Here is a 1,153,433-nt window from a genome sequence, read left to right as displayed (position 1 = left end):
CTCCTACCCAGGCGATCGTGCCTGTAGAGTGACAGGCATCGCCAGGGCTTCCCGTTTTGCATCACGCGCAATAACGTGATGTCATCACCGCGCAACTTTATTTATACTTAACAATGTTAAGTATAGGAGCAGGGGGCATGCTGCTTAGTGCCTGTATCTCAGGCATATAAGCAGCTAACATTTCCAACAGTGTAAGTCTTGGGGGTCTTGGGGAAAAAAATAAAATAAATTATGTTCAAAAAATAAAAAAAACTTAAAAAATCTTAGCACCTAGGTGGGAAAGTGCTTAGCACTCAAAAGGTTAATTAAATTACAGACACTGCCATAAAATAGTATATATCTACATGTGCCTATTTTCTCTGTGTATCTGTTTATCCATAAATATGCCTGTTTATTGCTGTTTGAGCATTTATCTTGGTGTTTACTTGCTTTTCTTGATAGTCAGTGCTTTGGATCTTTGGGGAAAACAAGAAGTGCAAAAGAAATGTACACAGAACATAAAGAAAGGATGCAAACACAATGAATATATGGGATTTTGATGGAGAAAATAAAATGTTAGTGGACAATTTAGGATACCTAATCAAACAATGAAATCAAGAGATGCAAGTTATTACAGAGTTGTGTGCCTTGTTCAACTGATACATTACCCGTAGCAATGTTTTTCAAATTACCTTTGGCTATTAGGTGTTACTTCATCACTGATTATGTTGTTTCTCATATGTTTATCTTGAATGAATGACTGTTTATTATATCATTCAAAATTTAGCTTTATTGTTTTTTTAATGATATATTAACAGAAGGATTTTTAATAAAATTAGATTTAAAGCTTTTTTTGCAACTCACCACAAACAGCTTACCTGGAAGTGTATGTAGATATTGACAATTATTTTCATATACAGTTATAGTCATTTAGATCTAAAAGTACATTTTAAGCACCACACACAAATGTAACAGTAGAATCGTTTATCACTGGTAAAGAGAGACTTCAAGATAATTACTGACAAATGGATCAGATTGGGTAAACCTAATTTAAATCTGGGTGAAAGAACTGCTTTGAAATCACTAATGGAAAGAACTGATCTGATAATTAGTGATAAATTGCTGATTATGGATAAACCAAAATATCTAGCTGAAGTATATAGCCAGCTGAACGTAGCAGAAAATTACAAACAAAATTGACATTTAACCTGACCGATAAATTTCAGACAAACCTCAATATCATAATTCAAGGGGCATTAGATCGCTGCATTATCACCAGCAGACAAGCAGAATTTCTAGTACATAAAGACCCAATGCCCCCTGTTTTTTACTGCTAAAGTACCAAAGAGTCTGGAGAGCCCTTCTGGTAGGCCAATTGTTCTAAAAGAGTGGATTAAAAAGCGCAGGGTAAAAGCACCAAACTCCTGATATACCTAAAATGTCCCTAAATACTCTATTTTTTAGCCGGTTTCAATTTTCTACATAAATTACTATGTCCTTTATTGGACTATGTTCCATTGCATTTGAAAGATACATAAGATTTTGAGAATCTTTACATTCCAACAAGTTTTTTCTTGGTTACTTTGGATATAAATAATCTGTATACATCTATACCTCACAAAGGGATTGAAGTGCATCTGTGACTCTCTAGACTCTGTAGGACTTTACTCTCCCAGAGACAAAATGTTTATTTTAGGTCTATTAAAAACAGTATTAACTCAAATTTTATTTGTATTTAAGGACTCCTTTTACCTGCAGGTTAAAGGGACATCTATTGGAGCCAATATGGTCCCCACATATGCCAATTTGTATGTTCATAATTTTGAACAGAGATTTCTCTATACACATTCATCTTTTAAGATCCATTGTAAATGTTGGAAGATATATATTGATGATGTGTTCATGGTATGGACAGGGGACCAACAGTCTTTATTTGACTTTTTCAACGATCTCAATATCTTCAATGTTAATCTCCAGTTTACAATAGATTATAATAAAAAAAATCACAGGATTCCTTGCAGAGTTTTGGTACATGATAATAGATTGTTAGCAGATGTCTTTATAAAACCAACTGATAAGAATAATTTGTTGGGGTTTTCTAGCTTCCATCCTCCTCAGACTTTGAAAAGACTTTCTTATAGTCAATTAATAAGGGCAAAAATAATCATCAATGAAGACTCAACATTGCATCAAATACTAGATGATTTCTTAAAGAGTTTTAAAGCAAGAGGGTATCCTCCTAGGCTATTATAAAAACAAAGACATAAAGAGGAACAAATGTCTAGATCAGAACTCCTTGGAGTCAATGAGAATAGGAAAAGTATAAAATATATTATTAAACAACGCAAAACATGCCCCGGTTGTCAACAACTTTACCTTAATGGGACATAATAAAAGTGAATTGCCATGTTGTGGAAAGTGTGCACCCTTTAAGGAGGGGGTAATAGGCAAAAGTTGTTATTTCAGAAAGAAGCACAGCGGACAAGGACATTGGATACCATAATCCCCTATGGATTGCATAGGAAGATAACATGGGGTAGCTTTCTATAATTGTACTATGTATTTTTTGTATTTTTCTTTCTGTATATTGATTTAGATTAAAGTATGATGCATATATATTTTTAATTGGAAAAGGCAGTAATTATAATATAAGAATATATGGAGCTTGATACATCTAGAATCTTAAGTACATTAACTTTTAAAACAGAATATATAAATGCACCTTGCCACATTGAATGCTAAGTGGCACTTGAACTTATTGGATTGTGTTGAAATAGAGGAGCAGTATTACACATGGACCAGGCCATGTCAAAGGGTATAGCCTGAAATGCGTGTCACCTGTATGTGACATCGGATGCCAGCCTGTGAATGCTTTGTTCAGGGGATTCAGGCTCTTGCTCACTCGCTTTCCATGTGGTCTGGGAAACCCCAAAAGAGTGAGGATATGCTCATTCAGCAAGTACCTTGGATTCCAGGTGAGATTACATTCATGGTTTAAACAGCCTGTGCATATGTTAAATTCTAATATTGGAATATTGGGGTCTTAAAGTGAATGTAAATTTTGATGCTAAAGTGCGCGGTTTTTAAAAATTCGATAAAAACAGGGGCACTTTAATTCATCAAAATTTACATTTCATTATTGTTGTGAAAAAAAAAACTTACCTTTATATCTTGACAGCAGCTCCAGCTTCCTCCACCCGTCGCAAAGCCTCTTCCTGGGTCTAAAATGAGGAATCCGGCTTCCTCCAATCACGGCATTGAATCAGACACTGATTCCCCCCGGGGGAAGCCGTGATTGGAGGATGACCCATCCATCATTTCTGACATCAGAAATGGCTTGCAACGACCGAAGGAAGCTGGAGCAGCTGTCAAGTTTAAAAGGTAAGTTTTTTTTCACAACAGGAGGGAAATGTAAATTTTGATGAATTAAAGTGCCTGTTTTTAATCAAATTTTTTAAAAACGGGCACTTTAGCATCAAAATTTACATTCACTTTAAACCAGCCATATATCTATCCTTGAGTGCCAGTTTGCTAAAAGACTATTGACTAATGCTTTTACATCTGCATGCATACAGACTTTCTGCTAAGCGCATGAATGCTTTATAAACTGCAACACAGCTTTGGATATAGCTTACTTGTTTTTTTGCACGGCTTGCTATTTACAGAGTGATTGGCTGGAAGTGTATCATTTAACACATGTGTGGATATTGAAGCTCTGCTATTCCTTTACAGACTGTACAAAGCCTGGTATGACTGAGCATTGAAGCATAACGTTAGGAAATACCAACTATAAGTTCATTATCATTTGCCGGACTGACGCTAGGTCTTTAACTTTGATTTAGATTTTTTCTATAGAGTGCGGGGACTCTTTGATTGCTTATATATATATATATATATATATATATATATATATATATATATATATACCTGTGTGTGTATATATATATATATATATATATATATATATATACTAGTCCTAAAGCCCATTCACACGGGCCATTTTTTGCAGTACATCGGTCCCACTCCTTACTCTCTCTCCCTCCCCCCCTCCTTTGCTCTCTCTCAATCCCTCTCTTTTGCTCTCTCTCCCCTCTCTCTTTTGCGTTCTCTCCCCGCTCTCTTTTGCCCTCTCTCTCTCCCCTGTCTTCTGTGCTCTCTACCCCTCTTTTGCACTCTCTTTCTCCCCCTCTTTTTTGTGCTCTCTCTCCCCCTCTCTTTTGTGCTCTCTCTATCCCCCCTCTCTTTCGCTCTCTCTCTCCCCCTCTCTTTTACGCTCTCCCCCTCTCTTTTGTGCTCTCTCTCCCCCTCTCTTTTACGCTCTCTCCCCCTCTCTTTTGCGCTCTCTCCCCCACTCTTTTGCTCTCTCTCTCAATCCCTCTCTTTTGCTCTCGCTCTCCCCTCTCTCTCCCCCCTCTTTTGCTCTCTCTCCCCCCTCTCTTTTGCTCTCTTTCTTTCCCTCTCTTTTGCTCTCTCTCTTTCCCCCTTTTATTTTCTCTCTCCCCCCTCTTTTGCTCTCTCTCCCCCCTCTCTTTTGCTCTCTTTCTTTCCCTCTCTTTTGCTCTCTCTCTTTCCCCCTCTTATTTTCTCTCTTCCCCTATCTTTTGCTCTCTCTCTCTCCCCCTCTCTCTTCCCTGTCTTTTGCTCTTTCCCCTCTATTTTGCTCTCTCCTTCTCTTTTTTGCTCTTTTCCCTTTTGTTTGCTCTCTCTTACCCTCTCTTTAGCTCTTTCCCCCTCTCTTTGCTCTTTCCCCCTCTCTTTCTATCTCCTTCCCCTCTCTCACGAACACACACTACCACGCCCGGCCACGCTCCCCGCTCAGTTCCGGTCACGCCCACTCACATTCCTGTCATGCCTGTCCACGCCCACTTCCACTCACCGTCATCATGCCGCAGCAGATCAGGTAGACTCTAAGGCCATGTGTGTTTGTCCTCGTGCTGTCTCTAGTGTGCATGACAGCTTTGGACAAACACACTTGGCCTTTTATATTATAGGATATATATATAACTTCCAAAATGGATAAGCACAGTCTTACAGAGTCAGCTGCCAGGGTGCACTTCCATATCCGCATACATATTCCATCAGGCAAAAAAAGGCACTCACTGGTCTTGTAAAATAAAACATAGCTTTTATTACATTCAAATAAAAGATGACATAACGTTTCGGTGTGCTCCTCATACCATGTCAAATAGAGTGTTCCACAGTGTGAACCTAAAAATAATTATCCCCAAACACCTTTACATGCCTTATATACCTTAAATCCATCAGTGAATACAATGTATCGTCTCACTGCTGTGACATCGTCACACACCGGTGTGCAGCATCAGAGAAAGTGGGCATGTATCGTGTTGTCATGACAACGAATAAAAAGTGCCATGATTCACTTGGTCATATCGTAAAGTTAAAAAATACACACACGGTGAGGCAGAACAATCAGCTCATCTACAAATACCTAGCAATCCCACTATCACTGTGTTTAGTGCCGCCCATATCTATAGTGTAATACTCATTGTAGCTTAAAGTCCCACTCGCACCTCAAAGTAGGACACAGCAAAGAAGTGTTCCCATGCCATAACATCATCTGTATTGGAGCCTGAAAAATGACTGCCCGTGTGTATACATTAATTTCAAAGAGATATATACATTGATACTAAAGTAACTAAAAAAATAAAGAATCAAAATAAGGAAAAATTTAAAAAAATCATCAATGTATCGTATGTAATATTTGATGTGGGGCTGTGTGAATGGCTATATGGCCTCCTGCTCATACCATGCCATGTAAAGGTTTGTATAAGTGGGTGCCACATTGGAACCAATGGATTTTCACATATCTGTAAATAATAATCAACCTCAAATTTAAAAAAGTTTTTTTCCAAATAAATGGTTAACAATTCACAGAGAAATTCTATAGGTGGTCCTATATACAAGGGGCTATCACTCACCATGGACCTAACAGCTCGCTCACCCCCATCATGAGGAATGGAGGTGTACAAGCTGTTCACGTCCATGGTCACTAGGAAATCACCTGTTTGCATATTTGTATAGTTATAGTTATAGTTATTCAATATCCCAATCAATTCAGGAGAATACTTCAGATATGCTGGAGTCCCTTTGGCTACTGGTTGTAGAAAGAAATCAATGTAGATGGCTAGACTGGAAAGTAGGGAGTCCCCAGCAGATACTATTGGTCTACCAGGTAGATCAACAAGGGTATTATGTACAATAGATATAGAACCAGTATTTTAGGACAATCTGTTATTAGAAAGGTCAGTTCCTGCTCGGTTAGTATGCCTGATTCAAAACCCCTTTTAAGGTACTCAATTGTTTTTTTTTAAATTCTACCATAGGATTCCCTCTTAGTTTAATATAACAAGTAGTGTCTGCTAATTGTCTCAGGGCCTCCCTTCTGTAATCTGAATAATCCTGTATGACAATGGATCGCCCCTTGCCCGCCGGGCGAATGATGATGCTGTTATCATAACTTAAATTCTTAATAGCTAGCTGTTCCTCCTTACTTAAATTGGGGTAAACTTAAATTGGGGTAAGAAACTTAGCGTTGAGTTCATTTAATATCGTGACACAACATGCATGTGAAGCTTTTTATAGATGGGTGTGTGTTAGTTGGTTCAAATGCAGATGGTCTCTTGAATACAGAGGTTGTCATAGGTACATTATCCATGAAATGTTCTTTGAGCTTTAACTGCCTCTGCAGCTTATGTATATCCTCCAAGGTATCAAATGTATAATTTCTCTGGCAAGGTACAAATGACAATCCAAGACAGAGGTCTCTGTATCACTAAGGGGCCTACTAGTCAGATTAAATATGATGTTTATTTCTTTTTTCGCTTTATTTTTTATTTATATCCCCCCTCGTCTGCTATGTGGCCTTCTGTTTCTTTTAAATTTGCAGAAGCGAGTGGGGGTTTGGCCGTGGATCATGTTGCCACCCCAAAAAAAGACTGTGGCTGAGTGGATGACTCAGGTGTGTTTATAACATTCTCATGTGTCTCTGTCCCTGATGAATCTCCCCCACTACTATCAACGATTGTCAGGGATTTTAGCATATTAGGTGCTGTCACTTTAAATCTTAAACCAAATCACTCTACTTAAGGCTCCTCCTCTCTCTACTCCCTGCTTGGTAATTTGTTTCCAGTTGTTCAAGTGACTACTGCTGAAGAAACCTAGCCCTATCCTTCTGTCTAAATTGGATTACCTACCTGAGCTTCTTAAATTCAGCTGAGTTCTGCCGAATGACGGTTCCTTTAAATGACGTCATCCAAGATGGCGTCCCTCGAATTCCGATTGGCTGATAGGATTCTATCAGCCAATCGGAATTAAGGTAGGAAAATTCTGATTGGCTGATGAAATCAGCCAATCAGATTCAAGTTCAATCTGATTGGCTGATCGGATCAGCCAATCAGATTGAGCTTGCATTCTATTGGCTGATCGGAACAGCCAATAGAATGCGAGCTCAATCTGATTGGCTGATTGGATCAGCCAATCGGATTGAACTTGAATCTGATTTTCCTGCCTTAATTCCGATTGGCTGATAGAATCCTATCAGCCAATCGGAATTCGAGGGACGCCATCTTGGATGACGTCATTTAAAGGAACCGTCGGTAGAAGAGGATGGATCCCCATCGGCTGGAAGAAGATGGCTCCGCTCCGCTCCGGATAAATGAAGATTGAAGATGCCGCTTGATAGAAGGCTTTAGCCCGATGATGGACCTCTTCAGCGCCCGCTTGGATCAAGACTTCAGCCCAATGATGGACCTCTTCAGCGCCCGCTTGGATCAAGACTTCAGCCGGATGATGGACCTCTTCAGCCCGATGATGGACTTCTTCAGCCCCCGCTTGGGCTTGGATGAAGACTTTGGAGGCTCCTCTGGACGGATCGGTGATACCTAGCGTGGTGAAGATAAGGTAGGGAAATCTTCAGGGGCTTAGTGTTAGGTTTATTTAAGGGGGGTTTGGGTTAGATTAGGGGTATGTGGGTGGTGGGTTGTAATGTTGGGTATTGTATGTTTTTTTTTACAGGCAAAAGAGCTGAATTCTTTGGGGCATGCCCCGCAAAAGGCCCTTTTAAGGGCTGGTAAGGTAAAAGAGCTTTTCTATTTGTATTTTAGAATAGGGTAGGGCATTTTTTTATTTTGGGTGGCTTTTTTATTTTATTAGGAGGCTTAGAGTAGGTGTAATTAGCTTAAAATTGTTGTAATCTTTTTCTAATGTTTGAAATTATTTTTTTATTTTTTGTAACAGTTCTTTTTTTATTTTTTGTACTTTAGTTAGTTTATTTAATTGTATTTATTTGTAGGTATTTTATGTAATTAATTTATTGATAGTGTAGTGTTAGGTTTAATTGTAGATAATTGTAGGTATTTTATTTAATTAATTTATTGATAGTGTAGTGTTAGGTTTAATTGTAACTTAGGATTTATTTTACAGGTAATTTTGTAATTATTTTAAGTAGGTAGCTATTAAATAGTTATTAACTATTTAATAGCTATTGTACCTGGTTAAAATAAATACAAAGTGGGGGCGGAGCTAGCCGGTGAACTGAGCAAATTTTGATAAAATGTGCCTCAACTTATGCATGCAAAGATAGTGCTCATTCCAGGGATCAATTTAGTGCCACTCACCAGCGGACCTCTAAACTAAAGAACCTGCTTCCATCTAACTACTCGCCCTGCACTGGAAAGCCAGCTTGAGACAAATACGAAGACAGAAAAGAAACAGACCCTGTACCTACACAGAACTCGAGTGCATACGACTCCGGAGGGTCGGGGCTCCGCTCCGGAGTCACTACCACTGGCACAGATTCATCTGTCATCTATCTTCGGTGGCGAGGCAGCAGTGGAGGGCTCCCCCATTTCCCACACCAGTGGGCCGGGACTCCTCAGCTCAAGTGCTTAGAGACTAGCCTGCTGTTTCCGACACCCCCGCTGATATGGGAAAGAGCACACTTACCGCCCAGAAGATCTTTCAGGAAGGTCACGCTGATCGTCGATAATGGGCATTGACAGACCTAGAAGCGCACACACTTGTGAATTGGCACGAACGGCCGCCATCTTGGACCCGGCATCCAGCAGACATCAGCTGCGCAGCGTGAAAGGCATCTGATCCCGGCACTAGGCAGAAGGGGTGAAAGCTAGAGGGGCCTGGGGAATCTACCCTTTATCAGCTGCAGTAGAGGCGAAGTCAGCCAAACAGACTACAGACTAATCTGCCGCAAGCCCTGCTACTCTAGTTCAAGTTACCTGCACCAACAATCTTTAACCCAGTACATCTCTCTAATTCATCTCAGAATTAACTACTGGAGATCACACTGCTGGTGAGACCCTTTGCTCCCCCTCCCCCCGACACTAACCATTGAGGAGTATTGAAGGGACTTTGACCCACACTTGGAGCCACCACGGTCCCAAACTATTTTGAACCGGTTTGGGGCCTATACTAAATAACGCAAACTCTGCAAGCCATTGATCACATGTGAGCCCAACTATCTAGGCCACAACTGCATCTATCCTGCATTCTAAAATTCACCACCTTACACTTAAACAGCTCCTCCTCACCTTATCTCCAAAACTGGGACTCTGTTGTATAGTACAGAAAGTATTATAGGCAAATATTTTATTTTTCATTTTTTTTTTTTTTTTGGCTGATTAGCGCTGGTGTTTTACATGTGCTTCACCTATGTTAGAAATTGCTACTGGTAACTGAACTATTACCCTGGATAACACATACAAATGAGGTGCTAATGTGCTAATGCCAAGGGAGGGGGGGTAATGTGAACCACTGAGCATAATTTTTCATTTTTCTTTTTACTGTTTGTTTTCCTTTTTATTTTTTGCAACCCAATCTACTGCTCCAGCCTAGCTGTATTGAAAGAGGAGTGGGGCAGAGTGGTGCGAGAGAAACAGGAAACCAATAATTCTCATTGCTAGCCCTTCTCTGTTGCTCAAAAGAAGTCTGCACACATGGCGCATCTGAATAAAAGGAAGTCTAAGGCACTAGCGGCTGGGCCCAAAAGGACAGTAGCGGACCATTTCCATACTATATCCCCCTCATCCCCAGATGACCAACAAGAGGATTCAAATATGTCCCAAATGGAAGGGGACACTGTGGCCTCAACTTTTCAAGCACTCCAAGAGGCAGGGCCTACTACAGTGACTCCTACTTTCATCTTGGATTCACTCAAATGCTTACTGGCCGCCGATCATTCATTTTTTCAGTCTCAGGTTACTGCTTCTCTAGCAGACCTTCGTAGAGATCTCAATTCAACCTCAGAAAGAGTTGATACTGTGGAGAGGAAGCAAGAAGACATGGCTGTAGACCAGGCTAACGTTCTAGCATATGCCCAAAGTCTAGCAGAGCAGATGATCTCCTTGGAGGATAAACTAGCGGATATGGAGGACCGCTCTCGTCGAAATAACTTGCGGCTGAGAGGTATTCCAGAAAGCATAGCCCCTGGGGATCTTACTCCTTTTCTGACAGAGCTTTTTGAGTTTCTTGCTCGTCCTGCTGATGCGACCAAAGGCCTTATTGATAGAGCTCATAGAGCGCTACGACCCAGAAGTCTGTCATCTGACAAGCCAAGGGATGTCATTGTAAGACTGCACTTTTTCACATACAAAGAAAAGTTAGTTCGAGCATCCCTTGCCAGGCCTACCCTTCCAACCAAATTCCAAGATATTAATGTGTTTGCAGATCTTTCTTATCACACACTCCAGCAGAGGAAATTATACTGAGACTTCACTAAGTTCCTGAGGACTCATGATATCAAGTATCGATGGGGCCACCCCACCAGAATCATAGTTCACAAAGACAATCAACAGCATATTGTCACTACTCTAGACCAGAGCTTATGGCTTATGAAACAATGGGACGCTCCAGTCTCTAATGACTGTCCATTGAGAAACTCTTTGAATCCATCAGCTTTGCCCTGGGCCTCCTCTGCACTGGGGACTTCAGCTAGCACAGACCCTTCTGGTTCTGGGCAGGACGCAGATGGAGACTGAATATGGACTGTCTGTAGGGTAATATGTGTACTAACCTATCTTTATTTCAGGCACCTCTGAATAATTCCATGCTGCAGCTAGGCTGTAATATGTAATATGTGGTTTTATAATTTTTTTTTTCTTCACTCTCAGTACATAGATATGTTTTTACACTTGGGAAGATGTAGAAGCTCCGTTTAATGTGCCTTTGATGTCCTCTTGCTTCTGCATAACTGATATGGTCTAGTGTTCTACCTTATTATAGAGAAACACATGTAGGGGTATATAAGATTTCGATACGGTCCAGCTGTGGCCTAGATGAGCTTACCCTATATATGAGTTTAGCTATATATCACTAATTGCTGTTTTTGTTGTTGTTTGATCGCTATTATCAAATGTTCTGCTTAAAATACAGGGATACACATTTAGGGGCCGGTGTAGTCCTGATACTGTTTAGTTATGTTCTTGACGAGTTAGCCTTAAATGTGTCTAGTTACATGTTTAATATTTTTTATTCTATTGTTCAGTTCTTGTGCACTGCACTTTTTCTCTGTACAGGGAGTGCAGAATTATTAGGCAAATGAGTATTTTGACCACATCATCCTCTTTATGCATGTTGTCTTACTCCAAGCTGTATAGGCTCGAAAGCCTACTACCAATTAAGCATATTAGGTGATGTGCATCTCTATAATGAGAAGGGGTGTGGTCTAATGACATCAACACCCTATATCAGGTGTGCATAATTATTAGGCAACTTCCTTTCCTTTGGCAAAATGGGTCAAAAGAAGGACTTGACAGGCTCAGAAAAGTCAAAAATAGTGAGATATCTTGCAGAGGGATGCAGCACTCTTAAAATTGCAAAGCTTCTGAAGCGTGATCATCGAACAATCAAGCGTTTCATTCAAAATAGTCAACAGGGTCGCAAGAACCGTGTGGAAAAACCAAGGCACAAAATAACTGCCCATGAACTGAGAAAAGTCAAGCGTGCAGCTGCCAAGATGCCACTTGCCACCAGTTTGGCCATATTTCAGAGCTGCAACATCACTGGAGTGCCCAAAAGCACAAGGTGTGCAATACTCAGAGACATGGCCAAGGTAAGAAAGGCTGAAAGACGACCACCACTGAACAAGACACACAAGCTGAAACGTCAAGACTGGGCCAAGAAATATCTCAAGACTGATTTTTCTAAGGTTTTATGGACTGATGAAATGAGAGTGAGTCTTGATGGGCCAGATGGATGGGCCCGTGGCTGGATTGGTAAAGGGCAGAGAGCTCCAGTCCGACTCAGACGCCAGCAAGGTGGAGGTGGAGTACTGGTTTGGGCTGGTATCATCAAAGATGAGCTTGTGGGGCCTTTTCGGGTTGAAGATGGAGTCAAGCTCAACTCCCAGTCCTACTGCCAGTTTCTGGAAGACACCTTCTTCAAGCAGTGGTACAGGAAGAAGTCTGCATCCTTCAAGAAAAACATGATTTTCATGCAGGACAATGCTCCATCACACGCGTCCAAGTACTCCACAACGTGGCTGGCAAGAAAGGGTATAAAAGAAGAAAATCTAATGACATGGCCTCCTTGTTCACCTGATCTGAACCCCATTGAGAACCTGTGGTCCATCATCAAATGTGAGATTTACAAGGAGGGAAAACAGTACACCTCTCTGAACAGTGTCTGGGAGGCTGTGGTTGCTGCTGCACGCAATGTTGATGGTGAACAGATCAAAACACTGACAGAATCCATGGATGGCAGGCTTTTGAGTGTCCTTGCAAAGAAAGGTGGCTATATTGGTCACTGATTTGTTTTTGTTTTGTTTTTGAATGTCAGAAATGTATATTTGTGAATGTTGAGATGTTATATTGGTTTCACTGGTAAAAATAAATAATTGAAATGGGTATATATTTGTTTTTTGTTAAGTTGCCTAATAATTATGCACAGTAATAGTCACCTGCACACACAGATATCCCCCTAAAATAGCTACAACTAAAAACAAACTAAAAACTACTTCCAAAACTATTCAGCTTTGATATTAATGAGTTTTTTGGGTTCATTGAGAACATGGTTGTTGTTCAATAATAAAATTAATCCTCAAAAGTACAACTTGTCTAATAATTCTGCACTCCCTGTATAGCCTTAATTGCAGTGCTTTACACTACATCACTCTCCATGCCCCTAGCAGATCGAATACACTATTTTTCTCCTTTTTTTTTTTTTTTTTTTGTTCTTTCCCAGTACCTAAATATGTTTTTTAAGTTGAGAAGATGTAGAAGTTCTGTTTCATATGTGTTTGATGCCCTTATGATACTGTATGATTGTTATTGCTCAATACTCTACTTTATTATGGGGGAACACATCTAGGGGCTTTTAAGACCTTGATTTGGTCTGGCTGCGACCTAGATGAGTTTGCCCTATGGGTGTGTTCCACTATATATCACCATTTTGCTAATTATTGTTCCAATCACTGCCTGACTGTTATTAATGACTGTTTTGCTTAAATATAGAGACACTCACTTAAAGTCTTGTAAAGTTTAGATAAGGTTTAGTTGTGTCCTAGATGAGCTAACCCTAAATATGTCTAGTTATACATCCTCATAGTCCTATCTGTGATTTTATGTATGAACATTGCACTTCTCTTTTTTAATCTTTAATTGGAGTGCTATACACTACTTTCCTTTACGTGCCTGCTAGCTGATTGGATGTACTATCCTTCCCCCCCTTCCTTTTTCTCCTTCCCCTTTTTTTTTTTTTTTTCTCTCCTTTCCCTCTCCTATAGATGCAAATTCAAATGTGGTCCCCCCCCCTTTCTTAACATCTCCTGTACGGCACCTTATATAACCCACCTTTGATCGACTACCAAGTCACGGTGGCATAAGGTCCTCTCCCCCCCCCCTTTAAGGTACTCTGAATTTCATATTCAAAGGCTATCGAGGCGGTTATCTATTTTATATACCGCACAACTTTGTTTTGAGACATTAGGTTATGACTCCCATATAAGGTCTCTATTGTGATATTTTTGTTCTCCTGGGAGCTTTTCTTTTTTCTTTTCTTTTAACTTCTTTTCTTCTCCTTTTCTCTCTCCTCTTTTTTTTTTTTATTCTCTCTCCCTCTCTTCTCTCCTCCCTCCTCCCCTTTCCTTTATTCCCTCTTCCCGCTCTTTTCCTCTTCCCAACCCTACATTCCATTTACCAATAAATTCACCCGACATTTGGCATTATGACATACACTTGTGTTACCCAGAATACTAGGGGGCTGAACTCCCCGACCAAAAGAAGTATGTTGTTGCGTTCTCTATATAAGAGCAGAGCCCACTTGGTCTTTCTTCAAGAGACCCATTGGCTAAAAGACATGAAAGTTCCTTTACGATCTAAGTATCTAATTCTCCTCTGTAAATTAGATGGAGTGATCTATACACTAGCTTCTTACTATGGGCCTAATAAACAGCATATTTCGACGCTACGTAAGTTCTTACATAAATTAGATAGTTTACGACAGGGCTCCCTTCTTCTTGCAGGGGACTTCAATTCTGTTTGGGACCCCTTTTCGGACAAAAAATTGGATAAGACCCGCAAATGTGATAAGGCTGTGGTGGACTTATCATATAAATTCAAAAATCTCATGTGTCAATTTAATTTGTTTGATGTGTGGCGGGCTTTCAATTCAACCTCACGGGATTACACATATTTTTCGTTTGTCCATCACTCTTATTCACGGATAGATTTTTTCTTCTGTGAACCAGGACTCTTGGACTGCATTTCCAGACCATGGATCTCTCAATGCCCCTGGTCAGATCACGACCCTGTACATATCATTCTTAAATCTCCTTTGGAACTACAGCGTATACCAACATGGCGTCTTTCACCATCTATTTTTTCGGACCCTAATTCATTAACTTGTATATCTAGAGATATCACTGAGTTTCTCCAAATTAACGATAATGGAGAAGTGGACGATTTTACCCTATGGGCATCATTAAAGGCGTATGTGAGAGGGTCTTTTATGAAAATTGTAGCGGCACAAAAAAAGAATAGAGGTAAATCTCTGGCTCAATTAACGATATCTCTCTGTAACCTCACTATTGAACACAAAAATGACCCAACACCACGTCTGTACGAGCAGCTAGTAGCTATTAAGGCGAAAATAGTCCAATTGGAAACGGAGAGGTCAGCGACCAGGCTTCTTAGACTTAAAGAGATTTTTTATTATAAAGGCAACAAAGCGGACAGGCTTCTAGCCAATCGGTTGCGCCAGCGTACGGCGGCGGCTCGTATACACTCTTTGAAAACGGGAGGTAAACACGTCACTCATCCGCGCGAGATAGTGACGGCTTTTGCAAATTATTATATGTCCCTTTATAATCTATCTAAAGATAAAGCGACCCCACCTCCTACTCTAAACAGTATTAATGATTTCCTATCTAAGCTAGATCTCCCGGTGACGAGTGATCCCCAAGCAGAGGCACTACTGTCCCCCATTTCTGGTGCTGAGATTAAAACCGCCATTCTCTCTCTTAAAGCCCTTAAATCACCAGGGCCGGACGGCTTCTCGGATCTCTTTTATAAGAAATTCCAGGCGCAGCTTGTCCCACCTCTGTTGTGTTTTTTTTCTAAGGCAAGTTCTTGTGGTACCTTCCCGGCCGAATTTTTGCAGGCCACGATTATTACATTACCTAAGCAAGGAAAGGACCCCACGGAATGTTCCAGTTATCGGCCAATCTCATTGTTGAACTTAGATATTAAGTTATATGCAAAAATCTTAGCTACACGTCTTAACTCCTTGCTACCAACTTTGATACATTGTGATCAGGTGGGCTTTGTCAAGGGTCGTCAGGGGCCCAACAACACTAGGAGATTATTAAACATATATTTTACTGCTCATGAACTAGGCTTACCATGTGTCACCCTGTCGCTGGACGCAGAAAAGGCCTTCGACAGGGTGAACTGGGAATATATGTTTGCAGTCCTAAGGAAGTTTGGCTTGCCGACTTCTTTTATCACATCTATAGCGGCTCTGTACTCCAGCCCTTCGGCTACAGTTCGAGGACTTGGGTTTTGTTCTGATCCCTTTGGGATCACGAATGGAACGAGACAAGGCTGTCCATTGTCGCCGCTCATTTTTGCTCTTGTGATGGAACTGCTAGCTGCTGCCATTAGGATGAACCCCCATATAAAGGGAGTGGACATATATCATACCACTCAAACAACAGCCTTATTTGCTGATGATCTGACAATATTACTTTCAGATCCTATTGGCTCTTTACCGCACCTCTTTGCTCTATTGGAGAAGTTTGCCTCAATTAGCTATTATAAGCTTAATGTCTCCAAAACGGAGGCTTATGCTATACATGTCTCTGAGGAAATATTGACTGAATTAAAAAGGAAATATACATTTTGTTGGTCCACCTCACACGTTAGACATTTAGGCGTTTTCCTGTCACATAGTATTCCTACTATTCTTTCTCTAAATTTTTCCCCTTTGCTGTCCGAAATAGCAAAAGCCACGGAAGCATGGAATGTTCCCTCCTTGTCGTGGTTGGGGCGCATAGCTGCATTTAAGATGAGCCTCCTGCCCAAGTTAACATACCTCTTCAGATCCCTGCCTATCCCGATATCTATGTCCCTCATCCGACAATTTCAACAACAATGCAATAAATTCATTTGGCGAAATAAAGTTCCCAGAATTGCCACTAGCACCTTACAACAGCCTATACCTGCAGGGGGGCATCTGCCCCCAACATTCTCTATTACCACGAAGCTGCTCGTCTTTCGCATGTGACGCAGTGGGGCTCACCAGCTTTTAGTCGATGGGCAGAACTGGAGCAGGCTTCCCTCCCACCGGGGGTCTCCCTTGCAGACCTGATCTGGCTTCCCACGCACGCTAGGCCAAGAATGGCTTTAGTTAACCCTATAGTAACTACTAATTTAAAATTCTGGGATAAGATTCATAACCTACCCACAATTGCGCCTCATCCGTCCCCGTCTCATAAGATAAAGAGCCTCCTTCTTGCCTTACCAGACACCCATCCAAGGGACCCAACTACTCTCTTACCAGGCTTTTCTCTGGAAATATAATCCACCGCTCCCCCTCCATTTTGAGTTTTGGAGACTAAGGAGTTTCCTCAAATCTTGTGGCTTTGATAAAGACCCGCTACGTCCTAAAACTAAATGGGAGACGAAATGGGATCTCAAACTCTCGTTTAAGAAATTGCTCTCGTCGTCTTACCAGGACATACTGCGCCCTCCAATTTTTCTAAAATCCTTACCGATAAAGTGTTGGGAATCCTCCCTAAACATAACCCATGATCCACAAGTATGGCACTTAGCGACTCAACTAACCAGAAAAACGGTGCACTGTGTCACTCTGTATGAATTGTTTCTCAAAGTACTCTTGCAATGGCATCTGATGCCGGTCCGCTTATTTAAAATCTCGCACACCAACTCCCCAAAATGCTGGAGAGGCTGTGATGCCTTAGGCACACCAGCTCACATCTGGTGGTCATGTCCAGTTATTGCTCCATTATGGCAAAAGGCAATTCAGTATTGCAACACGAAAGGTATTCTAATACCATCTACACCAAGTGTGGCCTTGTTCCACATTATGCCTTCTAAACTACCGGTCCCACAGAAAATGTTCTGTGTTTACTTATTCCTCGCACTCAAACTATCTATCGCTAGGATGTGGCTACAATTGGCCTCCCCAGGTTGGGACCAAATTGTGGAAACCTTAAAATATCTCAAATCAATGGAAGCCTATGTGTCTCATGTTCATAGTACCGAAGATCAACACACCTTGATTTGGGAGTACAGCCCTGCTTAGCGCTTCTTAGGCTTAGTGGCCTCCACAACCTCTGTTTAAGCCAATAAGCCTTGGGGCCTCAAGACCCCATGGCTCAACCCTCCTGGTCCCTAAGATTATGAGTAATTTCCCACCATTTACCTGCCCTTTTAATGGTAACCCCTTGCCCCTTTTCCCCGTCCCCCTTCCCACCACCCATTTCCCCTTCCCCCCTCTCCTTTTTTTTTTTTTTTGTCTCTTCTATTCCCCTCTCTCTTCGTCTCTCTCTCTACTGCACTCCTCTTCTTTCTTTCTTTCTTTCCTCTCTTCTTCTCAGTCCAATTTGGAGATATTGTCTATGGTTGAGACCTAAATATAGATTAACTCACAGAGCGGTCTATCTTGTTGAAATATATTTACTACCTGTGAGTTAACTCTGAAATGTCTTATTTGTTGTTCTATGAATATCACACTGTCATAATTATACGTTAATATTGAATACTGATGTTATTTCCCTATTATGTTGAAGGACACTATATTTCGCTGGGAACTTTGAGAGCTCAGTTCTCTTACTACATACTGTGGTTTATGCTTAGTGTGTCTTACCATCATATACAACTTATTGATTATGATTATTGCTCATGTAACTTTAACAACTGATGTTCCTTATTATGACTGTATCGTAAACGTTTCAATAAAGAATTTAAAAAAAATAAAAAATAAAATAAATACAAAGTTGCCTGTAAAATAAATATTAATCCTAAAATAGCTACAATATAATTATTATTTATATTGTAGGTATATTAGGGTTTATTTTACAGGTAAGTATTTAGCTTTAATTAGGATTCATTTATTTAATAAGAGTTAATTTATTTCGTTAGATAAAAATTATATTTAACTTAGGGGGGTGTTAGTGTTAGGGTTAGACTTAGCTTTAGGGGTTAATACATTTAATAGAGTAGCGGTGAGGTCTGGTCGGCAGATTAGGGGTTAATACTTGAAGTTAGGTGTCGGTGATGTTAGGGAGGGCAGATTAGGGGTTAATACTATTTATTATAGGGTTAGTGAGGCGGATTAGGGGTTAATAACTTTATTATAGTAGCGGTGAGGTCCGGTTGGCAGATTAGGGGTTAATAAGTGTAGGTAGGTGGCGGCGACATTGGGGACGGCAGATTAGGGGTTAATAAATATAATATAGGGGTCGGCGGTGTTAGGGGCAGCAGATTATGGGTACATAGGGATAACGTAGGTTGCGGCGGTGTACAGAGCAGTGGTCAGCGATAGCGGGGGCGGCAGATTAGGGGTTATTAAATGTAAGGTTAGGGGTGTTTAGAATCGGGGTACATGTTAGGGTGCAGATTTAGGAAGTGTTTCCCCATAGGAAACAATGAGGCTGCGTTAGGAGCTGAACGCTGCTTTTTTTTTTTTTCAGCTCAAACGGCCCCATTGTTTCCTATGGGGATATCGTGCACAAGCACGTTTTTGAAGCTGGCCGCGTCTGTAAGCACCGCTGGTATTGAGAGTTGCAGTGGCGGTAAATTATGCTATACGCTCCCTTTTTTGAGCCTAACGCAGCCCTTCTGTGAACTCTAAATACCCGCTGTATTTAAAAGGTGGGGGGGGGGAAAGCATGCATAGCTAACGCACCCCTTTGGCCGCAGAACTCTAAATCTAGCCGTTAGTGTGTCATACAAATTGCACTTGTAGTTGTAATCTCTGCCTTCAACTCTATATTTAGGCTGGTTGTGAATGTGTGTGTGTGTGATTACTGTATATATTTTATTCTGCCTGCTGTGCTTGTGTGTTCCTTTGTTCCATATATAACCTCATTAGGAACAAAATCTATCATATTTATCTATTGATACCTCTCTATCATATTTATCTGTTTGATACCTCTCTATCATAATTATCTGGTTGCGTGACAGCTCCGTATTTCACTCTGTACCCTACAGTAGTGACCCTCTACTGTTCAATGAGCATAACTGGATTCCTATAAGTTAGATCTGTGTGAATCCAAGGTTTGGTGTGAGGCTGAGTGGTCCTACATTAGAGGATACTAGGTACCAGAACATTTCCATTACCTGTTCTGACATACAATGCATATCATTACAACGATGCTTAGTGTGTTCCTGGCACGTGTATTCCTGCGCCTAATCCTGTTGGGGCTCTCATCCTTGCCATACAACCATCTATAAATGCGTTTATCCCTGTAATACTGTATGTATATATATATATATATATATATATATATATATATATATATATATACATTAATCTCTTTCTGATGAAAATTATTAATCTACATTAATTTTCAATGTATATTTACTTAAATAAATATTTCATGCTTACACAGTGGTATACTTTTCTTATTATATAACCAGTTTTTTTCTATACTCATCTGTCAATATAAAGAACTTGACATACTGTTCCCAGTTCTAGATATTCTCTATATTCAAACATATTTTTCATAGTAAAGACTTATTAAAAAAAACAAAACCTTTTTTTTCTCTACCAGTCCCTGAAGAGAGGGCTATATAATACTTATAAAATCAAATGCAGGGGAATTAAGATTGTCTAGATTCTAGAACTGAATCATTTGTCTTCATTAAATTGGAGTATGTTAGGTATTACCTAGTCTTTTATGAGTTTAAGGACATCATATATCATAATATTGAAAGCATAAGTGTTTCCAGCAATCTCAAAACCTATATACTGTATGAAACACAGCAATGATGACCAATGAAATCCATTCACAATTGCATGTCTGTCGTTCTAACAGTGGTTACTGGAATATGCACTGAAAATGGAAAGAATTTAAGAAACTGACAGCACTTGGTGATCAATTTTTCTCAAATAGCAATTGTTTGACCATTCTCCTTTTATTCACATTTTTCTACCTTATTTAATAGTTTACAGAAAAATAATTCACCCATGAAGTGCATTGCATGGCTTTTCATAGGGTTATTAAATTTGAATCATTTCTAAAATGGGTGTGATAATATTTTCACTCATACTTCTTACAAATCCTAATTCAATTAACCTCATATACAAATATTATTATAACAAAGTTTTATAAAATGGTTTATCATTTATGTATAGAATATACTACCTATATATAAATATATGAGAAAAGATAAAAAATACTTTCTGAACACTTTGAGGGCAAATTTGTGACACAGAATGCTATAAATAATCGTTTAAATTACTTACAAACCATTTGTGATTATTGTAATGTATTTGCTTAGAATTGTATGTAATATTGCTTTTGATACATGCATGTACAGTAGAAGTATGTAAAAAATTATTTTTCTAATCTATGTGCATGCATACCACAATATGCAATAAAAGTGCATGGATGACTAAATAAATATATTGAAACTATATAGGGTAGAAAGAAATGTGACTTGAATTCCCCTGATGGGTTATTATGTTTTTTTTTTAATTTGAGCTCATCAAATGCTTGGCCCATGGAAACACCCTAATGCCATGTGTGAGGACAAATAATATCCTACTTTAGTGTAGGAATAACTCGATTTTATTAAAAACACAGAAACAAATATTTTGCTTATCTCTCCTTCTTACCGCACATACAGCTGTTGAATGGAACAATAATAAAACAGTAAAGTTAATAAAAACACAATAACAGAAGCATAAGTCAAAACATTAGCCAATTATATATTTTTTTCTTAATATTTGTTTTTACTAAATGCAGGACTATGGGATCAAATGACCATCTCCTAAAATCAGCATTAAAGGGACAGTATACACCAATTTTCATATAACTGCATGTAATAGACACTACTATAAAGAAGAATATTCACAGATACTGATATAAAAATCCAGTATAAAACCTTTTTAAAATCTTACTTAGAAGATCCTAGTTTAGCTCTGTTGATGAGGTAGTCTGGGACACCCACTGACAGGGGCTGGGTAAACAATAAGAGCAGAAACTCCCCACCTTCCCCCTTCCCTGCATATGAAAAGACATAACATAAACAGGAGCCTGCAGGAGTCTGTAAACACATGTATAGATCTGGCACTGTGGGGCTTGGTTAGGAGTCTGAAAATCATTACCAGATGGGCTATATAAATGGATCATCTACAAAACATTTATGCAAAGAAAAAAGGTAAGGAGCACAGACATTAAACGTACATTTTATAGTATAAGGTCAGTTTCCTTAGCAACTAATTGACATTCAAGAAATCTGACGTCAGATGGAAGCGTTAACCCAACGTTAACAACGTTAACATGAAAAGAGCGAGTGCAATCAATGCCAAAATTATTTAAATGGAAACCGAGTACTTAAAGGGAGCCGTAAACTACTTTTAGCTGTCAGTCACTTAGGTAGCTTACGGCTACATCTTTTACAGCTTAATGGGAAGAACCCTGTGTAAGATGTGCAAATAAGCGCCTAGATTTCAATGGGGAGAGCCGGCTGAGAAAATGTCTAACACCTGCAAAAAAGCAGCGTAAAGCTCAGTAACACAGCCCCATTGATTTGTATGGGGAAAGACATTTTATGTTTATACCTAACACCCTAACATGAACCCCGAGTCTAAACACCACAAATCTTACTTATTAACCCCTACTCTGCCGCCCCCGACATTGTGACACCTACATTATATTTATTAACCCCTAATCTGCAGCTCCGGACATCACCAACACCTACATTATACTTATTAACCCCTAATCTGCTGCCACCAACATCGTCCGACACCTACATTATATTTATTAAGCCCTAATCTGCCGCCCCCCAATGTCGCTGCCACTATTCTAAATCTATTAACCCCTAAACCTAAGTCTAACCCTAACACCCACTCATTTAAATAAATCTAAATAAAATTAGTGTCATTAACTAAATTATTCCTATTTAAAACTAAATACTTACCTATAAAATTAACCCTAAAACTAGCTACAATATAACTAATAGTTACATTGTAAGCTTAGGGTTTATTTTTATTTCACAGGCAAGTTTGTATTTATTTTAACTAAGTAGAATAGTTAGTAAATAGTTATTAACTATTTAATAACTACCTAGCTAAAATAAATACAAATTTACCTGTAAAATAAAACCTAACCTAAGTTACACTAACACCTAACACTACAATTAAATAAATTAAATACATTTAAATAAATTAAATACAATTAGCTAAATTACAAAAAAAACACTAAATTACAAAAAAACATTTTACAAGATCTTTAAACTAATTACACCTAATCTAATAGCCCTATCAAAATAAAAAAAGACCCCCCAAAATAAAAAAAACACCTAGCCTAACCTAAACTACTAATAGCCCTTAAAACGGCCTTTTGCAGGGCAGTGCCCCCAAGAAATCAGCTCTTTTACCTGTAAAAAAAAATACACACAACCCCCCCAACAGTAAAACCCACCACCCAAAACACCCACCCAAAAAACGGTGTATTGGGTGGGTTTTATTTTTAGGTTAAGGCTTTGGGCTGCAATAAAGCTAAATGCCCTTTTAAGGGCAATGCCCATCCAAATGCCCTTTTCAGGGCAATGGGGAGCTTAGGTTTTTCTATTTGGGGGGTTGGTTGTGTGGGTGGTGGGTTTTACTGTTGGGGGGGTTGTGTGTATTTTTTTTTACAGGTAAAAGAGCTGATTTATTTGGGGCAATGCCCTGCAAAAGGCCCTTTAAAGGGCTATTGATAGTTTAGTTTAGGCTTGTTTTTTTTTTTTTTTTTGGGGGGGCTTTTTTATTTTAATTAATTTAAATATCTTGTAATTTGTTTTTTATTTTCTGTAATTTAGTGTTTTTTTTTTTTTGTAATTTAGCTAATTGTATTTAATTTATTTAATTGTATTTAATTTAGGTAAGTTGTTTAATTGTCGTGTAGTGTTAGGTGTTAGTGTAACTTAAGTTAGGTTTTATTTTATAGGTAAATTTGTTTTTATTTTAGCTAGGTAGTTATTAAATAGTTAATAACTATTTAGTAACTATTCTACCTAGTTAAAATAAATACAAACTTGCCTATAAAATAAAAATAAACCCTACGCTAGATACAATGTAACTATTAGTTATATTGTAGCTAGTTTAGGGTTTATTTTATACGTAAGTATTTAGTTTTAAATAGGAATAATTTAGTTAATGATAGTAATTTTATTTAGATTTATTTAAATTATATTTAAGTTAGGGGGTGTTAGGGTCCGGGTTAGACTTAGGTTTAAAGGGTTAATAAATGTAGAATAGTGGCGGTGACGTTGGGGACGGCAGATTAGAGGTTAATAAGTATAATGTAGGTGGCGGCAATGTTGGGGGCAGCAGATTAGGGGTTAATAAGTATAATGTAGGTGGCGGCGATGTTGGGGGCAGCAGATTAGGGGTTAATAGGTATAATGTAGGTGGCGGCGATGTCGGGGTCTGCGTTACTGAGATTTACGCTGCTTTTTTGAAGGTGTTAGACTTTTTCTCAGCCGGCTCTCCCCATTGATGTCTATGGGGAAATCGTGCACAAGCACGTACGACCAGCTCACCGCTGACTTAAGCCGTGCTGGTATTGGAGTTCGGTATGGAGCACAATTTTGCTCTACGCTCACTTCTTGCCTTTTAAAGCCGGGTTTGTAAAAACCCATAATACCAGCGCTGCAGGTAAGTGAGCGGTGAGAAAAAACTGCACGTTAGCACCGCACCCCTCATAACGCAAAACTCGTAATATGGCCGTATAGCTTTTAATTAACGAAAATCATTTGTAAAAATGGATATAGGAGTACCAATGAGGTCCAGCTAAATTATCACACAACCGCAAACAGGAATATTTCCCCATTTGCAGGCACGCGATAATTAACCAGCCATTACAAGTGGTTGGTTATTGCAATTATAGTGCAGACAATTAACCAGATATCTGATCTCTGTTTAATTTTCGAAAAGTACCCCGAATGCCCTCAAAATAGAGGGCATTGTAGTTTTTTATTAAACAAAAAAGTAGCATTTTAATGTATATAAAAACCAACTGCACTAGGCAGTTTTGGGGCTTTAAAGTTGGTGGGAGTGGGGTGATAGAATAAAACGGCACTGAAAAGTGTTTTTACATTGCAATCTATAGGAACTGTGTGTTTCCAGTAAATATATATGTATATGCTTATATACATATTATAAATATCAGCACATACATATATATTTAAAAATGCTGCAATCGCTGCACGACTTACCCCCTTCGCTGCACTTTAGTTCTGATGCTGTCTCATTGCTGTTAACTTGTAATACCAATGCACATTAGTGTGCACTGGTATTACAAAGTGGAGCGTTAACATAGCTTTCTTGGAAGTGATATTTAGAGCTCCACTTGTAATCTAGCCCTAGGTCGGATAGAATTAATCCAAATTAAAATGTACAACTTATTTAATATTATTTTATTACTTTACTTTCATCATTTTATTTTACAAGGAATAGTAAACTGTTATTACTATGAGTGCTACCAGGCTGTACATAAGTAGTTTAATAATGCTTATCTGCACACAGAACATATCAAGAAACCCCATTATTAGGGGATATACAATAATGCTGGATATAAGAGAACAGATATAATACACCTGTCCTGTGCCACTCACGCCCCTGCCATATAATTACCAGATTTGCAGTCACGATTGGTAATAAAATTACACCAATGATAATAACGGAGTTACCAGCAACAGTAATATAATTACTGCGAACTTATATATTTTCAATTGATCTTGCAGTATAGAGAAAGAGCACATAACTTACCTGCAGGTACTTCACATGCCCAAGCTCATTAGACAATATAAACACTAGGAAGGCTTCAAATGTAGCTCTTCAAATGTCAAGCAGCCACTTCTAAACATTTTTGTCCCTGTTGTGGCAAGTTTTGTGTTATAACTGGCCACTGTCCAGCCTCTTGTGCAGACGAAGTAAACCTTGTGCTGTTTTGTGTGACTGAGAACACTGCACCACCACTCTACAGTCATGCCCTACTAATGAAGCAAAATTCAGCTATTATGCTCTTCTGTTATGCTAAGTATATTAGATTGTACATGCCTGTGAAACTATAAAAAGACTGGGACCCATTTATCAAAGTCCATCTGTGCAAGAGAACAGCTTGTCAATCATCCTGGACAGATCCCACTAGGAGTTGTAAATCATTCTGGTCAGATCTGACCAGGGGTTGTGATTCAACCTGGTTAGATCTGGCCAAGATGATTAAACTTTGCTACCCTTGAGGTGGCGGAGAAATTAATAAGCAAAGGTGTCAAGCTTTTGAGGCTCTGAAGCTATGTCATCAGCTTAATAAATGGAGCACACAGTCTCACTCTCCTACCTTTCACCTGAAGGTACATTTCTGATACTGTCTATTGTTTACATAGCATTTTTCGGCCAGTACTGCAGTTTTGAAATTGTCAGTGTAGGTGGTGTTTTAAACAGGCAAAACAGCTATTTTAAATAACAGAATAAAAGAAAATGAGTTGTTTTTAATACTTTAATACACTCCAACAAGTATGAAGGGTCGATGGGAACTCTTTAAAAGTTAGAAAACATTTCAGAGCAATGTCCTTTAAGTGCTCCCAGTCCACGTTGATGCCATGTGATGTCTGCACATCAAAGGGTATTGGGAGAACATCTAACAAACAAGTGTCAGATGATGAGTCTGTGTGAGTTGTCAGGAATATAATACACTTTTTGCAAAACCTTGACTAAGGATCTTAATTAATGTTAAAATTAAGATTTCTCAAAAGCAGAATATATCAGATGTTTTGTAACAAAGGCCTTAAGGTGCAGGAAAAAAAGGTTTCATACAACATTATTGTATAGAACACAAATGAAAGAATATTACTATGTTTAAAAACTATTGTATTATCTTATTAATCACAGCGTTTTATATCCATTTATTATTTACATGTTTGAAGAATTGGCCTTCAGACTCTATAGAAACAGAGCTTATTATATTCTTTAGCAGAAAGGGGGAAGGGGTTACTGAAAATGTGCTGATACTGAGAGATGAAGGAAATATCAGTCTCTTTTTCTTGAAAAAAACTAACCTCCACTGCTACATTTTATATGTAAATGACCCCTTACTCACTAGACACTTATGATATAATAATACTTTATATTAATTATATTATTTATCATTTTCAGTAGCATAAGCAGCCTCATAATTGATTAAATCAGACATCAAATCAATTTGAAGCAATAAAATAAAAAAATTGCACTAAAGGCACTTTATGTTGTGACCTTGCCCAGAGAGAGAAATGGAAAGTTACACTTGTATTGCATATCATTATCAAAAATTTGTGCATAAGAAAAAGACTTTCCTAGTTTACTGAACCTTGCCATGAACCATTGACATTGCTTTATTCACTTGCACTGCATCTTGCCACATTGCACAGCTGATGATGTAAAATACCATTCTAAACAAGCATCACCAGTAAGGCACATATTGGCCTAGATTACAAGAGGAGTGCATTGGCTACTGTGAGAAGCACAAATGCATTAAACCCATATTGCAAGTCCCTCATGAAAAAATACTGCGACCTTGTCTGCGAGAACTCATGATAACTAACACTCCCTATACTTTCAATGACAAGATCAAAGTCCATGGTCAATCCTTTCATTCAAGCGATAATCACATTAACAATGGAAATATTAACCAAACTGACATGCTCTGGTAAAGTCATTGTTGCTGCTTCTGCTGGATTTCAGCAAAAACAAACTGACCTCATTGTGCATAGACAAAAAACACTAATGTCATTTTTAAATGTTCTGAAAGGGACAGTGTAATTTAAATGTAGTTCCCCCATATGGTACTTACAAAGTACCAGCTGCAGAGTTAAAAAGCTGGGAAGTTGCTCTTTTAGGTATATTATTAATATGAAATAACTGTCTCTATTAATTGAAACCACAACCTAATCAGAGCTTATCTATATATTTAGTCAAAACCCTCCTTATCATTTCTCTCACTGTATACACAGTAAGCCCAGTATTTATTATCACTCTGTCCACCACCTCCATTGGGAGCTTGATTTATTCAAAACATTTTTTTTTTGTTTTTTTTTTTGTCATTTAAAGTTTTTATTGAGAACTTCACACATCACAACGTCAAAATCAGCACATTTAGAAATACAAATTATATACTCCCGACAATTATCTGGAAGACACAGCTTCCTGTACTATATGATATAACATAACATAACTTAAAAGATACAGCTCCTGTTCCAAATACATCAATTGTAGCTGTCAACTCGGCATACAAGGGGGGGGGGGGCGGTAAAAGGGAAAAAGAGGAAAAAAACAAAAACAACAACCAGGATAATTACCAGACATCTACCTCCTAATTTGATGGTCAATTGCCCCCTTGTCCCTGACAGAGAAACTTAAAGCCAGTGTGCAGGGAGAACCTCCCCTTCAACCAGCATCAGGAAGTTAACATTATTCTTCAATGGTGTAACAAATTGAATCTGTGCCATCTGGGGCCACACTAAGATTACTCTCTTCCATTTATCAAAGAAAAGCCTAATAACTTTTTCGGCTCCCTCAACTTGGTGCTGTCTTTCTATAATCATTTGTAACTTAATATTATTAACAAACTCAACTACCGTCGGGGCCTCAGAGGCTCCCCATTTCGAAAATATCAAATTCCTGGCTGCCAAGATAACCATATTAGTTAATTGTCGCTCACCTTTGTGTCGCCCATATTCTTTTAAAAGAAAGATATGTCTTAATTGGAGAGCACACTCATCTCGTAGAAACTTGTTCACCCAAAATTGCATTTTGCTCCAAAATTGACGGATTTTTGGGCAATCCCATATACAGTGGCGCAGATCTGCTCCTTCTTTATGGCATTTAAAGCACTTCCCCTTATACCCATTCTGTGCCCATTTACTCATCCTCATTGGGGTTAGATAAAAATTGTTTAGAAGCTTAACCTGTGATTCTTTCCAGCTTACTACTCTAGTAGCTGAATCTGCCAATTTAATGCTCCTTTCAATATCTTCATCTTGCAATAGGTTAAAATATTTAGTGAGAAACATTTTCCTTTTGTTGATATGTTCTGTCCCTGATATATTTAGTAAGATTTTATACCAATATGATATAGATCTTTTACCGGCCGCGAATAATTTCACTCCTGAATCAATTCCTGGATCCCACACGATTCTATATGTTTGCAATTGTTTAGAAAGGTAACTTCTGGCTTGTAAGTAAGCAAAAAAAGTTTTTGTCTGTAACTGATATTGTTCGGCCAGTGTTTCAAATGTTTGTAACACTTGCCCTTCACCCAGAACAAACTGGGAAAAGTAGCGTAACCCTTTCTGCCCCCAGATTTTAAAAGCCGTATTGTTATTTATCCTGGGTATAAAATCGGGAGTACCAATAAGTGGCAGGTATTTTGATATCTGGAAATCTTGACCTACTAGTCCACAAAATTTCTGCAATGCGCGAACCACATTGGTAAAAGTTGTTAAGAGAGTGCTAACGTTGCTAGGCAATCTCCTATATGAATGATGTAGGATTGCCTTAAGGTCAAAAGGTTTTAACAGTATGGATTCTAGATCATAATAGGTCACGTGGTTATCTTCCGTTAACCAGTCTATTCCGAATTTCATAAGGGCGGCTATATTATATCTTACGATGTCCGGCAGAGCCAGACCCGCATATCTTTTGCTTTGAACAAGTTTTTCGGTTGCTATACGAATTTTATTCTTACCCCATGTAAAATGCGCACAGGCTCTATTGTACCTTGCAACATCTCATTTGTTGATCCATAATGGTAGATTTTGCATTAAGAACAATAGCCGGGGGAAAGCTATCGTTTTAATCAATACTATTTTCATGGAAAGCGATAGATATTGTATATTCCACTTACCTAATCTTCCCTCTAAATTATCAAAAAAATCAGCATAGTTGAGACTATACCATTCTTTGGTGTTTTTACTTAATTTGATACCTAAATAGTTTATCGATTTTACTACTGTAAAACCGTGTTGTAAAAGACTCGCTCTTGTTTGGTTGATCCAAAGCAACTCTGACTTTTCCTTGTTAATTTTATATCCAGAGAAAGTAGTGAAATTGTTGATGATTGCCAAACATTTGGGTATACTTTCTTTGGTGTGCTGTAAAAATAACATAATGTCGTCGGCATATAAAGAGATTACAACATTATGTCCCCCGAATTCTATTCCCTTTAATTCTTGTCTAATTTGAACAGCAAGTGGTTCTAGTGCTAGATCGAAAAGTAAGAGTGACAGGGGACAACCCTGTCTGGTCCCTCTTTGTAAGGTTATAAACTGAAATAGTTCACTGTTTACCAACAATTGAGACTGTGGACTGGTATAAATCCTTTTAATTAACTGAATCAGATTCCCTTCAAAACCAAATTTCTTAAGAGTCGTAAAGAAGTGATCCCAGATTATGGAATCGAACGCTTTTTCTGCGTCGATCATGAGCATAGCCAGATCTGCTTGTGATTTTTTATTTGACATCTGAGTCTTGTTAGAATAATGGTCTAGAATAACTAGCACCCTCCGCATATTCCAAACAGGGTTTCTCCCCGGGATAAATCCTGTTCGATCATTATGAATCAACTTACCGACCCCTTTCTTTAGTCTATCTGCAATAATTGCCGTTAATATTTTAAAATCTTGATTCAAGAGTGAAATTGGTCGGTATGATCCCATTTCATCTGTTGCTTTCCCTTTCTTATGAATTAATGTCACTGTTAAATCAGTAAAATAAGTTGAATTTAGATTCCCTTGCACAAAATAGCTGTTATAAAGTTCCACTAATGTTCCCGAAATATCATTTTTGATAATTTTATAGAATTCTGCCGGGAGTCCGTCCGGCCCCGGAGCTTTATTAATTTTAATTCTGTCTATCATAATTTTCACTTCCTCCTCTGTTATTGGGGAGTTCATCTGCTCTAAATCCTTTTTATCTATAATTGAGACCTGAATCTTTTGCCAAAAATCAGACATTCTCGTCTTATCAATTTCCTCACTCGAATATAATTTCTGATAATATCTGTAAAAGGCCTCTCTGATCTCTGCCGATTGGGTAAGCGGTTTGCTCCCTTCTTTGATAAGTGGTATTAGGTTATTTTTTTTCCTGTAGTTTATTATCTTTGCCAGATGCTTTGTGGCAATCCCCTGATACCCTTGGCAATATGTTCTTGTACAAATATCCTCATTTGCCCATTTTTCTCTGAGGAATATCTCGCGCTCTGATTTAGCAATTTTATAACTATTCCAGGAGAGTCTATTTGGGGTAGTTACATACCTCCTATGTGAATTTTTAAGTTGGTTGGTTAGTTGAATCTCCCTCTCTTTAAACTTCCGCTTTCTTTTGACCATATAATTTTTAATCTTGCCCCGCAAAACCACTTTTTCTGCTTCCCAGAGTATTTCTGGGCTATTCACATCAGGGCTGTTCTGGCTGTAATACACTTTCCATCTTTCCGATAGAAAATTCCGGAACTTTTCATCTTAAAACATGTATTTAGGGAAGCTAAACATATTCCTACTTCTACCTTTGATCGCCACGTCCTCAATCTTCAAACTTATTATTGCGTGATCCAAAATAACTATCTCATCAATACATGTCTCTATTTCCAGAGCCAATAATCTTTCCTCTATCAAAAACATATCTATTCGTGAAAATGTTTTAAATGATTTAGATTCGCACGAGAATGAGCGCTCATCTGGGTGCTATAGGCGCCAAATGTTTCTTAATTTTAATATCTTTGCTAATTCCTGTAGGAGCTTTGCCTCTCTATTATGTTTTCTAGTGGCTCCAGACCGTAACCTATCAATCCCTGGACACATCGTGGCATTAAAGTCACCAGCCATCACTATGTTTTGTCCTAGGTAATTTGCTGCTTTATTCTTTATCATTTCTCAAAATTCTGTCCCAATTTCATTTGGCCCGTATATGTTACAGAACGTCCAGAATCGATAGTTAAGTTAATTTCGGCTTGTATAAACATAAATCTCCCTCTCGGGTCTAACATTTGGCTCTTAATCACGTATGACAGATTCCTATTAAACATTATGGCCACTCTGCATTTCCTACTATTACAAGGAGTTGCTATGATTTCAGTAATCCAATTAGTTTGCAACTTTTGTATTTCTGCCTCTTTCAAATGCAACTCTTGCAAAAAAAAAAATAACATCTGGCGTGTGACGCTTTAACATTTTTAGCACATTCTTCCTTTTAATGGGGGAGGTGACACCTCCCACATTCCACGACACACACTTCAACATTTAATTTTAATATTTATTTTAAAAACCATTAATGAATACAAATGAATTCCTACCTCTCTGCCAGGGAGTCAAGTTTGATCTATACATTGGCACAAGAGACATGCCTACCGCGCCTGGTGTTCCCCGGTGGTCGCCCATCCCGGTACTGACCAGGCCTAGCCCTGCTCCACTTCAGAGATCATACGGGATCGGGTGTTTCAAGGCCGCTTGGCGGTAGACCTGCAACACACAATATAAAACCATTAAAACAGACATAAAGGAAAGAGAGAAAAAAAACAAAACAAAAAAACCCCTCCATAGGATCTTCGAGCAAAGTAAATAACAAACATGTCCAACATCATCATTAATCTATAATAGTGTAGAAACCCGAACATCATATTCAGTGTGTCATACCTCAACACCGTTTTCTGTACAATATTTTTTAGCTTCTGTTGCTGTATTTAACACAGTCACATTTCCTTCTGAATTAAAAATTACAATTTTGGCTGGATACCTCATGTTTGCCTGAATCCCTGCCTTAATTAAGCTTGTGCAATAGGGTGCCATTGCCTTTCTCTTTGAGGAGGTCTCCGTTGAGAAGTCCTGAAACAGAAAGACAGGTTTCATACCTATCTTGAACCCGCTAAATTTTCCTATAATGTCTCATAATCTTTACCTTGTGTTGAAAGTTTAAATACTTAATTACCACCATCCTTGGGTGCGGGTTACCTTCTTGGGACTCCCTCACTGATCCTGTTCTATGCGCTCTTTCTACATAATTTTTTTCTGCTAACTGCATCCCTAACAATTGTAGTAGAGTCACTGAAGCAAATAATACTAGATCTTGATACTCGCTCAGCTCGGGCAGTCCGATAATGCAAATATTATTCCTACGAGACCTGTCTTCCAGATCCTCTATTTTGGATTGCATCATTTTTATTTTGTTCTCATAGTTAGTCCAATTTGTATCTTGCATATTTTGTCTATCCTCTACTACTGATATTCTTTCTTCTACTTCTAATATCCTATTTGAAAAGGATCTGATCTCTGTGGATAGGGTGGCTATCTCCTTCTTAACTGATTCAAATTGGGGTAGAATCATTTCTGCAAGTTGGTTAAGTGTCAGCTGTTTCTCTGTGCCTTATAACTGAGGCTCCATACTATCCTCATGACTTGTCTCCTGTGCTGCCTTGGACTTTTTGTCTCTCTTGGGGGTCATTATGGGGGACCTAGCTTTAAGATTAGGGATATACCTTTCCATGAAGTGTGCGTTAGTGTAGTGTTATAAGTAAAAATTTATAGTTGGATATAAAAAATGTGTGCTACTCTCTACTAAGCCAGAATGGTTCAAGTGCACCATGAGGAAACTCCCTCTAAAGAGTCCTAGTGGGACTACTAGTGCCTGTAAATTGTGTAGTGTGAGAAATGGGGTATTCCTAAAAATTCGACACAAACTGACAGTCTCCCTGAATGCCCTATCTCCTGTCCAATCAGATCAAATTGTTCTCTCAAATTGTCCTGTGTCCCTTTACCAGATATTTAAGCTTAATAACTTTCCAATGTTATACAATACTTTCTATTAACAACATACTATCTAAACAATAGCTCAGCTAGGCCTATAATCAAAACATTCACCTTCCAACATAATTCAAACTATAATAAATTGTGGGATATTCTGCAAAAGAGAAAAAATGACAGTGCAATAAATGTCCCAATTAATGCATATTAATGCGTATAGCAATATTTGTTTTAACTATATACTGCCATTCCATGCAACATGTGCAGTTGGAGATTTGGTTGTTTAATATCCCTTTCATCTCCAGACACTATATAACAGGACGGGATGCTTAATAATGTTCAGAACACAGTTCTCCCCCTACACCTCATCTATATAATGATAACTTTACCCAGAAGGGCAAGGTTCCAGCTCAACATCCAGTCCCCTCTTTCAAAGTCCCTTTCTCTTTGGGGCACAGATTACCAAAAAGAAAATGTCCTCCTGTAATCTGGATGATTACAAAGTTTACTATCGCCGCCTCCAGCACCTTTGTTATATCCAAGCTTCCTCCAGATGGGTGTACCGAAAGGCTCAATGAGGAAACCCTAGCTTCTAGGCTTCAATCTAAGCCCCTATACCTCAGCAGGTATCGATCCTGGCTTGCCAACTGAGACCGCAATCTCTCATTTATCAGCTTATGGTATACCAGCCAGTCTACTCTGTCCGATGCTTATCTTTGTGCTCTATAATTGGTATGCGCTACTTCAAGGCTGTATCTCTGATACCTCCTCAGGGCTTTATTCTTTGTTCGGTAGTCACTAATAGCTCTCCTACTACCCACTAAGTGAGCCGTTAAACCTCCAAGTAACACTCCAGACCGGTCAATCTTCGAACCCCTTCCAGCTCAATACTTTACACCGACAACAGTTCCAAATTCCTATGCAGGCACACAGACATAAGCGTTATAGCAAAAACGCATACAGAGGCAATACTTGCGTGACCTGCTGTTCGTCTGCCATCCTGCTTCCTTGCACCCGTTCTTCTCCTCCATCCCTCCACTTGCACGGCACCAGGCGAGACACCTCCCATCTGTTTTCCGGCGGATCGATAGACTGCTGCCTCACTCAGCCCACAATCGAAGCTGTGCTTTGCTCTTGGTAAGATCTTGGTAAGGTCCGCGGGTGAACTCTCAACATCTGTTAGTGGTGATCTGTTGTCCGACTGCAGCCTCTTTCCAGTATGGTTGTTGGCGTTGTGTGTGTGTACGTGGCTGATACCAATCAGCCGGGTATCAGTAAAAGTGGACTACCGTCTCTCAGTTGTCTGCTCTCCCCAGGCAGGGCTCTCACTCCCGGCAATAGGAGATATTGTGGTGGGGTATGTTTAATTCAGCTCTCTCTCACAGAGCTCTAGCGTGTACGTCTGTTACACGCTCCTCCCACAGGAAGTCCTTCAAAACGTTCTTGTTTAAACAGCTTTTCTATACAAATTACTTTAAAGTATAGGTGGGAATACAACAGTAAAAGACAGCTATTGCAAATTAAATAAATGAAAACAATTTAATACACTCCATCAGGTAACATAGATCCCATTAAGGGCCAGATTACAAGTGGTGTGGTATTTTGCACTTCTGCTAGAGCACAAATCGCGCTAGAAGTAAACTTTTTGTGCTTGTCAGATTGGGCTAGTATTGTGAGTTGAAAGTAAAAAGTTATCCCTCTCACGCTCAGCCCGATGAGCACAAACAGCTTACTTCTTGTGCAATTAAACCCGACTCGTGCACAAACACAATTGCATGTTCTCATATGTGCATACCTGATCGCATATTCACATATGCGCAAACCCAATATAAATATTACACAAAAATGCTGTTACATGTTTTCATCTACCTAACTGCAAACGGCTCCAATGCACATATATATCCACATATATATACAGGTATATGTATATATATATTTATATATACGTTGATTGGAGTAGCAGTGTTAGTCCAGAGATTTAGATATCAAAATAACAAGAGTATTGAATTGAGCAATTATACTTTTTTATTGGACTAACTATACATTTATAAGATGACAAGCTTTCAGGATGAATGTCTTGCTTTTTCAAGTCTGAAGCAATACTGAACAATTTGACAAAATTTATAGATATGGGGGCACATTTATCAAAGGTCTTGCGGACCTAATCCGACAGTGCGAATCAGGTCTGCAAGACCTCGCTGAATGCGGAGAGCAATAAGCTCTCTGCATTTAACATTGCACCAGCAGCTCACAAGAGCTGCTGGTGCAACGCCGACCCCTGCCGACTCGCGGCCAATCGGCCACCAGCATGGAGGTGTCAATCAACCCGATCGTACTCAATCGGGTTGAATTCCGGCGATTCCTGTCTGCCTCATCAGAGCAGGCAGACAGGGTTATGGAGCAGCTGTCTTTAGACCGCTGCTTCATAACTGCTGTTTCTGGCGAGTCTGAAGACTCGCCAGAAATACGGGCCCACAAGCTCCGTTCGGAGCTTGATAAATGGGCCCCTATATCTTAAAACATAGGATGGATAAAAAGACAGAAAGTGTTACAGAGGTCTGAATGCAGGTGGAGGAGGGGGTGTCGTAAAAATCATGATGGGGTTTAGGAGACAGAGGCAGACAGTGTCAGTAAAGGATACCAGACAGGGGAAATATATGGTAATACACAAAGCATATACTGACATAAAGTTATATATCAACATAGAATCAATATAAATAAAGATGTGAAATTAGGTATACAGGGGAATATAAGATAGTCAAAAAAGGAGAAAGGAAAGAAAGGAAAAGGCAATAATAATAATGACAAAAGTGTGGACATAGACTTACCTGCGTACCTATGCATAGAGAGTGTGGAATATACAATGTAATTGACTACAGTATATGAAAGTACATTACAAAAATGTTTGATAATGGGTTAAGAAACCGTAGTCCACATTAAGTCCAGAATTTAGCAAGTTGAAGTGCATTATCATATATATGTGTGCGTACGTATGTATTTATGTATTTGTAGGTGTATATATGTCTGTAAATACATATATACACATATAAATACATATGTACATAAACATTTATATATATATATACATGCATATACAGTACATATTTAGAAATGTATATGTATGTACAGTATCTCTATGTTAAAGTCCTTTGTCTGCCTTTTTTTAACACCTGAGATCTCATATCTCTTATAACTTTTGTGTGCAATTTTTATTATTATTATGATTTATATTAGATAGTGTTATTATGAGTGTAACTGTACTTTGTAATGTATTTTTTAAGTATTTTATGACACAACTTGTAATATCAGCGCAATTTAACCTGCACACAAATGATAGCGAAAACTTTTGCGTGCCATTTGTAATGTAGCCCTAAATGGGAGAAAAAAATGACAGTACACTAGATTCAATAATGTTATTTGTTTAAAGTATTTTGTGTTGCGATATAGTAACAATAACAGTTACATTTAGAGGTTGTGAAACTAATGGTACTTTTAAAAGAAAAAAATAGCTTAATCTGTTTGAGCTTAAAGATTTTGGATATTAGAGATCTGTATTCGACTTCGGACAATTAAAAATGTATCTGAATTTATGCCAATGCGGCAAGTCAACTGGTACAAAAACAGCCAAAAACATTATTGAATAAAACAGATTATTGAATAAAACAATTGCTTCACCACTTTGATTTGTTTACTTGTTTGCTGGAAGAGGCCAGAAGGGGGAAGGAGCTATTGTTTTGCTAATGAGCTCCTTTGTTTTTAATGATGAACAGGGGGTCTGTTTGATGTTAGTCTAATCAAGCCTAGAATAGAGAGGAGGGATACTTGGAGAAGCTCAGTCATTTTCAGTCACTTTCACTGTAGCTGTTGGAATGTTCAGTTGTTCAACTTCTGTGCCTCTGTGATCTAGTCATTGGGATTTATTTACCAAGCAGAGGATGCTGCTTATTCCGCATGAACCTTCCGGCTCGCCAGAAACAAACGTTAAGAAGCAGCAGTCATAAGACCGCTGCTCCTTAACTTATCCACCACCTTTTAGGTGGCGGAATGTAATCATCCAAATCAGATACGATCAGGATGATTGACATCCCCTGCTAGCGGCCGATTGGCCGCAAATGTGCAGGGGGAGGCATTGCACAAGCATTTCACAATAAATGCTTGTGCAAAGTTAAATGCTGACAGCATAAGCTGTTGGCATTTAGCGATGTTGGGCGGACATGATTTGCTACATCGAATCATGTCCGCCAGCCATTTGATAATTCAGCCCCATTGACACAAATTCAATCAGAGAGTTGTATTATCTTTAAATTGTTCAAATTCCATAATGAAATATTTTTGTTAAATATTAGTTGTATATATTTGCTGTTCCCATTGGAAATAACAGTAAAGGATCTGAATCCAATATTCAACCCAAGACCAAATGCCTATATGAATGAAATTCAGTCGAACCAAAAGTTGGAAAAATTAGAAACAAATCTTTCTGATAACAAGGATAACTAAACTGTAATGAGTATGGAATACATGAGAGAGCAATTTATGTGCATTATACTGTACACATGTTGATCATACGTTTTTGTAAAAATGTGTGGGTTTTATTTTGGTATGTATTTGGTTTAGATACAATTTTATCAATACAGGAAATTAATATCCTGCATAAAAGAAATGTAAAAGTACGTTTTGAAGGATTTCTCACACTGTAAAATGTGCTTTCACTATTGAGCCTCTTTCTTCTCACTCTACTTATTGTATTTATGCAAACTGAATTGCACTGTATAGTCTGCATTTTAACAACGGGGATAGCATAAACATGGTAGGCACAGTCAGATTACATAAACACAGTTGGTACAGTAAGATTGCATACACAAAGTTGGTAGAGGGAGATCCAGTTTTCATAAAAGCGGTTTGTAGAGTGCGATATCATTTGCATAAACACGGTCAGTATAGTGAAAAATAAGCGTATTGTTAATTACAATGTTAGAAATTGCTCCTTTTTACAAAACACATTATAAACTATGAGTAATGATTCAAAATGTACTATCATGACGAGGTAAAGTTACAGCCATTTTTTTATGAAAAATATTAATATCTTATAATCAAAATACAAACTTTTTTACTATAAACAAACTAAGAAATAATGTATAATGAACATTTTATAACACTGTATAATTCATATAAACTACACCTCACAGACAAATATACTGTATATCCGAATTACCCCAGCTCAATTGTATGACTAACTGATTTACAAGTTTGGAAAAGGTTAATTTCATGTAAATTGCTATTGTCCTTTGAAAAGTATCAGTGAAAACACTTGTATTGTAAGGGGTATTCATGCTGAATGGCCATTGTATTAGTGATTTAACATTTGCATAAGGTGTAACTGGTAGGTTATTTGTAACTTCACAATGGGATCACAGTTTACTTTCAGGTCTGGTAAGTTGTGCTTGAACAATACTAATTCTTGAGTGTGGAAACTTTACTTTTAACTTGTAATACAGGTGCACATATGATGCCAATATATTTGCGGTAGCAGTTTCACAACAGACCAATTGAAACTAGAAATCTTCCACAAAATACCTCTCCACTTAATCTAGGACATTGTTTCTGAACGCTGTGAACTAACAATACTCCCGTAAATGTTCTTCATACTGCTTTTATTGTGCTCTTGAAAAAGGCTATTGTAATAGCCGGAACATGTTGAGCTTGTATTTATGAAATCCTTGAAACTGCATTTGATGAAGTTCTTTTGATTTTAAATAAAGGCTGATTTTTCACCTCTATCTTGTGAGTATGCTCTGAATTTGGAGACCAAGTTTGTAGAATCTTATCTGCAGAGGATGGGGACAGCTTCAAGTTCCTTAAAGGGACATTAAACACTTTGAGATGGTAATATAAAATGATACATTTTATATATAAAACAACTCTGCAATATACTTTCATTATTTATTTTCTCCTCTTTGCCTGTAATTCCATTCTGAAATTGTGAACTTTTCAGTTCCTGTTAGAAATGGAAGTGCAGAACACTGTTAAATCCAGCACAACCATTGGCTGCACACTCTAATGACCAATGTATAACTGTCCCTAATTGGCCACAGCAGAGAAGGTAACACAAGTTACAAAATGGCAGCTCCCAGTGTTTTATAGACACTAAAACTTTACACTTATTTTATCACTTTTTAAACAACTAATGAAACTTTAAAAAATGCATCTACATGTTAATCATGGACTAATCTTTTCTTTGAATGCATCATTCTATCTAGCATGTATTCAGTGTTTAATGTCCCTTTAAAGTGTTACAGCACCACCAAAGTCTGCTTCATACATATCCTGTAAATTGAAATAAAGCCTACAATGAAACCTTGCTGTATCACCTCCTATTAACACCTACAGTGCAGTGGAGCTCTACTTATATGAACTGCTCTAAACTAGTTTTATTTAACACCTCATCTAGCAGCATCATTTACCAAAAATTAAATGTCTAGCACAATTCTCAGTGTATTACAACATCTACCAATAAAGTATTCTATTACATATAGATATGAAGGGAGTCTAAACATTTGGGTATTATGGCCCTTTAAGGTTTGAACACTTGAAAGTGATGCAGCATAGCTGTAAAAAGCTGACTAGAAAACATCTCCTGAACATCTCTATGTAAAAAAGAAAGATATTTTACCTCAAAAGTTCCTCAGTAGCCACCTCCCATTGTAAAGGATTTCTAAGCAGCATTTTAGTGTGTCTGTCCTGGGACATCTGAAGGGATGAGCATCGTGCACTCTCATCTTATTTCACCAATCAGGTAAAGGAAGTTTACAATGAAATCTCATGAGAGTCAAGTCAAATCTCATGAGATCACAGTAAAAGTTCATGACCTCAGCACTGCTGATGCTGATTGGCTGCTGTTCATTTCTTCATTTTTTTACCTGCAGCTGGGAGCAGTTGAGTATAACTTTTTACACAGAACTTACTCTGCTGAGCTGAGGAGATTGTGAGGTAAAATATCTTCCTTTTTTACATAGAGATGCTCAGGTGATATTTTCCTGTCAGCTTTTTACAGTTATACTGCATTAGTTTCAAGTGATTTAGCATATGAGTATTATGTCCCTTTAATTGGCCTCAACAATGCTATTCTATTCTATTGCCATAGAAGCAAGCTTGTCGTAAGTGGAGACCAAAATGTATGCACAGGCATAAAGGGACAGTCTACTTGAAATTTTTTATTGTTTAAAAAAATAGATAACCCCTTTATTTCCTTACCCATTCCCCAGTTTGCATAACCAAGAATGTTAAATTAGTGCACTTTTTACCTCTGTGATTACCTTGTATCTAAGCTTCTGCCCCCTTATCTCAGCTATTTGGACAGACTTGCATTTTAGCCAATCAGTTCTGACTCCACAGGAGTGAGCACAATGTTATCTATATGGCACACATGAACTAGCAGTGTCTAACTGTGCAAAAACTGTCAAAATACACTGAGATAAAAGGCAGACTTCAAGGGCTTAGAAATCAGTTTGAGCCTACCTAGGTTTAGCGTTTAACAAAGAATACCAAGAGAACAAAACAAATTTGATGATAAAAGTAAATTGTAAAGTTGTTTAAAATTGCATGCCCTATCTGAATCATGAATGTTTCATTTTGACTAGACGGTCCCTTTAAGTAACCAGACCCCTATCATGAAATACTATCAGTAACACATCTAATGCCATCAAAACTCATTCAACAATCATAACGAGCAAATCAACAGAAGAAACCGTGGAAAACAGGCTCTTAGTAGAGAAGCAAAATAGGTCAGCAATTTGTTGATAACAGCTTTTAAGCAGATTGGAAAGGTCAATACTACCAAACGTAGCATTGTTACCAAATACTCTTCTACTCAGACACAGAAATTACCTTTCCAATTTCCTGTCAGGCCTTTATGCTTTAGGTGCTCTGTAAGTCCATATTTGGGTCTCCACTGTCATTAGCGAGACCATAGCAATACAAATTATATGTATACAAAATAATATATTTGAATACGCAAGGTCAGACATTACAAAATAAATTCAATAGCACTCTTTTTCCTTGTGTAGCACTAATCTGTTTTGAGACAAACTATTATCATTACACTGGAATGAAAATTAAATGTAAGTTTAAAATGAAACAGAATTTGCACTCTTTATTTAGCCATATAACACTCAATAATTTATATTATTATATTAATAATTTTAAGAATCAGTAGTAATTTATAAAGTATGATAAAAAAGTTATTAAAATCATGATATTAATTTTGCACTTTCAAATTATGATGCTCATTAAAATGTTGTAAAGTGTGTAGAAATGTGTGTTATATAGCTGCACAATACAATTAGAAAAAAGGAAGTCCGTTTTTTTGGAAGAAAAAAAAAAGATTATAAGTTATTCATTGCTCAAAGGTATCATTCCGTTATGTTTGAAAAACTATTCAAATGGCTTTTTTTTTTTTTTTTTTACAAATGTTTATCTACCTATCTATCATCTATCTGTCATCTATATATTTATCTGTCTTTATAGAGAGATAGATAAATAGATGATGATAGATAGATGATAGATAGATAGATACATTTAAAAAAGCTTTAACTTCCCATTTGTATTAAAAAAAAACTATTTAGATGCTACTATTTCATATGAATGAGTGACAATTTCAGTATGAGTCCATTTTAAAATCCATTACAATCAAATAAATAAAACATGACTTTGTGTAGCAAAAACCTGTCAAAAACTCATTAGCAGTATTTCAATCCATAAAAAGCTGCATAACAAATACTATTTGTACAGTTTTATTTTTGTTTGTTATCTAATTCAACAGCCCTACCCTCTTGAAAAGCCATTTTAACATATATGTATGATGGTCTGCTTTGCCTTTCTCAATTTCTGTGAGGATGTTTGAAAAGCCCCAAAACATGTTTTTATGCGTAGGATATAAAGATTTTTCAAATGTATCACATACTTGGAGAGGCTAATTAATTCAAATGGATGTTCTTCTAATGGACTGGAACTGCATTAGTAAGTAAAATAAGAATTACCCAAGTTCAAAGTTTTCTCATGGCAAACAGAACCTCAAATTAAATTATTATTATTGTTTATTTATAAAGTGGCAACATATTATGCAGCTCTGTAAACATTGAAGGTACAGTCTGCACTATAAAGGTATATACATTATTTTAATCCTTGCCCAATGATTCCACAGCCTACCCTTTCCCCAGAAACGTGCTTTTTCCCATGCAGGCAAAAATTATGGTGTTTCGAAGTTTTGAAATGCCCATCTGATACCTCCTATATTTGATTTCACTATTTACCCGTGTTTGTGTAATCACGGGGGGCTGTGACACAGGACAATTTAAAGAGACGGACCATCTGCAAGCTACGATACTTCCGGAGTATTTGATTTTTATTTTTTTCTGAGAGTGCTAGAAGGTTCCTATTTAGTTGTGGTCTCATTAGTAACAGTGGACAAATTACAGGGTGGAATCATGTCTACAACTCCTCACAGACTGGAAGCGTGTCTGCAGCGAATGCCATTCTGAGATAACTAAGAAACTGCTGCCACTCAACGATGCAATAACTAAGAAGCTGCTGCCATTCTCAGAAAATATAAAATCAAATACTCTGGAAGTATCCTTGCTTGCAGATAGTCTGTTTCTTTAATTTGTACTCTTCACTTCCTGTTCAGGACTGCAATGTCATTTAGAGTGCAATGCTCATGCGTGAAATGCTGTGCACAAGTGTGAATTGCTGTGTGTGTCTCGCAGCCCTCAGTCACTCACACAAACCCAGGGAAATAGTGACATCACATCTAGAAGGGATTAGGCGGCCATTTCAAAATGGCCAAAGCGTCTAAACATCTTTGTTTTTACCTGCATGGGAAAAAAACCTGTTTCAGGGGATACGATAAGACTGTATGGTCACTGGGCAAGGATTAAAATAATTTACCTTTATAGTGTAGACTGCCCCTTCAATATACAGTTGTGGCATACAATCATCAGAAGATATTTACATAAATAACAATGGGTAGAGGGCCCTGCCCTTGAGTCACTGTAAGCTGTAAAACATCTTTACATAAGGCAATCAATAGGTAACGTGGCCTTCAGAGGTTACAACATGCTCACAAGTGTTAGAAAAATGTGTTATATTTGCTTTGTTCACTGCCTACTGTGTGCAATTATTAGAAATGTGCTTGAGATGTGTTGAAAAAACCTAACATCATGCAGTGACTTGGGATCACTTGTAGAACTTATTAAGCATAGCTTAGAGATGGGAGAGGAATTATGTGTTATAATTGGAATAAATAAGAGGTGATCCCTTAACCTCATTCTTAATTTCCCTATTTATTTTAAAAACATGTCCCTTAATACATTGTTTATGCTTTCCTACTTAATAATAAAGGAAATTGTTGGTTTTCTAATCTCTTTTAATCATACTTCAACACAATCTATCATCTATCTATCATCTATCTATCTCAGTCTGTCTATCTTATCATCTATCTATCTATCTATCTATCTATCTATCTATCTATCTATCTATCTATCATCTATCTATCTATCTATCTATCTATCTATCTATCTATCTATCTATCTATCTATCTATCTATCTATCAATAAAAAAACATATTTTAGGAGGAACTGGAAACCCAAGGGTTTTAAAAACTAGATTTTAAGACACAGAGGGGCAGATTACAAGTGGCATGCTATTGATATGCAATATCACTGGTCTGCTCTTACATACAGTATCTCACATAAGTGAGTACACCCCTCACATTTTTGTAAATATTTTATTATATCTTTTCACGTGACAACACTGAAGAAATGACACTTTGCTACAATGTAAAGTAGTGGGTGTACAGCCTGTATAACAGTGTAAATTTGCTGTCCCCTCAAAATAATAACTAGTGTTTGCGATGCGGGAGTGTGGCGGTTTAGGGGTTAATATATTTATTATAATGGCAGTGATGTCCGGAGCAGCAGATTTGGGGTTAATAGGTAGTTTATGGGTGTTAGTGTACTTTGTAACACTTAAGTTATGAGTTTTATGCTACAACTTTGTAACGTAAAACCCATAACTACTGACTTTCAGTTTACGGTACAGATCTTGTAGTTATGGGCTGTGCCACTCACTTTTTGGCCTCCAAGGCAAACTCGTAATACCGGCGCTATGGAAGTCCCATTGAAAAATGTAAAAGGTGCGGTAGTTACGTTGCATGTCGGCCAAAAAAGTGTGCGGTACAGCTATACCTACAAAACTCGTAATACCAGCGGTAGTGAAAAAGCAGCATTATGAGGCTTTTTCACTCATAACGCAAAACTCGTAATCTAGCCGATAGTTGAAAATTAATACTTAAATTCCGCTTGTGGGAATATTGTGCTCTATCTTGAGTTTAATGAAAAAATTAAAGGTTTTTGCAGGAATCTCTGTTTCCATAATAGTTACAATAACCTATTTAAAAGAACATGTTTTAATTACGCATACGCCTAGATTACAAGTTTTGCGTTAGAGACTGTGCGGTGCTAACGAGCAGTTTATGCTCACTTATAGACAGCGCTGGTATTACGGGTTTTTACAAACCCGGCGTTAGCCACAAAAAAGTGAGCGTAGAGCAAAATTTAGCTCCACATCTCACCTCAATACCAGCGCTGCTTACGTTAGCGGTGAGCTGGTAAAACGTGCTCGTGCACGATTTCCCCATAGGAATCAATGGGGGAGAGCCGGCTGAAAAAAAAACTAACAACTGCAAAAAAGCAGCGTAAAGCTCCTAATGCAGCCCCATTGATTCCTATGGGGAAACAAAAGTTATGTCTACACCTGACACCCTAACATGAACCCCAAGTCTAAACATCTCTAATCTTACACTTATTAACCCCTAATCTGCCACCCCCGACATCGCTGACACCTACATTATATTATTAACCCCTAATCTGCCGCTCCGGACACCGCTGCCACCTACATTATACTTATGAACCCCTAATCTGCTGCCCCCAACATCGCTGACACCTACATTATATGTATTAACCCCTAATCTAGCGCCCCCAATGTTGCCGCAACCTAACTACATTTATTAACCCCTAATCTGCCACCCCCAACGTCGCTGCCACTATAATAAAGTTATTAACCCCTAAACCGAACACCCCCTAACTTAAATATAATTAAAATAAATCTAAATAAAATTACTACAATTAACTAAATTATTCCTATTTAAAAATAAATACTTACCTATAAAATAAACCATACACTAGCTACAATATAACTAATAGTTAAATTGTAGCTAGCTTAGGGTTTACTTTTATTTTACAGGCAACTTTGTATTTATTTTAACTAGGTACAATAGTTATTAAATAGTTATTAACTATTTAATAACTACCTAGTTAAAATAAATACAAATTTACCTGTAAAATAAAACCTAACCTAAGTAACAATTACACCTAACACTATACTATAATTAAATTAATTACCTAAATTAAGTACAATTAATTACAATAAAATAAAATTAAAGTACGAAAAAAAACCCCACTAAATTACAGAAAATAATAAAGAAATTACAAGATTTTTAAACTAATTACACCTACTCTAATCCCCCTAACAAAATAAAAAGCCCCCCAAAATAAAAAAAGCCCTAGCCTACACTAAATTACAAATAGCCCTTAAAAGGGCCTTTTGTGGGGCATTGCCCCAAAGTAATCAACTATTTTACCTGTAAAAAAAAATAAAAAAATACCTCCCCAACATTAAAACCCACCACCCACACAACCATCCCTACTCTAAAACCCACCCAATCCCCCCTTAAAACAACCTAACACTAACCCCTTGAAGATCACCCTACCGTGAGAAGTCTTCACCCACCCGGACAGAAGTCCTCAACGAATCCGGTAGAAGTGGTCCTCCAGAAGGGCATAAGTCTTCATCCAGACGGCATCTTCTGTCTTCATCCATTCGGCGCGGAGCGGGTCCATCTTCAAGACATCCAACGCGGAGCATCCTCTTCTGTCCACGGCCGACGACTGAATGAAGGTTCCTTTAAATTACATCATCCAAGATGGCGTCCCTTCAATTCCGATTAGCTGATAGAATTCTATCAGCCAATCAGAATTAAGGTAGAAAAAATCCTATTGGCTGATGCAATCAGCCAATAGGATTAAACTGGCATTCTATTGGCTGATTGGAACAGCCAATAGAATGTCAGCTCAATCCTATTGGCTGATTGGATCAGCCAATAGGATTGAAGTTCAATCCCATTGGCTGATTGCATCAGCCAATAGGATTTTTTTCTACCTTAATTCCGATGGGCTGATAGAATTCAGCTAATCGGAATTGAAAGGACCGCATCTTGGATGACGTAATTTAAAGGAAACTTCATGCAGTCATAGGCCATGGACAGAAGAGGATGCTCAGCGTCGCATGTCTTGAAGATGGACCTGCTCCGCGCTGAATGGATTAAGATAGAAGATGCTGTCTGGATGAAGACACCCCGCCCGTCTGGAGGACCACTTCTGCCCGGTTGGATGAAGACTTCTGCCCGTCTGGAGGACCACTTCTGCCGGATTCGTTGAGGACTTCTCACGGTAGGGTGATCTTCAAGGGGTTAGTGTTAGGTTTTTAAAGGGGTGATTGGGTGGGTTTTAGAGTAGGGTTGGTTGTGTGGGTGGTGGGTTTTAATGTTGGGGGGAATTTTTTTTACAGGTAAAAGAGCTGATTATTTTGATATTTAGATATGTAATTTTTATGAGAAAAATTTACCTATATATGTTTTCACATTAATTCGTACAAAATTACTCTGTTATGTTATATAACCACATATCTGTTATTGTACCTATCGCCCTGTTTTTTCTGTATCGACTCGTTGTCAAAATCAGGTTTTGATACAATAGATATAATTTACATGTGTTGTAAGATTGAAACTTCAGTAGAATGAGCTTAAAGAACCATTTCAATTGTTTGAGCTTAAATAGAGTTAATAGTTCACATATTATTGAAGGGTTAATTTTAAGAGGTGTGGTATTGTTCCGCCCCGGGTAAAAGGAGGTTCTTTGTTTTTAACCTATTAACTGGTTCCAATGGGTATTTAACCTCATTTGGAACAAGTGACTGCAGCTACAATTACGGCCCTTGGAGCCGAAACGCGTCAGCAAGCAGTCTTTGGGGTGGAACGCACACCACTCATGTATCAAGGGATTCGTATTGTCATTATTGTAATGATGAGCTTTTAATGTTTCTTCAAATAAAGCTTTCTGAAACTTCATCTGTATCCAGTGCATCCAACTTTTTGTTATTGCTACATTGATTGAAACATAGGATATTGCACGGATAACACGAAGGAGACCCCTGCAAACACAAGCCCACTCACCTCTCATGGCAACAGGTGGATGAGAATACGGGAGGCAGGATCGGGTGACGTCACACGCTGAGCGAGATTGAGGCTCGATGCTAACAGAGTGAAGCAGGACGCTTGTAATTCCCGTTTCATGGACGGCACTGGTGGAGGTTTTTACCCACAGTGACAAGACACTCTGTGGATATCGTACAGACAGGTCGCCCTATGGAGGATCTTTGCCGCTAGGACCGGTCCACTGTGTGAGGTGAGTGGTGAAGTTACGGACGTTACGGGTCCGGTCACATATGTAGAGTTGTCGACAGTGCAGTGGACTTGGGATTGTTACAGGTGCCGATAACGAATTGCATTTATCATTTAAAATGCGGTACCAGGCTTGACAGGAGAGGGTCTACCGCTCACTTTTTGGCAGACTCGTAATACCGGCGCTATGCAAGTCCCATTGAAAATATAGGATACGCAATTGACGTAAGTGGATTTGCAGTATTTCCGAGTCTGGCCAAAAAAGTGAGCGGTACACCTGTACCTGCAAGACTCGTAATGCCAGCGGGCGTTAAAAAGCAGCGTTAGGGCCTCTTAAACCTGCTTTTTAAGGCTAACACACAACTCGTAATCTAGGCCATAGTATTTATAAGTAATTACATGCTTATATATTGAAAAATAAAGATAAAAAAACCCATTAAAATTGTAATATTGTGATCAAACAAAGTTGAAAAAGTTATTAAAAGGACGTTAAATACCAAATAAATGCTAGATAGAATGAAGGATTCAAATAAAAGATTAGTCTGATAATAACATGTAGTTGTATTTTTAAAAGTTTCATTAGCTGTTTAAAAAAGTCTAAAGTTGAAAGTCATTAATCTGACTGTTATATATATATAAATAAAAAAATAACCCATCCTGGCAGTTCACAAATCTGTCAGCTTTTTGTTTAGCACCCACCAATCTATGGCAGCAGAAGCTTGTCTTTGGTATATATGAATGGCCTCAAAATATCAGCAGCCTTTCCTAGGTTTAAGGTTTAAAATAATTAAGGCTCTGGGTGAAATGTATAAAGCTGCTAGATGCAGCTTTATAAAGTTTCAGTGCAGGCTTGCATAAGTGAGCCTGAAGCCGATAGTTAAGTAGCAGCAGTCATTAGACCGCTGCTTCCTAACCTACTCGCCAACTCTGATTTTGCCAATCAAAATCGGCCCGTATAAGTCTGACCTGGTTAATTGACATCCTCAACAGCCGCGCGATAGCAAGGGGTGGCATTGCACCAGCGTTGCATTGTTTGTTTTATTAGTATTTAAAAAACAGGATGGAGCGAGTGCACCTTTAAAACTAATTAGATAATAGTGAGCTAAATAATTTTTGAGTGGTTAAGAATATGCTCTACACCCTTCTAAGTGATAGCAATTCCTCCAAATTGTTATCGATGTAAAAGTTAGAACGGACAAGTGAAGGGGAGCTAGGTTTCAATTGATTAGAAAATAATTGAAAAATAATAGCAAAGTGCTTTATATCGTGTTGCAGCGTGGTGGGTGAACAGATATTAAAAACATAAAATTTGTATGTGTTAACTAGTTTGTGTGATGATAAGATGATAAGATTGTGGAAATCAATATAAATAATAAAGAGAAAGAGAAAAATGAGGTATTGTACAAAATGTGACAATTTTTATATATTGAACAAATGTAGCGAATAACAAGTTGTAACAAATACAAGTAGGATAGGAACAAATGCAATTATAATACAATATGGTATATATTTAATACAATATGGTATATATTTAAAAATAGGCAGATTAAAAAAGAGGCAAATTAAAAAGACATTAAATACATATTTGCACAATATATATGTTGTATGTGTATCGCACTGCAGTGGATAAAAAATGGATAAAAAAGGTCTAGTAAAATTGTATAAAACAACCCAAGATAGGGTAGTTTTGATAAGAGCGGTTGATTGTTAAAAGAGTGCCTTATAACACCTTATAAAAGTACCTTAGAAAGTAGTGGTTCTCAAAACTACTTAGTTGTTTAGTGGGATCCGTTGGAAGACATTCATATGGATAAGCTATTAGTAATAGCTAAAAAGGGAACTTTTGTGGATGGCGGTTGTCTCAATACTATTTATCAGTATGGACTCCGGTCTGATAGCAGGTATCTGGTTCCAAATGGAGAAAAGTTTTCTTTGTTTAGGGTCCTGTGGAATTTCCTGGAAATTGCGGTGTCCCAATACTCTCTGTCAGTATGGACTTATGTTCGCAAGTGAAGGAGAAATTTCTTGGAAGTTGCGGTGTCCCAATACTCTCTGTCAGTATGGACTTTTGGATCCTTAGCTGAACCAGTGTGTAGCAGCAGTTGGATTTCTTGGGATCCGTTTGGCGGCAAAAAAGAGTTCAAAGTTTAAAGTACCAGCTTTTTTTCTAAGTGACCGGCTTTTTCAAACAAAACGGTTTTTTCAAATAACCGGCTTTTTCAAATTGCCCGGCTATATATGCAGTGTTTCAGAGTGTAGGCAGCTCTACGCGTTTCGGCCGTAGCCTTTATCAAGATGCCAGTGAACACTCTGTAGGGCATTTATAAAGGGCTGTATAGATTGCTATTGGATAACATTGGTAGGCAATCTGTGTTACTATTGGGTGTTTGTAATTGCTTTTAACCAATAGAAAAGTTCATAGAAAAAACACAAAAAAGTAAAGTGGAACATCTTTTATTGAATTTACAGTTTGTGTAAGTAGAAATGGTGTGAAGCTTGTGTTGGACAAGGATTTTTATAACTATTTGTGTTAGGAATGTGTTTAGATATAGTATAAAGGTATAGTGTCAAATATAATATAAAGGTACAGTGTCAAAATAAAAAATGGGTATAGGAAGAACAATTAATTTCTTTGTGCCTAAATGACTGATATATAAAATATATCTTTTGTGATTAAATAAAGTATCTGCTAATATGGATCTAGATGCTCATTTATTAAGGCGATATTGCTTTAGATAAAAGGTAATGTTAAGGGAAGTATTTTAATCTTAAAAGATGAGGTACTAGATTATTGTTCGTTATCTTATATTAATCTATATTTAGGAATGGTTATTCTTTGTGTTTTGATCAGTGTTAATAATGTTGATTTTTATAAAAAATGAAGATTTTTTGGGTAAGTGAAAAAGGGGCAAAATAAACTATTTTATTAAACTATGTTATAAAGATCAATTTTAATTCCAAAAAGTTATTGGGTTTAGACTGAGCTGATCTTACTCAGTAGTTTATTCATAGGTCTTAAAATTAAGAAAGGGGGGCAGAGTAAACTATTATGTTTAATCAACTAATGTGAATATCGTTGTGTATAAATTTGTTTATTATTTGTTTTAATTAAAAAATGGGAAGAGATATTTAAAGAACTTTTGTTATAGAGTATTTATATTTATATTTTGATAGAAAATCTTCTTTTTATTTGTTTTTAATTTTAGTTTTTGATTTTGTTTTTAATTTGACTTTTAATTTGATTTTAAATTAGAAAGTTTAGGTCGAATTCCATATTTAATCCATATGGATGGAGAGTTTTAAATGCATAGATATATTCTGCTTCCTTTCTAAGTAGAAAATGTTCCATATTACCTCCTCTGGGGCTAAGAAATACTTTTTAATTCCCCAATATTTGAATTTGTTAATGTTTCCGTTGTGACATTCTGTGAAGTGTTTGTTTAGTTCAGTATTGGTAGCTTTGTGTTCTATATGGTGTAGGTGTTCTCTAATTCTATCTCTAAACATGCGGCTCGTTTGGCCAAAATATTGTAGGCCGCATGAACACTGTATGCAGTAAATTACATTTTGATCTGAACAGCGTATGATTTCTTTTATGTTTATGTATTGTTCATTATTATTTGATTTTATTGTTTTGATTTTTGAACTATGTTTACATGATTTGCATGAAATGCATGGACAAAATCCTTCTATTTTTTCTTTTTTGAAATTTGTATCTACTAAGTTGTTGGTTGTTTTATTTTTAAATTCACTAGGTGACAGAATATTTTTTAAATTTTTTGCTCTTTTAAAAATAATGTCCGGCTGATTTTTTATTCTAGGTCCTAATATCTGATCTTGTTTGATGTAATGCCAATGTCTATTGAGGATCTTTTTTATTTCATGATGTTGGGAACTATATTGTGTGATGAATGGTATAAAAAATGGGTCTTCAGTTTTTTGTTTTTGTTTTTGTTTTGTCAAATGTTGTGTAGTTAATATTAACTCTCTGTTTTTTTCTTCAGCTTCTTTTTTGGCTTTATTAATAATATGGGACTTATAACCTTTTTCTTTAAATCTCTGTGTGAGAATTTCGGATTGTTTAGAAAATTGGTTGATATCTGAACAGTTTTTACGAATTCTTAGATACTGACCCTTGGGTATATTTGTTTTCCATCTTGTTAGATGGCAACTATCATTGTGAATATAATTGTTTGCGTCTGTTTGTTTGAAATAAGTTCTTGTTTTTATTTCTGTGTTAATGATTTCAATTTCTATGTCTAAAAAATGGATTAGATTACTGCTGTATTCGTGTGTAAATTTAAGATTCATTGGGTTAGTGTTCATGTCCTCTATGAATAATTCTAGAAGTTCGTGTTCCCCCTTCCAAATGATGAAGAGATCATCTATGTATCTGTAGTAGTGCACAAGGTTCGCCCCCCATTGTCCTTCATATATAAAGTTTTTTTCAAAGAGACCCATAAACAGGTTGGCATAACTGGGGGCGAACCTTGTGCCCATTGCTGTTCCTTTGACTTGGAGATATATATTTTCAATGAAGAGAAAATAATTATTGTGGAGTATAAAATTTATGCATTCAAGTAGAAATTGGTTTTGATCTGAGTTTAAAAGGGGATCTTTGTCAAGGAGATATTTTATTGCTCTTAAACCTTTTTGATGGTCTATATTTGTGTATAGCGAATTGACATCGCAAGTGACTAATAGAAAATTTTCTTTCCAAGATAGATTTTTTAAAATATTAAGTAATTGAGTTGAATCTTTGAGATAGGATGGTAGGGATATAACATAATTTTGTAAAAAGAAATCTACATATTGGGAAAGATTAGATGTGAGTGATCCTATGCCTGATATGATGGGGCGGCCTGGGGGTCTAGTGAGGTGTTTATGGATTTTAGGTAAAATGTAGAATGTTGGAGTGATGGGATTTTTTACGTTTAGGAATTCATATTCATATTTCGTTAATAGCCCAGTATTAAATGCTTTATCCAATAATTGTTCTAATTTTATTGTCTGATTTTTAATGGGATTATTTTTCAGTTTATTGTAAGTGGTTTCGTCGTGGAGAAGTCTATTTGATTCTTCAATGTAGAAGGAAGTGTCCATAAGGACGATGCCTCCACCTTTATCCGCTGGTTTGATTGTAATATTTTTATTATTTTTTAATTCTTTGATTATGTTGAGTTCTTTCTGACTCATGTTCCAATTAAGATATTTATTTTGGTCAAGATTTTCTAAGTCTTTTTTCAACATTTCTTCAAATAGTTTGTGTTCACTCTTTTCATGGGTGGGGTAGAAAGTGGAAGGGGCTTTTAGATCAGTATGTTTGTACATGGTTTCTTTTTCTTTTAAAACTTTATTTTCTAAAGGATTTTTTATGTAATACCTTTTAAGTGTGAGTTTTTGAACAAATTGGTTGATGTTAATAAGGGTTTCAAACTTATTGAGTTTGCAGGAAGGGGCAAAAGATAGGCCTTTATTTAAAATGTTCTTTTGTATGTCATTTAGTGGATATTTACTTAAATTGAATATTCCTGAATGTTTTATTTCTGTCTTTTTGGTGTTTTGCCTGGATTTTCTTCTGCCCCTCCTGCCTCTAAACCTCTTTTGTTTCTTACAGTTCTTTGTGGTAGTATACGAGAATTTGTGTTTTTTGAGGTTCCTTCCCCCGAAGGGGACTTTCCTAAAAAAACTTGTTGTTGTGTTTGATTTGGGATAGGCGAAAATGGTTCTATATTAGTTTCCAGTGGTTGGAATCTATTTTTAACAGGTACTCTCCAATCTTGATTTATATTGGAGTAGTTTCTATTGTGATAATTATAGTCATTGGATTGTGATCTATATGAGTAATGATTTTGTTGCTGGTGACTATGATAATTATTATTTGTGTTATATTCTCCGTTTCTAGGGTAGTAATTTGTGCGATTTGTATCTCTAAAGTTAGAATTTCTAAAATTAGGATTTCCAGAGTCGACATTTCTAGAGTTATGGTTTCTCCAACTATAATTGTAGTTATCTCTGTTACTGTTATTTTCTCTGTCATTCTCATAGTTGTTATGTGAATATACTCTTCTATCAACATGGTATCCATTTTCTTGTTGGTAATAGTTGTGTTTTGGTACACCACTGTCATTTCGGTTTTCTTTAAACCTCATTGAGTTATAAGCACTGTCTCTCTGTTCTTTATGATTGGTATGATAATAATTTGAATTTTGTCTATGATTGTTTGAATAGTTAGGATAATGGTTGTGATTGGAATTTTCAGAGTGTTTGTAAAAGGTTTTTATAGGTTCATTATTATGGTTGGGATAGTTATGGTTATTTTCTTTATTTTTTGGAGGAAAATTTGTTTTAGGGTGTCTATTTGTATAATGATTGTTTTTACCAAAAAATTGTGATAAATCTTTTTTACTAGTGGTGGTATCTGTATCTATATTTTCTATATCACAGTTGGTTTCTGTTTCTATAGGAGTGTCTGTTTCCGGTTTATTGTCTGAATAATCTGTTAGATCTCTTTGGTATTTTGAAAGTTTAGTTTCTATAATGTTGTCTTTAAATTTTGAAATGTTGCTAAAAATATCTTTTTGTAGATTTGTAAATTCAATGTTATTCTCAAATGATTTGAGATTGTTTTTGTGTGAGTCAATTTCTGATTTTATATCTTTAAGGAACAGATTTCTAGATTTTATGATAATTTTCATTAGTCCCAGAGAGGCATTTTCAAGGGTTTCAAACCATTCGTTTGAGAGTTCTTCATTTAGTGTAAAGGTACAATTTTTCTTTAACCTTAATACTCTAGGGACCATATTATTGTCAATATATTTTTGGGTATATTTAATTTCTATAGTGTTTTTAAGTTCTTTAATTAGGAGGCTTTCTAGGTTTTCACATAAGTCATTTAAGTTGGTGGGAATATTATTAGAAATGTTATTTGTTAAATGTTCATTGTCTAATGAAATATTTTGAAGAATTTCGTCTCTTTGAGCAAATATATCCATATTTTTGTGTAATTATATGGAAAATATAATATATTCAAAGGAAATATAAAGAAAAATAAGTGACAATATATGTATATTTTTATAAAAAATAGGTGTGTCTCTAACTCCGAGTGAGGAGGGGGTGAATAGTATTTAAAAAACAGGATGGAGCGAGTGCACCTTTGAAACTAATTAGATAATAGTGAGCTAAATAATTTTTGAGTGGTTAAGAATATGCTCTACACCCTTCTAAGTGATAGCAATTCCTCCAAATTGTTATCGATGTAAAAGTTAGAATGGACAAGTGAAGGGGAGCTAGGTTTCAATTGATTAGAAAATAATTGAAAAATAATAGCAAAGTGCTTTATATCGTGTTGCAGCGTGGTGGGTGAACAGATATTAAAAACATAAAATTTGTATGTGTTAACTAGTTTGTGTGATGATAAGATGATAAGATTGTGGAAATCAATATAAATAATAAAGAGAAAGAGAAAAATGAGGTATTGTACAAAATGTGACAATTTTTATATATTGAACAAATGTAGCGAATAACAAGTTGTAACAAATACAAGTAGGATAGGAACAAATGCAATTATAATACAATATGGTATATATTTAATACAATATGGTATATATTTAAAAATAGGCAGATTAAAAAAGAGGCAAATTAAAAAGACATTAAATACATATTTGCACAATATATATGTTGTATGTGTATCGCACTGCAGTGGATAAAAAATGGATAAAAAAGGTCTAGTAAAATTGTATAAAACAACCCAAGATAGGGTAGTTTTGATAAGAGCGGTTGATTGTTAAAAGAGTGCCTCATAACACCTTATAAAAGTACCTTAGAAAGTAGTGGTTCTCAAAACTACTTAGTTGTTTAGTGGGATCCGTTGGAAGACATTCATATGGATAAGCTATTAGTAATAGCTAAAAAGGGAACTTTTGTGGATGGCGGTTGTCTCAATACTATTTATCAGTATGGACTCCGGTCTGATAGCAGGTATCTGGTTCCAAATGGAGAAAAGTTTTCTTTGTTTAGGGTCCTGTGGAATTTCCTGGAAATTGCGGTGTCCCAATACTCTCTGTCAGTATGGACTTATGTTCGCAAGTGTTTGTTTTATTATCTCGGCTAAACCAGTCAAGGGTCCTTACCCACTTTGAGCACTTGGGATACCAGTATCTGCAAGAACCAAGCTGCGAGGAACAGCAGGAGCTATTTACCATCTTGGACAAAGTATATGCAGGTGCAGCAACTCTAAAGCTTGAGTGACCAGGATAGCCGTGACCAGACCTGCAGATATATGGACAACACATCACTATAAAGACTGGTGAGATCTAACCTGTTTATCTCTCCACTAGAAGGGTCCCTTAGGTGAGGGCAAGCCCTCAGTAGGTTGTACCCTGAGAGTGTAATACCTACTGTGATTTGGGGATCTTTATGTCACGTACTCATCAATGACTGGTCTGTGCTGAATGAATTGTTTACCTGCCATGTAACCGCTTACCTGTTGCTATATACAGTTTGAACTGTTTCACTGCAATTAACGACCATTGACATTTCCTGCTGACTAACCCTCACTTTTTATGTGCTTACTGTTGACTGCTTGGAGCAATTATGTTTTCTAACATGGACTCTATTGGAAGAGACTTATGGCTAGATTCAGAGTTTTTTGTTTTGAGCTGTGCTGTGCTAGCGAGCAGTTTTTTCTCACCGCTCACTTACCTGCAGCGCTGGTATTACGAGTTTTTACAAACCCGTCGTTAAAAGACAAGAAGTGAGCGTTGAGCAAAATTTTGCTCCTTACCGCACTCCAATACCAGCGCTGCTTAAGTCAGCGGTGAGCTGGTTGAACGTGCTCATGCACGATTTCCCCATACGAATCAACGGGGAGAGCCGGCTGAGAAAAAAGTCTAACACCTGCAAAAAAGCAGCGTAAAACTCAATAATGCAGCCCCATTGATTCCTATGGGGAAACACATATTATGTTTACACCTAACACCCTAACATGAACCACAAGTCTAAACACCCCTAATCTTACACTTATTAACCCCTAATCTGCCACCCCCGACATCGCCGACACCTACATTATACTTATTAACCCCTAATGTGCCGGTCCTGACACCGCCACCATCTACATTATACTTATGAACCCCTAATCTGCTGCCCCCATAATCGCTGACACCTACATTATATTTATAAATCCCTAATCTGCTGCCCCCAATGTCGCCGCAACCTACCTACACTTATTAACCCCTAATCTGCCGCCCCAACCTCGCCGCCACTATAATAAATTTATTAACCCCTAAACCTAAGTCTAACCCTAATCCTAACACCCCCTAACTTAAATATAATTAAAATAAATCTAACTAAAAATTCCTATAACTAACTAAATTATTCCTATTTAAAACTAAATACTTACCTGTAAAATAAACCCTAAGTTAGCTACAATATAACTAATAGTTACATTGTAGCTACCTTAGGGTTTATTTTTATTTTACAGGCAAGTTTGTTCTAGGTACAATAGTTACTAAATAGTTATTAACTATTTATTAACTACCTAGATAAAATAAATACAAATTGACCTGTAAAATAAAACCTAACCTAAGTTACAATAACACCTAATACTACACTATAATTAAATAAATTAACTAAATTAAATACAATTACCTAAATTAAATTAGCTAACGTTCAAAAACAAACAAACACTAAATTACAGAAAATAATAAACAAATTACAGATATTTAAATTAATTACACCTAATCTAATAGCCCCCCCTCCAAAAAAAAACCCTAGCCTAAACTTAACTACCAATAGCCTTTAAAAGGGCCTTTTGCGGGGCATTGCCCCAAAGTAATCAGCTCTTTTACCTGTAAAAAAAACAAAATACAAAAAACCCTCCAACAGTAAAACCCACAACCCACACAACCAACCCCCCATATAAAATACTATCTAAAAAAACTAAGCTCCCCATTGCCCTGAAAAGGGCATTTGGATGGGCATTGCCCTTAAAAAGCTCTATTGCAGGTCCAAACCCTAACCTAAAAATAAAACCCACCCAATACACCCTTAAAAAAACCTAACACTAACCCCCTGAAGATCAACTTACAGTTCTGAAGACCGGACATCCATCCTCAAGGAAGCGGCAGAAATCTTCATTCAATCGGGCCGAAGTCCTCAACGAGGCCGGGAGAAGTCTTCATCCAAGCCGGGCGAAGTGGTCTTCCAGACGGGCAGAAGTCTTTATACAGACTGCATCTTCTATCTTCATCCATCTGACGTGGAGCTGCTCCATCTTCAAGACATCCGACGCGGAGCATCCTCTTCTTCCGACGAATAAAGATGAATGAAGGTTCCTTTAAGTGACGTCATCCAAGATGGCGTCCCTTAGATTCCGATTGGCTGATAGAATTCTATCAGCCAATTGGAATAAAAGGTAGAAAAATCCTATTGGCTGATGCAATCAGCCAATAGGATTGAGCTCACATTCTATTGGCTGATTGGAACAGGAATTATCCCAATAATTATAGGGATCACAATACAAGACAAACACATAACAATTATGAGCACAACAGATATCAACAAAATAGAGAAGTTTTTCACCAAAGAAATGGAAATCAAAGCAATCACAATGAATATAGGAGAATGAATCAACACAGATCAGAATACAATCACCATTCTAATTATTCTAATCACTATAAGAACATACATTCACCAAAAGACAAAAGAGACAAAAGAGAAAATCACTATATCACTGATAATGTAAGACATGAACAAGATTTGAATCACCCTTTTCCACAGAACACATACAAAGAAAGACACAAAGTAGGAACAAATCACACACCGACCAATCAGGGTTGGACACACCCCAACAGATATTCTCCACTTCGCCCAGACAGAATAAATAAAAAAAAAAGAGACAGAACACCAGATCCTTCAGAGGAACAAGAGGTAGAAGGGGCAAAACACAGAAGAAGGAGCCAGAGAGATTAGGTATTCACAACATTTCATCACAGACAATAACTAAACAAGAAAAAAATATTCTTTCTAAGGGCTTGAAGTTTATCCCCACCCAAAGTGTCAATACATTTCAATTATTTATTGATGCACAGAAATTTATTAGGAACTTGACTGTTAAAAGATTTTTTGCCAGGAAAGAGATACTCAGCAAAAACCAAGAAAACCCTCTACCATATAGGGAATCAAGAACTTACTTCAAAAACCCCTCCACTTTCTATCCTAGCCACTGTAAAGGTCCAAATATAGAAGTATTTGGTAAATTAATTCTAAAAGACATAGAAAAAATTGAGTCAAGACCAAAATATTTTAATTTAAACAAACAAGAAAATGAGATTTACAAAAATTTAAATAAAAGGGAAGACATCATCATTAAGGAGGCAGATAAGGGGGGAAGTATAGTAATAATGGACCGTAGCTACTACATGGAGGAAGCAAATAGAATCTTATCAGATACAAAGACCTATCAAATCTTGAAAAATAACCCAAAAAGAATATTCACTTCAGAACTAAATGAGATCTTATTACAAGCTCTTGACAGAGATATTATTTCCCATGACGAATTTATGTTTTTAAATAAAACAGAATCTAAGACTCCTATTTTTTACTTCATCCCCAAATTACATAAAGATCCACTTAGACCCCCAGGGAGGCCTATAATTAGTGGGATAGATTCCCTGACATGCAACTTATCGGCCTTCATAGATCATTTGTTGCAACCTTATGCTCAAACATCAAGATCATACCTCAAAGACACCAAACAGGTACTTAACATACTCAAAGACACAAAATGGGAATCAGGATATTCATGGCTAACAATGGATGTAACATCTTTATATTCTATTATTGACCATAAAAAAGGTATAGCAGCCATAAAATGGAAACTTGAACAAGATGAAAATTTATCTACTGCATTATTAGAATTCATTTTAACATCAATAGAGTTCATATTAAAGCATAACTTTTTTTGGTTTGATAACCAACAGTATCTTCAGATATGTGGCACCGCCATGGGCACCAGATTCGCCCCAAGCTACGCCAATATTTACATGGACCACTTTGAACACACTTATGTATGGTCATGTGGCGTGGCTGGGGCGGGCCTGGTGTCCAGGCGGTACATAGATGATGTTCTATGTATCTGGAACAAAGATGAGGAGGCATCAAAAAACTTTGTTTCTTACTTAAATGAAAACCATATGGGCATAATATTAACACCAGAATTCAACAAAACTCAAATCAATTTTCTAGATTTAACAATTTTTGTAGAAGCAGGAAATATACATACCAAAACCTTTTTTAAAAGCTGTGATATGAACACTTACATCAGGAGAGATAGTGAACATCACCCAACTTGGCTAAAAGCAATCCCCAAAGGGCAATTTCTTCGCATAAGAAGGAATTTTGATACCATAGATGACTTTAATACTCAATCTAAGATAATCAAAGAAAGATTTGAACATAAAGGCTATGATAGTAATGTCTTAGAGCAAGATAGGGTTGAAGTGGGAAGTAGGAATCGAGATTCTTTAATTCTAAATACCAAAAAGGAAGGTATAAATAATCCAAATTTCCCAAGGTTTATTACCACATACAATAGTGGACACAAACAGATTAAACATATTATAAATCAACATTGGAATGTTCTCAAAAATGATGAATATCTGAATAACATCATTCCCAATAAACCAATAATAACCTTTAGGAAGGGAACAAATTTCAAACAGAAATTGGCACCTTCCCTCATCAAAGGGATGAAGCCTCCTAAACCCATTCAAATTGCTTATTTGACAGGATTTTATACATGTGGGCATTGCAAAGCATGCAATTACACTAAGAAGACATATAAGACATTTACTTCCTCTGTAACAGGCAAATCCTACACGATAAAAGATTTTATCAGTTGCAAAACAAAAAATACAATTTATTTACTTCAGTGCAACTGCCAGATCCAGTATTTAGGTCAAACTTCAAGATTTGTAAAGACACGAATACTAGAGCACCTCAACAAAATTGAAAAAGAGAAAGAAGATCACGGTGTTCCCTTACACTACAATAATTGCCCACTATATGACAAAAAACATCTATCATGGATTGGCATTGAAAAAGTTTCATTACATTGGAGAGGGGGGGAGATAGAAAAAGAACTCAATAAAAGAGAACTATGGTGGATACACACATTAAAAACATATGGACACTATGGTTTAAATAAAGATATTAGAGTGGCAGCATTCATTTAATTTAATATGGAGAAACTATATATCTGCATGTTTAATTTTATTTGTTTTATTTTATTTTATTTTAATTTAATTTATTTATATAATGTATTAATTTCATATTTAAATATTATTTTATATATAATATATTTTATTGTAATCATGGATGTAGAATTTTGTTTTATGTTAAAATAGAATTGTTTCAAAATATCAAAATGTTCAAAACCTATATTTGAGTCCTTGTTACATTTGTATGAAGGAGACTAAACCCTTATTGGTTAGAATTCTCCAATATTATAATTAGTTTATTTTGACATATAATATGTAATATAGTTAGAATCAATGATAATTTATGTTAAAACATCAGATATTCAATCCTAAGGTATTTTGTCAAAGAAGTGATTTTATTGCAATCGTTTCTATATTTGAAATATACATAACCCAAAGTGACCTGCACTTTCCATTACATACCCCTTAGAGAAAATTCAAAGTATCGGCTACTATGGGAATATAGTGAAAACATCGCTCACAAAGAGATTGGCCAATCCGAGACATGTGGTACAGAACTGATCGGACAAAACCGGAACCAGTTTTTCACATATAAAGTATCTGGAACAACGCTCTCCACCTGATTGGTAGGATTGGAACACATGACTACGCATCGTTTGGCGGACCTTAAAGGGAACTATACAGAATCGGGACTCGAAAGGGAACTTCATCATTACTTCATTTTGATTGGTCAAATAATTTTTAACTTGTTTATACCGATCCGATTTGGCTAATTATTGAGATTTTGAGCGAAATAGCTTAAGCATATACAAAAAATGCATCACTCTCAAAACACAATCGGATAGGGATAAAAACAAAAATAAAATGTTCTATTTGTGAGTCCTATTCCGGTATTTATCACCGGAACAGGAACAATGATTACCTGTATAAATACACCTGTAATACTCCTAAGGCAGCACTTCCAATTGTTTTTTACTGCTCTTGAAAAAGACGATTCAGTCGTTGAAACGCGTAGAGCCAAGCCAAAAAGAGCCTTTTAATTATGTTTTAATAAATATTTGTTTGTTACAACAAGTATTTTGCTGCCTTTCTTGGAAGTAATTTAAAGCTACCTACCACTTTTTGAGGAGCCGGATTCCAAATTTATCGGAGTGAGTATATTGCACATTTTATTTAGTAAAAGATACAATTACCTGCAGTGCAATTTCCATTATCTACAGATACTAAAGCACAGTATGGGAAAACTGAGACAGAGATCCTTTTGAAGAAGCTGAACTCTGAAATTTTTCGGAGTGAGTATACTGCACATTATTTTGTTAATTCCTGCAAATCACAAGTTAAGTTTCTTTCTTCAGTGTGCACGTCAATATACACGAGATTCAAGACCAGCGCCTCTATACATTTGATCTATATTCTACTCACAGTCCTGTTGGGAGAGACTGTTAGAGGGCAGCGGTCACTTAAGAGGGGAGTATTGTGCTCTATTCTAGTCATTCTGTACATTGTGTTGTTAACATCTAACATATCTGTATAGTCTTTGTTATTATCATGTCTATATATGTGTACGTATGTATATATGTGTATATATTTAAATACATATATACACATATAAATACTTAAATACATATGTATTATATATAATATATATATATATATATATATATATATATATATATATATATATATATATATATATATATATATATATATATATATATATATATATATATATATATATATATTAAATAAAGATTGGGTGGATGAAAAAAATAGCAGGTTAACCAAGTGTTGAAGTGAAGAGGGTACTCATACACTTCTATCTCGTATTACAATAAATACTGTTGGTGCAGACCCATTTATTAATTATAAACAACAATAATAGAGAGAGAAAAAATGGCACATAATAGTGACATTCAACAAAGACTGGGAATACAGCACTCTTTTATAAAGAACAGACAAAAAACACTTGGAATTTAGTAATCAAAACAGGTTTTTATTGTGCAGCCAGCAGGTCCGGACCAGTCCAGATCCACTTAGGCAGTGGCATAAATGGTATAAACCATAACAAAAATATAATAACAAATGATTACACTTTTAACCTAAGCAAAAAGTTTCACCAAAGGGCCGGCCCAAATGTTACCCATGCATGAAGTAACTATAATAAGTTTGTTTCATGTGTGGAACAATTAGTAAGCAGCTAGACTTAGTGCTGTAAATGGAGAAAGAGCTTAATGGTATGCGTCAGACCAAATAAAGGTTTTAGTGAAAACTGAGGCAGCCATGAAGTAAGCAACTCTTATTCCAAAGTGCAGTACTTGTCACACAAGAATGGCAATAATATGCATAACAGACTTTAAGCATGACAAAACAGTGTAAGACAGCACAACATAAAGCATATGACATATAGTACTGGTCAATTGGGCAAATAAATGTATTAAATAGTGTTTTCCTTGTAGAGACCATATAAGTTATACAGTCCTCCAGACTTGAACCAATGTAGTAAGTACAAAAGTCCCCAGGATAATTATAGCACTATTCAGTCAAGCGCCCAGTAACAGAAATTGGAGCAGGTCGTTGTAGTAACAGCAAATACAAATGGTATGCGGTTGTCAGCTGATTTCAAATAAAGCAGATGCACATAAGCCAAGTCACTCAAACAAGTATTGGAGCATGTAGCAAGAGGTTAAGTTAGTATAGCGTTAATGAGCAGGCAAAGCAAAGGCAAATATAGCAAGCTGGAAATATGGAAGGATACAGGAGGATACTAGCTAATTAGAGAAGTACCCCTCTGTCAACTGCACCCTTTCAAAATCGCCGCGGTTTACCCACAGCCTTGTCGAAACTTCAAAACGCCTTCAGAACCTCTCTCCAAACATTTGTTTTCCTCTGTTGTGAGCGATCATCAAGCTTCAATTGGCATCCAAATAGTGTCTGCTTGGCCTCAGCAGCGTGCTCACAAGCTCTCCAAAGGTACGCTGAGATTCCACATAATCACCCACTCCAAATCACTGTACCGCGACCACACTTAAAAGCAGGCTCCACCAAACAGCATGGGTATCACGTGGGACAGCTAGCAAGATACCGACACGTGTTTCACCCCAACGTCATCAGAAGAGACGGGGCTTCATCTGGGCATGTCTTTTGCACGTCATCCGTGCTTTTTATAGAGATAAATAAGTAACGCCCATAATAGGAGGTGAAAGAGTACTAAATACATACAACAAAGTAACGTAATTAAAAGATTATTGATATACAAGTTATACATATATACAATTATTTATTCTGCATTTTGTTATAAACCAAATGTGTTGGAAGTTAGGTTTTTTAAGAAACCATTTTCAGAACGATCTGATGAAAGGGATAAAAAATATATAATAGTAGTAGTAGTTTCTCACGGAAGCTACAAAAAGCTTCCCATATCAAGTTTCTCATTTAGACCACCATTACCAATGGTAGAGAGATTAAAAATCCACCTGCATTCTTTTTGCAGGAGGATTTTATCATTGTTCCCCCCTCTACCATTGGTAATTCCCTTGTCAATGCCTGTCACGCTCATACAGTCAGGTAGACTGTTATGATAAGTTTCGAAATGTCTAGCTACACTGCTAGTTTGTATTTTGTTTTTAATGTCGTCCCTGTGTTCCAGGATTCTGTCTTTTAGGATTCGTTTTGTTTTCCCAAAATAAAAACAAGGGCAATTACAGGAAAGAAGATAGATTACACCTTCTGTGTTACAGGTAAAAAAGTGTTTTAACCTATAAGTTTTGTCCCCATACACCTTTTACAAGGAAAATTGCCTATCAATTTTTGTCTAGACAGCCAGTTCTTTTGAGGAGTGACAAATTTGCTTTTAACTAATTTGTCTTTTAGATTAGGAGCTCTCCTAGCTGTTAGAAGAGGCGCTTCACCTATTTCTTTTGCAATATTCTCATCATTCAAGAGGATACTCCAGTTTTTCTTGAGTATATCTCTTAGATGATACCAGTGGCAATTATACTCTGTAATCAGTCTGATTCTGTTGTCATTAGCTCTTATTTTGGAAATTAGTAGTGCGCTTCTTTCTGTTTTTTGTGCAGAATTTCTAGCGTATGCTATATTCCTTTTTGAATACCCCCTAGCTCTGAAACGTTTCTCCATATGTATGGCATGTTCGTTATATTTTGAAACTGAGGAGCAATTTCTGCGTAAACGCAGGAATTGACCTTTTGGGATGCCCTTCTTTAAGTGCTCTGGATGATGGCTGGATGCCTCCAGAACACTATTGGTTGCTGTTTCCTTTCTGTAATGTTCAGTTACAAGAATATCTCTTTCAATTTTAATGTGTACATCCAAAAAGGACAGGTCCGTCTTGCTGAAATTGAGGGTCAGAGCAATATTTATATTGTTAATATTCAGTTCAGAAACAAAACTTTTTAATTCATGTTCTGTACCCTCCCAAACCAGCAAGACGTCGTCCACATAGCGTAACCAAATTTGTGCATGTTCATTGAATGCTTGTTTCTGGAATACTTCTTCCATTTCCCACAGACCTAGGTGTAGACAAGCATATGTTGGGGCACAAGTAGCCCCCATTGCTGTCCCCCTACTTTGTTTATACAGCTTGTTATCAAAAGAGAAAACGTTATTCTCAAGCACAAAAGTTAGCAAACTGACAACAAATTCTGTGTGTTCTGAATATGAAGTACCTCTAGTCTCCAAAAAATGTTTTGCTGCCCTTATTCCTACAGTATGTGGAATGGAGAAATAGAGGCCCTCCATATCTAAGGACACCAGAAATGCTCCATGTGGTATTGTAATACCTTCTATCTTTCGTAGAAGGTCCATTGTATCAATCACATAGGAAGGCATAGTTTCTAGAAAAGGTTTCAGAAAAAAATCCACATAGTTACCCAAATTCTCGGTGAGGCTACCTATCCCAGAAATAATGGGACGCCCTGGAGGATTCATAAAGTTCTTATGGACTTTGGGTAAACAGTAGAATACCGGCATCACCGGAAAATCATTCAATAAGTATTTGAATTCAGATAGATTAATGATGCCCTTAGACTTAGCATCATTCAACAATTTAAACAACTCAATTTTCAGGGAGGGAATGGGGTTCTCCTGGAGGCGCAAATATTGGTTTTTAGGGTAAATATGAGGCGCCACATTGTGTGTACAGTGTAAGTAGCAGAAGGTGATGCTGCAGCAGATATTATACTCACAAGAGCATAAGCACACCGAGGCTGAAACAATTAGCAGCAGTTCAGCATTCTGGCTCTTTGGCTAAAGAAGGCTTCCCAACAGGAGATTCAACTTCCCAGCTTTGCTGTCAGCAAACCACACGAGTCGATAAAAATAAAGGCACTCTCTTTAACGCTCATTGCTGAACCTAATTTTGGACAATTACAGAAAACTGTGGCAACTTCTCCCTCATGAGGTTGTTAGCCTCATTTCATAGACACTTAGGGCTAGATTGCAAAACTCCTTCCCCCCATGGGGTGTGTTGAAGAAATCATTAATAGTTATTTAATACTACTTGCCACTGTGCTATAAGCGTAGCTGTGGCTCTTTGAAGAGGAGTAGCAAGTTAGCGCGGCTCTCCAGCGTGCTAAAGGTGAGTATTTCAACCAGTGACGTCAGTAGGCTTGGTGTCACCCGGTGCAGTAACTCATGGTGCCCCCCCCATAGTAATTAAACTATATATATATATATATATATATATATATATATATATATATATATATATATATATATATATATATATATATATATATTATTTCAATGTTCCCGCTCATTTTTTACCTGTGCAAATTCTGGGCAAGTGACCAAAATGTGTGTGCATAACATAACACACATACACAAACCCACTCATAGATATTCACATACACCCTCTGCCTTACATTCTCAAGCACTCTCACACCCTCACATTCTCAAGCACTCTCACACCCTCACATTCTCAAGCACCTCACATTCTCAAGCACTCTCGCATCCTCATATTCCCAAACACTCTCACACACCCTCACATTCTCAAACACTCTCCCACACTCTCATATTCTCAAACACTCTCACACCCTCACATTCTCAAACACTTTCACACCCTCACATTCTCAAACACTCTCACACCCTTACATTCTCAAACACTCTCACACCCTCACATTTTCAAACACTTTCACACCCTCACATTCTCCAACACACACAGCCACACACACACAGCCAAACACACACACAGCCAAACACACACACACAGCCAAACACACACACACACACAGCCACACAAACACACAGCCACACACACAATCACACAGCCACATACACACTCACAGCCACACTCACACAGCCACACACACACAGTTCCACACACAGCCACACCCACACACACACACACACAGCCTTCACTTAGGTGCTAAACCTAAACTAGGCTATTGTTTCATACATTTATAGCACCTGAATGTATCTGGATTCAAAGTTAAGAAACCACTCAAATTTAAAAGAGAGAATGGAGGGACCTTGACTGATATATAGCAGTAAACATATGATAAGCAGATGCAATAAGCAAAGACACCGAGCCCTGCTGTAGCGATGAATTGCACGTGACAAAAGTTAAACACTTGTATCAATGCACTATGACTATGATATTATCCAATATTCCGCTCGGAGGTACCTCCCCCTTGATTCAAAATCAGCAGTGTTAGAAATGAGTATAATCTGAATTAATTCCCGCTCTAATTGGCACCATAAGTTCCAAATGTACTGTGCTACATTCTGAAGAATAACACCCTTACTACTGACATATTGCCTGTCCCACAAATTCACAATGGGCAGGGGGGGGGGGGGACACTGAGCTAGTACTCAAACTTACACTAATACTAGTCTAGTGTACTGTACTGTGCCCTGCCCTGACAAAAGAAAGATAAGTGCAGACTGGTTTCCACTTACCGGACCTCTGAAGTGGTTTTACTGGGGTTTCCAGACAGTCATGCCGCATCCTCATCTACTGCTAGCTGCTGCGATCATCACCCGGTCCCCTTCTCTTACAAAACTGAGCTCTGCTGAGGCTTTTGCCGCTCTAAGGGCTCCAAGATGCACAGCCTTAAATAAATACATGTGCAGAGCCTACCAAATCACTGAGCTGCCGTGCTCGTTAGAGGAAGCATTGTTGACCGTCTAATGTTGTGGTGGTGACCGTGGTGTCACCCCTTGCAGGGTGTCACCCGGGTGCGATCCGAACCCCCCGCACCCCCTACTGACGCTACTGATTTCAACCTTTTACAGAGAAAAAAAAATGAATACAGACACATTTTGTCAGTATTTGTTAGTCTTCTTTATATTTTGATTTGCATTAATTCAGATATACGTGGAAACATAATGAATATCCCTGTTTCGTTAAGGAATTAGCATTTGTTTAAAAAATAAATAAATAAATATATATATATATATATATATATATATATATATATATATATATATATATATAAACACTGATATAAGAAGGCACTCAGTGTTTCTAAATAAGTATGTTTTGAAGTGCACCCCGGAGGCTGCTGAGTTACAGCGAGTGTTTAACCCTGGTGGACTATATATATATAAAGAGAGAGGTTACTAGTATACTATCTGTATTACATATATTGTAGAATGGTATACCCCTTATCTAATTGAAACCATATTTGTTATTGCAGCATGCACACTGTGGTTTCCTTGCAGTTTGCTTTAGGCTCTCTACAGAACCATGGTAGTTACATAGCATAACTTTTCATTTGTGTGTAAAATATATTCGAATAATATTTAATAATAATAATAATAATTTTTCAGTGGCTGGCTATATTGAACACAGTGCATTTCTATTCCATATGATATTACTAGTATACTATCAGTATTACATATATCCTAGTATGGTGTACCCCTCATCTATCTGAAATAATTTAGGTGTAAAATGTAAAACAACAATAATTAATTATAATTATTCCTCAGTGGCTGTCTATATTGCACACAGTGCATGCCTGTTGCCTATACTGTTACCAGTATACTATCTGTATTGCAAATATTATAGTACTTTGTACCCCTCATCAAATTGAAACCATATTTGTTATTGCAGTGGGGGGGGCACCAACAAAAACTAACAGAAAATAATAATAATAATAATAATAATAATAATATATAATGATATTATTTTGTAATAAAATTGTGAGTCTGTCAAAGTGCACTATGTTTCCATTTGCTGCCACCATCACCACCAGTAGTACCACTGCCACCAGCACCGTCACTACCAGTAAAGAGTTAGTGTCTGCTCCTACTTGTCTTATGAGTGGAAATGGACAAGAACTGTTGCCTCTGCTTCACAGAGTCAAATATAATTTTAAAGGTCATTGTTGGCTGATCTTGTTTAAATAACTAGAGGAGTGGAAGCAGCAGCATCAGGGTCACCTACAGCCTCTGCTGTAGCAGGCAATCCCATGTCCATGAAGAGTAGGATATATGCAGGATACACCGGTACCAGAACTAGTAGCATCAGTAGCAGTAAGGGTCCTCTAAGTCCAGCAATAAAAGTAACAAACAACAAAGGGAAATTAAGGTGTAGGCGCAGAATTGACATTGTTTGGCTCCACGCCTAGTAGTATGTTTAGGAAGGGGTCTGAGGTTACCAAGCAGCCTCCATCTACATGTCAACTCTCAAAACCACCTGTACCAATGTTTGCCCCAGTGCCACCATGCTGTCAACAGGAATTTAAAGTTTTGTCTGCCTTTAAAGTGTATTTATGGAGTTGGTGTATTATACTCTAAAACAATGCTGGGCACTTCTGCTCCTACTCTCTCTGCTCTGTGGTGGTCATCAGTCAATGACGAATCCTTCGGGAGCATCTAGGCACAGTGTGGAACTGAGTTTTAGCACATCTCTTTGTTCTATTGGTCTTGGATTTTTCCATGTGTTTCACGCCATACTTATTTCCTAGAAGCAGGAGTTCACTATGACACCATCAAGCTGGAGGCTGGCCTGGAAGTCAGATAAGATGTTTTGCCAAAACATATAGTGCATACAATGCAGGAACAAGGCCATGATCTCTGCAGTAATGATGCACATTCCAAAGCATTGTGCATCTATCCAAAGTTCTTGCCCTTTACCAAAGCATCATTTTTAAAATAGATCTATCCTTTCTGTTTAAATTGACCTTCCTAGAGATACTATTTTTGCTCTTGTTAAAGAATTTTCCCAAGGTCTATGTAAACAGATTTCTAATTTGAATCTGCAAGGATAACTTCAAACAAGTTTAAGGAGCATATGTGGGAAGGTGAGTGACGTGAGAACTTTATTTCCTTTCACCTATACTACTTCCACTCCACTTGTAACTTTCCCAGGGGGGTGTATTTATGGGTTTGGTGTACTATAATCCAGAGACCTACTTTATTAACTCTTCTGCCTTCTGATGCTCCTGCCCAAGTCCTGTGTTGTCATAAGTCATTGCCAAATCTTTAATAACCTGTTATGTGCTGTTTTCAAAGGACTCTCGAGGCACATGTTTGTTCGCCTTCCTTGGAGGTGTATTTTTGGTGTTTGTGTACTATAATTAGAGGCCTACTTTAGTTACGCCACTACTCGGTGGCCTGCTGTCACCGCTTCTCCTACTTCTGCCCTTCCTGCTCTGTTGTGGTCATTATCAGTTAAAGTAAAACAATCATAGAAAACTGTTGGTCACAGTGTCCAAGGGTCTCTAAGCCCATGTGTTTGTCCTCTATCCTTAGAGATGTATTTTTGTTTTTTGTACACCAAAGGCCTACCTAGTTTAGTAACTCTGCTGCCCACTGCCACAACCTCTCCTGCTCTTGCCCTTCTTGCTCTGTGGTGGTCATTATCCGCCAATGTCAAATCCTCAAGGAACTGCTGGCCGTTTTGTCCAAGGGGCTCTAGGCATGCATTTCTCCTCCTGCCTTGGTGGTGCATTTTTGAGGTTTATGTACTTTGATGTCTACCTAGTTCAGTAAGTCTGCTGCCTGCTGCTGCCACTCTTGCTCTTGTCCTTTCTGCTCTGTGGTGTTCATCATCCAGCAATGAAAAAAACACAGGGAACAGGTGACCGCTGTGTCAAAGGGTCTTTCAATTTATTGCTTGAATTCTCTTTGTAAAAATTATTCTAGCTCCTGTATGTTCTCATGTCACAGTTAGCTCTGAATCTTTCAATTGTTGGCATTTCATAGCAGTGTAATTGTCTTGCTAAAATTAATATTTTTTGGGTTTCCCATTGTCATCAATGCAATGGAATAAATTGCGTTTTGAACAAAATGTTATTTGATTATTTAGACAAACTAACACGACTTATGAGTGAGATTCTAACGACAAAAAATCTAAGTAAAATGTTTTGAATGAACCAAATTTTTTGCCCATACACATGTCTAGATATTAATATTCCATAGACAGAAGTCATGGCATTTTTGTTTTACAAAAGGGCATTTTTCTATTATATTTTATATAGCCTCTATAAGTTCACTCTATACTGACCTGTAATATGTGCACAACTGGGCCCACAATTGTAAAAAAAGTTGAGCGCAGATAAAGCATTCACAGGAGCGCAAATTTTTGCTCCACTCGTAATCTAGTCCATAAATAGTATATAGGTGTTTCATGGGAGTTCAGGGGTGTTCCATGGGAGTAACCTGTATTTTAGTTGGGAAAGATTGCTGTGAGCCTTTCAGCGGCTAGATTTTTAATTGTAGGATATATACTAAAATCACATTGAAACTTAGTTTGCATACGTGTTATTTGAACTGTTACAACAGAGTATATGTTGTGTAAACATGTTTTGAACACACTCCCCATTGCCGAGATATCATCAGCGATATGGGCAAATTGTTAAGCAGACCGTGATCCCTATTGTTTTCTACAGAAGGCAGACCCCCACTCATTTGGACAAAGTGGGTCAGCCCACTTTTTTTTTATAAAATATCACCGGATGCAAGGACTGGGAGACTGGCGAGACAAAAAAAGCCATTTCTTGTGTTTCTGATGATCCTTTAATGGTCATATCGTGTTGCTTCAAAGCTGAAATGAAATGTCTTTTTTTTTAAAAAAAAAAATATATATTTCTCTTAAATTGTTTTCAAGTCTTCTTTTTTGCCTGTTATATTGAGGAAGTTTATTTTTTCTGTTTTAACTATGTTGATTCTGTAATGCTGGTGTTCTACACAGTTTGACTTGTTCTATACACAGAGAAATACATTGTTACAAGATTGATTTGTCTATATTTATTATTATGGAGCTTAGTAGGGATGTGAGGTGATTAAAAAAACTAAGCAATTTTGCTATTTTAAAGTTTCAATGTTGTGAAGAATTCACATAAGGGTCAAATCGCCATGACTTCATTCCCATCTTACCCAATAAAGACACAGACACGTATTTGGAGGTATAAGACCGTGAAGCAAGGTCGCGTTTATTAAACAGAACCAGGCAAACTCTAAACTTATTAACTTGAGAAGCTTAAGGCTTATATATATATATATGGGTGGCGGCATCTAAGGCTAAACTATATTCTAAGCCTAACCATAATTTAGTATATATATATATACAACCAGCGTAGTGAGGTCACCGGCCCGGATTGGTTGTTGCAATGCTCCTGCCGAGCATTGCCCTTCAGAGGCTGGCATCATCCACAAGGGGTTTCTAGGTCAGCAGGCCCGCGGGGAGAGGCGTTACAAGCTGCGACTTGCAACATCATGCCCCTCCCATTAGCTCGACCACACCCTCGCGGAAACCATAAAAATTATTCGGCCGGGACCCCGCCACGCCAGCCGATGATTTCTACTCTTATGCTAGCAAATTGCTCCGTACCCATAAAGGTCATCATTTAGACGTAAGACGCACAACATACGCCCATGATGTGGAGCTAAAAATTACCACTTTGGACTTAAGATCAGCTAACCTGAGTAGGCATGCCCCTGCCAAAGTCCTAACAAAACCACCCTAATGGCAGCTGTTCCCTCAGTGCCGCCCCCCTTCCTGCAACAAAATATCAAACATGTTAACAACAAGGGAGGGATGGGAGGGGAAAAAACCTTTCTCCAGCAGTTGCAGACAAGAAAGAGGAAGTATTCCAGCATCCATGCATCTTTATAACAGGTAAGAGTCCCCACCCCACATATTGCAACAATTGTTGCAAACTCACACACTGCACAGCTTCACATTTCAGTCAGGCAGCATAACCCTTAAGACGCTACATGCACAAATATGCCTTCCACTACCATAAGGGTCAAATCGCCATGACTTCATTCCCATCTTACCCAATAAAGACACAGACACGTATTTGGAGGTATAAGACCGTGAAGCAAGGTCGCGTTTATTAAACAGAACCAGGCAAACTCTAAACTTATTAACTTGAGAAGCTTAAGGCTTATATATATATATATGGGTGGCGGCATCTGAGGCTAAACTATATTCTAAGCCTAACCATAATTTAGTATATATATATACAACCAGCGTAGTGAGGTCACCGGCCCGGATTGGTTGTTGCAATGCTCCTGCCGAGCATTGCCCTTCAGAGGCTGGCATCATCCACAAGGGGTTTCTAGGTCAGCAGGCCCGCGGGGAGAGGCGTTACAAGCTGCGACTTGCAACATCATGCCCCTCCCATTAGCTCGACCACACCCTCGCGGAAACCATAAAAATTATTCGTCCGGGACCCCGCCACAAGAGATACCACCTGACTCCCATAATGGAGCTCTTGCCGCCACACCTAGGGATAGCTAACTGACATGCCGCCTCAACGCGCCAGCTAGATTAGCCAAAAATAGCTCTAAGCCCTCCTCTGTTAAATGAACCCCGTCCGGCCTGTACAGCCGCTTGCAGTCCCCCAAGATGTTATTGTGCCTGATTACAAAACCACCTTCCTCCACGATCAACCTCCCCACATCCCTGTTCAACTTCTTCCGAATACGGTAGGCTGAACGGTGCACTCTCACATGCCGCCACTGCAAGCGCGCAATCACATTTGACCAGGCCACTCGCACTCCCGGGAAACGCACTTTCAACCAACGTACATCCGATTGAATGATGTTCACCAACTCCAACACAGGCAAACTCCCCACATCATTTCCCCCAAGATGCAGCACTATCAATGAAGGCCGCCCCCAACGAAGGAAGGCCTCCTCCAGGAGACCCAGCAAATCACTCCACAACATGCCCCTTTTCCCCAGCCATCTAATTGAAACCGCATCTGGACGAAATCCCAGCTGCTGGCCGCCCGGGCGCTTCAAAGCGTGAATGGCCGCCCAGTGAACGTACGAGTGGCCGACTATCCACGCTCTACAAGGAGGGGCTCTTACACCTAAAATCAACAAAAAATCCACATTACTAAGTCCCCGTCCACTTGTCCCTACCCCCCCTTTTCCAACTATCTACACTTTACTCTGAAGGGGTCGAATGTATGACCTATACCGCTTGGAACTCCACCTTCCCAATTTCCTAATCTCTCGCTCCGAGGCCCCAGCCGCAGCTGCGCTGGTGGCCGCTCCAATGCGAAAGGAGTGGGGAGCGATGAGCCCAGGGTCCAAGCCGACCCTCTTAGCCACTTCCTCCAACACCCTCCGAAATTGGAATCTGGACAAATTGGACCCATCCGCATGAATAAAAAACTGCCCTGAACTCCCTGGCCTCCTAGCCGAAAATTCAGAAGCGAGCCGGACGGGGCAACACTCCACAATGTCCTGCTGCTGTATGGATAACCATACACCTTTCCTTTCTTGATCTGTCTTAGATCTGGGGATGAACAACAATAGCACCTGCATGTCAAACCTGACATGCTGCGCTTGGACACAGCAACCTACCGCCGACCTGGTTGGACTAACTATCTCGCCTACTCTCAAAGCCCCGAAGAAAGCAACCGCAAACGCCGCCCTAAACAAAGCAACCTCATACTCATCCGCGCACACTTCTGGCAGCGCTGCCAATAACGCCCCCAGCCGCTGAATTGTAATGGGCTCTCGCCGATCCGCTGACTTAGCCTCTATCCTACCCCAACCTTTCATTACCTGCCTAACCAGGAAAGCATTCGTCCCATCCTGGATACCCCTCCATTTGGCAAAGAAGGATAAAGCAGCTAGCCTTCCCTGCATGGATCCTTTCCTACAGCCACCTTCCTTCAAACACACCATCCACTCAAGCAACAAAGCAGGCGATCCGGATTCCACCGGGATGCCCTTACCCTTGAGGAAGACTTCCCATTCCGCCCAGTACTTGCCGTAGGCCTTCCAGGTAGCAGGTGCCAGTGACGCCTGAACCATCGAAGTCAGCACGTCCCCCCTTCCGCCACCTGCCAAAGAAAGGAAGGACAAGGAGTACCAACCTTTGCTGCCCTTGGTGCCAATTTCCTGAATGCCTCCCACTGGCCTCGCGACAACGCGTCTGCCAATACGTTATCAACCCCAGGCACATGCCACGCCGTAAAGTCAATGTTGTGCTGCAAGCACCGCAGCACCACCCAACGAAGGTAACGCACCACAATAGGGGAAGAGGCTGAAAGATTGTTGATAGCAAACACGACGCTCAGATTGTCGCACCAGAATATTACATTCTGGTTTGCTAATTGCCGCCCCCATAACTCAATGGCTACGACAATAGGGAACAACTCCAGGAGTGTAAGGTTCCTGGTCCATCCCCTCTCAACCCAGGCCCCAGGCCACTCCCCGGCACTCCAGGTGCCGTTGAAGTAAGCCCCGTAACCCTTTTGCTCCCGCCGCGTCCGTGAACAGATGCAGAGCCTGACGAGATGTCCTCACTTGCCTCCATAACAAGACCCCATTGAAATCCTCCAGGAACAACTCCCAGATTCTCAAATCCTCCTTCATATCTGTAGACACCGGACACGACTTGCGGCTTCCGCTATCCCCTTTTAGAGGGCCCTCCAACCTCCTGTTGAATACTCTGCCCATCGGGATAACTTTGCACGCGAAATTGAGCAAACCCAGTAAACACTGCAACTCTTTTATCGAGAGCCGGTCAGCCGCCGCAGCCGAAGAAACCGCGGCCAGCATTCGAACCACCTTATCCTTTGGCAACCTGCACTGCCTTTCTACAGTATCGATCTCGATACCCAGAAACGTCAGGCAAGTGCATGGCCCCTGGGTCTTGTCCTCCGCCAATGGGACCCCAAAACGCGCAAATAGGGCTCTCATCACTGACATGAGCCGCGCGCACTCAGACGACCCAGCTCTGCCGATTAGCAGAAAATCGTCCAGGTAATGGGCTATAAGCCCACCCTGCGCTTCCGAAAACACAGCCCAGTGCAGAAATGTGCTGAACATCTCAAAAAATGCGCATGAGACCGAGCAACCCATCGGGAGACAACGATCTACATAGTAAGCACCTTCGAACCAGCATCCCATCAACCGAAAGGATGCTGGGTGAATAGGCAACAAGCGGAAGGCCGATTCAATATCGAGCTTCGCCAGGAGTGCCCCAACACCAGCCTGTTGCACCAAAACCATTGCTTGGTCAAACGACTGATAAAAAACTGAGCTAACCTCCGGGTTGATTGCATCATTGACCGAATGACCTTTTGGGTATGATAGATGCTGAATCAACCGGAATTTCCCCGCTTCCTTCTTCGGAACAACCCCCAGTGGGGAGACCACCAAACCCTCAATGGGCGGCTCCCGAAAAGGGGCCCACCATCCGACCTAAACTCAGTTCTTTGCCCAGTTTATCCCTCACTATGTCAGGGTAGTCATACGCTGACTTGAGGTTCCGCTTCTGACGCGCCCCAACTACCGGACCTACCACCGGAATGAGGAAACCCTCGCGCAGCCCGGCCAGGAGAAGCTCCCCCTCCCTCCTGTCCGGGTATGCCCTGAGCCATGGCTCAAGGGCGTCCACCCTCAACGGCGTTGGTGCCCTTCGCCCCAGCAGCCCCCCTGCCGGCTCCGCGGCCCCCGTCTCTTTCCGTCTAGCACATTCGGTCCCTGGGTGACCAGCTCAGCAGTATATGCAGGAGTGTCGAAAGGAGCAGCTCGCTCCTCGGTCACACTTCCCGTCATTAAACTTCCAACACTCACGCCCTTTTCTCTTGACTCCTCCCATCTGCTTACTCCCCCCGGCCCTTTCACCTGAAGGGGGGGAGGGGGAGCGCTCCGAACCCAAGCGCTGCCATAAATGCACATCCGTGGTGCCAAAGGTCAGCAAAGGGTTCCCCACCATCTTACGTCTATAATCCGCGTCATAAGACCGCCAGACCCCCTCCTTATACGTCTTATGGACAAACTCAAGTTTCCATATATTTTAACACGTCAACACGCAGCTCCGGCTTCGCCTCTACCAGGCAAGAAGCCAAAACACTAAAGCACGTGCGCCACTCGTCCATTGTCTCCGGTCTCTTGACCTTTCTTGGACCGGAGCCGTCCTCGCTCCGCTCCTTGGCCTTATGGGCCTCCAGCGACAAATCGAAAATGTGCACATATTTGCCATCTCTAATTTTTTTGATCGTCTTAGCTTAAAGGTGAGAATGCAATGAATGCACATTGCAGGGGTAAGCATCCCCTTGCAGCGCCACTTTCCTGTCTGCCACCGCCAAGCTGACAGCCCCTGACCCTACTTGCTGACCAACACTCACTGAGTCCCCTATCTGCACTCCCCCACCCGGAGCTAGCCTCAATTCCTGTCTCTGCTGCCCGGCTACCAACCTACGCAGATACTTCAATACCCGTTTTTGAGGTTTGGACACTGGCCCTAAGGAGTCGTCACTCTCAGAGCCAGTGTCACTAGATGACCCACCCGCACCCTCCCCCAGCACCCCACACAATGCAATCTCACCTGCTCCTGTCGCCGCCGGGGGAAGAGCCTCCTGGCTTGGTCCAATCCTCTGAGTAACTTCTCGCCTAGCATCAGGTCCCACTGCCACCACAGCAGCCCCGCTCACCTGGGGAGACAAAACGGAAACGGGAGCACCAGGGATCAAGGAATGGGCACCACCCCCTCCCGCTACAGAACTACCTTGCTGACCACCCACCGAGACCCCAACTCCCAACTGCACTGCTCCACCCACCCCAGAGTTTCCAACCGCTGCCCCATGACGACCCGCCCCCCCCCCCTGCGCCCAACTCCAGCATGACCAGGGTCCAACCCCCCAGCCCTAACCGGCACTGTATGCTGATGCCCTCCCGCCCCAGAGGGACCCCCGTGCGCCCCTTGGGCCAAAATTGATGCCAACCTAAAAATTTCCCCATCACATCCTGCTGTCCTCTCCCTAGAGGCTCATGCCCAACTTGCAGCCCGCCAAGCATCTGATTACTGCCCCCAGCAGGGCCAAACTCCATTCCCCCACTTCCACTCAAACCCGGCTCTGCCATAGCTGCCCGGCCCTCCCCGCCCCAGTGCCCCGCACCAACAGGTCCCGTATTACCACGAACACCAAGGCCCACGGAAGCCCCAGCCTGATGCTCGGACCCACCATTGCCAGTACCCCCGAAGGCCCCGCGCTCAGATTCAGGCCCACCCGCTCCCCCTGCAAATCAAGGCCCTCACGTTCCCGGGCAACTAGCGACCCTGCAGGCCCAACACACGGCCCGCCTATTGGCCCACGGCCCTGCGCCACGCACCCCCGCTCGGGGCCTACCTCGGCCCTAAACACCTCCGGGAGGCCGATTGAGCCAACCGGAGACACTTCCACCCCCCATCGCTTCCGCCACCCCCTGAAACCAACCCCGAATCCCCCAAATCCTCCCCCTGGGACCCAGGGAAAAGGGAAGGGGAGGAAGACACCCCAGAGGGCTCCCCAGAATCCCGGGAAGGGGTGAGGCCTACCCCTTGAGAAGGGCTAGGGCCTACTACCTCACTACCTAAACTGCCACCTCTCCCCCTCACAGATACTCGCCGTGTCACTGGCGAAGACTCCCTCATCCGCTTTGGAGGAACCGACTGACGCCTAGGCCGCACCATCTTGCAAGCAAACAGAAAAAACCTTTCTCCAGCAGTTGCAGACAAGAAAGAGGAAGTATTCCAGCATCCATGCATCTTTATAACAGGTAAGAGTGCCCACCCCACATATTGCAACAATTGTTGCAAACTCACACACTGCACAGCTTCACATTTCAGTCAGGCAGCATAACCCTTAAGACGCTACATGCACAAATATGCCTTCCACTACCAATAACAGAACAGCAGAAACAAATTGTAATAAGATTTTTTTGGGGTCAGATATTGTTATGGAGCGAATTTAATTTGCTTGTAAACAGATTCACTGAAAATATGAGTGTATGCGTATATATTTCTATAATAATGCATTAAGAAATAAAGAATACTTTGTTGTCAAAATCAAGCTAGAGATTTCTAATCACTTTAGTTGTTGGGCTTTACATTTTGTAAATTGACATCACTCTGTTCTACTGTTCACTGATGTGTGGAACATTAATATTTATTATATTTGTTTTTATATCATGTTTTCAAAACATAATGTTAAGCCAAAGTGATTAATATTCTGAAAGCCTTCATGCGTGACAAGGATTTTGCTTTTTGAAAACATACATAGTTAGTCAGTTTCTTTAATATGAATAAACTCATTTACACTCCTTTTAAATTACTTTGTTGAAAGCTTTTACATCAATATTATTTGCAAGCTCCTTGTCATTCAACATAAAAATATGTCTCCATTTCTAGGGCACAGTTGGGCTCTTCTGTATTTACAATGAGCTAATTAAATTTTTATTTAAGAAAAAGGGAAAAGGCTTTTTTTTTTACTAGGTTACAAGTCAAGATTATTTCATGTTTTTATGTGATTTACGGCTATGTATAAAAGTTTTGTTTTAATTTATTGAGTGGTTCATGCTTTGTTGACTGCGGTTATAGTTTAATCTATTTCCAAACTTATCAATATTACTTTAAAAAATAGTTTTGTAATTCAGTAGTATAAAATATACAGCAAGTAAATATTTCTGTACATAAAAAGAGAACACAATTTAAGGCAAAAAATATGTCAATTTCACCAGGATTTCACCAGGAAATAGGCTAATGACATACCACACCATTTCATATGCAAATAAAATATTTGGACCCTTAAAATATCATGGGAGTTTTGACATTAAAATGCTTATATAGCATTGCATAACAACCTAACATTATGCCATGTTTTGTACAGGATTGAAAAGTTTACATATACCTTTATATATTTCATGTTACATTTCTCTATGAAATGATTTTACATAATTGTGAATTATTATATGTATGTATGTATATATGTATATATATATATATATATATATATATATATATATATATATATATATATATATATATATATATATATACAGGTATATATATATATATATATATATATGTATATATATATATATATATATATATATATATACTGTATATATACATGTACGTTGATTGGTGTAGCTGTGTTAGTCCAGCGATTTAGATATCAAAATAACAAGATTATTGCATTAAGCAATGATACTTTTTAATTGGACTGATTATCCTATATAATAAAAGGCCAAGTGTGTTTGTCCGAAGCTTGGTAGGGTTAGACTGTCTAGCTGGTGGGGAATCTAGCACACCTGAAGTAAACTTTATCCCAAAGTTTAAAGAGTTATAATTAGTTGTGGTAGGTGGCGCAAACCAAGTTGCTATTCCCAATGTGTCTTACTGTAAATATGTGTGATAATATGTAGGCTCAATATATGTTAATGTTTTGATAAGTACTATTTTATATTCTCTTATGGAAAAAATTGGATGTCGAAACTTTTAAAAAAAAAATATATATTATACTTTATTTGATTCCGGTAAACTTACCCAATAATAGTGATGCTAAAAGTACAATTAAACAAATATTATCACAAATTCCTTCAAAGTTTAAAAAATGACACCGGTGTCTCTATGTATCTATGTATAAAATGTACGTAATATATAAAAATATATGAATATATAAAAATTACATTAAAATAATATCGTTGAAATCTTGCAATTTATACAGTTATAGGTTTATCACAAGTTGTAATTTCTAACAAAATGTTTGTAAATACAATTTAATAGTGGATAAGACAATAGTTGCTGTATAGTTCATATAGGATACTTTGTTTCAAGTTAAGCTGTGCAATTGAGATCTTATCTTAGGTAACTATATATCAAATGTAGAGGTATGTTGGTGCGATTTTTATCACACTATAATATAAGTATACAAATTAGTACCTTGAAGTGTATCTGTTTGATATCACTTTTGTGAGATGATTGCGGTTAAATAAACGCCGCTATGCCAATAATTTGCTGATGGCAGTTCTATAAATGCCGCTTTGGTTTCCTCTTGTTAGGTGGGCTTATCTGTTTGCTGCGAGGAAATTCACTTTTATGTAAATGCTTGTGTAGTTGCCATGGCCGCTTTGTTATCTTGTCCTTTGTCGGTCAGTGACCGATCGCGCTATACAGCAACTATTGTCTTATCCACTATTAAATTGTATTTACAAACATTTTGTTAGAAATTACAACTTGTGATAAACCTATAACTGTATAAATTGCAAGATTTCAACGATATTATTTTAATTTAATTTTTATATATTCATATATTTTTATATATTACGTACATTTTATACATAGATACATAGAGACACCGGTGTCATTTTTTAAACTTTGAAGGAATTTGTAATAATATTTGTTTGTCCGAAGCTGTCATGCGCAGTAGACAGCACAGCTCGAGGACAAACACACCTGGCCTTTGAGAGTCCCTAAGTCTCTGCTCTGCAGTGCGAGCAGAAGTGTGCGTGACCGAGCGTGGCCGGGGGCATGGCCGAGCGCGAGGGCCGCGAGGGGGCATGGCCGAGCGTGAAGGGGCGGGGACAGATGGGCCGTGAAAGGCTGTGCAGTTTGAGAGCTCAAAACAGCTCAAAAGACGGGAGAGAGGGGGTAGGGAAAAGATAAGGAAGGTGAGAGAGAGATCAAGAGGGGAGAGAGAGATCAAGAGGGGAGATAAAAAGAGCACAAGAGAGGGAGCAAAAGAGAGGGGGAGAGACAGCAAAAGAGAGTGGAGGGAGAGCAAAAGAAAGGGGACAGAGAGATCAAAAGAAAGGGGGGGAAGAGAAAGAGAGGGGAGGGGGGAGAGAGAGAGGGGGGGGGGGAGAGAGAGAGAGGGGGAGGAGAGAGAGGGGGGGAGGAGGAGAGAGAGAGGGGAGAGAGAGAGGGGAGAGAGAGGGGAGGGAGAGAGAGAGAGGGGGAGTGAGAGGGGGAGGGGGAGTGAGAGAGAGAGAGGGGAGGGGGAGTGAGAGAGAGAGGGGAGGGAGAGAGAGGGGGGAGGGGGAGAGAGAGAGGGGAGGGGGAGAGAGAGAGGGGAGGGAGAGAGAGAGGGGAGGGGGAGTGAGAGAGAGAGGGGAGGGGGAGGGAGTGAGAGAGAGGAGGGAGAGAGAGAGAGGGGAGAGAGAGAGGGGAGGGAGAGAGGGGAGGGAGAGAGAGAGGGGGATAGAGAGAGGGGGGAGATAGAGAGGGGAGAGAGAGAGGGGGGGAGAGAGAGGGGAGAAAGAGAGCGAGGGGGAGAGAGAGAGGGGGGAGACAGAGGGGGGAGAGAGAGAGAGAGATAGAGGGGAGAGAGAGAGATAGAGGGGAGAGAGAGATAGAGGGGAGAGAGAGAGAGGGGGAGAGAGAGAGAGAGAGAGAGAGAGGGGAGAGAGAGAGAGAGGGGGAGAGAGACAGGGGAGAGAGAGAGCGCAAAAGAGAGGAGGGAGAGAGAGCGCAAAAGAGAGGGGTGAGAGAGCGCAAAAGAGAGGGGTGAGAGAGCACAAAAGAGAGGGGGAGAGAGAGCGCAAAAGAGAGGGGGAGAGAGAGAGTGCAAAAGAGGGGGGAGAGAGAGAGCGCAAAAGAGGGGAGAGAGAGAGAGTGCAAAAGTGGCGGGGAGAGAGAGAGCACAAAAGAGGGGGGGAGAGAGAGAGCACAAAAGAGGGGGGATAGAGAGAGCGCAAAAAGAGGGGGGATAGAGAGAGCGCAAAAGAGGGGGGGAGAGAGAGCGCAAAAGAGAGGGGGAGAGATAGCGCAAAAGAGAGGGTAGAGAGAGAAAGCGCAAAAGAGAGGGTAGAGAGAGAGAGCGCAAAAGAGAGGGGGGAGAGAGAGAGCGCAAAAGAGAGGGGGAGAGAGAGAGCGCAAAAGAGAGGGGGAGAGAGAGAGTGCAAAAGAGAGGGGGGAGAGAGAGAGCGCAAAAGAGAGGGGGGAGAGAGCTCAAAAGAGAGGGGAGAGGGAGCGCAAAAGAGAGGGGAGGAGAGAGATCGTAAAAGAAAGGGGGAGAGAAAGCGCAAAATAGAGGGGGTAGAGAGAGCAAAAGAGAGGGGCAGGGAGAGAGCGCAAGGGGTGGGAACGCTGTACCCTGCAAAAAATGGCCCGTGTGAACGGGCTTTAGGACTAGTACATTTATAAGATGACAAGCTTTCGGAAGAATGTCCTCCTTTTTCAAGTCTGAAGCAATACTGACCAATTTGAGATGATCAAATTGTATATTAAAACACAGGATGACTAAAAAAGACACTCTTCACTCAGACCTCTGCAACACTTTCTGTCTTTTTTAGCCATCCTGTGTTTTAAGATATAATCTGTAAATTTCATCAAATTGGTCAGTATTGCTTCAGGACATTCTTCCAAAAGCTTGTCAATTTATAAATGTATAGTTAGTCTATAAAAAGTATCATTGCTCAAAGCAATACTCTTGTTATTTTGATATATATATACTGTATATATATATATATATATATATATATATATATATACTGTATATATATATATATATATATATATATATATATATATATATATATATATATATATATATATATATATATATATATATATATATAAACACATTATGGGCCAGATTACGAGTGGAGTGCCAACATTTATGCGTGATCAAAAAATGGTTTATGCACACGTTATTAAAAGTATTACAAGTAAAAGTAAACACAATCGATTGAAATTACAGTTAACAGGTTATCACGTCCTCAGAGTTCTGGTTAACTGTTTTGTGAAACAAAAACAAAAAGGTGTTGCAAAACACATCAAAAGTACATTACAAAGTACACTCAAGTTGCACTCAAAATAACACTGTATAATAAAAAAAAAAGAAAAGAAAATTGTACAAAAATGTTATAAGGGTTCAGAGTTATGAGGTCTTAGGTGTTAGAAAAATAAAAGGCAAGTAAAGGGCTTTAACAGAGATACATACATGTCTAAAGATGTATATGCTAAATACAGCTCCACTAGTAATCTGGCCCTATATATGTAACTAGGAAGCGGACTGCACTCTTAAACTGGATTGAGCACATATTCCATATCCATTTACAGCCCTGGGTGTTTGTTGTCAGTATAAGGTTGCCAATTTTTTGTTAAAGAAAATAAGGGAGGGAATTACAAATTTCACTTAGGAAATCAGCAAATTTTACAGTAGCTAAATCTTTATTTTCCATTTTGTTCCTTTTAGGTACAGCAAAAAAATTCATACAAATCATCTTCATTCACACAATCTAACTTTCTGCAAATCCGTAAATTCTATTTCTCATTAAGGCAAAGTGGTAGTAAGGAGATTAAACTTAAGATACACAAACAGTATTAACTAAATAAGAGTCGAATACTACAATATTACGTTTCAAAAGAAGACTTTGGAAAAAATTAAGAAAGAAAAATGTTTTAAGAGCAAATAAATAATGGAGCCTGGATGATTGTTTAAAAAGAATGGGCAAACAAGAGAGATTCCTTTAAAGAAGGGATGATTGGAAACCCTGTCGTATATACCTCTAGTCTAAGGGCTGTCACTAAATGAGTGTTTAGCAACAGATGTATATGTATGATTCTCGTAAAAGAGGATAAAAATGAGATGCTTGTAAGAATTATTCTTAATATGGTTTAATTTCACCTTGATTAGACAAAACCCTAACTATAGACAAATATTTAATCTGGGTTATCTAACAGATTAAATTAATACTCATATTTATCAAATATTAGTTGACATAAACTATTTATTAATCACAGCAAGATTAATTACATACCTTGAGATCTGAAGGCAGAAGATAACAATAGTCTTATACAAAGGCAAAGCTTATATACACATTTTAAGCCAATGAAATCAAAGCATACCATAAATGAAAATGCTATCTTTGTATATTTTAACTTCCTTAAACAGACTTATAATTTTGGCTGACATATAGAAAATACTATTTTAACTTGTTCATGCGCAGTGCATTAGAGTGTTAATAATACTATGTGTCTAGCTAGCAGTATAGGTGTTTTGATTGACAACAGCAACTGAATGTAAATGTCACAGTTTTAAATACATTGTCTTTAAAACACTATTTAACCCATTACTAACTAAACTGACTAATCCTATCTAAGTTAATTTAATTTATAACTCTTCCATATTCTATATCTTAATTTATATCTAAATGTTTTATCTATGAATAACATATTTAATGTGTAATTCTTCTTTGAAATTGTATATTTTCTAATCATGATTTTATAATTTATTCTAATCATGATTTTATAACTCCACATTCCCCCACTTTCTTTTCTTTTTGTCAGACACAATCCCAATGATAAAACACTAAGGGCCAACACAGAAGAAACTACCAGACATATACCAGACATATTTCAAACAATAGACAGTGGATTTGACGTCATACACTACTATAAAGAATGTTCCAACAATTACATAGTTCATAAATAAAGATGTTCAAGTCTTGATTGAAGGAATCAAATCCATAGCAGCGTCATTGCAGAGAAAGTTCAGTTCATAACTACCTTAGTAGTAAGATACATTTGTTGCAGAATTGGAAGCAATAAAGTCTGTAGGAGCAGTTCCGTCAAGAAATACAACATGTGTAATCTTCATAGTGTTTACAAACAGGAACAAATAGTGTATATAACCACTGAAAAGGCCAAGGAAGAACCATAGGGTGAAACAAGTAGATGACACAGCTGGTTGCATGTAACGATTGCAGCAACCATAGGTAAACTTGTCACAAGGCCTCAGCATGTCTAGTAGTAGTCAGGCAGATCAATTCAGAAGAGCCCAAGTGCAAAGAATTCCATCCAGACACCAAGAAAAGAGAGAGATAGGAGTATCCTAAAAAAATTAAAAGAAAGTATAAGTATACAATATTGAAATCAAATTATTCTATATGTCAGTCAAATTGGATTAGGAAGCCTAGTTGTATCAAGCGAAACTGAATAAGCAGAATACAAAGGTACATAACGTTTTTGTTGTGAATTAAGATGTTCCAGGGTTGTAAGTTGTCTAACTAATTTTTTGTTTAAATGCTTTTGATAACAAACACAACCACACATAAAAATAAACATAAACATTTGAACAATAGTTAAAACAATAACAGGGTGTAACATAATATTAAAAAACTGAGTAGCTGTACTACTATATCCAAATACAGATTCCCACCAAGATATATTTGCAACTTGTAAAATACTAGAAGTAGCTGATTTTAAAATTCCTTGTTCATGTTCAACTGTAATTTTAGTATCTACAGAAATATGTTTTAGATTTTGTAACAAGGAAGAAATTATAGTAGAATCAGTTAACCATTTCTTCATTTGTGATCCCATACCCAAAGGTAAATTATAAACAGAAAAATTCATAACATGATCCCATGTTAAATTTAAAGTAATATTAAGAGTTTGGGGCATGGTAAAATTCCAATTAGATGATGCAATATATTTAAGTGGAATAGTATTACACCAGGTACCAGGTAATAAATGAGAACTAGCAAATACATTATCCTGTGTTTGGAATATAATAGTATCAGAATTAAATAAATGAAAACAAACTCTGTCAGATCCTAAATAAAATACCAGTCTAAGTACATTAAAATGACTTTGTAAGGTACAAGACTTTTGATTTTCCCAACATGTTTCATTGGTTGTATGGAATTGTGAAAGGGAACAGATAAACGAATTTGCATTGGAATGACACAATGATACATCAACAAGTGTCCATTTTGATTCATCAATGTTATGCAACACCCATTGATGTGACAATACTGGAAACAGTAATGAACCATTAGCAGGAAGACCAATTGTCGCTAAGCGATAAATAATAGTATCTTTACCAGACCAAGGAATTAATGTATGAATCATACAAAATTCAGTGGTGCAGTCAGATAAAATTACTTCCCACCATAAAAGATGTGTCATGGCAAAATTAGTGACTGACTTAGATGCAGCTAAACTTAAAGAAGCTGGCCACTTTCCAGACCATAAACTCTGAAGTTGAATCTTTAAGTCAGTAGATAGATCAGATTGTACTTGAGAGCATAATATAGCCCAGGCTGTCTCATGTGTAAAATTATATAATTCATTTACTAAAACATTAAATTTATTTTTAATAATATTAGTAATATCCACCATAACATAAGTTTGATGTTGCTGGAGATTAGCAATATTATTGTTAATTCCATATTGAGTATCTAAGCCTGTAGCTGCATGAGAGGCAAGATTTGCTAATTTATATCTTAATATTTCAGAATTTATTTGTGCAGTAGAGCCAATCATACTACCATATGCTGCCAAGCCAGTCGCAAGTACATCTCTCCTAGGTCTATGATTAGATCGAAGAGAAACATTTTGCAGTAAACTTTCATGAAACCACCATTGGAATGATTTTTCTTGTACAGACACAAAGGGAGTGCAGTTTGAATATTGTGTAGAAACCATCCACCTTGACAATTGAAGATGCCAAGTAACTAAACGATATTCAACATCATAAGCAACTTGTGTCGCAGAATCTAAACGTACCTGAATAGGATCACCTTCATGAAAAGGTTTTTCTAAAGAGGTAGGAATAGGTTTAGACAAAGGAAGTGAAGTAGTAGTATGTACAAATATACTAATATGAACAGAAAATTGGGAAATACCATGGTCCATACATTGCCATAATCCTACAGAATCAAAAGGATTCAAATGATTAATTAATAAAGTAGCAGGTATATAAGAAACATTAAATAAATCTACTGTGCTACTTGTATCACAAGATAAAATATTATCTGACATAACCAAAGGAACTTGTTTATTATCATGTAGAATTCCTGCAGGTGCAGAAAGTAAATCAATACTGCATAGGAGACAGATGTTCACTCCTGTATGGGGTACGCCACCATATCCTGGAATAATAAGATGAGAAGCATTAATATACCATTCTTGTAAATAATCAAACTTTTTTAAACTAGCAACAAAAAGTGCAACAAACTGAGGAGAAATAGAAGGATGGGAAATATGATAAATAGGTCTTGAAGGTGAAAGGACGAGACAATTTGATAACATCAGAGTCATTAAACTAGTATCAGCTGTGGAGTGAGATTTAAGAAACATAGGCTGATAATCAGATTGTTTAGTAGAAGTATCATTCTGTGGTATATTCCTTATTTTATTATGAATTATTTGGGAAACAAATATATTAGAATAGCAAAAACAGATAAGCATTATAGTCAAAAAACAACATGCACATGCTTTTAAAGAAAACATATTAAATGGTTAGAATAAACTATGTGGCAATAAAATAATAAAAATATAATATGGCTTAAATATGTCAGGCAACCTTATAGTCCAAGAAAATATATTAACAACTAAAATAAAATATATATGTATTTTCTTAGACAACTTAACAATTTATATGAAAACTATAAGCATAAATATAACAGGCATAATATGAGGTAGTCTTAGAGTGTAGGAATTGTTCAAACAAATAACAAACTGTTCCAAGACTGGTTCTTTTGATCCTTTTATAGCAGTGTCATTCACAGTATAGTTGTTCAAATCCTATCACAGTTAAAGGCAGAATCTTGAACAGACTGAGAATTCACAAGTATTATATATATGTATACCTGAATAATTAAACCATTTCTTTCTTTCTTTTTTTTTTTTTTTTCTTCAAAAAAAAACTATATGTTGTTTCTCAGTATTCATGCTGTCTTAGTTTTCACACAACTTATGTTAACCCAAGACAAGCTTGGGTGCAAAGCCCAATAATAACACAATCACATACAAATATCAAAGCTCTTACTTGGATGCAGACAACTAGTGTAAAAGCAGAGAGAGTGTTGCAGAAAAGTTTACCATTGGACTGTAACCCTGCTTTCAGCTATGTTACTTTGTAATGAGGATCACTGGACATTGAAGACAAATGTGTGGTACATAACAACCAACCTCCCACAGTAACATAATAATTAGAGAATCTGATTTCTTTAAAAAATATTTTGAAGATAACCTCAGTCAATCTTGCTTGTCAAGTTCACAATGTTATGTGCCATCTATAACAATGCCTGGTTGTATTTTTAATGATTAACTTGGTGGCTGAGCAGTAAGATGAGATCTGTTTAAAGTTCACATATTAGCTGACAACTAGTGATTTTGTTTATTCTGCAAAAAGCGCAGTTGATTTTGCCGTGTTAAATATATATTTCCTACCTTTTAGTATGCTCTGATTGTGCTGCAAAAACCTGTGTTTCAAGGGACACTGAACCCAAATTTTTTTCTTTCATGATTGCGATAGAGCATGAAATTTTAAGCAAATTTCTAATTTACTCCTATTATCAATTTTTCTTTGCTCTCTTGCTATCTTTATTTTAAAAGCAGGAATGTTAGCAGCCAGACCATTTTAGGTTTAGCACCATGGATAGCGCTTGCTTATTAGAGGTTTAAATTTACCCATCAATAAGCAAGCATCCCACTCCTGCTTTTTAAATAAAGATAGCAAAAGAACGAGGAAAAATGAATAATAGGAGTAAATTAGAAAGTTGCTTAAAATTGCATGCTCTATCTGAATCATGAAAGAAAAAAAAATTGGGTTTAGTGTCCCTTTCATACTGTTTGGAAATTTTTACTGCATAAGAAAGGAGTTACAAAATCACACAGTTTAAAGGGACATTAAACACTAAAGGCCAGATTACAAGTGGAGTGCAAATGTTTTATATAGCGGATGTTTGCACTCATCAGGCTTACAGCTGGTATTACGAGTTGAAAGTAAATGCGATCACTTGAACGCAATTGTGATTTACGCTAGAATTATTACGGCTCCTTCCAACTCTGGTTAACTGTTTCATGAAGCAAACAACGTTGTACAAAACACTTTAAAAAATATGTTACAATGTATAGTTACACTCATAATAACACCATCTGATAAAATGATTAAAAAAAAATATTGCACACAAAAGTTAGATTCTAAAATATAGGAGGTCTCAGATTTTAAGAAAAAAAAAGGCATGCATAGGCATTAACATGAGATACAGTACATACATATACACATCTAAATATGTATATGCATGTGTATATAAATATATATATGTATATATATATATATATATATATATATATATATATATATATATACAGGAGAGACCAAGGGCTCTACTAATATTGGAAATAAACTCTTCATGAAACCCGTCTAATAAAGAGGATTTAATAAGCTCAATGTATGGGGTGTAGGTGCTTGGTGTATTTATAATAACTTAATACAGGAGAAGGAAGAGACCTACTCTAAGCAAGAATACGCTTCTAGCACTCTGGGTTTAGGCAATAGAATACAGCCTAACTATCAACTGCTGATAAAACAGCAAAATATATTAGGTTGAAATTGTGGAAATTAATAAAACAACTTTTAATTAGTTAGAACATAACGTAGGAACAAATGTTTAAAAACACACTTAGTATCCTCTAGTAGTATAGTAGCACGGTATATAATGTGGCTCGTGCCGTCAAATAGAAAAATAGGTTGGGAGCGAATAGGATTACATAGTCACTGGATAATGTGACTCTTGTAAAATAACTGTGTATCCTACAGAACTGTTCAAACGTGTTTAGCAGTACATTAAGTGTCAATATTTATTGAATTTTAGTGAGATACCTTCTAGGAATCAATCTGGATGTGGTCGCAGATATTAATAAAAGCTCATGTCACAAACAGCTCTAATGGCTTTATATAAGTATTCACACGTAATCGTGTGTATGTAATAAATATCTCTATATGGGTCAGCACTCTGCACTATGGTAATAGCCGTGCAGTCTTATAATTCCAAAATACTATCATGGGATTGGCTGGACGGAATAGTGCATACCTTTCAGCACTGCACCACTATATTTACATATACGAATATCAGTAAACGCCTAAGAGCGTGCCAATAAGGTCAAAGTATTATATTTTAAGTCACATATTCGTACGTGTTAAATAAAGTACAGTATCGATTTTTGTTAGATTGGTAAAGTGTATCTTTCAGTCACACATCTCTGCATTTTAAGTATGATGCAATACAAATAGAAATTACATTTTAGTAAAAATGTATCTTTTATTGTATTAAAGAATACAACAGAGGATTTGCGACTGCTAATGTCAAATATGCAGAAAATATTATTCAACCGATTAACTTTGAAATTTGACTTTAGTAAGGATTGGTTGAGGCGGTTTATGAATAAGCGCCACTAGGGGGTGCGAAATGCGTAAGACTGACCTTGTCTATGTGTCTGCCCTCTGTCTGGGAACACACCATGTTTTAAGTGTCTCAATAAAGATATGTTTTTATTTTTTTCTAACCTAGCAGTGCCTGCTTTCATTTTTTCCTCTACATTTCACACGGCCTGATCCGCCGTTTTGCTACAGCAGCAGAGTTTATTTTTAGGAGATTGCTTTCTCCGTTTGCACTGACTGATAGTCTGACCATGTTCTGGATACCCCTTTCTTTTGCCTGCAATATGGTTTGGTTCCAGACCACTGCAATAAAGCAATAAAGTAAATCACAGATTTTTATTTTTTCTTAGTGCATATAAAAGTTATATTTACACTATACTGTAGTCTTTTAAGTCTGCAATACCATTATGTTTTTTTTTTTAAAAAAAACCAATATACATACCTTAATTAATAAATACTTTATTGCTAAAAAATGCAAACCATCATCTGAGCCTTCAGTGAGTCATAGAAGCCTATTTATCAAGCCATCAACCACAAATACTCTGGAATTCCGCAGCGTAATTGTGGAGAGCTTGATTTTCCTCATTTATCAAACCCTACAGACTGGCAAAAGTTGAAATTTGTGACGTAACATACAATCCTCTGGTCTCAGTCCGATACAGATCTATGCTTACGTCACTACAGATGTTCCGAATGCAAATTTGGAACTATCTGACTACTTTGCTAGTTAACAAATTCCTAGCAGGTACACTCACCACTATTTTGGCCCAGTTTACCTGGTTTTCAATGCCATAGGAATCAATAGGAGTCTGATAGCAGCGAAAGCTCATGTTCGCTTCTGCCCGATATCCCATTGATTCCTATGGGAGAATAAAAGTGACGTTTACACCTAACACCCTAACATGTACCCCGAGTCTAAACACCCCTAATTTGCTGCCCCTACATTATACTTATTAACCCCTAATCTCCCGCTCAGACACCGCCACCACCTACATTATGTTATTAACCCCTAATCTTCCGCTCTCGACACCGCCGCCACCTACATAAAGTTATTAACCCCTATCCTGCTGCTCCCGGAGCCCACCGCAATTAACTAAATGTACTAACCCTTAAACCGCTAGCCCCCCACATCGCCATAAACTAAATTAAACTATTAACCCCTAAACCTAACAACCCCCTAACTTTATATTAAATATTAACTCATCCCTATCTTATAATAAATTTAAACTTACCTTTAGATTTAAATTAAACTATATTAAACTACTAATTAACCTACCCTAACTGTTATACTAAAATTAAATTAAACTATATTAAACTAATAATTAATCTATCCTAACTGTTATCCTAAAATTACATTAAACTATATTAAACTAATAATTTTTTTTTTTTTTAATTTTTATTATTTTCTTATATCAAAAATACAAAGTTCAGATACATAGTTGCTTTACATCTCGTATATAAAAGGAAGAACAAGAAAGGGAAGACCTTTTACAAGAAAGAAACATTTGAACCGCACATTCATTTCTTTCCCCAAAAAAAGATACATTTATCCTTAGTCCTAGCATTGACCAAGGAGGTATTTCTTGAATAAGTTATTTATCACTGTGTCTAGGGAGGCGCTTTGGGAGAAGAAAAAAAAAAAAAAAAAAAAGGGAGAAGAAAAAGGGGGGGGCAGAGGTTTCTCTCCCCCCCCCCCCCATATTAGTAGATTTCCTCTCAATTCCTCACAACTCCTCTCAATTCCCTCTCTCCCCCTCTCCAGATGGTTGGGGGATACTAATAATTCCATTAATATGGTTCGTATAGTCATTGCCCATAGATTTAATAAATGGACCCCAAACATTAAGGAATTTATCTGCCTTGAAAGGGCAAAACTTTTTATAGTCATATGCTTCAAGAATGCCTTCTTTCAACATTGCTTTCTTAAGTTGACTAACATTTGGAGAGTACTTATCGATCCAGCAGGAAAAGATCAATGATCTTGTTTTTATTATCACTTTATGTACAAATCTATTATTTCCCTCCCATAAAGGAGAATGTGTAAGGAAGAAAACATTTACTGCTGATAGTTTAATATCTAATTTTAGTATGCTAGAAAGCCAGAAACCCACTTTCGACCACAGTTGAAGTTGTTTAGGGCACTCATATACCAAGTGGAGTAAATCTGGATTAGTTTTTGAGCATTTAATACACTTATTCTCCACCTCTTTATTCCATTTACAAACTCTATTCGGAGTTAAATAATCTTGGTGCATAAGTCTGAAATGCGATTCCCTTCCTGCCATTGAGTTCTCCAATTTATATATTGTCCCAAAACTAGTTTGTATGGTTTTATCTTCTCTACGGATAGGTATACTATTTTCCCATTTATTATAAAGGTCTTCTAGTTGCCTTGACTTAAAACCATTTAGAAGTATTTCATAGATAACTGAGAGTGGCCTCTGCCTGATTTTTGGATGGTCCAAAAGAGGATGAGACTGGAAGAATAGATCAGAGTCCTGGTAAAGAAATGACCTTAAATAATGTTTTGCTTGTATAAAATAAAATCTATCCTTACCAGGAATTTGATAAAGCCTTTGAATTTCCTCAAATTTAAGTATTTGCTTAGTCTTCCAGTTACATAAATGTCCTAAGTTGGATACTCCACAGTCTCCCCAACGCTGAAATGTTGAATAGTTTAGGCCCGGAATAAATTGGGAGTTCCCCACTAATGGTACCCATCTGGAATACGCTTTCTTTTTTATTGATATAATTTTCATAGCTGCAGTCCAAGCAGCCAGAATGTCTTTCAACATAGGGTGTTGATATATTTCCCTCCCTCTTTCTTTGTTAGATGCATACAAAACAAATTCTAATGCCAATGATTTGCATAGTCTTCTATCTAATGAACAATTTGTATAGGTATTAGAGTGGAAAATCCAATCCAATGGGAACCGCAGTAGAGTGGCATAGTTATATAGTAATAAATTGGGCAATGCTAAGCCCCCGCTAATAAAGGGTAGATATAGTTTATCCATCTTAATTCTAGGTCTCCTACCTCGCCAGATAAAATATCGAATTGCTTTCGTGAACTTATTTAGATCATGTTGTTTAATTAATAAAGGAAACATACGCAAGGTATAAAGTATCTTTGGGAGGATAAACATCTTATACGCTGCCACTCTTCCTGAAAGGGAGAGTGGCAGGTTTACCCAGTTTTTAAGTTTCTCTATACAGTGATTTAAAACATATACTGTGTTATCCCTATACCAATTTTGAGGGGAAGGGGATAGATATATACCTAGATACTTTAATGTATCTGTTTCTACAAATGGGTGAACCACATTTGTTTTTGGTTTTTTAAGCCATAAAATACTAGACTTGGAAAAGTTTATTTTATATCCTGAGATCTTTCCGTATATCTCTAACTGAGAGATCACTTCATTAGTTTGAGAGTTTGGATCTGATACACATATTAGAAGGTCATCCGCAAAGATAGATAACTGAAATATCTCCTCATCCAGTCTGCAGCCTAGTACTTTCCTCCTGAGTTTCACAGCCAGGGGTTCAAGTACCAAGTCAAAAAGCAGTGGTGACATAGGGCACCCCTGTCTTGTTCCTCTAGATAGGGAAAAGGGAGCAGAGATATCACCGTTTACCAAAAGAGTGGCCCTGGCGTCAGAGTATACGTTAGATATTAAGTTTAAAAAATTACCTCTAAGGCCAAAATTAAACAGTGTCTGCTGGAGAAAGACCCATTCAACCCTGTCGAAGGCCTTCTCTGCGTCTAATGACAGGAGAAAGGCCCCCGGCAGTGCGTCGGGCCCCCCCCAGCATCCTCTTCAGCATATTGACAAATAACATGTTGAATTCTTCTAATATTCATTTCAGAGGTTCTCCCCTTAACAAACCCCACTTGGTCCCTATGAATTAGGTTTGGAAGGATATCCTTTAATCTCTCTGCTATTATCTTCATTAAGATCTTATAGTCCACTCCCAATAATGAAATTGGCCTATAAGAGGTGACCTCCTCTGGGTCTTTAATATTATGTTTGCAGTCTTAAACTGCTCTGTAATTTTAGCATTATGACAAAAATAGTTATTATAGAGTGAATTTAATATAGGTATAATTTTTTCCTTAAGAATATCATAAAATTCTATAGGTAGACCATCTGGTCCAGGAGCCTTACCCTTAGACATTAATTTAATTGTTTTACTTATCTCCTGGTCTGAGATAGGTCCATTCAAAAAATCCAGCTCTGCCTCCGTAATGTGAGGCAGATTCAAGTCTTTAAAGAATTCCCCTATTTCAGATCTATCAGGGGACTGGGATTTATACAAATTACTATAATATTGTTGGAATAAGTCCAATATTTCCTCGACTTTGTTAACAATCCTACCCCCGTCTCTTAAGATTTTAATTGGCTTCTTTTTATTGTTTTTTTTAAATAATCTCGACAAGTAATTGCCCACTTTGTTACCGAACCTCCTAAATTTGGTTGTACCTTTATAGATATCTACTTGTGCTGAGTCTAAAAGAAATAATTCCCTCTCTTTTTTGCAAGCAAAGTACTTATCTTTATTTATTCTATTATGTTTCTTTCTATAGTTTGAATATGCTATAGATAATTTACAAGCTAAGTCTTTATCCTTTTTCTGTTGTTCTTTCTTAAAACATTTCACAAAGTGATTAATATCGGCTTTTAAAGTGACCTTTGCTGCTTCCCAAAAGATACTACTGTTATCTATATATTCCTCATTATTCCGATAATACTCTTCCCAGCAATCAACTAAATATGATTTAAATTTAACTGAGTGATATAAAAATTTGGGGAAGAAAAAGGTATTATAATTACTTTTAGTGTAATCTTCTATCTTTAAAAGTATCGGGGCATGATCTGACAATGAGAGGTCTAGAATTTTAGCTTCCCTTACTCTATGTGTCAAGTTATCTGATATTAAAAAGATATCCAGTCTAGATAGGGAGTTATGTGTCTTGGAGATACAAGTATATTCCAAACAATTTGGATAGAGCAATCTCCAAATATCAACCAACTCAAATTGGGAGCAGAGTGTAGAAAATATATTTGTCTCAAATTTTAACTGTGCCCGTCTTGTTTTGGTACCTTTATTCTGAGTTGTCATACTTTTCCTATCTAACAATCCATTAGGGGTAGCATTGAAATCCCCTGCTATAAAAATATCAATTTCTGGTTGGTTCCCCATTATTTTATTTATTTTCCTCCAAAATTTACTATCTTGGTTGTTGGGGCCATAAATATTGCCCAGCAGCATATCTTTTCCATTTAGTGTTATTATAAGAAATTGAAATCTAACTTCTTTATCATTTATTATTTTTTTTAATGTGTAATCTAAATGTTTATTAAATAAAACTGCAACCCCTCTTGCAGCTCTGGAGTATGATGCTGAGACAACTTCTCCTACCCATTTCACTTTTAATTTAAGATGTTCAATCTCAGAAAGATGGGTCTCCTGCAAACAGACTATATCAGGGCTCCTTCTGCCAAGATAGTTTATTATGGCCTTTATTTTAACAGGGGAATGAATTCCCCCAACATTCCATGATATAAGCTTAACCATCAAAATGCCCGATATTCAAGGACATGGGGAGAGGGAGAGAGGTGAGAGACGACAAGAAGTGGAAAGAGGGATAATAAAAATAAAAAAAAATTTCAATTGTTATTCCTTTTTTCCCAGCACACCCTAGCTGTTTAGTACAATGTTCAAGCATAAACTTCCCAAACATAGCCAATCTGGCCATCAATAAATCATTTTCACAACAATAATTACACACAGTCTTTTTACTAGAAATCATGAAAGGAGCTCCTATTTACCATAAAAAGAGAAAAGAGAAAAAAAGGTAACAAGAAGGACAAATAAAAAGGAAAGGAGAGAGGAGAAAGAGGAAAGGGGAAGAGGAGAGGGAAAAGGAAAAAAAAAATAAAAAAAATTCTACCTTATATATTCCTATTTCTTAAACATTAAATTCACCCTGATTTCAAATAATTTAAACAGAAACATCTCAGTGGGTATCCATACTGTGAGAAAAAAAAAAAACCTTAAACAAAAACATCTAAAAGACTTATTATATAATGGTTTGTGACAAATAAATAATAAATTTAGTGTTTACTTTGAGTAATTCAAATCCTTAATCCTTAAAAAAATGTCACCATGTTTTTTAGCATTTTAAACAAAAACATCTAGAAGGAAAAAAAAAAAAAAAAAAAGGGGGGGAAGGAGGGAAGAGGAAAAAAGGGAGCAAAAGGGTTCTGCCTTATATATTCCAATCTCTTAAACATTAAATTCACCCTGTTTTCAAACAATCTAAGTGTAAACATCTAACATATCATATCATATAGTAGTTTGCAACAATTCAATAACCATGTTTACTATTCAATTTAAATAATTCGATTCCTTAATCCAAAAAAAACAAAAAACTTATCATCCATCACGAATTTCACCCTGTTATCAAACATTTTAAACAAAAATATCCAAATAGCTTTCCATATAGTGAGAAAGAAAAAAAACAAAAAACACCCGTTTAACAAGAACTTCTAAGAAGCTTATCATATGGTGAATTGTGACACAAAAAAAAAAAAAAAAAAAAAGAAGAAAAAAAAAAGGGGGGAGGGAGAAGGGAGGGGAGAGAAAAAAAAAAATTCTCCCCTCACTCCTTCCCTCCTCTCTCTCCTTTCTGTTAAACTTTCACATTGAATTGCCATTTTCCCTTTACAGGATAAGGAGCATCCTACTAAAGTTACACTTCTTTTTCTTTATCCAAAAAGGTGCGGGCTTGTTCTGAGGACTCAAAAACAAAAAAGTCTGTTCCTGACTTGATTTTCAGCTTTGCAGGGTACAGCAGTGAAAAAAATCTTCCCTCTTTCACCAACTCAGTACAGATTTTTGAAAAGAGTCTCCTTTTAGTAGACGTTTCAAAGGAAAAATTCTGAAAAAGCAGAATCTTGGAATCTTTAAAGACCAATTGCTGATTTCTCCTATAGGCTCTTAATATCTCCATCTTGGCTCTATAGTTCAAATATTTAATAATGAATGGGCGTGGCCTGTTATCCTTAAGGGAAACTCCATCTTTTCTCTGCCCAGTCTATGAGCTCTTTCTACACTGAACAGCTCTTTTTTCCCTTCCACATTCAGGATTTGAGGGAGAATTTCCTCAGCAAATTGTAGTAAATCCTCCTGCTTAACATCTTCTGATAAGCCAATCACCCTCAAGTTATTACGCCTGCTCCTATTCTCTGCTTCTTCCAGCCTATTGGCAAGCAGTGTGTGGGTTTTTATTACAGACTCCAACTTAGGTTCCCAGGCATTCTGCATGTCTTCACAATCTGACAACCTTTGTTCTATAGCTGACATTCTTACACTTGGGCTTTCAGCTCCTCAGCTATGGTAATCAGTCTCAAATTGATCTCTTCAATCTTAGGTAGGATTAAAGCGCACACCTGGGAGGCTATGAGGTTAGCTTCATTACTCTCCTCCACCCTGCCCCCTACTGGGCCTTCTTCAACGGATGTGCTAAGCACACTGGTATTTTTAATGTTCCTTTTTTCACTAGGTTTAATCTTGGGAGACATCTTCTGTGCTTTTAAGTATTTCTCCATTAAATTAATATATTTACTGTAAATACCTTTTTTGTTTTTCTCTTTCTTGTTTTAACTTGAGTCTTAATTAAAGCTGTTCCCGGACTTTTGCTTCTTACATGTAATTGTTCTTATTTGCAATAGATATATAGAGATTAGCTTTTTTAAGCTGCATGTCCCTTCTTGCACCACAATACCCCTCTCCTTTTTTAATATCCACCGCTAACCCATAGAGGATGAGAGGGATATCTAGTGTCCATATAACCAAGTTTTTATTCCTCAGTTCATATGCAAAAGGAGTGTTAAGTGTTTAAATTTGCTCTCCCCTCCTCCTTCCCTTGTATTTCTACTGTTTCGGCTGGGCACTGCGTGTGTTGTTTTTTAATCATAGACAAGAAGTGATTTACTTACATGTGCCTTCTTGACAGCCACTCTGGGGGTTCAGGTCGAAAAGGAGATCTCTTGATGGCGTATGTCTCCTTCTCCTCCTATACAGGAGGCTCTTCCGCCACTGTAAGGCTACAGAGGCTACAAAGCCTGTGTTTGGCCGGCCACTGCAGATAACCGCCAGCCACTACGCCGCCCGCCTCTTCACGGCTGCCCTGCAGAATTGCAGCCACTTCCTGAGGTAATTCTGACACACTTGGTGTCGGCATCGGGTGAGTCTGCCACTGCAGCACTTGCTTTCCTCGCTGCTACTCTCCCGAGCTCCACCTCTGCTACGAGACGTGCTTCCGCACTGACGTCGCAATACATCACGGACAGCTCACTCCCCCCTTGTTGTTAGGGAATCATTAAACTAATAATTAACCTACCCTAACTATTATACTAAAATTACATTAAACTACATTAAACTAATAATTAATCTACCCTAACTATTATACTAAAATTACATTAAACTATATTAAACTATTAATTAATCTACCCTAACTGTTATATTAAAATTACATTAAGCTACAAATTAAATTAACTATATTATTAGCGGTGGGGGGCGGAGTTAACCACCGAGGAGATCGGTCGCATGGGACAGCAGCTCTTGTATATACCATAGGTTTTTTGGTATACCTCTTGACCTGATAACTCCCTGATGGTGGGGGACATACTATACATCTAGCTAAAGCCCTGCTAAGTCAGTTGGAGCAGGATTTGGGAGCGTTCCCTCAGTTTATTGTTTGATCTACAAAGTGCGGCATAGCCACGAGGTGGTGTGAACATGGAGGACCCACACATGGATCTATTAGCCCTTTTTGAAGATTATGACCGCAATCAGCTAAAAAGATTTGACCAGCTCATATCGAGCATCAGCTCCTCAAGGGTAAAAGGAAGAGATGATGAGCCTACTGTGGTCCCTGCTATGGATGAAAGCCCTATCCGAGTGAACGCCGCTAGACCCCCCGCATCAGAAGTAGAGTCCCCCGGGACCCAGAGAGGGATGAGCACAAATCTGCCTAATTGGTGTGAAGTAGCACTGCCAGGAGGAAACCGTCATTCTGCTGTGAATCCGAGGGTCTATGTACAGCTAGACGCTGGCTCCCTGGAGGCCGGAGATAATGTGCGGGCTGAGATGGTAACGGAGGTTAATTTTCATGTTCAGCCTGACCGGGCGACGGTGAGACACTTTCCTTCTCATAATAATGCTGCCTGGTCTCTGTTTAGAGCAGCGGCCATCTGGCCGGTTACCCGGACTTTCTTTGATGACTCACCTGTGAATACTGCTGACCACGTCTTTCAAAATCCCTTTGTTTTCTCGGCTGTCCAGACTGGAATAGGGTAATTGCACATAGCCCCTGGCCTCGGAGTGCCTGCAGGCACGGCCGCGGTGGGATTCTCTGCTTTTTGCGGCTATGGATAGGAGAGGTTATCATGGGACAATTATATGAGAGACCATTTAATACTGCGACTTTAGGGGTTAAACCCTTTTTACCCCATATATATATGGCTCTGAAGCTCCTAAGATAGTTTTCATTCAGCTCTTATTCATCAGCTCACTTATGATAGAATATTGCTTTAGCTTATCCTTACTTACACTATGTGTTTGGGTTGTTCAACACTCAACTAATAATGAAAGTCTTAATTGTTTGCTTTACATATGTTTGAGATTTTCTGGAGCTGTGAATGGGACCGTACATGTAATTTCTCTAGCAAGTTACAATGTATGTTATTCTACCCCATCTTACCGCTATATTTTGAGGTCCAGCACAGCCTTCAGTAAGAGTGTAATATTCTTTAGAACTCAGGCAATGTGTATATGCTCCTAAATTATTGTAGTTCCTCTCTTATGTGTAGAACTAGAGAAATCTTGTGTGTACTGTGTTCCATGACACTCTATGCCACATTATTACGTGTTCATGCCCTTTATTATATCTTGTGTCATAAGAAACTACCTGTTTTTTTTATGTATAGGTCATCTCTCTCATGTATGTGTGAATGCATTTTTATTGGCTGCTGTGGGGATCTGTGCTGTGTAATGTTGACTTGAATGAGTATCCATTACCTTATCTGTCTGATGATCCACCTATGAGTAGTACATGAGTTAATCCAGGGAATTATACTATAATAATAGAGAGATACTGAGCCCAACATTCTGGGAGCCTTTCTTATGTAAATTTTGAGAACTCCCGGCTTTTGGATCTGCTCCCCCCCCCCTCTCCTTATATGGTAAGGGATAATTAGTTTATCCTCCATACTCCCATTTTGGCAGAGTAATGAAGTCTCTGCCCTGTTTGGGGAGCCTTTGTTTTAGCTTATACCTGTGTGACTGTAAAATAGGCTCTTTGGATCTTAATACTAAGAGGATCAGCATGACTGTTCTTATGTGTCCCATTGTTTACAGTTTGTTCATTCTTGTAGATAAGATATAACTGTTAGTTCAATATAAATATAATACAGTATATGTGTATACATTTGAGATGTGCTGTTGTGGTTCAAGGGTCACAGGTGAGGTTAATATACTTATCTTGCATGTACTTCTGAGAGTTGGAGCCTATTGACAGATCTGGTTGATAGGGGAGGCAAGGTGACATTTTATTAGAAATGACCTATGGGGGATATAATTACTCCTCATATATGAGCTTTTACCAGACTTCCCAAGATTTATATTCTTAGATTAATTTAATAACTCCTTGTTCCTGTGACAATCATAATAATGTGTACAGTTATGTTTCTATGCCTATTAGCACTCAGTCTTATATGGGAGGTAATCCCTGCATTCTTGTTTATCTTTAGCACAGTGGTGATTACTTATATACTCTAAAAATGTCATGTTTTTTCTTATAACTTCCTTCAATCCTAGTTCCAGTTTACTGGGCCTACCCATGGCCCTAGAAGATATGTGAAGGAGTATGATGAGTGTAAGCCCAAAGGAGGCTTATACTGCCCAAAAATCCTCCATTTGGTAACTTATATTCATTGGGGTTCTACAGTGACCTCAGCTATGTTGGGGGGAAAAAGAGAGTGTATTGGGTTTGCTCCTCAATCTTCTTCTGCATGTCCTATATTTCATGTATTATTGCTGTGAAAATGTTATAGTAGAAGTATCTGTCTATGTATTGCCTCTTGTGTTAAATAGAGCAAACTGTATTTTGTTGTAGTTTTGTTATACCCTCAATAAAAAACTTTGAAAAAAATAATAATAACTATGTTATATATTTAAACACCTAACCCTACTCAAATAATTTAAATCTACAATAAAAAATTACAAAGTTACAAAAAACTAATAACTAAGTTACAAAAAATAACAAACACTACGTTACAAAAAACAAACAAACACTAAGTTACACAAAATAAAAAAGAAATGATCAAAGATTTAAACTTATTACACCTAATCTAAGAGCCCTAGGAAAATAAAAAAGCTCCCAAAAATAAAAAAAAACCTAACCTACAATAAACTACAAATAGCCCTTAAAAGGGCCTTTTGCAGGGCATTGCCCCAAAGAAATCAGCTCTTTTACCTGTAATAAAAAATACAAATACACCCCCAACAGTAAAACCCACAACCCACACAACCAACCCCCCAAGTAAAACCCTAACTAAAAAAACCTAAGCTCCCCATTGCCCTGAAAAGGGCATTTGGATGGGCATTGCCCTTAAAAGGGCATTTAGCTCTATTGCAGCCCAAACCCTAATCTAAAACTAAAACCCACCCAATAAACCCTTAAAAAAAAAACTAACACTAACCCCTGAAGATCCACTTACAGTTTTGAAGATGCGACATCCATCCTCCAAGAAGCTGGCAGAAGTCTTCATTCAAGCCTGCAGAAGTTTTCACCCAGACGGCATCTTCTATCTTCATCCATCAGGCGCGGAGCAGCTCCATCTTCCAGACAGCCGACGTGGAGCATCCTCTTCTTACGACGTCTTCTTCCCGAATGAAGGTTCCTTTAAATAATGTCATCAAAGATGGCGTGCCTTAGATTCCGATTGGCTGATAGAATTCTATCAGCCAATCGGAATTAAGGTTGAAAAAATCCTATTGGCTGTTGCAATCAGCCAATAGCATTGAGCTTGCATTCTATTGGCTATTCCAATCAGCCAATAGAATGCAAGCTCAATCCTATTGGCTGATTGGATCGGCTTTTTGACAGCTTTTTGTTAAATATGGAGAGCGTATTCAGGTCCACGGCCGCGATGTTAGGCGATGTCAGGCGAGCGTATTGGTGCGGTCGAATGCAGCCCAGTTGACGGCTTGATAAGTAGGCCTCTTTTTTTCTGGTGGTGGTGTGTATATATAGGTGTGTAAATATGAGTATTTGTGTGTATTTAAGTGTTTATATGCATATAGATGTTCTGCGCTTACATTTCTCCAACATTGGTGTGTCCGGTCCACGGCGTCATCCTTACTTGTGGGAATATCTCTTCCCCAACAGGAAATGGCAAAGAGTCCCAGCAAAGCTGGCCATATAGTCCCTCCTAGGCTCCGCCCACCCCAGTCATTCTCGTTGCCGTTGCACAGGCAACATCTCCACGGAGATGGTTAAGAGTATGTGGTGTTTAGTTGTAGTTTTTTTATTCTACTATCAAGAGTTTGTTATTTTAAAATAGTGCTGGTATGTACTATTTACTCTGAAACAGAAAAAGATGAAGATTTCTGTTTGTGAGAGGAAGATGATTTTAGCAGACAGTAACTAAAATCGATTGCTGTTTCCACATAGGACTGTTGAGATGAAGTAACTTCAGTTGGGGGAAACAGTTAGCAGACTTTTCTGCTTAAGGTATGACTAGCCATATTTCTAACAAGACTGTGTAATGCTGGAAGGCTGTCATTTCCCCTCATGGGGAACGGTAAGCCATTTTCTTAGTCTCAAACAGAATAAAGGGCTTAATATGGGCTATAAAACTGGTAGACACTTTTATGGGCTAAATCGATTGCTTTATTTGGACATTTTATACATGTTTATGCTGATAATTCACACTTATAAACTTGGGGAACGTTTTTTAATGTCAGGCACTATGTTAGACACCTTTTCCAGTCAGGAAGGGCCTTCCCAGTTGTAGGCTGAGCCTCATTTTTGCGCCATTACTGCGCAGTTGTTTTTGAGTGCAAGACATGCAGATGCATGTGTGAGGACCTGAAAGTAGTTGGAAAAGTTCCTAGAAGGCGTCATTTGGTATCGTATTCCCCTCTGGGCTTGGTAAAGTCACAGCAAAAGCTGTTGCTGGGACTGTATAGGGGTTAAATCTGTAACCGGCTCCGGTTTCGTTATTTTAAGGGTTAAAGCTCTGAATATTGTTGTGCAATACTTTTAATGCTTTAAGACACTGTGGTGAAATTTTGGTAAATTTTGAACAATTCCTTCATATATTTTCACATATTCAGTAATAAAGTGTGCTCTGTTTAAAATTTAAAGAGACAGTAACGGTTTTGTTTTAAAACGGTTTTTGTGCTTTATTGACAAGTTTAAGCCTGTTTAACATGTCTGTGCCTTCAGATAAGCTATGTTCTATATGTATGAAAGCCAATGTGTCTCCCCCTTCAAAATTGTGTGATAATTGTGCCATAGCGTCCAAACAAAGTAAGGACAGTACTGCCACAAATAATGAAATTGCCCAAGATGATTCCTCAGATGAAGGGAGTAGATATGGTTCTACATCATCTCCTTCTGTGTCTATGCCAGTTTTGCCCACGCAGGAGGCCCCTAGTACTTCTAGCGCGCCAATGCTTATTACCATGCAACAATTGACGGCTGTAATGGATAACTCCATAGCAAATATTTTATCCAAAATGCCTGCATATCAGAGAAAGCGAGATTGCTCTGTTTTAAACACTAAAGAGCAGGAGGGCGCTGATGATAATTGTTCTGTCATACCCTCACACCAATCTGAAGGGGCCATGAGGTAGGTTTTGTCAGATGGGGAATTTTCAGATTCAGGAAAAATTTCTCAACAGGCTGAACCTGATGTTGTGACATTTAAATTTAAATTAGAACATCTCCGCGCACTGCTTAAGGAGGTGTTATCTACTCTGGATGATTGTGACAACTTGGTCATTCCAGAAAAATTATGCAAGATGGACAAGTTCCTAGAGGTTCCGGTGCACCCCGACGCTTTTCCTATACCCAAGCGGGTGGCGGACATAGTGAATAAGGAGTGGGAGAAGCCCGGCATACCTTTTGTTCCCCCTCCTATATTTAAGAAATTATTTCCTATGGTCGACCCCAGAAAGGACTTATGGCAGACAGTCCCTAAGGTCGAGGGGGCAGTTTCTACTCTAAACAAGCGCACTACTATTCCTATTGAAGATAGTTGTGCTTTCAAAGATCCTATGGATAAAAAATTGGAAGGTCTGCTTAAAAAGATTTTTGTACAGCAAGGTTACCTTCTACAACCCATTTCGTGCATTGTTCCTGTCACTACAGCAGCGTGGTTCTGGTTCGAGGAACTAGAAAAGTCGCTCAGTAGAGAGACTCCATATGAGGAGGTTATGGACAGAGTTCACGCACTTAAGTTGGCTAACTCTTTTATTTTAGATGCCGCTTTGCAATTAGCTAGATTAGCGGCGAAAAATTCAGGGTTTGCAATTGTGGCGCGCAGAGTGCTTTGGCTAAAGTCTTGGTCAGCGGATGTATCATCCAAGACAAAATTGCTTAACATCCCCTTCAAGGGTAAAACTCTCTTTGAACCAGAATTGAAAGAGATTATCTCAGACATCACTGGGGGAAAGGGCCATGCCCTCCCACAAGATAGGCCTTTCAAGGCCAAGAATAAGTCTAATTTTCGTTCCTTTCGTAATTTCATGAACGTACGGCCTCTAATTCTGCATCCTCTAAGCAAGAGGGTAATGCCTCACAGTCCAAACCAGCCTGGAAACCGATGCAAGGCTGGAACAAGGGTAAGCAGGCCAAGAAGCCTGCTACCGCTAACAAAACAGCATAAAGGAGTAGCCCCCGATCCGGGACTGGATCTAGTGGGGGGCAGACTCTCTCTCTTTGCTCAGGCTTGGGCAAGAGATGTTCAGGATCCCTGGACGCTAGAAATAGTTTCTCAGGGTTATCTTCTGGAATTCAAGGAACTACCCCCAAGGGGAAGGTTCCACATGTCTCACTTATCCTCAAACCAAATAAAGAGACAGGCGTTCTTACATTGTGTAGAAGACCTGCTAAAGATGGGAGTGATACACCCAGTTCCAATGACGGAACAAGGAATGGGATTTTACTCAAATCTGTTCATAGTTCCCAAAAAAGAGGGAACCTTCAGACCAATTCTGGATTTAAAGATCCTAAACAAATTTCTCAGGGTACCATCGTTCAAAATGGAAACCATTTGAACGATTCTACCCACTATCCAGGAAGGTCAATTTATGACTACCGTGGATCTAAAGGATGCGTACCTACATATTCCTATCCACAAAGAACATCATCAGTTCCTAAGGTTCGCCTTTCTGGACAAACATTACCAGTTTGTGGCCCTCCCATTCGGATTAGCCACTGCTCCAAGGATTTTCACAAAGGTACTCGGGTCCCTTCTAGCGGTTCTAAGACCGAAGGGCATTGCAGTAGTACCATACTTGGATGACATTCTAATACAAACGTCGTCCCTTTCAAAGGCAAAGGCTCATACAGACATCGTTCTGGCCTTTCTCAGATCTCACGGATGGAAGGTGAACATAGAAAAAAGTTCTCTGTCTCCGTCAACAAGAGTTCCCTTCCTGGGAACAATAATAGATTCCTTAGAAATTAGGATCTTTCTGACAGATGTCAGAAAGTCAAAACTTCTAAGCGCTTGTCAAGTTCTTCATTCTGTTCCACGTCCTTCCATAGCTCAGTGCATGGAAGTAGTAGGGTTGATGGTTGCAGCAATGGACATAGTTCCTTTTGCGCGAATTCATCTAAGACCATTACAACTGTGCATGCTGAAACAGTGGAATGGGGACTATACAGACTTGTCTCCAGTGATTCAAGTAGATCAGAAGACCAGAGATTCACTCCGTTGGTGGATATCCCTGGACCACCTATCCCAGGGAATGAGCTTCCGCAGACCAGAGTGGGTCATTGTCACGACCGACGCCAGTCTAGTGGGCTGGGGTGCAGTCTGGGAATCCCTGAAAGCTCATCGACTATGGTCTCGGGAAGAGTCTCTTCTCCCGATAAACATTCTGGAACTAGGAGCGATATTCAATGCTCTCAGGGTTTGGCCTCAGCTTGCAAAGGCCAGATTCATAAGATTCCAATCAGACAACATGACGACTGTTGCGTATATCAATCATCAGGGGGGAACAAGGAGTTCCCTGGCGATGAAAGAAGTAACCAAAATAATACAATGGGCAGAGAATCACTCCTGCCATCTATCTGCGATCCACATCCCAGGTGTGGAAAACTGGGAAGCGGATTATCTGAGTGGTTAGATATTCCATCCGGGGGAGTGGGAACTCCACCCGGAGATTTTTGCCCAGTTGACTCAATTATGGGGCATTCCAGACATGGATCTGATGGCGTCTCGTCAGAACTTCAAGGTTCCTTGCTACGGGTCCAGATCCAGGGATCCCAAGGCGACTCTAGTGGATGCACTAGTAGCGCCTTGGACCTTCAACCTAGCTTATGTGTTCCCACCGTTTCCTCTCATTCCCAGGCTGGTAGCCAGGATCAAACAGGAGAGGGTCTCTGTGATCTTGATAGCTCCTGCGTGGCCACTCAGGACTTGGTATGCAGACCTGGTGAATATGTCATCGGTTCCACCATGGAAGCTACCTTTGAGACAGGACCTTCTTGTTCAGGGTCCATTCGTACATCCAAATCTGGTCTCCCTCCAGCTGACGGCTTGGAGATTGAACGCTTGATTCTATCAAAGCGTGGGTTTTCAGATTCGGTGATTGATACTCTGGTTCAGGCCAGAAAACCGGTAACTAGAAAGATTTACCATAAAATATGGAAAAGATATATCTGCTGGTGTGAATCCAAGGGATTCCCTTGGAATAAGGTAAAAATTCCTAAGATTCTTTACTTTCTGCAAGAAGGTTTGGATAAAGGATTATCTGCGAGTTCTCTAAAGGGACAGATTTCTGCTTTATCTGTCTTACTACACAAACGACTGGCAGCTATGCCAGATGTTCAAGCATTTGTTCAGGCTCTGGTTAGGATCAAGCCTGTTTACAGACCTTTGACTCCTCCCTGGAGTTTAAATCTAGTTCTTTCAGTTCTTCAAGGGGTTCCGTTTGAACCTCTACATTCCATAGATATTAAGTTGTTATCTTGGAAAGTTTTGTTTTTGGTTGCTATTTCTTCTGCTAGAAGAGTTTCAGAGTTATCTGCTCTGCAGTGTTCTCCACCCTATCTGGTGTTCCATGCAGATAAGGTGGTTTTGCGTACTAAACCTGGTTTTCTTCCAAAGGTTGTTTCTAACAAAAATATTAACCAGGAGATAGTTGTACCTTCTTTGTGTCCGAATCCAGTTTCAAAGAAGGAACTTTGTTACACAATTTGGACGTAGTCCGTGCTCTAAAATTCTATTTAGAAGCTACAAAAGATTTCAGACAAACATCTTCTCTGTTTGTCGTCTATTCTGGTAAAAGGAGAGGTCAAAAAGCGACTTCTACCTCTCTTTCCTTTTGGCTTAAAAGCATCATCCGATTGGCTTACGAGACTGCTTGACGGCAGCCTCCTGAAAGAATCACAGCTCACTCCACTAGGGCTGTGGCTTCCACATGGGCCTTCAAGAACGAGGCTTCTGTTGATCAGATATGTAAGGCAGCGACTTGGTCTTCACTGCACACTTTTGCCAAATTTTAAAAATTTGATACTTTTGCTTCTTCGGAGGCTATTTTTGGGAGAAAGGTTTTGCAAGCTGTGGTGCCTTCCGTTTAGGTAACCTGATTTGCTCCCTCCCTTCATCCGTGTCCTAAAGCTTTGGTATTGGTTCCCACAAGTAAGGATGACGCCGTGGACCGGACACACCAATGTTGGAGAAAACAGAATTTATGCTTACCTGATAAATTACTTTCTCCAACGGTGTGTCCGGTCCACGGCCCGCCCTGGTTTTTTAATCAGGTCTGATTAATTATTTTCTCTAACTACAGTCACCACGGTACCATATGGTTTCTCCTATATTTTTCCTCCTGTCCGTCGGTCGAATGACTGGGGTGGGCGGAGCCTAGGAGGGACTATATGGCCAGCTTTGCTGGGACTCTTTGCCATTTCCTGTTGGGGAAGAGATATTCCCACAAGTAAGGATGACGCCGTGGACTGGACACACCGTTGGAGAAAGTAATTTATCAGGTAAGCATAAATTCTGTTTTTTAACAGGAACTGAAATGCTTATAATTTCAGAATGGGGACAAAATGAATAATGAAAGTATATTGTAGAGTGTGTATATATATATATATATATATATATATATAAAAAATATATATATATATATATATATATATATATATATATATATATATACTGTATATTATATATATATATTTATACTGTGTATATATATATATGATTTATCATTTTACATGACCATCTCAGTGTTTAATATCCCTTTAAATAATAAAGTAGTAGAAAGCAAGTTTATTTATTTTCTTCTCTTAATATTTGTCATATTTTTGAACACCTATTCATTTATAGGGACATAAAACTACAACATTTTCTTTCATGATTCGAATAGACTATACAATTTAAAAAGACTTTTCAAATAATTTACTGAGCACTAAATAGCAGCAGTGTTAGCACAATGTATAACATTGCTAAATGCATTCTTTCTAATCTCTGCCATATAATGCTTCAGCTCTTGACCCTACCTGTCTTCCTTTATTAAAAAAAGTTTACCTATAGAAGGAAATTTTAAAATAGTACCTTATATCTCAATCATGAAAAAATGGGTTCCATGCCCCTTTAATTGATAGTTATGCACTGAAATTTCTAAGCTACTTCACTGATGTGAATTTCTAAAGCAAATATAAATGACACTAGATCATAAGCTTGTTTTGTGACTCAATTTTTCCACAGCCAGTAGTAATGATAAGACTTAGATCAAGACTTGAAAACATGTATTTTGCACTGGTAGATAATAAAGCACACCTTAGATATTAAACAGTGCTAATTTAAAAAAACTAAAATATGTTAAATCAAAGTAAACCTAAAAAGAAACAGATTATGTAAAACCAGCAAACAACTTACTGCCCCTCCCCCTCCAGTGTGATTTGGGAGCTGACATCTTTGAAACTTAGGTTACATTCTGACTGATCTATGTATGAGCAAGTTATCTAGTCTATTCACTTAAAGGGAAATTAAACACTAAATACATGCTAGATAGAATGATGCATTCAAAGAAAAGATTAGTCCATGACTAACATGTAGATGTATTTTTTAAAGTTTCATTAGTTGTTTAAAAAGTGACAAAATAAGTGTAAGGTTTTAGTGTCTATAAAACACTGGGAGCTGCCATGTTGTAACTTGTGTTACCTTCTCTGCTGTGGCCAATTAGGGACCGTTATAAATAGGTCACTAGAGTGTGCAGCCAATGGTTGTGCTGGATATAACAGTGTTCTGCACTTCCATTTCTATCAGGAACTGAAAAGCTCACAATTTCAGAATGGAATTACAGGCAAAGAGGACAAAATAAATAATGAAAGTATATTGCAGAGTTGTTTTATTATATACAATTTATCATTTTATATTACCATCTCAAAGTGTTTAATGTCCCTTTAATAGTAGCCAGCCTAGAGGTTGTATAACATCAGGCCATGATAAACCTTCCTGCAGAGCCCCCCTCCTCCTTGTAAGGCGTTGACAGGAAGTAAAGGACACTCCACAAATGTAGGGAAAAAAGAAGCAAAAGGTACAATCCATTTAAATAGATGAATATTATATATATTACAATTATTGACCCCATAATTAGGCACTACTTTCTTCAACAAATAAATACAAACAGAACGAGGAGTTTTGGTTTATAAAGGCTGCAGCTTGTTTATTAACAATATAAAATATAACAAATTGAATGTTAACAATAATAAATAACAGTCAAATCAAATAAACCACCCACTGAGCTTGCCTAGTTAAAATTCCTTTTATCCACTGCAACACACCCAGACCCAAACTGTATAGAACTCACCCGACTCCTTAGAAGGTGTCCAGCTAAATCCCATCTTCCCAAAAAGGCAAGCACCCCGCCAAAGCTGCAACAAAATTCCTAACACATCCAAAATCTGTAATGCAAGGAAGGGAGAGCAGGAGCTTCTTCTCACCGTCTGGACCAGATATACAGAGGATTATACTTCCTGCACCACCTATACTTATATTGTAGCCTTAAGCCCACCCCTTGACTGTACACTCACCCCTGTCTGCATTACTTGGCCTGCTCTGGGGCCAAAATCCCATCCTAAATATGAATTTCTCAGGGCTAGCTTTCTATCAAATATAAAACACAGCTTAGTGCTTTTTTATTATAACAATGAAACAGACTGTTTAAAATCCTTTTAAGTATCTGATCTGAGCAGGGGCGTAACTACCGGTGGTGCAGAGATCGCAGTTGCGACCGGGCCCGGCAGGTCCAACCTTCAGGGGGGCCCTCAGCAGTCAGAACATCAAAACTTTTTTAAAAAAAAAAACTTTTTACTTTTTTTTTTTTTCCATCAACAAACTTTTTTGTCAGTATATTTTTTGGCAGCTGCGTGCCTGCGTTGTAACAGTTTTAAATTATCAGAGCGTTGCCGCAGGTTACCATGGCAACGCTCTGAAACCTTTGCCGGCTGCTGAGCGGGAAAGAAGGAGGCTGGAGATGTCAGAAGAATGCAGCCACTGCCACTGCCAGTAACGCAGACTAGAGTACTTCAGGTCAGCTGCATGTTCTGTTGTGGATATTTATTACATTCTTCTGATAGGGACGAGCACTTGTAATGTAAAACACAACAAAATCAATAACTGCTTTCACTTCAGTAAATTACTGTTTATACAAAGGTACAATTAATGTAGGTAACTGTTTTGATAACATTTATTGTTGAGATGAATAGACAAGAAAATATTTAACTTTGAAACACCCATCTTACAGAGTCTGTAAATTGGATATCGATATTTTACAGATATTATTTGTGGCCATATAATATTATTGGCTGTTTTGTATGCCTATCTTTCAGATTAGGTTGCTAAGTAACTCTCGTCCGTAAATATACTTGAAAATCTGCATAACTGAGCAGCTATTTTACTTTGATGGTCTGTGGTGGGTGTTGAAAGTAATTTTTCTCCTTTTAGATGATATATAATTTAAACGGCAATAAGAGCTCTCATCCATACATATTGTTAGATCCTGGCCCCACATGGTATATGTATAAACTTATTTTATGGTCTACCGTCTCTAAGATACCAACGAACACAAATTTAAATATATTAATAGATCTGCTGTGGAGCTTTTAACACTATGCAGCGTGTGGATGCCTTGCTATAGCGCTGCCTGTTCTCTGTCACACGCACTCCCGGTAATGAATTTGTCTTTAAAAAAAATCAAAAGCACCAGAAGTGCGTGTGACAGAGCAGGCAGCGCTATAGCAGGGCATCCACACGCTGCATAGTGTTAAAAGCTCCACTACAGCATCTATTAATATATTTAAATTTGTGTTCGTGTCAGAGACCATAAAATAAGTTTATTATATAACCATGTGGGGCCAGGATCTAAAAGCACTGTGAGACTGAGTGCATCTGACAGAGCAGGCAGCGCTATAGCAATGCATCCACATGGTGGCTGGCTGAGGTCAGAAGTGTTTGATAAGCTTGTGTTTTTGAGTTGGGATGTGGGAGGGTTGTGACTGGGTTTCCACTATAACGTTCTGTTTTCAGCTATATCCTGTCCTAACCTTGCTTACCATGTTAATACCTCAGAGTTGGATATATTTATAGAACGTTGTCTGCAAACTGTTCTAGTGAATTACTAAGTGTTGAACTTTGCACTGGTCTCACTCCCCCCTCTGTTCTCACTACGGCATTTCTGCAGACATGAGCTGAATTTCACTCACAGCTCTGTAAAACTATCTCAGGATCATATTTCACAGAGCCGTTTGTGAAATATTCAGCTCTTGTCTACAGAATGCCGTGGAGCAGTCAGGGAGAAACTGTCATTAGCTATTTATTGTAATATGCTATTAGTGGCCTTCAAAACTGACCAGGGTTAGTTTAGATCTTTCTAGGGAAAGTTCAGACTTATATTTACTGCAGCCCTGTATTTTATAACTTGTACTGCTGGTGATTTTTCTTCTGAAATATATATAATATAGCTATGACATCTACATATTTGAATGTATAAAACAGGTTATAAAATCTGTTTCTTATTTTTTTTTAAATGGGATTTCAGAATTTTCAGAGAAAGTGGGAGGAACTTGTTACCACAGTAAAAATTGTATGCAAGAGTGGTAAAAAACCCAGAGCTTTATTTCTAATCCTATTTTGAAAAAGTGATAACTCCTCAGCATATCACACAATATTTTCATATAAGGACCCTCATGCTGTAGTAACAAGGTCTGACGTACACACACACATATATATACAGTACAGGGGGGCTGGACCATGTCACAGACTACTGTGGACACTTTATAAAGTACTGGGGCGGGTAGGGTCAGGCCAGCCATCTCACCGGCAGATTACAGACTGTGTCACTGACTCACTATATACAGTACTGGTGGGTTAAACAGTGTCACTATATATAGTAATAGGGGGTCAGACCATCTCACAGACTGTGGGCACTGGGTACCTCCTTTTGCAGACATGTAATCTGATTCAAAATAAATTCTGTGTTAAAAGAAAAAAATATATATATGTATCAAATTCACTTTTTTTTGGGGGGGGGGGCCCTTCTTAGAATCTTGCACCTGGGCCCTGTGGTTTCTAGTTACGCCTCTGGATCTGAGTTATCATTTGGGCAATAAGGTTGCACAAATAGGGTTGCCTGGGAAGGTAGCTGATGTGAGGTTTTAATTGGGCAAATGATTTCTCTAATTGGTCAGTCAAAGCATATGTATGTGTGTTTTTATTTATTTACTTTGAAATTTTGCCTTTTTCTATTTGTTTGATTGACACCGGCGTGTAATGAGGGGCTACACATTTCTTGTTACAGAGCCTTTGTTTATTATTTCCATTACAGAGTGTAGAAGTAGGCAAACTGACAAACTCTCACATACTCATGTATCAAAGCTGCAGGTCACTCTCTATGTGATGTTGTGAAATACAGAGTTGGAATTAAAGGGTAAATAAGTTGGAATTTGACCTGTCCCTCTTTGTAAGGTTGTGAGAACAGAGATGCAGGCTACTCTCTCTGTATCCCAGTCTCTCAATATCTCTTCTGTACCCCTTAGTAGTATTCACACCTTCTAGGATGCTCCCCTGGAAGATATTACTCAAGAAACAGTTGTGAGGTAGCAAGGATACAGAGTAGATGGTTACAATATTCCCTAACACTACTTATAGTATATTCTGTATGTTATTTATTTGAATTCCAGAAGGTAGGGAAAGAAGGGAGTTTTCACTACTTGTGTGTCAGTAAAACAAACATTAGCTAAATGTTTCTGCCACTTTCAAAGTAATGAATTAATAGCGATGCACTCAGGGGCGTATTAAGGCATAGGCCTACAAGGCCGGTGCCTAGGGCAGCAGATTTTTAAGGGGCAGCAGAATTTTGAGTCCCTAGGGCCACTTTACTGAACTCAGGGTCGGGTGGCTAAATCAACCAATTTCTAATGACTTAAATGGCTGGCCCGGCTATTGCTATCCTATGGGATTGTATGTGGGTGCACATGACGTGGTGACAGTGGAGGCGGAGCTCACTTGCGCAGCCTGGCCTGGACTGAGAGGGAATAAGGTATTCTTCCTGGCTCCACCGCGGGATTGAGACTCACACAGACTACACAGTGCAGTGTGCACTACAACGTGACCACTGTGAAACAGCATATGCCTTTCTCCCTTCAATACATCTTCATTAAGCATTAAAATATTTAAACGGATTAGTCACTAAATACTTGTACATTTACTGTGTGTGTGTGTGTGTGTGTGTGTGTGTGTGACCAGAGTGAATGCAAGCCCTGGTGAACATCTACTTAAAAAGACACTATTTTTTAAATTTTTTACACCCTGCCCCAAAAATATTATGTCTAAAAAAAGACCTTAAACCTGGGGTGGGGTGGGGGGGCAGCAGAATTTTGAGTGCCTGGGGCAGCACAAAATCTAAATACGCCCCTCATGCACTAGTCAGTATAATAATTAAAAAATAAACGAAGAAACATTTTTTTACATTGGAATTGTTCTAATCAGCTAGTGAGCATTGCAATAGGTAGTATCCTTTGTGCAAAACTGTAAACTGTGTAGCTTAAAATGTACTCAGCCTTTTCTTAACTTTTTCTGTGATTACTAAGAATATTGTGAATGGTTAAATCTCAATTGTATATAGCACTTAAATATGTTATTACTATATCTTCAAAACTAAACAGAAGGAATTTTTCTAAAAGTTAAATCAATGTCATGTTATATTAGTTGCTTAATTTTTATCTTAATACAATGATTACATCTAATTTATGTAATTGAAACATAGTGTATCTATAAACCAATCATGATTAAAATTGGTCATTTACAACCTATTATCTTAAAATATCAATTGTTCAATACCTTATAATCTTTCAAAATATTAATTGCAGTCTAATATGAGTACAGCGACTCTTACAGGTAGGTCTGAGCATAAAATCTGGGCCTCTGTGTTTACAGGGAACTGTAAATTTATGTGGAATTCAAATTTATTTCAAATTTAGCTTCAAAGAATGCTTTTCAATAGTGTAAAAAAAGGTAAACTGTCTGCATGAAAAGTACCGAAAAAATGCTACAGTGAGTTGTAGTTTAATGGTAATTTATTGTTATATGCTCATTCATCTAAATACAAAGTCAGTCAGTATTAGTTGGGATAACTGTACCATGTAATATCTTTATTGTGTGATCATCTAGACTTGAGAGAACTGTCACATAATATATACCAGTATCATGATTTAATCAGAGGTTTTTGAAGTACAAACACCAAAAAGAGTGTATAATATTAAAATATTATGCAGGACTAGCACACAATTAAATTTTAATAGTGTCAGAGTGATCTGATACATCCCTTAAAGATTCATGTATTAGTTTTCATTTTCAGAGTGCAAGATAAAGTTGAGAAGAAAAATAAATGATGTGACAAGTGACTTTTTATGTTGTTTATTTCTTCTGTTCCTTTGTATGCAAAATGACTAATTAAATGTTCTCTTCCCTTTCTGAGTATTTACTTAGACTTCTGGGAATATTTTTTAAAGAATTGACCCAGAAACTGATACTTTTTTTAGGCTAAACTTGACATGTGCCAGTGAAAAGGGCAAAATGACTTGCTCATTAATGTCATAGAAAAAAATAAAATATATTAAAGTATTTAGTTAAATGAAAAACATGTCAATTAGCAGACTACAAAAGAATATGAAAGTAATCACCCATTGTTTTTATGATTATAACATTCTTTAAAGTAAAAGTATTCACTACTTGTTAAATGGTTACTGACATCTTAAATCATTATGACTATATTTTATCTCTTATCTGGTTTGGGATTTAATCTTCCATTAACTCACAATTCTGGGATTCCAGATTTACCACTAATAAATCCCCCAGTATACATACAGTACACTCTCACCTCCAGAGCAACCACCAGGGTGCAAGCAAACATATCCACAAGTTCCATAAATAGCAAGCACTCTCTGACTTTTTTAAAAAAAGTGCTTTATTGGCACACAAAAAAGTCAGTGACGTTTCAGAGACATCACCCCTTCATCAGACTAAGTGAAAATGTGATCAATACACAGTGTGTATTTAACAGGTGCTAAATACCCACCCTCTCATCATAGAAGAACCGCCCTTAGCATCATCATAAAAAATAAAAATAAATTATATATAAAACATTCTGTATTCATACATATGTGTATAAATAACACTTATTACGGCAGTATTAGTGCATAGTAATATTCATTAATATATAGTGATCAGCCCTCATATAATTAATATGTTAGAGACATGTGTATAGACAGTAGGAGTAGCCAGGAGAAATACCTTATTTGAATCATAGCTGAATGACTGGTTATCATTACATATTTATAGATATAATTCATATACCATCTGTTTTCCATTGCTAAGATGCACATAGTTTCAAGAAGCTAAAGCTCTCAAGAGCAAGTGGTAATATCTAACTTTAGTTTATAACGTTGCCAGGCTTAACACAGTCAGAGGTCAAAGAGAGAGACACTACATGTGTGGGAGGTGGGCGTCACCCCATAGTGTCATTGGGTGCTTCCACCAATTGCTGCTTGGGATGTCATGGGGGCATGTATATACAATTGCAAGAGAGGTTTAGAGAGGAGCACCAGTTAAGTCAAGGTCTGGTGTGTGTGTGTGAAAAGTATATTCACACTAGAACGAATAAAACCCTTTTAGTGAGGGCTTAATTCCTATGATTGGATTTAGAAGCTTATGTGATAGTAAGACAACTAGGGAAAGGATATAAAATATATGATACAATTTATTACAAACACAATTTAAATCTATAAACATGGATCCATGGTACATAAAAGTATAATAAGACAATTAAAATATATTGGGTAAAATTCAAGGGGATTGGTCCCTCCAAAGGCAGAATATCCCCAAGGTTGTATAAAAAGATTGGTAGACGTTATTAGACTATACTACCCTCTACTCCATATGGTTGTATAAATGCTAGTTGACAGATTAAGCAGATTAAGCAAATTTAACAGTTTGAACAGATTGGTGGAATGGTATCCACCAATCTGGGGAATACAATCTTATGCAGATAGGGATATAGCTCAACAAAATATCATATGTGAACAGAATCTTAAACTGATAAGTATGTAGCTCAACAAAATATCATATGTGAACAAAAATCATATGTGAAAGGATACGCAGTGAAAAATCAGAATCGATCAAAAAATGTGATCAAAATAAACTAGTGTGTACACAATCTAGTGAAAAAATGTGGTCTCAAAAAATATCATGTGGTCTCAAAAAAATTGAAAAAAGCAAATCCCATAGCAAATCGCATAGCATAAAAATATGTAGTGAAAAATGTGAATAAATAAACAATCAATAATCAATAAACGATATAAGGGGGAGTGGGCAATTGTTAAACGTGGATGATATGTAAATATTGAAAATAAATGTAATCAAATCAAAGTTCATATAAACCAGATGGTGATGGCGTTATGGCAATCCTGAAAAAATATCCAAAAATATGAATAAATGAGTTCATATAAAATGTCTCTTGTCCTCCAATGGGTCCTAATATTCCAATCGAAAAACAGTTCAAAAGCCTCAATTTCAAGGCAAAAATAGAAACAGAAACAAAAAACAGAACAAAAAATGACAATATAGAAATGCCAATATAAAAATGCTGGGAAGTCCTCAAAACCTAAGGGTAGAGAAACATAACATAGTATAATAATGTTAAACGTGTAGATAAATCAAGAAATATAGCTCACCATATAGTTGTCAACGCATTTCGGCCAACAGCTTGGGCCTTTCTCAAGACTAGTATATGGTATAGAGTAGGTGAGCAGGGTCTTTTATGTCTATCTGTGGCCAATCAAATTTTACTTCAAATGGCGCCAAAAATTACCGCAATTGACACCGGAAGTATTACACCGGAAGTATCTGATTGCTGACGGATATGTGTCCTTGATTATAAAAATGTATGTTGCATTGATGCGTATTTATATTTGTTATGGCCAAAGTTGTCAACAAGATATCTATTTATAATCTTGTCTAAAACGCCTCTTGCAACTCTTATCCACCAAGTGGGTCTGTCTAGGACTTACCGGTTATTACGCTAAACCGGATGTTTATTCTTATCATCTGTTTCCGGTTTGTGAGTATTCCTCCAAACCGGAAGTCAAATAACATGAAACCGGAAGTTTTGGTTCCTCTACTTCCGGTTTTCGGAGTCTTGCATCAAACCGGAAGTTGGGATGCGTGAAACCGGAAGTCTTTTATTTCACTATATCTTCACTCAAGGATTTATTAATTTTGGGGCTCAAATGTTGTCCGTTTGGGCAACCTAAATGGCAATATGAGATGTTTTATAAAGTACCTAGTGTCCATCATAAAGGTGGTTATTATATGATGTGTGAGTTAGTGTTAGAATGGATACATTTCTCACGTACTTAGGTGTTGTGTATAAGTGGTCCATAAAAACAAATCTGTGTTCAATAAAATATCAAGAATTGTTAAGAGCTCCTTCTTCTATTCTGTCATCCCAATTACAGCTTTATCTTGGGATACATAGGAGATGAAATGGACGAGTTTCAGATATGGGGGATATGGAGACCAGAAAGTATAAGGGGAGTGTCGATATGCAAGATAATGGGTAACTGAAATAATCAATAGTAGAACTTCTATAGTCATTTTACGAAAGTGTACGAGAAGGAGTTCTATCGTTCAGACTGTTACATTCCTGGGCTATTCAAAAAAGGCTTATGATAATACTTATATGATATGCTTCCTGTAATGAGTCATATGCGGTGATGAATATCACGCATATATTGGAGTCCGTAGGCTCTATTTGAGTGGATGGCACTATCACTTCTAGGGCCATACTTGTCCTCAGTTGCACCTACACTGTGCTCTTATCTTGATGTTTGGATAGAGTGCCCTGACCATCAAAGTGTCTTCTCCTAATGGCCTTGAGTTCAAAGCGTTGGAGATAGCAGTTATTTCAAATTCAATAGATGGGAGAGGTCTTCCTTGTTGTTTAGACCTCTTGGAAAGAGGCAGTCTAATTCGAAGATCCATCTCGACTCTGCTATCAGGAGCTGTTTCTCATAATCTCCTCCCCTCCAATTGGGTTTCACTTTTTGGATCCCATAAAAGCTGAGATCTTTCATGTTGCCCTTATGTTGAAATGCAAAATGCCTGTATAGTGCAGTTTCTGTGCTGCCATGTTCAATTTGTAATAAATGTTCCCGAATCCTGTCTTTAAGGCACCTAGAAGTCTGGCCAACATACTGGAGACCGCAGCTGCACTGCACTATGTAAATAACTCCCTTGTTGCTGCATCTGATCAGATCTCTGATAGCGTGTTTCTTGGTGGAATAATGGGAGAGGAAGTCTTTTATCTTCAAGCCTCTCTTGCACGCCTTGCAACTAGGGCATGGAAAAAAACCTTGGATGTGTTTACCTGATATGTCTCTCTCTTCTGTTGTTCCTAAACGTGGAATACTTGGAGACAGTATAGTCTTTAGGTTGTTGGATTTCTTATAGATGAATCTGGGTTTATCCATGAGAGTCTCTCCTATGATGTCATCGTTTTTAAGTATATGCCAATGGTTTTCTATAATTCTTTCTATAGTTCGCCTATTTTCACTATACTGAGTGATAAAAGTGACATCTATTGAGTTGGTGTTGTTTTCAATCCTATTTTCCTTAATCTTGTATTTAAGTAGTTCTTGGCGGTCTCGTCTCCTCACTTCTTCTATGTCCTTATTTAGTTTATCTTCTCAATATCCTCTTTCCAAGAATCTTGACTTTAGTTCTTCTGCCTGTATTTCCCATAGGTTTGGGTCTGAGCAGTTCTTTTTGAGTCTCAGTAACTGTCCTTTGGGTATGTTCTCCTTCCATCTTGCATGGTGGCAGCTCTCACTATGGATGTAATTGTTACAATCCACAGGTTTAAAGTATGTGGAGGTCTTAAGTTTCCCATCTTCTACTGTTATTTTCAAATCCAAAAAGGTAATCTCAGTGCTGCTGATCTCATGAGTGAATTTTAGGTTGCAGATGTTATCATTCATGACCCTGATGGTATGTTCCAGATCTTCCTTGGGGCCCTTCCATATCATAAGGATGTCGTCTATGTACCTATGGTAGGATACCAGGTCCGTGCCGGCTGGGCAGGACTCCCAAAAGATGTTTTCCCATCTGCCCATATATAAATTTGCGTAGCTCGGCGTGAACCTGGTCCCCATAGCTGTACCGCACAGCTGTCTGTAAAACTTCCCATCGTGGTTAAAATAATTGTGCGTCAGTATGTAGCTTATTCCCTCCAAGATGAATTTTTTCTGAGTTTCCGGTACTGTGTCATCTTTTTTTAAAAAGTATTCTATTGCCTCCCGACCTCCTTCGTGCGGTATACTAGTGTACAGGGAGGTGATGTCACAGGTGACTAGTAGATACTCTTCCATCCATTCTATGTTCTCCAAGATGTTTAATACTTGAGTGGAATCTCTTATATAAGATGGTAATTGTAACACATATTTCTGTAGATTCCTGTCTAGATACTCGGACAAATTACTGGATAAGGACCCAATTCCTGATATTATTGGTCTTCCCGGGGGGTTGATGAGTGTCTTGTGTATTTTAGGGAGGTAGTAGAAGACAGGGGTAATGGGGTGTTTGATGTTAATATACCTGTATTCCTTGGTGTTAAGAATTCCAGTATCCAGTAATTTGTCCCGAGTATCTAGACAGGAATCTACAGAAATATGTGTTACAATTACCATCTTATATAAGAGATTCCACTCAAGTATTAAACATCTTGGAGAACATAGAATGGATGGAAGAGTATCTACTAGTCACCTGTGATGTCACCTCCCTGTACACTAGTATACCGCACAAAGGAGGTCGGGAGGCAATAGAATACTTTTTAAAAAAAGATGACACAGTACCGGAAACTCAGAAAAAATTCATCTTGGAGGGAATAAGCTACATACTGACGCACAATTATTTTAACCACGATGGGACGTTTTACAGACAGCTGTGCGGTACAGCTATGGGGACCAGGTTCGCGCCGAGCTACGCAAATTTATATATGGGCAGATGGGAAAACATCTTTTGGGAGTCCTGCCCAGCCGGCGCGGACCTGGTATCCTACCATAGGTACATAGACGACATCCTTATGATATGGAAGGGCCCCAAGGAAGATCTGGAACATACCATCAGGGTCATGAATGATAACATCTGCAACCTAAAATTCACTCATGAGATCAGCAGCACTGAGATTACCTTTTTGGATTTGAAAATAACAGTAGAAGATGGGAAACTTAAGACCTCCACATACTTTAAACCTGTGGATTGTAACAATTACATCCATAGTGAGAGCTGCCACCACGCAAGATGGAAGGAGAACATACCCAAAGGACAGTTACTGAGACTCAAAAAGAACTGCTCAGACCCAAACCTATGGGAAATACAGGCAGAAGAACTAAAGTCAAGATTCTTGGAAAGAGGATATGGAGAAGATAAACTAAATAAGGACATAGAAGAAGTGAGGAGACGAGACCGCCAAGAACTACTTAAATACAAGATTAAGGAAAATAGGATTGAAAACAACACCAACTCAATAGATGTCGCTTTTATCACTCAGTATAGTGAAAATAGGTGAACTATAGAAAGAATTATAGAAAACCATTGGCATATACTTAAAAACGATGACATCATAGGAGAGACTCTCATGGATAAACCCAGATTCATCTATAAGAAATCCAACAACCTAAAGACTATACTGTCTCCAAGTATTCCACGTTTAGGAACAACAGAAGAGAGAGACATATCAGGTAAACACATCCAAGGTTTTTTTCCATGCCCTAGTTGCAAGGCGTGCAAGAGAGGCTTGAAGATAAAAGACTTCCTCTCCCATTATTCCACCAAGAAACACGCTATCAGAGATCTGATCAGATGCAGCAACAAGGGAGTTATTTACATAGTGCAGTGCAGCTGCAGTCTCCAGTATGTTGGCCAGACTTCTAGGTGCCTTAAAGACAGGATTCAGGAACATTTATTACAAATTGAACATGGCAGCACAGAAACTGCACTATACAGGCATTTTGCATTTCAACATAAGGGCAACATGAAAGATCTCAGCTTCTATGGGATCCAAAAAGTGAAACCCAATTGGAGGGGAGGAGATTATGAGAAACAACTCCTGATAGCAGAGTCGAGATGGATCTTCGAATTAGACTGCCTCTTTCCAAGAGGTCTAAACAACAAGGAAGACCTCTCCCATCTATTGAATTTGAAATAACTGCTATCTCCAACGCTTTGAACTCAAGGCCATTAGGAGAAGACACTTTGATGGTCAGGGCACTCTATCCAAACATCAAGATAAGAGCACAGTGTAGGTGCAACTGAGGACAAGTATGGCCCTAGAAGTGATAGTGCCATCCACTCAAATAGAGCCTACGGACTCCAATATATTCGTGATATTCATCACCGCATATGACTCATTACAGGAAGCATATCATATAAGTATTATCATAAGCCTTTTTTGAATAGCCCAGGAATGTAACAGTCTGAACGATAGAACTCCTTCTCGTACACTTTCGTAAAATGACTATAGAAGTTCTACTATTGATTATTTCAGTTACTCATTATCTTGCATATCGACACTCCCCTTATACTTTCTGGTCTCCATATCCCCCATATCTGAAACTCGTCCATTTCATCTCCTATGTATCCCAAGATAAAGCTGTAATTGGGATGACAGAATAGAAGAAGGAGCTCTTAACAATTCTTGATATTTTATTGAACACAGATTTGTTTTTATGGACCACTTATACACAACACCTAAGTACGTGAGAAATTTATCCATTCTAACACTAACTCACACATCATATAATAACCACCTTTATGATGGACACTAGGTACTTTATAAAACATCTCATATTGCCATTTAGGTTGCCCAAACGGACAACCTTTGAGCCCCAAAATTAATAAATCCTTGAGTGAAGATATAGTGAAATAAAAGACTTCCGGTTTCACGCATCCCAACTTCCGGTTTGATGCAAGACTCCGAAAACCGGAAGTAGAGGAACCAAAACTTCCGGGTTTCATGTTATTTGACTTCCGGTTTGGAGGAATACTCACAAACCGGAAACAGATGATAAGAATAAACATCCGGTTTAGCGTAATATCCGGTAAGTCCTAGACAGACCCACTTGGTGGATAAGAGTTGCAAGAGGCGTTTTAGACAAGATTATAAATAGATATCTTGTTGACAGCTTTGGCCATAACAAATATAAATACGCATCAATGCAACATACATTTTTATAATCAAGGACACATATCCGTCAGCAATCAGATACTTCCGGTGTAATACTTCCGGTGTCAATTGCGGTAATTTTTGGTGCCATTTGAAGTAAAATTTGATTGGCCACAGATAGACATAAAAGACCCTGCTCACCTACTCTATACCATATACTAGTCTTGAGAAAGGCCCAAGCTGTGGGCCGAAACGCGTTGACAACTATATGGTGAGCTATATTTCTTGATTTATCTACACGTTTAACATTATTATACTATGTTATGTTTCTCTACCCTTAGGTTTTGAGGACTTCCCAGCATTTTTATATTGGCATTTCTATATTGTCATTTTTTGTTCTGTTTTTTGTTTCTGTTTCTATTTTTGCCTTGAAATTGAGGCTTTTGAACTGTTTTTCGATTGGAATATTAGGACCCATTGGAGGACAAGAGACATTTTATATGGACTCATTTATTCATATTTTTGGATATTTTTTCAGGATTGCCATAACGCCATCACCATCTGATTTATATGAACTTTGATTTGATTACATTTATTTTCAATATTTACATATCATCCACGTTTAACAATTGCCCACTCCCCCTTATATCGTTTATTGATTATTGATTGTTTATTTATTCACATTTTTCACTACATATTTTTATGCTATGCGATTTGCTATGTTATTTGCTTTTTTCAATTTTTTTGAGACCACATGATATTTTTTGAGACCACATTTTTTCACTAGATTGTGTACACACTAGTTTATTTTGATCACATCTTTTGATCGATTCTGATTTTTCACTGCATATCCTTTCACATATGATTTTTGTTCACATATGATATTTTGTTGAGCTACATACTTATCAGTTTAAGATTCTGTTCACATATGATATTTTGTTGAGCTATATCCCTATCTGCTTAAGATTGTATTCCCCAGATTGGTGGATAGCATTCCACCAATCTGTTCAAACTGTTTAATTTGCTTAATCTGCTTAATCTGTCAACTAGCATTTATACAACCATATAGAGTAGAGGGTAGTATAGTCTAATAACGTCTACCAATCTTTTTTATACAACCTTGGGGATATTCTGCCTTTGTATTTTTTTTTTTTTTTTTTATCTTTTAAATTATTTTTATTGAATTTCGGCATATAATACAACATGATCAATTCGTCAAGATAAATCTTTGTGTATACATTCATATCATTTGACACAGCATATTTTTAAATCATACATAACATGATTTTCTCCCTCACCGGGATTAAGTATCTACCCAACAGACGAGCAAAGAAAAACCACTTATTCTAAACCTCACTTTTTTACAAACTGACAGTGCTCCTTCCGCGGAGAAGGTAAGTGGGAGGAACACAACAAGAGAAAAAACAATGCTAATTTGTATACATTAGATTTTTACTTCATTAGAAATCTAAATGCCTCAACCCCAGGAAACAACCCAGGAGCACATAACACTGAAACATAGAGGGGAGGGGGGGGGAAGGGCGGGGTGAGAAAAAGCGTGGCAAAAAAAAAAAGAAAAAAAAAGAAAAAAAGGGAGAACCGCTAACCTTAGGTGCAACTGGCCCTTTCTGTTAACCACGACCTAGGCAGTACCCCAGATACAATTAGGTTTAAAAATGGAGTAGCATTCTGAAAAGGCTTTAGGAAATACCCCTGCTGCTCTGATGTCCAGGAACTAATCAAGCTTCCCCATTTTTTAAAATAATTCTTAAACTGCTTTTCTGAATCTACCCTGAGATTCTGCCTCTCTACAAGCATCTGTGCTTTAATGATGTTGATAACTTCCCTCATACAGGGAGTTTCTCGTTGTCTCCATTTTTTAAAGAGCAAACTGCGCGCTACCAGTATAACTAAATTAACCAGTTGTCTGTCCCCCGTGATAGCCGACTTCTTAAGAAAAAATATATGTTCTGCCTGTAGCTCGATTTTGCTCTGGAGGTAACAGTTCAGCCAATACTGGGCCTTGGCCCAGCATTGCCTGACTTTTGGGCAGCTCCAGATACAGTGTAGGAGGTCTGCCCCTGCGCGAGTACACTTGAAACAGCTCCCTGCCTTTGGCTCCCTCCATCTGGCCATTCTAGCTGGAGTCAAATAGAAATTATTTATAATTTTACATTGAGATTCTCTCCAGCTAATACATGAAGTCGCCTCGGCTGTAAGTTCAATACTTTTTAATATGTCCTCTCCTTGTAACCTTTCAAAATATTTATTAAATTTTCCCTTGATCAGGTCAATATGCTCCAGCCCCTTATTTGTCAGGATTTTTAGATACCACCAGGAAATTGAACGTTTCCCCGCTTGATATAGTTTTAGGCCCGGTATTATTTGGGCCAGTCCCCATTCAGGTACCACTTCTCTGTTAGCTCTTTCAATATAATGGCGTACCTGCAGATATGCATAGAAATTATTGGTTGGAAGGTGATATTGTTCTACAAGACTCTGAAAAGTACGGGTTTGACCATCCCTTTCATTTTTTAGTTGCGAAAAATAGGTTAGACCTTTCTCCCTCCAATCAAAAAATACTTTGTGGTTAAAACCTGCTGGGAAATCCACACACCCGATAATCGGTAGGTATGGGGACACGCGAAATTCCTGTCCCACCAAAGAGCAGTATAACTGCCACCCTTTAATGATATTAGCAAATGTTAACATACTATCTACATTCTGGGGCAGCTTCCTGTATGGACAATGTAGCATAGCAAGGGGACTGAAGGGTCTAATCAGCTCCGCGTCTAGCTTATAATATGTTAAGTATTCTGAATTAGTAAGCCAGTCTAGTCCAAATTTAGCCAACGCTATTAAATTATAGTATTTAATATTTGGAATAGCGAATCCCGCATATGTTTTAGAATTGCTCATTTTATCTATAGAGATTCTTGGTGTCTTCTTCCCCCAAATGAAGAAAGAGCAGGCTTTATTATATTTAACTAAGTCTTTCCTTGTAACAAGAAGAGGTAAATTTTGCAACAAAAATAAAATTTTAGGAAATATGATTGTCTTAATTATCATACATCTAGCCGAGATTGACAGAAAAAGTAGGTTCCATTTATTTAAATTAGCTTGAATTTTATCAAAGAATTCCTTGAAGTTTAATTGATACCAGTCCCTGGGGTTTCTAGAGATCTTAATCCCTAGATAATTGATAGCTTTTACTTCCTTAAAAATATAATTGTGACTTTGCCTTGTTTTGTTAACCCATAATAGCTCTGATTTTTTGGGATTAATTTTATAGCCAGAGAAAGTGCTGTACTCTGTAATAATTTCCAAAACACATGGGATGGAATTTACCGTGTCTTGTAAGAAAAGTAATATGTCGTCGGCGTATAGTGAGATGAGTAAAGTCTCCCTACCAATCTTAACTGGTTGTATTGTTTGACATAGATATACTGCCAAGGGTTCTAGGGCGAGGTCAAATAGGAGCGGGGATAGTGGGCAACCCTGACGGGTTCCTTTTTGTAAAATAATATGTTGCGTTAATTCCCCATTCACTAGAAGCTGTGACCTGGGTTTCCTATAGACCATTCTCACCATATCGACCAAGTGACCAGAGAAACCAAAGTTTTCAAGGGAGGTTATGAGATGATTCCATTCAATGGAATCGAAAGCTTTTTCAGCATCTATGGTAATTAAAGCAAAATCCTTTTCCTTATTATTATGCCCTTCCCTTCGGCTCTGTTGGCCGATATGGTGAAAATGGTCCACAGCTGTCAATACTCTTCTCATGTTACGAACCGAGTTCCTGTTTGGAATAAAGCCAGCCTGGTCTGTATGTATCAATTTGCCTATGACTCTCTTTAATCTATCTGCAATAATTGACATCAAGATTTTATAGTCCTGATTTAACAGGGAGATTGGGCGATATGCCGCTAGATCCTCTGGCTTTTTGCCTTTCTTGTATATCAAAGTGACAATTGAGTCTGAGAAGTAAGGTGACTTTAAGGCCTGTGATAAGAAATAATCATTAAATAGCTTCTTTAATGTGATGCCAATTGTGGCTGATAAAGTTTTGTAAAATTCGATCGGAAGACCGTCAGGGCCTGCTGCTTTTCCAGATTTGCTCTTTAGTATTACTTTGGCAATTTCTGACTCTGTTATAGCCGCATTAATCTGTTCTAGATCGCCTGCTGATATATTAGGTAGTCTGATTTTTTCCCAAAATTTTGCCTTAGCTTTTTCATCAATTCCACTGCTGGTATATATGTTATGAAAGTACTTATAGAATGCATCCCTGATCTCTGTCGCTTGAGTTATTACCTTGTTACCAATTTTTATTGTTGCTATGATATTTTTCTTTTGTCTGAACTTTATTAATTTAACCAGGTGTTTGGCTGAAACCCCCTGATATCCTTGAAACTTAGCCCTTGCTTTGAGATCTTCCCCTGCCCATTTCTCCCTAAGAAAATCCTCCCTTACATTTTTAGGATCTACTCCATGTTACTGAATTTGGAGAGTGGAGGTATCTGTTGTATGCGTTCCTAAGCTGATTGGCCACTTGTAACTCTCTAGCTTTCAATTTACGTGTTAGCTTGACCATATATCCCTTGATTTCTCCACGCATGACGGCTTTCCCTGCTTCCCAAAAGGTTTCTGTTTTATTCGTATATCCTTTATTCAGGTCACAATATTCTAACCATTTTCTATTTAACCAATTAGAAAACTGTATATTTTGACTCATATAATATAATGGAACGAATTCCCAGGACTTCCAATCCTCTTGTCTGGCCAGACCCACAAACTTATAATGGCGTGGTCAGATAACAATATGTCTGCTATATGAGTTTCAACTTCACGCTTAACTATTTGCTGACTTATTAGGAACAGATCAATACGGGAAAAGCTTTTATGTGCCTTAGATTCACATGAATATACCCGGGCATCCGGGTGTTGTTGACGCCAAATGTCATTTAACTTTAGCGTCTTGATATAATTCCTGAAAAATTTAGCTTCTCTATTATTTATCTGGGAGCCTCTGACTCTAGACCTATCCATCCCTGGGTATAGCGTGAGATTCATATCTCCAGCTATAATCAGGTTCTGTTCCAAATGTGGAGTGAGTTTCTGCTGGATTTTTTGCCAGAAGCTTTTCTCAAGTTTATTTGGAGCATAAATATTGCAAAAAGTCCAACAGATGCCCTCTATCTGTATCTGGAGGACTATGTACCTACCCAACTGATCACACTCTTGTTTAAGGATTTTATAGTTAACCTTTTTATTTATGATGATGGCCACACCTCGCTTACGCCTATTACATGGAGTGGCTACAATTTCTGCCACCCAATTAACTTTCAGTTTTACTATTTCATGATCCTTCAGGTGCAATTCCTGCATAAAAATAATGTCCGCCTTCTCACTTTTTAACAGCCTCAAGACATTTTTCCTCTTGATGGGGGAAGTTATACCCCCCACATTCCACGACACTAATTTTAAAGGGTCTGGCATTTTAATCTAAGGAAAGAGGAGAAGAAAGAAAAAATGAGAGAGAGAAAGAGGGAAAAGGGGAAAAAAAAAAAAAAAAAAAAAAAAAAAAAAAGAAAAAAAAAAAAAAAAAAAAACCCACAAGGAACCGCCCGTTTTCCCCCCCTTCCCGTAACCTTCTATTGTGCTGACTGTCTTACCCTTTTGATATAATCTTCTAGTCTTAAATGCCCTCACAATATGGAAATTCCCTCTTGAATCTTTAAAAATTATGAGCATTCTTATTGCCTTTAATGACCTAATAGCATGCTAATGCACGTTTAGACTTCTATGTTATTCTCCTGGCAAAAATCTTGTGCTTCTTTTACTGAGTTTAACACTACTCTCCCTTCCATGGTTCCCTGAACAGAATGGAGCCATAACTTTCCTTCTGGAGGCAGTCTCGAACGAAAAGTCTTGAAACAACAGGATTTTCTTTCCTTCAATTGTTAATGTCTGTAGTTTCCTAAAATGTTGCATTATGTTAGTCTTGTCCTGAAAATTCAGGTATCTAATTAAAACCATCCTGGGACGTGTGTTTCCATCTATATTGGTCCTAATACTTCCTACCCTGTGTGCGCGTTCTACCTGGAGTGAGTCTCTGTCTGTCTGAATCCCTAATAACCTGGGAAGTGTATTTGCCGCGAATTTTAAAAGGTCCTGAAACTCCCTACTTTCTGGAAGTCCCACTACCCTAACATTATTTCGGCGGGATCTATCCTCCAGATCTTCCACCTTTAACAAAAGTGCCTTGATTTTATCCGTATTTTCCTTCATATTTATGTCTTGGGTGTTAAGCTTATCTTCTGTTTCTGAGACCCTGGACTCTATTTCCGCCATTCTGACTGAAAACTGCCTGATCTCCTGCGATAAATCTGCAATATCCTTTTTCACCAGTTCAAACTGTGGAAGTAAAAGGTCCGCTAATTGATTTATAGTCATTTCTGTGTCCTGATTTACCAAAGGACTTTCCAGGTTAACCTCGCTACCTACTTCTGGTCCTAATCTCTGCTTCCTATCTTTCCTTGGAGGCATGGCCGGGGACTTATTTTTAATGCTTGCCATGTATTTGTCCATCGAGACTATTAACACCTCTCTCTGGAAATGGCTGGAGTATGTACACTCCTGAGTGGGGCAAAGATATTCTGACTCTTTTTGTGTACTCTCCCCTTCTCTTCCCTCCCTTCTGCTCCTTAGACTCCCCTTTCGCTGTGTGCCACACCGTAGATTCTAAGGTTGGTTTTTCGCTTCCTAAAACCGTGGCCTATACACCGATGTGGTTTTGTGTGGTCTATTTTGATTCATTTGCAATCAGTTTCAGAAACCTAAGACCCTTCACCATCAACTAGCTGGCTACCACTCCACTAGTTAAAAAAGAAATAATTTATATCGGAAATCAGGGATTTTTACACACTTTCATACCAACAGGCCAACCTACAATGCCTTGCGGCGGTTATATTTAACAATATATTTTTAAACCAATATTCTGCAGAGCCTAAACCCTGCAAATTTAAATTTTTATTTGGACACAGTTTCCACTAATTCAGCCTGCTGGATGCCGGGGCTATTACTAGCCAGTACCTAACGGGGGGGATACACTTTAATACTAATCTTACCTATTGGTGCCTAAAATGTTATTGCAACATTGGTTGCCAGTGTAATATACTTTACTAATGTGATTTGTCCCCTTATTCCCCCTTCTCCCTTCTCCCCCTCCCCCTCTATCCCCCGTTTGCTCTTTTCCCTTTTCCAACAAAAAATACCAGAACTCCCGCTGCGGAGTCTAAGTGAGGCTTCTAATGCCTGTGTGTTTTATTATGTGAAGTATAAAAAGTGCCTAAATAAGCTGACCATATCAAACTGTCTCGCTATGTCTCCTCTCTCCCTACGACTCTGTGCAAGCTATTCACGTTCCCCTGCAGCTTATAACAAAAATAGTAAGGCCAATATTCTGCCCCAGTAATCCAGCACTATCTATCTTTCTTTCTCTGTATGGGTGGTAACTTCGGCCTAGAAGGTGATTATTATAGACCTTGATGCCCTGTTCCCTGACTGTGCTGACCAAATCCCTGAACCCTCGGTATCTTTTTTCTTTAACACTGAATTTACTTTAGCTTATACAGTACAACAATGTAATTCTATTTACAACCAGCAAAACAGTGACCACAGGGTTCTAACACCCTGGACAGATTTTATCACCACCTAGAAAATGTCTCAAGATACTGTAATTAGACACTTTCCTTGCCAGCATACATAAAAGTTAATAGCAATAAGCAGCGCAATAAATGTCTCCGTTAGCAATTGTCACAATGTTAGCTTTAACTATTTTCTGCTCTCTTAGTCCATATATGTGGTTGGGAGACTTTATTCTTAGTCCTCCTTTTATCTCCAGATCTTGAGCTTTCTGTATCTTTAATTTTTTGACTATATATCAGTCCAACTGCAGATTCTACACGAACAGTTCCACTAATCTGCTCTGGCCTTAGCGTTCCCTGCAAACACGTGTGTACATAAAATGACAGAATGCGACAGGAACCAGACACAACATAAAGTTTCCAACTTTACAGCCTCTTCTCACACAACATAGGGCTCTCTTTCAGATATTATATGACTGTTATGCGCAAGCTTTCCACTTTTAAAGAGTCTGTTGACTTATGGCTCGTATATTAGATAGATTCTCATAGTCCAACATATTTCAAGAGACTTTACTATTGTGTTACTCTCCCCTGCCCTCCGTGACAGGCTTAACTTTAAATGAGGAGATTTTTCTGAGTCACCACACTCTCTCCCGCTATCACAGCGCTCCCTTTAAAGTCTGTTCCTCAGGTCGGGATCTGTATACTTCCCCAGACTCTCACTCTGGCTCTTTTACTGGGCCAACAACACAGATACATCAATGACCCCTTTTGCACAAACCCTCCGAACTCTGACCACAAAAAAAAAGGTAGAAATGATACTTGCGCTCCTGTGATACTCTTTATGCGGCGTTCCAGGCCACCGCTCCACAGCTCCTTCACTGCTCCTCCGTCTGTCCGGCTGCAGTCGGGACACCTCCCATCTGCACCCGGTGCTTGAAACAGCTGACGTTTCCGGCTGGTTTTTGGAGATAGCCGCAAGCTTTACCCGCACAGGGCGAATGTCCCGCACACCGTGGCGTACAGCTCGGTCAGAGTCGGGAGTCTGGGTCCGTCTTCGGAGCGCTGTGATGCGTGTCTCCAGCCGGGACCAACCTGCCTAAACTTTGGTGTTATTAGACTTCCGCTCCTGATGTAATTTTGTCTCCCCAGGCAGGGCTCTCACCCCCAGCAATAGGAGCAAGTTTGGCGGGGTATGGTAGTGAGTTGGCTCCCTCTCACAGAGCTCGAGCGTGCACGTCCTCCTCACGCTCCTCCCACCGGAAGTCGATATTCTGCCTTTGGAGGGACCAATCCCCTTGAATTTTACCCAATATATTTTAATTGTCTTATTATACTTTTATGTACCATGGATCCATGTTTATAGATTTAAATTGTGTTTGTAATAAATTGTATCATATATTTTATATCCTTTCCCTAGTTGTCTTACTATCACATAAGCTTCTAAATCCAATCATAGGAATTAAGCCCTCACTAAAAGGGTTTTATTCGTTCTAGTGTGAATATACTTTTCACACACACACACCAGACCTTGACTTAACTGGCGCTCCTCTCTAAACCTCTCTTGCAATAGTATTTCCCCTGTGGGTAGTGGGGGCCCACCTTAGATAGGAGCAATAGGTCCTTTAAGCGCTGTGAGTGCAACACAATTTTGCATGTATATACAATGACAATCCCATTCAGCATACACATTTATGTATGTAAAAAAGGTCTTACTATAAATAGTAGATATAGGAAGAAAAAAATCACATATTTACCAACTGTTCACAACATATATCATTTGAATACTGCCTCAAAATCATAATTTCCTTTAAATGACGTCATCCAAGATGGCATCCCTCGAATTCCGATTGGCTGATAGGATTCTATCAGCCAATTAGAATTAAGGTAGGAAAAATCCAATTGGTTGAGTTAATCAGCCAATCGGATTGAAGTTCAATCCAATTGGCTGATTGGATCAGCCAATAGAATGCAAGGTCAATCCTATTGCCTGATCCAATCAGCCAATCGGATTGAACTTCAATCCGATTGGCTGATTAAATCAACCAATCAGATTTTTCCTACCTTAATTCCGATTGGCTGATAGAATCCTATCAGCCAATCGGAATTCGAGGGATGCCATCTTTGATGACGTCATGCCAGTCTGGATGTCCTCTTCTGCCCCATCGGATGAAGACTTCTGGCCGGATCAGATGACCACTTGTGCCTGGCTGGGTGAAGACAGCTCAAGGTAGGGTGATCTTCAAGGGGGTAGTGTTAGGTTTTATTAAGGGGGATTGCGTGGGTTTTAGAGTAGGGGTGTGTGGGTGGTGGGTTTTAATGTTGGGGGGTATTATATTTTTCTTTTACAGGTAAAAGAACTGATTACTTTGGGGCAATGCCCCGCAAAAGGCCCTTTTAAGGGCTATTTGTAATTTAGTATAGGGTAGGGAAATTTTATTATTTTGGGGGGCTTTTTATTTTATTAGGGGGATTAGATTAGGTGTAATTAGTTTAAAATTCTTGTAATTCTTTTTTTATTTTCTGTAATTTAGTGTTTTTTATTTTCGTAATTTAGTTTATTGAATTTAATTGTAATTAATTGTAGGTAGTTTAGGTAATTAGTTTAATGATAGTGTAGTATTAGGTGAAATTGTAACTTAGAGTAGGATTTATTTTACAGGTCATTTTGTAATTATTTTAGCTAGACAGTTATTTAAATAGTTAATAACTATTTAATAACTATTGTACCTAGTTAAAATAAATTCAAAGTTGCCTGTAAAATAAATAAAAATCATAAGATATCTACAAATGTAACTATTAGTTTTATTGTAGCTAGCTTAGGGTCTATTTTATCGGTAAGTATTTAGTTTTAAATAGGATGAATTTATTTAATTATCTTAAATTAAATTCCTTTAATTTAATTATATTTAAGTTAGGGGGGGTTAGGGTTAGGGTTAGACTTAGGTTTAGGGGTTAATAAATTTATTATAGTAGCGGCGACGATGGGGTCGGAAGATTAGAGGTTAATAAATATAATGTAGGTGTCGGCGATGTTAGGGGCAGCAGATTAGGGGTTCATAGGTATAATGTAGGTGGCAGATCAAGGGCTAAAATTTTTTATTTTAGTGTTTGTGATGTGGGGGGCCTCGGTTTAGGGGTTAATAGATAGTTTATAAGTGTTAGTGTACTTGTTAACACCCATAGAAAAGATAAGATAAGCAATTGACGTAAGCGGATTTGCGGTAGCGTCGAGTCATGGAAGAAAAGTAAGCGGTACACCTGTACCTGTCAGACTCATAATACCAGCGGGCATTAAAAAGCAGCGTTGGTACCTCTCAACGCTGCTTTTTAAGGCTAATGCAAGACTCGTAATCTAGACGAATATTAATAAACAATATTACAAAATTTAACATAGAACAGGTAGGAAATATATAATCAACCATAACAGGTGCATTCTGTTTTGAGATATGTAGAGAGGGATCTCTTAAAGGATTTTAGGCTAGGGGAAGATTTTAAAGTGTGCGGGAGGTCATTCTATAATCAAGCTGCTTTCTTTTTATATTGAGGCAGACTAAATAAAGTGCAGGTATTGGATCGGAGGTTATAGGAGGTGGGAGCAGCCAGGGAGCTCTGCTCAGGTATGGTGGGAGCTTCCCAGAAAAGCTCTTTAACACAAGGCTGGAAAGATGGAGGGTGCGTCTGGATTCCAACGACAGCCAGTTTAGTTCTTTTAGCATGTCACAATGGTGGGTCCTTTAATTACATTATAGCACAAAGCGGCAGAACGAGTTATAAAATGTATTAAGTTTATTAAGGTGAGTTTGTGGTGCGGGTACATATACTACATCCCCATAATCAATGATTGGCATCAGCATTTGCTGTACAATCTTTTCCTTTACTGTAGGGCTTAGGCAGGATTTGTTTCTGTACAGGGCACCTAGTTTTGGATAAAATTTAGATGCAAATATTTCTATGTGGAGGCCAAAAGACAGATTGGGGTCTAACAAAATGGCCAAGTATTTTAAAGAGTGGACTGTGGTCAATGTGCTATATGATTTTGTTTTAATGCATAGATGGGAATTTTGAAATTTCTGTAATTTAGGAACCGTTCCAAAAATAATTGTGACAGTTTTGTCAGTATTTAGAAAGAGTTTTGGCTAGATTACGAGTTGTGCGTTAAGGTAAAAAAGCAGCATTTATTAACCCCTAAAATCTGCCACCCCCAACGTCGCCGCCACTATACTAAATGTATTAACCCCTAAACCTAAGTCTAAACCTAACCCTAACACCCCCCAACTTAAATATAATTTAAATAAATCTAAATAAAAATTAATATTATTACCTAAATAATTCATATTTAAAATTAAATACTTACCTATAAAATAAACCCTAAGCTAGCTACAAAATTACTAATAGTTACATTGTAGCTAGCTTAGGGTTTATTTTTATTTTACAGGCAAGTTTGTATTTATTTTAACTAGGTAGAATAGTTATTAAATAGTTATTAACTATTTAATAACTACCTAGCTAAAATAAATACAAAAGTACCTGTAAAATAAAACCTAACCTAAGTTACAATAACACCTAACACTACACTATAATTAAATAAATTAACTAATTTAACAACAATTAAATAAAACAAATTAAATTAAATTAGCTAAAGTACAAAAAAACACTAAATTACAGAAAATAATAAACTAATTACACCTAATCTAATAGCCCTATCAAAATAAAAAAGCCCCCCCAAAATAAAAAAAGCCTAGCCTAAACTAAACTATCAATAGCCCTTAAAAGGGCCTTTTGTGGGGCATTGCCCCAAAGTAATCAGCTCTTTTACATGTAAAAGAAAATACAAACAACCCCCCCAACAGTAAAACCCACCACCCATACAACTAACCCCCCAAATAAAATACTATCTAAAAAACCTAAGCTCTGGGTCATCTGCATACATGTGTACAGTTGAGGCTTTGCAGACATTAGGTAGATAATTTATAAATAATGTTAAAAGTAGGGGGCCGAGAATAGAACCTTGGGGAACACCACATGTGACTGGGAGAGGGAAGAAGTCGCTGTCAGAAATGGAGACATATTGTGATCGATCCTATACATATGATCGAAACAAGGTTAGTGGATGATCACCAATAACTGAGTTTTTTAGTTTGTGCAATAGAATGTCGTGGTCTATTGTGTCAAAGGCTTTCGCAAAATCAAGGAACATAGCTCCAGTTAGGTCTCCTTGTTCCATGCCAGATTGAATGTCATTACAAACTTTTAAAAGGGCAGTTGTAGTGGAGTGATACTGGCAAAAACCTGATTGATCAGGGGTCAGATAGTTAGATTGTTGGTAATATTCACATAGTTGCATATGGATGCATTTTTCTAAGATTTCTGACAATCCTGGGAGCAGTGATATTGGGCAATAGTTAGAAACCAAAGTAATGTCACCACTTTTATGGATAGGCACTATTCATGCAGTCTTCCAAAGTTTGGGTATGTATCCAGACACCAAGGATTCGTTAATTAGGGTAGTGACAAGTTTAGCAATTGCCGACACACTAAGCTTCAACAGCATTGCTGGGATTTGATCAGGTCCAGACTGTTTTTTCATTTTTAAATTAAGGTGTTTCTTAATGACATTGATAGGTACAGGTCTAAAATTGAACTTCTCTATATTGGGACTGATCCACATTTGTAATTTCAGGATGTGTGTCATTTATGATTGGCAATCAGGGTGGTAGAACAACCGTCAAAATAATTGTTAAAGGCATTTACCACTTCTAAGGGAAGTTGCAGGATTTGGTTGTTCAATTTGACAGTGGAGGGTTGGGAGTGGATTGGGGGAGTTTGTAAGTTATTTATGATTTTCCAAAACTTTCTAGAGTTAGATATATTATAGTTCAGATTTTCACAGAAATATTGGGCCTTGGCCAATTTGGTTTGTTTAGTGTATATATTTTGCCATTGTCTATATACACAGTGATCATTCATAGAGCCAGTACGCTTGAAATTTGACCACAATGAATCCCGAAACTGGTACATTTGAATGAGGTCAGCTGTGATCCAATTCAATTGTGCTCCTGTAAAACTCATCTTATGCAGCAGGGCATGCATATTCCAAACTTGTAGAAATTCAGACTGAAAGAATTCAACTGCATAGTCTATATCTGGGATTAGGTTTAATCTGTGCCAGGGGAGGTTCTTGATAGAAATGAATCAAGATTACATTTTTTGAAAGACCTGGTGATTTTAATCTTGGGAGGGGATTTAGTAGACTTTATTTTGCGCATGCAGTACACTAAGCAGTGGTCACTGAAACAGTTAGGGAGAACACCTGTTCCTGGATCCGATCAGGAGAAATGGAGAAAATCCAATTGAGCAGGGTGTGGCTATTAGTGATGTCACAAATTGTTCACCGGCGAATAGTTCCCGGCGAACATAGCTTGTTCACGTTCGCAGCGGCGGGCGAACATATGCGATGTTCGATCCGCCCCCTATTCGTCATCATTGAGTAAACGTTGACCCTGTATCTCACATTCTGCAGACACATTTCAGCCAATCAGCAGCAGACACTCCCTCCCAGACCCTCCCAGCTCCTGGACAGCAGCCATTTTAGATTCATTCGGAAGCTGCATTGTTAGTGAGAGGAGGGACAGTGTAGCTTCTGCTGATTTCATAGCGAAATTGATAGCTAGGCTAGTGTATTCATTGTCCACTACAGTCCTGAAGGACTCATCTGATCTCTGCTGTAAAGACAGCCCCCCAAAAAGCCATTTTTAAGGCTAGAACATCAGTCTTTTTTTTTTTGCCTGTGTAATTTTGACTGTGAAACATCAGTCTGCTAGTGTAATCTAATTTCAGTTGCCTGCCTGCAGTGCCACCACTTATATCTGTTGTAACAGTAGTGTAAATTTAAAAAAAAAAAACTTTTTTGACTGTGAAACATCAGTCTGCTAGTGTAATCTAATTGCAGTTGCCTGCCTGCCAACGTGTGTGCCAGGCCCACTTGCCAACTAGTGCCACCACTCATATCTGTTGTAACAGTAGTGTAAATTTGCAGTTGCCTGCCTGCCAGCGTGTGTGCCAGGCCCACTTGCCAACTAGTGCCACCACCACTCATATCTGAACACTACATATGCAGCATATCTTATTAAATGCCCATGTTGGGTGATCTATATTGGAGAGACCACCCGTAAGACCAGGGACAGAATTAACGAACATAAAATTAATATATGGTGCAAAAACAAGGAAGCCACTGCCTCTTCTCATTTTTTGAAATGTGGGCATAACTGTATTGCATCTCTGTTTATGTCCTATATATGCATATGATCAGTTTTTAAGCTTAGTTTGTAAGTGTACCAGTTTTAGGGTTTGAATAATATTGGAGTACAATGAATTATTTGTTAACAATGATGTGTACATTTTTAATTTTGTATCTATGGTATTTTTAATATAGAGGGAGCAAGGAAGTGGTGTACACGGGATTGGTTGCTACCTTCATTGCAGGTGTATACATTTTAGCATTTCCTGTTACTGATCAGGCATGATTAAGGATTGAATATCCGAAATGTTGCAATGTTTGTTTACTGGTGACCATATGTTGAAATAAAGGTCCTTTTAACCTAAGAAGTGCTGCTGTGTATCGTGTTCAGTACGTCCAATTGTGTCAGCACTTGTGTCTCATTACATAGTCCTTTTATTTAATTTGTAGAGTATCCTCTTTCATTGAACCGTTCAGCCATTTCACATATCTGTGCTTGTTTCTTGACAGGATTAGTGTTATTTCTTATAGTTCTTAATAATTGTGCTTTAGGAATTAATTTGATCAAGCTTTTTGGATGTGCACTTTTGGCATGGAGGATGGAGTTTTTATCCGTAGGTTTGGAGAATAAGGTGGTAGTCAATCTTCCATTGTCCTTATAGATCCTTAAATCAAGAACTCAATCTTTTCTTCATTGTATTTAAATTTAAATTTAACTGGATGTGAGAGTTCGTTCATTTTTTCAAACCATGATTCCAATTCTTCGGCTGTTCCATTCCATATGAAGAACAGGTCATCTATGTATATTCTATACATAGATACCTGTGGTCTTTTTAGAATCTTCATAATGTCCATTTCATATTCTTCCATGAAGATGTTGGCATTGGATGGGGGCACATTAGACCACAGTGCTATCCCAGACACTTGTAGATAGTATTTTGATACAAACTTGAAATAATTAATCTGTAGGCAGTAAGCTACTATCTCCAACAGGAAATCAATAGGAGGACCAATATAAGGGGTCTCAAGAAGGGACTTCTGTATTGCTTGTATACCCAAATCATGGAATATGACAGTGTATAAGCTATTTACATCTGCTGCCACCAGTAATCTATTTGGATGGAGTGTATATTGCCCCTCTAATAATTCCTCAATCAGTTGACATGAGTCTCTGAGAAAAGATGACATCCTTGTGACACAGGGTTGTAGAAAAAAGTCAATGTATTTAGCTAGAGATGATAGAATTGAATCTCTAGCCAACATAATAGGATGTCAAGGAGGTCTTTCCAATGATTTGTGTATTTTTGGCGAAGTATATAAGATTGGATATATGGGGTTCTCTATGTGCAAAAAATTATAAATGGTGTCTGTTATATATCCATCTTGTAATGCTTTCTTGAGTGTCAATTCAATAGTTTTTTGAAAAGTTTTAGTTGGATTTCTTTTTCTGAATTTATTTTGTATGATGAAGTTAAGGGTGGTTCTTCTCTGATGAGAGGGTAGGTACTTAGCACCTGATAAATACACTGTGTATTGATCACATTTTCACTTGAAGGGGTAAAATCACAGAAACATCACAGATTTTTTTGTGTGCCATTAAAGCACTTTTTTTTAAAAAAGCCAGAGAGTGCTTGCTATTTATGGACACATATATATATATATATATATATATATATATATATATATATATATATATATATATATATATACACATGGTCAATGTATTCAACTTATACTTCTGGGATTCTAGCTTTGCCATTGTTAAATCAGCCTCCATACAGCTAAATTTGAAGTTATTCTATCAACCATCATCAGTCTTATGTGTTTATATATATATATATATATATATATATATATATATGTATATATATATATATATATATATATATATATATATATATATATATATTTATACACTAAGAGATCACCACTCACCAACAAAACCATCCACTCTATGCACTGCCAAAAACATCCAAATGAAAATCATTGTTGATCAGGATCCGGTGTGTATATCCTATAAGGTCTTCAAGAACTAGCAGGCACCTATATATAAATCCAAAAGGAAAAAAGTAGGTGGCTCCAGCACTGTTTTTTTAAAAGTGAAATAACCTTTATTAAGGTGACATAATGAACAGACAGCGACGTTTCGGGTAACGCAGACCCTTAATCATGCATGATGCATATATGGGAGGCGAGCAGGACCCTCTGGCTACCGTGCACTCTGGTAACTATTCCTGAACTGTTGATTTGTGCTGGACCTATTGCTTTCTTTATTTTTATATATATATATATATATATATATATATATATATATATATATATATATATATATATATATATATATATATATATATATATATATATATATATATATATATTTTTTTTTTTTTTTTTTTTCTACATGGCCAATATGTTCAGTTTGACAAAATTGGACCTATGAAATTAAAAAAAATATATTGTATTTTTAGCAAATAATACATGGCATCATATATATTGAAATGAGTATATAAAGTCGCCCCCAAAGAGTTAAAGGGACACTGTACCTAAATTTATTCTTTTGTAATTCAGAAAGAGCATGCAATTTTAAGCAACTTTCTAATTTTCTCCTATTATCAATTTTTCTTCGTTCTCTTGCTATTATTATTTGAAACAGAAGGCATCTAAGCTTTTTTTTGGTTTCAGTACTCTGGACAGCACTTTTTTATTGGTGGATGAATTTATTCACCAATCGGCAAGGACAACCCAGGTTGTTCACCAAAAATGGGCTGGCATCTAAACTTACATTCTTGCATTTCAAATAAAGATACCAAGAGAATGAAGAAAATTTGATAATAGGAGTAAATTAGAAAGTTGCTTAAAATGTCATGCTCAATGTGAATCACGAAAGAAAATTTTTGGGTACAGTGTCCCTTTAACTACTTTGCAGAAATAACTGTCTGCTGTAGTGAATGAGAAAGGGTATTTAGCATTTGCAGGGATGATCACGGAGACTCCTTTGATACGTCACAATCCTAGGGAGGTGTGTCCATTGCTTAGTCATTTATACCTATATGTGGACACTCCCAGAATATCTTTGAGAAAGCGTCTGTGGGCGTGAAACACGTGAGATGACGTATCTCATATTGTCTCTCCTCGACTTCATGTGAGTTATATATGTTTTAATGTATATCCAATAAATTTTTGCTACTTTTTATAAGGCTATGTACATATATATGTGTCTTACGTTCTCTCACAAGAACTTGTTAGTGAAAATATACACGTAAGAAGAAAGAATCCTTGTCTCTGTCTAAATACGGAAGTTTCTTTCCAAGGGAAGCTGGCGTTCTTGTGCAGATTCCATGGTGTAAACATTCCCTTACGCTAGGGCGACAGCGTTTTTCTTTCTATAACGTGAACGAAAACCTCTGAATTACATTGTTTCCAATGTAGCAAAGGATTCTGGGTAAGATATTTAAATGTTGTTATATTTTCCCTCGAAATCAACTTCACCCAGCAGTGATTCAAACCTTCTCCCAGCGGATGAGTGGCAAAAACCACAAAACAGTCTGTCCTGGGATGGTTATGAATCACTGCACTAACCCTAGCTAAGCTTATAAGCTATGTGAACAGCGATGCTTTGGTGTAAAGGGAATCTGCTGAAAAGCAGACTTGAAGTAAAAAGGTGTGTTTTTGTGAACCTAATTTGTATATCTTACCAAGTGGTGGCTCGTGGGTTATTCAAATGGGGGTTCACTAGTTATGTAAAATAGGAGAGAGAGAGAAAGAGAGAGAAAGAGAGAGAAAGAGAGAGAAAGAGAGAGAAAGAGAGAGAGAGAAAGAGAGAGAAAGAGAGAGAAAGAGAGAGAAAGAGAGAGAAAGAGAGAGAAAGAGAGAGAAAGAGAGAGAAAGAGAGAAAGAGAATGGGATGTTTGAAAGAATAAGCACATAAACCAAAAAACATAAAGAGCAAAAAAATGTATGTTTGAAAAAAAACATAGGTAAATAGGTTAAGCACATAGGTAGAACAGGTCAGCACATAAAAGTATAGGTCAGATTAAATGAACAGACAAGGGCACAATACATATCATCAAAGGCATCTCTTATCAGCAAAAAGGAAAACAATATACAGAGGTGCAAGATGGAAAAAAAACCACACAATATTCTGTGCAAATGAACTAAGAACTGATACTCTCCATTAGGTCAGACAGCAGCCTTCTTGCAGTCTCTCCCTGGTGATTGTGTATAGATAGATAGTAGTAGTAGATGGCGCTGGTCTATTGAGTGATTTTCTCTAGTAAGTGAAGAGAAAAAAGGCTTGATGCATATATTGAAGCCAATTAATATGGGTGCAGTATACTCACTCCATAAGATGAATCTTTACAGCTGAAAGGGAACGTAGCGTCAGATGGCAAGAGTCCACAGGTTCCTGGAGTCAAATACTGAATTTTCAGGTTTATCCAAAAGTGGACTATAAATGAATAGAGACCCAAATGACAAAAGTATCCAGTGTATAATTGAAAAAATGTAGTAACTTACTCCATAAATAAGGAGATTCCAGCTCAGCACAGCAAAACAAGATCTTGACAATCTTTCAACAAAGGATAAAAGGTTTTATTTGCTCAACGCGTTTCAACGTATTACACGTCTTTATCAAGAGCATACATTAAAACAAGTAAAACAGGTAAGCAAAACCAAGTATTGAGTGTGTTTGCTGTGGCTACAGGGCTGGTTTATATACAGGTGAACAATTAGTTCCAATTTCCTGTTGAGCACAGGAAATTGGACTCACAAAAACTTCATAAAATGTTTAATACTATATATATGCATCAATAGTAAACTATTCCTGAGAATAAAAATGAAGAAAAATAAATTTTAAAGAAAATCATTAAAAAACCATCAAAGTTTAAAAATAGAGGCTTAGTTTAGTATTGATACGTTATTTAACCAATCAAAACACTTCTTGAATATTTAGACCAATGAACAGACAGTAGTATAAAGTCCTCAATCAAGTAGTCCATTGTGTAACAGTTCCTTTTCAGGTCCGATCTGTGGTCATATGCTTCTCTTGTCCAATCAGAGGACGGCTGTAATCCAAGGGTGAAAGCATCAATCCGGAAGTCAAAATTCTGTGTACTAATAGAGGGAGTGTCCTGAATGACATCAGACATACATCTCAGCCAATAAAACAAGATAAATAATTCTGAAACAAAAGCAGGAAAAAAGTGACCAGTATTTGCTCTTCAGAATGGATCTGAAATATTTGTGACACACTACATTCATATTTCAAAAAGGGAATCCTTATTGCAAATATTATGTTTAAGGAAATTTCATGGTGAGAGCCCACAGATCTAGTAACATGATTATAAATAAATATTTTGTTTAAGGAAATTTCATGGTAAGAGCCCACAAATCTAGTAACATGATTATAAATAAATATTTTGTTTAAGGAAATTTCATGGTGAGAGCCCACAGATCTAGTAACATGATTATAAATAAATATTTTGTTTAAGGAAATTTCATGATGAGAGCCCACAAATCTAGTAACATGGTTGTGAATAAATATTTTGTTTAAGGAAATTTCATGGTGAGAGCCCACAGATCTAGTAACATGATTATAAATAAATATTTTGTTTAAGGAAATTTTAAATATTGTCTCTAACATAAGAAATAATAAAAATAAATAGATATGTGCAACATTTGAATAGTGAAAATTTAATTGTGCTTATTTACTATAGAAAGTCCTTAAACTAATACATTATTATTAATAATGAAATGAATAAAAAGAAATAAAAATGAATGAATAAAAAGAAATAAAAATGTGATATCTTGAAAGTGAATGTGATGTCTTAAAAATTAATTTAATCCTAAAGTATAACATAAGTGTGAATGGTATGTGTGAAGTGTTGATGAGATACCTAAATGTACCTAATAGTTTATGAGTGTAGCATTAATTTAATAATGTGTCAAGAATAGTTTATTAAATTAATAGTAATATATTTGATATGTTAGATAAAGGCTGCTATCCTAATGTCCTTGTTTAGACCCCATTGGTTGTAGGTTCTCATAGTGTGAATCCACCAAAGTTCCCTTCTGTCTAGTTCTTTTTCCAGCTTCCCCCCCCCCCTCCAGTGGGTAGACACTCTTTCTATACTCAACCAGAGGAAATGATTTTTGTTGAAATCTTGACAGGAATTACAATGTAGGGGTACACCGTGATCTTCGTGCTTTTTCTCTATTTTATATGCCAAAAATCTAGATCGAAGGGAGATACTTAAAGGACATAAACGTATACAATCACAAGAAAGCTCCTTCCCTAGGTTTATAACAACATTTAATTCAGGACATAATCAAATTAAAAACATCATAAACAAACACTGGCACGTGTTAAGGAGTGATGAAGTATTAGATAAAATTATTCCCTCCAAATCACAAATTACATTCCGAAAAGGCCACAATTTCAAACATAAATTAGCACCTTCATTAATTAAAGGGATGACCCCAAAAATTCCTTTGTCCATCTCGAAACTACAAGCCTTCTATACCTGTGGTCGGTGTAAGGGTTTTAACTACACAAAAAGGGTACACAAGTCATTTACTTCATCCACTACAGGACAGACATTTATTATTAAACATTTCATAACATGCAAAACCACTAACGTCATTTACCTTCTACAGTGCAATTGTAAGATCCAATACTTAGGCCAAACAACCAGGTTTTTAAAAACACGTATACTAAAACATCTCAATAAAATAGAGAAAAAGCACGAAGATCACGGTGTACCCCTACATTGTAATTCCTTTCAAGATTTCAACAAAAATCATTTCCTCTGGTTGGGTATAGAAAGAGTGTCTACCCACTGGAGGGGGGGGGGGGAGCTGGAAAAAGAACTAGACAGAAGGGAACTTTGGTGGATTCACACTATGAGAACCTACAACCAATGGGGTCTAAACAAGGACATTAGGATAGCAGCCTTTATCTAACATATCAAATATATTACTATTAATGTAATACACTATTCTTGACACATTATTAAATTAATGCTACACTCATAAACTATTAGGTATATTTAGGTATCTCATCAACACTTCACACATACCATTCACACTTATGTTATACTTTAGGATTAAATTAATATTTAAGACATCGCATTCACTTTCAAGATATCACATTTTTATTTCTTTTTATTTATTCATTCATTTTTATTTCTTTTTATTCATTTCATTCTTAATAATAATGTATTAGTTTAGGGACTTTCTATAGTAAATAAGCACAATTAAATTTTCACTATTCAAATGTTGCACATATCTATTTATTTTTATTATTTCTTATGTTAGAGACAATATTTAAAATTTCCTTAAACAAAATATTTATTTATAATCATGTTACTAGATCTGTGGGCTCTCACCATGAAATTTCCATAAACAAAATATTTATTCACAACCATGTTACTAGATTTGTGGGCTCTCATCATGAAATTTCCTTAAACAAAATATTTATTTATAATCATGTTACTAGATCTGTGGGCTCTCACCATGAAATTTCCTTAAACAAAATATTTATTTATAATCATGTTACTAGATTTGTGGGCTCTTACCATGAAATTTCCTTAAACAAAATATTTATTTATAATCATGTTACTAGATCTGTGGGCTCTCACCATGAAATTTCCTTAAACATAATGGCCTAGATTTGGAGTTCGGCGGTAAAAGGGCTGTTAACGCTCCGCGGGCTTTTTTCTGGCCGCACCATAAATTTAACTCTGGTATCGAGAGTTTAAACAAATGCTGCGTTAGGCTCCAAAAAAGGAGCGTAGAGCATTTTTACCGCAAATGCAACTCTCGATACCAGAGTTGCTTACGGACGCGGCCGGCCTCAAAAACGTGCTCGTGCATGATTCTCCCATAGGAAACAATGGGGCTGTTTGAGCTGAAAAAAAACCTAACACCTGCAAAAAAGCAGCGTTCAGCTCCTAACGCAGCCCCATTGTTTCCTATGGGGAAACACTTCCTACGTCTGCACCTAACACTCTAACATGTACCCCGAGTCTAAACACCCCTAACCTTACACTTATTAACCCCTAATCTGCCGCCCTCGCTATCGCTGACACCTGCATATTTTTTTTAACCCCTAATCTGCCGCTCCGTAAACCGCCGCAACCTACGTTATCCCTATGTACCCCTAATCTGCTGCCCTAACATCGCCGACCCCTATATTATATTTATTAACCCCTAATCTGCCCCCCTCAACGTCACCGACACCTGCCTACACTTATTAACTCCTAATCTGCCGAGCGGACCTGAGTGCTACTATAATAAAGTTATTAACCCCTAATCCGCCTCACTAACCCTATCATAAATAGTATTAACCCCTAATCTGCCCTCCCTAACATCGCCGACACCTACCTTCAATTATTAACCCCTAATCTGCCAAGCGGACCTCACCGCTACTATAATAAATGTATTAACCCCTAAAGCTAAGTCTAACCCTAATACTAACACCCCCCTAAGTTAAATATAATTTACATCTAACGAAATTAATTAACTCTTATTAAATAAACGATTCCTATTTAAAGCTAAATACTTACCTGTAAAATAAATCCTAATATAGCTACAATATAAATTATAATTATATTATAGCTATTTTAGGATTAATATTTATTTTACAGGCAACTTTTTAATTATTTTAACCAGGTACAATAGCTATTAAATAGTTAAGAACTATTTAATAGTTACCTAGTTAAAATAATAACAAATTTACCTGTAAAATAAATCCTAACCTAAGATATAATTAAACCTAACACTACCCTATCAATAAATTAATTAAATAAACTACCTACAATTACCTACAATTAACCTAACACTACACTATCAATAAATTAATTAAACACAATTCCTACAAATAAATACAATTAAATAAACTAGCTAAAGTACAAAAAATAAAAAAGAACTAAGTTACAAAAAATAATAAAATATTTACAAACATAAGAAAAATATTACAACAATTTTAAACTAATTACACCTACTCTAAGCCCCCTAATAAAATAACAAAGCCCCCCAAAATAAAAAATTCCCTACCCTATTCTAAATTTAAAAAGTTACAAGCTCTTTTACCTTACCAGCCCTGAACAGGGCCCTTTGCGGGGCATGCCCCAAGGATTTCAGCTCTTTTGCCTGTAAAAAAAAACATAACATACCCCCCCCAACATTACAACCCACCACCCACATACCCCTAATCTAACCCAAACCCCCCTTAAATAAACCTAACACTAAGCCCCTGAAGATCTTCCTACCTTGTCTTCACCATACCAGGTTCACCGATCCGTCCTGGCTCCAACATCTTCATCCAACCCAAGCGGGGGTTGGCGATCCATCATCCGGTGCTGAAGAGGTCCAGAAGAGGCTCCAAAGTCTTCCTCCTATCTGGCAAGAAGAGGACATCCGGACCGGCAAACATCTTCTCCAAGCGGCATCTTCAATCTTCTTCCATCCGGTGCGGAGCGGGTCCATCTTGAAGCAGGCGACGCGGATCCATCCTCTTCTTCCGTTGTCTCCCGACGAATGACGGTTCCTTTAAGGGACGTCATCCAAGATGGCATCCCTCGAATTCCGATTGGCTGATAGGATTCTATCAGCCAATCGGAATTAAGGTATGAATTTTCTGATTGGCTGATGGAATCAGCCAATCAGAATCAAGTTCAATCCGATTGGCTGATCCAATCAGCCAATCAGATTGAGCTCGCATTCTATTGGCTGATCGGAACAGCCAATAGAATGCGAGCTCAATCTGATTGGCTGATTGGATCAGCCAATCGGATTGAACTTGATTCTGATTGGCTGATTCCATCAGCCAATCAGAAAATTCCTACCTTAATTCCGATTGGCTGATAGAATCCTATCAGCCAATCGGAATTCGAGGGACGCCATCTTGGATGACGTCCCTTAAAGGAACCGTCATTCGTCGGGAGACAACGGAAGAAGAGGATGGATCCGCGTCGCCTGCTTCAAGATGGACCCGCTCCGCACCGGATGGAAGAAGATTGAAGATGCCGCTTGGAGAAGATGTTTGCCGGTCCGGATGTCCTCTTCTTGCCGGATAGGAGGAAGACTTTGGAGCCTCTTCTGGACCTCTTCAGCACCGGATGATGGATCGCCAACCCCCGCTTGGGTTGGATGAAGATGTTGGAGCCAGGACGGATCGGTGAACCTGGTATGGTGAAGACAAGGTAGGAAGATCTTCAGGGGCTTAGTGTTAGGTTTATTTAAGGGGGGTTTGGGTTAGATTAGGGGTATGTGGGTGGTGGGTTGTAATGTTGGGGGGGGGTATGTTTTGTTTTTTTTTACAGGCAAAAGAGCTGAAATCCTTGGGGCATGCCCCGCAAAGGGCCCTGTTCAGGGCTGGTAAGGTAAAAGAGCTTGTAACTTTTTAAATTTAGAATAGGGTAGGGAATTTTTTATTTTGGGGGGCTTTGTTATTTTATTAGGGGGCTTAGAGTAGGTGTAATTAGTTTAAAATTGTTGTAATATTTTTCTTATGTTTGTAAATATTTTATTATTTTTTGTAACTTAGTTCTTTTTTATTTTTTTACTTTAGCTAGTTTATTTAATTGTATTTATTTGTAGGAATTGTGTTTAATTAATTTATTGATAGTGTAGTGTTAGGTTAATTGTAGGTAATTGTAGGTAGTTTATTTAATTAATTTATTGATAGGGTAGTGTTAGGTTTAATTATATCTTAGGTTAGGATTTATTTTACAGGTAAATTTGTTATTATTTTAACTAGGTAACTATTAAATAGTTCTTAACTATTTAATAGCTATTGTACCTGGTTAAAATAATTAAAAAGTTGCCTGTAAAATAAATATTAATCCTAAAATAGCTATAATATAATTATAATTTATATTGTAGCTATATTAGGATTTATTTTACAGGTAAGTATTTAGCTTTAAATAGGAATAAGTTATTTAATAAGAGTTAATTAATTTCGTTAGATGTAAATTATATTTAACTTAGGGGGGTGTTAGTGTTAGGGTTAGACTTAGCTTTAGGGGTTAATCAATTTATTAGAATAGCGGTGAGCTCCGGTCGTCAGATTAGGGGTTAATAATTGAAGGTAGGTGTCGGCGATGTTAGGGAGGGCAGATTAGGGGTTAATACTATTTATGATAGGGTTAGTGAGGCGGGTTAGGGGTTAATAACTTTATTATAGTAGCGCTCAGGTCCGCTCGGCAGATTAGGGGTTAATAAGTGTAGGCAGGTGTCGGCGACGTTGAGGGGGGCAGATTAGGGGTTAATAAATATAATATAGGGGTCGGCGGTGTTAGGGGTAGCAGATTAGGGGTACATAGGGATAACGTAGGTGGCGGCGCTTTGCGGTCGGAAGATTAGGGGTTAATTATTTTAAGTAGCTGGCGGCGACGTTGTGGGGGGCAGGTTAGGGGTTAATAAATGTAATACAGGGGTCGGCGGGGTTAGGGGCAGCAGATTAGGGGTACATAAGTATAACGTAGGTGGCGGTCGGCAGATTAGGGGTTAAAAATTTTAATCGAGTGGCGGCGATGTGGGGGGAGCTCGGTTTAGGGGTACATAGGTAGTTTATGGGTGTTAGTGTACTTTAGGGTACAGTAGTTAAGAGCTTTATAAACCGGCGTTAGCCAGAAAGCTCTTAACTCCTGCTATTTTCAGGCGGCTAGAATTTTGTCGTTAGAGCTCTAACGCTCACTTCAGAAACGACTCTAAATACCGGCGTTAGGAAGATCCCATTGAAAAGATAGGATACGCAAATGGCGTAGGGGGATCTGCGGTATGGAAAAGTCGCGGCTGAAAAGTGAGCGTTAGACCCTTTAATCAATGACTCCAAATACCAGCGGGCGGCCAAAACCAGCGTTAGGAGCCTCTAACGCTGGTTTTGACGGCTACCGCCGAACTCCAAATCTAGGCCAATATTTGCAATAAGGATTCCCTTTTTGAAATATGAATGTAGTGTGTCACAAATGTTTCAGATCCATTCTGAAGAGCAAATACTGGTCACTTTTTTCCTTCTTTTGTTTCAGAATTATTTATCTTGTTTTATTGGCTGAGATGTATGTCTGATGTCATTCAGGACATTCCCTCTATTAGTACACAGAATTTTGACTCTTCCGGATTGATGCTTTCACACTTGGATTACAGCCGTCCTCTGATTGGACAAGAGAAGCATATGACCACAGATCGGACCTGAAAAGGAACTGTTACACAACGGACTACTTGATTGAGGACTTTATACTACTGTCTGTTCATTGGTCTAAATATTCAAGAAGTGTTTTGATTGGTTAAATAACGTATCAATACTAAACTAAGCCTCTATTTTTAAACTTTGATGGTTTTTTAATGATTTTCTTTAAAATATATTTTTCTTCATTTTTATTCTCAGGAATAGTTTACTATTGATGCATATATATAGTATTAAACATTTTATGAAGTTTTTGTGAGTCCAATTTCCTGTGCTCAACAGGAAATTGGAACTAATTGTTCACCTGTATATAAACCAGCCCTGTAGCCACAGCAAACACACTCAATACTTGGTTTTACTTACCTGTTTTACTTGTTTTAATGTATGCTCTTGATAAAGTCGTGTAATACGTTGAAACGCGTTGAGCAAATAAAACCTTTTATACTTTGTTGAAAGATTGTCAAGATCTTGTTTTGCTGTGCTGAGGTGGAATCTCCTTATTTATGGAGTAAGTTACTACATTTTTTCAATTATACACTGGATACTTTTGTCATTTGGGTCTCTATTCATTTATAGTCCACTTTTGGATAAACCTGAAAATTCAGTATTTGACTCCAGGAACCTGTGGACTCTTGCCATCTGACGCTACATTCCCTTTCAGCTGTAAAGATTCATCTTATGGAGTGAGTATACTGCACCCATATTAATTGGCTTCAATATATGCATCAAGCCTTTTTTCTCTTCACTTACTAGAGAAAATCACTCAATAGACCAGCGCCATCTACTACTACTATCTCTTATCAGCAGTAACAATGTAGGATTATTGTTCACAAGTAGTGATGTCGCGAATAGTTCGCTGGCTAATAGTTCGCATATGTTCGCCTGCCGTGGCGAACGCCAACATGCTATGTTCGCCACGGCAGGCGAACATATGCGATGTTCGATCCGCCCCCTATTCGTCATCATTGAGTAAACTTTGACCCTTTACCTCACAGTCAGCAGACACATTACAGCCAATCAGCGGCAGACACTCCCTCCCAGACCCTCCCACCTCCTGGACAGCATCCATTTTAGATTCATTTGGAAGCTGCATTCTTAGTGAGAGGAGGGACAGTGTAGCTGCTGCTGATTTAATAGGGAAATTGATAGCTAGGCTAGTGTATTCAGTGTCCACTACAGTCCTGAAGGACTCATCTGATCTCTGCTGTAAGGACAGCACCCCAAAAACCCCTTTTTAGGGCTAGAACATCAGTCTGCTTTTTTTTTTTTTCCTGTGTAATCTAAATGCAGTTGCCTGCCTGCCAGCATGGGTGTCAGGCTCACAGCGTATACTGTGCCCACTTGCCCAGTGCCACCACCACTCATATCTGGTGTAACAGTAGTGTACATTTAAAAAAAAAACCACTTTTTTAAATGTGAAATAATAGCAGACAGCTGCCAGTACCCAAGATGGCTGCCACTAAAGCAGATGGGAAGGGTTAGAGAGCTGTTTTTGGGGGGGATCAGGGAGGTTGGGGGCCAAGGGGGGATGCTACACCACAGCATATGTAAATATGCTATAAAAAATAAAAAAAAATAAAAACCTTTAATTTTAGCACTGGCAGACTTTCTGCCAGTACTTAAGATGGCGGGGACAATTGTGGGGTAAGGGAGGGAAGGGAGCTGTTTGGGAGGGATCAGGGGGTCTGATGTGTCAGGTGGGAGGCTGATCTCTACACTAAAGCTAAAATTAACCCTGCAAGCTCCCTACAAACTACCTAATTAACCCCTTCATTGCTAACCATAATACACGTGTGATGCGCAGCAGCATTTAGCGGCCTTCTAATTACCAGAAAGCAACGCCAAAGCCATATATGTCTGCTATTTCTGAACAAAGGGGATCCCAGAGAAGCATTTACAACCATTTGTGCCATAATTGCACAAGCTGTTTGTAAATGATTTCAGTGAGAAACCTAAAATTGTGAAAAATTTAACTTTTTTTTTTTAATTTGATCGCATTTGGCGGTGAAATGGTGGCATGAAATATACCAAAATGGGCCTAGATCAATACTTTGGGTTGTCTACTACACTACACTTAAGCTAAAATTAACTCTACAAGCTCCCTACATGCTCCCTAATTAACCCCATTCACTGCTGGGCATAAAACACGTGTGGTGCTCAGTGGCATTTAGCAGCCTTCTAATTACCAAAAAAGCAACGCCAAAGCCATATAAGTCTGCTATTTCTGAACAAAGGGGATCCCATAGAAGCATTTACAACCATTTATGCCATAATTGCATAAGTTGATTGTAAATAATTTCTGTGAGAAACCTAAAGTTTGTGAAAAAGTGAACAATTTTTTTTTTATTTGATCGCATTTGGCGGTAAAATGGTGGCATGAAATATACCAAAATGGGCCTAGATCAATACTTTGGGATGTCTTCTAAAAAAAAAATATATATACATGTCAAGGGATATTCAGGTATTCCTGACAGATATCAGGGTTCCAATGTAACTAGCGCTCATTTTGAAAAAAGGTGGTTTTGAAATAGCAAAGCGCTTCTTGTATTTATTTCCCTATAACTTGCAAAAAAAGCAAAGAACATGTTAACATTGGGTATTTCTAAACTCAGGACAAAATTTAGAAACTATTTAGCATGTTTGTTTTTTGGTGGTTGTAGATGTGTAACAGATTTTGGGGGTCAAAGTTAGAAAAAGTGTGTTTTTTTTCCATTTTTTCCTCATATTTTATAATATTTTTAATAATAAATTATAAGATATGATGAAAATAATGGTATCTTTAGAAAGTCCATTTAGTAGCGAGAAAAACGGTATATAATATGTGTGAGTACAGTAAATAAGTAAGAGGAAAATTACAGCTAAACACAAACACCGCAGAAATGTAAAAATAGCCCTGGTCCTTAAGGGAAAGAAATTGAAAAATGGCCTTGGTCCTTAAGGGGTTAAAAAAAAACCCTAGAAATTTGACTGTGAAATAATAGCAGTCAGTGGAAGGGGGCGGGATTGTGGGCGGGGATGTCTGGGGGCGCGCATGGGAGGGCGGGCGCGTGCACGGGGAGGGAGTGGATGGGAACCGCTACACTACAGAAAAAGTTGGTGTAAAATTTTTTTAAAAAAAGGAATAAAAATTAAAAAAAAAAAGATCAGGTAGGTGGTGGGGGTTGATCTGTGGGGGGTGGGGGGAAGCTACACTACAGAAACCCCCCCCAGAAAAAACTACTTTTTTTTGCAAACTGGGTACTTGCAGACAGCTGCCAGTACCCAAGATGGCCGCCAATAAGACAGATGGGGAGGGTTAGAGAGCTGTTTTGGGGGGGATCAGGGAGGTTGGGGGCTAAGGGGGGATGCTACACCACAGCATATGTAAATATGCTAAAAAATAAAAATACTTTTTTTTTTTAACATTTTATTTCAAAGAGAAAAAGAATTGTAATACAATTGTTTAGGAGACGCAGCTCCTGTACTTCACATAAGCAAAACATTTTTTTTAAAAACATTTTATTTTAGTACTGGCAGACTTTCTGCCAGTACTTAAGATGGCGGGGACAATTGTGGGGTGGGGGAGGGAAGGAAGCTGTTTGGGAGGGATCAGGGGGTCTGATGTGTCAGGTGGGAGGCTGATCTCTACACTAAAGCTAAAATTAACCCTGCAAGCTCCCTACAAACTACCTAATTAACCCCTTCACTGCTAGCCATAATACACATGTGATACGCAGCAGCATTTAGCGGCCTTCTAATTGTCAGAAAGCAACGCCAAAGTCATATATGTCTGCTATTTCTGAACAAAGGGGATCCCAGAGAAGCATTTACAACCATATATGCCTTAATTGCATAAGTTGTTTGTAAATAATTTCTGTGAGAAACCTAAAGTTTGTGAAAAAGTGAACAATTTTTTTTATTTGATCGCATTTGGCGGTGAAATGGTGGCATGAAATATACCAAAATTGGCCTAGATCAAACTTTGGGATGTCTTCTAAAAAAATATATACATGTCAAGGGATATTCAGGTATTCCTGACAGATATCAGGGTTCCAATGTAACTAGCGCTCATTTTGAGAAAAAGTGGTTTTGAAATAGAAAAGTGCTTCTTGTATTTATTTCCCTATAACTTGCAAAAAAAGCAAAGAACATGTTAACATTGGGTATTTCTAAACTTAGGACAAAATTTAGAAACTATTTAGCATGGTTGTTTTTTGGTGGTTGTAGATGTGTAACAGATTTTTCAGGGCCTGCTAGGGCACAGTGTCACACCAGTGCAACTCATATCTGGTGTAACAGTAGTGTACATAAAAAAAAAATACAATTTTGACTGTAATAGATTGAATAGCAGTTAGTTGTCTGCAAGCGTGTGTGTCAGGCCTACAGCGTCTACTCTGCCAACTTCTGCCAGTGAACAGTGCCACTCATATCTGTTGTCACAGTAGCTTGCACGCATAGTGCCACTAATCGGAAAAAAAATGACAGGCAGAGGCAGGCCACCCCGCAGGGGCCGTCGTGGTCGTGGTGCTGTGATTCCCTTTGGCCCTAGAATAATGCCCAGTGTTCAGAGGCCACGTACCCTGAACTCAAAAAGTTCTGAGGACACAGTTGACTGGCTAACACAGGACACCCAATCTTCTACAGCTTCCGCTCGGAACCTTGACGCACCATCCTCCTCCAGCTTAGCTTCGGGCACCTCTCAAGTTACCACTCGCCGCCACCACCAACACACACCACAAGGACCACAGCTGCTTCACTTGATCTGTGAGAGGAGTTATTTACACATTAGTTGGAAGAAATGAGTGATGCGCAACCATTATTGCCAGAGGATGTAGATAACAGGGATATGTCTCAGTCAGGCAGCATTACACACATGGACAATGTCAGCCGTAAAGGATCAGCCCAGGATTCAACCCAACTGCTAGCGTGAAAAGTAAAACACACGCTAGCACACTGAGAAATATCCAGGACGTGACCCACTCAGAATTGTTGAAAGCAAATGTCCTTTTAAGAAGATTAATTAACAAACTAAGTGAAATTCCTTTTAGCAGGTGATAAGTAAATGTCCCTTTAAGCAGGTTAGCAAACAAACAGATATTCCTTTTAGCAGGTCTGGATAAAGCAAATGTCCCTTTAAGCAGGTTAGCAAACAAACAAAGAGGTATTCCTTTTAGCAGGTTTGGATAAAGCAAATGTCCCTTTAAGCAGGTTAGCAAACAAACAGAGAGGTTTTCCTTTAGCAGGTTTGGATAAAGCAAATGTCCCTTTAAGCAGGTTAGCAAACAAACAGAGAGGTTTTCCTTTAGCAGGTTTGGATAAAGGAAATGTCCCTTTAAGCAGGTTAGCAAACAAACAGTGAGGTATTGGTTTTAGCAGATTTGAATAAAGCAAATGTCCCTTTAAGCAGGTTATCAAACAAACAGTGAGGTATTCCTTTTAGCAGATTTGAATAAAGCAAATGTCCCTTTAAGCAGGTTAGCAGACAAACAGATAGGTATTCCTCTTAGCAGATTTGAATAAAGCAAATGTCCCTTTAAGCAGGTTAGCAAACAAACAGTGAGGTATTCCTTTTAGCATATTTGAATAAAGCAATTGTCCCTTTAAGCAGATTAGCAAACAAACAGAGTGGAATTCCTTTTAGTAAGTTAGCAAACATACAGAGAGATATTCAGGCAAGGAAAGTCTGGCAGGGGAGGAAGAGACATCAGAACTTTACTCACACAGGTCCAGTCCGGCATGAAGAGAGAGAACAAACGGGCCCCGAGTAAGATCTCCCGCCGAGATTTGAAGGCTGGGAGACTCTGATGTCAAGAGGAGTGCCAGATACCGCGTCACGTTGCTAGGCAACGTGACGTGAGACAGAGGAGATCCGTGAGCCGCGGCGAAACGGCAATGAGCGGATCCGATGCATGACAGATGTACGGTGTGATGATGATGATGATGTTGTACCCGTTGCGGGAGTTTGGTCTGTCACTGTGAAGCAGGAGTAACCCTTACACTACCTGATCGATACAACATCATACCTGATGTTTTAAAGCATGTTATTCCAAACAATTTAGGAATGTTAGGTGATTTATTCCCTTTATGGATTAAAACCAGACTCTGCATCAACTATGTAATTTTCCATGGGAGTTTTGCCATGGATCCCCCTTCGGCACGCCACAGTCCAAGTGTTAGTCCCCTTCAAACAAGTTTTCCATCACTATTGTGACCAGAAAGAGTCCCTGTGGGTTTTAAAATTCTCCTGCCCATTGAAATCAATGGCGGTTCGCCCGGTTCGCCAACTATTGTGGAAGTTCGCGTTCGCCATTCACAAACCCAAATTTTTAGGTTCGCGACATCACTATTCACAAGGCATTAACAGAATACACTCAATAGGTCCAACCTCCAATCACAAAAGTGACAAAATAGCAGTATAGCAGTACTCGGCTCCTAAAGAAATATAACAGGCATACGAGACAGCATAATATGCACATATATAGATACAAAGTACACATCGTAACCTACAAGCAGCCAAATAAGGGTTAAGTCAGGCATTAATGAGAAAACGTTAGGAACACAGACCTGACATGGGGGCTGATCGGTACTTCAAAAGACCGGGAATGTGCAGATTCAAAACTTAGCATAGCATGTCATAGAAACCCGGTGTAAACAAAGCAGAGCGTAATGTGTATACTCATGCAAATTACATTGGTGCTATGTGAGGACACTATATGGAATCACAGGATCGCCACAGTATCAAAAATAGAATGCAGGTATGCGCTGTGACAGATCGTAAGGGTGCTTATGTGTAAACAATATATGGCATGTCCCCATGAATGTGTATAAAGCAGGATCAAGTTGTGCTAATAGCTGAGGATAACCCCTAGCAACAAAATAACAAATATGAAGCTCGGTTCAGGTAATCCCGGTCAATAATGTCAAAGCAGCCATGACATGTACATCAGCCCTTCAGTGGTATCTATCAAATCATACAGGGGACCTAACAGGGGGCAGGCAACAAAAAGAAACACAAAAAGCACCAACCAAATTCACCTACCAAAGGTAGGGCATGAGTATTTATTACTGTCAGTAATGAATAAATGATTCTGGAGAAATGGGTAAATGGCTATTCAGTATCATTCATACACAGTTCAATGCTAACTGTCCATCTGCATGCTTCGCCTGGCCCCTACCTCAACTGAGTGCTGCCTCTGCAAGTGCCGGGACTCCAATGCAACAGTCACAATGTTTTCGGCCCTCAGACCAGTCAGGAGGAGCTGCACGCCAAAGAAGATAAAATTTGAATTTCCTGGTGGCTGAACTGCGCTGCGCCAATAGCCTCCGACCTCCCTCTTACCTTGTCAGACAGACTCAGTCAGTAAGTTCCGCCCCTGTTCCTCCTCCCGAGTCCCACACACACACACAGGTCTTAGTGTGCGAGTGTCACGTGACAGCTGGCTCTCGTACACTAAGAGCTGTGCGATTAAGAAGGCAATGGACTGGCCTGTAGGTGGCGCTGCAGTCAATGCAGTTTGAAAGTGGAAAGGGCTTTTGCCTATACTTCTATCTATCGCACTGCACAGCATGTGCGATAGATAGAAGTATTAGGCAAAAGCCCATTCCACACTTCAGTCTAAAACTGCAATTTTAATGTTTTATAGAGAAAACTGCATTGGAGCCTGGGGATTTTTTTATTTAGTCCACAAATACTAAAAATTTAATTTGTTTTTTTTTTATTTCTCACTCTTTTTAATCTTTTTTTTTTATTTTTATTTTTGTTCATCAGGGGTCAGGTTCACAGGGGGTTCACATGCTCAAGTGCTCCTATAGGGGAGCCTCCACTGATCTTACCCAGAATCCTTTGCTGCCTTGGAAACAATGTAATTCAGAGGCTTTCTGTGGGAAAAACAAGCCTTCTGGCCTGTCTAGATTTGTAAATGAACTATACAATGAGTTATTTTCTCTATATTTTGTGCGTAGTGGAGAATTTTAAACTCACCTTTTACCTCCCCCTAATTTTAAATGTTGTTGTATTTTCCCCCAAAATCAACTTCACCCAACAGTGATTCAAACCTCCCATCTGATGAGTGCAAAAAGCACAAAACAGTCTGTCCTGGGATGGTTATGAATCACTGCACTAACCCTAGCTAAGCTTATAAGCTGTGTGAACAGCAATGCTTTGGCGTAAAGGGATCCTGCTGAAAAGCAGACTTGAAGTAAAAAGGTGTGTCACTGTAAACCTAATTTGCATATCTTACCCAGAATCCTTTGCTGTATTGGAAACAATGTAATTCAGATGTTTTCTGTGGAAAAACAAGCCTTCTGGCCTGTATAGATTTGTTGAAATGTGTGGGATATGTGTACAGCGCTGAACTTAAAACACTTAAGCCTCCTCTATATTGACCTCCTCCTGGGCAAAAACGTGGAAAATAAAAAATGTATTCAGAGGAAGCGCTAAAAAAGCTCTAAGCGTTAAAAACCATGGGAATAAGGGGAATTAGCCGCAGGCTATATGTAAAAACATATACTAAATAAAGTGAGATCTTGAAACAGTATTAAAGGGAGGTTCTAGAGTATATATAACCATACAACCGATATATACATATCATGTATATCACCAATAGCTTTATATAGAAAAAAAAAGAACTAAAGAAATGAATATAAAAGAATTTTACTGATCAGATGAATTTAAAACACAAACATAACCTAGACAAAAGATTTAAAAATACAAATTGTTAAAAAACGATTTTCATTACATACTCCTCAATACAGAGAAATAGCCCAAAATTTGTGGATATTAACAGTTTATGCGTTGCACACTCCTTTGCAAGGAAAAGGGAAAAAAATAGCCCAAATATAGAAATAATACTTGATATATAGGGATCGCAATTGATGCGTTGTAAATTATTTTGCAGGAATAATAAACGATCAAGAATTAATAAGATGACATTCTTTTCACTGAATGATGGATTAGTAGGATGACAGTCTTTTTATTTAATAGGATAACAGTCTTTTCATTTTTTTTTTCAAAATATCCCTCCTAGTGTGGCAATATAGTATGTAAAATAGTAGTGGCCGGCCACTATTAGACTCTAGGAAATTCCGCGCTGGGGAGAGAGTTCAAGCACAATATATCATTAAAGAGTCTTATGAAACAGGTCCGTACCTTTAGGTGAGCGTATAGTATGCCTGCTATGCAGGTTGTCTCACCGTGTGCGGCTGGTTTCAGAATGACTTCCGTTGTGAGAGCTTCTGCTGATAACGTATGGCTTTTACCGTTTTTTTCAAACTTGCGCAAGTTACCATAGGGGACCGGTCTTCCTCTCCTGTACTTAGTACTTTGGTGTACGCAGGGGGCAATCAGATCTTTTGATTTTTCTTTAACACTCACAGAAAAAGGTATTCACCTCAGTGCGGTGGGGACGGTGAGGTAAAGTTCACAGTGATTGCTCCTTGTACTTAATACATAGCTTCTACGCATTTCACCCTGATTGCGGGCTTTTTCAAGATGCCGTGTTTGCTTGAACTCTTAATTTAAATAGTGCTGCACTAAATCTGATTGGATAACGTTCATATGGCGTTACTGGGCTCTCTCCTTAGCCTCATAGGCTATTTCTGAGGTTACACTATAGATCTTTTTAGGAGTGGATATCAACTTTAACAGACAAGATAAATTAATCTTGGTAGTAATTTTCAGAAATGTGTTAAAAGATACTTTGTACTATTTGGAAAAAAACTATCTAAATAAATCATCTAAGTTTCACCAGCGCTATACATATTATTTTGATATATATCATCTGAACTTTTACTAGCAGTATACAGTTTTATTTAAATATACAATATATCAGTTATGGGAATATAAAAAGATATTAATGTATTAAAATACTATAATATAATGCTAAAATAGATTTGATTCATTTCAATTGTTGAAAAGATTAAGCTCATTTTTAACTTAACTTATGAATGCATTACAAACTTTTCTAAGATAATATTTTGGAGTGATAATTTTTGTATATATATATAGTATCCAAAGTAGGAACCACAAAAGCGCTCAGAGTCCTTATATAAAAGTAAAAAACTGTCTTTATTAGTACATTTAAAAGCAAAAAAGGTGTCCTAAATAGGACTAATCCAAGTGGTACTTTGCAGGCACACAGAGAGCATACATGTTTCGTGCTTAGATAGCACTTGTTCACTGCAAAGTACCACTTGGATTAGTCCTATTTAGGACACCTTTTTTGCTTTTAAATGTACTAATAAAGACAGTTTTTTACTTTTATATAAGGACTCTGAGAGCTTTTGTGGTTCCTACTTTGGATACTGGATTTCTCTTGCGTGCAGGACAGACACGCAGAACCACTAGCTGCCATTGCCTTTCATTAGGGATTTGAATTTCCCGCCCTCCCCTGTCAGTGAGCCGGTTACAGTATCATACACAAGACGAAGGATTCGTTTGCGCTCCGTTGTGCAGGTACCCTGTGGATGTATATATATATATATATTATTATATTTATTCAATATATTTAATAAGAAGAATGTATGGTACAAATTATAATTGTAAAGGCATCTTTACCATTATAAATTCAAATAACAAAAACAGTTTGTGCATTAATAATCCCAAATTAATTTAGTGATGTGAAAAATTATTTTATTTAAAACTAGATAAAGAGACAGGCCATTTGGAAACATTGTTTCTATCTTTGCCACTATAAGCGGTTTATTTATAGTGAACTGTTACTTTTAGTAACTTGACTTCTCTTTAGTGAGAACATATGAATTAACATATATACATATAAAATATATGAAAATTAATAAATAATGTGTAATGGAATAATGTTTGCAAACATAAAATCCTTTTTTTAGTCCATGTGTTGTATATTTATAGTGAAGTGCTTCTTTAAATTTCGGACTCTCTATTTAGTGAAGATGTGATTAAAAAATAATAAAATATAAATGTAACAGTGCATTTTTACCATTGATTCCGAATAGTTTTATAATTAATGGTTAAGTACAAGATACAGTGTAAAAAATGAATTATTTTATGTTCAGAGAAAAGGGGAAAGGTCTAATTTTGAATTTAAACCATTTGGATAAACTGTATTAAAATTAAATATAAATTCAGCCTCTTTCTTTTGCAGGTTAAGTTCATAACTACCCTCTCTCCAATTTTGTTTAACCTTACATATACCCCAGTATGTAAGATCAGATAATTTGTTCTTGTGCACTTCTCTAAAATGTTTATACAATTGTGTTTCTAGATTACCTTTCTTAATATTGCATAAATGCTCCCTTATCCTATCCCTTAACATTCTTGTGGTCTCTCCTATATAGAATAAATTGCACGAGCATTGTAACATATAGATCACCCCCTTACTACTACATCTGATGGTATCTTTAATAATAAACTCATCTTTTTGTCCAGGAATTACTATAGATTTCTTTTTTGAGCTATATTGACAGGCTCGACATAAATGGCAAGGGAAAAACCCTTTCAGATTGTGACCCATTAGGTCTTTCTCAATTGACTTTTTCTGTTGTCTGGATTTGAATTCACTTGGAGCAAGTATAGTTTTAAAGTTTCTAGCTTTTCTAAAGATCATTCTAGGTTAGGGGTGCACTTTGTCTCCTATAACTGGATCATTCTTAATTAAATGCCGGTGTTTACGTAATATTTTTCTTATTATATTGTGATCTTGACTATAGTAATTAATGAAAGGTATATCATACTCATCATATTTTCCAGTAGTTATTTTTGTTTTCGGTTTAAGAAGTTCTTTTCTTTCTGTGTCTTTTGCTCTATTTATAGCTGTATCTATAATCTCAGATTTATAACCTGTTTCTTTGAACCTTCTTTCTAATATAGCAATCTGGGCTTCAAAATCCTCATATTTATAACAATTTTTTTTATTCTAAGGCACTGTCCTACTGGTATATTTTCCTTCCATTTATTAAAATGGCAACTTGAGGCATGTATTAAATTGTTGGAAACAATCAGTTTAAAATGTGTACTGGTCTCAAATTGGTTGGATTCTACTTTTATATCAAGATCTAAGAAAGTGATATTGTCATAACTATAGTGATGAGTAAAATTGATTCCTCTATCATTATTATTCATAGACATAAAAAATTCCTTTAAAGACTCCTCATTCCCCTTCCATATAAACACTATATTGTCTATATATCTTTTGAAAAGCACAAGGTTCGCCCCAAGCTCCGAATTTTCAAGGAAACTTTGTTTCCATTCTCCCATAAAGAGATTCGCATAGCTTGGCACGAACCTTTTGCCCATTGCTGTTCCCTCGATTTGTAAATAATATTTTCCGTTAAATGAAAAATAATTATGCTCCAAGATAAATCGCATACTCTCTAAAAGAAAGTCTTTTTTTTTCTTTTAAAAGACCTTTATCTTTGGACAGAAAGTGGTCAACTGCTTCTAACCCAAGATTGTGGTCTATTGATGTGTATAAAGAGGATATGTCACAGGTGACCATTATCATATTTTCTTCCCACTTTACATCTTGTAGAATTCTGAGTAGACTGGTGGAGTCTTTAAGGTATGATTTTAGATTGACTACATATTTTTGTAGGAAATTGTACACATATAGGGACAGGTTACAGATGTCATAGCCCCTATCCCAGATATAATAGGTCTCCCCGGTGGTTTATTAATATCCTTATGGATTTTGGGCAAATGGTAGAGAACTGGTATTTTAGGGAACTGAATGTTTAGATAATTGAATTCTCTTTCTTTTAATATTCAATTCTCTTTCCCTTTGTCCAAAATTCTTAAAGGGAACCACAACACCTGCTTGAAATATTTTAAACCAACCTTTTCTCATTATGCAAAATATACTGACTTTAATTCTGTATGCAGTTTTCATCTTACTGCATTCTTTTGTAGGTAAAAGCTTTATCATTTAAACATTGCTCTGCAGCCTTGTACTTGCAAAGTAAGCTGCCATATTGCAACGCACATTCCACAACAGTGGGTCACGTGATGCACATGGCACCTTCTATTTCTAAAGGAAGCAGATTGAGCCCTGCAGTGTCTTAGAAGAACGCTTCAGGCAGACAGGCACTGTTATGTTTATAAATAGCACACGCAGGGAAGGAAGGGGGAGGAGAGGAATGCACAGGGGGAAGAAAGTCTCCGGAGTAAGTATGTAATGAAGATGAATGCAAATGTCTTGTTACAATTTTATATGCAGAGTGTTTGCTTTCTTTCCTCCCTCTCCTCCCCCTCACAATTGCTTCCCTGCTCGTGCTATTTTTAAACATAACAGTGCCTGTCTGCCTGAAGCCTTTCTTCTTAGACACTGCAGATCTCAATCTGCTTCCTCAACTTTAGAAATAGAAGGTGCCGTGTGCATCACGTGACCCACTGTTGTGGAACCAACTTTGCAATATGGCAGCTTACTTTGCAGGTACTAGGCTGAAGAGCAACGTTTAAATGATAAAGCTTTTATCTACAACAGAATGCAGTAAGATGAAAATACTGCATACAGAATAGTTTGCTAGTTTATTTTGCACAATTAAAAAAAGTTGGTTTAAAACATGTCAAGCAGGTGTTGTGGTTCCCTTTAATAGTTTCTTTTTAAATATCTCAGTTGGATCTAGTTCTAGTTTTCTATAGGTCTTTCTGTCACTTAAAAGTCTTTCAGCTTCTGCACAATATCTGTCAGTGTCCATAAGGACTACACTGCCTTATCGGTGGGCTTAATGGTTATTTTATCATCTTTTTTCAAATTTCTAAAATTTCTCTTTCTTTTTTATTCAAATTTGGGATGAATTTTTGCCTTCCATTCTCTACATTTATTTTCCTTATATCTGAGAGTACTAGTCTTTCAAATTACTCCAAATTACTTTCCTTATCTTCAGTGAAAAGAATGTCATCTTATTAATTCTTGATCGTTTATTATTCCTGCAAAGGACTGCACAACACATCAATTGCGATCCTATATATCAAGTATTATTTATATATTTGGGCTATTTTTTTCCCTTTTCCTTGCAAAGGATTCAATCCAAGTTCAATCTGATTGGCTGATTCAATCAGCCAATCAGATTGAGCTTGCATTCTATTGGCTGATCGGAACAGCCAATAGAATGCAATCGGATTGAACTTGAATCTGATTGGCTGATTCAATCAGCCAATCAGATTGAGCTCGCATTCTATTGGCTGATCGGAACAGCCAATAGAATGCAAGCTCAATCTGATTGGCTGATTGGATCAGCCAATCAGATTGAACTTGAATCTGATTGGCTGATTCCATCAGCCAATCAGAATTGTCCTACCTTAATTCCGATTGGCTGATAGAATCCTATCAGCCAATCGGAATTCGAGGGACGCTATCTTGGATGATGTCCCTTAAAGGAACCTTCATTCTGTGTTAGGACGTCGGAAGAAGAGGATGGATCCGCGCCGGAGGTTTTGAAGATGGAGCCGCTCGTCGTCGGATGGAAGAAGATAGAAGATGCCGCTTGGATGAAGATGTCTACCGGTCCGCATCTCCTCTTCTGCCCAGATATAATGAAGACTTCTGCCCGATGATGGACCTCTTCAGCCACCACTTGGATCAAGACTTCAGCCCGATGATGGAAGTCTTCAGCCCCCGCTTGGGCTTGGATGAAGACTTCGGAGGCTCTTCTGGACCGATCGGTGATACCCGGCATGGTGAAGATAAGGTAGGAAGATCTTCAGGGGCTTAGTGTTAGGTTTATTTAAGGGGGGTTTGGGTTAGATTAGGGGTATGTGGGTGGTGGGTTGTAATGTTGGGGGGGTATTGTATGTTTTTTTTTTACAGGCAAAAGAATAGAATTCTTTGGGGCATTTTAGAATAGGGTAGGGCATTTTTTATTTTGGGGGGCTTTGTTATTTTATTAGGGGGCTTAGAGTAGGTGTAATTAGCTTAAAATTGTTGTAATATTTTTTATAATGTTTGTAAATATTTTTTTATTTTTTGTAACAGTTCTTTTTTTATTTTTTGTACTTTAGTTAGTGTATTTATTTGTATTTAATTAATTTATTGATAGTGTAGTGTTTGGTTTAATTGTAGATAATTGTAGGTATTTTATTTAATTCATTTATTGATAGTGTAGTGTTAGGTTTAAATGTAAATTAGGTTAGGATGTATTTTACAGGTAATTTTGTAATTATTTTAACTAGATAACTATTAAATAGTTATTAACTATTTAATAGCTATTATACCTGGTTAAAATAAATACAAAGTTACCTGTAAAATAAATATTAATCCTAAAATAGCTACAATATAATTTATATTGTAGCTATATTAGGATTTATTTTACAGGAAATATTTAGCTTTAAATAGGAATAATTTATTTAATAAGAGTTAATTTATTTTGTTAGATTTAAATTATATTTAACTTAGGGGGGTGTTAGTGTTAGGGTTAGACTTAGCTTTAGGGGTTAATAAATTTAATAGAGTAGCGGTGAGCTCAGCAGATTAGGGGTTAATACTTGAAGTTAGGTGTCGGTGATGTTAGGGAGGGGTTAATACTATTTATTATAGGGTTATTGAGGCGGGAGTGAGGCGGATTAGGGGTTAATAACTTTATTATAGTAGCGGTGAGGTCCGGTCGGCAGATTAGGGGTTAATAAGTGTAGGTAGGTGGCGGCGACGTTTGGGGTGGCAGATTAGGGGTTAATAAATATAATATAGGGGTTGGCGGTGTTAGGGGCAGCAGATTAGGGGTACATAGGGATAACGTAGGTGGCGGCGGAGTGCGGTTGGCAGATTAGGGGTTAAAATTTTTTAATAGAGTGGCGGCGATGTGGGGGGGGCCTCAGTTTAGGGGTACATAGGCAGTTTATGGGTGTTAGTGTACTTTAGAGCACAGTAGTTAAGAGATTTATAAACCGGCGTTAGCCGAGAAAGCTATTAACTACTGACTTTTTTCTGTGGCTGGAGTTTTGTCGTTAGATTTCTAACGCTCACTTCAGCCACGACTCTAAATACCGGCGTTAGAAAGATCCCATTGAAAAGATAGGATACGCAATTGACGTAAGGGGATCTGCGGTATGGAAAAGTCGCGGCTGGAAAGTGAGCGTTAGACCCTTTAATGACTGGCTCCAAATACCAGAGGGCGGTAAAAACCAGCGTTAGGAGCCTCTAACACTGGTTTTGACGGCTACCGCCCAATTCTAAATCTAGGCCTAAGTTAATAAAAGTATGGAATACGTAGTAGGACATAAAAAATGTATTTTTGTGATAATTGAATAATAACAGAAGCGAGGGTAGATTTCGTGAGTAAATTACAATAGTTTTTTGTTTTTTTAGTTGGTATATGTCTAAATGAATAGCGAGGAAGGTGATTTAAAATTCCATTATTTTAGTTGGTTGCAGACATATACATTGTTATAGAAGAACTGTAATCCATCTATTTTCTGTTATTTCGTTTTTTCGTGGCTTTGCTGTTAATATCAGAATGTATATGTATCTACGTTGTTGAAAAATAAAAAATCTTATTGAAAAAAACAAAAACAAAAAATATTTAATAACTACCGGAACAGCCAATAGAATGCGAGCTCAATCTGATTGGCTGATTGAATCAGCCAATCGGATTGAACTTGATTCTGATTGGCTGATTCCATCAGCCAATCAGAATTTTCCTACCTTAATTCCGATTGGCTGATAGAATCCTATCAGCCAATCGGAATTCGAGGGACGCCATCTTGGATGACGTCCCTTAAAGGAATCGTCATTCGCCAGGAAGTCGTCGGAAGAAGAAGATGGGTCCGCGGTGGAGGTCTTCAATATGGAGCCGGTCCTCATCGGAGGAAGATAGAAGATGCCGCTTGGAAGAAGATGGTTTCCGGTCCGGATCTACTCTTCTTCCCGGATAGGATGAAGACTTTGGAGCCTCTTCAGGACTTCTTCAGCCGTCGCTTGATAGAAGACTTCAGCCGAATGATGGATGTCTAGCCCCCGCTTGGGCTTGGATGAAGATTTCGGAGCCTGGAACGATCGGTGATACCTGGCATGGTGAAGACAAGGTAGGAAGATCTTCAGGGGCTTAGTGTTAGGTTTATTTAAGGGGGGTTTGGGTTAGATTAGGGGTATGTGGGTGGTGGGTTGTAATGTTGGGGGGGGTGTTGTATTTTTTTTTACAGGCAAAAGAGCTGAATTCTTTGTGGCATGCCCCGCAAAGGGCCCTTTTAAGGGCTGGTAAGTTAAAAGAGCTTTGAACTTTTGTAATTTAGAATAGTGTAGGGCATTTTTTTATTTTGGGGGTCTTTGTTATTTTATTAGGGGGCTTAGAGTAGGTTTAATTAGTTTAAAATTGTTGTAATTTTTTTCTAATGTTTGTAAATATTTTTTTATTTTTTGTAACTTAGTTCTTTTTTATTTTTTGTACTTTAGTTAGTTTATTTAATTGTATTTATTTGTAGGAATTGTATTTAATTTATTTATTGATAGTGTAGTTTTAGGTTTAATTGTAGATAATTGTAGGTAGTTTATTTAATTTATTTATTGATAGTGTAGTGTTAGGTTTAATTGTAACTTAGGTTAGGATTTATTTTACAGGTAATTTTGTAATTATTATAACTAGGTAGCTATTAAATAGTTATTAACTATTTAATAGCTATTGTACCTGGTTAAAATAAATACAAAGTTGCCTGTAAAATAAATATTAATCCTAAAATAGCTACAATATAATTATAATTTATATTGTAGCTATATTAGGGTTTATTTTACAGGTAAGTATTTAGCTTTAAATAGGAATAATTTATTTAATAAGAGTTAATTTATTTCGTTAGATAAAAATTATATTGAATTTAGGGGGGTGTTAGTGTTAGACTTAGAATCGGCAGATTAGGGGTTGATTATTGTAGGTAGCTGGCGGCGACGTTGTGGGGGGCAGATTAGGGGTTAATAAATATAATATAGGGGTCGGCGGTGTTAGGGGCAGCAGATTAGGGGTACATAACTATGATGTAGGTAGCAGCGGTTTACGAAGCGGCAGATTAGGGGTTAAAAAAAATATGCAGGTGTCAGCGATAGCGGGGGCGGCAGATTAGGGGTTAAGAAGTGTAAGGTTAGGGGTGTTTAGACTCAGGGTACATGTTAGAGTGTTAGGTGCAGACGTAGGAAGTGTTTCCCCATAGAAAACAATGGGGCTGCGTTAAGAGCTGAAAGCTGCTTTTTTGCAGGTGTTAGGTTTTTTTCAGCTCAAACTGCCCCATTGTTTTCTATGGGGATATCATGCACGAGCACGTTTTTGAAGCTGGCCGCGTCCGTAAGCACTGCTGGTATCTAGAGTTGCAGTGGCGTTAAATTATGTTCTATGCTCCCTTTTTGGAGCCTAACGCACTGAAAACCCAGCCATTCTGTGAACTCTAAATACCAGCGGTATTTAAAAGGTGCGGGAGAAAAAAAGCATGCGTAGCTAACGCACCCCTTTGGCCTCCAAACTCTAAATCTAGCCGTATGCCTCTTTATGGCTCAACTGTAGCAAATATACTTTAACACTAAATCTACTTCCTGCTTGATCTGACCTAACACTATATTGATCGGACTCTAACTCAGGGCCATTTCCTAACATGAAATCACCAAACAAAAAAAAATACAAAAAACCACAAATAAAAAAAAATAAAAAAAGAGGGAAAGAAAACAAAAACAAAAGCAGAAATCCCCACTACCCCACATTCCCCCCTCCATATTCTATTCCCCTTCCGACTCTCCAGTGCTACACCATATACGGGGGAAATGACCAGCCAATACTTGTAGTTGCACATATGCAGTATCCCTAAAAGGTTTAACCAACCTAATTTGAGCTTCCACTGGGAAAGATAAAATAAATGTCTTCCATTGATTAAAGAACTAAGCTAACTTTCCTTCCATAGAGTCTTGCAAATTCCACTGTTCTTGTGTGAAATGAGCAGTCAAAGCATTTTTAAGCTCTTTCAATTTAGGGGCTGTTTTCGCTTTCCATGCTCTCAGTAATATGTTACGGCCAAGAAATATGATCAAGTTAATTAATTTAAAGTTTCTGAGAGCAGTCTGCGGATTCACTAAGAAAAATATTTCCATCGGCTGAAATTGGTAATCTATTTTGAGAGAGGCCTGTATCCAGTGCTCTACCCTAAGCCAGAATTGACCAATCTTTGGACAAGTCCAAAAACAATGTAATAGATCTGCCCTAGAAGAAGAACATTTGGGGCATACCATCTCCACCCTATACCAATTAGTCAGTCTAGCTGGAGTCAAATACGTCATAAAAGCTAGCTTAATTTGTGTCTCTCTCCAGGTAGTCAGCACCCAACTTTTTTCAGTTATTTTAAAAGTATTTTCAATCACCTGGCTATTTACTTCAGAAAAAAACTTACTCCATTTTGCGGCTATAAACTCTCTTTGTGCAGCCGACGGTCCCTGATTCAAGAGGTTATAGAAAGGAGCTATAGAGTAAAAGCCGCCTTGAAAATTATTTATTTTATTTTGAAGTTCCAAAAGAGCCCATTCTATTCCATAGCTTTGCTTTGACTCGAGTATAAAATGCCTTAACGGCAGGTACACATAAAAATCTTTATTCTCGAGCCCAAATAGATGTGTTAGTACGTTAAAGGTTAATGGTGCAAGATTCGAATCTAACATTTGAGCGACAAATACCATCCCTTTGGAAGACCATACCCTGAAAACTTTATCTGACAACCCTGGTGCAAAATTAGGATTCCCTATAATAGGTAGATATTTGGAGACATAGGGCGAGCACCCCGCAAGGACGCAACATTTTTGCCATGCTAGAATAATATATCTGTAAGTTCTGAGAGCAAAAAGTGAAGATGGAAGTGCAGTCATTGGACAATGTAGAATAGCATCCAGACGAATTGGAGCCACCAGGGCAGTTTCCCAAGATACTGCCGAGACCTGTTCTCGCTCAGTTAGCCAATCAGCCGCAACTTTCATCCGTGCTGCCAAACTGTAAAATTGTAAATTGGGAAGAGACAGCCCTGCTGCTTCTTTATTACACATAATAGATACACGCTCTGGTGCCCTTCCAAATTAAATTGTAAAAAGCCTTATTATAGTTGGTTATATCTATGTTATGAATAGGAATTGGGATATTTTGTATGAGGTAGAATAATTTGGGGAAGAGAATGTTTTTATAAATATGACCCTGGCTGTTAATGAAATAGGTAGATTCCTCCATCCTTCCATCTTTTTTCTACAGTCTAGAAAACATTTACCGAAATTTAGTTTATACCAGTCATCTGGCTTTGCACTTAGTTTAATACCAAGATAGGTTATCTGCGAGGTCTCAGTAAATGGGTGTCTGAAATATTGCTCTTTTTTATTAAGCCATAATAGTTCAGATTTGGCGAGGTTGATTTTATATCCCGATATTGCGCCAAAAAGTTCAATCGATTCTAATAACCGGGAAAGACTTTGTTCAATATTACTCAGACATAGAAGTATATCATCCGCGTACATTAGTAATACTAGTTTCTGATCTCCGACCCGAATCCCCTCCAATTTTTGTTGAAGTAAAATTGCTAGCGGCTCTAACGATAAGTTAAACAACAACAGAGATAGTGGGCAACCCTGGCAAGTGCCCCGTTGTAGGACCAGCCGTTGAGAAATCTGACCATTAATTAGTAGTGATGAGATGGGGGTAGAATATACTAACTGAATAAATTTATACATATGTCCTGTCAGGCCAAATTGTTCTAAGGAAAAAAATAAATGTTTCCAGACGATACGATCGAACGCCTTCTCTGCGTCCAAGGTTAATAAGGCTAAATCCACCATGTCGCTATGTCTTGTTGTTCTAAGTTTATTCCAGAAAAAGTCTATCAGAGTCATAACCTTTCGTGTATTCCTAGTGGGATTTCTCCCTGCCATGAAACCTAATTGATTTTCATGGATGATTGAGCCTAAATGCGGTTTTAATCTGTTTGCTAAAATAGATGTTAACAATATGTAGTCCGTCTTTAACACAGAGATTGGCCTGTATGATTCTGGAAGATCTAGTTCTTTGGTTTTTTGGGAATTAGAGATATAACCGCAGCTGCGAAATATGGTGAGCATTTATTATTCCCGATAAAATAATAATTAAACAGTTTCTCCAGTGCTAAAATAATATGTGGTTGGAGAATCCTATAGAATTTAATGGGAAGACAGTCTGGTCCAGCTGCTTTGTTTGTTTTGGCGGTTTTCATTGCTACCAGAATTTCTTCCACATCGATCGGTTTATTGATCTCCGCCAGAGTTTCTGCAGAAATTTTGGGAATCTTGATCTTGTCCCAGAATAATTTCTGCTTATCTATCGAATAGTCTTCAGCTCTGTAAAGCGTGCTAAAATAATCATAGAAAATTTTAGTAATACCAGCATTGTTAGTAAACCTGCCTGTGTTGGATCTAATGGCCGTTATAGGATTCCGATGGTTTTTTTAGTTAGCCTAGCCAAAAATTTGGTAGATCTGCCCGCAAAACCTCCATACAGGGCTTTTGTCTCTGAAGATTTAAAGCAATCTTTTGTTTGATAAATACGTCTCGCGCAGTCTTGGCAGCTATGTACTTTTGCCATTTATCTATTGTGTGCTCGCTCAGGTATACTCTGTACGTATTCTTTACTTGATTACTCAGTTGCGTCTCCTGTTGTTAAATTCTTTTTTTGAGTTTACACATGTATGCCTTAATTTTACCTCTTATTACGGCTTTATCCGCTTCCCAATATACCTCTGGTCTATTTTTATAACCTTTATTGATATTCTCATATTCTCTCCATTGATTGATCAACCAGTTCTGGAAGTTACTATTATTCACTAAATATTTAGGGAAGAAAATAGTTTGATTGGTAGTTACTGGGATACGTTAAGAGATAATGTGATCACCGCATGATCTCTAATATCCATTTTCCATTCTAAACCAATCATGGTTTCTGCAATCAGAAAGAAATCTATCCTGGACAGGGATTGCTGTCCTTTTGCTAGACATGTGAAAGCTCTCAGATCTGGAGTTTGTATGCGCCAGATGTCTGTTAACCCCAGTTGTGTGCAAAATTTTTGAAGGATACGGGTCTTCCTGTCACGAATAAAATTATGGCCTTTACTTGCTCTATCAAGAATAGGATCTACTATTAAGTTAAAATCCCCCGCCACTATAATATTTTGACCTATAAATTTATGAAGATATAAGACCATCCTGTCCCAGAATAATTTGTCAACTTTATTTGGCCCATATATATTGCACAATACATAACGTATTTTATTAATTGTAATTTCTACAATTAAAAAGCGGCCTTCCTGATCTGTATTTATTTTAGCTAGGTAGTTATTAAATAGTTAATAACTATTTAATAACTATTTTACCTAGTTAAAATAAATACAAACTTGCCTGTAAAATAAAAATAAGCCCTAAGCTAGATACAATGTAACTATTAGTTATATTGTTGCTAGCTTAGGGTTTATTTTATAGGTAAGTATTTAGTTTTAAATAGGAATAATTTAGGTAATTATAGTAATTTTATTTAGATTTATTTAAATTATATTTAAGTTAGGGGGTGTTAGGGTTAGACTTAGGTTTAGGGGTTAATAAATTTAGTATAGTGGCTGCGACGTTCGGGGCAGCAGCTTAGGGGTTAATAAATGTAGGTAGGTGGCGGCGATGTTAGGGACAGCAGATTAGGGGTTAATAATATTTAACTAATGTTTGTGAGGCTGGAGTGTGGCGGTTTAGGGGTTAATATGTTTATTATAGTGTCGGCGACGTTGGGGGCAGCAGATTAGGGGTTAATAAGTGTATGAAGGTTGCGGCGACATTGGGGCAGCAGATTAGCGGTTAATAAATATAATGTAGGTGGCGGCGATGTTGGGGGCAGCAGATTAGGGGTTCATAAATATAATGTAGGTGGTGTCCAGAGCGGCAGATTAGGAGTTAAACATTGTATTTTACTGTTTGTGATGCGGGAGGGTCTCGGTTTAGGGGATAATAGGTAGTTTATGGGTGTTAGTGTACTTTTTAGCACTTTAGTTATGAGTTTTATGCTACGGCGTTGTACCATAAAACTCTTAACTACTGACTTTTAAAAGCATTAGGACTCTTGATAGGGTAGGGTGTACCACTCACTTTTTGGCCTCCAAGGACAGACTCGTAATACCGGCGCTATGGAAGTCCCATAGAAAAAAGACTTTACGAAGTTTACATAAGTCGTTTTGCGGTAAAGCCAAAGAAGTGTGCGGTTCCCCCAAACCTGCAAGACTCGTAATAGCAGTGTGGGTAAAAATGCAGCGTTAGGACCTGCTAATGTGGCTTTTTTACTTTAACGCACAACTCGTAATCAAGCTGATGGTGTTTAGTGCAAATTTTAGCCCTAACCATTTATGCAAGGTTGTCAGTCGATGATTGCTTTTAGCAGTGCGTGTTTACGTTAAACTTGTAATATGCACCCAAGTTAGCTGGGGTGCAATATTTCAATATCACTCACGTGGAAGTATTAGCATGCCATTTGTAATCTAGGCCTATATCAGATAAGAAAACAATGTAGAAACAAACGGCTAGATTACGAGTTTTTGTCGGTAAGGCTGTGCGGGGCTAACAATGCTTTTTTTCTTACCGCTCACTTAAGAAAACGTTGGTATTACGAGTTTTCTTCAAGCCGACGTTAGTGTCAGAAAAGTGAGCGCTGAGCAAAATTTAGCTCCACATCTCACTGTAATACCAATGCTGCTTACTGTAGCGGTAAGCTGGCAAAACATGCTCGTGCTCAATTTCCCCATAGGAAAAATGGGGCTGAGCTGGCTGAAAAAAACCTAACACCTGCAAAAAAGCAATGATCAGCTCCTAACGCAGCCCCTTTGTTTCCTATGGGGAAATTAATTTTATGTCTGCACCTAACACCCTAACATGAACCCCGAGTCTAAACACCCCTAATATTACACTTATTAACCCTTAATCTGCCGCCCCGGACATTGTCGCCACCTACATTATATTATTAACCCCTAATCTGCCGCTCCGGACACCGCCGCCACCTACATTATACTTATGAACCCCTATTCTACTGCCCACAACATCACCGAACCCTATATTATAGTTATTTACCCCTAATCTGCCCCCCCAATGTCGCCAACAACTATATTACATTTTTTAACCCCTAATCTGCCACCATCAATGTCGCCGCCACTATAATAAATTTATTAACCCCTAAACCTAAGTCTAACCCTAACCCTAACACCCCCCCTAACTTAAATATAATTTAAATACATCTATATAAATTTACTACAATTAAATACATTAATCCTATTTAAAACTAAATACTTACCGATAAAATAAACCCTAAGCTAGCTACAATATAACTAATAGTTACATTGTAGCTAGCTTAGGATTTATATTTATTTTACAGGCAACTTTGTATTTATTTTAACTAGGTAGAATAGTTATTAAATAGTTATTAACTATTTCATAACTTCCTAGTTAAAATAAGTACAAATTTTCCTGTAAAATAAATCCTAACAAATTACAATTACACCTAACACTACACTATCATTAAATTAATTACATAAATTACCTACAATTAACTACAATTAACTACAATTACATTAAATAAACTAAAGTACAAAAAAACTCCACTAAATTACAGAAAATAAAAAAAGAATTACAATTTTTTAAAACTAATTACACCTAATCTAATCCCCCTAATAAAATAAAAAAGCCCACTAAAATAATAAAATTCCCTACCCTATACTAAATTACAAATAGCCCTTAAAAGGGCCTTTTGTGGGGCATTGCCCCAAAGTAATCAGCTCTTTCAGGGAGGTTCTTTTCGTGCAGGATGTATGGTAATTATGGCTATAAAAGCCGAAGATAGTTTGTTGTAAAATATGCCTGATGAAACGGCCGTTAGAGCCGAGAAACGTGTAGCATATTGCTATATGCTCACCTATACAAACATTTGTATTACAGCCATTTTTGTCATAAGAATAAAGACTTTGATTTTATCTTTTGGCTTTGACACTTACTTGGTGAGACCAGCATTACCATACACCTGCATTGGAGGAGCTAGCTGGTTAGCTCTGATAGCCAGCCAGTGTCTACAAGCACATAAGTGTGCTCTAACAAATTGTGAGTACCCTGTGTGAAAAGTTTGTTGCTGTTTCAATTTGCTATCACAGATACACACATTTGGGCACTTTGTATTTGCAGACTGGGAGTGAGCTGTGACCGGAGGGAGCCAGCTGGGTAGCTCTGATAGCCAGCCCGCAACTACAAGCACATAAGTGTGCTCATTGAAATTGTGAGTAGTCTGTGTATAGACCTGTTGCTACTTTAAATCATTATCTGTTGCAGATACACACATTTGGGCGCCTCTCTTGTGTTTTCATCTTTTCAGATCTACTACCAAACAGTGGAGGAAGGGAGAGAGCAGCCTGAATATTTGGTGTACAAGCCATAACGGTGAAACAAATTCTACAATTGGGACTTACAAATAAGTTTTGATATAATTCCTTTTGGGGGATATTATATATTTTATGTTTTGATCCAATATGTATATATTTCAATTGTTATTTGTGGATATTTGATATCTGTATCTCTGTTGAGGCACACAGCGCCCTCTTGTGTATAGCTTTGGTTACACATCACTTTTTAATCAGCTCTTTTACCTGTAACAAAAAATACAATACCCCCCCAACATTAAAACCCACCACCCACACACCCAACCCTACTCTAAACCTACCCAATCCCCCCTTAAAAAATCCTAACACTACCCCCTTGAAGATCACCCTACCTTGAGCCACCTTCACCCAGCAGGGCACAAGTGGACGTCCAGAGGGGCAGAAGTCTTCATCCGATCCGGCCAGAAGAGGTCCTCCAAGTGGCAGAAGTCTTCATCCAGGCGGCATCTTCTATCTTCTTCCATGCGAAGCGGAGCGGGTCCATCTTGAAAACATCTGGCGTGGAGCATCCTCTTCCATCCAACAGCGACTGAAGAATGAAGGTTCCTTTAAGTGACGTCATACAAGATGGCGTCCCTTCAATTCTGATTGGCTGATAGAATCCTATCAGCCAATCGGAATTAAGGTAGGAAAAATCCTATTGGCTGATGCAATCAGCCAATAGGATTGATCTTGCATTCTATTGGTTGTTCCAATCAGCCAATAGAATGCGAGCTCAATCCTATTGGCTGATTGGATCAGCAAATAGGATTGAACTTCAATCCTATTGGCTGATTGCATCAGCCAATAGGATTTTTCCTACCTTAATTCTTATTGGCTGGATTCTATCAGCCAATTGGAATGGAAGGGACGTGATCTTGGATGACGTCACTTAAAGGAAGCTTCATTCTTCAGTCGCCGTCGGATGGAAGAGGATGCTCCACGTCGGATGTCTTCAATATAGACCCGCTCCGCTCCGGATGGAAGAAGATAGAAGATACTGCCTGGATGAAGCCTTTTGCCAGTCTGGATGTCCTCTTCTGACCGGATCGGATGAAGACTTCTGCCCCTCTGGACGTCCACTTGTGCCCGGCTGGGTGAAGACGGCTTAAGGTAGGGTGATCTTCAAGGGGGTTTTGAAAATTACAGAAAATATAAAAAGAATTACATTTTTTTTAATTACACCTAATGTAATCCCCCTAATAAAATAGAAAAGCCCCCCAAAATAATAAAATTCCCTACCCTATACTAAATTACAAATAGCCCTTAAAAGGGCCTTTTGCGGCTTCTCCGAAAATTAAAAAATTTAAAAAATGTCTTAAAAAGTCAAAACATTCTGTTTCTAATGAAGTCAAATTTTATGATTGTCTAGGTAATCCTAGATTCAATGCAGATTTTGCCAAATAATGCTAGTTGCACTCCAGAAGTTGACCCAAAAATTTTAAAATTTATAGGTTCTCCTGGGTTTAAGCTCAAAAAAGGTATGGATAGGGCTTGGAAGATATGTCAGGATAAAATGCTTGACACTTGGCCCTCTATCAAAATTATTTTATCTTTCTGAACAGGCAGTTTATGATAATGCTCTTTTAGATCTTGTCATTGTAAGGGAATGGTTGCAGAGAATGCTTTCCTTTTTAGGCAACGCTAACTCTGCAATGTATACAGAACGCAGGCGAAATTTACTTAGGAGAATTGACCCCAGAGTATGCGATTACGCTGTTAATGAAATTCATCCAGACACTAAAAGTCTGTTATTTGGTGATACTTTTATCAAGGAATTAAATAGTTATGTGAACACTTTTTCTAATCTAAATAAAGTTAGAACGTCAATGAAAAAGATTTTCCATTAAGATCGTTTTTCTGAGCAGGCTGGGAAAGGTAGAGGCCACTTTCCCGGCCGTGCGTCATACCCCAATAGGTCTCATTTCTCAAACCAGCAGTTCCAGCAACAAAGACAATATCAAAGTCCAGTTGCCTCAGGTTTTTTCCCATCAAGAGGAAGATTTTGGAATCCCAGGTTCCAGCGTTCAAGATAAAGAACACGCGCTTCACAAGGTACACTTTTCTTTTCCCCCTTTTCATGTTTTTTCCCAAAACATAATAGGAGGCAGATTATCTCTCTTTGCTCACAATTGGAACCTGATTACCACAGATCAATGGGTGCTTTACACCGTTTCAGGTCTTTTTATAGATTTTATTTCTCCTCCTTTTCAGAATTCTCTTCCTATTCCAATAAAGTTTTCAGATTCAGAAAAAATGTTGGTTCAAAACGAAATTTCAAACCTCTTATCAAAACAAGCTATAGAACCTGTTTTAAACCCTTAAAATTGCTTTCTCAGCAATCTTTTTCTTGTAAAAAAGAAAAACAGACAATTTCGTCCAGTTATAAACTTAAGAACTCTAAATTCCTTTGTTGTCTATCAACATTTCAAAATGGAAGGTATTCATCTTTTCAGAGATTGCCTTTTAGACAAGGATTATCTAATCAGATTAGATCTTACAGATGCTTATCTGACAGTTCCTGTAGCTCAAAAACACAGGAAATTCCTATCTTTTGTTTGGGAAGGAAAAACTTGGAGTTTCACTTGTATGCCTTTCGGTTTATCTTCAGCTCCTTGGATATTCACCAAATTGATGAAACCTATTGTCACTTGGCTTCGTCTTCGAGAAGTTCGCCTTATCATTTACTTGGACGATATTTTAATAATGAATCAAAATTCTGTCATTTTAAAATCTCAACTCCATCTTACTTTAGACATTTTGGAAAATTTGGGTTTTCTAGTCAACAAAGGAAAGTCAGTTCTTTCAGCAACCAAATCTCTTACCTTTTTAGGTTTTCAAATAGATACTTCAAATTCTACTCTCAGTCTTCCCAGATACAAAATTGTGAACATCAAGAAAGAAATTTCGAAAACTCTTTCTTTATCTTTGGTTCCTATCAGGATTATAGCCAGAATAGTTGGGTTACTCTCATCCTCTATTCAGGATATTTTTCCTGCTCCTCTTCATTACAGGGAACTTCAACGTTTAAAAATTTCTCATCTTCAGAAGGGTCTTTCTTATTCCCATTTAATTCCTCTTTCTTCAGAAGTCAAAGAAGAATTATCCTGGTGGCTCACTCATATAGAAGCTTGGAATGGGAGAGCCATTTTTGGGAAAACTCCGGATCTTGTGATAGAATCCGATGCCAGTCGTTTGGGCTGGGGAGCTCGGTGTGGCCCCTCTATCACGGGAGGAAAATGGTCTTCAGAAGAAAAACGTTTTCATATCAACTGCTTAGAACTTTTGGCAGGCTCTTTTGCAGTCAAAAGTTTTGTCAAAGGTTCTTTTCCCGTGTCCATTTTACTCAGAATGGACAATATTTCTGCAGTTCGATATTTAAATCATCTCGGTGGTACAAAATCGAGAGATTTATCGATTATTACGAAAGATTTCATTCACCTTTGCTTGGACAGAAATATTTCTGTCAAAGCAGAATATATTCCGTGATTATCCAATGTAGCAGCGGATTGGGGTTCCCGGTATCTGACAGATTCCAGCGATTGGAAACTTCATCATCAAGTTGTTTGTTCGCTCAAATCTCTCAGAGGTCCTTTCTCTATGGATCTGTTTGCCTCGAGACTGAATTTTCAGATCCGTCCATATTTCAGTTGGCGTCCAGATCCAGATGCTCTGGCAATCGATGCATTTCTTCACCCTTGGCCTCTTCAATCAGCTTACGCGTTTCCTCCATTCTCAATGATCCAGAGGACCATATCGGTTGTCCGTCGAGATCTTCTTTCAATTCTCCTAATAACTCCCCTTTGGCCATCTCAAGCTTGGTACCCATCTCTTCTAGAATTGTCTGTCAAACATCCTGTCCTTCTTCCTCTTTTTCCTTTTCTATTGTCAGATCCAGAAGGCCATCCTCACAATCTTATCATTCAAGGATCTCTTCGTCTCATAGCATGGTCAATCTCGGGCAATCTTCATCTCTCCAAGGTTTATCACAACAGGCTAAGGAACTTCTTCAAGACTCTTTGGCCCCCAGGACCAAAAAATGCTATTTTTCCGCATGGACCAGATGGTCTAGCTGGTGCGTGGAAAGACATTTGGATCCCCTTTCTGTTGATATAACTTTTATAATTAACTTCCTTACTTCTCTTTTTGATTCAGGTTTAGCTTATAGAACTATCAATGTTTCCAGATCCTCTATTTCTGCTAATAATTTTATATTAATAATTTTCCGGTAGGTCAACACCCTTTAATTTGTAAGTTAATGAAAGCAATTAAACTAAAGAGACCTCCAGCTCCCAAATATTCTTCTTTTTGGGATGTTGATCTTATATTTGCTCTTTTCAAGACTTGGCCTTCTAACGAACTTTTATCTCTGAACAACTTTCTGCTAAATTAGCTACTCTTTTGTGTTTAATTTCTTTTCGTAGAGTCTCTGATGTCAGAGCCTTAGACTTTAACTCTAAACGTTTTACTCCTGAAGGTGTTACTTTCTTTATTTCTAAAAGAACTAAATCTTTTTCAACTTCTATATTCTATCCTTACTTACCTTCTGAACCTCTCTTATGTGTGGTTTTATGTCTTAAAGAGTATGAACGCAGAACTATTTCTTTTCGTTCTTCTTCTTCTAACCAACTTTTATTACCTTTTGTTCCTCCTCATGATCCTATCTGTTCTACATCTATAGCTAGGTGGGTTAAATGGGTTATGAGTGAGGCAGGTATTAATTGTTCTTTTTCTGCTCACTCAGAGGAACAGCTGCTTCTAAAGCATTTTTGAAAGCTGCTACTCTTCAGCAAATTTTTGATGCAGCTGATTGGTCTTCTGATTCTGTTTTTAAACAATTTTATTTTAAACCCATTGAACACGCCTCGCTTAGTTTATTTTGTTAGTTGCTTTAAACTAGCAAAATGTGAGTCTCTGGTCTTGTAATAAAATTCGGATTATCCTAAATTATGAAGGAATAATCTAGATTTTATTAAAGACACAGAGACGAGTATTTCCCCCCCTCTTTATTGAATGTTCATATTGTTCCCTCCCTTATTTTATTATGATATTATTAATCTTTTTTACATTTGTTTTAGTTATCAATCAATAATATGGACATTCTGCTGGATGGTTTTGTTCCCTCTCACCTATGTGATAAATCGAATCGTCAAGCAAGTTTCCTTCAATGGTTACAGAATTCCAGTAGATCTTCAAATTCTTCATTCAAGCTGGTTAATTCTACATGGATGTTTTTCCTCTTCAAGATCCTGCTCATCAGTCTTCTTGGTTGTTTTTTCAGTTGGATTTATTGTTATTTGATGGACTTCCTGTTTTCTTCATCAGTCGACAAGAAAGAGGATGTGTTATTATATGTTGGACAGTTTATAAGATATATTTTGAATCTGATTGGTTACTTTGTGTTGGTCTAATCAGTTCTACATTGTTATTGGTCACTGATTTTTTCTTTGTTTTAACTGTCCCTTTTCAAATATGACAGTTTCTTGTATTTGTTATATGTACTTTTAATGACTGCATTTAAGTAGTAAAGGAAAGAAAGCAAAATACTCATCTCTGTGTCTTTAATAAAATCTAGATTATTCCTTCATAATTTAGGATAATCCGAATTTCTCATGCATTTTATACACTGCAGCTGGTATAACAAGTCATTACATTAATATAAAAACAATTTTACAGTGTATTGTCCCTTTAAACATATAGTATGTGTGAATTTATGTGTATATATGTGTGGTTGAATGTATGTATGTGTAACCAAAATTAACCTTAACTACAAACCTTTTCTAGAGCAATTAAAATTCGGTGCCTGTACAGTTCACATTTCAAGTAAATGCACTATTTGGACTGTTGGAAAAGTAAAAAGAAAACATATTTAAGCTCTAATGCTTGCTTTAAATGCACTATTCATCTAAAATATGTCAGCAGAACCAGTGGACCATTTGATCCCTAAAAGCCATCAGAATCTATGTTTTAATGTAGTGTCATTTATTTAATTATTTTAAGTAAAATTAAATGACAGAATTAAACTGTGGCAGAGTATTTATTTAATGTTGATCCTTTGATCATCCACATAGAGTTTTGTCTAATTCAAAACAGTTGTATTACAGTTAAAAGTAGTTGTACAACTTATTTCAAGATAAATTGGTCAGTTGGAACAATGAATAGTGCCACTAACGATAATAACAGTAATAAGATACTGTAACTTTTGTAGAGGCTGTCCTAGAATATAATTGCTGGTACTATTACTTGGAAGCTGCAGCAATACTTGAGTCTTTCAGTATTTAAGAGGCTTTAGTTTGATGAATGAACCTTTGTTTTAGACAGTGAGTGAGCTTCCATTATGCTATATTTGTGTTCCATTAGCATCCTGAACATTATCAAAGCTAGAAGTTAAAACAAATCAATTTAAATAAATTACATGAAATGTGGGAAATGTGCTGAATCAATGCTGTCTGTGTTTTTTTTTTTTATCATCAGTTATCATCATTTTCAAGTGCATAGTATCTATTTTTTCTTACATACAAGATACTGTTTGCTAAAGGCAATATTTTTCATTGCATACTAGAGAAATGTAAAAAATGCTTTGCACAGATGTTTTTTAAACCCCACAAATTGCTTTTGGAAATTAATATTCCTACAGGAACATTTGAAGTAATGTATGGAAATCTATTTTGTTGGTACCTATTATGTAATTACAGCCTTTTTGATAAAATGAATTCCCATTGGCAGCCTACATGCCAGTAATTTGCAGAGCTAAGACAACTAATTTTTACAGTTCATTTTCTAAACATCCCTGGAAATGAGTAAGACAATATTGAGAACTAAGTATTTAGCGTGTGAAGACAGATTTCTGTGATATGCAAATAACTTCACAATTACAATTGAAGAGAAAGCGGAACATCTTGATTTTAAAATGCTTTGTTTTATCTGAATGTAAGTATGAAATGATACAGCAGAGCCCTACAAAGGAAAGTGATTCTGTTTTATTTTTAAACAATAAGTTGTTCCTTTAGCAGATAAATGCAAAACAGCTACTGCACAATATATTGTAACATACCATACTTGTGAACTTATTTGACAATTTAAATACATATTATTTTGCAATTAAATATGATCATTTATATAGTATATTATCCTAAATAGTAAGCTATATTCTTGATAATTAATAATAACAAGCCTTATTACATTGAAAAAAATATAGAAAATAAATGATCAACTAAAGTATGCTTTCCTTTATGATTGTTAAAGAAGCACTTATCAACAATATAAATTATGACCAGTAAAATAATTGTGCAGATTGTCGTTATGCATACCTTAAAAACAAAACAATAAATATAAGTGCTAAGCTCCAATAACTAAATATCACTCAAATACATTGTCATATCAAATATAGCAGTCCAAGGAGCCTATGACATAAAAAGAGAACTTCATGCAAGTAGATTGAAGCAAATAAAGAAAATAATCTTATTTCAAAGCCACAGTTAAAATAAATAACAGAATGGAATCAATAATTGTAATATTTGTTCAGTGCACAGTGAGGAGATATTCCACAGATCTACATAGAGTGTAATGGTGAAAGTCAAACCTCCTGCTCCACCTGGAAAAGGCTATCCATATTAGCTACATTGTCACACCACAACAAGAGCCAAGGCTCAGCAGGTCTGCAGTTGCTTCTCAAACTATAGAAAGCCAGGAAACATCATTAGGCACACTCACAGTCACTACATAATAAATAACAGATACTTAGACCAGACTAATATTCTATGTTTCCACCACAATGTACAAGAGGGGGGGGCATTGGGGGGCAATGCCCATCCAAATGGAATGATGTGCCCCCTCAAAAAATATTGATATGATCATACGCTTTAAAAATAATAAATAAAATAATGAATTGTTATGTAATGCTGCATGCTGGGGGCGGAGTTAGCTGTCGCACTGTGAGGTCGCATCACACATCTACAAGGAGCTCCGTGTCTTAATCTCTTATTTGGAATTGGAAGTTAGAGACTTTTTGGACTTGTCTTTAACCCTATTAATTTTACCTAACTATCGTGAGTTACTCATTTTCTTAAACAATAGACCATGATAAGAATATGATTGTATCATATTCTATAATTGTCTATAATTTGCTACCGGCTTCTATCGACACCTCAAAGTGCACTGTGATCTTAGGCTGGGCCTAAGATCACAGTGCACTTTTGAGGCGTCGAGAGAAGCCGGTAGCCATTTATAGACTTATATTTATATGATACAATCCTATTCTTATAGGTTCACAGTACATTGGTTGTATTAAGTAGCCTGATATCCTTTAGTTATTGCGAAACAGGTATAGCTAAATCCAATCTACAAAATTACTAGTACCTGATACCTAGTATCCTCACTGCTATTGCAAACAAAGGGGTTAATTGCATGGGGGGGTTGGGGTGTATGGATGCTTAGGGGACATGATTAAGATTTGAGAATGAGTTTAAGGGTTTTGGATTATGGTGATTAAGGGGTGAATTGTTTTTAAATACTTTATTTATTTCCAGTATTTGTGCACAGCAACAATGAGTGTAAACATTGAAATTTATACATATCACAACAGAAAATATAGTCGCTATAGCAACACTGGGTTTTATAATACATTATAATTTTCCTAATCCTAACTGATTCTACTATTCCCCTGTCTGCGGCCTCCCCTTCTACTAAGCCTATGTTAGGTCCTATTAACATAAACCATGGAATGTAGATTGCCAGCTTGTCACGCCTCTCTACTATAGTTGGTTAGGGAAAGTCTGCATATCATTGTGGCGTTGTGACAGTTCATTAAAAGTCTTTTCTTAGCCGGCAATCATCCCAGAGCGATAAACATAAACATAAACTTTTTTCTACTTAGGGTAAAGCTTTTAAGCAGTAACTAGTAACATAAAGTATCAGCTTCTGTCTCTTTGCCTCGCCTCTCTCTCATCTTGAGAAGACTGTGTTTCGCAGTCTCGCCCCGAGGCGCCCCCCCCTCCGGGTTCGTCTCCCTTAGTCTCCTTCCCTCCTGTGTGGTGAGTAGTTGTTTAGCTAACAGAAGATGTTCAATTTGCCATGTAGTTGTGCTTGTAGTACATAATCTGAGTCTTTGAGTGGGTATATAATCTGTTTCTGATGCTGAAGGTCTAAGCTATCAATAAGGGGCTCCCACTTGGTCAGAAAGTGCTTAGCCCGTAGTGTTATGTCTCCCTGCGTGTCTATCTGCTCATATACCATTTGTTGTTGTAAAGCGAGTTTAAGGTGTGTCAGGCTCGGTGAGTCAGCTGTCATCCAATGCTTAAGAATGAGTTTTCTGGCCAATAGTATCACATTGTGAATAAATTTAGAGTGAGTTAGTTCCTCTGTCGGTGAGTGCAGGAATATCACCCTGATCGCTGTCAGTTCAAATGTGTCCCTAATGACACTCTCTACCCAACTCCTTGTCATTCCCCAAAATTTTGTAAGTCTTGGGCATTGCCATATCATGTGTATCATGTCTGGTTTGGGGTGTGAGCATTTTGGGCATAGTCCCGTGGTGTCTGGATTCCACCTGTGATACATCCTAGGAGTTATATATGCTTTGTGTTATAGCTTCATATGTGATTCTCAGATTTCACTTGATAGTGAGGCTTTTCTCACCTTCGTGATACTTTGCTCCACGATCTGATCTACGGTTGACTGGTCAGTCAGTGTATTCCATGTCTCCTGGATGTAGTCTCTCGTGGTGTTATTGGGTAGTGTCTGAAGGGCTCTGTAGGTGTGGGAGATGGAAGTCATCCCCCCTCTAGTCAGTGACAGTAGCTTATAAACCTCACAGTCCGTGTCAGGCAGAGCCCCAGACCTCAGAAGGCCCTGCACGTAGTGTCTTATCTGGAGGAAAGCGAAGTGGTGATTTCTAGGTATGTGAAAGTCAGTTTGTAGGTCAATGAATGGCTTAATAGTTTTCTGGTCCTCTGACAGTATTTGTCGGAGGGTCGTTACTCCCCATTCCTCCCACTGTTTAAAAGGTTTGGTAGTGAAACCCGCCTGGAAATCAGGGTTGCCTCGTAGTGGGAGATAGACAGTGTATTTATGTGTGACTCCAAAGGCCCTACAGATCCTCCACCACGCTTTTATGGGGTGGAGGTAGAGGGCTGCGCCTCCAACTGCCCCTTCAACCTGAGCTCTGGTCATGTGTGGAAGCATTTTCAGGGACCACGGTGTAATGAGTTGTTCCTCCAATTTATTATTGGTGAAGTTGCCTTTATCTAGGAGCCAGTCCATCACATATTTAGCCAAAGCCTCCCAGTTGTAGTATTCTATGTTTGGGAGTCCAAAACCTCCCATCTCAGGTGTAGCTGTCATTTTGAGATAGCTTAGTCTGTGTTTTTTCCCTTTCCACAGAAATTGTGTAATGTCCCTATTTAGTGTTTTAAGATCTTGTTTATGTATCAGCTCTGGGAGCATCTGTAGTGTGTACAGCATTTTGGGAAATAATATCATTTTGATTAGTCCCACTCTCCCCGACAGTGTGAGCGGTAGAGTGGACCAATTCAGGAGTGTCTGTCTCAAATTTTTAAGAAGTGGTTTAAAATTGATGTCGTACCACTGAGTGGGGTCCCTAGCCAGCGTGACACCTAAGTATTTGAATGTATTGGTAACTATTTTAAAGTTATCTCCAAGTGGCACCTCAGGCCTGCTATTCTGTAGCCATAATAGCTCCGATTTCTCTTTGTTCATGCAGTACCCTGAGATTTCGCCAAATTCAGCAATAATATGCATTATACAGGGGATATTCCTTCTAGGCTCGCGCGTGTATAGGATCATGTCATCTGCGAAGAGGGATATATGTAGCGTTTCTTTACCTATCCTGAGTCCCTCCGTGTCTTTCCTAATTTTAATCGCCAATGGCTCAAGTGCGAGGTCAAAGAGGATCGGAGACAGGGGGCATCCCTGTCTCGTACCCCTCAGGAGCGGGAATGTATTGGATGGCGTGCCATTGACCAGGATCGCTGCGCGAGGATCATTGTAAATGGTGCGTATGGCTGTCATGAAGTCGCCCTGTATCCCAAATTTCCCCAGTGTCGTGAACAGGTGGTCCCACAGTAATTTGTCGAATGCTTTTTCGGCATCCACAAGTATCAGGCAAGCATCCTCACCCTCCCAATCTTGGTCTTGTTTACCTTTCCCCCAGTAGTGTGAGAGCACCACCTGTAGCTTTCTCATGTTTTTGACAGAGGATCTGCCATTCACAAACCCCGTCTGGTCGTCGTGTATCAGTGATGGCAGTATTTCTGCAAGTCTGTTGGCCAAAATTTTTGTAAACAGTTTGTAGTCCGAATTCAGTAGGGAAATTGGTCTGTAGGATGACGTCAGTAGGGGGTCTCTGTCTGGCTTGGGGATGATTGTCACGTTTGCTTCCGTAAATCTGTTAGATAAGTTTGCCCTCCCTTCCATGATTGCGTTAAACAAAAGTGTGAGTGTTTCTGATGTTTCTCCTTTGAGCATTTTATAGAATTCCCCCGGTAAGCCATCAGGTCCAGGGGTTTTCTCCAGAGGCATCATGTCAATTGCTCTAGCGACCTCTCAGGGCTGGATTGGGACATTCAGTTTGTGTAGTTGTTCCTCATCTATCTGTGGGAGAGTCATGTATTTCCAGAAATTGTGTTTCTGTTCTGCACTTACTTCTTGGGAGTTGTAAAGATTAGAATAGTAGTCTATGAATGCCTTATGAATTTCTGATTCCTGTGTCAGTATCCTGTCCTGTCCTCTGATGGCCGTTACAGTATTAGGTTTCCTATCTAGTTTGGTAATTCTTGCTAATAGCTTCCCTGTACGATTCCCATAGCGGTAGAATTTAGCCTGTAATCTGTTGTGGGCTTTAACTGATGTTTGTACGAGGTGCGTGTCTCTGAGGGCCTTAGTGTCTCTGTATTTAATTCTATTCTGGTCTGTCGGGTGTCTTAGATACTGGTTCCTAGCATTAAGGAGTTGGCGCAAGAGGAGCTCTCCTCTCCTCCTGCATGTTTTAGTGAGCTTTATCGCGTAGGCTGTCACCACTCCTCTCAGAACCACTTTTGCAGTTTCCCAGAACAGGGGTACATTGTTTATATGTTGAGTGTTAAGGTCCTTGTACACTAGCCACTCTCCTATCAGGTGTTTTCTGAGATTTAGATCGTGGTATAGATATGTGGGAAAATTCCATCTACAGGTCTTTCTCTGAGGGGTGTCAGTGCGCAACTCTAATGTGACTGGAGCATGGTCTGATAATGTTATAGGATCTATTTTTATCTCATTGACCTTAGGGCATAGCAATTTGGATACCAAAAAGTAGTCTATGCGGGAGAGGGTGGTTTTAGATGGGTGTGAGCATGTGTAGTCTCGTGTCTCAGGGTTTCTCTCTCTCCAGACATCTGACAGGGACAGGGTGCTACAAAAGTTTTTCAAGATTAGCGTTTCTCTTTTGGATCCTTTCCATGGTTGTGTTGGATGTGTGTCACTATTGGGGTTACGGAACCTATCAGCCGGTGTGTGTGGAGCAATATTGTAGTCTCCCCCCGCTATAATAGGGAGGTCTGAGAATTGTATGAGCTGGCTTTGGATGTGATTGAAAAACTGTCTCTTCCCCGTCTGGGGGCCATATATCCCACACAGCACCAAGGGCTTCGTGTCTATTTGTAGGTTGACCATCAGGTACCTGCCCTCAACGTCAGTTACTGTCTGTGTGATAGTGTAATTTAGACCCTTATGGAGTAGGATGGCCACCCCCCTTGCTCTTTTCCTTTCATATGGGGTGTATAGCACCTCCCCCACCCAACTCTGCCTGAGTTTTTGATGCTCAATTTGTGAGAGATGTGTCTCCTCCAATATTGCTATATCAGTCTTCTTGGTGTTAAGGTGTCTTAATATCGCCTTTCTTTTAATAGGGGAGGTTATCCCCCCTACGTTCCATATGGTGATTTTCATGTTCCCTGGGTAGTATGCTTAGTTTGTGCCTTTAGAACTGTGTATTGGTGTAGTCGTGTGTGGTATACTGTGCTTAGCTGATTGGGTATTTCAAGGTGCACTGTACTTACTTGCTACTGCGGTCACCAAGGTCCGTCCTCTTTTCCCTAGGGGGTAGCGCCTCAGGGCCGAACAAGTGCTATCTAGTGCTAAATAAAACAGTTAACAAGTCTTGCAATACAACAGTAAATTTTCCCCTTTTCTATCCCCCAACAGTTTCTACAACCCGCAAAGTGCTCTCAGCAGAGAGATAAAGTCCCACCCCCCCCTCACTTGTAAAGGATATGGTTTAATATGTCCCAGTCCTTGAGATGTTTTATTCTTTTCTTTTCAGTGTCTTTCTGTGGCCCCAGACTTGGGCTTTGGGTTTTATGGATCAGGAGCATCATTTCTTTGCTCTCTTGCTTGTCGTCGCTCTCCCTCTCTTTGCAAGTGCAGCTTGAGCTGTTTTGGTGACTCGAAGAACAGCGGTCCGTTGGTTGTGTGCAGTCTTAATCTCGCTGGGTACAGGAGGGCTGCCGTTCTGCCCTGCTCCATCAGTTGCTTGCAATAGGGTGAGAATTCTTTCCTTCTGGCTGCAACTGTTGCTGAGTAATCTTGAAACAGGTATATTTTTTTGCCCTCATATTCCAGGGAAGCAATTTTTCTGTAGGCCTGCAGAATTGCCACTTTCGCCTTGAAATTGAGGTATTTTACCATGATCTGACGCGGCTGTTGATTATTCTCCCCCTGTCTTCTTGGGTCTCCCACTCTGTGGGCTCTTTCTACCGTGCATGGGAGACATGCTTGAGGGATATGCAGCATCTTTGGTAGGGTTGTCTCTGCGAACTCCACAAGCTGTGATCCCGGGAGTGATTCTGGTATACCCACTATCCGCAGGTTGTTTCTTCTTGACCTGTTCTCCAGGTCATCAATTTTTGCCCATAGTCGGTCAGTCTGTTGTTGCAAGGATTGGATGGTAGCTGCAGCTTCTCTGTGGCGGGTCTCCCCCTCTGCCACCCTCTGTTCCACTTGGGTTAGTCTGCCATTGAAAGATTTTACTTCCGTTGTGAGTGAGTCCATTCCTGTTTGCAGTTGTTCTATTTTTGGTAGGAACAGCGCTGAGATCTGTGAAACAATGGGGTGGGTGTCTATAGAATTAAAGTTTCCCCCCTCTTCAGCCCCAACAGGAGCTTGTGGTGTCTCCCCGTGGTTCTTTTTCTTGTCTGCATTTTTAAGTCTGCTCGCCATTGTTCCTGTTTTTTTGATGTATGAATGGTAGTATTTTTGCATACAGCTTTGGGGGTCCCCAGCTACGTTCACCAACTATGTTGTGTGTCTGCAGTTATTTTGTTGTTTTAATATAGGATGATAGATTGTGACTAGGTTTCTATAGGCCACTGGATGAAGTTTGGACTAGGTTTAAAATGGTATTTAGTCAGCGTTAGGTGAGCAGGGGGGGCAGACCCACACCTCCTAGCCCTGCATGCTGTGGTGGGTGATGCTACTACACAGATGGGAGGCGGTCTGGGGGGTTTTGGGTCAAGGGGTTGTCTCTCCCCAGGTTATGTCTTGTCTCCTTTCCTGGGCTAGCAGCACAGAATGATATGAATGATAAGCCTCCCCAAGTTTAGAGAACCTGCGCTTTCAGAGAGAGGAGGGGAGGGGGGGGAGCGGGTAAAGAAAGGGGGCCCTTCAGTAATCCTCAGGCCATTTAGGGCATGTGTCCATAAGCAGGTGTTTGGCTTGTGAGTTTATGTGGCCCTTTTTTCCCAAGATCACACTTCAGTTCCCTTGTATTTTGGACCCTTGGCTTGTTTTTGTCTCTCTGTTATTTAAATGGTGCTCACTGCTGTTGGGTGAACACCTAAGGGATTAATAGCCACTCGCTGCAATGAGAAGTACAAAGTCCCCCCTCCAATTATGCCTGTTATAACTGTCTAGCCTGCAGACATTAATAGAGTCACTTCTATATTGTACACCAGATGCGCTGCAGCCTGCTTTATTTTATTTAGTGCACAGCAAGGGCAAGATGGCGGCTTTTCCCGCCTTTGAATTTGCTCTCCCTCCCGGACTTACAAGTTGCCCACGGAGTATATTGGCTCTAGGCGAGATGCGGGTGTCTGTCGCCAGTTTCCTGGAGAGTGTGTGAGTCTCTTTTTTACCTTGCGGTCTCTGCGTGTCAGCTTAGCTGCAGCCGCAACTGCCTTCTGCCACCTCTGTCTTGCGGCTTCTGCGGCGGGGGGATCCGATGTCCGATCCCTTGCTGTCAAATGTCCGGGCAGGTTTGGGTACCCCTGCCAAGGAATCCAGCTCTGTTTAAGGGCGCACCTTAGGCTTTTACCCAAGTTAGGGAGCCGAAAACAGCGGAGCTCTGTTCTCTGCTTCCACTCGCTGCGCCCGCCCACCGGAAGTCAGGGTGAATTGTTTTTAATGAGCTATTGTACTGGGGGTCTCAAGTTTAATGGCTCTGTTTTAGTGCACTGCATAGGATTTAGACTTCATTCTTTTACCTAGTGATTTAGCACATATTCTCCAAATGTTAATAGTGTAGGATAAGCCAGCCAGAAGCTACACTTTACTGCAGAATATCGTGCCCCCTCGTAAAAAAAATGCCCCCCCCCATTTCATTCATTCTGGAGCCAACCCTGCCACAAAGTATGAGCTGAAATTATCTACATGCCTTATTTATAGGTATTACAGAGTTTAGCATTGGTACTCCAAGTATAAAGTTTCAAATGGGGAATGTCCCATGTTCTGCTCCTTGAATAAGAAAAGCCAAGTTGTGTTTCGCCTATTGAAGCATCTTCCAATCTCAAATTCATAACTTTTCAAAATAAAGTGCCATTTTCATTTATTCATGTATGGCTTTGATATGTGTTTACTGGCCAGATCCTTAATATTGAGCAACATATTATTCTTTTCAGAACTTCATAAAACAAAAAAAAACGTATTTGATTGCTTTTTTGCGTGCAAAAGCATTTATTTCTTTATGAAAGCCTCACACCATTTCTACATCCCCTAAACAGCTACAAATAATAAACAAAAAATATGTAAAAATATATAATGTAGAAGGATATATGTGGTCGAAGGGAGTCTTCCTCTCCTTTCAAAAAGCTGTACACTTACGGTGAAACGTACGCCAGGAACGCAAGCTGAATGCCACTATATGCTCTTACGGGCAAAGTCGTCAGGACAGGTATCGAGAGATTATCACATACCCAGGGGAGGCTAGAATAGCCTTTAAGGCACGCTATTCCACCAAAGCAAGGGATACGATATCTCTCCCACTTAAAGCTCTGTTAGTAGACAGATACTCGAGTGACTATATACATTTGCAGACATTTGGTGGCTTTTATAAATTTTATAAATTTATCTTTTTCACCTATTGTATTTCACTATATTTTTCTTTTTTCTTTTTTTTTGAGGTAAGGACTCCCATCGACCACATATATCCTTCTACATTATATATTTTTTGCTTATTATTTGTTTATTATTATTTAGTTTATCACTTTTATTGTTTCACCTTTATTTCACCTTGTGATCATTGTACTTTTTATAACTTAAACAGCTACAAATGCCTTATTGAGCATCCATACCTATCTGAGTGGGAAATTCTGTGTATGTTTGTTTCAAAATTTGGGAATTAAATGTATTTCATAGTTTGTTTAAAAAAACTAACGGCTAGATTACGAGTTGTGCATTAAGGTAAAAAAGCAGCGTAATAGGTCCTAACGCTGCTTTTTTTACACCCGCTGGTATTACGAGTCTTGCAGGTATAGGTGTACCGCACACTTTTTTGGCCTTACCGAAAACCTACTTATGTAAATTTCGTAAAGGTTTTTTTCTATGGTACTTCCATAGTGCTGGTATTACGAGTTTGTCCTGGGAGGCCAAAAAGTGAGCGGTACACCCTGTACCGCAAAGATTCCTAACGCATCTTAAAGTCAGTAGTTATGAGTTTTACGCTACAAAGCCGTAGCATAAAACTCATAACTAAAGTGCTAAAAAGTACACTAACACCCATAAACTACCAATTAACCCCTAAACCGAGGCCCTCCCGCATTGCAAACACTAAAATAAAAATATTAACCCCTAATCTGCCGCTCCGGACATAGCCGCCACTATAATAAACATATTAACCCCTAAACCACCGCACGTCTGATTCGCAAACATTAGTTAAATATTATTAACCGCTAATCTGCCACCCCTAACATCGCCGCCACCTACATTATACTTATTAACCCCTAATCTGCCGTCCCCAACGTCACCACCACTATTCTAAATTTATTAACCCTTTAAACCTAAGTCTAACCTTAACCCTAACACCCCCTAACTTAAATATAATTTAAATAAATCTAAATAAAATTTATATCATTAACTAAATAATTCCTATTTAAAACTAAATACTTACCTATAAAATAAACCCTAAGCTAGCTACTATATAAGCTATGTATCTAGCTTAGGGTTTATTTTTATTTTACAGGCAAGTTTGTATTTATTTTAACTAATCCTATTGCATCAGCCAATAGGATTTTTTCTACCTTAATTCCGATTGGCTGATAAAATTCTATCAGCCAATCAGAATCTATGGGACGCCATCTTGGATGACGTCACCTAAAGGTACATTCATTCCGAAGAAACCGTCGATTGAAGAGGATGCTCTGCACCGGATGTCTTGAAGATGGAGTTGCTCCGTGTCAGAAGGATGAAGATAGAAGATGCCATCTGGATGAAGACTTCTGCCCATCTGGAGGACCACTTCTGCCCGTCTGGTGGACCACTTTTGCTGGCTTTGTTGAGGACATCTTGCCGCTTGGATGAAGACTTCTCCCGGTAAGTGAATCTTCCGGGGTTAGTGTTAGAATTTTTTAAGGGTGTATTGGGTAGGTTTTTTTTAGGTTAGGGCTTTGGGCAGCAATAGAGCTAAATGCCCTTTTAAGGGCAATGCCCATCCAAATGCATGCCCTTTTCAGGGCAATGGGGATCTTTGTTTATTTAAGTTAGGGTTTTATTTGGGGGGTTGGTTGTGTGGGTGGTGGGTTTTACTGTTGGAGGCTTGTTTGTATTTTTTTTTTTTACAGGTAAAAGAGCTGATTTCTTTGGGGCAATGCCCCGCAAAAGGCCCTGCTAAGGGCTATTGATAGTTTAGTTTAGGCTAGGGTTTTTTTATTTGGGGGGGGGGGGCTTTTTTATTTTGATAGGGCTATTAGATTAGGTGTAATTAGTATAAATATCTTGTAATTTGTTTATTATTTTCTGTAATTTAGTGTTTGTTTTATTTGTAATTTAGCTAATTGTATTTAATTTATTTAATTGTATTTAATTTAGGTAAGTTATTTAATTGTAGTGTAGTGTTAGGTGTTAGTGTAACTTAGGTTAGGGTTTATTTTACAGGTAAATTTGTATTTATGTTAGCTAGGTAGTTATTAAATAGTTAATAACTATTTAGTAACTATTCTACCTAGTTAAAATAAAGAAACCCTAAGATAGATACAATGTAACTATTAGTTATATTGTAGCTAGCTTAGGGTTTATTTTATAGGTAAGTATTTAATTTTAAATATGAATAATTTAGTTAATTATATTAATTTTATTTAGATTTATTTAAATTATATTTAAGTTAGGGGGTGTTAGGGTTAGACTTAGGTTTAGGGGTTAATAAATTTAGAATAGTGGCGGTAATGTTGGGGGCGGCAGATTAGGTGTTAATAAATATAGGTAGGTTGTGGCGATGTTAGGGGCAGCAGATTACGGCTTAATAAATATAATGTAAGTGGCGGCGATGTCCGGAGCGGCAGATTAGGGGTTAATAAGTATAATGTAAGTGTCGGCGATGTCGGGGATGGCAGATTAGGGGTTAATAAGTGTAAGATTAGGAGTGTTTAGACTCGGGGTTCATGTTAGGGTGTTAGGTGTAAACATAAAACGTGTTTCCCCATAGGAATCAATGGGGCTGTGTTACTGAGTTTTACGCTGCTTTTTGGCAGGTGTTATAGACTTTTTCTCAGGTGGCTCTCCCCATTGATATCTATGGGGAAATCGTGCACGAGCACGTATAACCAGCTCACCACTCACTTTAACGGACAGTCTACACCAAAATATTTCTTATTTAAAAAGATAGATAATCCCTCTATTACCCATTCCCCATTTTTGCATAACCAACACAGTTATATTAATATATGTTTTACCTCTGTGATTACCTTTTATCTAAGCCTCTGCAGACAGCCTCCTTATCTAAGTGCTTTTGACAGACAGGCAGTGTAGTCAATCAGTGAAGACTCCTAAATAACTTCACAGGAGTGAGCACAATGTTATCTACATGACACACATGAACTAACACTGTCTAACTGTGATAAACTTTCAAAATGCTCTGAGCTAAGAGGCAGTTTTCAATGGTTTAGAAATCATTTTGAACCTAGCTAGGCTTAGGGAACAAAGCAAATTTGATGATAAAAGTAAAATGGAAAGTTGTTTAAAATTGCATGCCGTATCTGAATCATGAAAGTTTAGTTTTGACTTTACTGTCCCTTTTAGCAGCCCTGGTATTGGAGTGCGGTATGGAGCACAATTTTGCTCTATGCTCACTTCTTGCCTTTTAACGCGGGGTTTAGAAAAACCTGTAATACCAGCGCTGCAGGAAAGTGAGCGGTGACAATAACGTGCAAGTTAACACCGCACCCCTCATAACGCAAAACTCTAGCTGTAATGTTTAAAAAATATTTAAACTCAAACCCTTATTTCAAAATATGTTTATCTTAATTATTTAATGTTATGTTTGCGTTAGGCATTTTGATCTTAGCAAAGTACATTATTAATGACTTGAATCATCAGTGTTAATGAATAAATTAAATCACATTACTAACTCATCTTTTCAATACAAGTAAGTCATTAGCAAAATGGATAATTGCACGGTGTTTACCTGTAGTAACATCCTAGAATTTATTGTCTCCATGATCTGTTTTCTAGGATTAAAGGGACATGAAATCCAAATTTTTTCTTTCATTATTCAGATATAGAATACAACTTTAATAAAGTTTCCAATTTACTTATATTATCAGATTTGCATCGTTCTGGTTAGTTGTTATTGTTCTTGCTAGTGTATAACATTCTTGCAAAACTGCTGCCGTATAGTGCTTCAGACATTTGCACATTCCCAAACTTACATTCCTGCTTTCCAACACAGGATTACAAGATAACATATAACATTTTATAATATAAGTTAATTGGAAAGTTGTTTAAAATTGTACGTTCTATCTGAATCATGAAAGACACATTTTGGGGGTTAAAGTATGTTGAATATATATTGATTGGCAAGCTCAGTTACCCTCATTAAAAGCTATCTTTAAAAAACGGTCTCAGACAAATGAAAATTCCAGTGTTGGAATGGGTAAGTCTGTCAGTACAACTGAGAAATAGAAGTATTAAAATTGATCATTTAGCAAGGAGTGGATGTTGAGCTTATATACTCCCTTCCCTAAGATCAAGAAGTGATTTATAGGAACCACAAAGTCTTTCAGTTATTAGATGTTGAAGTACTACCCTTCATCTGGAGATCAGGCCTCTTAATATACCTATTCTTATCAGATCCACTCTCTCCTTTCTCCTGAGCTATACTGGGGGTGGCACTGCAGTGGCTTGTGCAATGATAAATGCAGCAGCAAATTGATGCCCAATAGCTATGATGCCAGATAGACAGGATTAGAGATGTCTGCCTTGTCTACCTGGCTTTAGATCTGGACCACTGTCACCAGAACTGTCTCCAGAACATATTCCAAATGATACCTATGTTTTTCTACTGCTAATACTTTTTTTTCCATATATTTACATTGTCTAATAAAAAGAATAATTACCAAGAAGTCATGTTCATCCTTTTTTATAGTCAGTAGTGCTGATAAGTATATTATTTACCTTTTGGGGTTTCCATTTTGATTGGATAATATTGCTCTTTACAGTGTTATATTTTTTTTTTTTAGTTTTCAAAAAGCTTTATTGATGTAAAACTCACTGTAGGAAGGCTATGTGTTGATAAGCTGGGATAGGATATATAGTGGTAAATGAAAAGATCTTACCCAGGTCCTCCAGGAAGTAGGCGCTTCAGAGTCCACGGCACTTATGGTTGTTGCAGGCCCAAGAGGGCCCCACTGGAACCAGCCCAGAGATGAGATGCTTCTTTGTTGCTGGGCTAGTGGTATTTGCTCCCAGCTGTGCCGATGTCCCTTCTGAAGAAGTAAGGTAAGCGATGTCCTAAAAGCAGGAGAAATAGCAGGTCTGTCTTCACTGGTGGAGGCCACATGGGCATTGTCAGTAGCGTTTCACTCACAGGAGGCAGCAAGATGGCTGCACTTCATGCCAAATAGAGTGCAGGGAGTTACTGGGACCTCAAACGGTGCTCTATTAACCTGGGGCACCATAAAAAATGCTCCCATAAGTTGTTGTCTCTCCTCCGATAGTTCTGCTCCTTGTTATGGAGCCTCATCAGCACCAAGTGTGATCCGACGTGTGTCGGGGCCTTTTAGGTAAGGCGCTGCTCTACTTGTTCTCACCAAGCCCTTAGGCGGCTATGCATACTGCTCTGACAGCCGCTCCTCAACAACACTTATTCACTGGAGCTCCGGAGTGGATCACCGGCCCTCTGGAGCCAGATTGGCAATGGCCCTGCTGTGTTGGTAGTTGCGTTGCAGGCTGCCAAATGGTGGGTTAAGGATTCCTCTGTAAGTGGCTATAAGCCTCCATGCAAACACGAAAGGAGGATGCAGGAGAGAAAGGCCAATCAGATAGCCCTCTTCGTCTCACTATATGCCCCAAATATAGGGATTAAAGCTTGATTTATCTCAGTTGAAGCCTGGAGCTCTTATCGTGCGCTTCTACTCTGTTCAGCGGTTAACTCTGCTCACTACAGTGTTATATTTTAGATTCCATATATTTGTTTTATATTGATAGCCATTTGACCTAACCCTTTCAAAGGTTTTAATTAATTTAAAGCATTGACATGCTGGTTTATGAAGCTGCAATGTTTGCTAAGTAGAAACATTTTATGCCAGAAATAATTAGTAGCAAATTGGTACTTTATCATTTCAATCTGGGACACTTAGAACATATTTTTATATGAAAATTACAATGCAGTGAACTAAATTGTGAGTTCAAGGAATATTGCACAATGAGTGTATCCAAAAACAATTTAAAATTATAATTATTTGCAAAAAGAATTATACCACAAGCAATTTCCGACCTTATTTTAATGGACATCTTAGATTACCATACCACAAGCATATATGTAATCAAACAGAATGACAGATGCAAAATTATACAAATATTTGTGGGGGTAAAATATAAAATATAATACATTTTTAGGGCTCTGTGAAATAAGTTGCTTCAGGGTTGCATCCCCATTATGATGGGAAAAAATACCCTATATAAGTGCCACCCAGTTTCAGGGAGGATAGAATATGCCCCATGGATGGAGGCTAACATGTCTAAACTTATACTACTTAAAAAAAAAAAAAAAATAAGCTATACAATAGCTCCCCAAGTTTCAAGGCAGACAGAGAATGCCCCATTGATGGAGGTTCAACAGTACATATCAATTTTTGTTTTTACCAACAATCTGCAAATGTTTAATGATCAATGTTATCTGTTGTCCAGGGACTTGATTTCAATTTATATTTGACATCTTGAATATAAGAATACATTTCTTCAACTTTGTGGCTTAGCCATGGGGGCTAAATTTACCCATTTGTATTCAAATTTATTTGTGGGATGGTGGGAGCTCCATTATATCTATGCAGATAGTAATCCTTTCATTCAAAACATCATCTTATATAAGCACTTTATTGATGACATGGTGTTCATCATTCATAGCACCGGAGAAAATGTTTACATTTTCTCTGATATGTTAACCTATTTTAATAATCAAGTAGGACTAAGACTTACAGAAGGTTCTAATCAATCTCATATTGATTTTTTGGGTTTGACCATAAAAGGTCTTTGTGATAGTGGGAGAATATTGACTAGCACCTTTTGTTAGCCCACAGATGAAAATACTATTCTTCATGCTAATTCTGCACATCCTCCCCATCTTATAAAATCTATACCTAAAATTAAAGACTTAGATTAGACTTAGAAGAAACACCAATTCTGATCAGATGTTCAATATGCAGTCAGGTGAATTGAAGGACAGACTCTTAAAATGTGGATATCCATTAGACCTTATATATACTGCCCAAGAAGAGTCAAACCAGTTTGATAAAGTCCATAAAAATACTATAAAATAATTTTCTGAAGATGCAGTTATTTTTAGCACTCCATTTACACCTTAATTTAATAAAAAAACAAAACATTTTAATCTAATTGAAAATGAACAAACATTAGCTCATTTTGTTAAAAAGTCTAAATTTGTGTCTAGACATCCTATCCCTCTAGGATCAAAGCTTTCCCCAAGTATGGTTGTTAAATGTGATGTGATGCAAATCTACCACATTGCTTCATTCTAAGGGTAAAATTAAGTGTAATAATATTAATTGGAAAATATGTAAGGTAATAACTACAGGTAATATATTCACATCCATGGTCACATATGAAACATTTCACATACATTCATATACAACTTGCAGCTCCAAATGGGTCATCTATCTGATTAGCTGTAGGACAAACGTCACACAAACTTTGTGTAAAAGTATTTGAACATCTGAAAGATGTGAAAAAACTATAATAAGGACATAGCAGTGGACAAAAATTTCAATGGCTTGCACCTTACCAATGTCCCTGAGTTTCAAGTGCAAATTATTGAAATAGTGAAAAACAATCTAAGTGGAGGTGATAGACATAAACATTTGACCAAAGAACTCTTTTGGATTTTTAAGTTAGGTACTAGGTATCCAAAAGGTATGAATTATAAATGAGACATTTCCTACTTCACAGGCTAACTTTCAACTCATGATTACGGTTGAGTATTCTAAGCTTTTCAAGCTATGGTCATAGTGACAAAAATAATATTCGCCTAGATTACGAGTATGCAAAAAATGGCATTATTTCACTCTTCATAGTGCTGCTATTATGAGTTACTGAAAAGCCTCCTTGTGCTGTGTGTTATGTTGTGTTAAGCTCCATACCGCACAAAAGGCAAGGGCTGATTTGACGTGCTTGTGCACACTTTCCCCCATAGACATCAATAGGGAGTGTTAGAAAAAAAACACCTGAAGTGTGGAATAAAGATCGATGTAACGCAACCCCATTGATGTCTAAGGGGAAAAAAAAGTTATATTTAAACTTAACACCCTAACATAAACCCCAATTCTAAACACCCCTAATCCACCACTCCCCGACATCGGCAAAACTAATAAAAGCTATTAAAGGGACACTGAATCCAATTTTTTTCTTTCATGATTCAAATAGAACATGAAATTTTAAGCAACTTTCTAATTTACTCCTATTATTAACTTTTCTTCATTCTCTTGGTATCTTTCTTTGAAATGCAAGAAAGTTTAGATGCCGATTGGTGGATAAATTCATCCACCAATTAAAAAGTGCTGTCCAGAGTTCTGAATCCAAAAGAAAGCTTAGATGCCTTCTTTTTCAAATAAAGATAGCAAGAGAACGAAGAGAAAATGATAATAGGAGTAAATTAGAAAGTTGCTTAAAATTGCATGCTCTATCTGAATAACGTAAGTAAAGTAAAAATATGGGTTCAGTGCCCCTTTAACCCCTTATCCTCCACTACATGACATCGCTGCCACTAAATAAAGTTATTAACCCCTAATCCGCCGTTCCCCGACATCGCCGACACCTAAATAAACCTATTTAGCCCCCACATTGCAAAACACTAAATCTAACTATTAACCCCTAAACCTAACGCCCCTATATTTAAATTTAAATTACAATATAACTATCTTAAAATAAATAAACCTACCTGTGAAATAAAAAAAATAAAAAGTTTAAACTATAAATTAACCTAACATTACTATTCTAATAAAATTAAAAAACTACCAATTAAAAAATCTAAATTACAAATTTAAAAAACCTAACACTACTAAAAAATTTAAAAAATCTGACATTACAAAAAACAAAACACTAAATTACGAAAAAATAAAAAAACACTATGGTTACAAAAAATAATAAAGGAAAATATCAAAAATAAAAACAATTACACCTAATCTAATAGCCCTATAAACATAAAAAGCCCCCCAAAATAAAAACACCCCCTAACCTACAATAAACTACCAATAGCCCTTAAAAGGGCCTTTTGTATAAACAAATACCTAACATTAACCCCAGAATATCTACTCATGGTTCCTGAAGTCTGGACATCCATCTCCATCCAGGCGGCGACATCTTCATCTATCATGGGGGTGTCTTCTATCTTGATCCCGGCGGCGTGGAGCGGAACCATTCTGGACCGGCGATGACATCCTACGCGGAGCGTCCTCTTCATACGGTCACCGCCGTACACTGAAGTCGAATGCAATGGCTGATTTGAACAGCCAATAGGATTTCAGTAGCTCTCATCCCATTGGCTGTTTTGAACAGCCAATAGGATTTCAGAAGCTCTTATCCTAATGGCTGATTTGAATTTCAGCCAATAGGAATGCAAGGTACACCATTTTGAAATGGGTACTTTGAAAACAACTTCAGTTTACGGAGGTGAATGTATGAAGAGGACGCTCCGCACAGGATGTCATCGCCGGTCCAGGATGGCTCTGCTCTGCGCCGCAGAAGACAGAACACACACCCATGATGGATGAAGATGGTGATGCCTGGATGAACACTTCTTGACGCCTGGATGAAGACTTCTTGCAGCATGGATGGAGATGGATGTTCGGACTTCAGGAACCTTGAGTAGATATTCTGTGGTTAGTGTTAGGTATTTTTTTTATTTTTTGTGGTGGGTTTTTTTCAGATTAGGGCTTTGCCCTTTTAAGAGCAGTGAAAAAGAGCTGAATGCCCTTTTAAGGGCACTGCCCATACAAATGCCCCTTTAGGGGCAATGGGTAGCTTAGGTTTTTTTTAGAGTTAGGTTTTTTTTTGGGGGGGGGTTGGTTGGGTGGTGGGTTTTACTGTTGGGGGGACTTTGTATTTTTTAAAGGTTAAAGAGCTGTTTAACTTGGGACAATGCCCTACAAAAGGCCCTTTTAAGGGCTATTGGTAGTTTATTGTAGGTCAGGGGGTATTTTTATTTTGGGTGGACTTTTTATTTTTATAGTGCTATTAGATTAGGTGTAATTGTTTTTATTTTTAATAATTTTGTTTATTATTTTTGTAATCCAACGGCTAGATTTAGAGTTGGGCGGTAGCCGTCAAAACCAGCGTTAGAGGCTCCTAACGCTGGTTTTTACCGCCCTCTGGTATTTGGAGTCAGTCAGGAAAGGGTCTAACGCTCACTTTACAGCCGCGACTTTTCCATACCGCAGATCCCCCTACGCCATTTGCGTATCCTATCTTTTCAATGGGATCTTTCTAACGCCGGTATTTAGAGTCGTGGCTGAAGTGAGCGTTAGAAATCTAACGACAAACCTCCAGCCGCAGAAAAAAAACAGGAGTTAAGAGCTTTCTGGGCTAACGCCGGTTTATAAAGATCTTAACTACTGTGCTCTAAACTACACTAACACCCATAAACTACCTATGTACCCCTAAACCGAGGTCCCCCCACATCGCCGCCACTCTATTAAATGTTTTAACCCCTAATCTGCCGCTCCTTACACCGCCGCCAGCTAAGTTATCCCTATGTACCCCTAATCTGCTGCCCCTAATACCGCCGACACCAATATTATATTTATTAACCCCTAATCTGCCCCCCCAAACGTCGCCGCCACCTACCTACACTTATTAACCCCTAATCTGCCGAGCGGACCGCACCGCTACTATAATAAAGTTATTAACCCCTAATCCGCCTCACTCCCGCCTCAATAACCCTATAATAAATAGTATTAACCCCTAATCTGCCCTCCCTAACATCGCCGACACCTGACTTCAAGCATTAACCCCTAATCTGCCGACCGGAGCTCACCGCTACTATAATAAATTTTTTAACCCCTAAAGCTAATTCTAACCCTAACCCTAACACCCCCCTAAGTTAAATATAATTTTTATCTAACGAAATAAATTAACTCTTATTAAATAAATTATTCCTATTTAAAGCTAAATACTTACCTGTAAAATAAATCATAATATAGCTACAATATAAATTAAAATTATATTGTAGCTATTTTAGGATTAATATTTATTTTACAGGCAACTTTGAAATTATTTTAACCAGGTACAATAGCTAAAATAGTTAAAATAATTACAAAATTACCTGTAAAATAAATCCTAACCTAAGTTACAATTAATTCCAGAACAACAAAGTGATGAGCTGCACCAGGGTACTTGTTAAAAACTTTTATTGTAGGTCACAATATCTTCCTTCCAGAAGCATTATTTCACAACAATAAAGGACATTGTGGTGTGTATAGAAGTCACCCAAAGAGCTTATTGCTGACGCGTTTCAGCCTAACTGGCCGTAATCGTAGCATAATGCTCATAATCCCAATCCACCTTTAAATCCATTGTGCTAAATTGTGATTGGATAAAACAATTATCCTGGGCGGTTTATAAGAACACACCTTTTATACAGATACACCAATATAGAATATTTATGCAAATGAAGTAAGTTCTGGGACCCATAGGGAAGAAGAGAGATCAGATGTAGCGCAGGTTTTTTCAGAGGTCCCAGAAGGATTCGAAGGGGGGGGGAAACGTTACAAAAGGGAAAGGGATTCTAAAAGGGAACCCATTACAACAACGACAACCCCCCAGGAGAGGCAGATCAAAAACCAAGTATCAGTAAATTCTGTGATTAATCTGTCTTCACGTCCACTAAGTGCTATTGAAACTAAGGTCTTAAATTATGGCCTAAGCTTTGTGCCAGCTGACACATTTAATTTATTCCAAACCTTGGTGAACGTGAACAGACTGATCAGGAATCTTACAGTAAAGAAATATTTAGCTAAAGGTGGCACAGAGATGAGCCAAGATAAAACTGAAAATAAATCCCTTTCAAACATAACATTTACATTTCAAGAGGCATGTGATTTGGAGGCACTGGAAAATTTGTACTTTGAAAGTGGCAACAATGAGACATATACAGATACAAATAAAGTATCGAGTGGCCCTCAGTTTTCAAGTGCCTCTAAATTTTATCCCTTACATATAAGGGGAAATATTCTTGAACAATTTCAAAGAAGAGTGGAGAGGGATTTAACGAATTTAGCTTATGTTGCCAAACAATATGTGCATCCAAATTTAAATAAAGAAGAGCTTTCAGCACTAAACAGTCTCAAAGGAGATAAAAATCTGGTGATTAGATCAGCAGACAAGGGTGGGTCTGTGGTTGTCATGGACAAATGTTTCTTTGTTCAAGAAGCACTACGACAACTTTCAGACCCACTCCAGTATACGCTTCTGTCGCATGATCCCACAGCAAGATTCAAGCGTGAATTATTGCACTTAATTGACGATGGAAGGGAAGCAGGCTTTATAAATGAGGAAACAAGTGAATTTTTTATAGTAGATTCTCCGATAAAGCCTGTTTTCAATTTCCTTCCCAAGGTGCATAAGTCCTTAACAGACGTTAAGGGCCGTCCCATTATTAGTGGCATAGGCTCTATATTAGAGCCTATGTCACAATGGTTAGATTCCATCCTACAGCCAATGGTATCTAAGTTGTCTAGTCATTTGAGAGACACTAAGCAACTTCTTGATTGAACTTGATTCTGTCTTCTGGCAAAGCCATTTCAGTTGGCTGTCTATAGATGTAACTTCCTTGTACTCATCTATACCCCATGACAAGGGTCTAGAAGCATTATCGTTTTTCCTGAAAAGGATGACTGAGTATAGTCCCCAGCTTTGTAGTTACATCCTGAATGTTACAGAGTTCTTGTTAACTCATAATTTTTTCATGTTTGAGGGAGACCACTACCTCCAGAGATGTGGGACAGCGATGGGGGCCAAATTTGCCCCCTCCTATGCCAACCTGTTTATGGGTTGGTGGGAGCTGTCCCACATCTATGGAGATAGTGGACCCTGGAAAGCTAAGATCAATTACTACAGGAGATATATAGACGATCTTCTGATCATCTGGGAAGGAAGTGAATCAGAAGCTGAAGACTTCCTAAGGCACCTCAATAACAATACAGCAGGGATCAAACTAACACATGAGTTTAATGTCACACAGCTCAACTATCTAGATGTAACACTGATGAGTAAAGAAAACAAAGTGTTTACAAAAGTGTTTAGAAAACCTATCTCAGGAAATACTCTGCTCCACGCGAAAAGCAACCACCCTAAAAGGGTTTTTCGATCTGTTACAAAAGGGCAGTTTATACGTTTGAAGCGTAACTGTACAACTCAGGAGGAATTTGACATACAAGCTTCAGAACTAGAGGACCGCTTATGTCAAAGAGGTTACAAAAGAAAGGAAGTGTCTATTTCTAGATTAGAGATAGCCAAAAGAACTTGGTCACAATTTCTCAAATCAGAGAAGCCTGGGAAAAAAGATGCTTTCGAAGGTGTTTCCTTTATCACTAGATATAGCAACCAATATCATCAGATCTGCAATATCATACGGAAACATTTCCGTATGTTATCGGCTGATGATGATCTTAGTGATATTGTATCAAAGGGGTGCAGGTATGCATTCAAAAAAGGGAAAACATTAGCTAATATTCTAGCTCCCACACAAATAAGCACCACAAAACTTGACCAATCATCGTGGTTAAGATTTAAAGGAGTCTTTAAATGTAGCTATACATCATGTATAGCTTGTGGATTCTTACAGTGTGGTGAAGGTTTCTCAAGTACAGTAACAGGGGAACAATTCAGGCACTACTCATGCCTGAATTGTCGAGCCACGTATGTGGTTTATTTGCTGACCTGTGTACAATGTGGAGTCCAATACACAGGACTCACATCCAGAGAAACACGGGACAGAATACGTGAACATATAAATAATATAAAAGCAGGGAAATTGACAACACCATTAGTGCAGCATTTTAAATTGACACATAATAAGAATGCAGACACAATGAGGTGGACAATCATTGAACAAGTAACCTGTAAGGCAAGGGGTGGAGACAGAGACAAACTCCTAGCAAAAAGGGAGGCCTTTTGGATACACAGACTCAGGACTAGAATCCCCACAGGTCTGAATTCAGAATTCGATATAATCAATTTTTGGGAATAAAGATTCTTGGGTCTGTGTATCCAAGGCCATCCCCTGAGTACGCCTTGAAATTAAATTCAAATTCGGAGACTGAAGATTAAAATTTAAATTTGGAATTTAAATGAAGTATATTTAGAGCACATGTATAAGTTCATTTATTTATTTATTTATTTATTAATTTAATTGGATTATGTTTGGCAACATTAGTCACCAGCAAAGGGACATGAAAGTAAATTATGCAAAAAAAGTCTTATGTAAGTCTTTGCATATTTGAGCAGATTTTTCAGTGTTTTTCATTTGACTCAAATTTCTTACAGTTTAAAAAGGGACTTAAAAGCCTAGGTAGAAAACCTTAGGGCAATAAAAAATGATAAGGATATTTTGACAGACTTTGAAATTAAGATAAAAAAGTCAACGAAAATGTAAGGACTTGAATTATAATATGCAGGCTATAAGTCAACTGTTAGTCCCAACCGGGAATTCATCTGAGCAAAAGCAATTGTATAATGTTCACATTACTTATTATTGTTTATCAAACATATATGAAAAATATTCTATATTGGTGTATCTGTATAAAAGGTGTGTTCTTAGAAACCGCCCAGGATAATTGTTTTATCCAATCACAATTTAGCACAATGGATTTAAAGGTGGATTGGGATTATGAGCATTATGCTACGATTACGGCCAGTTAGGCTGAAACGCGTCAGCAATAAGCTCTTTGGGTGACTTCTATACACACCACAATGTCCTTTATTGTTGTGAAATAATGCTTCTGGAAGGAAGATATTGTGACCTACAATAAAAGTTTTTAACAAGTACCCTGGTGCAGCTCATCACTTGTTGTTCTGGAATCCATTGAAACGGAGCTTGCACAGAGGTAGCTTGTAACCGCTATCGACCTAGCCAGCACCCATCGGACAGTTCTGACAGCTGATAGAGCAGCTGAGGAGGAGGAAGCCGAGAGTAAAGATTCCGGTGACGTCAGGCGCCAAGTTACCGCGAGTGGAGAGGGACCCAGGAGGAGAGCGGAACACAAGCCGGAGGCAGAAAGAAAGGGGCTCTGATCTGTACCATCCCACTGCCCCGGAGGAACGAGTAAGCTCTCTGAGGACGGGCCAGTCTCTGCGAGTAGCGGAAAGCGGCAAGAACCGGGGAACATTCTCTGAACAGGGGTGAGTCTATTTACAAGACAACTCTATCTTGGTGCATTACAAGTTTGGGATTATCTATCAATCAAGTGAATAGACTGGGCGGTTATATTAGGTGCTCACACAACCAATGACTTTTGTAAGTTACAATTAAACCTAACACTACACTATCAATAAATAAATTAAATAAAATACCTACAATTATCTACAATTAAACCTAACACTACACTATCAATAAATTAATTAAATACAATACCTACAAATAACTACAATTAAATAAACTAACTAAAGTACAAAAAATAAAAAAGAACTAAGTTACAAAAAATAAAAAAAATATTTACAAACATTAGAAAAATATTACAACAATTTTAAACTAATTACACCTACTCTAAGCCCCCTAATAAAATAACAAAGACCCCCAAAATAAAAAAATAATTGTGGTATAGCTATCCCACTGCGACTCGTAATATGTGTTACTGGCCATTCCAGCGTATTGGCCATTTTTTCAGCGCAAAAAGCCGTACTGCAATACTCGTAATCTAGCCGAATGTGAATTAATATGGACAAATAGTGATACAATATTCATTAGAAAACTATCAGCTAGATTACGAGTTTTGAGCGCTATAGGGAAATTATCGACTGCCACAAAAGTATTCCACCTCCCTATAGCGCTGCTATTACAGGTTTTGAAAAACCTGGCTTGTGCGGGCAATATGGTGGCATTGAGCTCCATACCTCACCCAAATACAAGCAGTGTTTTGACGTGCTAATGCGCGATTTTCCCATAGACATCATTGGGGAGAGTCGGCTAAAAAAAGCCTAACACCTGCGATCGTGGAAACAAAAGCTCCGTAACGCAGCCCTATTGATGTCTATGGGGAAAGAAAAAGTTATGTTTAAATCTAACACCCTAACATAAAAACCGCATCTTAACACCCCTAATCTGCCTCCCCCTGACATTGCCGCAACCTACATAATGTTATTAACCCCTAATCTGCTGCCCCTAACATCTCTGCCAACTACATTACAGTTAATAACCCCTAATCTGCTGGCCCTAACTTCGCCACCACCTACCTACACTTATTAGTCCCTAATCTGCCACCCCCAATGTCTTCGCCACTATACAAAAGTTATTAACCCCTAAACCTCTGGCCTCCCACATCACTAACACTATATAAATATATTAACCCCTAAATCTAACCCTAACGTAACCCTAACCCTAAGCATAAGTCTAACCCTAACGTAACCCTGAACCTAACCCTAACACCCCCTAACTTAAATATAATTAAAATAAATCTAAATAAAACCTAAATAACTAATAGTTACATTGTAGCTATCTTAGGGTTTATTTTTATTTTACAGGCAAGATTGTATTTATTTTAACTAGGTAGAATAGTTATTAACTATTTACTAACTGCCTAGTTAAAATAAATACAAATTTACCTGTAAAATAAAACCTAACCTGTCTTACACCTAACCTGTCTTACACTACCACCTAACATTACACTACAATTAAATAAATTAAATTAATTAAATACAATTACCTAAATTACAAAAACAAAAACCCACTAAATTACACAAAATAAAAAACAAATTATCAGATATTTAAACTAATTACACCTAATCTAATAGCCCTATCAAAATAAAAAAGCCCCCCAAAATAAAAAAAAACCCTAGCCTAAACTAAACTACCAATAGCCCTTAAAAGGGCCCTTTGCAGGGCATTGACCCAAAGAAATCATCTCTTTTACCTGTAAAAAATTACAAACAACCCCCTCAACAGTAAAACCCACCACCCACACAACCAACCCCCCAAATAAAATCCTACCTATAAAAACCTAGGTTCCTCATTGCCCTTAAAAGGGCATTTAGCTCTATTTCTGCCCAAACCCTAATCTAAAACTAAAATCCACCCAATAAACCCTTTAAAAAACACAACACTAATCCCCGAAGATCCTCTTACAGTTTTGAAGACCGGACATCCATCCTAAACGAAGCCGGGAGAAGTCCTCAGTGAAGTGGCAAGAAGTCCTCAACGAAGCCGGGAGAAGTCTTCATCCAAGCCGGCAGAAGTGGTCCTCCAGACTGGCAGAAGTCTTCATCCAGAAGGCATCTTGTATCTTCATCCATCTAGCGAGGAGCGGGTCAATCTTCAAGACATCTGGGACAGAGCATCCTCTTCTTCTGACGACTAAAGACGAATGAAGGTTCCTTTAAATGATGTCATCCAAGATGGTGTCCCTTTAATTCTTATTAGCTGATAGAATTCTCTCAGCCAATCGGAATTAAATATGAAAAAATCCTTTTGGCTGATGCAATCAGCCAATAGGATTGAGCTTCAATCCTATTGGTTGATGCAATCAGCCAATAGGATTGAGCTTGCATTCTATTGGCTGATTGGAACAGCCCCCCCAAAATAAAAGCCCCCCAAAATAAAAACACCCCCTAACCTACAATAACCTACCAATAGCCCTTAAAAGGGCCTTTTGTATTATCAAATACCTAACACTAACCCCAGAATATCTACTTACGGTTCCTGAAGTCCGGATATCCATCTCCATGCAGGTGGCGAGAATTCTTCATCCAGGCGGCGACATCTTCATCCATCACGGGGGTGTCTTCTATCTTCATCCCAGCAGCGCAGGGCGGAGCCATCCTGGATTGGCAATGACATCCTACGCGGAGCGTCCTCTTCATACACTGAAGTTGAATGCAATTGCTGATTTGAACAGCCAATAGGATTTCAGTAGCTCTCATCCTATTGGCTGTTTTGAACAGCCAGTAGGATTTCAGAAGCTTTCATCCAAATGGCTGATTTGAATTTGAAGAATCAAATCAGCCAATAGGAATGCAAGCTACGCCATTTTTGAAACAAGTACCCTGCAATCAACTTCAGTGTATGGTGGTGACCGTATGAAGAGGACTCTTTGCGCAGGATGTCATCGGCGGTCCAGGATGGCTCTGCTCCACACCGCCGGGATGACGATAGAACACGCACCCGCGATGGATGAAGATGTCGCTGCCTGGATGAAGACTTCTCGCCGCCTGGATGCAGACTTCTCGCAGTATGGATGGAGATGGATGTTCGGACTTCAGGAACCGTGAGTAGATATTCTGGGGTTAGTGTTAGGTATTTATTTTATTTTTTGGGGTGTTTTTTTCAGATTAGGGCTTTGTGCAAAGTGTAAAGGAGCTGAATGCCCTTTTGAGGGCAGTGAAAAATAGCTGAATGCCCTTGTAAGGACTATGCCTATACAAATGCCCCTTTAGGGACAATCTGTAGCTTAGGTTTTTTATTTTGGAGGGTTGGTTGGGTGGTGGGTTTTAGTGTTGGGGGGACTTTCTATTTTTTTACAGGTAAAAGAGCTGTTTAATGGCTATTGGTAGTTTATTGTAGGTTAGAGGGTGTTTTTATTTTTGGGGGTATTTTTATAGGGCTATTAGAATAGGTGTAATTGTTTTTATTTTTCATAATTTTGTTTATATATTTTTTGTGATGATGGAGGGTGGCGGTTTAGGGGTTAATAGGTAGTTTATGGGTGCTAGTGTACTTTGTAACAGTTTAGTTATGAGTTTTTTAAACATTTTTGTTACACAAAATCCATAACTACTGTTCTCATATGGCGGTATGGATCGTGTCGGTATAGGCTGTAATGCAATCATTTTAGTCTGAATGCACAGCCTGTAGTACGGGTGCTATAAAATTTCCACACTCAAACGCAATTTTTTTGAGTGCAGAATGGACATTGCATTACAGGATAAAATGCTTGCGGTATAGCTATACCGCCGCAACTCATAATATGCGTTACTGGCCATTTCCAGCGTTTAAAGCCGTACTGCAAAACTCGTAATCTAGCTGAATGAGAATTAATATGGACAAATAGTGATACAATTAGCATTAGAAAACTATGTTAAACATATATGGATAATTTAAATAACTAAAGTTTTCTTTGCATTTTCAGCATACAGGACATGGATTTTTGTCATTGTTAATTTTTACTTGTATAAGTTAGTTTTAATATGTACTTATTTGTGTTACATTCCTCCTTAAAACATAAAGGGGTGGTTCTAAACAGAATTAAGCCAGATTTTTGTGATTAGCCAACCCTACTTTAAATATCTGGTGTTAATGATTTGACATCACCTATGATTAAGTGCTAGAGCAGCGCAAAACACATCAGGGGGTCCCTCCATGTATCCCTGCATGTTTGTGTGTTTTTATACTGATGGATTAAACATATTTCTTTAGATAAATAACCCCCAAGTGTTTAGGATCCTTGTCTTTTCACCTGAAATGAACTTCTCCATGAAGGCTTCATAGAAAAGGCAGGCTTCCTTTGCTCTTGCGTAGCTCAAATCTATTGGCAGGAAGGTAGGTGAAGGTAAAGTCCTCTGCTGTATGTGACCCTGCATGCCTATTAATTCCTCACATGTCGCTGGCCCCAGGGAGGAATAATCTGCCAGCTTTATCTCTGGCTGGAAGGATAGGGATCATGTATCCTGTCGCAAAATTTGTTTTCAAAGTCCCCTAAAAGTGCTTGGTAGATTGAATAGAACTCCTCCATGGCTAATATCTGAGGTATATTATTCATGGTAGATGAATAATTACATTATTGTTATAGCTCAAATTACTTCACCCAGTTATCCTGGGGGAGGATTGTGTGTCATCCTAGGTCTTAACAGTAGCACGTCTCATTAGATGTCAGCTATGGCCTTAGTACTAATAAATTCCGACAGCCACCTCATGGCCTTACCAAAGAGCATAGGTCAGGTAATCAAGTACAACAGTCGCCACCAAAAATCCACTCCAGCCACATAGAGCAATGCTTCCCACAAGGGCCCTGGTTATAAATTCAAAATATATGGCAGAAATATGTACGAAATCCTCTGAAATCAACATTTAATGTAACCTGTAGTTGGGTTATAATATTTTCATCTAACCACATGAATACCCACCATACATTTAGACTTAATTTACAAATGGAATGTAAAAATGTACGCTAACATTATTAGAGTGCAATCCATATGGCTTCCATTTTTACTCTGATGTTACAAGTTGAGAGTCAATTTTAGCGCTCAAGTGAAAGCTTAAGGTACGCTAATATCTGGAGGTTGTATCCAATATCAAGAGATTTCAGAAACGTTTTCCACAGGAGATGCATAGAGGAGTCTTGTGCACACACAAGTCATTCAGTATTCATATAAGTGTATTTAATACAGCAGTTGGCCTTTCTGAGCAAGGATGTTGAATACTTTATTGGAGGACAACCACAAATGAGTTGACTGTCGGACTTGGAGTTTACAGGACTAATACTTTTGTAAGGAGCAAGTGATACTTTGTAATAAATGGAGTGATCAATGGTATAATACTTTATATTGCTGTTAATTTATCCCTGTGCTTCTACATTTTACAATATTTTATTATGAGACTTACCTTTCATTATAGAGATGCTGTTTAGTTGATATAGAATTCAGATGCTGTTGACACCAGCATTAATAACTAACCATTAACATATCTCTAAAGTAACAGATGGCACATAATAAAAAATATTTTTATTCCTATTGACCAGGCCGAATTGGGCTTCTAGGACACCAGGAAACTTTCTGATAAGCCGCAGCAGCTGGGACTGGCCAGCTACATTTTAATGAGCGTGGATTTAAGGGGGGAAAAGTAATTAATTTAATATATATGTACATGTTTTTCTATTGTTACTTATATATGTGTAGATATAGCTGTAAAACCAAGCAACAGTGTTGGAGTTATCTAGCCAAAGCTGAGTATGAATAGGTTGACATTATTCTTCTGAATTTTTAGTAAAATTATATAAAAAATGAGAAGGAAAAAAAACCAAGATCATTAAATCTTTATTCTACAAAATTCTATAAATAGATAAATCTACAACGCAGAGTACAATTTCACAATTTTGTAACAAATACAACACGTAAAAGCAATCGTTGTTTGTAGTACTCATGTAAAAAAATTATGATTTATCTTGTTTTAAAGAATATATTTTAAAATCAGACATCTAATATTCTGATTAGCACCCTTTATATTAGACATTAAATATTATTACATACATAAATTTATACATTAAGGTTTTCACATAGGTATTTTAATCACAGAGCTGAACTGGACACATAAATTGAACAGAGAGGCGATTACTCAAAGAACATATTTACATATTTATTTAAGTCAATGGATATGTATGCCTCTACAGACAAGCTGACTGCAAATAATTCTCAGCCTGCGTAAAGTATATTTAAAAGGACATGAAACCCAATTTTTTTTATTTCATGATTCAGATTCAGCATGTAATGTTTAACAACTTTCTAATTTACTTCGATTATCAAATTTGTCTTTTTCTTTTGGTATTCATTGTTGAAAAGGATACTTAGGTAGGTTCAGGAGCTGTTGATTGGTGGCTGCACACATATGCTTTATGATATTGGTTAACCCGATGTGTTCAGATAGCTCCCAGTAGAACATTATTGCTTCTTAAACAAAGGATACCAAGAGAATGAAGCAAATTTGATAATAGAAGTAAATTGGAAAGTTAATAATTGCATGCTCTATCTGAATCATGAAATAAAAAATTTGAGTTTCATGTCCCTTTAAGGTCAAACATGTCTAACATGAATCTTTACATAAATACATTATCACACATTTAGCATCTAGTATTTCACAAATCTTTTAACTATTTTAATTATTGAATTACAAATGAATGAATGTATACAGGATACATTACAAAAGGCTATGTACTGGTAAGTAAGCTAGAACAAAGCTTTATTTTTTTAAAACTATAAAATATTTCCTTATAGGAGTCGTATTCAATGATAAGGGTCTGTGCTTTCTTGCAATATATATCACTTAACTTTTAAAAAGACATATAAAATAAGCAGAATTGAAAATGCTTTTATTCTTGAATCACAAATTGCTTATATTTTTGAAAACTTTGATATTGCTACATGATTTTACATTGCCCACTATGGCCTAGATTACAAGTGGATCGCAAAATTAGTTCAATACCGCTTGCATTTTTGCGCTGCTATTATAAGTGGAATCTCAATATTTATTGCATGAGTGAAAGTATGGTGCACGCTACAATACTCATTTTGGATAGTGTAGATGCATAATCCCCATCAGGTTATAGATTACTATGAGGGACCGCGCTAAAACTATTGATGTCAGATAACATGTATGTGCAAAGCCGATAGAAAACAAAAATTATGTTCAGTTAGTAGAGTTATTAATTTATTTGTATTGCATTTTAAGGTGTATTTGAATGCACAATAGAAAGCAATAAAAAGTAATGACAAGTTTTCGAAAACACCAAGGGCTAGATATCAAGTGGTTAGCATGCACAGTATTGAAATATCGAGCCTGTGCTAACTTGCGTTCATATAACAAATTGAAAGTTAAAGTGACCGCAGGAGCACAAAGTAAATTTGCGCTCGTTAGGTTAGCGCAACTTAAGTTCTTTCGTAAAAGGGTTAGTGCTAAATTAAAAGTTGCACCAAAGACAACATAAATACATTTAAAAAGTGTTACACTCATATATATACACTATTATTCATAGAAATATTAAAAAATATATATACAGTATATTATAAGGGTTAAAAGATATGTGGTATATGACAAGGAATATAAAATATATACATTAAATATATATATTTATACAGGGAGTGCAGAATTATTAGGCAAGTTGTATTTTTGAGGATTAATTTTATTATTGAACAACAACCATGTTCTCAATGAACCCAAAAAACTCATTAATATCAAAGCTGAATATTTTTGGAAGTAGTTTTTAGTTTGTTTTTAGTTTTAGCTATTTTAGGGGGATATCTGTGTGTGCAGGTGACTATTACTGTGCATAATTATTAGGCAACTTAACAAAAAACAAATATATACCCATTTCAATTATTTATTTTTACCAGTGAAACCAATATAACATCTCAACATTCCCAAATAGACATTTCTGACATTCAAAAACAAAACAAAAACAAATCAGTGACCAATATAGCCACCTTTCTTTGCAAGGACACTCAAAAGCCTGCCATCCATGGATTCTGTCAGTGTTTTGATCTGTTCACCATCAACATTGCGTGCAGCAGCAACCACAGCCTCCCAGACACTGTTCAGAGAGGTGTACTGTTTTCCCTCCTTGTAAATCTCACATTTGATGATAGACCACAGGTTCTCAATGGGGTTCAGATCAGGTGAACAAGGAGGCCATGTCATTAGATTTTCTTCTTTTATACCCTTTCTTGCCAGCCACGCTGTGGAGTACTTGGACGCGTGTGATGGAACATTGTCCTGCATGAAAATCATGTTTTTCTTGAAGGATGCAGATTTCTTCCTGTACCACTGCTTGAAGAAGGTGTCTTCCAGAAACTGGCAGTAGGACTGGGAGTTGAGCTTGACTCCATCCTCAACCCGAAAAGGCCCCACAAGCTCATCTTTGATGATACCAGCCCAAACCAGTACTCCACCTCCACCTTGCTGGCGTCTGAGTCGGACTGGAGCTCTCTGCCCTTTACCAATCCAGCCACGGGCCCATCCATCTGGCCCATCAAGACTCACTCTCATTTCATCAGTCCATAAAACCTTAGAAAAATCAGTCTTGAGATATTTCTTGGCCCAATCTTGACGTTTCAGCTTGTGTGTCTTGTTCAGTGGTGGTCGTCTTTCAGCCTTTCTTACCTTGGCCATGTCTCTGAGTATTGCACACCTTGTGCTTTTGGGCACTCCAGTGATGTTGCAGCTCTGAAATATGGCCAAACTGGTGGCAAGTGGCATCTTGGCAGCTGCACGCTTGACTTTTCTCAGTTCATGGGCAGTTATTTTGCGCCTTGGTTTTTCCACACGCTTCTTGCGACCCTGTTGACTATTTTGAATGAAACGCTTGATTGTACGATGATAACGCTTCAGAAGTTTTGCAATTTTAAGAGTGCTGCATCCCACTGCAAGATTTCTCACTATTTTTGACTTTTCTGAGCCTGTCAAGTCCTTCTTTTGACCCATTTTGCCAAAGGAAAGGAAGTTGCCTAATAATTATGCACACCTGATATAGGGTGTTGATGTTATTCGACCACACCCCTTCTCATTACAGAGATGCACATCACCTAATATGCTTAATTGGTAGTAGGCTTTTGAGCCTATACAGCTTAGAGTAAGACAACATGCATAAAGAGGATGATGTGGTCAAAATACTCATTTGCCTAATAATTACTGCACTCCCAGTACATGTGTATTTATGTTTATATGTGTACAAATCTATATACATACATTTATACACATATAAACGCAATAAACACAATATATATATATATATATATATATATATATATATACACACATATAAACATATGCATATATACATACGTTGGAGCACTTTCCATAAAAATACCTGAAAACAAGAAAAATCATTTAAAATAAATTTCTATATTTAATAATGTGTTTTACTGTGTTTTTACTCTATATTTTACATTCCAATGTTTCTCACATAAGCAAAATGTCCTATGTATTTTTAAATAGATATTCCTATATCTATCTATCTATCTACAGTGGGGGAAAAAAGTATTTAGTCAGCCACCAATTGTGCAAGTTCTCCACTTAAGAAGATGAGAGAGGCCTGTAATTTTCATCATAGGTAAACCTCAACTATGAGAGACAAAATGTGGAAACAAATCCAGACAATCACATTGTCTGATTTGGAAAGAATTTATTTGCAAATTATGGTGGAAAATAAGTATTTGGTCAATATCAAAAGTTCATCTCAATACTTTGTTATATATCCATTGTTGGCAATGACAGAGGTCAAACATTTTCTGTAAGTCTTCACAAGGTTGTCACACACTGTTGCTGGTATGTTGGCCCATTCCTGCATGCAGATCTCCTCTAGAGCAGTGATGTTTTGGGGCTGTCACTGGGCAACACAGACTTTCAACTCCCTCCAAATGTTTTCTATGAGGTTGAGATCTGGAGACTGGCTAGGCCACTCAAGGACCATTAAATGCTTCTTACGAAGCCACTCCGTTGCCCAGGCGGTGTGTTTGGGATCAATGTCATGCTGAAAGACCCAGCCACATTTCATCTTCATTGGCCTTGCTGGTGGAAGGAGGTTTGCTCTCAAAATCTCACGATACATGGCCCCATTCATTCTTTCATGTACACGGATCAGTCGTCCTGTTCCTTTTGCAGAGAAACAGCCCCAAAGCATGATGTTGCCACCCCCATGCTTCACAGTAGGTATTGTGTTCTCTCTCCTCCAAACACGACAAGTTGTGTTTCTACCAAACAGTTCTACTTTGGTTTCATCTGACCATATGACATTCTCCCAATCCGCTTCTGGATCATCCAAATGCTCTCTAGCATACTTCAGATGGGCCCAGACATGTACTGGCTTAAGCAGGGGGACATGTCTGGCACTGCAGGATCTGAGTCCTTGGCAGCGTAGTGTGTTACTGATGGTAGCCTTTGTTACGTTGGTACAGCTCTCTGCAGGTCATTCACTAGGTCCCCCCGTGTGGTTCTGGGATGTTTGCTCACCGTTCTTGTGATCATTTTGACCCCACGGGGTGAGATCTTGCGTGGAGCCCCAGATCGAGGAAGATTATCAGTGGTCTTGTATGTCTTCCATTTTCTAATTATTGCTCCCACAGTTGATTTCTTCACACCAAGCTGCTTGCCTATTGCAGATTCAGGCTTCCCAGCCTGGTGCAAGTCTACAATTTTGTTTCTGGTGTCCTTCGACAGCTCTTTGGTCTTCACCATAGTGGAGTTTGGAGTGTGACTGTTTGAGGTTGTGGACAGGTGTCTTTTATACTGATAACAAGTTCAAACAGGTGCCATTAATACAGGTAATGAGTGGAGGATAGAGGAGCCTCTTAAAGAAGAAGATACAGGTATGTGAGAGCCAGAAATCTTGCTTGTTCGTAGGTGACCAAATACTTATTTTCCACCATAATTTGCAAATAAATTCTTTCCAAATCAGACAATGTGATTGTCTGGATTTGTTTCCACATTTTGTCTCTCATAGTTGAGGTATAACTATGATGAAAATTACAGGCCTCTCTCATCTTCTTAAGTGGGAGAACTTGCACAATTGGTGGCTGACTAAATACTTTTTTTCCCCACTGTATCTATCTATCATCTATCTATCTATATAAATATATATATATATATATATATATATATATGCATACAAAGAGAGAAGCGCTCTACCAGGAACGAACAGCAGCTCAGTGGCTTGTTCTATGGCGATTTACCACCCGGAAGCAGCCTCTTTTAGACCAGTGTGCTTTTCACAGAAGAAAACTTTCCTGAAGTATATCAGTCTGATCCCGCCAAGTAAGGTCAGTCCAGCCCCGAAATACCAGGCAATTCTCCTCTGAACAAGGAACATGACAACCCCAGACGATCGTTTCGGCCTCCTATGGGCCTCGTCAGTGAGGTGCAGCCACATTCCTCTAAGCACACTGGGCAAGGAGTCCACGTCTGGTTTCCCCCATCACCCATAGGGAGACTTCCCCAGGGTCATAATAATTTGCATACAAAGAGAGAAGCGCTCTACCAGGAACGAACAGCAGCTCAGTGGCTTGTTCTATGGCGATTTACCACCCGGAAGCAGCCTCTTTTAGACCAGTGTGCTTTTCACAGAAGAAAACTTTCCTGAAGTATATCAGTCTGATCCCGCCAAGTAAGGTCAGTCCAGCCCCGAAATACCAGGCAATTCTCCTCTGAACAAGGAACATGACAACCCCAGACGATCGTTTCGGCCTCCTATGGGCCTCGTCAGTGAGGTGCAGCCACATTCCTCTAAGCACACTGGGCAAGGAGTCCACGTCTGGTTTCCCCCATCACCCATAGGGAGACTTCCCCAGGGTCATAATAATTTGCATACAAAGAGAGAAGCGCTCTACCAGGAATGAACAGCAGCTCAGTGGCTTGTTCTATGGCGATTTACCACCCGGAAGCAGCCTCTTTTAGACCAGTGTGCTTTTCACAGAAGAAAACTTTCCTGAAGTATATCAGTCTGATCCCGCCAAGTAAGGTCAGTCCAGCCCCGAAATACCAGGCAATTCTCCTCTGAACAAGGAACATGACAACCCCAGACGATCGTTTCGGCCTCCTATGGGCCTCGTCAGTGAGGTGCAGCCACATTCCTCTAAGCACACTGGGCAAGGAGTCCACGTCTGGTTTCCCCCATCACCCATAGGGAGACTTCCCCAGGGTCATAATAATTTGCATACAAAGAGAGAAGCGCTCTACCAGGAACGAACAGCAGCTCAGTGGCTTGTTCTATGGCGATTTACCACCCGGAAGCAGCCTCTTTTAGACCAGTGTGCTTTTCACAGAAGAAAACTTTCCTGAAGTATATCAGTCTGATCCCGCCAAGTAAGGTCAGTCCAGCCCCGAAATACCAGGCAATTCTCCTCTGAACAAGGAACATGACAACCCCAGACGATCGTTTCGGCCTCCTATGGGCCTCGTCAGTGAGGTGCAGCCACATTCCTCTAAGCACACTGGGCAAGGAGTCCACGTCTGGTTTCCCCCATCACCCATAGGGAGACTTCCCCAGGGTCATAATAATTTGCATACAAAGAGAGAAGCGCTCTACCAGGAACGAACAGCAGGTCAGTGGCTTGTTCTATGGCGATTTACCACCCGGAAGCAGCCTCTTTTAGACCAGTGTGCTTTTCACAGAAGAAAACTTTCCTGAAGTATATCAGTCTGATCCCGCCAAGTAAGGTCAGTCCAGCCCCGAAATACCAGGCAATTCTCCTCTGAACAAGGAACATGACAACCCCAGACGATCGTTTCGGCCTCCTATGGGCCTCGTCAGTGAGGTGCAGCCACATTCCTCTAAGCACACTGGGCAAGGAGTCCACGTCTGGTTTCCCCCATCACCCATAGGGAGACTTCCCCAGGGTCATAATAATTTGCATACAAAGAGAGAAGCGCTCTACCAGGAACGAACAGCAGCTCAGTGGCTTGTTCTATGGCGATTTACCACCCGGAAGCAGCCTCTTTTAGACCAGTGTGCTTTTCACAGAAGAAAACTTTCCTGAAGTATATCAGTCTGATCCCGCCAAGTAAGGTCAGTCCAGCCCCGAAATACCAGGCAATTCTCCTCTGAACAAGGAACATGACAACCCCAGACGATCGTTTCGGCCTCCTATGGGCCTCGTCAGTGAGGTGCAGCCACATTCCTCTAAGCACACTGGGCAAGGAGTCCACGTCTGGTTTCCCCCATCACCCATAGGGAGACTTCCCCAGGGTCATAATAATTTGCATACAAAGAGAGAAGCGCTCTACCAGGAACGAACAGCAGCTCAGTGGCTTGTTCTATGGCGATTTACCACCCGGAAGCAGCCTCTTTTAGACCAGTGTGCTTTTCACAGAAGAAAACTTTCCTGAAGTATATCAGTCTGATCCCGCCAAGTAAGGTCAGTCCAGCCCCGAAATACCAGGCAATTCTCCTCTGAACAAGGAACATGACAACCCCAGACGATCGTTTCGGCCTCCTATGGGCCTCGTCAGTGAGGTGCAGCCACATTCCTCTAAGCACACTGGGCAAGGAGTCCACGTCTGGTTTCCCCCATCACCCATAGGGAGACTTCCCCAGGGTCATAATAATTTGCATACAAAGAGAGAAGCGCTCTACCAGGAACGAACAGCAGCTCAGTGGCTTGTTCTATGGCGATTTACCACCCGGAAGCAGCCTCTTTTAGACCAGTGTGCTTTTCACAGAAGAAAACTTTCCTGAAGTATATCAGTCTGATCCCGCCAAGTAAGGTCAGTCCAGCCCCGAAATACCAGGCAATTCTCCTCTGAACAAGGAACATGACAACCCCAGACGATCGTTTCGGCCTCCTATTCATATAGCTATATAGGTATAAATACATATTTTACTAAACATATATCAGATACATATAGAAATGTCTAATTAAAAATAAATAGAACATTTTCTTCTATGTGAAGAACATTGGAATGTAAAAGTTTATAACTATCTAAGAGATAGTACAGTTGGTCTAATGAATGTCGGGTTATCGCGCAAGCAATACGTTTTCAGTGTTTTTCCAGTTTGTACGCTCTATTGAAGTCTATAGGGAGAAGAAGTTAATACAATTGTGATATCCAAAGTCCTGAAAACCAACTTTCAACTTCTAATATCTGTGCAGTGTTTGTAATACTTCTGGTGGTGTTTGCTCAGAGCTGGACTGAGAATAAAAAGCAGCCCTGGAAAAATCTGACAACCAGCCTTTTTTCTAATTTTATTACTAGGATACTCCTTCACCCAATTTTTTTTATGAATTAAATCATCATAGTATTTTGTCAATTTAAAAAAATGCCAGATTGTTGTTTAATAGGCACCTACAATCCAATTTCATCCATGACTCTCTTTCACTGAGTGAAAATTATTATCCAAAGTGTGATCTGGAGAAGGCACTCAAAACAGTGTGTCACTCTGTCTTGCACTAGAAACTAGAAGCCATTCAAAGGAGAGCTACTAAATGGTACATGGTTTAGGAAATAAAACTTACAAGGAAATAAGTTGTGACCTTAATACTACATATAACTCAGAGGAGGAGAGGTGATACAACTGCAATGCCTCATAAACAGCACCACCCCCTTATATTGAAGCTGGCCAATCACAGCTGCTGCAGCTCACTGGGAAATTTCCTGGTATCCTGGTGGGCCAATCTGGCCTTGGCTTTGGTTAATTTGTTTTACCAACAACTTGTAATATTTGGGGGGAAAAAATTAGTGAGGTGCATTATCATTTACGCTCCATTTGTAATTTAGGATTAAATAATTTTCCCATTTGTTATTTTGGTAGTGGCTCTGGATTGATTGAAAGCTTTTTGAAATGTGAGCATATTAAAGTAACATGTATTTAAAGGAACCTTGTTTTTAAGTGGGTGACGTCAACAATAATTTTAAAAATAATCTATTTTTTAATGGTAATTCATTTTTATATAGACTGCTGCATACCTTTAAAATGTGTGATTTAATTTAGTAAAATAATTCACCATACATTAAAACTGGATATCTGTCATCTATCAATTCAAACAATGTAATTGTGACAGACAAGATTACAAGATGAAGGAATAAGTGATATGTGTAAAATGTTATGTTTGCCTACAGGCTTTTAAAGTTTAGAGATCTTGCTGCAAAAAAACAACTTAATGACAAGCAAGGTAACTTCAAAAAATACCATTTCAGAATCTCCCATACCTTTTGTGACATTTAGACTGCTTTATTAGTATTGTCTCTTTCCCCTGCTTTTTTTTATTGGCAATTAACACCATACATTATAACGGGTTGTTGCTGTTTTTTAGTCTCTACAGATGATAACCATTAAACTACGCTCTGGCTGTGCAAATAGATTAAAAGTTCCTGAGCTTTAAGGATTGTATTGATGTGTATAGATAATATCCAGATACCTTTAGAAGACCTAAGCTTTTTCTCACAGCAGTGCATGTGCAGACACAGTGCATATTCAGGGAACCAATCAGGGGGGCTGCAACAGTAAAATTCTTTCTGTCTCATGTGGGCCTAAACCCTGCACCCGGCCTCCTCTGGGCTTACCGCCCGGCCTCATCAGGGTCTAAAACCCGCACCCGGCCTCCTCTGGGCTTACCACCCGGCCTTATCAGGGTGCCTATGAACCTCTCAGTATGCCCCCCCGGTCCCTTCTAGGGCCCCCGCAACCCCCCAGCCTCATTTGGGCCTCTCCCGCAGCCCCCCTTTTTTGGGCGCTTATCCCCCTTGTGTAACGGTCTTATACCCGGCCTCCCACATGGCCTCAATCCCCCCACTCCGCTTCCTTTAGGGCCTCCTGACTTGATTAAAAAAATGACAAATATCTTTTGGAAGTAAAATTCTCTTCTAGATTTGCAGTGCTGCGTGTGGCAGAATTAGCATCAAAGAAAAAAATAATGTATTCTCGATTTTAGTACTATTAACTTTTAATTAGTAATCAACTGTTAAATTTACCCTCCTTTTTCATAATATGTGTAATTTAGGGATGCATATTTTTGCTGCATGAAAATACTATGCTCTTGAGGAACTGCATTAATGTCAGTTATCACAGTAAAACAGATTTGTACTATGCCTACTTTATTCTGTGATGAGATTTTACATATTTAGAGGTCTTTATATAACTGCGACATTTCAGCTGTAAAGCTGAGCCAAATTCAGCTATTCTCAAAAACCTTGAGGTAATAAAAAAAATACTCACCATACAAGGAGATTATCTGGGGCGCGATCCGATATAGGTCGTAGTTTTCGGCGCAAGCGAGGTAACCCGCGTCGCCCGCAGTTTCAGCTCGCAACTCGAGCTATCCAATATTCACTGCCGTCAGATGCTAAACTGGCGTAAGTGAGAAAAACCGACGAGCAGGCAAAATGTGCGCAAATACACCTTTTAGTCGTCGCAAGTACTTGCGCCTGTTTTTTGTTCACGTAAAGTCTAAATAAAGTGTAGTTTTATGCAAATTAGCCTACGACTCGTAAAAAATAACGCCAGTTCTAAGAGATGCGCCACGTAATGACGAGATTCAAAAATCATACTTAAACACTTGCGCAGCCGCCATTTCTTTAGTGTGTTTGGTTGGTTCTTGGAGCTACAGCACACTACAGCGAGTATAGAGATTAGTGGTAAGAGTAGTGAGAAAGGAGCATTTCATCAAGTTAGTTAGGTCGGATTGTTGGTTGGATTGTTAAGCCAGTACATTTACTTACACTTTTTTTCATATTGCACACATTTTGCATACACACATATACAAAATACACAACACTTTTTTTTTATAACACCCAACACTTTTTATTTATCTTTTACAGTTTGAAAGGCTGAGTGTCTGGTTGTGATTGTGTGTGATTGAAGTGGGAGTGAGTGTGAGTGTGTGAGTGTGTGTAGTGTGAGGATGTCAGGGAGAGATAGGGCTGGGGGGAGGAGGGAAGGGGAGTCGCAGGGAGAGGATTATGTACAGGAGGAGCAGCAGGGTCCCCGTCAGGGAGTGAGCGGAGTGGGGAGAGGGAGAGCCAGAAGGGAGGATGGGAGTGGGGTTGCCCAAAGGCCAGGCACACTGAGAAGAGGGATAGAGGGTGCACATGGGGATAGAAGGGGGGAGGAGGGAGAGGATAGGGAGGAACCCACACCAGGGACATCCCAGGGAGGGAGCCAGGCAGCCCAGGACGAGGAGCGTATGAGGTGTCCCAATTTCAGTTTTGCCGAAAACCTCGCTCTCGTCCAGGCTGTCCTGGAGAACCATAATGCCCTCTTTGGACAAGAGAAGGGCAAAGGAGTTGCCCGGAGGCGTAAAGATGCTTGGCAGAAGGTGGTGGAGGCCGTCAATGGTGTGTCCCAACAGAGGAGGAATGTTGACAGCCTTAAGAAGAGATGGAATGATTGCAAGAGGAGAGTCAAGGAGAGGATGGGCCAGGAAGCAATCTCCCAGAGGGCAACAGGAGGTGGGCCTCACTATGAGGCCGAATACAATGAGTGGCAGGAGCTCATTCGTAGGTCCCTGAGCCTCACAGCAGTCCGTGGACTTCCAGGGGCTCGTGACTCAGGGACTGCAACATCAGCACAGCATGCTGGTGAGTAACATCCCACACACTAGTATAATATGTATTTGAGTTATAACATCCTATATTGTCACACATTCATGTACACAATGAGGATCATGGTATTTTGATTACTAACAACTAAATATACAATGATATTTAACATTAAAGGGACATGAAACACAAAGAATTTTTTTCATTATTCAGATAGAGAATACAGTTTTAAACAACATCAAAATTTACTTCCATTATCTATTTTTAATTATTATTTTGAAAATCTTAGTTTATTAAATATCAATGCACATGGGTGAGGCAATCACACGAGGCATTGATGTACAGCCACCAATCAGCAGCTTCTGAGCCTATCTAGAAATGCATATCAGCTAAGAATATCAAGATAATGAAGCATATTAGCTACTGGAAGTAAATTTAAATTTTTTTTTAATTCCATGCTTGGCTAGCTGAATCATGAAATACTAAATATGGTTTGCATGTCCATTTAATGCTACTTAACACATTGAAAATCCTGATATGAGGTAGAATAGTGAAATACTAACATGTCTCAGAGTAACACAGGCCACAAGCCACATGTAGACCTTTCAGTAAATGGACACCATAGTCATCACAACCATAGTGTCACTTAAAGAACACATTTTCTCCATCACTGACATGTACACAGAACTATTGTATGAAACACATACATGTATAATTAGCATATTACAAACCCTCATATCACAAATCTCAATGTGCACATGCATGTTATAGAGTTTGACATGAGAATGTGGATAGGCCTTAGCATGTAAATTGTATGCCCACATGGATAGATATGTGACTGTACTAATCCCTCTCATCATTTGACTCCTCCACAGAACCTCCAGTCACCAGGGTGCCTACGCCCATGAATCCCCCAACACCGGTTCTAAATATATGTCCACCACAACCACCGGTACAGATAAGACAGCAGGAGTATGCCAGGCATGACATGGCTTGGACTGCGTCTATCGAAAATCCACATATCATGCCACCTGCATTAGAGGAGGATACCTGGCAGGAGCCCTGGCACGAGGAATATTCCTATGGCTTGGAGGGGGAGCCCCGCCAGCCCCAAAGGGTAGATGTATTTACCCCCCCCCAAGAATATCAGGGCACTACAGGAGTATACCAGCAGGCTGAGTGGATGCACACCAGCGGCCATTGGGACTATCGGTCCATCCCGACATCTGGACCATCATCTTCAGTTGGAAGGGCTCCACCAACTGTAATCCATCGCCCTGCACCTCCAGCTCATATTCCTGTGGCTGCACCTCCAGCTGAGATATCTGTTCCTGCACGTCCAGCTGCTGTTTTGGTTCCCGCACCTCCAACTGAGGTTATTGTTCCGGCACCTCCAACAGAAGTTATTGTTCCGGCACCTCCAACTGAGGTTATTGTTGCGGCACCTCCAACTGAGGTTGTTGTTCTGGCACCTCCAACAGAAGTTATTGTTCCGGCACCTCCAACTGAGGTTATTGTTCCGGCACCTCCAACTGAGGTTGTTGTTCTGGCACCTCCAACAGAAGTTATTGTTCCGGCACCTCCAACTGAGGTTATTGTTCCGGCACCTCCAACTGAGGTTGTTGTTCCGGCACCTCCAGCTGAGGAACACGTAATTGAAAGAGTGCCTATTGTCCCTGCTGATGAAGAGCCCATGGATCAATTGAGTTCTGCCATGGGTGATGAATATATCTCACTACAGAGGAGGCAAACTTTGACCTGTGAGACTCTAACGGAAACGTGTCAGAAAATGCAGAGGGAACAACACAGGTTCCATAGAAGCCAACACCGTTTGCAACAGAGGTCGAATGAGCTGCAAAGGGACATGGCAGCATCGGTATCAGCTATGGTCCAAAGTCAAAATCAAATGCTGCGTGTAATATCGGACATGCAAATCCAAAGTGACCAAAGATGGAGGGAACAGAATCAACTGTTGGGGGCTTTGGTGGAGCATTTCACCCAACAGCAGGACATGGCATCAAGTATCTCCTCTGTGACCAGCACTCCTACTGGATCCACACAACCCAGGAGAGGCAGAAGACCCACACCAGGCCCCTCATCTAAGAGGCCTAAAAAAAAAAAATATTATTCAATTTCATTGAAAATCTTGTCCTCTGTTACTTACTATCTAATTGTCATCCACATCCATGTAAGTTGTGTTTTAGTACAGTAATATTGGTAAAACATATAATAATACCTGTGTTGAAATGGACCAAAAAGGTATTATTATAATGTTTATGACATATTCATGCTCAATAAACAACATCACATGGTTGTGTCTCAACGGTACATATAGTAATATTAACTTCTAAGATGTACATCAAGGTTTCTCACATCCAATATAAATTGACACGTTGGTATATATAACTAATAATATATTTAAAGAAGGTGTGAACATAAGGTATAAATATCCATTATCCTCATTCTTAATGATAGTGAACTAAACATGAATTAAACAAATTATAAATATACAGTTATTAGGGTTGTTAAAGGGACATGAAAGCAAATATTTTTACTTCATGATTTTGAAGGAGAAGATAATTACAAAAATAAACTATAATTTCATTCTATTATTTCTGTTGCTTCATTCTATTGATATTCTTTGCTGAAAACCATATCGAGATATGCTTGGTAGCTGATGATTATTAGCTGTATATAGATGCCTCCTGCGATTTCTTCACTGTGTGCATTTCTATGTCTACATTAAAGTATATCTAAATAAATAATGAAAATAGGTAATTTATTTAAATTATAAGTTTTTAAAAAATTATCTTCTCTATCCTTAATCATGAAACAATATGTTTGGGTATAGTGTCCCTTTAAGGGAAGGGGGTTGGGATGTAGTAGTTTCACTTACATGCAGTGGAAATCCAAAATTTTACATTCTGCAAGACATGATATATACACATGCAATGGTTGGTGAGGTAATGTCAAACATCATAATACATGTGAATGTTACGGTTTACTGTAATTATGAATAAGTAACTTACAGGTGAAGTATTCACGGATGACATAATCCCTCACTTCATTCCCCCTCAGTGTCCCCCTGTCCACATCCTCAAGTACAGGAACCAGCTGCTGCTGCTGCTCTGGGTCAATGTCCACCAACAAACGTGTGTCCACAGCAATGTTGTGTAGAATACAGCAAGCATTGACAATGGAACACACTTTGTTGGGGTTATACTGTAGTGCTCCGCCTGTAACATCCAGACACCTGAACCTGGTTTTTAATAGGCCAAAGCTCCTTTCAATGACATTCCTTGTTCTTATGTGTGCCTCCTGGTACCTGAGTTGTGGCTCCGTAATGGGGTGCACCAAGGGGGTTAATAGCCATGGTCTGCAGCCGTACCCTGCGTCACCTGTCATGTAACATATGTGTTTGGATTACTACAGGTACATCATGTGCTTTAAAGGGACACAACATGAATCACATATAAAAGATAGATTTAATCAAAACATTAATGGAAGTAATCAGGATAGTTAATTAAAATTAAAAGGCCTATCTGAATAATGGAAGTGCAATTTATACTAGACTGTCCATTTAATAAGAACCTGCAATTGTTAGCAGCTTGATAATTAACTTCGATTAGATCATTTTCTCCATTCTATAGATAACTCTTGATGACAAGCATATTAGATATGCTCAATAGCTGCTGATTGATGGCTGCACATAGAAGCCTCATATGATTGGCTCATATATGTGAATTATAATTTATAAAAAAAATATATTTAAAGAATGAATAAAATGATATAAGAGAAGTGAATTGTAATGCTGTTTAACATTGTATTCTCTATCTGACACATGAGATGACAATATGTGTTTAGTGTCCCTTTATTAGAAATATACAGACAGAATGAAGGTACTCACCAAGCAGCCATCCTCCCGAAAGTGTTCCATTTTCAAACATATTGAATAAGGAGGTCTGGCGCAGGATGTAGGAATCATGTGCACTCCCTGGGAAGCCTGCATACACATGTAAGAATTTCAGATTGGTATCACAGACCATCTGGCAATTCAATGAGTGAAACCCTTTCCTGTTAATATAGAGGATTGTCTCCTCATGTGGGGCCACAATACGCACATGTGTGCAATCAATTGCCCCCATGACATTAGGAATACCCCCCAGTCGATAGAAGCCTTGTTTAAGACGGTTCCATTCCTGGGGGGTATGGGGGAAATGAATGTATCGTTGTGTCTGGTTATCTAGAGCAGTCAGAACCTCCCCTAGAATCCTGGAGAAGGTAGACTGCGCTAGGCCAGACACAAGCCCCTCTGTTGACTGGTATGAGCCAGTTGCCAGGAAGTGTACAACACACAACAGCTTCTGCATACCAGTCAGAGCTCGGTTCCTATACGCTTGAGGGTCAATTTCATCCTTCAACACCTCATATAGGTTAATGAGGCTTGCAGATGTCAAGCGATATTTTTCCCTGACCTCCACTTCTGTCATCCCAAACAGGGTGACCCTAACCCTGTGTACCCTTGGTGCTCTTCCCCTCTGCTGATGCCTTCGTCTTATAGGCCCTGCTGGCCTATGGGCAGCTGCAGCAACAGCAGCATGGGGAGCACCAGGAACAGGGACAACAGCAGGAGGAGTAGGGAGGGCAGCAGCAGCAGCTGGAGCAGGGACAGCTACAGCACCATGACCAGGGACCTCAGCAGCAGGGATACCATCCAAAACAGGGGCTTGTAGGGGTTCAAGCACCCCTTGTGCCCCACGACGCTGTCTGACTCTAAATGCAATATACTGCAAGGGAAACATGGTGGCTAATGAGGGTGTGCATTTGCAGGTGTTTTAAGTCTGCAGGTGAGAGGTTGTGCTGTTTGTGATTGGTTTGACACACTTGCAGGGGCAGGAATAATAAATGCTTTTGAGAGGTTAACTATTTGTAAACAAGCTGCTGCTATGTATATTGTTAGGCATGCATTTGTTAGGCCTTCTGAGAGTTACGTTGGTTTCTAAGTCAGTGCAAGGGTACCTGCGCCTTCAATTTGTGGCGAGCTGAGAATGGCGTAGATTTTGTAAAATCTGCGCGCGTAAGTCCTTACGCCGTATATTGGATAGCAAATTGCGCGTGTTTTGTATGTCAGTCTATGGGCCAAAAAACTACGGGCGACGCCAGAAATCTACGCGCGTAACTTCTAGCTTACGCCGTATATAGGATACCAAATCCGCGCAATTATTGGCGTCGCCGGATTTTGCAGGCGACGATTTATATCGGATCGACCCCCTGATTTCAACTGCCCTGTTAGTAGACTGGTATCAACTTTATTCTTGCTTATTTTAATGTTTTTCTTTGTTATTAATAAACTTACAACTGACCTTGCATAATCGGGTAAAACTATCTAATCTGGTAGTACAGAGCAGAAACGGATAAACACGCCTAAAAACTTAACGTAAAGTGTAAGGGTTAAAAAAAATGTTCACCAAAAATCATAAGCACATTAAAATAAATTATTCCATTTATATAATATCAATCTTTCTGATAAAAAAATATTTCATATAAATATAAAACATTTTTTATAAGGGTTGAAGGGTACTGTATATAGTATATGACAAGGTATTTGGCTGGAAAGTTTATCTCTGTGAAAAACACAATTGGGCTAAAAGAGGCTGCTCCCGGTTAGTGAATCACCATAGAACAAGCTTTTGAGCTGTTATTCGTTCCTGAGAGCACACACACACACATATATATATATTTATATATATATATATATATCCCTGTGTATATATATATATATGCATGTGTATTTAGGTGTTTATATGTGAATATATACATATATTCAAATTTATATATGCACTTTGGAGCCATTTTAACTCAAAAACATGAAAATCCTTTTTAATCAATTTTGATATTGTTAATATATTTCATTTTGTTTTTTAATGTGAATAGTTTACATTCCAACCTTCTTCACTTAGAAGAAAATGTTCTTTGTATTATCAAATATATATATAGGGTGGTTACATATTCCTGTGCACCCTTCCCTTGTTTTCAGTTTGTTTGGATTTGAAAGCTTGCATTGTGTGGCTGTTTTTGGGTCTCAGGTATTGGAAAGGACCTTGACGTGGTACCTGAGCTTGTCCCATTTGGCCAGATGCGGTGACTAACCTTTCCATTTTTGCTTTTAAATCTTAGCTGAGAGCTTGTGAGTGAGTTCTGGGTTTTCTCTGTGTGTTGTATTAATTTGTTTTGTAATTTTCCCTATGGTTCTTGCACCCAGACCTGTCTGGGGTTAACTGCTTGTGGCTCTGGGGACAGCACAGCTTCCTGTGAGTGCCAGTGGCACCCAAGGCTGAGCATGTTGCAGGGTCATGGGATGTGTACCCGGTCCGGTATGAGAGTGCAGTTCCCTTCCGTGTTTTGTATATGTCTAGGGTGGTTACATATTCCTGTGCACCCTTCCCTTGTTTTCAGTTTGTTTGTATTTGAAAGCTTGCATTGTGTGGCTGTTTTAGGGTCTCTAAGGCCTGATGCATTTCGCAACTCGATTGGTCGATTCTTCAGAGGTAGGTATATGTCCCCCTACTTCCCTGTTATATGCATCACTGCTCTAGCCTAATTCAGTACCCTTTCTCCATTTTACTTAAGGGCAAAAGCATTCCCATTCAGGTACTGGTGAGAACCTTCCTTTATTGCTGCCTTTAGTTTTAGCAGCTCTAGAGATAATTTTAAACCAAAAGTGCAAGAAAAATCTGCATCAATTTTTAATACAATATATTTAACCCTATATAGCCTAATATAATAAAACCTTCCCTGTCAGGAAAACTGCACTTCAAAACGAGTGTTATCTCTTTGTATAGTTAACAATACAGATGGAACCCTGTAGTGAGCTCACATAACCAACTATATTAATAGGGGATGATGAGAGAAAGACAATAATTACGAACCTGCAAATAGATGTGATTGTTATTTGCAGCAATTAAAATGTAGATTGTGTCTCAATCTTTCTATCCTAAAAGAACTGAAGCCAGGTCCAGTCAGGAAAATTATATCTCAAACACTCTGTATTATGCCACTAATTTTTTAACCTTATGGTTAACGTGACATTGCTGGACTATTGTAATATGTTCAAACTGTAATCCCTCAGGAGTTAAAAATCGTATACAATTTATCATATATTAAAAATAATGCATACTAGTTTATCTCTTAAAATATATAACATAAAATCTTATATAAAACTCTGGGTAATATATTACCTGGGTAATATAGTAATATAGTAATTGCATTAGACACTAGAATTTAATTAACAACCCAATGGTGATTATTACACAAAATATACAGAGAGACCCCTACCACAGTTATAATTTACTTAGGTTCTTTTCTAAATGTACTTATCCTTACACTGGTCTAGAGGAAGGCAGCCAGATCTATGTCCCTATTTAGACCTAGTGGACCCAGGCTCCCTAAAGCATGGATCCAGAAGGTCTTCCTTTTCCTTAGGGCTAACAATCTACTGCCTCCTCTAGGACCTGCCCCTACTTGTTCTATAGCTTTAAAATAAAATTGAGAGGGGTCACTACTATGATGGTCTTTAAAATGTTTAACAATGGGATTTCTTAGTGTTCCTTCTTTAATATTTTTGATATGTTCCAGGCATCTTGGTTTCAAAGTACATTTCGTCCTACCAATATATTTTAAAGGGGTCATACATTTACTTTCTAACATGTAGACAACGTATTCCGACTTGCAGTTTAAAATATCGTATAAAGTTTTAAATATCGCACTTGCATATTTACCTATGTGTTTATTGTAATCTTTTGAACTATGGGTATGTTCACAGCAAACACAGTTTTTCCTAAAACATTTGAAAAAAACGTTTAAGGCTGTCACATGTATGAGCCCATGATTCTTGTCCTCCCTCCTTTGTTTTATTATACTCGGAGCTATGATATTTTATATACTTGTATTCTTTCTATAAATAGTTTTTTGGTTTATTCCCTATTGCTTCCTTTAACAAGGGGTCCTTCATTAGAATCCCCCAATGTCTGCCCAGAATATTTTTTATTTTGTAGTGTCCATCACTAAAGGTGGTTACACCACAGTACTACAGGCCGACATTGTTCTGTGGCATTGAGAATGAGCCTGATAGAGTCCGGCACAAATCTATATATTTTTACAACCAGCTATACTACTTATAGACACACATTTGTAGAAATACAAGTTACAACACAAGTAGACAACAGCAATATAAATACATCTAAGTAAATGTATTAGTATTAACTAAATTATTCCTATTTAAAACTAAATACGTACATAGAAAATAAACCCTAAGCTAGCTACAATATAACTAATAATTACATTGTAGCCATCTTAGGGTTTATTTTTTATTTTACAGGCAACTTTGTATTTATTTTAACTAGGTACAATAGTTATTAAATAGTTATTAACTATCTAATAACTACCTAGCTAAAATAAATACAAAAGTACCTGTAAAATAAACCCTAACCTAAGTTACAATTACACCTAACACTATAATTAAATTATTTACCTAAACTAGCTACAATTAATTACAATTAAATTAAAAATTAAAAACCCCCACTAAATTACAGAAAATAAAAAAGAAATTAATTTTTTTTAAACTAATTACACCTAATCTAATCCCCCTAATAAAATAAAAAAGCCCCCCAAAATAAAAAATTCCCTACCCTATACTAAATTACAAGTAGCCCTTAAAAGGGCCTTTTGTGGGGCATTGCCCCAAAGTAATCAGCTCTTTTACCTTTAATAAAAAAATACAATACCCCCCAACATTAAAACACACGACCCACACACCCAACCCTACTCTAAAACCCACCCAATCCCCCCTTAATAAAACCTAACACTACCCCCTTGAAGATCACCCTACCTTGAGACGTCTTCACCCAGCCGGGCATAAGTGGTCCTCCAGATGGTCTGAAGTCTTCATCCTATCCGGGCAGGAGAGGACATCCAGACGGGCAGAAGTCTTCATCCAGGTGGCATCTTCTATCTTCTTCCATCCGGAGCGGGTCCATCTTGAAGACATCCGACGCGGAGCATCCTCTTCCATCCGACGGCGACTGAAGAATGAAGGTTCCTTTAAGTGACGTCATCCAATCATCCAAGATGGCGTCCCTTCAATTCTGATTGGCTGATAGAATCCTATCAGCCAATCGGAATTAAGCTAGGAAAAATCCTATTGGCTGATGTAATCAGCCAATAGAATTGAAGTTCAATCCTATTGGCTGATCCAATCAGCTAATAGGATTGAGCTCACATACTATCGGCTGTTCCAATCAGCCAATAGAATGCAAGCTCAATTCTTTTGGCTGATTGTATCAGCCAATAGGATTTTTCCTACCTTAATTCCGATTGGCTGATTCTATCGGATTCTATCAGCCAATCAGAATTGAAGGGACGCCATCTTGGATGACGTCACTTAAAGGAACCTTCATTTTTCAGTTGCTGTCAGATGGAAGAGGATGCTTCGCGTCTGATGTCTTCAAGATGGGCCCGCTCCGCTCCAGATGGAAGAAGATAGAAGATGCCGCCTGGATGAAGACTTCTGCCCGTCTGGATGTCCTCTTCTGCCCGGATAGGATGAAGACTTCAGACCATCTGGAGGACCACTTGTGCCCGGCTGGGTGAAGACGTCTCAAGGTAGGGTGATCTTCAAGTGGGTAGTGTTCGGTTTTATTAAGGGGGGATTGGGTGGGTTTTAGAGTAGGGTTGGGTGTGTGTGTGATGGGTTTTAATGTTGGGGGGGTATTGTATTTTTTTTTTACAGGTAAAAGAGCTGATTACTTTGGGGCAATGCCCCGCAAAAGGTCCTTTAAGGGCTATTTGTAATTTAGTATAGGGTAGGGAATTTTTTATTTTGGGGTGCTTTTTTATTTTATTAGGGGGATTAGATTAGGTGTAATTAGTTTAAAAATTTGCAATTTCTTTTTTATTTTCTGTAATTTAGTGTTTTTTTCGTAATTTAGTTTATTTAATTTAATTGTAATTAATTGTAGTTAGTTTAGGTAAATAATTTAATTATAGTGTAGTGTTAGGTGTAATTGTAACTTAGGTTAGGGTTTATTTTACAGGTACTTTTGTATTTATTTTAGCTAGGTAGTTATTAAATAGTTAATAACTATTTAATAACTATTGTACCTAATGAATACAAAGTTGCCTGTAAAATAAAAATAAACCCTAAGATGGCTACAATGGTATTATTAGTTATATTGTAGCTAGCTTAGGGTTTATTTTATAGGTAAGTATTTAGTTTTAAATAGGAATCATTTATTTAATTGTAGTCATTTTATTTCGTTATATTTAAATTATATTTAAGTTAGGGGGGGTTAGTTTTAGGGTTAGACTTAGGTTTAGGGGTTAATAAATTTAGTATAGTGGCGGCGAAGTTGGGGGAGGCAGATTAGGGGTTAATAAATGTAGGTAGGTGTCGGCGATGTTAGGGACGGAAGATTAGGGGTTAATAATATTTAACTAGTGTTTAGGGGTTAATACATTTATTTAAGTGGCGGCGATGTCCGGTTGGCAGATTAGGGGTTAAAAACTTTATTTAAGTGTTTGCGATGTGGGGGGGGGCTAGGTTTAGGGGTTAATAGGTAGTTTATGGGTGTTAGTGAACTTTTTAGCACTTTAGTTAAGAGTTCTATGTTACGGCGTTAGCCCATAAAACTCTTAACTACTGACTTTTAAATGCGGTGCAAGTCTTGACAGGAGAGGTTGTACCGCTCACTTTCTCCAAGACTCTTAATACCGGCGTTAGGAAAATCCCATAGAAAAGATAGGATACGCAATTGACGTAAGGGGATTTGCGGTATGCTCGAGTTGCGGAAAAAAAGTGAGCGGTACACCTGTACCGGCCAGACTCGTAATACCAGTGGGCGTTAAAAAGCAGCGTTGGGACCCCTCAACGCTGCTTTTTAAGGCTAACGCAAGACTTGTAATCTAGGCGTTTGTTAACAATAAATGATAATAGTTAAAAAGTTGATACTAATAGGCACATTCAAATCTGTTTAGACCACCTCTCTGGTTTAGTTCACCAGATTTTGTTATGTATTTGTATTTGTATTTGTTGATGTAATTTTTTTTTCTCTTTGTTATACAATCACTCACAGCATACCCAGATATGTCTTGATGTACACAGGAAGTTATATTAGACAGCTTGGATATTATCTTATCACCACATATGATACATAATGGCTCATACAGGTAGAAATGTAGTATTAATAACCCAAAATGTGAAGGGATTCAACTCCCCTCAAAAAAGAACTATTGCATTGCTAGACCTAGCTAAAAGAAAGGGAGATATACTTTTCTTACAGGAAACTTACTTCCGGAGATTGAAAGAGCCAAAATACTTAGGTAACAAATACACACAGCACTATCACAACTCAGCCAAAAACAAAAACTGTGGAGTAAGCATACTTATTCATAAGGATATTCCCTTCAAACATATACAGACAAACGCAGACCAATCAGATTGGCTGATTTAATCAGCCAATCAGATTTTTCCTACCTTAATTCCGATTGGCTGATAGAATCCTATAAGCCAATCGGAATTCGAGGGACGGCATCTTGGATGACGTCACTTAAAGGAACCGTCATTCGTCGTTCAGTTGTCGGTGGAAGAAGATGGCTCCGCGTCGGCTCGTCTGAAGATGGCTACGCTCCGCTCCAGATCGATGAAGATTGAAGATGCCGCCTGGATGATGACTTCAATCAGATGGAAGACTTCTTCAATGCCCCTTGGATGAAGACTTCAGCTGCTGCGGATCTCCTCTTCTGTTCCATCGGTGGTCGGCTGGCTGAAGATGGCTAAAGGTAGGATGATCTTCAGGGGGGTAGTGTTAGGTATATTTAAGGGGGGTTTGGGTTAGATTAGGGGAATGTGGGTGGTAAATTTTAATGTTGGGGGGGTTGTATTTTTTTTTTACAGACAAAAGAGCTGAATTCTTTGGGGCATGCCCCGCAAAAGGCCCTTTTAATGGCTGGTAAGGTAATAGAGCTGTTAACTATTTAATGTAGAATAGGGTAGGGCATTTTTTTTTATTTTGGGGGGCTTTGTTATTTTATTAGGGGGCTTAGATTAGGTGTAAGTAGCTTAAAAATGTAATATTTTTTAAATGTTTGTAACTTATTTTTTTTATTTTTTGTACCTTAGTTTTTTTTATTTTTTGTACTTTAGATAGTTTATTTAATTGTATTTAATTGTAGGTATTTGTAGGTAATTTATTTAATTAATTTAATGATAGTGTAGTGTTAGGTTCAATTGTAACTTAGGTTAGGATTTATTTTACAGGTAATTTTGAATTTCTTTTAGCTAGGTAGTTATTAAATAGTTAATAGCTATTTAATAACTATTCTAACTAGCTAAAATAAATACAAAGTTACCTGTAAAATAAATATAAATCCTAAAATAGCTACAATGTAATTATTAATTACATTGTAGCTATATTAGGGTTTATTTTACAGGTAAGTATTTAGTTTTAAATAGGAATAATTAATTTAATGATAGTGTAGTATTAGGTGTAATTGTAACTTAGGTTAGTTTTTATTTTACAGGTAAATTTCTCTTTATTTTAACTAGGTAGCTATTAAATAGTTATTAACTATTTAATAGCTATTGTACCTAGTTAAAATAAATTGAAATTTGCCTGTAAAATAAAAATAAATCCTAAAATAGCTACAATATAATTATTATTTATATTGTAGCTATATTAGGGTTTATTTTAAAGGTAAGTATTTATTTTAAATAGGATTAATTTAGTTAATAAGAATAATATTTATTTAGATGTATTTAATTAATATTTAAGTTAGGGGGGTGTTAGGGTTAGGGTTAGACAGGTTTAGGGGGTTAATATTTTTATTATAATGGCAGCGGTATAGGGGGGGCAGGATAGGGGTTAATAAATTTATTATAGGTGGCGACGGTGTAGGGGGGGCAGATTAGAGGTTAATAAATTTATTATAGGTGACGACGGTGTAGGGGGGGAAGGATAGGGGTTAATAAATTTATTATTGATGGCGACAGTGTAGGGGGGCAGATTAGGGGTTAATATGTTTAATATAGGTGGCGGCGGGGTCCAGGAGCGGCGGTTTAGGGGTTAATAAGTTTATTAGAGTGGCGGTGGGCTCCGGGAGCGGCGGTTTAGGGGTTAACATATTTATTATAGTTGCGGCGGGGTCTAGGAGCGGTGGTTTAGGGGTTAATAAGTTTATTACAGTGGCGGTGGGCTCCGGGAGCAGCGGTTTTGAGGGTAATAACTTTATTTAGTTGTGGTGGGGTGGGGGGGGCAGATTAGGGGTGTTTAGACTCGGGGTACATGTTATGGTGTTAGGTGCAAATATTTCCCATAGGAATCAATGGGATGTCGGGCAGCAGCAAACATGAACTTTCGTTATGGTCAGACTCCCATTGATTCCTATGGGATCCGCTGCCTCCAGGTTTGAAAACCAGGTACACTGGGCCGGAAAAGGTCTGAGCGTAACTGCTAGTTTTTTGATAACTAGCAAAAGAAGTCAGATTGTGCCGAACTTGTGTGCGGAACATCTGGAGTGACGTAAGAATCGGTCTGTGTCGGACTGAGTCCGGCGGATTGAAGCTTACGTCACTAAATTCTACTTTTGCTGGTGTGTAGGGCTTGATAACTAAGGCGAATCAGCCTCGCCACAAATACGCTGCGGAATTCCAGCGTATTTGAGGTTGATGGCTTGATAACTAGGAACCCATATCTCAGTCATTCCTAAGCCGGGAAAAATACCAGACACACCATCAAACTTCAGACTTATTTCGTTATTGAACATTGGCATTAAAATATATGCCAGGATCATTGCAACATGTATCAATAAAATTTTGCCACAATTGATACACTTAAATCAAGTGGGATTTGTTCCGCACCATGAGGCAAGGGACAATACCCTCAAAGTAATACATCTATTAGACTACGCCCAAACACATAAAATACCGAAAGTTTTATTAGCAATAGACGCTGAAAAGGCATTTGATTGACTGAATTGGACATTCCTAAAAGCAACCCTCACCAGATTCGGATTTGGACAGACAACAATTGACAGAATTTTGACTTTGTACTGAAAACCAACTGCCCGCATCCAACTCAATGACTTAATAGACCCCATAACCATATACAATGGAACACACCAGGGTTGTCCCCTGTCCCTGATTCTGTTTAATCTGACTATGGAAGCCCTGGCTGCCAAAGTAAGACGTAATCAAGATATACAGGGATTAAAGATAGGGAACTCACAATACAAAATGTCATTATATGCAGATGATGTTATGATAACCCTTACCTAACCACTTAAATCCTTAGAAGCCCTCAAAACAGAGTGTGATTATTATAGTGTACTTTCAAATTATAAAATAAACACAACAAATTCGGAAATAATGGGAGCCACGATGCCTTAGACAGAGATGAGACAAATTATTGAAACCTTCCACTTCTCCATCCAACAAACATCTATCAAATATTTAGGAATTCAGATAGCGAGGACCACACAGGAGTTAATTACACTCAATTATCAAAAATTATTTAAGGAGTTACAATCTGACTTGCAAAGTTGGAGCCAGAAACATTTATCATTGCTGGGTCGCATCCATATCTTCAAAATGACCCTACTGCCGAAAATTTTGTATCTGTTCCAGACATTACCAATCCCAATACCTGAATCATATATTAACTCCCTTCAAAAACTATCATATGCATTTATTTGGGGTAATAGACAGCCTAGAATCTCTAGGCACATTATGTTTAGGAATAGAGACAACTGCGGATAAGGAATGCCACACTTATTCTTCTATAGAATAGCATTGCACCAACACCAATAATAGACTGGTGCAAAAATGCAGCACATAAGGAATGGATAGCATTAGAACACACTCTAACAGAATGTAAAAGTTTTAGTAGCTACTGTTGGTTATACAAATCCAAAAGACAAATGAACCCACAGATGCCAGGTATCATATTAGAGACATTTAACACATGGGATAAACTACTCAAAGACAGAAAAGAATTCTCCAGCATACCCTCACCTCTCACACCCCTAGCTTCCAATGTGGATTTGCCATTAATACAACAAATACCCGAGACAGAACAAATTAACATACACACACATACCGGCCTATGCACTTTTACATAATGGGAAATTACGTCCGCAATCCGAAATAACAGATAACTTTCCAATTGTAATACAAGGTTGGTATGGGTATTTCCAAATGTCGCATTTTATCCATAGTCACCCGGATAAGCAAATGTTTGTTAGGCCACTGTCACCTTTTGAGATATCATGCTATTCCTCAGGTCCCTCAAAAAGAAGTCTTTCTATATCTTATAGAATATTAATTTCCTTACACTCCAAATCTATGCCTAATTATACTAAAGCTTGGGAAAGATAATTAAATACAAAACTATCACCTAAAGACTGGCACATATTATTTAGACAGATGGCAAAATCCCCCTCATCCATGAGCATCACTGAAACCAACATGAAGATATTAACCAGGTGGTATTTATACCCAAGTAGACTTCATAGAATGCTACCAAATACCAATAAACTATGTTGGAGAGGCTGCGCACAAGAAGGCACACTGGCACAAATATATATGGTGGACCTGCCCATTAATCACACCATACTGGACAGAGATATCAAAAGAAATGAAACAAGCTATAGGACAACCAATGGATCTTGATCCATTGGTATTTTTATTTAATAAGCCACCAAAGTTAAAATGCCAGATTAGACTATCACTAATGTACATAATGAATAGTGGCGCTAAACAACTTATCCCTAGACTGTGGAAGTAAACACAAATTCCCACAATACAATACGTATCACGGCTTATAACATTAGAGAAATATCAACAGACTAATCACCTAGATCATTATCATTCAATTACATTTTATTGGGAAGAATATAAGGCAACAATAAAAAAACAACTGTGTCACTCCAATGACATTATAGATAACAAAACTCTGTATAACTAAATACAATGAACAAAACAGCTTAGTTAGGGACATGATGTATTTGTGGGCATAGGATCCATATTATGTACCGCCACGTGTTCAGACTATCTAGCGGTAAATAGAATGAGAAAATAACTCAAGCTTTAGAGAAATATATATCTGAATATACACCGTAGATACCTGAGTGCATCGATACTACTGAGATGGACACATAGCGGAAAGGGGAAAATACTGTAATTGCTCTACTTTTTAATTGATTGAATATGATTTTGTATTATTATTTTTGGTATTCTATTCTTCATTATTTTTATTGTGATTCTCTGTTTTTCTTTCTTTTTGTGGAATTTAACACTATATTCTCAATAAAGCTCTTTGAAACCAAAAAAAAAAATATCCAGAGCTTTGAAGTTGTGCTAACCCAACACGCGTTAAATTAGATTGTGCTCAAGCGAACAAGTTTACTTTCAACTTGTAATGTGCATGCTATTTCCATCACGTGCAAAGAGACTAGAAATACCCCATAGACACATAATGATTAAGAAAAAAACTGTACTTGGATTGTACATTTTTTTTCTTTCTTTTAAAAGTACAAGATTTATTTCTGCATTGTTGGGCTGTTGGCATAAAGTAGTGCTACTTAAAGTGTGCTATATATTTAGGGCAAGAAGTAAGAGTGGAAGCAGGCAAGGATGCAGCTGTAGTAAAGAGATCATGGTTGTGTAAAGGCTGCTGTAAATGTAAAGGGTGCTTCTTTTACACTATGCACACAGGTGGAGTATACATATGTTTATTTATATGTGATTTAAATGGCAGCAGCCTAGAAGAATTTCACAGTTTCTCCTTTATTGTGTAAGAAGTGTAAGAAGGATGGAGGTGAGTGCGTGCACATGCCAGCAACTGTAGTGTGCTCATAGGCTGAACGCTTCTGTTTTACTTAAACTGCCCTATTGATATAGAACAGAGGAAGAATTAGAAGCAGAAATGACAGAGTGCAGTACACCAGTAAGGTGTTTTAATTGGGGTTGCATAATGCATTCACAGTATGTGTATATAATGAAAACAAAAACCGGCTTCTCTTTTTGCTAATAACTTAGTATGTTCCTCTATGTGATGTGAAATGGCTATCAGCAATCAGCTAGATAGATTAACAATCTCAGATCTAATGCAGCAAATAAATGACAGTGCTGCAATTATTTTATAACAGGGGATCTACAGGTAAATGCAAATGTTTGCAGATAGATCCTATCGGCTAGATTTAGAGTTCTGCGGCCAAAGGGGTGCGTTAGCTACACTGGCCTTTTCCCCCCCGCACCTTTTAAATACCGCTGGTATTTAGAGTTCACAGAATGGCTGTGTTAGGCTCCAAAAAAGGGAGCGTAGAGCTTATTTACAGCCACTGCAACTCTAAATACCAGCGTTGCTTACGGACGCGGCCAGCTTCAAAAACGTGCTCGTGCACGATTCCCCCATAGGAAACAATGGGGCTGTTTGAGCTGAAAAAAAAAACTAACACCTGCAAAAAAGCAGCGTTCAGCTCCTAACGCAGCCCCATTGTTTCCTATGGGGAAACACTTCCTAAGTCTGCACCTAACACTCTAACATGTACCCAGAGTCAAAACACCCCTAACCTTACATTTATTAACCCCTAATCTGCCGCCCCCGCTATCACTGACCCCTGCATATTATTATTAACCCCTAATCTGCCGCTCCGTACACCGCCGCAACCTACATTATACCTATGTACCCCTAATCTGCTGCCCCTAACACCGCCGACCCCTATATTATATTTATTAACCCCTAATATGCCGCCCCCAACGTCGCCGCTACCTACCTACACTTATTAACCCCTAACCTGCCGACCGGACCGCACCGCTGCTATAATAAATGTATTAACCCCTAATCCTCCTCACTCCCGCCTCAATAACCCTATAATAAATAGTATTAACCCCTAAACTGCTCTCCCTAACATTGCCGACACCTAACTTCATGTATTAACCCCTAATCTGCCGACCGGAGCTCACCGCTACTCTAATAAATTTTTTAACCCCTAAAGCTAATTCTAACCCTAACCCTAACACCCCCCTAAGTTAAATATAATTTTATTCTAACTAAATAAATTAACTCTTATTAAATAAATTATTCCTATTTAAAGCTAAATACTTACCTGTAAAATAAACCCTAATATAGCTACAATATAAATTATAATTATATTGTAGCTATTTTAGGATTAATATTTATTTTACAGGCAACTTTGTAATTATTTTAACTAGGTACAATAGCTATTAAATAGTTAATAACTATTTAATAGTTACCTAGTTAAAATAATTACAAAATTACCTGTAAAATAAATCCTAACCTAAGTTACAATTAAACCTAACACTACACTATCAATAAATTAATTAAATAAAATACCTACAATTAAATACAATTAAATAAACTAACTAAAGTACAAAAAATAATAAAGAACTAAGTTACAAAAAATAAAAAATATTTACAAACATTAGAAAAATATTACAACAATTTTAAACTAATTACACCTACTCTAAGCCCCCTAATAAAATAACAAAGACCCCCAAAATAAAAAAATGTCCTACCCTATTCTAAAATTAAAATAGAAAAGCTCTTTTACCTTACCAGCCCTTAAAAGGGCCCTTTTGTGGGGCATGCCCCAAATAATTCAGCTCTTTTGCCTGTAAAAAAAACATACAATACCCCCCCAACATTACAACCCACATACCCCTAATCTATCCCAAACCCCCCTTAAATAAACCTAACACTAAGCCCCTGAAGATCTCCCTACCTTGTCTTCACCTCGCCGGGTTCACAGATCCGACCACCGAAGTATTGATCCAAGCCTCCGAAGTCTTGATCCAAGCCCAAGCGGGGGCTGGAGAGTGACGTCCATCCTCCGGCTGAAGTCTTGATCCAAGCGGGCAGAAGAGGACATCCAGACTGGCAAACATCTTCATCCAAGCCGCATCTTCTATGTTCTTTAATCCGATGATGACCGACTGATCTTCAAGACCTCCAGCGCGGATCCATCCATCTTCACCGACGACTTCCCGACGAATGACGGTTCCTTTAAATGACGTCATCCAAGATGGCGTCCCTCGAATTCCGATTGGCTGATAGGATTCTATCAGCCAATCGGAATTAAGGTAGGAAACAGCCAATAGAATGCGAGCTCAATCTGATTGGCTGATTGGATCAGCCAATCGGATTGAACTTGAATCTGATTGGCTGATTCCATCAGCCAATCAGAATTTTCCTACCTTAATTCCGATTGGCTGATAGAATCCCATCAGCCAATCGGAATTCGAGGGACGCCATCTTGGATGACCTCCCTTAAAGGAACCATCATTCGTCGGGAAGTCGTCGGTGAAGAGCTGAATTCTTTGGGGCATGCCCCGCAAAGGGCCCTTTTGAGGGCTGGTAAGGTAAAAGAGCTTTTCTATTTTAATTTTAGAATAGGGTAGGGCAATTTTTTATTTTGGGGGTTTTTGTTATTTTATTAGGGGGCTTAGAGTAGGTGTAATTAGTTTAAAATTGTTGTAATATTTTTCTAATGTTTGTAAATAATTTTTTATCTTTTTGTAACTTAGTTCTTTTTTATTTTTTGTACTTTAGTTAGTTTATTTAATTGTATTTATTTGTAGGTATTGTATTTAATTAATGTATTGATCGTGTAGTGTTAGGTTTAATTGTAGATAATTGTAGGTATTTTATTTAATTAATTTATTGATAGTGTAGTGTTAGGTTTAATTGTAACTTAGGTTAGGATTTATTTTACAGGTAATTTTGTAATTATTTTAACTAGGTAGCTATTAAATAGTTATTAACTATTTAATAGCTATTGTACCTGGTTAAAATAAATACAAAGTTGCCTGTAAAATAAATATTAATCCTAAAATAGCTACAATATAATTATAATTTATATTGTAGCTATATTAGGGTTTATTTTACAGGTAAGTATTTAGCTTTAAATAGGAATAATTTATTTAATAAGAGTTAATTTATTTTGTTAGATTTAAATTGTATTTAACTTAGGGGGGTGTTAGTGTTAGGGTTAGACTTAGCTTTAGGGGTTAATACATTTATTAGAATAGCGGTGTGGTCCGGTCGGCAGATTAGGGGTTAATGCTTGAAGTTAGGTGTCGGCGATGTTAGGGAGGGCAGATTAGGGGTTAATACTATTTATTATAGGGTTATTGAGGCGGGAGTGAGGCGGATTAGGGGTTAATACATTTATTATAGTAGCGGTGCGGTCCGGTCGGCAGATTAGGGGTTAATAAGTGTAGGTAGGTGGTGGCGATTAAGAAAAAAACTGTACTTGGATTGTACATTTTTTTTCTTTCTTTTAAAAGTACAAGATTTATTTCTGCATTGTTGGGCTGTTGGCATAAAGTAGTGCTACTTAAAGTGTGCTATATATTTAGGGCAAGAAGTAAGAGTGGAAGCAGGCAAGGATGCAGCTGTAGTAAAGAGATCATGGTTGTGTAAAGGCTGCTGTAAATGTAAAGGGTGCTTCTTTTACACTATGCACACAGGTGGAGTATACATATGTTTATTTATATGCGATTTAAATGGCAGCAGCCTAGAAGAATTTCACAGTTTCTCCTTTATTGTGTAAGAAGTGTAAAAAGGATGGAGGTGAGTGCGTGCACATGCCAGCAACTGTAGTGTGCTCATAGGCTGAATGCTTCTGTTTTACTTAAACTGCCCTATTGATATAGAACAGAGGAAGAATTAGAAGCAGAAATGACAGAGTGCAGTACACCAGTAAGGTGTTTTAATTGGGGTTGCATAATGCATTCACAGTATGTGTATATAATTTCTATCAAGGGGTCATGAGCTCAAGCTAAAGGGTAGTAGATTCAGGAGTAATTTGAGGAAGCACTTCTTTACAGAAAGAGTGATTGATTTATGGAATAAACTTCCTCAAGAGGTAGTAGCAACAAACACTGTGGGGGACTTTAAAAATGCATGGGACAAGCATAGGGCTATCCTACGAACTAGATAAGTTTATACTGTTAGGTAAGGTGGGGCAGACTTGCTGGGCCTATGGCTCTTATCTGCCGTCAATATCTATGTTTCTATGTTTAATGAAAACAAAAACCGGCTTCTCTTTTTGCTAATAACTTAGTATGTTCCTCTATGTGATGTGAAATGGCTATCAGCAATCAGCTAGATAGATTAACAATCTCAGATCTAATGCAGCAAATAAATGACAGTGCTGCAATTATTTTATAACAGGGGATCTACAGGTAAATGCAAATGTTTGCAGATAGATCCTATCGGCTAGATTTAGAGTTCTGCGGCCAAAGGGGTGCGTTAGCTACACTGGCTTTTTCCCCCCGCACCTTTTAAATACCGCTGGTATTTAGAGTTCACAGAATGGCTGCGTTAGGCTCCAAAAAAGGGAGCGTAGAGCTTATTTACAGCCACTGCAACTCTAAATACCAGCGTTGCTTACGGACGCGGCCAGCTTCAAAAACGTGCTCATGCAAGATTCCCCCATAGGAAACAATGGGGCTGTTTTAGCTGAAAAAAAACCTAACACCTGCAAAAAAGCAGCGTTCAGCTCCTAACGCAGCCCCATTGTTTCCTATGGGGAAACACTTCCTAAGTCTGCACCTAACACTCTAACATGTACCCCGAGTCAAAACAACCCTAACCTTACATTTATTAACCCCTAATCTGCCGCCCCCGCTATCACTGACCCCTGCATATTATTATTAACCCCTAATCTGCCGCTCCATACACCGCCGCAACCTACATTATACCTATGTACCCCTAATCTGCTGCCCCTAACACCGCCGACCCCTATATTATATTTATTAACCCCTAATCTGCTGCCCCCGCTATCACTGACCCCTGCATATTATTATTAACCCCTAATCTGCCGCTCCGTACACCGCCGCAACCTACATTATACCTATGTACCCCTAATCTGCTGCCCCTAACACCGCCGACCCCTATATTATATTTATTAACCCCTAATATGCCGCCCCCAACGTCGCCGCTACCTACCTACACATATTAACCCCTAATCTGCCGACCAGACCGCACCGCTACTATAATAAATGTATTAACCCCTAATCCGCCTCACTCCCGCCTCAATAACCCTATAATAAATAGTATTAACCCCTAATCTGCTCTCCCTAACATCGCCGACACCTAACTTCAAGTATTAACCCCTAATCTGCCGACCGGAGCTCACCGCTACTCTAATAAATTTTTTAACCCCTAAAGCTAATTCTAACCCTAACCCTAACACCCCCCTAAGTTAAATATAATTTTATTCTAACGAAATAAATTAACTCTTATTAAATAAATTATTCCTATTTAAAGCTAAATACTTACCTGTAAAATAAACCCTAATATAGCTACAATATAAATTATAATTATATTGTAGCTATTTTAGGATTAATATTTATTTTACAGGCAACTTTGTAATTATTTTAACTAGGTACAATAGCTATTAAATAGTTAATAACTATTTAATAGTTACCTAGTTAAAATAATTACAAAATTACCTGTAAAATAAATCCTAACCTAAGTTACAATTAAACCTAACACTACACTATCAATAAATTAATTAAATAAAATACCTACAATTAAATACAATTAAATAAAATAACTAAAGTACAAAAAATAATAAAGAACTAAGTTACAAAAAATAAAAAATATTTACAAACATTAGAAAAATATTACAACAATTTTAAACTAATTACACCTACTCTAAGCCCCCTAATAAAATAACAAAGACCCCCAAAATAAAAAAATGTCCTACCCTATTCTAAAATTAAAATAGAAAAGCTCTTTTACCTTACCAGCCCTTAAAAGGGCCCTTTGCGGGGCATGCCCCAAAGAATTCAGCTCTTTTGCCTGTAAAAAAAACATACAATACCCCCCCCCAACATTACAACCCACATACCCCTAATCTAACCCAAACCCCCCTTAAATAAACCTAACACTAAGCCCCTGAAGATCTCCCTACCTTGTCTTCACCTCGCCGGGTTCACCGATCCGTCCACCGAAGTATTGATCCAAGCCTCCGAAGTCTTGATCCAAGCCCAAGCGGGGGCTGAAGAGTGACGTCCATCCTCCGGCTGAAGTCTTGATCCAAGCGGACAGAAGAGGACATCCGGACTGGCAAACATCTTCATCCAAGCCGCATCTTCTATGTTCTTCAATCCGATGACGACCGGCTGATCTTCAAGACCTCCAGCGCGGATCCATCCATCTTCACCGACGACTTCCCGACGAATGACGGTTCCTTTAAATGACGTCATCCAAGATGGCGTCCCTCGAATTCCGATTGGCTGATAGGATTCTATCAGCCAATCGGAATTAAGGTAGGAAACAGCCAATAGAATGCGAGCTCAATCTGATTGGCTGATTGGATCAGCCAATCGGATTGAACTTGAATCTGATTGGCTGATTCCATCAGCCAATCAGAATTTTCCTACCTTAATTCCGATTGGCTGATAGAATCCTATCAGCCAATCGGAATTCGAGGGACGCCATCTTGGATGACCTCCCTTAAAGGAACCGTCATTCGTCGGGAAGTCGTCGGTGAAGAGCTGAATTCTTTGGGGCATGCCCCGCAAAGGGCCCTTTTAAGGGCTGGTAAGGTAAAAGAGCTTTTCTATTTTAATTTTAGAATAGGGTAGGGCATTTTTTTATTTTGGGGTTTTTTGTTATTTTATTAGGGGGCTTAGAGTAGGTGTAATTAGTTTAAAATTGTTGTAATATTTTTCTAATGTTTGTAAATAATTTTTTATCTTTTTGTAACTTAGTTCTTTTTTATTTTTTGTACTTTAGTTAGTTTATTTAATTGTATTTATTTGTAGGTATTGTATTTAATTAATGTATTGATAGTGTAGTGTTAGGTTTAATTGTAACTTAGGTTAGGATTTATTTTACAGGTAATTTTGTAATTATTTTAACTAGGTAGCTATTAAATAGTTATTAACTATTTAATAGCTATTGTACCTGGTTAAAATAAATACAAAGTTGCCTGTAAAATAAATATTAATCCTAAAATAGCTACAATATAATTATAATTTATATTGTAGCTATATTAGGGTTTATTTTACAGGTAAGTATTTAGCTTTAAATAGGAATAATTTGTTTAATAAGAGTTAATTTATTTTGTTAGATTTAAATTATATTTAACTTAGGGGGGTGTTAGTGTTAGGGTTAGACTTAGCTTTAGGGGTTAATACATTTATTAGAATAGCGGTGTGGTCCGGTCGGCAGATTAGGGTTTAATGCTTGAAGTTAGGTGGCGGCGATGTTAGGGAGGGCAGATTAGGGGTTAATACTATTTATTATAGGGTTATTGAGGCGGGAGTGAGGCGGATTAGGGGTTAATACATTTATTATAGTAGCAGTGCGGTCTGGTCGGCAGATTAGGGGTTAATAAGTGTAGGTAGGTGGTGGCGACGTTGGGGGTGGCAGATTAGGGGTTAATAAATATTATGTAGGTGTCGGCGGTATTAGGGGCAGCAGATTAGGGGTACATAGGGATAACGTAGGTGGCGGCGGTGTACGGAGCGGCAGATAAGGGGTTAAAATTTTTTAATAGAGTGGCGGCGATGTGGGGGGGCCTTGGTTTAGGGGTACATAGGTAGTTTATGGGTGTTAGTGTACTTTAGAGCACAGTAGTTAAGAGATTTATAAACCGGCGTTAGCCCAGAAAGCTCTTAACTCCTGACTTTTTTCTGCGGCTGGAGTTTTGTCGTTAGATTTCTAACGCTCACTTCAGCCACGACTCTAAGTACTGGCGTTAGAAAGATCCCATTGAAAAGATAGGATACGCAAATGGCGTAGGGGGATCTGTGGTATGGAAAAGTCGCGGCTGCAAAGTGAGCGTTAGACCCTTTCCTGACTGACTCCAAATACCAGCGGGCGGTAAAAACCAGCGTTAGGAGCCTCTAATGCTGGTTTTGACGGCTACCGCCAAACTCTAAATCTAGGCCCATGTATTTTGTTCCTATCTTCTCCAGATAAGAGTCCTGATTTCTGAGAGGTCAGGTTCCATTTCTGACTAATGCTGCTCTTGGGAGTATCTTGTAGAATGTGACTGGGATCTGAGTGAGAAAGCTAAGTAGCCTGAGAGAAGGCATTAGGAAAGGAGAAGCTAGTGCTGTAGTGTCTCTCACCTACCTTTATTGCCTGTAGTTGATAAAGTTCTAGGCTTTCTGGTGGACTTGCTGTGCTATGGAACATGCTAGGCCGGCTCTCTCTTGTGCATATGCTAGAAATCATACTGACTCATTCATCTACTTACCCTGGTATTAAATGAAAGCACATGTCCCAAATATGCCCTTAAAATCAGACATTGGTTCTATTTATCAAGCTGTCAACCGCAAATACACTGGAATTCCACAGCCTATTTGTGGGGAACCTGATTCACCTTAGTTATCAAACCCTACAGACCGGCAAAAGTACAATTTAGTGACGTAACATACACAGATCGAAGCTTACGTCACTCCAGATGTTCCGAATGCAAGTTCGGCACTATCTGACTACTGTTGCTAGTTATCAAATAACTAGCAGGTACGCTCAGCACTTTTCCGGCCCAGCGTACCTGGTTTTTAATCCGCCGCCCTGGAGGCGGTGGATGCCATAGGGATCAATGGGAGTCTGAAAGCAGCGAAAGCTTATGTTCGCTGCTGCCCGATATCCCATTGATTCCTATGGTAATGTCTACACCCTAACATGTACCCCGAGTCTAAACACCCCTAATCTGCTGCCCCCTACACCGCTGCCACCTACATTATACTTATTAACCCCTAATCTGCCGTCCCGACACTGCCGCCACCTACATAAAGTTATTAACCCCTAATCTGCCCCCCCCTACACCGCCGCCACCTACATTTTACTTATTAACCCTTAAACCCCCACACCCAGAGCCCACCGCCACTCTAATAAACTTATTAACCCCTAAACCACCACTCACGGACCCCACCACAACTAAATAAAGTGTTTAACCCCTAAACCGCCACTCCCGGAGCCCACCGCCACTCTAATAAACTTATTAACCCCTAAACCACCGCTCACGGACCCCGCCGCAACTAAATAAAGTGTTTAACCCCTAAACCGCCACCACATTATATTTATTAACCCCTAATCTGCCCCCCTACACCGCCACCACTATATTAAATGTAGTAACCCCTAAACCTAAGTCTAACCCTAACCCTAACACCCCCTAACTTAAATATAATTTAAATAAATCTAAATAAATTATTCCTATTTAAAAATAAATACTTACCTGTAAAATAAACCCTAAGCTAGCTACAATATAACTAATAGTTACATTGTAGCTATTTTAGGGTTTGTTTTTATTTTACAGGCAAGTTTGTATTTATTTTAAATATGTACAATAGTTATTAAATAGTTATTAACAATTTAATAACTACCTAGTTAAAATATATACAAAAGTACCTATAAAATCAAACCTAACCTAAGTTACAATTACACCTAACACTACACTATAATTAAATTAATTACCTACATTAACTACAATTAACTACAATTAAATACAATTAAATAAAATTATCTAAAGTACAAAAAAACCTACTAAATTACAAATAATTAAATAATTACAAGATTTTTAAACTAACTACACCTAATCTAATCCCCCTAACAAAATAAAAAAGCCCCCCAAAATAAAAAAGCCCTACCCTACACTAAATTACAAATAGCCCTTAAAAGGGCTTTTTGCGGGGAATTGCCCCAAAGTAATCAGCTCTTTTACCTGAAAAAAGTACACTACCCCCCCAACATTAAAACCCACCACCCACACACCCAACCCTACTCCAAAACCCACCACAATGTAATTGTAACTTAGGTTAGGTTTTATTTTACAGGTACTTTTGTATTTATTTTAACTAGGTAGTTATTAAATAGTTAATAACTATTTAATAACTATTGTACCTAGTTAAAATAAATACAAACTTGCCTGTAAAATAAAAATAAATCCTAAAATAGCTACAATGTAACTATTAGTTATATTGTAGCTAGCTTAGGATTTATTTTATAGGTAAGTATTTAGTTTTAAATAGGAATAATTTATTTAGATTTATTTAAATTAAATATTTAAGTTAGGGGGTGTTAGGGTTAGATTTAGGTTTAGGGGTTAATAAATGTAATATAGTGGCGGCGGTGTAGGGGGGGGCAGATTAGGGGTTAATAAATATAATGTAGGTGGCGGCGGTGTAGGGGGGGCAGATTAGGGGTTAATAAATATAATGTAGGTGGCGGCGGGATTTATTAGAGTTGCGGTGGGCTCCGGGAGCGGCGGTTTAGGGGTTGAACACTTTATTTAGTTGCAGCGGGGTCTGTTAGCGGCGGTTTAGGGGTTTAATATGTTTATTAGAGTTGCGGTGGGCTCCAGGAGTGGCGGTATAGGGGGTAAACTGTATAGTATAGTGTGGGTGTTTAGTGAAAGGGTACCAATAAAGCTGGGAAAAAGCCGAAGAGCAGCGAGATCAATGACTGTTAGTTAACAACAGTCCGCTGCTCATCACTCCATACTTGGTGCGCAGCTTTTTGACAGATTTTTTGGTAATTTTGGAGAACATGTTCAGGTCCGCGGCAGTGATATTAGGCGATCTTAGGCGAGCGTCTTGGTGCGGCGAATGCAGGTAAGTTGACAGCTTGATAAGTAGGGGCCATAGTGTCAAAAACAAGTGTCAAAAACAGGTTAGGATAGCTTTGCTCATGTTCATGGGGAAAACTCATCTTGGTAAATCATGTAACCCTATTGTTGTATGGTAAAATGTAGAGTATTGTATTTGTGGAGCTGCCAAGACATCTTAATGAATTAGGTGTAAAGTGACATAACTAGGTTTTGTCAATGACAGGGAACTGTATGGGGTGAGTAGACACATTTACTGACTGCTGTGTATGGGGGAGTGTATACATTTGAATGGCAGATTTGAGTGCAGGAAAAGGGAAGGCACAGTCAATAGGGGCACAGTTATTGATATATGTGTGTATGTGTATCTGGGGGTTTAGTTCACTGCTCTGTTTGTGTTGCTGGCAATGTGGACTTACATTACTGTATGGCATTGGCATTTTGGGGTTTAATGGTCATTGTAAAGTAAAATAAAATGTCATACTCTCATTAATTAGAGCATATATTTTGCATTACTGTTCCTTGATTACTATGCATTTAATCATTGTCCATTGTCATCAAGTATTGCAGCTCCTGAGCAAGAAACAGCTTGTGACTGGCTGACTGTGATCTTCTTGGGAGCTGCAATACTTATGTCTCCTGTGAGGAACTTTGCCATTGTGTTTAATGCCTTTGCAGATGTAAAATCAAAAGTAAGCTTGGGTTAATAATCCAAAGAAAAAATTGCAATAGAATGTCCCATTTCTGCATTAGAAAATATATTTTGTGTATTGTCCCTCCTGTCGCTAATGTCCACTTCATGTGGTCACAAGCCCCACAGTGAATTTTTGAATGTGAGGTACTCCCTCTATATAGGGGTGCCCTTGAATTCCTATTGGCTGAATTTAAAATTCAAATCAGCGAAAAGAATTAAAGCTTTTTCTATTGGCTGATTTGAATTTGAAAATCATAAAATAGGAATGCAAGGGTACGCCTATATAAAGTTGATACCTCGCATTTAAAATTCAGTATGCAGCTGGTGACCACATAAAGAAGACATCAGTAACTTCCACGGCGTATCAGCTTAGTCTCAAACAGAGAAATGCCAATGTGTGCTGCGGTCATGTGTCAGCATGTGTCCAATGATGTGAGCAGATTACCATTTGATTGTGGGGACAATTCTCACAGCGTATTTAAAAATCAGAGCGCTCTGATATAAAAAAATAAAACAAGACTGCAGCGCACTTTGGTGTTTCACTGTTTGAGACTAAGCTGATACACAGTGGAAGGCTGGAGAGAATATTTGAGGCTGCAGTTTGTATGTAAATAGAGAAATCACTATCTAAAGAGGATTTCGGATTCCGGTGAGTTCACACTGCATCACGGATGTATAGTTGGGAGACATATTCGGCACATTAACTTAAAATTAACTGCCACAATTGTATGCCATAAAGGCCTTACTATCTATACATATCTTGCCACAACAGGAGGCCACAGTGTCTTTAACAGCACTTTGTTTATAATAGTAACTCATCCAAGTGACCTTACTCTCAGATTCGACTAAAATCGGAACGGAACATTGTTACAAACAGTCACAAAGGGGCAGTACAGTAAATATATATATATATATATATATATATATATATATATAATTTATCGCAACATACAGTATGTTCCAGTTTTTTAATATAAGATTTCCTTTTTTTTTTTTTTTTTTTTTTTAAATATAAATTTTTATTGAGACAAACAAATGAGAAATAAACAACAACAGATAGACAAGTGCAAGTCATTACAATTGTATACTTTCAGATCATTGAGGGCACACAAGATTATTAGTAGTAGGTATGTACTCGAGTAAACTTTAAGTATTCATTGCCCACTGTAGAGTAATATTACTTGCCTATAAATACTATGTCTCTATTTTACAAGTTTTAAAGGAAGTGATAACTAAAAGAAAAGCATATAATGCGATATAATGCGATACACAGCTCTCAGGTGGTTTAGCATCAACAGGTTTATATAGGGATGAGTAAAAATTCAGAGATATAAACAGTAATCTTGGTCCCGGCATAGATTTCAATACACAGTTGGATAATCATAGATATATACAAATTTGTATGTTTGTGTTTGTCTAGAAATAAGGTGAGGTAAGAAGGAAGGGGGAGGGGAGAGGCGGCGGAGGTCCCAGTCAAGTGGGGTACACTAGTGTTTTAGGTTAGTGTAGTTTAGTCTGGAAAAAGAGTAAGCCATGGATGCCAGATCTGGAAGTATTGATCAACCTTTGTCAAGTACCCTGAAAGAGTATTGTTCCATTAGCCTGATGTGTCTAACTATGGATAATACTTGTGTAAACGTAGGTGGAGTTTTATTTCTCCATGCTCTAGCTATGGCCAATTTAGTCGCCATAAAAAGGTAGATTGTGAGTGCGTCATTGTGGCTATTTAGAGTAGGTATTGGCATGTGTAGAAGAGCAATCTCCGGCAAGTAGGGGGGAATGATGTGGAAGTCACCTAAAGTGTTATATATTTTCCTCCAGAGAGGTTGAATTTTTGGGCAAGACCACCAAATGTGAATGTGAGTACCTATTTGTCCACATAGCCTCCAGCAAAGAGGGGTTTGGGACGTATATGCTGTATGTACAGGGAGTGCAGAATTATTAGGCAAATTAGTATTTTGACCACATCATCCTCTTTATGCATGTTGTCTTACTCCAAGCTGTATAGGCTCGAAAGCCTACTACCAATTAAGCATATTAGGTGATGTGCATCTCTGTAATGAGAAGGGGTGTGGTCTAATGACATCAACACCCTATATCAGGTGTGCATAATTATTAGGCAACTTCCTTTCCTTTGGCAAAATGGGTCAAAAGAAGGACTTGACAGGCTCAGAAAAGTCAAAAATAGTGAGATATCTTGCAGAGGGATGCAGCACTCTTAAAATTGCAAAGCTTCTGAAGCGTGATCATCGAACAATCAAGCGTTCATTCAAAATAGTCAACAGGGTCGCAAGAAGCGTGTGGAAAAACCAAGGCGCAAAATAACTGCCCATGAACTGAGAAAAGTCAAGCGTGCAGCTGCCAAGATGCCACTTGCCACCAGTTTGGCCATATTTCAGAGCTGCAACATCACTGGAGTGCCCAAAAGCACAAGGTGTGCAATACTCAGAGACATGGCCAAGGTAAGAAAGGCTGAAAGACGACCACCACTGAACAAGACACACAAGCTGAAACGTCAAGACTGGGCCAAGAAATATCTCAAGACTGATTTTTCTAAGGTTTTATGGACTGATGAAATGAGAGTGAGTCTTGATGGGCCAGATGGATGGGCCCGTGGCTGGATTGGTAAAGGGCAGAGAGCTCCAGTCCGACTCAGACGCCAGCAAGGTGGAGGTGGAGTACTGGTTTGGGCTGGTATCATCAAAGATGAGCTTGTGGGGCCTTTTCGGGTTGAGGATGGAGTCAAGGTCAACTCCCAGTCCTACTGCCAGTTTCTGGAAGACACCTTCTTCAAGCAGTGGTACAGGAAGAAGTCTGCATCCTTCAAGAAAAACATGATTTTCATGCAGGACAATGCTCCATCACACGCGTCCAAGTACTCCACAGCGTGGCTGGCAAGAAAGGGTATAAAAGAAGAAAATCTAATGACATGGCCTCCTTGTTCACCTGATCTGAACCCCATTGAGAACCTGTGGTCCATCATCAAATGTGAGATTTACAAGGAGGGAAAACAATACACCTCTCTGAACAGTGTCTGGGAGGCTGTGGTTGCTGCTGCACGCAATGTTGATGGTGAACAGATCAAAACACTGACAGAATCCATGGATGGCAGGCTTTTGAGTGTCCTTGCAAAGAAAGGTGGCTATATTGGTCACTGATTTGTTTTTGTTTTGTTTTTGAATGTCAGAAATGTATATTTGTGAATGTTGAGATGTTATATTGGTTTCACTGGTAAAAATAAATAATTGAAATGGGTATATATTTGTTTTTTGTTAAGTTGCCTAATAATTATGCACAGTAATAGTCACCTGCACACACAGATATCCCCCTAAAATAGCTATAACTATAAACAAACTAAAAACTACTTCCAAAACTATTCAGCTTTGATATTAATGAGTTTTTTGGGTTCATTGAGAACATGGTTGTTGTTCAATAATAAAATTAATCCTCAAAAATACAACTTGCCTAATAATTCTGCACTCCCTGTAGAGTAACAGGGACAAGGTGCCACCTGACAGTAAGTTTATAATAGAGCTCCCATAGGGTGGCACAGTGGAGTAATTTTCTAGTTAGTTGGATCCTACTGTTCCATACACTAAGATCAACTATGAATCCAATCTCTTTCTCCCAAGCACTGTGTTGGGAAATCTTGTGGAATGGTTTAGAAGTTGACAGGAGGTTGTAATGTAGGGACAGGGAGTGTTTAACAGAATGTGCATTATTCCACAATCGTTCCCATGGCGAAGGAGTCCTTAGGGCTTTCCTCGGATATCCCCATGAGCGTAGCCAAGAACTCATACGAAAGGTCTCAAAGTGTAGTTTCAGGGGTATATTAAATTTGATACACAATTGGGAGTGTGGGATCCAAACCTCTGTCTCGTAGAAGTCCTTGATGGTCTGGATGCGTAAGTCCTGCCAAAGGTCTATGTGTGCTTCTGGCAATGAGAACAAAACTGCCTTTATGGTTAGAGCGGGGGAAGGGTGTGTGGAAATATATGGCTCATGTCGGATAGAATCCCAGAATGTCAGTGCGTCATGTATTATGGGATACATTTGACCCAATTTATGTCTATGATGTGTGGGTACCCACAAAAGATCAGATAGTGTTAGGTTGGGGGGAAGCATTGAGGATTCCGCTAAATACCAGCCTAACGAGTGTGACTTGTTATTGTTCCAGTCAAGTAAGTGTGAGAGTCTTGCGACATTAAAGTATGTCAACAGGTTTGGGAGAGCTAATCCTCCTTGTGTGTGAGGCCTTTCTAAGGTGTGTCTTGCGGTCCTAGGGCGCTTATCTCTCCATATGTAGGTAGTGATCATGCCTTGTAGTTTATTCAAAGTGAGTCTCGGAATGTTGTATGGGATGCATCTATATAAGTAGGTTATCTTTGGGAGAAAGGACATTTTAATAGCTGCCATCCTGCCGGTCCAGGATATTTCTTTAAATTCCCATGTATTTAGGAGTTTATGGAATTCTGTGAGCCTGTCAGTGAAGTTTTTTGATATGGTGGTTGTGGGGTCTTGGGTTACACACACTCCCAAAACCTTAATAAAGTCAGATTTCCACTGGAATCTATGTGACGTTTGTAAGCCTCTAAGAGTCTTGGCAGGTATGTTTATGCATAGGGCCTCCGTTTTGTCTATATTTAATTTGTAGTAGCTGATGGAGCTGAATGTGTCTATGATGCTGAATATCTGTTTTAGGGAGTTCGCTGGGGAGGTTAGAAATAGGGTTATATCATCCGCATAGAGTGAAATCTTATGCCTGTGATTTCCGAATGTCAACCCCTCAACCTTAGGGTCTGTGCGAATCGCTTGCGCTAAGGGTTCTATAGCTATCGCGAAGAGAAGGGGTGAAAGGGGACAACCCTGTCTCGTTCCATTGGAAATGTTGAAGGTTTCTGATTGGAAGCCCGTGCCTTTGATTCGTGCTGTGGGATGGGAGTATAATGCTTGTACAGCTTTAATAAAAGGTGCAGGGAAGTTAAAAATCCTCATTGTTTCCCATAAATAAACCCATCTCACCCTATCAAAGGCTTTCTCTGCATCCAGAGACAAGGCCAAGAATTGGACCTCGTCCCTGGATGCTATACTAAGGAGATCTAATATGCGCCTAATGGCATCTGGGACTTCCCTGTTTGTAATGAATCCCACTTGATCGGGATGTATGAGTGTGTTAATTACTTTTGACATTCTATTAGCTAATAATTTGGCATATAACTTTATATCAATATTAAGGAGGGAGATGGGTCTGTAACTACTGCAATATTCTGGGTTCTTTCCTGGCTTGGGGATGGTGACTACTGTCGCCTCGAGGAATTCTGCACTAAAAGCGCCCTTTTGCATAATCTTCTGGAATACTCTACATAGTATGGGGGCTAAGATAACCTGGTAAGTTTTGTAAAACCGTGCCGTGTATCGGTCCGGGCCGGGAGACTTCCCTAATTTGAGTGAACTAATTACATTGGTTACTTCTTTGTTAGTTATTTGGTCTGTTAAGGTGGGGAAAAGTGCTGTGTCGAGGACCGGTAGATGAAGGCTTGTGAGATAGTCAGAGATGTCTGATGGAGAGGGGGGTGAAGAGTCCAGTTCTGATTCTATATTGTATAATGTTTGGTAAAAGTCCTTGAAAGCTTGACCTATATCTCTTGGGGCGCAAACTGGGTGTCCGTCTTTGTTTCTAATGGTCAGTACCCTCGATTGTGCTGTGCGGTAAGATATCCTTTTTTTACACAACGAAATTTGTGGTTTTTTGAACAGGGGTATTTTTATTGTGTATAAACCTAGTTTTTTATTTCACCGGTGGATTATTTATATATACATTGATTTCATCTGTATGTGGAAAATTAATATGATACTTTACAACATTATCTTACTAGTATTTACAAATAAATTCATTTGGAGTCCCCCAGGGATCCGTACTGGGCCCCGTTCTTTTTAATATTTTTTAAAAATGACTTGGAGCAAGTATTAAATAGCGACATCTCTATTTTTGCAGATGATACTAAGTTAAGTAAGGTCGTTAGGTCAGAGCAGGATGAACTTTCATTACAAAGGGATCTGAAAAAATTAGAAGTATGGGCAAGTAAATGGAAAATGAGATTTAATACAGAAAAATGCAAGGTTCTACATTTTGGAAGTAAAAATAAGCAGTCAACGTATTTTTTTAAATGGGACAAGACTTAGCCAAACAGAGGAGGAAAGGGATTTGGGAGTAGTAATAGATAACAAGCTAAAGATGGGTGCACAATGCAGGGCAGCGGCTTCAAAGGCTAATAAGATACTAGCATGTATTAAAAAAGGCATTGATTCAAGGGAGGAAAGCATAATTCTGTCACTATATAAAGCCCTGTTAAGACCTCACCTAGTGTATGGAGTGCAGTTCTGGGGACCGATTGCAAAAAAAGATATTGCAGAAATAGAAAAAAGTTCAGAGAAGGGCCACAAAGCTAATAAGGTTTGATTACTTTATATAAATATATTCAAGGCTCTTATTCAGAGATGGCAGAAGCTCTGTTTATTCCTAGAAAATTGTTTCTGACAAGAGGTCACAATTTAAAGTTGGAGGAAAGGCGATTTAATCTCCTGCAACGGAAACGTTTTTTCACTATAAGAGCAATATAATTGTGGAACTCATTACCAAAGGAGGTAGTGAATGCCAATCAAGGGAAACAAAAGGCAAAGGCTAGAACGGCTTGAAACGAAAAAAATCCTTTATTTGCAGGCGTGCTAAAAAGTTAAACCAACAAGGGTAAAAAGTACAGACACATCAAAAAAAGTATTAAAAACTGAACAGTGAGACACACATCCTCTCAGAAAGGATGCGTTTTGGGTTGCCCCATATTCACATATGTCTGAGAAGGATATCCTGTTCATACTTAAAGCATTGCTCGCACATACTACACCTGATTACCATTTACTGCTTTGCAAGATTGCGAAAAACTTAACACCATTTTTACAATGGCACTCTACATTTAAATAAGGCATTGCTGTGTTGATAGCAACAGTCTATACTTGTAAAATATAGTATTGTGTTTTAACACTTACTTTGCATAGGCTTATATAAATAGATAAATGGATGAAGCTGAATTAAGCTTAATATTGTTTCAAGTTTTGGAATTTAAAATTCAACGACAGCTCCCGTAATCAGAGATTCTGTTGTCTGTTTTAAGTTTATTCATAAAAATTGCTGTTTATAAAGCTTGCTATTTAAGGACACAGTCTAAAGTTTTAAAAGTTGTGAATAAACTACAACATTAATATATGCCTATAAAGATGTAAACTTGCTGTATCTGTAAGTTAATAGTTATTCTATTAACAAGCAACAGTATATAATAAGTTGCAACAATGTATTTACATCTTTCCTTAATGTGAAATAGTATATATGTGTAAGTGGAGCAGAGGTAAGTTGTAAATAATTTTTTATTGTTTATATAGTTTAGAGTATATTGACACCTCCAAAAATCAGAGATTCTATTATGTATTTAGTTTCCATCATAAGACTTGCTATTATTGGACTATACCTATGGTTGGGAGTAACACCAACTATATATGGAATTTAAGTAGGATATATGTCTATAAAAGAACTTGTAGGCATGTGTGACTAAATACAATGTACCTAATGGTAATATTGATTATCATCTTATTTAAATAAGTCTCGTTATACTCGATTATTGACACTCCAGGCCTACAGTCATTATCTTTTTATCCTGGATTATTTGATAGTTAAATTCAAATATTGACATATGTGGATAATGGGAAACAAAAAATTCAATGGTTACATATGAACAGTAATCCTAAATAAAGAGGATTATATTATTGAAGCTATGCGCCAACTCAATGACAAAGAGACCTATTCTAGTATACAAGGAAACCCAAAGAGCCAGATTCAGGAGCAGATTTGGTCTATTGTTGATGAGGGTGTAGAAAAAGGATATATAGATAATAAGACAGCTTCATTTCTGTGTGTCCCCCACCCTAAAACACCAGCCTTTCACATGTTCCCTAAGGTGCATAAGTCACTGGATGCCATCAAGGGCAGACCCATTGTCTCTGGGATAGGGTCAGCCCTGGAACCACTCTCGGAGTGGGTCGACAGTGTTCTGCAACCTATGGTGGTCCAGCTATGGAGTTACCTTAGAGATACTAAACATCTTTTAAACTTACTCTCTGACTTTGAGTGGAAGGATACCCATAGCTGGATCACCATAGATGTAGTCTCTCTCTACTCTTCCATTGCACATGTGTGGGGTTTGGAAGCTATCAAGTATTTTTTGGATACAGCCACCACATTTGATTGTAATCAGGTTGATTTTTTTGTAGGTGTAGTACGATATCTCCTTGAACATAATTATTTTGAATTTGAGACCTCATTCTATCTCCAAGGAAGTGGGACAGCCATGGGCGCAAAATTTGCGCCATCCTACGCCAACTTATTTCTAGGCTGGTGGGAGGCCTCCCACATCTTTGGAGATAGAAATAAATTTAGACCATCTATCTCCTTTTATAGGAGATTTATGGATGATCTTATCATGTTGTGGAATGGCACACATGAAGAAGCGGTACAATTTTTGGAATACCTCAATGCTAATGAAATAGGCATTAAATTCACCATGGACGTCCATAATACAGAGATTAACTATCTAGATATAACATTGTAGGCAGATACAATAACCAGTAGAATCGAGATTCGCACATATCGTAAACCTATAGCGAAAAATAACCTTCTTCATAGTTCAAGCAATCATCCCAAAAATATGGCCAGAGAGATTGCCAGAGGGCAATTTATCTGAATGAAACGTAATTGCTCATCAGAGGTTGCTTACTATGACAAATGTGAGAGATTAAGTAGAGACCCCATACAAAGAGGATATAGCACTAAAATTATCTCAAAGGCACACAAAAAAAGACTGTATCTCACGACAGCACCTTTTAGAAGATAAAACCAAAAACTTGGATAATACAACCAAAAATGATAACCAGGTGACCTTTGTCACGAACTACAGTGACCAATACTACGAAATCTGTAAAATAGTCAGAAAATATATGTCAATCCTCTTAGCAGACACTAAACTTAAGAGGTTAGCTAACTTGGGCTGCAGGTTCTCCTATCGTAAAGGGACCACTCTGGGAAATATTTTGTCAGCTACAGTACTCCCAAAAAGAAGTGGAGGGAGTAGTTGGCTTACACATAGAGGTACATTCAAATGTGGGAAACATTTGATGTAAAGCATGTGATTATATCCTGGTCTCCCCCCAATTTGAATCATACAGGACAGGACAAACATTTAATACCTCACAATGTATTAACTGCAGCATGTGCTATATTATTTATCTCATATCATGTGTGGAATGTAAACTGCAATACATAGGCCTCATAATCCAGGATAAAAAGATAATGACTGTTGGCCTGGAGAGTCAATAATCGAGTATAACGAGACTTATTTAAATAAGATGATAATCAATATTACCATTAGGTACATTGTATTTAGTCACATATGCCTACAAGTTCTTTTATAGACATATATCCTAGTTAAATTCCATATATAGTTGGTGTTACCCCCAACCATAGGTATAGTCCGATAATAGCAAGTCTTATGAAGGAAACTAAATACATAATAGAATCTCTGATTTCTGGAGGTGTCGATATACTCTAAACTATATAAACAATAAAAAATAATTTACAACTTATCTCCGCTCCACTTACACATATATACTATTTCACATTAAGCAAAGATGAAATACATTGTTACAACTTGTTATATACTGTTGCTTGTTAATAGAATAACTTTTAACTTACAGATACAGCAGGTTTACATCTTTATAGGCATATATTAATGTTGTAGTTTATTCACAACTTTTAAAACGTTAGACTGTGTCCTTGAATAGCAAGCTGTCAGGAATTGACTTGTGAACTGTGCCTTTAAGATAAGATCTCCTTCCCACTTTAATCCCTATTTAACTTCTCCACGTCCCAGAATTCATTGCTTGATTATTAAAGCAAATTAGGGAAGTATTCTTGAATCTCCCTTCCACTCTTCATTATCTTTGAGCCTTCATTTTGACTTGTTAACTTGTTCTAACTTTTGACATTTTTCACCTAACTATTATCCAGTCTACATTTTTTGGGAACTTCTCCTCTCATCGTGGAGCGCAACAGTTACCTGCAGTTACAGCTGAGATTTATCTCAGCACGGACACAGCTTCAGTGGAGACACGCTCAATGTACTGACGTCATTCCGCTCTTCCTTCACTTCAGAGCGCAGCATGCCTGTCTTCAGTCAGACGCTAAGATCTTAGCTAGGACACAGCGCCAAACAAACTCTCTCCTACTTCAAAAACTAATTACAACAAGGTATGTGCACCAACATTATAAAGAATAGCATGCTCTTTACTAAATAATGGTAATGCATTACTTATTTATGTGGATGTATTCTATATCGGCTTGACATACAGCTCTCCACTTATTTCTACTTTATATCCGGAAGCAAAATGTTACAACCTCCTGACAAACTACCTTTCTTTATGTCTCTCTCGTTTGGCTCAGTCAAACAACGTATTAACCAGCAACTGAATAGTCTCCAAAGGATCTCTGCTCTAAACATTAAAAGATCTACTTAAATTCATTGATTTATATTTTAATGTTGATATTGTTTTCTACCTTCTAAACGTTTCTCTGTGTATATATATATATATCTTATTTATAGTTACTAAAAGGAAATATTAATCTTCACTTAAACTCAAGAGAGTGTCACAAATTGAGAGTCAATCAGTTTTGTGACTTAATAAACACTTATCTTCAAATAAATTTGCTCTCATTCAGGTTCCCATTATCTAGTTATGATAATTGGGAGAAAATGATAGCATACATTTACTTAAAATGTAAAATGATTTTTTACTTTCAAATTTATATTTATAGTTTATTACAGAATAATCAAGCCAATTAAAAATTAATTATAGTCACATATTTCTAGGTTTCTCATGGATCCTATAGAAATGTCCAACCAAATCTCCTCTCTTAATCAGAAGGTGGAAATTCTGGCACAAGGCTTAACTGAGATTAAAAATGAGAATAGCACACTAAAACGTATTCTCAATGAATATGTTACACAAAAGTCTAATGAAATGCCAGAACCACAAGTTAATCCCCCAATACCCTTCAGTGGTGATCGAACGAAATTTCGTGAATTCAAGAATGCCTGTTTGTTATTATTTACCCTGAAACCAAGAACCTATCGCACAGATAAAATTAAAGTTTTTACAGCTATCTCTCCTATCTCTCAGGAGAGCCCAGAGCATGGGCGGATAGGTTTCTTGAAACAGAAGACCCAATCCTAAACTCCCTAGAAAACTTTTTTTCTTACTATGGCTGTACTTTATGATGATGTTAATAAACAGCAGACTGCTGAACAAACAGGGAAAAGGGGCAATGGAAGATTACATAGCGGATTTCCAGCTTTGGGCTACTGACTCCCAGTGGAATTCAGTTAGCCTGAAAAATCAATTTCGCCTGGGTTTATCTGAACATCTGAAGGATGAACTTTCTAGAGTGGAATTCCCAGAAACCTTGGATGCCCTAATTAAGCTAAGCATAGCTATGGATAGGAGATTTCGCGAGAGGAAGAATGAAAGACAACATTTTGAAACAACACCTAAAAAATCATTTCATCCTTATCAAGAGAAAACCCATACATCTCCTATACCAATGGAAATCGGTACTATTCGGGGTCCCCTTAGCCTGGAAGAAAAACAAAGAAGACAGTCAGCAACTATGCCTTTATTGTGCTAATATGGAGCATGATGTAGCCACGTGTCCAATCCTCTTACGTCAAAAGAAGGGTAAGTTGACACTTAACTATGCAATTGGTAAACCTAAACATCCCTCTCATTTTTCAATAACATTGTCATTACAGTGGGATCATCTACAGCTGCAGAATGAAGCTATTATTGATTCAGGAGCAGATGGTATCTTCATTGATGAATCAGTTGTAAAATTAAATAAAATACCTATTGTGCAGAAATCATCTCCTGTTTTTGTAAGAGTAATAGATGGTACACAGATATTGAAGGGACCCATCACTCATCACACAATACCACTATTAACCATCACACCAAATGGTCATAAAGAATTTCTAACATATGATATCATCCCTAGTTCAATTCATCCCTTAGTCCTTGGTTATCCATGGTTACAAAAACATAACCCATCCATAGATTATATTATTTGGAAACATGTTTTCCTTACTTAACTATAGGACACATAACTTCTGTATTACCTGATGAATATCAGGATTTCAGCGATGTTTTTAATTTAAAAAATGCTGAATCTCTCCCACCTCATAGGCATTTTGATTTTCCTATCTACACAAAACCAGGGGTTGAAATACCCTCAGGAAAAATATTTCCTCTCTCACAAAAGGAATTAATACATATAAGAGAATATTTGGATGAAAACCTTAGAAAAGGTTTCATTTCCCCATCTTCATCACCAATTGCCTCAGCTATTTTCTTTGTAACTAACAAAGATGGCACTCTCTGACCAATTATAGATTATCGAGCCCTTAACGCTGTCACGATTAAAAATAGGTACCCATTACCACTCATCCCGGAATTAATAGAACATCTCAATGGAGCAACCATATTCACAAAGTTAGATCTAAAAGGTGCATACAATTTAATACGTATGAAATCTGGAGATGAGTGGAAGACAGCTTTTAAAACAAGGTATGGGTTATTCCAATACAATGTCATGCCCTTTGGTCTGACGAATGCTCCTGCCACATTCCAGTTCTTTATTAATGAGATCTTCAAAGAACTTATGGATGTGTGCGTTATTGTCTATCTAGACGATATCCTCATATATTCTAAAAGTTTAGTAGAACATAGAAAACATGTTCGATGGGTTCTATCTACCCTGAGAGACCATCAATTATATGCTAAGATGGAAAAATGTCATTTTCATAAAGACACCATTAAATTCTTGGGATACATAATCTTTCCCAAAGGAATTCAATTGGATCAAGAAAAATTAACAGCTATAGCAAATTGGCAAACTCCCACTTCATTGAAATCATTACAAAGATTCCTAGGTTTCACCAACTTTTACAGGAAATTCATAAATCATTATTCCACTATAGTTCAGCCTCTAACCCGTTTGACTGGTAAACAAAAATACGTATGGGATTCAAAGGCAGAACAAGCTTTTCATTATCTAAAAGATAAGTTTACAACAGCACCCATTTTGCGCCTACCTGATCCTGATCTTCCTTACACCCTAGAGGTGGATGCCTCAAATGTCGGAATAGGTGCTATACTCTTACAACCTGGAAAAGAGAATGCACTTCTACATCCCATTGCTTATTATTCCTGAAGATTAACACCGGCAGAGAGCAACTATTCAGTCGGAGTTACTCGCAATGAAATCAGCTATGGAACATTGGCGGCATCTTTTAGTGGGAACTTCACACCCTTTCCAGGTTTTTACTGATCACAAGAATCTTCAATATCTTAAGAAAAATAAAACTTTGTCTTCAAGACAGGTTTGTTGGGCTCTATTTCTAGATTGCTTCAATTTTACACTCACACATATACCTGGAACAAAGAATGTAAAAGCTGACGCCCTTTCCAGATCTTTTGAAACTACAGAAGAGTCCCAAAGCAAGACATATATTATTCCTCCAACTAAGATCATTGGTGCAGCTACTTTAGAAACATCTGACCTATACCAAGCTCAACACACGGATCCTGACATTCCTCCGATTTGCACTCCTGATTCCGACTCTGGGTTATACATGAATAATGGCCTGATATATGTTCCAATATCTTTAAGAGAACAGATCATTCAGCAACATCATGATACCCCTTTAGCCGGTCATCCAGGCATCAAAAAAACAACTGAACTTGTCAATAGGGAATATTGGTGGCCTCAGATGAAAACCACCATTCATGCATATATATCTAATTGCCAGATTTGTGCTAAGAAAAAGAAGGAACACCATAAACCCTTTGGTCTCCTAACACCTCTACCCATACCCCAAAAACCTTGGGATATGATAGCTCTTGATTTCATCGTAGATTTACCCATATCAAATGGTCACAATAGAATAATGGTTGTTGTGGACCATCTAACTAAATTGGCTCATTTCATCCCTTTGAAAAGAACACCCACAGCTTTCACAACTGCAAAATTCTTCAATAGTCATGTAGTTAGGCTACATGGATTAACCACAGTTTATGTACTGACGTCATTCCGCTCTCCCTTCACTTCAGAGCACAGCACGCCTGTCTTCAGTCAGACGTTTAAGCTAGGACACAGCGCCAAACAAACTCTCTCCTACTTCAAAAACTAATTACAACAAGGTATGTGCACCAACATTATAAAGAATAGCATGCTCTTTACTAAATAATGGTAATGCATTACTTATTTATGTGGATGTATTCTATATCGGCTTGACATACAGCTCTCCTCTTATTTCTACTTTATATCCGGAAGCAAATTGTTACAACCTCCTGACAAACTACCTTTCTTTATGTCTCTCTCGTTTGGCTCAGTCAAACAACGTATTAACCAGCAACTGAAGAGTCTCCAAAGGATCTCTGCTCTAAACATTAATAGATCTACTTAAATTCAATGATTTATATTTTAATGTTGATATTGTTTTCTACCTTCTAAACGTTTCTCTGTGTATATATATATATCTTATTTATAGTTACTAAAAGGAATTATTAATCTTCACTTAAACTCAAGAGAGTGTCATAAATTGAGAGTCAATCAGTTTTGTGACTTAATAAACACTTATCTTCAAATAAATTTGCTCTCATTCAGGTTCCCATTATCTAGTTATGATAATTGGGAGAAAATGATAGCATACATTTACTTAAAATGTAAAATGATTTTTTACTTTCAAATTTATATTTATAGTTTATTACACAAGCTTTATAAATAGCAAGTTTTATGAATAAACTTAAAACAGACAACAGAATTTCTGATTACGGGAGCTGTCGGAATTTTAAATTCCAAAACTTGAAACAATATTAAGCTTAATTCAGCTTTATCCATTTATCTATTTATATAAGCCTATGCAAAGTAAGTGTTAAAACACAAAATTATATTTTACAAGTATAGACTGTTGCTATCAACACAGCAATGCCTTATTTAAATGTAGAGTGCCATTGTAAACATGGGGTTAAGTTTTTCGCAATCCTGCAAAGCAGTAAATGGCAATCAGGTGTAGTATGTGCGAGCAATGCTTTAAGTATGAACAGGATATCCTTCTCAGACATATGTGAATACAGGGCAACCCGAAACACGTCCTTTCTGAGAGGATGTGTGTCTCACTGTTCAGTTTTTAATACTATTTTTGATGTGTCTGTACTTTTTACCCTCATTGTTTTAACTTTTTAACACGTCTGCAAATAAAGGATTTTTTCGTTTCAAGCCGTTCTAGCCTTTGCCTTTTGTTTCCCTTGATTGAGTTCGGACGGCTAATGGGCTTAGAAGTACCCACAAGGACTGCATCCGGTCGATGGTGTTAGAGCTCTGGGGAGCTCATTGGATAAGCATCACTGAAACACAGGAGGGATACAACTCGCTAACAGCTGACCAGCGGAAGGAGTAAAACACCGGGCGTGTGATCCAAAGAAGGTCTCCTGGCTGACCGGCTGATCTCTAAGACTGCAGCGGACGTGAGTGATCCCTTTTTACTCGTATAACATTACCCTTATAACATTTCTCCTAAAGTGTGCCGCTTACCGCACAAGTTCAACACTGACTCAACAGGTATAAGACTGTCTGTATACATGCTAGAGGGATATACTTTGGTGCTACGGCTTTGTTTGTTTGTTTTCAGTGAATGCCAATACCCTAGATACATTTAAAAATAGTCTGGATACATTTCTGTATATAAACAAAATTCATGGATATGATTGCTAGTATTAAATGAGTCACCTTTTAGTGGGGTTATTTAAGCTTAAAGGGAAAGTCTAGGCCAAAATAAACTTTCATGATTCAGATAGAGCATGTAATTTTAAACAATTTTCCAATTTAATTTATCACCAATTTTGCTTTGTTCTCTTGGTATTCTTAGTTGAAAGCTTAACCTAGGAGGTTCATATGCTAATTTCTTAGACCTTGAAGCCCACCTCTTTTGGATTGCATTTTAACAGTTTTTCATCACTAGAGGGTGTTAGTTCACGTATTTCATATAGATAACACTGTGCTCATGCACGTGAAGTAATCTGGGAGCAGGCACTGATTGGCTAGACTGCAAGTCTGTCAAAAGAACTGAAAAAGGGGCAGTTTGCAGAGGCTTATATACAAGATAATCACAGAGGTTAAAAGTATATTATTATAACTGTGTTGGTTATGCAAAACTGGGAAATGAGTAATAAAGGAATTATCTATCTTTTAAAACAATAAAAATTCTGGTGTAGACTGTCCCTTTAACTGGAGCTTTTTGTAAGTATTTTAGATTTGTATAGGTTGAACTCGATGGACTTCAGTCTTTTTTCAACCTTATCTACTATGTTACTATATATATATATATATATATATATATATATATATATATATATATATATATATATATATATATTAATTATTTGCCCCATCTTTCTACTTCCTATACACTTATAAGATATAGTTGCTGATTTTATTTAGCGCACTCTTATTTTGTTTGCATTCTATATTTGAGAGATTTAGAGAGATATCTCTCACTAAGAGGAGCAACGCTATGCATAGGGTAGTGTTTGGTTTCAAAACAAAGATGATCCAAGGTACTTAATTACAGGGAGGTAATTTACACACTCACCCATTGTACTGTCCATATCCTAGCTGTCTCTGTATAGCATCTCCATCAGCGGCAGGCAATGTGACGTAGGCAAGAGGAGGGGGGAGGTGACTTGAGCAGCCGTAGCAGCCAAGCATTGACTCTAGCAGAGCTTAAAAGTCCATTATTTTATTGATTCAAAACTATTATGGATAGTAATCACAAATAGCTCCTCAATAGTCCACCAGGCAGACCGGTTTAAGAATAGGCATATCTGTTTATTTATATTTGGTAAATTGTTTTTTTTTTTTCTGCAATGGTAGGTTATTTTATTTTTAAGTAAGGTTAGGTTTCTTTTTGTCAGGTAAGGTTATTTTTATTTGTTTTTTTAAGATAAGGTTAGTTTTTTGTCAGGTAAGGTTAGGGTTTTTATGTTGTATAACATATGGGGTGTTATGTTAGGGGGGTTAGTTGTTAGGGGGTTTAGATGTTAGTGGGTATTTTGCTTTTGGGGTGTGACAGTTGAGGGGTAATAGAGTATTGGGGTATGCTGCGATGTGGGGTGTGTGGCAGTTTAGGGGTTTATAGAGTAGAGGGGACTTTGTAGTGGGATATGCGGCAGATTAGGGGTTAATAGTGTAGTGGAACATTGTGGTAAACTATGCAACCGGTTAGGGTATAATAGAGTTAGGGGCTTGATTCGGGTCTGTATTAGTTTTTTTTCCCCACTTTTCTCTCTCTATTGATATCTATGGGAGAGTACATTAATGGGGTCACAATATTGTATCTTCTGCTCTTTGGGCAAGTTAGCGTGTGAGTGATAAATATTTACTTTCAACTTGTAATACGAGCGTTACCTGAGGCGCATAAAGAGCAGAGGTCGAGCGGAATTAGCGCGGGAGAGGTAATTACAGCTCAACTTGTCATATAGGCCATAATGTCTAATTATGCATATTTAAATAATGAAACTACATACATCTTTTATTTTGTTAATTTTGTGTGTATCTGTGTGAATGTGTGACTGAGAGAGAGTGCTTTATTTATTTATTTAAAATTTGCCGTTCCAAACAATTCCAAGTTTACTGAATAAGAATACTCTGCCGGTAAAAATGCTAACCCCCGAGATTTTTTTTGGTTACTGCACAACAATATTTTATTGAGCAAAATCAGCTAACTCAATAAAAAATAAACATAAAATAAATGATTTTCACACATTTAACAGTGTATATAACAAGTCATTTAGAACAGGGTTCTTCATACTATGGGTCGGGACCCATTACTGGGTCGCAACACCATATTTACTGGGTCGCGACTTGTGTGTGTGTAGAAGAGTGTGTGTGGTGTGTTGTATAAAATTGTGTGTGTTGTATGGAGTGTGTGATGTATGAGAGTGTGTGTGTGTTTTGTATGAGAGTGTTTGTGTGTTTTGCATGAGAGTGTGTGTTGTATAAAAGTGTGTGTTGTATAAAAGTGTGTGCGTGTTTTGTATGAGAGTGGTGTGTTTTGTATAAAGCTGTGTGTGTTGTATGAGAGTGTATGATCTGTGTGTTGTATGAGAGTGTGTGTGTTGTATGGGAGTGTGTGTGGTGTGTGTTTTTACCTATACAACACTTTCAAATTTTACTACAATCTGGAATAAAGTACACACAAATTTTAGTCCCTTTCCCTAAAATTGCAGCTATCTTGCTGTATATTACTTCAGAAAGTTTCAGATCAAGCATAAAAATAGGGTCATGAAGGTATGTGGTATTGTGGCACTGGGTCTTGGAGAAAAAACATTTGAAAAACCCTGATTTAGAACATATTAAGGGTAATAAACTTATTTTATAAAGAAAATGTTGGAATATGAAACAGCAATATAGTTTGACTTTGTATTTTAAATAACCCTGCAATGATTAAATGTTTTAATTGCCTGTTGAACCATAGTAATGTTTCTACTCATTCTGCATAGATTTTTAAAACTTCACAAGCTGAATTTATTTTATAACATTGAATAAATATTTTGGAAAAGCAAAAGGTACTTGAAATCTTGAAGTGATTTCCTGGTACTTTGATGAAACACTGATGAAACTCCAATTGATTTAATGAGAGCTGTTTATAGATGTTTAAACTAATTTCATTTCCATTACATTTTCTGTTGCTCAGTCAATCAAAAACATAAAAAATGCCAAGTATTTTAAAGTGCTAACTTTGTTTTACATGTTTTATGCATAATAACCTCTTCATCTTTACAGTTCTTTCTCCACTCTATAACAGAGCTCTGGCAGGCAAAAGATTTAAAGTCATGCAGGGCTAGACTGGGAATAAAAAGCAGCCCTGTAAAAATATTTAGACCAGCCCTATTTTCCGTGGAGTCGGCAGAATGCACATGTCCCATTTTTCTCAAAGTGGATTACTTGGATACTCATTATTAAAGGGCCGTAATACCCAAATGTTTAAACACTTGAAAGTGATGCAGCATAGCTGTAAAAAGCTGACTAGAAAATATCACCTGAACATCTCTATGTAAAAAAGAAAGATATTTTACCTCAAAAGTTCCTCAGTAGCCACATCCCATTGTAAAGGATTTCTGAAGCAGCATATTAGTATGTCTGTCCTGGGACAGTTGAAGGGATGAGCCTTGTGCACTCTCATATTATTTCCCTATTCAGATTAGGGAAGTTTACAATTAAATCTCATGAGAGTTAAGTCAAATCTCATGAGATCACAGTAAAAGAGTTCATGACTTCAGCACTGCTGATGCTGATTGGCTGCTGTTCATTTCTTCATATTTTTTTTTTTTTACCTGCAGCTGGGAGTAGCTGAGTATAACTTTTTACACAGAACTTACTCTGCTGAGCTGATGACATTGTGAGGTAAAATATCTTCCTTTTTTACATAGAGATGCTTAGGTGATATTTTCCTGCCAGCTTTTTACAGTTATACTGCATCAGTTTCAAGTGATTTAGCATATGAGTATTATGTCCCTTTAAAAAAAAAAAATATGAATGAAATTATATTACTTTGTATTAAATAAAAGTGCCACCCTACAATCCAATTGAATCCATTAATCATTCCTATAAATTGAAGCTTCCCAGCCCCAGCTGCTGCAGCCCACCAGGATATTTCCTGGTATCCTGGTAGGCCAATCAGCCTTGAAGATATATCAAAAGATGTTGTGACACAATATTTGCAGTCTTTTCTCCAGATCACAATATAATCAAGCACTTTAAAAGAGTTGATATGAAATGTTCTTATGTATCCACTAAGCCTTAGGCAAAACAGATTGCCTGCCCTGGAGAAATGCCTATTTTAGAAGGGCATTTGACCCCAGAGCAGGGCAAGTGTGAGGAGCTGGGTTTGAGAGTGAGGTTAAGGGGTGGGATCACAGGGGAGCCTTTAAAAGACAGTGAGCAGGAAGTAGGCTCATCTTCTAAAGAAGCTTTGCCTCTTTCACCTGCATCAAGCCCGGAGAGAATGTGAGGGTATTTACCTGCTCACATGTCGGAGTTTCAGGAGCTGATTACTGCTGCAGCAGCTGCTGCCAGAGAGAGAGGCCCTCAGTGGCTGCTGGTGCAGCTGCAGGCAGCTGGAGTCATACCAGGAGGTGGCAGGAATCCGGACCAGACAGCGGGTGCGGAGCCATCCCCCATGGCCAGGCCTGTGTGGCGGTCGCAACCACCGGAGCGCCTCAGTCCAGAGGTGGGCCCGAGAAGAGGACGGTCAGCTGCAAGGTCGGCTAGAGCTGGCAGCAGAGGGAGCAGGGGATGGCCGGCCGGGAGGAGGAGCGGCCCGCAGAGGAGAAGATGCCGGAGCTGACAGAAGAAGATGGCGGTAATGTGGGCAGCGTGACTCACAGAGCAGGAGCCAGGTTGGAGGAATCCGCAGAGGAGGCAGCAACGGCTGCTACTGGAGGTAGGCCGCTGAGTTATCGAAGAGAGGGGTGCAGTGTGGCGGTAGAAGGAGGCATCAGGGGTCCATAGATGGACAGGGGTATTGCTGGGGGGCCCACATGAGGCCATGATGAAGGGTGGGAAAACTAAGGGAGTGCAGGGGGCCTGTAAAAATGGCCGGATAGGGATAAGCTGGGCCGCATGAGGTCTGGGGGGGGGGATGCGCATACGTGGGGGCCAAAATGACGCTTAGAATGACAGGGGTATTGCTGGGGGGCCCACATGAGGCCAGGATGAAGGGTGGGAAAACTAAGGGAGTGAAATGGGGCCTGAAAAAATGGCCGGATAGGGATAAGCTGGCCCCCATGAGGTCCGGGAGGGAAAGGGGGATGCACACACGTGGGGGCCCAAATGAGGCTTAAAAGGGGAGTATGTAGGGTAGAAGGCAGGAGAGCCCAGATGAGGCAGGGGAAAAGGGCATAACCCCCCTTGAAGGATAGTTGGGGCAGGTAGGGCTTAGTGGTAGTGGGTCATAGGTCACATGTGAAAGTTAGTTATGGGAATAGCTGTGCGGGGCCTATATGGGCAGGGGAATAGGATTAGGTGGGGGGTCTAAACGGAGCCAGAGAGGAATAGGGCAAGGGGGGGCATGTGGACATTTGGAGTCAGGGGACCAGTAGAAGGGGGATTAGGTAGGGACAGCAGGGCCCTCACACACGGTGGCCTAAGGGAAGCTTAGCTGGGGGGAGAGACTGCATATTTTACAGGGCGGGCCGGGGGCACATCTTTTTGTGGCATTGTGCAAGGCACATTTCATCCCAACTCCCCAACCCCCCCTCTACCCCCCTCCTCCCCTCCCGTGGTTTTATTATCTAACTGCCACCCTCACCCCTTTCTTCTGTACTAGTGCCATTGGCTTCCACCCCAGAGGAATGTCGGAGGGAAGAGCTCAACAAGACACGGGAGAGGGATAGGGACTCCCTCGTCATAGAGGATATCCTTAGCGACTTCGATGGTGAGGGACGGCAGGAGGTGGACGCTCCGGAGCCATGTACAGCTGGCCAGGTGGGGGAACTCGATGCCTTGATGCAGCTATTGGGGTCTATCTCTCAGTTTAGGGGTTTCGGGGATAGGGGAAGGGGTGGATGCAATACCAGTAGGGTAGGGGAAAGGATGGGGAGAGGGGCTTTGGATGATGTTTTTGGCATGCCATTACAGGTGGCGAGTGTCCAGAGGAGAGAATGTTCCCCTAGCAGATGCCGGGAGGCAAGTTGGAGGCACGGGAGGTCCTATTTGCCTTTTAGAAGCAGAACCAGTGGGGACAGAAGAATTTTGCCCACCTGGGCGTGCCTGGAGCAGACGTATGGAGGTCGAAGTGATGATAGGAGGAGGGAGCCCAGATCTAGGAGGAGGTCACCAGAGAGGAGCCGGGAGTTGCTGGTGAGGGAAGGAAGAAGGTCAGGCAGGGCCGGAGCTTCAAGGGATCTGGGAGCAGAGACGGCACACAGGACTGCTGCAGAGGCGCCAAGAGGAACGCGTTCACTTATTACGCAAAAGGGGAGTGTGAGTGAGATGCAGAATTAGTTGCTGAAAGGTCTGAATGAGCTGATTGCGAGGATGGAGCAGCATTGTGGAAATGAGGGTCAAGGGAGCCCGGCAGGGGCATGGGGAGCTAGTGGCTCAGGCTCAAGTGTTATGGGGTGGGGCTGCAGTGACGGCAGCACCTGGGCCGAGCCCGATTGGGACACTGGTAACAGGGGCCGGGCAGGGGCCCGGAGGAGCGCCGGGCAGTGATGCGGCTTTCAGGGTAGTGGGAGCGGGTGTTGCAACAGGAGGTTCCGAGGCATGTCGTTCAGAGTGACTGATAAAGCCCTGCACAGGCAGTGCTTATGCTCGATAGGCCCCTTAGGGTTGCATTTGGCAGCAGAGGTTAAGGAGAAGATATGGAAGAGGGAGTTCTGCCCTGTTTTGTTATTTCGATGTGGTCTTGTCGGCATACCGTACATACGGGGGGATGGCATGGTTGATATATGACAAGCAGTTTCGTCAACGGATAGCAGTCCGTCCAGACATGAGGTGGGACGACAGGGATATGGGAATTTGGCTCGAAATAATGACTCCATTGTGTGGGGGCCAACCCTTTTTGACAGGGAAATGTGGCCACGCAGGGGCGGCCAGGAGTGGGGCAGCAGTGGCCCTCCAAAAGGGCCTATGCTTCCAGTTTAACGACGGGCAATGTCGGTTTGGGGCATCATGCAAATATAAGCACGTATGTTCAGGATGCGGGGGAGTCCATTCTTATGCCAAATGCTTCAGAAAAGGAAAGACCGGCAGTAGACCAGCGGAGGTGGGTATTCAGGGCCCGGGCGCCGGTGGACACCAGAAAGATGGTCCTGTGGCTAAAGCAGTACACTAAACTGAGGGAAAACGGGGTGATGCCGAGCTGCTTTTAACAGGCTTTAGCTCGGGTTTCTCCATACCCTTTCAGGATGTGAAAGGGGGCGTGGGTTCTGGGAATTTGAAGTCTGCCAGGGAATTTCTGGGCGTGGTTCGGGAAAAATTGGGGAAAGAGGTAGCCTTGGGGCAAATGGAAGGCTTCTTTTTGTCTTGCCCATTACCTAACTTGAGGCTGTCCCCTTTGGGGGTGGTCCTGAAGAAGGTCCCGGGCCAGTTTTGCATGATACACCATCTGTCGTACCCGAAGGGCTCTTCATTGAATGATGGGATCGACCCTGTCCTAGTGGCTGTCCATTACGCATCATTCGACGATGCAGTGGCGTTGGTCAAGCACGCGGGCTTAGGGGCCATACTGGCGAAGGTTGATGTGAGGCGGCATTCCAGTTATTGCCAGTCCACCCGCCATGCCACCACCTGTTGGGATGTTCGTTTGAATTGAAGTTTTTGTGGATTTATGCTTACCCATGGGATGTTCCATCTCATGCTCCTACTTTGAAAAATGTAGTTGTTTTGTGGAGTGGGTGGTTAAGCGTGTTTCAGGGTTGGGTTCCCGTGGTCCATTATTTGGACGACTTCCTGTTCGTGGGCCCTGCTGGCTGCGATTCATGCCAGCTGTTGATGGACGCTTTTGATGCGGTGGCTCTGGATTTCGGTATCCCGTGGCGGCAGACAAATCTGAGGGCCCTTGTGTTGCACTGAGTTTCTTAGTAATACACATTGATTCAGAAAGAATGGAGTGCAGTTTTCCGGAGGACAAGGTGGCTGACTTGTGTGGTGTATTACGGCAAGCTTTGGGGAGTAGGAAGTTCACTCTGAGGGAGATGCAGTCCTTGTTGGGGAAGCTAAATTTTGCTTGCAGGATCATCAGAGTGGGAAGGGTGTTCTGTCCGAAGTTATCCTTGGCTATGGTGGGGGTAAAAGAGCTTTTCCACGATGTCTGCTTGAGGAATGTGTTGAAGGAGGATATGATGATCTGGCTGAGGTTCCTAGGAGAATTCAATGGGAGGTCCCTAATCCAGTGGAAAGGGTGGGAGAACCCGGATGTGCCCCTCGGGGGCTCATGGTTTTGGAGCATATCTTGGGGGTAAGTGGTGCACGGAATCATGGCTGCAAGGGTGGCAGACGGGAAGCCTGACTAAGAATTTGGTGTTCTTAGAATTGTTCCCATTACTGGTGGCCTTGACTATTTGGCCGGGGTTCCTGCAGGACAGGAAAGTTCTGTTTCATTCAGATAATATGGGAGTGGTGTCAGCAGTTAATTCCTTGTCGGCATCCTCCCCCCCAGTGGTGGTCCTCCTCCGTTTGTTGTGCTGGAGTGCCTGAGATGTAATGTGCTGTTCAGGGCTGTGCGCGTGCCTGGTAAGTCCAATGGGATAGCTGACTCTCTTTCCCATTTCCAGTGGGACAGGTTCTGGGAGCTGGCTCCATTGGCGGAGGAGGAGTGGACACAGTGCCCGGGGGACTTGTGGAAGGTAGACTCCGGGGGCTTGTTGAAGATGGTATGAGGGGCTTTGGCAGGGTCCACATGGAGGGCTTACGCACAGGTATGGAGAGAATGGTGCATGGTGTTAAAAGGGGCTGGGGGGCCCTTACGGCCTGGAGCTGGTTGGCAGTACTATTGGAGTGGATGGCGGAATGGGGAAGACAGGGGGTGTCGAGGGCCATGGTAAGAAGTAGGCTGGTGGCAATCACCTTTTAATGCCAATGTTTGGGTTGGGAGGATCTTACTAAATCTTTTGTGGTATGGATGGCGGCCAGGGGTTTGTGCAGGGGAGGAAGTGTGCAGGACTCAAGGAGACCAGTTATTTTTGCATTGTTACAAAGGGTAATGGGAGCACTGGCTGCGGTATGCTCAGACAAATATGAGGTGGTGCTTTTCTGGGCTTCATATGTGGTAGTCTTTTTTGCTGCTTTTCGGGTGTTGAAAGTGGTGGGTGCGACTAAGAGATATGGGGGGTATTCAGCAAAGTGACGTGTGGATCCAAGGGCGGGACCTTTACATATGGCTGCGGCAGTCTAAGACTGACCAGGGTGGGCGAAGGAGAGCTATTAGCCTTAGGGCAATGGGGGGGCATGTTGCCCGGTTGAGGCAGTGGCAGCTTTCCTGCAGGTGCAATCAGGGGGTGACGGCCCATTGCTTGTTCATAAAAATGGGGACACATCGCGCTTACAGTTTATATCAGTTTTTAGGAAAGTACTTGGGTTCCTGGGGCTCCCGCAACTTGACTTTGGGTCCCACTCTTTCCGAATGGGGGCTGCAATGGAGGCGAGAATGCTGGGTATGTCAGATGCAAGAATTAAAAGGATTGGGAGGTGGGCTTCTAACAGTTTTAGATCTTATGTTCGAGGTGAGCTGATAATGTAGTATTTCCTCTCTGTCCCCAGGGATAGGTGTCATGGAATGTTGGATTGTCAGCCATTCCTATATATACTGGCTGTGGCGAGCAGCGATGATGAAAGAAGGGGGGAGCCAGCTGGGCTTTGATGTGGAGACAGTACGAATACGGTGGTTTGGGTTCCAGGGGTTACGGTGGGACCAGGTGATTGTTAAGGTAGTAGAGTTTGCTAGGTTGTACAGCCCCCCGGGTCTGTTGGTGATTCATGCTAGTGGCAACGATTTGGGCTTCATCTCTCAAAAAGATTTATTACCTGGTGTAAAAAGAGATTTGCTCCATTTATGGGAATTGTTCCCCAAGTTAATGGTAGTGTGGTCTGAGATAGAACTTCGGCTGAAGTGGTAAGCAGTCTAGGATGTGCGAAGGCTGGAAATTTCCAGGAGAAAAGTCAATAGAATATTGAGTAAGTTTGTGGAGCAGAATGGGGGGGGTGTCAATACGGCATGTGGAATTTTAAGGAGAATCGGGGGAATGTTTATTTTTGAGAGATGGAGTCCATCTAAATGAAGTTGGGCTCCATTTGTTTAATTTCAATTTGAGGGAAGGGGTTGAAAAGGCCTTGGGTGGTGGCGGGGTCTGTCTGTAAGCCGTCCTGGTGGTGGGGGGCTTGCCTTTGGTGGTTTGTGAAGTCTGCTGGGGTACCTTCTGCCAGGCAGGAGAGGTCTATTATGGTTCTGTAGGGGACCTGTGGAACGGAGGTACAATGGGTTACTTGGCAAGCCCTGTGGGGTTGTTAATGGTAATTTTATTATTGGGGATTTTTATCTGTTTTATTTATATGTTAAGTTATCTTGTTTATAAAACAAGCTGCAGCCTTTTAACCCCAACAGATGGTGTGTGTATATTATTTGGGAATAGCGTAGTCCCTAAGTAGGGGGTCATGCCTGCCTTGGAGAAATGCTTGATTTGGAAGGGCATTTGACCCCAGAGCAGGGTAAGTGTGAGGAGCTGGGTTTGAGAGTGAGGTTAAGGGGTGGGATCACAGGGGAGCCTTTAAAAGACAGTGAGCAGGAAGTAGGCTCATATTCTATCCGGACCTGGCAGTGAGAAAAAACTCCCTCCCTCCCTCCCTGGAATTACTGCGGTGGAGATGTGCTATCACTGTTGCAGCTTGTTGGGGGGGGGGGCGGGCTGGCCTTTGGTGGTTTGTGAAGTCTGCTGGGGAACCTCCTGCCATGCAGGAGAGGTCTATTACAGTTCCGGAGGGGACCTGTGGAATGGAGGTACAATGGGTTACTTGGCAAGCCCCGTGGGGTTGTTAATGTTAATTTTATTATTGGGGATATTTATCTGTTTTATTTATATGTTAAGTTATGTTGTTAATAAAACAAGTTGCAGCCTTTTTACCTCAACAGATGGTGTGTGTCTATTATTTAGGAATAACGTTGTCCCTAAGTAGAGGGTCACACATTTCATCAGTTACCTAGGTAATCTAAGCTTAGACCATGGTAAATATGAATGGTATACCTGTGATATTTCATGATAATTATCATTTATTACATTTTGAAGAAAATAAAACATAGATATTTAAAGACATTGGGGCATATTTATCATGCTGCAGGTGCTCAAGGATCCCAGTGTGGGAACCTGCCCATATGTGCAGTATCTGCTGACTGCATTTAAAATGTTTGTGTGTAACATCACCTGCTCTCACACAACCAATCACGTAATAGCAGGGCTTGTCAATTATGATAGATGGATCAGTCTGGGATTATTTAACTTTGTCACCTCTTAGGTGGGTGAAGTTTAGGAAGCAGAGATTCTATGAACATTGCTTTTTATCTTGCAGGTTTACAGACATACATGATGAGTTCCATGCTGCTTAATAAATGGCACCAAATAAATCTAATGAATTATAAAAGGAAGCAAGAAATAGCAGAAAACAATTACAAGACTTCATTCCAATACATCAGAATTTTTATTATCAATCATTTCTGTATGTGGCTTTTTATAGAGTTTTTAAATTCAAGGCCATTCTCAAATTATTATAAGGCATCTTACTTCACAGTGTATTCCAGTCCAAATGAGATTTTCACAAAGGGGCCACTTGAGTATTGTATTTCTAACATTCAAAAACTGTAAAAATGTGTTAATTCTTGTATTCATCTGTAAAAAATGAATGTCTAGAGTTTAAAAAAAAATAAAAAAAATATATATATATATATATATTCCCTGTTATTTTGTTCACATAATTAAAGTATTTTTTTTTAATTATTCTAATGAAGACTCTTCTAACAGATTGGAAAGGCTTAAAAACAAAACAAAAAAACCCACCTCAGCCGTGTATAACATTTTCACATGTAAATTTTGAATTATTGTTTTTAATATATATATTTGTTGTTTAAAAAAATCACACCGAATCCAGACAGAAAAATCCATTAATGTTTTAAAACTTCATGGACTGGGGCATATTGAAAGTATGATTGGCAAGGGTCCAAGCTCTCCACAAACCAGACAAAAGCAACCCTGGTCAGTCTTAGTCATTCTAAGATTATTAATCCTGTTCATTAATATCTTCAAATTATTGGCTCAAAATAGTAAGCATAAGCCTCTAGTATATGTATTTATTCCAGCTGGTAGCTACGCAAAGTCAGTGTAACAGTCCTGGTTCTCCAGTATCTGTGTCATATCAGACATTTGAATAATTAAGATAATGGCTGGTAATATTTTACGATTGACAAACACGTCAAAATATCTTATGATTTTCATGAGCTTCTTAAATAAAGGAATTTCTTGTTCTTTTATTTATTTTTTAATCAATAAATTAGGGAATAAATCTTGCTATAGTAACTGTATTGTTCTTTTTCTTTCTTATTCTGATTCCGCCTTGAACATGCAGTGTTAGTGTTTCATCAAGAAAACAGCAGACAGTAGACATATTCTCAACCAATTACCTGAACTACATACACAAATTTACTAATCAAGTAATGTGTGCTATCTGAGCATTTATTTATTTTCATGCTTGACTTATGTTTACACTCTCTTGCAAAATAATACAATAAAATGTAATTCTTTCCTTTTTGGCTCTTAAGTATTTTCTATTCTTTTCGCGGCAATAAAAGGCACAAATCAAATTAAAACAGAATCATGTTGGAGCTTCCATGAAACAAATGTTTTTGGAAGGACTAAATTTGTTGCTTCTGTTGTCATTTAAAGCATTTCTGAAAAATGTACACTTTATAAATGATTTTCATTTGCTAGGGCAAAGCATTGTGTTAATTGCAATTAAACCTCTGTATCCTAAAATCCATTTATCCCATCAGCAATCTCCAGCTTTTTAAATAATACAGTAGGGTATAAAGTGATGTTTTATAGACACAACTTTACCACACAAACACATGCCCACATGATTACATTTCCCCACGGAAGCAATCTCTAGCATGTTAAACTCAATGAAACTCCCACCCCACCACAGTTTTTTTTCTGGAGAGCTTTCTCCATGTAACCTATAACTATATAGATGTTGTATAAATGGGTGTAGCACCCACCAATACCTCTATTCTGTGTAAAATACCACTTTGCCCCACCAACAAAAAAAAAAAAAAAACAGTTTTGGCTCTCACCAATGCAAACATCCAAACCATAGAAACCCCACTCAATGGTCTCACCATAGGCTGTAAAGCCACTAAATACAATTTGTATACCTACATGGAAGCATGGTTAAAGTATGCTCTCTTTCTTAAGTGAAGCCCACATCAACAATCGTTAGCCTTATTACTTTTTGCTAACTTGCAAATAAAGGCCTGAAAGGCTCACTCAAAGTAATTTTTCTAAGAGCTGTGTAAAGGGATAGGACTTTTCTCCTAATTTTATAGAATTCTGCTAATGAATAAGACAATGAAATGGCTCAGTCTGATAACAAATCTCTCCTTCAACTGTGGTTATTTACTTAAAGGAGGGTAATTTAAAAATAATCTTTTAATTGAGATTTCTTTTGCATGACCTCAGAATTTGCTGATTAAAATTAGAGGGACTTTTTTATGTTCAAATTATCAAGAGTGTTGGAGAGTGTAGGCTTCATTTAGGAAAAAAGCCTTCCATTTGAATACAAGTTGTACTTGAATCAAGATTTTAGACAGAGAACCACCATAGATACTTCTAAAACAGGTGTTCCAGTAGTGACTTCACTGCAGAGGTTTAAATTGACAGGACAAATGCTTTTACTGGAGATATTGCAGTGGGTGATAATCACACTTCTTGTGAGATGGGTGGTATATTTTTTTTGTGCTGTTATGAGCGAGGATATTTAATGTACAGTAGTTTGCATTGGGGGGTATGTGAGGATATCACTTTGTGGTGGATCATCTTGGTGGTGGGTGTCATGGGGTGGGTATTGCATTTGGTCTGGGGATGTGGGGCTGGGGATATCTGAAGGACGGATGGTTGCATTGGAGGGGTTGCAATGTATATGGGTAAGGGAAATATTTTGCACAATGTGTTTTCACTGGGTGCTGGCTGGTAGTCTCCATTGGAGTATTTGATAGCAGATGTCCTTTTTGAAACAATGAGATGCTGGGTGGAAGGTGTTAATTGCAGGTTGCAAACTAGAGGGATTGAAATGTGGTGGGAAGGAGTTAACTGTAGTTTTGGAGATTAAATGGGCAATGTTTTCTATGATGTATGTGAAAAAGAAGCTGTGATAATGATATACATTATTTACATGGAAAAAAAGTTAAGTAAAACTTGCTTACATGTCAGGTGAAACTAACAGGAAGTCCCAGATTCTGTGCATCTAGGGCATGGGATTCTGTTCCTAATTGACTGATAGAGAAAACTCCCAGATAAAAAGTTGGTATATTAAGCACCTGGAAATTCATTTTTCAAAACCAAAGACAAAAACACAGTAATATATTTTGAAACCTTCACTTTTTTGAGTACTATGGTTTTTTTAATGAAGTGGCTGGTATTTAAAATAACATTGGGGTCATGACATATATTGTCTTGCTTTTGCAGTACTACACGTTTACAGGAGCATTTCACCAATACTCTCTCCGCTTTAATGTGGTGATAAAAAAATGAAGGCTAAAACGCAACAAAATCCCCCAGCTAACATTTATTATGTGGATGGGATTTGAAAAACAGAACACATACAAAAGAATTGAATAGTCTATTAGAAATACCTCCAAACTGAAAAAAAAAATAAAAAAATATTTTAGGGTAAAAAAAATCTCACTCACTAGTATCAAGGCTAACATATATTGGTGAAATTAAAGGGAATGTAAACACCTTGTAATTACAGGACTTTTCTGTTGTAATGCTATAGAAAAACATATCAACCAAATCTAAATGTTGCTTTGAAACAAATTAAAATCTTGCTTACTACAACTGTTTTTCAGTAGTCAAACTCCATCCATCACTTGCCTTATTTAGAGGAGCCAATCTAGGCTTCAGTCTGTAAACAACAAGGCTAGTTATGGTCATTAAGTTATTATAAAGTGAGTTGTTTTGCAGTTGTCTGTTAATGTCAATTAAGGAAATATATGTATCAGGGTTAGCCTTAAGACATTTGAGAGGGTGCATTTCAAGTTTATCGCAAACATTTATTAAAAAAAAAACTAAATATTTTATTTTAAAGTCTCAAGGTGTTTACTGTTCCTTTAAACGTTTTTTTTATTATTTGGATAGTAGCATCCTGTCAAATATGTTAAAATTAAAATTCTTAAAAAAGAAAAAAAAAGAGAGAGAGAAATAAGAATTAGAATAAATATTATGTGAAGGTCTGTGAGATCATTAGTTTTAGATCTGAATAACTCTAAATCCACAACTAATCTGAAAGGCTTAAAATATGTGTTCCTCATAATCAAATTTAATTTATACAATATTTTAAAGACTGTAACACTTTATAATCTGATGCTGAAATGTCATCTGTAAAAAAGAACATGTAATAGCCCTGCTGCCTGATGGTTGTAAAAATTACACAGCATAAAAAATATGTGCACTATATTATATTTTTAAACAGTTATCAAATTGATAACAAAGCAACTCATTTAAATCTGATTAATAATTATGTGTTTCCTAAACCAGCATTAAACCAGCATTATCACTAGCATTATCACTAGCATTATCACTAGCATTATCACTAGCATTATCACTAGCATTATCACTCCTAACTTTGACCAATAATAATAGAAGTAAAGCTTTCCTAATATTTTCGAAGGTCAAATTAACACAATAAACATCCATAGAAATTTAAATTTGTTTCAGTTGATTTCATCTCCTAAATGTTTATAAATATATCTTGCTCAATTTGAGTGTTATAATAAAATATTTATTAGACATTATACAAGTATGTATTAATACATCTTTCTCTTTCTGTAATTTACTATCTGTGACAAATATTATATAGCTTTTAGCCAACTTTTTCTAGCATGTAATGCTATTTACAGCATCCAGTGTGCTTTTTTTTTCCCGATGACACCATTTTCAGTTAAACATGTAGAGTCATGTGTTGCTTAGGAAAAAAATTGGAAAGTCTTCTATTAATGTACTCTCAGCTTGAGCATAAAAAAATCCACAATTATGTTATGCCATTGAGAATTAAGGAGGTGTTATATTCCATGAAGCGTTCATATAACTGATAATTGAGGTCCTCAGACACTGCAAAGTATTGGGGACAGTTAGTTAAATTTAATATAACATTAAGCACCCAAAGTCATGTTGCGTAGCAGCCACTGCTGGGACCGACTTCCATTGCAGTCTTTCATAGTGGGAACCATTTTATCTTCATCATTTGGTTCATCCAAACACTGGTTACTGTTTATATGTCTCAATACAAAACGCTGTAACAACAAAAACATAATCAGAACATGTAACAATTCTTCTTTAATGTGAAACACAAAATCTGCTATGAAAACACTGAAATGCTAATTTATTGCAATAAAACTGCATAAATTCAGGTTCAAATAAAACGTAATCACTTTATTATGAAATAAAATGGTTTATCAATGAAAATCCCCAAACCTTTAAAGGTGAGTTTTGTAGAAAAATTACTAGATAAACTTTACACGATTATAGTTGGCCCCATTTGTCAATATCAATTTGAATTAAATTTGTGTTAATTTTTCTCATCTTACTAATGTTTGTTGTTTTTGAGTGGTATTCAATATACTGTTTATTGTAATTTATGCTTACTTGATAAATGTATTTCTTTCCGGATATGGTGAGTCCATAGAAACATCAATTACTAGTGGGAATATCACTCCTGGCCAGCAGGAGGAGGCAAAGAGCACTACAGCAAAGCTGCTATATATGTCACTTCCCTTACCCATAACCTCCAGTCATTTGGCTGAAGGAAAAATAGAAAAAGAAGATAACACAAAAGTGTAGAGGTGCCTGAGGTTTTAGAAAAAATAACTGTCTTAAATAAAGGGTGGGCCGTGGATTCACCATATCCGGAAATAAATACACTTATCAGGTAAGCATACATTATGTTTTCTTTCCTAAGATATGGTGAGTCCACATAAACATCAATTACTAGTGGGAATCAATACCCAAGCTAGAGGACACAGATGATAAGGGAGGGACAAGACAGGTATACCTAAACTGAAGGCACCACCGCTTGAAGAACCCTTCTCCCAAAAGAAGCTTCAGCTGAGGCAAAAGTATCAAATTTATAAAACTTTGAAAAAGTATGCAAAAAGGACCAAATTGCAGCTTTGCAAAACTGTTTCACAGAAGCTTCATTTTGAAATGCCCAGGAAGAAGAAACAGACTTTGTAGAATGAGCAGTGATTCTCTCAGGAGTTTGCTGTCCAGCAGTCTCATAGGCCAAACGAATAATACTCCTTAGCCAAAGAGAAGTAGCCATAGCTTTCTGACCCTTGCGCTTCCCAGAAAAACAAAGAAGAAAACTGACGAAAGTCCTTAGTCGTCTGAAGATAGAACTTCAATGCACACACAATATCTAGGTTGTGTAATAAACGCTCCTTAGGAGAAGAAGAATTAGGACACAAACAACCTTAGGAAGGAAACCTAATTTATTACGTAAAACTACCTTATCAGAATGAAAAATAAGATGAGGAGAATCAAACTTCAGAGCCGAGAGTTCCGAAATTCTCTGAGCAGAAGAAATAGCAACAAGAAACAAAACCTTCCAAGATAAAATCTTGATATCTAATTAATGCATAGGTTCAAACAGAGCCCACTGTAAAACTCTAAGAACAAGGTTAAGACTCCAGGGAGGAGTAATGGGCTTAAACACAGGCCTAATCCTAACCAATGCCTGACAAAAAAATTGCACGTCTGGCGCATCCGCAAAAGGCTTATGCAACAAAAATCTGACCATTCAGAGTACTAGCTGACAAACCCTTCTCCACACCCTCCTGGAGAAAAGACAAAATCCTAGGAGAAAAGACAAAATCCTAGGAATCCAAACTCTACTCCAAGAGTAGCCTCTGGATTCACACCAATACAGATTTTTACGCCATATCTTATAGTAAATATTTCTTGTCACAGGCTTATGAGCCTGAATCATGGTCTCAATGACCAACTCTGAAAACCCACGCTTAGATAAAATCAAGCGTTTAATCTCCAAGCAATCAGCTTCAGAGAAATGAGATTTGGATGAAGAAAAGGACCCTGAAGTAGAAGGTCTTTCCTCAGAGGGAGTCTCCATGGAGTTAGAGACGACATTTTCACTAGATCTGCATACCAGATCCTGCGAGGCCATGCCAGCACTATGAGAATCACCAACACCCTCTCCTGCTTGATCCAAGCAAAGACTCTTGGCAGGAGAGAGAAAGGAGGAAATATGTATGTTAGACTGAAACTCCAGGGAACCCCCAGAGCATCTATCAAGAAAGCAGGTGGATCCCTTGACCTCGGGCCGTACCTCAGAAGCTTAGCATTATGCCGAGTTGCCATGAGGTTCAGTTCTGGCTTCCCCCATTTGAGGATTAAACTAGAAAATACTTCCGGATGGAGTTCTCACTCTCCCGGATGAAAGGTATGTCGGCTCAGAAAATCCGCCTCCCAATTGTCCACTCCTGGGATGTGGATCGCAGAAAGACAAGTTGTGAGACTCCCCCCACTGGATTAACCGGGCCACCTCTGACATGACCAAGGAACTCAGAGTTACCTCCTGGTGGTTGATGTACACCACCGAAGTGAAGTTGTCCGACCGGAACCTGATAAACCGGGCTAAGGCTAACTGAGGCCAGGCCAGTAGAGCATTGAAAATCACTCTCAGTTCTAGAATGTTTATAGAGAGAACTGATTTCTCCCAAGTCCAAAGACCCTGAGTCTTCAGTGACCCCCAAATTGCTCCCCAACCTAGAAGGCTGGCATCCATGGTCACAATCACCCAGGAAGGTCTGCAAAAGCAAGTTCCCTGGGAGAGGTGATCCTGAGACAACCACCACAGAAGAGAGTCCCTTGTCACCTGATCCAGAACTATTTGCAGAGACAGATCCTCATAGTCCCAGTTCCATTGCCTTAACATGCATAACTGCAGAGGTCTGAGATTGAACCGAGCAAACGGAATGATGTTCATGGAAGCTACAATCAGACCAATTACCTCCATACATAGAGCCACTGACGTCCGAGGAGAGTTTTCTTGTTGAAAAGACGGCGCCTGAACCAGAATGTCCTCCAGATAAGGTGCAACAGCAATGCCCTGAGACCGGATCACTGCCAAAAGAGACCCCAGGACCTTTGAGAAAATTCTGGGAGATGGCAAGGCCGAAAGGAAGAGCTACAAACTGGAAATGATTGTTTAAGAAAGCAAACCTTAGAAACTTGTGATGATCCCAGTAAATGAAAACATGAAAGTATGCATCCTTTAAGTCTATGGTTGTCATAAACTGACCCTCTTGAATCAAAGGAAGAATGGAACGTATAGTCTCCAGCTTGAAGGACGGTACACTGAGGAACTTGTTTAAACACTTTAGGTCTAAAATAGGTATGAAAGTCCCCTCTTTCTTGGAAACCACAAAATTTAAATAAAATCCCAGACCCTGTTCCTGCGGAGGAACGGGAGCTATAACTCCCAGGGCAAAAAAATCCTTGATACAATTTAAGAACGCCTCTCTCTTTATCTGGTCTACAGATAATCTTGAGAAAAGAAACCTACCTCTGGGAGGAAAAGTCTTGAATTCTATCTTGTACCCCAGAGATACAATTTCCACGGCCCACAGGTCTGGGACATCTTGTATCCAAGCCTGAACAAATTGAGAAAGCCTGCCCCCTACTAGATCCATTCCTGGATCGGGGTCGAGCCTTCATGCTGTTTCCCCTTGTTCCAAGACTGACCAGACTTCCAGGAAGACTTGGATAGTTTCCTGCTTGGAAGAGGAAGTGGAGGGTTTACCTCTAAAGTTACGAAAGGAACGAAAATTACTCTGATGCCATTTCTGCTTATTCTTCTTATCCTGAGGAAGAATAGATCCCTTTCCTCCAGTGATATCTGAAAAAATTTCAGCCAAACCAGGCCCAAACAAGGCCTTACTCTTGTAGGGAATAGCTAATAACTTAGATTTAGAAGAAACATCCGCAGACCAGGATTTTAACCAAAGGGCTCTGCAAGCTAGAACCACAAAACTAGACATTTTTGCTCCCAGTTTAATGACCTGTAAGGAAGCAGCCAAAATAAAGGAATTGGCTAACCTTAAGAGCCTTAATCCTGTCCTGGATCTCCTCAAGAGGAGTATCTGTCTGAATAGAATCAGACAAAGCATTAAAAAAGTAAGCTGCAGCGCTGGTAACAGTAGCAATACACACCTCAGGCTGCCATTGAAGACCTTGGTGAACATACATTTTCTTTAATATTAGGAGATGGAAAAAAAGGAATACCAGGTCTCTCCCACTCCTGTGCAATAATCTCAGAAGCACGGTCTGGAACCGTAAAAACCTCACCCGCAGAGGGAACATCAAAATACTTGTTCAGCTTACTAGACTTCTTAGGGTTAACAACCATAGTAGTATCAGAGTCATCCAAGGTAGCCAAAACCTCCTTAACCTCTTGAGTGCTGACGACGGCTCTGAGCCTTTGCAGAGTTTCCCACTCTGGTGCTAACGACGGCTCAGATCCGTTGCTAGCACTCTCCCACCTTGAGATCTGTGGGCTCCCACCTGCTCCTACCCAGCGATCGGGCCTGCATAGTGACAGGCATTGCCAGGGCTTCACAATATGCACAGTGACATCAACGCGCAAATTTATTTATACTTAACAATGTTAAGTATAGGAGCAGGGGTCATGCTGCTTAGAAGCCTGTATCTCAGGCATCTAAGCAGCTACAGACACCCAATACCCACCATTGGAAAGGTAATCATCTAACCAACAGTGTAAGTCTTGGTGATCTGGAAAAAAAAGTTAATTTTTTTTTTCCAAAAAATAAAAAAAAACTTAAAAAGCTTAGCACCAAGGTGGGAAAGTGCTTAGCACACAAAGGGTTAAGTAATAAGTGGAGGTGTTCCAACTTAAATCTGAAGGACACAGCTTCAGCATCAGTAGAAGGAATTATAATGCCTGAATCCGAAATTTCACCCTCAGATGCACAAAAATCAGAATTCTGAGAAGAAAGACTTTGATTAGCCACCTCAGGATCAGAAAACTTACTTACTGAAACACCAAAACTTCACCTCCTCCTTGCACCGCAGGCAAAGAGAATGACTGGAGGTTATGGGTAAGGGAAGTGACATATATAGCAGCTTTGCTGTAGTGCTCTTTGCCTCCTCCTGCTGGCCAGGAGTGATATTCCCACTAGTAATTGATGTTTCAGTGGAATCAATATATCTTAGGAAAGAAAACTACATTTATTTACAAGGCATTATCAGCACTCAAAATGAATGAGTGGTAAAAAATCTTTACATATGAATTCACTTTAAAGGGATAAGAAACCCAAACATTTTCTTTTGGAAATCAGACATTGGGGCCAAATGGAGCTTGATGCCCCTGTTTCTGCACAAGACTTCAGACTCCCTGGAAGCAGCTGCTCCATAACTTGTCCTCCTGCTCTGAGGCATGCGTACATCAATCCGCCCAATCCTATACGATCGCGCTGATTGAGACCCCCTGCTAGGGGCCAATTGGCCGCAAATCTGCAGGGGGCAGCATTGCACAATCTGTTCACAAGACCTCCTTGTGCAATAATAAATCCTGACAGCGTATGCTGTCGGCATTTATTGATGTGCAGCGGACATGATATGCTACATCTTATCATGTCCGCTCGCACTTTCTTAAATCGGCCCCATAGCATACAATTTAAAAAAAAAATCAATTTATTTATATTATCAATTTTGCTTTGTTCCCATTTTATTCTTCATTTAAGAGATACCTAGGCAGGTGTATGGACTACTATATAGCAGTTAATAGTGCTGCCAAACTGCTGCCATATAGTGTTCCAGACATATGCATGCTCTTGAGTTTTTTCAACAAAAGATACCAAGAGAATACCAAGATACCAAGAGAATGAAGAATATTGGGTAGCAGAAGTAAATTAGAAAGTTGTTCAAAATTAAATGCTCTATGTAAATCATAAAAGAAGAAAAAAATGTGTTTTACGTCCCTTTAAAGGGACAGTCTCGTCAAAATTAAACATTCATGATTCAGATAGGGCATGCAATTTTAAACAACTTTCCAATTTACTTTTATCATCAAATTTGCTTTGCTCTCTTTGTATTCTTTTTTGAAGTTAAACCTAGGTAGGCTCAGAATGATTTATAAACCTCTTATCTCAGTGCATTTTGACAGTTTTTGCCAGTTAGACAGTTTTAGTTCATGCTTGTCATATAGATAGCTCCCGTAGAGTTATTTAGGAGTCAGCACTGATTGACTTAAAGGGCCACTGTAAGTACATATTTTCTATGCCTGTTACTAACTAACTACCCCAAATACGCTTTTTATCAATAGCATTTCATTAACATATCTCTACCGTATATCAGAAATCTTGTCTGCAAATTTAATTGTTTTCCAAACCCACTCTGTGGGTATCCTTTGCTCTGTACCAATCCGTTTACAATACCTAAGTTTCAAAATGGCGCTTTAAACACAATTTCATTGGTTTAAGTATTTTGAACACGCAGTGCTGAAAATAGTGGGCAGGATAACGTGACATCATCGGGGAATAAAAGATATAACTTTTATAACGTTATGAAACTTCGTTTTGGAGAAAATATAGGTCAGTAGGTTTTAATTAATGTTTATTAACTTTAATATGATAGTTGTTTAGCTTAAAAATTATAACAGAAAGTAATCCTTTAAATACATGTCTATCAAAAGAACCAAGATAATGGGGCAGTATGTAGGGGCTTAGATACAATGTCATCACAGGGGTAAAAATTATATTAATATAACTGTGTTATACAAAACTGGGAAATAGGTAATAAAGGGATTATCTTTTCAAACAATAAAACTTTTTAAGTAGACTGTCCCTTTAATTAAAGAATCACAAAAGAGAAATTAGCTGAGAAAATGCCATATTATCATCATTTGCATTCCCCTAATAACTTTAAATGTCATGTATGTTTTCAATTCATTTATGAAGATACTATTATTAGCTTATTGTAAATAGACCTTTGTCTACTTTAATTAAATAATTATGCTTTAGTTATTGAAAGAGGAGTGGGTTATTATATTGACATTTAAAAAATAATTGCTAGCAGATGTATGATGGTTATTTGTAATTATTTATTTAAATTCATGCAAGTATTGTTCCTAAACCAATAAGATGTATTCAGTACGACAGCACAGAATCAAATATCACAGTTATTTAATATAGTAAGGAATGGCCTGGTATAAGGGTGTGCTATATTATTTAACAGTTGGTTGTATCTGCTCTATTATTATTGTTTTCATTGTTTTGGAGTTAAAAAAAATGTAATGAAGAAATGGATAAAACATGTAATTAAAAAAAAACTAAGTAAAATATTTTAGCTTCTCCTCCAAAGCCTTAATTTATTAGATACTAAATATATATGCTACATTATGATCTTCTATAGATGCTACACACCATGCCTACTTGTGAAAAAGAAAGTTATAAATCCCTTTGTTATATTAAATAAATAAACATTTTGCTATATGTTTATTAGAAACATTTCCTTTAAATCATAGGATTTACATAAAGGTAAATAACATTTCACCAAAACAGTTCCTTTAAATTATAGGGTTTAACCAATACAAACAATAATAATGGTAAATTAGGCTGTGTTTATAGTATCAATAAAATTTATCAGTGTTCTTTTGCTTGTTTAATTCTTATTTGATTTAGTTTGATACATTTAGAATACCAACCTCGAATCCCTTTCATAGAAAGTAATCAGTTGAGCTGTAAAAAATATTCCTAAAAACTTCCAGCCTGGTATAGTTTCTTAATGTCCACATTTGTAGATTGCTACCATTACAATATTCCACAGTGGGACCAAACGTTCCATCCTCTAACTTGCTTAAAGTCAAACATGATTGGGTTATGATATGAAGGAATGAATGAGTCTGTGTAAATGAAAAGAAATATGTGAAAAGTAAAACCATAACACAATGAATCATGTATATATGAATTAGATGTTAACATTAATGATGCTGAAGAATTAATAAAAATGAATACAATGTATATCTACACCTGATTTTATCATGACACCTTTCTACATGAGTGAATTAAGTTTCAAAATGGTATAGATCATCTAATTCTTTGAAATAAAAGTACATGTTTAATTGAAAGAAACAACGTGTATTGTTTTCACACCATGATAGCCCTTAATGAGACACTGAATATTATGACAACATTATACATCTATATAAACAGAACTCCAATTCATATTTTACATTTATACCTAAGTCCTGAATCCTCAACATCTGGGTATATATATATATATATATATATATATATATATATATATATATATATACATACTAGTCCAAAAAGCCCATTCACATGGGCCATTTTTTGCAGTACAGAGGTCCCACCCCTTGCTCTCTCCCCCTCTCTTTTGTGCTCTCCCCCCTCTCTTTTGTGCTCTCTCCCCCTCTCTTTTGCGCTCTCTCCCCTTCTCTTTTGCTTTCTCTCACCCTCTCTTTTGCTCTCTCCCCCCTCTCTTTTGCGCTCTCTCTCCCCCCTTTCTTTTGCGCACTCTCTCTCTTCCCCCCTCTTTTGCACGCTCTCTCTCCCCCTCTCTTTTGCGCGCCCTCTCTCCCCCCTCTCTTTTGCGCTCTCTCTCTCCCCTTTCTTTGCGGTCTCTCTCTCCCCCTCTCTTTTGCGCTCTCTCCCCCCCTCTCTTTTGCTCCCACTATCCCCCTCTCTTTTGCTTTCTCTCCCCCCTCTCTCTTGCTCTCTCTCCCCCTCTCTTTTGTGCTCTCTCCCCCCTCTTTTGCGTGCTCTCTCTCCCCCTCTCTTTTGCGCTCTCTCTCTCCCCTCTCTTTTGTGCTCTCTCTCCCCCCTATCTTTTGTGCTCTCTCTCCCCCTCTCTTTTGCGATCCCCCCCCCCCCTCTCTTTTGCACTCTCTCTCTCCCCCCTCTCTTTTGCTCTGTCTCTCTCTCTTCTTTTTTTTGCTCTCTCTCTCCCTCCCTCTCTTTTGCTCTGTCTCTCCCCCCTTTTTTTCTCTCTCTTTCCCCCCTCTCCTCTCTTCCCCTCTCTTTTGCTCTGTCTCTCTCCCTTCTCTTTTGCTCTCTCTCTCCATACCTCTCTTTTGCTTTCTCTCTCCCCCCTCTCTATTGCTCTCTCTCCCCCATGTTCCCGCCCAGCCACGCCCACGTCCCAGCCAAGCCACGTCCACGCCCTGCCCAGACACGCCCACTTCCGCCGCAACAGCATGTCAGGTAAGGCCAGGTGTGTTTGTCCTTGTGCTGTCTCTACTGCGCATGACAGCTTCGGACAAACACACTTGGCCTTTTATATAATAGGATATCAATGGAAATTAATTATAATTTTTTTGCTGCCCTTCACATTTGTGATTTTATATCATAGAAGTATTCTGTCAATTGCATACAAAGGAGTGCTTAATCTTTTAAAAACATATACATGCCAAACTCACACAAAGCAGAATTACCCCCTTTGCAGGCATAGTACCCCTTTTGCAGGCATATTTAACACTGTTTTAAAATCTTGAATAACACAAAGCAGTATTTCCCCCCTTGGTAGTTGCATGGGGAAAAATGTTGAGGCTTCATGATGATTGCATGAAGTTAACCTTGTGCTTGCATGAAGTTAACCTTGTGCTTGCATGAAGTTAACCTTGTGCTTGCATGAAGTTAACCTTGTCTGTTTGGTACTTGCTAAATGTCCCACAAAGAGTAGTAATATAATAACCCACTGACTGTCATATCTGAAGCTGTAAAAACCTGTTGTGAGCCACATAGCAGTAATAATAACCTCCTGTCATGTGTGCATATAATAAGCATATATAATCAATTAAGCAGTTCATAGAAAAAATCTGCATAAAAATAAATATTTTCAAATAATTTAGAACTATCATTTTGCTTGCACAAGTTTAAATATTTTGCATTCATGGGAGTCAGAATATACCCATACAAAAAGTCTCTTGAGTATGTTTGTTTATCTAGTGACAGGTATGAATGAGCACCAAAAAATTATTATGCAGATCTAGATTCTGAACTCCAGTCTGTCTGGGGCAGTAGGTAATTTTTTTAACTATAATATAGCAATTAAATTTAAGTTCAATGCCCCCTTTTGAAATCTCCTTTGAAGTTACCTATTATTGGGCTTGATCACAGTATTGTGCTTGTTTCTGTCAGAAAACTATTTATGGATGTCAGTGCATTTTTTCCTGAGATCACAATAGAAAAATGTTTCTGCTGTTAATAACCCTCAAGTTTGAAATTTTTACCTCCTGAAAACAACATGAAATACTTATCTGCATTGTTTGTTTGGTTTTTTTTTTTAAAAAATTCTTTCTCCATACTGACACATACATATCATACAAAGAACGTTTAACATGGAAGAAAACCGTTCCACAATGTACAGATTATTTAAATTAGAAAAAGTAATTGAGCTGATGTACACACATTTTCAATATAGGTCATCAGTATACATTTTCTACATTTTCCTATGTTCATACACAATAAACTAATTATTTTTTGCTTTAGAATCATTGAAATTACTCTTATCACCTCCAAATCCACTCTTTTCCGAAGCTGTTGAGAATATACAAACTTAAACTAAATCAAAAAGAAAACAAAAGAAAAACATACCAAAACAATACAAATTACTGTTACTATTACCATAGTCCCTGGAGAGCAGCAGCACCCACCATTTAAGTCCTCTTATATATTGCCATCCGTTCTACGTCTCCTGTGGCCTTACTATGTATTTTACTTGTTCTAGCTAATGTCCTAGAACTAGGGGCCACTCACCCCTCAACTGTGCCTGAAGGAAAAAATCTGTGTTTTTGAGCGGGAACAGGAGACGGGCTGTCACCTCCTCTGGTAGGGAGACTAACAGACCCTCCCATTTCCTCATGAAAGCTGTGGTGTGTGAGGTAATGTCTGTTGTGGTGTCATATAACTCTATCGTGAGTTGGTACATAAGGGCTGCCTTAAACTCTCGGAATGTGGGAGAGGCAGCCAGGATCCACTGCTTAAAGACCATATCTCTCGCAATCAATAAAGCTGTACCTACAAATCGTTCATCTCGCCCTACCTCTCCTGACAACTCCAAAAAGATGACTAATCTAATATATAATGTCAGTTCTGTTCCACATCTACCTGCTATCCAGTATAGTATTGACCTCCAGAACTTAGTAAGTCTTGGGCATTGCCATAGAAGATGTAATATCCCCGGATAGGGGAATCCACATTTAGGACACATATTATGTGTCTGTGGCATCCATTTCTGGCATAATCTGGGTGTTATGTAAGAGTTTTGCAGTAGTTTAAAATGTGAATCCCTCATGTCCTGTGCCAAGGTTTCTTTCCTAACTGACTCAATACTATCTAACACTGTGTTGTGTAACTTTGTCCCCTAATTTTTCTGACCACAACCCTGCTATGTCTGTTATGGTTTTTTTTATTTGTACTCTCTAGCAGCCTTCCATATATGGGGGGGATCGAATATATTCCCTGCGAGAACAGGGTTACCAAACTAACTGCAAGCATGTCTCCAGACATATGACCCCCTGTAATCAATGAGTTAACAATGTTTTGCCTGCAAATAAGCAAAATGGTGGTTAGATGGTATATCATACATATTTCTAAGAGTTGAAAAGGACTTAACACACTCCCCATTCTCCTCCAACAACTGCTTTACCAATATCAACCCCTTTTCTGCCCACAGACTAAAAGGCGCCGTAGTAAATCCTACTATGAAGTTTGGGTTCCCCCTGAGAAGCAGAAACGTAGTGTAAACATTGGAGGTTTTCAGTTTCTTGCAGATATTCATCCATGCCCTCAAGGGTTCCCTAAATAATTAGGTCCTTCCATTGAGCATTAGCTTGTTTAGCTGACAAATGCGGGAGCATAGCCAGAGACCATTGTCCTGCTAATTCTTTCCAGCTATAGTGATGTGCTCCGCTAAGCCAGTCCAGGGAAAATTTACCTAAGGCTGTCCAATTATATTATATACAGCCTCTGATGAAGAATTACACTGTAATTGGGGAACTACAATTCCGCATTTCCCCTGCATTTGCTTTTAATAAGTGGAGTTTCCACTCACTCTCTCAGTATCCGGTATACTGGAAGGAGTTTTTTACACAAGCCACTTACGGCTCCCTATTCTGGAACTTTGACTAAGACCCTTCAAGGTGGGGTACTCCGGCTTTAAGCCAACACCTTGTATTCAACCTCCAGCCCGACTGAACTCATCAATGTTACTTACCTGCTAAGTGTGTAAATATTTCTATGTGTTAATGCTTACCTCATTAAGAATTGAGGTTGTTACATGTGAGTGCACTTCTTCTTATTGTTCTCAATAAATTAATAGTTGAAACAGTATTACGCTATGTTCTCTCTTTTTTCTTCCACCGCACCTTCCTGAGAAACTAAGGACCAGAGGGTAAACGGCAGAAGTACTATACTCCTGAGAGACATCAAGGCTCCTATTTTAAAGATCCTGGAAGTTTCCAAAAGACAAGTGCCATACACAAGAACGCAGTGAAGGACAGAAATCCCTAAATCTCAACAACACAGTCCAGAGGCAAACTAACTACAAACTAAGGAGGGGACGGACAACTTTTCCTATATGCTCATACATTACCTCATACGATTGAGGTAATTTCCGGTGAGGAGACATCTACTCATTTACTACATCGTGACTACTGCCCAGGCTGGCATTAAGGATTTGATAATAAGATCATTTGCATGACTTGACCATTTGTCTAGTTAGCTTTGTAATATAATATTGTATTAAGTTGTGCTGAATTACCTCGATTTGTTCTCTTGCTTACAACATTACCTACATTTTTAGGGGTACACTGAATCATTGGTTCATGCTGCACAATACTTTCACTCTATTCCAGAAATATATATTATTATAGATCTAATAATTTTCTGTACTATATACATATCATCTGAGCCCAGGTATTTATCCATTTTGAGATCCAATTGAGCGCTGGTACCACATCTTGCCTCACTGCCCAATTATATAACTGGAAATTTGGTAAGCTACGTTCTCCATGTCTCAACCCGCCTGTCAGTTTAGCATAGCCTACTCTGTGTTTTTTCCCCGCCCAGACAAAAGCCAAAATCCTAGAGTTAAGCAGTCCCAAATCTTTCCTACCCATTTGCACCGGTAACATCTGGAATAAATACAAGAGCTTCGGAAATACAATCATTTTAATAAGGTTTACCCTACCCGATAGTGATATCGGGAGAACTCTATCCACGAGGACATCTGATTAAAAATCTCTTTAATTAATGGCCTATAATTGGTTTCATACCATAAATTAGGGTTTGCGATCATTTTGACCCCTAAATATTTAAAGTGAGTCTTAACTATATTGAATAGGAACCCTGCCAGTGGTGTTTTATTTTCCAGTGTCAGCCACATCAACTCCGACTTATCTCTGTTCACCATGTATCCCGAGATTTCCCCAAATTCTGTTATAATAGACATCAACCTCTGGAGATTAGCCTCCGGGTCCAACACAAAGAGGATCATGTCGTCCGCATATAAAGAAAGGTGGAGCTTCACCCTTCCAATTGCTAACCCCTCCGTTTCTGCACAAATTAAATATGCCAAGAGCTCTAAAGCAAGATCAAGTAACAGGAGTGAGAGCGAGCACCACTCTCTTGTGCCCCTGTTCAGGGGAAAAGTGGAGGATAATTCTCCATTAACAATGGCAGCTGCCTTCAGTTGTGCGTAAATATGTTTAACTGTGTCTAAGAAATTCCCTCCCATACCAAATCTGGCCAAAGTAAAATAACGATGGTCCCAAAGTATCTTATCAAATGCATTTTCCGCGTCGACCGCTAGCAAACATGCCGGTGATCGACACGGGCCTCCCCTTTCTAGCCCCTCCCTCCAGAAATGCAAAATAACCAATTGTACCTTTCTAGTATTTAACACAGAGGATCTCCCCACAATGAACCCCGTCTGATCCGAGGGAATCACACTTGGTATCACACTCCCCAACCTATTCGCTAGAATGTTAGTAAACAGTTTGTAATCATGGTTGAGGAGGGAGATCGGGCGGTAATACTCAGGCAACAAGGGATTCCTATCCGCTTTAGGTATAATGGTAATGTGGGCCTCTGGGAATCTATTTGATGGGGGGATTTTACCTCCCAGGAGGGCATTAAATAGGACCAGCAAGGAATCCAAAACCTCTGGGTTCAGAAGCCTGTAAAACTCCCTGGGAAGTCCATCCGGACCCGGGGCTTTATTCAGAGGGAAGCTTTTAATTACCATAGATATATCCTGTATCATTACTGGGGCATTGAGCACAGCTAGTTGCTCTCTGTCCAGCTGTGGCAATTTTATTCTTTCCCATAATTTCTCTCTATCCTCCTACCTTACTGACGTAATACTATACAACTCCTGGTAAAACCTACAAAACCTATCCTGTATTTTCTGCTGTTCCGAGTGGACCTCCACACCCTCTTGGATGGCCATTACACAATTAGGCGGTCTACTCAGTCGTGTCACTGCAGCTAGGAATTTACTTGATTTGTTTCCAAATCTGTAGAACTTCGCCCTCACTCTATCCACAGCTCTCTGTGTCGGATGTAATAAGAAAGTGTCCCTTTGGTCTTTAATTAATTTGTATGCCTGTCTGTTACGTTCAGTGGGGTTTCTAAGGTATTTATTTTGACTGTTGAGGAGCTGCCTCAAAAGAAGTGACTCTTTAGCTTTAAACTTTTTATGGACCCCTGCTGCATGGTTCGAAATTACCCCCCTCATGACTGCCTTGGCCGTTTCCCAAAACAACATCGGATTATCCAGGTGTTGTGTGTTCAAAGCATGGTAAGCATTCCACTCACCCACCAGATATCTACGAAAATCAGGGTCCCTGTATAACTGCCAAGGAAAAACCCACCTATTTTGCCTATTTTGCCTACGCTGTCTACTATGTTTTTCTAGCACTAACTTAACTGGTGCATGATCCTAAATTAATGTCCTTAACTCTGGATTTGTATGAGGCCGACACCAGAAAAAAAAATTGATGCGGGACAAAGAGCACTTGGAGGGCAAGATACAAGTATAATCCTTTGTTTCAGGATTCCTTTCCCTCCACACATCAACCACCGAAAGGGCATATCAAAATGTATTGATAGTTGTTGTGTCCCACCGCGTATATGGTAGCGGTTGTGAGGTTTTATGTAATTTCTCTGGATTTTTAAACCTAGCGGTACCCGTGGCACAATGTTATAGTCTTCCCCTATTATAAAGGGCACACTTGCGTGTTGGAGGAGTTTTCTCTGTAACATAAGCCAGAACTGGTTCTTATCCTGTAAAGGACCATATACCCCTACCAATAGGAAGCAGATTCTGTCAATTTTCAAGTCCAGAATGACATATCTACCATCAGTGTCCATCTCTGAATAATATACCCTATAGTACAAGCCTTTCCTAAAAAGTATTGCAACTCCTCTTGCTCTCTTTTTCCCAAATGAGGATGCTATCACCTCCTGAACCCACCCTTGTTTGAGTTTTTGATGCTCCTCCACACTCAAATGTGTTTCAGCTAGGATAGCTACATGTGTATTTTGCACAAGATTTCTGAGGATGCCCTTGCGCTTTATCTGGGAGGTGACCCCCCCCCCACATTCCAAGTCACAATGTTCAGTGGATTATCCATGTTGTGAGTGTTCATGAGAGAAAGGGTCAGGCCCCATTCTACAATCTGGTGTGAGCCAGTGTGTAGTGAGATGTATGAGTGTGTGAAAATACATCTTACTATTTATGATTCTGCTATTATGTTCTGCTGTATTTCTCCTCAGCATGGTTCTTGTAGCAAAGGTGAGGGGTAGATGTGGTGCCGCCAGCTCTCCCAAGGCATCAATACTGGAGTCTCTAGTCATATGAGGACAAGTAACAGAATACAGAAAAAAAGAAAAGAACAAAAGTAAAAAAAAAAAATAAGCACAATAAACATCAACAGATTCAGCATTTGTGAAGAAGCCTAAGTCAAGCTTCTAGTTAACGTTTCTAAACCCAAACATCCCCTTCCCTCACAAGTGAGAAATACCCCTTGGTGACTACAAACTTTCTTAATTCTGCCTTTCCTTAAAGGGACAGTATACACTCATTTTCATATAACTGCATGTAATAGACACTACTATAAAGAATAAGATGCACAGATACTGATATAAAAATCCAGTATAAAAATGTTTAAAAACTTACTTAGAACCTCTTAGTTTAGCTCTGTTGAAGACACTCCCCCCTCCCCCTTCTTTTGCATATGAAAAGACCCTTTACACAAACAGGAGCAAGCTGGAGAAGGTAGCTGACGGTATTCACATAAAACTTTGGGGCTTGGTTAGGAGTCTGAAAATCAGAGCAATGTTATTTAAAAATAAGCAAAACTATACTTTTTAAAAAAAACAAAAAACTTTATGGGCTATATAAATAGATCATCTACAGAACATTTATGCAAAGAAAAAATTAGTGTATAATGTCCCTTTAAGCCCTAATATAAAGGTATAACATTATCCCATCTACTTAATTTTAACTATCCCTACCTGTTTCTCCTAAACTGCAGGCATCAACTAGCGATACTTAGTAGGGGCCCGAACAATCAAACAGGGAAATACAGTAGAAGGTACAAACTCAACAATAACACACATATAAACAAACAAGGAAGGCAGACATCTCATTAATACAATGCCATCCGGCTATCTTCTAGGAACAGCCTGTATACTTAGAGTCCCATTGCCCATATCTGGGTACACAGAATCAGTTCAAGTATCTGGCTCATGGCCCTCTTGTGCTTGGACCCTGTCCTTGTCTTCCATCTCAAAGAATTTTTGTGAGTAGAGAAAGGTTGTCAAAGAACTTGGGTCCCTGGGGTGTTTGTAGCCTCAATTTAGCTGGATACAAGAGTGCCACAGAACGTCCTTTTTTCAATAATTGTTGACGATATGGGGATAATTATTTATGTCTCTTAGATACTTCAAAAGAATAGTCCTGAAACAGGAGTGTCTTCTTTCCCTCAATAACTGGTGGGCCATGTTGCCTGTAGGCTCTGAGCAGCTTAATTTTGTCCTTGAAATTAAGGTATTTGATAAGCACATGTCTCAGGATGTCTGGCTGTTGTCTGCAGTTCTTGCTTGCCTAACCTGATGAGCTGACTCTGCCTCACATGGCACCTCCATACTGCAAAAATGTAAGAGCTCTGGTAGTGTTTTTTCCACAAATTGCATCAGAGAGTCACTTAAAACTGATTCGGGGAGGCCCACCCCCCTGAGGTTATTTCTCCTCAACCTGTTTTCCAGGTCGTCCAGGCTAACTTGAAGCATCATATTTTGTTTCTGCATATTGGTAACCATGGAGGCCAAATCCCTATTACGGTCCTCATGTTCAGATATGCGGTGTTCCGCATGTTGTAGCCTCTGTGAAAATTGCCTTAATTCTGTATTAAGGGAATCCACTCATATTTGAAGCTGTTCAATTTAAGGGAGGAAAAATGATGACAGCTGTGAGACTATTGGGTGAGTGTCCATATTGACTGAGGTCCCCTCCTGGAGTTCTGGGGCTGCTGGCACCTGATGTACCTCAACATGCTGCTTTTGCGTCTTGTCAGCTTTGGACTTTGCTGCCATGGTGCTGGTAGATTTGTGAAAGCTGCCATAGTATTGCTGCATGCAGGTTGACACTGAGCAGACACAGTATGGGTAGCGTTATCAAGTGTCTCTCTACCTCCATCACAACTATTATCTGGACAGCGGTGTACCTTTCACTTATAACCTCCACAGCTATTCTCCATATATAGAGCTCTCCTCTTCTACTTGCCTTCCCCTTTCAACAGCCTATAGCTTTTTTTGTGTAAAATAACGTAGCACCTTGGGTCAGGTTTTCATGTATCAGTTATAAGGGGGGGGGGGGGAACCCACACGGTCTCACTCCATTCTTCCTTTACCAACAATAGCCCATGATGTAACTATACCTCCACACCAAATGTCCACTTATACATCCAAAATCGACCCCAGAACAAATGGATTGATTAGGCAGAAATGTCTCTAGTGCTTTGCCGAACAGCCTGCTATTATTGATACTTGCTATGAGGCACCTGCCACGTGGGTGTACAGGCCTGGCTATGGAAATGGCTCCAAGGTAGCTTTAGCAAGTTCTCCTACCCTCTTACCACCTTTCTGACCTGAAGTGTTCTGGTCCTGCAGGATAGGCTCATTTGCAGCGACTTGCGGTTATGTTGAGGATCCGGAGCTGTGTCCATGTAGCGGGCCTTAAAGATGGCGGCCGTGCAGTTTCTGCTGCCACTTCTATATCCGTCCATAACTTCAAAAGGACTTCAGTGAGGGAGTTATACCTTACTCCTTACTGCTCTCCATCAGGCGCTGGTTTTCCGCCAAGACACACAGTTTTAGGGCACTTCAGTGAGCCTCAATGTTGCTTCTCGGCCGGAGCTCTTCTCCACTACTGCCACCACGAACGCCCGCCACCGGAAGTACTTATCTGCATTGTTAATCTTCTAAAACTAAGTGGCTAGGGTTAGAGACAAACAAAATGGCAATTTCAGGGGTTTGGTGATTACATCACAGACTGAAAGCTCTTTATGTTGACTGATCCCTTTTAATAGTGTGTAGTAATTAATCAGCTTTTCTCCAAAACCATAGAAATATGTGTGTATGTCTCTTAAAGATGTTTGATCAGGGGTATTATCGGTATATTGAGCATGTGTGTGTATTAGTATAAAATTGTGGTTATTATTAATTTTTGATACTGTAATTGATTGAGCAGGTAATATTTGCTTTATTTTGCTGACATTGATTGTTTCCTAATGTTATCTAGTATGGCAGTGTGTTTTTCCCATGCACAAAACCATTGTTCCATTACAAAAAATGTTTGGGCTACTAGGTCATAACTTAAAATGTCTTAACTGGGGTTTATCAATTCCTTTTAGCAATATAATTTGAACATTGTTGTTAAGGTTTAAGAATTTGTATTGTGATCAGTCAATCAGGATTGTTTAGTATATGGCCATATATTTCACCAGTGCTGCAAATGAACAATGCAAAGTGCTGATTGTGATCACTATGGCATTTCCAGAATATAAATGATCAACCCCATTATTTTTGAATGGCCATCTATCAGATCATACTTCATAAACCTCCAAAGACAGTCAAATGATAGGAATAAATGTATCTGGCTTCTGTTTAAAAGGTCTTTACTTTAGAGACCATCCTGTGGTCATTTGATGATTATCAAACTACTTTAGAAGTCATTTGCACACCATTAGACATCATCAGGCTTGCAAAGTCATCAGCTAAGGTAAGAAATTCTGGGTGATGACTTCAGAATTATTAGCAGATTACCTTACTGATTACTTCACAAGCATGAAAAGCCAGTGAATGACTCTAGAGTCATCTAATTTAAATATTTCAGCCTGTGACATACTTCAGGATGGCTTCTGATGACTGGTCTGGGATCATCAATTATTTCAGAATGACTCCAGAAAGATCATGCTTTTTGACTAGGGTAGAGTCAGTAAAACCCTTTTGTGAAATTAATATCTTAGTGAGAGAAAATAATTCCTGCAACATCCCAACTCAAAAACATATTCAATTTAAAGAGATTTGCACCAGTCCTCATTACACCCTTATGTTTCAATTAACTCTTCTTTTCAGTCAATGAACCACCATCCAACTCATAACAATTCACTTCCTGGCAACTAGAACAAATTTTAGTGTAAAGAACACTGGCATCATAAAACGGAGACCAATCCCCTTGATATACCAGTCCAGGCTAACGTGAGCACAAAAGAAAACTTGGGAAAAAAATAAACATAAATAAACTCATCAGCTTTGAATTTCAAACAAGATAACCTCATTACAAAGAGTCCAGTTAGCAACCTTCCAAGCAGCTATGAATCTAGCCCATTGTTTTATTATTTGCTGCAACCAAAAGGTAAACAACATTTTAATTACTATATATGGCCTAGATTTAGAGTTTGGCGGTAGCCGTCAAAACCAGCGTTAGAGGCTCCTAACGCTGGTTTTAGGCTACCGCCGGTATTTGGAATCAGCCAGGAAAGGGTCTAATGCTCACTTTCCAGCCGCGACTTTTCCATACCGCAGATCCCCTTAAGTCAATTGCGTATCCTATCTTTTCAATGGGATCTTTCTAACGCCGGTATTTAGAGTCGTGTCTGAAGTGAGCGTTAGAAATCTAACGACAAAACTCCAGCCGCAGAAAAAAGTCAGTAGTTAAGAGCTTTTTGGGCTAACGCCGGTTTATAAAGCTCTTAACTACTGTGCTCTAAAGTACACTAACACCCATAAATTACCTATGTACCCCTAAACCGAGTACCCCCCACATCGCCGCCACTCTATAAAAAATGTTTAACCCCTAATCTTCCGCTCCGTACACTGCCGCCAACTACGTTATCCCTATGTACCCCTAATCTGCTGCCCCTAACACCGCCGACCCCTATATTATATTTATTAACCCCTAATCTGCCGCCCCCGCTATCGCTGACTCCTGCATATTATTATTAACCCCTAATCTGCCGTCCGCACGCCGCCGCCAGCTACATTATAGCTATGTACCCCTAATCTGCTGCCCCTAACACCGCCGACCCCTATATTATATTTATTAACCCCTAATCTGCCCCCCTCAACATCGCCTCCACCTGCCTACAATTATTAACCCCTAATCTTCCGAGCGGACCGCACCGCTACTATAATAAAGTTATTAACCCCTAATCCGCCTCACTAACCCTATAATAAATAGTATTAACCCCTAATCTGCCCTCCCTAACATCACCGACACCTAACTTAAAGTATTAACCCCAAATCTGCCGATCGGAGCTCACCGCTACTCTAATAAATTTTTTAACCCCTAAAGCTAATTTTAACCCTAACCCTAACACCCCCCTAAGTTAAATATAATTTTATTCTAACAAAATAAATTAACTCTTATTAAATAAATTATTCCTATTTAAATCTAAATACTTACCTGTAAAATAAATCCTAATATAGCTACAATATAAATTATAATTATATTATAGCTATTTTAGGATTTATATTTATTTTACAGGTAACTTTGTATTTATTTTAACCAGGTACAATAGCTATTAAATAGTTAAGAACTATTTAATAGCTAAAATAGTTAAAATAATTACAAAATTACCTGTAAAATAAATCCTAACCTAAGTTACAATTAAACCTAACACTACACTATTAATAAATAAATTAAATAAACTACCTACAATTATCTACATTTAAAACTAATATTACACTATCAATAAATTAATTAAATAAACTACCTACAATTATCTACAATTAAACCTAACACTACACTAGCAATAAATAAATTAAATACAATTCCTACAAATAAATACAATGAAATAAACTAACTAAAGTACAAAAAATAAAAAAGAACTAAGTTACAAAAAATAAAAAAATATTTACAAACATTAGAAAAAAATTACAACAATTTTAAACTAATTACAGCTACTCTAAGCCCTTTAATAAAATAACAAAGCCCCCCAAAATAAAAAAAAATGCCCTACCCTATTCTAAATTACAAAAGTTCAAAACTCTTTTACCTTACCAGCCCTGAACAGGGCCCTTTGCGGGGCATGCCCCAAAGAATTCAGCTCTTTTGCCTGTAAAAAAAACATACAATACCCCCCCCAACATTACAACCCACCACCCACATACCCCTAATCTAACCCAAACCCCCCTTAAATAAACCTAACACTAAGCCCCTGAAGATCTTCCTACCTTGTCTTCACCTTGCCGGGTATCACACCGATCCGTCCTGGCTCCAAAATCTTCTTCTTCCGACGACTTCCCGATGAATGACGGTTCCTTTAAGGGACGTCATCCAAGATGGCGTCCCTCGAATTCCGATTGGCTGATAGGATTCTATCAGCCAATCGGAATTAAGGTAGGAAAATTCTGATTGGCTGATGGAATCAGCCAATCAGAATCCAGTTCAATCCGATTGGCTTATCCGATCAGCCAATCAGATTGAGCTCGCATTCTATTGGCTGTTCCGATCAGCCAATAGAATGCGAGCTCAATCTGATTGGCTGATTGGATCAGCCAATCGGATTGAATTTGATTCTGATTGGCTGATTCCATCAGCCAATCAGAATTTTCCTACCTTAATTCCGATTGGCTGATAGAATCCTATCAGCCAATCGGAATTCGAGGGACGCCATCTTGGATGACGTAATTTAAAGGAACCGTCATTCGGCGAGTAGGCGTCGGTTGAAGAGGATGTTCCGCGTCGGTTGGAAAGAAGATGGCTCCGCTCCGCTCCAGAAGAAAGAAGATTGAAGATGCGGCTTGATAGAAGACTTCATCCCGATGATGGACTTCCGACTTCAGCCGATGATGGATTTCTTCAGCCGCCGCTTGGATCCAGACTTCAGCCCGAGGATGGACGTCACTCTTCAGCCCTCCGCTTGGGCTTGGATCAAGACATCGGAGGCTCTTCTGGACAGATCGGGACCCGGTGAGGTGAAGACAAGGTAGGGAGATCTTCAGGGGCTTAGTGTTAGGTTTATTTAAGGGGGGTTTGAGTTAGATTAGGGGTATGTGGGTGGTGGGTTGTAATGTTGGGGGGGGTATTGTATGTGTTTTTTTTACAGGTAAAAGAGCTGAATTCTTTGGGGCATGCCCCGCAAAGGGCCCTGTTCAGGGCTGGTAAGGTAAAAGAGCTTTGAACTTTTTTAATTTAGAATAAGGTAGGGCATTTTTTATTTTGGGGGGCTTTGTTATTTTATTAGGGGGCTTAGAGTAGGTGTAATTAGTTTAAAATTGTTGTTATATTTTTCTGATGTTTGTAAATATTTTTTTATTTTTTGTAACTTAGTTCTTTTTTATTTTTTGTACTTTAGTTAGTTTATTTCATTGTATTTATTTGTAGATATTGTATTTAATTAATTTATTGATAGTGTAGTGTTAGGTTTAATTGTAGGTAATTGTAGGTATTTTATTTAATTAATTTATTGATAGTGTAGTGTTAGGTTTAATTGTAACTTAGGTTAGTATTTATTTTACAGGTAATTTTGTAATTATTTTAACTATTTTAGCTATTAAATAGTTCTTAACTATTTAATAGGTATTGTACCTGGTTAAAATAAATATAAAGTTGTCTGTAAAATAAATATAAATCCTAAAATAGCTATAGTATAATTATAATTTATATTGTAGCTATATTATGATTTATTTTACAGGTAAGTATTTAGCTTTAAATAGGAATAATTTATTTAATAAAAGTTAATTAATTTCGTTAGATTTAAATTATATTTAACTTAGGGGGGTGTTAGTGTTAGGGTTAGACTTAGCTTTAGGGGTTAATACATTTATTAGAATAGCGGTGAGCTCCAGTCGGCAGATTAGGGGTTAATGTTTGAAGTTAGGTGTCGGCGATGTTAGGGAGGGCAGATTAGGGGTTAATACTATTTATTATACGGTTAGTGAGGCGGATTAGGGGTTAATAACTTTATTATAATAGCGGTGCGGTCCGCTCGGCAGATTAAAGGTTAATAAGTGTAGGCAGGTGGAGGCGATGTTGTGGGGGGCCGATTAAGGGTTAATAAATATAATATAGGGGTCGGCGGTGTTAGGGGCAGCAGATTAGGGGTACATAGGGATAATGTAAGTAGCGGTGGTTTACGGAGCGGCAGATTAGGGGTTAATAAAAATATGCAGGGGTCATCGATAGCGGGGGCGGCAGAATAGGGGTTAATAAGTGTAAGGTTAGGGGTGTTTAGACTCGGGGTACATGTTAGAGTGTTAGGTGCAGACGTAGGAAGTGTTTCCTTATAGCAAACAATGGGGCTGCGTTATTAGCTGAACACGGCTTTTTTGCAGGTGTTAGGTTTTTTTTCAGCTCAAACAGCCCCATTGTTTCCTATGGGGGAATCGTGCACGAGCACGTTTTTGAAGCTGGCCGCGTCCGTAAGCACCGCTGGTATCGAGAGTTGAAGTTGCGTTAAATATGCTCTACGCTTCTTTTTTGGAGCCTAACGCAGCCATTCTGTGAACTCTCAATACCAGCGGTATTTAAAAGGTGCGGCCAGAAAAAAAACAGCGTTAGCTACGCACCCCTTTGGCCGCAGAACTCTAAATCTAGGCGTATGTCTTTAAAACTATGGACACAGTTTAAAGGGACGCTAAAATCAAAATTAAACTTTCATGATTCAGATAGAACATGAGTTTTAAGAGACTTTACATTATTTTTTTTTATTATTTAATTGTGCACAGTCTTTTTATATGTACATCTTCTGAGGCACCAGCTCCTACTGGGCATGTGCAATAAGAATACAAGTCTGTGACTGGCTGATGGCTGTCACATGATACAGAGGGCCATCAAATTGACATACATTTTGAACATTTTCAGAAAAAAAATCTATTGCACATAAAATTTCAGACAAAGGGACCCATGTATTAAATGATGTGCGTACAGCTTCGCTGCATACATGCAGTGGATCTGTTCGTCTGCTGGCCTTTATGCTTCATTACACACTCCGAATTAGTGTGTAATGCCCACCCCTTTACTCGCATGACTAATCACTCTTGGTGATTTATCTCCGCCAACTCAGACCGCTGCTTCTTACATTGCGGGAATATTACACTAACTTTGAAAATCAACACTATGCACTGTATTTGTTTGTGCAGTTTCACAAAGCAAAAGCTTTAAAAATGTTTTCTTTATAAGATATAAAGGTAAATCATGCTTTCTCCACTCCTTTGCATCTTGTATTGAGCTTGCAACTTGCTCACATAGGTTACATGTGAGCGCACCAGGGATAGGCAAGGTGTCCATACACGGACACTGGTGTCCGTGACTAGCCCTTGCAGTGTCCACCACAACCTTAGTATATCTTTTCTTTCTGATTAAATAATAGGAATAAAAAAAACATAATTTATGCTTACCTGATAAATTCCTTTCTTCTGTAGTGTGATCAGTCCACGGGTCATCATTACTTCTGGGATATTACTCCTCCCCAACAGGAAGTGCAAGAGGATTCACCCAGCAGAGCTGCATATAGCTCCTCCCCTCTACGTCACTCCCAGTCATTCGACCAAGGACCAACGAGAAAGGAGAAGCCAAGGGTGTAGTGGTGACTGGAGTATAACTTAAAAAATATTTACCTGCCTTAAAAACAGGGCGGGCCGTGGACTGATCACACTACAGAAGAAAGGAATTTATCAGGTAAGCATAAATTATGTTTTCTTCTGTTAAGTGTGATCAGTCCACGGGTCATCATTACTTCTGGGATACCAATACCAAAGCAAAAGTACACGGATGACGGGAGGGATAGGCAGGCTCTTTATACAGAAGGAACCACTGCCTGAAGAACCTTTCTCCCAAAAATAGCCTCCGAGGAAGCAAAAGTGTCAAATTTGTAAAATTTGGAAAAAGTATGAAGCGAAGACCAAGTTGCAGCCTTGCAAATCTGCTCAACAGAGGCCTCATTCTTGAAGGCCCAAGTGGAAGCCACAGCTCTAGTAGAATGAGCTGTAATTCTTTCAGGAGGCTGCTGTCCAGCAGTCTCATAAGCTAAACGAATTATGCTACGAAGCCAAAAAGAAAGAGAGGTAGCAGAAGCCTTTTGACCTCTCCTCTGACCAGAGTAAACGACAAACAGAGAAGACGTTTGTCGAAATTCCTTAGTTGCCTGTAAGTAAAATTTTAGAGCACGGACTACGTCCAGGTTGTGCAGAAGACGTTCCTTCTTCGAAGAAGGATTTGGGCACAAAGAAGGAACAACAATCTCTTGATTGATATTCCTGTTAGTGACTACCTTAGGTAAGAACCCAGGTTTAGTACGCAGAACTACCTTATCCGAATGAAAAATCAAATAAGGAGAATCACAATGTAAGGCTGATAATTCAGAGACTCTTCGAGCCGAGGAAATAGCCATTAAAAATAGAACTTTCCAAGATAACAACTTTATATCAATGGAATGAAGGGGTTCAAACGGAACGCCCTGTAAAACATTAAGAACAAGGTTTAAAGGACCCTGTATCAGAAGGTCCTGTTTCAGAGGTAGAGACCAAGGTGGACAGGATGACATGTCCACTAGGTCTGCATACCAAGTCCTGCGTGGCCATGCAGGTGCTATTAGAATCACTGATGCTCTCTCCTGTTTGATTCTGGCAATCAATCGAGGAAGCATCGGGAAGGGTGGAAACACGTAAGCCATCCTGAAATCCCAAGGTGCTGTCAGGGCATCTATCAGGACTGCTCCTGGATCCCTGGATCTGGACCCGTAACGAGGAAGCTTGGCGTTCTGACGAGACGCCATGAGATCTATCTCTGGTTTGCCCCAACGTCGAAGTATTTGGGCAAAGACCTCCGGATGAAGTTCCCACTCCCCCGGATGAAAAGTCTGACGACTTAAGAAATCCGCCTCCCAGTTCTCCACTCCCGGGATGTGGATTGCTGACAGGTGGCAAGAGTGAGACTCTGCCCAGCGAATTATCTTTGATACTTCCATCATTGCTAGGGAGCTTCTTGTCCCTCCCTGATGGTTGATGTAAGCTACAGTCGTGATGTTGTCCGACTGAAACCTGATGAACCCCCGAGTTGTCAACTGGGGCCAAGCCAGGAGTGCATTGAGAACTGCTCTCAATTCCAGAATGTTTATTGGCAGGAGACTCTCCTCCTGACTCCATTGTCCCTGAGCCTTCAGAGAATTCCAGACGGCACCCCAACCTAGAAGGCTGGCGTCTGTTGTTACAATTGTCCAGTCTGGTCTGCTGAATGGCATCCCCCTGGACAGATGTGGCCGAGAAAGCCACCATAGAAGAGAATTTCTGGTCTCTTGATCCAGATTCAGAGAAGGGGACAAGTCTGAGTAATCCCCATTCCACTGACTTAGCATGCACAGTTGCAGTGGTCTGAGGTGTAAGCGTGCAAAGGGTACTATGTCCATTGCCGCTACCATTAAGCCGATTACCTCCATGCATTGAGCCACTGACGGGTGTTGAATGGAATGAAGGGTGCGGCAAGCACTTTGAAGTCTTGTTAGCCTGTCCTCTGTCAGGTAAATCTTCATTTCTACAGAATCTATAAGAGTCCCCAGGAAGGGAACTCTTGTGAGTGGAACGAGTGAACTTTTCTTTTCGTTCACCTTCCATCCATGTGACCTTAGAAATGCCAGTACTAACTCTGTATGAAACTTGGCAGTTTGAAAGCTTGAAGCTTGTATCAGAATGTCGTCTAGGTATGGAGCTACCGAGATTCCCCGCGGTCTTAGTACCGCCAGAAGAGCACCCAGAACCTTTGTGAAGATTCTTGGAGCTGTAGCCAATCCGAATGGAAGAGCCACAAACTGGTAATGCCTGTCTAGGAAGGCAAACCTTAGGTACCAGTAATGATCTTTGTGAATCGGTATGTGAAGGTAAGCATCTTTTAAATCTACAGTGGTCATGTACTGACCCTCTTGGATCATAGGTAAAATTGTCCGAATAGTCTCCATCTTGAACGATGGAACTCTTAGGAATTTGTTTAGGATCTTTAAGTCCAGGATTGGTCTGAAAGTTCCCTCTTTTTTGGGAACCACAAACAGATTTGAGTAAAACCCTTGTCCCTGTTCCGACCGTGGAACTGGATGGATTACTCCCATTAACAAGAGCTCTTGTACGCAGCGTAGAAACGCCTCTTTCTTTGTCTGGATTGTTGACAACCTTGACAGATGAAATCTCTCTCTTGGAGGAGAGTATTTGAAGTCCAGAAGGTATCCCTGAGATATTATCTCTAGCGCCCAGGGATCCTGGACATCTCTTGCCCAAGCCTGGGCGAAGAGAGAAAGTCTGCCCCCCACTAGATCCGATCCCGGATCGGGGGCCCTCAATTCATGCTGTTTTAGGGGCAGCAGCAGGTTTCCTGGCCTGCTTGCCCTTGTTCCAAGACTGGTTAGGTCTCCAGTTTTGTCTGTAGCGAGCAACAGATCCTTCTTGCTTTGGGGCAGAAGAAGTTGATGCTGCTCCTGCTTTGAAATTCCGAAAGGAACGAAAATTAGACTGTTTGGCCTTAGGTTTGGCCCTGTCTTGAGGCAGGGCGTGGCCTTTACCTCCTGTAATGTCAGCGATAATTTCTTTCAAACCAGGCCCAAATAAGGACTGCCCTTTAAAAGCTATATTAAGCAATTTAGACTTAGAAGTAACATCAGCTGACCAGGATTTTAGCCACAGCGCCCTGCGTGCCTGAATGGCGAATCCTGAATTCTTAGCCGTAAGTTTAGTTAAATGTACTACGGCCTCCGAAATGAATGAATTAGCTAGTTTAAGGACTCTAAGCCTGTCCGTAATGTCGTCCAGAGTAGCTGAACTAATGTTCTCTTCCAGAGACTCAATCCAGAATGCCGCTGCAGCCGTGACCGGCGCAATGCATGCAAGGGGTTGCAATATAAAACCTTGTTGAACAAACATTTTCTTAAGGTAACCCTCTAATTTTTTATCCATTGGATCTGAAAAAGCACAGCTATCCTCCACCGGGATAGTGGTACGCTTAGCTAAAGTAGAAACTGCTCCCTCCACCTTAGGGACCGTTTGCCACAAGTCCCGTGTGGTGGCGTCTATTGGAAACATTTTTCTAAATATCGGAGGGGGTGAGAACGGCACACCGGGTCTATCCCACTCCTTAGTAACAATTTCAGTAAGTCTCTTAGGTATAGGAAAAACATCAGTACTCGCCGGTACCGCAAAATATTTATCCAACCTACACATTTTCTCTGGTATTGCAACTGTGTTACAATCATTCAGAGCTGCTAACACCTCCCCTAGTAATACACGGAGGTTTTCCAGCTTAAATTTAAAATTTGAAATATCTGAATCCAGTCTGTTTGGATCAGAACCGTCACCCACAGAATGAAGTTCTCCGTCCTCATGTTCTGCCACCTGTGACGCAGTGTCTGACATGGCCCTAATATTATCAGCGCACTCTGTTCTAACCCCAGAGTGATCACGCTTGCCTCTTAGTTCTGGTAATTTAGCCAAAACTTCAGTCATAACAGTGGCCATATCTTGTAAAGTTATCTGTAATGGCCGCCCAGCTGTACTGGGCGCCACCATATCGCGCACCTCCCGAGCGGGAGATGCAGGTACTGACACGTGAGGCGAGTTAGTCGGCATAACTCTCCCCTCGTTGTTTGGTGAAATTTGTTCAATTTGTACAGATTGACTTTTATTTAAAGTAGCATCAATACAGTTAGTACATAAATTTCTATTGGGCTCCACTTTGGCATTGCAACAAATGACACAGGTATCTTCCTCTGAATCAGACATGTTTAACACACTAGCAAATAAACTTGCAACTTGGAATACAATTCTATTAGAATATTATTAAAAACGTACTGTGCCTTTAAGAAGCACAGAAGATTTATGACAGTTGAAAATTAATAAGTTGAAACAGTTATAGCCTCAATCCTTGTAAACAACACAACTTTAGCAAAGGTTTGATCCCATTAGCAAAAGACAACTAATTCTGAAAGCAGAAAAAAATTACAGAATAAACGTTTTTTATCTCAGTCAACTATAATCTCACAGCTCTGCTGAGAGAAATTACCTCCCTCAAAACAAGTTTTGAAGACCCCTGAGCTCTGTAGAGATGAACCGGATCATGCAGGAAATACAATGAGCTGCTGACTGAAATTTCTGATGCGTAGCAAAAGCGCCAAAAAACGGCCCCTCCCCCTCACACACAGCAGTGAGAGAGAACAGAAACTGTCAGAAAAAAGATCAAGCAACTGCCAAGTGGAAAAATAGCGCCCAAACATTTATTCACTCAGTACCTCAGCAAATGAAAACGATTTTACATTCCAGCAAAAACGTTAAACATAATTTCTTAGTTATTAAAAAGTTTTATGTATTTCTTACAGTGTAATTCCAGTGAAGTACTATTCCCCAGAATACTGAAGTGTAAAGTATACATACATGACATTATATCGGTATGGCAGGATTTTCTCATCAATTCCATTGTCAGAAAATAAAAGCTGCTACATACCTCTATGCAGATTCATCTGCCCGCTGTCCCCTGATCTGAAGTTTACCTCTCCTCAGATGGCCGAGAAACAGCAATATGATCTTAACTACTCCGGCTAAAATCATAGTAAAACTCTGGTAGATTCTTCTTCAAACTCTGCCAGAGAGGTAATAACACACTCTGGTGCTATTTTAAAATAACAAACTTTTTATTGAAGATATAAAACTAAGTATAATCACCATAGTCCTCTCACACATCCTATCTAGTCGTTGGGTGCAAGAGAATGACTGGGAGTGACGTAGAGGGGAGGAGCTATATGCAGCTCTGCTGGGTGAATCCTCTTGCACTTCCTGTTGGGGAGGAGTAATATCCCAGAAGTAATGATGACCCGTGGACTGATCACACTTAACAGAAGAAAATTATGTAGTGTGAATAAAGTTAGTGGCTTGTCAAGAGACTGCTAGTGATATTGGGTGATAAGTTATGGAATAAATAAAGCCTGAGTGAAATACTGGATGTGTATCTGCATCTGTATAATAACACACAGCTCTATAAAAGACACTGTAGTGACACTAGCACATGCGTATAGCCAGATGAGGGCTGGTTATAGGGTCAGTGGTATCTGCATCAGTATAATAACACCCAGCGCTATATAATGACACAGTAGTAACACTGGCACATGCGTATAGCCAGACAAGGGCTGGTTATAGGGTCAGTGGTATCTGCATCAGTATAATAACACCCAACACTATATAATGACACAGAGTGACACTGACACATGGGTGTAGCCATAGAAGGGCTGGTTATAGAATCAGTGGTATCTGCATCAATATAATAACACCCAGCACTATATAATGACACAGTAGTAACACTGGCACATGGGTATAGCCAGAGGAGGGCTGGTTATAGGCTCAGTGGTATCTGCATCAGTATAAAGCACCCAGCACTATATAATGACACAGTAGTGACACTGGCACATGGGTATAGCCAGAGGAGGGCTGGTTATAGTATCAGTGGTATCTGCATCAGTATAATAACACCCAGCACTATATAATGACACAGTAGTAACACTGGCACATGGGTATAGCCAGAGGAGGGCTGGTTATAGGGTCAGTGGTATCTGCATCTGTATAATAACACCCAGCACTATATAATGACACAGTAGTGACACTGGCACATGGGTATAGTCAGAGGAGGGCTGGTTATAGGATCAGTGGTATCTGCATCAGTATAATAACACTGAGCACTATATAATGACACAGTAGTGACACTGGCACATGGGTATAGCCAGAGGAGGGCTGGTTATAGCATCAGTGGTATCTGCATCGGTATAATAACACTCAGCACTATATAATGACACAGTAGTGACACTGGCACATGGGTATAGCCAGAGGAGGGCTGGTTATAGGATCAGTGGTATCTGCATCTGTATAATAACACCCAGCACTATATAATGACACAGTAGTGACACTGGCACATGGGTATAGTCAGAGGAGGGCTGGTTATAGGATCAGTGGTATCTGCATCAGTATAATAACACTGAGCACTATATAATGACACAGAACTGACACTGGCACATGGGTATAGCCAGAGGAGGGCTGGTTATAGGCTCAGTGGTATCTGCATCAGTATAATAACACCCAGCACTATATAATGACACAGTAGTGACACTGGCACATGGGTATAGCCAGACAAGGGCTGGTTATAGTATCAGTGGTATCTGCATCAGTATAATAACACCCAGCACTATATAATAACACCCAGCACTATATAATGACACAGTAGTGACACTGGCACATGCGTATAGCCAGACAAGGGTTGGTTATAGGATCAGTGGTATCTGCATCAGTATAATAACACCCAGCACTATATAATGACACAGTAGTGACACTGGCTCATGGGTATAGCCAGAGGAGGGCTGGTTATATGATCAGTGATATCTGCATCAGTATAATAACACCCAGCTCTATATAATGACACAGTACTGACACTGGCTCATGGTTATAGCCAGAGGAGGGCTGGTTATATGATCAGTGATATCTGCATCAGTATAATAACACCCAGCTCTATACAAAGACACAGTAGTGACACTGGCACATGCATATAGCCAGACAAGGACTGGTTATAGGATCAGTGGTATCTGCATCAGTATAATAACACCCAGCACTATATAATGACACAGTAGTGACACTGGCACATGGGTATAGCCAGAGGAGGGCTGGTTATAGGATCAGTGGTATCTGCATCAGTATAATAACACCCAGCACTATATAATGACACAGTAGTGACACTGGCACATGCATATAGCCAGACAAGGGCTGGTTATAGGATCAGTGGTATCTGCATCAGTATAATAACACCCAGCACTATATAATGACACAGTAGTGACACTGGCACATGGGTATAGCCAGAGGAGGGCTGGTTATAGGATCAGTGGTATCTGCATCAGTATAATAACACCCAGCACTATATAATGACACAGTAGTGACACTGGCACATGGGTATAGCCAGAGGAGGGCTGGTTATAGGATCAGTGGTATCTGCATCAGTATAATAACACCAAGCACTATATAATAATGTTTTTCATTTCAAATGTACCTTGGTGTCCTTCACTAGGGTCTGTACTTTGGAAAATGTCCGCGACAGCCTTTGTCTGTGCCTATCCCTGGCGCGCACTTGTCCCAAACAAATGTACAAAGAGCAGGTTATAACATACAATGGGGGAGATTTAATAAGCAGTGGATGCTGCTTTCTCCACCCAAAGTTTCAGGGTCGCTGGAAACTTACGTTAAGAAGAAGCGGTTGCTGCTCCATTTAGGTGGCGGACTGCACCCCCTGCTAGCGACCGATTGGCCGCGAATGTGCAGGGGTCGGCAATGCACAAGCAATTCACAAGAAATGCTTGTGATGTCGGGCGGAATCATGTCCGACTCATACTGCAAATCATGTTCGCCACTTAGTAAATTGACCCCCAAGGCTTGATAAATGCCAATAAAAGACCACTTAATGTAGTAGAATTGCAGTAACAAGTGCATAATAAAAAAACACATGCTCAGTAGGATCTGATTCCCTCAGAAAGTGTACATATAAAAAGACTGTTCAACATTTGATAATGGAAGTAAATTGGAAAGTGTCTTAAAACTATATGCTCTATCTGAATTATAAACGTTTATTTTGAATTAAATGTGCCCTTTAAGAATTAATAACAACAATCTCATTTTGGTGTGAAGGTAATTGTAGCAAACCTTTAACAGACTTAATTATCATTTTTGCATTTAATAAATATAATACACAAATTAATTTGAGGTGTCATTTTGTACCAGAAATTCAAAAATATTGTTTTCTGAAACTGCAAAAACTCTAATGTACTCACAAATTATTAACTAAATCCTTTTTTTGTTTGTTTTTTGTAAGGGAAACTTTACAGGTACATCTAAAATGACTCAGGACTATATTTTAGGTGGCATATATTATTTAAGGTTTAATACTGACAGCATGAAGTATTTATGATAGAGAAGTCAGATTTGACCATAAATATTTTAGCTTTAAAAAATGTTATGCATACGAAAAACTTTGAGCCCTTCACTGGAAAATAAAAATCTTATTTATTTTCCCAGAAGATGCTATATTAGTAAAATTTATATTTGTTGAAAAACCCTTGTGTGAGATGTATTTAATTGTTTCTCCTAAATATTAATACATTAAATCTCTATCTCATCTTTGTTTATCTGTATTCTAAAGTATTAGAAAAAAATAAAATAAAATAACAACCTGATTTAAGGCCAGATTACAAGTGGTGCGCACTGCGTGTTAGCGCACTTATTACAAGTTGACTTTGGATATTGTGACCATGCTGTCTTCTTCTCTCCATAGACTTTAATGTAGCACGCAAACTGGAATAAGCTCTAACCCGACATGCATTAGGCCAACTGCGCTAACCCAAAGGTAGTTATTAATATTTCACATTCCAATAATCTTCACATAAAGGAAAATGTTCTATTTATTTTTAAATATATATTTCTATGTATATATGACATATGTTTTGTAAAATATCTATCTATACCTGTATGTATACATATATATATATATATATAGAGAGAGAGAGAGAGAGGTATAGGCATTTACAGATATATATATATATATATATATATATATATATATATATATATATATATAGGAATATCTATTTAAAATACATAGAACTTTTTCGATTTAAAAAAAAAAGAACATTTTCCCATATGTGAAAAACACTAGTAACACATTATTAAATATTAAAATATATTGAAATTATTTTTCTTGTTTTCAGGTATTTCAGCGGAAAGGGCTCCAAAGTATATATACATATGTATATATATGTATACATGTGTGTGTGTGTGTATATATATATATATATATATATATATATACACACACACACACACACACACACACAAAAATATATATATATATATGTGTGTGTTTTTATGTGTATATACGTATGTATACATAAACAGCATATACACGTATAAACATACGCCTGTATACATATGTAAATATACATACATACACATATTTAGAAATATATATATATAATAGCCCTTTCCATTCAAATAACTTGTTATATACCATATACCTTTTAATCCTTTTTAAATTATATTTACATGGATAATTTTACTTGCTAATGTATATATTAGTGTAACAATTTATTTTCATGTATTTATGTTGTTCTTGCAACTTTTAGCCCTAACCCTTTACGCAAGTTATTCAGCCATGCTAGCCCAACAAGCACAAATTTAGTTTGCATTTGTGCTGCCGCGTTTCCTTTCAACTTGTAATATGAGTGCACGGGCATGATATTTAATCTAGCCCTTAATTTGCAGTGTTTTTTTTTTTTTTTGGTACTAGTTCCCTAATCTTAAAGGTACATTAAACACCTGTTGATTTTGTGTATCAAACAATCTGTAGAGCAGTCAAAAAGCAAAATCTGTAACCTAGGTTTTCATAATGCTGAAAATGAACTAAAATTGAACTTGATTTATAGCATTTGAAGGTTACAGAATTTGCTTTTTCAGTGCACTCTCGGGAGTGAGGGCAAGCACAGGTTTTACTCCTAACCAAGAGGTGTTTGATGTCATATGAAAGTCTAGTAGCTCAGCTCCAGTCTTAGGATACGATAAGAAAGCACCAACATTTGAAGCACAAATAATTTGAAGCTATTTTATCCTACCGCTAATATATCTGATCTCAAATCCCAAAAATCTTCCCCAGTTCTGTATGTATTTATGGGATATAGCTAGCTATATGGAAATATTATTAACCAGAAATGAATGTATTCTACTTTATCTCTTGAATAATAAACTTGATCCTGATCTCTTCTCCAATGACCAGATTTAACACATTAATTCACAAGAACACAAACGTCTGAATTCATTTTCAAAACAGTTCTAAAAAATATTTGATGACTTAGGGCTCCATGTACTAAGCAGTCAATTCATCCGTCATTGTAGACGCGGATAAACTCGCCGTTACTCGCCGCGGGCGAAATGGTGTCCGCTGTCGCTATGTACTAATATTCCCCCAATAAATAGACAAGTCTAGCCCGCCGCGAGCAGTTGCAGATTGTTGATAAATTTGACGCCTCGCTCGCCGCGACTAAGCTGATGTACTTAACTTTCAGTTGAATTGTCTGGCCAATTATTAACACGTGACATGCAAGGTGTCACGAACATCATAGTAGTCGCGGGAATAGAATTTTGCTCCTATAAAAGTTCAACTTATCTAAACAACTTTATTATTGTTCAAAATTTTTTGAAGAGTGATAACAGAGCGTTATTTTTGTAATATTTATTTACAATTTGGATATGGCTTCATCTGGATCTGATAATATATAAATATTAATATAAAAATAATTATAAAGATTGACAACTATACAATACAAATTTAAATAGATTACTCTTTAATTACAGTCGACAAATTGGGCGCAATTTATGTACATGGAAATGAGAGACAAATTAGACGCCAGTTATGCTGTAAGTACAATGCTGATATTACTGCCTTTTATATATGTCTAGACTGGCGTCTAGATTGACTTTCCTATTGTTTTGTACCTTGCCCGCCACCTAAAAGGTGGCGAGGCAAAAATAACGAGGTGGGAGCGGAAATTGTAGCGAGCGGACAAATAGATTTTTTAGTACATTCGTTTTTGGCGAGTTGGTGGTCAAATGTGTCTAATTACAGTGAAAAATGGAGCGGTAGCGAGGTTTGGCGGATAAGTACGCTCGCAATTTTAAAGATGCGAGTTTTAACATAATTGACGGCTTTGTACATATCAGTTTGCGAATTTTGACGCGAGATTTGTTGCGGGTAGCTCGCTGACTGCTTAGTACATGGAGCCCTTAGACTATTCTAGTCTAAGAAGCAATTAAAAAAAAACGTGTGATTGTTCCATTTACTACAGAATGACTGAATGGCTGAAAGATTTGTTGTGCTTTATTGACAAAACCTTTACAGTACAAAAATCAATATGTGCACCTGATCCCAAAGTCTCTAAATCTGAGAAAACATTCATTTGATGTATAGTAATCTCTCAATATTTGGATAAGAAAAATCACCTATTATATAAATTGTGTATGTGCAGCCTTTTTTGTGTAACAAAAATAATATTGAGATGTTTGATTCATTGTTATGAATTCTGAACACTATTTTAATGTCAGCCCTTTTTGTCTATGGCTTTGTGGTACATTGTGAAGCGTATGTGTGCTCATGTGTTGTAAAGTATCTGAGAATATAGCACATATTGGCAGAGACAATATTACATGACATGGATGTCTACATCTAAAAATAGGGTTTACCAAGATTATTATAAAATATTACAAAAATACATAAATGTCATACATTTATACATTAGATATATTATTTACAGGAGGCCAACTTATCACATCAATCAATCCAATTTCAAAAGAGGCTGCATAATGCACTTATTTAATTTTCCAAAAAGCATTGTTTGAATAATTTTTGCTTGCAGTCATATATTAAAAGGTAATTTTCTGTGATGTGACATTAATAGCACTGAACCTTGTCTGTCTTGCATCATTATGTAAAGTAAATAAATGTTGGATAGTAATTGCGGCAATTGCTGCTAACAAAAAAAGGGAGGACAAACGTTAAATAAAAGGTTAGCATTTTAGAATATATATGGGTCTTTTGCAAGCTCAAATTTTCCCTTTTTTGGAAGCCACAATTACCAAAGTAAAACCCTCCCCTGAAGCTGATTGGCCAGGAAAATGGTGACATCTCACCACTTAGGCAAATTATGGGAGTCCCTTTCTGTTTCCTTTTTCTAACCAATCGAGTCTTTCAGATTCTAAGAATAGTTTGCACTGGGTGGTGCTAGTATTGAGAGACTCTACTCTGTTTCAAAATAGGTGTAGAAAAGTGAAATTGAGCTCTTTTCTTTGTAATTGTAGAGACATATTTTGTTTATATTACTGTCTTTAAAAGTTTCAAATATAATTTCTCCAACATAGGTGTGTCCGGTCCACGGCGTCATCCTTACTTGTGGGATATTCTCTTCCCCAACAGGAAATGGCAAAGAGCCCAGCAAAGCTGGTCACATGATCCCTCCTAGGCTCCGCCTTCCCCAGTCATTCTCTTTGCCGTTGCACAGGCAACATCTCCACGGAGATGGCTCAGAGTTTTTTGGTGTTTAAATGTAGTTTTTATTCTTCAATCAAGAGTTTGTTATTTTAAAATAGTGCTGGTATGTACTATTTACTCTGAAACAGAAAAGAGATGAAGATTTCTGTTTGTAAGAGGAAAATGATTTTAGCAACCGTTACTAAAATCGATGGCTGTTTCCACACAGGACTGTTGAGAGGAATTAACTTCAGTTGGGGGAAACAGTGAGCAGACTTTGGCTGCTTGAGGTATGACACATTTCTAACAAGACTTGGTAATGCTGGAAGCTGTCATTTTCCCTATGGGATCTGGTAAGCCATTTTCTTAATTTTCAATATAAGAATACAAGGGCTTCACAAGGGCTTTAAAGACTGGTAGACATTTTTCTGGGCCAAAACGTTTACTATATAAGCATGTTTAATGGTTTATAACTTAGGAGAGTTATTTTAATCTTGGCAAATTGTTAAAAAAACGGACAGGCACTGTATTGGACACCTTTTTCACTGGGGGCCTTTTCTAGTCATAGGCAGAGCCTCATTTTCGCGCCACTAATGCGCAGTTGTTTTTGAGAAGCAAGGCATGCAGATGCATGTGTGAGGAGCTCAGATCCACTGAAAAAGCTTATTGAAGGCGTCATTTGGTATCGTATTCCCCTCTGGGCTTGGTTGGGTCTCAGCAAAGCAGATACCAGGGACTGTATAGGGGTTAAATGTAAAAACGGCTCCGGTTCCGTTATTTTAAGAGTTAAAGCTTTCAAATTTGGTGTGCAATACTGTTAAGGCTTTATGACACTGTGGTGAAATTTTGGTAAATTTTGAACATTTCCTTCATACTTTTGCGTATATTCAGTAAAAAAGTGTGTTCAGTTTAAAATTTAAAGAGACAGTAACGGTTTTATTTTAAAACGTTTTTTGTGCTTTGTTACCAAGTTTATGCCTATTAACATGTCTGAACTACCAGATAGACGATGTTCTGTATGTTCGGAAGCCAAGGTTCCTATCCATTTAAATATATGTGATAAATGTGACAAACAAAGTAGGGACAATGATACCACTGATAATAATGTTGCCCAAAACGATTCCTTAAGTGAGGGGAGTAAGCATGGTACTGCATCATCCCCTTCTATGTCTACACCAGTCTTGCCCACTCAGGAGGCCCCTAGTACATCTAGTGCGCCAATCCTCCTTACTATGCAACAATTAACGGCTGTAATGGATAATTCTATTAAAAACATTTTAGCCAAAATGCCCACTTATCAGCGAAAGCGCGACTGCTCTGTTTTAGATACTGAAGAGCATGAGGACGCTGATGATAATGGTTCTGACATGCCCTTACACCAGTCTGAAGGGGCTAGGGAGGTTTTGTCTGAGGGAGAAATTTCAGATTCAGGAAAAATTTCTCAACCAGCTGAACCTGATGTTATTACATTTAAATTTAAATTGGAACATCTCCGCGCTCTGCTTAAGGAGGTGTTATCTACTCTGGATGATTGTGACAATTTGGTCATTCCAGAGAAATTATGTAAAATGGACAGGTTCCTATAGGTCCCGGTGCCCCCCGAAGCTTTTCCTATACCCAAGCGGGTGGCGGACATTGTAAATAAAGAATGGGAAAGGCCCGGCATACCCTTTGTCCCTCCCCCTATATTTAAGAAATTATTTCCTATGGTCGACCCCAGGAAGGACTTATGGCAGACAGTCCCCAAGGTCGAGGGGGCGGTTTCTACTCTAAACAAACGCACCACTATCCCTATAGAAGATAGTTGTGCTTTTAAAGATCCTATGGACAAAAAATTAGAGGGTTTGCTTAAAAAGATGTTTGTTCAGCAAGGTTACCTTCTACAACCAATTTCATGCATTGTTCCTGTCACTACAGCAGCGTGTTTCTGGTTCGAGGAACTAGAAAAGTCGCTCAATCAAGCATCCTCTTATGAGGAGGTTATGGGCAGAGTTCAAGCACTTAAGTTGGCTAACTCTTTTACCTTAGACGCCACTTTGCAATTAGCTAGATTAGCGGCGAAAAATTCAGGGTTTGCTATTGTGGCGCGCAGAGCGCTTTGGCTAAAGTCTTGGTCAGCGGATGCGTCCTCCAAGAACAAATTGCTTAACATACCTTTCAAGGGGAAAACGCTGTTTGGCCCCGACTTGAAAGAGATTATTTCAGATATCACTGGGGGTAAGGGCCACGCCCTTCCTCAGGATAGGTCTTTTAAGGCTAAAAATAAACCAAATTTTCGTCCCTTTCGCAGAAACGGACCAGCCTCAAGTTCTACATCCTCTAAGCAAGAGGGTAATACTTCTCAAACCAAGCCAGCCTGGAGGCCAATGCAAGGCTGGAACAAAGGTAAGCAGGCCAAGAAACCTGCCACTGCTACCAAGACAGCATGAGATGTTGGCCCCCGATCCGGGACCGGATCTGGTGGGGGGCAGACTTTCTCTCTTCGCTCAGGCTTGGGCAAGAGATGTTCTGGATCCTTGGGCGCTAGAAATAGTCTCCCAAGGTTATCTTCTGGAATTCAAGGAGCTACCCCCAAGGGGAAGGTTCCACAGGTCTCAATTGTCTTCAGACCACATAAAAAGACAGGCATTCTTACATTGTGTAGAAGACCTGTTAAAAATGGGAGTGATTCATCCTGTTCCATTAGGAGAACAAGGGATGGGATTCTACTCCAATCTGTTCATAGTTCCCAAAAAAGAGGGAACATTCAGACCAATCTTAGATCTCAAGATCCTAAACAAATTTCTCAAGGTTCCATCGTTCAAAATGGAAACCATTCGGACAATTTTTCCTACCATCCAGGAAGGTCAATTCATGACCACGGTGGATTTAAAGGATGCGTATCTACATATTCCTATCCACAAGGAACATCATCGGTTCCTAAGGTTCGCCTTTCTGGACAAGCATTACCAGTTTGTGGCACTTCCATTCGGATTAGCCACTGCTCCAAGAATTTTCACAAAGGTACTGGGGTCCCTTCTAGCGGTGCTAAGACCAAGGGGCATTGCAGTAGTACCTTACTTGGACGACATACTGATTCAAGCGTCGTCTCTACCACAAGCAAAGGCTCATACGGACATTGTCCTGGCCTTTCTCAGATCTCACGGGTGGAAAGTGAACGTAGAAAAAAGTTCTCTATCTCCGTCAACAAGAGTTCCCTTCTTGGGAACAATAATAGACTCCTTAGAAATGAGGATTTTTCTGACAGAGGCCAGAAAATCAAAACTTCTAAGCTCTTGTCAAGTACTTCATTCTGTTCCTCTTCCTTCCATAGCGCAGTGCATGGAAGTAATAGGTTTGATGGTGGCGGCAATGGACATAGTTCCTTTTGCGCGAATTCATCTAAGACCATTACAACTGTGCATGCTCAGTCAGTGGAATGGGGATTATACAGACTTGTCTCCGACGATACAAGTAGATCAGAGGACCAGAGATTCACTCCGTTGGTGGCTGACCCTGGACTACTTGTCACAAGGGATGAGCTTCCGCAGACCAGAGTGGGTCATTGTCACGACCGACGCCAGTCTGGTGGGCTGGGGCGCGGTCTGGGAACCCCTGAAAGCTCAGGGTCTTTGGTCTCGGGAAGAATCTCTTCTCCCGATAAATATTCTGGAACTGAGAGCGATATTCAATGCTCTCAAGGCTTGGCCTCAGCTAGCAAAGGCCAAATTCATACGGTTTCAATCAGACAACATGACGACTGTTGCGTATATCAACCATCAGGGGGGAACAAGGAGTTCCCTGGCGATGGAAGAAGTGACCAAAATCATTCAATGGGCGGAGACTCACTCCTGCCACTTGTCTGCAATCCACATCCCAGGAGTGGAAAATTGGGAAGCGGATTTTCTGAGTCGTCAGACATTTCATCCGGGGGAGTGGGAACTCCATCCGGAAATCTTTGCCCAAATAATTCAATTATGGGGCATTCCAGACATGGATCTGATGGCGTCTCGTCAGAACTTCAAGGTTCCTTGCTACGGGTCCAGATCCAGGGATCCCAAGGCGACTCTAGTGGATGCACTAGTAGCACCTTGGAGCTTCAACCTCGCTTATGTGTTCCCACCGTTTCCTCTCATTCCCAGGCTGGTAGCCAGGATCAAACAGGAGAGGGTATCGGTGATCTTGATAGCTCCTGCGTGGCCACGCAGGACTTGGTATGCAGATCTGGTGAATATGTCATCGGCTCCACCATGGAAGCTACCTTTGAGACAGGACCTTCTTGTTCAAGGTCCGTTCGAACATCCGAATCTGGCCTCACTCCAACTGACTGCTTGGAGATTGAACGCTTGATTTTATCAAAGCGAGGGTTCTCAGATTCTGTCATTGATACTCTTGTTCAGGCTAGAAAGCCTGTAACTAGAAAAATCTACCATAAAATATGGAAAAAATATATCTGTTGGTGTGAATCTAAAGGATTCCCATGGAACAAGATAAAAATTCCTAAGATTCTATCCTTTCTTCAAGAAGGTTTGGAGAAAGGATTATCTGCAAGTTCTTTGAAGGGACAGATTTCTGCTTTATCTGTTTTACTTCACAAAAAGCTGGCGGCTGTGCCAGATGTTCAAGCTTTTGTTCAGGCTCTGGTTAGAATCAAGCCTGTTTACAAACCTTTGACTCCTCCTTGGAGTCTCAATTTAGTTCTTTCAGTTCTTCAGGGGGTTCCGTTTGAACCCCTACATTCCGTTGATATCAAGTTATTATCTTGGAAAGTTTTGTTTTTGGTTGCAATTTCTTCTGCTAGAAGAGTTTCAGAGTTATCTGCTCTGCAGTGTTCTCCTCCTTATCTGGTGTTCCATGCAGATAAGGTGGTTTTGCGTACTAAACCTGGTTTTCTTCCGAAAGTTGTTTCTAACAAAAATATTAACCAGGAGATAGTCGTGCCTTCTTTGTGTCCGAATCCAGTTTCAAAGAAGGAACGTTTGTTGCACAATTTGGATGTAGTTCGTGCTCTAAAATTCTATTTAGAGGCTACAAAGGATTTCAGACAAACATCTTCCTTGTTTGTTGTTTATTCTGGTAAAAGGAGAGGTCAAAAAGCAACTTCTACCTCTCTCTCTTTTTGGCTTAAAAGCATCATCAGATTGGCTTATGAGACTGCCGGACGGCAGCCTCCTGAAAGAATCACAGCTCATTCCACTAGGGCCGTGGCTTCCACATGGGCCTTCAAGAATGAGGCTTCTGTTGATCAGATATGTAAGGCAGCGACTTGGTCTTCACTGCACACTTTTACCAAATTTTACAAATTTGATACTTTTGCTTCTTCTGAGGCTATTTTTGGGAGAAAGGTTTTGCAAGCTGTGGTGCCTTCCATCTAGGTGACCTAATTTGCTCCCTCCCATCATCCGTGTCCTAAAGCTTTGGTATTGGTTCCCACAAGTAAGGATGACGCCGTGGACCGGACACACCTATGTTGGAGAAAACAGAATTTATGTTTACCTGATAAATTACTTTCTCCAACGGTGTGTCCGGTCCACGGCCCGCCCTGGTTTTTTAATCAGGTCTGATGATTTATTTTCTCTAACTACAGTCACCACGGTATCATATGATTTCTCCTATGCAAATATTCCTCCTTTACGTCGGTCGAATGACTGGGGAAGGCGGAGCCTAGGAGGGATCATGTGACCAGCTTTGCTGGGCTCTTTGCCATTTCCTGTTGGGGAAGAGAATATCCCACAAGTAAGGATGACGCCGTGGACCGGACACACCGTTGGAGAAAGTAATTTATCAGGTAAACATAAATTCTGTTTTTTTTAAAAAAAATGTATGTATCATTAATTCCTTTTTTCTATTTCTTCCAGGTTTTTGGTCATCATTGAAGTGCAATAAGGTTTTGGAGCAAGCTATTGATGCTGTTTACATGTATGCTGAAACATCAGATCTTTACAGCAAAAGTATTAATGTCAATATTTTTAATAACCATTTTATACTCATTATTGTTATTATTAATTTTATTATTGAAATAATAAAAACAACATACAAATATGGTTCCATGTTAGTTTTAAATGCTCTAAATAATTGCTGCCAAGTAGATGCTTTACCGTTGCCTTGCTTTCAGCCACTTTTAAAATGATATACTTCTGAAGTATAAAGTTCCTTGACTCTATTTGAGAGTTAAGTACAAATTCTGTTCCTTATTATACCAATTTTGTCAAAAAAGTGTTTGACAAAAAGATTGCTCTGGTTGGCATTTCAGGGTTTGATTTTTAACTGCAACTCACTTATTTTCTGATGAAAGTAAAATGATAAAAGGATAGTACATTTAGAGGTGTTTTATATTTTAATAGCTTTGAACATAATAATCAAGCGCAAAGTCTGTTGGGAGATGACAACACAAAAATAAGATTAAATTAGGGCTCATTGAAAAATGATGATAAGCAGATATACAAATAAATATACATAGAAAAATGTATTTATTATGCTATGAATACTATAAAAAATACATTCTCAGTATAAAAAAATATTCAACATAACAAAAGCTGTCAATTCACACAAAAGATAGATTATATGAGACCTGTATTCTAGCTCATACTGAATCATTGAAATCACACTAGAAAAAGAAATGATCACCCAGGTTCAGAAATCTGCAACAAGTTTACATTTTCATATCTAACATTTAGGCATCCATTTAAGAAGCTGTAGGCGGACAAGATAGCAAGCGGAGAACCTGTCTGCCTGTGCTCACTGCCAACAATGCTAGCAGTTAAGATTGGACAAGAACACAACCGTCAACCACCTAAATTGGATCAACTCAGGGTGATTCTAATCTGCAAATTCAAAGGTTGAGCACAGCTTAAAAAGAAACAGTCAGTTTCCTAACCTGTGGTTGCAGGCTTTCATTAGCAATCCTGCTTTACATGGGCTCCAAATTTGCATCTGCATCATCAGACATTGAGCCATTAAACGGGTTGTGTCACATTACAGGCACTGAAATGTTATCAAAATAGAAATAGTGGATATAAAAAGTCTACACAGCTGAAATGTGATCTTCCAACAAACAAAAATCCAGAGAACAAAAACAAATAGTTAATTATTAGCAACAATAATATAAAATGAAGAAGGCAAATCCTAACTCCACAAACATCTGGATAGTCATGTCCTGCAGGACCTTTAAATTGGACAGTGTAATGTAAAAGTATTTTATTTAAAATAACATTAAAAGATTAAAAACACATCCTGTTTCACAGCCTACGTTTAGCTGCTTCATCATGTGTAATCTTAAACAATATACACTATCCTATTTACATCCAAAAGAACCAATCACAGTCCTTTCTTAATTAAACAATCACATTGCTATTAACTATTTCACCACTTTAAATAATCTAATACTTCTAATGAATAGACCCTAATATAATATTGGTTAAATACAGCCATAGGAATATAAAATTACCTTAACATTATTAAACTAATCACCCAAAGTATATAAAAAGGATAAACTTAAAAGCCACTTAAGGTAAGGAACCTCATATGACTTACTTCCTCCTCATATGATTACTACATTGTGTATAGGAAGCCAGAAGGCTCAGCTAGTTACAACACAGTTGCCTAGCAACAAAAATGAAACCTCTGTAAAAAAAAATCTAATGATCCCACACTAATCTCAATGTGTGATATCCAACACCTTGAAATAAGGTGCATAGAAAAGTGTGAGTAAGAATTTGGCTTATACTTCTGGTTTCCATATTGTTTGCCACATTTATGCGCTATGGTGATGCTCTATTCCTTTTCTTTTCTTTCAATTAAACAGGTGACTAGCATGATATTTTGAGAAGGAACAGCTCTCAGCAATAGCTGGTATAGCCATATGATACAAGGAATCAACAAAGGGACATACCATTCCTTTTGTGAGACTATTTGAGACTATCTGGCCAACATTATTTTGGACTAGCGAATTCTGCAAGAATTTGGGTTTGACCTATTTTCTATATTTGGCTACAATTATAAGGAACATTTTAAATGAAAAACCTACAATACCCTGATTCCATAAGTCTGCACACCATTTCATAATAGGGACATTAGCTGTGTTTACAGTTAACCACCGTAGTCAAAAATGGTGATCTTCCTGGAGTCGTTCTGAAGTAATCGATGACTCCAGACTAGTAATCAGAAGCCATCCTAAAGTATGCCAACAGGCTGAAATATTTAAATGAGATGGATCTAGAGTTATTCACTGACTGTTCATGCTTGTGAAGTAATCAGTTAGTTAATTTACTAATCATTCTGAAGCCGTCACTCAAGATTTTTTTTGCATTAGCTGATTCATTTACAAGCCTGATGATGTCTGATGATGTCCAAATAACTTATAAATTAGTTTGATGATCATCATATTATTTCAAGATTATCTCTAAAGTAATCATGTTTGTCTTTGGCAGTCATATTTTTAATCATACCTGTAGGTAAATATCATACACCTGTCATCAATGAAAGTGATTCTGGTTAAATTCAGATTAATGTCAGCTATCAAAGTAGAATTTACTGGAATGTTTAGAGTGGCATCGTACTGGGAGGAGCCATGGTCCACAAAGTGTTGCCAAAGAAACTGCATGAGCAAATTGTTGAAAAGTACCAATCAGGAGAGGAATAAAAATGCAATATTGAATGCACTGTCTGTACCACAAAGTACTGCCAAAAAAATCAACAATAAACAGAGACAATTTGGTGCCACAGAGACATTGCAAAGGACAGCCCTCCAAAGTTGATGAGAGGACAAGGAAAAAACTTTCCAGGGAGGTTACCAAGACGCCAACAGCAATACTGAAGGATCTACAGGTGTTTCTGGCAGGTACCAGTCACTCCTTGCATGTGACCACCATCTCTTGTATTCTGCATGTCTGGGTTATAGGGTATGGTTGCAAGACAGAAACCCTTTCTTACAAAAAGTAACATCCAAGCCCAACTAAATTATGTCAAATAATTAATTAATTCACCCCAAGCCATTTGGCAAAATGTACTGTGGTCTGATGAGACAAAGGTTGAACTCTTTTGCCTAAATTGTAAAATATATGTGTGGTGCAAAGCCAATAAATAAAATACCAAAGTCTAGATTTTTAAATTTAATAGAGACTTATTTACAAAGACGTGCTGCTGTAACAAATGCAAAAGGTGCTTAACAAAGTATTAGTTGGGCGAAGTGTGCAGACTTATGCTACCAAGGTGCAGTCTTTTTTTATTTAACATGTTCCTAATAATTAACTATTTGGGGGTTTTTCTCTGGATTTTTGTTTCATCACAGATGAAAAAAGTCTTAGATTTGCATTGTTGTTTATTTTGTTTTTTTCATTTCAAAAACATGTAATGTGATAATTGTGTATAAACTTTATATATCCACTGTAAATAGCCTTCAGCTTCTTTTTACAGAAATGCTATGCTTTGTAAAGTCAACTAATTTTAAAGTATATTCTATGCATCAAAATACAATAAACCAATATTTATTTGAGTATGACTCTTCAATAATGATATATTTCAATTAGACGTTTTATTATATTTAAGTTATTAAGTGTAAGAGGAACTACTCAAAGGAGAAAAGCTGGCTAGGATGCAGGTGATCACAATGAAAAATGTCAATCACCTGCCCTACTTGGTGACTTATGGGAAGAAGGGCTCTTCTAGCTTTTAGTTTTTCAAAGACAGGAGTCTCCACTATCAAATGAGGTGTCTCATACCCTTGTAAATAATAGGTGCTGGAGTGTAGTGGTTCCAAAGACAGCATACAAGAAACACACACAATCACACACACAAAATATCAATCATTTGAAAGAGGGGAGTGTTGTCTTGAAATGAAACTGCTGCTTTGAAACAGCTTTGCCTCTGCTTCATTTTTGTTTATATTTTTACTTTATTTTATTTATTATATATTTTTACATGGTAGATGTCCTTATTTTAGAATATCTTAAAGTTATATGTATGAGTCCTGAGCCTGAAAAAAAAAAAAGAAAAAGATATGACTTATGTGAATACTAAACAGGAAAAAGCACTAAAACTGATGTTTAAATGCAATAGACTAAAAATGACTTTTGCACAGAAATAGTCAAGCAACAAGTCTTTTTAAAATGAAACCAAAAACAAAACACTTTTTCAAAACAGATTAATTAATCTTAATGTATTTTATTTTTTTATTTTTTTTTTATTCACATTTTTAATTTGATAAAAATTTTTTCCTTAAAATAGGCACAGTCATGATGTGAAATCTAGCTGATAATTAGTGTAGCAGTGAGATGGAACTTTAGAAGCAAACTTATTTTTGGGTGTTTTATGATGATAGTGCAGGTATTTTTTTCTCATTTGAAAACAATTGAAAAAAAAATTGTTTCTGGATACCTTCAAAATAGGAATGAGAGATTGTGTTTGATATTTTTAATTAGAAAACAAATGTTCCTCAAAAATAAAAAAAAATTCTTACAATAGTTTATGAGAATCATCCTTGGAATTTTAATCTTCAATTACATTCAATATATCTAGTACAGAGAAAGTAGTATTTTGTGTTAAAAAAATTAAATTTGACTTTTTGCCACTCATTGCGTATTAAATTAAAATAAACTGAGCAGCATTTATTATTTTTGATGAATGTGCCAATGCATTCTCCCATTCTTATTTGGAAGTGGCTGCAGACAGAACCAGGAGCCGCAGCAAACACCAATAACACACATCTCTATGGCAACAGTTTTGTTAAACACATTAAAAATAATTTATTTCCCATTGTTTTGGAACAATAAACAAACAACCCTTCAACAAGATTGTTTTAAACACTTCTCAAGCTCAAGGACACAAGTAGGGAGTAGCTGTTCATGAGCCAAAATCAGAGACTAACTGTTTCACCATCCCTGAGCCAATCAAATTATAAACTTTGGGACTGGAAAGTTTTGTATACATATGTCATTTCATATTACTTAACATAATAATAAACATTTGTGCACTGCCACCCCATACTTCTTGAGCCTGATCTGCATCTGTATCTATTCTGAACTTCTAAAACTACTAAATAAATCACCAGCTTGTTGTGATTACTATTTTCAATATAGCAAATAATGCCTTACATTCATGGGTATCTGGAGGGAGCTCAAGATGGGGCAATTATTCACCTGGAATTTTGTTTGTGATATCTACATATATATGTATGTGTGTGAGATATAACATTGCGATTAGCAGGATATTTTTTTTTCTATTATTTTTTACCCCATCAAAAAAAAATCTGCAGATACCCATGCTTACATTTAAAATAGCATATACTGACCACAATGGCTTACCTGGAAATTGTATTCCCATTTACCTGCATACTAACAAAAGCAAATAGATTTAAAATATCACTATATTTACTTTACACATCATTTCATAGCATTTTATAATATGGTGTTAAAATTGCAAGATAGATAATTATTTTCGTTTAACTTATCAATATGTTTTAAAGCAATTACCATTAGATTCTATTTAAAGGCATACTGAAATAATTTGAAACACTTACTATGGTTAAATTATATTTAAAGGCTGTTCTCCGTTTTCTTTTTAAAATTTATTTTTATTTTTAAAACATAATCCAAAAACAGCCCTTTAAACTCCAATAATGATTGAACAGAAAATCTGTTTAAAAATTCTTTAGATGGAATAAGTCTAATTTTTTTTTTTTTTTTTAAATAATCCCAGGCAGATCAGCCCTTGACTCCCATGATTGATTGCGTGAAAGCAGGGAAGGTCATGATTGATTGGGTGAAAGCAATATGATAAATTGAGCCCTATGACTCCCTTTAATGTATTAGTAAACTACAGTTTAATCAATTTGCAAATCAATAGTAAATTTAAAATAAATATTACAAATGGTAAAAAAAAATATGTGTTTTGAATAAAGTTTAATACATTTTTAAAATATAATTATATCATATAAGTGTTCTAATTTGGCAATATATGTTATCATATAAAACCTGTAAAAATATTAAAATACTTATTTTGAGGAAACAGCAAAGAAAATAATGTAGGGGTGTCACCACACTTTAAATTCAGGCAAGAGAAACAAATTATATACTGTCGGCTAGATTACAAGTTAGTGGTAAGAAGTGCTCGGTACTAACATGCAAGTTATTGTCACCATTTACCTCACTACAGCGCTGGTATTACAGGTTTACAAAAACCCGGCACTAGCAGGCAATATTGCAGCGTAAAGCAAAATTGAGCTCCAATACCATCGCTGCGGTGAGCTGCAGTAAGCTGGTTTTACGTGCTCATGCATGATTTCCCCATAGACATCAATGGGGAGAGCTGACTGAAAAAAAGCCTAACACCTGCAATAAAGGAGCGTAAAGCTCCGTAAAGCAGCCCCTTTGGTTTACACCCAACACCCTAACATAAACCCTGAGTCTAAACACCCCTAATCTGCTGCTCCCGACATCGCCGACACCTACATTATACTTATTAACCCCTAATCTGCAGCCCCCGACATCGCCGCCACCTACATTACACTTATTAACCCCTAATCTGCCACCCCTAACATCGTAGCCACCTACCTACACTTATTAATCCCTAATCTGCCTCCCCCGACATCGCTGCCACCTACCTACACCTATTAACCCCTAATCCCAACGTCACCACCACAATACTAAAGGTATTAACCCCTAAACCTAACCCTAACACCCACTAACTTTAATGTAATTAAAATAAATCTAAATAAAACCTACTATTAATAACTAAATAATTCCTATTTAAAACTAAAAACGTACCTGTAAAATAAACCCTTAGCTAGCTACAATATAACTAATAGTTACATTGTAGCTATCTTAAGTTTTATTTTTATTTCACAGGCAAGTTTGTATTTTTTTTAACTAGGTAGACTAGTTGCTAAATAGTTATTAACTATTTACTAACTACCTAGTTAAAATAAATACAAATTTACCTGTAAAATAAAACCTAACCTAAGTTACACTAACATGTAACCTTACACTACAATTAAATCAATTACATTTATTAAATACAATTAACTAAATTACAAAAAACCCCCACTAAATTACACAAAATAAAAAACAAACAATCAAATATTTAAACTAATTACACCTAATCTAATAGCCCTATCAAAATAAAAAAGCCCCCCCAAAATAAAAAAACCCTAGCCTACAATAAACTACCAATGGCCCTTAAAAGGGCCTTTTGCAGGGCATTGCCTCAAAGAAATCAGCTATTTTGCCTGTAAAAAAAAAAAAAAAAAAAAAACCCAACAGTTAAACCCACCACCCACACAACCAACCCCCCCCCCAAATAAAATACTAACTAAAAAAACCTAAGCTCCCCATTGCCCTGAAAAGGGCATTTGGATGGGCATTGCCCTTAAAAGGGCATTTAGCTATTTTCCTTGCCCAAAACCCTAATCTAAAAATAAAACCCACCCAATAAACCCTTAAAAAAACCTAACACTAACCCCCGAAGATCCACTTACAGTTTTTGAAGACCCAACATCAATCCTCAACGAAGCCGGGAGAAGACTTCAACGAAATGGCAAGAAGTGGTCCTCCAGACGGCAGAAGTCTTCATCCAGATGACATCTTCTATCTTCATACATCCGGCGCGGAGCGGCTCCATCTTCAAGACATCCAGCGCAGAGCATCCTCTTCTGACGATGGCGAATGAAGAATGAAGGTTCCTTTAAGTGACATCAACCAAGATGGCGTCCCTTGAATTCTGATTGGCTGATAGAATTCTATCAGCTAATCAGAATTAAAGGTGAAAAAATCCTATTGGTTGATGCAATAAGCCAATAGGATTGAGCTTCAATCCTATTGGCTGATCCAATCAGCCAATAGGATTGAGCTTGCATTCTATTGGCTGATTGGAACAGCCAATAGAATGCAAGTTCAATCATATTGGCTGATTGGATCAGACAATAGGATTGAAGCTCAATACTATTGGCTGATTGCATCAGCCAATAGAATTGTTTCACCTTTAATTCCGATTGGCTGATAGAATTCTATCAGCCAATTGGAATTCAAGGGACACCATCTTGGATGACGTCACTTAAAGAAACCTTCATTCTTCAGCTGCCATCATCAGAAGAGGATGCTCCGTGCCGGAGGTCTTGAAGATGGAGCCGCTCCACGCCGGATGGATGAAGATAGAAGATGCCGTCTGGATGAAGACTTCTGCCGTCTGGAGGACCACTTCTTGCTGCTTGGATGGAGATTTCTCTTGGATTCATTGAGGAATTCTTGCCACTTGGATGAAGACTTCTGCCGCTTCGTTGAGGATGGATCGCGGGTCTTCAATAACTGTAGGTGGATCTTTGGGGGTTAGTGTTAGGTTTTTTTTAAGGGTTCATTGGGTGGGTTTTATTTTTAGATTAGGGTTTTGGGCAAGGAAAAAGAGCTAAATGCCCTTTTTAAGGCAATGCTCATCCAGGGGCAATGTGGAGCTTAGGTTTTTTTACTGTTGGGGGGTTGTTTGTATTTTTTTTTCTTCCAGGTAAAAGAGCTCATTTCTTTGGGGTAATGCCCCGCAAAATGCCCTATTAAGGGCCATTGGTAGTTTATTGTAGGCTAGGGTTTTTTTATTTTGGGGGCTTTTTTATTTTGATAGAGCTATTAGTAATTAGTGTAATTAGTTTAAATATTTGATAATTAGTTTTTTATTTTGTGTAATTTAGTGTTTGTTTGATTTTTTTAATTAGTTAATTGTATTTAATAAATGTAATTGATTTAACTGTAGTGTAAGGTTACGTGTAAGTGTAACTCAGGTTAGGTTTTATTTTACAGGTAAATTTGTATTTATTTTATCTAGGTAGTTAGTAAATAGTTAATAACTATTTAGTAACTAGTCTACCTAGTTAAAATACATACAAATTTGCCTGTGAAATAAAAATAAAACTTAAGATAGCTACAATGTAACTATTAGTTATATTGTAGCTAGCTTAGGGTTTATTTTACAGATAAGTATTTAGTTTTAAATAGGAATTATTTAGTAATTAATAGGAGGTTTTATTTAGATTTATTATCTAAATAAAACCTACTATTAATAAATAAATAATTCCTATTTAAAACTAAAAACTTACCTGTAAAATAAACTCTAAGCTAGCTACAATATAACTAATAGTTGCATTGTAGCTATCTTAAATTTTATTTTTATTTCACAGGCAAGTTTGTATTTATTTTAACTAGGTAGACTAGTTACTAAATAGTTATTAACTTTTTACTAACTACTTAGCTAAAATAAATACAAATGTACCTGTAAAATAAAACCTAACCTGAGTTACACTAACACCTAACCTTACACTACAATTAAATCAATTACATTTATTAAATACAATTAACTAAATCACAAAAAACCCCCACTAAATTACACAAAATAAAAAAGAAATGATCAAATATTTAAACTAATTACACCTAATCTAATAGCCCTATCAAAATAAAAAGCCCCCCCAAAATAAAAAAACCCTAGCCTACAATAAACTACCAATGGCCCTTAATAGGGCATTTTGTGGGGCATTACCCCAAAGAAATGAGCTCTTTTACCTGGAAGAAAAAAAAATACAAACAACCCCCCAACAGTAAAAAAACCTAAGCTCCACATTGCCCCTGGATGAGCATTGCCTTAAAAAGGGCATTTAGCTATTTTCCTTGCCCAAAACCCTAATCTAAAAATAAAACCCACCCAATAAACCCTTAAAAAAACCTAACACTAACCCCCGAAGATCCACTTACAGTTTTTGAAGACCCAACATCAATCCTCAACGAAGCCGGGAGAAGACTTCAACGAAATGGCAAGAAGTGGTCCTCCAGACGGCAGAAGTCTTCATCCAGATGACATCTTCTATCTTCATACATCCGGCGCGGAGCGGCTCCATCTTCAAGACATCCAGCGCAGAGCATCCTCTTCTGACGATGGCGAATGAAGAATGAAGGTTCCTTTAAGTGACATCAACCAAGATGGCGTCCCTTGAATTCTGATTGGCTGATAGAATTCTATCAGCTAATCAGAATTAAAGGTGAAAAAATCCTATTGGCTGATGCAATAAGCCAATAGGATTGAGCTTCAATCCTATTGGCTGATCCAATCAGCCAATAGGATTGAGCTTGCATTCTATTGGCTGATTGGAACAGCCAATAGAATGCAAGTTCAATCCTATTGGCTGATTGGATCAGACAATAGGATTGAAGCTCAATACTATTGGCTGATTGCATCAGCCAATAGAATTGTTTCACCTTTAATTCCGATTGGCTGATAGAATTCTATCAGCCAATTGGAATTCAAGGGACACCATCTTGGATGACGTCACTTAAAGAAACCTTCATTCTTCAGCTGCCATCATCAGAAGAGGATTCTCCGTGCCGGAGGTCTTGAAGATGGAGCCGCTCCACGCCGGATGGATGAAGATAGAAGATGCCGTCTGGATGAAGACTTCTGCCGTCTGGAGGACCACTTCTTGCTGCTTGGATGGAGATTTCTCTCGGATTCATTGAGGAATTCTTGCCACTTGGATGAAGACTTCTGCCGCTTCGTTGAGGATGGATCGCTGGTCTTCAATAACTGTAGGTGGATCTTTGGGGGTTAGTGTTAGGTTTTTTTTAAGGGTTCATTGGGTGGGTTTTATTTTTAGATTAGGGTTTTGGGCAAGGAAAAAGAGCTAAATGCCCTTTTTAAGGCAATGCTCATCCAGGGGCAATGTGGAGCTTAGGTTTTTTTACTGTTGGGGGGTTGTTTGTATTTTTTTTTCTTCCAGGTAAAAGAGCTCATTTCTTTGGGGTAATGCCCCGCAAAATGCCCTATTAAGGGCCATTGGTAGTTTATTGTAGGCTAGGGGTTTTTTATTTTGGGGGCTTTTTTATTTTGATAGAGCTATTAGTAATTAGTGTAATTAGTTTAAATATTTGATAATTAGTTTTTTATTTTGTGTAATTTAGTGTTTGTTTGATTTTTTTAATTAGTTAATTGTATTTAATAAATGTAATTGATTTTACTGTAGTGTAAGGTTACGTGTAAGTGTAACTCAGGTTAGGTTTTATTTTACAGGTAAATTTGTATTTATTTTATCTAGGTAGTTAGTAAATAGTTAATAACTATTTAGTAACTAGTCTACCTAGTTAAAATAAATACAAATTTGCCTGTGAAATAAAAATAAAACTTAAGATAGCTACAATGTAACTATTAGTTATATTGTAGCTAGCTTAGGGTTTATTTTACAGATAAGTATTTAGTTTTAAATAGGAATTATTTAGTAATTAATAGTAGGTTTTATTTAGATTTATTATCTAAATAAAACCTACTATTAATTACTAAATAATTCCTATTTAAAACTAAAAACTTACCTGTAAAATAAACTCTAAGCTAGCTACAATATAACTAATAGTTGCATTGTAGCTATCTTAAATTTTATTTTTATTTCACAGGCAAGTTTGTATTTATTTTAACTAGGTAGACTAGTTACTAAATAGTTATTAACTTTTTACTAACTACTTAGCTAAAATAAATACAAATGTACCTGTAAAATAAAACCTAACCTGAGTTACACTAACACCTAACCTTACACTACAATTAAATCAATTACATTTATTAAATACAATTAACTAAATCACAAAAAACCCCCACTAAATTACACAAAATAAAAAAGAAATGATCAAATATTTAAACTAATTACACCTAATCTAATAGCCCTATCAAAATAAAAAGCCCCCCCAAAATAAAAAAAACCCTAGCCTACAATAAACTACCAATGGCCCTTAAAAGGGCCTTTTGCAGGGCATTGCCCCAAATAAATCAGCTCTTTTACCTGTAAAAAAATAATACAAACAACCTCCCAACAGTAAAACCCACCACCCACACAACCAAACCCCCCAAATAAAATCCTAACAAAAAACACCTATTTAGGGTTAGGTTTAGAGGTTAACACCTTTAGTATAGTGGTGGCGACATTGGAGACATTGGGGATGGCAGTTTAGGGGTTAATAATTGTAGGTAGGTGGCAGCGATGTCGGGACGGCAGATTAGGGGTTAATAAGTGTAGGTAGGTGGCAGTGATATCGGAGACGGCAGATTAGGGGTTAATAAGTGTAGGTAGGTGGCGGCGATGTCAGGGGCGGCAGATTAGGGGTTAATAAGTATAATATTGGTGTCGGCGATGTCGGGGCGGCAGATTAGGGGTGTTTAGACTCGGGGTTTATGTTAGGTGTAAACATAACTTTTGTTTCCCCATAGGAATCAATGGGGCTGCGTTACGGAGCTTTACGCTCCTTTATTGCAGGTGTTAGACTTTTTTTCAGCCGGCATTGATGTCTATGGGGAAATCGTGAACGAGCATGTAAAACCAGCTCCCCGCAGCTCACCTCAGCGGTGGTATTGGAGTGCGGTATGGAGCTCAATTTTGCATTACGTTGCAATATTGCCTGCTAATGCCGGGGTTTTGTAAACCTGTAATACCAGTGCTGTAGGGAAGTGAGCGGTGATAATAACTTGCAAGTTAGTACCGAGCACCTCTTACCGCAAAACTCGTAATCTAGCCGACAGTTTCTAACAAGCTGTTCTGTGCAGAAAGTGGTGATAATGTATGATAAGGGGTGAATTGGAAAGTTTATTTGCCAAACCAGCAAGCTGTCTCTCAGGGCTTAATGATGTAAACATTGCCTGCTCAAAGATACTTTTTCTCTCCGACTCTCGCAGGTCTGTCCCAGTGAAATGATCTATAAAAAGGGGCAGGCCCTGCGAGTGGCGAGATGGCTCCTATTGAAAGTTAAGTAGCTCGCTGGATAGGGACACTTCACTCCTTAGAGCGAAGTTATCAGGGAGCAGGGGGAGCACTTTAAAATTAAAATTCTGCAGCCAATATAACTCACATTATGCTGCTTTATGCGTAGAACATCTTACATTCGCCTATATTTTCGTATATATGTGTTTTTCTATTGGGATTATATGTATATTGAGTGTTTTGAGAAAAGCTTGCCACCTTTTAGTTGGCGAGAAAAACTGAGATCTTTATATCTTTATAGAATTACGCTGGGATTAGAGAGACATTTTCATATACGCCCATGTTCAGCCCATTTTACAAAAAAACAACAATTACGCTTTGCATTTTGTATTTATAAGTACAAATTTCTGTGTGATTTTTGCACATCCAGTGCACTCAAATTATGATTTATGCTGTGCATATTTAACTAGATTTATTCCTGTGTAAATTACACACAGATTTTAAGTTTTTTGTTAAAATACGATTTTTGGTGAAGAATTTTGTTATGATTTTTGATGCACCTTAACAATACAATTTTTCCCTGCTTATTTTTGTGTAATTGGGTCAAATATTTGTTTTGTATGATGTTTAAAATACAAATTTTTTTTTGTGCATTTTTCATATGGAAATGCAGTATACGCCCTTAGCAAGACACTCTTGTTTTCAGAGTAAAAAGTGGCTTTAGATCATTCCACCAGGGAAATAGAAGGACTGGCGAGCATTCTTTAATAATCTCGCCAGCCCAGAGAGCTTTTAATCATCGAGCCCTCAGAGAGAAAGCACACTTACACAGCTGCCTGTGCTGCCTAATAGTCATTCTAGCCCGTATGTGCTTGGAATATGATGCTTAGCTGAAAATGAATTGGACACAGGAACCATTTCCATAGCTAAACTAATTCCATATCATTATATACATCTGCATGCTGAAAAAAATATAGATTGAAAATAACGTAAATGGATATTAGAAATCTGAGACATTTTAGATATACTTAAAATTTGTTCTCAGCTATGAAACTTTATCACCTACATGCAATTGTTTCTATATTATTTTCCACTAAATCACTCTAAATAAATGTATATATGTATTTATGTTTTATGATGCTTGTTTATTTTTTCATTTATCTAAAATGATTAGACATGGTGCTTTGCAAATAGTTATTTATTGTAATCATATAGCTAATATTGAGCATATATTATTATATTAGTAACATTTTAATTAAATATCACAGAGGGTTGCCACCCAGCCATATGGACATGGGCCTAGATTATAAGTGGAGGGATACTTTTTTTATTGCTTTAGAACGCTAATTGTGCACTCCCATGCTAGTGTTGGTATTATTTAAATTTTAGTGTGGATGCGCTAACACCTGGAAGTCAGATACTGCGACCGTGCTAAATCCCTTATCCCATAGACTTCTAGGGGATGCGCTACAAAAGCCTTTTCTTTTTATCGCTTATCCGCTAACCCAAAAATGCGCTAGGCCAAGTGCGCTAAAGATGAAGGTGCATTAGGAATACTTCAAATACCTTTATTCTTCACTTAGAAGAAAATATTGTTTTTATTTATTTATATGTCAAATATACATCTATACCTATATATCTATATGAACGTATACGATATATGACCGGGAAGGGCTCAAAAGTATGTGTGTATATATATATATATATATATATATATATATATATATATTTATATGTGTGTCTAAATAGGTCTATATAAATACACATATGTAGACATGTACAGGGCCACCATCAGGGGGTGACAGGGGTGACTCCTGTCAGGGGCCCAATGGGCTAGGGGGGGCCCATGAGGCAAGAACTAAAAAAAAAATTTTGGCAGCCACCAGTGGGTACTACAGCAGAGTGCTAATTGAACATGGAAATGTTATTACAAGGAGTAAAGTATTAGCATTTGAGAGGATTTCTGAGTGTGCACTAAACCACTATGCACAGTGTGAGACAGACTTGGCACTTTGTTTGTAGAGTGTGTGCCTGAGTCAGACGGCTGATCACTTTCATTTACAGAGGAGGTAGAAATTACTTAGCAAATGTTTTTTTTATTTCTTTGTGCAATTTAAGATTGTAACTTCAGTGTGGTAGTAGTTGTATGGTGGGGCCAGGGGTCCATAAAAAACATATTTTTTTAGCAGCAGTGTATTTATGATTATTTGACAATGCTGTAGAAATTCTATATTTAAAACCATGCAGAAATGTTTCCTTCTCAATACACAAATGATATATATTACATTCCAGTTTACTGCCCCTTTATGCAAGGACTTTCACGATACAAGGAGGAATTTTATCTAAGATTTTTACATCTGCATAACATGTTATACTCTCAGACTAAGATTGCTCAGTGTTGGAAATGAGACAGGTTAACTTAAAACTGTTCAGTTTACTCTACAGCTGACTTAATTTTGAAATGCATACCAACAAGCTTAAATCCTGTATTTAACCAGATCTAATGGTATGAGTACCACAGCTTATGATTCCACCAAGACCATATAGAGTACAGCATTTTCAAAATCCACAAGTACAGCTGACAGATGGGAACATTTGTACACTATATTTGAAGTGGTGCTCTTGGTTGGGGAAAATATCAAACAAACATATGACAACCTTTTAAAAGTACTTTTCTTCATCTAGCCATCTACCCAGATCATTAATGTACAATTTTGAATTCAAAGAATTATTTTTGTTTGCACATTTACAAATATGATTCTTTAAAAAGTGATCTCTTAATTTCTGCATTTTTTTTTATCATGCATGTCACACACTGTTGATTTAGGGGATGCAAGGTGCATACATGTTTCCTCCTGTGAGTGTTTCTGTGGGTGTCTGTGTTTATGTCTTTGTGCTTTGGTTTGTGTCTCTATGAGTGTGTATGTATTTTTTTTTCTGTTGGTATCTCTGTGAGGGAGGGTGTGTATGTCTTTGTGCATTTCTGTGGTTGTCTGTGAGGGTGTGTGCATATGTCTTTGAGCTTTTTCTATGGGTGTCTCTGTGAGGGTGGGCGTGTGTTTGTCTTTGTGTATTTTCTCTGGATGCCTCTGTGAGGGTGGGTGGGTGTGTCTGTGTTTTCTGTGGATGTCTCTGTGAGGGTGTGTGTGTGTGTGTGTATGTATGTCTGTGTTTTCTGTGGATGTCTCTGTGAGGGTGTGTATTTTCTGTGGGTGTCTCTGTGAGGGTGTGTGTATGTCTTTGTGTGTTTTCTGTGGATGTCTCAGTGAGGGTGTGTATGTATGTCTTTATGTGTTTTCTGTTGGTGTCTGTGTGTCTATGTCTGTGTGTTTTCTGAGGCTGTCTCTGTTGGTGTTTCCTTGGATGTATGTGCAAGTTTGAGTTTGTGTGTGTGTGTCCATTGTCTGTTCCTTTTTAGGACATTTTGACCTTACTACTGATTATTCACATCTTTCTACAGACTTTGAGACTAATGAGACCTTTCTGGAAGTCACCAATCTACCATTTAACCTTTAAATTATTGTTTAGGCAGTTCAGGGCCCTTCCTTTCAGCCACTGCATGCTGTTGTCATCATTTAGTTGACATCTTCTTTTACAAAAAGATAATCATAACTCCATATTTTGTTTTCTAAATTTCCTTTTTTTACAAAACTGTAGTTTACTTCATTACTTGTCAGGTCAATGTAAACAAGTGCTAAGTGTCTGTTCGGGTGTCTGTGTCTGAGTCTCTTTGCGTGTTTGCTAGAGTGCCTATATGTGAATCCTTATGTGTGAGTGTTTGTGTGTGTTTCAGTGTATGTTACTACCTTTACAACATTTCCAAGTTTAAATAGACACTTAAGAATAAAGTGCAAATACGTTTTAGTCACTTGGTCAAAAATTGCACATGTCAAAGGGGGGGGGGGGGGGCCTGATCAATGGTTAAGTCAGGGGCCCCAAAATTTCTAGTGGCGGCCCTGGACATGTATATACATGGATAATATAAACATATTAAAATATTTAGACAAATATATATATATATATATATATATATATATATATATATACTGTACTGCCCCTTTGTGACTATTTGTAGCAATGTTCCATTCAGATTTTAGTCGAATCTGAGAGTAAAGTCACTTGGATGAGTTACTATTATAAACAAAGTGCTGTTAAAGACACTGTGGCCTCCTGTTGTGGCAAGATACATATAGATAGTAAGGTCTTTATGGCATACAATTGTGGCAGTTAATTTTAAGTTAATGTGCCGAATATGTCTCCCAACTATACATCCGTGATGCAGTGTGAACTCATCGGAATCCGAAATCCTCTTTAGATAGTGATTTCTCTACTTACATACAAACTGCAGCCTTGAATATCCTCTCCAGCCTTCCACTGCGTATCAGCTTAGTCTCAAACAGTGAAACACCAAAGTGCTCTGCGGTCTTGTTTTATTTTTTTATATATACACCATACCTCCCAAAATTTCAAAATTCAAAAGAGGGACACAGTCCCCCCCCCCCCCCTCGCGGCATAAAAAATTGAAATGTGGTGGGCGGGGCTTAAAAAATCATAAGACCAAAATAATATTAATAAAATTCTAAATAAAGTCATATATTTTAATATACTTAGGCAGCAAATCAAACACAAGCTCAAACCACTGGTATGGCTATGTGAGCTATGTATTTAATTAGCCTTTGCAAAGACATTGCTAAATATTTTTATCTTAATTGGACATTTAATAATAAATTCTTTAAAACTGTTCTCTGCATTCCCCATTAATATTCTAGATTCTGGCCTTTAAAGTCAGCAACAATGCACAGTAGCACACTACATAGCATACACTTACACACACTACATAGCATACACTTATACATGCAGATACACACACACTACATAGCAATGCCACTTACACATGCAGATACACACACACACTACACTACATAGCATACACTTATACAGGCAGATACACAGACACTACATAGTATACACTTATACATGCAGATACACACACACATACACACACACACACATTACATAGCATACACTTATACATGCAGCATACACTAATACATGCAGATACACACACACTACATAGCATACACTTATACATGCAGATACACACTTATACATGCAGATACACATACACACACTACATAGCTTACATTTATACATTCAGACAAACACACACACACACTACATAGCATAAACGTATACATACAGATACACACACACAGTTATGGATACAGATAGACACACACACTACATCATATATGGGTATCTGTAATTCATTGTATGGGGTCCTGGGGTTGGCAAGCACATTAGCTGACAGTCTGCCGCTGCCACTGTTCGTTACCCTGGTATTAGCACTGCTCACTGTATAAAACTGAAGGCATGCTACTATTATAATCAGGGGCTAGACATCATCACTACCAGAGGTAGGTTAGAGAGGTCACCATTACCCGTGGTCAGAGTGTATACAGCCTTCTTACTCCTGCTTAACCCACACACTATTCCTTTTCCACAGGGAATCTAACAGGTATATAACCCTGTGAGAGCAAAGCCAGCTGCTTCTGAGTATGGGCCCAATAGAATTAAATTTTTTTTTTTTTTTTTTTTTTTAGTGCCTGGGGCAAATCGGGACAGATGGCTTGCAACCCGGGACAGGTGGACAGACCCCTAAAATCGGGACTGTCCCGCAAAAATCGGGACAGTTGGGGGTATGTATACACACACATATATGAAGTCCGAAACGATCATCTGGGGTTGCCTTGTTCCTTGTTCAGAGAGGAATTGCCTGGTATTTTGGCACTGGACTGACCGTAATAGGTGGCATCAGACTGATATACTACAGGAAAGTTCTTCTCTGCGAAAAGTATTACTGGGCTAAAAAAAAAAAGCTGCACCCAGGTGGAAAACCACCATATAACAAGCTAACAAGTTATTAAGCTGGTTGTTCGTTCTTGAGATTGCGCTTCTCTTTTTGTGTATTATGTCTCACTAAGGGAAAGAGAGGCAATTAGATGTGGACTCCTTGCTCAGTGTGCTTAGAAGAAAATGGCTACACCTCCCTGACAAGGCCCAATGAAGGCCAAAATGATCGTCTAGGTTTGTCATGTTCCTTGTTCAGAAAGGAATTGCCTGGTATTTCGGTGCTGGACTGACTGTTATACTACAGGAAAGTTCTTCTTTGTGAAAAGCATTACTGGGCAAAAAAGAAGCTGCATTCAGGTTGTTAAACCACTATAGAACAAGCAAACAAGTTATTGAGCTGGTTGTTCATTCCTGAGAGTGCTCTTCTTTTTTTTTTTTGTATATATATATATATATATATATATATATATATATATATACAGTGGAGGCCATCTAATTAGGCCAATTAGGTGGCTGTCTTAGGCCTCGCAATCACTGGGACTTTGTGGGCCGGCTGACTAGTTAATGGTCATTAATGGTCAGGGACTCAGTCTCTGAGGAAGTAGTAACTGTCTGTCTGATAGTCTCTCCAATGGGTCTCCGTCTCCCAACCCCCTGGCTTGATGAGGGAGGAGTAACTGCCTGTCTGATAGTCTCTCCAGTGGGTCTCCGTCTCCCACCCCCTGCCTTGACCCATTGTCATGTTGCCCACACTGCTGCCATGTTTGTTGGTTGGGGGCGGGTATGCATCACTGTCACATTATGATGCAGCGCTGAGCTCGCTCAATTCAAATTGTCAGTAGCGAGAGGACTGGACCCCACCGATGGTGGGTTTAATCTAGCAGAGTGGCAGTGACGAGGAGAGAGGTACAGCTCAGGAGGAAAGTCAAGATTCTTGACTCAAGAGTCTGCAGCCAGGTCTAGAGGACAAGGTAGGGAAATCGGAACAAGTTCAACCAAGCAACAGTCAATGGTTCTGACTGGGCCCTTGAGGTCCGCCACTCTTGGGGGGCCTGCTGCTGCTACTACTCACCTCCTGCTCCTGCAATGCCGCATGGTGTATGTCTCAGTCTGTTACTATGTGTTGCACTAGCAGCACGCTAGGAAGGACTCTATCTCTCAATTTTTTTAGCACCGTGACTCCTGCTCTAAGTAGTTCACACTGCACAGCCATCATGTCAGCAAGATGAGACTGGGTGGAGCACTGGGCCCTGTGCAGAGATGCCTGCCGGCTGCCGTGGCTGCGATGTGCTCTGTCTGAAGCTAAACATACAAACAAGACGCTCAGAGCCTCAGTGAGTGATTGGTGGGACTCGTGGGAGTAAGGTCTAACGCTGGCTAGCTTTTATTACTCCTTAGGGTGCAGTTACATCTGCGGCTCTTAGGATCTTGGATAAGGGAGATGTGCAGCAATTGCAAGCTGAGGAGGAGAGGAGTATTAGCCAGCTGTAAACCTGACACATTAGTTAGAATTAGAAGACAATGCTTGTGTGCTCACTGCTGTCTGCTTGAGGTCAGTGCACTTTGGCTGCAGTAGGCAGCGCTGGCATTTTTACAAATGAATTCCTCCCACATGTGATTCCACACCGGTGGAAGCTTCAATTCTCCCTTAGAAACACTTGTCAGGGCCTGGGGATGCAACAAGGTGAGGCTAAATGAGGAGTCCTATTGCCACTCACTGTCCGTATCCAGGAAAAATAAAAAGTAGACGTGGGTGCAGTAAGGAGCAACCAATTGAGTGAGTACCACTCCCACTAGACTATTGCAAATGTGAATTGTTGTTATTGGGTTTTTTTTGTGTGTGTTATTGTGATAAAAATATAATAAATGTAAAAAAAAAAAAAAGTGTTCTGTGCACTAAGACCAAAGTGGCCATATATCCCTCTGAATAAAGGGAAACAATATACTAGACCAATAGACTATGTACTTTCCCTTAGTAATCTGTCCCCAATTGAATTACATTCTAAACATTCCTATTTTGTTTCTTACTATGTTCTTCTGTTTCAGATATTTCTATCCTAGGTTTAAACAAATTATTGAATACCACACCTGCCTCTTAAAAATAAAAAAGTCACCTGTTTTCTTCTATTGATACCTTTGTATCTCAATTTACTTTTACAATCTGTTATTTGATACCTATCCACATTTTATTTCTAAGTTCCTGTCGCTCAGGGTACTCTTCCACTATTTACTTAAGTTATCAAACTAATCAATGAAATCCTGTGAACCTTGAATTTTTGTTTACCTTAAAACTCAATAGTTCTATATTGTCACAGTCCTTAAGTTATAATGTGCCTTATAAAAAGGATTAACACTTCTACAAAATTCTAATGTGAAAAAACTTTTTTGGCGTCTGTGTTAGATGTTATATAGCTATTTTGATTTTAGTTCAACACCAATATATGGACAATAGAAAATACATTTCCCTGTCAGATTGTGTAACATGAAAGTAAAAATATGATTACACCTATCAATATGATTATTTTAGAGTTTTTATACAACTGATCCCACTATTATCATATATGGTACGCCATTTACCTATTACTCTTTGGGCTATCCTAGCGATCAATAGTTCTTACCCATTCAATTCCTATTAGGAACAACATAAACAGTAAATGCCCCCCTCTTTTCTAGGTTCTAATTTATATGACCCAGGTCCAGTTTTTTGTTAAAGGTATGAAACTGTTTTTTTTATTATTATCTTTCCTTTTTTCTTTTTCTTTTTTCCTTCCCTTTCTTTTAAAGGCCTTCTAACCCAAATATCTAGAATTTTTCCAGACACTTATTTCAGTTTTTTCGCCTTTGTAGGGAGCTTCACTAGGTACTCTGGGTGCCCCTTTCCAGGATTCGGTGTGCTACAAATGTTCAAGCATACAGTCATTTCCCTAGACTTATGATACCCTTCAAAGGACCTTTCTTGTCGTTTTGTTATTCATAAGTGTTATGTCTGATTTTGTGTCCCAAATTAAAGTATTCAAGCCGAGTTAAGGGTCACTTTAAATCTTCTTTATACATCCCGCAGTAGAAATTTATGACCCAACAAAGACTTTCCATCTACTGGCTATAAATCCTCCGCCCTTGTAGGGGGCTTCACTAGGTACTATAGTTGACCCTTTTGGGGTATCTGTATATTACATTTATCACAGTGTCTTTAACCACTGTGTTTTCCATGCATATAGTCCTTACCTAGACTTGTTATACCCCACAAGGGACCTCTCTTGGGGTTTTAAAATTCATAAGAATTTTATATAAGTTTTTGTGACTCCAACTATAGTCCTCAGGCCAGGTTAAAGATCCCTTTATATTCCTTATCAAGATCCCTGTGATTGATATGTTGTGGTCCCCCTTATTTGGGGTATTTAAGACCTAGCCCCCCACAGTAATCAGGCTTTTTTGTCTTCTGGGGATTTGATGTATAAGAAGAAAAAAAAGTACTCACTTTTAGGCAGTTTTATTTTTCTTTTTTTTCCCCCTGTACCTGTCTGGGGCTCCGGTCACCAATCCATCAGCTTGTCCGTTACTAAGGTATACAAACCGCTAGTTCTGGGGTCTTCTTTTCCTCTGCGCCCTGTATTTTTGTTGCCTTTTGAGTGTAACTGCAGCTCTTGTAACTGTGCTCTAACCTCCTTTTTTCTTTAATGTTATGCTTCTGCTTCTCTTAGTGCGCGGCTGTCTTTGCGCACCCGTATCCGGTCCAGAGGCTTAACTTGCCCTCCTTCCTTGCTTGTTCCCTGCTGCTGTATAGGGCTCCAGGCATTGTCCGGTATCGCCAAGGATAAGTGAGGCTAGCGTTCTTTTTTCAGACTTGGCATGGATCCAGCAGCCCGATCTGCCCTCTCTCACAACGACTCCGCCCACTGGATATCGCGCCAAGTAGTGAATTGTTGTTATTGTTAATAATAAACTTAGCTACACTACAAGGCTTACTTGTCATTTTACTATTGTTTAGTGAGTTTATTAGCAGGCAGACCATTAGTTCAACTTCCTGGCTATTTAAATTCATGTAGATATATTCATATTATTATAACAATTGGTTATAATGACATAAATATGGGTACATGCATTTAAATAACCAGGGAGTTAAGCTAAATTTTTTATGACATGAATATGTGCACATGCATTTACAGAGCCAGGAAGTTGGGCTAATGGTTTGCCTGCTAATACACTCACTAAACAATAGGATAATGCCAAGTAAGCCTTGCAATTAACCTCTTAAGGACATATGACAGAATTTTTCTGTCATAAAACAATTGAGCAAACTGAAAGCTGTGTCCTTAAAGGGTTAAGACCACACTATTTGTAAATATTTTTGTACCTGGTGGTGGTCAGGTTGTATACAGTCAGACAGACCCAAGAGTGTGCGTGTAGTGTGCTGCATGTATGTATGTAGTGTGTGTAAGTATTTATGTAGTTTGTGTGTGTAGTATTCATGAGTGCGTGAAAGTGCTTGTGTGTGAGTCTATGTGTGTGTGAGTCTGTGTCTGAGTCTGTGTGTGTATGTGAGAGTCTGTATGTGTGTGAGTCTGTGTGTGTGTGAGTCTCTCTGTGTGTGTGTGAGAGAGAGAGAGTCTATGTGAGAGTCTGTGTGTGTGTGAGTCTGTGTGTGTGTGTGTGAGAGAGACTGTGTGTGTGAGAGTCTGTGTGTGTGTGTGTGAGAGAGAGTCTGTGGGAGAGTGTGCATGAGAGAGTCTGTGTGTGTGTAAGTCTGTGTGTGTGTGAGTCTGTGTGTGTGAGAGTCTGTGTGTGTGTGAGTCTGTGTCTGTGTGTGTGATAGAGACTGTGTGTGTGAGAGTCTCTGTGTGTGTGTGTGTGTGTGTGTGTGAGAGAGAGTCTGTGTGTGTGTGAGTCTGTGTGTGTGTGTGAGTCTGTGTGTGAGAGTCTGGGTGTGAGAGTCTGTGTGTGTGTGTGTGTGTGTGTACAAGGCAGTGTGCCTGTAGTAAAGGTCCAGTCATATAAAATAAGACATGATATTTTAATTGTAAATTGTATTGAGTCATTCCCAACAGATTTGGTTGGTTTTCAACTCCTTTATAAAAATTTACTCTTTTTTAGGTGTCAGATTTAATGTCTACATGTTTATAGATTGTAGTTTAAGGTAGGAGCTCTCTCTCTCTCTCTCTCTCTCTCTCTCTCTCTCTCGGTTTCTCTCTCTCTCTCTCTTATTGTTGCAGTTTGTTAAATGTATTTTTTACTATGGGTGTCAGTAGGGTCCTCATGTTCAAGTTTCGCCTAAGGCCTCTCAAAGTCTAGAGCAGCCACTATATATATATATATATATATATATATATATATATATATATATATATACACTGTATATATATATATATATATATATATATATATATATACTGTATATATATATATATATATATATATATATATATACATATAATTAAATAAAGCAATGGGCTCTACCAAGAATGAGCAACAGCTCTGTAGGTTGTTCAATGGTGAGTTACTACCTAGGAGGAGCCTCTTTTAGCCCATTTGTGCTTTTCACAGAGGAGTATATCAGTCTTATCCTGCCTAACAAGGTCAATCAAGCCACCAAATACCAAACAATCATTCTCTTAACAAGGTACATGGCAACCCCAGTCAATTGTTTCCGCCTTCTTTGGGCCTCATCAGTGAGGTGCAGCCATATTCCTCCAAAAAAATTAGGCAAGGAGTCCACATCTGGTTTCCCCAATAAACCTTAGAGAGACTTCTCCAGGGTCATATTGCAAATGCATACAAAACAGATTACGGGCTAGATTACAAGTGGCATGCTAAAATATCACACCTATGCTAACTTGTGTGCATATTACAAGTTGGAAATGTTCTCTGTATATACAGTAAATTTGTATAAACCTAAATATATGAAAGTATAGATATATATTTAAAAAAACAAAAACATGATGTATATATATATATATATATATATATATATATATAGAGAGAGAGAGAGAGAGAGAGAGAGAGCAAAGGAGGATGGTAGAAGCACTCCTGGTTAATTGTAAAGGCCCAAAACCAGCCCGTGGTGCCCTGGGTGCACTCCAAGTAAAATACAAATCAGCAAAGTAAGGGAGTCACTCACAGGGTCTTAGTAGTGAAGAACAAAGTCTTTATTGACGTTTCAGGGTTGCCCCCGTTTACAAGACCCTGTGAGTGACTCCATTACTTTGCTGATTTATATATATATATATTTAAAAATAAAAAATAAATATGTGAAGAACATTGAAATGTAAAATATCCATATTTACCTTTAGGTTAGCACTGTAAGTTTAACTCCTGTGGGGATAGCACACAAGTGAGAAGTGTCAGTGTTTTCCTGTTTGTACTCTCCTGTGAAATCTATGAGGAGAAGAAGATAGCGTGGCCTCTATATCCGAATTCCTCAAGTAAGCGCATATCAGCTTTTGCTTGTGCACAAACATTTTACTTTCAACTTGTAGTTAAAAGTTTACTTATGGTTGTATTTGTGCTCAAGAAAAAGCTCTAAATATCACGCCACTTGTAATCTGGTGCTATCTGTAATCTGGACACACTAAACCTTCTTTGGTAAAAAAATATGTTTTAACATGGACTTGTAATATCAATTTGCACACTAATTGTATTGCAGTCCAGAAATATTGATATTGTGGCCAGCGTTATTAGTGTTTCGCTTGTAAGTTTGGTCATTTTAAAATTCAGGTCAATTTAGAATGTAAAGAATAAATATAGAAACAAAAGCCCTGTGAATTTTTTTTTCAGTGTTATGAAATCTAATTATAAACAGACAATCATTTAAAATCATTAGATAGAAAAAGACAGAGAACGATTGCACTACTCGTGTTGTGTTCTTCTATTATTAAGAGATACCCCTGTAAATATAGTTGAGGTTTATGTATAAATGAATAAATGGAACAGGGTGCTGTACATAAATAGGAACAAGAACTAGAGCAGATTTCTAATGCAAAGCAGAAGAAAAGTATGTACATAAATAGCACTCCACAACACGTGAAATACTGAACAAAGGGTTCCCACGGAACATATGGAATCCCCCAGTATTAGGGGTAAAACATAGCTTTTATTAGAAATAATTAAAATTAAATTGGTGTGTGTATTAAAAGCACAGAAAAGTAGCGAAGGTACTTCTTTACTAGAGTAATAATCTCAGGAGTACAAGAGTGGGGGTAGAAGTAAATCACAAACAAATAGCCCCACTGCGTAATAAACAGTATAAAACTCTGACACAAGAGTGTAAACTCCCAATATAATATTGTGGAATGTGCAAACAAATACATTATGAGTGGCTATATGGGACTGTGGCACACAAATGGTGGATGTGTTAGATCACTAATGGATCTAGCTGGCAAGGTACTAAATAAGAGGCTGCTCAACGGTTAGAATGGATAAAAGTAGAAATATATTCTACCTATCAGAGGTATAATTATTAGGATGAATATTCCTTACTATGAATGAGGTGGTATTACATCATTACAGCACTAAAATACAGGGGGGTGAATAGGTGCACTAGTGGTCGAATGATTAATTACCACAAGTGTTTGAACTGAACAAAATATTGAATATAGGTAGGATAGATTCTAGACTATCAGGTAATAGATCAGTATAACATAATATCAATAATTGTTACTAGTAAGTATATTAATCAAATAATAATATGGTTGTTTTGTGATCCACTAGATGCTGTTCGCACAAGTGTTCTAACTGAACAGATATTAAATATTGGTACGATAGATTCTAGACTATCTGATGATAAGTCAGTATAGCACAATATCAATCATTGTTACTTGTAAATATATTAATTAGAATACCAACAGTGTTGTTCTATAAGCCACTTTATGCTCATAGCTATATCTAAGTAGAAAGCAATAGTGGATTATTGGTAATCTCTTAGCTTTTATTGATGAACTTGTAGGAAAATTATTTATAATCAAAGGTGTTCGAACTGAACACGTATTAAATATTGATGAGATAGATTCTGGACTCTCAGATAATAGGTCAGTGTAGCACAATATCAGTAAATGTTACTTGTACATATATCAATTTTGATGCCAACATTATTGTTCTATAATCCACTTTATGCTCTTAGTTACATTTAAGTAGAATGCTGTAGTACGTTGTTAGTAAGCTCTTAGCTTTATCCAACTAGATTGCTATAGTGGATTGTTAGTATGTCCCAGTGATCAGTTGGGTAACTACTTCCTCCTATGAATAAGGAGGTGTTCACTACTAATAAAAGGTATTGTCAGCTAAGTGGAGATAAAGTACTAGCACGTAATATGAGTGGATATAAATTATAGAAATACTATTGATGAATAGCAATAGTGTTGTTCCAAATGAACAGGTATTAACTTTGGTCAATAGTATCAGTAGCTATAATCTAGCCTAACAATGATATTTATTATTATATAAAAAACATTTTAACTTATAATAAAATGTTGTTGGGTAAAATACTGTGGATATCTTAACCAGGAGAGTTACGATTGTGGCCACAAGCGGTACATTTGTTTCACAGTGAAACGAGTGTAAGATATACATTCTTATTACCGCACTAACTGGGGCAAGGAAACAGCAGCTACTGATAATAGTGGATGCAGGGACGTACCAACCCTTCTCTCGGCACACAGGGCAAATCAATGTTATTGCCATAACCATACCATTAGTTCTGAGGGAGAGGTCGTCCCATAAATAAGCTTAGTAGTTATTTGTAACCGGGTGTACAACTTAGCACTTGGCTATCACACTAGCATTCAAGTTGACCTACAGGCAAATTACACAGTATCTAATATTTATTTATCCTAACTTAACTGTTACGTTGATATACAAATTAACCACCATATGAAGTTGTTCTAATTAAACCAACAGCACCATGGGAATATAAGCCTGATGGAATTAGTATCCAGAAGAGAGATATTTATAAGTACGCAGTATTGTTGTATCATTACACAATTAAGATACCCTTCTACTGATACTATTGACCACAGTTAATACCTGTTCATTTGGAACAACACTATTGCTATTCATCAATAGTATTTCTATCATTTATATCCACTCATATTACGTGCTATTACTTTATCTCCACTTAGCTGACAATACTTTTTATTAGTAGTGAACACCTCCTTATTCTTAGGAGGAGGTAGTTACCCAACTGATTGCTGGGACATACTGACAATCCACTATAGCAATCTAGTTGGATAAAGCTAAGAGCTTACTAACAACCTACTACAGAATTCTACTTAAATGTAACTAAGATCATAAAGTGGATTATAGAACAATAATGCTGGCATCAAAATTGATATATGTAAAAGTAACATTTACTGATATTGTGCTACACTGACTTATTATCTGAGAGTCCAGAATCTATCTCATCAATATTTAATACCTGTTCAGTTCGAACACCTTTGATTATAAATAATTTGCCTACAAGTTCATCAATAAAAGCTAAGAGATTACAAATAATCCACGATTGCATTCTACTTAGATATAGCTATGAGCATAAAGTAGCTTATAGAACAACACTGTTGGTATTCTAATTAATATATTTACAAGTAACAATGATTGATATTGTGCTATACTGACTTATCATCAGATAGTCTAGAATCTATCGTACCAATATTTAATATCTGTTCAGTTAGAACACTTGTGCGAACAGCATCTAGTGGATTACAAAACAACCATATTAGTATTTAATTGATATACTTACTAGTAACAATTATTGATATTATGTTATACTGATCTATTACCTGATAGTCTTGAATCTATCCTACCTATATTCAATATTTTGTTCAGTTCGAACACTTGTGGTAATTAATCATTCGACCACTAGTGCACCTATTCACCCCCCTGTATTTTAGTGCTACGCCGCTACACGGTTGATGATTTTTTATAACTCATCTACACTATCTACTGTGAGGTAATACCACCTCATTCATAGTAAGGAATATTCATCCTAATAATTATACCTCTGATAGGTAGAATATATTTCCTCTTTATCCATTCAAACCATTGAGCAGCCTCTTATTTAGTACCTTGCCGGCTAGATCCATTAGTGATCTATCACATTCAGCATTTGTGTGCCACAGTCCCATATAGCCACTCATAATTTATTTGTTGGCACATTCCACAATATTATATTGGGAGTTTACACTCTTGTGTCAGAGTTTTATACTGTTTATTACGCAGTGGGGCTATTTGTTTGCGATTTGCTTCTACCCCCACTCTTGTACTCCTGAGATTATTACTCTAGTATAGAAGTACCTTCGCTACTTTTCTGTGCTTTTAATACACACACCAATTTAATTTTAATTATTTCTAATAAAAGCTATGTTTTACCCCTAATACTGGGGGATTCCATATGTTCCGTGGGAACCCTTTGTTCAGTATTTCACGTGTTATGGAGTTTATGTACATACTTTTCTTCTGCTTTGCATAAGAAATCTGCTCTAATCATTTAAAATCAGTCTTAACAACTTTAGTGTTTGAGTAATGCTGCATAATTATTTATGCAAATGTATGCTAATGAGCACGGTCTGTATTTTTTCCCATGAAAGGTGACAACCCTAGAAGTTACTTGAAAATATTTAAAGGAGCATGAAAATCAACATGAAACTGCGTAATTCCAATAAAACATGCAGTTTTATGAGACTTTTCAATTTACCTGTATTAAATTTTCTTCATTATCCTTATATCATTTGTTAAAAAGCATACCTAGATAGAATCAAGAGCAGCAATGTACTACTGGGAGCTAACTGCTTATTGGTGGCTACTCATATAAGCCTCTTGGCTCACCAGATCTGTTCATAGGGTTAAAGGGACAGTCTAGTAAAAAATAAACTTTCATGATTCACATAGGGCATGTAATTTTAAAAAACTTTCCAATTTACTTTTATCATCAATTTTGCTTTGTTCAATTGGTATTCTTAGTTGAAAGCTAAACCTAGGTAGGCTCATATGCTAATTTCTTAGCCCTTGAAGGTCGCCTCTTAGCTGAATGCATTTTGACATTTTTTAGACAACTAGAGGGTGTTAGTTCATGTGTGACATATAGATAGCATTGTGCTCACGTCAGTGGAGTTACAAGGAGTTAGCACTGATTGGCTAAAATGCAAGTCTGTCAAAAGAACTGAGATAAAGGGGCAGTCTGCAAAGACTTAGATACAATGTAATCAAAGAGGTAAAAAGTATATTAATATAACCGTGTTGGTTATGCAAAATTCGGGAATGAGTAATAAAGGGATTATCTATCTTTTTAAAAATAAACATTCTGATGTAGACTGTCCCTTTAAATACATAACAGTGTAATAATTAGATTTTCTAACAATTACAATTTATTTTTTCACTTTTATGTCTCTTTAAATTATTTGAAATTTAAAATAAGAGAAAGGTTTTCATTGTTTAAGTGCTGCAAAATTCATAAATAAAGAAAACTCTAAAAATTACCTAGAATGCAAAATAATATTTATCTTGAGACAAACTAACATTTGTTTAACCTGTGGAAGGCATCAACAGTTAAGGCATATTCTGCATTTATTATTATTATTTTTATTCAGAAAAAGCTGTGTTTACTAAGATTGATAAATGGACATTGAAGATGTCGGGTCCTTCTTCACGTTTGAATACATACTGCTGAGTAAGTAACCTCTGTTACTAAATTTACCACTAATGTTCAGCATACAGAGTAAATTGTCATGAATCATAAATGTCTTTTTTATTGGCTCCATCTAATGGCTGGATTACTTTTAGCAAGTAGACAAGACATTTATGCATTCTTTGATTTTTCAGACATTTTAGAAACATTTACCTTTTTTCCTATGAACAAAATTTCTATTTCAACAAAAAATAGGATTTATTTTTTATTAAAATGAAAAATCCTTCCTCGTGTTTATTATTAAGGTATAACACTTTACTATTTGTATAGCGTAAAGCATAACGCATTGTGTTTACAAAGGGTGAATATGTTCTCTTTCTGAGATAGATTTTCAATACTAAAATAGTGCTTAGATACACTGATCATAGGAACTGCAGAAGAACGCCTGAAACAGATTAAGTTTGAATCATATTTAATATAGCCAATTCTTTTATCTAAGGCTGCACATTTTAAATAGACAATGACATGCATACACACTGTCATGAGATGCAGGACATATGCAGGACACAGCAATGATGGTACAACTCTATTTTATTACAGAGCATAGCAATACACATCCAGACAGGTTGATTGTACTAAACTAACTGCGACACAGACACCGGACCTAAGCCCCACCCACATGCTAGTGACATCACATCCTGCTCTCATCACATCTTCCCCTTTTTCAAAGGCAAAGCATACATTCGCATATATTAAATAACAAGGTACACCAACAGGGTATACAACAACATTTTGTTTTTGAACATTATAAAACAGATAGATTAGAAAACATGAACAAATAAATTACATCCTGACTTGGACATCGGGGTAGACTACCCTAGTCCACAGTGACCATGGGATTATTCTGCCCATACTTCCGGTCACTGTTCTAGCTAAAGTCAGTCCCTGTATCGGGCCGGAAGTTTCACCACTCTTCCGCTTGATGTAACTTTGCATGAACTGTCCTCTGATACAGAAGATGGTGAACAAGAGTCTGCTGGAGGCAAAGATATATCCCCGCTATGATATTGCTGAGGGGAAGGCACCTCTCTTAGAACAGGGGATCCCACCGGCGGTGGTACTGAGGTATCCGGTTCCAGACTTTCAGGTACAGGCTGAAGATGTCTTCGGTTACGGCGTGTAACCGTCCCTCCCTCTGTAAGGACTGTGTAAGACCTTGGTTCTGGAGAGCGGCCCACTACCGTAGCAGGCGTCTTCCATTTCTTCTCATCATCCAGTTTAATTCTGACACTTTGGCCCGCTTTCAGTTCCTGTAAAGGCCTGACAGAATGTCTCCTGTCGTAGAAGAAACGATAACCCTTTTTGGCCTCTTCATCCCTCCTAAGGACTTCGTCCCGAGGAACAGGGCCAGGCGGCTTGAAGACACCCACTGAGGGTAAAGTGGTGCGAATCTGGCGTCCTAGCATCAGCTGTGCCGGGCTAAACCCGGTGGCTTGAATGGGCATCGCCCTGTATGACAAGAGGGCTAGGTATGGTTCAGATTGCTTTAGAATGAATTTTGTTGTTTGAACTGCCCTTTCAGCCATTCCGTTGGCCTGCGGATAATGTGGACTTGACGTGGAATGTACAAAATCATATTCCCTGCTGAAAGCACTGAACTCTGTAGAAGCGAACTGCATGCCATTATCACTCACCAGCTCCATTGGAATGCCCCAGCGGGCGAACAAGCTCTTCAGGCGAATGATAACGGCCTGACTTGTGATATCATTCAGGGGTGCTATTTCCAAATACCTGGAATAGTAGTCGATAACAACAAGAAACTTTTTCCCGTGCAGTTCGCACAAATCAGCAGCTATTTTCTGCCACGGCCCCGCAGGCAGCGGAGTAGACATTAAGGGCTCCCTTCTCTGAGTAGGCCGGCGTTCCCGGCAAAAGGCACATTTAGACACGTGATTTGCAATGTCGGAGCTGATCCCAGGCCACCACACAGCTGTAGCTGCTCTTTCTCTGCACTTTGTAATGCCTAAGTGGCCATCGTGAATCCTGTTTAACATCTCCTTCCTCATGCTGACAGGAATTACAATACGGTCTTGGAACAGCACCAACCCCTCCAGCTCCGTGAGCTGCGACCTCTCTGGCTGGTAAGCATTTAAAGACATCCAGGCTGCCCGACTCTCGGGCCAGCCATCTCTTATGTACCTTATAACTTCTTGCAGATCTGTGTCCAAATATGTCTCTTTCTTTATCTCTTCCAGTTTCCTTGAAGAAATGGACTTAGAGGCCAGAACTGAATCAACATACACTTTTACATCCGACTCTGTGGAGGATTCTTCAGCAGCAGCCAGCGGGAGCCTGGACAGTGTATCTGCCACAACCAGCTGCTTCCCTGGCACATGCACTGCCTGAACATTGAACCTGAGCAGTCTCATTAAAAGTCTCTGGCATCTCAAGGGTGTTTTGTCGATGTCATAAGAATTGATAAGAGGGACTAGCGGTTTGTGGTCAGTTTCCAGACTAAATTTCTCCAAACCCACTAGATAACGCTGAAAGCGCTCACAGGCCCAAACTGCAGCCAGGCACTCTTTCTCAATTTGAGCGTATTTTGACTCCGCAGCCGTCAGTGTGCGGGAACAGTAGGCGATGGGCTGTAGTTTGTTGTCATTCAGCTGCAGGAGTGCAGCCCCCAACCCATAACTGCTTGCATCAGCACTAACCACAGTCTTTCTTGAAGGGTCGTAGAACCCCAGCACTGGGGCAGACCCCAGCAGGGACTTAGCATGCAGGAACGCTTTTTCTTGTGAGGGTCCCCAGACCCAGGCAACATCTTTCTTAAGCAACTCTGTTATAGGGTGTAAAACTGTAGATAAATCTGGAAGAAACTTGCCCACGTAATTTACAAGGCCCAATATCTGTCTCAGCTCATGTACATCAGAAGGGCTTTTCATCTGTTCGATAGCCCGAATTTTCTCGGGGTCCGGCTTGATGCCATCCCCGTTGATGATATGCCCAAAGTAGCATAATTCAGTTTTCCTAAAATGACATTTTTCTTTATTCAGCTTCAGCCCAGACTCTTTGATAGCCTGCAGCACACAACTCAAACGCTGATCATGCTCCTCCACTGTAGACCCATACACTAGAATGTCGTCCATGACGACTGCTGTGCCCACGTGGCCACTCAGGAGAGAACTCATTTCCCTTTGAAAGATCTCAGGAGCGGAGGATATCCCAAAGGGAAGTCTGCAGAAGCAGAACCGACCTACCGGAGTGATAAAGGTAGTCAGTTTGCGGCACTTTGGATCCAGGGGGATCTGCCAAAAGCCGCTAGAAGCGTCTAATGTGGAAAAGAACTTCGCCCCAGCCAACTTCGGGGCTATATCTTCCAACGTCGGCAGCACAAATCTCTCCCTCTTCACTGCCTCATTCAACCTTTTCAGGTCCACACAGATGCGCACCTTCCCATTTTTCTTTGCAACTGGAACAATGGGGGCACACCAATCAGTTGCTTCAACAACCTCTTCAATAACCCCCATAGACTTCATGCGCATGAGCTCTTTCTCCACTTGAGGCATGAGCGGGAACGGAATTCTACGAGGAGTAGAAATACTGTATGGGACTGCATCACTTATAAGTGCTATACGGACAGGTTTGCAGTTCAGTAGGCCCAACTCGCCAAACATATCTTCAGAGACCTCATTCACTCTGGCCACGAGGCCCAAGTCACAGGCTGCTTTTCTGCTCAATAAACTGTTAACACACTGACCTCGGATCACATGCACCCACATGGTGAACTTTTTTTGTTTGTACTCACAGCTGGCGAGAAATTTCCCCACACAATCAATGCGGCCACCAGGACTATGGACGTTTGTCGTAACCTTCGCCAGCTGGGGCTGTCGAGGCAATTTCATAAATTCAGCAAAAGACATTACAGTGATATCAGCTCCTGTGTCAATCTTAAAATCAACATTGGCTCCCATTACAGTAAAAGTAACTTTCCAATCTTCCTCTGAGCTTGTCCGTTCCACAACAGACCCCACAAAAGACACTTCCTGACCCTCCTGGTCACTGTCCACCTGCATCTCCTTAATGTATTCAGTTTTACACACCACTTCAAAATGGCCTATTCTGTTACATTTTCTGCATCTTTTATCTCTGGCCGGGCATATGGCACTCTGATCATGAGCCCGATAGCACCGTGTGCATCGGCCATGTTGCGCCCATCCACTTCTAGGCCTTTCCAGTACTTTTGATCTACCGCTCACCCTGTGCCTTTCGCTAGTAATTTTTCTAGACTGTTGCACTTCATCCACAATACTCTCAGACCTCAGATCAGCACTTTGCTTTTTCACCAGTTCACTCTGGCGGGCCATCCTAATAGCCCCTTCTAACGTTAAATCAGGCTCTAACTGCAGCTTCAGGGAGACTTCAGCATCTGCAATTCCAATAACTATTCTGTCTCTGATTTGCTCTTCTTTAGCAACACCAAACTCACAGAATTCAGCTAATTCATACAGGCTGCGCACAAATGACTCCACAGATTCTCCCACACGCTGATTACGTTTGTGAAAACAAGCTCTCTCATGAATCACATTTCTTTTGGGCACAAAGTGGGCACTGAGTTTATCCATAACTATATCAAAGTTAACTTCTTCCCCTTCTTGAAAAGTAAAAGCATTGAACACTGGCTCTACATCTTTCCCCATGGAGTATAAAAGAGAATTAACTTGTACTTCACCACTCTCCTTGTTCAGTTTGGATGCAATCCTGAAGCGCTGAAACCGCTGACGCCATGTGGGCCAAGCTGCAGGCTGAGAAAAGTCAAAAGGCTCAGGTGGGGTAAACTTTGACATTGCAATCGATCAGGAACAGAAGCGCAGTCCAGAACTTCTGACACCATGTCATGAGATGCAGGACATATGCAGGACACAGCAATGATGGTACAACTCTATTTTATTACAGAGCATAGCAATACACATCCAGACAGGTTGATTGTACTAAACTAACTGCGACACAGACACCGGACCTAAGCCCCGCCCACATGCTAGTGACATCACATCCTGCTCTCATCACACACACTTTTACAGATACTAAACAAAAATAGAACAAGGTAATTTAGAGTACTGTTGCATTGAACCTACAGATTTTCTATTTTTACTTTGGGAGTTCTATTATGTCCAGTCATTTTAAACATAACAGACATATTGGGTTTTTACATTTAAAAGCCTAGTGAGATATATATATATATATATATATATATATATATATCACTTTTAATTAACCTAAAAAATAACTTAAAGGGAAAGTAAACCCTAGCGTTTTACAGGTAAATCCGGCTCCCATTGGCGCCAAGTCGGATTTACCGCACAGCTATTGGCTAAGAGGTGAAAACGTCACCTCTTAGCAAAAATTTTTTTTAGCCGTGGGCTGCTGTAGCAGCTAAAAACAGCTATCGGTTAAAACAAATAAAGGAGCTTTCTACATGAAGTATCTTATACTTCATGAATGAAAGTCCCCTTTGTTTCAAAAGTCAATCCTAGTGTTTGTAAAATGCTAGGATTTACTTTCACTTAATTAAGCAGTAACTGAGACTGTTTTACTTTTGGATACAAAAGCAATAACAGTTATATTTGGACATTGTCATTATACATTTGATGTTGTTATTATACACTTGATTACTATTGATATTATCACAAAAATAAATAGCAGAAATGTAATGTACCTGTGGGTATGGTAGTTGCTTAGAAGGTGTATATATATATATATATATATATATATATATATATCGTTCAAAAAAGAAAAAGGCACTCACCGGGTCCTGAATATATATTTTTATTTATATTGATGTTTCGGGGTTTTTCCCATTTTCAAACCAACAGCAAACCAACATACAGTACTTACCAAGCTTCAATACAAGCCCAATGCCCACCCGCTGAGCTACCCGTGGCGAACCGGAACTCCCAGCAATCACGTGGTCAACCACCACGTCACATATTGCTATGGAAACTGGACGCCACATGGTAGCCGATTGTGAATTTAAAAACAAATAATAAAAACAGGAGATAGACATAAGCAACATTTTGCTGCACAATACATTACCATATGTGGGTAAGTAAAAGGTAAGATGTCAAAAAATCAAGCATTAGCGATGTCGATATGCACGCAGTCCTGTAAAGCACATTGGTCCAGGCTTCACCAATCACATAAGGGTATACAGCCGGCTCCCACAAATAAGTGAACAGCTGAGTGTCAAAACGAACATCGCTAATCCAAATACAGTTGTTGCCATTGTCAAATGTTAATATACAAATGCATACAAGTGTATTAGTGAATTGATCAAGACACAAAATACAAAACACACGTAAATCTATCTATCTGGTAATGCTGATTCCATTAAATAACAAAGATAGCCAAGAAGCAAGGGAGCGTATGAAAAATATATACAGATCAAAATACTCAATCTTATATGCAGCAACCAAATAAACCAATAATAAGGTGCATTGCACTGTATAAATATCATATTAACGGCCCACCAAAATCTTAAGCTCAGCATCACTATCAAAATAATGTGGACAGATAAAACATGTGAATGTATACTATTGGATTACATTGGAACTTGTATCCAAAAAAATGCAGACATTACATAAAAAACCTATTTGTATAAGAAATTTGTCAGAGAAAATATATATAGAAAAATCCTACATATCACTAATTACCTTTTACCTTTGGTCTGAAGAAACGACCAGCAGATTGGTCGAGAAACGCTTTACCTGTTTAAAGCTTTACACTTACTTTTAAACCAATAAAGCACTTTGTTGCTTTTAATTCTATCGGAAGCTGTCATTATTTGGAAGTGATATCGGGAGAAATACCTGCAGCAGAAACTTAGGTGAACATCACAAGGAGCCTGGGGACCAGTATACTAGCCACTGTATAAGAGCTAGCCCGCTGTTTTGCACTGGTCATAGCACAGTGCCATTATATCTGGTGTGCGCTGTTACTACAAGCAGTTTCCATATCCGTTAACAGATTCACGCTATGAGGCGCCCTCTTTTCATTTCTATATCACTAATGTTACTAGATCATGAGGAATAATTATGTGCAAATTCCATACAATTAGGACAAACCTGTATACAATACCAATATAACAGCTGTTATATACAATGGATCAGAGACTCTCATATTTAATAGTGCTTATATACAATGGATCATGGATTCTCATAAATAGCAGTGCCAATCTAAGTTCCGATGTAATCCAATAGTATACATTCACATGTTTTATCTGTCCACATTATTTTGATAGTGATGCTGAGCTTAAGATTTTGGTGGGCCTTTAATATGATATTTATACAGTGCAATGCACCTTATTATTGGTTTATTTGGTTGCTGCATATAAGATTGGGTATTTTGTTCTGTATATATTTTTCATACGCTCCCTTGCTTCTTGGCTATCTTTGTTGTTTAATGGAATCAGCATTACCAGATAGATAGATTTACGTGTGTTTTGTATTTTGTGTCCTGATCAATACACTAATACACTTGTATGCATTTGTATATTAACATTTGACAATGGCAACAACTGTATTTGGATTAGCGCTGTTCGTTTTGACACTCAGCTGTTCACTTATTTGTGGACGCCGGCTCTATACCCTTATGTGATTGGTGGAGCCTGGACCAATGTGCTTTACAGGACTGCGTGCATGTCGACATCGCTAATGCTTGATTTTTTGACATCTTACATTTTACTTACCCACATATCGTAATGTATTGTGCAGCCAAATGTTGATTATGTCTATCTCCTGTTTTTAATATTTGTTTTTAAATTCACGATCGGCTACCATGTGGCGTCTGGTTTCCATAGCAATATGTGACATGGTGGTTGACTACGTGATTGCTGTGAGTTCCGGTTCGCCACTGGTAGCTCAGCGGGTGGGCATTGGGCTTGTATTTAAGCTTGGTAAGTATTGTATGTCGGTTTGCTGTTGGTTTGAAAACGGGATTAAACCCGAAACGTCACTATAAATAAAAGGAATATATATTCAAGACCCGGTGAGTACCTTTTTCTTTCTTGAACTGTATACATGCTATTTTAAGTGCACCCTGGGCAGAAGATTATATGGTTACCGAGGGTGCTGTACCACCAATGACTGTTTATATATATATATATATATATATATATATATATATATATATATATATGTATATATATATCTGTATGTTTGTGATTTATTGTTAAAGGCCCAGAATATGCCACCACACTGGAAACTAATAACCCAATACCATTTTAAAATTAAAGAGCTTAATCTGATTAAAGCTTTGAGTGCCTAAAGGGACACCAAACCCATTTTTTTTCTTTCATGATTCAGACAGAGCATGCAATTTTGAGCAACTTTCTAATTTACTCCTTTTATCATTTTTTTTGTTCTCTTGGTATCTTTATTTGAAAAAGCAAGAATGTAAGCTAAATGCAGCCACCAATCAGCAAGCGCTGAACCAAAAAATTGGAAAGCTTGTAAGCTTACAGTCCTGCTTTTTCAAATAAAGATACCAAGAGAATTATGAAAAATTGATAATAGGAGTATATTAGAAGGTTGCTTAAATTGCTGAATCATGAAAGAAAATAATTGGGTTCATTATACCTTTAAATCCAGTGAGTTAATTTCCTTAGCAACGTTATATTTATATATTTTTCGGTTTGTATATTATCAAAAAATGATGATATACTTATGCAAAAGGAAATCTGATCCTTGCTTTTGTTAGAAATGGTATATGTCTCTGCTTTGTAAGTGTCAATGTGTTCTTTGACTGCCTTGCGACACAATGTCTCGATGTATCCATAATATTTCTCAAACTAAGATAGACACATAGCTAAAACTTGCAAAGATAGTTTTTCCTACATTTCAAACTTGATTCTTTAAACAATATGGAGAAGTGGAAGGTCATATAAAATGCATTTTAGAGCCTAATGTTGGTGCCTGGGTTTTATGTTGGTCATTCTTTTAATCTATAACCTTTATAACTACAATAATTATGTTCTCTAGCCGTGTTATTAAATGTAATAATCATATAATTGCTACAATTTTAAGTACATTAAATTCACTAATTTAAACTGGTATCACACATTAATAAATATCCATTAACCCACGCTGGCAGCTACATAACACTCTATGTTGTAGCCCTCTATTAAGCTAGCAATAGCATCTAAAATATAATTATACAGTAATAAACTTGTTGAATAATTCTGCATTTTCATTAAATTCCATAAACAAAGCAATATGTAGGCAATTTATCACGCCAGTATAGTAGAGTCGCATTCTGTTACTCAGTAAACAATGCTGATGTAAGATGCATTCACTCTGATTTATTCACCCTCGATTTCTTGAGTAAGCTATTTAAATTTTTGGAGGAATGATGAAATAAATAACACTAATGTATTTCGGAAAATACAAAAATATAATAAATATATTGCATACATATTAATGAGTTTGGATGCACTCAAAAAGCGCAACCTTCACAAAATTTAAAAGTGAAAAAAAAATAGATCTGTTCTATATTGTTCAGCAGTTTATAGTATGTTATACAGGGGATTGGCTACATATAAATCACTTTTATTTATTTTATTGTTATTATATATATTTTTTGCTTTAAGTTCCTTTAAAATCAAAGTAAACTTGGCCTGATTAAATGGATCTGAAACCCAAAATGTTTCTTTCATGGTTCAGATAGAAAATATAATTTCAAACAGCTTTCAATTTTACTTCTATTATCAAATTTTAACATAATTTCAAACAGCTTTCAATTTTACTTCTATTATCAAATTTTAACATTATCTTTGTATACTTGTTGAAGTAGCAGCAATACACTAGTGGCAGGTAGCTGAACACCTAAGGTGAACCAATGACAAGAGGCAAACATGTGCAGCAACCAATCAGCAGCTAGCTCCCAGTAGTGCAGTGCTGTTCCTGAGCCTACATTGACATACTTTTTAATAAAGGATAGGAAGAGAGTAAAGCAAATTAGAATTAATAGAAGTAAAAAGGAAAGTTTTAAACTGCATGCCTTATTTGAATCATGAAAGACAAATTTTGGGTTTCATATCCCTTTAAATGTAACATTTTTTTCTAGTACTATTAAATTTGCTATTTTTTCTGAAATATCTTATATTGGTATTTTAAAGGGACAGTCTACACCTTAGTCATCCTAAAGTCTTACCTTGCATTAAGCTGCAAATATCTTCCTGCACCCTTTCTAAATCATGGAGCAGTAACGGTAAAAAAGTTATTTTAAAATGAATAGTGTTTCTGGCCAGTTTGAAATGGCTGCCAAACTCAGCCCACGGATGACATCATGATCTATTCAGCAGAGTTCCTATATGCAGCCCAGATCATGATGTCATCAAAGGGCTGAGCTTGGCAGCAATCTCAAACTGGCCAGAAACGCTATTAATTTTAAAATATTTTGTGTTCCTGCTGCATGATATGAAAAGGTGCAGGAGGATATTTGCAGCTTAATCTAAGGTAAGACTTTAAGATGACTGTCCCTTTAACTATTTGGCTACCAGAAAAAGGCAGCAATGCATTGTGACCCCGATCTGATATGTAGCGTCACCCGCAAAAGCCGGCGATGCTGAATTTTGCGGGGATTTGGTATCCTATATACGGCATAACATAGAAGTTACGCCCGTATATTTCTGCCTTTGCCCGTAGTTTTTTGGGCCATAGAAAGGTATACCAAACCCGCGCAGTTTGGTATCCAATATAGAGCGAAAGGACTTACGTGGCGAAAATGGAGAAATCTTACTCCATTTTCACCTCGCCACAAAATGCAGCCTAGTAAGCCTTACGCTGTCTATTGGAGCCCCGTAACTCCCTAAACTACCTGCTAAATAAAACCTAACACCTAACGCATGCGCAATGTCTATGTACCTGTCAACTGCAATCCACCGCCGCGATCCCTAATAAAGTATTTAACCCCTAAACCGCCGGACCCCGCCGCCACCTACATTAAAAGTATAACCCCCTAATGTGATCCCCCTACACCGTCGCCAGCTACATTACATACCCCCTAATGTGAGCCCCTTACACCGCCGCCATCTACCTTACCTACCCCCTAAAGTGAGCCCCTACCCCGCCGCCATCTACCTTACCTACCCCCTAAAGTGAGCTCCTACCCCGCCGCCATCTATTTTAAAAATATTAACCCCTAATTGAATCCCCCTACACCGCCGCCGCCTATATTAAACACATTAACCCCTAATCTAATCCCCCTACACCGCCGCCAGCTATATTAACTATATTAACCCTAATTATATCAGGGTTAATATAGTTAATATAGTTATTATATTATATATATTAACTATATTAACCCTAATTATATTATGGTTAATATAGTTAGTATCGTTATTATATTATATATATATATATATATATATATATTAAGTATAATAACCCTATCTAACTCTAACATCCCTAACTAAATTCATTTTAAAATAAATCTAATTAATATTAATATTATTAATTAAAATATTCCTATTTAAATCTAAATACCTATAAAATAAACCCTAAGATAGCTACAATGTAATTAATAATTACATTGTAGCTATTTTAGGCTTAATATTTATTTTACAGGTAACTTGGTATTTATTTTAACTAGGTACAATAGCTATTAAATAGTTCATAACTATTTAATAGCTACCTAGTTAAAATAATTACCAATTTACCTGTAAAATAAATCCTAACCTAAGTTACAAATACACCTACACTATCAATAAATTAAATAAACTACAAATATCTAAACTAAAATACAATTAAATAAACTAAACTAAATTACAAAAAAAAAAAAAAACACTAAATTACAAAAAATAAAAAAAGATTACAAGATTTTTAAGCTAATTACACCTATTCTAAGCCGTCTAATAAAATAATAAAGCCCCCCAAAATAAAAAAATTTCCCTACCCTATTCTAAATTTAAAAAGTTAACATCTCTTTTACCTTACCAGCCCTTAAAAGGGCCTTTTGCGGGGCATGCCCCAAAGAAAACAGCTCTTTTGCCTGTAAAAAAAAACACAATACTAGCCCCCAACATTACAACCCACCACCCACATACCCCTATTCTAAACCCACCCAAACCCCCCTTAAAAAACCTAACACTACCCCCCTGAAGATCTCCCTACCTTGTCTTCACCCAGCCGGGCAGAACTCTTCATCCGATCCGGGCGATGTCTTCAATCAAGCGGCAGAGAAGTCTTCTTCCATCCGGGCGATGTCTTCAATCAAGCGGCAGAGAAGTCTTCTTCCATCCAGACGATGTCTTCAAGCAAGCGGCAGAGAAGTCTTCTTCCATCCGGCGATGTCTTCAAGCACAGCGGCATCTTCAATCTTCTTTCTTCTCTCCTCCGCCGCGGAGCATCCATCCGGCACGATGACTGAACGAGGTACCTTTAAATGACGTCATCCAAGATGGCGTCCGTCGAATTCCGATTGGCTGATAGGATTCTATCAGCCAATCGGAATTAAGGTAGAAAAATCTGATTGGCTGATTGAATCAGCCAATCAGATTCAAGTTCAATCTGGCGATGGTGTAGGGGGATTAGATTAGGGGTTAATGTGTTTAATATAGGTGGCGGCGGTATATTGGGATTAAATTAGGGGTTAATATTTTTAAAATAGATGGTGGCGGGGTAGGAGCTCACTTTAGGGGGTAGGTAAGGTAGATGGCGGTGGTGTAAGGGGCTCAATTTAGGGGGTAGGTAAGGTAGATGGTGGTGGGGTAGGGGCTCACTTTAGGGGGTAGGTAAGGTAGTTGGCAGCGGTGTAATGGGCTCACTTTAGGGGGTAGGTAAGGTAGATGGCGGCGGGTTAAGGGCTCACATTAGGGGGTTATAGATTTAATATAGCTGGCGGCGGGGTCCGGGAGCGGCGGTTTAGGGGTTAATAACTTTATTAGGTGGCAGCGGGGTCTGGGAGCGGCGGTTTAGGGGTTAATACATTTTTTTATTGTTAGGATAGTGAGGGGGGATAGCAGATAGAGGGCTATGTTAGGGAGGCGTGTTAGACAGTACGTGATATTTTATACTTTAGTCAGGTTTTGTAGGCGCCGGCAGTTTCTAAAGTGCCGTAAGTCACTGGCGACTCCAGAAATTTGTACCTACGCAGATTTCTGGACATCGCTGGTTTGTCAGACTTACGGCACTTTAGCCTCTGACGGCGCCGTAAATGGGATAGCTCGAGTTGCGAGCTGAAACTACGGGCGGCGGGGGTTCCCTCGTTTGCGCTGCAAACTACGATCTATATCGAATCATGCCCTGTGTTGCATGACCCTACAGAATGAGATGCACAGCCATGCGACAGTCAGGGGTTAATTAGTATATGATAAAAAAACATCTGCCAAACAGAATATCAAAATAAGATGTTATTATTTGAATATCATTGATCTGAGATCTTCAACAAAAAAACCTTGTTCTACACAGAATGTACATATGCAGTAGAACGTCTTTTGTATTTTTAAAGGGACCGTCTAGTCAAAATTAAACTGTCATGGTTTAGATAGGGCATGTAATCTTAAACAACTTTCCAATTCACTTAATCATCAAATTGGCTTTGTTCTTTTGGTATTCTTAGTTGAAAGCTAACCTAGGTAGGCTTATATGCTAATTTCTACGCTTTTGAAGGCCACCCCTTATCTAAATGCATTTGACAGTTTTTCACAGCTAGAGGGCATTACTTAATGTGTGCCATATAGAGAACATTGTGCTCACACCCTTGGAATTACTTATGGGAGGGCAGTGATTGGCTAAAATGCAAGTCTGTCAAAAGAGCTGAAATAAGTGGGCAGCAGAGGCTTAGCTACAAGGTAATCACTGAGGTAAAAAGTGTATTAATATAACCGTGATGGTTATGCAAGACTGAGTAATGAAGTGATTATCTACCTTTTAAAACAATAACAATTCTGGAGTAGACTGTCACTTTAAGTGATTTTTTTTTTTCACTGATGAGTCATTTGGGATTTTTGTAATACTGCATCACCCCTTTTGTCTAGCAAATGAGCATAGCATTATCAGTTGTACAATGTGACTATTATTAGCTTCCTTGTAGATAGCATTGTTCACTAGTTTACCATTTTTGGTGGGTCCTACTTCCCTGGAACAAGTTTGATATTAATTTTAAAGGGATTAACTTTGTTTTATAAAAAGCTAAACTAAAAAATTATAAACTAAAATTGTAAAATAAATTAAGAACTAAAATGATATAATATATATATTTTGTAAATCAAATAGGATCATTTTATTTATTGTGAAAAGGCATTGTATTGTCATGGTATTTAAAATGTAATATTTTTGTTTTTAATCATGATTTTCTACTATTCATTCACATGCATTTCACAATACTTGCAATACATTTTTTTTTTTTATTTAATATTTTGTTTTGCAATAAAAAGTAATATTTTTCAGGACAATTTATTACAGCTCTTTCATATGCTTGATTTACAATATCGTTTCCAACATCCCTTTAATAAAGGTATGGATCTAATACCTGCATTTTAGTATTACCTTTTAACAGGGATGTCATTATCCTGTTACCTGCATTGCACATCAAGCTCTCGTGCATGTATTTTCAGGGTTATTACCAGACCGAGTTTCACTACAGATTTAAACAGCATGGCACTTTCTACCTGATGACTTACTAGAGTTTAAATAAGACAACCACAGAAGAGTCGCTGTGACATTGCTACAAAAAGGCCAACAGCTCTGCATGGGATTTTAACCACTCTTATGTATTCATTTCAGAATGCCACAGGGGACATTTTGACGACCTTACATTGAGGTTAAGCTAAACTTTAAAACAATAGTAGTAAAAAAAAAGGATGAAAGAAAATGCACCGTGCCTGTTAGATTTTGTTTTGTTTAATGAACATTCTAATTATTCATGTTTTATTAATATAATACATACTGATACTGCTGTCCTATTATCATGTCAAATATGTTACATAATCGTTTTCTAAGAGCATTATACACATTCTGTTAAAGACATTCATAAAGGGTAATATTTATAACTTAAAAATAAAAAGTAAATACATTTAACAAGGAATGGGCAATAAAAAATTCCGAAACTTAAAGGGACATTGAACAGTCTGATTCATTGTTGTTATAAAAAAGCGCTAAGTTGTGCCTTAAACTTAATAGAAATAATTGCAATATGTATTATTATTCATCTATTTCAATGGCTTTATTCCTTACATTTGTACAGTGTCTTTTACTTCCTGTCATAGCCTTACAAGGAGGAGGGGCCTCTGCAGGAAGGTTTATCATGGCCTGATGTTATAAAACTTCTGGGCTGGCAATAGATTAGATAACTTGCTCATGCATAGATCATTCAGAATGTAACCTAAGTTTCAAAGATGTCAGCTCACATATCACACTGGGGTCATGGAAATCTGTTTCTTTTTAGCTTTAGTTTGATTTAACAAATTTGTTTTTACTGAAGGAGCCCTGTTTAATATTGACCATTAAATACAGTAGAACTGCATAATTAACAGGTGCATAAAAAAGACAATGCATAAAGCTTATTAATTTCAAATGAGTAGTAGATTGTTTTGCTTCTAACAAATTTAAACATTTCCTTTCCTTTCTGTCCTTTGCATCATTTTATAGCCAGCCACCAATCAGACTCATATATGTAAACATTGTAACCTCTTGCACAGGCTCAATAAGAGTTAGTGCCTCCGAACGTGTACACAAAAATACTGTGCATAATTTAATAATGGAAGTAAATTGTAAAGTTTTTTTATAGCATGTGCTAAATTGCATCTAAATTGTGAAAGTTTAATTTTAATGCCCCTTTAATAATAACATTATAGTCAACTAAATACAGTCTATAGTTATAGTTTTATAACTGCTAGTTAAAGTACTAGTATTTTGAGTTACTGTATAAAATGTTCCCAGTCATATGGCATATATAATTTAAAGGAAGACAACCTAATTCCAATAATGAAGTGTGTATTAGTTTATTTTTTAATGGCTTTATTTTTGTAAAAAAAAAACAAAAAAAAAAAAAAACACGGACCATGGAAGGGGGATGTTACATTTAATTTGTAATTTGTGGATTAAACATAGGCCAAATAGTCATAGTTTTAGAGCTATTATATTTATTATTTATCACTGTATGTTTGCATGGTTAACTGCCATTTTCCTGTATATACATGTGACATTCATAGAGTCAACCATTAACGTCAAAATTCTCTACTTTTAAATTAGAAGTCAAATGGTTCTCTAGGTCAAAAAGGGGCGAAAGGCTCAGAAGGAAGCGTTGGTGTGCAGCACTACAGCCGTGGGATCCCGCCACCTCAAGCTGCTTGGTAGTGATGTCGCGAACCTGAATTCAATAGGCAGACGAACTTTAAAACCTACAAGGACTCTTTCTGGCCACAATAGTGATGGAAAAGTTGTTTCAAGGGTACTAACACCTGGACTGTTGCATGCTGGAGGGGGATCCCTGGCAAAACTCCCATGGAAAATTACATAGTTGATGCAGAGTCTGCTTTTAAGCCATAATGGGTCTAAATCAACTAACATTCCCAAAGTGGCTGTCTCAAAACATCCCGGACAGAAGATAGATTGATAGTGATAGATAGGATAGATAGATATACATAGATTGATAGTTAGATAGAATTGATAGAAGAGAAATAGATAGATTTGTTAGATATATAATTACCCTAATAAATTCTAATAATCAAACATGCGTTCTTGGACCCAACTAGCTTGTGTCAATTAGTACTTTTCTTAGCACTTTAATCCCTGTCCCCCCCCCCATATCGGGGGAGTTCTATATGGCCTGCCAGATTACCCTGAAAAATTATAATAATAAGACATGTGGTCTGCTACCTATTTTAACGAGGTTGTGTTTTAAGTACTACCATTCTTAGCACTTTAATCTCTGTAACTCCCCCTATTTGGTGAGGTCTATACGGCCTGGATGATTACCCATACAAAATATAATAATAAGACATCTGCTCTTGGTCTGCGACCCATGGTAACTATGTTGTGTTAATTAGTAATGTCCTTTGCATTTTAATAGCTGTTACTCATACTCACCCTATCGGTGGAGGTCTATATGGCCTGCATGATTACCGTTACAAAATATAACAACCAAACATATGCTCTGGGACCCATGGTAAGTAGGTTATGTTAAGTAGTACTGTTCTTTGCATTTTCATACCTGTTACAACACCAAATGGTGGCAGGTCTATCTGGCCTTCATGATTAGCTGCACCCAAACCCAAAAAAAAGCCGAGTGGTCTTAGACTAACACCCATGGCTAACTCTGTTGTTTCAATTAGTACTATTCTTAGCAATTTCATCCCTGTTACGGGCGGTCTACATGGCCATCATGATTAGCCGAACAAAATACTACAATCCAACCTTTGCTCAGTCTTCATAGGCCCTTCATTGTCTGTATTTTGATAGTACAGTTCTTATTATTTTTATAGCTGATACAACACCGAATGTTATCAGCTCTATATGGCCTGCATGATTAGCTGCACCCAATACAAAAATAAATCCAAGCGGTCTTGGATTAACACCCATGGCTAACTCTGTTGTTTCAAGTAGTACTATTCTTAGCACTTTCATCTCATCATCCCTGTTACTTCCAGGACTCTCGGTGGTGGTGGTCTACATGGCCATCATGATTAGCCTAACCAAATACTACAATCCAACCTTGGCTCAGTCTTCCTAAGGCCCTTCATTGGCTGTATTTTGGTAGTACTGTTCTTATTACTACATGGTGGTCTACATGGCCATCATGATTAGCCTAACCAAATACTACAATCCAACCGTGGCTCAGTCTTCATAAGGCCCTTCATTGGCTGTATTTTGGTAGTACTGTTCTTATTAGTTTAATAGCTGATACGACACCGAATGTTGTCAGCTCTATATGGCCTGCATGAATAGCCGCACCCAAAGCCAAAAAAAACCCAAGCGGTTTTGCACTAACACCCATGGCTAACTCTGTTGTTTCAAGTTCTACTATTCTTAGCTCTTTCATCTCATCATCCCTGTTACTTCCAGGACTCTCGGTGGTGGTGGTCTACATGGCCATCAGGATTAGCCTAACCAAATACTACAATCCAACCTTGGCCCAGTCTTCCTAAGGCCCTTCATTGGCTGTATTTTGGTAGTACTGTTCTTATTAGTTTAATAGCTGATACGACACCGAATGTTTTCAGCTCTATATGGCCTGCATGAATAGCCGCACCCAAAGGCAAAAAAAAGCCAAGCGGTTTTGCACTAACACCCTTGGCTAACTCTGTTGTTTCAAGTTCTACTATTCTTAGCTCTTTCATCTCATCATCCCTGTTACTTCCAGGACTCTCGGTGGTGGTGGTCTACATGGCCATCAGGATTAGCCTAACCAAATACTACAATCCAACCTTGGCCCAGTCTTCCTAAGGCCCTTCATTGGCTGTATTTTGGTAGGACTGTTCTTATTAGTTTAATAGCTGATACGACACCGAATGTTTTCAGCTCTATATGGCCTGCATGAATAGCCGCACCCAAAGGCAAAAAAAAGCCAAGCGGTTTTGCACTAAAACCCATGGCTAACTCTGTTGTTTCAAGTTCTACTATTCTTAGCTCTTTCATCTCATCATCCCTGTTACTTCCAGGACTCTCGGTGGTGGTGGTCTACATGGCCATCATGATTAGCCTAACCAAATACTACAATCCAACCTTGGCTCAGTCTTCCTAAGGCCCTTCATTGGCTGTATTTTGGTAGTACTGTCATCCTTTTGAATAAAAGATTACAGTAAAGGCATTGATTTTAGAAACCCACAGATCATTATTTGCAACCGTGAATTTAGAAAAAAAAATTGATTACACACCCGTCACACTTATTTATGCTCAGGCCTTTTTAATACGAGGGTCCCGGAGCCTCAACCGAAACAACAGCATGAAAGAGGAGATATGTCATCATTTTGAATAAAAGATTACAGTAAAGGCATTGATTTTAGAAACCCACAGATCATTATTTGCAACCGTGAAATTAGAAAAAAACATTGATTACACAGCCGTGACACTTATTTATGCTCAGGCCATTTTAATACGAGGGTCCCGGAGCCTCAACCGAAACAACAGCATGAAAGAGGAGATATGTCATCCTTTTGAATAAAAGATTACAGTAAAGGCATTGATTTTAGAAACCCACAGATCATTATTTGCAACCGTGAAATTAGAAAAAAACATTGATTACACAGCCGTGACACTTATTTATGCTCAGGCCTTTTTAATACGAGGGTCCCGGAGCCTCAACCGAAACAACAGCATGAAAGAGGAGATATGTCATCCTTTTGAATAAAAGATTACAGGAAAGGCATTGATTTTAGAAACATACAAAGAGAGAAGCTCTCTACCAGGAACGAACAACAGCTCAGTGGCTTGTTCTATGGCGATTTACCACCCGGAAGCAGCCTCTTTTAGACCAGTGTGCTTTTCACAGAAGAAAACTTTCCTGAAGTATATCAGTCTGATCCCGCCAAGTAAGGTCAGTCCAGCCCCGAAATACCAGGCAATTCTCCTCTGAACAAGGAACATGACAACCCCAGACGATCGTTTCGGCCTCCTATGGGCCTCGTCAGTGAGGTGCAGCCACATTCCTCTAAGCACACTGGGCAAGGAGTCCACGTCTGGTTTCCCCCATCACCCATAGGGAGACTTCCCCAGGGTCATAATAATTTGCATACAAAGAGAGAAGCGCTCTACCAGGAACGAACAACAGCTCAGTGGCTTGTTCTATGGCGATTTACCACCCGGAAGCAGCCTCTTTTAGACCAGTGTGCTTTTCACAGAAGAAAACTTTCCTGAAGTATATCAGTCTGATCCCGCCAAGTAAGGTCAGTCCAGCCCCGAAATACCAGGCAATTCTCCTCTGAACAAGGAACATGACAACCCCAGACGATCGTTTCGGCCTCCTATGGGCCTCGTCAGTGAGGTGCAGCCACATTCCTCTAAGCACACTGGGCAAGGAGTCCACGTCTGGTTTCCCCCATCACCCATAGGGAGACTTCCCCAGGGTCATAATAATTTGCATACAAAGAGAGAAGCGCTCTACCAGGAACGAACAACAGCTCAGTGGCTTGTTCTATGGCGATTTTTGAATAAAAGATTACAGGAAAGGCATTGATTTTAGAAACCCACAGATCATTATTTGCAACCGTGAAATTAGAAAAAAACATTCATTAGACAGCCGTGACACTTATTTATGCTCAGGCCTTTTTAATACGAGGGTCCCGGAGCCTCAACCGAAACAACAGCATGAAAGAGGAGATATGTCATCCTTTTGAATAAAAGATTACAGGAAAGGCATTGATTTTAGAAACCCACAGATCATTATTTGCAACCGTGAAATTAGAAAAAAACATTCATTAGACAGCCGTGACACTTATTTATGCTCAGGCCTTTTTAATACGAGGGTCCCGGAGCCTCAACCGAAACAACAGCATGAAAGAGGAGATATGTCATCCTTTTGAATAAAAGATTACAGGAAAGGCATTGATTTTAGAAACCCACAGATCATTTATATGACCCGTGTAATAGAAAAAAACATTCATTAGACACCGGTTACACTTATTTATCCTCAGGCCTTGTTAATACGAGGGTCCCGGAGCCGCAACTGAAACAACAGCATGAAAGAGGACATATGTCAATCTTTTTGAATTATAGATTACAGGAAAGGCATTGATTTTAGAAACACTGAGATAATTACTTGCAACCGGGAAATAAAAAAAAAACATTGAACAGACACCCAGTACACTTTATTATCCATAGGCCTTTTCAGCAGAGGCTCCAGGACCCTCAACAAAAACAAGAGCAGGGAGCTGGGCATAGGAGTACAATGGAGTGTGACAATAATAATCTGAAGGTGAAGATTGCATAGTTGTGGCATTTTAATTTTGTTATAGTGGGAACTTAGTACTTGCAATGACCTTGCTCTGGTGAATCCATATCGCAAATGTGTTATTTAATGCACTGTTTGTCTATTTTTTTGAATATCAGCATTTGGTAAATGAAGCTCAATTTAAGGCTGGTGAGAAACTACCTTTCTTCTGGCTGTTTGCAAATGTTGTGGCTCTGGACAAACATGTGAATAAGGGGCCATCAGCCATATTCTGCACGCAACCCCTTTGATGATTGACGATAAACATGTGTCACCTGCAAGAAGAGCTCGTTACTTCTGTCTAAATCATCTTCCTGGTATGGACAGGCCACTGTTTCCCACAGCAAGTACGAATTTTGAAATACAAGATTGTCTTGAGTATGGTAGGAAACCAAAGTTTATTTAATTCTGTACTATCTATCACCACAAAAAATGAACTTCTTGAAGCAACAAAAATGCCAGCAATTTCATGTGCTTATGGATGACAAGGACGTCATGTCCTTTGGTGCACAGAGATGGAGACGATTTTTGCCCTCCCTGTACACTACCCAGATGTCTCAAACATCACCAGAAACACAATACAGCCACTCTTGTGAAGTTCCTGGAGTGTTCCGGTAGCCATCTCTTTGCGCTCCTAAAGGAATACTTTATCAGTGTTTTTGTATACATCCGACAACAGCTTCGGAGACTTTGGTGACGCACATGTTATTTACTGTTGTTCCAGCTGTGGCAATATCAATTGGCATGAAAAAGTTAAGATTTGTGGGTTGGGGAGCCTATAGTTGTTAAGGTAGGACGTGTGTTTGAGGAGCTCCAGGTCTTACAAGTTACTTCAGAGTTAGTTTTCAACCTTAATTTAATTTTCTTTTTGGGATTCATAGTCACACTTTCTGGGGCTATCCAAGAGGAGCCTGGTAAAAGCAGTAGTAGTCACCCCTTATATCAACGGGTACCGAGACCTGTTTTTTGCCTTTCCAATATTGCGCCGTACCCCAAACTAATCCAGAATGAAAAAAAAATAATTTAAATTTGGACTAGTGACGCACATTTTATGCACGCTGTGGCAATTGCAATTTGCAAAAAAAAATAATCTGCTAACAACAACCACTACCTACGACCACACCTGACTCCTGAAGTCATGCTTCAGTTATTAAGTCAAGTTAAATTAATTTTTTTTTCTTTATTATGTGCAGCAGAGGCTCCAGGACCCTCGACAAAACCAGCAGCAGGAAAGAGGACATATGGCATCCTTTTGAAAAAAAAATGATTATAGGAAAGGCATTGATTTCAGAAACACAGAGATCATTAGTTGCAAACGGTAAATCGAAAAAAACATTGATTAGACACCCAGTACACTTCTTTATCCTTAGGCCTTTTTAGCAGAGGCTCCAGGGCCCTCCACAAAACCAGCAGCTTGAAAGTGGACATATGGCATCCTTTAGAAAATTAGATTACAGGAAAGGCATTGATTTTAGAAACACAGAGATCATTAGTTGCAACCGTGAAATCACAAAAAACTTCGATTATACACCAAGTACACTTATTTATCCTTAGGCCTTTTTAGCAGAGGCTCCAGGACCCTCCACAAAACCAGCAGCATGAAAGAGGACATATGGCATCCTTTAGAAAATTAGATTACAGGAAAGGCATTGATTTTAGAAACACAGAGATCATTAGTTGCAACCGTGAAATCACAAAAAACTTTGATTATACACCAAGTACACTTATTTATCCTTAGGCCTTTTTAGCAGAGGCTCCAGGACCCTCCACAAAACCAGCAGCATGAAAGAGGACATATGGCATCCTTTAGAAAATTAGATTACAGGAAAGGCATTGATTTTAGAAACACAGAGAAATCTAAAAAAAAATAGATTATACACCCAGTACACTTCTTTATCCTTAGGCCTTTTTAGCAGAGGCTCCAGGGCCCTCCACAAAACCAGCAGCTTGAAAGTGGACATATGGCATCCTTTAGAAAATTAGATTACAGGAAAGGCATTGATTTTAGAAACACAGAGATCATTAGTTGCAACCGTGAAATCACAAAAAACTTCGATTATACACCAAGTACACTTATTTATCCTTAGGCCTTTTTAGCAGAGGCTCCAGGACCCTCCACAAAACCAGCAGCATGAAAGAGGACATATGGTATACTTTAGAAAATTAGATTACAGGAAAGGCATTGATTTTAGAAACACAGAGATCATTAGTTGCAATTGTGAAATCACAAAAAATTTCGATTATACACCAAGTACACTTATTTATCCTTAGGCCTTTTTAGCAGAGGCTCCAGGACCCTCCACAAAACCAGCAGCATGAAAGAGGACATATGGCATCCTTTAGAAAATTAGATTACAGGAAAGGCATTGATTTTAGAAACACAGAGAAATCTAAAAAAAAATAGATTATACACCCAGTACACTTATTTATCCTTAGGCCTTTTTAGAAGAGTGTCCCGGAGCCTCAACAGAAAGAACAGCATGAAAGAGGACATATGGCATCCTTTTGAAAAATAGATTACAGGAATTGATTTTAGAAAGACAGAAAAAATTTGTTACAAACCGGAAATCTAAAAAAACATTGAATAGACACCCAGTACACTTCTTTATCCTTCGGCCTTTTTAGCAGAGGCTCCAGGACACTCATCAAAACCAGCAGTAGGAAAGAGGACATATGGCATCCTTTGTGAAAAAAAAGATTATAGGAAAGGCATTGATTTTAGAAACCCGGGGATAATTTGTTGCAACCGTGAATTTGAATAAAAAAAATGGTTGGATGGACACCCAGTACAATTCTTTCTCCCTAGGCCTTTTTATAAGAGGGTCCAGGACCCTCAAACAAAACACCAGCAGGAAAGGGGACATATGGCATACTTTTTAACAATAGAGTAAGAGTACAGGAAAGGCATTGATTTTAGAAACCCATAGATAATTTTTTGCAAATGTAAATTTGAATCAAAAAAATGATTCAATGGACACCCAGTACACCACTTTCTCCTTAGGCCTTTTTATAAGAGGGTCCTGGACCCTCAAAAAAAACACCAGCAGGAAAGAGCACATATGGCATACTTTTGAAAATTAGATTACAGGAAAGGCATTGATTTTAGAAACACAGAGATCAGTTATATGACCCGGGAAATAGAAAAAAAACATTGATTGGACACCCAGTACACTTCTTTATCCTTAGTCCTTTTTATAAGAGTGTCCCGGAGCCTCAACAGAAAGAACAGCATGAAATAGGACATATGGCATCCTTTTGAAAAATAGATTACAGGAAAGGCATTGATTTTTGAAAGACAGAAAAAATTTGTTACAACCGTGAAATCTAAAAAAACATTGAATAGACACCCAGTACACTTCTTTATCCTTAGGCCTTTTTAGCAGAGGCTCCAGGACACTCAACAAAACCAGCAGTAGGAAAGAGGACATATGGCATCCTTTGTGAAAAAAAGATTATAGGAAAGGCATTGATTTTAGAAACCCGGGGATAATTTGTTGCAACCGTGAATTTTAATTAAAAAAAAATGATTGGATGGACACCCAGTACAATTCTTTATCCATAAGGCCTTTTTATAAGAGGGTCCAGGACCCTCAAACAAAAAACCAGCAGGAAAGAGGACATATGGCATACTTTTGAACAATAGAGTACAGGAAAGGCATAGATTTTAGAAACCCATAGAATTTTTTTTTAAAATGTAAATTTGAATTAAAAAAATGATTCGATGGACAGCCAGTACACCTCTTTCTCCTTAGGCCTTTTTATAAGAGGGTCCTGGACCCTCAAAAAAAAACACCAGCAGGAAAGAGGACGTATGGTATCCTTTTGAACAATAGAGTACAGGTACAGCATTGATTTTACAAACCCAGAGATCATTTTGTTCAATTGTTAAATAGAAAAATAAAAATGAGTGGCCAACCAGTAGACCTCTTTCTCCTTAGGCCTTTTTATAAGAGGGTCCTGGACACTCAAAAAAAACACCAGCAGGAAAGAGGACGTATGGCATCCTTTTGAACAATAGAGTACAGGTACGGCATTGATTTTACAAAACCAGAGATAATTTTGGTCAAATGAGAAATAGAAAATAAAAATGAGTGGACACCCAGTACACCTCTTTCACCTTAGGCCTTTTTATAAGAGTGTCCAGGACCCTCAAACAAAATACCAGCAGGAAAGAGAACATATGGCATACTTTGGAACAATAGAGTACTGGTACGGCATTGATTTGTGAAACCCACAGATAATTGTTTGTAAAAGTGAAATAGCACCAAAAACCATGCTTGGACTCCCACTCCAGGTTGTTCTCCTTCAGCTTTTTTATAAGAGGGTCCAGCACCCTCAACAGAAACAACTGCAGGAAACACCACCACATATGCCATCCTTTTGCACAAGCGAGTACAGGTATGGCATCCATTTTAGAAACCCAAAGATAATTGAGAGGAACCAGGAACATTTTTCTAAAAATTGGATGGGGCACCCATTACTACAGGTCGTTCTCCTTTAGCCTTTTTATATCATGGGCCACGACCCGCAACAGGCACAACAGCATGAAACACAACATATGCCACCTTTTTGCACAATAGAGTACAGGTATGTTATAGATGGAACACGGAGATAATTTAGAGCAACCAAGAGACGGATAAAGATGCTTGGTCGGTCCTACTCTTTCAAATTTGTTGCATTTTGCGTTCAATTGAATGGTACACCGGATATGAGTGGTGTGTAAAGTTGTACAATTCATAACAGTTTAATCATATCATCATCAGTAGTTTTTTATTCAAATGTATCGCCCAATGTCAGTCCCTTCGGGATCCAGCCCTCATTCATTTTTATAAAAGTGAGATAGTCAAGGCTTTTTTGACCTAGGCGACTTCTCTTCTCAGTGACAAAACCTCCTGCTGCACTAAAAGTCCTTTCGGACAGGACACTTGAAGCGGGGCAGGCCAGAAGTTCCATTGCAAATTGGGATAGCTCAGGCCACAAGTCCAGCCTGCACACCCAGTAGTCAAGGGGTCCATCGCTCCTGAGAGTGTCGAGATCCGCAGTTAAAGCTAGGTAGTCTGCTACCTGTCGGTTGAGTCTTTCTCTAAGGCTGGATCCCGAAAGGCTCTGATGGTGCATGGGAGTTAAAAAGGTACGCATGTCCTCCATCAACAAGACGTCAGGAAAGCGCCCGGTCCTTGCCGCCGTGGTCGTGGGAGGAGGAGGATTAATTTAATCTCTTCTCCTGTTACATTCCCGTGGTGCTGTGACATCACCCTTATACGCTGTGTAAAGCATAGTTTTTAATTTATTATGAAAATGCTCCATCCTTTCCGACTTGCGGGAATTTGGTAACATTTCAGGCACTTTATGCTTATACCGGGGGTCGAGGAGCGTGGACACCCAGTACAGGTCGTTCTCCTTCAGCTTTTTTATACGAGGGTCCCTCAACAGGCACGACAGCATGAAAGAACCCATTTGAACAAGGTTGGATGCTGAGCTAATCATGTCGCGTTCCTCCTCCTCACTGATCTCACTGATGGTATCTTCTTCCCCCCAGCCACGTACAACACCACGGGTACCAGAGAGGTGACAACAACGAGCACCCTGGGATGACTGTTGTGCTCGGTCTTCCTCCTCCTCATCCTCCCCAAAGCCACATTCCTCCTCTGACTCCTCTTCCTCACAATCCTCTTCCTGCGTTGCCGCAGGTCCAGCAAGCAATGCTGATTCGGCTGTTTGCGGGGGTGATGGACACCACAACTCTCCCGCTTCCTCTTCACGCTCATCTACTGCCTGATCCAGCACTCTTCGCAGGGCACGCTCCAGGAAGAAAACAAATGGTATGATGTCGCTGATGGTGCCTTCGGTGCGACTGACAAGGTTTGTCACCTCCTCAAAAGGACGCATAAGCCTACAGGCATTGCGCATGAGCGTCCAGTAATTTGGCAAAAATATCCCCAGCTCCCCAGATGCTGGCCTAGCACCCCGGTCATACAAATACTCATTAACAGCTTTTTCTTGTTGGAGCAGGCGGTCAAACATTAGGAGTGTTGAATTCCACCGTGTCGGGCTGTCGCAAATCAAGCGCCTCACTGGCAGGTTGTTTCGACGCTGGATATCAGACAAGTGCGCCATGGCCATGTAGGAACGCCTGAAATGGCCACACACCTTCCTGGCCTGCTTCAGGACGTCCTGTAAGCCTGGGTACTTATGGACAAATCGTTGTACAATCAGATTACACACATGTGCCATGCACGGCACATGTGTCAAGTTGCCCAATTTCAATGCCGCCACCAAATTACTTCCATTGTCAGAAACAACCTTGCCAATCTCCAGTTGGTGCGGAGTCAGCCACTGATCCACCTGTGCGTTCAGGGCGGTCAGGAGTGCTGGTGCGGTGTGACTCTCCACTTTCAGGCAAGTCAACCCCAAGACGGCGTGACACTGCCATACCCGGGATGTAGCATAGTACCTGGGGTGTGCTGGGGGGGTGCCATAGATGTGGAGCAAGATGCAGAAGTTGAAGAGGACTCAGCCGAGGAAGAGGTTATGGAAGAGGATGGAGTAGGAGGAGTAGAGGAGGTAGCAGCAGGCCTGCCTGCAAGTCGTGGCGGTGTCACCAACTCTTCTGCAGAGCCACGCATTCCATGCTTGTCAGAAGTCAGCAGGTTTACCCAATGTGCAGTGTAGGTGATATACCTGCCCTGACCATGCTTTGCAGACCAGCTATCCGTGGTCATATGGACCCTTGCCCTAACGCTGTGTGCCAGACATGCCATAACTTCCTTTCTCACAACAGAGTACAGGTTTGGGATTGCCTTTTATGAAAAGAAATTTCTGCCAGGTACCTTCCACTGCGGTGTCCCAATAGATACAAATTTTTTGAAAGCATCAGACTCCACCAGCTTGTATGGTAAAAGCTGGCGGGCTAAGAGTTCAGACAAGCCAGCTGTCAGACGCTGGGCAAGGGGGTGACTTTGAGAAATTGGCTTCTTACGCTCAAACATGTCCTTGACAGACACCTAACTGTGGGCAGATGACCAGGAACTGCTACGTAAGAGAGACTGAGTGGAGGATGGTTGAGAGGGGGCAAGGAGGACAGCACTGGTTGACGTGGCTGAAGATGCTGGAGCAGGAGGAGGAGGGCGGCTTTCACTTTGTGTGCTGCTTCTACTCATGTGTTCTTCCCATCGGCCTTTGTGATGGGAGACCATGTGCCTTCGCAAAGCAGTTGTACCTAGGTGGCTGTTGGACTTCCCACGACTCAGTTTCTTTTGGCACAGGTTGCAAATGGCATCGCTGTTGTCAGAGGCAGACACACAAAAAAAATGCCACACTGCTGAGCTCTGCGATGATGGCATTCTGGTGGTGGCAACAGCATGCGTTGATGGGCGTCGGCGGACTGTCTGGCTGACCCCTGGTGACGATGCATGCTGTCTGACTGTGCCACTAGCTCCTTGAGACAACCTCCCCGTGCTTCCAAATCGTCTCCTCCTCCTCCTCTCTGTCTCCCCATCTGAACTTTCCCCCTCTTCTTCTTCTTCTCTTCTAGCAGGCACCCACGTGACATCCACCGACACATCATCATCAACCGTTTCACTTGTATCTGAAACATCAAGAAAGGAAGCAGCAGCGGGTACAACATCATCATCATCATCACACCGTACCTCCATGTCGGTAATGCTGCCTGACTGAGACTGATCACTATTATCTACATCCTCTGTCAATGATGGTTGCGCATCACTCATTTCTTCAAAATGATGTGTCAATAACTCCTGTGACAGATCTAGTGAAGCGGCTGTGGTGCTAGTGTTGGTGGTGGCGACAGGCGGCGGAGTGGCACTGGTCACTTGAGACCTGCCCAAAGCACAGCTGGACTTAGATGGTGCGTCAAGGTTAGGAGGACTAGCAGCGGAAGCTGAAGAAGATTGGGTTTCCTGTGTTAGCCATTCAACTAGGTCCTCCTCAGAAGTTTTTGCATCCCCCCTGGCACCCGGCGTCTGAACAATGTGCATATTTGTAGGGTCTAAAGGAATCACAGCACCACGACCACGACCACGGAACCTGCTGGGTGGCCTGCCTCTGCCTGTCATTTTTTTTTAATTGGACACTAACAATACTATTACACCAATTGAGTGGTGGCACTGTGAAAGTGGGCACAGTATACGCTGTGAGACTGACAACAACAAAAAAGACAGATGTTTTAAAAATCACAAATTGTTAATTTTTTTAAATATTACTAGTACTGTGGCAACAAATATGATTGTTTGGCACTATTTGGCAAATGAGCCTGTCTGGCACACACGCTGGGAGAAAGGAAACTGCAATTCAATGGCACTAGGAGACTGAAGAATCACAGTCAAAACAGTTATGATTAACAAAAATTCCAATCCTGTTACAATAAATATGAGTGGTGGCACTAATTGGCTAGTTGGGACTGGCACACAGGCAGGCAGGCCGGAGGAAAATGCAATTCAAGGGCACTAGTAGACTGCAGATTGACAGTCAAAACAGTGTTGATTGACAAATTTTGCAATACTGTTAAAAGAAATATGATTGCTAGCACTAATTGGATAGTTGGGCCTGGCACACAGGCTGACAGGCAGTAGAAAAGTGCAATTCAATGGCACAAGCAAAATGAGGATTAAGATCAACAATCAAGATTTTTTTTATTTTAATTAGTAACTATACTGTGACAACAATTAGGATTGGTGTAAATAGTTGGCAAGACGGCCTGGCACAAAAGGATGGCAGGCAGGAGGGAGATGCAATTCAAGGACACTAGGAGACTTATTAATGACTGTCAAAACAGTGATGATTGACAATTTTTGCAATACTGTTAAAATAAATATGATTGCTGACAACAATTGGCTAGGTGGGCCTGGCTCACAGCAGGCTGCAAGGCAGGAGGAAAGTGCTATTCAATGGCACCAGCAAACTGAGGTTTCAAATCACAGCAACTATTACCAAAAATTTAAATTTTTAATTATTAGAATACTGTCACAACAAATATGATTGGTGTAAATATTTTTTAAGTAGGCCTGGCACACAGGCTTGGAAGGCTGTAGAAAAGTGCTATTCTAGGGCACGAGCAAACTGAGGATTAAGATCATCAACAATAAAGATTTTTTTAATTGTAATTAGTAACTATACTGTGACAAAAAATTAGGATTGGTGTAAATAGTTGGCAAGACGGCCTGGCACAAAAGGATGGCAGGCAGGAGGGAGATGCAATTCAAGGACACTAGGAGACTGATTACTGACAGTCTAAACAGTAATGATTGACAATTTTTGCAATACTGTTAACAGAAATATGATTGCTGACAATTGGCTAGGTGGGCCTGGCTCACAGCAGGCTGCAAGGCAGGAGGAAAGTGTGATTCAATGGCACCAGCAAACTGAGGATTCAAATCACAGCAACTATTACCAAAAATTTTAATTTTTAATTATTAGAATACTGTCACAACAAATATGATTGGTGTAAATATTTTTTAAGTAGGCCTGGCACACAGGCTTGGAAGGCTGTAGAAAAGTACAATTCAAAGGCACGAGCAAACTGAGGGTTAAGATCATCAACAATAAAGATTTTTTTAATTGTAATTAGTAACTATACTGTGACAAAATATTTGGATTGGTGTAAATAGTTGGCAAGACGGCCTGGCACAAAAGGATGGCAGGCAGGAGGGAGATGCAATTCAAGGACACTAGGAGACTGATTACTGACAGTCTAAACAGTGATGATTGACAATTTTTGCAATACTGTTAACAGAAATATGATTGCTGACAACAATTGGCTAGGTGGGCCTGGCTCACAGCAGGCTGCAAGGCAGGAGGAAAGTGCTATTCAATGGCACCAGCAAACTGAGGATTCAAATCACAGCAACTATTACCAAAAATTTTAATTTTTAATTATTAGAATACTGTCACAACAAATATGATTGGTGTAAATATTTTTTAAGTAGGCCTGGCACACAGGCTTGGAAGGCTGTAGAAAAGTGCAATTCAAAGGCACGAGCAAACTGAGGGTTAAGATCATCAACAATAAAGATTTTTTTAATTGTAATTAGTAACTAAACTGTGACAAAAAATTTGGATTGGTGTAAATAGTTGGCAAGACGGCCTGGCACAAAAGGATGGCAGGCAGGAGGGAGATGCAATTCAAGGACACTAGGAGACTGATTACTGACAGTCTAAACAGTGATGATTGACAATTTTTGCAATACTGTTAACAGAAATATGATTGCTGACAACAATTGGCTAGGTGGGCCTGGCTCACAGCAGGCTGCAAGGCAGGAGGAAAGTGCTATTCAATGGCACCAGCAAACTGAGGATTCAAATCACAGCAACTATTACCAAAAACTTTAATTTTTAATTATTAGAATACTGTCACAACAAATATGATTGGTGTAAATATTTTTTAAGTAGGCCTGGCACACAGGCTTGGAAGGCTGTAGAAAAGTGAAATTCAAAGGCACGAGAAAACTGAGGATTAAGATCATCAACAATAAAGATTTTTTTAATTTTAATTAGTAACTATACTGTGACAAAAAATTTGGATTGGTGTAAATAGTTGGCAAGACGGCCTGGCACAAAAGGATGGCAGGCAGGAGGGAGATGCAATTCAAGGAAACTAGGAGACTGATTACTGACAGTCTAAACAGTGATGATTGACAATTTTTGCAATACTGTTAACAGAAATATGATTGCTGACAACAATTGGCTAGGTGGGCCTGGCTCACAGCAGGCTGCAAGGCAGGAGGAAAGTGCTATTCAATGGCACCCGCAAACTGACGATTCAAATCACAGCAACTATTACCAAAATTTTTAATTTTTAATTATTAGAATACTGACACAACAAATATGATTGGTGTAAATATTTTTTAAGTAGGCCTGGCACACAGGCTTGGAAGGCTGTAGAAAAGTGCAATTCAAAGGCACGAGCAAACTGAGGGTTAAGATCATCAACAATAAAGATTTTTTTAATTGTAATTAGTAACTATACTGTGACAAAAAATTTGGATTGGTGTAAATAGTTGGCAAGACGGCCTGGCACAAAAGGATGGCAGGCAGGAGGGAGATGCAATTCAAGGACACTAGGAGACTGATTACTGACAGTCTAAACAGTGATGATTGACAATTTTTGCAATACTGTTAACAGAAATATGATTGCTGACAACAATTGGCTAGGTGGGCCTGGCTCACAGCAGGCTGCAAGGCAGGAGGAAAGTGCTATTCAATGGCACCAGCAAACTGAGGATTCAAATCACAGCAACTATTACCAAAAACTTTAATTTTTAATTATTAGAATACTGTCACAACAAATATGATTGGTGTAAATATTTTTTAAGTAGGCCTGGCACACAGGCTTGGAAGGCTGTAGAAAAGTGAAATTCAAAGGCACGAGCAAACTGAGGATTAAGATCATCAACAATAAAGATTTTTTTTAATTTTAATTAGTAACTATACTGTGACAAAAAATTTGGATTGGTGTAAATAGTTGGCAAGACGGCCTGGCACAAAAGGATGGCAGGCAGGAGGGAGATGCAATTCAAGGACACTAGGAGACTGATTACTGACAGTCTAAACAGTGATGATTGACAATTTTTGCAATACTGTTAACAGAAATATGATTGGTGACAACAATTGGCTAGGTGGGCCTGGCTCACAGCAGGCTGCAAGGCAGGAGGAAAGTGCTATTTAATGGCACCAGCAAACTGAGGATTCAAATCACAGCAACTATTACCAAAAATTTTAATTTTTAATTATTAGAATACTGTCACAACAAATATGATTGGTGTAAATATTTTTTAAGTAGGCCTGGCACACAGGCTTGGAAGGCTGTAGAAAAGTGCTATTCTAGGGCACGAGCAAACTGAGGATTAGATCATCAACAATAAAGATTTTTTTAATTTTAATTAGTAACTATACTGTGACAAAAAATTTGGATTGTTGTAAATAGTTGGCAAGACGGCCTGGCACAAAAGGATGGCAGGCAGGAGGGAGATGCAATTCAAGGAAACTAGGAGACTGATTAATGACAGTCTAAACAGTGATGATTGACAATTTTTGCAATACTGTTAACAGAAATATGATTGCTGACAACAATTGGCTAGGTGGGCCTGGCTCACAGCAGGCTGCAAGGCAGGAGGAAAGTGCTATTCAATGGCACCAGCAAACTGACGATTCAAATCACAGCAACTATTACCAAAAATTTTAATTTTTAATTATTAGAATACTGTCACAACAAATATGATTGGTGTAAATATTTTTTAAGTAGGCCTGGCACACAGGCTTGGAAGGCTGTAGAAAAGGGCAATTCAAAGGCACAAGCAAACTGAGGGTTAAGATCATCAACAATAAAGATTTTTTTAATTTTAATTAGTAACTATACTGTGACAAAAAATTTGGATTGGTGTAAATAGTTTGCAAGACGGCCTGGCACAAAAGGATGGCAGGCAGGAGGGAGATGCAATTCAAGGAAACTAGGAGACTGATTACTGACAGTCTAAACAGTGATGATTGACAATTTTTGAAATACTGTTAACAGAAATATGATTGCTGACAACAATTGCTAGGTGGGCCTGGCTCACAGCAGGCTGCAAGGCAGGAGGAAAGTGCTATTCAATGGCACCAGCAAACTGACGATTCAAATCACAGCAACTATTACCAAAAATTTTAATTTTTAATTATTAGAATACTGTCACAACAAATATGATTGGTGTAAATATTTTTTAAGTAGGCCTGGCACACAGGCTTGGAAGGCTGTAGAAAAGTACAATTCAAAGGCACGAGCAAACTGAGGGTTAAGATCAACACTAAAAAATTTTTTTATTTAAATTAATAACTATACTGTCTGACTGTGACAACAATTATGATTGGTGTAAATAGTTGGCTAGACGGCCTGGCACAAAAGGCTGGCAGTGGCAGGCAGGAGGTAAATTAAATTCAATGGCCCTAGGAGACTGAATATTTGCAGTCCAAAAAATTATGTTTTTTTATTTTTTTATTACTGTTACAAGAATTGTGATTGGTGCCACTAATTGGGTACTTGGGCCTGGCAGACAGGCTGGCAGATATGAGTCGTGGATGGTAGGTAGGGCAGCAATTTAACACAGTATGCTGTGTAAGTGACAAAAACACAGGACTGCTAGAAAATTAAGTTACATTACACTAGCAAAATATTTTAAAATTTTAGATTTTAATATTAAAATTATGTTAAGAAGTGCAATGCACATATGACTCTATGAGTGGTCGCACTGGCTGGCTGCTACGTAGGGCAGCAATTATAACAACAGTATGCTGTGTAAGTCAGATAGACAGTTAGACACAGGCCTGATAGAAAATACAATTAGATTACACTAGCATAATGATTTAAAGACTTTTTTTGGAAATTTTAAGAAAAAGGTTAAGCACATACATATGAGTCATGGCTGATAGCCTTGGAAGGGCGGCTATTAAAAACAGTAGGCTCTGTATGTCGGATACACACACGCCTGATAGAAAATACTATTAGATTACACTAGAAAAATGATTGAAATTATTTTTTTGGGGGGGGGGATTAAAAATAGGTTAAACACATATGAGTCGTGGCTCATAGACTAGGGAGGGCAGCAAGTAAACACAGTAGGCTCTCTATGTCAGCAAAACACACAGGCTGGATAGAAAATTATATTAGATTACACTAGCAAACAAATTTAAACTTTTTTTTTTTATATATATATATATTAAAATTAAGGTGAAAGAAAAATAGATATGAGTGCTGGGTGGCTGCCTGGCACAGACCAATTAACCAAAAGACTGAAAAAAAAGAGGTATATTAATGCTGAGTGAGCCTGACAGACACAGGCATGATAGTAAATGTAATTAGATTACACTAGAAAAATATTTTTTTGTGTTTTTTTTTAAATTAAAAATAATGTTATAAACGGATATTAACACTGCTGGCTGCTGGCTGGCACAGAGCAATGAACCAGAGTATATGCTGTGTGACACTGGCCTGATAGAAAATGAAAAAAAATTACACTAGAAAAATAATTATATTTTTGGGTTAGTTAAATTTAAACTAATGTTGTTAGGCACGAAATATAGCCCTAAAAATGGCTTTTTGGGGTGCTGTGCTTGCAGCAGAGATGAGTGGAGTCCTTCTGGACTGTAAATACACTAGCCTAGCTATGTTTTTCCTATTAATGTCAGGAGCAAAAACACAACACGTCCTCTCATTAAAAAAGCAAGGTCGTTATGAGTCTAAAATGGCGGATTCCGAGTAGCTGGGAGTGTCTGTGAGGGAGTGTCTGATGTTGATTGGCTCTAATGTGTCAGGCGGCTGTGACATAAAGGGTCAAAGTTTCCACAATGATGACACATAGGGGCGGATCGAACATCGCCATGTGTTTGCCCACAAACGCGAACGCGAACGCGAACAACCTATGTTCGCTGTGAACCGTTTGCGGGCGAACAGTTCGGGACATCACTACTGCTTGGTACATTACGCCCTGTGTGGAGGAGGAGTGAGCTGAAGAATCATTGAAGGGGTAACATTTTCTTGAAGGAGAGGTAACGGCAACAACTACCTGTCTAAGGACGGATGAATATCCCCCACCTCGCTAAATATACAAGATTTTTCATGTGGATCCCCCACACAGGGTTGTTAATGAGGAAATAGTACCACACATTTGCTTATTTATTGCACATGCACAAGTTACTTTACTAACAGACTGCATCAGTGAACGTTCATAAATGCTGCTTGCTGTTTATCATTATTTGGCTCTTGACTGCTGCTGTACATGTTGTCTGCTTTGAAGTTACGTTTACACGCAATGGAATAATATACAGCATTGCTGTTTTGGTTACAACTGCTGCACCTTTGCATATTCCAAAGTGTTATACCGCTTGCTGATTAACATTGACTACAAGATTGACTGCTGCTTTTATATATACAGCTTGCTAACAAGTTGCCAAAATTATGAAAACAATATGTGACTCTGATTTAACTGCAGCTGTGGCATTTTTGGCAATACTAACCTACAATTGTTGCTTTACTACTGCCACTCTTTTACTAAGAATCATCACGTGACATTTTTGCAGCTGTGACATTTATTTTGCTATTATTGTTTGGTTCAGTATTTGTGCACTTTTTACCTGCCGGCTTAGCAATAACATAAGGTGTATGTGGGGCCCATGTGTTGTCTTCTAAGTGTATGTTTTTTGTTTTTTGTTGTTTTTTGTGTGCATATATATTTTAGAATGTATTTAAGTTTAGGTTTATTTATTTGCACTTATTAAATCACATTTTGGTATATTCAGTTGTTCTGTATTTGTGTTTATTAGTAGTGTGCAATATCCCTGGTCTTTTTAGGTTTTACCTTATACCGGTAATTTCCTTTTCTCTCTTTTTATTTTGTATGTAAATGTATTTACCAGGTTGCACCTCTTTATCCTAGTAAATCTATATTGGTATTAATATTACCTTATTTGGGTTTAGTAGAGCGGACTAAATTTCTGTTTTCCTTTTTATATTACAAAAAAGGAAAAAACATGATTTATTTTTTATAAAAGAAACAAAATATAAAGATACAAATAAATGTGATTGTCATGAAGCAATTATAAACTCTAATCACTGTACCAAAAAGGGTCAACTATTGTGTCTTTGGTTTAAACTGGACATGATGATATTATTGCCATTTATCTGTACTACCAAGTATTTTTCTATATAATTCTCAGGAAAACTATTTTTCAAGAAAGGAGAAAAAAAAAATATTAAATATTATATTATTTATAACTTGAATATTTATAGAGAAGCTGTAGAGAATTTTCAAAAACAGAGAAAGCTTTTACTTCCACTGAAATACTTGTGTAAAAATACATGTACAAAGGGACAATTTTATGTGGGTTTCACTACAGGTAAAAATAAACAGAAAATGTATTTACATGAAGTTGAATTAGGGACCCTTAAATGTCTACTTCACCAAACTCAATAATAATTTTCACAAAGATAATTCCTAAAAATGTATTTAAAATAGAATTTAGAAAACCCAAACTAAATAATAAGTCTCGTTGTTTGAGCATTTATTAAAATCTATGAACTAAGAAAATATACAACTTTCCTGGAAAACTGCTAAATAAATCAAATCTGTAAACCCATATTGAAAATGTGATACCACTCACAAACATCTCATTCTCTTTGCTGCATATTAAGGTTAGCTTTATTGGTTTACAATTTAATATTTTTCATCAAGCTATATTTCCATCGTGTACAATGACATTTTCACAATGAAATACAATCTAAAAATCAAACCAACAGCTTTTGTTGAAAATGATACTGGCAGTGCTTTAGGAACAGAAGGTCCGCAATACAAGCATTCCTTCCGGCATTTAAAGCCATTGTTTATTGATTGCCTAGAGTACTGGAGAACTGAATGTCTTAAAATAACAATGTCAGATACACAATAGAGACGGAAGATAACATCTTATATAGACACTCATGAACAAAGATATTACCCCAACCCCCCTTTAATCTACCTAGACACATTACCCTCTTCTCTTTAATAATTACCTCCTAATCAATGTTACATTTCTTTACTGTACCAAGTGTAATTCTTTCTTGTACAGCAGCAAGCTAATATGTTCATAAATTTCTAAAACCTAGACCTTTATCAGATTTCCAATGCGTCCATGGTCTAACCATAAACACTATATCATGTTTAGTTGTATATAATCCCTTCAATCTTTTAGAACATATTGGATGAAGGAGTAGTATGGTCTAGTTCAAACAATAATCCACGGGTAGAAGTCTCTAGCATTTTAATTTTAGTCAGCTTTGTGTGTATAAACTAACATGCAACCACACCAATAGAATATACTAGAATAAATTTATGTTTATTTTTTCTTTTCCTGACCATATAGACTACTACTAAAATGCTTATATTTTTCAAACTTCTTAAACATATACTTAACTGCTGATTTTCTTCTTTGAAATTTTTCTCATATTTCTTACACAAGTGCTATGCTATATCATTATGAAGGGTTTGGCTTTGCCAAGAGACAATCTTTCAGGCATCTTGGCAGCGTACTAACAACAAACAGAAATCATAACATATCATAATATGTTGCTTTATTTTCTCTAAGCTCCTTTACTTCAAAATGCGGTAAAGCCAACAACTAGAAGGATATATATCTGCCATGATGCCTAGGAAAAAATGTAGAATGGAAGGGAAAAGAATAGAAATCATTGTTTTTCAGAGCATACAGCAATGAATATAAAGACCTGGCCACAATCTAGGAAAATATAATAGATATTACATAAGCTGTAGCCCAAAGTTGAATACTTAAAGTAAAAAATGCAAATCCCATATGACGTGCAGAAAAAGATTATTGAACCAATGTCCTGGTAAAAAAAAACTAAAAAAAAATAAAGATGTAGTAGTTTTTTATAAGCAAAAAATAAAATTAAAAAAGGTTGCTCTGGTAACACACATAAGACTTTGTACATAGAAACGTGAAAATAAGTTATAAAGGCACAATATTTACACACATTTATAAAATTTGACAAATTAATTACTCTTTTGTCAATAACATTCACTTCAAGGGGCCGATTTATCAATGTGCGCTGTGGCGGATCACGTCTACCCCATATCAATAAATGGCGACAGAATACGCTGTCTGCATTTACCATTGCACAAGCATTTTGTGTGAAATGCTTGTGCAATGCCGCCCCCTGCAGATTTGCGGCCAATCGGCTGCTAGCAGAGGGTGTCAATCCAATTGAGATTATTGCTGTCCGCTGCCTCAGAGGTGGCAGACGAGTTAAGGAGCAGCGGTCTTAAGCGGTCTGCATTCATAGCTACATAAATTGATCCCAAAGGTTTTATGTACAGATATTTTTGTGCCACTTACTGAGAAGATGATGGATATAAAATATTACTGTTAGAGTGCCCTTTTCTAAGAAAGGAACATAGTACTGACAATACAAATGTGCAAATATTTCACAAAATGAATCAAATCACTCTAATGTCAGACAGAATTAGCTAGTGAATGTTTACATTTTGATAAAGATTTCAAGATTTAGAAAAATACTGCAGATTCAATTGGAAGACAGAGAGAGACATTTGATTAAATATTTCACTTGAATCTATGGGACAGACCGCGGTGAAAGATTATTGTAGAACACATCTATACTATAATTGTGTTTGTAATGCGTGCGTCGCCAGTTGCGTGCAGCCAAAAGAATCCACCTGGATGCTGCATCTAGGTGGATTCCGAAAATGGCAGGGTGGCAGGGTGGTGAAAAAAATCCACCCTGCCATTTTCGGAAGCATAGGCAAACAAAGCTTTTAAAAAAAAAACATGCAACCGCCCGCACAAAATAACGAAAAAAACATGTAACCGCCCCCACGAAATAACAAAAAAGCCTAAATGCCCGCACAAAGTATGACAAGAAAAACTAACCTCCCGCAAAAAGTATTAACAAACACCTTAACCGTAATTAACCCCTAATCTAAACTAAACTACCAATAACCCTTAAAAGGGCCTTTAGTAGGGCATTGCCCTAAGTTAACCAGCTCTTTTAAAATTAAAAAATGCTAAGACCCCCCTAACAGTAAAAAAACCCCACCATTAAAACCCCCAAAATAAAAAACCTAACACTAAAAAAAACTCAACTACCCATTGCCCCTAAAGGGGCATTTGTATGGACATTGCCCTTAAAATGGCATTCAGCTATTTTACTGCTCTTAAAAGGGCATTAAATCCCTAATCTTAAAAAAAAAAAAAAAAAAAAAAAGCCTAATAGGTTCTCACCGTTCCTGAAGCCTGGCAGATAAGGTCTTAATCCAGGCAGTCCCATCATCTTCTATCTTCATACGATCGCCCGTCACACACTGAAGATTGAATGCAAGGTACCCCATATTTATTGAGGTACCTTGCACTACTATTGGCTGAAATTTTTAAATCAACCAATAGGACGAGAGCTACTGAAATATTATTGGCTGATTTGAACAGCCAATAGAATTTCAGTAGCTCTAATCCTATTGGTTGATTTCAAAATTTCAGCCAATAAGAATGCAAGGTACCCCAAATTGATTGCAGTACCTTCCATTCAATGTTTAGTTTACACCGGAGATCGGATAAAGAGGAGCCTCCACGCCGCTGAGGATCACCGCTGAAGACCGCCGCTGAGGACCACCGCTTTGGATCCGTGCATCAGGGAAAGCCGATCCACACTGCCTTCGTTCAGGATGAAGATAGAAGATGATGTAGCCGCTGGAAGAAGACCTTCTCTGCCGGACTTCAGGAACGGTGAGTACCTATTTGGGGCTTAGTTTTAGATTTTTTTTATTTATTTTTTATTTTTAAGATTAGGGATTTAATGGGCTGTAAAAGAGCTGATTGCCCCTTTAAGGGCAGTAAAAGAGATGGATGCCCTTTAAGGGCAATGCCCATACAAATGCCCCTTTAGGGGCAATGGGCAGCTTGGGTTTTTTTAGTGTTAGGATTTTTTATTTTGGGGGGTTGGGTGGGTGGGGGTTTTTTAATGTTAGGGGGTAATTAGTAATTTTTTTAAAGTAAAAGAGCTGTTTAACTTAGGGCAATGCCTTTTAAGGGCTATTGCTAGTTTAGTATTACATCAGGGGGTGTTTTTAGTTTGGGGGATTTTTTATTTTTATAGGGGTATTAGTTTAGGTTTAATTTTTTTATTTTGGATAGCTTTGTTTATTTTTTCTGTAATTTTAATTTTTTTTAATTTTAGTAAAATTAGCTTAGGGGTTTGTATTTTTTTAAACATAGGCCTGCCCAGAGTAGCAAATAAAAGGCTTTTTCAGAAAACATTCCAGGAATATAATTCAGGCCATTGCTTATTTATCTTATACTTATTGTATGTACTTGTACCAACTTGCATTTGTTTACAGACTAATGCACATTCGTCACAAAAATTGTGATTTTCGTTTCATTTTAATGATATGAATAAACCCGAAGAATGCATCAAAGACAATGAAAGAAAATGGAAAAATAGTGAAACATTTACATTTGTTTTAACAAAAAACTAGTGTAAATGTTTTACAAAAATTCAGTTTTCATTTCGTTTTAAATGAAACGAATACCGAATAGTGCAGCCACAGAATATGCATGGAAACAAATTTCCCTGAATATTCAGAACGAAAATTTCATCCAAAACAACATTTTCTGGGCTGGAAACGTCTAATTTGTTTTATGTAATTTATTATTGACACATTACATCTTGGTACTGGAGTTATTTACATGTAGTGTAACAATTAAAATATGTCTGTGGTTTTACAGTAAGAAGACACTAACCTCAGCATCATATTCCCATAACTGGTTGCCTCTCATGTGGTGGCATTTCAGCATTAGCACCGGGCCATTCAGTCTTGATACATCCATACATAAATCATCAGTTCGAATCTCCTTATCAGCTGTGTATGAAAATACCTGTAAAACACAATTAATTTCTAGTCATGCCAAAAAAAGATAATTATTTTTTTTGCCTAGTAATTTAAATTTCAATGGCTCAGTATCTTATATATTCATATTATAATTTTTTATTATTATTATTTATTTGCCAATATCCCGCAGATGTTACAAAAATAAGGACAATACCAGCATTTTTACCAGAGAATATTGTTATATTGAAAGTAACCATGGTTATCTTGAACACACAACCTAAAGCAGGCAATATAGAAAATTCTCCATATACACTCATTGAAAACAAACCCACATACCCCTGTCTACATTCGTCCTCAAATTATACAAATGCACAAACTTTTACAACATAAAAAATTCAGCCAACTTATTGCATTCTAAAGTTGACACAAAACTACTTCCTACTCACCCTTTTTGGTATATCCACTCATTTGGGTAAACATAATGGTGCAAATTAATTATGTAACAAACTTTCCAGTCCAGAATACATTTCTCTGCTGAAATACATTTTTTACTAGATGATATTATTTGTGCCCGTGGCAATTATGATTGTGGTGCATAATGTCTAGTAATTACTCAGAAAGAATAACATGGTGGGTGTGAATATAGAATGAGTCAGCCATCATGGAGCAATACAAGCCTTTCCTCTCTGTTGCAATTCTGTGTTGTCTTGCCAGCACCTTGTGTTCTCCCTATTCTAAACTTTTCATTCTTATTAGTCTTATTTATTAAATGTATATTTATTTTAACATTTCTCTTAAGTTTTCTAAGCATCATATGAAATTTCCCTTAAAGGAAAAGTAAAAGTTAAAACAGAAAGCACTTAAAGCAATGTACAGACTACATATACTTGGTTGAGCAGCCTCAGTTTGATTTTACAACCTTACGGCTAGATTTGGAGTTTGGCGTTAGCCGTGAAAACCAGCGTTAGAGGCTCCTAACGCTGGTTTTAGGCTAACTCCGGTATTTAGAGTCACTCAAGAAAGGGTCTAACGCTCACTTTTCAGCCGCGACTTTTCCATACCGCAGATCCCCTTACGTCAATTGCGTATCCTATCTTTTCAATGGGATCTTTCTAACTCCGGTATTTAGAGTCGTGTCTGAAGTGAGCGTTAGAAATCTAACGACAAAACTCCAGCCGCAGAAAAAAGTCAGTAGTTAAGAGCTTTTTGGGCTAACGCCGGTTCATAAAGCTCTTAACTACTGTACTCTAAAGTACACTAACACCCATAAACTACCTATGTACCCCTAAACCGAGGCCCCCCCACATCGCCGCCACTGGATTAAATTTTTTTAACCCCTAATCTGCCGACCGCCACCTACGTTATACTTATGTACCCCTAATCTGCTGCCCCTAACACCGCCGACCCCTGTATTATATTTATTAACCCCTAATCTGCCCCCCACAACGTCGCCGCCAGCTACCTACAATAATTAACCCCTAATCTGCTGACCGCAAAGCGCCGCCACCTACATTATAGCTATGTACCCCTAATTTGCTGCCCCTAACACCGCCGACCCCTATATTATATTTATTAACCCCTAATCTGCCCCCCTCAACGTCGCCTTCACCTGCCTACACTTATTAACCCCTAATCTGCCGAGCGGACCGCACCGCTACTATAATAAAGTTATTAACCCCTAATCCGCCTCACTAACCCTATAATAAATAGTATTAACCCCTAATCTGCCCTCCCTAACATCGCCGACACCTAACTTCAATTATTAACCCCTAATCTGCCGACCGGAGCTCACCGCTATTCTAATAAATGTATTAACCCCTAAAGCTAAGTCTAACCCTAACACTAACACCCCCCTAAGTTAAATATAATTTAAATCTAACGAAATAAATTAACTCTTATTAAATAAATTATTCCTATTTAAAGCTAAATACTTACCTGTAAAATAAATCCTAATATAGCTACAATATAAATTATAATTACATTGTAGCTATTTTAGGATTAATATTTATTTTACAGGCAACTTTGTAATTATTTTAACCATGTACAATAGCTATTAAATAGTTAAGAACTATTTAATAGCTACCTAGTTAAAATAATTACAAAATTACCTGTAAAATAAATCCTAACCTAAGTTACAATTAAACCTAACACTATACTATCATTAAATTAATTAAATAAAATACCTATAATTACCTACAATTAAACCTAACACTACACTATCAATACATTAATTAAATACAATATCTACAAATAACTACAATGAAATAAACTAACTAAAGTACAAAAAATAAAAAAGAACTAAGTTACAAAAAATAAAAAAATATTTACAAACATAAGAAAAATATTACAACAATTTTAAACTAATTACACCTACTCTAAGCCCCCTAATAAAATAACAAAGACCCCCAAAATAAAAAATGCCCTACCCTATTCTAAATTACTAACGTTCAAAGCTCTTTTACCTTACCAGCCCTGAACAGGGCCCTTTGCGGGGCATGTCCCAAGAAGTTCAGCTCTTTTGCCTGTAAAAAAAACATACAATACCCCCCCCAACATTACAACCCACCACCCACATACCCCTAATCTAACCCAAACCCCCCTTAAATAAACCTAACACTAAGCCCCTGAAGATCATCCTACCTTGTCTTCACCTCACCAGGTATCACCGATCCGTCCTGGCTCCAAAATCTTCATCCAACCCAAGCGGGGGCTGGCGATCCATCATCCGGTGGCTGAAGAGGTCCAGAAGAGGCTCCAAAGTCTTCATCCTATCCGGGAAGAAGAGGCGATCCGGACCGGCAACCATCTTGATCCAAGCGGCATCTTCTATCTTCATTCCGATGATGACCGGCTCCATCCTGAAGACCTCCACCGCGGACCCATCTTCTTCCGGCGACATCCAACTGAAGAATGACGGTTCCTTTAAGGGACGTCATCCAAGATGGCGTCCCTCGAATTACGATTGGCTGATAGGATTGTATCAGCCAATCGGAATTAAGGTAGGAATATTCTGATTGGCTGATGGAATCAGCCAATCAGAATCAAGTTCAATCCAATTGGCTGATCCAATCAGCCAATCAGATTGAGCTCGCATTCTATTGGCTGATCGGAACCTGTTCAGGGCTGGTAAGGTAAAAGAGATTTGAACTTTAGTAATTTAGAATAGGGTAGGGCATTTTTTATTTTGGGGGTCTTTGTTATTTTATTAGGGGGCTTAGAGTAGGTGTAATTAGTTTAAAATTGTTGTAATATTTTTCTTATGTTTGTAAATATTTTTTTATTTTTTGTAACTTAGTTCTTTTTTATTTTTTGTACTTAAGTTAGTTTATTTCATTGTAGTTATTTGTAGGAATTGTATTTAATTTATTTATTGATAGGGTAGTGTTAGGTTTAATTCTAACTTAGTTTAGGATTTATTTTACAGGTAATTTTGTAATTATTTTAACTAGGTAACTATTAAATAGTTCTTAACTATTTAATAGCTATTGTACATGGTTAAAATAATTACAAAGTTGCCTGTAAAATAAATATTAATCCTAAAATAGCTACAATGTAATTATAATTTATATTGTAGCTATATAAGGATTTATTTTACAGGTAAGTATTTAGCTTTAAATAGGAATAATTTATTTAATAAGAGATAATTAATTTCGTTAGATGTAAATTATATTTAATTTAGGGGGGTGTTAGTGTTAGGGTTAGACTTAGCTTTAGGGGTTAATACATTTATTAGACTAGCGGTGAGCTCCAGTCGGCAGATTAGGGGTTAATAATTGAAGTTAGGTGTCGGCGATGTTAGGGAGGGCAGATTAGGGGTTAATACTATTTATTATAGGGTTAGTGAGGCGGATTAGGGGTTAATAACTTTATTATAGTAGCGCTCAGGTCCGCTCGGCAGATTAGGGGTTAATAAGTGTAGGCAGGTAGAGGCGACATTGTGGGGGGCAGATTAGGGGTTAATAAATATAATATAGGGGTCGGCGATGTTAGGGCAGCAGATTAGGGGTACATAGGGATAATGTAAGTAGAGGCGGTTTACGGAGCGGCAGATTAGGGGTTAATAATAATATGCAGGGGTCAGCGATAGCGGGGGCGGCAGATTAGGGGTTAATAAGTGTAAGGTTAGGGGTGTTTAGACTCGGGGTACATGTTAGAGTGTTAGGTGCAGACGTAGGAAGTGTTTCCGCATAGCAAACAATGGGGCTGCGTTAGGAGCTGAACGCGGCTTTTTTGCAGGTGTTAGGTTTTTTTTCAGCTCAAACAGCCCCATTGTTTCCTATGGGGGAATCGTGCACGAGCACGTTTTTGAGGCTGGCCGCTTGCGTAAGCAACTCTGGTATCGAGAGTTGAAGCTGCGTTAAATATACTCTACGCTCCTTTTTTGGAGCCTAACGCAGCCTTTATGTGGACTCTCAATACCAGAGTTATTTTTATGGTGCGGCCAGAATAAAAGCCGGCGTTAGCTTTTCGGGTCGTTACCGACAAAACTCCAAATCTAGCTGTTATTTTGTTCGCATTCTAGCATGTAAGGGATCATACACAGCAAGTCAAAAAATCAGTTTAGGTAGATGCATGGTGTAAAAGATTAGTGATTCTGACTCCTCTCAAATTAACCTCTGTTTTAATCTCAACACTCCTGGGATTGAAACTGTATGTTTTAACATTGCAAAGTGCATGGTAAAGAAGACATACATATTATAAAAAGATAAATTAGCTAATATTCTACTCTCTCTCACACACAAACACACACACACACACACACACATATATATATAACACACACACACACACACACACACACACACATATATATATAACACACACACACACACACACACATATATATATAACACACACACACACACACACACACACACACACATATATATATAACACACACACACACACACACACACATATATATATAACACACACACACACACACACACACATATATATATAACACACACACACACACACACACACACACACACATATATATATAACACACACACACACACACACACACACACACATATATATATAACACACACACACACACACACACACACACATATATATATAACACACACACACACACACACACACACACATATATATATAACACACACAAACACACACACACACACACACACATATATATATAACACACACACACACACACACACACACACACACACACACATATATATATAACACACACACACACACACACACACACACATATATATATAACACACACACACACACACACACACACACACATATATATATAACACACACACACACACACACACACACACACACATATATATATAACACACACACACACACACACACACACACACACATATATATATATAACACACACACACACACACACACACACACATATATATATACAGTTCTATGCAAAAGTTTAGGCACCCCTGACAATTTCCATATGTGCGTCTCTGTGTTTGTGTATATTTATATACAGGGAGTGCAGAATTATTAGGCAAGTTGTATTTTTGAGGATTAATTTTATTATTGAACAACAACCATGTTCTCAATGAACCCAAAAAACTCATTAATATCAAAGCTGAATAGTTTTGGAAGTAGTTTTTAGTTTGTTTTTAGTTATAGCTATTTTAGGGGGATAACTGTGTGTGCAGGTGACTATTACTGTGCATAATTATTAGGCAACTTAACAAAAAACAAATATATACCCATTTCAATTATTTATTTTTACCAGTGAAACCAATATAACATCTCAACATTCACAAATATACATTTCTGACATTCAAAAACAAAACAAAAACAAATCAGTGACCAATAGAGCCACCTTTCTTTGCAAGGACACTCAAAAGCCTGCCATCCATGGATTCTGTCAGTGTTTTGATCTGTTCACCATCAACATTGCGTGCAGCAGCAACCACAGCCTCCCAGACACTGTTCAGAGAGGTGTACTGTTTTCCCTTCTTGTAAATCTCACATTTGATGATGGACCACAGGTTCTCAATGGGGTTCAGATCAGGTGAACAAGGAGGCCATGTCATTAGATTTTCTTCTTTTATACCCTTTCTTGCCAGCCACGCTGTGGAGTACTTGGACGCGTGTGATGGAGCATTGTCCTGCATGAAAATCATGTTTTTCTTGAAGGATGCAGACTTCTTCCTGTACCACTGCTTGAAGAAGGTGTCTTCCAGAAACTGGCAGTAGGACTGGGAGTTGAGCTTGACTCCATCCTCAACCCAAAAAGGCCCCACAAGCTCATCTTTGATGATACCAGCCCAAACCAGTACTCCACCTCCACCTTGCTGGCGTCTGAGTCGGACTGGAGCTCTCTGCCCTTTACCAATCCAGCCACGGGCCCATCCATCTGGCCCATCAAGACTCACTCTCATTTCATCAGTCCATAAAACCTTAGAAAAATCAGTCTTGAGATATTTCTTGGCCCAGTCTTGACGTTTCAGCTTGTGTGTCTTGTTCAGTGGTGGTCGTCTTTCAGCCTTTCTTACCTTGGCCATGTCTCTGAGTATTGCACACCTTGTGCTTTTGGGCACTCCAGTGATGTTGCAGCTCTGAAATATGGCCAAACTGGTGGCAAGTGGCATCTTGGCAGCTGCACGCTTGACTTTTCTCAGTTCATGGGCAGTTATTTTGCGCCTTGGTTTTTCCACACGCTTCTTGCGACCCTGTTGACTATTTTGAATGAAACGCTTGATTGTTCGATGATCACGCTTCAGAAGCTTTGCAATTTTAAGAGTGCTGCATCCCTCTGCAAGATATCTCACTATTTTTGACTTTTCTGAGCCTGTCAAGTCCTTCTTTTGACCCATTTTGCCAAAGGAAAGGAAGTTGCCTAATAATTATGCACACCTGATATAGGATGTTGATTTAATTAGACCACACCCCTTCTCATTACAGAGATGCACATCACCTAATATGCTTAATTGGTAGTAGGCTTTCGAGCCTATACAGCTTGGAGTAAGACAACATGCACAAAGAGGATGATGTGGTCAAAATACTCATTTGCCTAATAATTCTGCACTCCCCGTATATATATACAGTTGTATGCAAAAGTTTAGGCACCCCTGACAATTTCCATGAATTTCATTTATATAAATAATTGGGTGTTTGGATCAGCAATTTAATTATGATCTATCAAATAAGTGAAGGACACAGTAATATTTCAGTAGTGAAATGAGGTTTAATGGATTAACAGAAAATGTGCAATATGCATAAAAACAAAATTAGATAGGTGCATACATTTGGGTACCCTTGTCATTTTGTTGATTTGAATACCTGTAACTACCTAGCACTGATTAATTGGAACACACAATTGGTTTGGTGAGCCCATTAAGCCTTGAACTTCATAGACAGGTGCATCCAATCATGAGAAAAGGTATTTAAGGTGGCCAATTGCAAGTTGTTGTTCTCTTTGACTCTCCTCTGAATAGTGGCAACATGGGGGCCTCAAAACAACTCTCAAATGACCTGAAAACAAAGATTGTTCAACATTATAGTTTAGGGGAAGGCTACAAAAAGCTATCGCAGAGATTTAAGCTGTCAGTGTCCACTGTGAAGAACATAGTGAGGAAATGGAAGAACACAGGCACAGTTCTTCTTAAGGCCAGAAGTAAAATATCAGAGAGGCAAAGGGAAAGGATGGTGAGAACGGTCAAAAACAGCCCACAGACCACCTTCAAAGACCTACAACATCATTTTGCTGCAGATGGTGTCAATGTGCATCGTTCAACAATTCAGCATATAAAAGAGTGATGCGGAAGAAGCCTTTTCTGCACACACGCCCCAAACAGAGTTGCTTGAGGTATGCAAAAGCACATTTGGACAAGCCAGCTTCATTTTGGAAGAAGGTGCTGTGGACTGATGAAACAAAGATTGAGTTATTTGGTCATAATAAGGGGCATTATGCATGTCGGCAAAAGAAAACAGTGTTTCAAGACAAACACTTGCTAGCCACAGTGAAATTTGGTGGATGTTCCATCATGCTGTGGGGCTGTGTGGATAGTGCTGGTACTGGGAATCTTGTTAAAGTTGAGGGTCACATAGATTCCACTCAATATCAGCAGATACTTGAGAAGAATGTTGAGGAATCAGTCACAAAGTTGAAGTTACGCCAGAGCTGGATATTTCAACAAGACAACGACCCAAAACACTGCTCAAAATCTACTCTGGCATTTATGCAGAGGAACAAGTACAATGTTCTGGAATGGCCATCCCAGTCCCCAGACCTGAATATCATTGAAAATCTGTGGGATGATTTGAAGCGGGCTGTCCATGCTCAGCAACCATCAAACCTAACTGAAATGGAGATGTTTTGCAAGGAGGAATGGTCCAAAATACCTTCATCCAGAATCCAGACACTCATTACAGGCTATAGGAAGCGTCTAGAGGCTGTTATTTCTGCTAAAGGAGGCTCTACTAAATATTGATGCAATATTTCTGTTGGGGTGCTCAAATTTATGCACCTGTCTAATTTCGTTTTGATACATATTACACATTTTTTGTTAATCCAAAAAACCTCATTTCACTACTGAAATATTACTGTGTCCTTCAGTTATTTGATAGATCAAAATTAAATTGCTGATCCAAACACCCAATTATTTATAAATGAAAATCATGGAAATTGTCAGGGGTGCCTAAACTTTTGCATACGACTGTATATATATATATATATATATATATATATATAAATATACACAAACACAGAGACGCACATATGTACATGCACATGCACACAAACACTTACATACACATGTGTACACATGCACACACATATATATATATATACACATACAGAGACATGCACATACTGTACATATGCACACACATACAAATATATACACACACACAGAGACAAGCACATACATATGCACACACACACATACACACATACAAACATGTGCACACGCATACATTTATAAACACATAGACACGCACATACATAAGCACATACAATCACATACACACTTATACAATCACATAACCTTATTTATAAATACACACACAGAGACACGCACATACACAGGCATACATATATACACACATAGACACATGAACATAAACACGAACAAAAACACATATGAGCGCAATGCTTCCCAGCAATGTGAATGCAAGGTCGCTGGTATTACGCAGTGGAGCACAAATATTGCTTTCATGAAAGCGATATTTAGCACTCCACTTGTAATCTGGCCCAGAATTGTTAATAAAGTATTAATATCTGAATAGCATGTTTTTCATTGTTCATTAGACTATTTAAGGGCCAGCTTACAAGTGGAGCGCTATATATCACTTTCATGTAAGCGATATTAGCGCTTCACTATGTAATACCAGTGCACGCTAATGTGCGCTGGTATTACAAGTTTTCAGCAATGCGAATGCGACCTCAAGAGCACACTTCCATAGGCTCCTATGGGAGCCTCGTTCTGATGCTGTTAGGCAGGGCATCAGAACATTGTGCAGTAAAGGGGGTAAGTAGCGCAGCGATGGCAGCATTTGTAAATATATATGTATATGCTGATATACATATATATTTATGTTTCAATATGTGTATATACACATATTAACACATAAATATATATGTTTAAACGTGTATATATACAGTGTGTATATATATATATATATATATATATATATATATGCATATATATATATATATTGTATGCAAAAGTTTAGGCACCCCTGACAATTTCTATGATTTTTATTTATAAATAATTGGGTGTTTGGATCAGCAATTTCAATTTAATCTATCAAATAACTGAAGGACACATTAATATTTCAGTAGTGAAATGAGGTTTATTGGATTAACAGAAAATGTGCAATATGGATCAAAATGAAATTAGACCGGTGCATAAATTTGGGTACCCAAACAGAAATATTGCATCAATATTTAGTAGAGCCTTATTTAGTAGAGCCTCCTTTAGCAGAAATAACAGCCTCTAGACGCTTCCTATAGCTTGTAATGATTGTCTGGATTCTGGATGAAGGTATTTTAGACCATTCCTCCTTGCAAAACATCTCCAGTTCAGTTAGGTTTGATGGTTGCCGAGCATGGACAGCCCGCTTCAAATCACCCCACAGATTTTCAATGATATTCAGGTCTGGGGACTGGGATGGCCATTCCAGAACATTGTACTTGTTCCTCTGCAAAAATGCCAGAGTAGATTTTGAGCAGTGTTTTGGGTCATTGTCTTGTTGAAATATCCAGCCCCGGCATAAATTCAACTTTGTGACTGAATCCTCAACATTATTCTCAAGTATCTGCTGATATTGAGTGGAATCCATGCGACCCTCAACTTTAACAAGATTCCCAGTACCGACACTGGCCACACAGCCCCACAGCATGATGAAACATGCACCAAATTTTACTGTGGGTAGCAAGTGTTTGTCTTGGAATGCTGTGTTCTTTTGCCGCCATGCATAACACCCTTAGTTATGACCAAATAAGCTTGAATTCTAGAAGAAAAAAGCCCAAAAATAGACTCAAGTGTGGTAATCAACAACTCACAGAAGCGCAAACTTAAAATTGCACTTACAATGTTTAATAAACTTAATGCAGTAAAAACAGAGTTGACTTCATATGATAAAAACAATGTATAGCATTCCCCTTTCAGGTGCTCAATACTCAGTGATGCAGTCTTTTCGTTATCTGGTCCCGGCTTCACGGCGTGGTAGAAATCCAGCGTTCCTTCCTGATGTCCGAATGTGAACTATAACTATTGGGAACTCCGCCTCCAGAGCTACGAATACCTGGACAGTCAAAAGCAAGCCTTGATTAACCTCTTCACTTTTTCAAGAGGGTAGACAATTTTGAGATGGCTAGATGGGATATCCGTCCCACTTAAAAACCTTCACTGGCTTTGCTATTGGATGCAATCCAATGTCCCTTATAAGATGATATATGGCCGTGCAAGAAAACACACAACAATTTTATATATATACATATTCAAAACAAACAAAACAACTACTTTTAGAGTTTTTCATTTAAAATGCTGAAGTTATATTCCATATCTAAAACTTCATATAATTATAAACATACTTTTAACATCAAAAATAAAAAGATCAATATATTACCGTTATGAAGATTATTAAAAACCTAAGTTATATGCACAAGCAAATAAAATTTCCTACATATAATAAAACAATACAATTGAAAAATCTGTTATGAAAAACTACGTACTTAATATTGCTACAGAAATTCATTTGAACCCTAAATAGAGGCAAAATGGAAAGAGAATATAGAGACAACATTAAGAAAGAGAGAGATTTCATTTGGACTTCATAGAATAACTACTAGATATTAAATAAACAAAAACCCTTTATGGAATAAATCTAAAAAGTATATACACTTTAAATAGCATAGTACTAAAACCCTTACTACCACATATTATGTGACGTGTAACTCAAATTAACCCTAGAAAGGAACCCTATAATCTGTCAATTACATAAAGGCCGCTATATCTATGTCAATATTTAGGACTTTAGGATGTAGACTCTTAAGTTTCTGAATCCAAAAAGTTTCTTGTTTTCTTAAACTGACTAATCTATTACTACAGCTATTAGGTATCCAGTCGATAGCCTGTATTTTCAAAGATCTGGGGTCACCCCCATGAATCTCTGTGAGTGCAACTTTAAGTGTGCGCTTCTGTGAGTTGTTGATTATCACACTTAAGTATGTTTTTGAGCTATTTTCTTATAGAATGCTAGAATTCAAGCTTCTGCCCTACTCCATTTGGTGTGAAGGATACATTTGGTAAAATAGGCAGCATCAGACTCCATGTACACATCCTAAATTTGGATTTTGAAATTTGGACTTTGCATTTTGGAAATGTTGGAAACACTATTTCCTGTATAACTGTACATAGATTGCATATATTATTGTTTATTTTACACTGCTTAGCTTGTTTATAGATATTTCAAACAGGGTGCTGTTTGATTATAGAAATTTGTTTTTGATTATAGTTATATTTTTGTGTGTTCTGTCATAATAGATATATTTATATTTTAAGTTCAAGGTAGTGAACTATTAGATAACTTTTAAAATTTCACCTAGCAAGGGCTGTTAGCGCCAATTAATTTTGTGTGAGTGTGTTTTTACTGTATCTTTTGGTAATTTGGCAGCATTACAGCTCAGGGATCTAGTTTTGAGACCTTTGGTGATTATGCATCTAGAAACAATAGAATATGTGAGTTAGATCTCACCACTGATACTCAAAGTATCAACATTAATATAGAATCTCCTGATATTCTTTTTAAGAAACTTGAAAAATTGTTGCAACAAGATACACGTGAATGGCAAGATTTAATACTCCTAGACAATTATGTACTTCACAATATTATCCCTAGAGGTCTACAAATTTTTAAATATCCAGCTTTTGACCTGGAAGATGTTGAGTATACAAGTGAATGGGAGGATGCACTACATGAGTACTCTATAAAATTTATTAAAGTACTCTTTATAAATATAGGGAGTTTAAACTAAATAGAATAAAAAGTGATTTGGATGATCTACTTCCCAAAGTACAGGTATACAAAAAGAAGAGAAATTGGAAACTAGAAATAAGAGTATGCAGAATAGGATTAGAAAATTAGATAATGATCTTATGATAATGAAGCAACAAAAACTAACTTGTGATATTCAAGATTTTAAAGAGGATAAAGTTTATAATTTTAAAAAGAAAACACAAAATATGTGTTTAATTAATAGAGGCCAGATTTCACATGCTAATGAAGCTAAAAATTATGGACAAAGCAAACAGTCAGATGCCAATAACTTCAATGGAAATTGGCTTTCAGATAATAGAACTGATAGATCTACCAATAGAAGAACTAAAGGAAATATTAATTAAAATAAAATAGTCCCTAATAATAGTAACATTAATGGTCACAATGGGTATCAACATCATAACAATACCAACAATGGTAATACTAACAGTCCCAATGGGTATCAACATCATAATAATACCAACCAAGGTAATTGGAATCAAGTGAAGTTTAAAAGGTATACTACAGTTGATCAGCAGAATTTTAGTAGGAGAGAGAATCAAAGAGAACAACATTCCCATAGTCTGCATATTCATACATCTAATAGATTTCAAGTTTTAGATCAATGTACGAATCAATCTAGTTGGTCTGTACAAGAGGCACGTCCCAAAGTTGACCATCCTATTAACGGTAGATCTAATAATAATGATTGGAGAAATAATCAAACAGAGGAATACCCTACCAATAATAATTGCAATATTTTTTTAGGGAATACACCCCAACTACACTATCACAGATTAGATCCAGTACAAAGGAGTCCCAATCAAACAGTCTGGGAAACCAGACAGAGACAAAACAAAAGAACTTTAGAACAAGAAGAGGGAATAGAGGGGGAATTAAAGTCGCAACAGCCAAACAGAAGGCAGAGATGAGAGGAAGAGAGAGAGAGTAGGTATTTTTAATCTAGCTAATATAGAATTAGATTCTAATGATATTAAACTTTTAAATAAATGTTTGAGTTTTTCACCTAAAACCTTACCTAATGAATTTGAGGTCTTTATAGACATTCAGACGTTTGTTAGAAAATTGGTCCTTTAACGTTTTATATTAAACATTCAGTAGACTCCAATCAAGAACCAAATAAGGATCATCTAGAAGGCGAGGATGTGGAAACATTAAATATTTTAAAATTATTAGAGGATCTAGGAGTTAGAGCTCAGGATGTCAATGAGAGTCTAACTACAATAGAAAAGCTTTTCAATATCTCAGTATATGAGGAAGAGATAAAGATTAACCATAGCAGCAAAAAAATTACCTTCCACCTTCTACCCTGTAGGCACACAGGGAGACCAAATACCGGTTTTCACGATATTAGTAATGGAGGAAGTATTTAACCTTTTCCATAAGAAAAGGACCAGTTTGCTCAATAAACATAATGATAATTTGATTTCTCAAGAAAGAAATTCACTAAAGAAATTAATGAGCAATACGAATATAGTCATCAGGGCAGCTGACAAGGGGGTGGAATTGTGATACAGAGTAGGGGGGACTATTTAACTGAAGCCTATAAATTTATTGAATGATAAGGATACTTATTGTCTACTCTCTTTTTTTTCTTAACCTCGAATTGAGACGTAATTGTGGCCACAATTTTTAGAACTGCACAACTTTTAGAACTGCATATTTTATTTTGTAATCCAATTAATAAGTATTGTCATAAGTATTAAATTAGAATAGAACTATTAATTAACCTACCCTAACTATTATACTAAAATTACATTGAACTACAAATTAAATTAACTATATTACATATTTAAAAACCTAACCCTACTCAAATTATTTAAATCTACGATAAAGAATTACTAAGTTCCAAAAAAATAACAACTACGTTACACAAAATAAAAAACACTAAGTTACTCATAATTGGTTTATATATACCATATATGGAAAATATTCACAAGAACCATCTATAGTATTATGATCTTATAACCATTTACAGCAGTGGGGTCATAAACAATTAAAGAAGTACATTTGTTAATTTGCTATACACTATACCATATATATCAATATAGTAATAGTGGGATCTCTTGTTCTGATTATTTGGGACCTTACAGCGCTCCTTATTTTCCTTCCTTCACATCATACCTACCATACTTGTCAGTGGTATCAAGTATAACCAATACAACACAGCTGCTTAAAGGTATCCCATACACCTTTGACCTGGAAAATCACCTCCATGTGTTATACAGCGCTTATTCTCTCATTTTACTCTTTATACCACTAAGTTTTGAGCAGCAGTCTAAATCAGTGAAAACAGAGCACTAAACAACAAATCAACTAGTTACATACCAAAATAGTTTATCAATCACACATTTTATTTTTTCTTAATAACAGAAGTATACAATATAAACTATAAAATAAAATATGGAAACCTCTAATGAGGAATTAGTCTTTGGTAAATGAGACAGAAAACATAACCCACGAATCAGTTAGTATAACCCCTGATATAAACCGTTGGAACTTATTCAGGAGATTTGAGAAACTAAAGATATTAGAATTAAGCAATTGGCATGATATTATAGGCCTAGAAAATTATATTAAGAAGGGCATCATCCCCAAAGGTTTAAGACTAACAAAAACACCCATTTTCAATGCAGCAGACATTGAACTCATTATGGATTGGGAGGGTGCAATGGATGAATGCTGTAAAATAATCATGAATATCCTAATAAGATTCAGGGAACAAAACTTCTTAAAAATCAAAGAAGAAATCCTAGAGATTAGACAACTACTTGAACCTTACAAAGATGATGTCTATTATAAATAGTGATGTTGCGAATAGTTCCCGGCGAACATAGCATGTTCGCATTCGCATATGGTGGGCGAACATATGCGATGTTCGGTCCGCCCCCTATTGGTCATCATTGAGTAAACTTTGACCCTTTACCTCACAGTCAGCAGACACATTACAACCAATCAGCAGCAGACCCTCCCTCCCAGACCCTCCCACCTCCTGGACAGCATCCATTTTAGATTAATTCGGAAGGGACAGTGTAGCTGCTGCTGATTTAATAGGGAAATCGATAGCTAGGCTAGTGTATTCAGTGTCCACTACAGTCCTGAAGGACTCAACTGATCTCTGCTGTAAGGACAGCACCCAAAAAAGCCCTTTTTAGGGCTAGAACATGTCTGCTTTTTTTTTTTCCTGTGTAATCTAATTGCAGTTGCCTGCCTGCCAGCGTGTATGTCAGGCTCACAGCGTATACTGTGCCGCCACCACTCATATCTGGTGTAACAGTAGTGTACGTTTAAAAAAAACAACACTTTTTTGAAAGTGAAATAATAGCAGGCAGCTGCCAGTACCCAAGATGGCCGCCAATAAGGCAGATGGGGAGGGTTAGAGAGCTGTTTTGGGGGGATCAGGGAGGTTGGGGGCTAAGGGGGGATGCTACACCACAGCATATGTAAATACGCTAAAAAAATAATAATTTAAAAACCTTTTATTTTAGTACTGGCAGACTTTCTGCCAGTACTTAAGATAGCGGAGACAATTGTGCGGTGGGGGAGGGAAGGGAGCTGTTTGGGAGGGATCAGGGGGTCTGATGTGTCAGGTGGGAGGCTGATCTCTACACTAAAGCTAAAATTAACCCTGCAAGCTCCCTACAACTACCTAATTAACCCCTTCACTGCTAGCCATAATACACGTGTGATGCGCAGCATCATTTAGCGGCCTTCTAATTACCAGAAAGCAACGCCAAAGTCATATATGTCTGCTATTTCTGAACAAAGGGGATCCCAGAGAAGCATTTACAACCATTTGTGTCATAATTGCACAAGCTGTTTGAAAATAATTTCAGTGAGAAACCTAAAATTGCGAAAAAATTTAAGTTTTTTTTAAATTTGATTGCATTTGGCGGTGAAATGGTGGCATTAAATATACCAAAATGGGCCTAGATCAATACTTTGGGCTGTCTACTACACTATACTTAAGCTAAAATTAACTCTACAAGCTCCCTACATGCTCCCTAATTAACCCCTTCACTGCTGGGCATAAAACACGTGTGGTGCGCAGTGGCATTTAGCAGCCTTCTAATTACCAAAAAGCAACGCCTAAAGCCATATAAGTCTGCTATTTCTGAACAAAGGGGATCCCAGAGAAGCATTTACAACTATTTATGCCATAATTGCATAAGTTGTTTGTAAATAATTTCTGTGAGAAACCTAAAGTTTGTGAAAAAGTGAACAATTTTTTTTTTATTTGATCGCATTTGGCGGTGAAATGGTGGCATGAAATATACCAAAATGGGCCTAGATCATTACTTTGGTTTGTCTACTACAGTACACTTAAGCTAAAATTAACTCTACAAGTTCCCTACATGCTCCCTAATTAATTCCTTCACTGCTGGGCATAAAACACGTGTGGTGCGCAGTGGCATTTAGCAGCCTTCTAATTACCAAAAAGCAACACCAAAGCCATATAAGTCTGCTATTTCTGAACAAAGAGAATCCCAGAGAAGCATTTACAACCATTTATGCCATAATTGCATGAGTTGTTTGTAAATAATTTCTGTGAGAAACCTAAAGTTTGTGAAAAAGTGAACAATTTTTTTTTATTTGATCGCATTTGGCGGTGAAATGGTGGCATGAAATATACCAAAATGGGCCCAGATCAATACTTTGGGTTGTCTACTACACTACACTTAAGCTAATATTAACTCTACAAGCTCCCAACATGCTCCCTAATTAACCCCTTCACTGCTGGGTATAAAACACGTGTGGTGCGCAGTGGCATTTAGCAGCCTTCTAATTACCAAAAAGCAATGCCAAAGCCATATAAGTCTGCTATTTCTGAACAAAGGGGTTCCCAGAGAAGCATTTACAACCATTTATGCCATAATTGCATAAGTTGTTTGTAAGTAATTTCTGTGAGAAACCTAAAGTTTGTGAAAAGGTGAACAATTTTTTTTATTTGATCGCATTTGGCGGTGAAATGGTGGCATGAAATATACCAAAATGGGCCTAGATCAATACTTCGGGATGTCTTCTAAAAAAAAATATATACATGTCAAGGGATATTCAGGTATTCCTGACAGATATCAGGGTTCCAATGTAACAAGCGCTCATTTTGAAAAAAAGTGGTTTTGAAATAGCAAAGTGCTTCTTGTATTTATTTCCCTATAACTTGCAAAAAAAGCAAAGAACATGTTAACATTGGGTATTTCTAAACTTAGGACAAAATTTAGAAACTATTTAGCATGGTTGTTTTTTGGTGGTTGTAGATGTGTAACAGATTTTGGGGGTCAAAGTTAGAAAAAGTGTGTTTTTTCCATTTTTTCCTTATATTTTATAATATTTTTAATAATAAATTATAATATATGATGAAAATAATGGTATCTTTAGAAAGTCCATTTAGTGGCGAGAAAAACTGTATATAATATGTGTGGGTACAGTAAATGAGTAAGAGGAAAATTACAGCTAAACACAAACACCACAGAAATGTAAAAATAGCACTGGTCCTTAAGGGAAAGAAATTGAAAAATGGCCTTGGTCCTTAAGGGGTTAAAAAAAAAACTAGAAATTTGACTGTGAAATAATAGCAGTCAGTTTCCTTCACGCGTGTGCGTTTCAGGGCCTGCCAGGGCACAGTGTCACACCAGTGCAACTCATATCTGGTGTAACAGTAGTGTACATTAAAAAAACAAACAATTTTGACTATAATCGATTGAATAGCAGTTAGTTGTCTGCAAGCGTGTGTGTCAGGCCTACAGCGTCTACTCTGCCAACTTCTGCCAGTGCACAGTGCCACTCATATCTGTTGTCACAGTAGCTTGCACGCATAGTACCACTAATCGAAAAAAAATGACAGGCAGAGGCAGGCCACCCCACAGGGGCCGTCGTGGTGCTGTGATTCCCTTTGGCCCTAGAATAATGCCCAGTGTTCAGAGGCCATGTACCCTGAACTCGAAAAGTTCTGAGGACATAGTTGACTGGCTAACACAGGACACCTAATCTTCTACAGCTTCTGCTCGGAACCTTGACGCACCATCCTCCTCCAGCTTAGCTTCGGGCACCTCTCAAGTTACCACTCGCCCACCTGCCGCCACCACCAACACTAGCACCACAGCCGCTTCACTTGTTCTGTCAGAGGAGTTATTTACACATCAGTTGGAAGAAATTAGTGATGCGCAACCATTATTGCCAGAGGATGTAGATAGCAGGGATATGTCTCAGTCAGGCAGCATTACACACATGGACGTACGGTGTGATGATGATGATGATGTTGTACCCACTGCGGGAGTTTGGTCTGTCACTGTGAAGCGGGCGTAACCCTTACACTACCTGATCAATACAACATCATACCTGATGTTTTAAAACACGTTATTCCAAACAATTTAGGAATGTTAGGTGATTTATGCCCTTTATGGATTAAAACCAGACTCTGCATCAACTATGTAATTTTCCATGGGAGTTTTGCCATGGATCCCCCTCCGGCATGCCACAGTCCAGGTGTTAGTCCCCTTGAAACAACTTTTCCATCACTATTGTGGCCAGAAAGAGTCCCTGTAGGTTTTAAAATTCACCTGCCTATTGAAGTCTATGGCGGTTCGCCCGGTTCGCCCGTTCGCGAACATTTGTGTAAGTTCGCGTTCGCCGTTGGCGAACCCAAATTTTTATGTTCGCAACATCACTAATTATAAACAATTAGACAAAGAAATAGAAACCAGAATAAAAAAGTAGAAATAGACCTGATAAAAAAGAAAAAGAACAAATTACTGAGAGATCAAAAAGATGATTCCAATAAAACTAAAGACACCAACCCTGAAAATGAATTTGTTGATATGACAGATACTCCTAACCCAGATAATGCACAACTTACTTCTATCAGTATATTTTGTAACAAAGAAATTCCTCCGAACAAAACACCAAATACAAGAGATCATTTGGGACACCATGGAACATATAAGAGTGTGGCCAATAAGAACAAGTATAAGAACCCCCCAAAAAACTATTTTATAAACAGGAATTATAACACAAACACATACCAATATAATGCTAGCAACGTTTATCCAAACGATAGATATAGGTTTGGTAGAAATAGACATTCAAGCCATAGATCCCCACAAAACACTCACCAAAGAATAAATAGAACAAAACAAGACTCTTACTCACAAATGAATACCCCAAACTGGAGGAGAAAAGAACCCAGGCAATACCATCAAGAAGCACCTACTGCATATGACAACAGAATCGAACAACCACATGTTTTAGAAATGCGAGACAGAAACGAGAACACATAGGACACAACTTTACAAGACCACAAAAAAGAAGGTTTGACATCACAGAAGAGGATGCAGAGGAGGAAAGAACAAACTGGCAGTAAAAGACAGTATTCAAATAGAAGAAAACTCAACACTATAACAACAAAAACAGTACTTTTCAATCTCTCCAAAAGATCACTTACAAAAATAGAAGAGGAAGTCCTAAAAAAAAGACGCTCTTTTGCTTCAACAAAAGGTCCCAATCCTTTCACTCTATTTATAGATACCAACAAATTCATTAGAAAAATGACCCTACAAAGACATTATACTAAAAAACAGCAAACGAAGAAATTCTCAGGAGAAAGAAATGAAGATTCAACCAGAGATGAAATAGCATTAACCCATGGAGACAGAGAAGCTCTAATGAATCTAATGGATTTGGAAAATATAACAGAACCAACAGTGGATATGGAGATTGAACACAGCCATTTTAACCAAAAAATTTTTTACCCAACTCACTCACAAGGAAAATGTATCAATATATTTGAAGACTTGGTCCTTAATGATCTGGATAAACTATGTGAATCCTATAACATTAAGAATAACAATCTAAGTATTAAGGAAAAGAAAGCTTTGAAAACCCTCAGTAAAGACACCACAATCATTTTCAGAGAGGCAGACAAAGTAGGTTCAATAGTCACTCAAGACAGGAAGGCATATATAGGAGAAGCAACATGTCTACTTTCAGACGTAACAACATATGAGGTACTGGAAACAGATCCAACAGACATTTTCCTAAATGATTACCTTCTTCTTTTAAACACAGTGATAAAGAATCAAATATGTTCAGAAGAAGAACACACATTTCTTAAAATTGAAAATCCTAAGATGGCAACATTTTATCACCTACCCAAAATACACAAGGATAAAACTAATCCACCTGGTAGGCCAATTATATCGGGCATTGGAAATCTAACAAACAATCTCTCACAATATGTCGACCACTTCCTCCAACCCTTAGTTCCGAAACTTAGATCATACATAAGAGATACTCCACATCTACTTACAAAAATAGATAAAATGAAATGGGATGATGACTACGCCTTTGCTACACTTGATGTGTCAGCCTTATTCACCTCTATCCCACATAATAAGGGGATAGAAGCTATTGAATACTCCTTAAAAAATGATCTTAATAAAAAACAAATCTGTTTTCTATGCGATTCAATAGAATTAATCCTTTCAAGAAACTATTTTTCCTTTGAAGACAAGATCTATATCCAAAAAACAGGCACTGCCATGGGAACAAAGTTTGCCCCAAATTTTGCCAATCTATATATGGGCATGTTTGAAGACCTCACAATATGGCAAAAGAACTGTTTTTTCCGATCATATCATCCATTGGTTCAGATTCATTGACGACATCCTAATAATCTGGAAAGGAGATCTAATGGTATTTAATGAGTTTTTGGAAATGATTAACCATAACAACTTCAACCTAAAATTCACAAAAGAGTGGGACAAAAATCAAATACATTTCTTAGACATCACTATATTTATCAAAGGTGAGAAAATTAGCACAAAATCATTCACCAAAGAAACGGATACAAACGGCTACCTACATGCTAAGAGTAGCCATCATCCAAAATGAATAAAAAATATACCGTATGGTATTCAAAAGGAATTGTACAGAAATTGATGATTTTGAAGCCTCTTCAATGGTTTTAAAGGAAAAAAAAAAAAGGTTTTAATGAAAAGGACATCTCGGAAGCATACAACAAAGTGAAAACTATGGAAAGAAGCACTCTGCTCCAACCAAAGAACAAGATCAAACAATCTACCAATACAGACAAAACTCCCAGATTCATCACCACTTACAACTGTGCATCAAAACAGATTGAAAAAATCCTAAATGAACATTGGCACATCCTAAGCAAAGATCCAGTCCTTGGAAAAAAACTTATCCTAGAGACCTCTGGTAACATATGAAAAGAATCTAAACTTTAAAAACATTCTAGCTCCAACAAAACTAAAAACAAACAACCCCAAAAAATTGGAGATTAATCAACAACTAGTTAAAGGATTCTACAAATGTGGGAGAAAAAAACTGTGAGTGCTGTAAACAGACTAGCGAAAACAAACTAAAAAACAAATGGATCATCAACAACAGCACTAAACAAATTTCAATTCAATCTTACATGAACTGTAAATCAGAATACGTTGTTTATAGAATAGAGTGCACATGTAAAAAAAATCTACATTGGTAGAACAAAGAAAATTCTTAAAACCAGACTCCTAGAGCATGTAAAAAACATAGAGGGAGAAACATCCGAATACGGTCTAAGTAGACATTTTGAGGAATTTCACAATAAAAACCCAAACGAATTCACAATCAAAGCGATTGAGCTAATATCAAAGTCATGGGGTAGAGATAGATTATTACAATTAAAGGAACAGTCTACACCAGAATTTTTTATTGTTTTAAAAGATAGATAATCCCTTTATTACCCATTCCCCAGTTCTGCATAACCAACACAGTTATAATAATATACTTTTAACCTCTGTGATTATCTTGTATCTAAGCCTCTTCAAACTGCCCCTTTATTTCAGTTCTTTTTACAAATTTGCAGTCTAGCCAATCAGTGTCTGCTCCCAGATAACTTCCCGTGCACGAGCACAGTGTTATCTATATGAAATACGTGAGCTAACACCCTCTAGTGGTGAAAAACTGTTAAAATGCATTCTGAAAAGAGGTGGCCTTCAAGGTCTAAGAAATTAGCATATGAACATCCTAGGTTAAGCTTTCAACTAAGAATACCAAGAGAACAAAGCAAAATTGGTGATAAAAGTAAATTGGAAAATTGTTTAAAATTACATGCTCTATCTGAATCCTGAAAGTTTATTTTGGCCTAGACTGTCCCTTTAAGAAAAAGGGAAACATATTGGATCCACTATTTAAATACAAGAGAACTATATAGTCTAAACAGGGGCATAGATCTAGCCACCTTTTTATAAACATCCAATAAAGACAAGCATTCCCGAAGATTCTCATATATATAGTGTATATATACTATATCATATATTTATTATATATTTTATGTTTTATAATATAATTTTAAATGTAAATGATTAGTTTTTATAAAAAAGTTTCAATAATATAATAAAATACAATATATTACATTCCTTAGTCTATTTATATTTTAATTTACATTCCCTGCCTAGAGTCCATATATGCCTATATTTATACTAATATTTATATCTATATTTATATTTATATCTTTATTTATATATATATATATATATATTTTTTTTACATATATATATATATATATATATATATATTTTTTTTTTTTTTTTTTCATCAATCAATTGTATACGTGCATATTATATCAAATATTGAATATTCTTAACAAACTATTAAAATAGGACTATGGAATAGTAGTATAGTCCATTTTCAACCAGTTCATCATACTAGCAAAAAAACACCCAAATAAATTCTCTTATAAAAGTTTTTTATATATAAAAAATGATTTTGGATTAAAATAAACAAATGTCCAAACAAAATAGAAGCACTTCCGTTCTCCAAAAATAAAAAGAGACCCAGAATGGAAGTGGATCCTATCTCTGATGAAGTGGGCACAGGACCCACAGAAACACGTACGATATCGCAATACGAGTGACATCACTTCCGTTTTTTGCAATGGATCCACTCCAGGTTTCTCCAAAACCACTCACGCCGGTGTATTTTTTGGCTCCTCCATTTTATACACCAACGATTGGGCTTACTTTCAGATAAGTTATACATCACCAATTAGATTATATCCTCCCTATTTTTTGATAATATATATACCCCTGTTTTATAGAATTTGGGAAATATTTTTAAATACATTCACCTAGATTACGAGTTTTGCGTTAGAGGCTGTACGGTGCTAACGAGAAGTTTATGCTCACCGCTCACTTACATACAGCGTTGGTATTACGGGTTTTTACAAACCAGACAAGAAGTGAGCATTGAGCAAAATTTTGCTCATTACCGCACTCCAATACCAGCGCTGCTTAAGTCAGCGGTGAGCTGGTGTAACATGCTCGTGCATGATTTCCCCATAGGAATCAATGGGGAGAGCCAGCTGAAAAAAAAAAAAGCAGCGTAAAGCTCCCTAACGCAGCCCCATTGATTCCTATGGGGAAATAAAATTTATGTCTACACCTAACACCCTAAAATGAACCCCGAGTCTAAACACCCCTAGTCTTACACTTATTAACCCCTAATCTGCCACCCCAGACATCACCGCAACCAACATTATATTATTAACCCATAATCTGTCGCTCTGGACACTGCTGCCACCTACATTATACTTATGAACCCCTAATCTGCTACCCCCAACATTGCCGACACCTACATTATATTTATTAACCCCTAATCTGCCTTCCCCAATGTCGCCGCAACCTACCTACACATCTTAACCCCAAATCTGCCGCCCGCAACGTCGCAGCCACTATAATAAACATATTAACCCCTAAACCGTCGCACTCCCGCCTCACATACATTAGTTAAAGATTATTAACCCCTAATCTGCTGGCCCTAACATCGCCGCCACCTACCTACATTTATTAACCCCTAATCTACCGCCCCAACGTCGCCGCCACTATATTAAAGTTATTAACCCCTAAATCTAAGTCTAACCCTAACACCCCCTAACTTAAATATAATTTAAATAAATCTAAATAAACACTAAATTACAGAAAATAATAAACAAATTACAAGATGTTTAAACTAATTACACCTAATCTAATCCCACTAACAAAATAAAAAAGCCCCCCAAAATAAAAAAAAAGCCCTACCCTACGCTAAATTACAAATAACCCTTAAAAGGGCCTTTTGCGGGGCATTGCCCCAAAGTAATCAGCTCTTTTACCTGTAAAAAAAATTACAAATCCCTTCCCCAACATTAAAACCCACCACCCACACAACCAACCCTACTCTAAAACCCACCCAATACCCCCTTAAAAAAACACTAACCCCTTGAAGATCACCTTACCGGGAGAAGTCTTCATCCAACCGGGCCTAAGTCCTCAACGAAGCCGGGAGAAGTCTTCATCCAGGCTGGGCGAAGTGGTCCTCCATACGGGCATAAGTCTTCATCCAGACGGCATCTTCTATCTTCATCCATCCGGCGCGGAGCGGGTAAATCTTCAAGACATCCGGCGTAGAGCATCCTCTTCCAATGAAGTCTTCTTACTAAATGTCGGTTCCTTTAAGTGACATCATCCAAGATGGCGTCCCTTCAATTCCGATTGGCTGGTAGAAAAAATCCTATTGGCTGAATCAATCAGCTAATAGGATTGAAGTTCAATCCTATTGGCTGATCCAATTAGCCAATAGGATTGAGCTGGCATTCTATTGGCTGTTCAAATCAGCCAATAGAATGCCAGCTCAATCCTATTGGCTGATTGCATCAGCCAATAGGATTTTTTCTACTTTAATTCCGATTAGCTGATAGAATTCTATCAGCCAATCGGAATTGAAGGGACGCCATCTTGGATGACGTCACTTAAAGGAACCGTCATTTAGTAAGAAGACTTTGTTGGAAGAGGATGCTCCACGCCGGATGTCTTGAAGATGGACCAGCTCTGCGCTGGATGGATGAAGATAGAAGATGCCGTCTGGATGAAGACTTCTGCCCGTCTGGAGGACCACTTCGTCCCGGATTGGATGAAGACTTCTCCCGGTAAGGTGATCTTCAAAGGGTTAGTGTTAGGTTTTTTTAAGGGGGTATTGGGTGGGTTTTAGAGTAGGGTTGGTTGTGTGGGTGGTGGGTTTTAATGTTGGGGGGGGATTTGTAATTTTTCTTACAGGTAAAAGAGCTGATTACTTTGGGGCAATGCCCCGCAAAAGGCCCTTTTAAGGGCTATTTGTAATTTAGTGTAGGGTAGGGCTTTTTTTATTTTGGGGGGCTTTTTTATTTTGTTAGGAGGATTAGATTAGGTTTAATTAGTTTAAAAATCTTGTAATTTGCTTATTATTTTCTGTAATTTAGTGTTTGTTTTTTCTACTTTAGATAATTTTATTTAATTGTATTTAATTGTATTTAATTTAGGGAATTAATTTAATTATATTCCCAAAGCTGTAGCTCCACTCTTTATATCACATTATCATGGTTTTGGACACATTAGCAAGAAAAATACAAAACATAACATGTCACAACGGTATGTAGTACATGATTTACACTCACTAATAGATGCACAACTAAGTAGATGCCTAACATGTGCACGCAATAATCCTGGAGGTACAATACATGGTAAATTAGATCATTTACCGCCACCTGATGGCCCTATGCAAACATTACAGATTGATTTCACACATATGCCTACTGCAAAAGGAGGCATAAAATACTTGTTGGTTATTGTAGACCAATTCAGTAAATGGGTAGAAGCTTTTCCCACAGCAAAAGAAAATGCTAAAACAGTAGCTAAAATTTTGTGTAAAGAAATTATACCTAGGTTTGGCTGCCCTCTACAGATAAATAGTGATAGAGGTACTCCATTTGTCTCTCAAGTAACGCAACAGGTTTGTACTTTGCTGTCCATTGAATGGAAATTTCATATCCCATATCATCCTGAATCATCAGGTCAGGTAGAGAGGATGAATAGAACTATAAAGGAAAAGTTGAGGAAGGGAACTGATGGTACTTTTACTAATTGGCCTGAATATTTACCTGCAGTATTGGCAGAAGTCAGAATGACCCCTAGCGCCACTACGGGTTATTCACCATTTGAAATTTTAATGGGCAGACTCTTTCCTACTCCTTGGTGCAAACATAAAGGTGCTCCTGTGGTAAGGGGAGAGCTGAATGTGATCCAAGCAGAATATGTTTTAAAACTTGTGGAGAAACTGAACAGCATCTATGGTGATGTATCTCTTTCTTTGCCATCCCCTTCAGGTACACCGACACATCCTTTCAAGCCTGGAGACAAGGTCCTGTAAAGCGACTGCACAAGAATAAAAGTCTGGATCCTCCTTTTGGACCACCCACAGAGGTCATTGCAGTAACACGCACCGCAGTTCTCACAGACGAGAGCCCAACATGGATCCATGCCAGCAGGATCAAGATATTCCCACAGAATTGGAAGACAGACGCTGGACCTTCAGTGCTCGCTCCCCAACCCGACGAGATATCATCTATGTGTTACTCATAACAGTCATTGCTGGCGCTGCCATTGGCCTAGTGGCTACTGTAGCCATTAGAGTCCCAACCTACAGTTCAAGTTCAATCCCTAGTCCTGGTGCGCCCCTGCACGATGATAATAATGACACCCCAAAAGCCAATATATTTCACTCCCGCAGGTCAAGAGATCTACATCTCACATCATGGAAAAAAGGCAATTCTTTTATTAAAACCACTGTGAACTTATATAAGGTGACTAATAAAACAACACCATGCTGGGTTTGTGGTTATGCTCCTCAAGGAGAGAAGTGGGGATATCCATATTATAGTCACCCTCTCAACACTGACGATTTACATCATTTAATTACCTCTCATACTATGTGGAACTTTACATTTAGTAACTCATCCAAAGACTTATCAGAAAAGCAAAAAGTACACCTTGTAAATTATGCTAATAATGGCTCCATAATGTCATGGAATCATAATGGTTCTGTTTTTTACCCAGATACTATGAAAACATGGCCCCCAACTGTGTTATTTTCCTACAATGGTGGTTTAATAGATAGAACACGTAACAGCATTTCCATTTGGGATCACACTTATATTTCTCTGTACTATAATAAATCTATAACATTAGATCCAGTACACAAAATCATTTATGATTGGTATAGATTAACTGTACCTGAAATGATTACTTTTACAGGTGCAACTATCCTAGGTGACCGTCCCTTACGTAAGAATCCATTATGTCCACCTACACCCACTTTACCTTATGGTTATTATTGGTTATGTGAAAAATGAGCTGTAAAAATGATACCATGCACACATCTTTCACCATGCTATTTAGGATACATCATCCCTGCAATACGCACTCACAACACACTGCCCAAAGAAACAATTCGCCAGCGTAGAAGCGCAGCTTTTATAGACTCATCTGCATCAGGCCTTACTGTTAAAACTAGTTATAATGAAATATGGTCTGCATCCTGGGTACCTAGCGCAGCATCTATTAGACTTTATTATAAGCTTAATCTCTTTGCAACACTCACAGATGAGGCTTTTAATTACACTACTGATGCTATAGAATCACTCAGTATGAGACAAGAACAAATTGCACAAACCACTCTCCAAAATAGAATGGCGTTAGACTATCTTTTAGCGGCAGAGGGGTGTGTGTGTGTGCTAGGATTGGCGCAACTTGTTGTGTTTTTATTACCAATAATACAGGTAGAATTCACCAAGACATAAATAAATTACATGAAGTCCAAAGTAAAATACGTAAACAAGCACATAGTGCTTTTGATGGTTTTGATTGGCTATTTGGTTTTGGCTCATGGATAGGTTCCCTTGGAATGCGTATTATTACAGGCATTATTATTGCTATTATTATTATCTTGCTAATATATCTATTGTTTAAGCTTAGTGTATGTGCTATTAACAGATTCACATCACCCAATACTAAATCATCACCACACAATGATCAATATGATCAATCTTACATGGCTATGTTACCTTCTACTTCTTCATTTCTTTCCATTCCTCAATACCTTACCATTATCCCATCCCGTTCTCCTAAACGCACTCCTTCCATTGAGCCCCCCAAAGACTCTCCACCCTCTCATCCTTCCTACCCTCTTTATCACACCCTCACTCTCAGGTAAAGTTTTATCCTTTTGTTCCTCATAATAATCCTGAGATATATATCAATCTATAAGCTTTTTCTCCTTATTATATGTTATTCTTTCAGAATAAAAGGAGGCATTATAAGAATATTATGATATCTAGGGAGCATATACACACATTGTATCATTATATATATGTTATGTTTAATTACAATGTATCTTAATGTATCTTTTTGTATCCCTTTTATATTCAAATTGTAGCTAGAAGCATTGTAACCTTTATACACACATTACACATGTACTTTTGAACCCTTGAGCTACGTGCAAGAAAACACTGCTCATGCAAGCAATTTTAGTTGGGTCAAAGGTAGCTATACATCAGATTAGTGTATTTTGAGATCCTACATTGTTCCTTTGTCATGTCAGTCATAAATTTACCTAATGTCTGCAAGGATATCAGACAAATGTGATGTACAACTTACAGGATGCAAGATGGTCTTCCCTATCTTAGAAATGATTACAGATTTCAATGTATTCTGAAATGTATATAAACTGGCTAACCTGACCAATAAAATTAGAGTTGTTCTGTAAGCATATCGTTGTACGTGTGTTTTATGGATAACTCTCCAAGTGCTTGTCCTTACACTTTGCAGTGCAGATACCAGAAGAGAACAGAGGGTTGTGGTCCTGAGAGAGGTCTCTAACAAGTTTCATTATTTTAACCCGGTTTAGGGGTTAATATGTAGTTTATGGGTGTTAGTGTACTTTTTAGCACTTTAGTTAAGAGTTTTATGCTACGGAGTTGTAGTGTAAAACTCTTAACTACTGACTTTAAAATGCGGTACCAGTCTTGACAGGAGAGGGTCTACCGCTCACTTTTTGTCAGACTCGTAATACCGGCGCTATGCAAGTCCCATTGGAAAAAGAGGATATGCAATTTACGTAAGTGGTTTTGCGGTATTTCCAAGTCTGTCCAAAAAAGTGAGCGATGAGCCTATACCTTCAAGACTCGTAATACCAGCAGGCATTAAAAAGCAGCGTTAAGACCGGCTAACGCTGCTTTTTAAGCCTAACGCACAACTCGTAATCTAGCTGATTGTGTTTTAATTTTATATAGTTTTTTTAACAGCCTTTTTCAATCTGTGCGCAGCTGCAGGTTCTTTTAGCATTTCCTATATATACACTTATATATTATAATAAAGACATATTATATTTTAATCCTCTGTATCACCAATTTTCTGGTTATCTCCACGGTCTGGGACCTGAGTTTTACATTCTTTTTACGAGTTAGTTTTAGTCAGTAGCCCAGACTCAGAAAGAAAAGTTATGGTTATAGTGTATTGTATGTTCATCTTTTGTTTTATGTTTTGTGTTTCTAACATACAAAATAAACAATGTACATGTAAATCAATGTATCCATAGTTACCTTCTCAAGTGTCTATTTATTCAATAAGAATGCGTGATTGTGTTGTGAAAGTTTAGCAGATGTTTTTTCAATGTCTATTGTGCTGTAGCCCCTGTCCTTAAGTTTCTCCTTCATTTCCCCTTCTTGAAAAGGAATAGTGCTGTCCAACGTTTTGTTACGTACCACCCTCATGAGTTGAGAGGAAATAGCAATCCTTTTCTGATGTGCTGGATGAAAACTATTAGCTGACAATAAAGAATTTCCTTCCAAACCTTTCCAAACATCCAACCATCATCACAATCAATCTTGGTGATATTTAAATCCAAAAAAGGAATAGATATTCTGCTATATTCAAATTTAAATCATATTGGAGAGTAATATTAATTCAAAACACCTATCCATGATTTTAGGGTCTCCTCTTAGCCCCTCCACACTAGAAAAAAAACACATCATCAATGTATCTTACATAGAATTTGATATGTCGTGAGAGAAGTGATTGCATGCTATGTGTCTCATAACATATCCTTAACAAATTTGAATATATGAAAGCCACATTGGAACCCATTGCCGTACCAGCTGTTTGCAGGTAAAAGTCACGCTCAAACTTAACATAGTTTTTTTCCAAACAAAATGTCAAAAGCTCCAAAAGAAACTCAATCGGGGGACCCACATATGCAGAAAAAGCACATACCATGGATCTGACAATCCGGGAAAACCACTACATCTTTCAGAGAGAGAATGGCAAATCACCGCTGTGCCATTAGGGAGGCCATCAAAAATGGTACCTTGGATCAGACAGTGGCTCGCCATTTTGCACAGGCTAGGAATGCAGCTGCCAGTCTACGAACTATGCTAATTAATTTTGTACCCCCACTCAAGAGGGGAGGAGATAGACAAAAAAATTGTTTGAGACACAGTGGATCTACCATCTTGACACTGTAGCCCCAAAAGGAATCAATATGATGCTGGACTTCAGTGTTTTTTTCTTAAGCATCATAATGTTATAATATGGACAGACTGTCCAACTGTATGATTATGCCAAACTAGTCCAACTTAGTGCTGTCCCAAGACAATGCCTTGATTTTCAACCATACTACTGGTTGCATGAAGTGGATAACGGTTTTCGAATCTTGTATTGACTATTTGCATAGTATATATGTGGTTTAAATATTTTAAATATTGTAATTTGTAAATATATTGGTTTTTAACCACTACAGCTACTTAGCATAGATATAGATTTCTTTGTTTTTAGTCCGATCACTTGAGCCAGGTGATAGTCTCTCTCCGGTGCTGTTTACCAGTGATGTAATTTTCACATGACACGTTCTTATAGGCTAAGCTAATTAGCCATGTGGCATTGTTTATTCGTAGGCGGACATGTACGGCGGTGGAGAGACACACAATTGGTTCTGGCAAATGGAAGCACTAATTGATTGGGATAGAAATAGGGGTGTGAGATCTGTGCACTGTATACCGCTATTTTCACATGTTGTCCCATTGACAAAGGTGTCAGTTGGACACCGAAACGTTTGGGGCGTATGTGATTTTAACATGAAGGAAATAAAAGTGATATTTTAACTTTTCTCAAATCCGGTGAGTGCTGTGTCTATCTCTTCAATATTTTGATGTGTATACTATTGCACATAGCACCCCGGTGGATGTTGGCTGATTAAGTGAGTGCACTTGACTCTTATATATATATATATATATATATATATATATATATATATATACTAGGAACACACAGTTCCAATTGACCCCAATGTAAAGGCACCCCTCTCCCACCAACTTTAAAACCAAAATACTGCCTAGTGCAGTAATTTTATTAAGAAATAAAGTTGCTGCAATCTTTATTTTTTTTTATAAAATACACTAGGAAGTATTTTAGGTGGCATTTGGGTCACATTTATAAAATTAAACTGAGATTTGATCCCTGGTTAATTTTATAAGTACTAATTGCTACCAGAAGTTTGTGGTAGCAATAACCAGCCACTTGTAATTACTGGTTAATTATCGCGCGCCCGCAAACGGGCAAATTTGCCTGTTTGTGGGGGCGTGTGATAATTTAGTGCTCCACTTGTAATTTAGCCCTAAGTAAACACTGAATCTTGTTTCTGATGCAATAGCAAAAGATTAAAGTAGATATTTCTTATACATGAAAGAAAAAATATTTCAATATAAATATAATTAAATTAAATTTATTTATGGAAGTATGATGCTAATATCATTAAAAGATGGACAATTATTGTTTGGAAATTATATACTAAATGAATAGAAATGACAGGTGAATGATTTTTGTCCCAGTGTGATTAAACTTTAATTAAATGCACCTTCAGAAAAAAGTCTAATCGGCAATGTATCATTAATAATCCTATGTAAAAGCTATTTGATAAATAATGAATCTAATATATTTTACATTAGCCTAAAATGCAAAGACTTGTTAGTTTCAGGTACAAAATTGCTGAAGCACTTGAGTCAATCAGTCAAATATAAGTACCAGGCTTCCTTTTTATAGCTGTTCCCATGGCAGCTCTGTGAAGCAGACCGAAATTCATTTTTTTTGACCATAGAGCCGCTTTGCTATAACTAGTATTTAGATACAGCAACTGTTCTCTTTGTCATACCTTTAAGCTTTTATATTCTCTTTTGTGTTGCAATCAAGTAAATTAGCTACCATAAGAAAAAGAAAAAAAAAACATTGCTAATGACATTTATTGCACATTTTATGCTTTGTCACTGCACAAACTGAAAGGCTGAGCTAAACTGATTAAAGCTCATATTCTTTGCTAAACCAAAAAACAGATTTTTATTACAGGTTGTGCACTAGTGTATATGAACAGAAATAAACATAGTATAGGTAGGCTCACAATGACTGTAATTAATACAATTGTTTTATATCAAAGTATTGAATTGGACTAAGTTATGAAATCTAGACTTTTGTTCAGTATGCATTATTCTGCATGTCTCATTATTGGCTAGTTCTATGTTAACAATGTTGTCAAATGTACCCAATAGCTAAGCTTCCAACCTCTAATGTATTTTGGTTCTTTCACAGATTGGAAGCTCTGTATTATCTTTCTTTTCACCAATTTCCTTAATTTATTTATTTCTCAGGTTAAATAAATAATCTGGAGACTGCCTTGGCCCAACCTGGCAAAAAATGCCCCCAAGACGCACAGCTTTATCCTAGATATGCCGAACCCCCACAACCACTCAGTCCCACCCCTGTACCATCCAAACTCACGCCTTAAAGGGACAGCCTAGTCAAAAAGATAATTTCATGATTCAGATAGGCTATATAATTTTAAACAACTTTCCAATTTACTTTTATCATCAATTTTGCTTTGTTCTCTTGATATTCTGTTAAAAACTAAATCTAAGTAGGCTCATATGCTAATTTATTAGCCCTTATCTCAATGCATTTTGACATATTTTTTTTTTAAGATAGCTTTTGCTTTGGGGGGGGGGGTTACTTTGATTTTAGTATAGAATTTTTTTTTTTATTTTAAATGTAATAGAGCTCTAAATGCTTTAGGGCAATGCCCTAAAAAAATCCCTTCTAAGGGCAATTTTTAGTCTAGGTTTTAGTGTTTGTATAGGGTTTTTTATTTTTTAAGGGGACTTTAGTTTTAGTATAGGCATAACTCAGGGGTTTTATTTTTGGTAGTTTGTTTTGTCATTGTGTTTTTTATACTTTGTAATTTTAGTGTTTGTTACTTTGTGTAACTTAGGGGGGTGTTAGATTAAGGTTCTTTGGGGTTTAGCTGTTAGGTAGTTAAGTAGTATAGTTTACATTTTTTCTTTTTGGTTTCAGGGTTAATAGGTTAGGGTGTTTCTTGTGTTGGGGTAGTGGTGGTTTAGGAGTTAATAGGTTAGGGGTTTCTTGCAGTGAGGCATTGTGGTGGTTTAGGGGTTAATTGGTGTAGGGTTTATTGTGGTGGGCTATTTGCGGTTTAGAGGTTAAAGGGACAGTCAACTCTAAAATTGTTATTGTTTAAAAAGATAGATAATCCCTTTATTACCCATTCCCCAGTTTTCCATAACCAACATGGTTATATTAATACACTTTTTACCTCTGTGATTACCTTGTATCTAAGCCTCTGACAGCCCCCTAATCTCATGACTTTTTATTTATCTATGACTTGCATTTTAGCCAATTAGTGTTGTGTTGTGCACAACTCCACGGGTGTGAGCACAATGTAATCTCTATGGCTCACATGAACTAGCACTCCCATTAAGTGAAAAGCAAATAAAAAACCATGATAAAAAAGCAGTGATAAGAGGCTGTCTGGTGTGGCTTAGAAACAGGCAGAAATTTAGAGGTTTAAAGGTTATAAAGTATATTAATATAACAATGTTGGTTGTGCAAAGCTGGGGAATGGGTAGTAAAGGCATTATCTTCTTAACCCCTTAATGATGCATGTCGTATAGGGTACGTCACACACAAACTGGTCTTTAAAGACCAGTGACGTACCCTGTAAGTTTCCAGCCACTTTCAAGGTATTGCAGTGATGCCTCGATATTGAGGCATCACTGCAATACCTTTTTTGGCACACCGATGCAGAGAAGGCCACTCTGTCAGCGATGGTGCCGATCGTTGGTGGGTGGGATGCATTCCAGGGAGGCAGGTGGGCGGCCCATCGCTGGGGAACTTCCTTTCCGGCCAGCAGAGATGATAGGTGCGTGCGGGAGCGTGTGTGGGAGGTAAGGGGCGGGTGCGCGTACGTGCGTGTGTGCGTGCACCCGCGATCAAACAGAGCACATGCTGGGCAGTGGGACTGTGGGAGAGAGGGTGGTGGGTGGCAGAGAAGGAGGGGGGTTACTTTAAAAAAGCGATAGGGGAGGGGCGGGGCAGCTACACTACAGAAAAACTGAGGTTATTTTATAAAAAAAAATTATATTTTATTGCAAAGTGGGTACTGGCAGACAGCTGCCAATACACAAAATGGTGGGGAATAGTTAGTAGGGGGAGGGTTAGAGAGCTCTTTGGTGGGGATCAGGAAGGTTGGGGGCTAAGGGGGATCCTACACAACAGCATATGCAAATATGCTATAAAAAATAAAAATAAAAAAATATATATTTTATTTTAGTACTGGCAGACTTTCTGCCAGTACTTAAGATGGCGGGGACAATTGTGGGGTGGGGGAGGGAAGAGAGCTGTTTGGGAGGGATCAGGGGCTGGGATGTGTCAGGTAGGAGGCTGATCTCTACACTAAAGCTAAAATTAACTCTTCAAGCTCCCTACAAGCTACCTAATTAACCCCATCACTGCTGGGCATAATACAAGTATGGTGCGCAGCAGCAGTTAGCGGCCTTATAATTACCAAAAAGTAATGCCAAAGCCATATATGTCTGCTATTTCTGAACAAAGGGGATCTAAGAGAAGCATTTACAACCATTTGTGCCATACTTGCACAAGCTGTTTGTAAATAATTTCAGTGAGAAACCCAAAGTTAGTGAAAAAGTTAATGATTTTTTTTATTTGATCACATTTGGCGGTGAAATGGTTCCATGAAATATATCAAAATGGGCCTAGATCGATACTTTGGGTTGTCTACTATACTACTCTAAAGCTAAAATTAACCCTAGAAGCTCCCTACATGCTCCCTAATTAACCCCTTCACTGCTGGGCATAATACACGCGCAGTGGCATTTAGCGGCCTTCTAATTACCAAAAAGCAACACCAAAGCCATATATTTCTACTATCTCTGAACAAAGGGGATCCCAGAGAAGCATTTACAACCATTTGTGCCATAATTGCACACGTTGTTTGTAAATAATTTCAGTGAGAAACCTAAAGTTTGTGAAAATATTTGTGAAAAAGTGAACAATATTTTTTATTTGATCACATTTGGGGGTGAAATGGTGGCATGAAATATACCAAAATGGGCCTAGATCAATACTTTGGGATGTCTTCTAAAAAAAAATATATACATGTTAAGGAATATTCGGGGATTCCTGAACGATATCAGTGTCCCAATGTAACCAGCGCTAATTTTGAAAAAAAGTGGTCTGGAAATAGCAAAGTGCTACTTGTATTTATTGCCCTATAATTTGCAAAAAAAGCAAAGAACATGTAAACATTGGGTATTTCTAAACTCAGGACAAAATTTAGAAACTATTTAGCATGGGTGTTTTTTGGTGGTTGTAGATGTTTAACAGATTTTGGGGGTCAAAAATAGTGTGTTTTTCTTCCATTTTTTCCTCATATTTTATCATTTTTGTATAGTAATTTATAATATATGATGAAAATAATGGTATCTTTAGAAAGTCCATTTAATGGCAAGAAAAATGATATATAATATGTGTGGGTACAGTAAACGAGTGAGAGGAAAATTACAGCTAAACACAAATACAGCAGAAATATAAAAATAGCCCTGGTCCTTAAGGGAAATAAATTGAAAAATGGCCTTGTCCTTAAGGGGTTAAACAATAACAATTTTGGTGTTGACTGTCCCTTTAATAGGTTGGACGTTTATTGCGGTGGGCTATTGGCGGTTTAGTTAAACGATGTAGGGTTAGTTTGCGGGGTTGGTTATGTTGGTTTAGGGGTACATATGTATATTTATTAGGCTAAGTGATATACATTACAAAGGGATCCTTTACTTGAAATATATTGAAATATATATCGCTAGCATCGCCACCCATTGAGATGTTTAGTAAAACACCTCTCAGGATGCCACCTGTTAACAATGATGTTGGCAGTTTGGAATATTTTACCGGCTCAATCAACATCGCTTTGGAATATATTGCTACATCGCAGGACTTTATGGCAATGCATTTTAACCAAGTTATTTATTTCCTAGCTAGTCAAGTTTAGAGAAACAAATTAAAAGCAAAATGTGTGTCCCATATGAATAAATATGCATTCAATGTTTGTAAGGAATTGGAACATTTTCATGATTGCTTGCACAAATAATTAATCAAACAGTTAGGCCTAGATTACAAGTCAATTCAAAAGGAGAGAGGGCAAAGATCCCAGCACGAGGTGTGCTTGTGGCCGCAAACAGATGGAGAGAAAAGTCAGTGAAAGGCCGCACTCTTAGTAGATAGATGATTCAAAGAAGACCTGTAGAGGAAAAACAGAGGCGCCACATTGAGTAGTCAGTCTAGTATATCAGACAATAGGAGGATCCAGAGCCTCTAGTAGTGGCAACTCACCAGATGCAGTGGCACAACCGGAGTGCCGTCCAGTACAGCACGGGACCCACACAGTCGCCTGTATGACTCAGAGAGGCGTCAGGATACGTCCGACATAGAGGCAGGTGACCGGATGAGTCAATCGGGTGAGGATAAAGAGGGATGCAGTCCGAGTGAAGACCGCAAGCTCAAATAAAAGTGAAAGTCCAGGAGCACGGATAGTGTAAAAGTGTAAACTTTATTTGTTACACAAAGGGTAGCAGTAGCGATGCGTTTCTCAGCAACAATAAATGCTGTTTCATCAGACTAGCCGCTGCATCTGGTGAGTTGCCACTACTAGAGGCTCTGGATCACCCAACTGCCTGATATACTAGACTGTACTACTCAATGTGGCGCCTCTGTTTTTCCTCTACAGTTCTTCTAGATTACAAGTGGAGCGCAAAATTGCACTTTTGCAAGCAAGATATTTGCACTCCACTCAGTAATACAAGTGCACGCAAATGTGTGCTGTTATTACAAGTTAAGCCTTGTGCTCACAATAGCATTCTTCCATAGGCTCAAATAGGAGCCTCGTCCTCATGCCATGAGACACGGCAAAGAACCTAGTGCAGTGCACTTAATACACATATTAACACAAATCTATATCTAAAGTAAAAAGACAGTCTCCATAGATTTTACTAAAACCTCTTATAACGTCTTCCTAACACTTTAATCCATTATAACTTCTTCCTACAGTTGCTCATATATATATATATATATATATATATATATATATATATATATATATATATATATATAAAACTACTTAAAAAGTAAACAAAGCAGTTCCTATCCAGCACTAGCCAATCCCTATATATTTATATGGATATACAGCCAAATAGTGTCAAACTTTACACTAGCAAAAAAATATCGGCTAGATTTAGAGTTCTGCGGCCAAAGGGGTGCGTTAGCTACGCGTGTATTTTTTCCCCCGCACCTTTTAAATACCGCTGGTATTTAGAGTTCACAGAAGGGCTGCGTTAGGCTCCAAAAAGGGAGCGTATAGCATAATTTACCTCCACTGCAACTCTAAATACCAGCGGTGCTTACGGACGCTGCCAGCTTCAAAAACGTGCTCGTGCACGATTCCTCCATAGGAAACAATGGGGCAGTTTGGGCTGAAAAAAAACCTAACACCTGCAAAAAAGCAGCGTTCAGCTCCTAACGCAGCCCCATTGTTTCCTATGGGGAAACACTTCCTAAGTCTGCACCTAACACCCTAACATGTACCCCGAGTCTAAACACCCCTAACCTTACACTTATTAACCCCTAATCTGCCTCCCCCGCTATCGCTGACCCCTGCATATTATTTTTACCCCCTAATCTGCCGCTCCGTACACCGCCGCAACCTACGTTATCCCTATGTACCCCTAATCTGCTGCCCCTAACCCCCGCTGACCCCTATATTATATTTATTAACCCCTAATCTGCCGACTGGACCGCGCCGCTACTCTAATAAATGTATTAACCCCTAATGCTAAGTCTAACCCTAACACTAACACCCCCCTAAATTAAATATAATTTAAATCTAACTAAATAAAATAAATCTTATTAAATAAATTATTCCTATTTAAAGCTAAATACTTACCTGTAAAATAAACCCTAATATAGCTACAATATAAATAATAATTTTATTGTAGATATTTTAGGATTATTTTACAGGCAACTTTGTATTTATTTTAACCAGGTACAATAGCTATTAAATAGTTAATAACTATTTAATAGCTACCTAGATAAAATAATTACAAAATTACCTGTAAAATAAATCCTAACCTAAGTTACAATTAAACCTAACACTACACTATCACTATATTTAGTTTAGTTGATATAATTGTAGATAATTGTAGATAGTTTATTTAATTAATTTATCGATAGTGTAGTGTTAGGTTTAATTGTAACTTAGGTTAGGATTTATTTTACAGGTAATTTTGTAATTATTTTATCTAGGTAGCTATTAAATAGTTATTAACTATTTAATAGCTATTGTACCTGGTTAAAATAAATACAAAGTTGCCTGTAAAATAAATATTAATCCTAAAATATCTACAATATAATTATTATTTATATTGTAGCTATATTAGGGTTTATTTTACAGGTAAGTATTTAGCTTTAAATAGGAATCATTTATTTAATAAGATTTATTTTATTTCGTTAGATTTAAATTATATTTAACTTAGGGGGTGTTATGGTTAGGGTTAGACTTAGATTTAGGGGTTAATACATTTATTAGAGTAGCGGCGAGGTCCGGTCGGCAGATTAGGGGTTAATACTTGAAGTTAGGTGTCTACGATGTTAGGGAGGGCAGATTAGGGGTTAATACTATTTATTATAGGGTTTTTGAGGAGGGAGTGAGGCGGATTAGGGGTTAATAACTTTATTATAGTAGCGGTGAGGTCCGGTCGGCAGATTAGGGGTTAATAATTGTAGGTAGGTAGCGGCGACGTTGGGGGGGGCAGATTAGGGGTTAATAAATATTATGTAGGGGTCGGCGATGTTAGGGGCAGCAGATTAGGGGTACATAGGGATAATGTAAGTGGCGGCGGTGTGCTGTCGGCAGATTAGGGGTTAAAAAAATTTAATAGAGTGGCAGCGATGTGGAGGGGCCTTGGTTTAGGGGTACATAGGTAGTTTATGGGTATTAGTGTACTTTAGAGCACAGTAGTTAAGAGCTTTATAAACCGGCGTTAGCCCAGAAAGCTCTTAACTCCTGGCTTTTTCCTGCGGCTGGAGTTTTGTTGTTAGATTTCTAACGCTCACTTCAGCCAAGACTCTAAATACCGGCGTTAGTATTTTTGTCCTATATCATACAATTTCTAATAAAAGGTTCTTAATAAAAAGCTTTTATTATGTTAAATAGGTAAAACTATTTAAAATTGGCCATAATAGCAACTGTTGTTGCTTTAAAATATAGGTTAGTTTAGCAAATAAATCTTTCTAGGAATTGATAGTTTTGAAGTAAACTAAATTTGAGAGAATATCTTATTATATTAACTGTATACTACATTGTAAAGGAGCATTTTTTTATTTCATTTAATAGGCAATTTTTTCATTTAAAATTTTGCTAATTATTACTTTTTGTTTAGTATTAAAGATATGTATCAAAGAAATAAATTATCACTATCTTTGTTTAAACAATGTTACTATTTTGTCCCAAACAGAATCAATTTAAAAGGCTTCAAGGATGGGAGGAGTTTTCCTCCGTTACTTTTCTTTAAAGGGAATCTAATAACACCTGTTATTCACTGATTAGAATTTGGAGCCAGAAGAAGCCCCACAGCCTTAGGGGTGAAACGCGCGTAGCTGGCAGCAGTATTGATTGGACACACAGAGGCTAAGCGTTTCAAGCACAGAGATTCACGACTGGACTGACCTGGAGATGCAACTGCAGATAGTTCGTTCACCGAGCAGTACAGCAGCACAGAGAGGAGCACCCTAGGACATCAATTATCTGTACCATAAAATTGATAGAAGAAACCTAGGAGGTGTGGCACCACGATAGTGGGACTCTCTAAGTAATCCATAGTTGCCAACAGTCCCTGATTTCCAGGGACAGTCCCTGGATTTTGTTGTATGTCCCTGGATTTTATTTGTCCCTGGAAATGTCCCTGGAAATCTCTTTTGCACAACACTTGTTGTTTGCATATATATATATATATATATATATATATATATATATATACACATACACATATACAGATAGGTAGATGATAAATAGATATAGTGTATTATTTAAATATAAATAGACTATTACTATCAAATGGGTGTGTTTTGATTGCAGAACTGAGTGGGCGCAGCAGTTGAACAGTAGGTCGCAACTCGTCAATACTCCAGTAACCCGCTTGCTTGCTCTGCTGCAAAGTGTCCCTGGAATTTTTTTTTTTAAATGTTGGCAACTATGGTAATCGCAAGTATCTACCGCTACGGCGGATTACACTGATATACACAGTTTATGCTGCTGACTGTCTAGGACTGCCTTAATACTTACCGCTACGGCGGATCATGTTGCTGAACACATCGTAACCACTCTGCAGGTTGCCAGTTATGTCAAGTTGTATTTGGAATTACAAGTCTGCTATTGAGTCATCTTGATTTAACCCAGGCCTATCTCACTCAGTCAATCATACATGATACTTGAATATACTGGATTTTTCTCCTCCATCATAGAATTGGAACTTTATTTTGACCTGTGAATTGAAACAGGCTACCCTCTTTTTTGTTTAGGAATCTATTTTTTGTTTAGTCAATTGTGTATTGTTAGTATATTATTTTCCAGCTGGAGAGGTATATTCATAGTGCACTATGATAGGAGTTTTGAGATGATCCAATGGTTTGTTATTTATGACCTCTTTGTGTTACTCCAAATAAACACTTATTTTTTTATGCTCCTTTACGTGTAGTATATGACTGCTTTACAGTATAAACACATATTCTTTTGTTATTGTAAGGTTTGACACTATTTGGCTGTATATCCATATAAATATATAGGGATTGGCTAGTGCTGGATTGGAACTGCTTTGTTTACTTTTTTAGTAGTTAGCTAATTTTACTCTTTTCCCCTTGCACCAGTGGTCTGATATGTACTTATAATTCAGATCACTGTTACCACCCCTCTTATTGGCAATACTGGAAGTGCTGACAACACTTATATATTTTTTCTTTTTTATATATATATATATATATATATATATATATATATATATATATATATATATATATATATATATATATATATATATATATATATATATTTAAATTGCACAGGCAATTAGCACATCTAGACAAGTATGCCCGCTTGCCTTTACTCAGTTAAACTCCATATCTATTGTTACCAATGCACAAGAGGATACTGGGTAAGCTATGCAAATTAGATATGCAACATCTCAAATATTTGTAATGGCTGGTTATTTAACGTGCATTCGTAAACGGCAAATTTGCTCCTTTACGGGCACTCACATTAAAATAGCAATGAACTTGTAATCTAGCTTTTAATGTATTAGCCGTTCATATGTTCTAGAGAACACATATACAGTATTCATACAAATATAGCACATATACAAATATACAGTATATCACATATGCATTTAACACATATACTGTATGCCTTTAAGAGTTTTTTGCCTTTAATAAATACACAAATTTGTTTTCACTCTGTTTTCATGTTCTCTGCAGAAGTAGATGTTCTTATATAAAAATAGAGGGATGTAAAAATCCAGTGAATGATATTGCTAGGCACTAACCTGAAGTTAGTAATAAGACTATTTGTCTGTTATGAAAAACACTCTTACTTTGCAAAATGCTTGCTAAATTAAATGATATGATTGACATAATGTTAGACACACATTATAAATTGAAGGTTTAATAATTAGAATCACATGGAGAGTCTGTGAGTAACATCTTGGAGAGAAGTTTCATACATCAATTTTTGCTGATGATTTTAATTGAATAAATAATGACTCTACATCGTTGTTGTCACATGCCTGCTCTTTGCCATTGTATGCTATTAATGCCTTGTCCGAAACTCAAAGATAAGTAGTACATTTAAAGTTTTATTACTTTTAAATGTAACTATTGTGTTTTAATACATTTATAAGCTGATTGCTGATTTATGTTTTTGCAATAAGTTCATAATAAACATTGTTTTTATTTTTCTGTATTTTGTGTGATTTCCCCTTTTCCAGTAATATAGTGAGACTAACTTGCACTTCCCCAGCGCCAGCACATACAAATTTTGTTTCTCTTACTTAAAATAATCGCAGATTAATATGTTTTATTTTGCGCTTACTTTTCATGTTACAAGTTTATTTGCATTTTCTACCAGACCTTAGCTGCCATAAAAAAACTATCAAAATGGAATATACAGCTGTCATATTAAGTTAAATTATTATTACTGAATAAGATTGATTAATATGCAGAGCAGGCTACCAAAGAAAAATATACTGAGATTCAAGACAGTGATAATGTTATGAACAATTTCATGGGTACTGATCAGATTGACCATGGCAGTACTAGGCTTCTAAACTAGCATGCAATGGTCCAAGATGTCCAATGAGCAATCTTTAGAGACACATAGGGGTCTATTTATCAAGCTTCGAACGGAGCTTGATGCTCCTTGTTTCTAGCGAGCCTTCAGGCAGCTGCTCCATAACCTGTCTGATATAGAGACGAGAAAGGGTGCCTCCTAGTGTAGGCATTAGAAAAAATGAAGTGTAATTGTGATGAAATATACTCACAATGTGTGAAGGCAAAGGTAATGCCAAGGAGGACGGCCTGAGAACTTAACAGTGTCCCAGCAAACTGTGCACAAGTCCGGGCAGCACCTCCTAGAATCTAAACATGATTCAGGTAACTATATAGGGAAAACAAAAGAAGGGCGACTCCTAGTGCAGACCAAAGTGATACTCAGCAACCTATATCAGCCAACCAAGGTTTAAGGGTACTCACATTTAGCAGTGCACCCAGTGGTGCAATTCACACAAACCGGTCTTTTATATTGGCCTAGTGCACATAATCAGCTGGCTCCCAGGTGTGTGGACTCCGATGTTAATGAGGCAGGTATTCGTATCAAAGAGACCCAAAAGTATTATTCGCTACGCGTTTCTTGGCATCTACCGCGCCGTTTCGTCAGGCTTATAATACTGATAGCACATGGAGTCTCCTATATACCCACCCACTACCAATCATAGATCAGATACTTCCCTCTTACACAGGTGACTAATTTGCAATTCCTATTAAGAACCTGAGAGGTTAGTAAGGATATTTATGTGCTCATATAATATTTGATTTGTTTTTATACACATTGTAACCAATATAGTGAATTAACAAAGGAACACTATTTAGCAGAAAATAAGAACCAGTAAACATTTGCACAAGATGATAACTTATTGACGATTAACCAACTCCTAGTCGTTGTGGCCTACAATCATGTTAAGCACTGTTACCTAAAATACAAATAACGAAGTGGATCGTATATGCATAAAACATGCTATATAATAGTAAATCTTAACTGGCAATAGTAGCCGGTGATCAGCAATTCAGAATAACAATGAGTTGCACTATTCCTGCTGGAGTTAAAGTGACATGCGATTGGACACATCCCTATTGGTGCGCTGTGGTCACTAAACTGAAAGAAGGCTTGGTAGCAAAGACCAATTGTGTATCATTGACGTCAGATACAAGTAACAAAACAGTTGTCTGTGATAGTGTTGTGACAGTGTAAACCAGTGATGTTACATTCATTTGAAACCTACATTACAAAGCAGTTATTACAATGTTGGAACATAATATGTGTATAATGTGTATACCAAATGTCCCATAGGCTATACGGATATTAAAAGATTAAAAAAATGTATAAAGAATATATTCTATGTGAGCATGAAGTGAAATTTAAACCAAAATGCAATAATAAAATCTACGATTCTCTCTCTTAGCAAATATATCATAGATAATAAACCTTTTATTGTATGTTCTGCACTATGTTTTAAATATAAAGCATTTTTTATTCCAAGCACTTTTTTTGAGTCTCTTTGATACGAATACCTGCCTCATTAACATCGGAGTCCACACACCTGGGAGCAAGCTGATTATGTGCACTGGGCCACTATAAAAGACTAGTTTGTGTGAATTGCACCACTGGGTGCGCTGCGAAATGTGAGTACCCTTAAACCTTGGTTGGCTGATACGTGGTGCTGAATATCACTTTGGTCTGCACTAGGAGTCGCCCTTCTTTTGTTTTCCCTCCATAACCTGTCCGCCTGCTCTGAGGCGGTGGACAGACATCGCCAAAAATCAACCCGATCCAATACGATCGGGTTGATTCAAAACCCCTGATTGGCCGCAAATCTGCAGGGGGCAGCGTTGCATTGCACCAGCAGTTCACAAGAACTGCTGGTGTAATGATAAATTCTCAACAGCATTCTCTATAGCGTATTATGTCTGTCCGCACAATGATAAATGGACCCCATGGTATAGGGCACTTATGGTATTGGACCAGTATACATCTTCTTTGGGAAGAAACAGATATGTAAGACTATATGGCTGAATTATCAGGCTCCGAATGGAGCCACCCACTCTGAGGCAGCAGACAGACATCGCTGGAAATCAACACGACCGAATACAATCGGGTTGATTGACACCCCCTGCAAGTGGCCGATTGGCCGCAAATCTGCAGGTGGCGGTATTGCTCCAGCAGTTCACCAAAACTGCTGGTGCAATGATAAATGCCGAGAGCGTATACTGTCAACATTTATCAATGTGCAGTGGACATGATCCGCAATATCAGATCATGTCCGCTCACACGTTCTTAAATAGGCCCCATGGTATAGGGCACTTATGGTATTGGACCAGTATACATCTTCTTTGGGAAGAAACAGATATGTAGGACTATGGGGCCGAATTATCAAGTTCCGAACAGAGCTTGATGCTCTGTGTTTCTGGTGAGCCTTTAGGCTCGCCAGAAACACAAGTTATGAAGCAGCAGTCTGCAGTGGGCGGTATTGCACCAACTGCTGGTGCAATGATAAATGCTGAGAGCGTATGCTGTCAGCATTTATCGATTTGCAGCGGACATGATCCGCAATATTGGATCATGTCCTCTCACATCATGATAAATAGGCCCCTATGTGTCTGAAGTTTTCTGGTCTGGTGAGATTATCTAAGAAGTCTTGTCATTACTTCAAGGTCCCTCAAAAAAAATTAGAAGTTTAAATTTTTGCTTGAGAGCTCTTTAGCTAGGTAAGTGTGGTTTTATTGTAAAGAAGGGGCACATACATTACAGTATAATGCCAAAAAAAAGTTGCTGGTGAGTTTTCAATAATCAGCCATAGTTGCAAACATTTCTAAAATATTATTTGAAAGGATGTTCAAAGATCAGTAATAATTTTCGAAGATCAGTTAGATAGGTTAGACAACTTTAAATAGCTTTCTATAGAAAATAGCCATAGGTTATATATTGATGGTATATTGAAGCAGAAGCCACAGTACTTTCTATAAGGGTTTCAGTAATCTAGCTACCTGTAAATGTCTTATTTTTTAATTGTTTAGCTGCAAGGTACAGTATATGTATTAATAATAGGGATTTTTTTATTTTTTTATTTTTTTTCAAATTTATTTTAACTAGGTAGACTAGTTAGTAAATAGTTATTAACTATTTACTAACTACCTAGTTAAAATAAATACAAAGTTACCTGTAAAATAAAACCTAACCTGCCTTACACTAAAAACTAACATTACAATAAAATAAAAAAATTAAATTAATCAAATACAATTATCTAAATTACAAAAAATTCAACACTAAATTACACATTCTGATTGGCTGATAGAATTCTACCAGCCAATAGGAATAAAAGGGGAAAAAATCCTATTGGCAGTTTCAGCCAATAGGATTGAGCTTTTATCCAATTGGCTGATCCAATCACTCAATAGGATTGAGCTTGCATTCTATTGGCTGATTTGAATAGCCAATAGGATGAAAGCTCAATCCTACTGGCTGATTGTAACAGCCAATAGGATTTTTTCCCCTTTAATTCCTATTGGCTGATAGAATTCTATCAGCCAATTGGAATGTAAGATATGCAATCTTGGATGATGTAACTTAAAGGGAAACTTCATTCTACAGTGACCATAGGAAGAAGAGGATGCTCCACGCCGGATGTCTTGACGATGGACCCGCTCCTTGCCGGATGGATAAACATAGAAGATGCTGTCTGGATGAAGACTTCTGCCCGCTTGGATGAAGACTTCTGCCCGCTTGGATGAAGACTTCTGCTGGCTTCGATGAGGACTTCTGCCTTCTTGGATGAAGACTTCTGCCGCCTGGATGAGGATGGATGTCCGGTCTTCAAAAACTGTAAATGGATCGTCGGGGGTTAGTGTTAGATTTTTTAAGAGTTTATTGGGTGGGTTTTATTTTTTGCTTAGGGTTTGGCATCGTAAAAGAGCTAAATGCCCTTTTAAGGGCAATGCCCATCCAAATGCCCTTTTCAGAGCAATGGTTAGCTTAGGTTTATTTAGATAGTATTTTATTTGGGGGTTGGTTGGTTGGGTGGTGGGTTTTACTGTTGGGGGTTTGTTTGTATTTTTTTTTTACAGGTAAAAGAGCTGATTTCTTTGGGGCAATGCCCCGCAAAAGGCCTTTTTAAGGGCTATTGGCAGTTTAGTTTAGGCTAGGGTTTTTTTATTTTGAGGGGGCTTTTTTATTTTGATAGGGCTATTAGATTAGGAGTAATTCATTTTTATTATTGATAATTTCATTTTTTATTTTGTGTAATTTAGTGTTTATTTTTTTTTGTAATTTAGATAATTGTATTTGATTAATATTTTTTTTAATTTTATTGTAATGTTAGTTTTTAGTGTAAGGCAGGTTAGGTTTTATTTTACAGGTAACTTTGTAACTATTTTAACTAGGTAGTTAGTAAATAGTTAATAACTATTTACTAACTAGTCTACCTAGTTAAAATATATACAAACTTACCTGTGAAAAAAATAAAATAAAACCTAAGATAGCTACAATATAACTATTAGTTATATTGTAGCTAGCTTAAGTTTTATTTTACAGGTAAGTATGTATTTAGTTTTAAATAGGAATTATTTAGATAATAATTTTACATTTTATTTAGATATTTAAATTAGGGGGTGTTAGGGTTAGGGTTACGTTAGGGTTAGGTTTAGGGGTTAATATATTTATGAAGTGTTAGTGATGTGGGAGGCCAGAGGTTTAGGGTTTAATAACTTTAGTATAGTGGCGGCGACATTGGGGGCGGCAGATTAGGGGCTAATAATTGTAGGTAGGTGGTGGCGATGCTGGTGGCGGCAGATTAGGGGTTAATAACTGTAATGTAGGTGGCAGTGATGTTGGGGGAGGCAGATTAGGGGTTAATAACTGTATTATAGGTGGCGGCGATGTTGGGGGCAGCAGATTAGGGGTTAATAACATTATGTAGGTTGCGGCGATGTTGGGGGCAGCAGATTAGGGTGTTTAGATGTGGTTTTTATGTTAGGGTGTTAGGTTTAAACATAACTTGTTTTTCCCATAGACATCAATGGGGCTGGGTTACAGAGCTTTTCTTTCCGCAATCGCAGGTGTTATGCTTTTTTTTAGCCGACTCTCCCCATTGAGGTCTATGGGGAAATCATGCACGAGCACGTCAAAACACTGCTTGTATATGGGTGAGGTATGGAGCTCAATGCCACCATATCCCCCGTACAAGCCAGGTTTTACAAAACCTTTAATAGCAGCACTATAGGGAGGTGAAATAATGCCGCTTTTGTGGAGGTCGTTAATTTCCCTATAGCGCCCAAAACTCGTAATCTAGCTGATAGTTATTTAATTATTCAATGTTTTTGGCTTTTTCCATAGGTAAAATGTTGCTTTTATTCTAAGACAAATATTCATCTATAGATTGAAGCTCTAATTTGACAGATAAAAAAAATAATATCCTCTAATTACTGTGTTCACACGTGTCACTACAGTATGCTTTGTTTACTTAAAACACATGAATCTAAATCACGTCTGCAAATGAGACTGTAGTCATTGCAAAGTAATCTTTCAAATTCTTTGTTGTCTCTGCAGGGTTGGATGATCTTTTGATTTAACTGTTTACTTTTCTAAGTTATTATCACATATTGCCTTCTAAAGCACATTAAGTTCCAAAGACAAACTTTTGAGGGTTTGCTCTCCGATGGGAATAATAGAACATTGGTTCAAATGTCGTAGTTTTTCTTAACACAGTCTGGCAAAGCTGATGTGATTAAACAGGATTGTCTTGTTCTACAGAGTATTATGTTGTCAAGCTTTTCTGTAAAGAAAAATTGACAGAAGTATTTCTTTTAACTCATCTCTTTGGGAATACCCTTCTATCATGCATTAAATGTATACTCTTTTAATCATGAAAGAAATGTCACAAAAGTTTAAATTATATGTCATGATATTCAGGTAGTATGTTATCCTTTTTTTTTTGTATTTTTAAAAAAGAGTTATTTTAAAAATGCCTTGACAGTTTTTATAAGTAATGAAATGTGTCCATAAGCTATTGAGCATATTGCAAAACAAATATATACATACACACCCACATCGGTGAAAAGGAGAAAGTGAGACTGGCAGCATCATTCTAAGGGAACTTTTAATCCCTATTTGTATAGTTTGCATTTTATTGTTTTTGTTACGCTGTCTAAATAATGATAGTTTAATTTTCTACATTAGTGTCCATTATTGGAAATCAAAATTAAACGGACAGTCTACTTAAAAATTGTTATTGTTTAGAAATAATAGTAATTTCTTTATTACCCATTCCCCAGTTTTGCATAGCCAACACGTATATTAGAGGGACATTCCAGCCAAAATTGGAACCAACATAGATGTATTTCAGTTTTGAATAGAATCATCTTAGTAATATACATGTTTTTGCAAAAACACTTCTAATAAAAGCTATAGATGTTTCAAATGTATAATTAAGTATGCACCATGCACCTGCAATATACACACAATAATTGTACCATGTGGTAATGACTCAATTTGTTAATTCCTGACATGATACAAGCCCCACTGGTGCTCTGAGGAACTACAGTATTTAAAATGCTGGTGCACATGCAGAGAAAAATGTTAACAGTAAAATAGTTATAATTTTTACTAGAAGCATATTTGCCGATACATGCATATTGCAAATATGTTTCTATTCAAAGATGTAATTCAGCTATATAAATGTCCCTTTAATACGCTTTATACCTTTATGATTATCTGTATCTAAGCCCCTTTAGACAATACATTATCTCAGTGCTATCTACAATCTTGCATTTTAGCCAATCAGTGCTGTTTCTTGCATAACCATGATCATTCTCCACGGGAGTGGGCACAATGCTATCTATACTGCACACATGAACTAGCACTGTCTAGCTGTTGTACAAGATTTAAAAAGTACTGAGATAAGGGTCAGCCTGCTGGGGCTTAGAAACAGGCAATCTTATAGGTTATAAAGTATATTATAGCAATGTTGGTTATGCAAAGCTGGAGAATATTAAAGGTGTTATCTATCGTTTTAAACAACAACAACAAAAAATCAAGTAGACTGTCCCTTTAAACCTGATTCAGAAAAAGCATACCATTAAAAAAAACAAAACCCCATTTACTTCTACTATCAAATGTATCACTTTCTCTTGGTATTCCTTGCTGTAGGTTTTCCCATTTCCATGGTCACATAGTTTTCCTACATACTACATATGTCTACAATTGTTACAATGTTGCATTTACTGCTGCCATATAGTGCTTAAAGGGATATGAAACCCAATTTTTTTGTTATGATTCCGATAGAGCATGCAATTTTAAACAACTTTCTAATTTACTCCTATTATCAGTTTTTCTTCGTTCTAATTGTATCTTTATTTGAAAATCAGGAATGTAAGCTTAGGAGCTGGACAATTTTTGGTTCAGACCTGGGTAGCGCTTGTTGATTGGTGGCTAAATGTAACAGCAACACAACTGGCCTCATCCAGTGAACAGATTTTCAGTAACCATTTGTGAATTGTTGCAAAATGTGGTTGTTCTATAAAAAGGTAAAGTTTACATACATGCTATTCTACATTCTTTTCTTTCCATGCAGATGTTAATGAGAGATAAAATTGAAAATGTAAATGAACATAAATGTACTTCATTATTGAATATGATCTTTTCTTTTAATGTATTAGCAAAAAATGCTTCTAGTAAAAGTTATGACCAGAGATACCCATTTCTACTAGACCACTAGTCCTGGACAGGTAAGAATTTGCAGTGGATGAGAACGAAATGTATTTATTTTCTATTTAACATTGAGTAGATAAGTAGAATTTCCCTCTGGATTAGTAACTTTTCTCTTCTAACTAGCAAGATATAGCGATCCTTTTTCCTCCTCAGTTGTTTATGTGATAGCTTTTAATGTGCATAGGGCATGAAAACATATGCCCCTTGCAACCTCATGCAAACACTGCATTTTCTTAATAGATTTAGGAGCGCCTTTGGCTGCAGGCTTGCATGAGTGAGTCTACAGCCGTGAGTTAAGAAATAGTGGTCATTAAACCGCTGCTTCCTCGAAGTGTGTAATGTTAAATGCAGCCAGCATATTGCTGCCCACTAGCTTCAATGTCAGGCAGACAGGGGGTGGAGATGTCCACCTGTGTCCATCCAGGGGTTAGTAAATCTAGTCCATTGTGTCTGAAATAACTCTGGATTATGCCTTACTACTACACGCCCTTGCTGGCTCTCAAAGCAAGTGCAGTGTTTAAATGAGGGTGCACAGGGCATATGTCAAGAAAAGACCACAAGAAGTGACAAGGTGATTATTGTCAGAACTAATGTGATACTTTCCTGTTATATCAATGGAAAGGGGGTCTTAAAAAAGAGCTATAAGAAAACACCAGTGGCAACTATTATATTGCGGTAATACATAAAGTGTCCAGTGACATGATATGCAAGCAGACTAGCACAGCATGGTAATGATGGTGGGGAAGGGAAATCAAAAATCATTGTGAGTCAGATAAGATAAGAACTAATGGTCACAGAGAAAGTGAAGATGAGGAGATTTCTTTTTTGTTTAACAGTGTGATTTTTTTCCTTAGTAGTTTAGTAGAGCTAAACAGAATAATGTATCAGTTTAACTGTCTTCTTTTGAATTAACAATATCTCTGGAGTGGTGCAGCACAAATGCACTACTTTTGCTTGCACATAATAAATAGACACATATTACATTTACACACAACAATTACATACTTACAGCTTTATGTTCTGTACCAAACTATTTTGTTTTTGTTTTTTGTCACACACAAGTAATTAACACATATAATAACACTGATGTCCTCTTATTTACATTTCTAAATGATATTGTAATGCTGAAACATGAGGAAAAGTACTATGATTGAAGAGATAAAAGAAGTACCTGTCACATTATATTTCTATTGCACTTGAACTTTAAGAATTGTGTGTCCATGCAATTTAATTATTTGTAATTAGAAGTCTGCTAAATGCCACTGCGCACCACACGTGTTTTATGCCCAGCAGTGAAGGGGTTAATTAGGGAGCATGTAGGGAGCTTGTAGAGTTAATTTTATTGTATTGTATTGATCTAGGCCCATTTTGGTATATTTCATGCCACCATTTCACCGCCAAATGCGATCAAATTTAAAAAAAACTTAAATTTTTTCGCAATTTTAGGTTTCTCACTGAATTTATTTACAAACAGCTTGTGCAATTATGGCACAAATGGTTGTAAATGCTTCTCTGGGATCCCCTTTGTTCAGAAATAGCAGACATATATGACTTTGGCATTGCTTTCTGGTAATTAGAAGGCCGCTAAATGCTGCTGTGCATCACACGTGTATTATGGCTAGCAGTGAAGGGGTTAATTAGGTAGTTTGTAGGGAGCTTGCAGGGTTAATTTTAGCTTTAGTGTAGAGATCAGCCTCCCACCTGACACATCAGACCCCCTGATCCCTCCCAAACAGCTCCCTTCCCTCCCCCACCCCACAATTGTCCCTGCCATCTTAAGTACTGGCAGAAAGTCTGCCAGTACTAAAATAAAAAGTTTTTAAATTGTTTGTATTTTTATTTTTTTAGCATATTTACATATGCTGTGGTGTAGCATCCCCCCTTAGCCCCAACCTCCCTGATCCCCCCCAAAACAGCTCTCTAACCCTCCCCATCTGCCTTATTGGCGGCCATCTTGGGTACTGGCAGCTGTCTGCTATTATTTCACAGTCAAAAAAGTGTTTGTTTTTTTAAATGTACACTACTGTTACACCAGATATGAGTGGTGGCACTGGGCAAGTGGGCACAGTATACGCTGTGAGCCTGACACACACGCTGGCAGGCAGGCAACTGCAATTAGATTACACAGGAAAAAAAAAAATGCAGACTGATGTTCTAGCCCTAAAAAGGGCTTTTTGGAGTGCTGTCCTTACAGCAGAGATCAGATGAGTCCTTCAGGACTGTAGTGGACACTGAATACACTAGCCTAGCTATCGATTTCCCTATTAAATCAGCAGCAGCTACACTGTCCCTCCTCTCACTAAGAATGCAGCTTCCGAATGAATCTAAAATGGATGCTGTCCAGGAGGTGGGAGGGTCTGGGAGGGAGGGTCTGCTGCTGATTGGCTGGAATGTGTCTTCTGACTGTGAGGTACAGGGTCAAAGTTTACTCAATGATGAGGAATAGGGGGCGGACCGAACATCGCATATGTTCGCCGTCAGCGGCGAAAGGGAACATGCTATGTTCGCTGGGAACTATTCATCGGCGAACTATTCGCAACATCATTATTTATGTATGTGATTGTGTGTGTGTTTGTGTGTGTCTTTTGTGAGTCAGTGTATTTGTTCGTGTGTTTGGATCTGCATGTGTGTGTGTGTGTTTGTATGAGTGTTTATGTATGTGATTGTGTGTGTGAGTGTGTGTTTGTGTGTGTCTTTTGTATTTCCGTGTATTTGTTTGTGTGTTTTGGTCTGCGTGTGTGTGTGTATGAGTGTTTATGTATGTGATTGTGTGTGTGAGTGTGTGTTTGTGTGTGTCTTTTGTGTGTCAGTGTATTTGTTTGTGTGTTAGGGTCTGCATGTGTGTGGGTGTATGTATGAGTGTTTATGTATGTGATTGTGTGTGTGAGTGGGTGTTTGTGTGTGTCTTTTGTGTGTCAGTGTATTTGTTTGTGCGTTTGGGTCTGCATGTGTGTGTGTGTATGAGTGTTTATGTATGTGATTGTGTGTGTGAGTGTATGTTTGTGTGTGTCTTTTGTGTGTCAGTGTATTTGTTTGTGTGTTTGGGTCTGCGTGTGTGTGTGAGTGTTTATGTATGTGATTGTGTGTGTGAGTGTGTGTTTGTGTGTGTCTTTTGTGTGTCAGTGTATTTGTTTGTGTGTTAGGGTCTGCTTGTGTGTGTGTAGAGTGTTTATGTATGTGATTGTGTGTGTGAGTGGGTGTTTGTGTGTGTCTTTTGTGTGTCAGTGTATTTGTTTGTGTGTTTGGGTCTGCGTGTGTGTGTGAGTGTTTATGTATGTGATTGTGTGTGTGAGTGTGTGTTTGTGTGTGTCTTTTGTGTGTCAGTGTATTTGTTTGTGTGTTTGGGTCTGTGTGTGTGTATGAGTGTTTATGTATGTGATTGTGTGTGTGTGAGTGTGTGTTTGTGTGTATCTTTTGTGTGTCAGTGTATTTGTTTATGTGTTTGAGTCTGCATGTGTGTGTGTGTGTATGAGTGTTTATGTATGTGATTGTGTGTGTGTGAGTGAGTGTGTGTTTTTGTGTGTCTTTTGTGTGTCAGTGTATTTGTTTGTGTGTTTGAGTCTGCATGTGTGTTTGTGAGAGAAATAAAGTGTGTGTCTGTAATAAAGTGTGTGTATGTGTGGTTTTGTTTGCAAGAGAGAGTTTATGAGTGTCAGGACTTTCCTCCTTAATTCTGCCACTGTACCTTTAAGTAGCTAATTACCCTCTCATACAGCTATTTAAAGGGACAGTCAAGTCCAAAAAAAACTTTTATTTTTCAAATAGGGCATGTAATTTTAAACAACGTTCCAATTTAAATTTATCAACAATTTTGTTGTGTTCTCTTGGTATTCTAGTTGAGAACAAACCTAGGAAGGCTCATATGATCATTTCTAAACCCTTGAAGGCCGCCTCTAATCACATGCTTTTGTATTTGCTTTTCACAACAGGGGAGAGTAGTTCAGGTAAACCACTATAGATAACATTGTGATCATGCCCGTGGCTAGTGGCAGACACTGCACTAATTGGCTACAATGCAAGTCAATAGATAATAAATAAAAGTCATGTGATTAGGGGCGGTCAGAAGATGCTTAGATACAAGATAGTCACAGCAGTAAAAAGTATATTAATATAACTGTGTTGGTTATGCAAAACTGGGGAATGGGTAATAAAGGGATTATCTACCTTTTTAAACAACAAAAATTCTGGTGTTGACTGTCCCTTTAAGGTTCCTCCTCCTAGCATACTTTGCTGGATTAATGTTGTAGTCTACCTTCAGTAGGTTGTCTCTCACAAACTGTAGCCTTCTTGGAACTCTCCTTCCTGCGGTGAACTACTCAGCAAGTCCGTGGTTTCACTTACCAAACCATTCTGTGGTAACTTACACTGACAACGGGAGCTCTTCTCACAAACTGCAGTGAGCTGTTGACGTCATCAGCTACGGCCGCATCTCTCTCCTTCCCTGCGCTTCCTCTAGCTCAGCTCAGCGTTACCGCCAGCGACCCTGCTTTCGGTTCTAACAGTTCCTGTTCATCTCTGAATCTACGTTGCCTGTTCACATACGACTCTTGGCAGCTGACAGGTTGTATTATTACTTTCCTTTGACAACCGTTAAACTGAATACCGCTAAACTAAGAAGCTGAGACAAATTGTCAATATACTGATACCTTGCCTTATAGAAAATGTGTTGCTCAGTGTAAATATTTTCTGACATATATGCCAACCTGTACATCGTTATTATCGCCAAGTAGCATACTGCAAGTCTTTGAAGATATAAGCTGACATACTACAACTGGCTATATTAAGACATTTGGGATAACTTTATACTATAGTAAATAGTTGTTATCCTAATTTGGGAAGTACAAGATAGAACTCACTATGAAACAGCTGATTATTTAAATAGTTTACAATACTTACCTAAATTTAACACCTATCTCTGTCTGTTTTTGAAGGTTACAGTACTATTGTTTGAAATATTTACATGTGTTATTCCCTTTAGTACATTTGCAAATCTGTCTGCATTAATTAAATAAAAGATTTTAAAAACATAAACAAAACAAGCAAAAAAACATATGTCCAAATATCTATCTTTAGGATAACTTTACCTTTGTCCAGAATTTAGGGCTGTTTGGAAAATAAGTAAACTGATTTATATTATTATTTGTATGCTTAATAGCAGTTATTGCTTTTGTCTAATGAAAGCACTTCCAAAAATTATCTCAGGCTTTATAGAAAGCTTCCAAAAAATTGGCACCCTTATTCAAATTGAGGCTGGCATAACCATTTGCATCAAAACTTGCCTCAAATTCAGGAGGCTGTTGTCAAAATCAAGCGGTCCAGATGAAATATGCAGATCTTAAGTCTATGGGGCCGATTTATCATTGTTCTGTCTGACATGATCCGCTCAGCGGATCATGTCCAACAGACATCGATGAATGCCGACAGCGTACACTGTCGGCATTTATCATTACACAAGCAGTTCTTGTGAACTGCTTGTGCAATGCCACCCCCTGCAGATGCATGGCCAATCGGCCGCTAGCAGGGGGTGTCAATCAGCCTGATCGTATAGGATCGGGCGGATTGATGTCCGCATCCTCAGAGCAGGCGGACCAGTTATGGAGCGGCGGTCTTAAAACCCCTGCTTAATAACTGCTGTTTCTGGCGAGCCTCGGAGTTTGATAATTCGGCCCCTATGTGTGAAATGTTGCAGGAAAAAAATATGCAGCTGCAATATTTCATTCTTTAGGCAGCCATGCTGGCTTGGAATACGATTCAAAGAGCAAACATGCTTTATTCTCCTTGCAAATGTTCGTCACCTTCCTGCTAGCAAGCACCATCATAAATGCTAAACAGCAATGCAGAAAAAAATAGTACTTACATATGCATTATACATCATTTTATTTTTGTCCAATTAAAGGTTTCATCTTTTTTATGTCTCTTGACACACAAAGGACATCATAAGCTAAGAAGCAGAATAGCAATTACTGCAAATGAGAAAAAAATAACTGTGAAAGAAAACTCCCAGAAAATAAAAACACCTCAGTTTCTCTGTGCTTGTAAACTCTCTGCCATTCATGCAAATATTAACAGTATATATCGCCTGCATTTTTTTTAAAAACAAATCAAATATGTGGACTAAAGCAAACCTGCTTAAAAATGCACTGCATGTCTTTTTGAATAGAGGCCAGACTACATGCCAGCATCTTTGCCTGGTAAAATATTTTAAAAAAAGTACAATAGCTTTTGTTTTTTTTGATGAACCAATGCAGATGCAGTTGAACAGTTATGCTCATCCAACGTCACTGTCATGCTTAAACTGAACTTTGAACAGAGACATTCTGATTACAGCAGCTCACTCTGCTTATTCCTTTCTGTAATCACAGCAATGTAAAATTACTTCAAAGCACATCAAAGGCAAAGCTTGACTTTTATTATTTCCACATAAAGCACTCCAATGTTGGTAACAAGAGACAACACTAATGGCAGCCCATTTGATATGTTTTGTGCCCAAACTTACAGCACTTTATCAAACACAACCCTCATTAGGCAGATGTCATATTTACAGTGTATAGATTAACTCTACCTCTTTGGGTTTGCCACAAATGTCTAAAAGAGAATATCTTTTTTTCTTTAAAATTCAAATCTCATAGATCCTCAATACTTTACATACCTATGTTCTTTGCTTTAAAGAAAATGCTCTATTTAATTTTAAATATAAATATATATATATATATATATATATATATATACAGTATATATACATACAATATATATATATATATATATATATATAAATATATATAAATATATATATATATATATATGCATACACACTGACATTCAAAAGTTTGGGGTCACTTAGACATTTCCTTATTTTCTATGGCCTAGATTTAGAGTTGGGCGGTAGCCGTGAAAACCAGCGCTAGAGGCTCCTAACGCTGGTTTTTACCGCCCTCTGGTATTTGGAGCCAGTCATTAAAGGGTCTAATGCTCACTTTCCAGCCGCGACTTTTCCATACCGCAGATCCCCTTACGTCAATTGCGTATCCTATCTTTTCAATGGGATCTTTCTAATGCCGGTATTTAGAGTTGTGGCTGAAGTGAGCGTTAGAATTCTAACAACAAAACTCCAGCCGCAGAAAAAAGTCAGTAGTTAAGAGCTTTCTGGGCTAATGCCGGTTTATAAAGCTCTTAACTACTGTGCTCTAAAGTACACTAACACCCATAAACTACCTATGTACCCCTAAACCGAGGCCCCCCCACATCGCCGCCACTATATTTAAGTTTTTTAACCCCTAATCTGCCGCTCCGTACACCGGCGCCAACTACGTTATCCCTATGTACCCCTAATCTGCTTCCCCTAACACCGCCGACCCCTATATTATATTCATTAACCCCTAATCTGCCCCCACAACGTCGCCGCCAGCTACCTACAATAATTAACCCCTAATCTGCCGAGCGGACCGCACCGCTACTATAATAAAGATATTAACCCCTAATCCGCCTCACTCCCGCCTCAATAACCCTATAATAAATAGTATTAACCCCTAATCTGCCCTCCCTAACATCGCTGACACTTAATTTCAAGTATTAACCCCTAATCTGCCAATCAGAGCTCACCGCTACTCTAATAAATTTTTTAACCCCTAAAGCTAATTCTAACCCTAACCCTAACACCCCCCTAAGTTAAATATAATTTTATTCTAACAAAATAAATTAACTCTTATTAAATAAATTTTTCCTATTTAAAGCTAAATACTTACCTGTAAAATAAACCCTAATATAGCTACAATATAAATTATAATTATATTATAGCTATTTTAGGATTAATATTTATTTTACAGGCAACTTTGTATTTATTTTAACCAGGTACAATAGCTATTAAATAGTTAATAACTATTTAATAGCTAAAATAGTTAAAATAATTACAAAATTACCTGTAAAATAAATCCTAACCTAAGTTACAATTAAACCTAACACCACACTATCAATAAATAAATTAAATAAAATACCTACAATTATCAACAATTAAACCTAACACTACACTATCAATAAATTAATTAAATAAACTACCTACAATTACCTACAATTAAACCTAACACTACACTATCAATAAATTAATTACATAAAATACCTACAAATAAATACAATTAAATAAACTAACTAAAGTACAAAAAATAAAAAAGAACTAAGTTACAAAAAATAAAAAAATATTTACAAACATCAGAAAAATATTACAAAAATTTTAAACTAATTACACCTACTCTAAGCCCCCTAATAAAATAACAAAGCCACCCAAAATAAAAAAAATGCCCTACCCTATTCTAAATTAAAAAAGTTCAAAGCTCTTTTACCTTACCAGCCCTGAACAGGGCCCTTTGCGGGGCATGCCCCAAAGAATTCAGCTCTTTTGCCTGTAAAAAAAAACATACAATACCCCCCCAACATTACAACCCACCACCCACATACCCCTAATCTAACCCAAACCCCCCTTAAATAAACCTAACAATAAGCCCCTGAAGATCTCCCTACCTTGTCTTCACCTCACCGGGTCCCGATCTGTCCAGAAGAGGGTCCGAAGTCTTGATCCAAGCCCAAGCGGGGGGCTGAAGAGTGACGTCCATCCTCGGGCTGAAGTCTGGATCCAAGCGGTGGCTGAAGAACTCCATCATCGGGCTGAAGTCGGAAGTCCATCATCGGGATGAAGTCTTCTATCAAGCCACATCTTCAATCTTCTTTCTTCCGGAGCGTAGCGGAGCCATCTTCTTCCGATCAGCCAATAGAATGCGAGCTCAATCTGATTGGCTGATCCAATCAGCCAATCGGATTGAACTTGAATCTGATTGGCTGATTCCATCAGCCAATCAGAATATTCCTACCTTAATTCCGATTGGCTGATAGAATCCTATCAGCCAATCGGAATTCGAGGGACGCCATCTTGGATGACCTCATTTAAAGGAACCGTCATTCAGCTAGTAGGCATCGGTTGAGGAGGATGTTCCGCGTCGGCTTGGAAGAAGATGGCTTCGCTACGCTCCGGAAGAAAGAAGATTGAAGATGCGGCTTGATAGAAGACTTCATCCCGATGATGGACTTCCGACTTCAGCCCAATGATGGAGTTCTTCAGCCGCCGCTTGGATCCAGACTTCAGCCCGAGGATGGACGTCACTCTTCAGCCCCCCGCTTGGGCTTGGATCAAGACTTCGTACTCTCTTCTGGACAGATCGGGACCCGGTGAGGTGAAGACAAGGTAGGGAGATCTTCAGGGGCTTAGTGTTAGGTTTATTTAAGGGGGGTTTGGGTTAGATTAGGGGTATGTGGGTGGTGGGTTGTAATGTTGGGGGGGGGGGTATTGTATGTTTTTTTTTACAGGCAAAAGAGCTGAATTCTTTGGGGCATGCCCCGCAAAGGGCCCTTTTCAGGGCTGGTAAGGTAAAAGAGCTTTGAACTTTTTTAATTTAGAATAGGGTAGGGCATTTTTTTTATTTTGGGGGGCTTTGTTATTTTATTAGGGGGCTTAGAGTAGGTGTAATTAATTTAAAATTGTTGTAATATTTTTCTAATGTTTGTAAATATATTTTTTTTTTGTAACTTAGTTCTTTTTTATTTTTTGTACTTTAGTTAGTTTATTTAATTGTATTTATTTGTAGGTATTTTATGTAATTAATTTATTGATAGTGTAGTGTTAGGTTTAATTGTAACTTAGGTTAGAATTTATTTTACAGGTAATTTTGTAATTATTTTAACTATTTTAGCTATTAAATAGTTATTAACTATTTAATAGCTATTGTACCTGGTTAAAATAAATACAAAGTTGCCTGTAAAATAAATATTAATCCTAAAATAGCTATAATATAATTATAATTTATATTGTAGCTATATTAGGGTTTATTTTACAGGTAAGTATTTAGCTTTAAATAGGAATAATTTTTTTAATAAGAGTTAATTTATTTCGTTAGATAAAAATTATATTTAACTTAAGGGGGTGTTAGTGTTAGGGTTAGACTTAGCTTTAGGGGTTAATACATTTATTATAATAGCGGTGAGATCCGGTCAGCAGATTAGGGGTTAATAATTGAAGTTAGGTGTTGGCGATGTTAGGGAGGGCAGATTAGGGGTTAATACTATTTATTATAGGGTTATTGAGGCGGGAGTGAGGCGGATTAGGGGTTAATAACTTTATTATAATAGCGGTGCGGTCCGCTCGGCAGATTAGGGGTTAATAAGTGTAGGCAGGTGGAGGCGACGTTGTGGGGGGCAGATTAGGGGTTAATAAATATAATATAGGGGTCGGCGGTGTTAGGGGCAGCAGATTAGGGGTGCACAGGGATAATGTAGGTAGCGGCGGTTTACGGAGCGGCAGATTAGGGGTTAATAATAATATGCAGGTGTCAGCGATAGCGGGGGCGGCAGATTAGGGGTTAATAAGTGTAAGGTTAGGGGTGTTTAGACTTGGGGTACATGTTAGAGTGTTAGGTGCAGACGTAGGAAGTGTTTCCCCATAGAAAACAATGGGCCTGCGTTAAGAGCTGAACACTGCTTTTTTGCAGGTGTTAGGTTTTTTTTTTCAGCTCAAACTGCCCCATTGTTTTCTATGGGGATATCGTGCACGAAGCACGTTTTTGAAGCTGGCCGCGTCCGTAAGCACCGCTGGTATCTAGAGTTGCAGTGGCATTAAATTATGCTCTACGCTCCCTTTTTGGAGCCTAACGCACTGAAAACCCAGCCATTCTGTGAACTCTAAATACCAGCAGAATTTAAAAGGTGCGGGGGAAAAAAGCATGCGTAGCTAATGCACCCCTTTGGCCGCAGAACTCTAAATCTAGGCATATGAAATTATACATGAAATGAGTTTGAATAGGAAGAAATATAGTCATTGACAAGGTAAGGCATAATGAATTTAAAGGGAAATAATAATTGTGTCCTTCAAACTTTGCTTTTGTCAAAGAATCTTCCATGCAGCAATTACAGCCTTGCAGACCTTTGGCACTCTAGTTGTCAATTTGTTGAGGTTATCTAAAGAGATATCACCCCATGCTACCTAAAGCACCTTCCAAAAGTTAGATTGGCTTGATGGGCACTTCTTATGAACTATATGGTCAAGCTTATCCCACAACAGCTCAATAGGGTTGAGATCTGGTGACTGTGCTGGTTACTCGATTAAAGACAGAATACCAGCTGACTGCTTCTTGCCTAAATAGTTCTAGGAGCTGTGCTTTGGGTCATTGTCCTGTTGTAGGAGAAAAATGGCTCCAATCAAGCACTTCCACAGAGTGAAAAAAGTATGATATAAAATCATACGATAGGGTGCGCTATAATAATGCACAAGAAATGTGCGTGTTATCTGTGCTAACGTGTCGAAAAAAATATATATTCAAAATATGGATCTAATAGTGATCATGAATTGTAATATAGTGTTAGTATTGGCACTTATATGAATAAAAGCACAAAAGGAATAAAATATTTTTTAGTGTGTATACCTGGGAAACTAAATGTGTCTAGTTTGGTGAATATGTGGCTCACATAAATAGTGGTGTGTACTCAAAAAAACTTCATCCCAAACAATGTGCATACGTATGAATCAAGTGATAAAATATTACATATATTGACAATAAATTGAATATTGAAAAATAAATATTGAAAAATAAAAAATAAAATAAAAATACAAACGAATTCACATAAAGTGCAGAGTCAATGATAGATAGGTGAAATCAACACTGTTGGAATCAATAATTCTGGAAGGCTGCTCCACTCCAAACCGGTGGTAAATCGGGTGAACTGAAAAACTGAAAACACAAAGAGAGAGCGCCTAATGGTGTAATATCGTCAAGATCAAAAGTGATACAAACATAAAAAGTATCTGCCAAGTGGATACTCACAAAGAGCTTAGCACTCGCAAGTAGTGCATACAGGCGGGCTGACCTTTGCACAGCAGTCAGTACGCTGAATGTATGGAAGTCGTGTCGGAGATCTGTTATGATAGAAAAAGAACACAGAAGACCAATAGTGCAATATCGTCTAAATCCAAATGGACACGGCAAAAGAACACAGTTTCAGCAAGATGTATACTCACAATGGAGTTGGCACTCGCAAGTAGTGCATTTAGGCAGGCTGACCTTAATACAGCAGTCAGCACGCTGATTGTTTGTAGCTGTTATCGGCTTAGGCTTGTCCTCTGCACACCAGCGTGTGTACTGAATTCTCAGCTGTGGCTCAACTGTTTGCTGAGGGAAGGAAATCCTCTAGGTATGACGTGAACACACCAAAAAATGCACCTGAGGCTTGTTGAACGCTCAGAATACACAATTTGCATACAAGTTGTTGTTCAGATTAGTAGGTCACAGAATAAAAACGGGTGACTAAAAAAATGTTTTTGAAATTACCAATAAAAAAGGAAGTCAGCGGACAAAATGTTAGGTAAAAAAAATTTAAAAGATAAAGCGATAAAGCTCACTGGCCGTTTCATCAGGTAAGTATATCATACTTACCTGATGAAACGGCCAGTGAGCTTTATCGGCCGAGAAACGCGTTGTATTTAGCTCTTAAATAAATTTCTTTTAAATTATTTTTACCTAACATTTTGTCCGCTGACTTCCTTTTTTATTGGTAATTTCAAAAACATTTTTTTAGTCACCCGTTTTTATTCTGTGACCTACTAATCTGAACAACAACTTGTATGCACCTTGTGTATTCTGAGCCTTCAACAAGCCTCAGGTGCATTTTTTGGTGTGTTCACGTCATACCTAGAGGATTTCCTTCCCTCAGCAAACAGTTGAGCCACAGCTGAGAATTCAGTACACACGCTGGTGTGCAGAGGACAAGCCTAAGCCGATAACAGCTACAAACAATCAGCGTGCTGACTGCTGTATTAAGGTCAGCCTGCCTAAATGCACGACTTGCGAGGGCCAACTCCATTGTGAGTATACATCTTGCTGAAACTGTGTTCTTTTGCCGTGTCCATTTGGATTTAGACGATATTGCACCATTGGTCTTCTGTGTTCTTTTTCTATCATAACAGATCTCCGACACGACTTCCATACATTCAGCGTACTGACTGCTGTACAAAGGTCAGCCCGCCTGTATGCACTACTTGCGAGTGCTAAGCTCTTTGTGAGTATCCACTTGGCAGATACTTTTTATGTTTGTATCACTTTTGATCTTGACGATATTACACCATTAGGCGCTCTCTCTTTGTGTTTTCAATTTTTCAAACTTCCACAGAGTATGGCAAGGTCCCTTTTACCCTGTAGAAATCTCCCACTTTACCATCACCAAAGCACCCCCAGAGCACCACCATGCTAGACAGATAGCGTCAAGCACTTGTCCAGCACCTTTTCATTTGGTCTGTTTCTCACAAATGTTCTTCTTTGTGATCTGAACACCTTAAAATTAAATTTGTCTGTCCATAACCATAACACTTTTTTTCCAATCTTCATCTGTCCACTAGCTGTTTTATTTTTCCAATCTTAATCTTTTCTTTTTATTGGCAAGTCTGAGATATGGCTTTTTCTTTGCAACTCTGCCTAGACGGCCAGCATGCCGGAGTCGCCTTTTTACTGTAGATGTTGAGACTGGTGTTTTGCGGGTACAATTTAATGAAGATGCCAGTTGAGGACTTGTGAGTTTATGTTGGTTTAGGGTTACATTGATATATGTGTTTAGCTTGGTGCAATATAAAGGCATCCTTTACTTTACATTTCCAATGTTGGTGCTGATGCTGCTTGGAATATTTCGCCAACATCGACACCCATTGTGATGTATAGTAAAATGCCTCTTGGCCATGCTGCAATTAAACAGTAATGTCTGCACTTTTTAATATTTTGAGGGCTTTCTTGACATTGTGTCAGATTTCTTTTGAATACATCACCGCCTCGCAGCACTTTCAACCATCAGGGCCTTGGTCATAACGTCTCTTAATATCACAGGATCATATCTCTACCAATCTCTTCTCAAGATGATCCGTATGCCTATTGTGGAACAACTATGCCTTACATCTATAAACTGGCCTTAAGCTATACACATCCTTAGATGTAGCAGATGTAGCTCTTAATATTTTGTCCCCAGAAAAATGTATTATTTTTTATTTTCAAAATAATTATACCATAATTTGAACTCTACGCTCAGTAACTCAGTTAACATTTGAAAATATAAATATCTAATCTCCATATTTAGTATCTTGTAAGTTGTACATTTTAAAAATTAGTGTTCTAATAATTTGCAAATTCCTTTACACATTTTTCATATTCTTCATATATATCATTAATATATTTAGGGGCACATTTAACAATGTGCGAGCGGACATGATACGAAGTAGCGCATCGTGTCTGCTTCACATCGATGCACATTGATAAATGCCGACAGCATACGCTGTTGGCATTTATCATTGCACCAGCAGTTCAACCAGATCGTATTTGATTGGGTTGATTTCTGTCCGCCGCTTTAGAGCAGGCAGACAAGTTATGGAGCAGTGTTCTTTAGACGGAGCTTAATAAATATGCCCCATAGGCCTCTATTTAACAAGCTCCGTAAGCAGCTTGATGGTAAGAATGCTGCTCCATAACCTGTCCACCTGCTCTGAGCAGGCGGACAGACATCGCCACAATACAACCCGATTGAGTACGATCGGGTTGATTGACACCCCCTGCTGGCGGCCCTTTGGCCGTGAGTCTGCAGGGGGCGGCATTGCACCAGCAGCTCTTGTGAGCTGCTGGTGCAATGCTGAATACGGCGAGCGTATTGCTCGCCGTATTCAGCGAGGTCTGGCGGACCTGATCCGCAGTGTCGGATCAGGTCCGCCAGACCTTGATAAATAAGCCCCATAGTATACATTTTAATGTGTTACTTAAATTTGTTTAAATGTCCAAAGATGCAGTATGCATCTATCCAACCTACATATGTCCCTCTTCTTAGAATATGATAAACTTATCAAATAAAAATAATTGTGAATAAGAAAAATGTAGAAGATTAAAACTACATAAGGAAAAATAACATCAAAAATACTGTTTTTGTTAAAAACAAAATATTTTACTGCTTCCCTCTTTATTTAAGAAATATTTAGGGCTCTATTTAAGAAGTTGCAAATGCAGCTTTGGAGCACGTTTAGCTGCAGCCGATAGTTTAGAAGCAGAAGTCATCAGACCGCTCCTTCATAACCTGCTATGCTAATTCCAAAGTGGGATTTGTCAATCCCCCCGGATTTCTCCCACCGTGGGGATTGACTAATCCCAAAGTTCTCCCACATAAACCCTCCAAATCACTGTTATTCAATCCCATTGATGATGTCAATGCATCACATAAGGGATGAAATTGGAGTTAAGGTTAAATAGTTATAGATTTCTGTACTGAGAATCTTACAGTATGACCCCCTTAACTCCTCCTTTTTTTAGTTTTCTTTTTATTTCTCATGGTAAAAGTGTAGTTTCATTTTCTTATGTCTAATTGCACATACTATTCAGCTGACAATCCTTTTTCATCTCTTATGTATTCAGCAAATTCAAATTAGAGAAACTCATCCTCCATCCAAATCATCATCATAGGTCCTAAAAGCAGGATCTTCCCTCTGTCCTCCCGATTTTGCCTGGAATCATTTATCCTCTTTATCTTTTGTTAAATGCATTAATTTCTTTATTAACATGTTTGAACAAGCACACAGTTTGTTGGCTATGGTAATGCATTTTTTATACATTTTCACCAACAAAAGCCACTTTCTTATATTTTTTTGTGTATGCCCAATACAAATGTAAAAAACCCAAAGAAAACAAAAAACAGATATTTTGGTTCTGTCATGCAAACGCTGTGCTTCTAATGTATAGGAAAAACATAAAGAAGGAAAATTCACTAGAGCTAATATAAAGTTATCTTGTAGCTGGCTTGCAGATACGCTGCAAAGGTACACAGAGAATACTATTTGATTGGTGTTAATCTATTTCCATGTGTTGGTCTTAACACAAATTCATTTTTGAATTTTGCTTTGCAAGTGCAAGTTCTGCATAACTGCTCTATGAATGACATATTATTATAAGCTGCCTTTGCAAGTCTGACTGTGAAATTTCTGGAAAGCTTGATTCACATCTATTTGTGCTATCAAAGCTTAAAGAACTGGGTCACCATGTGATGCCTCCCAGAAGGCTATAATCCAAAGAGGTAACTTAGCTTTTTGACTACTTTACTGCTTAGATTCTTTATAATTTATATATATGTCTTAAGCTATTACAGTAAATTTCAATAATCACCAATTTGCAAAATGTCAAGTTATGGTATTTTTGACTACTATCATGAGATGGTTTGATCTTCTGAAAGTTTGCTACATAAAGTTTTCTTTATTTGAACAAAATAAACATCTTAACAAAAATCAGGGAAGCTCTACCTTTATAATCTTAAATAGGGCCTTGCTCATTGAATCAATTAAGGCAATACCGAACGATCCTCCTAACTAAATTACCTTAAGCTAAATAAAAAATGTAGGTTTTCTACTGTTTATATTTTTTAACTTAAGTCTATAGGCTCGATTTAACCCACTGCTTTCAAACCTATACACCAGTTCTGACCTAAAGTTTGCAAGTTCCCCTGGACTTGTCTGATGCTTGTGCAATGTTAAATGTGGGCAGCAATAGCCATGATACCAGGCAGACAGTTTCTGAGATTCCTGCCTTGTCCGCTCGTTGCTTCTTATGGGAAGCCCTTTAAGTGTGATTCTTCATTTTTATATTTTTATACATTTAATATAATGTGCATGTTTTTATTTAATAAACACTTCAATAGACTTTTCTCTCCCTTTCCCATATGTTTCATAAGCATCCATCCTTTTTGAGCACTTTACTTTTTTACCCTCATTCAAGTACAGGTAGCCCTCATTTTGTGGTAGTTCAATTTGCGCAGCATCACAATAGTGCCTGTTTCATTGAGGAAGTTATTCCATAAGCTTTTCAGGGGAAAACAAAAGATTTGCAGAAAAGTTTCCAGCACTGTAATACTGTGTACAGCACACGTGAGTAGTTTGCCATTAGTTTGATTTTTAAAGGTCCAGTACAGTGAATTGTAAAAACAATTGTTATCATGCATATAAAAGAGCAGTAACTAAAAACTATTTTCATGCTGGCCTGAAGTTAACAGAAAGTGTATGTCTATGTGCATGTTAAAAAGCACACAAATACAGGGAGTGCAGAATTATTAGGCAAGTTGTATTTTTGTGGATTCATTTTATTATTGAACAACAACCATGTTCTCAATGAACCCAAAAAACTCATTAATATCAAAGCTGAATATTTTTGGAAGTAGTTTTTAGTTTGTTTTTAGTTTTAGCTATTTTAGGGGGATATCTATGTGTGCAGGTGACTATTACTGTGCATAATTATTAGGCAACTTAACAAAAAACAAATATATACCCATTTCAATTATTTATTTTTACCAGTGAAACCAATATAACATCTCAACATTCACAAATATACATTTCTGACATTCAAAAACAAAACAAAAACAAATCAGTGACCAATATAGCCACCTTTCTTTGCAAGGACACTCAAAAGCCTGCCATCCATGGATTCTGTCAGTGTTTTGATCTGTTCACCATCAACATTGCGTGCAGCAGCAACCACAGCCTTCCAGACACTGTTCAGAGAGGTGTACTGTTTTCCCTCCTTGTAAATCTCACATTTGATGATGGACCACAGGTTCTCAATGGGGTTCAGATCAGGTGAACAAGGAGGCCATGTCATTAGATTTTCTTCTTTTATACCCTTTCTTGCCAGCCACGCTGTGGAGTACTTGGACGCGTGTGATGGAGCATTGTCCTGCATGAAAATCATGTTTTTCTTGAAGGATGCAGACTTCTTCCTGTACCACTGCTTGAAGAAGGTGTCTTCCAGAAACTGGCAGTAGGACTGGGAGTTGAGCTTGACTCCATCCTCAACCCGAAAAGGCCCCACAAGCTTATCTTTTATGATACCAGCCCAAACCAGTACTCCACCTCCACCTTGCTGGCGTCTGAGTCGGACTGGAGCTCTCTGCCCTTTACCAATCCAGCCACGGGCCCATCCATCTGGCCCATCAAGACTCACTCTCATTTCATCAGTCCATAAAACCTTAGAAAAATCAGTCTTGAGATATTTCTTGGCCCAGTCTTGACGTTTCAGCTTGTGTGTCTTGTTTAGTGGTGGTCGTCTTTCAGCCTTTCTTACCTTGGCCATGTCTCTGAGTATTGCACACCTTGTGCTTTTGGGCACTCCAGTGATGTTGCAGCTCTGAAATATGGCCAAACTGGTGGCAAGTGGCATCTTGGCAGCTGCACGCTTGACTTTTCTCAGTTCATGGGCAGTTATTTTGCGCCTTGGTTTTTCCACACGCTTCTTGCGACCCTGTTGACTATTTTGAATGAAACGCTTGATTGTTCGATGATCACGCTTCAGAAGCTTTGCAATTTTAAGAGTGCTGCATCCCTCTGCAAGATATCTCACTATTTTTTACTTTTCTGAGCCTGTCAAGTCCTTCTTTTGACCCATTTTGCCAAAGGAAAGGAAGTTGCCTAATAATTATGCACACCTGATATAGGGTGTTGATGTCATTAGACCACACCCCTTCTCATTACAGAGATGAACATCACCTAATATGCTTAATTGGTAGTAGGCTTTCGAGCCTATACAGCTTGGAGTAAGACAACATGCATAAAGAGGATGATGTGGTCAAAATACTCATTTGCCTAATAATTCTGCACTCCCTGTAGAGCTTCCCACTGCCATATTGATGGACTGTAATATGCCTAATAAACATAAAACAAATTTTATATTGCTGTTTTTACATTTACAGCATTAATTTCAGAGCTTAAAGTAAAACATAATAATATATAATAAAACATATAATATATATTAAGTTATGATATAATATAATATTACATTACTAATGAAAATTTTGAGAGTGACTTGGAACCTAACACATTTACTTCCCGCTAACTTACATGATTTAACTGGGTTCATTTTTACATTGTTTTTTTTTTGTGTCATCCAAAAGAAAGCATTCTAAAAGTAATTATTTTACTAATGTTTATGTGATGAATAAACAAATGTTTTTTGTATCCACATGGTACATGGTGTTTTCCACCAACAGGGCACTTACAGTTTCAAAATAAATTTAAGCAAGTTTAACTTATATGAAGGGCCAGATTCACAAGTAGCCCGCAATTGTTTGCGCAAGGATTGTCACAATCGTTTACACGCAGGTTAAATTGCGCTCATATTACAAGTTTAGCGTGAGCGCAATGGCGATTTATGCTTGAATCATTACCACAAACTCAGAGCTGTTGGTAACTGTTTCGCAAAATTAAAAAGTGTCACAAAACACTTCAAAAATAAATTACAGTCAGTATAGTTAGCATACATCACAGTGAAGAGAGAAATTTATTATTATTAATATTATTATTATTATTATTATTATTATTATTTTCAACAACAATAGCAATACAATTATTTTTCTAACCAATAACTAAATTGTAAACAAAATTATAAAAAAAGTTACCAGAGGTAACACCATATAGTATCAATATGTTTTCTAAATGTTTTATATGGCTCCTGATTTTACCTGATTGCCACCCATTCCATGACAGTTGAATATGCCAACTTTTTCATTTTCTTTTCGACCCATATTATCCAGACACTGATTAGTTTCAACATTTCGAATCTGAAAAGCGAATTGAAATGAATTAGTTGAAATATATAAATAAGTAAATAAATATTTTAAGATATAGGGGCCGATTTATGACCGTGCGAGCGAACATGATACGATGAAGTGTATCATGTTTGCCGCACATTGAAGGTTCGTGCGGAAACAGGGGCATCAAGCTCCATTTGGAGCTTGATAATTCGGCCCCATTATCTTAACAAATGGGTGAGAGAGCAGGCTGCGATATATTTCAACACAAAATGTTATTTTAATGCATTATTCTACCTAGCATTTATTAAGGTCTAGATTACAATTGGAGCGGTATTTTGCATTTCTGCTAGAACGATAACTCCGCTAGATTTAAGATTTTTGTCCTAGTCAGGTTGCGCTCGTATTACAAGTTGAAAGTAAACAGTTTTTTCTCTAGCAGTAACCTGAATAGCGCAAATATTCAAACATAAAATATTGCGTGCACTTTCACCTATTCCACCATATAAGTCAATAGAGGGAAAACAATGGAAAAAAGAACCTCACTCTCATGCAAACACCATCACATATTCTCATTTGCACTAACCCAACATGAAAATATGGATATTTTATATTCCAATGTTCTTTATGTAAAGGAATATGTTCTACTTATTCATCAATAAATATTTCTACACATATCTGATTTTTTTTTAAAACAAATATATATTTATAACTATTTAATGCACTTATATATATGCCTGTATATGTATACATATATACCTAAAGGGACACTTAACCCAATTTTTTTTCTTTCATGATTCAGATAGAGCATGCAATTTTAAGCAACTTTCTAAATAACTCATATTATCAATTTGTCTTTGTTTTCTTGCTATCTTTATTTAAAAGCAGGAATGTGATGCATAGGAGCTGGCCCATTTTTGGTTGAGAACCTGGGTTATGCTTGCTTATTGGTGGGTAAATATAAGCAAGCGCTATCCATGGTGCTGAACCTAAAATTGTCTGGCTGCTAAGATTTACATTGTTGCTTTTAAAATAAAGATAGCAAGAGAACGAAGAAAAATTGATAATAGGAGTAAATGAGAAAGTTGCTTAAAATGTCATGCTCTATCTGAGTCATGAAAGAAAAACATTGGGTTCAGTGTCCCTTTAAGTGTTTGTATGTGTATATGTATGTATCTCTATGTTAAAAACCTTTGGTGGGGGTTTATTTCTATCTTACACCCGAGATCTCATATCTTTGAGCCCTTATAACTTTTTTGTGCAATATTTTTTAAATAATTTTTATTTGACAGTGTATTATAAGTGTAACAGCACTTTGTAATTTATTTTTTAAGTGTTTTGTGCAGCTTTTTCGCCATACAGTTAACCACAGCTCTGAAATTGCGGCAATGATTTTAGTATAAATAACGATTGCACTCACATGATTGCATTTACTTTCAATTTGTAATACCAGCGGTAAGCCCGATGAGCGCAAACCCTCGCAATCTACCCCTTATCGCTACAGTGCAAACGATTGCACTCCACTTGTAATCTAGCCCTTAGTGTTTAATGTCCCTTTAAAGGGACATGAAACCCATTTTTTTTCATTCCTGATTCAGATAAAGCATACAATTTTAAATGACTTTCTAATTTACCTCTTTTGTCTGATTTGCTTTGTTCACTTAGGCCTAGATTTGGAGTTTGGCGGTAAAAGGGCTGTTAACGCTCCGCAGGCTTTTTTCTGGCCGCACCATAAATTTAACTCTGGTATCGAGAGTTCAAACAAATGCTGCGTTAGGCTCCAAAAAAGGAGCGTAGAGCATTTTTACCGCAAATGCAACTCTCGATACCAGAGTTGCTTACGGACGCGGCCAGCCTCAAAAACGTGCTCGTGCACGATTCTCCCATAGGAAACAATGGGACTGTTTGAGCTGAAAAAAAAACTAACACCTGCAAAAAAGCAGCGTTCAGCTCCTAACGCAGCCCCATTGTTTCCTATGGGGAAACACTTCCTACGTCTGCACCTAACACTCTAACATGTACCCCGAGTCTAAACACCCCTAACCTTACACTTATTAACCCCTGATGTGCCGCCCCCGCTATCGCTGAGCCCTGCATTTTTTTTTTAACCCCTAATCTGCCGCTCCGTAAACCGCCGCAACCTACGTTATCCCTATGTACCCCTAATCTGCTGCCCCTAACACCGCCGACCCCTATATTATATTTATTAAACCCTAATCTGCCCCCCACAACGTCGCCGACACCTGCCTACACTTATTAACCCCTAATCTGCCGAGCGGACCTGAGCGCTACTATAATAAAGTTATTAACCCCTAATCCGCCTCACTAACCCTATCATAAATAGTATTAACCCCTAATCTGCCCTCCCTAACATCGCCGACACCTAACTTCAATTATTAACCCCTAATCTGACGACCGGAGCTCACCGCTATTCTAATAAATGTATTAACCCCTAAAGCTAAGTCTAACCCTAACACTAACACCCCCCTAACTTAAATATAATTTACATCTAACGAAATAAATTAACTCTTATTAAATAACTTATTCCTATTTAAAGCTAAATACTTACCTGTAAAATAAATCCTAATATAGCTACAATATAAATTATAATTATATTATAGCTATTTTAGGATTAATATTTATTTTACAGGCAACTTTGTAATTATTTTAACCAGGTACAATAGCTATTAAATAGTTAAGAACTATTTAATAGTTACCTAGTTAAAATAATAACTAATTTACCTGTAAAATAAATCCTAACCTAAGATATAATTAAACCTAACACTACCCTATCAATAAAATAATTAAATAAACTACCTACAATTACCTACAATTAACCTAACACTACACTATCAATAAATTAATTAAACACAATTCCTACAAATAAATACAATTAAATAAACTAGCTAAAGTACAAAAAATAAAAAAGAACTAAGTTACAAAAAATAAAAAAATATTTACAAACATAAGAAAAATATTACAACAATTTTAAACTAATTACACCTACTCTAAGCCCCCTAATAAAATAACAAAGACCCCCAAAATAAAAAATTCCCTACCCTATTCTAAATTTAAAAAGTTACAAGCTCTTTTACCTTACCAGCCCTGAACAGGGCCCTTTGCGGGGCATGCCCCAAGAATTTCAGCTCTTTTGCCTGTAAAAGAATAAATACAATACCCCCCCACAACATTACAACCCACCACCCACATACCCCTAATCTAACCCAAACCCCCCTTAAATAAACCTAACACTAAGCCCCTGAAGATCTTCCTACCTTGTCTTCACCATCCAGGTTCACCGATCCGTCCTGAAGAGCTCCTCCAATGTCCTGATCCAAGCCCAAGCGGGGGGCTGAAGAGGTCCATGATCCGGTCAAAGTCTTCATCCAAGCGGGGCAAAAGAGGATCTTCCATCTGATTGAAGTCATCATCTAGGCGGCATCTTCTATGGTCTTCCATCCGGAGCGAAGCGGCAGGATCCTGAAGACCTCCAGCGCGGAACATCCATCCGGACCGACGACTGAACGACGAATGACTGTTCCTTTAAGGGACGTCATCCAAGATGGCGTCCCTCGAATTCTGATTGGCTGATAGGATTCTATCAGCCAATCGGAATTAAGGTAGGAATTTTCTGATTGGCTGATGGAATCAGCCAATCAGAATCTAGTTCAATCCGATTGGCTGATCCAATCAGCCAATCAGATTGAGCTCGCATTCTATTGGCTGATCGGAACAGCCAATAGAATGCGAGCTCAATCTGATTGGCTGATTGGATCAGCCAATCGAATTGAACTTGATTCTGATTGGCTGATTCCATCAGCCAATCAGAATTTTCCTACCTTAATTCCGATTGGCTGATAGAATCCTATCAGCCAATCGGAATTCGAGGGACGCCATCTTGGATGACGTCCCTTAAAGGAACAGTCATTCGTCGTTCAGTCGTCGGTCCGGATGGATGTTCCGCGCTGGAGGTCTTCAGGATCCTGCCGCTTCGCTCCGGATGGAAGACCATAGAAGATGCCGCCTGGATGATGACTTCAATCGGATGGAAGATCCTCTTCTGCCCCGCTTGGATGAAGACTTTGACCGGATCATGGACCTCTTCAGCCCCCCGCTTGGGCTTGGATCAGGACATCGGAGGAGCTCTTCAGGACGGATCGGTGAACCTGGATGGTGAAGACAAGGTAGGAAGATCTTCAGGGGCTTAGTGTTAGGTTTATTTAAGGGGGGTTTGGGTTAGATTAGGGGTATGTGGGTGGTGGGTTGTAATGTTGGGGGGGGTATTGTATTTATTCTTTTACAGGCAAAAGAGCTGAAATTCTTGGGGCATGCCCCGCAAAGGGCCCTGTTCAGGGCTGGTAAGGTAAAAGAGCTTGTAACTTTTTTAATTTAGAATAGGGTAGGGAATTTTTTATTTTGGGGGTCTTTGTTATTTTATTAGGGGGCTTAGAGTAGGTGTAATTAGTTTAAAATTGTTGTAATATTTTTCTTATGTTTGTAAATATTTTTTTATTTTTTGTAACTTAGTTCTTTTTTATTTTTTGTACTTTAGCTAGTTTATTTAATTGTATTTATTTGTAGGAATTGTGTTTAATTAATTTATTGATAGTGTAGTGTTAGGTTAATTGTAGGTAATTGTAGGTAGTTTATTTAATTATTTTATTGATAGTCTAGTGTTAGGTTTAATTATATCTTAGGTTAGGATTTATTTTACAGGTAAATTAGTTATTATTTTAACTAGGTAACTATTAAATAGTTCTTAACTATTTAATAGCTATTGTACCTGGTTAAAATAATTACAAAGTTGCCTGTAAAATAAATATTAATCCTAAAATAGCTATAATATAATTATAATTTATATTGTAGCTATATTAGGATTTATTTTACAGGTAAGTATTTAGCTTTAAATAGGAATAATTTATTTAATAAGAGTTAATTTATTTCGTTAGATGTAAATTATATTTAAGTTAGGGGGGTGTTAGTGTTAGGGTTAGACTTAGCTTTAGGGGTTAATACATTTATTAGAATAGCGGTGAGCTGCGGTCGTCAGATTAGGGGTTAATAATTGAAGTTAGGTGTCGGCGATGTTAGGGAGGGCAGATTAGGGGGTTAATACTATTTATTATAGGGTTAGTGAGGCGGGTTAGGGGTTAATAACTTTATTATAGTAGCGCTCAGGTCCGCTCGGCAGATTAGGGGTTAATAAGTGTAGGCAGGTGTCGGCGACGTTGAGGGGGGCAGATTAGGGGTTAATAAATATAATATAGGGGTCGGCGGTGTTAGGGGCAGCAGATTAGGGGTACATAGGGATAACGTAGGTGGCGGCGCTTTGCGGTCGGAAGATTAGGGGTTAATTATTTTAAGTAGCTGGCGGCGACGTTGTGGGGGGCAGGTTAGGGGTTAATAAATGTAATACAGGGGTCGGCGGGGTTAGGGGCAGCAGATTAGGGGTACATAAGTATAACGTAGGTGGCGGTCGGCAGATTAGGGGTTAAAAATTTTAATCGAGTGGCGGCGATGTGGGGGGAGCTCGGTTTAGGGGTACATAGGTAGTTGATGGGTGTTAGTGTACTTTAGGGTACAGTAGTTAAGAGCTCTATGAACCGGCGTTAGCCAGAAAGCTCTTAACTCCTGCTATTTTCAGGCGGCTGGAGTTTTGTCTTTAGAGCTCTAACGCTCACTTCAAAAACGACTCTAAATACCGGCGTTAGAAAGATCCCATTGAAAAGATAGGATACGCAAATGGCGTAGGGGGATCTGCGGTATGGAAAAGTCGCGGCTGAAAAGTGAGCGTTAGACCCTTTAATCACTGACTCCAAATACCAGCGGGCGGCCAAAACCAGCGTTAGGAGCCTCTAACGCTGGTTTTGACGGCTACCGCCGAACTCCAAATCTAGGCCTTAGTATCATTTTTGAAAATCATACCTAGGTATGCTAATAAGCAGCAATACACTTCTGGAAGCTAGATGCTGATTGGTGGCTGCAAATAAATACCTTTTGTTATTGGCTCACCACGTGTTCAGCTAGCTTCCAGTAGTGCATTGTTGCTCCTTTAATATAGGATAAAAAGTGAATTAAATGCATTTTAGCTGGGGTTAAAGGGACACATTTTCTTTCATGATTCAGATAGAGAATACAATTTTAAACAACATTCCAATTTACTTCTATTAACTAATTTGCTTCATTCTTTAGATATACTTTAATGAAGAAATAGCAATGCACACGGTGAACCAATCACAGGAGGCATCTATGTGCAGCTACCAATCAGCAGCTACTAAGCATATCTAGATATGCTTTTCAGCAACGAATATCAAGAGAATGAACCAAAATAGATAATAGAAGTAAATTAGAAAGATGTTTATAATTGTATGCTCTTTCTAAATCATGAAAGAATAAAATTGGGTTTCATGTCCCTTTAAGGTTTCCAAAAGGTAAATGATGAGGAAGTATTTTTAGTTTAAATTTATCCTGCAGTCCTTTCTAGCAGTCTCAAGGGTTCAAACTGCAGAAGGGGAAGGGTTAAGTCGCTGGTGTTGTGGGGAGATCAGAGAAATTAGAAAACTTTCTAGATATCCCTAGATGTGGTAGTGTTTTCTTAATCTAGATGCCTGTGGTAGTGTTCCTAGACAGACAGGTTGTTCATCACAATAAACCTGTTTATTAAAAGACTAGTCGATAAGACTGCCCAAAAGAAAATAAACACAGAGCAATAATGTTCTTGCAAGCCTATAACAGATAGTTGATCATAGATATGTGCATGGCGAAAAAATTTGGTTCGGTTTGTATCGATTCAGAATTTTTCGAATTTCTCGGGTTCGGATCGATTCAAATTCGGAAAATTTTGAATCGATTCGGTCCGGATTCGTTTCAGATTCATTCGGATTCGAAGAAATTCGGCAGGATTCGGTTCAATTCGGTTTGGTTCGGAAATTCGGAATTTCAGTAAGTGTTAGGTGGGATTAGACTAGTAATATGTACTGTATATTAGGTGTAAGCCATAGCAGAGTGATATAACCTAATATACTGTACAATACTAGTGTAATCCATGGCCATCCAAATTTACCGAATAAATCTGAACTAATTTGGATTTATTCAGTAAATTCGGCAGTATTTTAATTCGGAAATTCTGTTTGATCCGAATCTCCGAATTTGCCGAATTTTCTGAATTTCCGAATCGATCCGAAACTTATTGTACATATCTAGTTGATCACATGTACTAGACTATGCATAAGAACCACATCCAAAAATGTGCACACAGAGCTAAGGCCTTTCAGTCCTAGGACGTCAATTTGCAGCATTCACACATTGATTGTGTACTTATAAGACACGTTCAACAAATAACACCTCTAACAGCGGATGGCAATGCAAAATCAGCACTAATCGGCCATCATGTTACACCATGAGGATCTATATTTGTTAGTGATATAGGTTACCTTTAAAAATATTGGTTACTGATACACATAAAGGATAATTAACTTTATGAAAAACAACCTATAAGTACATAGTAAAAGCTTGCTTATAATTGGTAGCATTGGACTAAGGAGAACCGGGCAACACCAATTTCAGAGGGCACCCCTAACATATGTGAAGGATACGGTGTCAAAATTTCATGACACCGTATCCTTCACATATGTTAGGGGTGCCCTCTGAAATTGGTGTTGCCGGGTTCCCCTTGGTCCAATGCTACCGATTATAAGCAAGCTTTTACTATGTACTTATAGGTTGTTTTTCATAAAGTTAATTATCCTTTATGTGTATCAGTAAACAATATTGTTAAAGGTAACCTATATCACTAACAAATATAGATCCTCATGGTGTAACATGATGGCCGATTAGTGCTGATTTTGCATTGCCATCCGCTGTTAGAGGTGTTATTTGTTGAACGTGTCTTATAAGTACATGATCAATGTTTGAATGCTGCAAATTGACGTCCTAGGACTGAAAGGCCTTAGCTCTCTGTGCACATTTTTGGATGTGGTTCTTATGCATAGTCTAGTACATGTGATCAACTATCTGTTATTGGCTTGCAAGAACATTATTGCACTGTGTTTATTTCCCAAATAGGGATGATTGTTAAGGTTATTGTAACCAATAAAAAAGAAAATGCTGAAATCCCTTATGTGTGGTTACTTATTAAGTCTCTACAATACTCTATCTTTCTAAGTCCATTCCTAATTTTTGTTTAAGCTACAGATATAGAAACAAGCTATTTTGTAACTCCTCTTTTATATAAATAAGTGTGAAAGCCTGCACAGAGGTCAGTATTTTGTGGTGACGGAACCACCCTGACATTTTTGGAAGAGCGTTTTATTGTGGTGATGGAACCACCCTGCCATTTTCGGAATCTACCTGGATGCAGCTTACGCTGCATCCAGGTGTATTCTTTCACCACCCTGCCATCCAGGTGTATTCTTTCACCACCCTTTTGCTCTTTCTTCCCCCCTTTCTTTTGCTCTCTCTCCCCCTCTCTTTTGCTCTCTCTCCCCCCTCTTTTGCTCTCTCTCTCCCTCTCTTTTGCTCTCTCTCCCCCCTCTCTTTTGCTCTCTCTCCCCCCTCTTCCCTCTCTTTTGCACTCTCTCCCCCCTCTCTTTTGCTCTCTCTCCCCCCTCTCTTTTGCTCTCTCTCTCCCCTCTCTTTTGTTCTCTCTACCCTCTCTTTTGCTTTCTCTCCCCTCTCTTTTGCTCTCTCTCCCCTCTCTTTTGCTCTCTCTCTCCAGCTCTCATTTGCTCTCTCTCTCTCCCCTCTCTTTTGCTCTCTCTCTCTCCTCTCCTTTGCTCTCTCACTCCCCTCTCTTTTGCTCTCTCTCCCCCCTCTCTTTTGCTCTCTCTCCCCTCTCTTTTGCTCTCTCTCCCCTCTCTTTTGCTCTCTTTCCCCTCTCTTTTGCTCTCTCTCCAGCTCTCGTTTGCTCTCTCTCTCTCCCACTCTCTTTTGCTCTCTCTCTCCCCTCTCTTTTGCTCTCTCTCCCCCTTTCTTTTGCTCGCTCTCTCCCCCTCTCTTTTGCACTCTCTTTCCCCCTCTCTTTTGCTCTCTCTCCCCTCTCTTTTGCTCTCTCTCCCCTCTCTTTTGCTCTCTTTCCCCTCTCTTTTGCTCTCTCTCCAGCTCTCGTTTGCTCTCTCTCCCCCTCTCTTTTGCTCTCTCTCTCCCCCTCTCTTTTGCTCTCTCTCTCCCCCTCTCTTTTGCGCTCTCTCTCCCCCTCTCTTTTGCTCTCACTTTCTCCCCCTCTCTTTTGCTCTCTCTCTCCCCCTCTCTTTTGCTCTCTCGCCCCCTCTCTTTTGCTCTCTCCCCCTCTCTGTTGCTCTCTCCCCCTTTCTTTTGCTCTCTCCCCCCTCTCTTTTACTCTCTCTCCCCTCTCATTTGCTCTCTCTCTCTCCCCTCTCTTTTGCACTCCTCCCCTCTCTTTTGCTCTCTCCCCCCTCTTTTTTGCTCTCCCTCCCCCATTTTTGGAATCTACCTGGAATCATCCAGGTGTATTCTTTCACCACCCTTTTGCTCTTTCTTCCCCCCTTTCTTTTGCTCTCTCTCCCCCTCTCTTTTGCTCTCTCTCCCCCCTCTTTTGCTCTCTCTCTCCCTCTCTTTTGCTCTCTCTCCCCCCTCTCTTTTGCTCTCTCTCCCCCCTCTTCCCTCTCTTTTGCACTCTCTCCCCCCTCTCTTTTGCTCTCTCTCCCCCCTCTCTTTTGCTCTCTCTCTCCCCTCTCTTTTGTTCTCTCTACCCTCTCTTTTGCTTTCTCTCCCCTCTCTTTTTCTCTCTCTCCCCTCTCTTTTGCTCTCTCTCTCCAGCTCTCATTTGCTCTCTCTCTCTCCCCTCTCTTTTGCTCTCTCTCTCTCCTCTCCTTTGCTCTCTCACTCCCCTCTCTTTTGCTCTCTCTCCCCCCTCTCTTTTGCTCTCTTTCCCCTCTCTTTTGTTCTCTCTCCCCTCTCTTTTGCTCTCTCTCCGCTCTCTTTTGCTCTCTTTCCCCTCTCTTTTGCTCTCTCTCCAGCTCTTGTTTGCTCTCTCTCTCCCACTCTCTTTTGCTCTCTCTCTCCCCTCTCTTTTGCTCTCTCTCCCCCTTTCTTTTGCTTGCTCTCTCCCCCTCTCTTTTGCACTCTCTTTCCCCTTCTCTTTTGCTCTCTCTCCCCTCTCTTTTGCTCTCTCTCCCCTCTCTTTTGCTCTCTTTCCCCTCTCTTTTGCTCTCTCTCCAGCTCTCGTTTGCTCTCTCTCCCCCTCTCTTTTGCTCTCTCTCTCCCCCTCTCTTTTGCTCTCTCTCTCCCCCTCTCTTTTGCGCTCTCTCTCCCCCTCTCTTTTGCTCTCACTTTCTCCCCCTCTCTTTTGCTCTCTCTCCCCCTCTCTTTTGCTCTCTCGCCCCCTCTCTTTTGCTCTCTCCCCCTCTCTGTTGCTCTCTCCCCCTTTCTTTTGCTCTCTCCCCCCTCTCTTTTACTCTCTCTCTCCTCTCATTTGCTCTCTCTCTCTCCCCTCTCTTTTGCACTCCCCCCCTCTCTTTTGCTCTCTCCCCCCTCTTTTTTGCTCTCTCCTCTCTCTCTTTTGCTCTCCCTCTCCCTTCTCTTTTTCTCTATTCCCCCTTTTCTTTTGCTCTCTCCCCCTTCTCTTTTTCTCTCTTCCCCTTTCTCTTTTGCTTTCTCCCCCCTTCTTTTTTGCTCTCCCCCTTCTCTTTTGCTCTCTCCCCCCTTCTCTTTAGCTCTCTCCCCCCTTCTCTTTTGCTCTCTCTCCCCTTCTCTTTTGCTCTCACCCCCCTTCTCTTTTGCTCTCTCCTCCCTTCTCTTTTGCTCTGTCCCCCCTTCTTTTTTGCTCTCCCCTTTCTCTTTTGCTCTCTCCCCCCTTCTCTTTTGCTCTCTCCCCCTTCTCTTTTGCTCTCTCCCCCCTTCTCTTTAGCGCTCTCCCCCTTCTCTTTTGCTTTCCCTCCCCCTTCTCTTTTGCTCTCTACCCCCTTCTCTTTTGCTCTCTCCTCCCTTTTCTTTTGCTCTCTCTCCTCTCTTTTTTTCTCTCTACTCCCTCTCTTTTTCTCTCTCTCCAGCTCTCATTTGCTCTCTCTCTCTCCCTCTCTCTTTGGCGCTCTCTTTCCCCCTCTCTTTTTCTCTCTCCCCCCTTCTCTTTAGCTCTCTCCCCCCTTCTCTTTTGCTCTCTCTCCCCCTTCTCTTTTGCTCTCTCCCCCTTCTCTTTTGCTCTCTCTCTTGCCCCTCTCTTTTGTTCTCTCTACCCCTCTCTTTTTCTCTCTCTCCCCCTCTCTTTTTCTCTCTCTCTCCCCCTCTCTTTTGCCTTCTCTCTCCCCCTCTCTTTTGCTCTCCCCCCTCTCTTTTGCTCTCCCCCCTCTCTTTTGCTCTCTTCCCCTCTCTTTTACTTTCCCTCTCCACCCTCTCTTTTGCTCTCTCCCACCTCTCTTTTGCATTCTCTCTCCCCCTCTCTTTTGCTCTCTCCCCCTCTCTTTTGCTCTCCCCCTCTCTTTTGCTCTCTCCCCCTCTCTTTTACTTTCCCTCTCCCCCTCTCTCTTTTGCTCTCTCTCCCCTCTATTTTGCTCTCCCTCTCCCCTCTCATTTGCTCTCTCTCCTCCCATTTTTGCTCTCCCTTCTCTTTTGCTTTCTCCCCCCTTCTTTTTTGCTCTCCCCCTTCTCTTTTGCTCTCTCCCCCCTTCTCTTTTCTCTCTCCCCCTGTCCATTTTTTTAACCGTCTGTAACGATCAGGCATCTGGCCTCATATGGAGGCGGAGCACCGATCACGCTCCAGCTCCATATGCGGCAGATGCCTGAAGCTCCAGCTCTCAGCTGTTATGTTACAGCTGAGAGTTTGGAGCTCCTGAAGCTGTCTGTCGCCGCTAGGCAGCTGCACGCGCATCCAACATTCCTTTGAGGATGTGTGCGCAACTTCCGACGGCAACGGACGCTTACAAACACAATTATAGTATAGATGGGTATGCAAAGTTCACAATAAGGGAACCTGTTAGCCCACATTCAGGGCAAGTGATGGAGCATCTGTCACCCTTATTTAGCATTAAATTAATCATTTGTGCAGACTCTTTTCATGCACTTTTGCAATTCAAACTTGTCAAAGAGCCTCTGAGGTGGCAGATGACTTAAAGGGACATAATACCCCAAATTTTTCTTTCATTTTTCAGATAGTGAATAGAATTAAAAAAAAAAAAAATCCAAGTTACTTCTATTAAATTTATCAAAGATACCTAGGTAGGTAGCACGCATATGCCTGAAGTACTGCATGGCATGAAATAGTGCTGCCATCTAGTGCTCTTGATAATTTATAACATTTTTGCAAAACTGCTGCCATATGGTGCTGCAGACAGGCGCATACTCCTGAGCTTACATTCCTGCTTTTCAACAAAGGATAACAAGAAAACAAAGACAATTTGATAATAGAAGTACATTGGAAAGTTGTTTAAGATGGTATGTTCTATATGAATCATGAAAGAAAAAAAATTGGTTTTATGTCTTCTTAACAAACAAGTGTAATAAAGGGACATTAAACACCTCTTGCTTTTTTTGTAACAAAAATAGTGCTTGCTCTACATTCTCTAGAGAGGTCAAAAAAAGTAAAATTGGTAACCTAGGTTTTCAAAATGCTGCAAATCAGATAGTTAGTTTAGGCAATTTGAGAGCAATTTGAGAGCCTAAGTTATCTATTTTCCTGTTTGACCTCTCTAGGAAGCATACAACAAAACACACATTTTTTTATACAAAAATGTCCCTTGAAAATTGCAGCTTTTTAATTTGTGGCTGAAAGCTTGTATGAGCATGTTTGCATAAAAATGTGCTCAGGCGCTCCATCTGCAGCTTCATGATTAAAGTTTATATTCTTTGTGTGAATTTAAGAGCCCTTACTTGGGTATAAGGTAGGAGAAGGCATCTTTTTTCAACAAATTGATGCTGATATAGCATAATGCACATCATTTCTGCTTCCTCTTTAGCAATCAGTGTAACAAGCATATACATATTGGGCTATATTACAAGTGGAGCGCTAATTTATCGTGCACCCGTAAATGGGAAAATCCGCCCATTTACAGGCACAAGATAAATAATCAGCCATTAGCTCCCTGAAAATTAACCAGAGGTCAGAACTCTGGTTAATTTTAAAAATGTCCCCCAATTGCCCACAAAATAAAGTGTCCTTAATAAAATTTAAAAAAAAATATCCGCAACTTTAAAATTTTAAAATATATCTGTACAAAGCCATTATAAGTGGTTAAGGTGAGGGCATGTGGGGTGAAAGTGCCTTTATATTTAAATCTATAGGTACTATGTTATTCCTATACATATATATCTATATGCTTATATACATATACTAGTCCTAAAGCCCGTGTACACGGGCCATTTTTTGCAGTACAGTGTTTCCACCCCTTGCTCTCTCTCTATCCCCCCTCTCTTTTGTTCTCCCTCTCCCTCCTCTCTTTTGCTCTCTCTCCCCCCTCTCTTTTGCTCTCTCTCTCCCCTCTCTTTTGTGCTCTATCTCCACCCTCTCTTTTGCTCTCTCTCTCCCCCTCTCTCTTTTCCTCCCTCTCTTTTGCGCTCTCTCTCCCCCTCTCTTTTGCATTTTCCCCCTCTCTTTTGCGCTCCCCTCCTCTCTTTTGCACTCTCGCTCTCTCCCCCTCTCTTTTGCTCTATATCCCCCTCTCTTTTGCTGTCTCTCTCCCTCTCTTTTGCTCTCTCTATCCCCCCTCTTTTTCTATCTCTCCCCCCTTTCTTTTGCTCTCTCCCACCTCTCTTTTGCTGTCAATCTCCCTCTCTTTTGCACTCTCTATCCACCCTCTTTTGCTCTCTCTCCTCTCTCTTTTGCTCTCTCTCCCCCTCTTTTGCTCTCTCTCTCCCCCCTCTCTTTTACACTCTCTCCCCTCTCTTTTGCTCTCTCTCCCCCTCTCTTTTGCTCTCTCTCTCCCTCCTCTCTTATGCTCTCTCTCTCTCCCTCTCTTTTGCTTTCTCTCTCTCCCCCCTCTCTCCCCTCCTCTTTTCCCCTCTCTTTTGCGCTCTCTCTCCCCTCTCTTTTGTGCTCTCCCATCTCTCTTTTGCTCTCTCTTCTCTCTCTTTTGCATGCTCTCTTTCTCCCCTCTTTTGCGCTCTCCCCCTCTCTTTTGCTCTCTCTCCCCTCTCTTTTGCTCTCTCTCCCCTTTCTCACCCTCTCTTTTGCTGTCTCTCCCTCTCTTTTGCTCTCTCTATCCCCCTCTTTTGCTATCTCTCCCCCCTCTTTTCCCCTTCTCTTTTGCGGTCTCTCTTTCTCGCTGTCTCTCTCCCCCCTCTTTTGCGCTCTCCCCCTCTCTTTTGCTTTCTCTCCCCTCTCTTTTGCTCTCTCTCTCCCCTTCCCCCCCCCTTTTTTGCTCTCTCTATCTCCCCTCTTTTGCACTCTCTCCCTCCCCCCTCTCTTTTGCTGTCTCTCTCCCTCTCGTTTGCTCTCTCTGTGCATGACAGCTTCGGAAAAACACACTTGGCCTTTTATATTATAGGATATTGATGTGTTAATATGTGTATATACACATATAAACACAAATATTCATATAAATATATATTTAACCTTTGCTGCCCATTCATTGCTCAATTTACCCCCTTCGATGAGCTTGGTTCTCTGCTGTGTCTCATCCTTTGCAAGCACACTCTTGTGAGTGCAAAGCTTCCATGCAATGCGCCTTACTTATAATACCAGCACACAATTGTGTGTGCTGGTATTACGAGTGGAGCACAAATATCTTGCTCGCGTAAATGCAAATTAGCGCTCCACTCGTAATCTAGGCCATTATGTACATAATAGGTTACAAAACTTATCTGCAGCTCAGAATATCAAAAGATACTATATAATAACACAGTGATCGTAAGCTGAACATGCAGATAAGCACATATTGTGATGATGATTCCAAAAATATTTAGGATATGGTCCCTATAAAACACTGCAAAATGCTGTCAGTTTTACCATGGTTTTGACAGAGAACAGGCTTATTCCAAATTGTATTTAAAAGGTTATTGGGGATCATTTCCCTTTAAAGCATGGACTTTCTCTCTTAAAATGACATCAGATTTTTTTTATTATCAATTAAGCAGTGCATTGTAAACAATCTGCATACAAAAGAAATGTCAAATTATTTAACATTATCATCTTTGTAGCCTAAAGGTTTTGCAAATCAAGGCCAGGCCAGGGACACACATTTTTGACAGTCAATACAAATTCTTAGCTATTTACATTTTACCATACATAAGTATGATGGAGGCAGCCCAGCCTTTGTGAATGGTTTGGAGCAAAAACACAATATTTAGAAGCATTTCGCTACAAAACCAGACAAAATAAATAATGAATTTAAAATGAAATTTTGTTTGCTTCTTTAATTTATTGGGGAGTTTAAAGGCACAGTAAACACAAAAATTGTTATTGTTGAAAAAGATAGATAATGCCTTTACTACCGATTCTCCAGCTTTGCACAACCAACAAGGTTATATTATTATTATTATTATTTATAACCTTTAAACCTCTAAATTCCTGTCTGTTTCTAAGTCCCTAAAGACAGCCCCATGGTCACATGCTTTTGTATTTGCTTTTCACATCAGTTTATGTGAGCCACAAAGATAACATTGTGCTGACCCCCGTGGATTCTAACAACACAGCACAAATTGGCTTAAATTCTTAGGAACATTAAAGGGAGTTGACTGTCCCTTTAATGTTCTTAAGAATAAAAAGCATTTCTAAAACTTGTGTCCTGGAAAAACATAGATTTATACTGCTTTTTGTCCTATAAATTATTCTCATATTTATTTCCAATTGTAACTGGGAATATTCTCTTACGGCTAAATTTAGAGTTCTGTGGCCAAAGGGGTGCGTTAGCTAGGCATGCTTTTTTCCCCCCGTACCTTTTAAATACCGCTGGAGTTCACAGAATGGCTGCGTTAGGCTCCAAAAAAGGGAGCGTAGAGCATATTTAGCGCCACTGCAACTCTCGATACCAGCGGTGCTTACGGACGCGGCCAGCTTCAAAAACGTGCTTGTGCACGATTCCCCCATAGGAAACAATGGGGCTGTTTGAGCTGAAAAAAAACCTACAGAAAAAAAAACACCTACAAAGAAGCAGCGTTCAGCTCCTAACGCAGCTACATTGTTTCCTATGGGGAAACACTTCCTAAATCTGCACCTAACACTCTAACATGTACCCCGAGTCTAAACACCCCTAACCTTACACTTATTAACCCCTAATCTGCCGCCCCGCTATCGCTGACACCTGCATATTATTATTAACCCCTAATCTGCCGCTCCGTATACTGCCGCAACCTACGTTATCCCTATGTACCCCTAATCTGCTGCCCCTAACACCGCCGACCCCTATATTATATTTATTAACCCCTAATCTGCCGCCCCCAACGTCGCCTCCACCTACCTACAATAATTAACCCCTAATCTGCCGACCGGATCTCAAGGCTAATATAATAAATGTATTAACCCCTAAAGCTAAGTCTAACCCTAACACTAACACCCCCCAAATTAAATATAATTTTAATCTAACGAAATAAATAAATTCTTATTAAATAAATTATTCCTATTTAAAGCTAAATACTTACCTGTAAATTAAATCCTAATATTGCTACAATATAAATTATAATTATATTGTAGCTATTTTAGGATTAATATTTATTTTACAGGTAACTTTGTAATTATTTTAACCAGGTACAATAGCTATTAAATAGTTAATAACTATTTAATAGTTACCTAGTTAAAATAATTTATCAAAATTACCTGTAAAATAAATCCTAACCTAAGTTACAATTAAACCTAACACTACACTATCAATAAATTTATTAAATAAAATACCTACAATTATCTACAATTAAACCTAACACTACACTATCAATAAATTAATTAAATACAATACCTACAAATAAATACAATGAAATAAACTAACTAAAGTACAAAAAATAAAAAAGAACTAAGTTACAAAAAATAAAAAAATATTTACAAACATTAGAAAAATATTACAACAATTTTAAACTAATTACACCTACTCTAAGACCCCTAATAAAATAACAAAGACCCCCAAAATAAAAAAAATGCCCTACCCTATTCTAAAATTAAAATAGAAAAGCTCTTTTACCTTACCAGCCCTGAAAAGGGCCCTTTACGGGGCATTCCCCAAATAATTCAGCTCTTTTGCCTGTAAAAAAAAACATACAATACCCCCCCAACATTACAACCCACCACCCACATACCCCTAATCTAACCCAAACCCCCTTAAATAAACCTAACACTAAGCCCCTGAAGATATCCCTACCTTGTCTTCACCACACCGGGTCCCGATCTGTCCAGAAGAGCCTCTGAAATCTTCATCCAAGCCCAAGCAGGGGCTGAAGAGTGACGTCCATCCTCAGGCTGAAGTCTGGATCCAAGCGGCAAATGAAGAAGTCCATCTTTGGGAAGAAATCTTCATCCTATCCGGGCAGAAGAGGACATCCGGACCGGCAAACATCTTCATCCAAGCCGCATCTTCTATGTTGTTCCATCGGATGACGAGCGGCTGATCCATCCTCTTCGTTCGACGTCCAACTGAAGAATGACGGTTCCTTTAAGGGACGTAATCCAAGATGGCATCCCTCGAATTCCGATTGGCTGATAGGATTCTATGAGCCAATCGGAATTAAGGAAGGAAAATTCTGATTGGCTGATGGAATCAGCCAATCAGATTCAAGTTCAATCCGATTGGCTGATTGGATCAGCCAATCAGATTGAGCTCGCATTCTATTGGCTGATCGGAACAGCCAATAGAATGCAAGCTCAATCTGATTGGCTGATCCAATCAGCCAATCGGATTGAACTTGAATCTGATTGGCTGATTCCATCAGCCAATCAGAATTTTCCTACCTTAATTCCTATTGGCTGATAGAATCCTATCTGCCAATCGGAATTCGAGGGACGCCATCTTGGATGACGTCCCTTAAAGGAACCGTCATTCTTCAGTTGGACGTCGATCGAAGAGGATGGATCCGCGCCGGAGGTCTTCAAGATCAGCCGCTCGTCATCCGATGGAACAACATAGAAGATGCGGCTTGGATGAAGCCGGTCCGGATGTCCTCTTCTGCCCGGATAGGATGAAGATTTCTTTCCGAAGATGGGCTTCTTCATTTGCCGCTTGGATCCAGACTTCAGTTGGAGGATGGACGTCACTCTTAAGCCCCTGCTTGGGCTTGGATAAAGATTTCGGAGGCTCTTCTGGACAGATCGGGACCCGGTGTGGTGAAGACAAGGTAGGGAGATCTTCAGGGGCTTAGTGTTAGGTTTATTTAAGGGGGGTTTGGGTTAGATTAGGGGTATGTGGGTGGTGGGTTGTAATGTTGGGGGGGTATTGTATGTTTTTTTTTACAGGCAAAAGAGCTGAATTCTTGGGGCATGCCCCGCAAAGGGCCCTTTTCAGGGCTGGTAAGGTAAAAGAGCTTTTCTATTTTAATTTTAGAATAGGGTAGGGCATTTTTTTATTTTGGGGGTCTTTGTTATTTTATTAGGGGTCTTAGAGTAGGAGTAATTAGTTTAAAATTGTTGTAATATTTTTCTAATGTTTGTAAATATTTTTTTATTTTTTGTAACTTAGTTCTTTTTTATTTTTGTACTTTAGTTAGTTTATTTCATTGTATTTATTTGTAGGTATTGTATTTAATTAATTTATTGATAGTGCAGTGTTAGGTTAAATTGTAGATAATTGTAGGTATTTTATTTAATTAATTTATTCATAGTGTAGTGTTAGGTTTAATTGTAACTTAGGTTAGGATTTATTTTACAGGTAATTTGTAATTATTTTAACTAGGTAACTGTTAAATAGTTATTAACCATTTAATAGCTATTGTACCTGGTTAAAATAAATACAAAGTTGCCTGTAAAATAAATATTAATCCTAAAATAGCTACAATATAATTATAATTTATATAGTAGCTATATTAGGGTTTATTTTACAGGTAAGTATTTAGCTTTAAATAGGAATAATTTATTTAATAAGAGTTAATTTATTTTGTTAGATTTAAATTATATTTAATTTAGGGGGGTGTTAGGGTTAAGGTTAGACTTAGCTTTAGGGGTTAATAAATGTATTATAGTAGCGGTGAGCTCCGGTCGGCATATTAGGGGTTAATACTTGTAGTTAGGTGCTGGCGATGTTAGAGAGTGCAGATTAGGGGTTAATACTATTTATTATAGGGTTATTGAGGCGGGAGTGAGGCGGATTAGGGGTTAATAACTTTATTATAATAGCGGTGAGCTGCGGTCGGCAGATTAGGGGTTAATAATTGTAGGTAGGTGGCGGCGACGTTGGGGGCGGCAGATTAGGGGTTAAAAAATATAATATAGGGGTCGGCGTGTTAGGGGCAGCAGATTAGGGGTTCATAGGGATAACGTAGGTGGCAGCGGTGTGCGGTCGGCAGATTTGGGGTTAAAAATGTTTAATAGAGTGGCGGCGATGTGGGGGGACCTCGGTTTAGGGGTGTATAGGTAGTTTATGGGTGTTAGTGTACTTTAGAGCACAGTAGTTAAGAGCTTTATAAACCGGCGTTAGCCCAGAAATCTCTTAACTCCTGACTTTTTTCTGCGGCTGGAGTTTTGTCGTTAGATTTCTAACGCTCACTTCAGCCAAGACTCTAAATACCGGCGTTAGAAAGATCCCATTGAAAAGATAGGCTACGCAAATGGCGTAGGGGGATCTGTGGTATGGAAAAGTCGCGGCTGCAAAGTGAGCGTTAGACCCTTTCCTGACTGACTCCAAATACCAGAGGGCGGTAAAAAACAGCGTTAGGAGCCTCTAACGCTGGTTTTGACGGCTACCGCCCAACTCTAAATCTAGGCCTTAATAAATAAATGTAGTTACATGGGAAATGAAAACACAAATCCTACAGAACAGAACTGATATACAAAATTACAAAAAATACAACATAATTATACACTAGGGACCTTGTTTATGAAATATGATGCAAAGTTTACAATACAAAATATTTTGGAAGCACAATTATTATAAAGTGCAATTGTGAGATGTGCAAACAGGTCAGTAATCAGTGTTCCTTTCTTAGTCATACAATTACCTAAATAAAAAACAACATAATAACACATTGAGAGATTTTTGGTATAATTAGCTTTGGAGTCTAGTTCTTTTGAACCATGGAATTGTAAACACTGATAAATTCAAACAAAAAATATTTAATAACAATTTATGTATCATTTCAGTGTTAAATTGGAGTCGGGTTTTGAAAATGGTAAACTTAAAGGGACATTAAACATCTTGTAATTACAAGACATTTCTGCTGTGTTGTGTTTTTTTTTTTTGACAGACACTTGACAAAAGTTTTTTTTTATATTAACATCCTTTTTATTGCAATTATTTTAAATAGCCTAACATTTGGAGTAGTCAACCTAAGCTCAAAGGGACACTAAAGTCAAAAAGTCAAAATAAGCTATTTTGATTCAAAAATAACATGCAGTTTTAAGACACTTTCTGATTTACTCCAATGTATCCAATTTTGCACGTTTATGTGGGCACTTTCTAATAGTTAGTGGGGGAGGGTCAGAGAGCTCTTGGCGGGGGGACGGGGGGTCAATGAGGTTGGGGGCTAAGGGGGGATCCTACAAAGCAGAATATATATTTTATTTTTGAAAAAATTTACATTTTTAAAAAAAAAAGCCTTTTATTTTAGTACTGGCAGACTTTCTGCCATTATTTAAGATGGCTGGGGCAATTGTGGGGTGGGGGAGGGATGAGAGCTGTTTGGGAGGGATCAAGGGGTGGGATGTGTCAGGTGGGAGGCTTATCTCTACACTAAAGCTAAAATTAACCCTTCAAGCTCCCTACAAGCTACCTAATTAACCCTGTCACAGCTGGGCATAATACAAGTATGGTGCGCAGCGGCAATTAGCAGCCTTCTAATTACCAAAAAGCAATTCCCAAAGCGATATATGTCTGCTACTTCTGAACAAAGGGGATCCCAGAGAAGCATTTACAACCATTTGTGCCATAATTGCACAAGTTGTTTGTAAATAATTTCATTGATAAACCTAAAATTGTGAAAAAGTTTGTGAAAAAGTGAATTTTTTTTTTTATTTGATCGCATTTGGTGGTGAAATGGTGGCATGAAATATACCAAAATGGGCATAGATCAATACTTTGGGTTGTCTTCTACTCTATACTAAAGCTAAAATTAACCCTACAAGCTCCCTACCAGCTCCCTAATTAACCCCTTCTCTGCTGGGCATAATACACGTGTGGTGTGCAGCGGCATTTAGCGGCCTTTTAATTACCAAAAAGCAACGCCAAAGCTATATATGTCTGCTATTTCTGAACAAAGGGAATCCCAGAGAAGCATTTACAACCATTTGTGCCATAATTACACAAGCTGTTTGTAAATAATTTCAGTGAGAAACCTAAAATTGTGAAAAATTTTAATTTTTTTTTTTATTTGATCGCATTTGGCAGTGAAATGGTGGCATGAAATATACCAAAATGGGCCTAGATCAATACTTGGGGGTGTCTACTTCACTACACTAAAATTAACCCTACACGCTCCCTGCAAGCTCCCTAATTAACCCCTTCACTGCTGGGCGTAATACACGTGTGGTGCACAGCGACATTTAGCGGCCTTCTAATTACCATAAAGCAATACAAAAGCCATATATGTCTGCTATTTCTGAACAAAGGGGATCCCAGAGAAGCATTTACAACCATTTATACTTTAATTGCATAAGCTGTTTGTAAATAATTTCAGTGAGAAACCTAAAGTTAGTGAAAAAGTTTGTGAAAAAGTGAACATTTTTTTTATATTTTATCTCATTTGGCGTTGAAATGGTGGCATAAAATATACCAAAATGGGCCTAGATCAATACTTTGGGATGTCTACTAAAAAAAAAATATACACATGTCAAGGGATATTCAGGGATTCCTGACAGATATCAGTGTTCCAATGTAGCTATTGCTAATTTTGAAAAAAAAAAATGGTTTGGAAATAGCAAAGTGCTACTTGTATTTATTGCCCTATAACTTACAAAAAGAGCATGTAAACATTGGGTATTTCTAAACTTTCTAGAAATTTAGCATAGGAGTTTTTTTGGTGGTTGTAGGTGTGTAACAGATTTTGGGGGTCAAAGTTAGAAAAAGTGTGTTTTTTTTTCATTTTTTCATCATATTTTATATATTTTTTATAGTAAATTTTAAGATATGATGAAAATAATGTTATCTTTAGAAAGTCCATTTAATTGCAAGAAAAACGGTATAATATGTGTGGGTACAGATAGAGAACACAATTTTAAACAACTTTCTAATTTTACTTCTATTATCTAATTTGCTTCATTCTCTTGGTATCATTTGTTGAAGGAGCAGCAATGCACTACTGGTTTCTAACTGAACACATGGGTGAGCCAATGACAATCATTATATATCTGCAGCCACCAATCAACAACGAGAACCTAGGTTCTTTGCTGCTCCTGAGCTTACCGAGATAAACCTTTTAGTAAAGGATAACAAGAGAAGGAAGCAAAATAATTAATAGAAGTAAATTGGAAAGTTGTTTAAAATTGTATGCTTTATCTGAATCATGAAAGAAAATGTTGGGGTTTCTTGTCCCTTTAAGTGTATAGGGTTTTTTTTTTTTTTTTGTTTTTTTTGTTTTTATAGTCCGGCTTTAGTATTAGAATAGGTATAACTGTGGGGGGTTCTTTTAGGTATTTTTTTAATTTATTTTTTTCTTTAATAGAAGGTTTTTCATTTTCTGTAATGTTAGCTTTTGTATGTAATATTATTTTTTTGGGTAACTTAGGAGGTGTTAGGTTAGGAGGTGAGGGGTGTTAGGGGGGTTAGCTGGTTATGGGGTGGTTAGAGGTTTGTTGGTATTTTGTGATGGGGGTTGTGGTGGCTTAGGAGTTAATTGTGTGGAGTGGTTCTTTGCGATGTGGGGGTGTGTCGGTTTAGGTGTTAATAGAGGAGAGGGGTACTTTGTGATGGGGTTGTGGCAATTTTGAGGTTAATAGTGTAGAGGGGTACTTTGCTATGTGAGGGTGTGGTGGTTTAGGGGTTAATAGTGTAGCTGCTACTTTGAGGTGGTCTATGTGGTGGTTTAGGGGTGTTAAGGGTTAATAGTGTAGATTAGTGCAACTTTTTCCACCGGCCAAACTCTTTATGCAAACTTTCAAGTTTGAGCATTAAATGAGATTGTGTTTGAGCGATCGCATTTGCTTTCAACTTTTAATATGAGCACACATTGCCGCTCAACGCCACCCATAGAAAATATGGGGAGTCTAAATTACAGTGAGTTCACTCAAATGAACTTGTGGCAATTTAAACAGTGTTCCATTTGTAATATAGATTTGAGTGTAAAAAACACTGTGATCTTGAGATCGTGTTTACACACCTTGGACTAATGATAGCACGCCACTCATATTCTGGCCAAAGGGAAAGGAGAGAAAGGTAGTAACACAAGGTGCTGAAGTGCCTGAGGTTTATATAACAAAAAACCTGTCTGAAAAACAGGTAGGGCCGTGAACTCACCGTGTCAAGAAAGAAATAAATTTATCAGGTAAGCATAAATTTTGTCTTCTTTCTAATGACACGGTGAGTCCACGGATCATCATCAATTACCATTGGGAATCAATACCCAAGCTACAGGACACAGATGATACGGGAGGGACAAGACAGGTGACCTAAACAGAAGACACCACTGCTTGAAGAACCTTTCTCCCAAAAGAAGCCCCAGCCAATGCAAAAGTATCAAATTTATAGAATTTAGAAAAAAACGTTCTACAAAGGTCTGTCTCTTGAATATCCAAGAAGAAGACAACACCGCCCTAGTGGAGGGGGCTGAAAATCTCTCAGGAGCCAGCTGTCCAGCAGGCTCAAAACCCCTACAATTAACACTTCTCAACCAGAGAAAAGAGAGGTGGAAGTAGCTCTCCGGCATTTAAGTTTATCCAGAAACAATGCAGAAGACTGACAAAAATCATATCATGAGATTGTAAATAAAATTTAAGGACCCGCACAACATCTAAGATGTGCAACAGACATCCTTAATGAGAAGAAGGAAAAGGACAGAGAGATGGAACAACAATTTCCTGACAAAACTACTGTCTGAAAAAACCCTAGGAATAAAACAAAACTTGGTACAAAGAACTGCCTTATCTGCCTGAAATACGAGATAAGGAGAACTACACTGCCAAACTGAGAGTCCGTAACTCTCCGATCAGAAGAAATAGCAGAAAGAAAACAAAGCTTTCCAAGATAACAACTTAATATATATGGAATACATAGACTCAAACAGAGCCTGAAGAGAACTTTTAAGAACAAATATAAGGCTCCAAGGAGGAGCAACCAACTTAAACACAGGCCTGATTCTGACCAGGACCTGATAAAAGATAGAACATTCGGCCCATCCGCCAGACGCTTGAGCCCCAGAATGGAAAGAGCTTGAGGGTACACAGATAACCCCTTCTCAAGGCTTTCCTGGAAAAAAGATAAGATCCATGGGATCCTGACATATCTTATAATAAATATATCTAGAGATGAACTACGAGCCAGAATCATGGTCTCAATGGCCGATTCGGAAAAACCCACTCTTAGCTAAATTCAAGCGTGCAATCTCCAAGCCACCAGCTTCAGAGAAACTAAATTTGTATGACATTTCTACAGAGGTAGATATGACATCTCTACTAGATCCGCCTACCAGATCTTGCATGGCCACGCAGGAGCTATTAGAAAATAACAATGCTCTATCCTACTTGATCTGAACGAAGACTCAAGGAAGGAGAACAAACCTAGGAAAAGGGTAAGTCCACCTGAAACTCCAAAGAACTGCCAGAGTATCTATCAGAAAGGAAAGAAGATCTCTTGACCTCGTCCGAACTAGGTAACTTAAGAGTTCTTATGAGATGCCATCAGACCCAAATCTGGTAAGCCCCAATTGCTTGTTAACCTGAAGAACACCTTCGGATGGAGGATCCACAAATCAAGATGGGAAGACTGTTTGTACAGAACCCTGCTTCCCAGCTGTCCACTCTAGAAAAGTGGATGGCCAATAGACAGAACTGTGAGAACCTGCCCACAGAAAAATCTGAAACACTTCCTACATGACTAGGGAACTCAGAGAGGAAATTATGTAAGTCCCAGAGGCTATATTGTCAGACTAGGACCCAATAAACTGAGCTAAGACAACTTAAGCCAAACCGTAAGAACATTGTAAATCGCTGTCAACTCCAATATGATGAAAAGGAGAGCATACTTCTTACAGGACCAACATCCCTGCACATCCAACGAGTCCCAGACTCCTCCCCAGCCCAGCAGACTGGTGTTCGCGATCACAAACTCCCTTGAAGGTCTCTGAAGCATGTGTCCTGAGACCGAAAATCCTGAAAAACCACCACGGGAAGAGATTCTTGTCGACTGATCCAGACCTATTTTTGAGACAATCCGAATAATCACCATTCCACTGACTGAGCATGCACAACTGCAGAGCTCTTAAACGAAATTGAACAAGGAATGATGACCATGGAAGCACCATCAGACTAATTACCCCCATACACTGAACAGCTGATGCCGAACAGTATACTGAAGAGAAAGGCAAGAGGAAGGATTCTCCTCGATAGGGAAACAAGTATAGTCCCTACGCAGACTACCCTGTAGCTGAGACAAGGAACTTCTTTTCCAGCTCCACTACCAAACATGGAACGAAGAAGACAGCAAAAATCTCCAAATGAGAATTTGCTTGAAGGAGAAAGGCACCTAAACCAATAGGTCGTCCGGGGAGGCCGCCACTCCCAGAACCATTGAGAAAACCCTGGATGCTGTGGCAAAGCCATAGAGGAACCACAAACTCAAAAATTTTAGCCAGAAATAAAAACTCAGAAATCTGAGAATAACCCTTTGAAGGGAACCTGAGAATACACATCCCTTAGGACTAAGGTCACTATAAACTGATCCTCTCACCAAAACTAACCCCTGTTCCAAAACAGGAACTAGATAATCACTCCCAGGGAGGAAGATCCTGAACATATTTCAAAAACACCTCTCTTCTTATCTGACTACAGATAATCTTGAGAGGTGAAACCTGCTCCTGGGAGGAAGGAGTTGAAATCCAATTCGAAACCCTGGAATACTATATCTACAGCCCTTTAGGGATCTAGGACCTTTTTAAAGGTCTAGGGGGAATTCTGCCTGACAAGGCTGTGGGGGGATCTGAACCCATGGCTCTGTGCTTCACTGTTCTGTTTTGTTGAACCAAAGTCAGTTCTAGCTGAATCCAAGCAGGACAAAAAAAACTTAGATAGACTGCAATCCTTGCTCGGGGTAAACCCTACATGCTGAAAGAGAATTAGCTGTGGGTTTCTTAAATTACTTCCCCTGATTCAAAACTGACTGGATATCCAAGAGGACTTGAACTACCCCTGTTTGGAAGACAAAAGGGGAAAAACATCTCGAATTTACAAAGGAACGAAAATTACCAACAGAAATAAAAAGTTGGCCTAACAGACTTTCTGTGAAATCACAGCAGGCGTCGGACCAAAGGATGCCGCACTGGTCCATAAAGGTCTCCATCCTTAAAAAAACATCTAGGCCCCTACTACTTTAAATACCATGCATCATGTAATTAAATGAGACAGACTATTACAGGTAGGAGATGGGGAAGAAAGATTTCCAAGTACAAACCAGGCCTGACCATGCTTAGCTTCCAAGATCAGATGAAAACGGGCTCATTCAAGGTGGAGTGACCACAGGCCCAAAATTCTCCTAGCATAGTTGAGAACAGGAGAAACTTTTTAAAAATGAATCCTAGTACCAGTATATATATAAAAATGAATAAATTCTTGAGGATTGACAACAACAGGGGTATCGATGTCGCCCAGATGCCAAAATCTCCTTTAACAGTACAAGAGGTATTCAAGCATATATCTGAAGGCGATCACTTCAGTATCAGATAAAGAAATTATACCGTCCAAGACTGAGATGAAATCCTCAGAAATACCAGTGGTCCTCCTCACCCTACTTAGGAGAGAAAACAACCTGGGTAGCAGAAAGTGGAACAGAAACCTTACTATCTGAAACCTAAATGTCCTCTTGCATTTTCCCTGTAAGAAAGGAAAAACAGACAAAAACGCCAGTTTCGCAGATATACCTGAGCTGCAAAATCTAAAAAACAAACACACTCCACCAGGAGAATGAGACGAACCGCAGGGCACTGCATGTGACACCATAACGGTTAGGGACACTAAAGAAGAAAACTGTGGCATAGCCTAAACAGTATCATCCTGAGAGACATGGGACTAGAAAAGTATCATTGAAAAAAAAAAACAACCTTGTTCTTATACTGAATAAATTATTAGATATACCCAAAACCCTCTAACCATAGAAGGTGTAATCAATCTGCTCAAAATTGCAGAATTTATAAGCCATCCAATGCTGGAGTATACTCATAAGCACAACGAAATTTAGAATCTAAATGCTCGGATAGCGAGTATGTCTGACACCTTTAACATAACAGACATAGGGGGGTAGTTATCAAGCCGTCAACTTTTCTGACTTTGCCGGCCCAATACGCCCGCCTAAGCTCGCCTACCTTCGCCGCCGCGGACCTGAAAAAATATGCCTAAGTTATCAAAAAAAGCTGTCAAAAAGCCACGGGGCGATGAGCAGCGGACTGTGAGAGTTATCACTCATCCGATCTCGCTGCTCTTCGGCTGTTTGACAGCTTTCTTGCTAGCCTGTCACTAAGCACTCACAGTAAACTACACTGTTCTACCCCCTATACCGGCGCCCCCGGAACCCCCCGCAACTAAATAAAATTACTAACCCCTAAACCGCCGCTCCTAGACCCTGCCGCAACTATTAAAAATGTATTAACCCCTAAACCGCCGCTCCTAGACCCTGCCGCAACTATTAAAAATGTATTAACCCCTAAACCGCCGCTCCTAGACCCTGCCGCAACTATTAAAAATGTATTAACCCCTAAACCGCCGCTCCTAGACCCTGCCGCAACTATTAAAAATGTATTAACCCCTAAACCGCCACTCCCGGACACCGCTGCCACCTACATTATACCTAGTAACCCCTATCCTGCCCCCCCTATACCGCCACCCTCTGTAATAAAGTTATTAACCCCTATCCTGCTGATCCCGCACCTCGCCGCAAATAAAAAAATTGTTTAACCCCTAAACCGCCGCTCCCTAAACCCGCCGCAACCTATATTAAATTTATTAACCCCTATCCGGAACCCACTACACCGCCGCCACTGTAATAAAATTATTAACCCCTAAACCTAAGTCTAACACTAACCCTAACACCCTAACTTAAATATTAATTAAATAAATCTAAATAATATTTATATTATTAACTATTTTACAGGTAATTTTATATTTCTTTTAGCTAGGTAGTTATTAAATAGTTAATAACTATTTAATAACTATTCTAACTAGCTAAAATAAATACAAAGTTACCTGTAAAATAAATATAAATCCTAAAATAGCTACAATGTAATTATGAATTACATTATAGCTATCTTAGGGTTTATTTTACAGGTAAGTATTTAGTTTTAAATAGGAATAATTTATTAAAGTATAGTGTAGTGTTAGGTGTAATTGTAACTTAGGTTAGTTTTTATTTTACAGGTAAATTTATCTTTATTTTAGCTAGGTAAGCTATTAAATAGTTAATAACTATTTAATAGCTATTGTACCTAGTTAAAATAAATTGAAAGTTACCTGTAAAATAAAAATAAATCCTAAGATAGCTACAATATAATTATTATTTATATTGTAGCTATATTAGGGTTTATTTTATAGGTAAGTATTTAGTTTTAAATAGGATTAACTTATTTAATAATATAAATATGATTTAGATTTATTTAATTAATATTTAAGTTAGGGGGGTGTTAGGGTTAGTGTTAGACTTAGGTTTAGGGGTTAATAATTTTATTACAGTGGCGGCGGTGTAGTGGGGGGCAGGATAGGGGTTAATAAATGTATTATAGGTGGCGACGGTGTAGGGGGGGCAGGATAGGGGTTAATAAATTTAAGATAGGTTGCGGCGGGTTCAGGGAGCGGCGGTTTAGGGGTTAAACTATTTATTTATTTGCGGCAAGGTGCGGGATCGGCAGGATAGGGGTTAATAACTTTATTACAGAGGGCGGCGGTATAGGGGGGGCAGGATAGGGGTTAATAGGTATAATGTAGGTGGCGGTGGGCTCCGGGAGCGGCGGTTTAGGGGTTAAGACATTTATTATAGTTGCGGTGGGCTCCGGGAGCGGCGGTTTAGGGGTTAATACACTTATTATAGTTGCGGCAGGGTCAGGGAGTGGCGGTTTAGGGGTTAATAGGGATAGAGTAGCTTGCGGTGGGCTCCGGGAGCGGCGGTTTAGGGGGTAATAACTTTATTTAGTTGCGGCGGTGTAGGGGGGCAGATTAGTGGTGTTTAGACTCGGGGTACGTGTTAGGGTGTTAGGTGTATACAGCTCCCATAGAAATCAATGGGATGTCTGTCAGCAGCGAACTTGTACTTTCACTATGGTCAGACTCCCATTGATTCCTATGGGATCCGCCGCCTCCAGGCTGGCGGTTTGAAAACCAGGTACGCTGGGCCGTAAAAGTGCCGAGCATACCTGCTAGTTTTTTGATAACTAGCAAAAGTAGTCAGATTGTGCCCCACTTGTGTGCGGAACATCTGGAGTGACGTAAGAATCGATCTGTGTCGGACGGAGTCCGGCGGATCGAAGTTTACGTCACAAAATTCTACTTTTGCCGGTCTGAAGCCTTTGATAACTAAGGCAAATCAGCCTCGCCACAAATACGCTGCGGAATTCCAGCGTATTTGAGGTTGACGGCTTGATAACTAGGCCCCATTTTCTCCCTTTGTTCCAACCCCAGCCCACTTTAGCAGCAAATCTCTGAACACAGACAAGGCTAAGGGGAAAAAATATCACTCCAATCTAACTGGAGTAAAGGGGGCGTGTCCCATGAACGGCTTAGAGACAGCCGAAATGGCGCTTCTCTGCAGAAACAAGGAAGAAGGCAGGAAAACACAGATATGGCACAGAAATGAAATGCGCAGTCAGTTAAATACTAACGGCTAGATTACGAGTTTTGCGTTATGAGGGGTGCAGTACTAACTTGCACGTTATTGTCACCGCTCACTTCCCTACAGCGCTGGTATTACAGGTTTTTCTAAACCCGGCGTTAAAAGACAAAAAGTGAGTGTAGAGCAAAATTGTGCTCCATACCGCACACTACAATACCAGCGCTGCTTAAGCCATCAATGGAGAGAGCCGGCTGAAAAAAGCCTAACACCTGCAATAAAGCAGCGTAAAGCTCCTTAACGCAGCCCCATTGATTCCTTAACGCCACCCCCAACGTCACCACCACTATATTATGTTTATTAACCCCTAAACCTAAGTCTAACCCTAACACCCTGTAACTTAAATATAATTAAAATAAATCTAGTTAAAACCTAAATAATTCCAATTTAAAACTAAATACTTACCTGTAAAATAAACCCTAAGATAGATACAATATAACTAATAGTTACATTGTAGCTAGCTTAGGGTTTATTTTTATTTCACAGGCAAGTTTGTATTTATTTTAACTAGGTAGAATAGTTACTAAATAGTTATTAACTATTTACTAACTACCTAGCTAAAATAAATACAAATTTACCTGTAAAATAAAACCCAACCTAAGTTACACTAACACCTAACACTACACTACAATTAAATAAATTACCTAAATTAAATACAATTAAATACATTTAATACAAATACCTAAATTACAAAAAAAAAAAATTACAGAACATAAAAACAAATTACAAGATATTTAAACAATTACACCTAATCTAATAGCCCTGTCAAAATAAAAAAGCCCCCCAAAATAAAAAAAAAACCTAGCCTAAACTAAACTACCAATAGCCCTTAAAAGGGCCTTTTGCGGGGCATTGCCCCAAAGAAATCAGCTCTTTTACCTGAAAAAACAAATACAAACAACCCCCCCAAACAGTAATAAAACCCTAACTAAAAAAACCTAAGCTCCCCATTGCCCTGAAAAGAGCATTTGGATGGGCATTGCCCTTAAAAGGGCATTTAGCTCTATTGCGGCTCAAAGCCCTAACCTAAAAATAAAACCTACCCAATAAACCCTTAAAAAAACCTAACACTAACCCCTGAAGATCCACTTACAGTTTTGAAGATCCGACATCCATCCTCAACGAAGCCGGGAGAAGTCCTCAACGAAGCAGGGAGAAGTCTTCATCCAAGCCGGTAGAAGTGATCCTCCAGACGGGCAGAAGTCTTCATCCAGACGGTATCTTCTATCTTCATCTATCCAACGTGTAGCGGCTCCATCTTCAAGACATCCAGCGTGGAGCATCCTCTTCAATCGACGTCTTCTTCCAGAATAAATATCTCTTTAAGTGACGTCATCCAAGATGGCGTCCCTTTGATTCTGATTGGCTGATAGAATTCTATCAGCCAATCGGAATTAAGGTTGAAAAAATCCTATTGGCTGATGCAATCAGCCAATAGGATTGAACTTCAATCCTATTGGCTGATCCATTCAGCCAATAGGATTGAGCTGGCATTCTATTGGCTGATTGGAACAGATGGAGCCACTCTGTGCCGGATGGATGAATATAGAAGATGCTGTCTGGATGAAGACTTCTGCCCGTCTGGAGGACCACTTCTCCCGGCTTGGATGAAGACTTCTCCCGGCTTCGTTGAGGACTTCTCCCGGCTTCGTTGAGGATGGATGTCGGATCTTCAAAACTGTAAGTGGAACTTCAGGGGTTAGTGTTTTTTTAAGGGTTTATTGGGTGGGTTTTATTTTTAGGTTAAGACTTTGGGCCGCACTAGAGCTAAATTACCTTTTAAGGGCAATGCCCATCCAAATGCCCTTTTCAGGGCAATGGGGAGCTTAGGTTTTTTTAGTTAGGGTTTTATTTGGGGGGTTGGTTGTGTGGGTGGTGGGTTTTACTGTTGGGGGGTTGTTTGTATTTTTTTCAGATAAAAGAGCTGTTTTCTTTGGGGCAATGCTCCACAAAAGGCCCTTTTAAGGGCTATTGGTAGTTTAGTTTAGGCTAGGGGGGGTTATTTTGGGGGGGGGGGCTTTTTTTATTTTGATAGGGCTATTAGATTAGGTGTAATTAGTTTAAATATCTTGTAATTTGTTTTTTATTTTCTGTAATTTAGTGGTTGTTTTTTATTTGTAATTAGGTAATTGTATTAAATGTATTTTTTTTTTTAATATTTTTTTTGTTATTGAGGTTATAAAGATAATACAAGATAAATGGAATGCCGTGAAATATAAATGACAAATTATATAACATACAAATATATATATTAAATAAAGCAAAACTATTATATTGAATCTGTATGGGTAGGCATCTTGAACCTCTGTTTTATGTTATTTACTATAATGTGTTCCTCTATGAAAAAGGAGGGCTACTTTTGAACCCAGCAGGCTTATGGACACTGATTGAGGAAATTGGCATTGGAAACGGTCACTTTTGGACCTAGTGTTTAAAATAGCAAGATGGGAAAAGTCAGCAGGCTAAAGCTGCTTTAGAGAAATGAAGAGGGAGGGTAGGAGAAAAGAGAAGAAAAGGAAAAGAGAAGGATTGGGGGGGGAGGGGTTAGGCTCCTGTTAAGAATATGTGTTGTCCAAGGGTGAGAAAGTGCAAAGAAAAGTAGCGGTTTAGTAAAACCCTGTTAAGTTGGGGGGTTATGAGATTCACTCCTTGGGGCAATTAGACAAAATAGTTTTTTAAGTACATAATAATCCTTAGACATTATAGCTATTAATAAAACATTTAGTAAGGATTGGGCTAATAGAAATCCCAATCTATTACGCATGGCTGACTAGAGCTTTTCCAATGTCATAACATTTCACTCATATCACTGCTCAGTGTTGTTCAGACTACTTAGTTTCCATATGATACCCTGTTGTGGAGGTGTTGAGTGTAACATGGCTATGAAGTTTGAATATACTAAGAGTTATAGCTAATCACAATTATTATTATAAAACATTCTAATAACCCTATGGGTATGGTAAATAATCAGAGAGGTTAATATTTGAGACTCCTGTAACCGACAGCTTAATAAAAGTATATTATTGCTTAGGAGTACTATCAGTTATATCCAGAGGTTGAGACACAAATAGCTCAAAAAGGGAAGTACCTCTTATATGTGTGAGGATAATTTATAACCTAATTGTCATAGTGCCCTAATACATAACATACCTATTATACTCCTGTATCTTAACAGAGTATATGAGAATCAAAGCCCCCAACATATAAAAGGGTTGGTCTGCAAACTGAGATTGCGGCAAGCAGACTGACAATACTATGTAAACTCACAACTGTATGTGTGTCTCAGGCATAAGGCATTAGTACCAATATAACCATTAGCAAAGAGAAAACAATACTACTTCTGGTGTGGGCGAGGGCTGCTAAAATCTACATGTTCCTAAACAGATGCCTTCTACATTACAGGTATTGCCAATAACAGGACAGAGGTGTTAACCTAGTAATTTATATCTGCTGTGTATGGTAGAAGCATGAGTATATAATGTAGAGTATATCTTTTACATTATGACCACCTATTGATGAGCTTACAAATTAAAGTGTGGGGTTTTCAGAGGGTACAGACCTCTATATGTATATAAGCAACTTAAAAGTAAGGTAATACTTAATGAGGTGTAACAATGAGACTCATATTAAATAGGCATCAATAAAAGTCCATGCTGCAAAGCTATGTAATGAGTAATAGGTAGTATAAGGCATGCAAAGGCAATCTAAACACTCTAGGGCTAATAGGAATCAGAGTGTGGTATTCAGCAGCAACAGTGAAGAAATTGTCATAACAAAAAAAGAAAAAAAAAAAAGACATCCTGTTCTTTGGCTAGTGAAACAGTACATACGGCATAATCTAGAAAATAAACTGGTGCAGGGCAAGGTTAATCTCAGGGATTATAACATTCACAACTAATATACTGAAGTGCTCCACAACTAAACAACTGATAATGTACAAATTGTCCCAGGGTAAGAGGAGCGCGTGATAGGAATGTCTAAAGTGGTTCATCGCATAACCACAATGGGGGCAAATTATGTCCAAAGCGCTAAATTTTCTTTCTGGATGCAGTAAGTCAAGCCCCATATGCCAGGCAGAGCAAAATCTGAGTCATCAGACCACAAAGTCCTCATAGCGGGCTCAGACATTTATATTTATAAATCTTGTCTGGCAAAGGAGAGAGGCATGCTGTGAAAGGTCTTAAAAGGATGAGTATTAGGGCGACCTCTCAGCAGCAAAACAGCATGCCACTTCAGCCCACTCCAGATCTGGCTGAGGGTAGAGTAGTAAGCTGCGTGAGCGAGGAGGGTGTCTCTGTGTGAGTCCGGAGCCATCTGGGACCGCTGCAGTAAAGTGTCTCTATGGATCTCGGGTGCCTGTCAACCTCTGCACCACCTTCTCTCCGCGGCCAACGGTGCACACGTATCCAGCCCTTCTCAGGGAGATGTGAAACATCTGTTAATGGCGAGGTGGTAGGAGATAGTTAGTGACGCTTTGTCCCGAGATTGTAGTTCTTTTCCCCGAGGTGCCAATGAAGTGTAGCTTCTCTCCAGTGTGAGCCTCGCTGCTGCTACTAGATGGGAGTCGTGTGGAGGAGACTCTGTATGAATCTGTAGCGTGTCCACTCTCCACTCCGGGGGAGCAATCGTGTCTTCCTCCTCTGTAAGGGAGAGTTGCCAGCTAGGTTGCTTTGTGAAATCTTGCCCCATATGTTTGTAGTCCATTCCAGAAGTTAGTGCTCCTGCAGTAAGCAGGGAGGTCTTATCATACTCATTGAGGTCGATGTCTGCCTGTGGTTTAGGAACGGGTTTACTTCTGCCCTTGCTGGTCACGGAGTATAAGCATCAAGTCATTAAAATTATGACACATCTTTTCCTCCAGATTGTGAAGCCACATTTGCACTAGATTATAAGAAACTGCCATTTTTGGCTGAGTAGGAGAGGACATTATGAGATTTGTTATGATCGTGCAGTAGTACCTTGTGGTCCCGACAGTCTGTACAGGCCTCAAACAGAGTAATCACAGCCGATAGTAAACGCTGCATCCGACTAGGCTTCAGGAAGGTAGCTTTACCCCTCTAACTAGTATACATCCAGGATTTAACTAGAAAATATAAATTTTGCTCTCTATTAAACAAAATATTAGATGATTGCACAGGAGCCCATGAAGTGTGCGTATTGACTCTTCCAGAGTTAGCTCCGCCCCCCCCCGTATTAAATGTATTTAATTGTATTTAATTTAGGAAATTTATTTAATTGTAGGGTTAGCTTAGGTGTTAGTGTAACTTAGGTTAGGTTTAATTTTACAGGTAAATTTGTATTTATTTTAGCTAGGTAGCTATTAAATAGTTAATAACTATTTAATAACTATTCTACCTAGTTAAAATAAATACAAAGTTGCCTGTAAAGTAAAAATAAACCCTAAGCTAGATACAATGTAACTATTAGTTATATTGTAGCTAGCTTAGAGTTTGTTTTATAGTATTTAGTTTTAAATAGGAATTATTTAGGTATTAATAGTAGGTTTTCTTTAGATTTATTTTAATTATATTTAAGTTAGGGGGTGTTAGGGTTAGGGTTGGGCTTAGATTTAGGGGTTAATAAATTTAGTATAGTGTCGGCGACGTTGGGGACAGCAGATTAGGGGTAAATAATATTTAACTAATGTTTGTGAGGCGGGTGTACGGCGGTTTAGGGGTTAATAAATTTAGTATAGTGGCGGCAACGTTGGGGGAGGCAGATTAGGGGTTAATAAATGTAGGTAGGTGGCGGCGATGTTAGGGGCAGCAGATTAGGGGTTAATAATATTTAACTAGTGTTTGCGAGGCGGGAGTACGGCAGTTTAGGGGTAATATGTAGTGATGTCGCAAACCTAAAAATTTGGGTTCGCGAACTGTGAACACGAACTTCCGCAAAAGTTTGCGAACTGGGCGAACCGCCATAGACTTCAATAGGCAGGCGAATTTTAAAACCCACAGGGACTCTTTCTGGCCACAATAGTGATGGAAAAGTTGTTTCAAGGGGACTAACACCTGGACTGTGGCATGCCGGAGGGGATCCATGGCAAAACTCCCATGGAAAATGACATAGTTGATGCAGAGTCTGGTTTTAATCCATAAAAGGCATAAATCACCTAACATTCCTAAATTGTTTGGAATAACGTGCTTTAAAACATCAGGTATGATGTTGTATCGATCAGGTAGTGTAAGGGTTACGCCCGCTTCACAGTGCGCAGTGTAGGTGATATACCTGCTCTGACCATGCTTTGCAGACCAGGTATCAGTGTTTAGATGGACCCTTGCCCCAACACTGTGTGCCAGACATGCCATTATAGCAGACTTATATGGCTTTGGCGTTGCTTTTTGGTAATTAGAAGGCCGCTAAAAGCCACTGCGCACCACATGTGTTTTATGCCCAGCAGTGAAGGGGTTAATTAGGGAGCATGTAGGGAGCTTGTAGAGTTAATTTTAGCTTAAGTGTAGTGTAGTAGACAACCCAAAGTATTGATCTAGGCCCATTTTAGTATATTTCATGCCACCATTTCACCGCCAAATGCGATCAAATAAAAAAAAATGTTCACTTTTTCACAAACTTTAGGTTTCTCACAGAAATGATTTACAAACAACTTATGCAATTATGGCATAAATGGTTGTAAATGCTTCTCTGGGATCCCCTTTGTTCAGAAATAGCAGACTTATATGGCTTTGGCTTTGGCGTTGCTTTTTGGTAATTAGAAGGCTGCTACAGGGAGTGCAGAATTATTAGGCAAGTTGTATTTTTGAGGATTAATTTTATTATTGAACAACAACCATGTTCTCAATGAACCCAAAAAACTAATTAATATCAAAGCTGAATAGTTTTGGAAGTAGTTTTTAGTTTGTTTTTAGTTATAGCTATTTTAGGGGGATATCTGTGTGTGCAGGTGACTATTACTGTGCATAATTATTAGGCAACTTAACAAAAAACAAATATATACCCATTTCAATTATTTATTTTTACCAGTGAAACCAATATAACATCTCAACATTCACAAATATACATTTCTGACATTCAAAAACAAAACAAAAACAAATCAGTGACCAATATAGCCACCTTTCTTTGCAAGGACACTCAAAAGCCTGCCATCCATGGATTCTGTCAGTGTTTTGATCTGTTCATCATCAACATTGCGTGCAGCAGCAACCATACCCTCCCAGACACTGTTCAGAGAGGTGTACTGTTTTCCCTCCTTGTAAATCTCACATTTGATGATGGACCACAGGTTCTCAATGGGGTTCAGATCAGGTGAACAAGGAGGCCATGTCATTAGATTTTCTTCTTTAATACCCTTTCTTGCCAGCCACGCTGTGGAGTACTTGGACGCGTGTGATGGAGCATTGTCCTGCATGAAAATCATGTTTTTCTTGAAGGATGCAGACTTCTTCCTGTACCACTGCTTGAAGAAGGTGTCTTCCAGAAACTGGCAGTAGGACTGGGAGTTGAGCTTGACTCCATCCTCAACCCGAAAAGGCCCCACAAGCTCATCTTTGATGATACCAGCCCAAACCAGTACTCCACCTCCACCTTGCTGGCGTCTGAGTCGGACTGGAGCTCTCTGCCCTTTACCAATCCAGCCACGGGCCCATCCATCTGGCCCATCAAGACTCACTCTCATTTCATCAGTCCATAAAACCTTAGAAAAATCAGTCTTGAGATATTTCTTGGCCCAGTCTTGACGTTTCAGCTTGTGTGTCTTGTTCAGTGGTGGTCGTCTTTCAGCCTTTCTTACCTTGGCCATGTCTCTGAGTATTGCACACCTTGTGCTTTTGGGCACTCCAGTGATGTTGCAGCTCTGAAATATGGCCAAACTGGTGGCAAGTGGCATCTTGGCAGCTGCACGCTTGACTTTTCTCAGTTCATGGGCAGTTATTTTGCGCCTTGGTTTTTCCACATGCTTCTTGCGACCCTGTTGACTATTTTGAATGAAACGCTTGATTGTTCGATGATCACGCTTCAGAAGCTTTGCAATTTTAAGAGTGCTGCATCCCTCTGCAAGATATCTCACTATTTTTGACTTTTCTGAGCCTGTCAAGTCCTTCTTTTGACCCATTTTGCCAAAGGAAAGGAAGTTGCCTAATAATTATGCACACCTGATATAGGGTGTTGATGTCATTAGACCACACCCCTTCTCATTACAGAGATGGACATCACCTAATATGCTTAATTGGTTGTAGGCTTTCGAGCCTATACAGCTTGGAGTAAGACAACATGCATAAAGAGGATGATGTGGTCAAAATACTAATTTGCCTAATAATTCTGCACTCCCTGTAAATGCCACTGCGCACCACACGTGTTTTATGCCCAGCAGTGAAGGGGTTAATTAGGGAGCATGTAAGCAGCTTGTAGAGTTAATTATAGCTTAAGTGTAGTGTAGTAGACAACCCAAAGTATTGATCTAGGCCCATTTTGGTATATTTCATGCCACCATTTCACCGCCAAATGCGATCAAATTTAAAAAAAACTTAAATTTTTTCACAATTTTAGGTTTCTCACTGAAATGATTTACAAACAGCTTGTGCAATTATGGCACAAATGGTTGTAAATGCTTCTCTGGGATCCCCTTTGTTCAGAAATAGCAGACATATATGACTTTGGCATTGCTTTCTGGTAATTAGAAGGCCGCTAAATGCTGCTGTGCATCACACGTGTATTATGGCTAGCAGTGAAGGGGTTAATTAGGTAGTTTGTAGGTAGCTTGCAGGGTTAAGTTTAGCTTTAGTGTAGAGATCAGCCTCCCACCTGACACATCAGACCCCCTGATCCCTCCCAAACAGCTCCCTTCCCTCCCCCACCCCACAATTGTCCCCGCCATCTTAAGTACTGGCAGAAAGTCTGCCAGTACTAAAATAAAAGGTTTTTAATTTATTTATATTTTTAGTATATTTACATATGCTGTGGTGTAGCATCCCCCTTAGCCCCCAACCTCCCTGATCCCCCCCAAAACAGCTCTCTAACCCTCCCCATCTGCCTTATTGGTGGCCATCTTGGGTACTGGCAGCTGTCTACTATTATTTCACAGTCAAAAAAGTGTTGTTTTTTTAAATGTACACTACTGTTACACCAAATATGAGTGGTGGCACTGGGCAAGTGTGCACAGTATACGCTGTGAGCCTGACACACACAGTGGCAGACAGGCAACTGCAATTAGATTACACAGGAAAAAAAAAAGTAGACTGATGTTCTAGCCCTAAAAAGGGCTTTTTTTTTGGGTGCTGTCCTTACAGCAGAGATCAGATGAGTCCTTCAGGACTGTAGTGGACACTGAATACACTAGCCTAGCTATCGATTTCCCTATTTAATCAGCAGCAGCTACACTGTCCCTCCTCTCACTAAGAATGCAGCTTCCAAATGAATCTAAAATGGATGCTGTCCAGGAGGTGGGAGGGTCTGGGAGGGAGGGTCTGCTGCTGATTGGCTGTAATGTGTCTTCTGACTGTGAGGTACAGGGTCAAAGTTTACTCAATGATGAGGAATAGGGGGCAGATCGAACATTGCATATGTTCGCCGTCCGCGGCGAACGCGACAATGCTATGTTTGCCGGCAACTATTCGCCGGCGAACTATTTGCAACATCACTAGTAATATGTTTATTCTATTGGCGGCGATGTTGTGAGCGACAAATTAGGGGTTAATAATTTTATTATAGTGTTTGCGATGAGGAAAGGCCTCGGTTTAGGGGTTAATAGGTAGTTTATGGGTGTTAGTGTACTTTTTAGCACTTTAGTTATGAGATTTATGCTACAGTGTTGTAGTGTAAAACTCATAACTACTGACTTTAAAATGCGTTACGAATCTTGACGGGATAGGGTGTACTGCTCACTTTTTGGCCTCCCAGGACAAGCTCGTAATACTGGCGCTATGGAAGACAGATAGAAAAAAGACTATACAGGGAGTGCAGAATTATTAGGCAAATGAGTATTTTGACCACATCATCCTCTTTATGCATGTTGTCTTACTCCAAGCTGTATAGGCTCAAAAGCCTACTACCAATTAAGCATATAAGGTGATGTGCATCTCTGTAATGAGAAGGGGTGTGGTCTAATGACATCAACACCCTATATCAGGTGTGCATAATTATTAGGCAACTTCCTTTCCTTTGGCAAAATGGGTCAAAAGAAGGACTTGACAGGCTCAGAAAAGTCAAAAATAGTGATATATCTTGCAGAGGGATGCAGCACTCTTAAAATTGCAAAGCTTCTGAAGCGTGATCATCGAACAATCAAGCGTTTCATTCAAAATAGTCAACAGGGTCGCAAGAAGCGTGTGGAAAAACCAAGGCGCAAAATAACTGCCCATGAACTGAGAAAAGTCAAGCGTGCAGCTGCCAAGATGCCACTTGCCACCAGTTTGGCCATATTTCAGAGCTGCAACATCACTGGAGTGCCCAAAAGCACAAGGTGTGCAATACTCAGAGACATGGCCAAGGTAAGAAAGGCTGAAAGACGACCACCACTGAACAAGACACACAAGCTGAAACGTCAAGACTGGGCCAAGAAATATCTCAAGACTGATTTTTCTAAGGTTTTATGGACTGATGAAATGAGAGTGAGTCTTGATGGGCCAGATGGATGGGCCCGTGGCTGGATTGGTAAAGGGCAGAGAGCTCCAGTCTGACTCAGACGCCAGCAAGGTGGAGGTGGAGTACTGGTTTGGGCTGGTATCATCAAAGATGAGCTTGTGGGGACTTTTCGGGTTGAGGATGGAGTCAAGCTCAACTCCCAGTCCTACTGCCAGTTTCTGGAAGACACCTTCTTCAAGCAGTGGTACAGGAAGAAGTCTACATCCTTCAAGAAAAACATGATTTTCATGCAGGACAATGCTCCATCACACGCGTCCAAGTACTCCACAGCGTGGCTGGCAAGAAAGGGTATAAAAGAAGAAAATCTAATGACATGGCCTCCTTGTTCACCTGATCTGAACCCCATTGAGAACCTGTGGTCCATCATCAAATGTGAGATTTACAAGGAGGGAAAACAGTACACCTCTCTGAACAGTGTCTGGGAGGCTGTGGTTGCTGCTGCACGCAATGTTGATGGTGAACAGATCAAAACACTGACAGAATCCATGGATGGCAGGCTTTTGAGTGTCCTTGCAAAGAAAGGTGGCTATATTGGTCACTGATTTGTTTTTGTTTTGTTTTTGAATGTCAGAAATGTATATTTGTGAATGTTGAGATGTTATATTGGTTTCACTGGTAAAAATAAATAATTGAAATGGGTATATATTTGTTTTTTGTTAAGTTGTCTAATAATTATGCACAGTAATAGTCACCTGCACACACAGATATCCCCCTAAAATAGCTATAACTAAAAACAAACTAAAAACTACTTCCAAAACTATTCAGCTTTGATATTAATGAGTTTTTTGAGTTTATTGAGAACATGGTTGTTGTTCAATAATAAAATTAATCCTCAAAAATACAACTTGCCTAATAATTCTGCACTCCCTGTACGTAATTTGCGTAAGTTGATTTGCGGTAAGGCCAAAAAAGTGTGCGGTGCCCCTAAATCTGCAAGACTCTTAATAGTAGCGGTAGTAAAAAAGCAGCGTTATGAGGCTTATCGCTGCTTTTTTTTACTCATAATGCAAGACTCGTAATCTAGCCATAACATCGCGGCTCATTCTGTCTGCCGAGGGGGAAAGCGAAATCGAGCGGAGCCAATTCAAACATCTAAGCTGCATAGTAAAGCTGAGCCTTAGCTGACAGGAGAAACTGAAAGTACCTCTCTCCAGGTCTAAAGAATGGTGCTTCTCCACTGTTTCGTTTAGTACACTGATAACATACATTGCCCCCAATGATTGCATGCAGGATAGAGAAACACTTAACTCCTCAATGCTAACCAAATAATAAAATAGTACTTTATCACAGTCCCAATTAGGTAATACAAAAAACAAGGTATCAAGCCCTGAAACCTGTATCTGTCTCCTTTCAAACAGTGCCTGCATCCTGCCTGAGTAACCCATTAAAGGATATATTTTGTCCCAATATAGTTGCAGATAATACCTTAAAGTGCAAGTCCCCAAGACATAGCAGATCAACGCACTTACCTGTATCTAGCCATCCGGCAGGATGATGGCACGGCACACCCAGCATGAGAGGATGCCCCTCCTCACAGAGACCTGTGTAGAAAAGAAAGGTTGGAGTATCCCCTACTCTTTCTATACTAGGGCAGCACAATGTTAAGAAAATGCAGCATGGCCCATCTAGCAAGTTCCTAACTGCTTTAAAGCCACCACTGCCCTACTGAAGAGACTGACATGGAGTACGGCTAAACCCAATCCTTGAAAAAGGGGAAAGATCAGAGCAAACCTACTGCTTTCAAAATAACAAACTTGATTGAAGTGAAATAAATCAATTTTCTACAGACTCTAAAAACTTCACCACCTCCTTGCACTAGAGGCAAATAGAATGACTGGGGATTATGGTTAGGGGAGTGATATTTAACAGCTTTGCTGTGGTGCTCTTTGCCTCCTCCTGCTGGCCAGGAGTGATATTCCCAACAGTAATTGATGATGATCCGTGGACTCACTGTGTCATTAGAAAGAAAAGGGAATACAAAAGAGTATATGCAGGACATTCTATGATAAGCAAAAAGACAATAAAAATGCAATACATTGTACTTAATCTAATAAACACCATAACTTCTATCTCCTGTGCAATTAAAATACCAGTGTCTTATTTACTATAATTAAAAAGGATTGAGATTAATGTATATGAAACTTGCAAGTGGTTATTACAAAACTGATGAAAACCCCCTACTACCAGCATTTTAGCAGCTGAATATTGGTTTAAGCAATCCCTTTCCTTTTAACATTCTTTATTTTAAATGCTTTACAATGATTTTAATGTGATTTAGCATTATCAATTAACAGTAGGCATTTTCATGGTAACACTATCTGTTGGTATTAAGCTGTTAATTATATCGCCTCCCTACAGATCCATACTGACTACGTTTAGTAGGAACCAGTGTTATTAACACCAGCACATTTACTGAGCTGTCATTAAAAATGTCCAGCTCTGTTGTAATATATATGTAGTAAAAATAATCTGCTAATAATACAAAGACCCAGAATACAAAGAACCAGAAATGTATCATTTTTTCTTCCAAACGCTGCTTTTTTGTTAACAAGTATCAGACAATACAGGCCAAAGTTTCTTATATCACAGAGGGAAAATAGGATAAAGCTGAAAAATACTTTACTAAACCAACTAAATCTAAAACAAAATATTTATACTTAAACTAAATACCAGCTGTGCTTGTACTTTGGAAACCAAAAGCTATGATTCCATAGCAATGGATAGCTGGTATGAGTCTAAGGCAAAGTTACAGAAGAAACCTAACGTATAGTGCTGGAGCTCCAGCTAATGGTACATAATATACTCAATATATATAATTTAACCCTCATTAAAGGAGAGGTACACACTTTAATTGAGCCCTGCAATAGATTGGGGAACTATCTGGTAAACTGAGAGCAGGCTTAATTGAGCGAAGAGGAGTGATATTTTGTGACGAAGATCGGGGCCTAGCTAACTTTGAGGCCTTAAGGTGTGGAGCGTGCCTTGTGCCTTATACCGCAGGACGGCAGTAGGAGTGCCCCGGAATCGCCTGCGGAGTAGTGGCTAATAAAGTACATAGATTTTAGGAGCATGGCAGAACTTTATGCGCTAATACAGAACCTGTTTGAGGACTCTGAGAGCAGGATGTGCCAAAGATTCGACCGCCTCCTATCGATAATGGCTGACATAAACGCAGAGGTGTGTACTGATGATCCGTAGGTGGCGACAACTGCAGCCTCTTGTGTACAGTGTAGCGATACACGGGTGGATGCGATTCAACCCCCAGATATCTCTGTGTGCCCCTCAATTGCAGCTATGTCTTGGATTCAGGGGGATGCGGCCGGTCCTCTGATGAAGGACGATGAGCATCAAAGTGCTATAAGGGAACATTCTTCATATGTCGTTGAGGAATGCAGGATGTCTCAGAAGCAGGTCACAAAGGGTTTGGTTGTTGGTCCGAAGTTTCATAACTACCTGGACATGCTAGAGGATTCTCTGGGTGGACCCAGCTTGGGGACGAGGAACAACTACGCTACTGACCTGCCTGGTGCAGGGCAGCATGTCTATGGACCAGCAAAGAGAAAGCCCCCCTACAGTTTCTGGAGCGAGGACCAGGGTGTACTAGAGACCTGGGAGACGAAGGTTCTTCTTCCAATAGCTAATATTGCCTCCTTTGTGGGTGTCTGCTCCATTAAACTATTTACACATCAGCGACTTCCATTTTTTTTTTTATTGTCATGCTCCCCCGAGTTTTTGCAGATCTGTAGTAGGTTAAGAGCTCCTAACAGTGCTTATTGGGTTATGGTCCCAGATTACTGAGTCTGTATACAATGAGTAATGTACTACATTTTGGGTGAGGATCCTGCATTTATGAAGCCATGTGTTGTGACGTTGGGCAGACTCCATACCTGTAACCCTAGTATCTATATTTTCACATTTAACTGTATATATTAGTCTAGGAGCCCATGTCTAGGTTAACAATTTCTATGTAACAGTATATGTACACTTTCTTTCAGCTCATTGCGGTTAATTATGACGGCCCTAGGGCCTGAGACATAGATTTGCAATATGGTCTTATACCTGCTCCACTACATTGTATATTCACCTAGAGATGCACTGTATATATTCATATCATTTCTTTTAGACATCTGCTATGTATCTAACTGTTTGTTTGCAATACCTAGGCTTTACTTGGGCAGTTATATTCTCCAGGATAGGCTTTCTATACACTGTGATGTCTATCTTGTAAGTATCTATTCTATGTATAAGTAACCTGTAATTTACTGCCTGCCTTCTAGGTTTAAAAGGAGAAGTACACGACCAGCTAATCTAGAGAAAATTAAATTTTACTGCTATCGCCCTGGGCCTGAAGCTAGAATTAGAGACACACAGCTAGTATCAGTAGACTTGGTTAGCATGTTGGTCTAGCTGCTTATTAATATTTAGGCATTGCCTCCCATACTTGCTTTAGCTAGGATGTAGGGGTTTCAAGTAGTACAAGGTTCTATTAGATAGTAAATGTGAGCAATGCTTGAGTCCTTGTATGCCTTTGTATATTATTAGCAGTAAGGTCAGTGGTACCTATAGGGGATGTGAGTGTATTCTACTCTACACGTTTCATTTATGTATGTATTTAACTCTGAACATCTGACATTTTGTACCTTATGGTTGAATTATTCTTGGGTATCTATTTACACTCCTTGTGTATGATTATATATACAAAGTTTTATATTTCTCACACTACAATATATCTATATAGATGGGGTAGGCCACACACTATATCAGTTCTCCCCCCCTCTAATTTCATTTATTGGGGTTAGCGGTGACTTGTCACCCTCCACAATCTCAGGCAGATTTAGGAAGTCTCTGCCCATCCTTATTATGTATATAATGGCCCTTTTATATAACTTTTTATCATTGACCTGTAATTGCTCCACAGTGGGTGAGCACAATAGTTCCTTTAGAGCTTCTCTAGCCTGTCATAGGTGTTTCCCCCAGATGCTCACACTTATACTCTTTCCAGTGCTGCCCATCTGTGGAGTATATAAGTTTGCGATTTATTTTATTAAAGGTCAAATAAGGGCCTGTGCAGTCCTCCCCCTACCAAGTTTTTTTTTTTTTTTTAAAGTGACTGGAAGTCCGTAAGTGACTTTGTAGTATATGGAGGATGTATGTCAGGTTATAAACATTGAAACAGGAAAAAAATGAGGTTCTATCTCTTATGTTCTCTTTTGTGTATGACAGGCATTGCTACTTACATTTCAAGGGCTCTTGCCCTACACTGTTTCCAGAGGGTTCTACTTCAACTATATGTATAATAGCATTTCCCAAATGTGGGGTCTGCTTGATCCTTGCACTAAATACTGTATATTGTGCCTGAGCTGCCGGGATGTTAATACTCTGTTCTTATGTCTGGCGTATACTGAAAATGTATAATTCCTGTTAATGTGCAATTTTTACTTGAAGTGTACTCTATCCTGTGACTGTAACAATGTCTCTGCATTTACCTCAATAAAAATTATTATAAAAAAAAATAAAAAATGGAAGCACCTGACAACAATACTTGCCTTAAGTGGCAGTTAAATAAATGTGTTTACATTATATGTCATACTGTACACTCATTTGCATATCTGTTGCTATCACAGACCTCATAATAATCGCACATTTTGCAAGTCTGTCAAGGTTTGGGAGCTCTAAACCACTGTCCTTATGCTTCACCTTTAGGCAAATGTTCCTGTTTCCAGACTGAAACCATGAACTGTCCCAGCTCTAACCACAGACCACCCAGATCCCTCCGCACAATGCACTTAATCCAATCCACAGCATGCCTGCAGCCCTGCCCTTCTTATCCAAGCTCCACCCACAAAACATTCAAAGGCACCACCAACAAGTCACCCTCAGTGTATTAATGTTCCTAATTGTTTTCAAAAGCAATACAAAGTTGTGTGAGTGTGTTATGTAAACAGAGATATTTTTTTTTAGATATTAAAAACATAATGCTGATTTGTTAAACTTTTCCAAAATATGATCTATGTTGTATTTTTCAAATAATATAATTTTATCAATAGAGTAATTCTGCATATAAAACTGAATATATTTTAAAAAATATAAATAAAAAATCTGTAAAATGTTTTCATTGTTTCAAAATATGCTATTGCTTGTGTGTGGTAAAAGTGTTAGATATGTATAGATAATAAACATTTCTCAGCATAAGAGATCACATAAATAGAGTTTTGTATAATTAGATTTTTCCCTTCATGGGGGAAATTTATCAAGCCGTCAACCGCAAATACACTGGAATTCCGCAGCGTAATTGTTGCAAGCTTAATCCGACCTAGTTAACAAAGCCTACAGACCGGCAAAAGACATTTGCGACGTAACATACAATCCGCCGGTCTCAATCCGACGAAGATCGATGCTTAGGTCATTACAGATGTACACATTCGGCTCTAATTGACACCTTTTCCCATTTATCAAATTTTTAACAGGTACGCTTGTGGCTATTCCGGCCCAGTGTACTTGGTTTTCAATCCGCCACCCTGGAGGCCGCGGATACCATAGAAATCAAGGGAGTCTGAAAGCAGCGAAAGCTTATGTTCGATGCTGCCAGATATCCCATTGATTTTTTTAAAAAACCTAAACCTACACAAATTATTTAAATCTACTATTAAACATTATTAAACATTACTAAATTACCAAAAAAAATAAACGCTAAGTTACAAAAAATAAAAAACACAAAATTACGGAAAAAAAACGCATTATCAAAAATAAAAAAGAATTACACCTAATCTAACAGCCCTATACAAATAAAAAAGCCCCAAAATATTAAAAAAACCTAGCCTACAATAAACTACCAATGGTCCTTAAAAGGGCCTTTTGTGGGGCATTGCCCCAAAGAAATCAGCTCTTTTACATAGTAACATAGTAACATAGTAACATAGTAGATAAGGTTGAAAAAAGACTGAAGTCCATCGAGTTCAACCTATACAAATCTAAAATACTTACAAAAAGCTCCAGTTAAGCTTAAATAACCCCATTAAAATGTGACCCATTTAATACTAGCAATCATATCCATGAATTTTGTTTATATACAGAAATTTATCCAGACTATTTTTAAATGTATCTATGGTATTGGCATTCACTACCTCCTTTGGTAATGAGTTCCACAATTTTATTGCTCTTACAGTGAAAAAACGTTTCCGTTGCAGGAGATTAAATCTCCTTTCCTCCAACCTTAAATTGTGACCTCTTGTCAGAAACAATTTTCTTGGAATAAACAGAGCTTCTGCCATCTCTGTATATGGGCCTTGAATATATTTATATAAAGTAATCATGTCACCTCTCAAGCGCCTTTTTTCTAAAGAAAACAGACCCAGTTTGGCTAGCCTCTCCTCATAGGTTAATTTCTTCAATCCCCTTATTAGCTTTGTGGCCCTTCTCTGAACTTTTTCTAGTTCTGCAATATCTTGTTTAGCAATTGGTCCCCAGAACTGCACTCCAAACTCAAGGTGAGGTCTTACCAGGGCTTTATATAATGACAGAATTATGCTTTCCTCCCTTGAATCAATGCCTCTTTTAATACATGCTAGTATCTTATTAGCCTTTGAAGCCGCTGCCCTGCATTGTGCACCCATCTTTAGCTTGTTATCTATTACTACTCCCAAATCCCTTTCCTCCTGTGTTTGGCTAAGTCTTGTCCCATTTAAAAAATACGTAGCCTGCTTATTTTTACTTCCAAAATGTAGAACCTTGCATTTTTCCGTATTAAATCTCATTTTCCATTCACTTGCCCATAGTTCTATTTTTAGCAAATCCCTTTGTAAAGAGAGTTCGTCCTGCTCTGACCTTATGACCTTACTTAACTTAGTATCATCTGCAAAAATAGAGATGTCACTATTTAATCCTTGCTCCAAGTCATTTATAAAAATATTATTATTTTACCTGTAAAAAAAAAAAAACACCCCCAACAGTAGAACCCACCACCCAACGAACCAACCCCCCCAAATAAAAAAAACTATCTAAAATAACCTAAGCTCCTCATTACCCTGAAAAGGGCATTTGTATGGTCATTGCCCTTAAAAGGGCATTTAGCGCTTTAACATGCCCAGACCCTGATCTAAAAATAAAACCCACCCAAAAAAACCTTAAATAAACTTAACACTAACCCCCGATGATCCACCTACAGTTATTGAAGTTCCGCTTGAAGGATCCATCCAGCCGGCAAGAAGTCTTCATCCGGGTGACTTCTTCCATCTTCATCCAGCCGGCGAACTCCTCATCCAGGCGGCAAGAAGTATTCATCCAGACGGCATCTTCTATCTTCATCCATCCAGCGCAGAGCAGGTCCATCCTGAAGACATCCGGCGTGGAGCTCCTCTTCGGTTGCCGCCGTAAACTGGAACTTCAATGCAAGTGACGTCATTCAACATTGAAATAGCCAATAGGATGAGAGCTGCTCAAGTCCTATTGGCTAATTGGAACAGCCAATAGGCTGAGAGCTGCTCAAATCCTATTGGCTAATTGGAACCTTTCAGCCAATAGGAATGCAAGGGACCCCATCTTGGATGATGTCACTTGCATTGAAGTTCCAGTTCGGCAGCAACCATCCTATGAAGAGGAGCTCCGTGCCGGATGTCTTCAGGATGGATGAAGATAGAAGATGTCGTCTGGATATGACTTCTTGTCACCTGGATGAGGACTTTGCTGGCTGGATGAAGATGGAAGAGGCCGCCCGGATGAAGACTTCTTGCCGGCTGGATGTATCCTTCAAGCAGGACTTCAATAACTGTAAGTGGATCGTCGGGGGGGTTACTGTTAGGTTTATTTAAGGTTTTTTTGGGTGGGTTTTATTTTTAGATTAGGGTCTGGGCATGTAAAAGAGCTAAATGCCCTTTTAAGGGTTGGTTGGGTGGTGGGTTTTACTGTTGGGGGTGTTTGTATTATTTTTTTTACAGGTAAAAGAACTGATCTCTTTGGGGCAATGCCCCACAAAAGGCCCTTTTAAGGGTCATTGGTAGTTTATTGTAGGCTAGGTTTTTTTTTAATTTTGGGGGGGCTTTTTTTATTTTGATAGGGCTATTAGATTAGGTGAGACAAAAGGAGGTACAAGACCACCAAGAATATGTACACATAGATAGCACTCAAAATCCCTTGCTGAGAACTAGATTTGGAAAGCCATTAGAGGTGGACGTTCCAAGGAAACAAATTATTTTAAAATGTAACTTTTATTTGGGCATAGTTAAAAAAAATGGAAAACAAGACAATTAATTAACACCACAGGAATTACTTCTAATTTAAATTAAGTTAGGATGGCGGAAATAAGGATATCCAAATAAGTTACATTGGATTGAGGTGCTAAGTTTACTTATAAGAGATGTGTATAAAATAGTAACCAATCTTCTGTAGAAGACCTAGGATGTGGAAGTTAATCCATAGTCTTCAAGGAGACAATTTAGGTAATATTCTCTACAAAGTTAGAGGGATCTAGGTAATTAGATTATATCAAATTCAATCTAAGAGTGTGGATAAGGCATATATAGATATAGTGACTATGGCGCACTGTGATGTACCATACACGTGCAAGATAAACCGTGTATTGTTTAGATAGAATCCAGAAAATTGGAGATGCTTATAAAATATTCTGGCTAATCCCTATTTGTAGTCCACAATACTATAGAAGGTTCAGTAGTATATATACATATTTGTACCCAACAACAAAAAATAATAATAAAAAATGGAAAGGAATGATTTTAATCATGGATCCTGATGAATGTAATAAACCTAATGCATGTTGGTTTTCACTCTTTGCAGGAGAGAATTGGTTTTGATAATAGGATATCTGATAATTCTGAACATAATTTCATCAATGTAAATAGTTAAATTCACTTATATTCTAATTAGAACGTTACAGTTAGATGATAGGGACTATTTATGAACCTCTTATATATGTTTAAATATAAACAAATTTACTAGTATTAGGTCTAATCAGGTTATAACTACAAAATTTTATTAATCCATATCTATGCACTTTATGTTGCTGTCCGATAATGTCTGCTTGTTGCGAGTAAATTATATTATGCTTATAGAGTCACATATATTAACTCTAATGCTATACTTATTATTAGTTTCATTCCAATCAGATTACCATGTTAAGCTTAATCTTGGTGTGGACAGATAACCTTTATCTTTAAAACGAATAGTAGCTAAACTTATTAGCAGAAGAATGAATCTAATGGTTCATATGTACTTTATCTGTAATTGAATCACAATTAACTATTACCTTGTTCTATTTTGAGATAAACTTATCAAGACGCCTACTCTTGAATCTCTATTTAGTAACTCCACCCTTTACAAACAATAGCAGCCGCACACAGTACGTTCATATACATATTTAGAAACCAGTAGATTTATCTCAAAATAGAACAAGGTAATAGTTATTGTGATTCAATTACAGATAAAGTACATATGAACCATTAGATTAATTCTTCTGCTAATAAGTTTAGCTACTATTCATTTTAAAGATAAAGGTTATCTGTCCACACCAAGATTAAGCTTAAGATGGTAATCTTAAAGGAACAAAACTAATAATAAGTATAGCATTAGAGTTAATATATGTGACTCTATAAGCATAATATAATTTACTCGCAACAAGCAGACATTATCGGACAGCAACATAAAGTGCACAGATATGGATTAATAAAATTTTGTAGTTATAACCTGATTAGACCTAATACTAGTAAATTTGTTTATATTTAAACATATATAAGAGGTTAATAAATAGTCACTATCATCTAACTGGAACGTTCTAATTAGAATATAAGTTAATTTAACTATTTATATTGATGAAATTAAGATATCATATTATAAAAACCAATTCTCTTCTGCAAAGAGTGAAAATCAACATGCATTAGGTTTATTTCATTCATCAGGATCCATGATTAAAATCATTCCTTTACGGTTTTTATTATTATTATTATTTTTTGTTGTTGGGTACAAATATGTATATATACTACTGAACCTTCTATAGTATTGTGGACTACAAATAGGGATTAGCCAGAATATTTTATAAGCATCTCCAATTTTCTGGATTCTATCTAAACAATACACGGTTTATCTTGCACGTATATGGTACATCACAGTGCACCATAATCACTATATCTATATATGCCTTATCCACACTCTTAGATTGAATTTGATATAATCTAATTACTTAGATCCCTCTAACTTTGTAGAGAATATTACCTAAATTGTCTCCTTGAAGACTATGGATTAACATCCACATCCTAGGTCTTCTACAGAAGATCGGTTACTATTTTATACACATCTCTTATAAGTAAACTTAGCACCTCAATCCAATGTAACTTATTTGGATATCCTTATTTCCGCCATCCTAACTTAATTTAAATTAGAAGTAATTCCTGTGGTTTTAATTAATTGTCTTGTTTTCCATTTTTTTTAACTATGCCCAAATAAAATTTAAATTTTAAAATAATTTGTTTCCTTGTAACGTCCACCTCTAATGGCTTTCCAAATCTAGTTCTCAGCAAGGGATTTTGAGTGCTATCTATGTGTTCATATTCTTGGTGGTCTTGTACCTCCTTTTGTCTCAATTGTTACTAGTACACAGCACCCACTGTATATTATTATCATTTTCCATGAATGGCAGGTAAACATTATACCCCCGTTCATATTATGACTATATATTGAGTTCCTTTTATTACTCAGTAGTGCCATTGGGCCCTCCTTTTTTCTGCTATTAGATTAAGTGTAATTTTTTTTATTTTTGATAATGTGGTTGTTTTTTTTCTCGTAATTTAGTGTTTTTTTATTTTTTGTAACTTAGCGTTTATTTTTATTGGTAATTTAGTAATTTTTAATAATGTTTAATAGTAGATTTAAATAATTTGAGTAGGGTTAGGGTTTTTTAATATGTAATTTAATTAATTTAATTGGTAGTTAAATTTAATTGTAGTATAATAGTAAGGGTAGGTTAATTAATAGTTTAAAAATAGTTTATTTTAATTCTACAGGTACGTTTAAATTTATTTTAAGATAGGGATGTTGTAATTTTAATTTAAAGTTAGCGGCTTGTTAGGTTTAGGTTAATAGCTTCATTTAGTTTATGGTGATGTGGGGGGCTGGCGGTTTAGGGTTTAATAGGTTTAGTTATTGGTAGTGGTGTGGGAGGCCAGAGGTGTAGGGGTTAATACATTTATTTAGTGGTGGCAGGGTCCCGGAGCAGCGGGATAAGGGTTGATAACTTTATTTAGGTTGCGGTGGGATCTGGGAGCAGCGGAATAGGGGTTAATAACATTATGCAGGTGGTGGTGATGTCAGGGTGGCAGATTATGGGTGTTTAGATTCGGGGCTTATGTTAGGGTTTAGGTGTAAACGTTACTTGTTCACAACCATATAAATCAATGGGATATCTGGCAGCATCGAACTTAAGCTTTCGCTGCTTTCAGACTCCCATTGATTTATATGTCATCCGCAGCCTCCAGGGTGTCGGATTGAAAACAAGGTACGCTGGGCCGGAATAGCCACAAGTGTACCTGTTAGAAATTTGATAAATGGGAAAAGGTGTCAAATAGAGCCGAATGTGTATTCAGAACATCTGTAATGACGTAAGCATCGATCTGCGTCGGATTGAGACCGGCGGATCATACGTTACGTCACAATTGTCAACTTTTGCCAGTCTGTAGGCTTTGATAACTAGGTCAGATGAAGCTCACAACAATTATGCTGTGGAATTCCAGCGTATTTGCAGTTGACGGCTTGATATATATCCCCCATTGTCTAATAATAGTGTCTGTCTATCTGCATGTCTGTCTATCTATCTATTTCAGAGTTATAAACCACAAAATTATTATTATTATTATGATCGGCTATTTGTAGAGCACCAACAGATTCCGCAGCACAAATACCACAAAGCATCAGCAGCAGAACCAAACCAAAAGCATACCAAGGGGTAGATTTATTAATGGTTTCTAGTGAAATGCTTGTGTAGTGCTGCCCCCCCGTTCACTGGTGGCCAATCGGCGGCTAGCAGGGGACATCAATCATCCCGATCAGATCAAGATGATTTCAATCTGCCAGCTAAAAGGTGGTGGAGAAGTTGCTTCTTAACTTCTGGACCAGAAACAATGGGGCTTTGATGCAGCATTCGCTGCTTAATAAATCGACCCCCAAATGTTTAAATATGGAGTCCGCACAAATGTTAAAACCAGATATTTATTGGGGCTAGTAGCCCATGGTAAAATACATACAGCACAAACTGGATAGGATCTGACACGTTTTGGTGTATACTGCCTTAATCATAGCTTATAAAAATTTAGAAAAGCAGAAAAAGTGCTTCACTCCTTTTGTAAATCATGACTTGATACAAGCACATTTCAACATTTGCTTGCACTTAGCACATAACAGCTCTCAAAAGGGGAAACAAATATATCCCAAATGATTAAAATATTTACATTTACAATTGAACATTTAAACATCAACAAGACAGATTATAAGTTAAAACACAGAACATTAACAATCACAATGACTTCCCTTGTATTTCAAGATGCTGCCAGCCCCGGGTTACTCCTCCCCCTTCTGCACAGAACAGTTTTTTAGATGGTGGCACAATCTTTCACAAGGAGCTTGCCAAACCTCTTTCTCCCACCTCAGGTCTCAGCAGAAAACCTCAGAAGAAAAGGCCAACAATATTGCAATATAGCTTAGCAAACAGCTTGCACTAAAAGGAGCATACTCACAGGGTTAATTGAAGAAATTGGAGATTTAATTCAGAAAACACCTGAAGCATTGAAAACAGTGATTTCCAACTTTAATAAAATCCAATAAAAAGATCAAAGTATGAATAAAAAAGCCTTTTCCTGCTGAGACCTGAGCTGGGAAAAAAAGGTTTAGCAAGCTCCTTGCAAACATCTAAACATGTCTAATACTCACGTATGATTCAAGTATATAGGTAAATCTTACCTCACCAAGTGAGTAGTAACGTCTGGGAATCTGGGAGTCTGGATATATGTTTTCCAAATACCAAGAAAAAGGTTTACACTTAAGTTTTTCTCTCAGTGCTTTTCTGTCTGAAATGTCTCCATAGTCCACTTTGACGACACCTGAAATATTAAAAATAATAATGTGTACACTACTACTACACTATTACTTTGATACAATATACAAGGTCGTGTAAGTTTATAGTTATATATATATATATACTGTATATAGTAAAGTACTTCAGATGCCTGTCCAGTAAAATATATGTATTAAAATTGGATATTTTAAAGGAAAACAGATGAAAGATCAGAATCTCTCTTTTTTTCTTTGTTTTTATGCCCAAAGCTATCAGACAGTTCTTGATAATTTCCATTAATTGATAGGTACTCCCTTCTAAAGCTTAATTGTTTTTATGCACAAAGCTGACAGATATTTCTGATATTTTCCATTGATTAATAGGTACTCCCTACTAAAGCTAATTATGATGGTAGAACATTTTTAAGTACAATGCCAATTTAACTGATTAAGGTCTAATGTAAGCATATGCTTGACAGTGGCTGCAGATAATGGGCTCTGATCTGACATCTGATATGGGCATATAGATGACAGGAGCTGCAGATAATGGGCTCTGATCTGACATCTCATATGGGCATATAGATGACAGGAGCTGCAGATAATGGGCTCTGATCTGACATCTGATATGGGCATATAGATGACAGTGGCTGCAGATAATGGGCTCTGATCTGACATCTGATATGGGCATATAGATGACAGGAGCTGCAGATAATGGGCTCTGATCTGACATCTGATATGGGCATATAGATGACAGTGGCTGCAGATAATGGGCTCTGATCTGACATCTGATATGGGCATATAGATAACAGTGGCTGCAGATAATGGGCTCTGATCTGACATCTGATATGGGCATATAGATGACAGGAGCTGCAGATAATGGGCTCTGATCTGACATCTCATATGGGCATATAGATGACAGGAGCTGCAGATAATGGGCTCTGATCTGACATCTGATATGGGCATATAGATGACAGTGGCTGCAGATAATGGGCTCTGATCTGACATCTGATATGGGCATATAGATGACAGGAGCTGCAGATAATGGGCTCTGATCTGACATCTCATATGCGCATATAGATGACAGGAGCTGCAGATAATGGGCTCTGATCTGACATCTGATATGGGCATATAGATGACAGTGGCTGCAGATAATGGGCTCTGATCTGACATCTGATATGGGCATATAGATGACAGGAGCTGCAGATAATGGGCTCTGATCTGACATCTCATATGCGCATATAGATGACAGGAGCTGCAGATAATGGGCTCTGATCTGACATCTGATATGGGCATATAGATGACAGTGGCTGCAGATAATGGGCTCTGATCTGACATCTGATATGGGCATATAGATGACAGTGGCTGCAGGACCATTGGCTCTGATCACAACCTCCCATAATCACACTGGGTGTCCTGGGAAAGAAAGCTGCCAACCCTAACTGCAAATTAACTGCAGGATTAAGCATTATCTCTTCTATATCATGCATTGTAGCATTGTAGCATTTCTTCTGTAAGGTTTTGTCTGGTAGATATTTCTATACAAAACTTAAAAGCAATACAAGTATAATAAATGTTACATAACACCTTCATTTCCAGAAATGTACACATTCCTCAATTCAACAGAGCCTATAGTGACATTTTATTGTGATTTACAGAATGTACAGAATCTTTTTTATTTTCTTCTATTGCTTCTGATAGAGCTGCTACTGCTACTACTATTTAATATTTTGGATCAAAGACCCTCTTATTGTAATCTAAATATTGTCATATTCTTCATAGAATGTCATCACAAATGTTCTGCTCTTTATTTAAGTTATAACTACCCAGAAAAGAATATTTATTGCTTATTTATATAAATATTTGCAAAGATTGACACAGTGAACTGGTAAGTATTTAAATATAAATTGCTAATGTCAATTATTCCTTTTTCATACTGCATTGCCTGCTTAGGCTGCAGGATGTATCTGTGCAATGCAGAGTATCTTGTGATTGCTTCTAACAATAGTTTAAAATATATACCCAGTCTTCTTCTGAATACTTCTCAGTGTAGTATGTGTAGTCATCATAATGCTTAAATCCACAGATTCTATCATTAGCCCTTCCTTCTAATTCTCGTTATTGAACAAGGGCCCTGGGGGAAATCATCCAGCATCTTCACAGCATACACATGTCCATAAATATTCAATTGTTGCAATTAAGAAAATGAACACAGTTGTTTTTACAGTTGCTGATAGTTTGATAGTTTATAAAAATAAAATACCGGATGAACAAGAAATGGTAATCTATATAATGAATTAGATCTTGATATGATATATATCAAGATCTACATCAAGATCAAGACGCCAATATAATTCATTAGATCATGATGTTAACATGACGTGTATTTTATTTTTAAAAAAACTAAAAAAAAAACAATGTTCCAGCACCCAAGGCAGATAATTGCAGGTCACCGCCCTGGACCCCAATAAGTATATACAAAATACACAAAAAAGGTGATAGCAAAATACTTATTTATTCAGTATTGACTATTTTATTAAAGTAAAATAAGAGTTCTCTAAACAATAAAAGTTGAAACACCAAGTCTATTAATTGTATTGTTCAATGGATTTATCCTTGCCATTCTAATCCCCTTTTCCCTTTGTTCTGTTTAATCTCTTTCGATTTTCTATTCCTTTAGATCCTTCTATTTATCTTTTGCAGTGGCAGAGAAGGAATTGAGATAAATCAGTTTTCATTAAGTGCATGCTGACAATACCAATATATATTAGTTTAATTTGGGATATTTTTATTTAAACCTCTATCTTTGAAATAACATGTTGTGTAGGGGATAGTTAGAAATTAAAAAATAATAATGATATATTGGGCTTTTAGTCCCATACATCAGCTTGCACTGGATGCTCAGTATTCTCAACCTATTCAGTCTCTCCAAGCATCATATAATTTGAGCCCATTTGTATACACTGTCAGAAAAAATGTGCAAAAATTGTACCTTTAGGGGTACAACAGCTTGTCACTGGGGCAGTACCCTCAAAGGTACACCTGCTGTACCCTTTAAAATTGGTACAAATTGGTACCCTTGCAGATTGTACCTTTCAAAGGCAAATATGTACCATTGGTGACTAGATTGGACCTCAGTCCTATGGTACCATATTGTACCCATAAAAAATGGTGCAAATATGGCCTTTTAAGGGTACTGCCCCAGTGACAAGCCCTTTGTACCTCATGATGGCAAATTTGTACTCAACACAGTATATTACAAACACTGTTTCATTAAATTTAGCATATAACATTCAAATATGCATTCAATTAATATGTACTTTTTCAGGCAGTATTACATTAGCTACACTGCAGCTTTAATAAAAGACTGCTACAGAACCACCTGAAATAGCCAGGCTAAATAACCAGCTCCAAAAAGAAGTACACTATGTGTTTTATATCACTCTGTACTAGACTCTAAAAACACCTCATTTAATTTAGGGTGACATGCCACATAAAACATAAATACTGTATATAGAAAACATATAGAAAACAACGTAATAATAAAATATAACTGTAACGAAAAGAAGGGGGATTCAGGGGAGGGATAAACTATAAAACTCACAACCATACATTGAATTGTCGCTGTATGCAAACTATATGCAAATGAGTCTATTTTCCTAGTACACACTTTGGTGATGAACCTGCTACCAATAGATGGAGCTGTGTTACACATGTCAAGGAAATTTCAACCAACAGATGGCGCTATGGCTCTCACACAATGTCCATGTATGTGAGTGGGGAACAGTTACAATTTTATTTATTTTTTTTAAAAAAAACTGGTTCTTAAACAGCTCTTGTTTATTTTATAGAGTTTAAACATTTTTTTTTCTTTGTACTTTTAGTTAATACATTTGCTTTATGTTTAAGAGTTAACATATTGATGCTCTAAATATAAACATTAAAATGTTAAGTGCTTGTTTGCTATTTAGAACCAGCAACACAGTATCATTAAATATATTGGTTATTAAAGGGACAGTCTAGTCAAAATAAAACTTTCATGATTCAGATAGGGCATAACAATTTAAACAACTTTCCAATTGACTTTTATCACTAAATATGCTTTGTTCCCTTGGTGATATTTTTGAAAATCTAAACCTAGCTAAGCTCAAACTGATTTCACCATTGAACCATTGAAAACCGCCTCTTAGCTCAGAGCATTCTGAAAGTTTTTCACAGTTAGACAGTTCATGTGTGTCATATAGATAACAATATGCTCACTCCCATGTAGTTATTTAGGAGTCTGCACTGATTGGCTAAACTGCATGCCTGTCAAAAGCACTGCGATAAGGGGGCAGTCTGCAGAGGCTTAGATACAAGGTAATCACAGAGATATAAAGTATATTAATAGAACTGTGTTGATTATGCAAAACTGGGGAATGGGTAATAAAGGGATTATCCATCTTTTTAAACAATAACAATTCTGGTGTAGACTGTCCCTTTAAGTATTTTTTTTTTGCTTTGCCCACTTCTTGCATATTACCAACAACAATTGAACATAATTATTTTGCTGTACAACATGTATGTTGCATTCATTTTGGGTCACAGTTATGTGAATAGGAATAATTGAGCTGTACAAATGATATGGACTTGCAGGGTTTAGCAGCCTTGATGCACCCACCCCCTCAACCTTTTATTCACACAAGTGATTGTACCTTTGTGGGGGGATTAAATGGTACAGACATGGACCCTTTGACAGTTGGAAACATATTGTACCTTATTTACTGCTAAATGGTACATATTAGTTCCTTAAGGTGTAATTATGATCCATTGAGGGTACAACCACAGCAGTTGTACCCTCAGTGTTCACAAATGGACCCCAAACGTACCCTTTTTTCTGACAGTGTAGTGAACAAAGATCCCCATTTCTATGAAAGCACACAGAAGAATAATATAGGTCTGACGAGGTTGGAGAAGCAAGAGAGGATTTTTTGTGAATCTACCAAAACTTAAACTAATAATCAGACTGTATTAGATGCCATGTACACAATATTTAAGTTTGCCTCCCTGAAAAACCAGAGGAATGACAATCAGTAAAACTTAATTTATTCCGTATTGCTGTAATAGTTCTAATAAAAAGGTGTTTAATGCAATTATATTTAGCTTATCCATCCAAATAAAATGCCATTTAATGTTTTAATAAATTATTTTTTTTCTTTTCATGTGACGCAATGTTCCTCTAATTTTTTTTCTGTGTGCGGATTTAAAGGGCCATAATACCCAAATGTTTAAACACTTGAAAGTGATGCAGCATAGCTGTAAAAAGCTGACTAGAAAATATCCCCTGAACATCTCTATGTAAAAAAGAAAGATATTTTACCTCAAAAGTTTCTCAGTAGCCACATCCCATTGTAAAGGTCTTCTAAGCAGCAAATTAGTATGTCTGTCCCGGGACAGCAGAAGGAGCGAACATTCGTGCACACTCATCTTATTTCTCTATTCAGTGTAAGGAAGTTTACAATGAAATCTCATGAGAGTTAAGTGAAATTTCATGAGATCACAGTAAAAGAGTTCATGACCTCAGCACTGCTGATGCTGATTAGTTGCTGTTCATTTCTTTTTTTTTTTTACCTGCAGCTGAGCAGCAGCTGAGCAGCAGCTGAGTATAACGTTTTACACAGAACTTACTCTGCTGAGCTGAGGAGATTGTGAGGTAAAATATCTTCCTTTTTAACATAGAGATGCTCAGGTAATATTTTCCTGTCAGCGTTTTACAGTTATACTGCATCAGTTTCAAGTGATTTAGCATATGAGTATTATGTCCCTTTAATACTGTGTACTCAGTACTGAGTGCAGTACTGAGCGAGTAGAGAAGAATAGCTAAAATATTTAACCTTAGAGTAAATTTTAACCAGTTATCATGTTATTAATATATTATCAGCCACCAAAACGATACCAAAATAAAACACAGAATGTCTTGAATTATGTTTTGTGAAATTATTTTAATGTAGTTCTGTTTCTGATCCATAACAGCAAATACCCAATATACTTAATAATAACACATTTTTTACTCATGCATATTAAAAAAAATTAGTTTAACATTTGAAAGATTCTTTACTAGGTTTGTACTATCAGTCTGCTAGAAAAGTGCTTGTGTGTGGTGTAGACAGGGCTAGAGTGTGGTACAGTTTCTCTAGTGACACAGGAAACAAAGCCTAAGTGCCACATTGATTCCTCAGGTTCTGTGTTGATGCCATCCTTATCATCTTCTTCTACCCAACTCCTCTTCTGTGCTGTACTCTCTTTTGTCTTTGGAACTTCTCCAGTGCATGTACACTTTATCAAGGTTAACAGAGTCACAGTGAAGATGATACGACTTCATAAACATCAACATATCAAGATGTTTCTCTTGTATTCTGTTCCTCAATTTGATTTTAAGATTATTCATAAGGCTGAATCCCCTTTCACAATCTGCACTGGATGCCTTAAATGTTGCACATATATCCACAAGCTGAGATACCATACTGTGATCAGCATCATTTTGAAAAGTGAACTTGACCAGGTCTTGAAATGTTTTAAATGTTCCAGATTTTATTGTCTCTATGACTAAATATTTATAATCATTATATTGGCTAACAAAAGAATCAATAATATTAGCCACACCTTCTCTATCTTCAAATTTTGACACAAACTTGTATTTTTCAACAAGCCTTTCTACTTTTTCTATTCCAAAGTTGAAACTCAGTGTTTTGGCATCAGGGAACATCACACCAAATTCAAAACATTCCCATTCTTTTAATTCATTTTCAGGGAATCTTTTTCTCATATGCTCACAAAGAGGGGAAATAACCTGCAAAACAGGTTGTTGGTTGACTGGTGTTTCTTTATTATATAGGCAAATTGGTTTCCTCCCTGTGCTACTCCAATACACTGCTTCACTAAGGTACTGATCGTTTATTTTCTAAATCTTGGCCATTGCAAGCTGTATTGCTTCTATGGTAGAAAAAAATACTTTTCTGCAAGGACTTCCACAAGTTTGCAAGATCACAAAAAATATAATTTAACACAGCCATAGAAATGTGGTAGTTGTGGTCAGACATCTTCTTGAAGCAGTATTGTGCAATTAGATCATTCTCCTCTTTTTCGTGTTCAAAATACTTAAAAAGCGGATAATAATTGCGCATTGGTGCAGCAAGAGCAAAATGCTTTGACAGCCATCATACTTTGTTAATTGGTTTAAATGATACTACATCACACTGGGCAACTGAGGCAATTTTATGTAATTTTCCTTTTCTTATTGAAGATCAGCAGAACCTTCCCTAGACAGTTCTCATTAAAGTTTCAATTTCTTTTATTAAAGGCACTTGTTTCCAGGCATCACCTATGTCCAAATCTTCACGGTGGGCAACGCAATGTTGTTCAATCAAGTGTGGAACATATTTCTTAAGCTGTGTTGCAACACCATTATTCTTGCCCAACATTATAGAAGCACCATCAGAGGTACACATAATCATTTTCTTTAAATCTAACTCATAGGTACTGTAGAAGTTGGTAATTGCAGAGGTAATAGTTTCTGCATTGCCAGCTATTAGTTTTACTATTCCACTAAACACTGTTTTGTAAGTTGTAGTAGATGCCATTCTGTATTTAAAGTAAACTATTAGCATCTTGCTCACTGAGATATCAGTGTGTTCATCAACAATCAGTGAATACAATTTTGCATTGCAAACTTCATCCATTATTTCTTCTCTTGATGATAGAGCCAGGGCCGGCTCAAGATATTGTGTTGCCTGGGTCCAAGATTACAATGACGCCCCCCAATAATAACATTATTGATTAACATATAAACCTACTAGCCTTGTCACTGACCTTACTAAGCCTGCATACCTGCATGCAACCAATGCTTATGCATAATTTTAGCCTAAGTGGGAAAGAAGTTAGGGGGTTGATTCTGTGTCTTTGTGCATTCCCACACAGAGTCAGAAAACAGGGGTCTGACAGTGACTGACTCAGTCAATAAAGTGCTGCCCCTTGTCAAGTGCTGCCTGGGTCCCTTGGACCCACTTGGTCCCATGATTGAGCCGGCCCTGGATAGAGCTGATGAAGTCGAGGAATTCAAAAGCATAATTCTTGCTTATCCAGCTATCTTGAATCTTGACATACAAAGCCATGTGGTCATGAATTTCTTGTACTGATAGCATAGAACTGTTCAATTTCACAGCCAGAAGTACATCTATTATAAGGATTTTGATTTATTCAGCATTTCTCATTTATTCAAGGCCAATCTATTTGCTTTCTCTTTGGCTGTTTCAGTTAACATGCCGTCATCCTAGGTCTTACTGGTAGAGACAGCAGTAGCAACTTTCCCTTTAGTACATACTGTATAGATCACACCAACATCAGGTTTATATGTAAATATCTCCCCAAGTCAAATGCAAATCTTCTTTACTGATGTGTGTAAATCCGTTTCAACCATTTTGGCTAACCAAGCTTCCTTGAAACTAGAACAGATTTTTTTTCCAAACACTGGCACTGAAAAGGGTGGAGCTGGTGCTCTACTTCCTTCCTTAGGGGTAGTAGATTTCTTTTTGAATATATCAAACATTTTTTTCTAGTTATGAAAAATTAACTTAGAATTAATGACAATGAATATATATATGTATAAAAACAATAACATAACCCTACATAGTAGAATATTTAGGCTTTGTGCTGCCCCTGATACCTACATTTCTCTCAGATTTTTATTTAATGATTCATGATATTTTTCACTAAACCTTCCTAGATTTGGAGGTACCTTTGTGAGCATTAACCTAAAATGGGGAACAGGTTTAATAAATTTGGTGTTATCGCTCTCACACTCTCTCATATTGGTGACTGGAAGTTCAACATGGCAACACATGGTAAAGAACTCTATGAGGATCTGAAAAAAAGAATTGTTGCTCTACATAAAGATGGCCTAGACTATAAGAAGATTGTTAAGATCCTGAAACTGAGCTGCAGCACGGTGGGCAAGACCATAAAGTGGTTTCACAGGACAGGTTCTACTCAGAACAGGCCTCGCCATGGTCGACCAAAGAAGTTGAGTGCACATGGTCAGCGTCATATCCAGAGGTTGTCTTTGGGAAATAGATGTATGAGTGATGTCAGCATTGCTGCAGAGGTTAAAGAAGTGGGGGATCAGCCTGTCAGTGCTCAGACCATATGCCGCACACTGCATCAAATTGGTCTACATGGCTGTCATCCCAGAAGCAAGCTTCTTCTAAAGATGAATCACAAAAAAGCCCCCAAACAGTTAGCTGACAACAAACAGACTAAGGACATGGATTACTGGAACCATGTCCTGTGGTCCGATGAGACCAAGATAAAATTATTTGGTTCAGATGGTGTCAAGTGTGTGGCGGCAACCAGGTGAGGAGTACAAAGACAAGTGTTTCTTGCCTACAATCAAGCATGGTGGTGAGAGTGTCATGGTCTGAGCCTGCATGACTGCTGCCGGCACTGGGGGAGCTACTGTTCATTGAGGGAACCATGAATGCCAACATGTACTGTGACATACTGAAGCAGAACATGATCCCCTCTTTCGGAGACTGGGACGCAGAGCAATATTCCAACATGATAACAACCCCAAACACACCTCCAAGATAACCACTGCCTTGCTAAAGATGCTGAGGGTAAAGGTGATGGGCTGGTCAAGCATGTCTCCAGACCTAAACGCTATTAAGCATCTGGGGGCATCCTCAAGTGGAAGGTGGGGGAGTGCAAGGTCTCTAACATCCACCAGCTCTGTTATGTCATCATGGAGGAGTGGAAGAGGACTCCAGTGGCAACCTGTGAAGCTCTGGTGAACTCCATGCCTAAGAGGGTTAAGGCAGTGCTGAAAAATAATGGTGGCCACACTTAATATTGACACTTTGGGCCCACTTTGGGCATTTCCACTTAGGGGTGTACTCACTTTTGTTGCCAACGGTTTAGACATTAATGGCTGTAAGTTGAGTTATTTTGAGGGCACAGCAAATTTACACTGTTATACAGGCTGTACACTCAATACTTTACATTGTAGCAAAGTGTCATTTCTTTAGTGTTGTCACATGAAAATATATAATAAAATATTTACAAAAATGTGAGGGGTGTACTTACTTTTGTGAGATATTGTATATATCTCACAAATATATATATATTCCAGAAACTAAAGAAAAGAAGGCACAGTAGAGCTATATGAGATACCATGACTAAAGTAGGGGATTTCAGCACTCAAAATATCACCTATTAAATCTAATATCTTAGATATATATGACTGCGGAATAATATCAAACCGAAACAGAAAACATACATGCAAGGATTCACTCAAATGCAGATAACATTTGAGTGAATCCTTGCATGTATGTTTTCTGTTGGTTTGTTTATTGCAAAAGTGTTTAAAACAAATTTAGCAGCATAAGGAAATCTTCATCAAGTCTAAAAGATACCACTGCAGTGGGTTTGGGCTATGCAAACTAAACATGACAAACCTCAACAAAAAGCATATTGAAAACACATGCAGCAAACACAGTTGGATGGGCAAAACCTAATTCACTTAAATGAAGCAATTGAACAGAACTGGCAACCATTACAATGGAATAAACCATGATGATAGTATGAATGTGTCCTTTAAACAAATATATGTCAGTCCCGAAAATAAGAGATCAGGTGCCTTAATAAGTTGCAGCATGGGCCAGCTTTATAATCCAACAGGTAAGATTTTGACAATCCTGCAATAATAATCTTAAACTTATAAGTTAATCAAGGTTAAGACGTCCTCAAATGTTAACTTAGAATAATGACTTTTTGGAGAGTTAATGCATAACAGACATATCCCAGTGGTGCAAGTAGAAATAATGAAACAAACTGCTTATAGAAACTGCAGCAAAGTCCAGGATTCAAAATCACAGGGCTAATATACAGCGGACCGAGACATGAGCCTCAGACATCCTATTCTCACCTATCCCGACAGACATCCTATTCTCACCTATCCCGACAGCCAGACGTATCTCCTTGCTCATTAGGGACACAGACTATGTAGGTGGAGTCCTCTGCCTCTGTGTTTATACCAACTCCAGGCAGCTTGATGTAACCGCTTCTTTACCACAAGAACCAGGCTTGCTTCTTCTATTTGAATTTCCCGGGCAGGTCAAATCAACTGCTTACACTGCAGGAGTCCTACTTGCTGCTTCCATTTAGAAAAGTCAACGCGCGTTTTGCCCCATAATGCTGAGCGAAACAGGGACCTCGTCAGGACTGTCAATCACATCGGGCTTCTGGCTTATATTGTTACACCTTGATAGAGGAGTGGCCACTACTTTCTCATTGATTAGCCAGTAAGAAAAGCTGCTCGGGCCAAGCCTCTTTATTCAGATGAGACAGCTAGGTCATTGCCCATCCAACATTACATTAAGAAATAATTATATATTTTCTTTAACATAATTGAGATGATACAAATTAGCCATTTATATAAATGTGATGAAAACAAACTAAACAGTTTTGCAAAAAACACAACCGCACCATATAAATCACCTGCATGTTTCGATTCTATATACTATACTATATACTATAATCCTGATATATTAAAAAAAGGGTCACATTGTAAAAAATATATATTTTAAGTGACTTGCGTAAGCAATAGCAAAAGGAATTTTAAACTGAGTGAGGAAAGAAAAACCAAACAATGTTAACGTTTTAAAGGGCCACTTCACTCTTGTCTAATAATGGGCTGGGATAAATGTACCAAAGAATTATTATATAGTTCCAACTTTAGCCAAGAAAGGAAGCAAACTCAATCCTTTCATTCAGACCAAACGGGGACACTGTATTTAACATGTATATCCATCTTGCGTCTTTATTTAAAAGACATTTATCTTCATCTCCACCTCTACCGTTTGTGATTCCTCTGTCAATCCTTACAAATTTTAAAGAAACAGTACTACTACTGTGCACATCCCTGAAGTGACGAGCAACACTTGTATCCAACACTTGTATCCCTTTCATAGAGGATGTCATCTCTGTGCTCCTGTACCCTGTCCTTGAACATTCATTTCGTTTTACCAACGTAGAACAGGGGACAGGATCACTTCAAGAGATAGACAACCCCCACAGAATTACAATTAGAAAAACATCTAATAGTATCATTTTTACTTGTATTAGCTGAAAATGATTTGCTTTTAAGCATGTAGGGACTATAGACACAATGTCCACAGGGAAAGCTTCCTTTCACCTGTTGTTGCTTATTTAACCAGTTTGTTGCTGGTTCAGACCATACAAACCTACTTTTTACTAACTTATCTTTAAGGTTAGGAGATTTTTTAGCGGTCAGTAGTGGTCTATTCCCCACTTTTTCTGCAATTTTTTCATCCAGGGTTAGTATATGCCAGTTTTGAGATAGTATATCTTTAATATTTGACCACTGACAATTGAAGGTAGTAATGAATCTAATACTATTGTCAGACTTTGTTTCTTTTTGGGTATATAAGAGGTCATGACAATTTAATTTCCGTACTATGTTCAAAGTTCTTTTAACTAAGTTGTGAGAGTAGCCTCTTTCAATAAAACCTTTGCACATTTTTTTCAGCATGATAAACAAATTTCTTGTTAGAGGAGCAATTTCTCTTTAATCTTAAAAGTTGGCCATATGGGATGCCTTTTTTCAAGGGTTGAGAAAGCCTTACAAGTGGTAAACAAATTTGATAATGATCCAAATTTTAATAACCTGAATGAGGAAACAAAAACTCATATCTCTAGGTTACAAGCAGAAATTAAGATGAGGAAGTGTAGGAAGTTACACCGTGATCAAGAAGATTATTTAAACAAAAAGGTTTATGTTTACAAGTTTGATAGAGGATCATATGACTCAGGTACTGACATGTCTGATATTGAAACTGATTTGGAAAGGGTTTCAAAAAACAATGGAGTGTCTGGGTCACAAGGTATGGATCAAGGAGGAGGAGGAGGATGGACGGGAGGAAAAGGCGGAGAGATCAGAAACCTAGTAGAACGGAGATACCCCCAACGCAATCAGAGAGGGAGGGGAGAAAATTTGAGACAAGGTTTCAGGAGCAGAGGGAGACCACGCAGGAGACCTTATCAGGGCTATTAGTCCCTAATAGAGTTGAAGATGAATTGCAGATTATAAATCTTTCCTCATTTAATTTAAATTTCTCTCATATCGAAGTATTGAAGAAGGGTCTGTCATTTTGCCCCACAAGTAAATTAAATAAGTTTGATTTAATTAAGGATCTTCACCTATTTGCCAGAAAAATAGTATTACATCATACTATGCCTCAGCATTCAGAGCAACAAAGAGATGAAGAAACACTAAAGATATTAAAATCTCTCTTATTAGAAAATGATGATAGTGAGGCTAATGTTGGAAAAAGTCCTACTTTTAGAACTAACTTTAAATCAAAATCTACATTTATGCCCTCTATAGCACAAGTTCCTGCGGTCTCACTTTATGTGAAAGCTGTAGAAAAACAAATCCAAAAATTGCCAGACGACTGGATCTGGGCAGATAATTTAACAGCTAAACAGAGACAAGCTTTGAGGGAACTTAATACAGCAAAAGGAGTCATTTACAAGCCAGCAGATAAGGGCAGTAATTTAGTTCTATTAGATGAGTCCTTTTATTTAAATGAGGTAAAAAGACAATTATTTGATAAATTGCAATATGAGAAACTCCCTTGAAATCCTATTAAACAAATGAAGTTGAAACTTAGTAGAATTCTACAGGAAGCAAAAATGGAAGGTCTCATCTCCCCAAATGAGTTCAAATTTATGAACCCAGTGTGTCCAGTTATGCTGACCTTTTATATCATTCCTAAAATCCATAAGAGAAGAACACATCCTCCAGGAAGACCCATCGTGTCTGGAATTGGGGGCATCAGCGAACACATTGGGCAATATGTTGACTTTTTTCTAAGACCTTATCTCCTTTCCCTCCCCTCCTATGTTAAAGACACTCCAGATCTTTTGAGAAAACTTGATTACCTATATGTTCCTTCAAGCACCATCCTAGTATCTTTAGATGTAGAGAGTCTTTACTCGTCTATACCTAACGAGAAAGGAATTAGTGCATGTGAACATTTTCTTAAAACTAGGGGACCAGGCAGTGACACACATACAGCCTTTGTCATAAAACTTCTACATTTTATCCTTGAAAACAATGTATTCCAGTTTGACAACTCAATTTATAGGCAGGTCAGAGGGACAGCCATGGGTGCAGTATGTGCACCGACTTATGCATGTCTCCACTTGGGTGCATGGGAGTTGGATGTTTTTGAACAATTCAGTGCAACCTTCGACTCCCATGTCTCCCTGAGGATCAGGTATGTGGATGACATTTTTGTGCTGTGGTATGGCCCCCTGTCCTGCCTACATCAGTTTGTCTCTGACTTAAATAAGAATGATCAAAACATTTTTCTCACCTATGCTTATAGTGATAAAGAATTACCCTTTTTAGATGTCTGTATCAAAAAAGAAGGCAGTCGCATTTCAACTGAAAGTTTTCGAAAATATACAGCACCTAATAATCTTTTGGAAGCCTCAAGTGGACATCCAGAGCCCTTGAAAAAAGGCATCCCGTATGGCCAACTTTTAAGATTAAAGAGAAATTGCTCCTTTAACAAGAAATTTGTTTATCATGCTGAAAAAATGTGCAAACGTTTTATTGAAAGAGGCTACTCTCACAACTTAGTTAAAAGAACTTTGAACAAAGTACGGAAATTAAATCGTCATGACCTCTTATATACCCAAAAATCTGTTCTGCCCTCAGCAGGTAAAACAAACATTCTCTTTCTAGGAATCAGCAGCCTAATAATTGGTCTGCTACTAATTAATTAATTAGGCAGAGATGAGTGGACTGAGACTATAAAGGATCCTGGGTCCTAAATATTTTCCCTCCACTACCATTCCAGACACATTGTGACATATCCTCCCCCAGCTCAGACCTATGGGCCTTCATCAATAAGCAGAGCACATGGAAGAGACCATCTGCATCGCCCTGAGCTTTACCAGCTATATGCTCCATAGTAAAATTAAATGACTAAAGTTTGAGAAACTGCTTAGTCAGCCTGGTATTTTTCTATTTATTCTGCCTTATCCAAGTCAAAGGTGCATGATCGGTAATCAGTTTACATTTCCTTCCTAAGAGATAATATTTTAAGATTTCTAGTGCCTATTTAATTTCTAAACACTCTTTCTCAACTACAGAGTTCCTCTGTTCATGCAGATTCAATTTTCTTCTTAAGTACATTACCGGATGTTCTTCACCCCCATGCCATTGAGATGGTAATGCTCCTAGACCTTCATCAGATGCATAAGTCTGTACCACAAATTATTTTGTGAAATGAAGAGTGAATAAAACTGGGTCATCACACAATGCCATATTCAAGACATTACATACCTGCTCTGCCTCAGAGTTCCACTTTACCATCACTGAACTTTTAGACTTGGTTAGCTCTGTTAAAGGATCAGGAATTGTAGCAAAATTAGGGATGTATCTATGGTAATACTCTGCAAGACCTAAAAATACTCTTAATTCTTTTTTTTGTTTCAGGGTTGGGACAACCTATAAATAGCTTCTACTTTACCCTTTGTGGGTTTAAGTAGTCCCCTTGCAATAGTGTAACAATAATATTCAGCCTCTTCCAATCCTAAATAACACTTAGCAGGGTTGGCAGTTAGGTTGGCAGCCCAGATAGAATCTACTACTGCCTTAACTCAGGGCAGATGTGTTTCCCAGTCCACACTGTGAATCAAGAGATTATCAAGGTAGGCAGCAGCATATTTTCTATGAGGCCTAAGTATCCTATAGTATCCTATACTCTGAAAAGTAGCTGGGGCGCCATGTAACCCAAATGATAACTCTATATACTGGAATAAACCCTCAGGTCTAGAAAAAGCAGATTTTTCTGTCAGGGGAACCTGCCAGTAACCTTTTGTGAACTCTAAAGTACTTTAATATCTGGAACTCCCTAATCTCTCTATCAGTTCAACGACCTGAGGCATAGAGTAAGCATCAAACCTAGAAATTTAATTTAATTTATGAAAATCATTAAAGAATCAAATTTCACCATTTGGCTTGGGCACTAGAACAATGGGATTACTCCATTCACTCTGTGATACTTCAATTACCCCTAAGTCTAGCATCTTCCTTACCTCTGCATTAACTGCCTCTCTTCTAGCCTCTGGTATTCTGTAAGGCATGGAGGCCGAATTATCAAATGTCTGTCAGACCTTATCCGACAGTGTAGATCAGGTCTGACAGACATCGCTGAATGTGGAGAGCAATACGCTCTCTGTATTCAGCATTGCACCATCAGCTCACAAGAGCTGCTGGTGCAACGCCACCCCCTGCAGACTTGCGGCCAATGGGCCGCCAGCAGGGAGGTGTCAATCAACCCGATCGTACTCGATCGGGTTGAATTGTGGCGATTCCTGTCCGCCTCATCAGAGCAGGCAGACAGGGTTATAGAGCAGCGGTCTTTAGATCGCTGCTCCATAACTGCTGTTTCTGGCAAGTCTTCAGACTCGCCAGGAACACGGGCCCTCAAGCTCCATTTGGAGCTTGATAAATGGGCCTCTTCAAGTTAATCTTTTTCCCTGGCTCAGTAATGATTTCATGTTTAATAACGTGTTTTCCTGGAAATGGGGAGAAAACATCTCTATTTTTTTAAACAAAATCCTTAACTTCCTGCTTCTGATGAGGTGCCAGAGTCTCAGCGATATGCACTTCAGACTCATTTTTAATTGCTTTTTGAGTAGGTTTGATTTGTGTCATAATTAAAACCTCTCTCTTTACCCGGGATTTTAATACATTTATTTGGCAAATTTGTTCTGACTTCCTCCTGCCTGACTATCTTACTTTATAATTTACCTCATTGTCCTGTTCAATAATTTCATACAGTCCTTGCCATCTTGCAAAAGACTTACATTCAGCTGTAGGGATCAGTACAAGAACTCTATCCCCAGGTTAGAAGACCATTAACCATGCATTCGTATTGTAACTAGTGTTCTATAACACTTCGGTGAGGAGAGTGTTCCTGCTTCCACGTCTTTTTAGCAATATCTAATATACCTCTGGAATGTCTACCAAATAGTAATTCAAAATGTGAAAACCCTGTGGAAAATTGAAAAGCTTCTCTAATAGAGAACATGAGGTATGGCAACAAACAATCCCAACCCTTCCCATTGTTGTCTATCTTTTTAGGCAACATAGCATTCAATGTTTTATTAAACCTCTCAACCAACCCATCAGTTTGGGGCTGATGTACTGACATTCTAAGCTGCTTAATTATTAGAAGTTTACACAATTCTTTCATTACATTTGACATAAAAGGGGTCCCCTGGTCTGTAAGAATCTCTTTTGGTATGCCCACTCTGCTAAACAACATCATTAAGCCTTTTACAATATGTTTAGAAGAGGTATTTCTTAAAGGTACTGCTTCAGGACACCGGGCTGCATAATCTAGTATAACTAAGATATATTTGTATTCCCTAGTGGATTTAAGTAACTGCCCTACTAAATCCATTGCAACCTGCTCAAAAGGAATTTCTATAATAGGAAAAGGTATCAGTGGGTTAAAATCCTTGCAAGTACTCGCTCCCTGGTTTTCTCAATCCAAAGCTGCCCCCAACACGTGACTGTGAGCAAGCTTTAGGACAATATTTCTTTGAAACTTGGGAACCAACAACTGTTCCACCTCATCAACCCCTTTTTTCTCTACTCTATAAAGCAAATCATGCTTCACTTTATAATAGGGGAAACACAAAAGTTTATTAGGATCAGTGATAATTCCTCCTATCATCAGTACATTTTCCATTGCAGCTGTTGCAACTTGGGTCTTCTCACTGGGCAGTATGAAAATGACCAGGAATGATTTCTAGATCCTGAAACTCTGTCTCTTATAGGAGCATCATTACTTTCTGAGGGTTCAGTCTCATTACCCAGACATACTAGGGGTAACTTTTCACTTTTTATCATTAAATCAACATTAGAATTTAGCTGCTACTAATTAATTAATTAGGGATAGGTGAGTGTATAGAGACTATGAAGGATTCTGGGTCCTAAATACCTTCCCTTCACTACTCTTCCATACACACTGTGACAAACCTTGGGTCCTGGCATTCATGTGGATTTTACTTTTAAACGTACACCTACCTAGAAATTGTTGCAGACAATGCTCACCCCTTCGTGGCAATGGCTTTACCTGATGGCAGTGGATAATGCCCCCTGCAACACAGCAAAAGTTGTTCAGGAATAGATTGAGAAAGAGCTGCCTTGAGAAAGGGGTTGCCTTGGACTCCCCCATATCTCAATCCAATTAAGCATCAGTGGTATGTGCTGGAAAAACAAATTCGATCCATTAAGGCCCCACCTTGCAGCTTGCAGGACTTAAAGGATCTACTGCTAATGTCTCGATGCATCAGAGCTGTTTTTGCAGCACAAGGGGGACCTACACAATATTAGGCAGGTGGTTTTAATGTTGGGGCTGATCAGTGTATATATATATATATATATATATATATATATACATACATTTATAATGTATATTTGTGTAAACACTCACGTTAAATATGTATGGACTTTGTCAGACATTAACAACATTGCTATGGTGAAAATTCTTTTTACATTTTTATAGTAAGTTTGTAAAAGCCACTACAATTTTCAATTAGACTTAATCTTTTTGGCACATTCCTAAAATTATATACCACAGTAGATATATACCTTTAATATTTTTAGTCAAACCATCAACACTGCTTTACTTAGCAGATTTATAAATGCATTGTAGCATGTAGGACTAGATTCCACAATTTTTTTCATCAAAATACTAGCTGTGTGATAATAAAATAATGGTTTTCATTAGAAAAAGGAAACTGCTGTTCTGTTTAAAACATTTTCATTAAAGGGACAGTATACACCAATTTTCATATAACGAATAATATGCACAGATACTGATCTAAAAATCCACACTGCAATTGTGAAATATCAGGCACTCCCCACTCCTCCTTCCTTTGCATATTAAAAGACTCTTTAAGCAAACAGGAGCAAGCTGGAGTAGGTATACATCAGTATTCTCCTAAAACTTTTGGGCTTGGTTAGGAGTCTGAAAATCAGAGAAATGTTTTTTTAAAAATAAGCAAAACTATAAAGTTGAAATAAAACAAAAAACTAAAAAACTGTATGGGCAATATAAATGGATCATCTACAAAACATTTATGCAAAGAAAAATCTAGTGTATAATGTCCCTTTAAGGATATTTCAACCAGCTTTGAACTAAGGTATTTTATGCTTAAAATAGAAAAATATATAATCTAACAGTCACTTAAAGACACATTAATTATCTAGACAACATGTACAACAATGTGGCAAATTTGTCTAACATAAATAAAATCTAAGCACTGCTATTAGTGATGAATTGCTGTGTTGCAGAACCAATATTTGAAAAGAATAGTTAAAGCACTTCATGACCCCTTAATTTGACCGTTAAGAAAATTGTGGTTTTCCCAAGATCTCCCTGAAGTAGATCGAGAATATTTCCAAAAGAGCTTCAACAGGGTTAGGAAGTTCTCAAGTAATATGGCAATAAGAGAATCGCATCTGAAGCTCCTAAATAGAGCCTATCTTACCCCTAGCAGGTTAGCCAAATTGAAAGGGACTATGGCCTGTTATAGATGCAGATTTCCCTCTGCTGACCTTTTTCATATGTTCTATGCCTGTCCAAAAATAATTAAGTTACGAAAACAGGTGGAATTTTGGCTGATTGAACTTGAATCTGATTGGCTGATTCAATCAGCCAATCAGATTTTTCCTACCTTAATTCCGATTGGCTGATAGAATCCTATCAGCCAATCGGAAATTGAAGGGACGCCATCTTGGATGACGTCCCTTAAAGGAGCCTTCATTCGTCGGTAGTCCGTCGGTAAAGAAGGATGTTCCGCGTCGGCGGGATGAAAATTCAAGACCCCGCTTGGAAGATGACATTGCCCGGATAGAAGACTTCTTCAGCGCCTCCTGGAAGATGACATCACCCGGATGGAAGACTTCTTCAGCGCCGCTTGGAGGATCACTTCATCGGATGGAAGATTTCTTCAGCGCCGCTTGGAGGATAACTTCTGCCGGTCCGGGTCTCCTCTTCGGTTCCATCGCTGCTCGGCTGAATGAAGACGACTCAAGGTAGGATGATCTTCAGGGGATTAGTGTTAGGTTATTTTAAGGGGGGTTTGGGTTAGATTAGGGGTATGTGGGTGGTGGGTTTTAATGTTGGGTGGTTGTATTTTTCTTTTACAGGCAAAAGAGCTGAATTATTTGGGGCATGCCCCACAAATGGCCCTTTTAAGGGCTGGTAAGGTAAAAGAGCTTTGAACTTTTTAAATTTAGAATAGGGTAGGGCATTTTTTTATTTTGGGGGGTTTGTTATTTTATTAGGGGGCTTAGATTAGGTGTAAGTAGCTTAAAATTGTTGTAATATTTTTTTAAATGTTTGTAACCTATTTTTTTTATTTTTTGTAACTTAGCTTTTTTTTTGTACTTTAGTTAGTTTATGTAATTGTATTTAATTGTAGTTATTTGTAGTTAATTTATTTAATTTATTTAATGATAGTGTAGTGTTAGGTTTAATTGTAACTTAGGATTTATTTTACAGGTAATTTTGTATTTCTTTTAGCTAGGTAGTTATTAAATAGTTAATAACTATTTAATAACTATTCTAACTAGCTAAAATAAATACAAAGTTACCTGTAAAATAAATATAATTCCTAAAATAGCTACAATGTAATTATTAATTACATTGTAGCTATCTTAGGGTTTATTTTACAAATAAGTATTTAGTTTTAAATAGGAATAATTTATTAAAGTATAGTGTAGTGTTAGGTGTAATTGTAATTTACGTTAGTTTTTATTTTACACATAAATTTCTCTTTATTTTAGCTAGGTAAGCTATTAAATAGTTAATAACTATTTAATAGCTATTGTACCTAGTTAAAATAAATTGAAATTTGCCTGTAAAATAAAAATAAATCCTAAGATAGCTACAATATAATTATTACTTATATTGTGGCTATCTTAGGGTTTATTTTACAGGTAAGTATTTAGTTTTAAATAGGATTAATTTAGTTCATAATAGAAATATTATTTAGATTTATTTAATTAATATTTAAGTTAGGGGGGTGTTAGGGTTAGTGTTAGACTTAGGTTTAGGGGTTAATAATTTTATTACAGTGGCGGCGGTGTAGTGGGGGGCAGGATAGGGGTTAATAAATGTATTATAGGTGGCGACGGTGTAGGGGGGGCAGATTAGGGGTTAATAAATTTAATATAGGTTGCGGTGGGCTCCGGGAGCGGCGGTTTAGGGGGTAATAACTTTATTTAGTTGCGGCGGTGTAGGGGGGACAGATTAGTGGTGTTTAGACTCGGGGTACATGTTAGGGTGTTAGGTGCAGATATCTCCCATAGGAATCAATGGGATGTCTGGCAGCAGCGAACTTGTACTTTCGCTATGGTCAGACTCCCATTGATTCCTATGGGATCCGCCGCCTCCAGGGTGGCGGTTTGAAAACCAGGTATGCTGGGCCAGAAAAGTGCCGAGCGTACCTGCTAGTTTTTTTGATAACTTGCAAAAGTAGTCAGATTGTGCCGCACTTGTGTGTGGAACATCTGTAGTGACGTAAGAATCGATCTGTGTCGGACTGAGTCTGGCGGATCGAAGTTTACGTCACAAAATTCTACTTTTGCCGGTCTCTAGCCTTTGATAACTAAGGCGAATCAGCCTCGCCACAAATATGCTGCGGAATTCCAGCGTATTTGAGGTTGACGGCTTGATAACTAGGCCCCATTGCTTTTTCTTATCTCTTTATATGATATTTATATAAAGAAATCAAACACCTTAATTAGGTTTTTACTGGATCTGGATAAAGAGTAACAATTGAAGAAAATAATTGCATTAGATCTTAGAATTTTCCTCAGAATGGCCCCTTACTTCATATCACAAAATAAAATCCTCTTGGTATACGAGATTTCTGAGTGTGTACTAGTAACAGACATACTATGGGGCATATCTATCAAGCTATCAGGCTCATCAGATACAGAAGTTATGAAGCAGCGGTCTAAAGACTTCTGCTCCATAACCTATCTGCCTGCTCTGAGGCAGTGGACAGAAATCAACCCGATCGTATTGACACCCCCCTGCTAGGGGCCGATTGGCCGCGAATCTGTAGGGGGCGGCATTGCACCAGCAGTTCACAAGAACTGCTGGTGCAATGATAAATGCAGAGAGCGTATGCTGTCGGCATTTATCGATGTGCAGCGGACATGATCCGCTATATTGGATCATGTCCGCTCGCACAATCATAAATATGCCCCTATGACTCTAGTCATACTTATGAAACAGACATTCCACAGTCTGATTAAGACCAAGTAAAATCAAAAGAAAATGAGAGAGCATGAGCAACTATAGTTCAGTATGTTAACCATTCTTTCTAAGATCACATCTTGAAAGTGTAATGAGTGATGAGTTATATTTATAATATAATAGCATGATTTTACTGAATATAGCTACACATATTCCTATTATATTTCCTAGATTATGAGTGGCACGAAAGCTTTATTGGGTTTATCGCGCCTGTTTGCACTCGTCGGAAGTAGCATGTGTATTAAAAGTTGAAAGTATACGCGATCGCTTGAGTGCAATTGAAGTTATTGTGTGTCAGATTATCGCAACCTTAGAGCTCTGGTTAACTGTTTTGCTCAAAAAGAATGTTACACTAAACACATCAGAAAAACTTTAAAAATACAGTTACACTCATAATAATACCATCTAATAAAAATGATGTAAAAAAAATATTGCACAAAAAAGTTATAAAGGCTCAAAGATATGAGTTCTCATAAAAAAAAGGCAAAAAAGCAGGCAAAGTACTTTAACATAGAGATACATGCATATACATTTCTAAACATGTGTATATATATATATATATATATATATATATATATATATATATATATGTATACAGTATATTTATGTTTATATGTCTGTAAATATATATGTATATATATATATATATATATATATATACATAGTATTTGTATAGACAGACATATACACACATATAGACACATAAATACATATGTATACATATATAGACATATATATATATTTATGCAGTGGCGTCCATTGCAGTTAAGTAGATGAAAACATGTAAAAGCATATTTATTCAATATTCATATTTAATACAAATGTTAACTATATATTTACTATACATATTTGACATTCCAATGTTCTGCATTGGAATGTCGGATCCCCTCGGATCCCCTCTCCCTCATCCCCCTCCCTCCTTCCCCCTCCCTTCCGCTCTAAACATTTTTTTTTCTGCAGCGCAGCGGTCCCACCCGATACCGTCCCCTCCCTCTATCCCTATCCTTCTATCTCTCTCACTCTCTCCCTCGATCTCTATCCATCTATCCTTATCCCTCTATCCCTATCACTCTATCCATCTATTCCTCTATCCATCTATCCTTCTATCTATCTATCTATCTATCTATCTATCCCTCTATCCATCTATTCCTCTATCCATCTATCCTTCTATACATCTATCCCTCTATCGCTATCCCTCTCCCTCTATCCATCTATCCCTATCCCTCTATCCATCTATCCCTCTTTACCTGACTCCATCTATCCCTATCCCTCTATCTATCTATCTATCTATCTATCTATCTATATCTATCTATCCATCTATCTATCCCTCTATTACTATCCTTCTCCCTCTATCATCTATCCCTATCCCTCTATCCATCTATCCCTCTATACCTGACTCCATCTATCCCTATCCCTCTATCTATCTATCTATCTATCTATCTATCTATTTATCTATCTTCCCTATCCCTCTCTTTCTATCTCTGTCCCTATCCCTCTATCCCTCTATCTATCCCTCTATCTCTATCCCTTCAACTATCCCTATCCCTCTATCTCTATCCCTATACCTCTATCCCTATCCCTCTATCTCTATCCCTCTATCCATCTATCCCTATCTCAACTTTTTTTTTCTGCAGTGCAGCGGTCACACTTGTTCTCGCCCCACTGCAGTGATGGGCCGCCCACCCGCCTCCCTCCTAACCCTCCCACGCCAACAACGATCGGCACCACCACTGCCCGATGCAGAGAGGGACACAGAGTGCTTCCGTGCCTCTGCAAGACTATTTCTGCCTCACTCATGGGGCATGCCGAAATAGTGCATCCTCGCTACTTTTAGCGAGATCATTATCATGAGCGCAAAATTCAAAATGGCTTTTTGTGTGCATTGGGTTAGCGCGTAAGCAGAAAAAAACCCTGTTTATTTTAAACTTATAATACGAGCACAACCCAATGCGCACACAAAAAGCTTACTTCCAGTGCAGTTAGCGCGAGAGAGAAATGGCTAAATAGAGCTCCACGTAATCTAGCCCATAGATAGATACACAGAGAGATGCTACACTTTACATATTTATGTGCAATCTTGGTATATTGTTTTTTTAATGCATGATGATTACATATTAAAATTAAGAGTATTAGTTTTATTAAAACAAAAATGCAGGAAATTGTAAAACAATGATTTTGATTTCCATTGTAAATGCTGGTAAAATGCAACCCAGTAAAATAAATTCTACGTCAGTGTAAAACAATTCTAATTGAAACTCAGAAGGTGGCATAACCTGCAAATGGACATCGTTAGCAAACCAGTCAATGTGAAATATTATTTGAAAATATTCTCATTTGATTGTGCGTAATTTACTTGCGTGCCTAGTCATGCCTAAATATCAAGGGACTTGGTGTATTGGCAATCACATTTTTTAGCTCTGGAAGTATTTTAACATAAAAGAAAAAGCATTGATTTAGCTAGTAAAATATTAGCCTTCATTTTGCTGTGAAGTGGGTTATTGTTTTATTGACTAATGAGATAATATTGTTAGTGTATTAGAGCAGTGTTTCTCAACCGCGGCCCTCAAGTACCCACAACTGGCAAAGTTTTCAATTTAGCTGAACTAGAGCACAGTTGAAATAATCAACTGATTATTTCACCTGTGTTCTAGTTCAGCTATAATGAAAACCAGGCCTGTTGGGGATACTTGAGGACCGTGGTTGAGAAAGTGTATTAGGGTATGATTCAATGGACAAACTGATGCATTAAAGGGACACTCAAGTCAAAATTAAACTTCATGATTCAGATAGAGCATGCAATTTAAAACAACTTTCCAATTTACTTCCATTAACAAAAAGTGCACAGTCTTTTTATATTTACACTGTTTGAGTCACCAGCTCCTACTGAGCATGTGCAAGAATTCACAGAATATATACGTATATGCATTTGTGATTGGCTGATGGCTGCCACATAATACAGGGGGATTGGAAACAGACATAACTTTGCAATTTATTTTAAAAAAATCTACTACTCATTTGAAGTTCAGACTAAGTGCTATTGCATTATCTTATTATCATGCATTTCTTGATTATGCAAATCTACTGTATAGACTGGTCCTTTAAGACATCATGTTTTTTTCCTGGTTTCCTGGTTATCTAATTAAGATAATATATTAATTAAGAAAAGCTTATAGCAAAAACTTTAAATAGTTTACTGAAAGGTGTCACGATTCTCTACAAAATATTTTATGAAGTAGATTACATATGACACTAACTTGCGCACAAGCAAAAACAAAATTTATGCTTAAGTGATAAATTTATTTATTTATTGACATGGTGAGTCCACGGATCATCATCAATTACTGTTGGGAATATTACTCCTTGCCAGCAGGAGAAGGCAAAGAGCACCACAGCAAAGCTGTTAAGTCTCACTTCCCTTCCCACAAACCCCAGTCATTCGAACGTAGAGAAAGGAGAGAAAGGAAGCAACACAGGGTGCAGAGGTGCCTGAGGTTTATATAACAAAAAACTGTCGAAAAACAGGGAGGGCCGTGTCAAGAAATAAATACATTTATCAGATAAGCATACATTCTGTTTTCTTTCTAATAACACAGTGATTCCACGGATCATCATCAATTACTGTTGGGAATCAATATCCAAGCTAGAGGACACAGATGATAAGGGAGGGGCAAGACAGGTAACCTAAACAGAAGGCACCACTGCTTGAAGAACCTTTCTCCCAAAAGAAGCCTCAGCTGAAGCAAAAGTATCAAATTTAGAAAATTTAGAAAATGTATGTAGAGAAGACCAAGTTGCAGCCTTGCAAATCTGATCCAAAGAAGCTTCATTTTTGAAGGCCCAGGAAGAAGAAACAGCCCTTGTGGAATGAGCTGTTATTCTCTCAGGAGGTTGCTGCCCAGCAGTCTCATAGGGCAAACAAATAATACTCTTCAGCCAAAGAAAAAGAGAAAAAGCTGTAGCTTTCTGACCCTACCCAGAGAAACAAACAAACAAAGCAGAAGACTGACGAAAGTCCTTAGTCGCCTGCAAGTAGAATTTCAGAGCACACACAACATCTAGGTTGTGTAGCAAACGCTCCTTAGGAGAAGAAGGATTAGGACATAGGGAAGGAACATCAGGAGATTAATATTCCTGTCCAAGACAACTTTAGGAAGGAAACCTAGCTTAATTTGAAGAACCACCTTATCAGAATGTAAGATAAGATAAGGAAAATCATACTGCAGCACCGAGAGTTCCAAGACATTCCGAGCAGAAGAAATAGCAACAATATACAAAATCGTCCAAGATAGCCTTTTAATATCTAAGTAATGCATAGGCTCAAACTGAGCCTGCTATTAAACTTTAAGAACAAGGTTAAGACTCCATTGAGGAGTAACAGGTTTAAACACAGGCCTGATTTTGACCAAGGCCTGACAAAAAGATTGCACGTCTGGCACATCCGCCAGACGTTTATGCCACAAAATAGACAACACAGATTAGTCTCTGGATTCACACCAATAGAGATACTTACACCATATTTTATGGTAAATCCTTCTTGTCACAGGCTTGCAAGCCTTGATCAAGGTTTAAATGACCGACACTGAAAACCCATGCTTAGCTAAAATTAAGCGTTTAATCTCCAAGCAGTAAGCTTCAGAAAAACGAGATTTGGATGAAGGAAGGGACCCTGAAGCAGAAGGTCCTTCCTCAGTGGAAGTCTCCAAGGTGGAAGAGATGACATTTCCACTAGGTCTGCATACCAGTTCCTGAGAGGCCATGCAGGTGCTATGAGAATCACCGATGCCCTCTCCTACTTGATCCAAGCAATGACTCATGGAAGGAGAGCGAACGGAGGAAACAGGTATGCTAGACTGAAATTCCACTGCACCGCTAGTACATCTATCATGACGGCGTGTGGATCCCTTGACCTCGAACCGTACCTTGGGAGCTTGGCATTCTGCCAAGACGCCATGAGATCTAGCTCCAGCCACCCCCATTTGAGGATCAAACTGGAAAACACCTCCGGATGGAGTTCCCACTCCCCGGGTGAAAAGTTTGTCTGCTCAGAAAATCCCCTTCCCAATTGTCCACTCCTTGAATGTGGATTGCAGATAGACAGCAGTTGTGTGTCTCTGCCCACTGAATAATTCTGGCCACCTCTGATGGCCAAGGAACTCTGAGTTCCTCCCTGGTGGTTAATGTAAGCCACCAATTTTATGTTGTCCGACTGGAACCTGATAAACCGGGCTAAGGCTAACCGAGGCCAGGCCAGTAGAGAATTAAAGATTGCTCTCAGCTCTAAGATGTTTATGGGAAGAACTGACTCCTCCTGAGTCCATAAACCCTGAGCCTTAAACGAGCCCCAGACTGCCCCCCATCCCAGCAGGCTGGCAACACTTTTTTTTCATCTATAGTTTATATATCAGATAGCTGTAAAAGTTGATACAAAGGGTCCACAATTGCATATAATCACTTGGCCTTGCAACATATACAATACCAAATGTGCGCCGGTATTACAGGTGTGGTGCAATGCGAACTTGCGTTCGTATTGCCCGGAAGCCATGTAAAGGAACTTTAGGTGCTATTTTTTTCTTCAAACACCCAACATCACCTTACTTTAACTCCTTATAACTGCTCCATACACTTTTTTTTTGTTTTTTTGTTTTATATAAGATGCTCATATTTATTTTTTTATTTTAAAGAACTGTCCTCTTTGAGGGCAATTGGGGCAACTTTTTATATTTAACCAGAGATCTCGCAGTAGCATTAACCAGCCACTTTTAATGGCTAGTTATTTAACGTGTGCCCCTAAATGGCAAATTTGCCCCTTTACTGGCTCACATTAAGATAGCACTTCCTTCGTAATCTGGCCCCAAGTTTGCCAAAAAATAGATTCTGTTTAACAGAAAACACTTCACTGATCTCACATTCTCTACTTTTTATATAGAAACAGGAGGTACTCTGTCTCGCACTTCACAACTTGGACATTTAGGATTTCATGATATATTCTTGTTATAGCAGTAACGGTCATGCATAGTAACCTCTGCTCAGCAACTGGAGTAACTTCCTTGTTGTATGCAATTTTAGAGTTAGTGAATAAAAATCATTGTTTGGAGCCTGGTTTTGATAACCTGCATCATTTTTTAATTCTAGAATATTGCACATATATTGCACAGACAAGCTTGCACCCTTGTTTGCCATTGATGGTTATGTATTCAGGAAAATATGTACCTGCATCATTTGCTGTTTGCCTCTCTGCGAATGGGTTCCTGCTACTACCTAACATCCTTACTACCTAACAACCATAGAGTGAATCATTTCTTTTTTCAGTTTTTGCAGCAGATGTTAATATTTTTTTGTCAGCACTGAGGAAGTCCCAGAAGTCATTGGGGATAAAACACATGTAGGCTGGTTTACAGTGGTATTTCACTTATGATGGTGGAGATCCAGATTGTTTGGAAGCTCACTTTCAATGAAGTTGATAGCGTTGGCGTTCATGTATTTTACACTTGAAGCGGCTCTTTAATGGTGCATTCCTGTCAACAATCAGATGGAAATGGTGCATTGTATTATCAGGTACAAGTATGCCATTGTCCGCATGGGGTTGGATACTGACTTACTTGTGGTTTAAATACCGCCACTTGCTGCTTACATCAGGATTAATGCTACTTTGAGCACATTAGCTTCAACACCTAACCACGCTATATCTCTCTGCTTTTGCATATGATTGCCTTACCATTAATTTATGATTGGATACATATGAACGGATTGATATGGTTTAGCATGTGTGGAGGATCAGTAACACGCTTACTTTAAATCCATTATTGGAACTTTGCCGCATATCTGTATCATTTTGGGAGGAACTTGTTTGTTTGGAATATGCTTCCATTCATCTTTATTGCAATATTCTTGTTATGAGCTCAATTCTAATTAATAAGAGATTGTGGGGGACTGCATAGATCCCGGTGCTGACCATGGCATTAGTTACCCTCTTACAATAAGGTGGGACTGCCCTCTGTTTGGGTGTTGCAGTTCTCTCCCACCTTTTATTATTAGTATCTCCATTAGTGACATCACTGGTTCATTAATTTATTGTATGTAATTTGTTCTTTTGTTTGTTTAGGGTTTGTTTTTTCGTATTTGCACTGTGCACATTACATATATATAAATATATATGTATATTTTTTAAATTTCTTTTGTTCTGGACATACTGTTGATAAACATCTCTATTAATTTTTTACATTGAGATGAATTATTTGATGAAATATAAATATATAAAATATCATTTGATTAAAAGAGTGCTTGATTCCCTGTCTTTTTTTGATTGTGTATAATTATACTTTAATTTCTTTTTTTTTATCTTTGTGAATAAATGTTAATGGTTTATGGTTAGTGATTATTGGTATATAGATTGCAAAATGTATTAAAGTATCAAACACCTCATGTATCAACGTATTTTAGTTTTATAATAACTATTTAGTTAGTTTATGTGGCATAGAAGATTATGTAGTCCAGTGCATATTTAGTAATATTGGAAACATGCACCTAGATTACGAGTTTTGCGTTAGAGGCTATGCGGTGCTAACGAGCAGTTTATGCTCACAGCTCACTTACCTACAGCGCTGGTATTACGGGTTTTTACAAACCAGACAAGAAGTGAGTGTTGAGCCAGCGCTGTTTACGTTAGCGGTGAGCTGGTGTAACGTGCTTGTGCACAATTTCCCCATAGGAATCAACGGGGGAATCAGCGGGGAATCTGCCGCCCCCAACGTCGCCGACATCTACATTATACTTATTAACCCCTAATCTGCCGCTCCGGACACCGCCGCCACCTGCATTATACTTATGAACCCCTAATCTGCTGCCCCCAACATCGCCGAACCCTACATTATATTTATTAACCCCTACTCTGCCACCCCCAATGTTGCTGCCCCAACCTACACTTATTAACCCCTAATCTTTTGCCCCCAACGTCGCCGCCACTATAATAAACATATTAACCCCTAAACCGGCGAACTCTAGCCTTACAAACATTAGTTAAATAGTATTAACCCCTAATCTGCCGGCCCTAACATCGCCGACACCTACCTATATTTATTAACCCCTAATCTTTTGCCCCCAACGTCGCCGCCACTATACTAAAGGTATTAACCCCTAAACATAAGTCTTACCCTAAACCTAACACCCCCTAACTTAAATATAATTAAAAGAAATCTAAATAAAAATTCCTATCATTAACTAAATAATTCCTATTTAAAACTAAATACTTACCTATAAAATAAACCCTAAGCTAGCTACAATATAACTAATATTTACATTGTAGCTAACTTAGGGTTTATTTTTATTATACAGGCAAGTTTGTATTTATTTTAACTAGGTAGAATAGTTATTAAATAGTTATTAACTATTTAATAACTAGCTAGCTAAAATAAATACAAAGTTACCTGTAAAATAAAACCTAACCCAAGTTACAATTACACCTAACACTACACTATAATTAAATTATTTCCCTAAATTAAATACAATTAAATACAATTAAATAAAATTATCTAAAGTACAAAACCCCCCCACTAAATTACAGAACATAATAAACAAATTACAAGAGTTTTTTTTACTAATTACACCTAATCTAATCCCCCTAACAAAATAAAAAAGCCCTACCCTACACTAAATTACAAATAGCCCTTAAAATGGCCTTTTGCAGGGCATTGCCCCCAAAGTAATCAGCTCTTTTAACTGTAAAAATTACAAATCCCCCCAACATTAAACCCCACAACCCACACAACCAACCATACTCTAAAACCCACCAAATACCCCCTTAAAAAACCTAACACTAACCCCTTGAAGATCACCTTACTGGGAGAAGTCTTCATCCAACTGGGCTGAAGTCCTCAACGGAACCGGGAGAAGTCTTCATCCAAGCCAGGCGAAGTGGTCCTCCAGACGGGCAGAAGTCTTCATCCAGATGGCATCTTCTATCTTCTATCTTCATCCATCCGGCGTGGAGCGGGTCCATCTTCAAGACATCTGACATGGAGCATCCTCTTCATCCGACTGCTAAGACTTAATGAAGGTTCCTTTAAATTACGTCATCCAAGATGGCGTCCCTTCAATTCCGATTGGCTGATAGAATTCTATTAGCCGATCGGAATTAAGGTAGAAAAATCCTATTGGCTGATGCAATCAGCCAATAGGATTGAAGTTCAATCCTATTGGCTGACTCAATCAGCCAATAGGATTGAGCTGGCATTTTATTGGCTTTTCCAATCAGCCAATAGAATGCAATCTCAATTCTATTGGCTGATTGCATCAGCCAATAGGATTTTTTCTACCTTAATTCCAATTGGCTGATATAATTCTATCAGCCAATCGGAATTGAAGGGACACCATCTTGGATGATGTCATTTAAAGGAACCTTCATTGAGTCTTAGCCGTCGGATGAAGAGGATGCTCCGCGTCGGATGTCTTGAAGATGGACTCACTCCGTACCGGATGGATGAAGATAGAAGATGCCGTCTGGATGAAGACTTCTGCCCGTCTGGAGGACCACTTCGCCCCGGCTTGGATGAAGACTTCTCCCGGCTTCGTTTAGGACTTTGGCCCTATTGGATGAAGACTTCTCCCAGTAAGGTGATCTTCAAGGGGTTAGTGTTAGGTTGTTTTAAGGGGGTATTGGGTGGGTTTTAGAGTAGGGTTGGTTGTGTGGGTGGTGGGTTTTAATGTTGGGGGGGATTTGTAATTTTTTTTACAGGTAAAAGAGCTGATTACTTTGGGGCAATGCCCCGCAAAAGGCCCTTTTAAGGTATTTAGTGTAGGGTAGGGCTTTTTTATTTTGGGGGGCTTTTTTATTTTGTTAGGGGGATTAGATTAGGTGTAATTAGTTTAAAAATCTTGTAATTTGCTTATTATTTTCTGTAATTTAGGGGGGGAGGGTTTGTACTTTAGATAATTTTATTTAATTGTATTTAATTTAGGGAAATAATTTAATTATAGAGTAGTGTTAGGTGTAATTGTAACTTAGGTTAGGTTTTATTTTACAGGTAACTTTGTATTTATTTTAGCTAGGTAGTTATTAAATAGTTAATAACCTAGTTAAAATAAATACAAACTTGCCTGTAAAATAAAAATAAACCCTAAGCTAGCTACAATGTAACTATTAGTTATATTGTAGCTAGCTTAGGGTTTATTTTATATGTAAGTATTTAGTTTTAAATAGGAATTATTTAGTTAATGATAGAAATTTTTATTTAGATTTCTTTTAATTATATTTAAGTTAGGGGGTGTTAGGGTTAGACTTAGATTTAGGGGTTAATAACTAAAGTATAGTGGCCGCGACGTTGGGGGCGGCAGATTAGGGGTTAATAAATGTAGGCAGTGTTGGCGATGTTAAGGATGGCAGATTAGGGGTTAATAATATTTAACTAATGTTTGCGAGGTGGGAGTGCGGCGGTTTATGGGTTAATATGTTTATTATAGTGGTGGCGATGTCCGGTTCGGCAGCTTAGGGGTTAAAAAATTTATTTTAGTGTTTGCGATGCGGGATGGCCTCGGTTAAGGGGTTAATATGTAGTTTATGGGTGTTAGTGTACTTTTTAGCACTTTAGTTAAGAGTTTTATGCTACGACGTTGTAGTGTAAAACTCTTAACTACTCACTTTAAAATGCGGTACCAGTCTTGAGAGGAGAGGGTTTTCCCGCTCACTTTTTGTCAGACTCATAATACCGGTGCTATGCAAGTCCCATTGATAAAAGAGGATACGCAATTTACGTAAGTGGATTTGCGGTATTTCCAAGTCTGGCCAAAAAAGTGAGCGGTGAGCCTGTACCTGCAAGACTTGTAATACCATCGGGCGTTAAAAAGCAGTGTTAGGACCTCTTAACGCTGCTTTTTAAACCTAACGCACAACTCGTAATCTAGCCGATGGATAATCAAATGCACATGTAAGTTTAAAGCTGGTGTGCCCAAAAGGTAGATCAGGATCTGCTAAACTACCAGCGATAATATACTTACAAGTTAAAATAAATTTTAAAAAATCCATACATTTTGAACCATATTCTGCACTTCTACAATTGACCTCAATTACAAAAGAATGATTCAGAATAAAAATATTAATTCTTAATTTAAAGCAAAGAATAATTTTGTGCATAGACTCAGATTAAAGGGACATACAATGTATATATATTTTGTGATTCAGATAGAGAATACAATTTTAAACAACTTTCCAATTTACCTCTTATCTAAGTTGGTTAATTCTCTTGGTATTCTTTGTTGAATAAGCAGCAATGCAATTCTCCAATAACATGAGGCATATATGTGTAGCCACCAATCAGCAGCTCCTGAGTAGCCTACCTAGGTATATTTTTCAACAAAGTATACCAAAAAAAAACTTTAGATAATATAAATCAAGTAGAAAGTTGTTTAAAATCATATGCTCCATTTGAATCCTGAAAAAAATGTGGTATTTATGTTTTTAATTTTGTCCATAGAATCAGATCTTATGCTTAACATATGCATAGCTACATCAAACTGACAATCTTTACAAAAAAATGTAGACCCTGTCTCACTAAAGTATGGCCATTCATAGTTTAAAAGGATGTGAAACACAACATTTTAAATCAATAATTTATTCAGAACACTGGTTTTCAAACCTGTCAAGAGGCCTCCCTAAGAGGCTAGATTTTCAGGTGAGAGCAGATAAAATATCCACGTTTGCTAATCAGTAGTGATGTCGCGAACATAAAATTTTCGGTTCACGAACGGCGAAAGCGAACTTCCGCAAATGTTTGTGAACGGGCGAACCGCCATTGATTTCAATAGGCAGGTGAATTTTAAAACCCACAGGGACTCTTTCTGGCCACAATAGTGATGGAAAAGTTGTTTCAAGGGGACTAACACCTGGACTGTGGCATGCCGGAGGGGGATCCATGGCAAAACTCCCATGGAAAATTACATAGTTGATGCAGAGTCTGGTTTTAATCCATAAATCACCTAACATTCCTAAATTGTTTGGAATAACCTGCTTTAAAACTTCAGGTATGATGTTGTATCGATCAGGTAGTGTAAGGGTTACGCCCGCTTCACAGTAACAGACCAAACTTCCTCAGCGGGTACAACATCATCATCATCACACCGTACGTCCATGTGTGTAATGCTGCCTGACTGAGACATATCCTTGTTATCTACATCCTCTGGCAATAATGGTTGCGCATCACTCATTTCTTCCAACTGATGTGTAAATAACTCCTCTGACAGATCAAGTGAAGTGGCTGTGGTGCTAGTGTTGGTGGTGGCGGCAGGCGGGCGAGTGGTAACTTGAGAGGTGCCCGAAGCTAAGCTGGAGGAGGATGGTGCATCAAGGTTTAGAGCGGAAGCTGTAGAAGATTGGGTGTCCTGTGTTAGCCAGTCAACTATGTCCTCAGAACTTTTCGAGTTCAGGGTACGTGGCCTCTGAACACTGGGCATTATTCTAGGGCCAAAGGGAATCACAGCACCACAACCACGACGGCCCCTGCGGGGTGGCCTGCCTCTGCCTGTCATTTTTTTTTTCATTAGTGGTACTATGCGTGCAAGCTACTGTGACAAGAGATATGAGTGGCACTGTGCACTGGCAGAAGTTGGCAGAATAGATGCTGTATTCCTGACACACACGTTTGCAGACAACTAACTGCTATTCAATCTATTACAGTCAAAATTGTATTTTTTTTTTTTTAAATGTACACTACTGTTACACCAGATCTGAGTTGCACTGGTGTGACACTGTGCCCTGGCAGGCCCTGAAACGCACACGTGTGAAGGAAACTGACTGCTATTATTTCACAGTCAAATTTCTATTTTTTTTTTAACCCCTTAAGGACCAAGGCCATTTTTCAATTTCTCTCCCTTAAGGACCAGGGCTATTTTTACATTTCTGCGGTGTTTGTGTTTAGCTGTAATTTTCCTCTTACTCATTTACTGTACTCACACATATTACATATCGTTTTTCTCGCCACTAAATGGACTTTCTAAAGATACCATTATTTTCATCATATCTTATAATTTATTATTAAAAATATTATAAAATATTAGGAAAAAAGGAAAAAAACACACTTTTTCTAACTTTGACCCCCAAAATCTGTTATACATCTACAACCACCAAAAAACAACCATGCTAAATAGTTTCTAAATTTTTCCTGAGTTTAGAAATACCCAATGTTAACATGTTCTTTGCTTTTTTTTGCAAGTTATAGGGAAATAAATACAAGAAGCACTTTGCTATTTCAAAACCACTTTTTTTCAAAATGAGCGCTAGTTACATTGGAACCCTGATATCTGTCAGGAATACCTGAATATCCCTTGACATGTATATATTTTTTTGATCTAGGCCCATTTTGGTATATTTGATGCCACTATTTCACCGCCAAATGCGATCAAATAAAAAAAATTGTTCACTTTTTCACAAACTTTAGGTTAACATGTTCTTTGCTTTTTTTGCAAGTTATAGGGAAATAAATACAAGAAGCACTTTGCTATTTCAAAACCACTTTTTTTCAAAATGAGCGCTAGTTACATTGGAACCCTGATATCTGTCAGGAATACCTGAATATCCCTTGACATGTATATATTTTTTTGATCTAGGCCCATTTTGGTATATTTCATGCCACTATTTCACCGCCAAATGCGATCAAATAAAAAAAATTGTTCACTTAGGTTTCTCACAGAAATTATTTACAAACAACTTATGCAATTATGGCATAAATGATCGTAAATGCTTCTCTGAGATCCCCTTTGTTCAGAAATAGCAGACTTATATGGCTTTGGCGTTGCTTTTTGGTAATTAGAAGGCTGCTAAATGCCACTGCGCACCACACGTGTTTTATGCCAAGCAATGAAGGGGTTAATTAGGGAGCATGTAGGGAGCTTGTAGAGTTAATTTTAGCTGAAGTGTAGTATAGTAGACAACTCAAAGTATTGATCTAGGCCCATTTTGGTATATTTCATGCCACCATTTCACCGCCAAATGCGATTAAATAAATAAAAAATTGTTCACTTTTTCAAAAACTTTAGGATTCTCACAGAAATTATTTACAAACAACTTATGCAATTATGGCATAAATGGTTGTAAATGCTTCTCTGGGATCCCCTTTGTTCAGAAATAGCAGACTTATAAGGCTTTGGCGTTGCTTTTTGGTAATTAGAAGGCTGCTAAATGCCACTGCGCACCACACGTGTTTTATGCCAAGCAGTGAAGGGGTTAATTAGGGAGCATGTAGGGAGCTTGTAGAGTTAATTTTAGCTTAAGTGTAGTATAGTAGACAACCCAAAGTATTGATCTAGGCCCATTTTGGTATATTTCATGCCACCATTTCACCGCCAAATGCGATTAAATAAAAAAAAAATTGTTCACTTTTTCAAAAACTTTAGGTTTCTCACAGAAATTATTTACAAACAACTTATGCAATTATGGCATAAATGGTTGTAAATGCTTCTCTGGGATCCCCTTTGTTCAGAAATAGCAGACTTATATGGCTTTGGCGTTGCTTTTTGGTAATTAGAAGGCTGCTAAATGCCACTGTGCACCACATGTGTTTTATGCCCAGCAGTGAAGGGGTTAATTAGGGAGCATGTAGGGAGCTTTTAGAGTTAATTTTAGCTTAAGTGTAGTGTAGAAGACAACCCAAAGTATTGATCTAGGCCCATTTTGGTATATTTCATGCCACCATTTTATTTTATTTTTAGCATATTTACATATGCTGTGGTGCAGCATCCCCCCTTATCCCCCAACCTCCCTGATCCCCCCAAAACAGCTCTCTAACCCTCTCCATCTGCCTTATTGGTGGCCATCTTGGGTACTGGCAGCTGTAGTGTAGCTCCCCCCCCCCACAGACCAACCCCCACCACCTGCCACACCAGATATGAGTGGTGGCACTGGTCAAGTGGGCACAGTATACGCTGTGAGCCTGACACACATGCTGGCAGGCAGGCAACTGCAATTAGATTACACAGGAAAAAAGCAGACTGATGTTGTAGCCCTAAAAAGGGCTTTTTGGTGTGCTGTCCTTACAGCAGAGATCAGATGAATCCTTCAGGACTGTAGTGGACACTGAATACACTAGCCTAGCTATCGATTTCCCTATTAAATCAGCAGCAGCTACACTGTCCCTCCTCTCACTAAGAATGCAGCTTCCGAATGAATCTAAAATGGATGCTGTCCAGGAGGTGGGAGGGTCTGGGAGGGAGCGTCTGCTGCTGATTGGCTGGAATGTGTCTGCTGACTGTGAGGTACAGGGTCAAAGTTTACTCAATGATGACGAATAGGGGGCGGACCGAACATCGCATATGTTCGCCTGCCGCGGCGAACGCGAACAAGCTATGTTCACCGGGAACTATTCGCCGACGAACTATTCGCGACATCACTACTAATCAGCTGATTATTTCACCTGTGCTCTAGTTCAGATATCCTCAAAATCTGCCCTGTTAGGGAGGCCTGAGGGCAGGTTTGAAAACTAGCGAGTTAGATGATGCAATTTCAAATAGCTTTCTATTTTTCTTATGTTATCTATGTTTCTTTGTTCTATTGGTATCCTTGGTTTAAACGTATACCTAGGTTGAGCATTAATGCACTGCCGGAATCTAGCTGCTGCTTGGTGGCTGCACATAGATGCCATTTTTAATTGGCTCACTATATGTATTCTGCTAGCTCCTAGTAGTGCATTACTGCTCATTTAATAATGAGAATGAAGCAAAACATATAATAATAAAAGTATATTAGAAAGTTGTTTAAAATGGTATGCTCTGAATCATGTCCCTTTAAGGCTCTTTGTTATAGTCAGATATCACTATTTCTTTTGCATATAAGTTTTATTTTTTGTAAACAATGCACTAAATAAAGGTTTTTAGTTTGTAGACGGCTGTAATTATTCCCAAAGGTTGTTTCAATGTATTTGTTGTTTGAGAAAAAAAGAGAGGGGGATAAATGCTACAATTAGCTGGTCTGAATATGATGCATAGTGCATTTTTGTTTTGCATTTATCAATAATACTACAAATGATGCGATGCCCCTTTGATATCACAGCTTGGATTTGACTGGTTTTACTTATGTTTTAATAAAATTTGCTTCTCACTTTGAATTGAGCGAACAAGTCGTTTTGCTACGGGTGAGAACAGAGCTGCCATATGATTACCAGCAGCCTGGGTTCAGTGAGCTGGAGCGCTGAGAATCTTCAGCACGTCTCCATCAGCACATTAGGTCACTGTCACCATATGTGAGTACCCGGTACACTTATACTATTGAAGAAGTGGAAGAAACTATTGATGTACACATGAGGGGCCCTCTTTGTCTGTTTGTATTTCCAGAAGTTTGATATCTGGATTTGGAGACTGAAGAGGAGCTGCTTTTCCATATATGCACTGCATGAAACTGTGTGACTATTGATTTTGTTTCACATCCACTCTACTGCACTTAGGTCTTTTGTGGGACATTATTTGTCTTATGATTAAACTTATTTGTTTTCTATTCTTGTGGCTCTTACTTTTGTAGTTTGAGGTTCTTTGTCTCTAGCGCCACCCAGTGATCATAGTCTTATACTACTTCTTTTCATACTATAAATAAGTTGTCCCTTGAATGAATCTATGAACAAACAAATATATGAGTAAAAAAAACGTAGGGCCATATAACGAGTGGAGCGCAATATTGCGCTTATGGGAGCACAATATTTTTGCTCCACTTCGTAATGCCATCCTTAATTTCATGCCGGCAGCCACGACAAACCACCTAGCACGGCGCAGGGGGCAAATTGCGCAGCTTTAGACAGCCATAAATAAATAGATATGTATATAAGCATATACATATATATTTATAGAGATAACACAGTCCCTCTTTGACCTCTATGTAAAGGCACTTTCGGTGCCTTTTTTTTTTTTTTCCAAACACTCCACACCCCCTAGCTTTAACCCCTTATAACTGCTTCAATGCTTATATTTATTGTACATATTAATGTACTGTCCTCTTTATTTTAAAAGCAACTGGGGCAATTTTTTATTTTTAACCAGTGGTAGGACCTCTGCTTAATTGCGCTTAGTGCAAAGTGAAACTGCAAGCTTGCATTAGAATTAACCAGCCACTTGTAAAGGCTGGTTATTTAACTTGTGTCACTTTACGAGCGCACATTAAAATAGTGCTCCACTCTTAATCTGGCCTTTAGTCGATTAATTCATGCACTTAAAGGGACAGTCTACACCAGAATTGTTATTGTTTAAAAAGATAGATAATCCCTTTATTACCCATTCCATAGTTTTGCATAACCAACACAGTTATATAAATACACTTTTTACCTCTGTGATTACCTTGTATCTAAGCCTCTGCAAACTGCCCCCTTATTTCAGTTCTATTGACAGACTTCCATTTTAGCCAATCAGAACTGGCTCACTGGATCTCCACGTGCATGAGCACAGTGTTATCTATATGTCACACATGAACTAACACCCTCTAGTGGTGAAAAGCTGTTAAAATACCCTGAGAGAAGAGGCAGGCTTCAAGGGCTTAGAAATTTGCATATGAACCTCCTAGGTTTAGCTTTCAACTAAGAATACCAAGAGAACAAAGCAAATTGTTGATAAAAGTAAATTGGAAAATTGTTTAAAACTACATTCTTTATCTGAATCCTGAAAGTTTATTTTGGACTAGACTGTCCCTTTATAGCCATTCATGCAATTAAAGCCATTACAATAAAAGTGAGAAAAACTGCACATTTATACTATTAAGTAGATTGATTTCTGTGTCAGCCAATAAATGTGTAAACTTCACTTTTGTCCTGACCATATAAAGGAATGTTAAAAATGTAAGGAAGGTTACTGGCCCTCTATTTACACTCACACACACACACGCACCCACACATACACCCACACACACAAACACACTATTTATAAAGCATCAGCTACTACTTTAACTTTATTTAAGTTTAAGTTGCCATCCAATTGCTCCCTTGCTGCCTGGAGACGTTCCCCATAGGAAGTAGTGGGTGAATAGATTTTTATAAAATGAAATTATGTCAGACAAAATAAAAGAAAATGTCTCCATCACATGTTGTGCAAAACAAATGTATTGTCTGTGCACGTCTGCTAGTACAATATTGGAGCAAGGTTGGTTAAAATGTTCCCTAGGTTTTAAAACACATAAGTTACCTATGAAAATCAAATTTTCATATTCAATGTAAGTGATCAGTATTTGCAGTTTATATAAAATAAAATGAATGCCATGGTTTTATCTAGTTATGGGAAAATGTACTCAATGTTAAATACAAATATTATGTCCTCGTGACATTTGTTTAGTGTTGATGACGGGTTTTCTTGAAGAAGAAAAAAAATATACCAGTGGTGCTGTTAAAATGATCAGAAATATATCAGAATATCAGAAACAAAAGTGGCTAGGACTGATTTAAAACAGACATTTACATCACATTAGATTTCCATACACTTAGATGTTTCACCATAACAGGAAGTTTATTTCTATATTTATTCTTTAGTATATACATTGACCTAAACATTAAAATACCTTTCACATCAATAAAATACTGGATACATGGCATTCTGACATTTGTTTATTATTCTCAAATGCCTTTATAAAATTAATATAGACTGTAGTGGCAGTATGAGTGCCAAAATTGAGTATTACAGTAAATAGTTATTGTTTTTCTAATAAATATTTCGACATTTACTCTCTTCATCAGCACCAAATATCCTGTTGCCTATCAAATTTAAAATCATATTCCAACATTCTTTTTGCCTATTTCATTAAAAGTAACTGTCACATTACTTTAATCTAAAGTAGTAGTTAAAAAGAAAAAAAAATCAAATAACGTTATTATTCTGATCTGCTATTGTTATGTTGTTTAAAGTAATGTATTCATAAATTCAGAATTTTTTAAACATATTTATAAGGCATGCCACTTTTTAAATTTTTCTCATTTGTATTGCTTTCAGAATAAAGTGTCCCTCTCAGTTTTAAAACATACAAGCAATAAAATCTGTTTTTCTTACATAAAACATAAAACAATGTTTATACTGAATGTCCAGCAGGTGGACCTATTTCCCCATTCACAGTTAAGGAAAAATTCTACTGAGTAGTATTGAACATTGGTTTATTTAAAGCACATTTAATATTGTTTTATATTCCATGCTGATTTTTATTTTCTGTAGAACTAAAGAAAATTAAACTAAAAGTGGACTTATAAAAATCAATCAATTAGATTGTATAATCTCTAGGGATCGGGACCCTCTAATTTTTTATTCCCCATCTGGCTTCACCGAACTTGAGTTCTCTTATTGTACCCCCTGTATAGTGCTGCAGATTCTGTTTACAAATAAACATAATAAAAAGAATATGAAACAATCCTTAACTAATTCAAAGATTATATCAAAGCAAGTAAGATATATTTACATCACCTGCAAAGATATATTTACATCACCTGCGTCCCTATTAATTCTAAGTGATATGTGATTCATGTACTTTTATTAACTTTAATATAAGGACAGATGTATACTGTATTGATACAACAACATAGGCAAACTAGAGCTAAAAAAAAGAGATTTTTTTTTTTCATTTTTGAGTATGTGTTCATTTTTTTAATCAGGCAATTTAAAAGCCATACAAGGGATAGAGATTAAGGGGATTAAAAACGAAAAAAAAAAAAAAATAGGGATTTTTATGGAGAAATAAAAATAAAAAGATAAAAACATAATTTATGCAAGAACTTACCTGATAAATTCATTTCTTTCATATTGGCAAGAGTCCATGAGCTAGTGACGTATGGGATATGCAATCCTACCAGGAGGGGCAAAGTTTCCCAAACCTCAAAATGCCTATAAATACACCCCTCACCACACCCATAATTCAGTTTAACGAAAAGCCAAGTAGTGGCGTGATAAAGAAAGGAGTAAAAAGCATCAACAAAAGAATTTGGAAATAATTGTGCTTTATACAAAAAAATCATAACCACCACAAAAAAGGGTGGGCCTCATGGACTCTTGCCAATATGAAAGAAATTAATTTATCAGGTAAGTTCTTACATAAATTATGTTTTCTTTCATGTAATTGGCAAGAGTCCATGAGCTAGTGACGTATGGGATATCAATACCCAAGATGTGGAACTCCACTCAAGAGTCACTAGAGAGGGAGGGATAAAAAATAAACAACAGCCATACGCTGAAAAAATGATCCACAACCCAAATATAAGTTATTCTCATAATGAACAGAAAAATTCAAAACTTCAGCAGAAGAATCAAACTGAAACAGCTGCCTGAAGAACTTTTCTACCAAAAGCTGCTTCTGAAGAAGCAAAAACATCAAAACGGTATTATTTAGTAAATGTATGCAAAGAGGACCAAGTTGCTGCTTTGCAAATCTGATCAACTGAAGCTTCATTCTTAAAAACCCACAAAGTGGAGACTGATCTAGTAGAATGCACAGTAATTCTCTGAGGTGGGGCCTGACCCGACTCCAAATAAGCTTGAAGAATCAAAAAGCTTTAACCAAGAAGCCAAGGAAATAGCAGAAGCCTTCTGACCTTTCCGAGGACCAGAAAATATAACAAATAAACTAGAAGTCTTCCTGAAATCTTTAGTAGCTTTACCATAATATTTCAAAGCTCTCACCACATCCAAAGAATGTAAGGATCTTTCCAAAGAATTCTTAGGATTAGGACACAAGGAAGGGACAACAATTTTTCTACTAATGTTGTTAGAATTCACAACCTTAGGTAAAAATTTAAATGAAGTCAGCAAAACTGCCTTATCCTGATGAAAAATCAGAAAAGGAGATTCACAAGAAAGGGAAGATAACTCAGAAACTCTTCTAGCAGAAGAAATAGACAAAAGGAACAATACTTTCCAAGAAAGTAGTTTAATATCCAAAGTACGCATAGGCTCAAATGGAGGAGCCTGTAACACCTTCAAAACCAAATTAAGACTCCAAGGAGGAGAAATTGATTTAATAACAGGCTTAATACGGACTAAAGCCTGTACAAAACAGTGAATATCAGGAAGTTTAGCAATCTTTCTGTGAAATAAAACAGAGAGAGCAGAGATTTGTCCCTTCAAGGTACTTGCAGACAAACCTTTATCCAAACCATCCTGAAGAAACTGTAAAATTCTAGGAATTCTAAAAGAATGCCAAGAGAATTTATGAGAAGAACACCAGGAAATGTAAATCTTCCAAACTCGATAATAAATCTTTCTAAAGACAGATTTACGAGCTTGTAACATAGTATTAATTACTAAGTCAGAGAACCCTCTATGACTTAGCACTAAGTGTTCAATTTCAATACCTTCAAATTTAATGATTTGAGATCCTGATGGAAAAACAAACCTAGAGACAGAAGGTCCGGCCTTAACGGAAGTGGCCAAGGTTGGCAACTGGACATCCGAAAAAGATCCGCATACCAAAACCTGTGTGGCCATGCTGGTGCCACCAGCAACACAAACAATTGTTCCATGATGATTTTGGAAATAACTCTTGGAAGAAGAACTAGAGGCGGAAAGATGTAAGCAGGTGGATAACACCATTGAAGTGTCAACGCATCTACTGCTTCCGCCTGAAAATCCCTGGACCTGGACAGGTATCTGGGAAGTTTATTGTTTATATGAGAAGCCATCAGATCTATTTCTGGAAGACCCCACATCTGAACAATCTGAGAAAACACATCTGGATGGAGAGACCACTCCCCCGGATGTAAAGTCTGACGGCTGAGATAATCCGCCTCCCAATTGTCTACACCTGGGATATGAACCACAGAAATTAGACAGGAGCTGGATTCCACCCAAACAAGTATCCGAGATACTTCTTTCATAGCTTGGGGACTGTGAGTCCCACCATGATGATTGACATATGCCACCGCCGTGATATTTTCTGTCTGAAAACAAATGAATGGTTCTCTCTTCAACAGAGGCCAAAACTGAAGAGCTCTGAGAATCGCCTCTTGAGATTTCCAAACCCCTTGTGCTGTCAGAGATCCCCAGACAGCTCCCCAACCTGAAAGACTCGCATCTGTTTTGATCACAGTCCAGGTTGGCTGAACAAAGAGGCCCCTTGAACTAAACATTGGTGATTTAACCACCACGTCAGAGAGTGTCGAACATTGGGATTTAAGGATATTAATTGTGATATCTTTGTATAATCCCGGCACCTTTGATTCAGCATACAAAGCTGGAGCAGTCTCATGAGAAAATGAGCAAAAGGAATCGCGTCCAATGCTCCAGTCATGAGGCCTAAAACTTCCATGCACATAGCCACTGAACGGAATGACTGAGACTGAAGGTGCCGACATGCTGCAACCAATTTTAAACGTCTCTTGTCTGTTAGAGACAGAGTCAGGACACTGAATCTATCTGGAAGCCTAAAAAGGTGACCCTTGTCTGAGGAATCAAGAAACTTTTTGGTAAATTGATCCTCCAACTATGTTTTTGAAGAAACAACAATAGTTGATTTGTGTGAGATTCTGCAGAATGTAAAGACTGAGCTAGTACCAAGATATTGTCCAAATAAGGAAACACCGCAATACCCTGTTCTCTGATTACAGAGAGTAGGGCACCCAGAACCTTTGAAAAGATTCTTGGAGCTGTTGCTAGGCCAAATGGAAGAGCAACAAATTGGTAATGCTTGTCTAGAAAAGAGATTCTCAGGAACTGATAATGTTCTGGATTAATCAGAATATGAAGGTAAGCATCCTGCAAGTCTATTGTAGACATATAATGTCCTTGCTGAACAAAAGGCAGAATAGTCCTTATAGTCACCATCTTGAAAGTTGGTACTCTTACATAACGATTAAAAATTTTCAGATCCATAACTGGTCTGAATGAATTTTCTTTCTTTGGGACAATGAATAGATTTGAATAAAACCCCAGACCTTGTTCCTGAAAAGGAACTGGCATGATTACCCCTGAAACCTCCAGGTCTGAAACACACTTCAGGAAAGCCTGAGCTTTTACTGGATATACTGGGATGCGTGAGAGAAAAAATCTTCTCACAGGAGGTCTTACTCTGAATCCTATTCGGTACCCCTGAAAGATAATGCTCTGAATCCATTGATTTTGGACAGAATTTGACCAGCTGAGCTGGAATGAGGGCCGCACCTTCATGCGGACTTAGGGGCTGACTTTGGTTTCTTAAAAAGCTTGGATTTATTCCAATTTGAGGAAGGCTTCCAATTGGAAACAGATTCCTTGGGGGAAGGATTCGATTTTTGTTCTTTATTTTGACGAAAGGAACGAAAACGGTTAAAAGCCTTAGATTTACCCTTAGGTTTTTTATCCTGTTGCAGAAAATCTCCCTTTCCCCAGTAACAGTTGAAATAATAGAATCCAACTGAGAACCAAATAAATTATTACCTTGGAAAGAAAGAGATAGTAATCTAGACTTAGATGTCATATCAGCATTCCAAGATTTAAGCCACAAAGCTCTTCTAGCTAAAATAGCTAAAGACATGGATCTAAAATCAATTTTGATAATTTCAAAAATGGCATCACAAATAAAATGATTAGCATGTTGCAACAAGCGAACAATGCTAGACATGTCAGGATCCAATTCTTGTTGCGCTAAATTCTCCAACCAAAAAGTTGATGCAGCCGCAACATCAGCCAAAGTAATTGCAGGCCTGCGAAGATGAACTGAATATAGATAGGCTTTCCTTAGATAAGATTTAAGCTTCCTATCTAAAGGATCTTTAAAGGAAGTACTATCTTCCATAGGAATAGTGGTTAGTTTAGCAAGAGTAGAAATAGCCTCATCAACTTTGGTGATCTTTTCCCAAAACTCTATTGAAACTGCTGGTAAAGGATAGAATTTTTTAAACCTTGCAGAAGGATTAAAAGGAGTACCCGGCTTATTCCATTCCTTAGAAATCATATCAGAAATAGCATCAGGAATAGGAAAAACCTCTGAAGTAACCACAGGAGGTTTAAAAACAGAATTTAAACATTTACTGGTTTTAATATCAAGAGGACTAGCTTCCTCAATATCCAAAGTAGATTTGTCAGTGTTAATATGTGAGGAAGGATCTTCTGAATCAGATGGATCCTCATCAGAGGTGGATAATTCATTATATTGTCAATCATTTGAAATTTCATCAACTTTATGAGAAGTTTTAAAAGACCTTTTTACGTTTGTTAGAAGGCGGAAATGCAGACAAAGCCTTCAGAATAGAATCAGAAACAAATTCTTTAAAATTCATAGGTATATCATGTACATTAGAGGTTGAAGGAACGGCAACAGGCAAAGTACTATTACTGATGGAAACATTCTCTGCATGTAAAAGTTTATCATGACAACTATTACAAATGACATTAGGAGATATAATCTGCACAATTTTACAACAAATGCACTTAGCTTTGGTAGAACCGATGTCAGGCAGCAAAGTTCCAACAGATACTTCTGAGGCAGGATCAGATTGAGACATCTTGCAAAATGTAAAAGAAAAAACAACATATAAAGCAAAATTATCAATTTCCTTATATGACAGTTTCAGGAATGGGGAAAAATGCAAATAGCATAGCCCTCTGACATAGAAAAAGGCAAGAGGCAAACAACAATGGGGTAATAAATAATGAAAGTTTGGCGCCAAGTATGACGCACAATATAACTGAAATTTTTTTGGCGCCAACCATGTCCAGAAATGACACACTTGCATCCCTAACGACGCAACCCTGTGTGAACAACTCGGCGTCAACTACGACGCCGGAAGTGACGATTTTGCGGCAACAGACGTGCCTTTTAGCGCAAAAAAATTCTCGCGCCAAGAATGATGCAATAAAGTGTAGCATTTGGCGCACCCGCGAGCCTAATCTTGCCCGCAATTTGAAACAAAGTAGTCAATTGAAAAAAGACTAAACCCCAGGTAAGAAAAATATTTCTTAATATTTACTTTCCCCAAATATGAAACTGACAATCTGCAAAAGCAAATACATGAACCTGACTCAAGGCAAATATAAGTACAATACATATATTTAGAACTTTATATTAATGCATAAAGTGCCAAATCATAGCTGAGGTGTCTTAAATAATAAAAAACATAATTACCAAAAGACACCCATCCACATATAGCAGATAGCCAAACCAGTACTGAAACAGTTATCAGTAGAGATAATTGTATATGAGAGTATATCATCGATCTGAAAAGGGAGGTAGGAGATGAATCTCTACGACCGATAACAGAGAACCTATGAAAAAGACCCCCGAAAATCATTGCAATCAATAGGTGATACTCTCCACGTCCCTCTGACATTCGCTGTACTCTGAGAGGAATCGGGCTTCAAAATGCTGAGAAGCGCATGTCAACGTAGAAATCTTAGCACAAACTTACTTCACCACCTCCATGGGAGGCAAAGTTTGTAAAACTGAATTGTGGGTGTGGTGAGGGGTGTATTTATAGGCACTTTGAGGTTTGAGAAACTTTGCCCCTCCTGGTAGGATTGTATATCCCATACGCCACTAGCTCATAGACTCTTGCCAATTACATGAAATAAATTGGAATTATATATTTGTAGTACTCCTGTTTTAACGCTGAAAAAAATGGTAATTTTAGCATTAAAACAGCACCGCAGCCATTACAAGTCTTGTCGGTATAGCCGTACTGCACACGTACAAATTCCGTTTTTTCATGGGACTTCCATAGCGCAGCCATTACAAGTTTTGCGGTGAGGCTAAAAAGCTTGCATTACACCCTAAAACTACCAGATCCGTTTCGCAATCTGAAAGCAGTAGTTATGAGTTTTACGCTACAAAACTGTTACATAAAACTCATAACTAAACTGTCACAAATTACACTAAACACCCATAAACTACCTATTAACCCCTAAACCGAGGCCCTACCGCATCACAAATACTGTATTAAAGTTATTAACCCTTAATATGTCGGTCCCGACATTGTCGCCACTATAATAAAGTTATTGACCCCTAAACTGCCGCCCTCCCGCATCGCAGACACTATTTAAATATTATTAACCTCTAATCTGTCATCTGCCCAGATCACCCCCACTATACTAAAGTTATTAACCCCTACATCCACCGCCACTATAATAAATCTATTAACCCCTAAACCGCAAGCCCCCTACAACAAAATATACTAAATAAACCTATTAACACCTAAACCAAAAGCCCCCACATCGCAATAAACTAATTTAAACTAGTAACCCCTAAACCTAACGCCCCCCCAACTTTATAATAAAAATACAATTTCCCTATCTTAAATTAAATTAAAACTTACCTGTCAAATTAAAAAAACTAAGTTTAAACTAACAATTAAACTAATATAACTATTGAACTAAAGTTAAACTAACTAACAATTAAATAAACTATATTAAGCAATAAAAAATCTTAACACTACTCTAAAATTACAAAGTATCTAATTACAAAAAAATAAAAAAGACTAAATTACAAAAAATAACAAACACTAAATTACAATAAATAACAAACACTAAATTACAACAAAAAAAACAACGAAATTATCAAAAATAAAAAATAATTACACCTAATCTAATGGCCCTATAAAAATAAAAAACCCTACACAAAAAAAACCTTAGCCTACAATAAACTACCAATAGCCCTTTTATAGGGCATTGCCCTAAGTTAAACAGCTCTTTTACCTGTAAAAAAAAATACAAAGACCCCCAACAGTAAAAACCACCACCCAAACAACCCCCTAAAATAAAAAAAGCCTAACTCTAACAAAACCCCAAGCTACCCATTGCCCTGAAAAGGGCATTTGTATGGGCATTGCCCTTAAAAGGGCATTTAGCTCTTTTGCATTGCCCTGAAAAGGGCATTTAGCTCTTTTAAGAATAGCTCAAACCCTAAACTTAAAAAAAAAAAAAACACCCCAAAAAAATTAAAAAAACCTAACACTAACCCCTCTTTAGGTACTCACAGTTGCTGAAGTCCCGCTTAAAGGATCTTCATCCCTGAGGCTCCATCTTCATCCCGGCGGCTCCATCTTCATCCTGGGGGCTCCATCTTTATCCAGGCGGCATCTTAAATGTGAATGAGATTACTGCCTGCAAAAATTTTGGACTGCCATAGGGCCAAATGTAGTCCCTTCATTTGTGAATATGTTTATTTATGATTATCAATTGGTGCTACATCCTCTTGTGCTATGTTGTTCCTCCTTGGATCACTTTTAATCATGTTGGAATAAAGTTTTTCGATTTTATCAAGCAAGGTCCTGCCTTTCTTTTCTTGAACTTTAGATTACCAGAATTTGGGCCGCTTGAAGCTGAAAATATTCCCCTGTGAGACTGTACCTATGGGTTGAAATCATAGGGTGGTGATGTCACTACTAGCCGACGTAGAGGTGGAGACGCCGAGTCGAATGCTGGAGTCGTGGGAGCAGGAGACGCTGATGGAAACTTTGTCAGTCTGTGGTAACAGAGTCCTAGCTCACTGCTAAAGGTCAACAGCTATTTGATGACAACTAGAGAGATTGGGTGTTGTACCTAAGGTCTGTAGTTAGACACATCCGATTATACGTTGAGGTTTAAGTGGCTTACAGGAGGTACTACTGGGTAATATCATAATGCAAATGATGTTTGGGTTCTGTGACTATTGGGTTTCCACTCCCTTGAATCTCTAACTCTGATTATCAATTGAAACATATTTCGGGAGATGGTGAATTTTCTCCAGTGCAGTAATAAAAAAAAGGGAATTGTGATACTCACCTTAGTAAACCTATCATTGCAGCCATATTTACTAGTGAATGATTTTGACACTGGTAAGGAGCAGTGTGGAAATCTATTAGGAGGTCCCTTGACAGATCTACATAGCTGGTTGTCAGCACAATCAAGAACTGTATCATCATCTGCTCTCATACATCTGCATCATTTATCAGGTTTTTTTTTGTTTGTTTTTTGTTACTGTTACACTGTTATTTATGCACAAACACAAACTGAATTTACCATAACTTCTAATGTAAAGAAGTATTGTTATGATGCTTTTCTCCCTCAGAATAAACTAAGAGAAGTGCATCAATTGTGTCCTTACAATTGTTAGAGTCTACACTCACCTATTTGGTTTTATGATTGAGCGATTTGAAAGTATTATGATATTGTTGGAGGAGAGTAACAGCATAATAATTCTGAAACAAAATAACTATAAAATATTATGATTTTGAGTTAGGGCCTATAGATTTTTTCGTGGCAAATTCTGATTGGTGGAGATGATAACTATCTCTTACAACAAAATAAGCCAGCAAGAAAGAATGAAATATGAGGCAAATATATATATATATATATATATATATATATATATATATAAATATATTTTTAAGTATTTTAGAAACTTTCTTTAAGAGACATTTATAGTTGTTTTACATTTTTTAATAAAATTGCTTCACAATTCAGAACTTCATGTACAGCAAAACCACCTTGAACATTTTATTATTTCAAATAAAATGCTGATCAAAGTTTCCAAAAATAAATGGTGTAGAAAAACACTGTCATATATTGCATGATGATCATGAAAATCATAATATCCTGCCTCAGGGAAAATCTTGCTGTCCTGGGCTGTCAGCAGTTAAGAAGAAAAGAAATTACTTATACAACTTGAAAATAATTTTCAGTTACTTCAATATTGTTATCACCAATAATAGGGGTTAAACATCGTTTGATTTTGTGTAAAAAAAACATGGTTATCTATGCTCCCTAGAGAAGCCAAAAGTAAATATATACTGTATAGCCTTGATTTTCTTTAAAGTGCAACAAATGAATAGCTGGTTTAGGTTATTTACAGCATTTTAAAGAAAACCTATCTTACAGAATTTAGTTTCTAGCTTCTCTAAAAGTGTGTATTTTTTTTAAACATAAAAACAAGAGGCATTTAATAAGCAAACAGTTAAAAGGGTCATGAAACACACATTTTTTTCTTTCATGATTAAGAGCATAAAATTGTAAACAACTTTCTAATTTACTTCTATTATCTGATTTGCTTAATTCTCTTGATATCCTTTACTGAAAAGCATATCTAGATAGGCTCAGTAGCTGCTGATTGGAAGCTTCACATAGATGCCTTGTGTGATTATCTAAAGAATGAAGCAAATAAGATAATGGCCTAGATTTAGAGTTGGGCGGTAGCCATCAAAACCAGCGTTAGAGGCTCCTAACGCTGGTTTTTACCGCCCACTGGTATTTGGAGTCAGTCAGGAAAGGGTCTAACGCTCACTTTGCAGCCGTGACTTTTCCATACTGCAGATCCCCCTACGCCATTTGCATATCCTATCTTTTCAATGGGATCTTTCTAACGCCAGTATTTAGAGTCGTGGCTGAAGTGAGTGTTAGAAATCTAACGACAAAACTCCAGCCGCAGAAAAAAGTCAGGAGTTAAGAGCTTTATGGGCTAACGCCGGTTTATAAAGCTCTTAACTACTGTGCTCTAAAGTACACTAACACCCATAAACTACCTATGTACCCCTAAACCGAGGTCCCCCCACATCGCCGCCACTCTATTAAATTTTTTTAATTTTTAACCCCTAATCTGCCGCTCCGTACACCACCGCCAGCTATGTTATCCCTGTGTACCCCTAATCTGCTGCCCCTAACACCGCCGACCCCTATATTATATTTATTAACCCCTAATATGCCGCCCCCGCTATCGCTAACACCTGCATATTTTTTTTAACCCCTAATCTGCCGCTCCGTACACCGCCGCAACCTACATTATCCCTATGTACCCCTAATCTGCTGCCCCTAACACCGCCGACCCCTATATTATATTTATTAACCCCTAATCCGCCGCCCCCAACGTCGTCTCCACCTACCTACAATTATTAACCCCTAATCTGCCGACCGAATCTCACTGCTACTATAATAAATGTATTAACCCCTAAAGCTAAGTCTAACCCTAACCCTAACACCCCCCTAAATTAAATATAATTTAAATCTAACGAAATAAATTAACTCTTATTAAATAAATTATTCCTATTTAAAGCTAAATACTTACCTGTAAAATAAATCCTAATATAGCTACAATATAAATTATAATTATATTGTAGCTATTTAAGGATTAATATTTATTTTACAGGCAACTTTGTATTTATTTTAACCAGGTTCAATAGCTATTAAATAGTTAATAACTATTTAATAGCTACCTAGTTAAAATAATTGCAAAATTACCTGTAAAATAAATCCTAACCTAAGTTACAATTAAACCTAACACTACACTATCAATAAATAAATTAAATACAATACCTACAATTATCTACAATTAAACCTAACACTACACTATCAATAAATAAATTAAATAAATTACCTACAATTATCTACAATTAAACCTAACACTACACTATCAATAAATAAATTAAATAAAATACCTACAAATAAATACAATTAAATAAACTAACTAAAGTACAAAAAATAAAAAAAGCTAAGTTACTAAAAATAAAAAAAATATTTACAAACATTAGAAAAATATTACAACAATTTTAAACTAATTACACCTACTCTAAGCCCCCTAATAAAATAACAAAGACCCCCAAAATAAAAAAATGCCCTACCCTATTCTAAATTAAAAAAGTTCAATACTCTTTTACCTTACCAGCCCTGAAAAGGGCCCTTTGCGGGGTATGCCCCAAAGAATTCAGCTCTTTTGCCTGTAAAAAAACACATACAATACCCCCCCCCAACATTACAACCCACCACCCACATACCCCTAATCTAACCCAAACCCCCCTTAAATAAACCTAACACTAAGCCCTTGAAGATCTTCCTACCTTATCTTCACCTCGCCGGGTATCACACCGATCCGTCCTGGCTCCGATGTCTTGATCCAAGCCCAAGCGGGGGGCTGAAGATGTCCATGATCCGGTTGAAGTCTTCATCCAAGTGGGAGCTGAAGAGGTCCATGATCCGGCTGAAGTCTTCTATCAACGGCATCTTCAATCTTCTTTCTTCCGGATCCATGTTCATCCCGCCGACGCGGAACATCCATCTTCACCGACGACTTCCCGATGAATGACGGTTCCTTTAAGGGCCGTCATCCAAGATGGCTTCCCTCGAATTCCGATTGGCTGATAGGATTCTATCAGCCAATCGGAATTAAGGTAGGAAAATTTTGATTGGCTGATCAAGTTCAATCCGATCCGATCAGCCAATCAGATTAAGCTCGCATTCTATTGGCTGTTCCGATCACGCTACCTTTTTTGGAGCCTAACGCAGCCATTCTGTGAACTCTAAATACCAGCGGTATTTAAAAGGTGCGGGGGAAAAAAAGCATGCGTAGCTAACGCACCCCTTTGGCCGCAGAACTCTAAATCTAGCCGAATAGAAGTAAATTAGAATGTTGTTAAAAATTGTATTCTCCATCTGAATCACGAAAGAAAAATTTGGGGTTTAATGTCCCTTTAAATACATTTTATAGTTTGGCTAACATATTTTACATACGTAATGGAAATTTTAGGTGTTGATATTTTTAGCTAAATTATTTTAGATTCCATTGCATCTATTTATATAAATATATCTTTACAGAGTTCACCTAAAAAAAAAAAATATTTTGCTGTACACTTTTATTTGTTTTGTTTGTTTTTTTATTTTTATTTTTTATATTTAAAACAAACCAAAAAACTATTATGAAATCTCTTTATTTATTAAAACACATTTTATATATTAAATAACTTAATATATTTTAATAAACAACATTTTTAAACCAGTAACCACATAATTGCTTATTATTTTTAAATTATCTACATCCCAAACATTTTTAATTCTACCCTAAAATAAGTAATGCTAATTTCAATTTTGAACATAAAAGCAATTACTCTGGATAGTGGAGATTTAATTTATATTGATTGCAAATTAACATTTGGTCTGCAGCCCTTCTGGCATTAATCAATAGACACTTAGCAAGTGTGGGAGTGAGTGATCAATAAACATACAGAAATAAATCAGTATTTATTGTTGTATAAGTAATTTTCTGAAATTTGTGCCAAGTTTATTTTATTAACGACTACAGGTGGTGTTTGTTAATTGATTTTTTTAAAATAAATTAATGAATCTAAACCTAAAAATAAGTTTTCTGCAAAGTAACATTTTAATAAATTGCTATTTTATTAGAAGAGCAGAGACAAATATTTTGTATAACTTGATTATCGTTAATATGAAGCCATTATAAAATGACATTAATTTCTAAATAATTGCTATAGATACTATTACAATAAAGCAATGATTAGCCTGAGAATAACATGGAGATGTGTTTTTTTAATGATATTAGTTGTTAAGTATTGAAGTGTAAAGTTTTAGTGTTCATAAAGCAATGGGGATCTGTTACCTACTTGTTTTAACCCCTTAAAGACCAGAGCATTTTTGCCAACACTACATTTAAACATAGAGCCTTTTTTATATTTACCTATCAAAACTATATGTATATATATATATATTTTAGTAGACAACCCAAAGTATTGATCTAGGCCCATTTTGGTATATTTCATGCCACCATTTGGTATATTTCATGCCAAATGCGATCAAATAAAAAAAATTGTTAACTTTTTTACAGTTTTAGGATTGTCACTGAAATTATTTACAAACAGCTTGTGCAATTATGGCACAAATGGTTGGAAATGCTTCTCTGGGATCCCCTTTGTTCAGAAATAGCAGACATATATGGCTTTGGCATTGCTTTTTGGTAATTAGGAGGCTGGTAAATGCCACTGTGCACCACATTTGTATTATGCCCAACAGTGAAGGGGTTAATTAGGTAGCTTGTACGGTTAATTTTAGCTTTAGTGTAGAGATCATTCTCCCACCTGACACATTCCTCCCCCTAATTCCTTCCTTTACCCCTCTCAAACAGCTCTCTTTCCTCCCCCACCCCAAAATTGTCACCCCCCTCTTAAGTACTGGCAGAAAGTCTGCCAGTACTAAAATAAAAGGCTGCTTTTTTATATATATTTAATTTTTTGTAATTTGTTCTGCAGTGTAGGATCCCCTTTTACCCCCAACCTCCCTGATCTTCCCAAACAGTTCTCTAACCCTCCCCCCTCTACCTATTTTCTGCCATCTTAGGTACTGGCAGCTGTCTGCCAGTATCCAATTTGCCTCAATGTATGCCTTTTTAAACATTAACCCGCCTCCCTCCTTACGCTCCCACCCACCAACGATCGGCACCAGCGCTCTCAGATGCAGAAAGGGACACAGAGTGGCCCTCACTGCATCAGTTACTCTACAAATATATTTCTGCAGTGCCTCACTTGTGGGGCATGCAGAAATAGCGCAATCTCGCTATTTTGAGTGAGATCACAGCAGAGAGAAGCCCAGGATACATACAGGGTACGACGCTGGTCCTTAAGGGGTTTATATAAGTGGTATTATTTCGATCTGTGTATTATCACAGATTTTGATACACTAACCTACTAATTTTAGGTGACACGACTTTGCTTCTTCACCATACAAGAGCAACACAGTGGCCATTATTAACCCGTACCTTACTATACTAATACGGTTTATTTTGTATATTTCTGAATTATTCAGGAACAATTTAGAATATTATTATCATAGCACCACCTAAACCACATTGTGTTTTTATTTACGTAAGTTTATTATTAATAATTAAAAGTTAAGTTTTAACTTCATTCTTTCTGAGAATGATATTACTTACCATTATAAAAATTCTAACCAGATGTGATGAAATAGTGTTGTAGAGTGCTATTTTAATACACACTTTCCTAGTGTTTTTCATTTGGATTTTTTTGTTCATTTAACTATTTTGTGCACAGCACCTCTTGCTCTCTAACTATTGTTGCAAATTTAAAATTATATAACAATAATACCTATTAACAACACTAGTATTGCCATTGTTTTTTCTTTCTTTTATTATATATAATTGGGAAGGAGTCTGAGATTACCCAGCAGCCTCCATGTACAGGTCAAAAATCTTTAGTCTACGTCCACAAACACCTATAATAGTGTTCGCCCCAGTGCTACCATCAGTTCTACTACTGCCAGTTCCGCCACTCTCCGAATTTCTTTCATATTTTATAGCAACAACAAAATATGTTTATCAGAATCAGAAGGTTTTCTCCCAGCAGTAGCAGCAGCAAAAGCAGCAGGACAGATATTGCAGGAGTAGTAGATGATCCCATTGTGCAAAGCAGTCAGGAAGAAGTGGGAATTGAGCAGATATCCCCAGTCTCTGCTTTGGTCAATGAGGTTATCTTATTCTAACTATCAGCATATCATTTATGGCCGCCCTTTACTCTAGACCAGGAGGAACTTGATTATGAGCCTGAGGAGATAGTGAAGGAGGAGATTCCACTAAAGAGGCTGAGAATTGTGGGTTTTAAGCCAGCAGTCTCCACCTGCATTCATTCTCTCTTTCACAACCGTCATCTCCAGTTGTTAAGAAGCCAGTTAGTGCATTAGTGTCCCACTACCCATGTTGCCAGTTGCCACTTCCACTAGAAATAGCTCATGAACAAGTTGTGTGCCTCGTAGCGCAAACACTTTGCAAGAGAAGTACATTAATCACTCTAAAATAAGGCAGCATTGCTGAATCAAGTCCTTTAGAACTGTGTTTAGTGGTGGTTGGGTCATTTCTTCAACAGAAATTTCCATAATGCTTGCTGAATTGGGCATGCTGAACAGATGGCTTGAATTTGTTCTTGTGTTACTGCAGTGAGAGTGCTTTTAAGAGGTAAAACAACTTCTACATCATCCTCCAGTTGAGTATCTGGTGATGATAAAGGCAAACAAGACAGGCAGTCAGCTGTCACATTTTCATTTCCTGGCCTGTACTCATATGTAAAAGAGCTCTAGCAAGGTGGTTTCCTGCTCCAACCAGTCAATTTGTAGTTAGGAAGGGCCTTTGATTAGAATGCAGTTTGAATGCATGTCCCCATAGATAAATTCTCCACTGCTCACTGTACATTTACATTTATATTTTATGATTTCATAACAGATTTCTATGTTCGATAAAAATGATTTTCCTCAGCTAAACTAAATACATTTCTGTATAAAAATTTATGCAACATCAGCTACTTCCCTTAATTTTATGGCCATAATAACAGAATTACCCTTTTCACACCATTTTACTTATGGATGCAAGCTTTTATTGATAACTTTTCAATAGAGATACTCCACATGCGATCTTTCATCTACTTATTCAGCCTCCTGACAAGGGCTGCTTCTTCACTGCTTAGTATGCCACCAGGGACCACTTCACAATTCTCAAAGAAGGTGTCAACCTTGCTCAAGAGATGACTGAACAAGGCTGCGACTTTAATAAGACTGACAGTGGTTTGGCTCAATTTCTCTGTGATATACCTAAAAGGAGTTAGTACTGCCACTAACTGACCAATCATGGTCCACTCATCTCTGCCAAATGGGCTCCCAATCCAAATAACTTCACAGTTAGCCATAACAGTTGCTGCTACAATGTTGCACCGCCTCAAAACTTTATTTCCACCTGGTATTTATGTTGTCTCATTCAAGATGGTGGTAGGGAAGCCCTTCATTTTCCTGTTTCTACCTAAGAAGGTGTCAGGTCCTGCTGGCCCTTTAAGCACTGCTGCCTCTCTCTGGCTATAAATGCCTCTGCCTCCCTCCAGTCTATGCTGGAATATTGAAGCTACTAGGAGGGTGTTCCATCCTCCTCACCTGATTCCCTGCTAATTGCCAAACTCTCCATGGTTTGCAGTCTCCAGCTGTTATTTTCTTCACAGCTCTGTTCTCAGCGGTTCCTCCTTATCTGGTCTGAGCATCTCCTGCTGCCTGACGTCATCCAGATGCTGCCATCTGACCTCTGCAATCTACCTCTCATACTCTGGCGTTGTTCCTGTGCTTAGTACCAGCTAAAGCCCATAGGAATTCCCCAGCCACGCACACATCCTGCAGCTACTTGAACAAGGTAACAGCTTTTAGCCCTCTTGCTCTCCTCAGAGTTTCCTTATAGCTCTGCAGGAGTTTTTTTGGGCCATATTAACCCCTTAAGGACCAGCGACGTACCCTGTATGTCGCTGGCCTTTTTTTGGGACTTGATTGTTTTATAGCGCGGTCTTGCCACCAGCGTTGAGACTGCTCTATTCCACAAAACCTGCTGGAGGGAGTGCATTAATAGTGTGTTCTTGCTAGACTTGTGCTATTATGTCCTGAAAAAACCCTTAACGACCAGTGACATACAGGGTACATTGTGGTCATTAAGGGGTTAAGACAAGGAGGTTTCCCTTTCCGCATACTGGGATACCTCCCTGTCACAAAACTATATTAATCAAACCAGCTGAACAGGTTTAGTCACTTTCAGTGTAAAAGCAAAGAGGTTAACCTTGCATTAAACTGTAGCTGTATAAAATCAAACACATGATTTGTTAATGTGATTTATTAACCTATATGTTACCATGTGCTGTATGAATTGATTACTGAGTCTGAAGCTGAGTCAGACAGTTCTTACAGGATTACAGAAGGTGACTGCCTTTATCACTGATGTGGAAGTGGCCTGTAATCCATCTGAACTGCAGTGTTATGTTTTGTGTTTAAGTGAAATGCAGTTTTGTAAAAGCTGACCAATAAATAAGTGCACCAACTTCATAAAATAGAATGATCCAAGTGTACATTTTGATTTTCAACATTTAGAAGACAATATGTATGGTTTAGCTTTAGGGCTTCAAATAGGAATTTAAAGTTTTGGCACGCCTACTGCTGCCTACTGCTGTCTACTGCTGCTCCTGCTCTGTGGTGGTCATCACTCAATGACAAATGCTTAGGGAACAGCAAGTCACAGTGTACAACAGAATTTTGGCACATTTCTATGTCCTAGAGGCAGGAGTTCATGATGACAACATCAGAGTGGAAGCTGGCCTGGCAGTCAGATAAGATGTTTTCCCAATACATGCACACAAGTTAGGAAAAATAAATGGATAAGACCGTGGACACTGCAGAACTAAAACACATTCTACACCATTGTGCATCTCTCCAAACTTATCTTCCAGCATCAAAGCAGCATTTTTAAAGTAGATCTCTCCCTTCTGTTTAAATTGGGGCTTCTGAGAGATACTGATTTTGCTCATGTTAAAAGAATTTCACAAGGACTTTTTAAACAGATCTCTGAACTGAGTCTATAAGGATAATTTCAACCAGGATGGTGAGGAAGGTGAGAACTTTATTTCTTTTCACCCATACTACTTATCTTGTCAATTTCCTTGGAGGTGTATTTATGTGATTTATGTACTATAATCCAGAGGCCTACTTCAGTAGCTCAGATTCCTCTCCTTCTCTTGCCTGCTCTGTGATGGTCATCATGGGTTAAAGTAAAAAAATGTAGCAAACTATTGGCTGCTGTGTCTAGGGAACTCTAAGCATGTGTTTGTCCTCTTCCCTTGGAGGAATATTTTTAGGACCTGCCCTTCCTGCTCTGTGATGGTCATCATCAGTCAATGCCTAATTCTCAGAAGAGAACTGCTGGCCGCTGTGTCTAAGAGGGTCTATGCATGTGTTTGTCCTCCTCCCTTGGAGGTGTATTCTTTAGGTTTATGTATTGTGAGCCTACCTAGTTAATTTAGCCTGCTGCTGCCACTCCATCTCCTGCCCTTCCTTCTTTATGGTGGTCATCATCTGTTAATGCTAAATCCTCAGGGAAATGTTATCAACTGTGTCCAATGGGCTCTAAGCACGTGTTTGTCCTTCTTCTCACTTGGAGGTGTATATTTGAGGAATATGTACTGTAAGGCCTACCTAGTTCAATTACTCAGCTGCCTGCTGCTGCCACTAATAATCCTGCCCTTCCTGATTCATGTTGGTTATCATCCATCAATGCCAAATTCTTAAGGAACTGCTGGTTGTTGTGCCCAAGGGGCTCTATGCATGTGTTTGTCCTCATTTCCTTTGAGATGTATTTTTTAAGTTTATGTACTCATAAGCTTGTTCAGTAACTTTACTGCCCGCTGCTGCCTTTCCTGCTCTTTTCCTTCCTGCTCTGTGGTGCTTATCATCAAAAAAGGGCATCTAAGCACATGTCTGTCCTCCTCCCTTGGAGGTGTATTTTTGGGGTTTATGCACCTGAGGCCTACCTAGTTCAGTAACTCTCTGCCTGCTGCTACCTTTCCTGCTCCTGCCCTTCCTGCTCTGTGGTGGTCATTATTAGTTAAAGTAACAAATCACAAACACAAGTGAATATTTGTCCTCCTCCCTTGGAGGTGTATTTTTGTTTTTTTGTAATAAAGGCCTACCTTGTTCAGCTTCTATGCTGTCTGATGCTGCATCTCCTGCTCTTGCCCTTCCTGTTCTGTGGTGTTCATAATTAGATAAAGTAAAAAATCATAGCAGATTGTTGGCTGCTTTGTCCAAGGGTCTCTAAGCACATGTTTGCCATTCTTCCTTGTAGATGTATTTTTGGGGGTTGTGTACCAGAGGCCTACATAATTAGCTAACTCTGCTGCCTGATGCTGCCTCTCCTGCCCCTTCCCTTTCTGCTCTATTCTGTTCATCATCAGTTAAAGTAAAAAATCAAAGCAAACTGTTGGCCCCTGTGTTCAAAAGACTCTAAGCACATGTTTGTCCTCCTGTCAGGGTTTTTTCCCTGTTTTGTTTGCCATATGCTGCTGGCAGCCATTTTACTCACCTCTCTTTCTGACTCTGGTGCATACTGTGTGATGCTGCTCATTTCCTGCACTTCCTTTTATGGCCAGACTGGTGTACATCATCCGTGTGAGACAGGATGCAGTCTCAGAATTGTGATGTCATCACTTATAATTTAAAGGGCCTCTGTTCAGTATGCTTTGCCCTTGCATTGTCTCAGACCTGTTTGTGAGAGCTCCTGTGTATTTCTTGGCTGTCTGACGTCCCTCCTGATTCCTGATCCCTGGCTTGTTCCTGACTCTGCTGTTCTCCTTGTTCCTGATTCCGGCTCGTCTGACTACTCGCTTTGGCTCCTGACTCGGCTCGTCTGACTACCAGCTCTGGTTTTGATTCCTGGCTTGTTATTTGACTTGTGGTCTTTTTATTATTTTTTGCTATTAATAAAGGTGTGATTATTTTTGCACTTCTCGTCTCAGTCTGATTCCTGGCACCCTGACACCTCCTCCATTGCAGGTTTATTTTTGGTGTTTGTGTACTAGAGGCCTACCTAGTTCAGCAACTCTGCTTCCTGTTGCTGCCTCTAAAATCGTACCATACTGTTGGCCGCTGTGTCCTAGCGACTCTAAACACATTTGCCCTTTTCCTTTGGAGGTGAATTTTTTAGGTTTATGTACTGTAATCAGAGGTCTATCCAGTTCAGTAACTTTGCTGCCTGCCAATGCTGCCTCTCCTACTCCTGTCCATCTCTGAAAATAACTAACTGCAAACTTTTTATGTGTTAGAAAGTGAGGAATGTGGATACTTTAGGTTTGAGGAGTTTGAAAAAGAATGAGAGTTGGAAAAAAGTAAGATTGTGTAGAAAGTTTTCCATTAGGCATGTGCATTTGTTTTGTTACTAATAAAAATTTGTTTATTTTCACAAAATAACTGAATGAATGGACCCGGGCAATATTTATATTGAAAAGGAATGAGACTCCAATAAGCATATTTGTAACATAGAATTGAAAATATACTTGTGTTTGATCCTAAATTGTACATTTTCAATTATATTAAATGGGATATATATGTTGACCACATGAGTGTATTAATACTGAAAAATAAAGTATATTTAATAAACATTTTAAAGTTGAGATATTTAAACTGCAGTAGTATTGATGGTAAGACTGCATTTCTGGTTGTCTGCTGCCATCTAGTGGTTTATGCAAGAATAGCAACCAAAGGGAACTATAGTATCAAATAACCATATGTTCTAAGTAAGCCAATAAGAGTTGTTTAGCTCCAGAGGGCCTATCAAAAACAACACCATGGTGTGTATCCAAAAGGTCCACTAATGATTAGAATAAAAATGTGTGGGGTGTATCACGTGATATAACCTCATGCAAGGGGATAGAAATTGTCTTGGTATTTGCTTTCTAAAATTTTGACTGATAACCTTGCTGCCATTTTGGGACACAGTCACTATAAGCGAAATTGGGCTACTTTTTCTTATCCATATTGCAACATACCTCTCTTAATTTATGAGGTGAACTGGACTTATCTAAAAAAGCTGAAACTTCTATTTGGTTTATTTGTAACGTATAAACTTTTTTATTTGAATCAAAGGTATTCTATAGCTATAGTTTAATTGAAGCTGGTGATTTAAAAGGGCACTTTGTATTTTAAGATCATGTTCATAATCCTTTGTAGTTTAGAACAAGTCATATTGATGCTAAATAATCTTATTTGATAGATAAAGGTCTTTTGTATTTAATATCTTTAAGAAAGGCTTATTATTGTGGAATCTGATATAAATTGGTTATGGTATTTAAATCTCTGATTGTGGTAAATTAAGCAGAGTAAGTTTGTAATCCATATTAGGCATTGAATTAGAGTTATTGGCTAATTATAGAAGATTCTGGTATTTTATTGTGATATTTTTATGTGATTCATTGTAATTAAGGTCCATTTTGAGATATATTTTTTATTTACTTTGTAAAGAATATTATAACAGCATAAACGTGTATAGTTCATTTTATTACAAGACCAGAGACTCATATTTTGCATATCTCTCTTTTACTACTCATATGCAGCATTTAAAAGTTATGATACAGAAATAAATTATTCCAACATTAAAACAATAAAGATAACACAGAGTTAACATAAGTAACCAATGAAATGGATACTTTGGAAAACACAGAAAAATGGACCAATAAGATGAGTCATAGCTTCCCTAAACTGTCCAATAAGTTCCCCAACTTACTCTTTCTTTTGCTGCTCGCTGCAGGATAAGTACATTTTATTACCCTTTTTTTTTTTTTTTTTAATTTTTTTTTAAAAATCTTTTTATTAAGGAAAGGACAAATCATACATGGTGTCATGCTGTCTTGAGCCAAAAAAGTTACATTGTAACATAAAAACTTCCATATATATGTATTCCAACATCATACAAAAAACAAGGAATAACCAAAAATAAATTCAAAACATATAAATACACAAGACAGCAATTAACATCATCTCTACTGTAGTATTACCATAACGCAGCTTTAATAACATTTCCTGATCAAAATGTTGCTATACTATATATTATAGATTCCCTACTTATTACAAGGATAGAGCAAGGGTGTATTGAAACACCGTAAAAAAAAGACCCAGAAGAAAAGAAAGAAAAAGAGAGAGAGGAGAAGAAAAAAAAAAAAAAAGAAGGGAAAAGAGAACCCAATACCCCCCCGCTCTCGATAATCCTCACCCCGGCCCTGTCGTTGGAGGGTCCACTAGGCTTTTTAACCATCTCTATAATTCCTTATCCACGAATGAGGGAATATTCCAAGTATTACCAGTTCTGAAAAACTGATCGAAGAAAGGAAGGGGGACAAAATTTGCTTCTGGACCGGAGTTGGGAATGTTGCAATCACGAAGGCCCAACCAATCAAAAAATTTTTTATTTTGGACTCCTTTACCTGTTGTAAATGAAATGATTCATAAATAATCTGTTCTCTAATACCTTTCAGTATAGAAGCCAAACTAGGAGCTTTAACAGACTTCCAGTTCTTAAAAATAATATATCTAGTAGTAAGTATGATAATATTAACTATGCGTCTATCTATATTCAATCTGACATCAGTGACCAAAAAAAGAATGTCTTCTAGAGAAAGGGAGTGCGATATCTTAAAAACCCTGTTTACCCAAAATTGTATTTTATACCACAACTGTCGAATCTTTGGACAAAACCATAACATATGAGCCAGGTCCACACATGGGCATGAACATCTATAACAGGCTGCACCTTGTTCTGGATAGAATCTGGATAATTTAACTGGCGTTAGATAAAGATTGACTGAGAGAGGCTGAGTACAATCTTCTCTGTATCAATTGTTTCAATAGTCGACCTCCAAGAAGCACATAGTTTATCCACAGCCAGTGTACCTTGTTTGGACAGCATTACATCATAAATTAAAGATATAGATGCCTCTCCCCCTCTAAATTTCTGGATACACATCTTCACGTCTGACCAATCAGATGTGAAAGAAGCGTACCAATTCTGAGATGAGACATAATGTCGGATCTGGAAATACGCATATTGATTCCTACATGGAAGAGCAAACTTTTGACACAGGGTGGTCCAAGGATGAATTCGAAAATCAGGAGTCAACAGTTGAGATATATCTTTAAGCCCCTTCTCTCGCCAATTTTTAAACACCATCTGCTCTATACCCGGAAGAAAAGTGGGTTACCCATAATCGGCAGGAATTCAGAAAATGCAGGATCAATTTGAAGAACATGACCAGCTTTATGCCAAGCAGATATTATATTCTTAAATGAGCACAGTTTCTTAACATGTATCAGTAAATTTGGAGATGCGCAGTGTAGGAGAGCACACAATGACCAAGGAGAGACCAAGTGTTCTTCAAGAGCATGTGATGAGACTATATTAGATTGGGCAATCCAATCAAATGCAAATTTTAATAAAGTTGCCAAATTATAAAATTTAATATTTGGAAGAGCCAACCCAGCTGCAGGAAATTTATTGGTCAATCTCTTAATTGAAAAGCTCGGCTTTTTGCCTTTCCAAATGAATTGAGAAAACCAAGACTCCATTTTCTTTAAATCTTTATTTAATATATATAATGGCAGATTTTGCAGCAAATATAAAATATGCGGAAAAATTAATGTCTTGATAACACTTATGGAAGCTGAAATAGAAAGCGGAAAGATCCTCCACAACTGTAAATCATCTTGAATCTTCTGGAAAAGGGGTAGAAAGTTTTCCTGATACCAGAATTTAGGATTTTTATTTATATCCAGACCCAAATATTTGATGCTTCTTACTCTTCTGAACTTAGTTACGGTTACCTTCCCCTCTTCCGGACCCAGCCACATTATTTCAAAAAGGAGCTAAATTCCTCCAATACCTGAACTATTTCTGGAATAGCAATCGCAGTATTCTGGATAAATATTAACATATCGTCTGCGTATAATAAAAGTTTTAAACTTTGCGTTCCAAGTGGAATCCCCTTTAATACCTCTCTTAACCGAACTACAAGAGGTTCTAACGCAATGTTAAAAAGGAGGGGGGACAACTGGCATCCCTGCCTCGTTCCCCTTTGTAAAACAATTGGCGCCGAGATTGTTTGATTGATCAACAGGAATGATCTGGGATTCTGATAAATTTTCCTAATAATTTTGACAAAGTTATCTGAAAAGCCGAATTTAGCGAGTGTAGAGAAAAGATGCGACCACGATATACTATCAAACGCTTTGACAGCATCTAAAGTTAACACAGCCCGGTCTTCCACGCCCCTATCAATTCTAAGTGGCTCACTATTCCACATATAATCCACAAGCGTAATTAATTTCCGAATATTTTTTGTCGGATTACGAGCCTTATATTACCCTTATACATTGTCTTATATACAGGGAGTGCAGAATTATTAGGCAAAGGAGTATTTTGACCACATCATCCTCTTTATGCATGTTGTCTTACTCCAAGCTGTATAGGCTCGAAAGCCTACTACCAATTAAGCATATTAGGTGATGTGCATCTCTGTAATGAGAAGGGGTGTGGTCTAATGACATCAACACCCTATATCAGATGTGCATAATTATTAGGCAACTTCCTTTCCTTTGGCAAAATGGTTCAAAAGAAGGACTTGACAGGCTCAGAAAAGTCAAAAATAGTGAGATATCTTGCAGAGGGATGCAGCACTCTTAAAATTGCAAAGCTTCTGAAGCGTGATCATCGAACAATCAAGCGTTTCATTCAAAATAGTCAACAGGGTCGCAAGAAGCGTGTGGAAAAACCAAGGCGCAAAATAACTGCCCATGAACTGAGAAAAGTCAAGCGTGCAGCTGCCAAGATGCCACTTGCCACCAGTTTGGCCATATTTCAGAGCTGCAACATCACTGGAGTGCCCAAAAGCACAAGGTGTGCAATACTCAGAGACATGGCCAAGGTAAGAAAGGCTGAAAGACGACCACCACTGAACAAGACACACAAGCTGAAACGTCAAGACTGGGCCAAGAAATATCTCAAGACTGATTTTTCTAAGGTTTTATGGACTGATGAAATGAGAGTGAGTCTTGATGGGCCAGATGAATGGGCCCGTGGCTGGATTGGTAAAGGGCAGAGAGCTCCAGTCCGACTCAGACGCCAGCAAGGTGGAATACTGGTTTGGGCTGGTATCATCAAAGATGAGCTTGTGGGGCCTTTTCGGGTTGAGGATGGAGTCAAGCTCAACTCCCAGTCCTACTGCCAGTTTCTGGAAGACACCTTCTTCAAGCAGTGGTACAGGAAGAAGTCTGCATCCTTCAAGAAAAACATGATTTTCATGCAGGACAATGCTCCATCACACACGTCCAAGTACTCCACAGCGTGGCTGGCAAGAAAGGGTATAAAAGAAGAAAATCTAATGACATGGCCTCCTTGTTCACCTGATCTGAACCCCATTGAGAACCTGTGGTCCATCATCAAATGTGAGATTTACAAGGAGGGAAAACAGTACACCTCTCTGAACAGTGTCTGGGAGGCTGTGGTTGCTGCTGCATGCAATGTTGATGGGGAACAGATCAAAACACTGACAGAATCCATGGATGGCAGGCTTTTGAGTGTCCTTGCAAAGAAAGGTGGCTATATTGGTCACTGATTTGTTTTTGTTTTCTTTTTTGAATGTCAGAAATGTATATTTGTGAATGTTGAGATGTTATATTGGTTTCACTGGTAAAAATAAATAATTGAAATGGGTATATATTTGTTTTTTGTTAAGTTGCCTAATAATTATGCACAGTAATAGTCACCTGCACACACAGATATCCCCCTAAAATAGCTATAACTAAAACCAACTAAAAACTACTTCCAAAACTATTCAGCTTTGATATTAATGAGTTTTTTGGGTTCATTGAGAACATGGTTGTTGTTCAATAATAAAATTAAATCTCAAAAATACAACTTGCCTAATAATTCTGCACTCCCTGTATATATTTGTATTGTTATGTTTTTTCTCCTCTCCTTTTGGTTTATTATGGATTTGTTTCCTTTTTTCTTTTTCTTACGGTTATTTATTTAATCCGGTTATGTATTTCTTCAGGTTATTTATTTGAATTTGTTTATATTTTATTAAAATATTTTTTCTTCCTATTTGTTTTTTTCTTATTGCCTTGTTTCTAGTGCCACACTACCCGACTATTTTCTATACACTTTCACTTCTAGTTTTTCCTTTACCCTTTTACCTTCTATCTGACAGTTGGTTTCATCTTGCGTGGCGTCTGCCATCTTGTTATGTCACTTTCTTCCTCCTTTTATGTCACTTCCCATCTCCTTTTCACGCCCTCTGACGTAGTTGAAAAATTTTTCTTCTCACACAACGGCTGATTCCTCCTCTACTCCGCATTTTGTGAACAGATATATTTTGTATATTTTGTTTTTTACACAATTCTTATATTTAGCTCAATTGTACCACTAGGTGGAGGCAAAACCATATATATTTTTTATTTCATTGCAGACCTGTCATATTTTCGGTCTGAGAAAAAATTTCATATTATTTTAACATTTTAAATTCTTATTATTAACTGAAGTTCTTATCTGTTTTTCATTATTTTCATTAATTTTAATTATCAATATGTCTCAAGCCCCTGAGTCAAATGAACCCTTAACTGCACAGTCTGTGCAAATGATGATTTTGTATTTCTTTTAGCTAGGTAGTTATTAAATAGTTAATAACTATTTAATAACTATTCAACTAGCTAAAAAAAATACAAAGTTACCTGTAAAATAAATATAAATCCTAAGATAGCTACAATATAATTATTATTTATATTGTAGCTATATTAGGGTTTATTTTACAGGTAAGTATTTAGTTTTAAATAGGAATAATTTATTAAATTATAGTGTAGTGTTAGGTGTAATTGTAACTTAGGTTAGGATTTATTTTACAGGTAAATTTCAGTTTATTTTAGCTAGGTAACTATTAAATAGTTGATAACTATTTAATAGCTATTGTACCTAGTTAAAATAAATTGAAAGTTGCCTGTAAAATAAAAATAAATCCTAAGATAGCTAGAATATAATTATTATTTATATTGTAGCTATATTAGGGTTTATTTTAAAGGTAAGTATTTAGTTTTAAATAGGATAAATTTAGTTAATAATAGAAATATTATTTAGATTTATTTAATTAATATTTAAGTTAGGGGGGCGTTAGGGTTAGGGTTAGACTTAGGTTTAGGGGTTAATAATTTTATTACAGTGGGGGCGGTGTAGTGGGGGGCAGGATAGGGGTTAGTAAATTTATTATAGGTGACGACGGTGAAGGGGGGGCAGGATAGGGGTTAATAGGTTTAATATAGGTTGCGGCGGGTTCAGGGAGCGGCGGTTTAGGGGTTAAACTATTTATTTAGTTGCGGCGAGGTGCGGGATCAGCAGGATAGGGGTTAATAACTTTATTATAGAGGGCGACGGTGTAGGGGGGGCAGGATAGTGGTTACTAGGTATAATGTAGGTGGCAGCGGTGTCCGGGAGCGGCGGTTTAGGGGTTAATACATTTATCAGAGTTGCGGCAGGGTCTAGGAGCGGCGGTTTAGGGGTTAATACATTTATAAGAGTTGCGGCATGGTCTAGGAGTGGTGGTTTAGGGGTTAGTAACTTTATTGAGTTGCGGGAGGCTCCGGGGGCGCCGGTATAGGGATAGAACAGTGTAGTTAGTGTGAGTGCTTAGTGACAGGCTAGCAATAAAGCTGGGAAAAAGCCGAAGAGCAGCGAGATCGGATGAGTGATAACTCTCCCAGTCCACTGCTCATCGCCCCGTGGCTTTTTGACAGCTTTATTTGATAACTTAGGCGAACGTATTCAAGGTCCGTGGCGGCGAAGGTAGGCGAGCTTAGGCGGGCGTATTGGGCCGGCGAAGGCAGAAAAGTAGACGGCTTGATAACTACCCCCCAAATTATCAATCAAGACCTCAATTCCAATATCAACAATAGTTCCAGCAACATTTCCAGCGATCATTCCAAGATCCTTCTACTTCCCAGTTCTTCCTGTCTCGTTCCCGACCATGTTTCCAAAGGGGTCAGCGATCCAGGGGAAAATCTCGCCCCCCCTGCAAGTAAGTTTTCCCTTTCCTTCTTCCCTTCCTTCTTTCCCAGAAAATCTTGGTTGCTCTTTTTGCTCAAAATTGGAGTCTAGTAACTTCAGGTCCTTTGATTCTTCAAACAGTTCAAGGTGTTTTGATAGAATTTTCTTCTCCTCCCGTTCAAATATTAAGACCTTGTCCCATTCAATTTTCAAAAGAAGATCAAATTCTGGTTCAATCATAAATTTCAACTCTTTTTCAAAAACAAGCCATCCAAAATGCCATATTTTTTTAGGATTTCTACCTCAGCAATCTTTTTCTTGTAAAAAAGAAAAACGGCCAATTCCGCCCTGTCATAAATTTAAGAGATCTAAACGCTTTTGTTTCCTATCATCATTTCAAGATTGAGTTAATTCATTTGCTAAGAGATTGCCTCAGAGAAAATGAATGGTTAATTTGTTTAGCTCTGACAGATGCTTTTCTGACCATTCCTATTGCTCCGAAGCATCGGAAATTTCTAACTTTTTCCTGGAAAGACCAATTGTGGAGTTTTACTTGTCTCCCTTTTAGTCTTTCTTCAGCTCCTTTGATTCTTACGAAATTCCTAAAACCAGTTATGGCCTGGCTAAGACTCAGAGGAGTTCATCTAATGATTTACCTAGACGATATTCTGATTATGAACCAGAATTTCATTTCTCTTCAAAATCATTTATCCCTTACCATTCATCTTCTGGAGAATCTAGGCTTCATAATAAACAAACAGAAATCTGTCCTGACTTCTACTCAGTCTCTAGTTTTTCTGGGTTTCACCATAGATACTTTCAAAGCCATTCTCAGTTTACCTCCAGACAAAATAAAAAATATCATGAAAGAAATATCTCGTACTCTCTCAGCTCAATTCACTTCTATCAGGAATATAGCCAGAATTTTGTGAGGAATTCTTCTCCAGTTACCATTTTACTTTGCATGGACAATATCTCTTCAGTTCGATATCTAAACCGTTTAGGGGGGGGGGGTTACGAAGTCCAGAGATCTTTCCAATATTACCAAAGAGTTCATTCATCTGTGTTTAGACAGGAATATTTTTGTGAAAACGGAATGTATTCCAGGTCTTTCAAACACAGCAGCGGATTGGGGTTCTCGTTTTCTGGTGGATTCCAGCAATTGGAGACTCAACAGAGATGTCTTCTTTTCTTTGTCTCTCCTCAGAGGTCCCTTCATTCTTGATCTTTTTGCGTCTTGTCTGAATTTCCAAACTCTTCCCTACTTCAGTTGGAGACCGGATCCAGAAGCAGTGGCAATCAATGCTTTTCTTCAACTCTGGCCTCCTCAAGGAGCCTATGCTTTCCCCCCCCCTTTTTGATGATTTCGAGAACAATTTTAGTGGTTCGCAGAGACAAAATTTCTCTTCTTTTAATAACCCCCCTGTGGCTGACTCAACCATGGTACCCTGCACTTCTGGAAATGTCCTTCAAACTTCCTATTCTTCTCCCTAATCTTCCACATTTGTTAACAAATCCAGAAGGAGATTTTCACAATCTCATTCTTCTAGACTCCCTTCGTCTCACCGCTTGGTCAATTTCGGGGACTCCTCTCGAAGGATTTTCTGAAGGAGCTAAGACTCTCATGCGAGAATATATTGTAAACATATGTTTCACTCTCCATGAATTCTACAATAACTTCTTGCAACTATGAATCACAGAATATCATCTATCGACGGCCAGGATACTCTTCCCCCGGGTCAGGGGTCGGTGTCTCCAATTCCCTATCAGTGCCCCGAGGGTCTGTGTCCTGAGTGCATATACACCGGAACATGACAATGAAATAAATGATAAAGTTTATCTTTATATCTTTGGAAGAGATCAGGTTAATGATAATAAATTCCTTCCATCATGGAAGGGTCCTTTTGTCAGTATTGACAAAATATCTCCAGTTGCCTATAAAATAAGGATCCCTAAAAATGATACCTTTATGGAGAAATGGGTACATATTAATAAGTTGCGAGCATGCCATCCTAAATTCCAACTACAAGTCATAGAGGGAGAATGAAGTGTCATCCCCAAATGCACAAAAGAAGTACTGTAGTTTAAAGATGCCTAACTAAAGAGCATAAATATGGGTATGAAGCATACTGTCAGTACACTCACCAAGTACCACTGACTTTAAGCCAATTCAAATACATGTGTCCTACATCTATTTAAAATTGGAAGGGGGAGATTTATGATAAGACCAAGAATTCATTTTAATTGTAAAACTGTTTGTAAAACAACCCCCTCTTGTTCTGAAGCACATATTTCAAGAACAAAGGAATTGTTTTCAAAGGTTTCCTGCCCAAAGTGTGAAGTTAAAGTTCCTATCAGAGCACCACTGACCCCCTTGCTGCTCAAGACATCTAAGAGAGAGCAAAAGGGAAACATTTGCTTCAATTAGTCAAATTCACGAACCCCTGCTGACTTGAATACACAAGATCTTCTGTTTACCAGACTTGGTGACAACTTAGATTTTAAATAGCAGAATGTATACCCAGAAAGTCATATAAATGATTTGTCTATAATTTTCAAATCTATTTAAAATACTCAAATAACATATCTATATATGAACTTGGGTGATGTGTCTAACGCATAAGATATATTTAAATCTAAAGTGAGTATATAACTGTCTATTTTAAGTGTTTAACCAACTTACTTCAGAATAACAACATTGTTTCTTTCATTTCAGACTGAGGATAAAACAGTAAATTGTCCCATAATTTATATATAAATTGTGTTTTTCATGCATTCAAAATAACACTATCAAGAGATGTACAAAGATGTGGGCTATGTTTATATATAAAAGGAATGAGACTGCAATAAGCATATTTTTAACATAGAATTGATAATATACTTGTGTTTTATCTCAAATTGCACATTTTCAATTATATTAAATGGGATATATATGTTGACCAGATAAGTTTATTAATACTGAAAATTAAAGTATATTTAATATACATTTTAAATGTGAGATATTTAAACTGCAGTAGTATTGATGGTAAGACTGCATTTCTAGTTGTCTGCTGCCATCTACTGTGGTTTATGCAAGAATTGCAACCAAAGGGAATTATAGTATCAAATAACCATATGTTCCAAGTAAGCCAATAAGAGATGTTCAGCTCCAGAGAGCCTATCACAGACAGCACTGTGGTGCATATCCAAAAGGTCCACTAATGATTAGAATGAAAATGTGTGGGTTGTATCACCTGATATAACCTCATGCAAGGGGATAGAAATTGTCTTGGTCTTTGCTTGCTAAAATTTTGTCTGATAACCTTGCTGCCATTTTGGGACACAGTCACTATAAGCGAAATTGGGCTACCTTTTCTTATCCATATTGCAAAATACCTCTCTTAATTTATGATGTGAACTGGACTTATCTGAAAAAGCTGAAACTTTAATTTCGTTTAACTTTTAAAGTATAAAGGGTTGTTTCATACTTTTATATTACAATCAAAGGTATTCTATATCTTTAGTTTAATTGAAGCCGATGATTTAAAAGGGCACTTTGTATTTTAAGTTCATGTTCATAATCCTGTGTAGTTTAGAACTAGTCATATTGATGCAAAATAATCTTATTTGCTAGATAAAGGTCTTTATCTCTTTAGTATTTCATATCTCTAAGTCAGGCTCATTATTGTGGAATCTCATATAAATTGGTTATGGCATTTAAATATCTGATTGTGGTAAATTAAGCAGAGTAAGTTTGTAATCTATATTGGGCATTGCATTAGAGTTATTGGCTAATTATAGAAGATTCTGGTATTTTATTGTGATATTTTTATGTGATTCATTGTAAGTAAGGTCCATGTTAGAGATATATTTTTGATTTACTTTGTAAAGAATATTATAACAGCATAAGCGTGTATAGTTGATTCATCATCTATTCTAGTTTCTAAATAAATATATTTCAATGTGTTTATAAATGTAACTAATCTCAAGAATTTAGGAATAAATATTAATTTCAATTGTTTCGTATATACATTTTAATTGGAGGTTATTTTAAAGAATAATAATAAATGCATTGTATTATAACCCTGGTATATACTGACAAGGTATAGAAATACATACATACACATACATATGTACACACACATACACATGCATACACATTTTACACACATATAAATATGCATACACATACTGTATATACAACTTTGAGCCTTTCGCAGCCAAACACATTGTCATAAACCATATCATTTAAAAATCACTGTTATTAAACTTTAATGTACAGACGTACCTCGGATATATTGTGGGTTTGATTCCAGACTACCACAATAAAGTGAATATAGCAATAAAGTGAGTCACACTAAATGTTTGTTTACAAGTGCATATAAAAGTTATTTTTAAACTAAACTGAAGTCTATTAAGTGTGCAATAGCATTATGTATAAAGAGACAATGTATATACTTAATCAAAAAATACTTTATTGCTAAAAAAATTCTAACTTCATCTGATCCTTCAGTGAGTCATAATCTTTTGCTGGTGGTGTGTATATATAGGTGTGTATATATGTGTATTTATGTTTATATGTGTATATATGTTGGAAAAATGGCACCAATAGACTTGCTCGACCCTGGGTTGCCACAGACCTTCAATTTGTAAAAAGAGCAATGTCTGTGAAGCGCAATAAAGCGAAGCGCAATAAAACAAGGTATGTCTGTATTTATATCTATAGATAGATAGATAGATAGATAGATAGATAGATAGATAGACAGTAGATATACTGTATTTCTATATCCAGTGCCTTTTTTTGTTATGAGATGGCAGAGGTGGGGGTACTGAGTACTGGTGAGTACCCCACAAAAAAGTCCCGTCTATATCTATCTTCTTTTCACACCTTTAAGTTAAAGCTTAAGCAAAAGTCAGTACTAAGTTTTGTAACAAGCTCCATACAAGTCTAACAGGTGAGGGATTTAGCGAGGCTGCGCTATCTGACCTCAACATGTTAGGGTGCCTGAGGCATTTTGCTTCTTAAATTAAAAACAAGCTTCATTTTTCAGGCTTAATCCAGTACCAAAATTATTATCACTTTGGTTGCTGCATACAATCTATACACAAAAAATCCCATCCTGATATTGATGTAGATAATTTATATTTCTGTTTTTGTATTTTATACAGTTTAAATGTATGTTGTTTGCCAAAGACATCTTCATTGTGTGAATGTTACCTGGAGATATGATATAAAAGAAATCTTTAAAGTCATCCATCCATACTTCTGCTAGCCTTCTGTTGTTTTTGTTGATGACATGACCAGTCCCACCTGGGAATGTATAAGGAGTTGCCTTCCGAAACACATGGCCCACATGAGAACAGGTAACAATTTCAAGTGATCCTCCACATTGCCAAATCTGAAAGACATTAAATTGTAGAAAATGAATTATATACAGATAAATAAACAAAGAGAATGATTGCTTGCACAGTAACACCATAAAACAAATTTATATATAAATATATATATTTTTTTACATTTCTTAAAATCTTAAGCTTTTTTATTGTATGTTCTATTGATTTATATACAATATTGCTCGTGCTCAGCATCTTGCTTTATTGCTGTCGCCATCAATCTTGCTAAAGTGGTTCAATGTCATGCTTCAATATTAGCCATCACAGTATGAACTTGCAATAAATCATCCGTCTGTAGTCTCATTGTATCAATGTAGTTTCTGCTCATATGGAGATAGAAAAATACAATTATATGGAGATGTAATGGATGCACTTGACTTTAATTTGGTAATGGTAGTAAAATATGTGTGTTCATTGTATAAATAGCATTGTTTATTTTGTTTGTATCAATAACATTACCATCTCAATTTACTGTAATACCCCATGTTAAATTACTAACCTCTGTGTGAAAAAGCTATAACACCATGTTCTTACAGTATAATTCCCAGTTAAAGGATGATGCAGTTATACAAAGCACAAAAATACATCTCTTCTTAGATACTCATTTATCATACATATTCCAATAAACATGTGGTGACGCAATAATTGAGTGTTGTATTTAATAAACCTACTGGAATGAATATGTATTATTTAAATATATATATATTTTTCTTTTCAAAGCTTTGATAACAGATGCAGGTAAGAAAAAAAAGTTCCAGAATATATAAAAAAATAACTTGTGAACTTTTTCCCTAAGCTATCAGGTTCCTTTCATTTTGCAATATGTTTGTGAAAGATCAACTTAGAAAATATAAACTGGTTCTTTCTGTTACAAAATCTTTTGTATATAGTATGTACATTGGCCTAGATTACAAGTGGAGCACAAAACATATTAGCTCTATTGTGCTTTAAAATGGCTGAAACACAATTAATAGAGCTTCTATATCTGTTCTTCAAAGTTATATCGTAGCACTTGTGTACTAACATCTTCATGTCAGATAGCGCTGGTGGACTAAATCCATCACATAATAACATTTTATGGGGAAACACAGTAAATTTATGTTAGATATCGCTCAATTATAAGGCTGATGTTGCGCTATGCTGACGGTGAGCAAGTAAGGAAGTTCTCCATTTAGTTCTGTGCTATACGATTAGGAATAATGGTTTACTTCAGGTCTTAAAACACTCTACATTTTACAGTAGTATTTTGGTTTGAGCTTGAGCTCAACACACTTAACTAACCACTTGTAATATGAGCGTAATGAGGGAGCTAATAGCAATTCCCATTAAGGACTAGATTATGAGTGACGCGCTAACTGTGCCTAGTGAGCGATATTAGATTTATCATGGCTCTTTGCAAGCGTCGAAAGGAGTGCATGCATTATGAACAGCTAAGCGCAATTGCAATTTATGCTTGTCGGGTTAGCTTGACTTCAGAGCTATGGTTAACTGTTATGCTCGTATAAAAAGTGGAAAAAACACATCAAAATAGATTACACAGTACAGTTACACTGATAATAACACAGTCTAATAGAAATTATCTAAAAAAAAATTACGCATAATAAGTTATAAGGGATGCATTAACCAAAAAATTTTTTTTGCAGCATAAATATAAGTCAATATTATTGCGAGATGTTAATCCCAATTTTATTTGAACAATGTAAGTATATTTAGCAGATAGAAGTATATTTGTTTTTGCAGCACAAATATAAGCTCATATTATAACGAGATGTTTATCCCAATCTTATTAGAAGCTATGTAAGTATATTTGGCAGACAGAAGCATATACAAATATGCCATGAAAGAGTGGACTTAAGTGGTTGGATGTGCACCAATATTTTTTGTTGTTTTGTAATTGTTTTGGTCACTTTGGTAGCACTCCCACAATATGTGTGTTAAGATTAAACAGTCCTTTTGTGGTGTGCATAACAAAAAAAACCTTTGTTGTATATCAGTATAGTGCCCTTTAATAAAATATTTTTTGCCTGTACTTGGATGACTAAATGTTGGCCCTTTAATCAGGCTGTTACAATTTGAGCACCCTAAACAGGGAAAACTTCCCAGATTCTTCTTCCCAATGTAGGTTTGGACAGGGCCTTTAGATGGACCAATATCCGCCCTCACCAAAACATCTTTTAAATTTTTGCCCCTTTTAAAGGCTGGCATAGGGGGAATCTTAAATTCTTGAATACCAGGGTTACAGGTGCTGAAAATATGCCAATGTCTACGAACGGAACAGCTAATGTCTACGAACGGAATGTCTACGAACGGAACAGCACTCAAACGACGTGGAGGCAGGAAACACAAGTGGAGTCGCCAAAGGAGGCATGCAGCGTCAACCTGGATCATCAGGCAGTCGGAGAGTGAATACCCGCAGCAGCAAAATGTAACTATTAATTTAAGTCAAGTGACATTAACATCTGCTGAACAGGAGTTATTAGATAAGGGTCTCTCCTACTGCCCACAAAGTAAAGGTGACAAATTTGAGCTACAAAAGGACTTAAATCGGTTCTTTAGAACGTTAAAACTTAAAAGCTTTTTTTCTGAGATGTCTGATGTTGCTAGTGGGGGTAGTAGAGATGCGACTATTGTAACTAACACAGCATTGAATTTAAACGTACTAGGTCTTTCTAATAAAAGTGTATTTACACCGGTGCAGGTAAATCCTGGAGTTCAAACATATATTCAATTGGTACAAAAGGATATTGAGGCTTTGGATAAGAGAACTGGGATGCATACTAATTATCTTAGGTACAATAAAAATTTTACATCTGAAGATAAATGTGCTTTAGATCATTTAAATAAGAATAAACAATTAGTGGTGAAGAGTGCAGATAAGGGTGGGTCAATTGTTTTATTGGACAAAAATGATTATGTCCAGGAAATTAAAAAACAATTATCTGACCTTGATGTGTATAAACCATTGACCCACAACCCTATCTTTGAGATAAAAAAATAAATTGAGGCCTGTGTTCATTTTGCATTTAAAAATGGCATTATTGGTAAGGATGTGAGGAAGTTTTTGCTTGAATCAGAAGACATCACTCCTGTGATGTATACATTGCCAAAAGTGCATAAAGACCTGCAAGCACCCCCAGGCCGCCCAATTGTGGCAGATATGGGCTCAGTACTGTCCAAGGTGTCAATATATTTGGATAAAGTTCTTAGACCTTTTGTTACTTCTAGTTCATACATCCAAGATACAAGTGATTTCCTGGTTAAATTACGTGATTTATATTTGGAGGAAAGTAAATGTATTCTCTTTAGTCTTGATGTGACATCGTTATATCACTCATGAGGCAGGGATTGGAGCAGTTGAAAAGGTTTTGAGTGAATCTGACAGATACAATATTTCACAAACAGAGTTTATTTTGCAGTTATTAAATATTGTTTTAAGGTGTAATTATTTTCTTTTTGAGGATAATTATTATCTTCAGCTTCAAGGTACAGCCATGGGTTCCAATGTCGCTCCCACATACGCCAACATTTTTATGAATATGTTTGAGGAACATTTGGTGGCGCTATATAGATGATGTGTTTGGCGTGTGGGGGGTGACATTGGAACCCTAGTAAATTTTGTTAATGATTTGAATATAGCCACTAGTCACATAAGGTTTAAGTTGGTCTTTAGTGAGGAAAGTGTTGTATTTCTGGACACAGTTGTGTCAAAATGTACATCAGGTCTGACTGTGGACCTTTATAGGAAAGCAACAGATTGCAACACTCTCCTGCACTATAAGAGTGCACACCCCCCTTCATTGGTAAGATCTTTACCCAGAAGCCAGTTCCTACGTGTAAGGTGTATTTTGTCTGAGGAAACAGTTGTTAAGGATAGGCTTAAAGAAATGGGAGATTGTTTCCTTCAAAGGGGATATCCTTGTGAACTTATTGAAACTGAATTTGAGAATGCATTGAATACCCCCAGACAGATGTTATTGTAAAAGAAAAATCCTTTAAATAAAAAAAACCCTAGACTAGTTTTTGTGAGCCAATATGCACCTTGGAATCAACAGGTTATGAAGATTCTTCATAGACATTGGCCTATTTTGAGCACCTGTAACTCAGGTATTCAAGAATTTAAGATCCCCCCTATGCCAGCCTTTAAAAGGGGCAAAAATTTAAAAGATGTTTTGGTGAGGGCGCATATTGGTCCATCTAAAGGGCCTGTCCAAACCTACATTGGGAAGAAGAATCTGGGAAGTTTTCCCTGTTTAGGGTGCTCAAATTGTAACAGCCTAATTAAAGGGACAACATTTAGTCATCCAAGTACAGGCAAAAAAATATGTTAGGAGCCCTCTTTACAGTGGATTCCCTGCTTACCCCGACTTACCCCTGAAGTTTGGATGTTATGGGAGTGATGCAACTAGGAGGAGCAACCGCGTGAACAAATACAGGTAGAATATGTGATCTGCATCTTTGTATTAAGTATTACCTCCTGTCAAAAGATACCTGTGAACAAAGACGCATGTTTTCCCAGCCCCTCCTATGCTATGCCCTAACACAATTATCTCATTCAGTGACACTTGATGTTAAAGTCTGGATTGACTGGTCTTGTAGCACTGGGGGTTGTATAACTGCACTAACTTTGCACCTGTTGGATTACAAATATCAGAATTTTTTTTAAAAAGGACTGAATAGTACTTATTTTTCCCCTGGTGCACCAGATGATTTTGGCCAGTACTCTTTACTCTCCATATTGCGGGATCCCCTGTATGAATGTGATTGTATGTTTGGTGTATGTATTTATTAAACATTTATATCGTTTGACATAAAATCTCTTGTGCATTCTTTATTAATACAGTTGTGCTGGATTTACCTAGACTTTTGGGAATTCCTTATTGTGGAGTTCCCACTTTCTTTTCTATGTTGTTTCATAAGAAAAAGGATGCCCCAGTTGCCCATCATTTTTTGTCTGCAGGCCATAATCTGAGTCAATAAAGGTTCCAAATTCTAGAACAGGTTAAACATCCTAGGAGGGGGGGTGATCGTGTTAAATTATTAAAGAAACGTGAAGCATATTGGATTTATGAACTGGGTACATTATTCCCAAGGGGCATGAATAAAGAACTGGATTGGTCAATTTTTTTGTAAAAAACTTTTTTGTAATTATCTTTTTGTATATATTTTGTTTATTACATTGGTAATACCTGTTTATGCAAATATGTGATACAAATGAGCATTGATCTATGGAAATAATATGTATTACATATGGGCCTGCACTATACACAGATATCTTTAGACTATGTATTAATTCATTGCTAGTTTAAAATAATTATATAGGTGTGATTTTTGTATGACCACTAGGTGGTAGCATTTGGTAAACAGAGGTATACCTGGTTTATACAGGTGTTGCAATTAGCTTTGAAGGTGGGACTTATTTGGGTATATAAGAAGTGAATTAGTGTCTATTTTTTATGCATGATTAAGGACTTGTGTCCGAAACGTTGCTGATTTTTTGAATTTGGCTCAATAAAGCACTTCATTTGATAAACTTGGTGGTGCGACTATCATCTTTTGCTATATTGACTGGGGGTATTGTGCAGTGCCCCCTAGTTTGCACACCTTGGATCCCAGGTGCTGGACTTCTGGAACTTTATAATATATTGTAAGGTGCTCATCCAATACCTCGGCATGGAGGAGCTAAGAGCTGTAGCCCTGATCTACCGATCCTCTACTGCCCTTCCCAGAGCTGCCTGTCGCTGCACCACCACTAGCAGTACCAGTACCCTCATCCTCTTCACATGCCCTGGGCTGCCATCAGTGTGCCATTAAGGAGAGAAAGGCATGATGGCAACTAGGAGCACTCCATAAGCTAGTGGAAAAGTGCACTGACTGTCCAGATGCCTTCTCCAGCTCCTCCTTCAACACAGCAACACCAGATCGGTATGGCGAGGGGACTAGTGGTGGTAGTGGTTGCAGTAGTGGTGGACTTCCAGTGATTCAAATACTGACATGGGTAGTTGTTGAGGCTGTTGTGGGAACTTCCTGCTCCACAACAGAGGATGATGGTGGTGATGGATAGGGAGAGAATACAGGTGGAGACTGCTAGTCTAAATGCGGGGAGGAAGTTTGCTTCTGCCATCCGTCACACATGGACTCCTCCTCCACCATCTTCCCAGACTCGTAATCAAATTCCTCCAGGTCTAGGTAAAGGCTATAGTAGACATGCTGGGAGTTGCAGTAATATCCTCATTCCTGCAGGTCTAGAGTAAAGGCTATAGCAGACATGCTGGGAGTTGCAGTAATATCCTCATTCATCCAGGTCTAGAGTAAAGGCTATAGCAAACATGCTGGGTGTTGCAGTAATATCCTCATTCCTGCAGGTCTAGAGTAAAGGCTATAGCAGACATGCTGGGAGTTGCAGTAATATCCTCATTCTTCCAGGTCTAGAGTAAAGGCTATAGCAGACATGCTGGAAGTTGCAGTAATATCCTCATTCCTCCAGGTCTAGAGTAAAGGCTATAGCAGACATGCTGGGAGTTGCAGTAATATCCTCATTCCTCCAGGTCTAAAGTAAAGGCTATAGCAGACATGCTGGGAGTTGCATTAATATCCTCATTCCTCCAGGTCTAGAGTAAAGGCTATAGCAGACATGCTGGGAGTTGCAGTAAGATCCTCATCACCCAAAACAGAGACTGGGAAAGAAACCGGTTCAATACTTCACTCTTCTCCCTGACTACTTGGCATAATGAGATCATCTACATCTCCTGCATCATCTGCCCTGATGCTGCAGTTGCTCAGAGACAGACTTTTAGATTGTGATAAACCCACCTGGTTGTTGCTATAAAACATGGAGGGAATCAGTAGTGTGTAGGAATTGGCAGTGGTAGAACTGATGGTGGCACTGGGGTTAACACAACTATGGTTGCTACATAACTATAGATAACAAAATAAAAATAATATGCAGCAATGTGCACTAACTACAAGAACAAAAAGTATTTTTGTACACAAAGGGTTAAACTTTAATTAAAATGCATGTGTATTCCCCAATACCTATTAGTCACAGGCTATGTTTCCATGTAATAAAATAAAATAAACATGCAGTTTAAAACTAACTAGAAAAAAAAAAATGAAATGTTTCTGAACACAAAGGATTAAACTTTAATTGAAATTTGTTTTTCCACAGATAAAAACAGAGGCAATATAATTATTAATAAACTAAATGTGCAGTTAACTACAAGAAGATAGAAATGTTTTTCTGCACACAAAGGGTTACATTTTAAAGAAAACATTTTTTTACCACCATAAAAGCAAGCAGGCATCTACCTATCACCGAGATTACGAGTTTTGTGGTAAAAGGGGTGTGTCGCTAACGAGCCATTTTTTTAACGCTCCTTTAAGACAATGCTGGTATTACAAGTTTTTTTAAACCTGGCATTAGCCGCAAAAAGGTGAGCATAGAGCAAAATTTAGCTCCACATCTCACCTCAAAACCAGCGTTGCTTACGGTAGCGGTAAGCTGGCTAAACGCGCTTGTGCACAATTTCGCCATAGGAAACAATGGGGCTGAGCCGGCTGAAAAAAAAAACCTAACACCTGTAAAAAAGCAGCGTTCAGCTCCTAACGCAGCCCCATTGATTCCTATGGGGAAATACTTTTATGTCAACACCTAGCACCCTAACATGAACCCCGAGTCTAAACACCCCTAATCTTACACTTATTAACCCCTAATCTGCCGTCCCCGACATCGTCGCCACCTACATTATAATTATTAACCCCTACTCTGCCGCTCCGGACACCGCCGCCACCTACATTATCCCTATGAACCCCTAATCTGCTGCCCCCAACATCGCCAAACCTTACATTATATTTATTAACCCCTAATCTGCCCCCCCAACGTTGCCACAACCTACCTACACTTATTAGACCCTAATCTGCCGCCGCCAACATCGTTGCCACTATAATAACGTTATTAACCCCTAAACCTAAGTCTAACAATAACTATAACACCCCCTAATTTAAATATAATTTAAATAAATCTAAATAAAATAACTACAATTAAATAAATTATTCCTATTTAAAACTAAATACTTACCTATAAAATAAACCCTAAGATAGCTACAATATAACTAATAGTTACATTGTAGCTAGTTTAGGATTTATTTTTATTTTACAGGCAACTTTGTATTTATTTTAACTAGGTAGAATAGTTATTAGTTATTAAAATAAGTACAAATTTAAAATGTAAAATAAACCCTAACCTAAGTTACAATTACACCTAACACTACACTACAATTAAATTAATTACATAAACTAACTACAATTAACTACAATTAAATTAAATAAACTAAAGTACGAAAAACAACAAACGATTGATTACAATTTTTTTAAACTAATTACACCTAATCTAATCCCCTAATAAAATAAAAAAGCCCCCCAAAATAATAAAATTCCCTACCCTATACTAAATTACAAATTGGCTGCCAATAGAATGCAAGCTCAATCCTATTGGCTGATTGGATCAGCCAATATTATTTTTCCTACCTTAATTCTGATTGGCTGATAGAATCCTATCAGCCAATCAGAATTCAAGGGACGCCATCGTGGATGACGTCATTTAAAGGAACCTTCATTCTTCACTTGGACTTCATTTGAAGAGGATGCTCCACATTGGCTGGATTGAAGATAGACCCGCTCCGCTCCAGATGGATGAAGATAGAGGATGTCATCGGGATGAAGACTTCTGCCGCTTGGAGGACCTCTTCTGCCCGGATTGGATGAAGACTTCTGCCCCTCTAGAGGTCCACTTGTGCCCAGCTGGGTGAAGACGTCTCAAGGTAGGGTGAACTTCAAGGGGGTAGTGTTATGTTTTTTTAAGGGGGGGTTGGGTGGGTTTTAGAGTAGGGTTGGGTGTGTGGGTGGTGGGTTTTAATGTTGGGGGGTATTGTATTTTTTTTTTCAGGTAAAAGAGCTGATTACTTTGGGGCAATGCCTCGCAAAAGGCCCTTTTAAGGGCTATTTGTAATTTAGTATAGGGTAGGGATTTTTATTATTTTGTGGGACTTTTTTATTTTATTAGGGGAATTAGATTAGATGTAATTAGTTTAAAACAATTGTAATTATTTTTTTATTTTCTGTAATTTAGTGTTTGTTGTTTTTCGTACTTAGTTTATTTAATTTAGCTGTAGTTAATTGTAGTTAGTTTATGTAATTAATTTAATTGTAGTGTAGTGTTAGATGTAATTGTAATTTAGGTTAGGATTTATTTTACAGGTAAATTTGTACTTATTTTAACTAGGTAGCTATTAAATAGTTAATAACTATTTAATAACTATTCTACCTAGTTAAAATAAATACAAAGTTGCCTGTAAAATAAATATAAACCCTAAGATAGATGCAAATGTAACTATTAGTTATATTGTAGCTATCTTAGGGTTTATTTTATAGGTAAGTATTTAGTTTTAAATAGGAATAATTTAGTTAATGATAGTAATTTTATTTATTTTTATTTAAATTATATTTAAGTTAGGGGGGTTAGACTTAGGGTTAGACTTAGGTTTAGGGGTTAATACATTTAATATAGTATCGGCGATGATGGGGGCGGCAGATTAGGGGTTAATAAATGTAGATAGGTGTCGGCGATGTTAGGGACGGCAGATTAGGGGTTAATAAAATTTAACTAGGGTTTGCGAGGCGGGAGTGCGGCGGTTTAGGGGTTAATATATTTATTACAGTTGCGGCGATGTCCGGTCAGCAGATTAGGGGTTAAACACTTTATTTAAGTGTTTCCAATGTGGGGGGGGGGCTCGTTTTAGGGGTTAATAGTTAGTATATGGGTGTTAGTGTACTTTGCAGCACTTTAGTTACGAGTTTTAAGTTACGGCGTTAGCCCATAAAACTCTTAACTACTGACTTTTAAATGCGGTAGGAGTCTTGACAGGAGAGGGTCTACTGCTCAATTCTTCCAAGACTCGTTATACCGGCGTTAGGCAAATTCCATTAAAAAGATAGGATACGCAACTGACGTAAGGGGATTTGCGGCAAGCTCGAGTCGTGGAAGAAAAGTGAGCGGTAGTCCCTCTCCTGCCAGACTCGTAATACCAGCGGCCATTAAAAAGCAGTGTTGGGACCTCTCATCGCTGCTTTTTAAGGCTAACGCAAGACTCATAATCTAGCCGTAAATGTGCAGTTTAAATTAAAGTTAAACTAACTGCAAGACAATATATAAATGTATATACTGTATAGACACATATAACTTTCTTTAATGTTTTTGCATATTTAAGAACCTTATAATTTTTGCTCTAAAAGTAGAACAAGATTAAACACTACAAAAAACATACTTCTGCTATATGATTGAATGTAAGTTTACAGGACAGATCATTATTTTGATAAGTTTTGTAATGAACCAAAACAATTGACCGGCTCCTAAGCTTACATTCCTGCTTTTGCAAATAAAGATACCAAGAGAACGAAGAAAAATTGATAATCGGAGTAAATTAGAAAGTTGCTTAAAATTTCATGCCCTATCTGAATCATGAAAAAAAGTGGGTTTCATATCTTTAATATACTTGTGAAAATAAGTAGTATGGTGCTGTGTTTCTATTGGGATATGTTCATCTAAAAATATTAAACAAAAGATAACATTAGAAAGAAATTACCCTAAATGACATTTCTAGATTTTCTCCACCCCATATATCCATTCCTGAATCATAAGTTCCTAGCTCTTCAAAGTAGCTTTTATCAATTGAGAAGAGTCCTCCTGCCATTGTAGGTGTCCTGCAGAAAGAAAAATGTTTAATTTTACTTTGCCTTGAGAATGAATGAAATATTTGTAACAATGCTAAATATACACATCAAAGACAAAACTATAGATTCAATTTATTGTTTAAAGGAACAAGAGGTTGATTTTTATTATTCATATTGTATAGATAATATTGTGCTCACTCCCATGGAGTTATTTATGAATCAGCTCTGATTTGCTAATATACAAGTCCGTCAAAATAACTGAAATAAGGGGGGCAGTCTGCAGAGGCTTAGATACAAAGTATATTAATATAACGTGTTGGTTATGCAAACCTGGGGAATGCGTAATAAAGGGATTATCTATTTTTTAAACAATACAAATTCTGGAGTAGGTTATACCACTTGTAAACAAACATACACTTTCATTCAGTCAAAATTCACAACCTTAACCTTTTTTTCTAGCTAAAATATCTTTAAACCATATAAATCATGTTGTTTCATATGTGTGATAAACATTTTTAGAGTTTACTGTCCCTTTAATGTCATTTTTATATACATTTTAAACTGCGTATAACATACATCAAGTGATATTTATTATCTGTAGAATATATGTATTTATTTATTTATGTACCTGGCAATTTATTTATTTTGGTTTGTCTATATCTTGTTCCTTTAGCTGTGGATTGGAAATGTAAATAGTTATTTGCACTTAAGCTATGTCACAATTGTTAATGAATAATAAGCAAATATGGATGAACTATTTCAAATGTGGAAGCAATAAAATACCATACCTCCCCATGAAATGTTTGTAATACCAGGGGTGTGCTGTTGCCAGAATTTCCATATATATATATACACACACACACACACTTTGGATTAGTATGCAGCAGAGAAAGGAAGGTTTATATTTTTTGCAGTTTTTATTTTATACATCTACAATCTACATTATGTACATAAAAAGGCCACATTTATAAAACAAAGCAATGCTTCCCAATAAAGGGCTAGATTACAAGTGGAGTGCTATACATAGCTTTCATGAAAGTGATATAAGAAATCCACTTTGTAACACGAGTGCATGATAATGTGTGCTGGTATTACAAGTTAGCCACAATCCGAATGCAACCTCGCGTTCACAGTGACAGGAAGCATTGCGCTCATGAGAGCGTGCTTTCATAGGCTCCTATGGGAGCCTCGCTCTGATGCCGTCTATGAACTTCAGCGCCAGCGAAAGGGGTAAGTTGCACAGCGATGGCAGCAATCAAATATATTTGTATATGCTGATATACATATATATGTATGTGTTAATATGTGTATATACACATATTAACACACATATATATATATATATATATATATATATATATATATATATATGTATATAAGCACATACATATAAATTTTCTGTGAAAACACACAGTTCACATAGACCACAATGTAAAGACATTTAGTGACATTTTTTTTCTAACACCCCACTCCCACTAACTTTAACCCCAAAATACTGCCTAGTGCAGAATTTTTATTAAAAAATAAAGATGCTGTCATCTTTATTTTTTAATAAATAATACTATACAGTATTTTGGGGGCATTTGGGGCAGATTTATAAAATTAACCAGAGATCCGATCTCTGGTTAATTTTATAAGCACTAATTACTACCGCAACCTTGCAGTAGCAATAACCAGCCACATGTAATGGCTGGTCAATTATCTCGCTCCCACAAATGGGCAAATTTGCTCATTTGTGAGAGCCCAATAATTTAGTGCTCCACTTGTAATCTAGCCCAAAATCTACAACTCTTGCTCTGTGCCATGCATGCTAACCTGAAGTGCACAATACAGCTGTCCAAAAAAATAATAATAATATATATATATATATATATATATATATATATATATATATGTATATATGTATATATATATATATATATATATATATATATATATATATATATACACTCAAAGGACACTTTATTAGGAATACCTGTTCAATTGCTTGGTAACACAAACATTGCTAATCAGCCAATCACATGGCAGCAACTCAATGCCTTTAGGCATCTAGATCAGGTGAAGATGACTTGCTGAAGTTTGAACCAAGTATCAAAATAGGGAAGAAAGGGGATTTAAGTGACTTTGAATGTGTAATGGTTGTTTGTGCCAGATGGGCATTTTCATGCACAACCATTTCTAGGGATTACAGAGAATGGTCCGAAAAAGAGAAAATATCCAGTGAGCAGCAGTTGTGTGGACGAAAATGCCTTATTGATGTCAGAGGTCAGAGTAAAATGGGCAGACTTGTTCGAGATGATAGAAAGGCAACATTAACTCAAATAAACCACTCGTTACAACCAAGGTATGCAGAATACCATCTCTGAATGCACAAAGCGTCAAACCTTGAAGCAGATGAGCTACAGTAGCAGAAGACCACACCGGGTGCCACTCCTGTCAGCTGAAAACAGGAAACTGAGGCTACAATTCGCACAGGCTCACCAAACTTGGACAATAGAAGATTCGAAAAACATTGCCTGGTCTGATGAGTCTCGATTTCATCTGCGACATTCAGGTGGTAAGGACAGAATTTTCCATAAACAACATGAAATCATGGATCCATCCTGCCTTGTATCAACGGTTCAGGCTAGGGATGGAGGTGTAAAGGTGTGGGGGATATTTTCTTGGCCCATTTTGGGCCCCTTAGTACCAATTAAGCATTGTTTAAACACCACAGCCTACCTGAGTATTGTTGCTGACCATGTCCATCCCTTTATGACTACAGTGTACCCATCTTCTGTTGGCTACTTCCAGCAGGATAATGCACCATGTCACAAAGCTCAAATCATCTCAAACTGGTTTCTTGAACATGACAATGAGTTCACTGTACTCCAATGGCCTCCACAGTCACCAGATCTCAATCCAATAGAGAACCTTTGGGATGTGGTGGAACAGGAGATTTGCATCATGGATGTACAGCCGACAAATTATAAAATGTCTGAGGAATGTTTCCAACACCTTGTTGAATCCATGCCACAAATAATTAAGGCAGTTCTGAAGGCACAAGGGCGTCCAACCCAGTACTAGCAAGTTGTACCTAATAAAGTAGCCGGAGAGTGTATATATATATATATGTGAAACTACCTTTTAAGCTAGAAAAGCTTCACATCAAATCAAAGCAGAATTTCAATTTGTTTAATTTCCCTTCAATCTAAATCAACAGTTTAATGTTCCTTTGAGCTAGAACAATTTAACAATTCAAAATATAATTTCAAACAAGTTGACATTCTGAATGATACCAATAAATATATATTGTATCATAATGAAGATCCACATTCACACAAGAAGCTTGGTGAATTGATTGGTTGCATATTGAATACCTGTAAAATAACATAATTCATTGTTTGAATAAACTGTACTGATGTTTTATTTCTTCTGTGTTTGGGAATTGCCATATGATTTATTTATGACATCAATAATACTTTAAATGTCCTACTTATTTTTTTGTACCAAAGTCTTTTTTAGTAGAGAATCAATAAATGCCAAGTTAAATTATACCTTTTTATGGTCATAATATCTTGCTATAATACAGTTGATAACCGAACGAACAAATTTGAGACAAAAATAAACATGACTTCATAATACTGCAAATAAACAATGTAAATTTAAATATAGGAATAATACATGTTTTTGGATCAGGATTGTATCAATGAAGCTTAGAGTAAAAGGTAACTTGTCATGGTTTCATTATATTGTGTTAACATTAGAGGGGGCTAAAGAGCAACTTTTAAGTAAAATACCATTGCAATATATGTCACATAAATTATTGGCAGATTCATAGCAGATGTGATTCTAACAAGATACAGGAAGTAAAATGATGCATTTATGTAGCTGTCAATGGGTTCCTGTGTTCATATATTTTAGTTTTTTGTTTATGTCCAGTTCAGAAGAATAATAGAAACCAGAATGTTTTGTTTCCCAAAAATAGTTTTATTATTTTCTTTAAGTAATATTCCTCTAGTTCATTAATTATGATTTTTTACTGTTCATTTTGCCAGATTAAGGGCACAAGGGAAACAAATTAAAGAGTGATTTAAATCTTCGAAAATTTTAGGGTACTGTTGATCTGTGTGTGGAGTGCAGATCTCTGTACAATGTGGATTACTGGTTATAAGTGAATTAAATAAGTGCACTTTTGGGGCTTATTTCTTATTTTCTTGGTGGCTTACAGACTAAATTTTAACTTTCCTGTTTTACTCTTTAGTCCTAAAATATGGTATGTGAAGGAAATATTTCAAAGTGAAATACAATAGAAAATGGCACTGTAGAGCACTGCTGAAGTGCTTTAAAGGGATATTAGCGGAATCTGTTGGCGCTCTACAAATAACTGATAATAGTAATAATAATAATAATAATAATAATATAAAACCCAATTTTTTCTGTCATGTCATTTAGATAGAACATGTCATTTTAAACAACTTTCCATTTTATTTCTATCTAATTTTTTTTATTCCCTTTGTATCCTTTGTTGAAAAGTATACCTAGGTAGACTCAGAAGCTGCTGATTGGTGGCTGCACAAGTGTGCCTCTTGACATTGGCTTTTAGCTAGCTCCCAGTAGTGCATTGCTGATCCTTCAACAAAGGATACTAATAAAATGAAGCAAATTAGAGTATAGAATAAATTGTTTAAAATGGAATGATCTATTTGACTCATGAAAGATAATTGTTGGGTTTCTTGCCCCTTTAAAGCTAAACAGGTAGTAAATGTCAGAGAATTCAGCCGGTAGATAGTGGTTAAAAAATAAATAAATAAATAAAAATCATCTAATAGTTTATTGGAAAAAAAAGTTAACTAAATGCTGCTTATATGTAACAAGTTTTGGGGAAATTGTGTTAAAATTTCTATTTAACAATAATGAAAGAGACATTATTGCTGTCATATAGATTTGTCAACATATTTAAGAGATTAAAGATGCCAAGCTGTGTATTTATTAGGTTTACCTTACTGGTAACGTTCTGTCTCCTTTTCTCCTGTCCATTTCTCTCTGAGGAACAGGATACCAGCGGAAATTCAATTTCCAATTAAATCCACCATATGTCATGTCTGAACCAGCCATGTACTCAAACGTGTCATCACTTATTACATCAATTATAGGGCAAACAACTGCTTTTCTGTAAAATAAATACAGCATTAGGAGTTATATGTATTTCATATTTTGTAAAAACGTTTTTGACAAAGTTTAATTTGATCTAGAGCTTGATGAATATACAATTTTTGTACAAAAAAAGTCTGATTTTCCATGAGATAGTAAAAGATAATAATATATTCTTTATTTCATACATCCCAACATAAATAAAATAAAATCAGATGTATGGTTGATAAATGTCATGTAATTCAACACTACTGAATAAGGTATAATAAACTGCTTTCTATATATTCTTTCATTGGTTGGTACCATTTATTATGTGTCAAGAAATATACTTAAGACCATTTTATATTCATATTTCTGACGGAATGCACCATTTGTTTCCTTTAAATTATTTTAATGGGTTAAAATATTTACCTGCTGCGTGCTGGAGACTCACGATAATCCTGATCCTTTTTCACAGATCCCTAGAGTATACTAATAGGAGGCTTAGTGCGGCAGATCCCAGGGCCTGTGCTAAAGGTGAAAGTATTTTAGCGCAGGCCTTGGGAACCACCAGGCTAAGTCACCTATTAGCATGCCCTCTGTAAAGCATGATTGGGATTAGTACATCTATCCAGCACGCTAAAGGTAAATATTTAATGCTACAGGTGAAAACTTTCACCAGTAGCAAAGGAACATTTACATTCATTTAACAAACATAAATGTAAATGTTCCATGAATATTCACAAATAGCATGTGCAACAAATATTCAAAAAAACAAAATGTATGCTTACCTTATAAATTTCTTTCTTTCTGGATATGGTGAGTCCACGGCTTCATCAATTACTGTTGGGAATATCACTCCTGGCCAGCAGGAGGAGGCAAAGAGCACCACAACCAAGCTGTTAAGTATAACTCCCCTACCCCCAAACCCCAGTCAATCGACCGGAGAAAAAAGGAGTAACACAAGGTGTAGAGGTGCCTGAAGTTTAGACAAAAATAGCTGTCTTGAAATAAAGGGCAGGGCCATGGAATTTATCAAGTAAGCATAAATTTTGTTTTCTTTCCTAAGATATGGTGAGTCCATGGCTTCATCAATTACTGTTGGGAACCAATACCCAAGCTAGAGGATACAGATGAATAGGGAGGGACAAGACAGGCAGACCTAAACAGAAGGCACCACTGCTTGAATAACCTTTCTCCCAAAAGAAGCCTCACCCGAAGCAAACGTATCAAATTTATAAAATTTGGAAAAAGTGTGCAAGGAAGACCAAGTTGCAGCCTTGCAAATCTGTTCCACAGAAGCTTCATTCTTGAAAGCCCAAGAAGAAGAGACAGCCCTCGTGTGATGAGCCATAACTCTCTCAGGAGAGTGCAGCCCCGCAGTCTGAAAGCAAACAAATTAAACTTCTCAACCAGAGAAAAGAGAATAGCAGTAGTTTTCTGTTACAGAGAAAACAAACAAAAACAAAAGAAAAAATAATAAGCACGCACAACACCCAAATTGTGCATCCACATTCCTCAAGATATAAGAATGAGGACACAGAAAGGGAACAACAAATTCCCAAACAATATTTCCACTTAGGATAAAAAAACTGCCTTATCCGAAATAAGATAAAGCGAATCACACTGCAAAGCTGAGATTACCTAAACTCTCTGAGCAGAAAAAATAGCAATAAAAGAAAACTTCCAAGATAAAAATGTAAAATCTATGGAATGCTATGGCTCAAACTGAGCCTGCTGCAAAACCTTAAAACAAGGTTAAGGGGCCTAGTTATCAAGCCGTCAACCTCAAATACGCTGGAATTCCGCAGTGTATTTGTGGCGAGGCTGATTCGCCTTAGTTATCAAAGGCTAGAGACTGGCAAAAGTAGAATTTTGTGACTTAAGCTTCGATCCACCGGACTCAGTCCGACACAGATCGATTCTTACGTCACTCCACAATCTGACTACTTTTGCTAGTTATCAAAAAACTAGCAGGTACGCTCGGCACTTTTACGGCCCAGCGTACCTGGTTTTCAAACCGCCGCCCTGGAGTCGGCGGATCCCATAGGAATCAATGGGAGTCTGACCATAGCGAAAGTTCATGTTCGCTGCTGCCCAACATCCCATTGATTCCTATGGGAGATGTCTGCACCTAACACCCTAACATGTACCCCGAGTCTAAACACCCCTAATCTGACCCCCCTACACTGCCGCCACTGTAATAAATTTATTAACCCCTAAACCTAAGTCTAACACTAACCCTAACACCCCCCTAACTTAAATATTAATTAAATAAATCTAAATAATATTTCTATTATGAACTAAATTAATCCTATTTAAAACTAAATACTTACCTTTAAAATAAACCCTAATATAGCTACAATATAAATAATAATTATATTCTAGCTATTTTAGGATTTATTTTTATTTTACAGGCATCTTTCAATTTATTTTAACTAGGTACAATAGCTATTAATAGTTATTAACTATTTAATAGCTTACCTAGCTAAAATAAAGAGAAATGTACCTGTAAAATAAAAACTAACCTAAGTTACAATTACACCTAACACTACACTATCATTAAATAAATTAAATAAATTAACTACAAATAACTACAATTAAATACAATTACATAAACTAACTAAAGTACAAAAAATAAAAAAAGCTAAGTTACAAAAAAAAAAAATAGGTTACAAACATTTAAAAAATATTACACCAATTTTAAGCTACTTACACCTAATCTAAGCCCCCTAATAAAATAACAAACTCCCCCAAAATAAAAAATGCCCTACCCTATTCTAAATTAAAAAAGTTCAAAGCTCTTTTACTTTACCAGCCCTTAAAAGGGCCTTTTGTGGGGGCATGCCCCAAAGAATTCAGCTCTTTTGCCTGTAAAAGAAAAATACAACCCCCCCCAACATTAAAACCCACTACCCACATACCCCTAATCTAACCCAAACCCCCCTTAAAATAACCTAACACTAATCCCCTGAAGATCATCCTACCTTGAGTCGTCTTCACTCAGCCGAGCAGCGATGGAACCAAAGAGGAGACCCGGAGCGGCAGAAGTTATCCTCCAAGCGGCCCTGAAGAAATCTTCCATCCGATGAAGTGATCCTCCAAGCGGCGCTGAAGAATTCTTCCATCCGGGCGATGTCATCTTCCAAGCGGCGCCGAAGAAGCCTTCTATCCGGGCGATGTCATCTTCCAAGCGGGGTCTTCAATCTTCATCCCGCCGACTCGGAACATCCTTCTTTACCGTCGGACTACCGACGAATGCAGGCTCCTTTAAGGGACGTTATCCAAGATGGCGTCCCTTCAATTCCGATTGGCTGATAGGATTCTATCAGCCAATCGGAATTAAGGTAGGAAAAATCTGATTGGCTGATGGAATCAGCCAATCAGATTCAAGTTCAATCCGATTGGCTGATCCAATCAGCCAATCAGATTGAGCTTGCATTCTATTGGCTGATCCTACCTTAATTCCGATTGGCTGATAGAATCCTATCAGCCAATCGGAATTGAAGGGACGCCATCTTGGATGACGTCCCTTAAAGGAGCCTGCATTCGTCGGTAGTCCGTCGGTAAAGAAGGATGTTCCGCGTCGGCGGGATGAAGATTGAAGATTGAAGACCCCGCTTGGAAGATGACATTGCCCGGATAGAAGGCTTCTTCAGCGCCGCTTGGAAGATGACATCGCCCGGATGGAAGAATTCTTCAGCGCCGCTTGGAGGATCACTTCATCGGATGGAAGAATTCTTAAGGGCAGCTTGGAGGATAACTTCTGCCGCTCTGGGTCTCCTCTTTGGTTCCATCGCTGCTCGGCTGAGTGAAGACGACTCAAGGTAGGATGATCTTCAGGGGATTAGTGTTAGGTTATTTTAAGGGGGGTTTGGGTTAGATTAGGGGTATGTGGGTAGTGGGTTTTAATGTTGGGGGGGTTGTATTTTTCTTTTACAGGCAAAAGAGCTGAATTCTTTGGGGCATGCCCCCACAAAAGGCCCTTTTAAGGGCTGGCAAGGTAAAAGAGTTTTGAACTTTTTTAATTTAGAATAGGGTAGGGCATTTTTTTATTTTGAGGGGTTTGTTATTTTATTAGGGGGCTTAGATTAGGTGTAAGTAGCTTAAAATTGGTGTAATATTTTTTAAATGTTTGTAACCTATTTTTTTTTTTTGTAACTTAGCTTTTTTATTTTTTGTACTTTAGTTAGTTTATGTAATTGTATTTAATTTTAGTTATTTGTAGTTAATTTATTTATTTATTTAATGATAGTGTAGTGTGAGGTTTAATTGTAACTTAGGTTAGGATTTATTTTACAGGTAATTTTGTATTTCTTTTAGCTAGGTAGTTATTAAATAGTTAATAACTATTTAATAACTATTCTAACTAGCTAAAATAAATACAAAGTTACCTGTAAAATAAATATAATTCCTAAAATAGCTACAATGTACTTATTAATTACATTGTAGCTATCTTAGAGTTTATTTTACAGGTAAGAATTTAGTTTTAAATAGGAATAATTTATTTAAGTATAGTGTAGTGTTAGGTGTAATTGTAACTTAGGTTAGTTTTTATTTTACAGGTACATTTCTCTTTATTTTAGCTAGGTAAGCTATTAAATAATTAATAACTATTTAATAGCTATTGTACCTAGTTAAAATAAATTGAAAGATGCCTGTAAAATAAAAATAAATCCTAAGATAGCTAGAATATAATTATTATTTATATTGTAGATATATTAGGGTTTATTTTAAAGGTAAGTATTTAGTTTTAAATAGGATTAATTTAGTTCATAATAGAAATATTATTTAGATTTATTTAATTAATATTTAAGTTAGGGGGGTGTTAGGGTTAGTGTTAGACTTAGGTTTAGGGGTTAATAATTTTATTACAGTGGCGGCGGTGTAGTGGGGGGCAGGATAGGGGTTAATAAATTTATTATAGGTGGCGACGGTGTAGGGGGGGCAGGATAGGGGTTAATAAATTTAATATAGGTTGCGGAGGGTTCAGGGAGCTGCGGTTTAGGGGTTAAACTATTTATTTAGTTGCGGCGAGGTGCGGGATCAGCAGGATAGGGGTTAATAACTTTATTATAGAGGGTGACGGTATAGGGGGGCAGGATAGGGGTTACTAGGTATAATGTAGGTGGCAGCGGTGTCCGGGAGCGGCGGTTTAGGGGTTAATACATTTATAAGAGTTGCGGCAGTGTCTAGGAGCGGCGGTTTAGGGGTTAGTAACTTTATTGAGTTGCGGGGGCTCCGGGGGCGCCTGTATAGGGGGTAGAACAGTGTAGTTTAGTGTGAGTGCTTAGTGACAGGCTAGCAAGAAAGCTGTCAAAAAGCAGAAGAGCAGCGAGATTGGATGAGTGATAACTCTCACAGTCCGCTGCTCATCGCCCCGTACTTGGTGCTCGGCTTTTTGACAGCTTTTTTAATAACTTAGGCAAATTTTTGCAGGTCCGCGGCAGCGATGTGAGGCGAGCTTAGGCGGGAGTATTGGGCCGGCGAAGGCAGGAAAAGTAGACACGTTGATAACTAGGCCCCTAAAGCTCCAAGATGAGCAACAGACTTAAACACAGGCCTGATACTAACCAGGGTCTGACAAAAAGGTTACATGTCTGGCACATCCACCAGCCAGTGTAAAAGGGATAACACAGAAATCTGACCCTTCAGAGAACTGACTGACAAACCGTCCTCCAGACCGTCCCGTAGAAGGTCAAACCCCCTAGGAATCCTGACCCTACTTCCAAGAGTTGTACATGGATTCACACCAATCAGGGAATTTACGCCATATCTTATGGTAAAAGTTACCAGAAACAGGTTTTCGAGTCTGAATCATGGTCTCAATGACCGATTCAGAAAAAAACATGCTTAGACAGAACTAAGTATACAATCTCCAAGCAGAAAGCTTCAGAGAAATGAAAGTTGGATGAGAAACTGGACCCTGAATTAAAAGGTCCTTACTCAGAAACAACCACCAAGGTGCAAGAAATACATTTCTGCTAGGTCTGAATACCATATCCTGCGAGACTATGCAGGAACCATTAAAATAGTGACGCTCACTCCCATTTGATAAGAGCAATGACTCGTGGAAGGAGAACAATCAGACTAAAAACTCAAGGAACCTCCAGGGTATTTAGCAGAGTAGCCTGCTGATCTCTTGACCCTAAACATAACTTGGAAGCTTGGCGTTAACCTGGAGAACACCTCCGGAGGAAGCGCTCACTCCCCGGAATGAAAAATCAGACTGTTCAAGAATTGCACTCCTGGTATTCACACTTGAAATGTAAATAGAGGATAAACAACCAATGTGAGCATCCGCCCACCGAACAATCCACGCCAATCATGGCAAAAGAAGTCCAGGTTCCTCCTTTCAGGTGGTTAATGTAAACCACTGAGATGAAATTGTTCAACTAGAACCTGAAAAACTGGTTAAGACAACTGAGGCCAAGCTATCAAAGCATTGTAGATCGCTCTCCACTCCAATATGGTTATAGGGAGAGCAGGCTCCTCCCAAGTCACCAATCCAACAGGCTAGTGACTGTGGTCACTATTACTCAGGTTGGGCTCCGGAAGCATGCGTTCCAAGACAGAAGCTCCTGTGAAAACCAAAAAATTCTGGAGAATATGGATAACTATCCCACTACCTCTTGCAAGCAAAACGAGCGCTCTACCACTAATTCCCCTCTCTGATCCACAGGGAGTAATCTCAAGCCGATAGATCTAGATCTCAAGCCGATAGATCTAGATCTATCCTCCAAGACAGAGCCCAAGATCCCCTATCCACTATCTGAACATGCATAACAGCAGACTCTCAGATGGAATTGAGCAAAGGGATGATGTCCCATGAAGCAACCACCATACCAATTACCTCATTACCATACATTGAGCCACTGAAGACCAAACAGAAGAGTAAAGAAAGAGACAAGAGGAAATAATCCTTGATTTTCTGATCTCTGGCAAAAAAATCAGAGATAGAGAAACTAAAATGGAGACTTAGAAAACTACCAGTGTGATTGGAACAAGGGAACACATTTTCAGATTCACTTCCCAACCATGGGATTGAAGAAAAGACAACAAGATTTCAGAATGAAAGAGCTTGTTGAAAATATGGCGCCTGAATACCTAAGTCAAGGAACTACAGCTATTCCCTGACACCTGATCACTGCTAAAATAGCCCCCTCTGGGAGCTGTGGCAAGAGCCACAAACTGAAAGAGTTTGACAGAAAGGCAGAACTCAGGGACTTGAAAATACGCGTCCTCCAGGTCTATGGTCACCATTAATTGATCCTCCTAGATCAAAGGAAGAATGGAACCACAGTTTTCCATGTGAAGGACGGTACCCTAAGACAACTTGATGAGACACTTTAGGTCTACCACAGAGGGAAAAATTCCCTCTTTTCTGGGAACCACAAACAGGAAGGAATAGAGTCCTAGGCCCTGATCCCTTACAGGAACTGGCTATCACTTACAGGGCAGAGCGGCCCCAAAACGCACTTCAAACATTTCTCACTGTTTTCTGGCCTGCAGATAAAATGAGAGGTGGAGCCTTCCTCTGCGAGGAAAGGTAAGAATTATATGTTCCGTAACCTATCTGGGACATCTTGTATCCATGTTTGTAGACAGAGAGATTCTGCCCCCCACCTGGACCGATCCCGGATTGGGGCAAACTCCTTTAGGTTTATTCATCTTTCCTTGTGGTAGAAAAAACCCTTTCCACCCGTATATCTTAAATATTCCTGTCAGATCAGGACCATATAAGGTCTTACCCTTGTAAGGAAGTGCCAGAAGCTTGGACTCAAAGGAAAAATCCACTGACCATGAATATAGCCACAACACCCCGCGGGCTAGCACAGCGATGCCAGATATCTTGGCTCCCATTAAAAAATGTGCATGATTTGCTTAAGAGCCTTAATTCTGTTCTGGATCTCCTCCAAAGGAGTCCATACATTTTCTATGCAGCAGCTACTTGACACAGTGGCAAAATACACTTCCATGTAAGCCTTCAGCTTAGTCCATTGATCCTGAAAAGAACAGCTATCCTCTCTAAGAATTGTAGTTCTCTTAGCCAGAGTAGAAAAACCCTACTACCTTAGGTGCCATGCGCCATGATATTTAATACAGACAGCGACAGGAAACATTCCAAAGACAGGAGACGGGGAAAAATCAATCCCTGACTTCCCGCATTCCTGTGAAAAGTCTCCTAGCATGGTCTGGAACAGGAAAAACTTCCACAGAAGAATCCTAGTATTTATAAAGTTAACTAGTTTCTCAAAGGTTGACAACGACATATGTATTGAAGTAGCTCCAAAGTAGCCAAAACCTCCGTTAACAATACACAAGGTGTACCAGCATACATCTGGAGGTTACCACTTCAGTATCAGATGAAGGAATTATACTGTCCGAATTTTAGATATCACCCTCAGAAACTATCGGCGAATCCACCCCATAAGACTTATGAGGGAGACCAACCTATATAGCAGAATGTGGATCAGAAACCTTACTATCCAAATCTTTAAGGGTCCTCATGCATTTTCCCGGTATTATAGGAAAAGCAGATAAAGCTTCAGATATCATAGAGAATACCTCAGTATTAAAATCTGCAGCAAATACACTCCTCCAGGAGATTTAAAGGGGAACCGCAGGGCTCTGCATGTGATGCCATTGAGGCTTTGGACTGTTAAGGAGAAAGCTGTGGCAGTGTCTGAACAGCATTGTCCTAGATACATGGGACTCAGAGTGTAACAAAACTAGGTATACCATCCATAGCTCTGGCTAATAATATATAATAAGTAGCACCAATTGCATTGACACATTAAACTGTTAAAAAAAAATATCCTGAGGAACAAGAGGCTCAAAGAAGAAATTACTTAATTAAAAGCATATATTTAATATAAGTAACATACAAGTTTGCAATAACAGTTTGTTCTCAAGAGCCAACCCCTGTTCCAAGACTAATGTCAATAGAATGTCTACCACTTAAACTAAAGTGGTATGAAAGATCAATAATATGAAATTTTAAATATTCCCTTTATGAATCTGTCAAACACTGTAAGACATAAACACATTAGCTTGTAAACAGACATGTCTTAAAGCAAATGTTTGTACTATAATGCCAGCAATGTCTCTTAGCGAAGGAAAAACATAGCTGCTGCATAGAAAATGTAATGAAAATAGACCGCCATACTAGCTTCAGAGAATGCCCAACATGTAACCGCTCCGCTCTGCAGAGGAAAAGAGGCGGGAATAAGGACACAGCAATGAAATGAAGCACACATTACATTGCGCTCCATTCAGTTGAACAGACCCTCTCTAAAAATCTATCGTAAAAGAGGGGCCCTTGTAGAGCTCAGAGATACATCCTGTCCAAAAACACTTATTGCTAGCAATAGAAACATTATCTCTGCTCCGTTTAACAAGCAGAAGATCTATAGTCTAAACACTTAAAACAGGCCCATAAAAATGGCACCTCTAAACAGAGAGTGCTCACTCCTAACAGTTTCCATGTAGGACTTGAGGGATTTCCTAAAGGAAGTCAATCCATGGGCAAATAAAATATTTAGGATGAGATTAACTCCTGATTTTCTATAAGTAAAAACTGTTAGACTGAGTCCCCATAAAAGGTTTACCCCCTCCTTGCCGTGAAGAAGGTTAAACGTTAGTCTCCCTGTCACACACACACACAAATATTGCCTGCCCACTGCCATAGAACATCCTTCTTAAGGATTTAGAATCCCAACATTAAGTACAAAGGGTCCTCAACTCCTTCAGTGCCAGCCTTCTAGCCCCAGAAGACATAAAAGGCACTTACCTGTACCTCTAGCTGTCCTGCAGGAGGACAGCTCACACAGTATGCAGTATGAGAGGATGCCACTCCTCACAGAGACCTGTGGAAGAGAGAGAGAACAGAGTAAACCTACTCAGGCTTTCTATACCAGGGCAGCTACCTGTTAGGAAAATGCAGTGAAGCCCACTTCACAAGTTCCTAACTGCTTTAAAGACACCACTGCCCAACTGAAGAGACGTGGAGTACGACTAGACCCCATCTTGAGAGCAAAGGCTTTCAAAATAATAAAATCTTGATTGAAGTGAAATAAATCCATCTTCTTCAGACACTAAAACTTCACCTCCTCCTTGCACCGAAGGCAAATGACTGTGTTTTGTGGGTAGGGGAGTGATACTTAACAGCTTGGCTGTGGTGCTCTTTGCCTCCTCTTGCTGGCCAGGAGTGATATTCCCAACAGTAATTGATGAAGCCGTGGACTCACATTACTAAGAAAGAAAACAAAGTTTTTTTAATATTTGTTAAAAAACATTCACCAAACAGAATTTTTCTTCTTGCTTACCTCTATAAATTTAAATTGTAAATGTAGAAATTCAGGAATCAGAGCTAAATGGAGGATTAAAATTGCATGGTTTAAGCACAGAGACATCTCAAGGGAAGATTGTTTGTATACAGTGCTTGTTTGTGTATTTGAATATAATATATCCCCAATGCTTAGGAATGGGTTTTTGTTTGTAAGTGTGTTTGTGCAGATACGTTTATATGTTAATGTCCCTGTGTGTGCCTGTGCGTATTGTGCGTGTGTGTGCATGTGTGAGTGTCCATGTTTTTATGTGTAAGCAAAAGTACAACCCTTTATACATTTACTGCTCTCCAAGTTATATAACCATATAGACTAGAATTTCAACTCTCCCAAACTCCTGCTGCTGAACTGCTATTGAGCATCTCTTGATTTTGTTTTATTTGGCTATTTACTGCTAATATGCAGATTTAAAATATAAAATCAAATAAAGTAAATTTAAACCTTTAAAACTTTGTTTGTTTGTTTTTGCCAAACAAATAAGCACATACTAGACAATACAATGCATCTTCATGACAACTTTCATAAAGATTGGTGCAGTGTTTTTTTTAAGCCACATTCCTACTTTGCAAAGTGCATTTGTTTCTCTATAAACTTAATAAGCTATAAAATAATTAACCATTTACTTCAAAACTTACAGTGACCATCATATTTGAAAGAAATCGTAGATATAGTTAAACTTTACCAATTTGTTTTTACCTCTTTGGCTAGATTACGAGTTTTGCGGTATGAGTAAAAAGCAGCGTTAAAGCTCATAACGCTGCTTTTTCACTCCCGCTGGTATTACAAGCCATGCAGGTTTAGGGGCACCACACAATTTTTTGGCCATACTGCAAATTAACTTAAACAATTTGCGTAAAGTCTTTTTTCAATGGGACTTCCATAGCGCCAGTATTACAAGCTTTTTCTGGGAGGCCAAAAAGTGAGCGGTACAGCCTATCCCACAAGATTTGTAATGCAATCTAAAGTCAATAGTTATGAGTTTTATGTTACAAAGCCGTAGCATAAAACTCATAACTTAAGTGCTAAAAAGTACACTAACACCCATAAACTACCTATTAACCCCTAAACCAAGGCCCTCCCGCATTACAAACACTAAAATAAATTTATTAACCACTAATCTGCCGCTCTGGACATCGCCGCCACTATAATAAACATATTATTTTTTTGTAATTTAGGTAATTGTATTTAATTTAGTTAATTTATTTAATTTTAGTGTAAGGTTAGGTGTTAGTGTAACTAAGGTTAGGTTTTATTTTACAGGTAAATTTGTATTTATTTTAGCTAGGTAGTTAGTAAATAGTTAATAACTATTTAATAACTATTCTACCTAGTTAAAATAAATACAAACTTGACTGTAAAATAAAAATAAACCCTAAGATAGCTACAATGTAACTATTAGTTATATTGTAGCTATCTTAGGGTTTATTTTACAGGTAAGTATTTAGTTTTAAATAGGAATAATTTAGGTAATGATAGAAATTTTTAGTTAGTGGCGGCAGATTAGGGGTTAATAATATTTAACTAGTGTTTGCGAGGAGAGAGTGTGGCGGTTTAGGGGTTAATATGTTATATGTTTATTATAGTGGCGGCGATGTCCGGAGCGGCAGATTAGGGGTTAATAAGTATAATGTAGGTGTTGGCAATGTCTGGGGCGGCAGATTAGGGCTTAATAAGTGTAAGATTAGGGGTGTTTAGACTCAGTGTTTATGTTAGGGTGTTAGGTGAAAACATACATTTTGTTTCCCCATAGGAATCAATGGGGCTGCGTTTCTGAGCTTTACGCTGCTTTATTGATGTCTATGGGGAAATTGTGCACGAGCACGTAAAACCAGCTCACCGCTGCCTTAAACAGCACTGGTATTGGAGTGCGGTATGGAGCACAATTTTGCTCTACGATCACTTCTTGCCTGATAACGCCGGGTTAATGAAAACCTGTAATACCAGTGCTGTAGGGAAGTGAGTGGTGACAATAACGTGCAAGTTAGTACCGCACCGCTCATACCACAAAAAAGCAGCATTAAGGCTCATAACGCTGCTTTTTCACTACCGCTGGTATTATGAGCCTTGCAGATTTAGGGGCACTGCACACTTTTTTAGCCGTACCGCAAATTAACTTACGCAATTTGTGTAAAGTCTTTTTTCAATGGGATTTCCATAGCGCCTTTTAGGGGCAATGCTCACCCAAATGCCCTTTTCAGGGCAATGGGGAGCTTAGGTTTTTTTAGTTAGGATTTTATTTGGGGGGTTGGTTGTGTGGGTGGTGGGTTTTACTGTTGGGGGGGTGTTTGTATTTTTTTTACAAGTAAAAGAGCTGATTTCTTTGGGGCAATGCGGGGCAAAGGCCCCGCAAAAGGCCACTTAAGGGCTATTGGTAGTTTATTGTAGGCTATGGTTTTTTTTATTTTGGGGGGGCTTTTTTATTTTGAGAGGGCTATTAGATTAGGTGTAATTAGTTTAAATATCTGATAATTTCTTTTTTTATTTTGTGTAATTTAGTGGGTTTTTTTTTTGTAATTTAGGTATTTGTATTTAATTTAGGTAATTTATTTAATTGTAGTGTTAGTTGATAACATTAACTATTTAGTAACTGTTCTACCTAGTTAAAATAAATACAAACTTGCATGTAAAATTAAAAATAAACCCTAAGCTAGCTACAATGTAACTATTAGTTATATTGTAGCTAGCTTAGGGTTTATTTTACAGGTAAGTATTTAGTTTTAAATAGGAATAATTTAGGTAATGATAGGAATTTTTATTTAGATTAATTTTAAGTATATTTAAGTTAGGGGGTGTTAAGGTTAGGGTTAGACTTAGGGGTTAATAACTTTAGTAAAGTGGCGGCGACGTGGGGGGTGGCAGATTCGTGGTTAATAACTGTAATGTAGGTTACGGCGAGGTTAGGGACAGCAGATTAGGGGTTAATAATATTTAACTAGTATTTGCGAGGCGGGAGTATGGTGGTTTAGGGGTTAATATGTTTATTATAGATGTCCGGAGCAGCAGATTAGGTGTTAATAAGTATAATGCAGGTGTCGGCGATGTCGGGGCGGCATATTAGGGGTTAATAAGTGTAAGATTAGGGGTGTTTAGACTCGGGGTTCATGTTAGGGTGTTAGGTGTAAACAAAAAATTTGTTTACCCATAGGAATGAATGGGGCTGAGTTACTGAGCTTTACACTGCTTTATTGCAGGTGTTAGGCTTTTTTTCAGCCTGTTCTCCCCATTGATGTCTATGGGGAAATTGTGCACGAGCACGTAAAACCAGCTCACCGCTGCCTTAAGCAGCCCTGGTATTGGAGTACAGTATGGAGCACAATTTTGCTCTATGTTCACTTCTTGCCTGTTAACGCCGGGTTTATGAAAACCTGAAATACCAGCGCTGTAGGTAAGTGAGCAGTGACAATAACGTGCAAGTTAGTACCGCACCCCTATTAACGCAAAACTCGTAAATCTAGCCGATAGTTATCTTATGAATTGGAGCACATATTTTTTTGCATTAGAATATCCCTTTAAACTGCATACATACATATAGAGATGTTAAAAATATCACTATAGTTTACTAGTCATAGAAAAAAATAATGTGTTTGGAAATGCAGATGTGCTGCAAAATGATTTATTTTGTATAATTTAATTTGTTACTTTTTCTATATGTCGTATTTATAAAACCTAGATGAAAATAAGTACAAAGTACGTTCAGCCTACCTTTGTTCTTTTATTCTTCCTAGCAGAGGCTCCAACCAGCCAATTGTACACTCACAATGAGCATCTAGGAAAGTTATCACCTGACCCTTTGCAATATTTGCACCTCTTAGACGTGCACGAATAAGTCCCGATCTTTGTTTCATCCGAAGGATTTTCACTGGTACTTCCAAACGTTTCACATAGTTTTCTAATGTTGTTTTCAAGAAATCTAACAAGCAATATTAAGGTAAGTGATTAGAATTTAGAAACACTAGCAACACAGATAAAAAATAACATGGGACAACTGTATTGTTTATTTAAATGTGTTATCTTTAAAAATTCAGAATATGTCAATTTTGCAGTTAACAGGAAAACATATACTGTACATTTGTATTTTTACTATGCTTATATATAGGGGCCGAATTATCAAGCTCCGAAGCCCCTGTTCCCACCCAAGCCTTCAGGCTCGCCGGAAACAGCAGTTATGAAGCAGCGGTCTTAAGACCACTGCTCCATAACTGGTCCGCTGCCTCTGAGGCTGCGGTCTGCAATCTGTCCGATCCTATATGATCTGGCTAATTGACACCCCCTGCTAGTGGTCGATTGGCCGCAAATCTGCAGGGATCGGCGTTGCACAAGCAGTTCTGGTAAACTGCTTGTGCAATGTTAAATGCCGACAGTGTATGCTGGTGGCATTGAGCGATGTCTGTTGGACATGATATGCTACAGCGTATCATGTCGGACAGACATTGATAAATTGGCCCCACAGTCCATGGGCTCCATGTACTAAATGGCGGGCGGACAGCTTCTCAACTCACAAAGCTGTCAGCCCACCTTCGCTACACACGGGCAGTGGATCTGTTGATTCGCTTGCTCGTATGTATCATTAAACACTCATCGGAGTGTGTAATGCCCGCCCCTTCAATCGCGCGACCAATCATGCGACTGAAGGGGCTGTCAATCACCGAGAGCGAGCGTGCTCTCAGTGATTTTGCCTCGCCACCCAAGAGGTGGCGTAGGGTGTAGGAAGCAGCGGTCTAATGACCGCTGCTTCTTACATTGCGGGAAGCAGGCTCGCATATGCGAACCTGCCCCGCAAAGGCTCCGGAGCAGCTTTTGCTGCTTCGTACATGGAGCCCTATGTCTTTCTAAAGTATTGTTTATTTGAAAATGACAACTTCTGTATTTTCATTTTTTTAAAGGTTAAAACAACATTTAATTGATTATGCAATATTTACTTAGGCCCAGATTACAAGTTGTGCACTAATGTTAGCGTGAGATGCGATACCACTATCGCTGGAATGCACTACAATTAGTGGGCAAATTGATATTACAAGTTCATGGTAACACAGAGTTACCAGAGAAGGTTTAGTGTGGCCAACATATACTCTAGGGCACCCATTACTTTAAATGGATATTGTGACCGCACTAAATATCACTGATACTACAAGTTAATAGTTATGGGTTGTGCTCAAGCGAAAGAATGAGTGCAACCTGAGACCTGAAGTAAAGTGTGGTTTATAAAAAAAAAATCACAAAACACATGGGAAACATTAATATAAAATTTTACACTTATTAATATTTGTAAAAAAATATATAACATTTATATTGCTAAAAAGGATTAAAAGGGTTAAAAATGTATATGGTACATGGCAAAGTGTTTGACTGTAAACTGCTCCATTGTGTGTGTGTATATATATACAGGGAGTGCAGAATTATTAGGCAAATGAGTATTTTGACGACATCATCCTCTTTATGCATGTTGTCTTACTACAAGCTGTATAGGCTCGAAAGCCTACTACCTATTAAGCATATTAGGTGATGTGCATCTCTGTAATGAGAAGGGGTGTGGTCTAATGACATCAACACCCTATATCAGGTGTGCATAATTATTAGGCAACTTCCTTTCCTTTGGCAAAATGGGTCAAAAGAAGGACTTGACAAGCTCAGAAAAGTCAAAAATAGGGAGATATCTTGCAGAGGGATGCAGCACTCTTAAAATTGCAAAGCTTCTGAAGCGTGATCATCAAACAATCAAGCGTTTCATTCAAAATAGTCAACAGGGTCGCAAGAAGCGTGTGGAAAAACCAAGGCGCAAAATAACTGCCCATGAACTGAGAAAAATCAAGCGTGCAGCTGCCAAGATGCCACTTGCCACCAGTTTGGCCATATTTCAGAGCTGCAACATCACTGGAGTGCCCAAAAGCACAAGGTGTGCAATACTCAGAGACATGGCCAAGGTAAGAATGGCTGAAAGACGACCACCACTGAACAAGACACACAAGCTGAAACGTCAAGACTGGGCCAAGAAATATCTCAAGACTGATTTTTCTAAGGTTTTATGGACTGATGAAATGAGAGTGAGTCTTGATGGGCCAGATGGATGGGCCCGTGGGTGGATTGGTAAAGGGCAGAGAGCTCCAATCTGACTCAGACGCCAGCAAGGTGGAGGTGGAGTACTGGTTTGGGCTGGTATCATCAAAGATGAGCTTGTGCGGCCTTTTCGGGTTGAGGATGGAGTCAAGCTCAACTCCCAGTCCTACTGCCAGTTTCTGGAAGACACCTTCTTCAAGCAGTGGTACAGGAAGAAGTCTGCATTCTTCAAGAAATACATGATTTTCATGCAGGACAATGCTCCATCACACGCGTCCAAGTACTCTACAGCGTGGCTGGCAAGAAAGGGTATAAAAGAAGAAAATCTAATGAAATGGCCTCCTTGTTCACCTGATCTGAACCCCATTGAGAACCTGTGGTCCATCATCAAATGTGAGATTTACAAGGAGGGAAAACAGTACACCTCTCTGAACAGTGTCTGGGAGGCTGTGGTTGCTGCTGCACGCAATGTTGATGGTGAACAGATCAAAACACTGACAGAATCCATGGATGGCAGGCTTTTGAGTGTTCTTGCAAAGAAAGGTGGCTATATTGGTCACTGATTTGTTTTTGTTTTGTTTTTGAATGTCAGAAATGTATATTTGTGAATGTTGAAATGTTATATTGGTTTCACTGGTAAAAATAAATAATTGAAATGGGTATATATTTGTTTTTTGTTAAGTTGCCTAATAATTATGCACAGTAATAGTCACCTGCACACACAGATATCCCCCTAAAAACTAAAAACAAACTAAAAACTACTTCCAAAACTATTCAGCTTTGATATTAATGAGTTTTTTGGGTTCATTGAGAACATGGTTTTTGTTCAATAATAAAATTAATCCTCAAAAATACAACTTGCCTAATAATTCTGCACTCCCTGTATATATATATATATATATATATATATATATATATATATATATATATATATATATATATATATATTATATATTTTATATAATATATTTATATTTTATTTCCAAAATAGTTTCACATTAATAAAAAGTCGACTTTTCGACCCATATGTGGGCCTTCTTCAAGACAATTATCATTGTTTTAGTGCGATTAGCACTCCATGCAACAGCGTTCAATGCCGGACTCCCAGTGAAGATATCGGAGATTTTGGGCTAGCATGCTAGCAATAAAATTAAGGCATTCTTTAACCCAGTCCCAATATTCAAAGTCTGGATGTTAGTGCATTTTACTTTCAACTTATAATTACCTGGGAGCGCAAACATTTTACCTTGAGCACAGATAGTACTCATGAGCAACAAAAATATATTGCTCCACTTGTAATCATAATGTTTTATTAAGTTGTGTTTCCTTTTTTTTTAAGTTTTATTGAGGGATTTCGCTTTTAATATTTCATATTTTTACTTTGCTCTTTTAAATTATATTTCCATGTCTTTAAAATATGCTAATTTGTAAGCCCTTGAAGGCTGCCTCTTTACTCAGGGAATTTTACAGTTTTTCCCAGTTAGAAATGGTAGTTTGTGTGTGCCATATAGATAACGTGCTCACTCCCATGGAGTTATTTATAAGTCAGCATTTATTGGCTAAAATCCAAGTCTGTCAAAAGAACTGACATAAGGGGACAGTCAGTTTGAGCCTACCTATGTTTAGCTTTCAAAAAAGAATATCAAGAGAACAAAGCAAATTTTATGAAAAAAGGAAATTAGAAAGTTGTATAAAATTGCATGCCCTATCTGAATCATGAAAGTTTAATTTTGACTTTACTGTCCCTTTAAGACTAGAAACAAGACTTCCCTTTAATCTTAACCAAATAATGTAAATAGAGTAAAAAAACACTTCAATATACATTTTCATTTTTATAATTTTATGTTTCAAGAGAAATTGCTTTTTTTGTCTTGCTAGTCTTGCAATCCATGACCCTACAATATTTTATAAGATAGTGAGATGCACCTCTCTGATCTGTAGAGTGGAGATGTGCCTTGTATAAGAAACAATGGGGTTTGCCGTTTCAGTAAAAGTCCGGCAACATCACCAATCATCTCAGATCTCAGCAGAGGGGGAGCTGTATTAAAAGTATGTTTACACAACATAGACTGTGTGTTCACTAAAACAAATACAGGTTGCTGTGTGTTAACAGTTCAAATAAGGGTACAAAAAATTGGAGAAGAGCGATATCCTATTTATAAAACATAGCTTTTATTAGTGCATCAGCACAAATTTTAAAAAAGTCCACTTTCTCATTAGCCACCACATATAAAAACAGGTATCAAAAAACAGCTGTTAGGAAAAGCTTACGCGTTTCAGCACACAGGCCGTAGTCATAGCTTAACTAAATAGAAAGAATAGTCAGTACTTATTACCAATCCCTAAACAGCTATTGGATAAAACATAAATAGTCACAGCTGTATGATAAATGTCTCACAGTAATTAGCAGCCCCTATATCAAGGAATCAATTTAAATAATTTCAATGAATGTTCATAGACAAAAATCAGATATTTACAGTTTAGAGACGGTATATAAACTATAAAATGAATATATATATATATATATATACATATATATATATATCTCATGTGTACAGTATATAAATGATGCAGCAACATGTATATAAAATAACAATATGAGTAAAAGGTAAAAGCTAAAACATCCTAGCAAGCTATGTCTCCTGTTTAAAAGGGACCAGATACCATTGTAAGTTCATTACCACAATCTAATATAGTTATCAAAGTGGAAATATGGTTTACTAGTTCTTAAATGATGCTTATCCTGAGACGTGTTATCAAAGGTTAGTCAATTTCACAAAATTAACCGTCGTTAATACATATATAAACATACTCATATACACAACAAAGGAAAAAGAAGAAAACAAGGAAATAATTGGAAACTATGAGGGATCAAACCAGGGATTCCTACTCCATAAACACTAGTGGTGCCCACTATGCTATAAGATAATAGAAGCCTGACAATGTGTATATAAAGATAATATGATAAATATCTAGGTAGAAGAAAATATTTTTATAAAAAAATTCTATTGAGAATCGAACCTGGGTATCCCACTCTATAGGAAATGATAGAACCCAATATACTATACAATAGATTGAGAGTGTATGTATTAATGTAATATTATATATGCTCAAAAAATGGGACATCATAACTCGATATCTAGAATCTTACGCCTAGATTTAGAGTTCTGCGTTAGCCGTCAAAACCAGCATTAAGGAGTCCTAATGCTGGTTTTGGCCGCCCGCTGATATTTAGAGTCAGTCAGGAAAGGGTCTAACGCTCACTTTCCAGCCGCGACTTTTCCATACCGCAGATCCCCCTACGCCAATTGCGTAGCCTATCTTTTCAATGGGATCATTCTAACACCGGTATTTAGAGTCTTGGCTGAAGTGAGCGTTATAAATCTAACGACAAGACTCCAGCCGCAGAGAAAAGCCAGGAGTTAAGAGCTTTCTGGGCTAACGCCGGTTCATTAAGCTCTTAACTACTGTGCTCTAAAGTACACTAACACCCATAAACTACCTAGGTACCCCTAAACCGAGGCCCCACCACATCGCCGCCACTATAATAAATATTTTTAACCCCTAATCTGCCGACCGCACACCACCGCAACCTACATTATCCCTATGTACCCCTAATCTACTGCCCCTAACACTGCCGACACCTACATAATATTTATTAACCCCTAATCTGCCCCCCCCCAACGTCGTCGCTACCTTCCCTACAATTATTAACCCCTAATCTGCCGACCGGACCTCACCGCTACTCTAATAAATGTATTAACCCCTAAAGCTAAGTCTAACCCTAACCCTAACACCCCCCTAAGTTAAATATAATTTTTATCTAACTAAATAAAATAAATCTTATTAAATAAATTAATCCTATTTAAAGCTAAATACTTACCGGTAAAATAAACCCTAATATAGCTACAATATAAATAATAATTATATTGTAGCTATTTTAGGATGAATATTTATTTTACAGGCAACTTTGTATTTATTTTAACTAGGTACAATAGCTTTTAAATAGTTAATAACTATTTAATAGCTACCTAGTTAAAATAATTACAAAATGACCTGTAAAATAAATCCTAACCTAAGTTACAATTAAACCTAACACTACACTATCAATAAATTAATTAAATAAACTACCTACAAATATCTACAATTAAATAAACTAAACTAAATTACAAAAAAAACAAAACACTAAATTACAAAAAGTAAAAAAAGATTACATGAATTTTAAACTAATTACACCTACTCTAAGCCCCCTAAAAAAATAACAAAGCCCCCCAAAATAAAAAATGCCATACCCTATTCTAAAATTTAAATATTCACATCTACAATAGTTTGAAAAAAGTTATTTCGAAGGAACAAAGTTTAGACCATAACCCAAAACTTTAATCTGAGTTGGGGTTAGGACCTTACTTGATAAATTAATTACATTGTGGGTTTGTATTTTATATGCGGCCTGTTGCCCGTGAGTTGGCATCTGTTCTGTGTATCCTGAATAGGCCCCCCTCCCGTGGGTTGTATCTGTACTAAGGGAAAAACCTGTTCTATCTGCTGTCTGGCATCATCCATCACAGGCATTTTCATGGTATTTGGTACAGCCTGATGGTAGATAGGTAGTGATGTCGCTAATAGTTCGCCGGCGAATAGTTCCCAGCGAACATAGCATGTTCGTGTTCGCCGCTGCGGGCGAACAGATGCTATATTTGATCCGCCCCCTATTCGTCATCATTGAGTAAACTTTGACCCTGTATCTCACAGTCTGCAGACACATTCCAGCCAATCAGCAGCAGACCCTCCCTCCCAGACCCTCCCAGCACCTGGACATCAGCCATTTTAGATTAATTCGGAAGCTGCATTGTTAGTGAGAGGAGGTACAGTGTAGCTGCTGGTGATTTAATAGGGAAATTGATAGCTAGGCTAGTGTATTCAGTGTCCACTACAGTCCTGAAGGACTCATCTGATCTCTGCTGTAAGGACAGCACCCCAAAAAGTCCTTTTTAGGGCTAGAACATCATTTTTTTTTTATTTTTTTTTCCCTGTGTAATCTAATTGCAGTTGCCTGCCTGCCAAGCCACTTGCCCAGTGCCACCACTCATAACTGGTGTAACAGTAGTTTAAATTTAAAAAAAAAAAACTTTTTTGACTGTGAAACATCAGTCTGCTAGTGTAATCTAATTGCAGTTGCCTGCCTGCCAGCGTGTGTGCCAGGCCCACTTGCCCAGTGCCTCCACTTATATCTGGTGTAACAGTAGTGTAAATTTAAAAAAAAAAAAACTTTTTTGACTGTGAAACATAAGTCTGCTTGTTTAATGTAATTGCAGTTGCCTGCCTGCCAGCGTGTGTGCCAGGCCTACTTGCCCAGTGCCACCACTCATATCTGGTGTAACAGTAGTGTAAATTAAAAAAAACAAAAACTTTTTTGACTGTGAAACATCAGTCTGCTAGTGTAATCTAATTGCAGTTGCCTGCCTGCCAGCGTGTGTGCCAGGCACACTTGCCCAGTGCCACCACTCATATCTGGTGTAACAGTAGTGTAAATTAAAAAAAAAAAATCTTTTTGACTGTGAAACATCAGTCTGCTAGTCTAATCTAATTGCAGTTGCCTGCCTGTCAGCGTGTGTGCCAGGCCCACTTGCCCAGTGCCACCACTCATATCTGGTGTAACAGTAGTGTAAATTTAAAAAAAAAACTTTTTTGACTGTGAAACATCAGTCTGCTTGTGTAATCTAATTGCAGTTGCCTGCCTGCCAGCATGTGTGCCAGGCCCACTTGCCCAGTGCCACCACTCATATCTGATGTAACAGTAGTGTAAATTTAAAAAAAAAAAAAACTTTTTTGACTGTGAAACATCAGTCTGCTAGTGTAATCTAATTGCAGTTGCCTGCCAGCGTGTGTGCCAGGCCCACTTGCCCAGTGCCACCACTCATATCTGGTGTAACAGTAGTGTAAATTTAAAAAAAAAAACTTTTTCGACTGTGAAACATCAGTCTGCTAGTGTAATCTAATTGCAGTTGCCTGCCTGCCAGCATGTGTGCCAGGCTCACAGCATATACTGTGCCCACTTGCCCAGTGCCCCCACTCATATCTGGTGTAACAGTAGTGTAAATTTAAAAAAAAAAAAACTTTTTTGACTGTGAAGCATCAGTCTGCTTGTGTAATCTAATTGTAGTTGCCTGCCTGCCAGCCTGTGTGCCAGGCTCACAGCGTATACTGTGCCCACTTGCCCATTGCCACCACTCATATCTGGTGTAACAGTAGTGTAAATTTAAAAACAAAAAACTTTTTGAACTGTGAAACATCAGTCTGCTTTTTGTGTCAGGCTCACAGCGTATACTGTGTCCACTTGCCCAGTGCCACCACTCATATCTTGTTTAATAGTAGTGTAAGTGTACATTTAAAAAAATAAAAACTTTTTGGACTGTGAAACATCAGTCTGCTTTTTTGTATCAGGCTCACAGCGTATACTGGGCCCACTTGCCCAGTGCCACCACTCATATCTTGTTTAATAGTAGTGTAAGTGTACATTTAAAAACAAAAAAACTTTTTGGACTGTGAAACATTAGTCTGCTTTTTTGTGTCAGGCTCACAGCTTATACTGGGCCCACTTGCCCAGTGCCACCACTCACATCTTGTTTAATAGTAGTGTAAGTGTACATTTAAAAAAAAAAACCTTTTTGGACTGTGAAACATCAGTCTGCTTTTTTGTGTCAGGCTCACAGCGTATACTGTGCCCACTTGTCCAGTGCCACCACTCATATCTGGTTTAATAGTAGTGTAAGTTTACATTTAAAAAAATAAAAACTTTTTGGACTGTGAAACATCAGTCTGTTTTTTTGTGTCAGGCTCACAGCGTATACTGTGCCCACTTGCCCAGTGCCACCACTCATATCTTGTTTAATAGTAGTGTAAGTGTACATTTAAAAAAAAAAAAACTTTTTGGACTGTGAAACATCAGTCTTCTTTTTTGTGTCAGGCTCACAGCGTATACTGTGCCCACTTGCCCAGTGCCACCACTCATATCTTCTTTAATAGTAGTGTAAGTGTACATTTAAAAAAAAATGACAGGCAGAGGCAGGCCACCCCGCAGGTGCCGTTGTGGTCATGGTGCTGTGATTCCCTTTGGCCCTAGAATAATGCCCAGTGTTCAGAGGCCACGCCCATGAACTTGAAAAGTTCTGAGGAAATAGTTGACTTTTTAACACAGGACACCCAATCTTCTATAGCTTCCGCTCCGAACCTTGACGCATCATCCTCCTCCAGCTTATCTTCGGGCACCTCTCAAGTTACCACTCGCCCGCCTGTCACCACCACCAACACTAGCACCACAGCCGCTTTACTTGATCTGTCAGAGGAGTTTTTTACACATCAGTTGGAAGAAATGAGTGATGCGCAACCATCATTGGCAGAGGATGTAGATAACAGTGATATGTCTCAGTCAGGCAGCATTACAGACATGGACGTACGGTGTGATGTTGATGATGTTGTACCTGCTGCTGCTTCCTTTGTTGATTTGTCAGATACAAGTGAAGCAGTTGATAATGACGATGCGTCCGTGGATGTCACTTGGGTGCCTGCTAGAAGATAAGAAGAACAGGGGGAAAGTTCAGATGGGGAGACAGAGAGGAGGAGGAGGAGACGAGTTGGAAGCAGGGGGAGGTCGTCACAAGGAGCTAGTGGCACAGTCAGACAGCATGCATCGGCACCAGGGGTCAGCCAGACAGCACGCCAATCAACGCATGCTGTTGCCACCACCAGAATGCCATCATCGCAGAGCTCAGCAGTGTGGCATTTTTTTTTTGTGTCTGCCTCTGACAACAGCGATGCCATTTGCAACCTGTGCCAAAAGAAACTGAGTCGTGGGAAGTCCAACACCCACCTAGGTACAACTGCTTTGCGAAAGGCACATGATCGCACATCACAAACGCCTATGGGATCAACACATGAGTAGAAGCAGCACACAAACTCAAAGCCGCCATCCTCCTCCTGGTCCAGCATCTTCAGCCACGTCAACTACTGCTGTCCTCCTTGCCCCCTCTCAACCATCCGCCACTCCGTCTCTCTTCCGGAGCAGTTCCTGCTCATCTGCCCACAGTCAGGTGTCTGTCAAGGACATGTTTGAGCGTAAGAAGCTAATGTCACAAAGTCATCCCCTTGCCCGGTGTCTGAAAGCTGGCTTGTCTGAACTCTTAGCCCGCCAGCTTTTACCATACAAGCTGGTGGAGTCTGAGGCGTTAAAAAAATATGTAGCTATTGGGACACCACAGTGGAAGGTACCCGGCCGAAATTTCTTTGCACAAAAGGCAATCCCCAACCTGTACTCGATTGTGCAAAAGGAAGTAATGGCATGTCTGGCACACAGTGTTGGGGCAAGGGTCCATATGACCACTGATAGCTGGTCTGCAAAGCATGGTCAGGGCAGGTATATCACCTACACTACACATTGGGTAAACCTGCTGACGGCTGCCAAGCATGGAATGCGTGGCTCTGCAGAGGAGGAGTTGGTGACACCGCCACGACTTGCAGGCAGGCCTGCTGCCACCTCCTCTACTCCTCCTACTCCATCCTCTTCCATAACCTCCTCGGCTGAGTCATCTTCTGCTGCTGTGTCTTGATCCACATCAACGGCACCCCCCCCAGCTCCCCATGTACTATTCCACATCCCGGATATGGCAGTGTCACGCCGTATTGGGGTTGACTTGCCTGAAAGCCGAGAGTCACACGCACCAGCACTCCTGTCCGCCCTGAACGCACAGGTGGATCAGTGGCTGACTCCGCACCAACTGGAGATCGGCAAAGTGGTTTCTGACAACGGAAGTAATTTGGTGGCGACATTGAAATTGGGCAAGTTGACACATGTGCCGTGCATGGCACATGTGTGTAATCTGATCGTACAACGCTTTGTGCATAAGTACCCAGGCTTACAGGACGTCCTGAAGCAGGCCAGGAAGGTGTGTGGCCATTTGAGGCGTTCCTACACGGCCATGGCGCACTTTTCCGATATCCAGCGGCGAAAAAACATGCCAGTGAGGCGCTTGATTTGCGACAGAACAACACGTTGGAATTCAACACTCCTAATGTTCGACCACCTGCTCCAACAAGAAAAAGCCGTAAACAAGTATTTGTATGACCGGGGTGCTAGGACAGCCTCTGCGGAGCTGGGAATTTTTTTGCCACGTTACTGGACGCTCATGCGCAATGCCTGTAGGCTCATGCGTCCTTTTGAGGTGGTGACAAACCTAGTCAGTCGCACTGAAGGCACCATCAGCGACATCATACCATTTGTTTTCTTCCTGGAGCATGCCCTGCGAAGAGTGCTGGATCAGGCCGTAGATGAGCGTGAAGAGGAAGAGTTGTGGTTACCATCACCACCAGAAACAGCCTTATCAGCATTGCTTGCTGGACCAGCGGCAACGCTGGAAGAGGATTGTGAGGAAGAACAGTCAGTGGAGCAATGTGGCTTTGAGGAGGAGGAGGAGGAAGACCAACCACAACAGGCATCCCAGGGTGCTCGTTGTCACCTATCTGGTACCCGTGGTGTTGTACGTGGCTGGGGGGAAGAAGATACCTTCAGTGAAATCACTGAGGACGAGGAACGGGACATGAGTAGCTCGGCATCCAACCTTGTGCAAATGGGGTCTTTCATGCTGTCGTTCCTGTTGAGTGACCCTCATATAAAAAAGCTGAAGGAGAACGACCTGCACTGGGTGTCCACGCTACTAGACCCCCAGTACAAGCATAAAGTGACTGAAATATTACCGAATTACCGCAAGTCGGAAAGGATGCAGCAGTTCTAAAATAAATTAAAAAGTATGCTTTACACAGCGTATAAGGGTGATGTCATAGCACAACAGGAATCTAACAGGGGAAGAGGTGAAAGTAATCCTCCGACTCCCACGACCACGCCGGCAAGGACAGGACGCTTTACAGATGTGTTGTTGATGGAGGACATGCAGAGCTTTTTAACTCCTATGCATCGCCACAGCCCTTCGGGGTCCACCCTCAGAGAATTATCTATCTATCAAATCTATCTATCTTGTGGCCGGACTGTTATCTGACAGCCACTTGTGTTTCGGCCAAATGTCCGTTGGCCAAATGTCCATCTGCCAAATGTCCATCGGCTAAAAGTCCGGCCACGATTGCACGCGCAGTGCCCCAAATTTGAAGTAGGAGGACAACCAAGCATCTTTTTCCATCTCCCGGTTCCTAAAATCCATGCCATATACACGTCCCCTGATAGGGGACGCAACAGGGATTAAACTGATAAGAATAGTACTACTTAACACACCACTCATATCTGGTGGCACAGTAGATTGCACGCACAGTGCCCCAAATTTGAAGTAGGAGAACCGACCAAGCATCTTTTTCCATCTCCCGGTTCCTAAAATCCATGCCATATACACGTCCCCTGATAGGGGACGTAACATGGATTAAACTGATAAGAATAGTACTACTTAACACACCACTCATATCTGGTGGCACAGTAGATTGCACGTGCAGTGCCCCAAATTTGAAGTAGGAGGACCGACCAAGCATCTTTTTCCATCTCCCGGTTCCTAAAATCCATGCCATATACACGTCCCCTGGTGCCGCAACTGCCTCTGGGAACCTTACCATGGGTCCCAGACGGCACGTCTTGACCGACAGACAGAGAATTATCTATCAAATCTATCTATCTTGTGGCCGGACTGTTATCTGACAGCCACTTGTGTTTCGGCCAAATGTCCGTTGGCCAAATGTCCGTCTGCCAAATGTCCATCGGCTAAAAGTCCGGCCACGATTGCACGCACAGTGCCCCAAATTTGAAGTAGGAGGACCGACCAAGCATCTTTTTCCATCTCCCGGTTCCTAAAATCCATGCCATATACACGTCTCCTGACAGGGGACGTAACAGGGATTAAACTGATAAGAATAGTACTACTTAACACACCACTCATATCTGGTGGCACAGTAGATTGCACGTGCAGTGCCCCAAATTTGAAGTAGGAGGACCGACCAAGCATCTTTTTCAATCTCCCGGTTCCTAAAATCCATGCCATATACAAGTCCCCTGGTGCCGCAACTGCCTCTGGGAACCTTACCATGGGTCCCAGACGGCACGTCTTGTAATTCTCTGTCTGGGAAATTATCTATCTCTCAAATCTATCTATTTATCTATCAAATCTATCTATCTATCTATCTATCTATCTATCTATCGTATCTATCAAATGTATCTATTGCATCTATTGATCTATCTATCTAATCTATGTATCTAACTATCTATCTATCAAATCTATCTATCTCATGGCCGGACTGTTATCTGACATCCAGTTGTGTTTTGTCCAAATGTCCGTCGGCCAAATGTCCGTCTGCCAAATGTCTGTCTGCCAAATGTCCGTCTGCTAAAAGTCCGGCCACGATTGCACGCGCAGTGCCCCAAATTTGAAGTAGGAGGACCGACCAAGTATCTTTTTCCATCTCCCGGTTCCTAAAATCCATGCCATATACACGTCCCCTGATAGGGGACGTAACAGGGATTAAACTGATAAGAATAGTACTACTTAACACACCTTATAATAATGCAGAGAGAGGCAACGCAGAGAGCGGAGTCTGAAGAAGAGGAGTCAGAGGAGGAAGGTGGCTTTGAGGAGGTGGAAGACCAAACACAGCAGGCATCCCAGGGGGGCTTGTTGCCACCTTTCGGGGACTCTTGGTGTTGTTCGTGGCTGGGTGGAGGAAGAGACCTTCAATGACATCAGTGAGGACAAGGAATGGGACATGGCTAGCTTGGTATCCAACCTTGTGCAAATGGGGAGTTTGCGGTTGTGCAAATGGACTGTTTGTGGTTGTTTGTGGTGCGTTAAACAGGGAGTTTGGTCTGTCACTGTGAAGCGGGCGTAACCCTTACACTACCTGATCGATACAACATCAGACCTGATGTTTTAAAGCACGTTGTTCCAAACAATTTAGGAATGTTAGGTGATTTATGCCCTTTATGGATTAAAACCAGACTCTGCATCAACTATGTCATTTTCCGTGGGAGTTTTGCCATAGATCCCCCTCCGGCATGCCACAGTCCAGGTGTTAGTACCCTTGAAACAACTTTTCCATCACTATTGTGGCCAGAAAGAGTCCCTGTTGGTTTTATAATTTGCCTGCCTATTGAAGTCAATGGCGGTTCGCCCGGTTCGCCCGTTCGCGAACATTTGCTGAAGTCTGAGTTTGCCGTTCGCGAATGGAAAATTTTAAGTTCACGACATCACTATTGACCACCTTAAGTATGGCAACTTTTTGTCCCCCATGGAGACAGCTGTATGACATTGACAACTTGTTGTTTCTTAGGACCTAAGGACCTTGATAGGTTTGTCTTGAAGTAAATGTTGTGCATGGAACAGTAACAGACAAATCTCTATAAAAAATTTACAGGAAGGCAAGACACTTCCAAAGTCCATCTTCATTGGACAACTTGCTCCCTATTCAAACATGGTACAATCCATTGTGATCTGTGAACTCAGTTGATTTCTGTAAACAGGAGACCCTTGGAATGTTTTTAAAGGTACAGTCTAGTATAAATTAAACTTTCATTATTCAGATAGGACATTTAATTTTAATCAACTTTCCAATTTACTTTTATCATCAAATTTGCTTTTTTCTCTTGGTATTCTTAGTTTAAACTAAACATAGTTATGCTCATATGCTGATTTCTAAGCCGTTGAGGGCTGCCTCTTATCACATGCTTTTTAAATCTCTTTTCAACACAAAGAGACAGAAAGTACACGTGGGCCATATAGATAACACTGTGTTCAGGCACAGGGGGTTATTTAAGATCTAGCACAAAACAATGCTAAATTTAAGACAATAGATAATAAACAGTCACAGTCATGTGATCAGGGGGCTGGAAGAAGGTTCCTAGATACAAGGTAATCACAGAGGTAAAAAGTATATTAATATAACTGTGTTGGTTATGCAAAACCGGGGAATGGGTATTAAAGGGGTTATCTATCTTTTAAAACAATATCAATTCTATGGTAGACTGTCCCTTTAAGTTTGACGCAAACTACCAAACAAAGGGTTATTTGAGATAAGCTGGGTAATCAGTCCTCTGTGAGGTGCTGCAACCCTTGAACTACTTTTAGAGTAAGAATACTTGAAAATGTATTGCTGAGGTCATACATCCAAGCATTCTTATCCATACTCTTGCTATTAGATACACATAATGCAGTACACTGTTAAAGAACTGTAATAGACTATGAATTGTGATTTGTGAGGGAGCCACTATCCCTTGATTTGTATTGATTACTTGATTTGTATTGAGCACAGTCCATAGAACGTTTGTCTGTGACAGTATCAGTTGATTCTTCTAAATTCTGAAACCAGCTATGCAGGTAAAGAAACTGTATGGAGGGGGGGCTGATGTAACAAAACAAGCTAGAAGAGTCAAGGTTATGAATTTTAGAAAGTATTCATTTGACAGAATATTGATAATTCATTTGTCTGACATTGTTTTTGTCCAGATATTTTTTAAGAGGGCAACACATGTACCTACTGAACATTTGTGCCATCATCAGGATTTAGCTTGTTGAACATAAAAAGTTGAATGGTGAGGAAAAAATAGTTATGAAACTTGTGTGTTTAAGGAAGGGAAATGATCTTACCTCTACTCCTCTTGGTTATTAAAACTTCCAGTTCTTTAAACATCATGGTTCCCTCAAAAGGCAGACCCAGGATATTTAAATTAGAGCTTTAATCATCATCTCAGTGCCAAAATTGTACAATATTTTTTTTGTGGTATTGACAGAATATGGCTAAAGATTGGATTTGGGGCACAAGTAATAGATCAGAGACAATTTTACTCCAAGGCTGTGGGTATGATATGTAGGTGTGATCACAGTGTTGACAACATTGATTGATATTGGGGTTTGGAAATATAGTAGGTGCTCAGCTTTGGAGAAGTTATATTTTAAATACTGTAAATACATCCAGGGTAAGATGAGATAAAAACAGCTAGTGAAAAGATTGAGCAAGTATAGATCAGGTGAAGAGAGGAAGAATTTGATATTGTCTGTATACACATAAGACTGAAAACTATAGAGCTTTATTAAGAAATCAAGAGACAATGGGGCATATTTATCAAGGTCTGGCGGACCTGATCCGACACTGCGGATCAGGTACGCCAGACCTCGCTGAATACGGCGAGCAATACGCTGGCCATATTCAGCATTGCACCAGCAGCTCACAAGAGCTGCTGGTGCAACGCCGCCCCCTGCAGACTCGCGGTCAATGGGCCGCCAGCAGGGGAGTGTCAATCAACCCAATCGTACTCAATCGGGTTGTATTGTGGCAATGTGTGTCCGCCTGCTCAGAGCAGGCGGACAGGTTATGGAGCAGCGGTCTTTGTGACCGCTGCTTCATAACTGCCATCAAGCTCCAAACGGAGCTTGTTAAATAGAGCCATATGTGTAGATTAAAAATCAACATTAAACTTTCATGATTTACGTAGAACATGCTGATTTCTAAATAACTTTACAGCTCACTATCATTATCAAGTTTACTTCATCTTCATATTATCCTTTTTTAAAGAGCATACCAAGGTAGGCTGTGGAGTGTAAATGTGTTTTAAGTATTTTAAGATGTTAGTGAGCGCTATACAAACCCAAATGTTCATAGAGCAGGCAGATTTTCAAGGCGATTTGGATACAATTATTAAAGCATTTGTTTGCAAATGGGAACCTTAGCAGCCCGCTAAAATACAAAACCCTACAAACCTTTAAAACTCATTATATATTCCCACTGAAAGTGTATGTGGTAAATGGTGTCCTTCACACACTAACCCAGACTAGACAGAGTAAAATACAATTCATAATACTGCCTAAGTAGCTAGCTTAGACTTACTTTGCTGACAGACTGGTTGTTGGGAATAATAATATAGGTCTCAAGTTGTAACTGGAACCCCCTTTGGAGCAACTGTCACAAGGTATGTCACAGTTTTCAGTATTTCCGGAGTAAGACCCACTCCTTCCCCCTGCCCTTTTTTACCCTCTCTTACATAGTTTGATTACATTTAGCCCAAAACTACTCTCTTGTTATGATTCAGACAGCTAGCCTCTTGTACTCCAATTAGTCTCCCATTAAGAAATTAAGACATTTTGCGCAATGAAGTCTTACTAATGAGTTGACCCAATTTTAGATAATTAGTTAGTTTTTCTTTATTTGTGTGTTTTAGTTCAGATTAATATGTGGTACCTCAGAACCTAAATCTCCAACCCAACATGTAGAACAAAGAACTTGTTATTACAATAACTTCTTTCAAGACGAATATTGCTGTACTAAGCATGCACTTGGAATGTGACGGTTCCAACCTTAGCTTAAATTATTTTGGTTGTGTGTTTATTTTTTGTTCTGTTATTTAAAAAGTGAAACACTAGATCCCCATTTTTGCAAGAAAATCAAATATCTTAGCATTATTGTCACTGTGTGACGTGACTTTTTGTTAACTTTGTTGTTATGTGGACTCTCTTTACAGTAATTGTATTTCCTATGTATGAGATAGATTGGGACAATAAATAAAGTTTGTGAAAAAAAATGTGTTCTAAGTAGTATATGGCAGCAGTGTTTACAGTAATATATAACACTGTTACAAATATTGCTGCAAACATTACTGCCATATAGTGTTTAAGACGTACCTACATAGCTAAGCTTTTCAACAAACAATTCCAAAATAATAAAGTACACTTTATAATAAGTAAATTGAAAAGATGTTTAAATCCTAAAAGTTATATTTTTTCCTTACTGTCCCTTTAACTAACATATCATACTGTAATTCATTTTAGATAGCAATGCTATGGTATATGAAACATGCATGCAATAATACATACCTCTTTCACTTGCATCATCAACCAGTATGATTTCTGATAAAAGATGATGGGGTGATCGGTTTATTACACTATGAACAGTTCTTAGAAGGGTGCTCCAAGCCTCATTGTGGAATACTATAACTATGCTTGTGTTGGGAAGCTCATCTGGATAAACCTTAGTTTTACATCTGTCAAAAAAGAAGAATATTTAGGCAATTCATATATTGTAATACTAACTAAAACTTAAAACATTATAGGCTACATTACAAGTGTCTCACTATTGTTATAGCAACTCGTGATAATCAATATCACAACCACTCTAACTTGCATGCGTAATACTAGTTGAAAGTAGACTCGTTCACTCAAACACAATCTTTTTTTGCATGCGTCGGGTTACTGCGACTGTAGACCTAGAATAAAAAGTTAGAGTAAAAAATATTTTTTAAGGGTTAAAAGGTATATTGTAAATAACAAAGGGCCAGATTAAGAGTAGAGCGCTAATCAAAAAGTGGTTTATCGTAGGTGTTTTGGCATGTTAGGTGTAGCACTCGTATTACAACTTGAAGATAAACCCTTTAATTGAAGTTACACACCGGGGGATAGGATAGTGCATTCTCAGAACTCTGGTTAACTGTTTTGTAAAACAAAAAAGTGTCACAAAACACTTTTAAAATACATTACAGTACACTTACACTCTAAAAAAAGTCTAAAAAAAAAAAAAAAAAATTGCACAAAAAAGAAAGTTATAAGGGCTCAAGATATGAGGCCTCAGGTGTAAGAAAAAAAAAAAGGCAGGCAAAGAGCTTTAACATAGATATACATAAATATACATGTCTAAAGATGTAAATGTATATACAGTGAGGCCCCGGTTTACGCACGACTCGGTATACGAAATTTCGGTTTACGAAATCGAAATTTGAAGAAAATTTGACTCGGTTTACGAATTTTTTTCGCAATACGAAACAAAATGCCGGTCAAAATGCCGGTTTGCCCCCCTCGGTTTACGAATATTTTTCGCAATACGAAACCAGTGGCCCCTGTGCCCCCTGCATACTCAAGTATGATTGAATTAATGAAGTTTGGGTACCAGTGTAGAGGTGTTGGAGAGGTTTTGGAGCCATTTTGCAGCAAGTTGTTGAGCCTTTTGAGCCATTTGCAGCAAGTTGTTAAGCCTTTTGGAGCCATTTGCAGCAAGTTGTGAATTTTTTTGATGGTACCCCCAACCGGTCAGGTTCCAACATAGTAACACATTTATTTCCAACATTTTTATCAAAGCCTTAATATTCCTATTAATTCTGTTTAATCTTTATATCACTTAAGAAAAAACTATATGACACAGATAATTAAAAAGTATAAAAACAAATGCAGATCATAATCCTTGTTTAATCCATTTGGATATAGAGTTTTCGAATTTTGTATCCACCAAACTTCTTTCTTTTTAAGTAACAGCTCTCTATTGCCTCCTCTTCTTTGTTTAGGGATATGGTCTATGACCTGAAACCTTAGCTGGCTAACTGTGTGGCCTGCAGTGATAAAGTGTGATGAGACAGGTAGTGTCATGTCTTTGCATCTTATTGAAGATTTGTGTGCACTTATTCTGTCTCTGATAGGGTTAATAGTCTCCCCTACATAACCCCGCCCATATGAGCATTTCAAGACATATTCTACATAGTTGGTATCACAAGTAAAGAGACCATTAATTTCTCTCTTTTTTGTATCATTAATTTGTGCTACATTTTTACCCTTTAACATTGAGTTGCACTGAGCACAGTGCAAGCAGGGATAAGATCCCTTATTTGCAGTAGTTAAGTAATTGATTGTGTTTTTTTTTTTATCACTACCAGTGTCTGCTTTAACTACATAGTCTCTAATATTGTTTACCCTTTTGTAAGAGTTAATAGGGGGCTGTTGAAACTCTCTAACATTGGGGTTTTTTCTTTCCAATAAATACCAGTGTTTTTTTTTATTATTTTAGAAATGTACTCACTGTACTGGTTATACTCTGAAGTAAAGACAAGTTGATTTTTAGTTTTGTCTTTTTTAGTTTTTTTTATGCCCTATTCTCTCCTCTTTTACTGTTTGCTCACATGGTAAAAAATATTAGAGACTATGTAGTTAAAGCAGACACTGGTAGTGATAAAAAAGACACAATCAATTACTTAACTACTGCAAATAAGGGATCTTATCCCTGCTTGCACTGTGCTCAGTGCAACTCAATGATAAAGGGTAAAAATGTAGCACAAATTAATGATACAAAAAAGAGAGAAATTAATGGTCTCTTTACTTGTGATACCAACTATGTAGTATATGTCTTGAAATGCCCATGTGGGCGGGGTTATGTAGGGGAGACTATTAACCCTATCAGAGACAGAATAAGTGCACACAAATCTTCAATAAGATGCAAAGACATGACACTACCTGTCTCATCACACTTTATCACTGCAGGCCACACAGTTAGCCAGCTAAGGTTTCAGGTCATAGACCATATCCCTAAACAAAGAAGAGGAGGCAATAGAGAGATGTTACTTAAAAAGAAAGAAGTTTGGTGGATACAAAATTTGAAAACCCTATATCCAAATGGATTAAACAAGGATTATGATCTGCATTTGTTTTTATAGTTTTTAATTATTTGTGTCATATAGTTTTTTCTTAAGTGATATAAAGATTAAACAGAATTAATAGGAATATTAAGGCTTTGATAAAAATGTTGCAAATAAATGTAAGTTACTATGTTGGAACCTGACCGGTTGGGAGCCCCATCAAAAAAATTCTGTTTGTACAATTCACTACAATTAATTAAGCCACACCCTATGCACAGATGGTATATAAGGGAGAAATCTGTTCTTAATCCATAGCATGAGGAAGGGCCCAAGAGGCTCAAAACGTCGCTATGTTTTTATCCTGATGTTGTTTTAAATAAAGAAGAAGTTTTTTAAAAAGATTGTGCTGTTGCCATTATCTATTTTTTTGGAAACTATGTATGGGAGGATGGCAGGCCTCCAAGGCAAACGTGCACTCTAAGAGCAAAATTGCAAAAAGTGATACTCTTTGAGAGAGAAAAGGAAATAGTGCTGGACTGTCTGCTAAATTTGTTTTTATATATATATATATATATATATACACATATATATATATACAGTATATATATATATATATATATATATATATATATATATATATATATATACTGTGTGTATATATATATATATATATATATATATATTTATATATCTTATCATATAAAAGGCATGCGCGAAACACGTCAGATCCTGCCTACCCTTGCACAATGATGTAGTGCCTTACTCACATGATTCTGAATAAACCACTTTGGCTTGAGTTCCACAGCATCCTCGTCTTTCTTTTCCTGATTGTATAAAAGGACAAGTATGTTTGTCAGAAGCTGTCATGCACAGTAGAGACAGCACAAGGACAAACACACCTGGCCTTACCTGACAATCCATGCTGTTTGCGGCGAAAGTGGGCGTGACCAGACGGGAGCGTAGGCGTGGTCGGGCGGGTTGTGGGCGTTGCTGGACGGGGTCGGCATGGTTGGGGCGTGATTGGGCGTGGCAGGGGCGTGGCCGGGCACAGTCGGCATGACAGAGAGGGGAGAGAAAGAGAAAGAGAGGGGGAGAGGAAAAAAGACATAGGAAAGAGTTAAAGAGAGGGGGAAGAGCAGAAGAGAGGGGGGAGGGAGAGCAAAAGAGAGGGGAGAGAGACAGAGCAAAAGAGAGAGGGAGAGAGGGGGGAGAGAGAGAGCAAAAGAGAGGGGAGAGAGAGAGCAAAAGCGAGGGGGGAGAGAGAGAGCAAAAGAAAGGGGGGAGAGAGCAAAAGAGAGGGATGGAGAGAAAGAGCAAAAGAGAGGGATGGAGAGAGAGCAAAGAAAAAGGAGAGAGATAGAGCAAAATAGAGGGGGGAGAGAGAGAGTGCAAAAGAGAGGGGGGAGAAAGAGAGCGCAAAAGAAAGGGGGAGAGAGAGCGCAAAAGAGGGGGACTGAGAGAGCGCAAAAGAGAGGGGGAGAAAGCGCAAAAGAGGGGGAGAGAGAGAGCGCAAAAGAGAGGGGGAGAGAGGGGGGAGAGAGAGAGCAAAAGAGAGGGGAGAGAGAGAGCAAAAGAGAGGGGGAGAGAGAGAGCAAAAGAAAGGGGGGAGAGAGCAAAAGAGAGGGATGGAAAGAAAGAGCAAAAGAAAGGGATGGAGAGAGACCAAAGAAAAAGGAGAGAGAGAGATAGAGCAAAATAGATGGGGGAGAGAGAGAGCGCAAAAGAGAGGGGGCGAGAAAGAGAGCGCAAAAGAAAGGGGGAGAGAGAGTGCAAAAAAGGGGGACTGAGAGAGCGCAAAAAAGAGGGGGAGAGAGCGCAAAAGAGGGGGAGAGAGAGAGCGCAAAAGAGAGGGGGAGAGAGTGCAAAAGAGAGGGGGAGAGAGAGCATGCAAAAGAGGAGGACAGAGAGAGCACAAAACAGAGGGCGAGAGAGAGCACAAAAGATAGGGGGAGAGAGAGCGTGCAAAAGAGCGGGGAGAGAGAGAGCGCAAAAGAGAGAGAGAACGCAAAAGAGAGGGGGAGAGAGAGTGTAAAAGAGAGGGGGGAGAGAGAGCAAAAGAGAGGGGGAGAGAAAGCAAAAGAGAGGGGGGAGAGGGAACAAAAGAGAGGGGGGAGAGAGAGAGAGAAAGAGAGGGGGAGCGAGAGAGAGCACAAAAGAGAGGGGGTAGAGAGAGCAAAAGAGAGGGATGGAGAAAAAGAGCAAAAGAGAGGGATGGAGAGAGAGCAAAAAAAAAGGAGAGAGAGACAGAGCAAAAGAGAGGGGAGAGAGAGAGAGCGCAAAAGAGAGGGGGAGAGAGAGCGCAAAAGAAATGGGGGGAGAGAGAGAGTGCAAAAGAGAGGGGGAGAGAGCGCAAAAGAGAGGGGGGAGAGCACAAAAGAGAGGGGGAGAGAGCGCAAAAGAGAGGGGGAGAGAGCGCAAAAGAGGAGGAGAGAGAGAAAATTAAAAAGAGAGGGGGAGAGAGCGCACAAATGAGGGGGAGAGAGCGCAAATGAGAGGGGGAGAGCGCAAAAGAGAGGGGGAGAGAGAGCGTGCAAAAGAGGGGGGAGAGAGAGCGCAAAAGAGAGAGAACGCAAAAGAGAGGGGGGAGAGAGAGTGCATAAAAGAGAGGGGGGAGAGAGAGTGCAAAAGAGAGGGGAGAGAGAGAGCAAAAGAGAGGTGAAGTGAGAGAGAGCGCAAAAGTGAGGGGGAGAGAGCGCAAAAGAGTGGGGGAGAGAGCGCAAAAGAGAGGGGGAGAGAGCACAAAAGAGACGGGCAGAGAGTACAAAAGAGAGGGGGAGAGATAGAGCAAGGGGTGGGACCACTGTACTGCAAAAAATGGCCCGTGTGAACGGGCTTTAGGACTAGTATATATATATATATATATATATATATATATATATATATACATATAATTATGATATCATGTATTTACAGACATGGGCATGGAATCCACTTGAGTTTTGAGGGTCTACAGAGGGAACTGCATTTGATATCATGAGTACTGCATTTTTTTAGATTATGATTTTTTTTTAGAATAGGTTTTTTTATTGGGCAAAAGAGCTGTTAGACTTTAGGCCAAGGCCCTACCAAATGCCCTTATCGGGTCAATGCCAACAAAATGCCCTTCGCAGGGCATCTTTTTTAGGATTAGTTTTTTTTTCATTTTTAGTTTTATTTTTCAATATAGGATTTTTTTAGAATATGTCTTTTTTTTTATGGGAAAAAGAGCTATGTTCACTATAGGTCAACTCCAAAATGCCCTTCTAAGGGTAATGCGCAACCAAATGCCCTTTTCTGGGCAATAGTTTTTAGGACAGGTTTTGTTTTTTTAAACTGAAAATAGCCTTTCCCACTCCCCGCTTAAAGTGACAAGTGGCGATATCAGCGAACTTTTGCAGAAGCTGTGATCCCTATTATTTCTTATGGAAGATATATCACAGTCATCTGCACTTAGGTCCGGACCCGTTTTATAAGATATTGGCAGACTGTTGATGCTTTGAATATCGGGGCCTGAATGTTTTTAAAGTGTTGCTATACCAGCACAAATGAGCTATGTCGCTAAGGCTGGGCATCTTATGTTATAGTTTGTTTAATACTGGAGGTAATTGAGTAAGGTATGCACTTGATGGAGGAAGGGGTGCCGAACGTAGGGACTAATAAAGCCCTCTATTAACCCGTTGGTTACTAATAATACTGCAATGATCTACACAGCAAAATGTGTGTTATAAAATATATAAAGGGCTAGATTACGAGTGGAGCCCTAATTTAGCGTGCAAATTTGCCCCTTTATGGGCGAATGTTAAATAACCAGTGGCTGGTTAATTCTCCCGTGAGCTTGCGATGTCACTTTGTGCTTAGCGCAATTAACCTGAGATCAGACCTCTGGTTAATTAAATGAAGTTGCCCCAATTGCCCCCAAATAAAGAGGACAGTTATTTAAAATGAAATAAAAATATGAGCATCTTTAGTTATTTTTATTTTTTTAAACTGCAGAAAGCAGTTATAAGAGGTTAAAGCGAGGGGATGTGGGGTGTTTGAAAAAATTCGGCACATAGAGGTAAATGGGGTACCCTGTTTTTACTTATATACATATATATTTATGTGTTAATATGTGAATATACACATATAAACACATAAACATATATGTATATTTTTTTATTTTGCTGCCCAACGCTGCGTGATTTGCCCCCTGCGCTGCCTTAGGTGGATTTTAGTGTCAGACAGCATGAGAACGAGGCTCCCATTGGAGCCTATAGAAGTGAGCTCTCATGAGTGCAAGGCTTCTAGGCAATTGTGCCTGACTTGTAATACCAGCACACATTTACATGGAGTGTAAATATGGCGCTAGCAAAAACGCAATATTGGGCTCCACTTTTAATCTAGGCCAAAATGTCTTGCTTGAATATAATTGTATGTATACATGTACAAATTGCATATTCATGGATACTGAATGTTTATGAGATAAGATTATGGGCTAGATTACGAGAGAGTCGATAATTACCGCTCCCGCGCTAAATCTGCTCGACTTTGGGTAACACGTGTATTACAAGTTGAAAGTAAATATTTTTCACTCACACAAAGAGCAGAAGTTACAATATTGTGACCACATTAATGTACTCTCCTATAGACTTTAATGGAGAGAGAAATGTGGGGAAAAAAACTAACTCCCATACTTGCATGCTAACCCAAATCGCCATAAGCTCCCTACTCTAATAACCCCTAACCCTCTGCATAGTCCACCGCAAACTATCCCGCTTTACTATTAACCCCTAACCCACCACATAGCCCACCGCAAAGTAACCCACTACTCTATTAACAACTAAACTGACACAACCCCGACCGCAACATAAACTACTAAACTGTTAACCCTAAAACCACCACAACTCCCACCGCAAAGTAATCCACTAATATCTAAGCCCCCTATCCAGCTTACCCACTTATACTAACACCCCCTAAGTAACCCCCCAAAAAATAATAACCTTAACGGTAAAAAAAACTTTAGCAGTACCTTTAAAATTAAAACAAAACGTTACTAAAAAAATAAAAAAAACATAACCTTACCTTAGAAAAAAACTAACCTAACATCACTGAAAAAAAACAAAAAAAACCTACCATTATAGAAAATTAAAATCCTACTATTACAGAAAACAACAAATTACCAACAAAAAAAAAACAAAACAAAAAAAACTGCATATTCTAAAACCCTACTTTAAAAAAAAGAAAAAGTAGCATTTTTTTAAAAATAAAAATACTGCACTAGGCAGTTTTAAGGTGTTAAAGATTGGCAGGGGTGGGATGTTAGAAAAAAAAACGGCACTTAAAAGTGCCTTTACATTGCGGTCTATGGGAACTGTGTGTTCCCAGTAAATATATATGTATATGCTTATATACATATATATTTATGTGTTAATATGTGTATACAAGGTCCCTTGGCACAAGGATGACAGAACATCTCAGTAATATTAGGATACATGGTCCCTTGGCACAAGGATGACAGAACATCTCAGTAATATTAGGAATGCCACTAAGACCCTAGAGAGAGGCAAAAAACTTACCAGTGTGGCTAGACATTTTTTACAAAAACATAATTGTAACACAAAGTCTTTCAAATGCTGGGGATTGGAATGTATAAGACCTGGAATTAGGGGTGGAGAAACGGAACAGGCTTTACTGAAAAAAGAAGCCAGATGGATCTTTAGATTGAACTCCGTTATGCCATACGGCATGAATGAAAATAATAATTTCTGGGTTTATTTATAAATGTTGCTGAATTCTCATTAAATGCATAGTGGAACACCATAGAATATTCCTAATGTTGACAACATCAGAAATGAATAACTACATTATGGCTAATATTTGATCACTAATAAGTGTCCACTAGAGTTACCTAATACTCATCAATACACACATGTCCAGATACAAATGGTATGATCATGACTGACGTTCATGTACACAGTGAGATCTAAAGATCAGTACCAAATGTTTGATAATCAGCTATATTAATAAACCTATACTATGTGGGATGTGCACCCAGAATGGGGTATCATGTATAACATAATCATAATATAGACAGTGTGACAATGATTAATTGAGTATCAATGACCCTGTCCAAATTTGATTTAACAAAGATAAATGAACCCACCCATCAGATGAAATATAAAAAATAATCGTTTTATTAATATGCCTTTAAGGTCTACCTGGGTCGTATTACCTAGGCTACTAAGAAACCTAAAGACTATTATTTGTCTGTTTGGTCATAATTCGAAATGTGCATGTCCAACACATAATATTTTCTATACACAATTTTTAACCCTATTATCAAGAGCTTAACTCATTGGCACAATTTAAATAAGCCTCAGCTTTCACGTAGTGTCACATGAAACTAGACTGTACTCATAGGCTAAACATGTAATAACCAATAAGTATAACTGTCAACTAAATGTTCCGATGGTGCCCTAATACGGCATTGCACTATTTCTGTTACACTGAGTCTCGGGCATATGCATATATTGACCAAACTCTATGGTATATGATCGCAAAATGTGCGAGTTAAGACTTGCTATTGAACATAAGTATATGGCATGGGAAATTATCAGTTTTTTGAGAACATTATTGAGTAGGATCGTAATGAATTTTGATCCACGATTCACAAATAGCTCTCCCCCTTCTTTTGATTACGAGAGGGACACAAGAGTAACGTGATTTTATATATGACTTGAATATATTTGTGCCAATTGATGTAAAAGGACATGCAATGTTTGTTATTGTTTGTTTTTTGAGCCCTCAGTTATTTGGTCCAATTACGTGACTGAATTTGCTGTCTGAGAGGGCAAAGACACAATAGCTGATTGGGATTGGTTGCCCAGTAGGCGTGTCCGGTATGGCCGTGTTGATTGGCTCTCAACTGCTCATGCTTAGGGTTTAAAAAGGCTCGCATTACGGAGGTTCGGCTTGTCAGTTCTACAAACTTCTATCACATTGGGAAAGGCCGTACAGAGGCCGAAATGCATTTGTGCTAATTTTAACTTGTAATATTTTCACTCTCACTGACCGTATATGCAGCTGGCTGTTGTCCTCACTAGCTACCTCTGACACCTGATACCGATGTTTCCGGTTATCGGCTAGGAATACAGGGAGGTAGTGTTGTCTCAGCCTACAACTTGATCGGTTATGTGTGAGAGTTTTACTTAGTGTGGGGTAATTTGGTGATATCTATCACCTTTTATATGATTAATTTAATAAAGAGTTTATTTTAAATATACACAAATACAGACTAGCTATGATGTAATGCTGCTTTGATGCAGCAATATTCACACTTTAGGTGCAAGAGTGCTTAACAAACCCCTCTATATTCCTCCTCTCTCCCTTCCTTTAATATATGTATATACACATATTAACACATACGTATATATGTATCTATTCATATACATATATATTTAAAATTACTGCCCATCACTGTGCTACTTACCCTCATTGGAGCCTATGGAAGCGCTCTCTCGTGAGCGCGATGCTATTGTGCAATCTGAATGCAAGGTTGCGCTTGCATTTCACCTAACTTGTAATACCAGTGCACTTTAGCGTGCGCTGGTGTTACTTAGTTGAGCGCAAATATTGCTTTAGTCTAAGCGATATTGTGTGCTCAATTTGTAATCTGGCCTTGAATCTGAATGTGCTTGTGCGTTTACTTTCAACTTGTAAAAAGAGCGCAGATTACCTTGTTTGTGATTTTTTTCTTCAATTTGCTGGCTCCCTGTATCTTGTGACAGCCATCAGCCAATCACAGACTCATATATGTATGCACTGTGAACTTTTGGACATACTTAGTAGTAGCTGGTACCTCAGAAGTGCACATATAAAAAGACTGCAAAATTTATAAAAATGGATAATGTATGTAAATTGGAAAACTTCTTAAAACGGCATGCTCTATTTGAATCATAAAAGTTTAATTTTGTGTTTAGTATTCCTTTAATGTTCAATGCCCCTTTAAGATTCTTGTGTTTTTATTGTGTTAGTAGATAAACTAAAATATATAAAACCTCATTACTTATCATTACCTTATTACAGGTTTCTCCCCAAACTTTACCAATTCATAGTCCTTTTTGTTTTAAATAAAATATAATAATTATGTTATATACATGCTATGTATGTTTGTGTAGTGTCTTTTACAATCACAGTAAAACCTCTGAATTATACATCAAGGAGACAAACAGCAACACACCTTAAATTACCATGCTTATATTACAGGCTTGTAAAAAAAAAAAAAACTAAACATAATTTTTACTTATATACATGATATAAAATATTTGAATAATTATTTTTTTCATTATTATGTTATTAACTATAATTCAATCAGAGGAATTTGCAGTCACTATTAAATGCTTGACTGAGTAAAATGATAATGTTCACCAATCTAATCGGACAGCCATCGTCTCTTCAATGCTTTGCAGTTTAAGAAATAGAAAAGGATAAATTCAAGGATTGTGATGTCAACGCTTTTTGCTTTAATTTGAAACTTACTAGCGCTGCAGAATCTGTTGGTGCTCTACAAATAACCGATAATAATAACTTACTTGCCTAGGAACTGAGAGAGTCTCTATTTTCCCTCCTACTGTTGGTTTGGATAGAAATCCTTATTAAACATACATTAGACTAAAAATGAATCCGCTCATAAAACATTTAAGAGCATAATAATTAAACATTGCAATGTATATGAATTACTTTTTTGCCTATTTTTACAGCAATGTATCTTTACAAATCATGTTGTTTTTCTCTACTAACCTTAGTATAAAGTAAATCACCCCATACTTGAGTATAATTAAGTTTGTTTGAGATTACTGCGTGTGTGCAAGTACAATGAACCAGACTCTCATAAAATGTAACTACTTGACAAAATGAGGGCAGAAAGTGATACACAAAATAATGCATAGTTAGACACTCTATTGTCTTTCCAAAACTGTACACATTTATTGAAGAATATTTCAGAGCAAACTTAACACTTCATCAGACAAACCAAAGCACAACTTTATAAATCTCAAGCCACAAAAAAAAAGGCAAGAGATCTCAAAACCCATTCAAAAATTGTGACAAATGCCTCACAGTCTAAGAACAGTCTACACCAACCACAATCAGGTGAGCAGAAACATTTATTACCTGTCTCATACAGTGGGAAACAACCACTGTGTACTGTGAGACAGGAGACCTGCAATCAACTGTATGACAGAGTCTCTGAATCTCAGCCCATCCTATATTATAAAAGGCCAAGTGTTTGTCTGAAGCCGTCATGCGCAGTAGAGACAAACACTTGGCCTTAGAAAGCGCACAGCTGATCGCACGCGCACCTCAGTGAAAACAGCAGCACGAGGTGAAAGCGCACAGCTGATTGCACGCGCACCTCAGTGACAACAGCAGCGCGAGGACCGGGCAAGTGAAAGCGCACAGCTGATCGCACGCGCACCTCAGTGACAACAGCAGCGCAAGGACCGGGCGAGAGAGAGAGAGAGAGAGAGAGGAGAGAGAGAGAGAGAGATACAGAGAGAGAGAGAGAGGAGAGAGAGGAGAGAGAGGAGAGAGAGGAGAGAGAGGAGAGAGAGAGAGAGAGAGAGAGAGAGAGAGAGAGAGAGAGAATGAATAAATATGAAAAAAATAACACGGCCGGTGTGAACGGGCTTTAGGACTAGTGTAGGTATAAAAGATACATATGATAATACACACAAAACTGAATCAAATACATGATACAATCATTATGATTGTTTCAATGAATATTGCAAGAAAGAAACAAAAGCACATTATAATATATTCCTATTATACATTTATGAGTTTAGTATATCCATGAAGAGTGCAGCTGATATTGCTCACGTCAGACAAGTCTAAGTTAATAAAACCTCCCATCAGTAAAATAACCGCACACCACAAACCCCATTCCAAAATCCCTGCAGTCTGAGGAGAAATGCATAAAAAAGCAGCCACTATCAATCATGCCCAGTGAGAAAGCAGTGTTATTGTCTACTGCAAGACACAAGTAATTTAGTGTCACATGGCTAGGTTACTATGGTAACCAGTAATAAACTATATAAAGCAGCTCCATATAAACCACATATTAAATAAAAACAAAAATCAGGATCAGTACATGAATGATTCAATTTAACAATAACTATGAAATTAACAAAGAAATTACATGAAAAAGAAAATAAGAAATAAAACACTTGCCTTTTTTTGGACCATGGACAATATAGCAGCTCACCCAGAAAGTATATTAGATAGCTGAGGTAATATTCTTTACATGCATCTAGAGTTAAAAAACAAAATGCTGTACACGTACAAGTGTATTTTCCCGCTACAATTCTCATATGTTTGCTTCTAGCCATGTGAATACTTTCCTTTTTATTAAAAAACAAATGCAATAGAATTCACAACAACTCCACAACACATAATTCATGCAAATTGAGGCTCAGAGGCCTAGTTATCAACGTGTCTACTTACCTGCCTTCGCCGGCCCAATACGCCCGCCTAAGCTCGCCTACCATCACCGCCGCGGACCTGAATAATCTCGCCAAAGTTATCAAAAAAGCTGTCAAAAAGCCGTGCACCAAGTACGGGGCGATGAGCAGCGGACTGTGATAGTTATCACTCATCAGATCTCGCTGCTCTTCGGCTTTTCTACAGCTTTATTGATAAGCTGTCACTAAGCACCCACACTAAACTACACTGTTCTACCCCCTATACCGGCGCCCCCAGAGCCCCCCGCAACTAAATAAATTTATTAACCCCTAAACCGCCGCTCCAAGACAGCGCCGCAACTATAATAAATGTATTAACCCCTAAACCGCCGCTCCCGGAGCCCACCGCCACCTACATTATACCTAGTAACCCCTATCCTGCCCCCCCTATACCACCGCCACCTATAATAAATTTTTTAACCCCTATCCTGCCGATCCCGGACCCTGCCGCAACTAAATAAATTGTTTAACCCCTAAACCGCCGCTCCCAGACCCCGCCGCCACCTATATTAAACTTATTAACCCCTAATCTGCCCCCCCTACACCGCCGCCACTAAAATAAAATTATTAACCCCTAAACCTAAGTCTAACCCTAACCCTAACATCCCCCTAACTTAAATATTAATTAAATACATATAAATATTATAACTCTTATTAACTATTGAAAACCAGGTACGCTGGGTCGGAAAAGTGCCAAGCGTACCTGCTAGTCATTTGATAACTACCAAAAGTAGTCAGATTGTGTTAAACTTGTGTGCGGAATATCTGGAGTGACGTAAGAATCTATCTGTGTCGGACTGAGTCCAGCGGATCAAAGCTTACGTCACTAAATTCTACTTTTGCCGGGCAGCAGGGCTTGATAACTTAGGCGAATCAGCCTCGCCACAAATACGCTGCGGAATTCCAGCATATTTGAGCTTGATGGCTTGATAACTAGGGGCCTCAGTATGCCCTTATAGGAAACTCAGCACATGAAAAACAACTAAAAGCTTGTAGAATTGCATGTATTTTTTTCATGTAAATCAAATACATATTTCTAATGCATAATTTATACAGATTTGTTAAATATATGGGAAATTACTCCCTTTTATGCATCAGTATTATGTAATTGCTGTTGCAGGGTGTTCTGATAGACATATATATATATATATATATATTTTTTTTTATTTTTTTTTATTTTTTTTCCTATGTGTCTTACTATTTTGTCTTTTTTGCCTTATTATTTACAATAAATTTTCCCTTTTCCAATCATACAGATAGTCGTTTGTAGAGCAAGTAGGAGTGAATTTATGTAGCTTAGACCAGTGTTTTTCAACCAGTGTGCCGTGGCACACTAGTGTGCCCTGAGAGATCCTCAGGTGTGCCACGGCAGACTGACAACAGTGTGACATATTTTTTAAACTTTGCTTGTTTTTTACTCCCAGTGCAGGGGTAGTTTGTAGGAGGCATGGCATAACAGCACAATACATACAGTATGTGTGTGTTTGTGTGTATGTGTATATATATATGCTGTATTAGGCTACAATGTGTGATTTTTTTTAAAAATTTTGGGATGATGGTGTGCCACAGGATTTTTTAATGTAAAAAAGTGTGCCACGGCAAAAAAAAGGTTAAAAATTACTGGCTTAGACAAGTTGAATTTCAAAATATAAAAGCAATATCCCTAGGGATATTTAAAAGGGAGCATGTATGACAGACAATTGGTATTAACAATAAATTAACAATCCCTAGAATAATAGGGTAGAAAAAGAAGGAAAACAAATAAAATAAAAAAACATAAAAATAAGTGTAAAATATATCCCCAAAATATCTTTGGTTTAGGCAAACAAATGGTATTATGATCGCCGAGCTCCTCTTGTATCCCACGGTGTGATGGTTAAGCTGTACAAAGGCCTAAAAAGACAAGGGGCGTCTCATAGTGCAACTTGTAAACAAAATGGTGTTGAAGTGCAGGAGAAGTGTGAATACTACTCACAAAGCTGGTGGCACCCTAGTTGATTAAGGTGCATGAGAGCAAGCTGACCTTCAACAGCAGTTAGCGCGCTGAAGACACGGACACATCCGGCATCATAGGTCCAGTTCCAGGTAGCAATCTCCACACACATGAATTATCATTTTCTTTTTCATAGATTCCATTCACCTAGCGGATGTATATACCCCCTTTTTTCTATTAATATTATTATCTTTTTAGGACATAACCATTCATTCTTTCACATTTTCCTATCACTCTATTAATAATAATCTTATTCACAAATATATGATTAAATTCTATTCACCATACACGTTTTTCCTTTTTGACATGTCGTCTCCATCATAGGTATTTTTCATCCCCCTCAAACATACACTTGACTTTTTTCACACACCTTTACATTCAATTTCCATAATAGTCCCAATTTTCATATATCGCACATGTAGCTATATATATATATATATATATATATATATATATATATATATACTGTATATTTTTTCCATACTTTCACATATTGCATTGAGTTCACGCTATACACACAAGCTACTTTTTTCACTCTATTATTCAATTCTTTTTTTTACATTGCCCGATATACCCATTCATTAATTTCCTGTGTTGTTCATGGAACATAAGCAGTGTTTTTTTCACACTATAATTCTCTTTTTATCTCATGTGTTGTTCATGTAGCATACGCAGTGATTTTCACACATGAATTCTCTATTCAATATTGATGTAACATATGCAGTGAATGTTTACATTAAAATCATCTTTTCGCTATTGACTAATATAAAAATCCCATTACTTTATGTGTTGGCGGGTTTGCATATGGACATATATGTGTCTGTACGTATATGTATGCTTGCACACATGCTTTTAGTTATAGAATTGCCAAAATCGAAGATTAGTCTATGATACGAATTGGGATATATATATGCACTTTATTGTGTTTTTTTCATTTATTTATGTAACCCTATTGTGTCTTTTTATTGTTATTTTTATTCATTCATGTAACCATTAATAAGCATGTAACCATTATTTAAAATACCCTACACTTGATTCGGGTTGCTCTTTATTTTCTCACAGATACTTTTGGATTCTACCCTGCTTCGAGTGGCTCGAAGGACACCTCTGATAAATCAGCTGCAACTGGTTTCTCGGTCATTTTGGTTGTGAGTAAAACTTTGGGGTTTGTGGTTCATGGTGATATTGTTTGTTTGATATTTGATATCTTGCATTCAGACCAGTATTTGTATTTTATTTTCTTTTTTAGATAAACCTATTACCTTAGGTGTGTTATCTTATTTTTATTGTACCACAATCTTGTATTTTTGTATTATTATCATCATAGCTGTTTATTCTGAACATTTAAATATTTCAAACTTTGTAATTCATTTTTTCACCAAGGTTGCAAGCGCTGTTTAATTCCTGTCACACACTTATCTAACCATTAATGTTACTATTTTAGTTCTATCATAGTTGTAACAATCACTTCCGGGTCATTTTAGATTTAAATAGAGCCTTCCTATTACCTGTTTTTAAGCCTGATGAATCGGCCCTTTGTTTTATATGACCGAGAAACGCGTCACAATATTTGAATAAAGAAGCTTTTACCACGACTCGGTTTTGTGGTTTTTACAACGTCCAAAAATAGGACTTTTCATTCACAGTGTATATTTCCTGCACATTCAGTTTCCTACTCTTGCTCCGCGAGGATCCTGTTTACTCCTTCTGCCGGTCTCACTGATACAGCGTGGGGAGGTTTACCAGTATAAGGACCTGTGGAGATTGCTACCTGGAACTGTACCTTTGATGCTGGATGTGTCTGTTTCTTCAGCGTGCTGACTGCTGCTGATGGTTGCTTGCTTATTCACCTAGTGTGCCACCAGCTTTGTGAGTTGTATTTACACTTCTCCTGCACTTCAACACCATTTTGTCTACAAGTTGATTTTCAGACTTTATTATATTAGTACAACTAGTACAAGAGGTAGAGGTTCCTACTCGGAAGAGCTTACAGTCTACTGGTTGAGAGTGCAGAGACATAAGGTTTGGGTAGCTTTTCTTGTGGATTGTAGTTGCAGCAGTCAAGGCAGTTTTCATAATTATTTTGGGTAGGATGAAAATCAGAGGAGAGATAGTAAGCCTCTCTGAATAGGTGTTTTCAAGCAGTGACTAAAGCTATACAAGGTTGGAGACAGTCTGCTGGAGAGGGGTACAGAGTTCCAGAGGACAGGAGCAGCACATGAGAGGTTTTGGGGTTAGGTTGAGGGATGTAGAGATAATAGGAGTATTGAGACGTAGGTCAGAGGTTGACCTAAGATGATAGGTCGGTGAGTATTTGGAGATGAGAAAGGAAATATAGTTGGGAGTGATGCTTTTGAGTGCTTTATAGGCTAGGGTTAATAATTTGAATGTATTCTGGAGTGTATGGGAAGCAAGTGGAGATATTTGCAGAGTGGAAAAATTAAGAAGCAACTGAAAAATTATTAGTTTCTCTGGTTTTACTATTTATAGGTATGTTTTTTAGTAAAATGAATATTTTTGTTTTATTCTATAAACTATAAAAAACATTCCTCCCAAATAAAAACATTGTCATTTTGCAGAAAATGACAACTTGTCAAAAGAACAAAGAAAGCTGCATATTGTCAGACCTTGAATAATGCAAAGAAAACAAGTTAATATTCATTTTTAAACTACACAATATTATTTTTTTAAATTAGCAAGAGTTCATAAACCAATATGTGGTGGAATAACCCTGATTTGCAATCACAGTTTTCATGTGTTTTTGCGTGCACTACATCAGTCTTTTACATTGCTGTTGGGTGAACTTATGCAACTTCTGGCGCAAAAATTCAAGCAGCTCGGCTTTGTTTGATGGCTTGTGATCATCCATCTTCCTCTTGATTACATTCCAGAGGTATTCAATTGGGTTCAGGTCTGGAGATTGGGCTGTCTTTGACAGGGTCTTGATCTGGTGGTCCTCCATTCACAACTTGATTGATCTGGCTGTGTGGCATGGAACATTTTCCTGCTGGAAAAAACAATCCTCATAGTTGGGGAACATTGTAAGAACCGAAGGAAACAAGTTTTCTTCCAGGATAACATTGTACGTGGCTTCATTCTGGAATTATAGCTGGTGCTGTGAATTTAGCTACATCTGGTGTTGTGAATTTAGCTACATCTGTTGGTTTATTGTAGATGGATGAATAAAGTTTTCCATTGTTTATGGTTATTGGGCAGTCTAAGAAGCTAACATTGTGGTTTGAAAAGTTAATTTTATGTTAATTGAGTTAAATGAGTCATGGAATGCTTGCAAATGTTCTTCTCTTTCTGTCCATTTGATGAAAATATCATCTATGTAGTGATAATACTTATGAGTTTTATGGGGGTGAATAAGGTCAACCATACATAGGTTTGCATATTGTGGGGCCTTTTTTGTACCCAGTTCTGGTCAATTGTAAGTAGATGTTATTGTTGAAATAATTGTGGGTGAGGATGAATTCTATAAGTTTAGTGACTATTTTAGTATTGCATTTTTGGTTGTGCCTTTGAGATGAGAGGACTTTGGCACAGGCTTAAATTCCATCTTAATGGGGGATGTTGCTATGCAAAGATTCTATATCCATGGTAACTAGTGTGGTATTGGGAGGCAATTTTATATATATATATATATATATATATATATATATATATATACATATACACTGAATATATATATATATATATATATATATATATATACTGTATGTATATATATATATATATATATACTGTATATATATATATGTATATATATATATATATATATATATATATATATATATATATATATATATATATATATATATATTTATATCCTTATAGAAGGACACTCACAGGATTTAAATTTTTATTTACAATTCATATTAAAATAGATCACATGTCGACATTTCAGCCCCACATTGAGCCTTTTTTTTAAGACAATATGTTATGTAGCAATGAACAATTACATTATTACAGCGGCATCGCAGCCATACTCCAGAACAGCAGGCATCCAGAGCCAATATTGGGGCCGAAACGTCATCATGTGATCTATATTACTATGAATTGGAAATAAAAGTTGTTTAAGATATAAATCCTGCTAGTGCCCTTCTATTAGAAGAGATGTATTGTGGACTTAAGGAATGCACCCGGATTTATGATTACATCGGATAGGTTGGAGTGCTAGGCTACTGGCTATAAACTCTCTCTCTCTCTCTCTCTCTCTCTCTCTCTCTCTCTCTCTCTCTCTCTCTCTCTCTCTCTATATATATATATATATATATATATATATATATATATATATATATATATATATATATATATATATATATATTTGAGTCCATCCAAGCTTATAAAAATATAAAAATGATATATTTTATCAAAAAGTTTATATTTTAGTGTAATGATTTATTTTAATGTGCCATGTATGTGTTTTCTGAAAAAACATTCCAACCCTTATACTTTACTTCAGGTCTGAAGCCACACTAAATATTCTAGCAATGTTTTGGCTTTTGCTTGTGCGCAACCTATAACTTTCAACTTGTAATACCAGTGCTATTTAGTGCGGTCGGGATATCTATTGAAAGTATAGGTTGCCTTAGATAGATGTTGGCTGTGCTAACACTTCTCTGGTAAATGGGATTTAGCATGGACTTGTAATATTAAGTTGCATGCTATTAGGAAACAGCCTACGTCACTTTTGTTTATAAATAAATAAATCCTATTTTATTTATCAACAAACTTGCTCATTGTTATTCGCTATTTGGGACCGTTTGGAGAGTATCCTGTGTCTGCTTGGGTATTCAGTCAGTTGGGTGGCTGTGAAATCTCAGCCTGCTTGTATTGCATCTGGAGATGCATTTATCTTGTAAGTTGCCATTCTTTCATTCATATTTTGGGTCTTGCTGTACTGTGCCATGTTGTTCTTTGCTCTTTCATCATAGGAGGATTTACATTTTTTCACCCTGAAGTTCCTATAACTGACTTGAGCTAGTTAGCTGGGTAACTACAAAGTGCCAGCACACCTGATTTGCACCCCACAGGTGCTACCCCTTTGTGAGTTGAACTTATCTCTTTAAACATTTCTAAATTGAGACTGTACTAAGCCATCTGGTGCCTTTGTGTTTTGTATTTTTCACAGATTTAATCCTATGGAGGCTGACCACGTTCTCATCAAAGAGCTGCCTAGGAGTGGATTACAGTATCATCAACTTTGTTTGGACTTTTTAACTTTGTATCTATTTTTTCTCTAGAGAGTGCCCCCTAGAGGCTACTATTGTGTGTGTAGTTAACCTTTTTGTGGGCTCTCACATATGTAGCCTCTCTTACTTGTGTAACATGTTTAGGTTAGAAAACTCAACTAAAACTATATACATTTCTGCTTTTTATAAAAAAAAATATTTTTATAGGTGCATGGTATTTTTATAGGTGCATATCACAGTCAAATGAAGCATTCATAATGACATAACAATAAACACTTTTAATATTCTGACAGTCAAGTGGCCGTCGGATAACAGTCACACTAAATAGATAAATAGATAGATTTGATAGATAGATTAGATAGATTCGTAGATAGATAGATTGAAGATAGAGAGATAGATAAATAGATTTGATAGATAGAGTATTTCCAAGACAGAGAACTACAAGACGTGCAAGCTGGGAACCATGGTGAGATTCCCAGAGGCGGTTGTGGCACCCGAGGCTCTGATTAGAACAGAGCACTCTGGAGTGAATCTGCCCTCGGCCAAACTCGGAACATGCTTTGGCATTCTGTCTGTCTGCATTTTGTCCGTCGGCATTCTGTCAGAGCATCATTTTGATAGAGTAAAAAAAAAATTAAACGACTTTCCAATTTACTGCTATGATCTCATTTGTTTTGTTCTCTTGGTATTCTTTGTTGAAAATGATACCTAGATAGACTCTGGGGCTGCTGATTGGTTGACACGCATATATGCCTCTTGTAATTGACTGACTAATGTGTTCAGATAGCTCCCAGTAGTGCATTGCTGCTTGTTCAACAAATGATACCAAGCGAATGAAGCAAATGATAAAATTGAAGTAAAATGTAAAATTGTTTAAATTGTATTCTCTATCTGAATCATGAAAGAAACATTCTAGGTTTCATCTCCCATTAACTACATAACAATGCAAAATCATAACATAACACTGTTTGCAAATCAAACAATATCCATTTCAATAGTAATATAATTTCATTTTTTGTTTCCAGTACTTGTGAACTTCATGTGAGACATGGAAGTTTTTTTTCACGCTTTATGTAATTGAAATAGTTTGCTCAGTACTAACACTCAACATTTTCTTTTGCTTACCATTCTTTGAGGCCCATTTATCAACCGTATGGAGCTTCAGACTCGCCAGAAACGCAAGTTATGGAGCAGTGGACAGAGATCTTCACAATTCAACCAGATCGCGTGCGATCGGGTTGACTGACACCCCCCTGCTGGCGGCCGATTGGCCGTGAATCTGCAGAGGGCGGCGTTGCAGCAGCAGCTCACAAGAGCTGCTGGTGCAATGCTGAATACGGAGAACGTATTGCTCTCCGCATTCAGCGAGGTCTGTCGGACCTGATCCGCACTGTCGGATCAGGTCCGACAGACCTTTGATAAAAAGGCCTCCATGTCTTTGATTCTTTTTTTTATGTATTTCTTTTTTTTTAAGGAAATATTTTTCCCTATAAAACATAACTTCATATGTATTCTTTTAGGTACTCAGATAATATAACTCTATATAGAGCTACAATAGTTTATCATAAAGTATATTAAATAGATAAATAGACAGAGAGATAGATATATAGATTCGATAGGCAGTGTTCAAGCTACTTTATATTTTCCCTCTTCGTTATAGCAAAGGAGATCAGATATACAATACATATACAAAGAACATCAGATAAACAAAATATCACTTTTATTATATTTAAAATATGTATGTTGTATGCAGGGACCACCTTAGCATTTGCGGGGCCCTGGACAAGACAAATTTGCAGAGCCCCACAGCCCAGCACTCAATCCCCTCCCTCTGTATAGCCCATCCCATACCAACATCCAGTGTTACCTATATAAAGAATAACAGTATATATTACACCTCTTGATACCAAAAACACTTCTTCATACCCTAAATACAGGATCTACATTGTAACTTTTCATACCCTCACCCCTGAAAGTGTGGGGCCCTGGGTTGGTGCCTGGCTGTATGCAAAATGTTTGTCTATTGTCTAAGCAGCTAGTCTCCCAAGTAAGCTTAATCTATAAGAAAGTGGGCAGTACTTATTGCTTGTTTATTAACCTCAAGCCAGAGCTCTTGTTTCAATATATCAGGAAGTATGGCTTTTACTTTTTTAGATGAAATGTCTCTTTAATTGTTAATATATGCTTACCATATTTAAAACTGTTAATACGTCTTTAAACAATTAAAAGCCTCCATAAAGAAATACATTAAAATTCCAGAGACCCGACCATAAAAAGTAAAATAAATGAAATCTAGAAATTACAGTATGTGATTTTTGTCACAAATAACATTAGCTTCAATATAATTAGTCTTCTTTAAACGTTTTCTTTCGCATTTTTGCGTGAATAAAAATGCTATTAAAATCTTAGAGTACTCAGTGATGACAGCTACAAAATAAAATATAACTATTTCATTAGGACATATTCATTACTGCTGTGTGCAATGTGAATGACAATAATGACACTGAATGAATTATGTGATGGAAGCACAACGTATCAAACTGTTAATTCTTACTAGCCTGACACTATTATCTGGATTACACTGCAATCTACAAGTCTGACATTCCATAACCTGTTTCAATGCTTTTACCTCAGGTTTTTCCCTCTTCCATCAATGATTCTAAATGCATGGTTAGATGTTTAAGAAAGACAGATAGATAGCAGCATTTTATTTTATTGCTTTGGTTATCATGTATGTAACTTGCTGTTAGTAAGCTTTGCCTAGGGTAACAGTGTCATTTTAGCTTGTTCATATTGACTAAAAGCCTAAAAACATTATAATTATTTTAGTAACACTTTGAATGCCATAGGGGCATATTTATCAAGCTCCATATGGAGCTTGATGCCCCGTGTTTCTGGCGAGCCTGCAGGCTCGCCAGAAACAGCAGTTATGAAGCAGCGGTCACAAAGACCGCTGCTCCATAACTTGTCCGCCTTCTCTGAGCAGGCGGACACACATCGCCGGAAATCAATCCGATCGAGTACGATCGGGTTGATTGAAACCCCCCTGCTGGCGGCCTATTGGCCGCGAGTCTGCAGGGGGCGGCATTGCACCAGCAGCTCTTGTGAGTTGCTGGTGCAATGCTGAATACGGCGAGCGTATTGCTCGCCGTATTCAGCGATGTCTGTCGGACCTGATCCGCAGTGTCGGATCAGGTCCGCCAGACCTTAATAACTAGAGGCCATAGATTCAAGTTCTTTTCCTATTGGACATGTGCATTTGTTGTCAGAAGAACATTAAACATTAAACACATTTGAACTATTTTTGCATTTGTCACATACACCAGTGTTTCTCAACCGCGGTCATCAAGTACCTCCAACAGGCCAGGTTTCATTATAGCTGAACCAATGCACAAATGAATTAATCAGTTGATCAGTAACACCATGGCTACTAACTTGGCCATCAGCTGATTATTTCACCAGTGCACTGGTTCAGCTGTAATGAAAAACTGGCAGGTTGGGGGTACTTGAGGACTGCAGTTGAGAAACAATGACATACACAATAAATGAATGGTCCCTTTAACAAAAATTCAAACACATGAATGTGTCAAAAAAATTGTTGATTTGCGCATGTTGTTAAAACAGTTGCTTTAAATGAAGGAAAGACTTTTCTGCAGTTGTGAAATTCTTAAAATTTTCAATTTTCAATAATGATCCAGAAATGTCCTTGTCCCTTGATTGATTCCTGAGTCAGCCAATAAGTATGTAAGGGTCCTTTTTGTTCTTGGCCCATTAGGGAATGGCTCAAAGCATTAGAAAAGGTGACTGTCAGATTCAATTCACTAAATGCTTGATCAGCTTGCTACTTAGATAGATTGCTGCCAGTAGGATAGGAGAGAGAAAAATAACAGAGACAGAAGAGAGAATATGGAGGGAAGGGAAAAGGCAATATAAAATTATTAGTTTTATTTATTTATTTATTTTTCTCTTGTAGCAGTAGCACTGACAACTATTCTACATTTATCTAATTTTAGGCTGCTGTCCAGCTATTCAACTGCTAATCTGGAGATGTTCTCCATAAAAAATAGCAGGAACAAATCATTTTTAGACAAGTGCATTCAGCTTCAGATGAATTAGTATTTGTCTGAATGTATACCAACAAATAAAATATTAAGTAAAACAAATAAACACATTGAGCTTTAAACTAGCATAGGGAAGTGGTAAACTAGCGCCTAGATTTAGAGTTCTGCGGCCAAAGGGGTGCGTTAGCTACGCATGCTTTTTTCTGGCCGCACCTTTTAAATACCGCTGGTATTTAGAGTTCACAGAATGGCTGCGTTAGGCTCCAAAAAAGGAGCGTATAGCATATTTACCGCAACTTCAACTCTCGATACCAGCGGTGCTTACGGACGCGGCCAGCTTAAAAAATGTGCTCTTGCACGATTCCCCCATAGAAAACAATGGGGCTGTTTGAGCTGAAAAAAAACCTAACACCTGCAAAAAAGCCGCGTTCAGCTCCTAAAGCAGCCCCATTGTTTTCTATGGGGAAACACTTCCTACGTCTGCACCTAACACCCTAACATGTACCCCGAGTCTAAACACCCCTAGCCTTACACTTATTAACCCCTAATCTGCCGCTCCCGCTATCGCTGACACCTGCATATTTTTTTTAACCCCTAATCTGCCGCTCCGTAAACCGCTGCTACTTACATTATCTCTATGTACCCCTAATCGGCTGCCCCTAACACCCCCGACCCCTATATTATATTTATTAACCCCTAATCTGCCCCCCTCAACGTTGCCTCCACATGCCTACACTAATTAACCCCTAATCTGCCGAGCGGACCGCACCGCTACTATAATAAAGTTATTAACCCCTAATCCGCCTCACTCCCGCCTCAATAACCCTATAATAAATAGTATTAACCCCTAATCTGCCCTCCCTAACATCGCCAACACCTAACTTCATTTATTAACCCCTAATCTGCCGTCCGAATCTCGCCTCTACTGTAATAAATGGATTAACCCCTAAAGCTAAGTCTAACCCTAACACTAACACCCACCTAAGTTAAATATAATTTAAATCTAACGAAATTAATTAACTCTTATTAAATAAATTATTCCTATTTAAAGCTAAATACTTACCTGTAAAATAAACCCTAATATAGCTACAATATAAATAATAATTATATTATAGCTATTTTAGGATTTATATTTATTTTACAGGTAACTTTGTATTTATTTTAACCAGGTACAATAGCTATTAAATAGTTAAGAACTATTTAATAGCTAAAATAGTTAAAATAATTACAAAATTACCTGTAAAATAAATCCTAACCTAAGTTACAATTAAACCTAACACTACACGATCAATAAATTAATTAAATACAATACCTACAATTATCTACAATTAAACCTAACACTACACTATCAATACATTAATTAAATACAATACCTACAATTCTCTACAATTAAACCTAACACTACACTATCAATAAATTAATTAAATAAAATACCTACAATTATCTACAATTAAACCTAACACTACACTATCAATAAATTAATTAAATACAATATCTACAAATAAATAAAATTAAATAAACTAACTAAAGTACAAAAAATAAAAAAGAACTAAGTTACAAAAAATAAAAAAATATTTACAAACATTAGAAAAATATTACAACAATTTTAAACTAATTACACCTACTCTAAGCCCCCTAATAAAATAACAAAGCCCCCCAAAATAAAAAAAATGCCCTACCCTATTCTAAATTAATAAAGTTCAAAGCTCTTTTACCTTACCAGCCCTGAACAGGGCCCTTTGAGGGGCATGCCCCAAAGAATTCAGCTCTTTTGCCTGTAAAAAAAACACATACAATACCCCCCCCAACATTACAACCCACCACCCACATACCCCTAATCTAACCCAAACCCCCCTTAAATAAACCTAACACTAAGCCACTGAAGATCTTCCTACCTTATCTTCACCTCGCCGGGTATCACACAGATCCGTCTTGGCTCCAATGTCTTGATCCAAGCCCAAGCGGGGGGCTGAAGATGTCCATGATCCGGCTGAAGTCTTCATCCAAGCGGGAGCTGAAGAGGTCCATGATCCGGCTGAAGTCTTCTATCAAGCGGCATCTTCAATCTTCTTTCTTCCGGATCCATGTTCATCCTGCCGACGCGGAACATCCATCTTCACCGACGACTTCCCGACGAATGACGGTTCCTTTAAGGGACGTCATCCAAGATGGCGTCCCTCAAATTCCGATTGGCTGATAGGATTCTATCAGCCAATCGGAATTAAGGTAGGAAAATTCTGATTGGCTGATGGAATCAGCCAATCAGAATCAAGTTCAATCCGATTGGCTGATCCAATCAGCCAATCAGATTGAGCTCGCATTCTATTGGCTGTTCCGATCAGCCAATAGAATGCGAGCTCAATCTGATTGGCTGATTGGATCAGACAATCGGATTGAACTTGATTCTGATTGGCTGATTCCATCAGCCAATCAGAATTTTCCTACCTTAATTCCGATTGGCTGATAGGATTCTATCAGCCAATCGGAATTCGAGGGGCACCATCTTGGATGACGTCCCTTAAAGGAACCGTCATTCGTCGGGAAGTCGTCGGTGAAGATGGATGTTCCGCGTCGGCAGGATGAACATGGATCCGGAAGAAAGAAGATTGAAGATGCCGCTTGATAGAAGACTTCAGCCGGATCATGGACCTCTTCAGCTCCCGCTTGGATGAAGACTTCAGCCGGATCATGGACCTCTTCAGCTCCCGCTTGGATGAAGACTTCAGCCGGATCATGGACATCTTCAGCCCCCCGCTTGGGCGTGGATCAAGACATCGGAGCCAGGACGGATCAGTGTGATACCCGGCGAGGTGAACATAAGGTAGGAAGATCTTCAGGGGCTTAGTGTTAGGTTTATTTAAGGGGGGTTTGGGTTAGATTAGGGGTATGTGGGTGGTGGGTTGTAATGTTGGGGGGTGGTATTGTGTTTTTTTTACAGGCAAAAGAGCTGAATTCTTTGGGGCATGCCCCGCAAAGGGCCCTGTTCAGGGCTGGTAAGGTAAATGAGCTTTGAACTTTTTTAATTTAGAATAGGGTAGGGCATTTTTTTATTTTGGGGGGCTTTGTTATTTTATTAGGGGGCTTAGAGTAGGTGTTATTAGTTTAAAATTGTTGTAATATTTTTCTAATGTTTGTAAATATTATTTATTTTTTGTAACTTAGTTCTTTTTTATTTTTTGTACTTTAGTTAGTTTATTTCATTGTATTTATTTGTAGATATTGTATTTAATTAATTTATTGATAGTGTAGTGTTAGGTTTAATTGTAGCTAATTGTAGGTATTTTATTTAATTAATTTATTGATAGTGTAGTGTTAGGTTTAATTGTAACTTAGGTTAGGATTTATTTTACAGGTAATTTTGTAATTATTTTAACTATTTTAGCTATTAAATAGTTCTTAACTATTTAATAGCTATTGTACCTGGTTAAAATAAATACAAAGTTACCTGTAAAATAAATATAAATCCTAAAATAGCTATAATATAATTATAATTTATATTGTAGCTATATTAGGGTTTATTTTACTGGTAAGTATTTAGCTTTAAATAGGAATAATTTATTTAATAAGAGTTAATTTATTTCGTTTTATTTAAATTATATTTAACTTAGGGGGGTGTTAGTGTTAGGGTTAGACTTAGCTTTAGGGGTTAATCCATTTATTACAGTAGCGGCGAGATTCGGTCGGCAGATTAGGGGTTAATAATTGAAGTTAGGTGTTGGCGATGTTAGGGAGGGCAGATTAGGGGTTAATACTATTTATTATAGGGTTATTGAGGCGGGAGTGAGGCGGATTAGGGGTTAATAACTTTATTATAGTAGCAATGCGGTCCGCTCGGCAGATTAGGGGTTAATAAGTGTAGGCAGGTGGAGGCGACGTTGAGGGGGGCAGATAAGGGGTTAATAAATATAATATAGGGGTCGGTGGTGTTAGGGGCAGCAGATTAGGGGTACATAGGGATAATGTAGGTAGCGGCGGTTTACGGAGCGGCAGATTAGGGGTTAATAACTTAGATTAGGGGTTATTGAGGCGGGAGTGAGGCGGATTAGGGGTTAATAACTTTATTATAGTAGCAATGCGGTCCGCTCGGCAGATTAGGGGTTAATAAGTGTAGGTAGCTGGCGGCGACGTTGTGGGGGCAGGTTAGGGGTTAATAAATATAATATAGGGGTCGGCTGTGTTAGGGGCAGCAGATTAGGGGTACATAAGTATAACGTAGGTGGAGGTCGGCAGATTAGGGGTTAAAAAATTTAATCGAGTGGCGGCGATGTGGGGGGACCTCGGTTTAGGGGTACATAGGTAGTTTATGGGAGTTAGTGTACTTTAGAGCACAGTAGTTAAGAGCTTTATAAACCGGCGTTAGCCCAGAAAGCTCTTAACTACTGACTTTTTTCTGTGGCTGGAGTTTTGTCGTTAGATTTCTAACGCTCACTTCAGCCACGACTCTAAATACCGGCATTAGAAAGATCCCATTGAAAAGATAGGATACGCAAATGACGTAAGGGGATCTGCGGTATGGAAAAGTCGCGGCTGGAAAGTGAGCGTTAGACCCTTTCCTGACTGACTCCAAATACCAGATGGCGGTAAAAACCAGCGTTAGGAGCCTCTAACGCTGGTTTTCACGGCTACCGCCCAACTCTAAATCTAGGCCCTAGGAGAGGTGCTGTAATTTTTTTTTTTCCATATAATTTTTATTAAGGTTATTATAAACATATACAGCTTATGAAGAATTGCCAAAACTTACTTGTTATAAACATTGGGATATCATTCACGATAATAGACAGTGTACAATCAGGTAAATACAGATTCAACATATGATGGGCAAAGATAGCAATGTCCACATTTTTATATTGATATATACCTCCTCTGGAAATAGTAGGCCACTCTTGGACCATGGTAAAATATAAATATTCAATGGAGGTAAGTAAATTGGGTCTATAGCCACTTTTGGGCTTAGTGTAGTATATAACAGTAAATATAAATATTAACAATCATTATGAAATAAGTTTCAACCATCATAAGGAACATATCATTCTCCTGGAAACAAATGTGGTATGCTCATCAACAAATCCTTATCTAAAGAAAAACAATTTAACTAACATCTGTATATATGTAATAGTATAATATTGTTGAGATCACTAAAAGGAGACAATGCTGATGAATGAATTTGATGGTTGTCATGTAAAGAGAGAATACATTTTGCTATGGGATTCATTTTCCTTTGCCTGCGAAGTAGGCTCAATGGTGTCATGGGGGGGGGGGATATGGGTGCGAAACCAAAGGGGTGAGGCTGAAAGATAAATAAAGAAATATAAGTTTAAAACCGGATTGGTACGGGAATATATCACCACTGGACCCATATGGTAAAAGGACTTACGCTGTATCTCCCCTCAGGGGTTGTTGTCACCACTGGAGACAGACGGGTAAAGCGTAGTGGATATGACCCGCTCACACATGTAGAGCGGGAAAGGGTGAAGGGAGATACAGTCAGTGGGGAAATATTGTGGAAGCTAACAACCCTATAAACCAGAAATCAGGGGATATTATACTAAATAAGAACCTATGGGTTATTGGTCCACATTATGGGTAGATTAAGAGGTCATAATATCTCTGTATATCAGATGAAAAAACCTATCAAAATCTAAACCAAGGTAAATTGAAGCTGAAAGGGCTCAGAGACTATTTCCCGATGTTAGTGTTATCTGAATATTACGGTATGCGGGTATGAATCTCAACAAGTGGAGCTTATATGGGCTTGGAGGATAAAATATATTGTGTAACCTTATCATTTACTAGGAGCTAAATTCAACTGGGAAAGGGTCATAGGTCACTGGATACTGGTACGATGAAAATAAAAACAATCACGAACAGAGACAGAGATCCGCCGCCCCGGCCGCAGGCAGTGCACCTCCAGTCCCATCTATATAACCTATATCACTCTACCTCTCCAGTATATGGACCTACAGTATATGTGCTCATGGTAATGGGAGATGTTAGCTAAGATCTTATTTACGGTCTATATATGAAAAGCTTTAACAGTAAAGATATCTCACTAGAGTAAATGATTGATTCAGTAAACTATGGTATGGAGGCATAAATGGGCGTCCTCTGCGTGGGGTTCGTGAATGTTATGTGCTTAAACCAAATATGCCATTTTAAACAATATATAAAAAGCAGCTAATACATGTAGCATATAAGATAGAGATAATGCTAAATAAGAAATAGCCTCTCATACTAGTATTTGTGTGTCCACCTGTAGCCATTTAAAACATAACTCTTTTTGTGCGTATTAAGCTCTACTATCTCAAATAATGTGGGTATAGAAATAGCAGATCTATGAAATCTTCATTGTAAGCCACTATTTGCCAAGAGCTCAGTCAGCCCAACATTGTTTAGATTGATAATGTCAGCCAACTTCCCATATAAGATCATGCACTCAGCAGTGGGAAGGTTCAAATACCACCTGGAGTCCATCAAAATAATCCTGTAAAGAAAAGTATTCAAAAGTGGAGAATAACATAGTTGAACAAGGTAATAGAGAACTTGAGCAAGTTAGCATAACACAAACACACAGTGACAAACTATGGCCCCTGAAGTGCACCTAGAACATCATAGAACAGTTAACCAGCTACAGGAACATTGTGTATATATATATATATATATATATATATATATATATATAAAAACATTAAAATAGTAATTACTGGTTGCAGAATTATGTAAACAGGCAGATCAGGCTAACTAGCCATCATATGAGATAGGACCTGAGCAAAATCATGTTAACAGACTACCAAAGATTTATATATTGAAAGACTGCTACAAAATAAAGTCAAGGCAGCTTCTTAGCCCACACAGGCTTTTTGAGATTTATGCAAGCCCGTAGGGGTATTGTGAGCAAGAATAGTCATCCGGCATCTTAAGTGGTCCCAGTCCATATGCCTATGTACATACCCAGTGAAAATTAAAGTATATGTAGGAGAGCTATCCTCCTTTTCTACGTCCATCATTCCAGGACACGGACTTCCACTCTTCTCCCCTCGTAGGGCAGTAGGTGGGTGTTTAACTCCGATGATCACTCTGTCCGTCTTCTGAAAGATTCTCCCCTCCTGAGCCTGTTGCAATTCCTCAGCACTAGGAATAGATTGAATCAGTATTGTAGAGACATATTGTGCTGATGCAGGAGAGCCGCGCATATTGAGCCACTGTTTAGGTTGAGGTGGGTATATCTTTAGTGTCTGCCTATCATCTATGTCCTCGCCATCTCCAATTGTGTTCCGAGTGTATACCACCGTGTCGTGAGGCTCTGCATGCTCAGCTGACATAGATAGCGGTCCTGCGCCATCTTGGAACATATATGGTGCCGTGGATCATACAGACCACTTGGAAAGTATTGTGAGCATGTCAGAGAGGTGGTTTTCAAATATGTCAGATATCATGTCCTCAAGTATTGCGTTAGCCATTGTCCTCAGCTGTAGATAGTAAATTAGCCTTCAATTGGATACGTTCTGTCCTTTTAGTTGCTGCGTAGGCTGAAAAAAAATGGTCGCTCTCAAGGGTTCCTTTCAGCAGGGCATGCTCTGTGAAAGAGAGAAACCATCCATTTACCATTCCCCTTTGGAACTTCAGGTCTCCTGGACTTCCAAATTTCCCCATGATGGTGTCAAATTTGGGCTTGAACGGGCGCTAAGGTTACTTTTTTAAAAAATAATATAGCTGGAGCTCTTGTAGTGTACGTCCGTTCAGCTCCACAGTTAGCTCCACCCCCCAGAGGTGCTGTAATTTAATTGTAAGTAGCGCTAAAGTGTAATTGTGTGCTCCTGAAGTGTTCCGGTTATTCACCTTATCATTTGTCCCCTCAAATAATGTTTTACCAACAGCCCATTAACTTGTTAATGTGACATGGTGATAAAAAGATATGTATGATATACAAGATCTTTGTTGAAATTAGTTGGATACTATATATTGCTTCCCACTGGAAAGAATGGGAAATAAATTAATTCACAGATTTTTTTTTAAGGATTTTTCCGATAAAACAAAAGCCTGCACAAATAAAAATCTGCAGAAATTAACTATGGTAAAAATCAGACAATACAAAATGTTGGCTCATGCACCATCTCTATTGATTTTTATTAACAACAAATTATAAACAAACCCATGAGTAAATATTGGATAGAACTAAATAAATATTTTGTTTTAATAAAGAACAATGTATCCAATATTATTTTTTGGATATGCTCTAATTTCTACACTTATGCTCCAGAGCATTATGCTGTTCATCTGGTCATGGTTCTTGTATACACACCCAGGGTTTAAGGACATATACTGTAGCTCTCCCAACCATGCTTACAACCAAACATACACTATATATCCTGATAATCCAAAGCATATTAGACTGTGGGATAATGCTATAGCATTTATACATTTGTTTCTCAATAATGCAAGGATAAGTTAGTATTGGGAGGGGAGGAGGAAACAAGAGGGTGCAAGAAGAGAAAGAGTGATAAGAGATGGAGAGAGAAATGAAAAGGAATGCGGAGAGCTAGGGGGAGGTCTGTCAAAGAGTCCCAAAATCATCACAAGCTTATATGTTTTAGTATTCTATTTGCCACTCCCCTCTCAGTTGAGCAAACATCCTTTTATTACCACTTAAATTGTGCCCCATTTGCTACCTGCTCTACATGGTTTAAAATCTACTATGATTCCACCACACAAAAAAGCACAAAAGTGATCTGTCTTTAAAATATATTATACCTAAATCATATGAGTTATTTATTGATCTCTGGCTCTCTAACATAAAGAAGATACATAGGTTATTTAGTGAGACTATGTGGTAGGCAAAAAAAGGAGAATCATTTATATCAAATTAACATAATCTAATAATGACGGTGTTCTGGAGTAAATAGTAAAAGGAAATTAAAGAAAGTCAAATATAATTGTAAGACTATCCTTAAAATAAATAAACTTACACTTCAGAGGGAAATATGAGCAGACTCAATGGACCTTCTGCTTCTTATCTGCAATCAATTATCTAAAGGTCTCTTGGCTGGTGAAATTATTTAAGAATGCTTCTATTTACCTGGTGAAATTATCTAAAGCCACTTTTTACCCTGAAAATAGGGTGTCTCACTATGGGACGTATACGGTATTTTCGTATTGAAAGGAGATGCATACATTACAAAAGTGCAAAACAATAAAGCACATAAAAAAATCATACTAATTGAATAATTGAGCAATTCACACATAAATACGCAGGGGAAAAATTGTATTGTTAAGTTGCATCAAAAATCATAACAAAATTGTTCACCAGAAGTTGTCTTTTATCAAAAAATGTAAAATTTGTATGTAAATTACACATGAATAAATTGTATTAAATATGCACAGCATAAATTATAATTTAATCGCAAAAAAACACATAGAAATTTGGACTTATAAGTGCAAAATACAAAGCATAATTGTTTTTTTATCATAAAATGGGCTGAACATGGGCATTTCATGGACGTATATGAAATTGTCTCTCAAATCCCAGCGTAATTCTCTAAACATTTCTGTCCTACAGATCTCACAGTTTTTTCTTGAAAAGGTGGTAAGGTTGTGACAAAATATGCAACATACCTAATACCCTATAAAAAAAAACCATATGTACAAAAATAGAGGTGTTTGTAAGATGCTATAAGCAGGAAGCAGCTCAATGTGATTTGCATTTGAGGCAGTAGTTAATTTTTAAAGTGCGCCCCCTGCTCAATGATAAAGCTCTACCCAGCAAAGTTTCCTATTCCAGCAAGCTCCATTATTTTCTAATGGAGAAATCTCGCAGGAGCGTCCCCCTTTTTGATATAATTCCACTAGGGCAGCCCCTGCGAGCGTCGGCAGGAAAAACCATATCAGAACTGTTGAGATAATCAGACCCATCAGTCTGAGAAGGGAGAGGTTCCCTAGTCAAAATGGATGATCTTCCTGGAGTCATTCTGAAGTATTCGATGACTCCGGACTAGTCATCAGAAGCCATCCTGAAGTATGCCCACACGTCAAAATATTTAAATAAGATGACTCTATAGTCATTCACTTGCTGTTCATGCTTGTGAAGTAACCAGTAAGGAAATCTGCTAATCATTCTGAGGTCATCACTCAGTATTTTTACCTTAGCTGACGACTTTACAAGCCTGATGATGTCTGATGATCAGCAAATGGCTTTTAAAGTAGTTTGATGATCATCAAATGACTCCAGGATAGCTGTTAAAGTAATGTTTGTCTTGGGTTGCTGGACCAATAATTTAACAGCTAAGGTAGTTTAAAAGCATGCTTTTGTGCATAATTTTACTGATAAATTATAAAGGTAGAGTAACAGTAGTTTTTATTTTATTTTAATTGCAGTTCCAATGTAGTAACTTCAACAGACACACTTTTTAGTAAGCGCACACTACATGCAGCATAATAAATAATAACTACTCTTTATAACTTGTCACTAGCCACAAGCAAATGTCTGAAATCTGGAAAAATACGTACTGGCAACTCAATAAGCTATAACCTTTATGTAAAGCATGAAAACCCTATTGTGTTTTAAAACATAAGCATAACATGTGCATAGCACCACAATAAATGTATTTAACACACATCTGTACTTGCTTAACAGTGCATTTGCATCCCTTTTAAAAAACACTTTCTAATTTGATTAACCCCTTAATGACCGCAGCACTTTTCCATTTTCTGTCCGTTTGGGACCAAGGCTATTTTTACATTTCTGCGGTGTTTGTGTTTAGCTGTAATTTTCCTCTTACTCATTTACTGTACCCACACATATTATATACCGATTTTCTCGCCATTAAATGGACTTTCTAAAGATACCATTATTTTCATCATATCTTATAATTTACTATAAAAAAAATTATAAAATATGAGGAAAAAATTGAAAAAAACACACTTTTTCTAACTTTGACCCTCAAAATCTCCTACACTTCAACAACTACCAAAAAACTCCCATGCTAAATAGTTTCTAAATTTTGTCCTGAGTTTAGAAATACTCAATGTTTACATGTTCTTTGCTTTTTTTGCAAGTTATAGGGCAATAAGTACAAGTAGCACTTTGCTATTTCCAAAAAATTTTTAAAAAAATTAGCGATAGTTACATTGGAACACTGATATCTGTCAGGAATCCCTGATTAACCCTTCACATATATATATATTTTTAAAAGAACACAACCTAAGGTATTAAACATGGGGTATTTTGACTCTTTCCATGCAACTATTTTACCACCAATCTATGCCAAAGTTTGAAAAAAAAAAAAAAAAAGTGGTGATTTTTTGACAAAATAGCAATTCAAGAATACATTTACTGAGAACGTTAAGGGTTACTGCCAAATAACACCCCAATATGTCTTCAGCAGCATCTCCTGAGTACAGTGATACCACCCATGTATAGGTCTGTTGGGTTCTCTGGGGGCTAAAAGGCCTTATTTTTAAGGGGCGCATTCCAGTTTTTCAACTTGGAATTTTCACATCTGTCATCATGCACCCATGTCCTATTTGGGACATTTCTGAAGCCGGCCAATGTAAATTACCCCCATCAAACCCTATATTTTTGAAAAGTAGACACCCTAGGGTATTTCAAATGCTGGTATTTTAACACTTTCCATGCACTAATTCAACCACTAGTCTTTGTCAAACTTTTAGGTAGTCATTTTTTTGCATTATTTTTCACACACATTGTACTTTAGGCATATATTCTCAGTCCCTGTTATGTGTTGCTGCCAAAAAAACCCTCAATATGTATTCAACAACATCTCCTGAGTACAGTGATACCCCCCATGTATAGGTGTGTCGGGTTCTCTGGGGGCTAAAAGGCCTTAATTTTAGGGGGCGCATTCCAGTTTTTCAACTTGGAATTTTCACATCTGTCATCATGCACCCATGTCCTATGTAGGACATTTCTGAAGCCGGCCAATGTAAATTACCCCCATCAAACCATATATTTTTGAAAAGTAGACACCCAAGGGTATTTCAAATGCTGGTATTTTAACACTTTCCATGCACTAATTCAACCACTAGTCTTTGTCAAACTTTTAGGTAGTCATTTTTTTGCATTATTTTTCACACACATTGTACTTTAGGTATATATTCTCAGTCCCTGTTATGTGTTACTGCCAAAAAAACCCTCAATATGTATTCAACAACATCTCCTGAGTACAGTGATACCACCCATGTATAGGTGTGTTGGGTTCTCTGGGGGCTAAAAGGCCTTATTTTTAGGGGGCGCATTCCAGTTTTTCAACTTGGAATTTTCACATCCCATGCACCCATGTCCTATGTAGGACATTTCTGAAGCCGGCCAATGTAATTTACCCCCATCAAACCATATATTTTTGAAAAGTAGACACCCTAGGATATTTCAAATGCTGGTATTTTAACACTTTCCATGCACTAATTCTTTGTCAAACTATTAGGCAGTCATTTTTTGTGTGTTATTTTTCACACACATTGTACTTTAGACATGAATTCTCAGCTCCTGTTATGTGTTACTGCCAAAGAAGACCCCAATATGTGTTCACCAACATCTCCTGAGTACAGTGATACCACCTATGCATAAGTTTCTTGGCTTGTTCGGGGGGTGTAATGCCAAATGTCCAACATGCGTTTGTGATTTTTTTTCACATTTAACATATTTTCTTTGCCTATTGTCTTTTGGGGGTATTTTAACATACCCCAATTTATTTGTTTCCATGAATGTGCATATTTTTGAAATGTTGACACCCCAAGGTATTGTATATGGTGTGCTTTGATGCATTTGAAGTAACGGTTTTAGCTAAAAAAATTGGAGAAAGTCTATGGTGGCATTTTTTCAATTTTCATTTTTACACACACATTGCTTTTTGACTATGATTTAGGAGAGACTGTTGTAAGTTAGTGCAAAAAAATACTTCAGGTTGTTTTCTGCTAGGCACCCTGAGTACACCTATGCCCCCCATGCATAGGTTTGCCAGGATTTTGGGAAGGTTATGTTACAATTTTATGACTTGTGATTTTAGTTATTAAGTGAGAGTATTTCTTCTGATAGGCCTATCTTTAGTTTGGGGCCTATTGTAAACCCCACTTTTATTTATTGCCATGAATGTGCATATTTTTGAAAGGTTGACACCCCAAGGTATTGTATATGGTGTGCTTTGATGCATTTGAAGTAACTGTTTTAGCTAAAAAAATTGGAGAAAGTGTATGGTGGCATTTTTTCAATTTTCATTTTTACACACACATTGCTTTTTGACTATGATTTAGGAGAGACTGTTGTAAGTTAGTGCAAAAAAATACTTCAGGTTGTTTTCTGCTAGGCACCCTGAGTACACCTATGCCCCCCATGCATAGGTTTGCCAGGATTTTGGGAAGGTTATGTTACAATTTTATGACTTGTGATTTTAGTTATTAAGTGAGAGTATTTCTTCTGATAGGCCTATCTTTAGTTTGGGGCCTATTGTAAACCCCACTTTTATTTATTGCCATGAATGTGCATATTTTTGAAATGTTGACACCCCAAGGTATTGTATATGGTGTGCTTTGATGGCTTTTTAGCCAAAAAAATTGGAGAAAGTGTATGGTGGCAATTTTTCAATTTTCATTTTTACACACACATTGCTTTTTGACTATGATTTAGGAGAGACTGTTGTAAGTTAGTGCAAAAAAAATACTACAGGTTGTTTTCTGCAAGGCACCTTGAGAACACCTATGTCCCCCATGCATAGGTTTGACAGGGGTTTTTGTAAAAAAAAAAAAAAGAACAGCCCCATTTTAGAAAAAAAAATATATTAGTGAAATGTAAAAATCTGGCACATTAAAAGTAAAAAAATAACAACAAAAAATTTAACAGTAAACATAACAAAAAAAAATAACAGCAAATGTATTTATTTTTTAAAAATTGACCATTGTATGGTACCGCTTGAAGCAGTCCCCAATGCAGAGTCCAGGCTGTCCAGGGCAATCAGGACAGTGATATACAGTGTCCCTTCTCTGCCCCCTCTTGGTACAGACTCTGCATTTTTTTTGTGGTCTCTGCTTTGCGGCAGTAGGGGGGATTTTAAAAATAAAATGAGTAGCCCCAACTCTGCTCTCTCCCATCACCGCCCGGGGAGCAGGTGCATCATGGTACAAAATCCCCGAAATGATCTGGAGCTGAAATTGTAAAAAAGTCTGTTTCATTCCGGGGTTTGCTTTTTTGAACAACAAAAAAGCGTTGTGGGTTGCAATCTGCATTAGGTAAATTGCAACCTTTTTGTACCAGGCCCTTGTCTTCCGCATAATTAGGTAGGGCTGCAGCAGCTGATCTGCCAGATCAACCCCACCCATATGTCGGTTATAAGACTTGATGCACACTGGCTTCCTTATGATCTCAGCTCTGCCACGTACAGAGACCGCCACCGTCCTCTCTGTGTGGATGGTGGTAAGAAGGTATACATCCTTCTTGTCTCTGTATTTAAGTGCCAACAGCTCCTCTTGGCGCAGAGCTGAGGTCTCCCCCCTTCGTAGCCGGGTGCGTACAAGTTGTCCTGGGAAACCTTTGCGGTTCTTTTTAATAGTACCGCAAGCTACTGTATCAAAGCAATACAGTAGCTTGAACAAAAGGACACTTGTATAAAAATTGTCTAAGTACAAGTGATACCCTTTGTTCATTAGGGGTAATATCAGGTCCCAGACAATCTTGCCAGTGGTTCCCATATGTTCTGGGCAACCTGGAGGGTCAAGGTGGCTATCCTTTCCCTCATACACCCGGAAGGCCTGAGTATACCCAGTCTCGCTCTCACAGAGCTTATACACCTTTACCCCATACCTGGAGCGCTTGGAAGGAATATACTGCTTGAATCCCAGCCTTCCCTTATACTTCATCAGGGATTCATCAACGCATATATTCCTTCCAGGTGTATAAGCCTCTGCAAACCTGGCAGAAAAGTGGGTAATCAGGGGGCGGATTTTATACAGCCTGTCAAATTGGGGATGCTCCCTAGGGGGGCACAGGCTGTTGTCGCTGAAGTGCATGAAATGAAGAATCATTTCATATCTCTGCCTCGACATACTCTGGGAGAAAATGGGGGTAGAGCAGATGGGGCTACTGCTCCAGTAGGAGCGAACGGAGGGTTTCTTTATGATGCCCATCAGCATAGTCAATGCCCAGAATTTTTTAAATTCTGGCACATTGATGGGGGCCCATTGCTGCTTTGCCAAATATGTTTCAGGCTTTGCAGCACGGTACTGATGGGCATATAAATTAGTTTGGGCGACAATGTTCCCCAATACATCATCACCCAGAAACACCTCCAGAAACTGTTGGGGGCTAAAACCTGCCACATCTATATTTATGCCAGCATTTGCTGTGAAGGGTGGGATATCTGGCCTCTGGAGATGAGGCGTTACCCACTCTTCAGCGGCAATGGCAGCAACACGCCTCCTTCTAGCAGGGGGGCTGGCAGGGGGGCTAGCAGGGGGGCTGGCAGGGGGGCTAGCAGCCACAGATACATCACTATCAGTTGAGACTGCATCTAATGATGTATCTGAGCATATGGCAGGGTCAAAATTGGGGTCTGAGTCAGACATAGAGGCATCTGACTCTGACGCAAGGATGGCATATGCCTCCTCAGCACTATATGTTTTCTTTGACATTATTGTATCTGTCACAGAAAACCAAAATTAATTAATTAACTAAATGGCCTTTGGGTTTTTTTAAAAAAAGTACAGCTATGCTAATGCCAGTGATTTATAGCGATCACTGGCAAGCTAGGGGTTAAATACTCTTTAAATTAAATTAAATTAGCTAAATGGCTCTGAAAGGAGCCTTTGGGTTTTTAAAAAATTACAACAACAAAAATTAACCCCTAAAAAAATGCACAGACAGCAAAAAAGTACAGCTATGCTAATGCCAGTGATTTATAGCGATCACTGGCAAGCTAGGGGTTAAATACTCTTTAAATTAAATTAAATTAACTAAATGGCCTTTGGGTTTTTTTTAAAAAAAAGTACAGCTATGCTAATGCCAGTGATTTATAGCGATCACTGGCAAGCTAGGGGTTAAATACTCTTTAAATTAAATTAAATTAGCTAAATGGCTCTGAAAGGAGCCTTTGGGTTTTTAAAAAATTACAACAACAAAAATTAACCCCTAAAAAAATGCACAGACAGCAAAAAAGTACAGCTATGCTAATGCCAGTGATTTATAGCGATCACTGGCAAGCTAGGGGTTAAATACTCTTTAAATTAAATTAAATTAACTAAATGGCCTTTGGGTTTTTTTTAAAAAAAAGTACAGCTATGCTAATGCCAGTGATTTATAGCGATCACTGGCAAGCTAGGGGTTAAATACTCTTTAAATTAAATTAAATTAGCTAAATGGCTCTGAAAGGAGCCTTTGGGTTTTTAAAAAATTACAACAACAAAAATTAACCCCTAAAAAAATGCACAGACAGCAAAAAAGTACAGCTATGCTAATGCCAGTGATTTATAGCGATCACTGGCAAGCTAGGGGTTAAATACTCTTTAAATTAAATTAAATTAGCTAAATGGCTTTGAAAGGAGCCTTTGGGTTTTTAAAAAATTACAACAACAAAAATTAACCCCTAAAAAAATGCACAGACAGCAAAAAAGTACAGCTATGCTAATGCCAGTGATTTATAGCGATCACTGGCAAGCTAGGGGTTAAATACTATTTAAATTAAATTAAATTAGCTAAATGGCTCTGAAAGGAGCGTTTGGGTTTTTAAAAAATTACAACAACAAAAATTAACCCCTAAAAAATGCACAGACAGCAAAAAAGTACAGCTATGCTAATGCCAGTGATGTATAGCGATCACTGGCAAGCTAGGGGTTAAATAGTCTTTAAATTAAATTAAATTAGCTAAATGGCTCTGAAAGGAGCCTTTGGGTTTTTTAAAAAAAATACAACAACAAAAATTAACCCCTAAAAAAATGCACAGACAGCAAAAAAAAGTGCAGCTGTGCTACTGCCAGTGATTTATAGTGATCACTGGCAAGCTAGGGGTTAATGGCTCTGAAAAGAGCCTTTGGATTTTAAATTTTTTAACAAATAAAAGAAATAAATCTCTCTCTGCTAAAATACAGGTCTCTCTCTCCAACAAAATAGCAAGTGAGGAGAGGGAGGGAGATCCACACTGATCAGAGTCAATATTTACAAATATTGACCTGATCAGACAAATGGGAGATTTTATTATTATTATTTTTTTTTCTAAGAAGGCTCAGATTGGGTGACCCTAGCTTGCCCCTATGGTGAGACAGGCTAGGGACACCCCCAGAGGCCCCATGATGCACTGGGCATCGCCATTTTGGAAGCCTCATGGGGGAGGAGGGGGGCTATATGTGGGGGCTTTTTTATTTTATATTTTAATTTTTTTTTGCCCATTTTTTATTTTATTAATACACTAACTAAGTGCCTCGACCCACCGAGGCACTTAGCACACTAGCAGAGCATCGGAAGCGTGTCCGATCGCTTTCGATGCTCTGCTGCACTGCCGGGCTCCACGTGGAGCAAAACCGGAAGTGATCACTCAAGGGGGAGTGATCAATCCGGTCCCGGCACTCCGTAACAGCACTGCAGGGATGCCTAGACATCGAGGCATCCCTGCAGTACTGTAATAGTGCCTGGAAGCGATCTTGATCGCTTCCAGCACTCACTTTAGCCGAGGACGTGCAGGGTACGTCGTCAGGCGTTAACTGCCTTTTTTTTCAGACGTACCCTGCACGTCCTCGGTCACTAAGGGGTTAAATATCAATAGGCACCAAGTAAATTTAGGAAAATTTGAAAATTAACCTAACAGCAATATTAAAATGGCTATTGCAAGCGCACTATCTACCACTAATCCTTCTTCATCTGAGGCTGCCCAATGATCTAAAGCTCACTGTGCTTGTGAGATTATCTAAGAAATCTCTCCAGTACTATGAAGCCCCTGTCCTAATTCTATAAAGGTAGTTTTTACCTTGAGAACAGTGTGTCTTACAAACGGTTGTCTTGCTTTATGTGAAGGCAATACATACATTATAGTAGGGCTCACAAAATCATAATTTAAAATCAAATAAAACAAATAAATGAAACATGGAAATAAAAAAATGTAGTAAAAAGTTGTATTGTTTAACCGGGTTAAAAATTGTAACAATTCTTTTCCGCAAAATTTTTTTATTTTATGTAAAAATTTAATTTTGTATCGAAATTGCTCAGGGAAAAAAATTGAAGCGCATAGTAGAAATTGCTCAAGAAGCACAGTAGAAATTGTAATAAAATTACACTTAACATGCAAAAACTGCTGTGAAAATCGTATTTATTATATGAAATGTAAAGAGTATTGTTTTCTGAGTTTTAAGTCCTGTAAGCCAACTGCAGGTAGGTACTACATCACACAGTACTTTGCCCAGAGTACTGTGTTGACATAGTACCTACATCCAACACTGCAGCGTATGTTTTGACAGTGGAGACTGCAGGGGAAGACGGCTTCTGCCTTCATATGCTAAGGAAGAACTGATCGGTCTCCCTTTACCATATGAAGGCAGATCGCTGATACAGGCGGTATGTAAATAATGTCGGGGAGAAACCCAATGTTTCTCAAAAAGTTAACATTTTTTTTTTTATATGATTGCATGGTGAAATATACCAAAATGGGCCTTTATCAATACCTACCTTGGACTGTCTACTATTATATATATATATATATATATATATAGTAAATAAAAAAGGCTCAATTTCTGTTTAAATGGAGTGATAGAAAAAATGCTAAAAGTTTTTCTCTGGTATTTCCGGTAGTAAATGGGATTAAACCAGTTTTCCTGCCTCTGCTAGTGGGCTGAACAGGGAGGGGCATTTCTTGGGCATTACTGAAATTTGTATGCCAAGTCTGGCGTATTCTCTTTTCCCCTACAGATATCACTTTTTTTTCCAACTGAAAAAGATTGTGTCAAAATTTGCAAAACACGTATTACCCTCATAGAAAAACAGATGTATATGAAAATAAAGGCAACTTTAAGATACTATATGCTGAAAGCAGAGTAATCTGATTTGTAATAGGTGCATGAAAACTTAGCTCTCCCCAGAGATGTCTCCTTTTCCAGCGAGCTCTATAAATTTCTATGGAAGATATCTTTGGTCTAGTGAAGTTTTGATCATCAGGCCTTGAATGGGAAAAAGGATGGTACCTCATAACCTCCTATAAGGAGGTATTATGCCCCCCACATCAATTGAATCACATTATACAAACATCTTTTTACATTTTCACACTCTAACTCCGATCTATGGGCCAGATTACAAGTGGCACATTATCTAGCAATTTCACTTGAAAGTAAACTTCGCTAGAAGTAAACTGTTTTTGGGCGTAGAGTGGCACACTCATTACAACTTGAAAGTAAAAAGTTTGCATGTGAGAGAAGCCCAATGCACGCTAAGGGACTTGTAACGCGATATTGCAACTGCGTTAAAGTATTCTCCTAATTGAAGTCAATAGAAAGCGCAGAAGAACAAACTTAACACCTATTGCGTACTAACCCAATAGGAGTTATTAATATTTCAAATTCCAATGTTCTTTACATGCAAATTTTTTTTATATTTATTGTAAATACATTTCCATAAATAACTGATTATATACCTATACCTGTATACCTATTCCTATAGATATATAGGTTTAGATATCTATTTTACATTAACAATGTCAGATATATTAAATTATACAAATTATAATTTTTTCTTTGTGAAGAACATTGGAATGTAAAATATGCGTAATGCGCTTTGTGTTTTGCGATTTAGGTCTAATGCAGTGTTAAATTGGTTATAATAAATACATTTTATCTACTTTCTATATGTATGCATTATCCCTATATCAAGTCTAAGAGGCAGTTGGATGACTGCCAACACTGGATGACTGTAAGAATCCAACCTGCTTCATCTGCACCATCAGTCATGGCGCAACACAATCGTGAGTGCATCTATTGCTTTCTAGTATTAACTGTCCTAATACAACTGTACTTGGCCATGTGGTGCCCCTGTTTTTGTTTGTTGTTTTCAGATTGATGATTGCGGGAGAAGAGCAATATACCCTCACAGTGAGCTGCCTGGGCCTTGAATTGATGAATGTCCCACAAGAATTTCTGGACATTTCCCATTGATTACAAACTTTTATATGATCTTATATATCTGAATGTTTAGGTAATATTTTATTGACATTTATTTTAACATTTCCCATTGCTACCTATTCTAGCATTTGGCTTGGTAATATTCAACTCTTCTGCTTCTGATTTATATGATGGCACCCCTATAGATACTGTATTTGATTAACATGTATTCTTGCTTTTCTAAAATGGTGATGCATATAGTTAATCAACTCCAAGCAGGATTATGTTACCTTTTGCATTGTAAACTGCACCCACGGTGGAATATCTGTATTTAAGTATTCACACCAGTTAATTTCATATTTACGGTGTCCATTTTAGGACATCCTTGCTCCCTCCTCCAATACTCCCTGCTCCCTCCGTTAAAACTCCATGCTCCCTCCTGCAAAACTCCCTCCTATATCCTTTAAAACTCCATGCTCCCTCCTGCAAAACTCCCTCCTCCCCCCCCTGTAAAACTCCCTCCTCATCCTCTGAAACTCTATACTACCTCCCAGAAAACTCGATTGTACCTCAGTTATCAGACATCAGGTATTAGGAATCATGTGTCAGACATCAGGAGTCAGGCATCAGGTGTCAGGCATCAGGTATCAGACATCAGGTGTCAGACATCAGGACTCAGGTGTCAGACATCAGGTGTCAGGAGTCAGACATCAGGTGTCAGACATCAGGTATCAGACGCCAGGTATCAGGTGTCAGACATCAGGTGTCAGACATCAGGTATCAGGACTCAGGTGTAAGACATCAGGTGTCAGGAGTCAGACATCAGGTATCAGACATCAGGTATCAGACGTCAGGTATCAGGTATCAGGTGTCAGACATCAGGTATAAGGACTCAGGTATCAGACATCAGGTGTCAGACGTCAAGTGTCAGACATCAGGTATCAGACATCAGGTGTCAGGAGTCAAACATCAGGTGTCAGACATCAGGTTGAAAAAATATCTGTTCATAATGTACTTCATCAGGCAATCATATAATCCTTCAACTATCAATACCATCCTATTATATTTTTTCTAAAATATTAGCTATCCACAGTCAGAAGTTTATATAGCGCAATCATAACTTTTTTTTTATATTTTATATTTGTTATTGTACAGATTTACGAAAAAAAAATATATATTTGTTATATTTCAAAAATATACATTTTAGCTTGTAGTATATAAACTCCTGAACAGATATATATCACAATATTAAAAAAATATACAAGGATGGCTTTGATATTTCATGGATTGTGTTGTGATATTGTGCGATTTACAAAAAAAAAAATATACTGTATATTTGTTATATTTCAAAAATATAAATTTTAGCTTGTAGTATATAAACTCCTGAACAGATATATATCACAACATAAAAAATATACAAGGATGGCTTTGATATTTCATGGATTGTGTCGGGATATTGTGCGATTTACGAAAAAAAATATATATATTTGTAATATTTAAAAAATTTACATTTTAGCTTGTAGTATGTAAACTCCTGAACAGATATATATGACAACTTTTAAAAATATATACAAGGATGGCTTTGATATTTCATGGATTGTGTTGTGATATTATGTAATGCATGAGCTATGATGTCTGATGCATGAGAACGGATGGAGTTTGTTAGGAGGGAGGATGGAGTTTGTTAGAAGGGAGGAGGGAGTGTCCATTCTTCTCTGAATCTCTGTCAATCAACAACCCATACTCCCTCCTACCTCCAAATAAAATCTGTCAGTCATCCAACAAAACTCCATCCTCCCTCTTAACAAACTCCCTCCTAACAAATTCCCTCCTCCCTCCTAACAAACTCCATCCGTTCTCATGCATCAGACATCATAGCTCAGGCATAGCACAATATGACAACACAATCCATGCAATATCAAAGCCATCCTTGTATATTTTTTAAATGTTGTGATATATATCTTTTCAGGAGTTTATATACTACAAGCTAAAGTGTATATTTTTTAAATATAAAAAATATTATTTTTTTTCATAAATCACACAATATCACAACACAATCCATGAAATATCAAAGCCATCCTTGTATATTTTTTTAAATGTTGTGATATATATCTGTTCAGGAGTTTATATACTATAAGCTAAAATTTATATTTTTGAAATATAACAAATATATATTTATTTTTTTCGTAAATCTTTACAATAATAAATATAACATGTAAAAAAGTTATGATTGCGCTATATAAGCTTCTGACTGTGGATAGCTAATATTTTAGAAAAAATATAATAGGATGGCATTGATAGTTGAAGGATTATATGATTGCCTGATGAAAAAAATTCATATACATTATGAACAGATATTTTTTCAACCTGATGTCTGACACCTGATGTTTGACTCCTGACATCTGATGTCTGCTACCTGATGTCTGACACCATGACGTCTGAAACCTGATGTCTGACACCTGATGACTGATACCTGATGTCTGACACCTGAGTCCTGATACCTGATGTCTGACACCTGATGTCTGATACCTGATGTCTGACACCTGATGTCTGACACCTGATACCTGACGTCTGATACCTGATGTCTGATACCTGATGTCTGACTCCTGACACCTGATGTCTTACACCTGAGTCCTGATGTCTGATATCTGATATCTGACACCTGATGTTTGACACCTGATACCTGACGTCTGATACCTGACGTTTGATACCTGATGTCTGACACCTGATGTCTGATACCTGACATCTGATTCCTGATGTCTGACTCCTGACACCTGATGTCTGACACCTGAGTCCTGATGTCTGATACCTGACAACTGATGTCTGATACCTGATGTCTGACACCTGACACCTGATTCCTGACACCGGATGTCTGATAACTGAGGTACAATGGAGTTTTCAGGGAGGTAGCATAGAGTTTTAGAGGATGGAGGAGGGAGTTTTACAGGAGGGGGAAAAAAGGAGGGAGTATTGCAGGAGGAAGCATGGAGTTTTAACCCCTTAATGACCGGACCATTTTTCAATTTTCTTACCCTTAATGACAATGGCTATTTTTACATTTCTGCGGTGTTTGTGTTTAGCTGTAATTTTCCTCTTACTCATTTACTGTACTCACACATATTATATACAGTTTTTCTCGCCATTAAATGGACTTTCTAAAGATACCATTATTTTCATCATGTCTTATAATTTACTACAAAAAAAATAATAAAATATGAGGAAAAAATGGAAAAAAACACACTTTTTCTAACTTTGACCCCCAAAAATCTGTTACACATCTACAATCACCAAAAAACACCCATGCTAAATAGTTTCTAAATTTTGTCCTGAGTTTAGAAATACCCAATGTTTACATGTTCTTAGCTTTTTTTGCAAGTTATAGGGCCATAAATACAAGTAGCACTTCGCTATTTCCAAACCACTTTTTTTCAAAATTAGCGCTAGTTACATTGGAACCCTGATATCTGTCAGGAATACCTGAATATCCCTTGACATGTATATATTTTTTGTTAGAAGACAACCCAAAGTATTGATCTAGGCACATTTTGGTATATTTTATGCCACCATTTCACCGCCAAATGCGAGCAAATAAAAAAAAACTTTACATTTTTCACAATTTTAGGTTTCTCACTGAAATTATTTACAAACAGCTTGTGCTATTATGGCACAAATTGTTGTAAAAGCTTCTTTGGGATCCCCTTTGTTCAGAAATAGCAGACTTATATGGCTTTGGCATTGCTTTTTGGTAATTAGAAGGCCGCTAAATGCTGCTGCGCACCACACGTAAATTATGCCCAGCAGTGAAGGGGTTAATTAGGTAGGTTGTAGGGAGCTTGCAGGGTTAATTTTAGCTTTAGGGTAGAGATCAGCCTCCCACCTGACACATCCCACCCCCTGATCCCTCCCAAACAGCTCTCTTCCCTCCCCCACCCCACAAATGTCCCCGCCATCTTAAGTACTGGCAGAAAGTCTGCCAGTACTAAATAAAAGGAGTTTTTTTTTTTTTTTTAATACAAAAAAATAAAATATTTTAGCTGTGATGGACTCCTGCCTTAGCCCCAACCTCCATGATCCCCCCCCCCAGCTCACTAACCCTCTCCCCTATCTAATTGCGGCCATCTTGGGTACTGGCAGCTGTCTGCCAGTACCCAATTTGCCCAAAAACAAAAGTATTTTTTGCTCTTTTTCTTTTTTTTTAGGTTTTCTGTAGTGTAGCAGCCCCCCACAATACCCCTACCCCCCTCCACCTCCCAGATCCTTTTATATTATTTAAAAAAAAATCTCCCCCCCCTTCCCTCCTCATTGGTGTCAGTGGCCAGCTAATGCGCGCGCGCGCTCGCACACCCACACACACGCGCGCCCCCCGCACGCTCCCGGCACCCGGCGTGCACATTGCACTTCTAGGAACCGGATGCAGGGTAGCGATGGGCTGCCCACCCACCTCCCTGTTGCGCTCCCACCCACCAACGAACCGGCACCATCGCTACCGGTGCAGAGAGGGCCACAGAGTGGCCCTCTCTGCATCGGAGTCTTCTAAAAAGGTATTGCAGGATGCCTCCATATGGAGGCATCACTGCAATACCCTGAGAGCTGCTGGAAGCGATTGCGATCGCTTCCAGCACTCTCTTAGACAACTGACGTACCAGGTACGTCCATTGTCATTAACTACTTGTTAATGCATGACGTACCTGGTACGTCAGTTGTCATTAAGGGGTTAAAGGATGGAGGAGGGAGTTTTGGAGGAGGGAGTCAAAAGGAGGGAGTTTTGCAGGAGGGAGCATGGAGTTTTAAAGGAGGGAGTTTTGGGGGAGGGAGGAGAAAGGAGGGAAATTTTTAGGAGGGAGCATGGAGTTTTAAAGGAGGGAGGAGGGAGTATTGGAGGAGGGAGCAAAAATATCCTAAAATGGACACCGTACATATTGGCTTGAACTTGGAGTCAGGTGCACTCCCAGTTGGACTCAAATCACTGTGATAATGGAATATCTTAAATTTAAATCTATGTATTTTCCCCAAATTGTGTTGATCTCCACTACTTGAACTAAGGGTAGTAAGAATATTTCAACAACACATTCTCAATGGAGCAGAGGTATCAACTGCCCAGTGTTATATCCTCTCTCACCACCGTGCTAAGGTAATACAAGGAGTGATGGAATCACCTCTTGCTACTATGTGTTGCAGGGTGATATCACTCTCTGTTTTATTTTTTCTTTCCCCCTTTGTAATGTCCCTTTAAGTAATGTCCCTTTAAGTAATGTAAACCTTCATCTGCATCCTCGGAGCTGATGCCTTGAACAGGGGGATCTGTAATGTTCCTTTTAGTAAACTCCGCCTATTTACCCTTTATAACCCATTTCCTTTTTGGTTCTTTGCTTGATTATTTTGTTTAAGCAGAGTAACTGAATTGTACCCTGCCTAGTGTCTCATATTCAAGTCAAATTTAACCCTCTAATAACTTGTACTTTTGTATTGGAGTTATTAGAACTCTTTTTGCTGAATTTACTAGTATTCACCTGAGCTCAACTTATTTTCTTATTTTTTCACCTTTGATTGACTGCATCCTGATAATTAGCTGTGCTGCTCCTGTGTCTCTCTGCTGCACTCTCTGTTCCATGCTGCAGTAATCATTGCAGCCTCAGTTACCTGGGTTGCCGGATCTACTTGCAGCACGTATCACTCCACCTGCTTTCTTCCATTACCAGTCACTACATGCTGAGTAAAACTATCACAGCTCATCTGAAGTTTGCTTACCTTCTGCCAGAACCTACCTGCTCTACTTACCGGAGTCTAGCTACATCATCTCAGGGGAAGCAAGTATTCATCATCCAAATACCACCGAATAAGCAAGTATACTAACTGTGTTAATTACTTGTATATAGACTTGCCTTTAACAGCTGCAACTTACTAATCCATGCTTGCTTGTTACTTACTTTGGATCACTGCTCTCATTGGAATTGCAACCTTTAGTGTTCCTCATTTACTAAGTTCTTATTTTGTTTGCTAATATATATATATATATATATATATATATATATATATATATATATATATATATATATATGTATACTCTTTACCTGAGTTATATCCATTGCACTAAATTGCTGTATTTCTTATTACCAAGTGTGAAGTCTCATATCATTTGGTGTTTGAATGCTACAGCTACACAACAAACTATTTAAAAAATAGACCTATGTTAAACATTACAGTCATTACATAATGATCAAGCCTAAATATACCAGTAGCAATGGATCCCCAGGCTGTACAAACAGAGATTGATACATTAAACCACAAAGTGGATTATCTTGCCAGAGCTCTTACTGATCTCCAGACTGAAAACATTGCATTAAAAAATGTAGTTAAGGTTTAACTGCATCAAAACACACAGAACCACCTGATCCACAGATTAACCCTCCTGCCTTGTTCTCAGGGAAAAGGTGTGACTTTAGAGATTTCAAGAATGCATGTTTATTGCTATACACAATGAAGCCTAAAACTTATTGTTTAGATAAAATAAAGGTATGCACTACAATTTCCTATCTCACAGGAGAACAAAGATCACGGGCACATTGTTTTTTTTTAATCAAACAATCCTATTTTAGACTCATTAGACCAATTCTTTGCTGCCATGGGTGCTCTTTATGAAGACAGCAATACCCAGATACAGGCAGAGACTAAGTTAAGAGTGCTTAGACAGGGTAAGCGCCCAGTGGAAGATTTCATAACAGACTTCCAAATGTGGGCTACAGACTCATTATGGAACAATATTGCACTACAAAATCAATTTAGATTAGGTTTAAATGAAACCTTAAAGGTTGAGTTATCCAGATTAGATATGCCAGATACATTACATGTTTTAATTAAATTAGCAACAACTCTTGACCGCAGACTCAGAGAAAGACGATTAGAAAGATTCTCATCTGAGACACCAAACAAGAGATTGTCAGTACCACCAGTAGAAAAATTAAACTTTCCACATACTCCTATGGAGATTGGTGTAATTAAAGGTCCGCTGACTACTGAAGAAAAGACTAGACAATGCCTGTCCAACCTTTGTCTATATTGTGCAAGTAAAGAGCATACAGTAGCCACCTGCCCCATTCTACACCGACAAAAGAAGGGTAAACTGGCAAACTTATATTCCACAACTACACAGATAAGACAGAAATCTTTAATACTTTCTCTCTCATTACAGTGGGACCATCTACACGTCAAGACTGATGCTATTCTAGACTCTGGGACATCATTACAGCTTTACAGACTGACGTTATACCTAAACATAAACATTTAGTAAAAGAGCCAACTGGTCTTTATACTTTACATAAGAAACTATACATTCCTCAACCACTCAGACATAGAATCCTAAACCATTATCATGATACCCCGTTATCCGGTCATCAAGGAATTCATAAAACTAAAGAACTCCTACAAAGAGATTTCTGGTGGCCCAAGATGGCTGAAACTATTCAGAATTATATCAGCACCTGTGACATCTGTGCAAGATATAAAACTGAAAAAAGGAAACCCATCGGGTTCCTTACTCCCTTACCCATACCTGATATTCCATGGACAACTATTTCCATGGATTTCATAGTTGAGCTTCCGTTCTCACAAGGTCACAACACAATCATGGTGGTTATTGACCATTTAACTAAATTAGCTAATTTCATAGCACTGAAGTCTTTACCCACTGCCAGTGAAACTGCTGATGCTTTTATTAAACATATTGTTCGCCTCCATGGACTGCCTCATCCCATTATCACAGACCGTGGATCACAGTTCACTTCTCATTTTTTGAAGGATCTATGTAAATCCCTTCAGATACATCCTAGGCTATCAACTTCATACCACCCTCAAACAAATGGTCTTACCGAAAGGGTGAATTGCATTCTGGAACAATATCTCAGATGTTATGTATCTGCATGATGATCCACTAAAATGACACCATTTTATGCTACATATGGTTATCACCCGCAGTCTATCCGTATTACATAACATGTTTCTGACTCCCCATCAGCCTCTTCTTATCTCAAGAACCTACAGGATAGTTTACTTCTCCTAAAACAACATCTGCAAAAAGCCAAGGCAGATCAACAATATTATTATGATTCCAGACATAGAACTAGTCCTGATTATAAGTTAGGGGACCTTGTATGGCTATTTACAAAGCACTTGAAACTCGCCATACCGACAAAGAAATTAGGAAGTCAGTTCATCGAACCCTTTCCAGTAAAACGTATCCTCAATCCTTCAACCCTCGTCTTAGACCTACCACAGTCATATGGCATACATCCCTCTTTCCATGTTTTGCTCCTGAAGCCTTACAGAAGTACCTCTGAATTTAACCATCAGAAGTCAGCACCTCCTCCTGTTGAATTTGAAGATCATGAGGAATATGAGGTTGACTGTATACTTGACTCCCGAATATTTCTTAGGAAATTGGAATATCTTATACGTTGGAAGGGTTATGGTCAGGAGGATGATTCCTGGGTACCACACTCTCATATACACGCTCCATTGCGGATAGCTGCTTTTCATAAACGTTATCCACTTAAACCTTCATCTGCATCCTCGGAGCTGATGCCTTGAACAGGGGGATCTGTAATGTTCCTTTTAGTAAACTCCGCCTATTTACCCTTTATAACCCATTTCCTTTTTGGTTCTTTGCTTGATTATTTTGTTTAAGCAGAGTATCTGAATTGTACCCTGCCTAGTGTCTCATATTCAAGTCAAATTTAACCCTCTAATAACTTGTACTTTTGTATTGGAGTTATATGAACTCTTTTTGCTGAATTTACTAGTATTCACCTGAGCTCAACTTATTTTCTTATTTTTTCACCTTTGATTGACTGCATCCTGATAATTAGCTGTGCTGCTCCTGTGTCTCTCTGCTGCACTCTCTGTTCCATGCTGCAGTAATCATTGCAGCCTCAGTTACCTGGGTTGCCGGATCTACTTGCAGCACGTATCACTCCGCCTGCTTTCTTCCATTACCAGTCACTACATGCTGTGTAAAACTATCACAGCTCATCTGAAGTTTGCTTACCTTCTGCCAGAACCTACCTGCTCTACTTACCGGAGTCTAGCTACATCATCTCAGGGGAAGCAAGTATTCATCATCCAAATACCACCGGATAAGCAAGTATACTAACTGTGCTAATTACTTGTATATAGACTGGCCTTTAATGGCTGCAACTTACTAATCCATGCTTGCTTGTTACTTACTTTGGATCACTGCTCTCATTGGAATTGCAACCTTTCTTGTTCCTCATTTACTAAGTTCTTATTTTGTTTGCTAATATATATATATATATATATATATATATATATATATATATATATATATATATATATATATATATATATATATATATATATATATATACAGATATACTCTTTACCTGGGTTATTTCCATTGCACTAAATTGCTGTATTTCTTATTACCAAGTGTTAAGTCTCATATCATTTGGTGTTTGAATGCTACAGCTACATAAAATAGACCTATGTTAAACATTACAGTCATTACACCCTTCCCTCTTGCAACTCATTTACTTATTTCCCTTTAAATAACTTATTTACAGAAGCTGGAAAACCTGTACGATTAAGGCCATTTTTTTTTCTTTGTATTCCTTTCCTTTAGCTTTATAGTTTCATAGATATCACTGAAAACCATGACTTCTCTGTTCTGGATTTTGCTGTTTCCAATAATCTTATTTTGTAAGTTTATCTTGCCATGGTACTTTCATATGTACTGTCCATCAGCTTATTAGGGGCTGCATGTTTGATTATTTTAATATTAAAGCTGTTTTACCCTTCTACATCATTTGCTTGCATAGTCAAGATATGTGTAGAGCATCACAACATCATAAACGTTCCCTGGAATAAACACCTGAGATTGAGTTACAGCAAGAAATACTTTTCTAAAGAGAGAAAATGAGATACAACTAATATGTTCTTGCCAAAAACAAAAGAAAAGATACTAGTTAATCAGACCTACCTAGACATTCATTTTAATAACATGGTTTAGCTAATGATTAATATGAAACCATTTTAGTTAATAACCACACACTAGTTTTATTCATCATATGTGTGATTTTTTTTTGTTTCATTTAAAGCTGATACACTGCTCATTCCTGTAGTTCATTTGAGAAATGTAGATCTTTTATGTCCAGCCCTTAGTTTTAATTAATATATATATATATATATATATATATATATCTCCATGATTCCATGATATCTCTCCATTAAATCTATTGTATTATATCCATTTTGTACTTTTTTTTAGTATTTACTAAGGCATTGCGTTTCTATCAGTCTGTTTTTCTTGAATCATTTTATAACACGTCTCTGATCAGTCTAGGAGACATTGGGCATCAGTCACACTGTTTGTGACCATGGAAATCTGCCTGCAATTCCTTCACACTTTTATGGTTCTTGTCATACAATCTTTGCTTGCTATTGAACTCATACATTCAAGGCTCAGATCTATTTTTTTCATCCATGTCTCTTTTCAGTAACACTTTTTCTTTTTTTTGTGCTATTTTCTAATACCAGCATTCATTTCACTTGATCACACTTTTTACAATACATGGTTAATTGTTACTACGGTGACAGCATGTAGGTATCAGGATCCCCTGCAATTGGCTATATTTCGGATGTTGTGTACCCATGTGTCAAAGAACCATTCTAGTAATTAAAATTACACCCAATCCCCACAATCAGCAGCAACAGTAATGCAGCTGGCTCTTGAAACTATCACTGCTGATTGGAACAGATTCCACACTGGACCAGCACTTTTCCGCATCTCCCAAGTGGTACTTTAATCATGTGTTTACCCCTTTGCGGGGGCTTAAAGCTACACCAAATACCCAATAACCAAAATTATATCAAAATTCACACAACATAAACATGTTTTTTTTTTCTTTTTTCAAATATACTTAGTAAAAGTTAGATATGTGCATTCAGAGTTTTTGGATACCTCTGAATGCAGAAGATGGTGGGCGCTCATAGCGTCTGGCTAGTTTCAGAGCCAAGTTTATTATTGTGAAACTGCAACACAATAGAATCTGTGCAAAAGTATATATATATATATATATATATATATATACAGTATATATATTTACTTGCTATTTGTAATCCCTCATCCCGCCCGCTCTGTTCCAACATTTTTTATTCTATGCCAGTGCCAATCCTTTTACTGTATTCTTCATCAAAAGGCTAAATGCTTGTGAATACCTAGATTGAAAGGTATAGAGAGTGGTCAGCTTCACATGTTCTTTATTAGCTGCATTATCACATTAGCAAACAAACAAAAAAAAGCTGATTGCACAGGCATGAAATGATGGGGGATTAAATTATATGTTATTTTAATAAGTGTATTAAAACATGTACATACTGTGTAAAAATACAATTTATATAATATGCACTATATATATATATATATATATATATATATATATATATATATATATATATATATATATATACATGGAGTGCATAATTATTAGGCAAGTTGTATTTTTGAGGATTAATTTTATTATTGAACAACAACCATGTTCTCAATGAACCCAAAAAACTCATTAATATCAAAGCTGAATAGTTTTGGAAGTAGTTTTTAGTTTGTTTTTAGTTATAGCTATTTTAGGAGGATATCTGTGTGTGCAGGTGACTATTACTGTGCATAATTATTAGGCAACTTAACAAAAAACAAATATATACCAATTTCAATTATTTATTTTTACCAGTGAAACCAATATAACATCTCAACATTCACAAATATACATTTCTGACATTCAAAATCAAAACAAAAACAAATCAGTGACCAATATAGCCACCTTTCTTTGCAAGGACACTCAAAAGCCTGCCATCCATGGATTCTGTCAGTGTTTTGATCTGTTCACCATCAACATTGCGTGCAGCAGCAACCACAGCCTCCCAGACACTGTTCAGAGAGGTGTACAGTTTTCCCTCCTTGTAAATCTCACATTTGATGATGGACCACAGGTTCTCAATGGGGTTCAGATCAGGTGAACAAGGAGGCCATGTCATTAGATTTTCTTCTTTTATACCCTTTCTTGCCAGCCACGCTGTGGAGTACTTGGACGCGTGTGATGGAGCATTGTCCTGCATGAAAATCATGTTTTTCTTGAAGAATGCAGACTTCTTCCTGTACCACTGCTTGAAGAAGGTGTCTTCCAGAAACTGGCAGTAGGACTGGGAGTTGAGCTTGACTCCATCCTCAACCCGAAAAGGCCCCACAAGCTCATCTTTGATGATACCAGCCCAAACCAGTACTCCACCTCCACCTTGCTGGCGTCTGAGTCGGACTGGAGCTCTCTGCCCTTTACCAATCCAGCCACGGGCCCATCCATCTGGCCCATCAAGACTCACTCTCATTTCATTAGTCCATAAAACCTTAGAAAAATCAGTCTTGAGATATTTCTTGGCCCAGTCTTGACGTTTCAGCTTGTGTGTCTTGTTCAGTGGTGGTCGTCTTTCAGCCTTTCTTACCTTGGCCATGTCTCTGAGTATTGCACACCTTGTGCTTTTGGGCACTCCAGTGATGTTGCAGCTCTAAAATATGGCCAAACTGGTGGCAAGTGGCATCTTGGCAGCTGCACGCTTGACTTTTCTCAGTTCATGGGCAGTTATTTTGCGCCTTGGTTTTTCCACACGCTTCTTGCAACCCTGTTGACTATTTTGAATGAAACGCTTGATTGTTCGATGATCACGCTTCAGAAGCTTTGCAATTTTAAGAGTGCTGCATCCCTCTGCAAGATATCTCCCTATTTTTGACTTTTCTGAGCCTGTCAAGTCCTTCTTTTGACCCATTTTGCCAAAGGAAAGGAAGTTGCCTAATAATTATGCACACCTGATATAGGGTGTTGATGTCATTAGACCACACCCCTTCTCATTACAGAGATGCACATCACCTAATATGCTTAATTGGTAGTAGGCTTTCAAGCCTATACAGCTTGGAGTAAGACAACATGCATAAAGAGGATGATGTGGTCAAAATACTCATTTGCCTAATAATTCTGCACTCCCTGTATATATATATATATATATATATATATATATATATATATATATATATATATATATATATATATATATATATATATATATATATAGGAGGGAGGGAGAGAGAGAGAGAGTGTCCACTCCTCCTATGTTTTTTTATTATATAATGTTACTCCATACTGCAATACTCCTCTTATTTTGATTTATATATATATATATATATATATATATATATATATATATATATATATATATATATGGGAGGGAGAGAGTGTCCTCTCCTCCTATGTTTTTTTTATTATATAATGTTACTCCATACTGCAATACTCCTCTTATTTTGAGATATATATATATATATATATATATATATATATATATATATATATATATATATATATATATATATATATATATATATATATATAGTGAATGAATTAAACCATCCGTAAACAGTATCCCTTTAAATAGCCCTACTTGAGTTTGTGTTTCTAAACTGTGTGATGTTAAATGTCTAATTGTTCATTCTTTTCAAAGATCTCCTTCAAAATCTGAAGCAAACCATTGTAAAACTGCCATTAAAAACTCATTAAAAGCATCAGCACAGTAGGAAGTGCAAATGGGTTCACAAACTTCACAGCTTCCTATAATGAAAAAAAATATTCAGGATCACACTTGTTTCCTTGTACAGCTATAATAAATTTTCACAGTTTTTTTCTCCCCTTATATGCAGTCATTAAGCTGTGTTGTGTAGTTCTCTTTGATTGCCCTAAGCAGATGTACTGCAATCACTTAGGGCCAGATTACAAGTGGATCCCTAATTAACGCTTCCGCTCAAGCGTTAACTGTGCTAGAAGTTTGGCTTTTTGCACTCATCAGGTTGTGCTGGTATTATAAGTTAAAAGTTATATATATATTATAAGTTTTGCTCGTGCGCTAACCCATACGGTAGCAATAGCTGAATTTACAATATTGCGCACAGTCACTTATTCCCTCGTAGAAGTCAATGGAATTATTATTATTATTATCGGTTATTTGTAGAGTGCCAACAGATTCCGCAGCGCTAATGGAAAAAAAAAAAAACACCCTACTATTGTACAAACCTGATCGTATATTAAACCGGACATGAAAATATGAATACTTCACATTCTAATGTTCTTCACATAACAGAATATGTTCTATTTATATGAATGTAGATATACAGTGTATATATATATATATATATATATATATATATAATGCTTTTTTGGTACAATAAATATCTAAACCTATATATATATATATATATTGTTTATGTTATCATCTACTTAAAGAGACACTAAAGTCAAAATACACTTTTCATGATTTAGAAACATACAAACATAGATATTGACGGCAGATAAGAGCCATTGGCACAGCAAGTATGCCCAATAAGTATAAACATATCTAGTTCATAGGAATGCTTGTCCCAGGCATTCTTAAAGGCCCCCACAGTGTTTACATTTAGTCACCAATCAGCAAGCACTAACCAGGTGATGAACCAAAAATGGGCCGGCTCCTAAGCTTAGATTTCTGCTTTTTCAAATCAAGATAGCAAGAGAATGAGGAAAAATTGATAATAGGAGTAAATTAAAAAGTTGCTTACAATTGCATGCTCTATCCGAATCATGCAGGAAAAAAAATGGTTTTTAGTAGCCCTTTAACCCCTTAATGACCAAGGACGTGCCAGGCACATCCTAAAAAAAGTGTCAGTTAATGACTAAGGACGTGCCTAGCACGTCCTCTGGGGTTTCAATCACTGGAAGCAATTGTGATCGCTTCCAGACACTTTCAGGGTATTGCAGTGATCCCTCAATAATAAGGCATCACTGCAATACCCTTTTTAAGCACACAGACACATTGAGGGTGACTATGTGGCCCTCTCTGCATCGGCCAGTGATGATGCTGATCGTTGGTGGCGTGGGAGAGATACGACGGAGGCGGATGGGCAGCCAATCACTGGTTCACTTCCTCTCAGCTGTGATACAGTTACGGAAGTGCAGCGAGGTAGTCGGGAGTGTGCGAGAGGGGCGGGAGCGTGTGCACGCACGCTACATATTACGGAGTCCAGTATAGTATACAATGAAGGAGGGAGAGGGGGGAAATAAAGAATTAATTATTGGGAAAGGGATCTGGGAGGGGGCGGAGGTAGGATATTGAGGGGGGAGCAGCTACACTATAGAAAAATGGGGTATAATTATAAAAAAAAAAGCCCAAATTTGACCAAACTGGGTACTGGCAGACAGCTGTCAGTACCTAAAATGGCGGCAAATAGGTAGAGGGAGGAGGGTTATAGAGCTGTTTGGGGGGGATCAGGGAGGTTGGGGGCTAAGGGGGATCCAACTAAGCAATATATATATCTAAAAAATAAAAGAAAAATTCTATATAACAAAAAAAGCCTTTTATTTTAGTACTTGCAGACTTTCTGCCAGTACTTAAGATAATGGTGACAATTGTGAGGTGGGGGAGGGAAGAGAGGGGTCAGGGAGGGATCAGGGAGTGGGATGTGTCAGGTAGTAGGGAAATTAATGGAAAACTTCTTAAAAGAAAGAATTACTACTTACATAAAGACAAACAATTTAGAGGACCAAAGTCAGCATGGTTTTACTTCAGGGAGATCATGTCAGACTAATCTAATTGACTTCTTTGATTATGTAACAAAAGTATTAGACAAGTGTGGAGCAGTTGATGTAGCATATCTAGATTTCAGCAAAGCATTTGATACAGTCCCACACAATAAACTAATTTACAAACTGTATCTCCTTGGTCTAGATTCAAAAATTGTGAACTGGGTGGATTGCTGGCTTAAGGACAGAAAACAAAGTGTCTTAGTAAATGGAGTTCATTCAGCATAGGGGGCTGTTACTAGTGGTGTTCCTCAGGGGTCAGTTCTGGGGCCTGTTTTGTTTAACATATTTATCTGTGATATCAGCAAAGGGCTAAAGGGGAAAGTATGTCTGTTTGCAGATGATACAAACATTTGTAACAGAGTGGATGTTCCAGGGGGGGAAGACAAAATGAGAAGTGATATACAACAATTGGAGGATGGGACAAAGGACTGGGATCTAAAGTTTAACACAGCAAAGTGTAAAATAATGCATTTAGGGAAGAAAAATCCAAATGTTAATTACAGACTCAATGACACTTTACTGACTGTTACAGATGAGGAACAGGACTTGGGGATTATTATTACAGATGATTTAAAACTTAGTAAACAATGTAGTAATGCAGCGAGTAAGGCTAGCAGAATGCTTGGATGTATTGGTAGAGGTATTTGCAGCAGAAATAGTAAGGTTCTTATGCCACTTTATAGATCATTAGTTAGGCCTCATCTTGAGTATTTTGTGCAGTTCTGGAGGCCATATCTTCAGAAGGATATTAACAAACTTGAATCTGTGCAAAGGAGGGTTACCAAAATGGTACATGGTCTAAAAAATAAAACTTACCAGGATAGGCTCAATGACCTAAATATGTATAGTTTAGAGGAGAGAATGGAAAGAGGTGATATGATAGCAACTTTCAAGTACGTTAAAGGGCTTAGTAAAACTGAGGCTGTGGGTATTTTACATAAAATGGAAAATTCAAGAACAAGGGTTCATGCTTTCAAGCTAAAGGGTAGTAGATTCAGGAGTAATTTGAGGAAGCACTTCTTTACCGAAAGAGTGATTGATTTATGGAATAAACTTCCTCAAGAGGTAGTAGCGACAAACACTGTGGGGGCTTTAAAAATGCATGGGACAAGCATAAGGCTATCCTACAAACTAAATAAGTTTATAATGTTAGGTAATATCGGGCAGACTTGCTGGGCCTATGGCTCTTATCTGCCGTCAATATCTATGTATCTATGAGGCTGATCTCTACACTAAAACTAATATTAACCCTACAAGCGACCTAATTAACCCATTCACTGCTGGACATTATACAAGTGTGGTGCGCAGCAGCATTTAGCAGCCTTCTAATTACCAAAAAGCAACGTCAAATCCATATATGTCTGCTTTTTCTGAACAAAGGGGATCCCAGAGAAGCATTTACAACCATTTGTGCCATAATTGCACAAGCTGTTTGTAAATAATTTCAGTGAGAAACCTAAAGTTTGTGAAAAAGTTAACAATTTTTTTTATTTGATCGCATTTGGCGGTGAAATGGTGGTATGAAATATACCAAAATGGGCCTAGATCAATACTTTGGGTTGCCTACAAAAAAATTATATACATGTGAAGGGTTATTCAGGGATTCCTGACAGATATCAGTGTTACAATGTAACTATTGCTAATTTTGAAAACAAAAATGGTTTGGAAATAACAAAGTGCTACTTGTACTTATTGCCCTATTACTTGCAAAAAAAGCAAAGAACATGTAAACAATGGGTATTTCTAAACTCAGGACAAAATTTAGAAACTATTTAGCATCAGTGATTTTTGGTGGTTGTAGATGTGTAACAGATTTTGGGGGTCAAATTTAGAAAAAGTGTGTTTTTCTTTTATTTTTTCATTATATTTTATAAAAAAATGTTTTATAGTAAATTATAAGATATGATGAAAATAATAGTATCTTTATAAAGTCCATTTAATGGCGAGAAAAACTGTATATGTGTGGGTACAATAAATGAGTAAGAGGAAAATTACTGCTAAACACAAACACCACAGAAATATAAAAATAGCCCTGGTTCGTAAAGGGACACTGAACCCATTTTTTTTTCTTTCGTGATTCATATAGAGCATGCAATTTTAAGCAACTTTCTAATTTACTCCAATTATCAATCTTTATTCATTCTCTTGCTATCTTTATTTGAAAAAGAAGGCATCTAACCTAAGGAGCCAGACAATTTTTGGTTCAGGACCATGGACAGCACTTGTTTATTGGTGCTGTGCAATCAGCGAGGACAACCCAGGTTGTTCACCAAAAATGGGCCGGAATCTAAACTGACGTTCTTGCTTTTAAAATAAAGATACCAAGAGAATGAAGAAAATTTGATAATAGGAGTAAATTAGAAAGTTGCTTAAAATTGCGTGCTCTATCTGAATCATGAAAGAAAAAATTTGGGTTAAGTGTCCCTTTAATGGTAAGAAATTGAAAAGTGTTGTGGTCACTAAGGGGTTAAGGTAATTGTTTAATTAATTCATTAATTCATTAAAGAATTAATACTTTGCTTTTGGGTCTATTTTAAAACCACAAGCAACACATAATGCAGCAGATTGTCCTCTGAATAATATTAACTCTTTCTATGTTACTGTCTACCATGAAAACCCACTCAAGATTAGGACCACCAGTATTTACCTTTAGTTACCCATGAACTTGTAAAGAGCGAAATATATTTATAGTTCAGGCACAAGTATAATTCAATTGGGGAATGGACCAGCCAGTTAAAAATATGTTATTGCTCTGTAGTGATGTCGCGAATAGTTCGCCGGCGAATAGTTCCCGGCGAACATAGCATGTTTGCATTTGCCGCGGCGGGCGAACATATGCAATGTTCGATCCGCCCCCTATTCGTCATCATTGAGTAATACTTTGACCCTGTACCTCACATTCAGCAGACACATTCCAGCCAATCAGCAGCAGACCCTCCCTCCCAGACCCTCCTACCTCCTGGACAACATCCATTTTAGATTCATTTGGAAGCTGCATTCTTAGAGAGAGGAGGGACAGTGTAGCTGCTGCTGATTGAATAGGGAAATCGATAGCTAGGCTAGTGTATTCAGTGTCCACTACAGTCCTGAAGGACTCATCTGATCTCTGCTGTAAGGACAGCACCCCAAAAAGCCCTTTTTAGGGCTAGAACATCAGTCTGCTTTATTTTTTTTCCCCTGTGTAATCTAATTGCAGTTGCCTGCCTGCCAGCGTGTGTGTTAGGTTCACAGCGTATACTGTGCCCACTTGCCCAGTGCCACCACTCATATCTGGTGTAACAGTAGTGTAGATTTAAAAAAAACAACACTTTTTTGACTGTGTTAAATAATAGCAGTCAGTTTCCTTCACACATGTGCGTTTTAGTGCCTGCCTGCCAGGGCACAGAGTCACCCCAGTGCAACTCATATCTGGTGTAACAGTAGTGTAGATTTAAAAAAAACAACACTTTTTTGACTGTGAAATAATAGCAGTCAGTTTCCTTCACACGTGCGTTTCAGTGCCTGCCTGCCAGGGCACAGTGTCACCACAGTGCAACTCATATCTGGTGTAACAGTAGTGTACATTTAAAAAAAAAAATACAATTTTGACCTTAACAGATTGAATAGCAGTTAGTTGTCTGCAAGCATGTGTGTCAGGCCTACAGCGTCTACTCTGCCAACTTCTGTCAGTGCACAGTGCCAGTCATATCTGTTGTCACAGTAGCTTGCACGCATAGTACCACTAATCGGAAAAAAAAATGACAGGCAGAGGCAGGCCACCCCGCAGGGGCCGTCATGATCGGGGTGCTGTGATTCCCTTTGGCCCTAGAATAATGCCCAGTGTTCAGAGGCCACGTACCCTGAACTCGAACATTTCTGAGGACATAGTTGACTGGCTAACACAGGACACCAAATCTTCTACAGCTTCCGCTCGGAACCTTGATGCACCATCCTCCTCCAGCTTAGCTTCGGGCACCTCTCAAGTTACCACTTGCCCGCCTGCCGCCACCACCAACACTAGCACCACAGCTGCTTCACTTGATCTGTCAGAGGAGTTATTTAGACATCAGTTGGAAGAAATGAGTTATAGTGATGCACAACCATTATTGCCAGAGGATGTAGATAACAGGGATATGTCTCAGTCAGGCAGCATTACACACATGGACGTACGGTATGATGATGATGATGTTGTACCTGCTGCTGCTTCCTTTGTTGACTTGTCAGATACAAGTGAAGTGGTTGATGATGACGATGCATCCGTGGATGTCACATGGGTGTCCGCTAGAAGAGAAGAAGAAGAGGGGGAAAGTTCAGATGGGGAGACAGGAGGAGGAGATGAGTTGGAAGGTGGGGGAGGTCATCGCAAGGAGCTAGTGGCACAGTCAGACAGCATGCATCAGCACCCGGGGTCAGCCAGACAGCACGCCAATCAACGCATGCCGTTGCCACCACCAGAATGCCGTCATTGCAGAGCTCAGCAGTGTGGCTTTTTTTTGTGTGTCTGCCTCTGACAACAGTGATGCCATTTGCAACCTGTGCCAAAAGAAACTGAGTCGTGGGAAGTCCAACACCCACCTAGGTACAACTGCTTTGCGAAGGCACATGATCGCACATCACAAACGCCTATGGGATCAACACATGAGTACAAGCAGCACACAAACTCAAAGCCGCCATCCTCCTCCTGGTCCAGCATCTTCAGCCACGTCAACCACTGCTGTCCTCCTTGCCCCCTCTCAACCATCCGCCACTCCGTCTCTCGCCTTGAGCAGTTCCTGCTCATCTGCCCACAGTCAGGTGTCTGTCAAGGACATGCTTGAGTGTAAGAAGCCAATGTCACAGTCACCCCCTTGCCCGGCATCTGACAGCTGGCTTGACTGAACTCTTAGCCCATCAGCTTTTACCATACAAGCTGGTGGAGTCTGAGGCATTCCAAAAATTTGTAGCTATTGGGACACTGCAGTGGAAGGTACCCGGCCGGAGTTTCTTTGCACAAAAGGCAATCCCCAACCTGTACTCAATTGTGCAAAAGGAAGCAATGGCATGTCTGGCACACAGTGTTGGGGCAAGGGTCCATCTGACCATTGATACCTGGTCTGCAAAGCATGGTCAGGGAAGGTATATCACCTACACTGCGCATTGGGTAAACCTGCTGATGGCTGCCAAGCATGGAATGCGTGGCTCTGCAGAGGAGTTGGTGACACCGCCACGACTTGCAGGCAGGCTCTACTCCTCCTACTCCATTCTCTTCCATAACCTCCTCTGCTGAGTTCTCTTCTGCTGCTGCGTCTTGTTCCACATCAACCGCACCCCCCCAGCTCCCCAGGTACTATTCCACATCCCAGATACGGCAGTGTCATGCCATTTTGGGGTTGACTTGCCTGAAAGCAGAGAGTCACACCGGACCAGCACTCCTGTCCGCCCTGAACGCACAGGTGGATCAGTGGCTGATTCCGCACCAACTGGAGATCGGCAAAGTGGTTAGTGACAACGGAAGAAATTTGGTGGTGGCATTGAATTTGGGCAAGTTGACACATGTGCCGTGCATGGCACATGTGTGTAATCTGATCGTACAATGCTTTGTGCATTAGTACCCAAGCTTACAGGACGTCCTGAAGCAGGCCAGGAAGATGTGTGGCCATTTCAGGCATTCCTACAAGGCCATGGCGCACTTTTCAGATATCCAGCGGCGAAACAACATGCCAGTGAGGCGCTTGATTTGCGACAGCCCGACACATTGGAATTCAACACTCCTAATGTTCGACCGCCTGATCCAACAAGAAAAAGCCATTAACGACTATTTGTATGACCCGGGTGCTAGGACAGCCTCTGCGGAGCTGGGATTTTTTTGCCACGTTACTGGATGCTCATGCGCAATGCCTGTAGGCTCATGCGTCCTTTTGAGGAGGTGACAAACCTAGTCAGTCACACCGAAGGCACCATCAGTGACATCATACCATTTGTTTTCTTCCTGGAGCGTGCCCTGCGAAGAGTGCTGGATAAGGCCGTAGATGAGTGTGAAGAGGAAGAGGAAGAGTTGTGGTCACCATCACCACCAGAAACAGCCTTATCAGCATTGCTTGCTGGACCTGCAGCAACGCTGGAAGAGGATTGTGAGGAAGAGGAGTCAGAGGAGGAATGTGGCTTTGAGGAGGAGGAGGAGGAAGACCAAACACAAAAGGCATCCCAGGGTGCTCGTTGTCACCTATCTGGTACCCGTGGTGTTGTACGTGGCTGGGGGGGAAGAAGATACCTTCAGTGAGATCACTGAGGATGAGGAACGGGACATGAGTAGCTTGGCATCCAACCTTGTGCAAATGGGGTCTTTCATGCTATCGTGCCTGTTGAGGGACCCTTGTATAAAAAGGCTGAAGGAGAATGACCTCTACTGGGTGTCCACGCTACTAGACCCCCAGTATAAGCATAAAGTGCCTGAAATGTTACCGAATTACCGCAAGTCGGAAAGGATGCAGCAGTTCCAAAATAAATTAAAAAGTATGCTTTACACAGCGTATAAGGGTGATGTCACAGCACAACGGGAATCTAACAGGGGAAGAGGTGAAAATAATCCTCCTCCTCCCACCACCACGCCGGCAAGGACAGGACACTTTACAGACGTGTTGTTGATGGAGGACATGCAGAGCTTTTTAAGTCCTACGCATTGCCACAGCCCTTCGGGGTCCACCCTCAGAGAATGACTCGACCGACAGGTAGCAGACTACCTCGTCTTAACTGCAGAACCCCTTGACTATTGGGTGTGCAGGCTTGACCTGTGCCTTGAGCTATCCCAATTTGCAATAGAACTTCTGGCCTGCCCCGCTTTAAGTGTCCTGTCAGAAAGGACCTTCAGTGCAGCAGGAGGTATTGTCACTGAGAAGAGAAGTCGCCTAGGTCAAAAAAGTCTAGATTACCTCACCTTAATTAAGATGAATGAGGGATGGATCCCGGAGGGACTGCCAGTGGGCGATACATTAGAGTAAAAAAGGCCAGATGAGATGAGCTGCCTTGGGCTAAAAATGGTCCACACGCTGCTGTATTTTATCTCTGAATGCCGGATGACTTGCGTGACCTATCCGCCACCAACTAGGGTTCAAGCCGCAATGTTTTAGGGCACTTTCTGCCTGGGAAACAAACATCAATTTTTCTGGCCGCTTCAAAAACCAAACCAAAAAAAAGGCACATAACAGGGATTAAATAGTACTACTTTTACACACCACTCCTATCTGGTGGCACATTAGATTGCACGCACAGTGCCCCAAATTTGAAGTAGGAGGACCGACCAAGCATCTTTTTCCATCTCCCGGTTCCTAAAATCGATGCCATATACACGTCCCCTGATAGGGGATGTAACAAGGATTAAACTGATAAGAATAGTAATACTTAACACAACACTCCTATCTGGTGGCACATTAGATTGCACGCGCAGTGCCCCAAATTTGAAGTAGGAGGATCGACCAGGAATCTTTTTCCATTTCCCGGTTCCTAAAATCCATGCCATATACACGTCCCCTGATAGGGGACGTAACAGGGATTAAACTGATAAGAATAGAACTACTTAACACACCACTCCTATCTGGTGGCACATTAGATTGCACGCGCAGTGCCCCAAAGTTGAAGTAGGAGGACCGACCAAGCATCTTTTTCCATCTCCCGGTTCCTAAAATCGATGTCATATACACGTCCTCTGATAGGGGACGTAACAGGGATTAAACTGATAAGAATAGAACTACTTAACACACCACTCCTATCTGGTGGCACATTAGATTGCACGCGCAGTGCCCCAAATTTGAAGTAGGAGGACCGACCAAGAATCTTTTTCCATCTCCCGGTTTCTAAAATCTATGCCATATACACGTCCCCTGATAGGGGACATAACAGGGATTAAACTGATAGGAGTAGTACTACTTAACACACCTTGTAATAACGCAGAGAGAGGCAATGCAGAGAGAGGAGTCTGAAGAAGAGGAGTCAGAGGAGGAAGGTGGCTTTGAGGAGGTGGAAGACCAAACACAGCAGGCGTCCCAGGGGGCTTGTTGTCACCTTTCGGGGACCCTTGGTGTTGTACGTGGCTGGGTGGAGGAAGAGACCTTCAATGACATCAGTGAGGACAAGGAACGGGACATGGCTAGCTTGGTATCCAACCTTGTGCAAATGGGGAGTTTGCGGTTGTGCAAATGGACTGTTTGCGGTGCGTTAAAGGGACAGTCTAGGCCAAAATAAACTTTCATGATTCAGATAGAGCACATAATTTTAAACAATTTTCCAATTTACTTTTATCACCAATTTTGCTTTGTTCTCTTGGTATTCTTAGTTGAAAGCTTAACCTAGGAGGTTCATATGCTAATTTCTTAGACCTTGAAGCCCACCTCTTTCAGATTTCATTTTAACAGTTTTTCACCACTAGAGGGTGTTAGTTCACGTATTTCATATAGATAACACTGTGCTCGTGCACGAGAAGTTATCTGAGAGCAGGCACTGATTGGCTAGACTGCAAGTCTGTCAAAAGAACTGAAAAAAGGGGCAGTTTGCAGAGGCTTAGACACCAGATAATCACAGATTATGTTAGATGTGTTAGTTATGCAAAACTGGGAAATAGGTAATAAAGGGATTATCTATCTTTTAAAACAATAAAAATTCTGGTGTAGACTGTCCTTTTAAACAGGGAGTTTGGTCTGTCACTGTGAAGCGGGCTTAACCCTTACACTACCTGATCGATACAACATCATACCTGATGTTTTAAAGTATGTTATTCCAAACAATTCAGGAATGTTAGGTGATTTATGCCCTTTATGGCTTAAAACCAGACTCTGCATCAACTATGTAATTTTCCATGGGAGTTTTGCCATGGATCCCCCTCCGGCATGCACCAGTCCAGGTGTTAGTCCCCTTGAAACAACTTTTCCATCACTATTGTGGCCAGAAAGAGTCCTTGTGGGTTTTAAAATTCGCCTGCCTATTGAAGTCTATGGCGGTGAAATTTTTAGGTTCGCAACATCACTATGGCTCTGTGTTTGCTGATAATTCAAAAAGCTTTAGTTTTAATTTAAAGGAAATTGGACTAACATTTAAATGAGAGGTTGTCAAAAGCAAATGGAATCTTCCGATTATATGCTTGTATTTCTATGTAAAACTTTTTGCCACTAAAGTTCATTATTTTAACTTATTGTACTTTATTAGCAAAGCTACCTTTAAAATGTTCTCAAAAGAAGAGTTAAAATTTGGCTTCTTCTGCTGCTGTAGTTGCAAAGGAATATAACCATGTCAGTAACAGAGGAGTACAAATATACATATAAAATGTCAACAACACAGAGAGAATCAAAAATTAAATTGCTGACCCATCTTAGCCCTTTCCCGGATTTCATCTTTTTTTAATAATGGAGTTAACATCATGAACGCCCTCTGGGTTGCAGAATGTGCAAAAATACCATGGTTGTTTTTACACATCATTAATTTCATTCTGCATATATTTCTGATAGATGACTAAAATACAAAGACTATGCAGGCTTCAGGATATCATTTCTGATATTAGGCTGCAGTATGCAGAAAAATAAAACAAACATGGCAGAGAATGAGCTGGGATCTGCACAAAAGAAAACAGCTAAATGTCTTGTAAATAGAGAGAGAGATATAATATAATCTCTGCATAGGGAGACAGGAAACTCAGTTCATTTTGACCACGTGATTAGTGGATGTTTAGAGTTACATATTTGAAAACTTGCTCATTTTAAAGGGAAATGAAACCTCATTTTTTTCTAACATGATTCAGATAGAGCATACAAGTTTAAACTATTTTCCAATTTACTTCTATTTTTTTAAATGATCTTTGTCCATTTGCATATTTTTTGAAGAAGCAGTAATGTAGCTGAACACATCAGGTGAGCCAATGACTAGAGATATATATGTGCATCCACCAATCAGCAGCTAGCTCCCAGTCTTGCATTGGGGCTCCTGAGCCAACCTAGGTATGTGTTTTAACAATGGATACCACAAGAACAAAGCAAATTAGATATTGGAAGTAAATAGGAAAGTTGCTTCAATATGCTTTATCTCAATTATGAAAACAATAGGGTTTCATATCATTTTAAGAGCAAGCAGCTATGCAGATTGAAGGGCGCAAAAACAATTAACATTTTACAATAACAGTGAGTATGTATCTGAATGGTAAATCAGAACATAGATCAGTTCTTATTTAAACCCTTTTTACTAACCATTCAAATTGTTAGACTTTCTGCATATTTAAAAAAATATCCTCAATGTACAATAAAGATTTTTCCCTAAATTGTTGAATTTTTAGAAACAACAATTAAACAGCACAAAAAAAAAATATTTATTTCACAGGAACTTAGAAGATATTTTCTGTATAGACTTTCTAGTGTAGATATACAACAAAAAGTCAGCAGATACATTTTGATTTATTTTTTACATTTAATAAATGTGTGAATTGTGTATATTTAAAGAGACCTGGCAAGACTAAAAAATATTCAAAAAACGTACATTAACATAATAAAGTTATCTGTGTTAGATCATTTTATTATTGCACTATTAACAAAACAAAGCTATGTGTTAAAAAACTACACCTAGATTTAGAGTTTGGCATTAGCCGTCAAAAGCAGCATTAAGGGGTCCTAACACTGCTTTTGGCCGCCCGCTGGTATTTAGAGTCAGGCAGGAAAGGGTCTAACGCTCACTTCCCTACCGCGATTCCAGGCTACCGCAGATCCCCTTACGCCAATTGCGTATCCTATCTTTTCAATGGGATCTGCCTAACGCTAGTATTTGGAGTCTTGGGAGAAGTGAGCGGTAGACCCTCTACCAACAAGACTCCTACCGCCAAAAAAAGTCAGTAATTAAGAGCTTTATGGGCTTACACGGGAATATAAAGCTCTTAACTACTGTGCTACAAAGTACACTAACACCCATAAACTACCTATGTACCCCTAAACCGAGGCCCCCCCACATCGCCGCTACTCTAATAAAATTTTTAACCCATAATCTCCTGACTGGACACCGCCATCACCTACATTATACCTATAAACCACTAATCTGCTGCCCCTAACATCGCTGACCCCTATATTATATTTATTAACCCCTAATCTGACCCCCCCAATGCCGCCGCTACCTAACTACACTTATTAACCCCTAATCTGCCGACCAGACCTCACCGCCACTATAATAAATGTATTAACCCCTAAACCGCTGCACTCCCGCCTCGCAAACACTATAATAAATTTTATTAACCCCTAATCTGCCCTCCCTAACATCGCCGCCACCTACCTACAATTATTAACCCCTAATCTCCCGCCCGCACCGTCACCGCTACTATAATAAAGTTATTAACCCCTAAACCAAACTCTAACCCTAACCCTAACATCCTCCTAACATAAATATAATTTAAATTAAACGAAATCATATTCCTAAAATTAACTAAATTAATCCTATTTAAAACTAAATACTTACCTATAAAATAAACCCTAATATAGCTACAATATAACTAATAGTTACATTGTAGCTATTTTAGGATTTATATTTATTTTACAGGCAACTTTGTGTTTATTTTAACTAGGTACAATAGCTATCAAATAGTTAATAACTATTTAATAGCTACCTAGTTAAAATAAATACAAAATTACTTGTAAAATAAATCCTAACCTAAATTACAAATACACCTAACACTACACTATCATTAAATTAATTAAATAAATTACATACAATTACCTAAAATAAAATACAGTAAAATAAACTATAATATAATACAAAAAAAACAACACTAAATTAAAAAAATTAAAAAAGAATTACAAGCAGTTTAAACTAATTACACCTAATTAGCCAATCAGATTGAAGTTCAATCTGATTGGCTGATCCAATCAGCCAATCGTATTGAACTCGCATTCTATTGGCTGTTTCGATCAGCCAACAGAATAGGGTAGGGAATTTTTTATTTTGGGGGGCTTTTTTATTTTATTAGGGGGCTTAGATTAGGTGTAATTAGTTTAAACTGCTTGTAATTCTTTTTTATTTTTTGTAATTTAGTGTGTTTTTTTGTAGTATAGTTTATTTTATTGTATTTTATTTTAGGTAATTGTATGTAATTTATTTATTTAATTAATTTAATGGTAGTGTGGTGTATTTGTAACTTAGGTTAGGATTTATTTTACAGGTAATTTTGTACTTATTTTAACTAGGTAGCTATTAAATAGTTATTAACTATTTAATAGCTATTTTACCTAGTTAAAATAAATACAAAGTTGCCTGTAAAATAAATATAAATCCTAAAATAGCTGCAATGTAATTATTAATTATATTGTAGCTATATTAGGGTTTATTTTATAGGTAAGTATTTAGTTTTAAATAGGATTAATTTAGTTAATTTTAGGAATATGATTTCATTTAATTTAAATTATATTTATGTTAGGGAGGTGTTAGGGTTAGAGTTAGGGGAAGCAGATTTGGGGTTCATAGGGATAATGTAGGTTGCGGCGGTAGATTAGGGGTTAATAGTATAATGCAGGTGTCAGCAATAGTTGGGGCGGCAGATTAGGGGTTAATAAGTGTAAGGTTAAGGGTGTTTAGACTCGGGGTTCATGTTAGGGTGTTAGGTGCAGACTTAGAGAGTGTTTCCCCATAGGAAACAATGGGGCTGTGTTAGGAGCTGAACGCTGCTTTTTTACAGGTGTTAGGTTTTTTTTCAGCCCAAAATGGCCCATTGTTTCCTATGGGGATATCGTGCACAAGCACGTTTTCCAGCTTACCGCTACCGTAAGCAACGCTGGTATTGAGGGTTGAAGTATAGCTACATTAGGCTCAACGCACCCTTTTTTGAGCCTAACGCAGCCCCTCAGACAACTCTAAATACCAGCGTTGTTGGAAGGGTGCGTTGGGAAAAAAAGCAGCGTTAGCTACGCGGGTCTTTACCGACAAAACTCTAAATCTAGCCGCTACAAAGGAAGTAAAAACATAGCTGCACATAGCCAATGAGTCAATCAGGAGTGACATGTGAATGGTGGCCAATCACCAGTCATGTTCTGGAGTTGACCTTAAATATGTGTTTAACCCATGGACGTGCAGTTATAGGAGGCAGGTGAAGCACTGCCTCACCTGTCATATGGGACCAATTTTTAATTCAATTAAATTTGTTTAATAAAAAAGTTGTAAAAAAAATAAATAAAACAATTTCTCAATTCCCCCCCCCCCCCCCCATGTTAATGCTATAGAGAGAGGCAGCATACAGGTCCACTTTTCTGCATTGCGCAACATGGGTACTGCTTCGCTAGCAGCAGCTGATGTTAAGGGCCACCCACTGGTGGCTATAACTACAGCATGGCAAAAAAGGGCCAATAGGAGGCAGCTCTAATGCTGTCTCTTAGCAGGGGATACAATCAGTGCTGGACATGTCCTCCTGGTGATTGGCAGCACCAGGAGAATGTGACCAGAGTTGTTTGACTCCCCGAGCATTCACAGCCCCAGTAAGAGTGAGGAACTAGCGTGGACCTGGAAAAGAGTGAGACTGCTGTGCTGCCTTGTGGATCTGAAGAGGAGGACTTGTTGTGATCAGCTGCTGCACTAGTGCCAAAGAAAGTGAGCCTACATCTACAGAGCGGTAAGTAAATGATTTTATAAAGAAGTTAAATTATTTGACAGTCACACGTATCTGCTTTGCACTCCTAAGATCCAGCATCCAGCTATAACACAAATATTAAAATGTATTTATTAAATAGCTAAGAACCTCTTAGCTTACAAGGCAGCTTATTACTATTCCTAATCACCAGCAGTGGGATTTTTCTAATTGTAAACTTAAACAAAATTATACTCGTAGGAGTTACAAATCATAATGTAGATCAGAGCTCTTAAACTTTCAGCAATAAAAACTTGAATAATTCTACTTCACGGAGAACAAGTAGATTAGCAACCCATGTGACTGCCCCACAATGTCTCTGAGATTTTCTGAATAAAAACAGTACAGTGACAGTCTGCTCATTTGAGGCTCAAATTTATCATTTAGGTGTTCAACTTCACACAAACAGATATAGTTATAGCCACAAAAGAAAAATTCGGATCTTGACTCCCAGGTAATATTAAAATGTATTCTTTATTCCAAACATCATTAAAAACATAGTGAAAGCATCAGCATATAGAGCATAAGCCTGATCTTATGCGTTTCGGCCATTTGCCGTAATCATAGATCTAAACCTCCTTGTTGGTGTGCTTTTAAGGGGATATTAGCCCCTCCTATTTAAGAATTAATTAAAAAGACAAAAAATAACCATTTTGTACAGAATGCTCAGCTAGTAAATAAACACAGTCAAAGAGATTGTTTATAATGTAGTACTCACATTTGATATAATAGATATAAGTATAAGTATAATAGGGGCTACACTTGCTGAAACAGTTAGGATATGCATATTATTTGTTGTAAATATTAAACCCTTAGTGAGTAAAAAATACACATTTAACAAACCAATCAGTCATATACTGAGGGTAGGGGTTTAACCTTAGGTGAAAGTTAAATAAAGTTATTTAAAATTTAAACAAGCAGAATAAGTGCACTCAGAGAGCATAATAAATGTCATACTTTGAACAAATTCATTACATAGTAAATTTCTATTTGTACCTTTAAATAAACCTTTAAAAATATATAACACTCTCCCTACCTAAGGCAGATATATGCTTACCTTATAGTTAGTCATTATAAACTTTGTCAACAGATAATTTAGTTAGCCCTAGATGGAGACCCTTCTTACATTAAATAGATTTAGATATTAATTATTATACATGTAGATGTAATTTTTGATATAAGAAATGTAGGTGACCAGTCAATTAAATTGGTACTGATAAATAAATAATAGATAAATAAATAAATAAAAGGGGAATCTGAAATATACATAAAAAGTACCTCATTGGGATAGATCGAAAAAATCATTCAAAATAATTAATTATGTTGTATTGTGAATTAAACCCATTGGGTACCAAAGTCTGCACATTTGCATCCAATACACATCCTGGCGACCCAGGAGTGTATTTCTGTTGCCACCTCTAAAGGGGATAAGTACAGCTTCTATAGCCTTCCACCTGAATGTGTCTACCTTTTTGTTTATGTTCAAAAATAAAGTGTTCTGAGAGAGCAGAGCAGCTTTGATTATTTTTAATGTAACCTAAATGTTCCCTCACTCTCATACGGACATCCCTAGTAGTGAGGCCTACATATTGTTTGAGACATAGGTTACACTCTACAAGGTAGATAACATAGTTACTAGAACATTTGACACACCCCTTTTTGGAGAACACCTCCCCTGTTACATGGGACTGGAATCGGGAACCTTGACTGATGAAGTCACAAGCTTCACAGCGTGGGTGTCCACACCTGTATGTTCCTCAACATTGTAGCCATGTGCTATTGCCAGTAGTTTTAGGGAACATACTGGGTGAAATCATATTAGATTTTTAGCATGGATAAAATTACAGCCTTCCTCTATCAACTGTTTAAGTGTATCATCCCCATATAAAATGGGGAGATACTTTTTAATGATATCACAGATTTTATAGAATTGGTTTGAATATTTTGTCATGAAATTTAAACCATTTTTTCGTTTCTGTTTACCTGTGTGTTTTTCAAGGAGGCTGATCCTATCTACTTTCGCTATATCCTTTTTGGCCTCTATTATGATTTGTTTGGGGTACCCTCTATCCACAAACCGTCTACTCAGTATTTCAACTTCTTGCTCAAAATCTGATTGTTCTGAGCAATTTTGTCTTACTCTGAGCATTTGTCCTTTGACAATACCTTAGAAGACGTGCTTTGGATGGTTATTATCAGCGTGAAGCAACTGATTACCAGAGAACAGTTTCCTGTATAGTTTAGAGATAACACCTTTTGTAGGGGATTTGGCGGAGAGGGTAAGATCCAAAAAGACCACCTCGTTCTTGTTCCAAGTATGGGTAAATGATAGACCTTTATCATTTCTGTTAAGGTGGTTCACAAATAGTTCAGCATTATCTTGATCACCCCTCCAGATCATGATCAAATTGTCAATATATCTTCTGTAAAAAAACTATCCTCTCCCCCCCAGGGGACCCCCACCCACATAGACATGGGACAGCTGCCACCAACCCATGAATAGGTTTGCGTAGGAGGGGGCAAATTTAGCCCCCATCACTGTCCCTCGTCTCTGAAGGTAGAAAGTTATAAGGTATATAAGGTAAGGTATAGTTATAGCCACTCTGCTGACTGTTACTCACACGTGACGTAACTCACCATAATCCGAAATCGTTAAAATTCTGATTTCTCTACTTCCTCTCTTAACTCCTTCTTAAGGAGTGATACCTTGATCTTTTTAGCCTTTCACTCTTTGTAGGCTAAAAAAAATCAAGGTATTTCTCCTAACGAAGGAGTTAAGAGAGGAAGCAGAGTGGCTATAACTATATCTGTTTGTGTGAAGTTGAACACCAGATTGACAGATTTGAGCCTCAAATGAGCAGACTTTCACTATACTGTTTTTATCCAGAGACATTTCGGGGCAGTCCCATGGGTTGCTAATCCCAGGTGGAATGCGTAATTGTTTATTTATATTTATATATTTATAGGCTGTAAAATAAAGTAAAACAACTCCTAACAAAATGTATTTGTGACACTGGTTTTTATAGCGCGGCGATTCATAGCGCTATCAAGTTCACACTGCACACTCTAATATTCCTAAAATGTCACATGATGCATGGCATCACCCACCCACATCCAAGGTGGCATAACTCTTGAGAGCATTGATATTGGGGAGAATTGCGCTGCCAGCTGCTTACAGAATTGAGTGTTTCATCAGGAATATGTTACACCAGTCCAGTGGGCCATAAAGAAGAGAGATGCAAAGATTAAAACTAAATCCCTCCTATTTTCACTGGGTATCTTTACTGTAAAAAGTTTCACTTTTACAAACTTCTTTTGCCTCTCTTACACAGCCAAGCTCCGTGCTGTGTGGAGCAGACACTTTTTGTTGAAGGAATGCAGGCTTCAGGCTTAGACTGTAAAACCCTTCTAAATCTGCCTAAAATTACAACATAACAAGCAGAGCACACTTTAACCACTTGGTTACCAGAAAGGATTGCAGTGTATTCACCCTTATGTGCTGTAGTTTTGCTTCAGGATGTATGTTATTTTAGGAAAGCCTTGGAGGTGAGAAGGTTATGTGGGACTAGCTGCTCTGCTCATTGTTACAAGCTGCTGGTTGTGATTTACAGCATTTAGGACACTTTGACTACAATATTTGTAGGCTGTAAGGCTGTTGTTATAAATGAGGGGCTTGATTACTAAAGGTTGACAGGCAAAGTAAAAATGTGTATGTGTGTGTGTGTATATTAATGTGTGTGTGTGTGTGTATATATATATATATATATATATATATATATATATATATATATATATATATATATATATATATATATATATATATATATATATATATATATATATATATATATATATATATATATATATATAGTGGAACTGCATGTGCCTATATAATCAGAATTTAGTTTCTTACCTGTATGCATGTGTTGAAAATAATGCTAGTTGCGCTTGTGCAGCCTGCTCATTTAATCGTAAATGCCAATGCCTCACCAGCCTCTGACCTCACCGTATGTCACTGGTTTAACCCATTTTACGGGGTGTAACAAACAAGTGTTTTTAAGAATTGTACAGTAATAAAAATTAGAGTACATTAGAGCATGTTATTATTGTCTGTTATGTCTTTTTAATACACACACACACAAACTGCTTGCCACTTTTACATTTGTTTTACGCTTGTTGTTAACACTGGTTCTGCAATCTATTGTTTAGACTTTTTGCCATATCTTTTCATCTTTATCTTGTACTTTTGTGCCTATATATAGCAATATAGATTTGTTTTAATAAAATATCAACTGTACTTGGCTTTACCTTAGGGAATTACATGTGCTAGAGTCAATAAAAATCAGTCCACCTAAACACTTCCTACATAGAAAGAAAATCTGTCTGAAAACATCTACCAATGTGATAAAATGCTTTATGATATGGATGGTCAATTGTTAAGAAAAATGTGTTGGAGTGTTTAATGAATAATCTCCTGGCAATGTTCTCATTGCATATTTTTATTAAAGTCTTTACAAGATATTAATTAATAAGGAAAAAATACAGTTCTCTTTTACTTACAATAAAACCATTTAAATAGGTATTTGGAAACTTAATCTACAAAGGAGATGACCGATGATCAGACGAATTGGAGGGTATTAGAGCATTAAGAGAAAGTAGTAGAGGAGGCCCAGGTTGAGGTAGTTAATAATAATAATAATAACAAAAATTCACAGCAGATTGTATGGCAGTTTCTATAGAATTTAGCTACTAAATGTAACCCCCAAACCCTAAAAGTCCAAACTTTCCCCACTTGTACCTTCACACCGGGACTAGGTTAAGAAATTGCATTTTTAAAGTTCCAATTAACAATAAACACATATTTCAAGATTATTGTCTCTGACTTAATTGCAAAGTGTTTTTTAGCTACACATGAGAAACTATGGAATTGGGGATGACAAACACTTGTCAAGGGCAGACAGCATAATTCAAAATTTCAGCAATATAAAGATACACATATTATAGAATATGCACATAACACATATGCAGACACAAATGCAGACACACACATATACAAACACTCTTACACAAACACAAACTAACACAGAGGGAAGTGAGCAAAACAGAGGGGAGAAAGCAAAAAAGAGGAGGGGGTGAGAGAGAGCAAAAGAAAAGAGAGGGAGAGAGTGAGAGAGAGCAAAAGAGAGGAGGGAGAGAGAGAGCAAAAGAGAGGAGGGAGAGAGAGCAAAAGAAAGGGGAGAAAGAGAGAGCAAAAGAGAGGGGGGAACGAGAGAGATAGCACAAAAGAGAGGGGGGAGAGAGATAGCAAAAGAGAGGGGGAGAGAGAGCAAAAGAGAGGGGGAGAGAGAGAGAGTGAGAGCAAAAGAGGGGGGAAGAGAGAGCAAAAAAGAGACAGCAAAAGAGAGGGGGGAAAGAGCGAGAGAGAGAGCAAAAGAGAGGGGGAAGAGAGCAAAAGAGAGGGGGAAGAGAGCAAAAGAGAGGGGGAAGAGAGCAAAAGAGAGGGGAGAGAGAGCAAAAGAGAGGGGAGAGAGAGCAAAAGAAAGGGGAGAGAGAGAGCAAACAAGAGGGAGTGAGAGCAAAAGAGGGGGGAAGAGAGAGCAAAAAAGGGACAGCAAAAGAGAGGGGGGAAAGAGCGAGAGAGAGAGCAAAAGAGAGGGGGAAGAGAGCAAAAGAGAGGGGGGTAGAGAACAAAAGAGAGGGGGGGAGAGAGAGCAAAAGAGAGGGGGGAAGAGAGAGCAAAAGAGAGGGGGATAGAGAGAGCAAAAGAGAGAGGAGAGAGAGAGAGCAACAGAGGGGTGAGAGAGAGAAAAAGAGGTGGTAGAGAGAGCAAAAGAGGGGAGAGAGCAAAAGAGGTCAGAGAGTGAGCAAAAAAGAGGGGAGAGTGAGCAAAATAGAGGGGGAAGAGAGAGCAAAATAGAGGGGGAAGAGAGAGCAAAATAGAGGGGGAAGAGAGAGCAAAATAGAGGGGAAGAGAGAGCAAAAGAGAGGGAGAGAGAGAGCAAAAGAGAGGGAGAGAGAGACAAAAAGAGAGAGCAAAAGAGGGGGGAGAGAACAAAAAAGAGGGGGAAAGAGCAAAAAAGAGGGGAGAGAGAGCAAAAGAGAGGGGGAGAAAAAGAGAGCAAAACAGGGGGAGAGAGAGAGCAAAAAAGAGGGGAGAGAGAGCAAAAAAGAGGGGAGAGAGAGCAAAAAAGAGGAGAGAGAGCAAAAAAGAGGGGAGAGAGCAAATGAGAGGGGGGAGAGAAAGAGAGCAAAAGAGAGGGGGAAGAGAAAGAGAGTAAAAGAGAGAGCAAAAGAGGGGGAGAGAGGGCGCAAAAGAGAGGGGTGGAGAGAGAGAACAAGTGGTGGGACTGCGGTACTTAAAAATTGGCCCGTGTACACAGGCTTTAGCACTAGTCTATATACTGGCGACCAATCAGCCGATAGCAGGGACTGTCAATCATCCTGATCGGATCTAGATAAATTCAGTCTTGCAACTGCTGCTTCTTAAATTTAATTTCAGGTGAGCCTGAAATGATGGGCCACAGAAGCTGCTTGATAAATGGAACCCATACTCTTTTATTATTAAACCAAAAACAGACTACATGTCTCTTTAAAATTATGTTGTAGTAATATTCTATATTATTAATGTAATGGTTACTCACATACTGTTGGGTATAGGAAACTGCTAACTTGAAAGTAATAATTAAAATGAAAAAGTTATCATACTCCTCTCAGTTATTTTGAGATTGTTGGCATCTTTATATTTCATAATTTGTTTCCTCCTCCTTTATTGCTGCTTATCCTTATATTTCTAAATAGTGTGTGATTTAAATGTGTCTGCTAAGTGGGGAGAAAATGCACATCTGTCTTAGGGCCTAGTTCTATAAAACTGCCATGTTGTCTCCATTAATTAGCCTTAAAAGAATTTTAGAACTACAGTTTTAAGAGCTATTTATCTCTCTAAAGGCCAGATTACGAGTGGAGTGCTATTCTTTGCGCGCAAGCATTATTGGGTTAAACTGAGCTCATATTATAAATTGAAAATAAATGAGTGAGTGCAATCGTGATTTACGCTAAAATGATTGCTGCATCTTCAGAGCTCTGGTTAACTTTATTGTGAAACCAAAAAAGTGTAACAAAACACATAAAAAATACATTAAAACTACAGTTGCACTCATAATAACACCATCTAACAAAAATATCTAAAAAAATAGTGCATAAAAAAGTTATCAGGGATCAAAGATAAGAGATCTCAGGTGTTAGAAAAAAAGGCAGGCGAGGGGCATTAACATACATATACATGTCTGAAGATGTAAATGTGTATATATATATATATATATATAGGGAGTGCAGAATTATTAGGCAAATGAGTATTTTGACCACATCATCCTCTTTATGCATGTTGTCTTACTCCAAGCTGTATAGGCTCGAAAGCCTACTACCAATTAAGCATATTAGGTGATGTGCATCTCTGTAATGAGAAGGGGTGTGGTCTAATTACATCAACACCCTATATCAGGTGTGCATAATTATTAGGCAACTTCCTTTCCTTTGGCAAAATGGGTCAAAAGAAGGACTTGACAGGCTCAGAAAAGTAAAAAATAGTGAGATATCTTGCAGAGGGATGCAGCACTCTTAAAATTGCAAAGCTTCTGAAGCGTGATCATCGAACAATCAAGCGTTTCATTCAAAATAGTCAACAGGGTCGCAAGAAGCATGTGGAAAAACCAAGGCGCAAAATAACTGCCCATGAACTGAGAAAAGTCAAGCGTGCAGCTGCCAAGATGCCACTTGCCACCAGTTTGGCCATATTTCAGAACTGCAACATCACTGGAGTGCCCAAAAGCACAAGGTGTGCAATACTCAGAGACATGGCCAAGGTAAGAAAGGCTGAAAGACGACCACCACTGAACAAGACACACAAGCTGAAACGTCAAGACTGGGCCAAGAAATATCTCAAGACTGATTTTTCTAAGGTTTTATGGACTGATGAAATGAGAGTGAGTCTTGATGGGCCAGATGGATGGGCCCGTGGCTGGATTGGTAAAGGGCAGAGAGCTCCAGTCCGACTCAGACGCCAGCAAGGTGGAGGTGGAGTAGTGGTTTGGGCTGGTATCATCAAAGATGAGCTTGTGGGGCCTTTTTGGGTTGAGGATGGAGTCAAGCTCAACTCCCAGTCCTACTGCCAGTTTCTGGAAGACACCTTCTTCAAGCAGTGGTACAGGAAGAAGTCTGCATCCTTCAAGAAAAACATGATTTTCATGCAGGACAATGCTCCATCACACGCGTCCAAGTACTCCACAGCGTGGCTGGCAAGAAAGGGTATAAAAGAAGAAAATCTAATGACATGGCCTACTTGTTCACCTGATCTGAACCCCATTGAGAACCTGTGGTCCATCATCAAATGTGAGATTTACAAGGAGGGAAAACAGTACACCTCTCTGAACAGTGTCTGGGAGGCTGTAGTTGCTGCTGCACGCAATGTTGATGGTGAACAGATCAAAACACTGACAGAATCCATGGATGGCAGGCTTTTGAGTGTCCTTGCAAAGAAAGGTGGCTATATTGGTCACTGATTTGTTTTTGTTTTGTTTTTGAATGTCAGAAATGTATATTTGTGAATGTTGAGATGTTATATTGGTTTCACTGGTAAAAATAAATAATTGAAATGGGTATATATTTGTTTTTTGTTAAGTTGCCTAATAATTATGCACAGTAATAGTCACCTGCACACACAGATATCCCCCTAAAATAGCTATAACTAAAAACTACTTCCAAAACTATTCAGCTTTGATATTAATGAGTTTTTTGGGTTCATTGAGAACATGGTTGTTGTTCAATAATAAAATTAATCCTCAAAAATACAACTTGCCTAATAATTCTGCACTCCCTGTATATATATATATATATATATATATATATATACACACAGTCGTATGCAAAAGTTTAGGCACCCCTCACAATTTCCATGATTTTCATTAATAAATAATTGGGTGTTTGGATCAGGAATTTAATTTTGATCTATCAAATACCTGCAGGACACAGTAAAATTTCAGTAGTGAAATGAGGTTTATTGGATTAACAGAAAATGTGCAATATGCATCAAAACGAAATTAGACAGGTGCATAAATTTGGGCACCCCAACAGAAATATTGCATCAATATTTAGTACAGCCTCCTTTAGCAGAAACAGCCTCTAGACCTCTAGACGCTTCCTATAGCCTGTAATGATTGTCTGGATTCTGGATGAAGGTATTTTGGACCATTCCTCCTTGCAAAACATCTCCAGTTCAATTAGGTTTGATGGTTGCCGAGTATGGACAGCCTGCTTCAAATCACCCCACCGATGTTCAATGATATTCAGGTCTGGGGACTGGGATGGCCATTCCAGAACATTGTACTTGTTCCTCTGCATAAATGCCAGAGTAGATTTTGAGCAGTGTTTTGGGTCGTTGTCTTGTTCAAATATCCAGCCCCGGCATAACTTCAACTTTGTGACTAATTCCTCAACATTATTCTCAAGTATCTGCTGATATTCAGTGGAATCCATGCGACCCTCAACTTTAACAATATTCTCAGTACCGGCACTCGCCACACAGCCCCACAGCATGATGGAACATCCACCAGATTTTACTGTGGGTAGCAAGTGTTTGTCTTGGAATGCTGTGTTCTTTTGCCGCCATGCATATGCCCCTTGTTTTGACCAAATAACTTAATCTTTGTTTCATTAGTCCACAGCACCTTCTTCCAAAATTAAGCTGGCTTCTCCAAATGTGCATTTGCATACCTCAAGTGACTCTGTGGTGTGTATGCAGAAAAGGCTTCTTCCGCATCACTCTCCCATACAGCTTCTCCTTGTGCAAAGTGCGCAGAATTGTTGACGATGCACAGTGACACCATCTGCAGCAAGATGATGTTGTAGGTCTTTGGAGGTGGTCTGTGGGCTGTTTTTGACCGTTCTCACCATCCTTTGCCTTTGGCCTGCCATTTCTAGCCACAACAAGAACTGTGCCTGTGGTTTTATTTCCTCACAGTGGACACTGACAGCTTAAATCTCTGCAATAGCTTTTTGTAGCCTTCCCCTAAACTATAATGTTGATCAATCTTTGTTTTCAGGTCATTTGAGAGTTGTTTTGAGGCCCCCATGTTGCCACTCTTCAGAGGAGAGTCAAAGAGAACAACAACTTGCAATTGGCCACCTTAAATACCTTTTCTCATGATTGGATGCCATTCAAACCAATTGTGTGTTCCAATTAATCAGCGCTAGGTAATTACAGGTATTCAAATCAACAAAATGACAAGGGTGCTCAAATGTATGCACCTGACTAATTTCATTTTGATGCATATTGCACATTTTCTGTTAATCCAATAAACCTAATTTCACAACTGAAATATTACTGTGTCCTTCAGTTATTTGATAGATCAAAATGAAATTGCTGATCCAAATACCCAATTATTTATAAATGAAAATCATATATATATATATATATATATATGTTTATATGTGTTTATGTATGCATGTATGTGTCTATATGTATTATCAGACATATATACACATATAAACACATAAATACATATATCTATTTATATATATATATATATATATATATTGACACACACACACATATATATATATATATATATATATATATATATATATATATATATATATATACTTTTTTATATTATATATATATATATATATATATATATATATATATATATATACAGGGAGTGCAGAATTATTAGGCAAATTAGTATTTTGACCACATCATCCTCTTTATGCATGTTGTCTTACTCCAAGCTGTATAGGCTCGAAAGCCTACTACCAATTAAGCATATTAGGGGATGTGCATCTCTGTAATGAGAAGGGGTGTGGTCTAATGACATCAACACCCTATATCAGGTGTGCATAATTATTAGGCAACTTCCTTTCCTTTGGCAAAATGGGTGAAAAGAAGGACTTGACAGGCTCAGAAAAGTCAAAAATAGTGATATATCTTGCAGAGGGATGCAGCACTCTTAAAATTGCAAAGCTCCTGAAGCGTGATCATCGAACAATCAAGCGTTTCATTCAAAATAGTCAATAGGGTCGCAAGAAGCGTGTGGAAAAACCAAGGTGCAAAATAACTGCCCATGAACTGAGAAAAGTCAAGCGTGCAGCTGCCAGGATGCCACTTGCCACCAGTTTGGCCATATTTCAGAGCTGCAACATCACTGGAGTGCCCAAAAGCACAAGGTGTGCAATACTCAGAGACATGGTCAAGGTAAGAAAGGCTGAAAGACGACCACCACTGAACAAGACACACAAGCTGAAACGTCAAGACTGGGCCAAGAAATATCTCAAGACTGATTTTTCTAAGGTTTTATGGACTGATGAAATGAGAGTGAGTCTTGATGGGCCAGATGGATGGGCCCGTGGCTGGATTGGTAAAGGGCAGAGTCCGACTCAGACGTCAGCAAGGTGGAGGTGGAGTACTGGTTTGGGCTGGTATCATCAAAGATGAGCTTGTGGGGCCTTTTCGGGTTGAGGATGGAGTCAAGCTCAACTCCCAGTCCTACTGCCAGTTTCTGGAAGACACCTTCTTCAAGCAGTGGTACAGGAAGAAGTCTGCATCCTTCAAGAAAAACATGATTTTCATGCAGGACAATGCTCCATCACACGCGTCCAAGTACTCCACAGCGTGGCTGGCAAGAAAGGGTATAAAAGAAGAAAATCTAATGACATGGCCTCCTTGTTCACCTGATCTGAACCCCATTGAGAACCTGTGGTCCATCATCAAATGTGAGATTTACAAGGAGGTAAAACAGTACACCTCTCTGAACAGTGTCTGGGAGGCTGTGGTTGCTGCTGCACGCAATGTTGATGGTGAACAGATCAAAACACTGACAGAATCCATGGATGGCAGGCTTTTGAGTGTCTTTGCAAAGAAAGGTGGCTATATTGGTCACTGATTTGTTTTTGTTTTGTTTTTGAATGTCAGAAATGTATATTTGTGAATGTTGAGATGTTATATTGGTTTCACTGGTAAAAATAAATAATTGAAATGGGTATATATTTGTTTTTTGTTAAGTTGCCTAATAATTATGCACAGTAATAGTCACCTGCACACACAGATATCCCCCTAAAATAGCTATAACTAAAAACAAACTAAAAACTACTTCCAAAAATATTCAGCTTTGATATTAATGAGTTTTTTGGGTTCATTGAGAACATGGTTGTTGTTCAATAATAAAATTAATCCTCAAAAATACAACTTGCCTAATAATTCTGCACTCCCTGTATATATATATATATATATATATATATATATATATATATATATATATATATATATATATATATATATATATATATATATATATATATATATATATATATATGTGCATTGGAGCTCTTTTCTGTTAAAGGGACAGTCTACACCAGAATTTTTATTGTTTTAAAAGATAGATAATCCCTTTATTACCCATTCCCCAGTTTTGCATAACCAACACAGTTATAATAATATACTTTTAACCTCTGTGATTATCTTGTATCTAAGCCTCTGCAAACTGCCCCTTTTTTCAGTTCTTTGGACAGACTTGCAGTCTAGCCAATCAGTGTCTGCTCACAGATAACTTCTCGTGCACGAGCACAGTGTTATCTATATGAAATACGTGAACTAACACCCTCTAGTGGTGAAAAACATTTAAAATGCAATCTGAAAGAGGTGGGCTTCAAGGTCTAGGAAATTAGCATATGAACCTCCTAGGTTAAGCTTTCAACTAAGAATACCAAGAGAACAAAGCAAAATTGGTGATAAAAGTAAATTGGAAAATTGTTTAAAATTACATGCCCTATCTGAATCATGAAAGTTTATTTTGGCCTAGACTGTCCCTTTAAGTAGATGAAAAGATGTTCACATTTCTATGTTCTGCACATAGCAGAACATGTTCTATGTATATATATATATAAAATCTATATTCCTATAAATTAGCATCTATACATAGGTATAGATATATATTGTACCAAAATACCATCAGATATATGTAGAAATGTGTATTTTTGAATGACTTCAACATATTCTCCTATGTGAAGAACTCATATTATTATGTCAGGTTATAGCACTTGAGAATATGCGTTCAGATAAGTGTGAGAGTGTTTTTTTTCCACTTTTTTCTCCATTGACTTCTATGGGGGAATAGGTTATCGTGTTCCTAATATTGTACGTTCGTTTTTTTTGGGAGCATTGGGTTAGAGGGCGAGTGATAACTTCTTGCTTTCAATTCAAAATACGAGCGCAACCTAATGTGTGCAAATAGTTTACTTCTAGCGCTGTTAATCCTCGAGCGGGAGCATTCAATAGTGCTCATCTTGTAATCAGGCCCTAAGTGGGGTTTCTTGATGTGTATAAGAAAATCCTACATCACAACATAATGCTGAAAAAAAATTGTGTGATTTATCTTCATGCTTGTAAGTTTTTGGTCAGCTGGTTGTTATGGTGGATAGCAATCCAGTCCATCCTTAGTAATGCGGATTTAAATGTAGTGTTCAATTCAGAAATTCCAATATATCAGAATTTCAAGCTAGAAAATTCATGCTTTAATATTTGCGTGAGAATATTTATTCCCGTTTTATTGCCATTCAAAACTGAAATGCCCTTTCTAGTTAGTTAGAACTATATCGCGAAGTTCCTCACGTTTTTGCAGCATTTTCAAAATCATAACCATCTATTAGAAAAATTTGAACATTTATTGTAAACCTTCAAATGTATTTGTAGCTCAGTAACATCCCCTAAACTTTGAATGAATACAATTTGACAGAGGTATTTCAGTTTAATAGCTAACACTTTTTTATCAGCTTTTCCAGGATTTTTGGACTTCACAAACTCAGCAGACTTGACCTCTTGAAAGCCCATTTTGAACTGCTTCCTCAGTTCACATAACAAACATAATTCATTTTTGGATAAGTAAGAACCAATTTTTAAAATAACAAACTTGTACAAAAATTATTGCATATACATTTTATTAGTGCCCTTAAAATGAGCCATAACTGAAGTCCACATCAGCATCGCAATGTATCCCCTTGTTTCCTTCTTCTTGACCCTAGCTGTGGGCTCCAAGTTTTAATCTGTTTAGCATTTTAGTGTGAACCCTTCAGTCAATAACCTTTTTTATAGAACAGGTAAAACTGCTCAGATCCAGAGTGTACATTTATGAGAAAGTATGTCTTTGAGTATATTTATAATATAATACAGGGAGTGCAGAATTATTAGGCAAATGAGTATTTTGACCACATCATCCTCTTTATGCATGTTGTCTTACTCCAAGCTGTATAGGCTCGAAAGCCTACTACCAATTAAGCATATTAGGTGATGTGCATCTCTGTAATGAGAAGGTGTGTGGTCTAATGACATCAACACCCTATATCAGGTGTGCATAATTATTAGGCAACTTCCTTTCCTTTGGCAAAATGGGTCAAAAGAAGGACTTAACAGGCTCAGAAAAGTCAAAAATAGTGAGATATCTTGGAGAGGGATGTAGCACTCTTAAAATTGCAAAGCTTCTGAAGCGTGATCATCAAACAATCAAGCGTTTCATTCAAAATAGTCAACAGGGTCGCAAGAAGTGTGTGGAAAAACCAAGGCGCAAAATAACTGCCCATGAACTGAGAAAAGTCAAGCGTGCAGCTGCCAAGGTGCCACTTGCCACCAGTTTGACCATATTTCAGAGCTGCAACATCACTGAAGTGCCCAAAAGCACAAGGTGTGCAATACTCAGAGACATGGCCAAGGTAAGAAAGGCTGAAAGACGACCACCACTGAACAAGACACACAAGCTGAAGCGTCAAGACTGGGCCAAGAAATATCTCAAGACTTATTTTTCTAAGGTTTTATGGACTGATGAAATGAGAGTGAGTCTTGATGGGCCAGATGGATGGGCCCGTGGCTGGATTGGTAAAGGGCAGAGAGCTCCAGTCTGACTCAGACGCCAGCAAGGTGGAGGTGGAGTACTGGTTTGGGCTGGTATCATCAAAGATGAGCTTGTGGGGCCTTTTCGGGTTGAGGATGGAGTCAAGCTCAACTCCCAGTCCTACTGCCAATTTCTGGAAGACACCTTCTTCAAGCAGTGGTACAGGAAGAAGTCTGCATCCTTCAAGAAAAACATGATTTTCATGCAGGACAATGCTCCATCACACGCGTCCAAGTACTCCACAGCGTGGCTGGCAAGAAAGGGTATAAAAGAAGAAAATCTAATGACATGGCCTCCTTGTTCACCTGATCTGAACCCCATTGAGAACCTGTGGTCCATCATCAAATGTGAGATTTACAAGGAGGGAAAACAGTACACCTCTCTGAACAGTGTCTGGGAGGCTGTGGTTGCTGCTGCACGCAATGTTGATGGTGAACAGATCAAAACACTGACAGAATCCATGGATGGCAGGCTTTTGAGTGTCCTTGCAAAGAAAGGTGGCTATATTGGTCACTGATTTGTTTTTGTTTTGTTTTTGAATGTCAGAAATGTATATTTGTGAAGGTTGAGATGTTACATTGGTTTCACTGGTAAAAATAAATAATTGAAATGGGTATATATTTGTTTTTTGTTAAGTTGCCTAATAATTATGCACAGTAATAGTCACCTGCACACACAGATATCCCCCTAAAATAGCTATAACTAAAAACAAACTAAAAACTACTTCCAAAACTATTCAGCTTTGATATTAATGAGTTTTTTGAGTTCATTGAGAACATGGTTGTTGTTCAATAATAAAATTAATCCTCAAAAATACAACTTGCCTAATAATTCTGCACTCCCCGTACAATAAAAAGTTATATGTGCATAAAAAATCCATAAGGGATCATGTGCCTCAACAGTTTGTCTGGTCAAACAATAACCAGAACACGTTTCAGAGCCCCTTTCTCAGTATATGTGTTTGTACTCATGTTTGTTTGAGCGAATGTTTGTGTGCTGGTGCATGTGTTTATCTGTGTATGTATGCATGTTTTCATGTCCCTAACTTTTTATCTATGATTGTGAATGTATCTGTGAATGCATGCATGCATAATTATCTGTGCTTCAGTCTGTATCCATGAGTATATGTTTCTGAGTATGAGTGAATTAAATCCAAAAAAACATAAATTATGACTTACCAGATAATTTCCTTTCCTTCGATACAGGGAGAGTCCACAACTGCATTCATTACTTGTGAGAATACAGAACCTGGCCACCAGGAGGAGGCAAAGACACCCCAGCCAAAGGCTCAAATACCTCCCCCACTTCACTTATCCCCCAGTCATTCTGCCGAGGGAACAAGGAACAGTAGGAGGAATATCAGGGTGAAAAAAACGGTGCCAGAAGAAAAACAACTTAAATTTAGGGCCGCCCACTGGAGGGTACGGGCGGGAGCTGTGGACTCTCCCTGTATCGAAGGAAAGGAAATTATCTGGTAAGTCATAATTTATGTTTTCATTCTAAATGCAGGGAGAGTCCACAGCTGCATTCCTTACTTGTGGGAAAATTATACTCAAGCTACAGAGGACACTGAATGCTAACGGTAGGGAACAATAAGAGGCGGCCCAACCTGAGGTCACCACAGCCTGCAAGAAAACTATCTCCCAAAGACTTCCTTCATAGAAGCAAAAGGATAATAATAATACGAATGTTAGGAAGGACCAAGCAGCCGCCCAACAACCAGAACCATAGGATCTCATATCAGAGACCTAAAAAGATGTCACAGCACTCAAACCGAGCCATAAACCTCTGATGAGATTGTGAACCACTGTCTCCTAGAGCCAGCGAAAAACACTCTTCCACTAACAAGGAGGAAGTTGATCAGCTTCCAAATCCTTGTGCACCCCAGAAGAGAGTAAAGACCGACTACTCTGATGAAGCTTGACAGAACCTCAATGACAGGTGTCCTAAAAAAAAGAAAGAACCTCTTCCCATTTGGACAATATGACCATCTTAGGGGAGAAAAAACTTGGATAGCCCTTTTAAAGGGAAGATCACAGTAAGGAAGAAAGTGTTGCAAAGTAGAAAACAGGAACCTATGACACGTAGAAAAACAATCTACAGACAAAATAGGTCCTTGAAAAAGACTCAAAGACCACCTCCTGTACAGGTACCAGGGAACCCAATGTAACTCCTGAAGGAAAAAAAAACAACCCTAAATGGAGCAAGGAACAAACTTGATTGCCCTGTTGCTGGCAGTGCCCTGGCAAACACAACTGAATACCTGGAAGATCAATCAATCCATGGAACTGGAGCACAAACAGATAAAAAAAACTGCTTGCAAAAGAGCATACCAGAGAAAGGAACCACCGCTGGATCTCCACATGTCTGGCAGCTAAGTTAACCAGCAGGCTATCCTGGCAGGATATCCCTTTGAACAAGAACTAGCTAGAAGTCCTCTACCAGCTCATTCTAAATAGGAAGAAGAGAACTCCAGGATCCCGAAGGGAGACTGGACCAGCTAGCTCCTCCTGACAAAAAGAGAGGGCATCCTCCATGCCTAAAATAGGTGATGAGGAACCAGGTACGAGCTGAAGGAAAAGACCGAACCCTTTAGACAAAAACCTTCTCTCAGGACTCTGACCCGGCAGATCCCTGCAACAAAGGAACTCTAATGACATCGAGCCTCAAACCCGTGATAACGAACCCACGGACAAAAAATGGAGTAACCATCTCACAGACGCCCACTCCAGAGGGTCAAACCATCCTCAAGGAAGAGAGACATGGTCGAAAAGGAGAAGGTTAAAATATAGTTCCCCAGAAGTAAGAAAAACTGCCACAGCAGAAATTAAACTCCAAGCAGACAGTTTGCTAGGCCCGGAAAGAATCCCCTCGGCCCCTTAGTCCTGTGGCCCTCAACTGAGAACACGATTTGCTTTTCCAGATATGCATTTGAAAACTTCTGGATAATCAGATCAAATGGATGATCGTAATGAACATCCTTCCCGGAAGATCACGCTCAAAAATAGATTGCTGTAAATAGCCGTAGTGGGCCTCCGCCCACCACCAAAATCAAGACCCTCCCGTCTACGCAGAAGGAACTAACTGACTCAGAACAAATCCACTCATCAAGAGATCTCAACTGGCATGAATCCAGATGACCAGACCTCAGAACTAAATGCTCGACTGAAACCCCCCCAAGGATGATTGGAAGGAAAATCCTGATTCACATACCCCAGGAACCACTCTCTCCCTGCTGACAGGGAAGAGACAAAGACAAAACTGCCCCAGAGACTAGGATAAAAGTCTCCAACACCGGAAGAGCTGGACCGAACCCTGGGGAACAAGTCCCCAACCGGTAAGCCACAAAGACTCAGAGTCAAGAACCCAAGCCATGACTATACTCGGCCTGGGCTGAATTCACACAGCGCCAACCAAGGACTGAAAGTGAATTGGAGGAGAGAACCTGATTAAGTGATTTTAACTTCTTAAGCTCTAGGCCAAGAGCCCTCCTGTCTGGAAAACCAAACAGCATTCAAAGGAACCAACCTGGTGACAACCTTAGAACACCGGTCTAGGTCCACCTCTGAGGATGGAACCAGTAGGAAGCAAATCCCAAATGGTCTACTGGAAGACGCTCGAAAAACCAGAGACGCCAATATTCGCGAACTACCAAAACACCTAGAAATAGGTTACTGTCATATTCAACCCCAGATCCCAAAACTGAGGACCGAAGCGAAGTTCCAGAAGAAAAGCTGTCCCTAAGAACCGGACCTGCTTAAATAAGCATGATTTAAATGAACATCCAGCGACAGCCGCCAGATTCCATCATCCACCATCTAGTTCCATAGAGAAAAGTACCAGACTATACTGGACCATTTAGACAGGAAGAGTAACCTGCTTACAAAATCGAGCTAGAGAAAACCGTGGATTCTCTCTGAACAAAAATATTCAAAAGGCTCTGCTTAAATATCATCGGACCCAAAAGGACGAGAAAAACCCCTCCCTAATTGGGCCACTCACCCACAGTGTATGACACTGGGAAGAGTACCGGGATAAGATTATAAAAGTCTCCTAGTCTAGAAAAAAAATGGAATGAAAAGCTCAACTACGGCCTCTAGGACCCCCGGACCCATATGATCCAGCATCCAGAAGAACCTAAGACAGGCCCTGACTGTCCTTCAGTATAAAAGGGCCCACTTTGTCCGGACCATAATAATAAGAAAAGGATCCTTCTCTATATTAGAAAGGAATAACAGACTGAACTATTACCCAAAACCGGTCCTGCCCATCATCAAGGGTATGACACGTCTGTCATGAAGAACAAAAACTTAAGTTTCAGCAGTGCTAGGAACTGAAAATAAAAAAATATATAAAAAACAAGCTCTGAGGCTTAAACTTTCATATCTATAAAGTCGAAGGAACATCACCCCGACAATAGATTTAGAAGCTTCCATCAGAAGACATCCATCTCGACCATCAAAGTGGATATAACCAGAAAACAATCCAAGAGACAAAACTCCAAAAGAGAGTTTCCACAAGAACCCTGAGCTCCTAAAAAAACTATACGAGACGGATTAGAAAAGAAAAATGGTTAAATGCACCAAAAGGATTCAAAAGGGTGTGCAAAACGAACAGGTATAACACAAACCCCCCCATAGAGTTCGGGACAGGGATTCTATAACTGTATACATAGAGACGATTAAGGAGAGGATCGAACCCTCTCCACTCATCTAATCAAGATCATTATCTGATATAGAGGACTGAGATCCAGCTGACGGATCAGGACTGGGAACCTCTAACATCGCCAAAATCTCTCTCTGGAGTAAACGTAGGCGTGCCACTTTAAGTCTAAAAGCCAAATCCTCCTCGGTCTGAGGAATCAGTTCAGGCGATTCCGACACTGGAGACTCTACTTCTGAAGCCTCAGAGGTAACCGCACCCTCAGATGACAGATCTGGCACAATCGTCACTTTACACGACAGCCCATGTGAAGAAGAGCACGGATTAACCCTTCGCTTCGTAGACGGGAGAGGCAATATCGCTAAAGCTATAGAGATGGCGGTGTGAAAACGCGCTTTAACCTCTGGTGGAAAAAAGTCTCCCTCAGATGAAGGAGTAATGGCACTTAGGGAAACTGCATGTGTAGGATAAGATTCTAGGGTACACACCTCATGGGATGAGGAATCCTCAGAGGTAGATGGGTCAGTGGTCTCTAACACCTCCACATTGTTAGAAGAGAACACCCTATTGCGGCATACGGAACATAATTGAGCAGGCTGGTCAACCCGGTCCTCTTCACAACATACACAGGTATCAAAATCTGTATCAGAGGAATCTGCTCGAATATCAGACATCTCTATAATTTCAATTAAGAGTTTTAGACAAAAAACACACTGACACCTACACCCCCAATAGCTGGGTCACTCGCCACCTCCTATGACCCAGACAGGTAGAGAAATTAACTCTTCTCATCAGTCACTCGGTCCTGAGACGGAGATGGAAAACAAGACATGACTACATCCCATCACATGATGCCTCATGCAGGACCGTTTCTGCTAGGAAAAGCACGCCAGCTTAATAAAACTGTGCAGTTATATAACCTATATGTTCGGTATCAGCCTAAGAGCCTAAAATGTGTCCCTACATATACGCAGTCAGAATCAAAAAACAAACATGATTAAAAAGACCCCACTGTTCACAAGCCCCCTCAGGAGATATTAACCCTTGATTCCATAAAGATAAAGGCGTCCCACTGAGACCCTGTCTTCTAGCATTAACGTGTGTTAAAATGAAATGATCTTACCGGAATACAATATGTGGCACAGCAACACAGTCTTTCAAGTTTGACAGATAGTAGCAGCGCCTCTGACCTGAACTTGAGTGAAGAAAGCAGGCAGCGAAACTCGTCAACGCTGATTGCTTACAGGAGCTGTTAATCTGAGTCTGGATGGTTTTGCAGAAAGACTCTCCCTGCATCTCCAGACTCTAACTTTCATCAATGCTCTCACTGAGAGGCTGACAAGACTTCTTAAAACTCCAGTTCCATCCCGAAGAGCAGGTACCCATCATAAGGAACTACTCCAAAAAAGCTTCCGACACTGCCAACCTCCTGTGACGAAAGGAAAAGAATGACAAGGGGATGAGGGAAGTGGGGGAGGTATCTGAGCCTTTGGCTGGGGTGTCTTTGCCCCCTCCTGGTGGCCAGGTTCTGTATTCCCACAAGTAATGAATGCAGCTGTGGACTCTCCCTGTATTTAGAAGGAAAAATAAAAAAATGAGAGCAAAATACATTTTGATATAATTCCCTACGTTAATATTTTTCATGGTGAAAATTATTTTTTACCAAATATACATTTGGCAAAAGATGGAGACATAAGGGAAATGAACAGGTGAGAGAATGGCGATGGCTAGCTGATAAGAACGTCAACCTTTCAGGTTGTACCCCCATTGTTGTATTCCCTAAAAGCCATTTTTCTACTTACCTAGCAATGCCCCAATAGCCTAGTCATGCCCTTAACCCCCTAGTAATGCTCCTGGAATGCTCAACATCACATACGGAGGTACAAAACGTAACCCCACCAATTATGACCCTGTCCATGAGCCACTCCAATTTATTGCTTGTTGGAACCACCAATGAATGAAGGATTTTCAAAAGGGCCACATTGAAATTTACAATTTAAACAAATGTAGAAGGAGGGAGAAAAGCAAGTGTTTTAACAGTAAGGAGAAATAAATGGGCAATACAGTGAATATAGAAGGGGGTAGTTTGAGGCATGGTGAGAAGAGAGGAGAAAAAAATGAAAGAAACATGAAAGAAAAACATGAAAAAATAAATAAATAAACTAAAAGCAAGCAGAATTGTGAGATAAGGGCGTAATCAGTCACACCAAACTTCACCTATAATTCATATTAAGAAAATTCTACATTATAAATCCTTACTATTAGAAAATAACTTCTACATGTATTTTTTTTTATTTGTTATGCTTTGTTTTTATAATAATTTTTAAAAATTTGACCACCCAATTTTTACACATCAAAAATATTATTGCTATTTAAGGTTTGAATGTTTTATATATATAATAAATAATTGCACACAGCATCAATTGATATTGATTAAAGGGATAGTAAACACCAACAATGTTATTATTTAAAAAGATAATCCCTTTATTTACCATTCCCCAGTTTTGCATAACCAACACTGTTATTGAAGTATACTTTTTACCTCTGTAATTACCTAATTATCTTAGCTTCTGCAGACTGCCTCATTATCTCAGATATTTTGACAGACTTGCATTTCAGGCAATTAGTGCTGACTCTTAAATAACTCCACGTGCATGAGCACAATGTTATTTATATGAACACACATGAACTAATGCCCTCTAACTGTGAAAAACTGTCAAATGCATTCAAATAAGAGGCCGCCTTCAAGGGCTTAGAAATTGCCATATGAACCTACCTAGGTTTAGCTTAGAATACCAAAAGAACAAAGCAAATTTGATGATAAAAGTAAATTAGAAAGTTGTTTAAATTGCATGCCCTATCTGAAACATGAAAGTTTAATTTGGACTTTACTATCCCTTTAAGCAGTTACCATTAATATTGAATCTGCATGCATTATAAAAGTTATTCAGACATCTTATCTAATTCCAATCTTGGTATTTCCAATGTAATGGAATGGCATATGAAATAAAACCAAATACAATTCAAGTAGAATACAACATTTTGAAACTGCTATTTCGAATGGACTTGCTTTCTTTATAACCACTTTGTGTTGTGTTTTTCTCTTTAATCTTGCTTTGTTATGACACTTATGGAGCACAACTGAATATGAAGGATCTTGTATATATATAAAAAAATATCTTGTTCAAGAATGGTTTTTTTTTTTGAAAGAGTGGTAAATAATATTTTGTACATTAATGTGCATTTCTTGTCACATTTATTTCATATAGCTTTAAGCAAGAAATTAATTAAATGTCTGTGAAATAAAATATGAAAAGATCAGTTGATGTCACTTTGTTTTATTTAGTTTGAGTATCTGCACAACAATGTATTTCAACATGATTACCTCTGTGCTTCAGTCTTAGGCAATGATACATTCATCAAGCTTATACATCTTAAATTGGGCTTATTTTTTCTAGTTAGAGGACAGATAATACTAAAAAATCTAAGTTTCTCAGATTTTAAATAAAGCATTTGAAAATTCTCATGCATAGTTAAAAAGGTAGAGGTTGGCTTATTTGAACATATTTGCATAACTTCCTGCTGTTTAACTAATTAAAGGCTAAGAACATCACTGTGTTTTATTAATGAAGGACTGAACACATCATTTTCCTTTTCAATTACAGCTTTGACAAGAAGTTTTGATTATAAGCAGAAAATACCGCTTTCATTACTAAGCTACTTCATGAATCACTTGCTGCATTATAGGAATTGGTGCTTGGAAGCGTAAGGACATCACAGGGGTTTATCAGCAGTCTCGTAGGCTTGTTTCCTCATTAACAGGCAAACATGATTCTACATAATGCATTACTTTATTAAACTAGTCATTTTTAGGTAGAAATTACAAATAGATTTTAGAATGTAACTTGGCTGAGAAGAATTTATAAAATCCATTTTGATATTTCTTATGCCAACATAGGGTTAGATTAAAAGTGGAGCTGAAAAATATAGGCCCTATTGAGTGCTAACACCGCTCAAATTGAAAGTAAAACGTTTTTGCTTCAAACATACTAACATCTGGAGGACGGATAGGTAGGCCACACTAAGTTCCTCTCCTCACAGACTATAGATATAAACATCTATATATCCAGGCTATACATTGCACTATCTACCTTGAGACATACTTCAAAGGCCTTTTAAAATGGTACATGACCCCCCCATAAACTCGCCAAGATATATCCCACGGCTTCTCCACTATGCTGGAGAGAATGTGGACAACCGTGTTCCGTCATCCACATTTGGTGGGCTTGTTCTAAGATTGCCCCTCTTTGGAGATGGGCCTTCTCCTTGCTTTTGGATATTGGCATAACAATCCCCCCCCCCCCCCCGACTCTGGCTCTGGCTCTCCTACACATTGTATCCCACGACCTTCAGAAACCTCAACAAATTCTAGGAGCTACAATCCTGACTGCAGTAAAGGTGTGCATTGCCAGATCCTGGAAACAACTTGAGGCCTTGAATCTAGATCAGATTACCCAACTTATTGACTACCTAGCCTCCATAGAAAAGGGTTTCTTTAATGGGACAGATTGCATGGACAAATACTGGGCAACTTGGAATGCTTGGTTCCTGAAACCTCCCTAGACAGCCTAACACCCTCTACATCCTTTGAACCCGTCTGCCTTACTTTTTCTCTTCTAAGTCCCCTTCCCCCACCTTCCCCTTCTTTTTTTTCCCCCACCCCCTCTTATGCTTCTCTGTCCTATCAATTCTTTTTCCCTTCTCATCTTTCTCTTTAGATTTATATGATACACGTGGTTAGATCCCTAAATAAAGACCCTTGATGCGGGAATTTCCCCCTAATCTTTCTTTCTGATTATCATATCCTATTTGAATGCTTTGACTCTTCCCCCAGTGGAGGTGGCTATACACCTGGCTGTTTCCGTGGGGGTTTGTTATAATAGTTTGAACTTGTTATGTTTCTGACTAGGGAAACAAAAAAAGTAATGTAAAACAATAAGGAATTATGTACCACTCTATGTATGTATTTGTGATATTATATTTCCTTAATAAAAAAGTTATTGCAAAAAAAAATCTATATATCCATCTAGAACTATATATATATATATATATATATATATGTATGTATGTATGTATGTATATATATATATGTATGTATGTATGTATGTATATATATATGTATATATATATATATATATATATATATATATATATATATATACACAGGGGTCAAAATGTCAAGCCCTAAGCTACTAGCCAGCCCACAATGATACTCGCCACTTGGGGGGTCTGCATGGGGGTCTGGTGGCTTCGAGTTAATAGAAAAAAAGAGAAATTGTGGCGCTGTATCACTTTAAGGGGTCCAAGCTGTCCATGTCCTTTATAGATAAGTTTCTTTCAGCCCTTTTCACCTGATAGTAAAGGAAAGCAGGTCACATAGGCTTGGTCCTTTTCTTCCTGTTCTGCTGCCACTGGAGAAGTTCTTGGTTAAGCTTGTTGCAGTTATGGTGCGTGCACGCAGGGTCTCTGTTCCCCCAAAGCGGTTTGGCGAGGAGGAGGAGGAAGCAGGTTGGCCGTCAACACCTAGCAACAAGCCTACGTGACCTGCTCTCTTATACTATCAGTTGAAAAGGGCTGAAAGAATCTCATCTATAAAGGACGTGGACAGCTTGGACCCCTTAAAGTGATACAGCGCCGCCAATTCTACTGAAACTTGTCTATTACACACGGTTTGGGAGAACCGGGGCTGGCAGCGAACACCAGAAGGGAAGTATGCTAACACTGATTTGATACTATACCTATTATATAATAGAAAAAAGAGGTCTTATTATGATGGGGATTATGGCATTTTAAAATTCTTTCAAGTGGCATTATAAGCCCAGCTAGACCATTCCTTGCCAAATTTCATGCAAAATGATTCAGTAGTTTTGGCCCTGGAATAAGAAATTCCTGGCCTCCCCAAAAGAGTTTAAAATAAAATCAAGTAAAGTATTAAAACAAATATTCTACCAATTTGCATTTGGCAGTTTCGTTATCAATGCGCAATCTGTTGGCACTTTATAAATAAACAGTAATAATAGTAATGGTCAGGGTGACTGGATTATCAAAACGATAAAAAAAAAAGAAACAGTACACCTTAGCTGATGAAGTTTATTTTATTTTTTACAGCATGGTCATTTTTTTTAATTAGCATATGCATACAAATTAGATTATTACATCCTATTTAAGAAAAGTAACATAAATATAGGTATATAATAATTGCAAATACACCATACTAATATTTTATCTTTGTTATCAGTTAAAATAGATAAATGAGGATTCGGAATATTTACTTAAGGTTAGATTACAAGTGACACGCCGTTTAAGGGTTTTGCTTGTGCACAAACACCACCAGTAAGTAAACTTTTAACGCGTGCAGATTGTCAAGCGTGTTACAAGTTGAAAGTAAATTGTGTGTGAGCAGAAAGCGATGCTTTTCAATTGAGAGAGCAATGGAAAGAGCAAAACAGAAAAAATAACACAAGTATTTACAGTACATACACAAAAAAACATAAAATATAAAAATGTGTTAAAAATTATATTTCATGTTCTCAGGTATTTGAGTGGAAAGGGCTCCAAAGTATATAAGCATATTTATGTATGTGTATACATGTGTAGATAGGTGTTTATATGTGTATGTATGTTTTTACATATATATAAAAAAAAATGTAAATACACATGTATACATATGTATATAAACATGCATACACATATTTAGACATGTATATATACATTATAACCCTTTCCATTCAAACACCTTGTCATATACCATATACCTTTTAACCCTTATAATTTTTTTAAATATTTCTATGAATATTTTTTATTAGATAGTGTGTATATGAGTGCAACAGTTTATTTTAATGTATTTATGTTGTAATTGTTTTATTTAGCCCTAATCCTTTACGCGAGGACTTCAGTCACGCTACCCAGACGAGCACAAATGTAGTTTGTGCCCGTGCAGTCACATTTACTTTCAACTTATAATATGAGGGCAAGTTAGCGCAGGTGCAATATTTCAATATCAAGAGAGCTAACGTTAGTGCCCCACTTCTAATCTAGCCCTTATTCTGTTAAAAGTATTTTTTGGAAGAATGGATTTTCTTAAGAGTGCATGGCTTTCTATTAGTCATAAATTCTAAACATCAGTGATTGAAATGTGTTTTCACTATTAGTATAGTACTGCTTTAAGAGTTTCCACAAGTCTTCTTTTTCATCACTCCAGTACATGTTCATCAAACTGAGAGATACTATCAGGCCTGTTGAGAGATCCCACCTATCACTCCAATTGTCTGGCCAGTAGTCTTGTTATCCCAGCATCAGGTTAAGTGACGGGTAGGAAATTCCACATCCAAGAAAGGCTCAATGATCCAGATAAGGAGGTTGTAGACATTCTATACAAGGTCACAGGAAATACTGGCAGGCAGGATAAGTACAGGAACAGATTACTGCAAACTCAGGTACAAAGCCAGTGTCAGTAACAGGAAGACAGAAAATTGCAGTACCAAGGAATAAAGCCGTTCAAGGTCAAAGTTCAGGCCCGGTTAGCAACAACATCAGAAGGCAGAGGTACCAGGGGAAAATACAAGAACAGGTGAAAATACAAGGTCAGCAGCAATTAATACAAATACCAGAATAGCGCACCCACTAAGCATCTAGCAAAACCTATACACGAGCAAACAAAAGGAAACAGGAAGCACCTTATAAAGGATTAAGGGCGCTAACCAGAAGCGATGCATGAAAAACATAAGGAAACAATTGCGCTCCTGCGTTAAATTGAAAATACGGCACTATGAAAAAACAAATAACATGTCCCCATAGTATAGCACACCTGATAATAACACGCTTTTGCATTTGCAGGGCCCTGGGCAAGACAAATTTGCAGGGTCCCCAGTCCAGCCTCCTTATTCCCCACCCCCATTAGGCTCTCCATTGTAGGCCCTGTCCACTGTATGGTCCACCCAAAGTTTTTTCCTTTAAAGGGACACTGAACCCAAATTTTTTTCTTTTGTGATTCAGATAGAGCATGCAATTTTAAGCAACTTTCTAATTGACTCCTATTATCAAATTGGCTTCATTCTCTTGGTATCTTTATTTGAAATGCAAGAATGTAAGTTTAGATGCCGGCCCATTTTTGGTGAACAAACTGGGTTGTTCTTGCTTATTGGTGGATAAATTCACCCACCAATAAACAAGTGCTTTCCATGGTTCTGAACCAAAAAATAGCTTATATGCCTTCTTTCAAATAAAGAAAGCAAGAGAACAAAGAAAATTTGATAATAGGTGTAAATTAGAAAGTTGCTTAAAATTGCATGCTCTATCTGAATCACAAAAGAAAAAAATTTGGGTTCAGTGTCCCTTTAAAGTAGAACACACAGGTAGGCACAAATAAATGTCAGGCAAATAAAATCCTTTATTGAAGGAGTAGCAATGCACTGCTGGGAGCTAGTTTCAACATGGTTACAGACTAGCAGGCACTATTAATAGGACAATCAATAATCCCCAAAATGGAGTAAGGTGTCCGAATTTAAATGTTGCAAATGTCAATTTTTTTTATTTTTTTTATAATAGTCATGAATCTCTGGCAATACATTCAAATTGATTGTGGTAGAAGATTGTACAGTATTCCCCTCAACTCTGTTCTTGCAACATTCTTTACAGTGACTGCTTACTAAGTGTAAGTGTACATTTAGATATATATATCCATTGACTTGAATGGGAAAAAAAGAGATGTCAGACAATGCTGTATTTCAATTTGTATGTTCCTGGACTGCAATACAGAACATTCATCCAACACATTTGCAAAGTTATTATCCAATGGTAGAACCTTTCATACACAGACACTGGGAATCTGGAGTTGCTGCAGAGTTGAATTACTATTGCTGCAACATGTCAGATTACAATAGTTTGAGATGCACTGTTCTAGAGATAAGCACAGGGACAAGAAATAAAAAAGGTTCATTTGTCAGACTAGCAGCACACATAAACTTACTGGCTTCATTGCGATCTTTTAATAATTGAAGGGAGTGCATGCGACTGGAAAAGCATAATGGGTGGGAATCTGGGCTTTAAGGGGTTAATATGGTGGCTTGTGTTAGGAGTAGGAGATTCCTTTGTTAAGTGTTATCTGACTAAGAGATTAGATAGCAGTTACCTATTGGAGGTGAACTAAGGGGAGTGTCTTGTGAGAAGCAGGTACATAAGGTGTGGGCAGACAGGAAGTGAGCAAATTATCCTTTTTTCTTTGTGTTTGCAGGAAGCATAGTTTGGATTTCAGAATGGCAACCAGAAATAGGTTCCTAGGCGATAAAGGCCATCCAGGCACAGCGAAAGTTGAAGAGGATGGAAAAGGCCAAGAATGTTACCAAAGCAGGATAGGGAGTATCAGCAGGCAGATCGGTTGGCATGGTTGCGCCGTCCACTTCTCAAGCTGATGTTCTATCTGAAGTGGTAATGGTAAGTGGGGTAGGAGATGGGAGTGCCCCTGGAGCGGTGTCCAATCCAGTAGTAAGTGTGGTTGCAGCGTTTGCCTGTTTAGCATGTCAGGGTTGCAGCATAGGAGTTCCGGATTGCCTTATGGAGGGCAATAGTGAGGAAATCTCCTTTAGGCCAGGCGAGCGTAGAGGCATGGAATTGTACTAGTGTTAGGCCGCAATCCCAAGTAGAGTTGGTTAGAGGCTCCTCCAGGCCTTCTCCGTGACAGGATGATGATGTCACCACATCACATCGGCGCACGGATGATGCGAGGGGCATGGGCCATTTTAGAAGGTCTTATAGGAGGAGCGAGCATCAGGCCTGGGTCGATTTTGATAGTGAGAGTGAGTTCAAGGAGCAATATTGCGAATACGAGTTTCATGGTAAGGCAGCAGGGGGGCGCAGGGACTGGGTTGATTGTGGTGAAGATAGGCGAAACCACAGGCTGCATTGGGGGCAGCAATTTGGGAGTAATATGTGCTGTGGTCCCGGTGTACCAGGTGGCTATTACATTAATAAGCAAAGTGAGGATAGGCAAAGGGAGCAATGGGAGGGAGGTGAAAGGAGGAGGAAGGACATAAGATGGGCAGATAGTCATAGAGAGACAGGGTATTTAGATATTTATTATAGGAACATGGGAGATTTTAGCAGGCCACAGAAAAGGGCGATACAAATAGAAGAGGGCAGGGCAATAGTGATTAGGGACACGAAGTGGAATATTTATCGAATGATAGAGCAGGATGAGGCAGCACCAGTGGCATCAATGCAGGACAGCAGGAGGAGGGCAGTGGGGTAATATATGAGGGAGTCCACAATAGAGAAGGGGAGCAGGAGCAGAGGACGTAATTGAGTACGGAAAGGAATAAAAACAATGATGTTAATAAATTGCAGACTACAAACGAGCAAGTGCCCCTGAGAGGCAGCAGATCTGGGAAATGGGGCACAGGTCTGAGGTGAACACAGACAAAGGGGGAACATCTGCGGCTGATACTACAAGACTGGAGAATGGAGAAAAGGAAATAGCAGCAGGACCCCAGATGGAGGGTGCAAGCAAACAGGGCAGAAGCATGCAGAAGGTAAAGCAGGGTAAGCAAATTGTGCGTAGAAATGTTTACGTGTCAGATAGTTCTTCTGAAATAGACTCTGAGGATGAGAAGGGAAAGGGAGACGGTAACAAAAGTATATTAAAAATAGTAAGAAAAACATATGCTAATCAGGGTAAAGGAGGGGAAAAAATAGTGGGAGAGGGGGGTCACGAGCAAAGGTGAGGATTTTAACGCAGAAGATGAGGTTACAGGGACATTATTATTACCACTAACAACGCACCTAAAGGCAAAAGTAATAATGAGGGTGCAGAAAGGAAAGTACATAGACATATTTGATATAACTAGGGAAGCAGTAGCTGTCAAATCTAGAGGCGATGATGTTAAGGGAAGGAAAGCCAAACAGACTTTTACAGAATGGGTGAAGGGTATGCTAATTTACGCAGAGTGTTTTGTAACAGCAAATCCAGACAAGGTAAAAAGGAATATTAAGGTATATTCACCTGATCGCAGAGTGTTATACTACGTATGGGAGTTATGCCTGGAAAGATTACGATGCAGAACTTAGAAGGGGTAATCTACAATTAGGGGACAAAGGTAGGAAGGAATTTGTGGTAAAAATACTGGACATGTACACAAGGTTAATGAAGGTAGAAGATAACCAGAATGCAGTAGGAAGGAGTTTTAATAAAATAAATAAAACAGAAGGAAGGGAGTGCTAGGCATTTAATGACAAAAAGGTGCAACAGGGGCCCTTCATGCAAATACAAGCACCTATGTAGGTATTGTAGTGGTGGGCACGTGGGGGTAGAGTGCAGAAAAAATAACGGCAATAATGGTACAGGGAGGCATTCCTTTCAGAAGCAAGAAAATGCAGGAGGGGTAGTGCAATGGGGGCTGGCCACAACACCACTGAAAGTAGATAGGATAACAGTTGATGGGGGCATGGTGAGGCTGAGCTCTCAGAGTCAGGCTGAGGGGGGGGCTGGCCGGGCGGGGGGGGGGGGGGAATGGGGGGCACAGTGACATAATCAGAGTCAGACTGAGGCCAGGCAGGGCACGGTGACATAATACATTGATCTGATGATCACTGAGATTAGCAACAAAACTATATTTAAATAAATCCCAAAATTCTGAAACCATAACTAGAATTTTAGGAACTATGTCTTCTGGAATTCTTCAAGCCCAGTCTTTTCTATAATCCAGTGACCTATTATCTCTATGTTAACGTATAGGACCAGCCTTTGAGCATTCTTCCCCTCTATAGAGAGCTTCCTCCTGATATTATCTTATATGCAAGCCTGGATTTAACTTGTATGCCATCCAAAATATTTTTTAAACTCCCCTCTATCATCTCTTTGCCATAAAAGGTTCTCATATCTATGGCTCACCCAAAATTGACTTATTTCTAGACAACAGACTGATTGATGTTTTCAGAAATCATAGATGGTCATAGTTACAGTACATTGCTCTGCTCCTAGAGTGCTGGACATTGTTTTTTTCCTGTTGTTTTGATTTAGTTTTTTTATTTATACTTGCCACATTCAACATTACAATATGTTAACCAAGAAGATATATGACATTGAGCAACCACAACGTTCTTACGCAGCTACAGTATATTAATATAAATCTCATTATCATATATGGTCTGATATGTGTGCATATACATGTGTGAGTGTGTGCATATGTATGTATGTGTGTATTTGTGTGTGTGTGTGCATATGTATGTGTGTGTGTGCATGTGTGTTTGAATATATGTGTGTGGTGCATATGTGTGTGTGTGTGCATATACGTATGTGTGTGTGACTATGTAGACCTATGACAGCTTTTACCCTTCATTTTAAATAATTTCTGTAAATTCTGTACAGGTCACTTAGTACTCTACTTTTTTAATATTGTAAAGGGACATTGATATTGTATTTTTTGCACATCTAAAAGGGGACATTACATTTTTTTTTAACTGTTTACATGTGATTTATAATTTTTTCAATCTATTGAAGCTTGTCAGATTTCTCCAAAAGATCTGTGAATGTAGTGGGGTATAGACCATATAATTTGGAGGTGCGTCATAAAGTTCCCACATTTTCTGACTTAGGGAGTAAGGATAAAAACATACTACTTTTGAAGTTTTGGGGTGTTACCTTAAGTAATGGGGCCCCTTAACACCCCCTTAAAACACTCACTGTGTCTTAGTTGTCAGTATCAGCAAATTGAATTTTGTGATTTATGGATGTTCTCTATGATTAGCTTTTGGATTTTGGGGAGTAGTTCAGTAGGCCTTATATTATCTTGTGGTTAAAATCACCACATACTTTCATTTTCAAACAGCTGAAGTTTGTTTAACTTTTGCTTTATCATGTGTTGTGTGTGTGTGTGTTTCTAGTTACGCCTCTGTATGTATATATATATATATATATATATATATATGTATGTATGTATATATATATATATATATAAAAATGAAAACTAAAGCATCTGCTTTCCTTTCAGTATTTTGACCATCCACAGGGACATTTTAAACAAAAACACATGATTTTCTATTTCCTTATGCAATAACATTGTACCCCCCTTGCTTGGGTGACAAAAGTCAACTTCCTTGTCTGCGTAATGGTAAAGCCCTCCCTGCTTTCATTTTTAGTGTTAGGTTTAGAGTGGGTAGCAGAATTTGTGCAAATGAGTGTTGGCACTGGCATACAAACCACAGTTTAGAGGATAGCAGTGGCTTCTATACCCAAAGGTAGAATAAATGTAAATTCAGGGACTTGTTGCATTTCTGATCATTGTATGACTATAAATATAAATCTCACACAGAAACTTCACATTCAAAATAAAGCTGTAGACTCAGTAGTCCGAAGAGATGTGATAGCTTCCAGAGATGAGTAAGCGTTCACGTGCAGACTGTTATCGTTTACTGTAAAGTACAATTCCTGTTTTCTCACTTGACAAATTATAGTAATTTTCACAAAATCAATATCAGCCCTTTTATTATCTGATCTAAACAGAAAGGATTTCAGTGTGCAGCAATTGATTTATTGTTAAAGGGACATAAAAGGCCTTACCCAATTAACCAAAACAACAAAAGTAAAAAAAAACTTAGATATTGTATTTAAAAGTCTAACTAAAGCCCCCCCCCCCCCGCCTCTAGCATTTTACACTGCTTTTCAAATTCATGCTTCTGTAGATTCACTTTAAATGATCTTACAGCTACCTAGAACTGATGTGTGAAACAAAGAAAATCCAAGGTACATCTTCACACACACCTACATTATAATATGTCTAAAAAAAAACCTCCAAAGATTTTGCGTGATTTCTCTTCATGCGGGTGAGTTTTTAATCATCGAGTCTTAAGTAGTAAGATCGCCCAACAAGAAGTTGTGTAAACTGTTCATTAACATGTGTTATGTACTTGATTGTATGCCTTGCATGTAGGGGTCAGTATGCTGGAATGACACGTGACGTAAGGTCATATAAGTGAACATTTGTTATATATTTCTAAATATAACCCATGTTCTGATATGTCTAAACATTTTATTTTTTTTAATATTCTAAAAATGTAGAAACATTTTCATGGTCAGCAATTGAAAAAGTTGTAAGTCCTACTGGGGGAGGGAATACGTATAATATTCTTTGTAGACAAGAAGTATATTGGATCAATAAGTTAGGTACGCAAATACCAAATGGTTTATATTCTGATTTAGATATAATGAATTACTGGGAATAAATGTGCATAATGAGAGAACAAGGCATTATATTTTTTATCTTTTTTGTACTTGTTATTTGTCTCTGTAATAGGAATTGTATACAATAAGATTTTCCACATGTTTAATTAATGAATAGCATTCTGCAGAATGTGTAATGGGTTAAAGCCTAAGGTTTAGTTTAGCAATGAAGTAATTGGGTGGGGCATGATCCAAGCAATTGGATGGGTAAAGGGATTTTAATCGGTTGTACAGACCTGAGTTGTGTATTGTAAGACTTTACTTGAATCGTTTGATTCTAGCCTGTTTATGAAAACCAGGTTTGTAGCTCTTTACATAAATTAACCCAGATATATGTTGGTAAATGAATAGGTTAAATTATTTAGAGCAGAATACTTAAAAGATTGAGTCTGCAACATGATTGGAACTTATAGTATGGTTTAAGCCCAAATGAATCCGATAAATATGGAGTAAACAGTACCCTGATTAAAGGATGTATAAATCAAGAGTTAATATTATGAAATGCTGATAGTTTGATACCAATAAAGGTTTAGGGAAGTCTACATGACTAGGATGTCCCATATGAATGATAATAAACGCATTCAGCAATATGTATAAATACTTAGTATCAACTGTTATGAGATAATTAATTAACATAGAAAGTATGGCCCAGCACTCACAGTCGATTATCAAGGTGCACGCTGCAAGGATCCTGCACAGATCCCAACCAATAACAGCAAATCCAAATGAAAGCAGCAGCAGCACCACCATATGTATACAGCAAACTTCTTTTATTGGTGAGACATCACAAAATACAACAACGTTTCGGTCAACAACTGACCTTAATCATGATTAAGGTCAGTTGTTGACCGAAACGTCGTTGTATTTTGTGATGTCTCACCAATAAAAGAAGTTTGCTGTATACATATGGTGCTGCTGCTTTCATTTGGATTTGATGAGAGAATTAATGCAAGTAGAAACAAATTGCTAGATTACGACTCGCGTTATGAGTAAAAAAGCAGCGTTAAGCCTCATAACGCTGCTTTTTTACTACCGCTGGTATTACGAGTCTTGCAGATTTAGGGGCACCGCACACTTTTTTGGCCTTACCGCAAATCCACTTACGCAAATTGTGTATAGTCTTTTTTCTATGGGACTTCCATAGCGCCGGTATTACGAGCTTGTCCTGGGAGGCCAAAAAGTGAGCGGTACACCCTACCCCATCAAGATTCGTACCGCATTTTAAAGTCAGTAGTTATATACAAATTGACCTGTAAAATAAAACCTAACCTGTCTTACACTAACACCTAAACTAACCTTACAATTAAATAAATTCCCTAAATTAAATAAAATTAACCAAATTCAAAACAATTAGCTAAATTACAAAAAACAAACACTAAATTACAGAAAATAAAAAACAAATTACAAGATCTTTAAACTAGTTACACCTAATCTAATAGCCCTATCAAAATAAAAAAGCCCACCCAAAATAAAAAAAAAACCCTAACCTAAACTAAACTACCAACAGCCCTTAAAAGGGCCTTTTGCAGGGCATTGCCCCAAAGAAATCAGCTCTTTTACCTGTAAAAAAAAATAATACAAACAACCCCCCCAACAGTAAAACCCACCACCCACACAACCAACCCCCCAAATAAAACCCTAACTAAAAAAACCTAAGCTCCCCATTGCCCTGAAAAGGGCATTTGGATGGGCATTGCCCTTAAAAGGGCATTTAGCTATATTGCGACCCAAAGCCCTAACCTAAAAATAAAACCCACCCAATACACCCTTAAAAAATCCACTAAGATCCACTTACCGGGAGAAGTCTTCATCCAAGCGGCAAGATGTCCTCAACGAAGCCGGCCGAAGTGGTCCTCCAGACGGGCAGAAGTGGTCCTCCAGATGGGCAGAAGTCTTCATCCAAATGGCATCTTCTATCTTCATCCTTCCAACGCGGAGCGGGTCCATCTTCAAGACATCCGGCACGGAGCATTCTCTTCCAACGACGACTACCCAATGAATGAAGGTACCTTTAAGTGACGTCATCCAAGATGGCGTCCCTTAGATTCCGATTGGCTGATAGAATTCTATCAGCCAAGCGGAATTAAGGTTGAAAAAATCCTATTAGCTGATGCAATCAGCCTATAGGATTGAACTTCAATCCTATTGGTTGATCCAATCAGCCAATAGGATTGAGCTCACATTCTATTGGCTGTTTGTATTTATTTTAGCTAGGTAGTTATTAAATAGTTAATAACTATTTAGTAACTATTCTACCTAGTTAAAATAAATACAAACTTGCCTGTAAAATAAAAATAAAACCTAAGCTAGCTACAATGTAACTATTAGTTATATTGTAGTTAGCTTATGGTTTATTTTACAGGTAAGTATTTAGTTTTAAATAGGAATAATTTAGGTAATAATTGTAGGTTTTATTTATATTTATTTTAATTATATTTAAGTTAGGGGGTGTTAGGATTAGGGTTAGACTTAGGTTTAGGGGTTAATAAATATAATATAGTGGCGGCAACTTTGGAGGCAACAGATTAGGGGTTAATAAATGTAGGTAGGTGATGTTAGGGACGGCAGATTAGGGGTTAATAATATTTAAATAGTGTTTGTGATGCGGGAGTACGGCGGTTTAGGGGTTAATATGTTTATTATAGTGGCGGCGACTTTGGGGGCGGCAGATTAGGGGTTCATAACATTATGTAGGTGTCGGCCATGTTGTGGGCAGCAGATTAGTGGTTAATAAGTGTAGGTAGGTTGCAGCGACATTGGGGGCCTCAGATTAGTGGTTAATAAGTATAATGTAGGTGTCGGCAATGTCCGGAGTGGCAGATTAGGGGTTAATAAGTATAATGTAGGTGTCGGCGATGTCGGGTGCGGCAGGTTAGGGGTTAATAAATGTAAGATTAGGGGTGTTTAGACTCAGGGTTCATGTTAGGGTGTTAGGTGTAAACATAAATTTAGTTTCCCCATAGGAATCAATGGGGCTGTGTTACCGAGCTTTACGCTGCTTTTTGGCAGGTGTTAGACTTTTTCTCAGCCGGCACTCCCCATTGATGTCTATGGGGAAATCATGCACAAGCACATACAACCAGCTCACCGCTGACTTAAGCAGTGCTGGTATTGGAGTGCGGTATGGAGCACAATTTTGCTCTATGCTCACTTTTTGCCTTTTAACGCCTGGTTTAGGAAAACCTGTAATACCAGCGCTGTAGGTAAGTGAGTGGTGACAATGGCGTGCAAGTTAGTACCGCACCCCTCATAACGCAAAACTCGTAATCTAGCACGAAAGTAATGAATACTTGCAATACGAAGTCTGACTTTTCCCGGAGAGACTCTCCCTGTAGCTGTTACTCATGATGGAGGCTAGGGGGAATCAGATGATATCCGGATCCTTTGGTAATGTTCAGATGAGCTGCTGAGTAGAGGGATGCTGTCCTAGAAGGAATCTGTATGAGTGGCAGGTGGTATGAGAGTAAATCCGTTCAGAGAGGAAACCGCTGGAGTGGTAGGTAGATGTGAATGATCCGTTCGACGTGCAGACCGCAGCAGCAGTAGGAGGATATGCTGTAACCCAAAACGGAAGTGTTTTCTTGCGATCAGATGATAGTGAAATGCTGTGTCCGATTGTGGCTTCAGAGATCGACCAGCTGGAACAAATAGTTTAGGTAGGTAGACCTGGTAAATGAAAGGAAATAACTTCCCACAAACTGGTAAACGTTAGGTCAAAGGAAGTGACTTCAATATTCAGGCAATTCAATTAGGTAAAAACAGAACTTATGTAGCTGTGAGGAAAAAAATAGGAGGAGCTTTGCAAAAGGTGTCTTACAGTTCTAAAAGGTGTATTACGTGTATGATCTATGATTACAGCAATAAGCCGAAGTGAGTAAGACCCCACCATGCCCTATCTTTGTTGTTTTGGAGTTTTTGTAATTTTATTTTATTTTTGAGCAATAAAAGTTATTTTTCATGATCCTGTTTTGCTATGACTATATATCAGAAGTAGTGAGTACTCCTTTTACCCAGTGGCTCAATTTGTTGCAGTGGAGTGATTTATCCAAAGTGGGAGGTGTTTGGAGCCGGTGTATGCACATGAAATTGAGTTATTTCGTATGGCATTGCTATACTGATTTACTGATCTCCATTAGTGGTGTGACCTACAAATAGACTCTTTGGATCTTCCTCCGGTAGAAATGTATTTTTAAAAATTGACTTTTTATAAAAAGCTTAGTTCCAAATGCAAAAAAAAACAAAAAAAACAAAAAACAATGGATGAATGTACACAGCACAAAAATGTTGTTAATTTGCTAAGACCAGGAAAGACTTTTCTGCAGGCCAAACAGGCTTAAAATTTAGTTTTACACAATTTAATAGCAAACAAGAAATATTGATCCTGGTGTTAGCCAATCTATAAGCAAGCTTCACTTTTGTTCTTCACAATCCTGACTCAATTACAAAAAACCCCAGCATTTTTTGTGCTGCTCCTTGCTTCAACAAAGAGTACTATGAGCACAAAGCAAATTTGATCATTTAAGTACATTTTTTTTTGTCTGAATCACATCGAAAAAAAATAGGGTTTCATATCCCTTTAAGCAGAGCTCCTGCTTCTATCCATAGCACTTTGTTGTTTGTGAGTCAACCAGTTGGTTCAAATTTCCATATACTTTATTTATTGTTCAAGCAAGTCCCCCACTACTCATCCCATCCAATACATCATCACTCATGCTATTTCCAGCAATATTCATCACTGCTCAGAGATTTTCATTCTTCATGAAACGTGTTTCATGCTCTTATGACTATCTAGGCAAGGTGTTACCGTCTGCCCCTGTCAGCTAGACAGGATAAATAAAGTAATAGTAAATATTTTGGTCCTATTTTTCCATATGCATTGGAAAAATAAAAACAGGTACCAAAAATGATTTTACAGAAGAAAATAAATAATACATTGCCTGCTAACATCTGCACATCTGCTAATAGCAGCTTGGCTTAAAAACATGAATTATGCTTACCTGATAATTTCATTTTCTTCTGAAGGGAGGAGTCCACAGCTGCATTCATTACTTTTGGGAAATACAGAAACTGGCCACCAGGAGGAGGCAAAGACACCCCAGCCAAAGGCTTAAATACCTCCCCCACTTTCTGCCAAGGGAACAAGGAGCAGTAGGAGAAATATCAGGTGAAAAAAAGGTGCCAGAAGAACAAAAAAAGTACAGCCGCCTCATAGAGAAAAAACGTGTGCTGGAGCTATGGACTCTTCCCTTCAGAAGAAAATGAAATAATCAGGTAAGCATAATTTATGTTTTTCTTCTTAAAAGGGAAGAGTCCACAGCTGCATTCATTACTTTTGGGAAAACAATACCCAAGCTAGAGGACACTGAATGCAAACAATGGGTGGGAACAAAAAGGCAGCCCCTTCGAAAGACACCACAGCCTGAATTACTCAACACCCTAAAATTTAAGAACAAACGACTCGGGAGAAAAACCTGAGCCCAGGTAACTGCACATTAGTTACACTGCCGGCAAAGCCGAACTAAAGAACACTCAGTCCCAGAGTCCGTCTAGCCCAAACAAACTCTGAGACGTCCGCCCCGTGGACCACGACTCCCAAGAAGGTACCCGGCCAAAGACAAAGACTGCATCTGCCCCCAAAAGGGAAACCAGAGTCCAGGAAAAATCCAAAGGAACTTTTCCCACTCAACACATATAAAACAACCCATGGCTGTCTTACAATAACAATGCCCAGGGAAACGAGCTCCCTAGAAACAATAGGACAGAGAAAGAAGGATCCAAACACAGGGAAACATCCCAAACAGGACTTGAGGAACACCCTCATATCCCTGATTCTGTACCATACCCTAAGGTACTCCAGGAGACCATCAGTCCCCCGTCGCCTCATAACATATCTAGACCGCAGGCTAGACAGGCAGAGACACCAGAAACAGGATAATTATCCCAGCAGCTAGAAAAGAGGTCTCTAAAAAGAACCTCAAACCGCCTGAACAGAAACTCTCAATGACCAGCTTCCAGGAGGAAAGCTGACTCACCGTTGCTAACATAAACCACTGAAAGGCACTTTAAAGCTTGTAAGCATATAGTCAAGACCAATTAGCTGTAGCCGGTTACACCATGACAGAGCAAATAGATGCATATTGTTCCAACTGCAACCTTCCAAGGGCTTATAGCCCTCCAAAAAGCGGGCTCCAATGAGCGTTCCCTCCCAGCACTACCACACCTGGTGTTCCCAGACGGACTCCCATCCAGGTAATAACCGGGTATGACCCTTCCCAGATCAGATGGGTTGCATTCCGAGTAGTGTGGCAGTAGATCAAACGCCAGTAGAAAAGAGGAGGACATCCAAAGTCTTCCCTCAAAGGAGAGGACCAACACTAAGAAAACGGTCAAAACTGCATAGATTAACCGATCCCCAAATTTCCCTCAAAGATAATGGTCCCAGCCCCAAGGCAAGTCAAAGACCGAGACAGGAGTCCCAGACTTCTGGAAGAGAAAGGAAGTATCAATGAGGAACAAAGTCCCCAGTTAGACCGCTGCTACCAACAGCATGCTACCGTCAGGATAGACATTATGGTTGGGTACGAACACATCTCAAGGGAAGAAGGCACCAGCGTCCATATATTGAATCCAACATATAAAAGAAGCCCCAAAGGGTGCAAACCCTCAGCCTCCCGCTGCATGAATGGAGGAACCAGCCACTACATCGCAGTTCCCCTTCCAGGATCCGGAAACGCAAGAAGGGAAACCCCCCTGCAAGGCAAGACCAAGGACCCACAGGACACCAGATACTAAGGTAACTCCGAACCTGGAGAACCCAACCCCTACTCTAGAAGAGAAGGGAATGAAAACAATGGAAAAACACCCTACCATAGAGTCAAGACCCCTCTGCCATTTCACAAACCCAGTTGAAAGACACCTGGAGTCTACAAGAACATCTTAAATGCACCAGAAGACCAGTAGGGACCCATCAGAAGGACCTAAAGCCTAAGCCACAGCCAGATGAGAGAGGCTCATGGGACCACAAACATCTAGTGTGAGACTGAAACGTCCACACCCATCCAAGGAGAGACATGGACCTAGGTCAGGGTCCTCGAAAGGAGTTGCTCAAAAGAGCCAACTTCCAGAGAAACCCCAAATGGTCTCCTACAAGATGGAATGCACCTCTAAAGTCTGCAGAATTGGTGATCTAGCAATAGCTCCAAACCCAAGAGTCACGAAGAACTCCAGAACGGTCTGAGATTCAGCACCCAGTGCATATGGATCACAAGAAAATCTTGTAGACAAGCAATAACACATGTTATGCACACAGGCAGGGTAGCAACCAACATCTGAAGGTGAATGAGAACCCTGGACCTCTCGCCATCCCAGAGAGTTAAACGTAAGGCACCACCAATTTAACCCCTAACGGAGCATTGATGATAAATGGTCAACTAACTGACCCCAGAAGGGCGGCCATTCGTACCCGACCTCGACTCTTCACTGACAAGCCTCCAGGCTAGAGTTGCAACGAGGACGCAAGACACCCGAATGTCGAAGACCGTGGTCAGACCAAGGGTATAAAGTGGAACAGACAGAGCCAGAGATTCTTGAAGGATCTATCTTCCAAGAAACTACTTTAGGCAGGCAAAGCTGGAGCCGTAGCACCCCACAGAAGGCAGGGAACCCCTGCACACCCCCTCCTAGAGTAACACAACTCAGGGTAGAGGTAGAAAAACATGCCAGCACATCTCGATCAGGTGATCCACCCAAGGCGACAAGTACTAAAACTCTGCCACCACAAGCAAAAGCTTAATAGGCTAAAAAATCAGTGTTCGGAAGAACTTTGAGTGAAACTCAAACCATTAAGCACTCGGCACACCAGACCACAAAGGTCACACACATCTCTCAACTCCAAGAATGGAAATAAAGGTTCTAAATCCCCAGGGACCAGAAGAACCATGATGCTGTCTGCAAAAACAGATCCGTATCCCAGGTGAGTAGCCCGATCAACTAACCTTAGACTGGCACTCACAACCCTCTGTCTGGAGGGACTGCATATATATCACAGGCCTCATACTTTGATAGGATCCGAGCCCGGAGTCCATAGAATAGGCCAAGTGACTTTAGAATCCAACTGAATTTAGTCAGCACCACGAAGGTGACATGAACCCTGGTAACAGCTTAAACGCATCCGACCAGTACCAGTCTGGTATAAAGACACTCCAAAACTGCTCAAGGTCCAAGAAAATGTGTCCCAAAGAATTGATAAATGAACTAGAAAAACATAATTCTAATATTCAACAAGTGCGCAACTTCCGAGGGTGTGCCCATGCAACCATTATCGCAAGTATCGGTTCCAGAGAAGAACGTTCATAAAACGAAAATCTATCAGACATGAGCTTGAGGAAAACAAATTAAACACATCCATCCGGATCAGAAAATAAAAAGAAGGCAGCACCCATCAGGTGAACGCCCAAGGTGAATGAAAATGAAAATGGGACCAACCGATAAGAAGCCCCATTCACCCAAGCTCAGAACTGGAACTGAAAATAAAAAGAAAAAATAAGACGGAGACGTTAAGGAGATTGGCTTCATCCCCAAACGTCATATCCATTTTGCCATCCAGCTTCTAAGGCCTCGGATCCCTCGGCCCACTAGGACTAGGATCCTCTAACAATGCCAAAACATGTCTTAAAAGAACATGAAGGCGAGCTAGCCTGTAACGGAAGGCAAAAACATAATTTATGCTTACCTGATAAATTTATTTCTCTTGTTGTGTATCCAGTCCACGGATCATCCATTACTTGTGGGATATTCTCCTTCCCAACAGGAAGTTGCAAGAGGATCACCCACAGCAGAGCTGCTATATAGCTCCTCCCCTAACTGCCATATCCAGTCATTCGACCGAAGACAAGCAAGAGAAAGGAGAAACTATAGGGTGCAGTGGTGACTGTAGTTTAAAAATAAAAAACACCTGCCTTAAAATGACAGGGTGGGCCGTGGACTGAATACACCACAAGAGAAATAAATTTATCAGGTAAGCATAAATTTTGTTTTCTCTTGTAAGGTGTATCCAGTCCACGGATTCATCCATTACTTGTGGGATACCAATACCAAAGCTATAGGACACGGATGAAAGGAGGGACAAGGCAGGCGCTTAAACGGAAGGCACCACTGCCTGTAAGACCTTTCTCCCAAAAATAGCCTCCGAAGAAGCAAAAGTATCAAATTTATAGAATTTTGAAAAGGTATGAAGCGAAGACCAAGTCGCCGCCTTGTAAATCTGTACAACAGAAGCCTCATTTTTAAAGGCCCATGTGGAAGCCACAGCTCTAGTAGAATGAGCTGTAATCCTTTCATGAGGCTGCTGGCCAGCAGTCTCATAAGCTAAGCGTATTATACTCCTTAGCCAAAAAGAAAGAGAAGTTGCCGAAGCCTTTTGGCCTCTTCTCTGTCCACCACGTCAAGATTGTGTAATAGACATTCCTTCTTTGAAGAAGGATTAGGACACAATGATGGAACAACAATCTCCTGATTGATATTCTTATTAGATACCACCTTAGGTAAAAACCCAGGTTTGGTACGCAGAACTACCTTATCTGCATGGAAGATCAGATAAGGAGAATCACATTGTAAGGCAGATAACTCGGAAACTCTACGAGCCGAGGAAATAGCTACCAAAAAAAGAACTTTCCAAGATAAAAGTTTGATATCTATGGAATGAAGAGGTTCAAACGGAACCCCCTACAGAACTGTAAGAACCAAATTTAAGCTCCAAGGTGGAGCAACAGGTTTAAACACAGGCTTGATTCTAACTAAAGCCTGACAAAATGCCTGAACGTCTGGAACATCCGCCAGACGCTTGTGTAAAAGAATAGACAGAGCAGAAATCTGTCCCCATCTTATGATAGATTTTCCTGGTGACAGGCTTTCGAGCCTGAATTAAGGTGTCAATGACTGACTCGGAGAAACCACGCTTTGATAAAATCAAGCGTTCAATCTCCAGGCAGTCAGCCTCAGAGAAATTAGATTTGGATGGTTGAAAGGACCTTGAAGTAGAAGGTCCTGTCTCAGCGGCAGAGTACATGGTGGAAAGGATGACATGTCCACCAGATCTGCATATCAAGTCCTGCGTGGCCACGCAGGCGCTATCAAGATCACCAATGCTCTCTCCTGCTTGATTTTGGCAATCAGACGAGGGAGCAGAGGAAATGGTGGAAACACATAAGCCAGGTTGAAGGACCAAGGCGCTGCTAGAGCATCTATCAGCGTTGCCTTGGGGTCCCTGGACCTGGATCCGTAACAAGGAAGTTTGGCGTTCTGGCGGAGATGCCATGAGATCCAGTTCTGGTTTGCCCCAATGATGAATCAATTGTGAAAACACCTCCGGATGGAGTTCCCACTTCGACTTAGAAAATCCGCCTCCCAGTTCTCTACACCTGGGATATGGATAGCTGATAGGTGGCAAGAGTGAATCTCTGCCCAGCGAATTATCTTAGAGACTTCTAACATCGCTAGGGAACTCCTTGTTCCCCCTTGATGGTTGATGTAAGCCCCTGTCATGATGTTGTCCGACTGAAATCTGATGAACCTCATTGTCGCTAGCTGAGACCAAGCCTGAAGAGCATTGAATATCGTTCTTAGTTCCAGAATGTTTATCAGAAGGAGTGTCTCCTCCTGAGTCCACGATCCCTGAGCCTTCAGGGAGTTCCAGACTGCCCCCCAGCCTAGAAGGTTGGCATCTGTCATTACAATTGTCCAATCTGGCCTGCGAAAGGTCATACCTTTGGACAGATGGACCCGAGATAGCCACCAGAGAAGAGAATCCCTGGTCTCTTGATCCAGATTTAGTGGAGGGGACAAATCTATGTAATCCCCATTCCACTGGCTGAGCATGCAGAGTTGCAGCGGTCTGCTATGTAGGCGGGCGAATGGCACTATGTCCATTGCCGCTACCATTAAGCCGATTACTTCCATACACTGAGCCACCGAAGGGCGAGGAGTGGAATAAAGAACACTGCAGGAATTTAGAAGTTTTGATAACCTGGTCTATGTCAGGTAAATCCTCATTTCTACAGAATCTATTAGAGTTCCCAGAAAGGATACTCTTGTGAGAGGGGATAGAGAACTCTTTTCTTCATTCACTTTCCACCCATGCAACCTCAGAAATGCCAGAACTATGTCCATATGAGACTTGGCAATTTTGAAATTTGACGCCTGTATCAGAATGCCGTCTAAATAAGGGGCCACTGCTATGCCCCGCGGCCTTAGGACCACCAGAAGTGACCCCAGAACCTTCGTAAAGATTCTTGGGGCTGTAGCTAACCCAAATGGAAGAGCTACAAACTGGTAATGCCTGTCTAGGAAGGCAAACCTGAGAAACCGATGATGATCTTTGTGTATCGGAATGTGAAGATACGCATCCTTTAAATCCACTGTAGTCATGTATTAACCCTCCTGGATCATAGGCAGGATGGTATGAATAGTCTCCATCTTGAATGATGGAACCCTGAGAAATTTGTTTAAGATCTTGGGATCTAAGATTGGTCTGAAGGTTCCCTCTTTTTTGGGAACCACAAACAGATTTTAATAGAATCCTTGTCCCTGTTCCTCCTTTGGAACTGGGTGGATCACTCCCATAACTAGGAGGTCTTGAACACAGTGTAAAAATGCCTCTCTCTTTATCTGGTTTGTAGATAATTGTGAAAGGTGAAATCTCCCTTTTGGAGGAGAAGCTTTGAAGTCCAGAAGATACCCCTGGGATACAATTTCCAACACCCAGGGATCCTGGACATCTCTTGCCCAAGCCTGGGCGAAGAGCGAAAGTCTGCCCCCTACTAGATCCGTTACCGGATAGGGGGCTGATACTTCATGCTGTCTTAGGGGCAGCAGCAGGCTTTTTGGCCTGCTTCCCTTTGTTCCAGGTCTGGTTAGGTCTCCAGACCGACTTGGACTGGGCAAAAGTTCCCTCTTGTATTGCATTAGAGGAAGTTGATGCCGCACTCGCCTTGAAGTTTCGAAAGGCACGAAAATTAGACTGTTTGGCCCTTAATTTGGACCTATCCTGAGGAAGGGCATGACCTTTTCCTCCAGTGATATCAGAAATGATCTCCTTCAAACTAGGCCCGAATAGGGTTTGCCCCTTGAAGGGAATGTTAAGCAGCTTAGACTTTGAAGTAACGTCAGCTGTCCATGATTTAAGCCATAGCGCCCTGCGCGCTTGAATAGCAAAACCAGAATTCTTAGCCGTTAGTTTAGTCAAATGAACAATGGCATCAGAAACAAAAGAATTGGCTAGCTTAAGTGCTCTAAGCTTGTCAAGTATGTCATCCAATGGGGTCTCTACCTGTAAAGCCTCTTCCAGAGACTCAAACCAGAAAGCCGCAGCAGCAGTGACTGGGGCAATGCATGCAAGGGGCTGTAGAATAAAACCTTGTTGAATAAACATTTTCTTAAGGTAACCCTCTAACTTTTTATCCATTGGATCTGAGAAAGCACAACTGTCCTCGACAGGGATAGTAGTACGCTTAGCTAGGGTAGAAACTGCTCCCTCCACCTTAGGGACTGTCTGCCATAAGTCTTGTGTGGTGGCATCTATTGGAAACATTTTCTTAAAAATTGGAGGGGGAGAGAACGGCACACCTGGTCTATCCCATTCCTTAGTAATAATTTCTGTAAACCTTTTAGGTATTGGAAAGACATCAGTGCACACCGGCACTGCATAGTATTTGTCCAATCTACACAATTTTTCTGGCACTGCAATTGTATCACAGTCATTCAGAGCAGCTAAAACCTCCCTGAGCAGCACGCGGAGGTGTTCAAGCTTAAATTTAAATGTAGACATATCAGAATCAGGTTGAATCTTTTTCCCTGAGTCAGAAACATCACCCACAGAAAGAAGCTCTCCTTCCTCAGCTTCTGTATATTGTGAGGGAGTATCAGACATAGCTCTTAAAGCATCAGTATGCTCTGTATTTCTTCTAACTCCAGAGCTATCTCGCTTTCTTCTAAACCCAGGTAGTCTGGATAATACCGCTGACAGTGTATTATCCATGACCGCCGCCATGTCCTGTGAAGTAAACGCTATGGGCGCACTAGATGTACTTGGCGCCATTAGAGCATGAGTCCCTTGAGCGGGAGTCAAAGGGTCTGACACGTGGGGCAAGTTAGTCGGCATAAATTCCCCCTCGTCAGATTCCTCTGGTGATAAATTATTTAAAGACATAATATGATCTTTATTGCTTAAAGTGAAATCAGTACATTTGGTACACATTCTAAGAGGGGGTTCCACCATGGCTTCTAAACATAATGAACAAGGAGTTTCCTCTATGTTAGACATGTTTAAACAGACTAGCAATGAGACCAGCAAGCTTGGAAAACACTTTAAATCAAGTTAACAAGCAAAAAATAAAAACGGTACTGTGCCTTTAAGAGAAACAATTTTTGTCAGAATTTGAAAAACAGTGAAAAAAAGCAGTAAATCAAACGAAATTTTTACAGTGTGTATAATAAGCTAACAGAGCATTGCACCCACTTGCAAATGAATGATTAACCCCTTAGTTCAAAAAACGAATAAAAAAAACGATATAGACGTTTTTTAACAGCACACCAAACTGCCACAGCCTTGCTGTGGGCTTACCTTCCCCAAAAAACAATTTTGGAAAGCCTAAGAGCCCTTGAGAGAGGTCCTATAGCATTCAGGGGACTCCTGGAGGAAGCTGAATGTCTCAGTCTGTAAACGTTACTGCACAAAAAAGCACTAAATTAGGCCCCTCCCACTCATAGTAACACAGTGGAAAGCCTCAGGAAACTGTTTCTAGGCAAATTTAAGACAGCCATGTGGAAAAAAACTAGGCCCCAATAAAGTTTTATCACCAAAGTATATATAAAAAACGTTTAAACATGCCAGCAAACGTTTTATATTGCAAATCTATAAGAGTATTACCTCAGAAAGTAAGCATGATACCAGTCGCTATTAAATCACTGTATTCAGGCTTACCTTACATAAATCTGGTATCAGCAGCATTTTCTAGCATACACATCTTCTAGAAAAAAATTTAACTGCACATAACTCATAGCAGGATAACCTGCACGCCATTCCCCCGCTGAAGTTACCTCTCTCTTCAGTCATGTGTGAGAACAGCAATGGATCTTAGTTACAACCTGCTAAGATCATAGAAATCACAGGCAGATTCTTCTTTTTGCCTGGGACAAAATAGTACAACTCCGGTACCATTTAAAATAACAAACTTTTGATTGAAATAAAAAACAAACTACGTTACACCACTTTCCTCTTACTACCTCCATGCTTGTTGAGAGTTGCAAGAGAATGACTGGATATGGCAGTTAGGGGAGGAGCTATATAGCAGCTCTGCTGTGGGTGATCCTCTTGCAACTTCCTGTTGAGAAGGAGAATATCCCACAAGTAATGGATGATCCGTGGACTTGATACACCTTACAAGAGAAATCAATACTTGCCGGATCAACCAAAGACTCTGGCTCTGAGATTGGGGCCCCTGAAGCCCCAGGAGTCAACACTTCCCCAGAAGGCCAAACTGAATTAGGCAATCCCACGCTCAACAGCATTGGTTAACAGAACACAGACTGTATCTTAGAAATACTTCACTTGGGAGATATAATTGCATCAGCGCCATAGAAATGGCCATGCAGAACCGTGCCGTAACCTCTGAAGGAAACAAGCCATGCTCAACGCACTCTAAGCTCCCTGACTCTGGAGGAGAGAGTACTCTAGAACGGCAATCGGAACATAACTGAAGGGCATTCATTTTTCATCACAAGACGCATTATCCGTATCGGAGGCATCCGTGTCTTGCATATCAGAATCCTCCATAAACTTGGGATTACAAAAATGACAGAAACTAACTGGCACCCTTTAACACCCCCAATAGCTGGGGCACTCACCATCTCCTGTGAACCAGACAACCCACAGGTAGAATCTCTAGGTCGCATACAGTCAGCATAAGGAAGTGAAAAAACAACATAACCGCACCCGTCACGAGGTGCACCGTGCCAGTACCCAAAAGGGCATGCAATCTTGAGAGATATAACAAACATGATTATAGTTCCCCCGTTCAATAACCCCCCTCAGGAGATATTAACCCATGATTCCATATTAAGATAAAAGGAGTCCCACTGGGACCCTACCTTGTTTCTCATTAACAATACATTCTCATATTGAAATAAAATGAAACAATCTTACCGGAATCTACGCCATGGAACAGGAACACGGCCCTTCAAGTGTGACAGATAGTAGCCTCGCTTCTGACATTGACTTGAGTGAAAAAAGGTAGGCAGCGAAACTCGTCAACGCTGATTACCAAGGAGCTGTTAATCTAAGTCGGGATGGGTTCACAGGAAAACTCTCCCTGCATCTCCGGACTCTAACTTTCACCCATGCTCTCACTGAGAGGCTGACAGGATTACTTAAAACTCCAGTCCCATTATGAAGAATACTACCCTCCATAAGAGACTATCTCAAACATCTGACACTTCTCTGCCAACCTCCTATGACGAAAGGCAAAGAATGACCGGGGGATGAGGGAAGTGGGGGAGGTATCTAAGCCTTTGACTGGGGTGTCTTTGCCTCCTCCTGGTGGCCAGGTTCTGTATTTCCTAAAAGTAATGAATGCAGCTGTGGACTCTTCCCTTTTAAGAAGACAATAAGAATTTTGTTCAACTGAGTTGTGCTATAGTGTTGATCTTAAGTTATATTGGCATTAATCCTTCATGTCTGGCCTCCTATTTTATACATACTGCTAATCCTCGGTCTAATACTGCAGGTGAAGCAATTCATCCTCTAATGATTTCTGCAATGTTCCTTCCTTGTCTTCTGTTTAGCAAGATGCAAAGACAAAGCCTGTCCAGTAATCATTTGCTAGGTCTCCCATAAGTTATTTGAAGAAGGTGAATACAAAAGAAAAGGAAGTCAATTTCATGCTAGACTAACCTTGAAGTTTTTAAATCTGTGTTCACTTTGCAAGATGATATATTACCATTGTGAAATGTTGCAGTTATGTGCATCGTTTATTACCGAACAAAAGTGCCCTCAGAAAACTTTTAGTGGTCAAAGAAAAAGAATAATTCTCAAAGAACTTCAATAATTACTCTTTAAAAGTGTTAAAGAAGTTTAAAGTATTATCAATATCACCCTTATCTTCTATCAGTAGTTAACAGCAGTTGCTTTAAGCACAGAATTAAAGGGACATAAAACTTCTGAGCACAACAGAATCAGGTGTTAGTACACACCAAGCTATCATTTTTAGCATTATTCTCTCTTCAAAGTCATTTTCCTATTTTAATCCCTTACAACTATCAGTTAGTGAAGCACTGCATCTTCAAACTGGGTGCCGCTATCTTGGAGTTTATATTTGTTATATAACTTTGAAACTGTGCAAACAACCTGCAAAAATGTAACACTTCCACTCCCGCTATTATGTGAGCTAAACTTAAGTGAAAGGTACAGCTGCCAAAAAGCCAGTAACGTTAGAGATCTGTAAAAAGTGCACTGCTTCTGTCATGAGAAGCTTTAAAGACAGCTGCAGGTACAGGAGGAAAAACAATAACGTAGTGAGTAGTAACCATGTTAATGTAGTTGTACTTAAAAGTTTAATGTCCCTTTAAAACTCAGTTATTTTACAAAATAATTAAACTAGTTCATTAAAAAACAAAAACATAATCATGTTTAAGGATAAGCCAGAAGACCATTATTATGACTAGATTATTTGTAATTTACATTTAATTAAGCGATCTTTCCCCAACTTCGGCCTCGCTTCCATTGAGTCGTAATTCAGTTTGCGTGCACTCGCAAACCGTTAAATATGCTGTCGAAAGCAATAGCGTTTAACGACTGTTTCCAATGGCGCGTTATACCTCAATATCGGCTGCCGGACTTCGGCTGCCGAAAAGATTTTCGCGTCCCATAGAAAGTAATAGAAGCCGTTAATCGATAAATTATACCAGGTTTCCATTGAAAGCGCTAACCGTTAATACATTGTCGGAGGCTGTCGATACATTGAGATATATTACCCCCAGCTCAACTAGGTGTAAAAGAGGAAAACTTTGCTTTTTGAGACCTATTTTCTATTGAAATTATAAAACTTGCAAATAATGCAAGTGTTTTAATGTAGAAATAAATTGTTATAAGTAATATTTATTGTTGTCTCATGTATAGAAATAGTTGAACTTATATTCTAATAGAAATATCAGTATATATTTAAATATAATAATATATGCAAGAACATATCTACATAATGCAAACTAGACCTATGCCTAGGGCAGCAAGAAATATTACTTATATTTATGAAGTGTTAAATATAATTATATTAGAAAATAGTATTTGATTATTAAAAATATGGATAAGTGTTTTTTTATTTTTCTTGAGAGGCGATCACAGGTAAGAAGCACGGACGTTAAACGTAAATTCTATAGCGTAAGGTCGGGTTACCTTAGCAACTAATTGATTTTCAAGAAATCCGACGTCAGATGGAAGCGTTAAGACAACGTTAACTTACAGCTACACGAAAAGAGCGACTGCGCGCAACACGCTAATCTTTTCAATGGAAACCTGGTACTAAAATGCAGCCGTAAATTACTTTTAGCTGTCGGCCGCTTCGGTAGCTTACGGCTCCATTTTTAACGACTCAATGGAAGCGAGGCCTTCTTCTTTTATCCCCAAAAATGTAATGTAAAAAAAGGGCTGTCTTGCAAATGTATAGCTCTTAACCAGTAGCGGACCTACTCAATAGAAGGCCCTGGTGCAAACTGTTTTTTAGCCCCTTAAAGGTAACTCAGTAGTAACTGCCATTCCCCCACATCGTGACTACTAAAACAAACATATTAACCCCTAAACCGCTGCCCCCCTACATTGCCAACACTAAATAAACTGATAAACCCCTAAACCGCCATCCCCCATATCACGACTACTAAAATAAACCTATTAACCCCTAAACCGCCGTCCCGCCATATCATGACTACTAAATTAAACTATTAACCCCTAAACCTAACACCTCCTATTTTTAAATTAAATTGACAATATATTAACTACCTTAAACTAAATAAAAACTTAACTGTGAAAAAATAAAACCTAAGCTTAATTAAACTACAGAAAAAACTAACATTACAGAAAAAAACTAACATTACAGAAAAAAACTAATATTACAAAAATAAAACAAATAGCTAAGATTACAAAAATAAAAAAACTAACATTTCAGAAATTATTCAAAATAAAAAAAAATATTCCTAATCTAATACCCCCTTAGAAACAAAAAAGCCACCCAAAAATAAAAACATATACTAATCTAAAAATAAACTACCAATAGCCCTTAAAAGGGTCTTTTGTAGGGCATTGCCCTAAAGAAATCAGCTTTTTTTAAAAAAAAAAAATACAAAATCCCACCTAAAATTACAACAAACCCCCCTGAAAAACCCCAACTAACTAAAAAAAACTAATCTACGCATTGTCTCTAATGGGGCATTTGTTTGGGCACTGCCTTTATAAGGGCAATTAGCTCTTTTACTTCCCATAAAAATTAAAAAAAGCCTTAATTTTGTAAAAAAAAAAAAACACCCCCCAAAAAAACCCTAAAAAAAACTAACACTAAGCCTGAAATAGGTACTCACCATTACTGATGTACGGTGATGCATCTTCTTCCAGGTGGTGAAAAGTCTTCATCCGGGTGGATCCATCTTCTTCTATCGCGGGACCATCTTCTATCTTCTTCCCGGAGGTGTGGATCGGTCTTCTGAGGCGCAGAACCGGAGCGATGGTCCTTCGTGGCGGTGATCAGCGACCTGGAGGTCCTCTTCATACGTTTGTCTGCCGCACACTGAAGATTGAATGCAAGGTACTCCTTTAATATTGGAGTACCTTGCATTCCAATTGGCTAAAAAAATCTAATCAGCCAACAGGATGAGAGCTGCTTACATCCTATTGGCTGATTTGATCAGAAGACTGCTCCGCACCTCCGGGAAGAAAATAGAAGATGGTCCTGCGATGGAAGAAGATGAATCCACCTGAATGAAGACTTTTTGCCGCCTGGATGAAGATGCATCGCCAGACTTCAGTAATGGTGAGTACCTATTTCAGGGTTAGTGTTAGTTTTATTTTGGGATGGGTTTTTAGAGCTTTTTATTATTTTTATGGGCAGTAAAAGAGCTGATTGCCCTTTTAAAGTAATACAAAATACAAAAGCCCCTTTAGGGGCAATGGGTAGATTTGTTTTTTTATAATTAGGTGCTTTTTATTTTGGGGGGTTCGGTGGGTGGGAGGTTGTAATTTTAGGTGGGACTTCGTATTTTTTTTTTCTTTAGGGAAATGCCTTTTAAGGGTTATTGGTAGTTTATTGTAAGATTAGGGGGGGTTATTTTGGGGTGCCTTTTTTGTTTTTAAGGGGGTATTAGATTAGGAATTACTTTTTTTATTTTGGATAATTTAATTTTATTTAATGTTATTTTTTTTTTTTTTTTGTAATCTTAGCTATTTTTTTTGGTAATGCTATTTTTTATATGTAATGTTATTTTTTTATTTTATGTAATTTTAGGTTTTTTATTTTGTGTAATTTTAGATTTTTATTATTTTCTGTAATGTTAGTTTTCTTTTGCAGTTTAAGATTTTATTTTTTTCACAGGTAAGTTTTTATTAATTTTAAGGTAGTTAGTATATTGTAACTTTAAAGTTAGGTGGTGTTAGGTTTAGGGATTAGTAGTTTAATTTAGGTAGTCGTGATGTAGGGGCCCCTGCGGTTTAGGGGTTAATATGTTTATTTTAGTAGTAGCGATGTGGGAGTGGCGGTTTTAATAGCTTTATTTAATGTTGGCAATGTGGGGGATGGTCGTTTAAGGGTTATTAGACTAGGGGTTTATGTTAGGGTTTTTTGTTAGGGATTGTCAAACTTTCTTTTCTCCATAGACTCAATGGGGAATGAGAAAATGCGGTAGCGATTAAGCAATAGCAAGTGTTAGGGTTTTTTCCTACATTGTTTCTCTATTGATCTCTATGGGGGGAATACGCGCACAAGCATGCCAAGTCGGAACTTGGATTTTGTTTGGTGTGCGGCTTACCGCACCATACCGTAAAACAAAAGAAAGTTTTATGGTGACTTGTAATGCCGGTGGTATGGAAATAGCGGTACTGACCCATTTTGCGCTGTGTATATGCAACAGGTTTACCGCACAAATTGTAATCTTGGTCTGAGTTAGTAACAGACAAAAATCCTTATTGGCCACTCCACTCCTTAAATACTGCCTCCCTTATGACAGAAAAATTAAATAGAAAAGCTTTAAAATGTAAAGGAAGGCACTAATGCAGCAAAGGAACTCACACTTGTGTGAATGACATTTGTATTTGAATTAGTATTTATTTATTTATGTTATTGAATAAAATAAACCTCTTTTTAAACACCAACATTGGGGACGGGTTCCTTTAAAAACTATTCTGCAGCAGAAAACTTACCACCTTAAAATATCTCCTTGTAAAAATCAATTTAACAAAAATCTTGAAAAAGTCCAGAGGAATGGGTGAAACACATTGATGAAACGAATGGTTGGACTATATCACTGATTTCCAAACTTGTCCACAAGCCAGATTTTATGGCTATCTGAACTGAAACACAGGTGAAATATTCAGCTGATTGGTAAGCATGGTTATTTTACCTGCACTCAAAGTAACTGGAAAAAAGATAGGGAGAAACGAGTAGTAGTAAATGGATCATACTCATATTGGACAAAGGTAATCAGTGGAGTCCCCCCGTGATCAGTAATGGGAACTGTTCATTTTAATATTTGTATTAATGAATTGAAGCAATGATTAAATAGCAACATCTCTACTTTTGCAGATTATATAAAGTTGTGTAAGGTTATTAGGTCAAGCAGTGCAGGATGAACTTTACAAGGGGATCTACAAAAATTAGAAAAATGTGCAGGTAAATGGAAAATTAGATTTTATAGGAGAAAAATGCAAGTTTCTACATTTTGGAAGTAAAAATAAGCAGGCAACCTATTATTTAAATGAGACTAGACTTGGCGAAACAGAGGAGGAAAGGGATTTGGGAGTAGTCATAGATAACAAGCTAAAGATGAGTGCACAATGCATGGCTAAAAAGGTTAAAGGGACACTCAATCAAAATGAAACTTTCATGAGTCAGATAGAGCATGCCATTTTAAAAAACTTTCCAATTTACTTCCATTAACAAAATGTGCACAGTTTTTTTATATTTAAACTTTTTGATTCACCAGCTCCCACTGAGCATGTGCAAGAATAAGTGTGTATGCATTTGTGAATGGCTGATGACTGTCACATGGTACGTGTATGCATTTGTGATTGGCTGATGGCTGTCACATGGTACAGGGGGAGTGGAAAAAGACATAACTTTTAAAATTGTCAAAAAAAATTCTACTATTCATTTGAAGTTCAGACTAAGTGCTATTGCATTGTCTTGTTATCTTGCATTTGTTGATTATGCAAATCTACTGTGTTGACTGGTCCTTTAAAGGGACATGAAACCCAAAAAAAATATTTCATGGTTCAGATAGAGAATGCAATTTTAAATAACTTTACAATTTACTTCTATTATTTAATGTGCTTCCTTCTCTTGTTATCCTTTGCTGAAATGTTTATCTAGACAAGCTCAGGAGCAGCAGAGAACCTAGGTCCTAGCTGCATATATATATATTGTGATTGGCTCACCCATGTGTTCAGTTAGAAACCAGTAGTGCATAGCTGCTCCTTCAACAAATGATAAGAGAATGAAACAGATTAGATAATAGAAGTAAAATAGAAAGTTGTTTAAAATTGTATTCTCTATCTAAAGCATGAAATAATTTTTTTGGGATTCATGTCCCTTTAATAAGATATTAGCATTTATTAAAAGAGTCATAATTCTTTCTCTATATAAATCCCTGGCAAGACCTCACCTTGAGTATAGTTCTGGGGACCAATAAAAAAAATACATTACAGACTTAGAAAAAGTTCAGAGATGGGCCATAAAACTAATAAGGGGAATGGAGAATTTAAGCTATGAGGAAAGGTAAGCCAAACTGGGTCTGTTTTTTTCTAGAAAAAAGGCACTTGAGAAATTACATGATTACTTTATATAACTATATTCAAGGTCCATATAAAGAGATGGAAGAAGCTCTATCCAAGAAAAAATGTTTGTGACAAGAGGTAACAATTTAAGGCTGGATGACAGGAAATTTATTGTCCAGCAACATAAACATTTTTTTACTGTAAGAGCAATCAGATTGCGGAACTCATTAACTAAGGAGGTAGTTAATGCCAATACCTTAGATACATTTTTGGCTAGAAAAATAATTCATGGATATGATTGCTTGTGTTAAATGGATCACCTTTTTAATGGGGTTAATTTAAGCTCAGCTGGAGCTTTTATTGTAAGTATATTAGCGTTGGTATTGGTTGAAGGCGATGGACTTTTGTCTTTTTTCAACCTCATCTATTATGTTAATCCTTAAAATATGACCTGTTAGGGAGGCCTGAGGACAGGTTTAAAAACCAGGACTATATGAAGTATTTATTTGAACCAGCTCTATTGCACAGTCGATTACTGCTCCCGTTATAGTAGTAAAGAAATAAGAAAACAGGCGGTGAAATCAAACGGGCACATCCAAGAAGGCCACATGTCTGTATAGTGTAAGTGCAGCAGAGGGAGTTGGTGTTTCCTGGGGTTCCGAAATCATAGCAGACACCAAAGGTTGTAAAGATGGAAAGATGACAGAGGCCAGAGGGTAAAGCACAGCTGGCTTGTAGAGGGTAAGTGATGTCGGAATGGCTTGCACGTATAGACAACCTGAAGTTTGGAGTTGCTGTCAAATCTGATTAATAAGACACTTACTGCCTATGAACACTTATTTGGCTAATAAGAGCTATTTCTAATGTTTTGGAAAACAGCGTTTGAGTAACAGTCTTTAATAGTATTGCTTGACAGAGTTTTTTGTTTTGTTTTTAAAATTGATTTATATAAGGTGAGTTTTTAATGTGGTTGTTTTTATGCTGCAACATAGTTTTTAAAGGGATGCGTTCCCAAATTTTATTTTATAAGATAAATATTTTTGTTTTTAAAATATATATATTCAAATGAAAACAATGAATTCACACGAGTGTGAGTTCCTTTGCTGCATCAGCACCCTCCTTATTAGGAGGAGCCAATCTAGGTCTTTAGTCTGCAGAAATAAGGCTAGTCACTGTCAAATTGTTAGTATAATGTACAATGTTATGAAGTTGTTATAAGTTAAAGCCAATAAGAGACAAATATGTAGCAAGGTTAACCTTAAAAAGTCAGCAAGGTACATTTGTAGTTCTGGGAATTAGAAAAACCTATTTTTACAGTTAAATTACATGAAAAGGAGAGTTTATTCTAATAAAAAGTATATTGTAAAGTTGTGTCATTACACATAAACATTTTATATATAAAAATCTCATGGTGTACACTGTCCCTTTAAAGGGACATGAAACGCAAAATTTTCTTTCATGATTGATATAGAGCATTGAACAACTTTCTAATTTACATCTATTACTAGATTTGCTTCATTCACTTGATATCCGTTGTTGAAGGAGCAGTTATGCACTACTGGGAGCTAGCTTAACAGATCTGATAAACCAATGACAAGAGGCATTTATGTGCAGCCACCAATCAGCAGCTGCTCTTGAGCCTACCTAGGTATTCTTTAAAAAATGGATACCAAGAAAATGAAGCAAATTAGGTAATAGAGGTTAAATGGAAAGTTGATCAAAATAAGGCATTCCTTGAATAGCTATTAGGGGGCAGGGTTATTTGTTGTTAGGGGATCTGGTGAATTAGGTGTTGGGGTTAACATGATGGAGAATTTTGGAGGTTAGGCTTAAGGTGGCAATGGTGAACCTCGTGTTAAAGAGATAACATTGTTTTGGCTGTTGTCAAACTGAGCTTATGGGTGGTCATTATGTCCTCCTAGAAGAAGCTGTAAATATGTAGAAGCGTTTTGTTAATGAACTCTTGCGAAAATAACTACTAATAAGAGAGTCCATTTTTTAGAAAACTCATTTATCTACAAAAATTCTCTTAGGGACCGATTTATCATCGGTCTGTCCGACATGATCCGTTCATCGGTTCTTGTAAACTGCTTGTGCAATGCCGCCCCCTGCAGATTTATGGCCAATCAGCCACTAGCAGGGGGTGTCAATCAGCCAGATCGTATAGGATTGGGCGGATTGATGTCCGCAGCCTCAGAGCAGGGGGATCAGTTATGGAGAAGCTGTCTTAAGACTGCTGCTTCATAACTGCTGTTTCCGGTGAGCCTGAAGGGGCATCAGGCAATTATGGGTGTGATGCAATCTTAAATTCCAGCAGTCAATGCTATTTCAGAGGGTTATCTCTATGAGAACGTTGTCCGTATGCTTCGGACTGTCTTGAGCAACATTGGCTGCTGGAATTTAAGATTGCACGAACAATCGCTTGTGCAACCCCGCCCCCTGCTTTCGAGTGACCAATGGCGTGAGAGCAGGGCTCATCAGTTATTCTGGACAAATAAGACCAGATTGACATCCACAACGTCTGAGGTTGCAGACATGTTAAGTAGCAGTGGTTGTACAACTTGTACAGCTTCTTAGCTTTCAGTTCAGGCTGTCATGCGAGTCTACTCAAAAACGGCCTCAAAGGTGCTTGGCTCTCTAATCAGGCTCTGTCTGTGATTATGCGTGCAAGCCATTTACTCTCCAATGCTATGCCAGCCACATGCATGAGAAAAAGTATCTCTGAAATAATGGGAGACTATTGCTAATGAAAGATTATTGCAAAATGTCCCTAATAAAAATGTAAATGCACTGATATGCATTAAAAGGATAGTATTAGATAATAACAAATGCACATTTTTTAACAAAACACAGATATTTGTCTCGCCTAATGAGACGAATATACCAAAGAATGCAGCACAAAATTTAAAGTAAACAAAGGAATAATACTGATATTGAGAGCATTTGAATAGATAAAAATACTTACCCAAGTGCACTGGGGAGCCGAACTAACCCAGGGCCTGGAATAAAGGAGAATGTCCTTTTGTGCTGGCCCAGTGTGCTTAGGTAAGTATTTTAGTCGCTACAGGTGAACATTTTCACCTGTAGCAGTGGAACAAGTACCAAATACGAATAGTATGTGTGTAGAATATTCAAAATACAAAGGGATTCATTACAAGTGAGGCTCAAACGGTTTTGCAGAATTCTTTTTAATTCCCGCTGATATTAGAAGTTGAGCGAAATAGCAATTGCACTAGCACAATCACCATTTCCTTACCGCAATCTCAGAGCTGTGGGTAACTGTTTTCCAAAACTAAAAAGTTACACAAAGCACTTCAAAAATACATTACAGTTACACTCATATTAACACTGTCTAATAAAAATTATATTTAAAAAAATTGCACAAAAATAGTTAGAAGGGCTCAAAGATATGAGATCTCAGGTGTTAGAAATAAAAAGCCGCCAAATGTCTTTAACATATTGCTAACAATGTATTTGTATGTAAATAGATATGTCTATATATGTGTACATATATATGTATGTTATGTGTATAACAAGTAGATTATAGCCCTTTGTCATTAAAGGGACAGTCAACTCAAAACATTTTATTGTTTAAAAAGATAGATAATCCCTTTTTTCATTCCCCAGTTTTGCACAGAAAGCATGGTTATATTAATACACTTTTTACCTCTGTAATTACCTTGCATCTAAGCCTCTTCTGACAGCCCCCTGATCACATGACTTTTTATTTATTATCTATTGACTTGCATTTAAGAAAAATTAGTGCAGTGTCATCCACAACCCACGGGCGTGAACACATTCTCATCTATATGGCTCGCATGAACTAGCACTCCCCTTTTGTGAAAAGCTAATAAAAAAGTATCGGCTAGATTACGAGTTTTGCGGTAAACTAAAAAAGCAGTGTTAACAGTTCCTAACGCTGCTTTTTTACGCCCGCTGGTATTACGAGTCTTGAAGGTTTAGGGTCACCGCACACTTTTTTGGCCTTACCACAAAACGACTTACGTAAACTTCGTAAAGTCTTTTTTCTATGGGACTTCCATAGCGCCGGTATTATGAGTCTGTCCTGGGAGGCTAAAAAGTGAGCGGTACACCCTACCCCGTCAAGAGTCCTAACGCATTTTAAAGTCAGTAGTTATGAGTTTTATGGTACAACGCCGTAGCATAAAACTCATAACTAAAGTGCTAAAAAGAACACTAACACCCATAAACTACCTATTAACCTCTAAACAGAGGCCCTCCCGCATCGCAAACACTAAAATAAAAATTTTAACCCCTAATCTGCCGCTCCGGACACCGCCGCCACCTACTTTATATTTATGAACCCCTAATCTGCTGCCCCCAACATCGCCGACACCTACATTATATTTATTAACCCCTAATCTGCTGCCTCCAATGTCACCGTCACCTACCTATACTTATTAACCCCTAATCTGCCGCCCCGACATCGCCAACACTATAATAAACATATTAACCCCTAAACCACCGCACTCCAGCCTCGCAAACACTAGTTAAATATTATTAACCCCTAATCTGCCGTCCCTAACATCGCCGCCACCTACCTACACTTATTAACCCCTAATCTGCCGCCCCCAATGTCGCCGCCACTATACTAAATGTATTAACCCCCTAAACCTAAGTCTAACCCTAACCCTAACACCCCCTAACAAATATAATTTAAATAAATCTAAATAAAATTACTATAATTAACTAAATAATTCCTTTTTTAAACTAAATACTTACCTATAAAATAAACCCTAAACTAGCTACAATATAACTAATAATTACATTGTATCTAGCTTAGGGTTTGTTTTTATTTTACAGACAAGTTTGTATTTATTTTAACTAGGTAGAATAGTTATTAAATAGTTATTAACTATTTAATAACTACCTAGCTAAAATAAATACAAAAGTACCTGTAAAATAAAACCTAACCTATGTTACAAAAACACCTAACACTACACTATAATTAAATAAATTAACTAAATTAAATACAATTACCTAAATTAAATTAAATTAGCTAAAGTACAAACAAACAAACACTAAGGGGCCTATTTTTTAAAGGTCTTGCGGACCTGATCCGACAGTGCGGATCAGGTCTACAAGACCTCACTCAGAGCAGGCCGACAGGGTTATGGAGCAGCGGGCCCACAAGCTCCGTACGGAGCTTGATAAATGGGCCCCATAATTACAGAAAATGATAAACAAATTAAAGATATTTAAACTAATTACACCTAATCTAATAGCCCTATCAAAATAAAAAAAATGCCCCCTCAAAATAAAAAAAAAACCCTAGCCTAAACTAAACTACCAATAGCCCTTAAAAGGGCAATTTGCGGGGCATTGCCCCAAAATAATCAGCTCTTTTACCTGTAAAAAAAAAATACAAACAACCACCCCAACATTAAAACCCACCACCCACAGAACCAACCCCCCCAAATAAAATACTATCTAAAAGAAACTAAGCTCCCTATTGCCATGAAAAGGGCATTTGGATGGGCATTGCCCTTAAAAGGGCAGTTAGCTCTTTTGCAGGCCCAAACCCTAACCTAAAAATAAAACCCACCCAATACACCCTTAAAAAACACTAAAACCCTGAAGATCGACTTACTGTTCTGAAGACCGGACATCCATCCTCAAGGAAGCAGCAGAAGTCTTCATCCAACCGGGCCGAAGTCCTCAATGAAGCCAGGAGAAGTCTTCATCCAAGCTGGGTGAAGTGGTCCTCCAGACAGGCAGAAGTCTTCTTCCAGACGACATCTTCTATCTTCATCCATCGGACGTGGAGTGTCTCCATCTTCAAGACATCCAACGCGGAGCATCCTCTTCATCCGGAGTCTTCTTACTGAATGACGGTTCCTTTAAGTGACATCATCCAAGAACAGCCAATAGAATGTGAGCTCAATCCTATTGGCTGATTGGATCAGCCAATAGGATTGAACTTCAATCCTATTGGCTGATTACATCAGCCAATAGGATTTTTTTCTACCTTAATTACGATTGGCTGATAGAATTCTATCAGTCAATCAGAATCTAAGGGACGCCATCTTGGATGACATCACTTAAAGGAACCGTCATTCATTAAGAAGACTCCGGATGAAGAGGATATTCCGCGTCGGATGTCTTGAAGATGGAGCCGCTCCGTGTCGGATGGATAAAGATAGAAGATGCCGTCTGGATGAAAACTTCTGCACGTCTGGAGGACCACTTCACCCAGGCTTGGATGAAGACTTCTCCTGGCTTCGTTGAAGACTTCGGCCCGGTTTGATGAAGACTTCTGCCGCTTCCTTGAGGATGGATGTCCGGTCTTCAGAACAGTAAGTCGATCTTCAGGGGGTTAGTGTTAGGTTTTTTTAAGGGTGTATTGGGTGGGTTTTATTTTTAGGTTAGGGTTTGGGCCGGCAAAAGAGCTAACTGCCCTTTTAAGGGCAATGCCCATCCAAATGCCCTTTTCAGGGCAATGGGGAGCTTAGGTTTTTTTAGATAGTATTTTACTTGGGGGGTTGGTTGTGCGGGTGGTGGGTTTTACTGTTGGGGGGGTTGTTTGTATTTTTTTTTACAGGTAAAAGAGCTGATTACTTTGGGTTAATGACCCGCAAAAGGCCCTTTTAAGGGCTATTGGTAGTTTAGTTTAGGCTAGGGTTTTTTTTATTTTGTGGGGGGCATTTTTTATTTTTATAGGGCTATTAGATTAGGTGTCATTAGTTTAAATATCTGGAATTTGTTTTTTATTTTCTGTAATTTAGTGTGTTTTTTTTGTACTTTAGCTAATTTAATTTAATTTAGTTAATTTATTTAATTATAGTGTAGTGTTAGGTGTTATTGTAACTTAGGTTAGGTTTAATTTTACAGGTACTTTTGTATTTATTTTAGCTAGGTAGTTATTAAATAGTTAATAACTATTTAATAACTATTCTACCTAGTTAAAATAAATACAAACTTGCCTGTAAAATAAAAAAAAAACTAAACTAGATACAATGTAACTATTAGTTATATTGTAGCTAGCTTAGGGTTTATTTTATTTGTAAGTATTTAGTTTTAAATAGGAATTATTTAGGTAATGATATTAATATTTATTTAAATTTATTGTAATTATATTTAAGTTAGAGGGTGTTAGGGTTAGGGCTAGACTTAGGTTTAGGGGTTTATAAATTTAGTATAGTGGCGGTGATGTTGGGGGCGGCAAATTAGGGGTTAATAAATGTAGGTAGGTGGCGGCGACATTGGGGGCGGCAGATTAGGGGTTATTAAATATAATGTAGGTGTCGGTGATGTTGGGGGCAGCAGATTAGGGGTTCATAAGTATAATGTAGGTGGCAGTGGTGTCCGAGCGGCAGATTAGGGGTTAATAAATATAATGCAGGTGTCAGCGATGTTGGGGGCGGCAGATTAGGGGTTAATAAGTGTAAGATTAGGGGTGTTTAGGTGTAAACATACATTTTATTTCCCCATAGGAATCAATGGGGCTGTGTTACTGAGTTATACGCTGCTTTTTTGCAGGTGTTAGACTTTTTCTCAGCCGTCTCTCCCCGTTGATTCCTATGGGGAAATCGTGCACGAGCACGTTACACCAGCTCACCGCTGACTTAAGCAGCGCTGGTATTGAAGTGAGATTTGGAGCTAAATTTTGCTCTACGCTCACTTCTTGCCTTTTAATGCCGGGTTTGTAAAAACTCGTAATACCAGTGCTGCAGGTGAGTGAGCGATGAGAATAAACTGCAAGTTAGCACCGCACAGCTCATAACGCAAAACTCGTAATCTAGCCGTCAGTGATAAGAGGCTGTCATTAGTGGCTTAGAAACAGGCAGAAATTATTTGGAGTTTTAAAGGTTATAAAGTATATAACAATGTTGGTTGTACAAAGATGGGGAATGGGTAGTAAAGGTGTTATCTATCTTTTTAAACAATAACAATTTTGTGTTTACTGTCTTTTTAAGTAGATGAAAAGATGTAAAAACATATTTATGCAATATTCATTTTTAATAAAGAGTCTAACTATTATTTACTGTAAATATTTCAGATTTGCTAATGGGAATATGCTATGGGCCAGATTACAAGTGGAGCGCTAAATATTGCTCAGGTTTGCATGTCAAGGAAGCATTGTGCTCACGAGGGCACAATTCCATAGACTCCTATGGGCGACTTGTTCTTATGCCATCAAAGATGGCATCAAAACCTTGCACAGTGAAGAGGTAAGTGTCGTTTTTTTCTAACATCCACTCCCACAAACTTTAACCCCTTTAACAACCTAGGACGTACCAGGTACATCCTGCAAAAACTGTCAATTAGTGACAATGGACGTACATGGCATGTCCTTGGTCTAATTGAGTTCTGGAAGTGATTGTGATCGCTTCCAGCAGCTCTCAGGGTATTGCAGTTATGCCTCGATATTGAGGCATCCTGCAATAACCTTTTTCAAGCATCCGATACAGAGAGACCCACTTTGTTGCCCTCTCTGCACTGGTAGCGATGGTGCCGATCGTTGGTGGGTGGGAGCTAAGCAGGGAGGCGGGTGGGCGGCCCATCGCTACCCAGCATCTGGTTCCTGTAAGTGCAATGTGCACGCCGGGTGCTGGGAGCATGCGGGGGGGGGGCTGCGGGGGCACGTGCGCAGCAACCACTACCACCAATGATCCCTGCCACATAAAATAAATAAGTATCAAAGGATCTGGGAGGGGGAGGGGAAGGTGGGTATTGAGGGGGGGGGGCAGCTACACTACAGAAAAAGCTATATTTGATTAAATAAAAAAAATAGTTTTTGGGGACAAACTGGGTACTGGTGGACAGCTGCCAGTACCCAAGATGGCGGCAAATAGGTAGCGGGGGGAGGGTTAGAGAGCTGTTTGGGGGATGGGGCGGCCCATCACAGCTGAATAAATATTAAAAAAAATATATATATTTTAGTACTGGCAGACTTTCTGCCAGTACTTAAGATAGCGGGACAATTGAGGGGTGGGGGAGGGAAGAGAGCTGTTTGGGAGGGATCAGAGGGTGGGATGAGTCAGGTGGGAGGCTGATCCCTATACTAAAGCTAAAATTAACCCTGCAAGCTGCCTAATTAACCCCTTCACTGCTGGGCATAATACAAGTGTTCTGCGCAACGGCATTTAGTGACCTTCTAATTGCCAAAAAGCAACGCCAAAGCCATATATGTCTGCTATTTCTAAACAAAGGGGATCCCAGAGAAGCATTTACAACCATTTGTGCCATAATTGCACAAGCTGTTTGTAAAGAATTTCAGTGAGAAACCTAAAGTTTGTGAAAAAATTAGTAAAAAAGTAAACAATTTTTTTTTATTTGATCGCTTTTGGCGGTGAAATGGTGGCATGAAATATACCAAAATGGGCCTAGATCAATACTTTGGGTTGTCTTCTACACTACACTAAAATTAGCCCTACAAGCTCCCTATAAGCTCCCTTATTAACCCTTTCACTGCTGGGCATAATACTGCGGCATTTAGCAGCCTTCTAATTACCAAAAATCAACCCCAAAGCCATATAAGTCTGCTATTTCTGAACAAAGGGGATCCCAGAGAAGCATTTACAACCATTTGTGCCATAATTGCACAAGCTGTTTGTAAATAATTTCAGTGAGAATCCTTTTTTTATCGCATTTGGTAGCGGAATGGTGGCATGAAATATAACAAAATGGGTCTAGATCAATACTTTGGGTTGTCTACTAAAAATATATATATATATATATATAGATGTCAAGGGATATTCAGGGATTCCTGACAGATATCAGTGTTACAATGTAACTATAGCTAATTTTGAAAAAAAGTGGTTTGAAAATAGCAAAATGCTACTTGTATTTATTGCCCTATAACTTGCAAAAAAAGCAAAGAACATGCAAACATTGGGTATTTCTAAACTCAGGACAAAATTTAGAAACTATTTAGCATGGGTGTTTTTTGGTGGTTGTAGATGTGTAACAGATTTTGGGGGTCAAAGTTAGAAAATATGTGTTTTTTTCATTTTTTTCCTCATATTTTATAAAAAAATTTTTATAGTAAATTATAAGATATGATGAAAATAATGGTATCTTTAGAAAAACAGTATATAATATGTGTGGGTACTGTAAATGAGTAAGAGGAAAATTACAGCTAAACACAAACACTGCAGAAATGTAAAAAAAGCCCTTGTCCTTAAAGGGTTATGAAACCCAAAATATTTATTTAATGATTCAGATAGAGAATATAATTTTGAACAACATTCCAATTTACTTCTATTATCTAATTTGCTTCATTCTTTAGATATCCCTTGTTGAAGAAATAGCAATGCACATGGGTGAGCCAATAACAAGAGGCATCTATGTGCAGCCACAAATCAGCAGATACTGAGCATATCTAGATATGCTTTTCAACCAAGTATATCACGAGAATGAAGCAAATTAGATAACAGAAGTAAATTAGAAAACTGTTTAAAATAGCATGCTCTTTCTAAAGCATGAAAGAAAGTTTTTGGCTAGAATGTCCCTTTAAGGGTAAGAAAATTGAAAAATTGTCTGGTCATTAAGGGGTTTAAAGCTTCAAAACTGCCTAGTTTAGTTATTTCTTTATTTTAAAAAATTCTAGATTTTTTTTTATAAAAAAATATAATGCCCTCTATTTTTAAGGCATTTGGGGCACTTTTGGACTATGGACATTTTTTATAATCACATATTGACACAAATGTTTGTAAATAATAATTTGGAACTAGTCTTGTGAAAAGATGGTGTACAACTTGCTGTACATAACAACTGTGCACTAATAATGTATATATATATATATATATATATATATATATATATATACAATTTATTTTGTAGAACTATTCTGCATTTATTATTTTGAGACTGGTTGATTGATTTGTAAACAAGTAAGTAGCTATAGTAACCACTTTGGCAGTTTTACACACTGGGGGGAGAGCACATGGTTTAAAGGACCACTGTAAGTTCAATATATTTTGGCTTTTTTCTTTTTTTTTTAAACATTTTTAATCATATTTGTCATAGGATGTCTTTATGACTTTCCTACCTGATCACTGCAATCTTACTTCTAAAAAATGTATGTTTCCGAACCCACTCTGTGGGTATCTGCTGCTGCTGCTAGCCAATCCGGTGTGCAAACCGCAGTTTGAAGATGGCGGACGAATTTTCAGTAGCGCATGCGTGAGATTGCGCGACGTCATCAACAATGTCACTCCCTTCCAGACCTGCTCCAACACAGAAGACATGCTCTATCGATCTTACATAATAAGATCCGTCAGTGCATTGATAGGTAAGTATTGCAGAATCTCCCTAGTTATAACAAGCATCATTACAAAGTATCTAAATCTTCAAATAGAAAATAATTGTAATAATATATTATCAACTAAATGGTGAAATATATAAATTGTATATATTAAATACATATGAATTTGCCTACGAAATTAGAAAGTCTGGATACACGATAGCAATGATTGCTATTGCAAATGTGCATGCGTTATTCCCTATGAGGTGCTGGTACTTACGGCATCAGTAAGACAATATGCGCAAGCGTTATTTGGGCCGTTTTTGTGTGCATGCAAAAGCGGAGCAAACGATTGGTTAAATTTTTATATAAACGTAGGGGCTAAAATAGTGGGCTGGATTATATGACGTTATAAACGAAAAATAAAAAAATGATTTTACAAGTAAATGAGGCTTAGTTTTGAAAAAGTTTTATTTAAAAAAAATAAAATAAAAAGGTAAAGTTTGTAATCCTTTAAATGTCTGTTTTTTTTTGTATTATTCAATGGTTTGTCTGAGTAAGGGGGAATACCTTTAAACTCATAGCACTTAAAAACTCCAGTGAGTGCGGATTTATTTATTGGACATTATTGGCCTAAACCCTGGTAGTTGTATTCTGAAGGTTATGAGTGTGCATACTTGGGAACTATATACACATGTATATATGTAAATATATAAATAAATATATATATATATATATATATATATATATATATATACATATATATATATATATATACAAACATTCACACACATACATACATATATACGCACACACACATCTATCTATATATACACACACATACAGAAATATATATATATATATGCAATAGTCTGTGCACACATATGATACTGAGCTAATGGGGATAGCATTAAAATATTTAGAGTAGCAGTGTTCTGGTTGATGAGACATGGGAAGATAGCTAGGAATTGTAGGGTCTGGAGGGCCTTCTGTGTAGTTGTGACAAGCTACAATTAATCACTTTCTTTCTGCATGCTTGACTTGAGCTCTGTCAGTTATAGTCACTGAGAAATTGGGACATAATACTATGGTGACCAGACGTCCCTATTTTTTAGGGACAGTCCTGAATTTTGGCATTGTGACCCTATTTTTATTTTTATTTTAAGGATAGTCTTGAATTTGGTCAGTCTGTCCCTGTTTTTTAAAGGGCTAAGCTATACTGTCCTGGATTGACCTGGATTTGCCCAAATGGGTTTCCTGTCCTTTCTCCTGGTCTGTAAATGACAAGAACCAACAACATTTTTCATAAAATCAGCTGCAGTTACTCCTCAAATTCAGAAGGGGTCTCTGTTGTGTATCACAATTTGTACTTACAGCTACATCATGGGTTGGCATACAGAGGCAGTGGATAATGTGTTTGGGGTTGGATAACTTACAGAGATAGCAACAGCTTTATTTTAACAACAGTTTTACAATTGTCTTTTATTGTAGGTAAACTATTGTGACATGCCTTTATATATTATAAAATGTCACAATGTTTTTTCTTTTAAAACCTCCTCAAGATTTATGAGGTGCCCCAAATTTGAATGGAGGTGTCTTGGATTGCGGTCTCAGATATCTGGTCACCTTATATAATACACATCCAAAAGCTTCCCAGTTAGTATCAATGAACAGTGAGATGGGGAAGCACAGGGATGATTCATAGTGCATAGGCTGAGGTTGAGGTGAGCTCAGCATGGTTAAAGGGACAGTATACACCAATTTTCTTTTTTTTTTCCATATTTTTTTTCTTTATTGAGGTTCTTAAGCATACAGAGTAAAGAATTAAAAAAAAAATTACAAACAAATTGCACAAATATAGGTACACTAATGTTGTCAAGTACATAAGGATACTTGATTTAAAACAACCTAAATCATGACATAATTTTTATTTTTTTATTTTATGAAACCTGATTTTTTTCTTCTTATAAATATACCTTCTATTCACTACACGTTGGGCCACTCTTGGGCCCTTGGCCTCCTATAAAAGTAATTTGCAGAAGATAGGAAATAATAGACCACTTTACCAATTTTCATATGACTGCATGTAATTGACACTACTCTAAAGAATAAGATGCACAGATACTGATCTAAAACTTCTGTATAAAACCTTAGGAGTCTACTCCTAAAACCTTGAGGCTTGGTAAGGAGTCTGAAAATCAGCACAATGTTATTAAAAATAAGCAAAACTAAAGATTTTTACAAACACTCCCAGATTGGCTATATAAATGGATCATCTACAAAACATTTATGCAAAGAAAAATCTAGTGTACAATCTCCCTTTAAGCAGTAAGACAGAATAGCCAAGTGCTCCCAAACAAGGACTACCCAGTAAAATATGGGACTGTTGGTATATCACTCACCAAACCTCCAAAGGACAATACCTACCAACATCATGCAAACAAAAACAAAAAACAAAGCCAAAGGGAAACTGCCTTAGAAAGCAGAATTATATGCTCTGCCGAACTGAGCTGAGCCACAGCACCTAAAAGGTTAATGCTTTTGCTAAATAGCATGCAATACTTGTATGTCTACATCTCAAAGCCGGATCAGTAAATTCACCTTTCAGTTTCTCACTTTTCGGTCTAAGTTTAACTGTGCACTAAACACTAATTTTATAACTTTAAAAAAAGCAAACTTGTATACGATAAATGTGCACTCAACAATATGTTGTTTTTTTCTAAAAGCTAGATATTATTATCCAATTGTAGTACAATTATATTTTATAGATTGTTTGCTACTAATGTGGCTTCATAATCTAGGAAATCCATTAGTTCATTCTAATTATACATATTTACAACAGCCATATTTCTGAGCAAATAAAGCAGTTCAAATACAAACTAGGAAATAAAATAGATATATGCCTTTGTTCTTTAAACTATTTCTAATGAGATTTAACTATACTGATGCATATGCACTATCTCTAAAGCACAAGCATTGTTATATAAAACTAAACTTTAACAGGTTGGCATATTTCTAACATAATCTTATAAGACTACTCAACTGAATATAGACAGCTTTATTTCACTGGCCAGCAGTTATAAGAACCTTCTGGCATAACAAAGTACCTGTATTTGTTCCTTTTGTAAATGCTAACATACAACCCCTCATTAAGGGGTTTCTTTTTTTAAATTAATAGCACAATCCCCATTCAAAGACCAGTGACATACAGGGTACGTTGTTGGTCTTTAAGGGCTTAAAAGCAATAACCCTAAGTCTAATTTTTCAGAGAACTTGAAAATTAAGCAGTGCCATTTCTATGTGATTTAGTCATGCTCACTATTAAAGAAACTGTGCCTACGCTTTAGCAAAAAATCTGCTTACATGTGCACTTTTATTGAATAGCATAAAATATATTAATGAAAATAGTTATTATATAAAAATGTATGTGTATTCTGAAAAATCATATTTCTGCTGTACAGATTTATCTGTTTCTATTTCTAAAGGGATGATTTAGTCTGTATTCTGTATTAATTTAAAGCAAACCTGGTTTAGCAGCCTTTTATCTATACCTTTGCTATAAGGCAATATGCTAAATGTGTATTATTTTGAACTGTTTTATGTGTTTTGAACTAGAATGTAAAATATAATTGAATTATTGCTGTAATAAAGTATTTTTAAGTATTTGAATCTTAAACTGGATAATAAGACGATTATGTATTGCTTTATTTTCTCTACCATTTGTCCATTTTTAACACCTCTATTAAACTTTCATTACTAGCCAGCTTTAAACAAGTAATAACCATATCCAACTACATTTTGTTTTATCATTTTACATTAACTACAAAAATCCATGTCTTTGACCTTTTCTGTCCAAGCTACAAAAGATCACGTATAACTGCTTGACTAACTTCATTTTTTGTAACTTCCAGCTTGACACTGACTTCTTCCCATGCACTCTACCGAAACAGCACTAAAAAGTGTTTAATTACTAACTTTCTACTAAGTCTAAAAGTGATTTCTCCAAGATGCTGTCAAATATACTTCTTAATTATCTCTTGCTTTAAATACTGTAATCCTCCAATGCTTCTCTTAGCTGTCCTATCTTAAGCCATTAAAAATATAGTCTCTAGGTTTATCAGTTTTAAGCTTTTTTCTAGTTAAAAATGAGAAAAACATAGCAGTCTTTCTAAGGTTCAGATATTTCTTAACATTTATTCATTACTCATCTCTTTCCACTAACACCAACAAATCATCACCTGATTCTCCTTATTTGGTTAATACATTATCATATAGCCACATATATGTTCTCTTCTTTGAAAGGGATATGGAAATCAAAATTAAACTTGCATGAACCAGATATAGCACTCACTTATGAAAAGCTTCCAGATGCTTCTTTTTCTTGATATGCTTTGTTGAAATGTAGCTCTTTTCCATGAGACCATACCTGGGTACGCTCATGACCATGTATGTGTATTAGGAAAAAATTATTTCAAACAGAATTTAAAAAAATTTGTACCCACCCTTTGTTATATCCTCTTTTTGGTGCAGAGAACAAGTTCCACTACTATACCAGCATCATAAATGCATCTTCAAATCCTTAATAAACAAACAACTTAAAATGAACCCCATTAAAACAGTCTGCTTGAAAACAGTTCAAGTGAAATAAAAGGAAAGCAAATACAAGGCAAACTTAGCATCTTTAAACTAGTAAATCTTAGCCTCAAGAAGAGATATTTCACAAGGGCAAAAGGGTCTATATGAGTTCTGACTACATTTCTAGAATGCCCCGGTCCGTGCAATGACATCAGAGGCTGGTGACGCACTGGCTATGATATGCCCAAGAAACTCATATATAAACCCAATATAGGTAGCTTAAATTTATGATTTAGATGGCAGGTTGCACAATGACGATTAGCATTCATTTTTACTCATTCAACGCAAATGAAAAAATATAGTGCATGATCTAGTGCAGAACTTTTTTCACTTTCTGTGATGAGATTAAAACTTTTTCTGCAGGTCACTTGAGAGTAAGTTAGTAACCATGGTGTTACTGATCAGCTGATCTAGTGTAGCTATAATGAAAACCTGGTCTGTTGGGAGTACTTAAGGACCATCATTTAGAAACACTGCACTAAGCACCAGCTCATCTGCAATGTGTTGATTACCTGGAGTATAATGCCGTTTTTAAAGTTTTTAAAGTTTGATACACAACAGGGATGACACCAAAGTATGACGTATGTTTGAAGAATCCAGTATTTTTCAGTAAAAATGTAATTCACCACTTTGGCCATTACATGGTGATGTTGGACTTGGAGTGAGTTGGAGACTTGAAGGTACAAGCCTCCAACTCACTCCAAGTCTAAAAAAATTAAAAAAAAATTAAAGGCAGCCGCAGTTGTCACCTGTTTCTTCTGAAATGCAAAACACCTTCTCAATGATGATAACAAACATTTGTTTTTTTTTTGCAAGTTGGAGCAAAAACAAATAAAAAACTTTTGTATTATGAGATTGAGGGGATGTTTTGCTTTGCAGTAGAAACAGGTGACAACTGCCTTCAATTTTTTTTATTTTCTTAGACTTTGGGGCATATTTATCAAAGTGCGAGTGGACATGATACAATGTAGTGTATCATGTCCGCTGCACATCGATAAATGCCGACAGCATATGCTGTCGGCATTTATCATTGCACAATAACATTTTATTTATGTACATAGCAAATATAAATTACAGGAATATTTATCTGATATATACAATCATTGGAGTGCTAAAACAAGTGGCAAAAGAGTATCAGGCATCACATGAGACAATAATAGCTATGGCAATATTGGTAAAGTTATAATGTACCCAAGTTTTATATTTAACAAAGGTGTTACGCCAGTGATTCAATGAGATAGGAAAAATACAGTTGTATTAATAAGCTCATCTACCAGGTAAGTGTGGTAGTGATCCATAAATTCCAGCTCCCTTGTCTCACATATTGACTACTGTGTGAAAGGGATAGATAATGCCATCTGTGAAGTCAACTCTCTGATAATAGCAGGAGCCTCTAAGCCCTCAGCTCCTCCCCAAGCATCACTAAGTTCAGTAGCTTCAGATTGATCCAGGGCCCAGCCTAATGAAACTGTTGTGGTGTCCTCCGGTGCCATCTGCATACTGAAGGCATTGCTAAGGTGCTATTTAAGTGTAAGTAGGTGTTTCTGGAAAATTCCTAGCACCCTCTCTTCCCATCTATCTAACGCCGTCAGGACTTTCTTAGAAGTGGGTGATGGCAGGTTTACAATTACAGGCTTTCCCTTTTCATAGTAATATAACTTAGAGGTTAGGGCTCATTTTCCACATGCATACATGTAAAGTGTAAGCACAACTGCAATGGAACAGTCTAAACACAACTGCAATGGAATAGCAATGTTGAAACTTAATTCTTTACCCAGATGACTGGGGGTGGGGTTTAGAAGACTCAATGTAGGCTACCACCAAAGTACCCAATGGTCCAGATTAGGACTCTGAACAAAGTTATAAAGATGATAGGCATATCAACTGGTGCATCAACTTCTGTTAAAACTGATTCCTTAAAATGCACTGATATTTTGATATAGTTGGGGGATTATTCAGCTATTCATTTTGCATACTAGCATGTCAACCGCCCAGACACATCCCCCGAAGAACAACTTTTAAAGAGCATTCCACTTTGATTCATAAAAAAACTTCAAAAATGCTAAAGGAAACCTTAGTTCATCTTATTTATAGACACTGTGAAAACATCTGTACGCGTCAGAGAATACAAATTTAAATGGAAACATTTTCATTTTGAATTCACTACTATGAATATACTACTATACAAAAACATAAAATAAAAATATTAAAAAAACATAAAGTCAACAAAACTTATATTTGATTGAGTGAAATACTGTATGCAATGAAAGTGAGTTTTAGTCACTTTGCAAGTTGATACAATTAAATATTTTTGTCATGTAACAATCAAAGCACAAGGTTTAACATAAATAGAGCTTACTTTCCATTTTCCACTTAAATTCTAGTGAAGTCAAAACTAAACTTTCATGATTCAGATAGAGCATACAATTTTAAACAACTTCCATAAAAGTGAATTTCTATGACCTAATCTGCACACATTGCTGCCATACAGTGTTATACACACTTGCATGCTCCTGAGATCCTAGAACCCTCCCAGGCTTACTCTTCAGCAAAGGATACCAAGACAACAAAGAAAACAATAATAGAAGTAAAATTGTTTCAAATTGCATACTGTAGCAAGACTACAAAAGGTTAATTTTATTGTTTTATCTTTTTAATTTAAAATCAGATTTTGGGGCATATGGATCAAGCTCCTTATGGAGCTTGATGCCCCGTGTTTCTGGCGAGCCTGAAACCTAGGTGCTTCACCAAAAATCGGTCATCTCCTATGCTTACATTATTGCTTTTTCAAATAAAGATACAAAAAGAACAAAGAAAAATTGATAATAGGAGTTAACTAGAAAGTTGCTTAAAATTGCCTGCTCTATCTGAATCATGAAAGTTTAATTTTGACTAGACTATCCCTTTAATTACCAGTCTCAACCACCTGAACCCTAATCTAGCAAACAAATACCTATAGACATCCATGTGCAACTTAACATATAAAGCAGTAAAGATTTAGAACAATATTAAAAAGTGATACAATCAAACAAAAAAATTAGATTTTAAACTTACCCTTCTAACCTCACGTCTGGAAGGCTTCTGTTTAAAGCAATTAGATCACTGGCCATGAGGTTAAATTGGTTAATTTTAAAGAGTTCCTTCATTTTATCTTGCTCATCTTTAGGAATAAGAACTGCTTTTCCTTGTTCTCCAGGACCTTCTTGACTTCTAGAAATAACAGCTAGAAAGACAAAAAAAAATATGGTTGTTAGTTCATATATTTAAAATGAATGTTTATGATCATGTTACAGACAGTATATGTTCTATCATTCTATCAGGGTGCTGTGCATGCAATGTACCCCTGATATGTTCTGTAGCACTCCCACTCACAACGTATGCTTCACTGGATTACTGTGTGCAGAGTGAGATATTGACCCCATATATGAAGCCTCATAAGAAACCTCAGGGCCATTTCAGTGCAGCCTCACGTATGTGAGCCAGCAACCAAAAAGTAAGGAGCACCAGCCTTATGACCTCTACTTCTTAATCAGCCCTCAACCTGCGGATGTCAAACTCATTTGTCCACGATGACGGACAAGCCCAGCTCTATCACCATTAATTGTGTGATAGCAGGGTCGGGGCTGCATAAGGATTTTTTGTGCAATTTCAAAGGTCAATGTTGCGTCAAGGCCCTGAATGTGTGCAAACAGGTTCTCTGTCTAGAAACCTTGTCCACATAGTAAATACAGCAATTTCCACAGCACCACTTAAAAAATACTTAATGTATTAGTACAAATACAAACCATGCAACGTTTCGGCCCTACAGGTCTTAATCATGCATATTCATGATTAAAGGGACAGTCTAGGCGAAAAAAAACTTTCATGATTCAGATAGGGCATGTAAATTTAAACAATTTTCCAATTTACTTTTATCACCAATTTTGCTTTGTGCTCTTGGTATTCTTAGTTGAAAGCTTAACCTAGGAGGTTCATATGCTAATTTCTTAGACCTTGAAGGCCACCTCTTTTCAGAATGCCTTTTAACAGTTTATCACCACTAGAGGGTGTTAGTTCACGTATTTCATATAGATAACACTGTGCTCGTGCTCGTGCACGTGCAGTTATCTGGGAGCAGGCACTGATTGGCTAAACTGCAAGTCTGTCAAAAGAACTGAAATAAAGGGGCAGTTTGCTGAGGCTTAGATACAAGATAATCACAGAGGTTAAAAGTATATTATTATAACTGTGTTGGTTGTGCAAAACTGGGGAATGGGTAATAAAGGGATTATCTATCTTTTAAAACAATAACAATTCTAGTGTAGACTGTCCCTTTAAGGTCTGTAGGGCCAAAACGTCACATTGCTTGTATTTGTACTAATAAATTAAGTATTTTTTAAGTGGTGCTGTGGAAATTTTGTATTTCCTATAGTTCAGGGGGAAGGCAGTACCCCCCTCCACGTGCAACACAATTAAGAAAAGAAAAAAGTTTAAAAAAAAGCTGAATTTATTGTGCTGGGCCAAATTGATTGTCCAGTGTGTGTGTGTGAGTGTGCATTTTTCTATGAATGCACATATTCGTGTGTGTGCTTTGGTTTAGAAGTATATATTTGCCTCAGTGTGCTGCAGTGTGCAGTTTAAATACATCAGATAGACTTTGGAAGCCCCCAAGTTTGTAGGTCTAGAACTGTGTATGTATATACCAATTTGTATGTTTGTCAATGTTTGTGTGTGTTAAAGTGTGCTGTTTAATGGATCCGTTTTTTTTGTTTTGTTTACTTAGCCACTCACAGAAGATTTGGATTATGCTGCTTTTTTATATTATATTTTAACTTTAACACAACACTCAATACCTAAAACAGATGGTATTCATTTCGGAATTATTTTTCTCAGCCACGGCTGACTTAATGAATTCTTATGATGATTGCAGTGCAATTTAAAACTGTTCACAGGGGAGGTGCACAGCTACTTATACAAGCTCTGATGGGGGAAACTCTTAGGGCCTGACGATCAACAACTCGCTGGCATGGAGAGAAATCTCGCCAAGTCTTTGGGGACTTTTTTGAGCATTATTTTGCAATGTAGGTGCCTCTCCTTCCCATCCAAAACTCTGCATAGAGAGAAAAATAACTCTCAATAAAAAAAAAAATGCCTTTTTTTAAAAATGTTTCAGAAACCTTGTGGTACTGAAGAGACGTTTTAGGTGATCTCGTCAGAGTGAAGAGGTTCAGATCATCAGGCTCTTAGCTTCCATGTGTGGTATAGAATTATTAGAATAATGAAAACATTTTTGTATTAGTTTTCCCAGATAGATAGATAGATAGATAGATAGATAGATAGATAGATAGATAGATACCTGGTTTTTGTTTTTTAAAAAAAAATCAATGACAATAGACATTAACTTCTTGTCTTTTGTTTTTGTTTTGTTTTTTGTGCAACCCGCACAATGGAATTTTAAATAGAATGTAAAGGGCCATAATATTTAAAAAATTGCATGCTCTAATTCCAACATGTAATTTAAGACTATTGACCCTCCACTACTGTCCTAATTACTGCTGATCCTGAGCAGAACCTGCTCAGATGTGCAGTCAGCAGCGCTGAGGTCCGCTTGTAACCTGCAGTGCTCCACGAGTCCCGAACAGCACTTCTATTGTGTGTTTAACCCCTTTTGGGGGGGTTAAACACATGGTAGTGTAGGGTTATAATTACATTCTGAATTAGAGCATGTCATTTAATTATTATTAGAAAAAGGGACACTAAATGAGCTTGTAAAACACCCTATATGAATCATTACACTGGTGTGGTAGGTTGAAAAATTAATTTTTAGAACAATGTCTGATTGCACATAGTCTATGTATTATTTGCCTTTGTTGTTTGTTAATAGAAACAAATCTAAATGTGTCCTAATAACTCTATAAAGCTTTTAATAGAAATTAAAATTGAAATTACATCTGACATTTTATTAATTAGGATTCTTCACAAAGGTAATTCCAAAGATAAGCATAAATTTCAGCACATTTTAACCATTTTAAACGATCATAAAAGCAGGGTATGTAGCAACCAATTGTGCAACAGCAGGGCTTTTTAACCATCCCAGTAGGATCTAGACACGTGCACGGGCGAGAAATTTGTTTTATACTAAAGATTCATTTTGGATTTTTTTAAAAGATCAGTTCAGCCAAATTTGTCCATGCAGGCATTCAGATTGGACAAATATTGGATTTGTTACTGTTATTTCCAATGGGAACAGCTAATAGAGACAATTAATATTAGCAAAAATTGTACATTATAGGATTTGAACAATTAATAGAACATATGTTTCAAAGAACATAGAACTCCTGTATGACTAAAATCCAGCGATTAGTGCCTGACCGTCTGTCCCTATCAGTCATTACTAATTTAATGGCAGGGATGGACATGGGATGATGGGGAAAAAAGGTAAGACCCCCTTTACATCATTACAAACATAGGAGCTTATTAACCAAACTGAAACCTAAAAGCACATCTCCAGTAGGATTTGACCAGGATGATTTATCCCCACCAACCTTGCTCGTGTGAGCCTACGCTATTGAGGATCTGAAACTGCATCCACAGCTTGATTAGCCCATACATTTAACAATATAAACTTATACTCTAAAAAGCTCACAATCTGCAGTTCATGGGGTGCATTTAACACATTTAAATACAAGAAGACCAGCACATGTAACTTTGTACTGCTTTGGTTTATACACATTGCAGAATTAATAGAAAGTTTACTGTGCCTTTTATAGATAAATATGATTTCAGCTGTTTATCTGTGCTTACATCTGTTTCACTTTTTTTTCTGATAACCACAGCTTTTAGCCCCCTTTACATATTTTCAGTGTGAAGTGAAACAAATAGCTTTAAGCATCTATGCTTCTTTGAGAAATAGGACAAGTACAAGATCAAGTGAAATACAAAGTTATGCTACTCAAAGAAAATAGAACAAATAATTACTTTTTTTTATTTTAATCTTGAATATTAGTGGCAGAAAACAATTTTTGTCTTGGAAAATGGCTTTAACATGTTTTTTCTCTGATGCAGGGGAAAACTTGAAATTTATTTGTATGCTCAATGATTATTTTTCACAACACCAAGATGATTTACATTATGTTTCATCTCATTGCTAGATTTTTTTCCTTTCATCATATAATACAAAGAAGATGTGGTACAAGAGACGTGAAATATTCATATATTTGCACTTCAGAATTTTTTCTTCTTGTCTTTTTCATTCATTCCTGTTTTAATTTATTGATTTTTCTAAATAATTCATATTTATTGAATTATTGTCTAAGATTCTGAGTGGCTGCATATTATCAAAAGACAAGTTCTAGCAAGACTTTGTGCTTCTTGAGCCCCGGAGAATGAGATGATGGCACCTGTACTCTCTATTTATTAAAATCTAAACCCAAACATAGCAAGCAGTCTCAAAATTAGAGTTTATTTCTCTTAAAAAACACTTTTAGCTGGTATATGTTTTGCCTATGTGCCACCCTATTCAAATGCTAGAAGTTTCTGGCAAAATAGTTACTACAGAGATGTTGGACCACATGTACCACAGTGTAGTCAGACATGGTTTCCAACTTGTCCACCTGTCTATACGGTGAATAGGCAACAGACACTGTACATCCACTGCCTGTGTTTCTATTGCACAAGTATTTGCTTGTGTAGCACCGCCTCCTCCTCTCGTGTGACCTGTCAATCCCCCAAGCAAGCAAGTTTGTGGTGACTTACGACTGCTGCTTTACAATGTGTGGTAATCAGACTTGCATGAATAAGCCTGCACCACAAGGCGTCCAAAATAGCATCTGCTGCTTAGTACATGGAGCCCATTAGGTATCACTTGTGACATTGTAAGTGACTGTCTCCACTAGATGTAAATTTCCTGTAACATGACCATAGTAAGAAACTATAAACAGATAGGGTATCTCTGCATGGGAGTTTGTGTCAGGACTTGGCGCTTTGAAGATTTGCTGAGTGTGCACAATCATGTATGTATGTGTGTAAGAGTCTCTGAATTTCTGAGGGGGGCCTCCTTAACTAAATAAAGTATGCTATGTTTGCGTCCAAGCCATAAGTGGTTTGCGTTCATTGGGATTATTTCTGGTATTACAAGTTGAAAGTAAACATGAATACTTGGGCGCAATCGCAATTTACGCTAGAATGATTACTGCAACTTCAGAGCTCTGGTTAACTGTTGTGCAAAACATAAACGTTGCACAAAACACATCATATCAGAATATGTTATATGTATTTATAAATAGATATTCCTATATATATCTGTATATATCTATACCTATATAAAAGCATGTAAATATCATAGGTAGATATATATTGTACCAAAATACCATCATATATTTGTAGAAATATGTATTTGTGAAAAAATAGAACATATTCTTGTATGTGAAGAACATTGGAATGTGAAATATTCATATTTTCATGTCGGGTTAGTGCAAATGAGAATATGCGATTGGGTCTGCGCGAGAGTGGGGTGTTTTTTTCCACTTTTTTATGTCCCCCTTTGATTTCTATGGGGGAAAACATGAAAGCCCACGCAATAATCTAATTTTTGGCTTTTTGAACTTGCCAGGTTAGCAAGAGAGCAAAAACAGGTTGATTTCAAATCCTAATATGAGCACAAACCAATAAGAACAAAAAACTTACTTCTAGTGCAATTAACACTCGAGTGGAACCGTTAATTTACACTCCACTTGTAATCTAGCCTTTTTATATTTTATAATGTTATTATGGTATACATTGTCAATAGTAAATACTGCCCTGCACTTGTCTGTGCACTTTCTTTAAGACAACTTATTAGTTTAATATAACAATGTCAAAACCAACAGGTTAAATGTAGTAAAAAATGGGTAATACTTCAGAATCAAGCTTGTCTCTGACCATAATATTCCAAAGCATACTGTTTAAAGCACATAACTCATCCTTACTCATAGTAATATCTATAGACTATGAATTATTTGTGTGGTACCAGTTCTGTAACTATTATGCTTGCACAATCTGAAACCCAACAGACTTCACACTAGAGCATAGCTTCCAGGATTGTAGAGTGTCAAGAGAAGATATAGCAGCCCCCTAGTTAATGTTTGTTAAGGATCTATTGTGTAAACTGCAGAATTTTCCCAGAAATTAAATATTTTAATATTTGTTTTACGTTTTATGCTTATCTTTCAATCTCAGACCTCCCAACTGTCCCTGTTTGAGCCGATAGTCCTTTATGTGAAGCTCTGACTTGCAGTCCCTCAGACCAATATATTCCTATTTGCAGAATTTCCCTTAAATATGGCCTAAGACTTACCAGATATTCACACAAATCCCACAGACATGCCCAATGACTGCCCAAACACTGCCTTAATCAGCCCCACTATCCACCTGTTACCCTACTACTTCTGAGACGGCCCGCCCAGAAAATGGTGACACAGCACTCCTCAACCTCCCAAGTCTCTAATTCATAGCCACAAATTTTGGGAGGAATGCAATCTATTTTTCCTATCTAATTAATTTTCTATTAATATACCTAAGAAAGTGTAAACCTCCCACAAATTCAAAAGAAATTACAAGGTTTTCTTTCTATTACATCTGGCTTGTGAAATGTATTGTTGAGGTCATGCCCAAAATAAAAATAAGTATGTTCTACTTTTGCTCTCATTGATCCTATGTATACAGTATATTCTGTGGTAAAGGGTCTGTTTTGGATTTCTGAATTACCGTAAATTTATTTGCACATTTTTCATTTATAGCTATATTGTGCAATGAAAAAGCATTATTTTATCTGCTTGACACTCATTCTATTGTGTGTTTTCTTTTTTCAATCAGATGCGCATTCTAATTTTGACACATTTTTACAGACTAATTATATGTCTTATAAGAACATACTGTTCCTTTAGTAATATTATCACAATGTTAAGCTCAAAAAATATACTAAATAGTACAATTAATTTACTGGCATTATATGGATGACTACAGAATAAACAAAATACAATATGCATTATTATGCATATTTATAAATCCTTAATTAGAGACAGATTATCAAAAACTTGCCAGAATGGAGAAAAAACATGCAAAGTCCTTGGGCTCCATGTACTAAGAGGTGAGCGGACAGCTTCTCAACTTGCGAAGCTGTCCGCCCGCCTTCGCCACATATGGCCAGCGGATCTGTTTGTCCGCTAGCCTGTATGTACCATTACACACTCCTCGCAGTTTGTAATGCCCGCACCTTCATTCGTGCGACCAATCGCGCAACTGAAAGGGCTGTCAATCACTGAGAGCAAGCAATCTCTCTGTGATTTTCCCTTGCCACCTCATAGGTGTCGTAGGGTGTAAGAAGCATCAGTCTAATGACCGCTGCTTCTCACATTGCGGGAAGCAGGCTCGCATATGCGAACCTGCCCGCAAGGGCTCAAGAGCAGCTCTCGCTGCTTTGTACATGGATCACTTTTTAAGAACATTATATTGTTATGTATTTGTCCTTTATTCAGTATATCCATTACAGACTCATGACAGTTTTTGAGACAGCTACGTCTGAGGGATCGGAGATCACGCAAATTCAGAAGTGTTTTTTTAGCCCTGCCCTTTACGCACTGAGATTTGACTGGATTTCTTGAATCTTTTAATTATATTTTGCACTGTAGAAGGTGAAATGCCCCAAATCCTACCGATTTGTCTTTGGTGAATGTTAAGAGCGGCTCGGTACTAACTTGCAAGTTATTTCCACCGCTCACCTCCATATAGCGCTGCTATAACAGGTTTTCATAAACCCGGCATTAGCAGGAAATATTGCAGCATTGAGCAAAATTGAGCTCCATACCACACTCAAATACTAGTGCTGCTTTGAGCTGGTTTTACGTGCTCGTTCACAATTTCCCCATAGACATCAATGGGGAGAGCCGGCTAAAAAAAAGCCTAACACCTGCAATAAAGGAGCGTAAAGCTCCGTAATGCAGCCCCATTGATTCCTATGGGGAAACAAAAGTTATGTTTACACCTAACAACCTAACATAAACCCCGAGTCTAAACACCCCTAATTTGCTGCCCCCGACATCGCTGACACCTACATTACACTTATTAACCCCTAATTTGCCGCCCCCGACACCGCCGCCACCTACCTACACTTATTAACCCCTAATCTGCTGCCCCCAATGTCGCCGCCACCTACCTACACTTATTAACCCCTAATCTGTCGCCCCTAACATCGCCACCACCTACATTACATTTATTAACCCCTAATCCACCACACCCAGCGTCGCCGCCACTATACTATTAACCCCTAAACCTAACCCTAAGTCTAGCCCTAACCCTAACCCCCACTAACTTTAATATAATTAAAATATTTTAATTAATATATTATTAACCCCTAAACCGAACCCTAAGTCTAACCCTAACCCCCACTAACTTTAATATAATTAAATTAAATCTAAATAAAAATTACTATCATTAACTAAATAATACCTATTTAAAACTAAATACTTACCTGTAAAATAAAACCTAAGCTAGCTACAAAATAAATAATAGTTACATTGCAGCTATCATACAGCTAGATTACGAGTTTTGCAGTAAGAGCGGCTCGGTACTAACTTGCAAGTTATTTCCACCGCTCACTTCCCTACAGCGCTGCTATTACAGGTTTTCATAAACCCGGCATTAGCAGGCAATATGTCAGCGTTGAGCAAAATTGAGCTCCATACTGAACTCAAATACCAGCGCTGCTTTGAGCTGGTTTTACGTGCTCGTGTACGATTTCCCCATAGACATCAATGGGGAGAGCCGGCTAAAAAAAAGCCTAACACCTGCAATAAAGGAGCGTAAAGCTCCGTAACACAGCCCCATTGATTCCTATGGGGAAAGAAAAGTTATGTTTACACCTAACACCCTAACATAAACCCCGAGTCTAAACACCCCTTATCTGCCGCCCCCGACATCGCTGACACCTACATTATACTTATTAACCCCTAATCTGCCACCCCTAACATCGTCACCACCTACATTACACTTATTAACCCCTAATCTGCCGTCCCCAACATTGCCGCCACCTACAGTACACTAATTAACCCCAAATCTGCTGCCCCAGACATCCCTGACACCTACATTATACTTATTAACCCCAAATCTGCCCCCCCAACATTGCTGCCACTTACCTACACTTATTAACCCCTAATCTGCTGCCCCTAACATCGCAGCCACCTACATTTCACTTATTAACCCCTAATCTGTCGCCCCCAACGTCGTCGCCACTATACTAAAGTTATTAACCCCTTAACCTAACCCTAAGTCTAACCCTAACTCTAACACCCACTAACTTTAATATAATTAAAATAAATCTTAATAAAAATTACTATCATTAATTAAATAATACCATCAGCCAATATCAGCCAATAGAATTGAACTCACATTATATTGGCTGTTCCAATCAGCCAATAGAATGCAAGCTCAATCCTTTTGGCTGATTGCATCAGCCAATAGGATTTTTTCACCTTTAATTCCGATTGGCTGATCGAATTCTATCAGCCAATTGGAATTCAAGGGACGCCATCTTGGATAACGTCATTTAAAGGAGAATTCATTCTTGAAGAGCCATGGAAAGAAGAGGATGCTCCACGCCGGATGTCTTGAAGATGGAGCCGCTCCGCGTCAGAAGGATGAAGATAGAAGATTCCATCTGGATGAAGACTTCTGCCCGTTTGGAGGACCACTTCTTGCCGTTTGGATGAAGATTTCTCCCGGCTTTGTTGAAAACTTCTTGCCGCTTGGATGAAGACTTCTCCTGGCTTCGTTGAGGATGGATGTCCAGTCTTCAAAAACTGTAAGTGGATCTTCAGGGGGTAAGTGTTAGGTTTTAATGGGTTTATTGGGTGGGTTTTATTTTTAGCTTAGGGTTTGGGCAGAAAAAGAGCTAAATGCCCTTTTAAGGGCAATGCCCATACAAATGCCCTTTTCAGGGCAATGGGGAGCTAAGGTTTTTTTAAATAGGATTTTATTTGGGGGGTTTGGTTGTGTGGGTGGTGGATTTTACTATTGTGGGGGTTGTTTGTATTATTTTTTTTACAGGTAAAAGAGCTGATTTCTTTTGGGGCAATGCCCCACAAAAGGCCTTTTAAGGTCCATTGGTAGTTTATTGTAGGCTAGGGTTTTTTTTTTATTTTGGGGGGGCTTTTTTATTTGATAGGGCTATTAGATTAGGTGTAATTAGTTTAAATATTTGATAATTTCTTGTTTATTTTGTGTAATTTAGTTAATTGTATTTAATTAATGTAATTTATTTAATTGTAGTGTAAGGTTAGGTGTTAGTGTAATTCAGGTTAGGTTTTATTTTACAGGTAAATTTGTATTTATTTTAGCTAGGTAGTTAGTAAATAGTTAATAACTATTTACGAACTAGTCTACCTAGTTAAAATAAATACAAACTTGCCTGTGAAATAAAAATAAAACCTAAGCTAGCTACAATGTAACTATTAGTTATATTGTAGTTAGCTTAGGTTTTATTTTACAGGTAAGTTTTTAATTTTAAATAGGAATTATTTAGTTAATGATAGTAATTTTTATTTAGATTTATTTTAATTATATTAAAGTTAGGGGTGTTAGGGTTAGACTTAGGGTTAGGTTTAGGGGTTAATAACTTTAGTATAGTGGCAGCGATGTTAGGGACAGCAGATTAGGGGTTAATAATATTTAACTAGTGTTTGCGATGCGGGAGTACGGCCGTTTAGGGGTTAATATGTTTATTATAGTGGCGGCGATGTCCGGAGAAGCAGATTAGGGGTTAATGATTTTATTTTAGTGTTTGCGATGCTGGAGGGCCTTGGTTTACGGGTTAATAGGTAGTTTATGAGTGTTAGTGTACTTTTTAGCACTTTAGTTATGAGTTTTATGTTACAGCTTTGTAACATAAAAGCCATAACTACTGACTTTCAGTTTACGGTAATGGATCTTGACGATATAAGCTGTACCGCTCACTTTTTGGCCGGACAGGCAAACTCGTAACACCGGTGCTGTGGAAGTCCCATTGAAAAAGGACTTTTTTAAAGCTGCGGTAGTTACGTTGTGCTACAGCCAAAAAAGTGTGCGGTACAGATATACCTGCAAAACTTGTAATACCAGCGGTAGTGAAAAATAGCCATAACGCTGCTTTTTCACTCATACCGCAAAACTCGTAATCTAGCCTCTTCATAGTGTGAGCAGACATGATCCGATATTGCAGATCATGTCCGCTGCACATCGATAGCTTGATAAATTGGCCCCTTTATATTAGCCCCAGGGGTTCTCCAGTTACCTTCTCTCTCCCATGTGACATTTTATATCCCAGAGAGTTTCATTACTTTCTATGGAAGGCATCTCTCATTTCTATGGGATATCCAGGTCCCTCCAATTTTCTTAGAAAATTCAATGATTTATGCCCCTGTGAAATCAGCACTATAGTCACTGTCTAAGCTAGAGAATGTATAGTTATCTGGCTAATAGAAAGTAATGCTGTCTAGGAAACTGAAGATGAATGTTTTCCAGTTTTAATTTAAATAAAATTGCTATTTAATGCATAAAAGATACTCATAAATATACAAAGTATGAGCCGAATTTGTTAAATTTACACATACACTGTGAAGGCCATTTGTAAAATTACATTCCTAAATACACTGCTGAATACAGAATAAAAACAAAATAGAAATTGCAAAGTTTAAAAGTAATAAAATATAATCTGAAGGGTAAAGTGATAATAAAGTATAATAGAAAGCACAAAGTATAAATGCAACAGAACTCTCATGTCATGCAGTGCTATATTGCCCTGGGCTTGTCTCTCCTTCACATACAGAAATGCATGGAACGCCTCTTGGAGAAGTAAATCAAAATCTGCCTTTTGACAAATTTCACTAGGAATCTTGCAGTGCTGAAGGATCATTTTAGAATATCTCACCTGAGCAGAGAGGTTTTGAATAGCAGGGCCCCAGTGAGAAGCACTGCTGCAAAAGTATTAACAATAGTACTTTACTGAGCATGAGTTTGAATTTTGAAAACATTTCTTTTTTTAATCTTATAAATCAGGATATACTGGTCTGATAGAGTTTATAGGATAGCACATTCTATGACACATCTGATAAACAGAAAAACATAATTTTGATTACATTTTTCATGGTGGTAAGAGTTCATGTTCCATAACTCTTGAGAATTACCATTCCTACCACTAGGAGGAGGCAAAGATTCCCAAAACACTCCCTCCTCCTTGTTGAAACATTGTATTCAAAGATTTACTTTAAAATGTTTTTTTTTCCTTATATATCATAATGTGTGAGACTTATTTAGTTACATGTTCCACTTTCATTTTACTACAAACCAGAGCTGAACTTGTGTGGATACATTTCAGCAAGAGCAGCAGAGCTCTCTTGCACTACATTGCAGTGGCATAAAAGTGTTTTTGAAGGATTTGTAAGCAAAAATGGTGTTGTTGTTTACCTCATTTGCATGTTCTTACCAAAAATCCCTTGCTGCAATGCAAAGAGAAACACTATGTGCTTGTACTGAGCACTTCTGCAGCAGAAGTCTTATGCTGACTTGTCTGAATATGTAAATAAGAATTGTTTTTTTCAACCAGTGGATTATTTTATTCTCTCACTTTTTTCAGAATGGTAAAAGAACTAAAACATAATTTTGATCAAATCCTGTTGCATCCAGTGTCTAGACAAAGAACAATACTAATTTAAACACTATTTTATATATATATATATATATATATATATATATATATATATATATATATATATATATATATATATATATATATATATATATATATATATATATATATATATATATATACCTGGAATGCAGGACACTGTTTCTTTCTACTTTGGTTTTTAATTTTATATTTTGTTTTATTACTGTCACTGGAAAATATTTGTGCTGCAAAATATGAGCATACTGTTCCTGTTGGCAGTCAGGCTTTTACTGAATCCCTGATTATACAGTCATTTAATACGAACCCAAACATGGACTAGTATTAAGGAATTGATGATTAAATGCCAGACTGTATCCATATGAATTTACACATGCATTAAAAAGTTTAGATTAAATGTTCCATGAAATGCAGATCTCAACTTAATTGTAGTACTATTGTAAAGAATGATTTTTATTATGGACAGAACTTTTTATCATGTAAATTCTATTTCATTTTTCAATTAGTGTAGATCTTGCCCATCTGATTAATAGGATTTTTCTTTTTGTGGACCATGGACATGTTTTGTTTTGTGGATGACTGGAATATTTTTTTGTCTCCTTCAGTGCTAATGATTTGAAATGGCAGTTCTTTTAAACGATAATGAGATGTGCCATCTGTTAATTAAATGTATTGTCACAGGACAAAGGATAAAGCACTTCAAAGGATATTAGCCAACTCTTCTTTTTATTTTCAATATATCAAATATGAGATGTAAAAATATTTATTTTATGTTACTAAGCTGAAAGCAGAGTAAATGCCCCCAATTCTCTCATAGAAATAATTAAATATGGAATAGGCGATTATGTTTAAAACAGCATGGCATTCTGGAAGCTAAATTAAAGTATTAGCTATTAGCAATCCTTAAAATGTGTTATTTTTACTCCTTTGGTAAATATATTTGTGTTAAATCATATTTTTCAATAAAAACTCTTAAATAAATAAATACAGATGCACATAAATGATTTTTTTTAAGTAATCCTTTCTACAAAAACTTAAATTTGAATGTATCATTTTAACTACTTAAAGGGAAACTAAATCCAAATTTTTTCTTCCATGATTGAGATAGAGCATGCAATTTTAAGCAACTTTCTCTTTTACTCCTATTATTACATTTTCTTTGTTCTCTTGCTATCTTTATTTTAAAAGAAGGAATGCAAAGCTTAGGAGCCGGACAATTTTTAGTTCAGCACCTGGGTAGCGCTTGCTGATTGGGCTAAATGTAGCCACCATTAAAGGGACAATCTAGTCCAAAATAAACTTTCATGATTCAGATAGGGCATGTAATTTTAAACAATTTTCCAATTTACTTTTATCACCAATTTTTCTTTGTTCTCCTTGTATTCTTAGTTGAAAGCTTAACCTAGGAGGTTCATATGCTAATTGGTTAGACCTTGAAGGCCGCCTCTTAAGAATGCATTTTAACAGGTTTTTCACCACTAGAGGGTGTTAGTTCATGTTTTTCATATAGATAACACTGTGCTCGTGCACGTGAAGTTACCTGGGAGCCATCACTGATTGGCTAAACTGCAAGTCTGTCAAAAGAACTGAAATAAAGGGGCAGTCTGTAGAGGCTTAGATACAAGATAATCACAGAGGTAAAAAGTATATAAATATAACTGTGTTGGTTATGCAAAACTAGAGAATGGGTAAACAAGGGATTATCTATCTTTTAAAACAATAACAATTCTGGTGTAGACTGTCCCTTTAAGCAAGCGCTATCCAGGGTGATGAACCTAAAATGGTTTGGCTCCTAATCTTTGCATTCTTGCTTTTCAAATAAAGAAATCAAGAGAACGAATAACAATTGATTATAGAAGTAAATTAGAAAGTTGCTTAAAATTGCATGCTCTATCTGAATCATAAAAATCTAAGTTTAGTATCCCTTTAAAATTATAAGATCGATGAGCCAGTTGGAGCAGCAAGAGAATGGCTGCTTAAGAGGAGAGCTCCGTGCAGGAGAAAGAGATTAAAGGCAAGAAAATAGTGTTGGAGACATAGCAGAACAATTAGATGTGACCTATGCAATGTAGATCATCAGGACACTAATCTGTAAATACAAGAAAACTCACTCTGGTAATAATGAGCGAAGTCTGGAGGGGGCTTATGTGGATGCAGTCTGTGCAGATACAGCCGGTCGCCATCTTAACTGCCCACGTGGAGACACTTTTGTGAGAGACGGTTGCAGAGATCGCAACACACAGCTGAAGAAGCCGGTAAGAGTATAAAAAGATTAATAAAAGGACTTAACAAGCGGGAGCCAGCTAGAAATATCCGGTAACGGACTAAGGGAAAGGAAAAATAGCAAACGCAACTTTTGCAGCTCCTAAGCACCGGCAACATAACGGCCTAGTTAAATCAGACCTACATAGTGGGATCAGTGTAATAGCTGCCCAGCATAGCTCCGGAAGGCATATGGCACTTAAAGAGACATTCAGCTAGAGAAATATAAAGGGACATTTGCAAAATTGTGATCCAGAAGATTCATATATGACAGATAGTACCGGAATGCAGGAGATGGGGAGAGAAGCTTAGAACACCTTTACAGAATGTGCAGAATATAGTTATTTATATGCAGTGAAGGGAAACGCTACATGGACATATCTAAGTCGGATGGGGGCAAAGAAAACAGCATGATGCCTCTTTTCTGAGAGTTAATCAGAGGTGCACAGCCTGCTTATATTTCTGTATACATGGTATTATGGAACTTACTGTAAGGCATAAGACAGATCAACCGCAAGAATGCTTCCACTAATAGTGACAGATCACTATATATTTTAACCTGGGATGGAAATTTAACTGTCAGCAAGCTGCGGCTTCCCTCTATATGGAGCAACTTTCTCCCTAGTCTCACAGAACTTTACCATATGTTTAAAGGGTGATAAACACACTACTTGTCTTTACTGGCCTGTGGGAGAACATAGAAAGAAGTTTGATTTGCAATATTGGTGATTGTGCTCATAGGCCTTAATCCTACTTTTTTTCTTTTCACCAGTGGTGCACCAAAATGGCTGCCAGAAAGAATACAAAGGTGAACCCTCTAAGTAAGCAAACGGCCCCTAGTCTCTTTTTTAAGCCTGCAAAGGGGGATAAACCCTCTGAGGTACAAACACAGGAATCTGACGAAGAAAGGGACATAGATGAACATCCCACTGAGGGATCAGTGGATACAAGGCCCATTACTAAGGCTGATTTGGAACATCTTGTCTCCAAACGGGACATAAATGCAAACTTTGAGAAACTCTTAGAGAAGATGGAAAGCTTACAAAATTCTGTGACCAATAGCATAGCAGATCTGAAACAGGAAGTAATAGATTTAGGATCACGGTTAAACACCCTGGAGGAAAGTGGAGATGCAGTGGTGGATGGCTTGAATGAAGTAACGGAAAAGGTCACCTCCCAGCAAGCAGAAATTGATGACATTTATGACAAGCTGGAAGATTTGGAAAATCAGAGTCGCAGATCTAATTTGCGACTAAAAGGAGTTCCAGAGTCAATTGGCCCCAAGGAGCTGAACACATATTTACTTAATCTATTTCATTCCATCACAGGCTCTGCTGGGGAGGAGAAATTTCAGATGGAAAGGTCGCATCGGGCACTCAGGCCTAAACCTCAGGGGGAGGAACCTCCCAGAGATGTTATCATAAAGATGCTACGCTTTCAAGAAAAGGAGGAAATACTTGCGGCAGCAAGGCGAAACCCAACATTCAAATATCAGGGTAATGTCATCCAGTTCTTCCAGGACCTGTGCTTGAGAACACTGCAAAGACGAGGCTCTCTCCGACCTCTAACTTCCTTACTGAGGAAAAACCAAGTCCCATGCAGGTGGGGGTTTCCTTTTGCCCTCCACATAACATGGGAAAATAAGTCATTCTTTATTAAAGAACCTCGGGAGATTCCAGAAGCATGCCGGAGGCTGAAGATGGAGCCTCCTGCTCTCCCACAACAGGGAGAACCCTCAGATCTCCTAAGTAAGGAAAATAAAATACGTCAGAGGCAATGGACCAAGATTCCAGAAAAGAAGCGAAAGACCTGAAGAGGCTGGGCTTCATAAACAGAGGATGAAAAGAAAGGCTACACATTTTGTATTGGGTATACCTCAATACGGAAGGATGGACTTTTTGTGAAATCCCAGGGCTCATTTGGAAGCCAAACAATGGACAGATGTACATGGTAAAATTGGGTTGCCTCCATGAGGGGAGGAGAGAACTTGAGGAGGTAAGGTGGGAAGTCGTACATTTTGTTGGAGGAGTGTAGGTGATATGTTGAACATCATCTTAGACCATGAACACTGGGCCATAACTGTAAACTATGCTATTGCATTGGTAATACTACAAAATAACTGTTAATGTTGATCAAAATGGGGGGAAAAGAAAAAGGAGGGGATGTTGATAACTCACTGTGGGGAAGTGGGTGGTTTACATAGGTTCTATTAAAGTTTCTGTTAGTTTTTATATATCTTAGCAACATATCTTGCCACAATAATTAAGACAAGACAGTGACTGCACTTAGATATCAGATGTGGTGGTGTCCTAAAAGGACCGAAACAGTTAATGTTCTCAATTTTGTTTGTTACTGTTATTTAATATGTTTTTTTTTATACCAGGTGTTTCCTAATGGGTATGTAATAATTGAGCAGGTGAGGAACAGAGATGAGGAGGTGATACAGGTGTATGGGAGTACAGAAGTAAAAGAGGTGCTCCACAATATTGGAGGTATTTCCGATACAATGGATAATGGGGGGACAGTAACAGGGTGGGAAAAGAACAATGTTGCCACATAACCTAAGATTGATTTCCCATAATGTTAGGGGACTCAACACAGACAACAAGAGACGCATAGCCATGACACACTATTTGAAACTGAAAGCAACTATTATCTTCCTTCAGGAAACTCATTTTATTTCCCAGACAATACCAAAATATTGGTCCCATCAATTTCCCCATCATTTTCACTCTACTACAGACACAAAAAAAAGGGGGGTGACAATACTGATACATAAATCATTAGATTTTTTTACTGGAAAAAGTGACTAGAGATAAGGATGGCAGGTTTGTGATCGTCCAGGGTACGATCCAAAATACCAAAATTACATTGTGTAATGTATACGCACCTAATGAAACACAGAATAACTTTTTTCACCAGATATCACATCATCTCACCCAGTGGTCACAGGATAGAGTTTTCCTAGCAGGGGATTTTAATGTGTCTTTGACCTCTTTCTCAGGGGAGGGGGGGCACAAGGGGATGACAAGTAAACAACACAGACATAACGCTATTATCAAATCCATTAGAGAATCATTAGGAGCACATAACCTCATAGATTCTTGGACGGCGGTGGGTAACTCCAAACACAACTACACATACTATTCACCGGCACATCAATCGTACTCAACATTAGATTACATATATGTGAGCCAAATATTAACCCCAAATTTGATATCATCAAATACACAACCGTGTGTTTGGTCAGACCATACACTGGTAACATTAGAGCTCTCGGGCCTCATAAATTTCATGAGACAGAGGTCGTGGACATACAGCCCAACACTTCTTAGAAACCTAGAGATACGTGAAAGACTTACCAAAGCATTGAGGGAATATTGGCAAATAAACGTGGGGACCACAAGTAACCCTTTGGTGACGTGGGCGGCACATAAACCCTTTATAAGAGGGCTATTTATTAAAGAGAAATCGATACTGCTGAAACAATCAACACAGTTAGTTAACACCCTTCAGAGAGAGGTTGAGATACTTGAGAGGGAGCATAGACGTACCTTATCAGTTAGGGTATATAAGTCTCTTCAGTCTAAACGACAGGAGTTGACTAAAATATTAAATGAATTCTCCATCCGCGCGGCTTTGAGGTTGAGGGCCCACTATTATATCTATGCAAACAAGTCGGACAAATATCTGGCGTTTAAGTTGAGGGAGAGAACCAAATTCTTTGCTATTCCTTCCATACAGAAGTCTAGTGGGGCGTTCACCTCAAATCCCCAGGAGATAACTGAGACTTTTGCCCAATATTATGAAGAGTTGTATGATGGGAGAAAGGTGACTCCGGGAGATATTACTACACAGATAGATAGTTTTTTACAGCAAGCTAATTTACCAGTAATCCAGGACTCTGTTCTTCAACTACTTAATGCAAAAGTTACAGCCATAGAAATTTTAGGGGTCATTAAAGATTTTAAATCAGGGAAGGCAGCAGGCCCAGATGGCCTTACTGGGGAGTATTACAAGCTGTTCGGGAAAGACTTGTTAGCTCATCTACTAACATTTTGTAATGAAATTCTGGCAGGCGGGGAACTACCTAAAGAAATGTTGCAAGCTAAAATAGTAGTAATACCTAAAGTAGGAAAGAATTCCAAATTTTGCAAAAATTATAGGCCCATTTCGTTGATAAATTCGGATCTTAAAATCTTTACAAAAATTATTGCAAACAGATTAAAATTGATTCTACCCTCCCTGGTCCATCAAGATCAGGTGGGATTTATTAAAGAGCGAGAGGCCCCAGATAATGTGCGGAGAATAGTGACCCTAGTGGACTATCTAAAGAGAACCCAGAGACCAGCATTGTTACTATCACTCAACGCAGAAAAGGCGTTTGATAGGGTGGATTGGCGCTACATGTTTGGGGTCCTAGATAAAATGGGATTTCGGGGGGGCATTTATAAAGGCTCTTACAACTATTTATTCCAATCCAACGGCGGTGGTAGGTGCTGCAGGATACACCTCGAGGTCCATAGATATTTTAAATGGAACTCGTCAGGGGTGTCCGCTTTCGCCGCTCTTATTTGCCATTTGCATTGAACCATTGGCAGCGGTCATCAGGCAGTCAAGCGAGATAGAGGGTATACATTTGGCGGGAAGGGACTATAAATTGACGTTATTCGCCGATGACGTCTTGTTGACGTTGACCAAACCCCTGATTTCTTTACCTAACTTATATGACACTCTAGGGAGGTTCTCAGAGATTTCTGGATATAAAGTTAACCTAGACAAGAGTGAGGCTCTCCCGATTTCCCTCTCCCCTCATACCCAAAAAACGATAGAATTGAATTTTAATATTACATGGGCGAAAACCCACATAACCTATTTAGGGGTGAAATTAAATGAGAATTTCTCAGACCTATACCGACTAAATTACGTCCCCCTTCATAAAACTATCAGGAAAGACCTTAATAATTGGAAAAAGGGTAGGTTCTCGTGGTACGGGAGACTATCAGCTATAAAAATGAACGTTCTCCCCAGGATTATGTACCTTTTTAGAACTTTGCCGATTGCGGTCCCCATAACAGATTTACACACCTTACAAGTAGAATTGTTGCGTTTCCTAAGAGGGGATGGAAAAGCAAGAATAGCAGCGTGGATGCTAAAGCAACACAGGCAGGTGGGGGGAGTGGGAGTCCCGAACTTGGTGGACTATTATTACGCCTCCAGGCTGGCACAAACCACCATTGTGGAGAAAAATCTGAAGAAAATTACTTGGCCACGCATAGAGGCTGATATGGCTGGGTGTGAAAATCCGGCAGATATTCTGTGGGAACCCGCTCTAAAAACGAAAACATTTACATATAGATCACCTATAACATGTGAAACAATACAGTTGTGGCACAAATTCACAAAAACATTAAGATTATATCCTACCCACTCCTTGTTAATACCTGTGAAGTTTTTGTTACCCCGGGAGCTTAGAAGACTTGTAGGGAAATGGGAGAATAAGGGATTATATAGGGTGGCGGACTTCTTAGACAAAAACACATTACTTACATTTAATCAGCTTAAAGACAAAGTCCAGCCATACACACTACAATGGTTCTTCTATCTACAGATTTCGTCAGCTATAACTAAATATTTATCTTATGGCTCTGGCCAACCCCTGACCCAGTTAGAAAAGTTATGTAACATCCCCATTAGGGGGAAACACATGATCTCACGAATATATATATTGCTTCAAGAATCAAGAACTGTCTCTAAGTCTCCCCTGATGGACAGATGGGAGATAGATTTAGGTGAGACGAGGGAAAAGGGAGAGTGGGATAAAATACTACTAGAAACTAGTAAGGGTTTGCTGAGTGCAGATATGAAAGAAAATTGTCTGAAAGTGGCGTTCCGGTGGTACCTTACTCCTGAGCGGACAGCACACTTTATCTCAGCAAGTGCGGGGACCTGTTATAGGGGATGTAAGGAAAGAGGGACATATAGACATATGTGGTGGGACTGCACAAAAGTGCAACCATTGTGGACGAAGCTATCGGAACTACTCAGCAACATACTTGATGAAAATATTACATTGACGATAGCCCAGGCACTCTTAAACGAAAAGATAAGAATGCTTAATTCAGCAACCAATACTCTCATTAAAAATCTTAGTACATGTTTACGAATATGTATAGCTAGACATTGGAAGGTGGGGGCGCCTAGTTGGAGAGAGATACTAGACAAAATAACAGATACTTATACAATGTCAGAGCTAGCGGCATGGTCTCAGGGAACCAGTGAGCAGTTTCAAAAGGTATGGTTTTACTGGATTCTGAGAAAAGATAACTACTTATAGGTCCTTAGGTAAGGATAGATGGGAAGAGAGGAGGGGTGGGGGCAGACTCAAAGAAGACGTAGTGGAGAATCCCAGACACCTGACACCTAAATATCTGAAAAGAAACAAATTACCTAGCTAGCCTTTGTTATAAGCCCATTGATTCAACTTGGAGACAGCAGAGGTTTTTGGAAACACCTGGGGGGGGGGGGTATGGGACGTTTTTATGAGTTAAGTATGTTATGAATATTATGCATAAACCTAAGTTATTGGTCATGTAAGGATGAGATGGAATAGAGCCTTTATAATCTAGTTTAGAGGACGCTGTATAAAGAACTTCTGGGCTATGTATTGAGGATCTTACTGTATAATCCTGTTCATCTTTAACTGTTTGATATATTATGTAATGTGTCCAATGAAAAGTTAATAAAAATGTATTTCAATTAAAATTATAAGATCAAGTAATCTGCTAAACTGTTTCTCATACTCCTCTTCAATATATGGATTTAGATTTTGCAGCAATATGTTATGATAAAGTAAACATATATTTAATAACCTCATCCTAAAAACTTGAAAACCAGTTATATTATGAATAATATGAATTATCTGCAATATTTAAAACCCACATTTTAGTTACCAGCAGCCACAGTGTTACCCAGTCAAAGCCAACCCCCACTAAATACTTTATTAGTCCTATACATAACAGTATCAATCACATTTGATGCTTCAATTGATTTTCCTGCAATAACATGCAAATCTTACATTTACTTTTTTCCACATACAGTCAGTTTGCTCACAAATTCTAACTGTGTACATGAGTAAAGATTGTATACATTTGTATGTAAAATGACATGATATTTATAACTGATATTTATAATCTGTATGTGGAATTACATGGTGTCCTATTTTTGGGAATAATCAATTCAAAAACCAAGGTTGAGTTAGAGGTCATAGAGTTTTGTCTTTGGTTTAGCTCCAGATCATATTGAAGCATTGCATCACTTAGTATTAGTAAAAAGTTAAATAGAAAAAATAGGCCCCAATAATAAATCTCCACATGATGCCTTGTTTAAAATGCCCATCATATTTTTTTCTATAGATTTTTCCAACATCATTGTTTTGTAAACAAATATCTAAATATGCAAAATGTGAATTCACTTCTGAAATAATTTTCATTTTTTTGGCAAATCCCAAATAATCACAGTTCAAAAAAAACAAACAAACCAATATCAGCCTTTTATGTATTACCATTGTATCTCTCTGTCTGTCTAAGGCCGATGATTAAAAGCTCATCAGCAAGGAGAGAAATTATGTAGAATCTGTGGATGTTTTTAGCATTACTTTGCAATGTGGGTGTCTCTACTGTAGTCAGCTTGGCGGCTAAAATGTGTCTTTCTAACATTTTTTTAATGGACTTTGAAATACTGACAAGACCTTTTAGATAATCTCGCCAGAGTAGAGAGTTTTAGATTTTCGGGCTCTGTGTGTCTCCCTCTTCTGTCTAGGTTTCATATGCTTAAAAATCTAAACATATGCAATGAGCAGACATTTTATTAGTTTATATTTGGTTCAGTGCAAATTAAATTATTGCCAGCTATATAAAAAAAAATCTTTTGGGCATTACTGTTTAATCTAGTCTAGCGAAAAAAGCAAAACATTTTCTGCTTCATGTAATGTAATCAACTATGTCAAATAATGGAGGTTCATGCAAACATTAATTTATTTTCTATTTCATATATACAGAGTAAGCTAGATATTGGTAGATTTATTTATGTAACCATAATGTAGGTGGCAAAATACATAGAAAACATGTTCATTTCCTAACATTCTCCTGTGTCCTTGGTTTTGCTCACAATACGGAAACTCATTTAGATAAATATTGCTTTTCAGTTGCTACCAATAAATCTTCCATTTAAAGATCATAAACAGTGAAAATAATTAGATTACCAAGCAACATATGGTCTGATTTGGGATTAAGGATGCAGACAACGCTGCTTTGAAGTATTTCCTGTTGTAGTAACAACCATCAGAATCCATAATTAAAGAAATGGGGATTAATGTACGTGGATTATTAAATTTGTGCCAAAAACAATTTTATCAATCCTACAACTTCAACATGGATGGGAAATGTCCCACCAATATTTAACATATTATCTCTCAAACTCTCATATAATCATTTAAGAACAAGTAGGAAGTATGCCTCTGACTACTGAATTAGGTATAAATATATCAGAAGTCTAACTGTTTGGGATACTCTTCTTGTTCCTGCATGAGGCAGTTCAGCTTCTACCTATTTTGAATTAAATAGGCTGAACTGGATCTCATGCTTAGCTGAAATATAATCTAACATGCAAATGTGTAAACACAAGTCTCCTCTTTCCCCACATAGGACAGCATGTTTGCTGCTGCTTCTGCTGTTGTCCAAATTAAACTTGCAAGTGGTGTCAACATACAGGCATCTATATGCAGCAAGCTCCTGAAGTGTTGGTAGAGCAGTTTTTGGGAGCCATTTTCATTTTGCTGATATTACAAGTGGAGTGAAATTGTGATTGCGCTAGCGCAATCGCCCTTTACGCTTCAATCCTTACCGCAATCTCAAAGCTGTGCTTAACTGTTTTCCAAAACAAAAAAGTTGCACAAAACACTTCAAAAATACCTAACAAAGTACAGTTACACTCATATTAATACTGTCTAATAAAAATAATTTTAAAAATATTGCACAAAAAAGTTATAAGGGCTCAAAGATATGAGATCTCGGGTGTTAGAAAAAAAAAGCAGGCAAATGGCTTTAACATTGAGACACATACAAATACATCTCTAAATATGCATTTGTATGTATATATATATTGTCACAATTTTCACTGTCAGTCATATACAAATCTGAAAGTTGCAATATTAAAACATAACACAAAGACTCATTCATAAATAAAGGGCACTAAACAGTGCTTATAGGGCATGCTTTACCTATTCTTTCAGTGGTGTGTGATTGGCACTACAATTGCATCACAATTGAAAAAAAGTTATGGACCAATAAGCCAGAAAGTTAAGTGTAGTAGCAAATAATGTTGGGGGGGGGGAGAATAAAATGATGTGATTTTAAAGCTTTTATTTATATTATTATACACTGCTTCATGAATTAAAGGGACGTTCAACCCAAATTTTTTCTTTCATGATTAAGATGGAGAATACCATTTTAAACAACTTTCTAATTTACTTCTATTATCTAATTTGCTTCATGCTCTTGATATTCTTTCCTGAAAAGCATATCTAGATAGGTTCAGTAGCTTCTGATTGGTGGCAGCACATAGATGCCTCATGTGATTGGCTCACCCATGTTTATTGCTATTTCTTTAAAGGGACAGTAAACACCAGAATTGTTGTTGTTTAAAAAGGTAGATAATGCCTTTATTACCCAATCCTCAATTTTGCATAACCAACTCAGTTATAATAATATACTCTTTACCTCTGTGATTACCTTGTATTTATGCCTCTGCAAACTGCCTCCTTATTTCAGTTCTTTTGACGGACTTGCATTTTTAGCCAATCATTGCTGACTCCTAGGAGCTTCACGTGCCTGAGCTCAATGTTATCTATGTGAAACACATGAACTAATGCCCTCTAGTGGCGAAAAACTGTCAAAATGCTTTCAGATTACAGGCAGTCTTCAAGGTCTAAGAAATTAACACATGAACCTCCTAGATTTAGCTTTAACTAAGAATACCAAGAGAACAAAGCAAAATTGGTAATAAAAGTAAATTGGAAAGATATTTAAAATTACATGCCCTATATAAATCATGAAAGATTTTTTTTTTACTTTACTGTCCCTTTAATTTACATACATTGATTTTAGAAATTAATGTTACTATTCCTTTACATTATTTTATATACCTTTAAAATTAGGTGCTTCAATAGAAAGGTCACTGAGGTTCAGTTAAAAGAAAAGTAAACTATTATGCACCCCTATGCTGAATCGCAAAACACATACGCCTAGATTTAGAGTTTGGCGTTAGCCGTCAAAACCAGCGTTAGAGGCTCCTAACGCTGGTTTTGGGCTACCGCTGGTATTTAGAGTCAGTCAGGAAAGGGTCTAACGCTCACTTTCCAGCCGTGACTTTTCCATACCGCAGATCCCCCTACGCCATTTGCGAATCCTATCTTTTCAATGGGATCTTTCTAACGCTGGTATTTAGAGTCTTGGCTGAAGTGAGCGTTAGAAATCTAACGACAAACCTCCAGATGCAGCAAAAAGCCAGGAGTTAAGAGCTTTCTCGGTTAACGCCGGTTCATAAAGCTCTTAACTACTGTACTTTAAAGTACACTAACGCCCATAAACTACCTATGCACCCCTAAACCGAGGTCCCCCCACATCGCCGCCACTCTATAAAAATTTTTTAACCCCTAATCTTCCGACCGCACACCGCCGCAACCTACATTATCCCTATGTACCCCTAATCTGCTGCCCCTAACACCGCCGACCCCTACATAACATTTATTAACCCCTAATCTGCCACCCCAACATCGCTGCTACCTTACCTACAATTATTAACCCCTAATCTGCTGACCGCACACCGCCGCAACCTACATTATCCCTATGTACCCCTAATCTGCCGACCCCTATATTATATTTATTAACCCCTAATCTTCTGCCCCCACCGTCGCCTCCACCTACCTACAATTATTAACCCCTAATCTGCCGACCGGACCTCACCGCTACTCTAATAAATGTATTAACCCCTAAAGCTAAGTCTAACCCTAACCCTAACACCCCCCTAAGTTAAATATAATTTAAATCTAACCAAATAAATTAACTCTTATTAAATAAATTATTTCTATTTAAAGCTAAATACTTACCTGTAAAATAAATCCTAATATAGCTACAATATAAATTATAATTATATTGTAGCTATTTTAGGATTAATATTTATTTTACAGGCAACTTTGTATTTATTTTAACCAGGTACAATAGCTATTAAATAGTTAAGAACTATTTAATAGTTACCTAGTTAAAATAATTACAAAATTACCTGTAAAATAAATCCTAACCTAAGTTACAATTAAACCTAACACTACACTATCAATAAATTAATTAAATAAAATACCTACAATTATCTACAATTAAACCTAACACTACACTATCAATAAATTAATTAAATACAATACCTACAAATAAATACATTTAAATACACTAACTAAAGTACAAAAAATAAAAAAGAACTAAGTTACAAAAAATAAAAAAATATTTACAAACATTAGAAAAATATTACAACAATTTTAAGCTAATTACACCTACTCTAAGCCCCCTAATAAAATAACAAAGCCCCCCAAAATAAAAAAATGCCCTACCCTATTCTAAAATAAAAAGCTCTTGGCATGCCCCAAAGAATTCAGCTCTTTTGCCTAGAAAAAAAAACATACAATACCCCCCCAACATTACAACCCACCACCCACATACCCCTAATCTAACCCAAACCCCCCTTAAATAAACCTAACACTAAGCCCCTGAAGATCTTCCTACCTTATCTTCACCACGCCGGGTATCACCGATCTGTCCAGGCTCCGATGTCTTGATCCAAGACCAAGCGGGGGCAGAAGACGTCCATCCTCCGGCTGAAGTCTTGATCCAAGCCCAAGCGGGGGCTGAAGACGTCCATCCTCCGGCTGAAGTCTTGATCCAAGCAGCGGCTGAAGAAGTCCATCATCGGGCAGAAGTCTTCATCCTATCTGGGCAGAAGAGGACATCCGGAAAGGCAAACATCTTCATCCAAGCGGCATCTTCTATCTTCTTCCATCCGACGATGAGCGGCTCTATCTTCAAGACCTCCGGCACGGGTCCATCCTCTTCTTCTGACGACTAGACGACGAATAAAGGTTCCTTTAAGGGACGTCATCCAAGATGGCGTCTCTCGAATTCCGATTGGCTGATAGGATTCTATCAGCCAATCGGAATTAAGGTAGACAAAATCTGATTGGCTGATTGAATCAGCCAATCAGATTCAAGTTCAATCCGAGTGGCTGATCGGAACAGCCAATAGAATGCGAGCTCAATCTGATTGGCTGATCCAATCAGCCAATCGGATTGAACTTGAATCTGATTGGCTGATTCCTACCTTAATTCTGATAGGCTGATAGAATCCTATCAGCCAATCGGAATTCGAGGGACGCCATCTTGGATGATGTCCCTCAAAGGAACCTTCATTCTGTTTTAGGACATCGGATGAAGAGGATGGATCTGCGCCGGAGGTCTTGAAGATGGAGCCGCTCGTCATCGGATGGAAGAACATAGAAGATGCCGCTTGGATGAAGATGTCTACCGGTCCGGATCTCCTCTTCTGCCCAGATAGGATGAAGTCTTCTGCCCGAAGATGGACTTCTTCAGCCGCCGCTTGGATCAAGACTTCAGCCTGAGGATGGACGTCTTCAGCCCCCACTTGGGCTTGGATCAAGACATCGGAGCCTGCACCGATCGGTGATACCCGGTGTGGTGAAGATAAGGTAGGAAGATCTTCAGGGGCTTAGTGTTAGGTTTATTTAAGGGGGTTTGGGTTAGATTAGGGGTATGTGGTTGGTGGGTTGTAATGTTGGGGGGGTATTGTATGGGTTTTTTTACAGGCAAAAGAGCTGAATTCTTTGGGGCATGCCCTGCAAAAGGCCCTTTTAAGGGCTGGTAAGGTAAAAGAGCTTTTCTATTTTAATTTTAGAATAGGGTAGGGCATTTTTTATTTTGGGGGGCTTTGTTATTTTATTAGAGGGCTTAGAGTAGGTGTCATTAGCTTAAAATTGTTGTAATATTTTTCTTATGTTTGTAAATATTTTTTTATTTTTTGTAACTTAGTTCTTTTTTATTTTTTGTACTTTAGTTAGTTTATTTAATTGTATTTATTTGTAGGTATTGTATTTAATTAATTTATTGATAGTGTAGTGTTAGGTTTAATTGTAACTTAGGTTAGGATTTATTTTACAGGTAATTTTGTAATTATTTTAACTAGGTAGCTATTAAATAGTTATTAACTATTTAATAGCTATTGTACCTGGTTAAAATAAATACAAAGTTGCCTGTAAAATAAATATTAATCCTAAAATAGCTACAATATAATTATAATTTATATTGTAGCTATATTAGGGTTTATTTTACAGGTAAGTATTTAGCTTTAAATAGGAATAATTTATTTAATAAGAGTTAATTTATTCGTTATAATAAAATTATATTTAACTTAGGGGGGTGTTAGGGTTATGGTTAGACTTAGCTTTAGGGGTTAATACATTTATTAGAGTAGCGGTGAGGTCCGGTCGGCAGATTAGGGGTTAATAAGTGTAGGTAGGTGGCGGCGACGTTGGGGGCGGCAGATTAGGGGTTAATAAATATAATATAGGGGTCGGCAGTGTTAGGGGCAGTAGATTAGGGGTACATAGGGATAACGTAGGTGGCGGCGGTGTACGGAGTGGCAGATTAGGGTTTAATAATAATATGCAGGGGTCAGCGATAGCGGGGCGGCAGATTAGGGGTTAATAAGTGTAAGGTTAGGGGTGTTTAGACTCGGGGTACATGTTAGGGTGTTAGGTGCAGACATAGGAAGTGTTTTCCCATTGGAAACAATGGGGCTGCGTTAGGAGCTGAACGCTGCTTTTTTGCAGGTGTTAGGTTTTTTTTCAGCTCAAACTGCCCCATTGTTTCCTATGGGGGAATCGTGCACAAGCACGTTTTTGAAGCTGGCCGCGTCCGTAAGCACCGCTGGTATTTAGAGTTGCAGTGGCGGTAAATTATGCTCTACGCTCCCTTTTTGGAGCCTAACGCAGCCCTTCTGTGAACTCTAAATACCAGCGGTATTTAAAAGGTGCAGGGAAAAAAAAGTCAGCGTTAGCTACGCGGGTCGTTACCGACAAAACACTAAATCTAGCCGATAGAAAATTAGTTTAACTTTAATTCATGAATTTTTTTAATCTTTAGTGTTAAACTTCAAAATGTACCTTTCAAAACCCTATGTTATCTCGCCGTCACTCCGCCTGGATATAAAAAATTTTTTTATTTGGAAATGACAAATATTTTCATAATCATTTTCATTGGTCCCCCACTGGTGTCCCAACAGACTCAATATACGCCCACAGTTGAAAATACGCATGCATGTCTCATGAAATTCTCTGCCTCTATCGAAGAGCGTTCATGAGACATGCATGCACATTATTTTGAATTGTGAAATTTTCAGATTGACGTTCCGGCATCAGAACATAGAGATCCCAAGAATTATGAAGATCCTAAGAATTAAGAAGTATGAAAGGATAGTGTAATATGCCTTTACCAACATTTATCTTTACTAAACAAATAGTTAACAAATAGTTATATTATCATGTAAACAGAACATCTAATATATTTGATTTTGGAATCTTACCAGCTACATCGTATCATGTCCACTCGCACATTAATAAATATACCCCTTGATCTTAAAGATTTGGACAATCTAATAAAATCTGCAATTTATAATTATTATCTCAATATACTGTACATTCTATTATTAATACAATTATCTTTTTTTAAACAATTAAAAATATATATTTTATAGTACTTATTCAACCAGTCTATTTAATACAGTGATTCAATTTTAATGAAAAGATGTATTTTGGTCTTCCATTATACCTGGGATCAAAAGTTTGTTCAGAAAACAGTTTTTATTATTATCTGCTTTGTATGATAAGTATCACCATAGCAACATTTAATTACTCTGTTATCTCTCACAAGTTACTATAGGTTTGTTATTACTGCAATTTAAAATTCATAATTACACTATACAGACATCAGTTATTAATTTTTTTAGCGTTGTTTTAAAAACAATTTAATATCATTGCGTTGTATTAGTGTACATCTTAGATGTTTAAGTCACTTATTAGGTTATGTGCTTCCAATTGTTTTAACATTTAATTTACCTTATTAGCTTTATAAATATGACATTACACCTAACTATATAAATAGTTTATTTTTAAATCAATTATATGTTGAGCCTTTGAAAATAGTGAACATAACATTTTTTTAAAAAAAAACAAAGGACACTATTTTTATATTTTAATTACAAAAAATAAATATTTAATAATCTTTAGCATATTTTAATTACATATTTAGTTATCTAAAATGGTCAATATATAGATCAAATATCATTATAGAGATATGCTATAATTATTATCATAATCATATAATCACTGTTAAGCCTTATATAGTACAAGCAGGGGAATAGTATGTAAAATAAAGAATCGGTAGAAATGTAAAAGATTAAATACATACTAAGTAATCCTATAATATAAAAGGCCAAGTGTGTTTGTCTGAAGCTCTCATGCGCAGTAGACACAGCGCAAGGACAAACACACCTTAAAATCTACCTGATCTGCCACCCGGGGCGTGACAACGTTGGGCGGGAGTGGGCGGAACAGGGTGTGACATGTATGGGATCGGTCATGGCAGGGGCGGGGCCAGGCATGGCCGCGCTCGTTTAGAGAGAGACAGATCAAAAGACAGGGGGAGGAGAGAGAAAAAGAGGGGAAAGAGCAAAAGAGAGGGGAAAGAGCAAAAGAGAGGGGGAGAGAGCAAAATAGAAGGGAAAGACCAAACGAGAGGGGAAAGAGCAAAAGAGAGGGAAGAGAGAGCAAAAGATAGGAGAAAGAGCAAAAGAGAGAGGAAAGAGCTAAGGAGAGGGGAGAGAGAGCAAAATAGAAGGGAAAGAGCAAAAGAGAGGGGAAAGTGCAAAAGAGAGGGAAGAGAGAGCAAAAGAGAGGGGGAGAGACAGCAAAAGAAAAGGGGAGAGAGAGAGAGCAAAAGAGAGGGAGATAAAGAAAAAGAGAGGGGGAGAGAGAGCAAAAGAGAGGCGGGAGAGAGAGCAAAAGAGAGGGAGGAGGGAGAGCAAAAGAGATGAGGGAGAGAGAGCAAAAGAGGGGGAGAGAGAGAGAGCAAAAGAGGGGGAGAGAGAGAGCGCAAAAGAGAGAGGGGGAGAGAGAGCAAAAGAGAGGAGGGAGAGAGCGCAAAAGAAAGGGGGGAAAGAGAGCAAAAGAGAGGGGGAGAGAGAGGGGGGAGAGAGAGAGGGGAGAGAGCAAAAGAGAGAGAGCAAAAGAGAGGGGGAGAGAGAAAGCAAAAAAGAGAGTGGGAGAGATATAGCAAACGAGGGGGGGGGGGAGAGCAAAAGAGTGGGGGGAGAGAGAGAGAGAGGGGGAGAGCAAAAGAGAGGGGGGAGAGAGAGAAAGCAAAAGAGAGGGGAGAGAGTAGGGAGAAAGAGAGCAAAAGAGAGGGGGGAGAGAGAGCAATATAGAAGGGGAGAGAGGGAGCAAAAGAGAGGGGGGAGAGAGAGAACAAAAGAGAGGGGAGAGAGAGAGAGGGCAAAAGAGAGGGGGGGGGAGAGAGAGCACTAAAGAGAGGGGGAGAGAGCAAAAGAGAGTGGGGAGAGAGAGCGCAAAAGAGAGGGGGGAGAGAGCGCAAAAGAAAGGGGAGAGAGCGCAAAATAGAGGGGGAGAGAGAGAGAGCATAAGAGAGGGAAAGAGCAAAAGAGAGGGGAGAGAGAACAAAAGAGAGGGGGGAGAGAGAGAGCAAAAGAAAGGGGGGAGAGAGAGAAAAAAAGAGAGGGGGAGAGATAGAGCAAAAGAGAGGGGGAGATAGAGAAAAATAGAGGGGGAGAGAGAGCAAAAGAGAGGTGGAGCGAGAGAGAGCGCAAAAGCGAGGGGAGAGAGCGCAAAAGCGAGGGGAGAGAGCGCAAAAGCGAGGGTGGAGAGAGAGCAAAAGAGAGGGGGAGAGAGAAAGTAAAAGAGAGGGGGGGAGAGAGAGCAAGGGGTGGGACCGCTGTACTGCAAAAAAAAATGGCCTGTGTGAATAGGTTTTAGGACTAGTCTTATATATTTTGGGATAAATATAAAATAATTATTTGAGAGGTATAAACTATATTACTCATCGATATCTACAGAATATACAAGAAACTGCAAATGAATTAAAAAAAAATTTTAGTTGGATCATAAAGATTTATTTATAAAATATTCATAATTTGGGGGCGGAGTTAACCACTGATCAGAGCAGCAGCATAAGTGAAGAGCTCCGATAGTACTTGCGGATTAAAGCAAGATTTAGCCAGCAAAACCTATAAAAAAATATATGGTTTGTGCCTAAAGTAGTAAAGCTCACTTTGATACCAATTTCTGTGCCTTTGGTTCGGGTGAATTGCTGCAGCCTCACTCCCTGATCCAACTCCAGGAACCAACCTCTGAAGTACAGAAAGTCTGTTGCACCACAGTCGCCTTTACATCTACAGCTCCGGAGGGTCGGCGTCCCACTCGGGAGCCACTGCGACAGCAGACAAGCCAGGTACCAACTACAGAGGCGGGGAGACAGATCCTTCAACAAGGCCGCTGCCAGGCTGTGGCCTCCACATTCCAGGCAACAGTAACTGACTCACCTATCCTAAAGACAGATGCATACTTCCCCTACGACATCTGGGACTACCATCATTGTGACCCACGGGACCTTACCTGCGGACTTCAAGCGGCATCTAGTGTCTCATAGAGGTGATACCCGCAGTGATGCCAAAATCTGGTGTGGTGCGAACGGCCGCCATCTTAGGCCTCTCAGGCTTCTCAGGCCAGAGTGTACCTCTACACTTCCCTGCACCTACTGAGCAGTTGACACTTACCTAGCCACCTACTGATCAACTCCTCGGCTGAAGGGGTGCAGAGCAACAGCTCCTTGAGACTTGGCTGGACGGCCCTGCATCACGCCAGACAGACGCACCAGCTAACGTTAAACGCACGGGGCTGACTAAGCCCCAGGGCTCCTGATATTACGCCTAGCCAGGTAAGAGGTTTCCTTCTCCCCCCCACAATTAAATTGTGATCCAGTTTAATAGTTTGTCGATATTTATCATTGTACATGTATTTCTAGTGAAATGCTTGTGCAATGCCAACCCCTGCACATTCTAGTGCAAATGCTTGTGCAATACTGCCCCCTGCACATTTGCAGCCGCTAGCAGGGGATCTCAATCAACCAGATCATATTCGATCGGACTGATTGCTGTCCTCCGCCTCAGAGGTGGCGAACGAGTTAAAGAGCAAACCCACTCCACGGACCTGAAGCAGAGTGGGTAGGAAGCAGCATCCACTGCTTCATAAATTGACCCCTATGAGTGGAGCTCTATCAGTTAAGTGTGAGTGATAAGGGGTATATCACAGGTTTTTGTGCGCATCGGATTTTCTGCTCGTATTACAAGTTGAAAGTAAACACGATCACTTGAGCACAATCGCAATTTACGCTAGAATTACTGGGCCCTCAGAGCTCTTTTTAACTATTTTGCAAAAAAAAAAAAAAAATGTCTCAAAACACATCAAAATTACATTACAAAGTATAACTACACTCATAATAACATCACCTAATAAAAATGATTGAAAAAAAAGCACAAAAAGTTATAAGGATATGAGGGGGGATATTTATCAGAGCCTCAACTATGCTGCATTCACCGGCACCAATACATTCGCCTAACATTGCCTAACATCGGACCTGAATACGCTCTCCATATTTATAAATAAAAGCCGTCAAAAAGACGCGCACCAAGTACGGGGCGATGAGCATCGGACTGTTGTTAACTAACAGTCATCGATCTCGCGTCTATTCGGCTTTTGAACAACTTTATTTATACCCTGTCACTAAACACTGCCACTATACTAAAATGTTTAACCCCTATCCCGCTGCTCCCAGATCCCGCCGCCACTAAATAAAGTTATTTACCCCTATCCCGTCGCTCCTGGACCCTGCCGCAACCTAAATAAAAGTATTAACCGCTATCCCGCCACTCCCGGACCCCGCCACAACCTAAATAAAAGTAATAACCCCTATCCCGTCACTCCCTGACCCCACTGCAACCTAAATAAAAGTATCAACCCCTATCCCGCCGCTCCCAGACCGGCCACCACTAATTAAACGTATTAACCCATAAACCTCTGGCCTCCCACATCACTACCACTAACTAAACCTATTAACCCCTATACTGCCAGCCCCCCACATTGCAAAAACTAAATTAAGCTATTAACCCCTAAACCTAACAACCTGATTACTTTAAATTAAAATTACAACATCCCTATCTTCAAATAAATTTAAACTTACCTGTAGAATTAAAATAAACTAATTTTAAACTATTTTGGCTAGATTACGAGTCCTAACGCTGCTTTTTCCCTAGCGCTGGTATTACGAGTCTTGAAATTACAGGCTCACAGCTCACTTTTTTGGTCAGACGCGAAAATACCGCAAATCCACTTACGTCAATTGTGTATCCTATATTTTCTATGGGACTTGCATAACGCCGGTATTACGAGTCTGACAAAAAGTGAGCGGTAAAGACTCTCCTGTCAAGACTGAGACCGCATTTAAAAGTCAGTAGTTAAGAGTTTTATGGGCTAACGCCGTAACATAAAACTCTTAACTAAAGGGCTAAAAAGTACACTAACACCCATAAACTACCTATTAACCCCTAAACTGAGCCCCCCCCCACATCGCAAACACTAAATAAAAATGTTTAACCCCTAATCTGCCGAACCGGACATCGCCGCCACTATACAAAATATATGAACCCCTAAACCGCCGCCCTCCCGCATCGCAAACACTAGTTTAATTTTATTAACCCCTAATCTGCCATCCCTAACATCGCCGACACCTTACCTACATTTATTAACCCCTAATATGCCGCCCCCAACGTCGCCACAACTATATTAAAGTTATTAACCCCTAAATCTAAGTCTAACCCTAACCCTAACACCCCCTAACTTAAATATAATTTAAATAAATCTAAATAAAATTACTATCATTCACTAAATTATTCCTATTTAAAACTAAATACTTACCTATAAAATAAACCCTAAGATAGCTAAAATATAACTAATAGTTACATTGCAGCTAGCTTAGGATTTATTTTTATTTTACAGGCAACTTTGTATTTATTTCAACTTGGTACAATAGTTATTAAATAGTTATTAACTATATAATAGCTACCTAGTTAAAATAAATTCAAATTTACCTGTAAAATAAATCCTAACCTAAGTTACAATTACACCTAATACTACACTATAATTACATTAATTACCTAAACTAACTACAATTAAATACAATTTAAAAAAAAGTATGAAAAAAACAAACACTAAATTACAGAAAATAATAAAATAATTACAAGTTTATAAAACTAATTACACCTAATCTGGGTGAAGACTTCTCAAGGTAGGGTGATCTTCAAGGGCTTAGGGCTCCATGTACTAAGCCGTCAATTCATCCGTCATTTTAGACACGGCTAAACTCGCCGTTACTCGCCGCGGGTGAAATGGTGTCCGCTGTTGCTATGTACTAATAATCCCACAATAAATAGACACGTCTAGCCCGCCGCGAGCAGTGGCGGAATATTGATAAATTTGATGCCTCGCTCGCCGCGACTAAGCTGATGTACTTAACTTTCAGTTGAATTTTCTGTCTGAAGTGGTCTTACAGCAACATGGGTACAGTCTATGGCACCTAGGACATTGGGCATCCCAGCCATCCTATAGAAATTGGACTTTATAGATTGCCATTCTTCAGGGGTAGATGGCAAACAAACATATCGATGAAAAATAACCATCATAGCCCCTATTACTTTGGATAAGTGGCGTGAAAAAGCAGATTGACTCATTCCAATAATGACGCTAGAAACTGCCTGAAAGGAGCCTGTTGCAAAAAAATGAAATGCAGCTATTAGTTTCAGAAGTCCCGGAATAGCTTGTGAACGAGCAGTCATCGGCTCCAAATAATCTTCAATCTCTCGATACAGGTGTAATATCGATTCACGATCAAGCCGGAATCTTTGTATGATCTCTCGGTCAGAAAGGCCGTGCAAACCAACCCGTGGAAGGAAACTCTCCTTCTTCTAACGATACGATTAGCTACATTTCCAGTATTCTGTCTTCTAGCCCGGATTTGCATCACACGGAGAATAAACAAAAACAGAATTCTCTCCATAGCTGCTGAAATGAACAATGTAAGTACAATGCTGATATTACTGCCTTTTATATATGTCTAGACTGGCGTCTAGAGTGACTTTCCTATTGTTTTGTACCTTGCCCGCCACCTAAAAGGTGGCGAGGCAAAAATAACGAGGTGGGGGTGGAGATTGACGCGAGCGGACAAATAGATTTTTTAGTGCATTCGTTTTTGGCGAGTTGGTGGTCAAATGTGTCTAATTACAGTAAAAAATGGAGAGGTAGCGAGGTTTGGCGGATAAGTACGCTCACAATTTTAAAGATGCGAGTTTGAACATAATTGACGGCTTTGTACATATCAGTTTGTGAGTTTTGACGCGAGATTTGTTGCGGGTAGCTCGCTGACTGCTTAGTACATGGAGCCCTTAGTGTTAGGTTTTATTAAGGGGGTATTGGGTGGGTTTTAGAGTAGGGTTGAGTGTGTGGGTGGTGGGTTTTAATGTTGGGGGGGTATTGTACTTTTTTTTACAGGTAATAGAGCTGATTATTTTGGGGCAATGCCCCGTAAAAATGCCCTTTTAAGGGCTATTTGTAATTTAGTATAGGGTAGGGATTTTTATTATTTTGGGGGGCTTTTTATTTTATTAGGGGGATTAGATTAGGTGTAATTAGTTTAAAAAACGTTTCTGTAATTTAGTGTTTGTTTTTTTCGTACTTTTTTCAATTGTATTTAATTGTAGTTAGTTTAGGTAATTAATTTAATTATAGTGTAGTGTTAGGTGTAATTGTAACTTAGGTTAGGATTTATTTTACAGGTAAATTTGAATTTATTTTAACTAGGTAGCTATTAAATAGTTAATAACTATTTAATAATTATTGTACCTAGTTAAAATAAATACAAAGTTGCCTGTAAAATAAAAATAAATCCTAAGCTAGCTACAATGTAATTATTAGTTATCTTGTAGCTATCTTTGGGTTTATTTTACAGGTAAGTATTTAGTTTTAAATAGGAATAATTTAGTTAATGATAGGAATATGTATTTAGATTTATTTAAATTATATTTAATTTATGGGGGTGTTAGAGTTAGGGTTAGACTTAGGTTTAGGGGTTAATAACTTTAATATAGTCGCGGCGACATTGGGGCAGCAGATTAGGGGTTAATAAATGTAATTAGGTTACGGCGACATTGGGGTGGCAGATTAGGCGTTAATAAATATAATGTAGGTGTCGGCGATGTTGGGGGCAGCAGATTAGGGCTTCATAAGTATAATGTAGGTGGCGGCGGTGTCCGGAGCAGCAGATTAGGGGTTAATAATATAATGCAGGTGTCGGCGATGTCAGGGGCGGCGGATTAGGGGTTAATAAGTGTAATATTAGGGGTGTTTAGACTCGGGGTTCATGTTAGGGTGTAGACATAAAAAAGTATTTCCCCATAGGAATCAATGGGGCTGCGTTAGGAGCTTTACGCTGATTTTTTGCAGGTGTTAGGCTTTTTTTCAGCCAGCTCTCCCCCATTGATTCCTATGGGGAAATCGTGCACAAGTACGTTTTTCCAGCTCACCGCTACCGTAAGCAGCGATGGTATTGAGGTGAGATGTGGAGCTAAATTTTGCTCTCCGCTCACTTTTTTGCGGCTAACTCCATGTTTGTAAAAGCCTGTAATACCAGCGTTGTCTGTAGGTGAGCGGTGAGGGAAGTTGCTCATTAGCACCGCACAGCCTTACCGACAAAACTCGTAATCTAGGCGATTATTAACCTTCCCTAACTATTATATTACAATGAAATTAAACTACCAATTAAATTAACTAAATTACATATTAAAAAAACCTAACCCTACTCAAATTATTTAAATATACTATTTAACCTTATTAAAAATGACTAAATTACCAATAAAATAAACGCTAAGTTACAAAAAATAAAAAACACTAAATTATGAGGGGAAAAAACACATTATCAAAAAAAAAAAAAGAATTACACCTAATCTAATAGCCCTATCAAAATAAAAAAGCCCACCCAAAATAAAAAAAAACCTAGCCTACAATAAACTACCCTTAAAAGGGCCTTTTGTGGGGCATTGCCCCAAAGAAATCAGCTCTTTTACCTGTAAAAAAAAAAATACAAACATCCCCCAACAGTAAAACCAACCACCCAACCACCCAACTAGTGATGTCCCGAATAGTTCGCCGGCGAATATTTCCCGGCGAACATAGCTTGTTCATGTTCGCTGAGACGGGCGAACATATGCGATGTTCGGTCCGCCCCCTATTCATCATCATCATTGAGTAAACTTTGACCCTGTACCTCACAGTCAGCAGACACATTCCAGCCAATCAGCAGCAGACACTCCCTCCCAGACCCTCCCACCTCCTGGACAGCATCCATTTTAGATTCATTCGGAAGCTGCATTCTTAGTGAGAGGAGGGACAGTGTAGCTGCTGCTGATTTAATAGGGAAATCGATAGCTAGGCTAGTGTATTCAGTGTCCACTACAGTCCTGAAGGACTCATCTGATCTCTGCTGTAAGGACAGCACCCCAAAAAGCCCTTTTTAGGGCTAGAACATCAGTCTGCTTTTTTTTTTTTCCTTTGTAATCTAATTGCAGTTGCCTGCCTGCCAGCGTGTGTGTCAGGCTTACAGCGTATACTGTGCCCACTTGCCCAGTGCCACCACTCATATCTGGTGTAACAGTAGTGTACATTTAAAAAAAAAATACAATTTTGACTGTAATAGATTGAATAGCAGTTAGTTGTCTGCAAGCGTGTGTGTCAGGCCTAAAGCGTCTCTGCCAACTTCTGCCAGTGCACAGTGCCACTCATATCTGTTGTCACAGTAGCTTGCACACATAGTACCACTAATCGGAAAAAAAATGACAGGCAGAGGCAGGCCACCCCGCAGGGTCCATCGTGGTCATGGTGCTGTGATTCCCTTTGGCCCTAGAATAATGCCCAGTGTGTCACTGTGAAGCGGGCATAACCCTTACACTACCCGATCGATACAACATCATACCTGATGTTTTAAAGCACGTTATTCCAAACAATTTAGGAATGTTAGGTGATTTATGCCCTTTATGGCTTAAAACCAGACTCTGCATCAACTATGTAATTTTCCATGGGAGTTTTGCCATGGATACCCTCCGGCATGCCACAATCCAGGTGTTAGTCCCCTTGAAACAACTTTTCCATCACTATTGTGGCCAAAAAGAGTCCCTGTGGGTTTTAAAATTCGCCTGCCTATTGAAGTCTATGGCGGTTCTCCCGGTTCGCCCGTTCGCGAACATTTGCGGAAATTCGGTTTGCCGTTCGCAAACGGAAAATTTTATGTTCGCGACATCACTACACCCAACCAACCAACCCCCCCAAATAAAAACAATATCTAAAATAACCTAAGCTCCCCATTGCCCTGAAAAGGGCATTTGTATGGGCATTGCCCTTTAAAGGGCATTTAGCTCTTTTACCTGCCCAGACCCTACTCTAAAAATAAAACCCACCCAAAAAACCCTTAAATAAACCTAACACTAAACCCTGACAATCTACTTACAGTTACTGAAGTCCCACTTGTAGGATCCATTCAGCCGGCAAGAAGTCTTAATCCGGGTGGTCTCTTCCATCTTCATCCAGCTGGCGAAGTCTTCATCCAGACGGCATCTTCTATCTTCATCCATCCGGCATGGAGCGGGTCCATCCTGAAGACATCCAACATGGAGCTCCTCTTCAATACGGTTGCCGCCATAAACTGGAACTTGAATTCAAGTGACGTCATCCAAGATGGCGTCCCTTGCATTCCTATTGTGCTGAAAGTTTTTAATCAGCCAATAGGATTAGAACTGCTCAAATCCTATTTGCTGTTACAATCAGCCAATAGGATTTGAGCAGCTCTCATCCTATTAGCTGTTCCAATCAGCCAACAGGATTGAGCTATCATCCTATTGGCTGATTGGAACAGCCAATAGAATTTGAGCAGCTCTAATCCTATTGGCTGATTGGAACCTTTCAGCCAATAGGAATGCAAGAAACGCCATCTTGGATGAAGTCACTTGCATTCAAGTTCCAGTTTACGGTGGCAACCATATTGAAGAGGAGCTCCGCGTCAGATGTCTTCAGGATGGACCCACTCCACGCCGGATGGATGAAGAGAGAAGATGCCGTCTGGATGAAGACTTCGCTGGCTGGATGAAGATGGAAGAGGCAGCCTGAATGAAGACTTCTTGCCGTCCGGATGAAGACTTCTTGCCGGCTGGATGGATCCTTCAAGCGGGACTTCAGTAACTGTAAGTGGATCGGCAGGGGTTAGTGTTAGGTTTATTTAAGGTTTTTTGGGGTTGGTTTATTTTTAGAGTAGGGTCTGGGCAGGTAAAAGAGCTAAATGACCATTTAAGGGCAATGCTCATACAAATGCCCTTTTCAGGGCAATGGGGAGCTTAGGTTATTTTAGATAGGGTTTTTATTTGTGGGGGTTGGTTGGGTGGTGGGTTTTACTGTTGGGGGGATGTTTGTATTTTTTATGACAGGTAAAAGAGCTGATTTCTTTGGGGCAATGCCCCACAAAAGGCCCTTTTAAGGGCCATTGGTAGTTTATTGTAGGCTAGGGTTTTTCTTATTTTGGGTGGGCTTTTTTATTTTGATAGGGCTATTAGATTAGGTGTAAATTTTTTAAAATTTTTGATAATGTGTTTTTTTTTCCCGTAATTTAGTGTTTTTTAATTTTTGTAACTTAGCATTTTTTTTTTGTAATTTAGTCATTTTTAATAAGGTTAAATAGTATATTTAAATCATTTGAGTAGGGTTAGGTTTTTTAATATGTGATTTAGTTAATTTAATTGGTAGTTTAATTTAATTGTAGTATAATAGTTAGGGTAGGTTAATTAATAGTTTTAAAATAGTTTAATTTAATTCTACAGGTAAGTTTAAATGTATTTGAAGATAGGGATGTTGAAAGTTTAATTTAAAGTTAGCGGGTTGTTAGGTTTAGGGGTTAATAGATTAATTTAGTTTATGGCGATGTGGGGGAGCTGGCAGTTTAGGGTTTAATAGGTTTAGTTGGTGGTAGTGATGTGGGAGGTCAGAGGTTTAGTGGTTAATATGTTTATTTAGTGGTGGCGGGGTACGGGAGTGGCGGGATAGGGGTTAATAGCTTTATTTAGGTTGCGGCGGTGTCGGGGAGTGGCGGAATAAGGGTTAATAAATTTTATTTAGGTTGTGGCAATGTCGGAGCAGGTTATAACACACTTGATATTCAAAGTTCGACTTCTTGTGTTCATCGAGTTAGTGAAAATAATTTACTTTCAACTCATAACACGAGCGCAATCCAACGTGTGCAAAAAGCTTCCGTCTAGCGCAGTTAATGCTTTAGTGGGAGCATTAATTAACTCTCCACTTGTAATCTGGCCCAAAATGGGTTAAGACCCTGAAGGGTCAGTTTTATTGAAGCAGGCATAAGAAAATACAGGAAATCTTTAATATTTGGCTAGCAATTAGAAGTGGAAGCAATCAGGTCCTAAATTAACCCCTGCTCAGACGGTCATAGCCCAGACCTGCTGACAGAGCAGAGCCCGTCTGCAAGCCCTCAGCCATGGACAACACATAGGAGATGTTTGTTCCACTATATAACCAAAGTGAGGCACCCCCACACGTCGCTCACTTTGTAATGGCCCTCACTCAATTTAGTTGTCTGCTGTCTGGGCAATGACCAACCACCTCTGCTAGGTGATCATAGAATAACCACTCCACATCTGTAGGACTTTGGGCAGCTAGTTGATCTTTATTAAATATGAATATTGCATAAATATGTTTTATCATGTTTTTATCTGCTTAATGACAAAGGGCTATAATGCATTTATATATATATATATATATATATATATATACACACACAGGTATATATATACACAGGTATATATATATACACACATATAACTACATCTTTAGCAATGTATATGTATGTGTCTCAATGTTAAAGCCTGCGTTTATTTTTTCTAATACCCAGGATCTCATATCTTTGAGCTCTTATAACTTTTTTGAGCAATATTTTTTTTTAAAGAATTTTATCAGAATTTTATCAGACAGCATTAAAATGAGTGTAACTTTACTTTGTAATGTATTTTTGAAGTGTTTTGTGCAACTTTTTTGTTTCAGAAAACAGTTACACACAGCTTTGAGATCGCGGTAAGGATTGTGTAAAGGGCGAAGATTGCGGTAAGGAAGTGTAAAGGGCAATTGAGCTAGCGCAATCGTGATTATTATAATGGGCACTATCAACAATTATTTCCAATTTAGACCAAACTCACACATCCTCCCTATTTTAGCTGTAAAAGTTTAATTGTACTTATCCTGTAATTTACCAAACACATCTTTCTTGGTGCGGAGGAGCACTGGGAGAAGGAGGAAGAATTTAACCTTTGCTTGGCTTTGCTAAGTCTTTTGTGGAAAGCAGGCGGGGTACAGTTTTTACACAGAGAACAGATCAGTGCAGTGAGACACAGATCTTAGCTGAAGCTAAAACAGGAGCTGATTGGCTCTGTGAGCTGCACTGTATAGACGAGTAAATAGAGAAAGCAGGCAGCATAGCACAGATCTGAACCAGCCGTGCAATCTGCTTGCAGGTAAATATTGTTACTGGCTGCTTCTTATGACGTGCATGATCTGTGTGCAGCTGCTCTAGTGTTACAGTGGTGCATGATTTAAAGTTACTGCCATTGTGTTAAAGCTGTTGCGCACCGGGTGATTAGGGAGTGCCAAGGGACACTTTACACACCTTATACACATGCCTAAGATGCTAATTGACCATATTCATGCTGGAACTAGTTCCCAGAACTGATGACAAAATGAATATGTGAACTCAGGTCTATGAGGATGGTGTAAGCCGAAACACGTCAGAACCTTTGTCACTTGCAAGTGGTTTTTTTTTTAAACCTTTTTCATATGCTTCATTTTGAATAAAGTTGATTAAAACCTCCTTTTAACCTCCGCTAATATATATTTGTTCTACTCACCAACTATGTTACCTTCCTCCCTGCATCAGGATCTCCTATGTTTTTTGCATGAGGGATTAGGATAATCACTAGCTACTTAAACTTTAACTCTTTAAGGGACAGTGTACTGTAAAATTGTTAACCCCATAACATGTTTCCAATGACTTGTTTTACTTGCTGTATATGAAATATATGGGAAATTACTCAATCTTTTTTTGTATATGAAATAGCTGTTTTTGCTCCTTGAAATGGGCTGAGCTTACAGGGAGGACAGACATCATTATCTTATTATTCTATATAAACAAAAAGGCTTCCTTATATTATCTCTGTATACACAAAACCCGATACTTAAAGAAAGCAATTAAAAAACTTAGTACCTATCTCTCCCACTCACCCCCTCTGGAAGTGGGACTTCTTCTTCTGCTTCTTGATTACGCTACTTTTCTGTAGCCATTTTTGCAGTATTGAAATTTTCAGTATAGGTGGCTGGATCAGCAAGCAAAACAGTTATTTCAAACGATAAAATTATTTAATACAATCCAGTAGGTAAAATGGATTATTAGGAACACATTAACAAGAAAAAAGATTTACAGCACATTGTTCATTTATGCGTACAGTCTTACACAGACAGGATGGCTTCCATATTGCGACAGGCCATTAAAATAGATGCAATGAAAGATTATTAAAGAATGTGGCGCACCTGTCAGTTGTTCATAAAGATTCCAATGAGAAATACATACACCTAGATTACGAGTTTTGCGTTAGAGGCTGTGCGGTGCTAATGAGCAGTTTTGTCTCACCGCTCACTTACCTACAGCGCTGGTATTATGAGTTTTCAGAAACCCATCGTTAAAAGACAAGAAGTGAGCGTTGAGCAAAATTTTGCTCATTACCGCACTCCAATACCAGCGCTACTTAAGTAAGCGGTGAGCTGATTATACGTGCTTGTGCACGATTTCCCCATAGGAATCAACAGGGAGAGCCGGCTGAGAAAAAGTCTAACACCTGCAAAAAAGCAGCGTAAAACTCCTTAATGCAGCCCCATTGATTCCTATGGGGAAATAAAATTTATGTTTACACCTAACACCCTAACATGAACCCAGAGTGTAAACACCCCTAATCTTACACTTATTAACCCCTAATATGCTGCCCCCAATATCGCCGACACCTGCATTATATTGTTTTACCCCTAATCTGCCACTCCGGACACCGCCGCCACCTACATTATATGTATTAACCCCTAATCTGCTGCCCCCAACATCGCTGCCACCTACATTATATTTAATAATCCCTAATCTGCTGCCCCCAATGTCGCTGCCACCTACCTACACTTATTAACCCCTAATCTGCCGCCCCCAACGTCACCGCCACTATATTAAAGTTATTAACCCCTAAACCTAAGTCTAACCCTAAACCTAACACCCACTAACTTAAATATAATGTATATAAATCTAAATAAATATTACTATCATTAACTAAATTATTCCTATTTAAAACTAGATAATTACCTGTAAAATAAACCCAAAGCTAGCTACAATATAACTAATAGTTATATTGTAGCTAGCTTAGGGGTTTATTTTTATTTTACAGGCAAGTTTGTATTTATTTTAACTAGGTAAAATAGTTATTAAATAGTTATTAAAGGGACAGTTTACTCAAAAATTTTCTCCCCTTTAATTTGTTCCCAATGATCCACTTTACCTGCTGGAGTGTATTAAATTGTTTACAAGTAGCTCCTTTACCCTTATATTGGCATTTGAAATTGTTAATTTAGCATGTGGTATCCCCACCTATTCTGAAAGTTTGTGGCCGCGCGTACCAGCTATAGATAAGCTTTGTAAACACAGCCAGCAGAAGAAATTACACTCCCAGTGTGATAAAGCAGAGATAAGGTAATAAAATGTTGATTTTCCATTGTTCTCTCAAAGTATTGGTGATTGTTTTAAGGACAGATATAAGATAAAGAAGCAGGTATATGTGCACAATGTGATACAGTAATGAGATCGGATTATACCTACAAGCTCAACCTATTTTATTAGGCTGTGGCTTCAAAACACAAAATCAGAGCTTTAATATACAGAAATAAACCTTAAAAAGCTAATTTTCATACATTTTTTACTCTGCAACTGGTAAAAAAAGCAATTGTAAACACATTAAGGGAAAAACTATTTTACAGTATACTGTCCCTTTAACTATTTAATAACTACCTAGCTAAAATAAATACAAATTTACCTGTAAAATAAAACCTAACCTAAGTTACACTAACACCTAACACTACACTATAATTAAATAAATTAACTAAATTAATTACAATTACCGAAATTAAATTAAATTAGCTAAAGTACAAAAAAAAACCACTAAATTACAGAAAATAAAAAACAAATTACAGAAATTTAAACTAATTACACCTAATCTAATAGCCCTATTAAAATAAAAAAAGCCCCCCCAAAATAAAAAAAAATCCTAAACTACCAATAGCACTTTAAAGGGCCTTTTCCGGGGCATTGCCCCAAAGTTATCAGCTCTTTTACCTGGAAAAAAAATACAAACAACCCCCCCAACAGTAAAACCCACCACCCACACAACCAACCCATCAAATAAAATACTATCTAAAAAAACCTAAGCTCCCCATTGCCCGAAAAGGGCATTTGGATGGGCATAGCCCTTAAAAGGACAATTAGCTCTATTGCATGCCCAAAGTCCCTAACTTAAAAATAAAACCCACCCAATACACCCTTAAAAAAACCTAACACTAACCCCCTGAAGATCGACTTACCGGGAGACATCTTTATCCAAGCCAGGCGAAGTGGTCCTCCAGACGGGCAGAAGTCTTCATCCAAGCTGGGCAGAAGTGGTCCTCCAGACGGGCAGAAGTCTTCATCCAGATGGCATCTTCTATCTTCATCCATCCGGCACGGAGCAGCTCCATATTCAAGACATCCGACACGGAGCATCCTCTTCTTCCCAAGACTAAAAACAGAATGAAGGTACCTTTAAGTGACGTCATCCAAGATGGCATCCCTTAGATTCCGATTGGCTGATAGAATTCTATCAGCCAATCGGAATTAAGGTAGAAAAAATCCTATTGGCTGATGCAATCAGCCATTAGGATTGAGCTCACATTCTATTGGCTGTTCCAATCAATGTTCCAAATGACATTGGGGGCGGCAGATTAGGGGTTAATAAGTGTAGGTAGGTGGTGGCGACATTGGGGGCAGCAGGTTAGGGTTAATAAATATTATGTAGGTGGCGGCGATGTTGGGGGCTGCAGATTAGGGGTTCATAAGTATAATGTAGGTGGCGGCGGTGTCCAGAGCGGCAGATTAGGGGTTAAAATTTTTATTATAGTGTTTGCGATGCGGGAGGGCCTCGGTTTAGGGGTTAATAGGTAGTTTATGGGTGTTAGTGTAATTTTTAGCACTTTAGTTATGAGTTTTATGTTACGGCGTTGTACCATAAAACTCATAAAACTACTGACTTTTAAATGCGTTAGGACTCTTGACAGGGTAGGGTGTACCGCTCACTTTTTGGCCTCCCAGGACAGGCTCATAATATCAGCGCTATGGAAGTCCCATAGAAAAAAGTGTGCATAAAAAAGCAGGGTTAGGACCTCTTAACGCTGCTTTTTTACCCTAGCGCACAACTCGTAATCTAGGCGATAATGTTTTTTTACTTTAAAAAATGAACTCAAGGAAAACTAGCAAATAAGTTGCCCCTTGCTTCCTTCTTATCAAAAACAAACTAACAGAGGCCTAAAATCAATAAACTTGCATATGAAACAAATATCTTGCAGAAAAAAAAAATACAGCACCAATGCAATTTGTTACTTGTGCAATTCTGAGCTCTGTACCTTTCCATTATTATATCTGAGTTCTGAGTGACTCTCAATTATAATGAATGGCCAAGATTGAATAAAAGATATTGTGAAACTAATCTCTCTCAGAAAGACTTTGCCACAGCACTGCACATATTGCACAATTCAAAGAGATTTATACCCACCTCCTTGTCACTTTTAATAATAATTGCAGTAGCATCTATTTTATAACTGTTCACTTCTCAGCACACATAATAAGCTCCACTATGAAAGATAACAGAATCATAAAAGCATCTTCAAAATGTTATAAAACAAACAAATTAAACTCTGAAAAAACACCCTTGATAAAACAATCTTCTTTAACATGCACAAAAGAGGAAACCAAGACAACTGACAGAGCATGAGATGGAATACTTCACAGGTAATAGAGTCATTACAAATGTTACTTGCTTGGTAGGAGAACAATCTCAACTATGCCCATGGTAAGCCCCAAATCTGCAAGCCCTAGTCAAAAAGGATGATCTTTCTGGAGTCATTCTGAAGTAATTGATGACGCCAGACTTGTCATCAGAAGCCAGCCTGAAGTATGCCCACAGACCAAAATATTGAAATGAGTCATTCACTGGCTGTTCATGCTTGTGAAGTAACCAGTAAGTAAATCTGCTAATCATTCTAAAGTCATCACCCAGAATGTTTTTCCTTAGCTGATGACTTTACAAGCCTGATGATATCTGATGATGTGCAAATGACTTCTAAAGTAGTTTGATGATCATCAAATGATTCCAGGATGGGCTCTAAAGTAATCCTGTTTGTTTTGGGAGATTTTAAAGATGCCTCTCCATCTAACCAACCCAGCAAGACAAATGTACAATAACCATGTTTATAGAGTGATATAGTTGTATTTTTTTTAACTGTTTAGCAAAAGGTTAGGTTCTTGTTTCATGTGTGGGCTTTCCTGTTTTGCCCTTAACGCAGCTATGGATTTTAATGGCATCAATGCCCACTAACAAATTTGTAGGTAAATATAAGATATCCAATGAATTCCAAACGTAATCTGGCCTTTACAAAGTGACTATTAGATAACCTCATGTCACGCTCAGAGGAGCGGGTAAAGGGTTCGGAGCTCTGAGGAAGAAGTGTCGGGCTTAGCTTTCCCATGGGAGTTAAAAGGGGCAAATGCCCCTTTTAGGCAAATTGGCAACACTAAGGAAAACAAGTTTATTGTACTGGAAACAGAATATGTAAAGCTGATTACTGGACTCAGGACCTGGAATCTGTGGAGCTGGACACAGGACTTGGATGTTGTAGAGCTGTACACAAGATTTTGATGCTTTGCAGCTGTATACAGGACTTGAATGCTGTGTAGCAGGAGACACAGGACTTGGATGCAGTGTCAAAAGACTTGTTGTGTAGCAGGAGTGCCCGAACTGAGGCCTTAGACTGGAGGAATGCCCACACTGGTGCCTTGGACAGGACAAGGGCTGTATACACTGGCAGAAGTTATATAGCACAACAAAAGCAAAGTCCAGGTTTAAGTGAGGAGTCAAACTAGGCTATGGAAGCCCTTATTAACCAGGTTAAGTCCTGCATTAAAACCGAGTGTGCTGAGCTGAAAAAGGACATAAACGAGCTGGGCTATAGGGTGGAAACTCTAGAGGGCACTAAGGAAGAAATTATTAAAGAAATGACAGATATATCTCATTCTATGGAAGATCAACAGTCACAAATAACTGACCTGGAAAATAAAATTGATGATATAGAAAACAGAACAAGGAGAAATAATCTCCATATACGCGGAGTTCCAGAATCAGTAAAGAGTGAGGACATCATTGAACATCTACAAAATTTATTCCAATCCCTTGCTATCTCCAATCAAAGAGTAATAGACCAAATACCAATCGAGAGAGCCCACAGGTCCCTGAGGCCTAAACCCAGTGAGAACCAGCCCCCAAGAGACATTATTGTGTGCTTTTCAAGTTATAGAGATAGAGAAAAAATATTTCAAATGGCACGCACTCAGCCCACTTTCTCATACATGGGCGCGAAAATCCAGATATACCAGGATCTCTCCACTAGAACACTACTACTCAGGAAAGAATTTGCTCCTTTCACTACCCATTTGCGATCTCTTAAAATACCATACAGATGGGGCTTTCCTGTTTCGATACAAATTGTTAAGAATGGAAGGCGTTTTGAATGTTCTTCAACGGGAGATATTGCCAACTTCTGACAACTACTGGACATTCCAGCCCCAGAGACCACCTCCTCAATCATCGAAATTCCCTGCACCTCCACCAAAACCTCAGAGAAGACTCTGGTCTGAAATAATCAGCAAACAGCAATTTAAGAAGCTTTGTACCGATAACACCAGCAAAGAGTTCACAACAGGAAAAGTAACCACCTGAACACTAGAGGTTGTGAGTATGTGGTTTTACTTGTCATTTTTTTTTTGTTAAGAGGCAATGTTCTCTACCCACGCATACTGATTTTGGATACCACTGGACATTATCTGCCTAAACAGAGAGACGCTCTCCGGATAAGCTGTTATCTATTGTTTACTATTTTTAGGCCTGGGCCTAGCTCCTCTCGGCCTGATGGGAGGGCCCCGCCAGGCCACACTTTCCCTCCTTCTTCCCTCGGCTCTTACTTCACTCCAATTTCTCTTTTTCTCTTTTTCTTTGCTCTGCCTGCCTGTCTTGGTTTCCCTTCTCCTTACCTTCCCCTCTCCATTATTCCCTCTCTCCCTTCTTTCTCTTTATTCTATATCTTTTTTTTTCTATACATCAATAAATTTGAAATATATACCTATTATTGTTATTTGTTTAAGAGTATTTTGTTTTGGTTTGTTGTTCCCTATTTGTTGAATTTTACAGCAACCTGAATACAACGCACTGCACTAATTTGTATTGGTTAGCAACTGTTAAGATATTAAGGATTACAGCAATATGTCAGGACATCCACCACCTAGCCAGTTCAGGATTTCTACACAAAATGTTAAGGGTTTTCTCTCCCCACAGAAGTGCTCAATAGCCTTTAATGACTTCTATTAAGAAAATTGATATTATTATGTTACAAGAGACCCATTTCAAAAAATCCTGTGAACCCACTCTCTCAAAGCTATACTATGACCCGCACTTTTTAAGCTCAGGTCCGACCAAACACAATGGAGTTTGTATATCATTTAGGAAAGGTTCCTCCTTTGAAATTTTAAATAAATACTTGCATAAGGAGGGTCGCTTTATAATAATAGTGGGGTTATACTTTGGTAGGCCCATAACCTTGGTCAACGTGTATGCACCCAATTGCCCCAAGCCCTCCTTCTTCCGCATAGTGGTTAACCAGATTATAGACATCTCTAAGGGCCCGATATTCCTTAGTGGAGACCTTAATTTCACACTCAATCCCATGTTGGACACGTCATTAGGCAGATCTTATATTAGGAGTTCTCAGATTAGAGCCAATTGGCACACAATTAGCACCATCCCTCTCTTTGATACTTGGAGAACCACCCACCCAAACACTAGGGACTTTACATTTTTCTCAAATCCCCAGCGCTCCTATACGCGCCTTGATTATATTCTATGTGAGCAACAGATGCTTACCCCGCTACTAGACTCGAGACTCCACCATACTCCTTGGTCAGACCATAGCATGGTCTGTTCCACATTCCTGTGGTCCTCCAAGCCACGATACAAACAGAATTGGAAACTAAATGACCACATTTTCCTAGACCCCTTAATAACTACCTACCTGGCTGAAAAAACTACAGAATTTTTCTCATTTAATAACTCCACAGACACCTCAGCTGTTAACAATTGGGAAGCATACAAGTGCTATATAAGAGGAGTGATAATGGGCCATACACATAGACAGCGAAAACAACGGACAGCTCTGTTTGATACCCTCACGTCTGAGTTTAAAGCATGCGAAAATGCACTAAAACGAGACTCCAAATCACCACTTTTATTGCAAAAATCACAGCAGGCAAGAGAAGCGTTAAACCACTATTTAATCAAAAATGCACATATGAGGGCACTTACATCCAAATCGAATTTTTTTGTTGAAAATAATAAAGCGGGGCGCCTACTGGCGAGATCTCTGAAGAAAAAGAGACTCAAAACCTACATAGCTAAAATCACTGACACTAAGGGAGTAACCCACACTAATAGCACCGCAATAGTTAAGCAGTTTGCCTCGTACTATACCGCATTATACAATCTCCCAAACACACACCCAGGTGAGAAGCTTAACAGTATCAATAGGTACTTGGAACAGGCCCAACTCCCTTCATTGTCAAACTTAGATAGCGAACATTAGACACACAATTCTCAATACAGGAGATCCTGCTCGCTATTAGAGATCTTCCACAGGGGAAAGACCCCGGCCCTGACGGCTTCACTCCTAAATTCTACCATTTGCTCAAATCCCTCTTAAGTCCCAGCTTGTTAGAAATGTATAACTCTTTTGATCAGTGTTCCCATCTACCATCTACACTTCTGGCAGCCACAATCTCAGTGATCCCTAAGCCAGGTAAACCCCCGGATAAGGTTACTAACTACCGCCCTATATCCTTAATAAACGTAGACATTAAGTTGTACGCTAAAATACTGGCCACAAGAATTAGCAAGCACTTACCATCCCTTGTGCATGCTGACCAGGTCGGCTTTATCCCTGGTAGAGAGGCTAAGGAGAATACCATTCGAGTTTTACATACCTTATATTCAGCTACAAATCCCAAATTGTCACTCGTAGTATTATCCACTGATGCCGAGAAGGCCTTTGACAGGGTGGACTGGGACTTTCTCTGGTCCGCCCTGGCGAAGTTTGGTTTTTCCCAAGTAATGATTTCGCATATTAAAGCCCTCTACAGCAATCCCTCTGCGCACGTCAATGCGAATAATACACTATCCCAAAGAATACTTATAAATAATGGTACGCGACAATGGTGCCCTCTCTCGCCTCTGCTGTTTGCTCTGGTGGTGGAGGCGCTCGCAGCCAGGATAAGGAGTAATCCTCTTGTACAAGGGGTCTCTTTTGGAGGGGTCAACCAAAAATGCCCCAAGCCCTCCTTCTTCCGCATAGTGGTTAACCAGATTATAGACATCTCTAAGGGCCCGATATTCCTTAGTGGAGACCTTAATTTCACACTCAATCCCATGTTGGACACGTCATTAGGCAGATCTTATATTAGGAGTTCTCAGATTAGAGCCAATTGGCACACAATTAGCACCATCCCTCTCTTTGATACTTGGAGAACCACCCACCCAAACACTAGGGACTTTACATTTTTCTCAAATCCCCAGCGCTCCTATACGCGCCTTGATTATATTCTATGTGAGCAACAGATGCTTACCCCGCTACTAGACTCGAGACTCCACCATACTCCTTGGTCAGACCATAGCATGGTCTGTTCCACATTCCTGTGGTCCTCCAAGCCACGATACAAACAGAATTGGAAACTAAATGACCACATTTTCCTAGACCCCTTAATAACTACCTACCTGGCTGAAAAAACTACAGAATTTTTCTCATTTAATAACTCCACAGACACCTCAGCTGTTAACAATTGGGAAGCATACAAGTGCTATATAAGAGGAGTGATAATGGGCCATACACATAGACAGCGAAAACAACGGACAGCTCTGTTTGATACCCTCACGTCTGAGTTTAAAGCATGCGAAAATGCACTAAAACGAGACTCCAAATCACCACTTTTATTGCAAAAATCACAGCAGGCAAGAGAAGCGTTAAACCACTATTTAATCAAAAATGCACATATGAGGGCACTTACATCCAAATCGAATTTTTTTGTTGAAAATAATAAAGCGGGGCGCCTACTGGCGAGATCTCTGAAGAAAAAGAGACTCAAAACCTACATAGCTAAAATCACTGACACTAAGGGAGTAACCCACACTAATAGCACCGCAATAGTTAAGCAGTTTGCCTCGTACTATACCGCATTATACAATCTCCCAAACACACACCCAGGTGAGAAGCTTAACAGTATCAATAGGTACTTGGAACAGGCCCAACTCCCTTCATTGTCAAACTTAGATAGCGAACATTAGACACACAATTCTCAATACAGGAGATCCTGCTCGCTATTAGAGATCTTCCACAGGGGAAAGACCCCGGCCCTGACGGCTTCACTCCTAAATTCTACCATTTGCTCAAATCCCTCTTAAGTCCCAGCTTGTTAGAAATGTATAACTCTTTTGATCAGTGTTCCCATCTACCATCTACACTTCTGGCAGCCACAATCTCAGTGATCCCTAAGCCAGGTAAACCCCCGGATAAGGTTACTAACTACCGCCCTATATCCTTAATAAACGTAGACATTAAGTTGTACGCTAAAATACTGGCCACAAGAATTAGCAAGCACTTACCATCCCTTGTGCATGCTGACCAGGTCGGCTTTATCCCTGGTAGAGAGGCTAAGGAGAATACCATTCGAGTTTTACATACCTTATATTCAGCTACAAATCCCAAATTGTCACTCGTAGTATTATCCACTGATGCCGAGAAGGCCTTTGACAGGGTGGACTGGGACTTTCTCTGGTCCGCCCTGGCGAAGTTTGGTTTTTCCCAAGTAATGATTTCGCATATTAAAGCCCTCTACAGCAATCCCTCTGCGCACGTCAATGCGAATAATACACTATCCCAAAGAATACTTATAAATAATGGTACGCGACAATGGTGCCCTCTCTCGCCTCTGCTGTTTGCTCTGGTGGTGGAGGCGCTCGCAGCCAGGATAAGGAGTAATCCTCTTGTACAAGGGGTCTCTTTTGGAGGGGTCAACCAAAAATGTCTGCTGTATGCGGACGATATTATATTTACACTTCGTTATCCTCGCACATCCCTCCCAGCCCTACTTGATGAGTTAGAGGAGTATAAGCGGGTTTCCAATTTTTCAATCAATATGGAGAAGTCGATGATACTACCAATACACTTAGAGGCTGAAGACACACAGTATCTAAAAACTCATACCTCTTTTCAGATAACCTCGAAAATTAAATACTTAGGGGTAGCTATATCTCCCGTACACATAGATCTCTTTACCCTTAATTATGTACCCCTTCAAAAAGAAACGGACAAAACACTAGAGACCTGGCACAAACAAGGCCATCTTTCTTGGATGGGGCGTATTAACGCAATCAATATGAGCATTCTCCCCAAATTCCTCTACTTATTTCAAGTCCTTCCTATAGACCTCCCTATACAATACCTACTAAAACAACAAAGGCAATTCGACCAGTTTATTTGGTCACATAAACGCCCTAGGGTAACTAGAGACACGTTGTTCCTTAAAAGGGAGGATGTGGGTCTCGGATCCCCTAATCTGGTTGCCTATTACAGAGCGACACACATGGCGCGAATAGTGGCTTGGAAACATTCACTAACAGATAAACCATGGGTGCAGATAGAATCTTTTTTGGCAGGTGGGTTGAACCTGGGTGATCAGTGCTGGATCCCTCATAGATCAAGGCCCCCAGATATCTGGAGTAACTACTATACAACAGCCACATTGTGTACATGGGACAAATCCTTACAAGAGGATAAATTAATTTATACACCGATTTCCCCCCTCTCTCCCCTACTTAATAATCCCTTACTACTACAAACCCATGCCATTCAGACACCACAAATCGCAGGCGTACCCTCCAATGTACCTATACACATGCTACTACACAATGACCAGATGCCCTCACAAGCAGAGATAGGCCAATCTAAAGGCTCTCCATTTCACCTTTGGTTCTCATACCTGCAAGCTAGGCACGCTATCTTTACTAGCCCGCACAGAGCAAATCTCACTAGGCCATTAACACCATTTGAAACCCTGTGCCCGTTCACCTCAATGTCTAAAGCACATATTTCAATAATTTATAAGTTATTAAGAGGTTCCTTTCCCGTCAAGAGACCTGCATATATCACCAGATGGGAGAAGGAGTTGGACATAACGATGTCAGACGACCAATGGGGGCATATCTTTCTTGAAACCAAAAAGTCATCTCTATCATTAGCCTTAGTAGAAACTAATTTTAAGTTACTATCTAGATGGTACCTAACCCCTCATAGGCTCCACAGTATTTTCCCCAACTCCTCTTCCCTATGCTGGAGGCATTGCGGTGAAGTTGGTACCCTCACCCATATATGGTGGAATTGTCCACGTCTTAGGCCATATTGGAACAATATAAACAAGCAGATCAGTAAGACAATGGGGATGCCCCTTGACCTCTCCCCTAGCTTAATCCTATTAGGTAATTTACCGATAGTAGCCTGTCAGCTTAGGAAAAAACTTCTACATATTATGCTTAACTGTGCTAGGCGTCTGATACCAAGGTTTTGGAAGAAAGCAGAAATACCAACATATGGCATGTGGGTTAAGGAAGTGAAACATGTATTTGAATTAGAAAAAATACACTATACGTATATAGGTAAACAGGATTTTATAGCTGATGTGATGTTCTTCTGGGAGCAAAGTGTATGAGCCTGCCCTAGAGGTCCCGAACTGATTGTGACCAAAATTTTATAAGGGTTTCGTAAATCTTTTCAATTTTTATTATTACTGTAAAGATTCCTGTTGGTTTATCTTGAAAGGACTGTGGTTATCGGTTTACCTAGGATGTCTACAAATATTGTGATTCTAAGTGTTGTTATTCCACAACCTATATTTAGCTATTGTTAATAATTGACACATGATTCAGTTGTATGTGTGAGAAATTATTTATTTGTTGAAAACAATAAAAAGATATATTATAAAAAAAAAGTCAAATGGAAAGTTGTTTAAAATTGCATGCCCTATCTGAATCATGAAAGTTTAATTTTGACTAGACTGTCCCTTCAAATATTAACTGCAGGTTTACTCTTGCATAGGCTGACCATATTGCCGCTTTAGAAAGGGACACATGAAAAATACATATGTCAGGGCTGTTTAAAGAAATGCTTAGAATAATGTTCTGTTATAAGAACCCTGACATATGTATTTTTCATGTGTCCCTTTTTAAAGTGGCAATATGGTCAGCCTACTTTTGCACCAAAGGAGCTCTAAATCTGCATTCACAGCTTGTTAAATGGAGTCCCATGTAACAGAGCCGCTACTGCTATATCAGGATTAATGAACTTTACTTACATTATGTCGTTTGAGATAATCTATAAAAAACAGTACAAATTTAATGTTACTTTTTTTGTAAATATAAAATTATAGCCTAATGAAATAATATCCTTATATCTCTCCAAAACTTTATTCTTCATAGTTGTTGGAGGAAAGAAGAAACAGCCTATAGTGTTCTAGATTTCCAATGGAATGCAAAGGTTTGCATGCAAGTCATAAGGGTCTTATCGCAGGTGTTTGTGCTCGTTGGGCTTATTGCTCGTATTACAAATTGAGAGTAAACGCAATCACGATTTATGCTAGAATGATTACCTCATCCTCAGAGCTCTAGTTAGCTTTTTTCGTGAAACAAAATAGTTGTACAAAAAACATCAAACATACATTACAAAACACAGTTACACTCATAATAATACCATCTAATAAATATTATTTTTTTTTAAATTGCACACAAAAGTTAAAAGGGCTCAAAGAGATGAGATCTCAGATGTTAGGGGAAAAAAGGCAGACATAGGGCTGTATGTATGTATGTATGTATGTATTGGGTACTTGTAAAGTGCGGCTAATCACCCGTAAGGGTCTCAAGGCGCTGCTCAATTTATTAACTTTGGAGGGATGAAAGGCTGAGTGGACCTCCCCGGGGATCAAACCTGCAACCCTTGGGTTGCTGGGGATCAAACCTGCAACCCTTGGGTTGCTACAGAGCTCAGCCACGGTGCCTTAGCATGCTGACCTATTTGACCTATCTGTCGGGCTTTAACCTTGAGATACATATATATACATGTCTAAAGATGAATATGTATATTTATATACAATAAATATATATTATATATATATATATATATATATATATATATATATATATATATATATATATATATATATGTGTGTACATGTGTATTTATATATGTATATATGTATTCGCAGACATACATACACATATAAACATTTAAATACATATGTACACATATATAAACATATACTGTATATCTATAAGAGAATTGGAGCCCTTTGCAGTTAAGTAGATGAAAACATGTAAAAGCATATTTATGCAATATTCATATTTAATAAAGGTTTTAACTATATATTTATTGTAAAGGTGTTTTTTTCCCCCACTTTTTTTTCTCCATTAACTTCTATGGGGGAATACCTGAACACAATATTCTATTTTCTACTTTCTGCGCTCTACATGTTAGCGTGCAAAATAGCTTTCCACTTGTAATCTAGCCCAGTATGTTTCACAAACCTTCATGTCCAAGTGCTTTGCTTTGTTTTTGAATTTGAAATTTAATTTTAAATAATTTAAACAGGAATACACCTTGGAGGCAAATAACTGCTGGGGCTTCTTCTGTATATCTCATTATTAATTCTTCATGATTTTGTGCAGGACCAGTGAGAGGGGTAGCCATCTTGAGTGTAGAACCTTTTACTCACTAGAGACTGATAGAATGGAGATAGGTGGCAAGTAAATGGTCAATGCTCAGTATGCTATAATGTGTACTCAAAGTAAAATCAGCATGCTTACTTTGTACCTGATGTCCAATAGCTCAGAGGCACATGAAAAAGATTTTCAATGGAAACCGGATACATGATTGAAATCTACAATAAAAGGGAAAATAAACCCATTTTTTTTTTCATGATACAGATAGAGCATACACTTATTATCAAATTAGTGTAATTCTTTTGTTATCCTTTGTGGAAATATCAGCTATGCACAATAAGCACTCACTGGTCTTCGGATATCTGTGTCAACCAAAAAACTTTATTTTGTGTTGTGACCTTTCGGGACCAAACACTGTCTCTTCCTCTGACAATCAAACAGCCTTTTAATGGCTCCTAGCACCCTCCGCCAAAAAGCAGCAAATCCAGGCCATCCATTAGGCACACCCCTACATGATCAATCCCCTATTGGATAATCAAACCCCCAGTGTAATAAAATGTGAGTTACTGTTTAAATCATACATCAAATAAATCCCATCCTAATCTACCCACGATTGCGCCTCATCCGTCTCCGTCTCATACGATAAGAAGCCTCCTTCTTGCATTACCGGACACCCACCCACTCCTTTGGGAGGATCTGGGTATTATCAAAGTTTCGGACCTTTCCCACCAGGCTTTCCTCCGAAAATATCACCCACCGCTCCCCCTCCATTTTGAGTTTTGGAGACTACGAAGTTTCCTTAAATCTTGGGGTTTTGACAATGGCCCACTGCGTCCTAAAACTAAGTGGGAGACGAAATGGGACCTCAAACTCTCGTTTAAGAAATTACTCTCATCATCTTACCAGGACATACTGCGTCCCCCAATTTTTCTCAAATCCTCACCGATAAAGAGTTGGGAATCTTCCCTAAACGTAACCCATGAACCACAGGCGTGGCACTTGGCGACCCAATTAAGCAGAAAAACGGTGCACTGTGTCACACTGTATGAGCTGTTTCTCAAAGTGCTTTTGCAGTGGCATCTGACGCCGGTCCGCTTATTTAAGATCTCGCACACAAATTCCCCAAAGTGTTGGAGAGGCTGCGATGCCCTGGGCACCCCAACCCACATTTGGTGGTCCTGTCCTGTTATTGTACCATTGTGGCAAAAAGCAATCCACTATTGTAATACTAAAGGTATTCTCATACCATCTACACCTAGTGTGGCCTTGTTCCACATCTTGCCTCCTAAGTTGCCTGTCCCACAGAAAAGGTTCTGTGTCTACTTATTCCTTGCACTTAAATTATCTTTTGCTAGGATGTGGCTGCAGTTGACCTCCCCAAGCTGGGACCAAATTGTAGAAACCCTAAAATATCTCAAGTCAATGGAAGCCTATGTGTCTCATGTTCATAGTGCTGAAGATCAACATGCCCTGATTTGGGAGTACTGTCCTGATTAGCGCTTCTCAGGCTCAATAGCCTCTGTAACTTCTGTCCAAGCCAATACACCAAGGGACCTCATGTCCCTATGATTAAACCCTCCTGGTCCCTAGGATTATGATCCCCCTCCCTCCACTTATCTGCCTTTAAGACAATAATTTCCTATCCCCTCTTCCCCTTCCCCCTGCCCATTATCCAGCTCCCCCCCTCCCTTCTCCCCCCCCCCTTTTTTTTTTTTGTCCTTCTCTCTTCCTTTCCTCTTCTAATACACTTTTCCTCTTTCCCTCCTCTCTTCTTCTTATTTCCCTCTGGAGATATCATCTATTGTCGAGACCTAGATATAGGCTAACTCACAGAACGTTTTACTTTGTTGATATAACTATATTACCTATATTATTAGACTGGCTTGGTCTGAATGGCAAACAAACTGAGATGAAAAGAAAAGTTGAACCCGAAACTGAAAGGACATAAACAAAGTCAAATAGGGGCCGCACCCACAGTGGACCAATCAACACTCAAGACTAAATGTGACGTCAGAGTGTTCCACCCACTCCACAGATGGATCGTTCAATCGCAAAAAGACAAAAGTACAAAACCTAGCACAGATCATAATCCACAGTGCCACAAACTAAAACTGTTATAAAGTACATCCACCTATAAGATAATCCATGCACACCTATGACCCACAATCTCATATATGCACTCAGCCGTAAGAGACTAGAGGGGGTGGGGGCGGGCCCAACTGTCATGCTAATAAGAATCCGACTAGCAACAAACATAGAGGAGCGGAAAGCCTTAAAGTCACTAGCCCCAGCATCACATGACATAATCAATGCATCTGAAATCCCCCACAAACCGGTCACCCAGATAAAAATCAATAGTGATTGTGTAAGCACACAGTATAACAAGTAAACAAAGAGGAGGACAGGGGGTGGACTTAGTCATCAATGGACACCATGCAAATACCAATCAAAAAACACTGCGGACTAAAGGGGGGGTTCTACAAACCAGCAAGACTGACCCATATTAGGTGGATACCACACACATCAGCTGATAACTGTCAACCAAACCGGAAAACATATACTCTACAACATCAATACTGTCGATTACCTGAATGTGAGGGTTTTCAAGACAGGGGTTGGCATAGGGACAACCCTGTTTAGAAAAACCACTGACTGTAATTCACTGCTGCATGCTCGGAGCTGCCACCAACCATCTTTAATCCACAATATCCCCAAGGCACAATATCAGAGGGTCATTAGGAACAACACCAACAGTGACATATGCCAACAACAACTGGATGAAATGACATTGAGATTTTTGGAGAGGGGATACAAAAGGAAGTGACTCTTGGAGATGAAAGAAAAGGCATCTTCAAAGACAGATAACCAACTAACATTTGTAACGACTTTCACACGTGAGAGCCAAGTGATAACTAAAACGGTCAAAGATGAATGGAAGCTAATAGAGGCTGATACCACACTACCATTCAATGGATGGGCAGCTCCAAGAATTGGATACAGTTGCGGTAGGAGTTTGAAAGACTCTTTGATGAGAGCAGACATTAACTCTGAACCAGCCCAACAGACCTGAATGAAAAAGAAAAAGAAGGGGTGCTTTCAGTGCCCTAGTTGTGTAACTTGTAATGGCATGTTGACCGACACATACTTCCATCATCCTGATAAGAAGAAAAAATATGAGATCAGATTCTTCCTTACATGCACCACTTAGTATTTACCTGCTCAATTGCCCTTGTGGGAAGTTCTATATCGGGAAAAACGTAGATGACGTCAGAACAAAAATGGTCAACCATCGGTCCAGCATATGAGCAGCCATCACTAAAGAGAAGTTGGACCAACCTGTTGCCCGACACTTTTTGGAGGCAGGACACTTGGTGAATGAGCTCAGATTTAGGATAATAGATCATGTACCAATCTTGAAAAGAAGTGGCAACAGAGCGAAGATTCTACTACAGAAGGAATCAAGATGGATCTATGAGCTGGGAACCCTGAGCCCAAGGGGTCTGAATGTACACACTGACTGGCAGTGTTATCTGTAATACCTACCCATGTGTACCCTTTGGGAGTAAGATGAGGACCCACTATCTATTCTGATTTGTGGAGTCCAAGTGGGGCCTCCTCCTTGGGTCCCCTAGGGCCAAATACATCAATGTCTATCATTAGGGTGTACTCCTGTATTTCCCTGATTGAATCATTGAGAGTCCTTGATTCATTTGTTATTGTGAGCACATGATCTATTCCTCTAGGGTCTTTCAGAAATTGGCCATTATTTTGTCTATATATGAATTGTCAGCTGAATGTATATTTGTGCCAATTTTTTAAGTTCCTACTTTTGATGCTATTCCTGTCAATAGTTCTGGTTCATGAGCATTTTGGTCTGTCCGTGATGTGTTGTTTTTAATACAATTCACACACACGTTTTAAATCATTAGCATATGTCTCTATATGTTTTTTTTTTACTTTTTTATTTTTTTTGGGTTCCTGGGTCTGGACACATTGGGGGATCAGTGTCTTGGTCTGCTCTGCAAGATTTATTTTTATCTCTTTTGAGGACATATTAGTGCAGCATTAGAGCTGCATGTTTTTTTTGATTGTTTGTATGGTTTTGTCTGTAATCGATCAGTGAGGTGTATGTGTTATGTTGGTACCCCACTTGTCATGACAGTGGGGGTTTATCACAGATTGTTTGACCTATAGATAGGGGTCTATTTGTCTTATACACATATGGATATTGATTTATTGACCTCACGCTATTGGTCCCTATATTATATACAATTTTTATTTGTTATATTTTTTATTGTATGGCTTGCTATCTACACTTTGATGGTAGTTTTTCGGGGTTGGTCTTTTCACATTTTAGTGCTGGGGGTCGCCCTCTACAACACGGGCTTGGTACAGTATGATCCAACTATGTGAGTTGGGTGGTTTGGTTAGTTTACAGTGTCTTCTTTTGTCTGTATGGCTACAGGGTGCTGTGGGCGTCTGGTTAGTTCCCACAGTGAACAATGGATAATGTTAGATATCTTGTAAATAAACACATTAGGGCTATTTTTTTCCCATCAGTTAGTGATTGTGATTTTCTGAGTAATGGGGATACCAGCAGATACAGATGATGTCGTAGAGTATATGTTTTCCGGTTTGGTTGACAGTTATCGTCTGATGTGTGTGGTATCCACCTAATATGGGTTGGTCTTGCCGGTGTTTGTAGACCCCCTCTCATGGATACCAGATGGCTAAGGCTATCCCCCCACCCCCCTAAAATCTCACCCCTGTTGTTTCTCAGTGGTTTTGGGCTCTTCAGAGCAACCACCATCTCTGGAAGCTGTTTGTTTACTTTGTTTTGGATTGTTTTTGTGTTCATAAAAGAGATGGTTTATGACCAGGAAAACCCTCCTAGGCTGGCCGGCCCCGGGCTCCTGGAACTCCCGGCCGGCCGCCTCACAGTGGACACCCGCCTAACCCCTCTCAGGCTTCCAGGCTCCTGGAACTCCCAGTCGGCCACAGGACAGCAGAACACCTGCTAAATTTAACCCAGGTCGCTCCAGCAACTGTGTGCCCCAGAGCTCCTCTCTTTTGGGGATTAGTAGCCACTAGAGAGGACAAGAGGTGGGCAAATTACCGGAGGGGAGCTCCTTTGGGAACTGGGGGTTTTGGACATCCCTAACCCTATAACTTCAACGGACTGTAACTCCGGTCCCCAGTAACGAATCATGCTGATTTTTGGACTTTGAAATCCGGGGACCGAGAGCTTTAAAATGACACCCTGGAAGTGCCACCGCTCCACCGGGATCACCCTAAAACCGCCACCCCTTTGTATTGAGATTATGTGGAACTGTGGCTCCTATGGAGGCGCCAGTCAGTCTGGAGGGGCGGGAATGGTGGGAAAATAGTGATATTGTCCAGGGTCTTATCAAGATGAGCTGTCTTTTAAAAGGAGTGTGTGTTTTCAATAAAATCAGTTCTTGTTCACCCGAAGGCTAGTCTGACTAGTTATTTGGGTGAGCTCCAGCTAAAATCACTTTCCTGGGCTACATAGAAATCACTTTCAATAAAAGAAAGAGAGAAAATAAAGATATCTCACACCAGCACTCTTGATCCAATATGTTTACTTAGTAAATAATAGTTTACACATGTATATAAACTATCTACTGTGCACAGTTTACACAATTCCTAATCTGACGTTATAATATATAACAGGTATAACATAGCTGAACCTGTTAAATAGCATAGAAACAGTAGGTTTGCAAACAGTAGAAACGAAAAATAAGGAGAAAGCTCATTGAAAAGACTGCAAACAAGGATAAATTCGAATGTTCAGATAAAGTAATACAGCACAGATATACTTATCGTTGGCCAACGTTAGTGCTGTTAACTTGCTGTCTCTTATACATCCATATAAGCCATGATCTGGTAAATAACGATCTGTCCTCGTTATTGTTATCCAAAGAAAACAAATCCTCAAGGGGAAATACAGGACCTCTTGTTTGAAGTAACAATTCGATGATCCTGGAGGGGAAACCTTTGAGCCACTTCACATCCGAAGGCCGGTAAGTCCCAGCACACACAAGCCGTGGCGAGAAATGATGTAATAGCGTTCGTACCTCCCTCTACTCCTGGTTCACTTGCTGTTAGTAACAGGAATCCCTACGCAAACACAGCTTACTCCGCTCAATAGCTCAAACAGCTGCACAAGCTTTCTCCTTACTTTAGCTCAGATCAAACTGAGCCAAAATTGAGTCGACGTATGTTTCACCAATACTTTGGCTTCATCTGGGCTATTATATAAAAGAAATTAGTACTTATTTAAAGGTATACTCGGTGCCACCATCTCCGGAAACATTGCTGGTGAATATTGGTTCCTATTAACTTTATTTCGTTAATAAAATTATCCTAACAACAAACACTTTTCTGTTTCTGTTTATTTTTACATTTATTGAAGCAACATAATAATTACTTCAAAGCAACCCTACTGGTATTTATTGCATAATATTTATTACCATAAAGTTGCTAATCTAAGTAGAAACTTGCTCACTCACAGCGACAATGATTGGAAAAATGATACAAAATTATAAGAAGTGTCCTAAATTGTTTTCTTCATTCAGGCCATGGGGCGTTAGGGTTTCTAGCTTAAATATCCATTTAATTTCTCGCTGTAGCAATATTTTATCTACATTGCTACCACGAATACCCAAATTGACCTGGTCAATTCCAATAAGTCTGAAACAGTTAGGAGAGGAATTATGAAACTCCGTAAAGTGTCTCGCCACACTTGAAGTTGTGACATCATGTTCAATGTCTCTTACATGTTCTAGTGTGCTATCACGAAGTGCCGTTGTGGTTTTACCCACGTAATATTGGGGACAATTACACTTAGCTAGATATACTAGACCCTCCGTTCTGCATGTTATCTTGGAACGAATCCTATAAATTTTTCCTTTTCTGTCTGAGAAAAAACGTATTCTTTCTATATAATTACATGTTTTGCACTGTTTACATGGATAGCACCCTGGCTCCCTACTCCTCCTGTCAAGCCAGTTTCCATCCGACTGTGGTTGAACATAGTGACTATGTACCAGACTATCACGTAGATTAGGTGCCCTACGTGTAGTCATTAATGGTTTTGAGGTCAAAATGTCAGATAGTTTAGTGTCTGACAATAAAATATGCCAATATGTACCCATTATTTTCCTCAAATCCTCCCAGCTCTCATTATATCTTGATATATATCTTATTGGCCCATTTTGCCTCTCTGATTTTTTAGCAGAGCCATCAAAGATACTCTCTTCCTGTGTTCGCTTATACTGACGTTGATAAGCTGCACTAATCATTTTTTTAGGGTACCCTCAGTCCTTGAACCGCTTTGTCAATTCTTTTGATTCCAAAATAAAATCAACATTTGTTTTGCAATTTCTTTGTGCTCTAAAAAATTGTGACATGGGGATTCCCCTTATTTGATGTTTGGGGTGAAAGCTATCAGCCTTTAAGAGACTATTGGTAGAAGTCATTTTACGATAAACTTTAGTTGTTAAAGCACCTTGATTAGCTGTGATAGTCACATCCAGAAAATTGATAGACACAAAATCACATGTTAGTGTAGATTTCAAATTAAATGTTTCATTATTTAAAGAATCCACATAAGATTTAAGTTGTAACTTAGTGCCCCGCCACAAGAGGAACACGTCATCTATGTAGCGAAGCCACATAGAGACATGGTCACTCATTGTGGCAGAGTCCAATACATGGATATTTTCCCAGAAACCCAGGTAGAGGCACGCATATGAGGGCGCAAATTTTGCCCCCATAGCCGTGCCTCTAATCTTTAGGAAGTACCTATCATCATACACAAATAGGTTATTAGTAAGTGCAAATTCTAACAAATCACAGACAAAGTCTGTGTGTCTCTGAAATGCGTTCCCCCTTTGTTGTAGAAAAAACCTAGTAGCCTGCATTCCCTTCGTATGGGGGATGCTAGAATACAGCGACTCTATGTCAATCGTAGCCAATATTGTATCCTGTTCTACAGTAATACCACTGATCTTCCTTAGGAAGTCAGGGGTATCCTGAACGTAGGTTGTTAGATTTTGAACAAATGGTTTAAGAAAATGATCAATGTAAGCACCTATACCCTCCAAAGGTCCATCAATGCCCGCTATTATGGGTCTCCCAGGTGGGTATTTACACCCCTCTTTGTGGACCTTTGGCATGGTATAAAATGTCGGTATCTTAGGATTCTTAGGTAACAAAAATTCAAATTCATCTTTGGAGATAATATCATTCATTAGGCCAAATTCCAAAATGGTTTTTAATCTAGATAGAATGTTATTTAAAGGATTATCGTGCAATTTCCTATATTGTGCTGTGTCATTCAATTGTCTATAGCACTCATCTCTGTATTTGGAAGTGTCCTGTATCACCAAATTTCCGCCCTTGTCAGACGACTTGATGGTGATGTTTTTGTTTGTTCCTAGCTCATAAAGAGCTTTTCTTTCTCCCTGAGTGAGATTATCCCTAACAATAAAATCACTGTTAAATTGCATAATCTCTTCCTCAACCAGTCTGACAAAAGTCGAAACTGCCGGCACTTTATTAAGATTAGGCATAAATGTTGATTTTACTTTAAGGCCACTGTTAATGGTATTTTGATCATTAATTGGATCAGTAGCTATATTGTCATATTCCAATGATTGAAGTGTGGCCAATACATTCTCTGTATCCAAATAGGAGTCAGTCTCACCAGCAAATAGTCTGTGACAAACTAATTTTCTCGCAAATAACTTTAAGTCCTTGACTGCTTCAAATTTATCCAAAACATTTGCTGGCGAGTATGACAGTCCCTTTTTTAAAAGAGATTTCTGATCACTTGTCAATTGTATTGATGATAGATTTATTATAGCCCTGTCATCTATTTCTTGTTCCTTAGTCTGTAGTTGTAACTCCTGGTATTGGCTGTTCGCTTTTTTTTGTTTTGTTTTATTTCTGCTGCGTCTAGTTTTTGGGTGTCTTTTTCTGTTTGTCCTAAAGGGACCTTGCTTTGTGTATTTCCACTCTTAACAACTTCTGAGTCACTTCCATCATTTTTATTTTTATTATAGGTATACACCTGCTTTAGTCTAGAATCCCTATCATCTCTAACATATTTTTTCTTTTTCTTAATCTTCATTTCTGATTGTGTTCGTAAAATCTCATTCTTCATCTTATCATTTAGTTCCTTAAATTCACTATTATCTTCCAATTTGTTCAATGTGGTTGTTGTCTCTACCAATTGTCTATTAATTTTCTCAAGTTTTAGTTTGTCTTCCTTAAGGATCAATGTCATTAATTTATTTGAACATTCCATCAGAATGTCTTCCCATTGTTCCCTAAAATCTGGTATTTCTGTTTCTTGTAAATTTGTCCCTGGTAGTTTGAGGAACCTAAGGCCTCTTGGTACCATATTATCTGTTTGATACTTAGTTAAACTAGATATTTCCCACTTCACCCTTAATTGTCTATACAACACTTGCTTCTGTTCTTTAAACACTTTATATATGTTTTTATCTGCTTGTAATGTGTCATCATCAGTTTCGTCAAGGTTAAAAGTATCCTTAACGTCAGAATCCCAATCACTGTCACTGTAAGTGAAAGCCATATCTACTCAAAAATATAAAAAAAAAATATATAACTACTAATTATGCAACTTATACACAGTGCTATATGTCTTTAAATAAGAACTTCAGACCGAGCCAAAGTAAAGAAAGGATATCAAAAATATCAATCCAGAAAACAAAATGGTATTCAAAAATATACTTTGCTCAGGTCTTATAATACTATAGGACCTTAGATATACAATAATATCGGTGCTGAGATATAATAATGCATATATAATAAAAGAAAGAGAGAAAATAAAGATATCTCATACCAGCACTCTTGATCCAATATGTTTACTTAGTAAATAATAGTTTACACATGTATATAAACTATCTACTGTGCACAGTTTACACAATTCCTAATCTGACGTTATAATAAATACCAGGTATAACATAGCTGAACCTGTTAAATAGCATAGAAACAGTAGGTTTGCAAACAGTAGAAACGAAAAATAAGGAGAAAGCTCATTGAAAAGACTGCAAACAAGGATAAATTTGAATGTTCAGATAAAGTAATACAGCACAGATATACTTATCGTTGGCCAACGTTAGTGCTGTTAACTTGCTGTCTCTTATACATCCATATAAGCCATGATCTGGTAAATAACGATCTGTCCTCGTTATTGTTATCCAAAGAAAACAAATCCTCAAGGGGAAATACAGGACCTCTTGTTTGAAGTAACAATTCGGTGATCCTGGAGGGGAAACCTTTGAGCCACTTCACAGCCGAAGGCCGGTAAGTCCCAGCACACACAAGCCGCGGCGCGAAATGATGTAATAGCGTTCGTACCTCCCTCTACTCCTGGTTCACTTGCTGTTAGTAACAGAAATCCTTACGCAAACACAGCTTACTCCGCTCAATAGCTCAAACAGCTGCACAAGCTTTCTCCTTACTTTAGCTCAGATCAAACTGAGCCAAAATTGAGCCGACGTACGTTTCACCAATACTTTGGCTTCATCCGGGCTATAATATAAAAGAAATTAGTACAATCCTTATTTAAAGGTATACTCGGTGCCACCATCTCCGGAAACATTGCTGGTGAATATTGGTTCCTATTAACTTTATTTCGTTAATAAAACTATCCTAACAACAAACACTTTTCTGTTTCTGTTTATTTTTACATTTATTGAAGCAACATAATAATTACTTCAAAGCAACCCTACTGGTATTTATTGCATAATATTTATTACCATAAAGTTGCTAATCTAAGTAGAAACTTGCTCACTCACAGCGACAATGATTGGAAAAATGATACAAAATTATAAGAAGTGTCCTAAATTGTTTTCTTCATTCAGGCCATGGGGCTTTAGGGTTCCTAGCTTAAATATCCATTTACTTTCTCGCTGTAGCAATATTTTATCCACATTGCCATCACGAATACCCAAATTGACCTGGTCAATTCCAATAAGTCTGAAACAGTTAGGAGAGGAATTATGAAACTCCGTAAAGTGTCTCGCCACACTTGAAGTTGTGACATCATGTTCAATGTCTCTTACATTTTCTAGTGTGCGATCACGTAGTGCCCTTGTGGTTTTACGCACGTAATATTGGGGACAATTACACTTAGCTAGATATACTAGACCCTCCGTTCTGCATGTTATCTTGGAACGAATCCTATAAATTTTTCCTTGTCTGTCTGAGAAAAAACGTATTCTTTCTATATAATTACATGCTTTGCACTATTTACATGGATAGCACCCTGACTCCCTACTCCTCCTGTCAAGCCAGTTGCCATCCGACTGTGGTCGAACATAGTGACTATGTACCAGACTATCACGTAGATTAGGTGCCCTATGTGTAGTCATTAATGGTTTTGAGGTCAAAATTTCACAAAGTTTAGTGTCTGACAATAAAATATGCCAATATCTACTCATTATTTTCCTCAAATCCTCCCAGCTCTCATTATATCTTGATATATATCTTATTGGCCCTTTTTGCCTCTCTGATTTTTTAGCAGAGCCATCAAAAAATCACTTTCCTGGGCTACATAGCAGCCTGTTCCAGGCAGAGGAAGGACACTCTGGCAGAGCTACCTAGTCTGGTAGCTGGAGTCTGCCACAGGGTGGGACCCTGAGTACTGGTGCTGTCGGGCATCAGGGGTGGCTAGAGGCTGTGGTCACTTGCCAGCTACATAGCTGCAGTCGGCAGGGAGGAAGCAGGACCCGTTTGGGGGTATCCGTCACACCCCCCTTTTAGTCTGCAGTGCTTTTTGATTGGTATTTGCATGGTGTTCATTGATGACTAAGTCCGCCCCTGTCCTCCTCTTTGTTTACTTGTTATACCATGTGCTTACGCGATCGCTATTGATTTTGATCTGGGTGAGCGATTTGTGGGGGATTTCGAATGCATTGATTATGTCATGTGATGCTGGGGCTAGTGACTTTATGGCTTTCCGCTCCTCTATGTTTGTTGCTAATTGGATTGTTATTAGCTTGACAGCTGGGCCCGCCCCCGACCCCTCTAGTCTCTTATGGCTGAGTGCGTATATGAGATCGTGGGTCACAGGTTTGCACTGATTATCTTATAGGTGGATATACTTTATGACAGTTTTAGTTTGTGGCACTGTGAATTATGATCTGTGCTAGGTTTTGTACTTTTGTCTTTTTGCGATTGAATGATCCATCTGTGGGGTGGGTGGAACACTCTGACGTCACGTTCAGTCTTGAGTGTTGATTGGTCCGCTGTGGGTGCAGCCCCTATTTGACTTTGTTTATGTCCTTTCAGGTTCGGGTTCAACTTTTCTTTTCATCTCAGTTTGTTTGCTATTCAGACCAAGCCAGTCTTGCTCACTGTTTGGTCAGACCAAGGACCCTTTTGTTAGTAAAGTGGGATGGTTTTATTTGATGTATGATTTACACGGTAATTTACATTTTATTACACTGGGGGTTTGATTATCCAATAGGGGATTGCTCATGCAGAGGTGTGCCTAATGGACGGCCTGGATTGGATGCTTTTTGGGGGAGGTGCTAGGAGCCGTTAAAAGGCTGGTTTTGTTCACTGCATGATTGTCAGAGGAAGGGACAGTGTTTGGTCCCAAAATGTCACAACACAAAATAAAGTTTATTTTTTGACAGAGATATCCGAAGAGCAGTGAGTGCTTATTGCTGGGAATTCTAAATTTTCTTAGAGCAACCTGGCAGTTGCTCACTGATAGTGGGAGTGCATAACACACCTTTTGTTGTATGTATATATATATATATATATATATATATACAGGTATATATATACATTTTCGGCCATCACTGCGCTACTTACCCCCTTCGCTGTGTTTAGGTTCTGATGCTGTCTCTGACGGCATCAGAACTAGGCTCCCATTGGAGCTCATGGAAGCGTACTCTCACATTGCTGACAGATTGTAATGCCAGCGCACATTAGCGTTGCGCTGGTATTACACAGTGGAGAGCAAATATCGATTTCATGAAATTAATATTTAGCGCTCCACTTGTAATAAGGCCCTAAATAAATAAAAATATGAAAGCAAAGCATATTTGCTATCTGTTACAAAGAAACTTTTTTTTTTTATTGAATCATTTGTTGTTTGATCTCAGTTTATTTTGGTGGCAGTTGTGTATCTTGTACTAAATAATTAATTATTAGTATATCCACTTTTTTTTCCATGTAAAAAAAATAAAAAATATATGGATTTACTTTGTTTATAATGTTCACTAGTCCCACAGAAATCATTAGAAAATAAATGGTCCACATTTACCAGACTTTTATTGTTGACAACAAAATAAATGTATTACAAAAGCAAATCTGTTAACTTCAGGCCTCTGAATTATCATCTCATCTACTCTGTGACCTGTACAGTGCACACAAGAATAGCAGAACTGACATGTAGAATACCTAAAAATAAAAAATACACTGGTTCCCGTGATCTTTGCCTCCAGATATTTTTCATCATCTGTCAAAGGCCTGGCTCCCTGTGAAAATAGAGCATTGTTTCAATGCCGTAATATAAAAAGCGTATACTATTGGCTATGGTATGACTGGTAACATTAGCTTTTGGCATGCTATTATAATTAAAGTAATCTAAAAAATTAGTGATATTTGGATTTCTAAATGTGTCTTTTAATTGCAACAAAATATATTTTTTACCTTTAGATGTTTCTGATCAGAATAACATTGAAATATAATGTGTATAATTGTTTTTCTATTAATACACTAGGCTTTGCCTAGTAACATCTTGCTACAGGCAATTAATACAAAAATAAAAACGCTAATGCTAAGCCAACCAGTAACTTTTCCTGTAACTAGTATTTTTTTTTACTTTACTTGTAAATATATAGTAACATTTTCCATGCCCTGTTACAACATCATACACATAAAAATAGTTAAAATATACAAATGTCCTCTGATATAAGTTGAGCACATGAATGCTTTAGTGAATAAACAGTGGTACACATTTATCTTATGGCCAAGAGATACTATTAGAGTGCTAGTGCTAAAACCTAGGCATGCTCTTGCAATTACAATTCTGCTGCACATTCATTTGACAGCACAAATTTGCAACTCACAAATACATGCATGCAGTCCTTCATTAGGAATGGGTGAATGGGTGAATTTAATATTACATTTAAAGAGTGCATTAAAAATACTATTATAAATATATAGATTAAATTTTTTCTAATTAGAATATTCCATAATTAAAATCGAATTATTAGAAAAATTAAAATCGAATATTACATTTAAAGAAAGCATTAGAAATATTATTACATTAAACGAATGTTAGAATGTTGTGCAAACATTCGAAATTCGAAACGAACAAACAAATGTGTTAAAATTCTTCATTTTTCGAATGCTGCAAAACATTCGTCCATCCCTTCCCCTCATTCACAAAAATGCTAAATACTGTTATTTAGGAACAAAAAACACTTTTGCTTTATGAACGTTTATTTTCTATTTTATACAAAACAAAAAAACAATGCATGCTTCAAATATTCTATAAAATTGCTGAAGTTAGGCACGTTCTATATGGATGAATTGTGGGTAAGTAAAAACACATTATTGTCATGGTTAAAGTATTTTATGATTAAAACTATAATGTGCATTTTTTCCAGGTGAGTCTGGGTACCCACTGAAAAATCAGTTCCTCAGTTCTCAATCACCTAAGAGAAAAGTTTTAACATGACTCTTCAAGATGAGATTCAGGTGCTGGTCACTCTGCATTAAAGGTAACATGCATTATTATAACAATTTCATCACCAGCTCCAGGTCACAATCCCCGCTCCCATATGTCCTATTTTTAGACATGAAACACTCCTCTCTCAGCCATTCAGAGCCTCTCATCCAAGATAAAAGACAACACACACACAATCATTCATTTTTTTCAAAACTCCTTATTCATCACCTCACCTCTCTCATTCCTTCTAACCTATTCACTACTTGTTTTCTTTCTATGTGTACCATTCTCCACTCCCCCCCTTCCCCTGTGACACATTTTCTCCCCTCTATCACCCCTCCTCTCAATGCTATTAAGATTAAGACCACACTATTTATATTACTTTTAAACAATAATAAAGGATAAAGTCAGAAGGAAAAAAAGATGGGAGCTGAAGATTAGAAAAGAGCATGGTAAGAGTAAGTAGGATACAGCTAAAGGCAAAGATTAGGATAAAAAGGGTTAATTGGAGAATGGTTCAACCGTGTATTATACTGTATGTGCTAGGCCTATAAGAAGGTTTGATTATATGTATGAGTGTTCTAATCTAATTAATATAAATTGAAAGATTATCGGCCAGATTACGAGTTTTGCGTTAGGAGCTGTGCGGTGCTAACATGCAGTTTTTTCTCACTGCTCACTTTCCTGCAGCGATGGTATTATGGGTTTTTACAAACCGGGCAACAAAAGGCAAGAAGTGAGCGTAGAGCAAAATTGAGCTCCATACAGCAGTCCAATACCAGCGCTGCTTAGGTCATCGGTGAGCTGGTTGTACGTGCTTGTGCACGATTTCCCCTTAGACATCAATGGGGAGAGCCGGATGAGAAAAAGTCTAACACCTGCCAAAAAGCAGCGTAAATCTTAGTAACGCAGCCCCATTGATTCCTATGGGGAAACACATCTTATGTTTACACCTAACACCCTAACATGAACTCTGAGTCTAAACACCCCTAACCTTACACTTATTAACCCTAATCTGCCACCCCCGACATTGCCGACACCTACATTATACTTATTAACCCCTAATCTGCCGCTCCAGACATCGCAGCCATCTACATTATACTTATTAACCCCTAATCTGCCGCCCCTAACGTCGCCGCCACTATATTAAATGTATTAACCTTTAAACCTAAGTCTAACCCTAACACCCCCTAATTGAAATATAATTTAAATACATCTAAATAAAATTACTATCATTAACTACATTATTCCTATTTATAAATAAACACCTATAAAATAAACCCTAAGCTAGCTACAATATAACTAATAGTTACATTGTAGCTATCAGGGTTTATTTTTATTTTACAGGCAAGTTTGTATTTATTTTAAATAGGTAGAATAGTTACTAAATAGTTATTAACTATTTAATAACTACCTAGCTAAAATAAATATAAATGTATCTGTAAAATAAAACCTAACCTAAGTTACACTAACACCTAACACTACACTACAATTAAATAAATAACATAAATTAAATACAATTAAATAAATTAAATTAGCTAAATCACAAAAAAACAAAAACACTAAATTACAGAAAATAATAAACAAATTACAGATCTTGAAACTAATTACACCTAATCTAATAGCCCTATCAAAATAAAAAAAGCCCCCCCAAAATAAAAAAAAACCCTAGCCTAAACTAAACTACCAATAGCCCTTAAAAGGGCCTTTTACGGGGCATTGCCCCAAAGAAATCAGCTCTTTTTCCTGTAAAAAAAATACAAACAACCCCCCCAACAGTACAACCCACCACCCAACTAAACTAAATTACAAAAAAAAAACACTAAATACAAAAAAAAAAACACTAAATTACAAAAAATAAAAAAAGATTACAAGAATTTTAAACTAATTACACCTACTCTAAGCCACCTAAAAAAATAACAAAGCCCCCCAAAATAAAAAAAATGCCCTACCCTATTCTAAAATAAAAATTTAACAGCTCTTTTATCTTACCAGCCCTTAAAGGGACTTTTGCGGGGCATGCCCCAAAGAAAACAGCTCTTTTGCATTTAAATAAACATACAATACCCCCCCCAACATTACAACCCACCACCCACATATCCCTAATCTAACCCAAACCCCCCTTAAAAAACCTAACACTAAGCCCCTGAAGATCTTCCTACCTTATCTGAATCCTATCAGCCAATCGGAATTTGAGGGATGCCATCTTGGATGACGTCACTTAAAGGAACCTTCATTCGTCGGGAGTCGCCGGAAGAAGAGGATGGATCCGCGTCGGCTGCTTCAAAATGGTCCCGCTCCGTGCCGGATGGAAGAAGATAGAAGATGCCGCATGGATGAAGATGTCTACCGGTCCGGATGCCCTCTTCTTGCCGGATAGGATGAAGACTTCGGACCCTCTTCTGGACCTTTTCTTGCCGGATAGGATGAAGACTTCGGACCCTCTCCTGGACGGATCGGTGAAACCCGGCGTGGTGATGGTGAAGATAAGGTAGGAAGCTCTTCAGGGGCTTAGTGTTAGGTTTTTTAAGGGGGGTTTGGGTTAGATTAGGGGTATGTGGGTGGTGGGTTGTAATGTTGGGGGGGGTATTGTATGTTTATTTAAATGCAAAAGAGCTGTTTTCTTTGGGGCATGCCCCGCAAAAGGCCCTTTTAAGGGCTGGTAAGGTAAAAGAGCTGTTAAATTTTTATTTTAGAATAGGGTAGGGCATTTTTTTTTTATTTTGGGGGGGCTTTGTTATTTTTTTAGGGGGCTTAGAGTAGGTGTAATTAGTTTAAAATTCTTGTAATCTTTTTTTTATTTTTTGTAATTTAGTGTGTTTTTTTTGTAATTTAGTGGGTTTTTTTATAATTTAGTTTAGTTGATTTAATTGTAGATAATTGTAGATAGTTTATTTAATTAATTTATTGATAGTGTAGTGTTAGGTTTAATTGTAACTTATGTTAGGATTTATTTTACAGGTAATTTTGTAATTATTTTAACTAGGTAACTATTAAATATTTATTAACTATTTAATAGCTATTGTACCTGGTTAAAAAAAATATACAAAGTTGCCTGTAAAATAAATAGTAATCCTAAAATAGCTACAATATAATTTTTATTTATATTGTAGCTATATTAGGGTTTATTTTACAGGTAAGTATTTAGCTTTAAATAGGATTAATTTATTTAATAAGAATTATTTTATTTCGTTAGATTTAAATTATATTTAACTTAGGGGGGTGTTAGTGTTAGGGTTAGACTTAGCTTTAGGGGTTAATACATTTATTAGAGTAGCGGTGAGGTCCAGTCAGCAGATTAGGGGTTAATACTTGAAATTAGGTGTCGGCGATGTTAGGGAGGGCAGATTAGGGGTTAATAAAATTTATTATAGGGTTTTTGAGTCGGGAGTGAGGCGGATTAGGGGTTAATACATTTATTATAGTAGCGGTGAGGTCCGGTCGGCAGATTAGGGGTTAAAAAGTGTAGGTAGGTAGCGGCAACGTTAGTGGGGGCAGATTAGGGGTTAATAAATATTATGTAGGGGTCGTTGATGTTAGGGGCAGCAGATTGGGGTACATAGGGATAATGTAGGTTGCGGCTTTGTGCGGTCGGCAGATTAGGGACTAAAAATTTTTAATAGAGTGGCGGCGATGTGGGGGGGCCTTGGTTTAGGGGTATATAGGTAGTTTATCGGTGTTAGTGTACTTTAGAGCACAGTAGTTAAGAGCTTTATGAACCGGCGTTAGCCCATAAAGCTCTTAACTCCTGACTTTTTTCTGCGGCTGGAGTTTTGTTGTTAGACTTCTAACGCTCACTTCAGCTAAGACTCTAAATACCAGCGTTAGAAAGAACCCAATGAAAAGATAGGATACGCAATTGACGTAAGGGGATTTGCGGTATGGAAAAGTCGCGGCTGTAAAGTTAGCGTTATACCCTTACCTACAAGACTCTAAATACCAGCGGTAGGCCAAAACCAGCGTTAGGACCCCCTAACGCTGGTTTTGACGGCTAACGCAGAACTCTAAATCTAGGCGTCAGTTTTTTACATGAGTTCCCAAAAAGTCTTAATCTAGATGGTCCCAGCTGGGCCATGTTCAAAGCTGCCAAACAATAAATAATAAATAACGCCTAGATTACGAGTTCTGCGTTAGCCTTAAAAAGCAGCGTTAAGGGGTCCTAACGCTTCTTTTTTAAGCCCGCTGGTATTAAGAGTATGGCAGGTACAGGTTTACCGCTCACTTTTCTTCCGCGACTTTTGGCTACTGCAAATCCCCTTATGTCAATTGCGTATCCTATACTTTTAATGGGATTTGCCTAACGCTGGTATTACGAGTCTTGGAAGACTCCTACTGCATAAAAAAAGTCAGTAGTTAAGAGTTTTATGGGCTAACGCCGGAACATAAAGCTCTTTACTACAGTGCTAAAAAGTACACTAACACCCATAAACTACCTATTGACCCCTAAACCGAGGCCCCCCCCCCACATCGCAAACACTATAATAAAATTATTTGACCCCTAATCTGCCGACCGGACATCGCCGCCACCTACATTATCCCTATGAACTCCTAATCTGCTGTCCCTAACATCGCCGACACCTATATTATATTTATTAACCCCTAATCTGCCCCCCCCAACATCGCAGCCACCTACCTACAATTATTAACCCCTAATCTGCCGACCGTTCATCGCCGCCACTATTATAAATGTATTAACCCCTAAACCGCCGCACTTCTGCCTCGCAAACACTATAATAAATTTTATTAACCCCTAATTTGCCGCCCCCAACGTCGCCGCTACTATTAGAAATGTATTAACCCCAAAACCTAAGTCTAACCCTAACCCTAACACCCCCACTAAATTAAATATAATTTAAATAAAATGAAATAAAACTACTACAATTAAATAAATTAATCCTATTTAAAACTAAATACTTACCTATAAAATAAACCCTAATATAGCTACAATATAACTAATAGTTACATTGTAGCTATTTTAGGATTTATATTTATTTTACAGGCGACTTTGTATTTATTTTAACTAGGTAAAATAGCTATTAAATAGTTAATAACTATTGAATAGCTACCTAGTTAAAATAATTACAAAATTACCTGTAAAATAAATCCTAACCTAAGTTACAAATACACCTAACACTACACTATCAATAAATTAATTAAATAAATTACCTACAATTATCTAAACTAAAATACAATTAAATAAACTAAACTATAGTAAAAAAAACAAACACTAAATTACAAAAAATAAAAGAATATTACAAGAATTTTAATTACATCTAATCTAAGCCCCCTAATAAAATAAAAAAGCCCCCCAAAATAATAAAATTCCCTACCCTATACTAAATTACAAAAGTAATCAGCTCTTTTACCAGCCCTTAAAAGGGCTTTTTGCGGGGCATTGCCCCAAAGTAATCAGCTCTTTTACTGTAAAAAAAAATACAAGACCCCCCCCAACATTAAAAACCCACCACCCAAACACCCTACTCTAAACCCACCCGATCCCCCTTAAAATAACCTAACACTACCCCCCCTGAAGATCACCCTACCTTGAGCCGATGTTCACCCAGCTGGGCACCGATGGAACAGAAGAGGACATCCGGACTGGCAGAAGTCTTCATCCTATCCGGGCAGAAGAGGACATCTGGACCGGCAGACATCTTCATCCTGGCGGCATCTTCTATCTTCATCCTTCTGGAGTGGAGCGGAGCCATCTTCTATCCAGCCGACGCGGAGCCATCCTCTTCTTCCGATGTACTAACGCAGAATGAAGGTTCCTTTAAATGACGTCATCCAAGATGGCGTCCTTCAAATTCCGATTGGCTGATAGGATTCTATCAGCCAATCGGAATTAAGGTAGGAAAAATACGATTGGTTGATTATATCAGCCATTCGGATTGAAGTTCAAGACCGCTGCTTCAAAACTGCTGTTTCCAGTGAGCCTGAAGGCTCGTGCAGAAACAGGGGCATCAAGCTCCATTCAGACCCACTGTCTCTTATAGAGAGCAGAGAGCTGCAGATCTGAATTTACAGGTTCCAAGAATGGTAAGCGCTTAGTTGATTCATTCTTCAAGAAAAGGTCTTGGGGGTTAATTCTATAGTACAAAGTAGAATTAGCAAAATAGTGTATGTAACAGCAGAGATTCTTCACTACTGCAGCTTGATGAATTACAATAACTAAGCATAGGTGTGGGGGTTGAGTGAGTTTGTATTGGTTAGTGCACAGAAACAGGTGCACTGGGGTTGTAGAAGTCTTAAAGATGCAGTGAATATGACAGGTTCTTACCTGCCATCAAAATTTATGTACAAATGCTGCTAGATGACCAAATGAGCTTTAGCCGAAAATCCCCATCAACAATGAGCATTAGCACAAATGATCTATAAGCCAATGAGCCTTAGGAGCATATTTATCAAGCTCCGTATGGAGCTTGATGCCCTTTGTTTCCGGCAAGCCTTCTCGAGACCGCTGCTCCATAACTTGTCCATCTGCTCTGAGGCTGCGGACAGAAATTAACCCAACCGAACAAGATCGGGTTGATTGACTCCTCCTGCTAGCAGCCAATCTGCAGGGGGCGGCATTGCACCAGCAGTTCACAAGAACTGCTGGTGCAATGATAAATGCTGACAGCGTATGCTGTAAGCAATTATTGATGTGCAGCGGACATTATATGCTACTTGGTATCATGTCCATTCGCACATTGATAAATATGCTCCTTAGCTGGAAGTTACTATCAACCAATGAGACTTAGGAAGGAATAACTATCAGTCAATGAGCATTAGCAGAAACCCCGGAACTGATAATGCTATGTAGGATATATTTAAACAGCTTTACATTTTTAAAGAAAAAAATTACCATGTTTTGATAATGCTACTAGTATGAATAATAGAAAACAATGAGTACAGTGTCCATTTAACTCATAGCAAAGGCTTGGAACTTTTTTCTAAATATTTCCATGTAAAACTTTTGTTTATTTTAAATATTGGTGCATCTTATATGCTAAAAATCACAATGCATTACTTTTTTAAGTTGGAAGCAAAATATTTGAGCCCTTTGCTATCACATTGTTATAAAATATAGGTAACTTTAAGTAACTCAAATACATTATTATACAGTGGTCAGGTAAATGATGTAATAAATATTGCATGGTTGCAGAAAAACAAGTGTAATCTCAATGTTCAAGCTGCATTCTGTCTGACTAAGCCACGCTCCATCTTTTTTATGTGCTTCTATAAAATGTTCATTGTAGCATTCTCTTTGTAAATTTGCTGACAATACAATAGTTTTATAGGGCACTCTCAACATTACAGATAGCACCTGTCACAAAATATGCAGCATATTTCAGTGTATATGTAACTCCTTTACCTAGCTATGCTAAAACTGTATCAATATTTAAGTTTTAAAATGTCTTTGTACTTTTCAGTGTGACAAAATATTTATTCCTTTTTGTTTTAATAGAAAATACTAGTTAAGTACCTGTATAATTTAATCAAGTTTGATTTAAGCAATGAAAATGACACTGATGTTGCCATATATTTACTGGAAGCTCTATTATGAACTGTACAACTTGACCGACTTTCTGTTGTACAACATATTATTTATATTTCAGGGATCAAGGGCTCAGAACAGCTAAAAACAAGTCTTCAAAGCTAGTCTTTCTTTTCAATTGAAAGAACAGCAATTCATCCTTATGTTAGTCTTAAACAATATAAAATAGATTTCATTTTCTGTATTTAACCCTAACAGTCTGATTAGCCTGTCTATTCCATCGGTCTACTAGGCTTTATTCAGGGTTAACCAAGATATTGTGCTGCCTGGGTTCGAGAATCAAATAACATAACTGCATCCATTAGTCTAAACCCAACCCTAGTTGGCAATCTCAAACATTAATATTCAGCATATTTAAGTTTCACATAATAACATGTTTCCTTGAGGGACCCCATATGAGAGACATTTCTCTTAGATAGTAAACAAAATACTTTAAAGTACTGCATGTATATTTATATAGTGCATTGACATAGCCAATAAACTTTTTTTGTCAAAACTTTACAGGAAGTGTTTTTTATTATAGATGTATTACCTTTTTTTATAATCAAGAGACTTTTATTTTCTAAATGACTTAGGAGGAAGAATAGCCAAAGAGAAGCCTACAGCCCATAATGCAGTGTGCAAATTAACGTGCTCCCATGTTTCTACTACACTAGAGAAGAAAGAACTGTGGATGTGCAGATTAAGTAAAATTAAGTGAATTTACAGTGAAACTAACAGGAAATGTGACTTTTACCTAGGTAACTATTGGCCACTGGCTGGAGGGATAAATCACTGTAATACAGTTTGAAATACTCTATTTTATCTGGAAGAAATGTAATATTGTGTATCACATCCCTTTAAGATGTCTTTAAAATAGTTTATTAAAGGGGTAGTCAAGAGAGGGAGTTCCGGAGGAGGAGTCCAGGTGTATGGTCATGAGCTGCACCTGCTCAGCATTACCTTCCTTCCAAGCTTATTTGGCGAGATACCTGTGCCTAAAACCTTAGACCCTGGTTAGCTTGGACAGCTTGAATATATCGCTACTGGGACCCCCCATGGTGTTATAACAACGCACCTGAGCTGTATACTACTGCCTTGGCAAGGGCTCACTCTTTTAATGGAGTAGCTAAACACTTTATTAACTTAAAATGGAAACTTTGTATCCTGAATAAAGCAGCAAATCACACCGTATACCCTTTCCCTGTTGTATTTGGGAGATTTCCCTTTGCTTAAGGCTTTTTTTCCTGGATATCTTACCAAAACCGGCGAGGAAGGATTGCTAGTACAGAGGGACGCGCTGCTCCAGAGTTAAAGTTGCCTCCCGCCCCTGGAAGGGCTCCCTGTCACTGAATCCTTGCGGGGTTTGATTTGATACACTGCTTGCTTGAGGCCCTACGTTTGTGGTGCAGAGGTACGAGTCGGAGCTCTTTGCTGCATCACTGGCTCTGTGTGCATCGCCGAGATCTTTGGAGTTACAGCACTCTACATCTGCACCCCCCCTCCCACCGGTGCTGCGTGAGTGGTGAGGTACGCGAGTGTTGGCTGGGCTGCTCCTGCAACTTCGGTGCTGAGTTCCTCCTCTACCAAGCGCACAATCCTCAGTGGCAACTAACAACGGGGCTAGCTTGTCCGGATCCCCCCTCCCACCGATGCTGCGAGAGAGGGGTAGACACGGAGAGAAGCTTTCTTGGTCCACATCTGTCAATAAGGACTGGTAACGTATTGCTGGCTATATTGCTATTTTCCCCTCCTATCTCTGCCTTAAATGTTTAAATTTTTTGTCCTGTGGCGGAGCAATAACTTTTAATTGGGACTTTGCATGGCCTCCCCCTCAGTTAACTTTCCCCTATGTAAGGGTAGTTAAATAAAGGTTGTAATTGGGGGCAAAGAAAAGAGGCAAAGAACAGGATACCTGGACTGTAACCATTTAGCCGAAAACATGTTAGGCTGAATTACTATATAAGAAAATTCAATGTAAATTTGTTCAGCTCTGATTTTATGACCCTATAACTTCCCTGTGATTTTTTATTTTTTTATTTTTTTTCTACGGTATAAAAGGTAAACAGGTTCCAGCCCAACAATAATAGCAGTTGCTGTTGTTAGGGTTAAGGAAGGCTTACAAAAAGATGGCTGGAAATGTTTGTTTAAGCATTAACAACTAGACGCTCTAAAGTAACCATACCTCTATTTATATTATTATAAGTAAGATAGGGATTACAGTCTGACTAGCTTTTTTGCTTTTTTTCCTTCAGAGGCTTTGGATATTTAAAATATAAGCAAGCAAGGAAGGAAGAGCAAGAGGTTTAGTGAATAAAATAAATCAGCCAGTCTGGTTAGCCTTGTAACCCCTTCACTTGCGATTACATTCAAATTGTTTAAAAAAAAACTTTTTGATGAGATGGTGGAACATGATTACTGAGTGTTCTAGGTAAAGGGTTCTTGTAAGGAATTTTTTATATACACTATAATATTCAGAGCTACCTAGATCAAATTCACCGGGCTGTAGACTCACTTTGAGCATTTTTATTATGCACTAGTGTTGAACTAATACATTTTCACACTAACCTATCTATATAGTTTAAATTACAGGGAAGTTTATTCAAAGTGTTGAGACATATCACGGATAACTAAGTAAGGGAGGATGGGCTAGGATACACAAAAATTAACTAACTGACTCTGTAACTTTGTTAACTATATCTTATTTTCACAACAACATGTTTATTCAGGCTAAACTATAAGAAATATTACTTTAGAGTTTCTGCACTACAGAAGGGTGTCTATACAACTTTGTAATTGACTATACTGTATCTCCCTTAGGGCTGGAAAACTCCCAAAAATAGTATTTAAATCCAAACCCTTTTGAAAGAGTGGTATTGTTTAAATCAATCAAGAGGTTTAGGGTGTTCTCAAGTTATGCACCTGGAACATTGAGATTCATCCCAGTTAAGGGTAAATTTGAACCACCTAGGGCATAGTGGGCTCTACTCAGTAATATATTCATTGGTGGGTTATTATATGTTAGGTACGCCCACGGGCGATATCCAAATATTAAGGGGATTTAAAAAAAAAAATGTATTTTTCTTTTCTCTTTTTCTATGTCTGTAATCTCTCGACCAATCTAAACAGCCAATAGGGTAATAATAACAGCTAAGCCTAGGTGACAGGGATTCTTAATTAAACTCACCAATTTATCACCTTGTTTCCCGTTTTTTTTTCCCCTTCCTTTTCCTTCACTTCAACCACTGGATCACTTCACTCCTCACCTCACCCCCTCCCTCCCCCCGCTCTCATTTTTTGTTTTTCTCCCCCTACCCTTCCCCGTCACCTTAACCACTAATCACCTAATCAACTCACTGAATACTCACATTCCCCTTTCCTTCTTCCTCCCCCCTACTTTTTTTTTTTTTTCTTCTTTCTCCCCCTCCCCCTTCACGAGTTACCAATTTTATCACTATTCCTTCAACACCTTGGTTCACGGCACATGGATAAGTTTCTTAATAGTCACGGCAATACCCTGTCTCCAAGCATGGCAAATAAACAGAGAGATAGGAAAACTAAAAATATAATTGACACCCCCATAGATACACATCTAGCTGAGCCACTAAATACCCAAGCCTTAGTAGACAGCATTTCTGAGGCCCTAGCTCCAAAGTTTGATACCCTCAAACTGGAGATTAAACAACACATTATGCCTCTCACCCAAGAACTGAGACAATTCTCAAATAGAGTGCAAGAGGTCGAACAGAGAGTCTCGGATCTAGAAGATCTCACTATAACACATAGTTCCAAATTGGGAACTACCGAATCTGTCCTGGGGAAAATCCAGTCTAAAATAGAGGAGTTAGAAAACCGTTACAGAAGGAACAATTTTAGAATTATAGGGGTGGCAGAAGGAAAGCAATATGAAGATCTGAATAAATTTGTCTCTGAAACATTAGTACAGTTACTTAAAATTCCACAAACATACCCTAAAATTGTCATTGAAAGAGTACATAGATTAGGCATATCCCCTTTGGACAGTACAGGGAAGGCTAGAACTAGACCAGTTATAGTTAAAGTCCTGAATTTCCAAGACAAAACCACTATTTTCCATTATTATCGTAAAAGTCAGCCTGTTACCCTGGGGAGTTCAAATATCCTCCTGTTTCAGGATTTTTCTGCGGAAACAGCAATGAAGAGAAGGGAGCTCTCCCCAATTTGTACTGAACTTATTAATTCAGGTATCCGAACTACCTTAATCTACCCTGCGAGACTTAAAGTCTGGATTAAGGATGAAATTTATTTTGCTGAATCCGCTAAAGATGCAAGGGAACTCATAGCTAAATCTAATCTCCTTGCTTAGTTGAGCGGACCTTGCCATGGTAGAGTATGGGTTATGGGCACAATTTTGTGTCCTTCCCCCCCCCTTTTTTTTTTCTCTCTCTCTTTTTCTCTCTCTCTCTCCGCCTCCCCTTTTTTCTTCCTTAACTGACACAGGTTTTTTTAAATTTTGAATATGCAAGGAGTAGATAGTATCAAATTTGTCTTGTGGAATATTGGAGGTCTGACATCCCCCATTAAAAGAAAAGCAATATTGAATCAGCTAAGAAAGATAAACACTGATATTGCATTTCTTCAGGAAACACACTTGAAAATCGATGAAGTTTTGAAACTGAACTCATCATGGATGAGGGAGGTATATGCATCTCCAAGCGTAGATAGAAAAAGAGGGGTCGCTATTTTACTTGGGAAAAAGATTATGGTTAATGGTCTGCAGGTCTTAAATACCAGAATAGATCCTGAAGGACGATATATTATGTTGAAAATCAAGGTGGCAAAAATAACATATACAGAGGGGCCTAGTTATCAAGCCGTCAACCTCAAATACGCTGGAATTCTGCAGCGTATTTGTGGCGAGGCTGATTCGCCTTAGTTATCAAAGGCTCGAGACCGGCAAAAGTAGAATTTTGTGACGTAAGCTTCGATCCGCCGGACTCAGTCCGACACATCGATTCTTACGTCACTCCAGATGTTCCGCACACAAGTGCGGCACAATCTCACTACTTTTGCTAGTTATCAAAAAACTAGCAGGTACGCTCGGCACTTTTACGGCCCAGCGTACCTGGTTTTCAAAGCGCCAGCCTGGAGGCGGCGGATCCCATAGGAATCAATGGGAGTCTGACCATAGCGAAAGTACAAGTTCGCTGCTGCCCGACATCCCATTGATTTCTATGGGAGATGTCTGCACCTAACACCCTAACATGTACCCCGAGTCTAAACACCACTAATCTGTCCCCCCTACACCGCCGCAAGTAAATAAAGTTATTACCCACTAAACCGCCGCTCCCGGAGCCCACCGCAACTATAATAAATGTATTAACCCCTAAACCGCCGCTCCCGGAGCCCACCGCCACCTACATTATACCTATTAACACCTATCCTGCCCCCCCCTATACCGCCGCCCTCTATAATAACGTTATTAACCCCTAAACCTAAGTCTAACACTAACCCTAATGCCCCCTTTACTTAAATATTAATTAAATAAATCTAAATAATATTTCTATTATTAACTAAATTAATCCTATTTAAAACTAAATGCTTACCTGTAAAATAAACCCTAATATAGCTACAATATAAATAATAATTATATTGTAGCTATCTTAGGATTTATTTTTATTTTACAGGCAACTTTCAATTTATTTTAACTAGGTCCAATAGCTATTAAATAGTTATTAACTATTTAATAGCTTACCTAGCTAAAATAAAGAGAAATTTACCTGTAAAATAAAAACTAACCTAAGTTACAATTACACCTAACACTACACTATACTTTAATATATTATTCCTATTTAAAACTAAATACTTACCTATAAAATAAAACCTAAGATAGCTACAATATAATTAATAATTACATTGTAGCTATCTTAAGATTTATATTTATTTTACAGGTAACTTTGTATTTATTTTAGCTAGTTAGAATAGTTATTAAATAGTTATTAACTATTTAATAACTACCTAGCTAAAAGAAATACAAAATTACCTGTAAAATAAATCCTAACCTAAGTTACAATTAAACCTAATACTACACTATCATTAAATTAATTAAATAAACTACCTACAAAATAACTACAATTAAATACAATTACATAAACTAACTAAAGTACAAAAAATAAAAAAAGCTAAGTTACAGAAAATAAAAAAATAAGTTACAAACATTTAACAAATATTACAACAATTTTAAGCTACTTACACCTAATCTAAGCCCCCTAATAAAATAACAAACCCCCCAAAATAAAAAAATGCCCTACCCTATTCTAAATTAAATAAAGTTCCAAGCTCTTTTACCTTACCAGCCCTTAAAAGGGCCATTTGTGGGGCATGCCCCCAAAGGTTCAGCTCTTTTGCCTGTAAATTAAAAATACAACCCCCCCCAACATTAAAACCCACCACCCACATACCCCTAATCTAACCCAAACCCCCCTTACAAAAAACCTAACACTAATCCCCTGAAGATCATCCTACCTTGAGTCGTCTTCACTCAGCCCGAGCAGCGATGGAACCCAAGTGACATCCGGACCCGGCAGAAGTGATCATCCAAGGGGCGCTGAAGAAATCTTCCATCCGATGAAGTCATCATCCAGGCGGCGATGAAGAAGTCTTCGATCCGGGCGATGTCATCTTCCAAGCCGGGTCTTGAATCTTCCCTTCCGCCGACGCGGAACCTCCTTCTTCACCGACGGACTACGACGAATGAAGGCTCCTTTAAGGGACGTCATCCAAGATGGCGTCCCCTCAATTCCGATTGGCTGATAGGATTCTATCAGCCAATCGGAATTAAGGTAGGAAAAAATCTGATTGGCTGATGGAATCAGCCAATCAGATTGAGCTCGCATTCTATTGGCTGTTCCGATCAGCCAATTAGAATGCGAGCTCAATCTGATTGGCTGATTGGATCAGCCAATCGGATTGAACTTGAAATCTGATTGGCTGATTCCATCAGCCAATCAGATTTTTCCTACCTTAATTCCCGATTGGCTGATAGAATCCCCCTATCCAGCCAATCGGAATTGACTGGGGACGCCATCTTGGATGACGTCCCTTAAAGGAGCCTTCATTCGTCGTAGGTCCGTCGGTGAAGAAAGGATGTTCCGCGGCGGCGGAAGGAAGATTCAAGACCCGGCTTGGAAGATGACATCGCCCGGATCAAAGACTTCTTCAGCGCCGCCTGGATGATGACTTCATCGGATGGAAGATTTTTTCAGCGCCCCTTGGATGATCACTTCTGCCGGTCCGGATGTCCACTTGGGTTCCATCGCTGCTCGGCTGAGTGAAAACGACTCAAGGTAGGATGATCTTCAGGGGATTAGTGTTAGGTTTTTGTAAGGGGGTTTGGGTTAGATTAGGGGTATGTGGGTGGTGGGTTTTAATGTTGGGGGGGGGGTTGTATTTTCATTTACAGGCAAAAGAGCTGAACTTTTGGGGGCATGCCCCACAAATGGCCCTTTTTAAGGGCTGGTAAGGTAAAAGAGCGTTGAACCTTTATTTAATTTACAATAGGGTAGGGCATTTTTTTTATTTTGGGGGGGTTTGTTATTTTATTAGGGGGCTTAGATTAGGTGTAAGTAGCTTAAAATTGTTGTAATATTTGTAAAATGTTTGTAACTTATTTTTTTATTTTCTGTAACTTAGCTTTTTATATTTTTTGTACTTTAGTTAGTTTATGTAATTGTATTTAATTGTAGTTATTTGTAGGTAGTTTATTTAATTAATTTAATGATAGTGTAGTATTAGGTTTAATTGTAACTTAGGTTAGGATTTATTTTACAGGTAATTTTGTATTTCTTTTAGCTAGGTAGTTATTAAATAGTTAATAACTATTTAATAACTATTCTAACTAGCTAAAATAAATACAAAGTTACCTTTAAAATAAACCCTAATATAGCTACAATATAAATAATAATTATATTGTAGCTATCTTAGGATTTATTTTAAAGGTAAGTATTTAGTTTTAAATAGGATTAATTTAGTTCATAATATAAATATTATTTAGATTTATTTAATTAATATTTAAGTTAGGGGGGCGTTAGGGTTAGTGTTAGACATCAGTTTAGGGGTTAATAAATTTATTACAGTGGCGGCGTCGTAGTGGGGGGGCAGGATAGGGGTTAATACATTTATTATAGGTGGTGACGGTGTAGGGGGGGCAGGGATAGGGGTTAATAGGTTTAACATAGGTTGCGGTGGGTTCAGGGGAGCGGCGGTTTAGGGGTTAAACTATTTATTTAGTTGCGGCGAGGTGCGGGATCAGCAGGATAGGGGTTAATAATTTTATTATAGAGGGCGACGGTATAGGGGGGGCAGGATAGGGGTTACTAGGTATAATGTAGGTGGCGGTGGGCTCCGGGAGCGGCGGTTTAGGGGTTAATACATTTATAAGAGTTGCGGCAGGGTCTAGGAGTGGCGGTTTAGGTATTAGTAACTTTATTGAGTTGCGGGAGGCTCCGGGGGCGCCGGTATAGGGGGTAGAACAGTGCAGTTTAGTGTGAGTGCTTAGTGACAGGCTAGCAATAAAGCTGGGAAAAAGACGAAGAGCAGCGAGATCGGATGAGTGATAACTCTCACAGTCCGCTGCTCATCGCCCCACAGCTTTTTGACAGCTTTTTTTGATAACTTAGGCGAACGTATTCAAGGTCCGCGGCGGCGAAGGTAGGCGAGCTTAGGCGGGCGTATTGGGCCGGCGAAGGCAGAAAAGTAGACGGCTTGATAACTACCCCCCACTGTGTAATGTCTATGCACCCAATGTGTTAGATCCAATATTCTGGGATTCCCTACAAACTAAAATAATGCTTTTTCAGGAAGGATATTTGATCTGTGGGGGAGATTTCAATATGGCCCCACAATACCCATTAGATAGGTCAAGAGCAGACTCGAAACAGAGGAAAAATAAAAGAGATAAGTTGGAAACTAAAATTATTAAAAAGATCACTCAGAATCTGGCAGTAAAAGATATATGGAGGTTACAAAATCCAGATGTTAGAGACTTTACATGCCTCTCTAAGGCACACAAGTCATTTTCCAGAATTGATCTATTTCTTATGGATGACAGGCTTCTTAAATTGAAAGTAAAGACAGAAATCCTACCTATATGCCTTTCAGATCATGGTCCCATTTCTCTCCAAATCCAACAGGTCGAGATGAGGTCTAAACAGTTTCACTTTTACTTCCCAACTTATTTGTCTAAAGACTTAAAATTTAAAAACTGGCTCAAACTTAAATTTGAAGAATATGTAGAACATAATCGTGAGTACCTGGACCGCCCTGTGCTTTTTTGGGAGGCGGCGAAGGCAGTCTTAAGAGGGGAAATTATATCATTTAGTTCCAATATAGTCAAAAAACTTAAAGCTAGAGAGAAAGAAATGCTTAGGTCACTGTCCAATTCCTACCATCAATATTTATTAGCAAAAAAACGGCAAATTGGTTAAAATATACAAAATCCAAGAATGAGAGAGATACTTACCTTATTTACCAAGCAACTCAAAAAGATATAAAAACCCAAGCCAACTTTTATAGATTTGGCAATAAATCAGGGAAACTTCTGACCAAGTTAGTAAAGGGAGCAAAAGGTTCGGCGGTGATTGAATCACTTCAGAGTGAGGGGGGGAACACTAACTAGGACCGAGGAGATTCTGAGGAACTTTACAAAATATTATCAAGATGTATATTCATTAAGAAAATCAGATAAGATTCAATCTGATCAATTCTGGAGTAATTTAACTTTTCCAACTATTACGATAGAAGACAGGGAAAATTTAAATACCCCTATTTGTGAGTCTGAAATTGAGAAAGCCATCTCTAAACTTGCACTGGACAAGACACCCGGCCCAGATGCGTTACCTAATGAATTTTACAAAATCCTCTCCCCAGTGATAGTTCCCAGCCTTTGCAAATTGTATAATGCTATCTATATTGATGGGGCTCCAATTCCGTCTTCTTTTTCTGCTTCAAATACAACTTTAATACTCAAGCAGGGGAAAGATCCCAGTTTGAAAGAATCTTATAGAGCGATAGCTCTCCTGAACACAGATTATAAGATCCTAACCTCTGTGTTAGCGAATAGGTTACAACCCATATTAGCTCCTATTATTCATATGGATCAAGCAGGGTTTTTATTTAAGCGCAACTCATCAGCAAAGATAAGAGAGATTTTGTTACTTGTGGACTTTTTTTTCACAGGGACGGGGGGAGGAGGAGGACACTCCTGATCTGGCAGTCATTTCAATAGATGCTGAAAAAGCATTTGATTCAATACATTATGATTATATAATTCACTCTCTATTTAAATTTGGTTTTGAAGGTAAATTTTTTCAATTCATAAGGAATTTGTATAATAAACCTCACACGAGGCTGCTAGTTAATGGTATACTTTCGCCAGAAATTACATTAGAGAGGGGAACTCGCCAGGGATGTCCTCTTTCTCCCCTGCTTTTTGATGTCTCGATAGAACCTCTGGCAATTGCAGTTAGACACCAGCTAGAAGGCATAAAAATTTGAAGGAAGGAGCTCAAAATTGCTTTATATGCTGATGATATTCTCCTATATTTATCCAATATTAAAAAAAACCTCCCGATATTACTATCTATTATTAGTCAATTTGGATCCTTCTCTGGATATAAAAAAAAATAATTCAAAGTCGGAATTTCTCTGGTTAAGGAAGAAAAGAGAGTCACCTTTAAACATACCTTTTAAAATAGTTTCTGACTCACTTAAATACTTGGGCGTCCTAGTGCCATCAAATATGGGTAATCTTTATGATTTTAACATTCTCCCAATACTTGCAGATATTAAGCAGAAATTGAAAAATTGCCAAAATCTTCCACTATCTATTTCAGGGCGGATAGCCTTATTTAAAATGGTTTTGCTCCCAAAATTGTTGTACATCTTGCAAAATGTCCCGATAATACTCAAAGGGAAGGATATCCGGACACTAAATACCATGCTGAGAAACTTTATATGGCAAGGTAAGATCCCAAGAATTGCTCTTTCAAAGATACAATTACCTCAAAGTTATGGGGGCTTTGCATTGCCAGACTTACGTCTTTATAATTATGTTTTTCTAGCACGCATAGTTGCAGATTGGATCTTTTCTAAGGACTATGTTAAAAACAATGAATTGGAAAATAATATATGTTACCCGTTTCTGCCATTGGCTCTGACACACTGCAAATCAATATCAATACCTCAAGAATTGAAAGTGTTTAAAACTATATACAATCCTATACAGAGTTGGTGGAAACTAGGCAAACTCATGGACTTGGACTGCAGTGTGTCAAAGTTTCTTTCTTTTGTAGGTAATCCCCAATTCTTAGCGGGGACATATTCAGCAGTGTTTCAAAGATGGCACAGTTTAGGACTGGGTAGGGTTATCCAATTCATTGATAATGAGAACCACTGCGTGAAAACTTTTGAGTCATTAAAACAAGAATTTAATCTGTCAAATAAAGAATTCTTCGCGTATTTACAGGCTAGACACTTTGTGAAGAGTTATTGAAGGAAGTAAATAGACCCTGGTCTTGGGGGAATCTTGAGGGGTGGTTAAATATGGTGGAGAAGGGACGCATGTCTATTACTCCATGTTATCAGTTACTTATCTCCCTTAAGGGATGACTGAACCTGGAGAAACTTTCAACAGACTGGAACACTTTAACACATGATGAAAATATTAATCCACAGCTCGTGCAGGGTTCTTTCACCAGAATAGCACAAACTACATTATCTTCTACCTGGAGGGAGTCTCATGTTAGACTCCTTTATAGGGCATATTTTACCCCAGAAAAAGGTCTTAGGTGTGGAAATTTAGACTTTAACAAATGTACAAAATGCTCGAAACCCGCAGCTGACCTTGTTCACATGATATGGAGCTGTCCTAGAATAGGTAAATTCTGGATGAAACTGGAATATTGGTTAAAAAACTCCCTTAAGATTCTCCCTTTAGAATTTTCATTGAGTTATAATGTGTTTCTAAGGAAAGACAAAGAAAAATTACACCCACAACATAAATTAATCAATATGAATATCATTGCAGCTAGATACTTAATATTTAAAAGATGGAAAATGAATGCAATTCCCTCTGTTATGGAAGTGAAAAATTGTTTAAAAAAACAGTGTATATTAGAGCAGAGGGACACTGACATGAATAATGAAGGAGATATTAGAAAGTTTTTCATAAAATGGTCACTATTTATTAAGATTCTTTCTATAGCTGAGATTAATTATTTGATTTTTCCATTTAGAAATTCGGAATTGGTATTACTGGGAGTATGGTAAAATTCTATTTTATTATGTTCCCCACATTAGAGTGGGTTGGGGGGAGGGTGAGAGAGGAGAGTTTTATCCTTACCCCTATTTTTCCTATCCCCCCCTTTTTTTTTTTTTTTTTTCTCTTTTCTTTTCTTTTTCTTTTTCCTTTTTCTTCGGGAGGAGGGAGGAGGATGGTTAAACATAAATGATGTCACAACTTGAGGTGACTATAAACGGAGGTGATTTTGTAATACTTTAGTGCAAGACCTAAACTGAAGATAGGTCAAATTCATGATTTAATTTAATTTATAAGGTAATTTTTAGGTATATTTGATTGGAAGTTGCGGCTTCTGAAATATGTGTAACCTTTTTCAATATTTGTAAACTGCATGTTATAATAAGGTAATTGCCTTTGTTTTGTTTTTCGCTGTACCTCTGTGATATAAATAAAAATTATTTTGGAAAAAAAAGGGATAGTCAAGTAAAAATTAATCTAGTCTAAATGTAGCCACCAATCAGCAAGCACTACCCAGGTGCTGAACTAAAATTTGGTCCGGCTTCTAAGCTTACATTCTTGCTTTTTCAAATAAAGATACCAAGAGAATGAAGACAAATTGATAATAGGAGTAACTTAGGAAGTTGATTAAAATTGCAGGCTGTATCTGAATCATGAAAGTGTAATTTTGACTAGACTATCCAGTAAAAAAAATGTTTTAGAAATAGAAAGAATGTCCAATACCCAGTAAACAAGATTCATCTAGGACAACAAAATTGGACTTTCAAAATCGATATAGATAGATATGAAAAAAATACTTTCAGTTTACCAGTTTACCAACAACCAAAGTAACTGCTATACAAATATGTATATAAAGCGCTACACTTGTTTTGCTGCTCAAACTAATTCACTGCAGCTTTAGGTTATTTAAATAAAATGTTTTAGAAATAGAAAGAATGTCCAATACCCAGTATACAAGATCCATCTAGGACAACAAGATAGGACTTTCATATTTTATATACCCAATCGTATGCAAATGTTTAGGCACCCCTTAAAATTTCCATGATTTTCATTTATAAATAATTGGGTGTTTGGATCAGCAATTTCATTTTGATCTATCAAATAAGTGAAGGACACAGTATTATTTCAGTAGTGAAATGATGTTTATTGGATTAACAGAAAATGTGCAATATGCATCAAAACAAAATTTGACAGGTTCATAAATGTGGGCACCCTTGTCATTTTGTTGATTAGAATACCTGCAACTACCTAGCACTGATTAATTGGAACACACAATTGGTTTTGTGAGCCCATTAAGCCTTGAACTTCATAGACAGGTGCATCCAATCATGAGAAAAGGTATTTAAGGTGGCCAATTGCAAGTTGTTGTTCTCTTTGACTCTTCTCTGAAGAGTGGCAACATGGGGGCTTCAAAACAACTCTCAAATGACCTGAAAACAAATATTGTTCAACATTATGGTTTAGGGGTAGGCTACAAAAACCTATCACAGAGATTTAAGCTGTCAGTGTCCACTGTGAGGAACATAGTGATGAAATGGAAGACCAGAGGCACAGTTCTTGTTATGGCCAGAAGTGGCAGGCCAAGTAAAATTTTGGAGAGGCAAAGGCAAAGGATGGCGAGAACGGTCAAAAACAGCCCACAGACCACCTCCAAAGACCTACAACATCATCTTGCTGCAGATGGTGTCACTGTGCATCGTTCAACAATTCAGCGCACACTTTGCACAAGTAGAAGCTGTATGGGAGAGTGATGCGGAAGAAGCCTTTTTGCACACATGCCACAAACAGAGTCACTTGAGGTAAGGAAACGCACATTTGGACAAGCCAGCTTCATTTTGGAAGTAGGTGCTGTGGACTGATTTAACAAAGATTGAGTTATTTGGTCATAACAAGGGCGTTATGCATGGTGGCAAAAGAACACAGCATTCCAAGACAAACACTTGCTACCCACAGTAAAATTTGGTGGATGTTCTGGGAATCTTGTTAAAGTTGAGGGTCGCATGGATTCCACTCAATATCAGCAGATACTTGAGAATAATGTTGAGGAATCAGTCACAAAGTTGAGGAATACCTGTTACACTATGCAAGGTTAACTCTAGGGGGCGCTAGAAGAAATATATAAAACAATCTGTAGGATAATACTGAAGTATAGTAAAAACAATAAAAACTTTAAAATAATATAAAATGATCAGATAATAATGTATAAAGACAAAATAATAATGACAATTACAGAAAAAATGAGACATGGACTCTCATCAAATGTGATGTGATGAGATCAATATAAACAGAAAATGCAGCTTAAAACAATATATAATAAATAAATAGTATTAAATCTCTAATAAGTTCTTATCTGTATATGATATTGATGCTCAGACAGTCCCAAGATTAGGAGGGCACTTCAGAGGTTTATTAGTCCTCCTGGGTAGCACATATATAAGATTCTCCCTTAGATCCAGAAGTCAGCTCCTTGTCACAAAACCAGTCTGGGTAAATACTCTCTCTGTGCAAAGAAAATCACAAAGACAAGGGCGCCTCCTCGTGTGATATAGTTTGGACAAATGTAAAAATAGGTGAATACAGATTTTATACTCACAAGTAAAGCAGCACTCTGTTGTGCTTATAGAGGCAGACTGGGAGTTCACAGTGTCCCAGTTCACTGACCAAGGTAGTTTAATGGTGCAGTAAAATACAATATAAAATGTCACAAATGTGACCGTAACAATGGATAAACAAGCAACTAGTTTCTCAGATCTCTGTCTGTTTCCTCAGGGGCTGAATATTTCAACAAGACAACTACCCAAAACACTGCTCAAAATCTACTCTGGCATTTATGCAGAGGAACAAGTACAATGTTCTGGAATGGCCATCCCAATCCCCAGATCTAAATATCATTGAAAATCTGTTGGGTGATTTGAAGCTGGCTGTCCATGCTCGGCAACCATCAAACCTAACTGAACTGGAGATGTTTTGCAAGGAGGAATGGCCCAAAATACCTTCATCCAGAATCCAGACACTCATTACAAAAAATAGGAAGTGTCTAGAGGCTGTTATTTCTGCTAAAGGAGGCTCTACTAAATATTGATGCAATATTTCTGTTGGGGTGCCCAAATTTACGCACCTGCAATTTTTTTAAACAAAGGATAATGTAATTGTTAGAATAGTTAAATAGAACAAACAAAAGAAGACTTAATATAAAATCCCCACTAGAACAAACCTTGAAATAGTATTTGGCAATGGTAAACATAAAAAACATCTTTAAAAGCATTTATAAATGTGTAAAACTTACATCACAAATATAGAGTGAGGGATCCAGTAAAATACTGAAGTAAAGATTCAGGGGCCAATCTATCAAGCTCTGAATGGAGCTTGAGGCCCCGTGTTTCTGGCGAGCCTGTAGGCTCGCCAGAAACACCAGTTATGAAGCAGTGGTCTAAAGATGATGTTATGATGAGGGGGACAGGAATCGCCACAATTCAACCTGATCGAGTACGATCGGGTTGATTGACACCCCTGCTGGTAGGTGATTGGCAGTGGGTCTGCAGGGGGCGGCATTGCACCAGCAGCTCACAAGAGCTGCTGGTGCATTGCTGAATATGGAGAGCGTATTGCTCTCCGCATTCAGCGATGTCTGTCGGACCTGATCCGCACTGTCGGATCAGGTCCGACAGATATTTGATAAATTGGGCTCTTTGTCTGAGTTTCCATTGGTGATGTTAATAAATGTAAGCCTTGTTAGCCAATGACATGTCTGTATCGCGTGCCCATAAATGGGCGAATTTGCCCATTTTTGGGCACACAATAAATTAGCGCTACACTTTTAATCTAGCCCACTGATTATATCCCTTTAATGGCATAAATGACAACTAAAAAATCTTTATAAAATATAGCTGAAGCAATATCTAATAAATTTCATATATGATTTTGCTTTCATGTAACCTCATAAGCATCTGTGAATCTAGCACATAGGCAAGTAAGAGTAAAGGGACAGTCTACTTGAAATACCTTTATTACCTTACCTTTTCACCAGTTTTGAATAACCAACACTGTTGAAAATTGATCTTGGAGGGAGGGGAGTGGAGAAGTCCCTACGCTAAAGGGGAAAAAAGATATTAAATATAAAATTAAAAAACAAATAAAAAATAAAAATAATTAGTTACCCGCAGACTATCTGCTAGTAGCAAACATGGCGGATATCAGTAAGAGGGTTTGGGGGTGATTAGGGAGGTGGGAGGGTGAGGATGGATGCCTGCATTACAGAAATTAAAAATGAATAAATAAACAAATACAAAAATAAAAGGCATACTGGCAGACTGGGAAGGAAGAGAGCTGTTTTGGGAGGGATCAGGTAGGGATCATGGGGTGGGAGGTGTCAGGAGGGTAATTCCTACACTACGGCAAATATTAACCTTATAAACTAATTGATTAAACCCTTTACTGCTGGGAATTTCAAAAGTGTGGAAGCTGCAATTAGCAGCTTTCTAATTGACAAAAAACAATGTCAAAGTCTTGCATGCCTGCTGTTTCTGAACAAAGGGGACCTCAGAGATGCTTTTACAACAATATGTGTTATGACTGCAGTAGGTATGTGTAAATAATTTCAGTGAGAAGTTTGCAAAAAGTTAAAGGCTCTATTTCTGTTTAAACTGATGTAGCAAAAATGCTTAAAATTAACTTTGGGCAAGTTTACCTCTGATATTCCCAGTAGCAAAGGGGTTAAAAAAACAGCATTAGGGCTGCACGATTAATCGCGGATGCGGTGTTAAACTGCGATTAATTGCTGCGGTTTAAAAACCGCGAGAGTACGCGATTTATAACCCCACCCACTATGATGTCACCTATGACGTACAGGAGGGCTCCGTACGTACAGGAGGGGGTGGCAGTGACTTACTAGTGCTGTACTAGCACATGGTGACTGACTGGGCTCAGGCTGAGGGGGGGCCGAAGGGCAGCCATGTTCGATCTATATATAGCCGGCCATGCAATGCTGAATGGACTAGCAGCGTTTTATTGTCCGGTGCAGCAGCAAGCACAGCGGCTCCCTCCCACCATGAATAGAAAGCTGGCCATCATACTGTAAACTATAGAGCTCAGCTGGCTTGCTTTACACTATTATTGTTTGCTATAGAGACATTACTGCAGAGTATTGCATGCTATGGAGCATGAATACTTATATTTCTACAGGCACAGAGATTGCTCACTCTGGAACTAAGAATATTACTGTATTTTATGAAGCTTGCATATTTTTTAATATAACATTAGTGCTGCAAGTTAAATGCATACTCACAGTGTAATCAAATAATACTGTAGGTTATGAATATACAGTGGGGCAAAAAAGTATTTAGTCTGCCACCAATTGTGCAAGTTCTCCCACTTAAGAAGATGAGAGAGGCCTGTAATTTTCATCATAGGTATACCTCAACCATGAGAGACAAAATGTGGAAACAAATCCAGACAATCACATTGTCTGATTTGGAAAGAATTTATTTGCATATTATGGTGGAAAATAAGTATTTGGTCACCTACAAACAAGCAAGATTTCTGTCTCTCACAGACCTGTATCTTCTTCTTTAAGAGGCACCTCTGTCCTCCACTCATTACCTGTATTAATGGCACCTGTTTGAACTTGTTATCAGTATAAAAGACACCTGTCCGCAACCTCAAACAGTCACACTCCAAACTCCACTATGGTGAAGACCAAAGAGCTGTCGAAGGACACCAGAAACAAAATTGTAGACCTGCACGAGGCTGGGAAGACTGAATCTGCAATAGGTAAGCAGCTTGGTGTTAAGAAATCAACTGTGGGAGCAATAATTAGAAAATGGAAGACATACAAGACCACTGTGTCATGGTCCTATCTTACACATTCCACCTTAATATATACTTTGCCATATCAAGCCTATACCACCTTAACATTGTCTCCTCCTGCCTATAAAGCCTGCACTGTCTAATTACTCTTTGCTGGTTTATTGAAGTGATTAACTCACAACTCCAGCTTGTATCCTGGTGAAAGAAAGTACTCGGCTGCATTTAAACTACTTCACTTGCACACCTTGGCAAAAGCGCTGCTTGTTGTCTTCCTACCTGGCTTCCTCTGACGTCACTGCAAGCCATTCACTCCTCACACGCTGCTCAGGCCTGGCAGCGTTCCAACTTCACAGCGTGCACAGACTTCCAGCTGCTCTGACACAGCCTTCCGGATCTCAAGCACTCACAGTGCCTTCAGCTTGCAACAAGTATAGCGACACATGAGGTTATCAGGTTCCGTATAAGCTTTTACTTGTAGTGTTCTAAGTCTGCTACTCTCACTACTTCCATATTTAAGCTTGCCATAATATTGACATTCCTCTATGTGTTACACTGTATAAATCTGCCAGCAAGCTACTAGCACTACCATTACTAAATGGTTATATTAACTCCTCACCTGCAGTGTGCCATATTAAACATGCTATGAGTACTAATCAGGGTATTTTCCTTAACTAGTTACTGCTCCTGTCTTGAGAAATATATATCCTTTGTTCTGCCTCTAAAGCATTCCTGTATTCATTACTCTTTGATATTGGAAGCTTATTGAGGCAATATAAATACAGATTAGGATTATATGCTTCCTTACTAGCAAGCATATTTCCCAGTTTGTTACATTAACATATTACCACAGTTCTACTTCTAAAGTACTAAAGATAAGTAAAGAATTGTCACATAAACAAGTGATTTCTTACATAATAAACCAGCCTTAAAAAAAAAATAAAAAAAAAAAAAAAAAATTTGTAACTATGGAGCCATCAGATGTGGCCCCCCAGCTACATAATTTAAACCAGCGCCTGGACAACTTAACTCAGGCATTTAGAGATATACAGGTGGAAAACCAAAGTCTCAAAGCCTGTCTTAGAGAAGTGTTGGCCAATAGGAATGCTGGAAATGACCACCAGGCTGAGCCCCAGGTTTCTTACCCTGAGAAATTTACTGGTGATAGATCCACTTTTCGCCAGTTCAGAAACGCCTGCCTGTTGTTATTCGATTTAAAACCGAGAACTTATCCTACAGACAGATCCAAAGTATTAACTGTTCTCTCATACCTGCGAGGGGAACCTCGGGCCTGGGCTGACTCATTTTATGAGTCCCAGGACCCAATTCTGAATTCTTTTGATGCCTTCTTAAAGGCTTTATCCAACCTTTATGATGATCCTTATCGTCAGATTACTGCTGAGACTAAACTCAGAGGACTCAAACAGTTAAAAGCTCCAGTGGAGGAGTATATTACTCGTTTCAAGATTTGGGCCAGAGATTCGCTCTGGAATGAGGTCTCTCTCAAGAATCAGTATCGAATGGGGTTGTCAGAGGAAGTAAAGGACGAACTCTCCAGAACTGGCATACCAGATCGCCTAGAGGATTTCTATACTTTAACAACTACTATAGATCGCAGGCTCCGAGAGCGAAGGCAGGAAAAAGGTAGTTCTAGCCACCCCACACCCCGCTTGCTCCCGACTCCGCCTACTGCTACTGCTCCCCCTGACCAGCCTATGGACATTAGCTTTCTGAGAGGACCTCTCACTATGCAAGAAAAGACCAGACGCCGTAATCTCAATCTGTGTATGTATTGTGCTGGTACGCAGCATGTGGTTAAGGATTGTCCCCTGCTTCTGAAGCAAAAGCGAGGTAAGACAAAATCAAATAGTAACTGTCTTCACACAAAGTCAGCTACATCAACTTACTTTACCTTACCTTTACAATTACAGTGGGATCAGCACAGGATCAGCAGTAACGCCATCGTTGATACAGGCGCTTGTACCAATTTCATTGATGTTCGTTTGGTTCATTCTAATAAAATTCCTTTTCAGTTAAAAAGCATTCCACTGCCTCTCAAAGTCATTGACGGGTCACATTTAGCTTCTGGTCCGGTGTCACATCAAACTGTCCCTCTGTTAGTCACAACTCCCTCTGGTCACACTGAAACAATTACTTTCGATATCATATCCTCTCCTATTTACCCTATTGTACTGGGAATCTCTTGGCTTCGTTTACACCAACCCACTCTGCATTGGTCCACTCTTTCTCTCTCCTTCCCCTCCTCTTACTGTTCTAACACTTGCTTCCCCAGGAAACATATTTTGATCACATCCACTCCTGTCATACCAGTTGAATATTCTGATTTTTCAAACGTTTTCGATAAAAAAGAGGCAGAGGTATTGCCTCCCCATAGGGCCTATGATTGCCCCATAGATCTGCTGCCTGGTGCAACCATACCTCATGGTCATATTTATCCCCTCTCAAGACCTGAGTTACAACACCTTAAAACTTATATTACTGAGAATTTAAAAAAAGGGTTCATCCGTCCCTCCACCTCACCTGCAGCAGCAGCTATGTTTTTTGTAAAGAACAAGGATGGGTCTTTACGCCCGATAATAGATTATTGCGAGCTGAACAAAATAACAATAAAAAACAGATACCCACTACCTCTCATCCCAGAACTGATTGAGAGGTTACGTGGCGCCACAGTGTTCACTAAACTAGATCTGAGGGGTGCCTATAACCTTGTCAGAATAAGAGCCGGGGACGAGTGGCTGACCGCATTTAGGACTAGGTATGGTCTCTATGAGTATACGGTTATGCCATTCGGTCTGTGCAATGCCCCGGCGACATTCCAGAACTTCATTAATGATATTTTTAGAGATGTCCTTGACACGTTTTTGGTTGTCTACTTAGACGACATTCTTATTTACTCACCCTCTTTGACAGAACATATACAACATGTCAGGCTTGTGTTGTCTAGACTACAAACACATAGACTCTATGTTAAATTAGAAAAATGTTTGTTTCACGTCACAGAGGTGTCTTTCTTGGGTTATCACATCAGTAAGGGTCAGATAAAGATGGAGGATAACAAAATTTCAGCCATATCATCATGGCCTATACCCTCTTCTGTGAAAGAAGTTCAAAGGTTCTTGGGCTTCGCAAATTTTTATAGACGCTTTATTCAAAACTTTGCTGCCATCACAAAACCCCTGACAAATCTGACTAAGGGAAAGACTCCATTTTGTTGGACACCTGAGGCTCAAACCGCCTTTGACCAATTAAAGCATCTCTTTACCACCTCTCCGATACTCCATCTACCAAACACAAAGTGTCAATTTGTATTAGAGGTTGACGCATCAGAATATGCCATTGGCTCCGTGTTATCCCAGAGATCCACTCCTAAGGACTCATTACATCCTGTGTCTTATTTCTCTAGGCTCCTGACACCAGCTGAGCTGAATTATCCAGTTGGTGAAAAGGAGTTGTTGGCTATTAAGTCATCCTTTGACCAATGGAGGCATTTATTGGAGGGTACGGAGCAACCTATAGTGATATTTACTGATCATAAGAATCTACAGTATCTCCAGACAAACAGAACTCTTTCTGCTCGACAGCTCCGCTGGAGCCTCTACTTCTCTCGTTTCTCCTTCCACATTGCCTACCGTCCTGGCATACGGAATGGAAAGGCAGATGCTTTATCTAGAAGGGATAAAAAGCCTGAGTCTACTCAATTTCCATCCACCATCATTCCAAAATCTTCTTTTGTAGGTCTTCTATCAAATGATCTCACAGATCTAAAAACACATCAACAACAAGACATTACTAAGACCGCTTACACGCTTACCCCTGATAATGCTGGAATCCTCTACAAGGATTCAAGGCTATATGTTCCACCCTCGCTGCGAGATCAGGCAGTGTCCATTGCCCATGATTCATTATTAGCAGGTCATATGGGTATACACAAGACACTTGACCTTCTACAGAGGTATTTTTGGTGGCCTTCTATGAGAACCACTGTTAAAGAATACATCAAACTCTGCGTTACCTGTCAAACCTGTAAGCCCTCACACCAACCACCTCTGGGTTTACTACAGAACCTCCCTATTCCCGAATTTCCGTGGACTTCTGTCTCCATGGACTTTGTAGTTGATTTGCCTAAATCTGAAGGTTACACCGTCATTTTTGTTGTTGTGGATCTCATGTCAAAGATGGCACATTTCATTCCAACCGAAACTCTACCCACTGCACAAAAATCAGCTCAGTTATTTCTTAGAGAGATTATTCGTTTACATGGAATACCCACTACAGTACTCAGCGACAGAGGCTCACAATTCACCTCAAAATTTTGGAGACATCTTTGTAGCTCACTAGACATACATCAGTGTTTGACCACATCGTACCACCCACAGACCAATGGACAGTGTGAGAGAACCAACCAGTGGCTGGAGCAATTTTTACGTTGCTACTGTTCCCACAAACAAGAATCTTGGGCCACGTACCTCCCACATGCTGAGTTTGCATATAATAATACCACCAATACTTCTACGGGGTTTTCTCCCTTTTATATCAATTCAGGCTACCATCCCCGATTTCATCCATTGCCTATGACACACTCACCTTGTCCTCAGGTGAATGATCTCGTCAATTCCATCAAGCAGACTTACGTCGCCATACAGGATAACATCAAGCAAGCACAGGCCACCCAAAAGAGGTTCTATGACCTACGCCATCGCCCTCATCCTACCTACGCTGTAGGACAAAAAGTCTGGTTATCGGCAAAGAATCTGAGGATTCCAACTCCTTGCAAGAAGTTTAACAAACTTTTTGTTGGTCCTTTTTCTATCATTGCTCTTCCAAACCCGGTTACGGTGACTCTACAGCTTCCTCCCACTTACCGCATTCACCCGACATTTCATGTGTCCCTCATCAAGCCTTGCTACTCTTCTACCCCTCTATCAGCCACTTCCCTGGGTTCTCCTACCCCGGATCCTGAGTACGAGGTCCAGGCCATTCTGGACTCTAGACGTTGGCATGGGGAACTGCAGTATCTGGTTCATTGGTCCGGGTACGACTCTTCGGAGGACTCTTGGGAACCCGCTTCAAATCTCTCTGCAGATAGGTTGGTCTCTTTGTTTCATCGGAGGCATCCGGATCGTCCTTCTCCCTGAAACCTCTTTGATGTTTCCTTGGGGGGGGAGTATGTCATGGTCCTATCTTACACATTCCACCTTAATATATACTTTGCCATATCAAGCCTATACCACCTTAACATTGTCTCCTCCTGCCTATAAAGCCTGCACTGTCTAATTACTCTTTGCTGGTTTATTGAAGTGATTAACTCACAACTCCAGCTTGTATCCTGGTGAAAGAAAGTACTCGGCTGCATTTAAACTACTTCACTTGCACACCTTGGCAAAAGCGCTGCTTGTTGTCTTCCTACCTGGCTTCCTCTGACGTCACTGCAAGCCATTCACTCCTCACACGCTGCTCAGGCCTGGCAGCGTTCCAACTTCACAGCGTGCACAGACTTCCAGCTGCTCTGACACAGCCTTCCGGATCTCAAGCACTCACAGTGCCTTCAGCTTGCAACAAGTATAGCGACACATGAGGTTATCAGGTTCCGTATAAGCTTTTACTTGTAGTGTTCTAAGTCTGCTACTCTCACTACTTCCATATTTAAGCTTGCCATAATATTGACATTCCTCTATGTGTTACACTGTATAAATCTGCCAGCAAGCTACTAGCACTACCATTACTAAATGGTTATATTAACTCCTCACCTGCAGTGTGCCATATTAAACATGCTATGAGTACTAATCAGGGTATTTTCCTTAACTAGTTACTGCTCCTGTCTTGAGAAATATATATCCTTTGTTCTGCCTCTAAAGCATTCCTGTATTCATTACTCTTTGATATTGGAAGCTTATTGAGGCAATATAAATACAGATTAGGATTATATGCTTCCTTACTAGCAAGCATATTTCCCAGTTTGTTACATTAACATATTACCACAGTTCTACTTCTAAAGTACTAAAGATAAGTAAAGAATTGTCACATAAACAAGTGATTTCTTACACACTGATAATCTCCCTCGATCTGGGGCTCCACGCAAGATCTCACCCCGTGGGGTCAAAATGATCACAAGAACGGTGAGCAAACATCCCAGAACCACACGGGGGGGACCTAGTGAATGACCTGCAGAGAGCTGGGACCAATGTAACAAAGGCTACCATCAGTAACACACTACTCCGCCAGGGACTCAGAACCTGCAGTGCCAGACGTGTCCCCCTACTTAAGCCAGTACATGTCCGGGCCCATCTGAAGTATGCTAGAGAGCATTTAGATTATCCAGAAGCAGATTGGGAGAATGTCATATGGTCAGATGAAACCAAAGTAGAACTGTTTGGTAGAAACACAACTCGTCGTGTTTGGAGGAGAGAGAATGCTGAGTTGCAACCAAAGAACACCATAACTACTGCGAAGCATGGGGGTGGCAACATCATGCTTTGGGGCTGTTTTTCTGCAAAGGGAACAGGACGACTGATCCGTGTACATGAAAGAATGAATGGGGCCATGTATCGTGAGCTTTTGAGTGCAAACCTTCTTCCATAAGCACTTAAGAAGATGAGAGAGGCCTGTAATTTTCATCATAGGTATACCTCAACCATTAGAGACAAAATGTGGAAACAAATCCAGACAATCACATTGTCTTATTTGGAAAGAATTTATTTGCATATTATGGTGGAAACCTTGTGAAGACTTACAGAAAACGTTTGACCTCTATCATTGCCAAAAAAGGATATATAACAAAGTATTGAGATGAACTTTTGATATTGACTAAATACTTATTTTCCACCATAATTTGCAAATAAATTCTTTCCAAATCAGACAGTGTGATTGTCTGGACTTGTTTCCACATTTTGTCTCTCATAGTTGAGGTATACCTATGATGAAAATTACAGGCCTCTCTCATCTTCTTAAGTGGGAGAACTTGCACAATTGGTGTCTGACTAAATACTTTTTTGCCCCACTGTATAATATATAGGATACACAAAGGAAAAACGAGGACCCTGTATAATATATACGTATATATATATATATATATATATATACACACACACACTAACACATATGTGGTTTGTACTGTATTTTTATTCTCCTAGAGTGTACTGAACATTGAGAAACATGTACCTTAAGATTTTGTAGTCTTAAATACATTTTCTATTGAAAAATTTAAGTGTTATAGTCATTTATAAGAAAATCACGATTTTTTTTTTTTTTTGCCCATATCGCCCAGCCCTAAACAGCATACACTTGAATACATAAATAATGAATGATTTCTAGTTAGAGCATATATATCATGATGTTTTCTGATTAACAAAGTAAGCAACTATTCATATCATGGTAATTTTCAGGACGTTTATTCCAAATAACATTTTTTTTCTGTCTTGCAAATATATTACAAATCAAATACTCAAGTTGCAAAGATCTGGTGCTTGTATAGCAATAATAAAAAAAACAAACATGTTTACTGAATGAACAATGCAGTAAAACTATTCAGTCCAACTGAATGAAATCTACTATTGTTGGCAACATTGTGAGGAAAAAGCTATATATATTTTCACTTTGTTTTGAAACCAAAATATTGTCTGACACTGTTTTCATTACCACATATAACTTAAAGGGACAGTCAACACCAGATTTTTTGTTGTTTTACAAGATAGATAATCCCTTAATTACCAATTCCCCAGTTTTGCATAACCAACACAATTATAATTATACACGTTTTACCTCTGTAATTACCTTGTATCTAAGCCTCAGCAGACTGCCCCCTTATATCAGTTCTTTTGACAGACTTGCATTTTAGCCAATCAAAGCTGTCTCAATGGTAAATTCACGTGCATGAGCTCAATGTTATCTATATGAAACACATGAACTAATGCCCTCTAGTGTTGAAAAACTATCAAAATGCATTTAGATTAAAGGCGGCCTTCAAGGTCTAAGAAATTAGCATATGAACCTCCTAGGTTTAGCTTTCAACTAAGAATACCAAGAGAACAAAGCAAAATTGGTGATAAAAGTAAATTGGAAAGTTGTTTAAAATTACATGCACTATTTGAAACATCAAAGTTTTTTTTGGACTTGACTGTGCCTTTAATACTGCCTTTTAGCACTCTTATCTTATTCTGCATTTAATTGAGCTACCTTAGAGCTGAAACCTCTAGACAGAGCTCGCCTTTAATTTAGCTCTAATTAATGGTTTTAAGCAGATCCTATAAATCATATGAGAAATCTTTCTTGTTAATCCTAATATGAAGAGCAATTAAAATTCAGTGGACCATTGTTTAATAATAGGAATATCTGTATTTCATGACTAGGACACTGACAACCATTACTGGCATTTAAATATCTTACTAATGGAAACATAGTCACATGAAAATATTTATCTAGGCCACTATTTTGGATTAGAGTATTATTTACTAAAAATATCTCCTGTTATTATGTAAATGCAGCATGATGTTTCCCTGTTAATCTAAAATTAGCACTTGGTTTCATGGAAATTAAATACCTACAAATATTTTGTTTTGCTTTAATGCAGTTTTTAAAGTAAATTTACATGAATGTACATGCTTTTGGGAAAAAAGTTTCCGAATAAGATGACTTTCCTACTCCATATCAATCCTGATAACAAATCCATCATTAATATTAATTAAATACTTATGTAAGATATGTAGATGCATATCATTATCTCAGACTCATGCAAACCTCTCATCAGAGATGTGACATGCATTGAGATATCTTTTCCTTTCATTGGCCAGATCACTTATCAGACCTGTGTTAAAATGAGAATAACCACTATTAAAATAACCACTATTAATTTCTGTCAAAAGTGATACACAGATTATTTTATATTTATGATGTACAGATGTCCAGTTTCTGACCTGTCAATGAAAAACATAAACATAGCACTGAGGGCTTAAAAAAAAGAGGGAGAGTGTAGTCCCCTTTCATATTTTATATATGTCTATAGGGAGAATAAAACATGTGAGTGTCACCTTGTTTATATTTCAGTGTGTATGGCTGTAGTTTAGTGGCTTTGACATTGCACCTTGGTATATACCCATTTGGCCAAATGCTTTAACTTTCTGTTCATATGATGTATGTTCCAGTGTGTTTATGTTCCTTTAATATGCATACATCCAAACAGTTTTCCCAGCCCTGGAGAAATGCCTATTTCAAAAGGGCATTTGACCCCAGAACATGGCTAGTGAGTAGGAAGCTGGTGGGTTGGTTAATGGGCGGGCAGAAGAAAGAGCTTAAAAGGACATATGAGCAGGAAGTAGGCTCTCTCCCACCCTCCCTGAGTTTGGATCTAAGGAAGGACATTTCTGTCGCAGCTTAGCGGGCGGGGCTTGCCTTTGGTGGTCTGTGGAGTTTGATGGGGTACCTCCTGCCATGCAGGAGAGATCTATTACGGTTCCTGAGGGGACCTTTGGCATAGGAGTACAAGAGGTTAAGTGGCAAGCCTCGAGGGGGGGATTGTTAATGTGTGTTTTATTATCAGGGTTATTTAACTGTTCTGTTTATATGTTAAGAGAATTTAATAAAACAAGCTGTGGCCTTTTCACCCCAACTGGTGGTTGTGTATTTATTATATAGGACAACGTAGTCCCTATTATGGGGGTCAAAAGAATGTCAGATAGACTTGGTAGAATAAACTATATAATTAAAATATATTTTTGTTCCAATGAAAAGAGGACACCAGTCTCGCTAATAACATTTTCTAAATGACTCTACATCTTTGCAAACTGACATCCATATATACTAGTAGGAAGTATAGGTTAAGCAGGCTCCATTACCTATATGAACCTACCCCTTATTTTCATATTATTTTCATATACATTTCCAAAATAGAAAAATACTTAACTCTTTGTTTAGCTGTTTATTTATTCCTTTAAATGCTGTTTATTAGATGTATATGGGTTTTTAGGGCTATAAACTTTTTGATTTTTAGTTCTATATACTTAATATATTAATAGGATATGTGCCTTGGGTACACAACAAAGAGTGCGCTGACATAAGAGATGTGTTCATTTTTTTATGTATAACATTGTCTTATATATTGTTTTATTTTGTAATATGTGCATTCTATACTGCTGCTAAAGTTTTTAAATGTTGCTGGTGTTCTGTAAAAAGAGCCAAGTCATTGAAAACTCCAATTGGCTCTAGTGCACATACACATGTGCACACCAGACATCATTACACAAACCCCGTCGGGTTTTCCAATCGCTATAAAGGTTTCTGGGATTTGTAGTATTTATTTTCTTAACTATAGAGTTTAAATATTTGTAGGGCACACAGCTAAAATGTATTTGGATGTCACCGATTATCAAAGTCATTGCTGTCTAGTGCACATAGTGGGATCACGTGATTTGTATCTGACCAATGATCGGGGGCTTGCCTCCGCCTCCCCTTCATAAACCATGGGATTGTTTATCCATAACCCTCTGAGTAAGAAGTTGAGTAAACTAACCTTTGAAATGTGAAAGGGACTTTAACTGATAGGCACTTTTTAGTGCCATGTCTGCTTGCTTACTACTCAGTACTGCTCGGTGCCTATTTAAACCGAGCAGTCATATGGCAGACACGTTTACGTGACAGGACACTCTCTACCAGGGGAATGTTTATCTGTATCATACCTCATACTGTTGGAGTTATAATATGTGAGTGTAATTTTTACGAATTTCTTTATATCTTTTATTAAATTGTATTACACAATCTCTGTCTGTTTTTATGTGTTTCCCCACATGACTACAATATCCTGATTGAGGGCATACAGAGATCCATCCTGAGCGAACCTAAAGGTTGGGTATACCATACACCCGGAGGGGAAGAAATCGTTATCTGAACTGCACAAACTTATCTCACCGGTGGTCTCTCCGTCATATGCGGCAACTTATCTCATTGCATTGAGGTTTTTTCTAGTAAGTGGAATACCTTCTGGATTTGCATATTTGTGGATTATCACATCCTGACTTTTAACTGCTATATATTAATTTGATACAAAAGTCTAGGTTACGTTGGTTACTATCACGCCTCTTTTGTTTATACTTTTTTTTTTTTAAAGGTGACATAATAATTCATTTTTAAGTGTTTATCCCTAGTTGTTTTTTTTAGTAGCCATTGTTTTTTTATAATAGGGCAGAACTGTAATGATGCGTACCCCAGTCCAGGGAGGTCCTGTTATGTGGCATTCTACTTCTTTTTATTTATAGAAGCACTCTTATCAAGTGTACAACACAATTAATTTATTTAAAGAGAATAATTTGCTCTTTAAAGCAGAACTATGCAACACATATTTTAAAAAAGTAAAAAAAAAACACATGAGGATATGCTTGGGGATATTACATCATATGTATATTAAAAAATAAAAAAAATCTGGCATGTCTAGAGACACATAAAAAATGTTTTCTAGTAAACAAGTCCATCTCAAAAAATATATGCATTTTGTGGTAACAGTCTTGCAAGAAAAAAAGTATTTTTATTTCTGTACTGCACAATTGGGCTTCTAATCTGTATTAAAACCCTTGAAAGCTGGTATGCCCCCCCCCTGTCTTACATATGGCTACCCTTGATGAAAATTTTGTATGGAGATCATAGTAACTGGAGAGGTCACCTGGCCATTTTCAAAATTATTTACTAAAATCTAAGCAAAAATATAAGTTTTTTTACAGTTTTTGTCATAGCTATCTCACATGCCATGAAATAAGAATATATTAATGGTAAATCTACTGAGCCTGCTAAAAAAAAAACCATATAATTTGTATGGTTCACTCCCTGAAATTTGACGCACAATAGGGTTTAAATGTAGGTAGCAAAAAAAGCTAAAAATTGGCTCAGCACTGAGGCTTAAAAAAGGCTTAGCAGCGAAATGGTTAACATAAAATTAAAAACTGACAGCTTCAGTTTTCCAGAGAGTTTCATTAGTTTTTATGGGCCTGATAAACAAAGATTCTCTTCTTTGGAGATAAATTATAGTGCAGACTTTACAGGGGCTAAACTCTCTGAATTCTAGTAGAACAATGGTGGAACCTGGAAGTCCTAGAGCGATTAGTGATGCCTTCCATAGAAAGTGATGAGAATCTCTTGGATACAGTATTTCACACGGGAGAGAAAAGTTAACAGGAGAACACCTGGGGTTGATATTTGGGGGTAGATTTATCAAGCAGCGGATGCTGCAATCTACCCTGAAAGTTTTAGGTCCACCTGAAACTTAAGTTAAGAAGCAGCGGTCGTAATACCGCTGCTCCTTAACTCATCTGCCACCTCTGGGCGGCCACGAATGTGCAGGGTGCGGCATTGCACAAGCATTTCACCAGCGAATCATGTCCACCCGACATTTAATAAATCTACACCAAAGTCTCAGTTTTCAGCAAATGCAAATTAAAATGAATTGTTTTTACTAAAATTTAACTTGCTTTTGACTGTGTTATAGAATATTTAATTTTCTATCAATTAAATAAGTGTATTGTGATTTTTTAACAAACTTCAACTGCATACAGCAGGATAGATAATTCAGTGATTACAGAATTCCAATGTTCACCTCATGGAACTCCCCCCCTCCCCCACTTTCTGAAGCTCTGTTTTATTTTACAATAGAAAAAATACAAAGTGCAATGTAATTTGTAAAAGATATGCAGAAATATATGAAATATACAAAGGATGATCCTAATTTGTTAACGTAACACCGAAACTTTCAAAATATAATCAGGCTTTTTGAAATCACTGCTGGATCTAAATCGAAATGTATTAAAATACAATATAGAAAGTGCAAAGCTTAAATGTAATCATACTGGAAGCACCCTATCTGAAGTGTAACGTAATATATAAATACACAGCAATATGGCCTATATTTAACAAGGTCTGGCGGACCTGATCCGACAGTGCGGATCAGGTCCGCCAGACCTCGCTGAATATGGAGAGCAATACGCTCTCCGTATTCAGCATTGCACCAGCAGCTCACAAGAGCTGCTGGTGCAACGCCGCCCCCTGCTGACTTGCGGCCAATGGACCGCCAGCAGGGGGGTGTCAATCAACCCAATCGTACTCGATCGGGTTGATTTCTGGCGATGTCTGTCCGCCTGCTCAGAGCAGGCAGGCAGGTTATGGAGCAGCGGTCTTTGTGACCGCTGCTTCATAACTGCTGTTTCTGGTGAGTCTGAAGACTCACCAGAAACACGGGGCATCAAGCTCCATTCGGAGCTTGATAGATAGGCTCCAGAGTGTAAGTGTAACAAAGCTCTCATATCCTGCTTTATTGCTCTGGGCTTGTCTCTCTTCACCCTTTAGAGTCTTGTAAAATAGTATGGTCAATTTTGAATAGTGAAATGCTTAAAAAAAAAAGTAACCTGTGCTTCAAAATTGCAATACAGATTTTGAAGATCCAGTCATTATTTTTCATTCAAAAGATGTAAGTTTCAACAAATTCACTTTTAAAAGCCTGGGAACCAAGCACTTATATGTGCAATAAAAAAATAGATTTCCCTGATAAAATGTTACTCACTGTGTTACTCCCTGTTCAGTCCATGCAGATAGCAATAGTGTTGTTTGATACTTTGTACTAAAATATGTGGCATTTATAACCTATATAAAAAGTAATTTTTGCCATATTACTCTAGACTTTGGAGTCTATAAAGAGGGTATCCTTCCCCATTATACATAGCAAAATTCAAATTTGTTGGTATGTTTTTTTTAATGTGATAGCTGTTTACTTGCAGCCAATGTATGAAATTGACAGGTTACTGTGTCATTTGTTTCATATACTGAATCGCTTTCAGCTACATTGTATTGCTCTCCTAGGAATAACAAATCTTGATAATATATGATGCAGACTTCCTGAGATGATAACTTGATCCATTCCTATAATGATGTACAAAAGATGAAATGAGAGTCTAGATGCAGAGGAATTTGGTTGCATTCACGTATCAAAAGACATCACTTGCACTGTGCAACCTTGATAAATCTGTTCATTGTTAAAGGGGCAGTAAACCTAGAAAATAATGTTATATAATTCTGCACATAGAGCTACATTGAGTTTAATTGCACAATTGGGCCGGCTGTGAGACAGCTGCTTAGATGCGCTTAGAAAAAAACAGACCTGCTCAGTAGAGCAAGGAGCGGCGGTCTGAAAAACTGTTGTTTATAATAAATTATGGCTGCAATATTAAATTTTTATAAAGCTAGCGCTAATATAATGTGCAGAATTATATAACATTATTTTTTAGGTTTACTGCCCCTTTAACATCAGGGTTCTCAAGAAATTTTAAAGGAGCCATTGGTATGAATGGCAAGTATTATATTTTATTCTCATTGCAGAATTGTTATTTGGTCCTGAAATAAATCATACTGGCCGCATATAGGCACCCTGCAGAATAGAATTGACAGTCTGTTAAATCCAACTAGTGAGCCTTTGGTGATTAGATGCTATATATAGCCCAAATTGTGATGTCATTAGTGGGCAGAGCTTGCCAGCCATTTCAAAATGGCAAAAAAAATTTTTATTTTAAAATAACTTTTTTACTATTCCTGCTACATGATATAGAAAGGGGTGCAGGAAGCTATTTGCAGCTTAATCTAAGGTTATCTAAAAAGTGAAACAAAACAAGCGCAACTAGATTCAATTCATGCAAATTTTAAAATAGACTTACAAACAAGAAGTATGCAATATCTCTAGGTCATCCCTGGAGTGGAAAACAGATATGGTAGATGCGGTGGTATGCTTTTGAGTAGGAGCCCGTAGTTCATCTGATCTCTCTCTAGCGTTCCTCAATCAATCATCACGGAAGGTTCCATTCAGAGGACAAACTTACTATTCCTATTCCTAATAGGAAGTTTGTCCTCTGAAGGGATCCGTACATAAGGACCGAATAAGGAACGCTAGAGAGAGGTCAGATGAACTACGGCTCCTACTCGAAAGCATACCACAGCAACTACCATATCTGTGCATGGACTTTTCCACTCCAGGGACCACTTAGACACATTGCATACTTCTAGACTTGTTTGTAAGTCTTTTTTAATTTGCGTGATATTTTTTGTATGAAATTCTCACTTGAATTGAGTTGCACTTGTTTTGTTTTACTTTTTAGATTACCTTTGATGGGAGGATCCACCCTTCTCTAGAATTCAAGCTGCAACCACTTCAACTATTTTAGTACTGAGACTATTATTACTATCATATGTATCTCTTGTTCATATTCTTGCCTTGTATTTAGTTTCTTTATTTATGCACTATACCTTGGTTGGATCTCAAATACACATCTCTATAGGTATCCACTCTGATATAAACATATGGTTTAGTGACCTCAATTTTTTTTCAGCTTAATCTAAGGCAAGCCATTAAGATGAGGTGTAGACTGCCCCTTTAAACATTAAAGGGCTAGATTAGGAGTGGCGCCCATGATAACTTGCCCACATACTACAAATTGAAAGAAAATACAAGCACAAGCTAAATTTGCGCTTATCAGGTTAGCATGTCTGAAGACCTCAAGTAAAGAGTTAGGGCAAAAAGATGCATTAAACACTACATAAATAGATTAAAATGAACAGTTGAACTCATATTTAAACTATCTAATAAAAATCATTAAAATAAATATAAAAAAAGTTATAATGGTTAAAAGTTATATGGTATTTGAATGGAAAGGACTATAATGCATATATACATATGTGCTATACATAGTCAGTTTAGTTTCCAACAAAATCAACCACACCCCACCAGCAGTCTTTAAACACAAGCAGTCTTTTCCCCTGAACCTATTACCTATTTAAATGTGCCTCTAAACAAGAACATACAGTCATAAGTGTGCTGCCTATGCGTGAGCTCATAAATTAAGTTCTTGATAAAAAAAAAATAAAAAAAATAATAATACCAACATTTCTAGAAAAATTGTATCTAATTGTGCAGGAATGATTGCCCTGGTGCTTCAAAAAGAGCACATGATATTTTATATGGGATTTAAAACAAAACAATGCACATCTTTAAATAAACACAATGTTTAAATTGTGATTAAAAAAGGTTTGATGGTGAGGACACAAAGTTTAATTTCAGAATTTTCATGTTATCTCAGGAATTTTCTTGCTTGTACACATTTTATATTTGCATCAGTGCAGTTCTGGGGGGGGGGGTTGGGGGTGTAATTTACAAATTTATCTACAGTCATTACTACAGGACACCAAAACTGAAAGTTAACCTAAATATTCTGGGAAAGAGAGGTTTTCAAGGCTCCTTGCATATTATTTTTCTGTCTAAGCCTGGTTTTAGACTTACTTTTATATGTCATGTAGTCATCTATGATATGTGTGTATACTTCCATTAATGTTATAAACTCTGTTTTTGATATGTTAGCAAAAAAAAAAATCCTTTTGAAAATGGTGGTCAAAATCCTATCCATCAACATTCTAAGAAAAATACAAATTTGAAAGGTGTTTATCACACTATGTTGATCATTGAGAAAACCTCATACTAGGGATGTGCATTTATTTAGTTACAAATCATTTGTAATGAAAAACGGATATTGGTTTCCATAAACGAAAATGAATATCTGAATGAATGCACAAGGAAATCTTAAAGAAAACGCAAATATTCTGACAAAATTGGTTAGTATTCATTCATTTTCTTTAAATTACTTGTGGATAAAATACTTACCCTAACACGCTTGGGAGAGCACACTGATCCGATCCTTTTCTTGCCAGTGCCTTCTCCGTGGCAACAGAGGCTTGACACACTTGGCTCTCATGACCTGCACCAAGTGCGCTAAGCTTCCTGTTAGCTTGGCCGAGGCTCTGGCAAAAAGAGGATCAGGTTAGCACACTCTCCAGTTATTGTAAGTATTGTATCTACCGGTGAACTTGTCCCCTGTAGCTTTGAAACATTTACATTCACTTTAATGTGGAAGATACGTTATTCAGTGCCTGTTAACATTTAACTTTAGCACAACTTTTTAGGTCTGTTGCTGAATTCTACTCCTTAAAAGTGACAACTCTCTTAAACCAAGTTTAAGCTTAATTTGGATACAAATAATTTGAGCACAAGAAACATCTACTGAGCTGTTAATGTGATTACATGAAGAACAGAAATGTGTCACTATTGCTGTTGGCATACCAGAAGGGAACCAGATCATAAACCTCAATATGCATAGAAAACTAAGACATCAAAAGCAAAGACATCAATGAAATTGGGAGGTGTAAATTATATTCTTTTTTGCCTACATAGCATACAGTTTGACAAAACTTCATGGACCCCCTAGTCACAAATTCTTACCTTACTGCTTACCCCCAGTCCAACAGCCATGACTACCTAATGCTGATCATCTTAGCTATTTGTTTCTTTTAAAGCACTCCCGAACTTCAGCATTTTACAGGTAAATCAGATGTGTGTTATGTGTGCATAATGTTGTTCAGTAAAGGAGTATTCTATCTGGTCTAAAACAAGACCATATAACTTTGGTCTAAGGAAGCTATATCTCATTAAACTTAAAATAGGTTCTGCCTATTCTGGTGGATGTAACTAGATATCACCTTATAGCCCTAAAAAAATAAGTATTAAGAACTTTTCACTCAGATATATGTTTTTACTTCTGCTCTGTGGAAAAAAAGTGTTACAGGCAATGGTAAGATCTCATTCAAATTTAGGCAAGCTCATTACTTTATGTTGAAACCTAAAGGGATACTAAACCCAAAATTTTTCTTTCATGATTCAGATAAAGAATATAATTTTAAACAACAGTCCAATGTACTTCTTTTATTTAATTTGCTTCTTTCTTGAGATATCTTTTGCTGAAGAAATAGCAATTCACAGGGGTGAGTCAATCACCCAAGGCATCTATCTGCAGCCACCAATCAGCAGCTAATAAGCCTATCTAGATATGATTTCCAACAAAGGATATCAAGAGAACAAAGCAATATAGATAGAAGTAAAATAGAACGTTTTTTAAAATTGAATGCTCTTTCTAAATCATGAAAGAAAAAGTTTGGGTTTCATGTCCCTTTAAGCTGGATTGGCAACATAGGTGACATCACTAATCATGCATAAATGTCATAAACAATTACAGGACTAATCAAATGGCATTTAACATTACCAATAACATTACATGTAAATGTGGAATTTCTATTTCTCTGGGACAAAAAAACACCCCAAAACAACAGAATATAAGTGAGAAACTATGCTGTGCTTTATCTATAACAAAACCAATAACTTTTTTTCCAAGATTATTTACTTTTTACACTCAGTGGTAAATAATTTTACTTTATTTAGCATAAACTTTTAGATCCCATTCACTTGTTCAATAATGCAGTTTTTTAATAACACTACATTTGATATAACATTCTTGACACATCAAATCTGTTGCAAATGTTTGCAGAAATCTACAAAAGGACAAATAGTTTTATGTAGTTTCATTGGTGGATATGTTAAATGAAAAAGGCCCAATCACTGTGCCTCGGGGTAAAAACTGGCATTTTGTACTAAGTTCTGAATACTCTCCATTCACCAAAATACTTTGCCATTTATCCTTATATTCTGCCCACTTAAAGGGACATTATTTTTTAGTTCATGATTCAGATAGAAAATGTAATTTTAAACAACTTTTTAATTTACTTCTATTATCTAATTTGCTTTATTTAGATATCCTTTGTTGAAAAATTAGCAATGCACATGGGCGAGCCAATTACACGAGGCATCTGCGAGCTGCCACCAATCAGCAGCTACTGAGCCTATCTTGATTTGTTTTTCAACAAAGATATCAAGAGAATGAAGCAAATGAGATAATAGAAGTATATTAGAAATGTGTTTAAAATTGCATTCTCTATCTAAACCATGAAAGAGAAAATTTGGGTTTCATGTCCCTTTAACTATTCTTGGTCCCCATTCAAAATCATTAGAAGATAAACATTGTATGGATGCATAGGTAGATGATTTTGGCCTTTTCTAAACCATTCTAATCTTTCAGAAGTGTTCCTATTTGAATTAGTAAAACTGCACTAATTACAGGATTAAAAACAGATCTAGTGGATGACTCCAGTTACAATTATACTCATCAATTATAGAAAATAAATAATACAAATATACATATATAATTAATTATTGCTTCTGCTATGTTTATTTAGTTTTACTGTAAAACTGTTGTTTCTCTAAACTGTACGCTTTCATTCTTGTTTTGCTTACTATTGTAAAGCTGCCTTGAATGGATCAGCCTAGAGAATAACGAGACAAAGCAAGGATGAGGTCAACATTCTATATCTTGTTTCCTGTGTGTTTTATTTAAGAAGATATATTTTATGATTACTTCTTATATCTACTTGCTTATTTATTAGCTCCCATGAAGCCAAAGTGCCATGAACAAGATTTGCTATCTGAACAGGCTATTTATCCAATGATGTTGTGCGGGAGACAAAAAAATATATTTAACTGCTTATGAGGATAAACTCTGAAACCTTTGGGTAAAACAATATATAATCTTTATCTGCGCCAATTTTGGAGATATTATATATTCACAACATGCAGCTTTTTAACTTGTGCTTCACACTCTGACACATATAATTATGTTTGGTAAAACATTCTGAATCAGTTGTGCTTATTAGTAATATTCTGACAATGTATTTTCACTTTTTTTTTAGAGACATAAAAACCAAAAATGTTCTTTCATGATTTCAGATCATACAACGTTCCAATTTACTTATATTATCTAACTCTTGGTATACTTTTTTGAAAAAAAAAAATACCTAGGTAGGCTAAGGTGCTAGAATCTAGCAACTGATTGGTGGCCTTTTCTCATTGGTTTACCAATGTGTTTTGCTAGCTCCCAGTAGTGTATTGCTGCACCTTCAATAAGGGATACCAAAAGAATGAAACACAATTGATAATAGAAGTAAATTGGAAAGCTGTTTAAAATTGTATGTTCTATCTAAATCATGACAGAAACATTTTGAGTTTCATATCTCTTTAATGCCTCTAAATATTCTTTTCATGAAAACCACTTTTCCTTTTTTTTCTTAAATGTATTAATTTGTGAGAAGCACCATATAACTTTAAAGCACATGTTCTTTAATCATAAGATAATTGGATTTAATTTCATAGATACAAAATTAAAGCACCATATTATGCCTACTGAGGCAGGTAGGTGAGGGGTCTTGTGGGTGGTGGGTGACTTGTGATGTGGGTGACTTGTGATGTGGGTGACTTGTGATGTGGGTGACTTGTGATGTGGGTGACTTGTGATGTGGGTGACTTGTGATGTGGGTGACTTGTGATTTGTGGGCAGATATGTTACTGTAGGGGAAGTTCCTGAGTAGGTCTGGAGCTGAGCAGTCCCTAAAATCTGGTACATTTATCCGTGTAAAGATACTGCAGGTGGGAAAGTGGGCAGATTTCCCAACAATACTGTAGGATCCAGGACAGAAAGGAGGTTTGTATGTAGTGAGAAAAGTAGAAGAAGATAAAAGATTTGTTTGCAAACTTAAAATAAACCTACCCTTTCTTAACTTTGTTTTTATTTAGGTCATTAGGTCATTTTTATTACGATACATGGTACTGTATGTAAAGAACAATGGAATGTTAAATATAAGTAAATATAAAGTAAAACACATAAATACTTATGCACACACACGCAAACAAATACATATATATATACACATAAACGTATTATAGCCCTTTGCAGTCACACTCCTTGTCATATAACATATACCCTTTAAAACTTATAACTTTTTGTTTTAATAATTATATGAATAATTTTTAGCATAAAGATTATATACGAGTGTAACTGTATTTTTAAATTTATTTGTGTGGTGTTTTATGCAACTTTTTTTTAATGCACAACCCTTTAAAGCGATAGTCTAGTCAAAATTTAACTTTTATGATTTAGATACAGCATGCAATTTTAAGCAACTTTCTAATTTACTCCTATTATCAATTTTTCTAGGTTTTCTTGGTATCTTTATTTGAAAAGGCTAGAATGTAAGCTTAGGAGCTGGCAATTGTAAAATACGATTGAGCTCTTGTGATTGCGTTTACTTTCAACTTGTTATATGCACACTATTTCCGATGCTCACAAAAAGATGATATAGTTTGCGTGCAACAGTTAGCATACCACTTGTAATCTAACCCCATATGGATTATGTATTTATCTTAGTAAATTAGGGAAAACTGTTTGCTGCTGTTTAATAGGTTCTTATATGATAGATATTTGGAAAGAATTACCTTAAGACGTGCACAAAAATACAATTAGTTTTTTAATTAATCTTTTTTTACAATAATAAAAAATTCTTACCTTTCCTATGGTATTTGCTCACAGGTAATTCAGAATCTGTTAGAAAAATATGTTCTAGTGTTATTTCCTTTGGGAAATGTCTTAAGGACAGCAGCTTAATCTTAAAGGGACTGTCTACACCAGAATTATTATTGTTTAAAAAGATGGATAATCCCTTTATTACCCATTCCCCAGTTTTGCATAACCAACACAGTTATATTAATATATGTTTACCTCTGTGATTACCTTGTATCTAAGCCTCTGCAGACTGCCCCCTTATCTCAGTGCTTTTGACAGGCATGCAGTTTAGCCAATCACTGCAGACCCCTAAATAACTACATGGAAGTGAGCATATTGTTAGCTATATGACACACATGAACTAGTACTGTCTAACTGTGAAAAACTTTCAAAATGCTCTGAGCTAAGAGGAGGTTTTCAACGGTTTAGAAATCAGTTTGAGCCTACCTAGGTTTAGCTTTTGAAAAATACCACCAAGGGAACAAAGCAAATTTAGTGATATAAGTCGATTGGAAAGTTGTTTAAATTTTTATGCCCTATCTGAATCATGAAAGTTTAATAGCTAATGAGGTCAGGATTGGATTGGCTAAGAACAGAAGTGAAGATTACATCCTTATTGGCTGACACACAAATCAATCAACTGACAAGGACTTTGCTGGATCATTACTGAATAGTGTAAATTTAAAGATGTTCTCTTCTTTTAAGCTTTAGTTAAAACTGCATCAATCAAAAAATCTCTATTTTACTTCCATTTGTTCGTTCTTTGACTCATTAAAAGGAACACTCTTGTATTTCATACTAATGCAAAAATAACTAAAATGAGTTCAATTTACCCTTCATCGGAAACAAATACACGTCCAATTACTCTGATTCATGAACCAGCCTTGTCTGTCATTAATAGAACAAGATGGAACAAAAATCAGCTGTGTGAAACTTTGTCTCCTCCATTTGAGTCATTGAGACTTTTGAGAGCAAATGTTTGATTGTAAAGATAATTTTAACTTTAGCTAAGGTGCCCTAATAGAGTTTCCACTGTATAACTAATTCCTTTCAAAGCTAGTTTTCGGATAGAAAAGTTGAAACTGACATCTGAAACCCTATCTATTCCATGACTGAAGAAAATGGAAAATACTGTGAGTAGCTTCCTGGGCTAAAGAAAACCATATATTTAAGCTATATGAGTTATACCCATTTTGTTTATGAAGGTATCGCAAGGGTATCATGTATAATGCAAAAGAACTAAGAGGGTAAATGCTTCTTTAACAAGGGGAGTTTCTTACTCTTGCCTAGAAAAAGCCAAAACATGAGCAAATGATTTATGTAAAGCTGCAAGCTAGAGATTGCAACATACATTTGTGGCACATAAGTTCAAAGTCAACACATTAGAGTAAGTTTTAGCAGAAATGTGTTTCCCTCAATGATGTATAATAAATAGCAGTTAACTAAGCATGTGTGTGTATGCCACGTTCTTCTCCCTCTTTTATTATTTGTATTTAATTAGGCAGACTCATTTGGTGCATGATCACAATGAGGAGCCAAGAACATGCCAGATGTAACCTTAGCTTCCTTAATTCCTTTTCATTATTAATGTTCTGTTAAGTTTTCACAAACTATCTCTACTTTTCCTTTTTGTGCATCAATCATTCTTTCATTCATTTATGTCTGTCATCACTGAACATAAAACCGAGGAACACAGCGGAAGTGACCTTTTATTAATTGTTAGGGGGTGTGCTGACATTTTTACAAATAATATGAAAAAACAAGCTGTTGTTTGGATAATGCAACAATAGACGTTAAAAAAGAAATGAAAATGATGGTAGGTGAGATACTAAAGCAAAATGAGAGCATATTATTTTCAAAAATAGAACCGCCAATGAGTGCTGTAAAGATACTTTGACACACATCAATAATAAACACTTAACACTGCAATATAAAAGCTATATAGACACAAGGGGCCCTTGAGGTACAATAATCTTTCTCTCATCTTGTTTCAATAAGCAATGCTTGCCATATGTATGCTTTCAGACATTTTTTTTGTATTCCTGTCTCAATTTTTGCAGAAAAACAGTATTTTTATTGCACCGCAAGTTGCAAACTTAAATAAACAGTGGATTATCATGGATAAACTAGTTCTGATCATTAGCATGCTAATTAAATTTGGGATGGATACAGAGAAGACAATTTATGCCCCCTTTCACTGAGAAAAACTATTAAGGCACATTGCAAATTTACACTGCAGTAATTTGTTAAATATTCCCCCAAAGATGGATTTTTTTTATACAAAGCCTGATATAATTTAGTGAACTGTTGGGTATATGTTTCCTTTAAAAAAAGACATTCACATACGCCTAAAATGATGAACTTTGAAACATGTGTATGTTGTAATAGAGGGTTTGGCAAATACAGGTTTTTTTCTGGGTTGGTTGATAAGGAAAAGCCAAGTCTAAACACAAAATACAGGATGTTACCATACTAGGGGTGTGTTTATTTCCCTATTTCTATTTCTAATAATAGTGACCAAGTTGATAGGCACTGCCATCTACACCAGTTTACAAGAAAAAGTACCCAAACACCACATTTAAAGCTGCCAGGAAATTCTACTCCCCTTTACATTCTAACGGCTAGATTTAGAGTTTTGTCGGTAACGACCCGCGTAGCTAACGCTGGCTTTTTTCTGGCCACTCCTTTAAAATAACTCTGGTATTGAGAGTCCATATAATGTCAGCGTTAGGCTCCAAAAAAGGAGCGTAGAGCATATTTAACGCAGCTTCAACTCTCGATACCAGAGTTGCTTACGGACGCGGCCAGCCTCAAAAACGTGCTCGTGCACGATTCCCCCATAGGAAACAATGGGGCTGGTTGAGCTGAAAAAAAACCTAACACCTGCAAAAAAGCCGCGTTCAGCTCCTAACGCAGCCCCATTGTTTGCTATGGGGAAACACTTCCTACGTCTGCACCTAACACTCTAACATGTACCCCGAGTCTAAACACCCCTAACCTTACACTTATTAACCCCTATTCTGCCGCCCCCGCTATCGATGACCCCTGTATATTATTTTTAACTCCTAATCTGCCGCTCCGTAAACCACCGCTACTTACATTATCTCTATGTACCCCTAATCTGCTGCCCCTAACACCGCCGACCCCTATATTATATTTATTAACCCCTAATCTGCCCCCCACAACGTCGCCTCCACCTGCCTACACTTATTAACCCCTAATCGGCCGACTGGACCTGAGCGCTACTATAATAAAGTTATTAACCCCTAATCCGCCTCACTAACCCTATAATAAATAGTATTAACCCCTAATCTGCCCTCCCTAACATCGCCGACACCTAACTTCAATTATTAACCCCTAATCTGCCGACTGGAGCTCACCGCTATTCTAATAAATGTATTAACCCCTAAAGCTAAGTCTAACCCTAACACTAACACCCCCTAAATTAAATATAATTTTAATCTAACAAAATTAATTATCTCTTATTAAATAAATTATTCCTATTTAAAGCTAAATACTTACCTGTAAAATAAATCCTAATATAGCTACACTATAAATTATAATTATATTATAACTATTTTAGGATTAATATTTATTTTACAGGCAACTTTGTATTTATTTTAACCAGGTACAATAGCTATTAAATAGTTAATAACTATTTAATAGTTACCTAGTTAAAATAATAACAAAATGACCTGTAAAATAAATCCTAACCTAAGTTACAATTAAACCTAACACTACACTATCATTAAATTAATTAAATAAGGGGGGCGGAGCCAACTACCTAAGAGAGCAGACGTGTTTTCATGAAGCTCCTTTGCTCTAGCTAATTGAATATAAGCAAATTTACAAATATCTGCCAACTTACACCACTAAACTGCCCAGATACTAAGAGAAATCAAGCTGGCCAAATATGCAAAGAATCTATTTATCATAGGCGGATGCTTAGAGTTCTTTCAAAGACACTACAGTTTGAGGCCTACATGGACTAATGAGGCGGTGAGGGTATCCTATACCTAACATTACCGGAGAGACCTTACTTCAACATTAGCCAAATGGAGCTAGATGCCGCACTACACAGATTCGAGGATCGTGTGGGGGAGATCCTGAAAGATCATTTCTCGGCAATGAGCTCCCTATTTAAGCAACTCTGGGTCCTGTTCCCCGCCACAGAAGACAGGCAAGATGGCGACGAAGAAACAGGAACCACACTGGCTATCGATATGAAGCAACCACACAAGCTAGATCCCACTGTCCCCCAGAAAGCAGTCTCGGTCCCAGCTGGGACAGACATGAATCGCTACGATCGGGGCAAAGAGAAATCTCCACGCAGTCTGACAGGGCCGAACCCGAGACTCTTTAAGCGCACTTACCTGGAGGATCTCAGGAGCGTGGTACCATGTAAGCTGCCCGCTGAAGAGGTCCAGAAGAGGCTCCAAAGTCTTCATCCTATCCGGGAAGAAGAGTAGATCCGGACCGGCAACCATCATCTTCCAAGCGGCATCTTCTATCTTCATCCAATGAGGACCGGCTCCATCCTGAAGACCTCCACCGCGGACCCATCTTCATCCGGCGACGTCCAACTGAAGAATGACGGTTCCTTTAAGGGACGTCATCCAAGATGGCGTCCCTCGAATTCCGATTGGCTGATATGATTCTATCAGCCAATCGGAATTAAGGTAGGAATATTCTGATTGGCTGATGGAATCAGCCAATCAGAATCAAGTTCAATCCGATTGGCTGATCCAATCAGCCAATCAGATTGAGCTTGCATTCTATTGGCTGTTCCGATCAGCGAGCTCAATCTGATTGACTGATTGGATCAGCCAATCGGATTGAACTTGATTCTGATTGGCTGATTCCATCAGCCAATCAGAATATTCCTACCTTAATTCCGATTGGCTGATAGAATCCTATCAGCCAATCGGAATTCGAGGGACGCCATCTTGGATGACGTCCCTTAATGGAACCGTCATTCTTCAGTTGGACGTCGCCGGATGAAGATGGGTCCGCGGTGGAGGTCTTCAGGATGGAGCCGGTCCTCATCGGATGAAGATAGAAGATGCCGCTTGGAAGATGATGGTTGCCGCTCCGGATCTACTCTTCTTCCCGGATAGGATGAAGACTTTGGAGCCTCTTCTGGACCTCTTCAGCCGCCGGATGATGGATCGCCAGCCCCCGCTTGGGTTGGATGAAGATTTTGGAGCCAGGACCGATCGGTGAACCTGGTATGGTGAAGACAAGGTAGGATGATCTTCAGGGGCTTAGTGTTAGGTTTATTTAAGGGGGGTTTGGGTTAGATTAGGGGTATGTGGGTGGTGGGTTGTAATGTTGGGGGGGGGGTATTGTATGTTTTTTTTTACAGGCAAAAGAGCTGAATTCTTTGGGGCATGCCCCGCAAAGGGCCCTGTTCAGGGCTGGTAAGGTAAAAGAGCTTTGAACTTTAGTAATTTAGAATAGGGTAGGGCATTTTTTATTTTGGGGGGCTTTGTTATTTTATTAGGGGGCTTAGAGTAGGTGTAATTAGTTTAAAATTGTTGTAAGATTTTCCTTATGTTTGTAAATATTTTTTAATTTTTTGTAACTTAGTTCTTTTTTATTTGTTGTACTTTAGTTAGTTTATTTTATTGTAGTTATTTGTGGATATTGTATTTAATTAATGTATTGATAGTGTAGTGTTAGGTTTAATTGTAGGTAATTGTAGGTATTTTTTTTAATTAATTTAATGATAGTATAGTGTTAGGTTTAATTGTAACTTAGGTTAGGATTTATTTTACAGGTAATTTTGTAATTATTTTAACTATTTTAGCTTTTGAATAGTTCTTAACTATTTAATAGCTATTGTACCTGGTTAAAATAAATACAAAGTTACCTGTAAAATAAATATAAATCCTAAAATAGCTATAATATAATTATAATTTATATTGTAGCTATATTAGCATTTATTTTACAGGTAAGTATTTAGCTTTAAATAGGAATAATTTATTTAATAAGAGTTAATTTATTTTGTTAGATTTAAATTATATTTAACTTAGGGGGGTGTTAGTGTTAGGGTTAGACTTAGCTTTAGGGGTTAATATATTTATAAGAATAGCGGTGAGCTCCAGTCGGCAGATTAGGGATTAATGTTTGAAGTTAGGTGTCAGCGATGTTAGGGAGGGCAGATTAGGGGTTAATACTATTTATTATAGGGTTAGTGAGGTGGATTAGGGGTTAATAACTTTATTATGATAGAGGAGCGGTCCACTCGGCATATTAGGGGTTAATAAGTGTAGGCAGGTGGAGGCGGCGTTGTGGGGGGCAGATTAGGGGTTAATAAATATAATATAGGGGTCGGCGGAGTTAGGCGCAGCAGATTAGGGGTACATAGCTATAATGTAGGTGGCGGCTCTTTGCGGTCGGCAGATTAGGGGTTAATTATTGTAGGTAGCTGGCTGCGACGTTGTGGGGGGCAGGTTAGGGGTTAATAAATATAATATAGGGGTCGGCGGTGTTAGGGGCAGCAGATTAGGGGTACATAAGGATAACGTAGGTGGGGGTCGGCAGATTAGGGGTTAAAAAAATTTACTTGAGTGGCAGCGATGTGGGGGGACCTCGGTTTAGGGGTACATAGGTAGTTTATGGGTGTTAGTGTACTTTAGAGTACAGTAGTTAAGAGCTTTATGAACCGGCGTTAGCCCAGAAAGCTCTTAACTACTGATTTTTTTCTGCGGCTGGAGTTTTGTCGTTAGAATTATAACGCTCACTTCAGACACGACTCTAAATACCGGAGTTAGAAAAATCCCATTGAAAAGATAGGATACGCAATTGACGTAAGGGGATCTGCGGTATGGAAAAGTCGCGGCTGAAAAGTGAGCGTTAGACCCTTTTTTGAGTGACTCCAAATACCGGCGGTAGCCTAAAACCAGCGTTAGGAGCCTCTAACGCTGGTTTTCACGGCTACTGCTAAACTCCAAATCTAGGCCTAAGGTAGCTGCTAAAGGCATTTTATAGTAGCATTGCAATTCATTCTCAGTTTCTTACTACCTGTCAACATATCCATAGTAACTACTTTTTAATTATGTGAATGGCAAAGAGGCACCCCATAGTGATACTGTTTAACCAAATAAAACACAGGAAAACTTCCACAATTGTGTTGGACATAAAGTAATTTCAGAGCATATCAGGCAGGCTAGTAATGACAGCCTCCAGCTAACAAATGCAAATGCTGTTATTCCAATCATGGAATACTTCAATAGGAGCACAAACAGAACTGAAGAGTTCATGTTTAAAGGTTACAGCTATATCTACAATGCGTTTCTCAGCACCAAGACCATTTCATCAGCCATTTTTTTAACTATGCCTTGTGTACAGTATTAACCTATATGACAAGTTGCAATACACTTTTAAACTGGGTGTGACTTAAAGAGACATTTTACACTAGATTTTTCATTGCATGTTTATTTTTTAGAGGATCAATTTATATAGCCCATCTGGGTGAGTTTTTGTAAAAATTTATAGTTTTGCTTATTTTTAATAACATTGTGCTGATTTTCAGACTCCTAACCAAACCCCAAATTTTTAGATGTATACTAATGTATACAGACTACAGATGGCTTCTGTTTGTATAATTGGTCTTTTTTATATGCAGGGGAGGGGGAGGTTCTGCTCTTATCCCCTTTCAGTGGGTGTCCCAGCCTAATCTCATCAACAGTGCTAACAGTGGGAGCTTCTAAGTAAGTTTTTAAACTTGATCACAATCTTTCTGCTATCAGCTCCCGCAATGAGTTTTGCCTTTCTGCCCGCTTTGTTTTTAATGTTTCTCAGGTGCAAAATCGATTTGTTTGTTAAAAGCCCATTCACACCTCTTAAGGTTATAGTAAAGTCTATTCAAGTAATGCCTTTGTTCACTGTGCAAGTCAAATACTCATTTACATGTGTGATATTAGCCTATTGTAATCTGAATCCATCCTCAATACTGATTAGCCATATGAATGCCATATGTATCTTGGCCTGAAGGGCATACGTTCGTAATCACATCAGGACATGAACATCTACAAATGGACTGTTTTTAATTTGTACTTTAAATAATATTTGGTTTACAGTCACACTTACACTGCTGTGTTTGTCTCTAACAGTACTGGTGTCTTCATAATGGGTTTTAAAATGGTATCACGCAATATTGGCTTTCACAGATACTTATTGCAAGCTGTTTCCATCCATACAACTGCTAAACCATCTGAATGCATATTGTATATAGGCGTGATGGGCATATTTGGCACTATTTTAAATCGCTATATGATCATTTAAACTTTGACAAGTATTGTTTTTTTACAATATTTATTTATACTGTTTGTGAAATGACTTTTTCCATTTTGTAACTGTGAAGCTTGAGCCTGTGGCCTCGAATTGCTTTATTTGTCAAGGGGGCTTTCAATGAGATTGGATCTTCATGAGCAGGTTTAATAGGGGATGAGCCTCCATACAAACTAATGTTGTTAGAGACCTTGTGCTCCCCCACCTTCCATTTGAGGATGCCCCACAGATGCTCAATAGGGTTTAGGTCTGGAGACATGCTTGGTCAGTCCATCACCTTTACCCTCAGCTTCTTTAGCAAGGCATTGGTTGTCTTGGAGGTGTGTTTTGGGTTGTTATCATGTTGAAATACTGCCCTGTGGCCCAGTCTCCGAAGGAAGGGGATCATGCTCTGCTTCAGTATGTCAAAGTACATGTTGGCATTCACGGTTCCCTCAATGAACTGTAGCTTCCCATTGCCAGCAGCATTCATGCAGGCCTAGACCATGACACTTCCACCACCATGCTTGACTTTAGGCAAGACACACTTGTTTTTGTACTCCTCACATTGTTGCCGTCACACACGCTTGACACCATCTGAACCAAATAAGTTTATCTTGGTCTTTTAGGACCACAGGACATGGTTCCAGTAATCCATGTCCTTAGTCTGCTTGTCTTCAGCAAACTATTTGCAGGCTTTCTTGTGCATCATCTTTAGAAGAGGCTTCCTTCTTGGACAACAGCCATGCAGACCAATTTGATAAACTGTGTGGCTTATCGTCTGAGCACTGACAGGCCAACCCACCACCCCTTCAACCTCTGCAGCAATGCTGGCAGCACTCATACGTCTATTTCCCAAAGACAACCTCAGGATATGACGCTGAGCACATGCACTCAATTTCTTTGGTCGACCATGGCGAGGCCTGTACTGAGTGGAACCTGTCCTGCGAAACCACTGTATGGTCTCATCCACCCTGCTGCAGCTCAGTCTCAGGGTCTTGGCAATCTTCTTATAGCCTAGGCCATCTTTATGCAGAGCAATAATTATTTTTTTCAGATCCTCAGTGTTCTTTGCCATGAGGTGCCATGTTGAACTTCCAGTGACCAGTATGAGAGAATGTGAAAGCGATAACACCAAATTTAACATACATTCTCCCCATTCACACCTGAGACCTTGTAACACTAATGAGTCACATGACACCGGGGAGGGAAAATGGCTAATTGGGCCAAATTTGGACATTTCCACTTAGGGGTGTACTCACTTTTGTTGGCAATGGCTTAGACATTAATGGCTGTGTGTTGAGTTATTATGAGGGGACAGCAAATTGACACTGTTATGCAGGCTGTACACTCACTACTTTACATTGTAGCAAAGTGTCATTTCTTCAGTGTTGTCACATGAAAAGATATAATAAAATATTTACAAAAATGTGAGGGGTGTACTCACTTTTGTGGGATACTGTAAGTGTGTACATATATATTACGTATTTATATGTGCTCAAGCAAACAAGTTTACTTTCGTAATATGAGCTCTATTTCAGTCACACCCAAAAAGCCTAAAAAACCTGATATCGCTTGTGTGCTACAATTAACGTGCCACTCATAATCAAGCCCTAAATGAAAATGCAGAGGAGATTACAGTGATCTTTTCCCTCTAAGTGGCCCATCACCAGTACAATTCTCATACATCATGACATGCACCAAAAATCCTATTAAAACTAAATAAATAAATAATAATAAATAAATAAATAAAAAACATTTCAAATCCAAATAATGTCCAAATGAAGAATTCTGCTGAAGATAAGCCACAACATGTCATCCTTTTCCTCATATTATATTTTAAAAAAAGTTGTTTTATCCTGGTACAATAATCAGAATAACCATTACAAATTATTAGTTAGAGTTTCACTGTAAAAACTCAGCTAATCTATTCGTCTGATTGGTTCATCGCGTTTATCAATCATAATAGCAGATTAGTTCAATGTTATCTTAAAATGTTAGCTTAAATATAGCTACTTGCTCAGTATTAAGCCTTGACACTATAGTAAAATGCTTCACTGATCATTAATCAAGTGTTTAAATAACATGTATTCTTGCTTACTGTCAGTACATAGTGGGTGGTCACAAACTTTATGGTCACAAGGTATTTCCACTAGTGAAAAAAAAAACAATTATCTCAATTTAGGCAGTACGAAGACCCTCTATGAACAGTTTGACCCTAGCCTCCGTAGAAAGGAAAAAGCCTGTCATAATAGATATGTACTTGTATCTATATAGCATGAGCATGTGTTGTTTCATTTGCACTGGGGATCCTGTAAACCCTCAAGACATGCTGCCACAGCATTACTTCTTACTCGGTAACTGCACTGGGAAGCCAAGGGGAAAATTAGTAGCAGGGTGGTGGGTAGATGTCATTAAAGGAAAAGGGGCAGATTTATCAACAGACATCCAACAGACATCGCTGAATACGCATACGCTGTCGGCATTTAACATCAGTTCTGGTTAACTGCTTGTGCAATGCCTCCCCCTGCAGATTTGCGCTAGCAGGGGGTGTCAATAAACCCGATCGTATAGGACCGGGCGGATTGATGTCCGTAGCCTCAGAGGAAGCGGACCAGTTAAGACCACTGCTTCATAGCTTCTGTTTCCGGCGAGCCTTAAGGCTCGCGCGGAAACAGGGGCATCAGGGACCATTCGGCCCTTGAGAAATCGGCCCCTTAGTCTAGTCAAAATTAAACTTTCATGATTCAGATAGAGCATGCAATTTTAAGCAACTTTCTTATTTACTCCTATTATCAAATATTCTTTGTTCTTTTGGTATCTTTATTTGAATGTAAGGTTAGGAGCCGGCCCATTTCTGGTTCAGAACCCAGGTAGTGCATGCTAATTGGTGGCTATATTTAGACACCAATCAGAAAGTGCTACCCAGGTGCTGGCTCCTATGCTTACATTCTTTCTTTTTCAAATAAAGATACCAAGAGAACAAAGAAAAAATGATAATAGGAGTAAATTAGAAAGTTGCTTAAAATTGCATGCTCTATCTGAATCATGAAAGTTTAATTTTGACTATTCCTTTAATGTGGTAGGCATTATACCTATATCACATAGTAGGAGGTTAATGATTGCATCTTTTTTTTCAATGCATTGTGTATTCAGTTAAAGATTGTATTCAATTAGTTGCATCAATTGTGTGCATGATACATAATATACAAGATTAGTGAAAAAATCATGCAGGTTTATGCTAAATTAAAAATTATGGAAAGCAATTTAAAGGTAAACATGTGATTAACTTAGAAACAGGTAAATCTCCTAAGACAAAATGACATATGGCTGTAATCTGCTTTGCCATCCTATGAAAAATTATACTAATATGAAAAACAGGCAATTTTTAAATTACTTGAATCCAACAGGTGTTCATCCTTCATAGGAAACCACTTCAGCTTTCACATATGTCACAATTTATTTTTATATTGTAGATGATTCAGAATATCTACAAAAATACTTATACTTAATTGACATGCCATTTTTAAATCTGTAAAGCACATAAGGTGATACAGTAGTTATAAAATGGAATATACAGATAGTTTATTCAATATTTTACAAACAATTGTGTGTCTATTGCAGCTGAGTTAACAGGTGAACATTGCATGGGCAGAACAAGTCTTTTTTTATCATTAGTTAGCGTTGTTAAACAGCATACATTGATATCTGTGTACACTGTGTCATGTTAATAATAATTACTATGTTTAAAGGGACATGAAACCCATTTTTTTTCATTCATGGTTTAGATAGAGAATACAATTTTTTTTAATAATCTTTTTATTGAGGTTTTGCGCATAGAAAAAGAGACATACAATAAGCATCTTATGTCATAAATGATAACATTTTCATAAAACACAGTACAATATTACATCTTGCTTCAGAAACCTCCTTTTTTTAAAGTTATGTACGCTTTCATAAATGACTAATTAGTTGGCCATTTAAGGACTCTTTAATATAAGTAATACTGGTGAGGTATGTAAGCCATATTGAGGATCTTGTTGGGTCCAATGGTTATGAGAATAGAATTTTGATAGAAACAATGGACTCATCTTCCTTACACGTCGCTCTTCATCTGCTGCGCCTCTCTGCCAATCCCTTCACTGGCTTCCTCTTGCCTCTAGGATCAAACACAAAACTCTCACTCTTACATATAAAACCCTCAACTGCACTGCTCCCCTTACATCTCAGACCTTGTCTCCAGATACTCTCTCTCCCGTCCCCTTCGCTCTACTCATGACCTCCTACTTTCCTCTTCTCTTGTCACCTCATCACAGTCCCGTTTACAGGACTTCTCCAGACTGGCTCCCATCTTGTGGAACTCTCTGCCTCGCTCCACAAGATTCTCTTCTAGTTATAAAAGCTTCAAGTGCTCCCTAAAGACTCTACTGTTCAGGGACGCATACAACCTACGCTAACCTTTCCTAATACCAGTTCCTCTCCTCCACTGCAATCCCCTGAAACCCCTTAGCATGTAAGCCTAAAAGTCGAGCTGTTTGTAGATCACCTTCTTAAGAGCTGACTACAACAGTGCAACTCTTGGCAGGGCCCTCAACCCTATAATTCTTTTGTTGTACTCCCCCTTTGTTTATAGCGCTGCGGAATCTGTTGGCGCTCTACAAATAACCAATAATAATAAAAATAGCTGATAAACACCGCTTGGGATTAAGGGAAAAGGGTGGGGGGTGGGATGATGAACGAGTGCTGTGGGAGATAAACTAGCAATACAAAATATAGACAAAATTAGTAATATAACTAACTAGGACTCCAATAAACGGTAAACTATTGCCTACTGCATAGAGAGACGTCCCATATAACGGCATAATTCAAAAAAACAGAGACTAAGAACTTTTTCATATGGGTATAACACTTACCCACATAACCATAGTAGTTGAAGAGTGAATGTGTTATGTGAATTATCATGCTAAGCCCCTGAAATTGCGTAGTATTAGCCATCCCATTGTACGTACGCCCTATGAATTACTAGTACCCACATCATTGGGGAGTACAAAGGGTGGAAGCTGCACAGTATACAGAGAATAGTACAACATCAAATAGTTGGAGATATGGAAACTAAGCACATAGCTGAGAACAGTAATTAAATGTACAGTAACTTACAAAATAGGCTTCATGTATATCCAGAGTTTCATAGTGCTATAAGGGCTACAATACTGAATTGGGAATACTCTATAATGGCCTGGAATCATCCTGACCAAGGTGCATGAAAATATATAATAAGATGATATTAGCATATACCATGGGAATAGTATTGGATAATACAGTGCATATGTACCATAGATATAAGTAACATCTAAACCATCAAGCATTATTGTAGGACATCTGGGACCATGGATCTATTATTTTACTCAGTAAATACTGTCAACTATTTGTGTGCTAGGTATCAGTGCTCTTTAAGATTGTTCTCTAAGATTTTTACAGGGCTTTGATAGTCCTCCATTAAAAATATCATGTGTACTAGGGTTATACCTCCTCTATAGTTATGAGCGTGTCCTTTACCAAGGTATATAAAGAAGGCTTATATGTGTATATGATACGTAGAGTGGGACCCTGTCACCCTACTACTTACTTAGTTAATGGGACTAAGGGTTGCTTAGGGCCACATGATATTCATAGTCCCCTAACTCTTTCACTGGCTGAGTGAGAGAGGGGAACTATGCCTCCTAATAATGCACAAGAGTAGGTAACTGCAATTAATAGCAGTATGACAATATTAATCTAAATGTTATTGCATAATATAAAGGACCTAAGCATAAATAGTGAATACTAATGGCTATGGTGAGAGGGTGGAGAGTGTGATATGTGCCGTAGGAGCCTTAGCATAGCAATGGAAAATGCAGAGAAAAGAATGGGGAGTTCTCCCTTAATTATCAACGGGTTACATAAACATACATCAGGAGTGTTTATGAGCATATATATATGATAGCTCTATTCTTTAGGATAAATTAAGGGCTGGTGATCTGTCCCACTTCTACCCTTACACAGTACATTTCTATTAATTGTTGTGGGTTCCTTTCTAAAGAAAAGTCCTTCATATGATAAACAGCTCTTTCTATCTGATGGTTAAGTATGGTGTCACAGATCCTAGATACACTCTGGGTTATTTTGCTACTGGCATATGATAGGTTGAACCCACATTGTAAGCTGTCCCAGAGTGTCGCCTCCAAGGTTTGCCGAGAGCCCACAGACATAAGACCGCCGTATTGTTCACCTTTTTTGCAACAAACATCTGCGATTATGTTCCCTGTAGGTATAGTCTCAGTAGATGACTGATTATTAACATCCGGCATATTTAGACTGCCGACAAGGATCTCTAAGTCTTCTTCTGATATTCAGATAAGGGAAAGGGACCAAGCACCCTGGGGATACCTCTAGCTGTGAACAAAGGCCACCTAACCAGCCAAAGGAAGAAGAATTTGGTGGTGTAATGTACAAAGGGAACTATGCCTCCTAATAATGCACAAGAGTAGGTTACTGCAATTAATTGCAGTATGACAATAATAATCTAAATGTTATTGCATAATATAAAGGACCTAAGCAAAAATAGTGAATACTAATGGCTATGGTGAGAGGGTGGAGAGTGTGATATGTGCCGTAGGAGCCTTAGTATAGCAATGGAAAATGCAGAGAAAAGAATGGGGAGTTTTATATATATATATATATATATATATATATATATATATATATATATATATAAGCTCTATTCTTTAGGATAAATTAAGGGCTGGTGATCTGTCCCACTTCTACCCTTACACAGTACATTTCTATTAATTGTTGTGGGTTCCTTTCTAAAGAAATGTCCTTCATATGATAAACAGCTCTTTCTATCTGATGGTTAAGTATTGTGTCACAGATCCTAGATACACTCTGGGTTATTTTGCTACTGGCATATGAGAGGTTGAACCCACATTGTAAGATGTCCCAGAGTGTCGCCTCCAAGGTTTGCCGAGAGCCCACAGACATAAGACCGCCGTATTGTTCACCTTTTTTGCCACAAACATCTGTGATTATGTTCCCTGTAGGTATAGTCTCGGTAGATGACTGATTATTAACATCCGGCGTATTTAGACTGCCGACAAGGATCTCTAAGTCTTCTTCTGATATTCAGATAAGGGAAATGGATAAAGCACCCTGGGGATACCTCTAGCTGTGAACAAAGGCTGCCTAGCTGGCCAAAGGAAGAAGAATTTGGTGGTGTAATGTACAAAGCGCCTAAATGAAAGGCCGAGGTGATAATAAATGAGAACGTACCTAATGAGATGTGTGTAAGAAGTTTAATCCTAACAAAGACACATAAAAACTTACAATAAAAACAGTGATAATAAAATCATACAGTAAAATTATACAATAAAAATTAGCATGGATCCATGTAAACTGTACAGTGATTACAAATGACAGGTAAATTACAGTAATTGCATATGAGAGGTAAGAATGATAACCTGTGCAATAATTACAAGTGACAGGTGGAGTACAAAAACTTAGTATTAGTACCAAATATATAGCTAGTGAGCACCACTGGTAGCAAAAGTAAAAATAAAAGTCCAGCAACAAATGAAATGCAAATGTCCAAAAGTCAATTGTGTTAATTGGACCTATGTGCATAAAAATATCAGATTGATTCCTTAGTGAAGTGAAGCAAGTTGAAAAATCCAAAAAGTGAAAAAAATGAAAAAATGTCTTCAAGAAAAAGGCCTTATATAGGCCGAAACGCGTCGACAACTGGTAAGAACTAGTTTAATATTATTTAATAGACCTGTACCATCTACACTATTATTTTTAATTTTTTACAGGGACTTGCAGAACTATATATGAAATACAAGAAGTATATAGCACCCCACCTTTGGTTTTCTCATTGAGGATTACTGCATCACATTTACTCATTGCATTTGGTTTTATTTTTATCCCCACATCTCACATTTTTTCATCATTTTTTGATTGTAGACATTTTTTAATTTTTTTTCATTTTTTTCACTTTTTGGATTTTTCAACTTACTTCACTTCACTAAGGAATCAATTTGATCTTATTCTTCACATAGTTTCAATTAACACAATTGACTTTTGGACATTTGCATTTCATTTGTTGCTGGACATTTATTTTTACTTTTGCTACCAGTGGTGCTCACTAGCTATATATTTGGTACTAATACTAAGTTTATGTACGCCACCTGTCACTTGTAATTATTGCACAGGTCATCAATCTTACCTCTCATATGCAATTACTGTAATTTACCTGTCATTTGTAATCACTGTACAGTTTACATGGATCCGTGATAATTTTTATTGTATAATTTTACTGTATGATTTTATTATCACTGTTTTTATTGTATGTTTTTATGTGTCTTTGTTAGGATTAAACTTCTTACACACATCTCATTAGGTACGTTCTCATTTATTATCACCTCGGCCTTTCATTTAGGTGCTTTGTACATTACACCACCAACTTCTTCTGGTATTCACTGTGCTAAGTTACAGATAGACCTGATTGCTCGAATCAGCGTGCGTTGATGATTGTCAAGTCTGCCAATTAATGTGCGTAGAGTGCTAGCAATCTGTGTTGCCATAGTGAGCAAGGTAGCGACTGCAGATATCTGACCTTAAGCTATACACAGCAACGTGGAATCCACGTCTAGTCTGGCATATGTTAGCTGGGAAGATTTCCTCTGCTGGGGATGAGCACAGGCTCTTTGTTACACAGGTTCACAGTGCACCCTACAGCAGGCCACACCCTTAGCTCTCAGATTAGTAAGCTAGCTCCAATAACCTTAAGGAGCTGTATGGGGATTGTGTTTCTGGGTTTACAATCTCCGCAGGTACAGAGCTACTAGCTTTGCCTGACTTGGCACTTACACTGAGCTCCACGTGGTCTGTAAGATGGCCGCTCCTTGTCCGGGCAGTGTGTGAGCTGCGGTTGATAAAAGAATGCTCCAATCTGCCACTTCAGGTCCTCTCTTCCCCACCTCATCCTATAGCATTGGTATCCAGATCATCGGCCACAATTCTGTAGTATCTTGGGCAATACTGAGTGGTCTAGTTGTTAATTATAGATATCGTATGAGCAGAGCTCTCTCAGTGTGCGACCACTCAGACGCGCAGCTTGCTCCGCCTCACGAGAAAACAATTTTAATCATATACAAAGTGAAAAGCCCCCTTACAAGTGCTCAGTGCTAGAGCAAAGCAGAGAATGTGTCCTGTGCAATCCCAGTAACAACGCTCCAAATCCTGTATAACCTCCGTGTAAGTATATAGACAAAATTGTAACTTACTTTCTGTATGACCTCTTGATACACACAGTTCCCAGATACAGAAGAAATCTCTGCATGCACGCACCTTCCAGTGTTGTAGAGCAAACGCTCCGAGTCTCTTAGCGCCACCTCCACCGCAAACTCACCGTGCAAACCGCTGATGGACTTCCTCTAGTTCAAAGTAAATACGATCCAAACAAGCAAAAATAAGCGTGGCAGGGGACCAAGTAAATAATTAAAACTTAGCTTATATTAAAGCATAGAAAATGAAAAAAGAAACATTACAAGCAAAAAGCCAGAGTAGCAGTGGGCTTATGCGTTTCTGCTCTTGCGTTACTCATAGACCATGCTACACCTGGCTCAACAGTCTATTTAAATAACAGTGATTGCTAGTGACGTATGGACACTACCTGCTATTAACCCTTTATATGTACACTGGGAAAAAAACACATTACATTTATGTACAGAGTTTCACATAAAGCATATAATCAAAATATATGGAACATAGAAATCATAAAAATGTCTTAACCCGCCATCTGAAGTCAAACCCTGCGCTGTACAACAAAAATAAAGATGAAACAGCTCATGTATTCATTCTTGTCCATAACAAATGGAGTGCCATATAGGGTTAAATAATGCATCACAGCACATTTGGTTGTTAATGTGACGGTGACCATTATTAATACCATTTGTAACATATTATATTAAACAGCAAAAATAAATACATTCTTACTATTGTAACATATTATACTAAACTTCGGAAATACTTTCTTACTACTGATATGTGAGCAGACCATATTTTTTTTTTACACTATGGGGCTGAATTATCAAGCTCTGAATGGAGCTTGATGACCCTGTTTCCACGTGAGCCTTCAGGCTCGCCAGAAACAGTAGTTATGAAGCAGCGGTCTAAAGACTGCTGCTCCATAACTTGTCCACTGCCTCTGAAGCTGTGCTCTTCAATCCGCCCGATCCTATATGATCGGGCTGATTTGAATCTGCAGGGGCGGCATTGCACAAGTAGTTCACAAGAACTGATTGTGCAATGATAAATGCTGACAGCGCATGCTATCCGCATTTATCGATGTGCGGCGGACATGATACTCTACATCGTATCATGTCTATCCGCACTTTAGTAAATCGGCCCAATTATATTAGTTTGCAAAATCATGTGACAAGTCCAATTGAAAATATACATTTCTGAAGTGTCTTTATCTATAAATTAGATTAGCATGATAAGAATATATATCAGTTCAAGATTATAGCCTATAGAAAAAGGGGGGTTAGGTCATTCCCATATTTCTACAAAGCAAGGCTGGATCAGGTTACATATAAAACAAATTAGTTTATGTTTAAGCTATGTTTTAGATACTTTTTACCCAGAAATACAATTTTTAAAAAGAAGTATAAACCCCCTGCATATACTGAAACTCCTACACTCTATATTATGGCCAACAGTTTATCAAATCAGTCTGTATGTTCATTCCACCTGGGGCCCTGGTTTTAAGCTTACAAATCCAAGAGGCCTCACGTATATGTAACAATTTGTCTCTATCTCCCCCTCTCCATGGGGTTTTAACATGTTCTATGATTTCCACTTTGGATTCTCTACGTTACCTTCGTGAAATAATTTGAAGTGTAGGGCAACTTGGAAATCAGGAGAATCAGACTTTATATCATTAAGGTGCTCTTTAATTCTTACCCTAGCCTCCCTAGTGATGAGGCTCACTTACTGCTTCTTACATTGTAAGCATGATTCCAGGTACACTATATATGTGGAGTGACACTTGGTGCAAGCATCTATGGAAAAAACTCTTTGTGTGACCATAGATTGAAACTGTTTCCCTACCAATGCATGTGAACATTCCTTACACTTGCTCATTCCACACCTGTAGTGTCCCTTGCACTGTAACCAACTGCTGCCCTTTAAATCCTTTGTTTTAATTTCACTGGGGGCCAGGATATTACCTAAGGTCTGGAAACACATTTGCATCCTCTCTGTAGAAATGGAAACAAATCCTCATCCCCTGCAAAATAGGGAGGCAATCCTTAATAATCTTTGATATTTCTTCAAACTGATTACTATAATTGGTTACAAAGATTGGTACATCCCTCATGTTATCATTTTTAGATTTTGTATTTGTATATAACATTGTGTTTCTGTCAAAGCCCTCTAGCAATCACTGTTATTTAAATAGACTGTTGAGCTAGGTGTAGCATGGTCTATGAGTAAGGCAGGAGCTGAAACGCGTAAGACCGCTGCTACTCTGGCTTTTTGCTTATGATGTTTCTTTTTTCATTTTATATGCTTTAATAAAAGCTAAGTTTTAATACTTTACCTAGCCCCCTGCCACACTTATTTTCGCTTGTTTGAATTGCACCATTTCAATCAACTTTTAAATGTACTTGTATTATCTATTTTGCTTCCTTTTCTTAGTATCTTTTGTTGAAGAAACAGGAATGCACATGGGTGAGCCAATAACAAGAGGCATTTATGTGCAGCCACCAATCAGCAGCTCCTGAGACTTTCTAGAAATACTTTTCAACAAAGGATACCAAGAGAACAAAACAAATTAGATAACAGAAGTTTATTGTTTAGAATTGCTTGCTATCTCTTAATCACAAAAGAAAAATATTGGGTTTCATGTCCCTTTAAAATGAACCTGTTAGGTTAAACCATTGTGATATTTTCTAAACAATATGAATTTCATTCTCTTATGGGCATGATTTTCTTCAATCAATAAGAACAGTACCTGAAAATTTTCACTTAGAATATATAAGCAATTTATAACATCTGTTACATAATTTTAACAATTCTCAAACTATAAATCGTGAAAGCAAAATGTTTAACCCATAGAAAGACTGTAACACAATAGTCTTTATAATAAAAATAGCATATATTTATATCATGATTTCTGGAGTTACAAGAACCCATGTATGAGACCTTGAATGGTAATATATTAGAACAAATGCTAAGGATTAAATGCCATTCATGATGATGTGACATTTAAAAATGACGAAAATACTGTAGCACTATTTGAAAACCAAGGAGAAAATGGTGGCACTACTTAGAGAAATAACAGGACTATTAAGTAACTATAGAAATTACAGGGTTATGTTTAGTTCATTTCTGGTGCTACCCACTCCAGGGCCGGACTGGGACCAAAAATAGGCCCTGGCATTTTCAGGCAAAGCAGCCCACCACTTACCCTGGTACCGTTTGTTATTTAACCGTTTACCTAACATAAAAAGTATAATGTGCTTGTTTAAAGGGACAGTCTACTCCAGAATTTTTATTATAAAAAGATAGATATTCCCTTTATTACCCATTCCCCAGTTTTGCTAAACTAACGCTGTTATATTAATACACTTTTTACCTCTGTGATCACCTCTGGGGGATAGAGCAACTCCAATTTGCAGCCCCCTCAACAAATTTGTGTATATATAGCCTTACAGCAAAGTAAGGGGGCGCTAGTGATAATATAGATAGTGATATTAATCTATATACTCTTTAAAAAATGCAAATTGGTAATTGTGTATACAATACAGATAAAAAAATAAAACAAAATAAGAGAAAACTGAAATAAAATCCTCTCAAATGAGGGAAGTCCAAATATAATTACAAAATCAAGGCAAAAATGAGTCCTTTTCAAAACCAAGTGGAAAAGCCCTGTGGTGGCTGCCTCCTCCTCGCCGACTGGTCCGGGTATAACTATTTGGAATAGAAGAAAATAGAGGGGCGCCTCATGTGTAGGATCAACAGATATAAAAATCAGTAATAACAGTAGTAGAGCCAAATGGGTACTCACACACTTCACAAGCACACCAATGTGCTTGTAGTAGCAGGCTGCAGATTCAAATAGGTGTGGCAGCTTACCTCTCAGGTAGTACTGTGATGCTGAAGATGGAAAAGGAGACACAGAAGAAAAGCACTACATGTGCAGACTGTTAAAGATATAACAAACAATATTTTCAGTGGTACAGATGGTTACTCACATACTCCCTGAGCACACTTATGTGCTGGTAGAAACAAGCTGCAAATTTTAGGCAGGTGTAGCAGCTCACCCCAGATCAGATTTCTTAATGCTGTAATCAAATGGCTCCAATAGGTAAAGGTAGAGAGGTTGAGTGGATATCTTTACCTACCTACTGCCCTGCTGATACATAAGAGTCTCTCTACCTTTTTGGGACTTTGTGTTACCTATTGGAGCCATTTGATTACAGCATTAAGAAATCTGATCTGGGGTGAGCTGCTACACCTGCCTAAAATTTGCAGCTTGTTTCTACCAGCACATAAGTGTGCTCAGGGAGTATGTGAGTAACCATCTGTACCACTGAAAATATTGTTTGTTATATCTTTAACAGTCTGCACATGTAGTGCTTTTTTTTCTGTGTCTCCTTTTCCATCTTCAGCATCACAGTACTACCTGAGAGGTGAGCTGCCACACCTATTTGAATCTGCAGCCTGCTACTACCAGCACATTGGTGTGCTTGTGAAGTGTGTGAGTACCCATTTGGCTCTACTACTGTTATTACTGATTTTTATATCTGTTGATCCTACACATGAGGCGCCCCTCTATTTTCTTCTATTCCCCTCAACAAATTGTATATCTTATTATTACAACTTCTTAAACAATGTTTTGGAGTTGTGATTATATAGCTGGTCCTGCCTTGAACTGTCTGTCTGACCAGCACATATTAAATTAAATCTGAGTGGTAAAGGGGACAGAATAGCAGGTAAAGGGACCTATCTTGTGAAGTAATCATAAGAATAAAGCTATCTACATCCATTACAGTATTTATTTTGTCCCATGTCCTGTAATTTTACTCTGAAAATCTATGTTTTTCCCAATTTCCACAAAAGGTTAAATCCATACTCCAGAATTCAGAAGCCAAACCTTGCTACAGTGTACACAGTGATTGCTTGATCAGTGTAGTAGCACATATACCCTAATTGGCTTTAGCAGATAAGATAAACAGTACTTATCTACTTAAACCCCACATTTTTATTTTATTTTTCTGCTGGACCATACAATTTTAAATAACTTTTCAATTTACGTCTATAATCAACTTTGCTTCATTCTCTTGGAATCCTTTGCAGAAGGAGCAGCAAAGCACTACTAGCTGAACACTTCTAATCAGCCAATGACAAGAAACAAATGTGTGTAGCAACCAATCTCCAGCTATCTCCCAGTATTGGAGGATATGTACATATTATTTTTTAACAAGGGATACCAAGAGAACAAAGTACATTTGGAAATAGAAGTGAATTTAAAAGGGTCTGAAAATTGTATGCTTTATCTGAATCATGCAAGTTTAATTTTGACTTTCCTATCCCTTTAAATTAAAGGATATGTCCTTGGAGTGTAAAACATGTTTTCCTAACAAAATGACTGCTTATTAATCATTCAGATCTTTAGTAATGCAGTGCTTTATTTTGTATATGTAAATGTTTGTGGGTGTATAAATATATGAGGGGCGGCAGGGACGAAACTACAGGGGGTGCAGAGGTCGCAGGTGTTAAAAAACGTTAACATACCACTGCCTGCACTGATATCATGTGAATGTGACATGACTACAGGGGTTAGTGTTTCTGTTATACCCATTGGTGTTTATGTGTGTGTGTATGGTGTGTGTGTGTGTATGTATGTGACTGTGTGTGTATTTATGCATGTATGTGTGTTTGTGTATGTTTGTGGAACCAGCAAATTACAGACCTTGTTACTACAGCATGGGGGGGGGGCAGGGGGTAAACAGTGTCACTATACATAGTATGGGGGGGTGGACCATGTCACTGACTACTATGGTCACTTTATAAAGTACTGGGCGGGTAGGGTCAGGCCAGCCATCTCACCGACAGATTACAGACTGCGTCACTAACTTACTATATACAGTACTGGGGGGTTAAATAGTGTCACTATATATATACAGTAATAGGGGGTCAGACCATCTCACAGACTGTGGGCACAGGGTACCTCCATTTGCAGACATGTAATCTGATTCACATTTTTTTCTGTGTTAAATGTTAAAAAAAAAAAAAAAGTATTAAATTCACCTTTTTTTTGGAGGGGGAGGGGTGGTGGGGGGGGGGCTTCTTAGATTCTTGCACCTGGGCCCTGTGGTTTCTAGTTACGCCTCTGGAGGGTGGTGTCCCTTTAATAGCTAATATTTAAACCCTGGAACAAATTTAGATATAGTTTATGGTTTTGTTTAATTGGTGAAATAAACAACAGATAAAGGCACTTTTCTTGTTGCTTATACAGGCTGCTCCTACAGTGCAATCTGTCACATACATCACTGTAATGGAGCTTTCAGATGTGAAGAAACATATGTGCATTTTAATTGTTTTTTTAAGCAGTGCTACAATAATACATTTAGTTTTAGTTTTTTGTAATATTAAAATATTGTACCTTCTATAACTTTTTAGTGGGTCATAGCAACACATAAGCCCGAGTTACTTAAACAAAAACCATACGTTGTTTGGTACTTATTAACTGCAGACTAATTCCACAGACTTCAGTAGTCACTCACTGTGATGATGTTGGCTGAGCCATGGACGCTGGGCAACCTGCTGTGCTAAATGTAAGCCTAATATTTAATTAAATTGCCTCCGCACTAGCAAGTAAAGCTTAGTAAGGACAGTCTCTCAAGGAAGAGTACAGCAGGAAGGTGCTAGGCAGGAAGGGTGCTCGGCTCACAGTTTACTCAGATTAAATTTGATATAGAGATTACCACCGTGGACCGGGCTGCAACATACCCCGGTTTCCTCCTTCCTTGAGTGACTGTCACTGTCCTTACTAAGCTTTACTTGACGCAAAGGCTATTAAATTAAATAATTATTAGGCTTACAAAATGATAATCATTTAGCACAGCAAGTTGCCCAGGGTACTCCATGGCCCAGCCGACGTTATCACAGTGACTACTGAAGTCTCTGGAATTAGTCTGCATTTAATAAATACCTAACAACAAAGTGTTTTTCACATTTTTTTTTACCCTAGCACTGGATGCACCCACCGGAGCTCACAGTAGTTTACAATGTGTCACAGTGAGTAGGGATGGGCGAATGTGTTTATATCCGAATTCGAATGTTAGAACAAATGTTATTATAAAAATTTGATTTACATAATAGAATGGTGATAAGAACGAATATTCTTAAAAATTTGATTTTTGAATGTTATTTACAGTTTTCGAATGTCTTATTCGAATTTGAATGTCACATTCGAATTTGAATGTCACATTCGAATTTGAATGTTACATTCGAATATCACATTCGAATTCGAATATTACATTTATAAAACACAATTGTAGACTAGAAACACTATTTCGAATGCTGCACAATAAGGAGACAATTGTGCAGCAAGAGTTAATTGGATTCCCTTGCAGTGAGCACGGATGCAGGTATTCCCCTGGTGGAGTGCCTCCTCCCCCCTCATCTTTGGATTGGACGCCTATACTCACACCTGGTTGTGACGTCTAAAGCCTACGACCCAACACACAAGCCGCACGCATAAGAAGGGGCGTGACCGACATGGTGATGTACAGCTGATTGACTCGAGGAGTTCCAGGGCGCTACAAGTGATAAGGCATCACGGATTAACAAGAGAAAGTCTTGACGGTTGAAGAACCGATAGAGCCCTGTGTCCTGAGGTCAGACCGGAAACGGATCAGCATTAAAGAAACACCCGCATATGATCGAACGCGGTAAGTCGGCTAGAAAAAAGTCGCCAAGTTTTGATTTGCATTGTGTGGGACTTTTTGCTATTTGATTTACACTATTTCAAATGTCACATTCGAATCGAATATCACATTTGAATCGAATATCACATTTGAATCGAATGTCACATTGAAATTCAAATATTACATTTATAAAACACAGTATTATACTAGAAATAATATTTCGAATTCGAATGTCACATTCGAATCGAATATCACATTTGAATCAAATGTCACATTCAAATTCAAATATTACATTTATAAAACACAGTATTAGACTAGAAATACTATTTCGAATTTGAATGTCACATTCTAATCGAATATCACATTTGAATCAAATGTCACATTCAAATTCAAATATTATATTTATAAAACACAGTATTAGACTAGAAATACTATTTCGAATTTGAATGTCACATTCTAATCGAATATCACATTCTAATCGAATATCACATTTAAAACATAGTATTAGACTAGAAATATTATTTCAAATTTCAATGTGACATTTGAATTTGAATGTAGCATTTGAATTCGAATATTACATTTATTAAACATAGTTGTAGACTAGAAATACTATTTCAAATTTGAATGTCACATTCAAATTCGAATGTCACATTCAAATTCGAATATTACATTTTCGTAATTGAATGAATACATAGCTAAACATTCTATTATTCGAACAAATATTTTCAAATTTTATTGAAAAATTCGAAAACAAAAATTCGAAAATAGAATGTTAGAATGTTATATAAACATTCTAAATTTGATTCGAATGAACGAATGTCTCAAAATTTGTTTTAAATTTCGAATTTTTAGAAACATTCGCCCATCCCTAACAGTGAGTGGAACTGGAAGTCGAGACAATAATTACTGAGAGTACAGCTTCTTTCAGCGCTCCCACGCCGCCTGTGATCATGTGCTTGCGTCACATTATTGACTAAGCTAGAGGACCAAATAGGATTTTTTTTTCTTTTAAAACAGGGCAGCGGATCTGGGGCAATGCGGGACAGACAGCACTGCAACCGTACCGCTAAACAGCCAGTTTTAATTGTGGTATCTGATGGGGATTCTTGTGAAGACATCTATGAGTACAGCAAATACAGCTGAAATACTTTAGATGTTTCCTGTCTGAAGTTACCTATACCGATGTTACATACATGATGCCTTGCTGTTTTTAAATATGATTGAATAAAGAGAATTTTTTTAATACCATCGCTTCTCATTACTGCAACGCACAAGCGCATCACTCTCACTGTGTACTTGGCCCACTACAACTGCACCGCTCCATACCGCACATGCATAAGCTGTGAACTTCTCTCCTCCAAATGGCAAAAAAAGGCCTTGTTGAGGAAGGCGCCTTTCTTAGGTCTAAGAGAAAAGCCATCAGAGCTGATAAAGATAAACCACCAGAGATGACAAAGGAAAATGCCCCCAAGATTTCCGGGCAATAGCTTGATACCTCGGCATCGGGTGGGGAGACCCCACACACATCTTCAACAGACTAAAAAAGTTTAACCTGTATACGGGCCAAAAAAAGGCTGTAGAAAATACTGAAATCGTGAAAATGTGAGTAGGAAATTAAAACAATCATTTGAAATGCGTGATTAATAAAATACTTTTCTAGATGGTGTGGTTGAAATTTGTGGTTTGTATTTTTTCCTGCAGATCACTTTGCTATTTGAGATATGTATAAGGCTATTAAGAGCACTTACATTTGTAAATTACAGGACCACTCAGTAACGACAGACTATACAATAGCAATGAAGAGAGGTTTAATAAATCTAGACCATGGGCTCCACTTAAGAAGGGTTGGACAGACAGTAGCAGTCCCCTCTGCAGCGAGCAGGCAGCAATACACTGCCCATATTTACTATTGCGCAATCTGCTCCATATATAATGCAGCCTCCTGCCCGCGTACGGCTGTAAATCTCCCTGGTTGGAGAAGTCGGGGTAAATTGAGAAACGCCACTTTACAGTTGGTGTATCAGGTTAAGTAGCAGTGGGTCTACAGCTGTAGGTGCTCCGAATCTGCATTTGCAGCTTTTTAAATGGAGCCCCATTTATTATTATGTACATCCAAAGTAGTGTCATTTTCCTATTTCAGTGTGTATTGCACATGCACAAAATAACTGTTTCAAATCGCCTAATCGCCTTAGATTACTGGAATTTTGTTACCTTTAGTGACAAATTTGGTGCAAAATGGTATAGAAAATGTGTTGATAAACTGCCTTATGGGCTGAGTGCTGGTATGAGCTGGTGGTGATGTAAAGTATTTTTACTGCAACTACGAATAAATGTTGAACTTTTAAAACTTTTACTATGAAGCTCGGATTGTCTCTGTCATTTTTCTTTTGTGTAAGCTAGAAAATCTTTTGAAAAGTATCAAGAACATGGATTGTGATCAGAGAATTGGATTGTTTCATTTTAAATATAGGGCTTTTTTTTAGCAAGCTGATAATGAGTTTTGTGATCAGGAAAACCCCTCCCCCCCAGAAGAAAAGAAGTGATTATGACCATCTAAAAACTCAAAAAGTGCAAAAAAGATAAGAAAGATGGTGATGGAGTTCTTTATTCTGAAAATGACCAAGTTGAATAACATTAAATGAAAAGGAGGGTATAGTTGTGTTTTACTCTTGATAAAATGGAATGAACATGTATGTAAACCTACAGCATTGAAGAAGACACTTTACACCAGAGGAACCCATTAATGCTCAAAATGTGGCACCAACAATGTAACCTTTAGTTGGATGTTTGTTCCACTAAACATTTCTATTCTGTTCATGTTTATATGTTGCTAATTTTTACAGCAGATTGAGGATAATATAAAAATGCTTTCTTATTCCTACTTGCCTGTACTTCTTTGATCTTTATAGGGAAAGTGTACTGTAAATGTTTCTCTCCTTTAATGAATTTCCAGTGATCCATTTTACCCACTGGAGTGTATTAAAATGTTTACATATAGCTTCTGTATTTTCATGTTATCATTTGAAATAGCTGTTTTTGCCTGTTGTGCCTATACTGAAAAATAGCAAAGCTATGTAAAAACATGATATAATTTATGTGTGGAGTGTGGAACAGAGAAGTACCAAAATGTTTATTTTCAATCAGAGATATAGGGGCCGACTTAACATTGTGTGGACGGACATGATCCAATGTACCGGATGCTGTCGGCATTAATCATTGCACAATCATTTCTTGTGAAATGATTGTGCAATACTGCTCCCTGCACACGCTAGCAGGGGGTGTCAATCATCCATGATCGTATCTGATCGGGATGATTGCTATCCGCCACCTCAGAGTTGTCAGACGAGTTAAGGAGCAGCGGTCTTATGAGCTGCTTCTTAACTTATGTTTCTGGTGAGCCTGAAGGCTCACACGGAAACTGCTGCATTTGCAGCATAATAAATCTGCCCCATAGTGTGATACAATAATATATAGGGGTTGATGCTGCTTCCGACCCGATTGTTTCTGGTCCACCAGAAACGAAAGTTAAGAAGCAGCGGTCGTAGATGCTGGACTGAAATCACCCCGATTGGATACAATCGGATACCAATTGGCTGCCGGTGAGCAGGGGGCAGCATTGCACAAGCATTTCACTAGAAATGCTTGTGCAGTATTAAATTCCGACAGCATATGCTACAGCGAATCATGTCCGCTAGACCCTACATAAATCTACACTATAGAGTGATACGATAATAATAGTGACATAATAATAGGTTTTATCCTTGAAAAATCATGTCCATTTTAAAAAGTGCAAAACAGCTATTTTATATACAAAAACAAGTCTAAAGGAGCAATTTCCCATTTGTTTTTAACTCTGCAGCTGGTATAACAAGTCATTTTAGACACATTAAAGCGAAAACAATTGTAATCTACATTGTACCTTTTAAGTTATGGGTTTCCTCAACTGCATCTGTTTAAATGCTTATTATTATTTGGAACTTGAATAAATGGTCTGAAGTTCTGTGTTTTGGAAGAAATCCAATTGGTTTCTTATGAGGGTGACACCATTAAGGCAAAAGCACAATATGCTATTATTTATAGCACTATAGATCGGTTTACTAATGTTGCTATTCATGCCGATTTTATTATATTTGTTTGGTTCAAAGGAATATAAAGCTTTTGACCTGGTGCCTTGTTACTGAGAGTGATAGGCTGGCATTATTTCGGAAAATTTAAAAATTGAATTGAAATGCAGATAACTGCAGGAAAGAAGAATATTTACCAATTGTCAGTTATGCTGTCTATAACCAGAGGGATTCATTAACATGAAAATACATCATTAGATTAGTCCTGCTATTTGAAAGCATAGTAAACACATTGTACTTTTTATGAAGTCTTTGAAAATGTTTAAAATGCATTAAGACCTTGCTTGTGCAAAAGATAACACACCCTTGGTTATTAATTGGACTACACTAACTTTCAGATTTAAATAACAGGAACATGAAGAAAAAAATAAACATAGGTTGTAAGTGGAGTGGTATTTAGCACTAGATTTTGAGCATAAATTGAGCTTGAATGAAATCAATTCCAAATTGATTCCTATTGTGAAGCTACTAGAAACCTACCACTTACACAAATGCAAATCATGAATACAATGGCCATTCAGAATTACAAGTGTTTACAGTGATACCATTGTACAGTGTGAAAGGAAAATAACAATATACATGTGTGAAATTAACCTTTTCATCTCCAAAAGAATAGCACAATTTGTGAATTAATTAGCCATACATTTTAGCTGGGGCATTATAGGTATACGGCACATGTGTCTGATGTGTAATTTATATGTGTTATACTGTAACATTGTTCATTAGACATTTGTTTATTGTATTAAAAAGCATGCTTGGCTTGGTTTAGAGAAAGATTAACACTTTGGTACATTGCTTTCCTGTAACCTCAGTTGGTATAATGAGATATTACAGTTTTGCAAGAAAGAAACAGCTTATTAATTTCGATGGTAGAAATAGCATCTTTTTATAAAACTCCTTTTACAGCATCAGAAATTTTCAAACACACACAATTGTGAAAGGGAAAAGCCACAGCCATTTTTTTATACAACATATTAAGATCAAATACTTTATTTATACCAAAACCACGAGAAATTAAAAAACAAACATGTTTTTACAAATAAACAAATATTGAAAATATTTATAATGTATATAAATCATGCAACATACATACATGTACATTACACACATAATGCCCCAAAGTAAATGGATTAATTAATAATATTGTATTTTTTTTCTCCTTTAAAAAAAATGTCAATGATTTCACAACCTCTGAATATATATATATATATATATATATATATATATATATATATATATATATATATATATATATATATAGTATTGTCACCCATAAGAACACAAAATACAAAATACTTACTTAATTTAGACCATTGTATATTATAGGAAAAATGTACTATAATTTTTTTCTCTCCTTTAATGTGTTCTCAAATACACATTTTACCTGCTGCAGTTAATTTTGCTATTTTTATTTTTTTATCTTTTGATATAGTTGAATCCCCACATACTTTAAATGTCAATACTTAATTACTGGTTACAGAAAAGCTGTATAAACAAAAAATGTTAGAATAAATTAAGATCCCAGTGAGGGGTGGAGGCAGAGAGATGTATTCCCCCATAGAAATCAATGGAGAAAAAAAAAAAGGAGAAAAAAACCTAACACCCAAGATCATAAAAATGCCATTGCATTTTCGCATTCCACATAGAAGTTAATAGAGAAAAAACAACAAAGCATATTCGCATTAGAAAAGTTCAAATATTTTCAGTAAATACATAGTTAAAATCTTTATTAAACTTGAATATTGTATAAACATGTTTTACAAAATGATATAATGCCTTTATATACAGTATATGCCTATATATGTGTACATATATATTCATGTTTTTATATGTGTATATTCGACTGTAAATACATAAATGCACATATAAATACATGAATATATATATGTACATACGGTATATAGACATATATATATATATATATATATATATATATATATATATACGTACAAATACGTAAATAGCATTTGCCTGCCTTTTTTTCTAACACCTGAGATCTCCAATCTTTTTGCACTTATAATTTTTTGTGCAATGTTTTTATTAAAACATTTTTATCAGACAGTGTTATTGTGAGTGTAATTGTACAGTGCAATGTATTTTTGAAGTGTTTTGTGAAACTTTTTTGTTACAGAAAACAGTTAACCAAAGCTATGGATTGAAGCCTATATGGCGACTGCGCTAGTGCAATCATGATTTCGCTCAACTTGTAATATCAGCACAGTGAAAAGATCTTGCAAAGACTTGATTACACTAGCGCAAAACCGTTCGCGCCTCACTTGTAATCTAGTCCAAAACCTTTCATGGAAACCAATTTTAAAGAAACCACTAACAGTGTTGTATTATGTTTTCGATGGCCACTTTTATGGTTCATCCACTCATTTCAAATGCGTTTTATTAAAGATTTTGTTTAACTTGCTACACATAATATGGGGCCGATTTATTAAGCTGTGAATGCAGCTGTTTCTGCACGAGTCTTCAGGCTCGCCGGAAACATAAGTTAAGAAGCAGCGTTTATAAGACCGCTGCTCCTTAACTCATCCGCCACCTCTGATATGATCGGAATGATTGACACCCCCTTCTAGTGGCCCATTGGCTGTGAATGTGCAGGGGGCGGCATTGCACAAGCATTTCACTAGAAATGCTTGTGCAATGTTAAATGCTGACATTGTATGCTGTTGGCATTTAGCGATGTCGGGCAGACATGATCCGCTACAGCAGATGATGTCCGTCCGACATTTAATAAATCTACCTCTAAATCTGGGATATTTTGCATGCTATTCAAATCATGCTTGATCACAAGAAATGAATATCCCATATGCAGTGAGCAATTTGTGACATAACAGCATTTCTCTGGAAATGTGTCTGGAGAGAGGCCAATGCCAATGGTGTTGAGGACTTGCAGCGCAAATGAAACCCAATGATGAGGCAAATTGGATGCCAGTTTAGAGTCCTGTAATGTGCTGTTGTGCCGCAATAAACTGCTTGAATATTACCATAAGTACCATACTAGCATTTGAGGTCTATTTAGTAGACATAAACACCTGAGTTGGTTTGGTCCCTGATCACAGTCTAATTTGGTCTCAGTGGGTGGGATCATTTACAGGTTAAAGTATTTATGACTCCACAGTCACGATTCAGTGCTTACTATAATTACTTGCTACAAAAATCACTCTTACACTCACAGAAATTGTTTATAAGTGATATATGTAAAATGAGTTACACGTTGTTGTTTTTTTTGTTTTTTGCTTTAACTGTGTCAGCTGGCCACTAATTATGTCATGATTGGGTGAGATGCTATTCTGTTTGTCTTAAAAACAATACAGAAATGGACTCACATATTCAAAGCAAACTACAACAAATCAAGAGTTAAAGAGTTAGAAATCCTGATTTTGGTGATCTGTATCAATAGGCTAAACCAGCAATGAATTGTACTCATTATAAGTTAAGCTGCATATTTTGCATAATGGTAAACAATCCATATATGTAGATTTGTTTTAAAAGTTTGGAAATATTTTATATATCTTTTCATTCTGGAAAATGCACATATTACAAGGTAACAGCCCTGCTACTTGACATTTTATGTTGAAGATTTCTATTTAATCATATGTTACGTAACATTAGTTATTAGCTTATATCCTTAACTGCTTGAATTATTTATTAATGCAAATCTTCTCTCCTACAGAATTAAGTAAACTTAAACCATTTGTATAAGCTCAGACAGAAACATAATTTTAAATCAGTTGATCCTCAAATGTCTACAGACATAAAACAGGGCTTTTTCAAGATCTTGAAAAAGCCCTGTGAAAGGGCGAAACCGGTCGTTAGTGTGAAGTGTGAATTGTTATTGCAATTGTGTTTATATATATACCTGAAGATACCCCTACCCCTTCAAAGAAGCAGAGGTTGATACCACCCTCTGAATGAGACAAGAGGTGTTTTGGGGCATTAAAACCTCTAAACGAAACAGAGGAATCACTGATTCTGACAAGCAGGCTTTTTAAAGTGCCAGAGAGGAACAGGCAAAAGGACACCAACGTTACTTTGAGGACTTCGTTAAAACATACTTATAAAGTGTGTTGGAAACTTGGGATCTACACGATAATCTCAGTGGGATACTAGTTCAACCCACAGGAAATCAGACACCTAACCTACAAAACCTATGAAACATACAGCTGTAAAAGAATACGGAGACTTCTGCCGAAACACTGTGGTACACAAGCCACGCCCACTGACGTAAGACTCTACTCAAGCAGACACCTTACCTTTTCCTTTCCGTGGAAAAAGAGGATCTAGAGCAGAGAAATCGGATGAATTAAGGTAAGTGTCAAGCCACTATTAGAAACATTATACTGGATACATAAAGCTACCAGCGGAGGCCAAAATACACAGTGTTGAGACATTTGGTTATATTTGGGTGCCGCCGAGCATCCCGCTGCATACGAGAGACTGTCTTTCTAAACCACCAACTGTATTTTAGTTGCTTTGTTAGCATTTTATTGTATTACATTTGATACGATTTGAAAATGGCTTATTGAATTGCACTGATATGATTCAAGTACTATTTTAGATTGGACGTCCAAATCTTTTTATTGCATAGTATATATTATGCTTTACTATACTTTTTAACATCACATCCATATTAAATATAAATTTTATATTACCACTTTTTTTTACCATTTTCTAAACAATTTTTTAACCATTTTGGGGTTGGAATATCTGTATTTGTTCCAATATTAAGATAACCAAAATAGAGTACCAAATATAATACTTGTATATCCCTGGAGGATTCTCCCAGCTTTTTTAGCCCTTGTATATCTACCTTTTTTACCTATGTTAATAAACGTGTCATGTAGGATCCCTATGTAAAAGAACTTTCAGCCTATTTTTTTTCTAACACCTCACATCTCCTCAATATGAGCCCTTATAACTTATCTGCGCAATATATTTATTAAGCAGTTTTTTTATCAGACAGTATTAATGATGGTGATACTGTACATTATAGTGTAGTTTTAAGGTGTTTTGTGCAACTTTTTTCACTTAACCAGAGGTATGAGTTCACAGTGTTTAACATTGCACAAAACGCAGACATTGCGGCCGCATTTACTGCCCACTTGTCATATTCCATTCCAAAAAGGCACGTTTTTGCCCCTAAGCAAGCACACCGGAGCGTTGTGCTCCATCTATAATCTAGCCCTTAGTGTTAATTCAGATAAATTAATTAACTTTTGCAGATATTAGCAATAACTTCATAAATACTAATTTTTATCTATATGTGTTATTGAAACCCAGAGTTCGGATCATATGAACAATCATAATGAACACTTCAATCAAATTCAAACTACAGTATAATAAATAACAAGTGGAAAGGACAACCCTTGCCTTTATTCATCCTGGGATAATCCACCCATAGATCATTTTAAATCTATGAAGCCTGAAATATTGATTCCTTATCTCCTAATGTTAAATGACTAATTTTACCTATACCAAAACTACTTTATTGTATTTGTCAAGTTCTTCATGGGGGCTAACAATAGAAACTTTGCATCTTTTTTATGTTCATTACCCATGAAAAGATTTAAGAAATTGCCCTGCCTCAGGCTTTTTTATTATGGTAAGCAAAAAAGGTTACTCAGAATATAATGGGCTAGATTACAAGTTATGCGCAAACGTTTTTGCGCAAGCGATGTCATGTTTTCGCCACCCATTTTAAGTGCGCTTATATTACAAGTTGAGCTGTGGTTAACTATTTTTTTTAAAACTAAAAAGTGTTACAAAAAACATAATACATACTTTACAAATTACAGTAACACTCATAATAATACATCTAATAAAAATTATTTTCAAAAAATATTGCATAAAAAAGTTATAAGGTCTCGAAGATATGAGAAAAAAAAAAGGCAGGCAAAGTGCTTTAACATTGAGATACATACACATACATATACATGTCTAATGACGCATATATATATATATATATATATATATATATATATATATATATATATATATATATTTATATTTATATATGAAATAACATAGGATACTCAGGCACTCCTTAGGATAAAACAATGTCAAAGTTTATTCAGATACTTCTGTAGTAAAAGCAGGCAATATGTGAGTCAAATTGCAAAAAAGGCCTTCGGGTTAAAAGACAAAATTCCACATGATGACACTAGTACATAAAACACAGTAAATGAAAACTGCTGGGATCCTGTGCAGCAGACATGTTTCGTGCTCCAACAGCACTAGGACCTGGTGAGATCTGGTTATGCCCCTACTTTTATCTCAGGAGATATGGGGGCCAAATTATCCAGGTGCGAAGTACATCGATAAATGCAGACAGCATACGCTGTTGGCATTTATCATTGCACAAGCATTTTACAAGAAATATTTGTGCAATACCACCCCTTGCAGATTCGTGGCCAATCGTATTCGATGGGGCTGATTGCTGTCCGCCGCCTCAGAGGTAGTGGTCGAGTTAAGGAGCAGCTGTCTTAAGACCTCTGATTCTTAATTCCTGTTTCCGGCAATTCTGAAGGCTTGCGCGGAAACAGATACATTTGGGCCGATTGAAGCTTGATATATCGGCCCCATGTAGTGAAAAATACTGGCATTGTCTCCTTATAGAATTTGAGTCTGTGTGCTCTCACACTTTTATGGATCTGTGAATTACAAACTTGTTGAGCTTCTAATGGAGACTTTGGGGCCCATTTATCAAGCTCCGTATGGAGCTTGTGGGCCCATGTTTCTGGCGAGTCTTCAGACTCGCCAGAAACACAAGTTATGAAGCAGCGGTCTAAAGACAGCTGCTCCATAACCCTGTCTGTCTGCTCTGAGCAGGCGGACAGGAATCGCCTGAAATCAACCCGATCGGGTTGATTGACAACCCCTGCTGGCGGCCGATTGGCCGCGAGTCAGCAGGGGCGGCATTGCACCAGCAGCTCTTGTGAGCTGCTGGTGCAATGTTAAATGCGGAGAGTGTATTGCTCTCCGCATTTAGCGAGGTGTTGCGGACCTGATCCGCACTGTCGGATCAGGTCCGCAACACCTTTGATAAATAGGGGCCTTTATGTATACTTTTGCCTCCAGTCATACATGCTAGTTTTCAGATGTCAATTAAGCTTTATTTGCTAATTATAGCACGCAAAACAGCATGTACAGTCACTGGTATAATAAGTAAAATGGTTAAACATTATCTTTCTTTTTTTTAAGTACAAGAAAAGTAAATTGGTCTTGAATTAGAAAGAGATTATATTATCTAAGGTGTAAAATATATGTTGTTCTTACTCATATTACACAGCATGATAAAACTGGTCTCTAAAAATATCTTCTGTAATTGCAAATAAGATTTTTTTTTTTAATTTTTCATTACCTAGTAGATATGGGACTTAATCTGTTGTCCCTATTTTCTTAAAATCCAAATTATAAAATTGCACACAACTATGCTTATAATTAAAAACTAATAATTTACACGCCTAGATTAAGCATTTTTCCCTATAGAAGGTTCGAAATGAATGCAACAAAAAACAAAATTTATGCTTACCTGATAAATTTATTTATTTCCGGATATGGTGAGTCCACGGCTTGAGTAATTACTGTTGGGAATATCACTCCTGGCCAGCAGGAGGAGGCAAAGAGCACCACAGTTAAACTGCTAAGTATCACTCCCTTACCCACAACCCCCAGTAATTCGACCGAAGGGAAATGGAGAAAAAGGAGTCACACGAGGTGTAAAGGTGCCTGAGATTATAGTCAAAAGAACAGCTATCTTAAAATAAAGGGTGGGGCCGTGGACTCACCATATCCGGAAATAAATAAATTTATCAGGTAAGCATAAATTTTGTTTTTCTTTCCTATGGAATGGTGAAACCACGGCTTGAGTAATTACTGTTGGGAACCAATACCCAAGCTAGAGGACACGGATAAATAGGGAGGGACAAGACAGGCAGTCCTAAACAGAAGGCACCACCGCTTGAAGAACCTTTCTCCCAAAAGAAGCTTCCGTCAAGGCAAAAGTATCAAATTTGGAAAATTTGGAAAAAGTATGTAGAGAAGACCAAGTTGCAGCCTTGCAAATTTGTTCCTCATAAGCTTCATTTTTGAAAGCCTAAGAAGAGGAAACAGCTCTTTTGGAATGAGCTGTAATTCTCTCAGGAGGCTGCTGTTCAGCAGTCTCATAAGCCAAATAAATTATACTTCATAACCAAAAAGAAGAGGTCCTTCCTCAGAGGTAGTCTCCAAGGTGGGAGAGACATGGGACATTTCCACTAGGTCTGCAAATCAGATCCTGCAAGGCCACGCAGGGGCTATTAGAATCACCAATGCCCTCTCCTGTTTGATACGAGCAATGACTCGTGGAAGGAGAGCAAACAGTGGAAACAGGTATAAAAAAGGGATATTAGTGACCAGTGCCAAAAATACAATTCACCACAGACTCCAACTAGATATTAATATAGGACACCCTCTCAAACCTATAGTCAAATCAAGTAATACTAAAAAGAAACACTAGGGAGCACTCAAAACAAGCTGACAAAACTTGAAACAAGCTAAAGAGTAAAAGGTATACAAACTCACCTATCTATAAAAGACCCAGAGTATATAAAATTTGGGATAATAATATTAAAATATAATATCAAAATATATAGCAAATATTAAATGCCAAATAGTATATGAGTAAAAAATTAATAAAAAATGAATAGATAAAAATAAATGGATAAAAAGGTGCCGGTTATAAACACATACCAATCAATATTTAAAATATAATACAAATTTTTTTTTATTCACTTACATAAACAGTTACTAGGTCGACCTGTTAACAAACACATATACAATACACTTTAGAAGCATTAAAATAAAAATAAAAACATATAATTGAGTATTGTAAACACCCAAAGAAAAGAGTTTATGTGACAGATGAAATCCAATACGATATATGCCTTCAGCTTGTCTGTAAGTTGAACCACACCACCAGATCTGTGCACAGAATTATTCCAAATGTGCAAATGAACGTAGCCGATGGTACTTCGCTCCTGTGGACGAAAGGATCCTCTTAATTTGTGTCAGAACTGTGAGTCATAAAAGAAATATCTGTACTCACATGTTAAGTATCAGGAATCCAGCCTCCAGAAAGTAAGCACTGCTCCGTGCCGTGGATCACCCACCGAAGATATCGTTCAGTCTTCTACAACTCAGGAGACAAAAAGTGCTTACAAACAGTTAAAATTTAAAGGAATGTGGCTATAGAAACCCGGTGAAGTACTGCAGTGTGCTTTTACAGGTAATAGTTTATCTTAAAACCATAACCCAAGACCTGCTTAACGCGGTCAAATGCTGCAGTCCTTACCTTAATGGGTTATTTCGCCAGCCTTTCAAAAAACTCCAAAGTATAGGAGCTAGATAAATTGAGCAACGCGTTTCAAAACATTAAGTTTCTTTGTCAAGCTCTAAATTCAAATGTCAGACTGCAGCCTTTTAAACCCTCTTCTGACAATTAGTTTAATTGGTTCACTTGCACCTGTTTCTTAAGGTGATGTTTGCAAAAAACAGTGTTAATGTTTAAAAGCATTTAAGTCACATAATTACTAAGTGTTGCAAATTATAAACTTAGTAATTATGTGACTTAAATGCTTTTAAACATGAGCACTGTTTTTTGCAAACATCACCTTAAGAAACAGGTGCAAGTGAACCAATTAAACTAATTGTCAGAAGAGGGTTTAAAAGGCTGCAGTCTGACATTTGAATTTAGAGCTTGACAAAGAAACTTAATGTTTTGAAACGCGTTGCTCAATTTATCTAGCTCCTATACTTTGGAGTTTTTTGAAAGGCTGGCAAAATAACCCGTTAAGGTGAGGACTGCAGCATTTGACCGCGTTAAGCAGGTCTTGGGTTATGGTTTTAAGATAAACTATTACCTGTAAAAGCACACTGCAGTACTTCACCGGGTTTCTATAGCCACATTCCTTTAAATTTTAACTGTTTGTAAGTACTTTTTGTCTCCTGAGTTGTAGAAGACTGAACGATATCTTCGGTGGGTGATCCACGGCACGGAGCAGTGCTTACTTTCTGGAGGCTGGATTCCTGATACTTAACATCTGAGTACAGATATTTCTTTTATGACTCACAGTTCTGACACAAATTAAGAGGATCCTTTCATCCATAGGAGCGAAGTACCATCGGCTATGTTCATTTGCACATTTGGAATAATTCTGTGTACAGATCTGGTGGTGTGGTTCAACTTACAGACAAGCTGAAGGCATATATCGTATTGGACTTCATCTGTCACATAAACTCTTTTCTTTGGGTGTTTACAATACTCAATTATATGTTTTTATTTTTATTTTAATGCTTCTAAAGTGTATTGTATATGTGTTTGTTAACAGGTCGACCTAGTAACTGTTTATGTAAGTGAATAAAAAAAATTTTGTATTATATTTTAAATATTGATTGGTATGTGTTTATAACCGGCACCTTTTTATCTATTCATTTTTTATTAATTTTTTACTCATATACTATTTGGCATTTAATATTTGCTATATATTTTGATATTATATTTTAATATTATTATCCCAAATTTGATATACTCTGGGTCTTTTATAGATAGGTGAGTTTGTATACCTTTTACTCTTTAGCTTGTTTCAAGTTTTTTCAGCTTGTTTTGAGCGCTCCCTAGTGTTTCTTTTTAGTATTAGTTTAAACAGGTATGCCAACTCGAAAACCCAAGAAACCAACAGAACATCTATCAGAACGGCCTGCAGATCTCTTGACCTTGAACTGTACCTTGGAAGCCTGGCGTTCTGATGGGACCCCATCAGATCTAACTCCGGCACCCCCTATTTGGGGACTAAGCTGGAAAATACCTCCGGATGGAGTTCTCACTCTCCAGGATTAAAAGTCTGCCTGCTCAGAAAATCTGCTTCCCAGTTGTCTACTTATGGAATGTGGATGGCAGATACATAGCTATTGTGGGTCTCTGCTCACTGAATAATCCAAGTAACCTCCTTCATGGCTAAGGAACTCTGAGTTCCTCCCTGGTGATTGATGTAAGCCACAGAAGTTATGTTGTTTGACTGGAACCTGATAAACTAGGCTGAGGACAACTGAGGCCAAGCCAATAGAGCATTGTAAATCACCCTCAACTTCAAGATGTTAATAGGAAGAGCAGACTCCTCTCGAGTCCAAAGGCCCTGAACTTTTAACAAGTTCCAGACTGCTCCCCAGCAGGCTGGCGTCCCTGGTCACGATCACCCAGGAAGGTCTCAGAAAGCATGTGCCCTGAGACAGATGTTCCTGAGAAATCCCCCATGGGAGAGATTCCCTTGACGACTGATCTAACTCTATTCTCTGAGATAGATCAGCATGGTTGCCATTCCATTGTCTGAGCATGCACAACTGGAGAGCTCTCAAATGGAATTGAGCGAAAGGAATGATGTCCATGAAAGCCACCATCAGACTGATTACCTCCATACACTGAGCCACTGAAGGATGAACAGTAGCCTGAAGATAGAGGCAAGAGGAAATGATTTTGTTTTTCCTGACCTCTGTCAGAAAAATCTTCATCAATAGAGAATCTACTATGGTCCCTAAGAACACTACTATTGTAGCAGGGGAAAGGGAGCTTTTTTCCAGATTCACATTCCATCCATGGGAATGAAGAAAATACAACAATTCCTCTGTGTTAGATTTTGTTTGTTAAAAAGATGGCGCCTGAACCAATATGTCATACATATAGGGTGCCACAGTAATCCCACGAGAAAGGATCACTGCCATAAGAGCCCCCAGAAGCTTTGAAAAAATTCTGGGAGCCGTGGCTAGACCAATTGGAAGGGCCACGAACTGGAAATGTTTGTCCAGAAAGGCAAATCTCAGGAATCTGTGATGGTCCCTGGGAATAGGAACATGAAGATACGCATCCTTTAGGTCTATGTACCCTCTTGTACTAAAAGAAGAATGGAGCGTATAATCTCCATCTTAAAGGATGGAACTTTGAGAAACTTGTTTAGACACTTCAAGTCTAGAATGGGATGGAAAGTTCCCTCTTTTTTGGGAACCACAAATAGGTTGGAGTAGAACCCAAGACCCTGTTCCTGCACTGGAACTGGAACTATCACTCCGAGGGAGGAAAGATGTTGTATACATTTCAAGAACGCCTCTCACTTTATCTGGTCTGCAGATAATCTTGAGAGAAGGAATCTGCCTCTGGGAGGAAAAGTCTTGAATTCCAATTTGTAACCCTAGGATACTATGTCCACAGTCCAAGGATCTGGGACATCTCAAATCCAGGCTTGAAAGAATTGAGAAAGTCTGCACCCCACCTGATCCGATCCTGGATCGGGGGCAAACCCTTCATGCTGATTTGGAATCAGCTGCTGGTTTCTTTAATTGTTTCCCCTTGTTCCAAGACTGATTGGGTTTCCAAGAAGACTTGGATTGTTCCTGCTTGGAAGAAGAAGGGGAAGGCTTTCCTCTAAAGTTACAAAAGGAATAAAAATTACTCTGACATCCTTTAGGCCTATTCTTCTTATCTTGAGGTAGAAAAGACCCTTTTCCACCCGTAATATCAGAGATAATTTCTGCCAAACCGGATCCAAACAAGGTTTTGCCCTTTAGACTTTAGAGGAAATGTTCGCAGACCAGGATTTCAACCATAACTCCCTGCGGGACAGCAAAACTATAGCATCTGCAATAAAGGAATTGGCCAACTTAAGAACTTTAATCCTATCCTGAATTTCATCCAAGGACAGTAAAACTAGAAGTTTTAGCTCCTAGTCTAACAGCCTGTAAAATGACATCAGCAATAAAGTAATTGGCCAACTTAAGAGCTTTAATCCTATCCTGAATTTCATCCAAGGAAGTCTCTACTTGAAGAGAATCAGACATGGCATCGAACCAATAGGATGCCGCACTAATCACAGTGGCAATACACACCACAGGTTGCCATTGGAGACCTTGATAAACATAATTCTTTTTCAAATAAGCCTCCAGCTTCTTGTCCATCTGATCCTTAAAAGAGCAGCTATCCTCAATAGGAACTAGTGGGCCCATACAAATGCCCTTTTCAGGGCAATGGGTAGCTTAGGTTTTTGTTAGCGTTAGGTTTTTTATTTTGGGGGTTGGTTGGGTGGTAGGTTTTACTGTTGGGGGTCTTTGTATTTTTTTCCAGGTAAAAGAGCTGATTTATTTAGGGCAATGCCCTACAAAAGGCCCTCTTAAGGGCTATTGGTAGTTTATTGTAGGCTAAGGTTTTTTTTTATTTGGGGGGGGGGTTAATTTTTATAGGGCTATTAGATTAGGTATAATTGTTTTTATTTTTGATAATTTTGTTTGTTATTTTTCGTAATTTAGTATTTTTTATTTTTTGTAATTTTAGACTTAAATTTTTTTAGTAGTGTTATAATAGTTTAGTATAATAGTTATGTTAGGTTAATTGCTAGTTTAAACTTAGTTTTTTTTAATTTCACAGATAAGTTTTTATTTATTTCTAAATAGGGATATTGTAGTTTTAATTTAAAGTTACGGGGTTGATAGGTTTAGGGGTTAATAGTTGAATTTATTAGTGGCGATGTGGGGGGCTGGCAGTTTAGGGGTTAATATGTTTTTTTAGTAGTTGTGATGTGGGGGACTGGTGGTTTAGGGGTTAATAGGTTTAGTTAGTTTATTATAACTTTATTATAGTGGCGGGGATGTGGGCAGGCGGCAATTAGGGGTTAATACATTTTAAATAGCGTTTGCGATGCGGGAGGGTCTCGGTTTAGGGGTTAATAAGTAGTTTATTGGTGTTAGTGTACTTTGTAACAGTATAGTTATGAGTTTTGTTAAACATTTTTGTTACACAAAATCCATAACTACTCTCAGATGGCGGTATGAATCCTGTTGGTATAGGCTGTAACGCAAATATTTTAGCCTCACTGCACAACCTGTAATACCGGCGCTATGGAAATCCCATGCAAAAACGTCATTACAGGCTAAAATGCTTGCGGTATAGCAATACTGACACGACTCGTAATGGCTGCGTTACTGTTTTTACGTTGAAATTTCCATTTGTTCAGCGTTTAAACTGTAACGCAAAACTTGTAATCTAGGTGATAGTTAATATCTAAAAAATGTGTTACTTTAAGTAAATGGGATTTTGTCCCCAAGGCTCTTTAGAGACATTGTGGCTGATTAATCAATGTCTGTCGGACATGATCCGCTGTAACCTGAATGCTCGTACCGAAACAGTGGTATTCAGGGTAATCCGGCCCTCATAGTAACATTTTATAAGAGCACTCAATGTTAGGCTTGGCAGCTGCCACCCATAAAAATACTCGGTAGCCTGCAAGTGACTGGGTATGGGAGGCAGATAAGGGTAACTCATTGGTCCCGTCCAAAAGTTCTACTTTAGGCCATACCCTTGAACCCTCCATATCAATTATTCACATGTGAACAGAAAATGTATTCCCTTGTATACCAATAACACACAAATAAATTATCTTACTATTTTTCTGCAAGCTACAAATACAAAGCAGATATTTTATCCACCCTCTTGACTGCCAGTACCACACAGAACAATGTTTTTACATCCCCATGGTTGACAGTAAAACACACATAATATAGACACACACAAACACAGGCACACACACTTTTCTGCCTTTAACACAAAATAAAGTTTATGTACAACATTACTTCTTTCAGGATCATATTTGTTATCCATAAAAGCACAGGCTACTTTTTAAATGTAGCTGCCACTCAGAGGACATTAAAAAAAACTGGACATGTAAGTGTCCAGTATATTTGTATAGATTTTACTGGAGAGCCTGTTGAAATACTTGACTGCCCAGTTGAATACTAAAGACCTTGCAACCATACACAGTGTGCATGAGGACTCTGACATAAAACATATATATGACAGTATGATTTGTAAATCAACCTCTCTTAAACTTTCAAATACCCTACTGCTCAGTGCGTGCCTTTATCCTGTTCTGGACAATGCAAAGCTTATAAAACTACACCACACTATTCATAGAATAAATGAAATAAAAGAATTAATCTGAGTACAATATGCTTCATTTAGTATAGTCTTGCTGGACAGTGTTCCCAACCAGGGAACCTGTCCACCTGAGATTGCAGCAGGCAGGCAGCATTGTGGCTGTATGCATTTATCATTGTACAAGAAGCTGTTTGTGTAATGCCACCCCAGCTCTTGTTTAACCCCTTAATGACCAACGACGTGCAGGGTACGTCCTCCAAAAAAATGTCCTTAACGACCAAGGACGTACCCTGCACGTCGTTGGTCTTTGAAAGCAGTGGAAGCGATCCTGATCACTTCCAGCTGCTTTCATGTTATTGCAGTGATGCCTCGATATAGAGGCATCCTGCAATAACTTTTTTAAGCAGTCCGATGCAGAGAGAGCCACTCTGTGGCCCTCTCTGCATCGGCTATGATCGTTGGTGGGTGGGAGCGTGTCCAGGGAGGCCATCAGTAGCGGAGGGGGGCGGGATCGCGCGTGTGCACGCGTGCACGTGTGCACGGGAGCGTGCGCGGGAGCGTGCACGGGAGCGTGCACGTGTGAAACTGCCCAAAAGTTAGAATTGAAGTGGAAGAGGCACAAGGTGGGACTCAGTGGGAGAGAGGGTGGGAATAAAAAATATTAATGATCTGGGAGAGGGTGGGGGGTTGGGTGTTAAGGGGGGTAAGCTACACTACAAAAAATCTTAAAATAAACTTTTGATTTCAAACTGGGTACTGGCAGACAGCTGCCAGTACCCAATATGGTGCACAATAAGGCAGAGGAGGGGGGGTAGAGAGCTGTTTGGGGGGGATCAGGGAGGTTGGGGCTAAGGGGGGGGGGTCCTACACAGCAGAATTATTTATTTATTTTTAAACAAAAAAAAAAAAAACTTTTATTTTAGTACTGGCAGACTTTCTGCCAGTACTTAAGATGGCGGGGACAATTGTGGGGTGGGGGAGGGAAGACAGCTGTTTGGGAGGGATCAGGGGGTGTGATGTGTCAGGTGGGAGGCTGATCTCTACACTAAAGCTAAAATTAACCCTGCAAGCTCCTTATAAGCTACCTAATTAACCCCTTCACTGCTAGCCATAATACACGTGTGATGCGCAGCAGCATTTAGCGGCCTTCTAATTACCAAAAAGCAACACCAAAGTCATATATGTCTGCTATTTCTGAACAAAGGGGATCCTAGAGAAGCATTTACAACCATGTGTGCCATAATTGCACAAGCTGTTAGCGTTTTTTTCAATTTGATCGCATTTGGCGGTGAAATGGTGGCATGAAATATACCAAAATGTGCCTATATCAATACTTGGGGTTGTCTACTGCACTACACTAAAGCTAAAATTAACCCTACAAGCTCCCTACATGCTCCCTAACTAACCCCTTCACTGCTGGGCATAATACACGTGTGGTGCACAGTGGCATTTAGCGGCCTTCTAAATTACCAAAAAGCAACGCCAAAGCCATATATGTCTGCTATTTCTGAACAAAGGGGATCCCAGAGAAGCATTTACAACCATTTATGCCATAATTGCACAAGTTGTTTGCAAATAATTTTAGTGAGAAACCTAAAGTTTGTGAAAAAATTTGTGAAAAAGTGAACGATTTTTTTTATTTGATGGCATTTGGCGGTGAAATGGTGGCATGAAATATACCAAAATGGGCCTAGATCAATACTTTGGGATGTCTTCTAAAAAAAAATATGTTCATGTCAGGGGATATTCAGGGATTCCTGAAAGATATCAGTGTTTCAATGTAACTAGCGCTAATTTTGAAAAAAAGTGGTTTGGAAATAGCAAAGTGCTACATGTATTTATTGCCCTATAACTTGCAAAAAAAGCAAAGAACATGTAAAAATTGGGTATTTCTAAACTCTGGACAAAATTTAGAAACTATTTAGCATGGGAGTTTTTTGGTGGTTGTAGATGTGTAACAGATTTTGGGGATCAATGTTAGAAAAAGTGTGTTTTTTTCAATTTTTCCTTATATTTTATAATTTTTTTATAGTAAATTATAAGATATGATGAAAATAATGGTATCTTTAGAAAGTCCATTTAATGGCGAGAAAAACGATATATAATATGTGTGGGTACAGTAAATAAGTAAGAGGAAAATTACAGCTAAACACAAACACCGCAAAAATGTAAAAATAGCCTTGGTCCCAAACGGACAGAAAATGGAAAAGTGCTGTGGTCATTAAGGGGTTAACCAATCACACAAGAGCAGAAGCTTCTAATCAACCTGATCAGATCAATTCTGGGCTTTTTTTAATCCTCAACATCTGAGGTGTGGGCAAGGTTTAGAAACAACGGTCTTAAGATCCTTCCCCGCAAGGGCTCCCCAGCTTTATAAAGGGAGCCCTGCAATAAAAGCAATCCATATTATAATCAATACACTTATATTTATAATAGGATGTATTGAATAAAAAAATCTCCGCTAGATTTAGTGTTTTGTCGGTAAAGACCTGCGGTGCTAATGAGCCTTTTTTTTTTTTCAGTGCACCCTTAAGAAAACGCTGGTATTACGAGTTGTCTGAATGGCTACGTTAGCCTCAGAAAAGTGAGCGTTGAGCCAAATTTAGCTCCACTTCAATGCTCAATACCAGCGTTGCTTACGGTAGTGGTAAGCTGGAAAAACGTGCTCGTGCGCGATTTCCCCATAGGAAACAATGGGTCTGAGCTGGCTGAAAAAAAACCTAACACCTGCAAAAAAGCAGCGTTCAGCTTCTAACGCAGCCCCATTGTTTCCTATGGGGAAACACTTTCTAAGTCTACACCTAACACCCTAACATGAACCCCGAGTCTAAACACCCCTAACCTTACACCTATTAACCCCTAATCTGCAGCCCCCGCTATCGTTGTCACCTGCATTATACTATTAACCCCTAATCTGCTGATCCGGACACCGCCGCCTTTTACATTATCCCTATGAACCCCTAATCTGCTGTCCCTAACATCGCCAACACCTACATTATATTTATTAACCCCTAATCTGCTCCCCTCAACGTCGCCGCCACCTACCTACACTTATTAACCCCTAATCTGCCGACCGGACATCGCCACCACCTACCTACAATTATTAACCCCTAATCTGCCGCCCCAATGTCGTTGCTACTATAATAAAGTTATTAACCCCTAAACCTAAGTCTAACCCTAACACCTTCCTAAGTTAAATATAATTTAAATAAAATGAAATAAATTTACTATAATTAAATAAATTATTCCTATTTAAAACTAAATACGTACCTATAAAATAAACCCTAATATAGCTACAATCTAACTAATAGTTACATTGTAGCTATTTTAGGATGTATGTTTATTTTACAGGCAACTTTGTATTTATTTTAAATAGGTACAATAGCTATTAAATAGTTAATAACTATTTAATAGCTACCTAGTTAAAATAATTACAAAATTACCTGTAAAATAAATCCTAACCTAAGTTACAATTACACCTAACACTACACTATCAATAAATTAATTAAATAAATTACTTACAATTAAATAAACTAAACTATAGTACAAAAAAACCAAACACTAAATTACAAAAAATAAAAAAATATTACAAGAATTTTAAGCTATCCTATCCATGTCCTCTTCTGCCCGGATAGGATGAAGACTTCTGCCTGGCTGGAGGACCACTTGTGCCCGCATTGGATGAAGAGTTCGGCCCGGTTGGGTGAAGACGGCTCAAGGTAGGGTGATCTTCAATGGGGTAGTGTTAGGTTTATTTAAGGGGGGATCGGGTGGGTTTTAGAGTAGGGGTGTGTGGGTGGTGGGTTGTAATGTTGGGGGGGTCTTGTATTTTATTTTACAGGTAAAAGAGCTAATTACATTGGGGCAATTCCCCACAAAAAGCCATTTTAAGGGCTGGTAAAAGAGCTGATTACTTTTGTAATTTAGTATAGGGTAGGGAATTTTATTATTTTGGGGGGCTTTTTAATTTTATTAGGGGGCTTAGATTAGGTGTAATTAGCTTAAAATTCTTGTAATATTTTTTTATTTTTTGTAATTTAGTGGGTTTTTTTTTTACTATAGTTTAGTTTATTTAATTGTATTTTAGTTTAGATAATTGTAAGTAATTTATTTAATTAATTTATTGATAGTGTAGTGTTAGGTGTAATTGTAACTTAGGTTAGGATTTGTTTTACAGGTCATTTTGTAATTATTTTAACTAGGTAGCTATTAAATAGTTGTTAACTATTTAATAGCTATTGTACCTATTTAAAATAAATACAAAGTTGCCTGTAAAATAAATATAAATCCTAAAATAGCTACAATGTAACTATTAGTTATATTGTAGCTATATTAGGGTTTATTTTATAGGTAAGTATTTAGTTTTAAATAGGAATAAATTATTTAATTATAGTAAATTTATTTTGTTTTATTTAAATTATATTTAATTTAGGGGGTGTTAGGGTTAGACTTAGGTTTAGGGGTTAATAACTTTATTATAGTAGCGGCAACGTTGGGGGCGGCAGATTAGGGGTTAATAATCGTAGGTAGGTGGCGGCGATGTTAGGGAGGGCAGATTAGGGGTTATTAAAATTTATTATAGTGTTTGCGAGGCGGTAGTGCGGCGGTTTAGGGGTTAATACATTTATTATAGTGGCTGCGATGTCCGGTCGGCAGATTAGGGGTTAATAAGTGTAGGTAGGTGGTGGCAATGTTGGGGGGGAGATTAGGGGTTAATAAATATAATGTAGGTGTCGGCGATGTTAGTCACAGCAGATTAGGGGTTCATAGCTATAATGTAGGTGGCGGCAGTGTCCAGTCGGCAGATTAGGGGTTAAATAATTATATTATAGGGTTTGCGATGTGGGGGGCCTCGGTTTAGGGGTTCATAGGTAGTTTATGCGTGTTAGTGTACTTTATAGCACTGTAGTTAAGAGCTTTATGTTCCGGCGTTAGCCCATAAAACTCTTAACTACTGACTTTTTTTTGCGGTTGGAGTCTTGGTGGTAGAGGCTGTACCTCTCACTTCTTCCAAGACTCGTAATACCGGTGTTAGGCAAATCCCATAGAAAAGATAGGATACGCAATTGACGTAAGGGGATTTGCGGTAGCCTCGAGTCAGAGAAATAAAGTGAGCGGTAGACCCTTTCCTGCCTGACTCTAAATACCAGCGGGCATTAAAAAGCAGCATTAGGACCCCTTAACGCTGCTTTTTAAGGCTAACGTAGAACTCTAAATCTAGGCATATGCTTTTTAATGACTGTCATGACGCAGAAGTCTTTCACAAAACAAAACTTACTGAATCTTTACACTTAAAAAGTCTTTAGTCTCCAGTGATTATCCCTTAACAGAATAAAAATGCTAAAAAAAACTAATTTATAGGGAAACAGATTGTAATGTTCCAGTGTTTGCAGTCTCCAACTGAGTCACTACAATGGGTACCCACAGAGGCTAATGACAGAGGCTAATGCTCCAGTTCACATTTTACCTACAGGCTGTCAAGAACCGACCAAACTGCTCCTCTTTACTTAGGAAATAACTTCTCTAGTATGCTGCTTTAGCAAACATTGTGGATTAATTCCACTCATTATTAAAACATTATAAAAATATCACAATATTACTATTTTAATTATTTTTTATTACAAACATTTTCCATACTAAAGTATTTGAATACATATCCATTAAAAATAAATACAAAAATAAAATGTTAGAACTGTAATCAACCCATCATTAAAAATGTCTACAAATAATTTTAGGCAAAACCAATAAAACTAGTATTTCATTCACTTAAAAGTTACACTAGTTAAAAATTCTTAAAGGAGCAGTGTACTGTAAAATGGGTTTCACCTTAATGGCCCAGGGTACAAGTGGAGTGCTATTGATCGTGCATGGTGTGATACCAATATTGCCAGACCTAAAATTAGTGTGCACAAGTCCATGAAAAAGCAGATTTAACAGAGAAGATTAGTGCAGTTGACATATATTTGGCATGTCCTATACTTTCAATGGAAAAAACATAATTTATGTAAGAACTTACCTGATAAATTCATTTATTTTATATTGGCAAGAGTCCATGAGCTAGTGACGTATGGGATATACAATCCTACCAGGAGGGGCAAAGTTTCCTAAACCTCAAAATGCCTATAAATACACCCCTCACCACACCCACAATTCAGTTTAATTAATAGCCAAGAAGTGGGGGGATAAAGAAAGGAGTAAAAAGCATCAACAAAGGAATTTGGAAATAATTGTGCTTTATACAAAAAAATCATAACCACCATAAAAAAGGGGGTGGGCCTCATGGACTCTTGCCAATATGAAATAAATTAATTTATCAGGTAAGTTCTTACATAAATTATGTTTTCTTTCATGTAATTGGCAAGAGTCCATAGCTAGTGACGTATGGGATAGCAATACCCAAGATGTGGAACTCCACACAAGAGTCACTAGAGAGGGAGGGACAAAATAAAAACAGCCATTTCGCTGAAAAAAAGTAATCGACAACCCAAATATAAGTTTATTCTCATAAATACAAGGAAAAACTTAAATCATAAGCAGAAGAATCAAACTGAAACAGCTGCCTGAAGAACTTTTCTACCAAAAACTGCTTCCGAAGAAGCAAATACATCAACATAGTAGAATTTAGTAAATGTATGCAAAGAAGACCAAGTTGCTGCTTTGCAAATCTGATCAACTGAAGCTTCATTCTTAAAAGCCCAAGAAGTGGAAACTGATATAGTAGAATGAGCTGTAATTCTCTGAGGCAGGGCTTTACCCGACTCGAAATAAGCTTGATGAATAAAAAGTTTAAACCATGATGCCAAAGAAATGGCAGAAGCCTTCTGACCTTTCCTGGAACCAGAAAAGATAACAAATAGACTAGAAGTCTTCCTGAAATCTTTAGTAGCTTCAACATAAAATTTCAGAGCTTTCACCACATCCAAAGAATGTAAAGATCTCTCCAAAGAATTCTTAGTATTAGGAGACAAAGAAGGGACAACAATTTCTCTATTAATGTTGTTAGAATTCACAACCTTATCCTGATGAAAAATCAGAAAAGGAGATTTACAAGAGAGAGCAGATAATTCAGAAACTCTTCTAGCAGAAGAGATGGCGAAACGGAACAACACTTTCCACGAAAGTAGTTTAATATCCAAATAATGTATAGGCTTAAATGGAGGAGCCTGTAAAACCTTCAAAACCAAATTAAGACTCCAAGGAGGAGAGATTGATTTAATGACAGGCTTGATACAAACCAAAGCCTGTACAAAACAGCGAATATCAGGAAGTTTAGCAATTTTTCAGTGGAATAAAACAGAAAGAGCAGAGATTTGTCCTTTTAAGGAACTTGCAGACAAACCTTTATCCAAACCATCCTGAAGAAACTGTAAAATTCTAGGAATTCTAAAGGAATGCCAAGAGAATTTATGAGAAGAACACCATGAAATGTAAGTCTTCCAAACTCGATAATAAATCTTTCTAGAAACAGATTTACGAGTCTGCAACATAGTATTAATCACTGAATCCGAGAAAACTCTATGACTAAGCACTAAGGGTTCAATTTCCATACCTTCAAATTTAATGATTTGAGATCCTGATGGCTAAATGGACCTTGAGATAGAAGGTCTGGCCTTAATGGAAGTGGCCAAGGTTGGAAACTGGACATCCGAACAAGATCCGCATACTTAAACCTGTGAGACCATGCTGGAGCCACCAGTAGCACAAACGATTGCTCCATGATGATTTTGGAGATCACTCTTGGATGAAGAACTAGAGGCGGGAAAATCTAAGCAGGTTGATAACACCAAGGAAGTGTCAACGCATCCACTGCTTCCGCCTGAGGATCCCTGGACCTGGACAGGTACCTGGGAAGTTTTTTGTTTAGATGAGATGCCATTAGATCTATTTATGGAAGCCCCCACATCTGAACAATTTAAGAAAACACATCTGGATGGAAATACCATTCTCCCGGATGTAAAGTCTGACGACTGAGATAATCCGATTCACCATTGTATATACGTGGGATATGAACTCTAGAAATTAGACAGGAGCTGGATTCCACCCAAACAAGTATCCAAGATACTTCTTTCATAGCTTGAGGACTGCAAGTCCAACCCTGATATTGACATATGCCACAGTTGTGATATTGTCTGTCTGAAAACAAATGAATGGTTCTCTCTTCAACAGAGGCCAAAACTGAAGAGCCCTGAGAATTGCACAGAGTTCTAAAATATTGATTGGTATTCTCGCCTCTTGAGATTTCCAAACCCCTTGTGCTGTCAGAGATCCCCAAAAGAGCTCCCCAACCTGAAAGACTCACATTTGTTGTGATCACAGTCCAGGTTGGACGAACGAAAGAGGCCCCTAGAATTATAGGATGGTGATCTAACCACCAAGTCAGAGAAAGTTGAACTTTGGGATTTAAGGATATTAATTGTGATATCCTTGTATAATCCCTGCACCATTGGTTCAGCATACAAAGCTGGAGAGGTCTCATATGAAAACGAGCAAAGGGGATCATGTCCGATGCTGCAGTCATGAGACCTAAAACTTCCATGCACATAGCTACTGAAGGGAATGACTGAGACTGAAGGTTCCGACAGGCTGCAACCAATTTCAAACGTCTCTTGTCTGTTAGAGACAAAGTCATGGACACTGAATCTATCTGGAAACCTAAAAAGGTTACCTTTGTCTGAGGGATCAAAGAACTTTTTGGTAAATTGATCCTCCAACAATGTCTTCAAGGAAACAACACTAGTTGATTCATGTGAGATTCTGCAGAACGTAAAGACTGAGCGAGTACCAAGATATCATTCAAATAAGGAAACACCGCAATACCCCGCTCTCTGATTACAGAAAGTAGGGCACCGAGAACCTTTGAAAAGATTCTTGGAGCTGTCGCTAGGCCAAAAGGAAGAGCAACACATTGGTAATGCTTGTCTAGAATAGAGAATCTCAGGAACTGATAGTAATCCGGATGAATTGGAATATGAAGATATGCATCCTGTAAGTCTATTGTGGACATATAACGCCCTTGCTGAACAAAAGGCATAATAGTCCTTATAGTCACCATTTTGAAAGTTGGTGCTCTTACATATCGATTCAAAATCTTTAGATCCAGAACTGGTCTGAATGAATTTTCTTTCTTTGGGACAATGAATAGATTTGAATAAAACCCCAGACCCTGTTTCTGAAACGGAACTGGCATGATTACCCCTGATAACTCCAGGTCTGAAACACACTTCAGAAAAGCCTGAGCCTTTACTGGGTTTGCTGGAATGCGTGAGAGAAAAAAATCTTCTCACAGGTGGTCTTACTCTGAATCCTATTCTGTGCCCCTGAGAGACAATACTCTAAATCCAATTATTTTGGACCAAATTGATCCAAACATCTTTAAAAAAATGTAATCTGCCCCCTACCAGCTGAGCTGGAATGAGGGCCGCACTTTCATGCGGACTTGGGGGCTGGCTTTGATCTCTTAAATGACTTGGATTTATTCCAATTTGAAGAAGGCTTCCAATTAAAAACAGATTCCTTGGGGGAAAGATTAGGTTTCTGTTCCTTATTTTGTCGAAAGGAATGAAAATGGTTAGAAGCTTTAGATTTACCCTTAGGTCTTTTATCCTGAGGCAAAAAAACTCCCTTCCCCCAGTAACAGTTGAAATTATTGAATCCAACTGAGAACCAAATAATGTATTACCTTGGAAAGAAAGAGATAGCAATCTGGACTTAAAAGTCATATCAGCATTCCAAGGTTTGAGCCACAAAGCTCTTCTAGCTAAAATAGCTAAAGACATATATTTAACATCAATTTTGATGATATCAAATATGGCATCACAAATGAAATTATTAGCATGTTGAATCAACTTAACAATGCTAGACAAATCATGAACCGATACTTGTTGTGCTAAAGTTTCCAACCAAAAAGTTGAAACAGCTGCAACATCAGCCAAAGGAATTGCAGGCCTAAGAAGAAGACCTGAATATAAATAAGCCTTCCTTAGATAAGATTCAAGATTCCTATCTAAAGGATCTTTAAAAGAAGTACTATCTTCCATAGGAATAGTAGTACGTTTATTGATGTTGAGAGTGTGGTATAACCCAGCAAAAACCACACCCTTAGGGGGCGCCTCCAAACACAAATGACAAAAAATAGTAGTGTGAAAGGAAAAAAGAAAAAATGGATATACAACTCTAAAAGCACTATATCTACCAAACAATGTCCAGAGGATATATGTGGAAAACAAGTTCCAATGTACAATAGTCCAAAAAAGTGTGGCAGCTCTCGGTTGTAGAATGGTCTTCCTATGATGTTAGATAACTGAAAAAAGAAAAAAACAGAGGCGCCGACATGGCCTAGTAATGCAAAGATAAGTGGCTCCAATAAACACAAATCCAGATGTATACTCACAAGAGCAGCGCACCCTGTGGTGCTATTGATGCAGGCCAGAGCCTCGCAGTGGTCCAGCTCACTGTGGGATTGAAGTGGATACCCAGAAGATGTCCCTGAGGGGGATTGATAGTAGATATCCTATGTGGACACAAAGTATATGCACATAGCCCAGTATTGTTAAGACAGAGAGAGAATTAAGTAAAGAATAAACTTACAAGATCCAGTGCACCTCCAGGTGCATTAACAGCAGGCTGGGACCTAACAGTCGCCCAACAGACTGGAAAACTCCCAGCAGGTCCTGGTCTTCCTCAGGTGGATAATAGCAGCACAGCCCAATTATGTACTCACAAAAAATACACCAAAGGGCAAGCAAGTGTATTAAAATGTATAAAACTTTAATAAAAAGTGACGCGTTTCTCAGCTGACTAAGAGCTGTTTCCTTAGGCTAAAAAATATATTTCATAATGAAAATACACTTGCTATTTAACAGGATATGCATAATGAGAGCACAATCTGATAGGTGCAACAATTAAGACAATTCATTAGTCACAAATGTGTATAATTAGTTTGTATGGTAACCTTTGTAAACAATCCATTCACTGCAGTCTTCAAAAAACAAAAGCAGACACAAGTTTCCCATTTAAATGCACATAATTATTCAGAGATGACATAAATAAATAACATTTGGTAGTTGTGCAGAGCCCCACTACCAGTGCTATTCTGGGAGCAAATCAAACAAATATTTTTGTACATAATAAAGGTAAATATATACATAGAAGTAAATATATAAAAATAAATACAAGTATAAATACACAACCAAAGTGTGATGTAACATAACATCACTAGAAGCTCTTAGGCCTAGATTTGGAGTTCGGCGGTAGCCGTCAAAACCAGCGTTAGAGGCTCCTAACGCTGGTTTTAGGCTACCGCCGGTATTTGGAGTCAGTGATTAAAGGGTCTAACGCTCACTTTTCAGCCGCGACTTTTCCATACCGCAGATCCCCCTACGCCATTTGCGTATCCTATCTTTTCAATGGGATCTTTCTAACGCTGGTATTTAGAGTCGTTTCTGAAGTGAGCGTTAGAGCTCTAACGACAAAATTCCAGCCGCCTGAAAATAGCAGGAGTTAAGAGCTTTCTGGCTAACGCCGGTTTATAAAGCTCTTAACTACTGTACCCTAAAGTACACTAACACCCATAAACTACCTATGTACCCCTAAACCGAGCTCCCCCCACATCGCCGCCACTCGATTTAAATTTGTAACCCCTAATCTGCCGACCGCCACCTACATTATACTTATGTACCCCTAATCTGCTGCCCCTAACCCCGCCGACCCCTGTATTACATTTATTAACCCCTAACCTGCCCCCCACAACGTCGCCGCCAGCTACTTAAAATAATTAACCCCTAATCTTCCGACCGCAAAGCGCCGCCACTTACGTTATCCCTATGTACCCCTAATCTGCTACCCCTAACACCGCCGACCCCTATATTATATTTATTAACCCCTAATCTGCCCCCCTCAACGTCGCCGACACCTGTCTACACTTATTAACCCCTAATCTGCCGAGCGGACCTGAGCGCTACTACAATAAAGTTATTAACCCCTAACCCGCCTCACTAACCCTATCATAAATAGTATTAACCCCTAATCTGCCCTCCCTAACATCGCCGACACCTAACTTCAATTATTAACCCCTAATCTGACGACCGGAGCTCACCGCTATTCTAATAAATTGATTAACCCCTAAAGCTAAGTCTAACCCTAACACTAACACCCCCCTAAGTTAAATATAATTGTAATCTAACGAAATTAATTAACTCTTATTAAATAAATGATTCCTATTTAAAGCTAAATACTTACCTGTAAAATAAACCCTAATATAGCTACAATATAAATTATAATTATATTATAGCTATTTTAGGATTAATATTTATTTTACAGGCAACTTTGTAATTATTTTAACCAGGTACAATAGCTATTAAATAGTTAAGAACTATTTAATAGTTACCTAGTTAAAATAATAACAAATTTACCTGTAAAATAAATCCTAACCTAAGATATAATTAAACCTAACACTACCCTATCAATAAAATAATTAAATAAACTACCTACAATTACCTACAATTAACCTAACACTACACTATCAATAAATTAATTAAACACAATTGCTACAAATAAATACAATTAAATAAACTAGCTAAAGTACAAAAAATAAAAAAGAACTAAGTTACAAAAAATAATAAAATATTTACAAACATAAGAAAAATATTACAACAATTTTAAACTAATTACACCTACTCTAAGCCCCCTAATAAAATAACAAAGCCCCCCAAAATAAAAAATTCCCTACCCTATTCTAAATTAAAAAAGTTACAAGCTCTTTTACCTTACCAGCCCTGAACAGGGCCCTTTGCGGGGCATGCCCCAAGGATTTCAGCTCTTTTGCCTGTAAAAAAAAACATACCATACCCCCCCCAACATTACAACCCACCACCCACATACCCCTAATCTAACCCAAACCTCCCTTAAATAAACCTAACACTAAGCCCCTGAAGATCTTCACCATACCAGGTTCACCGATCCGTCCTGGCTCCAACATCTTCATCCAACCCAAGCGGGGGTTGGCGATCCATCATCCGGTGCTGAAGAGGTCCAGAAGAGGCTCCAAAGTCTTCCTCCTATCCGGCAAGAAGAGGACTTTTATTGATAGGGTAGTGTTAGGTTTAATTATATCTTAGGTTAGGATTTATTTTACAGGTAAATTTGTTATTATTTTAACTAGGTAACTATTAAATAGTTCTTAACTATTTAATAGCTATTGTACCTGGTTAAAATAATTACAAAGTTGCCTGTAAAATAAATATTAATCCTAAAATAGCTACAATATAATTATAATTTATATTGTAGCTATATTAGGGTTTATTTTACAGGTAAGTATTTAGCTTTAAATAGGAATCATTTATTTAATAAGAGTTAATTTATTTCGTTAGATTAAAATTATATTTAATTTAGGGGGGTGTTAGTATTAGGGTTAGACTTAGCTTTAGGGGTTAATACATTTATTATAGTAGCGGTGAGGTCCGCTCGGCAGATTAGGGGTTAATAATTGAAGGTAGGTGTCGGCAATGTTAGGGAGGGCAGATTAGGGGTTAATACTATTTATGATAGGGTTAGTGAGGCGGATTAGGGGTTAATAACTTTATTGTAGTAGCGCTCAGGTCCGCTCGGCAGATTAGGGGTTAATAAGTGTAGGCAGGTGTCGGCGACGTTGAGGGGGGCAGATTAGGGGTTAATAAATATAATATAGGGGTCGGCGATGTTAGGGCAGCAGATTAGGGGTACATAGGGATAACGTAGGTTGCGGCGGTTTACGGAGCGGCAGATTAGGGGTTAAAAAAAATATGCAGGGGTCAGCGATAGCGGAGGCGGCAGATTAGGGGTTAATAAGTGTAAGGTTAGGGGTGTTTAGACTCGGGGTACATGTTAGAGTGTTAGGTGCAGACGTAGGAAGTGTTTCCCCATAGGAAACCCCACTTTTTTTCAGCTCAAACAGCCCCATTGTTTCCTATGGGAGAATCGTGCACGAGCACGTTTTTGAGGCCGGCCGCGTCCGTAAGCAACTCTGGTATCGAGAGTTGCATTTGCGGTAAAAATGCTCTACGCTCCTTTTTTGGAGCCTAACGCAGCATTTGTTTGAACTCTCGATACCAGAGTTAATTTTATGGTGCGGCCAGAAAAAGGCCCGCGGAGCGTTAACAGCCCTTTTACCGCCGAACTCCAAATCTAGGCCTTAGTGTGCTTGATCTTAAAACAATGAATAAATACAATATATTTAAAAACATAGTAAAAAAATCCTAATAGAGATCCAAAGCATGATGAGACCAAGCAAACTATATCACTGACCTTGCTTTTCAGCATGCAAATGACAGGCTCTGTGGGGAGACGCTGGTATGTGTGCAGCCCAGCTGCTTGATTATGAATAGTGCAGTGACTGCATGTTTTTTTCATATGTATTATTATTATTGGCCCTGTATTGATAGCTATGTAGCAATAGATGTTATGTTATATAACTTTTTTTATTTGATATTAAAATACCATACAATGGCTCTATTTATTTCAACTAATATATTAAGTAGCCATCAGAACAAACCTGATGATATGGTTATGCTCTAGGTAATGAGTTCCTCTCATAGGTCGTATGTGGATGGGTGGATAACCATCCACCAATCAGAACCTTATGTGTGCTGTTGTCATGGAAGGAATCCGTCCCCTCATAACACTTGACAGGCATGTATTGATATAGGTGCCCAATAGATTAATCGTACATGGGCCTCTCCCTAAGTGTTACTCTCATAATCATCATGGGGATATATTCAGTAATTTGTGCAACTAAATAAAGAGGCTAAATGTGATAAAAATATACTAAATATAAAACACATAATGTTCAAAGTGGGCTCATGTTATGCTGTGTACGTATGAGACAATAAAGACATGGATAATCCAATAATCAGATAGTGTGAGATAGTTGGTCTCCCCCTATTACAGCGTCGTGATTAATAGACTGACGGTAAGCAGTCGTGAAATTGTTAAATAATATGTGTATAGTGAATGAAAGTAAAAATGTGTTGACTAAAAAGAAAAGATGAGAATGTTCATAAAATAAATATGCAGTGTGAGCTAGCTGATCGTGATCATTATTTAGTGGTCAATATTTGAACAATTGTGTAATGGAAAGAAAGTGTTAAAGATGCAGAGGAATGTATTAACATTTCCTAATCTCATGAGAAAAGATGAGAATGTTCATATAATATGCAGTGTGAGCCCTGACGAAGCCCGGTCTGTCTATCAGCTCTGCGGGTGAAACGCGTGTCGGCATTGGCTAAGCCGACTGGTGTACATGGTACACGCTATCTACACAGCCCATGGACTGCACGCATGGAGATGTCTGCGGCTGCAAACAAACACACAGACTAAGGCTGGAGCCTAAGAGAAAAAGAAGAAAACATCCAGTGCTGGCTACGGCTATTGATGTTCTAAGCAAGGAAATAAGGTCATATATAAATTACCATAGTCCTGTGGGGCGGAGCAAGCCAGGCATCTGAACAGTCGCATGCTAAGAGAGCTCTGCTCAAATCTCATCTTTATCACATTATCAGACCGTTCAGTTTTGCCCAAGATTACCCTAATTCACAGCTAAAGACCCCCAGACCCATACTGAGAGATTTAGCGAGACAAAAGGGGTAGGACGGGATCACTTGGGACATTTTTCCTCTACCCGCAGTAAATACATCAGCGGTGCACTGAGCGGCCATGTTGTGAGACACGTGGGACTTGCAAGGAGTGTTACTGAGAGTATACTAGTGTCCTCCGGGCTATTTACAGAGAAACAGTGCCAGACAGCGTTATCTTCACGCAATATCATGGATCTCATAAGAACAACTCCTGAATCGGAGAGCTCTGCCGGGCATAGCCCTACTCTGATAGATTCTATAGCACACTGGGAGCGCAGAACACTTTTCTCATTAGATTCTAAATACCGTGACCTCAAACAGCTTTTCCAGGAGCTGGTCACTACTCTGCAAGTCGAGATGAAAAGTCAAGATGCGGATCCCCCTGCGCCATCTAACGCCTACGGGGGCCCTGAGTTGTGCCCTATGGAAGGAAAAGTAACTGACCTCCTGGAGTCTCTACATGTAACTTCTTGCTCCATCTGGGGAGCGCGATCGGCTCAGACAGACACTTTACAGACCTCTTCCCCATCTTCCATTCCCAAAGGCCAACCTACCCGTTACTTAATACAGAACACCTGTATTCCGGGCCTGCTGTCGTCTGAGGTTTGTCCAATGCCGGTGCAGCTGCAATGTCACCTAAGCTTCCTGAAGGTCGAGTGCTACATGAGACCCCCCATGGTCTCAGGACGTTGGAAACAACCACCAGCCTTAGAGATAAGAAGTTTTGGAGCCACATTTACTCTGCTCTACTACAGGTTAGGAATCGGGTGAAATACTTTAAGACACTTCATCTCCTAAACTGGATCTCAGACTGAGACTTCATTTTTATTTGCAGGAAGCCTTTAACTTATATTATCCAGGATGGATGATACTGTATATAAGGAATGTGCTTATACTGATGCAAAAATTAAAGACAGCTAATAGACATAGCACAAAAGCATTAGTGACTTTCTGCAATGTATGTTTCAAATTCCATTAATGACGGCAGCAGGCCTGATGGCTGGAAGACCTTGAATTACTAATTTCTAATACACTATTGCATAGGCTTATACTGATAATAGGAGAGTTGATTACATGCAGCTATATATGTTCTGTAGTTACTTAGATAGTTGTTAATTTGTTGTTTCATATTATGTTTAGATCTATAGTAAACTATAATATCCTCCCACATTTATAGGGGAACTCACACCATAACAGCCGCCACAGTAGGTAGTTAATTGTCCTAGGAAGTATCACAACATATGAAGTTGTCCCCCTAATACTCTAGAGACACTCAATGATCTAACAGGACTCTGATTATAGCCATTTGAATATCACTTAACTTATCCACACACTGTATGATGGTAGAGAAAAGGTCACCTACAAGTCTTAAGGAGGTGCTGGGATAGCTTCTGTTCTAGCTCTTTCCATTTTTACTCCACCTACATAAGGAAAGTCAGAGGTTCACTTTGTTAGTGCAGAACAACTCATCGTCGCCATTCACTAATAACATTTAACTACGTGCAACATATACTAGAGTGAGGTATTAATTTGTTGCCACTGTCATTACTTGTGATATGCATATTAGCTAGAGCTGCTATATCTCTGAGCTTAATATATTAACTAAATCTCACAGCTCTGTTACACATGATGCACCTCACATGTTCCATGATATGCAACAATACTACAACCTATTGTAGGGTTTCGCCCCCATTATAGCCTTTACTTTACTTCCCTACTCTATCTTATGGACCATCTGTGGTTTTACTATTTTATTACTACTGTGGTAACTGTGTGTTGCACCTTAGAAACTACGTAAAGGGAGGTACCCTCTTCGTTTACATATATTAGTTAATGCCCCGAGTAGTCTTCTTACTTAGATGCTTTATTGAATAGCTGAGGCCAAATAATAAATAGTTCTCTCCCTCTCTTCCCTGGTCGTAGATATCTAACATCAGAAATAAACATCCCCCATATTCATAGTCATGCTGTCTGCCTACCTCCCTCATCCCCTGGTTACCCTACTGTGATATCTCTGCTGATATGGCTCTCCCCCCCCCCGTCTCATCCTTTCTTCCTTTTGTTTCTCCTTCCTTCTCCTGTCCCCTATATCTCGAGCGGCTCTTGCCCGCTGTTTTTTCCTTTATTTTCCTTGCACACTATGGCCTAAGTACGGCCAGTACAGTATCTAACTCCCCATTTCTTGTTAATACTAGAATAGAAAGTCACTGAGAACCCTTCCTACAGATTGGGGATCATATTTCACCTAATATAATATAAAATGGAGTTCCTTTTTTTTCTTTTAACGGCCCAAACATTACTATCCCATCTAATCAGGGCCTGTTGTATAACCTTCTAACTGTATACTAAGATTTTGTGTTTTAGTTTATATTTATAAAGTGTAGCCCTTTTTTCTATATAGACAAGTACTTTTCTTAATATTTATGTACTCTTCAATAATAAGAACACAGTCTTGACGTGTAATACCACAGCATGTGCTATGTCTTGATAGGTTATACTTCATATGTGAGCAAAGTATGTCATGCCCTGCTGTACGTGATTTTCATGGGCGAATCCTGTATGTTATTTTACCTTGCAACTTCAATAAAAAATTGTTTAAAAAAAATAAAAAAAAATTACCATAGTCCGCTGCATGGACTTTAACACAATCACAAAAAAGCATTTGATATTATGGCCCTACGCTGCCAGTGTTTTTGGGAAGCATAAAAGTGTAAATCACTGAAGGCATGTTTTGGAAACATAAGACATTACTATTCTAACGGAGTATTGTGTGTACTTTGACGACTACATCATGTTGAGAAAATAAATATTGCTGCTTGATACTAACATTGACTATGCTTTACAGAGATTTTAACTAACTTCAGTACAACTATGCTTATTAACATCTTTACTGCTGAAGTTTATTTCGGACTGCATTATAAGATCTCAGAGCTACTAAAAGCAAAGTTTCTCTGCATGTGTACTAATATCGTCTGAACTGACAACATAATTAAAAGCCTCTTTACTCGCTATAACTTTCCACTGGCTGGCTTTTGAATGTATGGCTGAACAAAACAACGTTATATGACACATACTGTCGAATACAAAATGTTGATTTATTGGGAATATGCATTAAGTCACTTAATAACGTAGTTATGATTATGCATTTATAGAGAGCCATTCCTTTGACCACTTAGATCCCTTACAACAAATTTAAATACTGCCCAGGATGGAATTCTCCTTGTTTGGAACTCTGTGAGCAGTAGGGTGTAGTGAGTCAAAGTTGAGGCTATCCCTACAATAAGATATATATCGAAATGCTTGCAGTGTCTATGACCTTAGTATTTGATCGTTGCTTGCTCCTGTCATAAGTGCCTTTTTAGGCCTCTTAGATCCCAATATTATAACCTGCCCAGGCTACACCTCTCCCGAAGGGGTTCTGTGTGCAGCAGGGTGTAGAGGCTTTATACAGGTACTTCCAACAGAGCTTTATTGGCAATATTTGTGTAACAATTTTTGGATGTGTACCCCTGACCGGTCAGGTTAATATACTAACTCTAATGGTTTTGTAGGAAACATATTTTATTACAATCTGCATCTAACGATACATTGCTATTAATACAACTTAGTGTTTTGTGTTTTGTTTCTTTGGTGATGGTGTTCGCTCAGTGGGAGGAGCTCCCTTTCCACTATTAAAATAAACCATATTTTTTGAAACGTTGATCGCTTTGAGCTTATTTTACAAAAGAGTGCTGAAATCCCTGTCTTTTTTACTAGGATTACATTCCTGGTCATTCCTTTCTTTTCAACCCATGAAATATATATATACATATTATATATATATATATATATATATATATATATATATATATATATATATATATTACAAAAACTCATATTTATATGGAAATATATATATTTAAAAAGAAAAAGAAAATTTTCTTCGATATGAAGAGCATTGTAATGTAAAGTTTCCTAACTCTTTTTGGGTTTAGCACAGTTGGTCTAAGACAGTGTTGGGTAAGTCAGCAATCGATAAATGCTATTATTATTATTATTACACAAGAACTGCTAGTGCAATGATAAATGCCGAGAGTGTATGCTGTCGGCATTTATTGATGTGCAGCGGACATGATCCGCTATATCAGATCATGTCTGCTTGCACTTACATAAATAGGCCCCAAAGGGATAAGAGTTCCCTGCCAAGATTTTCACTGTTGTAAATCAGGTTTCATGAAGGTGATCTACAAAGCAGCTAGACTCGTAGGGTTACATGCTAAGGGGGTTAAAGGGGATGACTAATGGAGGTGATAAGAAAATGTTAGTGTATATTATATGTATCCCTGAACAGTAGAGTCGTTAAGGAACACTTGAAAGTTTGAAAACCAGAGGAGAGTCTTGTGGAGTGTGGCAGAGAGTTTCACAGAATGGGGGCCAGTCTGAAGAAGTCTTGTAAACCGTAATGTGAGAAGGAAATAAGAGAGGAGGAGAAAGGGAGGTCATGAGCAGGATGAAGAGGACGGGAGGTAAAGTATCTGGAGATGAGGTCTGTGATAAAGGTTGGAGCAGTGTTATTAAGAGATTTAAAAGTTAGATTCAGGATTTTGTGTTTTTTTTTCTGGAGCTTAGAGGACGCCAGTGAAGGGACTGGCAGAGAGATGCAGCAGATGAGGAGCAACATGTAAGGAAGATCAGCCTGGCAGAGGCATTTATTATAGATTGTAAGGGAGATATACGGCAGCTAGGGAGGACGGATAGGATAGAGTTGCAATAGTCAAGGCGGAGATGTTTTTAAGGTGGAGGTGGCAGGAATTGACCATAGACTGGATGTGGGGGTGAAAGAGAGGTCTGAGTCAAGTGTGACCCCAAGACAATGGCATGTGGGGTTGGGGGTAATGATATTATTATCAACAATTGGGGGGAAGGGATTGTGGAAGAAGAGGGGAAAACAAGAGCTCGGGTTTGGAGAGATTTAACTTAAGGTAATGAGAGGAAATTCAGGATGAAATATTAGAAAGACAGTTAGTGACACAAGTTAGTAAGGAAGGGGATAGGTCTGGTGCAGAGGTGTAGATTTGGGTATAGAAATGGTATTGAAACCCATGAGACTGTATTAAGGAACCTAAGGATGATGTATAAATGGGAGAGAAGGGGGACCAAGGACAGAGACTTGTGGTACCCCAACAGAAAGTGGTAAAGGGTCAGAGGATGTGCCAGAGAAGGTTACACTAAAAGTCTGGATAGACAGGTAAGACAAAAGCCACAAGAGGGCTGTGTCACAGATGCCGAAGGATTGGATGGTTTTTAGCAAGAGAGTGTGGTCAACAGTGTCAAAAGAGGCAGACAGATCAAGAAAGGTTAACAGAGAAAAGTGTTGTTTTTATTTTAATGTAATTAGATCCAATAGCAACCTTCATGACTGCAGTTTCTGTGGAGTGTAGGGAGCGGAATCCAGATTGCAATGGATTAAGGAGGGAGTTTAATGTTAAGAAATGTGATAAATCGGGGTGTTGCTGAAGTGGAGACCCTCATGTGACAGAGAGCCAGGTTTTTGTAAGAGCAATAAGGTTGAGAGAGTGGGAGATGAAGAGGTTGTAGATAGAAGTGAACTTGTTACACACAGAGCATGAGTTCCAGAGTGTACAAGTGAATGGGTTGTTGGTTTTAGTTACAAAATGAACTTGGATAAGGTTTCAAAAGTTCTGGAGTTTAGATCAAAGGCAAGGCATACAATGGTGGGTGAGTTTAGGAAGTTGTGGGGGACTGGGATTGGGGGATATTTAACAGGCAGTTAGTATGAGTAAGTGGGAGCATGACATAAGATGAAAAACAGATCTGCATATTGAGAGTTTCTTTGGAATGTGGAGCAGGGGGAGAGAGAGAGTTTAGGAATGTATGAAGTTCATTAAAGCATAAGTGAGGTGAAGATAAAAGGGATGGGCTGATGAATGTAGTAGGTGGTGAGGTGGAAGGAGTGAATGAAAAATGTAGTTTGCTGAAAAGACAAGAAGTAGCAAAAAGGAACATGAGGATATGGAAAATTTTGCAAGAGGGAAATAGTGAAATACATAAAACACAATATTACAAGACTACTTGTTCAATTCTTGTATAATTCTTAGCTTAATTGTGTCACGTACAAAATGTTCACTGTTAAGTTTTTTTTTTGTTTGTTTTTAACAGCATTGCCCATTGAAGTCTACAGGGAGAAGTTAGGGTGGTCCTTACAATGTTGGCGTTAGCAAGCATCTGACTTTTGCTTGCATGCTAACTTTTTACTTCCAACTTGTAATAAGCACGCTAACCCAGCCATGATAAACTTTTAATTGAGGGAAGTTAGCACATGAGTGAAAACTTTATTTAGCTCACAACTTGTAATCTGGCCTTAAATGGGAAAAATTATAGTACTTTGTTTCTTTAAACTATGGATCTATCTTTCGTGTGATCTTTCAAATCTTACATTCATTCACTCCATTTTTAAAATTTATCATACGCTAAAACTCCAGTTAATTTGGGTTAATGTGTAATGGTAAACATTAAAGGATATTGTACTCTAAGATGTTCTTCCCTTTAATGTGTTAAAAATGATAAAATTTACAAGCCAAAGTGTTTTTAATTGTTTGCAAACAACCCCTTTTACCTTTATTTTGTTATTTTAAATAGTTTGTAGAAATCACCGCTTATACTAAAAACAGAATAACAAATATATTCTCTGTAAACATGAGTACCTGTAAACATGAGTACCTGTCTCAAGAACTGCTGGACCCACACTGCACTTACTGTGGGCCATGTGCCTGTAAACGGATAGTGCTACTCTGGTGTTGGAGTTGAGGCTGGGAGGGACACTATTGATGGAGGATCTGCTGCTAGGAGATGAAGGCTTTGTTTGGATGGCTCTCTGGGTGCCCTGATATCTGCATTATGCTGCCATTTGACTAGGCACTATCCTTTTCACTTTTTATATCCTTTAACTGGTAGCGACCTTGACCTTGGTTTTGTTCCTGGTGCCAATCCTAAAGGTGAGATGTTGAAAAGGTCATATCAGACTCCCATTCTGTGCTTGGTTATTTTTATGGAGACTAAAAGGTTCTTGGTCCTAGCCTGTTACCCTGATCTTGACCCTGGAAAAGTTTCTGGATTAAGCTACCTGTCTGACCCTTAGGCTAAGGTTCACTACATGAGGATTGATTTACTGACTAATGAAATGTTGAAATGTGCCCTTACCTCCGTACCTGCCTTATACCAATACTTTGACGTCTGGTTTTGGACAGCTCTTCTGGCTTTGACATCTGGGTTGTTAACAGCTTACCCCTTTGCTGCACTGACTATACCTGTTACCAATTATCCACATATCTGGTTCCAGACAGACCATCAGGTAATCTTTCTATTACCTCATAACAGGAGACAGCATCAATAATAAATCTCCCATTAGAGGCTTGGCATAGAGATATATATTTTCACTAAAATAACTAGTTTTACTGATTGAACTCCACATACATATTTAGTATTTAAATACTATTAGGCTGTGTGCTTTTATAGATAGATAACATTAGCAGGTCTGCTTTACTTGCAGGTTCAGCCCATATTTAGTGACATGTGCATAAGAACAGCAGGTGATGCCCTTAATGTGCAAAAAAAGTTATTTAGAATACACAAGCAATTTCCCATACATTTAATACACTGCAGTAGGAATAACAAGACATTTGGAACACATAAGTGTAAACAAAGTTTATAGAATTGTCCCTTTAAATTTATAAATTTAAATTGCAATGACACTCCATGATTAATAAAACTTTTTTTTAAGATTTAAAATATAATATTTTATTGCAGCCTTTATAAAAACAAAGATATGTGCTTATATGAATAAAATTACACTGATGTGTTAATGAATATATTTCATGTTATGAGTGATTAACATTTCAGTTGTCATCATATTGTCACATAGGTTTTTCACTTTTTAGACTGTGTACACATTATAATCAACAGCTCTCTTATCTATATTTTAGTGATTCTATTAAAACATACTGACTATACAACACACTTTAAAGAAATGGGATGAGGCACCAAATTAATTGAGTTTGTATATAGAGAGGTGAGAAGATAGCAGATAATTTATAGATTTTGGCATGCTAGAACAAAAGGAATAGAGTTATAGCACCAAACCATTTAGGGGCATGTTTATCAAGCTCTGATGATCCCTGTTTCTGGCGAGCCTTCAGGCTAGCCGAAAACAGAAGTTATAAAGCAGGGGTCTAAAGCGGTCATTTATACCTGTAATCCCTGCCTACATTCTGACATCATTACTTACAATAATTTAGGTAAACACTTATTTTACAATGCTTATGTATGAATATAAAAAAACACAACAAAAACTATTAATGCTATATACAAACATGTCCACACACTTTCAGCACACACTGTGTCCGCTTAAGTACATATAGGGATTTTTCAAAGTTAGAAATCAATTTGGTAACATTTTTGAGAAATAAGAAATTAAATCAAAATGACAAAAATATTTTTTTGACGTGTGAAATCAGTGAAAAAAGTTTACCATTCTTAGATATCTACATCAGTAAAGAGGGTTCTAGCATTGTAACTGAAAATTACAGAAAACAAACAGCTACAAATAGCATACTACATGCCACTAGTAGTCACCCTGAACATTTATAGAAAGGTATTCTCTATGACCAATTCCTCAGACTCAAGATGATCTGTTCATCTAACACTAAATATAACAAACATGAAGCTCAGATGAAATTAAGGTTTGAGGATAGAGGATATTCCAAAAAATGTATAAAAGGAGCAATGAGCAAAGTGAGATAAACAGAGAGGGATGATATTCTATAAAAAAACCCAGAAACCCCTGTCCCCCGAACAAAAGAATTAGCTTTATTTCTACTTACAATTGTCAATGGTATGCTATTAAAATGGTAATGCCAAAACATTGGCATCTCCTGACTTTTGAGGAGAGGATAAAAAAGAAAGTAGGATGTTATCCTTTAATGGTAGCATGTAAAGATCCAAATCTGAAAGACAAACTAGCAAGAAGTATGTACAAAAAAAGTCCACCTATGGCTGACTAGCTGAGAAAAGATAAAGGAGTTAAAGGCAACTACCCATGTGGACAATGTGTATACCGTCCCTTCATAGAAAAATAAAAAAAACTCTGCGGGAGGGGACAGAGTGTTTGATGTCCAGTATTTATTTAACTGTAACTCGATAGGGGTAGTATTACACTGCTCCTGTACCACGTTCTATGTAGGGAAAACCAGAAGGGCTCTGAAAGATAGGATCCATGAACTAGGATCCATGGACATAAGGATGACATCCTACATTGTAGAGATACCAGTGTGGCAAGACACTTTGTGACATTCCATGGTTCCAGCACCTCCTCCTTAAAAGTAATGGCAATAGATAAGGGAATTACTAATGGAAGGGGAGGCAACGATGATATAGCCCTTCTGCAAAAAGAATCCCATTGGATTTTTACCATACATAATGATTGTAACGTAAGTGTTTATCTGAATTGTTGTAAGTAATGATGTCAGAATGTAGGTGGGGCTTACAGGTATAAATGAGCACACCTGTGTCATACAAACCAGCCCTGACGAAGCCGCTGTGTGTGGGAGAAAATGCTGGAGAAACTTGCGTTGGCAAGCTCCTTTTTATAATTTATGTACAAGAATTGCTATTTAGCACTTTAATAGAGTGGCAGACAAAGGTACCAAAGGCATTGGATCAAGAAAGTATAGTTGCAACTGTCTGACGTATCATATATGGACATTGACCTAACTGCTAAGAAGAAATCCTAACTCCATGTTTGCTGACTTGTGTATAACCTAACTGATCATAAGTGTATCCAAGAAAGGAGAACTGTGACACCGGGGGTGATCACGTCTGACTGGAGGAGCGATTTTAGGCAAAAATACAGGCAGCTGAGGACAACCTTTGAAACTGGGGTCCTTTTGCAAGTCTGTCCGATGATCAACTGAAAAGCAGCGTTTGTGGTATACAGGAGCGACACCGAGTGAAACACCAAAGGTGTATGCCTGTCATGCTGACTGCAGCGGAGATACTGCTACAAAAAGCTAACCGTGAGTTTAAAAGTCTGTGCCACGGAGCATGAGACGGAAGAAGAAATTCTCTGATTGCCACTATATAACGTTTGCCTTTTGATACTCTGTAGAAAACTTTGGTAACTTTGTCTCATACAAGTATGCTGTGTTGCCGGCTATGTGTTTGGCTTAAGGCATGAAAAAGGTCCATATCACATTCATGTTAAAACCGCAACTTAAGATTGCCTTCTCTTTCTGTCATTCTAATGTACCAGGTATTTGGGGACTATTTATAAACAGACTTTGTTGCCATGTTTAATAGCTGTCTTTAATTTAGACAGGGAGGCCTTTGGGAGTGCTTGTTAATCTTTTTGTAGTATCCCTATTACTCTAGCTCTGCTTTATAAATTTTACAATGATTTGTACCCCCTTAACTCACTGTAGATCATTATGAGATGTACATCAGTAACTTCTAGTGTGCTGGCCAGCATTTTTTGTGCTATGTTTTAATATGTTGTGTGCAAGTGTGTGTATATATTAAATCTCACACACAATGCATCAAATTCTGTACTCAATAAAATTAATTTGATTGTTTAAAAGAGTGCTGCAATCCCTCGCTGTCTATATGACTTTACATAGCCCTATAACTTTATCTCTCTTTTTGCATTTTTCTTATATATATACATACATGTTTATATTCACTGCTTCTGCCAATCCATCCATCACTGATGCAATATATGCTCTCTAAGCAGTGTTGGGTGTACACACTGTACAGGGTACCCATGCAGTAAAACAGTGATTGATTCTACTAGAAGCATTTTTACTAATACATCTATACACAATTGAAACACATTCATGTGTATTTTAACTGTCAGTTTTATGTCACTTAATAGGTAGGAAATATTATAACCTGATGACCTATTCAACATACCACTAGCACCCACAATTTTAAGTCCAAGAACCAACCTTGTAAAACAGAAAAGAGGGAAAAAAAATGGCACAAGAGGAGAAAAGCATGGCTTGAAAATATTAAACATATATTGTGGCATAAATGATGAAAGATGAGACTAAAAGAAACAAAAAACAATAGAGAATGTTAATCAGACCTCATATTGCATTCAATTTAGTCATACTTAATTGGAATAAAAAGTCATCTTCTTCCCTTAAAACAACAAGCTAAAAACAATCATTTCACTGACATTTTTAGGTCAGTTTTTAATAAATTAGCAGCATGTGAACATATAAATCAGTTTCAATGTGTTTTATAATCATATGTAAATGTTACGAGCAGGTACAGTATGGACAGACTTACATATCTTGATGAACATTTGCAATTCAAATTGATCTGAGCTGTGACAGTGTAGGGATCTTTTAATAAAGCGCCCAACAATCATCCGCTATTGTCTATCCTCTTTGGAGCAGATCAGATTAAGCCTCTTGCACAAAGAAGTATTAGTTTATAATGTAAGTAGTAAAGTCAAATGACTTTTTTTCTCTCTGAAGATACATCAAGATCAGGATCATTAAACTCATATGCTGAGTATCTCACAGTAATTGCATAAAAAAGACAGCTGCTTGAGAAAAAAAAAGAAGTTAAATTTGGCTTGTCTTTGCTTCAGACACATCTGCGAATGCACTTTTTCCAGTAAGAAGATGTGTCCTCTGTGTCCTTTGAGCACTGGGCCATGGAGTGGTTAGTGATATTTCTGCAACTGTTGAGAACAACAGCAGCAATGAGTGTACAACTATTCTTGGAGCTATAACATATAATAGGTTTCTGAAGAGACAGGCAAAGCATAATATTAAATTGGATAGATTAATCATAAGGAAAATATAGAAGCAAAGTTGCCTGTCCAATATGAATTTTGAGCTAGAATTTAACTGCCAGGTATGTTATGTGAATCATAAAGTCCTAGTTAGTAGACCAACTAAATATATTGCTATACATTAGTGTAATTCCTAAGAACAATATTTGTGTAAAACAGTTACATTATTGCAGCAAAACTCTGACTGCTAAACCCCATATTTCATATGTATAACACAGTGAAAGTTTAAAGGGACAGTCAAGTCCAAAAAAAACTTTGATGTTTCAAATAGGGCATGTAATTTTAAACAACTTTCCAATTTACTTTTATCACCAATTTTGCTTTGTTCTCTTGGTATTCTTAGTTGAAAGCTAAACCTAGGAGGTTCATATGCTAATTTCTTAGACCTTGAAGGCCACCTCTAATCTAAATGCATTTTGATAGTTTTTCACCACTAGAGGGCATTATTTCACGTGTTTCATATAGATAACATTGAGCTCATGCACGTAAATTTACCATGGAGACAGCTCTGATTGGCTAAAATGCAAGTCTGTCAAAAGAACTGCAATAAGGGGGCAGTCTGCTGAGGCTTAGATATAAGGTAATTACAGAGGTAAAACGTGTATTAGTATAACTGTTGGTTATGCAAAACTGGGGAATTGGTAATTAAGGGATTATCTATCTTGTAAAACAAAAACAATTCTCGTGTTGACTGTCCCTTTAAACTAAATTGTAGTGTGAATAATAACTTATTGGTCCAGATTGTATAAAAAAAATTCATAAAAACTAATATCTCGTAGTAAAAAGATAGCCACAAGATTGCAACTCTAAAAAGAGAAAGTTGCGAGTTCAGCAGCATTAAAATTAATAGAGACACAGCTTTCTGAAAACCATTTAATTACTGATACATAGAACAAGTAAAATGGGAGAAATGCAGCCTCTCCAAAACAGTGCAATTTAACTTATGCAGAAAAGAAGGCACTGAAAAAGTAAAAGTAAAATAAAAATGAGACAACCTTGCCAGCTTTGAAATATCTAGGCACAATCAGGAGACAAGATATTTCACAGGAGCTATCGACTCTATGAATTCTGCATGCTTGGATAAGGTCTAGGTGACAAATCTGGACTATGTCCCTGGAATAGCCTTATCATCATCATTTATTTGTAAAAAGACGCTCGGTTCTGTAGCACTGTAAAGTAAAATCTGTGAAACTTTTGGATAGAGTCTATTCAAGTTGCTTACCAGAATAATTTAGGGTAAAAACCCTTAGGGGTCAATTTACTAATGTGCGAGCGGACATGATACGATGTAACGTATTATGTCCGCTACACATCGATAAATACTGACAGCATATTCTGTCAGCATTTATCATTACACCAGCAGTTCACAATACAATACCGCCCCCAGCAGATTAGCGGCCAATTGTCCGCTAGCAGGGGGTGTCAATCAACCCGATCGTATCCAATCGGGTTGATTTCTGTCTGCCGCTTTAGAGCAGGCAGACAGGTTATGAAGCTTGATAAATTGACCCCTTAGAATTGTAATTTTTGTTTTGTTTAACAAAAGTGATGTTTTCAGCTGCAATAGAATTTACCATTTTTTTCTGCAGTGTGCTACCCAGTTTTATGCCATTTGTTGTTTCACCAGAATCATTTTAAAAATGTCCTCTTTGTGGAAGTGATATATACAGAGAGCAAGAGTCTATAAGACGGAGGAAAGTAGTTTTAATGTGTAACTGAAAAACTCGGTTGTAAAAAAGGGCCTTTTGGGGTCTTGGAGATTTCTTAGCACCAGCAGTACCCTTAAATGGTTTTATGGCACAATTAGTATGGAAATCCCTGCCATAAAGTAATCTACAAATATAGGGCTAGATTACAAGTGGAGCTCTAATTTAATGTGCACACGTAAACGGTCAAATTTGCCAGTTTACCGGTGCACATTAATGAACCAGCCATTACAAGTGTCTGGTAATGCTACCGCAAGCTCGCAGTGGTGATTTGCGCTCCAAAATTTAACCAGATATCAGACCTCTTGTTAATTTAAAAAATGTTCCCCAATTGCCCCTAACATAAAGAGTTGTGTTCCATTTTATTAATACAAATTATGAGCATTTTTAATTTTTAAAAATATAACTGCACAAAGCAGTTTTAAGGGGTTAAATTGAGCGTATGTGGGGTGTTAAAAATAAAACGGCTCTAAAAAGTGCCTTTATATTGCGGTCTATGGGGACTGTGCTGTTACTATAAATATACATGTTTATGCTTGTATACATATATACAGTATTTATGTGTTAATATGTGTATATACACATATAAACACATACATATGTAGGTATATATTCATATACATATAGTTTTAAACTTTGCTGGCCATCAATGTGTGATTTACCCCATTCACTGTGCTAGGTTATCTGCCGTGACTATCGGAGCCTATGTAAGCACGCTCTCATGAGAGCAAAGCTTCCATGAATTTGCAAACAAAAGGTTGCGTTAGCATTGCACCTCACTTATAATACCAGCAATTGTGTGCGCTGGTATAACGAGTGGAGCGCAAATATCATGCAGGCTAGGAGTAAGGCAACAGCCGAAACCGGTCGGCCTTTGTTCATCAGTTTGTTGGTTCAAACTTTTCCTTTTTGTGTGTTCTTACCCTGGGTTAATATACCCTTTGTATTTCAATAAAATTTATAATTTTTATCACTTTACCTGGTGCTCCTGTTATACATTTTTTTTGAAGACAATAAAGCTGCCTTTTATGTTTTTAAATTATTTTACCACATTAATGTTTTCTTAAAATAAAATATAGGTGAGCTATAAAAGACAACACCTGCATGCTGTACATCTCAAATACCACCCTATGAAAGGACATACGACTGAAATAATAACTGTATCTCTGTATCATTTCAGCAGTTTATTTTTAAACACAGTCCTGTCCAGTTAGCCCAGTAGCCTTTTAAACATAAAGCAAATAAAAGCCTTCTATAAAAACCACCAGCAAATTAGGCAATCAGTAACTAGAGCAAAATGTAGCACAGTTTATCTATATGCCTTTACTATCCCTCTAAGTATTGATCTTTCTACATTTACTTTTTTTGTTAAAAAATTCTGACATTTATTTTATTTCTTTACCTGGTCGGGTTAAAAAAAATCTTTATTTAGCCAAACAATGAGAATGTATATGGGTTCATAAAATAATTGTATAAAATATATGTACAGACTCCTACATATGACCCAATTTAATGTCAATGCATTTAAAATTAGATAATCTCTAGCTCACAACAATATAAATACAATTGCCAAGAGAAGAAAAGCTGCCTTTCTTTTGCTGCATCTACCTTATTGTACTTAGAAACACAATATAAAGAGTTACTAAGAAGAAATGCCCTATCACACATGTTTAGTGAGATCCGCAGATAACAAGTTGTGGCAGTTGTTTCCAGATACTGAATTTTTCCTCACGGGTATAGAGCATGACCCAGTAATTCCTGTGCCAAGAAAAACTCTTCTGCTAAAAAGAAGACTGCATGAAATTTACTTATAATTATCTTGATAAAATAACTACTTTAACATTATTTTTTAATCTGTTCTCATTTTTAATTGAAAAAAACGGGTTTCTTCTATGTAATTTTCTAAAACAATCTTGAAAATCTTATCATTTTATTATTACAATATGCAAATAGTCTATTAATAAATAGCTACAGTCACTTAAAGGGACATGAAACCCAAGTTTCTTCTTTCATGATTCAGAAAAAGCATGCAATTTTAAACAACTTTCTAATTTACTTCTATTATTTAATTTGCTTCCTTCTCTTGTTATCCTTTGCTAAAATGTTTATCTAGGTTCTAGCTGCTGATTGGTGGGTGCATATGTATACCGATTCTCATTGGCTCATCCAATTGTTCCGTTAGAAACCAGTAGTGCACTGCTGCTCCTTCAAAAAAGCATACCAACAGAATGAAGCAAATTTGATTATATAAGTAAATTGGAAAGTTGTTTAAAACTGTATGTTCTACCTAAAAAATTTGGGTTTCATGTCCCTTTAAATAGACAGAAAACACTTTTTAAATATAATAAAGATATTTTTGTTTGGAAAAAAAAATAATCTGTTTATTTTAAAGGGATATGAAACCCCCAAAAATATTTTGTTATTCAGACAGATCATACCATTTAAAAAAAGTTTCCAATTTATTATCACATTTGCGACATTTCCATGATATTCTATGTTGAAGAGATCAAGGTAGGTATCTAGAGCACTACATGGCAGGAAATAATACTGCCACCTAGTGCTTTTGCAAATACATATCTTTCTTGCAAAACTGCTGCCATATAGTGCTTCAGAAATGGGCCGGCTCCTAAGCATCTATCCTTGTTTTTCAACAAAAGATACCTAGAGAATGAACAAAATTTGATAATATAAATAAATTAGAAGTTGTTTAAAATGGCATGCTCTATCTGAATCATGAAATAAAACATGTAGAAAAACGTAGGTTTCATATCTGATTGCCAAAAGCCTAAGGCTGATTAGCATTTGTACAGTTATATTTATTTTACAAATTATAATAATACATTTGAAAATGCCTTCTTTTAGATGAACTAAAGAAAAAAAAAAAAGACTTTTAATTTATGAAAATAATATTTTATGTAAAATGTAAAGATTATCCAGTCTATCTGCACAAAAAGCACAATGTAGAAACACAGGGCTAGATTACGAGTGGCATGCTAACAGTTTCAGGCAAGCGAAAAGGTGTTTATCGCAGGTGTTTGCGTGAGTCAGGTTTTTCGCTCGTATTTCAAGTTGAAAGTAAACGTAATCACTTGAGTGCAATTGAAGTTAATGGCTAAAAGGTTAGTGTGACCTCTGAGCTTTGGTTAACTGTTTCTTAAAACAAAAAAGTATCACAGAACACATCAAAAATACATTCCAAAGTACAGTTACACTCATAATAACACCATCTAATAAAAAATATTCTAAAAAAATATTGCACAAAAAAGTTATAAGTGCTCAAAGATATGAGGTTTCAGGTGTTTTATATATATATATATATGTTGCAGGTAAAGTCAGATATTGGGTAATCCTAGGATTACCCGGGTAAAACGAACATTACCCAAGCTGCTGTGGGTAAAGCACAATCTAAGATCATAAATCCCCTCAAAGTGTGGAGTCATTGCATCGAATATATATCTGATGCATTGTAATTCCCCCATCTTCCCTATCTTTTTTTGCCCCGTCTGGGCGATTCAAGGGGGGCAAAGCCCCCTTTGTAAACCCTTATTCACCAAGGTTCACTTGGGGTGGATGCCAGAGGATCGACGGGGCGCCCCACTATTTCCCGAATATCTGACTTTTCCCCTAACACACATATGATATATGTGATTATATGTGTATATATGTATTTACAGACATATATACACATATAAACACATAAATACATATGTACACACATATACACATATTGGAGCCCTTTGTAGTTAAGTAGAGGTAAACGTAAAAAATATCTATGCAATATTCTTTTATAATAGCATGTTTAACTGTATAAATATTTGACATTTTAATGTTCATTTATAAAATGAAAAATAGATGTTCCTATATATATATATATATATATATATATATATATATACCTATATATAATCATACATTTATATTTATATCACCTAAATTTATATTTGTGCAAAAACCATCAGATATATGTAGAAATATGTATGTATGTATAAATAGAACATATTCTTCGTTGTGAAGAACATTGGAATTTGATATATTTATATTTTCATTTTGGGTTAGTGCACTTGATAATAAGCAATCAAATTTGAATGCAAGTAGGGTATTAGGTTTACCACCTTTTTGCTCCATTGACTTCTTTGGGGGAACACGTTATTGCATGCAAAAAAAGTTTGTTTTTTTACGCTCGTCAAGTTAGTGAGTAAAACCAGTTTGCTTTCAACTTCAACTCCATTTATTAAGCAGCCTATGCTGCTTCGGAGGCCCATTGTTTCAGGCTCGCCTGACACGGAAGTTAAGAAGCAGCGGTCATAAGACTGCTGCGCTTTAACCTGTCCGCCACCTTTTAGGTGACGGATTGAAATCGTCCTGATCCGATACGGTCGGTATGATTGACAGACCCTGCTAGCTTTTGTGAGCAGGGGGCGGCATTGCTTTCAGCATTTATCATTGGACAAGCATTTCTAGTGAAATGCTTGTGCAATGATAAATGCTGAAAGCGTATGCTTTCTGCATTTGACGATGTCTAGCGGACAAGATTTGCTATAGCGAATCATGTCCGCTGGACATATGGTAAATCTACTCCCACGTCTTTAGTCGCATTAATACTTTGAGTGCAAATTTTGTTTGCTATCAAGTGCAACCACTTCAACACGTAATATGTGTGTTAGCGCAGTTGCGATATTGCTTATTGTGTAACGTTCTAACATTAGCGGGCCACTTGTAATCTACCACTTGTAATCTAGGCCTTAATACATTAAATAGAATAAGATACACCAGAATAAAACAGTCTCAGTTATAAAATAATAAAACACATTACATTTGTAATCAGTTGGCAACAATGGAAATTTATGTCTGTATATATATATATATATGTATATATATATATATATATATATATATAAACTATTTTTTTTTTTTTTTTTAAAAAGGCATAAAAACAATAATTTAAAACTCCTGAAAAATAATTGATTAAATAAATAAGTTAAAAATAATGAAAAAGTATGATAAAAAAAATTATAATTATGCAATATAGCTAGCATTCACAAGCTGGATATGGGGTCTGTAATAAAAAAAACTTGCATAGTGTACAAGGTAAAGTTTGGTAGTTCTTTTCCACTTCCACAAAACTTTTCAGATTTCCTATATTACACATAAATTTAAGTGTTTATCCTATATGTATATTTAGAGATGCCAAATGTCCTCTACAAAAATAATGGATAACCAGTTAATGATCTAAAGAAAACATTAGGTGGGGTTGTCATCATACCTCCATATACCTTTATTTTCTTTTAGAGAAATGTCCACTTCAGACTTCCTGCCCTTGTCAGTTACATGCCTATACTGAATCTCAAATAAGACCCACAGCCCCTCTCAGCCCTCTCAGACTTTAGATAAGACACCGTAAACTATATCTTTTTTGTTTTTACCTATTTTTTACTGGGAAGACAGCTGAGATACAGGACTATTCATTAAAATGCTGGAACCTGGCAATCCTATATACTGGGCTTTTTAACACCTGAAACACTTGAAATGTTGTGTGGCTATGACATGATGACCTATATGCTGTTTAAAACAAAACTTTATTGTGACTAGAAATATTTCATGACAGGATAACCCCCATAGAGGTCAATGGAACAAAAAAAGTGAAATATTACCCTACTCCCAAGCAAACCCGACATGAAAATATGGATATTTTACATACCAATGTTCATCACATAGAAGGATATGTTCTATTGTGCAGAACATTATAATGTGACATATTTACAGTAAATACATAGTTAAAACCTTTATTAAAAATGAATATTGCATAAATATGTTTTTACATGTACCAAGGGGAAAAGGGAGAAGCCTCACCTCCGCATCACAATTAACGATACGTCAAAGACACAGTAATCCCAGCACATCGGTACTGACGATTTCCACACAGGATACATAGATAAGATCAAAAGTTCTTTATTTCAAAGGTAAAAGCATCAGGCAGATGAGGAGTAGTAGTCAGAATAGTAAAACGCGTTTTGTCAGCAAAAGACGTAACTTCCCCAATGACCTGTGGGATAAGGGGCCAGCAATCATTCTTATATAGGGCTCAACCGACTCATACCCCTATATCATTAATGCCATATATGCCTCACAACATATTATTGCCAGCACCCATACCCAATTTTATACCACTAATATTAGAAATATATGAAAACCTATCACTTTATATTTTTCACATCATATTTACAAATTTATGTAAACATATCATTGAGTGTCCAAGAGATTTCTCATTTAGCTGAAACACTATAGCAACATTTATATTTATATGTATTTTCACTTTGATAAGTATATTATACCTATAATGTAAATATTATGTGAGAAATATAAAGTGATAGGTTTTTATAAATTTCATATATTTCTAATATTAGTGGTATAAAATTGGGTATGGGTGCTGGCAATAATATGTTGTGAGGCATATATGGTATTAATGATATAGGGGTGTGTGTCAGTTGAGCCCTATATAAGAATTATTGTCGGCCCCTTAACCCACAGGTCATTGAGGAAGTTACGTCTTTTTCTGACGAAACTCGTTTTACCATTCTGACTACTACTCCTCATCTGTCTGATGCTTTTAACTTTGAAATAAAGAACTTTTGATCTTATCTACGTATCCTGTGTGGAAATCGTCATTATGGATGTGCTTGGATTACTGTGTCTTTGAGATATATATATATGTATATGTGTGTGTGTGTGTACACATGTATTTATGTTTTTATATGTGTATATATGTATGTTAAACATATATACACATATAAATAAATGTGTTCACATGTACAGAGATGTGTTAGAGATGTATATGTATGTATCTCTATGTTAAAGCCCTTTGCCTGCTTTTTTTTATAACACCTGCAACCACATATCTTTGAGCCCTTATAACTTTTTTGTGCAATATTTTTTTAATACTTTTTATTGAATAATGTTATTATGAGTGTAACTTTACTTTTGTAATGTATTTTTTATGTGTTTTATGACCCTTTTTTATTGCTTAAAACAGTTAACCAGAGCTTTGAGGACACAGTAATCATTCTAGTGTAATAGTTTTAACTAGTAATACATGCGGAAAACCCAGTGCGCGTATAATATACCCCTTTTTGCTCGAGCACAACTGTTAGCACTTCACTCGTAATCTGGCCCTTTGTGAGGGTCAAAGTTATCTCTTATCACTGTGGAAATTTGACATACATGGTAATAGCTTCCCGTAATTTTCATTTCATCACCTCTGTTGATTGGATCCCCGCTGCCTGAGAAAGAATTGGCAATGAGTCAAATGAAAGAAGAAAACACACGTGAAGGAAATTCCTAGAAGGCAAATCTTATAGACCTTCACTTCCAGAAGCTAGGACAGCTTTTTTCTGCTATTTTCTTAACACATTTATATACATGACTGTATGGCATACTTAATACTCAAAGGAACCATACAAGCACCAAATAAACAGAATAAACGGTATCACAGCAATATCACTTTCAAATTGCTTTCATATTTATATATATTCATATTCAGCCGATAACCTTTGTGTAGTCATTTTACAGTTTGAAATATAGCGAAAGGACTAAAATTGTTGATAGCTCAATGCATTCATGTACATGTGGTGCTTTGACAGATAAACCTGTTTCCATGGAAACCATATAAATGAATGCCTCTTTATTTTCTAAACTTGGCTATAACCCTACACACGTGTGCTAGCACCCAAATGTTTCTCTGTCTGCAAAGTCAATTGCTCTTAAAAATAGAATAATGTAGAAAGTCTGCAATGCTCTACATCACAAAAATAGAAATCAGGGAGTTTCTTAATTGTAGATATGTTTTTAAAGGCATTATGGCAGTACTGTAGCAATTTGTCTTCTATGTATCTTTCTTGTTTTAAGATGCAGAGAATGGTAAAAATGCTGAATGTGTTTGCTGCATAATAAATATTGAATTATCTACTTATATACTTATACATTTACTTCTTATATACTCATATTTAAAATCAAAATTGATTCTTGGTGTTGAAATCAAATCTGAATGTTTTTTTCCTGCATTTTTTGTTGCTATTTCTATGGAATGTGTAAAACTATTATTAAATTGTACTCTTATTGGATTCTCAATTTGAGATAGTTTTAACCCTAAACAAACTGTAAAACAGTCATATGCGAGAGTAACACAGACATCAAATAATACACAATTGCTTAATATTTTATACCTACTATTCATTGTATCACTGAAATAACCTCATATTTTACTCAGCGCTGAGTATTAAACTTACAATTTCCCCTAAGCAACTACTCTGGGCTGAGTGCACCTCTTATTGCACACCAAACCGGGACACAATTTAGAAGATAAAGGGCTAGATTATGAGTGGAGCACTATTTTGCACTTCTGTGTGCTTGTTAACTTTGCTATATGGAGGCTTTTTGCTTGTGCCAGGATGCATTCATATTACAAGTTAAAAGTGAATAGTTAGAGAGAGTAAAAACCTGATGCGTTGAACGTTGAATATCACAAACACATTACTATAGTCTCCCATAGACTTCAAGAGAGTGTGCAAACTGCAAGAAAAACACCCATGTTCACGTGCTAACCAGCCGCATTTATTCAAGAGCACTAAACCCGACATAAAATATAAATATTTCACAGTCCAATATTCTTCACATAGAAGAATATGATCTATATAAATATATATAGGAATGCACTATTTAAAAAATACTTAGAACCTATTCCCCTATGTGAAGAACATTGGAATTTGAAATATTTACAGTAAATACATAGGTAAAACCATTATTAACCCCTTAGTGACCAGAGCACTTTTCCATTTTCTGTCCGTTTGGGACCAAGGCTATTTTTACATTTCTGCGGTGTTTGTGTTTAGCTGAAATTTTCCTCTTCCTCATTTACTGTACCCACACATATTATATACAGTTTTTCTCGCCATTAAATGGAATTTCTAAAAATACCATTATTTTCATCATATCTTATCATTTACTATAAAAAAAATTATAAAATATGAGGAAAAATGGAAAAAAAACACACTTTTTCTAACTTTGAACCCCAAAATCTGTTACATATCTACAACCACCAAAAAACACCCATGCTAAATAGTTTCTAAATTTTGTCCTGAGTTTAGAAATACCAAATGTTAACATGTTCTTTGCTTTTTTTGTAACTTATAGGGCCATAAATACAAGTTGCACTTTGCTATTTTCAAACCATTTTTTTTTTCAAAATTAGCACTAGTTACATTGGGACACTGATATCTTTCAGGAATCCCTGAATATCCATTGACATGTATATATTTTTTTTAGAAGACATCCCAAAGTATTGATCTAGGCCCATTTTGGTATATTTCATGCCACCATTTCACCGCCAAATGCGATCAAATACAAAAAATCGTTCACTTTTTCACAAATTTTTTCACAAACTTTCAGTTTCTCACTGAAATTATTTACAAACTGCTTGTGCAATTATGGCATAAATGGTTGTAAATTCTTCTCTGGGATCCCCTTTGTTCAGAAATATTAGACATATATGGCTTTGGCATTGCTTTTTGGTAATTAGAAGGCTGCTAAATGCCACTGCGCACCACACGTGTATTATGCCCAGCAGTGAAGGGGTTAATTAGGGAGCATGTAGGGAGCTTCTAGGGTTAATTTTAGCTTTAGTGTAGTGCAGTAGACAACCCCAAGTATTGATCTAGGCCCATTTTGGTATATTTCATGCCACCATTTCCCCGCCAAATGCGATCAAATTAAAAAAAAACGTTAAATTTTTCACAATTTTAGGTTTCTCACTGAAATCATTTACAAACAGCTTGTGCAATTATGGCACAAATGGTTGTAAATGCTTCTCTGGGATCCCCTTTGTTCAGAAATAGCAGACATATATGACTTTGGCGTTGCTTTTTGGTAATTAGAATGCTGCTAAATGGCGCTGCGCATCACACGTGTATTATGGCTAGCAGTGAAGGGGTTAATTAGGTAGCTTGTAGGGAGCTTGCAGGGTTAATTTTAGCTTTAGTGTAAAGATCAGCCTCCCACCTGAAACATCAGACCCCCTGATCCCTCCCAAACATCTCTCTTCCCTCCCCTACCCCACAAATGTCCCCGCCATCTTAAGTACTGGCAGAAACTCTGCCAGTACTAAAATAAAAGGAAAATTTGGGCTTTTTTGTGCATTTTGGTTTGCATATTTACATATGCTTCTGTGTAGGATCCCCCTTAGCCCCCAACCTCACTGATCCCCCACCAAACAGCTCTCTAACCCTCCCCCTCTGACTTAATGTGCGCCATCTTGGGTACTGGCAGCTGTCTGCCAGTACCCATTTTAGTGAATAATATGCTTTTTTTTATTAAAAAATGTCCCTTTTCTGTAGTGTAGCTTCCCCCCCCCCCCAATACCAACCCCCCACCCTTTCCAGATCCCTTAGATGCTTTTCACCATCGGTGAGATCCACCTTCCAGATCTCACCGATGGCCGCCCACCCGCCTCCCAAGTCGGCTCCCACCCACCAACGATACCGGCCATCGATGTCCGGTGCAGAGAGGGCCACAGAGTGGCTCTCTCTGCATCGGATGGCCAGAAAGTGTTATTGCAGGATGCCTCGATGTCGAGGCATCACTGTAATAACCGGAAAGCAGCTGGAAGCGAGCAGGATCGCTTCCAGCTGCTTTCCAGACTGAGGACGTGCAGGGTACGTCATTGGTCGTTAACTGACATCCTTTAGAGGACGTACCCTGCACGTCCTCAGTCGTTAAGGGGTTAAATATTATTACTGAATAAAAATGTTTTTCATGTTTTCAGGTATTTGACTGCAATGAGCTCCAATGTGCATGTGTGTTTATATTTACATATAAATATATATGTGTGTGAGTGCATATGTATTTATGTGTTTATATGTGTATATATGTATGTCATATTTAGATGTGTATGTGTATGTATGCATATATATATATATTAAAGCACTTCAAACACCTCATACCATGTATATTTGAGCCCTTGTAACTTTTTTATCAGACTTTGTTAAAATGATTCTGCTCAAGCTAACTAGTTTACTTTCAACTCGTAATACATGTGCTATTTCCATCAAAAGCAAAAAGCCAATATCACTTGCGTGCTACACTCATATTTTAGTCCAAGGTTGGAAGTCTCTTTGAAACAATCCACAACTAGATACAAATGTAAAGATTTTTTTAGCGGGGAAAACAGAGCATATCTCTTTCAAGGGTCAGTTTAGTCTAAATGTGCCTATTCTCAATGATCCATTTTACCTGCTGGAGTGCATTAAATTGTTTACAAATAACCCCTTACCTTTATATTGGTAATTGAAATAGCTTATTTTGCCTGTGGTATCAGTACCTATACTGAAGTTTCTATAATTAAAGAGACAGTAAAGTCAAAATTAAACTTTCATGAATCAGATAGCGCATGCAATTTTCTATATTACGTCTGTTATCAAATTTGCTTTGTTCTTTTTGTATATTTTATTGAAGAGTAAAACAAGGTAGGCTTATAAGAGCTCAGAAGTTTGCATGTGTCTTTAGTCCTCTATGGCAGCAGTGTTTGCAACATTATATAACAAAGCTACTAATAATGTTTCAAATTTGATAACAGAAGTAAATTGGAAAGCTGTTTAATATTGCATGCTCTATGGCCTCTAGTTATTAAGCTCTGTACTTACCTGCATTCGCCGGCCCCAATACGCCCGCCTAAGTTTGCCTAACCTCGCTGCCGCGAACCTGAATACGCTCGCCAAATTTATCAATAAAGCTGTCAAAAAGCCGCGCACCAAGTACGGAGCGATGAGCTGCGGACTGTGATATTTATCAGTCATCGATCTCGCTGCTCTTCGGCTTTTTCCCAGCTTTATTGATACCCCTGTCACTAAGCACCCACACTATACTATACTGTTATACCCCCTATACCACCGCTCCCGGAGCCCCCCGCAACTAAATAAAGATTTTACCCCCTATACCACCGCTCCCGGTCCCCGCCGCAACTATAATAAATATGTTAACCCCTAAACCGCCACTCCCGGACCCCACCACAACTATAATAAATATATTAACCCCTAAACCACCACTCCCAGACTCCGCCGCAACTATAATAAATATATTAACCCCCAAACCGCCGCTCCCGGACCCCGCCGGAACTATAATAAATATATTAACCCCTAAACTGCCGCTCCCGGACCCCATTGCAACTATATTAAATATATTAACCCCTAAACCGCTGCTCCCGGACCCCGCCGCCACCTACATAATACCCATTAACCCCTAATCTGCCGCCCCCTATACCGCCGCCACCTATATTAAATTTATTAACCCCTATCCTGCCCCCCTACACCGCCGCCACTATATTAAACTTATTAACCCCTAAAACTAAGTCTAACCCTAACCCTAACACCCCCCTAACTTAAATATTATTTAAATAAATCAAAATAAAAATTACTATTATTAAGTAAATTATTCCTATTTAAAAATAAATACTTACCTATAAAATAAACCCTAAGATAGCTACAATATAACTAATAGTTATATTGTAGCTATTTTAGGATTTTATTTTATTTTACAGGCAACTTTGTATTTATTTTAACCAGGTAATTTAGTTATTAAATAGTTATTAACTATTTAATAACTACCTAGCTAAAATACTTACAAAATTACCTGTAAAATAAATCCTAACCTAAGATACAATTAAACCTAACACTACACTATCATTAAATTAATTAAATAAATTAACTACAATTACCTAAAATTAAATTCAATTAAATAAACTAAACTATAGTACAAACCCCCCCCCCCCACTAAATTACAGAAAATAAAAAAGAATGAAGGTTCCTTTAAGGGACATCATCCAAGATGGCGTCCCTCGAATTACGATTGGCTGATAGGATTCTATCAGCCAATCAGAATAAAGGTAGGAAAAATCAGATTGTCTGATTCGTCGGGTAGTCGACGGGCCAGCAGGATGTTCCGCGTCAGAGGTCTGCAAGATGGAGCCGTGGTTGGATGAAGATAGAAGATGCCGCTTGGATGAAGACTTCTACCAGATGGAGGACCTCTTCTGCCCCACTTGGATGAAGACTTCGGCCCATCTGGGTGAACACGGCTCTAGGTAGGGTGATCTTGAGGGGGTTAGTGTTAGGTTTTTTTAAGGGGGTTTTGGGTGGGTTAGATTAGGGGTATGTGGGTGGTGGGTTGTAATGTTGGGGGGGTTGTATTTTTTTTTTTACAGGTAAAAGAGCTGATTACTTTGGGGTAATGCCCCGCAAAAAGCCCTTTTAAGGGCTGGGAAAAGAGCTGATTACTTTGGCCTAGATTTAGATTTTGGCAGTAGCCGTCAAAACCAGTGTTAGGGGCTCCTAACGCTGGTTTTTACTGCCCGCTGGTATTTGGAGTCAGTCAGGAAAGGGTCTAACGCTCACTTTGCAGCCGCGACTTTTACATACCGCAGATCCCCCTACGCCATTTGTGTATCCTATCTTTTCAATGGGATCTTTCTAATGCTGGTATTCAGTCTTGGCTGAAGTGAGCGTTAGAAATCTAACGACAAAACTCCAGCCGCAGAAAAAAGTCAGTAGTTAAGAGCTTTCTGGGCTAACGCCGGTTTATAAAGCTCTTAACTACTGTGCTCTAAAGTACACTAACACCCATTAACTACCTATGTACCCCTAAACCGAGGCCCCCCCACATCGCCGCCACTCTATTAAAATTTTTTAACCCCTAATCTGCCGCTCCGTACACTGCCGCCACCTACGTTATCCCTATGTACCCCTAATCTGCTGCCCCTAATACCGCTGACCCCTATATTATATTTATTAACCCCTAATCTGTCGCCCCCGCTATCGCTGACCCCTGCATATTATTATTAACCCCTAATCTGCCGCTCCGTACACCGCCGCAACCTACGTTATCCCTATGTACCCCTAATCTGCTGCCCATAATACCGCCGACACCTACATAATATTTATTAACCCCTAATCTGCCGCCCCCAACGTCGCCGCCACCTACCTACACTTATTAACCCCTAATCTGTCGACCGGACCGCACCGCTACTATAATAAATGTATTAACCCCTAATCCGCCTCACTCCCACCTCAATAACCCTATAATAAATAGTATTAACCCCTAATCTGCCCACCCTAACATCGCTGACACCTAACTTCAAGCATTAACCCCTAATCTGCCGACCGGAGCTCACCGCTACTCTAATACATTTTTTAACCCCTAAAGCTAATTCTAACCCTAACCCTAACACCCCCCTAAATTAAATATAATTTTTATCTAACGAAATAAATTAACTCTTATTAAATAAATAATTCCAATTTAAAGCTACATACTTACCTGTAAAATAAACCCTAATATAGCTACAATATAAATTATAATTATATTGTAGCTATTATAGGATTAATATTTATTTTACAGGCAACTTTGTATTTATTTTAACCTGGTACAATAGCTATTTAATAGTTACCTAGTTAAAATAATTACAAAATTACCTGTAAAATAAATCCTAACCTAAGTTACAATTAAACCTAACACTACACTATCAATAAATAAATTAAATAAAATAACTACAATTATCTACAATTAAACCTAACACTACACTATCAATAAATTAATTAAATACAATACCTACAAATAAATACAATTAAATAAACTAACTAAAGTACAAAAATAAAAAAGAACTAAGTTACAAAAAATAAAAAAATATTTACAAACGTTAGAAAAATATTACAACAATTTTAAACTAATTACACCTACTCTAAGCCCCCTAATAAAATAACAAAGACCCCCAAAATAAAAAAATGCCCTACCCTATTCTAAAATTAAAATAGAAAAGCTCTTTTACCTTACCAGCCCTGAAAAGGGCCCTTTGCGGGGCATGCCCCAAAGAATTCAGCTCTTTTGCCTTTTAAAATAAAACATACAATACCCCCCCAACATTACAACCCACCACCCACATACCCCTAATCTAACCCAAACCCCCCTTAAATAAACCTAACACTAAGCCCCTGAAGATCTCCCTACCTTATCTTCACCACGCCGGGTTCACTGATCGATCCAGAAGAGCTCCTCCGATGTCTTGATCCAAACCCAAGCCGGGGGCTGAAGAGGTCCATGATCCGACTGAAGTCTTCATCCAAGCGGGAGCAGAAGAGGTCCATGATCGGGCTGAAGTCTTCATCCAAGCGGGAGCTGAAGAGGTCCATGATCGGGCTGAAGTCTTCTATCAAGCGGCATCTTCAATCTTCTTTCTTCCGGATCCATGTTCATCCCGCCGACGCGGAACATCCATCTTCACCGTCGACTTCCCGACGAATGATGGTTCCTTTAAGTGATGTCATCCAAGATGGCGTCCCTCGAATTCCGATTGGCTGATAGGATTCTATAAGCCAATCGGAATTAAGGTAAGAAAATTCTGATTGGCTGATAGAATCAGCCAATCAGAATCAATTTCAATCCGATTGGCTGATCCGATCAGCCATTCAGATTGAACTCGCATTCTATTGGCTGATCGGAACAGCCAATAGAATGCGAGCTCAATCTGATTGGCTGATCGGATCAGCCAATCGGATTGAACTTAATTCTGATTGGCTGATTCCATCAGCCAATCAGAATTTTCCTACCTTAATTCCGATTGGCTGATAGAATCCTATCAGCCAATCGGAATTCGAGGGACGCCATCTTGGATGATGTCACTTAAAGGAACCTTCATTCGGAGGAAAGAAGATTGAAGATGCCGCTTGATAGAAGACTTCAGCCCGATCATGGACCTCTTCAGCTCCCGCTTGGATAAAGACTTCAGCCCGATCATGGACCTCTTCAGCTCCCGCTTGGATGAAGACTTCAGCCGGATCATGGACATCTTCAGCCCCCCGCTTGGGCTTGGATCAAGACATCGGAGGAGCTCTTCTGGATCGATCGGTGAACCCGGCGTGGTGAAGATAAGGTAGGGAGATCTTCAGGGGCTTCGTGTTAGGTTTATTTAAGGGGGGTTTGGGTTAGATTAGGGGTATGTGCGTGGTGGGTTGTAATGTTGGGGGGGTATTGTATGTTTTATTTTTACAGGCAAAAGAGCTGAATTCTTTGGGGCATGCCCCGCAAAGGGCCCTTTTCAGGGCTGGTAAGGTAAAAGAGCTTATCTATTTTAATTTTAGAATAGGGTAGGGCATTTTTTTATTTTGGGGGTCTTTGTTATTTTATTAGGGGGCTTAGAGTAGGTGTAATTAGTTTAAAATTGTTGTAATATTTTTCTAATGTTTGTAAATATTTTTTTATTTTTTGTAACTTAGTTCTTTTTTATTTTTGTACTTTAGTTAGTTTATTTAATTGTATTTAGTTGTAGGTATTGTATTTAATTAATTTATTGATAGTGTAGTGTTACGTTTAATTGTAACTTAGGTTAGGATTTATTTTAAAGGTAATTTTGTTATTATTTTAACTAGGTAACTATTAAATAGTTCTTAACTATTTAATAGCTATTGTACCTGGTTAAAATAATTACAAAGTTGCCTGTAAAATAAATATTAATCCTAAAATAGCTACAATATAATTATAATTTATATTGTAGCTATATTAGAGTTTATTTTACAGGTAAGTATTTAGCTTTAAATAGGAATAAGTTATTTAATAAGAGTTAATTTATTTCGTTAGATTTAAATTATATTTAATTTAAGGGGGTGTTAGGGTTACACTTAGCTTTAGGGGTTAATACATTTATTATAGTAGCGGTGAGATCCGGTCGGCAGATTAGGGGTTAATAATTGTAGGTAGGTGGAGGCTACGTTGGGGTTAATAAATATAATATAGGGGTCGGCGGTGTTAGGGGCAGCAGATTAGGGGTACATAGGGATAACGTAGGTTGCGGCGGTGTACGGAGCGGCAGATTAGGGGTTAATAATAATATGCAGGGGTCAGCGATAGTGGGGGTGGCAGATTAGGGGTTAATAAATATAACATAGGGGTCGGCGGTGTTAGGGGCAGCAGATTAGGGGTACATAGGGATAACGTAGGTTGCGGCGGTGTACGGAGCGGCAGATTAGGGGTTAATAATAATATGCAGGGGTCAGCGATAGCGGGGGCGGCAGATTAGGGGTTAATAAGCGTAAGGTTAGGGGTGTTTAGACTCGGGGTACATGTTAGAGTGTTAGGTGCAGACATAGGAAGTGTTTCCCCATAGGAAACAATGGGGCTGTGTTAGGAGCTGAACGCTGCTTTTTTGCAGGTGTTAGGTTTTTTTCAGCTCAAACAGCCCCATTGTTTTCTATGGGGGAATCGTGCACGAGCACGTTTTTGAAGCTGGCCGCGTCCGTAAGCAATGCTGGTATTGAGAATTGCAGTGGTGGTAAATATGCTCTACGCTCCCTTTTTGGAGCCTAACGCAGCCATTCTGTGAACTCTAAATACCAGCGATATTTAAAAGGTGCGGGGGGGACAAAACACGCGTAGCTAACGCATCCCTTTGGCCGCAGAACTCTAAATCTAGCCGTTAGTAATTTAGAATAGGGTAGGGCATTTTTTTATTTTGGGGGGCTTTATTATTTTATTAGGGGGCTTAGATTAAGTGTCATTAGTTTAAACTTCTTGTAATTCTTTTTTCTTTTCTGTAATCTTTTCTGTAATTTAGTGTTTGTTTGTTTTTTGTACTATAGTTTAGTTTTTTTAATTGAATTTAATTTTAGGTAATTGTAGTTAATTTATTTAATTAATTTAATGATAGTGTAGTGTTAGGTTTAATTGTAACTTAGGTTAGGATTTATTTTACAGGTAATTTTGTAAGTATTTTAGATAATAACTATTGTACCTGGTTAAAATAAATACAAAGTTGCCTGTAAAATAAAATAAAATCCTAAAATAGCTACAATATAACTATTAGTTATTTGGTAGCTAGCTTAGGGTTTATTTTATAGGTAAGTATTTATTTTTAAATAGGAATAATTTAGTTAATAATAGTAATTTTTATTTAGATTTATTTAAATAATATTTAAGTTAGGGAGGTGTTAGGGTTAAGGTTAGACTTAGGTTTAGGGGTTAAATAAGTTTAATATAGTTGCGGCGGTGTAGGGGGGCCAGGATAGGGGTTAATAAGTTTAATATAGGTGGCGGCGGTGTAGGGGGAGCAGGATAGGGGTTAATAAGTTTAATATAGGTGGCGGCAGTATAGGGGGGCAGGATAGGGGTTAATAACTTTAAGATAGGTGGCGGCGGTATGGGGGGGCAGGATAGGGGTTAATAACTTTAAGATAGGTGGCGGCGGTATAGGGGGAGCAGGATAGGGGTTAATAACTTTAAGATAGGTGGTGGCGGTAAAGGGGGGGCAGGATATGGGTTAATTACTTTAAGATAGGTGGCGGCCATATGGGGGGCAGGATAGGGGTTAATAAATTTAATATAGGTGGCGGTATAGGGGGCGGCAGATTAGGGGTTAATAGGTATTATGTAGGTGGTGGCGGGGTCCGGGAGCGGTGATTTAGGGGTTAATATATTTATTATAGTTGCGTCAGGGTCCGGGAGTGGCAGTTTAGGGGTTAATATATTTATTATAGTTGCGGCGGGGTCCGGGAGCGGTGGTTTAGGGGTTAATAAGTATAATGTAGGCGGCGGCAGTGTAGGGGGGACAGATTAGGGGTGTTTAGACTCGGGGTACATGTTAGGGTGTTAGGTGCAGACGTTCCCATAGGAATCAATGGGATATCGGGCAGCAGCGAACATGAGCTCTCACTGCTGTCAGACTCCCATTGATTCCTATGGGATCCGCCGCCTCCAGGGCGGCGACTGAAAACCAGGTACGCTGGGCCGGAAAAGTGCCGAGTGTACCTGCTAGTTCTTTGATAACTAGCAAAAGTAGTCAGATTGTGCCGAACTTGCGTTCGGCACATCTGGAGTGACGTAGGAATCGATCTGTGTCGGACTGAGACTGGCGGATCGTAGCTTACGTCACTAGATTCTACTTTTGCCGGTCTGTAGGGTTTGATAACTACAGCGAATCAGCCTCGCCACAAATACGCTGTGGAATTCCAGCGTATTTGCGGTTGACGGCTTGATAACTACAGGCCTATATCTGAATCATGAAAGTTAAATTTTGACTTTATTGTCCCTTTAAGTATAGGCTATAAAAAGTTATGTAAATATAGACTGCAGATGAACTCCCAGTAGAAGGTAGGAGAGATAAGCAATAAATTGGTAATGTTCAGTTGTTTTAAGTATTGGTATACAGACAGAGACAATATAAAGAGGCATGTGTGTTTACAAAAGTGATAAAATAAAGAAGTATTGATTACATGCAAGCTGAACCCATTTTAATAAAAAGCAACATCCTTTCTCTTAACATGTGTTCTCCCACTACCATCTTTCACTTCTTCAACCCTCCTTTGTAAACATGTCAGTTATAGCCTCTTTCTGAGGGCCTTTTTATTTGTTTCTTATCTTCTATGTCAATCTTCCAATCAGAGTTAGTATTCTGTCTAAACCTCAGGAACTGACTTTTAGATAAGATCAAATTAGTTATATGGCATGATCTAGCGTGAAGAATTGTATTGCCTGCCAATGTTGTTCTATATGTTCTAGTTAAGATGATGCAATTATCAGAGAGACCTATAGCATACAAATTACCACATTCTTAGACATTTCACCAGAAAAACCTATAATCAAAATAATGCTGAATAATTTCTATTACTAGATGTCAAAAAGACACTAAAATCAAAAGGTCCACACATGATTAACAAGACTGGCCTTCTCAAAACCTTATGTATATAACAGTTTTAATAATGAAATGGATAGATTAATTATATTGGGGATACCTCCAACCTGCAAAAAGCTTTGCAAAATACTTTTCCCCCATTGCCATTCCATAACACTACAAATAATAATTAAAAAAATAATAATAATAATTGTGATTTAGCAAAAACTCTACAACCTCAGATATATAGGTCTTCCTTTTAAAATGGTTTGTCTGTCCAAAAAAAGACATACAGTCTTAAAGGGACATGAAACCCACATTTTTTCTTTCATGATTTAGTGAGAGCATGCAATTTTAAAAAACTTTCTAATTTACTTCTATTATCTGATTTGCTTCATTCTCTTGATATTCTTTGCTGAGTAGCATATCTAGATATGCTCAATAGCTGCTGATTGGTAGAAGCACATAGATGCCTCGTGTGATTGGCTAACCCATGTGCATTTCTATTCATTCAACAAAGATTATCTAAAGAATGAAGCAAATTAGATTATAGAAGTAACTTGGAAAGTTATTTAAAATTGTATTCTCTACCTGAATCATGAAAGACATTTTTGGGGTTTAGTGTCCCTTTAATTCCTAGTTCATGTGGGATACAGGAATATAGAGAACATACATCAACCACCAGGGACTTGCTCACCAATCTCTCAAATATCACTTTTATCTTACTGCATTGCAACATCCTGTAAATCACCTCACCCAGAAACTGACGCTTTGCCCAGCGGTGGCTGGTGAAGTTTTAAATTGTTGGGAAAGAATATTCTGTAATGTCCATAAGCTAAATAAAATTTTATTTTTCCTTGATTTAATACAGGATCCAGACATGTAATCAGTCATTTATGTTCAGTTGATTTTGAATTTAGTTAAAGGGACAGTAAAGTCCCAAAAAACATTTCATGATTACAATAGGGCATGTAATTTTAAACAACTTTCCAATTTACTTTAATCACCAATTTAGCTTTGTTCGCTTGGTATTCTTAGTTGAAAGCTAAAACCTAGGAGGTTCATATGCTAATTTCATAGACATTGAAGGCTGCCTCTAATCTAAATGCATTTCGACAATTTTTCACCACTAGAGGATGTTAGTTCATGTGTTTCATGTAGATAACATTGAGCTCATGCACGTGAATTTACCGAGGAGTGAGCACTGATTGGCTAAAACGCTTGTCTGTCAAAAAAAAATGAAATAAGGGGCAGTCTGGCTTAGATACAAGGTAATTACAGAGGTAATATGTGTTGGTTAAGCATTTGCAGCTTAATCTAAGTAAGACTTTAAGGTGGCTAAGGTGTAGACTGTCCCTTTAATTTATTGTCTGCCATTCCATGCTGCAACACTATGCATAGCAAGTACTACAGTCCTCTCTAATTTCTAAAGCGTTAATATGTATTTTAACTTATATACGTGCAGATGTGAAAAGGAATCAGGAGTTATTTTTGAATTGTTGTAAAGATCTGAAAACCATTTTGAGGTTTTCAGAACATTTTACAAGATGCATGCCCCTTTAAATGAAGGCTTGTGAATATGCACTATTATGAGCCATTGAGAAATGTTTATTCATCCAAATAATTATTTTACTGCAAAGCCTCTTTTATTCTATACTTTGGTCTCATTATGAGGATTTGGCTTTATGGGTTAAAGATATATGAAGCTGTTGTGAAAAATCCCTTCAATCTGGGCACCAGAGGACTGGATCCTAGTTTCTGGGCAAACTCTTTGAAAAAGCACAAGGCATGGAGCATGAAGAACACTGAACTCCGTGGCTGGTGGATCATTACTTGGAGCGTATACCAAATATGCATGGATTTTTACAAGATTAATCTATTCATATTATCCATAACTGGTATTGACCAATTGTTTATTAAAGTTTCAATCTTGTGTAACTTGAGTCAGTCATTATAAAAATAGAGAAAATAACACTTGAGTAACCTGAGTATTTGTGTCTGCAAAAGGAAAATCTATTTCACTATACAGTTTATAAGGACAGAGGAAACATACTTGATAGTGAGAGCTGACCTGAGATGTGATTAGACAGTTCCTACTACTGCATGCTGGTATATATAATGCTCTCCTGTTTTATTGTCTAGTGCTGTGGACTACAGCTGCCCATGTCTTACACATTAAAGAATATTCCAGCCTCCAATTTCTTAAAAGACCTTTATTTCATATAGGGTCCTGAATAGAAAATTACAACGTTTCAAGCCTCAACAGGCTCTTAATCATGTATATATTATTATACATTATACATGATTAAGAGCCTGTTGAGGCTTGAAACGTTGCAATTTTCTATTCAGGACCCTATATGAAATAAAGGTCTTTTAAGAAATTGGAGGCTGGAATATTCTTTATACTTGGATTGACTGGGACCTGGCAAATCCTTTATTCCATGCCCCACTACAAGAAAAGAAGGTGTGCTGTTTTTCTAACCTCTTGTGATTAACATGTCTTACACTAAACAGACACAAAGGGGAGGGTCTAAAAATAACAGGTGGAAGTGAGAAAAAAAGAAGGGAAATAGGAGATGTATTTTAAGGTGGAATTTCAAAGATGCATAATTCCATTTAGAAAAGCACCAACATTAATTTAAAAATGAACTACCTAAATAAAAAACATTCATAATACTTAGTAGATAACGCCTCAATGAACCAGCCAATACTGGCTTTGCCTTTGCAAGGTAATCAGCCGTATTTAAAACAACAAAATAGAAAATCGTATTAAAATGTTGCTAGGTTGTTGACATTTTCAAAACAAGGCTAGACAATTGCTCCTCACTATTTCCTGATAAAATTTTTTATTCTAAATCATCAATTAGGATATAAAAGAAACAAAAAAACTTACATATGGAGACACAGATGTAACAAAACAGCAAAATATACAAGCATTTTACAAGAACATCTTCAGCGCAATTCAATAAATAATATAATAGCAATTCTCAAGCAGATTATTCAGGTGCACTTGGCATTATATGTAAACTAAAGTGCCTTAAATGGTCTATAAATCAGTAGATATGTTAGTAGCAAAATGGTACAGAAAGAAGCAACAGATGTTTAATATCCAAAGCATTAATAGCTGTGTGAAATGTGCAATATTCCAAACTGCAGAAAATAATAACATTAAATGAAAAGCAATCAAAGTTGGTGCAAACAAAGACTGGGTGTAAAGAGACAAAAACTGTAAAAAAATATCATGCAACTGCACAATTTAAATATGGTAACCTTTACGCATGTAAACAATATATATATATGTCAAAGCAATTTGTATACAGCTGTACCATAGGGACTAATGGCTTGCTGGCTGATCTTTCATTTTATTGATGGATGAAAAAATTCTGTGATACATTTTAAAAATCTCTTCTTTTAGATGTAACCAAGAATATAATGGATTATTTGACAAACCTTATAAATCAGTTGTTAGTGTCAATAAACCAAAACCCATCATGGAGATCATTGTATGAAGTGTGCAAAAATGTGTACTTTGAATATAGCAACTGCATTAACGTATTCTCCATAAACTCCAAAAAAAAACAAAAACAAAAACAACCATAGTCGTGTGCTAACCTGTTCGTGTTTAATGAAGTGTGGTAATCACAACATGAACTATGAATATTTTACATTCCAATGTTCTTCACATAGAACAATATGTTCTATTTGTTCTTAAATAAATAAATATAAATATATATATATAAATATATATATACTTATACAATAATATATATATATATATATATATATATATATATATATATATATATAATGATTCAAAGAGAGCACTCTCACTTCCAAAGTTTAAATGCCAGGGTGCTAGCAGATATGTATATAAATGAAGGAAAGCACTCTCTGGTCTTTTGGTGAATATTTAATCAAGTGTGACGTTTCAGGGACACACTCCCCTTTCTCAAACAAACAAAAACTGCATTCAACTGAAAATTTAAACAAAATAAGCCCTTCCCCCAGTTAAGAAATTGTGCCAAAAACAGTTGTCATGGTGATCCTCAATAAACAAGTACTGGCTATCTAGAGCCTAGTGCACAGTGCATCATACTCAATAACAGAAAAGCTCTATATAAGCATAAAAAAACAACATATTACAAAGGGCATTTCATGTGAAAATACATTTGTATAATACATTTAAAAATACATTCATTCCCCTAATGTGCTGTATTGTAATGGCATACGCAGTGATATCATCTCAAAAATGGTGATACAGATACACCTATCCCACATGTGTCCCCTAGCACCCTGGTTCAGGTGAACTGTGTACATAATATAGTTAGTGCAGTGTCTAGTGATTAATAGTGTTTAACACCTAGATGGCCACCAGGAAACATAATATCTGAGGACCATAATTACACTCAACCATAAAATCATAATCCAGGTTCACAGAATATCATATAACACCCGGTACATGTTTATACTGTTTTATTACAGGTAATTCAAACTCGATCATTCAATATTTAAATACCTAAATACCTGTTCAGTATATTCCATTTGCGATGAGGCACTAAGATGCAGCGGGGGACACGCTTCTCACGGCCATGCCGTGACGTAAACAATAAGCGTCATACCTCACTAGATTGTTAGTTGCCATAGCAACAATACACATAGAACAGCCGGTGGGAAAGACTTAGGAATGCTATGATCGCCACTCTGTTAACACATGACAGTTCCCACCTTACTGGGGTTGGTTCAAGCACAAATATTCATTATATGTCTCTACCTGGTCCAGTATATTTAAGTTGCGGGAAAACACTTAATGTTATGTGGGACCCGCTCATCAACCCTGCTGGGGCGTAACCAAGACGCTCCATGACTCTCTAAGTTACTGGTTGCCATAGCAACAAAATATGCAAACAAACTGGTGACCAAGGAAAAGTATCATTATCAATCGATTGCGGCTAACCCGCCACTATGCAAGGAACCAATACATGCCTAACCTATGAACCAAGGAAAAAGGAACTGAATAAAGGATGGCACATAATATCTGGCATATAGTTATGTAAATCAATAGACACCCACAGAGGGTCCATTCAGTACCCCTCCATACCACTTGTATATACATGGTTAGGCATGTATTGGTTCCTTGCATAGTGGCGGGTTAGCCGCAATCGATTGATAATGATACTTTTCCTTGGTCACCAGTTTGTTTGCATATTTTGTTGCTATGGCAACCAGTAACTTAGAGAGTCATGGAGCGTCTTGGTTATGCCCCGGCAGGGTTGATGAGCGGGTGCCACGTAACATTAAGTGCTTTCCCGCAACTTAAATATACTGGACTAGGTAGAGACATATAATGAACATTTGTGCTTGAACCAGCCCCAGTAAAGTGGGAACTGTCATGTGTTAACAGAGTGGCGATCGTAGCATTCCTAAGTCTTTCCCACCGGCTGTTCTATGTGTATTGTTGCTATGGCAACTAATAATCTAGTGAGGTATGACGCTTATTGTTTACGTCACGGCATGGCTGTGAGGAGCGAGTCCCCCGCTGCATCTTAGTGCCTCATCGCAACTGGAATATACTGAACAGGTATTTAGGCATTTAAATATTGAATGATCGAGTTTGAATTACCTGTAATAAAACAGTATAAACATGTACCGGGTGTTATATGATATTTCTGTGAACCTGGATTATGATTTAATGGTTGAGTGTAATTACGGTCCTCAGATATTATGTTTCCTGGTGGCCATCTAGGTGTTAAACACTATTAATCACTAGACACTGCACTAACTATATTATGTACACAGTTCACCTGAACCAGGGTGCTAGGGGACACATGTGGGATAGGTGTATCTGTATCACCATTTTTGAGATGATATCACTGCGTATGCCATTACAATACAGCACATTAGGGGAATGAATTTATTTTTAAATGTATTATACAAATGTATTTTCACATGAAATGCCCTTTGTAATATGTTGGTTTTTTATGCTTATATAGAGTTTTTCTGTTATTGAGTATGATGCACTGTGCACTAGGCTCTAGATAGCCAGTACTTGTTTATTGAGGATCACCATGACAACTGTTTTTGGCGCAATTTCTTCACTGGGGGAGGGGCTTATTTTGTTTAAATTTTCAGTTGAATGCAGTTTTTGTTTGTCTGAGGAAGGGGAGTGTGTCCCCGAAATGTCACGCTTGATTAAATATTCACCAAAAGACCAGAGAGTGCTTTCCTTCATTTATATACATATCTGCTAGCACCCTGGCATTTAAACTTTGGAAGTGAGAGTGCTCTCTTTGAATCATTATATTATTAACCTTTGTAGCACCCACCAACTATAGATTGCCTCTTTCAGTGAGGATTTCCTCAACAGTACTTCTCATACAGCCCACTACAGTGTGGGTGTTTCCATTTTTACTATATCACAGCACCTAGCACTGAGCAACTTTTTCAACCTGATGGATACAGACACAGGCATTGAGGACACTCAAACCCTATCCTTTACAGAAAGGGATGCAGCACGCATTCTATTTGAGCAGGAGGAGGATACACAATCCAACACTGATTCTAGCAATTCAATTTTCCTGGCATTACTGAAATTGAAGAAAAAAGAAATTTACCTAAGATTACATGGCAGTTATCTGTCAGAATATTACTGAAAGAAACTCATACCACGAGGATTCCGCATTAAGAATATCCCTACCATTGGTAGAGCAAGCGTTGAATTCTGCAAAAGGTGGTGTGCAATCTTAAATAAGTGCTCCTTGGACCTGATCTTGCTGGTGACTGAAGAGGTGAGAACACAGCTTGATAAGATCAAGGGTGATGTACAGGAGTATGAAAATATTAACACTCCAAAACTAACAGCGGATACTAGTTCAGATTGGCTGAACCAACTACAAACGCAGTTGAAGGAATATAAGGATGCCTTGATCTCCTTTAAAAACAGAAAATTGGCAGCTGTGACTGAAGACCATAAAGAAAAAAGTGTATATAGGTGGCTGACAGGAGGGGAAGGGGACAACAGAGGCTATAGACCCAGAAGACAGAGGCACTTTAGACAGTATACTTGGAGAAACTTACAGACCGTTGACACTAGTTCGGGCACGGATTCAGATACCCCACAGTCTGCACAGGGGCCATCTCCACCATATAGAGGTACCACACGCCCCTACAGAGGAAACAGACAACAACAGTCTTTTTTAGGGGTGATCACTCGTTCAGCAGGAAGGGGAAGAGGAGGCCACATCCAAGAAGAGGTGGTCAGAGGCAGACCACCATTCCCCCACCAACCTCCACCGCTGCACTAATGAATAATAACTTGGTCATCAACATTAGTGATCGTGTTCTATCAGAGCCTGAGATCCAGCTTTTGAATAAGGGACTTAATTTTGTACCTACCAAAATTGGTGACCCGTTTGATCTGTGGATAGATCAACAGAAATTTCAGTGATTACTAAGACTCAAAGAACATTTTAGTAATAGCACAGCTTCTGAAACTGATATTCCATTTCGCAAAGCCAGTAAGTTTGATCCCACTAGCTACAATTCGAGTATTAAAACATACTCTCGTCTGGTGCAAATGGACACCAATATGGCTATCAAGCCAGGATTTAGAAACAATCTGACAAAGGAAAAATTTACAGCCATAAAAACTTTGGCTACAGACCCCAAGATCATCATCCGCCCAGCGGACAAAGGGGGAGCCATCGTGATAATGAATTATGATTATTACCGATCGGATATTTTGCTCCAACTAAGTGACAACATGACCTATCTATAACTTCAAAAAAATCCGACAAAGGAATTCCAGAAAGAAATTGAAACTTTGGTGAAGGAAGGTGTGATGCAGGGATGGATTGATGAGAAGATAGCAGGCTTTCTAATGACGGAATATCCTAAATGCCCTATACTATATACCCTGCCTAAGGTACATAAGAATCAAACTCAACCACCAGGGAGGCCCATTGTGTCTGCCCGGGGGTCCATCACATCACCATTGTCTCAATTTGTGGACTTCTTTTTATAGCCCTTTGTTAAAAACATGAGATCGTATACCAGAGATTCCATGGATCTGATAGAGAAATTGAAGAACGTGAGGATGGAGGACCAGTGGCTATTAGTGACTGCTGACGTAAATAGTCTGTATACGGTCATACCACAAAAAGAGGGCATCAACGTGGTTGTGAGAGCATTGAATAGATACCCCTATGTGGTTCCACCCGCCACATTTCTTTTGCAGATTCTGGAATTGAGCCTAAGGCTGAACTATTTTAGATTCAAGAAGTCCTACTATTGCCAAATAAAAGGAATTGCCATGGGTTCGAATGTCGCTCCTTCATTTGCAAACTTGTACATGGAATTCTATGAGGAAGAAATTATGAAGGTGTTCCAGAGAGAGGAAATAGTTATATACCAGCGGTATATAGATGATCTATTCATGGTGCGGAGGGGCTCAAGTGAGTCGTTACAGAAATGGTTCCTTAAATTAAATGAATTAAAACATCCCATCCAATTCAAAATGTGTTTCAGTGAAGAAAAGATCGAGTTCTTAGACCTATGTATTTTTAGGGATGGTAACGGTGTTAGAACCACACTGTATCAGAAACCGACAGACAGGAACTCTGTGCTACACGCACGTAGCTGTCACCCTACATCTCTACTTAGAGCCATCCCCAAAGGCCAAATGTCCAGGGTGAGTAGAAAGAATACCAACAACGAGACCAAGAAGACACAGCTCCATGACATGGCTGTGAAATTCATGGCCAGGGGATACAAATGGCAATATCTGCTTGAATGTATGGGCGAACAGGATGATCCCAAGGACAAGAAGGAGGGAGTGGTCACTAAATGCATGACCTTTACAACGAAATACTGTCCTGATACAAAGCACATTGGACACAACCTAAAGACGCATTGGCATATTATTCAAAGTGACCCCACATTACCTTTTGGAGACTGGGATAGCCCCAGAGTGGGGTTTAAAAGGAATCGGAACTTGAGAGACCAACTGGTGATGACCGACCCTATACATTGTTACGACAATAAGACTTGGTTATCTCATAATAAGAAGGGATGCTTTCGGTGTATAGGGTGCACTACATGTCATTCCATGATCCCTGGAGCCACTTTTTGCCCCCCAGACACGAATCTTAATTACAAGATACACCATTACCTTACTTGTACTACACCTTTTGTGGTTTATCTCATCAATTGCCCGTGCGGACTGTTTTACGTAGGAAAAACAACAGATGACGTCCGCACTCGCATGGCCAACCATAGATCAGCGATCAGAGCTGCAATTAAGAACCAAGGAAGTGACCAACCCGTGGCACATCATTTTGCCACTAGTGGACATAGTGTACAGGACTTAAGGTTTAAGATCATCGACCATGTACCTGTACCCCTAGAGGAGGTGACAGACACCGGACATTACTACAATTAGAATCTAAGTGGATGTTCAAGCTGAACACTTTATGCCCGAGGGGTCTCAATGTCAGTCTGGACTGGCATTGTTTTCTGTAAATCCAGGGGACTTCTTATCAAGATGACTCTATCAAGATAATCCTAACATGTGGATCATGTGGATCCCAGATGAACATTCTTTGCGTTTCCTGCACAACCATTTGATTATCTGAGAGTCTATGATCCATTCATACCCTTCACCGATTCAGGTGATCTTTGGGCACTATGCTTTTTTCCCCACTCCCCCCTCCCCCCCCCCCCCTCCCCGCAGTCCCTCTTCCCTTCTGTCTACCTCTCTCCCCTTTCCCACTTTCTTTCCCCCCCCTCCCCCCCGTTCCCCCCCCTTCCCTTTCCCTTCAGCTCCCTAGTTCTGATTTTCTTTTTGCTTCTCTTTTTTCTTTTTACATGTTCTTCGATTTTTGGGTGTTTTCCTTCTTTCTTTTATCTCTGGGTTTATTTTCTTGTACATTTTCATCCCTTCATGTTTCTTTATTCTATTTTATGTATCTGATTTATTATTGTTTATTTTATTTTATTTATTCACACATTCTTATCTTTATATTTTATTTATTTTGGATTTTTTTTTATTTATTCATTCATATGTTTTGTTATGTGAATATGGGGCTATTTGCCTGTTGAGTCTAGTGCTTGTTTACTTAGTTTATTTGTTTATGTTGGAGATTTGTACTTTTGTTGGGGTGTTTCACAATCCTTTCATCATTATTTTCCTATACACATTGATCAGTACATGCTTCTATACAGTTTATACATACTTTTTCCTCAAGAGTTTAGGATATTTTAGGGATTGACCATTTATATACAAGTGGTATGGAGGGGTACTGAATGGACCCTCTGTGGGTGTCTATTGATTTACATAACTATATGCCAGATATTATGTGCCATCCTTTATTCAGTTCCTTTTTCCTTGGTTCATAGGTTAGTAATGTATTGGTTCCTTGCATAGTGGCGGGTTAGCCGCAATCGATTGATAATGATACTTTTCCTTGGTCACCAGTTTGTTTGCATATTTTGTTGCTATGGCAACCAGTAACTTAGAGAGTCATGGAGTGTCTTGGTTATGCCCCGGCAGGGTTGATGAGCGGGTCCCACGTAACATTAAGTGCTTTCCCGCAACTTAAATATACTGGACCAGGTAGAGACATATAATGAACATTTGTGCTTGAACCAGCCCCAGTAAAGTGGGAACTGTCATGTGTTAACAGAGTGGTGATCGTAGCATTCCTGAGTCTTTCCCACCAGCTGTTCTATGTGTATTGTTGCTATGGCAACTAACAATCTAGTGAGGTATGACGCTTATTGTTTACGTCACGGCATGGCCGTGAGGAGCGTGTCCCCCGCTGCATCTTAGTGCCTCATCGCAACTGGAATATACTGAACAGGTATTTAGGTATTTAAATATTGAATGATCGAGTTTGAATTACCTGTAATAAAACAGTATAAACATGTACCGGTTGTTATATGATATTTCTGTGAACCTGGATTATGATTTTATGGTTGAGTGTAATTATGGTCCTCAGATATTATGTTTCCTGGTGGCCATCTAGGTGTTAAACACTATTAATCACTAGACACTGCACTAACTATATTATGTACACAGTTCACCTGAACCAGGGTGCTAGGGGACACATGTGGGATAGGTGTATCTGTATCACCATTTTTGAGATGATATCACTGCGTATGCCATTACAATACAGCACATTAGGGGAATGAATGTATTTTTAAATGTATTATACAAATGTATTTTCACATGAAATGCCCTTTGTAATATGTTGTTTTTTTATGCTTATATAGAGCTTTTCTGTTATTAAGTATGATGCACTGTGCACTAGGCTCTAGATAGCCAGTACTTGTTTATTGAGGATTACCATGACAACTGTTTTTAGCGCAATTTCTTCACTGGGGGAGGGGCTTATTTTGTTTAAATTTTCAGTTGAATGCAGTTTTTGTTTGTCTGAGGAAGGGGAGTGTGTCCCTGAAACGTCACGCTTGATTAAATATTCACCAAAAGACCAGAGAGTGCTTTTCTTCATATATATATATATATATATATATATATATATATATATATATATATATATATATATATATAGATAGATATATATATATATATATATATATATATATAGATAGATAGATAGATAGATAGATAGATAGATAGATAGATAGATAATTTTAATGAATTTTGGTTTAACCTTGAAAATAGCTTCACCAATGCAGCAATCAGAAATCTATCTCCTACTGATGAGTTCCAAAAAGAACGAAACAGGCTGTCTAGTGAGTGATTTCTGGTTTGCTGTAATAATCCTGTTAAAAAGGATAACTGTGTTAAAACAGTATTATTTTGAAGCAAAAAAAACTGAGACTTTGCATATGTAATTTGCATAACTTACCCAGAATTTTCTTGTGCATTGGTAACATTGTATACGAGTTATTTCTGGGGAAAAGCAAGCGAGGATACTTGCCTAGATGTGCTAATTTCCTATAAAAATATTTACATTGATTTAATTTTGAGACATGGAGGATTTTAATTTCAGTTTTTTATCTCCCCCCATAATTTTAATGAATTTTGGTTTAACCTTGAAAATAGCTTCACCAATGCAGCAACCAGAAATCTATCTCCTACTGATGAGTTCCAAAATGAATGAAACAGGCTGTCTAGTGAGTGATTTCTGTTTTGCTGTAATAATCCTGTTAAAAGGATAGCTGTGTTAAAACAGTATTATTTTGAAGCAAAAAAACTGAGAATTTGCATATGTAATTTGCATAACGTACCCATAATTCTCTTGTGCATTGGTAACATTGTATAAAAGTTATTTCTGGGGAAAAGCAAGCGGGGATACTTGCCTACATGTGCTAATTTCCTATGCAAATATTTACATTGATTTATATATATATATAGTACCTATCTATACATATGATTTTATATATGGGTTCATTTATATACAGATATATATGAATATAATTTAAAAACATATTATTATTATTATTATTATTATTATTATTATTATTATTATTATTATTATACTTTATTTATTAAGGGCCAACATATTCTGCAGCGCTGTCCATGGATACAATTCATTTAAATAAAACAATACAAGACTTGTAAGATACAGGACAAAATTTACAAACACATACAGGAGGGATTGAGGGCCCTATTCCCGTGGGAACTTACAATCTAGAAGGGTAGGAGGTTGAGAAACAGGAGGTGAGGACTGCAAGATTGAGAAGGATGTTAATACAGAGTTAGATGAGGGAAATATTAGGTAAGTGAAATTAATTTATTATTGAGTTGGGTGGTAGGCTTCCCTGAACAGAAAAGTCTTCAGGGAGCATTTAAAGGAAGAAAGATTAGGGCAAAGCCTGACAGCACGAGGGAGAGTGTTCCAGAGGGAAGGTGCTGCACGACAGAAGTCCTGCAGTCTAGCATGAGAGGAGATGATACTTGCGGATGCAAGGAGCAGGCCATTGTTGGATCTTAGTGGACGGACTGGAGTATACTTGTGTATTAGAGAGGATAGGTAGAGGAAAGCGGCGTTGGTGAGAGTTTTGTATGTAAGGGTGAGAATTTTTAATTTAATTCTGCTGTGAATAGGGAGCCAATGAAGGGACTCACAGAGAAGTGCAGCAGATACAGATCGACGGGAAAGGTGGATCAGCCTGGCAGAGGCATTTAGGATGGATTGAAGGGGGAGAGGTGGGAAAGAGGAAGGCCAGCGAGTAGGTTGTTGCAGTAGTCAAGTCGGGAGATAACAAGGGAGTGGATTATTTGCTTTGTGGTGTCAGTGCTCAGAAAAGGGCGAATTTTGGAAATATTGCGTAGATGATTGCGGCAGGATGTAGAAAGCGATTGGATATGGGGGATGAAGGATAGGTTTGAGTCAAGTGTGATTCCGAGGCAGCGGACTTGGGGCGATGGGGAAATGGTGATGCCGTCAACAGGGATAGAGAAGTCAGAAGTCGGCGTAGAGCTTGAAGGGGGGGTATAAGAAGGAGCTCAGTCTTGGACATGTTAATCTTTAGGTGGTGAGAGGCCATCCAGTAAGAAATACCAGATAAGCAGTTGCTGACATGAGAGAGGACAGAGGGACAAAGAGCAGGGGTGGAGAGGTAGATCTGGGTGTCATCAGCATAGAGGTGATATTTGAAACCATAACTGTTGATAAGTTTACCCAGCGAAGAAGTATAGATGGAGAAGAGTAGAGGACCCAGAACAGATCCTTGAGGTACTCCAACAGACAGAGGCATAGGAGAGGAGGAGTCGCCGGCAAATGACACAGAAAAAAACCTGTGAGAATTTAAAAACATATTCCCTTATGTGAAGAACATTGGAGTATGAAAATATTTACAGTACATTCACTGTATTAAATATGACTTTGCATACATTTTTACAGAGTACCTCCAGTTTTTATTTTGCTTACTCTGTATCCTAAACTAATACTTAAATCAGATTACCTTAAATGTGAGCCTCCACTATAGAAGAGGCTTTTTTAGCTTACTTTGATGCTGCTTTTTTACACACTTTGGCTCAGGCCTAGATTTAGAGTTTGGCGGTAGCCGTGAAAACCAGCGTTAGAGGCTCCTAATGCTGGTTTTAGGCTACCGCCGGTATTTGGAGTCAGTCAGGAAAGGGTCTAACGCTCACTTTTCAGCCTCGACTTTTCCATACCGCAGATCCCCTTACGTCAATTGCGTATCCTATCTTTTCAATGGGATCTTCCTAACTCCGGTATTTAGAGTCGTGGCTGAAGTGAGCGTTAGAAATCTAACGACAAAACTCCAGCCGCAGAAAAAAGTCAGTAGTTAAGAGCTTTCTGGGCTAACACCGGTTTATAAAGCTCTTAACTACTGTGCTCTACAGTACACTAACACCCATACACTACCTATGTACCCCTTAACCGAGGTCCCCCCACATCGCCGCCACTCGATTAAATTTTTTTAACCCCTAATCTGCCGACCGCACCACCTACGTTATACTTATGTACCCCTAATCTGCTGCCCCTAACACCGCCGAACCCTATATTATATTTATTAACCCCTAACCTGCCCCCCACAACGTCGCCGCCAGCTACCTACAATAATTAACCCCTAATCTGCCGACCGCAAAGCGCCGCTACTTACGTTATCCTTATGTACCCTAATCTGCTGCCCCTAACACCGCCGACCCCTATATTATATTTATTAACCCCAAATCTGCCCCCCACAACGTCGCCTCCACCTGCCTACACTTATTAACCCCTAATCTGCTGAGCGGACCGCACCGCTATTATAATAAAGTTATTAACCCCTAATCCGCCTCACTAACCCTATAATAAATAGTATTAACCCCTAATCTGCCCTCCCTAACATCGCCGACACCTAACTTCAAACATTAACCCCTAATCTGCCGACTGGAGCTCACCGCTATTCTAATAAATTTATTAACCCCTAAAGCTAAGTCTAACCCTAACACTAACACCCCCCTAAATTAAATATAATTTAAATCTAACGAAATTAATTAACTCTTATTAAATAAATTATTCCTATTTAAAGCTAAATACTTACCTGTAAAATAAATCCTAATATAGCTACTATATAAATTATATTTATATTATAGCTATTTTAGGATTTATATTTATTTTACAGGTAACTTTGTATTTATTTTAACTAGGTACAATAGCTAAAATAGTTAAAATAATTACAAAATTACCTGTAAAATAAATCCTAACCTAAGTTACAATTAAACCTAACACTACACTATCAATAAATTAATTAAATAAAATACCTACAATTACCTACAATTAAACCTAACACTACACTATCAATAAATTAATTAAATACAATATCTACAAATAAATACAATGAAATAAACTAACTAAAGTACAAAAAATAAAAAAGAACTAAGTTACAAAAAATACAAAAATATTTACAAACATCAGAAAAATATTACAACAATTTTAAACTAATTACACCTACTCTAAGCCCCCTAATAAAATAACAAAGACCCCCAAAATAAAAAAATGCCCTACCCTATTCTAAATTACTAAAGTTCAAAGCTCTTTTACCTTACCAGCCCTGAACAGGGCCCTTTGCGGGGCATGCCCCAAGAAATTCAGCTCTTTTGCCTGTAAAAAAAACATACAATACCCCCCCCCAACATTACAACCCACCACCCACATACCCCTAATCTAACCCAAACCCCCCTTAAATAAACCTAACACTAAGCCCCTGAAGATCTTCCTACCTTATCTTCACCATACCAGGTTCACCGATCGATCCAGAAGAGCTCCTCCGATGTCCTGACCCAAGCCCAAGCGGGGGACTGAAGAGGTCCATGATCCGGCTGAAGTCATCATCCAAGCGGGAGCTGAAGAGGTCCATGATCCGGCTGAAGTCTTCATCCAAGCGGGAGCTGAAGAGGTCCATGATCCGGCTGAAGTCTTCTATCAACGGCATCTTCTTTCTTCGGGAGCCATCATCTTCCAGCCGACGTGGAACATCCTCTTCTCCCGACGCCTACTCGCCGAATGACGGTTCCTTTAAATGACGTCATCCAAGATGGCGTCCCTTGAATTCCAATTGGCTGATAGGATTCTATCAGCCAATCGGAATTAAGGTAGGAATATTCTGATTGGCTGATGGAATCAGCCAATCAGAATCAAGTTCAATCTGATTGGCTGATCTAATCAGCCAATCAGATTGAGCTTGCATTCTATTGGCTGATCGGAACAGGGATGTTAGGGAGGGCAGATTAGGGGTTAATACTATTTATTATAGGGTTAGTGAGGCGGATTAGGGGTTAATAACTTTATTATAATAGCGGTGCGGTCCGGTCGGCAGATTAGGGGTTAATAAGTGTAGGCAGGTGGAGGCGACGTTGTGGGGGGCAGATTAGGGGTTAATAAATATAATATAGGGGTCGGCGGTGTTAGGGGCAGCAGATTAGGGGTACATAGGGATAATGTAAGTAGCGACGGTTTATGGAGCGGCAGATTAGGGGTTAAAAATAATATGCAGGGGTCAGCGATAGCGGGGGCGGCAGAATAGGGGTTAATAAGTGTAAGGTTAGGGGTGTTTAGACTCGGGGTACATGTTAGGGTGTTAGGTGCAGACGTAGGAAGTGTTTCCCCATAGACAACAATGGGGCTGCGTTAGGAGCTGAACGCGGCTTTTTTGCAGGTGTTAGGTTTTTTTTCAGCTCAAACAGCCCCATTGTTTCCTATGGGGGAATCGTGCACGAGCACATTTTTTAGGCTGGCCGCGTCCGTAAGCAACTCTGGTATCGAGAGTTGAAGTTGCGTTAAATATGCTCTACGCTCCTTTTTTGGAGCCTAACGCAGCCATTCTGTGGACTCTCAATACCAGAGTTATTTTAAAGGTGCGGCCAGAAAAAAGCCAGCGTTAGCTACGCGGGTCGTTACCGACAAAACTCTAAATCTAGCCGTAAGTTATCTAATTATAAACGGTATAGCTACTTGCGTATGCACTGAACTTGGAACAAGACAAAACATAACTAACTTTTCAACTCATTATCCTGAATTTGAGGTCATAGCTAACAATGCTGCTACTATTTAAAATTCTTAAACATTTCAAGCTAATCTCTGAGCAATAACTTTTGTTAGTATAGTACGGTAATACTACATGAATGGTTTATAATTTCTTACCTGTTTAATACTCATTATATTTTAATATTGCTCAAGAATAATTTACATCGAAATCTTGCTGTTAAAATAGGCATTGTATGCAACTGCTTACTAATTGTAGCTAGCTCCTTATTCTACAGTTAATAATTATGTTATGTTATGTTTAAATTCCAATAGTTACCTTTTTTGCCACAATATGTGTAAATAACATCTGCGCTCTATACCAGTTTTAACAGACAAGTTACAATCTTATATCTAAGCTGATAATTCATCCATCTCAGATACTAAATTAGGTGGTAATAATTTATAAGACCGCAATTAATTTTCTCTCCACCTTACAATTATAGTACCTGAAACTCTGATACTAAGATAATTATCTACAGTATATCCATTTGGATTATAGGACGGAGTTTAAGCTAATTTTATTAGTGTGTGTGTACTAGTCAGGCAGGACTTTCTTTTGTTTTTAATAAAGGTATTTAGTATGAATGATTAAATATTTTGAAAGATATTTCTTCTCTTTGGTAATAAATCATTGGAGTTTAACAGTCTTTTTCTTTTTTGCAAAACTATTTGCATTTTGGTACATAAATATATATTTTACTCTCTAAAACTCCAGAATTCTTGGAAGAGCTAATAACACAAATATACAAGCCCTAGAATTTTGATTCAAAATTGTATTATCATCCCTTTGCATTTTTTTCCTACTTGTAATCTTAATAAGTCTGTATAGTTCAGGGATTCACTTATACAACAAGTGACTCCTGGCTTTTGTCCGTCCACTGCACCAGTAATAGCCCGCACTGTTCCATAAGTGGGTTCAAAAAGAGGTCTTGATGAAATCTCAGTTTTAATAGAATGGGCCCTGTTGTTAGAAGATGATGGCTTATGCTTGCATTTATGCCATCACAATGGTGACCAAAGCTTTGTAAACTTTCAAAGATTACTGAGAGGGTACTCTAAATGTCCTTTTTTAACCCACTGAGGTTGACAGTTGTTTAAGGACCTTAGCAGAAGGAAATTTAATAAAGCTATTTTATTAGTGCCTCAGGAATCAGTTTTATTATAAATGCTATTGCTAACGGCTTTTATATACAAAATGTTTTAATGTTCTAAAATCCATTCACCTGTATTTAAGTAGAATTAACCTGTAGTCATGATCTTTTTGCATTACTTGATGTGCTCGGGTACCTCAATTAGGAGCAGGTAAAATTAACTTTAATGTAGCTTTGGAAAAGTCACATAAAATACTGAAGAAAAAAAATCTGGAGACTTTATCGACAAAATGGCATAAATAAACAAAAGAAAAAAAATGGTGACAATCTTTTAAACATTGTTTGGTGTAAAAATCAAAGCTCATAAGGAAGACCTGAAGGTAGGCTGAAAGGACAGGAGTGATGTTATATAGATCTTCAAATACACTAAGAGATTTAGTAAAGCTCAAGCATGTAATAAAAAAGAGAAAATGCATGAAAAAATAGAGTAGATGGGAAAGTGCTTCTTTACAGCAAGATCAGAAATATCATAGAAAAGTAATTCAGCAGAACTGGTAACGAAGATAAAGAAACTCAAGGATGCCTGAGGCTATCTTAGATATTTCATGTTAATTAGTAAATATAATATAAAAAACATATTATATACAAATACAAAATATTAGTAAATTAAGGCAGATCTGATTTCCTGTCAAAATACTAATTAAAATTTGATTCTCTAACTAAAGAACATCAACATAAACATTTTCTAAGTTTGCAGGTCCTATAAAATAATGACCAAACCTCCACTAGATAAGAATTCACTAAGGGCTAGATTATGAGTGGAGCATTATTTTCTGCTCCAGGTTGATCATTAACTTCACTAGATGGAGGCTTTTTGCATGCATCAGGTTGCGCTCATTTTACAAGATGAAAGTAAAAAGTTAGTGCCCAAGCGAAAACCTGTTGCATGTAAAACGTTTAACTTTGAATATAACAAACACCCAATTGTACAACATGTAACGCCATGATAGCCACCAAGAAATGCAACCATCCGCATGGCAATCAAAAATATACCATCAACCACTAATACATGTACCACGACACATGTTATATACATGAATATTTGTCCATGTGGCCTACATTATGTAGGGAAGATGAAAGGAACCATTCATGAAAGAATGGCTAACAATCGAGAGACAATCAGATTGGCCGTAAAGAAAGGGGAATCTGACCAGCCAGTGGCCCGGCACTGGCTAGTGGCAAAACATCCAGCTGCTGCCATCAAAATTATTCTCATCGACCATATTCCCAAATCACCTCGAGGTGGAGACAGGAATAAGCTGCTGCTAAAGAGGAAAGCAGAATGGATGTTCCGATTGGACACCATACACCCCAAGGGACTTAACTCATTACCTGATTTTGGAGCATTATCTTAATGTGGCTAAGTGTTTTCACTGCATTGGAAACCAGCGGGTTGTGTATGGGGACTGGGTGTGGGTGGTCTTCCACCTGTCGACGGGATTCTACCTTTCACCACAGTCATTGGTGACATCAAGGGATGACGTGGATTACTTGTAGTTCACGCTATCTCCTCGATTACCCCCTAGACCTTGATAGGTGGTTCCCTCTATGTGATACACTAGCTTACATCTGTGATAATTGTCTCCAATATATCTCTTGTTATGGTATTTACATGAGTTATGTGGTCAACATGTAACTATGCAAAAAAAGTGGTCATTTTTACCAAACTATCTAGGTATTACTAATATTATATTGCTGTAAGATATTTTTCTAGTAGATCTTGTTGCCCTGCATATTTCTGAATGTACGAGTTCTTACATCGAATACTGCTGTCCATCCTCTATTTTAATCGAATTTTCCTTTTTTGTTGTTTTTGACAATTTTGATATATACTTACCACATTAAGTTTGTTTTTCAGTTTATTTTATGCTTAGTCACTTGTTTTGGGTATACACCATCCTGGTATAGCTTTGATGTCTATGTGATTTTTCACATTAGTAAACATATGCACTAGTACTTGTAGCGACAATACACCGGAAGGGACGTCATGCAGGACATATTTCCGGCTGAACCGGAACCGGAAGTGATGTAACTTCCGGTTTTATGGACAGGTGCAATAAACACTATAGTATCATGATAAGTTTGGGCACTATATGATGTGATATTCAACACTGGTACATTGATTAATATGATGTTAACCCGCCCAAGGGAATTGGAACATCCAACGTATTTAATTTGTTACTTTTATAATTCAGTGTTTGATGTACACTAATACCGGAAGTGATGATTGTTAACTTCCGAGTTCACTCTATACTATACCGGATATGATGTATCTTTTGGCGCTTTTTTGACAGGAAGAAGGAGGTAACTGTTTGTTTTGTTCAGTGTATTTAATCACGTTTGTGTGTGTACACTGTTGTTCTGAAGAAGGGGAGCACAAGTCCCCAAAATGTCAATAAACTTGACTTTTGCATTTGAAGAAATCCTGGTTTGTTTATGTTTTTGTTGGAGTTATATATATATATATATATATATGTATATGAGTGTGTGTGTGTTAAAGCCCTTTGTAGCTATTTAAAAAAAAAAAAAAAATCTTATAACAACTATTGTTGAGCCCTTTTTTATTATTTTTTAAATTATTTTTTATCATATAGGGTTTATATGTGTGTAACTGTACTTTTACATGTATTTATGTTGTGTTTTATGCAACTTTTTTCCTCCACTACCCATTACGCGAGCTTTCTAGTCGCGCTAACCCAATGCACGTTAAATTTGATTGCATTTACTTTTAACTTGTATACGCAGAAAAAAACTAAATAACTTGCTTGCTACAGTTAGCACGCCTCTCGTAATCTAACCCTAAATGATAATTTCACAAATATTGGTTTATGTTTTTTTCCCTAAAACTCTAATAATTCCAAATATTACAGAAAATCTTACACAAACAATAAGTTAGTGTAAAAAGGATATGTCCAAAAAAGTCAATTGGAGACTAAATCCCAACTCCAAATGTGCATAAGTGATCCCAGGGAATACTTCTCAGTGGAAATGAATGCTGCAGTCGAACTCCAAGGGTTAACCTCAAGTAAAACAGATCAATGCTACCAATGGTAAATTCCTGTGAGACTACAGGGTTAATTCACATGTATGTTGTCTATGTGTAGAAAATAGCTAAATTGTATGTATAAACTATATAACTATACAGTAACTCTTTACATTTTGAAACTCAGTAAATGTAAAACTCAAAAATATATAATTAATGTCTACATTTTGATGTGAATGATATTTCCATGACTGGTTTAAAGGGACAAAAATACTTTAAAATTACAAAACTCTTCTGCAAAATTACAATATACTAACATACCAGTAAAATATGAACATTTCTATCTGAATACATTTTCACATTGCCTTATTTGAAGGAACAACTCCAGACATGTAAGTGGACAAGAAAGAACTAACAAATTCAGAAGATATTTAAAAGAAGGCTACATAAATTATAAGTGGTCAACAACAAAACTTACAAAGAAAAGCTTCATGACCTTAAAGTATACTATATAAAAAAAACAACAAAAAAACTTTCAAGTATATTAAGGTATTTACTGAATCTGAAGATGAAAGAGCTTTTAACAAAAAGAGCAACCCTAGGACAAGGAGTCATGATATCATAAAGGAGGGTAGTAGGGTCTGGATAATTTGCATAAGTATGTTTTATTACAGAAAGGATGGTGGATTATCTAACAGAGGTGGTAACAATTGATCTTGGAATCCAAGAATTTATGAGGCAGGGGAAAAACTGCCATTGGTTCAGCAAGTGCAGTGGCACCAGGGCCAAAGTGCTGGGGGGGGGGGGGGTCGGGGGGGGCATGGCAGCCAATCTTTACATAGGCATGCTCATTATCAGTGTGCATGTGTATATATACAGTATATATATATTACTATTGGTTATTATACTGGTTATTAAAGGTTATTACCTTTGGGTGACAAAAAGCAGGGGCCTATGTTGAGTAGATTGACTACTGGTCTGAGACCTGCATACGGCTTTTCTAAGCTTACACTTTAGACAGAAGTACAGGCCGATTTGATGGGCCTTTTGGTTATTCTCCATATTCACATGTTAATTAAATGTTGAAAATTCAATATATTCCAAATTAAATTATTGATGTGCAATTTCTAATATAAAGACCAATTTTTTTCCTTCAAATAAACACTAAATTAATTGATAGAGAACAAAACTTTTCAAAAATAAAGTAAAATAAATAGCTCCTCAGGAAGTGTATACCTACCAAGCATTATTTACTTCACTCACCATTGAGGACGTTCTAGTTTGCAAAAAAAAATCCATTAAAGCTATTAAATTGATGTTACTTATAAAAGAGAAATTTGCAACTTTTTTTTATTAAAATAATGTATTTATTTATTTTTGCTTGTAGAGACCTGCCCTGTAGACCATTAGATCTATTACAGTTAAGCCAGTGGGCAACTGAATGCTGCAAATCACATGTAGAAAATCATGTATTTTATTTAAATCAGTTTATATTTCACAAGTTACCTAATAAATAAATCTGAAAGATGTGTATTGTGGCTTCTGGCAAGTGCAGTAGGATGTTTGGGGAAACAAATGTTAAGGGGCATTGTGTTATTTATTAGTGTTATTATCACTCAGTCACCCCTAGTTATCTAGTCGGGGTTCATGACTTCTCCAAATATCTCAAAAATACATTTAAAAGTACAGATACAATCAGCATAAAACATGAAATAGATATTACTATATATATATGTACAGTATATATATATATATATATATATATATATATATATATATATAGAGAGAGAGAGAGAGAGAGAGAGAGAGAGCTATGTATATGTATAGATATATATATTACAAAAAAACAATTATATATATATATATGTATTTATTCATAAATAGAACATATATTATATCTTATATGTGAAGAAGATTGAAATGTGAAATAGTATATATAATGCTATGTGAGTTCTGTTTCATACATTAAAGTATTACAACACATTTAAATATAGAACATTGTATAAAAAGCTATTTTTTATTTATTTATTTTTGATCTTATAGTAAATAATGGTTGAACGAATATTAGGCCAAATTAAACAGCTGTATCAACTAAATTCAGTCATGACAATTCTGTTTAATTTTTTGGAATGAATGATTCATCCAAAGCTAAGTTTTTGCTCATTCACATGTCTATTAACCATCATGCTGATTCTCTAGTTACCAGCATAACCTTTATTTAGACCAGGAAATGTTACATATAGTATCACACACATTGTCAGCATAATGATTGCATCTTTAGGCATTTCAGTTGATTGGTGAGTCCTCTATTACCTCCAAGCAGCCTTTCAAGATACTGCAGACTTAGCTACTGTAAGTGACATAACCACTTGGGGATAGAGATCCGAGAATTGACTGTGATAGAAGTTTTTACTTAGAACCAGACATCCAAGACCCAATGCACTATACTTACCATATGCATTTATAGTACAAACTATCCTTCTTGTTTCAGTGATAGAATTTAACCCATCATTGTAATCAAGGGGTTAATGTAACCTTGTCTCTAAAATAATACAGCTATACAGGGAGTGCAGAATTATTAGGCAAATGAGTATTTTGACCACATCATCTTCTTTATGCATGTTGTCTTACTCCAAGCTGTATAGGCTCGAAAGCCTACTACCAATTAAGCATATTAGGTGATGTGCATCTCTGTAATGAGAAGGGGAGTGGTCTAATGACATCAACACCCTATATCAGGTGTGCATAATTATTAGGCAACTTCCTTTCCTTTGGCAAAATGGGTCAAAAGAAGGACTTGACAGGCTCAGAAAAGTAAAAAATAGTGAGATATCTTGCAGAGGGATGCAGCACTCTTAAAATTGCAAAGCTTCTGAAGCGTGATCATCGAACAATCAAGCGTTTCATTCAAAATAGTCAACAGGGTCGCAAGAAGCGTGTGGAAAAACCAAGGCGCAAAATAACTGCCCATGAACTGAGAAAAGTCAAGCGTGCAGCTGCCAAGATGCCACTTGCCACCAGTTTGGCCATATTCCAGAGCTGCAACATCACTGGAGTGCCCAAAAGCACAAGGTGTGCAATACTCAGAGACATGGCCAAGGTAAGAAAGGCTGAAAGACGACCACCACTGAACAAGACACACAAGCTGAAACGTCAAGACTGGGCCAAGAAATATCTCAAGACTGATTTTTCTAAGGTTTTATGGACTGATGAAATGAGAGTGAGTCTTGATGGGCCAGATGGATGGGCCCGTGGCTGGATTGGTAAAGGGCAGAGAGCTCCAGTCTGACTCAGACGCCAGCAAGGTGGAGGTGGAGTACTGGTTTGGGCTGTATCATCAAAGATGAGCTTGTGGGGCCTTTTCGGGTTGAGGATGGAGTCAAGCTCAACTCCCAGTCCTACTGCCAGTTTCTGGAAGACACCTTCTTCAAGCAGTGGTACAGGAAGAAGTCTGCATCCTTCAAGAAAAACATGATTTTCATGCAGGACAATGCTCCATCACACGTGTCCAAGTACTCCACAGCGTGGCTGGCAAGAAAGGGTATAAAAGGAGAAAATCTAATGACATGGCCTCCTTGTTCACCTGATCTGAACCCCATTGAGAACCTGTGGCCCATCATCAAATGTGAGATTTACAAGGAGGGAAAACAGTACACCTCTCTGAACAGTGTCTGGGAGGCTGTGGTTGCTGCTGCACGCAATGTTGATGGTGAACAGATCAAAACACTGACAGAATCCATGGATGGCAGGCTTTTGAGTGTCCTTGCAAAGAAAGGTGGCTATATTGGTCACTGATTTGTTTTTGTTTTGTTTTTGAATGTCAGAAATGAATATTTGTGAATGTTGAGATGTTATATTGGTTTCACTGGTAAAAATAAATAATTGAAATGGGTATATATTTGTTTTTTGTTAAGTTGCCTAATAATTATGCACAGTAATAGTCACCTGCACACACAGATATCCCCCTAAAATAGCTAAAACTAAAAACAAACTAAAAACTACTTCCAAAAATATTCAGCTTTGATATTAATGAGTTTTTTGGGTTCATTGAGAACATGGTTGTTGTTCAATAATAAAATTAATCCTCAAAAATACAACTTGCCTAATAATTCTGCACTCCCTGTATATATTCACACCAGCAGTTAGGGATCCGTAAAAAGCTGAAATAATAGATATTTTTCCATCATAGTAGATAAAACAAGTATTCACTACCAGCCTTCTAATTCACTACCAGCCAAATAACAGTGCTAAGAGCAAAGATTTCTAAATAACCTCTTTCGTTGTGCATATCCTTAATTGGAGGACATCAATTTGACTTGCTTATGAACTGTAGCATTGAAAACAAGCAACAAATTGGTGATATTAAATAACAAAGGTTATTCTCCATGAACTTTGACCTTCCTTATTCCTATTCTGTGGTTCATAAGAGATATCACTAACTGTGAAATATTTTCAGTTGATTACATAGGATTTCAAACCAATTGTACTCTTCCTGCCAATTTACAAATTGAAGAGTTTCCTCTACAAAATACAAAGATGATGATATAAAATAAAAATAAAAATTTCATATTGCTAAATTTCCAGGAAACGTAAATAACTGGTTATTATTGTAATGAATGCTGTTCTTAGAATAATTTAGAGAAGAGAGCTAAAATATGTCAGCCTATACAGAACCTTCCATACACTGACTCCTTATCATTTTTCAAACACAGAGATCTCTATCATAAAACCTATTTTGTTGATTGTGAACACATTAATGTTTATCCAGTAATTTTCAGTTGAATGTTGACATCTAAATTGCCTACAAGTGGCCCTTCAAGACATAGCAGGCCTGGCTTCTGTAAGCCATAAACACATTCTAGATACACATACTAGGATATATTAAAGATTCATTCATTTTATATGCATAGTACATATCAGCAATTAAGAACTAAATTGAAAAAGATCTGTATTCAATTAAACATTTTAAAAGTATTTAAAATTATTTTGTTAAACATCAATCTTTAACATTAATAGAGCAGAGGATCGCGGGTAGAAAATCATGTATTTTATTTAAATAAGTTAATATTTCACAATTTACCTAATAAATAAATCTGAAATACTATCTTGGCCTCAGTGCAGCAGGATGTTTGGGGAAACAAATGTTAAGGGGTATTTCAATGGCATAACACCAATGCTCTACAAATTTGTTATTTATTAGTGTTATTATCACTCAGTCATCCCTAGTTATCTACCCGGGGTTCATGGCTTCTCCAAACATCTCTGGCTTCTGGTTGTAAGAAATGTATAAGGCAAATATGAGGTAAAATTATTTTAGTGAGTCAGGGGCCATCAGATTTCCAGTTGAAAAGGCACCACAAGAGCTAAATACACTACTTAATATTAATATTTTCCTTGTACTGCTTTTTATATACACCTGATAAAAAAGTTGATTGTTGACATATAAATTGCCTACAAATGGCCTTTCAATACATGGCAGGCTTGGCATCTGTAAGTTCTATAAACATGTACTAGATACACATACTAGGATATATGAATGAGTTGTTATTATTTTATATGCATAGTATATATCAGCAATTAAAGGGACAGTAAATTGTAAAATTGTTTTTCCATTAATGTATTTTAAATGACTTGTTATACCAACTGCAGAGTATAAAATATTTAAGAAATTCCATTGTCATGCTTATTTGTGTATATGAAGTAGCTGATTTTGTGCTTTGAAACCACAGCCTATTACAATGGGTTGAACTTAAAGGTGATATCAGATCTCATTATGTTCTAAGTTTGTGTAAACAGACTTGCTTCCTTATCTTTTATTTGGCTGGAACACCAAAGCTCAATACATAGAGAGAACAATGGAAAAGGATCATTTTATTACTTAACTATCCTGACCTGCATCCAACTGAGAGTGTAATCTCTTCTGCTGGCTGTGTATACTTAGGCTATTCAATAGCCTATACACCGGTATTAATTTGTTCAGTGTAGGTGGCGATACCACAGGCTAAATCAGCTATTTCAAATGCTGAAATAGGAGTAAAGGAGCTACTTGTAACCAATTTAATACACTCTAGCAGGTTAAAAGGATCATTGGGAATAATTTAAAGGGAATACATTTTTTTGGTGAACTGTCCCTTTAAGCACCACATTGCAAAAGATCTGTATTCTATTAAACATTTTAAAACTATGTAAAATTGTTATTTTGTTAAACATCTTTAATATAAAAGAACGTTCATACAATCAATTAACAGAATAGGTCACCCAAATAAAGAAATGTGAAAACTGTGAAATGTTATACAAGAAAGTATCTAAAATACAGATGGTCTTCAAGTGTACATTAATATGCGTAGTCCCCTTTTTCATCTGTACATAATATGCGTAGTCCCACTTTTCAACCAAAAGTTCACCAATCAATGTTCACTAAAGTTTTAAGAGTAACAGGAGATAGTGACGAACAGTAAAAACTCATTAAATCAGCTTCCTTTGTAGGGCCAGATTACTAGTGGAGCACAAAATTGCACTTTTGCAAGCCTAATATTTGTGCTCCACTCATAATACCAGCGCACGCAATTGAGCACTGGTATCTGAAGTGACCCACAATGCGAACACAACCTTACGTTCACATTTCATGGAAGCTTTGTGCTCAACAGCAAAGGGGGTAAGTTACGCAGTAATGGGCACCAAGTTTCAATTTATATGCATATGAATATATACATATATAATATTTGTATATACACATATTAACACATAAATATATATGTATATAAGCATATAAATATATATATTTAGAAACAATGTGTTATATAAAAATAAACTGATCAGAAAGACTGAATATTGTAACACCCTGGGCTAGAACACATTGCAGTTGTAAAAATAATCAGCAGTAACACACATACATGCATATGTATATATAAATATATATATTAATTATGTATATATATATATATATATATATATATACACCTTGTCAAATATCCTATCCCCTTATATCACTGTTAAAACATTTTTGTTAATAAAAACATATTTATTCGAGAGAGAGAGAGAGAGAGAGAGAGACATTCACACTGGTATACATATTTTCACAGATGCATACAACTTTACATACAGTATAAACAAAATGCACGTCATAGAAAAATTTTGCTGTTACTACTGATTATTAAGTTTACAACTCTATATGTGTATATAAAAATCTTAATTTATAAAATAGTCTAAGACTCTGTGAAGAACACATGACTTGTGTCTCGCACAAAAGAAGTCTATTATTTGAGAGATTAATAGCAGGAGCGATATCCAACCTGCAGATGTTAGAGAGTTCTAGACTTTTACTCAACCGCTAACATTTTACATTTCATCTTAATATAGAAGTAAAAATAGAAGCCCTATGGATTGTGCTCTAGTGATGTTAGCGCACAATAGCGCTACCGTTTTTGTGCTCCACTTGTAATCTAAGGATTTTCAATCCCTTTGCAGGTCACTAGTTATGAAAGAACATGCTCTAACAAAGTATGTCATTTTTACACCATAATGATGCTTAAGGATTGGTAACATTATTTACATCATGTTGACTCTCACATAAACATATTACTGTATGTTTAAATTTTTTAGTAACATTTGATTCTGCCAAATTTGACAGACCAGGCATCTAAAACCATTTTCACACTCCCTAATTCTGTAGCATTGCAGCTACAATTTAAACTAAATGTATGCTGCTCTATTTGTGATTTTAGAGATTACAAAAAAGGTAATAAGCAAGATTTGTTAAATCCTCTTGGCCATCTGCTCTGCATGAAGGCACTTAATACACACTGTAAAGTGATGGAAGTGTTGGATTTCCAGGTTACCACCAAGCTGCTTATTTTTTTTTTTTTTTTATGCTAATGATCCTTTAAACACGGCAAACAAAATATGGGAAATATATCCGTTATACTTAAAAAGTAGGAAGCGCAAGCTATTTTAGAAATAAAGCTGCTTGTAAAAACTTAAAGATTACTTTGTAAAAAGTGTCTTTCCAAATAAATTACTTTTATTACTTCACTTGCTTTTATTGCTGGTTATACAAGCAATGTGATACATGTAAATATCAAGATTACCAATAAAAATATGCATAATACTTACACTCTTACAATTGTATGTGATAGTGTGTGTATACAGTGGGGCAAAAAAGTATTTAGTCAGCCACCAATTGTGCAAGTTCTCCCACTTAAGAAGATGAGAGAGGCCTGTAATTTTCATCATAGGTATACCTCAACTATGAGAGACAAAATGTGGAAACAAATCCAGACAATCACACTGTCTGATTTGGAAATAATTTATTTGCATATTATGGTGGAAAATAAGTATTTGGTCAATATCAAAAGTTCATCTCAATACTTTGTTATATATCCTTTGTTGGCAATGACAGAGGTCAAACGTTTCCTGTAAGTCTTCACAAGGTTGTCACACACTGTTGCTGGTATGTTGGCCCATTCCTGCATGCAGATCTCCTCTAGAGCAGTGATGTTTTGGGGCTGTCGCTGGGCAACACGGACTTTCAACTCCCTCCAAAGGTTTTCTATGGGGTTGAGATCTGGTGACTGGCTAGGCCACTCCAGGACCTTGAAATGCCTCCTTCGTTGCCCAGGCAGTGTGTTTGGGATCATTGTCATGCTGAAAGACCCAGCCACATTTCATCTTCAATGGCCTTGCTGATGGAAGGAGGTTTGCACTCAAAATCTCACGATACATGGCCCCATTCATTCTTTCATGTACACGGATCAGTCGTCCTGTTCCCTTTGTAGAGAAACAGCCCCAAAGCAAGATGTTTTCACCCCCTTGCTTCACAGTAGGTATGGTGTTCTTTGGTTGCAACTCAGCATTCTCTCTCCTCCAAACACGACGAGTTGTGTTTCTACCAAACAGTTCTACTTTGGTTTCATCTGACCATATGACATTCTCCCAATCCGCTTCTGGATCATCCAAATGCTCTCTAGCATACTTCAGACGGGCCCGGACATGTACTGGCTTAAGCAGGGGGACACGTCTGGCACTTCAGGATCTGAGTCCCTGGCGACGTAGTGTGTTACTGATGGTAGCCTTTGTTACGTTGGTCCCACCTCTCTGCAGGTCATTCACTAGGTCCCCCCGTGTGATTCTGGGATGTTTGCTCACTGTTTTTGTGATCATTTTGACCCCACGGGGTGAGATCTTGCGTGGAGCCCCAGATCGAGGGAGATTATCAGTGGTCTTGTATGTCTTCCATTTTCTAATTATTGCTCCCACAGTTGATTTATTCACACCAAGCTGCTTGCATTTTGCAGATTCAGTCTTCCCAGCCTGTTGCAGGTCTACAATTTTGTTTCTGGTGTCCTTCGATAGCTCTTTGGTCTTCACCATAGTGGAGTTTGGAGTGTGACTGTTTGAGGTTGTGGACAGGTGTCTTTTATACTGATAACAAGTTCAAATAGGTGCCATTAATACAGGTAATGAGTGGAGGATAGAGGAGCCCCTTAAAGAAGAAGATACAGGTCTGTGAGAGCCAGAAATCTTGCTTGTTTGTAGGTGACCAAATACTTATTTTCCACCATAATATGCAAATAAATTCTTTCCAAATCAGACAATGTGATTGTCTGGATTTGTTTCCACATTTTATCTCTCATAGTTGAGGTATACCTATGATGAAAATTACAGGCCTCTCTCATCTTCTTAAGTTGGAGAACTTGCACAATTAGTGGCTGACTAAATACTTTTTTGCCCCACTGTGTATATATATATATATATATATATATACTGTACTATTTATATATATATATATATATATATATATATATATATATATATATATATATATATATATATATATATATAATATAATATATACATACACAGACATAAGAGGGAGTGTAAATCAGTATCATAAATAGAGAAAAAACTATATTAAAAGGATAGCCTACTCAAAAATAAACTTTCATGATTCAGATAGAGCATGCAATTTTAAACAACTTTCTAATTTACTCCTATTATCATTTTTTCTTCATTCTCTTGGTATCTTTATTTTAAAAAGCTGGAAAGTAAGTCTAGGTGCAGGCCCATTTTTGGTTCAGCACCTCGGTAGCGCTTGGATGGCTGCATTTAGACACCAATCAGCAATCGCTATCCAGGTGCTAAACCAAAAATGGACTGGCTTCTATGCTTACATTCTAGCTTTTTAAAATAAAGACACCAAGAGAACGAAGACAAATTTATAATAGTAGTAAATTAGAATGTTGCGTAAAATTGCATGCTCTATCGGAATCATGATAGTTTAATTTTGACTAAACTATCCCTTTAAGGGATTCTGAAATGCATATTTTTTTGCATGTTCCTTCAGTAGAAATGTTGGAAACTCAGAGGCCTTATTGCATGAGTAACTTGAGAGGTGTAACTAATTACTTCAAACAACCTAGTTTCTAGTGGATTGGAATGTCATAGAATAAGAGGCCAAAACACCTGAGTTGAGTTTAAAATGTTTATGCAGTACCTCTAATTTATGAGAACTAGTACCTATGTATCTAAATATCCATGAATCCTTCTTGTTTAAAGGGATAGGAAACCCTAAAAATGTATTTCATGATTCAGATAGAGCATACAGTTTTAAATAACTTTCCAGTTTACTTCTATTATCAAATTTGCTTCATTCTCTTGCTATCCTTTGCTGATGGAACAGCATTGTACTACTGAACAAATCTAGCTAGCCAATCACAAGAGACAAATGTGTGCAGGCACCAATCAGCAACTAGCACTCACTAGTGTAGGACATGTGCATATTCTTTTTCAACAAGGGATACCAAGAGAAGGAAGCACATTTGAAAATAGAAGTGAATTTAAAAGGGTCTTAATATTACATGCTCTATCTGAATCATGCAAGTTTAATGTTGACTATCCTATCCCTTTAAGAATAACTGTTTTTTTTGTTCAGCTCTTAGTTTTATTAAACTATTTATTCATGAAAGGAGAGTGTGTGTTTTCATATATTATCGTTGTATTACTTTGAAAGCAGTTCTCTGACTCATTAGTTAAAGTGTGGGTTGAGTTTTATGTAACTAATATAAAAAATATTATCTAGATAGAAACTAGATTATGTTAGCAGAAAAGAACCAAAGCGTCCTTCGGGTTTACAGACCAATGCTCCAAACTGGAAACATTTGCAGTAACACACTTTAATTATAATGTAAATGTATGAGAAACTAAATTATGCATTTAAATACTGTAACTTACCAAACATGTTGCAGAACTGTTGCTGCATGGAATTGCTTGCAAACTATCATGGATCTTGTCAGTTGTATTTGAACTCTTTGGGATTGACTACAGCAGAGATGGTATCCCATGGGCAGCAATTCAATACTTCAGCTCCCATACAACACCACTACTCTATTTAGCTCTGTAACTGCTTTTAGAAGTTGCACAAAATAAATTAAACATAAATATTTAAATACATAAACTTAATGAGAAGGATAATAAAAATGAGGTAACTTCAAATATCCTATATTATAAAAGACAAGAGTTTGTCTGAAGCCGTCATGCGCAGTTCAGACAAACTCTTGCAGCTGATCGCACGCGCACCCACCCGACAGCAGCGCGAGGACCCGGCAGCACAGCTGATCGCAAAACCAAAGCAGCGCGAGGACCGGCATGTGGAGGCGCACAGGAGAGAGAGAGAGAGAGAGAGAGAGAGAATGAAAGAAATATAACACAACACGGCCCGTGTGAACGGGCTTTAGGACTAGTTTACTTATAAGTGTTTAATTATGAAACAATTAATCAAATTATAATATATACAAAGACGGAAATGGACTGCACTCTCAAACTGGAATGGGTACAAAGACCTATATAATCTTACTACACACATAGAAATCATGTTTTGTATGTGTCTAGTACTAATACATAGGCCTGTGTCACCCTTGTTTGCTCTGGTTAGTTTAAAGTTAGTATGTGTAAATGTAGGGACCTAGTGAAAAAGCTACCTTTATGTAGTCCTGGGACTATCCCCAATGGGTCAAATGCTATAACTAACTCTTCTTTTGTGTTTTTAATGTTATCTTTATATTTGTATTTACACCAAAAGAAAACACATCTGTCTGGGAGTGCTGATGAGCACACATGAATGTACGCCCAGAGCTGATTCTAAAATAGTGACAAACTAGGTAACCACTTTATGGTGTCTCAAATGTTGTGCAAAACAATGTTATTAATGTGTATATTTATTTTTTAATTGCCAAAATTAGGCTTCATAATAGGGACCATATGTGATAGATTAATGGCTAGAATGGGAGGAGACTCCCCTGAAACATGCAGAGGCCGAGAGAGAGCAGGTCAGCCAGAACAGCTGGAAGCATCTTAATGCACAGCCTCTGTGCTCTCTGCAACACTATAGCAGCCTTCATAAAGATGGTGCAGCCAATGACAGAAGTGGGACTAACTGCCACTCACAGCCTAATGGGTATTACTGGTGCTAATTGGCACTCGTAAGAACACTGACAATCCAACTCTTGATATACTGCAAGACAACAGTCCAATATCTTCTCCTGCACAATGCCTGAAATTCTGAAATTAGAGTCCACAGAATTTAACAACATAATAATACAGAACATCCTGTGTGCCCACAAAAACACACATACTATACACATGATATACAAATGCTATAAACATGCTATAAGCACACACACATGCACACACACACATGATATACACATGCTATAAACATGCTATAAGCACACACACTATACACATGATATAAACATGCTATAAGCACACACACACACACACACACTATACACATGATATACAAATGCTATAAACATGCTATAAGCACACGCACACGCACACACACACACACACATGATATACACATGCTATAAACATGCTATAAGCACACAGACACACTATACACATGATATAAACATGCTATAAGCACACACACATACTATACACATGATATACAAATGCTATAAACATGCTATAAGCACACGCACATGCACACACACACATACACACACACAATATACACATGCTATAAACATGCTATAAGCACACACGCACGCACACACACACACTATACTCATGATATACACATGCTATAAACATGCTATAAGCACACACACACTATACACATGATATACACATGCTATAAACATGCTATAAGCACACACACATGCACTATACACATGCTATACACGTGCTATAAACATGCTATAAGCACACACACGCACACACACTATACACATGATATACATATGCTATAAACATGCTATAAGCACACACACGCACACACACTATACACATGATATACATATGCTATAAACATGCTATAAGCACACGCACACACGCACACACACACACTATACACATGATATACATATGCTATAAACATGCTATAAGCACACACACATGCACGACTATACTCACATGACTATACTATGGGGCAGGGCCGCCACTAGAAATTTTGGGGCCCCTGACTTAACCATTGATCAGGGCCCCCCCCCCCCTTCCTTTGACATGTGCAATTTTTGACCAAGTGACTAAAACGTATATGCACTTTATTCTTAAGTGTCTATTTAAACTTGGAAATGTTGTAAAGGTAGTAACATACAAATACACAGACACACTCATACACTGAAACACACACACACTCACACATAAGGATTCACATATAGACACGCAAAGAAACACACTCAGACACAGACACCCAAACAGACACTCAACACTTGTTTACAATGAGCTGACAAATAATGAGGTAAACTACAGTTTTGTAAAAAAAGGAGATTTAGAAAACAAAATATGGAGTTCTAATTATCTTTTTGTAAAGGAAGATGCCAACTAAATGATGACAACAGCATGCAGTGGCTGAAAGGAAGGGGCCTGAACTGCCTAAACAATAATTTAAAGGTTAAATGGTAGATTGGCGACTTCCGGAAAGGTCTCAGTCTCAAAGTCTGTAGAAAGATTTGAATAATCAGTAGTAAGGTCAAAATGTCCTAAAAAGGAACAGACAATGGACACACAGACACACACATAAACTCAAACTTGCACATACACCCAAGGAAACACCGACAGAGACAGCCTCAGAAAACACACAAAGACATACACACACAGAGAGACAACCACATAAAACACAGAAAGACATACATACACACACCCTCACTGAGACATCCACAAAAAAACACACAAAGACATACACACACCTTCACACAGAGACACCCACTGAAAACACACACCCTCACAGAGACATCCACAGAAAACACAGACATACATACATACACACACACCCTCACAGAGGCATCCAGAGAAAATACACAAAGACAAACATATACACACACCCTCACAGAGACACCCATAGAAAAAGCTCAAAGACATATGCACACACCCTCACAGACATCCACAGAAAATGCACAAAGATATACACACCCACCCTCACAGAGAGACCCACAGAAAATGCACAAAGACATACACACCCACCCTCACAGAGAGACCCACAGAAAAAAATACACTCATAGAGACACAAACCAAAGCACAAAGACATAAACACAGACACCCACAGAAACACTTACAGAAGGAAACATTTATGCACCTTACATCCCCTAAATCAACAGTATGTGACATGCATGATAAAAAATTGCAGAAATGAAGAGATCACTTTTTAAAGAATCATATTTGTAAATGTGCAAACAAAAATAATTATGTGAATTCAAATTGTACATTAATGATATGGGTAGATGGCTAGATGGAGAAAAGTACTTTTAAAAGGTTGACATATGTTTGTTTGATTTTTCTCCATTTTCCCGAACCAAGAGCACCACTTCAAATATAGTGTACAAATGTTCCCATCTGTCAGCTGTACTTATGGATTTTGAAAATGATGTACTCTATATGGTCTTGGTGGAACCATAAGCTGTGGTACTCATACCATTAGATCTTGTTAAATGCAGGATTTAGGCTTGTTGGTGTGTATTTCAAAATTAAGTCAGCTGTAGTGTAAACTGAACAGTTTTAAGTTAACGTGTCTCATTTCAAACACTGAGCAATCTTAGTCTGAGAATATAACATGTTATGCAGATGTAAAAATCATAGATAAAATGCCTCCTTGCATCTGGAAAGTCCTTGCATAAATGGGCAGTAAACTGGAATATAATATATATATATATATATATATATATATATATATATATTGTATATATTTAAAAATGCATATCTACCAAAAGGACACCTACCATTTGTGTATTGAGGAAGAAACATTGCTACATGGTTTTAAATATAGAATTTCTACAGCATTGTCAAATAATCATAAATACACTGATGCTAAACAAAATATGTTTTTATGGACCCCTGGCCCCACCATACAACTACTACCACACTGACGTTACAATCCAAAATTGCACAAAGAAATAAAAAACATTTGCTAAGTCCTACCTCCTCTTGAAATGAAAGTGATCTGCCGTCTGACTCAGGCACACACTGTACAAACAAAGTGCCAAGTCTGTCTCACACTGTGCATAGTGGTTTAGTGCACACTCGGAAATCCTCTCAAATGCTAATACTTTACTCCTTGTAATAACAATCCCCATGCTCAATTAGCACTTTGCTGTAGTACCAACTGGTGTCTGCCAAAATTTAAATTTTGTTTTTTTTTAGTTCTTGCCTCATGGGGCCCCCCTGGCCCATTGGGCCCCTGACAGGAGTCACCCCTGTCACCCTTTGATGGCGGCCCTGCTATGGGGATTCAAATAAGCAGCTATGCAGGATTTTAATAGGCAAACAACCAAGCAAATTTTAACCTTTTTAAAGAGATTTGTGTTGTGTGTTTTTTTTTTTAAATGTGACATCTTTCCAATCCTTTTGAAATTGTGGCTATGGCATTGCTTGCACCTTCATTAGATGATAATAATAAAATTACACAAAATCATGTTGCTCATTTCCATGATAGGCCTGTGATAAAGCTGTTTCTTGTCATGTTAACCATGCAGAAGCAGCTGTTCCTGTAATACTGTATAGGTAACTTAGGTGGTTTTACTAATACAAACACAGCACATGTAATGAATTAGATTGACTATGAAAAATTAAGTCAAAAGCACCTGAGCAGCGACATGGCTCTCCTTTAATGTATTGTAAGTGAGCCCATAGTGTAGTGTTGGGAATTGTAAGTGCTGTTTTTGGAAGGAAACACATCACATCTATTTTGCTTTAAATATGTACAACATACAGTTTTGGAAAAAATATATATTTTATTTCAAATAATTTGCCCCTATTTCTGCATGTCAAAAATATAATCATAGCATTGTGTTTGCAAGATCAAGAACAATGAGCTACAGAAACATCACTGTATATATAGATAGATAGATAGATAGATAGATAGATAGATAGATAGATGGCTATAAAGCATATATACTAATAAAGTGACTCACAATGACAAGTCTTATTGCAGTTACCTACCTATTGTATTTACTGTATATACTCAAGTAGCAAAACTGGTTGTATGTCTGGCTTATTTATAGAAATGTCTGAGTAGCTTTAAAGGCACAATACAGTGAAAATTAAACTTTCATAATCCAGTGCATTCAGTTTTAAATAACTATCCAATTCACTTCCTTTATGTAATTTGCTTCATTCTCTTGACATCCTTTGTTGGAAAGCATAGGTATTAAGGTTCAGGAGCAGCAATGCACAACTGAAACCTAGCTGCTGATTGGTGGCTGTACATATATGCCTCTTGTCATTGGCTCACCAATTTGTACAGCTAACTCCTAGTAGTATATTGTTGCTTCTTCAAAAGAAACAGCCATGATTACAAGAGAATAAAGCAAATCTAATAGAAGTAAATTGATTTGTTTTTAATTACATGCTCTATCTGAATCATGAAAGGTAAATTTGGGGTTTCATGTCCCATACAATTTTAGAAACAAAAAATGCAATTTATGTCTATTATCAAATGTAATTCTTTCTCTTGGTTTACTTTGTTAAAACTTAGCTCCTCTTAACAAGAGAATACAGAGGTAGACTAAGGAATGTTCATATGCTTTCAGTACTAGAAGGCAGCTCAAGTCTTGTACACACTCCTAAGTCTATCTCGGTATGCTCTCTATCTATCTATGGACTGGAAATTTCCACCAGTCCCTGAGTAATAAGAAATTGCATTGGGTAAAAATAGAAAAATAGAGAGAGTAGTATATACCACTTATTATTACCTCACGGTGCCTCCCTCAAACAAATATAAAAGAAAAGAAAGAAACATTAGGAAATATAATAATCCCCTAAAAAAAAGGGAATAAAAATGGCACACATATGAGGTATGTTTAACAATTTATTGGGCTAACAAAACATTCACACAAAGGAGTCAGCCCACTCATGTCTCGCTGTCCTGCATAAAGCAAAAACATGCAAACAAACAATTATATACATAGTAAAAACCAGGAACCACTCTCTATTAGCTATGACACAGGCCTGTATCGTATCATAAATCAAGTTGCAACAATGTCTGGATAAGATTAATTAATAATCAAAACCAGTTAGAGCTCTTCACCTATCATATACACACGCTGCAAGGAGAAAAACCATAGATATGCATAAATGATGTCTTAATATGTATTTACATATATCAATAAGTATGCCACAATGTGTAGTAAAGAATAACGCAATGTCGGCAGTCTTTTTATCCCAGGTGATAACCACACATCACCTTGCTTACAAGACCATAATTAGCAATCATTGGGGAATTGCGTGTATTGAAAAGGGATCAAGTTCTTTATGCCAGATATTCTCATTGCCTTACTCAAATAACCGCTTGACAGCTTGTACATCAAACATAAAGCACATTATTTTCTCTTATCTTAGGAGCAAGTTTCAGCGTTCATGTGTCATTCAGATACACGCCGTACACCGCCTCAGTGTGACGACTCACATAGGGGAGGGAACCAGCCTCCAGTCCTTTCCTGATTTCACCCCCACAGAGATGTGTTACAGGGGCTCATTAGGGCATATTTTTCCTTCTTAGGACCTGATGAGCCCCTGTAACACATCTCTGTGGGGGTGAAACGTGCGTTGGCACTTATGTGTTTTATCTTGGAGTAAAGTCGACTATCTCCAAGAAGTTCAATATGTTAACTATCTTCTATATGACTACCTGTTATCATGTTGAAAATAACAGCCTGAGCGGCGTTGCTTGGAGTAAGAATGCTGATAGTGTCAGACTGCTGCTGGACTTGAGCGGATGGAGCTTTGGAGCAGAACAAGTAGCATATGATATGCTAAAAAGAAATGGTACATCTGTGGTAAGATCCATAACATAATATGTATGTCTGGAGGTATAATCCTGTCTATTGGGTACATCTGTGGTAAGATCCGTAACATAATATGTATGTCTGGAGGTATAATCCTGTCTATTGGGTACATCTGTGGTAAGATCCGTAACATAATATGTATGTCTGGAGGTATAATCCTGTCTATTGGGTACATCTGTGGTAAGATCCGTAACATAATATGTATGTCTGGAGGTATAATCCTGTCTATTGGGTACATCTGTGGTAAGATCCGTAACATAATATGTATGTCTGGAGGTATAATCCTGTCTATTGGGTACATCTGTGGTAAGATCGGATACACTGTATCCAGCGTGGAGAATGTCGCTACCTTAGTGAGTGGAGATTTGGAGCGGAACAAATTGTATGCTATAGGAGGAATGGTACATCTGTGGTAAGATCTAATATATACCCTATGCATTTTGGGAGGTACATTGTATCCAGTGTGAAGATTTGTTGCTACTTCAGTGTGAACGGAGTAGCCTGTCCAATCAGGAAAGGACTGGAGGCTGGTTCCCTCCCCTATGTGAGTCGTCACACTGAGGCGGTGTACGGCGTGTATCTGAATGACACATGAACGCTGAAACTTGCTCCTAAGATAAGAGAAAATAATGTGCTTTATGTTTGATGTACAAGCTGTCAAGCGGTTATTTGAGTACGTCAATGAGAATATCTGGCATAAAGAACTTGATCCCTTTTCAATACACGCAATTCCCCAATGATTGCTAATTATGGTCTTGTAAGCAAGGTGATGTGTGGTTATCACCTGGGATAAAAAGACTGCCGACATTGCGTTATTCTTTACTACACATTGTGGCGTACTTATTGATATATGTAAATACATAGACATCATTTATGCATATCTATGGTTTTTCTCCTTGCAGCGTGTGTATATGATAGGTGAAGAGCTCTAACTGGTTTTGATTATTAATTAATCTTATCCAGACATTGTTGCAACTTGATTTATGATACGATACAGGCCTGTGTCATAGCTAATAGAGAGTGGTTCCTGGTTTTTACTATGTATATAATTGTTTGTTTGCATGTTTTTGCTTTATGCAGGACAGCGGGACATGAGTGGGCTGACTCCTTTGTGTGAATGTTTTGTTAGCCCAATAAATTGTTAAACATACCTCATATGTGTGCTATCTTTATTCCCTTTCTTTTTTAGGGGATTATTATATTCCCTAATGTTTCTTTCTTTTCTTTTATAATACAAGAAATTGCATTGGATGAGTACAAAATTAGGTACCTACACTTAATGGGATGTTAAAAGCATTTTATTATTGGACTATTCTTTGCATATAATGTTTTGCTTAACCCAGCAGTAAAACATAAAGTTTAAGTCAACTCCAAGGCAGCAATAGACTACTGGGACCTAGCTGAGCACACCTGGTGAGCCAAGAAAAAGAGTCATATGTTCATAGCCGCCAATCATCAGTTAGCTCCCAGTAGTTTATTAATGTGTCTTATAATAAACCATGAAAGTTTAATTTTGTTTTTATGTCCCTTTAATATTATGTAAACTTGCAACTTTTTCAAATACTAAGTGAAATAGTGAAATATAGTTGTAATGCTACAGATATATATATATATATTTATATAGTCAACAACTAACTCAAATCATAGTATAATTTTCTTCACAATATCAGATTAGGTAATTCATCAATACCATAAAAACCTTTTATCACAGTATGCCCAAATAATTGAACCGAGTACAAAAGTTTACAGCTCAGGTTCTTTTAAAAAGAACAATTTTTACAAACAAATTTCCGCTTATACGCTCTAACACTAACAATCATACAGAACGCACCTTTAAGAAGTGAGATCCACTTTGTAAACATACGTAGATTTGCATAATTTATTTGTAAAGAAATTAAAGGGACATGAAACCCACATTTTTTCTTTCATGATTTAGAAAGAGAATGCAATTTTAAACATCTTTCTAATTTACTTCTATTATCTAATTTGTTTTATTCTCTTGATATTCTTTGCTGAAACGCATATCTAGATATGCTCAGTAGCTGCTGATTGGTTGCTGCACATAGAAGCCTCGTGTGATTGGCTCACCATGTCCATTGCTTTTTCTTCAACTAAGGATAGCTAAAAAATGAAGCAAAATAAATAATAGAAGTAAATTGTAATGTTGTTTAAATTTCTATTCTCTATCTGAATAATGAATGAAAGATTTTGGGTTTAGTGGCCCTTTAAGTATAACTTGAAATTATACAGATAAAAAGTATGTACTTAGTTGTTTTTACAACGAGGCACCTACAATCACTGTGCAAAAAAAAAAAAATTATATTGATTTTTTTTTTATATTTTCACTCAAAAAATATCTATGCAACAGCCTACATCTAATAACACATAAACTATTAATTTACAACAAAACACAATTATAGATTCAGATTTCAGTAATGTGATACGTAATTTCAGTGGGCCATATTCACTGTCCTCTCAAGTGATACAAACTACTTTCTTTATTCATAAAAGTTGTGATTGTCAAAAACCTCCCACCAATAGAATGTATACTCTATTAGAGAAAAATCTGTTTATTTAGCAAATATTTCCCTATACATTTAGTTATGTGTAAACAACATCAGTTGTTTTGTAACAAACATATTCAACACTGAAAGTTTACAATTAATAGACTACATTATTAGCTCTTTTTTGTACATATGTGCAATATCAATGACACAAGCTTGCTACATTTTAGGGTAAATGTTTGCATTGATTTTACCTAGGCTGGAGTTGAATCCTTAGTTACTCTGTTATCAACAAGAAGTATTGTAACAAGAGCTTCTTCTTAAAATAAGTACAGTAAAGGGTAAACATGAATTATTAAAAAACTGATAAATATAAGAACATAAATACCACAGTTATCTATTAAAATGGTCACAAAGCATGTGTCATATATAAGTAGTAGAATAGAACAGGTGTAATAGTTTATACGTTTGACATAAAATGCTCTCTGCAGCTTGACCTACAGGTGATACAGACAGGAAACCTTACTTCAGGATTTAAGACATGCTTGTGAGAAAAGTGACTGTGTAGGGATAGTTAAGGCTTACCCCTTAGAGCTGGCAGCAGTGATCTGTCTTTCCTGTCATCACATTTATTGCATTCGCTGAAGTATAATAGTAAAAAGACATCCACAAAAACCCACACCAGAGATGTGGCCAGCACCACTTTGCAATAAATAATTCTTCTCATGTCCTTAATAGGATTCTAGTTATCACACTGTACAGGAGACAGCCACTTCTGATATCAGTCCAAACCAACCAGATAAAATCCAGCATGAAAGCAAAGCAAAGGACATCCCAGTGTAATTAGAAAAAGAAAACGATTGATGAACTTTTAAGGCTAATTTATGGTCCCCAGATTGTGTGACGGATGCTAAGAGAAATGCATTTGTCACGGCTGATGGATCCAGACTAGGCACCTTGATATGCGATTAGCCTGCAGCAGCTAGAGGTGGCAAAATGCAGAACTGTATAGAATTGCTGATTCTGTTGCCAGGTTACTTGGGAAAAAGAGGGATTTATTTTTCTATTGCTATGACTTGTTCTTCCCCCATATCCAAATCAGATTTGCTTTTTGCTGCAATTAGCATCCTTCCTGCATGCATCCGAGTGAATGCATACAGCCAAGAGGAATGTAAAACACAACCTCCTTACATGACTGATTTTCAGCCAAGGAATCCTTGAGATATGAAGCAGGTTGTGAGAGCTAAATGTAACAGGGCCTCTGATTGGTTGTGCCTCACAGTCTTTGATTGGGTACAAAATATTATCATTTTGTAAGTGCAATGGACAATTTAGTTTATTACTACAGTCTGATATGCAGAAGGGGAAACAGAAGGGGCTTACAGTGATGGTGAGCAGTGTGTGCTTTTGCAAATTAACAGCTTTCTGAGGTCAGGATCAGCTAAGTTTAAGAAATTAACATCTGTGAGACAATGTCAGTGTGCCAGGTTATGTGTATACACTTATAGAGCAGTGGAGTATATGGGTACTACACAGTAAAATCCCCCATTTACAGTGAGCCATTAAATGCTAAAAATGTGTTATTTATAGCATTTAAACAATATATCACAGTAACCTGTCTAGGAGATAGCAAATACAAATGTACCTTCTTTTAAAAATTGATACATTAAATGGAAGAAGATAAAAAACAAGATCTTAAAATATCTTAATTTGGATTACAGTCATTTAGAGATCACTTAAATCACTTTAACATATAGCACAGACATGTTCTGCTTAATAACGTCAGCTAATATGTGTCCTTTTCCAGCTAACTAAATAGTAATCAGATTATCTAATATCAAACAAAAATGGCAGCAGTTCACAATATATTATTATTGGCAATTTATTTGTAATAACCAGATCTTTGGAAAAAAAATTCCAAGTGAGATATCACAAATTTGATTATTATATCACATGAAATTTTGTAGCACCTACATATTCTGTATTGCTGTTCAAACTTGTACAGTTAAGAGATACTGATAGAGTTAATACTTATGGCTATATTACGAGTTGTGTGTTAGGCTTAATAAGCAGCGTTGGGCGGTCCTTTGAAGGTACAGGTGTACCGCTCACTTTTTTGGCCAAACTTAGAAATACCGCAAATCTACTTATTATATCCTATTTTTTCAATGGGACTTGCATAACACTAGTATTACGAGTCTGACAAAAAGTGAGCGGTAGATCCTCACCTGTCAAGACTGGTACCGCATTTTAAAGTCAGTAGTTAAGAGTAGTGATGTCGCGAATAGTTCACCGGCGAATAGTTCCCGGCGAACATAGCATATGCGATGTTCGATCCGCCCCCTATCCGTCATCATTGAGTAAAACTTTGACCCTGTACCTCACAGTCAGCAGACACATTCCAGCCAATCAGCAGCAGACCCTCCCTCCCAGACCCTCCTACCTCCTGGACAGCATTCATTTTAGATTCATTCGGAAGCTGCATTGTTAGTGAGAGGAGGGACAGTGTAGCTGCTGCTGATTTAGTAGGGAAATCGATAGTTAGGCTAGTGTATTCAGTGTCCACTAGAGTTCTGAAGGACTCATCTGATCTCTGCTGTAAGGACAGCACCCCAAAAAGCCCTTTTTAGGGCTAGAACATCAGTCTGCTTTTTTTTTTTTTTCCTGTGTAATCTAATTGCAGCTGCGTGTGTGTCAGGCTCACAGCGTATACTGTGCCCACTTGCTCAGTGCCACCACTCATATCTGGTGTAACAGTAGTGTAGATTTAAAAAAAAACTACACTTTTTTGACTGTGTTAAATAATAGCAGTCAGTTTCCTTCACACGTGTTCGTTTCAGTACCTGCCTGCCAGGGCACAGTGTCACCCCAGTGCCACCACTCATATCTGGTGTAACAGAAGTGTAGATTTAAAAAAAACAACACTTTTCTCCAACATTGGTGTGTCCGGTCCACGGCGTCATCCTTACTCGTGGGATATTCTCTTCCCCAACAGGAAATGGCAAAGAGTCCCAGCAAAGCTGGTCACATGATCCCTCCTAGGCTCCGCCCACCCCAGTCATTCTCTTTGCCGTTGCACAGGCAACATCTCCACGGAGATGGTTAAGAGTTTTTTGGTGTTTAAATGTAGTTTTATTCTTCTATCAAGTGTTTGATATTTTAAAATAGTGCTGGTATGTACTATTTACTCTGAAACAGGAAAGGATGAAGATTTCTGTTTGTAAGAGGAAGATGATTTTAGCAGACAGTAACTGAAATCAATTGCTGTTTCCACACAGGACTGTTGAGATGAAGTAACTTCAGTTGGGGGAAACAGTTAGCAGTCTTTGACCCCACATAGTCAAGTTGCCATTGTAACAAACCCCCCCACAAAAACACCTCACACCATCTTTGGGATTGAAAGGCCGCAGCTCCTTTATTAACATAACTTAAAACATAAATAACATTAAATAACATTATATAACATTAACTCTTTAAACACCAACACAGTGCTTGCCCCCATTCCACGTTCCACAAGCCCCGCCCTACCCAAGGGAGGGGCTACCACCATCAAACCAACCCCCTGCTGTTGAAACAGGAAGTCCCATCACATCATAACAGGCGTAAGCCTCTACCACCCAGGGCAAGCACCCCGCCACCCCTCACCCCTTAGGTGAGGACCGCCACCCAGAGCCAAGGCCTTCTCAATCCCTTCTCGCAACGTGAAATTAAAAAGGTGTAAACCCACCTCGTTAAGGTGGACCCCGTCTTTGAGATAGAAGCACCTCCCCGATTCCCCTTCAAATTCAACATGCCTCAATCCAACTCCTCCCACCTTTCTGACGTAACTGCTCACCATCCTGTTGACCTTCCGTCTGGAAGCCTCCAACCTCCCAGCATCCCATGCTGACCTCCACACTACCCGGCTCTCTATCTCTGACCAGACAATAACTAAGCCCGGGAAGAGTTGCCGCAGTCTCTCCATCCCTCTCTTAATATCCTCCACCAAGTCCTTTTGAGGCATGAAGCCCAGGTCATTTCCTCCCACATGAAGCACCAAAATCTGAGGGGGTGCAAACAATCTGGCATACTCAACAACTTTCCCGACTACCTGCCCCCACTTCATGCCCCGGACCCCAAACCATTTCATTTCAACTTTATCCCTAGATAGTCCCAGCTGGCCTCCATCCTCCTTGACTGCGGCAGCCTTCCTGGCCCAGTAAATGTACGAATGCCCGATCACCCAACACCTCACTGGACCTGTTAAAACAAAATATAGCCGTATCAGCTGCCGCCCCTTCCACTTACACCCTCATCCCCAACCTAACGTACCCCCGATACCTGTCCGACCTCCACCTCCCTATCCTCTTAATCACAGACACATCCAAACCCAAGCCAGCCGCCTCCGTTGCCGCCCCAATCCTGAAGGAATGTGACCCGAACTCCATTTCCCCCAACCCCACTCTCCCCAAGGCCTTTCTGAATACCGCCATAAACTGGAACCTGGACAAAGCAGACCCATCCTCATGCACCAACAGTGGACCCACCCCCCTGGGGCGAAGACTGAGGTACTGCTGGACTACGGCCACTGGGCAACACACTCCCCCCACTTCCCTCAGCTTGATCAAGACCCCTTTCCCCAACTGGTCCGTCTTGGACCTTCTCAACCAAATCTCCACTACTCCTTCCCCCAGTGTCACCTCATCTCTGTGCAAACCTCCCTCGTCCCTCCTGTTCTGTCCCACCAACTCCGAAATCCTGAATGCTCCAAAAAATGCCAAAGTAAATGCAGTCTTAAACAGGACCTCCTCAAAATTCGACAAACATACCTCCTTTAAACATTCCACCACCTTCTCCAAAACTACAAACGATACCGGCCGTCTGCCGTCTGGCCTCCTTTTACCCCGGCACAACCCCCTCACTGCCATCCTCACCACAAAGACCTTCGTTAAGTCCCCCATCTCCAACAGCTGGAACCAGAAAGCCAATGCCGCCATCCTTTTCTTTATCTCTGAGGCGGATAGCCTCTCCTCACCCCACTGCCTTACCCATGCAAGCAACACCCCCAACTGGGCATCGCCACTTTCCAGTAGGTGCCTCCCCCTCTCCAGACTGCACCATTTTTTCCACACCTGGACGTAGGCCCTCCAAGTCGACTCTGCCAGCGAACCCCGGACCAGCTCCATCAGCCCGCGTCCCCCAGATTCCACAGGTCCTCCGGGCAGGATGTTCCCTCCACGTCCGCCTCTGGCGCTGCCGCGCGGAACCGGTCCCACTGGAAACGGGACAAAGAATCAGCTATCACATTCAGCTTCCCCGGGACATGTACAGCCCTGAAAGATACGTTATTGCGCAGGCACTCCAACACAAATACTCTCAACAACCTAACCACCGGCGGGGAGTTAGCCGTCAGCCTGTTTATAGCCAAAACCACCCCTAGGTTGTCCGAATCGAAAGTAACCCTCTTGTCCCTCAAAGTACTGGACCACACCCGGAGCGCTACCACTAACGGGAAGAACTCCAAGAATGTGAGATTCTTCGTTAGGCCCGCCTCTTTCCAACTGTCCGGCCAGGCCTCCGCACACCACCGTCCTTGTCCATTGACCGTCCACCGTCCAAATAGGCCCCGAAACCCTGCGCTCCCGAAGCATCCGTGTATAAGCTCAGGTTGTCATCAGACCAACCGACCTCCTGCATAATCAACCTCCCATTGAACTCCTCCAAGAATGTGAGCCACACCCTCAAGTCATCCTTCAGCTCCCTCGTGACTCTGATATGATGTCTAGGCTCCGAGACCCCAGCCGTCGCCAGCGACAGCCGGCGACAAAAAGCTCTACCTATCGGGATAATCCGACAGGCGAAGTTGAGCTTCCCCAATAATGACTGCATTTGCCGCAATGTGACTTTTTTAGATGCCAAGACCTCGCCCACCACCGCTTTGAGTTCGACCAGCTTGTCCACCGGGAGCCGACACTCCATACGGATCGTATCCAGCTGTATTCCCAAAAAACTCAGGGAAGACACCGGACCCTCCGATTTTTCGCACGCCACCGGGATCCCAAAGTCCCTAGTCACTTCCCCGAAGACCTCGACCAGCCTCTCGCAGTCCCCTGAATCCGCCGCTCCCACGAATAAGAAGTCATCGAGGTAGTGGACCACCGAAGACTTCCCCGCTCTTTGCCTTACCACCCAGTCCACGAAAGAACTGAATTTCTCGAAATACGAGCAAGATATAGAACAGCCCATGGGGAGGCATAGATCCACGAAAAACGAGCCCTCGAACCAACAACCCAACAAGTGATGGCATTTTGGGTGAACCGGCAGCAACCGAAATGCGGATTCGACGTCTGCTTTTGCCAGCAACGCCCCGGGGCCCGCCCTACGGACCAAAGATACTGCCCTATCGAAAGACGCATAGTTCACCGAAACCAACTCAGGATCTATGCCATCGTTCACTGACAGCCCTTTTGGGTGAGAGAGATGATGGATCATGCGAAACTGCCCCACCCCTTTTTTGGGTACCACCCCAAGCGGAGAAATCCGCAACCCCTGCAGCGGGGGCCCATTGAAGGGCCCCGCCATCCTGCCCAGTGCCACCTCCTTGCCCAATTTTTCTCTCACCACTGCCGGGAACTCCTTGGCTGACTTAAGATTACCCCCAAATGCTCCCACCTCCTGGTCTTTAAATGGAATAACAAAACCCGAACTGAACCCTGTCAACAATAACTCGGCGTCCGCCGCGAACCCCCGCCTATTGGCGTATTCCTTTAGCCATGGCACCATCTTTTCGACCCTCACTGGGGTCCGCGCTCGCACTACCCACCTCCCCGGGTTTTCCTCCCTGCCTCGCTTTCTTGAAGCACTTGGCAAGAGAGTGAATTCCCCCGCATCCCGAGCATTCATGCTTGTACTTGCATGATGCCCCGAATTTGCATTGCCCCTCATTAAACTGAAAGCAGAGGCCCTTCCATATTGCTGTTGTTGTGTTTCCGCTCCCGCCCCCGCTCCCCGGTCCCTGTCCGCCTGCCCGAAAGGACTGACCCCCTCTCAGGGGTGTCATGATCTCTAACCAGATGCCCATGTCCCTATCGTCCCACCGCATCTCAGCCCTAACCGCCATTCGCTGCTGGAACCTCTCGTCGTACCGCCACCACGCTGTTCCCCCGTATGTCCCATACGCATTCCCGATCTCATCATAGTAACAGAAAAGGGACGACCCCTGTTCTGGGAATTTCTCGCACACCACGCTCGCCAGGATGCGAAATGCCCTGGACAAATTCCCAAACGTCTTCGGCAACTTCCTCCATCGCTTCTTCCTCTCCTCGTCTTCCTTCTTCCCTTTCTCCTTATCGTCCTCCTTCACCTCCAGTACCTGATCCAAGGGGAGCAGCGAGAAAATTTCCAGAAATTCCCGTTTCCAGATCTTCTCCCTCAGCTCGCTGGTGAGGTGTATTCCCAGAGGTCCCACCGAACATAGGTACGGTCTCCTTAATGCATCTTCTGGGACCCTCAGCGTCTCTCCAGTCCCCGCACCGACTGCAGCCCCCGTACCAGGTGCTGCCTGAGCCCCTCCGCTCTGCGCTTCACCTGCCGGTTGCGCCCATGCCGCCGCCGGCGAACCCCTTTGCCCCTGGGCCTTCTCCAAGGTAGCGATCAAGCCCTTCAACCCAGTCAGTATCAACTCACGCTCCCCAGACAAACCCTCATTCATCCTAGGGAGCAGCAGCCTCACCTGCCGACTGCACCGCTGTTGCCGGTCCTAGTCTTCTCCTCTCCTCAGAGACTCCCGTCTCTGGCCTGTTGCGTCCGTCCCGACTGGAGCCCCTAGGCCTCCCGGCTGTCCCCGCTCCGTCTACCTCCAGTATGCGTCTCGCCGTCCCTCTCCTGGCAGGGGACCTCCCCCTGCCGCCTCTGCTCCTGTCTCTGGACCTCTCCAACCTGGCCCAGGTGGGCAACGACGCCTCCCTTCCTCTGCTCCTCCTGCGCCTTGGCGACCGTGACCTTCTGAGCCCCCTATCTGTGTCCTGCCTCCTCAGGGGAGTGGGATCCCTCCCCGTATCACGTCCTGGTCCTGCCGTCTGTAAAGAGATCAAACCCATCACATCATCCCCCCTTTCTGGCCTCCCCTCACCACTTCCTTGCCTGACCCCTCCCCGTGGTGGGGACAACAACCTCAATAGCTGCGCCAATGTATCCATCCCCCCTACCTGGCCAGCCGTCGCCGTTCCTGCTGATGTGCCCTCCAGCGGATCCTCCTCTTCCTCGAAGTCACCGCTGGCGTCCAGCTCAAGCGGTGGCTCCGTCCACAGCTCCATATCCTCGATCTCCCTTGTGGCATTGCCCGCCACCTCTCCCCGGGCCGTAGCGGCCCTTCCTTCTGTAAAACAAATCATAACATCAACATCATTCCCTTCACACCTCCCGCATCCTATCCCCCACCCCCCCTAACCCCTTCGATTCCCCCCCTTCACCCTTGCGCTAACTCATTCACCCCCCCCTCTCTTTTTTTTTTTTTTATATCCACACCCCCTCCCTGCCACATAGGTACCCCTTACCCAACACCGCACCCCTTACCAGACTCCCTGTCCTCATCCCTCCCCCCTCCCAACTATCCCTGCCTCAGATCTCCCCCTACTCCCCCCCCCCCACTCACTGTTTCTCCTACCGGCCCTCGTCCCTTAACTCCCTGCTAGTACATCCAGTAGGTCAGGGTATCACCCCCTGGCTCCCACTTCTCCCCTCAATAATTACCTGTGGGCTCCAGACACCCCCCTCCCAGAACTCATCTCTCCTTCCCATTCGCCTCACTTCCTATGGCCTCTGAACCTGTCCCCACCTGCTAATCCCCACCTACACCTTATGCCTTCCTGCCTGCTGCATTGGACCCCCTCCCCCCCCCCTCCCAAATTCCCTTGCCGCCTCTAACTATTTGACCTACCAACCCCCCCCCTCTGGATGCCGCCCCTTGTGGCCCTTAGCCTGCTTGGTCAGCCCCTGGCCCGGCAATGCCTTCTTTGTGTCCCCTATTGCCTACGGGCACCCCCCTCCGAAGCCGGGCCCCCCCCGGCCCCCCCCGGTGTAAGGCTTAAGCCCCCGGATCCTCCCCCCCCCCTTCCCGCTCTCACCTGCTCCCTCCGATTGCGCCCGGTGACCTCCGCTGCTCACTCCTCTGGTCCCAAGGCCCGGTTGCGACCGCCGGGCCGTGACGTCATCCGGTCGCGCTGCTGCAGGCCGCAAGCCTGTACCCGGCCTGGCCGTCGCCTCATCCGGCCGCGTTGCTGTAGGCCGCAAGCCTGTACCCGGCCTGGCCGTCGCCTCCGGTCCCGCTGTGGCCCGCTCTCCATCCTGCAGGTCCCCGGATCTCCTGCCGCTCCTCCGCAACTGAGGCCCCGACTGCGCCTGCCGGGCCGTCTCCGCTCCCGCATCTGCTGCACTAGGCCGCGAGCCTGCCCTGGGCCTGGCCGTCCTCACCGGTCCCGCCTCTTGCCGGACCGCTTCTGGCGTCCTCCCTGAGGCCCCACCGGCTCCTCTGCCCGACCTCCTTCTTACCGCCTCAGGGCTCAAACGCTCAGGCGGTTTGGATCTCCTTGTGGGCCTCTCACTCCTCCTGGGCCCAGCTACGCTAGGACTTGGCCTCCCTGCTGCTTTCTCTGCTGCACCCAGGTGCTCCTGAATCCAGCCTGCTCCCTTCTCTCTGGCCACCTTCATGAGCTCAGCAAGTAAAGCTTCCATGACGGGTAAGCAAAGACTGTAGTCCTAATTTGCCCACCGTGCTGCTCCTGCTATCAGCTTGTTATTTTTCAAATGCTTGTTGCTACTTCCTGTCAGCACCTTATCAACCCTTTGCTTAGCCCACCCCCTTGTCCTTTCTCTCACCCCATGCCCTGCTTCCTAGTGGGGTCACATAACCCTCTCTTCAATTTCTTTCTACAGGGTTATTCCTTTCTGCTTAAGGTATGACTAGCCATATTTCTAACAAGACCATGTAATGCTGGAAGGCTGTCATTTCCCCTCATGGGGACCAGTAAGCCATTTTCTTAGTTAAACATAAAAGAATAAAGGGCTTCAAAAAGGGCTTAAAAACTGGTAGACATTTTTCAGGGCTAAAACAATTGCTTTACTAGGCATATTATGCAGATTCTAACTAATTATTGGTATTATAATCTTGGGGAACATTTAGAAAAACGGCAGGCACTGTGTTGGACACCTTTTTCAGATGGGGGCCTTTCTAGTTATAGACAGAGCCTCATTCTGGGACTGTATAGGGGTTAAATGTAAAAACGGCTCCGGTTCCGTTAATTTAAGGGTTAAAGCTCTGAAATTTGGTGTGCAATACTTTTAATGCTTTAAGACACTGTGGTGAAATTTTGGTGAATTTTGAAAAGCCAATGTGTCTCCCCATTTAAATTTATGTGATAATTGTGCCATAGTGTCCAAACAAAGTAAGGACAGTATTGCAACAGATAATGATATTGCCCAAGATGATTCCTTAAAATGAGGGGAGTAAACATGATACTACATCATCCCCTACTGTGTCTACACCAGTTATGCCCACACAGGAGGCCCCTAGTACATCTAGTGCGCCAATACTTATTACCATGCAACAATTAACGGCTGTAATGGATAACTCCATAGCAAATCTTTTATCCAAAATGCCTACTTATCAGAGAAAGCGCGATTGCTCTGTTTTAAACACTGAAGAGCAAGAGGACGCTGATGATAACTGTTCTGACATACCCTCACACCAATCTCAAGGGGCCATGAGGGAGGTTTTGTCTGATGGAGAAATTTCAGATTCAGGAAAAATTTCTCATCAAGCTGAACCTGATGTTGTGACATTTAAATTTAAATTAGAACATCTCCGCGCACTGCTTAAGGAGGTGTTATCTACTCTGGATGATTGTGACAATTTGGTCATTCCAGAGAAATTATGTAAGATGGACAAGTTCCTAGAGGTTCCGGTGCCCCCCAACGCTTTTCCTATACCCAAGCGGGTGGCGGACATAGTAAATAAAGAGTGGGAAAGGCCTGGCATACCTTTTGTTCCCCCCCCTATATTTAAGAAATTATTTCCTATAGTCGACCCCAGAAAGGACTTATGGCAGACAGTCCCCAAGGTCGAGGGGGCGGTTTCTACTCTAAACAAACGCACTACTATTCCTATCGAAGATAGTTGTGCTTTCAAAGATCCTATGGATAAGAAATTAGAGGGTTTGCTTAAAAAGATTTTTGTACAGCAAGGTTACCTTCTACAACCAATTTCATGCATTGTTCCTGTCACTACGGCAGCGTGTTTCTGGTTCGAGGAACTAGAAAAATCGCTCAGTAAAGAATCTTCATATGAGGAGGTTATGGACAGAGTTCAAGCACTTAAATTGGCTAACTCTTTTGTTTTAGATGCCGCTTTGCAATTAGCTAGATTAGCGGCGAAAAATTCAGGGTTTGCTGTCGTGGCGCGCAGAGTGCTTTGACTAAAGTCTTGGTCAGCGGATGTGTCTTCCGAGACAAAATTGCTTAACATTCCTTTCAAAGGTAAAACATTATTTGGACCTGATTTGAAAGAGATTATTTCATACATCACTGGGGGAAAGGGCCACGCCCTCCCACAGGATAGGTCTTTTAAGGCTAATAATAAGCCTAATTTTCGTCGCTTTCGCAGAAACGGACCAGTCTCTAATTCTGTATCCTCTAAGCAAGAGGGTAATACTTCACAACCCAAACCAGCCTGGAAACCAATGCAAGGCTGGAACAAGGGTAAGCAGGCCAAGAAGCCTACCACTGCTACCAAAACAGCATGAAGGGATAGCCCCCGATCCGGGACCGGATCTAGTGGGGGGCAGACTTTCTCTCTTTGCTCAGGCTTGGGCAAGAGATGTTCAGGATCCTTGGGCGCTAGAAATAGTTTCTCAAGGTTATCTCCTGGAATTCAAGGAACTACCCCCAAGGGGAAGGTTCCACAGGTCTCAATTATCTTCAAACCAAATAAAGAGACAGGCATTCTTACATTGTGTAGAAGACCTGTTAAAGATGGGAGTGATACATCCAGTTCCAATAAGAGAACAAGGAATGGGATTTTATTCCAATCTGTTCATAGTTCCCAAAAAAGAGGGAACATTCAGACCAATTTTGGATCTAAAGATCCTAAACAAATTTCTCAGGGTACCATCGTTCAAAATGGAAACTATTCGAACGATCCTACCTACTATCCAGGAAAATCAATTTATGACTACCGTGGATTTAAAGGATGCGTACCTACATATTCCTATCCACAAGGAACATCATCAGTTCCTAAGGTTCGCTTTTCTGGACAAGCATTACCAGTTTGTGGCACTTCCATTTGGATTAGCCACTGCTCCAAGGATTTTCACAAAGGTACTAGGGTCCCTTCTAGCAGTTCTAAGACCAAGGGGCATTGCAGTAGTACCTTACTTGGACGACATCCTGATTCAAGCGTCGTCCCTGTCAAAAGCAAAGGCTCATACGGACATCGTCCTAGCCTTTCTCAGATCTCACGGATGGAAGGTGAACAAAGAAAAAAGTTCTCTGTCCCCGTCAACAAGAGTTCCCTTCTTGGGAACAATAATAGATTCCTTAGAAATGAGGATTTTTCTGACAGAGGTCAGAAAATCAAAACTTCTAAGCTCTTGTCAAGTACTTCATTCTGTTCCTCGTCCTTCCATAGCGCAGTGCATGGAAGTAATAGGATTGATGGTTGCAACAATGGACATAGTTCCTTTTGCACGAATTCATCTAAGACCATTACAACTGTGCATGCTCAGACAGTGGAATGGGGATTATACAGACTTGTCTCCGACGATTCAAGTAGATCGAAAGACCAGAGATTCACTCCATTGGTGGCTGACCCTGGACAATCTGTCACAGGGAATGAGCTTCCGCAGACCAGAGTGGGTCATTGTCACGACCGACGCCAGCCTAGTGGGCTGGGGCGCGGTCTGGGAATCCCTGAAAGCTCAGGGTCTATGGTCTCGGGAAGAGTCTCTTCTCCCGATAAACATTCTGGAACTGAGAGCGATATTCAATGCTCTCAGAGCTTGGCCTCAACTAGCAAAGGCCAAATTCATAAGGTTTCAGTCAGACAACATGACGACCGTTGCATATATCAATCATCAGGGGGGAACAAGGACTTCCCTGGCGATGAAAGAAGTGACCAAGATAATTCAATGGGCGGAGGATCACTCCTGCCACTTGTCTGCGATCCACATCCCAGGAGTGGAAAATTGGGAAGCGGATTTTCTGAGTCGTCAGACATTTCATCCGGGGGAGTGGGAACTCCATCCGGAAATCTTTGCCCAAATAACTCAATTATGGGGCATTCCAGACATCGATCTGATGGCGTCTCGTCAGAACTTCAAGGTTCCTTGCTACGGGTCCAGATCCAGGGATCCCAAGGCGACCCTAGTAGATGCACTAGTAGCACCTTGGACCTTCAACCTAGCTTATGTATTCCCACCGTTTCCTCTCATCTCCAGGCTGGTAGCCAGGATCAATCAGGAGAGGAACTCGGTGATCTTGATAGCTCCTGCGTGGCCACGCAGGACTTGGTATGCAGACCTTGTCAATATGTCATCGGCTTCACCATGGAAGCTACCTTTGAGACAGGACCTTCTTGTTCAGGGTCCATTCGAACATCCGAATCTGGTTTCCCTCCAACTGACGGCTTGGACATTGAACGCTTGATTTTATCAAAGCGTGGGTTTTCAGATTCTGTAATAGATACTCTGATTCAGGCTAGAAAGCCTGTAACTAGAAAAATTTACCATAAAATATGGAAAAAATATATCTGTTGGTGTGAATCTAAAGGATTCCCATGGAACAAGATAAAAATTCCTAAGATTCTATCCTTTCTACAAGAAGGTTTGGAGAAAGGATTATCTGCAAGTTCTCTGAAGGGACAGATCTCTGCTTTATCTGTTTTACTTCACAAAAGACTGGCAGCTGTGCCAGATGTTCAAGCATTTGTTCAGGCTCTGGTTAGGATCAAGCCTGTTTACAGACCTTTGACTCCTCCCTGGAGTCTAAATCTAGTTCTTTCAGTTCTTCAAGTGGCTCCGTTTGAACCCTTACATTCCGTAGATATTAAGTTATTATCTTGGAAAGTTTTGTTTTTGGTTGCAATTTCTTCTGCTAGAAGAGTTTCAGAGTTATCTGCTCTGCAGTGTTCTCCGCCCTATCTGGTGTTCCATGCAGATAAGGTGGTTTTGCGTACTAAGCCTGGTTTTCTTCCGAAAGTTGTTTCCAACAAAAATATTAACCAGGAGATAGTTGTACCTTCTTTGTGTCCGAATCCAGTTTCAAAGAAGGAACGTTTGTTACACAATTTGGACGTAGTCCATGCTCTAAAATTCTATTTAGAGGCTACTAAAGATTTCAGACAAACATCTTCCTTGTTTGTTGTTTATTCTGGTAAAAGGAGAGGTCAAAAAGCGACTTCTACCTCTCTTTCCTTTTGGCTTAAAAGCATTATCCGATTGGCTTATGAGACTGCCGGACGGCAGCCTCCTGAAAGAATCACAGCTCACTCCACTAGGGCTGTGGCTTCCACATGGGCCTTCAAGAACGAGGCTTCTGTTGACCAGATATGTAAGGCAGCGACTTGGTCTTCACTGCACACTTTTGCCAAATTTTACAAATTTGATACTTTTGCTTCTTCGGAGGCTATTTTTGGGAGAAAGGTTTTGCAAGCCGTGGTGCCTTCCATTTAGGTGACCTGATTTGCTCCCTCCCTTCATCCGTGTCCTAAAGCTTTGGTATTGGTTCCCACAAGTAAGGATGACGCCGTGGACCGGACACACCAATGTTGGAGAAAACAGAATTTATGCTTACCTGATAAATTACTTTCTCCAACGGTGTGTCCGGTCCACGGCCCGCCCTGGTTTTTTAATCAGGTCTGATGAATTATTTTCTCTAACTACAGTCACCACGGTATCATATGGTTTCTCCTATATATATTTCCTCCTGTCTGTCGGTCGAATGACTGGGGTGGGCGGAGCCTAGGAGGGATCATGTGACCAGCTTTGCTGGGACTCTTTGCCATTTCCTGTTGGGGAAGAGAATATCCCACAAGTAAGGATGACGCCGTGGACCGGACATACCGTTGGAGAAAGTAATTTATCAGGTAAGCATAAATTCTGTTTTTTGACTGTGTTAAATAATAGCAGTCAGTTTCCTTCACACGTGTGCGTTTCAGTGCCTGCCTGCCAGGGCACAGTGTCACCCCAGTGCCACCACTCATATCTGGTGTAAGAGTAGTGTAGATTTAAAAAAAAAAACACTTTTTTGACTGTGTTAAATAATAGCAGTCAGTTTCCTTCACACGTGTGCATTTCAGTGCCTGCCTGCCAGGGCACAGTGTCACCCCAGTGCCACCACTCATATCTGGTGTAAAAGTAGTGTAGATTTGAAAAAAACCGACACTTTTTTGACTGTGTTAAATAATAGCAGTCAGTTTCCTTCACACGTGTGCGTTTCAGTGCCTGCCTGCCTGCCTGCCTGCCTGCCTGCCAGGGCACAGTGTCATCCCAGTGCCACCACTCATATCTGGTGTAAAAGTAGTGTAGATTTAAAAAAAAAACCACTTTTTTAACTGTGTTAAATAATAGCAGTCAGTTTCCTTCACAAATGTGCGTTTCAGTGCCTGCCTGCCAGGGCACAGTGTCACCCCAGTGCCACCACTCATATCTGGTGTAACAGTAGTGTAGATTTTAAAAAAACAACACTTTTTTGACTGTGTTAAATAATAGCAGTCAGTTTCCTTCACATGTGTGCGTTTCAGTGCCTGCCTGCCAGGGCACAGTGTCACCCCAGTGCCACCACTCATATCTGGTGTAACAGTAGTGTAGATTTAAAAAAAACCAACAACACTTTTTTGACTGTGTTAAATAATAGCAGTCAGTTTCCTTCACACGTGTGCGTTTCAGTGCCTGCCTGCCAGGACACAGTGTCACCCCCGTGCCACCACTCATATCTGGTGTAACAGTAGTGTAGATTTAAAAAAAAAAACACTTTTTTGACTGTGTTAAATAATAGCAGTCAGTTTCCTTCACATGTGTTCGTTTCAGTGCTGCCTGCCTGCCTGCCTGCCAGGGAAGGGTCACCCCAGTGCAACTCATATCTGGTGTAACAGTAGTGTAGATTTAAAAAAAAACAACACTTTTTTGACAGTGTTAAATAATAGCAGTCAGTTTCCTTCACACGTGTGGGTTTCAGTGCCTGCCTGCCAGGGCACAGTGTCAGCCCAGTGCCACTACTCATATCTGGTGTAACAGTAGTGTAGATTTAAAAAAACAACAACACTTTTTTGACTGTGTTAAATAATAGCAGTCAGTTTCCTTCACACTTGTGGATTTCAGTGCCTGCCTGCCAGGGCACAGTGTCACCCCAGTGCAACTCATATCTGGTGTAACAGTAGTGTAGATTTAAAAAAACAACACTTTTTTGACTGTGTTAAATAATAGCAGTCAGTTTCCTTCACACGTGTGCGTTTCAGTGCCTGCCTGCCAGGGCACAGTGTCATCCCAGTGCCACCACTCATATCTGGTGTAACAGTAGTGTAGATTTAAAAAAACAACACTTTTTTGACTGTGTTAAATAATAGCAGTCAGTTTCCTTCACACGTGTGCGTTTCAGTGCCTGCCTGCCAGGGCACAGTGTCACCCCAGTGCCACCACTCATATCTGGTGTAACAGTAGTGTAGATTTTAAAAAAACAACACTTTTTTAACCGTGTTAAATAATAGCAGTCAGTTTCCTTCACACGTGTGCATTTCAGTGCCTGCCTGCCAGGGCACAGTGTCATCTCAGTGCCACCACTCATATCTGGTGTAACAGTAGTGTAGATTTAAAAAAACAACACTTTTTTGACTGTGTTAAATAATAGCAGTCAGTTTCCTTCACACGTGTGCGTTTCAGTGCCTGCCTGCCAGGGCACAGTGTCACCCCAGTGCCACCACTCATATCTGGTGTAACAGTAGTATAGATTTTAAAAAAACAACACTTTTTTGACTGTGTTAACTAATAGCAGTCAGTTTCCTTCACATGTGTGCGTTTCAGTGCATGCCTGCCAGGGCACAGTGTCACCCCAGTGCCACCACTCATATCTGGTGTAACAGTAGTGTAGATTTAAAAAAAACAACACATTGTTGACTGTGTTAAATAATAGCAGTCAGTTTCCTTCACACGTGTGCGTTTCAGTGCCTGCCTGCCAGGGCACAGTGTCACCCCAGTGCCACCACTCATATCTGGTGTAACAGTAGTGTAGATTTAAAAAAAACAACACTTTTTTGACTGTGTTAAATAATAGCAGTCAGTTTCCTTCACACGTGTGCGATTCACTGCCTGCCTGCCAGGGCACAGTGTCACCCCAGTGCCACCACTCTTATCTGGTGTAACAGTAGTGTAGATTTAAAAAAAAAAAAACACTTTTTTGACTGTGTTAAATAATAGCAGTCAGTTTCCTTCACATGTGTTCGTTTCAGTGCTGCCTGCCTGCCTGCCAGGGAACAGTGTCACCCCAGTGCAACTCATATCTGGTGTAACAGTAGTGTAGATTTAAAAAAAAACAACACTTTTTTGACAGTGTTAAATAATAGCAGTCAGTTTCCTTCACACGTGTGGGTTTCAGTGCCTGCCTGCCAGGGCACAGTGTCAGCCCAGTGCCACTACTCCTATCTGGTGTAACAGTAGTGTAGATTTAAAAAAAAACAACACTTTTTTGACTGTGTTAAATAATAGCAGTCAGTTTCCTTCACACTTGTGGATTTCAGTGCCTGCCTGCCAGGGCACAGTGTCACCCCAGTGCAACTCATATCTGGTGTAACAGTAGTGTAGATTTAAAAAAACAACACTTTTTTGACTGTGTTAAATAATAGCAGTCAGTTTCCTTCACACGTGTGGGTTTCAGTGCCTGCCTGCCAGGGCACAGTGTCACCCCAGTGCCACTACTCATATCTGGTGTAACAGTAGTGTAGATTTAAAAAAAAAAAAACACTTTTTTGACTGTGTTAAATAATAGCAGTCAGTTTCCTTCACACTTGTGGATTTCAGTGCCTGCCTGCCAGGGCACAGTGTCACCCCAGTGCAACTCATATCTGGTGTAACAGTAGTGTAGATTTAAAAAAACAACACTTTTTTGACTGTGTTAAATAATAGCAGTCAGTTTCCTTCACACGTGTGCATTTCAGTGCCTGCCTGCCAGGGCACAGTGTCACCCCAGTGCCACCACTCATATCTGGTGTAAAAGTAGTGTAGATTTGAAAAAAACCGACACTTTTTTGACTGTGTTAAATAATAGCAGTCAGTTTCCTTCACACGTGTGCGTTTCAGTGCCTGCCTGCCTACCTGCCAGGGCACAGTGTCATCCCAGTGCCACCACTCATATCTGGTGTAAAAGTAGTGTAGATTTAAAAAAAAAAAACACTTTTTTAACTGTGTTAAATAATAGCAGTCAGTTTCCTTCACAAATGTGCATTTCAGTGCCTGCCTGCCAGGGCACAGTGTCACCCCAGTGCCACCACTCATATCTGGTGTAACAGTAGTGTAGATTTTAAAAAAACAACACTTTTTTAACCGTGTTAAATAATAGCAGTCAGTTTCCTTCACACGTGTGCGTTTCAGTGCCTGCCTGCCAGGGCACAGTGTCATCTCAGTGCCACCACTCATATCTGATGTAACAGTAGTGTAGATTTAAAAAAACAACACTTTTTTGACTGTGTTAAATAATAGCAGTCAGTTTCCTTCACACGTGTGCGTTTCAGTGCCTGCCTGCCAGGGCACAGTGTCACCCCAGTGCCACCACTCATATCTGGTGTAACAGTAGTATAGATTTTAAAAAAACAACACTTTTTTGACTGTGTTAACTAATAGCAGTCAGTTTCCTTCACATGTGTGAGTTTCAGTGCATGCCTGCCAGGGCACAGTGTCACCCCAGTGCCACCACTCATATCTGGTGTAACAGTAGTGTAGATTTAAAAAAAACAACACATTGTTGACTGTGTTAAATAATAGCAGTCAGTTTCCTTCACACGTGTGCGTTTCAGTGCCTGCCTGCCAGGGCACAGTGTCACCCCAGTGCCACCACTCATATCTGGTGTAACAGTAGTGTAGATTTAAAAAAAACAACACTTTTTTGACTGTGTTAAATAATAGCAGTCAGTTTCCTTCACACGTGTGCGATTCAGTGCCTGCCTGCCAGGGCACAGTGTCACCACAGTGCCACCACTCTTATCTGGTGTAACAGTAGTGTAGATTTAAAAAAACAACACTTTTTTGACTGTGTTAAATAATAGCAGTCAGTTTCCTTCACATGTGTGCGTTTCAGTGCCTGCCTGTCTGCCAGGGAACAGTGTCACCCCAGTGCAACTCATATCTGGTGTAACAGTAGTGTAGATTTAAAAAAAAAACAACACTTTTTTGACAGTGTTAAATAATAGCAGTCAGTTTCCTTCACACGTGTGGGCTTCAGTGCCTGCCTGCCAGGGCACAGTGTAAGCCCAGTGCCACCACTCATATCTGGTGTAACAGTAGTGTAGATTAAAAAAAACCCCCACTTTTTTGACTGTGTTAAATTATAGCAGTCAGTTTCTTTCACACGTGTGGGTTTCAGTGCCTGCCTGCCAGGGCACAGTGTCACCCCAGTGCAACTCATATCTGGTGTAACAGTAGTGTAGATTTAAAAAAACAACAACACTTTTTTGACTATGTTAAATAATAGCAGTCAGTTTCCTTCACACGTGTGCGTTTCAGTGCCTGCCTGCCAGTGCACAGTTTCACCCCAGTGCCACCACTCATATCTGGTGTGACAGTAGTGTAGATTTAAAAAAACAACACTTTTTTGACTGTGTTAAATAATAGCAGTCAGTTTCCTTCACACGTGTGCGCTTCAGTGCCTGCCTGCCAGGACACAGTGTCACCCCAGTGCCACCACTCATATCTGGTGTAACAGTAGTGTAGATTTAAAAAAAACAACCCTTTTTTGACTGTGTTAAATTATAGCAATCAGTTTCCTTCACATGTGTGCGTTTCAGTGCCTGCCTGCCAGGGCACAGTGTCATCCCAGTGCCACCACTCATATCTGGTGTAACAGTAGTGTAGATTTAAAAAAACAACACTTTTTTGACTGTGTTAAATAAAAGTAGTCAGTTTCCTTCACACGTGTGCATTTCAGTGCCTGCCTGCCAGGGCACAGTGTCACCCCAGTGCCACCACTCATATCTTGTGTAACAGTAGTGTAGATTTAAAAAAAACAACACTTTTTTAACTGTGTTAAATAATAGCAGTCAGCTTCCTTCACACGTGTGGGTTTCAGTGCCTGCCTGCCAGGGCACAGTGTCAGCCCAGTGCCACCACTCATATCTGGTGTAACAGTAGTGTAGATTAAACAAAAACAACAATTTTTTGACTGTGTTAAATAATAGCAGTAAGTTTCCTTCACATGTGTGCGTTTCAGTGCCTGCCTGCCAGGGCTCAGTGTCACCCCAGTGCAACTCATATCTGGTGTAACAGTAGTGTAGATTTAAAAAAAAAACAACACTTTTTTGACTGTGTTAAATAATAGCAGTCAGTTTCCTTCACACGTGTGCGTTTCAGTGCCTGCCTGCCAAGGCACAGTGTCACCCAGTGCAACTCATATCTGGTGTAACAGTAGTGTAGATTTAAAAAAACAACACTTTTTGTTGACAGTGTTAAATAATAGCAGTCAGTTTCCTTCACACGTGTGGGTTTCAGTGCCTGCCTGACAGGGCACAGTGTCAGCCCAGTGCCACTACTCATATCTGGTGTAACAGTAGTGTAGATTTAAAAAAAAAAACAACACTTTTTTGACTGTGTTAAATAATAGCAGTCAGTTTCCTTCACACTTGTGGGTTTCAGTGCCTGCCTGCCAGGGCACAGTGTCACCCCAGTGCAACTCATATTTGGTGTAACAGTAGTGTAGATTTAAAAAAAAAAAAAAAACACTTTTTTGACTGTGTTAAATAATAGCAGTCAGTTTCCTTCACACGTGTGCGTTTCAGTGCCTGCCTGCCAGGGCACAGTGTCACCCCAGTGCCACCACTCATATCTGGTGTAACAGTAGTGTAGATTTAAAAAAAACAACACTTTTTTGACTGTGTTAAATAATAGCAATCAGTTTCCTTCACATGTGTGCGTTTCAGTGCATGCCTGCCAGGGCACAGTGTCACCCCAGTGCCACCACTCATATCTGGTGTAACAGTAGTGTAGATTTAAAAAAAACAACACATTGTTGACTGTGTTAAATAATAGCAGTCAGTTTCCTTCACACGTGTGCGTTTCAGTGCCTGCCTGCCAGGGCACAGTGTCACCCCAGTGCCACCACTCATATCTGGTGTAACAGAAGTGTAGATTTAAAAAAACAACACTTTTTTGACTGTGTTAAATAATAGCAGTCAGTTTCCTTCACACGTGTGCGTTTCAGTGCCTGCCTGCCAGTGCACAGTGTCACCCCAGTGCCACCACTCATATCTGGTGTAACAGTAGTGTAGATTTAAAAAAAAACAACACTTTTTTGACTGTGTTAAATAATAGCAGTCAGTTTCCTTCACACGTGTGGGTTTCATTGCCTGCCTGCCAGGGCACAGTGTCAGCCCAGTGCAACCACTCATAGCTGGTGTAACAGTAGTGTAGATTAAAAAAAAAACAACACTTTTATGACTTTGTTAAATAATAGCAGTCAGTTTCCTTCACATGTGTCCTTTTCAGTGCCTGCCTGCCTGCCAGGGCACAGTGTCACCCCAGTGCCACCACTCATATCTGGTGTAACAGTAGTGTAGATTTAAAAAAAAACAACACTTTTTTGACTGTGTTAAATAATAGCAGTCAGTTTCCTTCACACGTGTGCATTTCAGTGCCTGCCTGCCTGCCAGCCAGGGAACAGTGTCACCCCAGTGCCACCACTCATATCTGGTGTAACAGTAGTGTAGATTTAAAAAAAACAACACTTTTTGACAGTGTTAAATAATAGCAGTAAGTTTCCTTCACACGTGTGCGTTTCAGTGCCTACCTGCCAGGGCACAGTGTCACCCCAGTGCAACTCATATCTGGTGTAACAGTAGTGTAGATTTAAAAAAACAACAACACTTTTTTGACTGTGTTAAATAATAGCAGTCAGTTTCCTTCACACGTGTGTGTTTCAGTGTCTGCCTGCCAGGGCACAGTGTCACCCCAGTGCCACCACTCATATCTGGCGTAACAGTAGTGTAGATTTAAAAAAAGAAAAACTTTTTTGACTGTGTTAAATAATAGCAGTCAGATTCCTTCACACGTGTGCGTTTCAGTGCCTGCCTGCCAAGGCACAGTGTCATCCCAGTGCCACCACTCATATCTGGTGTAACAGTAGTGTAGATTTAAAAAAAACAACACTTTTTTGACTGTGTTAAATAATAGCAGTCAGTTTCCTTCACACATGTGCGTTTCAGTGCCTGCCTGCCTGCCAGGGCACAGTGTCACCCCAGTGCCACCACTCATATCTGATGTAACAGTAGTGTAGATTTAAAAAAAACAACACTTTTTTGACTGTGTTAAATAATAGCAGTCAGTTTCCTTCACACGTGTGGGTTTCAGTGCCTGCCTGCCAGGGCACATTGTCAACCCAGTGCCACCACTCATATCTGGTGTAACAGTAGTGTGTAATATAGTTAGTTTTTTCTTCAATCAAAAGTTTATTGTTTTTAAATGGTACCGGAGTTGTACTATTTTATCTCAGGCAGCATTTAGAAGAATAATCTGCCTGCATTTTTCTATGATCTTAGCAGAAGTAACTAAGATCCACTGCTGTTCTCACATATGTCTGAGGAGTGAGGTAACTTCAGAGGGAGAATGGCGTGCAGGTTATCCTGCAATAAGGTATGTGCAGTTTAAGTTTTTCTAGGGATGGAATTTGCTAGAAAAAAGCTGCTGATACCGGATTAATGTAAATTAAGCCTAAATACAGTGATTTAATAGCGACTAGTATCAGGCTTCCTATCAGAGGTATATACTCTGATTAATGTGCAATATAAAACGTTTGCTGGCATGTTTAATCGTTTTTATATATGCTTTGGTGATAAAACTTATTGGGGCCTAGTTTTTTCCACATGGCTGGCTTGATTTTTGACTAGAAACAGTTTCCTGAGGCTTTCCACTGTTGTTATATGAGTGGAAGGGGCCTATTTTAGCGCTTTTTTGCGCAGTTAAAATTACAGACAGAGACATTCAGCTTCCCTCAGCAGTCCCCTGCATGCTTTAGGACATCTCTGAAGGGCTCAAAAGGCTTCAAAAGTCATATATTGAGGAAGGTAAAGCCACAGTGGAGCTGTGGCAGTTGTTGTGACTGTTTAAAAAACTTTTTTTTTTTCAATTTGTTAATCCGTTTTTTGTATTAAGGGGTTAATCATCCATTTGCAAGTGGGTGCAATGCTCTGCTAACTTGTTAAATACACTGTAAAAATTTCGTTAGTTTAACTGCCTTTTTTCACTGTTATTTTAAATTTTAGCAAAATTTGTTTCCCTTAAAGGCACAGTAACGTTTTTTATATTGCTTGTTTAACTTGATGTAAAGTGTTTTCCAAGCTTGCTAGTCTCATTGCTAGTCTGTATAAACATGTCTGACATAGAGGAAACTCCTTGTTCATTATGTTTAAAAGCCATGGTGGAACCCCATATGAGAATGTGTACTAAATGTATTGATTTCACTTTAAACAATAAAGATCAGCTTTTATCTTTAAAAAAATTATCACCAGAGGATTCTGGCGAGGGGGAAGTTATGCCGACTAACTCTCCCCACGTGTCAGACCCTTTGACTCCCGCTCAAGGGACTCACGCTAAAATGGCGCCAAGTACATCAAAGACACCCATAGGGATTACTTTGCAGGACATGGCGGCAATAATGGATATTACCCTGTCAGCGGTATTAGCCAGATTGCCGGAATTCAGAGGAAAGCGCGATAGACGTAGTACAGAGCGCGCAGATGCCTTAAGGCCCATGTCTGATACTGCGTCACAATATGCAGAGGCTGAGGAAGGAGAGCTTCAGTCTGTGGGTGACATTTCTGATTCGGGGAAACCTGATTCAGATATTTCTACTTTTAAATTTAAGCTTGAGAACCTCCGTGTATTGCTTGGGGAGGTGTTAGCTGCTCTGAATGACTGTGACACAATTGCAGTACCAGAGAAATTGTGTAGACTGGATAAATACTATGCAGTGCCGGTGTGTACTGATGTTTTTCCAATACCTAAAAGGTTTACAGAAATCATTAATAAGGAGTGGGACAGACCCGGTGTGCCGTTTTCCCCCCATCCTATTTTTAGAAAAATGTTTCCAATAGACGCCACCACACGGGACTTATGGCAGACGGTCCCTAAGGTGGAGGGAGCAGTTTCTACTTTAGCACAGTTTCTACTTTAGCAAAGCGTACCACTATCCCTGTCGAGGACAGTTGTGCTTTTTCAGATCCAATGGATAAAAAATTAGAAGGTTACCTTAAGAAAATGTTTATTCAACAAGGTTTTATCCTGCAGCCCCTTGCATGCATTGCGCCTGTCACTGCTGCTGCGGCGTTCTGGTTTGAGTCTCTGGTAGAGGCCTTTCAGACAGCTACTCCATTGACTGAAATACTTGATAAGCTTAGAACACTTAAGCTAGCTAATTCTTTTGTTTCTGATGCCATTGTTCATTTGACTAAACTAACGGCTAAGAATTCTGGATTCGCCATCCAGGCGCGTAGGGCGCTATGGCTTAAATTTTGGTCAGCTGACGTGACTTCAAAGTCTAAATTACTTAACATTCCCTTCAAGGGGCAGACCCTATTCGGGCCTGGTTTGAAGGAAATTATTGCTGACATTACTGGAGGTAAGGGTCATACCCTTCCTCAAGACAGGGCCAAATCAAAGGCCAAACAGTCTAATTTTCGTGCCTTTCGAAACTTCAAGGCAGGTGCAGCATCAACTTCCTCTACTACAAGACAAGAGGGAACTTTTGCTCAATCCAAGCCAGGCTGGAAACCTAACCAGTCCTGGAACAAAGGCAAGCAGGCCAGAAAGCCTGCTACTGCCTCTAAGACAGCATGAAGGAACGGCCCCCTATTCGGTAATGGATCTAGTAGGGGGCAGACTTTCTCTCTTCGCCCAGGTGTGGCAAGAGATGTTCAGGATCCCTGGGCGTTGGAGATCATATCTCAGGGATATCTACTGGACTTCAAAGCTTCCCCTCCTCAAGGGAGATTTCACCTTTCGAGATTATCTGTAAACCAGATAAAGAAAGAGGCATTCTTACGCTGTGTGCAAGACCTCCTATTTATGGGAGTGATCTGTCCAGTTCCACAGTCGGAACAGGGACAGGGGTTTTATTCAAATCTGTTTGTGGCTCCCAAAAAAGAGGGAACCTTCAGACCCATTTTGGATCTAAAGATCTTAAACAAATTCCTCAGAGTTCCAATGTTCAAAATGGAAACTATTCGGACCATCCTACCTATCATCCAGGAGGGTCAGTACATGACCACAGTGGATTTGAAGGATGCTTACCTTCACATACCGATTCACAAAGATCATCATCGGTTCCTAAGGTTTGCCTTTCCGGACAGGCATTACCAATTTGTGGCTCTTCCCTTCGGGTTAGCTACAGCTCCAAGAATCTTTACAAAGGTTCTGGGATCGCTTCTGGCGGTCCTAAGACCGCAAGGTATATCAGTGGCCCCTTATCTGGATGACATCCTGATACAGGCGTCAAGCTTTCAGATTGCCAAGTCACATACGGACATAGTTCTGGCATTTCTCAGGTCACATGGGTGGAAGGTGAATGAGGAAAATAGTTCTCTATCCCCACTCACAAGAGTCTCCTTCCTAGGGACTCTGATATATTCTGTAAAAATGAAGATTTACCTGACAGAATCCAGGTTATCAAAGCTTCTAAAATCTTGCTGTGTTCTTAATTCTATTCCACGCCCTTCGGTGGCTCAGTGTATGGAAGTAATCGGCTTGATGGTAGCGGCGATGGACATAGTGCCATTTGCGCGACTACATCTCAGACCGCTGCAACTATGCATGCTCAGTCAGTTGAATGGGGATTACACAGATTTGTCCCCTCTGCTAAATCTGGATCAAGAGACCAGAGATTTTCTTCTCTGGTGGCTATCTCAGGTCCATCTGTCCAAAGGTATGACCTTTCGCAGGCCAGATTGGACAATTGTAACAACAGATGCCAGCCTTCTAGGTTGGGGTGCAGTTTGGAATTCCCTGAAGGCTCAGGGATCGTGGACTCAGGAGGAGAAAATCCTCCCAATAAATATTCTGGAGTTAAGAGCAATATTCAATGCTCTTCTAGCTTGGCCTCAGTTAGCAACCCTGAGGTTCATCAGATTTCAGTCGGACAACATGACGACTGTGGCTTACATCAACCATCAAGGGGGAACCAGGAGTTCCCTAGCGATGTTAGAAGTCTCCAAGATAATTCGCTGGGCAGAGACTCACTCTTGCCACCTATCAGCAATCCATATCCCAGGTGTAGAGAACTGGGAGGCGGATTTTCTAAGTCGTCAGACTTTTCATCCGGGGGAGTGGGAACTCCATCCGGAGGTGTTTGCTCAATTGGTTCATCGTTGGGGCAAACCAGAACTGGATCTCATTGCGTCTCGCCAGAACGCCAAGCTTCCTTGTTACGGATCCAGGTCCAGGGACCCAGAAGCGGCACTGATAGATGCTCTAGCAGCACCTTTGTTCTTCAACCTGGCTTATGTGTTTCCACCGTTTCCTCTGCTCCCTCGACTGATTGCCAAAATCAAACAGGAGAGAACATCGGTGATCTTGATAGCGCCTGCGTGGCCACGCAGGACCTGGTATGCAGACCTAGTGGACATGTCATCCTTTCCACCATGGACCCTGCCTCTGAGACAAGACCTTCTACTACAAGGTCCTTTCAATCATCCGAATCTAATTTCTCTGAGACTGACTGCATGGAGATTGAATGCTTGATTTTATCAAAGCGTGGCTTCTCCGAGTCAGTCATTGATACCCTTATACAGGCACGAAAGCCTGTCACCAGGAAAATCTACCATAAGATATGGCGTAAATACCTTTATTGGTGTGAATCCAAGAATTAATCATGGAGTAAGGTTAGGATTCCTAGGATATTGTCCTTTCTCCAAGAGGGTTTGGAAAAAGGATTATCAGCTAGTTATTTAAAGGGACAGATTTCTGCTCTGTCTATTCTTTTGCACAAGCGTCTGGCAGAAGTTCCAGACGTTCAAGCTTTTTGTCAGGCTTTGGTTAGAATTAAGCCTGTGTTTAAACCTGTTGCTCCCCTATGGAGCTTAAACTTGGTTATTAAAGTTCTTCAAGGGGTTCCGTTTGAACCCCTTCATTCCATTGATATCAAACTTTTATCTTGGAAAGTTCTGTTTTTGATGGCTATTTCCTCGGCTCGGAGAGTCTCTGAGTTATCTGCCTTAAAATGTGATTCTCCTTATCTGATTTTCCATTCAGATAAAGTAGTTCTGCGTACAAAACCTGGGTTTTTACCTAAGGTAGTTTCTAACAAGAATATCAATCAAGAGATTGTTGTTCCATCATTGCGTCCTAATCTTTCTTCAAAGAAGGAACGCCTTTTACATAATCTGGACGTGGTCCCCGCTTTAAAGTTTTACTTACAAGCTACTAAAGATTTTCGCCAAACATCTACTCTGTTTGTTGTTTACTCTGGACAGAGGAGAGGTCAAAAAGCTTCGGCAACCTCTCTTTCTTTTTGGCTTCAGAGCGTAATATGCTTAGCCTATGAGACTGCTAGACAGCAGCCCCCTGAAAGGATTACAGCTCATTCTACTAGAGCTGTGGCTTCCACCTGGGCCTTTAAAAATGAGGCTTCTGTTGAACAGATTTGCAAGGCGGCGACTTGGTCTTCGCTTCATACCTTTTCAAAATCCAGTCCACGACCCGACCTGTCTTTTTAAGGCAGGTCTAAATTTTAATTTAAACTACAGTCACCACTGCACCCTGTGGTTTCTCCTTTCTCGGCTTGTTTCGGTCGAATGACTGGATATGGCAGTTAGGGGAGGAGCTATATAGCAGCTCTGCTGTGGGTGATCCTCTTGCAACTTCCTGTTGGGAAGGAGAATATCCCACAAGAAATGGATGATCCATGGACTGGATTCACCACAAGAGAAATAAATTTATCAGGTAAGCATAAATTATGTTTTTTTGACTGTGTTAAATAATAGCAGTCAGTTTCCTTCACACGTGTGCGTTTCAGTGCCTGCCTGCCAGGGCACAGTGTCACCCCAGTGCCACCACTCATATCTGGTGTAACAGTAGTGTAGATTTAAAAAAAAAAAAACACTTTTTTGACTGTGTTAAATAATAGCAGTCAGTTTCCTTCACATGTGTGCGTTTCAGTTCCTGCCTGCCTGCCAGGGAACAGTGTCACCCCAGTGCAACTCATATCTGGTGTAACAGTAGTGTAGATTTAAAAAAAAAAAACAACAACACTTTTTTGACAGTGTTAAATAATAGCAGTCAGTTTCCTTCACACGTGTGGGTTATAGTGCCTGCCTACCTGCCTGCCAGGGCACAGTGTCAGCCCAGTGCCACCACTCATATCTGGTGTAACAGTAGTGTAGATTTAAAAAAAACAACACTTTTTTGACTGTGTTAAATAATAGCAGTAAGTTTCCTTCACACGTGTGCGTTTCAGTGCCTGCCTGCCAGGGCACAGTGTCACCGCAGTGCAACTCATATCTGGTGTAACAGAAGTGTAGATTTAAAAAAAAAAAAAAACACTTTTTTAACTGTGTTAAATAATAGCAGTCAGTTTCCTTCACACGTGTGCGTTTCAGTGCCTGCCTGCCAGGACACAGTGTCACCCTAGTGCCACCACTCATATCTAGTGTAACAGTAGTGTAGATTTAAAAAAAAAAACAACACTTTTTTGACTGTGTTAAATAATAGCAGTCAGTTTCCTTCACACGTGTGCATTTCAGTGCCTGCCTGCCAGGGCACAGTGTCACCCCAGTGCAACCACTCATATCTGGTGTAACAGTAGTGTAGATTTAAAAAAAAAAAAAACATTTTTTTGACTGTGTTAAATAATAGCAGTCAGTTTCCTTCACACGTGTGCATTTCAGTGCCTGCCTGCCAGGGCACAGTTTCACCCCAGTGCCACCACTCATATCTGGTGTAACAGTAGTGTAGATTTAAAAAAAAAAAACACTTTTTTGACTGTGTTAAAAAATAGCAGTCAGTTTCCTTCACACGTGTGGGTTTCAGTGCCTGCCTGCCTGCCAGGGCACAGTGTCAGCCCAGTGCCACCACTCATATCTGGTGTAACAGTACTGTAGTGTAAATTTAAAAAAAACAACACTTTTTTGGTTGTGTTAAATAATAGCAGTCAGTTTCCTTCACATGTGTGCGTTTCAGTGCCTGCCTGCCAGGGCACAGTGTCACCCCAGTGCAACTCATATCTGGTGTAACAGTAGTGTATATTTAAAAAAAAAAAACAACACTTTTTTGACTGTGTTAAATAATAGCAGTCAGTTTCCTTCACACGTGTGCGTTTCAGTGCCTGCCTGCCAGGGCACAGTGTCACCGCAGTGCAACTCATATCTGGTGTAACAGTAGTGTAGATTTAAAAAAAAAAAAAAACACTTTTTTTACTGTGTTAAATAATAGCAGTCAGTTTCCTTCACACGTGTGCATTTCAGTGCCTGCCTGCCAGGGCACAGTGTCACCCCAGTGCAACCACTCATATCTGGTGTAACAGTAGTGTAGATTTAAAAAAAAAAAAAAAAACACTTTTTGACTGTGTTAAATAATAGCAGTCAGTTTCCTTCACACGTGTGCATTTCAGTGCCTGCTTGCCAGGGCACAGTTTCACCCCAGTGCCACCACTCATATCTGGTGTAACAGTAGTGTAGATTTAAAAAAAACAACACTTTTTTGACTGTGTTAAATAATAGCAGTAAGTTTCCTTCACACGTGTGCGTTTCAGTGCCTGCCTGCCAGGGCACAGTGTCACCGCAGTGCAACTCATATCTGGTGTAACAGAAGTGTAGATTTTAAAAAAAACAAAACACTTTTTTAACTGTGTTAAATAATAGCAGTCAGTTTCCTTCACACGTGTGCGTTTCAGTGCCTGCCTGCCAGGACACAGTGTCACCCTAGTGCCACCACTCATATCTAGTGTAACAGTAGTGTAGATTTAAAAAAAAAAAACAACACTTTTTTGACTGTGTTAAATAATAGCAGTCAGTTTCCTTCACACGTGTGCATTTCAGTGCCTGCCTGCCAGGGCACAGTGTCACCCCAGTGCAACCACTCATATCTGGTGTAACAGTAGTGTAGATTTAAAAAAAAAAAAAACATTTTTTTGACTGTGTTAAATAATAGCAGTCAGTTTCCTTCACACGTGTGCATTTCAGTGCCTGCCTGCCAGGGCACAGTTTCACCCCAGTGCCACCACTCATATCTGGTGTAACAGTAGTGTAGATTTAAAAAAAAAAAACACTTTTTTGACTGTGTTAAAAAATAGCAGTCAGTTTCCTTCACACGTGTGGGTTTCAGTGCCTGCCTGCCTGCCAGGGCACAGTGTCAGCCCAGTGCCACCACTCATATCTGGTGTAACAGTACTGTAGTGTAAATTTAAAAAAAACAACACTTTTTTGGTTGTGTTAAATAATAGCAGTCAGTTTCCTTCACATGTGTGCGTTTCAGTGCCTGCCTGCCAGGGCACAGTGTCACCCCAGTGCAACTCATATCTGGTGTAACAGTAGTGTATATTTAAAAAAAAAAAACCAACACTTTTTTGACTGTGTTAAATAATAGCAGTCAGTTTCCTTCACACGTGTGCGTTTCAGTGCCTGCCTGCCAGGGCACAGTGTCACCGCAGTGCAACTCATATCTGGTGTAACAGTAGTGTAGATTTAAAAAAAAAAAAAAACACTTTTTTTACTGTGTTAAATAATAGCAGTCAGTTTCCTTCACACGTGTGCATTTCAGTGCCTGCCTGCCAGGGCACAGTGTCACCCCAGTGCAACCACTCATATCTGGTGTAACAGTAGTGTAGATTTAAAAAAAAAAAAAAAAACACTTTTTGACTGTGTTAAATAATAGCAGTCAGTTTCCTTCACACGTGTGCATTTCAGTGCCTGCTTGCCAGGGCACAGTTTCACCCCAGTGCCACCACTCATATCTGGTGTAACAGTAGTGTAGATTTAAAAAAAACAACACTTTTTTGACTGTGTTAAAAAATAGCAGTCAGTTTCCTTCACACGTGTGGGTTTCAGTGCCTGCCTGCCAGGGCACAGTGTCAGCCCAGTGCCACCACTCATATCTGGTGTAACAGTACTGTAGTGTAGATTAAAAAAAAACAACACTTTTTTGGTTGTGTTAAATAATAGCAGTCAGTTTCCTTCACATGTGTGCGTTTCAGTGCCTGCCTGCCAGGGTACAGTGTCACCCCAGTGCAACTCATATCTGGTGTAACAATAGTGTATATTTAAAAAAAACAACAACACTTTTTTGACTGTGTTAAATAATAGCAGTCAGTTTCCTTCACACGTGTGCGTTTCAGTGCCTGCCTGCCAGGGCACAGTGTCACCCCAGTGCCACCACTCATATCTGGTGTAACAGTAGTGTAGATTTAAAAAAAAAACAACACTTTGTTGACTGTGTTAAATAATAGCAGTCAGTTTCTTTAACACGTGTGCGTTTCAGTGCCTGCCTGCCTGCCAGGGCACAGTGTCACCCTAGTGCCACCATTCATATCTGGTGTAACAGTAGTGTAGATTTAAAAAAAAAAAAAACTTTTTTGACTGTGTTAAATAATATCAGTCAGTTTCCTTCACACGTGTGCGTTTCAGTGCCTGCCTGCCAGGGCACAGTGTCATCCCAGTGCCACCACTCATATCTGGTGTAACAGTAGTGTAGATTTAAAAAAAACAACACTTTTTTGACTGTGTTAAATAATAGCAGTCAGTTTCCTTCACACGTGTGCGTTTCAGTGCCTGCCTGCCAGGGCACAGTGTCACCCCAGTGCCACCACTCATATCTGGTGTAACAGTAGTGTAGATTTAAAAAAAACAACACTTTGTTGACTGTGTTAAATAATAGCAGTCAGTTTCTTTAACACGTGTGCGTTTCAGTGCCTGCCTGCCTGCCAGGGCACAGTGTCACCCCAGTGCAACTCATATCTGGTGTAACAGTAGTGTAGATTAAAAAAACCAACACTTTTTTGACTGTGTTAAATAATAGCAGTCAGTTTCCTTCACACGTGTGCGTTTCAGTGCCTGCCTGCCAGGGCACAGTGTCACCCCAGTGCCACCACTCATATCTGGTGTAACAGTAGTGTAGATTAAAAAAAAACAACACTTTTTTGACTGTGTTAAATAATAGCAGTCAGTTTCCTTCACACGTGTGCGTTTCAGTGCCTGCCTGCCAGGGCACAGTGTCACCCCAGTGCCACCACTCATATCTGGTGTAACAGTAGTGTAGATTTAAAAAAAACAACACTTTGTTGACTGTGTTAAATAATAGCAGTCAGTTTCTTTAACACGTGTGCGTTTCAGTGCCTGCCTGCCTGCCTGCCTGCCAGGGCACAGTGTCACCCCAGTGCAACTCATATCTGGTGTAACAGTAGTGTAGATTAAAAAAACCAACACTTTTTTGACTGTGTTAAATAATAGCAGTCAGTTTCCTTCACACGTGTGCGTTTCAGTGCCTGCCTGCCAGGGCACAGTGTCACCCCAGTGCCACCACTCATATCTGGTGTAACAGTAGTGTACATTTAAAAAAAAAATACAATTTTGACTGTAATAGATTGAATAGCAGTTAGTTGTCTGCAAGCGTGTGTGTCAGGCCTACAGCGTCTACTCTGCCAACTTCTGCCAGTGCACAGTGCCACTCATATCTAATATCACAGTAGCTTGCACGCATAGTACCACTAATCGAGAAAAAAAAATGACAGGCAGAGGCAGGCCACCCTGCAGGGGCCGTCGTGTTCGTGGTGCTGTGATTCCCTTTGGCCGTAGAATAATGCCCAGTGTTCAGAGGCCACGTACCCAGAACTCGAACATTTCTGAGGACATAATTGACTGGATAACACAGGACACCCAATCTTGTACAGCTTCCGGTCGGAACCTTAACGCACCGTCCTCCTCCAGCTTAGCTTCGGGCACCTCTCAAGTTACCACTCGCCCGCCTGCCGCCACCAACAACACTAGCACCACAGCCGCTTCACTTGATCTGTCAGAGGAGTTATTTACACATCAGTTGGAAGAAATGAGTTATAGTGATGCGCGACCATTATTGACAGAGGATGTAGATAGCAGGGATATGTCTCAGTCAGGCAGCATTACACACATGGATGTACGGTGTGATGATGATGATGTTGTACACGCTGCTGCTTCCTTTGCTGAGTTGTCAGATACAAGTGAAGCGGTTGATGATGACGATGCGTCCGTGGATGTCACGTGGGTGCCCGCTAGAAGAGAAGAAGAACAGGGGGAAAGTTCAGATGGGGAGACAGGAGGAGGAGACGAGTTGGAAGGAGGGGGAGGTCGTCGCAAGGAGCTAGTGGCACAGTCAGACAGCATGCATCGCCACCCGGGGTCAGCCAGACAGCACGCCAACTAACGCATGCTGTTGCCACCACCAGAATGCCGTCATTGCAGAGCTCAGCAGTGTGGCATTTGTTTTTGTTTGTCTGCCTCTGACAACAGCAATGCCATTTGCAACCTGTGCCATCACTCTGAGGAGTGATGAACCCCTTGACTACTGGGTGTGCAGGCTTGACCTGTGGCCTGAGCTATCCCAATTTGCTATAGAACTTCTGGCCTGCCCCACTTCAAGTGTCCTGTCAGAAAGGACCTTCAGTGCAGCAGGAGGTATTGTCACTGAGAAGAGAAGTCGCCTAGGTCAAAAAAGTCTAGATTACCTCACCTTTATTAAGATGAATGAGGGATGGATCCCGAAGGGACTGACATTCGGCGATACATTCGACTAAAAAAGGCCTGTTGAGATGAGCTGCCTTGGGCTAAAAATGGTCCACACACTGCTGTATTTTATCTCTGAATGTCGGATGACTTGCGTGACTTATCCGCCACCAACTAGGGTTCAAGCCGCAATGTTTTAGGGCACTTTCTGCCTGGGAAACAAACATCAATTTTTCTGGCCGCTGCTATAGCAGCGGCTGCAACAATACCTAATTTTTCAGGCATGTGTACATGCCTAATTTTTCTGGCCTCTGGTTCTGCACTGTGGCTTCAAAAACCAAACCAAAAAAAAGGCACATAACAGGGATTAAACTGATAGGAATAGTGCTACTTAACACACCACTCCTATCTGGTGGCACATTAGATTGCACGCGCAGTGCCCCAAATTTGAAGTAGGAGGACCGACCAAGCATCTTTTTCCATATCCCGGTTCTTAAAATCGATGCCATATACACGTCCCCTGATAGGGGACGTAACAGGGATTAAACTGATAAGAATAGTACTACTTAACACACCACTGCTATCTGGTGGCACATTAGATTGCACGCGCAGTGCCCCAAATTTGAAGTAGGAGGACCGACCAAGAATCGTTTTCCATTTGCCGGTTCCTAAAATCGATGCCATATACACGTCCCCTGATAGGGGACGTAACAGGGATTAAACTGATAATAGAACTACTTAACACACCACTCCTATCTGGTGGCACATTAGATTGCATGCACAGTTCCCCAAATTTGAAGTAGGAGGACCGACCAAGCATCTTTTTCCATCTCCCGGTTCATAAAATCGATGCCATATACATGTCCCCTGATAGGGGACGTAACAGGGATTAAAATGTTAAGAATAGTACTACTTAACACACCACTCCTATCTGGTGGCACATTAGATTGCACGCACAGTGCCCCAAATTTGAAGTAGGAGGACCGACCAAGAATCTTTTTCCATCTCCCGGTTCCTAAAATCGATGCCATATACACGTCCCCTGATAAGGGACGTAACAGGGATTAAACTGATAAAAATAGAACTACTTAACACACCACTTATCTGGTGGCACATTAGATTGCACACGCAGTGCCCCAAATTTGAAGTAGGAGGACCGACCAAGCATCTTTTTCCATCTCCCTGTTCCTAAAATCGATGCCATATACACGTCCCCTATTAAACTGATAAGAATAGAACTACTTAACACACCACTCCTATCTGGTGGCACGTTAGATTGCACGTGCAGTGCCCCAAATTTGAAGTAGGAGGACCGACCAAGCATCTTTTTCCATCTCCCGGTTCCTAAAATCGATGCCATATACACGTCCCCTGATAGGGGACATAACAGGGATTAAACTGATAAGAATAGTACTACTTAACACACCACTCCTATCTGGTGGCATATTAGATTGCACACGCAGTGCCCCAAATTTGAAGTAGGAGGGCCGACCAAGAATCTTTTTCCATCTCCCGGTCCCTAAAATCGATGCCATATACACGTCCCCTGATATGGGACGTAACAGGGATTAAACTGATAAGAATAGAACTACTTAACACACCACTCCTATCTGGTGGCACATTAGATTGCATGCGCAGTGCCCCAAATTTGAAGTAGGAGGACCGACCAAGCATCTTTTTCCATCTCCCAGTCCCTAAAATCGATGCCATATACACGTCCCCTGATAGGGGACGTAACAGGGATTAAAATGATAGGAATAGTACTACTTAACACACCTTATAATAACGCAGAGAGAGGCAATGCAGAGAGAGGAGTCTGAAGAAGAGGAGTCAGAGGAGGAAGGTGGCTTTGAGGAGGTGGACCAAGCATCTTTTTCCATCTCCCTGTTCCTAAAATCGATGCCATATACAAGTCCCCTGATAGGGGACGTAACAGGGATTAAACTGATAAGAATAGAACTACATAAAACACCACTCCTATCTGGTGGCACATTAGATTGCACGCGCAGTGCCCCAAATTTGAAGTAGGAGGACCGACCAAGCATCTTTTTCCATCTCCCGGTTCCTAAAATCAATGCCATATACATGTCCCCTGATAGGGGACGTAACAGGGATTAAAATGATAAGAATAGTACTACTTAACACACCACTCCTATATGGTGGCACATTAGATTGCACGCACAGTGCCCCAAATTTGAAGTAGGAGGACCGACCAAGAATCTTTTTCCATCTCCCGGTTCCTAAAATCGATGCCATATACACGTCCCCTGATAAGGGACGTAACAGGGATTAAAATGTTAAAAATAGAACTACTTAACACACCACTCCTATCTGGTGGCACATTAGATTGCACGCGCAGTGCCCCAAATTTGAAGTAGGAGGACCGACCAAGCATCTTTTTCCATCTCCCTGTTCCTAAAATCAATGCCATATACATGTCCCCTGATAGGGGACGTAACAGGGATTAAACTGATAAGAATAGATCTACTTAACACACCACTCCTATCTGGTGGCACATTAGATTGCACGTGCAGTGCCCCAAATTTGAAGTAGGAGGACCGACCAAGCATCTTTTTCCATCTCCCGGTTCCTAAAATCGATGCCATATACACGTCCCCTGATAGGGGACATAACAGGGATTAAACTGATAAGAATAGTACTACTTAACACACCACTCCTATTTGGTGGCACATTAGATTGCACACGCAGTGCCCCAAATTTGAAGTAGGAGGGCAGACCAAGAATCTTTTTCCATCTCCCGGTCCCTAAAATCGATGCCATATACACGTCCCCTGATATGGGATGTAACAGGGATTAAACTGATAAGAATAGAACTACTTAACACACCACTCCTATCTGGTGGCACATTAGATTGCATGTGCAGTGCCCCAAATTTGAAGTAGGAGGACCGACCAAGCATCTTTTTCCATCTCCCGGTCCCTAAAATCGATGCCATATACACGTCCCCTGATAGGGGACGTAACAGGGATTAAACTGATAGGAATAGTACTACTTAACACACCTTATAATAATGCAGAGGAGGCAATGCAGAGAGAGGAGTCTGAAGAAGAGGAGTCAGAGGAGGAAGGTTGCTTTGAGGAGGTGGAAGACCAAACACAGCAGGTGTCCCAGGGTGCCTGTTGTCACCTTTCGGGGAACCTTGGTGTTCTACATGGCTGGGTGGAGGAAGAGACCTTCAATGACATCAGTGAGGACAAGGAACGGGACATGGCTAGCTTGGTATCCAACCTTGTGCAAATGGGGAGTTTGCGGTTGTGCAAATGGACTGTTTGCGGTTGTTTGCGGTGCGTTAAAGGGACAGTCTAGGCCAAAATAAACTTTCAGGATTCAGATAGAGCATGTAATTTTAAACAATTTTCCAATTTACTTTTATCACCAATTTTGCTTTGTTCTCTTGGTATTCTTAGTTGAAAGCTTTACCTAGGAGGTTCATATGCTAATTTCTTAGACCTTGAAGCCCACCTCTTTCAGATTGCATTTTAACAGTTTTTCACCACTAGTGGGTGTTAGTTCACGTATTTCATATAGATAACACTGTGCTCGTGCAGGAGAAGTTATCTGGGAGCAGGCACTGATTGGCTAGACTGTAAGTCTGTCAAAAGAACTGAAAAAAGGGGCAGTTTGCAGAGGCTTAGATACAAGATAATCACAGAGTTTAAAAGTATATTATTATAAATGTGTTAGTTATGCAAAACTGGGAAATGGGTAATAAAGGGATTATCTATCTTTTAAAACAATAAAAATTCTGGTGTAGACTGTCCCTTTAAACGGGGAGTTTGGTCTGTCACTGTGAAGCGGGCGTAACCCTTACACTACCTGATCGATACAACATCATACCTGATGTTTTAAAGCACGTTATTCCAAACAATTTAGGAATGTTAGGGGATTTATGCCCTTTATGGCTTAAAAACAGACTCTGCATCAACTATGTAATTTTCCATGGGAGTTTTGCCATGGATCCCCCTCCGGCATGCCACAGTCCAGGTGTTAGTCCCCTTGAAACAACTTCTCCATCACTATTATGGCCAGAAAGAGTCTGGGCTTTAAAATTCGCCTGCCTATTGAAGTCTATGGCGGTTCGCCCGTTCGCAAACAGTTGTGGAATTTCGCGTTCGCTGTTTGCAAACCCAAATTTTTATGTTCGCGACATCACTAGTTAAGAGTTTTACACTACAACGCCGTAGCATTAAACTCTTAACTAAAGTGCTAAAAAGTACACTAACACCCATAAACTACCTATTAACCACTAAACCGAGTCCCTCCCACATCGCAAACACTATAATAAAATTTGTAACCCCTAATCTACTGAACCAGACATCGCCGCCACTATAATAAATATATTAACGCCTAAACCACCGCACTCCCGCCTCACAAACACTAGTTAATTTTTATTAACCTCTAATCTGCCGTTCTTAACATTGCCGCAACCTACCTACATTTATTAACCCCTAATCTGCCGCCCTCAATGTCGCCGCCACTATATTAAAGTTATTAACCCCTAAATTTAAGTCTAACCCTAACCCTAACACCCCCTAACTTAAATATAATTTAAATAAATCTAAATAAAATTAACTATCATTAACTAAATTATTCCTATTTAAAACTGAATACTTACCTATAAAATAAACCCTAAGATAGCTACAATATAACTAATAGTTACATTGTAGCTATCTTAGGGTTTATTTTTACAGGCAAGTTTGTATTTATTTTAACTAGGTAGAATAGTTATTAAATAGTTATTAACAATTTAATAATTACCTAGTTAAAATAAAGACAAATTTACCTGTAAAATAAAAACCAAACCTGTTACAATTACACCTAACACTACACTATAATTAAATTAATTCCCTAAATTAAATACAATTAAAAAAAATTATCTAAAGTACAAAAAAACCCCCACTAAGTTACAGAAAATAATAAACAAATTACATCTTACAAATCACAAGATTTTTAAAGTAATTACACCTAATCTAATCACCCTAACAAAATAAAAAAGCCCCCCCCAAAATATAAAAAGCCCTACCCTACACAAAATTACAAATAGCCCTTAAAAGGGCCTTTTGCGGGGCATTGCCCCAAAGTAATCAGCTCTTTTACCTGTAAAAAAAATTACAAATCCCCCCAACATTAAAACCCACCACCCACACAACCAACCCTACTCTAAAACCCACCAATACCCCCTTAAAAAAACCCTAACACTAGCCCCTTGAAGATTACCTTACTGGGAGAAGTCTTCACCCAACCTGTCCAAAGTCCTCAACGAAGCCGGGAGAAGTCTTCATTCAAGCCGAGCTAAGTGGTCCTCAAGAGGGGCAGAAGTCTTCATCCAGACCGCATCTTCTATCTTCATCCATCCGGCCCAGATCAGGTCCATCTTCAAGACATCCGGCGCGGAGCATCCTCTTCCATCGAAGTCTTCTTACTAAATGACGGTTCCTTTAAGTGACGTCATCCAAGATGGCGTCCCTTCAATTTCGATTTACTGATAGAATTCAATCAGCCAATCGGAATTAAGGTAGAAAAAATCCTATTGGCTGATTCAATCACCCAATAGGATTGAACTTCAATCCTATTGGCTGATCCAATCAGCCAATAGGATTAAGCTGGCATTCTATTGGCTGTTCCAATCAGCCAATAGAATGCCAGCTCAATCCTATTGGCTGATTGCATCAGCCAATAGGATTTTTTCTACCTTAATTCCGATTGGCTGATAGAATTCTTGGATGACGTCACTTAAAGGAACCATCATTTAGTAAGAAGACTTCGATGGAAGAGGATGCTCCATGCTGGATGTCTTGAAGATGGACCCGCTCCACGCTGGATGGATGAAGATAGAAGATGCTGTCTGGATAAAGACTTCTGTCCGTCTGGAGGTCCACTTCGCCCGGCTTGGATGAAGACTTCTCCCGGCTTCGTTGAGGACTTCGGCCTGGTTGGGTGAAGACTTCTCCCGGTAAGGTGATCTTATATTTAAGTTAGGGGGTGTTAGGGTTAGGGTTAGACTTAGATTTAGGGGTTAATAACTTTAATATAGTGGCAGCGACGTTGGGGGCGGCAGATTAGGGGTTTAGAAGTGTAGGTAGGTTGCAGCGACATTGGGGGCAGCAGATTAGGGGTTAATAAATATAATGTAGGTTTTGGCAATGTTGGGGGCAGCAGATTAGGGGTTCATAAGTATAATGTAGGTGGCAGCGGTGTCCAGAGCGGCAGATTAAGGGTTAATCAATATAATGTAGGTGTCAGCGATATCGAGGGTGGCAGATTAGGGGTTAATAAATGTAAGATTAGGGGTGTTTAGACTCGGGGTTCATGTTAGGGTGTTAGGTGTAGACTAGAAAGTGTTTCCCCATAGGAAACAATGGGGCTGCGTTAGGAGCTGAACGCTGCTTTTTTGCAGGTGTTAGCTTTTTTTTCAACCAGCTCTCCCCATTGATTCCTATGGGGAAATCGTGCACGAGCACGTTTAGCCAGCTCACCGTTAACGTAAGCAGCGCTGGTATTGAGGTGAGGTGTGGAGCAAAATTTTGCTCTACGATCACTTTTTTGCGGTTAACGCCGTGTTTGTAAAAACCCGTAATATCAGCACTGTCTGTAAGTAAGCGGTGAGCATAAACTGCTCGTTAGCACCGCATAGCCTCTAACGCAAAACTCGTAATCAAGGTGTTAGTTTGTCCATCATTATACATTTTTACATATTTTTCTAAAGCCATCTGTTCCATTATGTATTAGTAAATAACGGGATATGTAGTATCAGTCATCACTAGGGCCGGACTGGGACCACAGATAGGTCCTTGGAATTTAAGGCACAGCAGCCCACTCCCCCCTTTTGGTTATTTAACCATATGCCAAAACTGGTAGGTATAATGTACTAGTTTGATTTACAAAAACATTTAAAGTGTGTACCCTCATCATTTTACTGTATTTTGTAAATTATTTCTTACCAACATGCACACACAAGTGCACCTCAGACAGCCACAAACATATGGAAACAGGCAACCATAGACATCAACAGGCACCATCAATAGGAGCTGCTTCTTTGTGACCCTCCTCCTTCCACATTCGTTAGTTTACGCCAGAGAATATGCAATTGTGCAGCCTTCCTGTACAAATATTGTAGAAGGACGATCCCAGATAAGGAATAAACTAATGACCCCGAGATGTGTGAGACTTCTGAGACCATTGTAGTAATGCCCCTGATCAAGGGGCAGGACATATGCAAACCCCATATTACAGTTTGCAGATAAGGTTTCCAGGTGTCCAGAATTGTAGCATTCTGTCCAGTAAAATCTTCACAAAAACACTAGACACTTAAATAACATAATTTATGTATAAACTTACCTGATAAATTAATTTCTTTCATATTGGCAAGAGTCCATGAGCTAGTGATGTATGGGATATACAATCCTACCAGGAGAGGCAACGTTTCCTAAACCTCAAAATGCCTATAAATACAGCCCTCACTACACCCACAATTCAGTTTAATGAATAGCAAAGTAGTGGGGTGATAGAAAAAGGAGTAGAAAAGCATACAAAAAAGAGGAACTGGAAATATAATCCTTTTGAACAATAGAGTACAGGTAAAGCATTGATTTTAGAAACCTGGGGATAATTTTTAGGAAACGTGAAATAGAAAAAAACATTGGACAGGACACCCAGTACACTTCTTTCTCCTTCTGCCTTTTTATAAGAGGGTCCAGGACCCTCAAACAAAACAAAAGCAGGAAAGAGGACATATGCCATCCTTTGGAACAATCGATTACAGGTAAGGCATCGATTTTAGAAACCCTGAGATAATTTGTTGCAACCGGGAAATAGAAAAAAACATTGATTGGACACCCAGTACACTTCTTTATCCTTAGGCCTTTTTATAAGAGGGTCCAGAACCCTCAACAAAAACAGCAGCAGGAAAGAAGACATATGGCATCCTTTTGAACAATAGAGTACAGGTAAAGCATTGATTTTAGAAACCCGGAGATAATTTTTAGGAAATGTGAAATAGAAAAAAACATTGATTGGACACCCAGTACACTTCTTTATCCTTAGGCCTTTTTAGAAGAGGGTCCAGGACCCTCAACAGAATCAACAGCAGGAAAGAGGACATATGCCATCCTTTGGAACAATAGATTACAGGTAAGGCATTGATTTTAGAAACCCTGAGATAATTTGTTGCAACCGGGAAATAGAAAAAAACATTGATTGGACGCCCAGTACACTTCTTTCTCCTTCGGCCTTTTTATAAGAGGGTCCAGGACCCTCAAACAAAACACCAGCAGGAAGGAGGACATATGGCATCCTTTTAAACAATAGATTACAGGTAAGGCATTGATTATTGAATCCCTGACATAATTTTTATGAACAGAGAAATAGAAAAAAACATTGATTGGACACCCAGTACACTTCTTTATCCTTAGCCCTTTTTATAAGAGGGTCCAGAACCCTCAACCAAAACACCAGCAGGAAAGAGGACATATGGCATCCTTTGGAACAATAGATTACAGGTAAGGCATTGATTTTAGAAACCCAGAGATAATTTTTTGCAACTGGGAAATCGAAAAAAACATTGATTGGACACCCAGTACACTTCTTTATCCTTAGCCCTTTTTATAAGAGGGTCCAGGACCCTCAACCGAAACACCAGCAGGAAAGAGGACATATGGCATCCTTTGGAACAATAGATTACAGGTAAGGCATTGATTTTAGAAACCCAGAGATAATTTTTTGCAACTGGGAAATCGAAAAAAACATTGATTGGACACCCAGTACACTTCTTTATCCTTAGGCCTTTTTAGAAGAGGGTCCAGGACCCTCAAACAAAACAACAGCAGGAAAGAGGACATATGCCATCCTTTGGAACAATAGATTACAGGTAAGGCATTGATTTTAGAAACCCTGAGATAATTTGTTGCAACCGGGAAATAGAAAAAAACATTGATTGGACACCCAGCACACTTCTTTCTCCTTCGGCCTTTTTATAAGAGGGTCCAGGACCCTCAAACAAAACACCAGCAGGAAGGAGGACGTATGGCATCCTTTTAGACAATAGATTACAGGTAAGGCATTGATTATTGAATCCCTGACATAATTTTTATGAACAGGGAAATAGAAAAAAACATTGATTGGACACCCAGTACACTTCTTTATCCTTAGCCCTTTTTAGAAGAGGGTGCAGGACCCTCAACTGAAACACCAGCAGGAAAGTGGACATATGGCATCCTTTGGAACAATAGATTACAGGTAAGGCATTGATTTTAGAAACCCAGAGATAATTTTTTGCAACTGGGAAATCGAAAAAAACATTGATTGGACACCCAGTACACTTCTTTATCCTTAGGCCTTTTTAGAAGAGGGTCCAGGACCCTCAAACAAAACAACAGCAGGAAAGAGGACATATGCCATCCTTTGGAACAATAGATTACAGGTAAGGCATTGATTTTAGAAACCCTGAGATAATTTGTTGCAACCGAGAAATAGAAAAAAACATTGATTGGACACCCAGTACACTTCTTTATCCTTAGGCCTTTTTATAAGAGGCTCCAGGACCCTCAACAAAAACAGCAGCAGGAAAGAGGACATATGGCATCCTTTTGAACAATAGATTACAGGTAAAACATTGATTTTAGAAACCAAGAGATAATTTTTTGCAACTGGGAAATCGAAAAAAAAACATTGATTGGACACCCAGTACACTTCTTTATCCTTAGGCCTTTTTAGAAGAGGGTCCAGGACCCTCAACAAAAACAGCAGCAGGAAAGAGGACATATGGCATCCTTTTGAACAATAGATTACAGGTAAAACATTGATTTTAGAAACCAAGAGATAATTTTTTGCAACTGGGAAATCGAAAAAAAAACATTGATTGGACACCCAGTACACTTCTTTATCCTTAGGCCTTTTTAGAAGAGGGTCCAGGACCCTCAACAAAAACAGCAGCAGGAAAGAGGACATATGGCATCCTTTTGAACAATAGAGTACAGGTAAAGCATTGATTTTAGAAACCCGGAGATAATTTTTTGGAAACGTGAAATAGAAAAAAAAACTTTGGACAGAACACCCAGTACACTTCTTTCTCCTTCGGCCTTTTTATAAGAGGGTCCAGGACCCTCAACAGAAACAACAGCAGGAAAGAGGACATATGGCATCCTTTTGAACAATAGATTACAGGTAAAGCATTGATTATCGAATCCCTGAGATCATTTTTATGAACAGGGAAATAAAAAAAAACATTGATTGGACACCCAGTACACTGCTTTACCCTTAGGCCTTTTTAGAAGAGGATCCAGGACCCTTAACTGAAACAACAGCATGAAAGAGGACATATGGCATCCTTTTGAACAATAGATTACAGGTAAAGCATTGATTTTAGAAACCCGGAGATAATTGTTAGGAAAACGTGAAATAGAAAAAAACATTGATTGGACAGGACACCCAGTACACTTCTTTCTACTTCGGCCTTTTTATAAGAGGGTCCAGGACTCTCATATGAAACAACAACAGGAAAGAGGACAGATGGCATCCTTTTGAACAAGAGAGTACAGGTACAGCATTGATTTTAGAAACCCGGAGATAATTGCTTGCAACCGGGAAATTGAACCAAAAAACAGGATTGGACACCCAGTACACTTCTTTCAACTTCAGCCTTTTTATAAGAGGGTCCCGGAACCTAAACAGAAATAATAGCAGGAAAGAGGACATATCGCATCCTTTTGAACAATAGATTACAGGGAAGGCATTGATTTTAGAAACCATGAGATAATTTTTTGCAACTGGGAAATCGAAAAAAACATGGATTGGACACCCAGTACACTTCTTTATCCTTAGGCCTTTTTATAAAATGGTCCAGGACCCTCAAACAAAACAACAGCAGGAAAGAGGACATATGCCATCCTTTGGAACAATAGATTACAGGTAAGGCATTGATTTTAGAAACCCTGAGATAATTTGTTGCAACCGGGAAATAGAAAAAAACATTGATTGGACACCCAGTACACTTCTTTCTCCTTCGGCCTTTTTATAAGAGGGTCCAGGACCCTCAAACAAAACACCAGCAGGAAGGAAGACATATGGCATCCTTTTAAACAATAGATTACAGGTAAGGCATTGATTATTGAATCCCTGACATAATTTTTATGAACAGGGAAATAGAAAAAAACATTGATTGGACACCCAGTACACTTCTTTATCCTTAGCCCTTTTTATAAGAGGGTCCAGGACCCTCAACCGAAACACCAGCAGGAAAGAGGACATATGGCATCCTTTGGAACAATAGATTACAGGTAAGGCATTGATTTTAGAAACCCAGAGATAATTTTTTGCAACTGGGAAATCGAAAAAAACATTGATTGGACACCCAGTACACTTCTTTATCCTTAGGCCTTTTTAGAAGAGGGTCCAGGACCCTCAAACAAAACAACAGCAGGAAAGAGGACATATGCCATCCTTTGGAACAATAGATTACAGGTAAGGCATTGATTTTAGAAACCCTGAGATAATTTGTTGCAACCGGGAAATAGAAAAAAAACATTGATTGGACACCCAGTACACTTCTTTCTCCTTCGGCCTTTTTATAAGAGGGTCCAGGACCCTCAAACAAAACACCAGCAGGAAGGAGGACGTATGGCATCCTTTTAAACAATAGATTACAGGTAAGGCATTGATTATTGAATCCCTGACATAATTTTTATGAACAGGGAAATAGAAAAAAACATTGATTGGACACGCAGTACACTTCTTTATCCTTAGCCCTTTTTATAAGAGGGTCCAGGACCCTCAACTGAAACACCAGCAGGAAAGAGGACATATGGCATCCTTTGGAACAATAGATTACAGGTAAGGCATTGATTTTAGAAACCCAGAGATAATTTTTTGCAACTGGGAAATCGAAAAAAAACATTGATTGGACACCCAGTACACTTCTTTATCCTTAGGCCTTTTTAGAAGAGGGTTCAGGACCCTCAAACAAAACAACAGCAGGAAAGAGGACATATGCCATCCTTTGGAACAATAGATTACAGGTAAGGCATTGATTTTAGAAACCCTGAGATAATTTGTTGCAACCGGGAAATAGAAAAAAACATTGATTGGACACCCAGTACACTTCTTTATCCTTAGGCCTTTTTATAAGAGGCTCCAGGACCCTCAACAAAATCAGCAGCAGGAAAGAGGACATATGGCATCCTTTTGAACAATAGATTACAGGTAAAACATTGATTTTAGAAACCAAGAGATAATTTTTTGCAACTGGGAAATCGAAAAAAAACATTGATTGGACACCCAGTACACTTCTTTATCCTTAGGCCTTTTTAGAAGAGGGTCCAGGACCCTCAACAAAAACAGCAGCAGGAAAGAGGACATATGGCATCCTTTTGAACAATAGAGTACAGGTAAAGCATTGATTTTAGAAACCCGGAGATAATTTTTTGGAAACGTGAAATAGAAAAAAAAACATTGGACAGAACACCCAGTACACTTCTTTCTCCTTCGGCCTTTTTATAAGAGGGTCCAGGACCCTCAACAGAAACAACAGCAGGAAAGAGGACATATGGCATCCTTTTGAACAATAGATTACAGGTAAGGCATTGATTATCGAATCCCTGAGATAATTTTTATGAACAGGGAAATAAAAAAAAACATTGATTGGACACCCAGTACACTGCTTTACCCTTAGGCCTTTTTTTGAAGAGGGTCCAGGACCCTTAACCGAAACAACAGCATGAAAGAGGACATATGGCATCCTTTTGAACAATAGATTACAGGTAAAGCATTGATTTTAGAAACCCAGAGATAATTGTTAGGAAAACGTGAAATAGAAAAAAACATTGATTGGACAGGACACCCAGTACACTTCTTTCTACTTCGGCCTTTTTATAAGAGGGTCCAGGACCCTCATATGAAACAACAACAGGAAAGAGGACAGATGGCATCCTTTTGAACAAGAGAGTAAAGGTACAGCATTGATTTTAGAAACCAGGAGATAATTGCTTGCAACCGGGAAATTGAACCAAAAAACAGGATTGGACACCCAGTACACTTCTTTCAACTTCAGCCTTTTTATAAGAGGGTCCCGGAACCTAAACAGAAACAATAGCAGGAAAGAGGACATATGGCATCCTTTTGAACAATAGATTACAGGGAAGGCATTGATTTTAGAAACCATGAGATAATTTTTTGCAACTGGGAAATCGAAAAAAACATGGATTGGACACCCAGTACACTTCTTTATCCTTAGGCCTTTTTATAAAATGGTCCAGGACCCTCAAACAAAACAACAGCAGGAAAGAGGACATATGCCATCCTTTGGAACAATAGATTACAGGTAAGGCATTGATTTTAGAAACCCTGAGATAATTTGTTGCAACCGGGAAATAGAAAAAAAACATTGATTGGACACCCAGTACACTTCTTTCTCCTTCGGCCTTTTTATAAGAGGGTCCAGGACCCTCAAACAAAACACCAGCAGGAAGGAAGACATATGGCATCCTTTTAAACAATATATTACAGGTAAGGCATTGATTATTGAATCCCTGACATAATTTTTATGAACAGGGAAATAGAAAAAACATTGATTGGACACCCAGTACACTTCTTTATCCTTAGCCCTTTTTATAAGAGGGTCCAGGACCCTCAACCGAAACACCAGCAGGAAAGAGGACATATGGCATCCTTTGGAACAATAGATTACAGGTAAGGCATTGATTTTAGAAACCCAGAGATAATTTTTTGCAACTGGGAAATCGAAAAAAACATTGATTGGACACCCAGTACACTTCTTTATCCTTAGGCCTTTTTATAAGAGGGTCCAGGATCCTCAAACAAAACAACAGCAGGAAAGAGGACATATGCCATCCTTTGGAACAATAGATTACAGGTAAGGCATTGATTTTAGAAACCCTGAGATAATTTGTTGCAACCGGGAAATAGAAAAAACATTGATTGGACACCCAGTACACTTCTTTCTCCTTCGGCCTTTTTATAAGAGGGTCCAGGACCCTCAAACAAAACACCAGCAGGAAGGAGGACATATGGCATCCTTTTAAACAATAGATTACAGGTAAGGCATTGATTATTGAATCCCTGACATAATTTTTATGAACAGGGAAATAGAAAAAAACATTGATTGGACACCCAGTACACTTCTTTATCCTTAGCCCTTTTTATAAGAGGGTCCAGGACCCTCAACCAAAACACCAGCAGGAAAGAGGACATATGGCATCCTTTGGAACAATAGATTACAGGTAAGGCATTGATTTTAGAAACCCAGAGATAATTTTTTGCAACTGGGAAATCGAAAAAAACATTGATTGGACACCCAGTACACTTCTTTATCCTTAGGCCTTTTTAGAAGAGGGTCCAGGACCCTCAAACAAAACAACAGCAGGAAAGAGGACATATGCCATCCTTTGGAACAATAGATTACAGGTAGGGCATTGATTTTAGAAACCCTGAGATACTTTGTTGCAACCGGGAAATAGAAAAAATAATTGATTGGACACCCAGTACACTTCTTTATCCTTAGGCCTTTTTATAAGAGGCTCCAGGACCCTCAACAAAAACAGCAGCAGGAAAGAGGACATATGGCATCCTTTTGAACAATAGATTACAGGTAAGGCATTGATTTTAGAAACCAAGAGATAATTTTTTGCAACTGGGAAATCGAAAAAAAAAACATTGATTGGACACCCAGTACACTTCTTTATCCTTAGGCCTTTTTAGAAGAGGGTCCAGGACCCTCAACAAAAACAGCAGCAGGAAAGAGGACATATGGCATCCTTTTGAACAATAGAGTACAGGTAAAGCATTGATTTTAGAAACCCGGAGATAATTTTTTTGGAAACGTGAAATAGAAAAAAACATTGGACAGAACACCCAGTACACTTCTTTCTCCTTTGGCCTTTTTATAAGAGGGTCCAGGACCCTCAACAGAAACAACAGCAGGAACGAGGACATATGGCATCCTTTTGAACAATAGATTACAGGTAAGGCATTGATTATCGAATCCCTGAGATAATTTTTATGAACAGGGAAATAAAAAAAAACATTGATTAGACACCCAGTACACTGCTTTACCCTTAGGCCTTTTTAGAAAAGGGTCCAGGACCCTTAACCGAAGCAACAGCATGAAAGAGGACATATGGCATCCTTTTGAACAATAGATTACAGGTAAGGCATTGATTTTAGGAACCCGGAGATAATTGTTAGGAAAACGTGAAATAGAAAAAAACATTGATTGGACAGGACACCCAGTACACTTCTTTCTACTTCGGCCTTTTTATAAGAGGGTCCAGGACCCTCATATGAAACAACAACAGGAAAGAGGACAGATGGCATCCTTTTGAACAAGAGAGTACAGGTACAGCATTGATTTTAGAAACCCGGAGATAATTGCTTGCAACCGGGAAATTGAACCAAAAAACATGATTGGACACCCAGTACACTTCTTTCTACTTCAGCCTTTTTATAAGAGGGTCCCGGAACCTAAACAGAAACAATAGCAGGAAAGAGGACATATGCCATCCTTTGGAACAATAGATTACAGGTAAGGCATTGATTTTAGAAACCCTGAGATAATTTGTTGCAACCGGGAAATAGAAAAAAACATTGATTGGACACCCAGTACACTTCTTTCTCCTTCAGCCTTTTTATAAGAGGGTCCAGGACCCCTCAAACAAAACACCAGCAGGAAGGAGGACATATGGCATCCTTTTAAACAATAGATTACAGGTAAGGCAATTGATTATTGAATCCCTGACATAATTTTTATGAACAGGGAAATAGAAAAAAACATTGATTGGACACCCAGTACACTTCTTTATCCTTAGCCCTTTTTATAAGAGGGTCCAGGACCCTCAACCGAAACAATAGCAGGAAAGAGGACATATGCCATCCTTTGGAACAATAGATTACAGGTAAGGCATTGATTTTAGAAACCCTGAGATAATTTGTTGCAACCGGGAAATAGAAAAAAACATTGATTGGACACCCAGTACACTTCTTTCTCCTTCAGCCTTTTTATAAGAGGGTCCAGGACCCTCAAACAAAACACCAGCAGGAAGGAGGACATATGGCATCCTTTTAAACAATAGATTACAGGTAAGGCATTGATTATTGAATCCCTGACATAATTTTTATGAACAGGGAAATAGAAAAAAACATTGATTGGACACCCAGTACACTTCTTTATCCTTAGCCCTTTTTATAAGAGGGTCCAGGACCCTCAACCGAAACACCAGCAGGAAAGAGGACATATGGCATCCTTTGGAACAATAGATTACAGGAAAGGCATTGATTTTAGAAACCCAGAGATAATTTTTTGCAACTGGGAAATCGAAAAAAACATTGATTGGACACCCAGTACACTTCTTTATCCTTAGGCCTTTTTATAAGAGGGTCCAGGACCCTCAAACAAAACAACAGCAGGAAAGAGGACATATGCCATCCTTTGGAACAATAGATTACAGGTAAGGCATTGATTTTAGAAACCCTGAGATAATTTGTTGCAACCGGGAAATAGAAAAAAACATTGATTGGACGCCCAGTACACTTCTTTCTCCTTCGGCCTTTTTATAAGAGGGTCCAGGACCCTCAAACAAAACACCAGCAGGAAGGAGGACATATGGCATCCTTTTAAACAATAGATTACAGGTAAGGCATTGATTATTGAATCCCTGACATAATTTTTATGAACAGGGAAATAGAAAAAAAACATTGATTGGACACCCAGTACACTTCTTTATCCTTAGCCCTTTTTATAAGAGGGTCCAGGACCATCAACCGAAACACCAGCAGGAAAGAGGACATATGGCATCCTTTGGAACAATAGATTACAGGTAAGGCATTGATTTTAGAAACCCAGAGATAATTTTTTGCAACTGGGAAATCGAAAAAAAAACATTGATTGGACACCCAGTACACTTCTTTATCCTTAGGCCTTTTTAGAAGAGGGTCCAGGACCCTCAAACAAAACAACAGCAAGAAAGAGGACATATGCCATCCTTTGGAACAATAGATTACAGGTAAGGCATTGATTTTAGAAACCCTGAGATAATTTGTTGCAACCGGGAAATAGAAAAAAAACATTGATTGGACACCCAGTACACTTCTTTATCCTTAGGCCTTTTTATAAGAGGCTCCAGGACCCTCAACAAAAACAGCAGCAGGAAAGAGGGCATATGGCATCCTTTTGAACAATAGATTACAGGTAAGGCATTGATTTTAGAAACCAAGAGATAATTTTTTGCAACTGGGAAATCGAAAAAAATACATTGATTGGACACCCAGTACACTTCTTTATCCTTAGGCCTTTTTAGAAGAGGGTCCAGGACTTTCAACAAAAACAGCAGCAGGAAAGAGGACATATGGCATCCTTCTGAACAATAGAGTACAGGTAAAGCATTGATTTTAGAAACCCAGAGATCATTTTTTGGAAACGTGAAATAGAAAAAAACATTGGACAGAACACCCAGTACACTTCTTTCTCCTTCGGCCTTTTTATAAGAGGGTCCAGGACCCTCAACAGAAACAACAGCAGGAAAGAGGACATATGGCATCCTTTTGAACAATAGATTACAGGTAAGGCATTGATTATCGAATCCCTGAGATAATTTTTATGAACAGGGAAATAAAAAAAAAACATTGATTGGACACCCAGTACACTGCTTTACCCTTAGGCCTTTTTAGAAGAGGGTCCAGGACCCTTAACAGAAACAACAGCATGAAAGAGGACATATGGCATCCTTTTGAACAATAGATTACAGGTAAGGCATTGATTTTAGAAACCCGGAGATAATTGTTAGGAAACGTGAAATAGAAAAAAACATTGATTGGACAGGACACCCAGTACACTTCTTTCTACTTCGGCCTTTTTATAAGAGGGTCCAGGACCCTCATATGAAACAACAACAGGAAAGAGGACAGATGGCATCCTTTTGAACAAGAGAGTACAGGTACAGCATTGATTTTAGAAACCCGGAGATAATTGCTTGCAACCGGGAAATTGAACCAAAAAACATGATTGGACACCCAGTACACTTCTTTCTACTTCAGCCTTTTTATGAGAGGGTCCCGGAACCTAAACAGAAACAATAGCAGTAAAGAGGACATATGGCATCCTTCTGAACAATAGATTACAGGGAAGGCATTGATTTTAGAAACCATGAGATAATTTGTTGCAACCGTGAAATTGAACCAAAAAAATTATTGGACACCCAGTACAATTATTTCTACTTCAGCCTTTTTATAAGAGGCTCCAGGACCCTCATATGGAACAACAGCAGGAAAGAGTACATATGGCATCCTTTTGAACAATAGAGTACAGGTACAGCATTGATTTTAGAAACCCGGAGATAATTTTTATGAACCGGGAAATAGAAAAAATCATTGATTGGACAACCAGTACACTTCTTTCAACTTCGGCCTTTTTATAAGAGGGTTCAGTACCCTCAACAGAAACAACAGCAGGAAAGAGGACATATGGCATCCTTTTGAACAATAGAGTACAGGTACAGCATTTATTTTTATAAACCGGAGATAATTTGTTGCAACCAGGAAATTGAACCAAAAAAATGATTGCACACCCAGGACACTTCTTTCAACTTCGGCATTTTTAAAAGAGGGTCCAGGACCCTCAACAAAAACAACAGCAGGAAAGAGGACATATGGCATCCTTTTGAACAATAGAGTACAGGTACGGCATTGATTTTAGAAACCCAGAGATAATTTTTTGGAAACATGCTTGGACACCCAGTACAGGTCGTTCTCCTTCAGCCTTTTTATAAGAGGGTCCAGCACCCTCAACAGAAACAACTGCAGGAAACACCACATATGCCATCATTTTGCACAATCAAGTACAGGTATGCCATTGATTTTAGGAACCCGGAGATAATTTTTGAGGAACCGTGAACATTTTTCAAAAAATGTGCATGGACACCCATTACAGGTCGTTCTCCTTCAGCCTTTTTATACCATGGGCCATGACCCACAACAGGCACAACAGCATGAAACACCACATATGCCACCCTTTTGCACAATAGAGTACAGGTATGGCATGGATGGAACCCGGAGATAATTTAGAGCAACCAAGAGATGGATAAAGATGCTTGGTCAGTCCTCCTCCTTCACATTTGGGGCACTGCAAGTGCAATTTTATGGTCCACCACATATGAGTGGTGTGTTAAGTTGTACTATTCTTAACAGTTTAATCACTGTTATGTGCCTTATTTTTTTATTTGAGTTTTGTACCCACAGAGCAGCAGCAGAGGCCAGAAAAATTAGGCATGTACAAATGACTGAAAAATTGGGTATTGTAGCCACTGCTGTAGCAGGGGCCAGAAAAATTGATGTTTGTAAAACATTTAGAAAGTGCCCTAAAAGCTTGTGGCTTGAACACTAGTTGTTGGCGGATAAGTCAAGCAAGTCATCCTGCATTATAAGAAAAAAAAAAAGCCAGCGTGTGTACCAGTTGTAGCCCAAGCCAGCTCATCTCATCATCAGGCCTTTTTTTTTTTTTTTTTTTTTTTATATCTTTTCTTTTATTGATTTTTCAAACAAACAAACAAAGAAAAATAAATCAGGTATACAACATGACAAGTTCAATAGGATACAGATACAATGTTTCTTCCATCAATGACATTCGGCTTAGACCCAGAGCATTGTTTATATTCACAAAGCCACCTTAATTACAATTATAGACCCTCTAGGGTTTCACAAATTATCGCTCAAGCTGTTTGGCTAGGTATTTGAATTCTAAGATTTGTCTTCTGCTCCAAGGGCCAACCTATAGCCCCTTCGACCGGGCCACCTTTGTTTATGTACCAATTTCCCTACACACCCAACCTCAAGGTTGGTTGCAGGAAGAGAATAAGTGATCAGATACCCACGTCTCCCCTCACGACCTCAAGTACTAGAGGTTATATCCTCCTTTCATATAGATATTGTTCCCATAAAAATATCATATCATGGTAAAAATTCAAACGGCCCAGCCTGAGATAATATAATCTTTCCAGTATCAGGGTATTTTTAACTAGATCAAGCCAATAGTGATTGAGGGTGGTTGGGTTTTCTTCCAGAACTTTGGGATGAGTCTTTTTTGCTGCATTTAATAAAATTTGATAAAGAAATTTTCTAATTTTACAGGGGATATGTGGGCTGGCATTAAACAAAACTCCTTTGGGTGTGAGGACTAAGTCAGTTCCAATGATTTTTCCTATTTGTACCTGGACTCGTGTCCAGAATGATTGTATTTTGTCACACCTCCACCATATATGGTACATTGTGCCTTCCTGATCACACCCTCTCCAGCACTTATTGCTGGCATTTGTGAACATGTGTTTTAATTTGCTAGGGGTCAGGTACCACCTGGTGAGGATTTTGATATTGGTTTCAAGTGCCACCGCCGAATGCACTGATTCGGCGGTCGCCCGAAACCATGAGTCCCATTGCTTGTGTGAGGCCTCTATCCTCAATTCTTTTTCCCATCTTTTTGTGTAATTTGGTCTATTGGGGTAATGTGATCTGAGGATGTTTTTATACATAAGTGTGATGACTTTATTAGGGGTTTGTTGAGCGGAACAAAGGAGTTCAAATGTAGTTCGAGTTCTAGATAAGTCATGTTTATATTTGTGGATGGAAAGGTAGTGGCGGACCTGATGGTAGGCGAACCAGGATTGAAATTGGGTAAAGCCTTGTGAAAGCAACATATCTCTCTGTACTAGTTTCCCTTTTTCCACCAGCGCGAACACAGGTGTATGGTCTAGGAAATTTGCGGTCTTATTTATATGTTGTTTCTTTCCCATAGGACCCTCTTGGAGTTTCCTATTAAGGTTAAATGTTGTCAGTGGTGAATAAGTTGATGTTATAAGTTTTTTGTGAATTCCGCAGTTTGGACCAGGTTGACCATGTTTCTTTGATTAATGGGTAATCTGCAATCTTTCCCAAGGGAGGTTTGTAAGGGGCCCAGCACATTACGCCCAATTGGGGGACTTCTAATAATTGGGATTCTAAATGGATACATCTCTTATAGGATTCGGTCCCCTGCCTGCACCACTCCACAATTCTATTTAGAGTGATTGCCAGTTTATAAAAGTGCAAGTTTGGGACCCCTAGCCCACCTTCTTCTCTGTGCCTGTATAGTATGTTTTTAGCTATCCGTGGGGGTCTGCGGTGCCAAATATAAGTGTCCATGATAGTCTGTAGTTTGCTAATATCTGTTGCAACCCCCGGTATTGGCAAAGCCTGCATGACATATAGGGCCTTTGGTAGCAGAGTCATTTTGGCGGCAGCTATTCTCCCCAGCCATGAAATATTCTTTTTGGGGAGCCAAGATGATGTCAGTTGTTGGTATTCCTCCAACAGGCATCCATAGTTCAATTTTCGTATGGTCTCTGTGTTGTGGGAGAGAAAAATTCCTAAGTATTTTAACGCTTGGGTCTGAATTTTGTATGGGAATATTTGTTGAATCCGTGTTACCTCCCTTTCTGAAAGGTTGATCAGGTACAGTTCTGATTTATTAGTGTTTATAAGAAAATTTGATACAGCCCCAAAGGCCTGCAGAGCATTCTGTACATGTGGGAGAGAGTGTATTGGGTCAGTCAGGGTCATCAGAATATCATCTGCAAACATTGCTAATTTATATGTTTCTTCCTGGATATTTATGCCTTTTATATTTGGGTGCTCTCGTAGTTTTACAGCTAATGGTTCTAAGGATAGAATAAAGAGAATGGGAGAGAGCGGACATCCCTGCCTCGTGCCGTTCCGAATTTCAAAGTGGTCAGAGAGCGCCCCGTTGACCCTAATCTGAGCAGAGGGGTTGGAGTACAATGCAAATATTTTTTGGATAAATGTTGAGGGGAAGCCAAATTTTTGGAGGGTGGTTTGTAAAAAGGTCCAGTCTAATCTATCAAAACGCCCTTTTCAGTGTCGGTTGATAGGTATACTGCGGGGATGTTTGATTTTTTCATATAATCTAACAGATTTAGTACTTTACATATATTATCTTTGGCCTCTCTCTGTGGGACAAAACTGACTTGATCATAATGGATAAGATTGGGCAATATTGTGTTAATTCTGTTCGCTAGGATTTTGGCATATATCTTGAGATCTACGTTTAACAAGGAGATTGGCCTGAAATTTGCTGGGGTGTCCGTTTTTTTGCCAGGTTTAGGGAGAACTGAGATATGGGCCTGCAACATAGTATCAGGGAAAACTGTGAACTCCGAAATTTGATTAAACAGGGAAAACAGATGTGGTACAAGTTGGGTTTTAAACAATTTATAGTATCGGTTGCTGAAACCATCTGGGCCCGGAGCTTTCTCTGGTTTCAACTCTTTTATGGCTTCCAGCACTTCCCTCTCAGAAATTGGGGCATCCAGTAGCAATGCCTCAGTGTCAGTAAGCTTGGGAAGGGTTACCTTATCTAAATATTGCTCGCGGTCTGCTAGGAAATAAATTGTAAAGTCTATGATAAAATTTTTTAAAGGAGTCTCCAATGGACTTTGTGTCTTCTATTGTGATGTTCTGTGCTGTTTTGAGGGAGTGAATGTATGAGCTGGCATGTTGTGTTTTTAACGCCCTCGCCAAGAGTTCCCCCGTCCTATTTCCTTCTCCATAGTATTTCTGTTTTATGTGTAATTGATATTTCTGAGATTCAATTTGTAAGTGTTTATTTAATTCTTCTCTTTTCTCTTGGAGATTTTTAGCTAAAGCTCCATCTTCAGGATAAAGCTTCAGAGCCAGGTCGGCCTCCAAGACCTCTTGAGCTAATTTAGTGTATTTATTAAGGGATTGTTTTTGCTTGAGGGCTTTAAGTTTAATAAATTCACCTCTAATGTAGGCTTTATGGGCCTCCCAAACCAACGCGGGGCGTAACTTCTGCAGTGTTATTAAGAGCAAAGTAAGTATCCAGGTGGTCAGCAAATGACTCTATCACTTTTAGGTCCGTCAGGAGGGAATTATCTAGCCGCCACATAAAGGGTTTGATAGGGGAAGATGGCCATATCATTTTGCACTCCACTTCATTTTGCAAGTGAGTGATCAGACCACACCGTATGCCTAATATTAACTGTTTTGATTAGAGATAGGGCCAGATGATCTACTAGGATGTAGTCTAACCTCGAGTAGCTCTTTTGAGGGTTTGAGAAAAAAGAATAGTCCCTAGTTTGCGGGTGGGCATATCTCCACGCGTCATGAAGTGTCAGTTTCCCAATATCCCTCCATATAGAGCAGAGAATTTTTTGATTATGTCGAGTGGTAGGGTTGGAACTATCTATATCTGGTACCAGAGGGACATTAAGATCCCCCGCTACTATCAAGGGGCCTTTGGTTAAATCTGCAATTCTATTGGCAAAGCGTGAGAAAAATAGGTCTTGTCCTATATTAGGGCAGTATAAATTTATGATGGTTACAGGTTTGCCAAACAGCAGGCCCATGATACCTAAATATCTGCCATCTTTGTCTTTGTCTATAGATTGAAGCTGGAAAGGGATAGACTTGTGTATCAGTATACTGACACCATTAACCTTTTTATGTGAATTGGTGCTATGAAAATGTAATGGGTACTGAGTGGAGAAAAACCTAGGGATTCCTCCTGTTTTGAAGTGGATCTCCTGTAGTAGGAGTATCTCCCCCCCCCTCCCGCACAGATCCCTAATGGCCATACTTCTCTTATTAGGGCTATTAAAACCTCTCACATTCTGAGTGAGGATTTGTATAAATTGTGTGTTAATGTGGGACGGCATATTTGTTTAGTTCTAATCTTAGAAATGTATGATGGTACAATCGTATTAAACTCTGTGAGGGGTAGTCATGTTCATAGTGAGCAAGTTTCATGTTGGAATGTATCCAATGATAGTGCAGCTGTAGATAAGTAAAGCAAAATACAAACATATCAAACATAGCACAACTGGTGCAAACATATAAAACATAGAACAGTATTCTTCTTGTAGGGGGAACACAAACCCCAAATGGGCATCATATCTTCCTAAGACTTAGTGTGTATGGTGCACCCTGTATAGTGAGACAGCTGATACCATAGACACCATTTTTTTACCCGGAACATAGAAACCCAGCCAGACATTCAAGTATAGCACATGGAAAAATCTCCAACATAGCAAACATTATTATAAAATAGACTTAGAACAAACTTAGAACAACCAGCAGGGCAGGAACCCCCATCAATCGAGCTGTTACCTTATACCACTCTTTCTCCCGCTGGTGTCCTCACTGTCAACTAGCAGGAATCCCATCCCCCGTGTCTGCATGCAGAACCTGCACCGCCTCAGCCCCCCATCTTAAAATTCCTGGGAAGGCCAAGGCAGGCAGGCCCCACAGCACTAGGGCGCAACTGGGACCAACAGCATTTATCATCGTGTAAAAGTTCAATTATAACTGTCCCATGTGCAAGAGAATCACTTCCCCAATGCAGCTGTGTGACCAGATTCTCGGGTCTCATTGTTGATAATCTTTGTCGGAATCCTCCTCCATTCTGTTCTCTGTGGAAGTGGTGGAGCAGATCTAGCTTCCCCTGCTGTTGCTTCAATGGACTCATTATGCGGGGAGGGTGGTGTGATCTCCAAATCTCTACAGACCTTTGGAATATCTTCAACAGAGTTGCAGATCAGTCGTCTTCCCCTCCATGGTATTTGTAGATTGAAAGGGTGACCCCATCTATATGAGATGTTGTGTTGTCTCAGCTTAGCCGTAAAGTGTTTAAATTCTTTTCTGTAAAGTTCTGGGCGTCAGATCTTCATATAGTTGAATGGGCTCTGATCTAAACTTGAGTGGGTATTTCTGCCTCGCTTTCTTCATAATCTCCTCTTTGATCTGATAACTTGTGATTTTAACAATAATGTCCCTTGGAGGCTGGTCGCCCAGGGGCTTTGCTCGCAAGGCTCTGTGGAAGCGATCCAGGGCTATAGTGGCTTCAGGGTCAACCCCAATGATGTGGGTAAAGAGGCCTTGTAGATAATCCTCCAACTCTGTTGCTGGTACAGTCTCTGGAATTCCCCTTATTCTAATGTTGCCTTGACGGCTTCGATTTTCTAAGTCATCCAATTTATTTTCCATCTGGATTATGAGATCATCTTGTGTCGCAACCTTGGAGCGGAGAAAGGTTATATTTGAGTTGGCAAGGTCTGAGTTGTCCTCCAATTTCTCCACCCTCTGGCCCATGTCTGATAGGTCTTTTTTGATCTCAGAGATCTCCTCTCTAATGCACTGCTTCACTTGACAGATCAGAGCAGAGAAATCTTTTTTGGAGGGTAATGCGTCTAGGAGAGCCTTGGGAACTGAGATGGCAGGAGCTGGACCCTCCCCCTCTGATTCAGACGAAGCAGATGATGCATCAGTCCTGGTGTCTCGTGTAGCTGTCATTTTTTTAGCAGATGAATCTAGTTGTTTAAAAAAATTATTGACAGAGGGGTGTGCAGATGTTTGATTTTTGGTAGACCTTTCTGGCTTATTGCCCTTTTTTTGAGACATGCTGACCGTTGTAATAAAAATATATATGTCCTATATATCAGCAAACTAAACAGCCCAAAATAGCTGAGTGAGGCAGGGTTAACTACTACGTGACATTTGATCCCCAGACCGGCAACAGAAAATATTTTTGGAGTACTGAGAGAAGACAACCCAGCCCCTGTAGTGAGTTTGGGGCTATATTATGTTTGTGCTAGGGCGGGAAGATATATGGCGCCACTTTAAGAGGTGATTATATCTCTGTGTCTGGCGATATTCATAGTGAGCAGGACGCTTATTAAGCCTGCAGCCTTGCCCCTTCCATCCACTCCATCACTGAACACTAGCAACCAAACACACAGTTCTCACCTATATGGGGGCAATTGAAGGTTCTGGTGTAACTGGGCTTGAAGCGATTACCTCCGTTGTTCAGATGAAGGCCACATAAGCCTCCCGTAGGTGCAGCTCAGGTCCGGTAAGTGATGGGGCAGTGTCGCAGTTGTTTGGAACCCAGAAAGCATGAGCGCAGATTATGTGAAAAGATCCAGGCACATTAAGGCAGCGTTATATGTCAGATAGAACTGGCGGTGCACATAGTTAACTTGTTTTGCCCTTTAGGGAGACCGGAGCTCACAGAAGTGCAGCCGTCTCCATTGAGCGCTGGCTCCGCCCCCCTCATCAGGCCTTTTTTACTCAAATGTATCGCCCAATGTCAGTCCCTTCGGGATCCATCCCTCATTCATTTTAATAAAAGTGAGATTGTCAAGGCTTTTTTGACTTAGGCGACTTCTCTTCTCAGTGACAAAACCTCCTGCTGCACTGAAGGTCCTTTCGGACAGGACACTTGAAGCGGGGCAGGCCAGAAGCTCCATTGCAAATTGGGATAGCTCAGGCCACAAGTCAAGCCTGCACACCCAGTAGTCAAGGGGTCCATCGCTTCTCAGAGTGTCGAGATCTGCAGTTAATGCTAGGTAGTCTGCTACCTGTTGGTTGAGTCTTTCTCTGAGGCTGGATCCCGAAAGGCTCTGGGGATGCATGGGAGTTAAAAAGGTACGCATGTCCTCCATCAACAAGATGTCAGGAAAGCGCCCTGTCCTTGCTGCCGTGGTCGTGGGAGGAGGAGGATTACTTTCATCTCTTCCCCTGTTACATTCCTGTTGTGCTGTGACATCACCCTTATACTCTGTGTAAAGCATATTTTTTAATTTATTTTTAAAATGCTCCATCCTTTCCGACTTGCGGTAATTTGGTAACATTTCAGGCACTTTATGCTTATACCGGGGGTCGAGGAGTGTGGACACCCAGTACAGGTCGTTCTCCTTCAGCTTTTTTATATGAGGGTCCCTCAACAGGCTCGACAGCATGAAAGAACCCATTTGAACAAGGTTGGATGCCGAGCTAATCATGTCCCATTCCTCTTCCTCACTGATCTCACTGAGGGTATCTTCTTCCCCCAGCCACGTACAACACCACGGGTACCAGAGAGGTGACAACAACGAGCACCCTGGGGTGCCTGTTGTGCTCGGTCTTCCTCCTCCTCCTCAAAGCCACATTCCTCCTCTGACTCCTCTTCCTCATAATCCTCTTCCTGCATTGCCGCAGGTCCAGCAAGCGATGCTGATAAGGCTGTTTGTGGGGGTGATGGACACCACAACTCTTCCTCTTCACGCTCATCTACGGCCTGATCCAGCACTCTTCGCAGGGCACGCTCCAGGAAGAAAACAAATGGTATGATGTTGCTGATGGTGCCTTCAACTCAAAAGGATGCATGAGCCTACAGGCATTGCGCATGAGCGTCCAGTAATTTGGCAAAAAAATCCCCAGCTCACCAGAGGCTGTCCTAGCACCCCGGTCATACAAATACTCATTAACAACTATTTCTTTTTGGAGCAGGCGGTCAAACATTAGGAGTGTTGAATTCCACCGTGTCAGGCTGTCGCAAATCAAGCGCCTCACTGGCAGGTTGTTTCGACGCTGGATATCGGACAAGTGCGCCATGGCCGTGTAGGAACGCCTGAAATGGCCACACACCTTCCTGGCCTGCTTCAGGACGTCCTGTAAGCCTGGGTACTTATGGACAAATCGTTGTACAATCAGATTACACACATGTGCCATGCACAGCACATGTCAACTTGCCCAATTTCAATGCCGCCACCAAATTACTTCCATTGTCAGAAACAAACTTGCCAATCTCCAGTTGGTGCGGAGTCAGCCACTGATCCACTGATCCACCTGTGCGTTCAGGGCGGTCAGGAGTGCTGGTGCGCTTTCAGGCAAGTCAACCCCAAGACGGCGTGACACTGCCGTACACGGGATGTAGCATAGTACCTGGGGAGCTGGGGGGGGGTGCCATAGATGTGGAGCAAGACGCAGAGGGAGAAGAGGACTCAGCCAAGGAAGAGGTTATGGAAGAGGTTATGGAAGAGGATAGAGTAGGAGGAGTAGAGGAGGTAGCAGCAGGCCTGCCTGCAAGTCGTGGCGGTGTCACCAACTCTTCTGCAGAGCCACACATTCTATGCTTGTCAGACGTCAGCAGGTTTACCCATTGCGCAGTGTAGGTGATATACCTGCCCTGACCATGCTTTGCAGACCAGCTATCCGTGGTCATATGGACCCTTGCCCCAGCGCTGTGTGCCAGACATGCCATAGCTTCCTTTCAAACAACAGAGTACAGGTTTGGGATTGCCTTTTGTGAAAAGAAATTTCTGCCAGGTACCTTCCACTGCGGTGTCCCAATAGATACAAATTTTTTGAAAGCATCAGACTCCACCAGCTTGTATGGTAAAAGCTGGCGGGCTAAGAGTTCAGACAAGCCAGCTGTCAGACGCCGGGCAAGGGGGTGACTTTGAGAAATTGGCTTCTTACGCTCAAACATGTCCTTGACAGACAGCTGACTGTGCGCAGATGACCAGGAACTGCTACGTAAGAGAGACTCAGTGGAGGATGTTTGAGAGGGGGAAAGGAGGACAGCAGTGGTTGACGTGGCTGAAGATGCTGGAGCAGGAGGAGGAGGGCGGCTTTCAGTTTGTGTGCTGCTTCTACTCATGTGTTCTTCCCATCGGCGTTTGTGATGTGAGACCATGTGCCTTCGCAAAGCAGTTGTACCTAGGTGGGTGTTGGACTTCCCACGACTCAGTTTCTTTTGGCACAGGTTGCAAATGGCATCACTGTTGTCAGAGGCAGACACACAAAAAAATGCCACACTGCTGAGCTCTGCGATGACGGCATTCTGGTGGTGGCAACAGCATGCGTTGATGGGTGTCGGCGTGCTGTCTGGCTGACCCTGGGTGCCGATACATGCTGTCTGACTGTGCTACTATCTCCTTGCGACGACATTCCCCTGCTTCCAACTCGTCTCCTCCTCCTCTTCTCTGTCTCCCCATCTGAACTTTCCCCCTCTTCTTCTTCTCTTCTAGCAGGCACCCACGTGACATCCATCAACACATCATCATCAACTGCTTCACTTGTATCTGACACATCAAGAAAGGAAGCATCAGCGGGTACAACATCATCATCATCACACCGTACCTCCATGTCTGTAATGCTGCCTGACTGAGACATATCACTGTTATCTACATCCTCTGTCAATGATGGTTGCGCATCACTCATTTCTTCCAAATGATGTGTCAATAACTTCTGTGACAGATCAAGTGAAGCGGCTGTGGTGCTAGTGTTGGTGGTGGCGACAGGCGGGCGAGTGGCACTGGTCACTTGAGACCTGCCCAAAGCACAGCTGGACGTAGATGGTGTGTCAAGGTTAGGAGGACTAGGAGCGGAAGTTGTAGAAGATTGGGTGTCCTGTGTTAGCCATTCAACTAGGTCCTCCTCAGAACTTTTCGCATCCCCCCTGGCACCCGGCGTATGAACAATGTGCATATTTGTAGGGTCTAAAGGAATCACAGCACCACGACCACGGAACCTGCGGGGTGGCCTGCCTCTGCCTGTCATTTTTTTTAAAATGGACACTGACAATGCTATTACACAAATTATGAGCGGTGGCACTGGGCAAGTGGGCACAGTATACGCTGTGAGACTGACAAAAAAAAAAGACAGATGTTTAAAAGTCACAGATTGTAAATTTTTTAAATATTAGAAGTAAGTACTGTGACAACAAATATGATTGTTGATTGTTGGCAATAGTTGGCAAATGGGCCTGTCTGGCACACACGCTGGGAGAAAGGCAACTGCAATTAGATTAAACTAGCTGTGTCATGCTTCTTAGTCCAAAAATTTATTTTGAAAAAATTTTGACAATACTGTTAGAACAAATATGATTAGTGGCACTAGTTGGAAACGGCAAGTGGGCCTGGCACACACGCTGGCAGGCAGGCAACTGCAATTCAATGGCACTAGGAGACTGAAGATTCACAGTCAAAACAGTTATGATTAAAAATTTTATCAATACTGTTATAAGAAATATGATTGGTGGCACTAATTGGCTAGTTGGGCCTGGCACACAGGCTGGCAGGCAGGAGGAAAATGCAATTCAAGGGCACTAGTAGACTGCAGATTCACAGTCCAAAAAGTTATGATTTACAATTTTTTCTATACTGTTACAAGAAATATGGCACTAATTAGCTAGTTGGGCCTGGCACACAGGCTGGCAGGCAGGAGGAAAGTGCAATTCAATGGCACGATCAAACTGATGATTCAGAATAACAATCAAACAATTTTTCATTTTAAATATTAACAATACTGTGACAACAAATATGATTGGTGTAACTAGTTGGCAAGTTGGCCTGGCACACAGGCTGGCAGGCAGGAGGGAACTGCAATTCAATGGCACTACTAGACTACAGATTCACAGTCAAAAATGTGATGATTTACAATTTTTTCAATACTGTTATAACAACTAAGATTGGTGGCACTAATTGGCTAGTTGGGCCTGGAACACAGGCTGGCAGGCAGGAGGAAACTGCAATTCAATGGCACTAGGAGAATGAAGATTTGCAGTCAAAAAACTTATGATTTAAAAATGTTTCTATACTGTTACAAGAAATATGATTGGTGGCACTAATTGGCTAGTTGGGCCTGGCACACAGGCTGGCAGGCAGGAGGAAAGTGCAATTCAATGGCACGAGCAAACTGATGATTCCCAAGCGAACAATTTGTAATTTTAAAGATTAACAATACTGTTACAACAACTAGAATTGGTGTAACTAGTTGGCAAGTCGGCCTGGCACACAGGCTGGCAGGCAGGAGGGAACTGCAATTCAATGGCACTACTAGACTGCAGATTCACAGTCAAAAAAGTGATGATTTACAATTTTTTCTATACTTTTATAACAACTATGATTGGTGGCACTAATTGGCTAGTTGGGCCTGGCACACAGGCTGGTAGGCAGGAGGGAACTGCAATTCAATGGCACTACTAGACTGCAGATTCACAGTAAAAAAAGTGATGATTTAAAAATTTTTCAATACTGTTAAAACAACTATGATTGGTGGCACTAATTGGCTAGTTGGGCCTGTCACACAGGCTGGCAGGCAGGAGGAAACTGCAATTCAATGGCACAAGCAAACTGATGATTCACAATTGAACAATGTTTAATTTAAAATATTAACAATACTGTTACAACAACTATGATTGGTGGCACTAATTGGCTAGTTGGGCCTGGCACACAGGCTGGCAGGCAGGAGGAAACTGCAATTCAATGGCAATAGGAGACTGAAGATTTGCAGTCAAAAACCTTATGATTTAAAACTTTTTCTATACTGTTACAAGAAATATGATTGGTGGCAGTAATTGGCTAGTTGGGCCTGGCACACAGGCTGGCAGGCAGGAGGAAAGTGCAATTCAATGGCACGAGAAAACTGATGATTCACAATCGAACAATTTGTAATTTTAAAGATTAACAATACTGTTACAACAACTTGGATTGGTGTAACTAGTTGGCAAGTCGGCCTGGCACACAGGCTGGCAGGCAGGAGGGAACTGCAATTCAATGGCACTACTAGACTGCAGATTCACAGTAAAAAAAGTGATGATTTACAATTTTTTCTATACTTTTATAACAAATATGATTGGTGGCACTAATTGGTTAGTTGGGCCTGGCACACAGGCTGGCAGACAGGAGGGAACTGCAATTCAATGGCACTACTAGACTGCAGATTCACAGTCAAAAAAGTGATGATTTACAATTTTTTCAATACTGTTAAAACAACTATGATTGGTGGCACTTATTGGCTAGTTGGGCCTGGCACACAGGCTGGCAGGCAGGAGGGAACTGCAATTCAATGGCACTACTAGACTGCAGATTCACAGTCAAAAAAGTGATGATTTACAATTTTTTCTATACTTTTATAACAACTATGATTGGTGGCACTAATTGGCTAGTTGGGCCTGGCACACAGGCTGGTAGGCAGGAGGGAACTGCAATTCAATGGCACTACTAGACTGCAGATTCACAGTAAAAAAAGTGATGATTTAAAAAATTTTCAATACTGTTAAAACAACTATGATTGGTGGCACTAATTGGCTAGTTGGGCCTGTCACACAGGCTGGCAGGCAGGAGGAAACTGCAATTCAATGGCACAAGCAAACTGATGATTCACAATTGAACAATGTTTAATTTAAAATATTAACAATACTGTTACAACAACTATGATTGGTGGCACTAATTGGCTAGTTGGGCCTGGCACACAGGCTGGCAGGCAGGAGGAAACTGCAATTCAATGGCAATAGGAGACTGAAGATTTGCAGTCAAAAACCTTATGATTTAAAACTTTTTCTATACTGTTACAAGAAATATGATTGGTGGCAGTAATTGGCTAGTTGGGCCTGGCACACAGGCTGGCAGGCAGGAGGAAAGTGCAATTCAATGGCACGAGAAAACTGATGATTCACAATCGAACAATTTGTAATTTTAAAGATTAACAATACTGTTACAACAACTTGGATTGGTGTAACTAGTTGGCAAGTCGGCCTGGCACACAGGCTGGCAGGCAGGAGGGAACTGCAATTCAATGGCACTACTAGACTGCAGATTCACAGTAAAAAAAGTGATGATTTACAATTTTTTCTATACTTTTATAACAAATATGATTGGTGGCACTAATTGGTTAGTTGGGCCTGGCACACAGGCTGGCAGACAGGAGGGAACTGCAATTCAATGGCACTACTAGACTGCAGATTCACAGTCAAAAAAGTGATGATTTACAATTTTTTCAATACTGTTAAAACAACTATGATTGGTGGCACTTATTGGCTAGTTGGGCCTGGCACACAGGCTGGCAGGCAGGAGGGAACTGCAATTCAATGGCACTACTAGACTGCAGATTCACAGTCAAAAAAGTGATGATTTACAATTTTTTCAATACTGTTAAAACAACTATGATTGGTGGCACTAATTGGCTAGTTGGGCCTGGCACACAGGCTGGCAGGCAGGAGGAAACTGCAATTCAATGGCAATAGGAGACTGAAGATTTGCAGTCAAAAAACTTATGATTTAAAAAAAATTCTATACTGTTACAAGAAATATGATTGGTGGCACTAATTGGCTAGTTGGGCATGGCACACAGGCTGGCAGGCAGGAGGAAAGTGCAATTCAATGGCACGAGCAAACTGATTCACATTCGAACAATTTGTAATTTTAAAGATTAACAATACTGTTAGAACAACTAGGATTGGTGTAACTAGTTGGCAAGTCGGCCTGGCACACAGGCTGGCAGGCAGGAGGGAACTGCAATTCAATGGCACTACTAGACTGCAGATTCACAGTCAAAAAGTGATGATTTACAATGTTTTCAATACTGTTACAACAACTATGATTGGTGGCACTAATTGGCTAGTTGGGCCTGGCACACAGGCTGGCAGATATGAGTCGTGGCTGGTAGGTAGGGCAGAAATTTAACACAGTATGCTGTGTAAGTGAGAAAAACACAGGCCTTATAGAAAATTAAGTTAGATTACACTAGCAAAATAATGTAAAAGTTTATATTTTAATATTAAAATAATGTTAAGCAGTGCACATATGAGTGGTGGCACTGGCTGGCTGCTACGTAGGGCAGCAATTAACAGATAGACAGTTAGACACAGGCCTCATAGAAAATAAAATTAGATTACACTAGCATAATGATTTAAAGATTTTTTGGGGGGAATTTAAAGAAAAAGGTTAAGCACATATGAGTCGTGGCTGATAGCCTTGGAAGGGCAGCAATTAAAAACAGTAGGCTCTGTAAGTCTGAAACACACACGCCTGATAGAAAATACAATTAGATTACACTAGAAAAATGATTTAAAGTTTTTTTTTGGGGGGGGAATTTAAAAAAAGGTTAAACACATATGAGTCGTGGCTCATAGACTAGGGAGGGCAGCAATTAAACACAGTGGCCTAGATTTGGAGTTTTGTCGGTAAGGACCCGCGTAGCTAACGCTGGCTTTTTTCTGGCCGCACCATAAAAATAACTCTGGTATTGAGAGTCCACATAAAGGCTGCGTTAGGCTCCAAAAAAGGAGCGTAGAGCATTTTTAACGCAACTTCAACTCTCGATACCAGAGTTGCTTACGGACGCGGCCAGCCTCAAAAACGTGCTCGTGCACGATTCCCCCATAGGAAACAATGGGGCTGTTTGAGCTGAAAAAAAACCTAACACCTGCAAAAAAGCCGTGTTCAGCTCTTAACGCAGCCCCATTGTTTGCTATGCGTAAACACTTCCTACGTCTGCACCTAACACTCTAACATGTACCCCGAGTCTAAACACCCCTAACCTTACACTTATTAACCCCTATTCTGCCGCCCCTGCTATCGCTGACCCCTGCATATTTTTTTAACCCCTAATCTGCCGCTCCGTAAACCACCGCTACTTACATTATCCCTATGTACCCCTAATCTGCTGCCCCTAACACCGCCGACCCCTATATTATATTTATTAACCCCTAATCTGCTCCCCACAACGTTGCCTCCACCTGCCTACACTTATTAACCCCTAATCTGCCGACCGGACCGCACCGCTACTATAATAAAGTTATTAGCCCCTAATCCGCCTCACTAACCCTATAATAAATAGTATTAACCCCTAATCTGCCCTCCCTAACATCGCCGACACCTAACGCCAATTATTAACCCCTAATCTGCCGACCGGAGCTCACCGCTATTCTAATAAATGTATTAACCCCTAAAGCTAAGTCTAACCCTAACACTAACACCCCCCTAAGTTAAATATAATTTTAATCTAACGAAATTAATTAACTCTTATTAAATAAATTATTCCTATTTAAAGATAAATACTTACCTGTAAAATAAATCCTAATATAGCTACAATATACGTATGTATAATTACATTGTAGCTATTTTAGGATTAATATTTATTTTACAGGTAACTTTGTATTTATTTTAACCAGGTACAATAGCTATTAAATAGTTAAGAACTATTTAATAGTTACCTAGTTAAAATAATTACAACATTACCTGTAAAATAAATCCTAACCTAAGTTACAATTAAACCTAACACTATGCTATCATTAAATTAATTAAATAAAATACCTACAATTACATACAATTAAACCTAACACTACACTATCAATACATTAATTAAATACAATATCTACAAATAACTACAATGAAATAAACTAACTAAAGTACAAAAAATAAAAAAGAACTAAGTTACAAAAAATAAAAAAATATCTACAAACATAAGAAAAATATTACAACAATTTTAAACTAATTACACCTACTCTAAGCCCCCTAATAAAATAACAAAGACCCCCAAAATAAAAACTGCCCTACCCTATTCTAAATTAATAAAGTTCAAAGCTCTTTTACCTTACCAGCCCTGAACAGGGCCCTTTGCGGGGCATGCCCCAAGAAGTTCAGCTCTTTTGCCTGTAAAAAAAAAACGTACAATAACCCCCCCCAACATTACAACCCACCACCCACATACCCCTAATCTAACCCAAACCCCCCTTAAATAAACCTAACACTAAGCCCCTGAAGATCATCCTACCAAACCCCCCTAAAATAAACCTAACACTAAGCCCCTGAAGGTCATCCTACCTTGTCTTCACCTCACCAGGTATCACTGATCCGTCCTGGCTCCAAAATCTTCATCCAACCCAAACGGGGGCTGGCGATCCATCATCCGGTGGCTGAAGAGGTCCAGAAGAGGCTCCAAAGTCTTCATCCTATCCGGGAAGAAGAGGCGATCCGGACCGGCAACCATCTTGATCCAAGCGGCATCTTCTATCTTCATCCGATGACGACCGGCTCCATCCTGAAGACCTCCACCGCGAGCTTCCATAGGCTCCTATGGGAGCCTCGTTCTGATGCTGCAGCAAAGGGGGGTAAGTGGCGCAGCGATGGACAACATTTTTAAATATATATGTATGTGAATATATACAAATATTTTATGTGTTAATATGTGTATATACACATATTAACACATAAATATATACTCATATAATCATATTTACATTGCGGTCTATTATAACACACACGGCTAGATTTAGAGTTTTGTCGGTAACGACCCGCGTAGCTAACGCTGGCTTTTTTTCCCCCGCACCTTTTAAATACCGCTGGTATTTAGAATTCCCAGAATGGCTGCGTTAGGCTCCAAAAAAGGAGCGTAGAGCATAATTTACCACCACTGCAACTCTAAATACCAGCGGTGCTTACGGACACAGCCAGCTTCAAAAACGTGCTCGTGCACGATTCCCCCATAGGAAACAATGGGGCAGTTGGGGATGAAAGAAAACCTAACACCTGCAAAAAAGCAGCGTTAAGCCCCATTGTTTCCTATTGGGAAACACTTCCTAAGTCTGCACCTAACACCCTAACATGTACCCCAAGTCTAAACACCCCTAACCTTACACTTATTAACCCCTAATCTGCCGCCCCCGCTATCGCTGACACCTGCATATTTTTTTTAACCCCTAATCTGCCGCTCCATACACCGCCGAAACCTACATTATACCTATGTACCCCTAATCTGCTGCCCATAACACCGCCAACCCCTATATTATATTTATTAACCCTTATTCTGCCCCCCACAATGTCTCCGCCAGCTACCTACAATAATTAACCCCTAATCTGCCAACCGGACGTCACCGCTACTATAATAAATGTATTAACCCCTAATCCGCCTCACTCCCGCCTCAATAACCCTATAATAAATAGTTTAACCCCTAATCTGCCCTCCCTAACATCTCTGACACCTAACTTCAAGTATTAACCCCTAATCTGCCGACTGGACCTCACCGCTACTCTAATAAATTTATTAACCCCTAAAGCTAAGTCTAACCCCAACCCTATAACCCCACATACATACAATACCCCCCCAAAATTACAACCCACCTCCCACATACCCCTAATCTAACCCAAACCCCCCTTAAATAAACCTAACAATAAGCCCCTGAAGATCATCCTACCTTATCTTCACCACACCGGGTATCACCGATCGGTCCAGGCTCCGAAGTCTTCATCCAAGCCCAAGCGGGGGCTGAAGATGTCCATGATCCAGCTGAAGTCTTGGCCCAAGTGGGGGCTGAAGATGTCCATGATCCGGATGAAGTCTTGATCCAAGCGGGAGCTGAAGAGGTCCATGATCCGGCTGAAGTCTTCTATCAAGCGGCATCTTCAATCTTCTTTCTTCTGGATCCATCTTCATCCTTCTTCACCGACGACTTCCTTTAAGGGATGTCATCCAAGATGGCGTCCCTCGAATTCCGATTGGCTCATAGAATTCTATCAGCCAATCGGAATTAAGGTAGGAAAATTCTGATTGGCTGATGGAATCAGCCAATCAGATTCAAGTTCAATTCGATTTGCTGATCCAATCAGCCAATCAGATTGAGTCCACATTCTATTGGCTGTTCCGATCAGCCAATAGAATGCAAGCTCAATCTGATTGGCTGATCCAATCCTATCAGCCAATCGGAATTTGAGGGACGCCATCTTTGATGACGTCCCTTAAAGGAACCGTCATTCGTCGGGAAGTCGTCGGTGAAGAAGGATGTTCCGGGTTGGTGGGATGAAGATGGATCTGGAAGAAAGAAGATTGAAGATGCCGCTTTATAGAAGACTTCAGCCGGATCATGGACCTCTTCAGCTCCCGCTTGGATCAAGACTTCATCCGGATCATGGACATCTTCAGCCCCCACTTGGGCCAAGACTTCAGCTGGATCATGGACATCTTCAGCCCCCGCTTGGGCTTGGATGAAGACTTCGGAGCCTGGATCGATCGGTGATACCCGGTGTGGTGAAGATAAGGTAGGATGACCTTCAGGGGCTTAGTGTTAGGTTTATTTAAGGGGGGTTTGGGTTAGATTTGGGGTATGTGGGTGGTGGGTTGTAATGTTGGGGGGGTATTGTATGTTATTTTTTACAGGCAAAAGAGCTGTTTTCTTTGGGGCATGCCCCGCAAAAGGCCCTTTTAAGGGCTGGTAAGGTAAAAGAGCTTTTCTATTTTAATTTTAGAATAGGGCTTTTTTTTATTTTGGTGGGCTTTGTAATTTTATTAGGGGGCTTAGAGTAGGTGTAATTAGCTTAAAATTGTTGTAATATTTTTCTAATGTTTGAAAATTATTTTTTTATTTTTTGTAACTTAGTTCTTTTTTTTTGTACTTTAGTTATTTATTTAATTGTATTTATTTGTAGGTATTTTATGTAATTAATTTATTGATAGTGTAGTGTTAGGTTTAATTGTAACTTAGGTTAGGATTTATTTTACAGGTAATTTTGTAATTATTTTAACTAGGTAGCTATTAAATAGTTAATAACTATTTAATAGCTATTGTACCTGGTTAAAATAAATACAAAGTTGCCTGTAAAATAAATATTAATCCTAAAATAGCTACAATATAATTATAATTTATATTGTAGCTATATTAGGGTTTATTTTACAGGTAAGTATTTAGCTTTCATTAGGATTAATTTATTTAATAAGAGTTAATTTATTTCGTAAGATAAAAATTATATTTAACTTAGGGGGGTGTTAGGGTTAGACTTAGCTTTAGGGGTTAATAAATTTAATAGAGTAGCGGTAAGGTCCGGTCGGCAGATTAGGGGTTAATACTTGAAGTTAGGTGTCGGTGATGTTAGGGAGGGCAGATTAGGGGTTAATACTATTTATTATAGGGTTAGTGAGGCTGATTAGAGGTTAATAACTTTATTATAGTAGCGGTGAGGTCCGGTCGGCAGATTAGGGGTTAATAATTGTAGGTAAAGTAGCAGCGACGTTGGGGGCGGCAGATTAGGGGTTAATAAATATAATATAGGGGTCGGCTGTGTTAGGGGCAGCGGATTAGTGGTACATAGGGACAACGTAGGTGGCAGCGGTGTGCGGTCGGCAGATTAGGGGTTAAAATGTTTTAATAAAGTGGCGGCGATGTGGGGGTCCTCGGTTTAGGGGTACATAGGTAGTTTATGGGTGTTAGTGTACTATAGAGCACAGTAGTTAATAGCTTTATGAACCGGCGTTAGCCCAGAAAGCTCTTAACTCCTGGCTTTTCTCTGCGGCCGGATTTCTAACGTTCACTTCAGCCACGACTCTAAATACCGGCATTAGAAAGATCCCATTGAAAAGATAGGATACGCAAATGGCGTAGGGGGATCTGCGGTATGGAAAAGTCGCGGCTGGAAAGTGAGCGTTAGACCCTTACCTGACTGACTCTAAATACCAGCGGTAGCCCAAAACCAGCATTAGGAGCCTCTAACGCTGGTTTTGACGGCTAACGCCAAACTCTAAATCTAGGTGACAGTTCCCATAAACCGCATTTTAAGGCACTTTTTACCCCACTCCCACCAACTTTAAAGTCCCAAAACTGCCTAGTATAGTATTTTTTTTTTTATTATTAAAAAATGCAAGAATTTTTTTTAATTAAAATCTATTTTGAGGGCATTTGGGGCACTTCTACAAATTAACCAGAGATCTAATCTCTGGTTAATTTTTGGAGCACTAATTGCTACCCTGAGTTTGTGGTAGCAATAAGCAGCTAATTGTAATGGCTGGTTAATTATTGTACTCCCGCAAACAGGAAAATTAGCGCTCTACTTGTAAACTAGCCCTTAGAGTTTATTAATGGTCAAGCAATCAAGTGGATACAACAACTTAGAAATAGGCTATTTGTAGATTCAGGCATTAGGGTTGGCTTAGTATTGAAAGTAACACTGCCAATAAACTGTACTCAGGTAGTTGTATACACACAGAATGATATAACATATTTGTCAGCATAGAGCTGCCCCTTGCACCCCGGGCTAGCAAAGGATGTAATACTGGATAGAACATTAAGATTTATAATTTATCTAATCATTTAATTTAATCATTTTATACAATTTTTAGGACTGGATTAGATGTGGATTAATGTTCTATCGCTCGCATTATGTAGTTTCTGTAAGAAAGACATAGTTGAGCGTTTAGACCCCTGTGAACACGCAGGTAGAAGACGTATGTTTATATGTATCTATATAAGAAAAAGTTATTTTTTGTTCATATGCACCAATCCAGGTAAACGTTTTCATAATATTTACTTCATTGGCATGAGAAGTGATTGCATTTAAATGTCCATAAGCTGGTTGCTTCCATAAAACTTGACACAGACATTGTAATACACATATATGGTGTTTAATAGGCACTTTTTGTTGATGGATTTTTGATTTTTTTATGTTTATGCAATACCCTTATTAATCATGTTGAGAGTTGCCATGACAACAGTTTGGCACCTTTTTTCTCACTGGGGTGGGGCTATAAGTATTTATACAGCACTGGGAGTGTGTCGCCGAAACGTCACATGGATTAAATAACACTAATTGAATTGACCAGTGAGTGCCTCCCTTCATTCTTGTGTGTGTGTGTGTGTGTATATATATATATATATATATATATATATATACTGTATATATATATATATATATATATATATATATACTGTATATATATATATATTTATTTTTTAAAACAAATGTTAATATTTAACTAAAATTCAGTATTCGTTTCTTTTTAAACAGTGTATCTGTATGTCTGTATATACACACAAAATGCAAATAAGCACCAGTTACAATAATATATACCTAAATATATGTTAATGTGTATATAATGATACAATTTCTGCACTGCTATTCTTTAAGCTGCAAAACATGATTACAGTATACACACGCACTGTGAGGCAACAATACACAAAAGATAAAGAAGAAAATAATTAAGAATAAGTAGGCCCAGAATTATCAATGCTCAATGATCTTTTTAGCAACATTGTGCTGGGACCACAGACTGGCTGCTCCTCTTCCCAAGCAGGACTAACTCCATGCCTTCCAGAGAAACTACATCAAATTGCTTCACAGTGTTTTCTACTATCTAACATAGTAACATAGTAACATAGTAGATAAGGTTGAAAAAGGACTGAAGTCCATCAAGTTCAACCTATACAAATCTAAAATACTTACAAAAAGCTCCAGTTAAGCTTAAATAACCCCATTAAAATGTGACCCATTTAATACTAGCAATCATATCCATGAATTTTGTTTATATACAGAAATTTATCCAGACTATTTTTAAATGTATCAATGGCATTGGCATTCACTACCTCCTTTGGTAATGAGTTCCACAATTTTATTGCTCTTACAGTGAAAAAACGTTTCCGTTGCAGGAGATTAAATCTCCTTTCCTCCAACCTTAAATTATGACCTCTTGTCAGAAACAATTTTCTTGGAATAAACAGAGCTTCTGCCATCTCTGTATATGGGCCTTGAATATATTTATATAAAGTAATCATGTCGCCTCTCAAGTGCCTTTTTTCTAAAGAGAACAGACCCAGTTTGGCTAGCCTCTCCTCATAGGTTAATTTCTCCAATCCCCTTATTAGCTTTGTGGCCCTTCCCTGAACTTTTTCTAGTTCTGCAATATCTTTTTTAGCAATCAGTCCCCAGAATTGCACTCCAAACTCAAGGTGAGGTCTTACCAGGGCTTTATATAATGACAGAATTATGCTTTCCTCCCTTGAATCAATGCCTCTTTTAATACATGCTAGTATCTTATTAGCCTTTGAAGCCTCTGCCCTGCATTGTGCACTCATCTTTAGCTTGTTATCTATTACTACTCCCAAATCCCTTTCCTCCTGTGTTTGGCTAAGTTTTGTCCCATTTAAAAAATATGTAGCCTGCTTATTTTTACTTCCAAAATGTAGAACCTTGCATTTTTCCGTATTAAATCTCATTTTCCATTCACTTGCCCATAGTTCTAATTTTAGCAAATCCCTTTGTAAAGAGAGTTCGTCCTGCTCTGACCTAATGACCTTACTTAACTTAGTATCATCTGCATATATATATAATCCTTACTCCAAGTCATTTATAACAATATTAAAAAGAACAGGGCCCAGTACTGATCCCTGGGGGACGCCACTGATTACCTTTGTCCAATCTGAGTATGATCCATTTACTACTACTCGTTGCTCCCTATCTTTTATCCAGTTATTTATCCATGAGCTAACATTTTCAGCTATTCCCAGTCCCTTAATTTTGTGCATTAATCTCTCATGTGGCACTGTATCAAATGCCTTTGAAAAATCTAAGTATATCAAATCAACTGATTCCCCTTTATCTATATTTTTACTTACTTCCTCGTAGAATCGAATTAGAATAGTTTGACATGATCTATTTCTCCTAAAGCCATGCTGATTAGAACTCATAATCTTGTTTACACGAATATGCTCATCAATATACTCCTTTATAATCCCTTCAAATATCTTCCCCACTATTGATGTCAGACCAACTGGTCTATAGCTTCCTGGATCATCCCTGCTTCCCTTTTTGAAGAGTGGCACCACATCAGCTTAACGCCAGTCCTGGGGTACCATGCCTGAGGATAATGAGTCTTGAAAAATTAAGAGTAAAGGTTTGTCTATAACAGTGCTAAGTTCCCTTAACCCCCTTGGGTGTATTCCATCTGGGCCTGGAGTTTTATTTACCTTAATATTTTCCATTTGTTTCCTGATATCCTCTAAACAAAACCCAGTTAGTGGTATGGACTGGCATGTTCTATGCTGTTCCAAAGTATCATTCAATGGTTCCTCTCTTGTGTATACTGAAGAAAAAAACTGGTTTAGTACCTCAGCCTTCTCCCTGTCATTATTTATCATGCTACCCTCCATGCATTTTAATGTACCTATATTATCATTCTTAGATTTTTTGCTATTTATGTACTTAAAGAACCTTTTAGGGTTAGACTTAGAATCCTTGGCAATTAATTTTTCATTTTCAATTTTGGCTAATTTGATTGCTTTTTTGCATGCTTTGTTACATTCCTTCTAAATATTGTATGCTGAGTCTGTACTATTTTCTTTTAATAATTTAAATGCCCTACGTTTTTTCCTAATTTCTCTTAACACATTTTTATTTAGCCATAACGGCTTTGTTTTTTTATTTTTATTTTATAACCATATGGTATGTGTTGATATGTATATTTATTTAACAAATTTTTAAATATTATCCATTTATCCTCTGTATTTTTATTAGAAAATACATTGTCCCAATTTATATTATTTAATGATTTCCTTAAATCGTTGAATTTTGCTTTCTTGAAATTAAAAGTCTTAGTTAAGCCTTTAAAACACTTTTAAAACACTGCATATGTATTTAACAGCCTTTAAAACACTGCATATGAAAAGAGATTTCAAATGTGACCATGTTATCATCACTGTTACCCAAATGTTCTTTAACTTCTATGTTTGATATTATATCTATCTGTATTGTTGGATAGCACTAAATCCAATATAGCTTTACTCCTAGTTGGCTCCTCTATTAATTGTGACAAGAAGTTATCCCTGAGAACATTTAAAAATCTATCCCCCTTAGCTGAATTACTAGTTTCATTGGCCCAGTTTATATCAGGATAGTTAAAATCTCCCATAATTACAGCACTGTTATTAGCAGCCTTACCTATTTGAATAAGTAGTTGAGTTTCCTTCGGGTCACTAATGTTGGGAGGCTTGTAGCATGTTCCTAGTAATAATTTTTTTGGATTTTTCCCCTCACTCTTTATTTCAACTCACAGGGTCTCTACATCTAGGAAGTTAATATATACAAACACAGCCTACAACTGCTCACAGTGTGACTGTTTCTAACCAGTTGCCTAAGCAGGTGAAGGGCTCATAGTCTCACACAGGACTGCCGGCTAGGGCTGCAACCTCAGCCATGTTAACCTGGACATTAATGAAGTACACATGTTGCAGGGTGTACAGAGAGGAACATGACTAGTGATGTCCAGTAGATTTATTTATGTGCCATCCAGAGGCACAATACATACGCCTCCCTGAAAGAGGGCAGATCTTTTATATGCCCATGTATAAGGCCCAAATATGAGCAAGGCCTTAGACAATAACCTATTAGACCTAATGCTAAAGCTGCCTCTGCATGTGAGAAAGATGAGAAATGTTCTCGATTTTTCTTTTGCTGGGAAAGAGTCTTAGCAGGGTTTTGGATGTATCTGGAAAGGACTTTGGTGGTAGATGCAAAAGTGGAGAAAGAGTTTTTTTGGAAAGGGAAGTATGTTTGGAGGAATTGGGAGGGATTATACATAAAATGAAAAAATAAGATTTTTTTTCGAGCTTTGCAAATGGAATCAATGAGAGTGTCTTTAATTTATTGTGTAAGAAAGGTGAGAAAATGGATTTAAGCAACAGGAGACTGATTTTCTTATTAAATGTAGGCTATAAAGTAGTGGCTGCCAGGATTAAGAAATTTGTGGTTGGTACGATTATGAGTGAATTGTAATAAATCCCAAAATGTCACATATGCAATGAAGGACACATATTGTATTACAATATTAATAAATTGTTTTTTTAAATTACTTTGCTTGTTTTTTGTTCATACCATGAGGTTCCAGGGGGGCGCTGTCTTCTCATGTTCAACTACATCAATATCTACAAAACATGTGAATTATTAACACCTTCCCGCCCATCGCAGTTAGTACTGCATAGAAAGTCCTAAACGTTCGACTGTCCTGAAATCTTAACCACTTCCTATATGGGATTGTGGGATGGGGGCATGCCTAGCATCATAGGCACTTCCCCTGACACAATACCACATTTTTACTCATTTGTTTACATTGGAACTTTGTACTTATGTAGACAAATGAGTCCCAACAGGAAAGGGTTAAACTAAAATTTCAAATAAATAAGTTGTTTATATAGTTTAAATTAACAATTAAACGCCTAGATTTAGAGTTTTGCGGCCAAAGGGGTGCGTTAGCTACGCGTGTTTTTTTTTCCCCGCACCTTTTAAATAACGCTGGTATTTAGAGTACTCTGAAGGGCTGCGTTAGGCTCCAAAAAGGGAGCGTACAGGCATATTTACCGTCACTTAGTACTGCATAGAAAGTCCTAACCGTTCGACTGTCCTGAAATCTTAACCACTTCCTATATGGGATTGTGGGATGGGGGCATGCCTAGCATCATAGGCACTTCCCCTGACACAATCCCAATGTTAAAATCACATGATCTCATGAAAAATTGCGTGATTTAAATTTTTACTAATTTTTTTACTTTGGAACTTTGTACTTATGTAGACAAATGAGTCCCAACAGGAAAGGGTTAAACTAAAATTTCAAATAAATAAGTTGTTTATATTGTTTAAATTAACAATTAAATGCCTAGATTTAGAGTTTTGCGGCCAAAGCGGTGCGTTAGCTACGCGTGTTTTTTCCTCCCGCACCTTTTAAATAACGCTGGTATTTAGAGTTCTCTGAAGGGCTGCGTTAGGCTCCAAAAAGGGAGCGTACAGGCATATTTTCCGCCACTTCAACTCTCAATACCAGCGTTGCTTACGGTAGCGGCTAGCTGGAAAAACGTGCTCGTGCACGATATCCCCATAGGAAACAATGGGGCATTTTGGGCTGAAAAAAACCTAACACCTGCAAAAAAGCAACGTTCAGCTCCTAACGCAGCCCCATTGTTTCCTATGGGGAAACAGTTTCTAAGTCTGCACCTAACACCCTAACATGTACACGGGTCTAAACACCCCTAACCTTACACTTATTAACCCCTAATCTGCCGCCCCCACTATCGCTGACCCCTGCATTATATTATTAACTCCTAATCTGCCGCTCCGGACACCGCCGCGACCTACATTATAGCTATGTACCCCTAATCTGCTGCCCCTAACATCGCCGACCCCTACATAATATTTATTAACCCCTAATCTGCCGCCCGCAACGTCGCCGCTACCTACCTACACTTATTAACCCCTAATCTACCGACCGGACCTAGCCGCTACTCTAATAAATGTATTAACCCCTAAACCGCCTCACTCCCGCCTCAAAAACCCTATAATAAATATTATTAACCCCTAATCTGCCCTCACTAACATCGCCGACACCTAACTTCAAGTATTAACCCCTAATCTGCCGACCGGACCTCGCCGCTACTCTAATAAATGTATTAACCCCTAAAGCTAAGTCTAACCCTAACACCCCCCTAAATTAAATATAATTTTAATCTAACCAAATAAATTAAATATTATTAACTAAAGTATTCCTATTTAAAACTAAATACTTACCTGTAAAATAAACCCTAATATAGCTACAATATAATGAATAATTATATTGTATCTATTTTAGGATTTATATTTATTTTACAGGCAACTTTGTATTTATTTTAACTAGGTACAATAGCTATTAAATAGTTATTTACTATTTAATAGCTACCTAGTTAAAATAATTACCAAATTAACTGTAAAATAAATCCTAACCTAAGTTACATTTAAACCTAACACTACACTATCAATAAATAAATTAAATCAATTAACTACAAGTACCTACAATTAAATAAACTAAACTAAACTAAATTACAAAAAAAACAAAAACTAAATTACAAAAAATAAAAAAAGATTACAAGAATTTTAAGCTAATTACACCTACTCCCCTAATAAAATAAAGCCCCCCAAAATAAAAAAATTCCCTACCCTAATCTAAATTAAAATAGTTAACAGCTCTATTACCTTACCAGCCCTTTAAAGGGCTTTTTGCGGGGCATGCCCTAAAGAAATCAGCTCTTTTGCCTGTAAAAAAAACACAATACCACCCCCCAACATTAAAACCCACCACCCACATACCCCTACTCTAACCCAAACCCCCTTAAATAAACCTAACACTGCCCCCCTGAAGATCTCCCTAACTTGAGTCGTCTTCACTCAGCCGAGCACCGATGGACCAAAAGAAGACATCCGGAACGGCAGAAGTCTTCATCCTATCCGGGCAGAAGAGGACATCCGGACAGGCAGACATCTTCATCCAAGCGGCATCTTCTATCTTCATCCATCCGACGAGGAGCTGCTCCATCTTCAAGACCTCTGGTGCGGAGCATCCTCTTCCTACCGACGACTACCGACAAATGAAGGTTCCTTTAAGTGACATCATCCAAGATGGCGTCCCTCGAATTCTGATTGGCTGATAGGATTTTATCAGCTAATCGGAATTAAGGTAGGAAAAATCTGATTGGCTGATTGGATCAGCCAATCCGATTGAACTTGAATCTGATTGGCTGATTCAATCAGCCAATCAGATTTTTCCTACCTTAATTCCGATTGGCTGATAGAATCCTATAAGCCAATCGGAATTCAAGGGACGCCATCTTGGATGATGTCACTAAAAGGAACCTTCATTCATCGGTAGTCGTCGGTAGGAAGAGGATGTTCCGCGCCGGAGGTCTTGAAGATGGAGCTGCTCCTCGTCGGATGGATGAAGATAGAAGATGCCGCTTGGATGAAGATGTCTGCCGGTCCGGATGTCCTCTTCTGCCCGGATAGGATGAAGACTTCTGCCGCTCCAGATGTCTTCTTTTGGTCCATCGGTGCTCGGCTGAGTGAAGACGACTCAATGTAGGGAGATCTTCAGGGGGGTACTGTTAGGTTTATTTAAGGGGGGTTTGGGTTAGAGTAGGGGTATGTGGGTGGTGGGTTGTAATGTTGGGGGGTGGTATTGTGTTTTTTTTACAGGCAAAAGAGCTGATTTCTTTGGGGCATGCCCCGCAAAAAGCCCTTTTAAGGGCTGGTAAGGTAATAGAGCTGTTAACTATTTTAATTTAGATTAGGGTAGGGAATTTTTTTATTTTGGGGGGCTTTGTTATTTTATTAGGGGGCTTAGAGTAGGTGTAATTAGCTTAAAATTCTTGTTATCTTTTTTTATTTTTTGTAATTTAGTGTTTGTTTTTTTGTAATTTAGTTTAGTTTATTTATTTGTAGTTACTTGTAGTTAATTGATTTAATTTATTTATTGATAGTGTAGTGTTAGGTTTAATTGTAACTTAGGTTAGGATTTATTTCACAGGTAATTTGGTAATTATTTTAACTAGGTAGCTATTAAATAGTAAATAACTATTTAATAGCTATTGTACCTAGTTAAAATAAATACAAAGTTGCCTGTAAAATAAATATAAATCCTAAAATAGATACAATATAATTATTCGTTATATTGTAGCTATATTAGGGTTTATTTTACAGGTAAGTATTTAGTTTTAAATAGGAAGACTTTAGTTAATAATATTTAATTTATTTTGTTAGATTAAAATTATATTTAATTTAGGGGGGTGTTAGGGTTAGACTTAACTTTAGGGGTTAATACATTTATTAGAGTAGCGGCAAGGTCTGGTCAGCAGATTATGGGTTAATACTTGAAGTTAGGTGTTGGTGATGTTAGTGAGGGCAGATTAGGGATTAATAATATTTATTATAGGGTTTTTGAGGCGGGAGTGAGGCGGTTTAGGGGTTAATACATTTATTTGAGTAGCGTCTAGGTCCGGTCGGCAGATTAGGGGTTAATAAGTGTAGGTAAGGTAGCGGCAACGTTGGGAGGGGCAGATTAGGGGTTAATAAATATTATGTAGGTGTCGGCGATGTTAGGGGCAGCAGATTAGGGGTACATAGGGATAATGTAGGTGGCGGCGGTGTGCGGTCGGCAGATTAGGGGTTAAAATTTTTATTAGAGTGGCGGCGATGTGGGGGGACCTCGTTTTAGGGGTACATAGGTAGTTTATGGGTGTTAGTGTACTTTAGAGCACAGTAGTTAAGAGCTTTATAAACCGACGTTAGCCCAGAAAGCTCTTAACTACTGACTTTTTTCTGCGGCTGGAGTCTTGTCGGTAGAGGGTCTACTGCTCACTTCAGCCAAGACTCTAAATACCGGCGTTAAGCAGATCCCATTGAAAAGATAGGCTACGCAATCGGAGTAAGGGGATCTGCTGTATGGAAAAGTCGCGGCTTGGAAGTGAACGTTAGACCCTTTCCTGGCTGACTCTAAATACCAGCGGGCGGTAAAAAGCAGCGTTAGGAGCCCTTAACGCTGCTTTTGATCTCTAACGCAGAACTCTAAATCTAGGCGATATTTTGCAAATTAAACATGTCTCTGCTTAAATGTGTTCCCAATGATCCATTTTACCTGCTGGAATTTTTTTACTTTATTGCACAAGGCTCCTTAACCTTTTATCATTTGAAATAGATGTTTTTTTTGCCTCTTGAATCTGCAACCTATACTGACTCTACTTTCTATTAAAAAGCTATATAGACATAGAAGAAGAAAGAACACCTTCATGGGGGGGTATAATTAATAATAGATTAATTTTAAGTTGTTCACTCTAAGGGGCCCCGGGCTTGAAGGGCCGTTTTTCTGGTGAGCCTTCAGACTCGCCAGAAACACCAATTATGAAGCAGCGGCCTAAAGACTGCCGCTCCATAACCTGTCCGCCTGCTCTGAGGAGGCCAACAGAGATTGCGTGAAAAATCAACAAGATCGAATACGATCGGGTTGATTAACACCCCCTGCTAGGCCCCTTAGTTTTGGACTTTGGTATACAGGCAGAGATAAGTTAAGGAAGTATGTGTTTATATATTGATAAGATAACAAGAATATTTACCCCTGCAAGCTCAGCCCATTTTAATGGGTTTTAGTTCTAAATCTAAACCTAAATGAACAATTTCCCATCCATTTCTATACTATACAGCTGGTATAGCAAAGTATTTAAAAGCACAATAAACGAACCCCATTTTCAAAGTTCATTTAATTATGCATCCCTATGCTGTTGATCGTATGGGATCCTCCGTGGAAAGCATTATTTATTTTAAATAATTATATAATTTAGCAAGCTAACATTAATCAGAGTATGTAGTTTTTACATAGTAATATACAGTTATCAGCACTAGGGGCAGTAAACACTTTGGACTAGATTACAAGTGGCGCACTATAGCTAGGTGCGGGGTCGATATTGCAATATTGCGCACGCCTTAACTTGTGTACATATTACAAGTTGAAAAAAAACACATTCACATTCAATCAAATTTGTGTATCCGGTTAGCATGACTGAAGACCTTGGGGTGTATTCACCAAGCAGCGGATGCTGCTTATTCCGCGCGAGACTTCAAGCTCGCCGGAACCATAAGTTAAGAAGCATCAGTCTTAAGACCGCTGCTCCTTAACTTGTCCACCACCTTTTAGATGGTGGACTGCAATCATCCCGATCAGATACAATCGGGATGATTGACACCCCCTGCTAGCAGCCAATTGACTGTGAATGTGCAGGGGTGGCATTGCACAAGCATTTCACAAGAAATGCTTGTGCAATGATAAATGCCAACAGCGTATGCTGTCGGCATTTAGTGATGCAGGGCGGACATGAATCGTTATAGCGATAAATCTTCCCCCTTGTGTAAAGGCTAATACTTATATAGAAATGTGCACCAAACACAACATAAATACATTAAAATCAACAGTTACACTCATATAAATGCTATCTAATTAAAATTATTCATTAAAATATTAACAAAAATATATTTTAAGAGTTCAAAGGTATATGGCAGATGGCCATGTATTTGACTGCAAACAATATATATATATATATATATATATATATATATATATATATATATATATATATATATATAAATAAATAAATGTATAAATATATATATATATATATATATATATATATATACTGTATACATATATATATTTAAACTTTGGAGCCCTTTCCACTTAAATACCTGTAAACATGAGGAAACATTTTTATTCAATAATAATATTTAATAATATGTTTTATTGTATATTTACTGTAAATATTTTTCAATCCAATGTTCCTCACATTTATTTACATCTGATGATGTTAATGTTATATATATATATCTATATAAATATATATACAAGTTAGGGATGGACGAATGTTTCGCAACATTCTAAAAAGGGCACAAATTTTAACACATTTGTTCGTTCGAATCGAATTTCGAATATATACATAACATTCTAACATTTGATTTTCAAATGTTCGGTTTCGAATTTTATGATTACATTAGAAAATATTCTTTTCGAAAAATTTGAATTTATATTTGTAATAGTATTTCTAATGCTTTCTTTAAATGTAATATTCGAATTATGCAATATTCTATATAGAAACATTTGAAATTATATATTTGTATCTATTATGTATCAATTTACTAGCTTCCCTCCCTACCACATGAACTATTGAACTTCTGAATAGTATTTGTTAAATAGATTGTTAAATTCAAAATTTTGAATGTGGACATTCGATATAATTATAAACATTTGAATTCGAAAATGACATTTGAAAACTGTAAATAGCATTCGATTATAGAATTTTTAAGAACATTCGTTCTTATCAACATTCGGATTTATAATTCGAATTTCGGTAGTAACATTCGTTCTAACATTCGAAATTCAAAAATTTACATATTCGCCCATCCCTAATACAAGTATAGGTATATATAGATATGCATAGATATATCTATTTAACATACAAATAACAATTTCCTTTATGTGAAGAACATTAGAATGAAAAATATTAATAACTCCTGTCAGTATAGTGCTGTATGAAGTGTTTAATATGGTGTTGGGCTAGTGCACGAGCGATAAGTGTTAGGTTTATTTCTTTAAAGAGTGCTCCATTGAAGTCTATGGGGAGAAGAAGTTGACGCGGTCGTAATATCCGAAGTCCTTCAGTTAATGCGCGTCAGTTTTCACTATTGCGCAAAATTTTTACTTTAAACTTGTAATATGAGCGCTAACTCGCGTACTCAAAAGCTTTACTTCCGGCTGTGTTAGTGCTCAAGTAAAAGCGATAAATTCTAATCTAGCCCTTTGTACTTACAAACATTTATGTTATGCTGCTAGAAAATTACATATCAGCCAAGTGACAACACAAATTATCATCCTTTTTACTACAAACATTCTCCTATAACCAAACCATAACCACCATTATCCTTATTTGGAGCCAATCTTGGCTTTAGTATGCAATAGCCATAGTTATAATGTTAGTTTAAAATGCATTGTTTTGCAGTAGAAGTGTTAGCTTTTAGAAGTCAGCAGCGTACATTTTAGGTTCTGAGAATTACAAAATCCTCTATTTTTAGAGCTATATTACATGAAAAAAGGGCAAAATAAATACAGAAAATATTGTGCAAAGTTGTTTTTCTATATGTAAAAACAAAATCAAGGTATTTACTGTTACATTCAATTACATTCAATTAAAAAGCTACAAAATACAATGAGGCATATTTATCAAGCTCTGTATGGAGTTTGATGCCCCAGAAGTTATGAAGCAGAGATATAAAGACTGCTGCTCCATAACTTGTCCGTCTGCTCTGAGGCAGTGGACAGAAATAAACCTGATTGAATATGATCGGGTAGATTGACACCCCCTGCTCGCTGCCGATTGGTGGGGAATCTGCAGGGGGTGGCATTGCACCAGCAGTTCACAAGAACCGCTGGTGCAATAATAAATACAGAGAGCATATGCTGTCAGCATTTATCGATGTGCAGCTGACATGATCCGTTATATTGAATCATGTCCGCTTGCACATTAATAAATAGGCCCCAATGTCATGTATAATGAAAGGGATATGAAAGCAAAAATATTAAAAATAAATCTGATAATGCATAACACATTCAAAAAGTTATAACTCAAGTTATGAAGCAGCAGTCTGCTATCTTAGGAGGAAAAGACTTTATAAATGTATATAGATGTACAGGTATACCTCACTTTACAGCGCCTCACTTTTCAGCACCTCACTTTACAGCGATTCGCTAATACAGCGCTTTGTGGAGCTGAAATTCAACCTCCAAGGATTTTGAAACAGTGCTGTAATCTTCGTGAGATTGCGAGAAAAGTGACTGGCACCATTTTGTTATATGCAGTTCACTCTGTTTACAGCATTACAGCGCAATCTGTGTCTCAGTGCTATAGTCTGGCACATTTTACTACAGTAATTGTCACTTTTTTACAGGCACATTATTAATTGAATACTAATTGAATACTGTGCTGTGAAAGCGTTAAACTAAACATAGCACTACTGCACCCCAAAAATATGTTAGTTCAAACATGTTTTAAGTCTTTAAACACACTGGCATGTGAAAAGAAAAGCTAAAACTGCCATGTTTCACTTTAAGGCGGTTTTCACTTTACAGAGGGACTCCGGTCCCTAACCCGCTGTATGAGCGGGGTATACCTGTTTATAGAGCATGCATTTTAAACAACTTATCAAAATCTAATTTGCTCTTGGTATGCTCAGGAGATGCAATGCACTACTGGGATTTAGCTGGTAATTTTTCATATGTCATTTTTAATCTGCCTGTTAAAAATATACTGATTTTGATCCGATACTCAAAGACTCTGATCTCAGCCACATTCCTGGCCTTAAGCCAGGGTGGCTGACATTTGCAGGAATATTACTATTGCTGTATACGAATGTTACTTTTTGATATTTCACCTCCAAACGCAGTGCACCTATATGAGGTGAGATTACATATATATGGCGCAGGCTTCAGTGCAAGCGTTGAAACCCGCACCGCCCGTAATTTCACCTTGCACATCGGGGTATTACATATAGGGTTCTGGCATTTCATAAAGTGCCGTAAGTCCAGAAATGTGTGTAAATACAAATTTCTGGAGTCGCTACTCGCTAGTGACTTATCCGCCATTAACCCACAACGCAAAGTCCCTACTAAAACTATTAACCCCTAAACCGCCATTAACCCACATTGCAAACTACTTATTAAAACTATTAACCCCTAAACCGCCATTAACCCACATTGCAAACTACCTATTAAAACTATTAACCCCTAAATCGCCACCCCCAAAACGCAAATAAATAATTAAATTACTAAGCCCCCTAACCTAACACCCCCTAAATTAACCCAAATTACCTAAATTAAAAAATATTAAAGTTACTATTAAAATAAAAAATAAAAAGCAAAAAGAGAGAGCGCCTGATGGTGTAATATCGTCAAGATCAAGGGGGGTACAGGTATAAACAATCTCTGCCAAATGGATACTCACAAAGAGCTTGGCACTCGCAAGTAGTGCATATAGGCGGGCTGACCTTTATACAGCAGTCAGTACACTGAATATATGGTGGTCGTATCGGAAATCTGTAGTAATAGAAAAAGAAACACAAAAGACCAAATAGTGCAATATCGTCTGAAACCGAAATGGGCACAGCAAAGGGCACGGTGTCAGCAAGATGTATACTCACAATGGAGTTGGCACTCCCAAGTAGTGCATTAGGGCAGGCTGACCTTCATACAGCAGTCAGCGCGCTGATAGTTAGTGGCTGTAGTTGGTGGCTGTAGCTGTTGTCAGCTTAAGCTTGTCCTCTGCTCGTCGGCGTGTGTGCTGAATACTCAGCTATGGCTAGGCTGTTAGCTGTAGAAAGTGAATCCTCTAGGTATGCCGTGCAAACACCCAGAGATGCACCTGAGGCTCGTCACAGGCCTCGGAAAACACAAGGTGCATACGAAATGGTAAGCCACTAAAGATAAATGACTAAAAAGTTTTTTTAAAAAACAAATTGAAAAAGGAAGTCAGCTGACAAAATGTTAAATAAAAATAATAAAAAAGGTTTTATTTAAGAGCTATAACAACGCGTTTCTCGGCCGATTTAAGCTCACTGGCCGTTTCATCAGGTAAGTATATAGGTATAGCGGGAAAACCACATTTAAAAATACATACAAAGATCATGATTGGTTAGTGCATCCACCAATAAATGACCAAACATTTTGTTACATTTAAAATACAATATTTCGCTGACATCCTAACAAAATACTTTCGTTACATATAATCACAAAAAAAAAAAAAAAAGAGGAAATAGTGTATATATGGAAACAATGTAAAAAATATGTGATTTGGAAACAACGGAGGAAACATTTTGTTCTTTAGCAGGTTAATAAGCAACTTATTATTATCCTGTCTTAAAAATGGTCAAAAAATTGTAGGGACAAATGAGGCCACATGAACCATAGAAAATGAACATCAAATAGGTAATTCTGCAGAATTACCTATTTGATGTTCATTTTCTATGGTTCATGTGGCCTCATTTGTCCCTACAATTTTTTGACCATTTTTAAGACAGGATAATAATAAGTTGCTTATTAACCTGCTAAAGAACAAAATGTTTCCTCCGTTGTTTCCAAATCACATATTTTTTACATTGTTTCCATATATACACTATTTCCTCTTTTTTTTTTTTTTTTTTTTGTGATTATATGTAACGAAAGTATTTTGTTAGGATGTCAGCGAAATATTGTATTTTAAATGTAACAAAATGTTTGGTCATTTATTGGTGGATGCACTAACCAATCATGACCTTCGTATGTATTTTTAAATGTGGTTTTCCCGCTATACCTATATACTTACCTGATGAAACGGCCAGTGAGCTTAAATCGGCCGAGAAACGCGTTGTTATAGCTCTTAAATAAAACCTTTTTTATTATTTTTATTTAACATTTTGTCCGCTGACTTCCTTTTTCAATTTGTTTTTTAAAAAAACTTTTTAGTCATTTATCTTTAGTGGCTTACCATTTCGTATGCACCTTGTGTTTTCCGAGGCCTGTGACGAGCCTCAGGTGCATCTCTGGGTGTTTGCACGGCATACCTAGAGGATTCACTTTCTACAGCTAACAGCCTAGCCATAGCTGAGTATTCAGCACACACGCCGGCGAGCAGAGGACAAGCTTAAGCTGACAACAGCTACAGCCACCAACTACAGCCACTAACTATCAGCGCGCTGACTGCTGTATGAAGGTCAGCCTGCCCTAATGCACTACTTGGGAGTGCCAACTCCATTGTGAGTATACATCTTGCTGACACCGTGCCCTTTGCTGTGCCCATTTCGGTTTCAGACGATATTGCACTATTTGGTCTTTTGTGTTTCTTTTTCTATTACTACAGATTTCCGATACGACCACCATATATTCAGTGTACTGACTGCTGTATAAAGGTCAGCCCGCCTATATGCACTACTTGCGAGTGCCAAGCTCTTTGTGAGTATCCATTTGGCAGAGATTTTTTATACCTGTACCACCCTTGATCTTGACGATATTACACCATCAGGCGCTCTCTCTTTTTACTTTTTATTTTTTATTTTTTCAGTTCTACCGACTTACCACCGGTTTCGAGTGGAGCAGCCTTTCAGAATTATCGATTCCAACAATTGCATCTATCTATCAATGACTCTGCACTATATGTGAAATCGTTTGTATTGTGTTTTTTTATATATTTTCTAACAATATAATATTACATTATATTCTATCTATTTTCAATAACACTGTATCACTTGATATATATGTATACATTTTTTATAGGGGATGAAATTTTTGTGAAATATACACCATTGTTTATGTGAAGTCACTTATCTATTTATCCAGACTTATTTAGTTCCTCAGGTGTACACTTTAAACAGGACACTTTATATACTTTTTTAGCGTTTTTATTTACCTAAGCCCTAATTCAAATCCACTTCACACACATATATATGCACATATTTTTGTATAATAATATAGCGCACCCTATTGTATGATTTTATATCGTACATATCTATCTTATTAAAATAAAAAACCTAACATTACTTTAAAAATAAAAAAACTAAGTTTAAATTAAGCTAAAATTACAGAAAATAAAAAAATCTAATATTACAGAAAATAATAAACAAATTATCAAAAATAAAAAAATAAACCTAATTCCTATGAAAATAAAAAAGCCCCCCAAAATAAAAACACCCCCTAATCTAATGCTAAACTACCAATAGCCCTTAAAAGGGCTTTTTGCAGGGCATTGCCCTAAGTTAAACAGCTCTGTTGCAGTTACAAAAAAATCCAAGTCCCCACTAACAGTAAAACCCACCACCCACCAAACCCCCCAAAATAAATAAACCTAACACTAAAAAATCTAACCTACCCATTGCCCTGAAAAGGGCATTTGTATGGGCATTGCCTTTTAAAGGGCATTCAGCTCTTTTGCTGCTCTTAAAAGGGCATTTAGCTCTTTTAAGAAGTACCCATCCCTAATCTAAATAAAACAAAACCCCTCCAAAAGACCAGAGACCCTGGAACTAAAGACTGATGACCCTGAAACTGAAGACCGGCGAACGCGTAGCAATGGAGCGTGGAGGATCCTCTTCATACGATCTCCGCCGTACACTGAATAGTAAATTCAATGTACGCAATTAACGATGGTATCCCTTGAATTCCTATTTGCTGATTTGATTCTTTAAATTCAAATCAGCCAATAGGATTAGAGCTACTGAAATACTATTGGCTGTTCTAATCAGCCAATAGGATTTCAGTAGCTCTCATCCTATTGGCTGATTTGAATATACTTTATTAGAATGGTGTTAGTTTATATTTTCAGGCAGTTACGGGAGTTACGGTGCTCACATACTCAGCACAAGGCTTGCTGTGGCTGCCTCTGTGTGGCGAGGTGAAAATGGAGTAAAATGTCTCCATTTTCACCACGTAAGTCCTTGCGCTGAATTTGTGATATCGATTTGCGATGGGGTCCCATGTTAGCTTATGGGAGTAAAAATTGGGGGCAACGGGTGTAATATACGTGCCGCATTTATATGCGGCGCTGTATATTGGATACCAAAACCGCGTAAAAAATGGCGTCACCGGCTTTTGCGGGCAATGCTGCATATGTAATGGAGCCCCTAGTGTTTATGATACACATGCTTAGTTAGCCAGCTCATACTCGTATTGTGTTTACTTTGGTAATTCCAATTAAACCCTCTTAGAACACCAGTGTCCCGGTATATTAACTTATCTCACCTAGCTCCTAGTATCTAGTGTATTCTTGGTATGCGCTAGTCACGAGCCGTACATCAATATTGATTTCCTTAATGTGGGCAATCTCAGCATAGCTTTTCCTTGATTTTTAGGAAAGCAACACGTTAGTGCAATATTGATTTTCTGGCGCTATCCCGGTACCTTACTCAAGTGCATAAATATTGGGGATAAATCTACAGTTATCATATACTGGACAGCATTAAGTAATCCTCATTTAAGTATTGGATTCTTTATGCAAACTAACAATAATGTGTTTTTAATGTTAGTAGGGCAGCAAACTCTATGTGGATGCTGCATTCTATAAGCATTGTTTCAGGCTGGTATGAAACGGAAGTTAAGAAGCAGCGGCCGGAGAACCGCTGCTCCTTAAATTCTCTGCCACCTTTTAGGTGGCGGACGGAAATCATCCCAATATGATCAGGATGATTGACACCCCCTGCTAGCGGCTGTTTGGCTGCGAGTGTGCAGGGGGCGGCATTGCACAAGCATTTCACAAGAAATGCTTGTGCAATGTTAAATGCCGACAGTATATGCTGTCGGCAATTAGCGAGGTCGAGGTCGACCTGTGATAAATCTACCCCTATGTTTCATTTTTTGTTGTAATTTTTTAAATAAAGTGCAATAATATATTTTTTTTAACGCTATTCAAGCCTTTATTACTTAGTTTCTAATGAAGTTTCACTTTTTGTATAGAGGCATTCTTTTTACCTAAATCCTTTTAGGTTGTTTTTCTGAATACCTCTCTATGGAGGGCTCCTGTAGGAACATGCCTATATTTATTACACACAGACACATATATCATCAAAAAGGTAAATAGTAGTCATAATAATTATGAATATGGACTCCAAAAGTGACAATAATGTTGAGTGCAGTGCTTTGTATTTTATTAACAATAAATTTATGTCAACTGTTCCCAATGTTTTTTTTTCTTGTTTTTTTTTTTTAACTATTTAGAACATTCTTGGCACACTTTTCAAATACAAGTTATATTTTGTATGTATTTTGCTTTAATGCCCCAGGGACTTAGTTAACATAATACATGATATAATGTTGCTTAGATATATTTATTTGACAGTTTATACCATGTGTTTCAAGATTAAAGAGATAAAGGTCTATTTATCAAAGTGTCATCTGAAAATACGCTGGAATTGCACGTCGTAATTGTTGCGAGATTGATCCGCCGTAGTTATCTAAACATCAAGATCGGCAAATGTTGAAAATTCTGACATAACATACGATCCTGCGATCTCAATCCAACTCACATTGATGCGCGTTTAAAACCAGTGGAATTCAAGCAGAATCGTGTTCATTCGCCCTCCTATTCGACACTGCTTAAAGCTCTCACGAAGATATCAAAATTTCTACAGTTACGCTTGCGTCTTATTCGACTCAGCGTACCTGGTTTTCAATCCGCCACCCTTCAGGTCGCGATGCCATAGAACTCAATGGGAGTCTGAAAACACAGAAAGCTTATTTTTGATCCTGCAAGATAATGAAGTATATTACATAATTAAAGTCAATTAGAAACTTTATTAAAATTGTATACCCTTTCTAAATCAAACAATAGTATTGCTACACATTTGGTACACTAGTAGATATAGGGATACAAATGAAAAATACATTACTACTGATGGATTATGCTACAACTTTGTCTCTCATTACAAATCAAGGAGACAATATTCTTTCTACATATTTGGTGCAAAGTTTTGCCCCAAACTTGTCGCACTAATAGATATAGAGATAAAAATGAAATAAATATACAACATAATATAGCTAACTTCCTTTATAGTTGTTGGAAAAATCTATGTGCACCATGTTTAAGCCAGGCAATACACTCTCCACTTCTTGCCATATTTGACGCAACACTTTTCGCACCAATTATGACACAAACTCCTAAATAACCCACACACTGGTGAATTTTTCCACCACGTTTGATTGGAATATGCATAATCACATGATTTATGATATCAGTCAATCTGATTCAAATACAGATTATAAACTATCACTAACGAATCAAATTGCTCGATACTTGTGACATTGATCACTCATCAGAACTTATAAGTGCCATTTGTTACATTGTGTATTATACTTTGAAAGTATGTATATGTGAAATTAGTATTAAAGATAAACATTGATGCTGACATTAGGACATTCAAATTGATGTTTGATTCAATATAATCTCAAACTGATAGCTCAAATGCATAGCCCCCCTAACTTTAAACTGTCATGAATCAGATACAGCAGAAATTAAAATCACCTCTTTACTGGCAAGCCATTTTCAGTGTATTTCTTCCTTCTCTTGAATTTCTTTTTCAGTAAGAAATGTCATCTTATATGCCAGCCTATTTTATAACACCTGTGAAGGGGTGTTTTTTAAAAATAATTTGCAATCAGGAGGAGTTATACAGGTACAGAGAGAAACCTGGCCCAGCTCTTAAAGGAACAGGAAACCCCAAAATAATCTTTGATTATTTGGATAGAACATATCATTTTAAACAACTTTCCAATTTACTTCTATTCTCAAATGTGCTTCATTCTCTTGTTATCCTTTGCTGAAGGAACAACATTGCACTACTGGCAGCTTGCTGAACACATCTATTTAGCCAATCAAAAGATACAAATGTGTGCCGGCACTAATTATCAGCTAGCTCCCACTAGTGCAACTTAAATTTTTACTTTCCTATCCTTTTAAAATATCCATAGATTGCAAATAAGTATATATGATATTCTGATTACATGTTATATTTGCAATTATTCCTGTTTAGAATAATAATACATTTACAATATATACATATAGTGTTATAAATAAACACAGAGATATGAGAGACAACATTGTTTAGAACAAAAAAAAAAAAGAAAATATGTTTGCAAAATATTTATGACATAACACACACACATACATACACACACCATATTGGCCCGAGTATAGGCCTCACCTGATTATAAGCCGCCATATGGTGCCATTTTAAAGAAAATTTAATTTTTATAGAAAATATACACATAAAGTGCTATGCCGAACATTTAACTTATTTTCTAATGTATTTACTTGTTGTTAGATTTTTACTTTGTCAGGTATATTGCTTTGCTGACAAACATTTGACAACCTCCCTTGTAGCACAACTTTTTAATAGAAAATAATGTTTTATTTTGCAATGACGACAAGTGTTCGGGTTTCTGTACAAAAAAAACAAACACCACATTTATACTGTATATCCTTATAATAACTCTACAAAATACCCTACCTGACCTCACAGCACCTCTACACTGCTTCTCCTCCTCTGCCTGCAAAACTTGAGAGAGACCAAAATCTGTAATACGTAGGTAAACCATTTAGCTTCCATCTAACTCGTACACATTATTTAAATAGTCATTCAGGACCTCTACAAAGTTATGTATGGCTTCCAGGTAAGCCTGGTTATTGTCTGTCACATCTGTCTGTCACATCTACACATACAGAGGTACAACCCGGCGTATTGGCGGTAGATGATCTGGAAATTCATGAACTTACTACAGTGGGAACCTCTTCACTTCCGGGCACAGGATTTCCAGGCAAAGAACTACAATACCCAGAGTGCTCGACCAGGCTCTAATGTCAGCTTGAGCCATCTCCAAGTCTGTCCGCCCACTGCCCAGACCCAGATGACCACAGCAGCCCCCATTGTCATGCTCATCACTGCTGCTGTCTATTCTTCTACTGTCTGCTCCGCTCCAGCCTCCAACTGCCCCCATAGCACACAGTTACACTGCGGCAAAAACTGCTTCACACTGCTCTATAGCTTCTGATTATAGGCCGGTATATACAGTATATATATATATATATTTATATATATATATATATATATGTACAGTATATACATACTAAAATATGTATGTCCAATATTAAAAAGAATTCTAATAAGTCACTCTCCACTTTGAACCAAATATGTCGCTACTTGCTATATTCGCAATTAGTCCTGCTCAGAAAAAGAATACATTTACACTATATACAATAATGTGCTAAAGAGAAATGTGCTTGTTCGTGGACAGTAATGAAATGATATAAATAAAGTTGGGAAAAACCCAAATAGCCACAACATTGATGACTGTTAGTTAACACCAGTCCAATGCTCTTCGCACCGTACTTAACGTGTGTGTTTTTGACGGCTTTTTTGATAAATAAGGAGATCGTATTCAGATCCGCGATTGCGATGTTTGGCGAGCATATTGATGCCCGCGAATGCAACATAGTTGACGCTTTGATAAATATCCCCCAAAATGTCAGTAGTATGCTGGGGCTGTACAGCATAGATTACCACCACTCACATGCAAATGATGCAATAAAATGTATATTAAGAAAAACAAAAAGATAATTAAGTTAATGGTAAGGCAAATATAATATTTTTAGGCTTAATTCTAATTCTTCATGACACACTTTGCAGCAGAGATAACACTGTTTTCACTTTTTAAATGAATGGCATTCACCATTTTATTTTTATATGTAAGTGACAACCAAAGTACTAAAATAACTAGTGTATAGCTAAAAGTGATAATATCACATCCCATTTTAGGGTGACCACATATCCAAACTGCCATTCAGGGACGCCCCCCCAGCCCCCCCCCCCCCTGGAAAGCACCCCCCCCCGGGCCGCCCCCCTACCCCTGCCCCCCCCCCCCAAAAAAAGGTGATTTTAATACCATTTTATTTTTTTATTTGTGTCATGTTAAAGGGTTAGTCATATTTAAAAAAAAATATATTTTTTCAAGAACAGTTGTTTTTGTACACATGGAAATATCTGCAGGTGATACTTGAGACTCAGTTGCTACCTGGCTGGTAAGGACACCTCCTGCAACGCTATTGAGTGGACAGGGCAAGCATTTACAAAAATAAACACACATAAATATTTTCATGTGTACAAAAACAACTGTTCTTGAACAAAAATATATTTTTTTTTAAATACGACTAACCCTTTAACATGAAACAAATAAAAAATAAATGTAATTTTTTTTTTAGTATGCAGTTCATAACGGTGCAGACACATTATGTAATTTTACCTCAATTGATCAGTGTCATTTTTTGTCAAAGTTATCTGGAACTGCTCCAGATAACTTTGACAAAAAATGACACTGATCTATTGAGGTAAAATTACATAATGTATCTGCACCATTAGCAACACTGACTGACATCAAATCAATAGGTATCGACTCAAATCCAAATATTTATGGTGTGCACTATGTAGAGACATGAGGCTATTTAGATAGACCCAGTATTGTAAATATTATACTGAGGTACCACCGTTACCTAATACTTGGCTCCAGTCCAACTCTGTCAGGCACAGCAGTCACTCTCTCCAGTCTCCACCGGTCTCGATTCCACTAACGTAAGTCCTCTACGCAGGTCCACTGTCCAGTAATCAATGTAGCAGCCAGCGACATTGTATCGCATTATATAGGCTGAAGCTAGACTAGAGTAGACTAGACGTCGGCAACCAGAGGGGTGGCGGGTGGTCTGGGGGAATCAATCGTGCAGTGCATAATATTAAAATAAATTAATATCCGGATTCCGGAAGTGGCGCCTCTGGTCTGCCCCCTGCGATGATGTTGTCTCTGGATACAGTCTAGGAGGAGTCTCAACACCTCTATCTGCGCTGCGGGAAGTCAAGCTTGGAGTCGTAGTCAGTCAGTGAGTCAATTTGCGTGGCTGTCAGTGCTGTCAGTGTGCTGCTGTCAGTTTCAGTCAGTCAGTCCGGGACAATGAATGCCTCCAACCGGGACCCGGGACAGACCTTTAAAATGCGGGACTGTCCCGGGCAATACGGGACACGTGGTCACATTAACTGAAACATGCAACAAAAATGCTCTCTCATCTCAAAGTACATTAGTGGATACAGAAGTGCATGAACATATAAATAAAACTCACACAAGAATCTGATTTGATAGCATAAAGTGGAAATAAAATACTCATGTGAATGATGTATTGACCCAATGGCAGACTGAGAGGACTGAAACACACTGCAGAAAGTGTCCAACAAACAGGAAGGCGAAAGTGAACTGAACACTAAACGGTGGGACTATGCTAATATCTCCTAGTCAGTTAGGCCAGTAATATTACTACCCTGACTTCTCTAATACATCTTGGTGGTCACATTTATAATGTCTGCCATAACATTATGCATTATCCTCATGCTTCATTTGCTCTCTCAGTCCCTGCCTCACTTTACCTAGCATTGGCCTGTCTTCAGGTTCTTGCTCATTGTGGCAATGGTGCAGCCTCTAGATTAACAACTGCAACTCCCCACTTTCACCATGTATACACATGCTAATACATGCAGCGACCTTTACAAAAATGGCCACCATTCTAGGCAGTGCTATTATTTTATTGCCGTGGCATCTTAGTTAAGATTGGACAGATATGGTGAAGTATTGTTGCATAAATAAGAAGGGTTAATTATGTAGTGGCAGTCAGTATTTATAATAGGCAGAGATAGGCGTCCCTCTATGGAGGGCACCTGTAGGTATATACCTACTCTGCCTTAATATAAAACCAGCCTTGTATGCAGCTCTTGATCATGGGACAGGGCATGTCAGTTTATAACTGTATGACATATTACAAACTAGAATTTGTTGTATAAGGTTGGCTGAGAGCTTCTTCAGGGGCATGACTATGGGTTGGTGACTTATTGTCTTCAATGCAAACACTTTTAGAACTGCTAACAGATGTAGCGATGTGTGTATAGTTTTATATGCCAACAGACATTACACTGTGCATGTAATAATTTGTTACATATTGTAAAAGTCATATAGTATACTAACATTGTAAGAAAGGATCTAAAGGCTCCATTTATCAAGGGCTGGGCGGGCAATGTTTGCTATTGTGAACCTCATCTGCCCAGCCTGTGCAATGCCGTCCCCTGCTCATGCGCAACCAATCTTGCACGAGCAGGGGCTGTCAGTCATCCTGATCAGATCAGATTGTTATGATTGACATCTACTACAGTTTAGGTGGTGAAGAAGTTAAGTAGCAGCTGTCTTAAGACCGCAGCTATTTAACTAGTGTTTCCGGCTTGTGCGCCGGGGCGCAGAAGCTGTATTCGCAGCTTAATAAATGGAGCCCTAAATGTGTTTCATAGCAATGATTATTTGCCTGAGCACACAGCTACCACAATCTCATATAAAATACTTTCACATATTTTTTTGATATCTGATTTTTTAGAACATGTTTAATTAATTACAAAATATAAACTTTAATTTGGTTTTAAACCAAAGATTCAAGCATTTGATTTTTTTTACTCCATTCACATGAATTAAATGTTAGCTAGTTATGCACCAATAAAGACTATTTTCATTAAAAACACTTATCAAATCAAATCAGTGAGGCTTGAAGCTTTAGATAGTTTATATCTAGCTGATAAAGCAAAAGTACTGGTTTATTTTTGTAAACTGCAAGCCAAACAAGAGTAATCTATAAGTAATTGTGCATTTGTACTTTGAGCAATGTTTGATCCTAAGCCAAACAGGTAATATGTGTTATACAGTCATTTATATGTGCATATTAAGTAGGAAGTGTGTCTAAGGAATTCTTATTGTACTTTCTGAGAGTCTGTTGCTTTAATCCCAGCTTGTTGCTTGGCTACCCTCTTTGGTATTTACAATTAATAAATTCTGAGCTTGCTCTCCCACCTCAATTAAATATGGGTCTATTGTTATGATTCTCCTTTTTGTCTCTTTTTTTTAAGTTGCTGACGCACTTTTATTTATTGAACATAAGCATATAAATTACAGAAATATAACAGTGTTAAAGAGCATATTTTTCTGCTGTTAAATTAAGGGGACGCTGAACCCAAATGTTTTCTTTTGTGATTCAGATAGAGTGTGCAATTTTAAGCAACTTTCTAATTTACTCCTATTATCAATTTTTCTTTGTTCTCTTGCTATCTTTATTTGAAAAAGAAGACATCTAAGCTTTTTTTTGGTTCAGAACTCTGGATAGCACTTTTTTATTGGTGGATGAATTTATCCACCAATCAGCAAGAACAACCCAGGTTGTTTACCAAAAATGGGCGGGCATCTAAACTTACATTCTTGGATTTCAAATAAAGATACCAAGATAATGAAGAAAATTTGAAAATAGGAGTAAATTAGAAAGTTGCTTAAAATGTCATGCTCTATCTGAATCACGAAAGAAGAAATTTGGGTTCAGTGTCCCTTTAATAAAATGTACTGATTTTGCAATAACAGACTGCAGACAGGGATTAGTGAAGGACACTAAGCTTTTGAAGATCAAAGGACACTACCACTATGGTTGTTAAAGCGATAAAAAACAGTACTTCTTCAGTAACAACAATTATTATTATTAATTTACTTTAGATTAATGTAAACATAAAAAGAAACAGATTGTGTTAAAAAAAGCAAACCACTTATTTGTTTTCTTGCAAAATGAGCACTTAGAAATGATCAGTCTAGCCCTTGTCCACAGTTAAACAAGGAAGCATATATTGCAAAACTTAAAATGACAATCTACACCAAATTGTATTACCCCTTCCACAGTTTTTCATAACCAACACATTTATTCTAATATATTTTTACCTCTGTGATTACCTTGTATCTAAGCCTCTGCAGAATTTTTTTGACAGACTTTTTTTAGCCAATCAGTGCTGACTCCTAAGTAACTCCAAGTGCGTAAGCACAATGTTATCTAATATGGCACACACAAACTAATGCAATCTAGTTGTGAAAAAATGTCAAAATGCATTCAGATAAGAGGTGACCTTCAAGAGCCTACCTAGGTTTAGCTTTAAACTAAGAATACTAAGAGAACAAAGCAAAATTGATGATAAAAGTAAATTGGAAAGCTGTTTAAACTAACATGCCCCATCTAAATCATGAAAGTTTATTTTTGTCTAGACTGTCCCTTTAAGTTTAAAGTCACATGATTTTTGCAGCAGAAGTCCTGTATTGATCATGGGCATCAAACTGACTAGAGCTATTTTATGTTGTCTCCTAACAACACTTCAAAAGAAACACTATACATTTGTTGAGGCCTCCTCCTTGAGGGGCTGGGACAGGAAGTAAAGGACATTGCAGAAATTAAGTTAAAAAAAAATGATTTAACCCCTTCACTGCTGAAACTTTCAGAGAAGAACTTTCTCAAAACTTTAGACGCTTTTTAGCATTTTTGCTATCACTCCCTTTACACAGAAATACAGCCCTGTTTTTTTTTTTTTTATTTACCTGTCAAAACAATATATATATATATTTTAACCAGAAAACCCAAGGTATTGATCTAGGCCCATTTTAGAATATTTCATGGCACCACCGCCAAATGCGATCATATAAAAAAATATGTTAACTTTTTCACAAACTTTCAGTTTCTCACTGAAATAATTTACATACCACTTGTGCAATCATGACACAAATGGTTGTAAAAGCTTCTCTTTGATCCCCTTTGTTTAGAAATAGCAGACATGCATGGCTTTGCCATTGCCTTTTGGTAATTAGAAGGCTGCTATTTGCAGCGGTGCACCACACCTGTAAAATTTTGGCAGTGAAAGGGTTAATCAGGTAGCTTGTAAGGTTAATTTTAGATTACCCTCCTACCTGACACCTTCAACCCTTTGATCCCTACCTGATCCCTCTCAAACAGCTCTCTTCCCTCCCTCACCCCATCTTAGGTCAGACAGCCTGTCAAAATATATATATTTTATTATATATATATATACTAGTCCTAAAGCCCGTTCACACGGGCCATTTTTTGCATTACAGTGGTCCCACCCCTGGCGTTCTCTCCCTCCCACTCTCTTTTGCTTTCTATCTCCCCCTCTCTTTTGCGCTCTCTCCCCCTCTCTCTCTCCATCTCCCCCTCTCTCTCGCTCCCCTCTCTCTCTCCCCCCTCTCTCTCTTTCTCTCTCTCCCTCCTTTCTCTCTCTCTCCCCTCTCTCTCTCTCCCATCTCTCTCTCCCCCCCTCTCTCTCTCCCCTCTCTCTCTCTCCCCTCTCTCTCTCCCCTCTCTCTCTCTCCCCTCTATCTCTCTCTCTCTCTCCCCCCCCTCTCTCTCTCGCCTCCTCTCTCTCTCGCCTCTCTCTT

General features: G+C 38.5%; 2 protein-coding genes and 1 pseudogene across 4 annotated transcripts; 1 reads left to right on the top strand and 2 right to left on the bottom strand.

The window, feature by feature from the left end:
• Positions 1-32,059: 32,059 nt before the first annotated feature.
• LOC128646234 (uncharacterized) lies at positions 32,060-32,177 on the bottom strand (annotated as a pseudogene).
• A 235,057-nt stretch (positions 32,178-267,234) lies between these two features.
• On the top strand, positions 267,235-267,663 carry LOC128658210 (uncharacterized). The gene has a single exon (XM_053712743.1). The coding sequence runs from the start codon at positions 267,235-267,237 to the stop codon at positions 267,661-267,663; it is 429 nt and encodes a 142-aa protein (XP_053568718.1).
• Positions 267,664-286,109: 18,446 nt separating this feature from the next.
• GALNT13 (polypeptide N-acetylgalactosaminyltransferase 13) lies at positions 286,110-1,052,690 on the bottom strand. Of its 3 annotated transcripts, none has more exons than XM_053698312.1 (11): positions 1,052,549-1,052,690; positions 797,766-797,934; positions 649,417-649,583; positions 631,220-631,427; positions 617,038-617,208; positions 611,969-612,086; positions 601,156-601,336; positions 526,425-526,564; positions 471,772-471,870; positions 401,267-401,401; positions 286,110-286,564 (listed from the first exon to the last, which is right to left on the bottom strand). In XM_053698312.1, the coding sequence occupies exons 1-11, from the start codon at positions 1,052,688-1,052,690 to the stop codon at positions 286,424-286,426; spliced, it is 1,671 nt and encodes a 556-aa protein (XP_053554287.1). In that variant the 3' UTR covers positions 286,110-286,423. The 3 variants fall into 3 exon arrangements, with proteins under 3 accessions (XP_053554287.1, XP_053554285.1, XP_053554286.1); XM_053698310.1 differs by lacking the exon at positions 286,110-286,564 and adding an exon at positions 294,025-294,210; XM_053698311.1 differs by lacking the exon at positions 286,110-286,564 and adding an exon at positions 294,025-294,182 and having other exon boundaries at positions 401,269-401,401.
• Positions 1,052,691-1,153,433: the final 100,743 nt, after the last annotated feature.

This window comes from Bombina bombina, chromosome 1 (assembly GCF_027579735.1).
Source record: "Bombina bombina isolate aBomBom1 chromosome 1, aBomBom1.pri, whole genome shotgun sequence".
Taxonomy (NCBI): domain Eukaryota; kingdom Metazoa; phylum Chordata; class Amphibia; order Anura; family Bombinatoridae; genus Bombina; species Bombina bombina.
The sequence above is the reverse complement of the archived record's forward strand: the minus strand, read 5'-3'. Positions and strand labels throughout refer to the sequence as shown.

Bases quoted from the DNA above. Each gene is read 5' to 3' on its own strand.
- LOC128658210 (XM_053712743.1), top strand. From the start codon at position 267,235: ATGGAAAAATGTCATTTTCATAAAGACACCATTAAATTCTTGGGATAC.
- GALNT13 (XM_053698310.1), bottom strand. From the start codon at position 1,052,690: ATGAGAAGAATTATTTATTGCAAAGTGGTGCTGGCCACATCTCTGGTG. The intron at 649,584-797,765 runs GTAAGTTTAAAA...CTTTTTTGACAG, and splicing joins CCAGACGTGAGGTTAGAAGG to ATGTAAAACTAAGGTTTATC. The intron at 401,402-471,771 runs GTAAAATCAGGA...TGTGTTTTACAG, and splicing joins ATGGAATGGGTGGCAATCAG to GTATTTTCATACACAGCTGA.